The sequence below is a fragment of the Anabrus simplex genome, chromosome 1 (genome assembly GCF_040414725.1).
Source record: "Anabrus simplex isolate iqAnaSimp1 chromosome 1, ASM4041472v1, whole genome shotgun sequence".
NCBI classification, from domain to species: domain Eukaryota; kingdom Metazoa; phylum Arthropoda; class Insecta; order Orthoptera; family Tettigoniidae; genus Anabrus; species Anabrus simplex.
The window spans coordinates 1,137,014,099-1,138,023,791 of record NC_090265.1 but is presented as its reverse complement, the minus strand read 5'-3'; the positions used below and the strand labels follow the sequence as shown (position 1 = coordinate 1,138,023,791).

Genomic DNA, 1,009,693 nt, shown 5'->3' with positions numbered 1-1,009,693 from the left:
TCTGAACTATTTAAAACCTGTGAAAAATACGTGGCTAGTTCCTAATATTTTTTTTATTTTATTTGCTAAGGCCAGTTTACCATCTTGTTTCTGAAAGCAAAGGTTCGGTGGAGAAAACCCTTTAATTTGGTTTGCAAAGGTCTTGTAAAAATCATGTGTATTGTAATTTTTGAAATCATCTTCAGATGATTGTTGACATATTTCCATTTATTTTGTCATAAAATCTTAGATACTTGTGTTTGAACTTCAAAAAATTTCTTCTGTGTTTCTTCTGATTTGTTGCTATTGTAGTTTTCCTTTTTCCTTTCTTCTAGTGTGCTCTCACATTCTTGATTCCACCAAGGGTGTTGTGGTTTCTTATGAAGAGGGATGAGATCTTTCTGCCGTTTTGATGATCTTAGTTCAAAAATTTTCCCAATTCTCTGCAGGTTGTTCTTCCCATTCTTCTGTTATTTTGGAGTCTTTGATTTTGTGTAGTCCAAATTTTGGGATCACCGGGATTTCCCTTTTGAATTTTCTTTTGGGTGTGAATTTAATTTTGATCCTGGTTAAATAATGATCTGAATCAATGTTAGCACCTCTGCGCACTTGCACATTGTGAATTTTCTTTTGGTAATCATATGATATTGCCACATGATCAATATGAAATTCTCCTAAATTGTGGAAGGGTGATCGTCATGTCTTTTGTTTTTTGGGGATTTTTCTGGAGTGAGTTGACATAATTTTTAAGTTGTTTTGTTGGCACAACCCATTGAGAGGTGTGCCATTCTTATTGGTGAACCTGTATGCCGGATAGTCTCCCACTGTCTTCTTGTATTTGCGTTCTCTGCCAATTTGTGCATTGAAATCACCGAGTGGAATTTTCACATCATCTTTTGGGATTTTGGCCATCTCTGTTTCAAGTTCTTCCCAGAATCTTTCAATTTTTTTTGGGCCCTTTTTTATTGTCATTATTTGTTGATGCATGGACATTAATAAAGGTGTACCTTTTGTTGGTTTGTTTGATTCTTAAAGACATAAGTCTATTGTTGCTGGGTTTCACCTCTTTTACGGATTCTAAAACCTTTTTTTGTCTACAATGAGGCCCATGCCAAACAGTGCTGCTCCTTTGCCAATTTTCTTGTTTGTTCCACTTTTGAAGATCCTGTAATGATTGTAGTCTATCGTTTCTAAATCTGTGAAACGTGTCTCTTGCAGGGCCAGAATTTGGATTTTCTGCTTCATAAGTTCTGTTGTGAGATTGTGTAGTTTTCCTGTTTGAATCAGTATCTGAATGTTGAACGTGCAAATGTAAGTGTGTGTTTTTCATGGAAGTTTACCAGAACACTCTGACTTGCTCTCGTGTAGAAGTCCAAGCTCCCCAAAATCCAAATGTTTGGTTGCCACTTTAGCGTGGGTGGATCGTCCATCTGGGGTAATGTTGTCTTTACTTGTACGAGTCATGATTGCTTGTAATCAATCTTCTAGCTTTTGCTAGTGGTGTAGAACCAAGGATTGTTAGTTCCTGGAGCATGTTTACAGCCACCCCTCTGGTAAATGTCGCATGGCTTTTAGTGCCGGGATATCCCAGGACGGGTTCACCCCTCTGGTGAACAGACGCTGATCACTTAGCCGCTTGCTACAAGTCAGACGCAAAGTGGTTTTGAATCGGTTCTTCCGCCCTCTCTGCCAATGGGATATACCCTCTTCTGTCGTTGAGGCCGTTAATAATAATAATAATAATAATAATAATAATAATAATAATAATAATAATAATAATAATAATAATAATATAATGGGGTAATGTTGTTTTTACTTGTACGAGTCATGATTGCTTGTAATCAATCTTCTAGCTTTTGCTAGTGGTGTAGAACCAGGGATTGTTAGTTCCTGGAGCATGTTTATTATTATTATTATTATTATTATTATTATTATTATTATTATTATTATTATTATTATTATTATTATTATTATTATTATATTTGCGTATGGACCCTGTTGAATCACACATTACATTTATGATTCACCTTTCTAACAGACCATATTGCTTTTATTCCTTTGCTGTGTGCCTGTTTTCTTTCTTCTGACCACTTAGTCCCCGATTTTTAGGGACTTCATTCTCTGGCTTTACTACCCATCTATGTATCTTGTGACGGTAAATGTTTCTGTCCACTATTTCTGATGAGTCTATCTGGGCCTTTTACAGATCATTTTTGACATCTTGTATCCATGGTACGTTCTTCAGTTTTTCAGCATATGTCAAAATCTTTTGGGTTAGCCTTAAAGACGATTATCTGTAAACGTGTCCATAGAATTTCAGTCTTCGTTTCCTGATGTCTGCGGCAAGGTTAGAAAGTCTTTCCGTAGCTTTGCGTGATTTGAGTCTATACTCTTCTTCCTTTTTATCTGGGCCCAGAATTTTCCTCAAGATCTTCCTTTCCTCCTTCAAGATGTTTTCCAGATCACCTTTATTTTAAGAACCAAGATTTCAGTTGCATACAGCACTTCAGGTTTAATCATCGTATTATAATGTTGATTTTTGTATGTATGGGCATGCATTTCTTGTTGTAGGTGTCACGGGTTCTCCAATATGCTCTTTTGAGTTTTTGTAATCAAACTTTCTGTGCTTCCTTTTTCAACCCTGTTAGTTCTAGGATCTCACCAAGATATTCAAAGTATGGAACTCATTTGATGTGTCCATATTTTGTTTGTAATTCCTGAATGTCGAATTTAGTGCAAATAAACTTTGTCTTCTCGAATTAGATTTTTAGTCCAGTTTTCTCAGCACATTCCTTGAGGATTTCAATCTGTTTAATCGCTGAAATATCACTGTCTGTTAGTATCACTATGTCGTCTGCGAAAGCTAAACAACTGACCGTAATGTCATCGTTCTTTCGGCCAAGTTGAATGGGTTTCCAGTGCTCCTGAACTTTTAATTCCTTCTCCCATTCCTGAATGACTTTGTCTAGAACAAGGTTGAAAAGCAGCGGTGACAGTCTGTCACCCTGTCACATGCCGGTCTTAATGGCAAAGGGCTCCGATACTTCACCCATGAATTTCACTTTTGACTTTGTGTCCGTGAGTGTTTCCTTGATGAGTCTTAATGTCTTTGGGTCAAGCCCTTGTTCTTCTAAGACAGGGCCATTCAGTCATTGCGCTACGAGAGCACGCCCACGCTCGGGGAGCACTGGGCAGTCAGACTAGCGCTCCTTCCCCTACCACCACTACAGTGTGGCAGTGAGGAGACCTGAGACCGACGATGTTCAGACTGCGCTGACTAGGTACGTATGTACAGTCGTGCGTTCAACGGCTTTTGTGGATTTGTTGACATCATTTGATAGGGCTGTTTTACCATAACAAATATACCGCATATACAAATCGAAAGGTACTCCGATGTATGGAATATGAAGGAAAAGGAATCAAGTGTTAAGTAAAGAATATAGTAATGTGATTTATTCAAAACTGAAATTTGAACATATCTGAGAGGAAAATTCAACAAAATTTTACTAATATGAACAAATAGTGCAGACCTTAAATGATTTTGGTCAGTCGTTGTTATGAGCTTTTGCCTTTGGAGCAAACAATCTTCACCAAATTGAGTACAATATTTCTGGACACAGCTATTCTTAAACAATTGCGCAAGTTTCTATCGCTCATCGTTGCACGATGTTTACTTTTGTTAAGCTTAAGAACCAAAAAGAAACACTCACAAATGTACGTTGAGCCGAACATTGATAGAACTTTACATGCATGTTTATATGAAACGGGGTATTCTTCTTGTGGAAAGCCACTGTAAAATTCTTCTAAACTTTGTGACATTAGAAAGCGGTCTTTAAGACGAACATTGCACTGCAGTTCAAGTAACTCTAATTGAAATAGCTGTGGAGCAATGTCTGCACTAAGAGAAAATGGTCGAACAAATACATCTAACACCACTTGGAGTTCTGATAATTCTGAAAAATCTTTTTTCAAACTCTTTTTGTAATTGGCGAATTATCTGCAAGTACTCATCAAAGTCGACACCTTATTTCACTGTTTCAAGCAATGGAAAATGTCCTGTGTTCCTTGCACGCAACTAGTTTTCCCAGAAAATTATTTTTCTTTTGAACACTTGAATTTTTTCCACCAAATCGCAGATATTGTGCTTTTCGCCCTGAAGCGAAGTGTTCAAAGTATTCATATGGCCAGTAAAGTCACTTAAAAAGGCCAAGTCCTCCACCCACTTAGGATCACACAAAAGAACTTCAGGCCGCCCTTTCATGTCATAAAAGGTATCTATTGCGTTCTGCAAGCAAAAAACTCGATGATGCACCTTCGCCTTGCTCAGCCATCTTACTTTTCACAGATAGATCTTATGGCGACGATGGGACAAGAAAGCCCCAGGAATGGGAAGGAGGCGGCCGTGGCCTTAATTAAGGTATTAATTAAGGCACAGCCCCAGCATTTGCCTGGTGTGAAAATGGTAAATCACGGAAAACCATCTTCAGGGCTACTGACAGTGGGATTCAAGCCCACTATCTCCCGATTGCGAGCTCACAACTGCGCGCCCCTAACCGCGCGGCCAACTCGCCTGGTACTCTTTGAATTTTTGCTATTTGTTTTACATCGCACTGACACAGATAGGTCTTATGGCAACGATGGGACAGGAAAGACCTAGGAATGGGAAGGAAGCGGCCGTGGCCTTAATTAAGGTACAGCCCCAGCATTTACCTGGTGTGAAAGTGGGAAAACACGGAAAACCATCTTCAGGGCTGCCGACAGTGGGGTTCGAACCCACTATCTCCCCAATGTGAGCTCACAGCTGCACGCTCCTAACCGCACAGCCAACTCGCCCGGTACTCTTTGAATTGACGGTGCGTGAGTCCATGGGAGCGAAGAAAATTTACCATTCGCACAACTGTTCCCATTACGTCTTCAAGTTTGGCGATTTTTGCACAGATTGCCTCCAGGTGTATCAAGCACTGGATTGCCACCATTAGGGTACTACCGCTCTCAGCCATTTTAAATTTTACATAGCTGAGGAACACCATGCGTAGACCACGTAAAGCATGAGCTCCATCCGTCGTTACACTCGTAAACCACTCCCATTTTAATCCCATTGACTCAAAAACACCCTCCACTGCTTGGATAATATTGAAACCAGTAGTGGTGTCTTTGAGAGCTACCAAGTCTAAGAAATCCTCGGTGACCCGAGATCTACACCTCGAATAAAAATAACGAGCTGAGCTGTGTCTGCAATGTCGGTTGATTCGTCGAGGGCGATGGAAAAGTTGGAAGAATTGAAAGGAAGTTTCAAGCAGCACTCTTCTGTAAGTATTATTGTTTTAATTTTAAAATGCTTGTTTACAAACGGGAATGAAGAAATGATTGAATTATCTGAAGAACACTAAAACTGTGACTTGCCGCATTTTTGTCTGACAAGAGACTGAGGAGAGTGAGGTTGGTGGACCCATTTTATGAACAAGCTACAAATGTTCACCGCAAATTCTTTGGTAGGTGGTGGAGATTTAGGGTTTACGTGTACAGGAGTTTCTTTGGGCCATCGTAATGTTGGCTCCTGGCAATTGAGTAATTCAGAGAAATATCGAGCCAACTCCTTACAATTATCCTGGTTAGACAGTGCAAGTTTTCCATCTTGTTTTCGGAAGCATAAATTCTGTAGGGTGTATCCACGGATTCTTCCTGCAAAAGTCCTGTAGAAGTCTCGCATATTGTGATCTTAGAAATCTTTTTCTATAGATTCCAGTTGGTTCTTCATGTATCTCCTCTTCGTTTGCCTGATTACTTTTTATATTTCCTTCCTTGTCTGAAGATAGTGTTGTTGAGCCTTGAGTGACTTCTTACAGTTATCATCATCATCATCATCATTATTATTATTATTATTATTATTATTATTATTATTATTATTATTATTATTATTAAACCCGTTAGAGATGAACAAGAAACTATGCTGAGTGGATTCACTAGAATTGGCGTAGCGTGCTGTTTATGGGTAAATGTTGCATATGGCTGATCCCAGATGATTACAGACAGCATGTCTGGAGGGAATTCATGACGTCATCTGTGTAGTGGATGGTGTTTATTTGCTTCTTGCTGATCTTGATTCTCTTATCAACTTCATTAAGGGCTATTGAAGAAATAGATTCAGAGTATAAACTTAAAAGGAATGGAGTTAAGAATACATCCTTGCCTCACACGTTTTTGTATCTTGATCTCATCAGTAACATGATCTCCAATTTTGATGTGAGCTGTCTGAATTCCAGTACAGATTCTTAATGATGTTAACATATTTAATGTCAAGCCCAGGATTCGTTAGCCAATGCATAAGGGTATCATGTTTAATGCTACCAAAATCTTTTACATTTTAAAAGAAGCAAGTGAAGATAAGATTGCTGTTGGTCAAGACATTTGTGAACTAAAAATTGTGTAGACACGACCATTTCTAAATCCAAACCTAGTTTCACTGACATTTTTCTCTGTTTCTCCATATTTAAGCATGTACGAGGGTCAAGTTTTAAGTCATGGCAACTATTTTTTTTCTCGCGAACAGGAGACAACATTGAAAGATATACATTTGGAAATATAAGGCATGTACTTATGCATAGTGCCTGAAGACAAATTCTAACTTCAGGAGGTTCTCGTAGGAGAGTGACAGAACACAGGCCATTGGTAAATATTGTTTTATTATGGTATAGTCAGCAAATACACAAGACTACGTACAAAGGACAGGTCTGCACTGGTTGCAGACATTTGAAATAATCTACTCCGTACATCTTTGTCCATGGACATTGGACGGTCTGGGCAAGGCAAATCGGCAGTTGATACTCTAAAACTGTATATAGGATAATATTTTTTGTTTATTTCCACCTATTCAATACATTACAAGATGTTGGCATTTACTTTAAAACATTATTCAGATGAGACATGTTTTGCCTCCTACTGTGAGGCATCCTCAGTCATTATCAAAAACCTTATTATTTTACCAGGCATCTGGTTAAAGATATTCAAAAATGTGTTTGATGATTATAAGAGAGGTAAGATTTACGTTTGTTATAAACATGTTCATGAAGTAACTAAATATCTAATATATTGATAAAAACATATGTAGTTCTTTGTTGAATAGGACTTGTTTGATTGTACTATAGTAAAAGAAGGTGGCTTGAAGCCGTAGTCATTAATAGATGTCTAATATATAGTGGAAGGCATAAAATATTAGTTCTATGAGAATATACATTACATTCAATTGATACTAAAAACTAGTGGATTCATAGGTAGTACTTATAAAATGTTCAATGAAATAACTAAAGATCTAATAAAATGATAAACACATATGTGGTTCTTTGTTGATTAGGACGTCGTATGATTGTACGGCTTAAAGCCGTAGTTATTAATAGAATTTTAATACATAGTGGAAGGCATATGAAGTCAGTTCAATGAGAATATATAATACAATCAATTGATACATAAAAACTGGTAGATTCATAAGCAGTACATTTAAAAATGAAGGCGTCATATGACTATAAATGACAGTTGATGGCTTAAAGCCGTAGTCAAAGTTTGAGGTATAGGTCAAATAACTGCTAATATATGATAAAAAGATATAAGTCAAAATTATAAAGCTTAGTATAAAAAATATGAAGGAAAAACATTCCAATTGCTTGACAAAAGTTACTTGACGTTGGCATGCATTTGTCCGTGATATATATTGGTCAACAGTTCGTAGGTTATTTTAGATTTATTCGGCAAGATTGCGTTGACAAGAAGTTCACCAGATGTTTATAGTTGGCCTAATTTGTATTAAGTCATCAAGAAAGTTGCAGAGATGATGATGGGTGGAAATTCTCAACATTGGTATGGTTTTTTTGACGTGAAGGTTGGAGAGCTGTTGTGTTCTTCTTCGATGACAATGTATTTTATAAAACGTTGATTTTAATAATTTATGCTATTGAAGAGTATTATGGAAGTTTGATGAGGCTGCTGAATTATTGTTGTTATAGATTGGTTCTGAAATGAAGAAAAACTGTAGTTAATTTTGACGAGAATGAAAGAAAACATGGGAAGGTTTTGTTTAAGTGTTGTTAGTGAGAAAATGTTGGTGCTTACCTATGGCGTTGTAGGCCCGTTTGACAAGCTGTGTGAGGCGCTATTAGGATACTAATGGTCACTAACGGTTTTTACTCCTTGTGTTGTACGTATGTCGTCTGGCCAGAGGGGGATGGGTAGGAGGGGACGGAGTTGTAGGCTTGTGATTCGTGAACGGGAGGGAGTTGTGAATAGTAGGGGAAGCGGAGGGGCGTGTATCATTTATTGGTTTATGAATGGCGCGTGGAGGGGAATTACGTAAGATGGGAGGGGGAGGGGGGTATGATGTATTTGTTGATGTAGGGCTGTTTGTTGATACTGTTTTGAAAATATTAAAAAACTTTTTGTCCTGAAGGTTTACATTATTGAATAATGTTACTATTTGGTCATATAAAGGGCTTCTATTGTCTATTGGATCATTTAAATTCTTATTAGCATTGAATTTTTGGTCCAAAAATATTTTTTAATATTTTCAAAACAGTATCAACAAACAGCCCTACATCAACAAATACATCATACCCCCCTCCCCCTCCCATCTTACGTAATTCCCCTCCACGCGCCATTCATAAACCAATAAATGATACACGCCCCTCTGCTTCCCCTACTATTCACAACTCCCTCCCGTTCACGAATCACAAGCCTACAACTCCGCCCCCTCCTACCCATCCCCCTCTGGCCAGACGACATACGTACAACACAAGGAGTAAAAACCGTTAGTGACCAATAGTATCCTAATAGCGCCTCACACAGCTTGTCAAACGGGCCTACAACGCCATAGGTAAGCACCAACATTTTCTCACTCACAACACTTAAACAAAACCTTCCCATGTTTTCTTTCATTCTCGTCAAAATTAACTACAGTTTTTTCTTCATTTCAGAACCAATCTATAACAACAATAATTCAGCAGCCTCATCAAACTTCCATAATACTCTTCAATAGTATAAATTATTAAAATCAACGTTTTATAAAATACATTGTCATCGAAGAAGAACACAACAGCTCTCCAACCTTCACGTCAAAAAAACCATACCAACGTTGAGAATTTCCACCCATCATCATCTCTGCAACTTTCTTGATGACTTAATACAAATTAGGCCAACTATAAACATCTGGTGAACTTCTTGTCAACGCAATCTTGCCGAATAAATCTAAAATAACCTACGAACTGTTGACCAATATATATCACGGACAAATGCATGCCAACGTCAAGTAACTTTTGTCAAGCAATTGGAATGTTTTTCCTTCATATTTTTTATACTAAGCTTTATAATTTTGACTTATATCTTTTTATCATATATTAGCAGTTATTTGACCTATACTTCAAACTTTGACTACGGCTTTAAGCCATCAACTGTCATTTATAGTCACATGACGCCTTCATTTTTAAATGTACTGCTTATGAATCTACCAGTTTTTATGTATCAATTGATTGTATTATATATTCTCATTGAACTGATTTCATATGCCTTCCACTATGTATTAGAATTCTATTAATGACTACGGCTTTAAGCCGTACAATCATACGATGTCCTAATCAACAAAGAACCACATATGTGTTTATCATTTTATTAGATCTTTAGTTATTTCATTGAACATTTTATAAGTACTACCTATGAATCCACTAGTTTTTAGTATCAATTGAATGTAATGTATATTCTCATAGAACTGATATTTTATGCCTTCCACTATGTATTAGACATCTATTAATGACTACGGCTTCAAGCCACCTTCTTTTACTATAGTACAATCAAACAAGTCCTATTCAACAAAGAACTACATATGTTTTTATCAATATATTAGATATTTAGTTACTTCATGAACATGTTTATAACAAACGTAAATCTTACCTCTCTTATAATCATCAAACACATTTTTGAATATCTTTAACCAGATGCCTGGTAAAATAATAAGGTTTTTGATAATGACTGAGGATGCCTCACAGTAGGAGGTGAAACATGTCTCATTTGAATAATGTTTTAAAGTAAATGCCAACATCTTGTAATGTATTGAATAGGTGGAAATAAACAAAAAATATTATCCTATATACAGTTTATGAAACTTTCAATACGGACGAAAAATGATTTTCATCACTTGTAATAAGTTGATACTCTACCCCGTTTGAACGTCTCCACCCACCTCGCCAATGGCATGCACACCTAATGCTTCCCACAGCTCTGCATGACATTGGCGTGCATTTCTGCTGCAAGGAACTGCTATTTTAATATACGATCGTTGCTCCTGCTTGTTGACTTCCATTTTGTGATGCTCTCATTCACACACTGAACTTAGGGTGAATGCTTAGACCCATACTGTTGTTTACATACACCATCAAGTGGCATCATACGCAAGTACATACTGTACATTTCCAAGTGCACATCTTAGATTTTCCGTGTTGTCTCCTGTTCGCAGAAAAAAATAGTTGCCATGACTTATGACTCGACCTACGTAGAATTGTTAAAAACCTTTTCAGAGTGCAACTTAGTATTCTTTTCAGGCTGTAATCACTACATTGTTCAGAATTTATTCCTTTTGACAGGTTGATTAAGGTGGATTAATTTATTTACTTTTTATTATTAAAAATAGGCATAAAGTTTCTTTGTAAATGACTTGCTAAGAATGATAATAAATTTTATTTTTCTAGTGTTTCCTTATCGAGTTAAGCTACAACTAGCTAAACCAAAAACAGCTAGAAATCAAGTGGAAGGGAATTTAGTGCTGTCTGTCATGAATGAAGATGTGCCGCCAATAACCATGGCCCTCTCCAATCACTCGTAAGTACTATGGCCTGTTTGAAGTTGAGACAGTTTGAAATAGTGAATGGTTCTAAGTTTAAAAGATATTTATCAGTCATTCAGAAATTGAGAAATATGAGATGAAGTCAATAAATTCTTGGACCAATCTCATAAATAGTTCACTATGTACTCTAACCATTATTGGCCTCCATCACCTTCATAATAGTCCCATTTTGGGGCTATGCATTGATTCCAATACCACTGCCATGATCTGAAGCATTCTAGGAAGTAATTTTCTTGCAACATGTTCAAAACCATATACTATTCACTTTAAATTTCCTTCACTATCTGAAAAGTTTGCCCCCTGAGCTGCATTTTCAGTTTTAGGAAATAAGAAGAAGTCACAAGATGCATGGTCAGGAGCATAGGGAGGATGTGGCACCAGGGTCATGTTGTCCTTGACTAAAAACCGTTGAGTCGGGAGAGCAGATGCATTTTCATGGTGAATAAACCACATGTTGTTTTGCCACTGATCAGGTTACTTCTTCTTCACATCCAGTGTGTTTCAAAACTTCTGTATAGAAAGCAGCATTAACTATTTTACTGTATTTGTGAATAGTCTGATGCCTTTTGCAATAATTTCTGGTGCTGAAGTGAACACAGGGTGACCAAGGCATTCATTATGTTCTGCCCCCTTTAAAGCAGTACCGGTAATGAAGTAAATGAGAGGGCATATATGTCTCTGGTAAGACCCCAACTAGAGTATGGTTGCAGTGTATGGGACCCTCACCAGTATTACTTGATTCGAGAATGGGAAAAATCCAAAGAAAAGCAGTTTGATTTGTTGTGGGTGATTTCTGACAAAGTTTATTTGTGCATTCCCTCTGATGAAATCCAGGTATTGTGAGGCGTATAACTGTGTGTCTTAGCTCATAATTAGCGCATTTCCAGTCATTGGATGTCATAGCGTCTGCGGTGTAAAAATCGAAACATTTCTTTCTTTCCCTGTAGCTTCTGCAGGAAATGTGCTGCTTTGAGTTGTAGATGGCAGTAACAAACTAACAAATGTGCAATTTTCAAGAAATTAAGATAATTGAAAGAAGTTGTGATTACTCATATCAAATCAATTTTTATATTTAATGATTGGTATTATGTGTTAGCCATACAGAACGAGCTGCAGATGTGAGACTTTGTCAGAGGGTAGACATTATACAAATAATAAAATCTGCACCAAAACTTTAGAACAAAAGGTTCCCTAGTTCGTCACTTTTGCTAGTTTGCCATAGTGAGGACGATATATCTCAAATCGTCTATGAAAAAGGGCTCTCTTGCCATCTCATATACCAGTCTTGATGGGGAATATTTTGATATACACAGGACTCTTTTGAAATAGATGGACTGTATTTATTCTAGCTTCTGCAGATCACTCTTAGTTAAATACTTCCATGTGAGCTGAAGACCATACATCACTGTTGGAGCAATCGTGAATATGAATAGTTTATTTACTGTCTTTAAGGATAATAAATTCAGATGGGGAATGTCATTTATCACTCGTATTGCTGCCATAGTCCTTTTGCATGTGTGTACTGCAAAACAGTCTTCTCTGGTCTGAAAAGTGATCCCAAGATATTTAAATTGGTTTACCAATGACAGTTTTCTTTCATTCATATATATATATACTCTCGTCCTTAGATGATCTTCCTCCTCTCCTGAACACCATAGCTACAATTTTGTTATCATCAATTATTAAGTAATTTTTCTTTGTCCATTCGATGAGTTTGTAGAAGGCCGACGTCAGACTGTAAATGTGAGTGGTGTGGGAAACCATGTGATAGATATCACTCTCTAGCATGTGCAAAGAGGCCTATTTTAATTATTAAACAGTGCAGTGAATAGTGTTAATGAATAATATTAATTACATGCTTTTCATTATAATGGTATTTTGATTAATAAACTGTGCAATGAATAGTTTTAGTGAATAATATTAATTACTGCTTTTCATTATAATGGCCATTGGCTGCAATAAAAATTATTAATATTACTTCTGACAAAATAGTATCGTTATGAAAATGTTCCAAAGTTTGGGCTGGGAAAACTTGGAAAAAAGAAGACAAGCTTCTGGACTAAGTGGTATAATCCCAGCTGTCAGTGGAGAGATGACATGGAATGACATTAGTAGATGAATAAGTTTGAGTGATGTTTTTAAAAGTAGGAAGGATCACAATATGAAGATAAAGTTGGAATTCAAGAGGACAAATTGGGGCAAATATTTGTTTATAGGAAGAAGTGTTAGGGGCTGGTATAATTTACAACGGAGATGTTCAGTAAATTTCCAAATTCTTTGCAATTATTTAAGAAAAGACTAGGTAAACAACAGATAGGGAAACTACCACCTGGGCGACTGCCCTAAATGCAAATCAGTGGTGATTGATTGATTGATTGATTGATTGATTGATTGATTGATTGATTGATTGATTGATTGATTGATTGATTGATTGATTGATTGATTGATTGATTGATTGATTGATTGATTGATTGATTGATTGATTGATTGATTGATTGATTGATTGATTGATTGATTGATTGATTGATTGATTGATTGATTGATTGATTGATTGATTGATTGATTGATTGATTGATTGATTGATTGATTGATTGATTGATTGATTGATTGATTGATTGATTGATTGATTGATTGATTGATTGATTGAATGAACTGGCACTTGTGAAGGGGCCTTGCCAATGTAATGAAAAATCCCCTTTTCGATTTGACTGGCAGTAGGCAAAGGAGACTTAAAATTTTGTTCAAAATAATCCCCTAACCGATTGTACCGGACAGTAGGTAAGGGTATACACCATTATAAACAAAATTCCCTAACTAGATTGTGACTGATAGTAGGCAAAGTGGCATGTTATTATAATCGAAACTCCCCAACTCGAATGTGACTGGTAGTAAAAAGTGTGCCTCTCATTAAAATGAAGACACCCCAGTTCAGTTTTAACTGGTAGTATGCAAGAGGGCCTACTATTACAATGAAAGCACCCCAACTTGATAGTGAATGGCAGTATGCAAGGAAGCCTGCCATTATAATAAAAAATCCCAATCTGATTGTGACTGGAAGTAGGCAAGTGTGCCTGCCATTATAATCCAACTCTATTGTGACTGACATTAGGAAAACAGGCCTGTCATTTTAATGATAACACCACAACTTAATTTTGGCTGGCAATAGAGTAGGGGCCTGCCATTATAATGAAAACTCCTCAACTGGAATGTGTCTGGAAGTAGGAAAGGGGGCCTGTCATAGTAATGAAAACTTTTCAAATCAGTTGTGACTGGCAGTAGGCAAGGGGGCCTGCCATTATAATAAAATCTACCCAACTCGATTGTGAATGGCAATAGGCAAGTGAGCCTGCCATTATAGTAGAAACTTCTGATATTGAATGTGAATGGCAGTAGGAAATGTGGCCTGCCATTATCATCAAAACTCCCCAACATTCACCTTACATGAGAAACAATGTATGGGGACCTCCCCATGGTGTTTTTCAGATAACGCTTAGAGACATGCCATTTAATAAAATCATACTCACTGCGTGTACAGTAATTTACATAGAAACCCATATACAATATAGAATACTTTTAGCATGGATACATTCGCTAGTTTAAAATATACTGTATATACATCACTAATCCTGACTACTTCATCATAGTCTAAATACAAAATATTTATTATAGTAACTGAATCACTCACACACAAAATTACACAGTTTTATATATTTCTACTTTATCCCAACAAAAATACAGAGCACCATCAACAGCTGTTCATTCCGTGTGCACCAACAATGTACCATTTATTCTTGGCAAAAGTGTAAATTCTCTGACCTGCCTGATTTAGTGGCTGCGTTTTAGTAATGGAGCCTTGTGTGAACCTGACATATAAGTGCCTAGATATAACTTTGGGCTGCTAACTATTTTCTTGAGCATCAATTTCCTGTATACCTTTTAGAGGTTATTAGTCCAGCATTCAACTCATACCACAATTGTACCAATCAGCAGAAGATTACAAAATAAAATCATAAAATTAGGGCTTTATTAATGATGTCCTCAAAGAACACACTTATTTTTGAAGTAAGAATAGTACATGCATAGTGCATTCTTGTTAATATTCATTTATACACATACAGTATTAAATTTTGGAGTAATTTGGAGCCCTGTAAGTGAAGTAGATGTGTGTTTGAATAATGAGTGCTAAGTTGCATAAGCAAAATGGGGATAGGCTTAGAACTCTACTGAGCGGACATCGGCTGATGGAATAACTACATAATGTACTGGGTATGTGGAATAAAATAAAATGTGGTGTCAATTACTTTGAAATGGTGTCAGCAGCGATAGTGATCATGGTGCTTTTAGTAATTGGAGAAATGGAAAACAATCGCAGGCTGTTGAGTTGGGAAGACATTGAAAAAATTAAGGAGGTGATAAAGGAGGTCAGCCAAGCAGACATGATGATGGAACAGAATAAGGACATTCAGGACTTGAAAGATAGCCTGAGAGGTGATATGGCAGGTATTAGAGAATGCCTAGATAAATATCAGGAGGAAGTGGAAATTTCAAAGGAGCATTGCTTGGTGTTGGAGCAGTGCACACAAAAGCTGGAAATGCAGGTCCGGAGATCAACTCTGCCCAATGTAGCAGATGCCTGATCATATATGGAATTGAGAGAATAGGAGTAAAAGAAAATTGGCATTATTATCTTCTTTTTTTTTTTTTTTTTTTTTTTTTTTTTGCTAAGGGCTTTACGTCGCACCGACACAGATAGGTCTTATGGCGACGATGGGATAGGAAAGGCCTAGGAGTTGGAAGGAAGCGGCCGTGGCCTTAATTAAGGTACAGCCCCAGCATTTGCCTGGTGTGAAAATGGGAAACCACGGAAAACCATTTTCAGGGCTGCCGATAGTGGGATTCGAACCTACTATCTCCCGGATGCAAGCTCACAGCCGCGCGCCTCTACGCGCACGGCCAACTCACCCAGTATCTTCTTTTTTAGAAGTGTTTATGGCAGGAGTGAAAGTAAATTGCATGGAATGTGATGCGGATGATTTACAGAGAATAGGAAGGAACCAAGGAAATGGAGAAATGGAAAACAATCGCAGGCTGTTGAGTTGGGAAGACATTGAAAAAATTAAGGAGGTGATAAAGGAGGTCAGCCAAGCAGACATGATGATGGAACAGAATAAGGACATTCAGGACTTGAAAGAAGGAGCAAATGGTATCTGGGATGAAAGCCTATCATATTCTCTGGAATGACATGAATTTTAAAGAGACGGAAGTTTGGATCCAGAGAATGAGTTAGGAGTTGAAGAGTAAAGGAGATGAGAGTTCTTTGATTCCATTTGGGGAAAGCAAGAAAAGAGGGCCTTACAGCATTCACATGGGCCAGGGGACTTTTCATCATAGGTGATGGTTGGAAAAGACTTGTTATCTCAGCTGGAAGTCTTGGCTCAAGAAGGCAGTGCAGTGTCATCACAACATGGAAGAAGGAGTGATGACGCACAAGAAATTGGAGTGGAGCATGTGCCAATGAGTTTGCTGACAACTACAGAGCATTGTCATTAGTGGGATGCGGCGGCCTGTGAGTAAATGCTTAACACCTGATATTGAATTGGGGGCTAGCTTCAGTAGTACACTGGTAGCTGTAAAAAGCAGCAGTAAAATAGATCATAAGAAAAGGAAACAAGGACAGAACCTGAAAGACATTTGGGCTAAGAAGGGGAATCCTGTAAAGGTAAAGGGAAATAAAGGCGAAAGAAAGATGATAGGGGGAATTTATAGCTCTCCTCATGGATGTATAGTCAAAATTTATAAGACAGTAATTACAGGAAGTATGACTGATAACAGAAAAGCAAAATAACTAGAATGGAGGGTTGGCTTTGTTAATATAAAAGGTTTATTAAGTAAACTGGGGAATTATGAAGTGTTTGAGGTTTTGGAAAAGTAAAATTTTGAGCTATTTGCCTTTGTAGAGACATGGATGCCCGAAGGGAGGATCTTATAATGGAAGGGGTATGTTATGAGAAGTGAAATGAAAAGAAACAGAGGGCCATGTGGGAGAACTCTGGGAGGAATATCACTTCTAATAAAGGAGGAGTTTAATAATCAGATAGAAGAATTACCTAACGATATAGAAGATGTTGTTTGGATTAAGCTCAAACTGGATGGTAGAAGACAGAGAGATATATGCCTTGGTTTCATATATAATTATCTACTAGAGTGACCATATACAAACATAATTTTGTTTGAGGATTTAATAGAGGAGATTAAATTAATGAGAGGTAACTTTGAAGAAGCAGGAGTTATTATGTTGGGAAATTAAAATGCATGAATTGGGGAGTCAATCCCAGCATATGGTAAAGAGGGAATGGAACTAATGAGAAGAAGCAGAAGCAGTCAGTATAAAGAATGGAATTTATATGGGGATAAACTCTTACAACTATATGCTTCAGAAAATCTATATATTCTGAATGGATGATGGCAGGGGGATGAAATGGGAAAGTTGATGTATATTATAACACACAGAGGTAGTGTAATTGATTTGGTTGTGGTACTGGTACAAGAGATATTTTAGACATTTTAAATAAAATAAATATTAAAGAGTGGGCCGAATCATATTGTTCCCCGGTTTCATTATGTTATGGGTGTATGGGAAGGAGCAGGAGGAGGGTAATATTGTAAGACAAAGAAGGATAATATAATAATCTATATATACTGGGTGGTCCACCAGCCCCTTGCAATCCAGTTTTATGCATCCCTTTACAATTACTACAATTCTGAAAGACATCGGTCCCTCTCCCTAAACCGGGGTAATATAATGAGATGTGTGTTCATGGGCTAGAAGACAGCAGGAATCGTGAGCGCCACTATTAATTCATTAAGGATACCTCAAATGAACCCGCAAATCAACTACAGATACGCAGAACACGTACCTTAAAACAGGAGGTGGACACACAGGCTGTATAGGTGTATAGGCTGGGAAGTGGGCGCCATAGGTCAAGTGTCGCAGTAACCCACATGGCTAGCGCGCAGTAGGATGTGTTATAGTTGACAGTGCTCGAGGGTTAGAAGGTTCAAGTCCCATGCAAGTATTTTTTTAAGCCAGTTGCCTGGGATGTGGCAAGGTTGTATACTTAACACAATGCGGACCGGTCCTGAGAAAACTCGTGTTTGCCTAGCCGAGCATTGCGGACCGGTCCCGAGTTATCTCGTGTTAGCAGCAGACTGAACTTTAGTACTATTTTTTTAGATATACGGGAACTATTTGGAGGTCAAGGGTGATAGAACTCTGTTACGTATGGTTCTACACAATCGATAGTCGCATTTCTTTCGAGTATTCTTCATATCGTAAATTTTCTTTGCATTTCTTGACAACATATTTACAAAATTTGAAGAGCCATGCAAGATGGCAGCGCCCAGGGATCGCACGTGTTTACACAAAGATGAAATTATTCGCGAATTATGTGCTGATACAGGCTCCAAATATCTAAGTGATGCTGAATATTTAGAGTTCAATGATGAAATATCTTCTAATAGAAATGTTTCAAGTGATGACGAGGATATAGTCTTATCTTCAAGGTGTGAAACTCACGTAGTGCAGAACGAGTCTGATAGTTGTGTTATGGGTGTAAATATTCTAAATATTGTAAATAATGCAGTGTTTTCTGACAACTAGGTTATGGACAACAGTGAACCTAGGCTAGAGGATTTTGAAGGTGCTCCTGGTATAAAGGTATGGCCTAATGAATCTGGAAACATAGGACAAGTAGCAGGACTTATGTTTGGTGAGGAATTTTTTCAGTATGTAGCTGAACAGACAAACTTATACTATGAGCAGAATTCACATTCTCATAATGTATCCCCTAAAACACTAAAGTAGACTAATGTCACTAGCAGGGAAATTTAAAAAACATTGCTCTGTGTATATTGATAGGGCAGGTGAAGAAATCATGTCTGAAAGATTACTGGCCAACCAATCCCCTAATAAAAAGACCCATATTTCCAAAAACTATGAGCCGAAATAGATTTCAAGAAATACCCTGCATTTCAACAACTATTCAGGAAGGCCACTAGAAAAATACACAGTAGTCCTTCAAAAGCTAGGGAAGTTCTGACAGGTTATTTAAATGCATGCACTCCAGCTTAGAGGTAGTTAGAAAGTGGCCGGGAACAGGGTTGTGCATGGGGTGAAGGGCACCCAGTCCGCAATGTGTTAATACCGGTATTTTTCACAGACTGATTTGTTTATTTGTCCTGAAAAGGGCCGTTGGTATGGAGCTGGGTTGATAGAGGCTAGGAAATATGCAACAGGATTTCAGTTATCCACGTCGTTTAATGCAACACCTGCTCGAACTGACGACCTCCGTGGTCGATACAGAGCTGCACGCGATGTTGTAAGGACTGTCTGGCCCGTTGCAACATCTCTGGCGAAACGGATCGGCATGCCTCAGTGATGAGCTGTCAAGGTGACAAGGACTAGCTGGTTCCTGTGCATACACCAGTTGTTTTACATGGCCCCACAGGAAAAAATCCAGGGGTGTAATATCGGGCAATCTGGCAGGCCAGGGGACAGGTCCTCCCCTTCCTATCCATTTATCAGGATACGTTTCATGTAGAGGTTGTGACTGACCACCGTCGCATGCGGTGGAGCTCCATCATGTTGAAACCACATCCTGCAGCGGTCAAGGAGTGGCACATGTTTCAAAAACGGTGGTAGTTCATCTTGGAGAAACCGCAGATAGCATTGGCTGGTCAGACGGCCTTCAAAGAAATGGGGACCGATGAGGTGATCACCCATGATTCCACACCATACATTCATGCCCAACTGTACCCGAAAAGCTGTCTGTTGCACCCAATGGGGAATAGCCACACTCCAGTAATGCTAATTATGGAAATTAAGAGTTCCATTGTTGCAGAATCCTGCTTCATCCATAAATAAGAGGGTTGTTAGAAAAGCAGGATCAGTGTCCACATACTGTAGGATCCATTGACAGAATGCCACCCGGGTATCGAAATTGTGACCATGGAGCTTCTGGTGTAAGTGGAGATGTTATGGGTGAAACCGGTGGGTATGCAATATCTGCAAACAGACGCTCGGCTGATGTTCGTCTCCTGTGCAATGGCCCGTGAGCTAGAATGAGAGTTACGCCGGATAGCGTCAAACACGACCTCTTCATTGTCAGCAGATGTCATGGGATGACCTCGAACAGACTGTGTCCTTCCCAGGGATGCAGTATCCCTCAGGCATCTTTCCACACTCTGAAATGTCATGCCCGTCGGTTGTCATCTATCTGGATAGCGTTCTTGTTACAGATGTTGTGCCTGGTATGAATTCTGTCTAGTTTCTCCATAGATAAGTAACATATCCACATGTCCGGCCCCGCGGTGTAGGGGGCATCGCGTCCGCCTGTCGCCTGGCAACCCCGGGTTTGATTCCCAGCCGGGTCATAGGTTTTAAATTGTAAATGATTAATATCCCTGGCCTGGGGATTCCTTTCCTCACATTCAACACACTACACTTCCGCAATTACACTTACACACAGGTTCCTATCATATGGTGAAAGTAGTGGCAAAAGATCTGCAGAGGTCGACGCCACGAACAAATAAAAAATAAAATCATATCCACATACTCGACACTGGAATACATCTCGAGGCAGTGAATAAACTTTGTGTTGTGAATTGCTTTGAAGGAGGGGAGTTCGTGCAGCTACATGCTTAACCTGCCATCGCATGTTGTTATCATTCCAATGAGGCATGCTTTGCTCTACCTGTGGTCTATGAAGCTTGGAACATGTACAACGTACCTAACTGGTCACAGACCATCATCTCCTCATCCTCGTCCAACCCTGCACCATACCCAATGCAACGATACATACGGTCTTTGACAGGGTCAAATAAACAAATCAGTCCTTGGAAGCTATCAAGTTTACAACCTTATTACATCCCAGGCAACTGGCTGTTAAAAAATATTATTATGTGAGATTCGAACCTCCTACCTCGAGCACTATCCACTATCACATATCTCCCCGCCCACTTGCCATGTGAGCTACTGCGACACTTCACCTACGGCGCCCACTTCCCATCCTATACAGTACTGTGCTCCCGGTCTGTGCATTCACCTCCTGTTTTAACACGTTCAGTACCTGCTTCTGAGCGGGACACTTGAATGCCTGGACCGGCCATTTTCATGCCCGGCCCTCTGGACGTGCATCACTTAATACAATCTACAATTACTCCTAAACTATAAAAGTTAGAAAAATGATACTTTGTGCTTACCTCTAGTAAATATTTAAGGTGTGATATCTGGTGTGACAGGTTTCAAAATACGTCTAATTTTATATAGCTTATTTGTATTTTCGGCATAACGATTACTGTCATCGAAGTGAAGAAATGAAGGAATATGAAGGAAGCGTATTTGGAACATTGTTTTAGAAAATATCGTAGTATGAATAACAGGGTCTTCGGTCCAGTACATTTTTATATCAGGATTTTGGACTAATCGGTTTCCACGATTGCATGATCGAATTCTTTGTGAAAGGCCGGGGCGCCGCACTTCTCACTTGACTCGCGTATAGATTGGTATGCTCACACACATACTGATAAAATTCGTCATTCATGAAAATACTCACATAACTCAAAATATCCTGCTTATTTTCTATTTGAACGTTTATACCTGAATTCTCTGTAAATGGTGGAATGGGTGGACAATAACTAGTATGATATGTATCAGGCACTTCCCTTTTCTCTATAGGCCTATCGGATTCGGGAATCGCAATTTCCTCGTCACTCTCACTTTCACTATCTGAGTCTATTTCAGGAATAAGTTCATCACCAGAATAATCATTGTGAACAATATCTATTTAATCTTCCGTAAGCAATTTTGTATTATAAGCCATTATACTACACTCGGTAAGGACGACACGCACTGCATTGGAATCTCAAGTACCGACTTGACGCGCGAGGAAGTTATGAGATTTTTCAGCTAAAACTGCTGAGATAAACATGAGCCCACTCAACGAGAGGGTTATCTCAACAAGGTCAACCAACTTCCTGCTACAACCAGTAACGCTGACTAAGGTGTAAGAATGCATACATGACGAATATAAACAGCATTGCTTCGCGCGGAACATTAAACGTCTTACGCCGTCCACGGCCCGCAGCATAGGAGCAGGCTTGAACGTCTTACGCCGTCCACGGTCCGCAGTGAGTTAAAGTACATGTTCTGTTTATCTGTACTCATTTTAAAACATCGCCATAAGACCTATCTATGTCGGTGCGACATAAAGCCACTAGCTATGTACTCATTTTACGGGTTCATTTGATGTACCCGTAATGAATTAATAGTGTCGCTCACCAGTCCTGCTGTCTTCTAGCCCGTAAACACACATCTCGTTATATTACCCTAGTTTAGGGAGAGGGACCGATCGATGTCTTTCAGAATTGTAGTAAATGTGAATGGATGCATAAAACTGGATTGCAAGGGGCTGGTGGACCACCCAGTATAAAACAACATGTCCTGACTGACTGATTGACTCATCATCACCGAGCCAAAACTACTGGACATAAAGAAATGAAATTTTGGGGATGCATTTATATTGGAGTGTAGGTGCTCGCTAAGGGAGGATTTATGGATATTCTGTCACTAAAGGGGTGAATTGTTTAAATGAGTATCTCAAAAACTAAACAGTTTACAAACAGAAACATTGGTATTTGGAATCTCCTTAAAAATAAAGAAATACATATTTTTTTGTTTTTAGAAAATCCCTTAAGCGGGGTGAAGAAAGGTAAAAAGGGGGTTGAATACCTTTTATGATGATACTTATATCTCAAAAACTGAAGAAATTACAGATATGAATATTGGTATTTTGAATTTCCTTTAAGAATAAAGAAACGCGTATTCCTTTGTTTTTGGAAAATCCACTTAAGGTGGGTGAAGAGGAGTGACAAATGGGGTGAATTTTTAAAATAAATATATATCTACAGTATACCTCATATCCTAACATGTTACGGACGTGAAAATTTGTATTTTTAATCTTTAAAAATAAAAAAGACGCATATTTTTTGTTTCCGGAAAAGTTACGGTGGGGGTGGTGGGCTAAAAAGGACCATAAATGGGGTTGAATTCTTTTTATTAGAATACTGATATCTCAAAAACAAAAGATGTCACAGATGTAAAAAATTGGCATTTGGAATCATCTTTAAAAAAGAAACACATATTTTTTTGTTTTCAGAATATGCGCGTAAGGGAGGTTGTAAAAAGGACTGAAGGAGGGGTTGAATTTATAAGGATACCTATATCTCAAAAACTGAAGATGTTACAGAGATCTGTATTTGGAATCCTCTTTAAAAATAAGAAAAACATAATCTTTTGTTTTCGGAAAATCCACCTTAGGAGGGCGGTGAAAGAATTGAAAAATTAGTTGAATTCTTTGTACGAGGATACTTATATCTCAAAAACTAAAGATGTTACAGATGTGAAAATTGGTATTTGGAAGCTCCTTTCAAAATAAGGAAACATATTTTTTTTGGCGGAAAATCAACTTGGGAAAGGGGTGTAAAAAGAGTTGAATTCTTTTTATGAGGATACTTTTATCTCTAAAACTGAAGATGTTACAGTAGTGAAAATTGGTATTTGGAAGCTCCTTTATAAAGAGAGAAACACATATTTTTTTGTTTTTGGAAAATCAACTTAAGGGGGGAGGGTGAAAGGAAGTGAAAAAGATTGAATTATTTTTAAGAGGATACTTATACCTCAAAAACTAAAGGTTACAGATGTGAGAATTGGTATTTGGAATCTCCTTTAAAAATAAAGAAATACATATTTTTCATTTTAGAAAAATCCACTTAAGGGAATCTGTAAAAAGATGTGTAAAAGTTGAATTTTATCAAGCTGGATAGCTGCAGTTGCTTAAGTGAGGCAATTATCCAGTTTAAAAAAAAATATATATATATATATATATATATATATATATATATATATATATATATATATATATCCAGTATTCGGGAGATAGTGGTTTCAAATCCTACTGTCAGCAGTGCTGAAGATGGTTTTCCATGGTTTCCCATTTTCACACCAGGGAAATGCTATGACTGTACCTTAATTAAGGCCACAGCCACTTCCTTCCCACTCCTAGACCTTTCCTGTCCCATCATCGCCATTAGCCTAAACTATGTCGGTGTGACGTAAAGCAAATTGTAAAAAAAAAAAAATTATGATAATACTCATATGTCAAAAACTGAAGATGCCACAGACGTGGAAATTGGTATTTGGAATCTCCTTTAAAATTAAAGAAACATGTATTTTGTTTGCTTATGGAAAATCCACTTAAGAGGGGGGTTAAAAGGACTGAAAAAGGGATTGAATTTTTCATGGAGATACTTATATCTCAAAAACGGATGTTACAGACATGATAATTGGTATTTGGAATCTCCTTTAAACATTAAGAAACCTATATTTCTTCTGTTTTTGGAATATCCACTTAAGGGGCTTGAAAAGAAGTGAAAAAGTTGTTGGATTCTTTTCATGAGGATATATCTCAAAAACTGAAGATGTCACAGACGTAAAAATTGGTATTTGGAATCTCCTTTAAAAAAGAAACATGTATTTTTTGTTTTTGGAATATCCTCTTAAGGGTGCTGAAAACAGGTGAAAAAGGTGTTGAACACCTTTTATGAGGATACTTATGTCTGAAAAACTGGAGATGTAACAGACCTGAAGACTGGTATTTGGAATCTCCTTTAAAAATAAAGGAACCTATATTTCTTCTTGTTTTGGAATATCCACTTAAAGGGGGTTCAAAAGAAGTGAAAAAGTTTTTGAATTCTTTTTATGAGGATATATCTCATAAACTGAAGATGTTACACATGTGAAAATTGGTATTTTGGACCTCATTTATTTTTTTTGTTTTTTTGTTTTTGGAATATCCACGTAAAGAGAGGGGGCAGGGGTAGGGGCAAGGAAGGGCTGGAAAAAAGGGTTAAATTATTATTCTGAGGATACTCACATCTCATAAACTGCAGATGTTACAGACATGGAAATTGCTCTGTGGAATCTCGTTAAGAAAAGGAACATGTACATTTTTCTTTTCGACTTGAGAGAAGGCTGTTTCTCACATGGACAGTTCTTTGTCGCATGATCCAGAGTTAGCCCTACCAGTAGCCTGGTCATCTTAGCCCCAAAAGGCAATACCACAAACGTGGTTTGCAAAGAGATACTGGGGTAGATGAATCTCAATTATTCAGTGAGTTTTTCTACCTTAGGAATTTTCAGATAATATTTTAGTGCAGTAGCGAGGAAGATTACTGTTATCAAATTATGAAATTCACACGACCAGGATGCGGGTAACAGCTAGTGTATAAATACAAGTGATGCAGTAACACCAAGAATAGGGACATATTTAAGAGGAGAAGAATTTAAAATAAATAAGAGTGGTATAGAGATAGCATTGTTGAGTAATAATGTGGACCTAGTGATAAAACTGGTAGAGAAACCCTATAAGACCATAGCTCCGATGAAAAGAAATCAGAATAATAATAAAGACAAGGGAAAAGTATGGTATAATGAAATGTTTAAAACTAAGAAATTGAAAGTGATTAGAGCCCTTAAGACCTTTAAGAAAGAGGGTGAAGCTTCGGTATGTAAACAGTACTGTAAACTAAGAAAGGAATACAAAGCGTTATTAGTAGAACAAAAGAGGATATGGCAACAGGAGCAGACGAATTAATAAATACAGATTGTAAAAAGAATCATGGTGAAAAGTTATGGAATAGAATTAACAAAATAAGTAGAGGAAATGGAGGATATATATGAATGTTAAAATTGCTAATGAAGTTAAGATTGATTATTTTCAAAAATTGATTGAAGGAGATGATACTTGGATAAAGAATGGAATGTGTATGGATATCTTGAGGGGTCTGGAGATACTTATCCCCTGCTTAGATGAAGAAATATTAGGATATGAGGTTTTAGAGATGATAAGAAAGGTCAAATGTAGAAAATCAGGGGAACTAAGTAGAATAACAAATGAGTTTTGGAAAGAAGCAGTGGAAATATTGGTAAAATTATTCAGTAAGATATTTGAATCTTTGGGATTTCATGAAACATAGCAGATAGGTATAATATGTCCAATTTAAAAAAAATGTGGTGAAAGATGTAATCCAAATAATTACAGAGGCATAACTTTACTGAACAGGAATTTTGGCAAATAGACTGATGAAATAGGCAGAAGATTTTTCCATCCTCTCGAGATATCAGAGTGTTTTTAGGAAAGGCAGAAGAACAGTAGATAACATTATGATTGTAAAACCAATAATAGATAAATATACCAAATGGAAAGGAAGAAAACTATTTATAATGGCTATAGAGTTTGAAAAGACCTTTGACACAATCAGCAGGGTCACACTGGTCGGAAAATTACACCTGTTAGGGGTTGGGATTTGGAAATTATGGGAAGAAGGACCTTGAGAAGATTGAAGTATCGATGAGTAAACAAATTATTATACGACTTAGGGATATTCAAAGACAGTGGTTGGTGTCTGGTTGTAGGAGCAGGGCAACCTTCTCAGAATTCAGATGGATAAGTCAGGGAATGAATATAAATATTGTGAATGTAAATAGAAAGAAACATGAGGTCTGATCTGGTGGATTATGGGAATTTATAAAAATAAGAGAAATTCCTGGAGAAACTAGAAAAGGAGATAACTGATGATGTGGAAAAGACTTAAATGCACAGGTGAGAAATGAATGACAAGGAAAGGTAGAAGTAATTGGACCATATGAATATGGTAGAAGGAATGAAGAAGGAGGGAAAAAACTACAGTAGTTGAGTTTTATGAGAGGATTGGAATGATTGTGGGCAACACATGGTTTTGGAAGAAAAACAGCAGGAAACTTACAAGATGTGGTTAGCGTGACAGAAAAAATCAGTAATTGATTACTTTCTTATGTAAAGGACAAATCACAGACAGTTGATGGATATAACAGCTTTACCAGTAGAAGCCGTTTGTTGCAGATCATAGAGTTGTGATAGAAAAAATGAATGTGAGGAAAATGGAAAAATTAAGGGAGATAAGACATAGTAAAATAAAATTGTGGAAATGAGAAGATAAGAAAGTACAGGAATAATTTCTGGAGAGACTGAAACAACAAATTCCAATTACTTAAATAGGAAATGTGGAAGATGAATGGTTCAACTTTGAAGGGGCATTTGTAAGAGGGGCAGAGAGTACCTGTTGTAGAACATTGACAAGACTAAAAGAAAAGGAGATGCCATGGTGGAATGAGGTGAGAGAGGCAAGTAAAAGAAAACAAGAAAGCATGGCAAGAATGGAATAGAGATAAAAGATAACAAAGCAAAAGGAAGCATCTTGATAATAAAAGGAAATTGAGGAAAATGGTAAGAGAAGAAAAGTTTGGAAGAATTTACACAAAAGATGGAAACGGATGGAGCTTGCATTAAAATAATGCTGTATGGAATTCTATGAAGTAATAGGAAAGAAAGGGTTTATACAAAGCTGATGAAAGATGAAGGTGTTGATAACACATCCAGAAGATCGAAGCAGTATTTTGATAAGCTGCTAAATGTAAGGAATTGTGCAGAGAAGACTGTGTTAATACAGTGTGATGAATCAATAGTAGACAATGATATAACAATGTTAGTGACAGAATTAACAGTTCATAAAATTAAAATGGGGAAGGCATCAGGGATGGATGAAATTAGTGTGGAAATATGAAAAGGCTGCTGGACCTGTTGGACTACATTGGGTGTGCAGTTTGTTATAGTGCACACGGAAACAGAAAAATGTGCCATAAGACTGGAAAAAGGGAATAGTAATACCAGTCTTTAAGAAGGGGGACAAAAAAAGTGTGTGATAACTTATTTGTTATTTAATTTATGGCTAATACATAATTTTAACAACAACAAATGCATACAAATACATATATACATATTTGCAGTTGAGAAAATGAACTCAGTAAGGTTATATGTGCTTTACAACTGAATGGCCAGTCCCTCAATCCATAGTACAACCTTTGGAGTTGCCAACAGGAAATCTTCTTCACTACCAAATAAGCTTGAATCTTGCAGTCACTGACAATATGGTGAATGGTTTGGCCACGGAGCTCCACAGTCTCAGTCTGGAGTAGGCAGCTTGTTCCACTTGTGTAGTGCATCTTTGCACCTGCCATGACCTGTTCTGATTTTGTTCTTCAAGAGTTTTAAAACCCCTGGCAATCATATCAGCAACATCACGCAGAGTTTGATGAAGTGGTTGTAGCCTCTTAAGATTTAAGTGGCAGGTCCCTATGTACAGGCAGATTAAGATTCCAGGAGACCTTATAGAATTCTCTGATGAAAACCTACAACCTGTTTTCCAGTCAATGACCAGGTCAGGGATGGAATGAATGAAGCCCCCATCTTGTGGCGAGGATAGCAATTGTGCCAGCTGCCGAAGCCTGTCTCACTCCTCCGGGGCAATGATTAATGAATGACAGATGCAATCATAGTGGAGGGTGTTGCTGGAATGAAAGATGACAGGGGAAACCGGAGTACCTGGAGAAAAACCTGTCCCACCTCTGCTTTGTCCAGCACAAATCTCACATGGACTGACCGGGATTTGAACCACGGAACTCAGTGGTGAGAGGCCGACACACTGCCGTCTGAGCCATGGAGGCTCATGGAATTCTCTGATAAGGGCAGTAAATCTGTGCATATCAGGTGGCATTATACCCGTCAGCAGTGGAAACCAGTGAACTGAAGCAGATTTGATTTTTCCAGATATTATGCGCATGGTAGTGACTGTTCATCCAAACAGGTGCACAATGCTCAGCTCTTGATTACACCAAAAACAAGGCTAAAGTTTGCAGGGTGGTTGCTGAAGATCTCCAGGTAGTTCCACATAATTTATGGAGAATGTTGTTACGAGTCTTCAGTTTGTGAACTAAGTTCAGACGGTGTTGCTTGAACGACAGTGTTTGGTCCAATATGACACTAAGATATTTTGAGTTCCAATTGTGACAAAGATCTGCCCCTGAATCTGACGTTCAGTTTCATGTTTGCCAAATTATTATTCAGATGAAAGCAAGACATCTCTTTCATCTCTTTTTTGCTCATACTGGATGAAAGTCACCAGATCTTGAAGTAAGCCTCCAGCACCGATAAGTCTTTGGTCTGTCTTTTCCAGTTTCTTGTGTTGTATGGCTAGAGCCAGATCATCAGCATAGCAGAATTTTCTGGATGAAGTGTCAGGAAATTCAGATATGTACAAGTTAAACAGTAATGGTGAAATAACTGATCCTTGGGGCAATCCATTGTTAAGCTTCCTCTCCTTGCTTATCTTGCTTCCAATGATTACTGGGAATGTCTGATCACTCAGCATGTTGTTAACAAGTTGCACCATTGTTCTACAGGATATGATTCATAGAAGTTTGTAGGGTATGCCTTCCCTCCAAACAGAGTTTAAGGCAGCAGTAAGGTCAACAAATACCACAGATGTTTTCAACTTCATTTGGTACCCAGTGTCTATGAAGGATGAAAGAGATAACACTCGGTCACAGCAGCTACATTCTGGTCTGAAGTCTGCCGGATCAATTGGAATATGCTCTAGGATAGTGCTACTTATTCTTTTATAGACCAGTCTTTCAGAAAGCTTGTAGTATGCTTGATTTGCCAGATTTAAAAATAGAAATTATCTTCGCCTTCTTTAAACTCAACCAGTCAACATGATGTTGGCGAAGAACTCTGCCAGCCATTTCTTTGCATTTCCTCCTACATGTATCAGAAATTCAGGATGGATGCTATCAAATCCAGGAACCTTAAAAGATTTGAGGTCTTTCAGTGCTGTGATTTTTGCATACTGACACACTTCCTCCCAATCTTCTAAGAAGACTCCTTGCATCTCTACTCGAGTGTCTGAAACTGTGAAGGGACTTGCATAATCTGATGAGGAAGATGCCATCCTTTTCAGGTTGTGAAGCTGTTGTCTAATATATCTGGTATGTTTGTTATCAGGAAGTACCCTTGATGTATTAATTATGTGAGAAGCAATTTAGTTTAGTGTGACTTCAGAATGATTTCTGCATACTGACACACACTACCTCCCAATCTCCTAAGAAGACTCCTTGCATCTCTGCTCGAGTGTGTGAAAGTTATAGAGGAAGCACAATCTTATCACAAGTTGCAAAAATACTGGAAAGGGTATTAGATAGGAGAATGAGAAGAAAGGTACAAGGAGAGTTGCAAGAGGAACAGTATGGCTTTAGAAGTAGAAGATCTACAGTGGATCCAGTCTTCAGTATGAGGCATGAATTGGGAATATGGAAAGGATTTGGTTATGACCTCCATAGATCTAACAAAGGCATATGATTGTGTTCCCAGGAAGAAGGTTTGGGAGATCATGGTTAAAAAAAGAGGCTGTACCAATGGTTCAAACAATGTACTACAACTCCATCAGCAGCATACAGATTCCGGTTGGAAAGACGGAATGGTTTAGAAACGAAACTTGACTAAGACAGTGGAGTGTGCTGTCGCCTCTTTTGTTTCTAATAGTTATGGACAAAATTGTAAAGGAGACAGAGGAAGCAAATGGGAATGGGGGATGAAGTTGTTACTATTTGCAGATGATATTGTGGTCTAGGGAATTAAAAGCAAAGTAGTACAACAACAACAACAACAGCAACTTGATGCACTGGACAAGAAAATTGAAAAGTATGGTGTGAAAATCAGCACAGACCATGGTGATATCAAGAGGAGAAAGACGATGGAAAGGCACTGTGAAAACTGGTGATTGAAATTGGACAGTGAAATTGTTGATAGTTCCAAATACCTCAGGAGTGAATTAGTGCAGAATACAAGGCTGGACATGGAGATTAGCGAGAGGGTGCAGTGCATTCTACCAGAGTGTAAGAAACCTTGTCTGGAATGAGGAAGTACCAAGGAAGTGTAAAGAGATAGTGTACAAAATATATTATCCACCCACATTGACTTATGCAGTTGAGACCTAGAAAATAAGTAGAGAGGAGTGTAGAATTTAAGCCGGTGAAATAAAAAATATCTAAGAGCTATGATAGGAAAGATAAGGAAAGAGGTTGAGAAACAAAGATATTAGAATGGAAGTCAGAGTAAGAAACCGAGATGGTTTGGGCATGTAAAGAGGATAGAGGAGAACAAAATACCAAAACAGATAATGGAGGTGAAGTTCAAGGGAACGAGAGCAAGAGGGAGACCTAGAACAAGGTGAATCGATTTGAATAAGAGGAATGCATGAAGAAGCAGCCTGGACAGGGACATAATGATGGAAGAGGTATGGTGGGAGGTAGAGAGGTACCAATTTCTCAACCTTACAGGAGCTGAATAAGGGGAAAGGAGGATTATTATTATTATTATCATCATCATCATCATCATCATCATCATTATTATTATTATTAAGCATGTGCTGCATAATCACATTTAAAGAACCAAATAAAGCACAAAAACAAAAAATGTTACTACCTGTATTTAAGGTCTAAATCTATATATATAAAATAAGAGTTTTGTCTGTACATTGCTCAGAATTTTAAAAGGTTGGTATTTCTGTATCAGTAGTGTCCACAGTAACAAGGAAATGTACTTCTTAATTTTCCGTAATTTATGTCTGTCTGTCTGTCTGTCTGTCTGTCTGTCTGTCTGTCTGTCTGTCTGTCTGTCTGTCTGTCTGTCTGTCTGTCTGTCTGTCTGTCTGTCTGTCTGTCTGTCTGTCTGTCTGTCTGTCTGTCTGTACACGCATCATAAGAAAATGGCTGAAGAGAATGTAATGAAAATGGATATGCAAAGTCTGAGAATAAGTCACTACAATCTAGGCCATAAATAATTTTATTCACGCTGAGTGAAATGGTAGTTTAGTGGAAGACCTAACATTTCATTCTCAAATTTTTATGTTATTAGTGGTCATATCTTAATGAAAATAGGTGGGCAAGGCGAGAAATAAGTCACTGCAGTCTAAACTACTAATAATTTTATTCATGCTGAGAAAAATCGTAGTTACGGGGAAGGCCTAAAATTTAATTTTCAAACATTTATGTTATTGGTGGTCATATCTAAATGAAAATTGGTAGGCAAACTTGGGAAATAAGTTGCTACAACCTAGGCTACAAATAATTTTATTCACGCTGAGAAAAATGGTAGTTTAGGGGAAGGAATACAATTTAATTCTCAAATATTTATGTTATTCGTGGACTTATCAATAAATACTACATAACTAAAGTTATATAATATTAAATTTCTGATCATTTATGTCTTATACATTGTTACCATACCGGATATGGTCAGAGATATTCATGAATTTGGATTTTTGTTACTAAGTCCATATCAGCGCCAAGTCACGAGAAAACAGATAAATAGAATTTAATGAAAACCAGTATGTAAAGTCAGAGAATAAGGAACTACAGTCTACGCTATAAATAATTTTATGAGACACCCTAATATCGCAGAGTCGAAAGAAAACTAAATGTGAAAGGCTACAATATAGAAAGCTCATAAAATTGATCGACAATAACATTACATTGACCATTGTTTGTTGTGATGTGCTTTGTGCCTTCTGTTGCCATATAGGATTACTGCTGCGTACTGAGTATTTTTTTAAATTTGCTTTATGTCGCACCGTCTTACGGCGACGATGGGATAGGAAAGGGCTAGGAGTGTGAAGCAGCCTTGGCCTTAATTAAGGTACAGCCCCAGCATTTGCCTGGTGTGAAAATGGGAAACCACGGAATGCCATCTTCAGGGTTGCCGACAGTGGGGTTCGAATCCACTATCTCCCAGATGCAAGCTCACAGCTGCGCGGCCCTAACCACACGACCAACTTGCCTGGTCGTACCGAGTGTAACAGCCTGCCTAAATATTGGTGGAAAGTAGCTGAGGAATTAGTTAATTTTCTTCTTTAGCATGCAATTTCTCTGGTTCATACATTTTCTGATATGACTGGTACATAACACACTGGTTCATGATAGCATTCGAGCTATTCGGTCCATTCCAATTCCATGCATATCATATGGTACAAGTAGGGGCAAAAGATCTCTATAGGTTGATGCCCCGAACAAATAGCATTTACATATTCTTTTAAAAAATGAATTGGGACCATGAATATATTGACACTAACTGGTAAGACAGATGAAATACCGTGTGGCCCCCGGAGAGGCCTGATGCAGGTTTTTTGTTTGATGCCCGTAGGCAACCTGCACAGAAGAACTCATAGATATGATGGAAAGAAGAACCATACCTATATTGGGTCTGAGTGAAGCAAAATGGAGAAAGACAGGTAGCAAGGTTCTCAGAGGTGGTTACAAATTATATTGGTGTGGACTGGAAAAGGAGGCCAAAAATGGTGTGTGATTTTTACCAATAAAAGGTATGGTATTACATGTTATAATTCTCATGTTTAGGTCCGTATTGAAGTGTACAATGAAGTCAAATAAATATTAAAGTTTATTTATTCCACCTGTTCAATACATAAAAAAGATAATGAATTAAATAAAATTATAGGGACACGTTTCGCCCTTTAATTATGGGCATCTTCAGCCTTAATCTCAAACTGAAAGTTGATTAATCGGTACCTGATTGTAATTAACTTACATATGAATGTGAAGGAAATGTTTGAAATGTGCAAAATGGTTGACAATAGTTATGAAATTCTCAATATCAGGCCTTAATAAAGTCTAAAATACAAATATTCATAAAATTATACACTTAAGAAATTCTTGAAATGAGGTCTTGATGAAGTTTAAAATACAAGTAGTCATGAGTTTATGCACTAGAGGAAACTTTTGGATCTTAAACAGATTGAATGTCACTATAATAATCACATCAAGTGGGGTTTATAATAAACTAGCTGATGTACCCGTGCTTCGCTACGGGATTCTCAGAAAGACTGACTTGGTGGTTTTCCTAACTGAATTCAACATAGGTCATTACAAAAATGTCAGTAGGAATGTAGCGATTGAAAGCAATGTTATAATATAAAATACTTGATCAAATGAAAAACCGCACACTTTCTCACTTTCAACGAACAGTACTACGGTGCCGATCTAAGAGTCCAAAGTTCCAGAGCTGGAATAACCAGATCGCAGACTGCCGTGAACACTCCTCTTTCATTATTCCATTAAATATGCACACTACTCATTCCAATCAGTGCCTCAGAGTAGGGATTAAATAGCTCGAATACTATGATGAACCAGTGTGTTACATACCAGATATATCAGGAAATGTATGAACCAGAGGAATGGCATGTTAAAGAAGAAAGTTATCTTACTCCCCAGCTACTTCCTGCCAATATACAGGTAGGCTGTTACAGTCGGTACGACCAGGCGAGTTGGCCGTGTGGTTAGGGGCGCGCAGCTGTGAGCTTGCATCCGGGAGATAGTGGATTCGAACCCCACTGCCGGCAACCCTGAAGATGGTATTCCGTGGTTTCCCATTTTCACACCAGTCACACCAGGCTGTACCTTAAAGCCAAGGCCGCTTCCTTCACACCACTATTCATTTCCTATCCCATCGTCACCATAAGACCTACCTGTGTCGGTGTGACGTCAAGCAAATTAAAGGAAACCTCGGTACGCTGCAGTAATCCTATCTATCGGGGATTAGAGGAAACAGAAGACAAAAAACACATCACAACAAACAATGGTCAATGTAATGTTATTGTTGATAAAGTTTATGAGCTTTCTATATTGCAGGCCTTCACATTAGTTTTCTTTCGACTCTGTGATATTAGGGTGTCTTACAAAATTATTTATATCGTAGACTGTAGTTCCTTATTCTCAGACTTTACATACCGATTTTCACTAAATTCTGTTTACCCATTTTCTCGTGACTCGGCGCTGATATGGACTTAGTAACAAAAATCCAAATTCATGAATATCTCTGATTATATGCGGTACGGTAACAATGTATAAGACATAAGTGATCGGAAATTGAATAACTTCTTACATAACTACTAATAACTTACGACATAACTAAAGTTATGTTAGTTATGTAGTATTTATCGATACGACCACTAATAACATAAATAACTTATTTGAGAATTACATTTCAGGCCTTCCCCTAAACTACCATTTCACTCAACATGAATAAAATAATTTGTAGCCTAGATTGCAGTGGTTCATCACCCGACATTACATACCGATTTTCATTTAAATTCTCTTCAGCCGTTTTCTATAGATGCGTGTACAGACCGACAGACAGACAGACAGACAGACAGACAGACAGACAGACAGACAGACAGGAATTACAGAAAAGTGAAAAATGCATTTCTTTGTTACTGTGGACATGACAGATACAGAAATATCATTCATTTCAAATTCTAAGCAACGCACAGGCAAAACACTTATTTTATATATAGATTATATTTCAGGCCTTCCTCTAAACTACCATTTCACTCAGTGCGAATGACATTATTGATAGCCTAGATTATAGTGATCTATTTGCATACCAATTTTCGTGAAGATACGACTACTAATAAAATAAATATTTGACAATTAAATTTTAGGCCTTCCCCTAAAGTACCATTTTCTTAGCGTGTATAGCCTATATTGTAGCAAATTATTTCCCATCTTTGTCTAGCGATTTTCATTAAGACACAACCACTAATAACATAAATATTTGAGAATTAAATTTCAGGCCTTCCCCTAAACTACCATTTCACTCAGCATGATTAAAATAATTTGTAGCCTAGATTGTAGCGGTTCATCACCCGACTTTACATTCTGATTTTCATTAAATTCTCTTCAGCCATTTTCTCGTGATGCGTGTACCCACAGACAGACAGACAGAAATTACGAAAAAGTAAAAAATGCATTTTCTTGTTACTGTGGACATGACCGATACAGAAATACCATTCTTTTCTAATTCTGAGCAATGTACAGACAAAACTCTTATTTTATATATATATGTGAAGTGATAAAATTGTAGTTTTCTGGAAGCATGAGAGAAGAAGAGTGCTTGAAGGTAATTTGCTGTGTTAATTGTTAGCAGGAAGGAACGGCTGTAGTCTCTTGTGTAGAGTCGTAAGGGAAGTTTGGATTGAAGTCTGTAACAATAGGAGATTTACACCTACGCGCATGGCTAACTCGCCTGGTCGTACCGACTGTAACAGCCTACCTGTATATTGGCAGGAAGTAGCTGGGGAGTAAGATAACTTTCTTCTTTAACATGCCATTCCTCTGGTTCATACATTTCCTGATATATCTGGTATGTAACACACTGGTTCATCATAGTATTCGAGCTATTTAATCCCTACTCTGAGGCACTGATTGGAATGAGTAGTGTGCATATTTAATGGAATAATTAAAGAGGAGAGGCGCGCGGCTGTGCGCTTGCATCCAGGAGATAGTAGGTTCGAATCCTACTATCGGCAGCCCTGAAGATGGTTTTCCGTGGTTTCCCATTTTCACACCAGGCAAATGCTGGGGCTGTACCTTAATTAAGGCCACGGCCGCTTCCTTCCAACTCCTAGGCCTTTCCTATCCCATCGTCGCCATAAGACCAATCTGTGTCGGTGCGACGTAAAGCCCATAGCAAAAAAAAAAAAAAAAAAAAAGGAGATTTACATGTTAAAGAATGAATTTGAATGAAGGGAGTGTTTAAAGAGAAATCGAAGTGTGTAAAACCACTTACCTCTTTATTAACGTTACGTTATTACACACAACGTTTTCTCTCCGAATCTTCTTTACATCAACCAATTTCAACTCATAACTACTTGTATTTTAAACTTCATTAAGACCTCATTTCAAAAATTTCTTAACTACATTGAAGAAAGTGTATAATTTTTACGAATATTTGTATTTTAGACTTTATTAAGGCCTGATATTAAGAATTTCATAACTATTGTCAACCAATTCGCACATTTCGCACATTTCCTTCACATTCATATGTAAGTTAATTACAATCAGGTACCTGATTAATCAACTTTCAGTTTGAGATTAAGGCTGAAGATGCCCATAATTAAAGGGCAAAACGTGTCCCTATAATTTTATTTAATTCATTATCTTTTTTATGTATTGAACAGGTGGAATAAATAAACTTTAATATTTATTTGACTTCAAAAGATATGGTGCCGTTAGAAGTTTCCTACAAGAATGACAGGATCACAAAATTATTAATACAATTAGAGTCAACAAATTATGTGATTTTACAAGTGTACACCCCACAGACTGGATGCAGTGCTTACAATAAAGAAAAATTTCTTCAAGACTTAGATGATGTGATCGATGAAGAAAACATTATCATTACTGGAGACCTAAATGCATAAGTTGCAGCAAACAGGCAAGGCTGTGAGGATACCATTGGGCCACAGGGGTTTGGAAACAGAAATAAAGAAGGTGAACAACTGATTGATCTTTGTATCAGAAATGGGATGATCATCAAGAGCACCTTCTTCAATAAACAGGAGAGTCATAAAATAACAAGGTATAGCTGGGACGGCAAACATAAAACATTGATCGATTATGTCATCACAAACAAAGGTGGGGGGAAATGGTTTTGACTGATGTCAAGGCCATTCCCAGTGATAGTATTGACAGCAACCATAGATTGCTGATCATGGACTTGAACCATATAACTCGAAAACAAAGAAGAAACAAAAAATAGACATGGAGATTAGAAAAATCCCAGTTCCAGGAAGAATATCAGAATCAAATATGACAAAACCTACCACAGGGAGATACAACAACAGTAGAGGAAGAGTGGAAGATTTTTAAAGATACATTTGTGGGAGAAGCTAAAGAACTCTGTGAGATAACAGCATCAATCAAGAAGGAAAAAGAGATACAATGTTGGAACAAAAAAGTCAAAACAGCCATTAAAACGAGAAATCAAGGAAAAAGGATGCTAGATAAAGAAAAACCATCCAAGACCAAGTAAGCCAAGAAGTTAATAGACTACAAGAACTTTATAGAACAAAGAAACTCATAATTAAGAGGGTAGTGAGAGAAGAGAAGGAAAAAAAGCATGGAATGTGTTTGTGGATAAACTGGAATTAGACAGCAGAAGAAATAAGAAATTATTGTACAGGGTAGTCAAGAACAGAAGGTGTGAGCAAAAGGATATAAAGGCAACAGAAAGGGACAACAGAACCTTAGTGTGAGAAGAAGATGAAAAGGATTGAATTTAAGACCTTTCTTGACAAGCTCTTAAATAGAGTAGCAAGCATGATACTAGACAGCGAGGAACCCTGTAGTTGCAACGAGGAAAGTAGAAGCATAGAAACACCAATTACATGGCTGGAGATAGAAAAGTCTCTGAAAAGTATGAGGAAAGGAAAAGCAGTTGGAGTGGATGAGTTATGTGCAGATGTGTTGTGAGTAGCAGAAACGTCAGCAGTCCAGTGGTTATAGAGACTCCTTACCACAGTGGAAACAAAAACACTATCTCAGAAGACTGGAAGAAGGGTATAATCTTCCCTCTTTTCAAGAAGGGGAGTAGACGGAAATGCATCAACTATCGTGGAATTACTCTGCTCTCTCATGGCCTAAAACTTCTGGTAAATATCATAGAGAATATATTAAGAGGATCTGTGGAACGTTTAGTGGAAAAGGAACAATATGGTTTTAGGCCTAGAAGAACAACTACAGACCTTATCTTTGCTGTCAGGATGTTAATGGAAAAGCACTGAGAAAAAGGGAAAACACTTTTTCTACTATTCCTAGACATTGAAAAGGCTTATAATAGTATACCAAGGGAACATATCTGGGAATGCCGAAAAGAGCTGGGAGTTCATGACAGTCTTATTGCAAAAGTGAAGATGCTATATGACAAAATCAGAAGTTGTGTGCAAGTGGGTTGCGGACTGTCCAAATGTTTTGGAACGAAGACAGGATTATAGCAAAGCAGTGCTTTGTCACCCCTCATATTTATCGCTGTGATGGATGCCATAACAAAGGCACTAAAAAGGAGGGAGCAGCAGGATTTGCAAGCTTTCACCTTTGCAGATGATGCGGTGATCTGGGGTGAAACTGAAAATGATGTGGAGGAAAAGCTGCAGAAATTGTGTCAAGAGGAGATATGATTTAAATATCAACAAGGCTGAGACAATGGTGATTAAGTTACATAGGGGAGGTGACAAATCACAAATCAGAATAAATGACACCAAACTGGACAGTGTTCCAACGTTTCAATACGTGAGTAGTATAATATCAAAAGACAACTTTGCAAAATATGGGGTGGACAGTCGAATTAGCAAGACAACTCAATTTTACCACCAAGTAAGACAACTACTGTGGGATAAACAAGTACCATTTATTGAAAGCTAAGATGATATTAGCCGGGCTGAGTGGCTCAGACGGTTAAGGCGCTGGCCTTCTGACCCCAACTTGGCAGGTTCGATCCTGGCTCAGTCCGGTGGTATTTGAAGGTGACGTATTTACGTCAGCCTCGTGTCGGTAGATTTACTGACACGTAAAAGAACTCCTGCGGGACTAAATTCCGGCACTTCGGCGTCTCCAAAAACTGTAAAAGAGTAGTTAGTGGGACGTAAAACAAATAACATTATTATTATTATTATTATTAAGATGATATTATGTAAATTATCCTCATGTATAGCTTGGAAACCACCACGTTAATGAGACAAGACAAATCAAAACTCCAAGCTGTGAAAATGAAATTCCTGTGCCAGGAAGGACAAGTTAAGGAATGAAAATGTCCGAGAGGAGGTGTGAATAGGAGACTCCCTACTACAGAGGATCCAGAAAGCAAGACTGAAGTGGTCTGACCATGTAAGAAGAATGAGTGTAAGCTAGACTGCAAGAAGAGAATATGAAAGAGAAGTAAAAGGAAAAAGACCAGTGGGCAGACCCAGAGGAAAATGTACCGATCTGGTGAAGAAAGATGTTGAGGAGAGATTGGGAGAAGATTACAAGAGAACAGTGGTTTATGCACAGACAAAGACGGAGGGGACTCATACACCACACCCAGGCAACTGGAGATGGTCAACGATGATGACGATGAATTGTAATCATTACATTCTAGTATTCAATATGCATCCCATGGAAGTGGAAATGGGAATAAATTAAGTGATGAAAATATTTTTTTTTTCAGTTCTATCACAACAGAACCATTAGCTTTACCAGTGCAGGATGAGGTACTTTCTTACCTCTCCAATACTTCCCAAGACCTCAAACTTATCCTACAATATTCATCACTGCTAGGAATGTTCTTAAAACAAAGCATGGCTATTCCTTCATGACCCTCTGTAGAGTGTGTTTTCAGCAAATTCAAAGATATATGTTGATTTAGCAATGAGAATGGAAAATTATTTGAAATGCTAGAAGTTACTAATTAAAATTATGGGGGGAAAAATCATTTCGAGACTTTCAAGATATCATGCTTAGTTTCACTTAATGATGATAACCACTTAATGGTCTGGCTCTACTGCTAAATGGTTAGCGTGCTGGCCTTTGGTCACAGGGGTCCCGGGTTCAATTCCCGGCAGGATTGGGAAATTTAACCATAATTGGTTAACTTCACTGTAATGGGGGCTGGGTGTATGTGTCATCTTCATCATCATTTCATCCTCATCACGACATGCAGGTCTCCTACTGGCGTCAACTCAAAAGAACTGCATCTGACGAGCCATACTTGTCCTCGGACACTCCCGGTACTAAAAGCCATATGCCATTTCATTTAGCACTTAATGTATATTTGCCAAAAAAAAATTTAAATGAAGCAGTATCTTTTTCTATTTCCTTGAGACTGGCAATCTGCAAAGTAACTGTAATTGTAAATTTACAGATTACTTGTTGAAAAAAGTAACTGAAATTGAGTGAAATATTTTAACTGTAATGGAGTAAAATATTTCTCAGAAAACTGTAATTCAGCCCAATCACTTTTTTTTTTCCCCATCAGTGCCTGCAGTTAGTAAAAACAGAAGAGAATGCAAAAGATTTGGAAGGATAATACTTCAGAGAAGAAGAGACAATGAACAGAACATGAAATCTACTTTCATTACATAAATAAACTAAATTATATTGCAGTACGTTAATGCAATATTGGGACATAGCAAAATTATTTATTTGAAAATTAACATTATCTTTGTATAACTGGGATGCATATCGTGGAGTTAAGCTACCATCTCATATCAACTTGGATGTCTGCTGAACATAACTGATGCTGGCTAATGCACTAACCAAATCATTCTCATTTGCAAAGCAGTTGTTACTTTTGACATCTTACTGTTATCATAAGATTAAATATTTTTATATATTAGATGGTAAGAGTTTCCCCTGAAAAACAACAAAATTGTGTTTATTATGAGGAATAGTGTTGCAGGATGAAGGTGGTCCTGATGCACGGCGAGACGTATCTTGTTACGGGGTATCACACTGCACCACTTGTGAACCCTATAGAGAAAGCAGAGCTGGCCTGGTCATTTCATTCTTGGCTCTGTCTCTTTTGCAATGAGAACCTCTATGTCAAGAGATTGATTATTAAAAGCCCTGGGAAGCACCCCGATGAGTATGGATGAGTATTTTAAATTTCGCATTTTTTAAGAATACATGTTACATAGTAGGTTAGTCATAAACATTTTAAAGTGCATAAAGGAAGAAGATTTGAGATGCTTATACAGATTTAAGATGAATCTACATTTCTTGTAGGTAACCAAAGTATGCACAAATATACTCACTCTGCTATGCAAAACTTAAGGACGAAAGTAACTTTCGCATGTTGTGTCATTGCCAAGTACCATAGCTCGATGAAACTTGAACCATACATAGGAAGAACTACTACAATATAAGCAACTGAAAGGAATATGCAATAAGATGAACAGAAATTACACTTTTATACAGAGACAATAAATTACTCATGTTGGTCCCCTGGACATCACAAAAGAAGGGACATGGTAAAAGGGTGTGTGATCACCATGGACAGTGGCGCATGCTCTGCAACATGCTCCCATGTTGGCCGTAAGATTGGTAAGGAGTTCTTGTAGTAGGGCGTTCCATTCCTCCACCAGCGCGGTTGACAACTGCTGGATGGTCATTGGTGGATGTGGATGTGCTGCAATACGTTTGGCCAACATGTCCCACATGTGCTCGATGGAATTTAAGTTGGGGGGATGGGCAGGCCAGTCCATTCACCGAATGTCCTCTCGTTCCAAGAGCTCCTCCACCTGCGCTGTTCGATGCAGTCATGGATTGTCATCCATAAAAATGAAGTCTGGGTTGAATGCACTCCTGAAAAGATGCACATGGGGAAGAAGTACACTGTCAAAATAACGTTGACCGGTGAGTGTACCCCATTCAAAGATTTGGAGATCGGTACACCCATTAAACGTTATGCCTCCCCACACCATAACACTTGTACCACCAAAATGATCATGTTCGACAGTGTTCCTGGGTGCATTCTGTGTTCCCACCTCTCACCAGATGAGGGTACATCTAGAATCACTACTTAGACTGAATCTGCTCTCATCTGAGAAGAGCTCGCGACCCCACTCCTCATCGGTCCAGACCTGATGCTCCTGGCACCATCGCAAACGGTACCGACAATATGCGGGTGCCAACGGAACACAAAGTAATTGTTGTTGGGCAAACAGACCACCCCCATGCAGTCGCCGTGCCACTGTAGAGCGTGAGATTAGGTGCCTTGTAGTCCTGTTAAATGTGGTTGCAATTGCACCCGCTGTTTGGCGCTAGTCTCTTCTTGCCTGTTGCACAATGTTGCGGTCATCTGCTGCTGTAGTTGACCGTGGTCGACCCCCTCGTCTCCTTTGGGCCTATGGTTTGGAATGCTCTCCATACAATACACGAGGAACAATGCTGTGAGCAATAGCAAACTCCTGGGCTCCACTTGTGACACTTCGTCCTTCTACCATTTTCCCGATGATTCTTCCCCGTGTAAAGTCATTCAGATGTTGTCTCTGAGCCATGTTGTAATGAATAACACCACCACAATGCACCGTAATAGCTTGCTGATTGACTAACGCTGTCTTGTCCTGTCCCTTGGAACTGTTTCATTTCGTGCGGCCAGACCCATTTGGCACTATAGTTATGCTGACCTTACGCCAGGCTTCTATGCATGTGTGGGAGACCTCTGGCAACATGTTACCGCACTTTCATTCATTTCCACTGAGTAGTTGATATGTTGTTTTATCTAGCTCGTCCTTAAGTTTTGCACGCAGTGTATTAGACTAATAAGGGTACTTTCCTCAGTGTAAAAGGGAGGGAAGAGGACTTTTTTATGGTGTCTGTGTGTCCATCTCTCTCACAGACAAAATGGCTGAAATTAACACATCAGAACACTCTGTTATAATACAAAATCTGCATTTGTCAACTACTCACTAGACCTACAGTATGAATATACTGACAACAATATAGGATCGAAGTTCTCATATCAGTCACAAGCGATGATGCACAAACTCCGCTTAACACTCTAGAGCACTAGTTCACAATGGGTTTTGCCACAAAACTTTGGATCCATTGTGATACTGCTGATAATAGTAATTAAAATATTCCCTCAATATTTATTTTGAAAAAAGGAACAAGAAAGCAGAGTTCAAACATTGTATGGGGCATTTGTTAGCCTACACCTTACAATAAAAGATTTGAGTTTCAAATGCTGAATTTATGGTGGAATTGAGGACAAACACACACACATTTTCTGTTCAATGATCAGAAGTTTCTCGCATTTCTTGTCTCTCTTGCTTTCACAACCCTTTCACTTGGAATTGGTTTATTCTCCTGAAACATGTATGAGTGAAATAATTGTACAAAATTGGAAACTGATAATACATTGACAGGGCGGACCAAACCATCACCCGTAGTATATTATATGAACCTAGTCCATATGGATCAACCAAGAGACCGAAAATGGTCAAATTTTTCAAAGAGGAATAACTATGTCAGGAGAGGAAAGTTGTTTAGTTAAATCAAATTCTTTTACAGATTTCCACATCATTGATATTGATACATTTTTCTTGGTTAAACTATAAGCGTAACGTATTTTAGCATTCCTGATCTTTTGTACAGTGAGTGGTATTGTGCAGCTGTCGGTAAAAAGCCAGATTGTCCGAGAAAGGATGACTCTTAAACAGTCAATGTGCTACATCACATTCCTTCATAAGGTTACATATTTCATCACTGAGCCATGGGGCCAATGCCCTAGTCACGCGAGCCTTACGTTCAGGGGCGTGTTTGTCAAATATCCCGATCACCTTCTGGTTGAAATGTGCATTAATGAGCTTGACCATTTTCAGTTCCTGTTCAATCCATATTGACTACTAATGATTTAACAACCTATGAGAAAACAGGGCTACTAAGGGTCTGCCAGTCAATACAATTGATTTATGGAATTAATAAATGGTGATCACTAATTTAATTCATTTAGTCATCATACATATTTTAAAGAAATTATAATTTCTCTTCTTCAGTAATAATAGAAAAACCAGTCAAAATCTCCAAGGGATGCTTAAAATTACAATACATAAGACCTTATCATAAAATATCCAATGTAAAAAACATGGATTAAAACCTACAACAATCTGTTTCATGTCACTGTCTAAAACATATCTTATATTCTCTCTTGAGGAAAAATAATAAAATCTTATCACATTGTGAAAACAGAGTGCAGTTTGTTTAGTACAACATTCCAATTCTTGATCTGTATTGAATGTGTTATTCTTAATGTATTGACTGATGCATTCAAATGTATCCAAAAGCAAATAAGTTATGCCTATACTTTGCTTGGCACGCAGAACCCTTCTTCTTATTTAAGGAAACCGATACGTGAAGTACAATGCTATGTCATGCCAGCTCCAAAGAGGCTTCTTATTGTTGTAAACAAGATAAGGTTTACAAGAACACAACTTATTTATTTGCTTCACACAGAATTCTACAGTATGTACAAGAATAAAACATAAAATTGTCTTGAAGCAAAGTAGATGATTAGTCTTGAGAGAGTTTCTGTTTCTATACACTATGTACACTCTGAATGTATTTACACTCACTGCTATCTTGAAAAGATAGTTCTTGGGAAAGATATAGTTCGTGATAGTTGAAAACTATCATTTGCACTAGCATAGATTAGCTAAGAGAGTTCCTTCTAACTTGAAGGTCTGAGTTCATAAGCTTGTACTAAATGAAAGCTATGTTCACAATTAGAAAATCTAATGTGTGTGTCGGAGCTTGAGTGAGCTTGGGGATGTGTGGCATACAACATCGGGGCTCGACATGGATGAAGGAACGGGAAAGTGGAGTAGTGACCTGAGGTGAAACCTCATACTACCAGAATTCCGTCCACCTGGTCGAGACACATTTTTAAGAGGAGTAGCCTCCGTGTTCGACGTTCAGTGTATTCTGGAGCAGGACACTGGGGAGAATCCTCATAAGTGACAGACAGGGAGCTCCTTATATACTGCACACGATGTAACAGACACGCGCACTGAAGACTGCGCGTCAAGTCTCGAATGATCCACGCTTGCGTGCGTGCGGCTGGCTGGCGCTGAGCGAAGAGAGCGGAGGACATACAACACCCTCCCCTCCTAAATACGCCGATACGGCATGAAGCGGCGGTGGCGCTGGCGGCGGCTACGATGCTGGGCAGGAGCTTCTGACGTCTTTGTTGTATTGTCCGGAGCTGTGACTGGGCGGAGTGGCGATGCATCGTCCTGAAAGGAACCCATGGTTATTAAATGGTCTAAAGCTCGTTCAGCAATAGATTTATCTGGCTTAACAAGAGAATCAATAGCCGGATATGGACGGTAGCACAGGCGTATCTGGTCCTGGTGGCGGCAAATGCGTTTCTCAGCAGTCCGAATCTCGTAGAGACGATGGCCCAAAGATCTGCGGATGACACCAGGTAACCAGAGCGGGTTTGACTTGAATGTCCTTATGTAGACCCTGTCGTTGACGGTGAACTTTGTTGGCGAGGTCTTAGGCTGGGCCGGAAGAGGCTGCAACAGAGAAAGTAAAGTTCTGTGAGGTCGTCCATGGAGCTTTTGTGCGGGAGTGACATTATCAGCGCCGGGCAGAGTTCTGTAGTTGCTTAAGAGTTGTAACAATGCTTGGTCTTTAGTTAAGCCTGAAGAGACAGCTTTTTTCATACTTTTCTTAAAAGTTTGTACAAAGCATTCAGCTTCACCATTAGATTGAGGGTGAAAAGGTGGTGCTAGGATACGGCGAATGCCATTATATGTACAGAAGTTCTTAAAAGCAGTAGCTGTAAATTGCGGTCCATTGTCAGAAATTAGGACTTGAGGTAAGCCTTCAGTTGTAAATATTTTCTGAAGAGCACGAATGGTAGCTTCTGTAGTAGTAGTCGAATGCATATCCACTACATAGGGAAAGTTCGATAGAGAATCTATGACGATGAGCCACATGGAATTGAGGAAAGGACCTGCGAAATTGATGTGAACTCGTTCCCATGGAGAAGTAGCAGGAGGCCATGAAGCTAGATCAGAAGACAGGGCGTTCTGATTAATTTGACATTGTTCACAATGGCGGATGAGCTTTTCAATGGCGGCATCAATACCAGGCCAGTAGCAGTGTTGACGTGCCAGTTGCTTAGTGCGGGATATACCCCAATGACTTTGGTGTAACAAGTCGAGAACTTGTGTCTGTAGACTAGGTGGGATAACCACTCGGAAGGTGGTGCCGGTTTCGAGGAGTATAACTCCGGCACGAGTTGTAAGACGATGCTGAATATGATGATAAGGCGCAAGGTGGGCAGGAAGTTTGTTCTGACGGGGCCAACCATTGCGGATGTAAGTACGTACCGTAGCAAGTGTACTGTCCTTATCCGTAGCTTTAGCAATGCAGGTAGCGTCAATAGGAAAGGTGGATACGGTGTCTTCGAGTTCTATGTCTAACTGACGACATTCGGATTCTTGAGAATCGAAGGTGGTATCAGGACCGACTGGTAAGCGAGAGAGGGCATCAGCATTACAATGCTGGGATGTGGCACGATAGGCGATCTGATAGGAATAATCAGAAAGGAACATGGACCATCTTTGAAGCTTTCTGAGGGAATGCTCAGGGATCTTATTACCAGGATGGAATAAGTGTACTAGAGGCTTGTGATCAGTAATGATCAGGAAATGGTTGCCATAGAGATATTCATTGAAACGGCGAATACCAAAGATGATTGCTAAAGCTTCTTTTTCTATCTGGGAGTACCGACGTTGATGCTCATTAAGTGTCTTCGAAGCAAAGGCGATGGGGCGTTCTTGTCCGTGATGATCCTTCTGGGAGAGAATGGCGCCGACGCCGTAATCTGATGCGTCAGTAGCTAGCGTGATGAGCTTGCCAGGCTGAAAATGAGTGAGTTTAACAGCTTGAACAAGGGCTTTGTTGATCGTTTGCCAGGCCTGTTGGCATTGCGGAGACCATTGAAATTTAACACCTTTTTTGCGTAAGGCGTTTAATGGAGCTGCAACTGAAGCAAAGCGGGGAATGAACTTGTTATAGTAGTTCGCTTTGACTAGGAAGGATTGGAACTGCTTGATGTTCTGTGGTACAGGCATGTTTACAATCGCCGAGACATTCCGTTCACTAGGTTGAATGCCGTTTTTATCGAGTATGTGTCCCAGGTAGTGAACTTGCGGCTGAAAGAAAGTGCATTTAGCGAGATTCGCTCGTAGGCCATTGTCTTTGAACTTCGTGAGAAGGAGGCGCAGATTATGGAGATGTTCTTGATGATCTGCGCCGGTCACAATAATATCATCAAGGTAGTTAGCACAACCGGGAATGGAGGCGGTGAGTTGAGCTAAATAGCACTGAAAAATAGCAGCTGAGGAAGAGACGCCTAACGGGAGATGCTGGAGCTGGAGCAGTCCAATAGGAGTGTTCAGTGTGAGAAATTGCTTGGATTCTTCGTCTAAAAGTAGCTGTAGATAGGCTTCTTTAAGATCCACTCTAGAGAAGAATTGTCCACCAGCTAGACGAGGGAATAAGTCCTCTGGACGGGGAATTGGAAATATATCTGTGTCGATTTGTGCGTTGATTGTAGATCGGAAATCACCACAAAGTCGTACATTGCCATTAGGTTTCTTGATTACAACTAGTGGAGTGGCCCATTGACTGGAATTGACTGGTACCACTATTCCAGCTTCTACCCATCTTTCTAACTCCTTAGTGACCTGGTCTTGAAGTGCCAGGGGTACTGGACGTGCTTTGAAAAAGCACGGCTTAGCTCCTGATTTCAGCTGTATGTGAGCTGTATAGTTTTTGGCGGTTCTGAAGACTTCAGGAAACTGCTCGAGGAGAGCCGTAATATCAGAAGTAGGTTGCAACGTAGATACTACGTTGATGTTGTCATGAATCTGGAAGCCGAATAAATTAAAGAGATCCATGCCCATAATGTTCGATGCGGTGTAGTTGTTGACTACGAGTAGTGGAATGACCTTCCAAATTCCTTTATAACTGGCTGGAAGCGTGATTTGGCCTTGAATGTCAATCTTCCGTTTGTTAAATGTAACAAGCTGGATGTCAGCTGGAGAGCATGAAGGTGAACCTAAGTCGTGATATGTAGCCAGGTTAATGATACAGGTGATCCAGTGTCTAACTGAAAATCGACAGAACGATCAGAGAATGATAGAGGAACGCTGATCTTGTGAGAATTCTTGGTGGGAAGAATAAAATTTATCTGATCAACTTCCATGTCCTGTCGGGGCTGTATATGCTTCGGGAGCGCTGCAGGAGTCTTAGCAGGGCGGAGCGAACTCTGACATACAGTCTTGATGTGTCCTACTTTATTACATCATTCACAAGTGGCTTTGAAAAAACGACAGGCACGACGTTCATGATGTTTGAAACATCCTCTGCAGGAAGGCAGGAGTTGCGACTTACTCTTAGAAGTGGGCTTCCTTGGAGAAGAACGAGAGGGAACAGGGCAAGAATGCTTGGCAGAGAGCGACTTGGCTGCGCGGTTCAAGGGAGCAGAGGACTGGCGGGCTGGAGTAGAGACTTGAGCGGCTTCGTGTTTAGAAGCTATTTCTGCCGCAGTCTTGGTAGTAAGTTCGTATACCGTAGCAATACGCTGGACGTCTTCTAAAGAAGGGTTACTCTTCTTGACAGCGTCAAAACGAACTTTGTCCTCAGGAGTATGCAGAATGACCATATCCCGAATGAGGGAATCGGTATAGGGCGTACCACAACCGTCCTTGGAACATATAAACTGGCAGGGTTTAACTAGACCTCGCAATTCCGCTATCCATTCAGCATGAGTTTGATGCAGTTGCTTCCTGCTCTGAAAAAATTTGTAGCTAGCGGCCACTATGTGCGGGGCTTTAGCATAGTGTTCAGTGATACGGGCCAAGAGCTGTGCGAACGGCACTTCAGAGAGTTGCTCCTCTGGACTTAATTTTTGTAGTAATTCGCACGTAGCATTGCCAACCGAACTGAGAAATAGTGCACGTTGGCGCTTGTCATCCGTGATGGAATGGCATATGAAATGTTGCTGTAGGCGGGTGAAATAGACTGACCATTCTTCCTTAGCCGGATCAAAAGCAGAGAATGGAGGAATTGCTGAGGGCTGTGTAGAAACAGAAAGAGTTTGCATAGCTGTGAGCAATGCCGCTTGTTGTTGCTGCATGAATTGCTGTTGTTGCTGCTGTAGAGCTTGCAATACGGCAGCTAGCTGCTCGGCTGTAGCCATGTTGAGATGCGTGAGAGAAAAGAACTTGTCTAGCAGCATGTACGGAGCTGGCTGGAGGCGAGACCTTCACCAGAACAACTGGGAGTGTGTGAGAGAGCAAGCAAGCTGAAGCGTGCCAAACAGGTGCTGCGAGCGAGAGAGAGCCTTGGAATGTTGGCTGACTGTCCGTAGTTCGAAGGAGGCTAATAGTTGCACTGTAGAAAAGGCTAACTGCTGGTAGAGGCCGTACAGGTTCCAATGTGGAGTGGTGATAGTGACGGAGTATAGTGTCACTGTGCCAATGAGTGGACGATATCCTGTAAGAGTTTGTTGCCCTGTCACGAATGAGTTGACGACAGAATGTAATCAGTTTTGTACCTCGTTTCGAATGAGTGGGCGACACACTGACCACTGTTTGACTTCGTCGCCAATGTGTTGGTGGCAGATGGCACGTAGTTTTTTTTTTTTTTTACCTTGTTGCTAATGGGTTGTGTTGTAAACAAGATAATGTTTACAAGAACACAACTTATTTATTTGCTTCACACAGAATTCTACAGTATGTACAGGAATAAAACATAAAATTGTCTTGAAGCAAAGTAGATGATTAATCTTGAGAGAGTTTCTGTTTCTATACACTATGTACACTCTGAATGTATTTACACTCACTGCTATCTTGAAAAGATAGTTCTTGGGAAAGATATAGTTCGTGATAGTTGAAAACTATCATTTGCACTAGCATAGATTAGCTAAGAGAGTTCCTTCTAACTTGAAGTGTCTGAGTTCATAAGCCTGTACTAAATGAAAGCTATGTTCACAATTAGAGAATCTAATGTGTGTGTCGGAGCTTGAGTGAGCTTGGGGATGTGTGGCATACAACATCGGGGCTCGACATGGATGAAGGAACGGGAAAGTGGAGTAGTGACCTGAGGTGAAACCTCATACTACCAGAATTCCGTCCACCTGGTCGAGACACATTTTTAAGAGGAGTAGCCTCCGTGTTCGACGTTCAGTGTATTCTGGAGCAGGACACTGGGGAGAATCCTCATAAGTGACAGACAGGGAGCTCCTTATATACTGCACACGACGTAACAGACACGCGCACTGAAGACTGCGCTTCGAGTCTCGAATGATCCACGCTTGCGTGCGTGTGGCTGGCTGGTGCTGAGCGAAGAGAGCGGAGGACATACAACACTTATCCTACAATAAAAGCCTAATATTAAAAATCCCATAAAACACATTAATATAACAAAGAAAACTCTAAAAGAGGAAAATACAATAAAACTTACAGTGTCAAAAGTGTAACTATGCATGACAATTGAGCATCAAGCAGGCTGGATAGGCACTCAGTGATATAATGCCTTGTTTACCAGTGTGGTTAGAGCAGCTCAGGGAAGCAAGTTGGCAAGCAAGGGGCGGGGAGGGGATAATAAGCTGACATCAATATCTCGGGAGGTAACACAGCTACGGGTTCATTGCTCCTTTACCCTTATTCCTACTTTTAGTTTTCTCCTTTTTCTTCCCAATACGTTGAGCTATTAACTTAAACAATGGATTCTCTTCTGAACCGTTTTCATTCAGATTAAATTCACTGTTATTTATTCCTTTGTACCAAGTAAATTTCAATACCTTCCAGGATATCCATAAATCTAACTTTTTGGGCTAAATGAGTAAGTTTCATATGTTCCTCCATTGCTGAATATCTTTTATGTTAAACCCGATGATGTGTTCTTTATACCAGACAACCAAACTCCTCCCTGACTGCCCAATATATTGTTCACATGTTTGGTATGTCAATTTATACACTCCTGATTTCTTGTATTTATTGATTTATTGTTGATCTCTATGCCATTAGAATTAAAGATTATGTTATTACAATATAATAATGATTATGTTATTAGTCCTGTATGCAACATCAATATTCAGTTTTTTAAATTTACTCACTAAATGATATAATTACTTATTTCTAAACATCAAAATCCCGTACTTCTTTTTCTCTTCTTTTCAGTCTACAGTTAAAATTGTTCTTCATTTTATTAACAAAACTATTGGAGTATCCATTATTATGTGCAATTTGATAGATTATATTCATTTCCTTATTAGCCCATCTGGTGGCCATGATTGTTAAGGCACTGAAGTCTAAACGCTCCCGTTGGTCGAAAAAATTTTCACCATCAGAATGTTGGCCGGCAGGGTAAGCGAGGTGCCAAAAGCGTGCCAAAAGCCTGGATTAAATTCCAAACCTCTCCGCAGTGCTCATATGGACTGAGGGCATATGACGCTGCTGATGGTGATTCGTCCGTCGGATGGAGATGTTAAGCCTTGAGCAGACCCCTTGGTGCTATTCGACAGGAGTAGGCTATGTGCTGGCACCAGGTTTCACCCTCTCCATACTATCATATATCACATCATTCATTTCATCTCATTAACTACTCTGATGAGGTTGACGTCAGGAAGGGCATCCAGTCATAAAAACCCGCCACAACAGATTCATCTCACCTCATACCCGACCCCGTAGGGAAACGGTACAAGGGTTGGACAAACAACATATTCATTTCCTTATTAAAGTTTTCTTTAGACAGAGGAATTATCATGGCTCTATTAATCATACTGTAAAATGCTGCTTTTTTTCTGTTGTCCTGAATGATTTTAACTACAGTAGAACTCCGTTTATCTGAAATAAAGGGGGCGGAGCCATTTCGGTTGATGCGTTTTCTCGAATGACACGTGGTAAATATTTTGGGAAGTTAACTGTCGAAATAAAAATGCATAAACTCTGTTAAGCAAAGGTGCATATTGTATTGTACCATGAAAATTTTATTTCAAAGAGCATGAGGTCGTTCTAGGGCTGCCTAGTCCTTAGGAGAGGGTACAGAGAGGGGGGATCGCAAGGCAAAATAATAGATATAACTTTCTTCCATTTATTCAATCTATGAAAAGTTACCCTATTATATCGCTGAATTGTAGCGATCATAGATATTTATTGGAAAATATACCCCAATTCCAACAACAAAATATCGAAAAAATTATGTTGATCGTGTAAAAATCCAACTGAATAATGTTCACTTCAACCAGTTATGTCCATCATGACTTTATTGATGTAAAATAATAAAACATGTTGAAAGTAAGAATATATTCCACTTCAATGAAATCCTGAAGTCCTTTCTATTATCACTTGTGATTTCAGAGTATGTTTTCTATGTAAATTAAACAAAGTAAATTTCATAATTCCTTCTCATGAACATCTCAAACTATTTATATTCAAATATAAAACACTTGAAATTAAATTAAATTTTCTGGTAAAAAGTTCTAAATATTGTCCTGTTTTATGTAACTTATTATACACTTTATATGAATATTGCTAATTAAGAGTTTATTGTTCGCCTTCACTATAAATAAAGCACTGAATTGAAATTCTAAAGTTCTAACAAGTGAGAGCATATGATATTACAAAGCGCACTGTCTTCCAAAAGTCCGTCTGTATTTTTAAGTATTGTAAAATGTTAATTTTTATAATCTGCTAATAATTGTTTATTAGGTAAGTGAGCCTCTGAATTGAATTAAAGTTCTTTGTCAGCAATGACATTGTCTGTAAGAATTCTGTTGAAAGCAGAATTATGTTTCTGAATGAAAGGACACTTATATCACCTGAATTATGTCTTCTTGTTAAGCTCGAACTGTTGAATACTGCTCCACAAGCAGCAATCTGGAACTCAGCTAACAGCAAGCACCACGATGTTCCATAGTACCACATCCCTGGAACCGCCTCTCATAGTACCAAGGCTACGTTCCGCGTTGATCTGAATCAAATCTCCGTCGATCTACGTCGTTCTCTGTCGTCTTGAGTCAGGATTTCTCAGTGGCTTTAACACAAGAAAGTCCATCTGACTAGGCCACTGATAGAGTGTCCTATGTTGAAACGAGCACCATTTGATTTGTGGTGTTAGAACTGATTATAACTGCTTCAGAAATAATCACCATTCACTAGATGAGAAATGTGTTGAAGCACTGTTTCTTTACATGTGATAAATCTCATAATTAGACCATATTGAAGATAATGTATTAAAGTTGAAAACTTTTTATTACCACCTATTCAATACAAAAATAATGCACTCAATTATTTATAAAATATTCATGAGGTACATTGGTTAATAGGACATGTTTCATTCGTCTTTGCAAACATCATCAGCTATAAATACACAAAGCTTAAGGTCAGGGCCCCGAGTTTATTTAAATGGTTAAAAATGTCGTTATATTAAAAGAATGGTAAAGTTGTAATAAAAGTGGTTGTATAGTATTAAAATTAGACTGTAACATATTATACAGATTAGCATCAAAGATTTTTCATAAAGTACAATGAATATTAATAATCTGAAAAGTAAAAACAATCATAAAGGTTGTTAAAATAGAAATGATGTAATAGTAGACATTAAAAAGAACTTTTTAAAAACTAGTTTTTAACTTTAATGCACTGTTTCTTTTCATAAGTTGCAATAATTGGAAAATCTTATCAGAAATAACTCTCATTCTAAGTACAGTTCATCATGAGTCACTTTCACAGTAAAGAAATAAATAGCTCTCTCTCATAATATATTGTAATGTTCCTTCTCACTCTCACAGTTCCTCAAATATTCATGTACAAGTCCTATTATTCACAATCTCACTGAATTATGAAGTATGCGTAATGTATTACGGCATATTTACAGTTCATTAAACAGTCTATTCACACGAATTGGTTTCAGATGGTACAGTCTATTACAAAAATTAGTAAACAGTCTTCATGCACAAGTTAAAGTGGTTTTAGACTTTGATAATATTCAAAATAGTTAATGCCTACACTCACGATGTTCTAAGTTGGAACAGTTCATGATCATTAAAATTTTAAGTAGTCGTGCTAGCTTCAAGTTTGTTAAAAATATTCACACGGAATCGAGATATTTTAGAAGTTCCAATATTGGCGAAATATTATGAGTCTTATAACTTTGATGTTATAAACACGTTAATTTCTGAAGTTCAAATGTCCCTGATGAATTGTAAGTCCAACAATTTCTCAAGAAAATCCACTGGTTACTCACTGGTTTTCACATAAACTTTAAGTGTCAACTTGCTGTTGAAAATTATACAAGTATCACGATGTTCCCGTAGAATGAACACTGAGTTCGACTTCACTTGTCGCGAGCAGCATGTCTTGATGAGCCAGCTGTGAGCTAAGAATCTGAACTGGTTTGCTTCTCCCTGGATCGCGGCTTATATTCCATAAGGCCAAGGTTACTCGCCACGTCACGAGGGAAAATGTGGTTTCTTTCTTGCTATTATCTCTTGAACGCCTTGATGAAATTTGTTGAGATTGACATATATTTGCCTTCAGAACACTAGCTACATGATGAGGTATGTCTCATTTCTGTATCTTCATCCGTTTAAATGTTAGTAAATTTTTATTCCAGTACATTCGCGAGAAAGGCATACAACATGTGGCCCTGACGTCACCCGCAGGTTCATCGCTCGTGACGTGTCCTGCTTGCTATGAGGAACTTCGTATCGAGCTCACATAAGATGTCGGGCACATGAACACATATTACTGCCGTCCTTTTCCACATATTCCGGCAACTTTAAAATAATGTACCTGGCTAAAACAGTTCCTGGTACAGTATATTAACATTAAAATGTTTACATAATGTCACTCATTGTAAAAAATCAGTGATTTTCTTCTGAATTTTCTTGGTGCAGCACTGTCGTGCAGCTATGTTGTGCCGCCGTTTAATCAACAATACATCAGCTAGATTCATTGCTTTGTTCAACAAAGTGCAAAGCAATCTGAAATAATGACACAATTTTTTTTGTTACTACTGAACTGAATAATGTATACAGTAATTTTATTACAGTACTGTAATTAAAGCGTGTGGTATAGTATTTTAATAAAAATTCAAGATCAATCTTACCTCCAATGCATTGAATCCATCATCTGCTATAACTTGATTCTCAGAACTGCTATTATCAAGGTGAGAATCATCTGCATAATCTTCATGATAAATAATAATAATAATAATAATAATAATAATAATAATAATAATAATAATAATAATAATAATAATGATAATGATAATAATAATAATAATAATAATAATAATAATAATAATAATAATAATAATAATAATAATAATAATAATACAGTAGTGATAATATAAATTCTTGCTTGTTTGAGAAAAAATATATCATGGAACGAACTAGAGGTTAAGAAACTGTTTTGTTTTATGCTACACATGCATTCTGGTATAAGTCATAATATAAACATAGGGTGTGCTTAGTAGCTCTCAGCACATACAGCAAGAGAATTACTAATATCGACGGCTAAGAATGAGAAGCTAAAAACAAAATATTAAAATACAATTTTGCCAGAGCATTTCGGTTAAGACGGGTTTCAGTTAAACAAAATTCGGTTAAGCGGGGTTCTACTGTATTACTAATTATTGTATCTGTTTGAGTGGGCTTCTTATATATTTGATACTGAAGATGATTCTTATGGCTAGTGACTGTTAAATCTAGATAATTCAAACTTTTTAATCTTCTGATTCTAATTATAAGATATAAACTTCATGATAATTGATCTGTATTGAACTGTGATTGCATGAATAGTTAAATAATTTATTTGTAAGGTCCACCTTTTTAATACAATGTTGTGCAATGTGCTACATTACATCTTTGATATTAGTTTGGGACTAGTTTTGACCTAAAAACTAGACCATCACCAGCCATAACACATTTTACACGGTTACATCATATGATCCAAAACAATGTACAAACACAATGGCATTAAAATGAACTGTGTGTGAAACACATAGGAATTAAAATAAGACCGGATTCTTAAATGTGTCATTGTGATCACAAATTGTCTTCAGATCATTTGAACTTTTTAATGCAATGCAACACATTTAAGAATTCAGTCTTATTTTAATTCCTATGTGTTTCACACACAGTTCATTTTAATGCCATTGTATTTGTACATTGTTTTGGATCATTTGATGTAATTGTATAATTTTGGTATGGCTGATGATGGCCTAGTTTTTGGGGTCGAAACTAGTCCCAAACTAAAATCAAAGATGTAATTGTAGCACATTGCACAACATTGTATTGAAAAGGTGGACCTTACAGTATAAATAAAATATCTAACCATTAATGTTCTGATTCTAATGTGAAATGAACATGCTTACCAAAAGCGTTTAAATGTTTCAAGACTTCATCAGGTTTTACCTCATGTTCATTGATCATCACAAAAATATTGTCTACAAATCTAAACCAATTATCCAGACCCTTTATTTTATTTATTATTTTGTTGTGTTCTAAATCATTCATATAAATATTTACTAAAATTCCAGATGTCAGTGAGCTCATAGCTAGTCCCTTAGATTGTTTATAGATAATATTATTAAACATAAAGTAACTGTTTTCCAATGCAAAAGTCATTATAGTAATAAACTAGAGGACCCGTGGTACGGTACTACACAGCATTTGTTATGAATAGGTCAGATAACATGTCTTGATACAGCATTGCTCCCTGTGCTGCATGAGTGCTTTTTTTAATGCTTAGTTTTAGGATTTGTATTACTTATTAATTGTGTGGCAAGTGAATTTTTGTATATATCTTTATTGTGATGACTGACATTTTATGAACTACTGTTTAGTTTTAGAGTTATTGCTCTGTGTTTAATTTAAAATTTTAGTTCTAGATTATTCTGTTTTGCATGAAACTTTGGCCTAGTAGCAGCCCATATTGTATGGAAAGTAGTTGATCCTTTCAAATAAATAATAAAAATAATTGTATATATTGACACTTTGTGCTATGGATATGATATACGCGATACCTACTGACACTGGGACTGTCGCCTATTAGCCTAGCAAACCTGAAAACTGTTAATTCAATGTTAAACTCGGACATTTTGGACATTTTCTTTCTAACCCACATGCTAGTGGAGGCTGAACTTGAATTTAAACAGCATCCAGAGTGTCACAATTCATTTCAGTGACTCCGAACGGTATTGATTCAATACTAATATTGGTCGTTTTCGATGATTTTTACATATCACTTCCTCTCAACCCCCCAACTGTAAGGGTGCTAGGAGTGCCTTAACCCCACAATATTTTGCTGCAGATTGTAAGATGTGTGTTCCAAGTTTGGTTGAGAGCTATGCTGCAACATACACATATACTTTCATACTTGGTCATTTTGGACATTTTCTTTATTCACCCCTCTCACCCCTCTCACCCCTCTCACCCCTCTCACCCCTCTCACCCCTCATGCCAACAGTGGCTGAACTTGGACTTATGTCATCTGGAGTGTCACTACTCATCTCAGCAACCCCAAAAACTGTGGATTCAACAATTATTTTGACATGTCACTCCCTCCCCACTCAACCCCTAGGGGTTCTAGGTGTGTATTTCTCTCTAGATAGTATTCAGATGTGTACCAAATTTGCCGGCCCCGTGGTGTAGGGGTAGCGTGCCTGCCTCCTACCCGGAGGCCCCGGGTTCGATTCCCGGCCAGGTCAAAGATTTTCACCTGGACCTGAGGGCTGTTTCGAGGTCCACTCAGCCTACGTGATTAGAATTGAGGAGCTATCTGACGGTGAGATAGCGGCCCCGGTCTCGAAAGCCAAGAATAACGATCGAGAGGATTCGTCGTGCTGACCACCGGACACTTTGTAATCTGCAGGCCTTCAGGCTGAGCAGCGGTTGCTTGGTAGGCCAAGGCCCTTCAAGGGCTGTAGTGCCATGGGTTGTTTTTTTTTTTACCAAGTTTGGTTGAAATAGCAGGTTTGCTTATAGTCGGCATCATTTACAATTGATTAGCTTCACAGATATTTTTATGTAAAGACATTGCTCCTAAATTGTACACAACCCACTACGTACAGTATGTATTGCAGGCTAGCATAAGCCACCTGCAATTATTGGAATGAAATGAAAACCTACAACCTGTTTTCCAGTCATGGACTGGGTCAGGGATGTCATGAATGAAGCATATATAGGCTATTAGTACGATGAGGTTTCCACTCCCAAAGTGATTTATTAATGGCTGATAGATGCTATGAAATGAGAATGGAAAGTGTTGCTGGAATGAATGATGATAGGGAAAACCAGAGTACCCGGAGAAAAACCTGTCCCCCCTCCGCTTTGTCCAGCACAAATCTCACATGAAGTGACCGGGATTTGAACCACGGTATCCAGTGGTGAGAGGCCGACACACTGCTGTCTGAGCCATGGAGGCTCTCTGCAATTATTGGAGTGATCATTCAATGGTTTGATTTTATGATTACTCAAACTTGACTCAACTTAGACACCTATCATGGCCTGATGATTCATCGGAAGGTAATTCCGGAGATAATAAAACAAAAATGAAGCAAATTGGTTGAGTAGAACAGACGGACGGACTGTACAAAGATGTTTTTATGTTCTTATGAAATTTATGTTTGTATACATATTCTTAATATCAAAACTATGAATTGTATTTGTGTCCAATATTTTAATGAGCCGCGAAGTACATGAGAGGTATTGCACTCCATTTAGCATTCCTCACTTAAGTTAGTAAGGAAACGAGCAGCACAACCATGAGAGATTACATGAAAAAAAGAAGAAGAAAAAAGAGACCTCCATCTAAAGACATTTTGCCAACATTCATCAATGAACTGTCAGATGCTGACTTGGATTGATGACATGCAGGTTGTTATAAATTTTGGGCACTTTCCCGCATGAAAGCACTTGCTCAAAAGTTGCTTTGTTGTTTTTTTTTTCAGTGAAGTGTACGAATGTCAATCAAATATAAACAGGATTTTTGTTCCTGAACATCAACAGATGGTAGAACTGGCCCCAGGCTTCTGCTATGCTTAGGCGGGACCGTTAGGAGTGGGGAGAGCGTGCTGTTAGATATTTATATTTCCTGCCGTTTCATCAGTAACGCTCACGATGTCAGAGCAACAGGTGCACCCCTCCACTGCGCAACGCATAATTATAAAAATGTTTTGCTCGTGCTGGAGTTACAGTGACAGAAATTTGCCAGAGATTGACTGCACAGTTTGGTGATCAAACGTTGTCAAGGACGTGTGTTTGCTTGGCATAAAGAGTTCAAGGAAGGATGAGAACGTGTGGAAAATCAACAACATGATCACCGTCCTCAGACCAGCATTATAGAAGAAAACATTTGTTTGGTTAAAGACATTATTGACAACGATCGACGGGCAACAGTATCAGAAATTGGAGAACAAGTCAGATTCAGTTATGGGAGCTATCAAACAATCATCATAAACAACCTACAGTTCCCTAAAGTATGTTCCAGATGGGTCTCTCGCCTTTTAACCGAAAATCTGAAGTTGAGATGTTTGGAGATCTGTCAGAGGCTTTCAGCAAGGTTTGCAGAAGAAGGTGATGCATTTTTGAGTCAGATCATCACCTGCAACAAAACATGGGTCCATGACTACTCTCCCGAATCCAAACAAGTCAGTAAGGAGTGGCAGAGGAAAGGGGAGGCAGCACCAGTGAAAGCCAATGCTCGACTGTCAGCTGGCAAGTTTCTTGCAACTGTTTCTTTCGATCGGCGAGGCATTTTGCTAATTGAATTTTTGCATGAGCGATGCACAATCAGTGCTGCTTACTACTGCGAGTTGTTGAGCAAGGGGAAGGTTGCATATCGTCGCAGACTCCATACTGCAGCTCTATCTCCAAGCTACAGAAAATGCACCGGACTACACTTGATCATCCTCCTTACAGCCCAGACTTACCCCCCTTCGATTTCCATTTGTTCAGGCCGCTTAAAGAAGCTCCAGGAGGGCAACAATTTGAAGATGACGAGAGTGTGGAAGACTTCGTGCGCAACTGGCTGGTGACACAACCCTGTTCTTTTTACAATGAGGGCATCAAAAAGCTGCCCATACGGTGGGACAAATGCATTTCCAAAGCAGGACAATATGTGGAAAAATAAATTGTAATTGCCTTGTGTTTTTCAATAAATTAATTTAAACAAAAAATAAAATCCCGTTTATATTTGATCCTCCCCTCATAGTTCACATAACACATTGTCTTCAGGGCATAAGAAATCCCCATTTTACTATTAAACTGGAACATAATCCTCCACATGTTATCTTGTGGTGGGTTTACAGCAACTACCCTGTTTGGTCCTTCATTTTTTTAATGGGCGCATAAATTCTTCATCTTATTCAAGAATGGTGGAGATGTGGTTAATACCACAGCCGAGAGACAGAAGCCTAATGAATGATGTATGGCTGCAATCTGACTGGGCACCAGCACACATCGCCTTGTCCATGACTGAAATTTTGAATGAACACTATGCAGGCTGCGTGATAGGCCATGGTTCACTGATATCACTAGTACCATTTAGGTGGCCACCATAGATTTCATGTCTTACCATTTTGGACTTGTTGTGGGGTATCATCGAGGAACATGTGTCGTTGTGTTATTACAATGCCAGTGACCAGTTATGGAGGGCTGTGGAAGATGCCTTCACTGCCATTAGCCCACAAATGCTGCAACAAATGCCACATAGGACATGGAGGCATATTAGTTTGTATTTTGTGCATCAAGGAGATACTAGATATATAAGGTAAAGTAGTCTGGCTCCACTGTGTAGGGAGCAACACGTCCGCCTGTCACCCAGCAGCCCCAAGTTCGATTCCCGGCTGGGTCAGGGTTTTTTAATTGTAATGATTAATACCTGTGGGCTGGGGACTTGGTGTTTATGATGTCCTTAATATTCCTTAATATTTCTCCCCAGTGCAGCAGTGGGCTCATCAGTTGGAATGCTACACCTTTCCAAGACAATGGTGGCTAGTGCACCATTGAGACACAACTACAAGCCTCCTACGTAGGTCAATGCAGTGATGGTGGCCTAAGGAAACATGTACCTCCACCTGTATAAATGACTGCTACACTAGGGCAAAACACTGGTAATTTCACAACTGAAAAGGCCTATAGAGTTTGAATATTTTTAACATTTGCAATCAAAATTAAATTATGACTGTATTATTACATAGGGGTATGGTGACTTCTCACCCACCCTGTAATGATAATAGCAGGAGTCTTCATATCATCACCATAAGCATTCTGTTGGAGTTCATTAATGTATCTCTGATTACAGGTTCTTAGATGACAAATGAGGCCAATTCCAGTCTTTTTTTCCTTCTTTTTTCTGCAAGCTGCTTTACATCACACCGACACAGATAGGGGAAAGGGCTAGGGAGCAGCTGTGGCCTTAATTAGGGTACAGCCCCAGCATTTGCCTGGTGTGAAAATGGGAAACCACGGAAAACCATTTTCAGGGCTGCCGACAGTGGGGTTCGAACCCACTATCTCCCGAATACTGGATACTGGACGCACTTAAGCGACTGCAGCTATCGAGCTCGGTAATTCCAGTCTTACAAGCTCTCCTGCAATACTGACACATCAAGTCTACCAAATCCCATTTAATCTTCTCTGATTTTCTTGTTCTCTTTAACAATTTCTGTTGTCAGATTTGTGCCTTCATGGCTGTTCACAATGTAGTGGGCCCATGTGGAAAATATGCTGCCATATGGACTGATCAGATGCTACATTCCTCAAATCAATTTGGTACTTCTTCATATCAAACTTAAGAGAATCCTTGTATAGTTTTTGCTGTCTGCTCCTGATTGAGTTGTTCATCCTTCAATTGAGAATTGAGAATACATCACTTGCTTTGGAACACGTGCGTTTGGTAATTATTGCCTCAGTGCTAGTGGTATTGGACTCTTAAACCTGTCATATCATTCTCAATATTCTTCCAAGACAGCTTTGGTAGTATTTTTTCAGTAATTTTAAGTGCATTTTGTAAGTTATCAAAGACTAGTATCCATAAGTAAGTGATGGTACCACTATGATATGTTGAACATATAGTTTGGTCTGGACACTAAGGTAAGCTATTTTGCTTTACACTGCACCAACACAGACAGGTCTTATGGTGATGATGGGATAGGATTGGGAAGGAAGGTGATGCGGCCTTAATTATGGTACAGCCCCAGCATTTGCCTGGTGTGAAAATGGGAAATTATGAAAAACCACCTTCAGGGCTGCCAACAGTGGGGTTCAAATCCACTATCTCCTGAATTCAAGTTCACAGCTATGTGACCCAAACCATGTGGCCAACTTGCTCGGTGGTCTGGACACTGAAGTCACGGTTGTCAAATACTCTTCTAAGGAGATAGCCCTATGCTGCGCTAGTGCATCTGAGGTAATGCTGTATATTCAGAGTTTACGTTAGCATTTGATGAGAGGTGGCTGCCAAGTGTAGGGTCTCACTGCTGACATCGATGGAAAGTGTTGCCTCGCTGGAGTTTGGTACAAGTTGGTAAAGAACTTGAGTCTTCTTGGGGTTAAGTTGTAATTGGATACTAAAGTCCATGTCAAATGGGAAGCATTTTGGCCTTGATATTCTAGCGAGAAGTGCCCAACTAAGGAACTGCTGTGTTGTTATGTTATTATAGTGGAAAATTTCACTGCATTAAATACCTCTTGTGACAGTCCAGAATCATTTCTTCACACAAACAAGTGCAACTGAAACAACTTCCCATTTGAAACAATCTCTAGTATATGCTTAGTTGAATACATTCAAAATAGTTTGCAAGTTTTGCTCTATTTTGGCTAGAACAGCATTGTCGTCCACTGACAACTGAAGTTGAGGATACTTTGTTCTTGGTTCACAGCATGCCGAGATTAAACACCTTCAAATGTATTAACTGTTTCCACACCTTACCTCCACAAGATACACCTATAATCTCCACAATATAGAGAACAAAGTTGGGGTGATTAGATCTCTCTTCTTGATACCGTACCTGTTTTGTTGGAAGGGGCTCTATAGTTGCATTGCTGTAAAGAACAGAAGCAGTCATTTTGCTGCATAGCAGTTCATGTATTTTGGTGGACATCCAGGTAAAGCTTAGGACCTTCCAAAGTGCTTCTTAGACTATGGAGTCAAAGACTTTCTTAAGATATGTAAAGGTCATGTATAGAGGCTGGTGTTGTTCTTGCAATTTTTTGTATATTTGTCTGGCAGTGAAAACCATACCAATTGTGTCTTGGTTGGATCTAAAATCACATTGGGTTTCTGGTAGTGTCTCATCTATGAGTGACAGCAGAAGGTTACGTAATCTTCTTACTAACATTTTTCCATTAGCAGAAAGAAGGTGTTGAGTTGAAGACCCATAGACAGCTCTGTTAATGTTGAAGAAAGCTCTAGTATTGTTATTTTCTGCTAGATTCGGCATTTCAAGTGGTTTTGCTATCCACTATTGGTTCTTCAGCGGATTTCTTCTCTATACTTCTGCTTTGCTTTCTTGGTACTGTTGTGTTTTTGAGGCTGATTTGAGATATTTATGCCTAGTGTATGTTTTTCATTTTTAGTCTGAGGCTTTGAATTTATCATTTTCATCAAACCAGTCCTGATGCTTCCTGTTTACAAATCCTCACAGGCCAAGAGTACCATTAATTTAAATACTGGTCAGTTTTCTTCAATGTCTATTGGGTACTCAGATGGTAGTTTTTCCATTCAGAAGAGTACAGTATGCAAGTTTCTATTCAGTTTCCTCATCTTACTGTTGCCCGTGCCTTCTCTGCCAAGGGTTCCTACCAACCCCGGTTATGGAATCTCCTAATCAGAGTAATGTACATTGTTTAGACTCCATCAAGTTGTCGAATTTTCAGTGCACAGGAATTTCAAGGAATGTCATCCTAGATTTGATTTCTGCTTGAGTTAGGTTTTTCTTGGATATTAGGGTTTGGAATGGAATCAGTTCAGTCTTGGCCATATAACTGAGGAATTGCCTGATGCAAAATGTAAGATCCATTGTGCTGAATGTCTACATATAATAATATCCAAAGAATGCAATCACCGGGCGAGTTGGCCGTGCGTGTAGAGGCGCGCTGCTGTAAGCTTGCATCCGGGAGATAGTAGGTTCGAATCCCACTATCGGCAGCCCTGAAGATGGTTTTCCGTGTTTTCCCATTTTCACACCAGGCAAATGCTGGGGCTGTACCTTAATTAAGGCCACGGCCGCTTCCTTCCAACTCCTAGGCCTTTCCTATCCCATCGTTGCCATAAGACCTATCTGTGTCGGTGCGACGTAAAGCCGCTAGCAAAAAAAAAAAAGAATGCAATCACTTGTTAGTAGTCTTCAGTGGCTGGGAGTGGTGACTGTACACCAGCTGAATGTGGCATTGTTTCTACTTCCTTATCTCTTTCATTCTCCCTATTTGATCTCACTTGGTCAACCCATGTTCTCTTTCAACCTGAGAGGTATAAGGTTTGTGAGACCTCAGGAATATTTCATTTTCATGCCTTTCATGTTCCTTCTCTATCTGCATTTTTTAAAGTATCATAGCTCTTTTGTTAAGATAAGTTATAATAATTATGCCATTTTGTCTTTTAAAATAATGACACACACACACATGAGCCTATAATTGGATGATGAGTTGTATTTTTGTCCATTTAAGTCGTGCATTAACCCAATATTCTCTAATTGCAGCAATGCGACAACCTCAACATTGTGCAGCTGTGATGGCAAACCTACAGCAGAGATAAAGACTAACTCAACACACGTGTTCATCCCCTGCAACGCAGAGAATGAAGGACAAACTGCATGACTCAGAAGAATTTAAGATTCCTGAAACCATCTTATTAGTTGTGAAATGATAATTCTCCAGCCATGAAAATAAAAATACCAAAGAAAGAATGTAGAGTACATAAGGGACACTTAAAGGAAAATTCTATCATGAAGAATATGATATATATTTTAGCTATTATTGCTCCACTAGGTTTGGCCCTCGTTTCCTTACAGGTACTTTGAAGATAATCTGTAACCCTGAAGAGTGCAGTGCCAGACTGCAGTCTGCCCTTCAGCCAGTTGTCATTAAATGGATACAGGCCCATGCAAATTAATCAGAACACACAATAACATACACATTTGATGTGTTATTTTGCACTGGTTCATCTTCTTCTATTTCTGGCAATTATGACTGCATAGGATCATTCTAGTCAGTCCATCAACCAAGTCTCATCGAAGGAACTGTTCAGGCAGTGCAGTCCTCCTAGTACTTTTTTATATTTTGTGATCTTTGTGCCCTTTCTGGTGTTGAAAACATTTGTGTTGTGAGTTTCTTTCTTGTGAGTGTGAAGTGGATGCTATGTCCTGGATTTGTGTTTAATTTTATCTTATCTGTGGTGTTTTCTAGTGTCAGGCCAGTTTCCTTTGGATCCTCTCTAATTTATCTGATCCATCTGCATCCTACTGTGGTATTTTTTAAGTTGAGATTATACTGTACCAGTTATTTTAGAAGTCTCAAATCCTGCAGTCTCATTATGTGTCTAAAGAATCCCATTCTTCTCTTATGCATAGTATCAGTAATGGGTTTCAACTCTTTGTACACGACTTCAACTGTGGTGTAGTGAAAATTTAATTTTCATGACCACATCAAAATAAGCTTTCAAACTATTAGGTTATGTTCTGCACATATAGTACTGCATGTGTTGAAGAGATTTTAAGTAAAGAACAGAAATGGACAACTGGACACCAGTGGGATCCGAACCCACAACCTCCTAATTTTACATTGGTTGTTCTACCATCGAGCTATGGTGGCCTAGGTTATATTTGTTCTGTTGGAAAGGATCTAAGCTACAGATCTGGTACTGCTGCCATCACACTGTAGAGTGCGTACGAGTCGCCCGTTGTGAGCCGAGTCAATTAATATTGAATTTTCATGACCAAATTGTATTTGAAATAAACTTTCAACCTATTAGGTCGTGTTACGTACATTTAGTACATGTTGAAGAGATGTTAAGTACAAAACAAAAATGGCCAACCAGACACCAGTGGGATCCGAACTCACAACCCACACTGGTGTCTGGTTGGCCATTTTTGTTCTGTACTTAACATCTCTTCAACATGTACTAAATGTACGTAACACGACCTAATAGGTTGAAAGTCGCTTTTGATTACAATGTGGTCGTGAAAATTCAATATTCATTAAATTTGACTTTATTACCATTTATGCTTATTTCTTTTAATGATGTTGATGTTGGTTTTCGAAACACAATTTGTCTCTCTTCGCATGATATTTTGAGGCCAATTTTAGTTGCAATGTTGCAAGTTCTGATATCTGTATTTTAGCTTCATGTAAGTCAGTTGCTAGTAATGCAAAGTCATTGGTGAAACCAAGGCAGTTTGTTTTGACTTTTCTGCTTAATTTTTATTTTTGGGGGCCACTCTTAAAATCATTTCCTCATTACCATGCCTAGAGCACAGTTAAACAGTAGTGGTGAGAGTCCACCACCTTGGCATAGTCCTGTTTTGATCTCGTATGGTTCTGAAAATTCGCCCCTGACTTTTGACTTGGTGCTTATCCTAGTGGCAGCCGATATATCGAACGCTCACCCATTGTTTCTTGTGTCAAAACCAGACGGTAGTGCGCGGCTCATCCATGACGTAAGTCGGTGGACACCTTATTATAAGGTCCCGAAGTTCTCGTTAGCGACACCCGCTCGGGCTTTACAACGAATACCACCACACTCACAGATGATTAAGATTGACTTACGCTCAGGATTTTACCAGCTTCCTCTCCATCATCGTCATAGGCACTTCTACGGTGTGTATTATAAAGGCAAGGAATATGCCTTTACGCGCCTTCCCATGGGACATACGCTAGCCCCAGCAGTGATGCAACGCTGGGCGCTATCTGTGACAGATATTCTTTGTGATCAGTTTCATATTTCGGTCATCTGTTACCTCGATGATTGGCTATTCTACGCCAAAGCACTTCCAGTGGACGATATACTGTTATACTTGGATTTAGTGTTAGGCATTACCATTAACCACACTAAATCGCAACTCCATAATAAATTAATTTGAAGTGTAGTCCGAGCTGTCTTAGAATTTCTGGTAGAAATTCCCTGTTGATGCAATTGTATGCTTTTTTGAAGTCTATAAATGTTATCACCACATCTCTGCTTCTTCTCCTCATGATCTGATCAGAATAACTCCTCTGGGGAATGAAACCTCCGTCGTACTCTCCTAATTCCTTTTTGAGCTTTAATCTGATTCTGTTAAGGATGATTCTTGAAAGGATTTTGTATGTTATGTCTAGGAGCGAGATTCCCTTGTAGCTGTTAGGATCTCTTTTTTCCAGCTTTTTTGTGTGGTAGGCAGATAATGGCTGTCATCCAGTGTTCTGGTAGTTTGCAAAAAATTAAAATGTTGAAAAGCTGTCGATGAAGGGCAATTTTTGCTTATTTTCCTGCGTATTTCCAGATCCCTACAAAGATCTGATCTTCTCCTTGCACTTTGTAATTTTTCATCTCTTCCAGTGCATGGTAAACTTCTTGTAGTGTGTGTGGGGTTTGATGTCTTCTGATTGTGGTGTTATTGGAGTGTTGGTGTCCAATTTGAGAGTTCTGTTGGTTCCTCACAATGTAGGAGTTTATTGAAATATTTAGCAAGGATTTCAGCATTGTCTTTACTGTTATGGGCCAGCTTACCATTTTTAACCTTCGTTAGGAGGGTTGGGGATTCATCATTTTGGAATTCATTTTTTGAAAGGTTTTGTAGTAATCTCTCAGTGGTGTTTTCTTGAATTCTCCCTCACTTAATTTCAATGCCTTAATACTGTATTTTCTTGCATAATTAATGTACTCTTTTTTGACAAAAAATACAGGCAAGAACGTTGGATGCTAAATTATTCAAGGAATTCAGGTATTCAAAAAATTATTTATAATTTATTTACATTTAAAAGATACATCATTTGCATCATCATTTGGCATAAAATTACAGTGTGCGCTTTTTCCTAAAAAGTCAAATAATGCACATCAGGTAAGTTGGACACATGGGTTTGAAGTACCCACACTGGAAAATATTCTTCCCATTACAAGCTTATAATATGACCTGAAGTGAAATAAATATGAACTAATAAAAGAACAATTCATGTAAGTACATAATGATGACATACCAGCAGAAAAGAAAAGTCTTACCTTTTATAGGCTACCATCTTTGAGTTTGCTGCTACTGCTATCCCTGCTCACATCCCTCCATAAGAATTCAAGATTCCTGTTTTCTTGAAGCTCTTTTCAATCACCTTCGAAGAATTAATGTCTCAAGCACGCAATATCCACTCACAAAGGAGTTCCACAGGTTCTTTCTGAAACTTACCTGTTGGAGTAACTTCATGCATACATTCTGCCATCCAGCACTGATAGTTTTCACACTTTGTCCTTGAATGGTTTATTTATCAAAATGACCAAAGATTGAGGTACTGATGTCAGCCCACTCCAAATCGGTTGTCATGGTTTCCACAAAAACTGTCCAACAAGAGAAGCGCTGGGCATCAAAGGAGGGAGCCTCCACACTTTTTTCTTGGGTATGAACGTGGATCTCTCGCAGAAATTTTTCTTTACGCATTGTTTTTAATTTTGGAACAACGTAAAGTGTAAGCTTTCTGCCATAAGCTGTTACGGCAAGCACGGTTTTTCACTTCTAATAGTGCATACAATAACACTCGATCTCCTTTGCTTATCGATTGTTCGACTTCGTGGCATATCGAAACTGATTGGTGTCTGGTCTGTGTTTCCTATTTGGGAAAGCAAATATTCTTTCACTTTATGCTTCTGAATCACAAAGCGATGAATATCAGTTAAATTTTGGTTGAAATCAATCAGCATTTTATGGCATAATTTTGTTCTTCGTTGAAGAGAAAGTCCATTTCTCTTCACAAAATTAATCATCCAGCTTTGGCTAACCTTAAAATCCAAGACACTGATTCCGTGTACAGTACATACCCATCGTTTTGTAATAAATCACACATTTAAGCAGAGCCTCCTCTAAACTTGCCACTTTTCGGTCTGTGAAATGCTTTGCAAGACTTGGTCACTTGAAGTGCACTTTTTTGTTTCCGCCAGTAGTGCATATTGCATTCGGACACTAAATACTTGCCGCCTGCTGCCCTATTCCTGTATGTTTCAGCGTAACTGATCACCGCGAGTTTATATGATGCAATATTACTCAATTACCTGCTCACTGTGGATTAACAAACAATTTTGAGATCACAGAAAATGCATGTTTCATACCCAAAACACTCATAAAATATTCTTTTACCAGGCTGGAATAAAATGTCACTAGTCACTTCTGCGCTGATACACTCACTGAACTAGTACAGTGGTACTTTCTACTGGTTGATAACAGCATGTTGCACAGTATTTGGAATGCCCAGTTTCACAATAGGAAGGCTGCTACTTGAGTAGTTGACATCATTATTTCGAAACGCATCTGGAACTGTGTGATGGATGATAGAGGAAGTGGGTGCATCAAAAATGGAAACATTTCTTTTCCTCCACTTTGGAACCAATAATATTGGGATGCATGAATTACGCAAGGGCGTTACTTATGCAAGCAAATATGGTATGGTATTGTCTCTTAATTCTCCTTAACGTTTGAGTGGTGTCCTTTTTTTGCGTTTTTTTTTAGATTTTGGAAGGATATTTCAGATTTTTGGAATGAATTAATTGGTCTAATAACCTCGCTTGATGTCTTTTCTCCATTATTTTATCACATTCACTGTTCTACCATTGATGCCTTTTATGGAATTTGATTGGGGCCAATTCTTCTGCAATTTGTTTAAGGTGGTTAACTAGGTTTTCAAGTTTGGTTTCTTTTTGGTAATTTTCATTCTGGATTAGCTGGGTATAGTCTATTTTTCTTTTAGGCTTAGGGGCTTGGTTTTGTAGTTTTTTATGGGGAGTTAATTTTGACTACATAGTGATCCGAACCTATGTTTATTCTTTACAAGTAATATATGACAGGTTTAGCCCATATTGTCAACTTTTGAACAGTTTAATGTTAATATCTTTAAACTGTGTCTATTTCTTGGAGGACTTTGATGTTGTAAATCTCTCTGTGATGTTGTTTGTCCATAAAAACATGATCTAGTTGCCATTCTCTTTTAGTGTTGTCAGGGTGTTCGTATGTTTTGAGCTTTTGAAGTTTTCTCTTGAAATATGTTTATTTTGAGATTAAGTTATGGCTTCTGCAGAGATCGACGAGTCTTTGTTCATTCTTGTTTGGTCTCTTTTGGACTGGCCATTTTCTGATGATGTTGCGGTATCTTCTTTCTCTGCCTAGTTGAGCGATGAAGTCTCCAGTCAATAGTTTAACATGGTTTTTGGGAATGTTATTTATGGTCTCGTCGAATAAGTTCCAACATTTTTCTGTTTCCTTATAGTCTTTTGAAGAGTTATATTTATTATTAGTAGGAGTGGACCATTTTACTAGATGGCTTTAGAGTGATTGTTGAGATTCTTGAGGATTGTGACTTGAAATTTTGTCTAGAGTTTATTGTCTGTGGAACATTTATTTTTATTACTCTCTTCCCTGTAAAGCCTGTATCCTTGATATTCTATGGTGTCTTGGTCAGTGTTTGTTGCAGTTCCAAGATGAGATTTTTTGTTTGTCCATTAGGTCAGTTGAGAAAATGAGACATAAAAACCTTCCAGTCTGTCAAACACTCAAAATTTCAATATAAATTATAACACTATAAACATACCTGGAAAAAATACACACTATTGTACAAAGAATGATATGTTTCCTTCTACAAGAACATCCTTAGATTCTATCAAATCACTTAAATCATGCGTATATATGTACAGTATTGTTTACATTACATAAACGTCAATGATAGAGAATTAGGTGATAATATGAGCAAGTTTTAGCAAATTATGATGATTTTATAAGAACTCAACCGTCACCATATTAACATCATGAAAAATGTTGTACTTATCTGGATTTCTGAAGCTTAGTTTGTTGTCACCAAACACTATTATTGTACTTTGATGTCTATGGATCTACATACTCTTGAGAAAGCTACATACAACTGTCCAAAACAAATCACCATCAACAGCGTCATATGCCCTCACTCCATATGAGCACTGTGGAGAGTTAAAAATTAAATAACTGGAGGTTCAATTGAATAGGTTGAACCTCCAGTTATTTAATTTTTAACATCAATAATTTCAATACGGAACAATGAAATTTTTATCTTTAAACACTGTGGAGAGGTTTAGAATTTAATCCAAGCTTTTGGCATGCATTCTAGTGATTAGAAATTTTATAATACCACCTCCCCCACCGTGCTGACCACCATTCTGATGGAAAAATATTTTCAACGAACAGGACTCGAACTGGCTAACCACAGTGTCAGACAATATAGCCTTGATGCGTTAACAATCATGGCCACCAAGTGTGCTGGTCTACCTCATGCTTATTGATAGAGATAAACCCTAGAATGTGGGCAAAAAAGATCACTCATTTCACAGGAAGATAGTATTTTCCACTGAACAGTTCAGGAATGATAGCCGTTATTGTACTTTTCATGTAACCCATAACTGGTACCAGTTTAAGTCTCTCAAATATATCTGTGGAAGGCAACAGTAGCCAAGATGTATGCAGTTTGACATCATGCCAATAGATATAGCTGTGTACCTACGTAATCATGGTTGAATATGTGACAACAACGTTGCTGATAGAAACATGTTTTTCTTGTAAAGAAGACATAACAACCTAGAACTAGTACCAATTTCAGCTGATGAAACCTTTTCATTTTCTCAATATCACTGTGAATGACAGAATTAGGGATTATATATATATATATATACTAGCTGATGTACCCGCGCTTCGCTACGGGATACTCAGAAAGACTGACTTTGTGGTTTTCCTAACTGAAATCAACATAGGTCATTACAAAAACGTAAGTATGAATGTAGCGATTAAAAGCAATGCTATCATATAAACTTTTTTTTTGCTAGTTGTTTTACGTCGCACCAACACAGATATGTCTTATGGCGACGGTGGGATTGGAAAGGCCTAGGAATGGGAAGGAAGCGGCCGTGGCCTTAATTAAGGTACAGCCCCAGCATTTGCCTGGTGTGAAAATGGGAAACCACGGAAAACCATCTTCAGGGCTGCCGACAGTGGGGTTCTAACCCACTATCTCCCGATTACTGGATACTGGCCGCACTTAAGCGACTGCAGCTATCGAGTTCGGTATCATATATAAAAATAATACTCGATCAAATGGAAAGCCAAATGTTTTATCACTTTTAACGAACAGTGCTGCGGTTAGATTGCGGTACCAATCTAATAGTCCAAAGTTCCAAAGCTGGGATGACCAGGCCGCAGATTGCCATGAACACTCATCTGCCATTATTCCGCTAAATATGCACACTGTTCATTCCAATCAGTGCCTCAGAGTAGGGATTGAATAGCCCAAATGCTATGATGATCCAGTGTGTTACGTACCAGTAGTATCAGAAAATTTATAAACCAGGGGAATGTCATGCTAAAGAAGAAAGTTATCTAACTCCCCAGCTACTTCCCATCAATATTCAGACAGGCTGTTACACTCTGTACGACTGGGCGAGTTGACCGTGTGGTTAGCGGTGTGCAGCTGTGAGCTTGCATCCGAGAGATAGTGGATTCGAACCCCATTGTCGGCAGCGCTGATGATGGTATTCCGTGGTTTCCCACTTTCACACCAGTCAAATGCTGGGCCTGTACCTTAATTAAGGCCTAAGGCACTCCTGCCCTTTCCTATCCCATCGTCGCCATAAAACCTATCTATGTCGGTGCGACGGAAATCAAATAAAAAATATACTGTACGCAGCAGTAATCCTATCTACCGGAGATGAGCGGCAACAGAAGACACAAAGCACAAAGCTCACATCACGACAAACAATGGTCAGTGTAATGTTATTGTTGATCAATGTTATGAGCTTTCTATATTGTAGGCCTACACGTTTAGTTTTCTTTCGACTCTGTGATTTGCAAAATATTTTATACCGTAAACTGTAGTTTCTTATTTTCCGACTTTATATACCGATTTTCATTAAATACTGTTTACCCATTTTCTCGTTACTCGGCGCTGATATGGACTTAGTAACAAAAATCCAAATTCATGAATATCTTTGTGATCATAGCCAGTATGGTAACAATGTATAAGACATGAATAACAGGAAATTTAATACTATATAACCTTAGTTATGTAGCATTCATCGATTATACTTCTAATAAGAAATATTTGAGAATTACATTTTAGGCCTTCCCCTAAACTACCATTTCACTCAGCGTGAATAAAATAATTTACAGCCTAGACTATAGCAACTTATTTCCTGACTTTGCATACCGATTTTCAGCAAGATAGGACTGTACTAATAACAACAATATTTGAGAATTAAATTTTAGGCCTTCCTCTAAACTACCATTTTTCTCCACGGGAATACAATTATTGATAGCCTAGATTGTAGCAATTTATTCCCCAACTTTGCATACCCATTTTCTTTAAAATACGACCACTAATAACATAAATAGTTGAGAATTTAATTTTAGGCCTTCCCCTAAACTACCATTTTACTCATGATTTATAGCCTAGATTGTAGCGGCTCATCCCCCGACTTGACATACCGATTTTCATTAGACCATTAATAACATAAATAGTTGAGAATTCAATTTTAGGTCTTCCCCTAAACTACCATTTCACTCAGTGTGAGTAAAATGATTTATAGCCTAGATTGTAGAGGCTCATCCCCCGACTTCACATACCAATTTTCATTAAATTCTCTTTAACCGTTTTCTCGTGATGCATGTACAGACAGACAGACAGACAGACAGACAGACAGACAGACAGACAGACAGACAGACAGACAGACAGACAGACAGACAGACAGACAGACATTACGGAAAAGTAAAAAGTGCATTTTCTTGTTTCTACGGACATGACCGATGCAGAAATACCGTTCTTTTCAAATTCTGAGCAATGTACAGACAAAACTCTTATTTTATATATATAGATTGTACCAGGAAATGATTATGGGGCCAGAGCATGGGAAGGCTCTCAGGTAGTGTTCGGTTGCTTATGGGAGCAGGTACAGAGATGGATAGAGTTGCAGGGCGAATAATAGATCGTAGAATCTTTTGGTAATATTTATAAAAAAATTTCATGAAAATCAGCCTGCAGTTGAAACTCCAAAATCAAATTGCCAATCAATATTTTAAAAAAATGCAGAAATAAAATATCGATGCTGTTGTATTCAGAGACGTCCACTTGATTAAAAATGTCCAAAATAAATATCACTCTTTGGAGATCGTGAATACCCTACAATTCACCTAAGATCTTTGAAATGGATTTAAATACCAAAATAACACTTTGCACATTGAATTTACTTACATCCATCACTTGTGATGCAAACCTACAATTTTCCTAATATTTTTGAACATAATATTAACACACACTTTGGACACAAAGGGTCTTCACAGACCTACGTGTGGAGCCCTGCGAAGGCAGGATTCACCAATTCTTTATCTATCTATCTAACACACACTTTCATGAATAAGTTGATAGTTCAAATAAAAATATTTGATCACTTGCTGTATACTCCTACAGTTCATCTAAGTTGAGAAAATAAAATAGTACACTTGCAAATCCTAGAGTTCATCTACGTGAAGTTACTTCAAGTTAGAAATGATTTTAAAAAGGAATTTACTGTTCAAAAGCAAGACATGAAACTTTCCTGAATTAGTATAAATAGCAAGCTGAAATTCACACGAAGCACTTTACCATTGCTGGAGCACTATGATTAACTGAGTGCTTTGTTAAAAGTCAGTCAGTGGGATTACTCACTCAAAATATGAAAAGATCACCTGGAATCTGCTTATAAGTGTTGGTGTTGTGCTGTTCTGCAGCTTGGTGTCCGGAACATTCTGCAGCGTGCAGCCAAGGCTCAAACTCGGCACTAGCAGCGTGACAAATCCATTCAGTGAAGATACCACGTTAATATCCCTCGCCGACGTCCCTCGATGGGTACCATGATCGAAGAAACCACGTTAATCCCACGTTGGAAACGACGTTCGATGCAGCAGAATCTCACAACACTTTGCCAAGATTTCCGATGTCCTTTTAGAGATAATGTCGGAACACGGAAAGTTCAATTGGCACTATAGAGTTTTCAATTATCACTAAAATTGACATTACACCAACACAAGTCTCAATGCACAGTTCGTATTCTTACATTGGTTTTGCGGTGACTTCGAATATCACAGTCTATACTACAGTATGATTTGTAAGTCGGGTTAACGAGGTAAGGACTTACAATCGTTTTCAACACGGAAAACACAGTTTTTACACACACAGTTTATGGAATTAGGATTTAACACTGTCACAGTTCATAAGTCACTGATTATATCTGAGGTTCGACCGTATAATAATCATCGTTAGACACGTGGGGAAAGTGTGTGGAGGAAAGGGTACCAGGGTAGAGTGTTATCCAGGAATTAGGTTGAGGCAGATGTTGAGGAAAGTAGAAGAGAAGAAGGAGGGGAAGGAGAAGGTGGTAGTGTTTCACATTGGTACCAACAATGTAAGGCAAGCTGATATAAGTACCAACATAGTTGGAGATGTGTGGGATCTGGTAAATGCAGCACGGGTGAAGTTTAAGAAAGCGGAGATTGTTATTAGTGGAATACTGTGTAGAAGGGATACTGACTGGAGGGTGATTGGGGATTTAAATGAGACTATGGAGTGGGTATGTGGGAAACTGGGAGTGAAATTTCTAGATCCTAATGGGTGGGTAGGAGATAGGGATCTGCGCTCAGATGGCCTTCATTTAAACCGCAGTGGTACGTATAAGTTAGGAAATTTGTTTGGAAGGGTAATAGGGAGGTACATTCAGGGAAACGGGATGGCCTAGGGAGCGGTGATAAGGGAACAGGGAACTGGAAATCAAGTAGGGATGACATAAAATTGTTAGTGTTGAACTGTAGAAGTATTGTAAGGAAAGGAATAGAATTAAGTAATTTAATAGATATATATTTACCAGATATTGTAATAGGAGTTGAATCATGGCTGAGAAATGATATAATGGATGCAGAAATTTTCTCACGGCACTGGAGTGTGTATCGTAGAGATAGGATAGGAAGGGTGGGAGGGGGAGTGTTCATTCTGGTGAAAGAAGAATTTGTAAGCTACGAAAAAGTTAAAGATGAGACACATGAAATTCTAGGTGTAAGGCTCATTTCTAAAGATAATAGGCAACTTGATATATTTGGAGTGTACAGATCGGGAAAGGGTAGCACTGACGCGGATTCGGAATTATTTGATAGGATAGTCAGCTATGTGGGAAACGACATGGAAAGAAATGTGATTGTAGCAGGAGATCTGAATTTGCCAGATGTCAACTGGGAAGGAAATGCGAACGACAGGAAGCATGACCAACAAATGGCAAATAAGTTAATATGGGAAGGACAGCTGATTCAGAAAGTGATGGAACCAACCAGAGGGAAAAATATCCTGGATGTGGTGCTGATAAAACCAGATGAGCTCTATAGGAAAACTGAAGTAATAGATGGTATTAGTGATCATGAAGCTGTTTTTGTGGTAGTTAAAAATAAATGTGATAGAAAGGAAGGTCTTAAAAGTAGGACTGTTAGGCAGTACCATATGGCTGATAAAGCAGGCATGAGGCAGTTTCTAAAAAGTAGCTATGATCGGTGGAAAACGGTAAATAAAAATATAAACAGACTCTGGGATGGGTTTAAAGAAATTGTTGAGGAATGCGAAAACAGGTTTGTACCATTAAGGGTGGTAAGGAATGGTAAAGACGCACCTTATTATAATAGAGAAATAAAGAGACTAAGAAGGAGGTGCAGACTGGAAAGAAATAGAGTTAGAAATGGCTGTGGAAGTAAGGAGAAATTGAAGGAACCTACTAGAAAATTGAATCTAGCAAAGAAGGCAGCTAAGGATAACATGATGGCAAGCATAATTGGCAGTCATACGAATTTTAGTGAAAAATGGAAGGGTATGTATAGGTATTTTAAGGCAGAAACAGGTTCCAAGAAGGACATTCCAGGAATAATTAATGAACAAGGGGAGTGTGTATGTGATGATCTTCAAAAGGCAGAAGTTTTCAGTCAGCAGTATGTAAAGATTGTTGGTTACAAGTATGATGTCGAAATAGAGGAGGAGACTAAGGCCAAAGAAGTAATAAAATTTACGTATGATAACAATGACATTTACAATAAGATACAAAAGTTGAAAACTAGAAAAGTGGCTGGAATTGATCAGATTTCTGGGGTTATACTAAAGACAATGGGTTGGGATATAGTACCATATCTGAAGTACTTATTTGATTATTGTCTGACCGAAGGAGCTATACCAGATGAATGGAGAGTTGCTATAGTAGCCCCGGTGTATAAAGGAAAGGGTGATAGACATAAAGCTGAAAATTACAGGCCAGTAAGTTTGACATGCATTGTATGTAAGCTTTGGAAAGGCATTCTTTCTGATTATATTAGACATGTTTGTGAAATTAATAACTGATTCGATAGAAGGCAATTCGGTTTTAGGAAGGGTTATTCCACTGAAGCTCAACTTGTAGGATTCCAGCAAGATATAGCAGATATCTTGGATTCTGGAGGTCAAATGGACTGTATCGCAATTGACCTGTCTAAAGCATTTGATAGGGTGGATCATGGGAGACTACTGGCAAAAATGAGTGCAATTGGACTAGACAAAAGAGTGACTGAATGGGTTGCTATATTTCTAGAAAATAGATCTCAGAGAATTAGAGTAGGCAAAGCTTTATCTGACCCTGTAATAATTAAGAGGGGAATTCCTCAAGGCAGTATTATCGGACCTTTATGTTTTCTTATATATATAAATGATATGAGTAAAGGAGTGGAATCGGAGGTAAGGCTTTTTGCGGATGATGTTATTCTCTATAGAGTGATAAATAAGTTACAAGATTGTGAGCAACTGCAGCGTGACCTCGAAAATGTTGTGAGATGGACAGCAGGCAATGGTATGTTGATAAACGGGGTTAAAAGTCAGGTTGTGAGTTTCACAAATAGGAAAAGTCCTCTCAGTTTTAATTACTGCGTTGATGGGATGAAAGTTCCTTTTGGGGATCATTGTAAGTATCTAGGTGTTAATATAAGGAAAGATCTTCATTGGGGTAATCACATAAATGAGATTGTAAATAAAGGGTACAGATCTCTGCACATGGTTATGAGTAGAGCTGGGATTTCTATGTAATTACATATTTTGTTCCTTGCTATTTAGGAGCTGGGAAAAATCATATGTTCGCAAAACACTATGTTAGGGTTATTATTACCAAATTTCTTTTTACATATTTTTTTATATTTGTGGGTATTCTACATATTCTTAGTGATATTACATAAAATTACATATTTTAGCGTTTTCCTGTTTTCATATGAAATAAATTGCTGAATTGAAGTTTAACACTTAATGTGGGGCTGTTGTCTGTCCTCTCAACAGGGGGATTAAGGTAATTATGAGTGACAGGTATCTGAGAGGATGATAGGTGCAGGTAGAGACCCTTGCAAAATAAGTTTTTCTAAAGGTTCCAATCAGCTACAAGGAAACTGTTACTTTACATGTGCCAGTTTTAAATCATTCATCCCTTTTAGAGTTAATTGCTATACAATTAGCCACTTTCATGTTGGAGTTTCCAGGAATATTTTTCTAAATGCATTTCTGTGACCTCTTTGTTATGTACTTGGGAATTTCCAAATCTATTCTTAGAGCTGTCTTCCTTTGAAATGTCTTAGTTAGATTTTAGTTTCTTTTGAACAGCAGAAGAACATAGTTCATGAACATCAGTTTCCTCTAGAGTCAATATGGCACCAGTAGCGTCTTCGCTGGTTTCAAAGTTAAAGTCATGGATTGCAGCTGACAAGTCTTTTGCAACTTATGGCAAAGTAGTGATTTGCCAAGCATGCAACAAACATATCGCTTGTTCCATGAAATCCCAGCTTGAGCAACATGCACGAAGTGCTCTGCACAGAAAAATCCAACAGTTGGGTCTACAAAAGAAACAAATCCTTTTAACACAGATGCAGCCTTCACCTTCAAGTAACCCTTTTTATAAAGAGTTATCCAGTGCAATGATTGCAGCCATTATTCCATGGTATAAACTTCAAGTGCCTGAATTCACATCTTTTCTGGAAAAATACTGCAAGCAGCATTTTCCTAACCAATCGACACTATGCAAGAGTTATCTTCAAGTCTACTACGACGAGGTAATGCACAAAATAAGACAGCATATAGGAAATTCTTTCATATGGATTGCTGTTGATGAAACAACAGATGCTAAGGTTAGATTTATTACAAATCTTGTGGTGGGGAAGCTACAGCCTGACAGTGCCTTAAAATCGTGTTTGATCTACTGTAAAGAGCTAGACTATACTCAACTATTGCGAGATTTGTGAATGATGAATTAAGAACACTGTGGCTGACTGAGATGAAAGAAGAAAAGGTATTAGTGATGTATTCTGATGCTGCAGCATATACTGTATGCTTAAGGCTGCAACTGCTTTGGAGGTGTTTTATCACAATATGCTCCATTTTACATGCTTGGCTCATGGACTGCAACGTGTTGCCGAAGATATTAGAGCTAAATTTCCACAAGTGAATAGATTAATTTCATCAACAAAACAAGGTTTTTGTAAAAGCTCCACAGTGAGTGCTACCTTACAAACAGCAATTACCAGAGATACCACTGCTGCTGGAACTAGTGTTAACAAGGTGGAAGTCATGGATAGAAGCAGTTAATTTCTATAGCGAGCATCTAGATGCTATAAAGACTGTGGTAGATAGATTCTTTTGATACTGAAAATTCTGTATCAGTTAGTGAATCACAAACTGCCTTTAGTGACTCCAAAGTGGTCTCCTCAATCACCTATATCAGGGACAACTTCTGCTGGCTTCCAGAAAGCATCAAACGTCTAGAAACATCAGGATTGCCACTGAAAGATTATATTACCATCACAGAGTATGCTATTGGAAAACTAAGTGCTGTGCATGGGGAAACTGGTGCAAGTGCATTAAGTAAATTGCAAAAAGTGTTGAAGAGAAATCCTGGTTGTTCAACATTTCACAGTGTGTGCCAAATTCTAAATGGAGATGATGTTGATCCTCCCGAGGACATTCCTCCAGCGATAATTGCTCTTCTAAAGTTTGCCCCAGTTACATCATGTGATGTTGAAAGATCTTTCTCTGCATATAAGAACATCCTAAGTGACAGGCGCCTTTCCATGATCCCAGTGAACATCGACAAAATTTAAGGAATAAACGTACTTTTGAGTGTTGAAAATGTGTGTGTGTTTTATTCATATAATTTGACTCCAAAGAACATTGAAAAATACTTCATTGTTCACTGTGCTACAAAATGTAATAAGTTAATATAATGCGTGTTTAGTATGTTGTAACTGACAAAATGGTGAGTTTATATTAATTATATGATATTACATATTTTTCCCATTCTACATATTTTGCTACATATTTTGGTACGTTTTTTTACATATTTATGTACATATTATGCCACTTGATACTACATAAAATTCCCAGCTCTAGTTATGAGGGTGTTTAGGGGTTGTAGTAAGGGGCAGTGGTAAAGAAGTAGGGGACTGGAAATAATAATGATATTGCATTGAAAATTATTCACATAAGTTTAGGACTCCATTTTGAATATTATTAGGTCCCGAAATGTAGCATTATTAGTGATTTTGTGCGTAATATTGGTAATATTTGCACACAAGAAGTAGGAGGATATATTTATGATAGCCATCTTTGTTTCCAGAGATTTTATAGTATAGGCTGGTTACTTTGACTTTACAACAAAGCAAGGTATTTCAGACAGGTGAGGAGAGGCATGGATGCTACAATGCAAAGCATGGATGTTACAACATAAAGCATGGATGTTACAACTCATCTAATTTAGTAGCTGTAATTTATCTTTGCAAATTCAGGCCAACCTCTGTCATAAGGGGACCACACACCCTTCGAAAGGCTCTTAACTATCGCCGCGGCGGATACTGCCCGCACGGCAAGAAAAATCCAGACCAAGCTCTGTCATGAGAACAGTGACACTCCCTTCGAGAGGCTCTCAACTATCGCCGCGGCGCATACTGCCCGCACGGCAAGAAAAAAAGTATAATTTAGTGGCTGTAAAATATCTTTGCAAAATCCAGGCCAAGGTCTGTCATGACAATAACATATTTGCATTTTAACTTCCATGCTTTATGTTGCAACACCCATGCTTTGCATTGTAACTTCCATGCTACCATGCGTTCCAATGTCAAAGTAACCAGTCTATTCCATAACATCTCTGGTAACAAACAAAGATGGCTGTCATGAACACATCTTTATACTTAATATGTGCAATTATTACCAATATTACCCATAAAATCACTAAGAATGCCACATTTCGGGACCTAATAATATTCAAAATGGGGTCCTGAATACAAGTGAGTAATTTTCAATGCAATATTATTATTATTTCCAGCAAATACAGTAGAGACAATACACGACACTGAGCGAGATATCGAGGGACAGCTATTGGAGCTCACTCTAGCGGACAGACCTGAACGGTACTGATTCTGTCATAAGAGCACGTGTATTTTTGTGTGAAGTTTTTGGTGTTATTTATGCGTTTTCAGTGAGTTGACATAATTAAATAGTAGCGTGTGTCATTCTTTGATATCTCCTCTCAACATGAGGGGAAAGGTATGTGCTGTATTTGGCTGCAGTAATTACGAAGTAGAGAAAAATGCGCGGTCGTTCTTCAGGTTCCCTCGTGACAAGAACATGTAAGTAATATTGTGTTTGCATATATATTCTTCCAGTGGCAGAGATTTTTATAGTATTTCATAATCTTCTGACCTGCTCGACCTATGTTTTAACGGGCTTAAAATATAATACGCATATTTTATTGTATAGTGCAGCAGTTAACCTTCAATACCGATGTGTTGTTGTAGGTGTGATCTGTGGGTTTTGAAATGTCACAGAAGCGATTTGGATAAAGTGTACAAGAAAGAAGGGACGTTACGCTTGTATAAGAATTATAGGATCTGTTCAGATCATTTCCAGGCCAGCGACTTTAAAAATCCTCGACTATACAGCCAAGGGCATGTTATATTTTTACTCTAATTGTACGTAAATATTCCTCAAAGCATCACTATCGACAACATTTTCAAACTTTTCTTTCTTTTATCCCTCTTCTCAGATTAAAGCCGGGATTTTATAGAATTTCTTTCTGTTAGTAGGCTTCATGTTAAGAGGAAAATTGTCCAGCTATTAAATGTTAATTCATTGCATCATATGTGTAAGGAATGTGCCGATATTTTTATTGACAAATGTCTTAATGTGATGATACATTGTTTTTAAATGAGGATAAAAGACAAATCCAACCGTAAGATTTCAGGTAGGTATGCTAAAGCTAAAAAAGTAATGCATAAATGAAAGATCAAGCCATTTCACAGCAGTCCATTTCACACCTTGTTTATATGTCTAATTTCAGTCTTTGAATAATAACCTTTTAAATAATTCTTCATTCATTTATCCAGAATTGCTTTAGCAACTTCGAAGTTAATATCTCAATACCACTTTCTTTCTAGACGTAATTTATTTATCCATTTCCGTATATACATTTCCATTGATATTTGAATTTAGCGCGATTTCTTCAGGTCAAGTCACTAGGAGCGCCACCGTCGAATTGTCTCCCATTTTAGCAAGGCGAAATCCGTAAGTGTCGTGTATTGTCTCTACTGTATTTGTTTCCAGTCCCCTACTTCTTTACCGGAGCCGTACTAGGGATGTAAAGGAGAGTGCATATAAGTCTCTGGTAAGACCCCAACTAGAGTATGGTTCCAGTGTATGGGACCCTTACCAGGATTACCTGATTCAAGAGCTGGAAAAATCCAAAGAAAAGCAGCTCGATTTGTTCTGGGTGATTCCCAACAAAAGAGTAGCGTTACAAAAATGTTGCGATGTTTGGGTTGGGAAGAATTGAGAGAAAGAAGAAGAGCTGTTCGAGTAAGTGGTATGTTCCGAGCTGTCAGCGGAGAGATGGCGTGGAATGACATTAGTAGACGAATAAGTTTGAATGGCGTTTATAAAAGTAGGAAAGATCACAATATGAAGATAAAGTTGGAATTCAAGAGGGCAAACTGGGGCAAATATTCATTTATAGGAAGGGGAGTTAGGGATTGGAATAACTTACCTAGGGAGATGTTCAATAAATTTCCAATTTCTTTGAAATCATTTAGGAAAAGGCTAGGAAAGCAACAGATAGGGAATCTGCCACCTGGGCGGCTGCCCTAAATGCAGATCAGTATTGATTGATTGATCACAGTCCATAAAACACTGGAAAAAATGTCATTAACAACAGTCTCTGGAATAATACTGTTCATAGATTAAGAAGATTTTATGACTGAATTTGCACAACACAATTTCGTACGACTTAATATTGCCATAAAAAAGTTCTTAATATTCTGTGAGTTTTTCGTAGTAGTGATCGAAAGTTCGAGTAAACGCACGAAAAAGTAGTCACTTTTAGCCTAGCTATTTGTTGAATGTTGAGTGGAAAAGTATCTCACACAGTTCACAATTGTACCAGTGTAAGAGAAATACGTCTCAGAATCATTAAAATGGTCACAAATTAGAAGTTTAGTTTATCACACGCAATGTCTTACAATACTGTCACTGTCAATGATAAAGTTCAGAATTACGTGAAAATGACAAAGTCCACAATATCATTTACTGATAAATGACATACTTGAGACTTCAGTTCACAATTTCTATTATACTTCACTCGGTTAACACACTCCTAAATATTAAATAACAACGATTTAGTCGGAGAAAATCTTAGAACATTTCCTTCGTCGCGACGCGGTAGACACTTTACTTGCGACGTCTTCGCACAATTTCAAAGTTTTCGAGTGTGACTTCTACGTCCTCGCGGATCGCGACGGAGCATACTGTCCTGTCATAATCGCAGAACACACACTGACTAAAAGCTCAGTTCATTGACCTATTTATACCTGGCTGCGAGCAGTAGTGATGAGCAGTCTGAGACGAGGTCTCGAGATTTCTCGGGACTTCTCGAGACTAGCGCAGGCACTATTTCTCGCGAGAAATTTCGAGAGATCTCGAGAGCGTTGTCCCCGCCTTGTGCGGCGAGCAGCGTGTCGTAGGCCTACAGGTAGTCGGAGCTGAATGTTGTTTGTGACAAGTATGCGAATAGACAACCACGGGCCTTCTCAATTTCGTACATACGTGTCAACAAGCGACTAGAGCCTTCATTTCTACCGAGGTCTATTTTGACGCAGTATAACATAATTATGAAGGATACGCATTCCGGCATGGTATGCACTGTTAGGTACACGAATGAGTGGTTTAAGTACAGAACCTGACGGCTAGTGTAGGTACACGTATATGGATACTAGAGGCGTGCATTATTCGAACTCGAAACGAGACAAGATGCGCCTTGCTGCATATGCAACCACCATTACGCATGAGTCGAATGTGTAATCTAAAATATTCCGTTTGCTCCAGTTCTTTCGACAGGTAGGTGTACATCGTTATAATTCCTTACAATGTTATAGAGTATTCGCGTTACAATTCGGTACTTCGATATATGACGGTGCAAAGTGAAATTGCGTCCAGTTGTACGCGACAAACTTGAAGACGATGTCCGAAACGCAGCGTAAGTCGTTGATGTCGGTTATTTTTAAGAGATGTCACATAGCACAACCCACTGTGTTGCTTGTTCAAAAGAAGTAAAATACCTCGGCATAAATACTTCTGGGATGATCCGGCACTTATAAACACATAATATCAATGAAGAGGAATCGTCACAGAACACTTCCGGCCAGGTCTGAATCACAAGAAGCTACCCTGCCAACAACGATTGTGAGGCAGACAGGTAGGTTTACGTCCTAATAACAGTTATTAACAAATTATACGGGTTATTCAGCTAAGAACTCCACCTGACATAACTCGTGAACAGTTTAAGATACTGACATTCTGTATTCACTTTCGTTCTTCTTCTTCTTGATACCGAGCTCGATAGCTGCAGTCGCTTAAGTGCGGCCAGTATCCAGTAATCGGGAGATAGTGGGTTCGAGCCCCACTGTCGGTAGCCCTGAAGATGGTTTTCCGTGGTTTCCCATTTTCACACCAGGCAAATGCCGGGGCTGTACCTTAATTAAGGCCACGGCCGCTTCCTTCCACTTCCTAGGCCTTTCCTATCCCATCGTCGCCATAAGACATATCTGTGTCGGTGCGACGTAAAGCAAATAGAGAGAAAAAATAGCTTCTTCTTGATATTTGATTGGGCTCGGTATTTCACTAACACCCAGTTCAAATACTGTATGAATGAAACACTTCACAACACTCAGAACCACTTCTTTATGATGACTAATACACACTTTATCTCACAGATTTTAAAGCTGGCAAAACTGTAATTTTTTTTGTTTATTACCATGTATGGATCGTACCTTAGTATGTGGAAGTTATGCAACTATACAGAAAGTACTTTAGGACTATGATCACTAGTATGAGTGAAAATCTACAACATGTGGGTATAAGGGGAATAGACCTAGGAGTAAGCACGTGGACACAAGGTACTATATCTTCACGCCGAAGCGACCCATCTTGGCGTCTTGCTACTATGACATACAGAAACGGGTCTACAATTGGGAAGGACAAAGAATATAACTCAACGACTAAAGGATCTAGTATTGAGGATGGGATAACACAAATCAGAGGGTTGTAAGGTAGATATTACTCAATGAGTATGTGAAAAGTACCGAGAACGCGTATTATTACGAACGACGTATTACCCTAAACCTTACCTACTGAATCTAGATCTACCTAACAAAAGAACAACGCACTATGACACATGTGATAGAGTCAACAAATGACAGTAGCAGTGCGAACAAGGGTCTCAGTACCTGTTTGGATTGTATATTAAACAAAACCGAATCAAATCTTAAGAAGGCATAGTCGACAGTGTGAAGTACGACATTTTTAGATGACACAACTATTCATGAAAACGTTAACCGGATGGAATTTCTTATAGTATGATTTTCGTATCGCCTAAGAATCTGTTTACTATATTTATTACCTCAGTTGTCGGGTTGTAAACAAGACAATCAACACTTGTTGGAAGCGGTAGTCGTAAATGCATTAGACTTGTAAGTAACCGTGTTCGAGCCTGAATATATAACGGACACTGTAGAATGAGGTGATTTGCGTCCGCCTCATTTGAACCACACTGACATCGGTTGGTTGACAATGTTGAAACGATACTTATACATGGGCGTAAGCGCATGGTTGAAACGTAGCCTAATAATATTTATTATATGACGCCGTGTGTATGTTGTTCGTTGATACTAGTGTTGGATTGGAGAAGAGGGTTGGATTCTGTGATATAATTTCCTTTTTATTTTTGCAGTTTCATTCCAGAACTGTTGCCATGTTGATTTTAGTTGTTTCTTTATTAGTGGAATTAGATCAGTTACTGGAGTCATAAATGTTATTGGAGGGGTGTTGAGCAGTGATGCTTCTTTGGCAGCTTTATCCGCTTTTTCATTACCGGGAATATTTTTATGCGCCGGAATCTATATAATCGTAATCTTTATACCAGTATTATGTAGTTCATATAGTTGCTGCTTAACATTATAAACATACCAGTTAAGCGTGAATTTAGAGCACTTGATCGATTGTAATGCTGATAGTGAATCTGTGAAGATATTGGCATTCGGGATTGATTCTTTTTTTATATACAGTAGTGTTTGTCTTATCGCTATCAGTTCTGCTGTGAATATAGAGAAATTCGGGTGAAGATTATATAGTTCAATGTGTTGTATTCGTTCATAATAAAACGCTGCGCCTACTCCGCAGGAATTCTTAGATCCATCGGTATAGAAATTATGACCAATGCTAGAGTATGATAAACGACGTTTTTTCGAGGTAGATGAAAACATAGAGGTTTTATACTGCAGCAAAGCAAAATTATTAGTTGTACCTTTTATAGTATCGTACGATACTGTATAATGGGGGAGTTTTGCGCTCCTTATGATATTGGTTTTTAAAGTCGATACTTGTTGGAATACGCTTATTAGAACAGGGATTCTTTTATCTCTTATATTATATTCACTTTCGTTAATGGTATTAAGGAGCTCATAGTTCAACATGCAGTGCTTTCCTAGGCTTTTGCAAAATTTATCGTCACACAAGTTTCCATATGAGAATTGCTGATGCTAACTATCAAGCTTACACTCGTAGTTACTGGGACGTCGCACAGCTCGCAACACACGAGAATCAGTCTCGAGTATTGCCCATTACCCCTGCTGAATGAAATGGAGCAAAGTGGGGCATTTTAGATTACACGTTCCACTCATGTTTAATGGGGGTTGCATATGTAGCGAAGATTATCTTCCCCGTCTCGGGTTCGAATAATGCACGCCTCTAGTATCCAAGTACCGGTAGGTGAACATCCTATCTACAGTTATTCACAAATTTGGTTATTCAGCTAAGATGTCCACCTCAAATGAGCCGTGAACAGTTTAAGATACTGACATTCTGTTTTCACTTTCGTTAATGGTATTGAGGGGTTCATAGTTGGACATGCAGTACCTTTCCAGGCTTTTGACAAAATGTATTGGCTCACATGTTTACATATGAGAACGCTATTTCACGCAATACCTGCCAATGATATACTATCAAGTATACAGTCGTAGTTACTGGTACGTCTCGAGTTCGAATAATGCACGCCTCTAGTATCCAGGTACGTGTACATACAGTAGCCGTCAGGTTCTGTACTTAAAGCACTCATTCGTGTATCTACCATGCATACAATGCCAGAATGCGTATCCTGTATAATTATGTTATACTGCGTCAAAATAGACTTCGGTAGAAATGAACGCCCTAATCGCTTGCACTACAGGAGGATCGGTCTCGAGATCTGTGAAGTCAGTCTCGAGAGTCTCGAGCGAGAGCGTTGCCCATCACTAGGTCATGCCATTATTCTTCTGTTCCTGAAACTTAATAAACTTCCCTCCGATATCCACTCCTCTTTTATCTGTTCTCTCTAAGATCTTTGAAAGAATCCCCTGTAAACTCTCCCATTACTTACAGTCCTTGAACCTTCTGCCCTCTTATCCAGCTGGTTTCCGACCCCACTTCTTCTTCTTCTTTTATGACCACATAGGATCACTTTAGTCAGTGCGTCGTTCAGGTCTCTTTGAAGGGATTGTTCGCGCTTTGCGGTCCTCCCAGTACTTCTTCATACGCTCCGATATTCATGCCCTTTCCTCAGTTGAAAATATGCGTGCTGTTGGTTTGTTTTGTGTAAGGGTAAAGCAGAGGTTTGTATTCAATTTTATCTTATTTGTGGTGTCTTCTTGTTGTAAGGCATATTTCCTTCAGATCCTCTCTTACTTCTCTGATCCATTTACATCCTGTTGTGGTATTTTTTGAGACGAGATTGTGTTGTACTAGTTGTTTCAAAAGTCTCGAATCCTGCATCCTCATGATATGTCCAAAGAATCCCAGTCTCCTCTTACGCATAGGATCTGTAATGGGTTCTAGCTCTCTGTACACGACTTTGATAGGTATTAAGCGCCACTGTCTATCTTTCTGGTATTTTTTGATGATGCAGGTTCTTCCAATCCTCCTTTCAATTTTCTGAAGTCTGTCAGTCTTTGATTGTTTATTCAGGCGAAAACGTGTTTCTGCTGCATATGTAGCTTCCGGTTTTATAACTGTGTTGTAGTGTTTTATTTTTGCATTTATTGTTAGACATTTCTTTTTGTAGATATCCCATGTTAATTTTTGTGCTTTAGCTATGTTCTTGTTTGGATTAAGATTTTTCATTTAGGTTATGTGTTATTACTTCTCCAAGATATTTAAATTGAGCCCTATTTTGATTTTATTACCATTTATGGTAACTTTGTGACGTACCAACTTGGCCCACAGATGTTAGACAAAATTATAACGTGGCGGGTCACTTTAATATTAAAATAAATAAATGATATCTCATTGTTTCTCCATAAACAATATCTCATGGGCGCCAGCCTTCAACCTTATGGCTTGAAAATGAAAGTTGATAATTAATAATAATACGTAATGAGACTCAAAAAACTCCCATGGGATACAAATCATTAAGTACACTAACTTGGAATTTAAGGATCATTAATAATCATTTCAGAACATACAAATTAAAAAGCTATTTATTAGGATGAAAAACGTGACGTAACGGCGTATTAACGAAATCTGAACTTACGGAAGCAAAAGAAACATTTTAGAGAAATTAACTCTAAGAAAATGAACTGTTGCGCGAAGACTTGCAGTAACTTATGCCATAAGCTCACCATATGTAGACTCTGTTGTCTTGAAGCTTATGATGGGTGGATCTCTCGTACCGGCTGCCTCATCTGTTGTTGGATTCCAGTCCTACTTATGCTTTTCCTGCCTTTAACACTTCCTACTTTACTCCTTGCATAAAGTCGTAATGAGTCCTACTTTTAAGTGCAAAACCATCAAGGCTTATGTTCATGGAGAGAATACACTTGTATTTTTCCGTATTACGGAACAGTAGCGTAGCTAAACTCATAATAAAAGCTCTCCTCCCCTATACCAGTCAAAACCGGTCTCTCATTAACTCTCTCTCGTCATTGAGATAACAAGTCCCAATGAGAGTATCTTTTGAGTAGTATATACTGTACCGGTAAAAGAGCCCGACTCTCAGATTATCTTTTAAAGTAAGCAAGAATATAGTTCTCAGAGCTAAAACTGGGTGACTAGTAGCTAGGGCTCGGTACAGGAGGTAGGGTCCTATCTACAAGAAAACTTTGACTCTGACTGAACATGAGTTTATTCATATAAGACATGAAATTGCACATCAGCTCCAGGTAGATATAAGTTGTCTTCCACATAGTCCTATAATATGGCTCGGATTCTTCAGTTCACCAAGCCGAGTAGGTTGGAACACGTTCCAGAATATTCCAGGGACTCCGGACAGAAGCGGCTGGACTGTCTGGGTTGGTAGAAGGTAGAGATGCCTCGAACTTTCGAGGCCCAGGTTGAACCCCGTTGATCCTGGTGATGTTGCAGATAATCATTTGGTACCTGAGCCCAATGTGACTGAGAGGGTTGATGTCTCCAAGGTCACTCGCAGTACTGATAAATCTGAGTTCATAAAAACCTTGGGTGATTAACCTATTAGCGAAGTCACTGGTTATTATTCGTCAAGATTTCCAAAATTTAACACTCGTAAAATATGTCTCTGTATACGAGGATTATACATAATTTCAGATATCACCACTAGCAAAAGACTTCGTCTCTGAATAAATACTGGCAAAAAACACAAGTCCCTTCCCATGAAACTATGACCAAATTTAAAGTTCATCACTGGCGATGGTACAAGTCTTTGAATGAACACAGACGAAAAACATAAGTCCATCCACATGAAAATCTGAATAGATTTAAAGTTCATGACTGGCGAAATTTATAAAGTTTTGAATCAACACTGCCGAATATACAAGTCTTTGAGTGAACATGTACGAAAAACACAAGTCCATCCACATTAATAAATTTACAGTCTATCACTGGCGAAATTTATAAAGTTTTGAATCAACACTGGCGAATGTACAAGTCTTTGAGCGAACATGTACGAAAAACACAATCTACATGAATAAATTTACAGTCTATCAATGGCGAAATTTATAAAGTTTTGAATCAACGCTGGCGAATGTACAAGTCTTTGAGTGAACATGGACGAAAAACGCAAGTCCATCCACATGAATAAATTTATAGACTATCACTGGCGAAATTTATAAAGTTCTGAATCAACACTGGCGAATATACAAGTCTTTGAACCGGTACCGGCAAAATCACAAATTTACGCTTACGCGAACTTTGAGCACATTCAGAGATCATCACTAGCAAAGTTTATACATTACTGTTTATTAGAGGAATGAGTCTCTTAACACTCGCAAATATTCCAGGTTCAATTTATGAAGAATTCGTTCTTTAACACACGTAAATAATACAAGTCCAATTATGAATTTAACACACCTAAATAATACAAGTCCATTCCATGAATAATTGGAAAAATTCCAGTCTTGAACATCCATAAATATTGTATGTTCAATTACGAAGAGTTAGAAAATGTTCTTTAACACTCGAAATATTGCAAGTCCACTTGAGAATACTTGGAAGAATTCGTTCTCCCACACTCGGAAAAAATACAAGTTCACCTTATGAATACTTAGAACATTACAGAGTTCCTCGTCGGGACTGTCACTACACGATATTAGCAGCGAGAGTGTCCACGCTGACTACTCAGCTGTAACTGAGTGAACAGGCTACAGTGGGCCCTCCTTTTATTCGATCCGGGACGTCTACGTCACAATACGGCTTGACTGAATATCTCCTAAATCCCTCGAACGATTTACTTGAAACTCGAGCATTGCGACGTTCAGGTGATCCCAAACAAGATGACATATCGCTCAAGCCGCTAGCATAATTATTACGGGAGTTACAAAATTTTCCCCGTCGAACATTGGGGAAGATGTGACGTGGAATCTAGAATATACGGGTCTAGGCTGGAAACACGTGGTGTGACGGGCGGGCGGTCTAGCTAGCCCCTGTGGCTACGTCACAGCTCACAGCTGTCCTTCACTCGCTTGCTTGCCCCGCTGACGGTAAACAAACCAGGCGTGCTCAGAACATAACGCGTGATAATTAAATGTCATTTATACTCAAAAAATACTCATGTACAGGTCGTAACCGGTACATATCCCTCCCTCTCAGGGAAAAGAAAATACGATGAGGATGTTCTTTAGTTAACCTTATTCAAAGTATTTTTTGAGATTGGAAGCATTGTAGATGCCTTCAAGGTTGCCATCTAATCTTGTGATCTCATAAGCACCGTTGTCCGAAGATCTAGAAATCCTAAAAGGTCCAATGTACAAGGGGCAAAATTTCGCATAGATCTTCAATTCCGGACGAGACATCGCAGGTTTGCAAATTAACACCTTGTCTCCCACTTGCAAGGGTGGTCATATTCAAGGACCAGTCGGTCATTCAAGGCACGAGCGTCCAAAACGTAGATTGCCATCGGGTTTCCTTACTATGGTAAGTGGATTAATATAGGGGGTAACGCATTTTGAGATAATTCCGTCAGCCTCCCTCTGACGAATCAGTGTCCTGGTTTCATCCATGTACTTCTCGGGCACTGGATATGGTTTGCGTTTATAAGGCGAAGCATCCTTGACGTTGAAGTGGTGCTTAAAATTCTTAATTTCTCCGGGCTTCTCATCGAAGACGTCCGGATAAGCCTGATAGATTTATTCCTCCGCCGCTGCTATGTCAGGGTGGTAATCTGGGGCTTCAGTTACACTGGAGATGTAGGTGAGAAAATCGGGCCCTTTGTCACTTAAAATTTCATCAAAGGGTCCCCCTTCATCGGGATCTCCTTCTTCTGACACGGGTCTCTCTTCTTCCTCGGGATCACCCTCTTCTTTCAGTACCTGGTCGACTGGAGCGGCATCGCCAATCACACCATCGACTTGTGTACAGGGTAAATCAATCCCTTGAAGCCCAAAATCTTCACCATCCACCAGCTGCAACTCTACAGATACAATCATACATAGATGAATGGTGTTGGCAGAGTATTCAGTAGTAGCCTTGTATTTAGACAAAAAGTCTGAACCCATGATAAGGTTAAATTTCATAGGAGAAACTATCAGAAAGACATGTTCACACACTTCCTCATTAATGGTGAACTCAAGGAATACTTGCTGCTTGCATTTGATATTCCGGTCAGGAATAATGCCCTTGATCTTCACTTGTGCAACTTACAAAATCAGAAGATCACATTTATCCTTAATCAATGTTATCAGTTTGTCAGAAATTAGGGACACTTGCGCTCCCGAGTCACTTGGAATCCCCCAATGGTAATACTAATTATGGGTAAACTTCGTTGGACATGCTGACGAATAGGTAACTCGTCCTCAAACACTAAGTCATCATCGATGTGCCAATAATTTATTATGTCTACGTGAAATGACCCGACCTCCTCATTTCCAGGCAATCTTATTTTTGAAAAATTTAAGTTTTTTTGTAACAGCACCTGTGGATTCTGGATTTTGACCAAAGGTGTTATTTCTCTTATGATATTCTTGATATTCAAGAGAAGTCGCTCCAGGTTGATGGCCCTCTTGTTTCATCTGATGAAGGTAGCCCTGTGTTTCCTTCCATCGTTTGTGCAAGTCCGAATTATTTGAGTCTTTACTCTCTTGTTTTTTTCTTGTTTTAACCAAGTAGGTTTGGTTTGGTATGGCATCTGGCCACGGTATGGGCGTTTCCTATACCCTCTATACCGCGTAGGTGATGATTGAGTATCCCTTTCTTCCTTTCTATCCGTTCGTTCTGGACTTTGTCGTGGTTGTTCAGAAGCATTAACCTGAACTGGATGAGCAGCTATGTCCTTACTTTTGCTCGATTTCAAAGTACCCTGTGCATGAGCAGAATCAAGACGTCGTAATACAGCATCGAATTGATCCAAGTTCTGAATGTTCGCAGTTACTAAGATCTCTTGAACGTGAGAAGGGTATTGTAATGTAATAACCTGAATAAGTTCCTTCTCAGGCAGAGGATCTAAATACTGCATCTTCTTCAACTGAGATAATAAAAAAATCTGCGTATCGAGAAGTATTGATGGAGGTGTTATACCTTCTCGAATACAGTTGAAGTTTGATAAGGTGTTGAGTTTCTGCGTTCCAAAAACGGTCAATTAAAGCCTTCTCAAAATCAGAATATGCCTTGAAATTAGATTTGAATACGGAATACCAAGAAAGAGCTTTGCCTTCAAGTAATCGGGCAACTGTTCTTAGCTTTCTATCTCGCTAATCTTATGTTCTTGAAAGTATTCCGCTACATTAATCAGAAATTCTTTAGCAGTATAATCTTCTTTACCGGAGAATTTAGGAGGTTTTTCCTCTTGGATTTTAAACGATAGTCGTCTGGTATGACGTTCCTTCGACTCCTTCTATCGAACTAGACACAGGTCTAGAAGTATCTCGAGATTCAAGATTAACGACCCTAGTGGCTAGTTGTTTGAGATTATTTTTAACATCTCCCAACTGGAGTTGGACTATTCCTTGGAATTGTTTGACATCGTTCTTCAATTCAGTTTTAAGTTCACCAACATCTTTGCAAATACGACTAATTTGAGTGGTCGTATTATCGGCTTGCTGAGTGAAATTTTTGTCAAACTCGCCCTGCTTAGCTTTTAATAAAGTGACTTCATTTCCAACTCTGGAAATGTCATTCTTAACCGTGTCCCGAAGAATATCTTGGACAGAAACAATTTTAGCCTGCATTTGCGAAAGCTGACCATGTGACTCTTGAAATTCGGCCTTGAATTCCTCAATATCCTGTGAAAGCTGTTGAACGGAAGGAACAACCTTCTTCAAATCTTCCTTAATAACTTCTAAGACTTGATCTTTAATAGTATTTTTCATTTCTTCGATATTACGAACAAATTGGGAATGGATTTCAGTGAATCGGTCATCAATTTTCTTATTGGACTCAGAGAATCTTTCTTCTATCCTAACACTTGCTTGGTCGGAACGCGATTCTAACTTCGTGTTAATTTCAGTAAATTGGGATTGAACCACGTCATGTAAACGCTTATCTAACCTGGCATCAGCTTCCGCTAACCGCCTATCTAGGTTGGTATTTGATTCTGCTAGATTATTTAACTTAGCATTTGATTCAGCTAAGCGCATATCTAGGTTGGTATTTGATTCAACATTTACTTGGGCTAAGTTATTTAAACGTTGGTCTACATTGGCAAGATTAGTATTAGTTTGAACATTAGCTTCAGCCAAGCTAGAAAGATTAGTATTTGTTTCGGTAATACGTCTCTCTAAGCTAGCACATGTTGCACTAAGCCTAGTCTCTAAATTGGCGTTAACCTCATTCATGTTAAGCCTAAGGGCTTCAATTGCAGCTAGTATATTTTCCATATTTAGAGCAATGTAAATATTTCAAAATGTGACACTTAGAAAATTTCAAATAGAAATTGCAATATCAGTGGCTTTAAAAGTTCAAAAGCACTCAGTTCATCATATATCAACACATAGGAATCAAACATATGACAAAGAACACATAAAACACAAATTATTTGCCACGTCCAGGGCATAAGTTTCACTTTGTAAACAGAAAAAGAAGAACACCACGTCCAGGGTAATGTGATTGTCTATTAATTGATGGCACTGTTAACCTAGCTATCGTGCCACAACGTGTAGGGTGCCACGTATATTAACCTCCTCTCTGTACCGGTAAAAGAGCCCGACTCTCAGATTATCTTTTAAAGTAAGCAAGAATATAGTTCTCAGGGCTAAAACTGGGTGACTAGTAGCTAGGGCTCGGTACAGGAGGTAGGGTCCTATCTACAAGAAAACTTTGACTCTGACTGAACATGAGTTTATTCATATAAGACATGAAATTGCACATCAGCTCCAGGTAGATATAAGTTGTCTTCCACATAGTCCTATAATATGGCTCGGATTCTCCAGTTCACCAAGCCGAGCAGGTTGGAACACGTTCCAGAAGATTCCAGGGATTCCGTACAGAAGCGACTGGACTGTCTGGGTTGGTAGAAGGTAGAGATGCCTCGAACTTTCGAGGCCCAGGTTGAACCCCGATGATCCTGGTGATGTTGCAGATAACCATTTGGTACCTCAGTCCAATGTGACTGAGAGGGTTGATGTCTCCAAGGTCACTCGCAGTACTGATAAATCTGAGTTCATAAAAACCTTGGGTGATTAACCTATTAGCGAAGTCACTGGTTATTATTCGTCAAGACTTTCAAAATTTAACACTCGTAAAATATGTCTCTGTATACGAGGATTATAAATAATTTCAGAGTTCACCACTAGCAAAAGTCTTCGTCTCTGAATAAATACTGGCAAAAACACAAGTCCCTTCTCATGAAACTATGACCAAATTTAAAGTTCATCACTGGCGATGGTACAAGTCTTTGAATGAACACAGACGAAAAACATAAGTCCATCCACATGAAAATCTCTCCAATAAAGTTTTATTACGCCGAAGAATGCAGACTTTCTATCTGGATTTCTCACGGGGACCGGCACGTTGGAATGTGCCCAACCCTAGTGTAGAGGGGAGGAAGCGATAATACCTATCACTCCTCAATAGCCAAGTGGTTGTGCCCAAGCCGCGAGGCGCGGGAAGATCTCAACCAATCAGAAAATTACAAAAATTTGCCGCCTTATCCCAGCGGGAATTAGTATTCAGTATTTCGCGATTTGGCGATGGAAATAGCAGTGAAATACGGTGCCCTGTTCTGAGAATAATATTTGAGGAATTATTCAAGCAAATGCGAGGTTAATTATCTCTTAAATGTTTAAGTTTCAACTTTGTGTAGAAGAGTGGTTTCGTCCAGGAAGCAAACTGTCATGGCGGGAAAGCGCCATACGCTGACAGTAAATAGGTCGGATGACGCATTTCATTTTATTTAATAACCTACGATCATTTATGACAGCGCAGTTCAACACGTCAATCGGACCAAATTTGGAATAGTTAGAATACATCTCCTGAACATTTGACATACGGACAAGTGGTAAATGATCCAAGGTGCCGTACTAATCCGCCACATCCCTTCCAGTGGAACTATTTTTGAGGTGGGGGTGTGAGTGTTTACAAAACCGCTAGCAGCAGAGTGTTACGTACAGAGGTGACTCTTCAGAAGGCGCTAAGAGACGGCTTTGGCAGTCGAGTGAGTAAAGTCTTTATTTAAGTGAGTAAAGTCTTTGGGCAGAAGATGAACATTTAGGCAGGACTTTTATTAACACCGGAGTATAGGAAGATAATCAGACAATCATTTCAGTTAAAATGACAATGATAGTTACTTCTTTTTGACACTTTCATAAAAGAACTCATAACGTCATGTGACCGGTGGGAGCAGAGACGAACATTGAAAATTTTAATAACATGTAGCGGTAGAACATTCCCTTTCGTCACATGTAACTTGTACACTAATTCTCTAGTGGAGAAATTATAGTTTAGGAGGACAGTATTCTTCTTATAAGATTTCTCCATATTTCACTGGGAACGTTGTATTTAATTTCCACAGTCTCATAGAACTGCCATTCAAATTGAGACCTAGGGAGCAGAACATTACTTGAGCTAATTACGCGAGGGTGACCTTGTTTACTAGTGGAATGCAACGGTACAAGGACTGGGGTCCCGTGTTATTGTCAGAGTAAGGTTAACGACCAGTAATCCCTTATACAAACAAACTGAGGGCTGAGAGCAGAGACCGCAGAGGTGACCAGGCAGGTAACTTGTTCCAGACTTTCAACGTCCACACGGCAGGTGCTACACGCTGTAATTTGTATTTTCTTCACATGCGTGTGTTGGTATAAAATTTGATCGAGTGCAACGCAAATATGAAAATGGATCCAGTGCGTGTGTATAAAGTATTGGATATCCTCATCGAGATGAAGAAGGAGTACAAAACCCATGTAACGGAGGCCGGAAGATGACCCTGCCTGCCTCCCAGCACAAAGGTAAAGCAATGAGCGTTATTTAAATATGTAAATAACTGAGGACTATGAACAATCAGTGATCAAATGTAGGTTAGCAATTTAGGTAGGCTTGTAAATAATAATGTCCCGAACCGGATGATATAATTAGAGTTTAGTCAGATAAATCTTCGTACTTTTCTCAGGAATTTTTATCACATATTTTTGAATCATTTTCTAGCGTGACCTATTGTTTGACATATGCGAATCCTAATATTTATTATATAATTCATGTCTATTGTAATTGCAGATTTTGATAATAATAATAATAATAATAATAATAATAATAATAATAATAATAATAATAATAATAATAATTGGAACTTTGTTTGATGACATTTGGTTTCATGGATGCTGTCGCGTTATTTTAATGTTTAATTAGCGGTAGTTATGGCGCATCCAATTTAGTATTTTATGTTTGCGTGATCACGTGTCAGAGGACCGTTGCGGTAGGTCTCATACCTTTTATTCCTGTGATGTAACGTTTAACACGAAACTTTGTTTCTTTACGAATACATTGGATTCATATTTATGATAGCTGTGTATTTGGCAGGCAATCTTATTATTACAGTCGGGAATTAAAGACAGGGAAACCATTGACAGTCAGCTCTGATAATTCATGACATCTGAGTGAAATGGATGAAGAAAATGAATAAAGAGACAGTAATGTCCCTAATGACGATGATTGTGAAATGAAATGTGTGAGATTTTAAGAACATGTCGTATAATAGTGTCGTAATAACAAATATGTGAACGACACAGTATATTACGGAAGTTATTTCGCCCGTGTGATATGAGCGAGGCTATGTTGAGAAGCGCTACGATTAGAATAATGTAATGAATAAATAAAATTGAGAGATAAACGATTTAACTGTTAAAGTTAAAAATTTCGACATGTGTGATAGTTGTAGGTGGAAAGCCTGCGTATTTCAGATATTTTCCAGGGACAACATGGTGCTCGGAAACAGAAAAATTAGAGTCCGAGCCCAGTCATGAAAAGACCGACCGAACAATGGGTAGTTTTGATAGTCATTGTTAATCATTGATGACATAGTATTCAGTGTTATTATCCATAAAAGATGGAGTAGTGTCATGCCCAGTTACGTCCGATATTAAGAGGTTGCCGTCAAATTAGTTGTTATTTGAATCATTTGGGAGTTATCTCCACATCACGATTTTGCGTGTTGTATTTAAATTTGATAGGCAGTGATCACGTGTATTTTGAGATTTTTTAATGCTTTTCTTTTCCTAGGTGGATTTTTGTCACCGTATTTATATAGCGTCTGATGGTACGTGAAGATTGTGATGGTTTAATGATGTAAATAAGTAGGATAGTCAGTTTTTTGAACTTAGTTGTTTCTTCTGGAGTAGTTGTTTCTCCATTTGTCATGTTATTTTGTACATAAATATTTCATGTGTTAAGTTAAGAGATCACTGATGGTTCATAGTCAAAAATCAATGTAGTAGGTATGCTCAAGCAGTAAGACAATTGTAACTAACAAGCTTTTGAAATCCACTACAAAATTCAGTTAGGTAAATTAATCGACCTTTAATGATAAGTTCTGTCATGAGTGCCGCAAATTAATTAAGTAAACAAGATGGAATCCGCCTCCATCAGAGTTGAGATCATAATTTATTCATTCTCAATGGAAACACAGGTAGCGGCAGACTAGATTAAAAAAACTAATTGTAAAAGGGTCGAACTCATTTGTTCAGATAAAATTTTTGGCACTTAGCCTAAATTATTTTTGTTATTTAAGTGTCCAGACTATCACAGCTAATAAGATGTAAATCAACTAAATAAGTGATTGTTAGTACTCAGTGTTTGGTGTGATAATTTTCTTGGTTCAGCCACGAAGTATTAAATGTGTGGCAAAGTTATATAAAACGGTAAGGGATACCGTGTTCATGGAACTGCCTTTATTTACACATGGTTACAGTACACCAGTATTACTGGATAGTTAGGTGGATGCCAATTTGACATGAACTTGATTTAACAAACTTAGGAAGCCCATAAACTAAAAGGTCAGCATAATTAATTAATTGATCAGTTAATAATTTATACAAATTCAGTTGATTGAAAGGACGATTCAAGTGTGTTTTTAAGTGGTGTTATGCAAATGAGGCTGTATATTTGGTAGACCAGCAGTCTGTTGTGGTCGTGTCATGTACATGAGAGACTTTAGTTCGATGGTAATCATCATTATTAAATTTAATCGACCTTCAGTCGAAATCTTTAAGGCGGATTATTAATTGTTGTAAAGAAGGTTTTAATTATTTTAATTTCAATGATGCTATTTTATTTTATTTGATCTTAGTCCTTTTAAATTTCATTTTTTCACATTTTTGCCAATTTTTGTTAATAAATCATTTTATAATTTACACTTAATTCAGTCTATGGGTACCGTCATTTACTTGTTAGCTGACCCCATCTTTCATTTCCTCACCCCCGATGTTGTGTGGCCTGTCAACCCCGAGGAGAGCTGAAGGACGGTACCACCCCTGAGGAGAGAAGAGTCTACGCGAGCGGTAGGTATTATTTTATGTCATTCTTTACAGGAGCAGTCGGCGCATCAAACAAGTAGGAAGAATACCGCATCGGGTGCCTTAAAAGGGCACAATACATATTACTTTTAAAATTACCTATCAGTGATTAAATATATACAACTTATCAATTAATTATATAGTTCAATAATTGAAAACATGCAGTGATGTCCCGAACATCACAACTTCTTTTAGTTGTGTTGGTTTTTGGGGCATAATTTCTGTCATTCAAATGATATTTTGAGGCCAATTTTATTTGCAATGTTTTGAAGTTCTGATATCTGGGTTTTTGCTTCTTTTTATGTCCATTGCTAGTTATGCTAAATCGTCAGCAAAATCCAGGCAATTTGGTTTGATTTTTCAGCCAATCTTTATTTTGGGGGGACATCTCTTAAACCATTCCCTCATTACTATTTTTAGAGCACAATTAAATAATAGTGGTGAGAGCCCATTTCCGTGCCGTAGTCCAGTTTTAGTTTCAAATATCTCTGATGTTTTATCAATTTTATCATGTTTATTAATTTGAGGTGTAGTCCAAGGTGTCTTAAAATTTTAAACAGAGATTCTCTATGGATACAATCATAAGCTTTCTTGAAGTCTACAAATGTTAGCAGCATATCTCTGTTCTCCTGTTATAGTCCATTATCAACTTAAGACTCATGATCTGATCAGAACAGATCCCATTATTCTACCCAAGATCATCTTTTTCATATTACAGCCTCCCTAACAACTTACCTTAAATCCCACTGTCCTGCCGCTTTAATCTGCTTAGACGTAGATAAAGCGTTCGATTTGGTCTTGCATCTGGTCGTTTTTACAAATTAGGTCACTTACCTCTTCCCACCACAATTCTTCAACTCCTCTCCAATTATCTCAAAACCCAGAAAGCCACGATTCCAAACCATGGTACCCACTCCTATACTCTTATTACTTCCGGCTTAGCCCAAGCTTCTCCTCTTTCCCTCTTCTATACGCCCTATATACGTATGATATCCCCTACCCAGAACCTCCTCTTCGCCTCTACCAAAATGCAGATGACCTTGCCGTCCTGACACTTGGTAGTACTCACACCTCTATCACAAACACAGTACAATACCTCACTCCCCTTCAATCCTGATTTAATTCATGGCACATTTCCATCAACCCTAACAAAACTCAACTCATGGTCTTCCGAAAAAAAAATTCCGTATTTGCCCTCCACGTAATAAAATCCAACTAACTATGTATAATATACCTTTCATTGAAACTAACACACTAACCTACCTTAGGATAAAATTTCAGAATAGCGTACTTTGGAATCACCCCCTAACAGCTATACATAAGAAAACCTTTATAGTTGTTTCTGAGTCCTTTGTTCCTTAATCAGCTCTACGTGGAATTTATCCCCTCCCCAAATCCTAAATATATATAAATCCTTTATTCGTCCCCTTGCCACATGTGCTTCTGATATGGACAGATGCACACCCTACTGAATACTACTAAATTGACTGGACTTGACCGACATGCCCTTCGTACTGCCTACCATCTCCCTTACCATACTCCTAATATCCAATACTCCAAGAAGCATCTTATAAAATCGTACAAAACTATTTTTAATCCTCCTAGTCAATACTATATATTTTATGTCCAATTAAGACGAAACTTCACACATGTATAGACATGTTTCAACCTGGCATTGTGTCATCCTCGGTAAGATATGTATGATGAAATTAAAAACATAGGAAACACAAAAATTGAAAAATTACATGTCTTACTGAGGATGACACAATGCCGGTTCGAAACATGTCTATTTATGTGTGAAGTTTAGTCTTAATTGGACATAAAATATATAGTACTGACTAGGAGGATTAAAAATAGTTTTGTACAATTTTGTAAGAAGTTCAACTGTCAATATGGATTTAACAAGAGATTCATAGTCTGTAATAGTCCATGGAGCTCTCACCTATCTCCTTTAGCTACTGCCCATTCTAAATAATTCTTGTATTCCTTCACTCACCTACCTCTCTCCTTCCACAATTACCTAGCTTCCATCCATTTCCTACTCTACCGCACCCTCTTCCATAATAATAATAATAATAATAATAATAATAATAATAATAATAATAATAATAATAATAATAATAATAATAATAATAATAATAATAATAATAATAATTTGTATGCCTGATGTACACTTAGTGATGCTCCTGGCTGTGGTAGTTCTCTTCTACTCCACACACCGACGATGGCATCATAAGCGCCTTCTTTGTACAAGTGCTTCACGACTGTGCAGTGTTCGTTCTGTGTTACCATATTCTCCAGCGTGTGTTTCTTTTATCCCACATCTACTTGTGTTTCAAATGAATTTTATTACATCTGTAATGTTATGCTGATACATTCTGTATTATTTTCCACAGTCGTTTTAATATTTTACAATGTTATGATTTTACTTGAGAATTGTCTATTATTATTATTATTATTATGATCTCACTTACTACTTTGATGTTTTAAACACTGCATTTATGTTATCCTTTCTCTCCTTCCCGTTATTACCATTATCTTATGTATCAGATTATCATTTACATGTTTCTTTGTTATTTTTATTATCATTATTATCCTTATCGCTCTTATCATGTATTACCTACTTTATTTTAGTCTATCAGTTGTAACCCGGTTTATATTTTAATTCAACAGCTTACTCTGATTTTATTCTTTCCCTACCAATGCTGCCATCTCTGGGGCACTCTGTATTACTATTATATTTTACTTTTTATGAATCGAACTGTTTATTGCCAAGGCGGCACGAGAACATTTTTTTTGTTTCTTTGTGTCAGTGCTCATTAGAACAAGAAACCTTTATGTTATTTGTGAATTTTCAAGTGTTAAGTAACACAAGATGAACCTCAATTTTGATTCAGAATGTGAATATATGTTCTGTACACCCATGAATACAGAAGAACTTTCATACTCTGTGAAATTCACCCGTGTTTACAGAAAGAGACTTTCTGTTTTTATTCTTGTAATACCAAATATATGTATATTGTACATATCATGTATCATCTTGTTACTTGGCAATAAAAGGGGTGTTTGTTGGGGGTTTCTCCTTGGGGATGCCTTGGGGTTGCAGATATCTCCCTGCACCAGGATCATCACCTATTCCTTCTCCTTTCATGTATGAATGACACATACCTATCAGTGATTCACGTCTTCACTTTCTTCTATTTCACTAGGCCTAAGAGCCACTAGTATGGCCTGCTACAAGCTAGTAGGAATGAAATAACTCTTTGTTTTCTGTGTTGTCACTACCGGCGTGCTAGCCAGCCTGTCTTGGGAAGGTGCGGTATCCAACTGATGAGCCCATACTACACCGGGGCAAAACACTGATAATTTTTGACTACAGAGTTTCCTGAATTTTATTTTTCTTATGACTGTGATGTTACACAACACAATACAAAAGAAATCAGTTAACAAGTATCTCACTTTAAATACACCAATAGACCTGATCATCAGAGTAATTAAAACTGTGAGGATTTCTCCTCTTGGTGAAACTTACAACCTCAATTTTCAACCCATTTAACTATCATACTGGTGCTATAACAAAAATTTATATGTGAAATATGTTAAATTAGAAACCTTATTCTTCTTACCTGATTCACACTGGTAGAGGCTTTATATCCTTCAGATCACTGCCATCACTGCCATCGCCTTGATCTGCAGGAACAGAGGGATGGCCATACATGCGTATGAATTCCATTTCCCTATCATAAAACTCATGAGTTCTCCATAATAATTCACATACCTCACTATGAAAAGGCACTCCTTGGTGGAAACTAATTATGTAGAGAATGTACAACTATCTAAAATGAAAAGAAGTAGATTGGTCATTATGGTTGACAGGTGACCATTCATTTACTTTTTGTTTTGGTGCCAATGTGAAATACAACTGTCAAGTGCAACATTGTGCCAGCGCACCTACAGGTATTTACAGTAATTCCTGTGAGTCACTGTCACCCCATCATCAGAGTAATTAAAACTGCGAGGATTTCTTCTCTGGGTGAAACTTACAACCTGAATTTTCACCCCATTTAACTATCACACTATTGTCTGCTGTCTATTTCCCAACTTTGTTGAGGCCTCCTGGCAATCGTTCATAATCCTATAACTTATTTATTGGTCTATACAATATAGCACCATCTGCAAGAAGTCTTATATGCAATTCCAGAAACTAACTATTATCATTTATATAAGAAAATTATGATTGGAACGAATGAAAAAGTACTGGGCAGACTGCAAGAACCAAACTGTGAAACCTCCAAAGAGAAAGTGAACATGGAATGATTCAAGTGGTCCAATGTGGCCAATAAAGTTAATAATAATATACAAAAATAGAGAGGTACAATAATAATGCTTTGCAGGACCCCTCCCCCACTTAATCATTACAAGGTTTTATAATTCTTCACCTACTCTAATTCTCCGATTTCTATTTTCTAGAAATTTAGCCACCAATTCATTCACTCCTTTGTCCAGTCCAACAGCCCTAATTTTTGTCAATAATCTTCCATGATTATTCCTGTCAAAGGCCTTGGATAGGTCAATAGTGATACAATCTATTTGACCTTTGGAATCTACAATATCTGCTACACCTTGCTGAAACACTGCCAGTTGAGTCTCACTAGAATAACCTTTCCTAAACCCGAACTATCTTCTATCAAACGAATTGAAAATCACACCGTTTCAGTCATTCGACCGGGTCGGGAATGAAATTAATGAAGCCCCCATCTAGCGGCGAGGATAGGAAATGTGCCGGCTGACGAAGCTTGTTACACTCCTCTGGGCAATGATAATGGCTGATAGATGAAATGAAACGTTAATGGAGTGTCGCTGGAATGAAATATGACAAGGAAAACCGGAGTACCCAGAGAAAAACCTGTCCTGCCTCCACTTTGTCCAGCACAAATCTCACATAGTGACCGGGATTTGAACCATGGTATCCAGCAGGGAGAGGCCGGAACGCTGCTGCCTGAGCTATGGAGGCTTCTATCAAACCAATTGCTGCAGTAATTTTGCAAACGTGTCTAATATAATCAGAAGGAATGCTTTCCCAGAACTTACATACAACACTTGTGAAGCTGACTGGCCTGGAATTATCTGTTTTGTGTTTGTTACCTTTTCCTTTGTACACTGAGGGTATTATAGCAATTCACCAGTAGTGCACGACTTCGTATACCTTGTATAAACTGTCAGTGATATGGGAGTTCCGAGAAAGAGAAAAGGAGAAGGATTTTGCTAGGATGACTCACTATGATGAAATTAACAAAGATCTGGAAGAACAGGAAAATTATACTAATAATACAAAAAGAACTGTCTCGTTGAAACCTTTGTGTTCTCTATTTTCACATATAGCTATGAGACATGGACAGGAAACACATCGATGGTTTTCGAATGTTGTCTTGGTGTAGACTGCTACGTGTGCCTTGGACTGCAAAAACAACCATTGTGGCCATTCTTCAGGATTAAATGAAATAAGTTTCATTATGATAGATCCGTATTGAACTGTGATTACAATAAAGTTAAAGTAATGTATTATTAAAGTCCACCTTTTCAATACAAATTGTACAGAGTTTAAATTACATATATGATTAGGGACTAGCTTCGACCTAATAGTAGGTCATCATCAGCCTAAAGCAAAATTTAAACATAAATACCGAAGAAATTAAACAATGTAAAGACACATAAGGTCTTGTAAATGTACATACCATGTGAGATATTGAGAAAAGAATTATAGAGACGTGCAGCACTATGTTAAACATAACTCTATTACAGAGATTCATAAAAAGTTCAGTGCGCATTAAAAAGATGTTAAAGACAGGAATCCTTGAGTTGCTGGATAAGGAGATTAGTATATGCTGGCTCCTTACAGATTCTGTTATCCAGTTGAAGAACAACTGAGCCGAAGTCACAACAAAGTTTTTAGTCTTACAGCAAAGTTATAGGTACATGTTTCGTCTGTCTTCAGGACATCCTCAGCCTAACAAAGAACAAAAGTTAAATAGTAAAATTAGCATAACCAAAAAGGTGTTATATATATGTCTACAGCAAATCAAATTTACATGATCGTAGTGCCATTTGACAATGTGCCATTTCACCGTTCTATAGTTGCAGTATTAGGAACAAAAATGGCGTTCCAGCCATTAATGAATCAATATAAAAGCAATTAATAGCGGTACCAGCCGAAAGGATAATAATTTCAACCGGCAATCACGGAAAGAACCACTCTTAGAAGGCGGTGAGAAAGAATGACGAGAGCGGATTATTTAAACTGATTATTGAAAAAAGACTTCCATTAGAACAAAAACTCAGTCCAGCACTGCATCGAAGAAAGGACGGAGTCGTGTAAAGAAACGAGTTTCTTATCAGATTCTATAATCAATTATTGAAGAAGAGATTAAATCCACGACAGCCCGCTCAACGTCAGCTGTAGGCTGACATATATACGTGAAATTATAGACCAGCTATAAGGAAACGTCAAGTTGGTTCAGTACTACGTCACGGTTGGGCTCGGAAACATTATATTTTTGCCCGATACTGCACAACGTGGAGAGAGCGGAATTCAACTGGATATAAAGTGCAATTCTAAAAGCACATAAAATTTACATCTGTTCGGCGAGCAAGGCAGTTGACAATAAGAGGACATTTAGAGCTGTTATAGTTAAATTAGACGGCCCAGAACTCATATATTTCTTTCTCATTAGCACTACGAAACAGATTTCAGCATGTATAAATCAACTAATGCCTTGTGTTATTCTGTCCCTGACGTAATGAAGACCACTATGATGTTCTAAGAGGCTGAGGCAGAGACTACTCCGGCTATGGTGGCGCTTCATGAGATTGATGACCCAGGAGGGTGGTAATCAGCTGAGAGGACGAGATGGACCCGATTACCTAAGCCGAACCATGGAGCGAGGCCTACCATTCCCGATGAACAACAGCGAGATGGGAGTCACTATCCAATAAGCAAAGTTAAGTCCCCTATAAGTCGTTTCGTAAGTAGAAACCTTTATTCTTTTGGTTAAATGTGATAAGCTTTATGACATTGTGTGTGCGTAGTTAATATTCAAGTGTAGTTACAAGGAAGTAGGTATTCATCTGAAGTTACCGTTAATCCCATACATAGGTGTAAAATACCAGTGAATGCCGTTCGCAAGTTTATCAATATGGTGTTAGAGAAGTGATTGATATTTTTTTAAATCGTTGTCAGTGAAGTGTTAGAGTATTAAGTGGAGGTTAATATACATGCGTGATGGCTTTAACAAAATAACAAGCGTGGAGATCGTAATTAGGGAATGTTTACGACAAAATATAGTAGCACAGTTTAATGTTGTGATGTGCTGTTCCTTGATACTATGACAATCAATCAATACTGATCTGCATTTAGGGCAGTCGCCCAGGTGGCAGATTCCCTATCTGTTGCTTTCCTAGCCTTATCCGAAATGATTTCAAAGAAATTGGAGATTTATTGAACATCACCCTTGGTAAGTTATTCCAATCCCTAACTCCCCTTCCTATAAATGAATATTTGCCCCAGTTTGTCCTCTTGAATTCCAACTTTATCTTCATATTGTGATCTTTCCTACTTTTATAGACGCCATTCAAACCTATTCGTCTACTAATGTCATTCCACGCCATCTCTCCGCTGACAGCTCGGAACATACCACTTAGTCGAGCAGCTCTTCTTCTTTCTCTCAATTCTTCCCAACCCAAACATTGCATAATTTTTGTAACGCTACTCTTTTGTCGGAAATCACCCAGAACAAATCGAGCTGCTTTTCTTTGGATTTTTTCCAGTTCTTGAATCAGGTAATCCTGGTGAGGGTCCCATACACTGGAACCATACTCTAGTTGGGGTCTTACCAGAGACTTATATGCACTCTCCTTTACATCCTTACTACAACCCCTAAACACCCTCATAACCATGTGCAGAGATCGGTACCCTTTATTTACAATCCCATTTATGTGATTACCCCAGTGAAGATCTTTCCTTATATTAACACCTAGATACTTACAATGATCCCCAAAAGGAACTTTCACCCCATCAACGCAGTAATTAAAACTGAGAGGACTTTTCCTATTTGTGAAACTCACAACCTGACTTTTAGCCCCGTTTATCAACATACCATTGCCTGCTGTCCATCTCACAATATTTTCGAGGTCACGTTGCAGTTGCTCACAATCTTGTAACTTATTTATCACTCTATAGAGAATAACATCATCCGCAAAAAGCCTTACCTCCGATTCCACTCCTTTACTCATATCATTTATATATATAAGAAAACATAAAGGTCCGATAATACTGCCTTGAGGAATTCCCCTCTTAATTATTACAGGGTCAGATAAAGCTTTGCCTACTCTAATTCTCTGAGATCTATTTTCTAGAAATATAGCAACCCATTCAGTCACTCTTTTGTCTAGTCCAATTGCACTCATTTTTGCCAGTAGTCTCCCATGATCCACCCTATCAAATGCTTTAGACAGGTCAATCGCGATACAGTCCATTTGACCTCCAGAATCCAAGATATCTGCTATATCTTGCTGGAATCCTACAAGTTGAGCTTCAGTGGAATAACCTTTCCTAAAACCGAATTGCCTTCTATCGAACCAGTTATTAATTTCACAAACATGTCTAATATAATCAGAAAGAATGCCTTCCCAAAGCTTACATACAATGCATGTCAAACTTACTGGCCTGTAATTTTCAGCTTTATGTCTATCACCCTTTCCTTTATACACAGGAGCTACTCTCCATTCATCTGGTATAGCTCCTTCGGTCAGACAATAATCAAATAAGTACTTCAGATATGGTACTATATCCCAACCCATTGTCTTTAGTATATCCCCAGAAATCTGATCAATTCCGGCCGCTTTTCTAGTTTTCAACTTTTGTATCTTATTGTAAATGTCATTGTTATCATATGTAAATTTTATTACTTCTTTGGCCTTAGTCTCTTCCTCTATCTCGACATTATCCTTGTAACCAACAATCTTTACATACTGCTGACTGAATACTTCTGCCTTTTGAAGATCCTCACATACACACTCCCCTTGTTCATTAATTATTCCTGGAATGTCCTTCTTGGAACATGTTTCTGCCTTAAAATACCTATACATACCCTTCCATTTTCACTAAAATTTGTATGACTGCCAATTATGCTTGCCATCATGTTATCCTTAGCTGCCTTCTTTGCTAGATTCAATTTTCTAGTAGGTTCCTTCAATTTCTCCTTACTTCCACAGCCATTTCTAACTCTATTTCTTTCCAGTCTGCACCTCCTTCTTAGTCTCTTTATTTCTCTATTATAATAAGGTGGGTCTTTACCATTCCTTACCACCCTTAAAGGTACAAACCTGTTTTCGCATTCCTCAACAATTTCTTTAAACCCATCCCAGAGTCTGTTTACATTCTTATTTACCGTTTTCCACCGATCATAGCTACTTTTTAGAAACTGCCTCATACCTGCTTTATCAGCCATATGGTACTGCCTAACAGTCCTACTTTTAAGACCTTCCTTTCTATCACATTTATTTTTAACTACCACAAAAACAGCTTCATGATCACTAATACCATCTATTACTTCAGTTTCCCTATAGAGCTCATCTGGTTTTATCAGCACCACATCCAAAATATTTTTCCCTCTGGTTGGTTCCATCACTTTCTGAATCAGCTGTCCTTCCCATATTAACTTATTTGCCATTTGTTGGTCATGCTTCCTGTCGTTCGCATTTCCTTCCCAATTGACATCTGGCAAATTCAGATCTCCCGCTACAATCACATTTCTTTCCATGTCATTTCCCACATAGCTGACTATCCTATCAAATAATTCCGAATCCGCATCAGTGCTACCCTTTCCCGATCTGTACACTCCAAATATATCAAGTTGCCTGTTATCTTTAGAAATGAGCCTTACACCTAGAATTTCATGTGTCTCATCTTTAACTTTTTCGTAGCTTACAAATTCTTCTTTCACCAGAATGAAAACTCCCCCTCCCACCTTTCCTATCCTATCTCTACGATACACACTCCATTGCCGTGAGAAAATTTCTGCATCCATTATATCATTTCTCAGCCATGATTCAACTCCTATTACAATATCTGGTAAATATATATCTATTAAATTACTTAATTCTATTCCTTTCTTTACAATACTTCTACAGTTCAACACTAACAATTTTATGTCATCCCTACTTGATTTCCAGTTCCCTGTTCCCTTATCACCGCTCCCTAGGCCATCCCGTTTCCCTGAATGTACCTCCCTATTACCCTTCCAAACAAATTTCCTAACTTATACGTACCACTGCGGTTTAAATGAAGGCCATCCGAGCGCAGATCCCTATCTCCTACCCACCCATTAGGATCTAGAAATTTCACTCCCGGTTTCCCACATACCCACTCCATAGTCTCATTTAAATCCCCAATCACCCTCCAGTCAGTATCCCTCCTACACAGTATTCCACTAATAACAATCTCCGCTTTCTTAAACTTCACCCGTGCTGCATTTACCAGATCCCACACATCTCCAACTATGTTGGTACTTATATCAGCTTGCCTTACGTTGTTGGTACCAACGTGAAACACTACCACCTTCTCCTTCCCCTCCTCCCTCTTTTCTACTTTCCTCAACATCTGCCTCAATCTAATTCCTGGATAACATTCTACCCTGGTTCCCTTTCCTCCACACACTTTCCCCACGTGTCTAACGATGGAATCCCCCATGACCAGAGCCTCAACCCTACCCACCTCATTTGATCCCCTCCCCCCCTGGTCAGCCCTATCTTTCCTGATAGCTGCAGAAGCTACTTCCTCCTCCCTTTTCTCCTTCCCATGACCCTGTTCCACCTGTCTTTTCCTATCCTCTACTCTACATTTCCCTTTCCTACCTTTTCCCTTCCTCCTACTTCCACGCATCTCAGCAACAGTTCCCTGTCCCTCATCTTCCCTCTGTTGTTCTACCTGGAGTGACTCGTACCGATTTCGCACAGACACCTGTCCTGCATTCTGATCCTGAATAGAGCCCTTGGCCTGCAATCTCCTTCCCCTTAGAACATTAGACCACCTGTCTTCTACAACTCCTCCCTTTCCTTCCCCTCCCTCATGTACACCTACTGTGACCTGTACATTGTTTGAGGGAGTCCTATCTTCCTTCCTGTCTTCTGTGAGAATCCTAATTATCTCCCTCAAACTTTCCAACTCCTCCCTCATATCCCTCAATGCCTCACCAGTAATGATAATGGTTTTATATGTGTAGGTTATGGCACATATGCTGCGTATTTGATGAAACGAGTGCCTTGAGACGCACTAATATGAATGCTACGTGATAATTGAAGTGTTTAATGGTGAATGAAATAATGATATGAGTTGATAGTAGATTATGATGGTGATAGTTATTGTTATTTAGAAAGTTGGTCATAGTATTCTTCGAGAGATGATAGTATGTGTAAATTGCACATGCTAAGGTATATATTGAAACGTACTGTTTTCAATTGCTATATTTTATTTCCTAATATATAGAATAGATTAGGACACGATCTCAATGCCATCAATATAGAATTAATTGAGTATGTAGGATCATCAGAAGAGCCGAGAGGCCAATAACGTCAATATTTAGGCCTTCACTGACATATCTACGATCGTTTTCATGTATTCTCACATACGGCAACTTAATTTATGGTTTTATGGGAGCAGTTTGACACATCACTGGTAACTTAGTCTTTCATATATGGACTTAGATGAAGGTAGAGTCTTCTAATGTGTCAATTTTTCCACTTATGGTATTATTTGTTGGAAAGCTAGTTAAATACACTTGGCAATGCTACATTCAGCCAGATACGCACTTTAATTGAATTTCAACCATGAATTAAAATAATAATTGAATGATTTAGCCACATAAGCCTTATGATAGAATTAATTTGAGATTACTTACGACTTAAAGTGGACTTAAATTTGCTTATATGGAGGTCAGTCAACATGAAATATGAAACATTATGAAAATTTGCAAACTTAAACTAGTGGAAATCCCTAATGAACAAACATTATTTTCTCACACGATTTTCCTACTGTGCATGGACATTGATGTAGTTTTCAGCCAAGTGATATGCATTTCTCTAGTCACATGTGAATTTAAGTTCCAAATAATAGAATTTTTGGTAATTTAGAGGAGCAATCCAGCTCAATAAGGAAAGATTCCAGATCTTAATTAATTAATTAATTGATTAATTATTGGCCATCTTCAATGCGTTTTCACATTCTTAATTGAAACCACAATTTGAAATATTGTATATAGTAGGGAGTATAGTTTTGTTTTCACTTAAACCAATTGGATGGATCTGATTATTACAACTATATTGAATGATTTTTTACTTGATTTTATATAATTTAATTTTTCCTTTTCATTTAATTTTCACGGATATTACTTAATTACAATATAATTTTCCGACAGGCCAGGATTAGCTTATCGATGAATGGGGCCTGATTTCGATTTATTTGTTAAAGGTTTTCCAAACCTGTTTTCTTTCAATGCAACATAATTACGGCATTTAGAGATGCTGATTGCGTATGAAACCAGCTACATTGTATAAGATAATCTCTCACGATACTCTACGTGATTTTCAAATCATACTTAGACTAATTTGTTAATAAAAGCTGAGTAGTGAAAATATAAAAATTCTTTTAATGCCTACTTAGAATAAGAGCTAGATATAAGCCTATAATGACTCTATTTCTGATTGCGATTTCGATGATAACATGCACGAATTTCTTGAAATGCCGTAATAACCTGGATTTTGAGATAAAATTTCGGCAACATGTGTGTATGGTATCCGACTGATAGCGTGTTGGAGACGTCCTTCTACGTAGGTTGGGATTTACCATAGACTATCGGTGTACTTTCTCACGCGGAACTCACAACCCAACAATATTAGGTAGTTGGAATCGTTATTAAGAGCTAGTCTGGAACTCATGTATCCCCACCTGGACGCGGGAGCGGTGCATGTAGTTTTTGTCGCCCATACGCGTGGCAATTTAGGAGGAAGACACCGAGGTCAAGAACCGTAGAGTTTAATTTTTTGTGCCCAATACTGAGGCAATTAATGAAATGTACTGGAAATGGTTTCCAAAGGCATGTAATTTTGTCGCTCATACCCGTGGAAATTTGAGAGAAAAACACCGTGGGAGAGAGAAGTTGGTCATCAAACCATGTGCATTTGATGCCACGACATATTCATAATGAAGAGAAAGGCATTAAGGTCAAGAAATAGAGTTGTCGAGTCTTGTAGAATTACGCAAACATGTGAGTATGGTATCCGACTGATAGCGTGTTGGAGACGTCCTTCTACGTAGGTTGAGATTTACCATAGGCCATCGGTGTACTTTCTCACGCGGAACTCACAACCCAGCAATATTAGGTAGATGGAATCGTTATTAAGAGCTAGTCTGGAACTCATGTATCCCCACCTGGACGCGGGAGCGGTGCAACAACAAAGACTAAAAACTTTTGTAAGGATTGTAAAGGTGGAACTTTCAATGTTAATACCTGTTAAAAGTTGACAATATGGGCTAAACATGTCCTATATTACTTGGGGTTATAAATATCAAGTTTACAGCTACGGGGTCCAAAGGAATCTGCCAGAAGCCATTAGACGCAAGTCTTGTGTAAAAAAATTTCCATCAACTGAGGGTAGCTGCCACCTTTCCCACTGGACGTATTTATTCAGCTGTGTGAAGTCCACACATGTCCAGACCCTACCATGTTTCTGTGGGACCACAACCATGGGGGCACACCAAGGTGTAGGTTCCTCTACAGGCTCAATTATCCCTCCTTAATCATCTCGTCCAGCTCCGCTATAACTCCATCTCTTAAGAGTATTGCCATGCGATGAGGTGCAGCTATAGCAAATGGTTTAGCTTTACTGCTCAGCCTTTCTTTGTGCCAAGTTTGTTATTAAACATGCCAGGAAATCTAATGATATCAATCCCCACTTCATCTATATTTTTGACTAGGTTTAATTTTGATAGCACCTCTCTGCCTAATAGAGGACAGGCTTGATTCTAAACTACATACAGTAGAATCTCGATAATTCAAAATTGGTTAATTCAAAATCTTGCCTAATTCGAAATAGGGATAATTCATAATTTGAAGAACACTGTCGGTCCCGTTATGGAAATTCAGACTTTTAATTCGAAACTGCCTTTACATTAAAATTTAAGTATTTTACAGAGTAATTTCAATTCAAAATTTCTCCGTGTCATGAAAGAACGCATCTTCCGGAACGTGCAGGGTTAACTTTGTGCATTTTCACACACTTTGGTGTGTCTACAGTGTGCTTCATATCTGCTAAGTTCGAGAGGAATATTTTGTATTCGGCGTTTCAAGGAACGCCACAGCCCACAATATCATATAGCAGGCAGTGTGCGGAGTGGTAGAATCTGCGAACACTGCCAATGCCGACAGTTGGCGAAAAAGCGTGGCTTATAGCGTATAATCAATTCGTACGCACCAAACAATATTGTCAATGCCGATGAAACTGCATTGTTTGCTTGTTTTATTTTAATAAATGCTGAAGCCAAACGGACATACGGTTTTAAAGGAGAGAACTGCCAACTGGGAAATGTACTGTGTTGCTATGCAGTGCACACTGCGCAATGAAGCCAGAGACTTCCTTCCCCTGTCATAGGAAATTTTGAAAAGTCACAATGTTTTAAGGGCGTCGGGCACTTCCCATAAAAGTACAAGGCATCTAAAAATGCAAACATTACAGTAATCAAAAAGATAGAGATCTATATCTATTTTGATGCAGTATAACAGCATTCCGGCATTGTATGCACTGGTAGGTACACATAACTGGATACTAGAGGCGTGCATTATTCAAACTCGAGACGAGGCAAGATGCGCCTTGCTGCATATGCAACCACCATTACGCATGAGTGGAATGTGGAATCTAAATTGCTATAGAGTATTCGCGTCATAATCAGGTAGGTACCGTACTTCATATATGACGGTGCAATGTGAACTGTGTCAAATTATATACGACAACTTGAAGACGATGTCCGAAACGCAACGTAAGTCGTGGATGTCGGTTATTTTTAAGAGATGTCACATAGCCAGCCCACTGTGTTGCTTATTCAAAAGAAGTAAAATACATCGGAAGAAATACTTACAAAAGCATAATATCAATGAAGAGGAATCGTCACAGAACACCTCCGGCCCGGTCTGAATCACAAGAAACTACCCTGCCGACAACGATTCTGAGGCATCCAGGTAGGATTACATCCTAATAACAATTATTAATAAATTATACGGGTTATTCAGCTATGAAGTCCACCTGACATAACTCGTGAACAGTTTAAGATACTGGCATTCTGTATTCACTTTCGTTAATGGTAAGGAGCTTATAGTTCAACATGCAGTGCTTTCATAGGATTTTGACAAAATTTATTGTCACACACGTTTCCATGTGAGAACTGCTGATGATAACTATCAAGCTTACATTCATAGTTACTGGGATGTCTCGCAGCTCGCAGCATACGAGAATCGGTCTCGAGAGCGTTGCCCATCACCCCTGTTACACGTTCCACTCATGTGTAATGGGGGTTGCGTATGTAGCAAAGCACATCTTCCCCGTCTCAGGCTCGAATAATGCACGCCTCTAGTATCCAAGTAGGTATCTACAGTTATTCACAAATTATGCATGGTTATTCAGCTAAGATGTCCACCCGAAATAAGTCGTGAACAGTTTAAGATACTGACATTCTGTTTCCACTTTACAGTAGTTAATGGTGTTAAGGGGTTCATAGTTGAACATGCAGTACTTTTCCAGGCTTTTGACAAAATGTATTGGCCCTCACGTTTTCATAAGAGAACGTTATTTCACGCAATAACTGCCAATGATATACTATCAATTTTACAGTCGTAGTTACTGGTACGTCACACAGCTTGCACTACAGGAGGATTGGTCTCGAGATTCTCGCGAGAGTCTTGAGATCTGCGACGTCACTCGAGAGTCTCGAGCAAGAGCGTTGCCCATCACTACCGACAGGTTTATACAGGCACTAAAGAGGTTTGTGGCAAGACATGGCATTTTGCACACTATCTACTTGGACAATGCCCTAACGTTTCAGTGTGCAAACAGAGAACTGTCAGGACAATGGACAATGATCTCGCACGCAAAGACTCACCAGTATCTATCTCAGAATAGCATCGTATGGAAGTTCACTGCACATTTCTTTCTGGGCAGGTTGTGGATGGATCTTTTTGGTTTGCGACAGATTGATATTCTCAACCGGCAAAAACTGAGCTTATGATTTGACCAGCAGGCATCGACGTTTCTTATGGTCTTTGTAACAAGGACTTTTTTTTTACCACATTGCCTGGTCATAAAATAGTCAAGGATGTGGCAGTGCTTTGAGCGAGGATGCATCCAAGTTGTCTTGTAGTGATTAGCCAGGTGGAACTGAGTATTAGTAATAAAGAGTTCATGTTCAGCACATAAACCAAGGAGCTGTAGACCAATGACATAACAGTTGCCAGGTCCATGTTTTCCCATTGCATTGCCCCATAATTGGTGATCTTTACCAACTCTGGCGTTGGTGGTACTTTGGTAATGGTAATGTTCAGCAGGTTGTAGAATTGGTCAGTAGCTTGTACATCACTGCTCCCATCTGGTCTTCATTCTATGGACTGCTTTCCTATACATGTCATGTCATCCAACCTTCAGCTTCCTGCTGCAGCCACCACTTCACATTAAGTTTGAATGTTACAAAGCCTTTGCTCCATGGTGACTACTGCAGGGGGGATGTCAACTGCAAGGGTAATCCCAAAAATAAGGTCTTCTATTTATTTTTATAAATACCGAACTGTTCGTGTGGCTGTTGGTCACAATATTGTGAAGAGTGTTTCCCGCGCTCGCATTTAAACATGTGCATGCCATGCTGAGGCATTCAGTCTTGGCTTGGGAGCCGCTGAGAATAGAGCTCCCGCTAGTTGTTACCACCAAGTGCGAAGTGCGCGCAGTTATTTGGTTTTTGAACGCAAAAGGTACTAAACCGATTGAAATCCATCGCCAATTGACGGAAGTGTATGGTGAGTCAAGCATGGATGTAAAAAATGTTCGTAAGTGGTGTAGTAGAGAGTTTGCAGCCGGATGGATTGAAATTCACGATGAAAAAAGGAACGGGAGACCGTCAATTTCCGTTGAGACAGTCGTGAAGGTTGAGCAAGTCACGCGCAAAGATCGGCGGATTACCCTGGATGATCTCTAAACTTTGGTTCCCGAAGCGCCGCTCACAGAATTTTAACGGAAAAGTTGAAATACCGGAAGGTGTGCACAAGATGGGTGCCAAGCATGCTGACTGAAGACCATATGCAGCAAAGAGTTGATTCTTCCCATGCATTTCTTCAACGCTATGCAGCCGAACAAGACAACTTTTCGGACTCAATTGTCACAGGTGATGAAACCTGGGCATTCCACTTTACACCTGAGACCAAGCAGCAATCACGCCACTGGCAGCATCCCTCTTCGCCAAAGCCGCGGATATTCAAGCAAACACAGTCTGCCGGTAAAGTCATGACAACTGTGTTTTGGGATCAAAAAGCAGTATTGTTGGTCGACTTTATGCCCGCTGGGACCACAATTAATGCTGACAGGTGCTGTGAGACCCTGAAAAACTCAGACAGGCAATTCAGAACCAGAGAAGAGGAAGGTTGAGCAAGGGCGTAAACATTCTCTACGACAACGCTTGCCTGCACGTCGCCCGGCAAACCGTTGCTCTACTGCAACAGTTTCAGTGGATCATCACCCACCCACCCTCCCTGTGACTATCACTTGTTCCTTAAGTTGAAAGAACATTTGGCTGGAAAGTGATTCAGCACAGACGACTAGGTGAAAGATGTGGTTCACAACTTCCCGAACATCATGGTGGCAAGCTGGTATGACATGGGCAAACAAAAACTGTCACAGCATCTAAAAAAAATGCATCAACCGAAATGGTGATTATGTAGAAAAATAGCTAAATGTTCAAGCTGTAAAATGATGTAAATCATTGTAGAAATAAACAGGTCTATGTATTTATATTTAAAAAAAATAGGGGACCTTATATTTGGGATTACCTCTGTAATATGAATGTGCATGGAAAATACTATATATCTCCCATAACACAATTTACATACACAAGAAAACTGATAGGTCCTTTACTAGTATAATTAGCTACAAATTCTGCAATTTTCAGATTTCCACCACGTAATTTTGAATTTATATTGAAATTCCAAATTTTAATTTTGAATACCTATTTATATACCTTTTTCCAAGAAACCTTCAAATCAAATTTTCTGAAAAATCATATTTAATCTCACCAATAGTGTTTAAACAAATAGGCGCAAGGATATTTTTCTTGGTATAATATCAACGTTTTTAGAGCATTTTAAAAATTTGCATTAAAAAAAATTAGTGAAAAATGTTCAACAAAAATGCCTTTTAAATATGTTATTTTGTCATATATCTCACTTCTGTTGCGGTAAAATATATGTTGTTATTAGTTTATTAAGTGTGAAAATTTTCATTCAGCTACCTTTCCTAGTGTCAGAAAAGGAACATTTGTTACAAAAAAATGGATATACCTGAAATCATCAATGAAAGTTTGTCACTCACAAAACTCTATTTATTGAGCTAAAATGTTCCAGGACTGTAGTCTGTCTTCCTCATCTTCTGCTCTTCTCTTTTCACCCCTCTTCTGTGTCATTTTTTGTTTCATTCCAACCAGAACTTTAGTTTCAGCTGCAGCATCACGTTTTTGGTCGATAGTTCTGAGGATGCAGCATGTGCAGACCGTATTCTTTCTTGATTGTAGAAAAGACTGGAAGATTGAGAAGAAGGTGGATGGATCAGATTTGGAAGGACATTAGAGAAAATGGATTGGATGTGGCGAAAGTAATGGAGCAGAAAAAGTGGACGGACAGAAAGGAGTGGAGGAGGCTTGTTAACCATACCCGGGCAACTGGAGTGGGACATTGATGATGATGACGATGATTCATATCAACGAGTTCAGGGATTCATTGCGATTTTGTGTTTTCCAATGGAGACATCGGCGAGAAGGTCAGGATTTGAAAAGGGCTTGGTAGACCGGATTTATTGCTAATAAAACTGGTTTAGGTAGACTGCACGACTAGATATTAACCTAAATCCACTGTCTTCCTCCAGTTCATCACTGTAATAATTTGTCACTTTTCACGCGTTTCTTCAGCTTGGATTTAGATGCACTTGGAGGGGTGGAGATTACTAGCCACAATGTTATTTATGCCACTTTTGTCAGGTTCATATTTCGTCCTCCGAACATTATTCATCAGAGATTTCTTATGTTCCCTAAACATTTTGTTACTTCCAGGCATATTAGCTGTTACCATAAATACCACTCAGGAAAACAATCAACAAAACATAGCAAGTCATATGGCAACCACAGAGATGTCAACTAAAGCAATACTCGCACCAATTTCACAGCCTTCTAAATCATAAACACAGTCGTTAACTTTGTCGGTCACACTGTAGTTATAGTATGCTTTCCAGTACAGAATTCTGCTAATATGCAAGGATAAATAGCAATAAAAACAAGAAGACTTGAACTGGTATGACTGCATGTTGTGAAAAGTGGGCGTGGCCTATGTACATCATCAACAGATTTAAGTTATTTAATAGACTTAGAGATTTAATTCACATTACAAACTTTGGGAATATAATCTCTAGAGGCTAAGTAACGAAATAAGAGAATAAAAAAGTAATCAATATTTCGGTGTATTTCATATACAGAATTAGACATAAAATATCAAGCATTAAAAAAAAGACTTATTGTGTGGTGAAAATGAAAAATACGTAGAATTTGATCTCATTTTGTCCCAAATGTTTTCATTTAAGCACGCACCTATCACTTCTTGTGATGTAGAAAAATAATTTTCTGTGTTTAAGAATGTGCTGACAACCAAGCAATTTGGAGAACTTAGTTGTGCAAAGTTTCAAAAGAAGCTGAAAATGTAATCATGTTGAACTGAATTTGATAGCACATATTTTCTAGTTTATTGTGCATGTTTTGCCATATGATAGTGCATGAATGAATGCATATTTTGAGTTTTGATAGTGCATGGAAATCCGGGCTCTAATTATCACATTACGGGAGGGGAGGGGGATCAGTTTAATGAATATCTAATAAACCCACTTAATAATAAAGATGTTAGAGAGCATTTCACTCTTATTTAGTCATTTAACATTCAACTGTCAAATTCAGAGAATATTTTTTTTGCATTTTTTTTGTATTGCACTAGAAAGAGCCACTGGACAGGTCATATTGATAATTTGATTTTATTATGGTGCCTTCTGCAAGAGTTAGCCTAATTGGGGATCTTTCAATTAATTGCACAGGGAGCACTGGCAGTTGTGGTACAAACCATTTAAAATACTTTACTTTATCATTATTGTGTTGAATAATGGGAAAACTCTGTAAGTAACCCTCTCCACAACATGTATTGCAGAAAGAATTTTTGTTTCTCTCTTTTCAGACCTTGCGCCCATCTCAAAAAATGTGCTTTTAAATTCAAGATTACGAGATGTCTAGTTATGAAACTGTGGCAATATTAACCGATGGCAGCAAAATCTGTAGGCAACACTGGACATTTATGACATGCGTAAAAACTTCTTTTTATCATATATTTTATTAGATAAATAGAATAGAGAGACCAAGTGGCGTCCAACTGAGTCCAACACGTCTTCCACTTGTGTGAGGCCCCTTCCTTTCCTTCGTTGACTCTGGTACTCTTCTAACCCTAATAGTATCAAGTCTGTCAAGCCCTTCAGTTTCTTAATCAAATACTACCATTCTTTGGAAGGTCAAAAAGTCTTCCTCTTTCTCTTCTGATGGTATTAGGTTTGTAAAGCCTAGGGAGTCTTATTTTCATGCCCTTTGTGGCCCTTCCCTTTCTTTCGCTGAAACCTTCATTCTTTGAAGGACTGGAAATCCCCTCACTAAAATAACTATTACCGAAACAATAAACAACACCTCTATGGAACAGCAGGGCATAAAAAGATGCAAGTTTTTCCTTAGTGTGTTCCCGTCCTCCTCTAAACCCTGAGCTTCAAATGTACATAGTCAAATGTTGATAATGGCCCTATGCATGATTAAGACATGACTTAAAAAAAAAAATGTATATATATATTTTTTTTTTCAGAAGTCCTGAAAACAAAAGGTATTGTCTTAATATTATTATATTTCTGACAAACTTTGATCTTTCTCCGGGAATTAGGCTGTGTTGACATTTTTTTAATATGTTCTACTATTCCATGGCCATCAAAGCCTGCACTAGAATATTTACTTTTTTGTTCACTGTTACATTTAGAATCAGAATAAAGCACTAATTGGATAATCTTCAACCAGTCGATTGTTTCTTTGTTTATTCCTGAGAGCCACTATTTCTTTCTAGAATAACTAATTTCAGCACTTTCATGGAATAAATATTAACCGACTTCATAATCGTGTGACTGGTCTCGAGTAGATAAGTGAAAAGGAGAAACAGGATTGAAAAAAATCACTGTCCTGCGATGGTTTCATTGCCGCCATCTTGAATTGCTTTTTAGGATGTCTTCTGCATCCTGAATCAGGATCCGATGTTAATTTCCTCATCACATCACATTTTCTCAAAAATCCTATACAGTAAAACCTGCCTTAACGGACACCTCATACTGGCGGACGATTTTCGAGGTCTGTAATTAAATACCATGTTGTGTATGAGTAATTTACCCCTCTTATACAGACACCCTTTATTACGGAAGCAGACACACCATAGCCATGAAAAACTCCAATTAAACCTCTCCTAATGGACACTTTCGTTTTCAAAAAATACTGTATTTGTGTCCTGTACAGTATGTATTCACTTACTTTTTGCACAGGTGGTACTTCCAAGAATCACGGACATCGTAACTTTTGGTCCACACTGTACACATTCCTGGAAGGCAATACTAAGCTACGCTATCACTTCCGGAAGTTATGTGATCTGACATGCTCGACAGCGCTGGAATTCGTACCTTCACTGTCAGGTTACTTTTCATTGACTCGTGGGCTTTTGATGTGTTCAGTTTTACGTTAGTAAGTTGGTGTAAACATAGCTCTGAGGAAGTTTTTAACTCTAAAAGAAAAGGTAGGCATAACAGACGGCAGCTGAAATTGTGAAGAAGCAAGAGGAACTAGTGAAAGAATGGCATTTAAATGGCAGCAAACAGGGCATTAAACTGCTTCAAAGTGGTAGTGGACCTCTCATTGACAAGGCAACGTTAAGAGTGGTTCGCTAAAATAAGAAGTCAGAATGTCCCTGTGTCAGGACCAATGATACAAGCAAAAGCGTTAGAATTCGCGGCAGAATTAGGTATTGGAGATTTCAAAGCCTAGAATGGCTGGCTAGAAAGCTTCAGAAAGCGATATGGTATCAACTTCAGACTTATTTGCGGAGAATCATCCAGTGTTAATATGGAGATTGTTGAAAACTGGCAAGAAAAAATACCTTCAATCATAGACGGGTATGCTCCGGAAAATATTTGAATGCCGATGAAACTGGATTATTTTTCCGTGCTTTACCCGACAAAACTTCGTGTTCCAAAGGAAATCGTTGTACTGGTGGAAAAGCTGCGAAAGAACGTCTTACGGTCTTGTTATGTGCAAGTATGAGTGGAGAACGGGAGAAGCCCCTTGCGATAGGAAAAGCTGCAAAACCAAGGTGTTTTAAGAATATGGACGTTACAAAGTTTGGCATTGAATGGAAAGCGAATAGGAAAGCAGGAAAGCATGGATGACCAGAGAAATGTGGCTAGGAAATTGGACAGAAAAATGATACGCCAGAAGCGAAAAGTGTTATTATTCCTCGATAATGCAGCATCGCATCCGGATACAATTAAGTTGCAAAATGTGAAGATCGTCTTTTTACCACTAAATGTAACATCAGTTTCTCAGCCGCTTGACCAAGGAGTGATCCAGAACTTCAATGTTATGTACAAACAGTTAGTGATGAAGCACATAATAATATCAGAGCTTAATGGGAATGAAGTAACCCTTCAAACACTGACAAAGGGACTGAATGTTCTCCAAGCAATTTCGTGGATAACCAATGCATGGAAAAACGTTACAGCCTCAACAATTCGTAACTGCTTTCTGAAAGCTGGGTTTCCCGCTAGTGGTGGACATCCCGAAATAGAATTGGATACCCTTCCTGATAGCATGGAAACAACACAACAGTTGATTAATGCAGCAGGTTACAGTGTATGGCATATAGTACTGTATATCAAAATTGATTCAGATAATCCAACAGAGTGTGAGAGTGGAGACACAAAAACGACTTCTCAGTCAATCCAAGGGAAGAAGGACAAAAATGAAGATTCTGATGAAAGCGAGAGTGAAGGTGATGCTAATGACGACTTTGAAGAAAATATGGAAATTAATGTGTTGCCATTAACCTCATACAGTGAGGCTCTCAGCTTTGTTAAGCGACTGAAAGAATTCTATTATAAACAAAACGATGAAAAAGGTGTAAATTTGACCCAGGATTTAATTGCACATAGTGAAAATAACATTGCTAAACCGAAATGAACAAAACAAACGAACATTAAGGATTTTTTCAAGTGCTAATGTTTTACTGTACTGTGCTAGAGATTGCTACATCTACATACAGTATTGATTTAAAGTTTCAAAAACTCGTATGTTGTTCTTAATTTTAACATGGTGAATAGTAATAGTGTACAGCGTGCTCAATAGAGGTTTCCATAGAAGTGTTTTTGTCTCTAACACAGTACATCGCAGTTGCAGCAGCCCATTTACAACTTTCTCATGTGAGTACAGTGCACTATATTGTACAATACTGTATACAGTATACAATTAAAGGTACATTTGCGACAATTGTTAACACATATACAGGGGTTATTGTGTTCCAACTTCTGTTTAATGGTACAGGTTTCATAACCTCTCTCGGGCAGTCACCCCTTCATAACGGACATTTTTTTCGGTCCCGAAGGTGTCCGTTATAGAGAGGTTTTACTGTATTACGTTTATTTCATCACTGCACTAATGCACTTCTTACATTGTTAGGAAGTGTTGCTTCAATTTAGATTTCCATATTCTTTTATTAATTTATTTTATTAATTCAACATCCTCTAGCCATCTCGTAGTCCTATATTATTACGCTCAATGTAGAACCGGCAACTATGTACAACATAGTCAGCAATGCGCGGTTTTGGCTGAGTGGCGTCATTCTCTCGTTGTGCTTCGTCCGCGACAGTCTGAGTTATGTTTCGCTTGCTCGTGAAAAGAGATTTTTGTTTTCATAAGCGTTCTATATGTGAGTGAAGTACTGTGTTAATATTTTTATTGAACTTACATCTAACCAATTCATTACAGCCCTAAACAATGAAGGTGAATGCTTTCAGTACCTGCGTCATTGATTCCTGGGCATCAGTAATTCCAAAAACAAGGACGATATTTTCACAGGCCCAAATATCAGAAACTTCTTTCTGATGCTAATTTTGAAGATGTTATGTGCGCTGCAGAGTGATCGGCATGGACAGCATTCAGGAATGTGGTCAGAAACTTTCTTGGAAACAAAGGATTCAGACTACAAACAAATGGTGGATAGACTGTTTCTTTCCAAGATTTAGGCTGAAAAATGAACTTGAAAGTGCACATTACATTCACATCTGGATCTACAGGAAATGGAACACAGATGCCAAGGAAAATGGAATAAAAACATGCTGGCAGATTACTGCTGGTTACTAAAGAGAGAAGGTCCAACTACTCCTCCCACACGAAAAGCAAGGTGAAGACATTTCTTATACTAAGGTACGACATTATAAAATTGAAACCGTTGACTTACCATTCTCAGTACATTATGAGGTAAATTTTGGTCCATTTGGCTGTGTTTTTCTACAGATCTGTTAATACAATACACTAAATATCTTTATATTATGTTCATAAGTATACCAGTGTATGACAGGAGTGTTCAGATGGGTGAAAATAATATGAAAGAAGCGTTCTTTACATGTGATAATAGTAATCTTGCATGTGCACGTGCTGCATATTTATTAAATTTTCATCTTGAATTTGCACGAAAACCTGATGTGATAGGGGAAAACTGACTTCAGTTCCGGAATCAGCATGCCCGAAATATAAAAGATCACTATGTAAGCTTCATGCAATGATCGGAAAGTTTGAATTCGCAGGTCAGTGTAATTAAAAAAAAAAAATGGTCCCAATGACAGATTATTTTCTAAAAATTACATCATACACAAGATAAATTGTAATCACATTTATTAACGAATACACAATACAGAAAATATAGAAAAAGCATTTACCACACAGTAGCACACGAATGATGGAATTAACAACAGGCATAATTTAAATACATTAAATAACTGCATGATTTATATGTTAAATTACATGCTAAAACATTATACAACTGCAATCCAACAACAACAACAACAAAACAATTGGTGCGTATAATACTATAAATATACTATATATGAATACCAGTTTCTGCAATGATACTCATGTTGGTCCAGCATTTTCAAAACGTCATGCATATCTACCCGATACCCAGGAAGTGCATTAACATCCCCAGGATAAGGTATTTGAAATAACCATCAGGAACTATATAAAATTACATACAAACAATTTATTTAAAAAAAATCAATAAATTATTATTGAAAGCAGCTGGCAGGTAAACGAGGATTCTGAGAGTTTAGATTTTACGCTATTCCTTTCAGCACATCTGCTATATAAGAAGCAGGGTTTGAGATTTCACCCAGCAATCCTGAAACAGAAATAACAGAACTATCATAATATCAAAATTCGCTTACACATCTTAACAGTAAAAAAAAAAAAAAAAAAAAAAAAAAAAAAAAAAAAAAAAAAAAAAAAAAAAAAGCACCCTTTAAGTTTTTCCATAACTTCATCATGAGGTCAGCATGTGAAAATCAAGTTGAGTAACTTATACTTTAGTTGACAACATGAACCATTCAATAAGATTACTAGCAATGGGCAGTCTGAGATGAGATCTCAAGACTTCTCGAGACTAGGTCAATGACCCCTTGTGAGGTATCAAAAGATCTCGAGAGTGCTGTCCTCGCATCATGTGGCAGGCAGTGTGTAGTAGGCATACAACTAGGCAAAGTTGAATTTTTGTGTCGAGCATGTGAGTGGTCAACCATGGACCTTCTCTATTCCGTAAATACATACGAGAGACATTCTAATATTCAGTTCTAATATGTGTCTATTATCAATGCGGTACTGAATAATCTATAAAGGATAATTATGCAAAGTGGTACTGTATACAGCAGTAATATTCTTATTCAAGGTAACTCTGTAAACCAGCAATTTTTGTCTGAAAACTTTTAGACTATAGACACTGTACTAATAACGTCATGACATGAGAACCACATCTGCGACTTGTTAGTGTTTTAAACCGTGCGTGGTACTTTGGTCTCAGTTTTTCATATACACTTTTTTTTGTACATTGATTCTGTGATATGAGATCATCATGGCAAAATAGATCATAAACAACAGATTTCAAGAAGTACTTAACAATATTAGCATTTCTTTTTTCTGAATGTTTGTTGGTTTCTTTTTACTAAAACATTTGATGATTCACCAACTATCAAGCTTCAGGCATCACCTATGCTCATAGTTAGTGGGATATAAAAAAATCTTCCTACTACTCCCTTCACGTCCTTCACCAACGATATATAAATATCAATGAGGTCAGGCAAAACAAAAATATTTTTCGAATGCGTCGATCAAGTGGTGCCGACAGTTTCCATCTCTAATAACCGAAAAATGCCATGGATCACTAAAGAGATAACATCAGGTATCCATAAGAGAAAAAATTTATACAGGAAACAGAAGGAAAATCCAAGTGACACTATGCGAGAGGAGTACAGGCTGGCTAGGAACAAAATCAAATCATTAATCCGTGGTGTCTACAGTTCATATATCCACAACATTAGTTTCAACAGTAAAAAGCTATGGCCTTTCATCAGAAACAAAAGCAGCAACAGTGCTCCATCCATCTTCAAGTACAACAGACTATCAGTTTCCTCTCCCTAAGAAATAGCACATACATTTAACTGTAAATTTAAAAATAACTTCACTACAGCTGACAAGGATGAAGACATGTTCACTACAAGGATAACCCCTCCCTGCCCACCCCTAACTAGCTTCTACTTCACTGCTAACGAGGTTGCAGCAAGTCTTCGGAGACCCCATGCAGCGAATTGCCTGGATAACGTGCCGGCCAGAATTCCCCACCGCTGTACAGATGCATTGGAACCTTCTCTTTGTGCAATATTTAACTTTTCTATGAACAGTGGGACTGTGCCAAACGAATGGAAGAAAGCAAATGTCGTGCCCATGTCCCAGTCTCTACTACATTTGGTTTATGTAAATGTATGGAACGCCTAATTGTTAAACATGTGCTGGATTTTCTGAATGAGAGAAACCTGTTGAATAACAACCAACATGGATATCTCCCTGGAAAATCCTGTACTACACTTTTAACAACAGTAATTGATGAGTGGCAGCATTCCTTGGACCAGTCTAATATCTCCCAAGTGGACTGCATAACTCTCGACTGGAGTAAGACCTTTGATCAGGTACCTAATCAACGACTGTTGTTAAAACTTAACAGCATGACATTTCAGGCAAACTGCTTGCATGGCTTTGATCATTCCTGGTAGGTCGGACGCAGTGTGTTGTGTTCAATGGGGCCAGGTCAGACCAAACTTTAGTAACCTCGAGTGTGACTCAGGGTAGTGTGACAGGGCCGCTTCTATACACGATCTTTACGCTCTATCTACCAGGTTGTGTATCATCTAATATGGCACAGTATGCTGATGACACAATCATTTACAGAGCCATTCACAATGAGGACATAAACAGGTTAGTCAGAACTTGATAATATGGCTCTGTGGTGCAAATTAATAGAGTGTCTATAAATGTACAGAAATGTTAATACATCTGCTTAGCTAGAGCAAGATCACTGTTACAACATCAAATTTAATAATGTTACTGGCTTTATGCCCCACTAACTACTTCTATGGTTTTTGGAGATGTCGAGGTGCTGGAATTGTCCTGCAGGAGTTCATTTATGTGCCAGTAAATCTACCAACACAAGGCTGACGTATTTGAGCATCTTCAAATACCACCGGACTGAGCCAGGATCGAACCTGCCAAGTTGGGGTCAGAAGGCCAGCGCCCTAACCATCTTAAACCACTGTGTGGTAAAAACCTGATACTGTTTCATAACGTATGAGAATGCACAGGGTAAATTTTACCTGATCAATTTATCAGTATGAAACACTATGTATAAGCCACTCTCTTTGTGTGGAAGAAGCAAACTGCCATGTTTGTGTAGATTTCAGAATCTAACAATATACAGTACTGTGGCTGTAAAATAAAGTTAACAATTGCTGCATAACATAATCCTTTGTACTACAGGCAAATCTACCGGGCACGTAGATTTATTGTGTCTCAATTATTATAATGAGTCATACATTTATTTATTCAGTAATACAACTATGGTACTTACATTACTTGCAATAGGCCTAATAAAAAGCTGTTACTCATGCGACAAGAGCAAACAACTGTTTTGACACATTACACAAACTAAACTTAAAAGCTGAATTAACACTATACCTTGCGATGAGAACTATACAGGTTTTAGACCGCTGATTGGTAACAGCATACACAAATGGGATAAACATTTTTACAAAAAAGTTTGTTGCACTTTAAATACAATGTTTATTTTTTGTGATCTTTCTTCCAAGAGCATTCCCCACACCATCCAGCTTGGTGTTTTTCTCTTGGCTGTTATTTTCTTTTCCAACAACTCCATTCAAAACTGTGTTCAAACACTTTATCTGGGCTTGAAGATCTGATGGTAGAAATGCCCCTCGGTCAACTCCAAGGATATATCTTTTAAAAATTGCATTCAGTGGAGTACTTAGGTTCCAAAATTATTAGTCTTATGAAATGACTAAATAAATTTATTCTAGAAATGTTGAGATTTAAAAAAAAAAAAAAAAAAAGGTCAAATAGCCAGTGGAGGGAATTCCTGACCACTGTGTATGATCCACATAACTCATAACAGTGTCCACACCACCCTTGATTTTATAATAAAATGTTATCATATCCTTTTTCTTATCTCTGGTATCTGTATTTATATCACTGTAATGATGCATAGTGGAGGAGAGTAATATCATTTCTCTTTATCTTAGAACGTATGATGTGCGGTCAAATTTGTGAAGTAGAACAATGATTAAAACTGTTCTCAACCTTTTGAAGATACAAGTTCAGGTTGTATTTCAAGTTTGTTTGTCCATTAAGTACGTACGTATGTTGCTCTGTGGTTTTTTCAGTGAATCATTTGCCGTAGTTTGATCAACTGGAAATAATAGATGCCTCACTATAGCATGAGCACTATTATCCTCTGGAAGTCTTTCTGAAGATGACATTCCCCTGGGAATACAACTTCATTACTTCAAAGGAAAAGATGGCACTTTTTGGTATAAGGAATCTCCAAATGCCACAGGAACAACATCTGCTCGAAATATTGTGACGGAGCAACCAGGTGTACACCAAATAGCTAAATGTGCAATCTCCTGTTGAAGCTTAGAGCTTACTCTTTACAGATGAAATGATCAATCAGACTGTAAAGTACACCATCATTCAGATAGGCCTAGATATGAAGAAGCCACAGTATTCCAAGGAATGTGATGCCGCAGTGACAGATACAGAAGAGATCAAAACACTGTTTGGAATACGTTATATTACTGGTGTTTTGAAAACTACACTTTTGAATACTAAGGGTATTTGAACTTGGGATGGCACTGGCATAGAGCTCGTAATCTGCACAATGCCATGGAAACGTTTGCATTTTTTTGAAGAATTCCTGCAAGTTCGATGGCAAAATTACTCATAATGAGACAATAAGAGTGGATAAGTTACACGTGTATGGGAGATATTTGAATCTTAGATAAGAAACTGTCAGTCTCTATACTCAATGTCTGAATATGCAACAACAGATGAGAATCTGCAAGAATTTCGTGGCTTCTATACCTTCAAATTATTTATGAAGTTGAAGCCAGCGAAGTATGGTTAAAAAATCTTCATGCTTAGCGGCTCTCAATTATTTTTCACAACGAACATGGAGGTATATATGGCAAGTCAACTTGATGGCCCCCATGTAATTAACAATGTTGCTAGTAATATTGCGAAGAGGCTGATGACTCCAACATCACCATACCTGCCAACTTTTGAAAAGGGCTATCAGTAAAACTCATGCACGACAAAAAATCTAACAATTTTCAACATACCCCGGCTTTACAAGTTATAAACCTCATTATAAACAGTATTGGAGATCAGAATATCAAAGTTTACAAACAAATGAATTATACCACCTTTCCAATACTTCACAATCCTTACATTTAGGATACAAACATTATACAGATGTTAAAAATTGGGACCTGTTTCGCTTAAACATAGTAAGCATCATCAGCCAGAAAAACATAACCCCAAAGTTAGGTCAGGGCCCTTAACCTGATTTCATAAAGTAGAATTGTTCACTAAGGTCTAATAGTTCACAATGGTAAAATCTGAATCAACCATAAAAACTAGTCAAATTGCACTAAGTACAATTGTTATAAGTGAAGATTAGAATTATTTTACCACAGCAATCAAATACTATTTCATGTATATTTAAAGCATTCAAAAGTAATTAATTTGTGTTTCTAACGTAGGTGAATATACTGAAATCCAATTTGACTAGGTCTATATTCAAGACAATTTTCCAATTTAAAGACAAATCAGACATAGACACCATAGGTTTCTGAATTTGAAATATTCTGAAGACAGGTTCAACATCTGGCAATACTTCTAAAAGCACTTAATTTTGTCTTAAGTAGTGGATTCTTCCCAGCTTCTCTAAGATACTGAAGGGTTTTTTTTTCTTTTTTTTTTTTCAGTGTACTCTTTCACAGATTTGTCAATGTGATCATATATTTTAAGAGCTTGATCAACACAGCATCCATTTCCAACCATCTTATTGCAGTGAACATAAATAAGGAAATGCAGTGCTTGTTGTAATGTCTGTGTATTTAGCGCGTCGAGCAGGGCTATCTTTATAAAGATTGTGCAGTGATCTGAAAAAATTAAAAGGGTCCCAGTCAATCTTGGAGATTCCGGTTTTTAGGGCTCAATTCACTGTATGCAGACTGCATATGCCTATATCAAGAAAAGATTTGGCCTCGGGGTTTAGCACTTGCAAATGATTTTCAAGTTTTTAAATGAAACTGAGGTTAAAACTCGGCCCATCCATTGAGATTGGCAAAATATTGCCTAAAGGTATGGACAGTCCATGTATAAACCCATCTAACAAGTGATCTGCAGTTACCCTGCCTAAAAATACACTATTCCAATACCTTACTGCAACTTTTGAAGATTTACATCCCTAAACCTTACACAAGTCCATTTGTCCTCTTTGGATAAATTTGTCTACTGATTCATCAAAACAAACAACGTAGTCAGAGCACTGTTTTAAGTCATTTTCCAAACTTTCTTTAAAATATGGCAGGGGGGCTAGTAAAGTTTTCAGCAATTTTACTGTCTGGGAACATTGTTTTGAATGCTGCGGAGGTTTCATCACAAGAGTTGAGAAACATTTTTCCAGTGACAACCTGGAGATCCCATATGGCTTCAGCCAATACATCATCATCTTTATTCACACTGCAAGTCTTTTAAACTCTTTTGACTTGTTCCTGGCACTGCTAATTCTTTTGTAGCTGTGGATGTAGTGCTAACTCTTGGCTGTGTATCTTCAAGTGGAGATGGAGTAGAGGTATTCTTTGCAAAGAAAGACATTGTTGGCTGGGAAGAATTAGCTTCCGTGTATTTTATGTGAGTAGGTCCTTTAGCATGAGAAGTGACTGCTTGTTAATCCACATTACTAAATTTCAACGATTTACAACACACTTTACAATATGCTGAAGTTGCAACATTTACCAATATGTCCAACCAACCACTCAGTTCAGGAAACACTTTACTGTTTAGCCAAAGTTTATTAAATATACACTGCTTGTTAGTCATTGTCATGAGTTTCAAGAAAGCATCCTAAAACTGAAATAAAAAAGAATAACATAAAAATGGTTGCAAGAAATGACACTACAATACACAAAAATTGTAGAATTATGCATTTCTTGTGAAAACAATACCTGAAAAAGAAATGCTACAAAATCCTGGGTTACAATAGACTAGAGCCTAAAAATATCCCCTCAAATCCATCATTGGGGAAGATTTCCCTGACTTTCCAGATTTTTTGGTTTCCCTGACTTTCCAGAATGTGGACACTATGATTAAGGGAAGTGTATTAAGACAAACACAGAACACCCAGTCTCCGAACCAGAGGAACTAGCCATACCCGGTTAGAATCCTCGGCCCGGCCAGGAATCAATGCCATGGCTCTCTGGATCGAAGACTGCCAATGACTATTCAGCAAAGGACACAAGCTTATATCAACAGCTTACAGTAAACCTTTTACACTTCTTCACCCACCTGTAACATCACAGAATTCTTCAAAGGAGGCACAGGGTAGCAGTTCTTCACGATATGTGCCCAGCAATCTCTCTGAGGCTTTGAGTAATGCCTCATCATTGTGACGAATGTAATCAGCCAAAGTAGTTGGCCACTGATCCTCAGATGTCACTGCCACTTTCTAAAAAATAAAAACAAAATAATAATAATAATAATAATAATAATAATAATAATCAGCTAGATCACTGATACACTAGTCTACACAGGGATGAGGTGATGCTAAGGTTGTTTCATAGTAGTGTTGTATTCCTTTTCAAATGAATTTAAATACACAGAGGCAATCTGAGTAACAGTGTATGTGTAACACCCCTTCGACTACTGTTAGTCTTTTAAGAGATATTAGGGAGCTGGAATTTTCTCTTTAGATAAACCTTATATATGCTAGTTAATACAACACAGATTGCGTAAAACCCAAGGAACATATCTGTAGAAAGACTTGCACAGAGTAACTTTACAAATGAAGTCCATATCTCTCTGAATTAATTGTAACAAGACATTGTTGAAGGTGGGGCAGCCTGATGCCATTCTACTGAAATAATTATACTTCCCCATTTTCCAACTAGCACAATTACCGTATAATCTCGAATACCACCCGCAATGTTTTTCGAAAAAATTGCTCCAAAAATTGAGTGCGGGTCTTATTTAAAATTTTGGGAAATTTAAATTTCCAAATGCGCGTAAATCGGGCATCACCGCCGGTGCGGCTTGGCAACAATGCTCTCTCCGCTCTCAGCATACGCTACTTCCGTGCTTGGCGTCAGTCTTACGCATGTTCTCGGAGTATCAACATGAATTACACAAAGTGGTTGCGATATTTTACTGCGAGTGAGAAACTGAAAGTAGTCCAGGAAGCCAAAATTATTGGAAATCGTGCCGCTGGTAGGAAATAAGATATTGATGAGTCGTGTATTCACGATTGGAGGAAGAAGAAAAATGTGCTATTAACATGTAGTGGTGAACATAGAGTTTTTTGTGGACTGAGTGTACGGTTTCCAGAATTTGAAAGAAAAAAACCTTTATAAATATGTGACAGAAAGGCGGGAATCGGGATATGGTGTGTCAACCGAAATGTGTCAGCTAAAGGCATTAGAGATCGCAAAGCAACTTTCATCGGAACTGTTTAAGGCAAGCTGAGGATGGGTTTGTAATTTTTATAAAATAAATGGGTTGAGCGTACAAAGGCGTACCTCAATCTCACAGCATCTTCCTGGTACCTACGATAAGTTATTGTCGTTTCAGTGTCACATAATTCGGTTGTGGAAGGAAAATGCATATTTGCTTTCCTAAATTGGCAATGCAGATCAGACGCCAGTCTACTCTGAAATGCCAGTGGACAAGACTGTGAATGTTAAGGGTGCGAAAAGTGTTACCATTAGAAAAGGTGGTAATGAAAAAACAATGGTGTACGGTAATGTTGTGTATTCTGGCCGACGGAACCAAATTGCCGCCGTACATTGTTCTCAAGCGAAAGGCTATTCCTAAAAATCTACCCGCTGGTGTTATCGTCAGATCTCAGAACTCCGGCTGGATGGACAGTTCACTTGTGGAAGACTGGGTAAAGTGTGTCTGGCAATGTCGCTCTGGTGCATTATTGGGACAAAAGAGCTTGCTTGTTCTCGACAGTTACCGTGGTCACACAACAGACGCTGTGAAGAAACATATCAAGGATGGGAAAACCGACCTGGCAGTCATTCCGGGCAAGATGACGTCTGTGCTACAGCCGCTGGATGTCTGCGTGAACTGTCCATTTAAAGCAGCCTTGAAACAGCTCTATACAGAATGGATGGCGGGTGATAATCACACACTGACGCCAACTGGTTGCATTCAGCGCCTGGAAGTTCAGCTGCTGTGTTCGTGGATTTTGAAGGCATGGAATTGTATCCTTGGAGACCTCATACAGAAGAGCTTCAGGAAATGTAGCATTTCTAATGCTATGGATGGCAGCGATGACGACATTTCGTGGAAAGGTGATTGTGATGAAAGTTCAGAATTTGGTACTGATGATGATGATGATGATGATTGAACTCGTTGAATATACGTTTGTTTACTTTTATTTGTGTTTTTTAAATCATTTGATGTAAATAATTTTCACTTAGCTTTTTTTTTTTTTAAATTTTGTTCTTTCAAAATTTCTTATTCGGCGGCGGGTGGTATTCGAGATTGTACGGTATTGTAATGTACTTTATATTTAACAAAGGATTATGGATAAAACATGCACACCAAATTTACAACGGATGTTCAGAGTGACATCCTTCACAATCAAATGTATACACTGTATCTGTGAATGAAAACTTTTTTTTAAATTTTATTTTTATACAAAGGATAATTGAAAATTCACGGCCTGTTTCCAGTCAATGAAATTGAAATAATAAATAAGGTAGTTCAACCTATTCAATACAAATAAATATGAAATGTAGTATTACATTCCTATTTAATTAAAAGCGGAAGCGGTACCGGTTTCGACCCTAATCTGGGTCACCATCAGCCGAATAAAATGCAAAAAACAATGCATAGGTAAATAAGAAATTAAAGAGTGAGTCTTTCACAAAAACAGTTGAAGAGGCAAAATATGTTACTGGGGATATGCACTGTGCAATTTTAAATCGTAAAATCTAGAAGAAGTAGAAAGTCAGTCATTTATAAGAAGTAGGGCGCGATCTTCTGAATAGTAGCACAACACACGCAAATTTCAGCATTGTCTCATAATGTTTACAAGAAGAGGTGAAAAGTTAAATGAGCCAGCGAATGAGGCGCGAAGTCACAATATAATTATTGAACATGAAGTCCCAAAATTGTTTAGAAGTCGAAGACGAGTCGCTTGATTGAAGCGAATAGCTAGCTCCTGAAGATCAGCGCAACACAAAGTCCGGCACTGTGCTTTCAAATGCTGACTGAACTCTGTGAATAGCTTGATGAACCAGTTTGTAATTGCTTCGGTTGCAAAAATGTGTGTATAAATATAAATAATACAATTTAATATAATTTAAGTACGTAAACAGTGTGTTGCGCTTATCTTCAGCCTTAATGAGTTGTTGTAAGTAAAAGTTGAATTATTGTGTAATGTGTATATAGTATAAATTTTATTTTTCTTGTTTTCCTACCTAATAATCTAATACATTCCACAGCAAATATTTTACCTTGGATTCTGTATTGGTCAAGACATAAGAAACAACTCATAACTTAATGATGAAATCGTAAAGCGCCTGTTTTCTTGAACCTTTACATAAACTTTTTGCACCAAGTCTTCAGTAATGATAGATGGTCAACCACTACGCTTCTCGTCGTGGACATTATTATAGTTTCTTTAAATGCTCTAACCCATTTTCTTACCATTCCTTTGCTCACAGTGTGTTTTCCATATATTTCACTAATTTGCCGATGAATTTCCAATAGCTTTCACTCGTTTTCCATTTAGAAAACTAATTACAGCACTCACTACACACTTGGCGGGACCGTTAATTGTCAGAGGCATTTTCAATATGGACAAACAAACTTAAATACGGGCGAATGCTTCCATAATGGCGTTTGTGGCTTGTGTACTGAGCGCACATGCTCTGCATAATACCAATATAAATGGTCCATTATTGGACATGCTCTGCATGAGGACCGAAGAGCTACAGCAGCCATATTTAAAAATGATACTTAAAAAACATACTTCATATATATATATTTGTACAATTCCGATGTGGAAAGTGTCTGGGTCAACAGATGTTCTTTGTTGTTCATGTTTCTCTTAAACAAGGCTCTTCGCATGCCCCTAAATGTGTTAACTGGAGGTTGTTAATTTTGGGTAGGACGCCACACCTGGTGATCTAATGCCTGGGATAAATTTGATATAGAAATTCCCACACATCAAGAGTGAAGTGTGCTGCCTTTCCACTCTGTTGCACCCACATTTCCTGATCCATCAACAGTTTCTTCTAAGGAGTTTCAATAAATATGTCCAACCAATGCAGTAACAGTTTTGTATGAATTTCTCTTCCTGCACGTGTGTCTGAGCTCTGCAGAAGTGTGTCATGTCATCTGATATATCAACAAAAGTAAAATGGATAAAGAAAGTAACACAATACCAATCACTATCACATGATGAGGACAGTCAACCCACTAGCCTTTGTACTCATGAGTAAAAGTTGCAGAGAAGGTCAACTGGCTAAGTTTAGTACCTTCATTATAAACATTTCAGTACAATATGCAAGTAACATCAAACAATCCCTTGGTAGCAACATTATAATATTCAAGTTTTGAGGCATTCAAGAAGCTTTATTCCTAACGCCTCAGAGATGCGGAACATTTTAGAGTGTTGCTTTACCCAGTAGAGTTGATTCAGGAGTGAGGACTCAGAAAATGCAGCAATCTCTTAAAAAAACTCACTGTTACAACAGTTTAGCTCAGATTATTTTCAAGCATTTACAGCAGATATCAAAAGAATGTAGTTTACATTCATTGATTTTATATATATATATATATATCTTTTTTTACCTTTAATCTACTAATGGAGAAGTGACCTTCCATATTTTAAGTGAAATGAAAGTGATGTTCTTGTATTTACATGGGCTGTTTCACAATGCAATGAAAACTAGGGTAATCGTTGCCTCTGAAACTTTAAGCAGAAGAACTGGAAACCATAGTTCAAAGATTCACTTACAAATCCCAGGTTAATGGGACAATTAGTTCATGAGAAAGAGGGTGTGTACTTCGGCGTGCTTGTGTACCATCCTCTCTCATTCCTTATGTTACGCATTCATTCTCACTTCACTCAGTTCAGTCTGCGGTAGTACTGTTATTGTCTGAATTTTTCAAACTTACAATAACCTTCATTCAAACTGTACCACGCTATGCTTCTGCTCGACAAAATTTTATATCTTAAAGTGACAGCAACCAAGTAACTGCGAGCTGTAAAAGGTTTCAAGGTGTTGAAAGAATTATAGGAATCCTCACCAGATCATTTCAGCATGCATATCTATGGAAAGACCGTGATTTACCAAGTGTATACATAAGTCTTTTTCGGTTTCACTAAGAGATGGCGCCAGCAAACAGTACGCAGCATATGAATTTAACATATACGTCAGTTTGTTCGTCTGACATTAACCTACCAACACACACAACTTGAATCCGCCAAACACTAGCGTCTGTACTGTATCATTCAGTGATCATGCCGACGTTTGTGCCTCGAAAAATAAAAATAAATAAACCAGCATTGTTTTTCATCATCATCATCATCATCATCATCATTTCCCAACTCCAGTTTCCTGTGTGTGGTGTACAAGCACTCGCCATCTCCTCCTGTCTTCATACATCTTCTGATCCAGTACATACTCCCATTTGTATCCTCTCTTTTTCTTATTTAATCAAAAGAAAAAGGCTGTGGAAAGTCACTTTTCGCTGGTAGAAACATATGGTGAACACTCTCCAATGATTAGAACATGAGAGACATGGTTTTGACAATTTAAACGTGGTAATTTCAATGTTAATAATAATAATGTTATTTGTTTTACGTCCCACTAACTACTCTTTTACGGTTTTCGGAGACGCCGAGGTGCCGGAATTTTGTCCCCCAGGAGTTCTTTTACGTGCCAGTAAATCTACCGACACGAGGCTGACATATTGGAGCACCTTCAAATACCACCGGACTAAGCCAGGATCGAACCTTCCAAGTTGGGGTCAGAAGTCCAGCGCCTCAACCGCCTCAGCCACTCAGCCCGGCAATTTCAATGTTAAAGACCGTGCTTTGTGTCTGGTGGGACCAGTGCGGTATTGTGTATTATGAATTCTTGAAGCCCAGTGAAACCGTTAATGCACAACGCTATTGCAACAAATGACTAATTTAAATCATGCATTGATCGAAAGACAACACGAATGGGCCAGAAGACATGGCAAAGTGATTTTGTTACACGACGATGTGCCGTCTCACACAGCAAAACCAGTGAAAGACACCTTGAAATCGCTTGGATGGGACACCCTTCTGCATTCGCCATACTGCCCCGAACCGGCGCCATCTAACTATCACCTCTTCGCATCAATGGGGCACACACTCTCAGAGCAGCACTTCAGCAATTTCAAGGAAGTTGGAAAATGGCTCAACAAATGGTTTGCCACAAAAGAAAAGCAGTTTTTCTGGCATCGTATTCATAACTTACCTGAAAGATGGGCGAAGTGTGTAGAAGGCGATGGCCAATATTTTGAATAAACAAAAATATGAATTTCCCTTAAATTATGTGTTTTCTTTACCACAAAACCCAGCAAAAACTTATGCGTACACCTGGTATACTATCAATTTACATAAGGAAACAACATGTAGTGATACACACATCCACTATAATGCAGCAGAAAATGATCAGACTATTTCAAATTCCGAGGGAGGGAGGGAGGGAGGGAGGAAGGAAGGAAGGAAGGAAGGAAGATTAAAACTTTCATACTTTATTGTAGTTTCCTTGTTAGTTTCCATATTTTAGTATTTTGTGTAGAGCAGGTATTGGACCAGCGAACAATACTCCAGCATAGCCTTTCGTGTACCTCTAAGGCCTCTTGGATACAGCTTCAAAGATATACAATTTCCATATCAACAATGTTAAAACTTTACAAGCTAGAACAAAATGAAGTTAGGCCTACAGGGGTCTGTACCATGCATGGAGGTCAACAGCATGTGAAGAAAAGGTGGTCTATACGACGTATAGAGGTCGGCATCACTGGGCTAGGAGGATGACCAAAAACGACTTTTAGTCAATATACTTCCTGGATCTAAGAAGCCTTAGGGGTATACAAAAGACTATACTGGAGTATTGTTTGCTGGTCCAACACCTGCTTTACACAAAATACTAAAATATGGAAACTAATAAGGAAACCACAATAAAGTATGAAAGTTTAAATTTCTCTACACTTTTAAAGAAATAGAAGAGGCAATAACAGACATATTTAGATTGATTCTTTCACAGCCTGTATTAATAGACAGGATAATGTGGCTTTCGGGTTTTTGCCAAGTCAAGAAAACAAGGAGAAAATATTTATGTTTCAAGGAAACTTTCCTCCACATCTTCAGAAGGAAAACTCATTTGTCCATGAAGAAGACGTGAAACGTACATATTTTCTTCTTGTTTTCTTGAAATGGCAAAAGCTCAAAGGCTACATTACCGTATCTAAATTATTATACAATAAAGGACTTGCCTTGCAATAATTGGTGTAGATGCCATCGACAAGGCCAAAGAACACCAGGTAGCTCTTGTAGACCGAGTATTCCTTAACACTGCGATCAGCCAGATGAGGGGTGGCACCAGGTCCTGCAGGCTGTACATGACGGGCTTGTGCTAGGACCAGAAGGCGACGAAGATGTGACACACGAGTACGAGCCCAACGTGTGGGCGAGTGCAATAATAGTGAGAAGACACACCAATAGAGGGGGCCTTCTGCTTCATAGCCTGACTCTAGCCACTTATCTGTGGCAGTGTTTTCCAAGTATGCTGTCAGATTCTTATCCTCCCTGGGTCCTGAACGGGTACTGTTAGGATAAACAAAATAGTTCCATTACAAGACTGAACTGTCTATTAGTAAATAAAGAAATTTCACCCAATAAATCTTGGAGAAACGGTAAGTCTAAAGTCATTTTTCTATTTATTTCTTATTTCCCAGTATAACATAATTGTGGTCAACTGTACAATGTACTAAATGGTCTTCACTCAAGGCATAAAATTAATTTCTAAAGAAAAGTCCTGAAGAATATTTTCTTAATTTGCATGGATACTTACGTGTTTATTACATACAATGCCATATGGATAAGATAAGGAATGAGATGCATGTTGGACTGAGGTCCACCTCCCCCAGTATCATCATGGAAACTCTTCTCCTGTGCAAACCGTAATAACAGTAATTTCAAATCGTGCACAGTTGAGGAGTAACTGATATCCCTGAAGAAAGCGAATAAAAACATATCACAATTTTGAAAATAAAATATCTCTAGATCAAAGAATAAAACTATAACTGTACATACCTATGGCCAGTACATTCTTGTAAATATGTGTTATGACGAGCTAAGCAACTGGCAAATGCAGACTCTGGTACCTGTGGACCCCACAGTGGTAGTAAACCATTGCACTTGGTGTTTGCATTCTGCAATGCTGCAGATTCCCACTCATCACGTGCTCTTGCTAATCTGAAAACCACACACAACGGTCATGATTTATTGGGGATAGAAGGTCAAAACGTACATGTCAACTTGCATTTTACGGTTCTGATTCATTGCAAATTTAATGTTATGTAAGTAAAGTCTCAAAAACTATTATAGCATGAGTTGGGATAATCAGGATAAATAAATCTCTGCTTTGGATGTTCGGACAAAGGCTGATATTCCTCCCTATGTACTACACATTTTCACCCACAAAGAGAACCAACTTACCTTACAGCAGACATGTGACAGTCTACATGGACCACATTGAAGTGGGTGACAGTACTGTAGCCAACAGTCTTGCGAGGTTTCACTTCAAATTCTTCCACATTACAGCGCTTTGTGAAAGTGTATATACCTAGAACCTTGCTTGAATGAAACTTGTAGCCTTCTCGACAGATACAACATTCCAGTCCAGGCTCTTCTCCCAGATCCTCCATCAGCAGAGTACTTTGAGCTGTCACCTGACCTTTCTCATTAGTTCGCATGTTCAGAGCTCCAAGTTCTTTCTCACGCATGGCCATGGCGAGTCTCTTCTTTTCTGCACGAGTCTGCTGGCGAACTTCCTCTATACGACTGGCCACCTGAGGGTGAGCTCTCAGAGCTTCCAGCAGGTTCTCTGCCAATGAGCCCACATGCTCATCAGATGATACCTGCTCTAGCCGGTGGATGATAGGGACACAATCAGCTGATACAGCCAGCTAAACAAAAAACACATACGGGTATTAGATAATACAGAAACGGTACTTAATACAGAGAGTATAACAATCGAGCCGAACTTATTAATGAGCTTTATCGAGTGAAATATATATATATTAAGAGAGAAGGCACAGGAATGATCAATACAAAATATTTTGCACAAATACTGCTTTAACACACTAATGATTCTCTTATTTCTCGCATACATAAATATTTCTCAAAGAGTTTAAAAGTTTGTGACTTATTACATTATTTATCTAGTGAAAGGAGATTTCTGACCAACATGTTAAGGGAGATAAAGTATTCACTTTTTTACCTCTCAAAGATTAAAAGAAACTTTATTTAGAAAAAAATATTTCCCTTCTCACCTGTGTGGGCTCATGGTCTGTGGCCAGGCCTGTCAAGAAGCGGAGGATGTATTTAAGAGCAGGCTTTGAAATAAACTCCTTCCAGTCATCACTATCAGTTCTCAGAAGAGTTGGTCTCACACAGGGAGCATGCATCTGTCAAGTTAATAAAACAGTTACTGATAATTATAGACAAGTACTTTGGTATCAAAACAAGTTGTGCCGAATTTTTACCTACAGTGATATATTCCAATGCTTGACGCACAATTCCCAGGGATATGATGTGGTCTTTGAGTGTATTTCCAATTGTATTACGCTCTATTCCAGCTGTCAAAACACACAGCAGCTCCAGCTGAAACATATAAATTGAAATAAACTTTATGCATTAAACTCAATGAAGAAATTTTACCATTCATTAAAAGTTCAGCTGTTGCATAAAATATGTTAATTGTGATCAGGGTGTATTGCTTTAAGGGAAGTGTGATATAATCAGCCCCTCTTTAATCAGAAGAGAATATGAAAGTTATCTAGGGCCCCATTCTCTGTTGGTACGTGCGTATGTCTCCTTAAATATGGAAGAATAATAGAACTCAGAGCATTAACAACACAAAAGAACATGCCAGTAATTAAAATACTGGACACAGAAAGTGAAAAAGGCAAACAGAAAAGAAGTTAAAGTTGTCTCTAGTAATAAGAAAACACATTACCACACAATGTGATGTATGATAGTAAACACACAATAACTATGAACATGGGCTCTCCCAGAAGCATGCTTCCTGCTCAGCGCTGTTGCTGCAGTGACAGACATGCTGACGAAAGAGAGATCTGACACGGTTCTATGCTCACAATATACACACATTCTCCATAAACAGAATGGACTCTGAATAGAGATACATGTGTTAGAAGCCCAAATCCTATGATTATCCATCCTTACAATTATGACAATTTTGCCAATAGAGTTTCCCTAAACACTCTTCTCCAGTGGATGTAAATATTTCAGCACCTTCTTATCTTTCTCGCTTATGTGGGAGAAGCAATTGTTGAGATTATCCCTTCAGTTCAAGGGCAAATGGTATCTCCTGAATCCCTTGTTACAGAATCACAGGATTTGGGCGGACAGCTTCAGAATTTTTTGTGCTGCCACACAGCATCACCAAAACAATTAAATCTGTACATTTTTCATGTGCAGAAAGAAATAAAGATATTAAACACAGCAAGCCAGAGTATTCATTATTTATCTAGGCAACGCCATGCTATTCCATTGACTGGCACGGGCGGGCAAGCAAATCTCACTCCTCCCTCACGTTCATAATACTGTGTTTACTATAGCATATTAAACAAGAATAATTTGATAATTTTTTTCATGCATTTAACTCAACATGGAATGATAAGTAATTAGACAGCAGATATCTGTATACAAATTACTGGCTTGACTGGTAAAGCAATAAATGGGAAATTTATGTAAGGCATAGGAGAAATTTAACACATACAGTACATTGTAAATAGTCCTACCTTGGTATTGAACCCGATAGGGGCATGATCCAAGGACCTTTGTTTGATAGTGATCTTCATAATTACGCACGTAATGCTATTTAAGGAAAATAATACTGAAATTGATTAATATTCATATCATTAATACAGGTAATACCGAAACTAATTAATATTCATACCATTAAGATAGATAAATTGAGTCTTTTAAAGTTATTTTACGAGATTTCTTTGTTTGCGACCTATTGCGCCATATTGTCCTTTGTGTAGCGGGGGCCCGCAGTGGAACGCAAGCCCATCTGGACCCGGGAGGGGTTATGAAAGGGGATTCCCCATGACATCACTCGAGAGAAGACATCCCTCCTCAAGACTCAGAGAATGAGGGGAAACCAACTTTTTCGAAACGAAATATAGGAGCCATCTTGAATTCGGACTAGCCAACTTAATTATCTACGATCTAGAAATTAATGAAACTCGAATTCTGGAGTCGTCTCCCGATTTAAAAGGGATAAATGTCACTGGGACATTTATTTAGAGTGTCTAATGTCCCCTTTCTTGATAACTTTCAGAAGAAGAAAGAATATTGTGTTGTTTCTGCGTGGAAAAGTACCGGGGCCATCTATTTATTCTCATGACACGTCCTTGACGGAGGGAGTTCACCCCGCGTGGTAGGGGAAGCCGGACAGATTTTAATTAATTAAAGGAGATCCACTGAAGGATAATTGAATGGATATGTCTCAATCACATCAACTAAATATTGGTCACCTGATTAGCCGTACTATTACACCTCAAGTGTGCCGGGGATAGGCAACACGCAAATTAGTGGAAGGGGTATCGCTCCCTTATAAAAACCACTGCAGTGAGGGACGAGGGCCACTCGGGACTCGCGGCTTACCGACGGCGAAGCTATGTTTGGTTAAGCTCTCATTAGTTCTTTGTTCAAGTGAATTTAACTTCAATTTCAAGTGAAATAATAGAATTCGCATAAACAGTGTATAGATTTGGTCTCCGGGACACCAGTGTTAGTTTTTATAAAACCGTGTTGTGTCGCAAACATTCAGTGCAGAAAGTAATATTATTATTATTACTATAGCACGATAGTATTACGTAGCAGCAGTCTGAATAGTGGCTGAGAGATAGACGGGATTCGGTACTGAACTGCAGACTACATAGTCGTATCCGAGATCGTGACTGGACGTTCACGCTGAACGCTGTTAACCAGTGTGTGGAATTAAAACAGTGACGTGTTTGTGCACAGGATTCACTGCCAGCGGTTTCGTCAACCTAGAACCATGGACTCCCAGCCTCGAGGAAGAATGGTGCCACCAGTAACTGCTTTGGTACCCATGGGTCAGCACTAAACCAGTAATGGACTTCCCAAGCCAACAATGGGTCATCAAGTGATGGAGATGAGTATTAACCATATTTAATATGACATGATCAGATGGGGTGGGAAGCTATAATGTTAGAGATCGTAACTTCAGTTAATGTAGATGTGCTATCATGATGCACGTAGCTTTTATTTACTTTATTTAATTAATAATAGGTTAATTAATAATAAGTTTGCATGCAGTAGTACATTGACTTATTCATTTTATTTGGGGAACTTGTAATTATTGATGTGTCAGGAGACCAAATTTTAGTAATTCAGAATAATTCAAGTTAGCTTGTAGTTTGTCCAGCGTTGATAATGCATGGCTGGTAAATAGTGTAATTAGATTACGTGAGCACCCATAACGACGAGAGATGACTACGGAACTGACACCACAGGCCCCTCCACTGAAATATTTAGATAGGCATTGTTACAATAAATTGGCAGGCTTATCACAAGTTAAGTGCAATACGAGGATGAGGTAAGTCTCGTGAGGATAATTGGATGTGAATATTTAATTGAGTAATCACCGTATGAAAATCTAATTGGGTTGGTCACTGCGTGAATATTTAATTCATCATTGTATTACCGTGTGACGTAATTAGTAATTAATTATCTGTTAATCACGAATTTTATTAGCGATTGATTACGTCGTCATTACAAGGAAGTTCGGTATGATCACACAGTATGATCTCATTACCAGGTAAGTCATGTAGGAAGATCGTGTAAGGATGAATCCAATAATAATAATAATAATAATAATAATAATAATAATAATAATAATAATAATAATAATTAAAAAAAATTGTAATGAATACAAGTATTGGTATCATCGAAACCGACGTCACGTTGTGAAGTCATGATTATGTAAAAGGAATATGTGTGTTGAATTGAGGTGAAGTACTAAGGGCCGATGCAATTTGCTTAATGAGCAACAGAGCTCAGTTTATTGTGAACGAACCTCGAGAGGGGGTGTTTTTGTTAAGAAAGGCCGTGTTACGCATGTCAAGGCCAAAGCCATCAACTGCCCACGGCAGGGGGTTGGGGCGTTTGACCTAGTAAAGAAAAGTGTTTTTTGTGTGCCTGACCGCTCGTATAAGGGGGGAGCCATGAGTTAAAGGAAACAAGGCCTGTAGGAATCGGCTAATAATGGAAGTATTTAACACGCCGGGATGATGTGTTCGCTATTAAATGAAACTGCGATTGGTACCAATATTTGTTAGTTTACTGTCATTATTCATTTGAGTATAATGTAGCTAGGGTTTCAGTGTCCTACTTCCATCTACCGGGGTATCAGTTCAGTGCCCTGCGCCGGCATTGGTACTCCAAAATGCCAAAATGAAGGAGGGGTGTCTCACGTGTTTACTGTATATAATCTGTGTTTCATTGAGTTGTTTATGTATCATGTTGTGATAATAATTAGTGTTGACGATGGTCCTGATCATCAGGGCGGCGAATTGTATCCTAGTGAGGGTCGGTTCAAACCCGGGCGTTTGTTCCATATTTATGTGAGTTCTTTCTTGGTATTTCGTTGGGTAATAATTGTGTGTTTTAGTATAGGGATTGCTCAGACTTATTGCATGCACGTTACTCTTATTAGTTAATAAGATCATATAGCCTCAGTGTTTGTGGTAAATGTTTTCCGTTCGTATCACGTCATGGCGATTCGCTCTGAGATAAACAATACTCGGATCCATCACACACGACTAAACGTCGACAACAAACCACAGTTGATGATAATACAAGTAATTCATTCGTAACTACAAATGCGTCATTTCCATCATCATCAAGGCCTAATAAATCGCTTGTGTTAATCTAAACTTTAACCCGAATGTGTTCTCATTGTAATTAGGTATGACCCGTATTCCTACCCAGTATGCCTTTAAGATAATGTTAGATAAGCGCCTATTCTAATACACTTTCAACCCTTAGTCGCCCTGTAGATATCTCACGCCGGTGCCTTCTTGGGTAGGGGCGGGTACAGTATGTTATGCTCAATACAAAATTAAAAAGAATTACACTTCGAATTTCCTCCAATTTCCAGACATAAATTACTTTTCTACAAACTTCTAAACCAACAAAAAAGTTTATAAAGAAATAATTTTACATATTAAATACATAGAATGATAACCACAACGTCCTAGCTGAAAATCAGTGAGAAACATTTCGCTTGTACCATTAACAACACACTTAAACTGCCACAGTTTGGACCTGACAATATGGGCCAGATATATCTATCTGCATACAGAAGCTATAGCAACCAAAGAGGATAGTAGGGATAGTTTCAAAAAAAAAAAAAAAAAAAAAAAAAAAAAAAAAAAAAAAAAAAAAAAAAAAAAAAAAAAAAAAAAATTCTCTACTGTTCCATAATACTAATATAGTTTGATCACTGATCCATTTCAATATGTTCAGCCTACCAAAATTTTTTGTTTGCTTAATCATTCAGTTTGTTATTCTCAAAGTTTTGAACTGAAACGTTTTCTATAAAGCGTTATATTTCTGATTACTAGGTCAACATGTTACCCCTTTTACACCATATTTACAATGTTATTTACATTACATGGTGCTAGTTTCAACACTACTCAGGGTCATCATCAGCCATATTAAACATACACAAAATTTTAGGATTTCATCAAATTTTGTAAAAACAACTTAGTATTGAATAGGTGGAAAACTCTCCTATGTATAATTTATATGTTATCTCAGTTCAATACGGACCAACAACATGAAGTTCATAACCCTTGACACTGTTGGGCAGTTATTGTAAATAACATAAATGACAGATACAGCCTTGAATAACCATTGAAAGATTCTGCTGTTCCCAAGATGCTGACATTCCCTTAAATTTAACTACCATTGTAAAGTATTTGCATTGTCACACCCAAATTATATACTGTTGTCCCAATTCAGCATTTTGATCTTAATTTCTCTATCCAACACCTGAAATATTCCTCCCCCCCCCCATGTTACCTTCACATTCTATCAAAACAACCAGAGGGGTGACAATTGGTTCTGTTTTTTCTCTCTCACAAAAATAAGTTAACACCAATGGATACAATTGGCAGTCATTGTTATCATTACTACCATCAGTAGACTGTTGACTGTTGATTATTTCAGACACTGTTGACTCAGACATGCTTCTGACTACTGCAGTTATCTTGGTTTTACTACTTCCATACTTTTCAAATCTATGGCACTTTCCAGGTCCCACAACCTTTTCTCTTCGTGCACAACAGGCTGAACATAGGAATGACATTTATAAGTTGTCACCTCACGAAATGCTGCGTCAAGATGTTTACGCACGTCCCAAAGTTTGAACGTGGTGTTAAGGCTGGCAACATAATGTTTGATCTGGCGGCACACCATCTCTATCGGTTTAATTCACAGTGATAAGGGGGAAGTCTGACTACAGTGTAGCATCAGCTTTGGTAATATTATTTCAAACCACAATTTAAATACGTCACCAGTCATTTCATCATGGCAGTCTCAGTTTTTCTTAGACTAGAATAAAAGATCACCACCCTCCAAAAAACGCCATCACTTCCAATGTGTATGTAACAATATCAGTTGCTTACCCCTCCCCAACGGATTTTTTAACCCTGTGCTTAAACCCGAAAGAAATGCCCGTTTCTTCGACTTTACAGTAGTGTCTCACCATGCCTTTGTATGCCCTTCATTAATCCATGGCTTGTCCAATTAGTAAAATTTCTGCCCCTCTTGTCTAAATTCTCTTATCTTATGGAGATAACATCTACGTCACATCATCTCTGTCCACTATGACGATTTTTCGATTTCTACCGATGATCTCGAAACCTATTTCTTTCAATAGCATGTAAAGCGAGAATTTTTTAGAATCTGAGAGTTCAGGATCAGAAGTTACAGTCTATAACACTTTGTTAATTGTAGGGCGTTCATTGTTTTTAAAAAAATATGTCCACTTCTCTCTGTAGAGCAGAATGAACAAATTCATTGTACTCCATGTCCAAAACATTTCTGACACGGGGTCTTTTCTTATCCTGTGTGGTACCACGGCCGGTACTAGAAATTCTTTCCGTGCACTCTAAACACTTGAAACAGACACACCAGTGCTCTATGTTAATTTTATGACATTGTCAATTGAACTGTCAGGATAAATTTCCATAAACTTATTAAATACGTTTAAGACAACAGTCTTCTCTCCACTTTTTGGAGGTTTCCCTCACCTATGCTTTACAACACCACCCATTAAAGTGAACTGACTAAAGGTCGTGCAATCGTGCGTGCGACTTTCCTTATGGCTGCCAGCTAACAATACCATGTAAAAAGAGATTTCCATGAGCAGATATTGGGTATTTAAGTTACTGACCAGAAACTTAGAACAATAATGTAATTTTCAATCGATAAAACACTTTTGTATTCAATACTTTATTTTTTAATTTAGAAATGGACTATTTACTGGGTGGACAAAGACGGAAAGAAGTGTGAAGCAGTCGAAGCCACAGGGTTTTGTTTACGCTTACTTTATTCTCTAGTTGGAAAGCAATACCTGTCAGTTACAGTATCTTTACAATACTGTACATTGTTAGGATCCTTTGGTATATAATCAGTACATACTGTACCGGTAACGGCGGTACAAAACTAAGTCCCCGTAATAGAAATTTTAGAAACATGTTACGCTCCGGGCCGCCTACGAAAGACTGACTGGACGGCGAGCAACAGCTGTGTGCGCGTGACGTAGAGAGCGGGTGACGTCACAGCATGTCTCGCCGCGATACAGAGCCTAGACTGATGTGAAATGTTCTTCGAGTTTCTATGGGTAATAACTCTCCCCACAATAATAATTAAACAAATTTAACAACATCACCATGTAACCCGATCCCTTATCTATATTCCTGCCGAATTTCATGTATATCTGACATGAGGCGATGAAGTTATGGAACGAGATGTGAAGGCCCGGATCAGATATAAATACAGTGTGTTGCCAGTGTGTGGCCTGAGTTTGTGGCCAGAGTGTGTATGTGCACGCTAGGCAGTGGAGTTCATACAGTCGGTTCGCGAGCACCGTGATCTAGCGTGAAGCAGCTATTAATCTTCGAGTCAGTGGACTTTAACCCCATCGCATCATATATGGACTTGTACGGATTTCTTTATACTGTGAGTGACAACTTTTTACTCCGACGGGACGTGATATTAATTGTGCTTCGTCTGAACATTATCAAGTGACTGTTATTCTACACAAGTGTCTAAGACTTGCGAATGTTTTCGAGTGCTCGTAATTTGAAGTTTAATGTTCTGGACAGGACTTAGAACAGTTTGCTCCTTACAGAGTACTAAATACTTCAAGTTTATGAGACTGTGTTTTAATCCAGATTTACTCGATTCCAAGCATGACTACGTCACTAATTTACCATTTCATGAACTGTGTAAATATTTTTAGGTCATGAACTGTGAACTGTGCATGTGTGGACTGTGCATTTCAATTCTACTAAACAGCACATTTCAATTCTATGAACATTCAGTTTTACGAACAGTCGAACCGAGGACTGTCAATACTCGATTAATTTCATCTTTTGATTTCATGTTATTATCAATGCGCGAATGAGTTCGAATTCACGAGTGAAACATCTTTATTTTCGAATCCAATTAAATTATGTTGAACAGTGCTTCAAAGAACTAAGTCGTGCGGCATTACTTTACATTGTACCAAGTGCCACAAACTTCAAGTGACTCTGTTAAAATTCGACGATAAGTTTAGAGTGGACTTTTATTTTTATGAGTATTAAACTTACATGCTCATTCGAGTCTAGTGGCCTTCTTTCATTTAACACGGGACAAAATTTAGTGACATTTCACCGTGATAAACTCTCAAGGATACATTTTTTTTTGTGTTTGAACCTTGTTAAAACCATTGATAAACTTTCCTCTCATCTGTGCAGAAGCAGTCATTGCATTAACTCGCCCCAAGGCTTAACAATGTTCATTCACGTTCATCATTCACGAGGACTACCTCAACGCCCTTCATCAGCACCATATGGATCTTCAAGACGTCGAATGGATCTTCTAGAACTTCCATCGGGGGATGAATGGTGGTTCACTGGTATGGGAAAAGGAGGAGCTGCCGGAATCCAAGGACATCGCCAGCCCTAGGACGAGGAACTTTGAATTTATTAATAAACTCAGAGGAAAAATTTTAAGATTTATTTCTAAACAAACCCTCTCCCTCTGTACACACTTCAACGAATGGTACACGCCCTGCGTCTCATGTCTACCGAAGTACCACATTTACTGTTACAGAGGAGAGGGGGAGAAATTGGCGCCCCGTCGTGTTGGGGCCGATTTGGAGTGCAGTAGAACTAGAAATTAGCGTTTCAGCAATATCAGAACTTAATTATGAGTGCAGTAGACATTAAATTGACACTTAACCATTCTAGGCTCAATTTTGAAGTATTAGTAATAAATTAAGAAGTGCAGTGATAGACAAAATCGCACTAAAATCGTGTGACTTAGCAACTTAATCCAGATACATTTCCAGTGCTTTGTGTGGAATAGCCATTAACATTCCAAAGAACTTTCCAACAAGATTTAACTTTTCTTCTATAAGAAGTGTTATCAATGATGTGGGATGATTGTTTTTGCGTGTGTTAAATGTCTTGGAGATTTTTCTTTTTGAGAATGTTTGAATTACTTGAACATGAACTTTTAACCATTGGACAATAATGGTGATATCTGAATTCTTTTCAAGTGGTTTATGATTTTCTTGTTGCCATCAAAATGGAAAATATTTTAGCTGCTATTGAAGCTCTTAAGATTAGCTTAAATGAACGTATCGCCGAATCGCAGGCTCAATTAGGTACTACTTTAGAATCTCGTATTACTGAGATTAACACTCATATTGATGAGGCCAATGCCGCAACTGCAGCCAACTTAGAAAGTCGTATCACACAAGTAACTAAAATAATTAATACCAAGCTTACCGAAGTTAATGCTAATTTGGAAAATAGGCTTACTAAAGCTGGTTCTGAGATTGAAAAACGATTCTCAGAAACTAATGCGAAGATTAATTCTAAGTTTACGGAAATAAACGAACGCCTCACCCGTGACTTAGAAACAGTAAAACAGGACCTTAAACTACAAATAGTTGAAGACTTAAAAGCTTCGTTTCCCACCTCACATCAATTGATTAAGGAAATTGAAAGCTTAAAGGCAGAATTTAAAGAATCTCATGGTCAGTTATCACAGGCACAAGCAAAAATAGCCTCTATTCAGGATAACATCCATGAATCTTTTAAGATTAACTTTCAGAAAATAAGTAATGAGGTTAATTTACTTAAAACAAAGCAGGAGGAAACAGATAAGCATGTAAAAACCCAATTAGATAGCGCACATACTCAAATCATTCGCATAGGCCGTGACGTAAATGAAGTGAAGCAGGACCTCGAAAAGGAAGTCCAGAGCGTGGAAAACTCCATCCGTGGACAAGTTAAGACTATCAAGGTCGAATTGCAAGGAAAAATAGAGACGATTGATAATAGAATCTCTCAGGTGGAGGAGGTGTCTACACACCAGTGTCAAGGGTCTAGCGGAGATACTTCTAGCATTTCCACAGTTTTAAAATTATCAGACGATAAACCTGCAAAATTTTCCGGAAAGGAAGAGTAGACAGCGAAAGAATTCCTTCTCAACATTGAAGAGTACTTTCAAGAGAATAGACAGCGAAAGAATTCCTTCTCAACATTGAAGAGTACTTTCAAGAGAATAAAGTACGATCCGATCATCAATTGAGGATAGCTTCTAGATTATTGGAAGGGAAAGCACTAAATTGGTACACAGCATTTAAATTTAACATTAAAACCTATGATGAGTTCAAGGAAGCCTTGTTGAAGAGGTTTTGGAATTCAGAAATTCAACATTTGATTAAGCTACAGTTGTACTCCAGGAGATACAACACGGCTATTAATTCTTCACGATATTCTGACTTTCTCATTTCTCAATTAAAGAAGATGCAATTCTTTGATCCTCCTTTGCCAGAACAGGAGTTAATACAGGTAGTAACTTTACAATTTCCGGCGCATGTACAAGAAATTCTTGTGGCAGCCAATGTTCAAGACCTAGAACAACTTGATGATTTATTAAGGAAACTTGACACTGCCCATACACAAAATCCGCCCAGGGTTACTAAGACGAAAGAGGTTGCAACCAACCATGTCGAAGTTAACAACCCGCCGAGATCGAATCCCGAACCCCGTGAGGAAGTAGAACCACGGAGATTCGTTATCTCATTTCCGGCGATTTAGGAGACGTCCATACGGGCAAAGTACGCCTTACAGACGTAATCAAACAGGGAAGAAACCTATCGAGTTGCTTACTCGAGATGGAGATTCGCCGAGAGCCGAGATCGAAAGAAGATGGAGAGAAACTCGCGAATATATCCAGAATCGAAACCGGGATGAATGATTACCTGGCGCTACCTCTTTAGAATACCAAGAGCATGCCAGAAGACAGAACACGACGCCTGCGACAAACCCCAAATCGACAGGCGCAATTAAAAAAAAACTTCAACAACACAACAATAAGATTGCCTGAAAACCGGAGTAGAGGGGAAATAATTTGTGTCACTAATATTAATTACTGGTACTTGGATGACTCAGATCTCTTGTATGAAGATCCCACTCCTACAACACCGAGGGTCCAACGAAGTCTTCCAGTTATTAATATTACTTTGGATACCCTTTACGTAACTGCCTTAATCGATTCTGGAGCTCAGGCTTCATTAATTTCTGAGAGGTTAATTGAAATGTTAAAGGGGGGAGAAGACATGTTATTGATACCAGTCGCACAGATCAAAATTAAAGGGATAGTACCGGACAGGCATATTAAATGTAAATTTCAAGCTTTTGTTACATTTGACACTGAAGGTGTCCAGTTCGAGCATATATTCCTAGTCATTTCGCTGATGAAATTCAACGTCATCCTAGGGTCAGATTTCCTAGCCAAGTATGGGGGAATCATTGATTATCCTGCCAACGTCATACGATTTTTTAACATCGACTCTGTAGAGTTGCAGCTGGTAGACTGTAATAATTTGAAGTGTCAAGGTCTGGGTACCCCATTCATAGAAACCGGAGGCAAGATGAGCGAGGCTCTGCCTGCCGATGAAAGAGATTGCGAAGAGGGTAGACCCGGTCAAGAGGGACCCGTCGAGGGCCAGGAAGGGCCCATTATTGAGGATGTGTTCGACGAAGGTCGTGATCACTTCATATTTCTCACCAGTGCGGCTGAAAGCCCAGAGTTCGATTCCCGCGTGGCAGAAGCAACTCGACAAATATTTGAGAAATTCCCTGAGGTTTTTGATGACAAACCCGGTGTTATTAGAGATTTTGAATACCAATTGAATGTTAAGGACACCTCTCCTTATAAAAAACGGCCCTATCCAGTTCCTGAGAAGTACCGAGAGAAAGCCAGGACTGTGATAAAGGAGATGGAAAATAATGGTATCATTTCTAAATGTGTCACTCTGTATCTAAACCCCCTGGCCATTGGTAAGAAAACCAGCTGTTTCGCACCCCGAACTTCGCATTTATGCAAAGTTTTGCCCACTTTATGTAGGACCATATAGAATTGCAGAGGTTCTCGAAAACGGGGCATACAAAATTAATAAGCTAGATGGAAGCATCGAGGGCATTTACAATGCAGCCAACCTAAAGAAATATTTCAGGAGAGAACATCATTAAAAGAAAATCCTATCGAATTTTCTTTTCCCCAGGAGGAAGGGGAGATGTACCGGTAACGGCGGTACAAAACTAAGTCCCCGTAATAGAAATTTTAAAAACTTACGTGTTACGCTCCGGGCCGCCTACGAAAGACTGACTGGACGGCGAGCAACAGCTGTGTGCGTGTGACGTAGAGAGCGGGTGACGTCACAGCATGTCTCGCCGCGATACAGAGCCTAGACTGATGTGAAATGTTCTTCGAGTTTCTATGGGTAATAACTCTCCCCACAATAATAATTAAACAAATTTAACAACATCACCATGTAACCCGATCCCTTATCTATATTCCTGCCGAATTTCATGTATATCTGACATGAGGCGATGAAGTTATGGAACGAGATGTGAAGGCCCGGATCAGATATAAATACAGTGTGTTGCCAGTGTGTGGCCTGAGTATGTGGCCAGAGTGTGTATGTGCACGCTAGGCAGTGGAGTTCATACAGTCGGTTCGCGAGCACCGTGATCTAGCGTGAAGCAGCTATTAATCTTCGAGTCAGTGGACTTTAACCCAATCGCGTCGAATATGGACTTGTACGGATTTCTTTATACTGTGAGTGACAACTTTTTACTTCGACGGGACGTGATATAAATTGTGCTTCGTCTGAACATTATCAAGTGACTGTTATTCTACACGAGTGTCTAAGACTTGCGAATGTTTTCGAGTGCTCGTAATTTGAAGTTTAATGTTCTGGACAGGACTTAGAACAGTTTGCTCCTTACAGAGTACTAAATATTTCAAGTTTATGAGACTGTGTTTTAATCCAGATTTACTCGATTCCAAGCATGACTACGTCACTAATTTACCATTTCATGAACTGTGTAAATATTTTTAGGTCATGAACTGTGAACTGTGCATGTGTGGACTATGCATTTCAATTCTACTAAACAGCACATTTCAATTCTACGAACATTCAGTTTTACGAACAGTCGAACCGAGGACTGTCAATACTCGATTAATTTCGTCTTTTGATTTCATGTTATTATCAATGCGTGAACGAGTTCGAATTCACAAGTGAAACATCTTTATTTTCGAATCCAATTAAATTATGTTGAACAGTGCTTCAAAGAACTAAGTCGTCCGGCATTACTTTACATTGTACCAAGTGCCACAAACTTCAAGTGACTCTGTTAAAATTCGACGATAAGTTTAGAGTGGACTTTTATTTTTATAGTATTAAACTTACATGCTCATTCGAGTCTAGTGGCCTTCTTTCATTTAACACGGGACAAAATTTAGTGACATTTCACCGCGATAAACTCTCAAGGATACATTTTTTTTTTGTGTTTGAACCTTGTTAAAACCATTGATAAACTTTCCTCTCATCTGTGCAGAAGCAGTCTTTGCATTAACTCGCCCCAAGGCTTAACAATGTTCATTCTCGTTCATCATTCACGAGGACTACCTCAACGCCCTTCATCAGCACCGTATGGATCTTCAAGACGTCGAATGGATCTTCTAGAACTTCCATCGGGGGATGAATGGTGGTTCACTGGTATGGGAAAAGGAGGAGCTGCCGGAATCCAAGGACATCGCCAGCCCTAGGACGAGGAACTTTGAATTTATTAATAAACTCAGAGGAAAAATTTTAAGATTTATTTCTAAACAAACCCTCTCCCTCTGTACACACTTCAACGAATGGTACACGCCCTGCGTCTCATGTCTACCGAAGTACCACATTTACTGTTACAATACGATTACTTCAGAAGTTCTAGCTGTTGAGGATATTCAGTTACAAATGTCCACTACACAAGGCACTTTTGACATTTAGGCAAGTTTTTATGGATTTATATTCACATCAATGCACACTGACCAAAGAAGCAATGTGAAAGCAATAACCATATCATCATCTACATCTAGTAAAGGCAATGCCTTATCGCTGCAGCCACATCTGACTATCTTCTGCTAGCCTCTTCATGTTGCTATATGAACCACATGTCAGTTCACCAACTGAGTTCCTGATGAATGGCAACCTTGGTCGTCCCCCGGGTCTCTTGCCCAGTACTTGACCTTTGATGTTGGTTTGGAGATGAAAGTCATGTCTCAGTGCGTGTACAAGGAACTATGTTTTCCTCATCTTTATCATATTTAATAAACATCAATCCTCCTTTACATTTTTTAAAAATCCATCCAACTTGTATTTTTATTTCTTCTTCAAAACCACATTTCTGCAGCCTCAAGTTTTGTTTCTTCCTGTTTCCCTATGTCCAGGTTTTGCATCCATGCAGTAGCACACTCCAAACAAAGGTCTTGAGAAATTATTTGCTGGTCTCCAAACTGAAATGGTCGTTTAGCAATAAGTTTTTCTTATTTCGGAAGGCTTGTTTTGCTACCACTATTCTTTTCTTGATTTCCAAAAGGGACCTGTTATAAGAGGTAATTACACTACCCAAATAGGAGAATTTCTGTGTCTTGTTCTATCGGTGTATTATTTGATTAAACCCAGTGTTGCTTGTGGCCCATGGAAGTACTGCCATCTATTTATATTCTCGAAGTTTGCAGCTGAACAGTAGAGCCGTCTATTCGCGTTTCATATTGAATGTTTGAAATTGTTTCCTGAAATCATACAGGTGGGTTTTTAGAACCATTTTGGGGGATGTTTGACATGTTCAGCGATATTTATACCGTGTTTAATCACATCGCGTATGTTCTGTGATGAAGTTCTGTCCCAGCATCTGTAGTCACGTAACCTAACTTCTTACTCGACTGTGCTAAGAATGACGACAACCCCCGTTAACTGTTTTCTATTGCTGTTTCCAGTGAGTGCATTGCACGACTATTCCTTGACAATACACATTACCGTATAATCTCGAATACCACTCGCCACCGAATAAGACCCACACCCTTATTTTGAAAGAAAAAATTTAAAAAAAGAAAGTGAAGTCAAAATGATTTACAATCTTGACTAACACACATAAAATGATTAGGAAAAAAATAATTCCAGAATGATAACCAACGAGTTCACTCATGCTCATCGGTACCAACTTCGGAACTTTCATCACCATCACCTTCCCACAAAATGTTGTCATCGCTGCCATCCATAGCATTAGAAATGCTACATTTCCTGAAGCTCTTCCGTATGAGGTCTCCAGGGATACTATTCCATGCCTTCAAAATACACGAACACAGCAGCTGAACTTCCGGGCGCTGAATGCGACCAGTTGGCGCTAGTGTGTAAGTTATCAGCCGCCACCCATTCTGTATAGAGCTGTTTCAAGGTTGCTTTAAATGGATGGTTCACGCAGACATCCAGCTGCTGTAGCATAGACGTCATCCCGCCCGGAATGACTGCTAGGTCAGTTTTCCCATCCTTGATATGTTTCTTTACAGCGTCTGTTGTGTGGCCGGGTAACTGTCGAGAACAAGCAAGCTCTTTTGTCCCAACAATGCATCAGGGTGACGTTGCTAGACGCACTTTACCCAGTCTTCCACAAGTGAACTGTCCATCCAGCCGGAGTTCTGAGATCTGACGATAACACCAGCAGGTAGATTTTTAGGAAGTGTCTTGTGCTTGAGAACAATGTACGGCGGCAATTTGGTTCCCTTGGCCAGAATACACAACATGACCGTACACCGTTGTTTTTCATTACCGCCTGTTCTAATGGTAACACTTTTCGCACCCTTAACATTCACAGTCCTGTTCACTGGCAGTTCAAAGTAGACTGGCGTCTAATCTGCACTGCCAATTTAGGAAAGCAAATATGCATTTTCCTTCCCCAAACGAATTATGTGACGCTGAAATGACAATCACTTCTCATCGTAGGCACCAGGAAGACGCTGTGAAATTGAGGTATGCCTTCGTATGCTCAAACCATTTCTTTTATAAAAATTGCAAACCCATCCTCGGCCTGCCTTAAACCCTTATGATGAAGGTTCCTTTGTGATCTCTAATGCCTTTAGCTGACACATTTCGGTTGACACACTATATCCCAATACCCGCCTTTCTGTCCCATATATATAATTTTTTTTTTCAATTTCTGGAAACTGTACACTCAGTCCACGAAAAGCTCTACAATCACCACTACATGTTAACAGCACATTTTCCTTCTTTCCCCAATCGCGAATACACGGCTCGTCAATATCATATTTCCTACCGGCGGCACAATTTCCAATAATTTTGGCTTCCCGAACTACTTTCAGTTTCTCCCTCGCAGTAAAAGATCGCAAACGCTTTGTGGAATTCATGTTGATACTCCGAGAACATGCGTGAGACTGATGCCAAGCATGGAAGTAGCGTATACTGAGAGCGGAGAGAGCATTGTTGCCAAGCCACGCCGGCGGTGATTCCCGATTTACGCGCATTCGGAAATTTACATTTCCCAAAATTTTAAATAAGACCCGAATCCAATTTTGGAAGCGATATTTTTGAGAAAAAAAAAAAAAAACAGTGCAGGTGGTATTAGAGATTATACGGTATTTTTATTTTCCCTCATCTCTGGTTTCCGTAAAATCAAACACTCTCTTATAGTAAACACATGTGGTAATGGCGGGATCGAGTCTAGGGCGTGGGCTTGTTTCCCAATATATAAGTAATATTCTGACGATGAAATTGATATATATATATTTATTTATGATGGTGATAGTGATTGTATTGTGTCCGATGGGAGTGAAATTGGTAATTCTTCAGAAGACGACAAAAATGAAATTGACGACGGAGTGCAGTGCTCAGCTGTCGCAAAGAAGGCTAAAGCTGTCAGCTGATCACACCAAAGTAAGAAAATGCAGTTCTGTAGGCAGGTTTTCCCCTACACTTTCTGCTCATTTTGACCCATCAAATTCAGGTGTTGGTGATAATCTCCACTTGAATCATAATGACAGTGGCTCAAGACCTGAAGTGTCGATTATCAAAGAAGTTGTTGATCGTAATATCATGAACTTGATAGTGTCAGAAATGAACATGTACTATTTATTTGTTATGGAAAATACAGTCCTAAAGGAAAAGCCGAAGTTACTTGAGTGGAAAGACATAACCATAGAGACTCTATGCTTTCCTGGCAAACTGTTTTGTTGATGGGCCATGTGAAGAAAAAACACGATGAATGACTATTGTATTAGTTAACAAATAAATTGATCAAAACCTCGATGTTCGGTAAAGTGACCTTTCTCATTCTAAGACGGCTTCACTTTTCTGACAACAATCTACAACCCTCAGTTGACAGACATTACAAAATTTGGCCTATAAAAAACTATTTCAGAGAGAAATTCTGATCTATATTCTACCCCTTCCAAAGTATTTGTATTGACAAGAGCCTAGTTGCTTGGAAAGGTCGCCTAACATGGAAACAATACATTCCATCAGAGCGACTCAGGTCTGGTATAAAGGTGTTTATACTTTGCGACTGTGAAACTGGGTTTATTACTGATTTTATTATTTATACTGGAAATGATACGAAAATTGAACACTATGAAAACCTCTGACTGTCTGGTCAATTACCATACCCTAAAGAAACTGTTGTAAAGTCAAGTCAGTGTGTTGTAAAGGATACAAACTTGATCACACATAGAGAGTAATTATGTTTTTGTCAATTTTACTACTCCTTTCAGTATTTTGAGAAAAGTATTTTCTATGCTGCTGATTTCAATTAAATTGAAGGTATAAGTTATATACCATAAGTGTAAATTATGTAACTTGATTAATAGAGAAAAGTTAGTATCAAAATAACTTAAAATTAAGGATTGAAAAACAAACAAACAAACAAACAACCTTACTCCTGGTGGCCTGCAAGTGTTACCAAAAACTCACTGATCAAAAGGTTTCTTCTACCTGTAGGCTTCTTTTTGTCTACTATCATGAATTTTCTTTATATTTATTTTTAGCTTACATTATTCTAAGGATTCGTTGAATGTTCTTAGCATCTTACTCATATCCTTTTCAGAATATAGCTAAGATAGCAATTTCATTCTCAATATTCTGGAGAACATATTAAAATAGTCACAGGTTTACTCATCTAAATATGAATGATCATACTACAAATTAATAATGTAGCATCAAACTATTTTAATATGGGTTACATAAAAGTTATGCCTATCTCTAAATTAATGAAGAATATGTGTCATCTTTGTACATAAAATCTGATAGCGTATAACATTAGGGACTTGTATTATCGTGCAAGAACACTGCACTGTGAAGCAAGTCGCACTGTCTTAGAATGGCATTACCATCCGGCAACAACAAGATGTACCAGAGGTTTTGTTGTCTTGGTGACCATTTTTAAATTCAGGTAGGAACTTGGGATTCAGCAAAATACAAGTGTTGCCATGATTTAGTGAACAGTCTTTGATCTGAACAGAGCTTAGCAATGAGTAGCACTAGTTTTCAGCCTAACAGGGAATGATTGAATATGTTACCTTAAGTAGAAAACTAAGCCAAATATCCTCAAAGGAATTCTTCCAGGAAGTATTCTTATTGATATTTGCAACAAAGAAAAAGTTCTCAACAACGTAACTAAAATCATTGAAATAGAAATCCGAATGCATGACTGAACAAACCTTATGTTCGTCTTCTGGTGAATGTTCAAAGTCAAATTTATTGAAGTCTGTTGCAGACTTGAAGTGGTTGCAGAGCAATGCCATCCTCTCCTCATTGCCATAAGTAAGAGCAGCAAGAACCCGCAACAGATGTACTAATACTGAAGCATTACTGCGAACACCAGGTGCAGTGGTGCAGCGCAGCAAAGCTTCAATGTGCTCGGTTCCACCAAATGTATGTGAGAAGCGTAGGAAGTCCTCCAAAGATTGTGAAGCAGCTTTTGACAAGATGGTTTCCATAATCTGAAATACAACAGTAAGCAATGCAGTTTACAGAATATGACATATTTATAATATACATGCCATGTTTAGTTAACACAAGGGATGCAACTTCTACCAGAAAAGGAAGGAAGAAAGGCTTATATGATCTGGAATGTTGCATTAGACAGGAAAATACAACTACTATTAAAATTGCAAACCTCACTTACAAACATGTTCCCCCTGTGGGTGGGGGTGGTAGAATAACACCCACGGTAACCCCTGCCTGTCGTAAGAGGCGACTAAAAGGGGCCCCAGGGGCTCTGAACTTTGGAGCGTGGGTTGGCGACCACGGGGCCCTCAGCCGAGTCCTGGCATTGCTTCCACTTACTTGTGCCAGGCTCTTCACTTTCATCTATCCTATCCGACCTCTCTTGGACAACTCTTGTTCTTTTCCGAGCCCGATGCTATTGGGTTTGCGAGGGCTAGGGAGTCTCTCATTTTCACGCCCTTCGTGGCCCTTCTCTTTCTTTGGCCGATATCTTCATTTTTCGAAGTGTCAGACCCCTTCCATATTTTCCCTCTGATTAGTGTTATATAGAGGATGGTTGCCTAGTTGTACTTCCTCTTAAAACAATAATCACCACCACCACCACCACCTTACAAACATGTTCTGAATAGTTTGGGAAATGCATGTACTGTTTCATACTGTAACTGTGGCCAAATTCCAATATGTGACTTTATTCTGTGCTCTAAGTGAATGAAAACTATAGAACTTGGTAGGTTCTACTGTACGGCCTACAGAGTTACAAAAGAGGATTCAAAAAACAAATTGTATTTGCTGCCCAAATCTGGCAGCACTGTGCAACAATATGGCATTTGTACAAAATAGAGCTCATGTTCACACCTTTCCAAAGAGACCCTTCCGCTACAGTGGTAGTAGGAAATGGTGTCTCAACTAAAAATGTACTCCAAGGTTAACAGTATGAGCAAGAGTATGATCTATATGGGCAAAATTTCTCAATTGCGCCAAGATTTAGTGAAGTTTCTGCAGTGTATGGACCAAATGCTGACCGCATGGTCTATGGGAAGCGAGCCTGCATCTTACTGGGAGGCCCTGGGTTTGATTCCAGGCCATGTCGGCGACTTTTAATAGGATCTGAGAGCTAATTCAAGTTCTACTCAGCTTATAGGAGAACAATGGAAGAGCTATCAGATGGTGCGATAGCAGTCCTTGTCTAGAAAACTCATTCCATCAAAGACCAGCTGGATGATCAACGATTGTGCTCATGATGGGCTCCTTGTTCACTGATCCCTTAACACAGAGGAAAAACATTCTACCTTCAACTTTATAATAATCATCATCATCATCCTTTCATGTATTAGTCCTATAAAAGAACTGTTACGGTTTATACAAAAGACTTGCATTTTCACGCCATCTCTTCCTGGGGCGTCCCAAAGATCTTTTCCCATTGGGGCAGTAGTTTATGACTGCTTTGGGGATCCTGCATCTGTCCATCCTGTTTAGGTGTTCTAGCCAATTTCTCTAGTACTCATCGATGTATTCCAATATAGATCTTCTTTTAAGATAATTCAACACTTCTGTATTTCTTTTGTGTTCCCACTTAGTGACTCCTGCAGTTCACCGCATGTATTTCATTTCAGTTGTAGTTTTTCTTCTCTCATCGCATTTCCTCAGGGTCCATGCTTCACTTCCATAGCAAAGTACAGGTCTTGCCAGAAAGGTAATTATCTATCAAACAGCATCATTATGATGATGAGATATGGGTGCATCAGTTCACTCATACAACAAAGAAAGAGTCTATGGAATGGCGGCACACATCCTCACCATGGTGCTAAAGATATGAAATTGCGTCATCCGCAGAGAAAGTCAAAATCATCAACTTCAACTGGGAAGGAATCATTTACACAGAGTTTATGCAAAGATGCACAACAATTAATGCTGCTCTTTACTGCCAAACAATGAGGCTGTTGCACAAAGCTAAGAAAAACAAGATATGGGGAAAGGTAAGCAGAGGTATCAAAGTTCACCTTATGGACAAGCACAATCTCCTTCATATATGGGCTTTCTATCATCTCAGTTCTTTTAGAACTATTTCTTATCATCCTCTCATAGGTTCAATTCTCCTGCCCAGCATCATGAGGCGGAAGGGGAGAGGTGGCAGTATGGAACTCAAAGCTTGTAAATGTGGAATTTGTGCTTTTTGTTTATTCATATACACCCTTAGTTCTCCTTTCTAGTCTTCCCTCTGCACACAATGATCAATAATTGCCTTCCCTTTGTTTACCTCTTGTTCATTCTTTCCTACTATTTACATATATTAATCAATTTTGTTGTTCCATTTCATATCAATGTGGCTTTGATTGTAAAAGGAATCCTCTAATCTAGAAAATAACCATTCTGAATTTTAAAGACGGTGGAAATTATTGAGTATCGGAAATATTATTCTCCAGTCCTAATACAGAAAGACATAGGAATGAAATAATAAAACCTACATACCAGAAACGTAAACAAATAATGGTCTTGAAATATATGCTACACAGAAGAGATGTGATTTAAATAAACATATTTGTAACTTATCAGTTTAGCGCAAGAGCAGTAATATGTTGGTCTTCTTCCGGCCGTGGGCAAATCATGAATCGCAGTGTAATGAAGCGGAATTAAATTAGCTGCCTGGATCTTCTTCTTTTTCTTCACCAAGAACTCCAACAAAATATGACAAAAATGTGTTTGACAGAGGGGTTAAATTACAGAAACAAACCGTGATGTTGGTGAGGAACATTAAAAATTTCTTATGAGGTGTTTTAGGAAATGGAGGTGTTATAACTTCTATTTAAAATTAAGAACTTCATTTTGGTCTGTATTGAATCTAGATTTACACTATAAATTGAGGATAATTATGTGTACCTTTTCAATACAAATACAATGTGACGTCATTAACACATCACGAATTTATCATCCTTCAAAAAAAATTGGGACCGGGTTCGGCATTATTTGTATGCCATCATCAGCCATAGGAAACTTTGTGACAAGGCTTAAGTACAATATTAACATAACATACAACATAAATATATATAAAAATTGACCATATTCTTACATAACTATTAAAATTTTTTTGGTGTAGTCCTTAGAACTTAAGATTAAAATTGGTGGCATATTATATGCAACATATTATGACTTATTACTTCTATACAATTTGACTAAAGTTAAAGCTTTGTCAGGTTCTTTAAATATTACAAAATGCTGATTTAGCATCCAGTTAAAAAAAAAAAAAAAATTTCCATCTTTATGACAGGTATTAAAATGAGTTCACCTATTAACAAATTGGAAACAGTAACCTATTTGTACTAGGTGTAGAGATATGTTACAGTATAAGTCCTTAGTAACTCAATATCTTGCGTTAATGCAGTTTGGTTATTTAACAGCAAATCAAGTAAAATGATAAGTTCGGCTGATATTATTTTAGACTTTAAAACATTATTTGTCCATTATAGAGGTCCCTTGAGTAAAGATTTTTTTAGTGGGCAAAACAGTTCCTTATTAGAATTGATTACAGGTTCACTCTGTTTTGGGGTTTGAATAGAATGAATTCTTATTTCATTATATAATGTTGTTGTGCAATATTCATATACATAATGTTCCGTCTTTGCTAGTGTTCTTAAAATATAGATCGACTTAACAGGAGTGGACTGGTGAACCGAAATTTCTTGGAGCATTACATTCAAGGTCTTTGAGGTTCTAGAAATATCTCGATCCACGACGGACCTAGGAGAAAGATATATATACTGCGTATTAGCATAAGAATAACAAAGTTTGAGAAGGCACTATTTCTATTTAAATGGAAACTCAGCCCAAGCACTACGTTGTCGAGAATAAAGCCAGAGAGGAACTGTCTACTGGAAAGGCAGATAACAGACTAAGAGTACTAGAAGAGGGGCGGAGCATATGATGTAGGGGAAGGGGGATCGCGGTAATGCGAGGTTATTGGTCGGGAGGGTGTGGATTACGGAGGGGATGATAGATGAGCATATTGCGCACCATTTTGTGTACTGGTTGATTTATTGGTCTTTTTAGATCGTTGATCACTGAAATGAGCGTGTCAAACAATATCGTGGGTTTTTCGGATACCTCATTCAGATTATAATTAGGGTTAAAATACTGGTCCAATGATATGAAACATTGTTCGGTTATATCAAGTAAGGGCCCTTTTCCCAATATTTCTACGACGTCAATGTCATGACTGATGTCATGAAAACTATGTTTATAGTCATTTATGTGTTATGTCCTATAGCTGAAAATCTCCTATATTTAATGGTGTTGACGTGCTCATTATACCTAACCTTAAAGGATCTCCCCGTTTGTCCAATGTATGTACTATCACAGCTGTTACAGTGAAATCTGTATACGCCCGATTTATCATATGGGTTTGGTGCGTTGACTAGTTTAGCGTTATGAAATATGTCAAGATTTCTGTTGTTGGTTTTAAAAGAAATGTTGATATTTTTCTTGAATATTTTTGTAATTCTATATATGTTAGGATTATATGTGAATGTTGAGAAGACTTTTGGTCTAGTTATTTCTTTTTGTAGGTTATTATAGGTTTGATTTCGGTCTGTGCTTGAACTTATAAATTATTCGTTCTATGAAACTACGATTATAGCTGTTATGGACTGCAATGATACATATTGTTTTTAGTTCTCTATTTAAGTCTGATTTTGACATGGGAATACTAAAAGCCCGGTGTATCATACTATTATAGGTTGCCCGCTTTTGGCTGGGTGGGTGTATGGAGTCATTATGAATGGTTGTGGCGGTATGTGTTTGTTTTCTATAGATCCTGTATTTAAAGGAATGCGGGAGCCGAGTGATGGTTAAATCTAGGAAGTTAAGGACTCTGTTATCCTCGGATACTATTGTAAACTTAATATCTGGATCAATATTATTAAGGTGTACCAGGGTGGTGGGTGCGTCTGAAATGTGCTGGTCCATAACTATAAACGTATCATCAATGAATCTGGCCCACAAGAGAATGTTATTAAATTTCTTATCATTTTATATTCTAGTATGTTCAAGGAAATCCAGATATATATCAGCCAAAATGCCAGATGCTGGTGACCCCATTGCCAGCCCATCTTGTTTGTATATCACTTTGTCGAATGTGAAGTAATTGCTATTAACTAACAGTTTGAGGATGGTTATGAAATCTGCTATTTCTAATTGAGCTTGCTATGGGTATGTAGGTTTTTTGAAATAATTGGCAGTACTTTTTCTGGTTTTATGTTTGCATACATGTTGATGATATCAAATGAATGCATAGTATAATGGGGTTGCATTTTAAAGTTGTCTAGTTTTTTAACTAATTCTAGAGTGTTAATCACAGATTTGTTTGCTTGAAAAGTATAGTGTTTTCTAAGAAATTGTTGTATAAATTGCGCTGTCTTGTAAAGAGGGCTCGGTCTAAAATTTACAATGGGACGTATCGGTACTCCTTCCTTATGGATTTTTGGTTGGGCTTTGACCGTGGAGAGACCAGGGTTCATATTGATCAGTTTGTTTTTCTCGTCAGTCAACAGGAAGGTTATGTTTTTTAGTATCTGTTTTAGCTGTTTTTGAATGGATTTAGTTGGATCTTTTTCTATTATTGTAAAAGAACTGTCTGTAAAAAAAAAAAAAATTGTTTTGGTTATATAATCAGTTTTTTCCATTATAACAGTGGTGTTTCCTTTGTCTGCTTTGGTGATGATGGTTTTTGTGTCTTTAACCTTATTCTTGAGCTGTAGGATCTTTTTTCAGTTCTCGTGTTGCGTTGAATTAATACTGTAAACCGATGCATTTAGAATTCTGTTTAATTGTTTCTTGGCTTCATATCTAACCTCATTCTGAGTGTCAATAGGTATATTGTTGATGGCCGCTTCTGTTTCTATTACCAGCTGTTTGGTCATGTTCGCTATATTATAGTTAGGCCAATTATGCTTGGGGCCTTTAGAGAGAATAGCGATTTCTTCGTTGTCAGAGTCAATGTTGGAGAGATTAATAAGGGGCGGGTGAAATTGATCTAGAATTTGGCTATGCGTGTTATTAAGGGAAGAGTTCCTGGACGGTCTGTTTTCTGCATTTGATTTATTGGTTAGGGTTTGGAATTTATGGTCTAATGTGTACTGTTTCTGAGAAAGTATATTGGTTAGCTTGCTGTATACTTTATCTTGCAAAATATTCCATTGTGCATTAGACAACAATGCAGTGACTTCAAGGTGGGTTTCATATAAACGATTGTTTAAAAAGGATTTTTTCTTGTATAAAAACTTTAGTTCGTTTTGCAGCCAAAGTTTGTTAGTTTTCTGGTGTACCCTTTTCTGATGTGGTAAAATACGTCGTTTGTTATTCTTTACAAAATTTGGCGTCACGTTATTTACGATACACTTTTTAATAAATTTATATCCTTGCCCAACTTTCCTATTTTTATTTTTAAGCTCATATATTGTTGAGCTTTAGTCTTTGCTTGGTAAGCTGTTCTATTTAAAGTTAAGAATGATAAGTATGATACACTGGGCTTTTAGTATTCCCATGTCAAAATCAGACTTAAATAGAGAACTAAAAACAATACGTAGCATTGCAGTCCAGAACGGCTATAATCGTAGTTTCATAGAACGAATAATTTACAAGTTCAAGCACAGACCGAAATCAAACCTACAAAAACAAAAAGAAATAACTAGACCAAAAGTCTTCTCAACATTCACATATAATCCTAACATATATAGAATTACAAAAATATTCAAGAAAAATATCAACATTTCTTTTAAAACCAACAACAGAAATCTTGACATATTTCATAACGCTAAACTAGTCAACGCACCAAACCCACATGACAAATCGGGCATATACAGATTTCACTAACAGCTGCGATAGTACATACATTGGACAAACAGGGAGATCCTGTAAGGTTAGGTATAATGAGCACGTCAACGCCATTAAATATAGGAGATTTTCAGCTATAGGACAACACACAAATGACTGTAAACATAGTTTTCATGACATCAATCATGACATTGACGTCGTAGAAATATTGGGAAAAGGGCCCTTACTTGATATAACCGAACAATGTTTTCACATCATTGGACCAGTATTTTAACCCTACTTATAATCTGAATGAGGTATCCGAAAAACCCACGATATTGTTTGACACGCTCATTTCAGTGATCAACAATCTAAAAAGACCAATAAATCAACCAGTACACAAAATGGTGCGCAATATGCTCATCTACCATCCCCTCCGTAATCCACGCCCTCCCGACCAATAACCTCGCATTACCGCGATCCCCCTTCCCCTACATCATATGCTCCGCCCCTCTTCTAGTACTCTTAGTCTGTTATCTGCCTTTCCAGTAGACAGTTCCTCTCTGGCTTTATTCTCGACAACGTAGTGCTTGGGGCGAGTTTCCATTTAAATAGAAATAGTGCCTTCTCAAACTTTGTTATTCTTATGCTAATACGCAGTATATATATCTTTCTCCTAGGTCCGTCGTGGATCGAGATATTTCTAGAACCTCAAAGACCTTGAATGTAATGCTCCAAGAAATTCCGGTTCACCAGTCCACTCCTGGTAAGTCGATCTATATTTTAAGAACACTAGCAAAGACGGAACATTATGTATATGAATATTGCACAACAACATTATATAATGAAATACGAATTCATTCTATTCAAACCCCAAAACAGAGTGAACCTGTAATCAATTCTAATAAGGAACTGTTTTGCCCACTCAAAAAATCTTTACTCAAAGGACCTCTATAATGGACAAATAATGTTTTAAAGTCTAAAATAATATCAGCCGAACTTATCATTTTACTTGATTTGCTGTTAAATAACCAAACTGCATTAACGCAAGATATTGAGTTACTAAGGACTTATACTGTAACATATCTCTACACCTAGTACAAATAGGTTACTGTTTCCAATTTGTTAATAGGTGAACTCATTTTAATACATGTCATTTTTAGGTATTTTTGACCAAAATGCACAATTACCTTTAAACGCTTAGTAGTTATAAAAATTTTCAAAGATTAAAAACATTTTTTTAACTGGATGCTAAATCAGCATTTTGTAATATTTAAAGAACCTGACAATAGGTAACCTAACAGAATCAATGAAAATGAAGACAGCTGGGACAGATTATAATTATTATCAGTTTCCGCATGGGGCAAAGACACTTTGTCATCTTCTGAAGAGTATGGGGTTTAAATATCTGTCTGTACCTAAAAAGTGTTTAAAAGGTGAAAAACCTGAAATAATTGCTTGGCGGTACAGATATCCTCCAAGATATTCGGGGCCAGGGTAATGCTGACTTATACCTAGACGAAATGTGGTTTGACAGTAACTGTTGCAGAAGGAAGAACTGGACAGACGATTTTGACAATTGTGCTGTAACAACCCTATTCAACAAAGGCGATAGAATCGTGTTGTTCATTGAGGTGGACGGTTTGGTTTTATTAGTGATACTCTTCTAGTCACACATACTAAAACGGCGGATGCTCCCGCGGATTACGCGGTAGCACAAAATCGGAAGTCTTTGAAAACTGGTTTGAAGAGAAGAAACTACGACCCTTAGAAGGACCATCTGTAATAGTTATGGACAAGGCCTCCTACCACAGCCATGTATTTAACCCTAAGCCTAATCAGTCCTGGAAGAAAGATAGAATCCTTCAATATATGATCGATAAGAATATTCTTTTACCTCAGCCTGCTCCTATAATTAAGGTACTTTTTGAAATTATTGGGAGAACACGCATATTGGAGAAAGAAAAAAAAAACAAGTATGATGTAGAGGAATTGGCAGCCAGGTATGGGCACATAGTCTTGCGCATACCGCCAAAGCACTGCATTTTTAATCCCATTGCGATGGTGTGACCAGAGAAAAAATGGAAGACCACATCAGAAAATCTAAGAAGAAACCATTCAATCATTGAAGGAAGGAAGCCTGTATGCCGTGACACCTGGCAAGTGGAGAAATTACTTCAGGCACGTGGAGAAAATAGAAAATAGCTACAAGAACATCCAGTCCATTTTTGACAATGAGAAGATTTGCATACAGCTAACAGATTCTTCTGAGGAGGAAGACAACGAGGATTAAGGTGAAATTGTAATAAGAAGAAATTTAATGGTTAATAGTTTTTCAGGGGACCCACACTTCAAATTAAATGCCTTTTATTCGTTTAACAAATATGAATAAAGTAAAAAAAATAATACTAATCCAACCTATTTGAAGCTTTTTATGGTATGGAAAATACCCCAAAGTGGGAATTAACGCCTTAAAGTATTGCTTTCCTGTAACTGCTGGAGGCTACCGCCTGTGCCATGGAGGAGCCAATAATTATACTAATTATGAATAATTCAGTTGTCACTTCATTCAGTATGAATAAAGTATTATTTTCATTTTTGTAAATGGTTTACATTACAAAGTGTGCAGCCTATTCGTGGGGTAAAATTGGGCCATTTTATCACTAATTCTGTTAAGAATTATATAATAATAGCAACAACAATAACAACAAATTATTGTTGTTATTATTATTATTATTATTATTATTATTATTATTATTATTATTATTATTATTATTATTCATGTGGCTGTATCAGCCTTATAATGTTCCAGCATTTACGTGCAGCTGAAATGGAAAAACACAAATCATTTCAAGAACAGCTTGTGAGGTGAGGTTATGTTTTGTCCCCAAGTATACATACCTAGTGCCCGCGTAAATGGAAACTCACTGAACTTTGTAATGGAAATAAATGTTATCAATTCATAATTAAACTTTAAAGCAATGTACAAAATACATACATCGAGCAACTGCTCTGTGACAGCCCCCTGTGTTGCATCTGTCTCTCCAGCCAAGCACATCTGCAAGACTCCAAGGAATACACCAATAGCACCCAGCTCAGGTCGTGTCAACACTTCCTGGTTACGTCTCACTTTGACACACAGGCGGAATAACTTCAATAGGACCTGCAGCAATGGACGTGCACGTGAAGCATCTTTTATTGCAGCCAGACGATCCAGCATCACCTGCAGACCTCCACAATCAGCCATTACATTTGCCATCTTGTAAGCTTCTTCATTGTTAACTTCTTGTTCACTTTTGGCATCAAGAGTTTCCACAAACTCCTCTGTGGCATCACCCAAAAGTCCACGCATTCTGTACACTACCCGCATTGCATCTCCTTCTCCACCTTCTGCCACCCATACTTTCTTAAAAACCTGTAATCAAAAAAGATAAATTTACTAGTGATAATTCATATAATACAACAACAACAACAACAACAACAACAATAATAATAATAATAATAATAATAATAATAAACTTATTTTTAAAATTAACAATTTATAACGTACTTTTATTATGTTAGGAAAGTAACAAGGGGACCCTAGGGTAATATGTAGCGAATGTTATCATTCAAACTTACTCAGAAATTATAGTAGTTCACCTTGTCACGACTGTGTATTAATTAGCTGAGAAATCTTAATTATAATGTGTTCCTTCCCATCAGTTGTGCTTGTACTTGAGAACTGAGTAATTTCCAGCCAATCTTTTTATTTTTTGGCGTGTGTCTGAAAGTGTACAGGACCAAAGGAACCATGAGTAGTAACCCTTGGTCATTGCAAGCCAAACTGATTGTAAAATACATGTAACAGCCTATTTGACTCACAAAAGGCGAGAACCGCCACGTTGTACATGGATTTATCAGAAGACAAGTTGCATCTGCCCAGCACAGACTGTTACATCTTTTCGTGTAGTTTGGTTACTCCTGCAGGTAATTCATACATCTGAAGTCTATGAATAGCTAAGGAATATAGCTATCCTATGATATCTTCCTTACTAATCATCATCATCATCATCATTTCCCTTTATCCAGCTGTAGCCGGGTAGGGGAAAATATGGTTCCTCTCCACTTTCTTTGGTCTTTTCACCACTCCTCCTCGAACACTGTGTCCCAGTCCAGGTTTCTTTCTATAATACTGCGTTGGATTGTATCTCCTTCCATCTCGATTGTGGTCGCCCACGGCCTCTCCTTTCTTGGATTTGCATTTCCATCACCTTTTTTGGCATTCTTTTGCCACTCATTCGCTTTATGTGCCCAAACCACCTTAGTCGGCTCTTCTCTAATCTATCGTTCATTTTTTCCACTCCAATTTCTTCCTGGATTTTCTCATTCCTTATTTTGTCTCTTCTACTCTTCTGTATCATACTCCTTAAGAACTTCATTTAGGCTGCCTGTATTCGACTCATCCTTCTTTGTCATTGTCCAAGTTTCTGCTCCGTAAGTTGTTATGGGTACGTAATACATCTTGTATATAGTATCCTTTGCAAGAGTTTTACTCTTTTCTACACTTATTTTCAATCCACATTCACATTCACCACATTCAACTGTTCTTGAACCTTCATGTCGTCTTGTCCCCAAATCACACTATCATCTGCAAGTAACATCATGTTCATTTATCTTCCTCCATATGCTGCTTTCGTTGTTCTCATGATGTCATACATTACTATTGTAAACAGGATTGGTGATAGAACACTTCCCTGTCTCAGCCCACTAGTTATTTTGAACCAACTTGTCCTGCCAACTTGTGTTTGCACGCAACTACAACACTCCTTATACAATGCTATGATCATTTTTATTAATCCCTGTCCAATTCCTTTTTACACTAGACTGTCCCAAACTTTAGTCCTGGGGACACTGTCATATGCCTTTTCAATGTCAATGAAAGTCATCACCATATCATTCCCGTACTCCCATTGCTTTTCCATTAGTTGTCTCATAATGAAAATGGGCTCTATTGTTGACCTTCCACTTCTGAAACCAAACTGATTTTCCTGTATCTGCTTCTCAACCCTCAACCTTATTCTACTTTCCAGTATCCTTTCCATTATCTTAGCAACATGGGATATTAGAGTAATTCCCCTGTAGTTCTTCAAAACTTTCTTATCTCCTTTCTTGAAAATTGGGATGATTATTCCTTTTTGCCAATCATCAGGAACCTCCTTATTCTCCCAGACATTCCTGAGAACCCGATATGTCCACTGCAGGCCTACAGCTCCAGCTGCCTTTATCATCTCCACTGAAATTTCACCCATTCCAGCAGTTTTTCCATTCTTCATCTTTCTTACTGCCATTTCAATTTCATTCATGGTAATTTCTTTATCCATTTCTTCATCAACTAATTGCCTTTCCTGGTTGTCCACTGAATGACTGTCATCAGTTCTTATGTTCAGCAGCTTCTGAAAATATTCTCTCCATCTCTTTCTTATTTCTTCTGGCTTTGTTAATATTATGCCACCTTCATCCTTCACAAATCTGGTGTTTACTTGATCTCTCTTTTTGTTTCTTAAGATACCATACAGTAATTTCTTGATGCCCTGCATATCATCCCTCAATGTGTGTGTGAATAAGGCCCAGCTTTTCCTCTTTTCTTCCTCTACTACTTTCTTGGCCAAATTCTTTGCCTCCACATATTTTCTACTTTCTTCAGTCTTAGATGTTTTCCATGCATTCCATGCCATTTTCTTTTCCTTCACTTTAATCTTTACCCTATCATTCCACCACTGTGTGTCTTTCACATTTCCTGATGTTCTACCACATACCTTTTCTGCACATCCAACCAGTGCTTCCTTGAGAATCTTTTCCATTTATCTTCAACATTCCCCACCTCCGTCCTGGGTACCAAGGGTATTATTTCCCTTTGAAATTTTTCTCGTATGCTTTTCTCCTTCAACTTCCATACTTTAATTCTTTTCTCTCTTCTTAATGGGGGTTTTTCAATTTTTCTGACTTTCATTTTTCCAATCACAACTCTACAATCTCCACCAAAGGCTTCTTAAGGCAGGGCTGTTACATCTAAAAGGTTCTTCCGGTGTTCTTTCTCTATGATTATATAATCAATCACGGTCTTTGTTCGTCTGTCTCCCCAACCATACCTTGTAATCTTCTGACTGTTCTTCTTCCTAAACCAGGTGTTTCCAACAATCATTTGATTCCTCATGCAAAAATCCACCAACAACTCGCCTTCTGGATTTACATTTCCATATCCAAAGGGCCCTACAACATCTTCCTTTCCTTGTCTTTCCATTCCAACTTGTGCATTTAGACCTCCCATCAATACCACTTCCTTATCTTCTGTCTCTCCACTTCCTCTAAGAAGTCCTCTAGATGCTCATCTATGCAACCAGTTTGTCGGGCATACGACTGAAATAGATCTTTCACGCCATTTTCAAACTGGAGTCCCATCATCATCATCATCATCATCCTATCGCTGACGTATTTTTGTATATTCCACACTAACTGTACCATTATATTTTGTGGGAGTAGTCAGCAAGTTGGTTTTACTTACAGTCCACTACAAGTAGAAGCAGCATGTGATGCAATTACTATAATCAGATTCAAAGCCCAAGTGTTTTAGACAGCAAGTGAAAGCAATACTGACAAAAAGTGTGTGTAATAATGATCATTCAGATGAAGACGACAGCTTAGTTTCCTGAAGTGATAGATTGCAACAGATTTAGCGCAATCACAACAAAGATGGCAAGAAAGATGAAAGTGACTAGAAATGGTGGCAGGAGAAAAGACTTTAATTATCATTCAACCATTTAATGGAAGCTATAATGTGTCAGAAACACTTTTACAAGGCTATAATGGATCTTATGATTTCCGCCTTTGCCAGGAAAACAAGTGGTTTGCAGTGACTGAGTGAAATGACAACTACAAACTGAAGAGGGCCCAGGAAATGGCATGGGGGAGTCTCTACGAACATCTTGAGATTCTGGCCAGAAACGGGGGTGTGATGCGAATATATGAACTTACCAAGAGAGTTCACTTAGCCTTTCACACCCAGTGGAAGGTTGGGTTTTCAACCCCAGCGGGAAACTGGGTCAGTGAGCCAACAGGAGTGGAGGAAAGTGGAAGGCAACGGGAAACCACCACTGTAATTTTCCCAAGAAAACCCCATGGCTTTGCTCAATTCAAAATATTCCGGAGTTTCAAGTTCCCCAGTCGGATCTCCGGGGGGGGGGGGGGGAACTACGTTGAAAGAAGCCTCAAGAAATGTGCGATGCTGCAAGGAACAGTACTGTTTAGGAACTCGGAATGTAAGATCCATGTATCAAGGAAAGCTGGATATAGTCAAACGAGAAATGAAGAGACTGGACATCGATATACTGGGAATAAGCAAAGCGAGATGGATTGGTATTGGTAAATTTGCTACAGATGAGTACATGGTCTACTATTCTGGACATGAAAACCAAAGGAAAAATGGAGTTGCCCTCATAGTTAGCAACAGGGTGCATAACACTATAATGGGGTGCAATTTTAAAAGTGATAGAATGATGTCTGTACGTTTTCAAAGCCAAACTTTTAACATCACAGTCATACAAATTTACGTTCCAACCACAGAAGCTGAAGAGGAACAATATTGACCAGTTCTATGAAGACTTACGAGAATTGCTACAGTTAACACCAAAGAAGGATGTTGTCTTCATTATTGGCGACTGGAATGCCAAAGTAGGAAATCAAACTGTAGATGGAGTAACGGGAAAATTTGGCCTTGGCACAACAAATGAAGCTGGACAGAGACTCCTAGAATTCTGTCAAGACAACTCACTGGCCATTACCAACACACTGTTTCAATTGCCCAAACGACACCTATACACCTGGACCTTGCCAGATGGTAAATGTCGGAATCAGATTGACTACATACTTTGTAGTCAGAGGTGGAGGAGCGCTGTACAGTCATCCAAAACAAGGCCTGGGGCTGATTATGGATCAGATCATGAGCTCTTAATTTCCAAATTCCGGCTCAAATTAAAAAGGATTGACAAAGCCAAACCATCAAGCAGATATGACCTAAATAGCATACCTCTTGAATATACAGTAGAGGTTAGAAACCAGATTTAATGGATTAGATTTAAGGGATAGAGTCCCAGAAGAGCTATGGTCAGAAGTACGCTGTGTTGTTAAGGAGACAGCGGAAAAGCATATTCCCAAGAAAAAAGAAGAAGGCCAAATGGTGGTGAGGCACTACAAATAGCAGAAGAAAGAAGGAATGCAAAAATCAAAGGGGAAAGATCGAAGATGTCTAAATTAAATGCAAAGTTTCAGAAACTAGCTAGAAGAATGCCTTTTTTTTGAATGAACAGTGCAAGGAAGTTGAGGAAAATAACAGACTGGGTAAGACAAGAGATCTTTACATAAGAATTGGAGACATCAGAGGGAAATTCCAGGCGAAGATTGGAATGATTAAGGATAAAAATGGAAAAGATCTTACTGAAGCAGAGGAGATTAAAGAAAGGTGGAGGGAATATGTAGGCAATTTGTATAGGAAAGATCGGAATACTCCTGATGATGAAGTTATTCTGTTGTCAGAGCCAGAACCAGATATCCTAGAAAGTGAGGTCAGGTGGGCCCTAGAAAGTATTGCAAACAATAAGGCAAGTGGTTATGATGGAATCCCAGGAGAACTGTTCAAAATCCTAGGAGAGGATGCTGTGAAAGTCCTACATTCAATATGTCAGCAAATATGGAAAACCCAGCAGTGGCCAAAAGATTGGAAAAACTCAGTGTTCATCCCAATTCCAAAGAAGGGCAGTGCTAAGGAATGTTCAAACTACCGAACAATCGCACTTATATCGCATGCTAGTAAGGTTATGCTCAAGATCCTGCAAAATAGGCTTCGGCAGTACGTAGATCGAGAACCACCTGAAGAACAAGCCAGTTTCCGCAAAGGCAGAGGAACCAGCGATCAAATTGCTAATATTCGCTGGATTATGGAGAAAGCAAGAGAATTCCAGAAAGACCTATACATATGCTTTATTGACTATACTCAAGCCTTTGACTGTGTTGACCACAATAAATTGTGGCAAGTACTCAAGACTATGGGAGTATCAGATCATCTTATTTGCCTTATGAGAAATCTCTACTCTGATCAGGAAGCTACGGTGAGAACCCTATATGGATCAATTGAATGGGTCAAGATTGAGAAAGGTGTACGTCAAGGCTGCATATTGTCACCTTATTTATTCAACTTATATGCAGAGTATGTGATGAGGAATGCCAAATTAGATGAAACAGAAACTGGAGCTAAAATTGGTGGGAGGCATATAAATAACCTTAGATACGCTGATGACACCACCCTGTTGGCAGAAAGTGAAGAACAACTTAAGTATCTACTAATGAAGGTGAAAGAGGAAAGTGCAAAAGCTGGACTAAGGTTGAATGTCAAGAAAACAAAGATCATGGCAACTAAACCTATCACCTCCTGGCATATAAATGGTGAAACAATGGAGGTTGTTCCTAGTTTCATCTACTTGGGCTCCAAAATAACTGCTGACGGCAATTGCAGCCATGAAATTAAGAGACGCTTGCTCCTTGGGAGGAAGGCAATGGCCAACCTTGATAACATTTTCAAGAGTAGAGACGTAACTTTAAGAACGAAGATTCGTATAGTGAAGGCTATGGTCTTCCCAGTAGCAATGTACGGAAGCGAGACTTGGACAGTAAGAAAGGCTGAGAGTCGAAGAATAGACGCATTTGAACTATGGTGTTGGAGAAAACTCCTTAGAGTTCCGTGGACTGCGAAGAGATCTAATAAGTCCATATTACAGGAAATCAACCCAGGCTGTTCACTGGAAGGTCAAATACTCAGACAAAAACCAAAGTACTTCGGTCATATTATGAGAAAACATGATTCACTGGAAAAGACCTTAATGCTGGGGAAGACTGATGGTAACAGGAGAAGAGGGCGACAATGGATGAGGTGGATTGATGGCATCAAGGAAGCCATGGCTTTCAATTTAGAAAGACTTCGGAAAATAGTATAAGACAGGAAGAAATGGCGCACTTTGGTCTATGGGGTCACAAAGTCTCGAAAGCGACTAAACGACTAACAACAACAACAACAACAACAACAAAGTTTCACCACTTTTGGGGAATGGTTAAGACCTATTTATTTCAGGTTTGAAGCTCTAAGTTAACCCCTTAAGTGAGACCTCTCAGTTTTTTGAAACCTCACCCAGGCAGGGAGCAGATTTTCATATGATATAAAATATGCTACAGTAGTAAGTGATTATTTAAATTTTGTATTTAGGCTCCTAGGGTCATGTAAATGACTTATTTTACACAATGCCCTTAAAAATGTGACAAGTACTGCAATTTTAACATTGTCATATGTGACAATAAGAATGACGTATGTCTTCTTCTTCAAATAATTTTCTATTCTCATTTAAAGTCTCTCTTTTTTTTTTTTTTGCAGTTTCTGATGCATAATTAGAAGAACGTGGTGAAGGCGATTAATTAATGACATGTCTGGTGAAGGAATAATATACAGATGAAAAACCAAGGTCACCAAATCTAGTAACAAAATCTAGGGAAGTCTTTTTCTGAACCGTCAACATAACGCAAGTAGAAAAACTGTGATATTATGGAACTAGAATGTCCTAGTATTCATAGAAAATTACTGAGTATCCCAATGAAACAACCTCGAGATTGCCACTTTTCCAACTGCCTAATTTGGTAGTCCAAGTGCAGAGATCACAAAAGCAATTTCAGCCGTCATACAGAGTAGCCTACATTCATTCAATGCATTATACACACTATCATAATAAAAAAAAAATGCTAATAAAGGAGGCATTAAAATGAAAATATGGATTTAAGGAAACCACTCGCTGCCACACGGCAAATGATTGAACAGTCCTACTTTAGTACATGCTGAGGAACTTGGGCCTGCAGTATTCTATCAACACACCTATTCCCCTGCACTAGTATAAGATTCTTCTCTAAATCAGCAAATTCCAACATTCCACAGACAACATTACTGGGTATATCTTATCAACTTTCTGTCATATCAACACAAAAGACTGTTAGAAGACATACTGTACAAGCTAAAGGAATACCACTACAGTCTAAAGAACCATGGGGCCGATGACCTTCGATGTTAGGCCCCTTAAAACAACAAGCATCATCATCATCATCATCATCATCATCATCATCTAAACAACCATTTTTAAAGTAGACATGATATAGGCTTTTTGGGCTTATGCTGAGTCAAGAAAATAATTCCACCTTTACAATACTATTCCATTTTAAATAGGAAAAAGGAATAAAATTGTATAGTATTGTGGTATGGTGAACTGCTGCATCCGCCGTGCCAATGTATAACAGTGGGAAGTAGGGCAAGTTAGTCAGCTCCAACCGCACGCTCATCACCAAGGAAGGCCCACCCTCTTCCTACTCCCGTCACCAGGCATATGAGAGCTGCTTGCGGATTGGTCAACGCCCCCGCCGCTGCTATCTGGATCATCTTGCTCGCTCATTGGAGGTCTCCGGTGTTATGGAAGAATCTGGAAGGCACGTGGAGAGTATTCGTCTTTGTGAAGCCTTTGGAGGCGTGTCCCTTCTGGAAGCATCCAGATGGCGTGGGCCCAGGTATTCAAGTCAGGCGCAGCCTACGGATTGAGTTAGTCGTCGTAGTTCAGCCGGTGTGAGTTAGCGAAGAGAGCAGCGACAGCCTAGGCTGAGGTGTCAGTCTGTTGGAGCCAAGGACTCTTTCCTGTTTCCCTGACGTCATGTGTGTGAGTCTCTTGGGGCCGGCTGCTGTAGAAGAACCTTGGGTGTTCAGGAAAGCGCGAAGGGAATACTGTGTGCCGACGTGTGCAGACTGCGAACGGAGTTCGACGGATTGAGTGAACAGGGGATACTATCCTGAGCTGTGAGACTGCCACATAGACTGCGGACCGTGACAGCGCTAATGAGTGTGACTGAGCGGCTGAGTGAGTGTAGTGTAAGTGTTCGAAGACTCTGTGTGCGTGTTTCATTGTAGATGGAACATGAGAAACTAAGAGAGAGTGAGAACCATGTAAGAGCGAATTCTGTGTACTTGTGTAAGTTCGGCAATCATGTGTGTGTAAATGTGTAGTTTTAGTGCATAGTTAATAAATTTTAGAAATAGGACGATACCAGGTTCTGTCTTATTTATTTGCCCCACCAACATGTAACAACTGGCATAAGAATGGAGAATCTGGTAGCGTATTTTGTAGTCGGCAGAAATTTCTACGAGTGAAATGAATTCTGAGCAGCTCCAGATTTTTCTAAGTTAAGTTTAGTGAACTTGAAAATAAAATCTTATCTAGCTGTGAACCGAGATCTGAATGGAGATCTAACCCGGACCAATTGAAAATAGACTTGACTTAAGTGAAAGAAACAGGGAGCAGTTTAAGTCGGAAAACAAAGTGCGCTCTCTCGAAACCGAGGTCAATGATGATGTCGTGCAGGACGAGAAGCGGCCCGAAGTGATGCTCGCAATGGCAGATTCTGGAGTTCGAGGCCCAGTGGACGAAGCTAGTGCCCTGCGTGCGAACACGATGGCTGTGGAGATGTGAATGAATTCTGCTAGCAGCGATGGTGCCTCTGGCATCGTGAAGGAGGAAACTCCACGGGACGACAGGATCACTTGCTGGAGAACATGCTGAACCCAGTTCGAGACCGGATCGACGTCCAAGAAGAGCGCCGAATATCCGATCGCTGGACTACGTGCACACACAGAAGATGACTGTACGACAAAGCCCCCAGCCATGTTCGATCTATGAGGAGTTGGGGGAGTGTTCGATGGGTGCTGCAGTGTCCACCAGTGGAGAGCCGCCTACCGAGTCCGTCTGCAGGAGAGGACTCTGCACGTTGATAGAACACTACGGGTATTCAACGCTGAGTTCGAGCAACCAGGAGGCGTGATTGTTGATAAGTTACCCCAAGGTGACACCAAAATCGAAGCTGCTGACACTTGTGATAAGCAGCGTGGTGCCATGTTCCATGCAGGGAGGATGATCGGCAGAGTGTGGAACTACGAGGAGGCTCCGACGATGTCCCAGGAGATGGAGGGAGCGATGGCAACGGCGTGGCTGGAGGGAGCCCCACTAGGAGACAGAGCACCACCGATGACCAACAAACGAGGAAGCCACCTGACCAGCACACTTGTTCTGGCACGAAGCTGCGTGCCGGTACGAACATTTAATTCCGCACCCCGGAAGAAGACGAAATTAAACAGGGCTAAGTCTGGGACAAGCAAACCAGTCCCGTGCATCACTCCCCTGGAAGCAGACGGAGGTGTGGACGAAAGGAAAACCACCGAGGTTCCGGCTGCCATGTGAGGCTTGCGGATTGTCACCGAGGTTCTGGCTGCCACGTGAGGCTTGCAGATTGTTATCATCGGGAACGAGGACACCGTCGACCGGACCCAGCAGATTCCCCATGGGAAGATGGTGGCCAATCGAACAAACTGCCTGGCATCATATTGTGGAGCAATGCCTTGCCCTGAGGAGAGGGCATGTGACATGGTGACCCACTGCATCTGCCATGCCAACATACAACAGCGGGAATTAGGGCAAGCTAGCCAGCTCCAACTGCACACTCATCACAAAGGAAGGCCCACCCTCCTCCTACTCACGTCACCAGGTGGAGGAGAGCTGCTTGCAGATTGCTGAGCGCCCCTAGCACTGCTATCTGGATCATTCTGCTCGCTCATTGGAGGCCTCTGGCGTTATGGAAGAATCTGGACAGTGCGTGGAGAGCATTTGTCTTTAGGAAACCTCTGGAGGCGTGTCCCTTCTGGAAGCATCCAGATGGCGTGGGCCCAGGTATTTAAGTGTTAGGCGCAGCCTATGGATTGAGTTATTCGCCGTAGTTCAGCTGGTGTGAGTTAGCGAAGAGAGCAGTCAGTGACAGCCTAGGCTGAGGTGTCAGTCTGTTGAACTATCTATCTGTTGGAGCCGAGGACTCTTTCCTGTTTCCCTGACATTGCGTGTGCGAGTCTCTTGGGCCAGGCTGCTGTAGAAGAACCTTGGGTATTCTGGAGCAGCGTGAAGGGAACGCTGGGTGCCGACATGTGCAGACAGCGAACAGAGTTTGACGGATTGAGTGAACAGAGGATACTATCCCGAGCTGCGAAACTGATGTGCAGACTGCGGACTGTGACAGCGTTAACGAGTGTGACTGAGCAGCTGAGTGAGTGTAGTGTAAGTGATCGAAGACCCTGTGTGCGTGTCTCATTGTAGATGGAACATGGGAAACTAAGAGAGAGTGCGAACCAAGACTGAATCCTGTGTACCTGTGCAAGTTGTAAGCTCGGCAATCGTGAGTGTGTAAATGTGTAGTTTTAGTGCATACTTAATAAATTTTAGAAATAAGATGCTACCGGGTTCTGTCTTATTTATTTACCTCACCAAAACGTAACAGTATTGTAAAGTTTGAATTACCCAACCATTAAGAACTCCTAACTTGTTCAGATTGACAATACAGACTAATTATGAAGATCATTCTTCGTGGTCAAGAAAATAAGGCAAAATTCTTTGTTTCACAGAGAACTTTGCTCCGTGTCTTCAGAAGAAAATCTCAACTGTTCACCTGACTTTTGGTTACGCAAGAGATAAATACTGTTAAAACAAAACCAATTCTCATAATATACAGTTCTTAGGAATGAAATGTATATTGAAGCTGAATATCATGTTCTATTCTATTCTATTCAAAAAGTTCTGAACCAGCCACTATTCATAATTTCCATTTTTTCTTGTACACTCCTTTTTCGAGGCTTCCAGTAAATATTACAGGTGATGGGCAAATGCTGAGTATGCCTTCTTGATCAGAAAGTTCATAAATTCAGCATTTAAAGTAAAGTACAGTACAGTATTGTGTTTGGTTACTTACAAGAACAGCTGATGGTGGGATGTGGTATACAGTCACTACAGCCTACACAGGTGACGTGTTTAAAGAGTGATGACGCTAATAGTTCTCATTTTTATTACAGGTTTAAATCTGGTAGAGGTAGTTGGATTTTTGACGGGTGGTAACAAGTCCATTTGAAACTCCTTGTCGTACGAATTCAGCATGTAAAAGACACACTTGGCGTTTTCCTGACAAAATTAAAACTCAGCGTTGACTCAGACTTACAGTCTCCTACAATATGAGCATGTCCGAGTTATGAGTGATGCAAGTAATGCCATTCCTTATGCAGGCTGTAACTATGATGAGTGATTGTGAAAGTGCTGTTCATAGGAAGAGCCCTGCACAGATGGGGAAATCCATAAAGTTAGTGTCTTGGCGGATGCAAACTGTATGGCAGTGCAGAAAATTTTGCTGATAATTCTGAAATAATCAAGTTCATTGATTTGCACTCAGGTATTTTTGCTTGTGGTTAGGCAACCCTTGACAGTGCTGTGAGAGAATAGTGATATATAAAGAGCCTTGAGACCATAAAGCTGTAAATATGACCTTAGTCAAACTGGCTCCTGCCCACAATTATTGGAAGGAAGGAACAACAGTCAATACGTTTGTAGTTGTCACAAGAGAAAATCCCTCGTAAACCTGTGACTGTAGGGGTATTAGGCCTATGGTATTATGTTAACTGAGCTATCCGTTTTAATTCCTTGGGTGTAATATACTGTAGTCAAATATTTACAATACACTACCCAGCATGATTTTTGCGGAAAAGCATCTGATATGTGATATCAACTTCAGAAATATCATTGGTGCTATTGTATCACATCTAGTTTTCGTGTTATTTGCCATTTACTGTCTGAAAATGTGTCATTGCGGCACAATGCTGCTTTGTGATAACAGTGAATCGGCTGTTGTTACAGTGGTTGTGGTTTGCTTAAAGGCTGTACTACTTCATAACAGAAACATTCTAGCTTCGATTCCTGTGGCACATTCCGTTTCACTAAAAGAAAATTATATCACAATGCAAACTGTTTTTAGATAAAATCAAATATCATGAGCACCGGTGGGATGTGTGTAGTGACTTGAAGGTATGTGGTATTATATTAGGACAACAAGCAGGCTACACTAAATTCCCTTGTTATTTATGTAAATGGGACAGCAGAGCTAGGAACAAACACTGGTCTACACCTTCCTGGCCTAAGAGACAAGTTTTGACACCTGTGAAAAATGATACAAATAATGCCTCAGTTGAGCCACAAAAAATTATTTTGCCATTACTACACATCAAATTGGGAATTATCAATTAGTTTGTTAAGGCCTTGAATAAAAGTAGCCCCTGTTTCAAGTACACTGCAAGCAAATTTCCACATTTATCTGATGCAAAAGGCAATAAAGGCATTTTTAATGGACTACAAATTAGAAAGCTTCTGAAAGACAGAAACTTCGAACAGACGATGAATGCCGTGGAACTTGCTGCATGGAATTCAATAAGAGACGTCATAATGAAGTTCCTAGGATGAACAACACAAAACAATAGTGAAAACAATGTTGGACGATATCAAAGAGTTGGGGTGTGGAATGAGTCTGAAGCTGCACTTTCTTCATTCTTATCTCGATCACTTTCCGGAAAATCTTGGGGCTGTTAGTTAACCCCTCAGCGCCGACCTCTATACATGGTATAGACCCTCTTTTCTTCCGTAGCCGCCGACCTCTATATGTGGTATAGACCCATACATGGTTTCACATTTACGGCTATAGCGTGAAGAGTTTTGGAGTTACTGATATGCAAATTGTTTTGTTTCCAAGAAGACAGTTTCGGGTTTATCAGTGTTGTAAATAAGAATTGAAAAATCGTTATAATGTAGTTGTTTTTGCAAGGATAATTATTTGTCAAATAAGTCTGAGCACTAATCTCTTGCTTTTTTTAAAGTCTGTTTGCTTCATTCTTTCCCACAGAATAAAATAAAGAAATGATGATCTGAGAAGTTTGTCTTTTTGTGTGATGTTCATTGCTCTATTTGTACATTGGGAGTGCGGTTTATTTATTATATTTATCTTTATTTCTCAGCTTGTAATATTTTCGTAACTCTCCACGAGCGCTTTGTGTAGGCATCAGTTAGTGCTGCTTTCTGTCATACGATACGAGAACCAGTTGTTCATGGTATATATCTCGTTTGAAAGACGTTGTCTCGAACTTTTATCTGAAATATGTATCAAGTTGGTTTGTTTCATCATAAATGTTATTCCCCTCATTCAGTTTCGTCCTGTTGCTTTCTGTCTCGCTGCAGCTTCACCAGTCCGTGTGACGCGCCGCGCTCAGCCGTGGTATGACTGACAGTAACGTGCTTGAAATATTGTATAATTCAGATGAAAGTTTAATCGGAAGTAGTAGTGACAGTATAAGCAGCAGTGATAATGACATAGATGATGTAGCAGTGGTAAATGATGAGAGTGACGATGAGGAGGAAACAGTACTTGGAAATTTCGTGTAAGAGGTTATAGATAATTATACAGGTCAAAGAGAAGTTTTCAACTGTGAATTCTGATTGCTAAATTCTCTAATAATACTCACACAGGCCACAGAGACAAATATTGAGCAATTACCTTATCGGGTTCAGCTGGTGAAAGGTTTGTTTACAAAATACGCTCCGGAGGGAGGGGAATGAAATATTCAAGGCCGGCGCGCATCAGATAATACAGTTCCAAGGTTGCAGGAAAGACATTTTATCAGGAAATTAGCACCCAAGAGTTGGAAATCCAAACCTCAGAGACATTGTATCCTGTGTTCAAAACACGGCGGAAAGAAGACGTCAGTGTACTGCTGCCAGGAGTGTGACTTGAGTCCCTGTCTCAAAGAGTGCTTCGAACTCTATCACACGGAACTAAATTACTAAGGAAATGTGAAAGAATTATGTAATTATCTGCATGTACATAGTTCTGTCATAAGGAATTCCAAATTACGTGAAAATCGGGCTACTCTTATACTTGTAGTAACGCTTTAAGTGAATCGATGTATTTCAGTCGCGCGTAGTTGAAATCTCATCCGGCCGCGGGGTAGGAAGCTATTTAAATGGCTGCGACGCTGAGGGGTAAAGAGATGGGAGAAAGGTTCTACTAGGACATCAAGGAGGCAGAAAGAAGATACCAGGGGAGGTGGGATGAACCAATGATGGCCGACTACTGTTGGTGTTTGAAGAGAGAAGACAAACTTGATCCAGTCAGACGCTGGGCAGCCAAGCGTTCACTCCAAGGGGACATCTAGGACTGCTAAAGTTTATTTTGTTCACATTTATGAATTCATAAAGGTACTGCATAAAAGTTACATTGTTTGCTTGTAAATCACATTTAATTGTCAAAATAAATTGCTTTCATTGCCTCAGAGCTGTTTATGTGTTTTATGTAAATCAGTATTATATTACAATAAATGCTAAATAGTTCATTGTAATTTTATACTAATAATTATTCATTGTTTATAATAATTCAAGACAATATTCAACTATTTCAATATATATAATAATACAAAAAATTCAAAAAATTTCCAAAATTATCAACATTTGTCAGTACTTTTTAAATGCAATATTCAGGTCTATCTCTTATTTTGATATACCTATTGCGAGAAAATGTGACGTGATATGTAGAAACGGACAACGGATTAGTGTTCAGCGAACCAAAATTAGTTAAGATCACCTATCACACCTCTTGCCGCAAAAGGAAAGTCTGAAAATGCTGGGTTGTGATACGTGGATAACAATTTGCAAATTCGGATGAAAGAGTGCAGATTTTTAGTCAGGTGGTGTTTACGTTTCAGTAGGCTTGTCAGACTGATATGTAACAGCAATTTCAAGCTCAATGTTGAAAGCAACGGAAAACTACCTCACGACATGAAAATCTTTTGGAACATTAAAATATGAAAACACTTGCGTGAGAAAGACTCTTTAGAAAATTATATTTTCTCAGTGTGATCGTTTTAGTAACTCCACACATCATAATAATAGATACACAAAACATTGTCGAAATGTTCTTTGGTTTATGTTCTTAATGCAATTAAACACAAAAAGTTAAGTAGTTGAAATTTGTAGGCCCTTATATGAACAGGTCTAATAGTCTTATTACCGTATTTGCTCGGATGTAACTCGCACTTTTTTGACAAAAAAAATAAGTGTGAACATTTTTGGTGCATGATATATGCAGGGCTTTGTGTGCAAAAGGTCGTGTTCCCGAAAAAACATAAAATTTGTGTTAGGCTATTGAAATAAGACAACTGGCATACTTATCCCATTCACTGTCACTGCCTTCAGTCTTCGAGCTATTCTCGCGTGCATCATTCTGTTCACCATCCCATACTGCATCATCCTGACTTCTGTCCAACGCATTTGCAATGCCCGTCTTTAAAAAAACTCTTCACAATAACGTCTGTCGATACTATAACCCTTGCCCGCATAATCCAATCACACGTGAGTTCAACTGGCGGCCTCTTTATTTTGCCTGCTGGTGTCAGCTCATGCTCCCCTCCTGCCATCCATTCGGTGTACAATTTACGTATACTGTCCTTGAAGGGCTTGTTGATGAAAACATGTAAGGGCTGTATAGACAAGTGTGAGTTCACCATGAATTATGAGATCAGTTTTCATTTCATGAAGACGTTTCTGCGTGTCTTCCACCAAGTGCCCGTGGAAACAGTCCCACACTAGCATTGCTGGGCATCGATGCAGTGCCCCTGGCTGTGCTCTCCACACCGTATGGACCCAGTCCTGATCAACCCTTTCTCCTAAACCCGTACATTAATGCCTTTGGGAAACTTCGCTTTAAACACTGTTTTTCTTTTGAAAATAACGTACGGTTATTTTCTTCCGTCTGTGGTTATTGCTAGCATGACAGTGCAACGCTGTTTTTCACACCCAGTTGTACGTACAAGCACACTATATTCTCCCTTCTTGTTGATGGTGGTGTTGCATGGCATGTCAAAGTTTATCAGGGTTTGATCTGCATTGCCAATTTGAGATAAGAGGTAACTGTTTTTCTTCCGCATTGCTATCACATGGCGATGAAAATCTATGATTTTGTCGCTGAAATTGCTTGGAATTCTCTGGCAGAGAGATGTTCGCCTTCGCAGACACAATCCCTTTCGTGCCATAAATCTACAGATCCAACCCCGGCTCACTTTCAGATCTGAACAGCAGTTTCCTCCTTTAATCACTAGTTTGCGTGCTTTGAAATGTAGCATCTCGTGCGAGATATTAAAGCCATCATTTCGTAACTCTCTAACGTAATGGAGCAACTCATCTTCCAGCTCAGGAAACTTACCAGTTTTCGGCCCTCTGAATGCTTTACGTGTTCGGTTGGTGGTTTCTAGCGGCGCAGATTTCTGTTTACACCATTAGCGAATATTAAACTCATTCACACTGAATTCTCGACTGGCAGCTCTGTTACTATGTTCTTCATAATAGTTGAACATTTTGAGTTTAAACCCAGCCGTATAACTCGGAAAACTTAACTGAGAAACAACAATGAAACGTGAAGACAGAATACGGGTACTTGTCAACAATACAACAGATAGACGATACCTAATACCGTGATCACCTGACTGCCTGGATAGGGAAATACTCACAGTTCACATAGCACTAAGCATATCGACAAAGACGGAGGAGTGAGAGAGATGGCCGAGTGCGACTGACTGGCTAGGAATGCGGCCTTGGGGAAGGGGTTTGCGAGTTAGGTATTTTTGTTACAACAGCTAGCCTCAACCATTCTGCAGGTAGAAAGAAATGCAGCTTCTTCTTGTACTGTCACGTACAAAGTATCGTAACAGCAATTGGTACAGTCCGGATATTTAATGTAGGCACGTCCACGGAATACCCTAACTTATATGCGAGCAAATACGGTACTTTGTAAAATGCAGACCAAGGTTAATTTTTACTTGACAATCTTCTAAGAGTTATAAAAGTTACTGTTCCGTGAAATGGAACTTATAAGAAGGAAACACTCTGTTAAAATTGAGGAGAGACTTGAGATTTTTGGCGCAAAATTATGAAATAAAGAAGGGGTCGTCTCACCTTGTGGTCTGATGGAGTGACGTGTGTGTGTTATAACTGGTGGTGGTCCTACTACTGAACGAAAGTTGGAGCGGATGGCATGCTCCTAGCGTAGATAATTTTACGCAAAAATCTCAAGTCTCTCCACAATTTTAACACAGTTTTTCCTTTAGGTAGTTAATGCCATAGCTGTTCATATCCTTGTGTCAGCTCACAGAAATGTTGTATTTATGCATCCCGATTCCAAAGTAATACCAAATGGATGGTTCAATTACGTACTTTTAGTTATCCAGTAAATATTCCTCACGTAGAGTTTTCACACGTGCCAGCTCTTCATTCAAAAACTCTGTAATCCATGCTAACTCATGGTTTTCGAGCTTCGCCAATGGGATATTTGATTTGTAAACATCTCAACTGTTCTTTTTGAGAAGTGATCTTTGGAAATTTTCTGGCCTTTGCAACTGACCTATTGCTTTGTATTATTATTATTATTATTATTATTATGATTGTTATAACAGTAATAGTAATTTCGGTCACCAGTTCAGAGACTGATTTGACTCTGCTTCCATGCCAGTCTATTAGATGTCTGTTTTGTTTGAGGTGGACCAGTGATAGCGATAGAATTTTCTTGTCACTTTGTTGTGTTTTTCGCTGTTAACGTGTTTTACAATTCTATCCTTTTCCTATGCAACTCTGCAAAGCACTCACTGTCAAAGAATTTCTGGCATGTAAATCCTAATTTGAATATTGCCAAACCCTCTATGGGCATTTATAGCCATGTGCCCCATAACCTCAACAATTAATTCAGACTTGACTTTGTGCATAATAAAGATCATTGCAAGAAACAAATTTCAAAGTTCAAACAGGAATAATGGGAAGAAACACACATTTCACATCTTGTCTCGTGCCAATATAGCTTTTCAGTAATAACGAACAGAGAAGTTGTTTGAAATCAGATATTCAGGAAGAAAATGAAACACATCTTCGTCTTGCAGATATCATTTAATAATCATAAAAAGTCTTATGACCGTCATATAAATAGATTATTAATCGCTCAAAATGGCTGAAATCAAGTTTTGGAAGCTTTTCTGTTGATAAACATGGTTTTTGCTAAAAAAGAACGCATTTAAAATGAATTACCTACAAAATTGTAAGTATTTGCTAATTTGCATCAATCGCATTTTCAGTCAAAATTCGTATTAAAATTAGTGGCTAAGGCAAAAATGTGAAATTTTCCTATCGCTATGCCTGCACATTATGGAATATTCCTAATCATGAATAGAGTATAATTTACACACTACAAGAACAATCTTAGGGTATAAATGTTTAATCTTAATGTACGAGACATATTGTCTTCCGGGGTGAGAATTTCTCCTCTATAAAAGTATTCGGTAAACTAACCTCTCGAACAGGTAAGTCTAAGCTGATGATCTTATTGTTGACAAGCAACTCCATCCCATTATCATCCTCCAGAAGGGCAACCAACTCACAGTCTTGACAGATTTTGTTCTTTACGTCCCTCATCAGTGGCCCCAAACCAGGTTCTGTGCTGCTATAAGGGTTTCCTAACATACGACCCTGTAATAAAAATGGTCCATTATTACAACTCATTTCACTGATTACATTATGCGTTACGAGACACTTAATACAGCATACAATACACACACAATATGGAGAATTCACTAAAATAGATATTACTTACACATCTGTTGACAAATACATTATTGCTTAATTTAAAATGACAAAACAAAACATACATAATAAACTAAACCTACCAAACAAGACATATACACAAAAAATATGTACAGGAGGCTGCTAAATTTGGAATGTATTAAGCTGACACAAAGCACAGCCAGGAAAAAGGAGAGGAGCAACTGTGCATGACTGAGAAAAAAAATGTTACAACAAAAATGCCTGTAGTTGGCTTCCCTAAAAAGTTTTACAATGTTCAGAAATTTGACAGTAATTTAAACTGGATATACAGCATACATTTATTCTCATTAAAAAAATTATTAAAAAAGTATCCACGACACTTCCTATGTACCTCTTACTGTTCCCTCAATTCTAAGGATCGTAATTTATGAGGATATTACTATCAAAGGGTAGAGAAGGGGATATTGAATAGGTGGGCCCTTCTCTACCCTTTGATAGTGGTCAATTGTCAATACGGACCATAATGAAATTCATAACCTATGACTATGAGGCTACTGTTTGGTTGTCTCCAAATCTTGCAGTTCTTGGCCAGATGTGTTGTACCAAGGAAGTTCAACACAGTTATATTCTTGATAATGTTCGACCACTGAGTGGAAACTCGTCGACGATCTCTCTTGATGGGAACATTTCCAAGAATTATCAGATTTTCTGTGCTGTCATTCCCACATCACGCAGTGTGTCTAAAGAACTGCAAAACTCTTTGTTTAAATATTGATGATTATCTGATTCTGAGCTGAAGCTGTTTAATAATGGAATTATTTGTGCAAAATGCCATCTAAGATATGCATAACATTCTTCGCCAGCCCCACATTTCTTCAGATCTGTAGCATGAATAATCCACACATCAGCTCTATAGAGGAAAACTGAAAATACCACTGTCACTTATCTTGTTAAAGCAGGGAGACAGTGAAGGTCTCAATATTGAATTTTGTGGTACATCATTTTTAATTGCAGTCTTAATAGAGCTAGCAAAGCAAGAGGTAGTATTGTATGGTGAGTCCTCAGTGAGAAGAATGAGCATTGCTGTCTAACAGTATAGCATGGGCATAGGTTGACAGCACGGATGAGTGAAGTGTGCGAGTACAGCAAGCGTAAAGATGCACCTACAACAAATTGGGCTGGAGGCAACTCTGATGGTGGCGGCAATAGTGGCAGTTCTTCTGGTAACAGGAGATGTAGAAGTGAATCCCGGACCAGCTGAAGCAATGAGTTGGGAAGACATGGAAAAGATTTGGGTAACAGAGAAGCCTGTCAGGCTGAACAAATGAGGGAGCTAATTCGTGAGCAGAATAATGAAGCGAGAAATGATAGACTGTGTAAAAGAAGACCTAAGAACTTATAACAAAAAAGGTGGTGGAGAACTCTGGTGCAGTAGAAAGACTGAAGGATAGGTGCTGGAAAGAGAATTGGAACAAGTCAAGAGGCAAAAGAAAATGATTATTCAGGAAACTACGAGAAAAAATACAAATGAAAAGGAAGATTTAAATTATTTGATGAGTAAAGTGTTGGATATTATAAATAATCATATAAAGGTAAAGAGGACATTGATGAAGTATACTACAGGCTTCAGAGAGTTAAAGGGAAAGGACCGATTAAAGTTAAGTTGATCTTGGCTCAGACGGCAAAGTCATCCTCAATGCTAAGAACTTAAAAGGAGAAAGGATTAGGGTGATAACAGATATTGATGACGAGACTGTTACGGAAGAGACATTCTTGCAATTTCATTTAGTAAAAGCTAGGAATTACGGACTAACGACAGACACAAGAGGCAAACAACTTATAGTAGGTGATGAGAAAGTGGTCACGAACTTGGACAATTACACAACTAAAAGAAAAAGATAAGCAGCTGAGTTCATCGCCTCATGAAGTGCTTCTGCAGCTGATAAAACAAGGAATCTGCCAGTCAGCTACCAGCGACCTTCATACTGCATGGCAGACAAACAGAAGAGAGCAGACAGATAAACAGGCAGTGGAGGGAAACGGACAACTAGCCGACAGTCGAGTAGACCTGACTCCAGAGCATAGTGGATCACCTGATGACGGAAGTATGGGTAGGGGATAGTGTGGGTAGTATTCTACCATGGAATACAAGTCGCCATTCATCTTCCTAAATATTAAAAATGCCGGGCTGAGTGGCTCAGACGGTTAAGGCGCTGGCCTTCTAACCCCAACTTGGCAGGTTCGATCCTGGCTCAGTCCGGTGGTATTTGAAGGTGCTCAAATACGACAGCCCCGTGTCGGTAGATTTACTGGCACGTTAAAGAACTCCTGCGAGACTAAATTCCGGCACCTCAGCGTCTCCGAAGACCTTAAAAAGTAGTTAGTGGGACGTAAAACAAATAGCATTATTATTATAAATATTAAAAATACTCCCAGGTCTAGGACACCCCCCCCCCCCTCTACAAAATATACTATGGGCACCCTTGACCAGGATATGAAGTACATTTTGAAGGTTTTAAAACTTATAACAAGACAAAGGGGTAGGAATGCTTGTATGGGCAGATATCCTGGTGGTATAGTAGTGTCGAGCGACGCTAAATAACTCGACCACCCATAGGGGCTAACTGCTTCGGGCGGATGAGCCCCTTTGGGTCGGGTGATGGTCCCCTCAGTGCAGGTTACCCATCATGGTACCCATCATCTGGGTCTTTGGCCCAATGGAAAAAGGGACGGAGGAACCTCGGTTTTTTTTTTTTTTGGTTCTCGTCGGTCGTGGAGGCGTGCGAGGTATTTTGAGTCTGCGGCAGTCCATTGCAGTCGTGGTACTACAACCTGCACGTTGCATTTCATTTGTGCCGTAGGATATAGTTCCGAGATCATGGTGTGTGGGTCACTTCCTTGCAGGCTGCGATTCACCTTAAACAAAATCCCGCTTGTGGCACTTTTTCCTGCTGACACCCCCTTCAACTCAAGTCCAACAGCGATGGGATAAGGATGGTGGAGGTAGGTTTTCGGGTGAAACTGGAAGCCTCTAGTTCAGACCTGCACGTTGGCAGCAGATGTGTGATGGTCGTCTTTCTGAGACCCCATTACTACTCAGGAATTCGGTCCTGCTTCTGTGTGCAGGCCTATTTAAGATCATCGCTGCCCACCCTGAATGGGGAAGGCCCTAGAAAATGTGGGGTGAACATCAGTAGGCACACTCAGTCAGCTGGGTCACCCCTTATGCGATCAAAAAGCGAAGATTACCAAAACTTTGATTATAGGAACCTGGAATGTTCAAACCCTGCTTAATTTGAAAGACAATAACAGACCTGAGAGAAGAACAGTGCTTGTCACCCTTGAGCTTGGACGAATGAACATTGATATTGCTGCCTTAAGTGAAACCAGACTGTCCAGCGAAGGTAATCTTGCAGAATTCAGCTCAGGCTACACAATCTTCTGGAAGGGAAACGATGAGGGAGAACACTGTATTCATCGTGTGGGATTCACTGTGAGGACCACATTGGTGAATGATTATCAGCTAACTCCAACCACTCTCAGTGAAAGAATTACGATTCTCCGAATCCCACTCTCCGGAGCCAAATCTACGACACTCATCTCCACATATGCTCCCACCTTGGATGCTGATGTAGAAGCTAATGACCAATTCTACAACCCGCTGAGCACTACCATCACCAAAGTACCACCAAGAGACAAACTCTTACTAGTTGGCAATTTCAACGCCAGAGTTGGTAAAGATCACCAATTATGGGGCAATGTGATGTGAAAACATGGACTTGACAACTGTAATGCCAATGGTCTACTGCTCCTTGGTTTATGTGCTGAACACGAACTCTTCATTACATACTCAGTTCCACCTACCTAATCGCTACAAGACCACTTGGATGCATCCTTGCTTAAAGCACTGGCACATCCTTGACTATATCATCACCAGGCAATGTGATAAAAAAGATGTCCTTGTTACAAAGACCGCAAGAAACGTTGATGACTGCTGGACAGATCATAAGCGCCTTCTTTTTTCTTTTCTTTTCTTTTTTCTTTCTTTCTTTCTTTCTTTTTTTTCCTTCTTTTTTTTTGCAAGTTGCTTTATGTCGCACCGACAGAGATAGGTCTTATGGAGACAATGGGACAGGAAAGGGCTAGAAATGGGAAGGAAGCGGCCGTGGCCTTAATTAAGGTACAGCCCCAGCATTTGCCTGGTGTGAAAATAGGAAACTACGGAAAACCATCTGCAGGGCTGCCAACAGTGGGGTTCGAACCCGCTATCTCCCAAATACTGGATACTGGCCACACTTAAGTGACTGCAGCTATCGAGCTCGGTCATAAGCTCCTTTTTTCCCGGTTGAGAATCTCAATCTATTGCAAACCAAAAAGATCCATCCACAACCCGCCCAGAAAGAAATTCGATACTTCTAAACTTCAAATTTAATCCATTGCTACAGATTACAGAAATGCAATCTCAAACAAACTGGCTAATCATCCACTCAGTAGTGATAGTACAAATCAGGAATGGGCCACACTTCAGAAGGTCATCACTGAGTCAGCTGAGGAAACAATTGGTTTTGTGAGAAAAAAAAGGCAGGAGTGGTTTGATGAAAATAATGAAGAAATTATAATGCCTGATCAATGCCAAATGAGAAGCCTATCTATCCTATCTTCAAGATCCGTCTTCCACTGTGAAGAAATCACATTTCCTGGAATTTAAAGGAAAATGTCAGGCACAAATTAGGGATATCAAGAATCAATGGTGGCAACAAAAAGCTGAAGACCTGCAAAGACTATCTGATGCCTGTGACCTGCAAAACTTCTATGCTGGCATAAAGGAGATATATGGTCCAATTCGAACTTCATCAGGGTCATTGAAGACTGCCGAAGGAACATTTCTCTGCGCTTCTAAATCGTGTCTCCAATGTCGCTGAGGACTTTATTTCGTAATGTCCCTCAGCAGCTTCAACAACCATGGATGGCAGTTCCACCTACATACAGAGACTTCACCAAAGAACTCAATCAACTAAAACCAAGAAAGGCTCCTGGGCTTTATAACATTCCTAAGGAACTGATACAAAATGGAGGTATACCCTTGAAGACTAGACTTTTCACACTCATCCTCTTGATTTGGGAAACTCGAGAAGTACCAGACGACTTAAAGAATACTACCATCATCACTATCTTCAAGAAAAGCGATCATAGTGTATGTGGGAACTACCGCGGTATATCGCTTTTGTCAACTGCAAGTAAAATTCTCACAAGAATTCTTTTAAACCGGCTCCCAGTTATCTCAGATCCTGAGTCTCAATGTGGTTTCCGAACCTCCAGAGGCACAACAGATATGATCTTCTGTGCTAGACAACTCCAGGAAAAATGGAGACAGCAACAGCAGCCTCTGTATTTAGTTTTCTATGATCTGGAAAAAGCCTCTGATTCAGTACTAAGATCAGCTATGTAGAAAGAATTGAGACATTTTGGATGTCCTGAACGTTACGTGGAATTGGTTCAAGCTCTTCATGACGGCATGTCTAGACAGGTTCTTCATGATAACTCAGTATCAGATTCATTTCCAATCACTCATGGATTGAAACAAGGCTGTGTGCTTGCTCCTACACTCTTTGCACTGTACATGGCTGCCATGCTGCATGAATCATCTGCTAACAACTTAGGCATGGAGATTAAATTTCGTTTTGATGGAGGCCTTTTCAATCTGGCAAGAATTCGCTCACAAAGACATACTCTGGTTACCCGAGTGACAGAACTGCAGTATGCCGATGACACCGCATCACCTGCTCTAACACCTGCAGAACTACAACAGTCAGTCAAATCCTTTAAAACTGCATGTGATCGCTTTTGTCTTGTCATTAATGCAAAAAACAAAAACAAACACACAAAGGTACTTGTACAACCTGCCCCAGGAGTAAATCTTCCTGGGTTCAGTATCTCCATCTTAGACACAACACTGGAACAGGTTGATTGATCACTTTTCATATCTTGGAAGCATCTTGTCTAAATGGTGTACCTGCGAACAAGACGTTGATAAAAGAATTGGGGTTGCTCATGCAGCATTCAGACAGTTAATGCACTGAGTCTTCATGAATAATGACCAAAAACTGCATACCAACCCCATGGTGTACAAAGCTGTTGTCATTTCCACGCTGCTGTATGGCTGTGAAACTTGGACTTTCTATCGCCGTGGTATCAAAAAACTTGAGCGCTTCCACCAACAGAAAATGAGATTCATCTTTAATATTAAGTGGGAGTACAATGTGACCAACACGGCAGTTCTCGACAAAGTGCAGCTAAATAGCATTGAGGCAACAATCATCACTCATCAACTGAGATGGTTAGGCCATGTTCACCGCATGCGTGATACCAGGCTTCCCCGCCAAATTCTTTATGGTGAACTTTGCTCTGGCAGTAGACCTCATGGAGCCTCTTTAAGCATTTTAAGGACCAGCTGAAACACATCATGAAGAACATAGTATAGATATACAGATATGGGAAGAATGTGCTGTGGACCATTCCCAATGGCGCTGTCAACTTGTTTGAAAGAGAACGCCGCAGCCATCAAGAGGCCAAGCGACAAGCAAGAAAACTCCATCAATTACAACCCTGCCTTCTTCCATCCATTCAGTGGGATTTGTGTGGTCATATGTTTTATGCCAGGATTGGTCTGTTAATCATCGCAAACACATCCATAAACTGAGTTGAACTGGTCAATGTATGCAGGAAGAAGTTATATATAGTCGGATCGAGTTACAGCTGACGATGAGTAATCTTAATAATGGGAGAAATAAAGAGAAAATCGAAAGTATAGAAAGAGATACTTTGGGTAAAAACAAGGATGAAACAGAAGGGGGATGTTAACCCATGCTTCGGTTTTATTTACAACCCTCCCGAGGGCTCGACATTTGCAAACAAAAATTTTTTCACTCAGCATTAGAAATAAACAGAATAAAGAATGTACATTAGGACAGAGGTATTGTGATAATGAGGGACTTCAATGCGAGGATTGCAGACCAAAAAGCAGTATATTGTAAAAAGGCAGAGGAAATAAGATCAAGGTCATAATAGTCAAGATCAAGGTCATAATAATGGCAAAAAACTTATTAGAACTATGTGGCACAGAAGAACTATTTTGAATGAGTGGTGACCAGGAGATGAAAGGGATAATTTACCGTTCATAACAGAAACGGGAGGCAGTGCTATTGACTTATTATTATGTTCAAAGAAGGCCTTACCACTCATCAAGTGGATAAATGTTAAAGAATGGGGAGAATCTCATTACTTACCCATAATTATAAATGTGATATGTAAGGAGGAAAATACAGGGTGTATTTTGAAATGAATTTTAGAGAGAGATTACTGCCCAAGTTTATATGGAGAAAAGACCTTACCACAGAATTCAAGGTATATTTTGAAGGGAGACCTATAGAAATTATTAAGACAGGAATAAAGCTCGTGACCGAAAATAACAAAGTAGATTAGGCAGTAAAGAAAAAGGAAAAGACTAGTATTGATAGCAGGATATAAGATCCATGTATAGGGGTTAATAATAAAAAAAAAATTAAAAAAAAATAAAAGAGAGAGAGAGAGAGCGGGGGGTACAATGAAGAATAAAAAACTGAATTAATGAAAGCACTAAATACATTTGGAATAGTAGGAGGGTATGAATCAAGCACTGCACTCTGTATTAAAAGAAAAGGGTAAAAAAGAATTATTGGTAATAACAAAAGACTTGTGGCAAAAGAAACAAATTGATAACTTAAATAGAGATGCTAAGAATAAATCAAATCTGTAGAGATAGGAAAGATATAACCCAGATAAATATAAAGAGCCCCATACATGCGCAGACTTAGTCGGAGGTAAGTCAGCGCAAACCAGTCTCTTCAGACATGTCTCCGTGTGTATGGCCGATAAGTCTGCCGACAAAAAGTCTACAGGCAAGTCTCTGACATTCTGGCGCTGCTTGAATTCAGCGGGAGACTTTGCGACGAAAGTGCTATCTCTGTCTTGTGGCAGAAAATGTAAACGTGGTAACCTACAGATATGGAACTGCAGTCTTTTTTTGTGCGTCTTTTTCGTGCAGAGCACTACATTATGTCCAAGTAACAACTTATCTTCTATACCGACTATCTAATTAATTTCAATCTATATACATTTTCCATGCACTTGCTGGCGAGATGTAGTGTTTACAGTGCACTATGTCTTCTGGTATGGGCTATATCAAATTTGTTACTTTCATTGACCTGTCTCAGTCTCATCCTTGGCTTTGACAATATGAAAGTGACTGAGGTATGAGTGATGCTAGTAATACCATTCCTTATGCAGCCAGTCCCTGCTATGAATGGTGTGAAAATATTGCTCATAGGGTCGGTTGGTGCAGGTGTTTCAGTGGGCTTGGCAGACTGATATGTAATAGCAACGGCTGGCTTGGTGAGGAAAGCAATGGGAAACTACCTCACTCCTCATTTCCCTAGTACGCCTCTTCAGTGACGCCTAGGCTATTTATGACAGCTGTTGGCGGAGCTGCAGAGGATCAAACCAGCCTTCGGGCTGGATACCCAACATACATACATTTTCCAACCATCCGAAGCGCATAATCTTAAACAGAAAGCCGCTGAGCGCGTCGTATTAAACTTCGTAATCTATAATCTTCATTTCCGTATTGACAAATGCACAATTAAAAATAGGAGAGGATTTCCACCAATCAATACTTATTTATTGTATATATTAAACTACAGGACCGGTTTCGACCTCATATTCAAGGTCATCTTCAGCTGAACCATATATACATATTAATATAATGAAGCTTTGATTAAGATTGTGGTGTTGAAGGAATGTCATATTATGATGATGTACATTTAGTTACATACAAATGGGGCACGTCTTAGCGTGAGCTGGCGTATATGTCATTCTGTGCAATATTGCAACTGTATGTCTAAAATGTTGAAGGTCTTAAAACTAGTGTATAAAACACGTCTTTTCCTAAACTAACTTATATATATGTACAAGATAAAAACAATACATAAAAACACTTCATGTACATGAACATTCGTTCTTGCTTGGTGGTCAATACATCGACTAACTTCCGTATTTAAGTCTTATTCACAGTTGTACACTTCAGCTGCTATTCTTAGAGTTTGTAAAATTGCATGGATAAAAGTTTTGTCTTCCTGTGCGTATGTGAGATAAAACACTTTCAATTTAAAAAGGGGTGCCAAATGTATGGATGAAATTGAAGTAAAATATGTTCAGCTCTGCTGTGTGTGTTGCCCTTTTATAAGAACCAATTCATGTTTTCTTATTGGCGTCCGTAAGTTTGGGTGACATTGGTTTCAAAGTAGTGGCTCCTTTCCCATTTGTAGCTGTGCAATGATGTTATGTTAATCTGTGGGAAGATAAGATTGAGTTATAAGTGATATTGTGCGGAGGAATGTCTAAGGGTTATGTGTGTGAATTAGAATATGTACTTACTGTTGTTGGTGTAGCTGAGTTGTGTTTGACATGCGAGCTTGTAATGTACTACTTCGTGTTCTTCTTGGGCTTATGCTAGCTGCTGTGAGGGGCACCCTTTTTAAATTGAAAGTGTTTTATCTCACATACGCACAGGAAGACAAAACTTTTATCCATGCAATTTTACAAACTCTAAGAATAGCAGCTGAAGTGTACAACTGTGAATAAGACTTAAATACGGAAGTTAGTCGATGTATTGACCACCAAGCAAGAACGAATGTTCATGTACATGAAGTGTTTTTATGTATTGTTTTTATCTTGTACATATATATAAGTTAGTTTAGGAAAAGACGTGTTTTATACACTAGTTTTAAGACCTTCAACATTTTAGACATACAGTTGCAATATTGCACAGAATGACATATACGCCAGCTCACGCTAAGACGTGCCCCATTTGTATGTAACTAAATGTACATCATCATCATATGACATTCCTTCAACACCACAATCTTAATCAAAGCTTCATTATATTAATATGTATATATGGTTCAGCTGAAGACGACCTTGAATATGAGGTCGAAACCGGTCCTGTAGTTTAATATATACAATAAATAAGTATTGATTGGTGGAAATCCTCTCCTATTTTTAATTGTATTAAACTTCCTCTGTAAATAATCATTTAGTCTGAGTGTGTGTGGGCAACTGCGTACTTCTGACTTACCTCCCGGAGGCAAGTCTGTGCAGGTAAGTATTCCAGAAATCTGCGCGTGTATGGGGCCCTTAAGTCATGGAAAAAGGATCAAAGACTTAAAAAAAGGAACTGTTAAGTTGTGAGGATTGTTGGAAACAGGATGTAGAGGGGATTGGAGTGCACTACTAGGCCTAATTTAAATAAGAAAATTTCAGCTGATGAAGTAAAAGAATTATTAGAGAAAAGATGGAAGTGGAAATCAAGAGCAATTTCAGGTATCAACAATGAATTCTGGAAGGAAGTAAGCAATAACAGCTTTATCCTAGCTCGTGCAGACAAAATATTAAAAAATATTTTTGAGGGAGCAAGATTCCCAAAAACATTGCAAGAAGGAATCATCTGTCATGAACATAAGAAACGTGGGGAAAGATCCAATCCAAGTAACTATAGAGGGATAATGATGTTAGATTCCTTAAGCAAGATATATACAGGGATATTGGTGAAAAGACTAATGAATTAGGTAGAGGAGTACTCGATCCTGTTGAGACTCCAATCGGGATTCAGAAAGGGAATGACAACCAGTGATAGTAAAGATAGTAAAAGATAGTAAAAACAATAACAGATAAATATACTGTAAATAAGGTTGTAGGGTATGTAACATATACAATAAAACCTCGTCAAGACGTTTCAGCAGAGGACAAGGAAAAATGTGTTAAGCGAGAAAATGTACTACTGAATATATGAAAATACTAAGACACAATTTTTTTCTGACACGAGGGCATGAATTGAATTGAATTGAGACAATGAATTGAAGGTTACTCATTCGACCATGTGCTACTGCAAGGAATGACTTTAGCCGCCATTTTGAATCCAACGATTCGACCAACTCGAGTAATCAAGTCGAAACTCAAAGGTGCGAGTTTCAACATTCGTGACCTCAGCACGCTTAAAGATGCTGATGCCAGTCCACTTTCTGACAAATTTTAATTTTGTCTTCATCAGTAAGGAATTTCACTACATTTCCCATATCATAAGACTATCGTAAGACAAATATGCATTATAGGCTATCATGCGACAAATATTTGCTACACTTCACTGTACCACCCAACATAAAATAAATTTTTAACTTCTGAATGGAATGTGAAATACAAGCACAAACAAGCTCACTGTGTTATTCAGCAATCTCGCTGCTAACTGGCAAGTTTCCCGAAGATGCAACTTATCCTGTGAAGTTTATGAATTCAAAGCCTTTTCCCGTCATCATGCAACTGTTGCGACCGCTCTTGCCAGAGTTGGAAATCACGTTTCTTTCACAGGGGATGAAAAAAGAAAATTCAGGACTACAAAAAATGTGATTTTACTAAGCGGTAATAGCGAAAAATTCGTGACCTGATAAGTGAAGTATTTTTACATAGACTCAATACAATGATTTCAAATTTATGATGTGCTAAGCAGGAAAATGTGTTGATGAGGAATGCACTAACAAGGTTTCACTGTATTTCAAACATTATTGTAATAGGAAATGGAATATCTTTGTTATTTTGTAGTATGATCAAAACTAACTACATGTAACAACTGTAATTTAGATTACAATAAACAAATACACTCTCCCCAGTTGGTGGTTATCCATGACTGGGAGAGAAGAGCATTCTTTCATTCATTCATTCATTCATTTTTAATGGGTCAATAGTCTGAATGAGTAGTAGTGACAATGTTTATATCAATACATTCATAATAAACTCATTATGCCTCAACACTGGGCACACAACACTTTATGATATTGTAAATTTATTGGCTCATCTACGAATTCCACAGAGGCAATAAAACCGAGAATTCTGAAGAAGTAAATTAAATCTACGTGACAATCCCTCAATAAAACATTATTGGCAGTGCATTTTCACAACACTGAGGGAATCGTAGTCTTCAGGTCTGTTATGGTTAATTAAGCCAAGGAACTGAAGGATGGAATGAGAATCTCAAATACTGTCATGTTTTCTCACCAGGTTTGAAAATCATTGTAGAATAAGGAAAAAATAGTTACATAAAGGGAGAAAATTGGCACAAATGAATCATGTTTAGAAGCTTTTAGAATATCACTCTCCTTTCTGATCAGATGAGGCCGGTTCGTTTTGGAAATATTTACCAATGTACAAAAGAAAGTTACTGGTTGCGGAAGTTCATTTACATGCCAGTAAATCTACAGACACAGGTCTGATGTATTTGAGCACCTTCAAATACCACCAGACTGAGCTGTGATTAAATCTGCCAAGTTGTACCAGAAGGCCAGCCCCTCAACCGCCTGAGCCGCTCAGCTCTGCACATACATTAACATTAAAAAATAAAACAAAGCTGTGCCATGAGATATAAATCCAATGAGTGCATCACAATTTGTGTTTCAGCAGTACCTCTGGCAGGGGTCGAAAAATACCGGGTGCCCAGTCGCCATGGCGCCTGAAAATTTTTACCTGGCGCCTGAATTTTCAAATTCGGTTTAGAAAATCTATTTTTTGAAATCCGGAGTTCCCGTACATATACTTTCCCATTACTTTACAAAGTAACAAGTCGTGTGGTGTTTCACGGTTTTTTATGTAGCTCATATATTCTAATATGGGCAATAAACATTTTCTGTGCTTTTGGCAGAGTCTTGAATTCTGTAATTGCTCTTCGTACCTTGGAACTGGACGTTTCAGTTCTGCGCGGGAGCTGCCTAGCGGTCATGGGAGATATCGTTGTAACCCGTCAAACAAGTATCCTTTCATGTGAACATATCGTAACACATTGAGTTCTATTACAGATGATCAGCTATCGGTAGCCGAGTACAAAGATCAGACCAGAGTTGTGGAGAAATTCAGAGAACTACTACGTTAAATAATTCCACAAACATTTTTTTTACCGCCATCCTTCCCGTGACTAGCCGTTCCTCAACTATTGCCGCCAAAGCAGTGCAGATACTGTAAATTCCCGTGGAATTCATTCTTTGCATTTAGAACATACGGAATGACGTGTTTATCAATTCTTGTATTTTCACCGAACAATATTTATTCTTTTAATTTAATTACAGCATTTTGGTACTGAACAGTTTGCACTTTATAAATACGATTGTTTTTATTCCTGTGCGTGTATAGAAAATTGGCAACGTAGCGTCAGACATCGAAGCCCGCAACTCGGAAGCCATTTAACGCTGGCGTATATCTCGTTTCTGTGCTATACTGGAGAAAATTGGCAAACTGAAACGAACAAAACCGCACAAATTGACTGATGCGAGTAACAAACAGTGTACTCTTTCAGATTTCTTCGTAAGTAGGGCCCGTAAACGTAACGCAAAGTGATACAGAAGGGAGTGAATATGAGGAAACACTTAATGGAAGTGCCGACTGTAGATTTCAGGATGACAATGACCAGCGTGAAATTTATGGTGTTCAAGACAATGATAGGTCAAACATCAAAAATACGTCGAAATTTCAATTTTCAGGCAAACGGAAATTTCAGCACTTTCAGCGAAGTGCGTAAAGAAAATGAATGCTAATATGTCACAGCATATGAATGCATTGCTCATGGCATCTTATCATATTGCAAAAAATAACAGACCCTACACTGATTTTGAAGGTTTGGTTACATTGTTAAGCAAGCTGAATGTTACCGATTCAGAGAAGTATGAGAATGATACATAATGCAGAGAATCGTAGCTTGAATGACTACGTGGCTGTGCTATGAAGAAGGAATTGCGAAATGTAAATTATGCAGTAACTTTCGTAGTATTGCCGACAAACATTCTAAAGGTGTATCCGGATTTTCAGGACCATTTAAACTGGAAATGTTTAAAACATACTATCCTATAAAATCCTATCCTCACTCGAAGTGTCCGGAGGCTGAAAAAAATGGCGTAACAGTCCCAAAGGGCCTTGGCCTACCAAGCGACCGCTGCTCAGCCCGGAGGCCTGCAGATTATGAGGTGTCGTGCGGTCAGCACGACGAATCCTCTTGGCCGTTATCCTTGGCTTTCTTGACCGGGGCCGCCATCTCACCGTCAGATAGCTCCTTAATTGTAATCATGTAGAGAGAGTGGACCTCGAACCAGCCTTCAGATCCGGGTCAAAATCCGTAACCTGGCCGGGAATTGAACCCGGGACCTCCGAGTAAGAGGCAGGCACGCTACCACTACACCGCGGGGCCGGCAGGAGGCTGAAAGTTTCATGAAAAATCCCGAATGTGCACTTTTAGTGAGGTGCGTCAAGAAAATGAATGCTAATATGTTACAGCATATGAATGCATTGTTCATAGCATCTTATCATACAGCAAAAAAAAAAAAAAAAAAACCAGACCCTACACTGATTTTGAAGGTTGGTTTGCATTGTTAAGCAAGTTGAATGTTACTGGTGGGAAATCAAACAGGCACATGTAGTGTAATTTTAAAAGACGCTGACCTTGGAGGTGACTGGTGATTATTTGGGTTAGTATCTCTTTAAAATATAAATTTCCATTCTTATATGAACTGAGACTATACGACTTAAGGCCACATTTCAAAAATAATACGTAGCTTGATCCTAGTCTAACCTGTGGTGTTCATAATGTATATTTGCGAAAAATGTGCTGGCTCCTGATAAAAAGGGGCTGGCTACTGAATTATTTCAATTTTCTTCTACCCCTGACCTCTGGTGAATACAAGCTGAAGCATAAGAAAGTTTGCAAACCCAAGATCATTTAACACATACAAGGCAAAAATGTTGAAGTCAATTATTTTGGACAGAAAAGCATATGAAACAAAATTTTCCTATAATGGCCAAATGGAAAATCTGTCGGTACTGTAGGAAGCATACTGTTCTACAGAGCATGCCATTTTATAATACACTACTCATATTTATCTTTCTGTGAAATCATCATCATAGACCAACGCTAGTCAATCTACAATCTAATCAAAGTAAACCATTTAGTTCCACCTTGTCGTTACTTTTACAGTATTTTTTATTATGCTGAGTTCCGTACATGTTTCAAGAACCTAATTATTCTCTTCTTCAGCGGCTGTTTAATCTACCAATCACTTCGAGGACTTGCTAACATCACTACCTTTTCTTGCCTAATAAATACATTACAATAGGCATACATTATCATCATTTTACATTTTACAGTTCCAGTTTCCCGGGTACTGTTGGTGAGCTGCTTCCATTCTGTCTTATTGAAATACGTTCTATTGTTAATGACGTCCTCCAGTGTCCTTCCCCGATCTGCAATGCCCATCTTTACAATGTCCAACCAGTGTGTTCTTGGCCTTCCCACCATCTGTTTCCCTGCCACATGTCTCTCCAAGGTAACACATGCTGTCTTTGTTGGCTCCATCCTCATTACATGCCCAAACCACCTCAGTCTGGACATGCTCACCCGATCTAACAATGATGTCTCAATCCCAGCTTTCTTCCTAACCACATCATTCCTTAACTTGTCCAGTATAGTTTTTTGAATTGTGGACCTAAGGAACTTCCATCTCGGATGTCTGCAACCTTCATGAGTCTTTCTTAGTGAGGGTGCAGGTTTCAATACCATAGGTTAAGATTGGTATGAAGTACTGATTGATCAACACCAGCTTTGATTTTGTTGGTATTTTGGGATCCCAGAGGAGTGTTCGTACTTGCTGGTAAAAGTGGGAGCTCTTCTGTACTCTATTTGCCACCTTCTTTGTGGCCAGTGTATCTCGACATATTACACTGCTGAGGTATGTAAAGCTTTCCACACTTTCTAGTGAATGGTTTCCTAGCATGATGTTTGCTGGTCGTCCCTCTCTGTTTATTGCCATCACTACTGTTTTGAGTTTGCTTATTTTGAGATTGAACTCCTGGAACTTAACCTTCCATTCATTGAGTCTCGACTGTACTTCTTCCTCAGTTTCTCCTCATATCGTATCATCAGTGAAGGCCACTGCATTTAGTTCACCAGAGGTTTTCTTTATATTCTTCATTATGTCATTCATAATGGTGGTAAACAATAACGGGGATAATGCACTGCCTTGCTGGACTGCACTTTGGGGTCTTGAACCAGGATGGATATCCGTCACCCAATGGCACACAACTGGTACAGTTCTCGTACAGCATCTGCACTTTCCTCACCAGTCCCCCTGACACATTCCTTTCTCTCAGGCATTCCCATATCTTCTCTCTTGCAATGCTGTCATATGTCTTGTCAATGTCAAGGAAAACCATAAACAGATCTTTGTCGTTTTCCCAATACTTTTCTATTAACATACAGGCACTGAAGATTAGGTCTGTCGTGGACCTGTTAGGCCTGAAGCCATACTGTTCCTCTTCAAACTGTGGCTCTAAGATGACTCTCAATCTGCTCTCCAAGATTTTCTTGAGAATCTTCAGCCCATGAGAAAGGAGTGTTATTCTCCAGTAGTTGGAGCATTTTCAGCGATTTCCATTCTTAAACAGGGGGATAATGACACCCTTGCTCCAATCAGTAGGTATCCTGCCATTTTTCCAAACTGCATTGAGCACTCTGTGTAGCCACTGTAAACCCTGGACTCCTGCTGCTTTAATCATGTCCGTGCTGACTTCATCAATTCCTGTGGATTTCCCCTGCGGCATCTTCTTAAGGGCTCCTTTTATTTCTGCCCATGTAACGGGAGGTTCCCCTATGAAGATTTCAACTACTGGTTCTTTTGTTCTCTGATCTGCTTCTGTCCTGTTCAATAGGCGATCAAAATGATTCCTCAGAACCTCTCTGATGTCCTCTTCTTTCCTGGCCAGGTTTCCATTAGGATCCTCAATTGCTTTGATGGTTTCAACTGCATTCCTTTTGTTTTTGATCACTCTGAACAATAGTTTCATATTGCCTCTGCTGTCTTCCTTCAGTTTTTGAGTAAATTTCTCCTCTTCTACTAATATTTTAACTCTCAATTTCTTGTCCCAGTAAACATGATCGAGGTCTCTGATCTTCCCCTCGTCCTTTACCTGTTCTGGCTTGGATTTCTCTCTATCTCATTATCTTTGTGCCATGTTCCTTTCCTTTATTGAAAATGTTACTCTTTCATTCCACCAGGGTGTCTGTTTTTCCCTTATTCTTGCACTTGTCTTCCCACAAACCTCTATTGCTTCTTTTATCAAGGTGTTTTAAAATTTTGTCCACTCTACCTCACCACTCTCCACTTCTTCTGTAGGCAGTTGTCCTCTTATATGGTCCTGATAGTTGGCCCTTCTTCTAATCTGTTATAGTTCCCACACCTTAATCTTAGGTAATTTCCTGGTTGTTATCTTTGGTACATTAATGTCTTTCAGATCTGCTACTAATAACCGGGGGTCACTATCGAGGTTTTCACTTGGAATCACCTTGACATCAGTCACAAGTCTACTTCTTTCTTTATCTGTAATGACATAGTCAATGAGCGTCTTGCTCTTTCCATCCCAGCTGTAACGGGTAATAATGTGACTGACTTATGTTGAACCAACTGTTTTTTACTACCAAACAGTTTCTTATGCAGAAGTCTAAGAGATGTTCTACTTCTGAATTTCTTCACCCATAGACATGTGGTCCCATCATCTTCTCGTAGCCATTCCTGTCTATTCTGAGCTGTGCGTTGAGGTCCCCGATGATGATTGCCCTCTCTTCACTGATGGTATCTTCTAGGTCTTCGAGAAACTTGTTCTTTTCGTCTTGACTGGAACCCATCTGAGGGGGCATACACTTGCACCAGTGTCAGCTTCTTTTTCCTAAGGTGAACTGTTTCCTTTATAATCCTCTCATTGATGTACTGGATCTCTGCAATACCATCTAACTCTTTAGAATATATCAATCCTACTCCATTTCTCATCTCTCTGTTGTTACCATCCCAGTAGAGGGTATAGTTTTTCCTCAACTCTTTCTTCCCTTCACCTTTCCATCTAGTTTCACTCAGTCCTAGGATTGATATTTTCCTTCTCTCTATGATGTCCACTAACGCTTCACATTTCCCAGACAAACTTAGTACGGCGATTGTTCCTATTCGAGTTTGTTGTCTTCTCCAGGGTTGTTGCACTATTGCAAGGCTTGGCCTATCATCAGGCTGTGTAAGCCTGGGCGTGGGTCTGCATACCATTTGAACAAATATTTACCACCTGTTCCTAAGAACAATATTATTGTATGTCAATTCAAATAGAACATTAATTAAAATTTCAATCTGAATAACATAAATTTGTCAAGTTAACCATACCTTTAAAAAGTTTTATGAAACTAGTCTTGAACTAAACACATCTACTTGTGATTTAAATTAATTTGTGTCACTGCAAAATTTATAACTGCAGCTCTTCCTGTTGAATATCACCTTTAATCCATAGCTTAAAGGTTGTTTTGCTATCTTAGTGTGCTGGAGTGAGCTGCTGGTCTATTATGTCTACTTATACAGGGTAGTTGGAAACAATGTGAACCAGGTATATGAGCGTTAGAGGGCTGATCATACTGACAAATAACTGGAAAAAATAATTAGATATCTCGCGCCGTTGTAATTTTATCAGCTACTGAAGTTAGCCAGTCAGAACGCTTCGCGGGCAAATTCAAATGGGCTGTACAAGGCGATGTTGCTAAATCTGCACGTGGCTTATAACTCGGCAGTCGGACAACACAGTCAAGATTTAAAGCATAACTTCAGTAGCAGAAAATAGGATTTAGAGGTTCTTATGAATGTAAACAAAGGCCCTGTTCTCGACGTCACAGAGGAATGCTTCATTCACTTGGATCAGTTCTTTAACTTCAATTTGAACCTGAACAAAATCTCAGAAAAAACTAACATTCTCTTTGATTTAGCGTGATACATAGTACCCTATCACTTTACAAAGCCCTACCACACCGTTCACAGGACCCGCCCTAAACCCTTCCTCCTATCTTTTCCTCCCCCTCCCCCCACAAGATATAACCTACCTCACTACACTCCACCCATCAGTATTAGTCCGTATCTTCTCACAAACTGTAGCTTCTCAACACGCTGTCCAAGGTAAGCCACATATACCGTATATTACACACATTTTAGCTTCACAGGCCCATTACATTTCAATACTTTTAATTCCTTTGTTTTGATTTCGCTTCAGGCTGATTCAAATCCTTCTGATTGAACTGGGAAATTTTAGTTCACCTGTACTACATCAGAAGAGACGACGAAAGGACAACCAATTAACATTAACCATTTCTTTCTTTATAATGTTATTAATACATCATTGTAGAATTTTAACGAACACAACAAGCCTTTCGAGACGTGTGTAATGAGATATACTAACGCATATTTCTACAAGTTCTTTACATGAATAAGGTGTTATCGACTAAAATTACGTTTTCACCTTGGCAAAATTTGAGTAACAAATATCTTAACGGACGGACAAATTATCGCCAAGATTCAAATGAAACCGTAAATATGACATGTGATAATTTGAGTATTAGCACATAAACAGATCATCAAAAACAGTGTATCAAGTGATGGTTATAAGTTTTTACTATTTTATTCAGCATACAGTGTAAATAAGCGTTTCAAAAGACTTTTGAAGTCTTGATGATAACATGTCAAAACTTTTAATTAATCTTTTATTTTTTTAAAAAACCATGTATGTATTAATGTGTCACAACGTTGATTTTAATTATGTACTTTCTCAATTGTGTGATTAATGTATTTTATGGTTGATGATGACATTTAAATGTCGAAACTGGTACCATTATTAAATAAATATTGTAAATAATATCTTATACAATTCATAATTTGTACTGAAAAGGTTGAACCTTAAGAAACTTATCTCTGTGAGTTCCAATAGAAGAAACAAAATTCTCCAAGGAATGGACTTGAACAAGGAACTACCTGCTTATAGTCCCAGCCCATAGCAAGCACGCTAAGGCGGCACTGGCTGAAACCCATAGTATGTTCGTGTTTGATGCTCATTTCTCGGCATGGCTCTCAAGCTCGAAATCCCAAAGAATACAACATTGCAAGAGAAAGGAACTTCAAGTGTATTAATAAAGACATCAGGTGCAGAAAAAAAAGATGCATCATCATGCTTGCAATTACCGCAGACTGAAGAAAACTTCCACCGTATGTTATCTTCAAGAGAAAGACAATGCCAAAATGTCATTTTCCACATGGGATACATGTACACGAGTAAGAAAAGGGCTGTATGGACCAATCTAATGAAAAACTGGGTAAAAACAGTCTGGAAAAGCTGCCCTGGTGCTCTACTTCGCCTATCATCTACATTAGTAGTTGACAGTTTCATGAGACATCTCAGGCAAGAAGGTACAACAGACATAGCTGTAATTCTGGGTGGACTGACATTTGTTCACATACTCTAGATGCGTCAATTAACAAACCTTTTAAGGATCATATCCGGCGTATTTATACGGAATGGATGGCAACGGGCAAGCACTTATCCACTCCAGGTGGCAAGAATCGGCGTCCTTATTTAGAATGAATGTGCCAGTGGATAATAGGAAGTTGGAATTTAATTCGTGTGAAATGGTTACAAAGAGCTTCAGAAAAATGGGAATATCCAAATCTCTGGATGGTCTCGAAGATGACGACTCCTCATCGGCTGAGAGCAACGATGAAATGTCGACGTGTACCAGTAAGTTTGATCAGCACGCGTTTTATTACCGGCATATGACTTGCATTTTGTTACAGTGTTCACAACATTAACGTTAACGCATGTACTACCGTATTATCTACTTTATCACTACAGATTTGTATGCCATTCAGTAGCAGCATACCACAGTGCAAAGCAAACCACGTTAATTTTAACGCCTGGTCACCTACATGAAGCAAGTGTTAAAAAGCTGTAGACCTGCCAGTAAACTAAAGTCATTTAAATTTGAGAACTTGCTTGTTGATATTTCCTTTTGTACATGGTATAATACTGGAGTGATGGAAAACTGACAGCCTACTGTAAATATGTACAAACAGCACGTGATGTGATAATGAAATGGCGTATGGCTTTTTTTAGTGCCGGGAGTGTCCGAGGACATGTTCGGCTCGCCAGGTGCAGGTCTTTCGATTTGACACCCACAGGTGACCTGCGCGTCGTGATGAGGATGAAATGATGAAGACGACACATACACCCAGCCCCAGTGCCAGTGAAATTAACCAATGATGGTTAAAATTCCCGAGCCTGCCGGGAATCGAACCCGGGACCCAAAAATGAGTTTATTCATGTTTGTCTAATCTGTAAATAAATGTTCATTGTTTATACAAAATGGTATTTTCACAGCTATCTTGGTGATTGCATTAATTTTATTCGAAATTTCAGTAGAACTTAATCCCTTCGAGAAAAAGTCAGCGTAATTTATACAGCTTGACTTTAGAACAAAATACTTGGTCAAAAAAGTGTGAAAATTACATAGGTAAATACAGTACACCAAAATAACCATTCCCCAGGGCAGAAATGCGCTCTCTGTGCTACTACCAGCAATTGCTCGTGTGTGAATACACACTATGCCTGCATAGCTTCCATGCAACAAATAGCGGTTTGTGATCCACTTGCATATCTGCAAGAAAAAATAAAATGTTGCAATGATTTTTGCACCAATATTTATTCAAATAATATGCAAATTGTGTAATTTATTTAATAGGCAAGAAAAGGTAGTAATGTTAGCAAGTCCTAGAAATGATTGGTAGATTAAACAGCCACTGAAGAAGAAAACAAGTAGGTTCTGAAAACATGTACGGAACTCAGCATAATAATAATTAAAATAAAAAGACTGTAAAAATATTGACAAGGTGGAACTACATGATTTACCGTATTTCTTCCAATCCAAGATGACAATTTTTCTCAGAATCTCATGTGAAAAAGGGTCATCTTGCATTCGCGACGTAAAAGTAAAAACACCACTGGCAGCTACCACTGTAACTACGCTGCTTCCCTTCCCCACCCACATGCGCATAAAACCTGATCTTCAATGTCCGCATCTTTATTAAGCCTATAGGCTACATCGCTAGCCATGGCAACCGGTTGTACAGTGCCTCTGTGTAATGTCGCTAGTTCTTGGGAAATAGTGAAGAGAGAATGAAATGAATGACATTCTACTTGCTGGAGACAGACTCGTAGCACAGGCGACTGACAATCTCCTGAACAGACAAAAAGAAGTCCCTGTATTAGCCTCTACAAAATGTTCCTCAAATCCACAGAATGGCATCAAAACATGCGAGCCTTCAAATTCTTAGAAAGGCCATGGCTACTTAGTGGCAGAGTTGAAAGGTGTCTATTACACCTGGCACTTGGTAAAATTAACTGTTTTACAGGCAACAGGAATATTCCTGATGGATTGTCGTATTGTAAAGACGTGGAACAAGTACTGCTGGCAAATTCTGAATGGGTCTCTTTGATATTATGATGCCAATTTTAATTTAATGGTTATTAAACTAGCAGAAATAAAGGGTAATTTTGCAGATGCAAGAAAATACGGCATAACTTTAGCCAACATTTGGCGCTGGCGTGAAGACAAAGATAGTCTAAAAATGCAAATTTTCAACGGGTTCTCGTTGATATTACAATACCATTTTAAGTCAATGGTTATTAGACACGCGGAAATGAAGAATAATTGTACAGCTGCAAGAAAATGCGGCATAACTAAAGTCAATGTTCGGCGTTGGAGTTAAGACAAAGATAGTCTAAAAATGCATACTGTACAAAAAATGCATTCAGTGGCCCGCAACAAGGAAGCAGGAATATTTTCCTGATGGATTGTCGTATTGTAGAGACGTGGAACAAGTACTGCTGGCAAATTCTGAATGGGTCTCTTTGATATTATGATGCCAATTTTAATTTAATGGTTATTAAACTAGCAGAAATAAAGGGTAATTTTGCAGATGCAAGAAAATACGGCATAACTAAAGCCAACATTTGGTGCTGGCGTGAAGACAAAGATAGTCTAAAAATGCATACTGTACAAAAAAGGCATTCATATATATCACAAAGCACCTTTTAAACCTGATTTATTTATTTTTTTGAAGGAAAAAGTGGGAGTCATCTTGCATTCAGGGTCATCTTGGATTTGGAGAAATACAGTAATTTGAAGTGATGGATTAGTTTGAAGTCAATACGGACCCAAATAAATCAAACCATTATGGTTAAAATAATAAATTCAACTCCAACCACCCAGATGTGGTATACAAGACCTCTCCATCTTTGTTCATGAACCACTCCTCTCTCGTAAACTTCTCCCAATCTTGTCCTCTCTCCTCAACATCTTTCTTTACTACATCGCTCCATTTTTCTCTGGGTCTTCTTTTAACTTCACTTTCGTATTCCCTTCTTGCAGTCCTGCTGATAATGACTCTTTTTACATGGGCAAACCACTTCAGTCTTGCTTTCTGTGAGTTTATAACAGTAATAATCCTTCCAAAAATTGTTAGGGACTGAAATACAATATTTTTATTTCACATAGACCTGTAATGGAAAATTAGTATATTTTATTGATTCATTATATTGCCCTGCTATGGTACGGAGTAGGCCATACAGCCAACAATTCAATGCTGAGTAGTGGGCAGTGGGAAATAACCTGACACCCTGAAAGGGTCAACGGCTTCAGATGAAGAAGCCCTTTTGGGAGGGTGATTGTCCTCCAGGTTAGGAGTTGCTACTATGGCGTCTGTTTTCAAGGTTAGAAGCAGCATTTTACATCCTATGGAGGGTTGGCATCAGCAAGGGCAAGAAGTCTTAAAACTATGCCCCAGAATTAAAAACAGACCTGGCAAAGGCTGGAAGCTGTTCAATATCGTGATTAGATTACTTGCCAATTTCAATATGTGTGTGTGATCTGACAGTTTATTTGATGGTTATGAGCCGACAGATTATTCAATCGTTAATCAGGAGTTCACTTTGATTACAATTTGAAACAACTGCAGACAATGCAAACCAGTGATTATGTATGAGTGATGAGTGTGCACGAATTTATATGAAGAGTCAACTTTTTTCAGGCAAAGCAACACTTCACTTCATAATTTGGGGGTAAATCATCTTTAAAGGAAAATAATTTTTCAATACCTTGCGATTCAGATTCTAGAAATGCAGCACAAATCAGGGCCTGAATAAAGATGAAAAAGGTTAAAGAGGTCCAGTCTGAAAACCATATGGGGCAGAACATGTTGGAGACAAGATCATACAGCAGTACACATCAGATACTGTGCAAGGATCAAAAAGGACAATGAAAAGACTGAGAGACATCTTGGCTATCCTGACATTATATCAGTAAAAATTAACCTATTCTGTGAACAAATGTTATGTATAGGAGTTTTGATACATGCAATAGAATGGATGGAAAATTTCTTACATGTGTTTTGTTAAAATAAGATGTTATATCTTCATAAATAAAAATTTTCTGAAAAAGCATTAATTTCACACTGTTATATACCCATACCTTTCCTAAAATAATGTAGTATTTTGTGGTTTTACAGATTGAATTAGGTGCAAAACTATATTTTCCCAGTCACAGCTATACTTTACCTGTAAGAAGTCCTCTTGCTGTGGATCTTTCTCCAGTGTCAGGAAGAATTCTCCCACATCATTTTCTTCAGGATAAATGATAGAACACAATCTCTCAAAAATGAAAACTGGTGTACGAACATCCTGAGGACTGTATTTTTGCACAGTCTCTATGCAAATAGCCATGAAAGCCTTTGTCTCTTCCTCTGTTCCTGGAAAATAAGAAGTAACACAAATGATTGATGCAGACAATAGACTAGAAAAGAAGGTTAGTTTATAAGGGGGGTTATACGTAATGGAAAGAAACAAATAAGTAACAAATCAAATCATAAAGATAGGAACACAAATACGAACACACTAAAAGATAAAAAAGATAGGTTAGAGTGGAATAGATAGCAACACGAAGAGGAAGCAAGGACAAACATGAAAACGCATCTGCATCTTCATGCCCTGCTGTCTTCACAGAGATATGATCTCTCCTCAACAAACTTGGTTCTTCTATATCCAATTCATCTCAGTCCCCCAATGAGCATGTTTCACTTCTCAGCTTCATCAAGAGGGTGAATATCAACAATTATATGGGGCCATCTTGATATATCATCAGTATTGATGTGGGTATAGCAGGACAAAAAGAAAGCTGGATCAATGCAGGTGACAGGAAGGAACAAAAGGATAGAGACGAATACAGCCAGTAAAAGACTAGAAACACACAAAAAACACAAAAGGAGCCCAATGGATCATGATAATTATTGGAAAATAACATAGAAGCAACAAATTAAATCATAAAATAGAAATATAGGAACACATAATTGGATCAACACAATGATTTTTAACAGGGTTTATATACATAATAAGCTTTTCAAGATTTGTAGAAAAAATGCATTCATGTATCTTAGTTTAATCTTTTTTTAATTATTTGTTTTAAGTTGCAATGACATAGATTTTATGGTGGTGATGGGATAGGACAGGGCTAGAATTAGGAGAGAAATGACCATGGGCATATAAAACCGTCTTCAAAGCTGCAGACAATAGGGTTCAAACCCATTATCTCCTGAAAGCAAGCAACAGCTACATGATCTAAACCATGTAGCCAAGTTGCTCGGTACTTGGTTTAACCCTCAAGTACTGACGTCCGGTCACCGAGATAGCTACTGCATTGTTGAATTTAAATATCTCAAAACTTAGCTGTTGCAATAACTTGTGGGGCTAGCTACCTTATTATTGAGTTCCGATAATAACTACCCCCTGTGTAGTATGAATGTGACAAGTTCAAGGTTTACACGCAGTCATGATTTATCTTCTGGAAGCGGCCTACGAGATCGGACATCGATGTGTACGTTATCAGTGGGTGTGAAGTGAACAGTTCTCAGCAATCTGTCATGATTCATCTCCTGCAAGCGGCCCGTGAGACCAGACCTCTGTGTTTATCACTGGGCATGAAGTGAAATGACGCAGTGATAAGGAGGATTATTATGCAAACAGTCCTGCAGGAACTAGTGTCACGAATAAGACTACTATGGATACTTCCAGAATATGTCTTACAAGCGACAGATTTACTGAAGTTCTGCAAGAGTGGCTTGATGAGGACTGTAATAATGACGGAGACAACTGAATTGGATCGACAGAAGTCGTGAAATGCCTGAAACACACAAATCTTACATAATATATAGGAACCCTTAAAAAGAAGGTAAATTTCACCAGCATTTTGGCCATAAAAATCGAGACAAGTAGGATCATTTCTATTTCGATTTGGACACTATCGCTATTCATAGTGATAATAGTTCGGATTCCAAAAAAAGTGAAAATAATGGGGAAGTGGTAGTTGGTGCAGTGAACGAGGAGAGAGAAGCAAATACTGTAACGGAATCTTTTTTTTTTTTTTTTGCTTCACGTCGCACCGACACAAGATAGGTCTTATGGCGACGATGGGACAGGGAACGGCTAGGAGTGGGAAGGAAGTGGCCGTGGCCTTAATTAAGGTACAGCCCCAGCATTTGCCTGGTGTGAAAACGGGAAACCACGGAAAACCATTTTCAGGGCTGCCGACAGTGGGGTTCGAACCTACTATCTCCCGAATACTGGATACTAGCCGCACTGAAGCGACTGCAGCTATCGAGCTCGGTACGGAATCTTCTGATAAAAGTTCAACCACATTATAATTACAGGAAAAATGTAAATGGTCATCAGAACCCTGCGTCACCAAGCAGTCTCGGACACTGCAATATAATATTTTGAAACTCCCAGCTTTACAACGTGCAGCTCAAGTTGGTAATGAAACTGATCCCATATCTGTATGGAATCTTCTCATAAATGATTATATTCTCGGTATCATTCTTTGAAAGACAAAACTCATCAGTGAGAGAAGCAAGTGCAAATCACAGAGACTTGAAAAATGCAAGATATATTGGAGCTGAAAGCCTTCATAGGTTTGCTATTTACTCTGCAGCTTTCAAATCCAATCAGTAAAGCACAAAGTCAATTGTTGCAACATATGGTACCGAGAGGGAAATATTCTGCAGCATGATGAGTAAGAACAGATTTGAGACTATCATAAAATGGCAGATTAATTCATTGCTATTTGCGTACTTCCCCATCAGGAATGTACTATACTGAGTACTGTAAACACTTCTAGAAACTGCTGGAATTTATACATTCTGTGGCGCAGGAGGCAACACGCTGGCCTCTCATCACCAGGTTTCGTGGTTCAAATCCTGGTGCTCCATGTGAGATTTTTGCTGGACAAAACGGAGGCGGGATAGGTTTTTCTCCGGGTACTCTGGTTTTCCTGTCATATTTAATTCCAGCAACACTCTTCAATATTTCATCTGTCATTCATTAATCATTGCCCCAGAGGAGTGCAACAGGCTTTGGCAGCCGGCACAATTCCTATCCTTACCACTTGAGGGGGGTTTCATTTATTCCATTCCTGGCCCGGTCGAATGACTGGAAACAGGCTGTGGATTTTCATTTTTTCATATATATAACATGTCCTGACTGACTGATTCATCATCGCCGAGCCAAAACTACAGGACATACAGAAATGAAATTTTGAGGATATATTTATATTACAATGTAGGTGCTCAATAAGGGAGGATTTTTGGATACTCCATCGCTAAAGGGGTGAAAAGGGGGGCGAATTTTTAAAATGAGTGTATCTACAGTATATCTCAAAAACTTAATCTAAAGACATGAAAATTGGTATTTGGAATCTCCTTTAATAATGAGGACGCACATAGTTATTGTTTTCGAAAAATCATCTGGGGGCGGGGGGGGGGGGGGGGCAGGGGGGTGAGAAAAGGTGAAGAAGCGGTTGAATACCTCCTACGAGGATACTTATATTTCAAAAACTGAAGATGATGTTAGAGTCATGAAAATTGGTATTTGGAATCTTCTTTAAAAATAAAGAAACACATATTATTTTGTTTTTGGAAAATGTACTTAAGAGGGGCTAAACAGGAGTGACAAAGTGACAAAGGGGGTGAGTATATCTACAATAAATCTCAAAAACTTAACATATTACAGATGTAAAAATTGGTAGTTTTAATTTCTTTTAAAAATAAAGTAACACATTATTTCTTTTGAAAAAACTAAGGGGGGGGGGGAGTAAAATGACTGAAAAAAGGGGTTGAATTATTTTTTATTAGGATAATGGTATCTCCAAAACTGAAGAGATTACAGACATGAAAATTGGTATTCTTCACTTTTTTTCACCCTCCCCCCCCCCCCAGATGATTTTCCCAAACAAAAAACTGTGCTTCCTTATAATTAAAGGACTGAAAAAGGGCTTGAATTCTTTTTATGAGGATACTTATATATCAAATACTGAAGATGTCACAGACGTGAAAATTGGTATTTAAAAAAATAAACTAACATATTTTTTTGTTTTGGAAAAACACTCAAAGGGTGGTTGTAAGAAGGACTGAAAAAAGGGTTGAATTCTTTTTATGAGGATACTTTAGATGTTACAGGCATGAAAATTAGTATTTGAAATCTCCTTTAAAAATAAAGAAACACAGATTTTGTTCTTGGAAAATCCAATTAAGGGAGGGGTTAAATGAATTGTAAATTGAGTTGAATTCTTTGTTTGAGGATACTTATATCTCGAAAACGATGGATGTTACAGACGAGAAAAATTGTATTTTGGAATCTCCTTTAAAAATAAAGAAACACGTATTTTGTGGCAGGGGAGCGGTGGGGTTGGAAGCAACTTAAGGGTGGTGTAAAAGGAGTTGAATTCTTTTTATGAGGATACAAATAAGTGGACATAAAACAATACACACCTTAGAGGGTTTTAACTGGTGGGTGAGGAATGACGACAAAAATAAAGATATATGTAACCGTTTGAATTATGAAGTTAAAATTTTGAATGATAACCTAGCTGTTAAATAACAGAAGGGTTGAAACAAATTTAACTGCTCAGAGAGTTAAATGGGGGTCAAGATCAGAAAACAAAAATATTCATTCCTTCCTCCAAAATGGTTTAAGGTAAGAGACAAAATTTCAAATAGAGGTATATATTCTAAATCCTAGGTGTGAAATAGGAAATATTTTGTTAACATTCCACTCCTAAGGTGTTAAATGAGGTTAGCTCAGTAAACAAAATTATTCATCCCTCCAAAACCATCTGACGTACAAAGTTGTAATTTTATGAGAAGGATCTTCTTTTATCCCCTAGGTGTAAAATATTGTATTCTTCAAAATATTTTTCCCTTAAGGGGTTTAGGTGGGGGTTGACTCTCAAAAACACAATATCGCTGTTAGGCATCTTTAAACAGCAACAAAAACATTCAAATTCTTCCATTTGGGATTTAAATGAGTGTTCGATCAGAAAATAATCATTTCCCCAAAACCGTTTGACGTACAAACTGAGGGCATATTTTACAGGACAGTGGACTCTCCAAAATGTAAAATTTTGAATAATAACTTTCAGTTTAAAACCGTAGCGAAGCACGGGTATCTTGCTAGTATATTAATATGTAAAATACTTATACTAGAATTGGTCTGTTCAACCATCAAAAGTATATCCACAGACAGAAGTGAATTTATTGGAAGAAGTTAAATACTAGGAAACGAGTTGAAGCCGCTGATGACTTATGGCAGTCTCACTGACTGAACCTCATGGTTAGTGCTACAAATCAAGACCTGTGTACTTATGGGTTAATTAATAATGGCTTATTTACCAGGGATATTTGTGAAAACATATTACTTCACTTGCAGAATCAGCAAGCAATCATTTGTGCAGTCTGGGCTACATGGCTATTGGCTTGCATTCAGGAGATAGTGGGTGTGAACCCCATTGTCGGCAGTCCTGAAGATGGTTTTCCACAGCAGGCAAATGCTGGGGCTGAATCTTAATTAAGGCCATGGTCGCTTTCATCCCACTCCTTGCCCTTTCCTATCGCATTGCTGCCATAAAACCTATCTATGTTGGTGCGATGTAAAGCAAATTATATAAAAAAAGTCTCATTTATAAAAGTCACTCGTTTGTTCCTTTTCAATACGCATTCATACATGAAATATACTTCAACAGCATCAAACTATAACTTTAAGGGTGAAATAAATTGTGAAGTCTGTATTTTACAACTATACTTGGAGCGAGATATGAAGTGCTTCATTTCTTTGGTTCAAATGAAAATGGAATCCACGTTAAATAAATTTCGGGATAAATAGCACTTTGAAAAGGAAAGTGTTCTGAAGAGAACTCGTGAACCAATAATAAAATAGGAAATTAATAAAACAGTTATGATTAGAAGTGAAGGCATTTTGTTTAACAACAATCTATAGTAAGTTCTCACCAGTGGTCATTTCTTCCAAAAGTTCAAGTAATTTTTCTTGTGTTTCGTCAATGAGACGCGTTCGTTGTACAACCAGGCGACGTAGAGAAAGATATCCATTAAGAACAGCTCCAACCAAACGCCCCTTGTACTGCTGCTTAATGCTATCTTGTTCAAGAAATGAGGCAAGCAGTTCAGTAAGCATCTTAAGAGCATAACCTGCAAAAGAGGACACCACACACATGACAGTTCTGTCATACTGTAAAATTTGATTTAAACAATAAAACAGCCAAGTATTATATACGTACCTTGTGCCAAATCTGATGTTAATGTAGTATCTTCCAGGCGATGCAGTTCCTCGATTTCATGAGTTAATAATCCAGCTAGATCTAACAATACACCACGAACTGCTAAGTACTGTTTCCAAGGAGCAGGCTGGACTAAGTTCTGATACAGAGAGAGAAACTCTGCAGCACTTTCACCAGCTGTACCCAATTCACTTAGGAAGCCAGTTAACAAGTCCAACACTTCTCGTTTACGCACAGGTACTTGACAGAGACTCTCTAGCATGTTGCATGCCACTTGGCGTGCTAGCCGAGAACTTGGATTAAAGAGCACTTGCTTCAGCCATGCTGAATCTGTTAGTCGTAATGGTACAATGCCACGAGTTTTCTGTCGCCAACGGTTCCCATACTTTTCCATCAGGTACATAGCTCTAATCTCCTCCTAAGAATATGAGAGTGTGAGAGAAATTAACACTGCGTAATAATGATTTTAACAAAGAATAAAAACAGTATAATTTGTTACCTTTTTGAGAGGTTTGGTTGGCTGTGTATCAGGCAATCTGGCAGGCATGTGCTGGCGCCATGCTTTGTACGAGTGCTTAGGGTCACCTTGTAACCACTTTGCCACTTCAACACGAACACCTTCAGTGGGTCGGATGGTGGCCAAAGCATCAACAGTTTTATCCTGCAAAGGGCATAAGAAGAACCCAAGTTGATTAGGAATATCATGAAAGGGTAAATAAAACAATAAATTGGTAACTGCAATTTCATCTGGTTATTATTAGCCTGGTGCAGCCTTTGTAAGCTAGGGTGGGCAGTGTCTACTGTGCACAGCAAACTGCGTGCTGATATGAGATTATGTTAACAATGTAAGTGACCCTAATTTGAGTAGATACAGTGTTGTAAAACCATTTTATCCACATTTATTATCTATAGTTATATAACGAGAGTTCTAGAATGTCTTTTTTGTTAGCGGCTTTACATTGCAATGACAGAGATAGGTCTTAATGGCAATGATGGGATAGGAAAGGCCTAGGAGTTGGAAGGAATTAAGGTACAGCCTTAATTAAGGTACAGCCCCAGCATTTGCCTGGTGTGAAAATGGAAAACCACGGAAAACCATTTTCAGGGCTGCCGACAGTGGGGTTTGAACCCACTATCTCCCGGATGTGAGCTCACAGCTGCATGTTCCTAACCGCACTTTTGGAAAATTTTAACGCATTTCCCCACGGAATTCGTAAATGAAATTACTGTAGTATGTTATTTAAACAGTGCCCTTTTAATTAGCACAGATTTTTTTTTTTTTTGGTAAATTTTGCAAATTCTGACCTACAGTACACCTCCCCTTAAAGAACAAGGAAAAACATAGGATTTTCAAATACAGGAATACTAAATCTGCTTTGAAAATCGGGAGACAAGTCTCTGCGATCAGGAGAGAAGGACCAAAAATCAAGTGTCTCCCGCTTAAATCGGGGGAGTTGGCACATCTGCACACACTTTCAAAAACAAATGTCAGCTGAAGCTGACCAGTGGGTTATTAAACATTGTTCTGGTCACTCTCTTTGACCATGAATTATTTGGAGGTTAAACTCGGCCACGTGCGAGAGAATGACTTCTATTGTCATCTTTCAATGCAACGACTGTTCGAATAACGAGTTGAAACTAGAAGGTGCGAGTTTCAACATACACGCCACCGCTGATAGATACGTACACCTGTCCACTTCCTGGATTTTGATTTTGCCTTCATTAGTACGTGATTTCACGATTTTTTTTAGTATCTGTAACTCGGCTACCAGAAAACAAATAAGCACCATGCTAGTCAACTTCACACACAATTATGTTCCTAATCTGTTGATAGGCTATCTGCGACAAATATTCACTACCGTTCACTGTATCACTCTTCTCAAAAACATGCTATACAACAGAGTATTTGAGGTATATTTAAACTGCAGCGTGAGCAAGCCTTACGTACTGAATGATGGCTTACCACAAGGCACAGTTTTTGCTTCATTACTGTTCAACATCTACATTGCAGATCTCCCAGAAACTGGTTCCAGGAAATTCATATATGCAGATGACATAGCTCTGAACGACCAATCCAATGATTGCAAAGCATCAGAAAATGTACTTACGGAGGATCTCCATACCTGGAACAAATATTTCAATACGAGGTGATTTAAACCTATCATCATCATCATCATCATCATCATCATTTCTTCGCTCCAGCAAGCCGGGTGTGGTTGTGTACGAGCCTCCTCCAGTTTTTTCCTATCCAGCCACAGATGCTGCTCATATATGCGACACCAGTTCACATATCTAATTTCAAGGTCCTTCATTATCTGTTTTTCCCAAACATTACGAGGTCTTCCTCTTGGTCTCTTCCCAGGAACATTATGGTCAAAGTAGTTCGAGGAGTCCTTTGAGGGTTCATTCTTTTCATGTGACCATACCATTGCAATCTCTTCACTTCTAGAGTCTCCAGCAAGCTTCTTTCCAATCCAAGCTGTTATTGGATATCCACATTCCTTATTTTATCCATTTTTGTTTGAATAAAACTGAAGTTAGCTGTTTTCATCTAGATAATGAAAGAGGCAACTACACACCTCAAATGGAATTCAAAGGCCAATGATTAAAATATAATCCTTGCCCAAAATATCTAGGCATCACAAAGGACCAGACACTGACATATAAACATCTTCATAATACCATAGAAAAGATAAAAACAACATCATCTTGCATAAGCTCAGTGGAACAGGTTGGAGGGCAAACACATATGTTCTACAAACTTCAGCCCTCACTCTAGTTTATCCAGTGGTTGAATACTGCTGTGCTGGCTCCGTGCTGTAGGGGCAGCGTGACCCGGAGGTCCCGGGTTTGATTCCCGGCCAGGTCAGGGATTTTTACCTGGACCTGGGGGCTGGTTCGAGGTCCACTCAGCCTACATGATTAGAATTGAGGAGCTATCTGACGGTGAGATAGCGGCCCCGGTCTAGAAAGCCAAGAATAACGGCCGAGAGGATTTGTCCTGCTGACCACACAGCACCTTGTAATCTGCAGGCCTTCAGGCTGAGCAGCAGTTGCTTGGTAGGCCAAGGCCCTTCAAGGGCTGTAGTGCCATGGGGTTTTAATACTGCAGTCCTGCTGAAAAAGATAAGATTGATGTCTTTATTGGCGTACTGATATCCAACTAAATGACACAATGAGGACAATATCTGGCACTATCAAATCAGCACCCCTACAATGGCTACCCGTGTTATCCAACATCAACCTCCGTCATATATGAAGAGAAGCAGCTCTGGTAAGAGAATGGTAGAAACATCGCAGCAACCCTCAACTACCTTTATATCAGGACTGCAAATTTCAGAAACCAGTGAGATTGAAATCAAGGAACCCATCATGGAAATTAGGAGAAAGGCTTGCTAAGTCACATTTTAATGCTGATCAGACCTGGGAAGAAGAATGGTATTCTTCAAACCCTAATCACCTGGGTTTAATTAACGATCCATGTAAAGCTCCGCCTGGTTTCATTTTACCTGGAAAAGCATGGACATCTTTAAACAGAATTAGGACAAACCACGGAAGATGCAAATTCTGGCTTCACAAGTGGAGAAAAGCTGAAAACTCATACTGCGACTGTGACGATGTCCCCCAAACCATCCAACACGTTGCTATGGAGTGCCCAAGAAGAAGATTTGAAGGAACTATTCAAGATATACACAGTGCCACCGATGAAGTTGTGAACTGGTTGAATACACTGGACATTACATTTTAATTTACCTGATCTGTAAATACTGTATATAGCATATTGTAATATTTAAATTTCCAATGTATCCTTATTTTCCCATTTGAAATAATAATAATAATAATAATAATAATAATAATAATAATAATAATAATAATAATAATAATAAATAAATAATAACTATCACTCAACAAATATTAAATTCTTAACTTCTGAATGGAATGTGAAATACAAGCACAAACAGGCTTGCTGGGTTATTCACCAAAATCAATGAAAACCGGAGAGCAAAACTGAATTTTTCTGAGGCTAACGGGTTTCTTCCCGAAGCTGTAATCAGGAATTCAAGGCCATTTCTCACTGAAGTGGAACTTTCACTGATCCGCCTCCTGTGGCGAGGACTCGGTACTAAGCGGTAACAGTGAAAATTTATGATGCGATAAGCGAGGTATTTATGTATAGATTTAATACGACATGAATTGGAACTTCAAATTTACTATGCGTTAAGCGCTATCTGTATCTTTATCCTATAAGGAGTTCCTCATGGGTTTCAAAATTATTGAGTGATACTCACCTGGAGAGAAGTAACGTAATCAGATATACTATGGGTGGTGTGTACCAACGAAGAGTAAACTATATTTCTGTAGTAAAGAAGTACAATTAAGGCCAACACTTGGTAACTTCCATACAAGAGTAAAATGTTCATGTCTTTTAGTCACATGTTTATAAATTCGTTCTTCAATTTCAGGAAACTGTGCACTTCGCTCTCGGAAAGCTCTACGATCACAGTTGCTTTTTAATAACATTTCCTTCTTCTTCCTCCAATCGAGAATACAGGATCAATATCATAATATTTTCTGCTGGCGGCATAATCTCCAAAACTTTCAGCTTCCGTTACAACTTTTATTAACTCACAGTAAATTACCACAAATGCTTGTTTGAATTCATCACACATCACCACTGCTGCTTCTTCACTCAGAACGTAAAGTATTAATCAACTGCCACACCATGTGGTTCCAGTAACATGGAAGTGAGCGACAGAGCGAGATTTCAGCCATTTCCAAATGGTGTGACATGAAACAGCTGTTGCATCTTTGGAACAATGCATTATGAGACCACGATACAAAAGGCTTAAATATGACCCATATCCAAATTTAAGGAGCAATATTTCTGTAAAAAAATGTGTGGGTGGTATTCAGGATTATACGGTAATATTTTGTCACTGCTGTTAATTTACTGATGTTTACAACCAGGAAAAATATTTTGCATATTGGAGATGGTGTAGTGGAGAGTGTGTCTAGATTTGTTAGCTTTTATATGATTCACCTCCAAAATAATTTATACTAATCTGTAGTTGTTATTTGTAATATCTTCCCTTTCAAAATTGTACTGTATTTCTCCAAATCCAAAACAAGTTTTTTTTTTCTCTTAGAATTTCATGTGAAATATCATGGATTGTCTTGCATTCACAACCTAACAATAATGAACACCACAGTAACCACACTGCTTCCCTTCCCCCAACCCCCCCCTAACGGTGCGTGTGCACAAAACTCCTTGACCATCAACGTCAGCGCCTCTATTATACATCGCTAGCTGCAACACTGGCAGCCGGTTGTACAGTGCCTCTGGTTCTCGGAAAATAGTGAAGAGTGAAAATATTCTACTAGCCTCTACAAAAACATTTCTCAAATCTGCAGAATGGCATCAAAACATAACTCTCTTGAGCTGATTGCAAGGTTGATCATAATGTACTTCCAAGTCCCAGCTGTGCAGGAAATGTTATTCGAATTGGTATTGCGACCCTTAGGATTTTTCGAAAGGCCACGGTTACTCAATGGCAGAGTTATAATGTGTCTACTGTACCTGACGCTTAATAAAAGTAACAGTTTTATAAACAGCAGGAATACTTTCGTGATGGATCGTTGTATTGTAGACACACGTGGAACAGGCATTGCCAGCAGATTTTCAATAGGTTGTCGTCGATATTATGATGCCAATTTCTAAGTTAATGGTTATAAAACACGCAGAAATGAAGAATAACGCAAGAAAATATGGCATAACTCAAGTTCCGTTTCTATGATTTTTGACTTTACAGTTAACCTGAAGTCAGACATTGGTGCCAAATTGTTACGAGTACAAACAGCTGATTCCCAACACACAACACGAACGTAAATATATATACTCGAATATAAGTCCAGAATCAAATTACTGTTTGTAGTAACATGCATAACTCACATAAGATGAACAATTACACATAACATATTTAGGTTAAGGCTATAAGATATAAAATAGAAGAATGCTTGAACAGATAAAATGCGAGAAAATGAAATGAAAGTTCTACTCACCATCTAGAAGAGCTCGCCTAGCTGAGAGATTCAATTTCTCCTACGGAAGCAAAAAATCCTACAAAGGGAATACACCACTCATTTCTGAGTCACTATCGGCATTGTTATCGTCTGTTGAGGTTTCACTCTCCTGGCTATTTCATCCACCACGTAAACTGGGTACTAGGGCTTTTAGTTTCAACAAGGTACAGGAGCCCCCCCCACGCTATCGTGAACCAAAATATTGTGCTCTTTCCACCGCTCAATCAACTAATTATTTCTAGCTGCCAGTGCTCGTGTTTTGTCAAGAATGACCTAGTAAATTGACAAAGGCTGCAGAAAGAACTGGGCACAATACAATACAATACAATACAATACATGTGGTTATAGTAAACAACAGATCGACAACACTAGTAACTGAAACTAGAGCCTAACACGCTCTATCGAAGCGATCGGCCGCCTATGATTGGCTGTTTATTAATTCACTTAGCCTCCACCAAAAGGCAGCGCTCAAATATTAAAGGGTAGAGAAGGGCCCACCTATTCAATACACTATACACTAAGACACTATACAAACTAATGGTATTGAATAGGTGGACCCTTCTCTACCCTGTGAAAGTGATCAATTGTTAATACGGACCATAATAAAATACATAACGTATGACTCAAATGTCAAGACGAAACTCATAAGAACTCAACTATAAAGCCAATGTTCGGTCTTGGCATGAAGACAAAATAGCTGTGTGTACTGTACAAAAAAATGCATTCAGTGGCCCTGCAAAAAGGACACTTTAAAGAAGTTGAAGATGAAATTGTGAGATACGTGCGCATAAAATGCAAGGGCAGAATGGCTGGAACATGGCGTACAAAACTCGCTGACCTTCAACCTCCGTGTATTTATTAAACATCGCTAGCCGCTGAAGCTGGCCGAAGCTGACAAGCGAGATATGCGGTAGCAGCAGCCAATACCTGACGCTTAGGGAAAGTAACAATTTTAAAGACAACACAAATATTTTCATTATGGATCGTTGTACTGTAGAGATAGGTCATCATCATCATCATCGGTTTGCCCTTCCAGCGAGCCGGGTAGGGTGTTTGAAAACGAGCGTCTTCCAAAGTTGCCTATTCAAAAACATTTCATTGTCCAAGACAGATTCCCAATTCCATCCTCTTCTCTCCACGTCTTCCCTCAGTTGGTCCATCCATCATCTTCTTGGTCTTCCAGCTGGTCTTCTCCTGTTATTCTCTTTTCCAAATAAGCACATGGTAACCTTGTGCTATTCATTTGTTTAACATACCCAAACCATTTAAGTCTAGATGACCTAAGTCTTTCCTCCATCGATTCATTTAGTCCTAGGTTGTTCTTTGTGGGACCTTCTCACCACATAGTAGGTGCCTAACGATACTGTAAAAGTTAGAGCCGGTAAATTTTCAATGGGATCTCGTCAATATCATGATGCCAATTTTAAGTTAATAATTATTAAACACGTGGAAATAAAGAATAATTGTGCAGCCGCAAGAAAATACGGCGTAACTAAAGCCAATGTTTGGGGTTGGCATGAAGACAAAGATTGTCTAAAACTGCGTACTCTACAAGAAAGGCATTCAGCGGCTCACCACAAGGACGCTTTAAAGAAGTCAAACATGAAATTGTGAGGTACGTCAGCAAAAAACATTAAGGTCGGAATTCCTTGAACTTTCAAAGGTAGCATCAGATACCTCTAATGAAAATGATTAGGGAAGTATGTAGGATTTCATGATACATGTGTTTATTTTTTCTGAAATATGAAATTTATAAAGCACATTTTAAGCCCGATTTTTTTTTTGCAAGTTGGTTTACGTCGCACCAACACAGATAGGTCTTACGGTGACGATGGGAAAGGAAAGGGCTACAAATGGGAAGGAAGCGGCCGTGGCCTTCATTAAGGTATATTTTGCCTGGTGTGAAAATGGTAAACCACGGAAAACCATCTTCATGGCTGTCAACAGTAGGGTTCAAACCCACTATCTCCCCAATACTGGATACTGGCCACACTTAACCGACTGCAGCTATCGAGCTCGGTTAAAAAAAAAAAATGTTTGAAGGCAAAAGTGGAGGCATTTGCATTCAGGGTCATCTTGGATTCGGAGAAATATGGCTTCTTTCATAGTTTTGTCCACCAAGAGAGAAAATAAATATAATAGAAGACAATAAAACAATGCAAAATCAAAATGAAGACACCATTTATACACATTTACAGGAAAGTTGTTAACGTCAGTATACTTGCCTTGTTCTTTTTGGAGACAGGTTGATCAGGTTTAATGAGGCTCTGCAATATTTTAAGACAGGGTAAAATGATGGACTGCATTACAACTGGAGACTTGGAGTCCTTACATGCCATGAGAAATAATTGCATAACACATCTGGAAAAAAACACAACTAAATTAAATGCCTGCACATGGTAGTTGAGGTCAAACAATTATTTATTTATTTATTTATTTATTTATTTACTACTGTAATCTAATTTTAGTTGACCTGGCTTGGTTGTCCTCAAGGAAACAGAACAAAACAACGTGAAACGCAGATCTAAGAAAAGTCAACATCCAGTGAGCCAAAAGTATGAGAGCACTTGCAACGAAGAAATGTTATATGAATTTTACCACAAACATAGTGCTAAGATTTTCAACAGTACCTGAGTTTTTGTTCCCAACATGAATCTTCCTTCTGCACAAGTGCAGCAAGGAGAGCCATCTCATGGCGTACAGCAAAGGCAAGGTCAGAGCTGGCAACGTGGCCACGTAAAGTCATGGCTATACGATCCATCAACAAGGCACGAAGATCTTCGGTGGCCCGGGGATTATCACGTGTAAGCAAGCATAGCAACTGACGGACTTCCTCCTGTACCTAGGACAAATGGACAGATGAAAATTATAACATATCTACACATAAAAATAACAACAATAATAATAAAAATGAAAAACCCACCTGTACAGTTCCACGCCGTAGATTGTTTTCTAGCAGCTCTGGAATAAGTCCCTGACCACAAAGAGTTTGCCGAGAAGCTGGATTGGCAGCCAGTGCCCTTAACAGAGTGAGACAATGTTCTGTTGCTGCTGAAGCACAACCATAACATCGACCAGGAGCAGGAGGAGTACCTTGATTGACAGGTACAGGCTCTGGTACTGGGACTGAGCTGAGAGACTGATCTCTCTGATTACGATCATATGCCACCAACTCACGCCGACATGCCAGGACACGCTATAAAATTAGAATAGCATTTCATATACCACCTGAGAAAGCAAACTATACATGAAATCTACACTATAATTTCAAGAAGGGAAAGAGAATAGGAACAAAGATAAAAGCAATGACATAACCTAAGGAAAAATGTAGAATGGAGACACACACTTACTGTTGCATATATGTATTCTGTTTCTAAAATGATTCTATTTTTGGTGTTCCATTTCTAACACATTGGTTAGTTCATAACATATTTCAGACAGTAATAACTTTAGGCAGAGATAACCACTATATAACATAAATCCAATGGGATTTAACATTTTTAATGGAAGTAACGACACAAATCTGTACTGCTCGTTCTAGATTTATAAAAGATGTGCCTGTATTATGAAGGTGGGAATAATAAATGTTATGATCCTGACAGGAAAAGTTGATTGATTCTATGGAGAAGGAAAATATTGCAATGATGGAACTGTGTGAGGTAATGTGGGGGCCAAAGGGAGTGAAAAGGATGGCAGAGGGTGAGGCAAAGAATGGACTAGGAGTGAATGTTAACAAAATCTTGAATGAAAATGTGGATAGGGTAGACTACATTAGTGATAGAATAATTAGTGCGACTGTGGATGGACGAAGGAGTGAAATATTTCATACAAGTTTATGTACCCCAAACTCGAAACTGAGGAGATATAGAGGAATTCTTGGAGTTACTCGAGGAAGTAATCACCAATGTGGGAGTGATAATCATGGAAGACATCAATGTGCAGGTTGGAAATGACAGAATTGGTAAAGAAGAAACGATTGGACCATTGATCAATTTTTATGAGAAAAGTGGAATGATTGTGGGTTACACTTGGTTTAGAAAGAAGAATAGTACAAATATCACTAGATATGACTGGGGTGAAAGAAGGGCAAAAACAGTTATTGACTTTTTTGTTGAGAAAATAAATCGTAAATTGTTAATGGACATAACAGCACTACCAGGGGAGCACACTAATGGAGACCACAGAGTAGCAGTAGCAAAGCTGAAAATGGGTAAAACTGTGAGAGTAAAAGAAATAAGACAGAAGAAAGTATGAAAATTAAAAGATAAAAGAACTCGGGAGAAATTTTAGGAGGAGTTAAAACAGCACATTCTTATTTCAGAAACAGAAAGTATAGAAGAATAGACCAAATTCAAAAACAGATTTGTAAGCTGCGCAGAGAAGATTTGAGGCAGAACTTTGGCGAGAGTGAAGGAAAAGGAGACACCTTGGTGGAATGAAAAGGTGAAGGTGGTTGCTAAACAAAGGAAGTATGGCAAGATGGAATAGAGATAGAAAAGAAGGAAGTACGATTAAGTATAAGGAAATTAAAAGCAAGTGTAAAAAAGTGGTAAATGAGGAAAAGAAAAAAATGTTGGGAGAAATTTATACAAGAGTTGGAAAAGTATGTAGATGGGGAAAAAGGATATTGTATGGATTGATAAAAAATAAGAGAAAAGAAAAATCTACACAAAACAAGTGAAGGGAGAGAGTGGAAATGTAATAACAGACCCAGAGGAGATAAAGAATAGGTGGAAAGATTATTTTGATAAACTCCTGAATATTAGAAATGATGCAGAAGAGAGTGTAGTAGTAAATCAGGATGATCCAGAAATGGAGAGAGATACTGCAATGGCAGAGGTGGAAATAATAAAGGCCGCAGGACCTACTGGTCTATATTGGTTATAGAGGCTGCTAAGGTGTATATGGAAGAAGGAGCAAGTACCTGATGATTGGTGTAAAGGTGTAATAATACCAGTATTTAAGAAAGATGACAGTAAGGTATGTAACAATTATCGAGGATTCACACCGTTGTCACAAGTAACCAAAATATTGGAGAGAATAGCAGAAAGGAGGACAAGAGGAAGGGTGGAAAGAAATTTAGAAGAGCAGTACGGACTTCAACAGGGCAGGTCAACGATAGATCCTATATTTACCACGAGATTACTAATCGAAAAACAGTGGGAATATGGAAAAAGATCTGGTGATGATATTCCTCGATGTAAAGAAGGCAAACAATAGTGCTAATAGAGAAAAGGTGTGAGGAAATCATGGAAAGAAAAGGATGAGGAAGGCAATCAAGGGAACTAGTGAAACCAATGAATAAGAATTATTCCAGTTGTGTCTAGACTCCAGTTGGGAGAACAAATTGGTTTAGAAACCAAACTGGACTAAGACAGTCTCCACTCATGTTTATAATGGTTACGGATGAAATTCTAAAGGAAACAAAGGCAAGATATGGAGGGAATATGAAAATATTGTTGTTTGCAGATGGCATAGTGATATGGGGAGTCAACAATACAGAAGTGAAAATCGAATTAAGAGGCATTAAATGACAATGTTGAGAAATAAGGTATGAAAAACAGTGGTGATGACAAAAGGAGAAAGAGAAGGAATTGTTAGTATCAGGGGACAAAACTTTGAGGTTGTTGAATACTTCATATATTTAAGAAGTGAAATAATGCAAGATGCAAGGTTGAATAAGAAGATCAGCAGAAGGGTACACGTGGGAAATACATTCTACCAGAAAGTAAGGAGCCTGATGTTGAACAGGACAGTTCCTACAAAATGTAAAGAGATAATGTAAAAGACGTACTAGTATCTCTATATTAATGTATGAATCCGAGACTTGAACTTTGACAGCAAGAAATGAGAGTAAAATTCAGGCCAGTGTGATGAAGTTTCTGAGAGTATGGTATGGAAGACAAGGAGAGACAGTAAGAAATGATGGGGTCATAAAAGAGATAGGGGTAGAAAAAATGAGTGCAGGATGGAGAAGAATAAATTGAGATGGTTTGGACATATGAGGATGCAGGAAGGAAGGATACCAAAACAAGTGTTGGAGGCTAAGATATAAGGGAAGAGGGCAAGAGGAAGGCCTAGAGCAAGATGGATGGACTCTTATCAAGAATATTATAAGAAAAAGAAGACTGACCTGGAATACAATTACTGAAGAGGAGTGGTGGAAGGAGAAGTGCCATCAACACACCTAGCAGGAGCTGGACAAGTTGAAATGAAAATTATGAAGACACCTATGCTTATTGCAAATGGTCACGTATGAAAGCCCGCAGGAGCAAAATATGTCTGAGAGAGAGATAGAGAGCAGTGACTTACCACGTAAGAATGCGTGGCTAGAGTATACAGGTAAAAGAAAGACATGGGTCCAAAGTGTTTAGGTGCAGCCTTCTTCGATGGAGGATAGAATAATAATGGTAGTCACTGTTGACAAGTAGATGCTGTGTGAGGTGAAGGGAATGGGGAGACAGACAGGAAAATGACAAAAATGAGTAGTTATACAATTCTAAGGTCAGCTGCTTCCATAGACCTTAGCATCAGTTGATGTCCAACTCTGGAATCTCTAAGGGCAAGAGGATGGGAAGTTTGAGAAAAATTTCTGACGAATAACTGTGAAATAATCATCAAATGTGGTTGGATGGTGCCATGTGTAATTGGGGACAGGGAGATCCACATTAGGTGTTTTGCAAGTCCTGCAGTGGATGCACATTTGTTTTTATTTTTAACAATTTCCTTTACATCGCACCGACACAGATAGGTCTCATGGCGACGATGGGGTAGGAAAGGTCTATGAGTGGGAAGAAATCAGCTGTGGCCTTCATTGAGGTGTGAAAATGGGAGACCATGGAAAACTGTATTCAAGGCTGCAAACAGTGGGGTTTCAACCCTCTATCTCCTGGATGCAAGCTCACAGCTGCACGCCCCTAATCGCACAGCCAACTCACTCGGTCATGTTTGTTTGGCTAGTGTGTGGTAGTTAGGCCAATGTAAATAGCTGGGCAGTGTGTGCCTTGAAATGGGTAGATGATGTTGGATGAAATGCAAATATGATGACCTCGTATGGGGTAAGGCTTGTTGGTTGTGACCCATGTGTTTATTCTCAGCTGAAATTACAGTGTCGTACATTATTCAAGTCTGCCCTGTTGGTTTTTATGTCAAACTATGCTTCATGTTTTGTTCATATGCACTCTCCTCTCTGTATGATTCCTTCTACGTGACTAGTCCATTCTCCAGCAACTTTCTGCTGTTTTGTGACGTCATTTGCTGATTCAATGTTTCTATCCTGTTCCTCTCCCATCTCAAACCTTTTGGCCTTTCTTTCTCTCTCTCTCCATATATAGTGGAGTTAGTCCCATATCGGACAATTCTTGCTGCTCGGGTACTTGAGTTCTGCCCATGGTGCTGAAGAGCTGGTCTCTGTTTTCCATATAGCTTCATCTATCTGGTTAACATGAGGTGAGAGTTTGGGAGAGGCATTCATTCTGTCTCCTTTATTTTTTTTTACTTGGGCCATACTATTCTCCCTTGGAATATGTATTTCATTTGATCTACCTATGGACTGGATACTTGGGAGCACGTCAGTGCATTGGGATAATCGAGATGGACAGAGTAGATTATGAATTTAAGCCATGGGGCTCTTTCTCAGCAATCTTTAATGTCCTGTGAAGACCTATTTTGTTTCAGCAAAATTTCCTTTGGACCTTCTACATTCACAGTCTAGCCATATTTTGTTCTCTCTCCCATTTTTCTCTCTTCCCTTTCCTCTCCTCATTTTATTTTTTCAGTGTAATTTGTTGGCTCGTGTAATGTTGAGGGAAATGTATTGTGATATTTTCATTTCAAGATCTACGATACCAAAGAATGTACATATATATATAAGCTAGTAAGGGATTCAAATTAGTAATTCTATACAGCTTCAAAATCATGTGTTCAGTGCTGTGCGCTAGTGAACATGTTACCATATGAGGAATTGTTTTAATGTAAATAAGGTAATCAGAATTAGAATACGAAACATCTTCCAAATTTCAAATTACTTGCTCACTGCCGTGCACTGGAAAACATGTCAGTCATGGTAGAAAACTTCCTAAATGTAAATGACCCTGTCCTAGACATTAAATTATGAAGACTTTGAAGATTTGAAATTTGCATCCTGAGTGCTCGAAGCACTGTTAAGTACTGCAAAATTTGTTTCCATTCCCCCTTGTCAGTGTCGTGTAGTTTAATACAGTTAGTACCCTTGAGTATCTCAATATGCATTAAGTGAGTGTCATGAACTTCTATCAGATGTCAATGCGTTCCTATTTTGTTGCATTTATCACTTTGGGTGATCATTTGTACAGGTAATTATTACTGTATCAGTCTGGTTTCTATTGTTGTTCATTATTCTGTATTTTAATTGAGGAAGTTGATGTTAAATTTAAAATATATAGGTTATATCTAGTACTTCTGGGTTTGTTGCAGAAACAACCTCTGCAACTGTTGTAATGGAGATATTGCTGGTGGTTGGTGGGTTTGACGTGTTCAGAGGTGTTGATTCTGCCATCCTTGAGAGGTGGAGGTAAACATCAAAGAAAGTGAGAGATGTGGAGGATATAAGCCAAGTGAAATGGCTACTGTGCACCGTTTCATTGACCTAATCATGAATAAAACAAGGTATTACAACATCTATATTTGCCATGCACTGTAGTAAGATGACAGAGATTCTATAGTTGAGCAATATCTGAAGAATGTACGGACATATCGAGTTAAATAGGCCATGATTTTGTAATAATAAAAATACGGACACACAAAATCTAAGAAGCCATGAATATGCCGAAAAGAATGCTAATTTGGCGAATCAAATAAGCCATGGTCACGAAGTAAGACGTACAGACCTGTAGAATCCATGTGGCCGTGAAAAAAAACCCCAGAATGTTTTAGATTGTTAAAATAGCAACGGAATAATAAAACTACTACGCTGAGCATCGAAATGAGATTTTTCACGCAATATAAGAAAAATCATCACGTAAAGAGGAAAGAAGTTTTCTACGGAGCAGGAGCTGAAGAATTAGTTCATCAAATAACTTTAAAGAAAAGGATTACACCAATATCCAACGTAATATCAAGGCTGATAGGAGGAAAATATGAGAAAGGAGAAGAATAAATAGTTGATCGGGGACCGAAACTTAAACCGAAAGTTGACACGAGTCATCTAATGAAATATGATATCGCATATTCAAAGCATATTGGCGAAAGGCTAAGAATGTAGGACGCTAAAAGGTTTGTTTTTTCCACCTATTGTATTGAATAGGTGGAAAAAACAAACCTTTTAGCATCCTACATTCAGTATCTTCAATACGGATAACAATGATTTTTATCACTTGAAAGACTAAGAGTTAATTAGATTACCTTATAAAGTCTTTACTGAAAGTTACCGTTGAATTTTGGTAGAATATCCTGTTTGAAGAACTATAATTTAGATACAGATTATAGTTCTGGAAGGCTATATTATGATACTAATGACGGTGTTGGATATGTTTTTCTCACATGTGAACAACGGCCTCAACATGAATAACTAAAACAAACATGGGGCTGACCTCTGACGGAAGCCGTCCAGCTGACTCTACTAGCCCGTATCTGGATGATGCTGCCCGTTGATGATGCAACGATTGCCTGGAGCCAGCCCGCAGACTACGGATGACTGAATGGAAATCTAGCCCAGTCCAGTAATGTCAGCAGTGAAAGCTAAGTTCTATATCATATAATTTATTCACAGTAGTCTTAAATATTCATACATTAGATATAGTGCGTAGATATTGGCAATGTGTTTTTGTGAGGGGTGTTATTTTACGTCTTCGAGATTCGATTCCAATGTGCAGGATCTTCGCAAAGAAGTTCCGTAATATAGTAAATGAGCTTTGATACGATCATGGATCTCGATAAATGTAAGACCCGACAGGATGATGATAATAATCTATTAGATGATACCTTCATTTAATTTTTAGGATATAATATGGATATATTTGTCCAGTAACATAGTCAAACTGATTAATATTTTTTTAATGAATCAAAAAATATATTTAAAATAGCAATTTTGAGCTATAATTTTTGGACTTTGCTTACACTGCCGACGTTACAATTTAAGAGATCATTCAAAATGGGATGACAAAATATAAATTTAACACGTACGAAAATAGGCAATTTTGATGGTTAGGAACTTTGATTTTAATTAATGTTAATTTATTTGCTTATGAATTCATTTACATTTTTAACTTTCTTGATACTTTAATTCCAAGAATATCCAACAAGATTGTTACCTAATGTGACTGATATTTACGATTTATGAGATTATGCAAACTTTTCTTTGTTTTCATGATGCGCATAACATATTTGTTTAATGGGAAGACTGATTAAGCTCAACCAAAGACAATTCTGATTTATCTTTTGGAAAGGAAAGACGATTAATGTAATTGAATGTTATTTCTTCTTAATAATTCATCCCTTACAATTCATAATATTGAATAAATCAAAAATTTTTACATTTAAATTAATATTATAGCATTTTTTTTTCATATTTATAGTAGATAAGTTTACACTGAATTCTTACATGAATATTTCTTGGTTGACTAAATTTGGACGATGATTTTTTCATTGATGTTTACGGATGGATGGTATTGCTGGTAAATTATACGAATGGAAATGTGGGTTCCCAGTTGACCTCACGTTAAAAATATGTCTCACTGATGCAAGATAATTATCCCTGGGAGGTGTCGCGTGGCAGTTCGGAGAAGATTTCGACGATTATTGGAAAACGTGATATGGAGATGACTGCTTTAAACGGAACTTATATTAGCAAAATGAATTATTTAGTCACCGATTAATGGAAACCAATGTAGCTGCTGACACTTAGCATCAATTTTTTTTAATGCATTGATCCATTCACTTGAATCCAAGATGTGATATAGACGCAAAAGGGAAAATAGCTGGAGCATTTGATTGATCGCCCGATATGGCGCAAGAAAGATGTTTTCCCCGAAGGATGGTGCGACTGTAATGAGAGTTGAGGAGGTGAAGGAATGAGTCAAGTAGGCAAGCTTTATGGTGCTGCAGGAGAACCTCTACCAGACTAGGGACTGGAGAGGTTCAGTAGTGAGGAAATAAGTTTTTCCAAAAGGAGGCTGGCAGAGGACGGGGCCATCCTGGTGCCCATAGCAGTTACACAATACTGTGGTAATTAAGGTCAACCTAATCAATAATGTGCAGAACCATAAATTACACTACTGAGCATCTTCCGCAGAACCCTAAATTAAGTTACCCTAAATTACAATACTGTACATTTTGTGCAGAATACTAAATTGGGTTAGTGCACCGTATTAATTAGGTTGACCTCAATCAAGAAAGTATTTGGTAACAGATAACTGTCAATACGGAACACAATTACATTTGTGATGACACATAGCTATGCTATGAATCCCCCTTGAAGTTGAAAAAATTGAGAGTTAGGATGTACAGTTTGTGAGAGGTAGGTGAGAGGTAGACTAGGAAGGAGGTACGGAGCAGGGGACTGGGTTCTTGTGTGTTCAAGAAGGGTTCAATAGCCTTAAGTCCATCTGCATGAGGCATGTTAGTGTAAAGCAAAGGGACATCAATAGAAACAAAAAGGAAGTGTAACGGGAGGGTTTCGGGAAGAGTGGCAAGACGACGTAGAAAACGACCAGTGTTACGAATGTAAGAGTTAAGGGAATGTACAAAGGGCTGAAGATGTTGGTCAAAAAATCCTGAAACAGTTTCCGTGAAAGAACCTTGGCTGAAAACTATGGAAGGTCCTGGACTGTTGGCTTTATGTACATGTATCTTGAGAAGCATGTGTAACTTGGGAGTATGGGGTTGGTTTAGGATGAAGGCACTGATAGGGGATTGATATAGACCCTCATGTGTTCCACTGAATTTGATGTAGGTGGCTAAGTTAAGATTCTGATCATGTATGGAGTCTTGGCTGAGGGGGACATAGGAAGTTGTGTCTGAGAGTTGATATAGGGCCTCGTAATTAATTTGGCAGTTCATGACAGCTGTGGTAAATACTTCGTCGGCTGGAAGAATGAAAGACTGAGAATATGTGACAACCTGGATGTATTTTGCGAGGTAGACAAGACGTTGAAATGGGGTAGATTTCTTAGAGGGGCAGAAACTGAGACCTCTGGACTGGACAGATGTTTCATGGTCAGTGAGGGTGTGAGATAAGAGATTCAGAGCTAGTGTGTGTGAGTTGCCGTTGTAGACAACGTCTTTCTTAAGGAAATTCTGATGTTGCATCCAGTACGAAAGTAGTTATTCATCACCAAATGATATTGAGCCATCCTTAACTCGTTTCAAGAGTCCATCCAGTACTGAACCTCAACACCAACCACCTAAATATCCCCCCATCAAAAAGTATATTAATTTCCTCCTAACCTGTCTATCTGACCCCTGATTCCTAGCCACTCTTCCTACCCAACACAACCTGATGAAACATAAATTCCATGCTCTGATGGAACTACGTAATTTTGACATCATAGTTCTTCCCGCTGACAACGGATTGACCACAACTGTCATGAACCACAAAAATTAAGACCTTGAGACGGCTCTCAGTCAAATCTCTGACATAACCTTCTCAACCAAGACCCCACACATGATCAGAATCTTAACTTAGCTACTTGCATAAAACTCCGTGGATCACATATGGGTCTGTTTTTTTTGGTAATATCTGAAGCCATTTTCTTTTCAGTTTCGATTCAGTTATAACTTAGGTTCTTCAGTCTCTTCTCAAAATTAGTTTCAGCAGACTGAATAACCTAACAGTTATAAAATAACATGAAGGTCATCCCAATCTTCTACCAGTCTCCTTATCCCAACCCAGCTCCAAGTTCCATATGCTTCCACACATACACATCGTCAACAATATAGGACACCCCATAATTTCCAGCCAAAGTTCTTTCACAAAATCTGTTGCAGCACTGGTTGACCAACATCTTCAACCCTTTGTACATTCCCTTGATTCTTACATTCATGACACTGGTTGTTTTCTAGAATGCTTTGTCACTTTTCCCAAAACTCTCCCTACAGATTGCCTTCCTGTTTTTACTGATGTCACTATGCATTATACCACATCCCTCACATAGACAGACTTTAGGGCCGTCGGGTCCTTCCTGAACACATGACAGTATAATGCCCTGCCCTGTACTTCCATTCTTGTCTACCTCACAAAATACATCCTAACCCATAAGTTTTTCAACTTCAAGGGGCAATTCTTCCACTAAATTCACAGCACTGCCATGACACCAGGATGACCCCATCCTATGTCAACCTCTTCATGGGAAAAGTTGAGAAGGATTTCCTCATTACCAACCTCCCCACCTCCTAGTCTAGTAAAGATTCTTTGAAGGTACCTTTCTCCTGTGGCACCATGAAGCAAGCTTCATCGGCTCAACTCTAAATGCAGTATCCATTTCATCTCTCGCTTTGAAGTCCACTTTTTGGATGGCAGGAATCGACAACTCTGTATATGTCAAACCCACCAACCATCTGCAGTATCCCCATTACAACAGTTTTCATCCATATCACATGAAATAATCTCTACCATTCAGCCTTGCCATCCAGGACAAACGAATTTGTTTTACTTGTAAAGGCCATGCCGCCTCCAACAACAATCTGAGGATGCCTTTACTGCCAGGGGTAACCCTACACAATTGGTTGACCATCAGATCTCCTTGGCCATGAAATCTGTCCACAGACTCCTAAGGCAATCTAACACTGTACCCTTCATAAACACATATCATGCTGGTCTACACGAAATCATTCCAATTTTAAAACAAGCATGCAACCTACACTTGTGATTGTCTTCCAAAGCCCCATAGTAACATTTAGGCGCCCACCTAACCTTGAAATCATTCTCGCTGTGAACCATACCAATCACCACCTGCTTCTGACACTTTCCCCTGTGAACACAGTTGTTTAGATATACTGCACCCATATGCCGAATTAGCATTAAAAAAATTAATTATTTCAATCGATGTTTGAGAATACGAGACAGCCACTGAGGTAGATATTTCGGCAGGCGGCAAGACAGAGAGTCGAGCCCTGTCACCATGCTTAAGACACGTTTTAGGGTGCAGCCAAAGATAATTGCACTTCCAACCATCCTCAAATAAAACTTTCAGCCGACAGCTAAGTGTTCGGGTCAGCGCTTTCTCACAGTGCCAGTACGCTACCACCATAAAATTTCACCAGTAACTGAACAAAGACAGCAGAAAGAGGGAGAGACCACATGTTCTGTGCGAGTGAGATGGAATGATGACAGACCTCCCTCGGATAGAGGTGGTTCGTCCCATACAGAAGAAAGCCATGTACCGCTGGGCAAAATTCAGCCAATCAGGGAGCTCAACATTATTTGTTTCAAAAAGGTGCCTATGATAATTTAGTTGATTCGGGACATTGGAACAGTATCAAGGCAGATTTTGGTGCTCCTGACAATAGGTGAAAATAGTATATTTTCAGTGTGATTTTATTTATTAATTGTAGGTGACATGACTTTAAATGTGAAAGTGCGTCGTTGTGATACAAATCCCGCGTTGCCAACCTCGTGCTGATATTTTCCACCCACATACAATGCATCGTCAGCAGAAAATAGTACCTCCCACGCATTGAAATTAAGTGAAAAACCTACGATTGCTGTGGAATGGAACATCAGTTAGAGGAATGGCTAGGAATATCGTGATTCAACTTATAGCGAATAAGTGAATAGGGGACATGTGATAAAACTATTTGTGCGAGGGAAACCCACCACCACAGCGCACGAATATCAGTGACGCTAAAGCCCTCAGGGTACCGCGCCAAGCCCAGATTACCCAGGAACACATAAATTAAGCCCGCCTACCACACCCGAGGAGGAGTGTTCTATATGTTCTCAGTGAGGGAAGATCAGTTCGTCTTACTGTCTCGCGAATGTTCAGTCTTTGTGTCCAGTGAACTCTGATAATGTGGAAAGTAATTCCTAAAGTAATTTGTTCGCCAGTGACAGCCATTGCTAGAGTAAGTTACTCATGAATTGCAAAATTTTATTGTATTTACTTACGAACTATGATTAGGAACGTTTATTTAAATCAGTCATCCGTAAGTAATTATGAACTATATGAAAACTTTGCCCAAGGAGAGGTCATAGACTTTTCAAGCTAAGGATCCCAATGGGATAAGGAACTAGTTAACCGTATGGCATATCGGGCTAATAAGTGCATATTTCTATCGCAGAGACTATGATTTGTGCAAGCGCGGCAATATCTTGTATTTCCAATTTACTATCCTTGAAGTAATGATCAGCCATTCAAATTAATAGACATTACAACTAGGATCTGCTAATACAGACAGACTGTAATTGTTTAATGTTAGGGACATGCAGCAGTTGCCCAAGGAATGTCCTGTTGCAGTTCATTCAAACCAGCAGAATTCTTAGAACTGACAGGTGTATGACCTTGAACGTAAACACAGCACGGAAGCTCAACTAGGGGAAGGTAATCCCATGGTCCCGTTACAAAGAGGGAGATACAAGACCAGCAGTCTAGCAGTCAACACAGGAGAGGTTCAATATTATAGGAAGATCCAAATCGTGTGTAAAGTCCACAAATGTAATTAATGTATTAGAGTAGGGTATAGTTTTTCTTGGTGTGTGTATACAAGTGTAACAGCAAGATCAATGTATACGTGTGTATGATCATGTGGAATACGCAAGCAACCATATCAGGATACTGCAAGTTAACCCCGTCATATGTCTCAATCATGATGGCGTAAGCTGAATAGCCATCGGGACTATGGAGGAGCGGCAAACGAACCACCAGTATGAGTAAGTGAAATTTAATCTAAGGTGTTGTTTGTTGTAAATAATGTAAATATTAATTTGTACAGGACGCAAGCTGTCGATAATGATAATTCAGTAGTTTAATTTTAGTCATAGATATTCATGTTAGGGTTACGCCACAGTCATCACTTTGTATATAATTTTCTTAGCAGTCACGCATTTTGATTTGATTTAGTAATGTTACGCAAGCATTGAGGCAGATTTTTGTTATATTGGTCATGTATCGGCAGTATTCGTGATTTTTCGCGCATGGAGGGTTCTGTCGAGCCGATTTCCATGGTTCAGGCTTTCCTTTTGAGAACATTTGATACTGTTTGATTCTTTTTTAATGTTCATTAAATTAGTCTATGTGGCTAGTGATATGATAGATAATGTAGTTGTGTGAGAATTATGGTAACGCCGAGCAGTCCATTACAACGAGGAGTCTAGGGCATTAATTATGAATTGTATCTAGTGAGTAAAGAGGAAGACATTCATAGGTCAGCAGGCTAGCTGACGGACGCGTTATATGGAAGTAAGAATAATGAAGTAGAGAACTCAATCTCAGCAGGAAAGCTGTGAGATCATTGAGGGCGAGAATACAGATGTTTGGAAGTGCACCAAGCTTATCATACGTAATAATAATGTACTTGAAGTTAAGAGTACAATTATGAGTCTACGATGATATAATAATGAATAAATATTGATAAGCAAGATGAGATGGAATTCAGAAGATACTCACAAGGGTGACATTAATGGACGTAACTTCAACTAAATACCCACACAATTTATTATCAAGCATTTATATGTGTAACGATTACATAAGACATGCTAATGTGTCCATCATGATTCATAGGTAATAATAATATCAAGTGGTGTTTTCTTTCTTTTCTTTTTTTTGTTTTTGTCTGAAACATGATGTTGCAGACTGCACTGCATTAAATATTGTGAGTAGGTAATATCATTTTGGTCAGCTATTTATGCGCCATGTTTGTTTTAATTATTATTATGTGAATCAAAATAGGGAGAGAGCAGCCGTGATAAACGTTAATCTTGGTCATGGTCACCTGTTATTTCAACGACAAATATCCTAGGACGTTGAAATCAACATGCGGCATTGTAATTAGGGACTTCATTATTCAGTAAAAATTTTGATTTTGCTTAAATTATGCGTGATATGTGTGTATATTAATTAGGGTATTTTTCTCAGCATAGATTCACTTCCCTTGATTTTTTTTTCTATGCGTAGCTTAGGCAGTGATTGACGATGGTGAACAGTATAGATATTCTTTTGTGGAGTGGTAAAAGGAAGATTTTCCGCTGTGTAAATAGAGTAATGTATGATAACGAAAGCTTGCGTCAAACAACCCAAACATCATCTTAGAATTCACTTCTTGGTTGTAGAACAGCAAGCATAATCAGTTTATAGCTCCACTGAATAGCAAACCCTATAGTTATTTAAAATTTGTCTTGTCGAAAAATTGGGTAACGATCCTGTATTCGTCATGTTTTGTAAAGTCATTTAGGTCCAGTTGAGACCAGTTATAATCAACACTTATTATGGTATAAATAAGATAGCTGTTCAGTTGATTAATCATTCAATTTGTTTTGAGGTAAATGATGTACCACATTATGGTCTGACACAGTGATTTATTATTTGATTGGTATAATTTGGTTAAATTAAAACCATTTTATTTTACATCTATTATTCTGAGTATAGGTTACCTGTCAGATGGAGATAATTAGCCATTACCAATGTACAATTGAAATAACAGAAAATGATAATGTTATTCAAGTTTGATAGGTGTAATAGGAGAGGAAATGAATCCCATGATCATGGAATATTCTGAGTTATTTATAATTCTTTTCATTTTATAATTCAACATTGTGAATCCTTACCTACTTAATTTCATTTTCAACTCTTAGTCTTGATTATGATACCGGTGAGTGATATAGTTGGAGTAGAGGCAACTCCGGTATAATGTAATTGATCGTAAATCTAATGTAGATTTGTTATTAACGAGGTTTCCCATTGAGTTAACTAATTAGCCCATTTTATTTTCAAGGTTATTCAGTAGTCCTTTAAATTCTCACCGATTATATTTATTTACGTTTATGTTTGAATCAATGGATTTAATATTATTGTAATCATATTTTAATATATTTTTTTCTCAGTCATATTATCTTATGGTTCATGTTTGAGGGTTACTGTAGTCACGTCCTAGTTCGTGAACCATGGACAACGGCTGAGTGGCCTAGTAAGTGATCCTGAGAGTCGGGATACCAGTTGCTATGGAATGGGAGTGGGCATCTCGGACATATTCTAATTAATGGCCCTCCTTATGCTCAGGCGGCTAGGACTATACAATTCACCGGTGGTCCATAACCCGTTAAAGGAGAGATCCTCACTTGGACTATGTGCAAGTAGGGTAGCATCCTGCTTCATGAATTTACCGAGCTCAAAACATTTTAAGCAAGCCTCAGACCTATGGGAGTAATGGAGTCCCACTCCCATTTGACAGGCGAGGAACTCCTTGGAAACAACTTGGCGAACGAAATAGAATTCGATGGGGAGCTATCAATATTAATGGGGCTTATGGAAGAAAGAAAGTACAACTGGCTGAGTCAGCAAAGAGGATGCATCTGGATGTGCTAGGAGTAAGTGATATTCGGGTAAGGGGAAATAACGAGGAAGAGATACGAGATTATAAAGTGTACTTGACGGGTGTTAGAAAGGGAAGGGCAGAGTCTGGGGTAGGGCTCTTTATCAGGAATACCATTGCACGCAACATAGTTTCTGTTAGGCACGTAAATGAGCGAATGATGTGGGTAGATTTGTCACTTGGAGGAATTAGGACAAGAATTGTGTCCGTGTATTCACCATGTGAGGGTGCAGATGAGGATGAAGTTGACAAATTTCATGAAGCATTGAGTGACATCGTGGTCAGGGTCAACAGCAAGGATAGAATAGTGCTAATGGGTGATTTCAATGCGAGAGTTGGGAATAGAACTGAAGGATACGAAAGGGTGATTGGTAAATGTGGGGAAGATATGGAGGCTAATGGGAATGGGAAGCGTTTGCTGGACTTCTGTGCTAGTATGGGTTTAGCTGTTACGAATACATTCTTCAAGCATAAGGCTATTCACCGCTACACATGGGAGGCTAGGGGTACCAGATCCATAATAGACTATATCTTAACAGACATTGAATTCAGGAAATCTGTTAGGAATGTAAGAGTTTTTGCGGATTTTTCGATGATACAGACCACTATCTGATCTGTAGTGAACTAAGTATCTCTAGGCCTAGGGTAGAGAAAGTGAAATCTGTCTGCAAACGAATAAGGGTAGAAAATCTCCAGGACGAGGAAATTAGAAGTACATGGATATGATTAGTGAGAAGTTTCGAGCAGTAGACAGTAAGCAGGTTCAGGATATAGAAAGTGAATGGGTGCCATACAGGGATGCTGTAGTAGAAACAGCAAGAGAATGCCTAGGAACAACTGTGTGTAAAGATGGGAAAAGGCGAACATCTTGGTGGAATGATGAAGTGAGAGCAGCCTGTAAATGTAAAAAGGCTTATCAGAAATGGCTCCAAACAAGGGCCGAGCCAGACAGGGATTTGTACATAGATGAAAGAAACAGAGCGAAACAAATAGTTGTTGAATCCAAAAAGAAGTCATGGAAAGATTTTGCTAACAACCTGGAAAGGCTAGGTCAAGCAGCAGGGAAACCTTTCTGGACAGTAATAAAGAATCTTAGGAAGGGAGGGAAAAAGGAAATGAACAGTGTTTTGAGTAATTCAGGTGAACTCATAATAGATCCCAGGGAATCACTGGAGAGGTGGAGGGAATATTTTGAACATCTTCTCAATGTAAAAGGAAATCATCCTGGTGGTGTTTCAAACAGCCAAGCTCATGGGGAGGAGGAAAATGATGTTGGTGAAATTATGCTTGAGGAAGTGGAAAGGATGGTAAATAAACTCCATTGTCATAAGGCAGCAGGAATAGATGAAATTAGACCTGAAATGGTGAAGTATAGTGGGAAGGCAGGGATGAAATGGCTTCATAGAGTAGTAAAATTAGCGTGGAGTGTTGGTAAGGTACCTTCAGATTGGACAAAAGCAGTAATCGCACCTATCTATAAGCAAGGGAACAGGAAGGATTGCAACAACTATCGAGGTATGTCATTGATTAGTATACCAGGCAAAGTATTCACTGAAATCTTGTAAGGGAGGGTGCGATCAGTTGTTGAGAGGAAGTTGGATGAAAACCAGTGTGGTTTCAGACCACAGAGAGGCTGTCAGGATCAGATTTTCAGTATGCGCCAGGTAATTGAAAAATGCTACGAGAGGAATAGGCAGTTGTGTTTATGTTTCGTAGATCTAGAGAAAGCATATGATAGGGTACCGAGGTAAAAGATGTTAAAAAATTAGCCTCTCGAAGACTAAATTGATGTCAGGTCAGAAATTCAACAGAATTGAATGTCAGATTGGTAATGCAAAGCTAGAACAGGTCGATAATTTCAAGTATTTAGGTTGTGTGTTCTCCCAGGATGGTAATATAGTAAGTGAGATTGAATCAAGGTGTAGTAAAGCTAATGCAGTGAGCTCGCCGTTGCGATCAGCAGTATTCTGTAAGAAGGAAGTCGGCTCCCAGACGAAACTATCTTTACATCGGTCTGTTTTCAGACCAACTTTGTTTTATGGGAGCGAAAGCTGGGTGGACTCAGGATATCTTATTCATAAGTTAGAAGTAGCAGACATGAAAGTAGCGAGAATGATGGCTGGTAGAAACGTGGGAATAATGGCAGGAGGGTACTCGGAATCAGGAGATAAAGGCTAATTTAGGAATGAACTCGATGGATGAAGCTGTACGCATAAACCGGTTTCGGTGGTGGGGTCATGTGAGGCGAACGGAGGAGGATAGGTTACCAAGGAGAATAATGGACTCTGCTATGGAGGGTAAGAGAAGTAGAGGGAGACCAAGACGACGATGGTCAGACTCAGTTTCTAACGATTTGAAGATAAGAGGTATAGAACTAAATGAGGCCACAACACTAGCTGCGAATCGAAGATTGTGGCGACGTTTAGTAAATTCACAGAGGCTTGCAGACTGAACGCTGAAAGGCATAATAGTCTATAATGATAATGAATGAATGAATGTATGTATGTATGTATGTATGTATGTATGTATGTATGTATGTATGTCTGTATTTATGTATGTCTGTATTTATGTATGTCTGTCATATTATCATTCATTTCCTTGCTTTAATAAAATTTATTTAAATACAGTCTGGGTCAAATCATATTTATTTCGGTATGTTAGTTAGCCTGTAGCCTAGTAACCTTACATCCCTATCGCGAGAGCACCCCGACAGTCCAGTAAATGTCACCGCCCCTGAGGAAGAGGATCATCAATGGTGAGTATTTTTATTTCAGTGCAGCCGTGCCAGAACCCAAGATGAAGGAATCATCGACCAGGTATCCATGCAAAGGGTGCAATACCAAGAGCAACTTTCACCAGCAGCATCACCAACAAGTCTTACCTCACACAAGGTCGTCATATTTGCACTTTATCAAACATAATCTTCCAGTTTCAATGCAGACTCTGCCCAGATTTCTACTACCAACACAGTAGTCAAACAAATATGCAGCCACCGTAGGACCTGGAAAACTTTAATATGGATCTTCCTGTCCCATTCACACTCAGCACCATCAAACCACGTTTGATGATTGTTTTGCAGTTAAAATCTTCAAACATTATCCTGAACCTCCCACCCTCTGGCCCTTAATGATTACCATGTTGGACATCAACGGGTGCTCACGTCTAGTGATGTACCCTGCCGTAACATTAGATAATTCCCCTTTACCTCACACAGCATCTACTTGCCAACAATGACCACTATCATTATTATTCTATCCTCAACAAAAGAAGGCTGCAGTATAAAATTTTTGACCCATGTCTTTTTTTATGCATTCTTATATGGCCAGTTATAAATGTGAGGTTCTTCATTCTGTCAAAACTAATTCAGTACAGTCTAATTCACACGGAGTCAAGTACTTGAAACCTCTAAACCTGAAGCCAATACTTTTAATCAGACAGGTAAAGCGCTTGCTGTTTTTAGAAGCGCATGTAAACTTCAGTAGTTTAATATTCCAATTTACTAGTACCTGTCTGTCTATTTGCATTTAGTCTGTTGAAGTAGAGATGCTAAGTGCATAAATACAAGAATGCGTGCAGCTAATTTGCACATTACTGTTGCATGAATTACAAAACTGTCTTAAGAAGATATGGGAAACCTGGGTTAAAGGATGAATTACTATAAGGGCTTTGTATGGTGCATCTAACAACTTGTTGAAAGTACTAGCTGGAGAGGATTTGTTATCTTATACGTTCATAAGTGTCGAGAAACTAATATTTGGTTTCCATTACACTTATTGTCATAAGCATTCATTATTATATACCAACAAAAATACTAAAAATCTTGAGAAAAATGCACGTGCTCTGATTTTAAGTTAACTTGTCTACAAGTCGTGCTTCAGACCGTCAATAATTCAGTAAGTCAATAACATGACAGGAAAGTGGACAGAAAAGTTGATGGCTCAGCAACTAAAATTTATTTGTAAGGAAAATTAAAACTTGACTGTCCTAATCATATGTGGAAAGTTGAAGGAAAGTCTACTTGCTTCAAGTACTTGACTCCAGTAAACTATCCCTGCCCATGTGAATTAGGCTTATAACATAAATTTAGACAATATTTGAAAAAAAAAAAAAAAAAAAAAAAAAAAAAAAAAAAGTTAGAACTTATCCTAACGAAGTGTTTCAGCAGTGCTTTCTCCCTCTTTACTAGACCAGCAAATAGCTCTAGGTGGTGCAATGCTTTGTCATTGGTGTGCGGCCAGCTGGCTTGTTTATAGGTAACTTTCCATTATGTCATGCTCCAGTGATGTCATGGGCTTACGTGGAACTGTACTTGTAGCTTTATTATTGTTGTTGGTCGTCGATTCTAATGCTCCATGACTCCATAGACCAAAGTGGGCCATTTCCTTCTGTCTTGCACTATTTCCCGACAACTTCACAAATTGAGAACCGTAGCTTCCTTGACTATATGGATCTTTGTTTTTAAAGTTATATCTACTCTTCAAAACACTGCCGAGTCGGCCGTTACCTTCCTCCCAAGGAGCAAGCATCTTTTAATTTCATGGCTGCAGTCACCGTCAGCGGTGATCTTGGAGCATAAGTAGATGAAACTAAGATCTATCTCCATTGTTTCTCTCTCTATATGCCAGAAAGTGTTAGGTTTAGTAGCCATGAATTTAGTTTTCTTAACATTTAACATTAGTCCAGCTTTTGCACTTCCTTCCTTTACCTTCAGTGAAAGATACGTTAGCTCTTTTTCACTTTCTGCCATCAGTATGGTGCCATCAGCATATCTAAGGCTATTTACATTTTTCTCCCACCAATTTAAATTCCAATTACTGTTGCATCTAACTTGGCATTCCTCATAATATACTCGTCGTCGTTATTATTATTATTATTATTATTATTATTATTATTATTATTATTATTATTATCTTATTTTACATTGTTCTGGAAATTATATTTAAGGGTGGTTTAACGAGCTGGCGAATTTACAGATAACTTTCTGTTATGTCATTTTCAGATGTCATTGCCTAACTGCGGAACTGTACTTGTATTTGTTGCTGCATCATAATCATATTTTAAATTATTTTGGTAATGATTCTGGAGTTGTTTAATGAACATTAGCGAATTACCAAATTATATAATTAATGCAGTATGAATTGTTACGCCTTAAAGACATGCAATTTAATTCAGGAGATTAAGAGAGTGGAAAATCATTCAGGCGCGCGTGTGTGTGTGTGATCATTGAGGTTATTGTGGTTGGCTTTTTTTCCATGATGTTTATTTCTACTGCCATCTTTATATATAGTGGCTAAATTTGATATATAGCCTAACATTTTAAGCTGTATGTAGATGAATGGTTCATGGTATGGGTTACTGTAGTGACGTCCTAGTTCGTGAACCATGGGCAACGGCTGAGTGGCCTAGTAAGTGGTCCTGAGAGTCGGGATACCAGTTGCTATGGAATGAGAGTGGGCATCTCGGACATATTCTGAGTCATGGCCCTCCTAGTGCTCAGGCGGCTAGGACTATACAATCCACCGGTGGTCCATAACCCGTTGAGGAGAGATCCTCACTTGGACTATGTGTAAGTAGGGTAGCATCCTGCTTCATGAATCTACCGAGCTCAGAACATTTTAAGCAAGCCTCGGACCTATGGGAGTAATGGAGTCCCACTCCCATTTGACAGGTGCGGGACTCCTTGGAAACAACTTGGCGAACGAAATGGAATTCGATGGGGAGCTATCAATATTAATGGGGCTTATGGAAGAAAGAAAGTACAACTGGCTGAGTCAGCAAAGAGGATGCATCTGGATGTGCTAGGAGTAAGTAATATTCGGGTAGGGGAGATAATGAGTAAGAGATACGAGATTATAAAGTGTACTTGACGGGTGTTATAAAGGGAAGGGCAGAGTATGGGATAGGGCTGTTTATCCGGAATACCATTGCACGCAACATAGTTTCTATTAGGCACATAAATGAGCAAATGATGTGGGTAGATTTGGCAATTGGAGGAATTAGGACGAGAATTGTGTCCGTGTATTCACCATGAGAGGATGCAGATGAGGAAGAAGTTGACAAGTTTTATGAAGCATTGAGTGACATCGTGGTCAGGGTCAACAGCAAGGATAGAATAGTGCTAATGGGCGATTTCAGTGCGAGAGTTGGAAATACAACTAAAGGATACAAAAGGGTGATTGGTAATTGTGGGGAAGATATGGAAGCTAATGGAAATTGGAAGCATTTGTTGGACTTCTGTGCTAGTATGGGTCCAGCAGTTACGAATACATTCTTCAAGCATAAGGCTATTCACCGCTACACATGGGAGGCTAGGGGTACCAGATCCATAATAGACTATATTTTAAGCGACTTCGAATTCAGGAGATCTGTTAGGAATGTACGAGGTTTTTGCGGATTTTTTGATGATACAGACCACTATCTGATCTGTAATGAACTAAGTAAGGGTAGATAAATCTCCACGACGAGGAAATTAGAAGTACATGGATATGATTAGTGAGAAGTTTCGAACAGTAGACAGTAAGCAGGTTCAGGATACAGAAAGTGAATGGGTGGCATACAGGGATGCTGTAGTAGAAACAGCAAGGGAATCCCTAGGAACAACTGTTTGAAAAGATGGGAAAAGGCAAACGTCTCTGTGATAATAGCCAGTACTGTAACAATGTATAAGATGTAAATGATTGGAAATTTAATACTATATAACTTCAGTTATGTAATATTTATCGATACGACCACTAATACCCTAAATATTTGAGAATTAAATTTTAGGCCTTCCCCTAAACTACTATTTTTCTCAGCGTGAATACAATTATTTATAGCTGAGATTATAGCAACTTATTCCCTGACTTTGCGTGCCGATTATTATTAAGATACGACCACTAATATTATAAATATTTGAGAATTAAATTTTAGGCTTGTCCCTAAACTACCATTTTCTGATACTACCGGTACTGGTACGTAACACACTGGTTCATCATAGCATTCAAGCTATTCAATCCCTACTGAAACTGACTGGAATGGGCAGTGTGCATATAACGGAATAATGGCAGAGGAGTGTTCACGGCTGTCTGCGGCCTGGTCCTTCCAGCTCTGGAACTTAGGACTGTTAGATCTACACCGTAGTACTGTTTGTTGAAAGTGAGAAAATGTGCGGTTTTTCATTTGATGAAGTGTTTTATGTGATAACATTGCTTTGAATCGCTATATTGCTACTGACATTTTTGTAATGACCTACAATATGTTGACTTCAGTTAGGAAAACCACACAGTCTGTCTTTCTGAGAATCCTGTAGTGAAGCACGGGTACATCAGCTAGTATATACTATGCTTAATGTAAGGTTCTTAAACATTCTAGGAACATTAACAGACTGATTTGTGATTCCCTTGTTTTAAGGTCTAGACTTGTGGCTGCTAAAATTATGATTTCACCACAGTTTCTACCAATAGAAACTGTTATTAATTAAAATTAACTTTTAGAGGTACTGGAAAATAGACAATGTATTAGAACTAATTAAAACTTTAAAGCTTTATTGACAAACTAGCTACCTGCACCGGCTTTGCACAGGAGCAATTATGAATTTAATCTAACGCAAGAGGCTACTTTTAACCGAGGACTTACAAGATTTCCTCGTATATGGCATTAGTCCTTCTTCCTCCAAGAGTGAATACAGAAAGATTTTGTTTTGTTGTAACATGCAAAAGGGCCACATAAAGTTTTCAAAGAGAAAAACATTCTCCACTGTGACTCCAGCCACACCGCGTGTCTGACCCTGTGCTTTGTTTATTAACATTCCAAAGCAGACTCTTACAATGAATTGGACTCATTTGAAACCAAAAGGCAAATCTGAATGAATCATAAGGATTCTTGGCATTAAGACTGTTTCTCCTGTGTCACAGCCACTTAAAACAGTAGCTTCAATCAAACAGTTCTTCACAGTTTTCACTATCAATCGCGTTCCATTGCATAACTTTAGTGGGATAGATTATGTAACAATATAATAGGCACCCCTACTTCAAAATCAGCTTGTGTGGTGGCAAGCTAGAAGAATGTATGGTAATGAACAGCTTCTTTACTACTGACTACTGTGTCTACTGAGTAATATACTTGAGCCTGAGCAGTGAATCTGGAGAAAGATGACTCTCTCTGTGTTTGTGAAGTTCTGTGTCCTATGACAACCAAGAATCTCTTTGTAGATCAGTTTTATTGTGATGTGATAAACACACATTTTCCAATGCAATGTACAACAACCTAGATTCTTTTTTTTTTTTTTTGCTAGGGGCTTTACGTCGCACCGACACAGATAGGTCTTATGGCGACGATGGGATAGGAAATGGCTAGGAGTTGGAAGGAAGCGGCCATGGCCTTAATTAAGGTACAGCCCCAGCATTTGCCTGGTGTGAAAATGGGAAACCACGGAAAACCATTTTCAGGGCTGCCGATAGTGGGATTCGAACCTACTATCTCCCGGATGCAAGCTCACCAAACCTAGATTCACTTTTCTCCTCAGCATGATGGATTATCACAGATTTTATATTGATAACGAGAAATAACTGGAAAACTATTAATTATTGTATCGTAGCAAGTGCAACAAAATGATGATGTTGTAACCTATGGCTTTATTAGGAAGCAACTCCGATACAAAATCAATACCTCTAAACAACGGTAATATACAAATATAACATTAATAATGTACAGATGTATTAGGGAACAGAGTCTTCCTTTCATCTTTCTTCTGGCTGTCAAGTATAGGGCTGGTAAATTTCCTTGTTTTTGTTGGGTTGGGTTGAGCCCTGTGCATTGAAGTAGGCATTTTGAGTCCATCACTGATCCAGTCATTTTGCAAATAGTACACTTTTCCATCGGGTATATTTTGATTCTAGCTAGATGTGCAGCTAAGCAGTCATGTCCTGTTTCCAATCTGAAGATCACTACTGCTGCTTTCCGTGGCTTGCTTTTATTTTTGTCCCATAGGTCATTTTTTTTTTTCCATTTCTTCATTGCAGTAAGTTGAGTAGTTTCTTTCTTCCATTTTCCAAGGTTTTTATTTCTGATTATCTTTTTGACTGAGTTAGCTGCCAGTGGTTTGGTTCTCATGTAGGTACTAGTGCTTTTTTTTTTGCTAGTTTATCTGCTAGTTCGTTGCCTTCTAATGCTACATGTGCAGGGATTCATTGGAAAGTGATGTTTCTCTTTAAAGTTTTAAATTTTGTTAGTAGATGTTCAATGTCATGAATCCTTGATGAATGGGGTTTGGTATTTGAGGATACTGCTTGTACGGCAGCTAGTGGATCTGTGAGTAGGACTGCTTTTTCAAATGAATTGAGTCTATAAATCAGATTTTGTAGGGCAAGATAGATGGCTTCTATTTCTCCATCAAAGTTATATCTGCCTACTGGAGCATATTGTGAGAATAATTGGCAGAAAACTACAGCACCTGCTCCTCTGTCATCAATTTGTGAGCCATCTATGAAGAATCTTAACCACTGATCATCTTAGCATTACTGGGAAACTATCTCCTTATCTGAGATTATCTGGGAGAGATAGGTTGGTTTGTACTGAGGTGTAATCTAATGGGCTTATTGGATCAGGGGTGGTTTCAGCAGTTATAGGTATTTCTTGGGTTTTTAGTCGTTCATTGTGTCTTATTCTGGGTATCCAGTTTGCTTTTTATGATGTTTCCATTTTAACCAAGTTTATTGCAGCTTGTTTTTGTATTTCTCTTTGTATTGGTGGGTTATTTGCAAATAGTTGTACAGCTGTGATTGGTGTTGCTTTAACTGCTCCTGATATTAATCTTAAGGCATTTGATTGTATTCTTTCCAGTTGTTTTACACATGTTTTATTTCCTGTGACTATTACCTCATTTCCATATTTAATTATAGGTTTCACATATGTGTTACAGGTATGTCGAGTGGGTCTTGTGTACATCTGCCTGCTAATCTCTTCATCAGGTTAATCCGTTTATTCGGTTTTTCAGACGTTTTTCTTAGTTGGTTTTTCCAATTTAATTTGTTGTCCAGTGTCAAACCTAGATATTTAGTGCTGTTGCTCTTTTCTAGATGGTCATCTTCCAATTTGAGTTTGAACTCAGTATTTTCATGTTTAAGTGTGAAGAACTGATGTAGTTTTTGTCTTCCTGACAATCATATTGTTCTCAGTCGTCCATGAGATAAGTTCTTCCAGGGCTGCATTCATGGTTTGTCTTAGCTTTTCTTTCTGTTTGTTGCTTTTGTTACTGGCTGATGTCCAGATAACGACGCCATCAGCGAACATGTTGTCCTTAATGCCAAAAGACATTGTAAATTTTTAGGAGTGTTTTACGTGCATTGGGGCAGAATTAAAAAAAACCTAAGGTGCATGAAATTAACAGCGAAACTCCAAACACATCCACCGCTCCCCCCATCCCAACTCAACTGTGTAACCTTTATACTTGTGTGTGTAGCCTGTGCAAGGAAATGTTCACAGATGGAATTAAAGAAAGCCCAGGTGCATCATATTATCAGGGAAACTCCAAATACAGTCAAATGTGTAGGCTGAAGAACGAAAGGTTCACAGATTGAATGAAGAAAACCCAACGTGTATCAAATTGCCACCGAAGCTTTAAATAGATTGTGGAACGAAATAGTTATAGACGAAATAGAGAAAAGGCGAGGTGTATTGAATTAATAGCGAAACTCACCACATATGCACTCTTCTCTGAAGTTCCAACTCGGCCGTTAGGTGCCGCCGAAGACGTTGAAGCCCGCTGGCTCACAGCCCTACTACTTTGTCCTGAAGGTGGCCATTTACATTCCCATATTTCAGAATTGAAATTGTGTATTAAAAAAAAAACCCTCTACCATATCTCCGAAAGTATTGATGAAAATTACATATTATAAATGACATTTTAATCTACATTAGTTACTTGGAGGTAAAAAAAGACAATTCATTTTGATAAGGATTAAATGATTAATTAAAAATGTTTTTAAATCTGACAGTTTTTTAACTGCAATTGAACATAAAAACCCTTACAGTGGGTTGTGTATTCAAGATAGGTATAGGCTGCCACAGACTTTTTTTTTTTGGTAGAACTCCTTATGCTTAACACATTGCTGTCCGGCCCATCTGACGTATAACTGGCCCCTGTCGCCGGAAGGTTTTGGCAGAGACATGGAGTTATTGCAGGGTAGCATAATTTAATAATTTTAGGTCCATTCACAGTTATATCTGTCCACTTTAAAGTTTTTGGTGAGATTTTATATTTCGTTTCATTCTGGTATTGATATCTGTTTGATTCCTCCACCATATACGCCAACAAATAATTACAAATGAACAAATTGACATCACAACCTATATTTTCAGGTTCACACGGCGAAATTTTAACGCCAGGCGTCCACGAGAATGACTCCAAAACAGTATAATATCCTGTTAGGCAACTCACAGTCAGAAATAGGGAGAATATTATCACCAGTACTTACATCTAGACCATCTTTGCTATCTGAAGCATCAGGTCATTGCTCACATGGTGCAATAAACGTGTCATTCAACGCATCACTTCCACATAAATGCATGACACTAGCACTAGAATTATCATTAGACAAGTCATCTTCACTCTCCTCACAATCAAGGGAAACATATGACAAATTATCAGCGTATAATTCATGTATAATATCACCAGGAGCCAGTCCACTGTTTTTGTTTACCGGGGCTGCCATTTTTGTTTACTAGCATTGATGGATACACGGAAGATATTCGAAGGCAAAAACAAATGCAACTGACGCACTAAAACGGGCAAAACCAGTACTAAAAGAAGCGAAGTTTTTCTACCATTTAGGCACATCAACGATAATCTCCAAATAGTTCCTCAATAACCGTTAGATGGCATCAGAAGACAGACTTGCACAAACACGTATTTATACGTGATCGGCTGCCGAGCACCGTGCTTGGAAACACGTATTGATACGTGAGCGGACAGCATTGTGTTAACAATTCTGGGCTTCATAATATTGATTGGTTTAGCCAGTGTAAGCTAAAGAGAAACACGAATGGCTAGTTTTTCTTGGACTTGCCTCACTGAAATCATTACTACTCAGCTTCTTTTGGTCAAAGATGAATGTTTCTACACATAACCCTTTCTCAAGAAATGCTTCATACATAATGATGAAAACTGCATCAAAATCCATCTAGTGGTTCTCCAGATTAGCCATCACAGACAGACAGACAGACAGACAGACAGACAGACAGACAGACAGACAGACAGACAGACAGACAGGATTGAGGACTTTATTTTGTACTATGCAGAGATGCTCTTAGGAAATTGATGCAATAATTTAATTCACATAATTCATACAGAGGTACAGGATTAAGTCTATGGAATCATCCACTGTTGTTGTACAACAGAAACAGTTAACACACCTGTTTAGAGCACAAGAACTGACAGTCAAGTTTTCAGCTCTTTTGCATTAGATATGGACTATTTTATGGGAGAAATTATCCTCAAAGCATTTTCTGTAATTCCAAGTAGTAAACAACTTAGTTTAATTCTGTGTGACATGTTACCATCGCAATGTAAATGACATAAATCCTAAACACAAATCTGGACAATTCATAACACAGTTGACATAACATTATGGTATATCCTGAGAATTTAAAGTTATTCAGTGTATGTCTTGATATGTTTCTATAGACAGCCAACTGAACATAAAACAGCTATGAGCTTCTCATGATTCAATCTCTCTAATAGAAATGGTTAACTCACATCTTTATCAAAATGAGCACCGATGCATTAATTTACAAAAAATGTGGACTACAAACTCAACTGCACAGATATAAACAGGTAAGGTATTTACTTCATAAATAAGAATAGGTATAACTTCCTTGATCTATTTTTAGGTTGCAGAAAAGTGTGATCTCCCTCTAAAATATCTGGAAATAGAGCCAGAGCTTCCTACGTCTCTCTTATTTTTCTTAGATTGCTTAGTGAAAATTCTACTATTCATTTCCATTCCTAGAAAACCAATAATGCATATCTGCAATACCTTGCAGATCTATGATACAATAACCAAGACAGTTCATGCATTGGAATTACACAACAAATACAGAGCGAGTGGCTGCGAGGTTTGGGTCACGTAGCTGTCAGCTTGCATTCGGGAGATAGTGGGTTAGAACCCGATTGTTAATAGCCTTGAAGATGGTTTTCCGTGGTTTCCCATTTTCACACCAGGCAAATGCTGAGGCTGTACATTAATTACGGCCACAGTTCTTTCCTTCCCACTCCTAGCCTTTCCTATGTGTCGATATAAAGCAAATTTTAAAAAAAATGTACACACAACAAATCGTCATTATTAAGGTGTTTTTTTAAAATCATGCACTTTAAATCCAGATAGCATCTGAAATCCCTCCTCTTAAAAATCTTGTTCAGAAAACTGATACAATTTTGTTTGAATAAAATGTTATCATATTAAAGAGTTTGATTTCTTGTTATAATAGAAAATCTGGTTGATTTGCTTATTTGTTCATTCATTTCCTATTTCCTAAGTGTTTGTGTCAAATTAAAGTTAACAAACTGAACCAAACATGCTATCGTGAGACAAGTTTCTACTGTATAGTGCAGGGCCTCTCAGGGTGCATGCGCTTGGTGCATGCACTGTGCACGATGCAAAAGACGACTTCGCTTGGTTGACCAGAGTGCAGACCCCCCACTCCTCGATTTGGAGCAATAGCGCTGTCTCTCTCTTTCCCCACGCCTGTCTCGCTCGCGCTCTCTGTCTCCCTCTTCCTCACTTGCTGCGTAGCGCTCCAAATCCGAGCCGAATTGAGCCGAGCTTAGCCGAGTAGCCAAGAGACGAAGCGTTGGTCCGAGCCGTGCCGAAAGGGAGCGATGCGCAGTGCACGGAGCTCTTGCACCTCGATTTGCACGCGTGAGATTTTGGGCGTTTGAGAGGCCCTGGTATAGTGTTTACCTGGATTATTTTGCTAAGCTCCTCGAATGAGCTGTTACATTCACCACAGTACCGTGAACCAAACATGCTATCGTGAGACAAGTTTCTACTGTATAGTGTTTACCTGGATTATTTTGCTAAGCTCCTCGAATGAGCTCTTACATTCACCACAGTACCGCTGTGCCAGCAGCTGAATCGCTCGGTTCACCTGAGTACTACCAGCACTGCTGGTTTGGACACCATCATCCAGGGCTCGGTCCAGTCGATGCTCACTGATCTTTAGCAACAACAACTACAAGGAGGAAAAATAAAGAAAAAAGGTAAAAATAATTAAGCTCAATTATATCAATATTATTTTGGTCACTCAACAATGCTTCCCCATCAGAAAGTAAACATTAAGACAAAAACAGACAAAGAAATCATTCATAAAACTTTTCTTCTTTTGAAAAGAGATTAAATAAATGATTACAAATATTACACAAGGAAGTATAAAATAGAGTACCGTTACCCATTACATATAACTGCTCAATCTATTTAGGCAAAATAAAGAGAAAAATGTAAAATACAGTGACCAACAAAATACATATCACACTTTTCAATGTTCAGTCTTGGCAGGATAGCTAACTGTTAAAAGGAAGTCATTATAAAATCTTCAGTTGAAGGAATAAGAATGTAATGAGTACACAAGTCATACGTACTGAGTGAATGCTACATTTTAAAGAAGTTTTATCACAATAAGAAAAATTAATTCTTAAAAAAGTTTAGTGGGTATTTTCATGTGAATTATCTATGTATTTATTCCTGTTATATTATTGTATTCAGGTTTGATATGCATATACAAGCATAGGAAACAGATGGAACGCAGTGACTTACAAGATACGCATGCCTATAGAAAGTACACATAAAAGACGGCAATTTTTGGTTGCAGGCTTTGTCAGTGGAGAGTAGAGTAAGCATGGTAGTGGCCACTGTTGAAAAAGTGTCTACTTCCACAAAGTAAGCACATATGCTGGATAGGTGAGACAAGATAATGCAAAAGTGGAAAGGTTATTTTATGTTTAAGCTTGGTACTTCCCTGTACCTAAGGACCAGTCAATGTCAAACTTCAGAATCTCTATTTAAAAATTTCACTATCCCTTACTACAAATCTAAATACCACCTTCAGGAAATCAAAATAACAGGGATAATGGTCAGAGCTCGTGGTCATTCTTCAATCCTAATGTATCAGAGTAGTTTGCTTAGGTTTTGACTTGCAAAGGTCAATGAAAAAGGTAGATTATATTACTGGAAGTCTATCTCAGGATGAACAAAGTATTGGGAACAGTTATGACCAACTGTTTCATTCAGGTCAGTTTGTGAAATGTGTCTGGCCACTGACTGCAGTGTCAGTTGACCACTTAAAGGAGAGGATATTAACACACACTTTATGGGAAAAGTAATCGGTTCTGTGAAAAATGGCTGTTTATTGAGGTTACCACTAAGTGAAGGTGGCCGTATAGGCAGGTTTTGCTCTCTTGGTATTATTATTATAAGGGTCATCATCTAGCAGACACAAGCTTATTTATTTGGTATATTTTTAAACATAAATGTTCACATTATACATTTTCATTTATTAAGGAACAACCTCCTGTACTTACAGGCTGCCATTAAAACAAGGTGAAAAATACAAAATTTCATCTATAAAGTTCTATTAGTTAAGGAAAACTCTGAATTATAACAAGCATAGGGTATAACAGTATAATTAGTGCAGCATTTCCATGCTGTAGAGGCGGTGTCTCAGGATCTTCCCTTATGTGTGATCTACACTATAATCCTTCATTTCTAACTAGCACTGAATCTCCTCAAATTTCTCATGAATATTTAATTTGTTCTAATTTGGTCTGTATTACGTTCATTTACATTACTAACAAATGTTTCGATTCTAGTCAGACTAGCCTTCATAATAGTTCTTTGTTTTAATAACACTTTAGTATCGGTTGTTATGTTAGGATGGGGCATAAATTGGTAGAAACAAAGGTGAGGAGAGCCTTCTTACCTGTACTGTCTGATAAATCACTGACCAGAACTCTGTAAGTTGCTGTAACTGACTCAGTGAACTGCCAAATGGAAGATTCTGTACTCAGATGATGTTTGCTCCCCCTGACTAATATGTTGACCGCTAGACAACGCCTCTTTCAAAACTGTGAGCTATTTGTAGGCTGCCCACAGAATAGCAACACTGTCACAAATATTTTCATATATGTCCTTGTTGATGCTCATGCAGCGAACAAGCAGAAATGGAACCTAGCCATCTTGTGTTTTCACACACATGCTTAAAAATACCGTTACATGAGTATAGTAAAACTGTCTTACCGCTTTCACGATAATTCCATGCGCACTGAATCCACATCCAGGTCGTAGTGACCAATGTTTATGTCTATGGTACTTAAAAGAAGGAACTGTAAACCGTAATAACAGTAATTTATTTACAGCATGCACTGAAGCATATGGAATGCCAAGTTGCCATATTACTTTTATCCATTGTCTTCATGCAGGCACACACTGCCAAAATGCCTACTACAAATTACAATCGGTATCAACATTTATACAGCTATGATAGCATCAATCTAACTATACAACCACCTTATAACAACTTTAAGCCCACCTGATGGCCATGATTAGAGGCATGATTTCTTTGCATTAATTTTTGAATGATTTTGCAAGAAGGATACTAATTTTCGCGTTATTTCATGAAACAGATTTTGCCATATCGCTTAAATTTCGCTTTAATGAAATTCTAAAATTAATCATTAAAGGTTTCATTATTGTGGTTCTGAATTATTTACATGAATGGTAGATGTATAAATTACAAGTAAGCATCCAACATTATTTCATTTTATTCCTGATTATGATTACATAGCACTTACATTACAGTATCATTGGGCCATCCTACCATTCCTTACTTTGTGAAAAGATAACATAGCACATGTTACAATGGAACTCTCTTTCATTAGTCGTCTCTGGTCATTGACAATCAAATTGTACTTTTAAAAAAATTTAAAAAATGCTCTGCATCAACGGATAAACAGGGAACCCAAATAGACTTTAAAACAGAATTTGCAAACTTCAGGTGCATTAATTTTAATGCTAGCAGTGACTGAATTATTTCAACTTGTTGACCAGGATTTTCTTCAATTTGTTTTTGCAGAATATCTTTAAAAGCAAGGTATTCAGCAATAATATCAGACTGCTTCAACATTTTAAAGCCAGAAAATTATTGTACTTTTTTACTCAGTGACGAAACATTTGTATAGTTTGATTGAATTACATTGTCCGGCTCCATGGCTAAATGGTTAGCATGCTGGCCTTTGGTCACAAGGGTCCCGGGTTCAATTCCCAGCAGAGTCGGGAATTTTAACCATAATTGGTTAATTACCCCAGCACGGGGACTGGGTGTATGTGTTGTCTTCATCATCGTTACATCCTCATCACGACACGCAGGTCGCCTACGGGTGTCAAATCAAAAGACCTGCACCTGGCGAGCCAAAGTCCTCGGACATATCCCGGCACTAAAAGCCATACGCCATTTCATTTCATTGAATTACATTAGTTGGATGAAACAAATCATTCAAAAGTCCAAATAAAATGTGAACATCACTTGGGGACATGTGCTTTTCAATTTTTTTGGACATGTGCTTTTCAATTTTCTTTACAACTAAGACACTGACATTTTGGAAGAGAAGAGTCGCTTCACTTTTTTTTAACGATTCACTAAACCCTTCAATAATCTTACTGACTAGTTCACCAACATGGCCAGAAGCAATTACATTCATTCCATCTTTCAGTTCTGTTATTTTCAAAACAAGCAAGTGAGAATATGGATAATTAGACCCTTCTAATTCAAAAACTATGTCTACAATAAACTTGCAATTTTCAGAAACAAATGCTGCTTGGGAGTTTACCAGGTTGCAAAATCTGGCATCTTCCATTTCTGCCAACCAGTTTACCACTGGTACAGGTTTCAGTGACAACTGTTTGAAAAATGAGTGGAGGATATCTACATTTGCATGTATGTAAGAGGCAGCTTTAAACCAACTTCCCCATCTACTCAACACAGGCTCGGGATACAATGAAATTGACATACCTGGGAAGTTTTCGTCTAGGTATGAACGAAACTTGTTTGATTTTCCTTGACATATGAAAACAGTTCTTTGTTTTTGACACAATGGTATTAAGTTCTTTCAAATTCTTTTGCAGGACATCACCGAACAAACTGAATTTATGAGGCCAGCAAGTGATGTGAATTAAATATTCTCCCATAATTCCCTTATGCAGTTCACAACATTTTAACATATACGGGGCGGAATAGTTATCGCATACTTTTTTTTTTTGCTAGTGGCTTTACGTCGCACCGACAGATAGGTCTTATGGCGACGATAGGATAGGAAGGGCCTAAGAGTTGGAAGAAAGTGGCCACGGTCTTAATTAAGGTACAGCCCCAGCATTTGCCTGGTGTGAAAATGGGAAACCACGGAATATCATCATCTTCAGAGCTGCCGACAGTGAGATTTGAATCCACTAACTCCCAGATGCAAGCGCACAGCCGTGCACCCCTAAGCGCATGGCCAACTCGCCCGGTATTATCACATACTTTACATTCTCATGGTTAATTTCAAAATTATGCAAAAACATGCAGGATTGCTCGAGAACACGTTCTGCTGTTCGCAGTATCCAGAAATGCACATTCTAACAAAAACATTTCCTGTTCAGATACTGGATCTTGAGTTTTGATCAAGACTGCAAACACACAGCGGCCTGAAGAGTCTGTAGTTTAGTCGCAGATAAGAGCCAAGTCCGTTTTCCCTTTCAAAGACTGTTTGACGCTTGCTAGTACTTGTTTGAGCACCGGGGGATGTATTGTTTCCTTAGTTGGTTGGCTGTGGGAAGGTCTCCAGATCCTAACTAATAGAAAAAGAATCTTTATCAGAAAGAGGTCTTAGAAAACCTAGTGTTACTATCACTGATCGTTGTTTGTGGAGGTTTAATTGATAGACTGTACATACCTGGTACATACTTTTGAGGCCATTTCCGGACTGCAGGGTCGTCTACCTCCTCCAGCGGGATGTTGGCTTTGAGTAGCATTGCTGTTGTTTCGTGAATAAATGCTATTTTTTTCACTCTTAGCTTCTTTTGCATATCTAATGAGAGTTCTATTGTTGCCTGCCGTTTCACTGTTGGAGTGATAAATTTACGTTCTGAATGTTCCTTATTTTTAAAACAATGTTTTGAGACAGTGTCTTTTTTCTCCCACTTGATACGAACATTAATACACCAGTCAATTGTGCTGCTTGTAGCTGCCATTAGGGATTCCAGGATTGCACAATGCCGTGAGGAGACAGGCTGAAGTGGGATTAACAGCCACCACAAGAACAACATTCCAAACATTGCGTTTGGCAAGAAGCCTGGAGCCAACCCCTTTTCTTTGATGCCATGTCTTAAAGAGATTTTCCAGAACATTAATGATAACATATTTCTTTCCTGTTAATGAATTTTTGTTCACTCTTCCTTTTCTTTTCATACATAATCTTGGAACAAAATGTCAAGTTCGTTATTCACTACAGATTTCGCTGTAATATCGCGCTTATTGCAAAAGAATTGAATTTTGCTTTAAAATGGCCTTATCGTTTTAATTCATGAACATAACATCCACATTTTCTTAACCAGAAACATATGATTCGTAAAGATGTCACAAAATCGCTTCAAAATATTTTTTGTAGCGTTTATTGTTAATGCAAAAAAAAATCATGCCTCTAGCCAGGATCGTTAGTTGAAGTCTATACGGCGACATCATGGTTAGCTGGTTCACCTACTGGTGTCTGGTTGGCCATTTTTGTTCTGTACTTAACATCTCTTTAACACGTACTAAATGTACGTAACACGACCCAAGAGGTTGAAAGTCGGTTTCGATTTTAATAATTTTGTTGCAATTTCTCAAGCTCTGTATACTAAAAATATCATGTTGAATTATGGGAAAGCAGCTGAGCTTGATAAACTGTTTGGTGCATCAATTCTTTCACAAAAAGAAATCTGGTTTGGTAACTGTTCACTCAGAGATGCAATTCAAAATCAACTGAACTGCAGTCAAGAGTTCTCTGCATTTGCTAAATTTTGTTTTGGTTTATTGTGGACTGCAACAGATAATGTTGACAGTGGGTGTTCTTTATCCCACTATAATACAGTGGTTACAGACAGAAGGTGCGACTTGAAGGAAGGCAATGCCAAACTTATTACAATGTTTTCATTTCAACAATAATTTTTCTTGTTGCTTTCAGCATTTTGATTTGTTGTGAACCCTAGCAAACAAAGTTGATTGTGGGCATATTTTATCTCATAAAATAAACCCTAATTTTCAGAAAAATATGGTAATTAAGAAACAATGATAATTTTGATCAAAATAGATGCTAATTTTTTCAGTCCTTAAATTGGAACTTCAATGTCAAGGCTGGGAAAGTACATTGTGAGGATGTAACCAGTGAATATGGGATGGATGAGTGTTATGACTGCAGAAACGATCTCTTTCAGTTCTGTCAACGAGAAGAGTTTATAATAAGAGATACATTCCATAAATTACCAGCACGGTGACTATACACCTGGAAATCAAATGCCGTAACTGAATCCAGAATTGTGAGGAATCAGATTGATTATGTCCTTATTAAATGATTTAGAAAAGCAGTAACGACTTACCCCGGAGAAGATGTTTCATCTGATAATTAACCCATTTGGTGGGCAATGCGGTGAGATCTGCGGCTACAAGTCGCTTGCTCAGCAGGGAACACTGATCCGTTGATTCTAATTATCCTTTTTTTTTTCTTAGTTGCCTACCTGTGGAGGTTTTTTCTTTTTTAACAGCATGTTCTGGATGAGCTTGCCCTCTGATGTGAATTTTTCAACTACTGTATGTTCTTCAAATACCAATGTGTTATTCAAGAGTTGCATCATAAAGGACGCAACTTACCTCTGGGCAAGAATAACCTAAAGCCTAACAGTCTTGCGCTGAAACATTACCTCATCGCCTTATCGACCCTTGGATGCAATAATATTGCTGTAGAAGGGATTTCTGGAGATGATACTAAACGGACCTCTCTGATGACACATTAGAACTGTGACATAATTTATTATCCTCAGTCTTGAGTTCTTCCTTAATGACAGGAGTGTGTGTTTACCGCGAATCATGGAATTTATCGTATCCATGTATTCTGTAATACAGACACAATTCACGATTTCCTTCTAAACCACAGGGACCAAGGTTTGATTTCTTTTTCTCACAAGTCTGAACCAATTCCTGCTGCCATGGCACAGTGGAGAAAGGAATCAAGTCACGGACCTACAGTACAAAGTGAAGCTCTGCACAGTTTACTCATAAGGAGCAGGCGGACACGGTTCCTTCCACCACAGTAAGGTGTGTCTTGCTTAGCACAATCAACTTATGTGAAAAAATAACGTTATAAATGGACTTAGGTGCTTTCTCCACCGACTGATTGAACTATACCCTTAGCATAGTCACTTGAATACAATATGGTTAGCCACTGTATGATACTGGTGATAATGTTTGAAAGCCCAATGCTGATCTTGAACGGCTACAGCAATTTCATTTGTCTGGCAGTGAATGTGTTTCCAGCAAGGTGTGTTGGAGAGGAAGAAATTGTTTCATTGGCAGATGGAATTAACTTCTAATGGAACAATGAAGGAATCAACAGCAGACAATGGATACCTGAACAGGAGGTACAGCAATTAATAGTTCCATAAATTTAGTATTTATTACAACTAATTATTTACCTCCAAGGTAGGTTTGTTAGCAATAAGCTGCTTGTAGACACGATCAGCCTTCTCCAACAAAGAGTTAATGGTAGCTACTGTCTTCTTACGGTCTTCATCACTTTCAATAGGGTCAACAGCACAGCAGGGCCGGCCTGTCAATGTGTAGTCGAACTTGGCATATTTACAGAAGCCACAAGCATGGCAAAGAAATGGGTCCTTCTCATCGTAGTTTATAGCTCTGAAAATAAATTAACAACAAAACATTTCAATTGAGAAAGAAGAGAACTATCTGCACTAAAGAAAATACTTTTTTTTTTAAATCCATATATTAGCAAAGCCAGAAACTGAAACAAAAAGTGGAAAGTGAGCTTTAAACAAATTCAAGAACAGAAAAACTAAACCAAAATAGATGCACAAAAAGGAAATTTCTCTTTTTTTTACCATATGGTAGAGTGAATTTCTCAATTCCTCGTCACTGTTCCAATTTCTGCTAATAGTTTTATCTATGCACTAAGTATTGTGTGATTAGAAAATTAAGTTGTAAAAGTAGTATATGAATTTTTCCTCTAACACACACTTATTATTACCTTCTGATTCCTCTGAGGAAGCGAACCATATCTGAAACGTAACATACATTCACATTCCACAGTAGTAATGTTCTACAGAACTGTTTTATACCAGCCCTCATTGACAATTTTTCTGAATACACAATTTAGAGAGAGACAGACTCCATTATGGATAGCTGCCCTAATACGAGGGAAAATACAAAGATTCAGCCTACTGATGAATCTCAGAAGACAACAGAAATGTACCCGATGCATTTACTGGACATATTCCAAAATGGCGCCTACGAAAGGTAGAGACCAGCCAAGGTAAAGGAATGTGTAGCAGAGTATCGATATTTAAGTATGTTAGAAGGCCATGACTGATTTAAACCTACCACACTATGAAGGCAATGTGCAACAGAGTAGAATCGACTGAATTGTTTTTTTAAAAAAGAAGAAGGATCGAACGGATTATTAGAAAAACTTACTTAAAAAATTGACTTCATAACGACAAGACATGCTGAACATTGCTCTGAAGAATTAAGCAAGATTGATAGTTTCTAACGAAAATATTAAGTTGAGACGACGTTAATACTGAAGGAAACAACGTGCTAATCCCTGAAATACTGTAAGGAGGATATAAACCCCAGAAATTCTGGAAATTTTGTCCGGATACTTATACGCTAATCGTCTTGAAGCATAAGGCTGACCGAGACGCGAGAACTGAAGACTGAACTACAACAGGAGAAAATAATAGCAACGATATCGTAAATAGAGACGCGATCATTGGAAAATTATACTTCCCAAAGGAAAATAAGCTAACTTTGAATATACGATTAAGACGAGGCAAATAATCTCCTACTGGCCTCAAGGAATAAGAAAATATTTCTGCAGAGGAAGGCTAGCAAAGATATATACAGTTATCAACTATAAATACTAAGATTTCAGAGAACCATGATGAATACATATGTTTCAGAATTGATGTATATTATCTACAGTATTCCTGAGGAAATGATGGCTTGCTAAATCGGCATAGACCGACCTGGAGAGAGATGTCGTCCTGACAATTAAAACCACCCGACCCGAGAGGAGGAGGTCACTCAACCTGAGCTACCAGAGATGAGGATCCGTCCAGTTGTCGATCCGTGGCCTGTGACCAAACCGTGGAGCAGTTGAAGAAGACCAACTAAGGCCCGAGATATTGAATGGCGAGCTAAGTAATAGTAATAAGTAGTATAATTTCTTATGTAAAGTATTACCAGTATGTGCAATAGAACTGAATAGCCTAAGCGTGAAATAATTAAGTGTGCAATTAATATAAGGAAGTGCAGTGTGAAATATCTAAGATGATATTAACATTTATTAAGTCAGTGTGAACTTATGATATCTCGTGGCATACTGGTTACATATTTATTATATTATCTTACCAGAGGAGTGAGAATACGATTTTTAAAGTGACATAGTGTAACAGATGTTTGCAAAGAATCCCAGTTAGCTAAAAAGATCTATGAATGATATAGTACCATCCGAACCCAGATTACGTCACAGAGGGACGCATATTTTGAATTGTTTAATTTAGGTTACCATACTCTTTGCCGAATGATTATATTGGAAGAGTAGATACCGTATTTGGGGTTATGTGTGGAATTATATGATAAATCGTGTTGTAAGAAATGAATTCTGCGCTAAAACAATGTCATGCCTCGTTATATTTAATGATTATTGGAGGTTAAACGCGTTAATTGCAGATGCTGAATAAGTTAAATATAAGTTGAAATGAAGGTTATAGATGAAATAATGGAAGTGTATGTGATGTTTTAAGTGAAATATTGCGCAGATTAGTAAGAAATGAGACGTATATGATATAAATAATATGTGGTATATGGGCAAGAGTAAGGCAACTACGGAAAGGAAATATGCCCCAGGGAAGAACTATAGCAAGGTATGGTTAGTAAAATTATATATATATTTAGATGAAGTTTGAGAGTGATTTGAAAGTAGTAACAACTGGTGATGGGTAGATTTATGTATGATTATGTCATATTCTGAGTGAATGTCGATTGCATGGAAGATGAAACTATTATGTAACCAGTATGATAATATAATATTGAGATATCATAATGCAGGCACTTGCATGCAGGTATATGATAAATGCTTATTGGCTGTGTGCACACTGAGCTTAGATACGTTACATAAGAAATTATCTAGCTAGAGTAGGGAAATAATATGAGATTTACATAGGATATCATCGATGTTTTTAATTTGAAATACTAGAAAAGCAAATATTAAGCTAGGTGCCGTATTTTAAATGGCAATAGGACCAAGAAACTTAGTATGTCATTCGATTTCTCATTTTCTTCACTTTATTCAGCACCAACGAATTCAGATAATTTTTAATATAATTCAGATCACTGATATTAGAATTCAGGACACTTTTATTGAAATTCAGATCTTTCTTACAATAATATGTATACTGTAATGGTAGCATTTTCGATGATGATGAATATTTAACACCGCAAGTGATAGAATTATTTATTGAAATATTGAATTTTGACTGTGGTCAGAAGATTATATTTGTGTACATAAATGACCAGACTTAAGTTTTGATAGGAAGATGAAACAGAATTTGAATTCATTTCAGGAATACTCAACCCAGAGTGTGGTGATATGCAAATTTAGATTAGAAATATGCCAGCGCTGACTTAAAATAACCGATTCAGGAGTTAAAATACTTGTTTTATTAGGTTAATGACTGAAAGTTCATGAACTTGTTTTGACACTTAACCATTTCTTTCGCGATTCTCAGTAATTTAATAAATATGTTTCTAGATTATGTTTTATATAATTGAATGAGTTCTTATTTGTAGTGATAGACTGAAGTTATATTTAGTGAATAAGGTACTCGATAAGCGGACATGTCTTAGAAAATGTTAACTGAATTATGCGTATGCGGAGTTCACGATTGAGCGTTGAATTACGGAACTTTTGAACCACGTAGGGTGTCACTATCTCTCTTTGGACGCACGTTAAATGGAATTATAGAAAAATTAACCATTTTTCTGGAAACATGGATACCCTGAGACGTTTATCTGACTAGTTGGGAAAATAACTGCGGTCACCCTGACCCGAAGGGTGCAGAAAGCATTAGGCTCGGAATGCCACTTTGAATCTAACAACCTAACAAAGAGGGTATTAGCAGACCACCCACCTATCCAGAGTTAATTGTGAAAATAAGGTGGATGTAATTCTCCTTCAAGAGACCCACAGTTGAGAATGAAACTCAAACAGGAACAAGAGGAAGAATTAACGAGTATGACCTTGTTGGTACTACATACCAATCGTAGTAAATGTTGATGGTAAGAAAACTACCAATATTTACAAGCCCACAGTATTGAAAGGCCAGCTTGCTAGATATGAACACCTCTTTTAAAATAAATAATAACTATTCGAAGAAAATTAACCAGATAAAATTTAAATACCTACCAATACCCTTCTCCTGGTCAGCGGATGAGCAGAAAACATTTCCCTCCTTTTTCCAGAGCATTTTTATGTCTGTAAGTTTCCCATGATTTACACTTTCCCCCGTTTACACAAGTATTATTTACGTCCCTTGAAAATGCAACATATTTTCTATCTCTGGATGAAAATTTTAATTACTGCTATCGTGCTTATTTAGAACATTAACATACATTGGAAAAATACACAATCGCTGCTTCCTACCAAAATAGTCTAGAATCAATCTCTGTTTACACTTATTTCTAAAGTCCTCTATTTGTTTTTCAAGTTCATAAAGATTATGAAAATTATTTTCACCCCGTCTCGTCGTTGGCTGCATCTCGTATCCGAGTAAACATATTCATGAGCAGTTTACATTTTCACTCTCACAATGCTTTGCGAATATGTTTCATATGACTTAATAGCCCAATCTTGGCATGAAACATATGTCCACACAGATCACATGGAATGGCTGGGGGAGGGTGGGGCTGAGCGTGACGGAGCGTCCGTGCTTGTTGTTTATCCTCTTTATATCACCATTGTTCCTCTTCAAACACTGTAACTAATGTAGAAACAGTGTGACGCCAAAGTGTACGATTCTCAGTAAACGTTTCCCAGGAATGAGTGTTGATTCCAGCTCTTTTCATAGTATGCTTTAAGTGATCCTTGAAATGCCTCAAACGGGCTCCATGAAGTCTTGTGCAGCGTACACCACACAGGAGTTGACGAAGAAGCCTAGTGTCACTCGTGGGACGGACGTGCCCTATCCAACTGAGACGGTGGCCAATGATGGTAGCCTCAATGCTTATAGCATGCGCTTTCTCAAGAACTGCAAGGTTGGCAACATGGTTCCCCCATTTAATGTTCAAAATGGATGGATTCCCCCCCCCCCCCCTCCTACAGATGGATATCTTTTGATATCCTGACGGTAGAGAGTCCAAGTTTCATAACCCTACAGCAGTGTTGATATGACAACAGCATGATAAGCCATGATCTTTGTACGCATTGTGAAGTCCTTATTCATGAAAACACGATGAGATAAATGTCCAAACGCTGAGTGGGTATCACAATTCTGCTATCCACAATCTGGAAGAATCAAGATAGTACTCTGCTTCAAATCCTTTGTAATGAAGTGGAGAGCACATCCAGAATTGAAACTTTAAATGAATGATCCTTTCCAGCATCTCTACCAGTCTCTTCCCATAAAGTGACTAACAGGAGTGTACAACTCCTAAATCCATAGGCTGCAGCATGCTTGTGCAGGCAGAAATTCCAACTACATGTTTCTCAAATAAACATTTATGGGATCTGCAAGACAATGGTTGATGATGATCTTTCTATTTTGCACACCCATTTTTGCAGCCAAATGCTGTCAAAAAAGATCTGAGGTCATCCAAGTTTTACAGTTGGCACCATAGGCAGTTTGTAATGATCGCACATGCTTTAACCAACAAGGCTTTTCAGATTTACCTATCACAAAGGGGTGGAGCTTCTCAGAGCCATCAGAATTGGCTCCCAACATCATTGCGAGCCCCATTTTGCTGTGTTTCCCACCATGCCATCCATCACCTTTGAATGCCAAAGTCCCATTTTCACACCAGGCAAATGCTGGGGCTGTACCTTAATTAAGGCCACGGCCGCTTCCTTCCAACTCCTAGGTCTTTCCTATACCATCGTCGCCATAAGACCTATCTGTGTCGGTGCGACGTAAAGCCCTTAGCAAAAGCCAAAGTCTTGCTGGGCAACGAAATGAAAACTAGTCCAGTTTTGTCTAGGTTAAAAAGGTTCCTGGCTTTGTATTTATTGGTCAGCTTCTGCATCATACATTGATCCACTCTTCCACAGTTTCATGATTAAATTAATTCGATTCCCCACAAACAATATTATAGGTTATGTTATGCCCTTTCTTAAATTGATCGATCCAACTACTGGACGCGTGAAATTTACATTGCCCATAATGTTCGGCACTATACGAACATTTTCTCTCAAGAGCACACTATCGATTGGAATGTCAGCAGCTCTTGAAGTTTCAAACCTACTTTTTAATATTATCTAATTCCTTTTTTTGTTTTTTGCTATTGGCTTTACGTCGCACCGACATAGACAGGTCTTATGGCGACGATGGGACAGGAAAGGGCTAGGACTGGGAAGGAAGCGGCCGTGGCCTTAATTAAGGTACAGCCCCAGCATTTCCCTGATGTGAAAATGGGAAACCACAGAAAACCATCTTCAGAGCTGCCGACAGTGGGGTTCGAACCTACTATTTATTTATTTATTTATTTAATTATTTATTATGCCCTTGTAGGTGGTGAAGTTAGGGCTCTTGGCCCTCTCTTACACTTAACCAATGTAGTGATACATCATTGGGAGCAGAGTTTGAGAACATAATCTTACATAGTAAATAATAACCTACACAAAAATACATTACACTTTTCTAACTCACATTCATTCGATCTTCCAGTCAGACAAGTTAGTCTGCTGCATTCAGCAGGTAGTCTCGGCAAGCAGTCTTAAATTAAAGTAATGAGATTGAATTATCTCCCGAATACTGGATACTGTAAGTAAAATTCTTTCTTGGATTACTGGATACTGAGCACACTTAAGTGACTGCAGCTATCGAGCTTGGTTCTAATTCCTCTATTCCAATATGACTCATGTTTCTTTTTCTCTTTTGAGCTTGGTCTTCATTCAGAAGCATTTGATGATCTGCTTCCTCTGTTTCTCGCCACTGTATTCAGCATGGATACAGAGCTGCAACTCGTGTGCAGTGCAATAACTAATCAACTTTTCCCAAGATCTAAACCTTCTCTTCCATAGCGAAGCTTTTCCTTTCTTTCCCTTTTCCACCCAATTATTAGTCAGAACGCCAACAATAAAGAAGGATAAAAAAACAACGCAGCAAGAACATGGCAGCAAATGACTTTGACCGCTCGACTCAGATAAGAGCAAAAACATAAATAACAAAAATACCATACATACGCCATTAATCTGTGCTGTCTAATAATCTGTGCACTAATTTTACAGAGAATTTAAAGAAGAACAGACAATTAGCTTTAGTTTGTTATATTTGCAAGAAAATAATCCTACATTATGAGGGGCTCCAAAAATTTACCATTTTTTCAGCTCCAGAGAGCAACCTTGAATCATGGATATGTTTTTAGGCTTGGAAGACAAAATAATTTTCTCTTCCTTCTGCAATGTTCAGAATGTGAATTAATGTTTTCCTGTTAAAATTATTCATCATTGGTTTGTTTACAGTGTCTCTTTAAATGTCTAATATGTCCAACATCAACACCTTCCAAAAACATGTCTTTCTGTCCACTGAAATGGAATCTACCTTCCATCCATATGACATACACTGGTTGCCTGGTTATGTGTATGTTTTTTTTTGTTTTTTTTTTTTTGTTTTTTTTTTAAATTTTGTCCATGCAAATTTCAGATAGATTCCAAGGCCTCCCCACCCCAAACAATCAATTTTAATATAAATTTGTTGCATAGGCAACCTGCTCGTCAGAAATGTCATGCGGTTTGCTTAAATTTGTTAAGTAGACAGCCTGCTTGTCACAATTTTCTTGCAGTTTGCCCGCATCGATGAGTATAATCAACAAATTAATCTAAAAAGCCACCTCATCGATACTTTATTTCTTTTGCCTAGTGTTATTACAAAAGTATTTCACCATAGATGCTTTTAAATATATACTTTATTATATAAGTTTTTAAACACAATTATAGACGCAAATTGTAATTTAAGTATCATTCATACATACATCCTCACCTCCAAGCCCCCCCCCTTTTCATTTAAAGTACCTAGAACAGTAGTGTTTAGGATCCCATGGGACATAGTTTTAAGATCTAATGTGCTTACTTTCCAAATGTTTTCATCTAAGATATTTATATACAACTGAAGATGACCACTAAGTGGTCGAAACATGTTCTGTGTGTGCTAATGTATTTTTAATTTTGCCTAAGGCAAAAGGAATAAAGTATCTATTAGGTGGCTTTTTAGATTAATTTGTTGACTGTCCAGTTTGGTCATCACGCCGTGGTTAATCGAAGCATTACAGTTTGGTTGCGGCGCCATTTTACTTCAAATTTTCCCCGTCTCAAACAACCTGACATGGTGTAAATGGCGAGAAGCATAACATGTCACAAACGTAAATTTGAAAATTTGAATACATTGTGAGCATAGGAAATCTGAGGGGACCAACAAAAAATGTTGTAAATGACGGGAACACTTTACATACCGGAAAGTAAAAGTGGGGTAATACTGTATATATATACATGGGTGACTTGAATAGTCTTCACATGAACTGGAAATATTCTTCCAGTGACCAGAATGAGGAAGACTTAAGGAGACCACGAAATCACTGATGACCTTCTTCAACAACTTGACCATGCTTTTAAGGAAAAGTGGATTGAACAGGTTGAAAGTATGAATTTAACACATTCAAGCAGAAAAACATAGAGGCTTCTCAGAAAGTTGGATGCCAATTGTTCAGTAATAAACAGAAAACCAACACCCATTACGCTGTAATTGGTAAAGGAATGGTGTCAGTGTCTAACAATGTTCTATTACATAGAGATCATTCCAGAAAAATTCACAGGGTCTTTTATATCCTCAAAGAATTACACAAGACTCAACCACATTTTCAAATCCATTCACAGTAGATGGTTTTCTCATCATGTTGTGGCTACTTGAAGCATTACAGGTTAGTTGGGACTCCATTTTTACTTCAAATATTTTCAGTCTCGAAGGTAGGGAAAACAGCCACATTAGATGGAATTTATCCACAATTTCTGAAGTACTGATGTAAGAACACCTATTATGGCTTGCAAAGTTCTTCAATAACATTTTAATTACCAGGATCCTACCAAGGGAATTCAAGAACACACATATAATAACACTTTTGAAACTTAACAAGCAAAGAGGTAGACCTGCGAGCTACCACCTGACTGCACACTTAAGCTGCTGTTTTAAACTGTTTGAGAGACTACTGTCGACTTGACAGCATTAAGGAGATTACTTCAGGAAATAGCTTCTAGATTACTTCAGGAAATAGCTTCTAGATTGCTTTAGGAAATGAAGCAAATGAGTTTGAGGAAGTTGAACAAGATTTTACAAAGAGTCAGAACACTGAGAACTTTCACTGAATACTATAGTAGGAACCACCTGAAACCGAATCCCCAGAAAACTCAGGTCTGTGCTTTCCACCTCCAAAACAAACAGGCAAATAGAAAACTGAAAGTTAACTGGGAGGGCACTGAGCTGAAACACAGCTTTATGCCAAAATATCTTGGCATCACTTTAGAAAAGTCTCTAACATATCACAAACACTGTCTCAATACGAAGCAAAAAGTGTCACTTCGAAATAACATAATTCAGAAACTCACTGGCAGTAATTGGGGAGTCCAACCTGAAGACATCACAACTTACATCGTGGCACTCTGTTCCTCTGCAGGCGAATATGCATGCCTTGTATGGCATAGTTCTGATCATGCAAAGCAAGTGGATGTCAGACTAAATGAAACCGTCAGACTGATCGCTAGGTGCATGAAACGAACACCTATAGAAAAGGTTTATTGCTTGCAGGTATTGCACCATCTGATATAGGGCAGAAAGCAGTTGCAGATACTGAGAGAAAGAAGGCTGAAATGGGGGTTCCCTGGTGAATCAATGTGGTATATGGAGATGAACAAACCATGGCTCACCACCTCAATTATACCTTATACCCTTTTCAGTGCAGTATGAAAGACCAAGTGAAGGTGACACCTAATGACTAAGACCTCTCTAAATACTGATCTACAGTAATTTAAGAGAATGCTTGTCATAAAAAATAAAAAAGGTACAGTTGACCATAGATATCTCAAACCTCCATCACTCATATTTTCAGTATCTCGAAGCAACTCCAATTTACTGGCAGTCTGTCCTATTCTTCATGTGTATTTATGTATTCCCAAAATTGAATTACACGAATTTCTCCATTTTATGGAGCACAAGTTTCCTCACTAGAAGCTGAAAATATTCTGTAATTTTGCACAACACAAACTGTGCAATACAGCATTAAAGATTTGTGTGTTATCATTCCTGAACATACAACAGTACATTTTCCCGACAGACCTTGGTATGTGGGCTGAGGAGAGTAGGCTTTGGCTTAATGGTGGCCACGGCTTTTCAGCTCTGCATTTAGGAGGTGGTGGGCTGGTCCCATCACCAGCTAACATGAGAATGGTTTCAGTGGTTTTCCATTTTCCTCAATAAGGTGAATGCCGGGACAGATTCTTTATAGGCCACAGCCACTCCCCACTCCCCTTTCCTGCACCTCAAATTAACGTAACTCATCTCCTGGCCTGAGAGAGGGTGCATCCTCTAGGAGGCCCGCTGTACAACTACAGGGCATGGAATGAAAATATTTTAATAGTAGTCAGTATGTTTACATAAGAGGCTCGTCAATCAGGTAGTTGGAGCTGCACAAGCCCTCTCCTGTACCATCAGAAGGCCAGGAGTTGCACTGACTATTCTTCAATCCCGCATACAGATCCAGCTGAATGTAAACGATAGAGGTTAACAACAACAATACCTCTAATATTTCCTTTGTATATATCCATTTGTGTATATTATTATTATTATTAACTTTAATGGCCACATAAGACCACCTGAGTTGTTCCACATTTTGAAGGATGTACCATTAGGTTCTTGCAATTTGCCCAGTATTTTTTAAAGGGTTCCAAATGCAATTTTCTCACTTCGCCTGAAATCTCTAGAGCTCTTCTATGAGTCACTTCTGCTGAAAATTTGTGTCTTGAGAAGGGTGTTAATTTTATTTTATTCTCTGCATCTGCTAGCTGAAGTCGCAACTGCTTTGAGATCTTCCCATACCTAATTTTGTGGATCCATTTTTCTCCTGTCTTTTTCTTTCCAAGATTTCTCATCATCAATAGTCGTGGTAAAATCCTGTTTCCTGACAGTCACAGGATATGAAAGAAATACAAGATTCTTTACTTCTTTATTGTGCTAGTGATTAGGTCAATCTCTTGACAGTTTCATTGGGAAGGATTCTCAGGACTCCTCTGACCTGGTATTTTTTATTTATGCAAGTTCTGACGATTCTTCCGAGAAGCTGATCAGTTCTTTAACTTGGAACAAAATTTCACTAGAGTAAGTGGCTTCTGGGAGAGTTACGGTTTTACAGTGTTGGATCTTAGTCCTATTGATACGTATTTTTTAAAATAATTTGTTGATCAGTTAAAAATTGGGCTTTTTTCATTTTGTTAGTTCTATATATCCATGTTTCTTTGTTTGAGTTATATGCAATGATGTCTCCAAGATATTTAAATTGTAGAACTATGTGTAATTTTTTGATCATTTATGTAGAATTTATTTATGTTCAGGGGTTTCATGGGCTTGATATCAGTTTTCTTGGAGGATATTCGTAATCTGACTTTTATGGTGATATTTTGGAGACAGACGATCTGGGTGCAAACTTCTTCCATCATCCACAAAACCCAGGCAGTTAGTTTTTTTTTTTTTTTTTTTTTGCTTTACGTCGCACCAACACAGATAGGTCTTTTGGAGACAAAGGCAGTTAGTTATTGAGGGTTTTGCCCCAATTTTGATTTTAGGTGGGTTTTCCTTTTGCCACACGATGTAATCAAGAGCCACAGAAAAGCACTGGGAATAATCCGTCACCTCGCCTGAGAAGAGTTTTTAATGTAAGAGCTTTTGGCACTTCTGCCCTGAACTTTACCTTGGAATTCATGTTAGTTAAAATTAATTTGATGATTCTTATTAATAAAGGATGAACATATGATTTGACGATTTAAATAAGCGTGGGTCTATGGATACTATAAGCCTTTTTGAAATCTATAAAGCGCTATTTATTTCTGCACTTTTAATATTATTCCATGGTTAGTTTCAGACTGAGAATTTGGTCTGGGCAGCTTGTGTAAGAAAAAAATCCTCCTTGGTTTTCTCCAAGTTGTGGTCCCAGAGTACTTTTGATCCTGTTCTAAATTATGCATGAGAAAATTTTGTATATACAGTCCAGAAGGGTTATTTCTCTCTAAATACCTGGGTTGATTTTATCTTCCTTTTAAAATAATGGATGGATTATTCTTGTGGCTTAGTGATCCGGAATTTTGTCCGTGATCCACAGTTTTACTAGATGTTGATGGAGACTTACAATTTGTTTTATTAAGATTAAAGAGGAAATAATTTTCATATTAATTTGTACATATTACTGTTGCTTCCAATATCATTAAATGAATACAATTTCCTTTATGTCACACCGACGATGAAGGGATAGGAATGTTCTGGGAGTGGAAAGGAAGTGACCATGGCCTTAATTAAGGTACAGCCCCAGTATTTGCCTGGTGTGAAAATGGGAAACCACGGAAAAGCATCTTCAGGGCTGCCGACAGTCTTGTTTAAACCCACCATATCCCGGATGCCAGCACACAGCTGCGCGCTCTTAACTGCACAGCCAACTTGCCCGGTTCATTAAATAAATAAATAAATAAATAAATAAATAAATAAATAAATAAATAAATAAATAAATAAATAAATAAATAAATAAATAAATAAATAAATAAATAAATAAATAAATAAATAAATAAATAAATTCATTAATTTTACTTCATAGACTTTGTATATCATAAGCTAAATAAATGCAGATTTATTTGATTTTGACTTGATATGTTTAATTTTCTGTACAGTGAGTGATTAAATAAAAAGGGTGACAAAAGATAAGTGTATTTACCTGCACTTGTGACACTGGAACACATTCTCTCCACAATTAGCACAAACACCAGGATTTGCAGGTACTGATGCTGAACATCGAGGACACTGGAGAGTTTCTGAAGATGCTTGGATATTCTCATAAAACTCAGCATATTCTATCATCAAGTTGCAAGCCACAATTGGAAGAGGAAATTCCATTTTCACTTCTGTTTGCCCTGTAGCCAAAGTTACCTTCTTTGCCTTGTGCCACATAGCTAAAATAGTAAAACACAAGATTTAGATCAGAAATTTAAGAAAGAAAAAGCATGACAGTGATCCACATTTAATGCTGTAAATTTTCTCCTATTTTCTCAATCTACTAACTTTCACACGATTCTGCCTGCACACAGGCAGATTTTACCAGATACTAATTAAATGGATCTCGCATACTTTCCACTACACTAGTCCTTGCAATACTGCACAAATCAGATATAAATCATCTGTTTATCTTCAATAAAAGATATAAAAATGAAAAATAGACTACAGTATGCAATAAAATTCAAGAGCAAAGAAGGATTTAGTCGTTTGTTTAATTATACAAGGATATGGTCTACAACTACAATAGGATGAAAAGAATGTCCACCCAATCAATACACATTTTATTGATGTGATTAAACAAACATCACCCTGTGGTACTAGTTATGACCCTAACCTTCAACTGGTATCATCTACGTTTGTAACGTAACTGGTATCATACGTCTGTCACACTCCAGATATTTACTTTTAAATTAAACAATTTGTACTTAATTTTTTGTTATTTATTCAACTTAATTCCTTTAAATATATGTTAACAAACATGTCAGTGCAAAAAGTAGAAGAAAAAAAATTACAAACCCAGAAAAAATAATAAAATATTAGAATGATGCTCCAAAAATGTGGACGCTTCTGCCTTTCTTAAAAATCTAGAAAATATGATTGTTACGATTATTTCGCTGATATATCAGTATTATACAAAGACCATACAAACAAATAAAACATAAAATTACTGGAAAACTCAAAACATAAATTTAAATTTTAAGGTTCAAAGTCACTGTTTGTTAGAAAGCACAATTTTCCTTATCACAGGATATGTTACTTTTTTTTTATTGGCGCACTCCAAGCAGATCGGTTTTCCGCACTTCTGGCACTGGTACTTTGTTCTTCTTTTCAGTTGAGGATCGAAAAGTAGCACGTTTTACGAACCTCGAAGAATTCAGGTTCCTCTTGTTCGTCATCAATCTGATGAATCCTCCTCATCCAGAATGTCAGTTCACGTGGAATTTTCTTCACCTCAGTAAGCTTCCGATGCAATTGAGGATAGACCAGTGACTTGGCAAGTGTCTTCACAAAATCAAGCCTAGCCATTATCTCAATAAATAAAAACTCGTGTCCTCATCCTGAGGTGGTGCAGCTCTTTTCAGGCACACCCCCATTGGAGGTGAGCTGCATGTACCATTTCAACCACATACCAGCCCTCCTGCCACTCTTAAATTCCTGACAGTACCGGGAATCGAACCCGGGCCCCCGAGGACGGCAGCTAATAACACTAACCGTTACGCTACGGAGGCGGACATTATCTCAATAAACACTCAATACTGAACAACGTCATTCGTGAACAAAAGTCACGAAACTGGTATCATACGTCTGTCAGACGGCGCGATAAGTTTAATACGCACTTATTCAAGGTGAAACAAAGCGAGCGGTACATCACCTTCCCTGCAGGGAAACAACATTCCAACTGAGAGGTACACAAGGGAAGAAAGCAGTAGGCTGAGGATAGGAGAGGGGTTGGCCTTGGGAAAATTTTCAGCCGTCTCACAGACGTATGATACCAGTTGAGGGTTAATCTTGGTCATCTTCGGCCACATACAGTGTATCTAAAATTGACAAAAGCATTTATTGTGTCCTTGAAACAATTTTATATAACTTTATCTTAAATCTAATAGTACGTTTATATTAAAACATTATGGTTATTCCATACGGAACACGAGTTAAAATTCAATTCTTAAGTAATAAAATTATGTCCAAAAGTTGTCACATAACATATTAAAATTGTAATGAATGTTGCAATTCATCTCATCAGAGAATCTTTGAGAAATATGTTACATTAAAGTTGTTCATATCCACAATTTAGATCTTGTTAAGCGACTGAGGTGCCTAAAAGAAAGTGCTGCCAGGAGAAAGTTTAGGTAGTGACCATAGGTTGCTAGTAACTACCTTCGGAAACATCATGGTAGAAAAGATAAATACCAGGCATAAACCGAAGATAAAAGTTTGGGAATTGGAAAAACCAGAAAAAAAGTCTGAATACCAGATGAAAATTAGAGACAAACTGCCCAAATGTGAAGTGGGAACAGCTGCAGAAGAATGGCTTGGATTTAAGAAAACGCTGGTGGACACTGCAGTCAATATTGTCGGAAAAACAAATTCAAAATAGCAACATGAAACACCGTAACCCTGACTGCTAAATGCGGGGAGGTTGTAGATCTCATGAAAAGAAGAAAGATTGAGGTCCTTGGACTGAGTGAAATAAAGTGAAAAGGGAACAGAAATATCAGCAAACTACAAGCAGTGGAAATGAAGCTCTTAACCCATTCGCATCATATGACGAGCTGTGGTCGCAGGCTGTCTCGTAAAGTCATTGACAGCAAGTAAAGAGCAAGAACATGTTTGATTCAGACTAGTGTAATCATATTTCATTCATGGATAAATTTGGTAACCAGTTGAAAATGAAGTAAATAAATTTCTCTAGTAATCTGAGATGTCGTCCTTTTCGTAAAATATGTCTATAAAAGTTGGTTTACTGTTTGTTTGTTTAAAGGAATTTGAGGGCTAGCAAGGTCATTATGGAACCAGCAGCATAGTAGCAGCTCGCCTTGTAAGGTCACTGATAGCAAGCAAGGACATATTGTTTGGTTCAGACCAGTGTTATGTCATTTGAATTTATGGATAAATTTAGTTGAAACTGAAGTAAAATAAAATTCCGCAGTCATCTGAGTTGTTGCCTTTTTTGAAAAAAAGTCTCTAAAGTGGGTTTGTTGGTTGCTTATTTTAAAGGAATTGGACTTTTAAAATGGCCAGCATGGTTGGCCGGGATTAAGAGGAGGAAATTTCTGATTTATATGAGAGGTCCCAGAAATATAGAAGTAAGTTAACACAATGCTGTCCGCTCACGTATCAATACGTGTTTCCAAGCACGGTGTTCTGCAGCCGATCACGTATAAATACGTGTTTCTGCAAGTCTGTCTTCTGATGCCATCTAACGGTTATTGAGGAACTATTTGGAGATTATCGTTGATGTGCCTAAATGTTAGAAAAACTACGCTTCTTTTAGTACTGGTTTTGCCCGTTTTAGTGCGTCAGTTGCATTTGTTTTTGTCTTCGAATATCTTCCGTGTATCCATCAATGATAGTAAACAAAAATGGCAGCCCCGGTAAACAAAAACAGTGGACTGACTCCTGGTGATATTATACATGAATTATACGCTGATAATTTGTCATATATTTCCCGTGATTGTGAGGAGAGTGAAGATGAATCGTCTAATGATAATTCTAGTGCTAGTGTCATGCATTTATGTGGAAGTGATGCGTTGAATGACACGTTTATTGTACCATGTGAGCAATGACCTGATGCTTCAGATAGCAAAAATGGTCTAGATGTAAGTACTGGTGATAATATTCTCCCTATTTCTGGCAGTGAGTGGCCTAACAGGGTATTATACTGTTTCTGGAGTCTTTCTCATGGACGCCTGGCGTTAAAATTTCGCCGAGTGAACCTGACAATATAGGTTGTGATGCCAAGTTGTTCATTTGTAATGATTTGTAGGCGTGTATGGTGGAGGAATCAAACAGATATCAATACCAGAATGAACCGAAATATAAAATCTCACCAAAACCTTTAAAGTGGACAGATATAACTGTGAATGAACCTAAAATTATTAAATTATGATACCCCGCAATAACTCCATATCTCTGCCAAAACCTTCCGGCCACAGGGGCCAGTTATACGTCAGATAGGCCGGACAGCAATGTGTTAAGGGACAATTATTGGAATAAATAAAATGGAATTACAGATTAGAAATTTAAATGTAATGTTTTCTTTTTTAGGACTTAAGGAAAGGAGAAATTTTCAAGAAGAGAGCAGAAAATATTTGAAGTTCAACATCGTGACTAACTTAATAGGTGTTATTTATTTACTTACGAATAGAAAATTATTCTATTTCAAGTGTTTTATTAAATGACAAAGTAAATATAAATTTAGACACAAAGAAACATTTTATTTCTTATTTTAGATGTAAATAAGGACATAAGTTCCAAAAGCAGAGCACATTTAAAACTTTAGCATATAGTAACTAATTTAATAGATTTTATTCATTTATTATTTATTTATTTTTTTGCTATTTGCTTTACGTCGCACCGACACAGGTAGGTAGGTAGGTAGGTCTTATGGTGACGATGGGGTAGGAAAGGCCTAGGAATTGGAAGGAAGCGGCCGTGGCCTTAATTAAGGTACAGCCCCAGCATTTGCCTGGTGTGAAAATGGGAAACCACGGAAAACCATCTTCAGGGCTGCCGACAGTGGGCTCGAACCCACTATCTCCCAATTACTGGATACTGGCCGCACTTAAGCGACTGCAGCTATCGAGCTCGGTATTATTAATTTATTCATCATCATCATCATAAATCTTACGAATAACTCTGTTATAAGGTAGTTCGCAATGAGAGATACAAGGAACACAATGAAACGGTATTCTGACAGGCTCCTAATGGATCTGACAAGTTGTGACGGGGAGGAAAGTAAAAGAGGAACATAACATTCCCATAACGTGTGCAGAAGTTGAGTGAGCCCTTCATAAGATGAAAAGTGGTAAGTCGGCTGGAATAGATGAAATTGCAGCTGATGTGATTAAAGCTGCTGGTACATCTGGGATACAATGGTTAAACAGAGTTCTTAGAGCAATATGGAGTCAAATGTCAGAAGATTGAAAGAAGGCGGTGATAGTTCCCATCTTCAAGAAGGGGAATAGGAGGAAAAGTGAAAATTATAAGGGTATAACTCTTCTCTCCCATGGTATTAAAATTATGGAGATCATTGAAGCCAGAGTGCAAACAATTCTAGAGTCTATATCAGAAGAACAACATGGGTTTAAGACTGGCAGGAGCACAACAGATGTGATATTTGCTTTGAGGATGCTGGCAGAAAAATGCTGAAAAAGAGGAAAGATCTATTTATTATTGTGTTTATGGACCTTGAAATGGCATACGATAATGTTCCAAGATCAGTAATCTGGAAGAGTCTCAGAAAACCTGGAATACCTGAGTACCTCATCAGCAAAATTCAAATGGTATATACCAATTGCAGAAGTTGTATTGGATACTCTGAATGGTTTGACACAACCAAGGGAGTACAGCAAGGAAGTGCCCTCTCACCTCTTCTATGGATACCATTTTGAAAGACCTGAGCAGAGTAGGAAATGGAGAACTACAGGCTTTGGTGTTTATGGATGATGCAGTAATAGAGGATGACACAAAGGAGGGAGTACAAAGCAGACTTAATTTGTGGAAAACTAAGTTTGAAGAGTTTGGAATGAAAAGGAGCACAACAAAAACTGTGGCAAAGAAAATTAACAGATAATTCTGAATATGACCCACAACTGCATGACAGATTGAAGCAGTAAACCAATTCAGATGTCTAGGTAGCCTGATGGCCAGTAATGTCACAGCAGAGCCAGAAGTACTTTACTGAACAGAGTAACCAAATGGTCCAATTTCTACAGTCTTCAGCAAAATTTACTATAGGTCACGAATGTTCTTTAAGAAACAAAAATCACTCTATACAAGTCATATCTCATTCCCACTCTTACATATTCCTTGGAAACATGCACATAAACATCAAAGAATATACGCAAGCTTCAAGCTTGAGAGACTTTCTTAGAACTGCCCTCCCAACACAAGACATGATCATGTAAAGAATGACAAGATTCTAACAAACCTAGGATATGGAGGAAAGAATAAGGTCATTCAGACTTAAACTGACATTTCTGGACAGACAGCATTGGAGAGTGCTTGTTTACAACCACTCTACCCGGCATGCTGGAAGGGTTCGATGATTATAATATCCAGAATGAAACTGTGTATGACATATCATCATCATCATCATCATCATCATCATCATCATCATCATCATCATCATCATTTCCCTTTATCCAGCTGTAGCCGGGTAGGGGCAAATATGGTTCCTCTCCACTTTCTTCGGTCTTTCCACCACTCCTCCTCCAACACTGTGTCCCAGTCCAGGTTTCTTTCTATAATGCTGCGTTGGATGGTATCCTTCCATCTCAATCGTGGTCGTCCACAGCCTCTCCTTCCTTGGATTTGCATTTCCATCACCTTTTTTGGCATTCTTTCGTCGCTCATTCGCTTTATGTGCCCAAACCATCTTAGTCGGCTCTTCTCTATTCTATCATTCATTTTTTCCACTCCAATTTCTTCCCGGATTTTCTCATTTCTTATTTTGTCTCTTCTACTCTTCTGTATCACACTCCTCAAGAATTTCATTTCGGCTGCCTGTATTCGACTCTCATCCTTCTTTGTCACTGTCCAAGTTTCTGCTCCGTAAGTTGTTATGGGTACGTAATACATCTTGTACATAGTATCCTTTGCTTCCATTGGCACATCTTTGTCCCATAACATATTTCTTACACTATGATAGAAACAACTTCCAGCTTGAATCCTTTTACTAATCTCAGCATCCAGTCGAGCATTCTCCATTAATTCACTCCCCAGGTATTTAAACGTTTCCACTACTTCCAAGGGCTTGTCTGCAAGTCTAATCTGACCTTTCCCTTCTTTCTCCCCTCTAGTCATAACAAGAGTTTTACTCTTTTCTACACTTATTTTCAATCCACATTCTTCAATCTTCCCATTCACCACATTCAACTGTTCTTGAACCTTCCTGTCGTCTTCTCCCCAAATCACAATATCATCTGCAAATAACATCATGTTCATTTCTCTTCCTCCATATGCTGCTTTTGCTGTTCTCATGATGTCATCCATTACTATTGTAAACAGGATTGGTGATAGAACACTTCCCTGTCTCAGCCCGCTAGTGATTTTGAACCAACTTGTGCTGCCAACTTGTGTTTGCACGCACCCTACAACATTCCTTATACAATGCCATGATCATTTTTATTAATCCCTGTCCAATTCCTTTTTGCACCAGACTGTCCAAAACTTTTGTCCTAGGGACACTGTCATATGCCTTTTCAATATCAATGAATGTCATCACCATATCATTCCCGTACTCCCAATGCTTTTCCATTAGTTGTCTCATAATGAAAATGGGCTCTATTGTTGACCTTCCACTTCTGAAACCAAACTGATTTTCCTGTATCTGCTTCTCAACCCTCAACCTTATTCTACTTTCCAGTATCCTTTCCATTATCTTAGCAACATGGGATATTAGAGTAATTCCCCTGTAGTTCTTCAAAACTTTCTTATCACCTTTCTTGAAAATTGGGTTGATTATTCCTTTTTGCCAATCCTCGGGGACCTCCTTATTCTCCCAGACATTCCTGAGAACCCGATATGTCCACTGCAGGCCTACAGCTCCAGCTGCCTTTATCATCTCCACTGAAATTTCATCTATTCCAGCAGTTTTTCCAATCTTCATCTTTCTTACTGCCATCTCAATTTCATTCATTGTAATTTCTTTATCCATTTCTTCGTCAACTAACTGCCTTTCTTGGTCGTCCATTGAATGACTGTCATCCGTTCTTATGTTCAGCAGCTTCTGAAAATATTCTCTCCATCTATTTCTTATTTCTTCTGGCTTTGTTCAAATTATGACACCTTCATCCTTCACAAATCTGGTGTTTACTTGATCTCTCTTTTTGTTTCTTAAGATACCATACAGTAATTTCTTGCTGCCCTGCATATCATCTCTCAATGTCTGTGTGAATACTTGATTAATAATTATACTCTTTATAACCTTTGTTATGTAGGAATATATTTAACATAGATATTTAAGAATTAAATTTTAGGTCTTCCCCATAACTAACATTTCACTCAGCACAAATAAAATTATTTATAGGCAGAAGTGTATTGCACCTCTTTCCCTTGACTTAACATACCGATTTTTATTAAATTCTGTTCAGCCATTTTCTCGTGATGCGTGCACTGACGGACATGACTGAAAATTAAAAATTGCACTTCCTTCTTATGATGACGTGACTGATACATAAAATTGCACAAAATCAGCTTCATTTCCTGTAACAAATCTTATTTACATTAAATCAGTGAAAGTAAATTTCCACCTGTTTGATACTATATACTTGGTTTAAGCAAACTAATTATTTGTAGTACAGGTTTTGTTCCTTAGGAACATCTTCAGCTACATTACACTGCATAGGTGAAATTACAAAGAATTTTATTATTATCATACAAAACATCTTAAAAAGTACCTGCTATGCTTAAAACGATATTAATTTTAAAAAAGATAAAATTAATAAAAATATGTGAAGAGGGTTGAGTGGGGAGGTAAAATGGGAAGAGAAGATGGATCTACTTATGTTCTACCTTTGTGAGTTGGCCATGCGGTTAGGGTCGCGCAACTGTGAGCCTGCATCCAGGAGATAGTGGGTTTGAACCGCACTGTCGGCAGCCCTGAAGATGGTTTTCCATGTTTTCCCATTTTCACACCAGGCAAATGCCGGGGCTGTACCTTAATTATGGTCATGGCCGCTTCCTTCCCACTCCTAGGCCTATCGTCGGTGCGACGCAAAGCAAAAAAAAAAAAAAAAAAAAAAAAAAAAAAAAAAAAAAAAAAAAAAAAAAAAAAAAAAGTTAGTACTCAGCACTTTTGCTCATCTGCGATGCCTATGTTTTTCCTAGTTGTTCATTATTAAAAAGTTTTTGAAAAATAAATTTTTCATGTCGATGGTCCATTTTAATTAGAAAACTGTTCTCTTCAGGTGCTCTTTTCTGAGGAGAGTATTATCGTTTAATTTTATTTTGTGTAAATGGGTCTCTTGAATTTTGTTTATTACGGGATCCGCTGAAGCTGATTGCTGCCTTATTGTTGTTATTATGAAAAAGCAAAAATGGGGCATTGCTTTGTATTACTGTGTCTTAAAATCTGCACAAGGGAACCTAGTAGAGTAAAACATCGTTAAAACGTTTCTGCAGGGGACAAGGAAAAAGTACGTGTTAAGCGAGTAAACATACTAATGAATATACAAATTAAAACTATCCAACAGGGATACGGAAACATTAGATACGATTTTTTTCCAAAATGAGGGCATTTAACGATGTGTATTCGCGGGTGCAGTGAAAATTATAGGCCTGCCTACCATTTCTAAAGATGAGAGGAAAGTATTTAAACGTATGAAAAACACGAGACAACAAATATGAAAACCTTTTTGTGCTGGGGATTATAAAATAACAAACGTGTTAAAATCACCAGATAACAAAAATATGAAAACATGTGCATAGGGGCCAACAAAAATATTTAAGTATTATTGCGGATCACACCCTTTCGACAACAAATATCAGTAGAAGCCTTTTATTTCGGAGTAGTGGATTATTAAACATTATTATCTGGTCACACTCTTAGACAATGAACTGGAGGTTACACATCCATGTGCAACTGCGAGGAATGGCCGCCATTTTGAAACAAACAAAACTTCGACCAACTTGAGTGGTTATGTTTCAACATTTGCGACCTCTGCAAGCTTATGTCAGTCCACTTTCCGACAGATTTTAATGTTATCTTCATTAAGTTATTAAGGAATTTCACATTTGTTTCATTGAAGATTTTGGGGAAGCATTATCATAACAACTACAATAATACAGCAATCAGCTTCAGAGAATCCCATAATAAACACAACTCAAGAGGCCCATTTGACAAAATTAAATTAAATGACAATACTCACCTCAGAAAAGAGTAGCTGAAGAGAACAGTTTTGTAATTAAAATGGAACATCGACATGAAAAATTTCCTTTTCAAAAAGTTTTTAAATAATGAACAACTAGGAAAAACACACACATTGCAGATGAACAGAAGTGCTGTATACTAACAAATTTTTAACATCTGTTCAAGTGAATAGGAATTGTTTTAAATTAAGTTAGAACATAAGTAGATCCATCTTCCCTTCCCATTGCACCACCCCACTCAACCCTCCTCACATATTTTGTTTATTTTTACTTTTTTAAAATTAATATGGTTTTAAGCATAACAAGGTACTTTTTTAAAGAAATTTTTTTAAGAATTAGAAAATTCTTTGTAATTTTACCCATGTAATGTAGATGAAGATGTTCCAAAAGAACGAAAAGTACTACAAATAATTAATTTGCATAAAGCAAATATATAGTATTGAACAGGTGGAAATTTACTTTCATTGATTTAATGATACATAAATACCATTCATTTTTAATTCTGAGCAATGTACAGACAAAACTCTTTTTTTAACATGTACAGATTTAAAGAGTGAATAAGCATTTTCTAACTTACCTGGCTTGTTCTTCAGCTCCACTACAGCCTGTACACTGCGATTGTTATAGTAAATATTGATAGTTCTGACCATTTTGGTTCTCTTCAAGTCTCCTATGCGAAGAGTTATCTTGCTGATGGTATGACTACCCACTAGCTTCACAATTTGAGTAGTGGTTGTGAACTTTGAATCAATCTGAACAAAACAACAGTATATTATAATCACAGTTTAACAGTAAAACATATTTGATAATAAGTTGAAAAGGTATAACATTAATTTATATAAACATTTTTTACTCAATAAGATCAATAGCTAACCAATAACAATGTATTCATAGCTATCTTCCTTTGACTATATAGTGTGTTTCTAAATTAGGTCAACAAACTTTTCTACTTGATTTATAACCTTCTTTTAAACACTTTCTGTTAAGGATCCCATGAGCTGTGATGCATCGTTTGAGGGCAAGAGGTGTTACTACATGGCTAATCTTACAGGAAGGAATTGAAGTACAGCATTTTACTCGTGTAATGGACGCCCCCCCCACAGTTTTTAAACAAAAATGTAGGATGTGTCTTATGTGAGTAAAACTCTGTAACAAAAAAAACAACCATCTACAGCAATATAGCAAACCAGTAAGACTATATACGATGTATTGATGGTCTCACTACAAACTAGTAAGTCAGTAAGTCTTAATATCGATCGCTAGCATCACGTGTTTTACACCCATAAATGACTTGTAAGGTTTGTTTCATAGAAGGAAGCTGAGAGGGAAACAATAGTAAAGGATTTTCGAAAGAATTTATGCAAGTGTAATATATTAATACTGTATAATTTAGAGATACCTTGTAGAATATATCGTACTTTATTCTCAAAATATACATACCTTGATGGAGGAGAGTTTTATGCTCGACATGGGTACTTCTGGGTTGTTGCATACAAGGCATGGTTCACTCTCTAGATAGTAGCCATCCAGTTCAACATACTGAGCAAGGTGAGTGTAGAGGTTAGCATTTGGATGATGTGCAAGTAGCTGGTTCTGTGTGTGTAAGACACTCACGGCCTGCTCCATTGACTCACTCATCTAGCAAAAGACAAGAACTCTTTTACCTATCCAAGAAATATACAGTTCTACCACACATATAAAGACACAAATGTACAACTGAAGACAGGCTGTTAGGAGGAAAAATTCTCCACTCAATAACACAAGGATTAAACTGACCTTCTTAGCTGACTGGGATGTCTTGAGGGAGAAATAACCAAGAAGGTCAACAAACTGGGCTGCTTTGCGACCAAAAGCAGGTAGCTGAGGCCACAGATGCCACAACAAGTCTAGAAGTGCCTCCTGATCTGTTGTTGTTGAGTTTCTGTAAATTAAAGTTACATCATCATCATCATCATCAAACAAGAGCTGGATTTTAAAATAGTTCAAAAGTGGTATAAAGGCAACATTATTAAGCTGGAAAATAAGAGATTAATCAACCCAGTAATTTAAACACAATTCAATATTACAGTACATTACCCTTTCTTCCAATTTCATACTGCAGGTGAGGTTACAAATATTTTTCGTTACATTAATCCCTATGTTCAGTTTCAATCCTCAACATACGAGAGTTTTTACCTTAAACTGACAGTATCTAGGCAAAAACCAATAATAATGTTATTTGATTTACGTCCCACTAACTACTTTTTCGGTTTTCGGAGACGCCGGGGTGCCAGAATTTTGTACCGCAGGAGTTCTTTTACGTGCCAGTAAATCTACCAACAATACTATCGGACTGAACCAAGATCGAACCTGCCAAGTTGGGGTCAGAACGCCAGCGCCTCAACCGTCTGAGCAACTCAGCCCGGCTAGGCAAAAACTAGTGACTCAACATTAAGATTACATGTGACACCTGCAAGAGTCACAAATATGGGAAGTAAGATAAATCAGACAAGGAACTGTAACTTACGCGTATTAGAAAGCATAGGATCTTCCCAGAGAGAAATGAGAAAGCACAGATAACAGTTCTGAGGATGGTGGCTTGAGGTTTTAGAAACTTTAAATAAGTTACTTTGTTGACTCTTATGACGCATAGCATGTAAATCAACTAATGAGCTAATGAAGAGATTCTACAAAGAACTGTGACATACCTGTACAGGAGTAATATCACACAGATGAAGCAAAACAAAAGATTGTAGTTTTAAATGAATTATTGAGATGATAGCCTTTTATATGAAATCCCAATAACAGGAATGTGACATTTTATCCCAAAAATTCCACATACATTGGGTGGTACAGTAAAACCTCATTAAGATGTTTCTGCAGGAGACAGGGAAAGAAAATGTGTTAAATGAGAAAACATACCACTGAAAAAAAAAAGGAGAAATGACACAGGGATATGGGAGCACTTGACACTTAGTTTTTTAACATGTGTGCGTTGTAAGTCGTGTATGTCCCGGCGGCCACGGGTTCGATTCCCAGCCGGGTCAGGGTTTTTTAATTGTAATGATTAATATCCCTGGCTTGGGGACTGGGTGTTTGTGATGTCCTTAATCTTCCTTTCCTCACACACAACATACCACACTACCGCCATTCCAATTACACGCAGGTTCATACAACATGGTGCCAGTGGGAGCAAAAAAGAAGAAGAAGAAGTCATGTATGTATGGATACAGTGAAACCTGTATCTACCATTTCTGAAGATAAAGAGGAGAGTTTCAAAGGTATAAAAAACACAAGACAACAAATACAAAAAATTTGACTGAGGCCCATAAAAGTATTGCAGGTCACACTCTTTCTAAAACAAATGTAATGTTAAACTGTTAGTTGAAGCCCTACGTTTCAGACCAGTCAATGGGTTATTAAACATTGTTTTCTGGTCACACTCTTCAACCATGAATTATTTGGATGTTAGACTCCCCCACATGTGACAGAATGGCTTGGCCACTATCTTGAACATGACAACATTTTGGTAATACTTGCATTGGTTCAAACTCAAGTCGAAGGTGTGAGTCTCAGTGTACATGCTTAAAGATGCGGATGCCTGTCCATTTTGCCAGGGATTTAATTTTGTCTTCATTAGTAATCTTTTCACATTTTTTCCCCCCCGTAACCACAACTGGGATACCACAAAACAAATATGCACTATGCTAGTTAACTTCTCACAATTACGTTTCTAATCTGTAGGTAGACTATCACAAACCAAATGTTCATTACCCTTCACTGTACCACTCAGCACCAAATAAATTTCTGACTGGAATGTGAAATACAAGCACAAACTGAACTTTCCTGAGACAACTGGCTTGCTGCCTGAAGGTGCAATTTACCCTGTAAAAGTCAAGAATTTAAGACCTTTTCCTGTTATCGTGCAACTTTTGCTGACCTGCCTCCTGTGACGAGGGCTCTTACCTGTGTTGGAAATCACATTCCATTCACAAGGGATGACAAAGAACGTTTTCAGAGCTTGTCAAAATGTGATGTACTACGAGGTAATAGCCAAAATTTGTGATGTGGCGAGACATTTTTATGCATACAGTAACGTTAGTTCCAAAATTGTACATATATGTAACACCTGAATCTCTTCAATAGGGAATGCATTATATCACAGTTATGAGGCAACAAGTATCAGAATGTCAACTGTATGACCATTGGCGCCAACACCACAACATACCTAAGGAAATGGAACTGACACTGGCTTCTCCAGCACTGAGTCATCAACTTCCTCAAGGACACTGGCTTGCACTCCAAAATCTAATTACATAATACTTATTTATTTTTTCCTTTACATTTTTATAATCACTATCACTATCAGCCATATTCAATCGTTTTTACGATGTGGCCTCTTTAAGTCCGAAGCAAGGTAGGTTTTCATGAGGTCTCTCCATCTGGGACGGTCTTGAGCGATGTTCTGCCAATTGATCCCAGTAATCTTCCGGATGTCTTTATCCCATCTGTCCGGTGGTCTTCCCCTTGGTCTGAGATGATCTTTCGGACACCACTCAAGCACAAGCTTTGTCCACCTACCATCAGTTCTCCGAGCAACATGGCCTGCCCACTGCCATTTTAGGGTAAATACCCTTTCTAAAATGTCACTGACCTTTGTGACTGACCTGATGTAATCTGCTCTCTTCCTGTCTTTCTTCGTCAAGCCTAGCATGAACCGTTCCATAGCTCTTTGGGTTGTTCTGAGTTTTTGCTTAACAAACTCGCTCAATGTCCAGGTTTCACAACCGTAAGTCAGTACGGGGAGAACACTCTGGTCAAAGACTATCTTCTTTAGGTGGGGTGACATGTTGGATTTGAAGACTGAAGAATTTCTTCCGTAGGCTTGCCATCCTAGTTTGATACGTCGGAAGATTTCCGGTCTTAAGTCCCCTTTCATGTTTACAAGTTGCCCAAGATAGACAAATTCATTGACCTGTTGTAATGTGGTGTTTCCCCACATGCAGCTTTCCTGCTGGGGCCCATTTGTTAAGCATTACTTTGGTTTTAGAAAGGTTCATGGATAGTCCCACTTTTTGACAGGCTGAGACAAGATTATGTATTAGAGTTTGTAGTTCATCGATGTCGTTGGCCAAAAGTGTAATGTCGTCTGCAAACCTTAAATTGTTCAGCCTTTTCCCATTGATTTTGATTCCTGTGCTTTGCCAGTTGATTTTTGACATGGCCATTTCTAATACGGCTGAGAACAGCTTATTACTATTATTCTGTAATCATATGTAAGAGTCGCAATAAAACCTTGGAGTTAAAGCGACTATAAACAACCCTAATAATAAAATAGAAAGTGCTTTATTTTAACAAATATAGCTTAAGAGTCAGTTGACCTTCGGAGAGTACTTCCAGTAAGGAAATGTAATGATTTATATCATAGTACATAGCATATCATAGACATGGTGGCAAGAGGTATTGACAAACATAGCTCTGAATTCCTATTAACTATCTCAACAGGTTTTTTCATCTTTTGTCAAAACTGATCTACTTTAAGAATATAATTGTCTCGTACACCCCTTCTACAGCAGCTTTGTGTCTTACATTTTTAAGCGGTGTGATAGCGTAGTTGTTTTTCACTCAGGCGGATGTCGTTTGAATTCCAGTCAGTATGCATATTTTCGAAAAGAAAAATCATATCAATGAGGTTTTGAGCTATGATCAAGGTATCTACAGTCACGAAATACCCAAAACTTGTTTTCCTAGTGCTCGACACTGAGGTCAAGATGGAAAAAACCTATTGACCTCAATCGGACAGAAATTTGTTGACTGGGGTTCGAATGCTATTCACTTCTATTCTGATCAGTTCCATATATTCTGCTGAGAGTGAAGTTTTACTATTTAGATCTACCTACATATTCTTTCTTTCGGGATATTTTATTACTGTATTTTAGGGACTGGCCTTCATTTTCCCTGATGTTTGTCTTCGTTAAAAATATATGGACTACTCCCCAGTAAGAACATTCTTGTGAACAAATAAATGGTTCTTCTACTTCATAGTAACTCACTGAACTGCACCCTGAGATAGTTCTGTATGTTCTTGCTGCTGGCAGGCGGTAAGTATAGTACCACAATGTGCCTGCGGCCAAAAGGAAGCGAGTACGCATGGTCACACAGCACGCAGCAAAACCAACTAAGCGCATGCCGAACTTTATGATTGTTGGTAACTAGCTTCACTCTGAAAACAATAGAAGACGTAATAGTACAAATCTAGATTATAATTAGCCTTTACGAGGCTGTGGTAAACAATTTAGATTAAGCAAATGCGGTCATAGACCGCAGTGACACCAATGGGTCCGAACCCCATTATCAGTAAACCTGAAGATGGTTATCCAGGGTCTCTCATTTTCACACCTAGAAAATGCTGGACCTCAACCTCAATAAAGGCCATGGTTACCTCCTTCCCAATCCTAACCCTGTCCTTTCTCGTTGCCACCATAAGACCTGTCTCAGTTGGTGCGAAGTAAAGCAAATAGAAAACAATGAAGTTGAAAGAACGGGACAAATACCTCTGAATTTTGTACAGGCAGAAATTCTACCATCGCTTCGGGTGAGTAAGGAAATAAGAAACGCCACTCAGGTTTTGAACCATTGGACTTTTGACTTCAAGGTTTACACACAGCTTCCCAACGAATTCCATTTTGTTCGCTAAGTTGTTTCCAAGGAGTCCCTTCCTAATAACACAATTAGTAGGAAAAAAGATTTTGAACATTTTTTTGTTTACTTCATTTTGTGGTAGGATGAGCCATTACTGACATAATTGTGAAAAATCATTTCAGATGTATCTCTGATTGAAAAGGTAACAATGTGGTTTTCACTGAAGTATTCTATACCTTCTAGGAAAATACTGGGACAGTAAGTATGTAGGTAAGTTCCAAATCACCTACCAAAATTCTAGGCCTAATAAGTTAAAGTACGCACGCCCCCCCCCCCACACAACAACAACAACAACAACAACAACAACAACAACAACAACAACAACAACAAAAACAAAAACAAAGGTTATCATACATGTTTTGACACAATCACTTACACAGAGGCGACAGTGTGCAATATCCTCAAACATCATGAACAATCTATATATATAAAATAAGGATTTTGTCTGTACATTGCTCAGAATTTAAAAAGGATGGTATTTCTATATCAGTTGTGCCCACAGTAACAAGAAAATGCACTTTTTACTTTTCTGTAATTTCTGTCTGTCTGTCTATATGTATGTACATGCATCACGAGAAAATAGCTGAAGAGAATTTAATGAAAACCGGTATACAAAGTCGGGTAATAGGTCGCTATAATCTAAGCTATAAATAATTTTACTCACGCTGAGTGAAATGGTAGTTTAGGGGAAGGCCTAAAATTTAATTCTCAAATATTTGTTATTGATGGTCATATCTTGACGAAAATCTGTAGGGGAAGTTGAGGAATAAGTTGCTACAATCTAAACCATAAATAATTGTATTCACGCTGAGAAAAATGGTAGTTTAGGGGAAGGCCTACAATGGAATTCTCAAATATTTATGTTATTAGTGGTCCTATCTTAATGAAAATCAGTATGCAGTCGCTATAATCTAGGCCATAAATAATTTTATTCACTCTTAACGAAATGGTAGTTTAGGGGTAGGCCTAAAATTTAATTCCCAAATAATTATGTTATTAGTGGTCGTCTGGTCATATCGATAAATATTACATAACTAAAATTATATAGTATTATATTTCCGATCATTTATGTCTTATACATAGTTACCATACTGGCTATGATCAGAGATATTCATGAATTTGGATTTTTGTTACCAAGTCCTTATCAGCGCTGAATGGTGAGAAAATGGGTAGACAGGATTTAATGAAAATCTGTATATAAAGTCGGAGAATAAGGAACTACAGTCTACACTATAAAGAATTTTATAAAATGCCCTAAGATCACAGAACTGAAATAAAACTGTGAAGGCCTATAATAGAGAAAGCTCATAAAATTGATAACATTACATTGACCATTGTTTGTTGTGATGTGCTGAGTCTTCTGCTGCCACTCATCTCTGACAGATAGGATTCCTGCTGCGTACCGAGTATTTTTTTTTAAATCTGCCTTACGTCGCACCAACACGGTTAGGTCTTATGGCGACGATGGGATAGGAAAGGGCTATGAGTGTGAAGGAAGCGGCCTTGGCCTTAATTAAGGTATAGCCCCAGCATTTGCCCGGTGTGAAAATGGGAATCCACGGAATAACATCTTCAAGGCTACCGACAGTGGGGTCTGAATCCACTATCTCGTGGAAGCAACCTCACAGCTGCACACCCCTAACCAGACGGCCAATTTGCCCAGTCATACGAGTGTAACAGTCTGCCTAAATATTGGAGGGAAGTAGCTGGGGAGTTAGGTAACTTTCTTCTTTAGTATGCCATTCCTCTGTTTCATAGATTTTCCGATACTACTGGTACACAACACACTGGTTCATTACAGCATTCAAGCTATTCAGTGCCTACTCTGAGTCACTGATTGGGATGGCAAGTGTGCATATTTAACGGAATAATGGCAGAGAAGTGTTCACGGCTGTCTGAAGCCTGGTCATTCCAGCTCTGGAACTTTGGACTGTTAGATCGGCTCCGTAGTACTGTTCGTTAAAAGTGAGAAAATGTGCAGTTTTTCATTTGATCAAGTATTTTGTATGATAACATTGCTTTTAATCGCTACATTCCTACTGAGGTTTTTCTAATGACCTATATTGACTTCAGTTAGGAAAACCACAAAGTCAGTCTTTCTGAGAATCCCGTAGCGAAGCATGGGTACATCAGCTAGTAAGAAATAACATTAACTTGGTTATCGTAAATGAGGTTGAGCTCTGTCTCTTGTACTGCAACTCACCTTTGCTAGCTGAAATTACTCCTGAAAGGCTGATCATGATGTGTTTTCTGCCATCACCTGTCAATAGTGGGCAAGAGAAATGGGCATATTTTCTTCCACGAACTAGTTACTTCCTTAACCCTTTCGTGTCCACTTGCTAATACACAGTTAAGGTCCTATATCGGTCACAGTCTGACATAATTTTAAGGTTAGATTTCACATATATTATCAGGGAAATAGTGGATATGCTCTACTTTTGTATGTAGCTTAACGATTCCTCAGAACAGTGCTGACATTTACGGTTCATTTATTTTGCTTTTGTGAAGTGCTATCTCACAAAATATATCATCTATGAGTTAATGTTTACATTTAGCAGCAACACGGTGTCTACTAGCCGTGGCATGCATAGCAACAATGTTTGCAAGGGTTATGTGATGGTAGTGATTCTGATTTTGATTTTTTGTCTCAGCTGGAAATAACACGACAGTGATTCTCGGGAGAACAAGAAATTAAAGGACTGTGCAGTATGTTCCGACAAACTGATGGTTCGAAACATATTTTCTGTGGAACCTGTTCAAGGAACCCAGGACTCCAACCCACTAACTGCTTCGGGAAGTAACATGAAGGAAATGTATCGCTAAGAGTATTGCTGATTGACTGACAATATAAGGCCGTCCGCATACGAGGCAACATGAAAGCAAAAAGGTGATGCTGGCGACACCAGTGATAGAGGCGATGTCGGTGGCCTGAACAACAGGGCATCCACACACGGGGCAAAATTTTAGACAGTCAACTCTTACCTCCTAAGCAAAGAATACCTACAAAGGTATTTTACCGTGGTATATGAGCTATATTGTTATATTTAGCAGCAACATGGTGTCTACTAGCCGTGGTATGCATAGCAACGATGTTTGCAAGATTGCGCGTACCTTGGGCAACGTCAGAGAATGAATAACCTGATGGCTGAACCTTTCACACCAGAAACATCCACACCTGAGCCCTTTTCAGAGCCACAGTTAACAAATATCTCTGTTAACACAGAAGGCATAACACCAGCCAAAGAAGAACTGCTACAAGAATTATGCAGTAAGCACCAATGCCATATACTGTGCAGACAGGAGACACATAGAAGTTGTGATATGCGCAGGCCAAAAGCAGATGGAATGCGTCTCGCCATTGAACGACCACATGATAAATATGGAAGTGCTATTTTTGTTCATCCAGATATCCAGATTTCATCCAAAGCATACACAGGGGAAAACATTGAAATCCTTATTATATAAACAGCCAATTGCACCATTTCATCCCTTTAGAAACCACCCAGTGCTGAATTCACTGTAAACAAACCATCCAGTTTCAGAAACAAACCTGTGCAGATTGTGACTGGTGATTTTTCAACAGCCACAGTACTGTTTGGGGCTATGACCATGAAGATGAGAATGGGACAGCAGTACAAGATTGGGCAGAAATAAGCCAGCCAACTTTAATCCATGATGCAAAACTACCTGGATACTTTAACAGCAGCAGCAGCAGGTGGAGGAGAGCTTACAGTCCTGACCTCATATTTGGCAGCAGCAATATCAGCCAATAATGTGTAAAATCTGTCAGTTCCGCAATACCCAATTCACAGCACAGACCAATAATGTGCCAACTATTTGCTGTTATAAGACCTCAGAAGGTATCCTTTCGGAGGTTTAATTTTAAGAAGGCAGACTGGTCAAGATCTGCGGAATTGCTGGATGCCGAAGTATCTGCTATAGAACCAGTACCCAGTTGTTATGACACCTTCACCACATCTGTAAAGAGATGCTCAACGATGTCCATCGCCCGTGGCTGTCGAACATCTTATATCCCCGGGCTTACTTCAGATCAACCACCCTACTAGCAGAATACAGCAACTTATTTGAAGAAAACCCTTCTAGTGAAGCAACCGTGGAAGCAGGGAACAAGCTTATCTCCTCTATTAGAGGAGCCAAAAGGTATCAGTGGATACAAACTATTGAAAACTTGGATCTGAAAAGAGACAGTCATAAAGCTTGGAGACTTCTAAGACGTCTAAGCAATGACCCGACCAAGACCACCGCACATTATAATATCACTTCTAACCAAATAGCACATCAGTTACTACTGAACAGGAAGACAACCCACAAATCACAAAAACCTAAATTGCAAAGAGAAGAGCATGAGAAGAGCAACGACCTCACATCATCATTCGGCAAGGAAGAATTAGAGAAGGCTATCAAACAAAGTAAAAAAGGAATATCAGCTGGCTTGGATGATATACGAACCAAGCAAACTAAACACTTTGGCTTAATGACAAAGAAAGGGGTTCTCCAACTCTTCAATAACTTTATGAGCAGAAACCAAATTCCAAAGATATGGTGGAACAGCCGAGTGATTGCCTTACTGAAACCTGGCAGAGAAGGGATTAATCCAAAGAATTTTAGACCAATTGCACTACTATGACACCTTTACAAAATGCTGGAAAGATTGATCTTAAATCGCCTATTACCTGTAATTGACCCATTACTTATACCTCAGCCATCTGGATTTCGTCCTAGTAAAAGCTGTACCGGACAATTGTCAAACCTCTCACAGTTTATAGAAGATGGGTTTGAGGCTCGTAAGGTGACAGGAGTGGTATTTGTCGACTTATCAGCAGCGTACGACACTGTCAACCACCAGCTACTACTAGTTAAGGTCTACAATCTAACAAAGGACTTCAACCCAACAAGACTCATCGCCACTCTTTTGCAGAATCTCAGGTTCTTTGTTGATTTCCACGACCAGCATAGTAAATGGAGTCTACAGAAAAACAGTCTTCTGCAAGGAAGTGTGCTGGCTCCAATTCTCTTCAATATATATATGAACGACCAACTCATAACTCCCAATTTCAGTAGCTTCTTGTATGATGATGACCTCGCTCTAGCCACCCAGAGCACAGATTTTGAATCAGTGGAGAACACCCTCATGGATGCCCTTAATGATCTTTCTAGATATTACAGCACAAACCACCTTAAACCAAACCCCTCAAAGAGACAAGTGTGAGCTTTTCATCTGAGAAACAGGGAAGCTACTCGCAAGTAGCTGTCAAAGTGTCAAAGTTTAGTAAATGAACAATTAAAATTCGGTACATTGATGGAATCTTGTGAGACTGATGTGGTGATAGGAGTGGAATCATGGTTGAGAGAAGGGGTGGGTAATAGAAAAGTACAGTCTAGCTTAAGCCAGTGAGGAGGACGGACGTGTCGTGTGGCGTGCGCCTGCTGAGTGGAGTGGATTAAGAGTGAGGAAGCGGTAAGGTCAAGCGGTCGGCAAGGAGATAGATACGATGAATTGGGTAGACGTAGAGGTTATGAGGAAAGTAGTAAGAGAAGTAATACAGGAGGTATGTCCGTTTGAACAATTAAAGAAAATGCTTCAAGAACAAGGCCAGGAGCAAGAAAAGACGAGACAGTGGATCCAGGATTATATGAAGAATACGAAGGCGATGATAGAAGGCAGCGAGAAAGAACTGGTGTCACTAAGAGAGAAAATAAAAAATATGGATGAAGAGATGGTAAACCTGAAGAAAGAAATCGAATTTTGCAGACAGGAGCGCAAGAAGAAATCCATATTTATTTATGGGGTGGAGGAAGACAAGGCAGAATCTAAAGTGGACATTATTTACAAAGTGGTAGATGTTATACAAAAAAAAATGAAAATAAATTTCAGTGAGGTAGATATAGACAATGTGGAGAGAGTTGGCAAGGTGGGAGGGCACAGGCCCATAAAAGTGTCGCTGCTATCTTCATTGATGGCAGACATAGTGATAAGGAACGCTGGTAATCTACAGTGTGAGAACATTAGAATTAAGAGAGATTTCGGAAGAGAAGAGAGTAGAAATTTTAAAATTCTTAAAAAACATCTTGTGAAAGCAAAAATTCAGGGATTGAAAGCGTATATTAGTGGTCAGATACTCGTGGTGAGCGACAGGAATTGGACCCGTAAGTGGACAATATCGAAACTGAAATTAATGGATGAGAGTTTGAGGCAAGAAGAAACTAGCAGGGCTGACAGTTCGAGGCAAGAAGAAACTACCAGGGCTGATGTACATACTGTAAATGAAGGAACACTGAGTAGATGGGGTTCCTGGGAAGAGATCATGAAAAGAGCTGAAGAAAAAGTAAATGCAAGAAGGATGGAAGTAGTCAGGAATTTAATGGACGAATTAGTGTCGGAAGTCTGCGCGAGGGAAGAAAAAGAACCACAGGGGAAGACAAGCGGACAGAATCGGAGCGAGAATAATGGTTTGAGGGAGGAAGCAGAAGTAAGAAGTGCCGTGATCAAAGGGAGAAGCTTGAGTTTGAAGGACCTATGGGACAAAAAAGGAAAAATGGAAGGAATAATTACGAGAAGTAAAAAGTCAAGTAACAGTAGTAAGTAACATAGTTTGCCTATGATGGAGGACAGAAGCGTAGTTATGGTGGTGTTTGTATGTGTGTATTTACTCAAGTAATGGTGCCTGTATGTGTAGTATAATTGTAATTGAAGTGATGGTGTCTTTAGGTAGAAGATGGATAGACCAAGTGTATGGTATTTATTCAAGTGATGGCATGACGGAGATCGTATTGGTGAGTGATTTATTAGTTAATGATAAGAGGTATATATGTAAGGATATGTGGTATGGAATTGAAGAGAATGATTGTGGAGTGCGATGGATGGATGATAAGAGAGGTAGTGAAGCTTAGAGGGTATTTATTCAAGTGAAGAATGATAAGAGGTAGATATGTATTGATGTTTAGAAGTTGGATCAGAGTTTAGATGGATGGATGATAAGAGAGGTAGCGAAGTTTAGATGGTACTTACTCAAGTAATGATGTCTATATGTGTAGTGTAATTGTTACGAGTTTGGAGTTATAAAGGAGGTTGGATGGTATCTACTGGAATTGAAGTGTTAAATATGAAAGGTGATGATAATAGATATATGATGGATGAATGATAAGAGAGGTAGCGAGGTGATAAGGTGTTTTTAAGTGTACTGTAATTGTATGGCACTTATTCATATAATGGTGTCTTGAGATATAAGATGGATGGATTGTTGAGTTCGAAGGGCATTGTAATGGTTAAAGTACGTATTAGCAGAATGTGAGTGTAACGGAAGTATGGAATCAGCAACCACGAGGGAGTCAAGTAGAGGAAATGTAGTAGGAATGGAATGTGCTAAGGTTAGCGTGTATGGGGTCTGTGACATTCATAATACCGCTGAAGCATGGAATCAGCAACCCTGAGAGAGACTAGTAGAGGAAATGTAGGAGGAATGGAATGTGCAAAGGTTTGTGTGTATGTTCAGCAGGGGCATGGTGGCGAATGGATGATAAGAAAGATAGCGAAGTTTAGTGGGTATTTATTCTAGTAAAGGTGTCTTTATGATAAGAGGTAGATATGTAATGATATGTGGCATGGAAATGAAGTGAATGATTGTTGAGTTCGATGGATGGATATTAAAAGAGATAGCGAAGTTTAGAGGGTATTTTTTCAAGTGAAGGTGTATTTATGGATATTAGGAAAGATAGCGAAGTTTAGAGGGTATTTATGCAAGTGAAGGTGTATTTATGTATATTGAGACAGTATTGGTTTTGATTTATTAGTGAATGATAAGAGGTACTAGGATAGAATTAGTATAGATTTAATGTTGTAATTAGTTATAGGCTTAATTCAGATGTAGGGGGTGCCCTAGCATGTGAGCTGGTCATCCGTCCATGTTAGAGGCAGCTTAGGATAGATTAGTATAGATTTAGAACTAGTACAGATTTAATGTTGTAATTAGTTATAGGCTTAATTTAGACGTAGGGGGTGCCCTAGCATGTGAGCTGGTCATCCGTCCATGTTAGAGGCAGCTTAAGATAGATTAGTATAGATTTAATGTTGTAATTAGTTATAGGCTTAATTTAGAGATAGGGGGTGCCCTAGCATGTGAGCCGGTCATCCGTCCATGTTAGAGGCAGCTTAACAGATTTAGCTAGGGGTGGAACCTTGCATGGTTGCCCGGTATTCCGCCTGTGTAGGGTCCACCAAGTTAGTAGTATGTAATTTGGCTTAGGCTGGACATTGTTATTTTTCTTTATAACGGATCAAATGGGTATTATTACTGTAGATCTAAAGAAAAATAATAAATCTAAATCTACTAAAATCTAATAGAAAAGTATTTCCAGAAGGGTACACAGTCTATCGTAAAGACCGAGGAGATAAAAAGGGAGGGGGGTGTTTATTCTGGTGAAGGAAACTTATTGTTCACATGAATGGTTTACCAATGAAAGGGATGAAATATTAGGGATAAAATTAGTTTGTGATAATATGAAGGAGGTGGGAATTATAGGAACATACAGGCCTGGAAGAGAGGAAACAGACATGGAAATATTTGAGAAAATAATAGATTATACTCATAAAAACAATAATAATATGGTAATAATTGGAGGAGATCTAAATTTGCCTGAAGTTTAATGGGATGGAGCTGCAAGTGAAGCCCATGAACAGAAACTGGCAAATAAGTTAATTTGGGAGGGAGGATTTACGCAAGTAGTACAAGAACTGACTCGTCTCAATAACTTACTAGATGTATTCTTGGTTAAACCATGGGAAATTGTTGATAAAACTGAGGTAATTGAAGGAATAGGAGAACATAAGGCTGTAATAATGGATGTAGGACTCGTACAAAAAAGGCTTAATAAGAGGGTTACACAAGACAAGAAATTGTACAGAAAAACTAAAGTTGATGAATTTGGTACTTACCTTAAATCACAATTCAGTTGTTGGATAAATGAAGGAAGTAATGTGGATACACTTTGGGCTAAATTTAAAGGAATCATTTGGGAAGGAGAGAAGAGATTTGTACCTGTTAAGAAGGGTAAAATGACCTCAGACCCTGTTTATTATACAAGGGAAATAAGAAAATTAAAAAGAAAATGTAGAATAGTAAAGAGGAAAATCGAAGAGGGTAGGGAGAGTACAGAAACTAGAAAACAGCTAATGAGGAAACTGAATAGAGTGAAAAAGGAAGCAAAAGAGATTTATATGAATGGCATACTTCAAGAGGGTAATGACCAGAAAAGGAAAAAGCTGTATTCATATATCAGGAATCAAAAAGGAAAAGGAATCCAAATTCCTACAATGGTGGGAGAAGGGGGTGAACACTATTTAACAGATACTGAGAAAGCAAACCTATTTAGTAGGGAATTCAGAGATTCAGTAGATGATTGTCAGGAGTTGGAAACTGAAACAGAAGATAGAGAGGGAGAGACACAGAGGGAAACAAGAAGCTTCTCATTCACAAATGACGATATTTTCAGAGAAATCCAACTGCTTCAGCAAGGAAAAGCAGCAGGAAGTGATCAAATTACTGGGGAGGTGTTAAAGACAATGGGGTGGTACATAGTGCCTTATTTAAAATTTATCTTTTGACTATGTCATAAATAATAGTGTAATACCAAAGGAATGGAAGGAATCTATAATAATACCAATTTATAAAGGAAAGGGTGATAAAAGGAAACCAGAGAACTATAGACCAATCAGCCTGACCAGTATAGTTTGTAAAATACTGGAGAGTTTAATATCAAAGTACATCAGAGGGATATGTGATGATAAAAATTGGTTCATGAGGAGCCAGTATGGATTTAGAAAGAAATTTTCTTGTGAGGCACAACTGGTAGGATTTCAGCAGGACATATCAGATCAGTTGGATTCAGGAGGTCAGTTAGATTGCATAGCCATAGATCTTTCCAAAGCCTTTGATAGAGTGGAACATGGAATATTATTTAAAAAATTGGAGGGAATAGGATTGGATGTAAGGGTTACACGTTGGATAAAAACATTTCTAAATTCAAGGGTTCAGAAAGTCAAAGTAGGAAATAATGTACCGCAGGAAGAGAAAGTTTAGTATAATCGGTCCGTTACTTTTCTTAATATACGCAAATGATTTAAGGAACAATATAACATCAAAAATAAGATTATATGCAGATGACATAATTGTTTATAGGGAAATAAATAACATTGAGGATTGTTCAGAATTACAAAGGGACCTTGAAAGTATCCAACAATGGGTTGAAGAAAATAATATGAAGGTTAATGCAGGCAAATCAACTGTTACATTTTTACAAACAGGAGCTTGGAAACTGAATCTGAATATACTTTGGATGATGTAGTTATCCCAAAAGATGGCAAGTGTAAATACTTAGGTGTGAGATTTGAATGTAATTTGCACTGGAAGGGTCATGTTGATGACATTGTTGGGAAAGCATACAGATCGTTACATGTCGCAATGAGGCTACTTAAAGGATGCAATAAAGAATTAAAAGAAAAATGTTACGTAAGTATGGTTCGTCCATTATTGGAATATGCAAACAGTGTTTGGGATCCTCACCAAGAATACCTAATAAAAGAAATAGATAGTGTGCAGAGAAAAGCAGCAAGATTTGTAACAGGTGATTTCAGGAGAAAGAGTAGTGTATCAGAAATGTTAAAGGAACTTGGGTGGGAAACTTTAAGAGAAGGGAGAAAACTAGACTTATAGGATTATATACAGCCTATACAAGAGATAAAGCATGGGGAGATATCCGTGAGAGGCTTCAGTTGGAAAATAATTATATCGGCAGGACAGACCACAAATATAAAATTAGAAGGAATTTTAGCAGAAGCGATTGGGGTAAATTTTCATTCGTTGGGAAGGGTGTGAAGGAGTGGAACAGTTTACCAGGGGTAGTGTTTGATCCTTTTCCAAAATCTGTACAGATATTCAAGAAGAGAATCAACAGCAACAGAGAAAATAAATGAAGTGTTAGAGGGCATTCGACCAGTGCAGGTTATTGTAAATAAAAAAAGGTGTGTGAATAAATTAATTCCATCCCCTGGTCTAAGGAGTTTGGACAGCCAAAGTAGGGGACTGCCTGTAGAGGCGAAGTACAGTGGTGACTTCGAGGGCCCTGGGACCGCTACGGTAGCTGTGAAGGCCCTTCAGGAACTCTGAAAACTCTGAAAAGTGGTGGCAAAAGGGGCTCTGGTTAAGACGCAGCAGGTCGTTATGCTACTTAGGTTCCAGAATGGGTTAAAAAAAAAACAAAAAAAAAAAAAAAGTAAATAAATGCAATGTAAAGTTTAATCTTATACCAGTTGTATAGTATCATTTGAAGTAATTCCACATACTGTATATCAGTTGACTATATTTGTAAGTAGTACAGGAGATATTATAAGTAGAATTTTGTAAACAATATAAATTTATTAAGGATGAAGTATGTGTTTAATAGAAAAAATTGCTAGCGTGAATTGTATAATATTGTATTATAGGAAAATTTTCTTCTCTTGTTAATTTAATATTTAGTGCTTGACAATAACGTATTTTAGTGTACCATTTGCCACCGAGGTAGACACCTCATTTGCAAATAAAGAGATTTTGATTTGATTTGAAGTTAAAGATAGTATGGTCAGGGGTCGAACTGGAACACTGCGAGTCTCCAAAATATCTAGGAGTGACACTTTTCAAGAAGCACTGCATGAACTGCAAATCGAAAGTCTCCACCAGGAACAATCTTCTACGGAAACTAGCCGGATCACAGTGGGGTAGCAAACCTGAAACCATCCGAACTTCTGCAATGGCACTATGCTATTCTGCGGCAGAGTATGCGTGTCCTGTTTGGTATAATTCAACATATGCCGAACAGGTGGATACAGCTCCCAACAACACTTGCAGAGTTATAACAGGTTGCTTGAAATCCACTCCAGTCGAATGGCCCTACCACCTTGCCAGAACAGCGCCTCCTTCTATTCGAAGAGAAATAGCTGCAAACAAGGAAAGAAAGACAGTGGAATGGGAAAGGACCCATCCTCTATATGGGCATGAACCACATCTGCAACGATTAAAGTCAAGGAAGAGTTTTCTCAAAACCTCGAAGTAACTTAGAACCACTACTGAAAAAGCCAGGTTGCAATTATGGAGGGCTACATCCTACCTTCCCCCTGGCTGGATACCTCCTGGCCACAACGAAGAATGGATTATTTAGAAGTCCCTGAATAGACTGAGATCTGGAGTTGGCAGATCCAAGGTTAATTTGGCAAGAAGGGGCTACACAGATCAAGAAAAAGTCCAATGTGACTGCAGAGACGACCAGACCGTCCAACATATGCTCCAATGTCGATGACTATGTAAAACCTCCTGCACAGAAGATCTATATGAAGCATCAAAAAACACCTTGGAAGTGGCCAAGTTTTGGGCAAATGTAATGTAGTAATTATAACTGTGTACAATATGTATGTTTCTGATACGAGAATTTCTGCAGAAAAAACAAAATTTTTAACAAATATTTGGGATGCACCAAAATTTCTGAAAACAGATATTGGCCACATAGAGAGGGTAAAAAAAATTCAAATATCTTGGGGAAATAATCCAAGAAAATGGTTTAGAAAAGTCTGCAGTAGAGGAGAGAGTACATAAAATGGAGAGACCTTATGGTGTCACCAAAAATATCTACAATAAAAGATGCCTATCCAAAAATGCAAAACTAAGGCATTACAACACAGTAGTGAAGCCAGAATGCCTATATGCAAGCGAATGTCTGGCATTAAACTATAATTTAGATAAACTAGAAATACTAGAAAGGCGAATCATGAGGAAAATATTAGGCCCACAAAACACAGCAGAAGATTGGAAATCACAAAGTAATGCTGAAATATATAAAAAAAAATAGAAAATATATCAGATGTAATGAGGAAAAGGAGACTTATGTTTTTTGGACATTTATATCGAATGCAAGACAGGAGATTAACCAGTAAGATTTTCAGATATTTGTGGGGTAAGAAATCAATGACAAGCTGGGTCAATGAAGTAAGAAAGGATTTAGAAAAAAACAATATAACAACAGAAGAAATAAATAATAGAGAAGGCTTTCGGGAAAAAGTATTGAAAATAGAAGGATTCCAAGGTAGGAAAGTAAAAAAGACTGGTTCAAAGTGGTCTGAAGACAGAAAGAAGAAACATAGTGAACAGATGAAAGCGTACTGGAAGAAAAGGAAAGAACAAAGAAGAAGGAATTGAAATCGGCAAGTGGTCCTCTGGTGGCCCATTCGAAAGAATAATAATAATAATAATAATAATAATAATAATAATAATAATAATAATAATAATAATATTACATTACTTCTATAATGTAGTACGTAAATTATTATAATAAAATACCACTACATACCCGACAAAATGACTTTTGCTGCCACCTGATGCCATGCTCTGTCTGTCACGTCTTGTCGGGAATATTCGCTTGAGAATGAAATCATATAAAACAGTGTTTTTCCAAAGTATGCACAAATTTTGCATTAAACACCTACTTATCAACAAGCTATATGAGAACAAGTTGCTCAGGTCGTGCTTCACAGCAGGTCGCCCGGGTTGCTCGGATTGCACCAGTCGCTGTTGAACTGGTTTCATATTGCTCTGCTGCTGGGTCCCCACTCTTTTACATAGGATGTGACAGGGAGGGGATATCGTATTGCTGTTGAATTGCTTTCAAGTTGTCTCGTGTGCGGACAGCCTAACAATTTGTATAAATTTACTTCCAGAGTCCTAATCATATAAAATAAATATCTGTATATTTTGCCCCCATATTTGCCTGATTTTGAATTTTAGGGGATGCAAGCAGAAATATAATTGACTCCAAAGGATTGTTGAAAATATTCTTGTGCACTTTCTTTTTAGGAACTTACTCAAGATGAAGGAAGAAAAGAGCTATGAAGGTTATTTTCAGCAGGACTCTGCAACATCCTCACATTACTAGTCTTTCTGGCCTTAATGTCTGTGGAATCAGTTATGGGCTGGTGTGTAGTACACTGGATAACCTGATTTAAAACCTGCGTGACTTTTATCTTTGGGGTAATCTCAATGGAAAGGTGTGTGAAGGAATTGGTATTAAAAAATAAAATATATGGTATATTTTATATATTTTGAAGATTGAGAAAAGATAATTTGAACTCACTTGTATATGGCAAGCACAAGAGCATGAGCCTGCCAACGTACTGCGGTGGCATTAGTTTCCAGTAAGAAGGTCCTGATAAAGCGTGCTAACAGATCATGCGACACTTGACGATTGATCTGTGCAACAAGTGTGGCACACTGGGCTTCTTCAAAGCGTGCTTCTGTATCTGAATCGTCCGATTTTTCACGTTCTTTACGAGCCTGGCTTGTTCCACTGTTGGATCCAGCTGGAGTACTGCCACTCCCAGAGCTCTGCAAGGTATGTAGGTACATATAGGACAAAAAATTGAACAAGAGAATACTATCACTGCACACATTACACACACAAAAAAAAAAAAAAAAAAAAAAAAAAAAAAAAAAAAAAAAAAAAAAAAAAAATTGCACTACTTATAAATGGAGATTTTCAAATATTGGCCACAAACCAAGTCAACTTGCTGATAAGTCACAAATGTAATAATAAGTCTTTGAAGACAACTCAAAATATGTGTGCAAGACATTGTACAAATGAACAACAAAATACTATTACATCCCTGGAGACTTGAAATATAAGGAAGTCCACCTTGGCTATGTTTGGCTTTGTATAGTCAGCTGGATGCATTTTGCAACACAGCCCTTAGAAACAGGTAATAAATTTCACATTATTCCGTATTGAAGAGCAATATAATGTAAAACAAGAGGCAACAAATCTATTAGAAACATTACAGAACTAGTTGACAAAATCAACCTTTTTAAAATTAAACATAACTCCATCCATTCATTCAATATCATTAACATATATCCCAGTATCCCCATATCTGAAGTTTGTTCCATTATACAACAGAATCTGACAAGTAAACTTGAAATTCTTGAATTTACTTCTATTTTAAAATTTGTTTTCATTAAAAATTATTTTAGTTTTAACAACACTATACAGTATACCAACAAAATGGTCTAGTGATGGTGTAACCTGCCTCAGGCATTTTAGGAGAAATCTACCTTGATAATTTAGAACATACTGGAATTGTTAACAGTAATATTTTCAACAACATGCAATTTTGGGCTAAATACATAAATGATACTATAGTTATGATGGATGAGAATTTAGTTAACGCTACCACCACCCTTTCAAACTTAAAACACACTTGATCCATATATCGTCCCCACTATGGCAAACTAGCGAAAGTGACGAACTAGTTCTTTATTTATATAATGTCTACCCTCTGACAAATTATCACATCTTCAGCTCATTCTGTATAGCTAACACATAAAATGAATCATAAAATATAAAAATTGGTTTGACATGAGTAATCACAACTTCTTTCAATTCTCCTAATTTTTTGACAATTTGCACATTCATTAGTTTGCCAGAGTGGGGACAATATAAAATTCACTCTAGAGTCAGAACCTGAACTTAAAATCAATTTTTAGACTTAATCTTAAGATACCATAATTCCCTTAGCTGCAAAATTTATAGAAAACCTCCACAAACCATAAATACCATTCATCAAGACTCTTTACATCCACAAGTCACCAAATGTGCTGCATACTACAGCATGGTTCATCGTACATTCAATATCCCAATGTTAAAAAAATATCTTATACATGAATTACACACCATTAGAAACATAGCCAAGGCCAACAGATGTAATAAACATTACATTAAAACAATAATAAATAAAGTCAGACACTGACTTTCCACTACCCTTGCAAAAGAAGAAAAAAACTAACAAAACCTCACTTTCCACTTTCACTTTTAATAATCCACAGATACACTAGATTTTAAATATTTTCAAAAAAACATGATACAAACATATCTCTTAAAAGAGACTACAATAATGCACCAATTCCACAAAACACGAACTCAATAATAATTTCTAGAGATCAGGTGTTTATATGCTTAAATGTAGTAGCTATTCGTCCACCTATACCGTAAAAATAGGTAGAAACTTCGAAATGGAGTACTTAGAACATGCAAATTCATGTAAATATAATGGATTTTGAGCTATGGGAAAACATATGATGGACTTAAACCATAAATTTACAAATACTGATCAAGATCTGAAAATCTTAAAAATGGTTAATAAGGCCTCTCTGCTGAAAATTGATTCATCCACTTGGATCAATACTTTAATCCAAATTTCAACCTAAATGAGATGTCAAAAAAAATTCAATAAAAAGAAATTAAGTAATCTAAACACCCTTTTTTATTTTTCTCCAAATTCCCTCCAGCAATCAGCCACTATTCCACATCCCTCAGCGGCACCTTACCTCACACTATACCTCCGTTCTCTTCCTCCTCCCATCTATAACTCAGCTCTATTCTATTTCTTTGCTTCTGCTCTTTCAACTCTTTCAAGGTTCCATATTGAAAACAAATGAACATCTCAACACTTTCCCATCAATATTATTCTCTTCACACTTGTTTCAACTGATGATGATGATGCTTGTTGTTCAAAGGGGCCTAACATCGAGGTCATCTGGCCTTAATGGTATGAAATGAAATGGCAAATTAAAAGCCCAGACATCCACTGACCACATTTCAAAATGTGAGGACGAAGAATAAATGGATGGATTTGAATTTAAAAAAACGATCAGTGGGAGCGACTTACAGTGCCTCACATGCACAGAAGCGGGTGTAGAACAATAGTATTACTGACCAAGGGACTGCTTCTATAGCACAATACTAAATCAATGATACTTATAGTCGATTGGGGTCAAAAATCCAAGTCAGCAGCCCTCACAATGGTATTTATCGCTAGAAAAGTACAACCATGGTATTTGTCATGTTGCGGTACTTATCAAAAGTAGCGTAGACTCGTGGTATTTCACACATTATGGTACTACTCAAAGATAATGAAATTCGCACATGTATTACACACCTTCGGTGTTTCACACATTGCGACACCATTTACAGGCAACGCAAACCTATGGTGTTCATCACATAAGTGTACTAACCACAGGGACTCGTACTATCCCGTGGTGTTCTTCATACAGTGGGTACTAATCATAGGCAAGCCAGAACCATGGGTTCCGTTATCCCATGGTGTCTCTCATAGAGCGCTACTAATCGCAGGCACTGTAAAAGCCGTTTCGCTCTCGGCGACTGGAAGCTTGTGTGGATGTTGATTCCTATAGGGAACCTAAAATTTATAATGTCCAATAACGGACCATTATATTGGTATTATGGAAGCTTGTGTTCGTCTTGATGTACACGCCTCTTCGTTCATACACATCACACCATACTACCAACTGCCACAGAAATATGCAATAGTGAATTGTCGATAATGCAGTAGGCATAGTTGAATTCAGACCATTTTTTCTTGTTGGGGGGGAGTTATACTCTACCAGGGAAGGGAAGTTACAACAGACTGCATTAGAAAACAAAAACAAGGCAATTTACCAGACCTATACTGGACAGCCAAACACAAGATGAAACAGAACTCTATTCCGTAATACATCTGTACTTTATTAATGTTATTTGTATATTACTGTTATCTAGAGATATCAATTTTGTATTGGAGTTACTGCCCAATAAAGCCCTACGTTAGAACAACAATAACAGTGTTTTTGATTGACCTTGAAGTAAAGAACTTGGTCCCTTCAGTACTTTATTGAACTTGATATGTCTTAATTATGCGATATCACATAACTTGATGACGAACATAACTGTTACATGCGTTCAACTGGATCTTGCACTTTCAAATCTCTCTCTCTCTCTAGCACACTTCAACTGACAATCAGAAGTAGGCTGGGAAAGTGCCAACTTCAGTTAATGAAATAAATTTATAAAAATTAAAAGTCTCTTCATAACAAACAGTATTAGTTATTTACTACAATTCTCAGTGCAAATATGGAAGGAATGGAGAAAAAGGGGCGAGTCCCCATGCACATATAAAAGTGAGCACAGAAACGAGAATTCTGTTTTATAAAGTACTTTCATTCCTTAATAATTGTTTTAAACAATTTTAAATTTGAATGCAAACTAATAGGTTTAGCTTAAAAATCTAGTATCTATTGTATGAGCAGGTAACTGTCCTTTTGTGTATAGTTTTTACATGCGTGCGTAGCAATTGTCAACAATACATAATCATCCAACCAACTTAAAAAAAAACAAAACCAAAAATCAGGAGATTTTGATATGAAAATCAGGAGATAGAATTGATCAAAGCTGTTTATTCGACAAGTCTTGCGCAATACAAGGAGTACTATGGTATATAACACTTATTGTCTTAAAAAACCCCGACTGTTGCTATACGAGGCTTCAAGGCTAAAAATGTATGAGAGTGAGATGATCGGTCTCTGATAAGCCAGTTTAAAATATATTACAAAAATTTGTAACATGTAACTCTGATAAGCCATCCGAAAATAGTATGAACTCACGCTCCACATGTGTGAATCAGTCATGCACTTAAGATATCATTACTTGGCAAATGCACAGATTAATATATTGCATCATGCGCCCATGCGATTATGCGAAGTGCAAAGCTATTTTTATCAAGTAATAAATTAAAATTTACCACAATTGTCTCCAAATGGCTCCTAAAATCTAGAAAAGTCACTAGTCGCTATCTTTGAAATTCTGTCACTAAATTACTAAAACACACTGCAAATCTAGCGACTAGCTTCTAGAATTGACTAGACTGATGTGAACGTAAGCGAACATAGCACGCGAGAACGAGATTGACAATCGACATACGCTTCGCGATTTACAGGTTTCAATAACCATCACACTCCTGAACGCATTTCTCGCATTAATAAACGCCGATATTTCATTTGAAAGAGCCAATGAGCGAAGGACATCCAGCCACTGGCGTACAATGCTGAAATGGCAGGATTTTAAAAACAAATGTTCGAAGTTCACCAAACAATAAGCTAAAATCGGGAGAAATAATAGAATAATCAGGAGGCAGGGAAAACTGTCGAAAATCGGGAGTCTCCGACCTAAATTGGGAAAGTTGGCAGGCCATTACAAATTTATATCCTGGTGTCTAAAAAGTTTTACTCACCTTGGAAGCACATATGGCACACTGAAGAAGCTGTAGGATGGTAGGCGACACTCCCTCATCCAGAAGACAACTAACTTGGAGCAAGAATGATAATACTGTGTCCTCACGCAGACAGAACCGCTGCCAGTTACCAGTACGACTTGTAGCCACTTCCACACATGCTTTAAGATGTTCAATCAATTCCACCAAGGAATCGTATGGGAGAGAAATTCCATGAGGAGAGAGTGCTTCGTAGCCACCAGCAGAACAACACTGACGGACACACTGGAGACGAGAGAACATCCACACTAAAGCATCACACTCTTGAAAATACACACAAAATCTCATATTTCCTCCAAAAAGAGGAAACACAAATCCGTGAATTTCAATCAATCAATCAATCAATCAATCAATCAATCAATCAATCAATCAATCAATCAATCAATCAATCAATCAATCACAAATCATAAACGTTTAGGGCTGTTACCCAAGTGGCAGACTGCCTATCAATTGCGTACCTAGTCTTTTCTTAAATAATGACAGAATTTCAAAATTTAATGAATACCTCCCTGGGTAAATTATTCAAATACATAACTCCACTTTCTATAAATAAATATGTGCCCCCTTTGTCCTCTTGAAATCCAACTATCTTTACACTGTGAACTTTCCTACTTTCAAAAACGCCACTCAAACTTATTGGTCTACTGCCATCTACTGCCATGCCATCTCTCCACTGACAGCTCGAAACAATATGCCCTATTGGAGCGCGGAGAATCCCTATTGCGTAAGACAGGGTCCATTTTAAGTGCAGTGGGGAGTAAATGTCTGGTGTGGGATCTTGGGTGACTATCTCATCAGACCATATTTCTTCGATGAACATCTAATGGGAGCATGTTACCTTAATTTTCTTAAAAATGAACTCCCACAGTTGCTGGAGAACGTGCCACTGCACGAGCGATTATGAATGTGGTTTCAATAGGATGGGGATCCACCTCACGGATCAGTAGTCGTCAGGAACCATCTTCATGCTTCATACCCAAACAAATGGATAGGAAGGGGCGGACCCGTTCACTGGCCCGCCAGATCTTCCGATCTAACACCACTTGACTTCTTCATGCGGGGTCACTTAAAGCAGGTAGTGGGTATGCACAAGAGCCTGAAGATCCTGTTCACCTTCAGCAACTGATTATCGAGGCATGCCAAGCTGTTACACCAGATATATTAGAACGTGCAAGAATGGCTTTAAAACTTCGTGCTGAAATCTGCATAAACCAAGGTGGTCAACATTTCGAACACTTGTTATACTAAATATGCAGGTACCCTACTTCCTACCTACAGACCAAGATGTCGTAGTCCAACCTGGCTGCGTAATATCGGATAAAAATCGGCCCTTTTCAGGACCAAATAAAAATTCCCTCTTGGGAACAGGATGACATGGGGCCATGTTACAGTCCCTGTAAATGGCGTTAATAAAAAAATGCACCACCCCGTTAATCAAACCTACTAACAGACAGCTTGGCTGATACAATATCAGTGATGCGTGATTCAGCCACCTTAGATACTGCGAGCCGTGGTGCACAGCTAGCATGTTGTAGTCCTTACGGACAATATTCCTGTCCATACGTAAGATAGCGTTCTTCGCAGCTGCGATCGTTTTACACATTCAATATTTATTAAATAGAAGTAACACTGCCGCTATTGATTTCTACCATATTCGCGAGCATTACTGTATATAAATGGTATTGTTGTACTAAATCCATAAAGGAGCAGGTACTAATGTTTTTCGGATGACTATGATATATGTGTTAGTTGGGTTACCTACCTCCAAAAGAAATAAGGGGCTGGTGAACCACTCGGTATAGTTCCGGTACATAAGGAAAATTTTCACTCATTTTCACAGATGTTACTTAATTTCATGGAATTTTTACAAGTGGTAGAAATATTATATTCTCTCAATGTGAGAAATCTGTCAGTGCAGATCGGCGAGCTCAAGTTTTGCAGCAATAGTGGGTGTACTTCGTAAACATAAAATGGTCATTTCATGTGCAACCTCCAGCTTTCACTTCACTTTTACCCTTTTCAGATTTATACAAAACTTTCCTTACATTGATATTGAATAGTCGCGCATTTCTTACAAAATACATACATCTTGAAACACCAGAAGAATAACAACATTAAGACGACGAGATTAATAATTCCGTAAACGTTTTAGGCATAATGGTCACATGTTTTCATAATGCATTTGATTTTTGTATCTTTAGAAAACCTACACACTCTCCCACTACAATTAAAAATACCTCCCTACACCCTAAGGCCAAAAAAAAAAAAAAAGCCTCATTCTATAGAGCTCTGAAAATCCCTCTTTCTTCTAACAACTTTAAGGCTGAATTGAATTATATAAGAAATCTTGCCAAAATCAACTATTTCAAAGTTGACATGGTCAATCGTCTAATCAACAAAGTATAAACTAAATTATCCAAAAACCTTATCCCAGACAAGCCTAAAAAAACCAAAATCGCTACATTTACTTTGAATAACCCTGCCATCCACCAGATCACTAATACCCTAAAGAAGCACAATATTAATATAGTTTTCAAGACGGTCAACACCAATCAAAACATATTTCTTGACCACAATAAAGTCAATTACAATAGCAACATTTAATCAAGGTGTGGTGTATATAGATTAACATGTTCACAGTATGGATTTTCATATGTTGGTCAGACTGGGAGGAGCTTTTCCGCGAGATACATGGAACACTACAACGCCTTTAAACATAATAAGTACTCGGCCATGAGCCAGCACATGACTGAGACAGGACAACACTTTACAACTATAGAGAAGAATCTTACTATTATTAAATGTATCAGTAAAGGAAAGTTAATGAACGAAATAGAAAATTTACAAATCTTTTTTGACCAAACGTATAATATATCATAATTTAAATGAGGTAACAGGATATAAAAATCTTTTATATGAATTAACACCCAAATTAATACATATCGTGAATTCATACCAGAATAAAATCCCAAATCTTTTAAAATCCTCTCATTCAAATATTTCATCAACCAAGCCAAACGTTAGGTCTCCTCACACCACCCCTACCAACAGCCCACCAGTAACAGCACAGGCACTTAAGGATCAACGAAACCCCTCTCTCCCTCCACACCCCACCCCTCCTTTACCGCAGGAGTATAACACCAGGAATAGAAACGTTAGTCAGGCAGGAGCTGCTGGAACAGTCAGATCTACCTAGCACTACCTTGGCAATTGACATATTAACTACTCGAAGTTTGTCAATACGCGTGCTTCAAATACTAATTTTAACTTCTCTTTTAATTCATTACAGACAATATCCCTCTCAAAGGCTAATATTCACATCTACAAGTAGGACTATTCACACATGACTGTTCGTAATGTCAAGAACACAATTTCACAATTAAGCAGCAGCCTCAACTTGGAATTGTGACACCGCTTTACGCGACAGAAAACATACAATCAGTTAACATTTTAATAACACCACTCAATCTTGTCTAATTTATTCCTAAATATCCAGCTGTTGTTTATAATTAACTGACATTGATTTTATGAAGTTCAGGTACAGAACATTTGGAACTTATGTACCCAAAGAAGATTACACTCTTTACTCAACGCTATTGCTATCCCAATGATCTGCAAGTTATTATGAAGAGGATCCATTCTAGCTCTGGACTTTTGTAGAATCTAAAAAGAGCATCACTAACAAAAATAACCAGTATAGACACTATCTATTCTCAATACTCATAATGTGTAATGTGGCATTTTTTAATATCATAATTGTAGCATGTTAACTTTTAAGATGTTTTTGATGTGTAATGTAATTTTCATTGTGATCCATGTATGAATAGATAATGTTAGAAACTTTTGAGCTTAAGGTTATCTACAGGCTGATGATGCCCTTAACAAGGGGCGAAACATGTCCCTGAGAAGTGTACATAGTATTATGTAGATTTCATCCATGTAGCACGTGGCTTGTATTGAATAGGTGGTGATGATAGAATAAATTATTTTTGTGATAATTTGCTTATAGTCAGTTTCAATACGGATCAACCATGAGAAATGTCTCTCTTGCCATCTTTTAGCAGACGAAATACACTGTTCAGCGTGGAACTCTGTAATACCCAGATACTATCCGACAGTCAAAAATCTATTATTTAGGTGGCAGTGTAGCCGTCAGTTGTGTTCAGTCCACTAACGCATGCGAAGGCTCGAGCGATAATAAACAAACATGGTCGCCATGTGCTCTCCTAGTCATACACAGTGTACTGTTCACTGTTGTATATGTTATATACAATAGTTCAAAAAACCCAGTATTTTGTCTCCTCTACTCATTCCTTGTACCCTAATGAATATGTCTGATAGCATTTAACGGCGCCTACAAGTGAACTGGCGAGGGCCGGCTTGTGTACGGAAACCCAACACGTAGCTGATGCTGATGGCTGGTGCAATTATATATCAACAGATCCCAATTTCAAGAAATAGCCGTTTACACAATTTCAGGCTATAAACCTCCGCACAGTACGAGACCAGAGACTGAATTAGAGTTTTACAATTGTTTTTTTACTGATAATTTGTTCAGTGAAATTACTAACGAAACCAATTGGTATGGGATAACAATAGTAATAATAATAAAAATATAAAAACATGTTTAAATTGCACATATTGCTTTCATTCACTCCAGTATAGCTTGCTGTAAACATTTACAGCCTAAATACATCATGTAAGAGCAAGTGCTATCTCCAAAATTGTGAAAGATCAGTACAGGTCATATAAGACAGAAATTCACACTTAAAATACGAGTAGTAGAGACAACACATAGAACATTAATTCGAGGGGTAAGGGTTAATCGCCTCTTACGACAGGCAGGGGATTCCATAGGTGTATTTTTCATCTGTGTCCCCCACCGGCAGGGGATTGAAATTAATTATATTAACGCCTTAACATAATACTTTGTCTCCTATGTTCTCCCCATTATTGACTTTTGTTCCCCCATTTGGTCCTCATCTATCACAAATATATCTCAACTAAATAGTACCAGTATCTAACTTTTCACTTTCATTGTTATGACTCGCAATCCTATTTTTAAGAGTTCACCTAGATCTAACATCTATTATTTAGGTGGCAGTGTAGCCGTCAGCTGTGTTCAGTCCACTATACCTAGGTATACTTGAGAAGCGGTTTACAGTTCACCAATCTTTGTTACCTACATAAAATAATCAACGGCTGTACCAATTCCCTGTACACCCCCCCCCCCCCCCTTCCCGAAACCAAATTATTCACGTGCCCTGTCAGGGCTTAATCTTACAACAATGCTCTATCTTCCACTGCCTCCCTACTCTTGGTAAATCACTGCCCGATAAATGATATTCAAACCATTTGCATCCTTCAAACACAAAATTAAAATATTCCTTCAAGTCCTTCCCAGGTTTCCATTTACTTCCATCCTTCCAACCAATGCCTTTCTTCTTGCTAACTCTGTAGCCAAACCTTGCCAGTTATTGCTGCATTCTTGTTACATTGTTGTTGTTGTTAATTTACTGGTGATACATAATACTGTTGTTTATACCAACTGTCATCTTATTATACATTTAAATTTGTTATATTACATACATACATTATCACTATAGTCTGTTATGCCTTTCAGCGTTCAGTCTGCAAGCCTCTGAGAATTTACTAAACGTCGCCACAATCTTCGATTTGCAACTAGTGTTGTGGCCTCATTTAGTTCTATACCTCTTATCTTTAAATCGTTAGAAACCGAGTCTAACCATCGTCGTCTTGGTCTCCCTCTACTTCTCTTACCCTCCATAGCAGAGTCCATTATTCTCCTAGGTAACCTATCCTCCATTCGCCTCACACGACCCCACCAACGAAGCCGGTTTATGTGTACAGCCTCATCCATCGAGTTCATTCCTAAATTAGCCTCTATCTCCTCATTCTGAGTACCCTCCTGCCATTGTCCCCACCTGTTTGTACCAGCAACCATTCTTGCTACTTTCATGTCTGTTACTTCTAACTTATCAATAAGATATCCTGAGTCCACCCAGCTTTCGCTCCCATAAAGCAAAGTTGGCCTGAAAACAGACCGATGTATAGATAGTTTCGTCTGGGAGCTGACTTCCTTCTTACAGAATACTGCTGATCGCAACTGCGAGCTCACTGCATTAGCTTTACTACACCTTGATTCAATCTCACTATATTACCATCCTGGGAGAACACACAACCTAAATACTTGAAATTATCGACCTGTTCTAGCTTTGTATCACCAATCTGACATTCAATTCTGTTGAATTTCTTACCTACTGACATCAATTTAGTCTTCGAGAGACTAATTTTCATACCATACTCATTGCACCTATTTTCAAGTTCCAAGATATTAGACTGCACGCTTTCGCCACAGTCTGCCATTAAGACCAAGTCGTCAGCATAGGCCAAACTGCTTACTACATTTCCACCGAACTGAATCCCTCCCTGCCATTTTATACCTTTCAACAGATGATCCATGTAAACTATGAACAGCAAAGGTGAAAGATTACAGCCTTGTCTAACCCCTGTAAGTACCCTGAACCAAGAACTCATTCTACCATCAATTCTCACTGAAGCCCAATTGTCAACATAAATGCCTTTGATTAATTTTAATAATCTACCTTTAATTCCATAGTCCCCCCCAGTATAGTGAACATCTTTTCCCCCGGTATCCTGTCATATGCTTTCTCTAGATCTACAAAACATAAATACAACTGCCTATTCTCTCGTAGCATTTTTCAATTACCTGGGGCATACTGAAAATCTGATCCTGACAGCCTCTCTGTGGTCTGAAACCACACTGGTTTTCATCCAACTTCCTCTCCACAACTGATCGCACCCTCCCTTCCAAGATGCCAGTGAATACTTTGCCTGGTATACTAATCGATGACATACTTCAATAGTTGTTGCAATCCTTCCTGTTCCCTTGCTTATAGATAGGTGCAATTACTGCTTTTGTCCAATCTGACGGTACCTTACCAACACTCCACGCTAATTTTACTACTCTATGAAGCCATTTCATCCCTGCCTTCCCACTATACTTCACCATTTCAGGTCTAATTTCATCTATTCCTGCTGCCTTATGACAATGGAGTTTATTTACCATCCTTTCCACTTCCTCAAGCATAATTTCACCAACATCATTTTCCTCCGCCCCATGAGCTTGGCTATTTGAAACACCACCAGGATGATTTCCTTTTACATTGAGAAGATGTTCAAAATATTCCCTCCACCTCTCCAGTGATTCCCTGGGATCTATTATGAGTTCACCTGAATTACTCAAAACCCTGTTCATTTTCTTTTTCCCTCCCTTCCTAAGATTCTTTATTACTGTCCAGTAAGGTTTCCCTGCTGCTTGACCTAGCCTTTCCAGGTTGTTAGCAAAATCTTTCCATGACTTCTTTTTGGATTCAACAACTATTTGTTTCGCTCTGTTTCTTTCATCTACGTACAAATCCCTGTCTGGCTCGGCCCTTGTTTGGAGCCATTTCTGATAAACCTTCTTTTTACGTTTACAAGCTGCTCTCACTTCATCATTCCACCAAGATGTTCGTCTTTTCCCATCTTTACACACAGTTGTTCCTAGGCATTCCCTTGCTGTTTCTACTACAGCATCCCTGTATGCCACCCATTCACTTTCTATATCCTGAACCTGCTTACTGTCTACTGCTCGAAACTTCTCACTAATCATATCCATGTACTTCTGTCTAATTTCCTCGTCCTGGAGATTTTCTACCCTTATTCGTTTGCAGACAGATTTCACTTTCTCTACCCTAGGCCTAGAGATACTTAGTTCACTACAGATCAGATAGTGGTGTGTATCATCGAAAAATCCGCGAAAAACTCTTACATTCCTAACAGATTTCCTGAATTCAAAGTCTGTTAAGATATAGTCTATTATGGATCTGGTACCCCTAGCCTCTCATGTGTAGCGGTGAATAGCCTTATGCTTGAAGAATGTATTCATACAGCTATACCCATACTAGCACAGAAGTCCAGCAAATGCTTCCCATTCCCATTAGCTTCCATATCTTCCCCATATTTACCAATCACCCTTTGGTATCCTTCAGTTCTATTCCCAACTCTCGCATTGAAATCGCCTATTAACACTATTCTATCCTTGCTGTTGACCCTGACCACGATGTCACTCAATGCTTCATAAAACTTGTCAATTTCATCCTCATCTGTACCCTCACATGGTGAATACACGGACACAATTCTTGTCCTAATTCCTCCAACTGACAAATCTACCCACATCATTCACTCATTTACGTGCCTAACAGAAACTATGTTGCGTGCAATTGTATTCCTGATAAAGAGCCCTACCCCAGACTGCCCTTCCCTTTCTAACACCCATCAAGTACACTTTATAATCTCCTATCTCTTCCTCGTTATCTCCCCTTACCCCAATATCATTTACTCCTAGCACATCCAGACGCATCCTCTTTGCTGACTCAGCCAGTTCTACCTTCTTTCTTCCATAAGCACCATTAATATTGATAGCTCCCCATCGAATTCCATTTCATTTACCAAGTTGTTTCCAAGGAGTCTCTCGCCTGTCAAATGGGAGTGGGACTCCATTACTCCCATAGGTGCGAGGCTTGCTTAAAATGTTCTGAGCTCGGTAAATTCATGAAGCAGGATGCTACCCTACTAGCACATAGTCCAAGTGAGGATCTCCCTTCTAACGGGTTATGGACCACCTGTGAATTGTATAGTCCTAGCCGCCTGAGCACAAGGAGGGCCATGACTCAGAATATGTCCGAGATGCCCACTCCCATTCCATAGCAACTGGTATCCCGAATCTCAGGACCACTTACTAGGCCACTCAGCCGTTGCCCATGGTTCACGAACTAGGACGCGACTACAGTAACCCACAAACATGAACCATAATTTGTTATATTATTAGTGTAAAATGGCTCTCCATCAGCTGCATCTAATAAATAAATAAATTGGGAGAACGCATTTTTTCATTAAGAGGACCAACAGCAGTTGTTAACTCCTTAAAAATGAAATCGGAAGTAAACGATGCTTAATTTTAATACTGTACTAGGTAGTGAAATAAAATAAGAATGTGATACTTATCCTTCTCAAGATACAGTGGTGTACACAACTGATTACAAAAATTTAGTTTATGTAGTCTCAAATCTGGTTAAATTTAAGAAAGACTGTTCCCATGTAATTTACCGTGAAAAGGTTATCATCACTCTACACGAAGCTTGGAATATGTTTTCATAATATGTGCACGGTAAATCTATCTTAGGTGACGCCATTTGAGGTAAGAAAATGGAAACGTTTGCTGCAGAAGCCTCTAGAGTGAAGCTGTTATAATTTTTTAAGATTATTTTATTATTTATTATTTTATGAAATACTTCCTCTCATGCAGAGGCTGCCTTTCGACAAAGTATACTTTTACATTTATTTTTAGAAGATAAATAGGTATACTGTACTTGATAAATGTTGAAGTTAACCTAATTGTAACAGTGATTTCTTAGAATTATCAGTGAGCCCCTTAAGGCTATGATGGCAATCTCCCGTAACGCTGTAACTGGCAGAGACATCTGTTTCCAGAAATTAGCGGCAAAAGCGGGAATCGTTCCCCTTGCTCCAATCATCAGACCTACTATGTCAATTTCCTCTATCTGGTATTTCACACAGACAGTCAGAATTAGATAATACCGTGCTAATGAGTAAGCCGTGGTTTGGAAAATATCGGTGAGAATTTTGAAGAAACTGACTGCAGTTTCATACCAAATTTAATGTGTTTTTTTGCGTGTGGCATCTTTTCCAACTTTCACGAAAAATCTTATAAAACCTTATAAGAACAACCTTAAAAACAGTTTTGCGTTCATCGACAAAATCTACTGTCATTAGGAAGGGTTAACCGTGGGTTCACCATTTCTAGCAATAACAGCAAACATATTTCTAAATAACATTGAAAACAATTTCTTAACCAACTAAGAGACGTAGAGAGAGACCAAGTTTTAAGAGATTAGAAACTAAAAGAGGCTACAGAGCTGGTTACAAATAGAGGAATATGGAAGCACTTAGTTAATTCACAGAGGCTTGCAGACTGAATGCTAAAAGACGTAAGAGTGTACAATGAAGATGTATGAGATACATGGAACTCTATTTCTATAGATATTTGGAAGTTCGTGAAAAATATGATAATCGTGAACATCTCTTATTATTATCATTAAGGTAGAAATTAATAAAATATTCTAAGTAATGTATTACACAACTTTTCTTCTTTTTGCTTCCGAATTTGGCCACCTATGGACCACATTGAACCTAAGGCTTTCTCTTCTTCTTCTCCTCCTACCCCCAGAACCTCTTCATCCTTTCGCTGCTTATTTTCCTTTCTTTCTCAGATATGACCAATTTGGGTCTACATTTTGGTGGTTTCTCCTGGAATGTTTTGATGCTGTCCACTCAGCTTCTAAATTCTTTTCTGCTGTGAATCATATCCATTATAAGTCCACTGTCTATTGCATTTCTTTTTACCTCTTCGACCCACTTCGTCGAAGCTTTCAGTCCAGTGATGTACTTGAATATTTTCTTAGCCGTTTCACATCCATTCTTTCTAGATGCGCATAGAATTTTAGCCTTCACTTTTGCATGGTGACAGTGATTTTTTTCGGTGTATCTGTAGAGCTGATCATTTTTTCTATTCCTCCACTCCCCATCAGCATTTTCCTGTGGTCCTAAAATTTTCCTTAAAATTCTCCTCTCCCTTTTTTTCAAGTTCTTGAAGCTCACACTTTTTATTAATTGTCAAGCTCTCTGAAGTGTAGAGATCCTCTGGTTTTACCACTGTACTGTATGTCCAAGTTTCGCCTTGTAAGATATTGCTCTTTTGTTGTATCTGTTCTGGGTTAACCTGTAAGCTAATTCTAGTTTTCTAATTCTTGCCCTATTCACCCCTTTATCCAATCCGCTACATTCTATCCATTCCCCTAGATACTAAAATTTATCAGTTCTTTTTACAGTCCCAGGCTTCACTTCTAAGTCTCTCTCCCCTTGATGTCCATATTCCATGTATTCCATCTTCTCATAGGAGACTTTGAGACCCGTTTTCTCGGCGATCTGATGTGGAGTATTCAGCATAATTTGGGCATTTTCTTGGTTGTGAGCCAAGAGGGAAAGATCATCTGCGAAAGCAAAACACTTAATTTCTAAGTTCCGTCCTTTCCTCCCTAAATGTATTTCCCCTTATTCCTTTCACTTCCAAAGCTTTTTCCCAGGTTCTAATGATTTTTTCTAGAACATTGTTAGAGAGAATTGGTGATAGGCAGTCCTCATGTCTGACTCCTGGTTTTTATTTCAAATGGTTCAGAAATTTCACCAAAGAATTTGACTTTTGAGAAAGTTTCTGTCTGGGTTTGTTTTATTAACATTCTTGTGTTCCTGTCAATTCTGAATTCCTCTTGGACGTTAAATAGAGTCTGCCTGTCAATTGAATCCTACGCTTTCTTAAAATCAACAAATACCGTATTTACACGATTAATCCCTGCACCCTAATTTTAGGAAGGTTCATTTTGACAGAAATGAATTAAAATTTGTTCCATCGAAAGAGTAACATAGGCATAAAGATACATTTCATATCACTCCGCGAGGTCCACGTCTTTACAGATATAGCTGCTTTGCCTGAGATAATAAAAATACACTATCCCTGCTATGAAATATATTTACCATGAAAATGTAGGACTACTTACGTGACAGATACCCTAATCTGAACTTGCAATAGGCTTGATTTCCTATAGATCGAAAGATTCATTGTCTCTTGCATCACTAGAATCCTCTCCTAAATTACAAGTTCGTCACACCCACGTCTAAAACACTTCTCCCACGCGGTCTCTTTTCACTTGGATAATAACACGACCTGTGGTGGACAATTCTTTTCAAGCAATGTAAACAATGTGACTGTGTTGGTCAGGTCAGGTGAAATTGATGATGGACTCCAGAACGTTACTTCTAACCATAAAGGCCATACCTAGGATTGTTATATTTGTGTTTTTTAATTGCCGGTTTTCCTTTGTAAATTCTATAACCACTAGATTCCATGTGGTTTTCATCAAGGTATCTTGTCTCCTGACGTGCAAGTATGTAAATATCTCTTTCTTGCAAAACATCAGTAAGTTGTTTCAATTTTCCAACTTTTAGGAGTGTGTTGATGTTCAGTGTTCCGAACAGATGCTTTTGCTTGGTTCGTATCTTTCTTGAGGAGGTTCTGGAAAGCCCTGCACACTCCAGGCTCTCCAGTATCCAAAAGGCCTGGTTGCACCGCTCACGGCGGTGCGGGATTTCCGTTTCCGGCTGCCCCCTGGAGTAGTCTTTCCTGAAGGTGTTTCTATCATGCCTTACGTTGAAGTTAGCTGGGAGGGTAGGCACTGCCTACTCCTCTGAATTAAAACTGAGGTTGTAAGCCGCAGAGTTTGATTCTTCTGTCCTCTAAACTATTGGGAATCTTCCCCTTCTGCTTTAGAGACGATTGACCTTTTTCTTTTACCTCAGTTGATCCATGGGTGTTTATTTAGACGAACCTTATTCACACCTGTCCTGCATATCTACAGGAACCTCCCATGTCAGCCATGGGGACGTGCCATGTTGGGGCTGACGTCCCCCATCCCAATATCTTATGTAAGATCATGTCTAACTCCTGCTTAGTTCCTGGAGCATGTTTACGGTCGTACCTCTGGAGGACAGATGCCTCACATGGCTAGTCTTAAAGATGGCTGACATTATGGGCCAGCTGTTTGACCTAAAAAATGCCAAGAATTGAAAGTAGAATGCACATCTTTGTGGTTTCTATGGTAGTGATGGCAAAGAAACAAAATGGGTGCCAGTCAGGGCAGATAGTTTAGTCAATTAAATAGAGTGACTTTTTAGACTGTGTTATCTATGGAATAACTGAAGCAATGAATAGGATGGCTGACAGTTACGGCATAAAAATGAATAAATATGAACCAAAAACACTATGAAACTAGAATAAATTCACTAGATAACACTGGCACAAACTTGGCACTCAAAATGAAGTCACAAATACTCCTTGTAAGCCACAAATGAAGCGCAGATCTTCTATATAGGAGAATATTCAACGCAGCACCATAACACATGATCTCAGCCACTGGGCATGGTACACAACTTTTATGAGTTTTTCAATACAGCTAATATTAATACAGAAAGTTGATGTTTCTTGCTGTAATATATAGTCTAGTGCACTCTCTGACTATCCTGCAACTTAAATACAGAGTTTCAAGATATTCTGTCATACAGTTTTCCCATGATGTTCACATAAATATTCTGACAGACACACAGAAAAAGTGAACTAAACCTGCTTTTGACTTTTGTGTACTTTATTCCAGATAAAAACGAAGTACAAGGTAAAAAATTGAAGAGTAAAGACAAACATTGTATATTTTTTGGAAAAAAGAAGCTAACAATAAACATATATAGACTTACCTTCATATGTGATTCAAGAGCATGCAGATCTCTTAACTGCCGGTATTTGTCCTTGTTGCCACAGATAAACAGTAACAGCTTGCGAACTTGACGACGAACAAAAGGAGTTTGATGGGTCATCATATATTCACACAAATAATAGTACCAGGCCTGAAATGAATACTTTAATCAATACCTTCATTCAGGAAAATTTAAATATCTTCTTCTACTTATCATAACTAAGCTTACCTGCTGAAATGTGTGGGGGATGGCAGCAGCATTGTCTGCTTGTTTCTGCACCTGGTAAGGAAGTCTCAGAGCCATTTCAGTTAATAGCTGGGGATAAGCCTCAAATACATCGGTAGCATGGCCCTTCACATACTGGCGCAGAAAGAAAGGTGACATATCTGGAGGAGGGGTGGTTAAATGAGGCTTCAATAATGCTCCACCAATAGCCACACCTGCCTCCTCTGTAGCTGAACTAGAAAAAAAAAAAAGAAAGAAAAACATTACCGAGAGGAGTGGCCATGTGTTAATGCCCCATGACTATGGAGCCAAGCTCTGCATTCAGGAGACGAGTGGGTTCAAACCCCACTGCCAGCTGTCCTGAGAAAGGTTTTCTGTGGTCTCCCATTTTCATTTCCACATAAATGTTGGGACAGTTCCAATTCATACCACTTCCTTACCAAATTTCATTCACCATCATTCATTTCATCTTCATTAGCTCCTCATCTGAGGTTGGCATCAGGAAAAGCACCTGGCCTTAAAAACATGCCATATAAATTCATCCCACTTCATCCCTGACCCCATATCAAGAAAACGGGACTAAGTAGTGGACAAACAAACAAACAAACAAACAAACTGGAAATGATAGATCTTGTTTGAAAATTTAACAGAGAAGATACAATTATCCTGAAAAATAATGATCAAATGTAGGATACAAGCAACTCCGAGAGAAAAGGGAAAATGCATCTCTGATGACGTCGCACAAATAGGTGGATAGTTTCATGTCTGACTTGTGCATTGCAAGCATGCATCATGCTGAAGGCATGAAGAAACTAAATGTGCTCAAGTTTCAAGATAAGATGTTTTTCACTGCTCAACATTTTGTATTAAAGAATAAACCCCATTGAAATAGGGTCATCATAGGATAGTTACAATGTCATTTATTATTTAATTCAGACTGAATGTTTAGGTAACAGCACATAGAGATGTAAAGATTTAATATTATTTACAATGCTTCAATTAAAGGTAGGAGTTTTCAGGTCACTGTAATGTCACAATCATGATGGCAAATTGTTTTATTGTACATTTTGGCAATGCAAATTCTGATTTGTGGTTGTAATGTTTTGATTAATGGATTTTATTTCAGATGGTTGTCATGTTTTGAAGCAGAGGTTTTGTCCTACTGCAGTAGACTCAGTATAGATTTAAGCTTTTGGTGGGGACTTTGTGTTAGTTGTAGGGCCCTTTGCTACGAGTTTGTTTTCTTATTTAGTGTAAAATATAAACAACTGATTATGCAATGTTTTAAAGCCAAAATCAGAATGATATTCTATAGTAGTCATGTCCGTATGTACTCATCGGTCCGGATTCGTTTTTCACGTTAGTTGTTTGTAGATGGGAGGTAAAGCCACGAGAAAAGGTAATGATGCAATATCGATGTAACAATTCATGTATAGAAGAACTGTAGTTATAATTGTTTGGATTGAAATGTCACTCAAAATGAAGTTGAAGTATATAACCTAGGTCATGATATTTTTGGAAAATGTTAATGAGTAAATAATAATGAAAGCCGATAGGTGATAATTAAATGGATGAGTTAATTAAATTGATGTCAGCAGTATTTGTTACAACGAAGTTGTCAATATGAATTTGTTAAGTGATAATAGATTTCAACTACTTAAAAAATACATTGATTTGGATTTGAAGTTTATGAAGGAAGATTGTTGTTTTGTGTTAATAAATTTATGAGTAAAATTGAATTAATTGGAAATTAAGCCTACTCGTGAAATTCAATAAATGAAAGCATTGGTGCTTACTTGGAATAAATAATAAGTGGACCTGATCAATTTTATGATATAAAATAATTAGTAAGGGTTTCAGTAGATCTAGTATGTGAGTGACAAATTTGTATATCGAGGTGTTGTTCAATTTCAGTTGTGTTTTTCGTATTTTACTTTACCAAAGTTTCTTTCGTTTTTCATTAATAAATTTGTTTGCAACAAAGGTTCTCATTCATATCTTTTTATTTTTTCTTCTCTCTTATCCTTTCTGCTCAGTAATTTAAGATTAATTATTTTTACTCTACGATATCTCTGGGTATTAACTGTGTATGACCCTGGGATTTTGCTGGCTCCATATTTCAAAGGCTGGAAGGGCAGAGGGTTGAATATACAGCAGATGTTTCATGACATAACCTCACAAAAAATACGAACATGATTATACCAAATAAAGTTTGTACACAACTACGTAAATATATATACTACTACTAATAGATGTAAACAACTTCATAGCTACACCTCACAAGTCATAATAATAATAATAATAATAATAATAATAATAATAATAATAATAATTATTGCATTATTTACCCACGGGTTAAATAATATTGTTTCCAAGTTATATTAGTCTATTACACTTGCATCAACTGTCAGAGATTTACGGATGGCAGGAAGGTTGATACGTGGTAAAAATGGTACATGTAACTCCCTTCCACTGAAGGTGTGTCTAAAAAGAGATGCACGACCTCGGGATGAGGACAAAAGTTTACTTTAGTTGAGAGATATTCATGGTTGTAGCTATTAATATAGCAGGCGAGACCATTAACAAAGTGATTGTTTAATATCTCATAACTCGCGACAATACAGGTATTTTTTCAAGAAAAGTAAGTTTAAAATGTGATAAAAACTATCCAATCACAACTATTGTTTCACTCGCCAACATACCTAACTAACTTATTAGCCTGATTGGTATGACTCTTAAGAATACTTAATCTAAAGTTAGATTCAGAAATGAGTTGTCTAAATCATTTGCAATTACAACAGGCCTCCGCCAGGGAGATGGACTTTCGCCATTATTGTTCAATTGTGTATTGGAAAAGGTCATGCGAGAGTGGACTAAGGTATGTCCTCCAAAAGTCAAAATTGGAAAAAAATATCAAACTAAATTGCTTGGCATTCGCGGATGATCTTGCGATACTGGCAAATGGTTTCGAAGAGGCTAGAGTTCAATTGGAAGAACTTGCAAATGTAGCGAAAAAAGTTGGATTGCAAATTTCGTATGATAAAACAAAAATAGTGCCTACTTTCAGAACTTTAAATTCAGAGCTATTATTAAATAATAATAAACAAATTGAAATTGTAAGTACATTTAAATATTTGGGTGAAAATCTCACTTGGAATTGCAATGAAAAACCATCAATAGAGAGCAGAATATATAAACTGAAGCAGGCACAACGGATAACTTGGCCTACATACAAAAAGAAATGTCCTTCAATTAATGCTAAATTTAGGCTTTATAACTCTGTTATTAAACCAGAAGCAACTTATGCTTGTGAAACATTATTTAAACTTAATACTAGATCAACAACAGAACGCTTACAACGAGTTGATCGAAGGATACTCAGGACGATCATAAACAAGAAACATCAGGTGGATGGACAGTGGAGATTGTTGCCGAATGAGGTTATCTATCGGGAAAGTGAGTCCATCACAGACACGATGAAAAAAAAGAAGAATTGCCTTTTTTTGTCATATATTTCGACTAAGTGATAACAGAGTTTTAAAACAATTATTTAATTACTTCTGGAATAGTAAATCAAAAAACAATTGGTTTAAAGAAGTTCAAAGTGATTTGGAGGAGTTGAATATTACCATGCAAACCATAGAAAACAGAGGCGAGAAAAGTATTTTGAAGAATAAATGCATCAGGCTTCCTCTGACCACTGTACAGAGGAAACAATATGTTATAACTAGAGCCCGGATTTCCATGCAAATGCATGTTTTTAAATACTCTAGCTACATTTCTCAAACTTCGCAAATATCCGGTTTATAGCTTAACATTTCCAAATAACCGTTCCTTTTCCCTGCATGTTTGCATGTTTTGGCCTTTTGAGGAGAAAATTTATGCACAATGCATATTTGTCGATTCTGGATTTCATAGCGAATATTTGGACTTTAATGTTGCATAATATGACTTTTATTCTGACTTTGACGCATATATATTGTTAACTTGCATGATAGTGCCTTTTCTGAATGTTAGTTTGCAGAATTTGGGACAATTTTTCCACGTTATAGGCTACAGTATGTCTATTACTGAGAGACGGAGAGAATGTACTCCTGGCATCCTACGTGACATCCAAAGTTAGTAGCCTACATACGGTGCAGGTCCTACAATCCAATTAACCAAACTCTTTCTTATCTGTAGCTTGAGTAAACAATGACGTAAGTCGGAAGGCCCCATGTCGATCTCTAATTCTTAGGAATAAATAAATTGAACCGTAAATTGTGCATTGATCATTGACGGCTCATTTTTCGTCTATGTTAGACGAACAAAAGAAAACTTGTATCACACTTCTGTGGCGCCGCGTTACTGAGATAGCAGTTTACAAACTCTGGTTTTGCATTGAACTCTCTTCCATTGTTATCCTGGGATTTCCTACCTGGAACTCTCACTCGTCATACGTCTTTGTTATCGCAGCAGGCAATCGTTACCAGTTTTTGAGGACATTCAAATGTGTCTGCAATCATCGCACGGAGAAGTAACTGCCGCAGCTGGAGATAAGTTGAACAAATTAACTCATTCAAATTCTGATTCTGAATTCGTCAAGCTTATAAAAGACGCACTGTGGTGAAAATGCAAAAGACGTACAACTTTATCTCACTTTGTCCAAATGTCTTCATTGAAGTATGCATCTATCACTTCTTGTGACGTAATAAGATCATTTTCTGTGCTTAAGAATGTGCTGACAGATAAATGGATGAGCTTAAATCAAGACAATTTGGAGAATTTACAGTAGTTTTTGTACAATGTTTCAAAAGGAACTGAATTTTGATAGTGCATATTTTCCAGTTTATTGTGCATGTTTTGCCATATGATAGTGCATGAATGCATGCATATTTTGAGATTTGGTAGTGCATGGAAATCCGGGCTCTAGTTATAACGGATGCGGAGAGGGCAGCCAGGTCAACCAGACTCAAGACTTTTTGGGAGAAGAAAAGGAAGACAAATTTGTTGTAGTCTGATTTAAGTGCTCCAATGTGGGCGTAAACTCTGTAAATAAATAAATAAATAAATAAATAAATAAATAAATAAATAAATAAATAAATAAATAAATAAATAAATAAATAAATAAATAAATAAATAAATAAATAAATAAATAAATAAGCCTCAGTGGCTCAGATGTTAGCACACCGGCCTCTCACCGCTGGGTTTCGTGGTTCAAATCCCGGTCACTCCATGTGAGATTTGTGCTGGACAAAGGGGAGGCGGGACACGTTTTTCTCCGGGTACTCTGGTTTACCCCATCATTTTTCATTCCAGCAACACTCCGCACTATCATTTCATTTCATCTGTCAGTCATTAATCATTGCCCCAGAGGACGGCGACAGGCATCGGCAGCCGGCACAATTCCTATCCTTGCCGCAAGATGAAGGCTTCATTCATTCCATCCCTGACCCAGTCATTGACTGGAAAACAGGTTGTAGGTTTTCATTTTCAATAATAATAATAATAATAATAATAATAATAATAATAATAATAATAATAATAATAATAATAATAATAATAATAATAATAATAACAACTTACACACACATTCGTTATTTGGTTCGTGAAATAATTTGTTACAGCACACCTTGTGGTGGAAACCATGGATCGCCAACCTCGTCGTCATGTGTCACATATCATGATTAGCTTCCATCCAGGTCCTGTCTTGCATAGCAGATGTTGCATAGAAGTCCTCCGGTATGTTGTTTTTCTTCTCATGCAGATCTTGTATAAGCTGTTTGAAGCTGGTACTAGCTGGTACTAGCTGGAAGTATGAGCTCGCATCTCAAATCCTCTATTAGGAAGGTCTCCCTGGTAAGCTCATACACTAGCCTCGATCTTGCATTCTGCGGGACTCCTAAAATTCTCTTCAGGTATCTAGCCTTTACTCGCTCCAATTCTTCCAGCTGTTTGTACGTGAGGTATTTTCCCACTAATTCTAGGCCATACGTCAGAACAGGTAGTATCTTTAACCTAAACAGGTCCATAGCTGTGTTAATCGATAGTTGTGTGATGTTTCTGATTTCATCATAGCTCTAGTGGCCGCCACTGCTCTAGATCTTATATGTAAACTGAAACTCTTTCCCGTTGTTTGAATTGTGATACCTAGATATTTAAAATTGTTAGCCCTCTTGAGTAGTTTGCCATTGCATTTGATGTTCTCTGCTTCAGTGAGTCTTCCTCCTTTCCTAAATACTACCAATTCCGTCTTCTCTTGCTTTATCTGGATGTCGTTTCTCTCCGCCCATTCACATAGTGTGTTTAGCAATACTTGCAGTTTATCTATATCTGTCGCTGCGATGGCCATGTCATCAGCGTATACGTATGTGCTTGTCCCTGCCATTCCTTTGGTGACATCGTGAGAACATTAAACAGGATAGGGCTGAGTGGATCGCCTTGGAGGACGCCGTTTGTCTGTGACAGCCAGTCAGATATGTCTATACCATCATCTATCTGTATGTAGTTTTCTGCCAGCCGATATCAGGGTCGTTGTGCTCGTTCTTCCAATTAGTTCCTCCAGTTTATCTATTAATACCTTTCTGTTGACCATATCGAAGGCTTTTGAGTAGTCAACAAAAACCACATATAGTTTTCCTTTTGGTCTTTCTATCGTCTGTTTTATTTGTTCCAACAGGTTTTCTACTGCCAGAGTAGTGGACCTTCCCTTTCTAAAACCAAACTGTTCTTCTGGTAGAAGGGGTTCTAGCTTCTCTGCCAGCCTTTTGGCGAGGATTCCTGTTAGGAGTTTCAGTAATGTAGATTCCAACGCTATTCCTCTATACGCGTTTGGGTTCTCTGTATCTCCTTTTCCCTTGTATAATAGCTTGATTGTTGACTTTCTCCATTCATCTGGTATACTTCTTAATTCTAAACATTTATTTAGAAGGGAGGTCCATATCGGTAGATATTCTTGTGCTGTCTGCTTTAAGTGTTCACTTCTAATTCCATCTACTCCTGGTACTCTGTTATTCCTCATTTTCTGTATCGCTTTCGCAATTTCATCCGTGGTGAAGATCTCATCAGCTTGTGGAGTCATAGGTGTCTTAATCATGGGTCTTGTTTCTTTTGAGCAAATTATAATAATAATAATAATAATAATAATAATAATAATAATAATAATAATAATAATAATAATAATAATAATAATAATAATAATAATAATAATAATAATAATAATAATAATACTGATTTTATGTCCCCACTTACTTTCAACGATTTTCCGAGACGCCTTAAACAAAACATACAGTAGAACCCCTTTTTAACGAATCTCATGGGGATTTGATATTTCTTCCTTAAAAAGGGGTTTTCTTTAAAAAGAGGGATTCAAAGAAAATAGGCTACATATCACAAGAAATAATATGTGTGTCTTTAACTAATGTAACGTCAAGAAATAATAAATGAACGTGAAAAGTATGGAAAAGTCACATTAACACAAGAATAACAGAAAATATTTACAAAACAGCAGACATAACAAATTCCTTAGTGGACCATTGGGAACCCAACCTGCAGAAAGGAAAAGAGAAATAGGTATTACTGACTTGCAATTTTAACTTGAAGGAAGAGAGGCCTAACTTGATTTTAAAGAGATTTGTCAAAAATAGACCATGAGAACTGCAAGAATAAGCATATTACTTTTACTTTCTGAAATAGTCCAGTGCAGTAGTTTGCTTCTTCTTGCCCAGGTGTCTCACGGAAAGTTTTCTCTCAATTTGGCTGAGACTGTTGATGAGGTCTTCGACGGTGGACAATACCTAGTCCCTCCACTGCTGCCAAAAAAGTTGGTTCTGCTGGATCCTTTCTTCTTCCTCTTCAATACTTCGTCTTTTAGCTTCATCACGAAGGTCTCCAACATCCATCTATGGTGCTGACGTTAGGGCATCATTATCACAAGTAACAAATTCAGTGAATGTTGTGGCACTTGAGTCCTTTGATACAACCCCCGAATCTTTCCCAATGTTATCAGTAGCATCATCTTCATTAAAATCACAGCCAAAGCAGTTTTGAATAGTGTCCGTTGTGAATAGTTGCTATGCTGCTACAAACATATGCATGGCTTGGAGTACATTCAATTTCATCTCCTCATTTCTTTCTAGGAAAGAAATAGCTCTTTGAACCAAGGCCTTCCTGTACTTCACTTTCACAGAATGAATAATGCCTAAGTCCAAAGGCTGCAGGTGATTGGTGCAGTAAGGAGAAAAGAAAGCCACTTTGATATTCAGCAGGGAAGATGTATCTGAAGGATGAGCTGGACAACTATCACCAGCACTATCTTCCTTCCTGCCGATCCCATCTTAGCATCCAAGCTTCGTAAAAATTTCAACATCCACGCATTTTTGTTAAAATCATATTTACATGGGAGTGTATGGGTGTTCTTGAAACATCTTAGATTCTTAAATTTTCCAGTTAATGGTGGGGTAATTATTCACTCCCGTTGCTGCTAACACATAATGCTGTCAGTCTTTCGTTACTTTCTTTTTCCCTCCGTTGCATTTTTCTCTGCGAACATGTTTTGGATGGGATCAAATTGTAAAACACTCCTGTTTCATTCATGTTAAAAGTATCCTTAGCATCACATCCTTCAAGAAATCAGGGCAACGTATTCTTTTTCCTGAACACAACTATATCGTCATTCACTTCCGTACTCTTGCCGCATTTTTTGGAACGAAACATTGTGCCGGTTTATAAGACGATCACAAACCAACCATTAGAAGCATGTAAATCGACCAAGCTCAGCTTAAGTGAGAATTCTCAACCTTTTTGTTTAAGTATGTTCCCATCAACAGTAGCGTTCTCACTCCTTTTTCCCCCGAACTATTTCATTAAAATGTTTTCAAGTTTCTTGTACAGCTAAGAACAAATATTCTTCCGTATTTTTGCCCCAGAACCGCACTCCACTTCCACGGCCAGAATAGCTTCCTTCTGTTTCATGATACCAAACAGCATAGAGGGTGGTAAGTAATAGTTTTTTTGGCTATCTGTGACAAAGATACTTGGCTATCCCTTTCAATATCACTAATGATGTTGATCTTTTGTTGAAGAGTCAGCTTCTTACGTTTAGCAACCATAATGAACGTGGTCATCCGTAACTCGCAGTACAACTCTTATCACAGACACAAATGTAACTCGTAGCACAACTTGCAAGAACACATGAACAATAACTGTGAATGAGGCTGGAGATATTCTTCAGTCTGCGCCCTCCGCGATTCCTAAGCAGCAGTTGGAGCCGCGAAGTGGAAATGCCTAGCCAGTGTAACAGCGCTGTGGCTAGAGGTTAAAGCAGCTGACCTCACTGGAGACATAACCATTGAACCATAGTCAGTGAAGATTCTTATTTTTCAGATAAAGAATGGACATAGGATATTTAATTTCACTATGAGATTATTTATACACTTTTAAACTTAGTTTTTAAATGGATATTTTAAGGTTAACTAGTGACCCACTCTGACTAAAATGGTTCTAACTCCCTAACCGTTCATGCATATTATGTAATAAAAATGGTTATTTTAATCCTTAATGAGTCCTACAGGAGATTAAACATTTTATTTGGATGTAAAAATTTGGGAAAAATCTGAATTTATTTATTTATTTATTTATTTATTTATTTATTTGAAAAGTGTTATTTCTTTACTATGAACTAAAATTGCTCTAATGGGCTAACGGTTGGAGATAAGTATATTTCCTCGCAGACTTTTTTTGTGGAGTTTGAACAGCTTTACATTTCTCATTTCTACATTTCGTCTATCGATGTCTGTTCAGGCAGCTAAGCCATGGAAGGCATGACTTTCTACTTATTCTGTAATTTTTATCTACTATACGTTTTCATTTTGTTCAATATTCATAGACATTTTCAGTTTCTAATTGGTTTTAATCTGAAATATACCTTTCACCGTAAATCATGTGAAGTCTGCAAGAGAGCTTCCGCCTAAATGTTTATATTTCATGAAGTTACTTGAGTCTTGCAGCATGCACATGTACGTCAGTGATGCCTCTGGGCCATACAGCTAGTCTCACCGGCAAGCACACTTCGCTCCCATACAGCCATCAATCCAGTACTACCTACAGTTCAACGGACATAACTAACCATCAGTGTCGAGCATGACACTGACTGCTGCTTGCTGGTAAGAGTGATTTCCAGAGGCCACGCTAATTTATCACAGTTCCACACATAGCTAAAGGAGTGCTTTCATTTAGCGTGTTAACATCGGACTGAGATTATGTGAAAACAGAAGTTAAATAACACTATTAACTTTTGAAAAAATTATCGCAAATTTTCATTACAACGGGATGTGCAATCGTAATTTATGTGAAATATATTCCTTACAAGCAGATCTTTCATTATATCGGGGTTCGTTAGAAGGGGGTTTAAATAAAATTGTGCTTGTGGTGATTTGGCTAAGCCTTACGAAATTCTTTGTTAAAAGTGGGAAATCCTTAAAAGCTGGCACATTAAAACTGGATTCTACTGTGCTGTATTAATAAAAAACTGGAGACAACAAACGTATGAAATTAAACATTATAATAAAATGCATTACCGCCACACCTGTAGATATCCATAAATGCAGTACTTTCGTGTTTCCGTTGTGGAACTTTTGACACTATCCGGCTGATAGCATACCTAACCTAAACAATGCAGTCTCTCTTATCTCATTTACAGTTGTTTAGACAAATCCTGATGTGATAAATGTAGAGAACAAGCATGAAATATACTTAAAAATACGGGTCTGGATTTCAACATCCGCAGTTATCAAAAGAATGCTTTCAGTCACTATGTATTACAATTGGAAGTACAACTTGTAAAATACGATAGTTAGCAGCTGGTAGTTTGGCACACTTTCTACAGCAAGGCTTTATTCGAAAGGAGTGGCTTCTGCTATACTTACACCAACTGGGAATGTCAGAGACCATCTCCAGAAACCATTTGGTAATAGATTCACACTATTTGGGCTGTACAGTTAGGAACAAAACTATTTTTAAAACGTTCAAAAAGACAGGACCTCGAATGTTCTTGATTGCAGTGCATGGCTGACAAGATGGCAGTGAAGCTGACATCACTATGAATGAAGACATGCCGGTAGCAGGGAAGTTGGCGGCACATGACGATAAGCATAGATATCAAGGATAATTAAATAAAAAACCACCTATTATAGGTGGTTTTTTATTTAATTATCCTTGATATCTATGCCTAACGTCATCTTCAATACGGAACAATAATGAGAGTTGTTACTTGTAACATGACGATAACTCAAACGAAAGCCATGATCAGGTTTACTGTGTGGTAGGCCTACTGCTCAACTGACAGAGACAAATGACTGGCCATTAGGTTATTTTGTATCAATATTGCATAATATGATACCCTTATCCGTTGTCCCTAAGGGGTCGAGTATGAAGCGAGAAATCTTCGCAGCGAGTTTTTACGACCGTATGCCCTTCCTGACGTCAACCCCATCGGAGGAATTAATGAGATGAAACAAACGACATGATATGAGTAATTGAAACCGACTATATTTACTTTACATCGCTCATCTGCAAGAAAAGTGATACAACTCAGAAACACTATATTTTACAGGAGAAGCAAAAGATAATCAATGTTCTTATGCTGCAGTGTAAAGCCACGTCATTTAACTCCACATGTTGCTGTAAAAGTGTACACAAAAGCCTAACACCTCTACAAATGAGGACGTAGGAGAGATAGTGAGGACTGAGTAAATTTAAGCCTCCCCAACTGCATTTACGTAACCCCCATTTGGAGTTATGACATTTTTCTTGTGGTACAATGAATCAAATTCCAGTTCTCTCTCAAAATAGTACATAGAACAGTGTGAAGTTAGAGCATTGAAAATTTTATTTTAAATGTTATAACTTGCACACAGACAAATTCACATTCAAAGCAGGGTTTCTAGGACTTTAAATGCAATGATATAAACTTTTTCAAAATCTGAAGTAAATTTAACCACATTACAACGAAGTTTTAAACTTACAATTAAATTGCAGCTAAAAAAATACTGCTACAAAATGCATGTATGAAAACTATTATCCTGCAAATAAATCATGTTCTCTTACTTATGTCACAACACTGTTGGTAACAATGGGAAATCAAATTAGGCAAGAACTATTTACTAGTATAAACTGCATTATTATTTTAAAAAAAAGTACCTAACACAACATATAATACAAAATATTTTGTCAATTCTTTTGATAATTCAAAATACATTAATTATTCTGCATTATGCCAAACTTTCACAAACTGGACCATTGTTTAAAAGTCTTGTATGGGTGCAACAGCACAGTCTTCTCTCCATTGTTACAGGGTAGAGAAAAAAGGGGCATACATTTGTGGAATATGCTTGGAAGCAATTCAGGATAAACAATCTTGTTTCTTCCGTTCACTCCAAGGAAATAGTCTCGAATATGCTCTGTGTAAAGAGAGAAGCCCGTATCTCTTATTTCCAGTTGAGATTGCACCTTCAGTTTTTGTAAGAAATTTCAGTTTTTAAACTTTATAGGGTCCACCTACTCAATACAATAATAATGTTGTCTAGATGTAATTACAACATTCTAAATTTATTCAGGACTAGTTTCGACGCATTTTTGTGTGATCCTCAGCTGTACAAAGGACTTGGAAAACAGGCAATTATATAAATCTCATGATAAATATTAACCTATTTACATAAGATAAAAACCCTATGACGTGTACATTAAAACAACGACACATGATGAAACCTTTGAATTGTAATGTTTAACTATTTTTTCTTTTCCAGCAAGTTGAAGACTTTCAAGTCAAATATACTGGATATTGAGTAACAATTATGAAGATGTTCATGTCGTTGTGGACATACAGTACCGAGTTCAAAATATTTGGTTTGCAATCTACAATAATAAACTAGCTTGTAACCGTACGTATGTACGATCCCCGAATTTTTAGGTTAGGAAATTTTCGTATATACAGTTGAACCTGACTTATACGTATATCAAGGGGAAAAGAAAAAACTACTTGTAACTCAGAATTACTTAGAAATCAGACTTACGCAATGCATCACAAATTTACTGAAAAACCAATGGACTAGACCTACATGTGTAAATCCTTGCAAATAATAAATACGTTAAGACAGAAAATATTATTTTGAACTTGGCCCAGCCTTAAAGAAGTAAGATAGTTTGGCTTGTTTCACTTTCCTTGCATTAAGAGTATAAACCTCCTTCAGCAAACTTTGTAATGAATTCAAAGCATTTTCACTACACTTTTTCGCACTGATGTAACGCCTACACACTTCGATTGCACTTAGCACTTCACTCAGTTCAGGTGTCAAGATCCATTGTCACTATCGCTTGTAGCTGGTCCATCCGCGTTGTTGGCATACATCAGCAATAATCTCTTCATCCGGTAGTTCTCCACATACAGCCAGATTGGCATCGACATGCACAAAAGTATCGAATTCTACACCCTTCGGTAGCGTTAGCTCGTTGCCAAGCAAAACTTCGTCCCCATAATCATCATTAGAGGCACCCTCTTCTAGTAAGACACCAGCTTTGCGGAAACAGTTGCTGATTGTGGAGGAAGACACCTGCTTCCAGGCAGCCGAAATAAGGTCCATGGCTTGTAGCAAATTAATGGAGAGGTTCATTTCCTGCATCACTCAGTGTTATTAAATGTCGAACCAGCATTTTTCTATAATACAATTTGAAATGATGCCCAAATCAAGCGGTTGTAGAACACTGGTACAGTCGAGGGAAAAATTCCATTCGGACATTCTGCAGAACGATTTGAGTTGAATGTGCTGCACAATGATCCATGAGAAGGATCTTTTCTATTTCTTTTTTATTTTAATGTCCAGTTTTTCAACCACTGTTCCATTGGATTCATATTCCTTAGGTTTTGCTTTCGCATCCTTAAAACACCTCGGATTCTTTGATTTTCCTATCACAAGTGGGGAAAATTTGTCAGATCCATCTGCATTGGTGGCGACAAATACTGTTACACGAATTTTACTTTTCTTCCCTCCATGACATGAGTCACCTTTTTCAGCTAATGTTTTATTAGGAAGGAGATTGTAGAATAGGGTCTCATCACAATTGTAGATGTTTGGAAGCTGATCATCGCTTACGATACCCGACAGAACCTCTTCTTTCCATCTCTTCTTTAAACCCTTGCAACCATCCTGATGAAGCCTTCAAAGCAGCAGTGATACTCATAATTTTAGCTAAATCTATCGCCTTTTCCTTCAGCATATCTCCACTAATTGGTAGAGCTGCGGCCCGCTTTTGCTGGAACAATGTGAAAAGTACTTTCTCCAAATCTACGTACCATCCTTCTTGCTGACGGCTGCGCTTTGCTGATTTTGAGCCCAGTTTTAAGAACTCATCCAAAATAGCGGTTTTTTGCTGATGACTGTACATAACGTGGTATAAGCAATCCCTAAGTCTGAAGCGATTTCAGTTTTTGTTTTGTGTGGATTAGCGTCCACTTCTCGTATAACGTTTCCTTTTTCAGTTCTCCATGGCTAATGAAAAGCAACTGAATGACAAAACTACTGTTCAACAGTAAACACCAGATACGGGCATCGTGGACATTTTACTTCTCCGTTGTTCCCAAGAAAGTAATCCTCATATTCAAACAAATTTACTGTATTTTCTGTTGTTTCTGCACCGAAACCGCGCACTTTGCTTATAATGTATCTTAATCTTTGGTGGCGTATCAAAAACGACGAAGGTAGAGGAGGAGCGAAGGGGACTCGCCTTTGTTAAGCCGCTAGTAAGTAAGGGTCAACAAAGTCACTCGGCGAAACTCTGTGTTCTGTTTCAGCACCGAAACCCGATCGCTCTACTGCCGCCTTCGCCGACAAAGAGGAAGCTTCCTAAATAAAGTAGTTTCTTTTTAAAAAGCACATTCTCATTACAATTACGCAAAACTCAGTTTTATTTCACTGACACTTAATACGTATAACAGCGAATTACGTATAAACGGATTCCGTATAAATAAGGTTTAATTAACATGCTTTTAAATTATATTTTGCCGGGACCTAAAGGAAATTACGTACAAATACGAATTACGTAGAACAGAGTTACACATAAAGCAGGGTCAACTGTAGTTTGTAATGTTAAAATCATGTAATTTTATTTATTGAGAATGTAAAAACGTAATATTATAAGAAGAATGTGTAATTAGGGAATATTGCATATGTGCATCATTATATTTTGTATAAATTTCCGTTTGGGTAAGAGTCTGTAAATATGGCCTAGCCGTAAGGATTTTGCAACCGGGAAAACTGCGACTATATCGGGAAGGACGGTTGAAGTCTGTTGAATGTGTTGCAACAAAGTGGCTTGGAAACACGGGGTACGGCAGGTAGTATAGGCTGAAGAATTGGAGTGGATCAATGTGGATATATGTGAGTGCACGTTCAATGTCACATCAGACACTCAATAGCCAATACGAGGACTTTGTTTTAAGCGAGGTTGGGTTGACTGAGTGACGTGTCAAGAAGTGCCTGTGAGAGCGCTGCTACCAGTAAACTTTCCAGGACGCTATAACAACGTGTAGTAAGCCTATATAAGCAGGTATGCGTGTGCGGCAAGTCATTCTAATGCTGTTTCTGACTCTGATGCTGATTGTGTTTCTGTCGCTGATTCTGTGTGTTTCTGTCGCTGATTCTGTGTGTTTCTCACTCGGACCGGGGCGCGGGAGCTACTTTGCGCATAGTCCTAGGCGATGTTGTATTGTTCTTGAGTATCGTTTTCGGAGTGAGCACGCTATATGTCGCTGATGCTAATGAGTTTCTGGTGGCTGTTAGGTCAAAGACGCTACTTAAGTGTTTATTTGTAACTCCAACTCTGTATAATAGTTGGACTACAATTCTTCTACGAGATTATGTACAGTGGATGTGGTGATGCGTACAGAATCGAGATTCGGTAGTGGATGTGTGTTTGAGCACAGAGCTGATTCTTGGTCGAGGAAATCGTCGGCCGAGTATCCACTTTCAGTTGCAGAAACCTGAGGCGTTACACCAACCTGTGTGGCACTCGAGAAGGACTCAAGACGTCTATGAAGTGTGTAAATAAGGTTAGGGATGCTCTTCGTAAGGAAGGTTGCATCCGTACGTAGAGAAAGTCGTCGTACTTTTCTCTACCAGATTAGGCTTTTCTTCTGCAACAGTAGAGTGCAGTGCGACTCTTACCTGAAGGTATGATAAATGTAAATAGTGAAAATAATTTTATGGTGATTTGAAGATGTTTGTAATTTGCCTTTATAAGCGGCAAACATGAGTTGGTCTCGTTAAGTGATTTTTTAAATTGGTGGGTTTTTTTTTAGTGGTTTGTAATTTGCCTTGTAAACAGCAAACACGAGTTGGTCTCGTAAGGTGATGTTTCTTTCTTCATGTTGGTGGTTTGTAGACGTTTGTAATTTGCCTTCATAAGCGGCAAACACGAGTTTGTCTCGTTAAGTGATTTTTAAATTGGTGTTTTTTAGTGCTTTGTAATTTGCCTTGTAAATGGCAAACACGAGTTGGTCTCGTAAAGTGATGTTTCTTTCTTCATGTTGGTGGTTTGTAGATGTTTGTAATTAGATCTTGTAAGCGGCAAACACGAGTTGGTCTCGTCAAATGATTTATTTTTGTATGTGGTTTTTAGTGGTCTGTAGAGTTGCCCTTTGTTAACGGCGAACAGGTGTTGGTCTCATCAAGTGATGATTATTGAGGTAATTTATATATTTTTATTTATTTTGGGAGTAAAGTCATGGAAGGAAACTTGCAGTGAATCTTTTATCAGTAGAGTATGGATGAACCTGGCTTGCTACCCAAATCTAATTTCAGGGGTAAACAGGTAAGGTTATAAAGTAAGTCTGGAGCTCCTTCAGCCTGATGACCGTCGCCTTGGGAGAGGGAGTTACTCATTGCTCTACACAGTTATATATTCCTGTAATTGTTTTATAGGTGGCGCCCACTGTCTTGTCATTTACACTCATTTTAGTCACCGATAATTTATATATATGTTTATTATTTATTGGTAGTCGTCAAATTGTTACAAGCTTGTATTTTAAAACATTTTGTACAATTAATTCAATTATAGTTCTTAAACTGCGTTTCTCACGTGGAGCCTTCTTAAAATAAACGTGAATAAAAACAGCAGAATAAGATTTGAGTTTGACGATATTCTTCTATGTCTAAAGTCCTTTCAAGTGGAAACATATAAAAAGATCTTTTAAGATGTAAACAAGAACTGCGTTTTCCAGTTCAAATGTGGAACCCATGAATAATTAAAAATGCTAATAATAAATCTAAGTGGAAAGTTATAAGCACTTATATTATTGCGTATAGTAAATTTATGATTAGCCTTTTTTAACATCTGTTCTAGTAAATACTGTTGGGAGATCAGAAGAATGCACATGCCCGGTGAGGCATGGGGCGAAGGGGTTTTCACTAGCAGAGCCAATGACGCAATGGTTACCATAGCAACTCCGCTACTACCCACGGGACTTTGTATTATCTTCTACTGGCATGTCTTCGCTCTTGTCAGTTGCAATCCAGCAAACTGTAAAGTGTGAGTCAATATTTTCGTGTAGCAGATAAGACCAGATAAAAGTCGATCTGTCTGAGCAGAGCAGGAAGTTTGTGCTTGCAGGTCACATTCTTCATTCTTGCATTCTTCTCATCTCTACACAGTACACAGCATTTTAAGTTAGGGTACAACATAAGTAGATCCATCTTCCCTTCCCATTTCACCGGTCCACTCAACCCTCTTCACATTTTAATTAATTTATCTTTTTTAAAATTAATATTGTTTTAAGCATAACAAGGCACTTTCAAAGATGTTTTTGAGAAATAAATTCTTTGTAATTTTACCTATGCATTGTAATGTAGTTGAATACGTTCCTAAGGAACGAAACATGTACAGTAAAACCTCGTCAATTCGAAGTCGTTGGGATGCAAAAATTGGACTTCGAATTACATCATGATTACGAATTAACCGCTGACACGTACTTCGGAAACGCCAACCCTTGCGGCGTCACAATATATTCTAAGACCCGTTACTGCATGCAATTAACCTTGTTTCACAGTTTAAAGCTCTCAAATGCACATGAAAAAGAAAAAACCTATTTCCAAAATGTATCCAACAAGGTGCATTTACAGTATTCAAATAATGCACTTGGATTACTCACAGGCAAACATAACCTCATGCAATGAAATCAAAAGAAAGAAAACATGATTCAAAGATGAGGAGAAATGTATACCGTACTGGCTCCCCTGTGCAAGTGCTTTATTCATTGGATTACTGTATTGTATGCATTTTAGATGCCTTGTGCTTGCACGGAAATTACCCGATGCCCTTAAAACATCACGGTTTATCGAACTTTCCTATGACGAGGGGAGAAAAAGTCTCTTGCTTCCGTCCACATTACAACAGTACAGTGACTATAATTGTAAGATTTCGCGCTATGGCACTTCTAAGACCCATTAATGCATGCAATCACCTTGATTCTCAGTTTAAACTTTCCAAATGTCATGGAAAACACTATTCCAGAAATTTATCCAACAAGGTGCATTTACATTATTCAAATAATGCACTTGTATAAAACAATGACAAACATAACCTCGCGCAACGAAAGGAAAAAAAAAACACGATTCAAAGACGAGGAAAAATTATGCTGGCTTTCCTGTGCAAATACTTTATCTTTTGGATTACTGTACTGTCTGCATTATTAGGTCCCTTGTACTGGCATGGAAAGTGCTCAACGCCCTTAAAACATCGTGGCTTTTCGAACTTTCCTATGACAGGGTAAGGAAGTCTCTCGCTTCCGTGCGCACTGCATAGCAACACAGTACATTTCCCGGCTGGCAATTCTTTCCTTTAAAACCATAAGTCCGTTTGGCCTCTGCATTAAAATAAAATAAAATAAACAAACAATGCAGTTACATCGGCATCGACAACATTGTTTGGTGCGTACGAATTGATTATAGGCTTTAACCTTTTCATTGCTGAGATAAATTCTCTTTTGTAAAAGCCCCGTGCTGAATTATTTTTAATTAACTTGCAATACATAAAAGTCAGAAATAAGATGGGAAAAACCAGAGGGTTCTTGCCTGCTTGTCATATATTTTTATACTAAATATGGAAGGTCTTAAACTGATTTTTCTAACACAAAATTAGTTATATATTGCGCAGGAAATTCAAGGTTGTCCAACATAAAAGACCAAGAATTGAACAAAAATTGAACTAATAATTAAAAATAACAGTAAAAAGCTCAACTTGCATGTTTCAGTGGCTACAGGTGGCTACTTCCAAACGATATATAACTAAAGTGAAGACAATAACTTCAGGGGTGTCTAAAATGAGTAAAAATGTATCTAATTTTACAGTAAAATATTATTCAAGTTAAAACACTGAGAATGCATTAAAAATTCCTACACATCTTGGATTGATTTCATAATAAAAAATGGTCCAGACCAGTTAATCAAGGGTTGTACAAAACTGGTAATTCCAAAACTGTGGGTAGCCTACCTTTTTTTTGAAATCGCACGTCTTATTTGGATTTGCACGAAACAAGTTCATCTCCTTCAGTACCTTACTAGAGTATGGTAGTTTCCGAAGCAGGGGTGTACACAGAGTCTAACGTCGCATTTTTCACACGTATATCTACTTTCTTTCCTCTTTTTCTCATCAAGCGTGGTGTTTGAACACACATGGCAGTACCTGGCAGGAAATCTCTTCTTCGGGGTGGGTGGTACAGGGGAAGGAAAATGTCTCTGTCAGTCTAAGCAGTTTGTCCCTGGCTGGTTGGACAACTTCTGTACTTTCATTATAATCGGTGTCATCACTATCATCATTATTCTCGAAATCACTAAAATCAGAATATTCATCTTCCGATTCTAATGTGGATAGCATTCTTACAACCTCGGATTCGGTAAGATCGTGCGCTTTACCGACGGTCGACATACTGTAGCTTACTCATCCCTGACGCGAGCCTCACTGCTAGCTTGCATGCCGGGCATACCGCAGAGCAGCTCGTAAAGCAGAGTGTCGTATTTATCTCAATAACTCATGAATGAATCAACAGATTGTCATTTCGTAAGCTCCTATCCACTGCAGAGAGATGCATGTATCCGTCCACGGAGTTTGAATAACTTCTTATATCAACATTGGAAGTATTGCGTTGATAAAGTCAGAAGAATGTCACGCTCGCAATATTACGGGTGCAACAGAGCAGAGGTCACTCTCCGCGCTCGCAATATTGTGAGCGCAGCAATGTAAAGGTTAAGCCACGCTTTTTCGCCAACTGTCGGCATTGCGAGTGTTCGCGGATTCTACCTCTCTGCACACTGCCTGCTACGTGATATTGTGGCGTTCCTTAAAACGCCGAATTAAAAATAATTACAATTCTGCTCGAACATAACAGATATGAAGCACACTGTAGGCACGCCGAAATAGGTGAAAGAGCGCAAAGTTAACACTTCAGTTCTGGAAGGCGCGTTCTTTCATGATGTGGAGAAATTTTGAATTTAAATTACTCTGTAAAATACTTTTTTTTTTTTTTAAATGTAAAGGCAGTTTTGAATTAAAAGTCTGAATTTTGATGACTGGACCGGCATTGTTCTTCGAATTACGAATTATCTGTATTTCAAATTAAACTATTTGAATAACATGCAAAACCGTACCTCATATTTCCGGGAACGAGAGCTGCTTCGAATTAGGCGAGATTTTGAATTAACCGATTTCGAATTATCAAGGTACTAAAAATAATTTGCTTAAAGCAAATATATAGTATCAAACAAGTGGAAATTTACTTTTATCGATTTAATATAAATAAAATTTGATACAGGAAATGAAACCAATTTCTTGCAATACCCAATTTTTGCCACTTCCTTTTATTCTTGTTGTATTCTAGACTGAAAAAATGGGAATCATCTTTCTTAGAATTTCTGCTTTATTCATCTACAGGATCGGAGGTATCCGGGTTCGAGTCATAAATACAATGTTAACTTACATATTTTCAATATTTTTTTTTTGTTTCGCACAAATTTGTTTAATTCAAAGTCCGATTTTTTTGATCTGATCACTTTGAATTATCAAGGTTTTACTATATATATATATTGTAATTTTATCACCACTACATAAGGGAAACAGCACAGAATTGAAATATTTTATTTTGTAATGTCTTATTCTATGTCTCCATACAAGAAGCCCTGCTTTTTTGTTTTTCCTTTCTCAGTTTGAATATTTAAATAGTTTATCGCCCAATTGATCAACAAAAAACACAACCTACCTCTTCCAATACTGCAGGAGAGCTTTAAGAAGAGTCAAGCAATAGTCTATGACTCCAGCCTGTAGCAACATGGCTGCAGTTGCTTGAGACACAAAACTTGAATTATCACTGGTAGTCTTCGAGTTGGACTTTGAGCGAGACATAAGAACACCTGCCATGAAACAGAATTATTACAGTGATTCAAAATCAATAAATCAGAATAAAGTTTTATAATTAAGTACCACACAAAATAGAAGCTACTAAATCAGTTGGAAAATTAGCGTTCAAAATTACATGAATATAGAGAGGAAATGAAACTGCTAGTCACTTTTATATCTTGTTATTCAAAAGGAACTGATGCAACAAAAATCTTCAAAAATAATTTTCATGAGGGAATACAAGATTCTGTGAATATTATGCTCTTGCATCCATAAAAATACTACGTAACACATATACAAGAGGCTAGTACTCACTAAGCAGGCGCATTATAACAAGATGAACTTCCCGTTCTTTGCTGCGATCACACACATTGTTTATATCAGGAGTCTTCATACGCAGCTCACTGATGAAGGCTGTTAACAAACTCTCCAGGCAGGCACGGTCCTTTTCTTCTTCACCATCCAAATCAGAAGTCAGCATCAACACCACCTTCACAGTATTAAAAGGGTATTGAGAAGAGACATTTATAATCAACAATTGAAGTAGATGTTTATTCTCAGGACAGCAAAAAGTGTACAGATGAACCTAATACAAACTGTGTTATAGCAGCTGTGGGTTAACACATTTGAAGCCAATTTTCCATGGCTGCATGCTTCTAGCGATCCATGTCACTCATGTTTGTTGAACAGAGAAATGGCCACGTGATCATGCAGTGCGTATTTATGACACTAGTAGTAGTATTAGTTGTTATGGTGGATGTAAACAAATCAGATCATCATCAAAGATCTGACATCCATGTAGAGGTTGGTGATGTTTATGAGACTTTGCTGATTATTGTCAAATTCTGGGGAGCAGAGTAGATGATCCTTATCCATTATGAAATGGGATCCTCAATTTGCATTTTGTAAGGACCTATTAACATCTCACACACACAGCTTCTGACAGCCTAGTGTCTCAATTCTGAACAATATTGTTGCTGAAGCCTCTAGAAATTTCATGGCTGACAATTTTGATTTTTTGCATTCATATGCTGAGGAAGGAAGGTTTTAGATATGAATATTGGGCCTGCAACTCCTTATTTTCCATTACTGATCACAGTAGGGACATACAGATCCCACAATTTTCAGCAAGTTTCATCAGCAGTATGATCTTTTGCATAATAAATCGAATCATAGATTGTAATTCACAACTAGCCATTATTAACACACTGTAACATACATGAAACATAACATCTGCCTGGCAAAAGTATGGTTGCTACATCCACCATGGACCAGTTAATGTTCTTGTGCAAGTGGATTTAATTAGAGTTGTCAGTTACTTTTTTTAATAAACATGCATCGCTTCTTTTGCGTGAATTTTATAATAACACCATTTGAAAACTAAATATCTGGCTAAAATATCTGAAAAGTCTGTTGATGCATTATTGCTTTCAGTTGGTGGTCATAAAATAAAGTGATTTTACTGTTCTCAGAAACATCAACATTTAACAACAATGAATTAATGCTACTTAGTTATCTTACTAGTAACTATTTCCATATGGTGACAGTTTGAAACATAGGAAACTAAATTTCATATCATTCTGGGACTTATCACTGTGATTTTTGTAATTTTGTCACTAGTACAACTCATTATTTGGTCAGAATCTGTCCTGACTTTGTGAATCAAGAACATGCACTCGAGCAAAGTAAAAAATGTAAATAAAAGAAGTAAACAAAGCATCAATGTTGTTTTAGTGAGAAATACTAATGTTAGAGCTGAGGATTCTATGAATCTGTTCACAAATATATGAATATGAAACTGTTTCTTCAATAATCTTTATAAATAAATACAAAATAAGAACTAATTGATTTTTCCTATTTATGTGAGTAGAGGTTAACTACCTGCATGAAGGGAATGGCACGCACACCCCCAACATCCTTCAGTTGGGGCACAAACTGCATAAGACGTTCCAGCATGGCAAGTCGCAGCGCATGTAACTTGGAGCTGCTCTCTGTATCAGGTTCTGGTTCTTGTTCAGCTTCTAGTCCATCAGGATCTTGTGCCTGAAATCACACATACAGTAAGTTATCCACTAGTGAAAATCTGAAAATTACAGAAAGACAGACAGCAGTAATTTACCATTACAATAGCGGCAAACACATAACTCTCTAATGTATAATGGATAGAAAAGAATTAATTAATACACATTTGAATAAGGTCAATTGCACATTATGTCAAGTTCTAGATTTTAATTAATTTCACCATTCACCACTGAAAATCCCAACTATTTCCTGTTAAATACACCAGGGAAAATATGACACACAATTTTTTCTCTGGAGTCGTATGTACCAAGTGAGATGAAGGTGTGGTTTGGTTATGAGGGTATGACAGTATTTCGGGGTTGTAGTAAGGATGTAAAGGAGAGGGCATATAAGTCTCTGGAAAGACCCCAACTAGAGTATGGTTCCAGTGTATACCCTCACCAGGATTATCTGATTCAAGCACTGGAAAAAATCCAAAGAAAAGCAGCTCGATTTGTTCTGGGTGATTTCTGACAAAAGAGTAGCGTTACAAAAATGTTGCAAAGTTTGGGCTGGGAAGACATGGGAGAAAGGAGATGAGCTGCTCGACTAAGTGGCATGTTACACGTTATAATTCTCATATTTTAGTCTGTATTGAATTGCAGAGTAAAGTCAAAGAAATATTAATGTTTATTAAATTCCACCTATTCAATGCATAGAGTAATTTTAATTAGGAATTAAAACTTATTAAGTAAATTACAGGGGCATGTTTTGCCCCTCTTTTTCTTTTCTTTTAAGGGCATTTTCAGCCTTAATCACAAACCTGAAAGATAATAAATTAGGATCCTGATTGCTCTTAATTGTAGTTTTTAAGGAAAAATTACAAATTATAAATGTGAGGATGATGTAGGTACATGCATCAAAAAATGAACGAGAGGGATGACAATAGTTAAAATATTCTTATATTAAAGCCTTTATTAAACCTTAAAAACAGTCCTAATTTATATTGCAATCACTAAATTTAAAACAAAACAATATTCTAAATAATCTTGAATTTACATCTATTTAAAAAAAACACAACTTCTACCCTATCCGTCCCCACAAACCCACCGCAACGAATAACACAAAAACTTAACACCACGCCTAACTCCCCCGCCCCCTTCCACCACACCCACCACCCCTGATCTCACATCGATATAACACCAGAAGCGCAAGTGTCAGTCATTTCAATGCTACCATAGCAACTGATTAACACTATAACAGTCAAAAAGATAAATGAAATTACATACGTTTTTCTTTGACTCGCCTTTAATTTAACCAATTAACATCATATTTGACAAAGGGGTAAGTGAATTTACACACAACTTTTTCTTTAAACTCACCTTTCCTTCAATTTCATTCATTAATTCTTAACTCTCCTCTTGTTACAGACATTAAACCACATTTCCCTTTCAACTCTCTATATAAGCAGCCGCAGTCGTACCTTCTAGCTAATATAAATACAGCTACTTACCATCAAGCACTCTTCCTTGCTCATGCAACGTGCTTTAAGAAGACTGCAGACTTATCTCATCACAAAAGATTGACAACAAACTAACAACTTTAAAAATTATTTAAACTCCACTTGGAGTAATCAATAACACTTTTCTTCGTTATTCTAAAGATTAAGCTGTTTAAGCTCCAAGCTTATTTCTTATGCCCTCAATCAATCGTACTTAAAAGTTTTTAACAATGAAGTGCCTGATAAAAAGGATTACCGTGATAGAGTAAATCATGTAATTATTTACCTTCATTTATCTAATAGATTTAAACTATTACCTAAAGTATCAAAATCTTTCGTGCTTCATACACCACCTTTTAACAAGGTTCAATTCACTGCAGCAGTAATTGTGTTCTTATGGAACTACTAATATGCAACTTGTTCCCACATTTTTAGACAAGGACATTCATAAAAGTATATACATTAGGACTGTTTGCAAGGCTTTATCAAGGCTTTATTATAAGAATATTTTAACTACAGTCATCCCTCTCACTCATTTTTTGACGCATGAACCTACACCATCATTCTCACATTTATAATTTGTAAATTTTCTTAATTAACTACAATTAAGAGCAATCAGGATCCTGATTTATTATCTTTCAAGTTTGAGATTAAGGCTGAAGATGCCCTTTAAAAAAAAGAAAGGGAAAAACATATCCCTATAATTTACTTAATAAGTTTTAATTCTTAATTAAAATTACTCTATGCATTTAATAGGTGGAATTTAATACACATTAATATTTCTTTGACTTCAAGTGGTATGTTCCGAGCTGTCAGTAGAGAGATGGCGTGGAATGACATCAGTACACGAATAAGTTTGAGTGGTGTCTTTAAAAGTAGGAAAGATCACAATATGAAGATAAAGTTGGAATTCAAAACAAAAAATTGGGGCAAATATTTGTTTACAGGAAGGGGAGTTAGGAATTGGAATACCTTACCAAGGGAAATGTTCAATAAAATTCCAATTTCTTTGCAATCATTTAGGAAAAGGCTAGGAAAACAACAGATAGGGAATCTGCCACCTGGGCAACTGCAACAAATGCAGATCAGTAGTGATTAATTGACCTGACCATGGACAACTGGTATACAAGTGTGCCTTTATCAAACGGGTTACTTGAAAAGAACATAACTTGTATTGGAACTATTAGACAAAATAAGAAAGAACTGCCAGCTGAGTTCCTACCCAAACAAAGGCAGAGAGGTCAGATCATCAATATTTGGCAATCAAAAAGATTTGACTCAAGTTACTAAAAACAAAGTTATTTTACCATCTACCATGCATGACACTGGTAAAATCAACAAGACTCAAATAAGTCGCATATCATTCTGGACTATAATATCACTAAAAGGGGTGTGGATACAGTGGAATAGATGTGTTCGTCATAGTGGTAAGGATCATGAAAAAATGGCCTGTGGTGCTCTTTTATGCTTTGATGAAAATATCTTGTATAAATTCTTAAATTGTTTATGAGTTAAATGAGAACAACCCTAAAGACAGGAGGAGGATTTTCCTCAGAAATCTAGCTCTTCAACTGATGAAAGAGCAACCAAATGTTCACGCAATAATGCCAAGCATAACTGCGGATATGGAGACATTTCTCATCAGGTACTATCCAGAAGTTGCAGAGTAAACTATGCAATATATCCAGAAGAAAACGAGGCAGAAAATGTGGACAAGCAAAGAACAACATGAGAATTGTGTGAGATCAGTGCAGACAGTTTGTTTGCAAGAACCATGCCAATAAACTATCTCTGTGAAAGTTGTTGTGTTGTAACAATATCTATAGACTAAAAGGTTGTTTCTGTAACTTATATTATTAATTCTGTAAATAAAACATGGGGGTGTTCTTAAATATGAATGAGCTATTTAAAGAACATCCCTAAAAGAATCAGCTATAAATATACAGACATTTTTAAGGAGGAAAGAAAAAAAATGCACATGGTGCACAAAATGCACTGCATGCCTGCTCCTGTTATAAGTGAAGGTGCTTCTGCTTGAGGATTAATGAAGGCAGTGTATGAATAGGTGGGGACTGTCCTGTCCTTTTGAGTTTTCAGGTTTTATCTTCCTCTTTTGGCTGCTCCCTCGTGCCATACAAGCCTATTATTGCGATGATCCTAGTTTGAGTTCTTCTTCATGTTCCTATCTCTAGTAAATTATCACTGAATTATTAAATACACCACCTTCAGAATTTAATCCATTGGTCTTGTCAGTACATCTTCCTCATCTCCTCCCAAGCTGCATTCAAATTTCGTATTGCTGCGAGTCTTGTCTGTGTTTTTGTCACTGTGTTGTAAATTAAGAGAAACAGGTTCCAGTATCAGTTTGTACTCTATTTAGTTTCTAAAACTCTTTCTCCCATAATCTTATGGAAAGCTGCATCCAGGCATCTTAGTGTTTTGAGTTTTGAGATTTTCAACTGCAGCCTGTAGCTAATTTAAATGTGGAAGAATGAATTGTATAATTCTAGTTAACCTAAGTTTTATATGTGTATAACGTATGTCTTTGGTACCTGGAAATCCTAATTTTGTGCATTTGTCATAAGAATAATGTTGTTTTTACAACTATGTTACTGCAAAACCTAAGAAATAAGTAACTGTCATTAGCTTTCCTACATTAAAATCACATAGACGTTCCCAAATTAATAATAATAATAATAATAATAATAATAATAATAATAATAATAATAATAATAATATTTGCTTTATGTCCCACTAACTACTTTTACGGTCTTCGGAGACGCCGAGGTGCCGGAATTTAGTCCCGCAGGAGTTCTTTTACGTGCCAGTAAATCTATCAACACGAGCCTGTCGTATTTGAGCACCTTCAAATACCACCGGACTGAGCCAGGATCGAACCTGCCAAGTTGGGGTTAGAAGGCCAGCGCCTTAACCGTCTGAGCCACTCAGCCCGGCGTTTCAAAATTCTTAAAGAGAAGTGGAGCATTTGTAAGCTACCTTTCTCTCCCTAATTTAAGGAGGAAAAATTTGAAAAAAGGTTGTTTTTTAAATTTGTATAGCGTTGTTAAACATTTATATTGAAAACTGTAATTAGTACAATACAATACATTATAAAATAATCATGGAACAACTTAGCATATCGTAATCGAAATATACTGATGTCTTGTCTGCATTACCAGTTGGCGAGAGTAAATATGAATTTATCTGGCACAAGCCAATAGCAGATCTATGGAAATTCAGTAGCTTTTGTTCATAATTGGCTGGGAGAAGTTGTGCAATGCTAGTTTTCCTACTACAACTGAAGTAATTTTGTTCAAGAAAACACGTGAGCCCTCTATTCCAAGGCTAGCCTTAAAACCCATAATTTTTAACTCTCTTGCTATTGCTATAACTTTCAGCCGACACATTTCACTCGTGACTGTACATCCAAAATGTCTCTTTTCAGTCACGTATTCACATATCCTGTTTTTTATTTCTGGAAACTTTGCTTGTTGTCCACAATTCTCCTTTCAAATCAAAGACAAAATCCATAACCATACATTAGTCAAAATCAAAGAAATACAGTGAAACCTCGTTAAGACTTTTCTACAGGGGACAAGGAAAAAGAATGTGTTTAGCAAGAAACTGTACTAATGAATACAGAAATAAAAAGCATCTAACAGGTATATGGAAACACTAGATACGATTTTCTTCGACTTGAAGGCATTTTACGTCGTGTATCCATGGGTACAGTGAAAACTATAGTCCTATCTACCATTTTTAATGATGAGAGGAAAGTATTAGAAGGTGTGAAAAACACAAAAGAACAAAAACGAAACCTTTTCCGGAGGTGATTGTAACCTTTTGGCAAAATAGAAAATACTAAATGGATAAATTGTAACTAGAATAAAATATAAATAACGAAATTGGGTGCCACCTGCAAAAGATTTACAGGAATAACTGATTCTGTGGAGCATGAAAGAACTCCCTCTCCCAAGGCAACGGTCATCAGGCTGACGAGGCTCCAAACTTGCTTTATAACCTTACCTGTTACTGTTTACCTCTGATATTAAATTTGGGTAGTATGCCAGGTTTTTCCTTACTCCACCAATAAAAGATTTACCACAAGTTTCACTTCATGAATTTACTCCCGAAACAAAATAAAACATGACAAACAACAATGATAATTATCACGTGATGAAACCAAAATAATCATACACAAACAACATCTACAAGCTATACACCATTACTCTTACTAATAAAAAGTTGTTATACAGTTGTTTAACACTTGTATAGTTATACAATGAATAAACCCTGTATAAGCAATGCAGATTTTTCTTACTAATAAACGTTGTATAAGCATTGTATTACTATACCACATGTATACACTCGTTGCAAACCGTAAGAATCCCTTCCTGTAGTTCACTGACGTATTTCGTCATGTACACTGCCTTTAAGATCGCTCTTTCTGCTTATCTACGAGCAAAACCTTTTGAAAAGCCGTGTCATAGGATGATTAAACTTTGCATATCGCAAAGGCTGAGGCAACACGAGGTGATTAACAGCTGCCAATCGACAAATATTCGTGACATCAGGTGTGAAACAGCTGACATCCAATGTGATGTTAATAGCAAATTTGCGCGGAATTATTGAGAGAACTGTGAATAATGTAGACAGTTACAAAAAGGACAAGGGCCCCTAGCTGGGATACTGAATAATAATAATAAAAATACTTCTCAGAAAGCACTGAAGCATGTCATTCCATATTCATTATTATTACATTATTAGTTGTTTCATCAGCACCATTGTATTGTAACGGTCTTACTAATAAATATAAATTAAGATGAATTTGTAAAGAACATTGTCTGTAGTCACATAATATCTGCTCTTAATTTTTCGTCGCCGCAAAAGTAATTACTGATGAAAGTAGTTCTGGCAGCTTGACCATGCAAATTGGGAGGTTGGACTACAATTACGATTTCTTCTTATTATTATTAATCTTCGGGAGGCAAAGATTGATCCACTATATTCTCTTCACTACTATCGACGACTATGTTATGCAAGATGGCTAGGGCAACAATTCATTAAAATTCAGGCATAGACACCCAAGAGAGATTCACAGTGACTATTGTGCATGTTCATTAATTCAATCCACTGCAGTCACTAAACTCGTAATTAATACAATTAATCAAATTACACAACCAATGGTATTCATATGAGTGCACGGAAATACTGTTAAATGCAATGGATTGTCTTATATACTTGTTAAACTAGGTCCCGCGACTGTATAACCAGTGTATAACAATTGCCATGCATTAACATTGCTGCTTATAACAATCTTATACACGATAGAGCCTATATGCAGTTTATTGGTAATGTTTTGTGCTGAAGAGGAGTGTAAACTTAGTACACACAGTTTATTAGTAGGACTGTTTACAGTTATAATGTGCGTAAACACAGGAAGCTTACACATCGTTTTTAGCAACAAATTTTACATGAACAGTGTACAAACCTTGTATAAAAGTTATACACCATTTATTAGTAAGACTGCATAACAATACATAGTTCTGAAGGCCATGCTTCAAATTGGTAATGTCCTACGGATAAGAAGACTGTCCCTTCCTAACCTTATATACATTAGCACAATATCATCATCACCGTGGAATCTATTTATCCCGGGTTATAATTGTATGTGAAACAAACCCAGTCACCACACTATACACTGTCAATAAGCCATACACATCCACAATGTAAAATGTCTGCTGTGGGATTAATAAATAACAACCACCATGTCGTATTATTCAAAGAATGAGCAAGTAATAATAAACACTTGGCCTACGTTTTTGTCAAGTCATAATTAGTTCTATGCACAACAACATATTACCTCCAGATTATACACATAAATGATCTCACAGTGTGCATTTCCTTACAGAGGAATAATCCACAGTCTGACTTACAAAAGAACACTATACAGTGTCTTCCACCTACTGCTTATCGGGAACTTTATTGTCGAGTTATGCACTCGCCATGACTCCATAATGGTACAGTAACGCGACCGTAAAGAACTCAAACAGCAAAAACTTAGTAATGGTAATCTTCATGTACAGCAACTGCAATAGTCAAGAACAGTAATAATAATAAACTCGTCGCACACACACACACAATATGCTTCATCCATCACTCCATGATAAATTAGACACTCGTTGCATGTGCACACATGTATATATAGGCTTGCTCCATGTAGCGTAACGTCTGTCAAAATCCACCGGAAAAAACACTACCATTGCCACATCTTCAAGCGTCTCTTAGTCAATGCAGCCTCATTCGAAATCGGAGCTTTCAGACTGGTTACCCAGCTGCTGACCCGCAAATAGCGATCTTGCACGTTTATCCTCATAGATGAATTACCATCTTCAGTATACATTTCCCGGCCCTACCCTGGGATTCTAAACCACATGTTGCAACACTTTTAACCGACTTCAACTATCTTTCCTGATATAGTCACGGTTTTCCAGGTTGCACAATCTTAACTGGCAGGCCATGTTTACAAACTCTTGCCCAAACAGAAATTTATAAAAAATATAATGATGCACATATGCAATATTCGCTAACTACAAATTCTTCTTACAATATTATGTTCTTACATCTTAATTTTAAAAGTCACATGATATTTACTACTTTATATTAAAAATTACGAAAATTTCCTAACCTAAAATTGGAATCATACTCTTGTACAGTTACAGGATTATAAAATAACAAGTACACTAAAAGGTATGAAAAACAACAGACAACAAATATGAAAAACATGTGCACAGGGGCCAAAGTATTATTGTAGATCACGCTCTTTCTAAAACAAATGTTAGTAGAATAATTTCATTTCGGAGGAGTGGGTTATTTACCATTATTTTCTGGTCACACTATAGACAATGAATTGGAGGCTACATTCGACCATGTGCAACTGCGATCTGTGAGGAAATTTTGGCTGCCATTTTGAATCGAGCGAAACTTCAATCAACTTGAGTGATCGAGTCGAAACTCGAAGGTGCGAATTTTATCATCCGCGACATCTATGCGCTTATATCAGTCCATTTTCTGACAGATTTTAATTTTGACTTCATTATTAAGGAATTTCACAATATTTTCCATTTTCCATAACTGGGCTATCACAACACGAATATGCACCACGCTAGTCAATTTCACACGATTATGTTCCCAATCCAGATATAGGCTATCGTAACATGCAAAAATATTAACCACACTTCACTGTATCACTCAACACAAAAATATAACCTTCAGAATGGAATGCAAAATAAAAGCACGAACAGACTCACTCTATTCAGCGATCTCGCTGTTAACCGGCAAGCAAAACTGAACATTCATGAGACTAATGGATTGCTCTCTGAAAGTGCAACTTATCCTTTGAAGTTCACAAAGGCCTTTTCCCGTAATCACGCAGCTGTGGCGACGACGCTTACCCAAGGTGGAAATCATGTTGGGCCGATGACCTAGATGTTAGGCCCATTTAAACAACAAGCAACACAAGGAAATCAAGTTTCTTTCACAAGGGATATGAGGTACTTTTATATAGATTTAATACTATGAGTATCGAGACCTTGAATTTATGATGTGTATGCAGGAAAACGTGTTAATGAGGAACGCACTAACGAGGTTTCACTGTATATATCCAAAGACGAAAGTGAACCTAATACCTGGATCATTTATAAAGAGGGTAGAAAGCAGATGTTAGATGTTATTTTACTCACCTGGAAGCCAGCAGGAGCTCCAAGTGAACTTGTCTCACTACGAGCACCAGCAAGGGGTTCTTGTATATTATCTCCATAGGCTGAACTACGGCCAGATACATTGTGCTCACCAGTGATGCTGTCCACACCACTTCCACCACTTTCTGAACCTGCACTGCCACCCTGTAGAAAGAATGATTACTACTTAAATGATATATCATCAACTGCAACACCCTACCAGACATGCTGGAAGGATTCACGATTATGATCATCATCTGCAACATACCATATTTACGCGAATAATACCCGCATATATTTTTTTTAAAAATTGAGACACGAAATTGGGGTTAAGGTTTTATTTGCGTCAATGTTGGCATTTTTTTTTTTCCCTCTCAAAATCAGCCTTCCTAATGTTAGGGTGCGGGGATTATTTGCATAAATATGGTATTATGAAAGAAAGAAAAAAAGAAAGAAAGAAAGGAAGGAAGGAAGGAAGGAAGCAACCCCACATTTGTTGCCATTATTCACATCCAGACACAACAAACATCTTTGTACTCTTGAAGCTTTGATGACACCATTCGTATCGCCTACTCAAAACACGACTGTTTGGAAGCATTGCTGGGACCATAAGAAATGGCACACATGCCAACAACACTAAAAAAATCAGGAGAATTTTGGCGATGTATCACGACATATTAAGACACATCACTGATGGCATAAAATGTACTAAATCTATAAAATTCAGTATTTAACCTTTTCACTGCCATGTTTTCTTGACCAAGGGAGTCCTCCTGGCTGAGGTTTTTTTTAAAAGGAATAAGCACTTTTACAAATATTTTTTAACAATACTATTACTGGAATATAATTGAGGCGTCTAGTATCAAAACCGGCCAAGTCACTGAAGGCATATTTTTCAGTATAGATGAAAAACCTGTAGAGACAAAGCAATGATAGCCACAAGAGATTTTTTTTCATAGTTATATCCTTAATGGAAAATTATTTAAGTTCCACTGTTTTGAGAAATCTGACTTACAATGAACCCATCTTTTTTGTTAATATAAATTTTGACTTGGCCGTTTTTGTTGCAATTTTGTATAATTTCAGGCTATTTTTCTGAAACTGTATTCAATTTAAACTCGAAAACCTTGTGAAAAAAGGCAATTTAATGAAAATAAATTGGCATTGTAATTACTTTTCTTTATTGCAATTTTGAAAAAAGCATATAGGAAGAACATCATAAAGCTGAGGAGAATCCAAAATAGGATTTATCTCAGTAAAAGTTTGTAGTTCACTTACATCTTGAACACAGTAAAAGAAAATGTTCAACAATAATAGTCACTTATATTAATAGAATCATTATTAAGATAGGTACTGGTCACACATACTAAGTAATATTATTGTTTTAAGCCTTCAATTTGCTCTTATTTATAATACAATGTCAGGCTCTTCACGTGAACTACTGATGCAGACTTCAGAGACGGTGTTGGAACTCTCATGACCAGTGAAAGCTGTTTCACTTGCTAATATTTTAGTTTTATTAAACTGCAGTGATGGATGATCTTGCCATGTTGAACCAAAGTGGTTCTGCAAGGGATTTTTTATGTCTTTTGATTCAGAGACAGGAAGAGTAATGCCTTTGTTCACTATGTGGGGTGTCATTTGAGCCAGTGATTTTCCTCTTTTACACAGACTTCGGTACTTCCCAAGATCATTATTGTAAAATACCTCACCTTTTACACGAACAGAAATTTGCGAGAGAAACTTTGATAATCTGTAGTATAATAAAGTGAAATATTATTCTTGCCACTCTAGCTTTCGTTGTTGTGATTTCCAATGTGAAGTATCTGTTGTTCTCTTTCTTGCACTTGATCTGGGGAGTTTCATCTATTGATGTTTCCATTATGTAGGACAAGGTATGGAAATAAATTTTTCAGTTCACCACTCGGAAAAATATACACGTTATACTACACAATAATGACAAAATACGAGACACAGGAAATTTTGCTTTTGCACAAATGACATTAGAAGCCTGCGAATACATAAATCAGTGTTGCAAACGAACAAAATACGAAATATTATGACTTCAAAGAATACACTGTACAATATAAGGAACGATTTTGCCTACTGATATCACATTGTTGCATAATATAACAACACAAGATTCCAGAGAATAATGGTGTAACATGACATGGCCGGTTTTGAATTCACTGCCTGCATGACTTGGCCCATTCTGTTGCACGACCAAGAATTCAGTGCTCTGTAACGTGAAGACATGGACGATTTCAAAGCATATTCTTGTTTCACCTGATAGTACTATACTTCTACTTCATGTTAATAACCTTAACTCATTTTCGTAGATTTTGTGACTTGGCCGGTTTTGATACTACACGCCTCAAAGAGTGGCTTGGAATACGTTGAATACAGGCTTAAAATACACTCAAGCATCATTAGTATACATTGAATAGTCTCTAGAGGTGTCTGAGTTCATGAAAATTCTTGACATAATTCGTCCAAAAATCGAGAGTGTGAAGGAGACCATCTGAAGACCACTACTCCTGCATAGTAAGTTTTTCTAATACTAGTCATGAGCATTGTTAAGGAAAAAAACACAAATATCTTCCACTGTAGGATCAACCCACAACTGTAGCCTTGATTTAGGGGGTATTTTTCAATCACCTGTTTGTAGTAACTGACAGTAGATTCAACTATAACCTGCACTAATGAGTAAGAAAGCACAAGAAAAACTAAATCTCTGATGAATTAGCATGAAGATTTCTGTCGGTGATTCCAGAACGAAAATGCAGATGCTTGCTTTCTAGGCCTAATATGCAATGCTTTCATCCTCTTCCCAGAGGGAGGTGACAGTTCGTCACAGGATTCATCATTAGCACTTTCACTTACACTTTCTTGGTGTTCATTATCACCCAGAATATACTCACTATCTTCCCCTTCAAAAACATCCTCTCCAGAATCACTATTTATCAGATAACCTTCAATTACATCGTTTAGAAGAGATGACTGAGTACTGCGAGACGTTATGATGACAGTGGGAAAGATATTACACCTCAACGAAGACAAAATAACATCAAATCGCTTCCAAAACACGCATAAGGGAGTGGGATATCTGCAAGAGCGAACTTCTTTGAACATTTCCTTGGAAATTGAAAGTGTGACATCATATCTTGTACATATACGGGATCAGCAAAGTAGGCACTGCGACAAAACATATATATACGGGTTTAAACTGAAACAAGAAATACAGTGGTTCAACCTTATTCAATACAATATACAATATATTATATTCAATACAATATAAGAAATGTAAATTTTACATTCTCATTTGATTAAAAGCAGTACTGGTTTCGCCCACTATTCTGGGTCATCATCAGCCGATTAAATAAAAATAGAAAACAATGCATAGGAAAACAATAAGTAAAGGATAAGTCTTTCACTAAAAGCAGTTCAAGAAGCACTAAAACACTATAGGGATTAGCACTGCATGATGTGAGATCCTAAAATCCATAAGAAGTCGAAGATCAGTCATTTAAATTAAGCACTGTGCAAGTTCTTGGAGCAGCATAACATACGTAATGTCCGGCACTGTGCTTCAAAATGTTTATGAGAATTGGTGAATAGTTCAATGATCAAGCCTACAAATGCTTTTACACGGGAAAATATATAATACAATTTAATATAATTGAAGTATTATCTGCGCACTTTTTAGTGATAGATTTACAACATAGTGCTGAAGCGGTCGACTTTGGTTATCTTCGAGATTCGTATTGGCAACCTTTGAAACACAAACTAAGAATCGCTTATCATCGCTGTGCGCCATCTGGCGTACACTTTAAGTACTCGTACTGTTGTTGTTTGCACAGCAAAGCTAAACTATAGAATTCATGCTAGAAACACTTTTCGCAACGGGAAATGTTATATAGTATTAAATATTGTGTGTGTGACACAGTTGTTTGCTTAAAATAATAAAGGTTTATAAAATTCATATCGATCGATCATATTATCGATTCAATTCAGATTTCATTTGCATTCAGTTGGCAGTATTAACGGAACCCTTCTTACTTCTCCAACGAGTACAAAAATCTATCACTAAAAAGTGCGCGGATAATATATATTAATGTTTATAGGATCTTGTATGATAGATTCTTTAGATATGCAGAACAGTTGACATAAAAAACAACTGTGAGGAGAAAAATGTTAAAATGCGCAATACTGGAAACAAATAAAAAACACATATGCATAGCATGTTATTTCTTGAAGATAAGAGTTCGGGTCGTATTTGAGGTAGTGTAAGATATGAATTTAAAGTTCAATTCAGATTTTTTTTTTTTGAGAGGAAAGATGAAAAGAAAAGATAGGATTAGAAGATTAATAGAACTGGAAGTTAAAAGAAGATAGGATAGGATAGGATAGGATAGGATAGGATAGGATAGGGAGATAAAGGAGGGATAGTCTAGGGAGGTTTAGGTGGATGGGTTAATGGAGGTAGAAAATGTAGGTAGGAACTGTGTAAGGCATGGAAAATTGAATTTGGGTTTAGAAGTTTAGCATTTTTGAAACGAAGAATTAGGAAGTCAGATAAAATATTGGATTTTTCAGAAATGTCATTTAAATTAAAATTAGGGTTGAAGTATTGGTCAAGGTGAATAAAACAATTTTCAGTAGTATTTGGTCTTTGTTAATAATTTTAAGTATTTTTATGTCTTTTTCAATATTGGTGAAATTATGTTTAGAGTCTTGTATGTGTTGTCCTATTGCAGTGAAACACCATATGTACTGTTGCTAAATTTAATGGCTTTACTAACTCTTTCATAAACCATATCATCAACAAATTCAAACACCATCCTAAAACCACGTTAACAAAAGACAAAACCAAGCCATTGCATTTTCCATTTTTACTTTCACTCAAGATGCTTATAAAATAACCAACGTTCTTAAAAAACACAACATGAAAATTTCTTTTAGAACCAATAACAAAAATCACGACATATTACACAACTCTAAATCATTAAATAAACCTAATGCTTTTTCTAAATCTGGAGTATACAGATTCAAATGTAACAACTGCAGCACCTCATAAGGTGCGTACACACTTGCGAGCATATTGCGAGCCGAGCAGCTCATGGAAATCTAAAATGTCTGAGCGGCTTGCGAGCACTGCTCGAGGCATTTGCGTGCGAGCAGGATCAGTTTGTGTCTTGTTTCCATCAAGAGATGTCTTCTGAGCAAGAAACTCTGCTTTTCTATTGAATAGGATTGAATACGGTATTGTATAGGTACTACCTATTGAATTTCAACCTGTGTTCACTTTTGATATTTATTGGTTATTACATCATTGTTTCCTACAATTACTACTTTAAAAAGATAATAAATGAATACATCAAGTACAAAAAGGAAGTTCAAGTTTCATTTTATTTAAACACGAGAACTTACCTTTTCTAGTAGTGTGACCGCTTTTCTCTTTGCTCCTTTCCCTCCGGTGTATTCCTAACAAAGAAATAATTTTCTTCTTACATTCATCCGCGGGTCGCCCAGTTGTTGTATCTATATCCCGCCATGCATCCTCTTTCACATTCTTTTTCAAGTGATCGCCATTTTTCGGGTCCCATAAAAGAGAATGTGTCCGATAAGTATCTATTAGCGTAAGCACATCTTCATCCGACCAGGTCGCCATGCTCACGGGATGCTCACTGTAGCTGTACATACTTGCAAGCACGATCCTTGGCCGTCCACATTGATCGCGACCATCCCTTTGTGCTCGCCTAGAAAACCGACTCCAGTCGGCTTGCAGTGAGCGGCTCACAACATGCTCACTTTACCCTCAGTACACCGTACAAACTTGCAAGCATGGTAGTGTGAGCGGCTCATCTCGGCTCGCAAGATGCTTGCAAGTGTGTACGCACCTATACATTGGAAAAACTGGACACAACTTTAAAATCAGATACTCCAAACATATCAACGCCATTAAATATAACAAATTCTCTGAAGGCTTGTTCACTGAACTATTCACCAATTCTCAAACATTTTGAAGCACAGTGCCGGACATTACGCATGTTATGCTCCTCTTCAAGAACTTGCACCTTGCTTCATTTAAATGACTTGATCTTCGACTTTTCCTGAATTTTAGGATCTTACATCAGGCAGTGCTAATCCCCATAGTGTTATAGTGCTTCTTGAACTGCTTTTAGTGAAAGACTTATCCTTCATATATTGTTTTCCTATGCATTGTTTTATATTTTTATTTAATCGGCTGATGACCCAAAATAGTGGTCGAAACCAGTACAGTACCGCTTTTAATCAAATAAGAATGTAAAATTTACGTTTCTTATTTTCCTTGTATTGCATAGGTTGAACCACTTTATTTCTTGTTTCAATTTAATTCTGACACAGTTCAATACGGAACATTATGAAATTTTAATTTTTAAATATATACGGATTTGGCGAATAAGGCACGGAGTTCTGAAATATATATGGGTTTGGCAGCGATTGGGTTAACAACACTATTATGTTTACATAATCTTTTCATTATTTACATTTGAATACTAAATACTGGAGATACCTGAGCTTTAGGAATATATGACTTCCCATCTTTCATCATGCTGAACACCATACTGTGACCGTATCGGCAATATGAATATTTATTATGGAATTAATATATGGGAAGCATACATACTTCGAGTTTCTTTGTCCGTACGGGACCTAAGTTGCATCATATTGAGCAAAATCCCCGACTGGCTGGCGCCAAACTCAAGCGTTTCGTAGCTGAAGAAAGCCCCAAAGCGAGAGTGCACAACGAGGGAAGGCAAGGAAGAAAAATACATCTACCTAACTCCGCCCCTAAAACAAATGCCGGCTCACAGTAGAGCCAACGTGAGAAGATGATTTTGGAAGCATATTTGGTAAATCGTCGCTTAAATTATACAGACAACACTTGTCAAAGTAAAATCGAGAATATTTGGTCCTTAGCAAAATTATAATTACGCCACCAAGCAGTTATGTAATCAGCTGAAGCGTACCCATGCTAGCTGTGAGCTAAGACCGCCAATAGGGATTCCCCACAGGAGGCCTGATTTAGATGGCAAATTATAATTAAACTACTGATCGTTTTGGGTTCCGCACCACAGCAAGTAATAGTGATTGTTGGATCACACAATCTGTCGCATCGCTATTACCGTAGACCTTGTATATCTTGAGATCTAGAAATTGGAGTGGAGACCTTCTCTCTGTTTGCCTCCCACCCTGGGTGGAACCATCTAAGCTTCCGCCTGTGAGGGTGAAAAGATAGTCGTCACCAAGTCTTTGAAGTAGCCACACGGCCGTTCTGTGGTCGTACTTTGCTTTGTTTGTGTGGAAAACCGTGCAAGTAAACGGGAGTGCGGTGAATGAATGCATTTATAGTACATTATCAGTGCAAAACTGTAATTGAACGGTAGTGCCGTACAAATTACGGGCTGGTCACAATGCGCCGGACATCTGAACAAACCGTGACGTACATTTGCATCGCGAGATCGTGGCGCTGTATTGTGTGCCGAATATCGGGTGAAAAATACTTCTTTCTAGACAATGCCTTATGATAGAGAAGGAGCCCGCGGTGTGCGCATGAATAAACTGTGAAATCGTGTGGATGAACACGCGGGTATCGAAGGAGGGAACTCCATGTAAAATAATAGGAATATAATTCAAAGTTTAAACTGTATTGGAGAATTTAAAGATAATTTCATAATGTTCCATATTGAAATGTATCACAATGAAATTGAAATAATAAATAAGGTAGTTCAACCTATTCAATACAAATAAATATGAAATGTAGTATTACATTCCTATTTAATTAAAAGCGGAAGCGGTACCGGTTTCGACCCTAATCTGGGTCATCAGCCGAATAAAATGTAAAAAACAATGCATAGGTAAATAAGAAATTAAAGAGTGAGTCTTTCACAAAAACAGTTGAAGAGGCAAAATATGTTAATGGGGATTGGCACTGTGCAATTTTAAATCGTAAAATCTAGAAGAAGTAGAAAGTCAGTCACTTATAAGAAGGCGCGATCTTCTGAATAGTAGCACAACACACGCAAATTTCAGCACTGTCTCATAATGTTTACAAGAAGAGGTGAAAAGTTAAATGAGCCAGCGAATGAGGCGCGAAGTCACAATATAATTAATGAATATGAGGTCCCAAAATTGTTTAGAAGTCGAAGACGAGTTGCTTGATTGAAGCGAATTGCTAGCTCCTGATGATCAGCACAACACACTCAATGTCCCGCACTGTGCTTTTAAATGCCGACTGAACTCGGTGAATAGCTTGATGAACCAGTCTGTAATTGCTTCGGTTGCGAAAATGAGTGTATATACTATATATATATAAATAATATAATTTAAGTACGTAAACAGGATCTTGTAGATTTTTAGAACAGTTGACGTAAAAAACAATTGTGAAGAGAAAAATGGTAAAAAGCGCAATACCGGAAACAAATAAAAAGCGTATATGCACAGTACGCTATTTCTTGAAGATAAGAATTCAGGTCGTAATTGAGGTAGTCCAAGGCAGCGCAAGGTATGAGTTTAAATTTGAATGTAAAAACCCAAAATGCAGGTGGCACTATAGTCAAATACAGTAGAGATAATACGCGACACTTACGGATTTCACCTTGCTAAAATGGGAGACAATTCGACGGTGGCGCTCCCAGTGACTTGACCTGAACAAATCGCGCTAAATTCAAATATCAATGGAAATGTATATACGGAAATGGATAAATAAATTAAGTCTAGAAAGAAAGTGTTATTGAGATATTAACTTCGAAGTTGCTAAAGCAATTCTGGATAAATGAATGAAGAATTATTTAAAAGGTTATTATTCAAAGACTAAAATCAGACATATAAACAAGAAGTGAAATGGACTGGTGAGAAACGGCTTGATTCTCATTTATGCATTACTTTTTTAGCTTTAGCATTCCTGCCTGAACTCTTACGGTTGGATTTGTCTTTTTTCTCATTTAAAAACATTGTATCATCACATTAAGACACTTGTCAATAAAAATATCAGCACTTTCCTTACACATATGATGCAATGAATTAACATTTTTTTTTTTTTTTTTTTTTTTTTGCTATTTGCTTTACGTCGCACCAACACAGATAGGTCTTATGGCGACGATTGCATGGGAAAGGCCTAGGAGTGGGAAGGAAGCGGCCGTGGCCTTAATTAAGGTACAGCCCCAGCATTTGCCTGGTGTGAAAATAGGAAACCACGGAAAACCATTTTCAGGGCTACCGACAGTGGGGTTCGAACCCACTATCTCCCGATTACTGGATACTGGCCACACTTAGCGATCGAGCTCGGTGAATTAATATTTAATAGCTGGACAATTTTCCTCTTAACATGAAGCCTACTAACAGAAAGATATTCCTTACATATATGATGCAATGAATTAACATTTAATAATAATAATAATAATAATAATAATAATAATAATAATAATAATAATGTTTTTTTGTTTTACGTCCCACTAACTACTCTCTTACGGTTTTCGGAGATGCCGAGGTGCCAGAATTTAGTCCCACAGGAGTTCTTTTACGTGCCAATAAATCACCGACACGAGGCTGACGTATTTGAGCACCTTCAAATACCACCGGACTGAGCCAGGATCGAACCTGCCAAGTTGGGGACAGAAGGCCAGCGCCTTAACCGTTTGAGCCACTCAGCCCGGCAAATGAACATTTAATAGCTGGACAATTTTCCTCCTAACATGAAGCCTACTAACAGAAAGATAATCTATAAAATCCCGGCTTTAATCTGAGAAGAGGGATAAAGAAAGAAAAGTATGAAAATGTTGTCGATAATGATGCTTTGAGGAATATTTACGTACAATTAGAGCCAAAATGTAACATACTCTTGGCTGTATTGTCGAGGATTTCTAAAGTCGCTGGCCAGGAAATGATCTGAACAGATCTTATAATTCTTATATAAGCGTAACGTCCCTTCTTTCTTGTACACCTTATCCAAATCGCTTCTGTGACATTTCAAAACCCACAGATCACACCTACAATAACACATCGGTATTGAAGGTTAACTGTTGCACTATAGAATAAAATATGCGTATTACATTTTATGCTAGTTAAAATATGGGTCAAGCAGGTCAGAAGATTATGAAGTACTATAAAAATCTGTCACTGGAAGAATATATATGCAAACATAATATTACTTACATGTTCTTGTCACGAAGGAACCTGAAGAACGACCGCGCATTTTTCTCTACTTCGTAATTACTGCAGCCAAACACAGCACATACCTTTCCCCTCATGTTGAGAGGAGATATCAAAGAATGACACACACTACTATTTATTTATGTCAACTCACTGAAAACTCATAAATAACACCACAACCTTCACACAAAAATACACGTGCTCTTATGAGAGAATCAGTACTGTTCAGGTCTATCCGCTAGAGTGAGCTGTCCAGTAGCTGTCCCTCGATATCTCGCTCAGTGTCACGTATTATCTCTACTGTATTATACAGTATATACAGTTCAATTCGAAAAAAGTAGGGTTTTTTTTTTTGAGAGGAGAGGAGAGGTGAAAAGAAAAGATAGAATAAGTTAATAAAGGAAGAGGATTAGTACTGTAGATAAAAGAAGATAAAAGGGTTGGAAGTTGAAAGAAGATGGGAAAGGATAGGATAGGGAATTAAAGGAGGAGTATTTTAGGGTGGGTTACTGTAGGTAGAAAACGTGGGTAGGAACTTTGTAAGGCATGGAAAATTGAATCTGGGTTTTGAAACTTAAGAATTTTTAAGAAGAACAATTAGGAAGTCAAATAGGATATTGGGTTTTTCAGAAATATCATTTAAATTTAAATTAGGGTTAAAGTATTGGTCAAGGTGAATAAAACAATTTTCAGTAGTGTTTAGGAGGGGGCCTTTGTTAATGATTTTAAGTACTTTTATGTCTTTTACAATATTGGTGAAATTATGCTTGGAGTCTTGTATGTGTTGTCCTATAGCAGAGAATCTGTTGCATTTAATGGCGCTGATATGTTCGGAGTATCTGATGTTAAAGCCGTGGCCAGTCTGTCCAATGTATGAGGAGCTGCAGTTGTTACATTTGAATCTGTATACTCCGGAATTAGAAAAAGCATTAGACTTGTTTCCTGATTTAGAGTTGTGTAATATATCAAGATTTCTGTTATTGGTTCTAAAAGAAATTTCCATGTTGTGTTTTTTAAGAACATTAGTTATTTTATAAGCATCTTGAGTGAAAGTAAAAATGGAAAACGCAGTGGGTTTGGCTTTGTCTTTTGATAATGTAGTTTTAGGACGGTGTTTGAATTTGTTGATGATACGGTTTATGAAAGAGTTGTTAAAGCCATTAAATTTAGCAATATTAGGGATGGTGTTCAATTCGTTATTTAAATCTTTTTTAGACTTGGGGGGTTGAAGGCACGAAAAATTAGGCTGTTATAAGTAGCACGTTTATGTGCTTGAGGGTGTAAAGAATCTTGTTTTGTTGTGTTCTGATTCAAGGGTGAATTTAATGTTAGAGTCAATGTTGTTGAGAAGAAGAAGAAGTGTAGAAGCTGTGTTGGTTGAGTCTTCATTTAATATTACTAATGTGTTGTCAACATATCTGGCCCAAAAGAGGACATTAGAGAAATTATTATTATTATTATTATTATTATTATTATTATTATTATTATTATTAATTTTTGTGTTTTCTAAGAAGTCGAGGTATATTTCAGCTAGAATACCTGAAGCTGGTAAGCCCATAGCTAAACCATCTTGTTGGTAAATGGTGTTATCAAAAGTGAAATAATTATTGAATAATTATTGTTGAGAACCAATTTTAAGATTGACATGAAGTCTTGAATTTCTAGTCTACTCAGATTACTGAATTTGTTTTTGTTGTTGTTTATTATGGGGAATACTTTGGAAAATGGAATACTAGGATACATGTTTACGATGTCAAAAGAATGGAGAGAAAAATCTGGTTGGATGTCGAAGTTGTTTAATTTATAATACCAATATAAATGGTCCGTTATTGGACATTATAAATTTTCCAGCTAGCTCATTCTTGGTTGCCAGCGTTTCGCCCTCGTGTGCTAGGGTGGGCTCATCAGTTGGTACCTAGCACACCTACCAATACGCTGGCTAGTGCATACCGTGGAGGCCACTGCGTAGGCTAACTGGAGCCACCGGCAGTGCCAATGCACTAAGAGACTTTGTCTCATCACTAAAAATTGATGCCTGCTTGGCCATCATATGATATAGATGTTGATTCCCATAGGGAATCTGAAATATTTGTCCTGAATGAGCAAATTTATAATACCAATATAAATGGTCCGTTATTGGACATTATAAATTTTCCAGCTAGCTCATTCTTGGTTGCCAGCGTTTCGCCCTCGTGTGCTAGGGTGGGCTCATCAGTTGGTACCTAGCACACCTACCAATACGCTGGCTAGTGCATACCGTGGAGGCCACTGCGTAGGCTAACTGGAGCCACCGGCAGTGCCAATGCACTAAGAGACTTTGTCTCATCACTAAAAATTGATGCCTGCTTGGCCATCAGATGATATAGATGTTGATTCCCATAGGGAATCTGAAATATTTGTCCTGAATGAGCAAATTTATAATACCAATATAAAGTCTCTTAGTGCATTGGCACTGCCGGTGGCTCCAGTTAGCCTACGCAGTGGCCTCCACGGTATGCACTAGCCAGCGTATTGGTAGGTGTGCTAGGTACCAACTGATGAGCCCACCCTAGCACACGAGGGCGAAACGCTGGCAACCAAGAATGAGCTAGCTGGAAAATTTATAATGTCCAATAACGGACCATTTATATTGGTATTATAAATTTGCTCATTCAGGACAAATATTTCAGATTCCCTATGGGAATCAACATCTATATCATCTGATGGCCAAGCAGGCATCAATTTTTAGTGATGAGACAAAGTCTCTTAGTGCATTGGCACTGCCGGTGGCTCCAGTTAGCCTACGCAGTGGCCTCCACGGTATGCACTAGCCAGCGTATTGGTAGGTGTGCTAGGTACCAACTGATGAGCCCACCCTAGCACACGAGGGCGAAACGCTGGCAACCAAGAATGAGCTAGCTGGAAAATTTATAATGTCCAATAACGGACCATTTATATTGGTATTATAAATTTGCTCATTCAGGACAAATATTTCAGATTCCCTATGGGAATCAACATCTATATCATCTGATGGCCAAGCAGGCATCAATTTTTAGTGATGAGACAAAGTCTCTTAGTGCATTGGCACTGCCGGTGGCTCCAGTTAGCCTACGCAGTGGCCTCCACGGTATGCACTAGCCAGCATATTGGTAGGTGTGCTAGGTACCAACTGATGAGCCCACCCTAGCACACGAGGGCGAAACGCTGGCAACCAAGAATGAGCTAGCTGGAAAATTTATAATGTCCAATAACGGACCATTTATATTGGTATTATAAATTTGCTCATTCAGGACAAATATTTCAGATTCCCTATGGGAATCAACATCTATATCATCTGATGGCCAAGCAGGCATCAATTTTTAGTGATGAGACAAAGTCTCTTAGTGCATTGGCACTGCCGGTGGCTCCAGTTAGCCTACGCAGTGGCCTCCACGGTATGCACTAGCCAGCATATTGGTAGGTGTGCTAGGTACCAACTGATGAGCCCACCCTAGCACACGAGGGCGAAACGCTGGCAACCAAGAATGAGCTAGCTGGAAAATTTATAATGTCCAATAACGGACCATTTATATTGGTATTATAAATTTGCTCATTCAGGACAAATATTTCAGATTCCCTATGGGAATCAACATCTATATCATCTGATGGCCAAGCAGGCATCAATTTTTAGTGATGAGACAAAGTCTCTTAGTGCATTGGCACTGCCGGTGGCTCCAGTTAGCCTACGCAGTGGCCTCCACGGTATGCACTAGCCAGCGTATTGGTAGGTGTGCTAGGTACCAACTGATGAGCCCACCCTAGCACACGAGGGCGAAACGCTGGCAACCAAGAATGAGCTAGCTGGAAAATTTATAATGTCCAATAACGGACCATTTATATTGGTATTATAAATTTGCTCATTCAGGACAAATATTTCAGATTCCCTATGGGAATCAACATCTATATCAGTTGTTTAATTTGTCGATTAATTCAGAAGTGTTTTTGATAGATTTGTTGGATAAAAATTTATAACTTTTTAGTAAAAATGTTTGGATGAATTTAGAAGTATTATATAAGGGACTGGGTCTATAATTGATTATTGCCGGAAACTGAGTGTGTTGCGCTGATCTTCAGGAGCTAGCAATTTGCTTCAATCAAGCGACTCGTCTTCGACTTCTGAAAATTTTGGGACTTCATATTCATTAATTATATTGTGACTCCGCGCCTCATTCGCTGGCTCATTTAACTTTTCACCTCTTCTTGTAAACATTATGAGACAGTGCTGAAATTTGCGTGTGTTGTGCTACTATTCAGAAGATCGCGCCTTACTTCTTATAAATGACTGACTTTCTACTTCTTCTAGATTTTACGATTTAAAATTGCACAGTGCCAATCCCCATTAACATATTTTGCCTCTTCAACTGTTTTTGTGAAAGACTCACTCTTTAATTTCTTATTTACCTATACATTGTTTTTTGCATTTTATTCGGCTGATGACCCAGATTAGGGTCGAAACCGGTACCGCTTCCGCTTTTAATTAAATAGGAATGTAATACTACATTTCATATTTATTTGTATTGAATAGGTTGAACTACCTTATCTATTATTTCAATTTCATTGTATTGGAGAATTACGGAGTGATAGTCTTTGTGTGCAGAAAATCAGACATCCAAGACAGGATTTGAACACAGGAATCCAATATCACACTCTATTAAAATTTCTTAAAACTGTAATAGTGTCTTATCACTGTTGGCTGTGTACTAACTTGGTCTGATTAAAGTACGAATACCTTTGCCGGAATCAGATGAATGCATATTAACTCTCATACTGAGAGCGAATGCAATTATAAAATTTGCAAATCGAGTAAATATAACTGTGACGTATGGAGAAGGAGTCTTTGTGAACGTGGTGTGATTAGTATTGTTCCAGTGCTCGTGAATTCAAGGACCGTGGATACATCAAGAATCAATGAGGGACGTTTGGAACCCATGGCCTAACACAGCTGCAACATGGAGTAGACTAACCCTGCGAGCCTTCCGAGGCTCGAACGATGCACGACCCGACACAGTGTGGAGTACGATTTTTACGATTTTGGGAATGCGAATATTCTTTATTTAAATAGATAGAAATTTAAGTGAAGAAGTCAAAGGGTTTACAGTCAGATATATTGATATCTTGGTTACATCTGAGTCAGTTGAGGACCATTTGGAGAAAATTAAGACGCTCTTGCTTGATTTGGAACAGAATAATTTTAAAGTCAACCTTTCAAAATTCCAATTCTGCCAGAGAAGCATTTTATTTCTGAGACACACGATTGATTCAGAAGGCGTGGTCCCAAATTCTGTACAGATCCAGGTGATCCAGAAATTCCCAAGACCGACTAGGGTCAAACATTGAAAGATAAAAATTTCATGATGTTCCGTATTGAACTGTATCACAATTAAATTTAAATAACAAATAACATAGTTCAACCTATTCAATAGAGGTAAATAAGAAATGTAGTTTGTTATTTCAATTTAATTAGGGTCAAACATGTTAGGCAGTTCTGAGGTATCTGCACTTTCTCTTCGGACCATTGTCCTGGGTACACGGAGGTTGTGGCACCCTTCCAAAATCTATTGAGGAAGAATAATCGCTGGGAATGGGATGAGGATTGCAAAGCTGCCTTTAACGAAATGAAAGAACTCCTTGCTAATAGTGTAAAAGTTGGGTACCCAGATTACTCCAAGAAATTTATCGTGCAAACGGACGCGTCAAAAATTGGGATACGCGCCGTTCTGTACCAAGAAGATCCTGAGGCAGAACCAAAAAGTACGTATCTGGCATTCGTGAGCCTCAAGTTGCGAGCCCATGAACTAAAGTACATGGTGACAGAGCTCGAAATGTTGGCCATCGTGACAGCTCTCGGTCACTGGCAGAAGTACAGTACATCTACAGCTTCCCAACTGTCCTGCGGACTGACCACAAAGCACCAACATTATGCTAAAGTCAACTATGACAAGTGAGAGGGTCAACCGTTGGTGTCTATTTGTGGAACAGTTTGACTTGACAATAGAGCACTGTGCTGGTAAAGACATCATCATTATGGATGCGTTGAGTCGAAGTCTGGACCCTAACGAGACCGCTATATATCAAATCCAACTTGAGGATGAGGACCATGTAACCTTGGATAAATTAAAGACCCTTGGAAAAGTACCAAGAGACAGGTAAATTGGTAAGATTTTTCAAACGGGAAAGCCAACCGGGTACAGCCGAATATGCTGAGCTAGAGAAGAAAGCGGAAAAGCGTAACTATTTTAATGGGATTTTACATAAATTTGTTGATGACAGCCATACACGATACAGAATCGTATTATCGCCAGTTTTGCAGGAAAATTTGATATGGCTGGCCCACCGAGCTATTGGTCATGCGGGAATAAACAAGGTAGTGGCCGCGTTGAAAGGAACATTCACTTGGCCAAACCTGAGGAAGACAGTCCGCCAAGTCTTGATAACATGCGAAACGTGCCAGAGAGTAAAGCACAATACTTTCCTTTACAATGAATTTGAATTTGTTTACTCCATCTAATGATGGAATATATGATGTATTGAATTAGGAGGATACACTCATTTTTTCACCTTTGTAAAGTGAAAACCGTCAATACGGAAGATTCTAATATCTTGTAACAATACTTTCCTGTTGAAGCAATTGCCTCAACCTTTCTTGCCAAAGAGGCCGAAAGAGCTATTTGCTTTAGACTTCTATGGTCCGTTGCCCCTCGCAAGACGTGGAATGCAACACATTCCAGTACGCGTCGATGTATTTTCAAAATACATAAAGCTCTGTCCAGTTCAGTAGGCAAATACCAGGGCAGTCATTAATCAAATTAAGACGAAAATCATTCCAAACATGGGAAAACCGGAATGCATCCTGACTGACCACGGTTCACAATTCACTTCGGGGGCATTCAAACACGACATCTAACGGTTAGGGGTGAAGCACCATCTGAGCTCAATCTGCCACCCCAAATCCAACCCAGAAGATCGGATCATGAGAGAGATAGGAAATTTCTGTCTGATTTACTGTTCCTGGCAACAATGGCGATGGGTGGATGTTCTTCCAAACATCGAAGAATGCGTCAATGGAACAGTCCACGAGTCGACCAGCATGATCCATTTTGATGAAGTACCAAAGAGACCTTGGAATGATGCAATTCAATGCCCGCAAGACCCTTGCTTGTCCGCTGAACTTTGTATCCAGACGACTGCCGAACACTTGAAGGAGCCGGCAGAGAAAAGTCAACGTAGACTCTGTGGGAAAAGATATCACCGTCCTTTAAGAGTAGGAGAGCTCGTTCTCATAAAGCGACCAGCAATCTCAGATCCCGCCAACAAGGTATACCACAAGTTTACAGAGTTATTTATTGGGCCCTACAGAGTTGTAGAAAATCTGAAGAACAACTCGTATAACGTCCAGAGTATGGATGGACTAACTGAAACAGTGTATAACGCCGCCAACTTAAAAGATATATCATCCACCAGGAAGTAGCAGGGTAAATATGCTACAACCAGATGGGAATGCTGAGGAAGAAGAGGATGACCAGAATGGAGACAATGATGACCCACAGGACGAGGAAGATGAAACTCCTGAGGATGCAGAGGTCCAGGTGATTACGACCGAAGAGCACGGAGATCAGAGCGAACAGCGGCACGAAGAATGTCAGGAATTGTACCAGCGACGTGAAGCTTTAGGACAAATTTGTTTCCTTCTCGAATGAGAAAACTAATGGTTGATGGGGAGGGTCCCATTATGACCAATTGTTGTTGAAGACACCCATAGCCGACTTAGCCCTCTTCAGAAACTCTGAACTAAATTTTTGCTCACAGTACCTACCTAGCTGAATAGATTTTACTGTTAGAAGTTTCCCCAAAGTTTGTTCAGTCAGCAAGGATCTGAACAGTGTTCTTGCCTTTGTGATTCTGCTAAAAAAATCCTCTCGCACTCTGCATTGCTATGTTGAATTGATAAAATAGCAAGCACAACCTTAAAGTCAACCTACCTAATGTAAAGGTTAGCACTATTAGCTGCTGTCTTCCAGGGGATGGGTTCAATTCCCGGTACTGCCGAGATTTAAGATAAAAAAGAGCAGCACCACCACCTTGGAACGCCTGTCATATTTAAGTACACCATCAGCTAATTTCACGAGACTTACCAATGCCCAATGCACATCAATTCTCCCTTTTGCCAAGTCTGTTTCTTCTAGCTGAAGGTTACAGAACTGGGAGTGTAGAGTATCGATTGTTTTATATAAATTTTCTTTTTCACTATTCAAAATGTTCAGAAACTTGTTTATGAAAAATCTAATGCTAGAAAAATATGCCTCACTTATAGCAGATATATTTAAAACTTATGTATTCAATAAAACATTTTTGAATGAAAATTTGTGTTCCATATGGTCACACGATGAGAGACAGTTTCTTAAAAACTTTAAGAAACACAGAGTTCCATAACATCAGATCACAATCATCCTTTTGATTTGCTGGTAAATGATAAGCTACATCAAGGACAGTGGAGGAGATTTTAATAATGCCATCACATTCTTTACTTCCCCCAAAATTGACCTCAAGAAGTCTATGTGATGTATACCAGACCGAAGAGGTACACTTAGATCATCAACAATAGCCATAAAATGTGAAAGAAAGAGACAAAAAGATTTATGTAAATTTGATGAAGGAAACATGAACATTTGTTCTTCACGTGACAAAGCCTGGTTCGCAGTGTCATTAGTATTTTCGGTGAAACTGACAACTAAGAAGTGTGCTGAAATCTTATTACAATGTTTTTTCAGATGGTCAGGATATTGCACTTAGACTGTGCTTAGGAATTTTGTAATTCTTCAAAGTTTCCATCCGAGAATCCTTACTCATAATTTCACTCCTGAATAAAGTCACTAAAGGGTCCCATTGCTGCAAAATTCCCACAATACACGTTCTCAATGGTTAGCTATCGAGTAGGCACATTCCAGAATTTTCCTGATCTCTGTGTTGTGTAAAGGTTGAAATTTCTGAACTTTTCTTTGTTCTGTGCACTCCATCCAGATAATAAAATATATCAATTACTGTATACTATCGTCTACATTTACAAGTAAACAGGCCACACCCTTCTCTGCAGCAAGATTAATTAGGTGACAAGAATAGCCTACAAGGATTGTGTTACTAATTTCTCGCTTCAAACATCCTGCTACAATATTCTTTAAACCTACCATTACTGGAGCATTCTCAGCACCAAGAGCTAGGCAATTTTCAATAGATTGCATAATTCCTGTAAAGTTCAGAGCAAAATATTGGCAGTAGCATCCTCTTCTAAGTTAGGTACAGAGAGAGGACAACTCTGAATTTCATTGAGTTCAAGCCTGAAAAATGTTACAACAATAGGACATAGTTTGAAATCACTTTTACTGCTGCCATCAGTAGCAATAGAAAATACATTCACCTGCATATGTGATAAAATTTTCTCCCTTTCTTCCATGCACTTTTCTGTAATGATAGCTACAGTTTTCAATCTAGCACACCCATATCGTTTACCAATTTCCGAATCTGGAAACATTTTGTGAAAAAAAAAAAAGGCCCTGCATGATTGGCACAATTTACACGCAGGCTATATTCTACAATAAATGATGCAAATATAACCTTGGTATTCGTCACAGGATTTACATCTTGGTTTTTACGGGAAAAGCTCAGCTTCTAGTTCCATTCTACACACTGGACACTGGACCCCACGACACTATAGCCCTGAAGGGCCTTGGCCTACCAAGCGACCGCTGTTCAGCCTGAAAGCCTGCAGATTATGAGGTGTCGTGTGGTCAGCACAATGAATCCTCTTTGCTGTTATTCTTGGCTTTCTAGACTGGGGCTGTTATCTTACCATCAGATAGCTCCCCAATTCTAATCACGCAGGCTGAGTGGACCTTGAACCAGCCCTCAGATCCAGATAAAAGTCCCTGACCTGGCCAGGAATCGAACCCGGGGCCTTTGAGTAAGAGGCAGCCATGCTACCCCTACACCACGGGGCTGGCTTATTTTTCTTTGTTTGCATATTTTTTTTTAGTATATCACACTTCCCACCATGCACCACTGAAAAATCACACCTACAGGTAGTACAAAACTTGAAAGTTGGTCCCTTCCTTCACTCATTCTTATAGGCGGCATGAGTCTTGAAATGAGTATACTGTGTATGGAAGCACACACAAAATAAATCTATCAACCAAAGAAATCGATTAACTTGTTTGTTGAGAAGCGAAGATTTAAAAACAATCAGGATAGACAAAGGTCTCCAACTATGACAAAACACGACACTGCATTCGACAGTCTGGAGAGCGTATGTTTGGGAGATCTGTACCGGCAGTCGAGGCAGCCAGCCAGCCGAGTCACGCGCGAAACCAAAACCCAAGGAGACGTTCTTCCTGTCACAAACTGAGAACTAAGCGAGATAAGAACTTGGGGTTTGTTTTAAAAATAACTTCCATATCTGAAGACCATTTGCCTCGCTTTGACCACCTATGCAAATTAAATAGCAAAGAAGTTGGCCAGCACCGACTTTTTTGTGCCTGCACATAAAAATCTCTGAACATGACTGAAAAGAAACACAAACAGTGCATGTTCTTATTATTTAAATTTAAAAACAAACTTATCTACGTCGAGCTGAAATGTTCCTTTACCAGCAGTGAAAAAATTACAATTATAGTGAATATAAAATAGGAGTTATGACATGATAAGTTCCATGCAATGAAGATTTTGCATTTGAGGTAACATTCCATTATTTTAAAACATTTTCACACTCAATTATTTTGTAAACCGTTTTTTTGTTAACGGCATCAAATGTGGCTTGAAATTTTGTACATAATCCGATATTCACCCATTTTAACCGATAACATTCAGATTTATGGACATTTGGCAAATGCGCTGGATTAGAGGAGGACAGCGCTAAGCGCAAACGTGGGAGAAGGAAAGAGAGACGAACAGTTTGAATGGAAAAAAAGAGAAATGGAGCTTTTGCGTTTTTCCTGCAATTTTTTCCCCAATTTTTCTCTTCGTAGAAACCTTACTCGGACTTCGACGAATATTTGAAAAAAATAATTAGCCGAATTGGTCCAGCCATTCCCGAGTTTTGCGCTTAGCAACACATTTAGCGATTCATTTTTATTTATATAGATATGGAAGGTCTTAAACTGATTTTTCTAACACAAAATTAGCTATATGTTGCGCAGGAAATTCAAGGGTGTCCAACATAAAAGGCCAACAATTGAACAAAAATCAAACTAATAATTAAAAATAACAGTAAAAAGCTCAACTTACATGTTTCAGTGGCTACAGGTGGACCTAGCTGTCCACTTCCAAGCACCGATATATAACTAAACCGAAGACAATAACTTCAGGGGTGTCTAAAACGAGTAAAAATCTAAATTTTACGGTAAAATATTATTCAAGATAAAACACTGAGAATGCATTAAAAATTCCTATACATCTTGGTTTGATTCCAAAATAAAGAATGGTCCAGACCAGTTAACCAAGGGTTGTACAAAACTGGTAATTCCAAAACTGTGGGTAGCCTACATTTTTTTCAAATCGGATGTCTTCTTTGGAAGTGTTCATTCGCACGAAACAAGTTCATCTCCTTCAGTACCTTACTAGGGTATGGTAGTTTCCGAAGCAGGGGTGTACACATAGTCCAACATCGCATTTTTCACACATATATCTTCTTTCTTTCCTCTTTTTCTCATCAAGCGTGGTGTTTGAACACACATGGCAGTACCTGGCAGGAAATCTCTTCTTCGGGGTAGGTGGTACAGGGGAAGGAAAATGTCTCTCTGTCAGTCTAAGCAGTTTGTCCCCGGCTGAAGGGCATCCTCTTTTGCTTGTAGGTCGGGGTAAATGGAATTTCTGGAAAATCTCTCGTAGATGTTTGAGCTGAAAATCGGCAAGTGAAATGTTTTCTCTTGTTTGCATATTATAGAGTGTTCGACAGTTCAAAACTGTAATATCTAGCAGGTGGAAGAAGAATTTCCTGTACCATTTCAGGGACTTCCGGACTCGTTCTATGGAACTAATCATCATATCGACTCTGTAAACTGATCCCATGTTCTTATTGTACTGAAGAATACACTGTGGCTTAAGTTTAGGTTGCTTTGTCTTCCTGTCTACTTTCCCTGTCGATTCCATTGCATCTGTATACAGCGTAGTCAGCATACACACTTCCTTACGGTCTATCCATCTCATGACCATCATATTCTCTGTATATTTTGTTTCAGTTTGCTCCAGTTGTAGTTTCTTTGTAAATTTAGGCATTTCCTTACGGTTCCTTCGTACTGTTCCGCATGTGTTTATTTTATTCTTATGGAGGTAGTCATACAGTAGTGGGCTCGAATACCAATTATCGATCCACAAAGTATGCCCTTTATTCAGATACTTCACCATCAACGTTTTGACTACTGCACCAGATACACCCATTTCGCGTTCTGGTAAAATTTCTGTTGCTGCCCCCCGTGTACACAATAAAATCTAACACATACCCAGTTTCACAATCACAAATAACAAATGTTTTTATCCCAAACTGGTGATGAAAGAGAAGTAATAAGTACCTATCCCTTGGCATATAATCTGAAAACTGAGGGGTAACTAGGAGCGGATCAGTAGACCAGTACTCCGTGATATTCAGCTTCTTCATTCGAAGCATTGTCACTGCAAGAAATATATGTAACTCTTCAGGAGTAGTGTCTCTCCACTGTTGTAAACGTGATTTTAAACTCTGTGGCGTTTTCTCCAACACAAACTTGTATTATTTATTTGTTTCATTAGCTATTTCTTTCATAAGAACTGGTGTAAAAAAAAAACTGAAAAATGTCCAAAGCTGTTGTTTCGTTCTGTAAGAGACCTAGAGTAATACCACTGTTTGCGTCATCAAAATCGTGCACAACTGGAGTAAACAAATTATCCTGCCATTTGAACACAGGAGAACAGGTATGGCTTCTCTTTCTCATGCTTTGCACAAGTGGTTGGACAACTTCTGTACTTTCATTATAATCAGTGTCATCACTATCATCATTATTCTCGATATCATTAAAATCGGATAGCACTCTTACAACCTTGGATTCGGTAAGATCGCGCGCTTTACTGACGGTCAACATACTGTAGCTTACTCATCCCTGACGCGGACCTCACTCCTAGCTTGCACGCCGGGCATACCGCAGAGCAGCTCATAAAGCAGTGTCGTATTTATCTCAATAACTCATGAATGAATCAACAGATTGTTATTTTGTAAGCTCCTATCTACTGCAGAGAGATGCGTGTATCCACCCACGGAGTTTGAATGTCTTCTTATGTCAACATTGGGAGTATTGCGTTGATAAAGTCAGAAGAATGTCATGCTCGCAATATTACGGGCGCAGCAGAGCAGCGGTCACTCTCCGCGCTCGCAATATTGCGAGCGCAGCAATGTAAAGGTTAAGAACCTATGAAAAAGATGTCATGAACTTGCTAAGGATGATTCAAGGCAGAAGAGGAAATAAAAGCTCGGGCACTTGGGACTAAAGTGAGATGTCGGACTCAGATGCACATCCGACCACGGCCACTGTAGCAGAAGGGAATCCCCATTTTAATGACAATGTTATTAAAACCTTCAAAAATTCCTATATTAATCTGTGCAGTATCCATCAGTTACAATGAGAACCCTTTTACTGATTCATGCGTTATTACGAGCAAATTGGGGCATGTTAGTTTGTATCCGTTATCAATATTCATACACTCTACCAAATACAGTACATGACTATTCAAGCATTTATATTGAATGCAATCGCTACGTGTGAGCGAGTCGATCTTGAGCGAGCTTGGGGTCTCCTCACAACTTCAGTCTTCGACTCGTGTAAACAAACGTCGGGATATGTTTTCGCAATAAGTGCAATGCCAGCAATTGTTAACTCATCAGAAATAAAGGCTGAAGTAAGCAACTGTTTAATTTAATTCTATGAACTGAAATAAAATAAGAATGTGATACTCCACCTCCTCAAGATACAGCAGTGTGCATAACTAATTTCAGAGGTTACGTTATATACATTTGCATCTTGTTGAATTTCAGAAGGGCTGTTCTCATGTAAATTTACAGTGAAAATGTTATTACTTTACAGGGAGCTTGAAATATGTTTTCATAATACATGCGCAGTATACCTAGGTTAGGTGACGCCGTTTGAAGTAAGAAAATGGAAATGTTCACCACAAACCTCTGGAATGATTCTATTACAATTTAAAAGAATGAAAATGAATATTCATGTTCATACTATTGGAATTAGAAAATACATGCTAATGAATAAACCGCTGCTTGGAAAACATTCGCAAAAAATGTTTAAACAAACCAACCGCTGTTTCATACAGATTTTAGTGTGTTTTTGTGAGAGTATGGTATCCATCCTGACTTTTATGGAATATCATGTATAACGTTATTAGAACAACCTTCAACCTGTCTTGCATTCACCGACAAAAATCTCAATTAAATTGAAATAATAAATAACGTAGTTCAACCTATTCAATACAAATAAATAAGAAATGTAGTATTGCATTCCTATTTAATTATAAGCGGAAGCCGTACAGGTATCGACCCCAATCTGGGTCATCATCAACCCAATAAAATGCAAAAACAATCCATAGGTAATAAAGAAATTAAAGAAGCAGTCTTTCACAAAAACAGTTGAAGAGGCAATATAAGATAATGGGGATTGGCACTGTCGGAGGGTCCGCGACATACGGCAAACCAGCCAGCCAACATTATGAAACGATAATCAAGAAAGGGACCACTAAATTGAGAATATATTGAGAATGCTGCTGTTTCAAAAGCTTTAAATTTCATCGGTGTTTTTCCTTGTCACAGGCTTTTAGCCTGCACGTTATATCAGGCTTGCTTTCTCAAAAATTTTTGCTCCCGCTCCCCTCCTAACCAATTTGATATGATGGGTTTCTACAAGGATGATTTTTGACAGTGATTTGAACCTGTTTTGTTATTGTTACAAAACCAATATTTTGTAAACTATGAGGTCCATAACCTCACTATGTGCTACTATTGTTCATTTCCATCTTGGATAATTTGTTTTTCATTCCTTTGTTTCTTAGGTTAACACAGTTTTTAGTTTCAATTATTATTTTAAATTAACACCTGTTTCACTGAATTTTGTTGCAGGGTGTTGTTTTTTGCTCCGCATATTGATGTAAATATTGTATATTTGTGCTAATTTTGTTTCCGTCTAGGCTCTCTTTTGTTTGTTTTTTCATTTGCTCCTTCATTATGTTTTTTTGGCATTTTTTAACATATTATGTAAATTATTTCAACTCCCCTCATTTTTCACTGAAGATGGCTCAAAACGAGCCGAAACATGTTTGAATTTGTTTACTCCGTCTAATGATGGAATATATAATATGATGTATTGAATTAGGAGGATACTCTTCATTTTTCACCTTTGTAACATGAAAACCGTCAATATGGAATGATTCTAATATCTTGTAATGTTATTTGGCTTGGTGCTATCAGATTTTTCGAAGTGTTTGGCTGAACAAAGTTGCTGAACTGAAAGAAGTTTTCACAGAAAACTGACGAAGCTTCCCTAGTAAAACTGAATACATACCGGTAATTAATGTTTGAAGCCGGTCCCGAGGTCTAACTTGCCTGCCTCTCACCTGGAGGGCCCAGGTTCAATTCCCGGCCAGGTCAGGTATTTTTACCTGGATATAAGGGTTGGTTCCAGGTCCACCCAGCCTACGTGACTACCTTTCATAGAGGAGCTATTTAATGGTGAGATAGCGACCCTGCTCTAGAGAGACATGAATAACGGCCGAGAGGATGTCACACTGACCATGCGTCACCTCATAATATGCAGGCCTTTGGACTGAGCAGCGGTTGCTTGGCAGGCAAAGGCCAATTGGGGCTGTAGTTTGGTTTGGCTTAGGAGTGTCTGTAAGATTATAATTATATATATTTCATTTTTGATATGTTTAGCCAAATTGTTCATTCTTGGATTCTCTGTTTTCCTGTGTTGTACGTTTTTTTCATGGTCCCTCCAAAAAACAGGACTCGCACAGCCGCTAAGGCTATATTAGTGGCCCAGTTAATGCCATCAACTGATATAGCAGAGCTCACGGACAGGATTTTGGAGCTTTCATCTAACGACAAACTACCACACAGCCGTACATGCTACAGATGTGCCGATCACTTTCGCTGCACAAATGGAGGAATTGATACGTAAAGTCGATGCCCTTGCTCAAGGCAGGAGATGCAGTAGGATGAGATCTAAAAGCCACGACAGTTGCCTTACGCCAAAGGGCCAACTTTGTTGGTGCCACAAAAATTTCCCTTGTTCCTAGAAGGCAGAAAACAGAACAAACAGCCATTAGAGGTGGCAACTGTCTGTTCAACATTGGGCCACCGATGTTTATTTTTTGATCACAATATAAAATTTCCTATTGATACCTTATCTGACTGTTGCTGTTTCTCGCATAAGCTTTTGGGATGCACAATCATGACATATGGTAGCCTTCCTAAGAACCTTGGTTCAGATTTTCTAACTTTCTGTAATTTACTTTATGACTGCTGTAACAGATGCCTCCTTGATGGTACCACTGGCCTATATGTTACGACATCGACATCCGTACCCTCTATCGAACAAGTCAGGATAAAGACTGCTGCAATATCCACCAACTTGCATTTTAGCAAATTGCTCGCCGACTTTCACTCTGTTACTCATCCCGCCAGGGATCCAACACAATATTAAGCACAATACTGTACACAACATTAGAATAAGGCCCGCTGGTCTCTTGTCGACTTTATCGCCAGGGACCTTAGAAATTATAGATAGCAAAGAAAGAATTTGAGGACATAAGATGCAGTACAGCGAGACCTAATAGTCCCTGGTACTCATCCTTACACCTTAGCGAGACAACTCACAGTGTCCATGTTGTGCGATTACCAGGCTTTGAATGCAAGGACAATACCCGATCACTACTCGGTATGACACATAAGAGCTTTTTGCCATAACATCGCTGGTTCACCCATTTTTAGAATTCTTAACCTTGTCAAGGTCCACCAGCAGATTTCAGTTCAACACAGTGACATTTGCAAAACTGCCATAATGACACCTATCAGGCTGTCTGAATTTCCCAATATGACATTTGGGTTATGAAATGCTGAAAAAACCTTTCAGTATTTTATGGATGAAGTCATTACGGATTTAAACTTCTGTTTCCCATTTATCAACAACATTCTGGTGTTTTCTTGGGATGCTGAAGAGTGTAAGTGCCGACTCTGCACACACTTCCAAAGATCAGCTGATTATGGTTTTGTCATATATCCAACATCCAACCAAGTGAGTACTAGAAGCAAGCTAGGTAACCTTCTTGGGCAATCTGCTGTCAAAGGATGGCACAATACCCCCACCAGAGAGAATCCACTTTCTCCTGAAGCATCCTCTACCCGAAAACTGTCACAGGGCTTCTGCCAGTTCTTGGCCATGGTCAATATTTATAGAGGTTTCCTACCGCATGCAGCTGAACTCCATGTGCAGTTGGTGAACATTTTAGCTGATTCTAAAACTTATGGGCTCTAAACCTGTCCCTTGGATTTTAAAATTGCAATGTGGTTTACACGAATGTAAACAAGGTCTAGCTCAAAACACTCAACTCGCTCATCCATTGCTAAATGTGCCTCTACATCTCAACGTTATTGATTATATCGCCCCACTATCTACTTTTACGGTATTCAGAGATACCGAGGTGCTGTAATTTTGTCCTGTAGGAGTTCTTTTACGTGCCAATAAATCTACCAACACAAAGCGGATGTATTTGAGCACCTTCAAATACCACCAGACTGGCTACCATTTCCCGTGAATCTCACTGTAAGGGCCTGTATGGGCACACAGTTCGTTCTGAAGTTTCTTATGGAATGATTCAATTGCAGATGGTCTATGTATGCAAATTTATATGACCTCCAAATTACAACAGATTAGAGAGGTCTGGTCCACAGATATACAAACCTGCCAACTTTACAAACCCAAAAATCAGGAGATTTTGATATGAAAATCAGGAGAAATCAGGAGATACAATTGGTCAAAACTGCTTATTCTACATGTCTTGCACAATACCAGAGTACTATGGTATATATAAAAACACTTATTGTTCCAAAATCAATTGTTGCTATACGAGGCTACAAGGCTAAAAATTACACATTACTTTTCCCTCACAGGAAGTACGTGAGTGAGATGATCGGTCTCTGACAAGCCTTCCGAAAATAGTATCAACTCATGCTCCACACGTGTGAATCAGTCTCTGCGCAAGTTGCACCCTCTGTTAGACCGCGCGCTTGAGGTGTCTCTCTGGTGTCACGGAACCTGTGCAGGCTTGCCAAGGCCGTACGACATCACGGACACCAGATGCTCACTCTCACGTTGTGGAATCGAATCAAACCCATCAGTCGAAATTTCCACTCCACCGTTCCATCTAGCAGAATAGAATCGAACGGGATTCTACGTGGGAAACAAAGTACGCAATGGATGGTTTGATAAAACTTGAATGCAGTAATTTGCAGGCCGCAACAGGGAGAAGTCATTAATTGAGGTGGCCTAAACATTAATTAAAAACCGTAAAGTGTATTTGTCCACAACATTACTGTTAATCTACCACAAAATTGAATATTCTAACCTGTTTGATTTTTCATTCCCTTGCTTATTTCCTTCCAGGCATTCTCTCTTACGTTGTTGTTGCAATAATACTTATGGTTCTTGTCATAAAAGAGATTACATTTTTGAACTAAACTGATAAGATTTTCCGTGTCCATTATTAGTAAAGTGAACAAAAACAACTTCCCGACTCTGTCCAGGAAACAGCAGACTTGCCAGCTGATACACATGCCGCCAAACAGCCGGCCGAAAGATCCCGATCGTCTACGAAGTTGAACGAATGTTGATAGCCAACTGGGTGTTGGTGGGAGGCACACAGAGGCATTGCAATACCACGTGTTGGCATAAAATTGAAAGTTATTTTTAATTTTACCTTTATACGAGCTAAACATTGTATTATCGAGTCACTCGTAATTATTACATTGCATTAGTAGAACGTAGCACAAGGATGAGGAGACGTGAAATAAAATTCTCGCGTGGAAAGAAACTGTTTACGTTTAGATGTGCTGGCATTGCTACTGCGCCTTTATCACTCCCATGTAATACCCCAGATACTTTTCCATGTACTTATTTCTGCAACTTCGAACCTGTGTTTCTTTCCTTCATTACTTATAGCATGAAGAGGATTGAAGCGGGAAAATAAACTCAATACTGGCTTGGCCATGCGATACTTGCGAAACAGCCAGAAACTACGTCCGTTGCCGTGACAACCAGCAGGAATGCAGGGGCGATTTAGGCCTAGGTTCTAACAATCTCTAAGAATAAGTTGCCACATTTCCCATTTGCTGCCGTTATCCATGAAGGAGTTGTCGGGGATGTGTGGAAGATAGAACGCACATGCTAACAAACTGTAGTACACGCCTTGTCTTTGCGTCTTGTAAGCCTAAGCTATGGATTGCCAAGCATAGTGTAGCGTCGTAATTAGTATGAATAGGAGTCTGTGAAGTTGGTTGTACTTGTAATATCAACGTACAAACGTTTTAAGTGAAAATGAGCGGAACTCAGAGGAAAGAGATCAAGCAAAAGGCACTAACAATAAAAGACAAAGTGGAGATTATAAGGAAAGTGGTGTCATCTACACTTTCCCGTTTTGCTTTGGCAAAGGAGCTGGGAATGCCGCTGTCTACTTTGAACGGCATTATAACGAAGAAATAAGAGATCTTTGCTTCTGCAGGGAATACTTCAGCAAATTGCAAGGAAGTTAAATATGAAAAGTACAATGAAATAGAATAAGCTCTGCTCATATGGTTTAAACAGCAGCAAAGTTTAAACATACCTTTCAGTGGGACTATTGTGCAGGAGAAAGCCGCATGCAAATTAAGGGTACCTTTTACTGCGTCGAACGGGTGGCTGGACCGCTTTAAAAATCGAGCCGGCATCGTTTACAAAACAATTTGTGGCGAAGCAGCGAGTGTAAGTGCGGAGGAAAGGGAAGCGTGGAAGGAAATGGTTCTGCCTGCTAAAATAAGCAAACTTTGCAACGTTTTTATATAATATGTTCCCTTCCCTTATCAAATATATTTATAATACGGTATATTCAATTATTTTACTTTATCTCTAAAAATATTATCGTGATAATAGGATTTTTATATTGTGGCTTTCTGTTAGCAGCTCTTATATATCAGCCTATTTTGGTATTGTTCACAAACAAGGAAATCTGTTGCCTGTGCGTTCACATGTATGTCAAAGTACAGAATAAGTTTTTGGGCATTAACCCTTTTAAGAAGTTTCCTGCTTAAGAAACATTTTTTTTATGGTCCCTTGAAAAACTTCTTAACAGAGTTTCACTGTATTTCTGTTGAAGAAAGATGTAATAATATTTCTGCATTCAACAACATGAATACAATAGATGAGAAAAACAGTTATTTGTGTGGACTAATTTCAGTTGCAAAGGTGGCAAGGAGAAGACCACGCAATGACAAAGAGATTGCGAGTTTTCACGACTGCTCTTATACTTACAAGGTTAGTGTTGAGAAATAGTGTGTGTGAAGAAATTCCAGTGTGCTGGAAGGCATTCCAAGCTCTACATGGCACAACTAAGAAAAGAGTTGAAACTCTGCAAGGCTACATGAAAGCAGGAAAATCACCAAACGATAGCAAAGGTAAGCACACAACTTACCCGCATAAATCAAGCGAAAGTAAAGAAAAAGTTGTCATTGAGCATATTGCTTCATATAAAGGTAGAAAGAGTCACTATTCCCTTCAGAAGACAGAGAGAACATATCTACCAGAAGAGCTAAATATTAAAAAGATGCACCGTATGTATCTGGAGAAATACAGTGAATTACAAGTTTCATATGAGACTTATAGAACTATTTTGACCACACAATTTAATATTTCTTTTGGGTATCTGAGATCAGATACTTTCAGTGAGTGTGACTGATATTTAGCTGAAGTAAAGATAACTGAAAGCAAGATGCAAATTCCAACAACTGACGAAGAGGAGAAACTGAAACAAGACATCCATCAACTACAGATTGCTAATACTATTCACAAAACAAAAGCTCAGGAATTCTATTCACGGAAACGGAATGCAAGGATAGAAAGCCAGACAAATTCCCATGTAGAAGCTGTTGCAATGGATTTCCAGAAAAAACTGCATGTACATAATGTATCAACCAATGACATTTACCACAAGAGGCAACTGAGTGTCTTCTCATTCAATATCCATGTATTGTCAACCGGCAAGGCAGTTTTTTACTCCTACCCAGAAACTGTTGCTAAGAAAGGGGTTGATGAAGTATGCTCAATGCTCTTCCGCTTTTTGTTCACGGTACTGAAATCATAAGTTAGAGAGTTTTATATTTTCTGTGATTCCTGTAGCCTAGTTGTACTTTTAAAACAATAATCACCACCACCAGAATAAAAACTATAGACTTCAGGTTCTTGCAATACACTGTCTCTGTTACCAGGCATTTAGATTTTGCCAGAATGCGTGGACAATCATACATGGAATATGACAGAGATATGGCAATCATTAACCAGAAGAAAAGAGCGGAATTGCCACAAGATTGGTATGAAGAGATACGGTCAGCTAGATTGAAGCTCTCACCCTTCACGGTCGTTGAGGTCGACCACGAGTTGATCAGAAGCAGGACCAAATGTGTGACACCAATGTTTTGCAAAAAATGTCTGTTTCCTACAAGGCCAGTCAAGGAGTGGGAGGATACTATCCACCACCCATGCTTCATGAAGAACAGGGACACATGCAATGGGCATTGTGAATCACCTGTAGCTGCTCTATCATCCATGATTCAGGAGCAAAGAAAATGTCAGTCCTTGAAGAGGTCGGAGTACTTCCTACCAGGCAAATTGTACACAGGTATGACAAAAGCTAAAAAATACAAGCCTTTTAAGAACTGTACAATAAAACAATGCTACTGACTTAACACTTGAAACATTAATTCTCCCCTTATTTCAAGCCCACTGTCAATATCACATCAAATATACAAGGATCTGCAGGTACTGAAAGAATCCTGCAGGGATATTGCAAGGAACTTTTTCTCCACACTTCCTCATTCAAGAGGGGAAGCTAAAACGACCGATTCATAGGATGCTTGTATGACACCCATTCCATACAAGTTAGACTATACCCATTCTTCCATATATATATATATCCGACACCAGGGTGTTTTTAATTTAGAATAAATTAATTTCTCTATGTGTTTTATACAATATTCCTATTTTTTAGTTTAATTATGTGTGTGTAATGTGAAAAAAATGATAGCATGAATAAAGTAAAATAGTTTTGCAGGACTCTAGCTCTAAACCTTGAGAGTCACCTGTCTAAATCAGGAAAGTTGGCAGGTATGGATATATAGGATTCAATGATACGTACTCGAATCCTTAGCAGCACTTTTCTCAGACCCTTCTGAATTCATGAACGGTTATGCCATAGCATTTTTTTCCATACTGTGCTCTCATATTAAATAACTAGCAAGATACCCGTGCTTCGCTACGGTATTATACCAAATTTATAATTGAATGCTTATTGTTTTATATATAATCCGCCGAAATTCGCGATCTTACTGGTTATCTGAGAGAATCCACCAAATTCGCGATCTGACTCATTTTCTAATAGATAACGGCAAGTTTCCTCCCATTTTTCAATCTTTCTTTCCAGCAATCGATTTCGTATTTCCCGGGCTAGGTCCAGGTATTCCAGCCGGTCAGTTGGGTCCCTAAATCTTTGCCATATTTTCCTATAAGAATTTTAAATATGGATCAAATCCTTGAGGAGAACCGGCGTGGTGTCCTCTTGGGTGCCTTGGCGGTACTGAATCCGCGGCTGGACTGCATTCTTAGTCATTACCCGCCCAGGACCCGTTTCCAGCGCGGTCTGCACATTTGACGACGGTCCAGAACATTATTATTATTATTATTATTATTATTATTATTATTATTATTATTATTATTATAGATGTTCTGGACCCCACAACAAGATGCAAGACCGCTACTTGGCGGTAAATTACATCTGCTGCCACTGTCATTGTTAACAATGTGACCAGCACCATTGTCGCGCTTAGACAAGTGTGCGGGATTTCTGGTCATACGAATGACATATTTCGTGCATTGTTGACCTTATTATAGAGGTGAACAATTGGACGGTCAATCTCATTCCTGTCGTTTATTTCAAAGGTGTTTAAATTTTTCTTTATATGCCAGGAGAATGTACTGTAATCTAAGAACATTCTCCGAAGAAAAAGATGGCTCTTGAAAACGAACCCAGGAAAGATAAAAAATGATCGGTTTATGATCAGAATAAGTACATCGGAAATCTACAGCCTGTTTCCAGTCATTCGACAGGGTCAGGAATGGAATGAATAAAGGCCCCATCTGGCGGCGGCAACAGGAATTGTGCCGGCTGCCGAAGCCTGTCGCACTCCTCTGGGGCAATGGATAATAAATGACAAATGAAATGAAATGATATTGGACAGTGTTGCTGGAATGAATGATGACAGGAAAAACCGGAGTATCCGGAGAAAACCCTGTCCCGCCTCCGTTTTGTCCAGCACGAATGTCTCATGGAGTGACCGGGATTTGAACCACATAACCCAGCTGTGAGAGGCTGGCGCGCTGCCACCTGAGTAACGGAGGCTCCTTATAAGTACATTATGTACAGTAAAATCAACTATTCTCACCTTTTACACCCCACCGCCGTTAAGTTTATTTACCCCCCTCCACCCCCCCCCAAAAAAACAGAAAGGCATGTTTCTTTACGTTTAAAGGAGATTCCAAACACCAATGTTCACGTCTATTACCTTCAGTTTTGGGATATAAGTATCCCCATAAAAATAATTCACTTTTTCACTTCCTTTCACACTCCTCCCCCCCACCCCCCGCCGAATTGAATTTTCTGGCAAAAACCTTCTTTCTTTAATAGTAAAGGATCTTCTAAATACCAATTATCACGACTCTAACTTCCTCAGTTTTTGATTTGTGTGACCTCATGAAAGGAATTCAACTCCTTTTCAAACACCAAGGTGATTCCCCCCCCCCCCCCTCAAAAACGCGTTTTCATTGTTTCTAAAGGAGATCTAAATACCAATTTTCATGTCTGTAACAACTTTAGTTTTTATTAGACGTAAGTATTCTCATACAATTAAGTCAATTAATTTTTCAGTTCTTTCACCCCCCCCCAACACTTCATTGGATTTTTCAAGAATACGTGTTTCCTTACTTTAAAGCAGAAACCAAATATCAAATTTCACATCTGTAACATCTTCATTTGTGAGATATCAGTAGCTTAATTAAAATAATGGCATTCAACCCAATATTCACCCTTTTACACCCCTCCTATTGGGATTTTACGAAAACAAAAAATATATGTTTCCTTATTTTTAAAGGAGGTTTTAAAAACCAATTTTTACATCTGTAAACTTTTCAAGTTTTAAGATGTAGATACACTCATTTTAAAAATTCACCCCCCTTTTCACCCCCCCCCCCATATTTGGATTTTCCAAAAATGAAAAAATACCTGTTTCTTTATTTTTAAAGTAGATCCCAAAAACCAATTTTCAGGTCTGTAATATCTTCAGGTTCTGAAATAAAAGTAGCCTCATTAAAGGCATTCAACCCATTTTTCACCCTTTTCCACCCTTCCTGTTGGGATTTTCCGAAAACAAAAATATACGTATTTCTTTATTTTTAAAGGAGATTCTAAATACTAATGTTTTACATCTCTAAACTTTAAAAGTTTTGTGATATAGATACACTCATTTTAAATATTCACCCCCTCTCACCCCCACCCCCATTAATTGGATTTTCCAAAAACAAAAAATACGTGTTTCTTTATTTTTAAAGGAGATCCAAAACACCAATTTTCAGGTCTTTAATATATTCAGTTTCTGAGATATAAGTATCCTCATTAAATACATTCAACCCATTTTCACCCCTTTCCACCTTTCCTATTGGGATTTTCCGAAAACAAAAAAATACGTGTTTCTGTATTTTTAATGAAGATTCTAAATACCAATTTTTACATCTATAACCTTTAAAAGTTTTGAGATATAGATACACTCATTTTAAAATATTACCCCCTTTTCACCCCCCTTAATTGGGTTTTCCAGAAACAAAAAAATACATGTTTCTTTATTTTTAAAGGAGATTCCAAACACCAATTTTCAGGTCTGTAATATCTTCAGTTTCTCATTAAGTAGCCTCATTAAAGGCATTCAACCCCTTTTTCATCCCTTTTCACTCCTCCTATTGCGATTTTCCGAAAAAAAAAAAAAAAACGTGTTTCTTTATTTTTAATGAAGATTCTAAATACAAATTTTTACATCTGCAAACTTTAAAAGTTTGGAGATATAGATTCACTCATTTTAAAAATACACCCCCTTTTCACCCTCCCATTAATTGGATTTTCAAAAAACAAAAAAATACGTGTTTCTTTATTTTTAAAAGAGATCAAAAGTACCAATTTTCAGGTCTGTAATATCTTCAGTTTCTGACATATAAGTACCGGTATCCTGATTAAAGGCATTCAACCCATTTTCCCAATTTTCACCCCTCCTATTGGGATTTTCTGAAAACAAAAAATACGTGTTTCCTTATTTTGAAAGAAGATTCTAAATACCAATTTTTACATCTGTAAACTTTTAAAGTTTTGAGATATAGATACACACATTTTAAAATTTCACCCCCCTTTTCACCCCCTTAGCGACGGAATATCCAAAAATCCTCTCTTAGCGAGCACCTACATCTTAATATGAATATATCCCCAAAATTTCATTACTTTATGTCCAGTAGTTTTGGCTCGGCGATGATGAATCAGTCAGTCAGTCAGTCAGTCAGTCAGGACAAGTTATTTTATATATATAGATAAATTTACCTTTATATTCATAATTGCTTTAATATTTTACAAAAATGAATACTTCTGTAAGTTTGCTATTTTTGTCCACATTTTATATGCGAAACACGACCAAATGAAAGTGTGTTGATTTTCTTATCGGGATCAAGGGTACAACTGCATTTTTAGAGTTCGTGGTTTATAGCATTTAAAAATCACTGATTTAGCGTTTTGATTTTCAAATTTAGCGTTTTGTAGCATCTAAACTTCACAAATTTAGCATTTTGTAGCAAATTGGTTAAAAATAGGCATAATTTGCTAAATTACACACACAACAGTTGGGAGTAAAATCATACTGTTTAATCACACATTGCTTGTCATGCAGTTTTGAATTCACTATGGAAAATAAGACAAACATCAACATAAGACTGCAAGAAGTATTAACGAACACACAGGAATATGCTTATTTTCAAATTTACAAACACAATTTCAAAGTGAAAAATACTATTTTGAACGTATTTATTTATTACAGTACAACACGCCTACAAGGAAGAGGAATTTCAATGATGATTTAAGTACAACATGCCAATTATTTAAAAGGTGTCCTCCTTCATTTGAGACCGCCTATCAGTTACAATTATGTTGTACTTGTTAAAAAAAAAACTGTACATCGACACTGTCCGTAGAGGCCCAAATACACAGAAGTGCTGCCAAGGAAAGCTTGCAAAACATTTTTTTTCTTCAAGTTTTTGATTGCAGGCCATCTGTATCCTTACATAAAAATGTCCTGATTTGTGACTTTCGGCATGCTGTTTGATCGTCACTTCGCTTCTACCCATCGCTAACAGACAAGAAAATAAATCGCTACCGTACTTTTAAACAGAACTACTACTCAACACCAATGTCAAGAATAACCGACTAAGATCAAGGGTCAACACACAAAGAGAATGAACGTGGTGCTTGAAAGTGTATTTGCTGTTTGATTGACTGGTCTTTGCAGTGCTCTTTAGCCAGTGAAAGAAATTCCACACATTGAATGATTTAACCCTTTGGCCTGCCATTACTTGTGAAAGGAAATATTCCCTTACATACTATTTATTTTTCGTCACTTTAACATAAATTTGATTAATCACATAGGCTACATAAGAATACACAAAGCAAAGTGAGCTTTTAGCTCATCTATAGTAACAGGAAACCAATGTATTACTGGTTTCAAGGGAAGCAGATAAATTAGCAAGAAATGTAGAGGCATAGGTATTGGTTTCCTTAGTAACGTGATCCCAAAACTGTGGGGTTAGAAATTCATTCCCTAAGTCGATTTCTTTCGGATTATTACCCAACTCCCTCCTCACTATAGAGTGAATTTCAAAAACCGGTTTACACGTTACAGAAAGAGGCTTATTGTCAACAAGATCATAATTCCAAGTATCATTTTACTAGACTTCTCAACGGGCGAGTTGGCCATGCGGTTAGGAGCGCGCAGCTGTGAGCTCGCATCCACGAGATAGTGGGTTCGAACCCCACTGTCGGCAGCCCTGAAGATCATTTTCCGTGGTTTCCCATTTTCACACCAGGCAAGTGCTGGGACTGTATCGTAATTAAGGCCACGGCCGCTTCCTTCCCATTCCTAGGCCTTTCCTTCCCATCGTCGCCGTAAGACCTATCTGTGTCGGTGCGACGTAAAGCAACTAGCAAAAAAAAAAAAAAAAAAAAGGAAAACTAGACTTCTCACTCGCTCTTGTTGCATTCTGGTTTTGTCACGTAGTTTCAATTGGCACTATAATCTCGGAACTGAAATCTGAATCACTTTCATCACTGTCATTTGAAGAAGAAGTATTTTCACTCTCCAGATAATCTTTTCAACTTTCAACATCACTATTTTCAAGCCAGTTACGAATAAACTCATCCACTCATCCATGCCGCGCTTGGATGCCGCCATGATTGTTTACAACGAGCGGCAAAATGAGGTACTTTTTATTTTCCGTATATCAGCTTAGAGTTACTATGTACACAGAGAAAATAGCTTCAGGTAACACCTGACATCAATCGGTTAGGCTGCAAAACAAAGAGAATAAATCTCTCCGACCAGCTAACTGCGATAATGAACTTATAGATGTTCCGTGCACCAACACAGAAGTGTCCGTCAAAGCATGTTACCGCTTTACGATTGCAATGGGCGCCGTAATAATTATTTCTCCTGAAATAAATAACAACATTTATATCTTATTTTAAAGAAAAATACATAGTTTTTAAAAATATATGTTTATTTCGTATAAAACTGAGAGTTTCGCATCTATTTCGCATAAATTGTATAATTTCGCATTTTGAACCAATTTCGCATTTTATCGCGAATTCGAAATCGCTAAAAACCACCCGTACGGGTCATATAAGATGAGGACACATACACTGACAAAGTTTCGGCATATTTCGCATTTATCGCAAATGCTAAAAATCACAAACTCTATGCATTATACATTTGAACCATCTCACCTGCTCTGCTGGGGAAGTACGCAAAGTACTGCCATCGGTAGCAGCCGTTGAGCCCTCATCATCAGAGCCTCCAATTGATGCAGTTGTATCTGAGAAGTGACCAGCCTCTTGAGCTGCTTGAGCTTGATTCTGCACCTGAGCCAGACCCTGAGAAGCTAGAACTTGGAGACTCTGTCAACACAGAACAGTTAGCATTTGCTGCAGTTCTCAAAAATAAATGGGACTTGACACTTAGGAATTAAGCTGCTGTTCAAATACACTAAACAATTAGTCCACAGGGATTGAGGAGGTTATGTTGATTTATGATGATTTTAGTGTGTTTTACGGCTGAGTTCTACCATCTGCTGGTAAAGTGGCTGGCAGCTGCCCGGGAGGTAAACTACCTGACGGTGTAAATCGGCTGGTACTTAGGCTTGCGTACAACCATCTCCGCGCAAGCGCTAGGTAGCAACCCGGAACTAGACACCGATATACGAACTTGGTGAGACTAATTTTCAGCGACATCTCGCTATCGTCAGATGTATGAAACTCTTTTTGATTGTCTTATTTTCCTGTGCTTGCATCTGCTGATTATCACCAAAAAGCCTAATAAGGAGAGTTTTAAGAGTTATGGACAACTATTTATGTCAAGCTTTTGTGATTTTAATCTATGAGCTTCAATATCAATACCTGATTGGGATTAAAATCTCAAGATTACATTTTCTTACGCCAGTTATAACCTGTCTTGTAAGGCAGCGTTTTTGAAAAGTATTCTTATAGTAGATTGGTCAAGTCGCTCGCTCCGTAACAAAAGGTACGCAGGTTTTCATCGTATTTCTTTCTTTCTTAATCTGCTTACCCTCCAGGGTTGGTTTTCCCCACGGACTCAGCGAGGGATCCCACCTCTACCGCCTCAAGGGCAGTGTCCTTGAGCGTGAGACATTGGGTCGGGGGATACAACTGGGGAGAATGACGAGTACCTCGCCCAGGCGGCATTACCTGCTATGCTGAACAGGGGCCTTGATGGGGGATGGGAAGATTGGAAAGGATAGGCAAGGAAGCAGGAAGGAAGCGGCCGTGGCCTTAAGTTAGGTACCATCCCAGCATTTGCCTGGAGAAGTGGGAAACCACGGAAAACCACTTCCAGAATGGCCACCTCTACTCAGCTGACCTCCCGAGGCTGAGTGGACCCTGTTCCAGCCCTCGTACCACTTTTCAAACTTTGTGGCAGAGCCGGGAATCGAACTCGAGCCTCCGGGGGTGGCAGCTAATCGCACTAACCACTACACCACAGAGGCGGACATTGTATTTCTAATTTATATTTTAAAAATTTATTTTCGTTCCCTGCCGTTCTTAACTCGGAGACTTGATTAAGTATCTCCACGATGCTCTATTTGCAACTAGCTCTGTGACCTCGTTTAGTTCCACATACTTCCATTTATTGATAATGCATTTCATTCTAAATGTTTAACTTTATCTTCATAAAGTTGGAAGGTACTGTAAATGTAAAGAACTAATCGGGGTAAATATCCATTCACAGGAAGAGGAATTTGGGAATGGAATAGTTTCCAATTTCTTGGAAATCATTTACAAGAAGACAATATAAACAACTGACAGGGAATCTGCTACCTGGGCGACAGTCCTATATGCTATTAATCATAAAATCACTTTCTATAAGTAGCACACAAATAAAGCAATTTCCTAGTAGACATAATACTGTGATGAAACATTTCAATGAAATATATTATTAACAAAAGAACTTATGCAAAGAGGCAAACAGATTAACACAACGCTAATAATGGAAATAAAAAAAGATTCAAACCTGCACACCTCGTATTACGAAGCGAGCGTGTTGGCCATTACGCTACGAAAACGCTTGCAATAATTTGGATACATACAGTAAGTTATACCTCGTGTCTGAAAACTGAAAAAGTAGAAAATTAAAGCCCATTTGAAATGATTTCCAAATAGATTTTGATTTTATATCCTTTTAAAGTTTCCTTACGAAAGCTTGATGTATAAAATGTGTTCCCTATGCTACCGATACGAGAGGCTGGTGTGACCGTTGCAACTCAAGGGAAGCATTAGTTAAAAATCCTGCAATACAATATCGATCACTGTTACAGTATCATGCTTTTTTCAGTATACTAAGCTAATTTAAGTTGTATGTCACCAGATATACAGCTAATAACGTTCAACTCTCAAAACTTGCCCGGCAGGTAATGTCTTGTCGGGCACTCGAAGTGGCCAATAAATTACGCACCGGGTAAGTACGATTTATGCTGCCGATAGCGCTACCTGGGAGTGGTCAAACGGAAATAGGGAGGGCAAGTTCCATGCTACTTTACCAGTAGGTGGTAAAACTGGCCCTTAGTCTAAGTTTACTGAATAGAACACCTCCAAAATACAAGTCTGGAATTAGAGAAAGGGCTCATCTATCCTCAAAAAATGGGGCTAACCATCAGCCATCTTGCCCTTTGACACGGCAGGTACTTGGATGTTATGAAGAATAAACCCTGCAATATGTGAGATGGAAAAATCTTCTTTTGTTAGTATTTCATACATTCATTGCAAGATTATATTAAATGTCCACCCTTTTAATATTTATTAAGTTTGACTTTAGGAAATATTTAAGATCTCAAAACAACATGAATCATCACTGACCTCTCATGCATTACAAGTGTCTAGTTATCATAAATTTTCATATATTAAACTAAACATTAGAAATAGATCTGTTCTACATAAACATACCCGAACTGTAAAATGTGCACACTTTTTTTTCTTTCCTTTTTTTTGAGGACAAGCATAAGCTCAACAATGAAAATGAATTCTGTCTGGATGCCCTTATCAAAACAATGAAAGTCTAACACAAAAGCAAAATAAAAACAATGTAGTTTTACATGCCATTCTTTTAAACATGGCATATCATATTCTCAGCTAGGTAAACTAACTTTCATCTATCTTTTACTAGCATGACCATGTCCACTGCTGAACCCTCACTTTTCCCATTTACAGAACAATTACTACTGCTAGACTTTTCCAGGGGACCAAATGTATTACTGTTGTTGATTTGTGACTATGTTCATCTTATCTACCCCAGAGAACAAATCTAGTCTAACCAGTAAACTTACTGCGATAGATGTACTGTGTTTCAAACTATTTGGAACTAAGAAACGAAGGTATGGTACTCCATGTATTGATATTAATTATAATCTCACAACATGTATTGGCTGATGGGAATAGAGGCAAAATCACTGTTGCCAAAAAGAGAACTAACTTTTGCTCATAAGTCTCCTTTTGTAACCTGTCTTACTACAGGAAAAAGAAATATGTCACATTTATCTGGAATGAATGATATATTGTAATGTTTAACATTCATAAAGTATCTTATGAGTTGAAGCTTATTGTATTATGGGCTTGTACATATTTAGACTTTCATTTACCTAGCCTCTGTGGCTCAGGCTGTAGCACACTGGCCTCCCACTGCTGGTTTCAAGTCCCAGTCACTCCGTGTGAGATTTCTGCTGGACAAAGTGGAGGCGGGACAGGTTTTTCTCCGGGTACTCCAGTTTTCCCTGTCATTCATTTCAGCAACACACTCCAATATCATTTCATTTCACCTATCATTCATGAATCATTGCCCCAGAGGAGTGCGACTGGCTTTTGCAACCGGCACAATTCCTATCCTCACCGCTAGACGAGGGCTTTATTCATTCCATTTCTGATCCGGTCAAATGACTGGAAACAGGCTGTGGATTTTAATTTTTTTCCAGTAATATATCTATGTAGAAATGTCCTATGATGAAGGCTAGATATGTTAAACATTTCAAATGAACGTTATATCACTCTAGCAATGATGATGATGATGATTACAGTGTTATAGGAATGATCTACCTGTAAAGCTTGTCCACTTAAATTCTGAAGGCCTTGGAGGTTAGCCAACCCCTGTAATCCTTGTTGGAGTCCTTGCTGCAGAACTTGGAGATCAGCACCACCTTCATGATCCTGTAAACACAATATTATAGCAACTAAAAATAAAAATAAAAAATAAAATAAAAAATGGCTATGCCATTACCTTTGAAAAATCTGCATCTACAGTTTTCTGAGGTGAGATTTAGGGTACTGGTAGTTAAGTGGATGTTGCAAAGTTAGCAACTACCACTGCCTTAGGAAAGAACAACTAGCAAATGAAACACGTCCATCACAAGGTATGGCAAAAGTACAACACCTTAACGACTTGTTATACTGGTCATGAATGTGTACATAAATCTATAGTACAATCTAAACCAAATTACCAGCTCATCTAGTTAATCCTTAGTAAGTTGACAAAGATCAAACAAATAATAGGATACTTTTTCTTGTTACGAAAATGAGCTTCTCACTGCTCCTATAGCATCACTTATTGGAGATAATTTTTCACTCATTTCAGGACAGAGAAGAAAAATAATCTTCAAGCAGAATTTTACTTGAGACATTTCAGAATGTTCTTACTGTTCGTGTTATCCTCTAAGGTGAAGACACTTGCCAACAGATTCTTATTCAAGAACATCTTTGAACATTTGCTTCATTTTCTTGGATTGAGTTTTAACATATGAAAATGATGGCTAGCATTTTTGGGCCTTGAAAACATAGATGTTGATGATAATAATAATAATAATAATAATAATAATAATAATAATAATAATAATAATAATAATGTTATTTGCTTTCTGTCCCACTAATTACTCTTTTACGGTTTTCGGAGATGCCAAGGTGCTGGAATTTAGTCCCACAGGAGTTCTTTTACGTGCCAGTAAATCTACTGACACAAGGCTGGTGTATTTGAGCACCTTCAAATACCATCGGACTGAGCCAGGATCGAACCTGCCAAGTTGGGGTCAGAAGGCCAGCACCTTAACCGTCTAAGCCATTCAGCCCGGCGAAAGCATAAATAAAAATTTCATAAGACTGACAAGCAAACTTCTAATATTGACGACCCTGATATGATATGGTACAATAAATATTCAGATCAGCGAAGAAAGCAACAATCTCGATTTATATTTACCTAGAGAGAAGTAACCAAAGATTTAGACTTACCTAGAGAGAAGTAACAAATGAGGAGAGGAAAGTGCAAATTTAAAACCAAACAGGCATGCAGAGAATCAAGAATTTTCAGATCAGTGTACTAAAAAAAAATCTGTAGGAATGTAGGTGAACACAATGTAACAGTTAATCAGGATGCAATTCATAGGTAGAAACTAATTAGGTTAGGATCCCAGTAGTAGTTCACCAAGACTGAAAGACCATCTGCCATGCAAACATACAACTAACCCAGATAAAGAACACCACAGAGTAACACATCCGTTTCATTTTAAAGTTGGTGGAGAGCATTGTACACATCACAGGGACCGCTTCAAAAAAACAAAACTCTACAAGTTTTAAAAGATACTTCTCTTGACTGTTTTGGATTAAGGTGCTCGATATTTTCCCCAAGCTACATCCATTTTTTTAGAGGTATGTTGTAGTGTTCTAAGAGTTACATATCATGTTTTGACATACTGAAAGCTTGTAAGTTCTAATGCTTTTATTTTGCTTTACACTACAGTGTTGAAAGTAATCCCTCCTATCTTTTATCCTGAAATTGGCACTGCATTAGATGGCACTAGACGTCTCAAGTTTCACCGTATCAAGTGTCAATATAACATATCCCATAAATCTCTTTCTGTTTTGCTATTTGTTATACATTGGTGATGATGGGGCAGGAGGGGACTAGGACTGGGAAGGAAGCGACTAAGATGATTGTGACAAAAACTTACCAATTATATGTACTGGAATTATGAATTTACCTATTCCGGACAAATATTTCAGGTTCCCTATGTACATCAATATCTACATCATAAGCGGTATGTTCTGAGCTGTCATTGGAGAGATGTCAAGGAATAACATTAGTAGGTGAATAAGCTTGAATTGAGCTTTTAAAGGTAGGAATTATCATAACTCCTCGTCCCCATCATCATCATCATCATCATCATCATCATCATCATCATCTCCTGCTCCAGTTTCCCGGGTGTGATGATCATAAATATGAACATAAAGTTGGAATACATGAGGACAAATTGGGCAGAAATTGATTTATAGGTAAAGGAATTAGAGACTGGATTACTGCATTTACTCACATATTAGACCCTTTTTCTCCCACATTTACAGCAAAAAAATGTAAAGGGGGGTCCAATATGCAATAACCTCAAATTTTGTGCAGTGAATACATGACTTCTAGGCTAGAAAGAACTATAAATTGTACATGTAAACATACTACACTGTTCTTTAACAAAATTATGAATGTATTTGAGTTATACTGGCTATTTTTGTTGGGAGGAATTACTTCTAAATGTAAAAAGTCAATAAATGGTGAACACGACTTTTAGGCCAACTTATAAAGTAAATATAACTGTTTTAGTTAATCATACCGAGCTCGATAGCTGCAGTCGCTTAAGTGCGGCCAGTATCCAGTATTTGGGAGATAGTGGGTTCGAACCCCACTATCGGCAGCCCTGAAGATGGCTTTCTGTGGTTTCCCATTTTCACACCAGGCAAATGCTGGGGCTATACCTTAATTAAGGCCACGGACGCTTCCTTCCCACTCCTAGCCCTTTCCTGTCCCATCGTCGCCATAAGACCTGTCTGTGTCTGTGCGACGTAAAGCAAAAAAATCAGTTACTCATATCACGTCATTCGTTTCATATAATTAATTCCTCTGATGAGGTCAATGCCAGGAAAGGCATACGGTCATAAAATCTTGCTACGAAGATTCGTCCCACTTCTTACTCGACCCCGTATAGAAATGGGATAAGGGTATCATATTATCATATTATGAAATATTGATACAGTATAACTCAATGGCCAGTCATTTGTCTCTGTCATTGAGCAGTAGGCCTACCACACAGTAAACCTGATCAATGCTTTTATTTTAATTGTCTTGCGTTGCTAACTTCCCTGCTACTGGCGTGTCGTCATTCCAAGTGACATCGTCTTCACTGCCATCTCGTCAGCCACGCACTGCAATCGAGACCGAGAGCATTCGAGGTACCGTCTTTTTGAACCTTTTAAAAAATTGTTTCATTCCATCATCTTCATTTCCTGTTTCCAGCTTCCCAGGTCGGGTTGTGAATCAAGGACCTCCATCACTGCCTGTCTCTCCACCACTCTTTTCCTTTTTTAAGTACATCTTCTGGTTTTCCTCCCCTCTTCTCTTTGCACTTTCACACTGAATCCCTTTTGGGGCCTTCCTCATGGTCTCTTTCCTGTTAACTTCTCTGAAAAAACTTTTTTTAGCAGTCTTTCTTCTCCCATTCTCATCACATGCCCATACCACTTTAGCTTTGTTGTTTCTATCCTGTTCTGAAGTTTCAAGATTCCTGCCCTTTTCCGTATCTCTCCATTTCTAAATCTATCCTTACTGGTCTTGCCCTCGATACCTCTTACAAATTTCATCTCCGTTCCTTGTATTCTACTCTCCTCTCGTTTTCTTGTAGTCCATGATCCAGCTGCATAAGTTAGTATGGGTTCATAATAGGTTGAATATAATACTTTCTTACATTTTTCAGGACACCTTGGTTCCACAAAATACCCCTTACACTCTGGTAGAAGCTGTTTGCTTCTTGTATTCTTTTCCCCAATTTCCTTGGTTATCTTTCCATCTTCTCTGATCACACTTCTCAAGTACTTGAAACTTTTAAACATGTTCAGAATTTCATCATTCAGTTTTATTAATCTTCCTTCCTTATTACTACTGTTTTACTTTTCTCTGGGCTTACTTTCAACCCAAATTTTTTCTGTCTCTTGATTCCATAAATCTACTTGATTTTGCAGTTCCGTTTCATCCTCACCCCATATCACTATATCATCTGCAATCTGCAAACAACACGGCTTTCCCGACTATAAAAAAAATGTGTAAAGCTATTCCCAAATGGTTTCTGGAGATGGTCTCACATATTCCAAGCTGGTGTATGTGTAGCAGAAGCCACTCCTTCTGAAAAAAGCTGTGTTCCCGAAAGCGTGCCAAACCACCAGCTGATAACTGGTTATGTTACGAGTCGTAGTTCAGAATGTAATACATAGTGACTGGAAGCAGTTTTTTGATAACTGTGGCTGTTGAAAGCCAGACCTTTATTTTTAAGTACATTTCCTGCTCGTTCTCTACATTGATCAAATCAGGATTTTCCTAACCAGCTGTAAAGGAGATAAGAGAGACTGCATTGTTTAGGTTAGGTATGCTATCGCCTGAATAGTGTCAAAAGTTTCACAACGGAAAAATTAAAGATAAATAACAGGGAAGTACGCAGCATTTATGGATATGTACAGGTATGGTGGTGGTATTGCTGTTTGAGTTATCAGTCCATAGACTGGTTTGATGCGGCTCCCCATGTCACCCTATCCTGTGCTAACCTTTTCATTTCTATGTAACTACTGCATCCTACATCTACTCTAATATGCTTGTCATATTCAAACCTTGGTCTACCCCTAGTGTTCTTACCACCTACACTTCCTTCAGAAACCAATTGCACAAGTTCTGGGTGTCTTAAGATGTGTCCTATCATTCTATCTCTTCTTCTTGTCAAATTTAGCCAAATCAATCTCCTCTCACCAATTTGATTTAGTATCTCTTCATTCGTGATTCGATCTATCCATCTCACCTTCTTCTGTAACACCACATTTCAAAAGCTTCTATTCTCTTTCTTTCTGAGCTAGTTATCGTCAACGTTTCACTTCCATACAATGCCACGCTCCACACGAAAGTCTCCAAAAACATCTTTCTAATTCCTATATCAATGTTTGAAGTGAGCAAATTTCTTTTCCTAAGAAAGCTCTTCCTTGCTTTTGCTAGTCTGCATTTTATGTCCTCCTTACTTCTGCCATTGTCAGTTATTTTACTACCCAAGTAACAATATTCCTCTACTCCCTTTAAGACTTCATTTCCTAATCCAACATTTCCTGCATCACCTGCCTTCATTCAACTGAACTCCATTACTTCTGTTTTGGACTTATTTATTTTCATTTTGTACTCCTTACCCAAGACTTCGTCCATACCATTCAGCAGCTTCTCAAGATCTTCTGCAGTCTCAGATAAAACAATATCATCGGCAAATCTCAAGGTTTTGATTTTTCTTCTCCTTGGATTGTGATTCCCTTTCCAAATTCCTCTCTGATTTCCTTTACTGCCTGTTCTATGTAAACATTGAAAAGGAGGGGGGACAAACTGCAGCCTTGCCTCACTCCTTTCTGGATTGCTGCTTCTTTATCAAAGCTCTCGATTCTTATGACTGCAGTTTGATTTTTATACAGATTGTAGATAATTCTTCGTTCTTGGTATCTGATCCCAAACAACTTCAAAATTTCAAAATAGCTTGGTCCAATCAACATTATCGAATGCCTTTTCTAGATCTACGAATGCCATGTACGTGGGCTTATCCTTCTTGATTCGATCCTCTAAGATCAGACGTAAAGTCAGGATTGCTTCACGTGTTCCTACATATCTTCTGAAGCCAAACTGATCTTCTTCCAACTCAGCTTCAACTTGTTTTTCCATTCTTCTGTAAATAATAAGTGTTAAAATTTTGCAGGCATGAGATACTAAACTAATGGTGTGGTAGTTTTCACACCTGTCAGCACCGGCTTTCTTGGGAATAGGTATAACAACATTCTGCTGAAAATCGGATGGGACTTCTGCTGTCTCATACATCTTACACACTAAATGGAATAACCTTGCCATGCTGCTTTCTCCTAAGGCAGTCAGTAATTCAGAAGGAATGTCATCAATTCCAGGTGCCTTGTTCCTATTTAGGTCTCTCACAGCTCTGTCAAACTCTGACCTCAAAATCGGGTCTCCCATTTCAACAGCATCAACAGTCTCTCCTTTTTTTTGCTAGGGGCTTTACGTCGCACCGACACAGATAGGTCTTATGGCGACGATGTGATGGGAAAGGCCTAGGAGTTGGAAGGAAGCGGCCGTGGCCTTAATTAAGGTACAGCCCCAGCATTTGCCTGGTGTGAAAATGGGAAACCACGGAAAACCATCTTCAGGGCTGCCGATAGTGGGATTCGAACCTACTATCTCCCGGATGCAAGCTCACAGCTGCGCGCCCCTACGCGCACGGCCAACTCGCCCGGTAGTCTCTTCTTGTTCCAGAACCAAATTATCTACATCTTTACCTTGATACAACTGTTGTATATGTTCTTGCCATCTTTCTTTGTCTTCTTTCCCTAGAATTGGCTTTCCATCTGAGCTCTTAATATTCATACACCTAGATTTCCTTTCTCCAAAGGTTTCCTTGATTTTCCTGTATGCAGCATCTACCTTTCCCAGGACCATACAACCTTCGACATCCTTGCACTTCTCCTTCAGCCATTCTTCCTTAGCTACCTTGCACTTTCTATCCACTTCATTCTTTAATCGTCTGTATTCTTTTCTGCCCTCTTCATTTCTAGTATTCTTGCATTTTCGTCGTTCATCAATCAGGTCTAGTATCTCCTGAGTTATCCACTGATTCTTAGTTGATCTTTCCTTCCTTCCTAACATCTCTTCAGCAGCCCTACTGACTTCCTTTTTCATGACTATCCACTCTTCCTCTATTGTGTTTCCTTCAGCCTTATCATTTAGCCCTCGTGCCACATGTTCCTCGAAACAATCCCTCACACTCTTTTCTTTCAACTTGTCTAGATCCAGTCTTTTTCGCATTCTTTCCTTTCTTCAATTTCTTCAACTTCAGATGGCATTTCATGACCAACAAGTTGTGGTCAGAGTCCACGTCTGCTCCTGGGAAAGTTTTGCAATCCAACACCTGGTTTTTGAATCTCTGCCTAATCATAATGAAGTCTATTTGATACCTTCCAGTGTCTCCAGGTCTCGTCCATGTATACAGCCATCGTTTGTGGTGTTTGAACCAAGTATTGGCAAGGAATAAATTATGATCAGTGCAGAATTCAACCAGCCGACTTCCTCTTTCCTTCCTTTGTCCCAATCCAAATTCTCCTACTGTATTACCTTCTCCTCCTTGGCCTACCACTGCATTCCAGTCTCCCGTCACAATTAGATTCTCGTCACCTTTTTCCATACTGTATTAAATCTTCTATCTCTTCGTATATTGTTTTGATTTCCTCATCATCCGCTGAACTAGTAGGCATATAGACCTGCACTATTGTGGTGGGCATTGGTTTGGTGCCTATCTTGACGACAATAATTCTTTCACTACACTGGTCGAAGTAGCTTACCCGCTGCCCTATTCTCTTATTCATTATTAAACCAACTCCTGCAATTCCCCTGTTTGATTTCGTGTCGATAATTCAGTAGTCGCCTGACCAGAAATCCTGTTCTTCCTGCCAACATACTTCACTTATACCAACTACATCTAACTTTAATCTATCCATCTCCCTGTTCAGATTCTCTAACCTACCACAACGATTGAAACTTCTAAAATTCCGCGCTCCGACTCGCAGAATGTCAGTATCCATCTTCCTGATGATCGCCCCCTCTCGTGTAGTCCCCACCCAAAGATCCAAATGGGGGAGTAGTTTACCTCCGGAATATTTTACCCGGGAGGAAGCCATCATCAGTACATCATTCATACAGAGAGAGCTGCATGTCCTCGGGAGTTAGTTACGGTTGTAGTTTGCCGTTGCTTTCAGCCATGTAGCAGTATCAACACAGCTAAGCCATGTGAGTATTATTACAAGGCCATATCAGTCAATCATCTAGACTGCCACCCTTGCAACTTCTGAAAGGCCTTCCATGAATCATTTGTTAGTCTGGTCTCGCAACGGATACCCATCCAATATGGTTGCACCTGTGGCTCAGCTATCTGCGTCATTGGGAACGCAAGCCTCCCCACCGCGGCAAGGTCACATGGTTCATAGAGGAGGGGTATGGTGGTAATGTGTTTTATTATCATAATGTTTAATTTCGTACGTTCGTTATCTCCCATTTTTTATTAAAGCATATCCTAGTTTGTTTTGTTTGACGTCTCCAAAAATCGTTGAAAGTGGGGACATAAAGAAATCAATATTATTACTATTCATTAGGTACATTGGCGAGTAAAAGAATTGTGATTGGATTGTTTTTATCATGTTTTAGACCTACTTCTCTCTCTCAAAAAAAAAAAAAAAAACCTATATTGGCCCGAGTTACGAGATATAAAACAATCGCTTTGTGAATGATCTCGCATGCCTATATTAATAGGCCCAGCAACAACCGTGAATACTTCTTAACTAAAGTAAACTCATTTCCTCATACCGAGGTGGTGCAGCTCTCTCTCTTTTTTTTTTTTTTAAGACAAGCCCAAAGTATAAGGGAGCTGCATGTACCATTTTTACCACAAATTAACCTTTCTGCAATTTGTAAATCTCTGGCAATACAGTACTGGGAATCAAACTCAGGCTCCCGAGAACGGCAGCTAACTGTGCTAACCCTCACACTGGTGGACATTCTTAACTACAAAACACAGACATATACATGACTTGATACGTGCTTGCAATGCGCAGGTCGGACACGAAACTATTCATCTATTTGTGCGACGTCATCAGAGCTGCAGTAGGCCTATGCTGCAGAGGCAGACATTTCTTAACGACGAAACACAGATGTACCGTAGGACTTCAACGCGTTTTCATTGCGTAAAAAAAAAAAAAGTGATAGGGAATCTGCCACTTAGGCAACAGCCCTAAATGCAAATCAATGATGGTTGATTTTGTTTGAATAAATTCATAATTTCTTCAAATCTCTCTACAACACCTGATATACAGGTATTTCAAGAGACATATCATCTTATATTTTGATAAATTTTTTGTGACCACATGGCATACCTGCCAACTTTTAGAAACCAAAAATAAGATTTTTAATTCTTGGATTTCACCACATATATACACACACACCACGGTCTAGGTGAAAAAAGGTCAGAATAAAAGGCATATATGTCTGTTACAATGCGAACTGGCCATTAAATTTAAAACCTTGAACTAAGAAAACAAAAACGGTTACAAGAAAACGCACCTAGTCATTCTCATGTATGACACATACAAATAATAATATTTATGTCACACTGACACGTAACAAAGAACATATTACCGCATTTCCTCGTGTAATTAACGCACTTTGACGAAAAATACGAGTGAAAACTTCAGATGCGTAAATTATTCAAGGAATTCAGATATTTAAAAATTCATTTACAATTCATTTATATTTAAAAGATACATCAAATATAATATAAAAACAACTGGTTCAACTCTTTTGCGGTTATCGTCATTTGGCGTAAAATTCCGGCGTGAGATTTTTTAAGTTAAATAAGTGCACATCAGGTAAGTCAGACACGTGGGTTTGAAGTAGCGACACTGAAAATATTCTTCCCGCTATGAGCTGACAATACGGCCTGAAGTGAAATAAACATGAAGTAATAAAAGTCCAATTCATGTAATGTCATAACAATGACATACCGACAAAAAAAGAAAACTGTCCAACACGAGAAGGGCCGGGCATTGCAGGAGGGACCCTGCTAGATTACCTCAAACTGTTTGTATCCAATATTGTATGAGTGACATATCCATCCACCCTTTTTTTTCTTGAATAAGAATGTGGATCACTTGCAGAAATTTTTCTTCAGGCATTGTTTTTTGTTTTTGAACAATGTAAGGTGCAAGCTTTCTGCCATCAGCTGTTACAGCGAGCATTGCAGTACATCGTTATTTATCGCTTTTGGTAGCGCATACGATAACACTGTATGTTCTTTTCTTAGAGATTGTTCGACTTTGTGGCATATGGAAAATGATTGGCGTCTGACCTGCAGTTCGTATTTGGGAGATCAAAAATTCTTTCACTTTACGCTTCTCAATCACAAAGCGATGAAAATGGTTGAAATAATTCGTCATCTTTTTTGGCATAATGTTGTTGTTCGTCAAAGAGAAAGTCCATTTCTCTTCATACTTAATCAAGCCTTGGCTAACCTTCAAATCCGAGACACTGATCCTACGTTCAGCGGCTATTTCTCATTCTTTAAAATACAGCATTTTGTGAGAAACGGCTTATCCAACATTGCGTTACAAAATTGTATATTTAAGCAGATCCTCCTCTATTTGCAGAAACTTTCCGCTTTTTGGTCCACACGTTGCATTTGGACACTGAATACTTGCTACCTGCTGCCCTATTCCCATATGTTTCAACGTAACTGATCACCACGAGTTTGTATGATGCAGTATTACTCGAATACTCTGACTAACAAACAACAATACTCATAAAATATGTTTGTATCAAATTGGAATAGAGAGTCACTAGTCACTTCTAGGCTGATTCTCTCATTGAACTAATGCAGTGGGATTTCCTGCCGGCTAATAACAGCATGTTGCCCTGTATTTGGAATACCCGCTTTCGCAATAGGAAACCTGATACTTGAGTAGTTGACATCTTTATTTCGGAACGCATCCGGAGTTGTGTGATGGATGTTCAAAGTTGTGGGTGCGTCAAATACGAGAACATTTCTTTGTCTCCACTTTGGACCCAAAATATTGGGATGCGTAAATTATGCAAGGGCATTAATTATGCGAGAAAATATGGTAGTTTCCTTTATCAGACAGTAAAATGTATGACAATTTATAGGTATCTCTAAACACTTAGAGATAACGTTTGTTATATTTTTTGGCCATAACGAGAAGAGAAAATACCAGAAACTGTCACAGAAACAACCTCCTTAAAAACATTCAACTCATTGAAATTATGCACTTAAATATGCAAAACTACTACATACAAAACAATTCAATATGTCTCAAATTATCAATACATGACTTTGACAGAGGAAGGAAAGCATAGAAACGCAAGAAAAAACACAACCTACAACTCCGACGAAACTGCGCACAGAAGCGATGTCAACGGGGTGCGAACAACACAATAACAAACTGATTCTTTCGTCCAGATTAACTGAGTCGCTAGCGTGCATTAGCCTCTCTTGCTTGCAGGACGATTGCCGTCCTGAACCCCCAGCTGTATAAAGCGCACATGCTGCTGCGGTGAGAGGGAAACACGATACACGAAGGCGAAGGACAAAACACTCGCAAAATAAAACATCAAATAAATACGCTTGAAAATGAGGTTTTGTAAATTACAGAAGCACATAAGAATTTATCCTTTAAACTAGGGGAAAAGTATTGGCCGTACTGGAGGTTATATTGGTCAAAAATAGGAAGAAGTAAAAATAAATTGGAAAATCGGAAGAAGAGTTAAAAAACGGAAAGTTTCTGGTAAATCGGAAGGGTTGGCAGGTATGACATGGATATTCTGTAGGTATAACTACACTGCACAATACAGTGACTTTTCCCTCCCTCTTGAGCTACCCATATCACTGAAAGCAAATTGTAAATTGCACAGTGATACTCGAAAATCTGAAATGCACAATTTATTCTTATCCACTGTAACATTCCTCTGTTAGCATTACATTTAGTTTAATCCTAGAACTGCTTCAGATTTCTCTGTCAAATGCTGCAGTAATTTTCCACAATGTACAGAATAAAAGAAGAGTTTCTAAATCCATACCATAATCATAACTTAACCTTATCATACATTAATATAAAGCTGAAAAACTGATCTACTGTATATTATTTTGATAAAAATAAAGTCAATGTCATTATTTCAAATTAATCATGAAAACTATTTTATAATGTATTAAATTTTTTTTTGACTTTCCCCCCCCAATAAAATACAATATTTGCACATGAAACTACCAGCAAAGTTCAAGGTGTCTTTTTCATTACTCAACAACCAGTTTTCAACTATTTCTGTTCAATTTCAGTTAGTAACAGAAAAAAACACATCGTAAAATAGCGTTAAGCAATGGTTTCTGTCTCCACTAAATAAATAGCCTTATTAATAAAATTAGACATAAATCTAAATCCAGTCTCATTAGAGAATCCAAACCACAACAAAAGTACACCACTTTTACTTATAACAATAACAGCATTGATCATATTACTAATCCGTTAAAAAATATAACATTAATGTAGCATTTATTTATGTGATGTTTTTTATTTTATAACAATTTTGCTTTATTTTGCAATGACACAGATGGGATAGGAAAAGGATAGGAGTGGGAAAGAAGCAACTGTGGCCATAATTAAGGTACAGCCCCAGCATTTGCCTGGTGTAAAAATGGGAAACCATGGAAAGCCATCTTTAGGGCTGCCGATAATGGGGTTCGAATCCACTATCACCCAGATGCAAGATCACAGCTGCGCGCCTCTAACCGCACGGCCAACTCGCCCGGTCATGTAACATTAAGACCTACTAACAACAATTCTCGTCTGCTCCATTATTCTAATTCCATATAAACACATCCAATACATTTGGATGTTCATAGACTAAAATGCCCTGACTGTAAAATCACCTATGTATGCCAAACTGGGAGGATTTTAATGTACGCTATCTCAAACATGTCAATGCCTTCAAACATAGTAAGTCTTACGCTATGGGTCAGCATGGCAAAGATTTCAACCATATTCAAGGAGATTTACATATACCGTATTTACGCGAATAATACCCGGAAATATTTTTTTAAATTGAGGCACGAAATTGGGGTGCGTGTTTTATTTGAGTCAATGTTGGCATTTTTTTTTTCAAAATCAGCCTTTCTAAAGTTAGAGTGCGGGGATTATTTGGTGGCCGGGATTATTCGCGTAAATACAGCAGTCGACAAATATTACAATAAGAAATTCAATAAATATCACACTAGTAATCATTCATACAAATTCCCCCACCCCTCTCTTCCCACTCCTTCTCCCCCTACCACTCCCTCCCATTGCCTTGAGCCTAAACCTCCACCAAGCTCTCACAACACTACGAACTGTAAACTGCTGTGCTTTCACTGGAGCATTAAGGGGTAAGCTTATTACCGTATTTCACAGCATAATCGTCACCACCGCGTAATCGTCGCATCCTTTATTTTCAATACAAAAATTGGACTTTTAAACATTTAATTGCATAATCGCCACACGTCCTAATTTTGCTCACCAATCTGGTTAAAAGGTAAATAGAACTGCAATGTAAGTTGCACATGAATGCGCAATTTAAATACGTGTATGGTTTATGGGCAATTTGGCAACAGAGTCACATTTGCGAGTTGTTGCACAATGTATAAATAAATAATACCGGCATATGTACGACACATGGCTTACCGGTAGGCTATCGGCAGTTTGACAACGTGGTCGCGAGACAGTGTACAATTTATTCACCACCTACATATTATGAGTTCTCATATGAAATACGTAAGGCTGTAAGTTATCGCTTATCGGCAACGTCGCCAGGAAATACTGGTACCAACACACACTTGTCTTCTAGTAGACAAGAGGTCTGATAGAATTCAGCGTTATTACAACCACCAGCCCCCCGGCGCAACAGTCGCGAAGGACCTTGGCCTAGCAAGCGACCGCTGCTCAGCCCGGAGGCCTGCAGATTACAAGGTGTCGTGTGGTCAACACGATGAAGCCTCACGGCCGTTATTCTTGGCTCTCTAGACCAGGGCCGCCATCTCACCATCAGATAGCTCCTCAATTGTAATCACGTAGGTGGAGAGGACCTCGAACCAGCCCTCAGATTCAGGTAAAATTCCTTGACCCGGCCGTGAATTGAACCTTGGGCCTCCGTGTAAGAGGCAGGCACGCTACCCCTACATCATGGGGCCGGCTCCTGCCTTATTGCGCACGAAGTGAAATCCAAGACGATAACACAGATTTCCACGGAATTATTCAGCTCACGGTCAGCTGAATTATTTACTATGTCTCAGTTGTCATCACTAGACTCTTACCTTACTACTACGTCATAAGTGTCCGGGCATGGGATGAAAACTTTTACCGAAGCAGTCAAGATAATTATTATCCAATGGTATTAAAGTTTTATTTTATGAACTAGCAGTCAAGATAATTATTATCCAATGGTATTAAAGTTTTATTTTATGAACTCATCAGTAATGTAATGTAATGTAAAATCATCAATAACTGGGAAGAAATATTAACCTAATTACCATATGTTTAAAAGAAATTGAAAAAATGAATGTTTGTTACCGATGTCTCGGAACACTGTCAACTACAGTAGACCTACACTGCGCTAGCTAGAGCGATGTATGAAGACGTCCGTGCTCCGGTTTGCGAGCTTTGCGCAAGCGCACTAGCGTGTCGCAACCAATGAGCTCAACTGATAAATTGCTGCATGCTTCTTTGCTGCCTAACAGTACTGGCTGCTCTGGAATGGACAGATCAGAGATGCACTTATTTATTTGTGACTGACGTGATTACTGTAGACATGTGTGCGTGAGAATTTAAGTTTTTAATTTGTGTTTGGAGTGTTTGTAGAAATAATTTGTTTTAATAGTGAACAATTACGGAAAGTCACTTATATTGCAAAACATTAACGTGTGAAGCATTTATAAGCGATTATGGGTAAATATATAAACTATTCTGCGGGCATCAAACTAAGCGTAATTGCCTTCGCTGAACAGCATGGGAACAGAGCTGCAAAAAGAAAAGATTGTGAATTTTCACCGATTTGTCATACGTTTGCGCAAGGAAACTTCGTACTTGCTTTCTCAAATCGGTAATGCCGATCAGACTCCAATCCTTTTTAATATGCCTCGCAACACCACTATTGCGCTAAAAGGATCACAGAGTATATTAATGAAAACCAGCGGTAGTGAGAAGTTGCAATGCACGGCAATGCTAGCCATTACAGCTGACGGAAGAAAGTTGTCGCCTTACATCATTTTCAAGAGGAAAACTATGCCAAAGAATATAGTTTCCCTGTAGAATTCATGTATGAGTGCAACCAAAGGGTTGGATGGACGTAGAACTCATGCTGGACTGGGTTAAAACTGTGTGGGATACAAGACCTGGTGCACTACTAAAACAACCAGCTCTGATTGTTTTAGATAGTTTCCGAGGTTACCTCGTGAACGAAGTGAAGCAACTTCTCAATAAAAATAAGACACGACAGATAGTAATTCCTGGTGGCCTAACATGTGCTTTGCAGCCACTAGACGTATGTATTAATAAACCATTTAAAGATCACTTACGTCGATTTTACAACAAGTGGATGTTGAGTGGCAATCAGCAATTGATGCCCGCTGGAAATATCAGGCGCCCACCCTTGGACTTGTTATGCTAGTGGGTGATGAAGAGTTGGGATCTTATACCACCTGAACAAGTCTGCAAGAGCTTCAAAAGGACTGGGATTTCGAATGCACTAGATGGATCCGAGGATGACGCAGTGTGGCAGAGAGACGAAAAATCTGATACTGGTATTAACAGCGGCGAGGACGACGCATCAGATACCGAAACCTGCGATAGCGACACAGAAGATTTGGAAGAAATTGTGTACCAGTAAGTCCGTATTTCACAAAAAAAGCGATAATTTTTTGCAAGTGTAATATTTTAACTTTAATACTCAAATTAATGTATTGATTAGATGGAATAAAAACTCCTACTCTTGTAAATAAAGTAAAAAACTACTATCACACAGATGTACGACTGCACTGATGAACAAATTATCATGATAAATCTTGTCTTAAAAAGTGGCAACAATAATGCCCTTGATAGAATTGAGAAAATTTTTTTTAAAAACATATGGATGATGAAGAAAAGGAAGAAACAGAGGTTGATGTAACAATGAAGTGAGACAGAAGATTCAGATGGATTTTGCAGATTTCTAAAAGGTCAGTGCACCGTTCAAAAGTTTTTACAGCATTTTAAAATTATGGTGCTGTATTTCTTTTACTTTCAATTTTGTTTTTTGTGTTTTTTCTCCGGAAAAATATGTTAAATTTTTGGGGAGAGTCTTATACACTGCAAAACTAAATTAAATTTTTCTCAATAAATATAAAAAAAAAAAATTCAGTCTGTACAAGCACACATCACACCATCTACGTGCACACAAATAATACTGAAGTATACAACAAGCGTGACATAGCACCATGACACAATTTAAAAAAAAACATTGTACACAATAGAAAAATAGTTTAGTTTACAAAAAGGAAATTTGTTAATGAACATGCTGGACTCAAAGCATAAACACACACCTGCAAGCTGAGAGCAATAGCAAGTTCTACCATAGTCTCATCATCTGCATCAGGAGGAATATCCAACAGTGGGGGGAAGCCTCCTGGAGCACCCAGCAGTGCTTCAATAGGATTTACGTTTACTGACACACCACTGGCTACAGCTCCTAAAACAATGAAAACACGATTTTAAAAAGGGAAAAAAAAAAAGGACACTTTTCTATCATCTGGAAGTAGTCAGCATTGAATATAATGAATGATATAAAATAAGACATTTAAAAAATAAGAAGATTCACAAACCCCAACTCCTATCTTTTCCTCAACAATATTTCCATTCACACAATTATAACAGTGAGAACAACTTGCTCCAAAAATACCAGTAAAAATATTCTTGAAGTGTTATACAATACATACGCACATGAAAGACCAAAAATACTATGAGAAACGGATAAATCCCCTACGATAACTTATAAAAACTCTATTTAAAAGTGATACATGAAAATTATATTTCTTTCTTGTTTCAACAATCAAAGTGACTCAGAGCTCTTTTCATCTTCTCTTTACCAAAATGTATGGCAGAAACCAAAGATTTTGAAGTTTGGTATGAGTCACTGCAGGTAGACCAGCACAAGGAAGATGGGGAACAGCAAAGTGTTTCAGAGGGGGTGAGGTGTGCGTGTTTTATAATCTTTTCACTCCCGAGTTTTGATGACGAGGTGAACCCTCTGGTTCTATTTTATTTTTTTTATTTTTTTGAAGAAGCACTTTATAGATAAATACTTATTGATAATATTAATGAGATGCATATCGACCCCTTAGCCTCGCTGCCTAATAAGGGATTGGGGATGGGGTGAGATGATATTTTGCACCATGTTTCTACGCCCGGATGCCCTTCCTGATGGCACCCTCACTTAAGAAGACAATGAAGATGAAATAAATGGTGAATGAAAGCTGGGCAAGGAAGTTAAAGGAATCGGCTATGTCTTATGAATAGGAACTGTCCCGGCATTTGCTTGGGAGTGAAAAAGGGAAACCACAGGAAATCATTTTTAGGACAGCCGAAGGTGGGGTTCGAAACCATTCACCTCTCCAATGTAGAACTTGGCTCCATAGCTATAGAATGTTAACACACACAGCTACTCCACTTGGTGATGGTATTATGGAAATATGAATGGTAGTGAGCAAGATGATGTGTAAATATCGTGAGGAGGAAGAAGAAAGAATTCTGCAATTTCTTCTTGATAGTGGTGATGAAGATATCTCAGAATTATCTGATAGTAGTTTTAGCAGTGATGGTGCGTCTGAGAATTGTGACTCTGTTCATGAAAACAATAGTGAGGATGAAGATAACTCTGTACATAACCTCACCATGATGAACAATTGGAACTGAAATTTGACCAGTAATGTTCCGAAAGGCAATGTAGGTAAGTAAAAGGGTACAAGAAATTGTACTTCTTGCTGGAAGTGACTCGTAGCATTCTAGCTACATGCATGACATGCTAAGGTGAGGAAACACAGAAGGAGCTTCTCATCATTCCGAGTCAACATTGCACAGCAAATTCTGAAAGATGTCACCCTTCCCGATTATGCCACTAAAGGATGTTCATCTCAGATAGCACACCAGTGATACTATAAGAAAGGTGTCGGTGCGACGTAAAGCCAATAGCAAAAAAAAAAAAAAAAAAAAAAAAAAAAAGCAGCAGCATTCCAAGCTACATTTTTCAAGAAAATAATTGCATGATAATGGGATAATCGTTAACACTCTGTCTGGCACTTTCTTATATTCAATATCGTCCTCTATGTATTCCTCATCTTCCTTATACTTCAAGACGCCATGAGAGCTACACGTTAGAGGGAAAAGTGCTTCATGCCGACGAAGTCGAAATAACATCAAATCGCTTTAAAAATACGCAAAATGGAGTGGTGTATCTGCTGGACAGAACTTCTTTGAGCAATTTCCACAGAAATTCAATGCAAGGCACTATATCCCGCTCATATATGAGATTGGTGAAGTATAGACACTTCACCAAAACATATGTACGGATTTGGTGGATGAGGCATGGTGGGTCTGGCACTGGATGGATTAAGGGAAGAAAGAAAAGGACGAGGAGGAGGAGATTTGTTTAAGAGGGCTATAGGGAGGTACATTCAGGGAAACAGGGTGGACTAGGGAGTGGTGGTGATAGTGCAGCGAGCTGAAAGTCAAGTAAAGATGACAAGGTTATTGGTGTTAAACTGAACAAGTACTGTATGGAAAGGAATAGAATTAAGTACTTTAATAGGTATACATTTGCCAGATGTTGTAATGGAAGTTGAATCACAGCTCAGAATTACATTATAGATGCAGAAACTTTTCTCTGGAACAGGAGTTTTTAACATACAGAAAGGACAGATTCAAGAGGAGGGGAGTATTCATACTGGTGAAAGCAGAATTTGTAAGCTGTAAAAAATAAAAGAATGAGGAATACAAAATTCTAGGTGTAAGGCTAATCTCAAAATATATTGGCAAATTGATGTATTTTTGGCTGTACAGACCTGGAAGGGGAGACTCTGATGCAGAATTATTTGACAAGATAATCAGCCATGTGGGAAATGGCGTAGAAAGGAAAACGATTGTAGCAGGTGATGTCAATTTGCCAATTGTTAACTCGGAAGGTAATGCCAATGACAGAAATTATGGCCAATAAAGTGCAGGCAAGTTAATCTGGGAAGGACACACGAATCAGAAAGTGATGGAACAAATTAGAGAGAAAAATATTCAAGAGGCGGTACTGTTAAAACCTAATGAGCTCTATAACGAAACTGAGTTGATAGGTGGTATAAGTGATCAAAAAGTCCTTTTGTTGAAGTTACAAATAAATGCGACAGAAAGGAAGGTTTATAATTTTCATGTTTTGTACTGATGACAATATTAGAAAGGATGGTTGTGAAAGTACGACTATTAGGCCCGTGGGGGGTTTTCTTACCTGTTCCCATATCGGGCGAGTCCCAGGTGGCCGATAGGCGGGGCGCTCCGGACTTGTCTGGAGGGTCTGAGGGAAAATACCCCCTTGCGGATCAAAAACAGGTATTGCCAGAAAATGTCTTGAGGCATTGTGATTGTTACTAGCCCAAGTCAAGGCTTGGAAGTGGAGGCTTCGCCCACACATGCTAGAGAGGTATCCATGGGTCCTCCACGGTAGTTCAGGTGAAGTTGGGCTGGTGATTGAGGTGAAGGCTCAATGCGGTGTGCTGGAACCAAAACATCACTTTGCTCTACGTAGCCTGAACATGCCGCGGGTTGGGAAAGGGCGATCCCAACCTGGGGGGAAGTCACGGCTGTGAACTCAGTCATGATAATGCCAAGTGGAGACCACGTGAGTAGGCCTACTGAAGGGGGAACCTGGCTAGGTTCAGGCCAGGGACGGACCGTTGGATGGACAAATGAGGGGTGTGGTCTCAAATACGGAGAGCTTGAGTTGCAGGAGGACAATGTCTGGCTGTATGCCTTACCACGGATGGTGAGAATGACGCTCAGGACCCTAGAAGGGGCAAAAACTCTATGATTGATTGAAATAGGGATGCTTATAAAGAACCAATTTCAAAAACTTTGACATCAAGGGAAGCCATGGAAGCTCCAGTAGAGCAGATCCGGGAGCAAGCCCAAGATGGAAAAATTGAGACAGAAGTCCCAATTGGACAGGCTGTTGCAGACAACAAACAAGAAATGGCATCAGAAGTTCGAGTAGAGCAGACTGCTACCACAAGCAAACCAGAAACGTCCGTAGACAGAACTGAAGATTTCTGCATTGAAAATCAACAGATTTCATATCGAAGATCACCTCCCAACAGTGCATATTACAAGGAAAGGAAGAGAGCGAGGAAGGAAGCCAAAATAGCGGCTGGAAATTGGACAGAGAAGAAGCCAAGGAACAGGGATTGGCGAGAGGCTATCCCTCAGACAACGCCATAAAGGCCAAGGTCGGGGAATAGTACGACATCAAGTTCGGCTACAAAAGCGCCTGCCAAGAAACAGAAAGAAGAGATGATCATGTCCCTTTCGGAAAGACTAACTTCAATCAACGTAGCAATAATACCTAAAACCTTTCCAGACGGGAAACTGAAGGAGAAAGACGTGTAGAAACTTTCATCTGCTCAGATAGCGCAAATGAAACCGCTGTCGGACGGATGCCTTCCAGGCTTCCTCAAGTCTCCAAGGGTGGAAAGTGGAGCAATGGCTGAAGGCATGAAGAAAATAAATGTGCTTGAGTTTCAAAATAAGATGTTTTTCACTGCTCTGCATTTCGTGTTAAAGAATAAATCCCGTAGAAATAGGGTCGTCATAGGGTAGTTACGATGTCATTTATTATTTAATTCAGATGGAATATTTAGGTAACAGCACATAGAGATTTAAAGATTTAATATTATTTACAATGCTTCAATTAAAGGTAGGAATTTTCAGGTCACTGTAATGTCACAATTCTGATAGTCGTCACTTCGACTCTCGACCAGGTCAATGGACTTGGTATTTCCTGAAGGTTATTATTGATGGATGAATTTATTTTGTTGGCATATGCGAATGGTTTTATTGTACATTTTGGCAATGCGAATTCTGATTTGTGGTTGTAATGTTTTGATTGATGGATTTTATTTCAGGTGGTTGTCATGTTTTGAACCAGAGGTTTTGCCCTACTAGAGTAGACTCAGTGTAGATATAAGCTTTTGGTGGGGACTTTGTGTTAGTTGTAGGGCCCTTCACTACAAGTTTGTTTTCTTATTTAGTGTAAAATATAAACAGCGAATTATGTAATGTTTTTACAGCTACTTATGTAATGTTTTTAGTGTCAGATTTTTTTAGTAAGTGTAGTTTTTGTGAAATTGTTTTCCATCCCAATTCATTAGCTTTTCTGAGTAGGGCGTACAAGTATTACATTTTACCAGGGCTGTTTACCGCAGTCGTATTGTATCAGCTGTTCTCGCGGCAGTAGCGTAGCGTGCTGGAAACAGAAGTAAGATGACACTTATCTGTTTTGCGAAACGTCAATTTAGAAGTAAAGCCGTGTGGAGTATAGACAATGAATTAAAGGTTACATTCGGCCATGTGCAACTGTGACAAATGACTTTGGCCATCATTTTGAAAAGAAAAGCTTTGACCAAGTCGAAACTCGAAGGTGCAATTTCAACATTCGTGACCTCTGCGTGCGTAACGATACGAATGCCAGTCCACTTTCTGAAAGATGTTATTTTCTTCATTAGAAAGGAATTTTACTTTTTCCATATCCATACTTAGGCTATCACAAGACAAATATGCACCACATAAGTCAATTTCACGTGATTATTTTCGTAATCCAGATATAGGCTACCGTACCACGTGTAAAAACTTCATTGTACCACTCAACACAAAATAAATTTCTAACTTCTGAATGCAAGGAACTAATCTCATTTTGTTCTGTACTGAAGATAACAATAAGTAAAAATTTTTCAAGAATTCTTTCCTTTCAGACACAACCGGAACAAGTGGATCCAGCTGACATCTGACTGGACAAGTAAGTTCGTCCACTTTTATGGGGTATAACACCTTCATCTTTACAATTATTATGTGGGCTCTACATTCATTATTCTAAATTCTTGTTTTTCTCTTATTCAGTTACAGATAATACTCATAAATCCTCCCAAAGGTTGAACAATGCACCAACGGGAACATTAATCCGACAAGAATGGCACAAAATTCCAGGAAACATTTTATCACCTGAGCACCTGACTAATGAATGATATTAACAATATGTTCCATCATACACATTTTAACCTATAAAATCTTACCATCCAACCATGCATCTTTCTAAAGGAATATTCAAACCCAACAAGATCGGCATTATACCACGGTTCCGGTTTGGTAACAGTATACTTACGACATAGGTGATCATAACCACCTTTGAACGAACACAACTGTATAAACCTTCAACCTATTGTTTCATCCATACAGTTGGAGAAGTTCCAATTTATGCTGTGGTCAATTTCTAGTCAATGTGAACACATTTGCATAAACTTTCATCCATACAGTAGGAGAAGTTCCAATTTACGCTTTGGACAATTTCTAGTCATTGTAAGATAATTTTAATTGCTTGCTTGTCACAAATTCTGGGTTTTAATTAATGTACACATAATAAACTATGTAAATATCACCTAAAGCACAACTTTTTGTAAATTTTTTTAGCATTAGACCATTATATTTAGTTTTAGGTAGTAATGTTTAATAGGTTTAAAGACTCGACTTTAAGATTATTATTAGGCTGAAGATGCTCAAAAGTAGGGCAAAACATGGTAATTCATGTAGGATTTAATCACTACAGAATATAATTGTATTGAATAGGTGGACACAGTAAATTTTATTCTTGAAAGAATTTGACTTATTCTGAATGGAATGCAAAATTCAAGCATAAATAGACTAGCTGTTTATACAGCTAACCGGCAAACAAAATTGAACATTCCTGAGGCTAACAGCTTGCTCCCCGAACGTGCAACTTATTCTGTGAAGTTCAGGAATTTAAAGCCTTTTCCCATAATCACGCAACTGTGGCGACGGATATTACCCGAGCTGGAAATCACGTTTGTTTCACATGGGATGACCAATAACATTTTCAGGGCAGGAAAAATGTGATCGTACTAAGCGGTAATAGTGAAAATTCGTGATGCGATAAGCAAGGTATTTTTATATAGATTTAATATGATGAGAAACGGGACTTTGAATTTGCAACATGCTAAGCGGGAAAACGTGTTAATGAGGAATGCACTAATGAGGTTTCACTGTAAATACGTACGCTACATAACGTGGTCGATGGCAGTTGTTAACTTGTTAGAAATAAAGGCTAAGTAAAAGATCGCTTAAATTTAATACTGTTCCATGAAATTAAGTAGGAATGTGATACACCTCAAGATATAGGCAGAGCGCATCACTGATTTTACAGATTAGATTATATTTTCTCGCATCTGGTTAAATATCAGTAAGATTATTCCTATGTAAATTTATAGAGAGAAGGTTATCACTTTCCTACTGGCGCTTGTAATATGTTTTCATCGTACACACAACTCTCGATTTACTGTAATCGGATCAATCGCATTGCGGCTTAACCACAAAGTAAGTTGACAACAATATTCGTCAGTGATTCGATTGTGACCATAACGACCAAGGCTACAAAGAGCTGACAGATTAAGAGATTGTTAACGAAGTAAAGGGCAGGGAGGGAGTGGGAAGTGAAAGTGATGGGGAGGGGGAAACAGCTGCTTGCTCTGCAGAAGCAGAACAAAGAGTTGCGCAAGGGGCTACTTTGGCAAATGTCAAGTCATTGCCGGAGTACATCGAGAGCCTGGATGATGCTCTCATCACCGAAAAAGTTGTTTTGAGAAACTTGAGAAGAGAAATAAAGATAAGTGTTTCTCGGCACAAAAGCAGAAAACCATGCCTGATTATTTTCAGAAACAGTAAAGTTAGGTAGTATGAATATTTTTCTTTGCCTTATTAGTTTCAACGAAAAGTGCTGTTTATTTTTCCATTTATTAACTGTGCTAAGTGCTATTTTTACTGCAACGTATTGGGTAAGTTAACGAAAGACAATACAGTAGAATCATTCATCATCATTTTAACTGTACTTTCAGTACGCCTGTTCTATTTTAAACTTTTTGTGGGTTAACCGCGATTTTTCTTATCTGGGAAGCCTTAACCCTACATTATACTGGTTAATAGAGAGTTGAGTGTACATACGCGGTCAAGTTAGGGTAGGTGACACTGTTTTAATAAGAAAACTGAAGCGTCTGACACAAAATGCAACCTTCGGTATAGTTTTCTCGGTATGTGCACTTGCAAGCTTTCTCGTCGACATTCTAATGCGATGTCTAAAGAGTCTATTTGCAATACCCATCGACTGCTGTTCTGTAAAGAAAACCAGAAATGAAAGAGGAGAACATGTTTTCATAACAAATACATAAATAACGTGCTCGAAAGCAGTTGTTAACTCGTTAGAAATAACAGCTAAGTAAAAGATCGCTTACTTTTAGTACTCTACACTGAAATTATGTAAGAATGCGATACACCTCAAGATATAGCAGAGCACATCACTAAATTCAGAGGTTAGTTTTTATTTTCTCACGTCTGGTTAAATTTTGGAGAAGCTATTCCCATGTAAATTTATAGCAAGAATGTTATTTCTCTACCGGCGTTTCGAATAAGTTTTCATGGTCCATTTACTACCGTTAAGTTAGGCGATGCTCTTTGAATAAGAAAAATGAAACATTTGCCACAACAAAATGCAATCGATCATCGTACAGTATAGTTTTCTTGCTTATGTATACTTGCGAGCACTCTCGTCGACATTCGAAAGCGATGTCGGAATCTGTTAGTAATACCCGTCGACTACTGTTCTCTAAAAGAAAATTGAAAATGAAAGATAACATGTTTTCATAACAAATGTGTCAATAACGTGGCCGACAGCATTTATTAACTCTTAGAAATAAAGGCAGAAATATACAATCATTTAATTTTAATGTTATATACTGAAATTAAGTAAGAATGTGATACACCTCAAGATATGGCAAAGTGCATCACTGATTTCAGAGGATAGTTTGATATTCTCTCACATCCAGTAAAATTTTGGAAAGGCGAATTAGCGAGGAGGTTAAAATTTCTCTACATGTGCTTGAAATATATTTTCATGATACATACATGGTTAATTAGGTGATGCTGTTTGAAGAAAACAAACGTTTGCCATAGAGGCCTCTGGGGTGATTATATACATATAGTATTTTTTTTTTTGCAGAAAGAAATTAAACCCAAAACTTCACACAGTACCAGGTTTTCAAAAATAACAAACGAGTAAGCCGTAGTATGGATATTATCTCGAAAACGGAAGTTTTGAACAAACTGATAGTCGTTTTATACCAATTTTAATGTGTACAAGGTTTTACGAAATTTTACGAAAAAACGGATATAACGACAATCCGTTATACATTTTTCGCCGTTATGAATTCTCGCTATAACGGACTTCTACTGTATGTGCAATATGACAAGGCACTCTTGTGCCCGACTCAGAAGGAAATAAAAATTTTCTGAATGAATTGGGCTAATTTGTATAGCAGGCTGGGTCTGTAATTAATGATCAGGCGAATGGGGACATCATAAATACCGGTAAATATTTATTGCAGCTAATAGCCAAAAGAGAGACTGATACAGACAAGGTAAAAACGAATATAGAATACATTGTAAGTGCTAGCAGGCTAGTCGTTACAACAGAAAGACGTCAGGATTCAAGTCTATGTGTACAGTGCGTCGCATGATACCTTTCACAACATTTGCCGCAGCGTTCGCAAACACATTCTGCGTCTGGTTGGTGATACTTCTTCAACCTGCACAGCTTATGATGGAAGCCATGTACGGCAAAGCGTGTGACCGTGTGTCTTAGTTCGTAATTTCCCCGCTTCCAATCGCTGCAGGTCATTGCGTCAGTGATGTAAAAATTCCACCAGATATCTCCCTTCTTTGCTTGCAGGTTCTGCACGAGTTGCACGTGTTGAAACGGGAATGCCCTGCGAGTATTCACGTTCATACATTTCTTGAGAGGAACTCCCTAACACCCGGCTGTATGCATTCAAAACGAGCGCCGAACGCGCAGGTATTGTGGGAGACAACATGCAAGCTCGCGCTGCTCCAGAGTGCCAGTCAAGGCCAAGTGACGTCGCACCGAAAGTTCTCTCCTGTTCCACGACATTTCATCATGAACGGAATGTAATATAATTTCGAGGATGTCACCTTGTAGGCCTGAACAATAAATGCTGCTAACCGAAATTTCACATAAATCGGCAGAAGGATGGCCGAGATACAAATTTTTCAAGACATGGCCACGCCGTCCGACCTTCGGCAATAAAAGGCAGTCGCTAGTCTTGAGTAAAGCAGTGTGGAGTATGGGGTGAGTGCGTGTGTCACTCAGTGTGTGTATGCAAGCAAGCACATCGCTATACGGTTCGTCACTCTGTCCGGATGGGTACTTGCGTTCGAAAGTGTTAGTGTTGAAAGCCTTCTCCGTGAACTTGGACTTTGCGCGTGAACGAAAGCTTCATTTTGTTTCTATCAGTCTGTAGAGCTGTGCATTTGTATTTCGTTTGTGGACTGTGAATTTAAAGAGACTGTACGTTTGAAACTGCTGTAGTTGTTTCCTCTACCATGTTAAGCTACCTCGTAGAATTGTGTCCTAGCGACTGAGCAGTTCTTTTACAAATAGTGTTACGTTATTTTATAAAGAACAGTGCCTACATTTTTTTCCTCCCTCAAAGACTGTGTCTATTGCTCCGCGTGAAAAGTGTTAATATTTCCTAGCATAAACTGTGCCAACCTTCACTTCATTCGAAGACTATGTCAAATCCCCTCATGAAACTGTCAAAAATTGCGCCTCAGTGATGACCTCGTCTCTGAAAAATTACGACGTAACAGGACTTGGACTGTCAAACTATTTCTTTATATTTTCGTTGAAGCTCTAATTTTTTTTCAACGAGAATGTGTGTGCTGTACTTATGTATACAGTGCAAAGACTGTATCCAAGGAATTTATTTTTTTGAGATTGAGCGAAGTGTTTAATCATTGCATCTCGGAAGGTTCCAGATCGCTTTCATTGTTTATTTCAAGTATGATAGTGTCTATTGTGACTTTGATTTCATCTTCGAAAGTGCATCAACACTATTACTGGGGAAACTATTCAAAAGTGCTTCGCCTTAATTCGCAGTGCGGTAGAAAAATGTCGCACCAGATCCCCTTGGCATTCTGTGCGGGAGTTCTTCACTTCTCCGCTCCTTAACAACTGTTTCACGCTGCACGATCTGCCTCAGGTTCGAGTCGTCGTCAACGTCCAGTGCTGAGACAACACCAACGACGCGGAACGACGCTGACACCTACGACAAAGGACGATGCCGACGTCGCAGAATAACGTCTCCTCCGCACCTTCAAGGGCAATCGCACAATACATCTGTAAAAGGTTATATAATTCCTTTGCTTATCTCTTGAATAAACAGCAAATTCCCCATTAATCATAAATGTATTACACTACTCTTCTCTCATACTCTCTAAGCATGGGCCGTACATGCCTTGACGTCATCCATGCTCTCGGAACAATTGAAGTACGGGCTTCCTGTTTCAGTATGCTGGTGTTGACTGTAGCGGCAGGTGGAGGCGGAGCTCTTCCATGTAATATAATTCACGTGTTAGTTTGTAAACTAGTCTTGATGGCATGTATTTTGAGACACACAGAACCTTCTTCAAGAAAGTCGCCTTTAGATTTTCTAGCTTTTCCAGGTGTTTCAGCGTGAGGCGTGTCCAGATATTCTCTAATCCGTATGTTACGACAGGTGTAACCTTGAGATGAAAGAGTTCCAATGCTGTTTTGATGGAGAGTTTTCTCAGCTGTCTGATGTCATTCATGGCCCTCGTAGCAGCGCCGATCCTATCGTTAACGTGGAGCGTAAAGACGTTGCCAGTTGTCCGGAGTGTCACGCCCAAGTACTTGAAGTTAGAGACGACCTCCAGGAGTTTTCTGTGTGTATGAAAAACTGCTGGTTTACCTGCTTTTCTGAAAGTCATTGACACAGTCTTGTCTTCATTCAGGGTGAGCTTGTTTTCTTCCGCCCATTCCAGTAGCAGATCAAATGCAGATTGCAGCTTCTTTTCCGAACTCGAGGCCAACACAATATCATCAGCGTACATATATAGAATTACTTCCTTCGAGACTACCTGTGTGATATCTGCAGTCGCGATGATGAACGGTAGTGGGCTTAGAGGGTCCCCTTGGAATACACCGGTTGTTTGTTCTATTGGGATTGATGTTGTGATTCCATCGCTTATCTCTATGTAATTTGATGCCAGGATGTTCGCGATAAGCCGTTTTGTATAGCTGTTTCTTCTCATTTGTTTTCCTAACTTCTCTATGATGATTCTCCTACTGAGCGTGTCGAAAGCCTTGGAGAAGTCTATAAATATGGCATGTAATTTTCCTTTTGGGACTGTCAGGGCTATCTCGATATCACTTAGAAGGCATTGGATGGCCTGTGTTGTAGATCTTCCTTTTCTGAAGCCAAATTGCTCCTCCGGGAGCTTGGGGTCGATTTCTCTGTTGAGGCGTTGACATAAGAGTTTTGTTAGAATTTTGAATAGCGCGCATTCTAGGGCGATGCCTCGATAGGAGTTTGGGTCCTCGGTGCTTCCCTTTCCTTTATACAACAGTTTTACTGTGGACCTTCTCCAGCTATGGGGAATATTTCCTAGCCTGAGACATTCATTCAGGAGGGAAGTTATTGCTTCCTTCAACACTGGGAGAGCGATTTTAAGGTGCTCATTACATATATTGTCTGGGCCACACGCTTTATTGTTTTTTGAACAGAGGATAGCGGACTCTACTTCCTCAATTGTGAATATCTCCATGTCGAAGTCAGAGTCCCCCTCCATCTTGGGGGTATCCGTTGGTCGAGTATCCTTGTACTACAGTACATTGCTAAGGTGAGTCACCCATGTCTCCATAGGGATGCTTCTGCAATATATTGGTTGCCTTGGGTTCAATGCTTTGTATTGGCACTGATCTGCTACCGCTATCAGCCTCCGCTCCTCTTGCTCCTGATACCGTTCCTTTGTTTCTTTTATGAGAGTCTTGTATGTCTTCCTATGATTAGAATATTCCCTTAGATGATCGTCAGTTGGATCTTTGAGAGCTGTGTGTAGGGCATCCAATGTGGTCCTGCAAAGTCTGTAACAGGCTTCGTCAAACCATGGTTTCGATTTTCGTGTTATGGCGGCCTCTGGGGACATCAGCCTTGTGGATCTTAGGGAAAGCTTTTGCAGTTGGCAGACCCGGATTCATCTTCATGTTCATGTTCTAAAGAATACTTATAAGTTTTTATCGAAAAAGTCTATTAAAACCACTATTGAGCTAATTGAAAAACTGAACAACTTTGAAATTCAGCCACACCATTCTTTACATTCTTTTGATATTGTCAATATGTACCCTAGCATTAATATCAAAAAATTATTTCCCATTATTGAAAGAAACCTGAATACATACAGTCACCTGAGTAAATTTGAGATTCTTGAGTTCATGACTGTCTTAAAATCGGTAGTCAATAACAATTTTTTCACATTTGACAATATAATACATCAACAAGATGGCTTGGCAATGGGATCACAGGCATCGGGGATCTTGGCAGAGATATCAAAAATCAAATCAAAATCTCTTTATTTGCAAATGAGGTGTCTACCTCGGTGGCAAATGGTACACTAAAATACATTATTGTCAATATACTTAGATTTTCTGGAACACACTTTTATTGATAACGATAATTTCAAGAATATACTTTTTTGGGCAAGATATGTGGATGACACATTGGTAATTCTAGATCATAGGATTATTAATGCATCCTCTACTCTAATAATCTCAACAAGATTGATCCTCGTATTAAATTTACCCTTGAAACTGAATCCAACAGATCAATCAATTTTCTAGATATAACAATTAGCAGATTACCTCATTATTTATCTTATATGATTTACAGGAAACTCACACAAACAGCTACCACAATAAGACAAGATTCCTCACACCCACAATCACATAAGTGTGCCATTTACAACAACAATATGGTTAACCGCGCTTTCAAAATACCTTTATCTAAAGATAATTTAAATAAAGAACTTAATATCATACGTTCCATCACTAAATTTAATGGTTACAGCAGATTTTTTATTGAACGAATAATCAATAAATTTAAACACCGAACAAATACAACGCTATCAAATGACAATCCTAAATCAGCAGCTTACTCTACCTTCACGTTCAATGAAAACGTCCACTGCATTGCCAATATCTTCAAAAAAATTAATTCCAAAATTTCATTTCAAACTAACAATAGAAACATGGAAGTGATTTAACTCAAAATCTTTAAACAGAACTAATACCGTATTTACCCGAATAATCCCCGTCGTCGAATAATGCCCACACCCTCATTTTAGGAAGGCTCATTTTGAAAAAAATTAAATGAACTAAAATTCCTTCCATCGAAAGAGTAACACAGGCATAAACAAACATTTTGTATCACTCCGCGAGGTGCACGTGGTCTTTACGCAAGTATGAACATGTAAATTTACGGATATAGCTGCTTTGCCTGAGATGATAAAAATACCTTTAATTCCAAAGCGATGACCTATATTTTTTGTGGGCTTAAAAGTTTCCTGAAGTCCAAATTAATTTTTAACATCAAACCCCGAGAAAGTGTTGAGGGAAATTTTCGATGGAAGGTAAATGGAAGTTGAGAGAAATGAAAGGCGAAGTGCGGAGAGCATAACAGCCCAAAGTGCAAACATTATTTCCTCCTGTTATATCTTGAATTCCAAAGTGATGACCTATATTTTTCGTGGGCTTAAATGTTTCCTAAAAGTCTAAATTAATTTTTAACACCAAACTCTGAGAAAGTGTTGAGGGAAATTTTAGAGATATTAACCTGATGAGTGCTACGCCCGCCTATAGACGGGCTGACGCGGCCGGTCCACCAGTGCTACGCCCGTCTATAGACGGTGCTTGAGAATTTTAATTTTTTTTAGTTTCCCGGTTCACTTTCGAGTATGAATTTGATCTCTGACATATTTTGCCATCTGTTGGGCATTACGTAGAACTAACTGATCAGAGATTATAGCTTCGGGAAGTAACTTACAAAGCTTTTTGTAGACATCTGTGGAGTTCATCTGTAATGTAAACAAACATGGCGGAACAACAATTTGTTTGCTCTTGCAGCGATGTTATTTCGGATCACAGAGTCTTTCAGTTATTAACCACGGCAGAAAGTGATGATGGAGATAATCATTTTAAGGAATTGTTAAGCGATTTTGAAAGTGAGAGTGATAGAGAGAGTGCCGAAAATATTGCATGTGAGAGATAAACAGAGCATCCTTCTGAACTAAAGAAGAAAAACACGGTGAGTACAAAAGCTATTTTATCGCTAATTTCATGGTGGATGGATTACTTTTCTTCACCAGAGTTTCAGGTAACAGTGACAGGCTCTGAGGGCCAAGTAGTATTTGATGAAAACCCGAAAATAATTGATTTTTTATAAACTTTTGAGCCAACGGAGTTAGTGCAGATAGTTGAACAAATCGGCATCATAAGCAACCAGTAGAAAATATTTAACTATCACCACATTCTAGGTTTGGAAAGTATTTTAAAATATAAACTAATATACTTGTAAGAAGTTACATGTATAAGTTGCCTAAAGATTTTAGGAAATATTATTATTTTGGTTTCTTTACTCTGTATAAAGACAATGCACGCATGGGCACATAATTGTAATTTTGTTTTCTCTCAAAATAATATTGAACATAGGATTTTCCATTTGCATTTATATTTATAAACAACCAACATTTATAAACATTTTAAGCTAATCACCCCATTGATAAGTTAAAAATTGAGGCTTCTACAAAAAATTTTACATACGAATGGAAAAATTCAGCACTGAGGTACCAAACAGTCAACTGGTAACTCAGCACTTAAAAGGTTAAGGAAGGTAAATGGATGGGCCAGTTCTGTTCGCAGGCCGATACCACACGCGAGTGATATCTTCTTTTGAGGTGTGAACGCCTATGAACACCTGCTGCTGCATGCTTACAAAATACACTCTAAATACTATTTCCCTCACCTGTCGATACAATACTTGTCTTTTTGCTCTTCCTGGATTCATCGCACACACGCAAATAATTCCCTAAATTCGTTGATTATGATATTTACAAATGAAACTCTAAACATTCACGTGACCCGCACAAACAGGCACTTCTTACTGAAATGATTCTATTGGCTATGCGGAAAGCACGTTATACTACAAAGTGCGCGAATGTTACTGCGCAATCCTCTTCACACCACCTTCCCGGCTGCGTTCTACTCTAAAATCCTCTCCTAAATTACAAGTTCGTCACACTCCACGTCTAAAACACTTCTCACACGTGGTCTCTTTTTACTGGACAGTAACACGACCGTTGGTGGATAATTCTTTTCGTGCAATGTAAACACTTGGACACACCGGCGAAATCTGATGTTAGTTTTGCGATACTTCGAAGTCTTTGTAATACAGAAATCGAACTTCCAATTATGTGATATTGAATTAACAACCATCTTGTAATTCAGAAATGCCAACCCTCGCCAATTTTCGTGGATTCTGGTTTTCTGTGTACTGCCTGCTACGTGATATTGTGGTGTTCCTTAAAACTCTGAATACAAAAGAATTACAATTTCACTCTATTTTCCAGTATGAAACACACTATAAACACACCGAAATGAGTGACAGTGCGGAAAGCTACCCCTGCACATTCCAGAAGACGCGTTCTATCGAGATGCGGAGAAATTTTGAATTTAAATTACTCTGTAAAATACTGTACTATTTAAAAAAATGTAAAGTCAGTTTAGAATTAAAAGTCTGAATTGCTTTCCATTTAAATATGACATATGGGGACAGTTATCTCCCATCTACTGTTGCACAAAGCATATCTGTACACACGCCATCAAAAACTAGGTGAGTCAGGAGTGTGTTGGCAACCTTGACGCAAATAAAACCCACACCCCAATTTCGTGCATCAAATTTTTTAAAAAAATATGTGGGGATTATTCGCATAAATACGGTATATTTCCAAGATCTGGCATATACCATTTTAAATGCAATACCTGTGATTCTTCTTACAATGGACAAACAGGACGCAACTTCAAAATTATTCAGAACAGGTTAAAGCGATAAAATACAATAAATTTTCAGCAATAGGGCAACACATGCAAGATGTAAAACATCATTTCGCTAAACGAAGGCCCTCTTCTTGATATCACTGAAAATTGTTTAATACTCCTTGATCAATATTTTAATCCTAAACAAAACCTTAATGATTTGTCTGAAAAACCGAACATCCTTTTTGACTTCATTATCTTAGAGTTCAAAAGCTTCAAGTTGACAAGTAGGCGATCGATCTTCCATGTTATACGCAACACCTTCTCACGCTACTTGCCCTTACCACAACACCCCCCTGATCCACCTTAAACTACTCCCCTTACTCCCTAATCCCCTAATATCCCCTACATATGTTCAGTTTCTGTTCTTACTTCCTCTTGTACTTCATGGCAAGGCTAAATAAAGGTGAGCCTCATAGTATTACTTATCTTACTATTTTTTCACTGTTTTTCATTTCTTATTTTTAATTTATTTTCTTTTTCTTTAGATCTCATAAAATCCATATCAGTACTGATAGGTTCATATCCTATAATATATTCTAGGAGTTTTTATATATACCACTACCCACCTTTAGAAGTACCAAAAATAAAATCATATTATTTGTTACCTAGCAACAACTTTATTCCTTGCATAACAACAATTATGCTGCATCTTTCTTTTAACCGCAAGATCTACAGCAAGAGTGCTCAAGAACCTAAGATATCTACAAAATTATCTTCAATGTAAAGTGCTACATGACCTTCAATTATTAATTCTTCAAGAAAGTGTCATAAGTGTTACAATTACCCTTTAATGTATTTTGTGTGTTAACTTCTTGCCATTTTTTGTATTGGCTGATGATGGCATGGATATATGTCGAAACCAGTCCCAAAACATATTAAACATGTTGCAACATTATACTCCGCACGGCCTTACATCTAAATTGAAGTTTCGCAAAACAAATGAGCATCACCTTCCCTCTGTTGCCAGCGCGCTTCTGCCGCGGGAACAGCTGATGCAATACAACCACGATAAACAGCCCTTTTAAATTGCAATACAGTACTCAGAAAAACGAATGAATATGGATTGAAAACAAATTCACAAGAACTACACTTTCTAACAATATCTGGCACTACAAGAGAATATATTATTAACAATAAAAGAGAATGAGGAAATAACACATCACTAACGGCTAATGGCTGGCACAGAAAGGAGGTTATGGCCTACAAAGGGAGCACTCCACTGATCTCATTCACTAGAACCCTCCAACAATATGAAGAACACACTAATTACTGAAGGAAAATGCAAAAGATCGCAAACCGTACCGAATAGCATAAACGTTGAGCAAGATAGGTTAACCACGTGGCGAATGTAAATATTAGAGTTGGCAACTAAGTTTCGAGATCGTGCTCTGCCGATATAAATCGATATGAATGGCAGCTTGGGATTGGTTGGATATCTATGCTTCAGTGCATAACCATCAGACAGAGCCAAAATCTGCTAAAACGTCAATTTAGAAGTAGAGCCGTATGGAGTATAATTTGTGCAACAATTTATTATTGTACTGAATAGGTGGAACATCTCTCTCTTTTTGGCATTGAAATGTAAATTTGTGTTAAGAAGGAGCAGTTTTGATTCCTGTCTGAAAGCCCAGTTACTCTACAGTGCCCTGAGGAAAGTGCCGATAAACCTGTTCGGCAGTACGATCGAAAAAATGTAAAAATATAAACACATAACCCTGGACATAATGTGGACGTTTTATAAATGCGAACATTTGACGAAACTCGCTCCATGTTCAAGCATTTGTGGCCACTCTCTGCTTTATGATTTTCCGAGATTCTCTAAACAATACCACCCGAATGCGATGCTAAGATGGTCCCTAATGCAAGTTCACCGCAGATCGCTTTCCCAGTACCTACCGGTACAGTACTTGCTCTAATTATCGCAATGACGGTGCGTTAACGCCAAGATCCATAAGTATGCCATAGCTGTCCTTTCGTGAGATAGAGTTTATTAAAAAATGATTGATCGAGGATTTAGCGTTGATGGGACTGGAATTTCTGGACGGTTGATCCAGGAAATCGTTTCTTCGAGGAACGGATAATGCGGGATTTTTACAACGTGTTTTAATTACGATGTTCGCAGGACCACGTAATTTGAGCGCATATTCCGGGAAAAACGTAGTTTCTGGGAACGGATAATCGAGGTTCCACTATATAGACCATAATGAAATTCATAACTTACGACAAGGAAAATGAAAAAGATAAATCTCTCATACAAGACCCCCACCCAACGTAATTTGCCAGAGAAGAATGATTCCGCTTCAAAGTGGGTACAAGCCTTACTGCAGCTCTGATGACATCGCACAAATAGGTGAATAGTTCCATGTCCAACCCACGCATTGCAAGCATGCATCAGTCATGCTATATGTCTATGTTTTGTAGTTAAGAATGTCCGTCAGCGTAATGATTAGCACAATTAGCTGCCACTCTCGGGAGCCCGAGTTCGATTCCCGGTACCGTACTGCCAGAGATTTACGAATGGCAAAAAGGTTGATATGCAATAAATATGGTAAACGCAACTCCCCTCCACTGGGGGCTTGTCTAAAATGAGCTGCACCAACTCGAGATGAGGAAACGATTTAAGAGATATTTACGGTTGTTGCTATTAATACAGCAGGCGAGATCATTAACAAGTAATTATTTAACATATCTTAACCCGGGCCAACACAGGTATTTTTTGGAGTGAAGTAGGTTTAAAAAAATGATAAAAACAATCCAAGCATAACGATTGTTTTACTCACCAATGTGCTTAACAAATAATAATAATAATAATAATAATAATAATAATAATAATAATAATAATAATAATAATAATAACAACAATATTAACTTCCCACTTACTTAACGATTTTCGGAGACGCCAAACAAAACATACTATGCGTTACTTAAAAAAATGGAGACAACGAATGTAAGAAATTGAACAATATGATAATAAAACGCATGTAGATATCCATAAATGCAACGAACTTTCCTGTTATTTATTTTTATTCTTTCTGTTGTGGAACTTCTGGCACTTGAAAGCATACATACCGGGCAAGTTGGCCGTGTGGCTAGGGTCGCGCAGCTGTGAGCTTGCATTCGGGAGATAATAGGTTTGTACCCCACTATCGGCAGCCCTGAGAAAGGTTTTCCATAGTTTACCATTCTCACACCAGGCAAATACTGGGGCTGTACCTTAATTAAGGCCACGGCCGCTTCCTTCCCACTCCTAGGCCTTTTCTGACCCTTCGTCGCCATAAGACCTATCTGCGTCGGTGCAACATAAAGAAAAAACACATGCATACATAACCTTAACAATGTAGTCTCTCTTATTTCATTTATGGCTGTTTAGGTAAATCCTAACGTGCTAACTGTAGAGAACAAGCATGAAATATACTTAAAAATAAGGGTTCGTCTTTCAACAGCCGCAGTTATCCATGGAATGCTTCCAGTCACTATGTATTACATTTGGAAGTACAACTTGTAACATGCGTTACTGATCAGCTGGTGGTTTGGCACGCTTTCTACAGCATGGCTTAATTCGGAAGGAGTGGCTTCTGCTTCACATACACCAACTGAGAATAGATTCACACTGTTTGGACTCTACAGGCGGGAACAAAACTATTTTTAAAAGTTTCAAAAAGATGAGACTCGAATGCTTTAGATGGTAGTGAAGATGTCATCATTTGGAATGACGACTCGCCAGTAGCAGGGAAGCTGGCAGCACAAGACGATAATCGAAATGAAAGCAGTGATCAGGTTTACTGTGTGGTAGGCCTACTGTTTAAATGACAGACAAATGACTAGCCATTAGGTTATTTTATATCAATATTGCATAATATAATACGACACCCTTTCCCCTTTCCTCTACAGGTGAGACGAATCTTCGTAGCGAGTTTTTACGATCAAGTGCCCTTCCTGGCGTAAACCGCATCAGAGGAATTAATGAGATGAAAAACGAATTACGTATTATGAGTAACTAAAAATGACAATATTTACTTTATATGTTAAGTCTTTTTACATTTAGGAATACTGCCTTCCAATGAAAATAGCCAGTATAACTCAAATACATTCATACTTTTGTTAAAGAATAGTGTAGAATGTTTACATGTACAATTTATAGCTCTTTATAGCTTAGAAGTCACATGTTCACTGCACAAAATTTGAGGTTATCACATATTGAAAAAACCCCCTGCCACCAATTTCTATTTTTGCTGTAAATGAGAAAAAAACGACGGTCTAATACACGAGTAAATAAGGTAACTCATTCACGAATATTTTTGGTGAAGATCTTGGCAGATGGGTTTAGGGAAGAGTTGAAGTTTCTGTACATATATTCAAGAGATGGCAAACATAACCAAAAATAAATATTCATAAAGGATTATTTTGACAGGATACTTTGCATCCTGATACTAAGAGAATGAAGGGTAGGCCAGCAGCATACTGAAAAATATAAAAATCTGAAGCTCTGACAAATAAAAGACTGTAAGGAAGGGTAATAAGATGCCAATCACTCAAAAAAGAGGATACACAAACCTGAAATGAAGGGCTCTTACCCAGGCAACAAAGGGATTATAGGACCTGTCCAGCTCCTTGGCTGAATGGTCAGCATACTGGCCTTCGGTCAAGAGGACCCCAGGTTCAATTCCCAGCTGGGTTGGAGATGTTAACATTCATCTGGTTATTTCCTCTAGCTTGGGAACTGAGCATCACCGTTCATTTTAATACACATTTCTACTTAAAATCACACAACAAACCACCACAGAAACTCAAAACAATGAATACTTTCCTTCACATACAGTTGGTGTCAGGAAAGTTATCTGGCCATAAAACTGGGCTAAAACCATCAAAGTGCAGACTCCAGGAAATTGGGAAAAGGCTAAGAAGAAGAAAATTATTTAACAGTACCTACCACCATCAGGTGCCAACAACACCATGGGTTCAACTGCATCAACCTCAAAATGTTGCTCCTCAGTCGAGTCCTGTGATGGTTGAGATACAGGGCCTTTTTCAGATTCCAGTTCAGTGGTTCCACCTATTATATATAAAAATTTTAAAAAATTAAAGTAACTGGATATTTACATTGTTGTTTACAAAAAAAAAAAAAGACAAACATTTACAAACAACATAAAAACGAACATTCTTCAGTGTTCTCCCCAGAAATTTTCGTCAGCTGGGTGGCAGGACTAAGTAGCCGGGCAGGGAATACTACGTAAAAAATGAATATAATAAAATTTCAATTTAGTCTTCGCAGGGCATTAACAATGTACCGTTTTCATCGTCCTGATATCGGAATAAAGGTTGTCATATGACATTATAAGTTTGCCATGCACGGTAATGAGATCGCGAAGATTACGTAATTGGGCCATACATCAGAAAAGAACGCATATATTAAGTGAAATAGGCCGTGATTTCGGAGTGTATATATTATACGAACGTGTATAATCAAGAAGGCCATGCACGTGATGGCAAAGATGTTTATTTGATGAATTAAATATGCCTAGATCACGGACTGAGACGGAAAGTTATAAAGGATCCATGCGGCCGTGATAAAATAATAGAAGGTTTTTAAAATTGTTAAAAAAGAAGAAGTAGCTGAACAATAAAAAAATTTTGTTACGCAAAACGACGTAAATTTATCCACGAGAAGAAAAGTTAATCCACGCATAAAGAAGAAGGGAGATATTGCAATTATTACCGGCTGGAGAACCTGCAAAGTGAAGGAATATTTGGATATCATATATATTCGAACGAATATCGTGACAAGCAAGTTGGAAAATACCCGAACAGTAGTCGGAGTATAGACTGAAGGCCGTACGAGAAATCAAGTCGAATTTAACGCAGTATAGGTTGATTAGCTGGACAAAAGAAATTTTTTAGAAAGCTAACTTGATAGATTTTACCTGTTAAACTACCACAAAGAATTAACCTTGAATTACTGTCCTAATAACCTGAATCTTAGATACAAACTTGATACTCATTCCCAAGAGTATGGACGTGAAATTAACTCCCGTTTTGGAAATGTTTCTTTCATATATGACTGACGGCTACAACATGAGTGGCTAAATCGGAGATGGAGCCGACTGTCCGACGCAGACCGCCCAGCTGTTTCTACTATCCCGGGTCCCAAAACTACAACCTGATGGTGACGTAACGGAGGATGGAGTCGTTCTGCGCAATCCTAAGATGACAACATCGAAGCCAAAGCCAGTCATCTAACGTCAGTGATCGCAAGATAAGTTCCAAAGAGTTACTTTATTTTCTTGAAATTAATATGCAGTAAATATAGTAGTTATATTTGTAGTGAACATTGGTATGTTGTTTTTACGTAGTTCTTCGTGATAATCTCCGTCGTTGCCATCTTTGCAATGGGATTGTCCTTGTTGACTTATTATTATTATTATTATTATTATTATTATTATTATTATTATTACTATTATTACTATTATTATTATTATTATTATTATTATTATGGGAATAGGTATTTCTTCCAGAGTTTACAATCAATGTCATAATATAGGAATGTTTATAATTGAACAAGGAGAGATTTAGAATGTGATTTTCAACCATTATGGGACTGAAACATCGTATATAAAGAGACGTAACCCTAATTTAATATTTTTAAAGAAGATAGTTGATTTTTGAGTAACCAATATCTGTTTGCTGATACGACGCGATGAAATGTGAGTACATATTAACTTGTTTGATTTATATATGTGTTTCATTTTCAAGCTAACGTGTTTATGTGTACTATTAGAGTTCGTGGTTTATAGCATTTAAAAATCAGTGATTTAGCGTTTTGATTTTCAAATTTAGCGTTTTGTAGCATCTAAACTTCTCAAATTTAGCATTTTGTAGCAAATTGGTTAAAAATAGGCATAATTTGCTAAATTGCACACACAACAGTTGGGAGTAAAATCATACTGTTTAATCACACATTGCTCGTCATGCAGTTTTGAATTCACTATGGAAAATAAGACAAACATCAACATAAGACTGCAAGAAGTATTAACGAACACACAGGAATATGCTTATTTTCAAATTTACAAACACAATTTCAAAGTGAAAAATACTATTTTGAACGTATTTATTTATCACAGTACAACACACCTACAAGGAAGAGGAACTTTAATGATGATTTAAGTACAACATGCCAATTATTTAAAAGGTGTCCTCCTTCATTTGAGACCGCCTATCAGTTACAATTGTGTTGTACTTGCTAAAAAAAAAAAACTCTATATCGACACTGTCCGTAGAGGCCCAAATGCACAGAAGTGCTGCCAAGGAAAGCTTGCAAAACATTTTTTTCTTCAAGTTTTTGATTGCAGAGTCGGCACATCAATATAGGCCATTTGTATCCTTACATAAAAATGTCCCGATTTGTGACTTTCGGCATGCTGTTTGATCGTCACTTTGCTTCTACCCATGGCTAACAGACAATAAAATAAATCGCTACCGTACTTTTAAACAGAACTACTACTCAACACCAATGTCAAGAATAACCGACTAAGATCAAGGGTCAACACACAAAGAGAATGAACGTGGTGCTTGAAAGTGTATTTGCTGTTCAACTGACTGGTCTTTGCAGTGCTCTTTAGCCAGTGAAAGAAATTCCACACATTGAATGATTTAACCCTTTGGCCTGCCATTACTTGTGAAAGGAAATATTCCCTTACATACTATTTATTTTTTGTCACTTTAACATAAATTTGATTAATCACATAGGCTACATAAGAACACACAAAGCAAAGTGAGCTTTTAGCTCGTCTATAGTAACAGGAAACCAATGTTTTTGTTCGTAAGTATTACTGGATTCAAGGGAAGCAGATAAATTAGCAAGAAATGTAGAGGCATAGGTATTGGTTTCCTTAGTAATGTGATCCCAGAACTGTGGGGTTAGAAATTCATTCCCTAAGTCCATTTCTTTCAGATTATTACCCAACCCCCTCCTCACTATAGACTGAATTTCAAAAACTGGTTTACACGTTACAGAAAGATGCTCATTGTCAACAAGATCATAATTCCAAGTATCATTTTACTAGACTTCTCAACGGGCGAGTTGGCCGTGCGGTTAGGAGCGCGCAGCTGTGAGCTCGCATCCACGAGATAGTGGGTTCGAATGCCACTGTCGGCAGCCCTGAAGATGATTTTCCGTGGTTTCCCATTTTCACACCAGGCAAGTGCTGGGACTGTATCGTAATTAAGGCCACGGCCGCTTCCTCCCATTCCTAGGCCTTTCCTGTCCCATCGTCGCCTTAAGACCTATCTGCGTCGGTGCGACGTAAAGCAACTAGCAAAAAAGAAAAAGGGAAAACTAGACTTCTCACTCGCTTTTGTTGCATTCTGGTTTTGTCACGTAGTTTCAATTGGCACTATCATCTCGGAACTGAAATCGGAATCACTTTCACCACTGTCATTTGAAGAAGAAGTATTTTCACTTCCCAGAGAATCTTTTCCACTTTCAACATCACTATTTTCAAGCCAGTTACGAATAAACTCATCCATGCCGCGCTTGGATGCCGCCATGATTGTTTGCAACGAGCGGCAAAATGAGGTGCTTTTTATTTTCCGTATTTCAGCTCAGAGTTACTATTTACACAGAGAAAATAGCTTCAGGTATCATCTGACATCAATCGGTTAGGCTGCAAAACAAAAAGAATAAATACCTCTGACCAGCTAACTGCGATAATGAACTTATAGATGTTCCGTGCACCAAGACGGAAGTGTCCGTCAAAGCATGTTACCGCTTTACGATCGCAATGAGCACCGTAATAATTATTTCTCCTGAAATAAATAACAACATTTATCTTATTTTTAAGAAAAATGCATAGTTTTTAAAAATATACGTTTATTTCGTATAAAACTGAGAGTTTCGCATCTATTTCACATAAATTGTATAATTATGCATTTCAAACCAATTTCGCATTTTATCGCGAATTCGAAATCGCTAAAAACCACCCGTACGGGTCATATAAGATGAAGGCACATACACTGACAAAGTTTCGGCATATTTCGCATTTATCGCAAATGCTAAAAATCACAAACTATGTATTATATATGAAATCTAACCCAAAAGAGTACCATTGCAGTACTTTAATGAGATGTTAAGATGATTTGCCGTCATGTTGGAAATGATAAATGTTTACGTAGGGAAGTTATGATTTGAGTGGCATGTTAATGTGGATTTATGAATAATTATTCGCTGAGATATGTTTATGGGAATGAATAATGATATATTATAGTAATTAATATTGGTAAATGGAGAGATAGATATGCTTATGGATAATTTTGGCGGTAAATACGGCGTGTTATTGGCCGATGGTGATGTTTGACATATGCGGCAAAATATTAATATGGTAATGCGAGATATATTGGGTTAGCGGTACACGAATACAATGAAATACATCGCAGATTTCGTATATGGGTTACCGTAAACTGTCTTCATAGGAAATATCCAAGTAGGAAATAAAAGAAGGGAAACTTGCTGTCTTCATAGATAATATATATCAACGTTGTACTGAATATTATTGGAAGTTTGTTGTCGAGAATGAATTTAATTCATAGAACAATCCCATAATTTAAATCTCTACCACAATTAGATAAAACAGGTTACCAAATGCATTCCTACGGAATTCTTGATACCTGATTGAATATTGGTAAACCATAAAACATGTTAGGTATAATTTCTATTTGAACTACGATTATAATTATTCTTTACACGATACCTACATTTAATTTTAAGGTGTTATTTGAATATTTTAACCAAATGACATGGTCAAGGTGACCAATATTCCTCATTTAATGAACTATATATATATTTGAAATAGCCATTTTGAGCTGATATATATATTTGGAACTTACTTGCGATTGCTAACGTTATAACGTGTTTATGACAGAATATCAATTTGATAATGATGAAAATAAGCATTAAAAAAAAAAAAAAACAATAACTGATGGACTCAGATTATGCATAGTTAGTATGGAGATTACTTAGGCTTAGGGACTTAGATTTATTTTTAACCCAAAAATGTTATACTTACGTTTTCAATAGAAAGAAGATGTACTTTCGATTTATATAACTAAGAGAATTTATCCTTTATTTTTGTGATGCGCATAATTGATGCAAGAAGAATAGTCTAATCAGATCGAAGATAGATTAAATTTAATTTTTCTTTTTTAGAGAGGAGGAAGATAATTGATGTTGATAAATATTATCAGATTTTCTTTTATGATTCTGGAATCATGAAATAAATTATAGATTATCCAATTTAGATGTTATTATTTAGGAGATAGGCTAATATCATTATGATATAAATAATTTTGGATTAATTCATTAAAAAAAATATTTTTACTTATTTTCTTTTCTTTTCTTCGAATGATTGGACTTGATAAACTTGATATTGATTCTGGATGATGAATGGTATCGATAGTAATTTATTGAAAAGGAAATGTGGTGTCTCAGTTGATCTCACGTAAAAATAGTATGGTTCGCAGATGCAATTTAATTATCCTTGAGAGGTGTCGCGTGGCAATTTAAAGATTACCATATCAAATATTGTGATAGGAAAAATGAAGGTTACGACATCGCTAAAATTCTATGATGCGATAACTGTTTATACGATGAGTATTTAAAGCGAACATAGCTACCGACACTTAGCATCAATTTTATTATATGCATTCATCCATTTAATGATCTGTAGGAGTGATGGGTGATTGAGGGGAAAAGAGCCGGAGAAATTGTTAGGTCGCCCAATCTGGCGCACATATTAAAAATGGTTGCCCAATATGGTGCAAGAAAGAAACCCCCTCAGGATGGTGCATATTAAAAATGGCGCCCAACTTCGGAGCAAAACTGAGGACACCCAGCCTAATTACAAAATAACTCTTGGCGCGTATTTAAAAATGACGCCGCGATGTGAAGCGAAACTGAGGATACCTAGTCCGATAACAAGACAATTAATGGGCGTACAATTTAAAATTGATGTTCATACGTGGTGTAAAAGGGAAAGATATCGCGGGAACGTTTAAAAAAAATGATGAGCTGTTAAAAAAAATCGATTCATCGTGAAACAAAACTGAGGATTCTTAAAGCAGCGGACATTAAGTTGTCATAACATTTAGATTGAGGATACTCAGGGGCAGTGACAAGATAATTGCAGGATACAGTAAATTGATGCCCAGCAATAAAGTAAGATTGAAGAGGCCTTAGCCCATATGTTGAATTGGCATTCACCGTTGGAACATGATTGAGGATACTCGATGTGGAAGTATTTTAGAAAATAATGAAGAAGGATGGCTGAGAAAGATAATAACCAGAGATGAGGTGAAGAATAGATGATCATTTGAGATTGGATATTTACAGAAGATACCAAGAAGGAAAGAAGAAGTTGACAGATAGATAAACAATTCAAGGCTATGGAAGAAAGGCGGAAGAAGAGATGGATAAAAATTATTAAAATAGATTGTATTAATAATTTAAATAATTGATTGGTTAAGATAATTTATAATGTTGTTTTCAATCATTATATTGTATTATGTCAAGATAAGAGTAGATAATAGGGTAGTAATGTAAAAAAAAAAAATGCTTATTTTCGATGTTTTAGATGACTGGGATGGTAGGATGGCTGATTAGCGGGGGAAGTCGGATAGTCTGTTTCCATATTGATTGAGCAATTGATATAGTTTTTAGTGAATTTAAGTCATAAATTTAGAGAAATTGGAATTTTAAGAAGGTTGGATAATAGTAAACGCAAATATGATGAGTTTGAACCAGCTTCGTTTACAATTTGAGGAATATCAGAAGGAGCAGGGAGAGAAACTGCAAGGACAGGATGAGGAGATAAATAGAATGATAGAGGATGCAGAAAAGGCAAAAAGAGAACAGGAACAGAAATTTAAGGAGAAGGATGAGCAGATAAACCAAATAACCGAAAAGTTAGAAAAGACAAAAGACGAACAGAAGAGAAAAATGGAAATGATGGAGGAAATGAGAAATATGAAAGGTAAACAAGAAGAATATAATCAGAAACAAGAAGAAAAACAGCAAGAAATGATGAGGAAACAAGAAGAAAGACAGAAAGAGCAATTGGAAGAAATATTTGGAAGATTTCGAGAAGAGTACCGACAGAAACAAGAAGAGTGTAATCAGATACAGGAAGAAATTTATCGGAACCAGATGGAGGAAATGAGGAAAATGGAGAAGAGGCAAGAGGAGATGATTAGAACAGGAATTGGCAAAATTGAAGAAGAGGTTTCCCAGATGAAAACCGGGATAAGCGAACTTCGAACTGAAATGATGGAAAAGATGGAGGATAAAAACAGAGATCCATAATGAAATAAATAAAATTAGAGGAGAATTAGCCGAAAATAGAAATTATATCCAGGAATTGAAAGAGGATGAAATTAAGAAGCTAACGGAAAACATGGAGTCGATGAGGGTAGATTCCCAAGAAAAATGGAATCAGTATGAAGAGAAGTTAAAAGACATAAATGAGAACGTAATAACAGCAAATAAAACGCTGGGAGATAATTTTATATTAGCACGTGACCATATTGGAGATGAGATGAAAATTTTAAATGAAGAGATGAAAAAGAACAAAAATGAAACGGAGAAAAGAATAATTAGAACGGAGCAGGGAATCGATGAGATGAAGAAAGAAATTCAGAATATTAGAGGTGAAATTCAAACAACAAAACTAGAAATGTCAAAACAGTTGAATGAACAGAGAATCGTGGATATAAATATAAATGACAGGGAAGGAACACCGACAATTTCGGGTGAAACCGATCAGAGCAGTAAGGACGTTATAGTTGGAAATATTGGAAATGGAAGCCCAGCTATTATAAATATTGTGAAAACGGTACAACAATAATATCAATGCCAAAAGTGAACTATTTCAGTGTTGTTATTCTGAACAAGACATAACGGAGTATTTTCAACTTCTAGTGTTCTACTGCTCGTTCACAATCATGTAACACCGAAACTTACCACTCGGTTGCTGTGGAGTGCCATACGGGTTTGTGATGTCGGGCGGAATCGAGTGTTCGCATGCGATCCCAGCTAATACAGACACCGCTCGTGCACGACACTACGTGATAATCAAGCTAAACACTAAAACTCAGATGTAATTGATGCAATTATGCTGACAATAACGAAGTTTCATCATTTAAATAAACAATTTTACAGTATTTATCCATTTTTATTTGGAACACTTAACGATTCAAATATTGTATAACTAGCAAAAATACATATCTGGATTATGTTAGCCGGGCGGTCTGTAGAAACGGCAGGGCAGTGCGGCCATTAAAATTGTTCTGGGGAGAACACTGTTCTTTATGTAACAAAGACAGAAATTATTCTATTATCCGATTTTATAAGAAGAGTACATTGATTCCTCATTAGACTGCTAGGCGCCAGTTTTCTTTCAGGCCGTTCCCTGGATCTCCCACTGCATTGGATGCTATACATGATGAGAAACAGACTCTACTTCTCTGAGTTTGGTGTTGCCAGTGCAGAGGTGTTTTCATACAGCCATTTAGATTTGATGTATACTTTTCTATGTTATTACAAAACTATGTATTGCAATCACAATTCTTTGGAACAAAAATACATTAAAACTATGCCTAACATAATCCTGAGTCCACGGTCAAGAAGTTGAGTTTGAAGGCTACATTTCCACATCTGCAAAAATGAGATAAAATGAATATACACATACCTGGAGTACTACAGTGTGGAGGACTGGGAATTAGAACACGACGTCGGCGAAGTCTAGGTCTAAGGACACGAATCACTGCCTGCTTAGCACTGAAGCTCACCAATGTGTCCTCTGACAGAAGCAACTGCAGATACAATTTTGCAGCTGATGACACTGAACCCTCCACATCACAAGTTGTGAATGCATGGATAATCTCCACAATGGCATGAACTGTAGCCTCCACGTGAGTCAAACCTAGAATAAAGAAAAGTAAGCCCTCAGTTTAAAAACAGCTATGGAAGCATCCATGGAATCACCTGTTCTATGCTCCTACTTGACAAACATTTTGACCCATAACATATCTAAACATGATAAACATATAAGTGAAACTTCTAAAAATACAAATACATTACTAGAAAAATTCATGTGAAGTTTGTGTGGTAAGTTAAAAACACCATAATCATGATTTCTAAAACAAGTCATTAAAAACACGTGGTTTTTTTTGTCGCACCAACACAGATAGGTCTTATGTAGTTGAATATATTTCACCTTTCACCCTGAGAATGAAGGAAAATGTTGAGATACCTGATCTATCTGGATTATTTAATAGTGTATCACTGTAAGCTGAAATTACACATTTCGTTGTTTTGTTATGCTTTGTCCATTATGGTGAATAGAATGCCTAGCGAGATCACTCACAGAGTTCAAGCACGCTCCAGAGCGGTGCTAGTGGTGCTACACGGTCAGCTGATTTAATGGAAGTTACATTGATATGCAAATAATCAAATACAACACATGAATAATACTGTCAGAGAGTTATAAATAATATTCTCAGTCTCCATGAAGAAATATCTTTGACCTGTAATAAGAGAACATACGAAATAAAATGAAACATTACAAAAAGCTAAAACAATAGTGTGCTTTACATACTTTAAGAATACTTTTTAAACAGAGCACATTAAACATACACCAGATTGTAAATAACACTGACACTTTTTTCAAATAAATTAAATGAAGTAAATTACTCAGCAAAACTAGTTTGAGGCCACTTTCGATAATTTACGAATAGACTTACCAGACTGTCGATTTTCTGTGGATTTCCCTCGTTATGAAGAATCGGCACTTTAAATAGGGGTAGACCTGTTTTGTAATGTCTGAAGTGGGTTCAATACAACAGCCAGCTCATGATGGCACAACTGAAATCGCCTCAATCGAGTCAAGGCACTAGTAAAAAATATCGCCCCACATTAAATTGAATCTCTTCTCCTAGTTTAACCTCATCGAATATAACTATCCCGTACTGTTTATTCTCGTCCATTTCATCCTTAAAATAATCTGAAATAGCCCTTATGCAATGAGGATTTACACCATAGGGACATTTAAGTCCTTTGCAGAGGTTCCTCAAATGGCTTAGTGAGGGAAGAGGTAACAAATTATGCTGCAGACAGTACGTATATCCTTTAGGTGATTTTATTCCAAGTAATAAACTCTCTCCTAGCTTTCGCTGGGGAAAGACTGCATTTACCTCGCATTAAGTTACGAGTTGCGTTCTTTGGTCGCCTTTTGAGAGTCAATGTTTTCTTTTCGGCATCAGTAAGAGAACTAGACTGACCCTGAATTTACTACTAGGCTGACCTTGAACTTGAACTTCACTGTCTACTGTTGTCATCACTGCTACATACACTCCGTGATTCTTGCTCCTTATCCTCTTGATACTGTCCTCACTCCTTTTCCTACTGGGTGCCTTTCACGATTTTACCTCAGTGGTTAGGTATTTCAGTAAATTTGGAAATATATAATGCACGGCTCCTGGTTTTAATTTCCACCTCACATGAGGAAGTTCAACATTTTCACCATACACAAGGGAACAGTCCGACTTCTTTCCGCGGAATAGCTCTAGCCCACTTCGCAAACACATTATTTCCTTTTGGCGGTGTAAAAAAAAAAATATATAAAAAAAAATATATATATATATATATCGCCTACCAGTATGACATTTTCTTGAAATAATAGAAAACTAGTTGATTGCACACACAAAGCACTGCACAGATACTAGCATGGACTTTCAGAAAAAATTAAAACAAACAAACAGGCATTAAAATTGTCACCACGGCTTCATGCAGGCTCGCTTTACCTTCGCCTACAATTTGGCACACGTGTTGTTGCAGCTGCTTCGTTGAGAGTGCAGCGCCACCAACTACAATGCTAAGAAAGCGGAGTGCTCACAGTTTGTATTCTATTTGTCATGCTTCAACTACGGAAAGTTTTGTAAATACATAGACATACCAATAATCTACTTAGGATTTTGACACCGGGTTAGTTCTCAAATTTGCGTGCGCGCGTGTTTGGCTGTGTTATCCTTCGTATGTGGGTAGAGGAATAAAAAAATCGCCAGACCTTTGCTGTTTTCTGGAATTTTTAAAATGCGCAGAAAATATGATAGAGAAGTGCAAACGGATCGCTCTGAAAAATACTATGACTCTGGTCTTTTTAATTTGCTTTAATCATCTCAAAATTCTTACCTGGTACACATACAGGGGCTAATGCCATGTTTGCAGGATGTGCTTGATGGAGACGCCACATGGCTTCTATGAGCTGTACCATTAGATGTTTCTTTTCTGGTTCATTTGCTTCACCTGTAAATATTATGTAATTATAAAGAGATGCCCTTAGATATTAAGAGAATGGGAAAATATGTTTTACATATGAATTCCAACCTGGTGACTCTTCAAAAACCGGAGTCTTGTCCTGCTGCTGATCAGCAAATTTTGCCAAGTTATGAGGCCTAGAGACTGCCACACCTCGGGCAGTCAATACCAAACGATAAAAGGCTTCTGCATCTAAATCTCGAGGGTCCTTCACTTCACGGAATGCTGCCAGTTGCTGGTGAACATGGTTCAAAAGGGCTTGGTCCTACAAAAAAGGAGTGGGAGAAGACATATACTGGTGTACATTAGCATCTGGCAAACAATTAAGTCTGTGCAAAAATATTACATGTCCTTTTCTAGTCATGTGAGAACATCTAATGGGTGTCTAAATGGTACATCAGATATAGCTAATGGGAACAGGAAGAATAAATGGGATATGCAGAACAATTTTAAAACCAACATCTTATTAATGATTCACCATTTAAAAACAGAAATGTGAAGAGAAGAATTTTTATTTTGAAGACTGAGTAGATGACTAACCTTGTAGCTGTGATATGCACCCCGTGATGGATGTAAAGCAGCTAATAGGCACTTTGTGTGGAGCTGTACAGATACAGGAGTAGGCAGAGTAAGAAGTGTTGTGGCAACTTCCACAGCAGCTGCCTTCTGTGAAGCCTTGTTCTCATCAGTGCCATGACCAAACAATGTGAAACAACCATCGAGAACCTCCAGGACTCCAGACACCATCCTGACAAAAATTTAGTTAAATTAATTCATATCTGAAGATTGGGTAAAAATGAGAAATATGCTTTGATAATAGGAGAATGTATTCAATATTACAAACTGACATAAAATTAAACAGATATACAACCATAGATAATAATATACATTTTAGAAAAAATAATAGAATAACACTGTATAACTGTAAAACCAGTAACAAAAAATATGCAATACTAATACAATGAAATTTCACAGGAAAATAATAATTGATGTACATGGTAGTAAAATGTGCCAATTTTCAACTTCTTGTCAGTGTTTTTTTTATTGCATGTAGTTTTCCATGTATCATTATTTTAATATTCACTTCTTGTGTCCATCACACTGGCAGTGAAATGTATTGCAAAGGACAATTCATCATACTTGGGGTTAACGCTTCAGTTACAGTGTATGCATCGAATGTGGCAGTTATATACTGTCCGGTGAATTACGTGGGGATGTCAGACAATGTTCTGTGGTAGTGTGCAGTTTAAGTAGTTCTATTTACAACAATTGCAAGCCAAAGATTCCTTGTCTGAATAAACTAATATCTGCATGTAATAATCCTTTTCTTCTACATAGGAAATTGTTCCTGCTTATTATAAGGTATGAACACACTGAGCCTTACTTTTAAAATCCACCACACAAATATTGGGTTAAATCTGGAAAGCAACGGGAACACGCATGGTTATTTTATTTTTTTAAAGTTGTTCACCAAGCCTCAAGAAATGTTTATCTTCCCAAATACTTTTGCTTCATAGTTCTCTCTTCAATCCTAACCTCCAGCAGGAGGTGTGATGGTCTCCTTTTAACTTTAAACACTTACAGGATGGAGTCATTTGTGATATCAGTCCGTGGAATTCTCAACATCCTTCTTTAGCAAAATATTTTGGTTGCATCGATCTTGTTTGTTTCCTTCTTTCTCAGAGTTCACAAGTCACAATCATGAAGAAGTATGGGGAAATACCAGACAGTTTACCAGTCCTTATTTTCAGGTTCTAGAAAATCAGTTGGTCTTTCACGGTCTTGTTTATTTTTTCACAGCTAATTCAGCCAGTTTGCACCTCTATTTTTATATTTTTTTAACAATCTGCTTTACGTTGCACTGACATACAGTAGATAGGTCTCATGGCAATGATGGAATGGGAAAGGGCTAGGAGTGGGAAGAAAGCGACCATGGCCTGAAGGAGCCCCAGCATTTGCCTGGTGTGAAAATGGGAAACCACGGAAAACCATCTTCAGGACAGCTGACACCTTTATTTTACCCCATCTCCTGTTGACCAAAAATATGTTTACGAGACCAAAGATAAACGTATTCAATGACAATTTCAAATCAATCTATTTAATTTTTGGACAGTTGTCTGTCCATTTCTTTTTGAGGTGTTCAGTTCTAAATTGAGTTCCAAGCATAATTTTCTATGAATACAAATAATTGTGCCAGTTGTTTGTTAACAAAGCTGTATCATCAGCACAAATGCCGGGGCTGTACCTTAATTAAGGCCACGGCCGCTTCCTTCCACTTCCTAGGCATTTCCTATCCCATCGTCACCATAAGACATATCTGTGTCGGTGTGACGTAAAGCAAAATAGCAAAAAAGTATCATCAGCAAATAGCAAATTGTTCATTTTTTTAACCATTAACCAACACCACCTTCCAATCTGACCATAGGTTCCCTTGACATACTCTCAAAATAATTTGTTAAAAATGAAGCCATAACATTCACTCCTCAATCCTGATCTCCAGTAGGAGTTGTAGTGATCAATGTGATATAGATATTTTTCTCTGGATTCCCTGTCAATGATTTGCTTGATTAGATCATGCAATAATGACTCTACAAATACCTTTTTTTTTTTTGCTACTTGCTTTACATTGCACCGACACAGATAGGTCTTACGGCGACGATGGGTTAGGGAAAGCCTAAGAGTGGGAAGGAAGTGGCCGTGGCCTTAATGAAGGTACAGCCCCAGTATTTGCCTGATGTGAAAAATGGGAAACCATGGAAAACCATCTCCTGAATACTGGATACTGGCCGCACTTAAGCGACTGCAGCTATCGAGCTTGGCTATTTGATAATTAGTCTGAAGTAATAAATCCTGAACTGTTGCTAATCAGGTGTTTCTCAAATTACATACCCTGATTCCTATATTGAAAACATGGTAGAAGAATCAAATTTTGCATGCAGTACAACAAGCATAACTGCCAACTATGGAAAAACATAAATCAGGAGATTTTTATATGAAAATCGGGAAAAATCAGGAGATACAATTGGTCAAAACTGCTTATTCAACATATCTTGCTCAATACAATACTATGATATACTTAACACTTATTGTCTCAAAGCCAGACTGTTGCTATAACGATGCTACAAGGCTAAAATTTACAAATCTCTATTACATCATGGGAAGTATGTGATTGATTGAGATGATCGGTCTATGATAAGCCTCCAGTAATTTATCTCATTTTGTTCTGTATTGAAGATACAATAAGTAAAATTCTTTCAAGAATGAAATTACTGTGTCCACCTATTCAATACAATTATATTTTGTAGTGATTAAATCCTACATGAATTATAAACACTAGTTAGGAACATGTTTTGCCCTAGTTTTGGGCATCTTCAGCCTAATAATAATCTTAAGGTCAAGTCTTAAATCTATTAAACATTGGAACTTAATACTAAATACAATGATCTTATGCTTAAGAAAATGTATATATTGTAAACAAATTGCAGAAGACCTAGCTCCAATTAAACCACGTAAAAAACACCAATGGTGGAACAGTGAATGTGATGAAACAGTGGAGAAAAGACATCAGGCATGGCTATTACATCAGTCCCAAAAGACAGAAATATCCTATCAAAAGCTAGTAAAACAGAGAAAAGAAACTACCCAAGTCTTAAGAAGAATAAAAAGACAACATCATAAGGACACCCTGCAGTTAATTGAAGAACAGTTCAGTAAAACTAAATCAAGGGACTACTACAAAACCTTCAGAAAGCAGCTCAAAAAATATGAACCCCCGACCCTACTGATGAAGGATGAAGATGGTAAGCTGGCCCATAACAATAAAGACAATGCAGAAATTCTGGCTAAACATTTCAACAAGCTTTTAAATTGTGAGGAACCTACAGAACTCCTTCATTTGGACACCAACACCCCGATAAAAACATCACCAGAAAACATCAATCCCCCCACAATAAAGGAACTCTACCAAGCTCTGAATAAATTAAAAAACTACAAAGCGCCAGGAGAAGATCAGACCTTTGCGGAAATCTGGAAATATGCAGGAACCTCAGCAAAAGTTGCCCTCCATCAACAACTTGTCTCTATCTGGATTAAAGAAGAACTACCAGAACACTGGACAACAGCCCTCATTCATCCTCTGCACAAAAAAGGGGACAAAACCGACCCTAATAACTACAGGGGAATCTCTCTCCTAGACATAACATACAAAATATTTTCAATAATCATCCTTAATAGGATAAGTTTACAACTTGAGAAAGAACTAGGAGAATATCAAGGAGGTTTCAGACCCTGGAGGAGCTGTCCTGATCAGATCATGAGTCTTAAGTTGATAATGGACTATAACAGGAGAAGAAACAGAGATATGGTGATAACATTTGTAGATTTCAAGAAAGCTTATGATTGCATCCATAGAGAATCTCTGTTTAAAATTTTAAGACACCTTGGACTACACCCCAAATTAATAAACATGATAAAATTGACTCTCACCAATACCAAGTCAAAAGTGAAGTTTAGGGGGGAAACATCAGAGACATTTGAAATTAAAACTGGACTACGGCAGGGAGATGGGCTCTCACCACTATTATTTAACTGTGCTCTAGAAATGGTAATGAGGGAATGGTTTAGAAAATGTCCCCCCAAAATAAAGATTGGCCGAAAAATCAAAACAAATTGCCTGGGTTTTGCTGACGATTTAGCATTACTAGCAGTGGACATAAAAGAAGCAAAAACCCAGATATCAGAACTTCAAAACATTGCAAATAAAATTGGCCTGAAAATATCATTTGAAAAAACAGAAATTATGCCCCAAAAACCAACACAGCTAAAAGAAGTCACCATAAATGGTAATAAAATCAAAATAGTAACTCAGTTTAAATATCTTGGAGAAGTAATAACACATAACTTAAATGAAAAAATCTCAATCCAAGTAAGAACAAATAGATTAGCTAAAGCACAAAAATTAACATGGGATATCTACAAAAAGAAATGTCTATCAATAAATACAAAAATAAAACACTACAACACAGTTATAAAACCGGAAGCTACATATGCAGCAGAAACACTCTTTTACCTGAATAAACAATCAAAGACTGACAGACTTCAGAAAATTGAAAGGAGGATTGGAAGAACCTGTATCAACAAAAAATATCAGAAAGATGGACAGTGGCGGTTAATACCTAACAAAGTCGTGTACAAAGAGCTAGAACCCATTACAGATACTATGCGTAAGAGGAGACTGGGATTCTTTGGACATATCATGAGGATGCAGGACTCGAGACTTCTGAAACAACTAGTACAACACAATCTCGTCTCAAAAAATACCACAACAGGATGTAAATGGATCAGAGAAGTAAGAGAGGATCTGAAAGAAATAGGCCTTAAAACAGAAGACACCAAAAATAAGATAAAATTGAATACAAAACTCAAGAATACAAACCTCCGCTTTACCCTTACACAAAACAAACCAACAACACGCACATTTTCAACTGAGGAAAGGGCACGAAGATCGGAGCGTCTGAAGAAGTACTGGGAGGACCGCAAAGCCCGAACAATCCCTTCAAAGAGACCTGAACGACGGACTGACTAAAGTGATCCTATGTGGTCATAAAAGAAGAAGAAGAAGAAGAAGAAACTATCACCTAAAGCACAAGACAAAACATAGGATTTGGATTGTTAAGGAGATCCAACACTGAACAAAATGACTGACACACTGAGCAGATAAACGTGTTGCGAATAAGAAGCTGAATTACTAATGTAAAAAGCTACAAGAAAAGGAAGAAAGTTAGAAAGAAAGAAAGGATATATCAGTTATATTGCATCAATTTATCGCAATACAGAGCAAGGAATTTCATGAAACACGATAACTTCATTTTAAACAGAAGACAATACTTAGTTGTCAATCTGCCGTAAGACACCAGCAGAATTATAAAGACAGAAGTAAGGAGCCACAATAACTCAATAGAATCAACACCTTCTATAAAGCAAACTTAGATTTCTGAAATTTAAGCAGACATTTTGAAGGGCTGATAAAAACTGTAGAGATCAAGACACGCAACTTTGAAAGAAACATAATTGTTTGATTAGAGCACCTTTATAGTAACATGTATCAGCTGATTGTCTATGTATCATCTATTTGCATAAATGAGCCAGTCAAGATGAATTCTCTTTAAAGAAGATGGGGAATCGACTGCCTGGGGTGAACTAAGCCAAGTCATGACTTGCCGTCATTTCAGACAAGCTTTGCCAAGCCAGCCATGAACCACAGAGATCGTTCCCAGAAGCAGAGAATCAACCACACCTAGCCCATTCCAGAAGCAAAGGAAGGAAGATAAGTTTCTTGAAATGAAATACGAATGTAATCCCAAAATTAAGGTCTACTTTTTTATAAATATATAGACCTGTTTATTTCCACAATGGTTTGTATCATTTTACAGCTTGAACATTTAGCTGTTTTTCTACATAATCACCATTTTGGTTGATGAATTTTTGTAGACGTTGTGACAGTTTTTGTATGCCGATGTCATACCAGCTCACTGCCATGCTGTTCAGGAAGTTGTGAACCTCATCTTTCACCTTGTCGTCAGTGTTGAATCGCTTTCCGGCCAAATGTTCTTTCAACTTATGGAACAAGTGATAGTCACTGGGCACAAGGGTGGGTGGGTGATGATGTTTCAATGAAACTGTTGCAGAAGAGCAACGGTTTGCCGGGCGACGTGTGGGCGAGCGTTGTCCTGGAGAATATTTACACCCTTGCTCAACATTCCTCTTCTCCGGTTCCGAACTGCCCATCTGAGTTTTTTCAGGGTCTCACAATACCTGTCAGCATTAATTGTGGTCCCAGCAGGCATAAAGTTGACCAACAATACTCCTTTTCGATCCCAAAACACAGTTGTCAAGACTTTACCGACAGACTGTGCTTGCTTGAATTTCCGCGGCCTTGGCAAAGAGGGATGCCGCTACTGGCGTGATTGTTGCTTGGTCTCAAGTATAAAATGGAACGCCCAGGTTTTGTCACCCGTGACAAGTGAGTCCAAAAAGCTGTCCTGTTCAGCTGCAAAGCGTTGAAGAAATGCGCAGAAAGAATCAACTCGTTGCTGCATGTGGTCTTCAGTCAGCATGTATGGCACCCATCTTGTGCACACCTTCTGGTATTTCAACTTTTCTGTTAAAATTCTGTGAGCAGAGCTTCGGGAAACTTCAGGAACCAAAATGCAGAGATCATCCAGGGTGATCTGCCGATCTTCACGCATGATTTGCTCAACCTTCATGACTGTCTCGACGGAAATTGACAGTCTCCCGCTCCTTTGTTCGTCGTGAATTTCAGTCCGACCGGCTGCAAAATCTCTACACCAATTACGAACATTTTTGACGTCCATGCACGACTCACCATACACTTACAAGTAACTAATCTCATTTTGTTCCGTATTGAAAATAGGCAATTTATTAAAAATAAAAATATTTGTATTGAAAAGGTGGACACAATAATTTTAATCTTGAAAGAGTTTACTCACCATACACTTCCGTCAATTGGCAATGGATTTCAATTGGTTCAGTACGTTTTGCATTCAAAAACCGAGTAACTGTGTGCACTTCACACTTGGCGGAAACATCCAACAAGAGCTCTATTGTCAACGGTTGCCGAGCCAAGACTGAGTGCCTCAGCGCAGCATGCGCATGTTTATATGCGAGCGAGGGAAACACTTTTCATCAACAGCCACACGAAGAGAGTTCTTATGAATAGGATATGTTACGAGATTATAAACATTCCAAGTGATAGTTTGAAGTGAGTGTAGGTGATGTACTCTGAGAGTATAAATAGGTGGTATGTTATTTTTATTAAGATAGGTTATGAGATATGAAAATGTCACCAGACAAGATGAAGGTTATGCTGAATTAAGAGGAGGCTGATCCGATATTAATAGTATCTGAGAATAAGACTACTTGTGTGTCGAGGGAATTTATTATTACGAAAAGTTAAGGATATTAAGAGGAAATGCAAGTCAAAATGAATAATTTAAGAAGCTACAGAAATATTATAGGAATGAAATGAAAGATGATACAGAGGTATGTATACGATGAGATAAGAGAAGGAATGAAATGTTTGAAGCAATAAGTGTAATGAACGACACAAGACAGGATTACATGAGTTAATAACATTGTAGGTTGTCAAGTAACAACGTATGATAATAAATGCAATGTATGTTAACCATTATGATATAGGATGATAAGTCTTATTCATCTGCAGATATCCCTATGAATTTGTACTTGGAAATGTTGAGATAGAACTTCCTGTAAATAGCTACATTCATTTAAAATTGATCATGGCACAACTAGATAAATATAGTGGATTTTTGATATTGCATATGAGAGTATGTATGGTTTGATATAGAATTATGTCTTCAAATATGAGTGTTCCCTAACGTTAATCGATTTACGTGAGATCTTACAATTCTAAATAGAATCATTTTAAGTTGTACATACCAAGACAGACCTTTAGGTGACTTTAGTTTGAATAGGAATGTCAATTTTAGACGTAACTTTGAATGATTGAGTAAAAATTAACTTATTGACAACAAATTTTGGCTGTAGTGAATGAGAAACTTATCTACTTTCTGGAAGCTTATAAGAAAGAATAAATACCATGAGTTAAACCCGGGAAACTTACTGAACGTTGCTTTTAGGCAAAATGAAGTGAACAAATTAGATTAAAGCATTGGATGATGTATGTTAACTAGTGAGAATGTTGTCGCAAAAACCATAATTTTCCCAGGAGAGCATGTAGGAAAAATTGTATGTTATTTCAACAATATTGTAAATATAAAATAAGCTTTAGTTCATTCCAAATGATAGCAAAAAGAAGATAAAATGTGATTACTAAGAAATGAGTTTGTCAAACCAGATGTTTATTAGCCAATCAACTTTAAATTTTAATTTTACTATCTTATTATTTTTCTTTTCCTGAACTTTTATATTGTTTTATTAGTAAATTATAGTAGTAAAAAATTTACGTGAGGTTTCATTTACAGTTTGCTGCAGTAGAGTAAGGTATCTTAGAATTCAGGCTATGGACTTTCGAGCAATCATATTGATTTATTGATACATCGGATGGAGACGTCCATTGAATCTACTAGTAAACAGGTAATATAATGCTCGGTGTATAGATTCCTTTTTTGGACCCCACGTAAAACAAATAGATATTTGATTACCCTGAGAAATTGGTCGGGATTTCTTTTACGTGACCCATCCTGGACGCGGGAAGGGCTAATACTTTAAAGTTTACAAATTCTAAGTTTTTAAGAACAACTAGAAAGAATTATCAAGTGAACTCTCAAGTCTCGTTCATAACGTTGCTTCTTCGTCTTAAAAACCTTTTGGGCACTGTCCTTGTGTGGAGACTTTCTTCTGATGGTTGTGTGTTATGTTCCAGCTTGCTGCAGTTACGCCATCCTGCCATCCTAGGCGATACATCACTGTCTCAGTTTTCAGCCAGTTCACTACATGGGTGAGCTGGGCTGAAGGTTACCAGACTGGTAGGGTTGGACTGTAAAGCGGTGCTAGGTGGTGTTGGCACTCCGATCAGTGTCAACGCCCGTATATCAGTGTCAGCGAAACCAAAGGTCAAGATGGAATACTTCAACGTATAATGGACGTTCCAGTTGAGAAGAGCATCAAGATGTCAGTGTTGTTATGTGCTGCTTGCTCTCCAAAATTTGAAGTTTTTTAATTGAGCCCTGACTCAATATTAAGTGGGGGAGGATGTGCCGTGTGGTGTGCAAGTTTATATAGTTGGACTTCTTCAAGTAAAGTCTTTATCATTTAAAATTGTATAAAATTTCATTGTCAAATTTGTGGTACACTCTGTAGCGTACGTGTCGATTCGAGATCTTTCCAAGACAACAAATATCAAATAAAAATATTTAAATTCGATTGGCTGAAATAAATCGAAAGGTAACTCCTGTGCAGTCATTGGTCATTAATTTTGCTGTGGCATTTCCGGTTGAACCATTTGACATGAGCTACCTTCGGGAAGCGCGTCGCAGGGTGGTGGGATTTCTGTCTTTGGAATCATGTGGAGCGGATGAGTTGTCCGGGAGCTTTGTGCTCCATGGAAGCTCTGGCTTTTCTTGGGGTAAGCAAATCTTAAATTTCCTAATGTAACTATTTCATTTCACCTTTTTAATTTGACACAGGAGTTTACCAGTCAATTTTTCTGCCAGTAAACAAATGTAACTTTTTGACGGTGTAAAGAAGGGTTTACATCCATGTTCACTTTAGTATGAGGCAAGCCCTTTATAACATTTTTGTAAGCTAAAGTTAATTTGTCATTAAACTTGGCCTCAGTAGTTCTGTTCCTTTTATTATCTTTCGACCTGTATTTTTGGTGAAGATTTTTCCATGAAAGAGGGAAGGTGTGCACGAATTTTAATGTACAGGGTGGCGCACGAATAGTTGACACATTTGAAAGTGGACTGGCATCCACATCTTTAAGCACGCAGAGGTGGCAAATGTTGAACTTGCACCGTTGAGATTGATTCGATCAATTCGATTTGGTCAAAGTTTTTCAAAATGGCGGCCAAAGTCATTCTGTCACAGTCGCAAATGGCCGAATATAACCTCCAATTCATTGTCTAAGAGTGTAACCAGAAAATAATGTTTTATAACCCTCTGCTTCGAAATAAAAGACTTCTACTAACATTTGTTTTAGAAAGACTGTGATCTGCAATAATACTTGGATATTTTTGTTGGCCTCCGTACATATGTTTTCATATTTGTTCTTTGGTGTTTTTCACACTGTTCAGTGCACTTATAAGCCCCAGCAGAAAAAGTTTTCATATTTGTTCTCTTGTGTTTTTCACACCTTTTAATACTTCCCTGTTATCTTGAGAAATGGTAGATATAGATTTCACTGTACCCGCGGATACACGACGGATACACGACGCAAAATGCTTTCATGCTGGAAAAAAATTTATCTAGCGTTTTCATATCGCTATTGGAAGTTTTTATGCATATATTCAGTAGTATGTTTTCTCGCTTAACACGTTCATTTTTGTTGTCCCCTGCAAAAAGGTCTTAACGAGGTTTTACCGTATACTGCCGAGACAGTCAATTCAAAATTGTAGCAATTTATGCAATATTGGTTTCAATCTCACTATTGAAGAGAAAGCACAACCTGACTAAAGAAGTATTTTCTTTAAGTGTAAATATCTGCCATTACAGAAAACTAAGCATAATTTTAGGAAAAAACATTGTTTCTCAAAGGTCCAAAATTTGATTACAATGTTCACGTATGGAAAATTCTAAATTCCCATGGAGAGAATTAGATATTTTTCACCAATAGAGCATGTCAACAATGTCAAAAAACATATCAGATGTAAGGGTTTTCAGGCGTTTGCTCTATTAATCAGCGTTTCGTCTTAGGTCTGACACCAGACTCATCAGAGTGGGATGTGTCTTCACCTGCATACACCCCAGCGTCAGTGGGTAGGGTGTTGTTTTCCTAGGCTGAAGAGTGCTAATACTGTATTCCAGACACCAAGTCTATTAGCTGCACCAAATGGCTAGAAAATGGGCCTTGAACAGTTGATCTATATACAGGATAATTACCTATCGAGTGAAGTAATCTGCACTGGAGCAACAGCCACATTGTCTGCATCTGTATTGGTACCAGCTGTTGTCTGGGCAGGAACTGTTGTACCAGTAGTCAGATCCTCTGTCTCTTCAGGCCATCCAAATGCATCCTTCGTTTTTCCATACCTATGATAAATGAATAATTATTTCCTGAAGAATATTAAAAATATATATCAGTAACCACTTGTATAATGTGTAACTTACACTTTAACTGAATCCACCATTGTGACTCCTTCTGGATCCTGTGAAGGACCAAATGTTACAGTCATTTTTTTATCAGCCTGAAGACTTTCTTCGCGAGTAAATGGTAGATCAAACCAACGATTGCGAGCTACATTTGTCTGGATACTCCGTCCAAAAACCTGTTATGAACAAATACAATATTTACTTCAATCATACTGTGAACAATTAGACATTAATAATAAATCAAAATAAGTAAATCAAACCCTCGTCCTGTTTCTGTATGGGGTTGGGTATGAAGCGAGATGAATCTTTGTAGTGAGTTTTTACGACCAGATGCCCTTCTTGCTGTCAACCCCATCAGAAGAGTTAATGAGATGAAATGAAGGACGTGATATACACTCATGTTCATAAAAAAACAGAGCACTTTGAAAGACTAGAGGTAGGAAGTTCATATTCACAGGACATGTTCATTAGTGTGTTCTGCAGAAACTATTAGCATTTCAGTCACCAAGCTTCAGCATGTGTCCTGTTGCCTAGTAGGCACTGGGTCCTCCATGGGCACTGATAACTTGTTCGCCGGACTGAGTGGCTCAGACGGTTAAGGCGCTGGCCTTCTAAACCCAACTTGGCAGGTTCGATCCTGGCTCAGTCCGGTGGTATTTGAAGGTGCTCGAATACGACAGCCTCGTGTTGGTAGATTTACTGGCACGTAAAAGAACTCCTGCGAGACTAAATTCCGGCACCTCGGCGTCTCCGAAGACCTTAAAAAGTAGTTAGTGTGACGTAAAGCAAATAACATTATTATTATTATTTTTATTTTATTTTTATTATTATTATTTTTATTATTATTATTATTATTATTGATAACTTGTTCCATGCATGATGGCATTGACGCGTATAAGGCGCGAATGGCGTCTTGGGGTATAGCCATCCAATCTGCATTCACCTGGTTGCATAGTTCATCTTTAGTCGTTGGCATTGGGTCACAGTGCCGCACTCGTCGTTTCACCACATCCCACACATTTTTGATTCAAAACAAATCCGGTGATCGGGTGGGCCAGGGCAACAGTCTGACATGTCAAAAACATATCAGATGCAAGGCCCCTCAGGCGTCTGCTCCATCAACCAGCGCCTCGTCCTAGGTCTGACACTAGACTTATCAGAGTGGGACACGACAGACCCCACCCACTGACGCAGGGGTGTATGCAGGTGAACCTATCAGAAGCCCCCACGAGAGGCACAGTCTGACAAATGCATACGGGAGATAAATCTCCACAATGGAACCATTGCCCGCCCAGCCATTCCGAATGGAAAATTCCAAATTCCCATGGAGGGAATTAGACACTTTTCACCAACAGAGCATGCCAAAAATGTCAAAAACTATCAGATGCAAGGCCCCTCAGGTGCCTGCTCCATCAACCAGTGCCTCGTCCTAGGTCTGACACTAGACTCATCAGAGTTGGACGCGTCAGACCCCACCCACTGACGCTGGGGTCTGACATCCTGTGATAACAAGAAGGCAAGTGTTCATGCAGCAACATGTGGTCGCGCATTGTCCTGCTGAAATATGATGTCTAGGGTGCCGTGCAGAAAGAGTATGACTACGGGTCGCAGGATGTCATTCACGTAGGTCAAATTGGTCACAGTGCCTTGGACATGCACCAAATGTTATTTGTGGTTGTACCCAACAGCACCCCACATCATAAGGCCTGGAGTTGGCACCGTATGTCTTGTGTGAATGCAGTCAATGTGATGCCTCTCCTGTCTGCGGCAAACTAAAATGCGGCCATCATTTTCAAACAAACAGAACCTGGATTCGTCCGAAAACACTATCTGCTGCCATTCCTGCCCCCAGTGATGTCGTTCCATACACCATTGCAGTCTAGCATGTGTCACGATTAAGACCCGAATGTTTAGGTTTTAAACTATTTCATTCCTTGCTAGCTAACTGCAGTATTTTAACTTACTTATCCATTTCATTACCATTGAAGTAAATTACTCGAATCTTATAAAAACCTAAAAATAACTAAATAAGACGTTAAAACCTTAAAAAAAAAAAAAACTAAATGAGCTATTGAAGACAATATTATGTTATTTTGTAATAGAAGTACCAAATATTAATGAAAGGGAATGATTTAAAAAAAACATTATGCACGACTTTTTTAAACAACATGGTTTGGAACTGGAAGTGGTTTGTAAGTACAACTAGAGCGAGCAAAACAACGTGATACGATACTATTCCACTAGGGTACAGCACACATCAAGAGACAACCCCCTGGCGTTCACTGACCTGTATCTAGAAGGTAGAGTAGGTACAAGCCCGCCTAACTGGCCAGCTTCAGTGCATCTCTGATTGTGTATGGTCGACTACCAGCAGCTACTGCGCTGTTCACTGTTTAGCTCTATACACATTGTGCTACAGACTAAAATTATTTTTCCCTATAAATCAATTTATTATTGAAGGCAGTTTAAGAAGCTTACGCATATCAGAAGTAGCGATGCCTAAAGGCAAGTCATCTCAAAGTTGGTTGATTCACCAGTGGATTGGTAATGATTTGGACTTACAGATGGCAAAATTATATTTTGTCAAGTCTGCCAAAAGCAGGTAAGGAATTATTTAGCATACCTACAATAAAAAAAATGCCCATTAATGTAATGAAAAGCAAGTTTTATAGAAAATTATAAATGAGAAAACAAATATTATGGGCTCTCGAGACGAATGCTGCAAAGCAAACCTCGGACAAGTAATCGTACAGTATGCGCAACTTTTAGTGATACCTGGTTTTACGGGGTGAGGAGTAAGGAGGGAGCTCTTCCATTATCAGTAATACTGCCAAATTGAATGGAAAGGAAATCTGAATTGAATCGAAAGTATGATCGATCGATATGAATTTTCTAAACCGTTATTATGTTAGCATGAATTCTCTGAAATATCACTGCTACCTGCAGACATATCACTTCGACAATCACTTTCACAATCATCACTGATATCTACAGTACTATTAATTACAATCTCATCCATGGCTATTTCCATGACACCACCGTGCCTCCATTATTCTGCTTCCAGTTCTTTCACCTTTCTGCAATTCCGACCACTCTGGCATTAAAGAATGATTACCTCAAAATAGTAAACACACGCTCTAACAAACCAACGAATCACAAGCCTGACCCCGCCCCTACTTCCCCAATAGTCACTCCTTCTTCCCCTCCACAGCTAATATGAGCCTCAGACGCACTCGTAGTAGAACACAACAAGCCTTCAGACATATTGGTACAAGACCTCCACAACAACAATAGTAAGTACTCTTTCCATATACACACCAGGTATTTCTTCATACACACACTATACTTATATTAGCTTTACAGACTACAACCACAAACGAACATGGACGAGAGAGGTGTTGCCACCAACAGCTTCTAAATTCAAACTCAAGACCTGCATTTTATTATATTTAAAATTTACTGGAGTACATCACAGTTGGATTATATAACAAAAAAGTTTTTCATGACAAAGGTCCATACCAATGACACATATCAGCCTCAGAACATTCTCGAAGATTACCTCACACAGCTAAACCAACATGACAGAAGCAAAGGAACCACACAGAAGATAGAAGAATGGAATCTAAGCAACATGAACTTAAATTTTAATAAGTGTCTAACCTATACATACCAAATTTTAATGTTTAAAGATAAAAATTTCATTGTTCCGTATTGAAAGTATTAACGTTAAAATTGAATAATTGAAAAAGAGGTTCAACCTATTCAATACATAAGAGAAAGAAATGTAGTGATTACATTGTTATTTAATAGTAATTAGAATCTATTCGTCTTCGACTTCAACATATTGATAGATCTTCATATGTTGTTCAATAGTGTTGTGACTTTGTGCCTGACGGTGTGTAAAAACTGACCCATTTGACCGTTCTCCGCTGTTCATAAACATTGAGAGACAATACCTATCATTGCGTGTGCCGTACCACCATTCATAAAATTACGCACTGTTTTCTTTTAAGTGACTCACATTTTCTACCCCCATCATTTTATATTGCCTCTTATACCGATCCAGAGTTCACTTAATCTTTTTGTTTTGCATATGCATTGTTTTTCATGTTTTTTTTATGTTTTGATCGGCTGACGATGACCTGGACTATGGTCGAAACCGGTTCCAATTCTAATTACTATTAAATAAGAATGTAATCACTACATTTCTTTCTCTTATGTATTGAATAGGTTGAACCTCTTTTTCAATTATTCAATTTTAACGTAAATTTTAATGTGTTAAAATTTTTTAAGTGTTATATATTGTGGCCCATATGTTTTACTGTGTTCTGTATACAGTAGAACCTCGATAATTCGAAATCGGTTAATTCAAAATTCCGCCTAATTAGAAGACGCTCTCGTTCCCAGAAACGTGAGATTCATTTTTGCATGTTATTTAAATTGTTTAATTCGAAATACGGATAATTCGTAATTCGAAGTACAATGTCGGCCCCATTACCGAAATTCAGACTTTTAATTCGAAACTGCCTTTACATTTTAAAACAATAGTATGTTACAGAGTAATTTCAACTTGAAATGTATCCGCGTCATAATAGAACGCGTGTTCCGGAACGTGGAGGGGTAGCTTTCCGCTCTTACACTCACTTCAGTGGGTCTACAGTGCGCTTCACGATTGCTAAGTTGAATGAAATCGGAATTCTTTTGTATTCAACCTTTTAAGGAACGCCGTAATATCACGCAACAGGCAGTGTGCGGAGAAACAGAATCGCGAACACTGGCGATGCCGACAGTTGACAAAAAAACGTGGCTCATATACCTAATAAATTCGTAGGCACCGAAAAAAAATTGTCATTGCCGATAAAACTGCATTGTTTTATTTTAAATCGAACTCAAACGGTCTTATGGTTTTAAAGGAGAAAGTGCCAACCGGGGAATCATACAAGGGTGGGGGATGGGGGTCATTGTAGCGCACCGCAATGCACATGGGAGCGAGAAACTTTATCCCCTCGTCATAGGAAAGTTTGATAAGCCACAAAGGGCGTCCGGCATTTTCCATGCCAGTACAAAGCATCAAAAAATGCAAACAGTACAGAAATCCAAAAAATAATGCATTGAACAGGGGATCCAGCATAATTTATCCTCGTCTTTGAATTGTGATATTTTTTCTGTTCTTGCGTGAGGTTATGTTTGTCAGTGATTTATCCAAGTACATTATTTGAACATTGTAAATGCACCTTGTTGGATACATTTCGGAAATAGTTTTCTCCATGGTATTTGAAAGGTTTAAACTTGAATCGAGGCGATTGCATATATTAATGGGTCTTAGAATACTTTGTGACGCGGCAAGTGTTTACATTTCTCAAGTACGAGAGAAGTGCCATGGCGGGATATCGTACAAGGATAGAGTCATAGGAAAGTTCGATTTTAAGGACAACGGGTACTTTCTGTGTAAATACAATGCATGTAAGGGCCGGTTCTACCATCTGCTGGTAAAGTGGCTGGCAGTTGCCTGGAAAGTAAACTACCTGGGGGTGTAAATCGGCTGGTACTTTGCCTTGCGTGCAACCACCTCCGCGCAAGCGCTGGGTAGCTACCCGGAGCTAGACACCGATATAGGGTGTTGGCTAGACTGATTTTCAGCAACTTCTCGCTTTTGAGTGTGGTGCTATCTATCGTCAGATGTATGAAGCTCATTTCGATTCTCTTATTTTCCTGTGCTTGCATCTGTTGATTATCGCCAACAAGCCTAATAACGGGAGTCTTAAGAGTTATGAACTACGATTTATGTTAAGCTTTCGTGATTTTAATCTATGATCTTCAAAATCAATACCTAATTGGGATTAAAATCTCGAGATTACATTTTCTTACGCCAGTTATAACCTGTCATGTAAGGCAGAGTTTTTGCAGAGTATTCTCGTAGCAGATTGGTCAAGTCGCTCGCTCCATAATAGAAGGTACGCAGATTTTCATTGTCTTTCTAATTTACATTTAAAAAAATTATTTTCGTTCCCTGCCATTGTCCTTAACTCTTCTTTACGCGCTTCCATATACGTATATACACCCACATCTTCCTTACGGACGTATTGCCTTTGAGCATTCTATCTGCAGGCTTCTGTGAATTGATTATCTCCACGATGCTCTATTTGCAACTAGCCCTGTGACCTCGTTTAGTTCCACGTGCTTCCATTTAATGATAATGCATTTCATTCTAATGTTTAACTTTATGAAGATAAAGTTGGAAGGTACTGTTAAAGAACTAATCGGGGTAAATATCCATTCACAGGAAGAGGAATTCGGGAATGGAATAGTTTCCTATTTCTTCGAAATCAATTACAAGAAGACTACGCAAACAAATGATAGGGAACCTGCTACCTGGGCGACAGTCCTATATGCTATATTAAACGTAACATCACTTTCTATAAGTAGCACACATATAAAGCATTTTCCTAGTAGACATAACATTGTGATTAAACATTTCAGTGAAATATATTATTAACAAAAGAACGTATGAAAAGAGGCATACAGATTAATACAACGCTAATAATGAACATGAAAAAGATTCGTCATAATGAAGACTTGAACCTGTAAACCTCGTATTATGAACTGAGCGCGTTAGCCATTACGCTACAAGGAAACTTGGGGGGTAATTGGAATACATACACTAAATTATACTTGGTTTCTGAAAACTGAAAAAGTAGAAAATTAAATCCCATTTAAAATTATTTCCAAATAGGTCTTGATTTTGCATCCTTTTAGAGTTTCTTTGTGAAAGCTTGACGTATAAAATGTGTTCCCTACGCTACCAATGCGCAAAGGCTGGTGTGACCGTTGCAACTCAAAGGAAGCATTAATGTTCAAAATCCTGCAATACAATATCGATCACTGTTACAGTATAATGCTTTTTTCAGTATAGTAAGCTAATTTGAGTGGTATGTCACCAGAAATACAGCTAATAATGTTCAGCTCTCAAAACTGCCCGGCAGGTAAATTCTTCAACAATAATAAAGGTGTTTTAATTTGTTCCACCTATTCAATACTTATATAAGTATATAAGTATTGAATAGGTGGATTAAAGCACCTTTATATAAGTATATAAGTATTGAATAGGTGGAACAAATAAAAACACCTTTATTATTGTTGAACTGTTAAGTTTTCAATACGGACCTAAAATGAGGTTTATAACATGTAAATTCTTATCGGGCCCTCGAAGTGGCCGATAAATTACGCGCCGGGTTACTATGATTTATGCTGCCGATAGCGCTACCTGGGAGTGGTCGAACGGAAACATCCTTTTTTTTTTTTGCTAGGGGCTTTACGTCGCACCGACACAGATAGGTCTTATGGCGACGATGGGATAGGAAAGGCCTAGGAGTTGGAAGGAAGCGGCCGTGGCCTTAATTAAGGTAGAGCCCCAGCATTTGCCTGGTGTGAAAATGGGAAACCACGGAAAACCATTTTCAGGGCTGCCGATAGTGGGATTCGAACCTACTATCTCCCGGATGCAAGCTCACAGCCAACTCGCCCGGTGAAACATCCTTTTACGCGGAGGGCAAGTTACACGCTACTTTACCAGTAGGTGGTAGAACCGGTCCTAAAATGCATACAGTATAGTAATCCAATGAATAAAGCACTTGCACATGGGAACCAGCATAGATTTCTTCTCGTCCTTGAGTCGTGCTTTTTTTTTTTTCCCCTCCCTTTCTTTCGTTGCGTGAGGTTATGTTTATCAGTGAGATATCCAAGTGCATTATTTGTATACTGTAAATGCATACATTTTGGAAATAGTTCTTTTTTCATGGCATTTGAAAGGTATAAACTGTGAATCAAGGTTAACTGCATGCAGTAACGGGCCTTAGAATAGTTTGTAACGCGGCAAGGATTGGTACTTCTGAATTGCGAATTGGCGGTTAATTCAAAATCACGTAATTCGAAGTCCAATTTTTGAGTCGCAGCGACTTCGAATTAACAAGGTTTTACTGTACTCATGTTCTAACTTATTGTAACTTTTTACCTTTGACCACAGATATTTTAACTTCATGCTACTGTATATTGCATTTCCATCCCCCATTACACATCCGGATGTCTAACATAATAACAACTTGTGATTTTGTCTAATGGCTGGAAACTAATCATGTACTATCTGATGATGGCCATTAAGGGCCGGAACCGGTACTAGTGTAATCTATTTACAATAAATTAAGTACTGATTGGTGGAAAAACACATTTCTTGTCTATACATTGAATCTATCAATACGGAAAATGAAATTTATATAAATAATAATCACTAACATATATTCGAATATACCCGTAAATGACACAATTAACATTGTAAACTAACCTTATGAAACATAACAACCCAAGCAGATGCGAAATAGACGATTTTATTAATTTATAGAAATTCGTACTTAATAATAACGATTTCACATTCAATAATAAAATACATCGTCAAAAGGGACTAGCACTGGGCGAACCAATCTCCGGCATTCTTGCTAACATCTTAATGGACGATAAGGAAACTAATTTAATAATTAATAAAATTAACGGCATAAAACTCTGGGTAAGATATTTGGATGACACGTTCGCAATCATGATAAATGGATAAACAACTGACCGATAGTGACAACGTACTCAGGCTCCTCAACAATCTTAACTACAATAGGATACCTTTGCAAGTCTTTCAGGAACATCGACGTGAAGGCGAAATGGAAAGAAGCCATTGAACATTTGGTCACAGCCCGAAACCGTATGGCTAAGAGATTGAACCCTAGTACTGCTGCAGGATTTTACCTCAAATGCTGAGTCTAAAGTTAATGCATTACAGACATTATTTAAAAAAATATTTGTAGCCACAAATAAGTCATAATATGCATGTATTGTATACCATTTTAAAGCTTAGAAGTAGCACTAACCGTTGATGCAAGATACGAAAAGATTAAATTAACAATAATGGGTAATACTGTGAAAAATATATTAAAAAGTTTCACCATTTACAAAAATTCAAGGTTATAAACTTCATTATTGGTTCAGTATTGAATTAAAATTACATATAAAATAAGATACAAAGTTTATTCCACCTACTCAATACTATACAGTAATTGCAATGCTTATAAATACATTACAATATATTAACAAGGTACTAGTTTCGAAACTATATGGGTCATCTTCAGCCTAACTAAGATACTTATGGATATGCCAAAGTCCTAAGACAGAAATACACTGTGGAAATGAGGTTTAAAAGAATGAACTGTGTATGTGATGTAATGATGTACATATAAAATGGTGGATAGATGAACTGTTATATGAAATAATGTTGTGCTATCAGTGACAAATAAAATTTTAGGATTTACGTCAAATACAATTAGACTGTAAAAATTGTTATCATACAATTATTACAATATTGAATAAAATATGCCTTTGTTGGTGAATACTCTAAAATTGCACTCTAGAAACATAATATGTCGGCTGAATGCAAAGTCCTAGAATTTCTAGAATTCCGAGTGCGTCTTCAGGTGGAGAATTAAAAGTTGAACATTGGCGCAGAGGGTATCTGTCTTGCTTGAGGTCCAATATATCTAATACAGAAGTTAAATGTCGATAAAACTATACAGCATTCTTGTGATATAATAAATTCTTGCTGTACTGTGAGGAATATTTCCAATCCAAGCTGGAACCAATAGAACCTTGCCCGCACTGTGAACAACCTTACCGGTGGAGTGCAACTCACAGCAAGAATTTCACTTTATTTCCAGGAGAATTGCAAACAACACACCTGCGTTGATGATTATTGGGAAGTTTCTCTATAGTGTAAGAGGTGTTGCCAGAAGCTGGCATGTTTTGAACTTCTTCAGCACCACACAGATATTCCACAACGTTCACAAATAGTCATACTGTCCCCTTCAAAAGTGGTAATATTTTATCAAGAAAGAACATTTATTACAACAGTGAGTTGGGACATTATTCTGACCGCCAGGAAGGGAATTTTATCACTTCCGAGCCGGCGAGAACCAGCCACCTGGTGACTGGATTTTCCAGTTGGGCAAGCACGCGAGAGAGCGAGCCGAGAATACTGTTAGATGTCCTTCAATCAGCTGCGAGTGCCACGTGACAAGGTGAACAGTGCATGAGCCAGGCGATCGATAATATCAAGGACGATTGACGTAAGACTATAGCAGCCAATAAAACGACAATCTTCGCATGAGTGTTATGGATCAACCAATCAAGTGTAATTAAGAGACACACCTCCGTCTCAAGATGACGAAATAGTGGTATTTCCGAAGGAAATTTTTATCCTGGTTTCTACTTCTGAACTCAACGTCTGGGAATTATTCTGACTACAACTACGGTCAAGATTAGACGTCTTTTTGCTTCGCTGGGGAACTTGAAAATCTAACATACAGACATTTTCAAAATTCTGACTACAATTAATTGGAGATTCACAAAAGTTAAGTTTATTTTATCCATCTCAATTAGCATCGGGCGTGTGTCCTGGACTTTTCTAAGACTTGTTTGTCAGTTTCAGCTTTTCACGAGGAAATCAGGAGAGGAAGACTACTGGTTCGAGCACATTTCAAGATGCCTGCCCTTCCACAAAATGAGTTCTGCTGCTGGTTCCTGTACGTCCTCACGTCCTCAATGAGCTTCTAATTATGTAAGGCACCTCAGACATGGACGAGACATGATTCGATGGTGCATAAATATATTTCCAATACTGTTCAGTGAACTGAAAACTATGTCATACCCTAATCCTTTACCACTTGGTGCAGAACCTCCAGACTTTACAGGTGAATAAACACTGAACTGCATTGTATATGAGGAAACTGGTTCACACACCTTGAAAAGTTTAATGATGCTTGTCTGGCAGATACTGAATCAGATGAGTTCTGTTTTTAGTACCAACTAATGTCTCATCAATACTGAGTGTTTTCTCTGGAACATAGTGATTTTTAAAACAAGAATTGAAGTGGCCAATGGCTGGCCTAACCTTGAAGAGGGGATCATAGTCCAGGTCACCTGGTTTCTTGCTGCATGTGTTGTCCACAATATGGAAAAATCTGTTTATTAGGAAGAAGGTATCCCTTGCCATTACTTTTCTAAAGAAGGGTGTGTCTTGACTAGGGTGCTGAGTGGACCAATAACTTGACAGGTTCTTTTTCCTCACAAGACCCACATTTATGACCAGGCCAATAAAACGTTTTAAATCTGCCATCCCAATACCACCATCTGGCCATAGACAAAATCGACTGTGCTTCTGTAGAACACCTAACTTATGAATGTATTTTCTGGCATAACGATTAGTCTCTTGCACTAATAATCTCCAGAACCCAAGGTTAAAAGACAGAAAGAAGTACAAGATTGGGGCTGCATTACGGGGAGGCATATTTCTGGGTCCTGGGTGGTGAACAGTAAATGAGACACTTTTTCCAGGGAATTCACTTTCTGGAGTTTCCACATCACATCAATTCACACTCATGCCTCCAATTCTTACATTACCAGTCGCCTGAAAACTTGTTGTAGGACCTGGAAGCTCATCAACATACACGTCACTGGATTTTGGGACACCCTTTGAAAATCTACCCGCTGCACTCACTATTTCATTTTCAATTTTGTCATCTGATGAACTCTTCACATTATCCTCCACACAATAATCGTCATCACTATCCGTATCATCATAAATAAGTCTTTCAACCTCATTATCATCAACATAAACTGACGCCATGTTGCCTAACCGATAACTTCAAGTGTAAAGATAAAATAGTGTCTGCCTTCCAAACAAATGATATTTGTGACTCTTAACAGTTTCAAAAGAAAGATAAACCTTCCAACTAGCAGGTAAACATACTACTCCTGCCATCTCTTGAGATACTTAGGAACTACGACAATTTTCCCAACCGTCTGTCAGACGATCACAGTTGAGAAACAGTCACACCGTCTGTCAGACAGACAGTCCGCAGTTCTTGGGTTAATCATGGGAGAAAAGCTGTTTCCTACCAGGTTGGAGATCTGGTGGTGGTAAGAAGATTCCCAGTCAGCTCGGCAGCTGACTAAATCACTGCCAAGCTATGTCAACGGTGGTCTAGCCCTAAAAGAATTATATAATTTCTTGGACCTGTGACGGTTCAACTAGAAGATGTCAAGGATAAAAGGGTATCAAAAGCACACATATCTCTAATAAAGCCGTATCATCGGTGACACGTGTAGTCCTCATACCTGATATATGTTATGCTTTTGTGTTGTAATGTTTTAATTTGATTGTTGAAGGAATAACAGTATATTGAAATGTACTCTCTTTTTCAGGGGAAAAAAGGGGTATAGAGATATCAAAGAAGGACTTCGGTAAAAAAAACAACAACAAAAAACCGAAGAGTCGAATGGAACAAAGCAAATTTTAATTTCCTTTCACGGACATTTATCGACCGAGATGGAATATGGAATTACTAATTTATCGCAATTGCTACTAAATAAAATGTGAAAGAGACTGATTCAATCAGCACGGTGTTACTTGAGAGTGCATGGACCCCTTTTGAAGTGGACTGTAAATCATTTCTCTATCACCACATCCCTTGGTTATGACCATGTACATCAAAAAGTTAGTTTTACTATCTATGTTTTAGATTCTTAATGTTAAAGCGCACGCTTTAGATTTAAGTTTTAAACCTCCTTTCAAATGCGTCACCTTGACTAATCATCAAAGGAGGACGCATTTTAAACCGGGGCAGTGAGATGATGAGCCATTTGCATTGGTCAATATCACGTAGATATGTTAATTCAATTTATTCCAAACAAAGTTATAGTCTTGTTGTATTACTGCAATGGCGTCTTGCGACTTCACCCAGTATGAGTTATATAGTACCAAGTGTGTACAAGAGATGGCGGACATCTTGGTGTTGGTCGTCGAAGGTCAAACTTCCTGCCACCTGCGAATCTTTAATCTCCTTGACTGTGTTGGTTGTTGTTATTTTTGGAGAGAAAAGAAAAATGGCTTCCCTGCACATTGAAGCAGCATTTCTGATTTATCAGAATGTTTTTAAACGCTTTAAGTGTATCTGCAACAACCTTACATTTTTCTGTTTGAGTCCTTGATAGCTCCAGGTATTTGTTGACTCTCTTGAAAGCTCCTGTATTAGTAAGTTATCTTATATTTAAATTTGGGGTTTCCTTATTTTCGATATGCAATGTTTACTCTGTTGTATGAATGGACTGTGTACATGTGAGCTTGGTACTTGATTGATATGCTATTTTGGTTATGGGAGGATCCAGCATATACATTATTTTTGTGTCTGCTTTGTCGCTTGCCAGGAACCATCAGATTGTGATTGCCTTTCGTGTCATGGCGAGAACACTATTGCCTTGTACGAATAGCAGTCATGATGGGAATACTTTGGAGTATTTGTGATGTTATATTAATGTTGGATCTGTGTGCCTTGTCTTATTTTTGCATAACAGTGCCAAAATGTATGGCAGTGTGGGTGAGTGAATGGGTGTGTTGGGAGTACATGTGTCATATTGATAACCCAATTTCCATTTTATCATTTTATGCCGATTCCAGGCTTGTAGTTTTGTACCTGTGTTGGCTTCTCACTATATTATTTCTGTTTATTGCCACCTCGTTTACACCATTTAGTCCCATCATTTTTTGCACTGTTTTGACCTCAGTCACTGATGTTTTGTCATTGATGAGCAAGCTCATTTACCTTTCTTTTAACTTCCTGGAGCTCTCAGAACATATATTACCTTTGCCTATTCCTTGACGCCGGGGAGCGGATAACGAATGTGATGGATTGTTGAAAAAAGATACGATGTATGCGGGTGGATGGAATTACGTGTTTTCGAGGAATAACATATCCCCAGGAAAGTGTGACCTTTGTGGCTCTGTTTTAAAACTGTTAGAAATTGTCTTTGAACATTTAAAGACAAAAAAAAAAAGGTTTTACCTCTCAGTGCGATTGCGTCAAATAATTTAATATCACAATGTGGATACTTGTGTGAATATTTGTTTGCGAATGGCCAGGATACTATTAAAACTCCGGCGATTGTAATACATAAGTATTTGTTTCAATCACTATGTTTATCTTAATTTAATTTGTTTCTCCTTACTTGAATAAACCATGTTGTTTTCTAATTCTCATTTTATTCTAGTAGCATTTGGTCTCTTAATTGCAGTAAGATAAGAGCCCGATTTCCAGCTTGGGGCCTTAGTTTGTTGGCCTTTCCCAGTCACTGTACATGGGTTTGTATCCGCATATTATCTTCCGCCGATGTTTTGGTTTTTTATTGTTTATTGGCGAGTTCTCTTGCGGGTGGGGCCTGGTTCACCACTTTCTATGACAATTCCACTCAGCCTGTGCAAAGAATAAGGCATCAAGGTGCCGAGGAAATCGTAGAGAAACCTACTGCCAAATGTGCTTCTAATCAATACATGGGGGGCTTTGATCTTTCTAACCACTATGATAGCTCATACCCATTCACACGTAAGTCAGTGAAGTGGTGGAGAAATTGTTCTTCTGGCTTCTGGAGATCACAATAGTGAATGCTTTCCTAATCTTCAAAGAAGATAACAATGGAATGACCCATCTGAAGTTCAGGAAAAACTTACTAAGACAACTTGTAGGAAATGTGCAAAATACACAGAACAGGAAAAGGGGAAGACCTTCCTCAATATATGAAGAAGTGAGGCTGAATGGCAAGCTGCACCTGCTGTACCCCAATCCCGAAGAAAAAACTAAGGACTGCAAGGTTTGCAGTGGCAGGAAAGTTGTTGGAGGGAGGCAAGCGACAGTCCAATTCTGTGAAACCTGTAAGAAGCAACCAGGGCTCCATCCAAGCATTTGCTCTGAACGCTTCTGCACACTCAAGACATACCGTTGCACCCGCCTATCGAGCGGTCAGTGCCAAGTTCTCCCGGTAACTCAATTTCTTCTCAGGGTATTCTATTTATCGCTCATAAAATCTGTGATTTTATATGGGTTTGTTTTTTTACGTGGTTTCGGAAGAGACTCGGTCTGTTGAGATGCACGTCATGAGAATACCTATATGCTCAAGTAAGGACCTGTGGCCGAAAACCTCAAAAAGAATCTCTTTCTTTTTGTCAAACTCATCAATTACTTATATCTACAAAACTTATTAGGTAACTTACAAACTAGCCGTTATCCAAAAGGAATTCAAAACACAGGCACTTTCTAAAAGAAAAATATAAGAAAATTTATTGAATAAATCATGTTCAATGTAAGTTAATGTGAATTCTGGGTAGTATTATCTTAATAATATTTAAGCATAAAAGATTAGAGTCAGCGCTGGCTCAAATAAAAGTAAAATAATTAAGCTTTAAATTATTTACATACTTTCTCATTTAATGTTCAAATTCATATTAGTTATTTACTTCCATATTCGTAATAATAATGCTATTTGCTTTACGTCCCACTAACTACTTTTACGGTCTTCGGAGACGCCGAGGTGCCGGAATTTAGTCCCGCAGGAGTTCTTGTACGTGCCAGTAAATCTACCGACATGGGGCTGTCGTATTTGAGCACCTTCAAATACCACCGGACTGAGCCAGGATCGAACCTGCCAAGTTGGGGTTAGAAGGCCAGCGCCTTAACCGTCTGAGCCACTCAGCCCGGCTTCTATATTCGTAGCCATGTTCCGAAGTGTATTTGATTTACTCAAATTATATTCAAGAGATCACTGAGCAATTACGGTCTCCATATAAATACTCGTTGTGAATACTGTCACGATAATTATATTAATTACTCTCACCACATTTAAGTCATCTCACTGTGATTAAAATGGATGGTTTGCTAAATTGAAACGTAATAAAAATTAAATGGGATAAAGTCAGATAGCGAATGTAAATCTGATTATATCTTTACGTATGTATTTCCTAAACAAACTCTTGCGTGAGTGTGAAATCGTAAAACTGCTCTCCAAATTTTCCATTCATAAATCTGAACTCTGATTATTTGGTCACCCATCTTGAATACGCATAAATAACAACTTACAGGCTAAGACAATACCTCCCTAGAGCCTACGACATATGGCTCCTAACTAACCATTATCCTATTCTTTATATTTAAAACACTTCCATTGAAATCATATCTGCGTGAAAAGAAATGAACATCTATCTAACTGTTCAGGTAGTTTCCGATCCACACACTCCTCCACCAACGGCTCAATGTGCTTTCGCTATCTTCTATCACTCGATATCTCTCATGTGTACGAGCTACTCAACTCGTATGGACAGTACAGAATGAAATTAATACATATTATATTGAAACGTCACCGCACCAAAGAATATCACATGTATACTTAGTCATGAGCCTAGTAAACCGTATGTTAAAGAACTCTCTTACACTCGGTACATGCCATTTACCAATGTCAGATAAAAACTGTCACGATTCACAATTCTACCAAAATACATGTCAATCTTACCTTAAAATGGTCATCTGCGCGATGTTCACACTTTGACATATTCTTTCCATTTGACACAGAAACTCACCTCATGTAAATCTAACACAACGTTTCCTCGGCGAATAGCAATTCTTACTCTTACCGCAGAATATAAACAAACATCCATATTTCAAGTATTCCTTAATATGCTCCAAGAAATAACCACATTTCAACACCATTCCAATATACATTATCATACCACCGGCATACATATTGCCGTACGCGTATAGCCGATTACACCCAAAACTATATGCCAAACATTTTAGAATTGCCTTGTAATAAACGCACTTTAATATCCTCTTATCTTAAAAACAGCAGTTTGAGTTCAATGCCCTCTTTCTATGAAGAAAGGAATATGTAACTTAACTATATTCATCTGTGTCGCGCAGGTAAATTCGTGACGTAATCATTGTACAGGTAAAAAAGATTAATCGAAGTTTCACTAGTTATATCGACTCATTGCTATCTAGCTCTTCACAAGTAACACTTCTTTCATTTTCTCATACTAGTTTCTACTGTATGTATGCAAGCGCGGTAGCCTGTATATGATATAATAGAATTCTAATTCTACACTGCCATCTTATCTTATAGCCTTAAATATCTCACACTTCACTTTATGTTTCACACACGTTCTTAATTAATTCATAAATATCACCAATTAATCAGCACATGCCGAAGTTAGAGTGAGGGTGTAGATTGCAAGAAACTACTCTACTAAAAAAATGTATGGACTTAGCTCGTCAGATGCTATGTTTGGTCTGGTTGTCGCTCCATTCCTAGGTTGTGGTTAGACCCTCTGTTAGGATCTGGATCTCCGATTGGATAACGTCTTCCCGGTCATCAGCTGGTCACATGGCTCATCGGTCCAATCCTCATCAGCCGGTCTTCTGGCTTGCCGATGCTCATCCTCATCATCCTGTCCTCTGGCTGGCCGGTCCAATCATCATCAGCTGGTCCTCTGGCTCGCCGGTGCTTATCCCCAGTTCAGTCCATCATGTAGATCTAGCAAGCCGTCATCATTCCAAATCTGCAGACAGCGTATAAAATTCCTTTTGCGGAGCAATCAGTCATGATAAATTCCATAGTTCTATTGCTTATTCTAATAACGAAGTTTTCTTCGGTTGGAATAAGTTCTCCGTATATAGATATTAAGTTTATAACCACAGGGGTAACTTTCTTCTCACACGAAATTATCGGTTCTGCAATATGGTGAGTCCTTATTATTCAATCGCAGAGTGGTTGCTCACCGGATCCAAGTCAGACGTATCTCACCACGAATTGCTTATTTCTATAATATTTCGTCTCTTTTATAACATACGCCGGTAAATTATTTTATCAGATGTTATCGCCGATTGTAAAACAGTCAATATCTTCCTCAGGAGTTTAAGATAATCTTCAGATGTAAAGCTTCGCTTGTATTTGCGTCTTATTTCTGCAGTTGAAATTTTTAGAGTACAGTATATCTTTAAACAATCATTCCGCTGCTATATTTTTTTCAAAACAATTCAAAATGAGCCTCTACTGTCCTGCAGTGTCTTCCAAATCAGTCCGTTCCATGACGTGCATGGTCTCCTATATGCCGTATTAATAAGAAGTTCATTGCCTTAATAGATCGCATGGGCCAAACCTTCCTACGCCGCCATTTTGTAAATGGTCTACGAGATGCGAATGGGCACACCGTTAAGAAAGTAAAAAACATTGTATGATATTTACAGGTCACAAAATATTAATCAATTTTGTAGTTCTTTCCTGTATATATTGTCACAACCAGTATTTAATACAGGATTTTAAAATATGAAGAATGCTGTCAGAAATAAATACGAGTTGGGACAAATCAGGACTTACAAATAGTGAAACTTTTAAGAAGTTTTTCAAGGGACCAAAAAAAAAAACCAACTTCTTAAACAGGAAACTTCTTAAAAGGGGTAATGCCCGAAAACTTATTCTTTACTTTGACATACATGTGAAACACACAGCCAACAGATTTCCTTGTTTGTGAACAATGCCGAAATAGGCTGATATATAAGAGCTGCTAAAAGAAAGCCACAATATAAATACAGTATTAGATTATCATGACATGTATTTTTAGAGATAAAGTAAAATACTGTAATTGAACATACAGTATTATAAAAATTGATAAGAGAAAGGAACATATTATATAAAACCTTGCACAAGAGATAAAAGAAATACTAAGAACATTAAAACGGTAGATGATGACCGTACATTATGTAAATTCCATACTGCATTAGACATTAAATACATTTCCAAACACAAAAGTCTAGGCTCCTACTTGGAAAAGAAATTGTCCAGGGTTGACTGTTTTTAGGTTTTTACTGCTTTCCTGAACTATAAACCACCGAGCTGGATAGCTGCAGTCGTTTAAGTGCGGCCAGTATTCAGTATTCGGGAGATAGTGGATTTGAACCCCACTGTCGACAGCCCTGAAGATGGTTTTCCGTAGTTTCCCATTTTCACACAAGGCAAATGCTGGGGCTGTACCCTAATTAAGGCCATGGCCACTTCCTTCCCATTCCTAACCCTTTCCTGTCCCATCGCCGCCATAAGACCTATCTGTGTCGGTGCAACGTAAAGCAACTTGCAAAAAACCAGGAACTATAAACCTCCCGCATTGCCACATTGCCTTCCATGTGTTCTGGAGCACACTGACTGAACCTTCCATAAACCGCCTCAGTTTTTCACACACACACACACACACACACACACACACACACACACACACACACACACACACACACACACACACACACACACACACACACACACACACACACACACACACACACACACACACACACACACACACACACACACACACACACACACACACACACACACACACACACACACACACACACACACACACACACACACACACACACCCCTACCTCCCCCCCCCCCCCCCCCCGACATCTTCAAGTTAACGGCAGAAGACTGGACATCGGCAACTTATTCTTAGAGATTCTAAGAACCTATTCTTAGGCCTATATCACCGCTGCATTCCTACAAGTTGTCACGACCATGGGCATAGTTTCTGGCTGTTTCGCAAGTACGGCATGGACAAGCTGATACCGAGTTTATTTTCCTGCTTTAATCCTCTTCATGCTAAAGGTAATGAAGAAAAGAAAAGCAGGTTCGAAGTTGCAGAAATGAGTGCATGGGAAAGTATTGGGGTATTACGTTCGAATGATAAAGGCGCAGTAGCAACACTAGCACATCTGAACGTAAACAGTTTCTTTCCTCCGCAAGAATTTTATTTCATGTCTCCTCATTCTTGTGCTACGTTCTAATAATGCGATGTAACAATTACGAGTGACACAATAATACAATGTATCTCGTATCAAGGTAAAAATAAAAATAACTTTCAATTTTATGCCAACACGTGGTATCGCGATGCCTCCGAGTGCGTGTGTCAGGCCCCCCTCTCACCAACACCCAGCTGGTTTTCAACATTCGTTCAACTTCGTAGAAGATGGGATCTTTCGGCCGGCTGTTTGGCGGCATAATATGTATCAGCTGGCAAGTTTGCTGTTTCCTGCATAGAGTCGGTCGGGATGTTTCTTTGTTTGGTAATAGTTTATTCACCTAACTAATAATGGACACTGAAAATCTTATCAGTTTAGTTCCAAAACGTAATTTCCTCTACGACAAGGCCCATAAACATTACTGCAACAACGTAAGAGAGAATGTCTGGAAGGAAATAAGCAAGGGAATGAAAACCCAAACAGGTTAGAATATTCAATTTTGTGGTAGATTAGGCCTACAAGGTACTTTATTTTGCAATTATAGTTGAACTTATTTCAAATCATATTATCATGTTGAGTCCATATACAGTACGGTATTGTCAGTACGATAATTGACATGGCTTGGAATGTACAGTATTTACCGTGAACAATTTTGTAAGTGGCGTTCCCTACGGTTGTTAATGTATTCCTAACAAACAGTACGGTAATGCAAAAGACGCTGCTGTGTTGTGGTCAAATACATTTTTCGGTTTTTAATTAATGTTGATGCAACCTCGATTAATGACTTCACCCTGTCACGGCACGTAACTTACTGCATTAATGTTTCATCAAACCATCCATTACGTGCTTTGTGTTTTCTGCGTAGAATCCCATTCAATTCTATTCTGCTTGATGTAAACAGTGGAGTGGAAATCACGACTGATGGGTTCAATTCGATTCCACAAGGTAAGAGTGAGCATCTGGTGGTGGTGTTGTCACAGTGTGACGTCATATGGCCATGGCAAGCCCGGAAACGCTCCATGACAGGCGCAAACAGTCTACCACAAGAGTTCAACTTGCACGGGGACTGGAGGGTCCTAACTATGAGCTGCTTTGAGCGGATGTTTTCTATCTCAAGGGGCTCTAAAATTTGAACTGTTTAACCGGGAAATATATTTACAACAGAACACTTTAAGCAGGATAAATATACATATATCTTAATGCAACTGATCAAGGGACCAAGAATATCACACTTCTTAGGCAGGAAAACTTCTTATGCGGGAACTTCTTAACCGAGTTTCACTGCAATTCGAGTGGAAAGGGTTAAGAGAAAATACAGGAGCCGGGCTGAGTGGCTCAGACAGTTTAAATGCTGGCCTTCTGACCCCAACTTGGCGGATCCTGGCTCAGTCCGGTGGAATTTGAAGGTGCTCAAATACGTCAGCCTCCTGTTGGTAGATTAACTGGCACAAAAAGGAACTCCTGTGGGACTAAATTATGGCAACTTGGCATCTCCAAAAACCATAACAGTAGTAAATGGGATGTAAAGTCAATAACATTATCATCATCATTAGAAAATACAGGAGATACAACATTTTAGCTTCCCATAATATCACATTGTTTTCATAAGTCATAAATCCCAGACGAAAAAAAAATGTTATTGCCTTTATGACTCACTAACTACTTTTATGGTTTTCGGAGATGCTGAGGTGCCAGAATTTATTCCCGCAGGAGTTCTTTTACGCACCAGTGAATCTACCAACATTAGACCGACGTATTTGAGCACCTTCAAATACCACCGGACTGTGCCAGGATTGAACCTGCCAAGTTGAAGTCAGAAGGCAAGTGCTTCACCTGTCTGAACTACTCAGCCCGATAAAAAAAAGGAATATGAAGTTAGTAAACTCTTCCTATACTTCTGCTCACCTCAACATATGACGGTGCACGCTGAGGATCCTGTGTTCCCAGCAAAACACGCAAGCCAGTCATCACTAGAGAGCTATCCTGGTTGGTGATCTCCAGATTGAAACCAGCAGGTTTAGTTGACACCACATACATGCCTATTTCGAGAACAATTGCAATTAATGAGCGAGTTACAATTCATTCATTGGGAATGTTTTAAACCACGTAAATCACTTTACCTGTAGTGTTGAGCCGATGCTTAATCTGTTGAGTGTTATATATTTGAAGTAAATCATTCCCACCAAACTCCACATCATTCATAGCTTGGCAGTGCTCGAAGAAATCAATAGGGAAAGTTACAACACCTAAAAAGAAAAACATTGTTTCAAAGTATTATATAATAATAGTATAAACGTGAAATGTACATTTTAGGTTCTACAGCAGTTAAAATCTGAACTTAAGACTACCTTTAACCTGGGTCGCCCAGCGTGCCATATATGGCACGGCAAACTACACCGTTTTCTTGGACTCTTATTATTGAAACCGCGTGCACTGTATTGTTTACTACGATACTGTCATGTTTAGATAAGTCCCGCCTAACATCTTACGTGGTTTGTTTCAGTATATCGTGCTCATTGGTACGGCACGACATAAAAAGAAGTCTTGTTTTCACGAGTGTCAGTAATGGCTGCACATTTGAAATAAGTAATTCCTGATTTACTTCTATAGTTATTTATATGGAGCCTGTTGTGCTATATTTTTCTCTAAGGTGCTTTTATGTATGAGGATTAGTTTTTTTTTTTTTTTTTTTTTTTTTTGCTAGGGGCTTTACGTCGCACCGACACAGACAGGTCTTATGGCGACGATGGGATAGGAATGGACAAGGAGTTGGAAGGAAGCGGCCGTGGCCTTAATTAAGGTACAGCCCCAGCATTTGCCTGGTGTGAAAATGGGAAACCACGGAAAACCATTTTCAGGGCTGACGATAGTGGGATTCTAACCTACTATCTCCCGGATGCAAGCTCACAGCCGCGCGCCTCTACGCGCACGGCCAACTCGCCCGGTTGAGGATTAGCTAAGATATGCCTTGGTGATTATTGGTCTCCTTTCATTTGAAGTAGAAGTTTGGTGGCACTTATCTGGTACTGGGCGGAAGTGCTGTCTTTCTGCCCGGCACAACTCTGCCTATAATTGTTATAGTTCTGATGTCACTTTCCGTTCATTTCATTCTTCATTATCAACCTAGCAACGAATAATATGTAGTGTTGTGTGAGATCAGTTAGTGTAACCTCTTTGATTCTTGTTACTCCTGAGATTTGTTTACAAGAGCTTTGAAATAAGCAAAGAAAGACACTTCAAGTTTTAGTTTGGTATCATTTTTGTAGTTCGCAAGATGGCTTCCATGTATATGTGTGTGTTAAAATAAATGTGTTCGATTATTGTGGAATTGTACCCTTGTTTTATCGTTTTCGAAGTGCATTCCCAACATTTGGCGACCGTGACAAGACATTAGACAGTTATATAATCATATAAACAGTTTCATACGTAGTATTTCAAGCATGGAAGTGAATATAGCTGTGACAAAGAAATCAAGAGCGGTATTACGGCGATCAATAACCAAGATCTATAATGAGCTCGACGCGTTACTACAGATGCCGGAGAAAGATACGGAAAGTATTAGTGCACATATGGATCTATTAGAAACAAAATTTCATGAATTAACAGGTATGGATACTCTTATCTTCACTAATATGATTGAGAACGTGGAGGTTAGGGATGACGAGTTAGACAAAGAAATCAGTATGGCTGACGAGTATAAGTTCAAATTTTATAAGGTTAAGACTGTTGTTACGAAATTATTAAATGAAGACCGGAACTCAGAAGCTACTGCAGTATCAGTTAATTCTAACTCGTCACTCCAAGTTAAGCGTTCATACAAACTGCCTTTGTTGGAATTGAAAAAGTTCGGAGGTGAACTAAAAGATTGGCTTCCTTTCTGGTCACAATTTAAGAAAATTGATGAGGACCCTCTTTTAGACCCTAGTGATAAATTCCAATACCTCATACAGGCCACCACTTCTGGATCCAGAGCAAGAGATTTAGTTGAGAGTTTTCCTGCTACCGGAGAAAATTACTGTAAAGCAATATCAAGTCTCAAAGCATGCTATGGGAAGGATGATTTGCTGGTAGAAGTGTACATTAGGGAGTTGTTAAGTTTAATCTTACAGAATGCTGTGAGCCCTAATTAGGTGTGTTTATCATCCCTCTATGATAAGCTTCAGAGCCATATAGGAGCCCTAGGAACCTTAGGTGTCACAACGGACAAGTGTAATTCCATGCTTTTACCACTAGTAGAGTCATGTTTGCCTGAGGACATTCTAAGAACTTGGGAGAGAACTTCTTCAATCGCGCTCATTGGCCAGTCTTCTTCAAATTCAGCTGTTGAACCAGGGGGGGCTAGTGTCGGTGACCAGAGTGTGAATTCCAAGAATCGTTTAGACAGTTTGATGCAATTTCTTAGATGTGAAGTAGAACAGGAACAGAAGATTACTTTGGCTATGTCAGGGTTTGGTGTTTTGTCTTCGGTAGCTGTCAAGGGAGGTCCAAAGAAGAAGAAAAAGAGCTTGAATTACACTACTAATCCGAATGAGAACATTCCCACAGCAGCAGGTCTCCTTACTGCATCTGGTAGAGAAACAGCAGGGTGTGTCTTTTGTTCGTCTAATCACAAGTCTCAAGACTGTATTAAGGCCCAGAAGATGACTTTGCAAAAACGTCGTCTTGCACTTGAGACTAAAAGATGCTGTTTTTCTTGTCTCAAGGTCGGACATCCAGCGAAGAAATGTAGAAATAGGCCTAGGTGCATCATTTGTATCGAGGACACTTTGTGGTTATGTGTGATAAGTTGCCACAAACCCAGGTAGACTCAGCCGTAGAGAGACCGAACTCAACAGGAGACAAGATGGCTTCTAGTGCGCAAGTCCAGAAAGATGAAGCTTTAGCTAGTTTGTCGAACCATTGTGGGGTGCTGATGCAAACACTAGTTGTCAAGGTTCGGGGCCAAGGAGTTGAGCGGACTGTAAGAGCATTAATTGATTCAGCATCACAACGTTCCTACATTTTGAAGAGTACAGCCACGGAAATGGGATATCAAACTGGCAGACAGGAAAATATCCAACACTCGCTATTTGGAGGTACAACCACTGGAGTATACCATCATTGTGTGTACACTATTTATCTCTCTAGTCTGGATGGTAGCTACAACTGTCACTTTGAAGCATTAGACCAAACAAGAATTTGTGGTGCCATACCTTCAGTATAGCAAGGTCCTTGGATTGAAGAACTAAGTAGTCAGAACATTGTTTTGAGTGACATCGAATCTTATGGACCAATAGAAATATTAATTGGAGCTGATGTTGCAGGCAAATTGTTTACAGGAGGCCACAAGATACTAAGTACTGGACTAGTGGCCATGGAAACTCGTTTGGGATGGATTTTAATGGGCAAAGTACCTTCAGAACATAGGAATGAGGAAAGTATGGCTATGGTGGTGACTGCTATGCTAACAAGAGAAGCCACCATCACAGATTTGTGGACTCTAGATACTTTAGGGATTAGCGATCCATCTGAGAAACGCAGCAGATCTGAGATTGAGTCTACTACACAGCAACATTTCCTTGATACAGTATCAGTCAATGAAGAAGAGCGGTTTGAAGTTCACCTCCCATGGGTTGAGAACCATCCTCCACTGCCTGATAATTACCAATTATCACTGAAGAGACTGATGTCTACTGTTAAGAGATTGAAGACTGAAGGTTACTATGATGCTTATCAGGAAGTACTAGATGATTGGCTGAGGGAAGGGGTGATAGAAGAAGTGCCTCCTCAGGAAATGGATGTTCATTGCCACTATTTGCCTCATCGTCACGGTGTGAAACCTGGATCAACAACATCAGTGCGCCCCGTGTTCGATGCCTCATCTAAAGAAGATAAACAGCCCAGCCTCAATCAATGTCTTGAGAAAGGCCCTAATTTAATTGAGAAAATACCTTCCGTGTTGGCTCGTTTCCGACTGAAGAAGGTGGGAGTTGTTGGAGACATAAGAAGAGCTTTTCTCCAGATCAGCATTCGTGAGAGAGACAGAAATTTTTTGAGATTCTTGTGGTTAGACAGAAATGGAAGTCTCAAGACATACAGACATTGTTGTGTTGTATTTGGAGTCTCTCCAAGTCCTTTTCTATTAGAATCATGCATCAAACTTCACCTTGAAAATACATTAGTACTGTGTGAGGAAGGGAAGTCACCATGGCCCAAGTCATTTGTGGAACTTCTTACCCATAGCTTCTATGTTGATAATTGCCTTGCCAGTTTGGACGATGAAGAACAAGCTAAACAGTTTATTGATGTAGCTTCAGGTGTCATGAGGGAACGGCAATTTTGTCTTCGAGGGTGGGAGTTGACCGGAAGTAATGATGTTTCCGGACCTACCAATGTGTTAGGACTCCTAAGGAACAAGTCCGACGATTCCCTAGCAATCAACATAGATAACCTTCTTTCGATTAGCTTCGAGAAAATAACAAAGAAAGTTATTTTGAGTGCTGCCCATAGAATTTTTGATCCGGTGGGTGTCACATGTAGTGTAGCATTAATACCAAAATTGTTGCTTCAACAGACTTGGAGAGAAGGTTTGACATGGGATGAAGAAGTCAATGAAGAGATCAAAATGAAATTCTTGAGTTGGCTTGAAGAAGTTCCTCTTTTAGCTCAAGTCAAGATTCCTCGTTGGTTGTCTAACTGCAACAGCCCAGACGACTCCTGGACACTTCACATTTTTTCAGATGCCTGTCAGACATCATATGCAGAAGTTGTATTCCTGCGTGTTGAGCAAGGGGGTGAAGTGAGTGTTCACTTGGTGGCTGCCAAGTCAAGAGTTGCACCAACTGGAAAATCAGGCAAGGGATTGACCATTCCCAGGTTAGAACTTTTAGCAGCTTCAATAGCAACGAGATTATATGCATCGATTGTAAAGGATTATTGTATTCCCGATATTAAGACAATTTTTTGGACAGATGCTTCAACTGTTCTCGCTTGGATTCAGCGAAGTGAAGCATGGGATGCTTTTGTCATGAACCGGATTAAAGAGATACGAGAACTGTCAGTTGGTTGCGAATGGCGACATGTTCCTGGAAAAGAAAACCCATCAGATCTTCCATCACGCGGATGTTCTGTGAAGAAGTTGATACAATGCCGTTGGTGGGAAGGCCCTGGTTGGTTGAGAGAAAATACAGACTGCTGGCCACAAACTGACTTTTCTTATAATGAGGAAGAGATAAATTCGGAGAGTAGGAAGAATGTCGTTTCATTGATATCAAGTAATTCAGAAGACATCGGTAAAGATTGGTATTACCAACACTTTTCTCAGTACAAGAAAATTGTAAGGATGGTAGGCTGGATGTTCCGCTTTCTGACCAACTGTCGCATCAGCAAAGCTCAACGCATACATTGTGACCTGACAAGTGAGGAATTTGTCACGGCAGAAAGGAAGATTTTACGGTGGGTGCAGGAGGAAGTGTTCATAGATGTTTTCAATTCCAAACTAACGAGCTTACTTCCGTTTGTTGACGAACAGGGATTGATTCGGTTGATGACCAAAATATCAAACCGGGATGATGTCAGGGACTTTTGTCATCCCATTGTGCTCCCAAAGGCGGATCACCCAGTCGTTCAGCGACTGATTATGGACGCCCATCATAGCAACTGTCATGCTGGTACGCAGATGCTTTTGTCAATTCTGAGGCAACAGTATTGGATTCTAGGAGGTAGACAAACAATTAGAGCTGTTATTAACTCCTGCATGATTTGTAAACGTCATAGTTCAAAGAAGTTGGCAGCTCATCCTTCACCTTTACCTGAGAGTAGAGTGCGTGACGCAAGAATTTTTGAAGTTACTGGAGTTGATTTTGCTGGTCCTCTCTACATCAAAGCCGATGATGGAACCTTGAAGAAGGCATGGGTTTGCTTATTCACTTGTGGAGTTTACCGTGCAGTTCGATTGGAACTGGTATCTTCGTTATCAACAGATAGCTTTCTACAAGCTTTCAGACGTTTCTGCAGCAAACAAGGAAGACCTGTCATTGTCTACAGTGACCAGGGAACAAATTTTGTTGGGTTTAAGAACTCCTGTCACAAACTGGACTGGAATGCAATCTCACAATACAGTTCAGCGCGGAAGATAGATTGGCGTTTTAATCCTCCAGCTTCGCCATGGTGGGGAGGTTGGTGGGAACGACTAGTAGGGATGCTCAAAACTCTTCTCCGTCGAGTGCTTGGTCGATCATCTGTCAACTATGAAGAGATGCAGACAATCCTCTGTGACTGCGAAACCGTCATAAATTCTCGGCCATTAACCTATTTGTCTGACAACCCATCAGATCTGGCTGCTCTAACTCCAAACATGTTTCTACACGACATAGAAGAAGTAGGAGTACCTGAGTATGACCTGTTCGAAGCAGCTGATCTTCGGAAAAGACTGCAGTATCGCCTTCAGTTGAAAAAGAATCTTAGAGAAAGATTTCGTACTGAGTATTTAGGTCAGTTGAAGTTATTCGCCAGCAAGGATAAGCCACATGATCTCAAACTGGGAGAAATTGTTTAGGTTGGCAATGATGACACTAGAAGAATGGATTGGCCATTGGGACGAGTTGTCGAGCTTGTTAAGGGAAAGGATGGCAATGTTAGAGTAGTTCGTGTCGTCACTGCTTCAGGCGAGCTTATAAGGCCAGTTCAAAGAATATACCCACTAGAACTCGAGTTTCAACCACCTGAGGATACCCAGGAAATCCGAAACCACCTAAGGAAAGACTTTGTTCCAAGTGAGGAAAATATAAAGGATAATCACGAGGCCGGAACATGTGACTCTTCTACTCCTGCTGAAGATGGTCCTCAAGTTTCAAAGCAGACAGTGAAAATAACTCGTCTAGGACGATTGATTCACAAGCCAGAAAGGTTAAATTTGTGATATGTGTCAATTAACATATTTATTTGTGTTTATATTATTGAATTTTATCATTTTGTAATTGTTTCAGGACTATTTTATGAAAGTGGCAATTTGTGCATAAAGGGTGTAAGTCAATTCATGTTAACATTCATTTGACTTAGGTGGGAGGATGTTGTGTGAGATCAGTTAGTGTAACCTCTTTGATTCTTGTTACTCCTGAGATATGTTTACAAGAGCTTTGAAATAAGCAAAGAAAGACACTTCAAGTTTTAGTTTGGTATCATTTTTGTAGTTCGCAAGATGGCTTCCATATATATGTGTGTGTTAAAATAAATGTGTTTGATTATTGTGGAATTGTACCCTTGTTTTATCGTTTTCGAAGTGCATTCCCAACATGTAGGATGAAAGTTATATGTTTTAATTTAACAATTTTTAATCACACAGAGTAAAAGTTTCACATAAAATTGACACTACATTGCGATTTTCTTGTTGAATTGTATATTTTAAGCAGTTATTCATCCTGTATTTTCATGTGCTTTACATTTGTGGGTTCATACATTTTTGAGAGAATTTCATTACGGGAAGTACTCGACTTGTTGGAAAATGATCCAACTTTTCGACGTAGAAAAGGTCTTCATCGAGCCTCCAGGCGCTGCAGTTTTGTCAGATGATGACAGCAGGGATGAAGATGGAGATGGCTTCGCCGACCTTTCAAGGTTATAAACTTCATAATTGGTTCCGCATTGAATTAAGATTACAATTTACCTCGTAGCAGGTTTCAAGCGAACGCAGAAAAAATGATATAGGAATGCATAATGCATGGCAGCTGAAACCCATGTCTCGAGAAGGCATTTCTCACCTTGACTTTCGATGAGCAATTGTCCAGACTTATCTCACACGCTACAAAAATGCTCCAATGATCTCACTGTTTTGGACATAATGCAGTGCAGGAACTTCGGTGCAAGTGCAATGTAGGTTTATGTGTAGACTGTTTTACTGATTATCATATGCACAAAGGTCAATCAATCAATCAATCAATCAATCAATCAATCAATCAATCAATCAATCAATCAATCAATCAATCAATCACTACTGATATGCATTTAGGGCAGTTGCCCAGGTGGCAGATTCCCATCTGTTGTTTTCCTAGCCTTTTCGTAAATGATTGCAAAGAAATTGGAAATTTATTGAACATCTCCCTCGGTAAGTTATTCCAATCCCTAACTCCCCTTCCTATAAATTAATATTTGCCCCAATTAGTCCTCTTGAATTCCAACTTTATCTTCATATTGTGATCTTTCCTACTTTTAAAGACACCATCCAAACTTATTCGTCTACTGATGTCCTCCCACGCCACCTTTCCACTGACAGCTCGGAACATACCATTTACAAGTGATAAAAATCATTGTTATCCGTATTGAAGATACTGAATGTAGGATGCTAAAAGGTTTGTTTTGTCACCTATTCAATACATATACATTTTACAATTTAGGAATCAATAATAAATCAATAATAAATTCCTAAATTGTAAAATGTATATGTATTGAATAGGTGACAAAACAAACCTTTTAGCATCCTACATACCACTTAGTCGAGCAGCTTGTCTCCTTTCTCCCAAGTCTTCCCAGCCCAAACTTTGCAAAATTTTTGTTACGCTACTCTTTTGTCGGAAATCGCCCAGAACAAATCGAGCTGCTTTTCTTTGGATTTTTTCCAGTTCCTGAATCAAGTAATCCTGGTGAGGGTCCCATACACTGGAACCATACTCAAGTTGAGGTCTCACCAGAGACAAATATGCTCTCTCCTTTACATCCTTACTACAACCCCTTAATACTCTCATAACCATGTGCAGAGATCTGTACCCTTTGTTTACAATCATATTTATGTGATTACCCCAATGAAGATCTTTCCTTATATTTATACCTAGGCATTTACAATGATCCCAAAGGGAACTTTCACCCCATCAACGCAGTAATTAAAACTGAGAGGACTTTTCCTATTTGTGAAACTCACAACCTGACTTTTATCCCCGTTTATCATCATACCATTGCCTACTGTCCATCTCACAACATTATCGAGGTCATTTTGCAGTTGCTCACAATCTTGCAACTTATTTATTACTCTGTACTGAATAACATCATCTGCGAAAAGCCTTATCTCTGATTCCACTTCTTTACACATATCATTGATATATATATATATAAGAAAACATAAAGGTCCAATAATACTGCCTTGAGGAATTCCCCTCTTAATTTTTACAGGGACAGATAAAGCTTCACCTACTTTAATTCTATGAGTTCTATTTTCTAGAAACAGAGCCACCCATTCAGTCACTCTTTTGTCAAGTCCAATTGCACTCAATTTTGCCAGTAGTCTCCCATGATCTACCCTATCAAATGCCTTAGATAAGTCAATTGCAATACAGTCCAACTGACCTCCTGAATCCAGGATATCTGCTATATCTTGCTGGAATCCTACAAGTTGGGCTTCAGTGGATAACCTTTCCTAAACCCAAACTGCCTTCTGTCTAACCATTTATTAATTTTGCAAACATGTCTTATATAATCAGAAAGAATGCTTTCACAAAGTTTACATACAATGCATGTCAAACTGACTGGCCTGTAATTTTCAGCTTTATGTTTATCACCCTTTCCTTTATATACAGGAGCTACTACAGTAACTCTCCATTCGTTTGGTTAAGTTCCTTCATGTAAACAAAAATCAAACAAGTACTTCAGATATGGTACTATATCCCAACCCATTGTCTTTAGTATATTCCCCGAAACCTTATCAATTCCAGCTGCTTTTCTAGGTTTCAACGTTTGTATCTTACTGTAAATGTCATTGCTGTCATAGGTAAATTTTAATACTTCTTTAGCATTAGTCACCTCCTCTATCTGGACATTATCCTCGTAACCAACAATCCTTAAATACTGCTGACTGAATACTTCTGCCTTTTGAAGATCCTCGCATACACACTCCCCTTGTTCATTAATTATTACTGGAATCCTTCTTGGAACCTGTTTCTGCCTTAAAATACCTATACATACTCTTCCATTTTTCACTAAAATTAGTGTGGCCACCAATTATGCTTGTCATCATGTTATCCTTAGCTGACTTCTTTGCTAGATTCAATTTTCTAGTAAGTTCCTTCAATTTCTCCTTACTTCCACAGCCATTTCTAACTATTTCTTTCCAACCTGCACCCCCTTCTTAGGCTCTTTACTTCCCTGTTATAATATAGTGGATCTTTACCATTCCTTACCACCTTTAAAGGTACAAACCTATTTTCACATTCCTCAAGAATTGTTTTAAACCCATCCCAGAGTCTGTTTACTTTTATTTACCGTTTTCCACCGATCATAGTTGTTTATTAAGAACTCCCTCATGCCTGTTTTATCAGCCATATGGTACTGCCTAACAGCCCTAATTTTAATCTCTTCCTTTCTTTCACATTTACTTTTAATTACCACAAAAACAGCTTCGTGATCACTAATACCATCTATTACCTCAGTTTCTCTATAGAGCTTATCTGGTTTTACCAGCACCACATCCAGAATATTCTTCCCTCTAGTTGGCTTCATTACTTTCTGAATCAGGTGCCCTTCCCATATTAACTTATTTGCCATTTGTTGGTCATGCTTCCTGTCATTCGCATTACCTTCCCAATTAACATTTGGTAAATTGAGATCACCCGCTACGATCACGTTCTTTTCCTTATCATTTCCCACAGTGTGTACTTGCCTTTCAGAACATCACCATTAGTGCAGTACTCCCATGAACAGGCAACTTATCTCTGTACATACCGCTGCTGTAATTCCTCGTGCAGACTATCTGATTGCCTCAAGATGTAATAAGTGATTTGGGTAGCTTGTGAGATTTTAGCATTATTATTTAAAATATAATTTCATTTCCTCATACAATTAACAACTCAGGTCATTTAAAACCCCCTCACCAAAAATCAAACATCTAGATATTTTTAATAGTTCTGGAACAATATTATTTTTGTAATATATTCAAATATTGAAGAAAAGCTTGTATACTGATGATTTACAACAGAAAGTATTGGATAAAAGCATATCTGTAAGCCAAATGTGGAATAACATCCAAATTCCGATTTGTGAAACAAAAGACAGCACTACTGCCCAGCGTGCCATATATGGCACGGGCCTTTTCTCGGAAGTTACATGTCGAATAAATAAAATTAAACCTTTTCCGGGATCTTCATATGTACATTATCCAACGGTGAAAGTTACAAGATGACACTCAAAAAATAAAATCTTGGGCGGATCCAGGTTAAGTACTTTTCCTGTTATCTTTTAAACTCTTAAATTTTGAAACAAATGAAACAGATATACACAAAATAAATGAAATACACAAAAGTTATTAAGAAGGCCCACTGAAATCTTGATCTAAGTCTTATATGAAAGTAGAATGTACCTAGGTACATTAAAGAACATGTAGTAGAGGTGGGCCATAGTAACTGAGCAACTCATGGCTGCTATTGTGCAAAGGAAACAACTGACTGAAGAAAGAGACAGAGATATTCTGTGCATGTGTGGAATAGCCAAGCACCACCACTACAATTATTTCTACTTTAGTGCGTCAATGACTGATCACTCTGCCGCCCTCTGTCATTGTTCTCATCACAGTGGGGAAAGGAACATGCAGAGAGGCTATGCGAGGCAAGACAGTAGCTGGCTGCGAGTGCTGACGTGCACCGGTTCGCTGAAATCTTAACATGTTTTTGCAGTCAGTCATAGCTGTGACCTCTGATGTCACAGGATTGCTCACTTACCGTGGCCCATTTCTACAATCCTCATATTCATCTCCATTCATTAAAATACAAGTCAATTATCACACACTCTTCCTATACCACTGCACAATAGCAAACAAATTCCATTTCACTGCAGTTCTATGACATCTGCATGGGCCAGTAAACCCATAGAGTGTTGAAGAATGAACATGTAAGGAGAAGGGATGGATCACTTCTGAGTTGGCCTTATTTGTACTCAAGATGGTATACAATATAATATCAAGTGATTAACAGGGAAACAAAATGGAATAAAATTACATACAGGATAGTACACAAATGTTAGGGTACTATAACGGTAATTTGTATGAGACATGAATTTCAAAACATTCAAACAAACTATGACAGCACACAAAAGAGCATTTAGTGAAAGATGTAGAGAGGATGTAGAGTTGTGAGACCAAAAGATAATCGTTGGTACAGAAAATAATTTTTAAGTTACCCCATGTGTGATATTTTGAATAAAAATGTTTTAATGTCATTTTTACTCTTACTGGTCTTAAGATGTTGGAATGCTGCATTTTGCCTATAAAACAAGTTCTCTAATGTGCTAGTAAATCCACATTTAAGCAGACTTAAATGCTAATATATTGTACATTCCTGAATATGCAAGACAACCACGTAAACAACTGAACAATTACTAAAAAAATGGGAGAGAATGAAATAAAAAATATAAGAATATAACCCATTCCCCCACTTTGACTGATCTCGGTCCACACATACAGAAGTCATAAACCCTAAGATGGAGCATTCGGACCTTGCATTTCCCTAGCTTTGGCATGTTATTTCTAACTATCTAAGGCTTCCTGTTTGAGTTAGCTAATTGGAGCAAAGATGGCAGAATCAGCTCATTTTGTTCTGACCAAGATTTATACCATGAAATATTTAAAAATAACAAATTAAATAAGTAACATTTGTGCAAACTTGTAAACAAAGTTGGCATGTGTTGTTGTTGTTGTTGTTGTTGTGATGACATCTGTTTATGGCTGGATAGAAGTGATGATGGAAGTGAAAGAAGCTACAGATGAGCAACAAAATGATATGGTTGTATCTGAATGCACCAGTGATAATTCGCAGGCAGATTACAGCTCAGATGAACTATTGTACAGAGCAACTCCGACAGAACGGGAGTGAGGAACGAGAATACTGAGGTGGTTCGATCAGCCAGTCCCACTAAAGGGATTTGTTATGGTTTCTATGTCAAATAACCACCATTATTGATAGTCTCTGCTGGTCCATGGTGCAGTTGTTGTTTCCCTATGCTATGATATTCAAATTTCAAGTTTCTTTGTAACACAATATATAAACAAAGACAAGTGTATGAAATTCCATTTAATTAATTTGATATCCGTAGCAGTGTGTTTCTGTTAATAGTGTTTACATTAATTAAATTCACATTTACTGTAAATTTGTGATTTAAATTAGTTGGATGTCAATTTTCCAATTATTTCAAAGAATGCAATGGCTTGTTCTAATGGTGCCAAAAATAAATTTTAATATGCATGAACAATTTCCTCCATTTTAATATACCTGATAAGTTGTTCCGTAATTATAGACTAAAGAAATTCACACACATACAATATACTGATAAGACATTATATTACGACCACCTTTTGCCTGTAGAATCATGTCTATTTGGTGAGGCATCGATTTAACAAGATATCAGAAGGTATACCGGAGGGGTATCAGGTACCACAAGGCATAAGTAAAAGACCACAGATTTCCACTAATTGCTGATATTATAGATGTTATCTTCATAGACACTGTGCCACAGTCCTCCAGTTGGCGTACAATGCTGAGCGGTGATGATGTAGCATGAACGCACTTCTCCGAGTTAAATCACAAATGTTCAATAGGGTTGTTATCAGAGCTATTTGGAGGCCACAGCATTAAAGGAAATTCATTATCATGTTCCTCAAACAAGTCCTTCACAACCTGGCAGTGTAGCATGGGGCACTGCCTTGTTGGAAGTGGCCGTCACCATCAGGGGACACTGTTCACATGAACAGATCAACTTCGTTTGAAATTACGTCCAGATACCGGAAAAATGTTAAGGATTGATGTGATGGAATAAAGGGCCCCAGTGTGTCCCACGAAAACATCGCCCAGATCATCACAGTTCCTCCACCAGCCAATCTCTCCCCAACCGTGCAACCATGAGCCTTATCCTCCAATAGAAATCAGTGTACAAGCACTTGGGCCCCATATTAGGTCTTATTGTAATACACAAATTTTAACCTAATTAGCTGAAGAGAATGTGCACATTCTCGAAACATGTACTAGATATAATGTAAATGTGAAATGTAAATATAAAAAAATTATAACATATAGGTGTTTATACTCGGTAAGACTTATATTTTGCTCTATTATTTTAGGAACGTGTTCTCACTTGCTGAAGCACTGGATATCATTTACAATGGTGATACTGATGGTGATGCGTTTATTGAGCCACTAATACCAAATATAGACACCAATGAGGATTCTGTAAATGAGGATGAAGGCGGATCAGCTGCCAACCTGACATATTGTCAATTAGTGGCTAATGCTGAAATAAGGTTATCCAACAACAACAAAATAGATGTTGACGAAAACGAGTATGGCCTATCAGTACAGCCACCCACACCAGAGGCAGCTTAATCTGAAAATATCATCAAATGGATTGCTGAGAGGGAAACATTTAAAATGAGATGGGAGAAAGGAGCTGATTTTGACACTGATAAACCTACTGCATTCCCCATTCCAGATTATTCAAGATATGAACACTTGTCAGTAATTGAAATTTTTGAATTATCATAATATGGTGGAGGAAACCAGACACTATGCATTATTTCTAAATTATCAGGACCCAAAGATAACAGCAGAAGGAATGGCGCTGCTTCATTGCCATTCTGTAGGTTAGTGGCTACAATAACTTACCTTCTAAACGGCAATTCTGAGATTCGTATGATGACATGAAGAACCTGGTAGTTTCTTGCTCAATGAGAAAGGACAGATTTCTACAAATCAGTAGATTTCTGCACTTTGCAGACGACAATAGAATCGACCCTAATGATAAAGCATTGAAAATACAGCCTATAATGGAAAAGTAAAAGATTAAATGTATTGATAATTTCATACCCGAGGAATACCTGTCATTTGATGAATGTATGGTAAAATATTTTGGCTGCCATGGGTGCAAACAATTTATTGGTGGTAAGCCCATTAGATTTGGGTACAAGATCTGGAGCCTAAACACCAAGGATGGATATTTAGTGATCTTTGGGTTCTACCAGGGTAAAGGACCAAAATCTAATGATGACTAGGGAGCGGATTTCTATGACCTAAAATTGTATGAAATATGTATGCATTTATGACCCAAAAACATAAAAATATGGCGTATAAAATTCAAAATATGACTTAATGAATAGCATCTACGTTACATAGAAACACTTTTATTACGATTGCTACAGGCTGCAATTAATTTAGAGTTTAAAAAGTTTTAATTCTTCGAAATCTTTAACCCAAAATCAACTAAAATGATGAATATTTCACGAAATCGTTAAGGTTACGCTGCATACTCCTAGGCAAGGACGGACTCTGTGGAAGACGAACACTGCAGTTACTTTCACTGTTCAATATTCAATCAGTTTTAATTTATACACAAAACATACGTTATTTGAATGAAACTTTCATACCTGATTTAGTATCCATTATCAGAATTGTTGCAATTTATGACCACATGCATCTTAAGATTGTTGAATGAGAATCCCCTCCTGTTGTCGCCGAGTATCGTCTTGAAGAGAGAAAAACTTCTTTCGACATCACACGATGTAACGGAAGCGTACTTGAATAGAGTTAAATCACTTAAAGAAAATTTGTGGAAATCTGCAGATGAAGGGTTTCCACAAAGAATGTCACTTATTCCACGCAGGTACACAAGTCTGCTATTTTTTTCCAGTACATTTTCTATTTTTCTACACACCCTAGATGCTATTGTTCCTTTCGCATGCTTTAATTCCTGTTCAATGCACTTTACAACATCCAGTGCATCGTTTAGTTCTGCACCAGAAACTTCCAGTTGCGTGATTGCGCCAGATAAAGACTTAAAATTGGACTTTATGTAAGCCAGGTCTGCTTTTAATGTAGTATTTGAAAATAAATCTTGAGTGGTTTTTATGGAGGATGATTCAGCAGGATCAAAAGACTTCACGATCTTCTCCACGACATCTAAGTTGTTGCAATAGTACACTGCTGCATCAAGCCAAGTCCCCATCGCGTTATAACTGGCCGGAGAGGTAGGGGTAGTGAAGGTGCTTCTAGAAATTTCTGAATGTGAAGTGGAGCTTTGACAAACACTTTCTTACAGTCGATATTAATTTATCAACTTCAGGTTAGCTACTTCTTACTTCTTCAGCTGCCCTATGCAAGGCATGTGCAAGACATGTCACATGTATCATTTTCGGGTATAGCATTTTAAGTCCTTTGGCTGCCTTCACCATATATGGAGCAGTGTCAGTTACAAATAGAAAAATGTGCTCTCTCTTTGCCCCGTTTGGCCACAACAGATTCATTGAATTGTCGAAGAGAACTGCAATGGTGGAATGGTTTGTCTTCTCTAGCACTTCACATGTCAGGAGGAACGTATCTTCAGGCCGGTCTTCCTTCAGCGTGCCAACGATCGCATTTGCTACATATCTTCCATCCATATCTGTGGTCTCATCTATTGAAACCCATATCTTCCCTGTCTCCCACACCACGCCTTATTATATCCAACATCTCTTTATAACAAGAGGTCATATAGTCCTTCCTGAGAGTAGATTCGTTGGAAACAGGATGCTTTGTATATTTTTCAAGAAACTGTCTGAAGCTTCGGCTGTTAAGTTTCTTTAAAGGAATATTGGACGAAACCATCATCTTGCAGAGATCTTGTGAAAATTGTGAACACTGTGAACTTGATGTCGGGGTTTCGAATAGCAGACGTTGCCTATTTTCGAGTGCAGAATATCTAGTTACACAATTCTTATGTTTTACAGTATTACAGTGTTGTTGCACAGAGAAGAGTTTTTCGGCAGTAACTTTTACCTCACACAATTTACAGAATAATATCACTCCATCCGTACTGAAAATGTTTTCACCGAACTCGCGAACAAAACTTCCCACAAATTGAGACATTCATTTTAGGCATATTGAAAGGAACTGAATGACTGAAGCTCCCTAATGACCAAGGTCATTCAGTGTGTTGAAGGTGGAAGAGTGAAGGGCGAAGGAAAGAGATAAGAACAATGACAAATAACTGCAGAATTACCTCTGCTTCCGTGTAAACAATAGCCCGGTTTCCAGGAATTGACCCAGCTAGCAAACAATAGCTCCTGCCTGTTAGAAACATCCCATACACTACTTTAGAATGGTTCTTCAGTAGTATATTCCAGTCTATCCTGAAAAATAATTTCTAGAGCTTACTCTGATTTTTATAAAATGAAATTCAAATGAAAATTACCAAAATATGCCATACAACTTAAAGCCTAAATATGCTTTTATATGCCCAATAAAACCTGTTTAATTTTGATTATCATGCTTGGAAATGTGTTGAAAATACAAGACTATAAGATATAATGTTAAGGGAAAAAATATGACTTGTCATAGAAATCCGCCCCCTAATGATGACTATTGACAAGTTATTTGGTAAGGCTGCAAGTCCCCTGCTTGTTCTGCTTGATGAAGCCTGATGGATGGATAACTGAGTGGTCACAACGATCTCTTCTTCATGTGGTGCACAAGAAGTTGGTCAACTGCAGAGATTCTCACAGCAGCAAAAGCGAAATATGATTCCACAGCCAAGGCTGGTCGCCAAATACAACACCTGTATGAGAGGTAATGACCAGATGGATCAGAATGTTGCCTGCTATCGCACTGGGATACAAGGCAAAAAATGGTACTGGCCTTTGTTTACGTTGATGCTAGATGTGGCTGGCTGTTCAGAACAGCTGGATTTTATACAATAAAGTGAGAAGACAAAGAATTGCTCAGCTGGATTTAAGAAGAGACATAGCTACAATCTATCTCCAGAGATATTGGACTGTACCAAAAGGAGCTGGAAGACCAGCAGCTTCATGGATGTCTTACCAGTCGCATATCAGATTAGGTAAGACTTGATAAAACTGACCACCTTGTCCAGCACGTGGAAGGAAAGAAAAGGAAAAGGTGAGCTAATGGAAACTGTAAATCCAGTGTGAGGACAATGTGTTTGAAGTGTGGTGTAGGATTGTGCATTGACTGTTTTGTACCCTTTCATACTGACTAGCTTTTATAAGATTTTATAAATACAGAAAGTACTGATGTGTGTAATATATCAAATGAATTGTAATCTTTATTGTGTTTTTAGTAGTATTACTTTTGATAATAAAATTCAGATTGCAATTTTTTAAACAAAATGATACGCAATAAAACTAGTTTGTAGAAGCACATAGCGCTGCCATATGGTAATTGCGAACATTTTCAAACCTGAGTGATGAATTTTTTTCATTGCATTTGTGTTACATACATAGTCTTAATAATATTTAAAAAAAACAAATAAAAATTAAAGAAAAATTCAGGTGTTAATGGGTTAAAAAAAGGAGTAATGTCTGCATAAGTTCAAACTTATGCAAGTGCATTTGCTATGAAAAGAACTTCAATTCAACTTGGCAGAATGTGTCTTTAACAGAAGTCGGGTAAAACTAACAGAACTATGGAATATAAGGCGTTATTATAACAACTGAAAAATACATTGTATTTTAAAAAAGGTTATTTTTAAGGTATCGGTGATGTTTTTAATTTACCCTAATGAATAATTTGTATACTTGGGTATTTCTTTTCTTACCTGATGGTTTTCCTATTTTGGTCACCTTCTTCTTTCTAGAAGGTTTCATTGAAGTCATAGTACTAATAGGTTGCACATTGGGAGAAAGCCAAAAGCCTACAGAAAACAAAAGTATTGCTTTAGTAAGTCTACAATAATATATAGCAGGCAAAACAGACTGATTTACATCATTTTAACAATAACAAATACAGTTAGTGACTGATAGTGAAAAATACCACGTAAAGCAACAGAGAATCCTGAAATATATTACTGTACCTGTCTGATCCATAGAAGCCATATATATCCGCAAACTACCATCTTCACAAAGTAAAATTAAGGTAGTACGATGGTCAGCATTAGAAGATGGGTGACGGATAGCTACCATGTCCATAATCTTCGCTTTGGCTGGGACCACTTTTATCTCTTGTACCAAGAAGGTGTCAGGCTTCAGCATCAAAATTACTGGGTTGTTACCTGTAATTAAATTGCTCAAATAAAGAAAGCCGACAATACGACACGAAGTACATACTGTATTTATCTGTGCAACTTTTTTTCCAATTTTCATGGAAGGAAAAATCTGTAATCATACACAGCAGACACATTAAAGTACGCATCATCTCAAATGTGAATTAATCAATACCATCAATAGCAATACATCGAACTAGTGACAAACACAAAAGATGTCTTGATGGTTTCACTAAAAACGAGTTTATGATTGAATGATAACTAGCATCCACTGTCTAGCCATTGAAACACATAGTGCACAGAGGGTACCATAACTTAAAATTGGGAATATTGTTAAGTGCAGCAGGAATTATTGGAAACACAAAATATTATTAAAATCTAATTGCTACTATTATGGTAAAACTTGCAGCGTAATGTGAATATTTCAACTAATTTCTATCTTATTTCTGTGTTTATGCAATATATTACAGAGCTTAGGAAGTATGTTTTTATATTTGCCTATTTTGTACATGTTAAGAACAACGAATTTCAATTAAGTTTTATTGATGGTTATGAATTTCATGTTTTTGGTCCGTATTGAACTGAGAATAATATATAAGTAATAATAATAATAATGTAAATGTTTCCACCTTTTCAATACAATATATTCACAAAATTACAAAATTATACGGTACTAGTTTCGACCCATCCAGGGGTCATCATCAGCCGTATTGGAGCAAAGATCATTTGTGGTGAAATCCTAAGACAATATTATTTTAAAGAATAACAAGTGAAATGAGATGTTATGGTAGTTAACTATTACCATAACATCTCATTTCACTTGTTATTCTTTAAAATAATATTGTCTTAGGATTTCACCACAAATGATCTTTGCTCCAATACGGCTGATGATGACCCCTGGATGGGTCGAAACTAGTACCGTATAATTTTGTAATTTTGTGAATATATTGTATTGAAAAGGTGGAAACATTTACATTATTATTATTATTACTTATATATTAAGTTTTATTTCACGTGTTTTTATTAGAAACTTGAATCTGAATACCGGTACAACTACTCCAACCTTCATTTCTCATCAACATCAATAAATCTCTCTCCCCCTAGCCCCTTTCATACATGATATGCAAATAATACTGCTGTCGTTTGTGGAAAGTGAACTGTGTGATCAGCACGACTAACTTTCCAGTTATTAATATTCTTTACTAGTCCCAGTACACTGGAATACATCCGATTTTAAGATTGTAAATATTAGTAAAAACTTTTTTGTTGAAAATGAAGTGCATCCATTAACATATTCTGGTCTAACTGCGAGCATGATATTCACGATGTGATGCGAGCATAGTACGTAGTGAGGTTTGACAATGTGCTCTGAAACATGGCTTTACGTGGCAGGCAAGTGCTTGATGAAAGTGATATTTTCAATATTTTATGTAATCATAATCCTTCATATCTAGGAAAAAACAAAGAAACTTTACTAATATGTAGGCATCCATATGTATTCATGCAAATATGAAATGTGTGGGAACATGTGGTAAGCTGTAAAACAAATTCCAATTATAATGAAATGTAAGAAGTAGTTTCGAATTCATATTCAGATGTCAATTTTGGCATGAAATTGTAATTTTATAGCTTCATTATCATCTTCACTCCCAGTATCTTCGTTAACATTGCCTTCCGAGCCAGTATCAAAACACAGTTGAGTCCCGAAAACTCGGCACTCAATTAGCTGGCAGTCTGGATAAATTAGCCAAACCCTAGCAGAGCAAAAAATCTCTGCACGCAGAACCGTTCAAGTTCCCGCATTCCTTTGTCTTGCATTACACTCCTACTCCTCCACTATATGTCTGGCGCAGGTGCGCGCTCAGCCGTTCAGTGTACTTGCAGCCTTTGCCAAGGTTAGTCGATTTCTTAACCACATTGCATAATTCGATGTAACTGTGCATACTGTATTGTTCACAGCTGTTTCAAAGTTTGTGGGTGCTGGACACTACTCTGTGATGGCATCTTCCGATAAAAGAATTGCTCATCATTACATGAGACTTAAAATCGAAGCCGCAAAACTGGGCAAAGATATAGATTTTCTTAAGCAATGTATAACACACAATTCAACACCGAATTTTCTCAAAACCAACGTAAAAAAACATCGGTATAGTCCCCAACATTGGAAAACTCAAATCGAAGTCAACAAAATCTGGCTCACGAATAGAATTAAGCTTTTATATAAGAAGAAATCATTCTTAAACAACCGACTTTAGGAGACTCACACTGAAGCAGCTAGCTTACTTAATGGTGCTCAATGGAACTTGTTTCAGAACCAAGTTAATAACAGATTATTTGAGATCTTATCTAAAATACAGCTTACCCTTGACAAGAAACTTAATACACTCAAAAACAACTCGGCATTTACTCATGACATTACAAGAGCATCCAATTTTTATTATTGTTGTTTATGTAGGTGCAATGCATAGTATTTCAGAAAACTGTACTTGCCTAAAAATCTGTCAGACTTTTCCATTCGCAAAACATGGTATACTATAAAAACAATTTTAAAATCTCAAGTGATAGCTGACGTGAAACAAACAACATTTTTCATTACTAGATGCTCAAACAAGCACAAAGAAAAAAAGAACCGTGCAAATATCAGAGAGAGAGAGCGAGAGATATTGATTCAGGGCCAGGCCAGAATGAGTAAAGCAGGCGATTAATTTCCAAAAAAAATTCTGGAAAAATTAGTGTGTATGTGTGTGTTACGTGAATAAATTTTTTCAGTAATCTACAAGAAAGCACCTCACACAGAAAAAGTCTTCATGAATAAATCACAGAAAACATTCATCAAGACTCTTTACATCTACAAGTCCACGAATGTGCTGCATACTACAGGATGATTCATTGTGCATTCTATATTACAATGCCAAAAAAAGATCTTATACATGAATTAAACACCATTAAAAACATAGCCAAGGCCAAAAAATATAATAAATATTTCACCGAAGGAATAATGAATCAATTCAGACATCGACTTTCCACTACATTCAGTAAAGAAGGAAAAATTAACAATACCTTATTTCCACTTTCACTTTTTAACAGTCCACAGATACACCAGATTACTAATATATTAAAAAAGAAAAAACATATCATGCGGTACTATAACATGTAAATTCATGTAAATATATAGTAGAAGTCCATTATAATGAGAATTCGTAACAGCGAAAAATTTACTCTCTATAGCGGATTGTGGCTGTATCAGATTTTTCGTAAAAGTCGAGAACCCCCCCCTCCAGACGCACATTACAATTGGAATGTAACGGCAATCTGTTTGTTCAAAACTTGCGTTTTCACCGATTTCCATACTGCGGTCTACTCGTAAGTTTTTTCCAATTCCAAGACAACATGAATGCTGATGTTCAATTTCATGCTGAAGAATAGTAGCAGTATAATTCCAGTGGCTTCTGTGGCAAACTTTTCTGTTTACTTTTTCAAAGAGTCTCCTAACCTAACCTCATATGTATCATGAAAACATTTTTCAAGCACAAGAAGAGTAATGATGAACTGTTCGCTAAAAATTACTCAGGAATAGCATTTCCAAAATATAACCAGATGTGAGAAAATACAGTGCAACCTCATATTGTGTGTTCCGCAATAAAGCGATTTCTCGCTTAGCATGTCGTAAATTCCAAGTCCCGATTAGCATCGTATTAAATCTATTTAAAAATACTCATTTATCGCGTCACAAAATTTCATTATTACCGCTCGGTATGATCACATTTTTCCCAGGCCTGAAATTGTTCTTTATCTCTTGTGAAAGGAACATGATTTTCAGCACACATTGCAGCCCTCGCCACAGGAGGCAGGTCGGGGAAAGTTACGCAAAAATGGGAAATGGCCTTAAATTCCGGAACGTTAAGAGCATAAATTACAGCTTCGGGAAGCAAGCCATTAGCCTCAGGAAAGTTCATTTTTCTCTCCGGTTTTCGTTGATATTGCTGAATAACCCAGTAAGATTGGTTGTGCCTATATTTTGCATTTCATTCAGAAGTTACAAAAAATGTATTCTGTGTTGAGTGATGCAGTGAAGGGCAGCAAATATTTGTCACGTGATAAGACTACGTAAGGATTAGGAACATAATTGTGCGAAGTTGAATAGCATGGCGCATATTTGCCTTGAGGTAGCCCCACTACAGACACTGAAAAATTCATGAAATTATTGTATATTAACGACAACATATCCAGCAAGTGGACAGGCATCTGCATCTTATGCATAATGGTTTCCTTTATTAGATGGTAAAATGAAAGGAAATTCATAGGTATCTCTGAATATTTTGAGATAACGTCTGTTATATTTTTTGGCCATAATGAGAAGAGGAAATACCAGAAAGTGTCACCGACACAACCCCCTGAAATATATTCAACTCATTAAAATTATGCACTGAAATGCGTAAAACTACCACATACAAAACAATTCAATATGCCCCCCCGTGCCAACGGCAGTTATATAGGAGACCTTGTGAGCAGTGGCTGTGCATGTGACAGGTGTAACATGGAACATTGTCGTGAGCTGACACCGTTCGAACGGGTATGGTGGTTGGTGCCCGACGAATGGGAAGTGCGATTTTGGAAGTGGTGCAGGAATTCGGCTTCACACGATCAACTGTATCCAGGGTGTATCGTGAATGGTTGAATGCAGGTGTCACCGTCCACAACAGATGAACCACCGGCCGTCCAGCTACCCTCGATGACCGTGACTGGCAACATCCGAGACGGATTGTCAATAGTGACAGATGGGCAACCGTGCAACAAATTATGGCTCAATTCACCACGGGCCGTGCTAGACAGTCTCCCAGTGGACAATCCATATGAACATGGGTTCTATGGGGTATGGGAGCCGGTGCCACCGTTAACCCAACGTCATCGACCACGACGACACGCATTTGTCGCCAGTCACCAGGGATGGACACTGGAACAATGGCGTAACGTGGTACGGCCGGACGAATCATATTTCAACTGCACCATGCCGATGGGAGGCACCGTGTATGGCGCAGACCACATGGAGCGATGGATCCCGCCTGCCTCGAAGGTGTGGTTCTGGGCGCTGGTGTCTCTGTTATGGTCTGGGGTGCATTTTCCTGGTATGGAATGGGCCCCCTACTTGTTCTGGAAGAGACTTTGAATGGTACGCGGTATGTTGAGCTGCCCGGAGACCAATTCCACCCATTTTTGGCCTTCCAGTGCCCAGATGGTTCTGCGGTGTTTCAAGATAACGCGCCGCCACATCGCTCCCACGTCGCCCGGGAATGGTTCCAGGAACATGCAGCAGAGGTCCAACAACTGCCATGGCCACCCAGGAGCCCCGATATGAACCCTATCGAGCATATCTGGGATCGTAATCTATAATCTTCATTTCCGTATTGACGAATTACACAATTAAAAATAGGAAAGAATTTCCACCATTCAATACTTGTTTTTTTTATTGCTTATATTAAGCTACAGGACCGGTTTCGACCCCATATACAAGGTCATCTTCAGCTGAACCATGAATACATATTTATATGATGAAGCTTTGATTAAATTTCATTGTCAAAGGAATGTTATATGATGATGTGCATTTAGTCACATACAAATGGGGCATGTCTTATCGTGAATTGGCATATATGTCAGTATGTACAATATTGCAACTGTATGTCTAAAATATTATGTTGAGGTCCTAAAATGAGTGTATAAAACATATCTTCACTTAAACTAACTTATATATATGTACAGGATAAAATACAATATATAAAAAACATTTCGTGCACATGAACATTCGTATCTTGCTTGTTGGTCAATTCATCAACTCTCGTATTTAAGTCTCATTTACATTTGTACACTTTTACGGACACATTTTACGGACGCCACAGGACAACAAGATTTGATTCTAACATAAGGCAACATACATAGCAGAGCTGAACATATTTTAGCCGAATTTTATCCATACATCTGGCAACCTTTTTTAAAATTGGAAAGTGTTTTATCCAACATGAAGACTAATCTTTTACTCATGCAATTTTACAACCATATCTTTTAAACTCCAAGAACAGCAGCTGAGTGTACAAATGTAAATGAGACTTAAATACGAGAGTTGATGAATTGACCAACAAGCAAGATACAAATGTTCATGTGCACGAAATGTTTTTTATATATTGTATTTTATCCTGTACATATATATTAGTTTAAGTGAAGATATGTTTTATACACTCATTTTAGGACCTCAACATATTTTAGACATACTGTTGCAATATTGTACATACTGACATATATGCCAATTCACGATAAGACATGCCCCATTTGTATGTGACTAAATGTACATCATCATATAACATTCCTTTGACAATGCAATTTAATCAAAGCTTCATCATATAAATATGTATTCATGGTACAGCTGAAGATGACCTTGTATATGGGGTCAAAACCGGTCCTGTAGCTTAATATAAGCAATAAAAAAACAAGTATTGATTGGTGGAAATTCTTTCCTATTTTTAATTGCATATCTGGGATGTCCCGGAACGCAGGCTCCGTGTCATGGATCGTGCACCCACAAAAACAGACCAGCATTGGCGGCCGCTCTGTGAGCGATTTGGTGTCAGCTGCGTCCAGAGGACCACCAGGGACTTGTTAACTCACTTCCACGGCGTCTCACTGCAGTTCGCAGGGCCAGAGGAGGCCCCACACGCTATTAGGTAACTATCCCATGACATTTGCTAAGTCAGTGTAATTTGAAGTGTGGATATGTTCTTCGGACTTCATAAATGATTTAAATTATATCAGTGTTTACACAGAAAAAGATACCAACTCCCAGATCAACTCAGAAACGATAGCTGCTGTAGAAACGGCAAAATAGTTCGCCATCAACCACAACATTCATGATGTGTTATTTAGTTTAATGTGTAGATATGTTATTTCAAACTTCATCAATAGTTTAAATTAAGACTATAAATTGTGTCATACCAGTGATTATATCATTACTGGTTATATATGCTGCTTATGTCTTCCAATTGGAGTGTGGCTGAAGATGACCCAATATATATGGGGTCGAAACCAGTCCCAGTTTTACAAGACAATATACAAACTAATGGTATTGAATAGGTGGACCCTTCCTACCCTTTGATAGTTCCTTATTTCTGTCGAGTTAGGCATTTCGGTACTTGACATACGAGGACGGTTTGAAAAGTTCTCGGAACCACTAGATGTCAGTGCTAGAGCAACGAGGTTCCTGCGCAATAATCACACATCCTTTGTGAGTGAACACGTGGTGCGTCAGTGCTCTAGCTGCAGGAGTGTGGTCGTGACGACTCTTCGTTGTTGTTCCCGCGTAGTGATTTGTGACAATGGAAAAAACAGATTTGAGTAGTGATTAAATACTTTGTAAAGAAAGGTAATAACTACAGGGGAATCTCTCTCCTAGACATAACATACAAAATATTTTCAATAATCATCCTTAATAGGATAAGTTTACAACTTGAGAAAGAACTAGGAGAATATCAAGGAGGTTTCAGACCCTGGAGGAGCTGTCCTGATCAGATCATGAGTCTTAAGTTGATAATGGACTATAACAGGAGAAGAAACAGAGATATGGTGATAACATTTGTAGATTTCAAGAAAGCTTATGATTGCATCCATAGAGAATCTCTGTTTAAAATTTTAAGACACCTTGGACTACACCCCAAATTAATAAACATGATAAAATTGACTCTCACCAATACCAAGTCAAAAGTGAAGTTTAGGGGTGAAACATCAGAGACATTTGAAATTAAAACTGGACTACGGCAGGGAGATGGGCTCTCACCACTATTATTTAACTGTGCTCTACAAATGGTAATGAGGGAATGGTTTAGAAAATGTCCCCCCAAAATAAAGATTGGCCGAAAAATCAAAACAAATTGCCTGGGTTTTGCTGACGATTTAGCATTACTAGCAGTGGACATAAAAGAAGCAAAAACCCAGATATCAGAACTTCAAAACATTGCAAATAAAATTGGCCTCAAAATATCATTTGAAAAAACAGAAATTATGCCCCAAAAACCAACACAGCTAAAAGAAGTCACCATAAATGGTAATAAAATCAAAATAGTAACTCAGTTTAAATATCTTGGAGAAGTAATAACACATAACTTAAATGAAAAAATCTCAATCCAAGTAAGAACAAATAGATTAGCTAAAGCACAAAAATTAACATGGGATATCTACAAAAAGAAATGTCTATCAATAAATACAAAAATAAAACACTACAACACAGTTATAAAACCAGAAGCTACATATGCAGCAGAAACACTCTTTTACCTGAATAAACAATCAAAGACTGACAGACTTCAGAAAATTGAAAGGAGGATTGGAAGAACCTGTATCAACAAAAAATATCAGAAAGATGGACAGTGGCGGTTAATACCTAACAAAGTCGTGTACAAAGAGCTAGAACCCATTACAGATACTATGCGTAAGAGGAGACTGGGATTCTTTGGACATATCATGAGGATGCAGGACTCGAGACTTCTGAAACAACTAGTACAACACAATCTCGTCTCAAAAAATACCACAACAGGATGTAAATGGATCAGAGAAGTAAGAGAGGATTTGAAGGAAATAGGCCTTACAACAGAAGACACCAAAAATAAGATAAAATTGAATACAAAACTCAAGAATACAAACCTCCGCTTTACCCTTACACAAAACAAACCAACAACACGCACATTTTCAACTGAGGAAAGGGCACGAAGATCGGAGCGTCTGAAGAAGTACTGGGAGGACCGCAAAGCCCGAACAGTCCCTTCAAAGAGACCTGAACGACGGACTGACTAAAGTGATCCTATGTGGTCATAAAAGAAGAAGAAGAAGAAGAAGAAAGGTATGAACGCAAAGGAAATTCATGCCGACTTTCAGAACACACTGGGGGATTATGCTCCTTCATTTTCAACTGTTGCCAAGTGGGCCAGCGAGTTTAAATTTGGTCGGGAGAGCTTGGATGATCCGTGTAGTGGACAGCCAAAAAGTGTTACAACCCCAGAATTTATCGCAAAAGTGCATAAAATGGTCATGGAGGATCATCGACTGAAAGTGTGGGAGATTGCTGAAGCTGTAGGGATGTCTTCTGAATGGGTATATTATATTTTACCCGAAGAATTGGGTATGAAAAAATTATCCGCACATGGGTGCCGGGGCTCCTGACATTGGACAATAAACGCACCAGATTGGAAATGTCCGAACAAAGTCTGGCCCGTTTTCAGAGCAACCAAGATTTTTTGCACCGGTTTGTGACTACAGATGAAACTTGGGTCCACTACTATACCCCAGAGACAAAACAGCAGTCAAAGCAGTGAAAACATGCTGATTCACCACCAACAAAGAAAGCAAAGGTAGTATGTTCCGCCGGAAAGGTCATGGCCTCAGTTTTCTGGGATGCAAAAGGCATTCTGCTGATAGATTATCTGGCCAAACAATTACGGGGCAATACTGTGTAAACCTTCTAGACCAACTACAGGAAAAGATACGCGAAACAAGGCTGGTTTGGCAAGGAAAAAGGTCATCTTTCATCAGGACAACGCTCCGCCGCACACAAGTATTACTGCCATGGCAAACCTTCATGAACTGGGGTACGAATTGTTGCCACATCCACCTTTTTCACCTGATTTGGCACCATCAGACTTTCATCTATTCCCCAAGCTGAAACTTTTCCTCGATGGACGGAGATTTTCTACAAGGGAAGAACTGACAACCAAATTGGAGAGGTATTTTGCAGGCCTGGAGGAATCTCATTTTCGAGATGGGATCAAGGCATTGGAACATTGCTGGACCAAATGCATTAGTCTACAGGGAGACTACATTGAAAAATAAAAGCAGTTCCACCGAGGTAAGATACTTAATTCTAGTACATTCTGAGAACTTTTCAAACCACCTACGTATGTGTTTATATTTACTGTTTCTGATTAACTGTTTAACCATGTTGCAGAGAACGCGGTAATTTTCAAAGTCATTAGCATTACCCGTTCATTTAAACCTTCTATACCATGAGTCATGCTTTGCCATTTCTGATTTAATCTCACTAGTCAACCAAGGAGAAGATGGTCGATTTACCCGGATATCTTTCTTGGGAGGAAATCTGTTACACAGTTCCAACACCAGATCAGATAATTTATTTTTCTTTACATCAATATCATCCATATGTGAAATATCGTTCCACAGCAGATAATATGCTTTGTGTCGTATTCTTTCCTTGTCCAGATTTTTTTATATCCCTACATGTTATATATTTAGTTTCATATATTAGACATATAGACATATATTAGACCATGGGTAGAAATACCTGGCACTGCAAGCTGTCCGTGATTTGAAACTTTCTGAAGTTTGTTCGTTAAGATAAGTCAATCAAAGTGTGAGTCGTCTGGTTTACTGTATGTAGATGATTAGTAGCATTTAGAGGTAGGATGTGCAGGTCTAAGTTAAAGAATATATTTTGCAAATATAATGAGTCATTTGTCGCAGTCAGCAGATTTGTATTGAAATCCCCAAGTATAATTATATTTTCATACAGTGGATTTAACACATTCACGCCCATCATCTGAGCTGGCTATTTAAAGAGCTGGCCCAGCTATTTCAGCTGTTAGTGGCAGAGCAAACAACAACGAATTCTTTTCACAATAAGTTCTAAACTAAACAAGATATGGAAACAAAATTTTCCATATACCTTAATGAAGTCCTCTAGTATCTCTGTAGGCTGTGGTAGCTAATGTCACACTTTCCTGGGTGAATAGGAACACCACACTTTCCACAAAAATAGCGCGTTTCACTAATAATTTTATTTTTGAAGCACACTTTGCACCTTCTTGAAGGGAACTTTACTTTATTTGATGGTGGAAACTTGAAGAGAATATGCTCTTTTCTCTTCCCATCTAACCTAAATGGTGGATCCTTGGCCGGTGCCCTTTTTGGAGGCAAAATCGCGGACGTTGACTTGGAGCTGATAAAGTAGATGGAGCTGAGATGTCAGAGAGAGGTGACTGTACTTGTATGTTGGGTTCAGTTTTTTCCTGGAGCAAGTTCCTAACTACTGTCTGCATGAAATTCAGAAATGTTTTTGATTTTTGAGGATTTGAGTTCTGGAAGAGCCGAAAGGCGTTAAAAAGTGAGCAGTACAGTAAATAAAAAAACACCTTCTTCGGCCACTTTATAGTTTTCCTCATGAAAGGATAGAGCGCCAAGTACTGGTCTGCAGTATCAACACCATGCATGTGTTGATTATAGTCGGTCACAGACTCTGGTTTCATTTGTATTTTTCCAGATTTCTTTGTTTCGACCATTTCTGCCGAATGGTTGGTAGTCACCATAGTAATAACCTTTTTGTCTCTCCAAGAAACAAGCAATACATCCTCGTCCCTCCTGAAAGTCATTTCCCCCTGTTTGAGAATTGCCTGGTGTTCCTTTAGATCTTTTGGTACACCCCTATTTGACCGTATTGTTCCACATACGGCAGTGTTCTGTTCCCGTAATTGTTTCGCAAGTCCAACGCTATTGTAACAATTTTCCATATAGACTGTATACCCCTGGCCAAGATAATTTTCAAGCAGCTGAAAATCTGTGCTTTGTAAATTCGCACCACTTGCATCATATATCATGAGTTTACAGATGTACCCCGTGTTAGACTCGCAAACCATCCTCACTAAAATGCCATATTTTATTATTTTACCGGGGTTATATACGCGGAATCTTAGGCGCCCTCTCCAGGCTAGCATTCCTTCGTCCAGAGCAATTTTCTGTTTGGGGGTATAAAGCTCTGTAAATCTGTCCGAAAGTTTCTGTAAAATAGGTCTGATTTTATACAATCTGTCAGTGCTGTGCTCGTATTCGCTGCTGTCACTAAAGTGGAGAAATGAGAGGATACTTTCAAAGCGATTTTGTGACATTGTCTTTGAGAAAATAGGAGTGGAGAAAATTGGATCTTCTGTCCAGTACATTCTGAGACATGGTTTACTAATAATGCCGGTAGTGAGCATCAAACCCAGGAACTGTCTCATTTCTGAAACAGTCACCAGACTCCACGTTTGAGCAAGAGTGTTTAGAGAAGGGGCGCGGCGCAGCACTGATTACATGACTCGCATACAGATTTGTTTGCTCGCATAGGTATTCGAGAAATTCAGCTGTGAGAAATAGATTTACAAATGACATCTCATTAGTGTTTTCTGTTTCAGTATTTATACGTGGTTTAGCAATAAATGGGATCGCAGGGGGGCGATATAAAGGTGAACATTCAGATACCGGTACTATGTTTACTGTCACGTGTTGTCCGGGAGAATCGTCTTCACTGTCATCACTGTCACTTTCAATTTCACTTAGTTCAGGAATCAGTTCATCACCTGAGTCTTCATTGAAAAGGATGTCGGCAATTTCGTCAACACTTACATTGTCCCTACATGCCATGGTTGCACTTCAGAACACGACTATACACACGCTTGTGCAATCAGAAACCAACTACGCAGCCAGCTGGGCTAGCGCTAGGCTACCTTCAGAAACAAAACAAAAAAAGTGCATTGGGAGGGAAAATCGCCGTGGCCATGTGGTTTCTGTTGAGTAGAAACATTCATAAGGGTATTACCTTCGTCTCTCTCGCACATATTTGTGACCAAAATAGATCCCAGCTGCGTAGGAACGGCTGCAATTCAAGGTTGCGCTTATCCGCGCTAACTCGGATACGGTCCACAACATGCTCACGCGCTATAGGCAATAACTCGGATACGGGCGTGAATGTGTTAACTTGACTAAACAAAGTTCAAGGTCCGATACTGTCTTACGCCTGGGGTTTTATAAACCACTCCGATCAGTACTTTTTGATTGTTAGCCGAAATTTCTACAAACATAAATTCTGGTCGATTGGGAATTGTCGGGTCTGAAGTAGCCACTATTTTACTTTTGAGATCATTACAACAATTAATAGCACACCTTCCTGCTATTTGTTTTCTTCGATCTAGACAATGTAAAGTCATGTTAATTAATTCAACAAGGCCTGAGTTTAGTGAGGGTTGTAACCAAGTCTCAGTTACACATATGCATTGCAAGGTATTACTATCATGAAAGAGGGATTGTATTTCGTCAACGTGAGCCATAACGATTAAATTGAAACAAGAAATTAAGTGGTTCAACCTATTCAATACAAGTAAATAAGAAATGTAGTGTTACATTCTTATTTGGTTAAAAGCGGTACCGGTTTCGACCAGTTTTGCCCATTGTCATATAGCACAATGATGCAACCGCCCTGACTCCAAACACGATTTAAGCCAAAGTGATCATGTGCATGATTTAAGATATTTTTCCTGGTACCCGTAAAAAAATGAAATGGCGTATGGCTTTTAGTGCCGGGAGTGTCCGATGACAAGTTCGGCTCGCCAGATGCAGGTCTTTCTATTTGAGACCCGAAGACGACCTGCGCGTTGTGATGAGGATGAAATTATTGATGGGGACGACACATACACCCAGTCCCAATGCAGCAAAATTAACCAATGATGGTTAAAATTCCCGACCCTGCCGGGAATCGAACCCGGGACCCCTGTGGCCAATGGCCAGCATGCTAACCCTTTAGCCACGGAGCCGACCTGGTGCCCGTGAGCAAATCCGTCGGGAGGAGGTGTGTGCATTTAAGCTCACGTTTAGCCCTCCAGATGTGGTCACAATCCTTGTACCGCAGGGACATAATAATCAAAGGGCATTTACCCGTGGCCACCACATCAGCCGTTGTTCGCTTCGGAACACCTAGGTGATGGCAATGGTCAATGTCAGACACATTAATGCTATATCCAGTTTTTCATTAATAGTTGATATTACTTAAGTGTACACGTTTTCACCTGGTGCTTCTAGGACGTCATGCAAAATTACACAGTATTGGCGGCTATGCTGTTCTGCTTTGCCCATCCATTCGCTTTGCTCGTCCAGCTTTTCCTCTATTTTAATTTTTTTTTTTTTTAATGTCTTAGTTCACCGGACACTTTCTCTTAAAATGCACAGAACTCCTCCTCCAGCCGCTGTAGTTTCTCCTCCCGGCTGGCGATGCTAGTCGCCTCCTTGAGTTGGGCACGGAAATGCTGCATTGCACATTCAATTGCTGATACTTGTTGAATTACATTCCGTAGCGTGAAGATTTTTGTCAGTCTTGGACGATGATTATTAAAACTATAGAGATTAGGTCATGAATGGCACTTGGCTGCCGTTTATCTTGTAGATTTACGAGTTTGCCTTGACACACACTTTACACTATAACTGAGCTCTCCGCTATTGTATTATGCTGATTCTGCTCCAAACAAAATGGGGAAAAATTGAGTTATTTCCCTGTGGTGGTTCTGCACGTTATGTACGATACTGATAGAAAGAGTGAGGGTGTAAGGTTCTGTGGTTAACTGTGTTAGGTCTGACTAATTTTGTTCTGTGTTTCAATCATTTGCTACCTTCAGTGACATAGGTATTCTCTTCCAAAGTATACTTATTTCTCCATATTTCTTTGGTCTTATTAAAGTACAAAAACAAATTTTAAACCCTGATCCAGTAGTAAAGCAGGGCCAGACTTCTTGTAGACTTGACATCTATCTTCCTCAGCTTGTGTTTACTCACCGTCTTACTAATAAAAAGTCCTTATACAGTTGTTTAACTCTTGTTTAGTTAAACAGTGAATAAACCCTGTATAAGCGTTTTACATTTTTCTTACTAATAAACGAGGTGTGTTGTATGTTTAGTCCTCAGCCCGAAGGCTGATTGGATCCTCAACAGCTCCGCCATCAGCTGTCATAGATGGCCTGGGCATCACTGAAGAGGCGTACTAGGGAAATGAGGAGTGAGGTAGTTTCCCGTTGCTTTCCTCACCGAGCCAGAAGTTGCTATTACATATCAGTCTGCCAAGCCCACTGAAATGCATGCACCAACCGACCCTATGAGCAATATTTTCACACCATTCATAGCAGGGACTGGCTGCAGAAGGAATGGCATTACTAGCATCACTCATACCTCAGTCACTTTCATTTTGTCAAAGCCAAGGATAAAGCTGAGACAGATCAATGAAAGTAACAAAATTGCTCTAGCCCATACCAGAAGACATAGTGCACTGTAAACACTACATCTTGCCAGCAAAGGCACAATATGTATACGCATTGTATTACTATACAGCACGTATACACTCGTTCCAAGGCGTAGGAATCTCTTCCTGCAGTTCAATGACGTATTTCGCACGTTCACCGCCTTTATGATCGCTTCTGCTGGTTATCTACGAGCAAAACTTTCCGGAAAGTCGCACAGTAGCACGGCATATCGAAAAGGCAGTTGTAACACTAAGTGAGACAGCTGGAAATTGGCTTATACTGATATCAACATTTCTTCAGCTTGCTTGTGTAATGAATGCCAAAAAAAAGAAATGGAATGGCTTAAGAAAAGATCAATAGCTCCTAACTGGGATAGTACGGAAAACGCAAGCAATTGTAATTGAATCAGCGAGTTGAAAAGTGTACCGTACACATTCCAAAATCCTTTTCAGGAGAAAGGAAAACCTATTTTGTAGCTAAACGAAAGGTTTGATCAAAAAAGTTTCTATTAGGCATTTATACATCATATTTCTGCGTATTCAACTACAAAGTATGGAAATCATATTACGTATGGTTTTCAAGTTATGCCATTTTTTATCTCGAGGAATATGTCCCATTTTGTAGGTACTCAAGTTTGAGAAAGATCTTTGTAGGGGCAGATAATGTATAATAAACTCGCAATTTCAAAAGTCTATTAAGCAGTAATACATTATTACACAAACATACGCCCAACCATCATTTCTTTTATAACTTAGTTATTCATTGTCATTCCATGAGACAGCTGGAAATTGACTCATATTGATATCAACATTTCTTCAGCTTGCTTGTGTAATGAACGCCAAAAAAGAAATGGAAAAGCTAAGATCAAAAGCTCCTAACTGGGGTAGTACGGAAAACGTAAGCAATTGTAATTGAATCGGCGAGTTGAACAGGGTAGGCCTACACATTCCAAAATCCTTACTTTTCAGGAGAAAGGAAAAACTGTTTTGTAGCTTAAAAGAAAGGTTTGATCAAAAAAGTCTATTAGGCATTTATACGTTATATTTCTGGGTATTCAACTACAAAGTATCGAAATCATATTACGTATGGTTTTCAAGTGATGCCATTTTTTATCTCGAGGAATATGCCCAATTTTATAGGTACTCAATTTTGAGAAAGATCTTTGTAGGGGCAGATAATGTATAATAAACTCGCAATATCAAAAGTCTATTAAGCAGTAACACATTATTACACAAAAATACGCCCAACCATAATTTATTTTATAGTTATTCATTGCCATTCCGTCTCTTTAAAGTGTTTTACTTTACGAAGATGTCTAGCGTCCATAACCTCTGAATGGTGTATGTCTTCTATGTTTAAAATATCGTGAAGATCAACGTTATCGTCCATTCTTTCAATGTTAAATGGATAAGTCGAATATTTCACCTCGATTATATTACTGTAGACAATAAATACCACGAAAATAAATTGCTCACTCGTTTCTTTTTCCGCTACTCACTGCTATACAACGCTTATACAAGGGTCCTGGTCTGTATAAGCAATACAATGAATAACTATAACAGATGTATACACAGGAGGCTTATACACGGTTTATTAGTAACGAATTTCACATAATCGGTGTATAAACCTTGTATAAAAGTTATACACCGTTTATTAGTAAGACGGTCAGACAATTCTGTGTTGCATTCAGTCGTGTCAAGAATACTTAAGATTTACCAGTTATCATTCAAAATACAAGTGAATAAGGCACTGAAGGTGATAAGAGCAAATGCAGAAGCTTTGTTTACAGGAAAAGTTTATTTTAAAAATATTTAATTCTTGTGGTTATGCAAGTTGTGTATGATACAGGCAGAAAGAACATAGAAACTGTGTTATCAAGTCATATACAGAGAGAAAGGAAGACAAACATAATAGGTGGCCAGTGTGGGGGAAAAGAGAGCAACAGAACAAAGAGAGAAGGGCAAAACTGTTGTGCGACTCTTGTTCTATTAGCTCTAATTATTCTACTTGTGTTCCATACTTCTAAGAGAGAGAGAGAGAGAGAGAGAGAGAGAGAGAGAGAGAGAGAGAGAGAATATACGAGTCTTTCTTATTCTAACCTATCTGTAAAGGTGTAGTGGCATTGTGTAGCTAGCCCCTTGTTGACCTGTCTCCACGAGTATTTGTCGAGGGCATGGTGAATTGCTGCTTGCACGTTCTCTCCAGTTAGGCTCTTTAGTTGATCCATACATCTTAATGGAGCACATCGAATGGGCCTTCGGCCAGTGACTTTCCCTTCAAAGATAGTCTTCTCCAGTCCATTGGGTCTTCTGACAATGTGACTGAAGTACCTGACTTGTTGCTGGTTGATAAATAATGACAGCCTTATTTTGAAGCCAAGCTGCTTCAAGAGTGGCTTGTTTATTCGGTGTTCCATCCAAGGTATTCGCAATATTCTTCTGTAGCACCACCCTTCCAAAGATTTGATCCTGCAGGGGTCTGTCATCTTTAAGGTCCGGGTTTCTACTGTGTTTGTGGCAATGGGAGAAATGAATGTCCGCAAAAGTATGTTTCATCGTTATATTGATAGAGGTGTCTTTCTATATGCGAGTAATTCAAGTTTAAGAACTTCATATTAAATCCATATTGAACCGAGAATATATTGGAAACAAAAAATTTGGATCCACCTATTCAAAACTAACCCTTAACAAAGCTCTGGCTGGAGTTGGTCCACTGTGGATTTATAATTTTATATTTTTTATGTGAAAATGAGGCGGACACTGTATTTGCCCCAGGGTGCTAGAAGGTGTTCTCAGTTCAAGGTGGGACCTGAAGCAGATAGAGAAAAGGGGGAAATTTAGAAAATCTTTTTAAAAAGAATGAGGTCCTGTCCTAAATTTTTTGAGTAAATCTGATACCTCTGGGGGCGTGTGACATGACGTGTGATTTTTGGTTAGAGAAGACCTGTATTTTACCATGAAAAACGGAGCTTGAAGAATTTTTCACGTTCTTTTCAGATTTAAAAGTGGTTACGTCATTTTAAAAATAATATGTTATTTTAACAAAGAACACTACATACAATTTTAATGACCAGTATTTCAGTCAGTGCTTTGAAAATGTTTTTTGACTGAAGCTCCTAACATTTTTATCCTACATTTCAAGACTCGGTGAACTTTCATCAAGAGGACTTTCACTTCGTTAAGACCTTACGCATTCAATAAGGAAATCGTGTTACATTTTCAGAAAAAGAGAACTTTAAAGTTAGTGTTATAAGTTATTGTTCCCGGCTCATGTTTTTAATCATGTCAATTTCTACCAATTATCCACAAGATTAGCGTATATATTTATTACGCATTGTTTTTGTAACCTTAAGTTGTTATTGTCTGTTTTCAAGTTTATGGCTGAAGATAATGCATACATGCATCGAAACTGGGCTCATTATTAATAAAATGTTATAATGCATTTTATAACATTGTGTTGTATTGAATAGGTGGATCCCACTATTTTGTTCCCAATATATGCAAGGAAGTTGCCGTCAAACTCCTTGCCTTTACAAAACACCTACGGACTTCAAGTTCGCAGTCCCCACTGTTAGAGACAACAGAACCATAGTGACCAAAGTAGCTTACAACTTCAAAGTTAGCAACCCTCGCAATGTCAGACAGGCTGTTGTTAGGGTGATCTATAATCATTGCCGTGGTCTTCATGGTGTTGATATGGAGTTCACACATTCTGCTGTGTTCATCTATCCTCCATACGATAGTCTCTAGCTTGTGATGACCAGACTTACATTATCAAACCAGACTTACATTATCAAAGTATTATCAAAGTGTCGTCTGTGTATCGAAGATGACTTATTTGTCTGCCTCCAACTACAAAGCCACCATTCTAGTCTTAAAGTACTTCCCTCATGATGAAGAGGGGAAAGAATACAGTCCTGTTTCACAACAGAATTAGCCAAGAAGAAATCTGTTCATAGAGTGCAGTTTCTGGATCAAATGCACTAGGTGTATCGGTGTCCCCATTTCAATGAGAATGTTCCAGAGTCTAGACCATTTCATCTTAGTGATAGCTTTTTTGAAGTCCACGAATCACATGTACACTCAAGTGCACAAAAAATGGCCACTTCAGAAGACATCTTGTTTGAAGATAAACATATAGTGCAGATGGTAAGAGGATACCAAGCATAATCTCATCACCCTCTGGCTATCTGCAGGTTACGAACATCGTCGTGATTCGAGAAAATATAAAATTAAATATTACTTCACCAGCTAATTTTTGTATGTTTGAGTGAACATCCTAATACACTCTCTGGTCCAAGCCGCTGGAGGTTAAGAACTTGTTCACAAGTTCCTTTATATCTACTCATCCTGTATTTGTGGGAGGAGGAAGGTCTTCAGTCTCCCATTCAGTATCGTGAGGGTGGTGGTGATTATTGTTTTAAGAGGGAGTCCATCCTCTATATAACACTAATCAGAGAGAAAAAATGGAAGGGGTCCGACACTTCGAAAAATGAAGGTATTGGCCAAAGGAAGACAAGGGCCACAAAGGGCGTGAAAATGAAAGACTCCCTAGCCCTCGCAAACCTAATAGCGTTGGGGTCGGAAAAGAACAAGAGTTAACCAAGGGAGGTCGGATAGGAGAGATGAAAGTGAGGAGCCTGGCACAAGTAAGTGGAAGAAATGCCAGGACTCAGCTGAGGGCCCCGTGGTCGCCAACCCACGCTCCAAAGTTCAGAGCCCCTGGGGCCCCTTTTAGTCGCCGCTTATGACAAGCAGGGGATACCGTGGGTGTTATTCTACCGCCCCCACCCACAGGGGAGTCAGTATCGTGAGTATTACTTTCTGGCATGGGAAATGAGAACTATTGTTCTGTACATTTCACCATCAACAGGAGAGCCCCTTTAGAACAGTGGTATAAAAACAGAGTGGTGCCACTGTTCTGGGCAGATCACAGATGTCCATATCTTCTGCCACAGCCTATGAAGACCATCAATGCAAAGTTCACTTATGTTCTTTAGCATTTCAGTGGTGGTTCCTTCAGAGTTGGGGGCATTTCCATTGCATAGCTTCTTCACTGCACATTCTACCTCTTCTCTCAGAATGAATGATTCAAGGCATTCTGAATTTCATTCTATCATGTGTTCTGGTTCAGCATGAAATAGTTGGATGCCAAGCCTTCCATGACCGTAATATTTCCTTGGCTGTTCTCGATTACTTGCATCATAGGCTTGAATTCTTGAGCCAAGTATTTCATTTTCATCATATTCTGTGCAATGATTCTCCTCTGAATGGTTCTCACGCTCAGGGCACAGCTTCTTAATGTGTTCATTTTTGTCTTTCCTGCAAGCGTGTTTGATGGCATTGTTCACCTTTCTCAGCAGTCGTCCCTGATGTTCTGGTTATGGTATGTCAGACACAAAATCAGTTCTGAAACAGCGCCACAGTTTCTTTGAACATTCAGTGTTGGCATTTCATGACTGTGTTTAGCATTGGGATCATCTTGGTAGTTGTTTCTGTGATCCATTCCCATATTCTCTTCCATGCTATGCTGCAGTTTCCTTCAAAATCATGTGGTCCAATGCTTCAAAGCCCTAGTGGAAGGCAAGTGGCTCAAGAATTACCATTCACGTCAGTTTTGTTCTGATCACTAGTTTGCTCAGTTTGACTAATGATGATGATGATGATTGTTGTCTAGAGGGATGTAACATCTAGGTCATCAGCCCCAGTTTGCTCAGTTTGACTAATGATGATGATGATGATGCTTGTTGTCTAAAGGAATGTAACATCTAGGTCATCAGCCCCAGTTTGACGTAAGAGACGATTATCACACCCACATTCACCAACTGGTTTCGTTCTGATGTTGCAAAAAGAATTTCTCCACCTACTGCCTTCAAAAATGTAATCAATCTGATTCTTGTATTGTCCATTCGGGGAGGTCCATGCGAACAGACATCGTTTGTGTTTGAACATGATATCTATAATGGAAAATCAATAGTGAACTGTAATAAACAGCTGCCTCATTCACTGTGTATCCCTAAACCATAATGTGTCATGCCGTGCCTTACAAGCGATCGTCCATTGCAGTATTCTCGACTAGGCATTAAAATCTCATAGAACGACTATGATTCACTTTGGTTTCGAGACTGCTATTACATTCTCTAAGCTCTCACAAAATTCTTCTATCTCATAATCAGCAGCAAGAGCAGGTATAATTTGATCAGGTGCAGCCTATACAGTTTGGAGTTGAGGGTGAGAGTCAACGTTCTTTTATTGATAGGTCTATCCGCTTCTACATAATGAGACAGTCGCTTGATGATGATGAGACTCCATTCAAACCTATTTCATCTGCACCAGTGATTTATACAACATGATCTCCAGTGGTGAAGTGCCCGCAGCCTATCCAGTGAGTTTCTGGTAAGCTGAAAATGTCAACTTTGCGCCGTATCAGTTTTTGTTTTCCAATGTGAAGCTTTCCCATCATATGTAATCCTCTCATGTTCAATGTTGTGATAGTTTTGCCATTGTAGAGCTGGTTTGTAATCGTTAGACCAGTAGCAGATTTGTCGTGCATGGCCTGGTTGCTCACCACTGCACATCTGGTCACACATTTCACATCAGTTGGCCCGGATCCACACATACGCTAGTCACTACTGATTGGATGACATAACAGTATCATTTCTGTGACTATGCACGATGCGCTCATGGGATATCATTAACTCGTTAATGTGGAGATTTCCCTTTTGCTTCCATATCCTATGCTGTTGACCAACTGATTTATTTCATCTGCCTCTAAGGGAGACCTCTCACCCCAAAAGGCAGGAGGGTGCCCTTAACTTCCACCTGTTCATCAATCCTCCGAAGAGATTGTTAATACTTTAAGAGGGCCACTTATTCCAGTGGTAACTTGGTTGACGCATTTTTTAACATCATAACCAGGACACTGAAACAGCACAGGAAAATGTTATTGTAATATGGATTCTAATGGTTTTCTTCGTACTTCAAACAGTATTGGGAAATACTGCTATGACATTATCTCACTCTGGTGATTCTGCATGATATGTAAGGGTGTGAGGTGTGGTTCAGTGTAAAGACAATATTCCATGGCTAATTGTGCTATGTCTGATTCTAATTTTGTTATGTCCTTCAAGAAGTTTTGTGTTTGAATGTATTGCTACCTTCAGTGACATAGCTCAAAAATATCTTGTTCCATACTTGACCTATTCCTTAAATGTTCCTTGTTCTAATACATTTATTAATATTTTCAAAAATGCACCCGATAGGGAAGCAGCCATTGCTGTTCAAGGCCACTAGTTTGCTTAGAAGTTAAAAATTTACTAATGTGCGAAACAGAGGTTAAGAATCCAACATGGCGTGGCTTACACAAAGTCACAGCACAATGCACAAAACTGCCAACTTTGGAATTTGTGCTAGTGACAAGAACGTGAGATACGTCAAGTTAGTGACGAGATCAATGGGTTGGGTGCAAGCAAAGGGATAGAGACACGGAGAGACCTATAGGCCTCTAGTATCCCTTGCAACAGTATTGGCTAGTGAGAAGACCATTGGATACCTACGTCACTGATACTGTAACCACATCTGGCAGACGCAATGATAAGTCATTTTCTAATTTCATAGTTTCATTATATTCACAGAATATGGTAGCAGTGGGCCACACATGAAGCAAGCTCTATTGGAGCTATAGGAACACAGGAAATGGCCGCATTTCAGAGACTGATGTAGTTTATAATTTTTCTATAGAAGAGTATTTATAGGGGTGGGTCGATGGGCCAATGGCAAGATAAAGGAAGGATCTCTCCTCCCATTTACTTCGAGTACGTTTCACAAAATTTTTGCAAAATTTTCACCTTCCTGATAATGTGAATGAGCTAATAATAGGTAACCATTTATAATTCTGGTACTCAGTATAATATTTCACTATATACAATTTATGTTTCTTATAAGCAAAATTATCTTATAGACACTTACTACTCTGCATGACACTGCACACTAAGCCTGGATGGTTAGGAACTTCACTCCACTGGCAAAGTGGTTGTGGTTGAGAGTTGTTAGCCTTATTGCCATTGCCACTACCAGCTTTTCCCACATTGATGAGGAACACAGTAGATAATCCACTTTCCATACTTGTCAGTGGAGCCACGAAGCTGCGGCCTTGACTATAACTGAAGAAAAGTAGCTGCAAGGCGTGTGAGTAGTATATGGATACTCCTCCCCCACCAACTTGGCCATTAACATCCTGAAAAAAATAAGCAGATGAAGCTGAAGTTTATAGCTTTAAGGGATAGTTCAATGAGATATAATCTCTTTTAAAAACCTAATACACCCCTTCTTTCAAGTAAGTAAAAAAGTATGGTACTGTATGTACTTTCGTAATTTAAACCTTCATGGCGTAAATCAAAAATACATTAAAAACTTTATGATTTTACACCAAACATCAATTTCTTCTTTACAGGAAAGAATTCACTTTTTACACAGTATTGTAAAATTAAATTAAAATCTAATATTTACTACCACTACTACTGTAATTTTATAATATTAACTACTACAGAACAGTGTTGGAAAAAGCCTCTGCCCAAACATTATTTTTGCAGGCTATAAAAGTACAGGTCGTTTCTTCTGGTATCAACGTAGGGGGATAAGGTTTTCATTTCCTTTTAATGAAAACAGCAAGTTAATAAGGTTTCGGCTCATCGGTGAAGATCTTGATGGTTGATACTGGCTTTTCAAAGAAGATCCTTAATTCATTATAACAACAAATAATTACAAGTAATGAACTTGTAATGACCTTAGATAACAAATAACTGTACAATAATAATGGTGTGTGGCCCCCCGGAGAAGTTTGGAGCAGGTCTTTCCAGTTGATGCTCTATAGGCGACCGATGCATCTGTGAGAATGAGGCTTACTCGAGTTTGGAGGATGTTTATGAGATAACCAATAAGCCTACGGACAAAACCAAAACACCCCTCTTTTCCTGGTTTCATTTATAATAAATCTATAAACTACCTGAAAAAAGAAAATATATGGTAACAGTATTACACTTGGAAAAAAAAAAATATTGGTAAATGTTTTCTGTTTTTAGGTAGTTTCATACATTTATTACTCAAAATTAGTTTTGTTAGATGAAGAACCTAAGAGTTACACAAAAAGGGCCCATTTTAAAGCGTGCTTCAACCACACAAACTTTCAAGACATAATTTCTCCATAACTCCAAAATATAACACCACAATTAACATTGGGATTTTATACATTGTTTATAAACTTCAGAATTTTATTTCCGTTTGACTGGACCAAGCTATTTGAGATTCTAAAGGTGATCAGGATCAGATACCAAGAAAGAAGAATTATCCACAATCTGTATAAAAACCAGTTTGCAGTGATAAGAATAGAGGGCTTTGTAAAAGAAGCAACAATCTAAGAAAGGAGTGAGGCAAGTCTGCAGCTTGTCCCTCCTCCTTTTCAATGTTTATACAGAACAGGTGATAAAGGAAATGAAAGAGGAATTTGGAAAGGGAATCGCACTTCAAGGAGAGGAAATGAAAACCCTGAGATTTGCTGATGATATTTTATCCGAGTCTGCATAAAATCTGGAGAAATTGCTGGAGAGCCTTGGTTAAGGGGTATAAGAAGAAAATAAAGAAGTGCAAAACAAAAGTAATGGAGTGCAGTCGAATGAAGTCAGGTGATGCAGGAAATATTAGATTAGGAAATGATGTCTTAAAGGAAGTACGAGAAAGAACGGAAAGCAACACACAATCATATTTTTTTCTCCCCTGATATAGCAGCTGGAATGTTGAAAGTTCACGGCGATATAGTTTGAAGTTTGCGCTAGAGAGGGTATTTTATATTCATGTGCAGCTCTAGCGAGAGAAGCCTGAACTACAAAACAAACATGGCGCGCATGTTACTGTCATCTACGTGTGAAGAGCAGGGAAGCGTAGTTCGATATTTGTGGGTCAAAGAGTATACACCGAGTGAATATCACAGGGACATGCGTGGCGCATATGGCGATGACTGTCTGGATCCTAGCAATGTCTCCAGGCGGAGTGCATTCTTCCAAGAGGGCCATGTGAACCTTAGTAATTCGCCATACTCCAGGCGGCTGGTAACAGCTTCAACTGTGCAGGATGTCTGTGCCATTGAGGCAGCAATTTTGAATGACCGGCGCGTGTACCTGCAAAACTTATCGCAGATGTTCAACATTTCCTATGGTGCGATGTATGACATTGTTCACGACACGTTGAAATAACGTACATTCAGTGCTCGCTGGGTGCTTAAGTACCTGACAGGCAACCACAAGGGCCAACGAAACATGACAAGCATGCATTACTTAACGCGTTATGCTGCAGAAGGGCATGCCTTTCTGAAAGGAATCTTCACTGGTGATGAGTCGCGGGCGTACCACTACACGCCCGAAACCAAGCAGGCCTCTATGGAGTGGAAACATGCTGCTTCCCCAGTATGGAAAAAAATTCAAAGTGACTCAGTCTGTTAGGTTAGTGTTTGTGACAGTGTTCTGGGACATGTTTGATGTGTTATTGGTGGACTTTGCTGAACACGGGAGCACTGTGAATCTTGCAAAAAAGCAAAGTCATCCCCGTACAGACCATGAAGGCCCCTGGAGGGGTGGAAGGTAAAGGCTTCCACTATCCGTAACCTCGGCACTGGATGGGGAAGAGTGGTTAGTTCTTCCCAACTGGGATTTGAACCCACGTCCTTCCGGGCGAACCGAGCACGCCTTTACCGCCTCGGCCAGGCAGCCCCTTGTGAATGCTGCAACCTAAATTAAAACTTTAGTTAAGTTGCATTGTGCCCTTCATGACAAACGCCGCAACATTAATGCCAACGGTGTCAAACTTCATGACAACGTTCCCATGCTGCTATTCCTTTTCGTGAGAAACTCTCCAAATATGGGTGGGAGGTACTCCAGCATCCACTATACAGCCTGGACCTGGCACTGTTGGACTTTCATCTGCTTGGTCCCATGAAGAAATTCCTGGCCGGCCAACACTTTGCGACAGATGCGGAAGTGAAATCAGCAGCCTGCAGATGGGTATACTCCAACCAAACTGACTTCTTTGAACAGGGCATATTGAAAGTGGTTGCCACAATGGGATAAATGTGTTGAGAAACTTTGACCTTCTTTTCTCCAAATTCACAAAGATGTAAGTTCATTTGTGATTTGTTTGGTTTTGGTAGATATTAAACTTTTTGGGAAAGAAATTATTGTGCGTTACTTTCCGATCTACCCTCATAGATGAACATCGTTACTTTGATAGTAAAATAATTAAAGATGGCACAAGTGAGAAGGACACAAAATGAAGACTAGCACAAGCAAGGAAGGCCATTCTTAAGAAAAGAAAATTGCTCACTTTGAACACTCAAATAGGAATCAGAAAAATATTTTTGAAGACTTTCGTCTGGTGTGTGGCATTGTATGGAAGTGAAATATGAATGATAACTAGCTCAGACAGAAAGAGAATGGAAGATTTTGAAATGCAGTGTTACAGAATAATGCTCAAGGTGAAAGGGTAGATTGAATTAGAAATGAAGGCATACTGAATCGAAATGGTGAGAGGAAATCAATTTGGCTAAATTTGAGAAGAAGTAAGAGAATGATAGGACACATCTTAAGGCACCCAGTACTTGTTCAGTTGGTTTTTGAGGGAAGTGTAGGAGGAGTAGATCAAGGTGTGAATATGACAAGCAGATTAGAGCAATTGTAGGATGAAGTAGTTACCTAGAAATGGAAAGGTTAACATATGATAGGGTGGCATGGGTGCTGCATCAAACCAGTCTATGGATTGATTGCTCATACAACATATTTCCAAAAAAGTAAGTTATCAATTTTGTATGGTAATTTTTCCTCGGTTTGGGATGGTTGGAAAATTGCGTTCATGGTCACATCGTTATCTTTATATATCCAAAGGTTATGCTGTATGACTGACATACAATAAACTCACCTTTTAAAAATCAGTTTGACTTTGTATTGGGTAGAATAATATGGATTAGTAGCTGGTTGATGCAGGGTAAGTTGTATGCTGTTGTCGCGATAGCCTGGGACGCCATGCCATGCCTCACTCGGAGTTGAAACTATTGATTACAAATTGCATGTACCGTAACATTTGTTTTGCTGTTTAAAGTTTCTTCCAGTAGTTAATATGACTGCCTGTGATTAGCACTGAAACAAATAGTATGAAAGAGGTCATGAAAAACACTTCCCATGTGCTTTTTTCATGAGGGCCTTTGACCTCCAATAGCAGCACCAAAAATCACACGCTTGGTTTTTGTAGCTTACTCCTGCCGTTAGCTTACTTGAAAATATTACACACAGTAACCATTGAAGGTGTACAAAATAATGTTCTTGAAAATAAAACAGAAATAATTTGTGATATAAATTTCTGTGCAGCCTGTTTCTTCAGTGCACAAACTTCCTGATATCTGTGGGAAACCACAAGCTAGAGTATAAAATTAGTTTAATTATTATTATTATTATTACTATGTAATTTCTTCTGTAGCTTCCTTAACTATTTACCGGAGAAGTAATTTTCTCAAGCACTTTTTTTAAACTGCACTCATGATGAAGGCTGATGGGGAATGTTTTTCATGACCTCTTAACACCATCTGTTTTGAGGCTAATCATATTAATGATAATTTTAATGTTATTTGCTTTACACTCCACCAACTACTTTCTCGGTTTCCGGAAACGCAGACGTGCTGGAATTTTGTCCCGTAGAAATTCTTTTATGTGCCAGTAAATCTACCGACTCGAGGACACCTTCAAATACCACCAGACAGAGCCAAGATCGAACCTGCCAAGTTGGGGCCAGAAGGCCAGCGCCTTAACCGTCTGAGCCACTCAGCACGGCAGAGGCTAATCTAAGGTAATTATTAAATGCTGGAGGTTACTTTTAAACAAATGGTGAAGCATTATTACTGTACATACAAAATCAGTACACTCAATTCTGAGCGGGGAGTGGCATAGCGTGGCATCCTGTGCTATCACGACAATGTTGCGCGACTTGCATCAGCTAGCTCCTGATCCATATTATTCAACCCAATACAAATACAGACATTTAAAAAACAATTAAACCTCGTTAATTCGAAGTCGTTGGGACTCAAAAATCGGACTTCGAATTACATGATTTCGAATTAACCGCCAATTCGCAATTCAGAAGTGCCAACCTTTGCCGCGTTACAAAAGATTCTAAGGCCCGTTACTGCATGCAGTTAACCTTGATTCACAGTTTATACCTTTCAAATGCCATGAAAAAAGAACTATTTCCAAAATGTATCCAAGAACGTGCATTTACAGTATTCAAATAATGCACTCGGATATCTGACTGCTAAACATAACCTCACGCAATGAAAGAAAGGAAAAAAAGCACGATTCAAAGACGAGGAGAAATCTATGCTGTCTCCCATGTGCAAGTGCTTTATTAATTGGATTACTATACTGTATGCATTTAGATGCCTTGTATTTACACAGAAAGTAACCGATGCCCTTAAAATCGAACTTTTCTATGACACTATCCTTGTGCGATTTCCTGCCATGGCACTTTTCTCGTACTTCAAAAATGTAAACACTTTCCGCGTCACAAAGTATTGTAAGATCCATTAATACATGCAATCACCTCGATTCACAGTTTAAACCTTCCAAATGCCACGGAAAAAACTATTTCCGAAATGTATCCAAGAAGGTGCATTTACAATGTTTAAATAATGCACTTAGATAAATCACTGACAAACATAACCTCACGCAACGAAAGAAAAAAAATCGCACAATTCAAGGACGAGGATAAATTATGCCGGTTTCCCTGTGCAAATGCATTTTTTTTGGATTTCTGTACTGTTTGCATTTTTATTATAGATGCTTTGTACTGGCATGGAAAGTGCCCGACGCTCTTAAAACATTGTGGCTTATCGAACTTTTCTATGACGAGGGGATAAAGTATCTCGCTTCCATGTGCATTGCAACGCACTACTATGACCCCCATACCTCACACTTGTACGATTTCCCGGCTGGCAATTTCTTCTTTAAAACCATAAGACCGTTTGGGCTCGCATTAAAATAAACAGAGGTGCCAACTTTGAAGTGGATTATCAGTAATTGCCCTCCGCCCCCAAGAAAAATTTTGAGTCAAGTCCAAAGCATACGCCTTCCTTCTTGATAATGATACACCCCTTTTGCCCTTCCCTCTAGCAATCTATCGAAAAGTATATCATTTTACACAATAACATTTGCACGCAACCTGTTGGTTCTATGATAAAACATTCCTTGTAGCTTGTTTCTCACGCAGCAGCTGCTTTTCAGTGTAGTTTTTCTTGAAGCATCCTTCCAACTGTGATGACATTTTCGTTTTCTGAACCATAAGCGATACCAGTGCAGTGCAGATCTTTCTGTCAACTGTCAGGTACACTTAACACAGCAAATACAACATTACTGAAGGATTTGTAGTGGAGCTCCTTCATTCACAATTAATTTTACAACGCTTATGGGTAGCAAAAGGAAGTCACGATCGAATAAGTAACGTTGCCAACTCACAAGCACTGAAATAAAGTCGTTAGGAGAAAGGCTCGAAAGGACTCAACATTTTTCCTTTTCTTTTGTTTCCGTCAAAAATTATTTTTTCGTGATAATGTCAGCTTTTCCGTAATTATTTCCCCTTTGACCGTAACTCCGTAATTGTGAGGTGAAATCCGTAATAATTACGGACAATCTGTAATAGTTGGCACCTCTGAATAAAGCAATGCAGTTTCACCGGCAATGACAATATTGTTCGGTGCCTACGAATTTATTATATGAGCCACGTTTTTTCGTCAACTGTCGGTATCGCCAGTGTTCGCGGATTCTTTTTTCCCGCACACTGCCTGTTGCGTGATATTACAGCGTTCCTTTAAAGGTTGAATTCTCTTTTTTTTTTTTTTTTTTTTTTTTTTTTTTTTTTTTTTTTTTTTTTTTGCTAGGGCTTTACGTCGCACCAACACAGATAGGTCTTATGGCGACGATGGGATAGGAAAGGCCTAGGAGTTGGAAGGAAGCGGCCGTGGCCTTAATTAAGGTACAGCCCCAGCATTTGCCTGGTGTGAAAATGGGAAACCACGGAAAACCATTTTCAGGGCTGCCGATAGTGGGATTCGAACCTACTATCTCCCGGATGCAAGCTCACAGCCGCACGCCTCTACGCGCACGGCCAACTCACCCGGTGGTTGAATTCTGATTTCATTCAACTTAGCAATCATGAAGCGCACTGTAGACCCACCGAAGTGAGTGTAAGTGCGGTAAGCTACCCCTCCACGTTCTAGAAAGCGCGTTCTATTATGACGCGGAGCGGATAAATTTCGAGTTGAAATTACTCTGTAACATACTATTGTTTTAAAATGTAAAGGCAGTTTCGAATTAAAAGTGTGAATTTCGGTAATGGGGCCGACATTGTACTTCGAATTAGGAATTATCCGTATTTCGAATTAAACAATTGAAATAACATGCAAAACTGTATCTCATGTTTCCGGGAACGAGAGTTTCTTCGAATTAGGCGGGATTTTGAATTAACCGATTTCGAATTGTCGAGGTTCTACTGTACTCATTCACTCTCTTCTTTCCTCTGCAGTTATCACAGCATCATCCACCCAACTGAAGAGTTCAGTAATGGAGTTTCACTGCCAACATTCTCCCTACATCACGAAGCAGGCCTCCACTGCCTCCTCCTCCTCCTCCTCCTCAAGAAACAATTTGAGCGAGTACTGTAATTGTGAATAGTGCTTTATTTCAAAATGTTCTGAACACTTTGCAATGAAGTGAAGCAACAGGAAACTACCTCACTCCTCATTTCCCTAGTATGCCTCTTCAGTGACACCTAAGCTATCTATGACAGCTGTTGGCAGAACTGTGGAGGATCAAACCAGCCTTCGGGCTGAATACCCAACATACATGATACACTTCCTCTAATTTTAGTCATTGTATTCAGTGTGGATACAGAGAGCAGCAACTCATATGCCAATGCAGTAAAGAATCAACTTTTCCCAAGATCTGAACCTTCTCTTTGATAGTGAAAGTTTTCCTTTCCTTCTCCCCCCCACCCACCATTATTATTTTATTATTCAGAAAATCAAACGCCAACGCTAAAGATATAACAAAGAAGAATAAACAATTGACGCAACATGAAGATCATGGCAAATGACTTTGACTGCTCGACTCAGATAATAAAATCATAACAAATAAAAAACATACCATATATACGCAAATGATATGTGCCATTGAACAATCTGTGCACCCTAATTTTCGGAGAGAATTTATAGAAAAGAAAATTGGCTTTACATCATTTTTTTTTAAATTTGCATTAATCCTACAATGCATAGGCCTTCTCCAAAACTGATTTAAAAAAGGTTTGGTATTTTCTCAGCTACAGAGAGAAACCTTGAAACATGGATGTGTCGTTAGGCTTAGAGGATGAAATAATTTTCTCTTCCTTCTGCAAAGTTCAGAATTTTAATTAATGACTTCCCGTTACAAATTTTTGCCCTGGCTTTGTTTACCATCTCTCTTTATAAGTCTAATACGTCCAACATCAACATTTTCCAAAAGCATGCCTTTCCGTCCACCAAAATGGCATTGCCATCCACATGACATACTGGTTGCCTGCTTATGATGCAAGTTTTTTGTCCACGGAAAACTGTCCGCGATAATTTCGGATAGATCACCAGCCCAAAAACATACTGTTATGTGCCAGCGCTGTGGTAGCCCCTTCTGGTACATCCTGGAAGGAGCTACTGAGTCAGATGACCAAGGATCTCCCAGCCAGCCTGTAGGGCAGGGTCCACCTTTCCATGAGAATAGTTGCCCAGTTGTACTTCCCCCTAAAACAACAATCACAACAACCACCTTTTCATGCATTCTTTTCATCGGCTGGTTTACCTGCGAGTTTCTGGGAGATGCTACGAGAATGTTCTGTCTCTAGCCATGTCACGAACACATCACACGAGCTATAAAAAGGGAGGCTAGCCGTGGACAGTGTATCAGTCAAAGTTGGACTCGCCGTCAGTGTTTGGGGTCCATGGTGGGATCAGTGTGAGATTCAGTGTGTTGGTGTTCAGTGGCTGGGCTGAAGGCAACAGAGGTGTTTGCTATTGTCAGTGTCCCATCGAGGTCTGAACGAGGAGTTGTGGCTGTTGTTGTGTCAGAGTGTGAAGTAGCTGGACTGAATGCGTCATACAGAATGGAAGACTGTGTACTATCTGAAAGTACTGTGTGTGTGTGTGTGTGTATGTGTATTTCTGTGGACTGAAGATCGTTGTGAATCAAACCAGAGAAGCAGCTACCGTGAGTGTAATTGGAACAGCGCTAATGGTTGTTTTGTATGTACTGCCCTGATCTTTAGCACTGTTGTTCACTGCGTGTGAATGCACGTGACTGGTGTCGAACCAACGCACAGTCATTGCATGTTCTGTAGCCAGTAGCAGCGTGTTCAAATCCAGTGGTCTGCCCATAGCTGCTGTATGGGGTGAATGGACTTGGGAGGATTGAAAGTAAGGAATATAGTCATCTCCAGGTAATACCAATGGGCTGGACACAGGCTGTGTCAAAAGAAGAGATACTTGTAAATGGACAGCAATTAATGAGTGCAGTCATTCATGGCTGAATACTGTGAACAGAATTGTGTGTGTATTTATTGGGTCATCCTGAAATAAATAAGAGTAATAAAACAGATGCTGTTTTATTCGTAACAATATCCATGTTAATAAAAATTTGTTGGGTAGGTAACCTGCTTGTCAGAATTGTCGTGCGCTCTCTCTCTCTCTCTCTCTCTCTCTCTCTCTCTCTCTCTCTCTCTCCAGTCGTTCCACTCGTAACTGAGTATCGTGACCCAAGGACTTTGTTGTTTCTTTTATAAGCTGATACCATTCTGTACGTACTTGCGTTTTCCGGACAGTAACTCTCCATGGTAAGTCCATGATCTCTCGTACTTGATCAACCCATCTTTTGCGACCCGTCCTTGTGCCAGAAACTTTTCCGTAGACAATTAATTTTTCCAGGCTGTCATCCTCTCTTCTCATAATGTGACCAAAGAATTGCAGGATTCTCGGGTACAAAACTTGGCATAAACTTTCTTGTATTCCAATTTCCTGGATGACAGAATCATTTGTTCACCTGGCTGTCCACAGTATTCACAACATCCTTCTCCAATAACACATTTTAAAGGCATTGATTCGGTTCCTGTCTTTAGCTTTTATGGTCCAAGTTTCGCATCCATACAGGAAGATCGAGAACACAAGCGAATGGACTAATCTTTTCTTCGTATTCATATTGCTCTATCTTGCCACATCATCTTTAATTTTGCCATACCTGTGCGTCCTAGAATGATATGAAGTTTGATTTCTTTTTCACAGCTACTTTTATCATCAATTACTGAACCAAGATAAGGAAAATAGTCACAGGTGTAGAATGTGTTGGAAAGTGGAAAGTGTTTATTGAAGACTTTATTTGTAAACCTTTCGTAATACTTATTGTATGATATGAGGTATGGTGATAATGTTTTATTTGTAACAACCTAACCTGTACAGTGTAATATTTGATGACATATGGTATTTGTAAATAGTAGATTTCAGTTGTTCCATGTTTACTGGAAGTGTCCAGAAAAATTTGTGATGCAAATTTTTGAACAGGGTGTGTTGCCTTTTGTCGGTTATGTATTCTAGAAAGTATGTGTGTATTTGAGAAAGTATGTTAAAGTTCGTGACTGTAGTACGAGTTGTGATTGGTGAATCTGGGCGATGATAGGCGGGCTCATGCGTTCTGATTGGCTACTCCAAGGCTAGGGTTTACCTTATAAAGAGTGCGAGGCAGCATGCCGTCTGTCTTGGTCTGTCGGTCTCGGTCTGTCTGTCTGTCTGTCTGTCTGTCTGTCAGCAGTCTATCTGGTTGTCTGAAGTTTGACGTTGTTTCGCTACAGGGATGGGCCTGTAATATTCGCTTGCTTTTCATACAGGAGTCTGCCCTAACCTCACCTAGATTTGCCACTGAAATATTCATGATGCCTTAGCTTTTCAGCTGGGCTTGCCTGTTTGTTTTCGAGGCATTGCCCGTTCCTTGTTTCGCTAAATATGTAAATTGTGGTTTAATATATTTACCTTGGGGTTTTGCCTCTGGTAGTTCCGTGTCATTTGATGAACGCCTGAGTTTTGAAAAGTACGTTTAACTTAACTGTAAATTGTAATTGTGTACTGTATCACGTTTCTTCTCACTTACTAATTTGCATTGTACAACTAGATTTGTAACTTGATGTATAGTTTGTTTGAATCTTTGAACTTGTAGGAAGCTATTGTCAAAGAACATGTATTAATAATTGGTGTGTGCATCAGCCGAACACGCAGGTTGTATTTTATTATCGTTATGTGTCAGGTACCTTCCGCATGGCGGAAATTGTTCGGAATTTATTTGTAAAATCCTTTGGTAAATAATATTTTGAAAATTAAGGATCACGATTGATTATTTCTGAATCTGCGACCTAAGCCATATCCATGCCTTTGGTAAGTTCCCAGCCTCTTCCCACCTTCCTAGTTTATTGTCATCTAGTTGGCCCTACTGATATTTACTAAAGTTATCGGCGGAGATCCGCGTAGTTTCAGTTGATGTTTCTCTGAGTGTGTAGTGTTTTTGGTATTGTGTAGTTGCTCTTACTTTCCTCCCTTTATTGTGTTTAGTGCTATGTTTTGTGTAACCACTGTAGTAGCTGTTACAAACTGAGAGACTCTTTGGAGATTGTTAAGATGCTGTGGCAGCTGAATCTCTGCACCTTTGTTGAAAACCATTAGTTTTGTCTTGTTCCAATTAATTTCATGCCAAGTTTGTGATTTTTCCTGTTGTACACGATCCATTATCTCGAGAAGCTCCTGTACACTGCTGGCTACAAGTGTGGTGTTGTCTGCAAAACGGAGTTTGCGCAAATTTGTTGAGTAGGCAACCCAGTCGTCAGAATTGTCATGTGGTTTGCGTAGCTTCCAATAATATTTGTAATCGGCTAGCTTTACCCACGTGTTGTAAAATGTGTGCTGTCCGGTTTGGTCATCATGCTGTGGTTACTTGAAGTGTTATACGTTAGTTGCGAGATGCTATTTTACTACAATTCCCCCCTCCGTCTTGAACAGCCTTACATGGCGTAAATGGCAGGAAACATAAAATGTCTCGACAAAAACGTAAATTGGACGGATATTAATACACTGTGAGCACAGGAAATCTGAAGGGACCACCAAAAATGTTGTAAACCATGGGAAAACTTTCAATATGGGAATGTAAAAGCGGCGTAATACTGCACTTGGACTAGAGAACTGAAACGTTCTATGAAGTTTGTATTTGATATTACAGCAAAAGTAGACTACAGATACGGATCTGCTTTAAAAGATAAGAAAATTTCTCCTATTACATACTGCAAAATTTTGCTGCATTAATTACTATCAGTTCATACTATAAGTGTATATTTTTACATCTATACCACACAACTAAGCCACACCCAGGCGACTGGAGTGTGACTTTGAGATGATGATGATGATGATGATGATGATGCTGACCATACAACTAACATAGAGTTGATTTCAAGAGTTAAGCTCCCAGATTTAGGTACTTAAAAAATACAGCTGCATTTCTAAAGCATTTTCACCATATCAGGAAAAAGTTACGCTTTAAACTAATTTTCTTGATATAATACATTTTTAAAAAACAACTGTTGCAAGATGCCCTATCTAGTAATAAAATGAACTTCATGTTATCATGAAGTACAGTATACTTGTAGTGATATTGGTGATGGGTGTATTTCTTAGATAATATTACGGTCATTAACCGATGTGCCATAAAGTCAGTGACCCTAAAAATCCAGGAGACTTTACTTCAAAGCTCACTTAACATTGCTGAATAAATGGAAAAAAAATCACTCACCTTGATCTCTGAATGATAAACCTCAAGTGTATTAGTAACATAAAAAGGTCCATGTCTGGCAGAGCTTTCTTCGTCCATGGCCTGGCTATAAATATGACCAGCAGAAGACATTAATAGCAGGTATGAACTGCTCTCCTGAAAAAGAACAAGAAGATAATAATAATAATAATAATAATAATAATAATAATAATAATAATAATAATAATAATAATAATAATATAGATAATAATAATAACAACAATAATAATAATTGTTTAAAGGGGCCTAACATCGAGGTCACTGGCCCCTGATGGTATGAAATGAGACGAAATGAAATGACAACTTAAAAATTCCAAAATCCTCCACTGACCAGAATTCAAAGCTGAGGACGAAGAATGAAGGGATGGACGGATATGAATTTAAAACGATCAGTGGATCTGACCCACAGTGACTCACATGCACAAAAGCTGGCACAAAACAACAGTGTTACTGACCACGGGACTGCTTCTATAACACGATGCTGAATCGATTATGTTTATAGTCGAAACGGGTCCAAAAATCAGGTAAACGGCCCCTTATAATGGTATTTATCACTAGAACCATGTTATGTGTAATGTTGCGGTACTAATCAAAAGTAGCGTAGTAGACTCGCGGTATTCCGCACATCATAGTACTATTCACAGCTAGTGTAATGCGTACATGTAACACAAGACCTATGGTGTTTCGCACATTGCGGCGCTATTTACAGGCAATGCAAACGCATGGCATTCTTCGCATTAGTGGATTAACCACAGGGACTCGTACTATCCTGTGGAATTCCTCACATAGTGGGAACTGAGCATACTGTATGTAAGGCAGAACCATGGTGTCGCTCATATAGAGGTACAAATCACAGGTACTCTAGGACCTACCTCCTGATTCACACACTGTCGCTACTAATCACAAACTTATTCCGAACCAAACATAGTGGTACTAAGCGCAAGTAAATGTGACCCATGGTGTTCCCTGCGTGATGGTACGAATTACAAGTAGTCTCATGGTTCTAATTGGATCATCCCTTGGTTGCCCCTTTTAGTCGCCTCTTACATCAGGCAGGGGATACCGTGGGTATATTCTTCCTCTGCGTCCCCCACCCACAGGGGGGTTTTGTGTTTGGTCCGCGAGGGGTATTTTATTTCCCTCAAGTCTGCCGGCATGCCAGTTGGGACCCCCCTATTCGCCACCTGGGACGCGCCATGTGGGAGTATCACCTCTCCCCCCTACTATGCCTGCGTAGTAGGTTCGTGGTCGGTAGATTTACTGGCAAGTAAAAGAACTGCTGCAGGACAAAATTCTGGCACCTCAGCATCTCCGAAAACCATGAGAGTAGTTAGTGGGACGTAAAGCCAATATTATTATTATTATTATTATTATTATTATTATTATTATTATTATTTATTATTGTCTTAAAGAATCCCAGGTGCCAGATCGCCATGGCAACTAGAAATACAAGTCTGGTGCCTAGCTTCTTTAACATTAATATTCCCAATTTTTACCTGCTAGTAGTTCTGATTTGTATGTTATTGGATGGACAAAAAAAACGAACTATCATAAATTTCTTATAAAGATCAAAGTTTCAAATATACCTTAGACATCAAATATATTTAATTCCTCTGAATTATAAGTGTTGCCAGTTTACATTCATTGTATATCCACATGTCAATCAACGAGTTATAGAACGTATGTGTACATATTGTGATCTCCTGTTAAGAACACGTTTGTCGTGGTTGTAGAGTTTGACAGCCAATGAATAGCACAAAGCAGTTTCACACACTGCTCTCTGTCTGGAGTAAAGTGCACCTACAAGATTGCTTTATTCTATGCTGTGTGTCTGTGCTTTTGTTTTAGAGTTATCAAAATTTTGTTGCTTCTGAATTAACCATGAAATGTGCAGCATCAATATTCAAACACAGGATTTGAAGCAATCTTGTTTGATTGATGAATTGTTTCACCATGTCATTGCAAAAGAAAGGCTCATGTTCAAATAATGAGTAAGAGCTATGTGAGGAGAAGAATGAAATATTAGAATTAGAAAAAAATTACCGTTCCAAAAGCAGCAACATGCAAAGATCACAAATTTAAGGAATAATGGTGAAACAAACTAAGTGGCTTCAATTTGACTCAACTGTTGAGAGATGTGAAGTGGTGTTTCCTTCTACTTTAGACAGCAATTTGAAGGTTCATTCAAACTGGAAAACTTCATAAAAACATGACACATCACTTCAACATTAAAAATGTGCTACTGCAACCGTGGCAGCAACTTCACCATAATCAACTGCTTTGGCAGTGTGTGCGAAAAAATAAACAAAAATATGTTTGAACACTTGAAGAATGTGTTTAATCTTACATACTATATAGTTAAGAATAACAAGCCATTCTCTGATGTAAAGGATTGTTAGCATTGCCAGGCAAACTAGGTGTTGAAATGATAAGCGAGTAAGGAAAAAGGAAGGGAAAAAAAAAAAAAAAAAAATCACCAGAAACTGAATGTCTTCACATACTTTCGATACTAAGAAAAGAATTTGTTCAGCTATAGGACCCTACTGCCTATATTAACACAATTTTTGCGAGTCAAAATACAAAATGCTTGGAAACTGACAAATTCACCAATGAATGAATGAATGAAATCAATCAATCAATCAATCAATCAATCAATCAATCAATCAATCACCACTGATCTGTATTCAGGACTGTCGCCCAGGTGGCAAAATTCCCTGCGAGTTGTTTACCTAGTTGTTTCTTAAATGATTCCCAAGATCTTGGAAATTTATTGAATATTTCCTGTGATAAATTATTTTATTTCCTAATTCCTATTCTCACAAATTAATATTTGACCCAATTTGTCCTGTTGGATTCCAAATTTACCTTCATATAATGTGATCTTTTCTACATTTAAAATTCCCACTCAAGATTATTCATCTAGTAATGTCATTCAACGCCATTTACCACCGACAGCTAGGAACATCCCATTTAGTGAAGCAGCTCTTCTCATTACTCCAAGTCTTCCCAGCCCTAAGTCTACAACATTTTCATAAAACTACTCTTTTGTTGGAAATCACCCAGAATAAATTGTGCTGCTTTCTTTTGGATCTTTTCCAGTTCTCATATCAAGTAATCCCGGTGTGGGCCCCAAAAATGGAACCATACTCTAATTGCAGCCTTATAAGAGACCTATAACACCCTCTCCTTTATACCCTTACTACAACCTCAAAATGCTCTTGTAACCTTTATTTACATTATTAATGTTATTACCCCAATAAATTTATTTTCATCTAAGAAGGAAACTATCAATACAGTCATATTGAAAATAACAATGCAGTTTCACTGAGAATGAGGAGACCATAAAACTGCAAAGTACAAAAATTTAGCTGCCTTTTTCAAAATGGAATGTGTCAAAATCTTGATTCAAAATCCATTTAACAATGCAGCTACTGGACAAAACTTGCATATTGCTGGTGGGGCAGCGCACAGTTGAGTAGAGTTGCAGTTGTTGGAAAGAGAGAGAACAAACTGGCAGGCTACCAAGCGTCACTTTATTGGGGAGCAATGTGAAACATAAATGAGGTGCATTAATCAAACACAAATATTTTTGGTGCCATGCACAACAAATATGCACTTCACAGAAATATTGTTGTTCACAGCTTTCCGTAGTTGTTTGAAGGCAATTATTTCACAGGCACTTCAACTCGGGAGGTCTCTCCATTGTGCAATTGGTTGCTAACCAAACCACAAATATTCAATTTGTCCATGAATCGTGGGGAAGAAAAATGAAAATGAATGAAGGATTGCATTTTCAATATGCTGTTTTCTGATAAACATCAAACTGAAAATCTTCACAAGCAGTACAATGTCTGTTAAACGGCAAAACAAAGCCTTCAACTAGGAAAGAAAAAAAAAAAAAAAAAAAAAAATCCAAGAGTGGTATTTTCCCTGTAGTGCTGCGTGAAATCTGGAGAATTAATATATTATTGTCTGGAGGTTGCCTGCTGCCATTTCTTGATGGATACAGTACTTCTGTATCCATCCCTTGGCACAGGCCAGAGTTAAAGTGTAGCTTTCACCAAAGTCCCAGTCTCATCCATGGCTGTGACAATATGGAAGCTGCTGGGGTATGGGTGGTGCTGAGTATTGACATTCAGAGCACGACTAGTGCATCTGAGTGTTATGAAAGGTGTTGCTCATAGGGTCAGTCGTGCTGCAATAGCACTTTCTAACCCAGTGAGGAAAGCAATGGCAAACTACCTCACTCCTTGTCTTGCCTAGTACGCCTCATTTTGGTGCTGCCATTGGTTTTTGCGGTTTCCTTATAACCGCATAACCTTTGGTGGTGCTATTTGAGGATCCAACCAGCCTCTGGGCTGATGACCTAACAGACAGACATTGTCTGGAGCAATGACTTCAAGATAGCTTTTATCACTGTAAGTAGTCCAGGAATCTAACAGTAGCAAACACTTGTCATCAGCAACTAGGAAGAAGGCTTCTGTCAATTAATATTTTGATTCCTTTTTTCTTTCATTTTTCCTGATTTTGTGGCTGCTACAATTATATTTTCAGCATGACACACTTCTTTGGAACTCTCAAACTGCTAGTTTCAGTTGCCTCCTGTAGAACAATGAATCATTTTGGGAAAAGAGTACAGGCCATACTAACTGAAGGCATAATTGTATACAAATAAGTGAGCGCACTAACTGACTGAACAATTGTTTCTGTATGTTTCTTACCAACAAATGAAGACTCCTTTCTGCTTTCATTTCGTGCTCAAAACTGATCTGTATTGTATACTGAAGGAGTAATTCAGCCTAAATCTTGCTCTGTAGCTGCTCCTACAAATTTCTTTGAGACTATATTTTCTTCCTATTCTTGCAGATACTTAGGAGGTGAAAATTTTGTGATTTTTCTACTTTTGAATCTGTACTTTTTGAAGCGACCCAACCAACCAGTAGATGCAATGAAATTACTTTGTCCCACTGAATTCTCCCTTGAAAGTTCTGAGACCCACAGTTGCAGATCTTCATCGCAAATATTCCCCTTCAACCCTCTGCTTCTGACAAGTGAGGAAATATTTTTTTAATACATCAATTTCCTGTGTTCAACAGGACTTACTGACGTAGGTACTAATTGTTTCTTCCACATGTACAGTAGTTGTAGTGATGTTAACATACGACAACTTTTGCGAAAGCCGCTTCTAACTGCTCTCCTTACCATAAATGTACAGCTTTCCTCTTGTACACAAGGTCTACAATTGTACTTCACTTTCTTCTGTGCAATGAAAGCATAGCTTGAAGAGATAGATTTGTCAGGTGACTACAGTGCTGCTCCAATGGATCTCTGGGCTCAAACTCTGATTCGTAACACCTCTTGTACCTGATAATGGTGTGCTACCTTCTCTTTCAGATAATGCTGATAAGGTGTTGCTGCTTCAACTATCACTTTTGCTACCAATATTTCTCTCCAATCAAGACTCTGAGACAATGTTGGCACCCATGGTTCAATCAATTGTCGACACATCTCCCCTTCTTCCAAAGTTACTTCAGGAGAAGAAGAGAAACTTTTTTTTTTTTTTTTTTTTTTTAACTGAAACAACGTAATGCATACTCAAGAACATTAGCTGGATTCATGACTGCTCTCTCAAAGGAACATGTGTTCACTGCCTCATACAGAAAACTCAAAGTAACGCGCTCGCTCCAACTGGTCACCAGAGCTGTCCACATCTAGCTATAAGCTAACACGTGCAATGTTATTATACATTTTCGTGTTGTTTTTAGGACCCAAAAGCTTGAAATGGCAGCTAAATATCTGTACATTGCTTTCTTATGGACCCCTCAAGCTGTCAGTAAAATGTCATTGTCTCTTTCATTATGGCCATTTGATAGTTCCCTTGTAAGTACTTACACTGGTCTCCATGAATTACATTCACCCCATCAACACAGTAAAACTGAAAAGACTTCACCTCTTGGCAAAACATTCATTCTGACTTTTCATCCTGTTTACCATCATACCATTGTCTGCTGTCCACCTCGCAATAATGTCGAGGTCACTACTGTTGGGCTAAATCCGGCAACGGTGTCTGTTTAGAAATACATGGTGTGGCAATAACGATAAAATCCATTCCTTTCTGGTTCCAGCATGGCGAGAGTCTACTGGAAAGTTGCCTTGGCTCTGGGCTTACTTCACAACCCCCTTCCCCACCGCTGCCCACTTGTTCAGCTGCTTCGTTTGTCCTGTACCTGTCTTCTCGTATCTATCTTTATCATTACATAAAATCAACTTCATGGTCCGTATCACACTTTAACAGATTGACAACTAAGTATTTTTTTTATTTTCCACCTTGTCAACACATTAGTTGCTTAAGGCAACTTATTGGTTAAAAATGGTACATGTTTCATATATTACTAACGTCTTCATGTACACAACACTGTTTAGATGATAAATTCATATATTGACAAAGTATCAATGCTTTGAGAGAAAGTGTCCTTAAAAATATCATAAGAAGATTAAATGACAACATTAAAAACAAAATTCTCATGAGTCACCAACTGGATGGTGAACAACATGCACAAGACAACAAAAGTTGGACAAATCAAGCATTTGCAGCTGGATTGTATGTGCTTGGGGATGGATCACTCCTGAAATTGTTGAAAAGAGTTTTAAAGGAATAGCATGTGCACTAGATAGCTCTAAAGAAGATTTATGGAAAGAATACAAAGAAAATGAAGACCTAAATGTGAGCAATGATAACTACAGTGAGGACAGCAATGAGTATTGTCTGCGATTCCAACAAATAAAAGGCAGGCCTAATTTTGTCCTATTACTACTACTACTACTACTACTACTACTACTACTACTACTACTACTACTACTAATTTCTCCTTTCGTGTGAAGCACGAACATAAACCAGTATTAAAGTATTTTCATAGCCATTTTGTAGCAAAGCTGCATACTCTCCTTGTTCTGCTGGCCACACCCATCCACTACATAACATCTTTGGTCTTTGTGGAACTTATTGCTGTACAGGATGTTAGTGGTAATCACTGTTGATAAAAGATGTAAAATTTGTTAATTATAATTAAATGCTAGAGGACCCATACTGCTCTGCAGCATTTGTTATAAATAAGTCAGATAGCGTGTCTTGAAATGAAACTGATCCATGTGCTACCCGGGTACTTTTTTCAATGTTTACTTTTCACATTTGTATTACCTGTTAATTATATGTCAAGTGATTTTTTGTAGATTTACTTATTGTGACACTGGTTAATATTTTATGAACTATTTTGTAGTTTTAGAGTTATTGTGTGTTAAATTTAAAGTTTTTGTTTGTGATTATTTTGTTCTGCATGGAGCTTTATCCTTGTTGCAGCCCATATTGTCTAGGAAGTTGCTGATTCTTTCAAATAAAATAAGTATGTTCTAACATGTTGTGCTATAGATATGATGTACATAATTCTGACTGTCATTGGGGCTGTCACCAATCAGCCTAGCAAACCAGAAAACTGTGGATTCAACACTAATTTCAGTCATTTTGGACATTTTCTTTTTCACTACTTCTGACTCCCATGGCGATGGAGGCTGAACTTGGACTTACAAGGCATCCCATAATAATGGATTTTTATGAAGTTTGCACATATAACACCCTGCTTTTACATCCAATTTTTCTTTCAAAATTGGGTTAGGATAATTAGCGAACTGCACGAACAAAACTATGCTAGTTTAATATTGGCTGCATCGACAGATGAAGCTTCTCTGGAGGAAGTGGTGCTTTATGTGAGTTACATAAAAGACTGTGCAGTGAAGGAAGTTTGGCTGTTGCTCCTGTTGCTCCTGTGACTGCAGAAGGTTATTCACAAGCAACTAAAAATAAACTTAAGACGTACAGGTTAGCATACTGGTTGAGTTTCAATCACCTAATTTGGAACTAATGGTTCTGTACCGAAAATTTGCCAAAATTTGAGCCAAGTGGATAGTAATCAGTGCATCACTCACGGATTAAAACTGAGTGTGTTGTGTGCTGTTAAAGTCAGGCTGCATCTGTTATGTGCAAGTTGCATGAATATATTTTGTAATCCAGCTGGCACGCCATCAGCGTAACAGAGCCCACTGTTGAACATGCATATGTATGTTGTCATGTCAGAAAGCGATAGCCACTAAATTCCAGGTGCTTATTCAGAAAGCATTTATAACCACAGTAAATATTACAGAAGGGTCTCTTCAGATGCTATTATGCTAGCAGTGTGCACGACACATTCAATTCCACCCTGAGACTAGCTTTGTACCCAACCTTAAAAATTTGCTAATGAACTAATGCTTGTAATTTACATTAAACAATTATTTTACTGCATGCACACCTGAAAACTATACATGTTATGGTATACCCTAGATACCCTATTATCTGCATGTGAATCATACATTTAAGACTCAAAATTAAAGGAATTGCAAGTGCAGTAATATTGAGGTTAGTTTTCAAACCCTACTCTACAAAATTATGCACAGGTAATTTTAAGACATGTAGCCATAAGACCTATCTATGTCAGTGCGACGTAAAACAAACAGAAAAAAAAAAAAAAAAAATTAAGACAGTATTTGGAACATAGTAAGGAAATTATGTACATGATAATGTAAAGCATGTAAATATGAAACTGCATACACCAAGAATAGATGTGGGCCGATGACCTAGATGTTAGGCCCCTTAAAACAACAAGCAAGAATAGCTGTAGTAAGCTTTTTCAAACAATGCCTCTCGCACTACTTTCCGAAGCTACTCATAAATTCATTCATTTGAGTAATCATTCTGTGAGTAGCTGTAATGATCACTTCCACTAATGTTAAATTCAGGATAGTTTCTCATTTTTAGACAAATTACTTTAGAAGTCCGTTATAGCAAGAATTCACAACGGCGAAAAATTGTTAATGCAAGTAAATTTTGTCGTTATATCAGATTCTTTTAAAATTTGGAAAAATAAACCCACACACATTACAATCGGTATGAAATGGCAATCAGTTTGTTCAAAACTTGAGTTTTTGCGGATGATATGCTTATTACGGCTTACTTGTTTGTTATTTTTCAAAATCTGATTCTACGTGAAAGTGTATGTTTAATGTCATTCTAAAAAAAAAAAAAAAAGGATGGTACCACTCCAGAGGCTTCTAAAGCAAACATGTTGGTTTTTTCTTCAAACAGCGTCACCTAACCTAACTGTATATGTAACACGAAAACATATTTCAAACGCATGTAGAGACATGTTAACCTCCTCGCTAAAAATTTACATAGGGATTAGCCTTTCAGAAATTTCACTAGACATGAGAAAATATAAGCCATCCTCTGAAATCAGTGATATTCACTGCCATATCTTGGTGTATCACATTCTTATTTAATTTCATTATCTAACATTAAAATTAAGAGATAGTTTACTACAGCCTTCATTTTTACCGAGTTAACAATTGCTATCGGCCACGTTCTTTACGCATTTATAGCAAAAACGTGTTATCCTCTTTCATTTTGAATTTTTTTAGAGAACAGCAGTCGATGGGTATTATTAATAGACTCCAACACTGCCTTCAAATGTTGATGAGAAAGATCACAATTGCGTCCCCTATCCTAATTTAACTGTACTATACGTATGGTGAAAACATAATTCAAGCGCCAGCACTATAAATTTACATGATAATAGCCTTTCCGTAATTTAACGGACACAAGAAAATATGAACTAACCTTTGTAATCAATGACGCACTCTGCCATATCTCGAGGTGTATCCCACTCTTACTTAATTGCAATATTTAACATTAAAATTAAGCAATCGTTTACTCAGCCTTTATCTTTAACGAGTTAACAACTGTTATCGGACACATTATTTACGCATTTATTAGGAAAACATGTTCTCTTTCATTTTCATTTTTTCTTTACGGAACAGCAGTCGTCGGGTCGACTCAGACATTGCCTTCGAATGTCAACAAGAGAGCTCGCTAGTGGACATAGCGAGAAAACGATACTGAAGATGATCGATCGCATGCAGTATAATGACTATGTGCACAAATATCGATAACAGAAAAATTTGTGCGTGCTTAATCGCCCGTAATAACAGATGCTAGGACTCCCGCTGTAACCAAAGGAAAAATAAAGAGTTTAATATAGGAATTTTGAAGGGATGGAGAAAAACTGTTGTTATAACAGGGTTCTCGTTATATGCCGTATTTGCAATAGCGGACTTCTACTGTATAAACAAGCAATGAAGCACCCCAAGTAAACTTGTCTTTTCATCTCTCCTCTCTCCACTTCTATTATTTGAGTAAACAATAGATTTCCCACCAACTAGTTCATTCGTAAGTGCAAGACTCATTCTGGTCATATCATCATCTTCCAACAGGTTACCCCCTTCCATCTACCTCTCCTTCACCTTCAGCAATAAACCACCTGCTGTTGAAAGGATAACAGTCTGTAGTTTTATCAGAAAAAATGCCTCTTCTCTAACATGCACACATTTGCAGTTTTATCTACAGGAAAATAACGAGCAACTGTATCGACATAGATGGTAGTGTAATGGAAAGAAAAGAGGGTGAAATAAACACAGATGGTCCCAATAAATCAGATGAGTAAGGCTGCTGATGAAGGGACAGGCAAAAATGAAAAGATCACATAGGAGTCAACGAATAACTTATGAGATACTACATCTGTTTGATGAGTGACAGAACAGGAAAGCAAAACCCAAAGGACAAAAAGGAGTACTGACAATGAATAGACAGCAACTAGAATGGCTAAAAAGGAAAATGTAAAGATATCTGAGATTGCAAGGTTGTAGGAAAGGTAGATTCTGAAAATAAGAAAATGCAAAAAGAAACTTTTGGAAAGAAGGTGCATTAGTATTAACTTACATGGAAAACCACTCCACTGGATGAGACAGAGAGAATTTGAAGAAGATGGATATCTTGAAAGACTGCAAGTAGTTTAACGCTACGCCAACACACTGAAGATTTTTAACAATGCACAGATGGGAAAAAGCTTAATTAAGGTACAGCCCCTGGTATGCAAATGGGAAACCATGGAAAACGACAGTAAAACCTCGTTAATTCGAAGTCGTTGGGACTCAAAAATCGGACTTCGAATGACGTGATTTAGAATTAACCGCCAATTCGCAATTCAGAAGTACCAACCCTTGCCGCATTACAAAATATTCTAAGGCCCGTTACTACATGCAGTTAACCTTGATTCAGTTTAGACCTTTCAAATGCCATGAAAAAAGAAATATTTACTAAATTTATCCAAATATGTGCATTTACAGTATTCAAATAATGCACTTGCATATCTCATTGGCAAATATAACCTCACGCGACGAAAAAAAAAAAAGCACGATTCAAAGACGAGGAGAAATCTATGCTGGCTCCCATGTGCAAGTGCCTTATTCATTGGAGTACTATACTGTATGCATTTTAGATGCCTTGTATTTACACAGAAAGGACCCGATGCCCTTAAAATCAAACTTTCCTACGACTCTAACCTTGTACGATTTCCTGCCATGGCACTTCTCTCGTACTTCAGAAATGTAAACACTTGCCGCGTCACAAAGTATTCTAAGACCCATTAATACATGCAATCACCTCGATTCACAGTTTAAACCTTTCCAATGCCATGGAAAAGCTATTTCCGAAATGTATCCAACAAGGTGCATTTACAATGTTCAAATAATGCACTTGGATAAATCACTGACGAACATAACCTCACGCAACGAAAAAAAAAAAAACACACAATTCAAAGACGAGGATAAATTATGCTGGTTCCCCTGTGCAAATGCATTATTTTTTGGATATCTGTACTGTTTGCATTTTTAGATGCTTTGTACTGGCATGGAAAGTGCCCGACGCTCTTAAAACATTGTGGCTTATCGAACTTTCCTATGACGAGGGGATAAAGTATTTCGCTTCCATGTGCATTGCAACGTACTACTATAACCCCCATCCCTCACACTTGTACGAATTCCCGGCTGGCAATTTCTCCTTTAAAACCATAAGACCGTTTGGGCTCGCATTAAAATAAAGCAGTGCAGTTTCACCGGCTATAACAATATTGTTCGGTGCCTATGAATTTATTATATGAGTCACGCTTTCTCTTCAACTGTCGGCATCGCCAGTGTTCGCAGATTCTGTTTTCCCGCACACTGCCTCTTGCGTGATATTACGGCATTCCTTAAAAGGTTGAATACAAAAGAATTCCGATTTCATTCAACTTAGCAATCACGAAGGGCACTGTAGACCCACCGAAGTGAGTGTAATTGCGGAAAGCTACCCCTCCATGTTCCGGAACGCGCGTTCTATTATGATGCGGAGCGGATAAATTTCGAGTTGAAATTACTCTGTAACATACTATTGTTTTAAAATGTAAAGGCAGTTTCGAATTAAAAGACTGAATTTTGGTAATGGGGCCGACAATGTACTTTGAATTACGAATTATCCATATTTCGAATTAAACAATTTAAATAACATGCAAAACTGTATCTCATGTTTCCGGGAATGAGAGCTTCTCCGAATTACGTGGGATTTTGAATTAACCGATTTCGAATTATCGAGGTTCTACTGTATCCTCAGAGCTTCCAATAGCGGGATTCGAGTAAAAACTCACAACTGTACAACATGAGATGGGGCGGGAAAGGTCTAAAAAGATTGAGAATTGAGAATAGATGTAGGAAGCAGAAATGGAGAGGTTAGCACATGATGGGATAGCACGGAGCACTGTATCAAATCAATAATGATGATGATGATGATGCTTGTTGTTTAAAGGGGCCTAACATCTAGGTCATCGGCCCCTAATGGTGCGAAATGAGACGAAATGGAATGACAAATTAAAAGTCCAAAATCCTCCACTGACCAGAATTCAAAACATGAGGATGAAGAATGAATGGATGGATATGAATTTACAACAATCCGTGGATCCAACATGCAATGTCTCTCATTCCAAGAAAATGACGTGAAATAATAGTATTACTGACAAAGGGAATGCGTCTATAGCATAATACTGAATCAATGATGCTTTTAGTCCAAAAGGGTCCAAAATCCAAGTTGTCAGCCCCTCATAATGGTACTAATCGCTAGGAAAGTAGAACCATGGTATATGTCATGCTGAAGTACTAATCAAAAGTAGCATAGACTCGCGGTATTCAACACATTATGGTACTACTCACAGGTAATGAAATTCGCACATGTATTACAGACCTATGGGTTTTCACACATTGCGGCACCATCTACAGGCAACGCAAACCTATGGTGTTCATCCTGTAAGTGTACTAACCACACAGACTCGCGCTATCCCTTGGTGTTCCTCATACAGTAGGTACTAATCATAGGCAAGCCAGAACGATGGTGTCATTCATCCCATGGTATCGTTCATATAGTGCTACCAATCACAGGTACTGTAAAAGCCAGCAATGTACTCTTTTACTACTAATCACAAACCTAACTGGTACCAAACATAGTGGTACTATGCGCAAGTAAAAGCAACCCATGGTGTTCCCTGCGTGGTGGTACTAATCACAAGTAGTTTCATGGTTCTAATACAATCATCCCTTGATCGCCCCTTACGACAGGCAGGGGATACCATGGGTGTATTCTTCATCTGAGTCCCCCACCCACAGGGGGTCTGTATCAAATCAGCCTACTGACAGATGAAAGCAACATCATCAACAATACCAGCAGAGATTCAGGCTAACACCAATCTACCTTTTTTAAAGTGATAAACCTATGAGAACAGACATAAGTAATCAAATAAAGAAAAAAAAGCCTATAAACAGATACACAAAACACTAAAATTCTAAAATAAACTTACCTCAGGGCAAACAAAAGTACAATCTCGTATCTTTCCACTCGGCACTAGGAAGAAATACTGTGGGCTAAGGGCATCCTTACTAAGGTCATAGATCTTGACGAAATCAGCAGTAACAAGGGCAAGCTGTGTCTGTGAACCTGGCAGCCAAATGGCCCTTATAATGAAATTCCCAGTCTCAAGTTGTGGATGAAGTACCAGATGATCTGCTACGGAACCACTGCTACTAAATGTCAGCACATGGCAATCCTAAAGAAACAAAATTCTTGACTCAGAAGTTCGGTAAGTTAAAATTCAAGTTATAAACAAGAATAAAACAAATCATAATGTAGGTTTAATTTTGAATGCTACTAGTAAACACTGTATTTGTAGCAAAAGCAATCAAAAGAGAGCTAAAGCACAGCTTTAAGCTAAAAATGTTGCTAATTCCATGCACAAAACATGAAATTAACTCAATATAGAAAAACTCTAGTTCTAATCCTGAAGAAATTAACACTCTCTGTTCCTGCATCAGTATATCAATCCGTCATTTTAGAAACAGCATAACTCCAAAAACAAACTTTTCAGGAATGACAAAAAACCTAAGGAAATGAAACTGCGTTTACTCCTGACTGAAGAACACCGTTAGACAATTAATTAAAAAAAATCAGGCACATTATTCAACTTGTACCTTAAACTGATCAAATAAAATCCTGGAGTTATGCTTTTTCTAGAAGTTAATGATATTTTAATAACAGTTTGTTCTATTACAACAGTATTATCCAGAAAACTTCAATAGTGCCTCAAAAAAGAGAGAGAGAGTCTGATTTGCTATCATGAAAAAAGAATAAATGAAACAATTATTATTTAAATGCATACCTTGAGTCCACAAACGGCAAGAAAATCCTCATTCCATTGATTTCCTGTGATTGACAAGACAGTAAAGGGAATAGGTGCTGATGCCAACCTTGTTAAAGTTAGTTTGCGCTTTGAAGAATCAGCCTGCTTCAAAAGAGCACTCAGTTGAAGAACTGTTATCTTGCCTTTCTCGTGAGATACAGCTGTATAAAAAATAAATAAAAAATTGACATAATAGTATCAAATTACAATTTCTAACTCTCCCTCATGCTCAAAATATATTTAAAAACACCATCAGATTCAATTATATTATGAATTGCCACACAATTATACCAACTTCCACCAAAAGCAAAATCTATTCCAGTCACAAATGTATAATTCAAAATGATTATGATAAAAATGTAACAATAAAGACTATCATCTGCAAAAGTATACTGGCTGACTGTTAAACAATGCATCTTACTTCGAATTTCAGAGGAGAAATACTTGATGTGCAACATTTCTTTCTAGTTCTGCATGTTGTTGTTGTTGTTGTTAGGTAGTACTGTACAAAAAGGAGAGAGCAAAAGAACTAGTTATCATACATCCCTTGTCTCCTTGCTTAGTTATGTCTACTTAGCATTGCATAGGATTTATCTTTCTTATAACTACATAAACTGCAGGGTTTTGATAATTCAGCCAGGATGAGTGGCTGTGATGGTAGAACACTGGTCTACAGGGTGGGTGCGATGTAGTTCCCTAGATGTAAAAGTCCATAAGTTTTATAATTGTTAATATTTATTAATGAACATTGTTTTGTTTCATTAAAGTATCCCTGAGAATACCCTGACCTTCAGTAGCATCTTCTTCCGGTGAACGATGAGATGGCAAGAAGAATGACTTTAAAAGAGCGCGCCCATGTTGAAGTGTGGCGATCTGAAGCCCTGGTTCAGTGATGGTAGCAGGGTTTTCATGGCCCTCATGCCAAATTTGAAACTAAAACCAGTTGGAATTGTTACACCAAGCAAATGACAACTGGCCAGTTGTGGATAAACCAGAAAGAGGACAACTTTCGGAAGCGTGATCTCCAGAAAATGTTACTGCAGTGAAGGAGATATTCACTTGCAATGCTAGTAAATCAACACACCAGGCAGCTCGCGAGAGTGGAATCAGCAGGCATGCTGTGTGTGTTGTGTTAAAGAAGGACCTGGTCTGGAGACCCCGGAAACCCCATTATGTTCAGGAGTTATCATTGGAAGATTGTGACAGGCAAATGGAATATGGGAAAATTATGCTGTCATGGCATAACGATTGGCTGGATGTGTTCAAAAAAATTATTTGGAGCGATGAGGCAGCTGTTCACAATGGGGAGGGGGGGGGGGGGTTATCAATTGACACAACTGTCATTAAACAAATCCAGAAATGACAGTTGAAAAGTTTCAAAAAATCGAACAAAATTGACGGTCTGGTGTGGTATGACATCGGATTGCTTCATTGGTCCATTCATATTACGAGACACCATGAACAGCGACCGGTATTGCCAGTTGCTGAATGTGTGCGGCCAGTGATATCACAATGGGACAATTTTGCTGAAATCATTTTTCAGCAAGATAGAGCACCACCTAATTTTGCCTTAATCGTGACTGGCTGGATGAACACTTTCCAAAACATTGGCTAGGACGGTAACGACCACATGAATGGCCTGCTAGAAGTCCCGACCTCACTCCTTGCGACTTCTTGTGGGGTTGGGCCAGAGAAGAAGTGTACCGAACAAAGCCACGCACTGTGGACGAACTGGAGGAGAAAATCAGAGCTGTCCTCTGAAATGTACCTCAGATTTCCCTGCAGAAGTCAATTCCTATATGTTTACGTTGTTTGGTCAACAATGCAGGAGCATGTGTGGAATTTTAGTGTGGTACACACATTCTCATGGTTAAAAGAAATAAGTTTCATAATGATAGATCCGTATTGAACTGTGATTACAATAGAGTAAATATATTATTTTGGATCCACCTTTTCAATACAAAATGTAAATAGTTTAAATTACATAAGGACTAGTTTCGACCTAGTAATAGGTCATCATCAGCCTGAAGTAAATTAAAGCATAAATATCAAAGAAAAAATAAACAATGTAAACACAAGTACAGTCTTTTCAAAAGTACATACCATGTGGGATATTGAGCAGCAATATATTAAAAATAATAACTCTTCCAATTGACGAAGCACTGAGCGGAAGTTATGTTGTTTATTTATGAATAAAGTTCAGTGCGCCGTATATCATTAAAAGTCCAGTGTGCACTAAAAGATGTTATAAAGAAGAATTATCAGTTGAATGCTGGCTTCTTGAGTTTGCTGTTGTATATTCGAAGAAATTACGTCATTTTTTAAGGTATTCATAGACGTCAAAACACATGGATGTTGGAAAGGCTCTTCAGTTTTTGGAACTAGGTAATTGTTGCGCGTGGAGGCTTAGGAGTCCAGAGAAGTGCTATATTATTTAAAAAAAAATAGAGAACCATAAAAAAGGTCCCGTGCGTCGTATAAAAATGACAAGTTGTGAAAGTGGAAATCGAAAAAGGTTTGTTTTTAAGCGATGATGATGTTCATTCAGAGATTAATTGAAATTAAAGTACCGTAACATTGTCTTCTCAAGATGTTTATAAACTAGAAATAATTGTCGATGCGAAGTAAGATGCTAGAAGAAAGCTCTTCTGCTTCTGGAATTCTGAAGGACGATGGATGTTTCACGAGGTGGAATAACATATATGGAGTTAAATAAAGGTGGATATAAATTCGCAGTTCAATGCGGACCATACAATTGACTCTGAATAAATGACAGTAGGAAATAAATAAATTTGGTCAAGTGGAAGAAAATGTTTAAATAAAATATGTCATAAGGGAATTTACACGTGTTGTGATAAGCTGAAGAGAGAAATGGTGGTAGGTAAGGTTCAAAGGAAATCTTGAGGAGGTGAAGGGAGAAAAATAAAGGAAGGAGAAGTTTGGGTTGGTTTTTTTTTTTTTTTTATGACAGTAAGGAAATAAACAATATTTGGTCTGGTGGAAGAAAATATTTATGTCATAAGAGAATTGACGCGTGTTGTAATAAGCTGAAGAGAGAAAATGGTGGTAGGTGAGATGCAAGGCCCCTCTTAAACATTACTGAAAATTGCTTTATCCACCTTGACCAGTACTTCAACCCTAATTTCAATTTAAACGACATTTCTGAAAAACCCAACATCCTTTTCGACTTCCTAATTCTTCTTCTCAAAAATTCCAAATTCCAAAAACCCCGATTCTATTTTCCATGCCTTACAAAGTTCCCACCCACATTTTCTACCTCCAATAACCCACCCTAAACTACCCCTCCTTCATTTCCCTATCTTATCCTTCCTCAACACCATTTAATTTCAATTTCTTTTATTCTTCTCTTATTTCACTATCACTCTTCCTCTTTTAATTTATTCTACCTTTTCTATTTTTTTTTTTTTTTTTACCCACCTACCTTCATTTCGGTTCTCCTCATTCAAATTTTAACTCTTGTCTTGCGCCAACTTCGACTATTTCTATCACGACCTAAATTTTTTCAATTTAAAAAATAGCGCACAGTGCATATGTGTTTTCATTCGTTTTCCAATATTGCGCTTTTTAGTATATTTTTTTCTCTTTACAATTGTTTTTTCAAGTCAACTGTTTTCCAAGAACTCAGCAGGAGCACAATTACTCATTTAATTATACCGAATTGCGTTGTATATTTCTATATATACGTACTTAACTTCCCGCAACCGAGGCAAATACTGGATCTTCAGGATATTCTCCATTCTACTTTGGCGTTCGAGACCACAGTGCATGACCTTGAAAGTGCCACACTGATCACCGGAAGCTGGCAGTTTGCTTCTATACATCTATTCGCCTGCGACTTCAACATATTTATGGATCTTCATATGTTGTTCGATAGTGTTGTGACTTTGTACCTGACAGAGTGTAAAAACGGACCCATTTGACCGTTCTCCACTATTCATAAACATTGTGAGACTTTACCTATCACATCGTGTGCCGTACTACCATTCATAATATTACATACTGTTTTTCTTTTAAGTGACTCACAATTTCTACAGCCATCATCAATTTATATTGCATCTTATACTGATCCAGAGTTCACTTAATCTTTTTCTTTTTCATATGCATTGTTTTTCATGTTTTTGATGTTTTGAATGGCTGACGATGACCTGGACTAGGGTCGAAACCGGTCCCATTTCTAATTACTATTAAATAAGAATGTAATCACTACATTTCTTTCTCTTATGTATTGAATAGGTTGAACCTCTTTTTCAATTATTTAATTTTTAACGTGGCACAGTTTCGGCGGACAATTGGTGGAAGAGACAAAGAAATGTCGTCAGGAAATGAAAACTGATCTCATGTAATTCCTAGTGGACTTGCACATTGTCTACAGCCCTTACATGTTTTCGTCAACAAGCCTTTCAAGGACAACATACGTAAATTGTACGCTGAATGGATGGCAGGAGGGGAACATGAGTCAGTTGAACTTGTGTGTGATTGGGTTATGCAGACATGGGTTATGGTGTCAATAGTCTTTGTGAAGAGTTCCTTGAAAACGGGCATCGCAAATGCGTTGGATGGAAGTCAGGATGATGCACTATGGGATGGTGACCAGAATGATGCACGCGAGAATAGCTCGGAGACTGAAGGCAGTGACAATGAACATGGTACGGATGCCAGTAGTCTCGTTTCAATAGCCTAATGCAAAATTTACATTTTATTTGAGAATATGATCTTCTGCACACAAATCCCGGCATATATCACGCACTGAAAATGTTCACATTAATTTTTTGTCAAAAAAAAGTGTGAGTTATATGCGAGGAAATACGGCATATTAGTTACTTGATTAGAACTTACCCAAATGCTGCCGCTTGCCATGTGGAGATGACAGGCAACACATAGCAACCCTACGGATCATGTGAGCTGACAACAACTGTCTAATAGTCTGTCCCTGATCACCAGAATAATTCATGCGTACATTCTCAAATGCTCCTTCTTGAGAACCAAGAGTGGGCACCTGCAACAAAAGAAAAAAAAATAGATCCATTCTAAAGGGAATTCACAAACAAAGTACAAAAAAAGTTTGGAATAGCGACAGCATTCAAAGAATTTCAAGAGAAGTTAAACTTTTTCACCAAGCAATGCAGTTTCATCACTTTCTTTGCAGCACTTTGTCACCTACAATTTAATAAACAGTGGAGCCTGCTTAGCACATTCTTGTGTAGATCAAAATAATATGAGATACTAATTACTTTTACGGTTTTCGGAGACACCGAGGTGCCAGAATTTAGTCCCGCAGGAGTTCTTTAACGTAACAGTAAATCTACCGATACCAGGGTGACGTATTTGAGCACCTTCAACCACCAGACTGACCCAGGATCGAACCTGCTAAGTTGGGGTCAGAAGGCCAGAGCCTCAATTGTCTGAGCTACTCAGCTCGGCATAGTCATAATGATCATAAATTTACGTCAGAACTGGCTTTCAGAAATGTAAACAAACATGAGAATATTTTACATAACCACTGAAATTAGTGATGAATGCTGCAGTTTCTCGAGAAGTATGCCATTGCTATTTCATTTCAGTACCTAGTATTAAAATTGAGCGATTGTTTACTTCAGACTTTACTTTTAACAAATTAACAGCTGCTATCAGCCATGTTATTTATTCAATTATTACAAAAACTATTCTCCCTTTTGTTATAAACTTGCAAATTCATTTACACAAGTCAGAGTCCTGAGTTAACAAACAATGTTCGATTGCATTCAATATAAACCAAGACCACGGAGTTGGTCTTGTATAAATGCTGCAGTCTACAAATATCAATGATGGCAAGAACAACATGCAAAATAACTTGCAATAACAGATAAATCTGTGAAAGGGTTCTCATAACTAGGGCCCGGATATTTTAAAAATGCATATATATACATATCTCTCTCTCTCTGTCTCTATTCGTTTAGTCGATTCCGACTCTCCGTGACCCCATGAACTAAAATACGCCAATTTATTCTGTCCTGCACTGACTCCCGAAGAATTTACAAGCTGGAATTTAGTAATTCTGTGATGCTATCAATCCATCTCATTCTTTGCCATCCTCTTCTCCTTGTGCCTTCGATCTTCCCCAGCATTAAGGTCTTTTCTAACGAACTGTGTCTTTTCATAATGTGTCCAAAGTAGCTTAGGTTTTGTTCCAGGATTAGGCCGTCCAAGGAACACTCTGGTTTTATTTGCTGTAAAACTGACCTATTTGTTCTCTTCGCAGAAGGATTTTCCTCCAACACCACAATTCAAAGGAGTCTATTCTACGGCGTTCAGCTTTTCTTGTGGTCCAGGTCTCACATCCGTACACGACAACGGGAAAAACCATAGCCCTTACTAAACAGATCTTTGTTGTTAATGTTATGTCCCTACACAAGATACTGTCAAGATTGGTCATTGCCTTTCTACCAAGCAGCAATCATCTTTTGATTTCATGGCTACAGTGACCATCAGCAGAAATCTGTGAGTCAAGATAGTTGAAAACGGAGACTACCTCCATTTTTTCTCCTCCTACATGCCATGAACTGACAGGTATAATTGCCATAATTTTTGTTTTCTTGACATTCAACATTAGTCCAGCCTTTGAACTTTCTTCTTTCACTTTCAGTAATAGGGTTTTTATGTCTTCTTCCTTTTCCGCCATCAGAATAGTATCATGCATATGTGCACATGCAAATGCATATTTTGAAAGTGCATATACAGATATATTTTTCTCTTATGTAAGATCCATTATCAAAGATTTCTGAATGAAATGAAATACTGTATCTAATGAATTCTATATGTTGTACATCCCTTGGCAACATGAGAATTCTTCCCTGATTACAGAAAGGACTTTCAGTGTCGTAATACAAGTAGACAGATGGATAACGACCCATTTCACAACAGGTATTCCCTTCTTTCTGACTTTCCTTTCTCCTTACAGTAGCCTCCCAAGGTTTGCTTGAACAAGTGCGTTCATCTGTTAACTTGCTATTCGTCTATTGCAATATTTCACCAGATTAAACTGTAAAAATGTCTAATGACAAGAGCTCTAGGTCTATTTTAATTAAACAGTGGATATAAGGCAATAGTGACCATACAAGTGACAGTGATGTAGTGTACTGTCAAGTGTGTGACAAGAGTGTAAAATGCAAGAAAAAATTTCAAACTGAACAGCATTCAAACACAACTTCACATCTCAGATTAAAAGAACAGAGTAAGAATATGCAACAGCTCCTTTTAACTGACGTGAAAACACGGTGTGAATTTGGTACATTTTCCACTGATATTTGTAAAGCTTTTGTAATCAGCATCATTCCACTACATAAACTGAATAATCGACATCTGCGCTCGTTTCTTGAAAAGTACTGTGCTAATCAAAGTATACCAGATGAACCTACCCTTACAAAGAACTATTTATTTTACTTTCACTGCACGCTTCTATCGTTGATTCGATACGATCTGACATAGTATGGAACTGTCTGGACATCGGTAGATGAAACAACCAATTTGTGTGGTCGGTACATTGCGAACTTCACAGTGAGTAAATTATGTCCGGAAGAACCCGGCAAACCTCATTTACTTTCGTGCAAAATGATAGAAAAAAAACCAACCACGCTACAGTTGCAAGATTTGTTAATGATCCCTGCGACTTCTGTGGCCTAGTGAATTGAAGAGCGATTCTTAAACAGTGCGCCTCTTAGTCACAGATGAAGTTTCGTGTATGTTGAAAGCTGGTCAGTCTCTTTGAGCATTTGTTCCAAATCTCATCCATGTCACGTTTGGTGCAAGAATTGCATTGAATTGCAGAAGAAATATGTACCCTCTTTCCATCTGTCAACAAAGTAATTTCAAGTGGAAAAGAACTGTTTGTAAGAGCACCGGCTCGTATACAGTTGTACAACACTCATCTGTCTCAAGTTTCTCCTCCACCAGCACCTGTTCTCACAAGAATGGGAACTTGGTTATCCGCAGTATCGTTCTGCCAAGGGAAATTTAATCGAGTGAAAGATGTAGTTCAAAGTCCTGATGATATCATACTGTGTGTGTTCGTGAAGTGAGGTGTGCATTTAAATCTGAAACTGTATATAAAGATATCAGTTTCATCAATGTGAATTATTCATCAATTTCGCAAGCGACTAAGGGCCTAGAAACTCGTGGTGCACTCCTACACTGATCCCTTCAGTTAATTCAAAATACCATCAGTTCTTTAAATGGTATCCATGGTGACACTGGAGAAAAAGTTAAAAAAAGAAACTCAGTGGGGTGTTTGACTCAAACCTGGGACTGAAGAAGATTGAATCCATAAACAACTATGTAAGTGGAATCAGGCAGTCTTTGCCAGAAGAATGTTCTGAGCAGTCAGTGCCAGTGTACAAGTGTTGCCCAGTTACGCCCGTCAATGTAGAACGATCATTTTCAGCGTGTAAATTAATTATGTCTGACAACGGAAAGTCATTGACCCCTGAAAACATTGAAAAACTGTTGATAACCTACTGCCATGCATCATTTTTCAAGTAATGAAACAAGTTTGTCGATTTAACATTGAGTTAAAATTAAATAATGTGTTTGGTAAGTGTATTTTGTTTAATTTTTGTGCATATTTTCAACATTTGTAGTGCATATGTGCATGCATATTTTTGGAGTTTTTAGTGCATATGTATCTGGGCCCTACTCATAACAAATATATTACGGTAGGAATTTTTGAGCAGCGTAAGAAAATAGTTACCACAGGGTTCTCATCTAATATACTGTGTGTGTATATTACAGTCAACTACAGTCAACTATTACTATTTGAAAAGAACGTACCTCTAGTTAGTTTACCTAGTTACCCACAGGTGACACCTTTATGCAATAAAAATCAATAAACTAATTTTCTAACCAAGAATTTTAAGATGAATGTTAATCATTTTTCAAGCAGCATAAGAGGGGTTCTCCAATATATCATACTGCACAGCCAACTCTCACTTTTTGAAAAGAACATATCTCTAGTTAGAAATAAACAGCTTCCACAGTGTTTACCTAGTTACCCACAGATGACATCTTTATGCAATAAAAATTAATAAACTCATTTTTCTACCAGGAATTTTGAGATGAATGTTAATCATTAATACATAAAACATCTCAAATAAGTGTACAGTTGCTGTTAAAATTTTTATAAAGAAGAAATAAATATTTATGTAATACCATCAACTGATCAGTATTTTCAAATTTCTTCTCCAAGGTATGCAATTGTTGTAGAGCCTTCTGAGCACGTTGATGACATCCGACTGGACTGTGCCTCTGACATGAGGCCTGCACGGCAGGCACCAAACACTTCACCAGCTCCAGGAGAGATGCAACCACTGAGCTGCTTGAGATGTGGGCTATTAATGAATCTTTACTGCCTTCTGTAATTTTAAAATAAATTTGCAATGTAAGTTAAAGCCAAAGAGATGACTCGCATGTATACAGACAGCAAGATATCCACACAAAGAAATGTGTAACTAGCACTAGCAGCAACAATCATGAGAAGAAAATAGTTAAAATATCCTGAAGTGTTTCAAATATTAAATCAAGTAAGATATTGTATGATAATTATTTTGTAATTAATTGTATTAAATGGTATGTTATATAAGCATAAGAATGGGCTGCAAGATTTTCTAGAATGAATTAGTTTTGGGAAAAGAAGAAATTATAGTAAAACCTAATTAATTCCAAGTCACTGGGACGAAAAATCTGACTTCAATTTACGTGATTTCGAATTAATCACAATTCGTAATTCAGAAGTGCCAACCCTTGCTGCGTTACAAAATATTCTAAGGCCCGTTACTGCATGCAGTTAACCTTGATTCACAGTTTAAACCTTTCAAATACCATGAAAAAAAAAAAAAAAACTATTTCCAAAATGCATCCAAGAAGGTAAATTTAGAGTATTCAAATAAGGCACTTGGATAACTCTCTGACAAACATAACCTCTTGTAACGAAAGAAAGAAAGAAAGAAAGAAAGAAAAAAGCACGATTCAAAGACCAGGAGAAATCTATGCTGGCTCCCATGTGCAAGAGCTTTATTCGTTGGATTACTGTACTGTATGCATTTTAGATGCCCTGTGCCTGTACTTGCACAGAAAGTACCCGATGCCCTTAAAACATCGTGGCTAATCAACTTTTCCTATGACGAGGGGAGACACTTCCTTCTGCATGACAACACAATACAGTCACTCTATTCTTGCACAATTTCCCGCCATAGCACTTCTCTCGTACTTCAGAAATGTTAACACTTGCCATGTCACAAAGTATTCTAAGATCCATTAATGCAATGCAATCACCTTAATTCACAGTTTAAACCTTTCAAATGCCTTGGAAAAAAATATTTCTAAAATGTATCCAACAAGATGCATTTACAATGTTCAAATAATGCACTTGGATAAATCACTGACAAACATAACCTCACGCAACGAAAGACAAAAAAAAAAAAAAATCACACGATTCAAAGGTGAGGATAAATTATGCTGGTTCCCCTGTGCAAATGCATTATTTTTTGGATTACTCTACCGTTTGCATTTTTAGATGCTTTGTACTTGCTTGGAAAGTGTCCAACGCCCTTAAAACATTGTGGCTTATCGAACTTTACTATGACGAGGGGAGGAATTCTCTTGCTTCCGTGTGTATTGCAACACAGTATAATGACCCCCACCCTTGTACGATTTCCAGGCTGGCACTTTCTCCTTTAAAACCATAAGACCGTTTGGGCTCGGCAATAAAAGAAAGCAATGCAATTTCATCGACAGTGACAATATTATTCGGTGCCTACAAATTGATTATATGAGCTACACTTTTTTGTCAACTGTCGGCATCACCAGTGTTCGCAGATTCTGTTTCTCCGCACACTGCTTGCTGTGTGATATTGCGGCATTCCTTAAAAATGCTGAACACAAAAGAATTCCGATTTCACTCAAACTTAGCAATTATGAAGCACACTGTAGACACCGAAGTGTGTGAAAGTGCAGAAAGCTACCCTTGCACGTTCCGGAAGACGCGTTCTATCATGACGAGGATACATTTTGAATTTAAATTACTCTGTAACATACTATTGTTTTAAAATGTAAAGGCAGTTTCGAATTAAAAGTCTGAATTTCGGTAATGGGGCCGACATTGTACTTTGAATTACGAATTATCCGTATTTCGAATTAAACAAAATAACATGCAAAACCGTATCTAATGTTTCTGGGAATGAGAGCTTCTTCGAATTAGATGGGATTTTGAATTAACTGATTTTGAATTATTGAGGTTTTACTGTATCAAGTTTTAAAACATGAACTTATTTTTTTGATGAACTTATTTTTTTTAGATTTCATTGTATAAGGTTTATTCTGGTGCTCCAATGTGGGCGTAAACATTGTAAATAAATAAATGGTAGTAACATTAAAAAACTTCATTTGTATGTATACATTCCCCAAAAACCAAAATTGAATCACAGATGAATGTATACTTGGAGTCTGTATCCTCACATTGCATACAGATAAGGATTCTCAACTCTTTGCATAAATTCTTAATTCTTGTAAAAATATTTACTAATTTTTAGATTTTGATCAAAATATTACCCTATATGAGAATTTTTACATAAACAAGTTTGTATAATAAAAAATCACAATATACAAGGATTAGTGAATATTCAGAAGGTGGTGGTGGTGGTGGTGATTATTGTTTTAAGAGGAATCGCAACTAGGCAACCATCCTCTATATAACACTAATCAGACAGAGAAATGAAAGGGATTCGACACTTCAAAAAATGAAGGTATTTGCCAAAGAAAGATAAGGGACACAAGGGACGTGAAAATCGAAGACTCTCTAGGCCACAAATGCTTTAATAGCATCGGGGTCAGAAAGGAAAAGAGTTGACCAAGGGAGGTTGGATAGGATAGATGAAAGTGAAAAGCCTGGCACAAATTAGTGGAAGCAGTGCCAGGACTCAGCTGAGGGCCCTGTGATAGCCAACCCACACTCCCAAGTTAAGAGCCCCTGGGGCCCCTTGTAGTGTCCTCTTATGACAGGCGTGGGTGTTATTTTACTCTGCCCCACCCACAGGGGGGTGAATATTCAAATTCAACTTGCAAGAAATATAATAATATATCCTTGAAATATAGCCCACCTACTGGCCGTGATCAATAAAGCATCAGGTCTTTATGATCACATGTTTAGCTGGTTTGAGTCCCACTGACAGAGAAAAAAAAAATTCACCAACATAATGTTGTTCGGCAAGGTAGGAGAGTAATACCAATGTAGTTGGTCCAATGTTGGACATTATAAATTTTCCAGCTAACCCATTCCTGGTTGCCAGCGTTTCACCCCAGTATGTTAAATTGGGCTCATTAGTTGGAGGTCGTGATATACAATTCCTAATCACCAGATTGTGTGCCAAAAGCCTGGATTTTATTTCAAACCTCTCCACAATGCTCATATGTAGTGAGGGCATATGACACTTTTAATGGAAATTCATCCATCAGATGATGTTAAGCCTTGAGCAGACCCTTTTGTGAAAGATGAGGAGGGGGAACCAAAGGTTATGCAGTTATCGGGAAACTACAAAAACTAATCACGGCATCTTAACTGAAGCATATGAGATATAATAAAGAGACAATTTGCCACTGCCCTCCTCACTGGGTCAGCAAGTGGTACTGCAGCAGGACAAGCCCTATGAGTGCACCTTTCACGACACTCAGACACACTATTAGTCATGCTCAAAATGTCATTATTCGGAAGCACTCACACCTCGGCAGCTACTCTAGACCTATCAAGATGGCTCTTCAATGATTGTTGATGCCCGCCCTCCTGATGAAGCTGGGAAGCAGAAATGAGTTTGGCGGGAGCTGAGAAGGATGCAGAAGAAAAGGAACTGATGAGGAGGGAGCCTAACTATTTGTTGATGGCAGTGTATGAAGATATGGAGATTGTCCTCCTCTTTCTGCTGTACACACACACACAGAGAGAGAGAGAGAGAGTGAGAGTGAGCACCCCCTGCCTCTACATTCGGCCTATTTTGAGTTCCTTTTCTTGTTCCTCCCCTCCATATATGACTTGATTTGACACTTGTCTGTTCGTTTCCAATACTGAATATAAAATTCTATTGGTACACTTTTCCCCTTTTGTGTTTGTGCTATGGTCCTTATCTTTCACTGCCTGTATTTGTTTTTATGTTATAATTCTTCCACTTTCCTGTACAAATCCATTTTCTTCTAATCCTACACTTCCTGCATCAGCAAAGGGACACGAGTTGGTCGTCATCTGGTGAAGCCTATGCGGTGCAGTTGCCTCCTTACAGTCCAAGATCTCTTAAGTTATATGTACCTACTTGTAAGTCACTGCCCCAGGAAAAGAGAAAGAAGTTCAGATAGATAGATAGATAGATAGATAGATAGATAGATAGATAGATAGATAGATAGATAGATAGATAGATAGATAGACAGACAGACAGACAGAGACACCTACCCAACTGTTTAGCAAGTGCTGCCAGCCGCTGTCTGTCACGTGTACCCCGCTCTGTACCACTATCTACATTTACAGGTGAGGAAGGACGGCGTCTCAATGAGCTGGGAAGCATCTGCTCCATTGAAAATGTAGCCGGGCTAGCAGTGGGGACAGCCTGCCCAGTATGTTGCTCAGTGGAGGTCTGTGGACTACGTTTCACTAATGCCTGAAACACCATAAACAAACAATTCTTAAATGCATATCTCTTCTATTATTGCCACATCTTAGTTCACCTGGGTCATGTTGCTTCATTACATCAGTCTATACATTAATATAAAAAAAATCAGCATTGAGATACTTACTGTTCTAAAGGAATAATAATCATTTACCATGAAAAATGTTCTATTTTCTAGGTTATAAAATAGTGATCTGGTAGCCAATTAGCATTTTTAAGCTTTCTAGGATAGTATTAACCATAAAATTACCATGCGAAATGTTATCCAGAGAGTAAAAACTACAGTAAATACCATAAAATAATTTGGGGTTTTTTTCAAAAAACTGTTAATATACCAAAATACTATTCAACCTCCTCACAATATATAAATTTCTAATTAACGATTAAGAAGAACATGTCATTACAGTACAATTTTTACCATATTTCTCGGAATTCAAGACAACCCTGAATGAAAGACCACCCCTGCTTTTCCTTTCAAAAAATTTACTCAGGCTTAAAAAGGGCTTTGTGAAATCATAATTTTATTTATAACAAATTTCAAATTTAATTGGGGAAAAAATAAACATAGGCTACAGAATAATTAATGTTATTGGCTTTACGTCCCACGGATTTCGGAGACCCCAAGTTGCCGGAATTTAGTCCCGCAGGAGTTCTTTCATGTGCCAGTAAATCTATCAACACGAGGCTGGCGTATTTTTGCACCTGCAAATACCATCGGATTAGCCAGGATCATACGTGCCAAGTTGATGTCAGAAGGCCAGCGCCTCAACCATCTGAGCCACTCAGCCTGGCCAATAAACATACAGAAGTATCATGTAAATCCTACCTAATTCCCTAATCATTTTTATTATAGGTACCTGATACTGCCTTTGAATGTTCGGCAAATTCTTCTTCGCGAGCCCGCATCTCATGTTATGGCCATTTCGACCTTGCATTTTTCACGCATATACCTCACAACTTCATGTTCGACTTGTTTAAAGTGTCCTTGTTGCAGGCCAATCAATGCCTTTCTTGTACAGAACATTTTTAGACTACCCCACAGCATCAAAAAAATTGGTTTTAGTTATGTTGTATTTTCTTGCGCCTGCACAATTATTCTTCATTTCTGCTTGTTTAATAAGCATTAACTTAAAACTGGCATCATAATAGCAAAGAGAGCTTGTTGAAAATTTGCCGGCAATACCTGTTGCAGTTGTGTCTACAATACGACAATCCATCACAAAAATATTCCTGGTGTATATAAAACTGTTACTTTTACTAACCATCAAGTAAAACCGACTGCCGTTAGATGCACGTCTCGCTTCAGCGGCTAGCGATATATAAAAAGGACACTGAAAGTCAACGAGTTTCGTGCGCTGAGGTATGGCCCGTCTGCCCTTGCATTTTTCGTGCACATACCTCACAATTTCATCTTCGACTTCCTTAAACCGTCCTTGCTATGGACCACTGAATGAAATTTCTTTTAACACGGTATACATTGTTAAGCTATCTTTGTCTTCACACTAACATCGAATATTTGCTTTAGATATGCCGTATTTTCTTAAGCTGCACCATGGTTATGTAGACTAATCGTATCCACGAATTGTCATAATATTTGTCCCAAATGGAATGTAATATTCATATTACTCAAATAAAGTGTAAAATCTGCAGTAAATTAAGAAATAGTATGAAATATTTTACCTGCAGGGAATAATATGGATACATTACTTTACTACTTTACAACTATTTTTTTCTGCTACGTCACAGCGCTTCCGTATGTGTTTTGTTTGTCTAACACTTTCAAGTGTGATGTCTTTGCTCACCGACGTCGTTTGAATTAATTAGGTGTTGTTTTATTCATGTTGCTCATTCATTTTGTGCCCTAACTCATTCATTAAATAATATATTTATTGGTTCAGGGATCATACTATTTTCCTTTCAACAAACAAGTAATATATCTATTGGTCAAGGGATCATGCTATTTTGCTGTTTGAACTGCCCGCACTAGTCATATGAACAAAGATAATGACAATTCACAGACATAGCACTCCCATTTGTCGGTGCAAGCCCTGGACCTCAAGAAAGAAACAAAAGACGATACGAGCAGCGGAATACAACATAAAGGAGTCCTGCCTACGGCCTGTAAATACTGTACAGGAATGCATTAGACCTGGCACCTTATAGTTATAAATCTTTAATCATTAAAGAATAGCTGAGTTGTAACATCGGAAACAGTTGTACGAAGGAATGTTCTAGTCTCTACTGCTCCGTGCAAGTGTGAGGGAGACAGAGAGAGAGGTGAACAAGGTCAAGTGACGTCAGCGCCACATGTTTTTCACCTCCTCTATGGGAAAATTCCAGAAATTATGTAACTTCTAAACGGATTAACATATAAAAATGAGACATACACCAGTGTGTAACCCATAATTCAAATGCATTATGATAAAAATTTGAGATCAGTCCATGTATTAGTTTAGAAGATATAGCAAGTAGAAATTTGGCATACGTAACCACTCATCTATCGCTTGACACGGTAAACTCACTTCCAGCGGGGTATACATAGGTCAACAACTTGAGAGGGATAGTCAGTTGAAATGTGCAACTCAATCATGACTGAAGGTCATGCTGCTCTCTCACGTTGCGTGAGATACGATTAAGTCGTATTATAAGACTTTGAATTTCATTGTGGAAGATCGTAATAAGTGGAAAACTTCAACCGCGTCGTGAACATGTTGAATATTATAAAGTACTATAAAACTGAATTTCGCCGTGTAAGACTTACGAATTTCTTGAACAAGTGATCTCGTGATATTGACTGTGTATTTAGGTAGAACTGAGAATACAAGTGTTTAATTTGCCAGTTAACAGCCTTATGGACTTTGTTAGTTCATTGTATATTTGAACTCTGTCGTGATCACGTACAGTGATAAGCATATTAGGGAAAAAGTGCGTGATAAATTAAACTGATGACTAGTGACAATTTCATGAGTTCTGAGACATGTTTCTCGTCTATAGTTACGATTATGAACTATTTTAAGTATTATTCCAATCAAATATTCAGTGATTGATAGAACTGAGTGTAGTCAATTTTCACGTATTTTCTTGAATATTTGACCAGTGTCGTGAATGAAGGACTGAATATTAAGGGCATTTTATGGTGATATTAGGTAATACGAACCCTTATCATGAAAACTCACAAATAAAATCCACTTAAGCAGTGAATGCCAGAATTCTAGAGACTGTTGTAGAAGTTGTGTTAATTGCATTTACTAGTGAATTTAATGGACTGCGACACTCGTTCTAATGCTGAATTTAAAACATAATTTGTGGATATTATGAACTGTGCTAATGTCTAATTTCATGTCATACCAACTGTGTAGTTAAAAACTGTGCTCTCGACTTCAGAAGTGATCTCATTTTATTACCATAGAAACTTGACGTGTAGTTGAAACTGTGACACAGACTGTGCTATTTCAAGTCACATATTCACTGCCATATTATAAAAGTGCAAGTAAAAACTGTGCATTTAAACTTATCTCAGTGTGGAATGCAACTCATTATTAAGAATTGACAGTGCTATGTCGTGTAGTATAGTGCCAATTGGACTTTCCCGGGTTTCTACATTTCTTTTTAAAACACCGTAAGTCTTGGTGAAGTATTGTAATCTCACACTACTTTGAACGTCGTATCCAGCGTAGGACAGGCGACTTCGAGGGATTATTCGTAGCATCTTCGAGGGATTATTTGTGGTATCTTCGTGGGATTAAGACGTGGTAACATCGCAGGATTAAGACGTGGTTCACGGCTGGTGCTGAGTTTGACTCCAGGCCGTTCGCTGTAGAAGTTCCAGTCATCAAGCTGCAGAGCTGTACTTGAACTACTCTTATAATCAGAACTCAGGCGAAATAAGTGTATTTTACATTTTCTTGAGTGAGTAACTACACTTAAACATTAACTGACTTATTAATAAGGCACTAAATCATTCTCAATATTCAACAGTGCTTCACATATCAAGTGAAGCACTACCACGTGATGTAACACGAGCACTTATGCAGGTCCTCCCCGGCTAGACATCTATGGTGTGTTACTTCTAAAGTTAGGTTAGTCGCATGCAACTTTCACTTCCTTATTATTGAGCTATTTGAGTATTTGACTGAATTATACACCAAGGAGGAGCACATGGCTAGCAACCGTGCCCCGTACTGCCATCCGGTTGTGATTATTAGAACTACCATCGGCCAGCCATACTCAGCCATATATAAAAAGAACGAGGAAATGCGTGGAAGTTTAAAATAATACCAAAATAACTGATACTGCTCTAAAAATCGGGCAATCGGTCCTGGCAACCGGGAAGAACGATGAAAAATCGGGAGTCTTCCCCTCAAATCGAGAGAGTTGGCACGCCTGAATTATATCTTGAAAAAGAACAGTTTTGAAGCAAACCAGAAGGATAGATTTGAGAATAACCTTGTTGAATTAAGATAGCTTTAAAATGAAAAAAGTAAGTAAATAAATAGACAAGTTTTTAACATATTTAGATTATAATGATAAACAAAAGGCATGTAAAATAAGAACTGGATCCCCTCAACAACTTTTCACTAAAAGACTGTCTACCTCAGACATTTTACAGTAAAACCTTTTTAATACGAAGTCGTTGGGGCATAAAAATCGGATTTCAAATTACGTGATTTCGAATTAACCGCAAAATCGCAATACAGAAATTCCAACCCTTGCAGAATCACAAAATATTCCAAGACCTGTTACTGCATCCAAATAACCTTGATTCACAGTTTACCTTTTCAAGTGGTACTGTACCATTTCATTGCCCTGATTACTTAAAACAGAATGTTAAAGTCGTCATTTGCCGTGAATTAACGCTAAAAGTTTTGTATATCAAACGGCAGAAGATAACGAGTTAAAAGATACAGACAAGCAGAATCCAAGTGGCCGTGACGCGAGATGAATCTGTTAATTTCAAATTGTTTAAAACAACAGAGAGAACAATCGAACAATGCATCAAAATAAGCCACCGTAAATTGAGAGAGTCAATTTACGAGAAGAAAATAACAGATTTTAAGAAGAAATTTTTTTTAAAAAATTATTGATAAAACTAATCATAATATAAAGTCTTAACGCTGTGCATTTCAAATATACAAGATCTCAAGCAAGATATTTAAAAGGAGATAGAAAAATAACTGAGTGCATACTAGGATTGCACTGAAGTATAACAAGAGTTTCCTAGGAAACACATTAAGAAAATGCTAACACTTAAAGCATATTAACATTAAATAAAACGATAATATTTTAGATTACTATAGCAAATCTTCTGACCTTTCAGAACGTAGTAATAGTACAAGAAGGCTTTGTAACTAAGAAGATGATGAAATTAATGTTAACTTTGGATATGTTTTTCATGCATATGTCTGAAAACATTATGATGGCCTGCTACACTGGAGATGGATTTGGCGACTGATGGAATCCAGCCAACTCTTCCCATGAATGGTAATCCAAGAGCCGAGACTCGGAGATGACAGAGTCATAGTCGAGAGATTAACGTTCCCCAGGAAGGATGATGCAACAACTATCCCAGCCCAAAAACACACGCAGAATAAGATACTTTTATGAATTATATTTAAAATTATGTCTTTATTGTCTTGTAGTGAGTTGTTGATTGTGTTGTTTATAAGGAATAGGTTGTATCTTCTAGAAGTGTTTTAATCGTGTAGTTTCAACGCGACTGTATTAATAGTGATCTTTTAAGGAAGGTTATAGGTAGTCTTCCAAAATATGTAAACACATCCAAGTGTAGGGAAAGAGGCATACGTCAGTGAAGTGTTATGCTAACAGTATTTCAGTTTATTCTCAAAGAGCTATACCAAAGATAGTATGCTTTGATGAATATGAAGTACGATATTGGTGCATATCAAGTTATAGGTTACCGAGATCATAAGTATCAACAAATTGTTGCCAAAGGTAAGTCAATATAGGTTAAATAAGGGAATACTTTTGACAACTGAAGTACATATTGCTAGGAATATGGTAGTTGTTGATCCATAAAATATTAATCTTACTGAGTTGAGAAGTCATGTGAGTTGAGCGTTACAATGAATTACATATTTGCATATGCGGCGATATAAAGATATGATAAAAATATGAGGTAAGGAATGTGAGATTAATGAATAATAAATATTCCTGGTTAATGTAGTTGAGGAATTATGATAAATATGACAATGTATGAGGAAAGAATGTTATGTAAGTTTGATTAATGAAATATTAAGTAATGCAAATATGGATCAAGGTTATAACAGATGCTAGTAATGATGTGAAATATGGAACAACCTATAATATGAATTTATGGCAATTTGATAATTGACTTACACGTTAATGATAGATTATGGTCATCAAAAATAATTTCAAGTAACCTATAATTCAGACTCTGACGGCAATTTCAAAGAGAATTTCATATTTTATTTAAGGTTTAAGCTGATTTAAGTTGAAATAGCAGATCACTGATGGCAGATACGATCTTAGTGTCTTCATTATGTTAGCCTATCATTATTAAAGAATTAGGAAGTTTCATCTATGGTACTCCTTGTCGACCTACAATCATATGAATGAATTTTATGAAGTGATATGACTTAAATTCAACCTATTAACAGACTTGCTGAAGCTATCTAAGAAAATTTTACCTATTTCTTAGGAAATATTTTGAATATATCTAGTCACGATTAATAATATTTTTTTAATATTATGATAGGTAGCCACTGAAAGCTACAGAGGTGAAACAGTTCTTATTCTGCGCATGTTAAAAAAAAAAATTTAATTGCATATATTAGAGGTGAATGAAATATTTTCTCTTAAAAAGTAACATTCTTGGTAGTCCTTAGGAATTTTATAATCGTAAAGAATTTATGTTATCTTTATTGTATGATTTCTATACTTTCAAGCACGATAATTGAATTGTTTATTTTCTTAAGTCATCATAAAGAATTTTTGAATTTTACCTTTCACTAAGAGCCATAGGATATATGAATTGTAATTTATACGAGGTCAGGATAATTTTTATTGAATAATTTCAATTCGAATAGATTTCATGGAGAAGAATTCATTTTTTTTATTCATGAAGTCAAGACCTTGGAAGATGATAGAATATTTTAATGATTGCGAACTAAAAAGGCAAGATCAAGAGAACGATGATGAAACAATTCTTTCAAAGAAATATCAATGTAAGTAGTAAAACATTGGCAAAAATGGATTTAACTTATCTGAAGCATACTGATTTTCTTGAACGCCAATCTGGGCTAAGCAGAAGAGAGTTATGACACCCGAAAGCCACGGAAAGGCACAATACCATGGAAAAAATTCTTTCCAAAATGTATCCATCCAACAAGGTGCATTTACAGTATTCAAATAATGCATTTGGATAACTCACTGGCAAACATAACCGCACACAATGAAATTAAAAGAAAACAAAGAAAACATGATTCAAAGATGAGGAGAAATCTAGGCTGGCTCCCCTGCGCAAGTTCCTTATTCACTGAATTACTGTACTGTATGAATTTTAGATGCCTTGTACTTCCACGGAAAGTACCTGATGCCCTTAAAACATCATGGCTTATCGAAATTTCGTATGATGAGGGGAGAAAGTCTCTCGCTTCCATCTGCATTACAACACAGTACAATGAAACTATCCTTGTATGATTTCCAGCTATGGCACTTCCCTCGTAATTCAGAAATGCCAACTCTTGCCACGTCACAAAATAGTCTAAGACATATTAATGTATTCAATCACCTTGATTCTCAGTTTAAACCTTTCAAATGCCATAGAAAACACTATTCCTGGAATGTTCCCAAAAACAAGATGCATTTACATTATGCAAATAATGCACTTGGATAAAACGCTGGTAAACATAACCTCATAACGAAAGATTTAAAAAAACACGATTCAAAGAAGCGGTCAAATTGTACTGGCTCCCCTGTGGAAATGTTTTATTGCTTGGATTACTATACTGTTTGCTTTTTTAGATGCCCTATACTTGCACGGAAAGTGTCCGATGCCCTTGAAACAACATGGCTTATCGAACTGGAAGGAAAAGTTCTGGGTAAGATGGGAAGAGGAAGGCCGAGGAAGAAGTATCAGGATTCCGTGACGGGCAGGCTGAATTTGAAAAAGTATATTGACCTGAAATGCTCAGCAGAGGAGAGACAAATGTGGTTGCAGCGACAAGGCCTTGTCTTACGATATGAATGAATGAATTAATTAATTAATTAATTAATTAATTAATTTTGGTAATGGGACGACATTGTTCTTCGAACAACGAATTATTCGTATTTCAAATTAAACAATTTAAATAACATACAAAACTGTACCTCATGTTTCCGGAAACGAGAACTACTTCAAATTATGTGATATTTTGAATTAACCGATTTTGAATTATCGACATCCTACTGTACTTACTATTTTATTCCTACGAAAAGGCAACTAGTAACTGACATAAACAAAAACAGTAGCTAAATGTCACAGCCAAGGAAATATCGGAGAAATTTAATAGCAGCCAATTATATAATGTTTATGAAGATGATTCACTTCTGTAACCTTTGATAATGATAAATGATGAAAATTCAATCACTATTAGTTGGGAAGGAAAAGGACAGTTTTGCAGTGTTATATGAATAAAACACAACAAGTAAGTTACAGAAAAAGGGGTTTAGTTTCAAGATTACTTACATGGAAAAGGAAAGTTCTGCAGTGCAAAGGGAATTGGAAAAGGATACGTTTTCAGCAGCACTTATATCTCACTGCAATGAGAGTACAGGAAAGAGAGGGTTTTGACACAAAATATCACCGTTTCTAGATGTGTACCTACATAATCATATGGAAACTTCCTTTTGTCTTTTTACAAAAAGGAGAAAATAACCTGCTCGTATGAATTTGTAAACAAATAAATGTAATGAAAATTGGAAAAGGCAGATGACAAAAATTATCCTTAACCTTATTCACTGTTCTGAAGGAGAGGAGCTTTCCTTATAGTATTTATATTAGAAAGGTGGAAGGGTAATGTAAGAAGAAATACATTTTTTTTGCTAGTGGCTTTACGTTGCACCGACACAGAAAGGTCTTATGGCGATGATGGGATAGGAAAGGCCTAGGAGTTGGAAGGAAGCAGCCGTGGCCTTAATTAAGGTCTGAAAATGGGATACCATGGAAAACCATCTTCAGGGCTGCCAACAGTGGGATTCAAACCCACTATCTCCTGGATGCAATCTCACAGCCTCGTGCCCTTGACCACATGGCCAACTTGCCCGGTTGAAGAAGATATACAGTATGGCTTTAGAAATGGATGATCAACACTAGACCTTGTCTTCCGTACGAGACAGATGATGGAAAAACAATGGAAATGTGGAGGAGAAATGGTGATTACGTTCCTTGATTTGAAAAAGGTCTATGAGTGACCCCACACCAAATGCATGAAAAGTTGTGAAGCAGGAAGGACTTGGAAAATGAATAACCAAACTTGTGCTTGGAAAATGAATGACCAAATTTGTGCAAGTAATGTACAACATCTGATGCAGCAGTGTCCATACCCCTGTGTGTACAACAGAAGGTTTGAAATGTGAATGGAGTAAGACAGACAGAAGTGTGCTGTCACAAGATGTCCATTGTTTATCAGTAAATGTATCATTCAACACAATACATTTCTGCTGGGGAATTCAAAATAACATCTCGTCATTGCACCTGCAAAAACCAATATGTGAAATATTTCAGCTTAGGACCTAGGCCGATAAGGATCTGCCATCTAAGGTCCAATATCATGCGAAATTGTCAAAGAATTCTTTTTCTTCATAATATGTGTGCTGCGGGTAAGCATTTCTCCCACAAGAATTTCATATAGCCGTTTACGCAGGTGCAGCAAAGATATGTTATTTAGATATGTCCATTATCCTTTCCCCTTTCTTTTCATCCCCATTTCTAGTCTTTTTTTTTTCTAGTTGCTTTACTTTGCACCAACACAGATAAGTCTAATGGCGACGATGGGACAGGAAAGGCCTAGGAATGGGAAGGAAGCGGCTGTGGCCTTAATTAAGGTACAGCCCCAGCATTTGCCTGGTGTGAAAATGGGAAACCACGGAAAACCATTTTCAGGGTTGCCGACAGTGGGATTCGAACCCACTATCTCTCGGATGTGAGCTCACAGCTGCGCACTCCTAACCGCACGGCCAACTTGCCCGGTATCCCCATTTCTAAAGCCATAATCTATTTCTTCATAATGGTAATGGATAAATTTGTGAAGGAAACAATGAAAAACAACGTGAGGACAGGGAGCTGAAGGTGTATTGTTTGCAGATGACATTGTGGTGTGGGGAGCACAAGGTGAGCTGGACAAAATGAGCGAGTAGATATTGGAAATTATGGAATGAAAATAAGCATGGAGAAAGGCAAGATAATGGTATAAACTAAAGGAGAAGGAGATGCAAAATGTACTATAAAAACTTTGAGAGGGGGGGGGGGGCAACACCTTGAAATTGAGGAAAGCTTCAAATATTGGGAAGAGAACTGAAGTAGGACTGGATATGAAGATCAGTAAAACAATACAACAGTGAAATGCATTTTACCACAACTTGAGGAACTTGATGTGGAAGATGGAAGCACCATGAAAATGTAGAGAGGAGATGGTTAAGATATATTATTGTCCCATACCGACATATGCAGCAGAGACTTTGACACTAATGAAAAGTAATGAGAGTTGATCTAAGCCAGTGAGATGTAATTTTTAAGGAGTATGATAAGACAAGAAAGGACAGGGTAAGAAATGAGGATGTCCGGTAGGAAATCAGGAGCAGAAAAGCTTTCGGACAGAATGGAAAGAAATTAACTGTGATGGTTTGGACATGTTAAGAGGATGGAAGATGGAAAGATATGGAAGCAAATGATGGAGGCTGATTGGCAGAAAAATGAAGAAAAGGTAGACAGCATAATAAGAAGGAACCTGGATGAAAATATGAAAAATCAAGAAACTGCTCCTTTGAAATGGCTTACTGCACAGTGACAACAGAGGTCTGTGGTTTATATCAGTTTTCATGCAACAATGGTGGCTCGAATAATTTCAAAGCTAGAAACAGAATAAAAATTCATGAAACTTCTAGAGAACAGGTGAGGATAAACAATATTCTTGTATGTATTTTGAAGAGAGACAAGTCTAAAAATGTGTATAATTCTGATAAACCTGAAGTGCACTGAAATCTCTTGCAAAATAAAACTTTAGAGATTTGGGACAATCTGTAGAAGTGTGGGAGGCACAGTGAACTACTCATTCTGTCATTTGAGAACTGGAACAAGAAATTACAAATTTGTCATGTTCACTGACCATGTGGAAGTCACAAGGTTCTAATGAATTGTTCTAATTCTGCTTTCAAGCCTACATAAGATTATAACACTGTCAACCTACCTGACATGAGCCATCATCTTTTGCCCCACAGTCACAGAAGAAGTTGCCATACTTGGAATAAGTGATATCATGACCTCGATGACATACTCGAGCACACACAGTACATACTCCAACACCATCCACCATCTTACAAGTGTGGCAATGATACCAATGCTGGTTCATGAACTCACGCTGTGTAATTGTAAAGGTACAAAGCTTGTTGCAAAGGCTGTCTTCATCCTGGAATTCACAAAACACATACTACTGACAACATATAGCATGAAGAGAATATAATTTCAACATTAAAAGTTAGCAAAAGAAGATTTATTGTAAACTAGCTGTAGTACCCGGCTTCGCCCGGTCTAACTATTACAAAGACTGCAAATTCCCTGAAGTCCCTTGCCTTATAAAAAGCACACATCTTGTCAAATTATATAGTACAGACTTCAAAATGATATGTCACAGGGTCAAATATGCACTCTCCATGGGCCTTCCAGTAACACTAAATTTCCAAGACCCCACTTCCTTTCCACTCTTATCTCGGTTAGTACACAGCTTCAGTGTCCAAAGTTTATCAGTGAAATACTAATACCACGAGAGCTTCATCTGGATTTCATATCTATAAAATCTACGGCTGTCTTGGAGCGCAGAGTAAGAAATGTATTTCTGGTTTGAGGTACTGGAGTGGTATCGCTGATATGTAAGTAACCCATGTGTTGTCAATTTTGAAGATTTGCACCAGGTTAGTCAGGTGATAAGAGTTTATATTTATTGAAGTTATCTGGGTGTTTCTCAATTTCTATTGCCTCTTGAATGATTCTGGTGTAAAGTGGAATTGAAATAACAGAGAGAAGACCAAAATGGGCTGAAGCAATGAACTACAACACAGAATAAAGCTACCGTATGTAATTCCCATGTTTGATGAATAAGAGCGAGTTATATGAACAGTATGAAGCTGTCCGATAGAACACAGAAGCACATCTGCTCATATTGCTGTAAATGAGACACCTGCCAGCTTCCTCTCTAAAAGGCAATGAATTGTGTGACAACACACAATAAAGCTGCTAGATATATTAATGTGTATTCCTCCTACAGAAGAAATTTAAATTTTACTGAAGTTTCTTTGACTATGATAAAGTTTGATATAGCAGTCTATTTTAATATTACATGAAGAGTGCCGTGGCTTATGCAAGGAAACTACTGAACATGGCATAGAAATTATAGTAACATCTTTGGCAGATATACAACAAACTCGTACGCCAATCATTCTGATGAGGTTACTTCTGATCATTTTCATTCGGGGACAGAAATTGTTGAAATAAATTATTTACATCTGTGCTAAGTGTTACGTGGTATAATTTTACCTACTGTTGCCTACAATTTCTAGGAAAGCATTTTTATTCCATATTTTTCTCTAAAAGGATTTAACCAAAAACAAGTGCTGTGGGCCTAATACTTGTTTTGTGATGTCTGCATTATCTTACAGAACACGTGGAACCACTTAAATACAAAAATTCAGGTCTTTTAGCAATATTCCTTTCCTCAGGAAATCATCTTTTCTGTGAATTTCAAATAAACAATTTCCAAGCATCCTCAGGATCTATCTCTTATTAAAATTGGCAGGATCAAACTCGCACACCTCGGATCCAGCAGACAGACCACTGAGGACGACTCTAGGTGATGTATTATTTGATTCTAGCCTCGTTCATAACAGATCCTAGGACTAGTTATGTAGTACTGCATTCATAATACTCTTATCCCTATAGCATTATTATTTCAGTTACTAGTATGCTGACAATAGTTCAGACATTTTTATCTATAATCTTCTAGCATGCATGGAACATTTTATTATTTTTCTGATTCCATAATAATGATGTACTGAGTATAGCGTTCATTTGCTTAAAAAGAGTTGCCTTAAACATGACAAGACAAACACATTTTTTATAAGTCATGAAATATTTGATCAGAATTCTGGAAGTATGGGCCATGAAAGCATCAGTGACAACATTCCAAAAATCCTCACTGATTGAAAATAAATCTGGTCGTGCTCTACTTAACCTCCAGCAATGCAGTCTTCATAATTTCAGTATTTTCCTGCTGAGTGGTTTTCCCTGTAACGCCTTTACAGCATCACAGTCATTTGACATTTTCCATGTGTAATTGTCGAGAATAAGTTGGAAAAACTTGGAAAGTATCAGATTAGGTAAGTGTGATCACAGTCAGGACATTTAAATATTTAGTTAAACCCCATTGCTCCAAATGACGAGAAGGTTTCCACTACATTTTTTCCTGCATATTTTATTGCATGTTTTGTAAATGTGAACCACCCATATCCGCTAATTATATGAATCTCTACTACGATAAATTCCCATGAAGATATAATGATACATCCAATCCAGGAGAAACATGATCATGAAGATTTAAAGTATGCAGTTGTAATTAAGTGCCATACCGAAGGTTGGGTTTGGACAGTGACTGGAAATGACCAGCGAACAGTTCATGAACTGGAGATGCGCCTCCTAGGCCATGGAAAACAAGCACAAGAGGCTAGTCTATACACAATACAAACCAAGAAATATTTAAAAGGATAATGACTCAAAATAGAAAAGGGCAAAAATATATATTTATGGTTCTTACTCACATCAGACTTCGTTTCCATGTCACCTTCACCAAGACCATGTTCATAAGCTTGCCATCTTTTACTTCAAATACGAAAAAAATTATGGGAAGAGGTTAGGGGAAAATGGGGCGAATCACGTCAACAATAAGGAGGAAATAAAAATAAAAATCTAGGGAAATCCCATAGTTGATTTACGCCCCACTAAACTACTAATTTACACACACTCGCGCACTTGCACATGTGCCAAAAGAGCCACAACCGAAGGAAAACTGGTCGTCACGCACATTCACCTACGACCTCAAACAAGAGCAATTCACAAGTCAAATGCTCAAATGAATAGGATCAAAAGGCGTACGATATATGTAAATACTGACATCCCTTCTGAAATACGAGTAGCAATTACATAAATACCTTCAAACTTCAACTGTGTCTATCCCATACAATGCTAGTAAAGCCCAGCACTGACATGGATTATGATTGGCAGAGAAAGGGAAAATCCACACAAGGAATACACTGCACAATAAATGTATGGACCACTCAGATGTAGCATAAAACATCGATTACAAATAACCTAGAGGACATGTACCAAAATACATGCAGAATAATAAGGCGCATATCAAACACAATCCAGTAACTTAAAAACAAGTCACCCATCATGAAGGTGATACATTTTGCTATCAAAAGATCAAGAAAAATAAAGAAAAATAGAGAACATTCAGAAGAAAAATCTGGCGAGCACAAATCATAAAAGTAACAGAAACATACAAGGGAACTGGCAGCGGGGGGGAAAAAAAAATCAAATACCTAAATTATAGCTTCACAGGATACAGTTACCTTGAGTGTCCCAAAGATAAAAACAATAACACAATTTGTAAGTAAATGCCATGCAAAAATGTATCGGGCCTATTTTCCAATAAGTTATCAACAACAGCCTTTGTCAAGGAGAAAAATTACATATCTGGTGGAAAGAAAACCTTGCCACGGCTGATGTGGCGCAAGGCCACCACCTATCGGTGTAGGAAAAGTGAGGATGTCGTCTCAAGTCATGAAGCCACGAGGCCAGTGCTGAACAACACAGCAAGCCGAAGACTAAACCGACAACAGCAGGATTCATTCATAGAATGAAGCCATCAAGGAAAAGACAAATTTTCTTGAGATACCGTAAGCCCCCAGAACTTTATGTTTAATTAAAGACTGTAAAGGGCTGTTGCTAATGTAAGAAGATACCTGTTCCAAGCAGTATGTACATGTGATGTGGTTTTCAACAGTTTTGCTGGTGAACTTGTTCTTGGAGCTGGACTCTTTACGACCGGATGCCTTTCCTGACGTCAATCACATCAGAGGAGTTAATGAGATGAATGTCCCACTAACTACTTTTATGGTCTTCGGAGATGCCGAGATGCCAGAATTTAGTCCTGCCAGTAAATCTACTGACATGAGACTGGTGTATTTGAGCACTTTCAAATACCACCGGACTGAGCCAGGATCAAACCTGCCAAGATGGGGTCAGAAGGCCAGCGCTTCAATTGTCTGAGCTACTCAGGCTGCCAAGGAGCAGAAACAAAAGAATGGCCTACCATGATTAGCAGCACCTAACAGCATGGAAAGTCATGATGCAGAAAATGCTTGCAATAAAATTTTAGATTTGTATCATAGTGTACGGAAGAGGAATTGTGTGCTCTTCTACCTTCGTCCACAAGCTGGCTGAAGAGAGAGGTGGTCCTTCCAACAGTGGCAGCACAATCGTTGAGTCGGCAGCATATGAGACTTGTCATTAGTACGTGTTATGTTCATGCAGAGTTATCAGAATTTCTATTACTTTCCACTGTCACTGTTAAGAGGTTAAGGCAGTTTATACGATTGGTGTATCCATTAGTGATTAGTGCGAGTAGTCGTATGTAGTTTATATAGCAACTGTCCGTGAAGAAGGTTCTGCCGCAACATGTCCACGTGTTTCGTACCTGGCTGTAGATCTGGATATGACAGATCGTCTTCAGGTAGCCATTTAGATCCCCTAAAAGATAGTTGTGTTCTCCTGAAATGACAGAAGTCTGACCAAAGAAAAGACAGAAAACTGCCTCATTTTTTCTTGTGAGATTAATTTTTGTGATAACTTCTCTATAAAAGTAGACTCATTGGTAAATGGTGAAAGAGAAGCAATACCACGACATTTGTGGAAATTAAAACCAGAAGCATTCCCCCAATGTATTTCTAATCTGCCCAAATAGCTTTCTATGGCAGTTAAGAAAACTCTCCTGTGAAGAAGCAATCCACACAAACAGATGTGTCTATTAAAAACCCTAATCAGAGCATAAATGTCAACGATCAGCCCACATGTTTAGCAGTTGAAGATAGCCCTAATACTGCAAAGGCTAGGAAAATAATTGCTCTGTTAAAGAGGAGACTGAATAATCAGAAACATAAATGTATTAGAACACAGAATAAACTAAATGTTGCTAAAGCTAAAATACACTTGCTTGAAAAGAAAAAACATTTCGGACATCAAATCAAAGAGCAGTTTCAAACAAACAGAAACCAATTTGCCTCTCTCAACAAACATAGAAAGTTATATTGATACAATGTTAAAGAAATGTCAACTGAAAAGTAAAAAAAAAAAAAAGATACAGTTATGAATTTCTTTTGAATTCCATTCTTTTAAAAATGAAGTCTCCCAAAGGTTATCAGCATTGTTTAAATTATGACTTGTTGCCTTTGCCTTATGAAGCTCATGATGATCATCATCATACACTAAAGGCTAAGCTTTGTTCCTGCATCCATTCTCCTCTTAACCCTGCTGTTCTCTTCACTTCCGTATAGTCTTTACATCCCATCAAGTTGCTCACATCCTCAAAGTATGTCTTTCTTGGTCTTCCTCTTCTTTTCTTTCCTAGTATTTTTCCTTCAAACACATTTACCAGGAAGTCATTATGTCTCAAGATATGACCTACATGTTTTAACTTCCTTCTTTCCATATCCGTAACAGTCTCCGTTGCTCATTGTCTTCCTTTAGAAGATCTTGATTAGTCTTCTTACTTTCTTTCATTCAGATTTTCTTTCTTTCTTTCTTTCTTTCTTTCTTTCTTTGAGTCCCAGAATGTCCTTGTCAATTTCCTCCAAATCCGCATTTCAGATGCTTCCCATGGATCCTTTTATTTTTTTTCCAATAGTCCAGCTCTCACAGTCAAAGTATTACACACCAGAAAAAGGATTTTACAAAAGCCTTCCTTGTTTCTAAACGTATGTAGGTATTTGTAAAAAGATTACTTTTAGTTTTAAAGGCCTGTTTAGCAAGAGCTATTCTTCTTTCAATTTCGTTGGTCCAACTATTGTGTTCATTTATAATGCTTCCTAAATTACAAAAACGTTGCACTTGTTCTACTCCTGCCATCGTTGCTCTCAACTAAAATTTAGATTTTCTTACTATTGATATTAAGTTTGTAATGTTTCAATGTATCATACAGAACATTCAACATTCAATTTAATTCTTTCTCAGAGTCTGCTGCAATGGAAATGTCATCAGCAAATCCAACACTGTGGAATCTTTTCCCATTTACCTTTATTCCCTTCGTCCTTTCCTTCAAAACATATATTGCTTCTTCAATAAGAAAGTTGAAAATGTATGGTGAGAGTGGACAACCCTGCCTTACCCCCTTCTGAATTCTTGCTCACTTGAAAAAATTAGTGAAGGGCCTTAAATATTTGTATGGCATACCTGCCAACTTTCCAAATGACCTATCAGAAAAAAATCCCTGTACGTCGAAATACACGGGAACCCAATGCACCAAAATGCAGTACAACAACAAATTTCATGTATTTTCTTCACTTCAGATAATTACGAGTTCAAGAGCATTAATATAAAACACTACATGCAACCAATGACATTGTAACCGAGGTTACATTTTCGCCCCCTTCATTAACACTTTTAGAAATGGCATCTCCTCGTGGAAATTTGTTACCGGGAATTTATTTCCCATTATTCTTCTGCTTTTATCTTCTCTGTGAACTGGATGTCACAATGGTTTTAAAACCTTACCTCGCCTCTGTGGGCTGATATCCTCTCGTATTCCATTTGGGTATCTCTACGAACTATGATCTTGGAGAGTTTGTTCCTGCTTAGTGCTGTCTCCTGTGGCAGCGAGTCTAACTTAGTTTGCTCTGTCCAATGAGCAAGTGGCTTCTTGCTTCTGGCTAGCAGCGGCTGTGAGTGAGCATTAGTCAGCCATCATTCTGTGTTAAGTCGCCATGCAGTCAACTTGCGGAATTCAACCTGTAGCGCACGGGCTTGGCCTGTACCAATGGAGCTGGGATAATCATCATAGCGTAGGGTGTAACCACCCTGGAAGGTTTCTTTAGCCATCTTCAATTTTTTTAATCATCCTTCTGTGAATTATCTTATGTCTGAATAACTTCATGTATGCACGTCCACGTGGTTTGTACCTTGTGGGAGTCATCTGCATTTCATGGTACGGCTGCAAATAAACTGTAAGTAATGCATTTAATTAAACATTGGTGTTTTTCGGCGTGAATTAAATAATTCTCGACCAAGACATCAACCTCGCGTGGTCATAATTTTTCGAAGACATAAGCTTCATTATTGCTTCGGTATTGAACTGAGATCACAGAGATAAGTTATTTGTAAGGTTCAACCTATTCAATACAAATTACGTGTTGTGTAGATGTTATTTACAACAGGTCCCATATTTAAAAAATGTTGTAAATAACATCTAGACAACAAGTAATTTCTATCGAATAGGTTGAACCTGATAAATAACTTATCCCTGTGGACATCAATTTGGAACTATGACGCGGATCGTGTGAGCATTATGTCCATCTTGTGAAATTCTGAAAATGTTTTCTTAAATTTATTTCTTTTATGGACTTCTACTGTGTAAATTAAAATTTAGGTCTACTAACAAGTCATGTGATTTCCATTTGAGTAGAGTTTAACTGTCTCACCATGTTGTTGTTCCGTTAATTACCGTTTAAATTATTATTATTATTATTATTATTATTATTATTATTATTATTATTATTATTATTATTATTACAGTACTACTATCACCAGCAGACTTCTTTCAAATATCATGTAATTCATTAATCATTTCAAGTTTATGTTAAAGGCGGTTTAACTACCACGTGAGTTTCTGCACGAATTTTTAAATTATTATTTGATTCCATTCTTAATTTTCTTTTCTCCTTTTTATTTTATATTAACGTGCAATTCTTTGATTTATGGGATCAAACTGTTTTTCTTTTATCTCGAGCGAGCTTCCTATTGTGCTTTATTTCGGGATTGGTTGTTCTATCTCCTTGTTTGGTGGTTGTGATGATGATGACCATGACTGTTGTTGATTGAGGAAGCCGGCATGGCTGTATGTGGATGTACTTAGTGCTTGTGCAGTATTAAACTTTTTCTTCATTTCCAGAGGGTAATCCCAAAATTAAGGTCTCCTATATTTTTATAAATACAGAACTGTTTGTGTGGCTGTTGGTCACAATATTGTGAAGTGTGTTTCCCGCGCTCGCATATAAACATGCGCACGCCGCGCTGAGACACTTAGTCTGTCTTGGCAGCCGTTGAGAATGGAGCTCCAGTTAGATGATACTGCCAAGTGCGAAGTGCGCGCAGTTATTCGGTTTCTGAACGCAAAAGGTACTGAACCGATTGAAATCTGTCACCAATTGATGGAAGTGTATGGTGAGTCGTGCATGGATGTTAAAAATATTCGTAAGTGGTGTAGAGAAACAGAAAAGTTGAAATACCGGAAGGTGTGCGCTAGATGGGTGCCATGCATGCTGACTGAAGACCACATGCAGCAACAAGTTGATTCTTCCTGCGCATTTCTTCAATGCTTTTCAGCCGAACAGGACAACTTTTTCGACTCAATTGTCACGGGTGACGAAACCTGGGCGTTCCACTTTACACCTGAGACCAAGCAACAATCATGCCAGTGGCGGCATCCCTCTTTGCCAAAGCCGTAGAAATTCAAGCAAACACAGTCTGTCAGTAAAGTCATGACAACTGTGTTTTGGGATCAAAAAGGGGTATTGTTGGTCGACTTTATGCCTGCTGGTACCAGAATGCTGACAGGTACTGTGAGACCCTGAAAAAACTCAGAAGGGCAATTCAGAACCGGAGAAGAGGAATGTTGAGCAAGGGCGTAAACATTCTCCATAACAACGCTCACCCGCACGTCGCCCTGCAAAACATTGCTCTCCTGCCACAGTTTCAGTGGAACAGCATCACCCACCCACCCTAGAGTCCCAACTTGGCGCCCAGTGGCTATCACCTGTTCCCTAAGTTGAAAGAACATTTGGCTGGAAAGCGATTCAGCACCGACGACGAGGTGAAAGATGAGGTTCACAACTTCCGGAACAGCATGCTGGTGAGCTGGTATGACATGGGCATAAAAAAACTGTCACAGCGTCTACAAAAATGCATCGACTGAAACAGTGATTATGTAGAAAAATAGCTAAATGTTCAAGCTGTAAAATGAGTAAATTATTGTAGAAATAAACAGGTCCCTGTATTTATAAAAAAATAGGAGACCTTAATTTTGGGATTATCTTTGTAAGTGATTTTTGCACACTTTCTAGCTTCTTCATACTAATATTTTTCTGGTTTAATTATATTTTAATGTAACTTTTTAATACTCAAACTTATGGATTATTTTGGTGATATGCCTTGTGGAAACTAAGTGGAACTTCTTGTAACCAGCAGAACTTAACTACAAACTGGGAATTTGCTTTTAAAAAAATTTAAGAGTCCACGTGAATTTATTTTACGTTAAATTTATGTTAATAGGTTTAGCGTTTCAACTATTTACCATATGCATCGGCCAATCGTGTTTCAAATAGAGTTAGTCTCTTCATTGTGAATCTTGTTCTCATTTAAAGAATTATTATTATTTATACCTTCTTAGACTGTTAATTGAAGACGACTTAAAATTTTGCTTTCTGTTAATTTAATTTTAAACCTTAATTTGCTTTCTGTTAATTTTAAACCATCATTTTGTTTTCTGTAAATTCTATTGTAAAGCTTAATTTGTTTCATAAATTAAATTTTGATGGTTCTATTTTAAAAGGGGTTTTAATTGATATTTAGTGTTCATACCATATCGAGACATTTCCTGATAGACCCCTTCCATCTCTCTCCTCTGGGTTTTTAAGGTAAGTTGAATCCTCTGTCTTCTTTTGGGCCTTGTGTTTTGTTTTGTTATTGAAATCATTATGTGTTTTTACTTGTGCCTGCTCATTTCAGTACTAAGGCAGCACGACATTACAAGGAACAAAATATCACCTCAGTTAACACAATGCGGACCGGTTCTGAGAAAACTCTTGTTTGCCTGGCCGAGCGTTCCAACTGCAATAATAGTAGCTTTCCTATGTTGCACCCTGTCATGTCCCCTTCCAATGCTGGTACCGATAAAACAGTACTTATAATACTTTCTCGGGCAGCATCATGAAAAGTAACCACTATGGGATACAACTTGGAATTGGTATCATTGCTTCCATCCAACTTGGAATCGGTGTCATTGCTTCCATCTATCGGGGGGGGAAAAAAAAAAGGACTATTTTTTAAACAATTAACAATGTCCTGTGTTGCAGTACATGCCATTTCGTTTAGGACACACGTTTTTGTGCGACCACAACCATACTTTTTAGAGATTTCTGATGTAGGAAACATCTTTCTGAACAAAGCTTCTGCATGATCAGCTGCACTCAATGGAATGCTGTATTCTGCTAAAAAAAAGTAAACAAACACTTGGCCTTGATTACATCATAAACATTATCTCCAGCTTTGGCAAAGAAATACTGTTTATTTTCTGATTTTCTTCCTCAGATTTCAAATTACTAAGGTCAGGTCGTTTTGTTACCATGTGCTATGTTAATATCACAAGAGCACTCTGTACAAAATGCAATTTTGTCACCTTTTCTCTATTTCAGTATACATGGGAATGTTTTTTCGTAGATTTACCCATGATTACCGTTAAACAATGATCATAAGACAAAATAAGCAATGAACACATTTCATGTTACTCCAAAGCTACATAACCTCAGCTTCGCAATATGTGGCAATAAATATGAAGCAAATTAAGCGGCAAACATAATTCACATGTTTCTTTGTAACTACAACATAACCTATGCTTTGTAATTCGTGGTGAAGAACAAACGAAGCATTTTTTATAAAGGATGGTAAATGTTATCGAAGAAATGCAAAGAACAAGCGTACGGTTATCCAAGAGTTACAGTCTCTTTCAACACACAAACAAATATATATCAATTGACTGGGATTCAGGACATATCCAGGATTCCCAGTCGAAGATTGTAACGATCACATGAATATAAATCAGAGCGATGTATCGAATATTCGCTGGTCACACACCGTGTATCAGCGGCATGCGGAAGCTTGTTCTGGCGCGAATTTTGAAGAGAGGATTTTGGTATGTAAAATCATAAAATATTACAGTTCATCCATAAAACACACAGTCTTTCTGTAAAAGTTAAGGACAAACCATAAAAGTTGGCAGGTATGGTAAAAATGATCATGCTACTGCTGCCATTGGACAATTTTTTTGGTAGAAAGAAGGAATATGAATGCCTAAGGATGCTGATATTTGATGAGGTAAAGCTTAGAAAAGAAATTTGCTTTAACTCTGATTCTTTACAAGTGATTTGGGAACATTCACTTCAGAGAAAAGACAGAATCGACTGGCAAATCATGGTCTAGTTTTCATGTTTGTTCCCTTCCTGTGCAACTGGATCTAACCTATAGCAATATGTGGTAGCTGGAATACAATTCCTGGTCATATAATTGCAAAAATTCTCATTCTGTCATCATACAATTAGAGCAAGCAGGTGTAGAAATTATTGGTTTCACATCAGATGGTAGCCAGTCTAATAAAATTATGGAAATGCTTAGGAATAACCGGAAACATAAAGAATCTAAAGTGTTCAATTTTGAATCCAGCTGCCTCTAGCAGAAAACTGTGGGCATTTTCAGATGTACCTGCCAATCTGGATCATAATTCATTTCAATGAATGAAAGACTGGCATTTCAACTTGTCAGTAGGTATGTCGTTAATGGTACAGAATTCTTTCAGGGTATTAATTCAGAGAGTTTAGAAGACAGTGAAACAACAGAAAATTTCAAAAGTGATTTAAACTGCCTGATAGATGAATTAAATCCACCCATCCCTACTCAAGCACTGTATATATGATCACAGGCATGACACTTTAGTGAAGTGACAGAATATCCTCAGGGACACCTTAAATACATTTACTTCGCAGAGAACAGTGGAGTCCTTGAGAGTTACCTTAGAATTAACTTTAGAAGCGTCTGAATATTTATGGGGAAAAAATTACAGCTAAGTTTCGACAAGAAATTTTAATCAAGATCCCGTAGAACGCAATTTTGGTATCCTGCGCACGAAGTTGCGATCATCTGTCCACTATCAACTTTCTATATTTACACATATTGCAGTCCATTTAAGTACCAACTAAACTTGCTTCATCCTCTGGCAGAAACAGTTGGTACTGAGCTAAATCCCCCTTAATGTCTCTTGTTAATCATATGCATATTCATGCAAGAGCAACTGAGTACAAAAACTGTGCAGTGAAAACACAAGCTGAAGATAAAATCAGGGGGAAAATTGTGAATCCTGAAGATGTAATTCAAATAATCGAACTGGGAAACAGTTTAGATGGCTGAAATCAGCAGAGTTCCAACAAAGAATGCTTAGTGTATCATTTAGACGGATACACTGTGACCTCCCTTGGCTTTTCGAGATGAAGAAAATTTAAAAAAATAAATCTCACATACAAGACCCCCCAACGTAATTCGCCAAAGAAGAACAACGATCGCGCTTCAAAGTGGATACAAGCCTTATGCAGCTCTGATGAAATCACACAAAATTATGAATAGTTTCGTCCGCATGACCCAAGCAATGAAAAGGCGTTGAAGTCTTGCGGTACATCTGTGTTTCGTAGTTAAGAAATGTCCGCCTAAGTAGCGTAGGCCTACTGCAGCTCTGATGACGTCACACAAATAGGTGAATAGTTTTGTGTCCCACCCGCGTATTGCAAACACACATTGGTCATGTATATAGGTCTGTATTTTGTAGTTAAGAATTCCTGCCAGTGTAATGGTTAGCACAATTAGCTGCCATTCTCGGGAGCCTGAGTTCGATTGCTGGTACCGTACTACCAGAGATTTACAAATGGCAGGAAGGTTGATTTGCAGTAAAAATGGTACATGCAACTCCCTTCCACTGGGAGCCTGTCTGAAAAAAAGACTGCACCACCTTGGGATGAGGAAACGCGTTTACCTTAGTTAAATATTCAGGGTTGTTGCTAGGCCTAATAATCTAGGCAGGCGAGATCATTAACAAAGGGATCATTGAATATCTCATAACTTTGGCCAATATAGGGTTTTTTGGAAGAGAAGTAGGTTTAAAACGTGATAAAAACAATCCGATCACAATTATTTTACTCGCCAACGTACCAAACAAATAATAATAATAATAATATTGGATTTTTTATGTACCCACTTTCAATAATTTTCAGAGAATGCAAACAAAACATACTAGAGTATGCATTAATAAAAAATGGGAGACAACGAACGTACAAAATTAAACACATTGCCACACCTGTAGATATCTATAAATGCGGCAAACTTTTCTGTTATTTATTTTTATTCATTCCTTTGTGGAACTTTTGGCACTATCTGGGCGATACCATACATAACCTAAAAAATGTGGTCTCTCCCATCTCATTTACAGCTGTTTAGGTAAATCCTAATGTGATAAATGTAGGGAACAAGAATGAAATACACTTACAAATAAGGGTCGGGCTTTCAACAGCCGCAGTTATCAAAAGAATGCTTTCAGTCACTGTGTGTTACATTCGGAAATACAACTCTTAACATACGCTAATTATCGGCTGGTGGTTTGGCAAGCTTTTGACAACACAGCTTTTTTCAGAAGGAGTGGCTTCTGCTACACATACACCAGCTAGGAATATCAGAGCCTATCTCCAAAAACCATTTGGGAATAGCTTCAGACTCTATAGTCTGAAACAGAAGTATTTAACAGATTCAAAAAGACGGGACCTCGAATGCTCTCGGTCTTGATTCCAGTGCATGGCTGACGAGAAGACAGTGAAGATGACGTCACCTGGAATGACGACACGCCGGCAGCAGGGAAGTTAGCGACGCAAGACAATTAAAATGAAAGCAGTGATCAGGTTTACTGTGTGGTAGGCCTACTGCTCAACTGACAGAGACAAATGACTGGCAATTTAGTTATTTTGTATTAATATTGCATAATATGATACCCTTATTCCTTTTATCTATGGGGTCGAGTATGAAGTGAGACGAATCTTTGTAGCAAGTTTTTAAGACTGGGTGCCCTTCCTGACGGCGACCTCATCAGAGGAATTAATTCGATGAAATGAATGACGTGATATGAGTAACTAAAACGGATATACTTAATTTATATGTAGGCCTAAACATAGTGTTCACCATTTATTGACTTTTTACATTTACAAATACTGCCTTCCAATGAAAATAGCCAGTATAACTCAAGTACATTAATAGGTTTGTTAAAGAACAGTGTAGACTGTTTACATATACAATTTATAGCTCTTTATAGCCTAGAAGTCATGTGTTCAATGCACAAAATTTGAGGTTATCGCATACTGGATCCTCCTTTACTTTCTTGGCTGTAAAAGTGGGGTCTAATATGAGAGTAAATATGGTATACACTCCCCATTTCCCTTGCATGCCACTTCAGCAACACCTAGGCTCTATAACAGTTGTCGGCGGAGCTGTGGAGGATCAAATCAGCCTTCGGGCTAAATAACCAACATGCATTCATATTATGCAAAATATTTCAAAAGTGATGCAGTGTAAATTGATCCTACCTTTCCTCCACGGCAAACTGACTGAATGTACCAGTACCTGCTTCCCTAACACTACTTAAAGATTACAGGTCTACACAGAGTAGCACATCTTGCGTATGCATCAGAAAGTGATTATAATATGCTGCTGCATGTGGAAAGGATTGCTGCAGAAAAGCTATTGTGTGCTAATTGTTTGTGTGGGGGATATATATTTATTTAGAATGTTTGGGTAGTTCAGACGTTATTAAAGTGAAGTCGTCGTCGCAACTGGGATTCTGTGAAGATCCTGTTTTCCATATGCTGCCTAAACTTGTATTTCACAACAGTAAAACCTCATTAAGACGTCTCTGCAGGGAACAAGGAAAAAGAACGTGTCAAGCGAGAAAACATACTACTGAATATACAAATAAAAACTATCGAACAAGGATATGGAAACATTAGATTATTTTCCGACGTGAGGGATATCCGCACAGGGCCCATAAAAATATCAGAGTATTATTGCAGTTCACACTCTTTTTAAAACAAGTGTTAGTAGAAGACTTTAATTTCAGACCAGTGGGTTATTAAACAATATTTTCTGGTCACACTCGTATACAATGAATTGGAGGTTATACAGTGGAACCTTGATTCTCCATTTTTGGAGGGACCATGAAAATAAAACGTACAACACGGGAAAATGGAAAATCCGGGAATGAATAAAAACCATCAACAATGAAATAATCTTGCAAAAACTTCTAAACGAAACCAAACCACAGCCCCAATGGCCCTTTGCCTGCCAAGCGACTGCTGCTCAGTCTGAAGGCCTGAAGATTACGAAGTGACTCATGGTCAGTGTGATGAATCCTCTCAGCCAATATTCTTGGCTCTCTATACCGGGGTCGCCATCTTACCATTAGATAGCTCCTTAATTAAAGGCAATTATGTAGCCTGGGTAGACCTGGAACCAGCCCTTATATCCAGGTAAAACGGCCTGACCTGGCCGGGAATCGAACCTGGGCCCTCCGGATGAGAGGCAGGCAAGTTAGACCACGAAACCGGCATCAACCATTATTTACCGGTATGCGTGTTCAAAATCTCTATACTTTGTATTCAATTTTACAGGGGAATCTTCGTCAGTTTCCTGTTAAAACTTCTTTCAGTTCAGCAACTTAGATTAGCCAACTCTTCGAAAAATCAAATAATGCCAAGCCAAACGACTACAGGTAGTTTTTAATTCTCTCATCTAATAAAATAAAGCACACTAGATACAAAAGCGCCCAACATGATGGCGAAATCCCTTCTTTTCTTAATCTTCCATTGTAATTTGGTCTCCGGTATACTGTTTGTAAGTAATAATAATAATAACAATAACTTAAATGTTTCCACCTTTTCAATACAATATATTCACAAATTTACAAAATTATACGGTACTAGTTTCGACCCATCTAGGGGTCATCATCAGCCGTATTGGAGCAAAGATCATTTGTGGCGAAATCCTAAGACAATATTATTTTAAAGAATAACAAGTGAAATGAGATGTTATGGTAATAGTTAATAATACAAGGAATATACATAATAAGAGGTTTTTAACAAAGAATAAAGTATAAATGGGGTGTTGTAAAAATTATAATCATGGAAATCAGTAAGTTCTTGTATTGAAATGAAATATGGCTTAGGAAGAGGGCTTAAGGTGGGGCTGAAGGGTGCGGGAGAAAGTGTAATTGTCTTGGAAAAGTACCTTTGATTAAATTTAGGATTGAGTTTAGGTTGGCTGCATTATTGTTTCTGAGGAAAGTGATAAATAGATCGAAGAGTATGTTGGGTTTCTCTGAGATTTCATTGAGATTGTGACTGGCATTAAAGTATTGGTCTAGGTGTATGTAGTAATTTTCCATTATGTTCAGTAAAGGGCCCTTGTTTGCTAATACGAGGATGTCCATGTCTTGTTCAATATTGGTGAAATTATGGTTATAATCTTGCATGTGTTGGCCGATGGCTGAAAACTTGTTGTATTTTATTGCGTTAGTGTGCTCGTGGTATCTGATAATGAAGTTTCTCCCGGTTTGCCCGATGTAGGTTTTTTTACAGGTGGTACATTTGATCCTATAAACTCCTGATTTTAAAAAACTGCTGGTCTTGTTGATGTGTGAAGTATTGTATAAAACATTCATGTTCTTATTGTTGGTTTTGAAGGCTATTTTAACGCCTTGTTTCTTAAAGATGTTGGTTAACTTGTAGATATCATTGTTGAACGTGAAGGTGGAAAATGTTAGAGGTTTGGTTATTTCTTTTTTGAGGGTAGTTTTTGGGCGATGTTTGTGTTTATTGATTATCCTTTCTATAAAATGATTGCTGAAGCCGTTGAATTTTGCGATTCCGCGGATTGTGTTGAGTTCGTTTTTTAGATCTTTATTGGACATAGGTATGCTGAAGGCTCGGTGAACTAGGCTGTTGTATGTGGCTCGTTTGTGGGACTGGGGGTGCACTGAATCTTGGCGAATGGTGGAGGCTGTTTGAGTGGGTTTTCTGAAAATTTTATAACTGAAAGAATCTGAGTTTCTAGTGATGGTTAAATCTAGAAAGTTGATTTTTTGATTTGATTCGGATTCTAGTGTGAATTTGATATGAGGATCAATATTGTTGAGTCTTAAGAGGGTGGTGGGTGCGTTAATTGATTTCTCATTCATGATTACAAAGACATCGTCGACATATCTGGCCCAAAAGAGAATGTTTTCGAATTCGTTGTCAATTTTGGTGTATTCGAGGAAGTCCAGGTATATTTCTGCTAAGATACCTGAGGCCGGTGACCCCATTGCCAAACCATTTTGTTGATATATGACATTGTCAAAAGTGAAGAAGTTATTGTCGATGATAAGTTTTAATATTGTGATAAAGTCTTGTATCTCTAGTTTGCTTAAGTGGCTGTTTTTGTTTAAATTGTTTATAATTATCGGAATTAATTTTGATACTTGTATGCTTGGGTACATGTTTACAATATCGAAAGAGTGGATGGAGTGATCCGGTTGCAAATTGAACTTGTTTAGTTTTTCTACTAGCTCAGATGTGTTTTTAATAGACTTTTTGGATAAGAATTGATAATTTTTTCTTAAGAAACATTGGATGAATTGTGATATTCTGTATAAGGGGCTCGGTCTATAGTTGATAATTGGCCGGATGGGAATTCCGGTTTTGTGAATTTTGGGAAGAGCTTTAGCAGTGGGGAGTCCTGGGTTCATATGTATGAGTTTGGATTTTTCCTGTTCGGTAAATAAAAATGAAGTGTTTTTAAGAGTTTGTTTAAGTAGTTTTTGAATTTTTTGGGTGGGGTCTTTTTTGATTATGGAAAATGAGCTGTCTGTGAAAAAGTTTTTTGTTTTTTCAATATATACTTTTTTATCCATGATAACTGTTGCATTGCCTTTGTCAGCTTTAGTTATGATGAGTTCGTTGTCTTTAATTTTCTTCTTGAGGGCGTATATGCGCTTTTGTTCAGCAATTTTTTCTTTATTATTGAGGTTATTTGCGAACAGGAAAAATCCAAACTCATACATATGAACCCAGGACTCCCCACTGCTAAAGCTCTTCCCAAAATTCACAAAACCGGAATTCCCATCCGGCCAATTATCAACTATAGACCGAGCCCCTTATACAGAATATCACAATTCATCCAATGTTTCTTAAGAAAAAATTATCAATTCTTATCCAAAAAGTCTATTAAAAACACATCTGAGCTAGTAGAAAAACTAAACAAGTTCAATTTGCAACCGGATCACTCCATCCACTCTTTCGATATTGTAAACATGTACCCAAGCATACAAGTATCAAAATTAATTCCGATAATTATAAACAATTTAAACAAAAACAGCCACTTAAGCAAACTAGAGATACAAGACTTTATCACAATATTAAAACTTATCATCGACAATAACTTCTTCACTTTTGACAATGTCATATATCAACAAAATGGTTTGGCAATGGGGTCACCGGCCTCAGGTATCTTAGCAGAAATATACCTGGACTTCCTCGAATACACCAAAATTGACAACGAATTCGAAAACATTCTCTTTTGGGCCAGATATGTCGACGATGTCTTTGTAATCATGAATGAGAAATCAATTAACGCACCCACCACCCTCTTAAGACTCAACAATATTGATCCTCATATCAAATTCACACTAGAATCCGAATCAAATCAAAAAATCAACTTTCTAGATTTAACCATCACTAGAAACTCAGATTCTTTCAGTTATAAAATTTTCAGAAAACCCACTCAAACAGCCTCCACCATTCGCCAAGATTCAGTGCACCCCCAGTCCCACAAACGAGCCACATACAACAGCCTAGTTCACCGAGCCTTCAGCATACCTATGTCCAATAAAGATCTAAAAAACGAACTCAACACAATCCGCGGAATCGCAAAATTCAACGGCTTCAGCAATCATTTTATAGAAAGGATAATCAATAAACACAAACATCGCCCAAAAACTACCCTCAAAAAAGAAATAACCAAACCTCTAACATTTTCCACCTTCACGTTCAACAATGATATCTACAAGTTAACCAACATCTTTAAGAAACAAGGCGTTAAAATAGCCTTCAAAACCAACAATAAGAACATGAATGTTTTATACAATACTTCACACATCAACAAGACCAGCAGTTTTTTAAAATCAGGAGTTTATAGGATCAAATGTACCACCTGTAAAAAAACCTACATCGGGCAAACCGGGAGAAACTTCATTATCAGATACCACGAGCACACTAACGCAATAAAATACAACAAGTTTTCAGCCATCGGCCAACACATGCAAGATTATAACCATAATTTCACCAATATTGAACAAGACATGGACATCCTCGTATTAGCAAACAAGGGCCCTTTACTGAACATAATGGAAAATTACTACATACACCTAGACCAATACTTTAATGCCAGTCACAATCTCAATGAAATCTCAGAGAAACCCAACATACTCTTCGATCTATTTATCACTTTCCTCAGAAACAATAATGCAGCCAACCTAAACTCAATCCTAAATTTAATCAAAGGTACTTTTCCAAGACAATTACACTTTCTCCCGCACCCTTCAGCCCCACCTTAAGCCCTCTTCCTAAGCCATATTTCATTTCAATACAAGAACTTACTGATTTCCATGATTATAATTTTTACAACACCCCATTTATACTTTATTCTTTGTTAAAAACCTCTTATTATGTATATTCCTTGTATTATTAACTATTACCATAACATCTCATTTCACTTGTTATTCTTTAAAATAATATTGTCTTAGGATTTCGCCACAAATGATCTTTGCTCCAATACGGCTGATGACCCCTAGATGGGTCGAAACTAGTACCGTATAATTTTGTAAATTTGTGAATATATTGTATTGAAAAGGTGGAAACATTTAAGTTATTATTATTATTATTACTTATATATTGTTCAATACGGACCAAAAACATGAAATTCATAACCATCAATACTGTTTGTAGTCAGTTTCTGGAAATCTTGTACCGCGCAAACTAGGCCTACGTCGACTATTAAAGGTTATGCTGAACTCAAGAACATGGTTTTCAATGTAAGTATTGATTCTCAAAAGTTTCCGAATGCATTATATTCAATTCTGCCCGTCACTAATCCAATTAAATTGGAAAGAGAAAAAATCATCAAAACTTCAGAAATTACAGTTGTCGTGACCTTGAGATCAGCTGGAAAGCGCGCTCGTTGCACATGTCAGTACCGTACTAGTTGGAAATGATACGAACCATTTAAATGCAACGTGCAGAAATAAAACGACTGCAGTTTCTGGCATTTAAACACAAAAACGTAACATTTCCAGTCTTACTCTAACACCAAAACAGTAATAGGCAATCCCAAGATCTCCCATGGCTTTTTTTAACGTAAGGTGCAACATCTGTTCTGTCTCGATAACACAATCGCGTATTACAGTAGATTTGTGTTAAGAAGGAGCAGTTTCAATTCCTGCTTGAAAGCCCAGTTGCTATAGAGTGCCCTGAGGAAAGTGCCGAAAACCTGTCCGGCAATACAATAGAAAAAAGTAAAATATAAACATCTACCCCTGGACATAATGTGGACGTTTTATAAGTGCGAACATTTGACGAGACTCGTACCGTCTTCAAGTAGAGCTGTCGAAAAGCGCTGTATCCTTACAGTTTTTGTGGCCACTCTCTGCTTTATGATTTGCGAGATTCTCTAAACAATACCACCTGAATGCGGTGCTAAGGTGCAAGTTCACCGCCGATCGCTTTCCCAGTACAGTACTTGCTGTAATTACCGCAATGACGGTGCGTTAACGCCAAGATCCGTAAGTATGCATAGCCGTCCTTTTGCGAGATACAGTTTATTGAAAAAAGCTTGATCAAGGATTTAGTGCTCACGGGACCGAAATTTCTGGACAGTTGATCCGGGAAATAGTTTCTTTGAGAAACAGATAATGCAGGATTTTTACAACATAATTTAATTAGGATGCTCGCGGGAGCACATAATTTGAACGCGTAATTCGGGAAAACTTAGTTTCTGAGAGCGGATAATCGAGGATCCATTGTACTCAGCTATATGCGACTGCAACAGAATGACTTTGGCTGCCATTTTGAATCCGACGAAACTTCATCCAACTCAAGAGATCGAGTCGAAACTCGAAGGTGCACATTTCAACATTCACGCCACCTCCGCACGCTTAAAGATGCAGATGCCAGTCCACTTTCTGACAGATTGTAATTTTGTCTTCAGTAGTAAGGAATTTCACAACCTTTTCCGCATCCATAAGTAGGCTATCGCAAGACCACCGCGCTGGTCAACTTCACACAATTACGTTCCTAATCCAGATGTAGGCTATCACGTGACAAATATTCGCTACCCTTCACTGTACCACTAAACAAAAAATACATTTCTAACTTCTGAATGGAATGTGAAATACAAGCACAAACAGGCTTGCTGTGTTATTCCACAGTCTCACTGCTACCAAGCAAGCAAAACTGAGCATTTCTGAAACAAACAGTTTGCTCTCCGAACATGCAACTTATCCTGCGAAGTTCAGGAATTCAAGGCCTTTTTCCGTTATCAAGCAACTGTGGTGAGAGCTCTTACCCGAGTTGAAAATCATGTTCCTTCCACAAGGGATAACCAGTAACATTTTCAGGGCTAGGAAAAATGTGATTGTACACTGTAATAGCAAGAATTCGTGATGCAATACAGGAGGTATTTTTACATATAGATTTAATACAATGATAATCAGGACTTCGAATTTATAATGCGCTAAGCGGGAAAACATGTTAATGAGGAACGTACTAACAAGGTTTCACTGTATTGAAGTGCCTATTCTTCTTCAGCACGAAGGAGATATGAAGAGAGCTGGTTCCTTCCAAGACATTTAGATCTCGAAAATTATCAACAGTGTCCAGCTGCTGAAATCATCTTTAAATGTAGTTCCATGCATCAGTTTATCACACAGACAGAAGTAATGATAGTACTGCACATTCCTCTGTTAATTGCAGTGGGACACAGGTGTTACCAGTGCCATCTGTGCAGTGGTGCATGGTAACTTAAAGAGAGTTTACACTTTCTCTTCTATACTCTATGCTTGTATTTTAAATTCTGAGATATTAATAACCTACATTTTGAAGATTTGGAATTTTATATACCAGATCTGTAGCTTTAGTACTATAATGGTTCAGTTTCTTGTTTCTTATCTTGTCATATATTTCCCAAATAAGAGAGTGAATAAGGATGATATCTATAAATATAAGAGTTTTGTCTGTACATTGCTCAGAATTTGAAAATAATGGTATTTCTGTATCGATCATGTCCACAGTAACAAGAAATTGCAGTTTTTACTTTTCCGTAATTTCTGTCTGTCTGTCTGTACACGCATCACGAGAAAATGGCTGAAGAGAATTTAATAAAAATCGGTACGTAGAGTCGGGAGGTGAGCCGCTACGATCTAGGCTATAAATTATTTTATTCACGCTGAGTGAAATGGTAGTTTGGGGAAGGCCTAAAATTCAATTCTCAAATATTTATATTATTAGTGGTCATATTGATAAATACTACATAACTAAAGTTATGTAGAATTAAATTTCTGATCATTTACGTCTTACACATTTTTACCGTACCGGCTATGATAACAGAGATATTTATGAATTTGGATTTTTGTTGCTAAATTCATATCAACGCCGAGCCCCGACAAAATGGGTAAAAAGAATTTAATGAAAATCGGTATATAGAGTCGGGGAATAAGAAACTACAGTTTAAGCTATAAACAATGTTATTCACCCTGGGTAAAATGGTAGTTTAGGGGAAGGCACCTAAAATTTAATTTTTAAATACCTATGTTCCTGGTCCTATGGAAAAGTACTACATAACAAAAGTTATAGAGAATATAATTTCCGATCATTTTAGTTTTATTCAGTTTTACCGTACCGACTATGATGAGAGTGGTATTTCAGAACCAGAAGACAATTAATAATGTGACGGCCTACAATATCGAAAGCGCGTAACATAGATCAACAATAACATTACACTGACCATTGTTTGTTGTGATGTTCTTTATCTCTTATGCTGACATTCAACTCCGATAGATGGGATTACTGCTGCGTACCGAGTATAACAGCCTAACTGAATATTGGCGGGAAATAGCTGAGGAGTTAGATAACTTTCTTCTTTAGCATGCCAATCCTCTGGTTCGTACATTTTCTGATACTGCTGGTACGTTACACACTGGTTCATCATAGTATGCCAGCTATTCGATACCTACTCTGACGCACTGTTTTGAATGAGCAGCGTGCGCATTTAAGTCAGAGGCTCAGTTAGTAGTAGTAGTATTAGGAGTAGGAGTAGTTGTATGAACTGGTCTGGAATTACAATTTAGCCCTATTCCAAATTACAGTACCAGAATTCACTAAATAACTCAAAATTCAACCTTGAAAAGAGCCCTTTCTTAAGAAAAGCTTCTTCCTCTTCACTTTCATTATATCTACATTAATATTATTCCAAATTAGCAGCAAAGATGTGGTTTCTTCTCTGGCTTGGAGGAAAAATTGCCTCCACGTCAGATAGTTCTTTCACCCGCCAGTGTAGTGAATTGAGATTTTCCGACTCATCGGGTACTCCCAGTAAGCCGATAAGTAAACGGGCATAGTTTTTGCCCTGAGACTATCCACTATTTGAACACCCCCCACCGAAAAAAGGACGAAGATTGTACACGGATCACGGATGTCTGTGTCTTGGTCATTCCAGCTCTGTAGCTTTGGACTGTTAGTTCAGCAGCATAGTACTGTTCGTTAAAAGTGAAAAATGCGTGGTTTTTCTTTTGATCGAGTATTTCATATGAAGGCATTGCTTTTAATCGCGCCATTCCTACCGACGTCATTGTAATGACCCATGTTCATTTCAGTTGGGAAAACCACTAAGAGAGTCTTTCTGAGAATCTATAAAGGCAGGCGGAGAGTGAGTGTCTGCCATTATAATATAAACTCCCAAACCTGATTGTGACTGATGGTAGGCAAGGTGGCCTACCATTACAATGAAAATTCCCAAACCCAGTCTTGATATGAGAAAAGACGTTGGTGACTTGCCCGTCGTGCTTCTAGGGCAACGTTAACAGCTATGCAACTTAATACAATCTTGCTCACAACGTTTACACTACCTAACCTAGAATTTTGTATAAAATTTAGAATTCCGTAGTGAAGCACGCGTACATCAGCTAGTATAACAATAAAATTCACATTCTAGCTATCCAGCATATATTCTAAAGTAAGCCATCGTAACTAGGTACAGAATTGCTCACTTACAGAATCTTCCCCACCACTCTCATCCTCTTCATGACCAAGGTCATCGATCCAATCCGAGTCTAGCTCCGGAGGGGTTTCTCCTTCCCATGGGGGTGAAGTAGCTCGACCAGGTGGTGTGGGGCACAGTGCTGCCACTACATCCCCCACGTAGTTCAGTAGGTAACAAGCTGCATCCAACATGAGACGGTGCTTACCAGAGCCCTGACCAGCCTCTAGCTTTTCCACCACATCTGGTTGCACCAGGTACTGCTTACTAAAACACAGAATATGTTAAGATAAACAAACAAACAAATAATAAATAAATAAATAAATAAATAAATAAATAAATAAATAAATAAATAAATAAATAAATTAAATAAATAAATAAATACAGAATATCTATTGAACAAAACTGCATACTTGGACTCAGACAAAACAGATCTCACAGACATAATCAAAACCAAATTTGGGAAAATCCACCTTGTTCAGAAATTCCGGTACCTGGGGGAAATTCTCACCCCAAATGGAAATGAGAAAGAATCTACAGAAGGGTGGGAAAGGCGGATATAGCTTTCAGACTATATCATGGAACTTATAAATCCAACTCCACATTCATCCAAGCAAAATCAAAACATTATTGCAGAGTGGTCAGAGCAGTGTCTATATGCAACAGAAACCATAACGAAAATAACTGACTCAGTCACTGGGGAAAAAAAAAAAGAGATTCCTTACGAAAATCTGAGTTCCAAAGAAGTCACTAAATTCACAACCCATGTTCCGATTGAGACTGAATCAAGAACTTTATGATAAAGTTGAGAAGATAACAACTACTATGAGGAAAAGAAGACTATCATTTTATTGGCACATTCAGAAGATGAGTCCTATGGTACACAGGATAGTCTATAAGAAAAGTGGAAGGCACAACCTTTATGGTTGAAGTTGATGAACGTCACAAAAGCCCCCTTCCCAAGCACATCCAAAAAGTACTCTGAAGATTCCTTCAGAAGTTGGTGCACATTAACATCCAAGGGTAAGGGAGTACTATCCTTTTCCCACTGGAAGACAGGTAAGGTTTGGATTAGTAATAAGAGAAGTTTGCCATGCGGATAATGGGCAGAATCAACAGAAATGAACTGTTATATCATCCCAGTTTGATCTCCCCCAGGAAGGAGATTTAATACATCCTGTTGCAGAAGATGTGAGGAGTTTGAAAACTTACCTCATGTATTAGAGATCTGCCGTAAAGGAAGTGCTGATGAGAATCAATCAATCAATCAATCAATCAATCAATCAATCAATCAATCAATCAATCAATCAATCAATGATTGCTGGAAGCCTCCATAAACAGCACTACTTAGAGGTCTAAGAAGAAGTAGGATATCTTCCCAAAAATGGATTCTCAAGACGAACTGAAATAGTTATAATTGATCGGGCAAATGGTACAGGTATGGTGATTGATCCCACTATATGATTCTAGGAAAATGAACAGTGGCCTTGATTAGTAAATGAGTGAAGTACAGTGGAATCTTGATTATCCGTTCCTGGAAACTACATTTACTCAGATAATTTGTTTAAATCGCATGGTCACGTGAGCATCCTAATTAAACCATGTTGTAAAAATCCTGCATTATCCGTTTCTTGAAGAAATTATTTCCTGGGTCCACCGTCCATACATTTCAGTCCCATCAATGCTAAACCTTCGATCAAGTGTATTTCAAGAAATAATATCTCACGAAAGGACAGCTACAGTATACCTATGGATCTTTGCGTTAATGTCCTGTCATTGCAATAATTAGAGAAAGTACTGTGTTGCGGCTTTTGTAATGGCAATTCGCCTGCCGCATTTCATTTTGTCATTTTCACAGTTGGCAACATGCTGCCATGTCTTATTTTCTTGGTCAGGCAAAACTTGGCGACAGGCAGCAGTAGACACATCTTTGTGTATCTCTACATTTTGCTTGTACATATGTGTAAATATGGGGTGTTGATTAATATGGAACAAATATTTTAAATCACCTAATGAGTGATGTGTTGGGTCTGCTCAAGTAGGGCAGTCTGGTCCTCCATCTGACTTGTATCAACTTGTATTTGTGCACCTATGGAAATGAACTTTCCTATGTGTGTCCAATATGTTGATTTGTCGGTCGCAATATAAAATTTTGGTCCTTCCGAGCCGGATGAGAATCATTGTGAACTATGATGTTTGAACAACGTACAGCTTTGAATATTGGTGCTGGACATCATAAATTGCCATTGCCATGTATTGCTGTTTGCAACTGACATTTGAACATAGTGACGAGCTTGGCTCAAAAAACATTGTGAACAGTTATTGTAGTGAAACACCAGAATGTCGTGCCTAAAACTAACTACTATAAATGTTTGAATACATTATAATGAGATTTCAACAAAGTCTACATTGCTTTGGAACTGATTTGAGATTGCATGTTAGCAATCGTGGAATGTTAACAAGTGCTAATGCAGCTGTTTATGCCAGTTTGTAGCTGATACCCTGATGTTTGAGATATTAAATGCTACTTGGAATTGGGATTCCAGCGAACATTATATGGCAGACGTCATCCTTTGGACTTTCCAGTCACCTTGGCTATGTGGTTCCAGTCAAGGAGTGGTAACAGTGGTAGTGGTGATGATTAATGATACAGCACCCCCATGTAATCTAAGTCTGTTCCATTTGCCTTTATTGTTCCTGTCTTGACTAGGGTGGACATCCTGCCTAATATCCTAACCCTACTCCTAGCACTTTCCGTGTATAGAATTAACAGATTTGTCTTGATTTCCCATGGGCTCTATAAAGTTCCGTAGTAATAATTTGATGGGCTGCTTAGTGTATTTTGCATATTTTGGGACGTACATGACTTGTTATACATTATTTCATGCTTGTATGCATCTACAGTACTTACATTGTTGGGTACATTCGAATACTGTCACTCATTCTGACAATGCGAAATGTAAGCAGTGTACCGAGTATAGAGCTTATTGTTTGCATTGTAACCATAGTTGTAGGATTGACTTCTGTTATTATCTTGTTTGTAATCATAAATCATCGGGATCGCGGTAGGGAATCTGCCACCTGGGCGACTGTCCTAAATGCAGATCAGTAGTGACTGATTGATTGGATTGTTTGACTGATTGACTGATTGATTGATTGATTGATTGATTGATTGATTTATTCATACGATGATGTTCCAGATGTAGGCTATCGCGCAAGCAATATTTACTACCAAGACACTAAATACATTTCTAACTTCTGAATGGAATGCAAAATACAAGCACAAACTCATTGTGTTATTCTGTAGTTTTACTGCTAACCGGCAAGAAAAACTAAGCATTTCTGAGGCTAATGGCTTGCTCCCCGAAAGTGCAATTTATCCTGTGAAGGTCACGAATTCAAGGCCTTTTCCCATTATCATGCAACTGCGGCGAGGGCTCTTACCCGAGTTGAAAATAATGTTCCGTCCACAAGGGAGGACAAATAACATTTTTAGGGCTAGGAAAAATGTGATCATACTAAGCAGTAATAGTGAAAATTCATGACGCGATAAGCGAGGTACTTTTATATAGATTTAATATGATGAGAAACGGGACTTCAATTTTACGACGTGCTAAGCAGGAAAATGTATTAATGAGGAACGCAATAACAAGGGTTCACTATATTTCAATTCTAAATAATAAAAAATTACACATTCTTTGAGCATCATCATCATCATCATCGATGTCCCACTCCAGTCTTTGATATTGTTCGTATTTCACTGAAAATGCATGTTATCGCCATAATATCCCCTTATAGCAGTAAGGAGTTTTCAATTATTATGCAATGTAAAGAAACGGCGTAAAAATCATGCTGCTTATTACCATCGCGCATATCGTGGTTGAAATATTTTAATGCCTCTACGAGGTTTACATAAATATGTCCAAATACAATAACAATAACAAAATTTTATTTTATTATTATTATTTTATTATTTTGTTTTCCACCAATTTATTATGTTACCTGCATTTATCATTTTCCTGCATCCATAGTAATTTTCACCCTCACCCTTGGAAAACGATGCATCAAGGTGGGTGGGTGTGTGTTTCTTTCTTTCTTTCTTTGTTTACATCTGCTCGTCTGTGTGGTCCCCTAAGTTCATATTTCACGAGCTGCCACTGGAGGAGGCTTAATGTTTTGATGCCATTCTGCAGATATGAAAAACATTTTTGTAGGGGCTAGTAGAATGTCATTCTGTCTTCACTATCTTCCGAGAACCAGTGGCGTTACACAGAGGCACTGTAATTGACTGCTGCAACAAGCTATGAATAATAAAGATACGGACCTAGAAGGTCGAGTTTCATGTGCGCGGAAGGTGAAGGGAAGCAGCATAGTTCCCGTGGTAGCTACCAGTGATGTTCATTACTGTTACATCATGAATGCAGGAGGATCCATGACTTTTCACATGAAATTCTGAGAGAAAAAAAAGATTCAGAGAAATACGGTAATAAGAAAATTTAATACACGGTATATATGGTTCACAGAATCCGCTTCGAAAATAATGGTCTGTAGAATTATTGAATGGAAACAATGTTGTTAGGTGTTCAAGAAGAATCTAGGTATTTCAAAACATTAATTGGATGATTATTTAACCAGCATAATTTAACATAACTACTGAGACTTATCAAAGAGAACTTACCACAGTTCCAACCAGTCTGTTGCAGCAGAGAAGAGGTGCACATGTCCCTTCCCAGAGCCAGCATCAGCCAGAGTAGCCATGACTACCATGAGTTCTGAGAAGCCCATTCCTTCAACGGCAGGGGATAATATCTGAGATCCAATGGGGATAAGAGCTTTCAAGATTGTTATAGCAACTTCTTCACTGACATTGCTGAAGAGAAATGGTATTCAAATATTTTTAGAATGTATATAAATCTTCAAAATCTGGGTCACTAAAAACTCTATAAATATAATAAAATAAAGAGTAGCATTGATTAATTTGTTCAATGTATGTGGTAGTTAAGTAAAAAAAAAAAACCTCAAAAATATGTTCTTTTTTAATTGTATCAAACTTGAGGCATCAAGATCTAATGTGACTACCTGAGTAGTACCTTCTGAGCTTAATGATAAATCCCAGCACAGCCCTGTAATTAAGGGTGCTAAAATAAAGAGACATGCTTTGCACTCAATTCTGAAGATCACTACAGATTTCTGAAAACTGGTCTTGCTTAAGATCACTATCCTAAAGACTAAACTTGAATCGTTTTGAATATTTAGCCTTCACAACCACATTGTACGTGAAACAGACTCTGCTTATTAGGTCATGCTAAATATGTATGGCGTTATACAGAGTGATTCAGCCGCCCCTTCCAATGTAGTTTTATGCAACCCACAATATTCATTCCATCCTGTAAACCTCTGCCCTGCCGGTACACTCAGACAACACAACCAGATATCTTGGTATTTACCGCCTCACCAAGATAGGACGCCGTAATGTTGTACTCATATTAAAAACTGGAGGACATGCGTGTGCCTTCTAGATCACATGAACCTGACATGCCGGCGAAACACTAAATTGATATTGAGATTGCAGTAAACCTAATACTTGCTATAAGCTGGCCAGTGTGCCGTACAGAACCATAGTGTAGTTGGTAAAGGCGTGGCGGAGCGGGCTTGCATGTCAGGTGGGAGGTTGTAATTCGAGGTGAAGATAACAAATTTTTTAAATATCTGTTTAATACGTACCGCACGCAATGCAAGTTCAATACTCACTTTCATGCTAATTGTGTGTGAATGAATGTGTTTGTGCCCCTAAGAATGGCCGATTAGTTGGCACACTGGACACACACAGACTGGAAATAATAGAAACACAACTGCCCTGACGATGTTTTATCGCAGTAAATGCTCGATGAGATGAATGTTTTAATTTATGCACATTTGGGACCGATGTCCAATAGATTAGTTTGCGCGCTGAAGTGTTCCAGGTGCAACTGCTCGGCAAACATCCGTGATGATTTACTGGAGCTGCTCGGGGTTTTCCGGCGCTTGAGTGTAAATGTTCAAGTGTCACAACAAGAAATGTCTAACGGTGTTAAATCCGGTGATCCGGCGGGCCAAGAAACAGGGTCTCCTCATCCTATCCATTTCCTTGACAGTTCCTCATTCAGATGGTTACGAATGGGCAAGGTCAAATGTGGTGTGGAGTTCCATTCTGTTGTAACCACATCGTCAAATGATCGTGCAAGGGCACATCCTCCAGCAGCAGTGGGAGTTCCTGATGCAGAAAGTGCAGGCAGCACGGGCCCGTCCAATGGCCCTCAAAGAAATAAGAACCAATCAGGCAATCCCCCATGATTCCACACCAAACATTCACTCCCCATCTTACTTGATGGGCCACCTGTCGCACCCAGTGAGGATTGTCCGGACTCCAATAATGCACGTTGTGGCAATTGACGTTCCCATTATTTCGGAAGTGCGATTTGTCCGAGAACAAGATATGCGATACGTATGCTGCATGCTGCATCATTGTCTAGCCACCGAAAGAACTCCATTCAAGCTTCGAAATCCAGCCCATGGAGTTCTTGGGACAGCTCAAGATGGTATGGGTAAAATTTATGTTCATGCAGTATTTGCCAGATGGACAGCTGGCTGGTGTTCACCTGTCGTGCAATCGCCCTTGTACCGATGTGTGGATTATTATGAGCTGCCTCCAGAACGGCCTCTTCTGTTTCATCCGAAGTAACGGACCTATTGAGGACTGATGGCGGGTTGGAAATCATGCCTGTTGTCCTTAAGCACTTTCAACATGACAGAATGTCATAGCAGCCAGGTGTCGCCTGTAGGGATACAATTTCTGGTACAGACATAGTGCCTCGCAAGTGTTTTATCTTGCTTCCCCATAAATGAGGAGCATGTCAACGTATTCCTCTTAGGAAAACATGCTGAATGACAGCACAGATTACAGTACATTCAGGCCCTAACCAGCGGAGTATGCGCAAGGCACAAGATGAATAACAGTGTCATTCTGCTGTTTGAATGTGGCAAACGTGGGCCTGCGTTTATGTATTAAACATCGTACCTATGCAAAAATATTTGAACGATGTAGGATTCAAACCACTGCTGGCACAGTCCATCGATTGCTAGGTGAACGCCTAATTACATCTGCTACGCTACACTGCTGGAAACGTGCAGGTAGTACCATGAGAGCAAAGTACATACGCCATCCGGTTCGGTGTTTAAGACATTAACCTTTTAAGTGCTGAGTTACCAGTTGACTGTTTGGGACCTCAGTGCTAATTTTTTTCATTTGTATGTAAAAAAAATTGTAGAAGCCTCAATTTTTAACTTGTCAGTGGGGAGATTAGCTTAAAATGTTTATAAATGTTGTTTTTTTATAAATCTACATGCAAATGGAAAATCCTACACTTATGTTCAATATTATTTTGAGAGAAAACAAAATTACACTTATGTGCCTATGCATGCATTATCTTTATACAAAGTAAAGAGCCCAAAATAATATTTCAAAAATCTGTAGGCAACTAGTACATGTAACTTCTTAGAAGTATATTAGTTGTTATTTTAAAATACTTTCCAAACCTAGAATGTGGTGATATATAAATGTTTTCTACTGGTTGTTTGTGATGCCGATTTGTTCAACTATCTGCACCAACTCCACTGGTACAAAAGTTTCTAAAAAATTAATGACTTTCGGGTTGTCATCAAACACTACTTGGCCCTCAGAGCCTGTCACAGTTACCTGAAACTCTGGTGAAGAAAAGTAATCCGTCCGCCACAAAATTAGTGATAAAATAAGCTTTTGTACTCACCGTGTTTTTCTTCTTTCGTTTAGGAGGCGGCTCTGTTTCTCTCTCGCATACAATATTTTCGGCACTCTATCACTCTCACTTTCAAAATCGCTTAACAATTCCTTAAAATGATCATCTCCATCATCACTTTCCGCTGTGGTTAATAACTGAAAGATTCTGTGATCCGAAATAGCATTGCTGCAAGAGCAACTAAAATTCTTGTTCCGCCATGTTTGTTTACATCACAGATGAACAACTCCACAGACGTCTGCTAAAAGCTCTGTAAGTTACTTCCCGAAGCTATAATCTCTGATCAGTTAGTTCTACATAATGCCCAACAGATGGCAGAACATATCAGAGATGAAATTCGCACTCGAAAGTGAACCGGGAAACTCAAAAAAATTAAAATTCTCGCGCACCGTCTATAGACGGGCGTAGCACTGGTGGACCGGCCGCGTGAGCCCGTCTATAGGCGGGCATAGCATTCATCGGGTTAATTACTGCACCGTTACCTAGTTTTATGAATTGATTCCCCTCTTCACTACACCCGGTCATGAGGCACAACACATTAACGCAGTTACATGATAAAAGGACCTCGCTACACGATTTCAAGGCGTCATGTTTTGCGAAAGGATTATGTAACATATCGCTAGGGTTCAGAATTGTGTGCAAAATGTGCTCACTGAACATTAGTACCATACAGTCTGACTCGTTGGCTGAATGGTCAGCGTACTGGCCTCCGCTTCAGAGGGTCCCGGGTTCGATTCCCGGCCGGGTTGAGGATTTTAATCTGTATTGGTTAATTCCACTGGCTCAGGAGCTGGATGTTTGTGCTGTCCCCAACTTACCTGCAACTCACACACCACACATAACACTATCCTCCAGCACAATAACACGCAGTCACCTACAGATGCCAAATGCCGCCCACCTTCATTGGAGGGTCTGCCCTACAAGGGCTACACCCGGCTAGAAATAGCCACACGAAATTAAAAAGTACCATACAGTACGCCTGCAGGGGAATAGCACCCCTATAACCATGTGCACATTAGTTGGGCTGCAGCAAACGATATTGCAAGGGGTTTCAGAATCACACCGTATTTACAGTAAAGAAATGTACCTGTTTTCCTTTACAATATATGCCGTGAGACCTTGGAGGAGGAGATGATTTTCTTGCAGAAGGCTTTGCTGCTCTTCTGTTGGACTATGTGCACTACTATTTGATTCAGAAGATGCCATCTGTGCACCTCCAGTAGTTCCTTCGGTAGTAGTCTTCTGTCCTCCATCACCTGATGTGGTTGCAGTTGATGTGGTTGCTGTAGTTGTAACAGTGGTTGTGGTAGCCATGGTGGCCGGTACTGCCACAGCAACAGCAGTGGTAGCTGTCATTACTACAGTTGCAACAGGTTCTGCAATTGTTGTAGGAGTGGGAGTAGATGTGGGAGTTGGGGTAGGTGTAGGGGTTGCAGTAGGAGTAGGTGTAGAAGACACTGTCACTGGTACCAGAGCAGTCGAAGTAGGAACAGCGGTAGTTGGTGTCTCTAGTAAGTTTGATGCACTTGTGGCTGGCCCCAAGATTACATGATGTAACCAACCTTGCAATAGTTCAGGCTCTACAGTAGCAAGCCGAGAAAGAGAGCCACACAGATGTTCCAAACTGACATCACCTGGGGTCTTCTCAGCTGGAACACAAGTAATTCCAAGTGTTTACATAGATTACAAAAGTAAGAAAATTATGAAAATCAATGTATAATTAAAAATGAACAGGAGAAAGAGAGAAATAAAATGATAAGCAAATAATGTATACAACCATCCACTTTCATACTTTTTTTAGACAAATTGCTTTACAGACACAAATGGGTCTTATGGCGATGATGGTATAGGAATGGGCTAGAAGTGAGGACGAAAGTACAGCCCTAGCATTCACCTACTTTGAAAATGGGAACCCACAGAAAATCATCTACAAGGGGTGGGGTTCGAACCCACCATCTTCCAAATGCATGCTCAGAACTGTGCGCCCCTAATCGCATGCCCAACTTGCTCGGTTCTTTCATAAACTGACCAGTATATTGAGAGGATACAATAATCAGATAAGAGAATGGCCTAAACATGCTTCAATGAGGTAGATTCACTGAAGCCATGTGATCTTTTACCAAACAGAAGTAATGTCTAGTACAAAATTTAGAGAAATTTGTTACAACAAACATCTACTCTATTGATCTTAAAGCAAGTAGTAACAGAAAGCGAAAGTTGCCTGCACAACAAAGGACTGCCATGTATGCACCATCCATCACTACAAAAATCATAAGCAAAGCATAAAAAAGAGGGGAAGATTAATCAGACATTCACAAACAGCAGACTGCAACAGCAATTCTACAGAGACAGCAGAGTCCAACATTCACTATTCAATAATATGGTGCAACCAGAAGGACAGTTAGCATGGGCATAATCATATGTAGGGGTAAAATTCTTTTTAGGAGATAATCCATCATCAAGGCAATAGAAGATTTCTTCATCTCAGAAATATCTGGATCAAAGCCCCTGCCTGGTTTAGGATTTAGGAATTAGTCAAGAATCTGGAATTTTGTGTAATTTTAACATAAGTAATATAACAAGAGCCCCAGAAATTGTCCACAGAGAATCTGGAGCTCGAGTTGTATTTATTGTGACTAGTGAATAACTACAATATTCAGAGTGAACCTCTCACAGCCTGTATTGATAAATGTGTTTATATTTTGGGATTTTGCCGCATCAAAAACAAGAAAAAGAAAAAATCAGAAATTCGTAGAGACTTCGCTATGTATCTTCAGAAGAGAAAATACATCCGTCCACGCCTAAGACTTCTCTCTAAAAATTGTAAAGAATTTCTCCGTCTCAGCAAAATTCCAAACTGTTATATCTAACTACAATATTGAATAAGTAATGATAATAAAGAAGGCTAGGATTTTGATGACATCGTTTAATTGGTTCACAATAGATATTGCTAACTTGTACAGAAATCCTGATCATAGCTCCTACATTGTAGAAATGCTAATTTATTAGGTCTTTTTTTTTTTTTTTTTGTCAGTTTTTGCCATTTTGTATTTTCATGTCATTTTCTAAAATTATATATCATTATTTGGACATTTTATACTTTTTCATTTTCTTACAGGTTTGAGGATTTTTGTAGCATTTACATGTGTGGTATTGAATATTAAAGCAAATTTTAAGTTAGGACGAATATGGAGACCTGAGAATCTCCACAACGCTTTGTCAATCTAGGGAATAAAGAAACTTTGTTCATCCCTTCTTGGGAATGTCCACATTCTAGAAGACACACCTGCAGTTGTAACTAATCCAAGAGGGATGTTGAAAGCGAGGGTAGAAGGACAAATTGCATTTGGCCAAGTAATGTCAGTCTGGTTAAGTGCCTCATTGTAACTATACGTGTGGGAGTTAACTTTTGTTAACGATTCCGATTTTTGTTTAGTGTTTATATTTAAGATGCTGAAATTAACGCCAAGTAGAGTTGTTCATTTCAAACACATAATTTTGGAATTCGGAGGGGAAATTTTTTTCTACCGATGGTGAAATTCTTTTTGCAAAATATGTGAAGTGAAAGTGGCATCATTAGTAAGGCGGAATGAGGCAAGACTGTATATCACAATTTAATTGCACATTTTTCATGTATGCTCTGATCCAATACATTTGATTATCTAATGGCAACATTTTTGTTTTTTGTGTGTTTTTTCTTTAAGTGTTCCCGACTTGACGGACCACATCACAGATAATGGATTCTTGAAAGAAAAACTTAATTTGCAGTAATAAATAATGGGCTGAAATGTTAACCAGTATTTATGTGTATCTTCATTAAGATGTAAAATTGGATTAGGTAGGCCTATCCATTAATCTTATGTCAGTATAGAATGACGCAGTCTGTTTGCATTTGTTTGTGTGTTAACATTATGTCAACAACATGAATATTGGCTCTACCAACTTGATTAGCAAACTGATTGTAAAATTTCTTTCAAAACTTACATCATTTTTTAAAGTTTTCAGATCATTTTACTGAATTTTTGCTGTCATTTTATAATCATTTTTTAAACATTATTTTTAAGTAATAAAACTCCTGGTCCTGATAATGAAAGTGCAAAAATATATCGAAGAAATCTATGTATTCATAACCTACATAGAGAACAAAACTTTCAACACAGTCAGTTGTCAGCTTTATCAGAGTAACACAGTTATGTAAATGGATTATCAAGGACAACTGACACACGATATTACAGTAAGAATATCTATATATAAAGATGTTTGAGTGAAATATTCTGATGAATGTATATAAAAACACAAGAACTCCGCCATAGTCCGGTACCAAGTTCAGAATGAGAAAGGGAGGAGGATCTGCTGGTCTGGCACCCAGCTGTAAAATTGCCAACGCCAAGTGTTGGGCGGCGAGAAATAACCCAACTCCCTAGGGGGCCAACGGCTTCGGGCGAATGAGCCCCTTTAGGTGGGCTGATGGTCCCCACAGTGGAGGAAATGTCACTGGAATCCATTATGCAGCGTCTGTTCTCCAGGTTAGGGTCAGCTGCACAAGGCGCCTGTACTCCAGAGGAGCGGCCTCATTATCACCCCACTAGATCACATCCAGAGTTGTAACTCGGGACCTAGTCCCACACAGGTGACACCTCGACAGTCTTTCAAGGAATACACCACCAGCTGAACCACGAGTTCAAAGAAGGCAGCATTTGGATACAGTGGGCTGCCACTTGAAAGAAACCATGAAGTCGGAGAGACGGAAATACCCCAGTACGACATACACAAACGACACAAAATCAAGAATCGAACCAAAGCAGATAACCTACTTCTCGACACACAATATAAACTCACTCATGCAAACTGGTAAACTAAAAGTGATCACCGACATAATGGACCAACACAATTTATCACAGGATTACAGGAAATGAAAAACACTGACCAGGATCCCTTGGAATGTCAAGGGTACAGACTTCATAAAGGTATACCCAGGAAGAGAGTGATGAAGAATGTCCCACAATTGGAACAGGATTTTTGGTCAGCCTTAAAATAATAAACTCAGTGCAAGAATTCAAATCACAGTCTTCACGAAACTCACGCTCACCTTAAAGGCATCTAATAAAATCTGTACTACTATGACAAATGCCCATGCTCCCACTAACGATAAAAACAACTCCTCAAAAGACCGTGAAGAAACAGAGGAATTTTGGGACCTATTGGACCAGACCATAGATAACATCTCCAAACACAATGTAAAATTATTAATAAGTGACTTCAACGGTCAACCAGGCAGAGAAAGAAAATACCGTGACATCATCAGAAAATGGCCAGCACACAAGAGAACAAATAAAAATGGAGATAAACTAGTTGACCTGTGTAGAAACCATAACTTAATCTCAAACTCTACACGTTTTAAGAGACAACCTCAAAAACTCAAAACATGGAAACACCCCGACTACATTAAAGGAGAATGGTAACTGGATCACCATCTGCACAGACATATACCACCACAAAGAGGTCTGTAACGTCAAAGTCCTCCAAGAAATAAACACAGGTTCAAATCACTACATAGTTAAAATTAAAATTAAACTTACTCCCCGGAGGAGACAACAAAAGCAAGCCCCTAAAACTAAGAGAAAAATATATCCTACCCAGCTAACCAACAATGAAAATTACTAAAAAGCAACCGAAAAAAAAAAAAAAAAAAAAAAAATCACAGATAAATTTGAAGACTTAGTACACAACCTTGAACAAATTGCAGAAGATCTGGCTCCAATTCAACCATGTAAAAAACACCAATGGTGAAACAGCGAATGTGATGAAGCAGTGGAGAAAAGACATCAGGCATGGCTATTACATCAGTCCCAAAATTAAAAAATATCCTATAAAAATCTAGTAAAACAGAGAAATGAAACTACCCACGTCTTAAGAAGAATACAAAAGACAGCATCATAAGGACACACTGCAATTACCTGAAGAAGATTCAATAAAAAAAAAAACTCAATTAAGGGACTATTACACAACCTTCAGAAAACAGCTCCGAAAATATGAGCCCCCGACCCCACTGAAAATGGAAAGATGGCTCATAACAATAAAGACAATGCAGGAATTCTGACCAATATTTCAACAAGCTTCTAAATTGCGAGGAACCTACAGAACTCCTTCATTTGGACACCAACACCCCAATAAAAACACCACCAGAGAACACCAATAATAAACATCGAATAAATTACTTATATTTCCTTTCTTTTCCTTCGAGCTTGGTTTGTATTCTGCAGTCCTTGATGTTATGCTGCTTCTGTTTTTCATCATTGTATTTAGTGTGGATACAGAAAGCTGATTTCACATTCCAATGCAATGTGTGTTCCAGGGAACAAATCAACTTTTTTTTCGAACCTTCTCTTCATAAGAGAAAGTTTTCCTTTCCCCTCTCTTTTTTAAAGCCAGAAAAGGAAACATCAGCAATAAAGCAATAACAAAGAAGGGTTAACAAATACGTATGAACATAAAGAAACAACGCGACAATATGATCGCGGCAAATTACTTTGGCCACTTGTCTCAGATAACAAAAATTAATGCGATGAATCAGCACCAATAACTTTAACAACTGCAACAACAAAAGCAAGTATAAAACAATAATCCCAAAATAATTTCAGGCAAGATGAATTCTGAATCACTTGATAACTTCATTATTCTACACCAATGTAGCTTCTCAAAGAATGAACATGTGTGGGCTAAGCATTACTGCATGCCTAGCCGTGAGAAAAAGTGAAGTTCCGTGCTAAGTGTTAGACCAGGGTTGATTTGATCAACATGCCATGGTTATTCATTTTAGGTTAGTTGCAACATGATTTTATTTAGAATTTCCCCCTTCTTGAATAGCCTGATGTGGCATAAATGGTGTGAAGCATAAAATGTTGCAAATGTAAATTTTAGAATTTGAATACATTCTGAGTACAGGAAATCTGAGGCAAACAACAAAACAAGCTGTAAACAACAGGAAAATGTTGAATACAGGAACGTAAATGTGGGGTAATACTGTAAATAAATTGAAGATCTTATCTGCAGTAATTACTGCTAGGCTAGCTTAATTTTAAAAAGGTTACCCCATATTTACAGTTAACTGAATATTTTCACTCTCCTTCAAGCAACATAAGTATATCGTAAAAAAACAAGCTTACCAGTGCTGAACAGTTTATTAAAGAAACGCAGCACCATAGTCCCATAGTGTGTGGACTGTGAACCCTGTGGGGAGGCTACTGAGAGTAGCACCTGGACAAGATCTCGACCGGTCTCTCTGTTGAAGAACTGGTCCAGAGCAAGACGGCCAGCAGGTTTATCCAGTAAAGTTTCCATAAAACGAAGACATTCCTGAAGTACTTTCTCATCAACTGCCACACTGAAAAACAAAAATACAGTCAAATTATTCCTCAATTGATTATTTAATAAACAAATGAAGTTTAAAACTGAATATTCCTTTTCTGCTAAGAGTTTAGATTTTAGTCCTTTTCAGATATACTGTGTATAACCGAATAATCCTCCCCATCGAATAATCCCTGCATCCTAATTTTCAGAAGGGAAATGTTAAAGTTCTAATATTAATTAAATGTTTTACTTTTATAATTTACACTTTATGCTGCATTCGCATGGATAGGTCTTATGGTGATGATGGGATAGGAAAGTGCTGCGAGTGGAAGCAATCGTGGACTTGATTATGGCACAGCCTGATGTGAAAATGGGAGCCATGGAAAACCTATTCAGAGCTGCTGACAGTGGGGTTCAAGACCATTATCTCCTGAATGCAAGCTGATAGCTACGTGACCTAAATCATGCAGCCTCTTGCTTGATTTATTAACACAGCATGTCCATTATAGCTAGATTTCATAATGGTGAAAAATGTATTTCATATTGCGAATTAACATTACATCTGACTTTTCGTGATTGTCGGACAAGATACAAAACAAACATTAGACCAGTTGTTTAATTTGAATAACATGCCATGGTTATTCATTTTAGGTTAGTTGCAACATAATTTCACACATTGCATGTAATCATAACATAACCATACCTGCCCACTCCATACATCATATTGTCAGAGAGTGTGAAAAGCGGGCATACACAGGCAGCAAAGTGGATTTCCTGATGGCAACTCCAGAAGCAATACAGTGGATCAGTGATCTTGACATTCAGTTATAGGGAGCCTTTTCTTGTTCATTGTTTTCTTGTTATGTAAATATGTATATAATTTATATCTGAACTCAACTTGATTGTATGGGCCATACGCTAAATAAATAAAAATAAATAACCTGCCAACTTTAAGAAACCAATTATAGGAAGATTTTTTAATTCTTGGATTTCATCACATACATCCACCACGGTCTACGTGAAAAAAGGTCAGGATAAAAGGCATACATATCTACAGTTAAAACGCGAACTGACCATTAAATTTAAAACTAAGAAAACATAAAAATGGTTACAAGAAAATGTACCTAATCACTCACATTTATGACGCTTACATACAAATAATAATATTTATGTCACACCAACACGCAAGAAAATGCATAATACCAGATTTTTTTTTTTTTTTTTGCGTAATTAACACACTTTTTGACAAAAGTACAGGCTAAATCTTTGGATGCGTAAATTATTCAAGGAATTCAGATATTTACAAATTATTCACAATTCATTTACATTCAAAAGATACATCAAATATAATATAAACACAATTGACTCAACTCATTTGCGGTTATCGTCTTCTATATATATAAAAATAACTTGTCCTGACTGACTGACTGACTGACTGATTCATCATCACCGAGCCAAAACTACTGGACATAAAGAAATCAAATTTTGTGGATACATTTATATTATGATGTAGGTGCTCGCTAAGAGAGGATTTTTGGATATTCTGTCGCTAAGGGGGGAAAAGGGGGGTGAAATTTTAAAATAAGTGTATCTATATCTCAAAACTTTGAAAGTTTATAGATGTAAAAATTGGCATTTAGAATCTCCTTTAAAAATAAAGAAACATGTATTATTTTCATTTTTGGAAAATCCAAAAAGGGGAGTGGTGAAAAGGAGAGAGAATTCTTAAAATGAGTGTATCTACATCTTAAAACTTGAAAAGTTTACAGATGTAAAACCTTGTATTTTGAATCTCCTTTAAAAATAAAGAAACATGTATTTTTCTTTGGAAAATCCCAATAGGAGGGGGTGAAAAAGGGGTTGAATGCCATTAATGAGGATATATCTCAGAAACTGAAGATATTACAGACCAGAAAATTGGTATTAGGGATCTCTTAAAAATAAAGAATTTTTTTTTTTCATTTGGAACATCCAAATAGTCGGGGGGTGAAAAGGGGGTGGATTTTAAAAATGACTGTATCTATATCTCAAAACTTTAAACGTTTGCACATGTAAAAATTGATATTTAAGATCTCCTTTAAAAATAAAGGAACACGTATTTCTTTGTTTTCTGTAAATCCCAATAGGAGGGGTGTAAAAGGGTGAATAACGGGTTGAATGGTTTTAATGAGGATACATATATCTCAGAAACTGAAGATATTACAAAACTGAAAATTTGTATATGAGATCTCCTTTAAAAATAAAGAAACTTTTTTTTTTTGAACATCCAATTAATGGCGGTCAAACAGGAGTGACAAATTGGGATGAATTCCTTGAAAGACTATATCTACAGAATACCTGAGAAACGTAAAATGTTACAGACGTTAAAAGTGGTATTTGGAATCTCCTGGAAATGTAAAGAAACATAGGTGATTTGTTTTTGGAAACTCCACTTAAGGGGAACTAAAAAGGGGGTGAAATTTTAAAATGAGAATTTCTACAGTATATCTCAAAAAACTTAACATGTTAGAAAAATGGTATTTTTTATCTCTATTAAAAATAAAGAAACGCGTATTTTTAGTTTTCCAAAATACCACTGAAAATGGTGTTGAATTCTTTTAATTTGGCTACTGATACCTCAAAAATGGAGATGTTACAGACGTGAAATTTGATATTTGGAATCTGCTTTAAAAGTAAAGAAACATGTATTCTCGGAAAATCCAATGAGGGGGGGGGGGGAAGGCGAAAGAATTGAAAAATTAATTGACTTAATTATGCGAGAATACTTACGTCTATTAAAAACTAAAGTTGCTACAGACGTGAAAATTGGTATTTGGATCTCCTTTAAACACAAAGAAAAACGCTTTTGTGCAGGGGGGAGGGGAGGGGAGGGGGCATCATCTTGGAGGGCGGGAGTGGAAAGGAGTTGAATTCCTTTCATGAGGATACATAAATAAAAAAACTGAAGAAGTTAGAGTCATGATAATTGGTATTTAGAAGATTCTTTACTATTAAAGAAATAAGCTTTTTTGCCGGAACATTCACTTAGGAGGGGGGGGGGGGGGGGGGTGGAGGAGTGTGAAAGGAAGTGAAGAAAAGTGAATTACATTTATGGGGATACTTATATCTCAAAACTGAAAGTAATAGACGTGAACATTGGTGTTTGGAATCTCCTTTAAACATAAAGAAACAAGCCTTGTTTTAATTGTTTGTGGGGGAGGGATAAATAAACTTAACGGCAGTTGGGGTGTAAAAGGAGGCGAGACCAGTTGATTTTACTGTTCATAATGTACTTATACGGAGCCTCCGTTGCTCAGGTGGCAGCGCGCCGGCCTCCCAGCGCTGGGTTCCATGGTTCAAACCACAGTCGCTTCATGTGACATTCGTGCTGGACAAAACGGAGGCGGGACAGGTTTTTCTCCGGATACTCCAGTTTCTCCTATCATCATTCATTCCAGCAACATTGTCCAATATCATTTCATTTCATTTGTCATTCATTATCCATTGCCCCAGAGGAGTGCGACAGGCTTCGGCAGCCGGCACAATTCCTATAGTCGCTGCTAGGTGATGGCTTTATTCATTCCATTCCTGACCCTGTGGAAGGACTGGAAACAGGCTGTTGATTTTCGATGTACTTATTCTGATCATAAACCAATCAGTTTTTCTTTCCTGGGTTCGTTTTCAAGAGCCATCTTTTTCTTCAGAGAACGTTCTTAGATTACAGTAGATTCTCCTGGCATATAATAAAAATTTAAACACCTTTGAAATAAACGATGGGAATGAGACTGACCGTCCATTTGTTTACCTCTATAATAAGGTCAATAATGCACGGAAGTATGTAATTCGTATCACCAGAAATCCCGCAGACTTGCCTACGCACGACAATGGTGCTGGTCACATTGTAAACAATGACAATGGCAGCAGATATAATTTACCGAAAAGTAGCGGTCTTGCAATCTGCTATGGGGTCCAGAACATCTACAACAACAACAACAACAACAACAACAATAATAATGTTCTGGACCGTTGTCAAATGTGCAGAATCAAGAAGTTAGTAAAATAACCACCTAATCGATTATTATTGCCTCAGGCAAAATTGAATATAAATTAGCACTTACAGGACATGTTTCGACCACTTAGTGGTCCTCTTCAGCTGTATAAAGAAAGAATTGAGAAGAAAAGCACATTAGGACAATAAGCACAAATAATAAAATTTCTTTGGAGACTCCTTTGTTAAAAGATGGAGGTCATCAGAACAGGACATCTTGCCTCTCGTTCTTGTTTGGAAAAGATGTTTATTCTGCGCTGTCTAGAGGGTTTGTCTTTTAGCGCGACCTGGTGAAATAACGATGTGACACAGTCTGACAGATCTCTGGAGAGAAGGGAAGTAGAGTTTCGTCGTCATCTAAAATATCATGTGAGGGAGGAGGGAGATTGGGCTGTGCTTCTGCGATGTCGTGTTTGATTATATCTCTTGTCCGTCTTGTCTCTTTTAAGTCTACCCATTCCAAGTATTTAATAATGTTCTCGTATAAGATGTTTTTTTTGCTTGTTGTTTTCGTTAAGATTCTCTTCACCATTTTCTAATTTATCAAATACGATGTGGATGTTTTCAAGGTTGTTCATTAGATTTCCTTTATTTATCATACAGATAATTTTAAGGTCCTGTCTGATATTGGTGAATTTGTGGTTGGACACTTTCATATGGGATCCCACGGCAGAGAATGTTTTGTATTTTTCAGCATTGATGTGTTCTTGATATCTAATTAAGAAGTTCCTTCCAGATTGTCCTACGTAAGTTTTTTTTACAATGAGTACAAGTTAGCTTATAAATACCAGATTCCTGGAATTCGTTACCTTTAAGTTTATTAGCTTAATGAAAACAACGAACAAAAAAAAATCTTATACGAGAACATTAGTAAATACTTGGAATGGGTAGACTTAAAAGAGACAAGACAGACAAGAGATATAATCAAACACGACATCGCAGAAGCACAGCCCAATCTCCCTCCTCCCTCACATGATATTTTAGATGACGACAAAACTCTACTTCCCTTCTCTCCAGAGATCTGTCAGACTGTGTCACATCGTTACTTCACCAGGTCGCACTCAAAGACAAACCCTCTAGACAGCGCAGAATAAACATCTTTTCCAAACAAGAAGAAGCAAGATGTCCTGTTCTAATGACCTCCATTTTTTAACAAAGGAGTCTCCAAAGAACTTTTATTATTTGTGCTTATTGTCCTAATGTTTTTTCTTCTCAATTCTTTCTTTATACAGCTGAAGAGGACCACTAAGTGGTCGAAACATGTCCTCTAAGTGCTAATTTATATTCAATTTTGCCTGAGGCAATAATAATCGATTAGGTGGTTATTTTACTAACTTCTTGGTTATATTCATCGATACAGTCATGAAATGGACAACTTGTAATATATGTGCAGAACGCGCTGGAAACGGGTCCTGGACGGGTAATGACTAACCGGGTAATGACTAAGAATGCAGCCTGGCCGCGGACTCAGTACCGCCAAGGCACCCAAGATGACACTACCCCGGATCTCCTGAAGGATTTGATCCATACTAAAAATGCTTATAGGAAAAGATGGCAAAGATTTAGGGACCCAACCGACCGGGTGGAATACCTGGACCTAGCCGGGAAGTACAAAATCGACTGCTGGAGAGAAAGATTGAAAAATGGGAGGAAACTTGCTGTAATCTATTAGAAAACGAGTCAGATCGCGAATTTCGGCGGATTCTCTCAGAAAACCAGTCAGATCGCGAATTTTGGCTAATTATATATAAAACAATAAGCATTCAATTACAAATTTCAGTATAATACCGTAGCGAAGCACAGGTATCTTGCTAGTCTATATATATATAAAATAACTTGTCTTGACTAACTGATTCGTCATCGCCGAGCCAAAAGTACTGGACATAAAGGAATGAAATTTTGAGGATACATTTATATTACAATGTAGGTGCTCAGTAAGGGAGGATTTTTGGATATTCTGTCGCTAAGGGGGGCAAAAAGAGGGGTGAATTTTTAAAATGAGTATATCTATATCTCGAAACTTTAAAAGTTTACAGCTGTAAAAATGGGCATTTAGATTCTCCATTAAAAATAAAGAAACACTTTGTTTTTTGTTTTTGGAAAATCCCACTAGGAGGGGTGAAAAAAGGTTGAAAAATGGGTTGAATGCTTTTTATGAGGGTACTTATCTCTCAGAAACTGAAGATATTACAGACCTGAAAATTGAAATTTAGAATCTCCTCTAAAAATAAACACGTATTTTTTTGTTTTTGGAAAATCCAATTAATGGAGGTTAAACAGGAGTAACAAATGGGGTGAATTTTTAAAATTTTTAAAATTAGAGTCTCTATATCTCTAAACTTTAAAAGTTTACAGATGTAAAATTTGGTATTAAGAATCTCCTTTAAAAATAAAACACACATATTTTTGTTGCAAAGGGTGCGAAAGGGTGTAAAAGGGTGTGAAAGTTTACAGATGTAATACTTGGTATTTAGAATCTCCTTTAAAAATAAGGAAACACATTTTTTTCCCCGCAAAATCCCTTTACGGGGGTTGAAAAAAGGGGGGAAAATTGGTTGAATACCTTTTATGAGGATACATATATCTCAAAAACTGAAGATATTACAGATATGAAAATTGGTATTTGGAATCTCCTAATGAAACACAAATTCTTTTGCTTTTCAAAAATCCAATGAATAGGGGGTGAACGGGTGTGACACAAGGGGTGGAAATTTAAAAAAATTATATCTAGGACTACAATATATCTCAGATACTTAACATGTTACAGACTTGAAGACTGGTACTCCTGTAAAAGTAAAGAGACGTAGATAATTTTTATCGGAAAATCCACTTAAGGGGAACAGAAACGGGGATGAATTTTTAGAATGAGAATATCTACAGTATATCTCAAAAACATAACACGTTACTGAAGTGAAAATTGGTATTTTTAATCCCTTTCAAAAATAAGAAACACGTACTTTATGTTTTTGGAAAAAACACTTGGGTGAGGGGGGGGAGGGGCAGGTAGAAAGGACTGAAAAGCGGGTTGAATTATTTGTATTAGGATACTGATATCTCAAAAACTGAAGATGTTACAGGCGTAAAAATTGGTGATTGGAATCACATAAAGAAATGCATATTTTTTGTTTTCGAAAAATCCACTTAGGCGGGGGTGAACAAAAATTGAAAAATTAGTTAAATTATTTGCATGAGTCTACTTATATCTAAAAAACTATAGATGTTGCAGATATGAAAATCGGTGTTTGGAATCCCCTTTAGAAGCAACACATATTCCTCTGATTTCGGAAAATCCCATTAAGGGGGTGCAAGAATTGAAAAATTTATTGAATTATTTGTATGAAGATATGTATGTATGTATGTATGTATGTATGTATGTTCAGTCCGTCAGCGATTCCGCTGGTGGGATCCTCAACAGCTCTGCCATCAGCCGTCATAGATGGCCTAGGCATCACTGAAGAGGCGTACTAAGGAAATGAGGAGTGAGGTAGTTTCCTGTTGCTTTCTTCACCAAGCCAGAGTTGCTATTACATATCAGTCTGCCAAGCCCACTGAAATGCATACACCAACTGACCCTATGAGCAACATTTTCACACCATTCATAGCAGGGACTGGCTGCATAAATATTGGCATTACTAGCATCGCTTATACCTCAGTCACTTTCACATTGTCAAAGCCAAGGATAAGACAGAGACAGATCTATGAAAGTAACAAAATTGCTCTAGCCTATACCAGAAGGCACAGTGCACTGTAAATACTAGGTCCTGCCAGCAAAGGCATAAGATACTTATACCTTATGAAAATTAAAGTTGATACAGACGTGAAAATTGGTATTTGGAATCTCTTTTAAAGAAAAGCACGTTTTAGGGGGAAAATAAATTTGGGAGGAGAGGGTGAATAGGAATTGAATTCCTTTTATGAGGACAAATATCTAGAAAACTGAAATTGTTACAGTCGTGATAATTGTTATTTAGTAGCTACTTTATAAGTAAACACTTTATGTTTTCGGAAAATTCACTTAAGGACGGGGGTGGAAGGAAGTGAAAAAAACAATTCTTTTGATATGGCTACTTATGTCTCAAAAATTGATGGTTACAGACGTAAAAATTGTCGTTTGGAATCTCCTTTAAAAGTAAAGCAACACTTATTTGGTGGGTGGGGAATCAATTTAACGGGAGTGGGGTGAAAAGAGTTGAATTACTTTTGTGAGGATATTTATATCTCAAAAATGTTACAGAAGTGAAAATTGGTATTCGGAATCTCCATTAAAAATAAAGAAACACGTCTTCTTTTGTTTTTGGAAATCCACTTGCGGAGGGAGGGGGGGGAAAGAACTGAAATATTCGTTGAATTATTTGTATGAGGATACTTATATCTCGAAAAGATAAAGATGTTACAGACATGAAACTTGGTATTTTGAATCTCCTTTAAAAACATGTACATTTTTGTTTCCAGAAAGTTGACTTGGTGTAGGGAGGGGTGAAAGTAAGTAAGGAAGGAGTCGAATTCTGTTTAAGAGGATACTTATATCTCAGAGACTGAAGATGTTACAGACGTGAAAGTTGGTACCATATCTTGAATCTCCTTTAAAAATAAAACACATACTTTTTGTTTTCGGAAAATCCACTTAAGGGGTTGAATAGAAGTGAAAAAGTGGGTGAATTTTGAAAATGAGTACCAGTATATCTGCAGTATATATCAAAAACTTAACATATTACAGACATGAAACTTGGTATTTGGAAAGCCTTTTACAAATACAGGAGCACGTACATTTTCTTTTCGAAAAAGGCACTTGGGGGGGGTTGAAAAGAAGTGAAAAGGGAAGTGAATAATTTTTAATGAGAATGCTCTTTTCTCACAAACTGATGATGTTACAGATGGGAAAATTAGTATTTGGTATCTCCTTTAAAAGTAAAGGAACATGTGTTTCTTTTTATTTTCGGAAAATGGGAAGGACTGATAAAGAGGCATTTTTATGGGGATTCTTATGGCCTATCTCAAAAACTGAAAATGTTACGACATGGAGATAGATATTTGGAATCTCCTTTAAAAATAAACATTTTTTAACTTTTATTTGAGAGAAGACTGTTTCTCGTATGTACAGTTCTATGTTGCATGGTCATCTTAGCCCCAAAAGACAATAACACAAACGTGGTTTACAAGGAGTTTGCAGGATAAATGAAACTCAATTTGTCGGTTAACGTTTATACATTAGGGATTTTCAGATAATGTCTCAGTACAGTACCGAGGAACGATTACTTTTATTATTTTACGAAATCCACACGAGCGAAGCCGCGGGTAACTGCTACAGTAGTTAGGCATAAAATTACGGTGTAGGATATTTTCTGAAAAGTCAAATAGGATACATCAGGTAAGTTAGACATCCGACACTGGAAACTATTCTTCCCATTATGAGCAGACAATATGACCTGAATGACATACCGGCTAAAAAAAAAAAAAAATTGTCGAACATGAGAAGGGCCGGGCATTGAAGGAGGGACCCTGCTACATTACCCCAAACCGTTCGTATCCAATCTTGTACGAGTGACGTGTCCATCCACCACTTTTTCTTGAAAACGAACGAGGATACTCGTGGAAGTTTTGCTTTAGGCATTATTTTTCGTTTTAGAACAATGTAAGGTACAAGCTTTCTGCCATCAGCTGTTACACCAAGCATTGCAGGACATCATTGTTCTTTGCTTCCGGTAGCGCGTATGATAACACACCACCTTTCATATCGATTGTTCGACTCTGTGGTTTATGGAAACTGATTGACATCTGACCTGCGGTTCCTATAAGGGAGATGAAATATTCCTTCACTTTATGCTTTTCAATCACAAAGTGATGAAAATGGTTGAAATCAATAGTCATTATTTGGCATAATGTTGTTCTACGTCGAAGAGAAAGTCCATTTCTCTTCATAAAATTAATCAAGCCTCGGCTAACTTTCAAATCGGAGACATTAATTCCATGTGCCACGGATATTTCTCATTAAAATACAGCATTTTGTGAGAAATGCCTTATCCAACATTGTGTAACTAAAATATATATTTCAGCAGATAATCCTCTACTTGCGGAAACTTGCCACCTTTTGGTCCGCGAAATGCTTTGCAAGACTTGTTGGCCGCTTGTAGTGCACTTCTGTTACCGCAGTAGCACACGTTTCATTCGGACACTGAATACCGGTACTTGCTTCCCGCTGCTCGATTCCTGTATGTTTCGGTGTAACTGATCACCGCCAGTTTGTATGATGCAGTATTACTCCAATACTGTGGACTGACAATTTTGAGATCACAGAATGTCCCGTACCCGAAACACTCGTAAAACTAGTGCAGTGGGATTTCCTGACGGCTAATAACAGCACGTTGCCCTGTGTATAAAATGCCTGCTTTCGCAATACGAAGCCTGCTACTTGAATAGTTGACATCTTTACTTCGAAACGCATATGGAGCTGAGTGATGGATGTTCGAAGTTGTGGATGCATCAAATACGTGAACATTTTCTTTTTCTCCACATTGGACCCAAAAATACTGGGATGCGTAAATTATGCAAAGGCGTTAATTACGCAAGAAAATACGGTAGTTTCATTCATCAGGCGGTAAACTGAACAGAAATTTATAGGTATTCTGAACATTTAGAGATAACATTTGTTATATTTTTTGGCCATAACGAGAAAAGAAAATACCAGAAACTGTCACCGACAAACCCCCCTTGAAAACATTCACTCATTAAAATTATGCACTTAAATTCGCGAAACTACAACATACAAAACAATTCAATATGTCCCATACATTCTTCTTCTTCTTCTTCCTTTTTTTTTTTTTTTTTTTTTTTTGCTAGTGGCGTTTACATCACACCAACACAGATAGGTCTTATGGTGTGATGGGATAGGAAAGGCCAAGGAGTTTGAATGAAGCGGCCGTGGCCTTAATTAAGGTACAGACCCAGCATTTGCCTGGTGTGAAAATGGGAAACAACGAAAAACTAACTTCAGGGCTGCCGACAGTGGGATTCGAACCCACTATCTCCTGGATGCAAGCTCACAGCCACGCGCCCCTAACCACACGGGCAACTCGCCCCGTCCATACATTATTAACATACGAAGGGGAAAAGCATAGAAATGCAAGAAAAAACATGTGGCCTACAACTTCGATGAAACTACGCACAGAAATTATGTTTACAGCGCACGAACAACACAATAACACTCATTCTTTCGTCCCGATTAACTGAGTCGTTAGTGCGCGCTAGCCTCTTGCTTGCAGGACGATTCCCGCCCCTAATCCCCAACTGTATAAAGCGCACACGCTGCTGTGGTGAGCGGGAAACATGATACACGAAGGCGACGGACGAAACACTCACGAAATAAAGCATCAAATACATATGCTTGAAAATGAGGTTTTGTGAATTACACAAGCACATAAGAATTTATCCTTTATCCTAGAGGAAGAGTATTAGCCGTACTAGCAGTTATATTAGTAAAAAATCGGAAGAAATAAAAATAAATTGGAAAATCGGAAGACGAGTTAAAACCGGAAAGATTCCGGGTAAATCGTAAGGGATGGTGGTATGCATAACACCAGAACAAATCAACAAAGTTCCATGCTAAGTGTTAGACCAGGGTTGTATGATTTATTAACATGCCATGGTTATTCATTTTAGGTTAGTTGCAACATGATTTTATTCAGATTTTCCCCCTTCTTGAATAGCCTGATGGTGCAAAGCATTAAATGTTGCAAATGTAAATGCAGTGACCCTTCACTTCGTGCTGTACCGTATTAACCCGAATAATCCCCGCAGTCGAATAACGCCCACACCCTCATTTTAAGAAGGCTCATTTTGAAAAAAAAGGAAAAAAATGAATTGAACTAAAATTCCTTCCATCAACAGAGTAACGTAGGCATAAACAAATATTTCATATCACTCCGCGAGGTCCACGTGGTCTTTACGCAAATATCACTGCTACAAAATACATTTTCCATGAAAACGAGCAAGTAGGTCTACTTATGTGACAGGTATTTCATTAATCTGAACTTGCAATAGGCTTGATTCCCTGTAGATGGGAAGATTCGTTGTCTCATGCATCACTAGAATCCTCTCCTAAATTACTTACAAGTTCATCACACTCCACGTCTAACGCCCGTAGGCGGCTGGAATACCTAACTGAAAGATAAAATCACAGTGGCGAGTAATATGATGAAGATTATGCAATGAATAAACCTCCTAGCTGGATAAAAGAATGTGCAACATATTTCCAGGACTACGACGACTCTGATTTTCAGACACATTTTAGGTTATCTAAAGCTTCCGAAACCTACAATTCCCAACACATAGGTTGGCCTAAAATGAATTCTCGATTATAGCTAACATCTTGTACGGTATAAGAATGGGTGACTTTTAATGAAGAAAAAAGGAATACTGCCTTATTTTTTGAGTGATGTACAATGTGTAGGCTATAATTGGTTTTCTTATTCCCTTTGTTAATGCTTTCTGCCATGTAAACACTTGAAATAGACACACCGGCGAAATCTGATGTTAATTTTGCGATACAGTAAAACATCGTTAACTCAAAGTCTTTGTAATACAGAAATCGGACTTCCAAATATGTGATTTTGAATTAACACCCATCTTGTAATTCAGAAATGCCAACCCTCACCAGTTTTCGCGGATTCTGCTTTTCCGCATACTGCCTGCTACGTGATACTGTGGCATTCCTTAAAACGCTGAATACAAAAGAATTACGTTTTTCACTCTATTTTCAACTATGAAACACACTATATACACACCAAAATGAGTGAAACTGCAGAAAGCTACCCCTACATATTCCGGAAGATGCAGAGAAATTTTGAATTGAAATTACTCTGTAAAATAGGGTACTATATTTAAAAAATGTAAACTCAGTTTAGAATTAAAAGTCTGAATTGTTTTCCGTTTAAATGTGACATATGGGGACAGTTTTCTTCCATCTACGGTTGCACAAAGCATAACTGTACACTCTGCATCTGAAACTAGGTGAGCCAGGAGCGTGTTGGCAACCTTGACGCAAATAAAACCTGCACCCCAATTTCGTAACTCAATTTTTTTCTAATATGCGGGGATTAATCACGTAAATACGGTATTTTGCTATCTGTTTAGGTCCCGGGGTGATGCAAAAGACTGTTGAGTATTATGTCTGCAAAGTCTCAATATTCTGACACTGAATGAAACCGTGAAACTTACGTTTTCAAGGTTGCATTTTTCACCAGAGAGAGTGTAAACGAACACACATGATACAATCAACACAATGGCAGGTCGTGTGGGAAGAGGGAGCAATAGGAATAGGAGACTAGGACGCACATGAAAATCTACACTGATCTGCAACTGTCATCTGTTTATATTTGTTCCTTATTCCCCCCTCCCACTCTCTATCTCTAACTTAAATTAAGCATGCATCTATATATTTAAAAAATTTATGAAAACTAAAGTCAGTCAGTCCGGCCATTCTATCCGGTCGATTTCCTTCATTCTTAACTGATAGGTATCCATGCACAGATTTGTCATTGGGTACTATAAATCACTTCTGCCTTCCTCAAATTATTTAATTTTTTCAATTTTTTGTCTCTCTGAAGCAATCATATCTTTGGTTCTAACTGAGGTACGGAGTTCATTTTGGTCTAAGAATACCCAGTGGATCAAGCTCTTTCATTTCAGCTCTTAACTATTCAAATGGATTGATTCTGAGGAAAGTTATGAGTGCACATTCAATCTGATGTCCCATTTCTTCAACATTTTTTCTCATTGAAGCAATCATGTCTTTCATTCTAAGTGAGGTACGCACTTCGTTCTGGTCTAAGAACACTCAGTGGATCAGGCGCTTTCTTTTGAGGTAGTAACTACCTAAATTGGTAGATTCTGAGAAAAGTTATGAGTACATTTGCCTCCAAGACGAAGATCTTTGAAGGACTTTTTAACAGTTCGGCATGTAGTGTTCTTGCAAGGAATGTTTAATTCAATTTCTTTGTGTGATGTATTTTCAAGTGTTTTGTTGACATAGTATTACATTCTATTATCACAGCAGCTCATATGCTTTGTTTCCTTAACTCGAAACTTGGCAAATACATCCATGAGGATAGTAACGAACAACACCATACTTTGTACACTGTGGGCGGAGCCAGCGGGAAACTGCTAGTGTATCATGAAAATAGACTTCAGGCCCCGGTAGGGTAATGTTCACACTCCACTATAAATTTACATCATGGCAGCAGCCTTTTTGAAATTTAAAGACGCAAAAATATATAACTTAGCCTATGAAATCAGTGATGTACTCTGCCGTACCTTGAGTATTTTCTTATTTCAATAGGTACTGTCCCCTTCAAATTTGGCCTACAATAAGCATTTATTGTAAGATTTTATTTCATTAGCGCGAGCGATATTCTCCAGCCCTGCATTACAGAGACAGCTTCAACAGTTCAAAACCGGTCTTATTGGTAGGGGAGAGATGTATTGATTTTTTTCTACGGAGCTATCAGCTGGCCCACGTGACACACTGGAGGAGACGGCCAAGGTCGCCTCGACACGCGGACAGCACATGTCAAATCTTAGGCAGAAGTACTTTCGAGAACTGAACGCTAACGTCGACCAATTACGGACGATTATAGTGCCACACCCCTTTCCCTGGATATGCATAAAAACCCAAGTTTCCGGAAGAAATGCTCTTATCTCTTTTTGGCTGTGCTCTTCTTCGTTGGTTGTGCTGCGAACTTCGACGTGTTCTTACGCTGCGAACTTAGATGTGCTGCGGACTTCGACGTGCTATTTGCTGTCTACTCTAAGACAGTTACTTCTTGAATTAATTATTTGGCAGTAAAATCATTCACCTTCACTAATAGTTGGATCAACGAGCCTGGCAGATTTCTTAACAACAAGTTACGTATTCTTCCATCATTAATTTCATTGTGTGTGTGTGCGTGTGTGTGCGTGTGTGTGCGTGTGTGTGTGTGTGTGTGTGTGTGTGTGTGTGTGTGGGTGTGTGTGTGTGTGGGTGTGTGTGTGGGTGTGTGCGTGCGTGCGTGCAACACATCTTAAAATTGTCAGTTTCAGCTTCTACTCCACGAGAAGAAGGAAGAGAATCGCCACGTGTTGAAACGAGTGTCTCAAGATGCTGTTACATTGTGAAGAGGAAGCTTGCCGCAACTTTACTTGGAACTTCGAGGCTACAATGCTCTGCTAAAATGTAGGCGATCTCCAGCATGGGTAGATAGCGACCACGGGCAGGTAACTTACCACATGTTCCAGACCATCGGCGAAGATCCAGTTCCATCATTCATTTAAGTACACTTTACTAATGTTTATCTGTTCATCTTTGTAGAAATAATGCTTTCTTATTCATTAGTGGTAATATTTCTTCTAGTCTTGCAGTAGATTTGAATATTTTCACTCTTCTTTCATATGGGAGATGGTAGTTTTGTTGTTTTTGTATGAATGATTATTGATCTCTATTAGTTTAGCTAGAACATGTGTGTGTGTCTTCTACGATTATTCTAGCTGTCCCCTTTAATTATTCTAGTGTGTTTAAAAATCATTGTCCTCACCGATAATTAACAATTTAATTTTGAAATTTTTTTCGGAAGTTGTGTGGGACAGATTTACGGCATGTTGTGTTACGCCGGATTTCTATGTAAGATTTACTTCATGTGTGATTTAAGGCGTGTTAGTGTCATCTGGCATATTGTCGCATCCCAGTTTCTGCAAATTTGAGATCTCGCACATCTAATAATAATAATAATAATAATAATAATAATAATAATAATAATAATAATAATGATGATGATGAATTTTCATCTCGGGTTAAATAAGTGAATAAGGGTCACAAGTTCAAATATATTGCTTGATCTTGTATGATGTTAATGTGTGCTCAATTAGGATGAATATGAGCCTGGAATATGGCAGATTCTTGTTGGATCATTTATTATATTTTATTGACTTGAGGATGGATTATTTACTGTGTGTTATTGACTTGCGAATCCATTTATTGAGTCTTATTTTGGAGAATACGTGTTGTTGAACGTAATTTCTTCAAGTGGAGCACATGTTAATTGATAGACGTGGAGTTGAGTAATAATAATGTCGTGACTCATGAACTATGAAGGCGAATGCTTATATTTAACCTGTTCTATGAGCGCTTTTATAGTAGACAATTTCTTTAGATATCAACCGCCAGTATTATCACGATCAACGTTGTTAGTTTCATCTTTAATTAAGTGATTATCCAGATTTCATCACATTCCTGAGGGACGTAAAATATTTTTTTCTTTGCCCAATACCGTCATAGAGAAATGTCAAATATTTAGGATTAAAAATCAAAGATTAATATTCAAAGGCTAGAATTCTTTGTAAATAGTGTAAATAATTCTCGTGTGCCTTAGTGTGAATGCTGTGTGTGTGACTGATATTATTTCAGTGCACTGTGATATTTTCTTTGACCATGATTTTGACTCGACCACGTGTTCCTTATGTTGAGTCCTGATTGTCAGCGTCGTTGTTTGTGTTGGCATAACTTTTTGAAATTTGAACCTTTAGTGAATTTTATTTGGTATTTACGTAAAGAAAGGTTCAGAGTGTCACACAGTAATGAATAAGGAAGGATCATTTCCGTGGACTCTGTTCATCATTTAATTTTGTAAAGCCTACGACGTTAAAATTTTCCTTAGAAGTGTCAAATATTAAAGATTGACTTTACGTTTATCAGAGGAAATATTAGAGGAAGATTAAGAGGAATAATTATTGTACAGGCACAATGGTTCAAAATTTATCCAATGGAGACATTTTTTAATTATATTTTGATAATGTTTGGTTTCATTAATCTTCAATTTAATTGAGATAACACTTTATTCAGCATATTAAAGAAGGAAGGATTTGCATGAGATAAATGTTGAAATGAATAAATATGGTAATTCGACATTCAAGATAAATAGGAATCAGACAATTTTCACTTTCTTTTAACTTATAAACTTATAAAGAATGATATTATTATTGAGAGGAGGTCCTCCCACAAAATTTTTATTTTTGTTATTATTTCGTTGAGCCAGAAGTAGGCTAATAAACGTGTGTATATTTCCAGAATAATGTCGACCGAGAATAGTGGAGATTATGTGCAGTTAAAAGGAACTGGCGGAGAAGAAAACTTTCTCATCAAGATTGTTAATTTAATTTGTTATTGTTAAATGTGTTAGTTTATAATAAATGCCAGAACCTGTTGTTTTATATTTTTGTGTTATTGTCGCTAGTCCTTGTCTCTTTCCCTGCCTTCGAAAATAAGTAAAGCCAGACAACGAAATGTCCACCCTCAGGACTCTCGTTCTCCGGCTGAGCTATGCCCAGTAAGAAGGGGGCAGTACCTAGTAATGAAATTAAGCAATCGTTTATTTCTAACGAGTTAACACCACAGTGTATATGCACTTACTGAGAAAACACGTCCTCTCCTTTTCAAACTTGCATGTTAATTTACAACAGTTGGAAGTCGTGAGTCTATGGGTAATGATCAATCATATTCAGTATAAAAGCTGCAGTGTATAAATACCGACGACTGGAAGAAAAAAAAAAAAGAGAAGTTAAATCACCCGTAATAATGGATTTATCAGTGAAAGGGTTTCTGCAGCAACCAAAGTATATTATACAATTTAAAACAGAAATATTGGAGCAGCATTAAAAGCAACTCGTTACCATGGGATTTTCATTACATGCCGTACTCGAAGGGGAATACTACTTCCAATTATACTTATTGAAAACCACAAATACTACAGTAGGCTACAATAAATACGTCTGATCAGCACTAGCAATTTGCAAATTAAATATATATTTTCACTAGCACAAACTGATAACAACTTTGTGAAGATTTACTGTATTTTCCTAACAAATGGCTGGGAAACATTGAGGGTACTAGTTTTGCAATGAAAACTGAAGTTACTTCATTCAGAAACATGCCAGCCATCTTCGGCTAACCTAACAACCCATAGCTTTTTTTTTTTGCTATGGCTTTCAACAGACACATTTCACTTGTGAACACCGATACTGACCCTAACCATATTATTTCTGATGCATATTTGCATACCCTGTTTTTTTTAAGTTTTTTATGGAAGCTTTGGGCTCTCTCCCATTCAAGGTGAGCTTTATTTTTCCTCCAATCACAAATGGAACTCTCGTCTACATTATACTTTCTTCCTACAGTACAAATGACATGAAATTTTTCTTTAGGCATGAATGAATGAATGAATGAATGAATGACATTTGAGAATTCACGCTGGCCATCCTAAAAGGTGACATTACTTAAACTGACGCAGTACGCTTCTCAGTTACAACAGGAACAGTTTTGCCACCAGACTGGGCAGAAAAATAGTAACTTCCAGATTCCGTAAGTCAGAATGTACCGACCTTCATGCTAATACTCGCACTCCAAATTACCTCCATCAAATTTTGGAGAAAATATATATATATATTATGGGATTATTAGTGTATACAGTGTATACAGAGGGTTGCCCCAGTTAAATTTGGATGATTTTGACGTACCTTTTGTCCTAGGCAATTCCTTTTCTCCAGACCCAGTTGTGCTCGATGTGATAGCAATGGGCATGGACTCTTGCACTACATTTCAATTTCCACAGTAGAAGACTTCGACGGAATACAGACAGATTAATATTGTCCCATACCTCCTTGTGCAAGTTCCAAAGACCCTCAATAGTGGCAGGTCGTCTAGAAGAAAGCCCTCTTTACAGGAGACAAAGGCACAAAAATCCATCAGAGCCATCTGGGGATTTGACAGGGATGTCAATAAATGGTATGACATGGACACCCGTCTGGTTTTTTTCTCTCGTATTAGGTTACTGATGATCTGGCAGTATGACTGGATGCATTATCCATGTGAAATCAGACATTTGAATCATCCTCACCGTACAGCCAAGGGATATCTTTATCGAAATAAGGGTCCATTGTTGATAAACTTAACCATGATAGGTTAATATGGCTGTTTGATTCGTAATGACTAGTGAATGTATTACAGAACTATTCAAAATAGTTTTATTTGAATCCTCCTTGTCAATACACTTATAAATGAAAGAAAACTATTTATTTAACCATACATGTTTTGGGAAGTCAACCATTCCCTTCATTGGTGGTCAGTTCAAAGAAAAAAAACAATATTCAACAGCTTTGTTCTTTCATCATATACATGCACATACTTATTCATTTTCAAAGAATATATTTTTATTTGGTCCTGAAAATGTCCGTTTGTACTGAATGCCATGTATAATACTGAGCCATACCTTGGATGCCTCAATATATATAATATGGTAATCATGTCAACGCATCCATTTAATCGCATGCAAGAAGCAGAGTACGAACTCTGAGGGTCCATTATAGCCAAGCTGGGTGCGGCGCGGCACGGAATTTTCCAGAGGGTAGCTAGCCAGTTTGAATTCAAAGCGAGTCATTGCCTTGGTTACTGGGCATGCCAGCCTCACTCCAACTTTTAAATTCAACCGATTTGTGTGTGGGAGTGGTTATATTTGAACAAAGGGAGCTCTACAACAAGATTTCAGGTTGACCAACTTCAAATTCAAAGTAGTGCATCTCAAGATTTACGATTATTTCACCACTAAGCTAAAATTCCACAGTTCCAAACTACATATCACCTGCAGATACAATTATTATTCACTCCTGGATCACAATAATATTTACTTGAGTCTTTACCTAATAATTTTATTTGAATGAAAAGTCGTTGGGCAGGCGAGAGTCTGTCAACCGTCACGCAGCCGATGTTAGGCGGGGAATTACCTCATGCTACAAAGAGACAGACAGTTTATTTAAGGACCCCTGGAGGGGAACGCCTACTCATTCTTCTGAAGTTTGTGGTGCAAGTAACACATAGTCCGAGGATGTGAACCTTTCTCTGTGTTAACAAAATCCGTTACACGCCTGTGCGCGTTTATAAAATTTTCTCTACTTACTTCAAGCAAGACAATTGCAGGATAAATGTCATGTCCTGATATTTTTATTCGCCGTTAATTGATACACCACGATCTGGTCCCGTGAATTCTTGACCGATAATTTCAACTAATTATAGCTCGAGAGCCACGCGTGAGATGGAAGTACATTTGAACTGTGACCTGTATCTCTCAACAGTTTGCATACGCGGGTAATTTATGAAGTGTGTATGTACGTACGTAGATTAGCCACTGTAAGAACTAATGTCGATTGTGTCTGAACCCTTGATCTGATGACCCGCATTTCAAACTGATATCTGCGTGCAGGTTGAGCCAATTACAGCCTAACATCAGGATCGACATTGTGTAATCGTACATATAAAGGGTGAAGAAGCTGGTTCTAATCTACTTCCTTCTGCAGAATCCCAGGAATAAAGGAGACATTGTTCTTTGGACAACTGCTGCTGTTGAAAGGCAAACACATATTTTTAAGTATACTTCATGTTTGTTCTCCACATTTGTCACATCAGGATTTACCTAAACAGCTGTAAATGAGAAGAGAGACTGCACTGTTCAGGTTAGGTATGCTATCAAGTGCCCGCATAGTGCCAGAAGTTCCACGACAGTAAGATTAAAAATAAATAACAGGAAAATATGCTGCATTTATGGATATCTACAAGTGTGGCGGGTTGTGTTTTATTACCATAATGTTTAATTTTGTACAATCATTGTCTCCATTTTTTAATTCATACATAGTATGTTTTCTTTGGCATCTCTGAAAGTCGTGAAGTGGGGACGTAAAATCATTATTATTATTATTATTATTATTATTATTATTATTATTATTATTATTCGTGAGGTACATTGGCGAGTAAAACAATCCTTATGATTGGATTGTTTTTATAATACTGTATTTTAAACCTACTTCTAAAACAAACACACCCTATACTGGCCCGAGTTAGGAGAATATTTAACTAAAGTAAACTAGTTTCCTTATCCCAAGGTGGTGCAGCTCTTTTAAACAGACCCCCAGTGGAAGGGAGTTGTATGTACCATTTCTACCGCATATCAATCTTCCTGCCTTTTGTAAATCTTTGGCAATATGGTACCAGGAATTGAACTCGGGCTTCCGAGAATGGCTGCTAATAGTGCTAACCATTACGCTGGCAGAAATTCTTGACTACAAAACAACGACATACATTCATGACCAATGTGTGTTTGCAATGCGCGGGCCGGACATGAAACTATTCACCTATTTGCGCGACGTCATCAGAGCTGCAGTAGGCCTACGCTACGGAGGTGGACATTTCTTTACTATGAAACACAGATATACCGTAGGACTTCAACTCTTCTTTATTGTGTGGGCTGTACGGATGAAACTATTCACAAATTTGTGTGATGTCATCAGAGCTGCAATAAGGTTTATGCCCAGTCTGAAGCGGAATCGTTGTTCTTCTCTGACGAATTATGCTGGGGGATCTTGTATGGATTTTTTTTTTTTCACTTTGTCTCGAAAAGCCAAGGAGGGGTCTAATACACGAGTTAATATGGTAAACAGCAGTTTTGTGAAATGGTCTTTTCATTTTAGTACAAAGATTGCACAGTCATTTTGCCTGTAGACATTGGCTCATTTTATATTGCTGACAGGTATGTTATAAGCAGAGCAATATTAACCTTAGAGACTAGCAATGTTAGATGGATAGCAAATTTTCATGAATTTTAATGGGCTGTGGACCACTGTGTATTATGAAGTCAGGTTGAGAGAAAAGATAAAACTTCCTACTTTCCAAAGTATTTGATTACATAAATGTATCAAATTGAACCAGTATAAGAGCAGGCATTACGTAACATTTTTGTGATTAAACTAATATTCTTTTAATTTTTCTCAACAGACTAAGACATCCAGAAGCAGTAATATCATTTCCAAGTTAACACCCTGTATAACTTTTCAAGCATATTATTACATAAATTGTATGTTCTGCTGAACAGTACTTTTATAGGAGTATAGAACTATTTTTTGCAGCAACTTACAAATGCATGGTCCAGGACTGTGAAGTAAAGCTGCGCAACAGGTGATATGTGTGTTCAAGTACGATGTAGTATACTCGTTTCTGATGTTCATCAGACTCAACATCACCAATCACACGTTCCAATGTGCGCAATACCGTAGCATGAAGGTGCTCAGTGCAGGCATCAAGCGTTAAGGGCACCAACACATCCACAGCATGCCGACGGAGTTCACTGTCTTCACCACATTTCCTAGACATGTTCACATAGAATCTCAATTTAATAGAAAAGTCTTTAACTCCATAAACATACCCTGTTATAAGTTACAACATGTCACATTAAGTAGACATACAGTACTTCCATGAGAGGAGGCTTAAGAAAGCAACTCAGAGGCCTTGGTGCTGTTCAATTGAACTTTTGAGGAGGAACCATTAATATGACAATTATGAGTGGCATGTGGAGCAGCTGACTGTCTCCAAAACTCTCTCACTGTATTGATCATAAAGACATGTATATTCGGGATGCTTCATCCACTTGGAGGAAGCCGAATGAGGTTTGCTGTTGAAAATGCAAATAGGAATGTTTAACCCTTGAAGTTCATATGTCAGAAATATTCCAACATCGCGATTTTCTGTTGTTCTCATATGTCGGAATTGTTCTGACAATGTTTACTCCAAGAATGTGTTTTATCAGAAGAATTTAAGTACCTAATGGTTTTCAGGCAATATCTAGACTTCACAGAATCCATGGCCTTATGAGTATAATTCTTAGCATGGTCTGGGCCGGCAATGCATGGAATGTATATGAAGTACTGTGTTTACAGTTGGAAGGTACAAAATTGCCTGATGCAAATCAATTGCGCTGATCAGTACCGACAACATGATTGTAAATGATTTGAATTCAAGTGATGATTGCCTTTCGGATCTTGATTTTATAAAAATGTTGATTCCGATGGGGAACTAGAAAATTTTGTTCCGAATGAGTAAATTTATAGTACCAATATAGTGATAATGATGATGCTTGTTTAAGGGGCCTAACATCGAGGTCTTCGACCCTACCAATATAGTTGGTCCATAAATGAATATTATAACTTTTCCAGCTAACTCATTTCTGGTTGCCAGCGTTTCGTCCCAGTCTGCTAAGTTGGGCTCATCAATTAGCAAATAGCACACCTACCAAGACGCACGGCCAGTGCATACTGTGGAGGCCACTGTGTAGCTACCAGTGGAGGAATTCTACAGTCAGGTCAAAAGTGTGTCAGACATCACAAAAAAAAAACCCCATGAGATGAACGTCATTCTCGGAGATTTCAATGCGAAGATCGGAAAAGGCAGAGTCAGTAACACGGTCGGACCATTTGGTCTGGGCTTTAGAAACGAGAGGGGCAGTCGGCTAGTGCAGTTCAGCCAGGAAGAACATCCTATCGTGCTTAATACTTGGTTCAAATTACCAGCCAGGTGCCTCTACACCTGAAAATCGCTTCAAGATACCGCAGAACACATTGTCCGAAACCAGACTGATTTAATTCTGGTGAACCAGCACTTCTGCAATAGTTTCAAATCGGTTAAAACCTACCCAGGCACAGACATCGGATCAGACCATCACGCTGAGGTGGCATGCATCCAACTGCGCTTCAAGACAGTTCATAAGACCATGAGACCTGCGAGGATAGACATCAACAAGATCAAGAATGAAGAGATTCGTAAGAGGATTCAGCATGAACTATCTAAAGGTTTCAATAAAATGAAATACATTGATACAGGTATAGGAGTCTTGTGGACAGAAATGAAACAGATTCTAACAGGCACATGGAAACAACATTTCACAGGTGATAAAAAGATCAGGAAACAACCGTAGATGACTGATGAGATACTGAAACTCATGGAGGAGCTGCAGAAATGGAAAAACCGAGAGATAATTAAATACAACCAAGTGCATAAAGAAATTAAGAGATGAAAGTCGTCTCAACCAACCAGACAAATAGGCAATAGCTGAGCACGCTTTATTGTCAGGTCATGATGTCATGTTCCAAGATGCTCGAGATCTTACCCACACTAGACACCACAGGTCCAGAATTATACGGGAAGCTGTGGAAATATGTAAAAATCCTAACAATTTCAACAGGGACACGGCTATCAATTAAGTAATACCTGGTTGCCAGCCATTAAAAATGTATGTAGGTAGTTCTCTTCCCTGCCCCCTTCACTATTGTTATTTCGTCTTGGCGTTTTTTCCTAATCTGTACGTTCCTCATCGCCAAATGTTTCATTCCAGGCTTGTGTCTATATCTTACACCTGTCTATGTCATATGTTACGCAAAACACGTTATGCGAACCGCTTAGTCTGATTGTGAGAATTCGGTCAGCTTCCGCTTCGAACGCTAGCGTTGTGCCACGTCCTGGGAGCCATCTGGTGGTGAATGAACGTACCATTTTCACTTCTAATATAACGTTCAAAATTTCAAAGGGTCACTGTTTAAGAAGTCTTTCTCGTGGTCATTCAAGATTTCTTCCGAGGACGCAGAGCAAAGTTTCTGTGAAACATTAAGAATTTCACCTTATTTTCTTGACATGGCATAAGCCCAAAAGTCTATACAGCATCGTGTCTGTAAGTACAGGCCATGAAAGCATTAAAGGCAAATTAAGAGGAAGATTGTGGCTCCAAATAAACAGGGAATGACAGAAAGATGTCAAGAAATAGAATTCCTGCAGCAAAAGAAAGACACTTTTAATCGAACACCTTTGCTAGACATGGCACATTGAAGAAAAGCCCAACTTAGCACAATGGGGCGAAACGCTGTCAACCAGGAATGAGTTAGCTGGAAAATTTATTATGTCCAATAACGGACCAACTATACTGATCCTGACTTGGGAAGTGAGAATACAAAGAACTGTGCTGTGGGCAGTAAGAGGCAGACAAAAGGAGGACGAAGAGAAAGAAACCCACTTCTTCTGGAACACCTGCTTAAGGAAACCAGGTCCACGTGCTTGCTTTGAGAAGTACCATACTGAAAAGGTGTACAAGTAAACACACACAGGCACATTTGTAAATTCTGCATATTCAGTGTTTGCATAAGCACGCAAAGTCTTTTATTTCAGTTTGAGTTTTGCAAAATAAATTGTTTTAGCCTTAAGAACAGATAGCAGTACAGCCATACGTTTCCACCAAAATAAATACAGTACCAATAAATACTAGTTCGTGACCAGCTAAACAAATTCGGAGTGCACAACAAGTCAACAGGACTATTTTAAAATAATTTTATCTACGAAGGTGGTTTGAAAAGTCCGTGCAAAGTCGAGAGATGGCACCACCCGCACGTATCGAGGTCACGTTTAGTAGTAGCATCTCTTGACTGAACGCACACCAAGTTTCAGCCATATTGGTCTATTTCTTTGTGTTTGGCATTCGTGTGAATCAAGTACTACTACTTGGCAAGAGACAGGCTGGCAACGCAGGCGACTGACAATCGCCTGAATAGATTAAAAAATGTCCCAGTGTAAGCATCTACAAAAATGTTTTTTCAAATCCACAGAATGGCATCAAAACATGAGAGCCTTATTTTCGTTAACCTGCTTTATTAGTTAAGTTAGTGAGCTAACCAATTAATTGATGAATAAGATAGTAAAGTTCAAAATAATGCAAATACAAAATATTCATTCAATATAACCATAATTCGAAGCTTACCGAAAGTGAAGAAACAAACTTACATGATGTGCTCTCCTATAAATGTGACCAGTGAATGCAGCAGGTACTTGAGTGAAGGATTAACTGTAAATGAACCTTGACTTGACAAAGAAGAGATGTGTGTGTTAATCACATCCAGAATGTAGCTCTCAGCGGGAATAACATCATTGGCATACGTATTCTGCAACAGAAAAGAGGAGAAGAAAATATTAAAACAGCTTAGTATTAACACAAGATTTGCCTCAGATAAAACATTTCAAACTAACAAAGAGCAGCAAAGCAATCTCCATACAGACGATGAAGGCCCTTGGAGGAATGGAAGGTAAAGGCTTCAATTTTTCATAATCTCAGCACAAAGTGCGATAAGTTCTACGCCCCGCTGCCTTTACTCCAAGGAATTAACCTGGTACTCACTTTTGGTGCAGGCTGAGTGAACCGCAGGGCCATGTACTCAGATGTGCCAACTATTACAACTCAATCGTAATAATTATGAATTACCCATCATATTTACGCCTTTACGAATCACACACCACAAATTACGAATTTTTGTTGATTTTTAAATCTGCAGTAAGTGTATGGAGTGTTCAAAAGGATCCACAAGGAATGCCATAAGAGCTTGAATTCTCAGAATATTATTTTCAGATTTCTCAGTAATAATTTATACCCCTTTCCTGTCCCTCGTTTAAGAATATTTCGAGTTTTCATGCGCCAAAACAGTATGTGCTTCCAGTACCGGAAAAATAGTCACCTGTGAAGTGGTATGTCTTGCAGAGTAGATGTCTTTGTTCGCCATACGATCAGACTTCCATGTAAGTATGAGAGTTGTTTTGTCTTTGTTTTGGCGGCAAAGTGGTGACAAACTCTGTTTTATTGTGAATACTGTGTACGTGACTGTCGAAGAAGTATTTATTGCGATTTTGGTTGCCAAATTTACATATACTGCTCTTCTAGGATATATGCTAATCGTGTGTTATGAAATGCGAAAGGTTTGAAATAATGAAACATTTTTTGTGCAGGAAAATACGTGTGTAGACGATACCATGACTAGTGACGCAAATAATAAACCAAAAATAGTTTAAAAATTTAGGGAGGAATACTCGAAAGAATGGCCCTGTTTACTGCTTTCCTCAAAATCTCATTCACATGTGTTTCGTATTGTGTGTAGCCGCGATTATTCAGATGCGCATGATGAAGAAGAACAAGACTAAATTCCGTGCTAATATGAACACAGAACTGTTAAGTGCTCTGTTAACGCAGAGGATGCACATGATATCAAAAGAAAAAGCATGTCACCAGTGTACTGTAAGTTTACCAAACAGGAGTCCAGCTCCATGGCTAAATGGTTAGCGTGCTGGCCTTTGGTTACAGGGGTCCCGGGTTCGATTACCGGCAGGGTCGGGAATTTTAAACGTCATTGGTTAATTTCACTGGCACGGAGGCTGGGTGTATGTGTCGTCCATCATCATTTCATCCTCACCATGAAGTGCAGGTCGCCTACGGGTGTCAAATCAAAAGACCTGCACCTGGCGAGCCGAACATGTCCTCGGACACTCCCGTCACTAAAAGCCATACGGCATTTCATTTAACAAACAGGAACTACAAGCTGCTAAGGGAGCAACTACAGTACTCAAAAAAGATCTTTCAACCTCCACTCAGATATGAACTGCAGATTACCTGTTAATTTAGCAGGTAAGAATCACACTCTTAATATGCCAGTCTTTGAATATGTTACATCAGGTTGAATTGTATGTTGTTCAATGATTTTTCAACGATATGTAAGTTAGTAAGATCTCGGGGGAAAAAATTCTCCGGCCGCTGCCCCCACCCTGTGCCCTAACGGCTGCATTACGAATTGCCTTTCTTGAAAGTTGGCATCTCTGTGTACTACTCCAGAAGAGGAAAGAAACCTCGATTCTTCAATTTTGCAACTTTCCGGCAGGGAATCAAACCCACGTTCTTCCGAGTGAACAGAGCATGCCTTTACGGCTATCACTAGGCAGGCCCTCAAACAAAAGTAGGGCTGCTCAATAATAATCTTCTTCTACTACTACTACTACTACTTTTCCCGCAACCTGATGGGGTTGCAGATGCGAACTGTGTCGCCAATATGGACTTTTGTCTTTAAGGAATTAAAGGAATTGTGTTCTGGACGCGCTATTTTGAAGATATGTTTGCCTTAAAATATCACATCACCAACGGTGATATCATTCTCAAACAGCTAAATGGGGTTGATCCATGGACCAAGTTTACTTCCGAAGGTGAAATCGATAATTCTTCTAACTTTTTTAGACCTCACTATTAACAGCAGCTCAAACAAATTTTCTCATACCATCTTTAGAAAGCCCACCCAAACCGTAAACACCATTCATCAAGATTCTATACACCTGGACTCAAAAAAAAAACTTTTTACAGCTTAATTCATAGAGCTTTTAGCGTCCCTTTATCTGACATGAATAAAAAAAAGAACCCGATACTATCTATTTTATTGCAAGAAAAAACTGTTTTGGCAGGCATTTCATAGACAGGATAGTCAGTAGAATTGTTAACAAATCCACCTCAACTCTGCTCAGAGAGACAAAAAAGAAAACATAACTACACCACCTTCACTTACACTAATAAAAATATTTACGAAATCACTAATATTCTTAAGAAACATAATGTCAATATTGCCTTTAAAACAATCAACAACAATACTAATCCATTTTATAACCAGCACAAAATCAGTAACATCTGGAATAAATACAACAAATCAGGTGTATGTAAGTTAAATTGCAACCAATGTTCAGCGAGCTACATTGGGTAAACCGGAAAAAGCTTTTCAATTATAAAGAACATGTCAACGCCTTCAGGCACAAAAAATATTCCTTCACCTCCATACCACAGGACTTGCAGGGATGTAAGTAGTCAGATGTTCCGCATTTTATTTCATTCTTTTGTATTACATGATGGTTCAAAACTTGCCTACTTTTAACATTAATAATAGCCTTCATTCTTCTTCTAGGGTACTCTACTGCACATTTTTCCACCTATGAAAACACAGCGAGATTTTCCGCCTACCTTATTATCAAGAATTGTTATCACGCCAACAAGATGAACTCAATTTTATTTTACTGGAACCATCACTTATGTTTAACATATGTCTAATATTTTTATCTTAATTCTACAAGAACTGAACATTGTGCTCCATATCATCAAGTTTCAATCGACACATTCAGCACATCAAGAAGGACTCTATTACCAATTTTACCGAACTATCTCATGTTAATCATCCTTATTTTTATTTTTAACAGTATCAAATATTGTGGTCAGAACATTCCAACATAATTTTCAACATTTTGACCAATGCATTTGGTATTCCGAATGATTTTAATGTGTTTTGCCCTTGTCCTTTGTTTTTAATCTTAAAACATTTTGGCTGATGTCTACCATATAGATGAAATATGTTCCGTTATTTATCAATGTTACTTAAATAAATTTTTAAAAATGCAGTATTGTAAAGTTGGAACATCTGACCATACCTTTCTGATTAAGTATACGTACGACAATACGGGCTTTATAATGAAATTTACTTTATGCAATAATATGGACTTTGCCATGTTTTACGGTCGGATACCCGTACTGACTATTGAATGTTTCTGTGGCGGTTGGTAGTGCGATGTAGTGTTCTGTATATGAAGAGGAATGTATTAGGACAAACATAAACACTCAGTTCCTGAGTTAGAGATTAACCATAACTGATTAAAAATGAATCGAACACGGGAACCTCTCCGAGCCAAAAGCCTCAAAAGTGACCATTCAGTCAAGGAGCCGTGCTAAAACTCTCAGGTGTTGGAGCCACCTCAAGCTCATTAATGTATAAAGATAACCCAAAACAGAATTCAAAGGAGGAAAAAAGCTAATTATGCCTCCATAACATATTTACATTAACCTACGAATGCTGGAGTTTTCAATTTTCGATTTTTTAAAAATATTTATTTAATATTCCTAGCATTCACATATCAGAGAACATTTAAAAGTAATTTTTCCAAATATTTGATGGTTGGTTTCTAAATGAGGGTCTGGTACCATATGGTACCACATGGCGCTTGACATAGCTTTTGGTTGGAACCTAAAAATTGTTACCTCTTTAGAATACCATGAAATGTAAAGCTTATATTATTACCGAATATCACTTACAATTACAAATTACTTTGCAATAAACAAAAGAACAAGTGGTGTTTATAGGTTTATTTGTGATATCCCTTTGGGAGTTTCAAGAACATTAACTCAGGCATGACATATCTTTAGGAAGTACAAATAATATTACTATAGACTTCAGCTTTTCTTATTTAGTCACCTATTTCCACTTTTCACTACTTTAGAATGGCAAAATGCAGTTTAAATCATCGCCCACACTACACTGGACGCATTCTGTGCTGCCACAGGATTTGCATCTGTTCGCCACACAGCTCCAGCGTTGGTTTGTTGGAGCGATATAGTGATGTAGGCCGTTGAATCTTAAGGTGTCAGATACTCGAAGAAGAAAAGAAGTGTAAACAACTGTATTTATTTATCTTCATAATACCACCCAAATATATATATCGTAATAAATATTTTGTACCTACTCTTTTCTGATCGTGGCACTTACACATAGCCACTTAGAAGGAAAATGGCGATTAATATTTTAATTCCTTCGGGGTTATTTCTCGTTTGTAAAAAGCGCATGCTTGTTGGCTCCAGAGCACAAGTAATCCCAATTTCATCATAAAAGAACCCTCAAATATTTCGGTCGGCATCATATATCGAAAAGTAGAAAATTTTGTACTAGAGAAATGGACTGTTGTGGGTCATCCGCCATCCACGTACCTGGTGAAAGATGTGATTTCACTCTCTTTCTGGGCCATGAATCATTATCGGACATGGATTATCTACTCCTGTGCGGAATTTGTTGCTATATCACTACTTCTGCTGGTGCTCGGAATTGACCACCTGCAAGGTTATCTGCAAGACCCCCTTCATCTCCCTCAGATAATACATTAGATTCCAGTGGTTCAATATGTTATGACGTTGATTTTTTTAAAGTAAAATCTACAATTATATACTTTTATGACACACAAATTATTCTTTGCAACTACAGTATGAATTGTTACTTTAGAATCACCCTTAGAAGTACGGAGGAAAGAAACGGTGCGGTACGTACTGTGCCAACAGAATAATTACTGTCATAACAACTAACACAAGAATGCTGACGAACTGCTTATTATTTCAATTCATGGACTTATATTTAAAGATAATAAACCACATGATACAAAATTGTATTGTCAACATTTATAAACAAAATAAAGCAGCTTACTTTAGATGGGCAGTCATTTTTATTCCTCTCGACACAATCTCAAATTACAAGCAGTTGTTGCCGCAAACAAATACTCAAATAAAACCTTCCGTTGATGTCAGGCATTGTAGGGAGTATCTCCTTGACAATGTAAAGCGAAGCTGCCAGATTTATAGCGCGAGTAAGGATCAGCATGAGAAAATCAGAAGTAAGGCGCACTGGTACTATAGGGCACCGCATGGAGTTGCCGGGTTAAAGTGAGTGCTTTAAGCTACTTCAGCCATACTTAACACATATTAATGTGTTACTAAAATACTTAATACCGGTACTAATCTTACATTTATGCTTATAGAATAAAAGAGAAGAAATCGAAAAAACAAACTATTTGTAGGTTTCTGAGAGAAAAATGCCTCAGCAGGCATCATGGAAAATTAAACAGAAAAGTCCATTAAGTAGGCTTAATTTGAGACAGGTGAACCCTGAAAATGTTCTGAGTTTCTGGGTTGTTAACCAACAGAGTGCTGGAGTGAGAAAATCCACAATTCTACAATGGCCACGGAATCTAGGAGCAAGCTTACCGGCTGCAACAAAATTCTTAATACCTTGTTTCCAACCACGAAGTTAGTTTATCGGAGTCCACGATCGTACCTTTCTTTTCCTCTCCAATGAAAGGCCATACATCACAGATATTATCCAAATCTACCATATCTGGTAACAGATCACAAGTTGGAGAGTGGTGAGTTAGGGACAAAAGTAAACATTAAGGACAGAAGAGTAACTTTGTGCGATTTGTGCATGGCAGAGTTGAATGCAAAAGACACCCAATGTAAAGATGTATCCCAGTATCCCAGCAGGTATGATCACCATAAAAGCAATGAGGGCTGACTGGAGACTGCGATTAACTCGCTCACATATGAGGGTTGGGAGTAATAGGCTGTAGTTGTAACATGCGAGATGGAAAGGTCAAAAACTTACGAAATAAGTTTGAGGTAAATGGTTTTGCATTATCTGACAAAATATTGATAGGGTCCACAAGAAACAAAAATGGAGTTCAAGCAACAGAGTAGTTTGAGCAGTGGCCAACCTGGTCAACAATTATCAAGTAAAATAGGTGAACCCGTCCACGCATATAACCGTGAATTTATTCCCGTTGCCCTTTGATCTCTGGAAAGGCCCCATGTAGTCTACGTACAATCTCTCTACAAGACGAGTGGGTTGATGAAAAGACAGTAAGCCCAACTCAATATTCAAGAGAGGCTTGCTTATCATACAAGTTTATGGGTTTTGACCAATACTCTTATCTCTCCGTCCATAGATTTCCATGTGAAAAGCTCTCAAATTTCCTCCTGGATCACAAAAACTCTTAGATGATCTCCAATGGGAGTCTCATAACATCATTTGAAGATCATGGGCACTAAGACAGCAGGGATTACAATTTTTCAGATTATGATTTTGAATAGACAGACAACAAAGAACACCTGTTTTCAAAATATATTGTGCGAAAGTCTTTCCTGAAGTAAGATGATCAGCTCAAGCTCTGGGTCTTCTCTGACGTTTAGGTATATCATGATATAACAGAGGAGCATCAGACAGGATGGCATTAATAAATGAAGAAACATAAAAAACATTAAGAATTGGGAATGTGTCATTGCCAATCGCATCAAGAAATTGATAAAACATCCACAGGAAAAACAGTGCGGCTTCAAAACTGGAGTCTCAACTAGTGAAGCGAATCAAACTCTCCAAATATTAATAGAGAAACTTTAAAAGTATCTCCACAGGGTTTTCATTAATTTACAGAAACCAACTGACCACATTCCTAGGGAATCGTTTGGACTGCACTGCGACACCAAAATGTTCTGGAGGAGTATATGAAGCTTATCCAGGACATGTACGTCTATCCCCCTACAAAGGTGAAGTCTAGTTCTGATATCACTGGGAGCTTCCCTGTTGAGGTTGGAGTTCATCAATGTTCAGCTTTAAGCCCAATCTTATTCAATATAGTTATTAACTATCTCACAGAACTGGTGACAACTAAAATGGACCCTTCTATATGAAGACGACATCGTCCTAGTTGGCGAAACACATGAAGAGGTCAAGGCAGCCTTAGAACTTTGGAGAAAATCTTTGGAGACAAACGGACTCAGAATAAGCCGTACGAAGATGAAGCATATGTTCTTTAACTTTGCCAAGCCAGAACTTCGAAGTCCACGCAATACAATTTGCTTAGCGGGTGAACCACTGGCAATGACGAATAAATTCAAGTACCTGGGCTCAGTTATTACCACCGATATGACGACATGACGATGTAAAGCATTGCATCAACGTTGGATGGACCAAATGGGGTTTGCTGATAGGCATGTTATGTGAAAGGCAGATGCCTACAAAGCTCAAAGGCAAGATATACAAGACTGTTGTTAGCCCTGGCCTCACTTATTGCTCCGAGTGCTGGACAGGGCAAAAGAAGCATGATCAGCAAATGCATGCAACGGAAATGCGGATGCTGAGATGGTCAGCGGGTGTCGCCCTCTCGGACCAAGTGCACAATGAGTATGTACGAGGATCATTTTATACAGCCCCTATCAGTGAGAAATTGGATGAGCGGCAGTTGTGCTGGTACAGACACAACATCGAGATCCCGTTAAGAGAATTCTTGCAATTTAGCAGACATGCCAACTTTCGAAAGTGAAGAATCAGGAGGGTTTTTTTGCGGCATAAACCAACATGTAAAGTTAAAAACTTCATGATTGTTCCGTATTGAATAGAGAAATAAGAAGATGTACAATATTACAGGGAAGGATCCACCTTTCAATACTCCGTAGTAAGTTGAACTAAAAAGTAGTTACGTTCCCCACCCCCTTTCTCTATTTATCATTTCTTTATCAATTACTACGGCAAGTTGTTTCGAGTTGAACCTCGTATTTCTTTCATTATTTCTTCCCTTTTTTAATATATTTTCATTTGGTTTATTCTTTTTTAACATTTTAAATTATTTTAAAACCTATATATCCACTTTGAATTTGACGAAATTAAATCCTACACTGTTTTCCTAAGACTTCATTCATGTCACCTTTTACTCTTCGGCCGGAGAAACAAATGCCTACAAGACCTGCCTAGCAACGACTTTACATAAGTGCATACTTGATCTGCTTATGAACTTCAACTATATTTGTTTTCGGCGCAAGATAGTGATGTTCTGTTTACTCTCTTGACTGGGATTATTGTGTTTTGAACATTAACTGAATTGCTACAATATGATACAATGTTAATTTGTTGCCTGTGTTCAATATATTAGTTGTTTTAAGATCTTCGCTAATTGGCTGATGATGACACTTGAAATGTGTTGAAACCGGTCCCAATAAACAGGTTGTAACTACTTTTTAGTTCAACTTACTACGGAGTATTGAAAGGTGGATCCTTCCCTAATAATATTGTACATCATCTTACACCAACATGTTACGACACATTATTAGTGATGTAACTTTAAAGAATAATTTAACATTACACTACTCAATTACATAATTTTCTTATTAATTAAATAGTGAAATATTGCATGTACTTTATAAATACTGAAATACTGCATGTATCCGGGCTTTAGAACACATGGCTGTTCATTGTAATTGCTTTAGACCTCTTCATACATTTCTGAAGTAAATTTATGCTCAAAGTACTGACCTTGTTGAACGGGTTTTAAAGTTTTAACTTTTTCCAGAATTCTTCTTCTGGAAGCCTTTGTCTGAAGTGAGATTTTGTCCTTGAAAATATGCTTTAAAAAATCTCACAGACTGCACTGCTATATGGAAATGATAAAATAAAAGGCATTACATTAGAGATTCTGCCATATTTAAGAACAACACCAGCTGATTGCGACTGTCTTTCTAGTGCCCACTAAACATCAATTCTCCTGGGATTTTAAAAAAATACAGGAATACTAAATTTGCTCTCAATATCAGGAGATAAGTCTCTGCAATCAGGAAAGAGGGATGGAAGAACCAAAAGTAGGGAGTCTCCCGCTTAAGTTGGGGGAGATGGCACATCCTAGTTACATACTTCAATTATATTAAATTGTATTATATTTATATATACATTTTCGCAACCGAAACAATTACAGACTGGATCGTTAAGCTACTCACTGAGTACCGACGGCATTTGAAAGGACAGTGCCGGACATTGAGTACGTTGCGCTGTTCTTAAGGAGCCAGCAATTTGCTTCAATCAAGCGACTTGTCTTAGACCTGTACACAATTTTGGGACTTCATATTTATTAAATTGTGTTGTGACTTCGCGCCTGATAGTATATGCAGGCTGGCTCGCTTAACTGTTCACCTCTTCTTGTAAACATTTTGAGACAATGCCGAACTTTGCGTGAGTTGTGCTACAATTCAGAAGATTGCGCCTTACTTCATATCAGTGACTGACCTTCTACTTCTTCTAGATTTTACAATTTAAAATCGCACATTACCAATCCCCATTATCTTCTATTGCCTCTTCAACTGTTTTTGTGAAAGACTCATTCTTTAATTTCTTATTTACCTATGCATTGTTTTTGCATTTTATTCGGCTGATGATGACCCAAATTGGGGTCGAATAATTAAATAGAAATGTAACACTACATTTCTTATCTATTTGTACTGAATAGGTTGAACTACGTTATTTGTTATTTCAATTTAATTATTTTGCCTTGTCGATGAGAGGTCCACTACCACTTTGAAACAGTTTAATGCTTTGTTTGTTGCCATTTGAATGTCATTCTTTCACTAGTTCCTCTTCAATTTTCACTATTTCAGCTCCCGGTGCCTTTTCAATCTCGAACACTCAGAACAGTTTACACACACCACCCATCTCATATTTAAGATAGTCTATTATGCCTACCTTTTCTTTAAGAGTTAAAACTTCATCAGACCCATGTTAAAATACACCAAATTACTAACATAAAACTGGGCAGACCAAAAGCCCACAAGTCAATTAAAAGTAACCTGACAGTGAAAGTAGGAATTCCACCGCTGTCTAGCATGTGAGATCACACAACTTCCGGGAGTGACAGGATAGCTTCTTCGAAGAATGTGGACAACCTGCACCGCAAGTTACGATGCCTGCAATTCTTGGAATTACCAATTGTGCAAACAGTAAGTGAATAGAGTACAGGACACAAATATTTTTGAGGGAAAAAAAAGAAAAGTGTCTGTTAGGAGAGGTTTAATTGGAGTTTCTAGTGGCTATGGTGTGTCTGCATCTGTAATAGAGAATGTCCGTATAAGAGGGGTAAATTGCTCATACATAACATGGGATTTAATTATGGACCTATCGTCCAATAAGGAGGGGTGTCCGCAGGTGAGAGGTGTCCATTAAGGCACGTGTTACTACATATACATACATATGGGGGATCTGACGTGTCGAGAGTCAAGGTAGAGGATGGCGCACCCATGGTAATGTGCCCTGTGTGACGAGATATTCGAAGATTTATATACAGACACATTATCTGATGTTCCACATGGGTGACAGGCCCTAAGAATTCTTGTAGTTTCTCGGCTGACAGTAGGCAACTAGCTAAGAGAATTTTCCCCCAATTTCCCGGATCACTGCTACAACTTGGTGGCAAAATTATGATCCAAATGGTGTAGTCATGGAATATAGAGTTTATGGCAGCTATTTCTTTCTTTCTTTCTTTCTTTCTTTAAACCTTCATGTAGTTATAATAATATTGGATATGTAGAGCTATTCTCTGGAGCTCCAGTCCAGCTGTTAACATGGTACAGTGCATTCAGTTGCCGACCGGTACCTACATTTTTGATTAATTATGTGCAAACCGGTTATCATAGATATTGAGTGAGAGTAAATTGAATATTTCTAACGATGAAAGGCTAACACTAAACTGGGAGTAACTGTAAAGAGAAATCCTTCGATACTTGAACACAATAATTACATGACAGATGCAGACAGGGCAGATCAGTATCACTCCTAACTACACCATGCTGGGATCATCATCATCATCATCATCATCATCATTTCCCCTTATCCAGCTCCTGCTGGGTCGGGGTATTCATGGTACTTCTCCATCTTCCTCTTCCCTTCCACCATTCCTCTTCCACGATCTTGTCCCAGTCTAAATTTCGTCGCTCTTCCCTGATTCAATCCATCTTGTTCTAGGTCTTCCTCTTGCTCTCTTGCCCTCGCACTTTGCCTAAAGCATCTGTCTTGGAATTCTATTCTCCTCCATCCTATTTACATGTCCAAGCCACCTTAGTTTATTCTTTTCAACTCTCTCATTTATATTTCCTATCCCAACTTCCTTCCGAACATCTTCATATCTCACTGCTTTCCTTGTCTTTACTATCATACTTCTTAGGAATTTCATCTCAGTGGTTTGAATTCTACTCTCTTGCATGCTAGTCAAACTCCCAGTCTCAGCTGCATAAGTCATTATGGTTACATAGTACATTTTGTACATTATTTCTTTACTTTTCCTTAGTACTTCTTTGCTCCAAACAAGTTTTCTTACACTTTGGTAGAATGCATTACTTTGCTGTACCCTCCTGCAAATTTCCATGTCCATCCTAGCATTTTGCATTAATTCACTTCCTAGGTATTCAAAGCTGTCCACAATTTCCAGACTCTGCCTTCCAATTTTCACAGTACCCTTTCCTTGCTCTTTCCCCTCCCGACATCACCATAGTCATGCTTTTCTCTGTATTGATTTTCATGCCAAACTTCTAATTTTTTTTTTTCAGTACATCTAGATGATGTTGAACTTCATTGCTATCCTTTCCCCAGATCACATCTTCATCTGCAAGTAGGAGTATCTCCATCTCTTTATCTCCGTAGGCTCTCTCAGGGGAGCCTGCTAACCCGTAGAGGGTACGTCCCCACGTGGCGGATAGGGAGACCCTACAATTCAGTAGGGCTGGTTGAAAATACCCAATACAAGCCATGGACCAGTTCATGGGGGCTTTAAAATATTGAAACGCCCTCTCTCCAGGGATCACAAATACGAAGGGCCCAAGACCAGGGTATGGGTGAAGATCCCAACGGCATCAGTGGCAGAGAAGGTGGACTTCGGTACGGCATTGGTTGCGGAAGAGGGGAAATTTGTAGCGTCTGTACTCCAGAGGAGCGGCTACAGAAAGCTTCTGTACTCCAGTGCAGTGACCTAAAATAACACCTGACAGTAGGTATAAAATGCCTTTGGGAGTAATGACCTCATCATAATAATAGCCTATATATGGTATGGTACCATGCTGAGAAAGACTATTAAAAGGAGCTAAAAATGGTACTGCTTTGAAAGGTATCGTACAGTATAGACTACTAAGCAACCTGGTGTTTATATTATAAGTTTGAAGTCAATATCTTAAATACTTTTAGAATTACAGTAGCTTGAGTTCAGCAGTGTGATTTTTTTTTGGTAAGCTTGAACTATCCGCTCAACATGGGGTAGCAGCCACCATCCCAGGCTCGTCAATGCATTAACACATTCGCTGCTATTGTTACACTGTTGATATTAAGCGTGAGTGTGTCACGAGTCACCGATGTCTTGTACTGTACTTCGCTGGTGTGCGTCACGAGGCACGTGTGACTCGTCCTGCGGAAGTAGTTCTGCGGGCTGCCGGTGGATAGCGAGAAAGTATATTACTTCGAAATAATTAGATTGACAGCTACAAGTCACGTCAAGTTCTCACATTCCACAACAGGAGGATCCACCAGCACTCGGTTTAGCAGCAAAAATTATTAAAGCCCACGAGTCACCCGTGCATTGCATAGCACAGGACAGAGCGTTAACATCCCTTTCTACATATTAGTAATGGTTGATTTACACGAGTGTAAATACATTTTTACATAAACAATAAATGAACATATTTATTTGCTTTATATTAAAGCCACTGCGTATAAAATTTTAAATAATATTTTTTTAGATAACACTGTTCTCTATTTGAACTCGATTGTCTATTTCTTTTCACTGATCTTGAAACTCCCAAAACTATTTACACTCGTGATTACTCTGATTTTGTTATTATACAACAGTAGTTTTTATTTTGAATACAGTAAGTTCAATTTCAGCATTCATGAACGTTATTAAAACATCCAATGCACATGAATGGTTTGTTTGGGAATTCCTCACAGTACGTTGTCACCCGCTTTGTTTTCTTGTCAGCGTCTTTCAAAGCTGAGTAATAATAATAATAACTTAAATGTTTCCACCTTTTCAATACAATATATTCACAAAATTACAAAATTATACGGTACTAGTTTCGACCCATCTAGGGGTCATCATCAGCCGTATTGGAGCAAAGATCATTTGTGGCGAAATCCTAAGACAATATTATTTTAAAGAATAACAAGTGAAATGAGATGTTATGGTAATAGTTAATAATACAAGGAATATACATAATAAGAGGTTTTTAACAAAGAATAAAGTATAAATGGGGTGTTGTAAAAATTATAATCATGGAAATCAGTAAGTTCTTGTATTGAAATGAAATATGGCTTAGGAAGAGGGCTTAAGGTGGGGCTGAAGGGTGCGGGAGAAAGTGTAATTGTCTTGGAAAAGTACCTTTGATTAAATTTAGGATTGAGTTTAGGTTGGCTGCATTATTGTTTCTGAGGAAAGTGATAAATAGATCGAAGAGTATGTTGGGTTTCTCTGAGATTTCATTGAGATTGTGACTGGCATTAAAGTATTGGTCTAGGTGTATGTAGTAATTTTCCATTATGTTCAGTAAAGGGCCCTTGTTTGCTAATACGAGGATGTCCATGTCTTGTTCAATATTGGTGAAATTATGGTTATAATCTTGCATGTGTTGGCCGATGGCTGAAAACTTGTTGTAATTTTGTGAATATATTGTATTGAAAAGGTGGAAACATTTAAGTTATTATTATTATTACTTATATATTGTTCAATACGGACCAAAAACATGAAATTCATAACCATCAATTTCAAAGCTGAGCTTTATAGCAAACCACGCATTGTCTTCTACATTTTCTTCGAGAGTGTGTGCGCACGTCTCCTCCCAGGACTGATGATAGGTTCTGTCTGTGGTCGAACCAGACATCTTGCGACCTTCTCTTGAAATTACAGTAGTGGCATTTAGACTTCTTCCGACCTTCTCTTGAAATTGCAGTAGTGACATTTTTTTCGCAGACGTCGTGGTGCGAAGTATACAAGCCTTAACCAAGGCAGTTCCAATGATAACTTCTAGGGCTACTTTCCTGTACCATTTTAAACCTTTCCATAGACCTGAATAATAGGAAGACATCTGATCGCTGAAATCGACCGCCTTTTTAGCTCCATTGTAACCAAGAACAGAGAGAGACTTCCTGACAGGTTCACTGTCTCTCTTTTCCTTTCCAGAGTCTACCAGACAGTCACTATGGCTCGGCAATGTTGAAAGCATTAGAACAGGTCGCTTGTCAACCCACTTGATAACTCGAGTACCATGCTGACACATCTTACCTACCACCTCTCTTTTCTTCATTTTCATTTTCACTATCATCAGTAGTCCACGTCTATTGCTACGAAGGGTTCCACACACAAATGTTTCGTTCCTCAGAAGCTCTTCTGCCAGAGGTACACTGGTGCTGAACTATCATTTCTAATAGGCTGTCATCCACGAAGTGAGAGTATATATCAATGAGCTGTCCCTCTTCTAACTGTAACTGAAACTTTGCTTCCCCAGAAAAAACAGTGAAGCCTAAATCATTCCTGGTTATATCACACCAACTGCAGTCTGACTTAACTGATTGCGTTTTAACTTGTTCACTGTCAGTTTCACTGTGGCTATCATGTACATCTATGTCGGTTCCAGAGGACACTGGTGAAGATGAAATTGACAACGAAAAATTGGGATCCTCAGTATCACAACATTGGATATCTTCATCTCCTAAAAGATCCTCAATAATCGACTCCTCTAATGGTTTCTCTAATCGAAATCTCCTGGCTTGTTGTGAAGAGCCTGAACCGGAACTCTCTTTGGGTAGCTGGAAGTCTGCTAACCTACGTTTCATCTTAAACAATTCACACACATTCCTTAGCTTTCTACGCTTATAGTTGAGAATCAGATGATGACAGATGACAAGGGTATTCACACGTTATCACAACAGATGTCCGCCAGCGTACAATGACGGCTATAGCATGATAATACTCTGTCAACAATGTATAGCTCCTACTGTCCACCACAGTTGAGGGTGATGTCAAATAAAAATGCGAGGCAATGGACTCGTATAGCAAATAGTAAAAGCTGTATTACACCCATGCGTCACGAGTCACTTGTGCCTCGTGGTGTAAGGTAGTTGTTAAACATAACCTATGCCATAGAACAACATAGATACCACTTGTGACTCGCTGTCCTTCTGTTACGCAAAGTTATCACCGTAGCAGCATAGAATGAAATGTGTATTTTGTCCAGCACCACATTTTAGTGCTATACGAGTCACATGTGACTCGCAAAGCAGAGAACGTGTTAAGCACTCTTAATAACACACACATCAATGATACGGTTCTGGCAGTAAATGAAGGATAATACACTTTTTAATATAGGAATTTTCAAAGGACAGGAAAAAAAAAAAAAAACTTGTCATTACAACGGGAATCTCACTATATGCCGTTCTCACTATATCAGGCTTCTACTCCACATGTTTCAGTAATTCTAACTGACTTTTACCTAATCTTCGTATAAATTTAAAATATTCAGTTTTCCAAGTTTTATAAAAACCATTCATAAGCAAATAAATAATGTGACTTACCCAAGGGAAATCAGCAACAGCTCCTTCATTCCACTTCTCCAGCACAGAACGGACACATGTAGGCAGAAGAGCTGTGAGTGCAGTCGCTAGAGAGCTTGTCTTACCACATCGACTTGATGAGATGGCCAAAATCTCACGAAATGCTTGAAAGTCGTGCAGAGAGTATTTGCCAACTGGCTCTGAACTCTCATTCATTTGATATAAAAGACTTGACCTAAAGAAGAGATTCAAATTTGGCATTATCAATGGCAAAATAGAAATATCCATGATATTTAGTATGTCATTAAGTGACAGAATAATAGATACAGTTAAGGACAGAGAATGGGGTAAAGGATTTCCTCACAGTGTATGCACCCGAGACTGGATGCAAAGAAGATATGAAAAATCGTTGGAGACAATGGCAAGAGAAATAAAGGATGTGGAAGCGACTATCATGGGAGACTTCAATGCAATGGTGGGATGGGACGGAAAAGGAATGGAAGAAGTAACTGAACCTTTCGGATAGAGAAAGAGGAACGAAGGAGGAGGATAGTGGATTTTTTTTGTGAGAAACGGGTTAAGTGTGGGCAAAAACATGGTTCAGAAAAAATTATATAAATATTCAAGATATGGATGGGGAAACAGAAGGACAAAGACAATAACTGATTACTTCTTGGTGGAAAGAACAACTCCTAGACAGTTGTTAGATGTACCAACCTTCTTACCAGAAGTATCCTTCAATGGAGACCATACAGTAGTGCTAGCAAAAATGAAAGCAGGAAAAATAGTGAAACTGAAAGAAATGAGTAGAAAATAAAAGTATGGAAATTTAAAGATATGGAAGTGAAACAAAAATTTCAAAATGAATAGAAATAACACATACCCAGAACTAAGGTGGAGTGTGTGGAAATGGAATGGGACATGTTCAAGAAGGCATTTGTAAGCTTTGCAGTGTGTGCTTATGGCAAAGCAGTTCAAAGAGTGAACGTTCACTGTACCCCATGGTGGAATGAAATGGTATAGGAACCAGTGAATAATAAGAAGCATGGCAAGTATGGAATAAGGATAAAATGAATAAAAGTAGAAGTAAATATCAGGAAACGTAAAGTAGGTGCAAGAAAGTAGTAAGCAAAGAAAAGAAGAAGAGCTGAGAGAGAGAGAGAGAGAGAGAGAGAGAGAGAGAGAGACACACACACACCCTGACTGACTGATTCTGCACAAAGCAAATCTAATGCATTACTCTGCTGTACCCTCCTGCTAATTTCCATGTCCACCCTAGCATTTTGCATTAATTCAATTCCTAGGTATTTAAAGCTGTCCACAATTTCCAGACTCTGACTTCCAATTCTCACAGTGCCCTTTCCTTGCCTTTCCACTCTTGACATCACCATACTGTAGCTTTCCTTTTATCTGTACTGATTTTCATGCCACACTTCTCAAAGGATATCAGAAAGAAGAATGAAAAGAAAGATTGAACGAGAGTTACAAGAGGAACAATATGGCTTCAGGAGTGGAAGATCTACATTGGACCTAATCTTTAGCATGAGACAGCCAACAGAAAAGAACTGGGAATATGGAAAGGACTTGGTCATGACTTTCATAGATATGAAACGCACATGATAGTGCCCCCAGAGAGGTTTGAGAAACCATGGTTAAAATGAGACTAGGAAGAGAAATGTTAGAAATGGTGCAAGCAATGTACAACTGTGTTAGCAGGGTACTGACCCCAGTTGGAAAGACAGAATAGTTTAGGAATAAAACTGGACTAAGAGAGGGGAGTGTGCTGTCACCTCCTTTATTATGGCCATCGACAAAATTGAAAAGGAAACAAAGGAAGCCTATGGAGGTAAAGACATGAAGATACTGCTATTTGCAGATGATGATGTGATCTGGGGAAAGAACAGCAAGGAAGTGCAACAACTAGATGTACTGAAGAAAAGGTATTACACACCCATATTGACTTATGTAGCCGAAACCTGGACAATGACAGGTAAAGAAGAGTGCAGAATTCAGGCTAGCAAAATGAAATACCTAAGAAGTATACAGGAAAGTTTATAGGAAAGACAAAGAAAAATGGATTGAGAAATAAAGATGCGAGAATGGAGGTCGGAATGGAAAACCTAAATGAGAGAACTGATAGGAGTATAAGTTTTGACATGTAAAGAGGATGGAGGAGAAGAGAATACCAAAACAAATAACGGAGATTAAGTTTGAGGGAAAGAGAGTGAGAGGGAGACTTAGAACAAGGTGGATTAATTCAATAAAGAGGAGTGTTTGAGGGAAAGAGAGAGAGGGAGACTTAGAAGAAGGTGGGGATCAATTCAATAAAGAGGAGTGCAAGAAAAAGAAACCTGAACTGGGATTAAATGATGGAAGAGGAATGGTGGAAGGGAAGAGGAAGGTGGAGTGCCAAACTCATATCTAAAGTAGCAAAACTATGTGAGAGAGTACTGATAGTGTCCACAAAGCTAAGGTATGGAAAGTAAAGGGTGTGCTGTCGCCACTGTTATTCAAAATGTTTAAGGACAAAACTGGAAGGAAAGGGGAATAGGGAATAGGTGGATACACGCGCAGCAATCTGTGCATATTTTATATTAATTATTTGAGAAAATATCAATATTATTATGCTATCATTAATTTTGGTACCATGATGTATATTTATGGGTTGTAATAATTATTTATATGTTTAAAAACTCTGTATATATGTAGTAAGAATCAGACAGCCATTTTCTGGGAAACTGCAACTCAGCTGACGTGTGCACCAAAGGAGGGGGGACAATGATTTAGGGTTAAACCATAGCCAGGAATACCCTGGTCTACAACCAAGCGCTAGTGCACTCATATGAAAACATGTTAGGAAAAGACTACGGAATGGAAATTAGTTCAACGGTATTATGATCCTGGGATTGTCTAACTACTGTAGTCAGGAAAAGGTAGTTTTGCATGGAATGGAGATAACTGAACACACATTTTGTTATTCATTGCTAATTGTGTAATATGGGAATTTAATAATAATGCTGTTAATCCAGTGCCTCTTCGTCCAACCATTCTCAAGTTATATGCAGTAGTAGTAACTATTTGTGACATCACTGCGATGTCAAATCTATCTGGCAAACTTGGCGTGGCCTTTACCCACACTCCATCTGCTACTGCCATATTCTTCTGTTCCCACTATTGGTGGGTATATTTTGATTTATAACTTTCATTCATATCAGTATGAGCCAGAACGAACAATGTCTATTCAAATAGCGATCTTGACATGGATATACTAAACACCACAGGCCAAGCTGGCATGCAAATTTAGTGTATATGTAATGAGTGTACCATCATGGATAAGAATGAAGAAAGTTCTTGCTGTTGTGAATTAGACAATGTAAAAGCAGTGAAAGTGGAGAAATTTATGCGTATAACAAGATATTTCTCGTTTACAAGACTTATTTTACTGTTAAGTGTTCACAATGACAAGGCAAAACATGAGCTTAAAAACAAAGAAATGGGCAAGAAACAACTTTAAATCCATCAAACAGAACTTGACACTTTATTTGTTACAAACAGTTCACTTCCTGGGTAAATTCATGGACTGTGATTGGTAAAAAGAACCGAGTTGTCATACGATCATGAGTTGTCAACACCATAATTATGTTCACAGTTTTTTCAGCTGAACTGAATTGAGGAAGATTCTTCAAGTGCTGGTATTTTAAAGGCTTGACCTCATCTTTTTGTGAAGTGCATTCTTCAAACTGGAAGAAAACTTTGAGAACTTACACAAGATGTGTGATATGATGAGTGTTAATCATGTAATTCTTTACTTGTCTTGCACCGAATATCAGCAACACATGCTTGTTTCATAAATTTTATACATTATAATTCATGTCTTGCATTAACTTTAATGGTTTTGACTGATGATGGTCTCTAGCAAGACCGAAACTAGTGTCAAATATATGTAACTTCTCTAAAGTTAAAATAAATTGTATTGAATAGGTGGAAACCTTTTAGCTCTTGTTTTACATTATACTGCTCTTCAATACGGAATAATACGTAATTTATTATGCACGATACATTACCGTGTTACTGATTACTTTTGTGTTTTATTGACAACGGCAAATCAGTAACATGTTTAGAAGTATATTCAAAAGGATGTTCCACTATTCAACACTATAAAAGTACAATAAATTTTAATAATCTAGTACCAGTTTCAGTTCACTAGAGTCCAGTAACAGGGAATATATACTGTATGAAATGAGTAATGTCTGTGATGTTGAGTTTACCTCACATTCAGAAGATTTTAACTTTTTTACAAACGTTCATAATTTTTCAAAACTGTACAGTTTCGGTTCACCTGAGTCCACTAGTACTCTATTATTCAACTCTGATATCATACTTTTATAGTGTTGATTGGTGTAAACATCCTTTGGAATATTCTGGCTAAACTAGATAATCAACATGGAAATGAAAATCATCAACTATGTCAGTAACATGTCATCATCTTCATTTCCAGTTTCCAGCTTCCTGAGTCGGGTTGTGAATCAAGGACCTCCATCGCTGCCTGTCCCTTCACCACTCTTCTCCTTTGTTAAGTACATCATCTAGTTTTCCTCCCCTCTTCTCTATGCACTCCCACACTAAATCTGTCCATCTCTTTCGGGGTCTTCTTCGTGGTCTCTTTCCTGTTAACTTCTCTGAAAAAAACCTTTTTGGCACTCTCTCCTCTCCCAGTCTCATCATATGCCCATACCACTTAGCTTGTCTTGAAGTTTCAAGATCCCTGTGCTTTTCCTTATCTCATCATTTCTAATTCTATCTTTACTGGTCTTGCCCTCGATACCTCTTAGGAATTTTATCCCCGCTGCCTGTATTCTATTCTCCTCTCGTTTTGTTGTAGTCCACAATCCAGCTGCATAAGATAGGAAATTTAAAAGGGTCCACCTTTTCAATACAAATAAATGCTATAAGTTTATTTACAACATATATTTACACTTGAAACTAGTTTCGACGCTGTTTGGCGTCATCTTCAGCCAAAATGTGGGAAATAGGCATAGGCGTAAGCATGTAGACATTTACATTATACAAGATGTTAAATCAGTGTGATTAAATAAGAGACATGAAATAGTGAATTAAGACTCACCCTTCATGACCATTCTGTAAACTGACATAGTAATTCACTATTTCATGTCTCATATTTAATCACACTGATTTAACATCTTGTATAATGTAAATGTCTACATGCTTACGCCTATGCCTATTTCCCACATTTTGGCTGAAGATGACGCCAAACAGCGTCAAAACTAGTTCCAAGTGTAAATATATGTTGTAAATAAACTTATAACATTTATTTGTATTGAAAAGGTGGACCATTTTAAGTTTCCTATCTTATGTTCTCAGTTCAATACGGACAAAAAATGAAATTCTTAGATTTAAACCAGCTGCATAAGTTAGTATGGGTTCATAATAGGTTGAATATAATACCTTTCCATTTGCGAAAATCACAACCTGCAGGTCATGTCGACCCACTTTCGCCATCTATCCAGAAAGCAAATGACTTGGCGTTCTACCGACCAAGCTCTCGGAGAGTTCCAAATTGATCATGTTGCAATCTCCAGGAGAAACAGCCCTGAGATTATGAATGTCAAGGTAAAGAAAGGCATCAATGTGGCCTCAGATCATTATATGTCTCTTATCAAATTCAAACCAATTCCCGCAAACACAAGGAAGACAACCAAACAGATCACACGCTTCGACAATGATAAACTTCGGCAAAGGGTCGAGGAGTTCCAGGAGAAGGCTAGACCAAATGACTGTGACTTTAACAACGCCAAAAGTCTCCTTGTTGAGGCCGCCAAAGACGTTGCAGAAATCAAGAGAAGCAATAAACATGCCTGGTGGAATGGTACCTGCGAATCAGTCCTCCAAGAAAGACTCAATGCGTGGAAACAGTACTACTCTACGAAATCAGAAAATGATTGGGAAACCTACAAAACCCAACGTACCCAAGCAGCTAGGGTGTTCAGAACTGAGAAACGTAAATACGAAAAATCTCTCGGTGAAAAGATAGAACAAAACTTTAGGAAGAATGAAAGCAGAGAGTACTACAGAGCCTTCAAACGCAAACTCGCTGGCTATAAACCACCATCTCTATGCTTTAAGCGAAAGGACGGCACACTGGCGACGTCAAATGAAGAAAATTGCAGCATTCTGGCAGATTACTTCAAGAATTTACTTAATTGCTCTAAACCGCAAAGCGCCATTGAGACCAAGGAACCCTTACCCAGGTACCCAGACTCCAGACCACCCGACAGAGATGAAATCATGCGCCACATTGCCCGTCTCAAAAATAACAAAGCGCCGGGGGAAGACTCAGTAGTAGCAGAACTATGGAAATATGCCCCAGAGGAATCACTTGATATCTTGCAAAAGCAAATAGAAGAAATTTGGAACAAGGAGACCCTACCCGAAGAATGGAAAATAGCTTTGATCCATCCATTACACAAAAAAGGCAGCATGAAGAACATCAACAACTACAGAGGAATATCTTTGCTACCCGTGACTTATAAAATTCTATCACTTGCCATCCTGGAGCGTTTGGAAGCACAAGCCGAACATCAAATAGGTGAATACCAAGGAGGGTTCAGAAAAGGTCGCTCAACAGCTGAACAGATTCAAAATCTCAAAACGATCATCAGATATTGTGCACTAAGGTCCAAGCAGTATGTGTCTGTCTTTGTGGACTTTAAGAACCGGGAAGTCCTGCTAAACATCTTAAATGAATTTGGAGTTGATTTGAAACTGCTGGCATTAATTAGAGCCACCCTGACCGATACAAAATCCAAGGTGAAGTTCCACGGATGTCTCTCGCATTCCTTTGACATCAAAACAGGAGTCCGACAAGGTGATGGGCTATCCCCGATACTCTTCAACTGTGTTCTTGAAAAGATCATCAGAACCTGGCGGGTGAGATTACAGGAAACCAACTACAGTCCATTGAGAATAGGAACCAAATCCAAGGGGATCGCAACAAACTGCTTAGCATTTGCCGATGATATTGCTGTTCTCTCAAACGACATAGAAACCGCTAGAGCTCAAGTTGAAATTTTAAAGGAAATTGCCGAACAAACTGGTTTGCAGATATCGTTTGAGAAAACAGAAGTAATGACTAACATCAAAGAGGCTCCACCAAAACTCCATACAAAATACGGGGACATCACCCGAGTAGACAAATTCAAATACCTGGGTGAGATCATCATGAAAAATGGACTGGACAAAGAAGCACTTCAGGAGAGAGTACGCAAACTGGAAATAGCCTACCAAACATCCCGCACAATCTACAACAAAAAATGCCTTTCCCAAAACACCAAGATACGTCACTATGAAACAGTTCTGAAGCCAGTAGTTCTATATGCAGCCGAAACCCTGTCTCTAAATGCCAACAAAGGACTCCTTGAAGAACTGGAGAAAAGAGAATGCAAAATTGTGAGAGGAATCTTGGGATCAAAGTACAGAAATGGAATCCATCAAAAGAGATCCAACAAGGAAGTCTACAGCAAAATAGAGAAAATTACCGACACAATCAGAAAAAGACGGGCACGATTTTACGGTCATCTGAAAAGAATGGACGAAAGAAAGTTAACTAAAATATTTCACTTTTTTTATTCGAACCCCAAAACCACAATTCCCTGGTTTAGAAATACCAAAGAAGACCTGCAAATGCTACATATCTCAGCTGAGGACGCCCTTAACAGAGATCTCTTCCGCAAGAAAATATTGACGAACGGGCTAAACCGAGACGAGCAACCGAAAGGTGCCCCTTGGACAGAGGAGCGTAAGCAGGCCCACTCACAAAGAATGAGGGAAATTTGGGCTCTAAAGAAGGCCAAGTTCAGTGTCAAATGCAACAAGACTTAGCGTGGTCCTTGATGGCCCCAGCGAATTATATATATATATATATACACCTTATTACATTTCTTTGGGACGCCTTGGTTCCACAAAATACCCCTTTCACTCTGGTAGAAGCTGTATGCTTGTATTCTTTTCCCGATTTCCTCAGTTATCTTTACATCTTCTGTGATCACACTTCCGAGTACTTGAAACTTTTAACCACTCCCAGAATTTTTGCATTCAAGTTTACATTTCCTCTTCCGTCCTTCCTTCCTTCCTTCCCTCCTTCCTTCCTTCCTTCCTTCCTTCTTGTCATCACTAATGTTTTACTTTTCTCTGTGCTTACTTTCATCCCAAATTTTTCTATCTCTTGATTCCATACATATACTTGTTTTTGCACTTCCGTTTCATCCTCACAACATATCACTATATCATCTGTCCGAATCCATGGCTAAATGGTTAGCGTGCTGGCCTTCAACCACAGGGGTCCCAGGTTCGATTCCCGGCAGGGTCGGGAATTTTAACCATAATTGGTTAATTTTGCTGGCACGGGGGCTGGGTGTATGTGTCGTTTTCATCATTTCATCCTCATCACGATGCGCAGGTCGCCTACGAGCGTCAAATCAAAAGACCTGCATCTGGCGAGCCGAACTTGTCCTCGGACACTCCAGGCACTAAAAGACATATGCCATTTCATTTACTATATCATCTGCAAACAACATGGCTTTTGTTGCCTGTACACTTCAATGCCGGAGACCAGTTTTAACTTCAAACCATTTTGTTTTTCCTATACTTGTCTTCACACTAATAATTTTTGTACATAGCTTTTATCATTTGCACTTCCACGCTGTTAACTTGTTTTCTCCTTAATGTGTCCCAACTGTCTGGGCACACTGTCATAAGCTTTCTCACTATCAATAAATATCATCACCATGTCTTTTCCAAACTCCCATCTTTTCTCCATCATATGTCTTAATGTAAAGATCAGGGCAAACGTTGATCTGTCTTTCCTAAAACCATACTGTTCTTCTTCCATTTACCCTTCTAGCTTCCTCCTCAGTCTTCCTTCCAACACTCTCTCAAAGATCTTAGCTACATGGGCAATAAGGGTGATCCCTCTGTAGTTAGTACATTCCTACAGCCCCTGTAGCCCTATTGGTCTTGCTGCTTTTATTATTCCCGTAGTTACCACATCCACTCCTGCTGCTTTACCGCTCTTCATCTTTTGTATGGCTCCCGTTCCTCTATTTCTAACATCAAAATCTTTTCTTTTTGCAAGTTTTTTTTTCATAGCACCAACACAGACAGGTCTTATGGCGACGATGGGACAGGAAGGAACTAGGAGTGGGAAAGATGCGACCATGGCCTTAATTAGGTACAGTTCCAGCATTTGCCTGGTGTGAAAATGGGAAACCACGGAAACCATCTCCAGGATTGCCAACAGTGGGATTTGAACCCACTATCTCCCGAATACTGGATACTGACCACAATTAAGCGACTGCAGCTATCAAGCTCAGTGATATATCCTTTTCTTGTTCTTCTTCTTTCCCCATTGTTTCTTCTTGCTCCTTCTCATCTACCAGTTGATTGTATTTAATATTTAGCAATTCTGAGAAGTATTCTTACCATCTTTTTAGTATGTCACCTCTTTACGTCAATATCTGCCCTGTTTCAGTTTTTACAAATTTTCTATCTTCCCTATTTCTTAAATTATTCTTCACTAAACCATACAAAATATTTCTACTTTCCTTTATATCCTCCTGTAAAGTTTCTGTGAAACTTTCCCAGCTCTTCCGTTTCTCTTCTTGTACTATTTTCTTACATACCTTTTTGGTTTCTTTATATTTCTGCCAATTCTCTGTACTATTGCTGCTTATCCACTTCCCCCATGCCATTTTTTTCTTATTAACTGCTTCCTTTACACTGCTGTTCCACAAAGGAGTCTCCTTTTCCTTTTCCTCCCTGATAGTCTTCCACAGGTGTTTACTGCACACTTTATAAATCCATTTCTGAAGCATGGCCATACCTCTTCCACACTGTTCAAATCATCTTAGGGAATTTCTTTCTTCAGATCCTCTTGAAACTTTTCCCTTATTTCTTTCTCTTTTAACTTCTATCTCTTCATTTTTCTTTCCCTTTTTTCTATTAACTTCGTTATTTTACCAAGTCTTAATTGGCTACCACCACTTTATGGTCTCCTTCAAAATCTGCTTTTGGCATTGCTGTCACATCTAGTTGTCTATGTTTCTTCTTCTCCACCAGAATAAGATCAACCATTGTCTTTGTCTTTCTATCTCCCAAACCATATCTAGTTATTTTTTGTGAGCTCTTTTTTCTAAACTACATATTGCCAACAATTAATACATTCTTTTTACAAAAATCTATTAACAAATCTCCTTCCTCGTCTTGGTTACCATAACTACAGGGGCCAATTATCTCTTTTCCCTGTCTGTTCCAACATGAGCATTCATGTCTCCCATTATTACAACCTCTTTGTCTTCAATACAACTTTCCAGTTCTTCTAGAAACTCTTCTAAACATTCATCTGCACAAGTCCAAGTCTTAACTTGAATTATCCTGTCACTGATCTGATCTGATTAATTTTGTCCACATATTGCACTATGTATTCTCTCAATATAACACCAACACTATTTGTTGCCATCTTTCCTCCACTGCAATATATTTTATACCCTTTCTTGAATTCTTTCTGACCTTTCCCCTTCCATTTTATCTCACTCATTCCCATCACTGCCATGTCTTTCTTCTCCATATACTCTATTAGTTCTTCTACCTTGCCATTCAAAGTCAGACAATGAGGATACCGATTCTGGCGATGTCTGGTAGCCCATTTCTCACAGTTTTCCCAGAGCACCGTAAACTGCATGTCAGTTCAGGGGGGCACCCTAGCATTTTCCAAGGCCTCGATTCACTCACACTCGTTTTATAGGTTGTTTGTACGATGGGTTTGCCACTCCCAAAGGCATTTTATTACCTTTTGCCAGGTTCAAATTAGACCACCACTAACTTGGAGTCAGACACCTTTTGTAGCCACTCCTCTGGAGTAAAGATCCTACGGGGTTGCCCCTTCTGCCATCACCACCATACCGAAGTCCATCTTCTCCGTCGTAGATGCCGCTGAAGTCTTCAGCCATAACCCAGCTAGTGGTTTTACGTCGCACCGCCACAGATAGGTCTTATGGCGATGATGGGATAGGAAAGGCCTAGGAGTTGGAAGCAGCCATGGCCTTAATTAAGGTACAGCTTCAGCATATGGATGTGGCATCACGTAAGACGTTTGCATTGGTTTTGAGAACTGCTTTTACATTGTGCTTTTTAAAGATATTGGTGACTTTGTAAATTTGTTTGCTGAATGTAAAGGTATAATGAGAGTGTTTTTTTTTTTTTTTTTTTCAAAGTGGTTTAGGGACAATATTTATAAATATAAAATTTGATTTTAAATTTTATTGATTACTAGGTGATGTACTCTTGCTTCGCTATGGAATTCTACATTGTATACAGAATTCTAGGTTAGGTAGTCTACATGTTGTGAGCATGACTATTAAATTATACAGCTCTTAACATTACCCTAGAAACGCAACAGGGAAGTCTCCATACGTCTTTTCTCATATGAAGACTGGGTTAGGGAATTTTCATTGTAATGGTAGGCCCACTTGCCTACCATCAGTCACAACTGTTTACACTTTAAAAGACATAACTAAAGTTGTGCCAATGGTTAGCACTGTTGTGCAATTACATAATTTTATGAGACTGTTGTCTCCACATGTTACTCGCAGCATGTCTGTCGCTCTTCTCCCCCGCATCCCTAGCCAGTCACTTGCACCAGAAAACAGTCCCGGAAGCGAAATGCTGCCCTCTACACAAAACTTCATCAACAAATATTTATAAATGAAATACTACAATACTGTAAATTTAAAAACACAAATAAATCATATAATTACTTAGATATAATTGTTAATGGGATATGTGCAGCAACATACCGGCCCACTTAAAATGTGCTCGCATTTTATATTTACAAAATAAATCCAATAACAATGAAATTAAATACCCTGAAAATAAAACAAGTAGTGCATTGAGTTCTGTCTCAAAAAAAAAAATTTCAAGGCAAAAATAAATACATATACACAGATATACAAGAAAATGTTGACAAAGCACTACACTGAGGTCACTGGTCAATTGGGAGTGGGCATAATTTGCGCACAGGTCTCCTATAAACTCCCGAGGGTGTACGGACATCAACGACTCTCACCACCCTGTCCTTGCCTGGGAATGTTTGCTCAATAATGCCTAATCTCCAGTCCAATGGTGGAATGTTGCCATCCTTAATTAGAACAACAGTTCCTGTAGATACACTGGGCTGTGCTGACCTCCATCTCATGCGCTGCTGCAAGCTGCCCAGGTAGTCGGATGACCACCTGTTCCAAAAATGTCCCTTCATCTTTTGAAGATGATTCCACCTGGAAACCCTTGAAGTATTTGATAAGGATAGGTCTGGTTCAGGTTTGGCCATCATGGGTTCTATCAGGAAATGTCCTGGTGAAAGATAGGTGGTGTAATTTGGGTCATTGTTCAGGAGAGTGATAGGACATGAATTTAAAATGGATTCTATCTGACAGAGGAGAGTAGTCATTTCTTCAAATGTCAAGTGAGCGTGCTTGCTAACTCTAGTAAGATGAAATTTCATAGATTTCACCCCAGCTTCCCAAAGACCTCCGAAATTTGGTGCTCGTGGAGGAATGAATTACCAAGTAAATCCTTCTTGGATTCCAACATTATCATTCAGTCATTGGTGTTGCTCTGATTGGAATAATTCGTGAAGTTCTCGAAGTTGATTTCTGGCTCCGATAAACCATTGTCACTGTGAAGTTGAAATACCTTTCCTCTCCGGGCTATCATTCTCCTTAAGACAGCAATGAAGGCTTTGGTGGTTAAATTGCTTACAAGTTCCAAATGAATGGCCTTGGTGGCTAAGCAGGGTGTGTGTAATTGAAAATCAGGTGATAGTAATACGCGACACGATTAGCGACAAAAAGTTCAACGTAACATTTTACTCTCGTGTTACTACGTGGAGAACCTTGTTTAATGAAGAAGGGTCATGCAAAGTCTACACCGTTATACAGGAAAGGACGAGTGCGCTTAACTCTTTCAGCAGGCAGCTGGCCCATCAATTGCGACTAGCTCTCGGCCATGAACCTGTTGTAATGGATTTAAAATTATTCTTCGCGATGGTACGATGCATATTGGTTATGTGTCTATTTTCTTGTCTGGCCCACCGTGTATTCAAACTTCTGGATTCCATGGACTTTCTCTATCTAGCGGTCGACTTGGAATTTAAGCAGCGAGGTAGCTAAGTTGTGCTGCTATCTGGGCGCTAGATGTGAAGCTTTCTCAGTCGTAGTCAGTCGACAATGCAGATAGCAGTTGTTCTGATTATTGCTTCTTAACCTGAAGACGCTGGAACCTATTCTCTGCTGATTGTGCCTTAAGAAGAGTACAAAATCATGATGCAAGAAGAGGAGATGGTCTCGAAATTAGACCCTGGGTGATGGATTGTCCATCTAGGCGATAGGCCTTGAACATTTGGTTATCCTTTTAGAATATTTAATATATCTTGTTTCTTTCGACCTCGTAAGTAAGTTGCATCCATCTTCTGTACTGAACTAAGCTACCAAGGAATGGATTAGTTAATAGTGTTAATACGCGGAGATATTTAACCTGAAAATTGAAATTCTGCATGTGGTTTTAAAAGAAATTGACTTCCTAAGACAGGTCCTCATAATAATCTTGTAATATGGTAATATTTTCGGGCTTCCAGTTGTAATGGTCATTATGGCATTTGTTTACCTGCTTGACTTTAATTAATTTTAGTTTGGTGCACAAAACAAGTTATGTTTATTATTATAATATTTTCAAGCCAATGTCGGGCTACTAATAGAGAAACAGTGTGCCTTTAATGTAGGGCTTCTAATGACTTCCTCGGTACTTCAAGTGCTCGTTTTGATTTCGGTGCTCTTCATCTGTTACACTCTGTGTAACAGAATGAAAACTTACTGTGGCCATGCCGTGTTGAATTTGACATTTGACGGCGTTGATATGGACTTAGCAACAAAAATACAAACTCATGAATATCTGTTATCATAGCCGGTACTGTAAAAATGTATAAAACATAAATGATCGGAAATTTAATTCTACATCATTTTAGTTATGTAGTATTTATGGATAGGACCACTTTATGAATATGACACACATGAAAATATATTAAAAGTATTTTACTCGTTAAAGCGATTTGTTTATATGTATAATATTTACATGATTTTGTTACAATTTTTTTGTTTGATTTATTAACAGGCTTCTGTATATGAGATATTGTTTCATCCATTTCATACTGAGCATTATCATCTCATTTACATAGCGTTTTCACATTTTCTTCTTTTTGGTATTTCTATGTTATTTGTTCAAATAATTTGTAAAAGCCACCTATAATTGGAGTGTGTAAATAAATAAATAAATAAATAAATAAATAAATAAATAAATAAATAAATAAATAAATAAATATATATTCTGAATGAGTGTGCTGTTGTCTGGACCGTTACGCCTAGATATTTGAAGCAGTTCGTAGTTTGTAGAGGTTCATGTTTGGGGTAAATTTTCTCCCTTGCGGATAGGCGTCCTCCTTTCCTGAAGACCATGTGTACTGTCTTTTCTGCGTTTATTTGCAGTCCGTTGTATTCAGCCCATGTTCCTAGAGCATTTATTCCTTTCTGTAGTTCGTTAGTATCGTGAGAACCCATCACCATGTCGTCTGCGTATATATAAATCTTGAGGGACGGAGCAGAAGTTCTTATTGCTTGGACCACGTCATGTGTGGCTACGTTGAACAGAAGGGGACTCAGGGGGTCTCCTTGTAACACTCCGTTTGTATAATTTCTTGCGAGGTTGTTACGTTGTCTGAAATTATGATGGTATTTTTACTCAGGATGTTGTGTATCAAGACGCTTAGTTCCTTGTTTTGTTCCACCATCTGTTCTAGTTTGGCGCATGTTAAGGTCCTGTTGAGATTGTCGAACGCTTTTGTAAAATCGACAAATACTGCGTGGAATTTTCCTTTTGGGAATATTATATCCTCCTCGATGTCGTCTATGAGGTTTTTGACTGCATGTAGGGTGCTTCGGCTTTTCCTGAATCCAAATTGTTCCTCTGGGATCTTGTTGTTGATTTCCTCTGTTAGTCTTATCTTCAGAAGATTCGTCAGAATTTTGAGAAAGTTGTTCTCTAGCACGATTCCCCGGTACGAGTTTGGGTCAAGTGGCTCTCCTTTTCCCTTGTATATCATTCTAATTTTCGAGGTTTTCCAGCTCACCGGGATTTGTCCTTTATACAGACATAAGTTCATCATGTTCGTGATTGCTGGAGAGATTTAAGATGATGTTTCGACGATTATCAAAGAAAAGCGACATAATATGATATAATCCAGCTGTAATGCAGAAAGAAGATAGTTGTTCTATAAGTTATTAAGACTTGGTTATCGCTACACTACGACTACATATGAGTAAATGTGAACTTATTCTGTTCGTACATGTATTTCTTTTTTAGAATAATATGATTATGTGTATTATGATTGAAATTTACCCCATAAATGCAACGTTGTAGTTTGATATTGAAATGTTGAGATGATATGTCGCATAGGAGGAAGTGAATGATATTTATATGGGAAAATAAGGACATGAACGACGTGTTGATGAGATTATATGTATAGATATTCGTTGGGATATATTTGTGGTTATGAATGACGTGATGTTATAATGTTTACGATTGGTATATGGAGAGTTAGATATACTTATGACTTATTGGTAGTAATTACGATGTGATACTAACCCTTAATATTATTTGACATGTGCGGCATGATTTTAGATAGCTATATACAACACTTTGGGGTTAATTATATATTCATACGATGAAATGCATCACAGAATTCGTAGATTGGTAACCATAAACAGTCTTCAGAATAAAATCTCCGAAAAATAAATAATTAAGGGTAAACTTGATGTCTTCTTGGAGAATACCAAACGTGGTATTGAGTGTTGCTTGGTATTTTGTTGAGGAAACCATATCTTGACGGGGAGAAGCGTCTTCTTAATTTAAATCTCTGCCATAAATAAATAAAATAGCGTCACCAACTATATTCCTAAGAATTCTATGATATAATAATCGGACATAGATGCGATCGTGAATCACAATAGACATAATTCCTGATAGAAAAATGATAATAGCTTATTATTAGACGATACCTACATTTAATATTAGGATGTAACATATATATCAAATGATATGATGAAACCGATTGTTTTTTTTATTTTTTTATTTATCGAAATATATTTAAAATAGCCGATAAGAGCTATAGCATTTGAAACTTCGCTCACACTGCTGACGTTACATTATTGGTATAAAGGAAAATAAGCAATTTTTTTTGTATTTTCAAGAGCTTAGGGACTTTAAATAAGCACATTTTTCTTTTATTTCCAGAAGCTTAGGGACTTTCATTTTAACCAACGTCAATTTACTTATGAATTTATTTACATTTCAACTTTCGAGATACTTCAATTTCAATGAATATCCAAGAAGACTTATCTAATGTGACTGATATTTACGTCTTAGAAAGTTATTCAAACTTTTCTTTGTTCTTATGATGCGGATAATGTAATTATTTAGCAGGAAGATTGATTGAGTCCAATCATGAACAATTTTGATTTACACTGACTGACAGAGCAAATGCAACACCAAGAAGGAGTGGTTCGAAAGGGATGAAAGTTGGGGAAAAAAACAGAGACGGCACGGACGAATAATTGATGTTTATTTCAAACCGATATGCAGGTTACATAATGCGCACGGCATCGACTCAGTAGGATGTAGGACCACCGCGAGCAGTGATGCACGCAGAAACACGTCGAGGTACAGAGTCAATAAGAGTGCGGATGGTGTCCTGAGGGATGGTTCTCCATTCTCTGTCAACCATTTGCCACAGTTGGTCGTCCGTACGAGGCTGGGGCAGAGTTTGCAAACGGCGTCCAATGAGATCCCACACGTGTTCAATTGGTGAGAGATCCGGAGAGTACGCTGGCCACGGAAGCATCTGTACACCTCGTAGAGCCTGTTGGGAGATGCGAGCAGTGTGTGGGCGGGCATTATCCTGATGAAACGGAGCATTGGGCAGCCCCTGAAGGTACGGGAGTGCCACCGGCCGCAGCACATGCTGCACGTAGCGGTGGGCATTTAACGTGCCTTGAATACGCACTAGAGGTGACGTGGAATCATATGCAATAGCACCCCAAACCATGATGCCGCGTTGTCTAGCGGTAGGGCGCTCCACAGTTACTGCCGGATTTGACCTTTCTCCACACCGACGCCACACTCGTCTGCGGTGACTATCACTGACAGAACAGAAGCGTGACTCATCGGAGAACACGACGTTCCGCCATTCCCTCATCCAAGTCGCTCTAGCCCGGCACCATGCCAGGCGTGCACGTCTATGCTGTGTCTATGCTGTGGAGTCAATGGTAGTCTTCTGAGCGGACGCCGGGAGTGCAGGCCTCCTTCAACCAATCGACAGGAAATTGTTCTGGTCGATATTGGAACAGCCAGGGTGTCTTGCACATGCTGAAGAATGGCGGTTGACGTGTCGTGCGGGGCTGCCACCGCTTGGCGGCGGATGCGCCGATCCTCGCGTGCTGACGTCACTCGGGCTGCGCCTGGATCCCTCGCACGTGCCACATGTCCCTGCGCCAACCATCTTCGCCACAGGCGCTGCACCGTGGACACATCCCTATGGGTATCGGCTGCGATTTGACGAAGCGACCAACCTGCCCTTCTCAGCCCGATCACCATACCCCTCGTAAAGTCATCTGTCTGCTGGAAATGCCTCCGCTGACGGCGGCCTAGCATTCTTAGCTATACACGTGTCCTGTGGCACACGACAGCACGTTCTACAATGACTGTCGGCTGAGAAATCACGGTACAAAGTGGGCCATTCGCCAACGCCGTGTCCCATTTATCGTTCGCTACGTGCGCAGCAGAGCGGCGCATTTCACATCATGAGCATACCTCACTGACGTCAGTCTACTCTGCAATTGGCATAAAGTTCTGACCACTCCTTCTTGGTGTTGCATTTGCTCTGTCAGTCAGTGTACATTTTACAAAAGGAAAGACGATTGATGTTAATGAATGTTATTTTTCTATAATAATTCATGATCATGAATAAATCAGGGATTTATACAATTAAGTTAGTATTATTGCAATTTATTTACATAATTATAGCAGATAAGTTTACATTGAACTTTTACGAAAATATTTCTTGAATGATTGGATCTGGACGATGACTTTACACTGATATTTACAAATGAATTATTGCTGGTAGATAATACGAAAAGAAATGCGGGTTTCCCAGTTGACCTCACGTTAAAAATACACTTTACTGATGCATGTTAATTATCCCTGAGTGGAGTCGCGTGACAATTCAGAAAGTATTTCGACGGTTATAGTGAAACGTGGAATGGAGATATCAGCGTTAGTCGAAACTTACTTCGCATAGTGAGTTATTTATTCTCAGGGTTGTGGAAACAAATATATATACCGACACTTAGCATCATTTTCTTTAATGCATTGATCCATTCAACTGATCCGAAGACGAGGTATAGTCGGAGGAGGGGAGACAGCTGGAGCATTTGTTTGGTCGCCCGACATGGTGCAAGAAAATGATTTCCCCGAAGGATGGTGCAATATTAAACTTTCCCCTAAACTACCATTTCACTCAGCATGAATAAAATGATTTACAGCCTAGATTGTAGCGGCTCATCCCCCGACTTTACTTACCAATTTTTCATTAAATTCTCTCAGCTGTTTTCTCGTGATGCGTGTACATACATACATACATACATGCATGCATTACAGAAAAGTTTCTTTGTTACTGTGCACATGACCGATACAGAAATAGCATTCTCTTCAAATTCTGAGCAACGTACAGACAAAACACACATATATATATCTATATATACATAGATAGATAGATATATCTATCTATATACAGTAGAACCTCGATAATTCAAAATTGGTTAATTCAAAATCCCGCCTAATTCGAAGAAGCTCTCGTTCCCGGAAACATGAGATACAGTTTTGCATGTTATTTCAATTGTTTAATTCGAAATATGGATAATTCGTAATTTGAAGTACAATGTCGACCCCATTACCGAAATTCAGACTTTTAATTCGAAACTGCCTTTACATTTTAAAACAATAGTATGTTACAGAGTAATTTCAACTCGAAATTTATCCGCTCCGCATCATAATAGAACGCGCGTTCCGGAACATGGAGGGGTAGCTTTCCGCACTTACACTCACTTCGGTGGGTCTACAGTGCCCTTCGTGATTGCTAAGTTGAATGAAATCGGAATTCTTTTGTATTCAACCTTTTAAGGAACGCCGTAATATCACGCAAGAGGCAGTGTGCGGGAAAACAGAATCTGCGAACACTGGCGATGCCGACAGTTGAAGAAAAAGCGTGACTCATATAATAAATTCATAGGCACCGAACAATATTGTTATAGCCGGTGAAACTGCACTGCTTTATTTTAATGCGAGCCCAAACGGTCTTATGGTTTTAAAGGAGAAATTGCCAGCCGGGAATTCGTACAAGTGTGAGGGATGGGGGTTATAGTAGTACGTTGCAATGCACATGGAAGCGAAATACTTTATCCCCTCGTCATAGGAAAGTTCGATTAGCCACAATGTTGTAAGAGCATCGGGCACTTTCCATCCCAGTACAAAGCATCTAAAAATGCAAACAGTACAGATATCCCAAAAATAATGCATTTGCACAGGGGAATCGGCATAATTTATCCTCGTCTTTGAATTGTGTGATTTTTTTTTCTTTCGTTGCGTGAGGTTATGTTCGTCAGTGATTTATCCAAGTGCATTATTTGAACATTGTAAATGCACCTTGTTGGATACATTTCGGAAATAGATTTTTCTATGGCATTTGAAAGGTTTAAACTGTGAATCGAGGTGATTGCATGTATTTATGGGTCTTAGAACACTCTGTGACGCGGCAAGTGTTTACATTTCTGAAGTACAAGAGAAGTACCGTGGCGGGAAATCGTACAAGGATAGTCATAGGAAAGTTAGATATTAAGGGCATCGGGTACTTTCTGTGTAAATACAAGGCATCTAAAATGCATACAGTACAGTAATCCAATTAATAATGCACTTGCACATGGGAACCAGCGTAGATTTCTCCTCGCCTTTGAATTGTGCTTTTTTTTCTTTTTTTCGGTGCGTGAGGTTATGTTTACCAATGAGATATCTGAGTGCATTATTTGAATTCTGTAAATGCACCTTCTTGGATATATTTTCGAAATAGTTCTTTTTTCATGGCATTTGAAAGGTATAAATTGTGAATCAAGGTTAACTGCATGCAGTAACGGGCCTTAGAATATTTTGTAACGCAGCAAGGGTTGGTACTTCTGAATTGCGAACTGGTGGTTAATTCGAAATCACGTAATTCGAAGTCCGATTTTTCAGTCCCAATGACTTTGAATTAACAAGGTTTTAATGTAGATAAAGCTCGGTACACCATGCTATTGTATGCTGCTCATTTGTGAATTTGAGGGTGTGAAGAATCTTGATGGACTGTAGTAACTGTTTGGGTGGGTTTTCTGAAAATCTTATACAGTAGCAGTAAAGTCCGCTAAAGTGAGTACGGCATATAACGAGAACCCTATTGTAAGGACAGTTTTGTCTGTCCCTTCAAAATTCCTATATTGAACTGTGTATTATCCTTTGGTTACAGCGCATCACTGACGCATCCGTTATTACGAGCGCTTAACCACGCACGATATTTTCCGTTACCGATATATGTGCACCCAGCAATTACATTGCATGCGATTGATCATATTCGGTATTGTTTCCTCGCTAGGTCCACTAGCAAGCTCTCTCATCGGCATTCGAAGGCGGTGTCAAGAGTCGATTATTAATGCCTGTCGATTTTGTTCCATAAAGAAAAGTGGAAATGAAAGAGAACATGTTTTTGTAATAAATGCAAAAATAACTTGTCCGATAGCAGTTGTTAATTCGTTAAAAATAAGGCTGAGGTAAACAATTGCTTAATTTTAATGCTAAATACTGCGATTAAATAAGAATGTTATACACCAGAAGATATGGCAGAGTACATCACTGATTTCAGAGGATAGTTTATATTCTTTCACGTTTAATTAAATTTTGAAAGGTGTTCCCATGTAAATTTGTAGTGAGGAGGTTATCATTTCTCCTCCCAAAGGTATCACCACCTTGACGAAGGCAAAATATATATTGCTGGGTGTTTATTGGAGGCTTGCGTGGTCAAATGATCCTTAGAGCTATGCCGGCGGGAGCATCTGCTCCTGGTAGGGTCACCCAAGCCGGACAGGTCTACGGTGATGATCCAGACTAAGAGTGATACCCTGGTACTCCAGGTTGGGGGTTGAGCGTAGGGTTAACTCCCCTACCTCGTAAAAAAACAACTTACGGATACCTTAAGAATGAATAAAGCAGGACTGGAAAACTTGGTGACGAACCGGCAAGAAAAACGGCTAAAGAGAAGGAAAAAGGATATTATATTAGCAACGTGGAATGTTAAGACATTGAAGAGACCTGCCAAGTTGAAAGAATTAAGGAATGAAATGTATAAGTATGGAGTGAAAATAGCAGCTCTACAGGAACTAAGATGGAAAGGGCAAGGGATGATGATGTCTGGACAACATATCTTGATGTACAGTGGAGAAGAAGCAGGCAGTAATGGCACAGGATTCCTCATACATAAGTCGGTAAAGAAAAGCATGATCAACTTTACTCCAATCAATGATAGGATGGGCTCTGTGAGAATTGGGGCAAAATTCTTCAACGTAACTGTCTTTTGTGTGTACGCCCCTACTGAGGAGGCAGAAGATGAGAAGAAAGATGCATTTTATACTTAACTGGAGGAAGAAATTAATAAAGTTCAAAGACACAATGTGAAAATTATCCTTGGAGGTTTAAATGCAAAAATTGGAAGAGAAGAGGTGTACAAACACTTAGTAGGGAAAGAAAGCCTACATGAAGTAAGTAATGAAAATGGATTGAGGTTGATTGACTTTGTGAGTGGAAAGCAGATGATAATTAAAAGTACTTGGCAACCTAGGAAAAACATTTGCAAGGAGACCTGGATTTCACCAGATGGTGTAACAAGGAATCAGGCAGACCATGTTATCATAGACAGGCGACATGCATCAGATATTATGGATGTTAGAAGCTGCAGAGGTGCTGATGCAGATACAGACCACTATCTTGTTAGAGTCAAGTACAGACAAAAAATAGATCTGGCAAGAACGGAAATAGTAAGAAGAAAGGCAAAGCACAGTATTGAAGGTCTAAAAAATGAGGAATTAAAAGAGAAATACAAAAAGAAAATGGCTGAATCTTTGGAAATAAAAAGGGAATTATGGGAGAAAGGAGAAGTGGAAGATAAATGGGAGATACTGAAAACAACTATCAGTGAAGTTGCAGATAGTACCCTGGGAAAGAAGAAATTGGTAAAGAGAGCAGAATGGTTTGATGAGGAATGTTCAACATTAATCCAAGAGAGGAATGATGCTAGGAACAGAATGCTTCAAAGGAGAACAAGACAAAGAGTAGAAAAGTATAGAGAGAAATGAAGAAGAGATAAGATATGTAGATATAAGAAAAGAACTTTTGAAAGAAAGAGAATCGAAGAACTGGATGAAATGAAGGATAGAAATGAGGAACGAAAGTTCTATGAAAGAACAAAAGACCTTAAGAGAGGATTTCAACCAAGAGCTGTTTTCTTCAAGGATAAAGCTGGAAACCTTCTGGATGATAAAAGCAAAGTGCTTGGAGATGGCAGGAGTATTTTTACGAGTTAATGGAAATAATGAAGATGATAGAGAGAAGGAAAATATAAATGTTGATGAGGAAGACAGAGAACTGGAAGAGGAATCAATAAAACAGCCAGACTTAGAAGAGGTCAAAGATGCAATGAATGCATTAAAGAATAATAGAGCCCCAGGTGAAGATGGAATGGAGTCAGAGCTGTTGAGATATGGGGGGAGATATGGGGGAGAGGGAATAGAAAAGGTTGTTTATGAACTGATTAAGGAGATTTGGACAAAGGAGGAAATACCCAAGGACCGGACATTGAGTAAAATTTACCCAATACATAAAAAGGGAGATAAGGCAATATGGGGAAATTATCAAGGGATCACCTTGCCGGATGGAACATACAAGGTTTTCGGTAAGGTACTAGCTTTAAAATTGGAATTATGGATGGAAAGAATATTAGGGGATTACCAAGCAGGCTTTAGAAAACATCGCTCTACTCTGGATCAGATATTTATATTACGACAAGTGGTAGAGAAGTTTTATGAATATGACAAACAGCTACATCAGCTGAATGTTGATTTTAAACAGGCATATGACAGTCTAGATAGGGGTAAAATTTACGAGATTATGAAAGAATTTGGAATCCCGAAGAAATTGATTAGATTAACAGAAATGACCTTGAAAAAAACAGTATGCAAGGTGAGAGTGGAGCAAGATCTGTCAGAGGAGTTTTTAGTGGAGAGAGGACTAAGACAGGGAGATGTACTTTCCACACTGCTCTTTAACCTAGCATTGGAAAAAGTAATCCGTCCATTGCCCATCAACCCAGGGGAAAACATTTTCAACAGATTAGTACAAGTGATAGCATATGCTGATGATGTAGCAATATTTGCAAGAAATGAAAGAGCTCTTGAAGAGAGCTACTCAGTATTAGAAAAGAAAGCACGGGATCTGGGACTAGAAGTGAATATAAACAAAACAAAATATATGAAGATGGGAGATACAGAGGGAGTAAGAGGAAGGACCACAGTAAGATTAAATGGGAAGGAATATGAAAGAGTCGCATCTTTCAAACATCTAGGCTGTATAATAACAGAGGACAATAAAACCTCCGTGGAACTGATGCTTTTACGCCTTGCAAAATAAGTTTAAATCCAGGAATGTCAGCAGGAATACAAAAATTAACCTTTTAACTGCTGAGTTACCAGTTGACTGTTTGGTACCTCAGTGCGGAGTTTTTTCATTCGCATGTAGAAAAAATTGCAGAAGCCTCAATCTTTAACTTATCAGTGGGGTGATTAGCTTAAAATGTTTATAAATGTTGGTTGTTTATAAATCTAAATACAAATGGAAAATCCTACACTTATCTTCAATATTATTTTGAGAGAAAACAAGTATACAAAGTAAGGAGCCCAAAATAATAATATTTCCAAAAATCTGTAGGCAACTAATACATGTAACTGCTTAGAAGTATATAAGCTGATATTTTAAAATACTTTCCAAACCTGGAATGTGGTGATAGTTAAATATTTTCTACTGGTTGTTTGTGATGTCAATTTGTTCAACTATCTGCACCAACTCCACCCAAGTTTCTAATAAAATGATTTTCGGGTTTTCATCAAACACTACTTGGCCCTCAGAGCCTGTCAGTTACCTGAAACTCTGGTGAAGAAAAGTAATCCATCCGCCACGAAATTAGCGATAAAAGAGCTTTTGTCACACCGTGTTTTTCTTTTTTAGTTTAGAAGGAGACTCTGTTTCTCTCTCACATACAATATTTTCGGCACTCTCTCTATGACTCTCACTTTCAAAATCGCTTAACAATTCCTTAAAATGATTATCTCCATCATCACTTTCCGCTGTGGTTAATAACTGAAAGATCCTGTGATCCGAAATAACATCGCTGCAAGAGCAAATGAGTTGTTGTTCCGCCATGTTTGTTTTGTTTACATCACAGATGAACTCCACAGATGTCTACAAAAAGCTCTGTAAGTTACTTCCTGAAGCTATAATCTCCGATCAGTTAGTTCTACATAATGCCCAACAGATGGCAGAACAAATCAGAGATCAAATTCACACTCTAAAGTGAACCGGGAAACTCAAAAAAATTAAAATTTTCGCGCACCGTCTATAGACGGGCGTAGCACTGGTGGACGGCCGCGTCAGCCCGTCTATAGGCGGGCGTAGCACTCATCGGGTTAAAATATACACAACAGTACTAAGACCAATAGTTATGTATGGATCAGAATGCTGGGTGATAACCTCCAGAGAAGAACAGTGGCTGTGGGAAAGGAAGATAATGAGAAAGATATTAGTTGCACTAAGAGATCAGGATGGGTGGAGAATGAGGACAAATGTAGAGCTGCAAGGACTGTTTGGCCAGCCAGATATTGTTACTAAAATTAAGCAGGGAAGAATTAGGTGGCCCGGTCATGTTCAGAGAATGGCAGAAACCTGCACCGTTGAAAAGGTGTTTATAGAAAAAATTGATGGAAGGAGGAGGAGAGGAAGACCCAGGAAAAGATGGTTTGATGATGTTGAGGATGACCTTAGAACGTTAGGAGTTAAACGTTGGTGATAAAGGAGGCCAAGGACCTACAAGGACTATAGCGCCGACCAGTAAGTAAGTAAGTAAGTAAGTAAGTAAGTAAGTAAGTAAGTAAGTAAGTAAGTAAGGTTACCATTTCTCTCCGTGTGCTTGATATAAGGTTAGGTGAGGTGGCGCTGTTTGAAGAAGAAAACTGGGACGTTTGCCACAGAGGCCTCTGGAGTGACATCAAAATTTTTCAGAATGAAATTAAACATACCCTTTCACGCAGTATCGGATTTCGAAAAATATCCAATGAGTAAGCTGTAGTGTGGATATCATCCGCGAAAACACAAGTTTTGAACAAATTTATTGCCGTTTCATTCCATTTTTAATGTGCATGGGGTTTTTCCCGACATTTACAAAAATTGGATACAACAACAATCCGTTATAGCGAGTACATTTTTCGCCGTTATGAATTCACGCTATAACAGACTTCTGCTGTATCGTAAGGAGCCTGGACGCCTGATAATAGTTAAGTCCAAAACAAATTTTCTGTCCAATTTGGGATTCAAGTGTGAATTTTATATGTGGATCAATGTCATTCAGATTAATGAGAGTGGTAGCGGCATCTCTTATGCTCTCATTCATAACTACTATGGTGCCATCTACTGTATCTTGCCAAGAAAAGGATGTTGTCAAAGTTATTGTTATTATTATTTATTATTATCATAATCAATTTTGGTATGTAAAAAAAAAAAAAAAAAAAAAGTAAATCTAGACCGAGATACCCGAGGCCAGCGATTCCATAGCCAATCCTTCTTATTGACATGATACCATATAGGCTCTTGGGCTTATGCCGTGTCAAGAAAATAAGGTGAAATTCTTTACGTTTCGCAGAGGACTGTGCTCTATGTCATCAGAAGAAAATCTTGGACTCTCCACGAGAAAGGCTTTTTAACAATGACTCTCTTAAATTTAGACGTTATAATAGAAGTGGAAATGGCACGTACGCCTTTCTCGTGGACAGTCGAGATATTCTTCTGATGATGCAGAGCACAGTCCCCTGCGAAACGTAAAGAATTTCACCTTATTTTCTTGACACGGCATAAGCCCAAGAGCCGATGTCTATAAGTACGGGCCATGAAAGCATTAACGGCAAGTCCTTCTTATTGATTAATAATGTAATCATAAGTCAAATACAGTGGAACCTCGATTCTCCGCTTTTGGAGGGACCACGAAAAAAAGTACAACACAGGAAAACGGAAAATCCAGGAACAAATGACCAATCAACAATTCAGCTAAGGGCTGTACTACGACAGCCAGATAAAAGTGCGGTATAAATCTATTTGGCAGTTTGGACATTTATCTGGAAGTTCGGTTGAAAACACGTACTACGACTTTCGTTTATGTGCAATCTGGGAAAATATTCTCGAGTATAGCTATGTCGAAGTTGGAGAGACTGTTAACACTCTTATCTGGGACTTTGCTCCTATCAGGGACGCTACTGTAAAGAATCAAGATGGCTACACATCAAGATGAATCCACATCTACATGATGCTGTGCGAAATTAAGTTGTTATAATGTAATCTATGTACAGTGAAACTTTTAAGAAGTTTTTCAAGGGGACCAAAAAAAAAACTTCTTAAAAAAAAAAACTTCTTAAAAGGGGTAATGCCCGAAAACTTATTCTGTACTTTGACATACATGTAAAACACACAGCCAAGAGATATCCTTGTTTGTGAACAATACCGAAATAGACATATATAAGAGCTGCTAAAAGAAAGCCACAATATAAATACAGTATTAGATTATCATGACATGTATTTTTAGAGATAAAGTAAAATACTGTAATTGAACATACTGTATTATAAAAATTCTTGATAAGAGAAAGGAACATGTTATACAAAACCTTGCACAAGAGATAAAAGAAATACTAAGAATATTAAAACGGTAGATGGTGATGAAATTCCATACTGCATTAGACATTAAATACATTTCCGAACACAAAAGTCTAGGCTCCTACTTGGAAAACAAATTGTCCAGGGTTGACTGTTTTTAGGTTTTTACTGCATTCTCTAACTATAAACCACCGAGCTGGATAGCTGCAGTCGCTCAAGTGCTGCCAGTATTCAGTATTCGGGAGATAGTGGGTTCGACCCCCACTGTCGGCAGCCCTGAAGATGGTTTTCCGTGGTTTCCCATTGTCACACAAGGCAAATGCTGGGGTTGTACCTTAATTAAGGCCACGGCCGCTTCCTTCCCATTCCTAGCCCTTTCCTGTCCCGACCTATCTGTGTCGGTGCGACGTAAAGCAACTTGGAAAAAAAACATCTTCAAGTTAACAGCAGAAGATGGGACATTGGCAACTTATTCTTAGAGATTCTTAGAACCTATTCATAAGCCTATATCGCCCCTGCATTCCTACTAATCACAGCCATCAGCGTAGTTTCTGGCTGTTTCGCAAGTACCGCATGGACAAGCCGATATTGAGTTTTATTTCCTGCTTTAATCCTCTTCATGCTAAAGGTAATGAAGAAAAGAAAAGCAGGTTCGAAGTTGCAGAAATGAGTGCATGGGAAAGTACTGGGGTATTACGTGCGAGTGATAAAGGCGCAGCAGCAACACTAGCACATCTGAACGTAAACAGTTTCTTTCCCCGCGAGAATTTTATTTCATGTCTCCTCATCCTTGTGCTACGTTCTAATAATGCGATGTAATAATTACGACTGACAGATTAATACAATGTTTAGTGCGTATAAAGGTCAAAATAAAAATAACTTTCAATTTTATGCCAACACGTGGTATCGTGATGCCTGTAAGTGCGTGCGTAGTACAAGCCCTAAATGTCACAACAATGAAATATGTATTATTATTATCTTACAAACACTCCTAAACCAAACAAACAAACAAACAAAACCACATTCCCAATGGACCTTCCACCTACCAAGCGACTGCTGCTTATCCCGTTAGCCTCCAGATTACGAGGTGAAACATGGGAAACATGTGACAAATCCTCTCGGCCATTATTCCTGGCTATTCCTGGCTCTCTAGACAGAGGTCGCCATCTCACAATTCAATAGTTCCTCAATTAAAGGTAATCGTAGAATGAGTGAACCTGCAACCAGCCCTCAATTGCAGGTAAATATGCGTGACCTGGTCGGGAGTCAAACCTGGGCACTCCGGGTGAGGCAGGCAAGTTAGACCACGGTGCCAGCTTCAAACATTAATGAACGGTGCGCGAGTTAAAAATCTCTGTACTTCAGATTCAGTTTTACCAGGGAAACTTTGTCAGTTTCCCGTGAAAACTTCTTTCAGTTCAGCAAATTTGATCAGCCAAACTCTTCAACAATTTTTCTAATTACGCCAAGACAAACAACAATCGACCACAAGTAGTTTTTAATTCTCTAATCTAATAAATTTTTTTTTTTTTTTTTTTTTTTTTTTTTTTTTTTTTTTTTTTGCTAGTTGCTTTACGTCGCACCGACACAGATAGGTCTTATGGCGACGATGGGACAGGAAAGGGCTAGGAGTGGGAAGGAAGCAGCCGTGGCCTTAATTAAGGTACAGCCCCAGCATTTGCCTGGTGTGAAAATGGGAAACCACGGAAAACCAAATCTAATAAGCACCTAACATGATGATGAAATTTTTTTTTTAATCTTCCATTTTAATTTGGTCACCGGTATACAGTTTGTAGTCAGTTGATGGAAATCTTGTACCGCGAAAATAAGGCCTACATCAACGTTTAAAGATTATGATAAACTCGAGAATATGGTTTCGAATGTAAGTATCGATTCTCGAAAGTCCTCGAATGCATTAAATCCAATTCTGCCCGTCGCTAAACACAATCAAATTGGAAAGAGAAAAAATCATCAGAACTTCAGAAATTACGGTTATTCGTGACCTCAAGCTCAGCTGGAAAGCACACTCGCTGTACAAGTCTGTGCGAGTGTGAAATGCTGCAAACTTTTTAAATGTAACGCGCTCAAATAAAACTACTGCGGTTTTAATAACATTTTAACACAAAAAAATGAAATTTCCAGTCTTACATTGGGACCAAACCAGTAATAGGCAATCCCAAAACCTTCCACGGCATTACTACAACATCTGTTCTGGTCTCGATAACAATCGTATATGATGTTATTCAAATACTAAATATATGTTAAGGAGGAGCCGTTTCAATTCCTGCCTGAAAGCCCAGCGACTATACAATACCCTGAGGGAAGTGCCCAAAATCTGTTCGGCGATACGACAGGGGGGAAAAAAAAAAAAAAAAATCTAACCCTGGACATAATGTAAGACGTTTTGTAAATACAAACATTTGACGAAACTCTTTCCGTCTTCAAGTAGAGCTGTCGAAATGCACTCTGTCTCCTTCCAATTGTTGTGGCCACACTCTGCATTATGAGATCCGAGGATTCTCTTAACAATACCACCCGAATGCGATGCTAAGATGGTCCCTCATGCAAGTTCACCACCGATCGCTTTTCCAGTACAGTACTTCCTCTATTAAAAAAATTATCGCAATGATGGGACGTTAACACCAAGATCCATAAATATGACGTAGCCATCCTTTCGTGAGATACAGTTTCTTGAAAAACATGTGATCCAGGATTTAGCGTTGATGGGACTGAAATTTCTGGACGGTTGATCCGGGAAATAGTTTCTTCGAGGAACGGATAATGCAGGATTTTTACAACGTGATTTAATTAGGATGCTCGCGGGATCACATAATTTGAGCGAATAATTTGGGGAAACGTAGTTTCCAGGAACACATAATCGAGGTTCTACTGTAATTGTTGTTTATAACTGATTTAAGGATAGACCTGATATCCTGTATTTCTAATTTACTTAGGCTGCTATATTTGCTTAAATTATTTTGAATGATAGGGTACACCTAGGAAATTTGTATAATAGGATAATGAACTAAACTTTTTAATTTGTCGAACAATTGTTTAGCGTTTTAATGGATTTTTTAGACAAAAATCGATAGTCCCTTCTTAAAAAGTTGTGAATGAATTGTGACGCTTTATACAAAGGACTCGGTCTATAGCTAATGATCGAGTTTATGGGTACGCCGGTTTATGTATCTTGGGGAGGGATTTGGTGGTGGGTAGGCCTGGGTTCATACTAATTAGTTTAGTTGTTTCTTGATCTGTTAATAAGTATGAAGTATTCTCGAGAGTCTGCTTAAGTTGATGTGGGATTCTCAGGGTAGGTTTCTTCTTTACTGAAAAAATTAACTATCTTCAAAAATTTATTTGTTTTGCTTATATATTCATTTTTATCCATTATAACACTGGTGTTACCCTTATCAGCTTTCGTAATGATAAGATTATTATCAATAACCTTCTTTTTGAGTGCATGTATTTGTTTCTGTACAAGAATTGAATATTAACTGTTGTTATTAGGAGAAGTAAGGGGTTAAATTAGGGGAGTTCATTTGTTTTTTAGGTTAAGAATATTGTTCAATTTTCTTTTTACTTAATTCTTACTTATCCCGTTTTTCTGCTGGCAATTTTCTAATGGCTAATTCTGCTTCTACTTTTGTAGTGAAGGCTGTATGTATGTTAAAATTAGGCCAATTGTGTTTAGGACCCCTGGCTAAAATGGAACTTTCATCATCATTCAATGATACCTTGGACACATTTATGATCGGAGGGTGAAATTGATTGGGCATGTTAATGGTTTTGCTGATTTCTTTTTTTATTGCTAGGGGCTTTACGTCGCACCGACACAGATAGGTCTTATGGCGACGATGGGATAGGAAAGGCTTAGGAGTTGGAAGGAAGCGGCCGTGGCCTTAATTAAGGTACAACCCCAGCATTTGCCTGGTGTGAAAATGGGAAACCACGGAAAACCATTTTCAGGGCTGCCGATAGAGGGATTCGAACCTACTATCTCCCGGATGCAAGCTACAGTCGCACGCCTCTACGCGCACAGCCAACTCCCCCGGTGCTGGTTTCTTAGCATAGCTATTATTGAGTTTGGAGTTCATTAACATGTGCAGCATTTTCTCCAGAGTTTGTTGTTTCTTGGATAATACAATAAATCTATTGCCAACTTGAGTTTGAAAAATGTCCCAGTGAGCATCCGAAAGAAAACTTTTAATATCAAGGTGTCTCTCATATAATCTATGAATAAGAAAGGATTTTTCCTTGTACAAAAATCTAAACTCTTCTGTCAGCCAAATCTTATTTGTTCCAGTTTGGGTCTTTGTAACTTGAAAAGAAGAACAATGTCTTTTAAAAACGCCTTTAAGAAAGTTGGGTGTCAAATTGTGACCGATACACTATTTGAGAAATTTGATATCTGCCCACTTTGGCTAATTTGACTAACAGACCTAAATATAAATGGGCGTAATCCTATGCTCATGGCTGCAGAACCCACTACATCATCCCTTGTCTCAAATCTTATGACCCTGTTCTAATCCTTCTTATCCTGTACTCTAAGTTCCCCTTTCCTACCTCTCCCTGCCCTCTTACTGTCCTCCTTTGTAACACCTCACTGTCCCCCCTCTTCCCTCTGCTGTTGTACCCAGTGACTCATACTGACTCCCCACCTAAATCTCTCCTGAACTTTCCATGTGAGCGGATACCTTACACACTTGTTTAAAGATTTTAGATAACTCCACACAAATTATAGATGAAAATATGTAGAGAAAAGCAGTAAAATCTGTTGTTGTTAGTTTTGGGACTATGAAATTTCTTTTAACCATACAATAGGACTCCATATCACACTACTTTTATTTCAGTGCACTATTGTATATCCTACCTGCTACAGGCGATAATTGTTTCTGTCAATTGTAGTATATGCGGTAGTAATTCTTGGGCTAGCTCTGCAGAAGCTGGTGATGGTTCAGGACCCTGGGCACCCCTGTTTAATATAAAATAAAAAATTCTTGTGATAAAAGTAAAATACATCAAGGTGTACAAATATATTCATTACATAGTAACACTTGATAAATTTAGAGGTTGCCTAAAAGACAAATTATACTTAATGCCAATTAATATTGTGTAGCAGAAAAAATAAATAAGTTTATTGAATGTTAAAGAAAATCACTGCAGATCATTTTTAAAACATTGAGGATTTCAAGGTAGAAAGTGCAACATCAATAATCAAAGATTTGACCTGCAGAACTCGATAAATTTTTCAGATATCGTGCCCCTACTCCCGATTAGCAACTTCTACTTCTACACATACTAAATTACATGCATATCAGAGTGCCTTTGATAACATTTATTTTTCTTCTAAAATTTAACAATTGCAAATGGCTCCAGTAATGACCGGTCTAGAAATGAAATGCAGGACATCTACTTCGGACATCCTTTTACATTGCATAAACTCAACTTTGAGAAGCACAGCGAGTGTAAAAAGTATTTGTACGACCCCGCATATTTTTGAAAATAATGAATTTTTTATGCATTTAGGTAGGTTTACAGATTGAAAAAAATAATTCATGTAGTATTCAAATACCTTTATTCATTCCATAAACAATATGAAAACAAAACCTTGTCGAAAACTTGTAAAAAGGTAAGAAACAAATAATATCCCTCTTGCCACCAACAAAAAGTATTCGTACGACCCCTGTCTTCTGTACATTTCTCCGCCACTCCATGGATATCAATATTTAGGATTACCCTTGGCGGCTATGACAGCTTGGTTGCAATTGGCATTGATTTTACTAAATTAGTACAGTAGGAAGGAGGTATTTTTTCCCCATTCCTCCGCGAGAGCATTTTGTAAATCCCTCATTTGAAATGCGTGTAGACCTAATTTTTCTTGTAAGGTAGCAGAGAAAATAAATAAGTCCATTGAATGTTAATTGGGTTTAGGTCAGGGGAATGGGGAGGGTTTCTAAGCATTTGGGAGTGTTGTACAACAACCAAAGCAGGGTATCTCTAGCTTTATGTTTCAGATCATTGTCCTGTTGAAAAAGGCAATCACTTCCCAGTTCCATTTTATCAACACTGGCAGGTAAGTTTTGCTTCAAGATATTGATGTACATTCGTTTATCAACACTGGCAGGTAAGTTTTGCTTCAAGATATTGATGTACATTCGATGGTCCATCTTGTCTTCAATGAAATTAACATTTCCCACTCCCTTAGCTCTCATACACCTGCACACCATCACTGAACTAACCCCATGTGTCTCAGCAGGAATCAGATTCCGCTGTTGTAGTTCAGTTTGCGGTTGCCGCCACACTCAGAGGCTCCCGTCTGACCCGTATATGATGTACTTGCTCCCATCAATCCAGACAGTCCTGTTGGAGACCCTCAAACCTGTGTTTCAGTGCTTCGTGGCAAAACGTAGCTGTTTCAGAAGAGTAATCTTACTCGCATAGAACTTCTTTCGTCCCCGACACCTGTGTAAGTATTTTTGTCGAAGGGTGTTGTGCACTATCTACTCACTCACACTCGCACCTCGCCGTTCCAGCTCAGCAGCAATTTTCGGGGCACTGCATTGCGGATTTTTCTTCACTTCTCGGACAACGAAGTGCCTGCCTGGGTCAGGGCCCGGGGACGTCCAGTTCTAGGCTTGCTATTTAGCTTTTTGTCTCAGAAAAGCGGTCAACGATCAACTGCACGGATGACTTAGGCCTCCCGACTGCTTCCGCGATCCTTTTCAGCAACCATGTCTGTTGTGAAGGCAGATGATGACTTTTCGTTCGCTGGGAATAGTTTCCAGGCTCTTTCGCCCCATTCTGACGTATGAATGTACTCGAACGGTGTCCTGTCAAAATCCGAGTCGAAATGAGTTAATGGGATACATCCGAGCCGCAGCAGCATGCACATCATTAGCAGGGAGCGGAGGGCTAATTTTAGTCGCGAAAATGGGGGTCGTACGAATACGTTTTGCAGGTCCTCAAATGGAAATTTATTGTCTGAATTTTTTACAAGTTTACGACGTTTTGTTTTAAATTGTTCATGGAATGAATAAATGTATTTCAATAATACTATATGAATGATTTTTTTCAGTCCATAAACCTACGTAAACGTATGACAAATTCATTATTTTCTAAAATATGCGGAGTCGTACAAATACTTTTTACACTCACTGTATATAAATTAGCAGTAACAATTTGCACAGTTAAATTTAATGAACTTAAAACAAGACACAAACATCATCTAATACACACAGCTTTTTTGTTTCCTACATCTCAACCCCTTGTCAGCAATAAGTTACTTCTCACTTTGGATGTTACATTACTACAAAACCAGTAATCTACACTTAAGGGGTTAATCAGTAACAGTGTTACATCTTACTAATTGCTTTTCAAGTTTTTGGAGACCCAGGGTACTGGAATTTTGCCAGCAGGAATTCTTTTACATGTCAAGAAACCCACTGACACAAGGCTGGCAGCCTTTCAAATACCACTGGAATCAAATCTGACAACGTAGGCTCAGAAAGTAAAGGCCAATTAATTTACATGTCCAAAGGAGTAAAACGGTTCCAAATGCACTGGTGTACATATCTGACTACACTAAATGCAAGGATCTTCAAAAGTTGCTTATTAACCAAGAGAAGTTTGCTTCTTCCTTGCTTGTTGTTTTAAGGGGCCTAACATCGCAGGTCATCGGCTTCCAAGAGAAGTTTATCCAAAAAGAAACTGAAATAGTGTAAGATACAAAACATGTCGTTTCTGGCACCAAAAAGTAGCAATCCTCAAAAATAATGCACTGCTTGCTGCATATATCTTCATTTCCATTATGGAAGAGTTTAAACAAAGTTTTGTTTCATGCTCCCAGTGTTTTTTTCTTTTATCTGAAGGAAATTACAGATCTTAAAGAGTAATGATTTCACCCCTACAAGTGCCAGCTTTATATTCTGTAGTGCCAGTATGTAAACCTGCAATCTGTATCCAATGGATTAAATGCTAACAGTTACCACAATTTTTTTTTTTCAAAAATGATGTTATTTACATTAAGTTTTAGAACAGATTCTGCAGTTTAATAGTATGTAGCATGTAACTTTATTCAAGAAATGGAAAAACCTATCATTTAAATAAGTGAAAAATAAAACTCAAAATTCAAGACAAAATAGCCATAAAAACACGGTAAGTTGAAAATTCTTGCATATTTCATTATTAAGCTCAAACTACAAGCTACTGGAAACACTGATTTACAACAGAATCAGTCCAACCATTTTCAAGATCTTCCCCGCAGAACAAGCTGGCTTTAGATGCCGAGGTGCCAGAATTTAGTCCTGCAGGAGTTCTTTTGTGTGCCAGTAAATTTACAGACACTGGCTGACATATCTGTGCTCCTTCAAATACCACCAGACTGAGCCAGGGTCAAACCTGGCTACTTGGGATTAGAAGGCCAGCGCCTCAACCGTCTGAGCCACTCAGCCCGGCAATGTTTTCAAAGCCTGGTGCCTTTCCCGTTCTGAAGCTTTGAAGGGCTACTGTAACTTCATCCATGGTGAATGATAATGCTAGATCCAGTACAGAGGAGCAAAATTTTCTTAGTTTTCCTCGGTCTCTTCTGATTGCTTTGGAGTGTGCTTTGTCCGATTTAGCCCTGGAGATCTGAATGATTCGGTCTGCTGTTCTATCTAGTTTGACTTCTGGAGGTGCTTGTGGGAATGGCCTCCCTAATTTCTTACAAGGCTCCAAGCCATTTTACTTGAACGCTTAAAATCTAGTTCCTCAGCTGTTTTTGTCCAGCATGCCCTTCTGTCCTTCTCCAGACTGCTAATTAGATCATCTGCAACTTCTATCTGATCACACCGTAGAAAATATTGATAGAGAAGCTCACTAGTAGGAGCCTCCGTGGCTCAGACGGCAGCGCGTCGGCCTCTCACCACTGGATACTGTGGTTCAAATCCCGGTCACTCCATGTGAGATTTGTGCTGGACAAAGCGGAGACGGGACAGGTTTTTCTCCGGGTACTCCGGTTTTCCCTGTCATCATTCTTTCCAGCAACACTCTCCATTCTCATTTCATAGCATCTATCAGTCATTACTAAATCACTTTGGGAGTGGCGACCCCATCGTACTAATAGCCTATATCTGCTTCATTCATTCCATCCCTGACCTGGTCAATGACTGGAAAACAGGTTGTAGGTTTTCATTTTTCAAGCTCACTAGTGTCACTCCAACATGGTATGTATTGTTTTCTAAAGCTTCTTGGTAAGTGCTTTTTGGCGGTTGAGACCATTACACTGATTAACGTTTGGTATTTACCAAGGATGGGAATGATCCAACGGATGTTGCTGTCTAGGTCTTTAGAAAATTGGTCCCAGTTGGCTTTGGAAAAATTCCATCGTGGGGGTAGTGAATTTGCAATGATTGCCATCTTCATCCTACTTCCAGGATGATGGACCTCTGCCGACTGTGTGGAAATTTATCGACAGAGGTTTGTTGGCAGAGGTAAACCTACATCGTCAGTTGTGACAAAGCTCAGGTCTGGATTTGTTTAACATTTCCATCTGGCTGAATGGAACGTGCGTTTATTTTTAGGATCGTACACTAGGTACAGATTGTGTGCTCCGGTCCAGTTGATCACTTCAGTACCATGTGAATTAAACTGTCTGTATCCCCAGCTGGTATGATGACTGTTGAAATATCCTATGATAGCCAGATGTGAGGTGGTTGGCAGCAAACTATCACAGGCCATGATGTATTTGGTGACTTGTAAAAACTGTATTTGTTATGCTGAAGTTGCCCATTTTGATTGTTATTGCTGAAGAATCATAGTGATGAGAGATTATTGCAATGAGTTGGGCATTAGGTATTAACTTTCGGACATAGGTAGCTGTGGTATACAGTAGAACCTCGATAATTCGAAATCGGTTAATTCAAAGTCCCACGTAATTCGAAGAAGCTCTCGTTCCCGAAAACATGAGATACAGTTTAGCATGTTATTTAAATTGTTTATTTCGAAATATGGATAATTCGTCATTCGAAGTACAATGTCGGCCCCATTACCGAAATTCAGACTTTTAATTCAAAACTGCCATTACATTTTAAAACAATAGTATGTTACAGAGTAATTTCAACTCGAAATTTATCCGCGTCATAATAGAACGCGTGTTCCGGAACGTGGAGGGGTAGCTTTCCGAACTTACACTCACTTCGGTGGGTCTACAGTGCGCTTCATGATTGCCAAGTTGAATGAAATCGGAATTCTTTTCTATTCAACCTTTTCAGGAACGCCGTAATATCACGCAACAGGCAGTGTGCGGGAAAACAGAATGCGCGAACACTAGCGATGCCGACAGTTGACGAAAAAGCGTGGCTCATATAATAAATTCGTAGGCACCGAACAATACTGGCATTGCCGATGAAACTGCATTGCTTTATTTTAATGCGAGCCCAAACGGTCTTATGGTTTTAAAGGAGAAAGTGCCAGCCGGAGAATCGTACAAGGGTCGGGGATGGGGGTCATTGTAGTGCGTTGCAATTGCAATGCACATGGAAGCGAGAAACTTTATCCCCTCGTCATAGAAAAGTTCGATAAGGGCGTCGGGCACTTTCCATCCCAGTACAAAGCATCTAAAAATGCAAACAGTACAGATATCCAAAAAATAAGGCATTTGCACAGGGGAACCAGCATAATTTATCCTCGTCTTTGAATTGTGTGATTTTTTTTTCTTTCGTTGCGTGAGGTTATGTTCGTCAGTGATTTATCCAAGTGCATTATTTGAACATTGTAAATGCACCTTGTTGGATACATTTCGGAAATAGATTTTCTATGGCATTGGAAAGGTTTAAACTGTGAGGTGATTGCATGTATTAATGGGTCTCTCGTACTTTGTGACGCGGCAAGTGTTTACATTTCTGAAGTACGAGAAAAGTGCCATGGCGGGAAATCGTACAAGGATAGAGTCATAGGAAAGTTTCATTTTAAGGGCATCGGGTACCTTCTGTGTAAATACAAGGCATCTAAAATGCATACAGTATAGTACTCCAATGAATAAAGCACTTGCACATGGGAGCCAGCATAGATTTCTCCTCGTCTTTGAATCGTGCTTTTTTTTTTTTCTTGCTTTCTTTCTTTCTTTCGTTGCGTGAGGTTATATTTGCCGGTGAGGTATGCAAGTGCATTATCTGAATACTGTAAATGCACCTTTTTGGATACATTTTGGAAATAGTTCTTTTTTCATGGCATTTGAAAGGTATAAACTGTGAATGAAGGTTAACTGCATGCAGTAACGGGCCTTAGAATATTTCGTAACGCAGCAAGGGTTGGTACTTCTGAATTGCGAATTGGCGGTTAATTCGAAATCACGTAATTCGAAGTCCGATTTTTGAGTCCCAACGACTTCGAATTAACGAGGTTTTACTGTATTGATCATGATAAGTAGCACCTATCATGTGGTATGCAGAGATTGAACCACATGCCTGAAGCTGGTCTGCATTGCCCACATGCATCTCCTGTAATACAACATCTACTTTGTGCTCTCTAAGGATAGTGCATAATTTTTTGCATTTTGATCTGCTGATGCCTTCGATATTGAGATGGCAGATACGGAGAGCTCCTCCATAGAATCGAGCCTCTGAGAAAGCCTGTGTGTGGTTCTCATAGAAGCCTTCGAATGTGTGCGAATATCTCTTCAATCAGTAGTTTAGGAGACAGGTCAGGATAACCAACGTTGTAGAGTGTCTTTAGGAGCATATGACAGCACGTCTTTTCACCTGCAGTGACTGTTCTTTAGCACCACCCCGGATACATGTACCTTAAGGAACAGTCATTTTCTCCTGATGTGGGAAGTGTATGATAAGCAAATCAAATACAGGAAATGAGATTAGACAACAGGTTAAGATAAATACAGATGAACATATGAGTAACAACACAGTAAAGGTTTCCACCTATTCAATACAAAATATATTCACAATATTTTAATATTAAATGGAACTAGTTTCGACCCATCTAGGGGTCATCATCAGCCACATCAAAGCAAAGATCACTCTTGACGAAATCCTAAGAACATGTTAATTTTAACAGTAAGATTATTATGGAATAACAAGTGAATGTGGTAAATGAAAAGAGATGATAGTATGGGACAGGTGAGTAATAGCTAATAAATATACAAAGAATATACATAAGAGGTTTGGAACAAAGTATAAAAGGGGGCTTAGTGTTGTAAATATATAATCATGGAAAACAGTAAGTCCTTAAAATGAAGAATGCAATGTGAAATGACACACATAAAATTATATATGGCTTAGGAAGAGTGGAGGTGTTTTAGGAGGGGAAGAGGGCTTAAGGTGGGGTTGAAGGGTGCGGAAGAAAGGGTAATTGTCTCGGAAAAGTACCTCTGATTAAATTTAGGATTGAGTTTTGGATGGCTGCATTATTGTTTCTGAGGAAAGTGATAAATAGATCCAAGAGTATGTTGGGTTTCTCTGAGATTTCATTGAGATTGTGACTGGCATTAAAGTACAGTAAAACCTCGTTAATTCGAAGTCGTTGGGACTCAAAAATCGGACTTCGAGTTACGTGATTTTGAATTAACAGCCAATTCGCAATTCAGAAGTACCAACCCTTGCCGCGTTACAAAATATTCTAAAGGCTCGTTACTGCATGCATTTAACCTTGATTCACAGTTTATACCTTTCAAATGCTATGAAAAAAGAACTATTTCCAAAATGTATCCAAGAAGGTGCATTTACAATATTCAAATAATGCAATGGATATTTCACTGGTAAACATAACCTCACCCAACGAAAGAAAGAAAAAAGAAAAAGAAAAAAAAAAGCATGATTCAAAGACGAGGAGAAGTCTATGCTCGCTCCCATGCGCAAGTGCTTTATTAATTGGATTACTATACTGTATGCATTTTAGATGCCTTGTATTTACACAGAAAGTACCCGATGCCCTTAAAATCGAACTTTCTTATGACTCTATCATTGTACGATTTCCCGCCATGGCACTTCTCTCGCACTTCAGAAATGTAAACACTTGCCGCGTCACGAAGTATTCTAAGACCCATTAATACATGCAATCACCTCGATTCACAGTTTAAACCTTTCAAATGCCATGGAAAAAACTATTTCCGAAATGTATCCAACAAGATGCATTTACAATGTTCAAATAATTCTCACTTGGATAAATCACTGACAAACATAACCTCACGCAACGAAAGGAAAAAAAATCGCACAATTCAAAGACGAGGATAAATTATGCCGGTTCCCCTGTGCAAATGCATTATTTTTTGGATTTCTTTACTGTTTGCATTTTTATTATAGATGCTTTGTACTGGCATGGAAAGTGCCCGACGCTCTTAAAACATTGTGGCTTATCGAAGTTTCCTATGACGAGGAGATAAAGTATCTCGCTTCCATGTGCATTGCAACGCACTACTATGACCGCCATCCCTCACACTGTACGATTTCCCGGCTGGCAATTTCTCCTTTAAAACCATAAGACCGTGTGGGCTCTCATTAAAATAAAGCAATGCAGTTTCACCGGCAATGTCAATATTGATCGGTGCCTACGAATTTATTATATTTGCCACGTTTTTTCGTCAACTGTCGACATCGCCAGTGTTCGCAGATTCTGTTTTCCCGCACACTGCATGTTGCGTGATATTACGGCGTTCCTTGAAAGGTTGAACACAAAAGAATTCCGATTTCATTCAACTTAGCAATCATGAAGCGCACTGTAGACCCACCGAAGTGAGTGTAAGTGCGGAAAGCTTCCCCTCCACGATCCGGAATGCATGTTCTACTATGACGCGGAGCGGATAAATTTCGAGTTGAAATTACTCTGTAACATACTATTGTTTTAAAATGTAAAGGCAGTTTCGAATTAAAAGTCTGAATGTCGGTAATGGGGCCGACATTGTACTTCGAATTACGAATTATCCGTATTTCGAATTAAACAATTGAAACAACATGAAAAACTGTATCTCATGTTTCCGGGAACGAGAGCTTCTTCGTATTGGGCAAGATTTTGAATTAACCGATTTCGAATTATCGAGGTTCTACTGTATTGGTCTAGGTGTATGTAGTAATTTTCCATTCTGTCGAGTAAAGGGCCCTTGTTTGCTAATACGAGGATGTCCATGTCTTGTTCGATATTGGTGAAATTATGGTTATAATCTTGCATGTGTTGGCCGATGGCTGAAAACTTGTTGTTTTTTATTGCGTTAGTGTGCTCGTGGTATCTGATATTGAAGTTTCTACTGCACTGAATCTTGGCGAATGGTCCCACAAAACGAGCCACATACAACAGCCTAGTTCACCGAGCCTTCAACATACCTATGTCCAAGAAAGATCTAAAGAACGAACTCAACACAATCCGCGGAATCGCAAAATTCAACGGCTTCAGCAACCATTTTATAGAAAGGATAATCAATAAACATAAAAATCGCCCAAAAACTACCCTCAAAAAAAGAAACAACTAATTCTCTAACATTTTCCACCTTCACATTCAACAATGATATCTACAAGTTAACCAATATCTTTAAGAAACAAGGCGTTAAAATAGCCTTCAAAACCAACTATAAGAACATGAACGTTTTACACAATACTTCACACGTCAACAGGACCAGCAGTTTTTTTAAAATCAGGAGTTGATAAGATCAAATGTAACACCTGTGGAAAAACCTACACCGGGCAAACCGGTAGAAACTTCAATATCAGATACCACGAGCACACTAACGCAATAAAATACAACAAGTTTTCAGCCATCGGCCAACACATGCAAGATTATAACCATAATTTCACCAATATCGAACAAGACATGGACATCCTCGTATTAGCAAACAAGGGCCCTTTACTCGACATAATGGAAAATTACTACATACACCTAGACCAATACTTTAATGCCAGTCACAATCTCAATGAAATCTCAGAGAAACCCAACATACTCTTCGATCTATTTATCACTTTCCTCAGAAACAATAATGCAGCCAACCAAAACTCAATCCTAAATTTAATCAAAGGTACTTTTCCGAGACAATTACCCTTTCTTCCGCACCCTTCAACCCCACCTTAAGCCCTCTTCCCCTCCTAAAACACCTCCACTCTTCCTAAGCCATATATAATTTTATGTGCGTCATTTCACATTGCATTCTTCATTATAAGGACTTACTGTTTTCCATGATTATATATTTACAACACTAAGCCCCCTTTAATACTTTGTTCCAAACCTCTTATGTATATTCCTTGTATATTTATTAGCTATTACTCACCTGTCCCATACTATCATCTCTTTTCATTTACCACATTCACTTGTTATTCCATAATAATCTTACTGTTAAAATTAACATGTTCTTAGGATTTCGTCAAGAGTGATCTTTGCTTTGATGTGGCTGATGATGACCCCTAGATGGGTCGAAACTAGTTCCATTTAATATTAAAATATTGTGAATATATTTTGTATTGAATAGGTGGAAACCTTTACTTTGTTGTTACTCATATGTTATTCTCAGTTCAATACGGACCAACAATATGAAATTTATAACCCTTAATGAATACAGATGCTAAAAAAATAACTAGCAACACTGGATAAACACAGAATAAGAAAAGAGACACAAAGGGTAATGGAAAGGAACAAACAGGTGCAAACTTCATTTACACATTGTGAATTCAACGAATCAGCCATGAAATATTCCAAATACATATTGTAGGGATCGCTTAAAAGGGAGTATGATAATATGGGGCTCCCCTTGAATCAATCAATCACTACTGATCTGCATTTAGGGCAGTCGCCCAGGTGGCAGATCCGTTGTTTTCCTAGCCTTTTCTTAAATAATTGCAAAGAAATTGGAAATTTATCGAACATCTCCCTTGGTAAGTTGTTCCTATCACTAACTCCCCGTCTTAAACAAATATTTGCCCCAATTTGTCCTCTTGAATTCCAGCTTTATCTTCATATTGTGATCCTTCCTACTTTTAAAGACACCAACCAAACTTATTCGTCTACCAACGTCATTCCACGCCATCTCTCCACTGGCACCCCGCAACATACCACTTAATAATATAATTATAAATTTACTCATTCCAGATGAATATTTCAGGTTCCCTATGGGAATCAACATTACATCACATACCACTTAGTCGAGCAGCTCGTCTCCTTTCTCTCAAGTCTTCCCAGCCCAAACTTTGCAACCTTTCTGTAAAGCTACTCTTATGTCGGAAATCACCCAAAACAAATCGAGCTGCTTTTCTTTGGATTCTTTCCAGTTCTTGAATCCAGAAATCCTGGTGAGGGTTCCATACACTGGAACCATACTTCAGTTGGCATCTTACGAGGGACTTATATATGCCCTCTCCTTTACATTCTTACAACAACCCATAAATACACTCATAGCCATGCACAGAGATCTGTACCATTTATTTACAATTGTATTTGTACCGGGCGGTACACCTCCACGTCGCTAATTCAAACTTTGCGCCAGTTGAAACTCCCCTACTGGAGGAAGTCTGAACTTTATCTAATGTGTTAATTTTCAAGTTTCTCAGATGATGTCACTACCTGGAAATTTTGAAGTTTCTGAACTGGGTCGTTTTCGATGTATTTTTGTCTTGCCTGTAGTAAGAAGTGTGAACATTCTCTTCTAGAGGACACTACTGAAGAACTACAATGGTGCACCCTAGTGCGAAGTGAAAGAACTGTTTTTTGGAGAAATTTTTATTTCAAAAGTTTGTTCCTTGTTAAATTTCTTTCTGTTATTGTTTAAGTTGGCTGTATAACCCTTTCTTTCCCCTTGTTTTGAATTTAGCCAATCCCATATTTCTTTAATTAATTTATGACCAATCGGGTGTATCTTCCTCAACAGGGATATGTTGCTTAACCCTAACCAATAAAATTTTTGTGGGAGGGTGTTCTCATTCCTGAAACGCCTCGAACTTTCCGCGAGAGTATATAAACTGCTGATTTTCGGGTCTCCGCGCCACTTCAGTAACATCTTTCAGTGTGTAAAGTACGTAGCAGGGGGCGGGAAGCGCCTCTTTCTTCGGGCAGCAGTTCATCCACAAGGTAATGGCCGTTTAGTAACTTCTTTTCTTGTTAGCTCAGCAGTTTAACTCTCGGGGCAGGTCCGAAGCTTTTCCACCATGTAACTTTTCCCTAAAATGTAAAGACATTTAGTATCTATTCTCTTTTAAGCTACATATTGGGATAGAGAGTGCTTAACCCTCTCGAGCTCCCACTCACATTGCATTGAGGTGAACTTATTTTTCACAATCGTTTCTTCCTTAACGTAATGTAAATTGTTTCATTCTAAAGTCACCTCTTTAGTATGGGATTAGCCCTTGCAGTAACGGCCTAGTGCCAAGTAGGTTTTATATAAAGTGTGTTAGGAGTGCAAGAACGCCTCCTCTCAAGTGGTATTTTAGAGGCCACGTAATTAACTTTTCCTTACTTAATAGGCCTCAGTAGGTTGGGTATTTTACCCCTGTTTTCGTGTCCTTGGAGGACAACTTGAAAGTGGAATTTGGTGTGGCCTTGGATAGGCTCGTACTTAAGAGAAGATTGCTCTTTCTAAAAATTTTGTTTCCTGCGCGCCTCGAGAAGGCTTTACTGTGTAATTGGGAGCAAGTGCTCCTGGGCATGATAGGGGTCTTCTGCCCCTTTGTTGAATTGTGTATATCGTAAAGTTGGGCTAATTGCTCAAGAATTGTGAGTCCGGGGCTCGAAGCCCAAAGCCTGTAAATACTGTAATTGTACTTTTGTTGCCTTATACTGTGTACCTGCCATGCTTGTTATTTCTTGATTTTGAAAAGAAAATATAACCTTGTTAAATTTTATTTTAACTTTAATTTCGTATTTTGAAGCCCGTTCACCCCCGCACCTTCTTTTACCTCTGCTGTTCCACAGATACCTTGGAACAGTATTATTTATGTGATTACCAATTATATTAACATCTTGGTACTTACAATGATCCCCAGAAGGAGCCTTTATGAGTCAACGCAGTAATTAAAACTGAGAGGACTTTTCCTATTTGTAAAACTCACAACCTGACTTTTAACCCCGTTTATCGCCACCCCCCACTGCCTTCTGTCCATCTCAACATTATCAAGGTCATTTTGCAGTTGCTCACAATCTCGTAACTTATTAATAGGGACCTCGCATTTACGATAAATGCAAATTTTTGAATCTTGTACTGAATCCAAGCCTACGGTAATTCTAACGTGGAATAAAATCATTTTTACGCATAAATAGAAGTGTGATAAAATGCGAATTGTGACCCAAAATGTGAAATTAGTACGAATATGCGATTCTGGTGCAAATTCTGCAAAAATGTACTATTTTACTGGCGAAAACAACATATTTTGGCAAAATAGTCAGAAATACTCAAAACATGACGCATAAATCTTTAGACTGTTCCAATTGATGAAGAAAAGTAGCCAATCGATTGCTGCTTGCTGACTTTAATCGATAATTACAATGGGAATAGCAAGGGGAATAAGATCTGTATCAATTATTATCGAAATGTAAATCAAGTGTCACGGAAATAACAAGATAGACGCAGCGTTGTTTTCCTGTTGTTCAAAACTGAAACTAGTGAAGAGCAGAAAGTCAAGTGATTGTTTAGGTTATGGGGCGCACGAAAAAAACTGTGCACAAAAGGGCTCAGCAATATGCAAAAGACGGTTTATATGCCACAGATTCAGCGACAGTGTTTTGCAAGTATTGTAATTGCCGAGTTGGGTAGGAAAAAAAGGACAGCATTGTGAAACATGTTAAATCTGAAAAACACGTGGGTAGGCGACGCGATAATGAAAGAAAGCAATCTTCTGTGTTTACACAGTTAGATAGTTGTAAAAGACGAAAAATTTCCAGAAATAACTTCTCGAAACGCACAGTTGAAGTATTTGCCAAAGCAAATATACCTCTGGAAAAGGTGGAAAGCAAAGAGCTAAGAGACTGGATTACTGAGTTTTCAAATGAAGAGCTGCCATGTGTGAGAACTCTACGTGAAGTATATTTACCGGGTATGTTTCAATTTCATTGATCAGGTGCGGTTCAAAACCATGCGCAAAATTGAAGGATACTGAATTTGAGTGTGGTTTCCATATCGAACTATCTTACCCATACCCAACTGATCCAGTAATTCTAAAATAGTTTGTTATAATTTGAGGTCTTTCTTCCTTTCTAGAAGTTGCATCTGACCACTAGAAAAGAACTGCAGAGGCTCTAGTGGGGAAGAACATCAACATACTCTGTGATGAAACTACAGATAGAATGGGCCGTTGTGTTTTTATCATATTCCAAGTTCCAGCTGGATCGAAAAGAGAGCTGCACATTGTTTCTGTGAACTATCTTGATGCAGGAAAGGCCACAAACTGCTCTCATGCAGTTTTAGAAGCTCTGCGCAGTTATAGGGTACCACATGACTTAGTTGAAGTGTTTGTTAGTGACAGTGCCCCGTACATGACCTGGTGTTATGAAACATTAAGTGTAGTCATAGGGGATCATTTAATGCATGTACAGTGCTGGGCACATAAGATCAGCTTGGTTGGCAATAGTTGGGTCGCACTGATGACAGATTTAAACCATGTGGTTGCGATGGTAAAGCCTGCATTTTTGAACACATGAAAGCAAAAGTATAATTATTTACACTTTTTAACATCGAAGTATAGTGCTCCAAAGGAAGCAAAGCTTTTTCCTGCACCTGCCATAACCCGATGGAATACCTGGTTTCAGGCTGTCTTCTATTTGATTGCTTACTTTACTGACATTACATTTTTCAAGATGTCTGAAATGAAAGACATCATCAACTGTGGTATTAAGCATCTGACCGATCTGAGTGACCGAGAAGTGAATAGGCTTCACTCCCATATGGTTTTCCTCACAGATCATGCAGCTGGATTGGTTGATCTCCTTACTGAACTTGAAAGGTCTCTGTATCCTACCTCTCATGTCCTTTACCCCAAACTGCATAATCCTGACGCCTGTTTTACCTTAATTTGTGAGAGGAATTTTTCTGCGGCAACTAATGATGCTTTGATTAAGCTCACTCCTCTACAGCAGGCTGCACGTAGAGACACATCTGTCAAAGCTGCTCTTTCTTCACAGTGCAACCTAGCCACATTGAAAGCTAAAGACCCCAACCATAAGCATTTTGTGTCAATTTCTCAAGCTTTGTATCCAAAAAATATAATTTTGAATAACACTGATAAATTAGATGAGCTTGAGAAATTGTTTGGAGTAACAGATCTCTCACGAAACTATATCTGGTCTGGTTACTCTTCTCTGAAACATGCAATTCAAACCCAGTTGAAAGAAAGTGAAAAATGTGATGTAATGCTTGCATTAACTACAGTTCAGACAGAGTTCATCATATTTGGTAAATACTGTCTTGAATTGTTGTGGACCCCAACAAACAATGTAGATAGCGAGCACGTGATGCCTCATTACAACACAGTGGTTACAGACAGACGGTGCAATTTGAAAAAAAAAGCAATGCCAAAGTACTGACAATGCTTTCATCATAGGAAAGTTTGATAAACCGCAATGTTTTAAGGGTGTTGCGCACTTTCCGTGCAAGTACAAGACGTCTTAAAAAAATGCAAACAATACAACAATCCAAAAAATATTTTTACACAGGGAAGCCAGCATAGATTTCTTCTAGTCTTTAAATCATGCAATTTTTTTTCGTTGTGTGAGGTTATGTTTGTCAGTGATTTATCTATGTGTTTTATTTGAATAATGTAAATGCACCTTGTTGGACACATTTCGTAAAAAAAAAAAAAAAAAATTCCATGGCATATGAAAGGTTTAAAGTATGAATCAAGGTGATTGCATACGTTAATGGGTCTTAGAATACTTTGTGATGCATCAAGGGTTGGAATTTCTGAATTAAAAGAGAAGTGCCATGGCAGGAAATCGTACAAGGATAGTCACTGTACTGTGCTGTAATGCAGACGGAAGTGAGGGATATTCTCCTCTCGTCCTAGGAAAGTTTGCGGTAAGGCACAATTTTTTTACGGGCATTGAGTACTTGTCTCGAATATTATTACAATATTTTTTTAAGTCCACCTGCTCAATACAATACAATATAAACCACTACTTCATATGGTTAAAATTTTATACATAATACATAAAAGTCAGTGGTACATGTTTCACCCTTCTTTACGGGCATCATCAGCCATATCAATCCTAAAAATAATACATATGGAGTCTTTCTAATCTTATGAATTATGAATAATGATTTCGTAAAACATTATACAATAACATCTAAAACAACGATAATGCACCAAAGTGTGTTAATAAAAAAAAAATTAACAGTTTTTGAAGATTAAAACGTGGTTAAACATGAATATTTGAGAGTTTAAAACTAAAATGGATCTTTTTGTTATATATCATTAAGACTGTGACGGCCTTGAGTGTAAACACAATCAAAGGGGGATGTTTCTTCAATTCCCATAGTATGAATCCAAGATGGTAAAATCACTGTCAGTTATTTAAAACACAAGTGTGAACGTAATAAACATGTTAAAATGTGTATACAGTTGAAATATCTGAAAGTAGAAAAGAAAATGGAACTTTTATTGGAGGCGTTGCTAATGATAACGTATGTCAATGCTAGTGGGTTGGTAGTCAACTGGATCCAAAAGACGGTCAAGTTGGTGTTTCTACTTAGTAGAAAGCTCAGTCAAGCTAAAAGAACTCTATCATTTCTTCCAACAAATGTTTCAACGGGGTTATAACACCAACTTGACCGTCTTTTGGATCCAATTGACTACCAACACAATAGGGAACATGCACAATTTTCAAAAATATTTTTTTTGAAAAGTACATTCAATGAAATAGTACGTAAACGTATTACAATAAGGTAAGTTGCCTTGTTTCCTACCATTAAAAAATGTTCAAAAGTGCTTTTCCGCAAGGCGAGTGAAACGGCCTCTGACGTAAGGAGTGCGCTGTGACATCACGATCCAGTACCACATGCAGCTCTACCAGCCATTGTGCATCAGCCGTTACTAAAAGCTGATTGTTTATTATTCGTGATCGCGAATAACTTCAAAATGACAGAAGAAAGGTTCAAAACAGCACAGTCAGACAATCTATCATGTGTAGATGTCATCATTCTTGAAAAATAGTGACTTTTGTGCCCGCAGAAATTCGCGGATAAAAAGCAAGTTTGTAAGTGGCATCTTTCATATACGTGCAATGTATTGTAACTCATAGTATTAGGATAACAACGAACCTGGATAGAAATCACATCACTTTCAACATTTCCTTCTAGACTGATTTCCATATTAAAGGATAACATTACATTTTCGGGCTTTCAGCACTAACATAAACATATAGATAGCATTATAGTACTAGTCCGCCTCTGTGGTGTAGTGGTTAATGCGATTAGCTGCCACCCCCGGAGGCCCGGTTTTGATTCCCGGCTCTGCCATATAAGTTGAAAACAAATAGTACGAGGGCTGGATCGGTGTCTACTCAGCCTCGGGAGGTCAACTGAGTAGAGGAGTTTCGGATCCTACCTCAGCCATCCTCGAAGTGGTTTCTCGTATTTTCGCACTTCACCTCCAGGCACCTAAGGCCACGGCCATTTCCTTCCCTCTTCCTTGTCTATCCCTTCCGATCTTCCCATCCTCCAACAAGGCCCCTGTTGAACATAGCAGGTAAGGCCGCCTGGGCGAGGTAATGACCCTCCTCACCAGCTGTATCATCATACCCAAAGTCTCACGCTCCAGGACACTGCCCTTGAAGCGGTAGAGGTGAATTCCCTCGCTGAGTGCGAGGGAAAAGCCAAACCTGAAGGATAAACTGATTAAAAAGAAAGGAGGAAAGAAAGAAGGAAAGAAAGAAAGATCATAGTACTATAGGTCTATAATCTATCATGCCCGAAAATATATATATTTAAGGTTGGGGCAACTGGCCTACCCACTTCCGGGGCCCATGAAAGAGAAACATTAAATATCTTGGTGGAGGGAAAAAGTTAAACATGATAAAGATAAATGTGACTTCATCTAGTTTTCACAAGTCGGGCTGAGTGGTTCAGACAGTTGAGGTGCTAGCCTTCTGACCCCAACTTGGCAGGTTCGATCCTTGTTCAGTCCGGTGGTAGTTGAAGGTGCTCAAATACGTCAGCCTCGGGTCGGTAGATTTACTGGCACGTAAAAGAACTCTTGCAGGACTAAATTCCTGCACATCGGCGTCTCCGAAAACCGTAGAAGTAGTAAGCGGGCGTAATGCCAATAACATTAATTACATTTGGTTTTTAACAAGCTGAGCATATCATGCAAGAAAAGTGTCTTGGTGACATTTTAGTCGTTCAATACAGGAATGTCTTTGGGTATTGTGACTTTTACCTGTTTTTTTGCTTTACATCGCACAGTCACAGCTAGGTCTTATGGTGACGATGGGACAGGGAAGGCGTAGGAATGGGAAGGAAGCGGCCGTGGCCTTAATTAAGGTACAGCCCCAGCATTTGCCTGGTGTGAAAATGGGAAACTACGGAAAACTATCTTCAGGGCTGCCGACAGTGGGGTTTGAACCCACTATCTCCCAGATGCAAGCTCACAGCTGCGTGCTCCTAACCGCACGGCCAACTCGACCGGTATTTTTATCCTTCGGTTTATTGACTTGGCTTGTATACCGTACCTGTGTGCAATTATGTTATTTATTTCACTAATATTATGATAATTATTATAATTGAGCAATGTTAACTTATAAGACTCCAACAGACAAGCATTGGTTTTGTGTAGAGATATATATTTGTTAAATTCACGTTTTTTTCTTTCATGACGTACACGCCATTTTTTGTTATATTATGGAGTATTTAGCTATAGCCTAAATTTCTTTACAAATGTGAGCACTTCAATAAAGACATAAATAACTGTCGCATGCCAAGATAAATTGGTATAATTAGAGCTGTCAATATGGTTCATAACCCCTTTGGTTTATTACCTAGACATGGATCACCCAAAACATAGGTTAGGTTTGGAGAGAATACTTTAATAATCAGCATTAATGAATGCACTGTTTATTACTTTCATGTTACAAGATGTAAATGAATCATTTAACTAAAGCATCACACATTAAAATTCAAAGTGTTACCACTAGAACAGCTGACATGGAAAAGTGATTGAAAATTCAAACAAATTCAACTTACGTTAAAATGATCTTTAAAAAATTAACTGTAGCCTTTTCCAATATATCACCAGCATTTCTCCGGCTCGCCAAAATCAATTTCTCCGTAGTTTTAGAGTCTTTGGGACATTTATAAACAATTTGTTTGGGATGGTATGCGATGTGCTATTGCTCATCGGAACTATACACTATTTATAAGTTTTCTGCCTCACTGTCTGCGCAGGATTCATTTTAAGTCTAAAATATACCACTCAGATTATTATCCAATGTATAGACTTCGAATTTAACCAAACCAGACACTAACATAAAGTAGAAATACGCTAAGTGTATCCTGCTTCTCACAGCACACTATGTGTTATTTCGTCCGCTAATTCAGTCAACCTGTACGATGTCAGACCAATGAGATCGCGTACTTGCGTGACGTGACATTTTCGTACTTTAATTTAGATTTTTATCATGTTTGGAGTTATTATTTGTACATTCTGATCACATTTTTGAATTCTGCGTGTAATTTTGAATCAGATTAGCATATTTTTAATTAAAATCCCGGATCATGCATGTTCCCTATTACTGACACCCGCTAGCTTTGACATACGTTATCATTAGCAACGCCTCCAATTAAAGTTCCATTTTCTTTTCTACTTTCAGATATATCAACCGTATACACACTTTAACATGTTTATTACATTCACACTTCTGTTTTAAATAACTGACAGTGATTTTACCATCTTGGATTCATACTATGGGAATTGAAGAAACATCCCCTTTGATTGTGTTTACACTCAAGGCCGTCACAGTCTTAATGATGTATAACAAAAGGATCCATTTTAGTTTTAAACTCTCAAATATTCATGTTTAACCACGTTTCAATCTTCAAAAACTGTTAATTTTTTTTTAACACACTTTGGTGCATTATCGTTGTTTTAGATGTTATTGTATAATGTTTTACGAAATCATTATTCATAATTCATAAGATTAGAAAGACTCCATATGTATTATTTTTAGGATTGATATGGCTGATCATGCCCGTAAAGAAGGGTGAAACATGTACCATTGACTTTTATGTATTATGTATGAAATTTTAACCATATGTAGTGGTTTATATTGTATTGTATTGAACAGGTGGACTTAAGAAAAAATATTGTAATAATATTCGAGACATACGTCATCTTCAATACAGAACCAAAATGAGAATACCGTATTTCACGGCATAATCGTCGCCACCGCGTAATCGTCATATCCTTTATTTTCAATACAAAAATCGGACTTTAAACCTTTAATTACATAATCGTCGCACGTCCAAATTTTGTTCACTAATCTGGTTAAAAGGTAAATGGAACTGCAACGTAAGTTGCACATGAATGCGCAATTTAAATACGTGTAAGGTTTATGGGCAATTTGGCAACACAGTCACGTTTGCAACATGTTGCACAACGTATGAATAAATAATACCGGTATATGTGCGACGCATGGCTTACCGGTAGACTATCGGCAGTTTGACAACGTGGTCGCGAGACAGTGTACTATTTATTCACCACCTACATATTATGCTTACCGGTAGGCTATCGGCAGTTTGACAACGTGGTCGCGAGACAGTATACTATTTATTCACCACCTACATATGAGTTCCCATTTGAAATACGTAAGGCTGTAAGTTATCGCTTATCGGCAACGTCGCCAGGAAATACCGGCTAGGTAGGTTGAATGGACCTCGAACCAGCCCTCAGATACAGGTAAAATTCCCTGACCCGGCCGTGAATTGAACCCGAGGCCTCTGTGTAAGAGGCAAGCACGCTACCCCTACACCATGGGGCCGGCTCCTGTGTTATTGCGCACGAAGTGAAATCCAAGGCGATAACGCAGATTTCCACGGAATTATTCAGGCGAATTATTTACGATGTCTCAGTTGTCATTGCTATATTCTTATCTTACTACTACGTCATACGTGTCCGGGCATGGGATGAAAACTTTTATCCAAGCAGTCAAGATAATTATTATCCAATGCTATTAAAGTTTTATTTTATAAACTCGTCAGTAATTTAATGTAAAATCATCAATAACTGGGAAGAAATATTAACCTAATTACCGTATGTTTAATAGAAATTGAAAAAAATTAATGTTTGTTACTGACGTCTCGGAATACAGTCAACTAGAGGCGGAAAACTATCGATAGTGCTATCGATAGTTATCGATAGCGATCACTATCGTCTGGCATCGATAGTCAGTTGCCTACTATCGATAGTCAACGACAGTTTTCTTTTTCGTCATTGGCTTATTTTTCGCGCTAACAGAAATTGTGCAGCTGTTTGCAGTTAACTGGTGAAGAGTTTGTTCCAATTCATAGGTGTGCATTTAAGAATCTCTGTGTACCTGCGACTTCAGTGCCGGCAGACATACTATTTAGCATTTTGGAAGGTTGAATTCTCCATGCAACCTAACCTTAGTTGACTTGATGCCAATACGGGACAAAAAATAAGATTGATATATTATCAGAGATTTTATGTATGCACATTTTAGTTCAAAGAAATCATGAAAGCAACTGAAAACTCTCCTGCCATCTGCTGAGACTGCTGTAAAACATTTTTCCAAATATATTACAATACCTGAGAAAATGTCGGGCGATCGCAAAACGAACACTGCAGCAGAACGAGAATTTCTCAGGTGGTCAATGAAGAGATTTATGAGTAATTCCGATTTGAATTTCAGAAATTACATAGCATCAAATAGTTGTGCTTTCTACTGATTTTTTGTGTATTGTGTTCAATAAATGTTCTATTTTCAGGCATAATGATATTATTCGTTCCACTTTTTGAAAACTATCGATTACAATCGATAGTAGAGCTCATAATATCGGAAAATATCGATGGCGATTACCATCGATAGTTGGCCGCCTCTACAGTCAACTATACAGTAGATCTACACCGCGCTAGCTAGAGCTCCAGTTTGCGAGCTTTGCGCAAGCGCAGTAGTGTGTCGCAACCAACGAGCTAAACCAAATACTTTATTAAAGTATTTGGCTAAACTGATAAATTGTTGCATGCTTCCTTGCTGCCTAACAGTATTGGCTGCTCTGGAATGGACAGATCACAGATGCATTTATTTGTTTCAGATTTACGTGATTACTGTAGACATGTGTGAGTGAGAATTTAAGTTTTTAATTTGTGTTTTGGGTGTTTGCAGAAATAATTTGTTTTAATAGTAAACAATTACGGAAAGTCATTTATATCGCAAAACATTAACGTGTGAAGCATTTATAAGCGATTATGGGTAAATATAGAAACTATTCTGCGGGCTTCAAGCTAAGCGTAATTAACTTCGCTGAACAGCACGGGAACAGAGCTGCAGAAAGAAAATTTTCTGTAAGTGAAAAGTTGGTGCGTGACTGGCGGAAAGTAAAAAACAAGCTAAAAAGCACAAACCCTTCTAGACGCGTGTTTAGAGGTCCTAAAACAGGGAAGTTTCCTATAATTGACGAAGAAGTGTTTAGGTACGTCAGTGAAATACGTACCGGTAACAATGGCTGCAGTGTATCATATGAAATGTTACAAATTAAGAGACAGGAGGTAGCGCGCAAACACAACATACCGGTAACTCAGTTTAAGGCGACTCGTGGGTGGATTAAGGGGTTCATGCGACGACACAATCTGTCAATGCGAAGGAGAACAACACTAAGCCAAAAGTTGCCTGCTGATTACACGGACAAGATTGTAAATTTTCACCGATTTGTCATACGTTTGCGCAAGGAAACTTCGTACTTGCTTTCTCAAATCGGTAATGCCGATCAGACTCCAATCTTTTTTGATATGCCTCGCAACAGCACTATTGCGCTAAAAGGATCACGGAGTGTATTAATGAAAACCAGCGGTAGTGAGAAGTTGCGATGCACGGCAATGCTAGCCATTACAGCTGACGGGAGAAAGTTGCCGCCTTACATCATTTTCAAGAGGAAAACGATGCCTAAGAATATACAGTTTCCCCGTGGAATTCATGTACGAGTGCAACCAAAGGGTTGGATGGACGTAGAACTCATGCTGGACTGGGTTAAAACTGTGTGGAATAGAAGACCTGGTGCACTACTAAAACAACCAGCTCTGCTTGTTTTAGATAGTTTCCGAGGTCACCTCGTGAACGAAGTGAAGCAAATTCTCACTACAAATAAGACACGACAGATAGTCATTCCTGGTGGCCTAACATATGCTTTGCAGCCACTAGACGTATGTGTTAATAAACCCTTTAAAGACCACTTACGTCCATTTTACGAGTGGATGATGAGCGGCGATCAGCAATTGACGCCCGCCGGAAATATCAGGCGTCCACCCTTGGACTTGTTATGCTCGTGGGTGAAGAAGAGTTGGGATCTTATACCACCTGAACTAGTCTCCAAGAGCTTCAAAAGGACTGGGATTTCGAATGCACTAGACGGTTCCGAAGATGACGCAGTGTGGCAGGGAGACGAAGAATCTGATACTGGTATTGACAGAGGCGAGGACGGCGCATCAGATAGCGAAACTTGCGATAGCGACACCGAAGATTTGGAATAAATTGCGTACCGGTAAGTCCGCATTTCACAAAGTGATAACTTTTTGCAAGTGTTTTATTTTAACTTTAATACTCAAATTAATGACAAATTAACTTAATACGTTCATTTTTATTTTCAAGTTGGAAAAACGTTCGCCGAATTGTTGCGAAAAATTATGAATTTTGTTTTAGACTATTTTAATTATTTTAATGTATAAACGCGAGTATTACGTGCATCTTAAATTTGTATCAAATACAATTTAGTTATAAATACATTTTTTGAGTAATACAAATACTGGTATTAAATATTCATCGTATAATGGTCGCACCCTACAATTTTTTTTTTCGAAAATTTTGGTAAAAAAGTGCGACGATTATGCCGTGAAATACGGTAGTTACTTGTAACATTGAGTACTTTCCGTGCAAGTACAAGACATCTAAGATGCATACATTACAGTAATCCAATGAATAAAGGACTTGCACAGGGGAGCCAGCATAGATTTCTCCTTGTCTTTGAATCATGCTTTTCTTTTCTTTTTTTTCGTTGCCTGAGGTTATGTTTGTCACTGAGTTATCCAAGTGTTTTATTTGAATACTGTAGATGCAAGTTGTTGGATACATTTCGGAAATAGTTTCTTTCCATGACATTTGAAGGATTTAAACTGTGAATCAAGGTTAATTGCATGCAGTAACAGGTCTTAGGGTTGGCACTGAGTTGGCGGTTATTTTGAAATCACGTAATATTCTAGGTCCGATTTTTGCGTCCCAATGACTTTGAATTAACGAGCTGCCATGTGTGCATTACTGAGTGTCACTTATGGCTGATTATATGATTACCTTTCTGTAAGTAAAGTTGATACTTCTGACACGAATAAAGAAGAAGAAAAGATTTCATATTATTTAAATGGCAAAAACATTTTAATTTAACACATTCATAAATATTAAGGTACTCACTTTTGTGCATCTGTTGTATCTGTGGCAGGCTTTGCCATACCTTCATCCATAAGAACCTGAATTTTTGCAATGATAGCATCTAGCAGCAGGAGATCTGACAACTGCGGCAGACTTGATTTAGGAACCAAAGCATCTGTAGAAAATAAGAATGACAAATTCATTATCATTATTTATGAAATCCACATAGAACACCAAAAAGGTACTGAAACATACATGTTAAGATACGGGTTAAAAGTGTAATTCACCAATTAAAAGACGATTAAAATAACTCTTAAGATGATTTTTATTTGTTTGTGTCATCAGTCCATAGAATGGTTTGCTGAAGCCCTTTTTCTGCCTCTTCAGTTCCTGTTTCCCATTCTCTCCAGAGTCGAGTAATGAACCAAAGTCCTCCATTGTTACCCATCTCTCCAACACACTTTCTCTCCTTCCAATATTACTTTATATGTTTTCTCCTCTCCTCTACACTCTCCAGCATTGTATCCATGCATTTTGTACGAGGTCTTCTTTGTGGTTTCTTTCCTGTCTATAAATACTTTCTTTAGCCCTTACCCCTCGAATTAAAGTTCTCTGTGTTGCCTCTACTACTCGTATTTTAAATGTACATTTTTATGTTATATGACCTGTATTAATTTTTCACGATTTTGGAGATAGCACTTGGTTTTAAATGATGTAGTTAGGCTATGCACGTTTATAGCAAGCTATACGGGAGCAAATAAAAGCAATATGTGGAATTTAAGACGAATTATTTTGCATTTTTATTATTATTATTATTATTATTATTATTATTATTATTATTATTATTATTATTATTACCGTTATCGCATACCGATTGGTTTCTTTAATAATTTAGTGTACAAATTATCGCTAAAAAGCAATTGAAAAACTCTATTCATTCTCTGTTTTCATACCTCGCGGTAGTTTGTAGGCTGAAACCACTGTAAACGGCAATTTCTTGAAATCTGAATCTGTTGATTTATAATTGTGCCAGCCGTCAGCATCAGGTACCTGTTGGGTTACGGTACACAAACCGACCATCGTCAGTTCACTTTTAGGCATCGTGAAATGCTATTCGATATATTCATTAGGGGCAGAGGTGCAAAAATACTGAAGTTTTGTGTGTTGCCTGACATATACAACATATATATGACTAGAAGAGCACATGGCGGCCATGTTTGTTTACTATGTGCGTGATTTGACAGCTGACGGCTACACTGCCATCTGAATAATGGATTTTTGACTAATTGTCGAATAGTATCTGGATTCTACAAAGTTCCACGTGGAACTAAAAGATGGCAGTACAGTATAACATCGTGTATTTTGTCAGCTAAGAGACGGCAGACGAGCGGTGGGCGATAAAATGCCGTGTCGGGTCTCCCCCGACATGCGACCGGAACGGGAATATCGTAATGTCGGGCCTCACCCGACAGACGGGTGGTAAAGGTTAGAACTCTGCCTCTCCCATTTGCATTATGTGTTCATACTATTTCAGCTTGCTTATTTCTATCCTGTCCCATAGTTTTGAAACACCAAGCCCCTTTCTAATCCCTTTATTTCTGATTCTATCTTTTCTTATCTTCACTACAATACCTCTGAGGGAACTTCACCTTGGCTGCCTGAACTCTACTTTCATCTCATTCTGTCGTCCATATTCAGTATTAGTCTACTATAGTGAGTAAAGCACATAACGAAAACCCCGTTATACGGACAATATTTTGTTGTCCCTTCAAAATTCCTACATTAAACTGTGTCAGTTATAGTGAGAGCCCTATCACTGACGCATCCATTATTACGAGCGATTAAGTGCGCGCAATTTTTTCCGTAACCGATATGTATGCACCCCAGCGATTGTGCAATTGATTATCTTTGGTATCGTTTCCTCGCTATGTCCACTAGCGAGTTCTCTCATCGACATTCGAAGGCGATGTCAGAGTCAATTAGTAATACCTGTCGACTACTGTTCCGTAAAGAAAATCCAAAATGAAAGAGAGCATATTTCTGGAATAAATGCGTAAATAACGTGTCCAATAACAGTTCTTAACTCGTTAAAAATAAAGGCTGACTGAACGATCGCTTAATTTTAATGCTAAAAACTGCAATTAAGTAAAAATGGGATACATCTCAAGATATGGTAGAGTGCATAATTGATTTCAGAGGTTAGTTTATATTTTCTCGCGTCTGGTTAACTTACGGAAAGGTTATTATCATGTAAATTTATAGCGAGAAGGTTATCATTTCTCTAGTGGCGCTTGAAATATGTTTTCATCATATGTATAGTACAGTTAAGTTAGGATGGGTGACGCTATTGAATAAGGAAACTGAAACGTTTGCCACAAAATGCGATTGATCATCTTTGGTACGATGTAGTTTGCTCACTATGTGCGTTTGCGAGCTCTCTCGTCAACATTTGAAGGCAATGTTGGAGTCGATTAGTAATAAAGTAAGAATGTGATACACCTCGAGATATGGCAGAGTACATCACTGATTTCAGAGGATAGCTCATATTTTCTCGCGTCTAGTTAAATTTCGTAAAGGCTATTCACATAATAATTTTTAGCGAGGATAACTCATTTCTTTACATGTGTTTCAAATATGTTTTCATGACACATATAGGTCTACGGTTAGGTTAGGTGACTCCATTCGAAGAAGAAAACTCTGAAGGGATAGTGTATTTCTCCGAATCCAAGACAACGTTTTTTCCCCTCAGAATCTCGTGCAAAAAATCGAGGGTAGTCTTGCATTCGCAGCCTAAGAGTAATGAATACCACTGGCAACTACCTTGGTAACCACGCTGCTCCTTTTCACCCCCGCACGCCGACGCACACACAAAATTCGTTGACAATAAATGACCGCCTCTTTATTGTACATCGCTAGCCGTGAAAACCGGCTGTACAGTGCCTGTGTGGAATGTCACTATATCTTGGGAAATAGTGAAGAGAGAATGATATTCTATTAGCCTCTACAAAAATGTTCCTTAAATCTGCAGAATAGCATCAAAACATGCAAGCCTTCCAATTCTTAGAAACGCCACGGCTACTCAGTGGCAGAGTTATAACGCGTCTACTGTACCTGACTCTTAGCAAAATTTTTATAGACTGCAGGAATATTTCGTGATGGGTAGTTGTAAAATACGTGGACCAGGTATTGCTGGCAAATTTTCAACGGGTTCTCTTCGATATTATGATGCCAATTTTAAGTTAATGGTTATTAAACACTCGGAAATGTAGAATAATTGTGCATCCACAAGAAAATATGGCATAGGCCTAATTAAAGCCAATATTTGGCGTCAGCGTGAAGACAAAGATAGCTAAAAAAATGTGTACTGTACAAAAAATGCATTCAGTGGTCCGCAACAGGAACGCTTTAACAAGTCGAAAAGGAAATTGTGAGGTATGTCCACGAAAAACGCAAGGGCAGAATGGCCATACCGTGACGCAATAAACTCGTTCGTTGACCTTCAACGTCCGCGGTTAGGAATATACATCGCTAGCCACTGACCTAATAGCTCATTGGGACAATACTCTGAATGAATAAATGATTAAATAAATAGGCCAAATACAGAACTTCTTTGCAATTCCTTGGAACTTCTTGATTCTACAGCATTATATTCCTCACATCATCATCATCATCATCATCATCATCATCATCATCATCATCATTTTTCCACTCCAGTTGCCCGGGTGTGGTTTACGAGCTCTCTCCACTTCTGTCTGTCCATGTACCACTCTTCTCTCAAGACGACATCCCAGCTGACTCCTCTTGTTCGTATGTCCTCTTTCACTTGGTCCAGCCATCTCTTCCTAGGTCTTCCTACCGGTCGTTTTCCGGCCACGACTGTGTGTAGCCATTGTTTTGCTGTCCTAGCATTATATTCCTCACACTCTGGTAAAAGCCACTTGCTCTTCTGTGATTACACTTTCCAAGTAGTGGAACTTTTCACAACTTCTAATTGTTTTCCGTTTACTGTTATCCTCACCCTTCCTTCCTAGCTTTTGTCATCACTACTGTTTAACTCTTCCCTATGCTTATTCTCATTCTAAAATCTTCTATCACTTGATTCCATACATTAACTTGTTCTTGCACTTCCATTTTCTACCCGTACAGCATGTAATCTGCAAACAGTAGGCCCTTTGCTGTGTGATGTAGTTCTTCATGGCACCCAATTCTATGCCAAGATTTGCAAATGTATGGATATACAGTAGAACCTTGATTCTCCGTTTCTGGAGGGACCATGGAAAGGGAAAAACGTATGATAGGGAAAACTGAAAATCTGTGAACGAAATAAAACCATCAAAAATTTGGATGAACACCACAATAATGAAATATTGTGTATATATATATATTGAAATACAATCTTATAAAAACTCCTGCATAAATTACAAGAGTTAAAAATCTCCAAACTTCCTATTTAGTTGTACCGTGGAAACTACATCACATTCCTGTCAAAATATCTCTCAAGTCACTAACTTATATCAGCCAACTTCATCTGATAATACAGTAAAATGTCACTGTAATGAACGCCAGTAAACAAAATGTTCAGAATTGCACAATTATTTTTAAGTCCCTTTCCCTATTTGGTGTGTGTTGAAAAATTTCACTTCAACAAATTTTAAACTTTTAGTACAAAAAATAATAGTTAGCCTTTTGCCCATATTTATTTTTCCAAATTATAATTGAAATTCATTGTGTTATAATTGTCGGGCATTTCACACAACGTGCTCTTTGAACATTAATACCAGACAGCACTCATCACCACAAACAGGTGAAACTAGGCAACTACAAATATCAGGGAAAGGTAAGCAAACTGCATACCAATTCTGATCAGCGGGTTGCCTACCCAATCCACGATTTCCAAATACAAGCAGGTTCATAACATATGGTGCAAAGTAGGGGCAAAAGATCTTTCTAGGTCAACGTCCCGAAAACAAAGCTTTAAAACAAGGAAAAAACCGTCAGATATTTCGTGAAGAGTGGTTAAATAATTAAACTCTAAAAGACTAGTTGGTTGAGCTTCTTAGTGATCCCAACCACGGACGGTGCATCTATTGGCAGTGCAATATAAATGCAAAATTGTTTGACATTATTCCTTTCAGCACTTATCATAAACAACGAAAAGAGTAATGAAAGTGAAAATAACTTTTGAAATAGATTTGAAAATGTCTGTATTGCTATGATACTGTGAACTGCCAGCACATATTTTGAAAAAGAATAGTACCATGTGGCTTCATATGAAACCACATGATCTCAACCCAGCACGTCTGCTTCAGAGAATACAGTGCTGGGAGGAGAAGATGATTATTCTGAAACTGTTATGTTTCGAGTTAATCTCCTCTATTAAAACAGCTGGTATGTGCTATTTTGCCTTAGTTCAAAATTTAGTGGAATTTAGTGGATTCTCATCTAAAATTTAGCGGAGAAAAGATTTGTGGGTTGGCAACACTGATAACGAGGCATCAAAGAAGTGCGATAATAGTTTTGTTTCGTTCGTCTAACATAGACAAAAAAAATGAGTCAATGAGTAATTCACAATTTACAGTTCGATTTATAACAATTTATAATTGAGACGGCTTATTCCAAAGAATTACAGAGATAGACGTGGGGCCTTCCGGCTTATGTCGACGTTTACTCAAACAACAGATAAGAAAGTGCTTGGTTAATTGGATTATAGGAACTCTACCTTATGTATTAAATTCGTTTGTCGCAAAGGATGCCAGGAATACATTCTCTCAGCAATAGACATACAGTACTGTATAACATGGAAAAAGGGTCCCAAATTCTGCAAACCAACATTCATAAACGGCACTATCATGAAAGTTAACATTATATATATGCCGAAGTCACAGAAAAGTCATATTATGCAATATTAAATGCCCAAATATTTGCTATTAAATCCAAAATCTTCAAAATATGCATTATGCATAAATTTTCTCCCAAAAAAGCCAAAACATGCAGAGAAAAAATACGGTTATTTGGAATCGTTAATCTATGAAACAAATATCTGCAAAGTTGAGAATTGAAACCATCTTCTAAAACATGCATTTGCATGGATATCCACCTCTAATTATGATGCATTTATTAAAACTATATTTTATTCAATTATGGTGTATATCATTATATATGATTCATTTCTTGCAAAAATACCAAAATTAAAGTTAATTTGTGTAATATTGCCTCAGAGGGAGACATTCATATCAACATACTGGAAGCAGTGCAAATTTTCAGTGCTGAAACAATTGCAAACTGCTTTTAAAAAAAAAGCTAGAGTGGTTTATGAAGAAGGCAAACCACAGGATGTGAAGTGTTGGATGATCCAGAAAGAGAGCAAAACAAAGCTTCTGTGTGAAAAGTTGGATGTGCCAAGAAGTGTGAAACTTGCAGGCTACATCAATGTGGACTATGATGCATTAATGCAAAAAGAAATCACTGATGATGAAATTGTGGCAGACATTATGAGTGACAGAACTCCATGTAATGATAAAGTGAGAGAGGAAGATGTGCATCAAAGTATTGAACAGAGTGACTCTTGTGCAGGCAACAAACATGGCATATAGTATTCAAGATTTTCTTCTGTCACGAAGTCATGTGCCACAATCTCCCTTCAGTTTATGTGGAGTGCCTAGCGACTATCTTGAATGTTCTTTTATGTCTGGGAGTGTTCAGAAGAAAATCAGACTTTTTCAAACAATAAAGTCCTGAACACACTGTACTGGAACAATCTAAAATTTGATATGCTGAAAATTTACAGAAAACCTCTTGCAATTACTGTACACCAATACTTCGTGTACATACATTTTAATTTTCCTGTCATCTAATAAATATTAACCTTTTCTTTATCTGTAAATTTGTGCTTAATGTTGTAGATTCTGCAATGTATACAACAGGATAGATCTTAAAAATTGACTTATTTCAACATAACAAAATTTCACTATAATGAATTAATTTCTGAGGCCCCCAAAATTTTATAATTGTATTGGAGGTGCTATAGAGGATCAAACCAGCCTTCGGGCTGAATACTCAACGTACATTTTACTGCATTACTAAATTACGCTATGCTAAACAACTGATCATAAAATAGTTATTTTTATCTGTACTGTACGTACAACCCTTGTCCCATTGCTCTGCGGGTCGGGTATGAAGCGAGATGTATCTTCGTAGCGAGTCGTTACACCTGGATGCATTTCCTTACATAAACATCATCAGAGGAGTTAATGAGATGAATTGGGATGATGGGATAAATGATAAGAAGGGAGAGAGTGAAATACAGTGCCAGCACATAGCCTACTCCTGTAAATCTAATTAAATATAACAATCGAGGATAAAAACATTCTGGGAGGAGAAGAAAAGATGAACCAGTAAACTAGTTCTTTCTCACAGTCCAAGGAGGATGGGGGGAGGAGGAGGTGGTTCAATACAAAAGCATACAACAAGATGGCGATTTTCCGACTTTTCTTTTGTTAAAGTTTTGTATGGTAATAAATTATTAAAAAATCATCATTAGGCCGCCTTGTATTTACAGGTTACGTTGTACTCAAGAATATGGTTTTGAATGCGAACATCCATTCTCAAAAATTCCTGAATACATTATATTCAATTCCGTATCACTAATCACAAACCATAAAATTAACTGAAATAATTAATAATCAAAACTCAGGAAATTTTGGTTGAGCTCAGCTAAGAAGCACAAGCCAGTAGGCTACAGATGGGAAATTAAACAAATAAATGTTCGGCTCCCCATATAAAACTACAGCTTTTATAAGTACATTTTAATGTAAAAATCCCCATTTTATATTCAGACCAATGAAGTAATATCCCAATACCTCCGATGCTGTAAGGTACAGCTTCTGTTCGGGTCTGTCATGGTGTCAGAAGACAGAGTGCATCATTGAAAACTGTAGAGACTGTCAAATGTTCACATTAGGAAATAAGAAAAAAAATTAGCAAAAGTGCAGAGAAACTACATTTTGTGAAGACTGTCCCACTTACTTAGAAATGAGCCATGACCAACCACAGCAGTAAAAGTACCTCAAGCCATGTGACACCAGATATCTTCCAAGCATGTTGCAAACTCTCAAGACTCAATTCCTGTCTGAATGCCCAGTAACTAGTACCCCGAGAGAAGTGCTGAAAACCTGCTCAGCGATACAATTGTAAAAAGTCTGACAAAAATAAACATCTAACCCCAGATAGATTTTTTTTTTTTTTTAACAAGCATGATCATTTAACAAAACTGTTAACAAAACCTTTCACAAAGCGCTGTCAGAAAGCACTCTGTCTCCTTCCAACTGTTGCAGCCACTCTGCTTTAACACTTTTATGGTTTCCCTAAACCATACCAGGCAAATGTGAATCTATTAAAAAAACTATTTAAAATAGTTTATGTTGGGTCCACCTTGTCAATACACTTTTAATGATTGAAAATTATTTATTTTATCATATGTGTTTCAGAAAAATACACATTCCCTTCATCAGTGATGTCAATTCAAGGAATCCCAAAATTACAAAAAATGTGCACCTTTGCTACACTTCAGGGCCTAGATAAGGTTGATCCCCCTCTTAATATGAATTTCCTACATACATTCACCATTCTCTAACACTAGTATGTTAAAGGAATACTTGAATTGACATCACTGATGAAGGGAATGGATATTTTTCCTGAAACATGCATTAAAAAAATAATTTTCAATCATTAAAAGTGTACTGACAGGGTGGACCCAACAAATTATTTTAAATAGTTTCTTTAATAGATTCAGACAAGTCAATACGGATCAAATATATATGATGGTTAAGTTTATCAACAGGCAAATGTGATGCGAAGATGATCCTTTAAACAAGTTGACAAGAGATTACTTTTCCAGTACTTGCTCTAAATACCACAATGAGGGGATATAAACGCAAAGATCCACAGGCCCTTTCATTCTAGTTATTTGGTCACCAGTACATATACTACGTTTTTGTCAGTCTTGTTCCGCATAAATTACTATTAGGCTTACTCAACTTTTAAAGGTTATGTTATGTTGTACTCAAGAATATGGTTTCGAGACCAAATATCGGTTTTCAAGAGTTCTCAAATTCATTAGATTCAATTCTGCGCATGTTGAAAAGCGTTTGATTCGAGAATTTAGCATTGATGGGACCGAAATTTCTGGACGGTTGATGCGGAAAATAGTTTCTTCAACAAATGGATAATGCAGGATTTTTAAAATATGATTCATTTAGGATGTTTGCAGGACTGTGTAATTTGAACAAATGATCCAGTAAAACGCTACTTCGAGGAACGTATACTCAAGTTTCCACTGTACTGCATTCTACAACTAGTCTAATCTGTTGTCATTTGCAGAACCTGGTCTCTACCTGTCATCCCTACCATTTACACTTTCCTATGAAACCAACTAAAGAAGTCCTGAGTGTTTCAAGATGTGCCTTAGCAATTTTCCTTCTACAGGTTAAATTTTCCAAAATTATTTTCCTCCCACCAACTTAATTATCTCATCACTTGTAATCTTATCAACTCGTTTAATCTTCTCACACACTATCTTGAGGCTCAACATAAACACATTCTCACGATATGGTGCTACTGGTATTTGGAAAAACATTCGCTATCTCACGTTGAACCACAATACACAACGCTTTACAAGATTACTTTGAAAAAGTAAACCTAACACAAAATATTATATTTAATACCTACTAGACTTTATTAGTTTCACTCAGACACCAATTAAAAAAACACACATATACCAATCACAACCGCACCATTCACAAGAAAATGCTGCACAGGCAGGACTGTATTTGTGCACTGCCTGTTCTAGCTAGTGAACAGAACACCCCTCTTTTGAATTTCTTCATGACCATGTATTGATTTGAGTACACATGCCTTGCTTAACCAGACAATCCTACAAAACAAGGCATAGATGTACAAACAGATCATTTAGAAAAGTGAAAAAATACACTTTCTTAACATTATTTGCATTCTGTATTAGCTAAATTCCAATGAAACTACTTTGCACTTTTTTTTTTTCACTTGAATGGGGGTGTGTATTTAAGTGGCAATCAAACCTTCTGTCTCTCTTCCTCCACCATGTCTCAAGCTTTATGAGATACAAAATAAGTACAATGAAACCACTAGACCACAGTGATGGACACAAGTAAATACTTATTCCTTCAAAAACAGAACTATACAAAGGGGCACCAATTTTATTTACGATAATTTCTTTCATTTCTCTTCAAATGGTTCACTACTAGCACTGAATGAATGTCATTATTTTGCTTACCTGGCTTTTGCATTTGAGGTCGAAATGCAGTGATGCAGTATTTTGCTACAGTTACATCATACTGTATATTGTTCACAGTTTTAGCAACGTTTTTCAGCAGTGTTTCAGCATACTGGGTATACATGCCTTGCTTCACAAGACAGTCCTAGAAAATTAGGTACAAGCTGTATGAAGAGGTCATAAAAGAAAGGATGAATACAGATAAGTCAAATTACATAACAGGAAAAAAGAAGAAGAGAATAACAGACAACCAAATCAAGACTGCAAAACTTATACATGATAAACTGTAAATGTCTTATTCCTCCCTGGCTGATGATGTAATTTAAAGTAATAAACTTCATGGTTGGGTTCCATATTGAGTTAAGACATAACTTAAAATGAATACAAGATTTATTGTTCCACCTTCTCAATACTTAAAATCATACAATGTTTAACAAAACATTACAATATGATAGTGTCAGGTACTAGTTTCGATCCATATCCCGGACCATCATCAGCCAAGCCAAAATTGCAGGTAAAAGACATCTGCATCTCTTCTCCTCTCTTGCTGATCTACGCTGCGTGACGCTCACTCTGTCTGTTGCACTCCTTCCAATAGCTCGTTCAAAATAAGTGCAAGGTGAGTACTTGTTATTTCACACACACACACACACACTCACTCTCTCTCTCCCTCTCTCCCCCTTAGTAATTTCTCTATCAGATTTTCCGAGTTAATTCTAATTTTGTTCTTCAGGTTCTTTGGGTTCTGACTGAATTGAGACTTCCTTTAAACACAGCATTTGCTTAAGCTACATAGAACAAGTCCAGCTTTCTCAATTCATCAAGTCTATATTGGTCATATTGGACAATTCCCTCTGCGCCATCGTGGAACTTGCCCTCAGAACTTTCCAGAAAACTAAGACTTCACTTGAATTCAAATGTGCAACATGAGTCCAACCGTCAACCTAGACTCTGGCATCAAGAAATTTTGAACAACATCACAATTATTTTATACATTTGTTAATTTTAACACTCTGATCATATCTATTGTAACTTATGTATAAGGTTTTTACTTGTATGTCATTCCACTACCATCCATCCTCATGTTCATCCATATTAATTTATGTCTTACCTGCAATTTTGGCTTGGCTGTGGTGGTCCGGGATATGGACCGAAACTAGTACCTGACACTATCATATTGTGATGTTTTGTTAAACGTCGTATGATTTTAAGTACTGAGAAGGTGGAACAATAAATCTTGTATTCATCTTAAGTTATGATGATGTAATGTCCTCTTCTAGTACATGTGCAACGTTAGCATTCAAAACAAAGTTAATTATTTTTCTCTTATACTGTTAAAATTACTGTATATACGCAAATAATATGGACATATTTTTCCAAACCTGACGGCAGAAATTTAGGGCGGGTATGGGTATTACTTGCGTCAAGGTCATTACAGTATTCCTAACTTATAGAAACCTGAAAGTTGGTGCTTTTTCCTACCAATTCAATTGGCAAATCCGTTCCTGCTCTAACCAAGAAGCATGCTGCGTACATGTTGTGTTGTTCACGTGACGTCAGTTTAAGGTGCTCAATGTGAGCTCTCATTATAGTTTGTTCGCGCCTTAAGAACTCTCATGCAGCGGGAAGAAAGTAAGACGAGGCAAAGAGTTTAGTACATGATTGGGGAAAAAATATGACTCCTCTTGAACAGACAAGTAGTATCCACCGTGCATTTCGCAGACAAAAAGCAGAGCTTCCAGAAATCAAGAACAGGATATGTAAACATCCGACTTATACAGTTTGGATATCCCTTTCAGACCGAGTACGCACAATTGTGCGGGTTCGTATTTTCGTTATCCCTGACCGTATTTGATGTTTTTTCGGCGCTACACCAGACTGCAGTGATTGTGCAGGACACGTGGCGTGTATTTCAATTGATTCTAGTATGCGCTTGACCGCCAGGGCGAAGGAAAAAGAGTTTAAAAAGCACAGTTGATCGGCGAGATGGCAGGAAGCAGTAGTGCCAAAAGTAAGTATTTATTTACTGCGTTTATATTCATCTAGAAGCTTTACTGAATACCGGAATATATTCAATGAAGTGTGTACATTGGTTAGTGAATGTAAATTTTGAAGCTACACCATCGTACGTGATACGAGGTTTTGAATTTTGATACGCACAATTGTGTGGGTCCTGTTTTTCGGATGTTAGTTTTTATTTTGTAAAATAAACTATTAATTTGTGTATTGAGGAGCAGTTTAGTCAGTTCTTGACGTACAAACAAAAATTCACACCTCCAGTTTTCTTTCCGGTCTGAAAGGGATATGCAGTCATGAGTGAAATGGTATCAGTTGAAAGTAGTAGTAGTATTAGTAGTAGTAGCAGTCTGCTATAGCGAGTACAGCATATAGTGAGCCCCATGGTAACAACAGTTTCTTCTATACCAATGTAAATGGTCCGCTATTGGACATCATAAATTTTCCGGCTAACTCATTCCTAGTTGCCAGCGTTTTGCCCTAGTGCGTTAAGTTGGGCTCATCAGTTGGTAAATAGCACGGCTATATTCAGATTTCCTGAAATATTCAAATTCCCTGTGGGAATCAACATCTATATCATCTGATGGCTAGCCAGGCATCAATTTCTGGTAATGAAACAAATTGTCTCATAGTGTATTGGCACTGCTGGTGGCTTAAAGTAGCCTATGCAGTGGCCTCCACGGTATGCACTAGCCATGCGTCTTGGTGGGTGTGCTATTTACCAACTAATGAGCCCAACTTAGCACACTAGGGCGAAACGCTGGCAACCAGGAATGAGTTAGCTGGGAAATTTATAATGTCCAGTAACGGATCATTTATATTGGTATTATAAATTTACTCATTCGGGACAAATATTTCAGATTCCCTATGGGAATCAACATATATATCAGTTTCTTCTATGCTGCTCAAAAATTCTATATTAAACTGTGTAATATACTTCAGTTACAACAAGAAACCTTTCATGTATCTTCCATTAATACAAATGATTTAGCACGCATTGCCTTTTCCATCATCAATATTAATACATAGCAGCATTTATATGGAATACAATTAATCATTACCCATCGACTCGCAATTCCAAACAAATATGCAAGTTCGAAAAAAGGGGAAGAACATGTTTTCACAATAAGTGTGTATATAATGAGGCTGATACCAGGTGTTAACTCCTTAAATATGAAAGGCTGAAGGAAACGATCACTTAATTTTGATACCAGGTAGTGAAATTACAAGTGATTATTTTCATATTGACCATACTGAAGTTGAATTTTTAATGTTAAACATTAATTTATTGAAACCACCTATTCAATACTGGTTGAGTCTTTATGACTATAACAATGTCATTACATTAAGTATGAGTATGGTACATGTTCCGCCTGGCATTGCAGGCATTGTCAACCATTAATTCTATCTCCAAGTCAACGCTCTAAGTGGATGCTATTTTAGGATTAATCCTAGTCAATATTATTTATATAACAGTGCAAAGGAGCGATCAAGCCATCCATGTTTTAAAGGTCTAATGTGACGTTCTACTCTTGTTCACATTTAATGGAAATATATTGACTGTTAACTTTCATAATGTCAGTAATGAGAACAGCTTGATGCAATTGGGATTAATCATCTGTACATTTTTACAACTACTGAATGTTAACATGTGCTAGAACTATTCTTAAAAACTATGTTTACACAATATACATAATATATTCAAACTTATGGTACATTTAGGAACTGAACTGATCGAACTTGTCTTGAAGATTCAGTGGGATGTCTTACTCATATCCTGTTAAATGGAGAAAATGCTGATACTGGGATGGCATTGTAGTTTATTGAAGTCATAGCATTTAAATATTCCTTTTATATTTGTAGGACATTGAAACATGTTCAGCATATATGGTTTTTTGGGGAGGTCTAAATATTCTATAGATCAGCATCACTTCTTAGAAGAATGAGCATCAATATTTAGGTGCCTTATAATGGAATGGCAAGAATGCTGTTGGAGAGTTTGATCAAGATTTGTTAGATAACGGATTAATACATGACCGTATAAACTTGTTGTATGTTGTTTTGATGTGGAGCTTTTTTGAGGTTATTCAGTGTAAGGTTGAAGAGCAGTTCACTGGATTCTGGATGTAGTGTGTGGCTGGTGGATGTGTTTGTGGAATAAAACAAAAAAGTGTGCGAGTGCTATATTAGGATGATTTATTAGTTAGTAGATTTAACGTTCCTGAAACTTACCCTTTAGACGTTAGGAGGAGGTCCTGTTGTGTTGCTTGTGTGAGGTGGTCTGAACAGTTGCTTTATCTCTGCTTCTCGTATTGTAGGTATGTGTCATTGTTGGCAGGGAGTGAGTTGGGTTATGGTTGGATTTATAGTTTAAAGGTAGTGAAATGACGTAAGAATGAGACTTTCAAGATACGGCAGCATTCATCACCGATTTCAGAAGTTAGGTTATATAGTCTTTCATCTCTTTATTATTTCAGAAAGAATGTTCCCATGTTAATTTTTAGCAAAAAGGTGATCATTTCTCTACTGGGACCTGAGGTATGTTTTCATGACAAATGCACGTTAGGTTATGTGACACTGAGTAATAAAAATGAAACTTTTGCCACAGAAACCTAAGGAACAATACTACTTTTATTCTTAAGAACAAAATTGAACATGCACGTTCACATAGCATCAGAATTAGAAAACAACTAACAAATAAGCCACAGCGTGGAACTCATCTGCAAAAACGTAAGTTATTAACTAAATGATTAGGCCTATCATTTCATACGTTCATTCGTATCTTTTCCAGCTTATGAACAATTGGATACAATAACAATCTACGTAACAAACTTTTCACCGTTATGGATTCTTGCTATTACAGGCTTCTACTGTATCAATATTTAACAAAGCTAGTAATTTAAAAAAAACTTATTCTAAATTTCCTTTCCTAAAGTTAGGGTGCAGGAATTATTCAATGGCGGAGCTCAGCCCTCTGGTTGGATCCTCTACAGCTCCACCATCCGCTGTCATAGGTGGCCTAGGAATCAATGAAAAGGCGTACTAAGGAAATGAGGAGTGAGGTATAGTTTCCCGTTGCTTTCCTCACCGAGCCAGAAGTTGCTTTTACATATCTGTCTGCCAAGTCCACTGAAATGGATGCATCATCCGACCCTATGAGCAAAGTTTTCACACCATGCATAGCAAGGACTGGCTGCATAAGGAATGTCATTACTAGCATTGCTCATACCTCAGTCACTTTCATATTGTCAAAGCCAAGGGTAAGACAAGACAGGTCAATGAAAGTAACAAAATTGCTCTAACATATACCAGAAGACATAGTGCACTGTGAACACTAGGTCCTGCCAGCAAAGGCATGTACTGTATATGGTATAGGAATCAAAATACTCCATGAAAATTAATTTTACATTGTCGCATTCAGAAATAGATTACAATACAATAAATCACTACAGTAATCAGTTTTACCTTCATCCAACCAGTGAATGTCTTGCAAGCTGCTCGAGGACCCCACACCAATGAATGCAGCAACAAGGAAGGTGATGAAATCTCTTGTCCTAGAGCTAATTTATCCATGTATGGTGTTGACGGAGGGAGCAAGAGAAGTAATCTAAAAAACAATAAAAAATAAAAAATAAAATTCTGTAATTGATCATTCTCATTGAAGTATTTTCACTTCTTGGAGCATTTCTACTAAATATGACAGACTAGAGTAAGCTGTGGGTGCAGCTTAACACTTTCACTTTTTATAGATAAGCTTACTCCACATAACCAATTCACTTCTTCCAGATCTAAAAAAACAATTTTTGATAAATATATTTCTAATTACATTATTTATTATACCTACTGGGTTACTTTCTCCACCCTATGTTCCCTTTTCCTAACACCTTATAACTCCAACTTTTCTTGAATTTATCTATCTCTTTATTCTACACTTTTGCATCAAGAAAGAAAATTTCTGATTTGGAACTGATGAAGGAAACACACATCTATGATTACTGCAGTGTGTGAATATGTGTTTGTCCTTTTCCTTTTATATTCGTCTCAACCTTCTGTTGTGCTCTCTCATTGTGGAATTATGATTAATCTTGTATGTCTTATCCTCCTTCCTAACCTTCAATTTTCAATTATGTATAAGACAATGTAAAAATGATTTCTAAGTGTCTAAGACTTAAATTCCATTTCTTGCCATTTCTAAAAGAAAAATCTCCTACCTCCAACAGATAGTGAAGCAATACTGTATTGCACACAGTCCAGTGAAGCTCAACTTTTCTGACCTCTTCATGCTAGGACTGCACTGGTTTGTTACATTTAGCACATCAATCAATGCATCTACCAGGAGAGGATACTTCAGTTTGTCTGTGGTGCCAAGGATGAAATTACATGCCTGAAAAAAAGAAAATATATATATATTTATTTATTTATTTATTTATTTATTTATTTTACATTTTATGACCTACATTGAACCACTCTAGTCAATTATAGACAGGATTTCTTAATTTCCTATCAACCCAATATTTTTTCATTCTGAGAGATGCTGCCTTCCTTTGTTCTGTTGAAAATACCCTCCCATTAGACCTTTTATTAATCTTGGTCTATAGCCTGGTGTGTGTGTCCTGAAGTATCTTAATTTTTCTGTTTGGTTTTGAGATCGTCTATTGTTATTTGTAATTCTATATCATCCTTCTTAATTTCCATGATCCATTTAATCTTGGTCTTCCCATTCCATGTATGTTTAGTATTCAGCCCGAAGGCTGGTTTGATCCTCTACAACTCCGCCAACAGCTGTAAATAGCCTAGGCGTCACTGAAGAGGCGTACTAGGGAAATGAGGAGTGAGGTAGTTTCCCGTTGCTTTCCTCACCGAGCCAGCCGTTGCTATTACATATCAGTCTGCCAAGCCCACTGAAATGCATGCACGAACCGACCCTATGAGCGATATTTTCACACCATTCATAACAGGGACTGGCTGCATAAGGAATATTATTACTAGGATCACTCATACCTCAGTCACTTGCATATTGTCAAAGCCAAGGATGAGACTGAGACAGGTTGCCATTCCATAATTTTTCAAATATTCTTCTGCTAATTCTGGTGTCAGGTGCTCTGATAAGATATCCAAAGAATGATACAAGTTCTTTCCTAATAGTGCTCAATACTGGTTCAATTTCCTGATAAACTGTCCTATTTGATGCTTTTCTCCCTTGTCCAGTAACCTGTTTATTTATGCACTAGCTGATGTACCCGTGCTTCGCTACGGGATTCTCAGAAAGACTGTCTTTGTATTTTTCCTACCTGAAGTCGTCAGAAGGAATGTAGTGATTAAAAGCAATGTTATATAAAATACTCAATCAAAATTAATAAACCGCATATTTTCTCACTTTTAACGAACAGTACTACGGTGCCGATCTTACAGTCCAAAGTTCCAGTGCTGCAATGACCAGACCGCAGACAGCCGTGAACACTTCTCTGCCATTATTCCTTTAAATATGCACACTGCTCATTCCAATCAGTGCCTCAGAGTAGGAATTGAATAGCTCGAATGCTATGATGAACCAGTTTGTTACGCATCAGTAGTATCAGAAATTTACCTAACTCCCCAGCTACTTCCCGCCAATTTTCAGGCAGGCTGTTATACTCGGTATGACCAGGTGAGTTGGCTGTGCGGTTAGGGGCGCATAGCTGTGAGCTTGGATCCGGGAGGTAGTGGGTTTGAACTCTACTGTCGACAGTCCTGAAGATGGTTTTCCGTGGTCTCCAATTTTCACACCAGGAAAATGCTGGGGCTGTAAAGTATTTAACATAGGGGCTGCTTCCTTTCCACTCCTAGCCCTTTCGTGTCCCATCGTCGCCATGAGTCCTATCTGTGTCGGCGCGACGTCGAGCAGATTTTAAAAAACTCGGTATACAGCAGTAATCACATCTATCGGAGATGAATGGCAACGGACACACAAAGCAAATCACAACAAACAATGGTCAATGTAATGTTATTGTTGATCAGTGTTATGAGCTTTCTGTATTGTAGGCCTTCACAATCAGTTTTCGTTCGACTCTGTAATATAAGGCCTCTTATAAAATTAATTATAGCGTAGACTGTAGTTCCTTATTCCCCGACTTTACATACTGATTTTCATTCAATTCTGTTTACCCATTTTCTCGTGACGGCGCTGATATGATCTTAGCAACAAAAATCCATATTCATGAATATCTCCGTTACGGTTAAAATGTATAAGACATAAATGATCGGAAATTTAATACTATGTAACTTTATTTATATAGTAATTGTCACTAAGACCACTAATAACACAAATATTCGAGAATTACATTTTGGGCCTTCCCCTAAACTACCATTTCGCTCAGCGTGAATAAATTTCTTTATGGCCTACATTGTAGTGACTTATTCCTCGAATTTGCATACCGATTTTATTTACGATGGGACAACTAATAACAAATATTTGATAATTAAATTTTAGGCCTTCCCCTAAACTACCATTTCTCTCAGCGTGAATAAGATTATTAGATTGTATCGACTTATTCGTCGACTTTGTATACCTATTTTAATTAAGATAGGACCACTAATAACATAAATATTTGCGAATAACATTTTAGGCCTTCCCCTAAACTACCATTTCTTTCAGAGTAAATACATATTATTTATAGTTTATATTGTAGCAACTTATTTTAGAACTTTACATACCAGTTTTCATTAAGATAGGACCACTAATAACATAAATATTTGAGAATTAAATTTCAGGCCTTCCCCTAAACTACCATTTCAATCAGCGTGATTAAAAAAATTTATAGCCTAGATTGTAGCGGTTCATCACCCGACTTTATATTCCGATTTTCAATAAATTCTCTTCAGCCGTTTTCTCGTGATGCGTGTACATACATACAGACAGACAGACAGACAGACAGAAATTACGGAAAAGTAAAAAATGCATTTTCATGTTACTGTGGACATGACCGATACAGAAATACGATTCTTTTCAAATTCTGAGCAATGTACAGACAAAACTCTTATTTTATATATATAGATGTTCTAATTATTCTTCTTTCTGTCTGAAGTATTTTGTTTGTTTTAGCGGTATTGGTAGTTTTAAAAATGGTTTTACTAACATAAGGTATTTCTGGCTGTGCGACTGTTTTATAATGTCTTCATTTTGCTGCTAGCGATAAGCTTTTTTGTTTACTGTATGTAGTCTTGGTAATATAATTTGCTTTGTTTAACTTATTTATTGTGTTATGCCAAGCTGATATCTCATTAAGTTATGATTTTTCTTAAGTACTTAAATTCATCAAGAATTTTGATTTCTTCTCCGTCAATTATTTTATTTACCAGTGGGGGATGTGTAAACATTATCTCAGAATTATTGAAGGATATTGTAAGACCTATTTTTGTGCTATTTCCAGTAGAGATTTAATTTGATGCCGAGTTTCCTGAATACTGTTGGACAATCAGAGCAAGGTCATCAGCAAATCCTAAACAGAAACATTGGAGCTTCCAACTTTTATGTTCTTTGGGTTGACCTTGTACAATTCCCTTGTTATAAATTCTACTGCACCGGGCGAGTTAGCCATGCGGTTAGGGGCGCGCAACTGTGAGCTTGCATCCTGGAGATAGTGGGTTCGAATTCCACTGCCGGCAGTCCTGAAGATGGTTTTCCGTGGTTTCCCATTTTCACACCAGGCAAATGCTGAGCTGTACCTTAATTAAGGCTACGGCCTCTTCCTTCCAACTCCCAGCCCTTTCCTATCCCGTCATTGCCATAAGACCTATCTGTCGGTGCAACATAAAGCCACTAGCAAAAAAAAAAAAAAAAAAAAATTCTAATGCACAATTAAATAGTAATGGTGATAAATGGTCTCGTTGTCTTAAACATGTTTTCATCAAAAATGGTTCAGAAACCTCTCCTCTAAACTTTACTTTTGATATGGTATTAGTTAAAGTTCTATCACTTTAATTTAGGATGGAGTCCAAAATTCCATAATTTAATGATCGTCACTGACATACACCAGTAATCTTCTAGATTATTTACAAAAATAGAAATTATTCAAGCATGCGAATAAAATACAGCGGTAATAAAGAGAAGAAAATGTCACTTATTCAAGTCTCACTTCTGTTAGATCATGATAGCAGTCAATGGATTTTACGTTAATATGCCTCATAAAAATACTAGAAAAGACAGAAGTGAAACAAGATCAGAGGTTTCGTTTATTCCAATGTTTCTTCATCATTATGAGATAGCAACTGGGGGATTTTAGTGCAGTGAATTATTTGTGGAATCAGAATTTTATGAGTTAGTAGCAGAACAGACAAATATTCATGCGGAATATTTACAAAGAAAAACTGGTGCTGATGATACTACCTGGCAAGACACCAACGCTGATGAAATAAGGGCATATGTAGGAGTTATAATTTATATGGGATTGGTTGATTCACCTGAAACAGGCGATTACGTCCTAGGAGACTTTTGCATGTGCCTATTAGTAAGGCAGGCAATGCCACAAACAGTTTAGGGGACTTGGGCAATATTTACATCTACTGTAAGTAGCAATGTAAACAGGCCAACACCACAAGATGAACATTACAATACAGTGGAACCTCGATTCTCCGTTTTTGGAGGGGCCATGAAAAAAAAAAAAAAAAAAAAAACAGCAGTATCTGATAGCGGATCATTTCGCTAACATACAACCCATGTGCTTTCTGTTTACTGCTGTGTTCTGGGTGTTACTGGCACGCTAGTGACTTTGCATATTATTAAGAGTTTCTTTCGTGCTAATATGTAGTAATATAACATTAGTTAAGTTGGTAGTCAGTCTTTATCTTGGTATTTAGGATTTACTTCTATCTTAATTTATGTTTTTATTTAAAGTTCCGTGTGGAGTGAAGATGGGTGAGCCCAGCCCTTCTCACGTAAAGCATAAGAAGGGAAAAGTATTGAGAATTGGAGAAAAACAGTGTGTTCAAGGTTTTTAAGAAGTTTAGTGACGCAAATCCTGGTAGTACTCTCAAAAATGTGATGAAGTTAGTAGCTGCCACTTTTTAATGTCATCCTACAGCATATTAAGGACTTGTGTGCAAGTGTCGAGTAGATGAAATCGCACTGCGATCGGGAAGGCAAGTTTTAAGGTTACCGCTGCACCATTATTCTTTCGATCCAATTGAAAGTGTGTGGAGCCAAGTTAAGGGCCATGTGGCTAGGAACAAAATTTTTACCCTTCCGGAAGTAAGAAAATTGCTGTTGGAAAGGATTGAACTAGTGAGCACTCAACGTTGGAAAACGTATGTAAAACAAGTCGAGACAGAAGAAATATGAAGGTGGGATATAGACCAATTAGTAGACGATGCCATTGAACGGATAGTGATAAATGTGAACGCCTCCGACAACGATGATGACGACATGGAGGGAATTGAGTAACCTATCTTTCTTCCGCAGGTGATATTGAGTACATTAATCTTTAGAATTGTATTGAATATCACCTTGATTCATTCTGGTGATTGTATAAATGTTTTATTCTTATTATAACATGTTAGTTACAGATTATTTGAACTGGTTATCGATCTCGCGGTTTCTTGACTGATGTGTTTATGTAACTAGTACTGCAACGCACACGTGGCCAGACTTGTTATTCTTATCTCCCAGGTAATTTGCGATAGGGTATAGTGTTGCTACTGTGGGTATAATCTGAATAGCTTCAGTAAAGGGAAGACGAAACAATAGTAGGTCTACTGTGTAACCGAATGAGTTCTATGGGCCATATAGATGTAGCTTTCATTCTTCTGGAGATCATAGGTTCGAAACGCATCCTAAAGATTGTTTTACATAGTTTCCCTATTTTTACACCAAGCAAATACTGGGACTGTTATGAACACGGCTCTTCCTTCCTAGTCCTTCCCTTTCCCTATCTCACAGATGCCGAAAGCATGCCTGAATTAGCGCGACAACTATTCGCAAAAGAAAGAAGAAACCACACACACAACCCACTTTTTAGTGTCATTATTATGAGTGCATACTTGGCAGTAAATATAACAATCCCTCCTGGTTGATCGGGCCAAGTTATTCTGATATGGATGTAGTCGAAATGACATTTTAATTCCACGGAAATCATCCCAAATATAATAAATTGTATCAGTAGGCAAGAATTGTAGTTAAGTTGACAGTTACCAGACCTATTCCTTGTGTCAGTCTCTAAAAAAAAAACCCCTTATATTATCTCTTCAAACACAAACTCGTATTTTAAACTATACCTCCCTATATATTTCAAAAGAATTGCTGCAATTTCGCAGCAGACAACCCACAGAGAGGCCCGTCAGACTGACTTTTCTTCCCTGAACCGTCTCAATATGATAATACAAATCATATTTTTTTAATGGTAAATAACCTCTGATTGCGATTCAATCCAAAAATTTAAAGTTAAACAGAGTTCTCGGCAGTGTTTAATCATTGCTGGCTGAATGTTGGTTTTAGACTGTGTAAGTGATAAATAACATCTTTGCAACGCGGCAGCAATAATTGTTTAACCGTAAACATCGTCTAAACACAGTTTCTGCAATTGGCCCTAAAGGATTTATCATTTAGTAGTAGTATTATAAAAAATGATTTAAAAATTGTCACCGTATCTTTTAAAATGCCCACTATAATATTTTTCAAAAACATGTGCTGGTTTCCAAGCTTTTTCAAGATTTCCCACATAGGATTCATAACACAACAGTAACTTAGAATTTCACAAAAAGACGACAAAGAGAGCAAGTAATAAAAGAAGGTAATAAGAAGAGATCGTGTACATACTAGACCATCCAGTTTGGGAGTATCTTGATTGTTGATCTCTGCAACTGTTAGGCTATAAAATCTTGGCTTCATGGAGAACTCATCCTGGGGTCCAAACTTGCGGTAGATATCTTCTATTTCTGGCCAAGGGCAATAGATGCGTGATGCTTTGCTCTCTGTACTGCCATCAGTCACCATACTTGTGGCACTGAACAAGTTCCACTGAACCTATAGAATAAATAGAAAATAAGGCAAATACAATCTCTGAAATTCTAATTCCAGTCAAGGTAAAAAAGAGAATGAATAATAGTAACATGACCCCATTCATCTTATAGCACAATATAAGGACAATCTACTAGTAAAATGCTAAAACCACTGGTTTTCAAACATGGCCTAAAACGTGCTCAAAACAGACCTAATCAACTATATATATATATATATATATAGTTAGTATGATACTCTTTCAGGATTTATTAAGTAATGGCAATGTATGTATGTACACACATGTTCATAAAACAGAACACCTTGAAACACTAGAGATGATGTTTGAGTCATCAGTCCATAGACTGGTTTGATGCAGCTCTCCATGCCAGCCAATCCTGTGCTAACCTTTTGATTTCTACGTAACTATTGCATTCTACATCTGCTCTAATCTGCTTGTCATATTCATACCTTGGTCTACCCCTACCATTCTTACCACCTACACTTCCCTCAAAAACCAACTGAAGAAGTCCAGGTTGTCATAAGATGTGTCCTATCATTCTATCTCTTCTTCTCGTCAAATTTAGCCAAATCGATCCCCTCTCCCCAATTCGATTCAGTATCTCTTCATTCGTGATTCGATCTATCCATCTCACCTTCAGCATTCTTCTGTAATACCACATTTCTTCATATTCCACTTCACAGGACATGTCCATTAGTATGCTCCGCAGAAACTATGAGCATTCCAGTCACCTACGTTCAGCATGTGATAACTTGTTCCATGCGTGATGGCATCGACGCGTATAAGGCGCGAATGGCGTCCTGGGGTATAGCCATCCACGCTGCATTTACCTGGTTCCACAGTTCATCTTTGGTGGTTGGCATTGGGTCACAGCACCGCACCTGTCGTTTCACCATATACCAAACATTTTCGATTGACAACAAGTCTGGTGATCGGGCAGGCCAGGACAACAGTCTGACATTCTGTGACAAAAAGAAGGCACATGTTCATGCAGCAACACGTGGTCGCACATTGTCCTGCTGAAATATGGCGTCTGGGGTGTCGTGCAGAAAGGGTGTGGCTACGGGTCGCACGATGTCATTCATGTATGTCAAACTGGTTACAGTGCCATGGACATGCACCAACTGTGATTTGTGGTTGAACCCAATAGCACTCCACACCACAAAGCCTTGAGTTGGCACTGTATGTCTTGTGCGAATGCAGTCAATGTGATGCCTCTCCCCCTGTCTGCGGCGAACCAAAATGCGGCCATCATTTTCAAAATAACAGAACCTGACTTCCTCCAAAACCAAAATCTGCTGCCATTCCTGTCCCCAGTGACGTCGTTCCAGACACCATTGCAGTCTAGCGTGTTTATGCACATTAGTCAAAGGTAGGCGGAGAAGTAACGATGCACCGGTAAACCAGACAGTAATTAACAGCGATGGACTGTCACTTCTGAGTGTTACACTGTTCGATCCTTGAGATGGTCTTTAGTAAACCTTGCATGCAAGAGGTTTTTGTTCTTTTACGTGCCAATAAATCTACGACATGAGACTGACGTATTCGGGCACCTTCAAATACCACCGGACTGAGTAAGGATCGAACCTGGGACCATTTGGGATCAGAAGCCCAGTGCCTCAACCATCTGAACCACTCAGCACGGCAATAAAAAAGCAACAGAAAACACCCTGTTTGTATGAAAGTTTCACAAAATGCTAAATTAGCCGGAATATAAAATATAAACCATAACAACAACAACAACAACAACAAAACAAAACAAAAACCTGTTCAATCTTAATTCTGGAATTCAGACATTACGAACCATCGAAAGTTCAATGTGATAGGTGTGCCTACATGTCGTGACACAGTTTTCTGATGTGTTACAGTCTATGCAAAACTTTCAAGCGAAGCGTCGCTCCATATATACAACATTGTTCTTAATTATTTCCACATTTCAATGTTTCATCATTTTTGCCCTGAAGGTAGCTCATGTACCCCAATTAAAGTCTCAGGCACACCCCTAGGGATACATGTACTAGTTTGAGAACCACTGTTTTAGATGATTACGTTTCTGAAAGTGGTGATTAACTACAACAAATCCTACTTTCCGACCTGAGGAAACCATTATGGTATAGGATCAAGTTATTAGTTCCACATGTTGAGAACAGATGGACCAAAAGAAGGAAAAATATGAGAGGTCAACAGCCTCATAAAATATGACAGTGATAACCAAACAGAAACAAGAGATGAATAAGTTCAGGAAACAGATGGAGAACTGTAACTTGCAAGGTAGGATAATTAAAACATTATCATTCAAGCTTTTCAGAGTCATCTTCCTTAGTGAAAGAGATTTCAAGAATTCCTTTTACAAGCTGTTAAGAACAGCACCAATGCTGGTAGTAATGGAAAAGTGCTATGGCCTGTCTGGAGTAAAATCTAGAATATGGGCATAAAAGTCAGGTGGGTATATTATCCAAGAATACTCAATTACAACAAATTGCAAAAATGTATTTATGATGCCTTTAAAATCTACACACAGAATGAATTGGCTTTACATCGCACAGACACAGATAGGTCTTATGGCGACGATAGGCTAGAGAAAGGCTATGAGTGGGAAGAGGCCATGGCTTTAATTAAGGTACAGCCTGGTATGAAAATGGGGCACCACGGAAAACCATCTTCACAGCTGCCGACAGTGGGGTTCGAACTCGCAACATGTTATTATTGTGGAGAAAGCTAATATGTGCAAGCTGGATGGCATTGCAGAGGAAGTCCATGAATGGTTTGTTATCAACTTGGCTGATGATGCAGATGATGATGACAACACTGGCATGGAAGAAATCCAGAAGGTAAAAATTTGAGGTATGAGAGTCCACCTTTTCAAATTTTGTAATTTGTGAATCTCGATTCAATATGGACCAAACAATGAAATTCTTGATGTTGAATGGAAGAAATAGAACAACTGCAGGACAGCGAATAAATTGTGAGTCTTACTTTTACCATTAATGCATGATCAACTTCTTTCTTTTATTTGTTTTATTATGTTTCTGTTCAAAGAGGCAACTGTTATTTCAATGAAAAAAAAAATGGCTTTTAGTGCCAGGAGTGTCCGAGGACATGTTCGGCTCGCCAGGTGCAGGTCTTCTGATTTGACGCCCATAGGTGACCTACACGTCGTGATGAAGATGAAACGATGAAGACGACGCATACACCCAGCCCCTGTGCCAGAGAAATTAATCAATGATGGTAAAAATTCCCGACTCTGCCAGGAATCGAACCCAGGACTCCTGTGACCAAAGGCCAGCACGCTAACCATTTAGCCATGGAGCCAGACATTTCAATGAGTTTGTATATCTGATCAGGCGCATTGTGGCTGGCATGATATTTGTGTATGACTAAACATTACGATGTTCTTCCCTTCAATCTCTCAATTTCAAACCTCAAAGCAGAAATACAAATGATTCTAACTCCTCTGTGATTTTTAAAAAACATAATAATGAGGATTATTGCTAAGGCAAAACAGTCTAATGAACAAACAGGAAATGTTTTGGAACAGGTAGTAGTTCAGAATACACATGCTTGCAATTGTTTTATTCGACTCAAACCCGGTGAGATAGACTGTAGTATGGAAGTGAAGTTACCACACCCTTACTTTGCCTAGTGCAAAAACAGGATACAATAGGAAACCATATTCAGGACTGCTGAGAAAGGGGATTCAACCCACCTTCTCCCAAATGCAAGCTACAGTAACACTACATGATCTGAACAGCGCTGCCAACATGCTCAATGAACTGATAAAAACTTGTGGAGGAGAGAGGGGGGAGAAAGAGAGAGAGTGAGAGAGAGAGAGAGAGAGAGCGCATTAGTGAAGTTTGCCATTATCCTTTTGTATTTTCCTTCCTGTGGCTTCCACTTCTCAAACTGACCTATCATTGTGTACTTTCCGATCCTCCTTCATAATCTATATACTTGTACACTTGCTTGGAACCTTACCTTTATAGATGTTAAATAATGGTGGTGATTATTGTTTTAAGAGGAAGTAGAACTGGGCAACCAACCTCTAGTACATTAATCAGAGGGGGAAAAATGGATGGGGTCAGAGACACTTTGAAGGTATTGGCCAAAGAAAGAGAGCCTTGAAGGGTGTGAAAATGAAAGACTCCCTAGGCTTCTATACATAATACCGTCAGGCCCAGAAAATAACTAGAATTGACCAAGGTAGGTCGGATATGATAGATGAAAGTGAGGAGCCTGGCACAGGTGGAAGCAATCCCAGGACTCGGCTAAGGGCCTTGTGTTACATGTTATAAACCTCATTTTAGGACCGTATTGAAAATTTTTACAGTTCAACAATAATAAAGGTGTTTTAATTTGTTCCACCTATTCAATACTTATATTTTAACTTATAGTGGTTACATAAACAGATTCTTAGTTACATGGGACATGTTTGGCCCTCAATTAAGGGCATCTTCAGCCTAAACACAATCATCAACAATACAACTAAATTAAAAGTGAAAGTTAAAAGTTTAGTCAGTTATTAAAATTCGGAACATAAAAATGTGAAAAGTGATGCAATATATAAAGATGTTAATGGAAAACTGTCTTATGAATAAACTATAATCTTGTCGGAGACTAAAACAACTTCTATTAAAATTCTATTTAAAAACACTTCATATAAAATATTAGTGGAAAACCAAAGTGGTAATAATACAAAGCCAATGACATGAGGGCGTGAACACAAGCATAAACTTGATTGTCATGAATACAATCTTTCCAAGGCCGCTGATGATATTCGTCAGCAAGTGAGACAGAAGCATCTGTTGAAAAATTGTAAGTGGCCCTTAGCACCGGTAAGTAATAAAAATGGCTGAAACCTTGTCAGGAAAAAAAAAAAGGGAGAATGCTGAACAAATTAGAAAGTTTATACATCTATTTAGATCAGACGTACAATAAGCAACAGAATCTTAATGAAACCACGGACAATAAAAGTATGTTGCACGAATTAATGCCGAAATTATTAAAGTCAGTCAGTTCAAATAAATTTAGGATACCTAATATATTTAATTCTTCAAACTCTAATACTCCTCCCATACCCACAGATATTAGGCCTACTTCTAGCAATACGGTTGACTCCGCCCCTTTGTCAGCCTCGTCACAACTGACTCCACCCATCCTCTCCTCCCTTCCGCACTCCCCTATTCCTTCCCCTCCGAGTTCACTGCCGCCTCTGCAGCACTGTTACAACACCAGACTCAGAGCCAACAGACGGGCAACAATCAACACAACAGTAGATAACAAATAACTTCCACTTACATGTAAGTCCTCATCTGTTTCAATTTTATGTAAATCGAATTCTCTCCTTACGTTCAATTTATGTCTTCTTTTCCTTTTCTTACAGGAAACATTATTTCTGCATCTACTGACATTTTCTGGCAAGGTTTCAGCCATTTTTATTACCTACCGGTGCTAAGGGCCACTTACAATTTTTCAACAGATTCTTCTGTCTCACTTGCTGACGAATTTCATCAGCGGCCTTGGAAAGATAGTATTCATGACAATCAAGTTTATGCTTGTGTTCACGCCCTCATGTCGTTGGCTTTATATTATTACCACTTTGGTTTTCCACTAATATTTTATATGAACTGTTTTTAATTAGAATTTTAATAGAAGAAGTTTTAGTCTCCGACAAGATTATAGTTTAATCATAAGACAGTTTTCCATTAACATCTTTATATATTGCATCACTTTTCATATTTTTATGTTCCGAATTTTAATAACTGACTAAACTTTTAACTTCCACTTTTAATTTAGTTGTATTGATGATTATTGTGTTTAGGCTGAAGATGCCCTTAATTGAGGGCGAAACATGTCCCATGTAACTAAGAATCTGTTTATGTAACCACTATAAGTGAAAATATAAGTATTGAATAGGTGGAACAAATTAAAACACCTTTATTATTGTTGAACTAAGGGCCTTGTGGTCGCTAACCCACGCTCCCAAGCTAATAGACCCTGAGGCCCCTTTCAGTCGCCTCTTACGACAAGCAGAGAATAATTTGGGTGTTAGTCTATCACCTCCGCAAGGGGAGGATGTTATACAGTTTAACTATCCTGTTCTACTTGTAGCTAAACAAAGGCATTAAATAACATTTTTCAGGTCCAAGTTTGACTTCATCATGTCCTAGAACTAGTCAGTTGTCATGAAGAGCAATGATGATGATGATGATGATGATTGTTGTTTAAAGGGGCCTAACAGCTAGGTCATCAGTCCCTAATGGTACGAGGTGAACGAAATTAAAATTAAAACAAAATTTACCCACTGACTAGAATCAAAAACAAATTATGAAAGAACAATAATGAAACAAAAACAATCGGTGGATCAAATTCACAAAGCCTAAATTACTGGGATGGTGCATTATTATCTAAAGGGGTCCAAAAATCCAGGTTGCTGGCCCCTCATAATGGTATTAATCACTGGGAGGTAGAACCATGTTGTTATTCCTATAGTGGTACTAATCACAGATAACGTAGACTCAAGGCATTTCTCTAATGGTAGTACTAATCACAGGAAATGTAGACCTATCGTATGTCGCACACAATGGCATCTCTCACAGGTGTAACAAACCCATGGTGTTTCATACAAAATAGTACTACTCACAAGCAACGCAGACCCATAGCGGGACGGGCGCCAGTATTCCCGTGGTGTCCCTCACTATGTGGAACTAATCACGGGCAACGTGTACTCGTGATGTTGCTCACACAGTGCTACTAATCATAGGTAATGTGGACCCATGGTGTATGACACATTATGGTAACAACCAGAGATAAACCCATGGTGAATATTGAATTTTCACGACCACATTGTAATCAAAACCAACTTTCAACCTATTAGGTCGTGTTACGTACATTTAGTACGTGTAAAAGAGATGATAAGTACAAAACAAAAATGGCCAACCGGACACCAGTGGGATCCGAACCGACAACCTCCTGATTTTGCATCGGTTGCTCTACCAATTAAGCTATGGTGGCCTAGGTCATCCTTGTTCTGTTGGAAAGGATCTAAGCTACAGGTCTGGCACTAATGCCATCACACCGTAGTGCGCGTTGTGGGTTCGGATCCCACTGGTGTCCAGTTGGCCATTTTTGTTCTGTACTCAACATCCCTTCTACACGTACTAAATGTACGTAACACGACCTAATAGGCTGAATGTCGGTTTTGAAACCTATGGTATTCGTCACATAATGGAACTACTCTCAGGTAACGCACACCCACGGTTTTCACACACAGCGGTACTTACCAAGGGCGCCAGCCAAACCCGTAGTTTTTCTCACATAGTGGTACTAATCACAGACAACGTATACGCACGGTGTTTCTGGTAAAGTGGCTTGTGATAATTTGTTTACGTAAGTTAAAAGTCACTTGACCATCTCTCAACTTTATTTTATCAAACATTACGTTTTAAAAATACAATTCCGATGTCATTCTTATTATTTAGTTCTAACCACTAGTCGATCAACATCATTTTACAGCAATTTTACTACTAGTCTGTTACAAACTATCGTTTTATTCATTTTACTCATATTATTAGTATTTCAATGTTAGTATTGTAAATACTTTCCCCAATTATAAACTTCTCACTCATAACATTGTCTTTAAAACCAATATTGCACTAGTGTTTTACTGTATGTTCATTTTCTTTCAAGTCTCTTCAAGGCTTTTTATAAATCAGTTTTAACTTATTTATGTGTAAATCAGGTGCCTGATTTTATTTCAAGGTTAAACCCATGGCTGATGATGCTTATATGTAAGGTGAAACGTGTACCATTTTAATTGACATGTCAATGTAATTTAACAAAGACAAGATTTATTGTATTGATTAGGTGGACAAGTTAATAAATTAACTTATTTGTTATTATTTCAACATGGACATTAGTTTGCGCAGCCAAATGCCCGCTCGCTCGCCTCGGAGGAATACACACAATCTTAGAACAAACGACAGAACCGTGGTGTTCCTCACATAAAGGCACTACTCACTGGCAACGTAGACCCATGGTGTTCCTCACATGGTGGTACTAATTGTAAGTAACATCGACCCATGGTCTTCCTCACGTAATGGTACTAAGCACTAGTAGTTTCATGGTTCTAATATCATCCCTTGGTCGCCCCTTTTAATCGCCTCTTACAACAGGCACAGGTACTGCGGGTGTATTCTTTGTCTACGTCCCCCACCCACAGGGGTTGTCAAAGTTCCTCAGCGTTTCGTGGTCCATTACAGTTGTCTTTGATACTATATAGCTATCCACTCCTATGCTGTTTGTTATTTGTTTGAAGAAGCTGTGTCTCAGTTGTCCACATGATGTGTTTCCTTCGCTGAAACCTGCTAATATCTCTATCAATTCTGAATGCTGTATCATATGCCCCCACAAGAACAAACACCACTTGCATACGAGGTTTACTAAAGGACATTGGAATTGACCTTTTTCTGCCCACATTTTCAATCTATTTATCCCTAGATTTCAACCTATTATTTACGAAGAACTGAAGCAGAGCAGATTGTTTCACAAAAGTTAAATATAATGAAAAGCTACTGACCACAATGTATTCAAACCTCCACACATACTGGATACTGGAGGAAGCAGTATTGATATTGTGATATTGTGATACTTGGATCACAGTTTGAGGAAACAGCACAGATGCCCTTGATGGCATGCCAGACCAAAGCTGCCACATCATCCACTTGAACTATTTTACTTTCTCCCCTTTTCAGTTTCAGAGATTTAGGATTCTTTATTTCAGCTGGCCAGTCTTTATGAATGGGTCTGTAGTTGCACAAGCATGTACAGTACTCCATTATCATGTAAGTGCTGTAATGAGAAAAAATTTGTCAAAATCTTATAATAAATTCATGCCAACGTGGTTTCCCAACAGCATGTCCTTGTTCCTTCCTACCATGATAGATATTGCTTTTGAGAACATCCTCTTTCGGAGTGGCAAGAATCCACGCTTTGAAATCCCACTTTACTGGTTTCTCTCTTATATACAGTTTCAGAACATTGCATCCTTTCAATGGAACCATTGCCTCATCAATGGCTAATTCTCTGCCTGAATTGTATTTGTGCTGGAAACTGTTCATTATTTGCAAGAGTCTGAGAACTATGTCGTAACAGGAATCATCTTTGGCTTTTACCTGTCCAACGTCCAGAACATGAAAATATTTTGTAGGAATCTTATATCTCCTAAAAGTCATATAGTTTTTTGTTACAGGACACTCAATTCCTGGACTAAACCAATAATCATATGATTCTGAAAGTGGAAAGATGCCCATGAATATCAGAACTCATTTGGAAGCTTTTATTTCCTCTTCCCAATCCGTATCTATTTTACTGAACTGTGCCTGTTTGAATGCTGCATTGATATTTGAGCAATTGGCTGCGTCACTGAATAGTCTGTCTCCTCCTAAAATAAGTAAAAAATAATCTATTTCTCACAATCCACCTTCCATATTATGGACATCACCCCTTTAATCATTCAGAGTAACGAAATGTTTGTGTTACCGGAATTGTCAGCGCATTACCGTGAGGTCCGATTTCTTGATACCGTTTTCACTTATATTACTTTTTTTTTTTTTTTTTTTTTTTTTTTTTTTTTGCTAGGGGCTCTATGTCGCACTGACACAGATAGGTCTTATGGCGATGATGGGATAGGAAAGGCCTAGGAGTTGGAAGGAAGAAGCGGCCGTGGCCTTAATTAAGGTACAGCCCCAGCATTTGCCTGGTGTGAAAATGGGAAACCACGGAAAACCATCTTCAGGGCTGCCGATAGTGGGATTCGAACCTACTATCTCCCGGATGCAAGCTCACAGCCGCGCGTCTCTACGCGCACGGCCAACTCGCCCGGTATATATTATTACTGTTACCAACAAAATTGTCTTCATTAGTATGTTCTTCACTCACTAAAAATTCACTTCCACCACAATTTAACAATTTTGCATCACTTTCTTCGCCTATATTCAGCTCAGTTTCAATATCTGCAATACTCAATCCCGTCATGTTTTTCAATGAAAAAGCAGACCCTTGCACGCTGAAGTTCAAGACCGACTATTATTCTTTTATTTCCTAAGCCTTGCAGATTATACTGCAGGTTCATAAATGCCTTTCGAACATTTCACTGCCGGAAAAAAATACAAAACTATAGCATAGATAATGCGGCCAGGTGCTTTCGAGCGCTAAGGACCAGAAGGCAAAGTGAACAGACGGGCACTTTCAGGTGGGAAAGAGTTGAGAGCTCTTATTCTCCTACAGGATTAATCATCAGCCTTGGAAAGCATCACCTTTCATATGCTTCCAGGTAGGTGATTTCTGCCTTATGTAGTGTCATGGTTTCAATGGCATACAATGTAACTGTCCATACAAAGGTATGAATAAAGTTACTGTAATTCACATGAAGAGACAATTTACTGGGATGAAGTAATGAGTGTCTCACAATAAATGAAGCCTTAACCTTCACAATCTCCGTTGTGCTCTTTTCTTTTTGTTCTTTTTTATGTCACACCGAAACAGACTGGTCGTAAGGCAATGATAGGACAGGAAAGGGCTAGGAGTGGGAAGGAACTGACCATGGCCTTGATTAAGGTACAGTGTGAAAATGGGACACCACATAAAACCATCTTCAGGGTTGCTGACAGTGGGGTTCGAACCCACTATCTCTTGCATGCAAGCTGACTGCTATGTAACCCACGACGATGATGATGTGATGATGATGATGATGATGATGATTGTTTAAAGGGGCCTAACATCTAGGTCATCGGCCCCCAATGGAACAAAATGAGAAGAAATGTAATGACAAGTAAAAAATCATCCACTGACCAAAATTCAAAACGTAATGATGAAGAATGCATGGATGGATATGAATTTAAGACAATCAGTGGATCCGACCTTCTCAAAATCTACCTTAAAATAATAGTATTACTGACGAAGGGACTGTTTCTAAAGCACATTCTTGAAACTATGATGCTTGATGTCTAAAGGGGGGGTGCCAAAATCCAGGCCAATGGCCGCTCACAAAGCTACTTATCGCTAGTGAAGTAGAACCATGGTATTTGTTATTCATGCTGCGGTACTAATCAAAAGTAGACTCACACTATGGTAATACTTACAAGTAACGTATGTTGCACAGGTAATGCAGACCTATGGCCTTTCTCACATAACGGTGCCACTCATAGGCAATGCAAACCGATGTTCCTCACAAAGGTGTACTAATCACGGGCGCCGGTATTCCCAGGCAATCCAGATACGGTGTCGCTCATAGTGGTACTAATCACAGGTACTCTAACCCAAACTCCACAGCCAATCGCTCAGTGGTAGCACAGTTACCATCATTTGTGAACTTTTAACCAAGGAAAGCAAATGTTTTGTGTTCTACTTAAACATTTAACCCAACAATGATCTACTAACCTGTTCTAACAAAGCTGGTGGAGCATCATACAGATGCTTCATGAGATACTCCAACAAGAGTAAAAGTCTTGACAAGTGCAGAAGCTGAGAGTCTCGGAGAGCCAGGCTGACGGTCTCTGAACAACGGATAACACCCCCTGCAGTCAAGAGTAGCACAGCTTTCTTCTGCATAAGATTCAAGGAGTGGAAAAGGAACAATAGTAGCTGAGCATGTTCCACATTGAGATCTGTAATCAATAGCAGAACACATCATGAGCATATCTGGCAAAACGCTAATTTAATGCAAACCGATAATGACAAAGGAAAACAGAATGATTATCCAGTTGCCTTTCCAATTTTAGAAAAATCGTCCCCACTCACAATTATAATGACAAAAGGAATGACTACACAATAATGAGAAATAAACTAGAGAGACAAACATTTAGATCTCTGAATAATATTTCTGATTAAAATTTGCTAATACCGGGCGAGTTGGCCGTGCGCGTAGAGGCGCGCGGCTGTGAGCTTGCATCCGGGAGATAGTAGGTTCGAATCCCACTATCGGCAGGCCTGAAGATGGTTTTCCGTGGTTTCCCATTTTCACACCAGGCAAATGCTGGGGCTGTACCTTAACTAAGGCCACGGCCGCTTCCTTCCCACTCCTAGCCCTTTCCTGTCCCATCGTCGCCGTAAGACCTATCTGTGTCGGTGCGACGTAAAACAACTAGCAAAAAAAAAAAAAAAAAAAAAAAAAAAAAATTTGCTAATAAAAATATTTCAAACTTATCTTAGGGTAAGGAGAAAATATAGTAGAAGTCTGTTATGTAGGATGTAAAAGGTTTGTTTTTTTCACCTATTCAATACATATAAATTTTATAAATTAGGAATTTATTGTAGATTCCACTTGAGACATGTTTCGCCCTTCATTGAGGGCATCATCAGTCAAAATATCACCTCAAGGTAAAAAATCAGGTGACTGGTTAGTAGTAGACATGTACAAATTAATACATATTATTAACAACATATAAAAATTAAGTATGGGAAAAATTTGCATAAAAGTGATGGTTGAACATGTAGGTTTAGATGAAAAGTCAGCACCAATGCCTAAAAATAACAAAGTAGAGTTCTGCAGTGGTGCTCTGGAGAAACAGTTGACGCAATCATATGAAAATAAAAAGTTTAAAAAATATTTACAATAAAACAATTAAGGGAGAAAAGGTGTAGTGTTTGGCATCAATGTTAGTAACCAAAAATTGATGTCAAAGGTTGGTAACTTTACAGTATTTACATAGTTCAATTGAACAGTTGAGATAAAGTTTTTTAAAAATATTTACATTTAACATTCAGCGTAAATGTTTGTAATAAAAACTAATGTTAATGATTGGTAACTATATAGTAATTACATTATCTAATTGAAAGTTGAGAATTTACAATTATATACAAATTTACACAAGAGCAGCTGGTGCGCAAGGATAAAAAATTTTAGTGCCAAGTGCGTCCTGATGTTTTAGAGGTTGGAAGAAAGAATTAGCATTGACATTTCAGAAATATGTAGAGCAGATAATTTTAGTTAAAAATCACCGGGGGTAGGGGAAATTTTTTATAGCCAAATGAGGTTTTATAGGCATTAAGCTGAAAGTTTTCCAGTTGAAGCGCCGAGATCGGGACGGAGACTGGTCAGTGTGGCTGGAGGTTCATGGGTAATCCGTGCGTTTGAACGACAATAATGGTGACAGTTAAAGTGGGTAATTGCTAATTAGGAAAAATGTTGTGGGTTGAAACTTCTGCTTATTATTTTAGTTGACTTCTGTAGCATCGATTGTGATGTGGAGACCTCGGTGTGAAATGCCGGTGAGACAAAATGATATTGTTCCGTGGAATAAAATAAGGCGGACTACGGGATGAAGTTGTTGGTCTTTACTGGTCTGGTGAGATAGAATAGAGTTGCTTGTGTTGTGGACTGCTGTGGAGAGATTAGAAAGTATACGGCAACTGCAGAGTCAGAGCGTTAAAGCTGAGGTGAGGCATCTTCTTATTTTGACTGCGAAGAGGAGCCGTAGTGGCCCGCCATATTTGTGCCGATGTGCACTGGGTTCCGGTGAGTTGTTGAAAGTTGTATTGTAAGAAGTGGAAGTTATCTGTAATTGAGACGTTAATAGTATTAGTTGGTGTGTAAGAAAGGTTTATGGTACGTAATGAAGAGTGAATGTTATGTTACGTACCTGATGTGTCGCTGAGAGGTGATTGTTGATGAGTATTGGTGGACTAAGAAGGAGGCTCAGTCGGTAATACGCACATGCGGTTAGCAATGGCGGCGGGAGGAGTGGATAGCTTTGGGGGGGAGGGGCATGGGCGGAGTCATGCGCAAAGGTGAGCTGTCAGAATGGAGGAAGGTAGAGTGGAGGGGCGAGCTAGTTGTGTATTGGGAGTGCAGGTTGATGTAGTGTTGGTTTATAAAAAGAGGGGGGGGGGGGATAAGGAACCGAAAGTTACGCGGATAATATTGATGCCTTTAGTTAATGTGATGAATGTTATTTGCTTGTGTTGGGTGTTGTATTGTTTTTGAAGGTCGAGTGGTTCTTATTTCTCGTGTTGTATCGGTGGGGTCGTGGTGGAGGGGGGGGTGCTTGGGTGGGAGGACGTGTGGGCTTGCAGTCGTTGTGTGTGGGGGAAATGGTCGGAAAGGGGGAGGTGGGGGGTAGGGGGGTAATTGTCGACGTGCTGGGTGAGTTAGTTAATGTGGTATTGAAGATTTTAGACAAGTTGTTGCCTTGAAAATTTATTTTTTGTAGTAAGGTGGGAATTTGTTCATAAAGGGGGTTTTTTAAATCTATTATCTCGTTGAGGTTTTTATCCTTGTTGAAGTGTTGGTCTAGATAGATGTATAGGTTCTCAAACTCAGTCATTAGTTTGCAATTCTCGACTTTTTTTAGGATTGTTAAGTCTTGTTCTATTGTGGTGAAGTGGTGGCCAGTGTCCCTCATGTGGGTGCTCATTGCGGAAAATTTATTATGTTTTTGGGCATTGTAGTGTTCTAAATAACGGGTTTGGAAGCTTCGGCCAGTTTGTCCGATGTACGAGGAGTTGCATTGTGAACAGGTGAGTCTGTAAATACCTGAGCCCGCGTAGAGGTTTCTTCTTGGGTTGACAGAGTTCTGGTTGAAAAATATGTTCTGGTTCGTGTTCTGCGTTTTGAAAGCAATGTTGACTTCGTGCTTTTTTAGGGGGTTGGCTATCTGGTGGATAACTGGATTAGTGTATGTGAAAGTTGCGTATTTGACAGCTCACCTTTGCGCATGACTCCGCCCATGCCCCTCCCCCCCAAAGCTATCCACTCCTCCCGCCGCCATTGCTAACCGCATGTGCGTATTACCGACTGAGCCTCCTTCTTAGTCCACCAATACTCATCAACAATCACCTCTCAGCGACACATCAGGTACGTAACATAACATTCACTCTTCATTACTTACCATAAACCTTTCTTACACACCAACTAATACTATTAACGTCTCAATTACAGATAACTTCCACTTCTTACAATACAACTTTCAACAACTCACCGGAACCCAGTGCACATCGGCACAAATATGGCGGGCCACTACGGCTCCTCTTTGCAGTCAAAATAAGAAGATGCCTCACCTCAGCTTTAACGCTCTGACTCTGCAGTTGCCGTATACTTTCTAATCTCTCCACAGCAGTCCACAACACAAGCAACTCTATTCTATCTCACCAGACCAGTAAAGACCAACAACTTCATCCCGTAGTCCGCCTTATTTTATTCCACGGAACAATATCATTTTGTCTCACCGGCATTTCACACCGAGGTCTCCACATCACAATCGATGCTACAGAAGTCAACTAAAATAATAAGCAGAAGTTTCAACCCACAACATTTTTCCTAATTAGCAATTACCCACTTTAACTGTCACCATTATTGTCGTTCAAACGCACGGATTACCCATGAACCTCCAGCCACACTGACCAGTCTCCGTCCCGATCTCGGCGCTTCAACTGGAAAACTTTCAGCTTAATGCCTATAAAACCTCATTTGGCTATAAAAAATTTCCCCTACCCCCGGTGATTTTTAACTAAAATTATCTGCTCTACATATTTCTGAAATGTCAATGCTAATTCTTTCTTCCAACCTCTAAAACATCAGGACGCACTTGGCACTAAAATTTTTTATCCTTGCGCACCAGCTGCTCTTGTGTAAATTTGTATATAATTGTAAATTCTCAACTTTCAATTAGATAATGTAATTACTATATAGTTACCAATCATTAACATTAGTTTTTATTACAAACATTTACGCTGAATGTTAAATGTAAATATTTTTAAAAAACTTTATCTCAACTGTTCAATTGAACTATGTAAATACTGTATAGTTACCAACCTTTGACATCAATTTTTGGTTACTAACATTGATGCCAAACACTACACCTTTTCTCCCTTAATTGTTTTATTGTAAATATTTTTTAAACTTTTTATTTTCATATGATTGCGTCAACTGTTTCTCCAGAGCACCACTGCAGAACTCTACTTTGTTATTTTTAGGCATTGGTGCTGACTTTTCATCTAAACCTACATGTTCAACCATCACTTTTATGCAAATTTTTTCCCATACTTAATTTTTATATGTTGTTAATAATATGTATTAATTTGTACATGTCTACTACTAACCAGTTACCTGATTTTTTACCTTGAGGTGATATTTTGACTGATGATGCCCCCAATGAAGGGCGAAACATGTCTCAAGTGGAATCTACAATAAATTCCTAATTTATAAAATTTATATGTATTGAATAGGTGAAAAAAACAAACCTTTTACATCCTACATTCAGTATCTTCAATACGGATAACAATGATTTTTATCACTTGCAACGTCAAAGTCTGTTATAGCGAGATTTCATAACAGCGAAAAATGTACTCGCTATATCAGATTGTCGTTCTATCACATTTTTCGTAAAAGTAGGCGGAAAACTAACACATTAAATTTGATGTGAAAAGGCAATCACTTTGTTCAAAACTTTCATTTCTGAAGATTTCCATACTGCGGCTTACTCGTTAGTTATCTTCCGATTCCGAGAAACATGAACCCGTGTGTTCAATTTCGTCGTGAAAAATTGGACTAGTATCAATCCAGTAGGTTCTGTGACAAACGTTTTGGTTTACTTATTAAAATAGCATAATCTAACCTAATTTAACCTTATGTGCATAATGAAAACATAATTCAAGTGCCAGTAAAGTAATAACCCTTTCGCTATAAATTTAGAGTTAAATATCATTAGGGATTTCCTCTTAAAGATGATTTCTCCCATAGCGCGCCGTAAATTCGAAGCATCAATTCACAGATTCACAACTATTTTTTTAATTTCCACCCTGTCGATATACTAAATTGCTTAAGGCAACTTATTGGTTAAAAGTGGTACATGTTTCGTATATTATCTTCAACTACATAACACTGTTTAGATAACACATTCATAAATTGACAAAGTATCAATGTTTTAGAGGAAGTGTCCTTAAAATTAAGATAAGAAGATCGACAATATTAAAAACAAAAAAGTGCGATACGGACCATGAAGCTGATTCTATGCATCAATTCACGTCGTGTTGAACATGTATAAAAATATCTCACTCATCACATAACAAATTTTCACCATTACCAATTTGTATGATCTCATTATTCCTAGCCCTGAAAATGTACTTCACCATCCCTTCCAAACGAAAAGTGATTTCCAACACAGATTTGAGCCTTCGCCAATGCAGGCCGGTTGGAGGAAGTTGCGTGAAAACTAGAAATGGCCTCGAAGTCCTAAACTTTACAGGGTAAATTACACTTTAGAGAAGCAAGCCGTTAGCCTCATGAAAGTTCAGTTTTGCTCTCCAGTTTTCACTGATATTGCTGAATAACCCAGGAAGACTGTTTGTACTTGTATGTCACACTGCACTCAGAAGTTAGAAATCTATTGTGCTGAATTATACAGTGCGGGGTAGCGAATATTTGTCGCGTGACAGCCTACAAATGGATTAAGAACATAATCGTGCGAAGTTAACTAGCGTGAATAAATTCTGTAGCCCACTTATGGATACTGAGAAAGTCGTGATATCGCTTACTAATGAAGACTAAATTAAAATCCAGGAAGTGGCCAGGCGTCTGCATCTTTCAACAGTGGGGCGCATGTTGAAACTCGCTCCTTCCAGATTCGACCTTGCTCCTTCGAATTTTGACTCTAGCTGATCCCATTGATTGAAGTGTTGTCACATTTGAGATGACAGTCAAAGTAATCCTCTTGCACATGGCCAAGTTTAACCTTTAAATAATTCACGATCGGAGAGTGATCAGAAAACTATGTTTAATAACCCACTTGTCCAAAATATAAGGCTTCAGCTGGTAATTCTTTAAGAAAGAGAAACTTTTATCGACCCCTATGCAATTGTTTTTATATTTGTTGCCTGGCGTTTTACACACCTTTTAACACACTGTTGTTACCGGTATTCAATAAGCCCCAGCGGAAAAGATTTTCGTAACTGTTCTCTTGTCTTACACTTTTTAACACACTCATCTTTAGAAACAGGAGACAGCCTATATTATTAACTGTACCCGTACATACACAATGTAAAATACAGGCATCTCAGGGAAAAACATATCAAGTGTTTACATATCCCTGTTGGATAGTTCTGATTCGTGTATTCGATAGTACGTTTTCTCACTTAACACATTATCTTTCCCTGTCCCCTACAGAAACATCCAAATGAGGTTTTACTGAATAAACTAACCTCTTAAAATAAGTCATCTACTCTGTGCCGTATTTTGAGGTATAGCACATTCTCACTTAATTCCAGTACAGAACATTAAATTAAGAGATCTTTTATTTCAGCCTCTATTTCCAAAGAGTTAACTACTACTATCGGCCACGTTATTTATGCACGTATTACGGAAACATATTTTCTTTCATTTTCAAATTGTGTTTACCGAACACCAGTCGATGAGTATTACAACAAATATGAAGTTTTGAAGCTTCCACCTAATCAATACATATCTTATTATATTATTGTATATATTGATTATTGTATGTATTGATTAGATGGAAGCTTCAAACCTTCATATTTGTGAATATAATCAATACAGAAATGAAAATTATAGATTATGAGTATTACTAATCGACTCCGACATCCCTTCGAGTTCGAATGTCTATGAGAGAGCTTGCTAGTGCACATAGCGCAAAAACTATACCGAAGATGATCGTTCGCATTCAATATAATCACTGGAGTACATACATAACTATAATGGAAAAAACAACCCACACTTAATCACTCGTAATATGGGATGTATCAGTAATAGGATTCTCAATGTAACCAAAGAATAATACACAGTTTAATATAGGAATTTTCAAGGGACAGAGAACATCTGCCGTTACAATGGAGTTCTTGCTATATGTTGTACTAGCTATAGCAGGCTTCTACTGTATTATAAAAATCTGCTAATGGTAATGATTATTGTTTTACAGAGCAGAACAATACAATTATCAGCCCTCACATACCTGTCTGACAACCAATATATTTATGGTGTAACTGTCAGTCTTTAAGTAACAAAGTCTATAAAATTAATATATCAAGTGTTATATTATAGCGAATTAAGTTGTAAGAATCCTGATAACCTACCACAATATTTTTTTGTAAACAATCCTAATTATGATGGGTTTACACAAGATTCACTCAAAAAAGAATCATAGTCTAGAAAAATGTTGACCACAAAGAAGTTCCTGTACATTAAAATTTTTTATTTAATACACAATATGCATACCTTCATTCTCCACTTCGAATGTGCTGGGAGGATTGCATACATTTTCGACCAAGGTATTGATTAGACGGTGCCATATGCTGATACATGCAACCTCTTTCTCCTGTTGACCCTTTAGTAGTAGCACCTATAGGTATTCACAAAAACATGAATTATTGATTACTACATAGAATTAATAACAATTAATTTATTTATTATAATTTTTTAGCCAACATAAGACAACAGTACTATCGTCAGGTTTATGGAAAAAAAAATTTTTCAGCCCAATACTGTTTCATAATTTCTGAATGTAATTTTCTTTCTGCTTCTGGAATCACTCTTCCAATTCTCTGCTTGTTGATTTTCGTCTGTAATCTAGTGTGTTTCAATATCTTGGGTGTATTTGTTTTGTATTTTAAATCTTCTATTGTAATATGTAACTCTGTCTTCTTTAAGTTATTAATAACAAATACCTATACAAATCCCCATAAATTACAGTATAATTTAATTTATAACTGGTCCTTGTGTTTTCATGTTTGTCGTCTCCTCTTTCTATTGTTAGTTCATCCCAAATTGGCCTATCGCGTATATCCTATTATGTGATTCTTTTCATATTGCTATCTTTCTACATATGACTAAAATAAATTCCAAAATTTGTAAATCATAGCATTTAATTAATCTCAATAACTGTCACCGGTCATTACAGGCTGAGCGTAATTAAATATTTCCTACTTATATCTATAAAATCAATGTAAGTTTGTTTATTCGTAATAAAAATTTACACACCTCCAGCGATCAGCACCAAAATTTACACTAAAGCATATGAGGCACTCAGACAGATCATGATGATGATGATGATGATGATGATGATGATGCTTGTTGTTTAAAGGGGCCTAACATCGAGGTCATCGGCCCCTAATGGTACGAAATGAAATAACAAAAAATTCGAATTCATCCACTGACCAAAATAAAATAAAAAATGTCATGAACAATGAATGGATGGACATGAACCCTACAAAAAAACAAAAACAAACAAACATAAACAGTGGATCAGACTCAAAAAGAAGGTAGATAATTAGAGTATTACTGACCAAGGGACCATTTATAAAGCACAATGATGCTCGAGTCTGAAGGGGTGCTAAATTCATGTCTAAGGCACCACAGAATGGTACATGTCGCGAGTAAAGTAGAACCACGGTATCTGTCATTTTGGGGTACTGATCAAAAGTAGCGAAGACTCACGGTGGTCCACACAAGATGGTACTACTCACAAGTATTGCAATTCGTACAGGGAACGCAGACCTATGGTGTTTCTCACACAATGGCACCACTCATAGCCAACACAAACCGGTAAGGTGCCTCACCTAGGTGTACTAGTCACGGGTGCCGGTATTCCCGTGGTGTTCCTCACATAGTGAGTACCAATCACAGGCAACGCTGACCCACGGTGCCGCTCATATAGCAGTACAACTCACAGGCTACGCCCAGACCCGCGGTGTTGCTCACATGGGTACAACGCACGAGTACTGGAATCCACCAGGCCAGGCTTTTTACTGCAACTAATCACAAACCTATTTCGTACCAATTTAGTGATACTACTCGCAAGTACATGCAACCCATGGTGTTCCCCGCATGATGCAGATAACCCCTTGATGACTTGTCTCCACGAGTCTCTGTCCTGAGCATGTGAACCGCTTCTTGTAAGTTCTCTCCAGTTAGGGCCTTTAGTTGAGCCACCCATCTCAAGGAAGCACATCCTCTAGGACTTCAGCCAGCAACTTTCCCTTTCCCTTCAATGATCATCTTCTCCAGTACTTCAGGTCTCCCGACAATGTTACTGCTGTACCTAAGCTGTTGCTCTCTGGTAAATTTTGATGGCCTTATTTTGATGCCAACCTGCTACAAATTCGACACATTCATTTGGTGTATAATTCAGGCTACTTGCAATATTCTTCTGTAGCACCAAACCAAAAACCAAACCCCATGACGCAACAGCCCCGAAGGGCCACGGCCTAGCAAGTGACCGCTGCTCAGCCTGAAGGCCTGCAGATTACGAGGTGTCGTGTGGTCAGCACGACGGATCATCTCGGCCGTTATTCTTGGCTTTCTAGACCGGAGCCGTCATCTCACCGTCGGACAGCTCCTCAATTGTAATCACTAGAGCCCGGAAGTTAGGCATTTATTTTTGGTTAAAATAGGCAGGCAAAAAGGCACTTGAAATACTGAAAATAGGCAGTACTGTAATTAAAATAGGCATTTGTTAGGAGTGAAAGCAAAGAGGAATCTCACTCATTATTAATGAAAATATGTATTTTAAAAACTCATTCATTTCTTTATTATCAATTTATCACATAATTAGCGTACTTTTATTTTCCTTGGTTACAAGCAACAACAAGGTGCTTTTTCAAAGTATCAACTGTCATAGACAGACGCTTGTCAGAAAGAATGTTTTTCTTCATGGGAAAGGAATGTTCTACTTCCACTGAAGTATATAATTTCATGTGGCTATTTCTAGCCGAGTGCACCCATTGTAAGGCAGACCCTCCGATGAGGGTGGGCGGCATCTGCCATATGTAGGTAACTGCGTGTTATTGTGGTGGAGGATAGTGTTATGTGTGGTGTGTGAGTTGCAGGGATGTTGGGGACAGCACAAACACCCAGCCCCCGAGCCACTGGAATTAACCAATGAAGGTTAAAATCCCTGACCCGGCCAGGAATCGAACCCGGGACCCTCTGAACAGAAGGCCAGTACGCTGACCATTCAGCGAACAAGGCCAATGAATCGGACTCCACTGAAGTGATTGGCACAGATTCGGAAGGACACATGCCATTTAAAACAGAATTTTCTCCTTTCAAAACATCACGAATGTTTTTCATTTTTTCAATGTCCAAATTAGTACTTGGAACATGTTTACACGTTTCACTAACACTGCTTCCTTTTTCTCCTGGTGCTTGCAGCAGTTGATTTACTGCATCTTCAAAGATCGCCCTAGATCAGGGATAGCGAACCTTTTCCAGGTAGTGTGGCACTCTAAGTCTGGTTTATTATTCTCAACTGTTTACCGTGCCACTTGTTATTTTCCTTTAAGGACTGGCTAAACCCGCCTCCTTTCCTAATTATGTTATTTATTTATTTATTTATTTATTTATTTATTTATTTATTTATTATATCTTGAAAATACATTTGATTCCCTGCTCCGTAGTCATATTTTGCAAATTTATCAAAAATGTTTTTAACAAGTAAGTTTTGAGAATAATAACATCCCATTGTAACACAATTCGTCATTAAATATAATTAGATATAACAATAACAAAAAATACTAATATTGCCAATGGACTTTAAGTGAAATATCATTCTCACACTTAGCATGAAACTTCTTGCTGAATCTTAGTAGCCATGTCATTTATGTTCGGTTCGTAACATTTTGTCTTCAGCAACATACAAGAAGCATTTAGGTCTGAAACAAGACTGTTTATAACAGTTGACTTCACTAAGTTTATTGTAGAAATAGCTGCTCGCAGGCGTATGATGACCCATACAAAGTAAGTAGCGCTGTACCAAGTTTCTTCATGACCGAACACTTTTGTGGGAGGCTGTTCCACTATTCAAATATTAAATTCTCTGGCTTCTGGAGAGAGTATTCACCACCAGCAGCACACTCGATTTTCGCCAATGCTTCACCAAGTTGTACAAATTTGTTCACCCATGTACTGCTTTCTTCAAATTCAATCACCTCCATCTCTAAATGGCCAATAAAAATGGCCTTAATGTCCCTCATGATCAGGTCAAGAGAGATGCAGACTTACAGCAGATGTGATCAACAAGAGAAAGGAGTTCAGAAGCCGAATTAACATCAGGATATCGGAAGAGAAACCACAAAAATACGTAATGTTTTCTCCAAATGTCAAAATTGGGAAAATAGCTTGGAAATTATTTGTTTTGAATTTTCTGAGACGTCCACATCCTTCCTTGTCTCTTCAAAAGTTAATTGATCTGAAAAATTTGACATCAACTCAATTTGTACTGGAAGGAAAGTTCTTAAATGTCTGTTTCAAAATCAAAAAGGTTTTCTCTGGAATGATTTTATGATCTCAAACAATCTATCTGCAGTATGCCCCCTTTCCTTGCAATTCCTTATTTATATCATTGTACACGGCTGTAAAATCAGGGATAAATATTCAAACACACAGCCAAATAGGGTCCGTGTACTTTGGGAATTCGTCCTGCTCTATCATGAAGTGAATTTCATCCAAGAGCTCGACAAGCCTCTAAACTACTTTCCCATGACCAGCAAGCGAACGTTATTGTTCAAGAAAGCCATAGTGAAATTCCACTTAGTGTAAATTTTCGAGAACTGGCGATTATTTAGAGCACTTGCAAGTATGAAGTTCACACAGGGAACACAAAGCTTTATTATTTCTTACTATCACTCCAAATTCCCTTGTCCACTAGTCTTGAAGAATCCGGTCTGGGTTTCATTTCGGAACCAAAAACATGTTTGTGAAGTCCGTATACAAAACACATTCAATAAACAGTTATACACAAAGAGTAATTACCCGCTACTGGCTACTTCACACAAGTCAAATTTCACTCACTGACTGATTGAGGGCCAGATTTTCTATATTTATTTGTTACACTATGACTATGCGATGCACGAGATATGTATAGTCTGTAGTAAACAATGTATTTAAAAAGTTCAGGTGGCGTGCCACCGAAATCGTATCATAGGTTCGCCATCCCTGCCCTAGATGATACCAGTGAATCATCTCTTTTCTCCAACTTCAAGATTGCTTTCGGTATCACACTATAATGTGCTGTTATAAATGCCAGATCATTACTGAGCTCTTCACGGTCCAACAACTTTTTTACCTCGCGAACTGAAGCAACTTCGTCTACTGATACGACATGAAGTACCTCACGTATCTTGTCCAAATTGTTGCTATAATATATGACTGCTGAGATCCAGGTTCCCCAACTAGTGAGAACTGGTTATGGAGGTGCCACGTCCTTGAAAACCCAGATTCGGGAGGGTGATTTTAGGAAAATTTTCTTGGTATTCGAAACTAACTTATTCACGTGAGGATACAAACTTCTTATCTCTTCAGCAATTCTGTGCAGTCCATGGGTTGGACATGTGAGGTGGAGCATTTTAGGAAAGAGAACTTTCAAGGCTGTAGCTGCTTTTTTCATGTAAGGTGCCGCAACTATGACAAAACCAGCGACAATGAGTACAAGTTAAATGTCCATAACATAGACAATTATCAACTGCAGAAAATTGTCAATATAGTTAACGAAGTTTTAACGACAATCATACAAGTTAAGCAACATTGAATCAATACAATTAACCAGATCTCAAAAGTTTATTATTTTATAAAATAATTTTAAAGGATGTTCACCAGATGAGTTTCGTCAATAAAATGTTAGACTTAGATAGATTTTAGACAAATATGTTTTAACTTAAAGACATAATTTTATTGTTATATGACTTGTAAAATATTATAAGATTTGTCAATCAGGTTTATAGGCATAATTTTAATCCAAAAGAATTGTTTCATGATCTTATATAACCTTAAGTAAATAATAATTGGCTGATGATGCTAACGAAAAAGGAGCAAAACATGTACCATATCAACATCTTAATAAATATGTAAGTTTATATTACGTTTTTATTGTATTGAATAGGTGGTAATTAACAAAATTATAAGAATTTGTATCACAAGTAGATCTTCAATATGGACAAAGAAAATGAAATTTATAACCTGCAATTTTTTCCCTTTCACCAGGTTCTCACACACTTCCGGAACATGAGATAAGAGAATCTTTTTCCATATAAATTCACTCTTGTCAGTTGCCATCATGGCGTCAAGCATGGTGTTGATGAAGAAGGAATACGGAAGCTAATAGATAGTGTTTTAGAGAGTGATATTGAAGGCAGTGATATTTGTGACAACGAAATAGACCCTGAAGTCCTTAGTTCGAGTACCAGCGATGCCTATAATAGTTCTGATGACACGGAAAGTGATGCAAATAACGACGGTGTGCCGAGTCTTTCGAAACAAGCTCGTACCTTGGCACAGACTAACTTGACTGACTGGAACTGGACAAAAAGTGACAATAAACCTGTTGTACATAAGTTTAGTGAATACAGTGGGGTTAGTGAAAACTTACTGAAAAAGTTTGATACGCAGCCACTATCTGAACTCTCAGTTTTTTTGTGAATACACGGACCCTTTGTTTGGCAAAATATCTATTAGAATTAAAGAAGGTTCAACCTATTCAATACAAAATGTGTTGTACAAGGTGTTCACAACATATTATTTATTATTACTAGTACCGGTTTCGACGCTTAATTGTGTCATCAGCTAGAAATCACAAAATATTTGATGGTCTTGCCAACCACATACAACACTGAACCTGGACTTATATATGTCTCCATTGAACAACAATAGAAGAGTGGACAATTTTACTGCATCGTTTTATTATCATGTGAAGACTTTTATTCTCATTCATCAGACCAATTTTATTGTACAATACTCACCTGCCTCATTAGACTATAACGCCTCTATGTGTTATATTATATCACCATATTTTACACATCATTCTCCTAGCTTTTAATGAGAAAACCGCCTATCATTTGTATTTTGCAATGTATGTATTATCTATACAACTTTTATGACATGTACTCTGCCCACTTTGTGATTCCTAGCTGATGACATTATTGGTATTATATTGGATTAAGCGTCGAAACCGGTGACAAAATATCTGTCGAGACAAATTCATATGCAGTAAAACAGTTGAGCAATCCTGCCAGAAAAAAGTTGAAAGACACTGGCAAACGGTTTGAGACTACACCCGATGAGATTAGGGCATATTTTGCGTTAGTTATACTAATGTCACAAGTGCGAAAGTCAAGAATACAGTTATACTGGAGTAAAAACAGGTGTATAAACACTCCTATTTTTCGTGAAACCATGAGCAGGGGAAGATTTATTATAATTTCACGATTTTTACATTTTGTTGACGATGAACAAGTCGATAGTAATGACAAACTAAGAAAGATTAGGCCTATAATACAACATTTCTGCTCCAAATTTTCAGAATTATATTTACCTTCACAAGACATTGCTCTAGATGAAAGTCTAATGAAATTCAGAGGCGGCCTTTCATCTGTCCAGTGTAATAGGTCTAAAAGTTCTAGGTTTGGAATAAAAATTTACAAAATTTGTGAATCAAGTTCTGGCTACTGTCTGTCTTTCAAAATTTATGTAGGTGATGATGTAACGGATCCAAGTCTGCCAGCAAGTACAAACATTGTTTTCAACATGTGTGAACCCTTGTTAGGCTAGTATTCTTCCCCAGATTTATTCAAAAGGCTACATGACAAGCAGATGAATGTAATTGGAACTGTTAGACAGAACCAAAAAGACATGCCTTGCGATATCAGTAAGATGAAACTAAAACGTGGAGAGTATGAGACGTGGACTGCCAACAGTATGTTGTGTGAAGTGGAAAGATAACAAGGATGTTTGATTTCTCACCACTAAACACAAATCAGCTGACATGACAGGGACAGGCAAACTCAGGCGAAAAAGAGGACAAACCCCGAGGGAAGAAGTGATAAAGCCCAAGTGTGGCCTTGAACACCAGAAGGGGATGGGTGGTGTTGACTTTCAGGATGAGGTTACAGTTCTGTTTCCCGTCATGCGACGCACAGTGAAAAGGTATAGGAAAATATTATTTTACCTCCTAGATATGTGCATTTTTCAATTCCTTCACTGTGTTTCACAAGATCACTGCTAGCAGAAAGACGAGCTACATGGACTTCTGAACTAGCATTGCACAGCAGCTACTAGAGACTGTTCAGTTACTGGAGTACTCGATTCGAGGTCGAACTTCAGCGATCACCACCCCAACCAGATTACAAGCTAAATCATGGGCCCACCTTCCCATGCGTATTCCCCCTACACAGAAGAAATCAAAAGTCACAAGAAGGTGTGTTGTGTGCTACAGCCGGGGTAAAAGAAGCGAAAGTTGCTGGCAGTGCAAAAAGTGTGGCGTCACTTAGAAGAATGTTTTGAGGTGTACCACACCCAGCAGATGTACTAAAATAGAGTCATTGGTAAGTTTATTACTTCGTTATCATGCATGCAAATTTTCAGAAAGGAATACAGTAAAACCTCGTTAATTCGAAGTCGTTGGGACTCAAAAATTGGACTTCGAATTACGTGATTTCGAATTAACCGCCAATTCTCAATTCAGAACTACCAACCCTCGCTGCGTTACAAAATATTCTAAGGCCCGTTACTGCATGAAGTTAACCTTGATTCACAGTTTATACCTTTCAAATTCTATGAAAAAAGAACTATTTCCAAAATGTATGCAAGAAGGCATGGGCGCCCGCAGGATCTTTTCCAGGGGGGGGGGGGGGGGCACATTAACAATTTTCTTGAATATAATAACCAATATAACGTCAGCAACATTAAATTGTTTACAGAAACTTCCAGTTATAACATATGCTAGATGACTGTCAGTAATTTCAGTTTATTAAATAATCTGGTATGATATTAAACAATTGAACATCAACATCTTTAGAATTCCAGGGCGGGCGGGAACTTGCCCCCGCTTGCGGGCGCCCATGCAAGAAGGTGCATTTACAGTATTCAAATAATGCACCTGGATATCTCACTGGCAAACACAACCTCACGCAACGAAAGAAAGAAAAAAAAAGCACGATTCAAAGACGAGAAATCTATACTGGCTCACATGTGCAAGTACTTTATTCATTAAATTACTACACTAAAAACATTTTAGATGCCTTGTATTTACACAGAAAGTGCCCGATGTGCTTAAAATCGAACTTTCCTATGACTATCCCTGTACGATTTCCCGCCATGGCACTTATCTTGTACTTCAGAAATGTAAACACTTGCCGCGTCACAAAGTATTCTAAGACTCATTAATACATGCAATTACCTCGATTCACGGTTTAAACCTTTCAAATGCCATGGGGAAAAACTATTTCCAGCATGTATCCAACAAGGTGCATTTACAATGTTCAAATAATGCACTTGGATAAATCACTGACGAACATAACCTCACGCAACGAAAGAAAAATATCACACAATTCAAAGACGAGGATAAATTATGCTGGTTCCCCTGTGCAAATCCATTATTTTTTTGGATTTCTGTACTGTTTGTATTTTTAGATGCTTTGTACTGGCATGGAAAGTGCCTGACGCCCATAACATTGTGGCTTATTGATCTTTCCTATGACGAGGGGATAAAGTTTCTCGCTTCCATGTGCATTGCAATGCACTACAATGACCCCCATCCCTCACACTTGTACGATTCCCCGACTGGCACTTTCTCCTTTAAAACCATATGATCGTTTGGGCTTGCATTAAAATAAGGTAATGCAGTTTCATCGTCAATGACAATATTGTTCGGTGCCTACGAATTTATTATATGACCCACGTTTTTTTTTTCGTCAACTGTCGGCATCGCCAGTGTTCGCGGAATATGTTTTCCCGCACACTACCCGTTGCGTGATATTACGGCGTTCCTTAAAAGTTTGAATACAAAAGAATTCCGATTTTATTCAACTTAGTAATCATGAAGCGCACTGTAGATCCACCGAAGTGAGTGGAAATGCGGTAAGCTACGGTACCGTACCACTCCACGTTCCGGAACACGCGTTCTATTATGACGCGGATAAATTTCGAGTTGAAATTACTCTGTAACATACTACTGTTTAAAAATGTAAAGGCAGTTTCGAATTAAATGTCTAAATTTCGGTAATGGGGCCGACATTGTACTTCGAATTACGAATTATCTGTATTTCGAATTAAACAATTCAAATAACATGCAAAACTGTATCTCATGTTTCCGGGAACGAGACCTTCTTCGAATTAGGCGGGATTTTGAATTAACCGATTTCGAATTATCGAGGTTTTACTGTATTTACTGGTTGGTTTTGTATGATTTTCTAAATCATAGTGTGATGACGACGGCCGTAGAGCGGTATTTAAATGTGAGGCGAATGGGTTGTGTTTGAGTTATGAAAAAATGATTTTCAATAAGAGAAAAAAAAGTGAAATTTTCTAATACGATTTTTTTATTTGCAATTATTATAGGTTTTTATGAAATAATTTATACATTTATGCTCTTAGGTCATTTAAGATTGTTTATCCTATAGCAATACATTAATGATTTCACAGGTAGAAAAGGTATACAAAGTCAACAAATTATCAATAGTTCACAAAAGTTCAACAAGTGACCAAACTGAAAAAAGAAGAAAAAAAAGTAGTTGAATTTCTATTTGCAATATGTTTTCACTTGTTTGTTGATGTAACATATTTTATTACAACAACAGTTCATATAAATTATTTTTTACCAGTACCTAGAAACTTTGCAAGTACATCTGTGGGGACATTAATCAACAACATGATACATTACAGGTGGAGCCCACAGGTATCTGCTAGTTAACTATAAAAGAAACTTTGCTAGAAATAAATTAAATGAATGAGAAAGACTGGGTCATTAAAACAATCTGAACAATTAAATCATGCCATGAAAAATAAATCTCACCTTTCTCAAATGCACTCAGAAAAATATTCATGTATCAGAGTCTAGAAAAGTTTTGAGCAAAATGAAATTACTGTACATATCAATTAACAAAAGTCTTTAATACACAATATGCATACCTTCATTTACTTCAAATGTGCTGGGAGGATTGCATACACAGCAACATTCCCCTTCAAACACATTCTTTGTATTATCAGGTCACATCTGACACTAACTTGTTTGTTCCTTCCCTATACAGTGAAACCTCGTTAGTGCATCCCTCATATGTTTTCCTGCTTAATGCATCATAAATTTGAAATCTAAATACCTCACTTATTGCATCACAAATTTCTGCTAATACTGCTTAGTAGATCACATTTTTCCTAGCCTTGAAAATGTCCTTTGTCATCCATTGAGAAACGTGATTTCCAACTCTGGTGAAAGTCCTGACAACAGTTGCATAATAACGGATAAGGCCTTGAATTTCTAAACTTCACAGGATAAGTTGCACATTCGGATAGCAAGCCTCAGGAATATTCAGTTTTGCTTTCCGGTCAGCAGTGGGACTGCCGAATAACACAGTGAGCCTGTTTGTGTTTGTATTTCGCATTCCATTCAGAAGTTAGAAAATTTATTTTGTGTTAAGTGGTACAGTGAATGGTAGCAAATATTTGTCGCGTGATAACCTACCATCTGCACGAGGAACATAATCGTGTGAAGTTGACTAGAATGATGCATGTTTGTCTTGAGATAACCTGGTTATGGATACGGAAAAAGTAGTGAAAATTTCCTTACTTATGAAGACAAAAATAAAACCATTCAGAAAGTGGACTGGCATCCGCATTTTATAGCACACAAAAGTGGCACAAATGTTGAAACTTGCACCTTCGAGTTTCGACCCGATCACATGAGCTGGTCAAAGTTTTGTAGGATTCAAAATAGTGGCCAAAGCCATTCCCTCGTAGTCGCACAGGGTCAAATATAAACCTCCATTTCATTGTCTAAGAATGAAAATGAAAATCCACAGCCTGTTTCCAGTCATGCAACCGGGTCAGGAATGGAATGAATGAAGTCCCCATCTAGCGGCGAAGACGGGAATTGTGCCGGCTGCCGAAGCCTATCGCACTCCTCTGGGGCAATGATTAATGAATGACAGATGGAATGAAATGATAGTGGAGAGTGTTGCTGGAATTAAGTATGACAGGGAAAACCGGAGTACCCGGAGAAAAACCAGCCCCGCCTCCGCTTTGTCCAGCACAAATCTCACATGGAGTGACCAGGATTTGAACCACGGAACCCAGCTGTGAGAGGCCAGTGCGCTTCCACCTGAGCCACGGAGGCTCCATTGTCTAAGAATGTGACCAGAAAATAATGTTTAATAACCTACCGGTCAAAATAGAAGGCTTCTACTAACATTTGTCTTAGAGTGTATTCTGCAATAATACAATGATATTTTTATGGACACCCGAGCAAATGTTTTCATATTTGTGCAGTGTTTTTCACACCTTTCCGTGGACTGTTGTTATACAGTATTTTGTAAGCTCCAGTAAAAAAGTTTTCATATTTGTTCTCTTGTGTTTTTCACACCTTTTAACTCATTCACATACCATTTAACTGAACTTATTTATGCCTTGGTGTACCATTTATTTTCATTACTTTACATGATATTATCACCGAGACTGAAAAAGCATGCTTTACAGCAACGTAATGAGAGGAAATATCCAAGCTACTGTCAGATGTACTTTGTGAAGTCTTTATGAATATGGTAGGTCATAAAACAGTCATATTCGTGCATCGTCACTTGCACCGGTGGCATTCAAATGAAGATTCCTTCCTCAGACCCCGTGTCACACAGACTTTGCATCTCCATGATGGGATAACCCTCTGCGTTGTTGGGGGAATTTTGGTCGGAAAGTGTCCCCAGTGCCTCTCTTGAAGTCTCGATGGGATAACCTTCTGCGTTGTTGGGGGAATTTTGGTCGGAAAGTGTCCCCAGTGCCTCTCTTGAAGTCTCAGTGGTGTATCTCCAGGGCTTGGGTGCCTTATTTTGGATAGTCAGGCAAGGTCACACTTGCCAACAGCTGTTCGGCCAAATTGATCCGGAAGGTGGTAAAGCCTACTCGCTTATTTTGAGGGTTGAGGAGGGGATGAATGATGTTGGAATTCAGAAGTGTCATGTGTAGCATGCAGAAGTATATTTTTTTGTATCCTTTTACATACTTCCTCATCAAGGTGAATGATGCAAGTCTCTGGTCATGGGAATCAACACCACCCTTGCCACAGTTGTAGTCAACAACAATATTGGACCTGAACGTCTTTTTTCCATCATACATTACCACTTCAAGGTAATCTGGCCTTCATTTCATCCACAGATACAGGAAACCAGTGTTCCTTTCCAAATGACCTTTCCCTATTTATATACCCGGCAGCCGATACAAGACTTTTACTTGCATAAGCATTTACCTCATTGGTTAGATGTTCCCGAAAAGTCTGCTGTTAGAAATTCGTTCACAACTTGTAGTTCGTTCGGGCATTGTCCCAGGTGCCTTTGGAAAACACTATTTCACCACTTGCTATGCATGAATGATACTCTGGAGTATTACTTACGTGCTCCGAGTTCCATTCCCTATCGTGTAAAACATGATTAGAAGCCACTGGTGCGGCATCCGTTGTAGGCCTAAAATTCATTTGACGGCAAAACAGCACTTTGTTCACCCCTACCAGCGCTAAAGTTTCTATCACACGAACTACTTTCACTACTTTCCATATCCACTAAATTCTTCGTCGCTTATTTCTATATCAATGCCATTCTATTCTAAAAATTGCCATATAATCGCTTCGTCACTCAACATGGAGGCAGCATCACCTCAACGAGGTTTTGCTGTACTTATATTCTTTCTATTATGACTATCTTGTCAAGAGTAAGCAAAGTAGAAACATGAAATGTAATCCCTAAGAAAATCTTATATTGTATATCATATTTATCAGTTACAGGCAATGGTCATAAAAAAATATCAGAGTATTCTAAGAAACACAGAAAAATTTATTAAAGTATAAAGCAACAGAGGAAAATAATGACTTTTCAGACTTACTCATTGGTTTAAGATGCTTAACAATAAGGTCATTAATTTTGTGATGAGTGGTAACAACTTACCTGAGCCAGCACTGCCAGAGTGCGAGGATAAACCTGAAGTGGCCACGTATTGTTCATCTCCTGAGAAAATGGGCTGACTCCCAAGTGATTGAGTAGAGTATCTTGAAGGTTCTCCGACAAAACATTACGAGCCAAGAGATTATGAGTGTAGCGTGTAAGTGCCTGGGAGAATTCACTGTATAATGTGCCCAATGTTGCTCCGAAATACACAGAGATTGTGCCTGTAAAGTCATTTTCAAATTTCTATCAGAGCATACAGTCAATGAACAGAACTTATCAACCAACAAATCAAGATAATAGCATAACAACAACAACACAGTAACTAGTACACTGCAAATGTAATGGTTGCAAGCATAAAATTAGAATTCAAATTCAATTCTATGAGAAAGTAGTAACAATTCGGGTATTGCTTTTATGACCCACCTGTTTCTGTTCTGGCTGTTTCACGGTCCAAATCTCTAATAATGGCAGCTAAGATAACCATCTGTTGCTCAGCAAGTCCCACTTGTACATAACGTACCATGAAAGATGACTCACTGTGTAACAAATGTTTGTTCATGAAATTGAAGATCTGTGATGCCAGCAGAATGTACTGAAAAAATAAAATTAATGAATTCCTTTCTTAGAATGTAATAAATAATTGTATATCAAATATAAAAATACTACTAGGCTATTGAGCAAACTGAAGGAAACTGAAAAATCCAGTAACAACTACCCGCTGTATGTCAACAGTCCACGTAGCTCATGGAAGAATGCTATCCAGGTGCAGTTCAAAATCTCTGGCACATATTGTTAAGTTCAAACCACGACCCTATTGTAACATAAAATTGGGGATATTTAAACCTAGGAAATGTGTCCCTTCAGAGAAAGAAGACACTAATTAGTTCCCTTTCCATGAAGGGCATGTTATATCTCAGACGTGCTGGTAATAAAACCTTCAGTCTATACCGAACTATGCATTTCAGAGCATGAAATGAAGAATTATCATCAAACCTGCAAAACACATACCTGGAGAAGACTCCTAATGCTAATGCTTGCAATGGGAATTCAAACTGAACATCAAATGATTATGCATTTTTCCCAAAAGCCATCTTACTTTACAGGATAAGAAATAATTTCTAAGTGAGGACGAATGTTTCACGAGAGGAAACTTCAATAGACCTTCTAGCAGCGGTGGGCATGACTTCAGAGATATACTGCTCCTCCTAGATCAGCTGTTAACCATTCATTACTGTTATGTCTATGTTAGATGGTGTTATTTACCTTCTCGTTGTGTTGATTAAAATGTATCAATTGAAAAAATTCCATATTTGTCCGATCCCTTCAGAGGTTATCTCTCTGTGTCAAATTTATATTTTGAAGCAGCAATTCTATTTTTGAAAACTGTGAACTTCTATGAATGATATTAACAAACTAAAATACCATTTGATTTTAATTATCTGCTGTTCACTTTCCAAAAATAAGTAAAAATTGCTGCAATATGAAGTTTGTGTTCGTTGAAATTATATTGAAATCCTCGATTTCTAAATGTTTCAGGTGTTGGATTACCAATACCCACTATCTTTATATGCACCTTATGGTCTGCTACATGTGGGGGAAGGCTCCTTAAAATGAAATCAAGCAAAACGAATATGAAATGCCAAGTGCCCATTTAAGTGCACTATTACTGGATAAATAGTCTTTGTGGCTTACAGGAAGTGGAAAATGTTATTAGGAACTATGTACGGCCTGGAATATTGAATTTAGGTTTGTAAATTTAACATTTTTGAAAAAACCGGATAACCCACCAACCATATCCTCCTTAAACTACTACACCTCCTCATTTATTTCCCTATTTTTCCTTTATATTAATCACTATTTTTCTACAACTTTTCCTTTCCTTTTTACCTTCCTTCTTTATTCCCCTCTCCTAACTGAATTATATTTTCAAACATCTCTAATGATTTAGACCACTCTAACTTTCAAATTTATACATTACAAAATTCAAAGATCGACCTCAACTCTTACCTTCAAGATATAACACGCTACGTCATTACGCTCCTCAACTGTTCCAATTTTTAACTTTTTAGTATTTTTTTTCTCTTCACAATTGTTTTTAATATGTCATGTGTTTCAATAACTTCAAGAATCTAACGAAGTTCTTTAACTTGGATATACAGTATTTCTTTCAACAAATAATATACAACTATATTGTACTATTTTCAATCATATCAGCATTTAAAGGCTTGATACTTGAACTTTTTGAATTTTTTCAACGGATTTCCAGTGCCGATCTTCACATGTCTTGCTACTTTTCAAGAATTGCTAGGTACTACATTTATGTATTTGATCTACGACTTCTTCATGATTTTCGGAACTATCAACACGCAGTGCTGATCCCTAGAATTATACAGTGCCCCATGAACTGCAACTGAAATTACGTATTTGATTCTAGACTTCCTCATAACATTGAAATTTCAACACACACTGCTCCCTGAAGTGTTATAGTAGTTCATAAACAGCATCTGATGGAATTATTTAAAATTCACATTACATTTACCTGTGCATTGTCTTTTAAATTTATTTGTGATTGGCTGACTGTGACCAAGAATACTGGTTGAAACCGGTACCAATTAAAATTAAGTAGGAATGTAAAACTTACATTTCTTTTAATAGTACCGAAAGGTTGAACCATCATATATCTTCTTTCAACTTAATAGTGAACTCACTTCAATACAGAACACAATGAAATTCTTATCTCAATGAAAATGCTAACCAAGCAAAACGAAAAGATTAAGATTGCTAAGTTAAGAAAGGACATCGACTTCCTAAAACAATGCATTTCCCATAACCTCACTCCCAAATTTCTTCAAAGTTGTGTTAAAAAATCACGTTCTTCTCCTCACACGCTAAAAACCCCAAAAAAAATAAGATTTGGCAAAAAATGAAAATTCGTTCCTTATATGTCATTTTTAGACAACAGATTATAAGAAACACACCTAGAAATGGCTAATCTTCTACCTAGTGCACAATGGAACCTCTTCCAAATTCAAGTAGATGAATTATTTTATGAATTATCAATAAAACGACAAACCCTTGATAATAAGCTGAACAACCTGATGAAAAATTCTCTTCCACATAAAAATCAAATCAAAAAACAATAAAATACCTTCAGTAAACACAGAACAATTCCATACCCCTTTAGTCAATTTATCTAAAATAACTTCAAACGACGAAGAAAATTAAATTATTTCTAAAGACCTCAAACACAACTGGCCCAACCTCAATCCTCTAAACATTGCCACAAATTTAGTAATTGAATCTGAAATAACCATTAATAAAATGCCGATTTAACAACAATATGAAATCAGACATGATATAAAAAAGAAAACTCGAAAAAAAATTCTTTAATAATAACAATAACTGCCCCCAATCTTAATAATAAACATTTAATTAATGATAATAAACATATTTAAAATCTTAAAAAGAAATTTAATGACAATAACATTTCCAAAGTCAATAAAGGCTGTCTTTATGGATAAATCTGACTACATATCTAAAACTAAAGATAACTTCAACAATCCTATTTCTATGATTAAAAAAGACCTAACCAATAAAATCCAACATCTGCTTAAAGAAATCTTAAAAAAAAACACCTCTTTTCTCCTCACAGATTAAAAAAAAACAAATTATTAAACATAAACCCAGGACTACTCACTGCCAAAGCAGTTCCCAAAATTCATAAAACCATCATTCTGATCTGCACTATCATCAATTAAAAACCTTGCCCCGTACACAACATTTCAAAATTCATCCAAAAAATTTTATTAGAAAGTTATCGATTTTCATCCAATAAATCTATCAAAAACACTTCCGAATGAATCGAAAAATTTTAAAAAAATTGACATCTTACCAAATCATTCTCTCCATTCTTTCGATATTGTAAAATGAAAAATGATTAATATAAAGGAAAAACAGTATTCTTCATGTCATGTCTTCTTAACAACACTGACCATAACATCAAATTTACCCTCAAATCTGAACATAACAAAACCCGTAATTTTCTTGACTTGACTATTACCAACATCCTTCTTTTTTAACTTACAAAATTTTCAGAAAACGAAACCAAAGAGCAACATCTATTCGACAAGATTCTACACACCCACAAGCAAATAAACAAGCTTCCTATAACAGCCTAATTTTTCGTGCACTTAACACGCCAATGTCTAAAAAAATTTAAATAATGAATTAAACACCATCCGTACTATTGCAAAATTAAATGGCTTTAACAACTCTTTCAAAAACCGTATTATTAATAAATTTAAACACCACCCCAAAACCGCATTAACAAAAGATAAAACCAAACCCACTGCATTTTCCACCTTTACTTTCTCTGAAAACGCTTATAAAATCACCAATAACAGGTCAGATTAGACTTGCAGACAAGCCCTTGGAAGTAGTGGAAACGTTTAAATACCTGGGGAGTGAATTAATGGAGAATGCTCAACTGGATGCTGAGATTAGTAAAAGGATTCAAGCTGGAAGTTGTTTCTATCATAGTGTAAGAAATATGTTATGGGACAAAGATGTGCCAATGGAAGCAAAGGATACTATGTACAAGATATATTACGTACCCATAGCAACTTATGGAGCAGAAACTTGGACAATGACAAAGAAGGATGAGAGTCAAATACAGGCAGCCGAAATGAAATTCTTGAGGAGTATGATACAGAAGAGTAGAAGAGACAAAATAAGGAATGAGAAAATCCGGGAAGAAATTGGAGTGGAAAAAATGAATGATAGAATAGAGAAGAGCCGACGAAGATGGTTTGGGCACATAAAGCGAATGAGCGACGAAAGAATGCCAAAAAAGGTGATGGAAATGCAAATCCAAGGAAGGAGAGGCCGTGGACGACCACGATTGAGATGGAAGGATACCATCCAACGCAGCATTATAGAAAGAAACCTGGACTGGGACATAGTGTTGGAGGAGGAGTGGTGGAAAGACCGCAGAAAGTGGAGAGGAACCATATTTGCCCCTACCCGGCTACAGCTGGATAAAGGGAAATGATGATGATGATGATGATGATGATGATCAGAAATCTTGATTTATTACACAACCCTAACTCAATAAATCTAATCTTTTTTCTAAATCTGGAGTATACATATTCCAATGCAGTAACTGTAGTTCTTCGTACATCGGAGAGACAGAACGTAACTTTAAATATCATATACTCTGAACATATGAACGCCATAAAATACAACAGATTCTCTGCAATAGGACCACACATACAAGACTCTAATCATAATTTCACCAGTATGATAAAAACACAAAAATACTTAAAGTTATTAAAGGAGGCCCCCTCCTAAACACTACTGCAAATTGTTTTATTCATCTTGGCCAATATTTCAACCCCAATTACAATTTAAATTATATTTCTGAAAAACCTAATATTTGATTTGACTTCCTTATCCAGTTTTTCAAAAATGCTTTTACAAACCCAAATTCAATATTCCAGGCCTTATATAGTTCCTACCAATATTTTCCACTTCCTATATATAGCCCATCCACTTGATCCACCTTAAACTACTACACCTCCTCATTTATTTCCCTGTTTTTCCTTTATATTAATCATTACTTTTCTACTTCAACCGTTCCTTTCTTTTTACCGTCTTTTTTCCCCCTCCCCTAATTGAATTATATTTTCGAACATCTCTAATGATTTAGACCACTCTAACTTTCAAATTTATACCTTGCAAAATTCTAAGATCGACCTCAACTCTTACCTTCAAGATATAACACGCTATGTCATTACGCTCGTCAACTGTTCCAATTTTGCGCTTTTTAGCATATTTTTTCTCTTCACAATTTTTTTTCTATGTCATATGTTTCAATAAGTTCAAGAATCTAACATACGAATTTCTTTAACTTGGATATATTTCTTTCAACAAATAATACACAACTACTGTATATTGTACTATTTCACTCATATCAGCATTTAAAGGCTTGATACTTGAACTTTTAAAATTTTTTTCATCAGATTTCCACAAACGTTTGGAAGCACAGTGCTGATCGGCATATATGTGTTGCTACTCTTCAAGAACTTGCTCCGTATTCACGTATTTGATCTATGATTTCTTCATGATTTTTGGAACTATCGACACGCAGTGCTGATCCCTAAAATTATACAGTGCCCCATGAACTGCAACTGAAAATTACATATTTGATTCTACACTTCTTCATAACATTGAAATTTCAACACTGCTCCCTAAAGTGTTTTAGTGCTTCATAAAACAGCATCTGACAGAATTATTTATTGTTTACCTGTGCATTATCTTTTATACTTATTTGTGATTGGCTGATGACCAAGAATACTGGTCGAAACCGGTACCAATTATAATTAAGTAGGAATGTAAAACTTACATTTCTTATTTTAATAGTATCGAAAGGTTGAACCATCATTTAATCTTCTTTCAACTTTAGTGACCTGTGGATACTCAAAATACAAACAGAATAGCTGATAGGTTGTCAGTAGGCAAAATAACAAATTAGAAGTTTTAAAATACTCTAAACTGTCATGCATTTTATTATGACATGCTGAAACTAAACTGTCTGAAATGCTATGTTTAAATGCTCCACCAAACCTTATAGCAATCAATAACAGTCATCTAGAGGAGGATGGATAACTTTTCTTGTAAGTTCACACTGAGTATAGCTGTCTAATTTTGCAAAACTCTTATTAGGGATAAACTTCATCAAACAAATAAGATTCGATCTCTGCAGTATTATACCAACTTGCTCGGGTAGGTTAATTTCCACAAGGTATCGTAGACACAATATCACAATGATTGCGGTGAAGTAATGCAGCAATTTAATTAAAATCCATTTTTAATTATTTCTATTGCTGTCAAATTTCCCAGTCAGCTGACTCCAAGTAAGGCTTCAGATTCAAGTTAACGTTAAACAGTGGTACTGCTGCTCGACTAAGTGGTATGTTCCGAGCTGTCAGCAGAGAGATGGCGTGGAATGACATTAGTAGATGAATAAGTTTGAGTGGCGTTTATAAAAGTAGGAAAGATCACAATATGAAGGTAAAGTTGGAATTCAAGAGGACAAACTGAGGCAAATATTCATTTATAGGAAGGGGAGTTAGGGATTGGAATAACTTACCAAGGGAGATGTTCAATAAATTTCCAATTTCTTTGAAATAATTTAGGAAAAGGCTAGGAAAACAACAGATAGGGAATCTGCCACCTGGGCGACTGCCCTAAATGCAGATCAGTATTGAGTGATTGATAGATACTGCTACTCATGGAGATATTAACACTCTCCATAGCATTTTCTAACTCTGCAAAAAATCATAACAAGGTCACATTAATCTTAAACATTCATTTTACAAAGGCAGGTGAGCATAGCACTTGCTGGAAATATGCACGCATATGCAATCTTGTGCTGGATGTGCTTAAAAGAATGTCAGGGGCATACTGAAATTAAATGGATGACTATGGAAAATGGTTGTAGCAAGTCCCACTTCTTTGCAAATTTTTCGTCTTTCCAGACAGTATTCATCTCTGACTGCGGTTCACTGCCTTGATCAGGTCGGTGCTTACATCATCTATGCCTGGAGATTTGGCTTTGTTCATGTTCTTTACCTCTCTGTATATTTCTCTCTTGTGCACATGTCCAGATGTAGACCAAGTCTGGGAAATTGAACAGCCTGAAGTGAAGTCTGTATGTCAGTTTATATGATAGTATTACTCAAATACTTCCTCACTGTGGACTAACAAACAATTCTGAGATCAAAGAAAACGCATGTCCCGTACCCAAAACACTTGTAAAATATGTTTGTACCAGACTGGAATAGAGCGCCACCAGTCACTAATGGGCTGATTCTCTCGCTGAACTAGTGCAGTGGTATTTCCTACCAGCAGATAACAGCACATTGCCTGGTATTTGGAATGCCTGGTTTCATAATAGGAAGGCTGCTACATGAGTAGCTGACATCTTTATTTCGAAACGCATCCAGAGCTGCATGATGGATGTTTGAAGAAGTGCGTGCATCTAAAACATGAACATTTCTTTTTTCCTCTTTGGAGCCAAAAATATTGAGATGCATAAATTATGCAAGGGAATCAATTATACGAGAAAATACGGTATATAAATAGCATTAATACCTCCTCTTATGACCACATTTTATGTAGACATCTGTATTTTATTAATGATGCCCAATTCATATGTGTGTTCTATCTCATTTTTCCATGGTAGACCACCTTTCCTCTCTCACATGTTTCATTATCATATTGTCTAGTAATTCTTGTCATTTGAATTCACTTGCTTAGGTCAATTTTGCTTTATGGAGTTGAAGCTTGGTCTTTAAAACTGATCACCATAAAAAAAAGGCTAGAAGCTCTAGAAATGTGGTTTCATAGACGAATGCTAAGAGTCTGCTAGATAGAGCACATCTCTAACGAACAAGTATTACAGAAAGCAAACTCTAAAAGAGAACTGCTGATCAACATCAAGTGCAGGAAAATTGCGTACTTGGGGCATGTGTAACGTGGTGAAAGACATGTAGTATTACAAAATCGAAGGACAGTGAGGAGTAGGCAGAAAAGGAACATCATGTCTCAAGAACATTCAAGACTGGAATGGAATACAAACCGTCATACAACTCTACCATGTTGCTGAAGATAAAAGAACACTGTCCATACTCATCACCAACGTCCGGGAGACAGGGCAAGGCATATAGAGAAAGGAGATAAATGAAACTTACCCCATGTGGTTCACCCTTCTCAGGCACAATGGAACCATTTCTTTCCGAAGTTTGTTTGCCTGAACCTTCCTGGGTATCAGCTGCAGATGGAGATGTTTGGTTACCAGGAGGAGTTTCGGGAGCCAATGTCTCTTCAAACCATAAGCCAAGAATAGGTTCACTGTCATCATCTGCAAATGCAATACCTAATTCACTTACATAATATGCATCAAGGACTGCTCTTTTACTTCCAAGACCATAAGATAGTGATCTTAATATATCACAATTCTGACACATAAAATGTTCTTTTAATGAGCCAATAAAATCAATAACATGGGATAATCGCATAAAAGCAGAACAAAAATCTAGCATTTGTAATCGTTAGGCTTCACCTTCACTTTCTTTCCCAAAGATGATATAAAGTACAGGTCCTATAAAACAAGTGCAACATATAACGAGAATAATACCAATATAAATGGTCCGTTATTGGACATTATAATTTTTTTTTTTTTTTTCAGCTAACTCATTCCTGGTTGACAGCGTTTCGCCCCCGTGTGCCAGGCTGGGCTCATCAGTTGGTACCTAGCACACCTACCAACCAACGCTGGCAACCAGGAATGAGTTAGCTGTAAAATTTATAATGTCCAATAACGGACCATTTATATTGGTATTATAAATTTACTCATTCGGAACAAATATTTCAGATTCCCTATGAGAATCAACATCTTTATCATATAACGAGAACCCTGTTATAACGACAGTTTTCGTCTGTCCCTTCAAAATTCCTATATTTAACTTTGTATTATCCTTCGGTTACAGCAAGAGCCTTATCACTGACGTGACTGTTATTGCGAGCAATTAAGCGTGCAAGATATTTTCCGTTATGAACATTTTTGCACCCAGTGATTATATTGCATGTAATCGAACATCCTCGGCATCATTTCCTCACCATGTCCACTAGCAAGCTCTCTCATCGACATTCAAAGGTGATGTCGGAGTCGATTACTAATACCCGTCAACTACTGTTCCATTAAGAAAATCAGAAATGAAAGAGAACAGGTTTTAATAATAAATGCGTATATAACGTGGTTGATAGCGGTTAACTCGTTAGAAATAAAGGCAAAGTAAACAATAGCTAAATTTTAATACTCTACACTGAAATTAAGTAATAGTGTGATACACCTCAAGATATGGCAAGCGCATCATCATTTCTGAGGTTAGATTATATTTTCTCATGTCCGGTTAAATCTCGGAGACTATTCCCATCTAAATTTACAGCAAAAGGTTATTACTTTTCTACTGGCGCTTGATATACGTCTTAAGTTAGGTTAGCTGACACTGCTTAAATAAGAAAACGGAAGCGTTTTGCACAAAATCCGACCTTCGGTATCGTTTTCTCGCTATGTGCACTTGCGAGCTCTCTCGTCGACATTCAAAGGTGATCCATTACAGAACTTACTTTACTTTCTTAGATTGTTTACTTTATTATTGGTTGTATGTGAGCATATGTTTTTCCAACACCGGTGTTGGTATCTGTACCAAGTGCTCACAATTTACAAGGCACATAGAGAATTTCACTTGAAACCAAATTAAACAATAGATCATTAGATTCGATGAAAAGGAATACTTATTCAAGTTATGAATGTTCCCCTTCAACAAGCCATTACCCATATTACCATTGTACAAAACAATTTATAAACCAAGTAGCTCGTCTATACAGATGGGGAATGCCAACTCTCAGATCAACCCAGGAATGTTTGGTCGCTGTAGGAGCGACGACATACTTCAGCACCAACCGCAGCAGTTTCGATGCGTTATTTGATTTCAATTTTGGATGTGTTGTTCAGACTTCATCCATGTTTTAAATTTGGATTGTAAATTGAGATATAACAGATTATTTACTTTATTATTGGTTGTATGTGAGCATATGTTCTTCCAATTTGATTGTGGCTGAGGATGATCCAGTGTATATGGGGTCGAAACTAGTCCCAATTATATAGGACACTATACAAGATAATGGTATTAAATAGGTGAACCCTTCTCTACCCTTTGATAGTACTCTACACTGAAATTAAGTAAGAATGTGATAACATCTCACAATATGGCAGCGCGTATCACTGATTTCAGAGGTTAAGTTTATATTTTCTCACGTCTAGTTAAACTTCAGAGAGGCTATTCCCATGCGAGAATATTATTTCTCTACTGGCATTGGAATATGTTTTTATGATACATGTAGTATGGTTAAGTTGGGCGACGCTGTTCGAATAAGAAAACAAACATTTGCCACAAAATGCAATCAGTAATCTTCGGTACCATGTCGTTTTCTCGCTATGTACACTTGCAAGCTCTCTCCTCGACATTCAAAGACTATGTCAAGTCAATTAGTAATGCCCATCGACTGTTCTTCTGTAAACGAAAATTCAAAATCAAATAGGATAACATTTTTCATAATAAATGCGTAAATAATGTGGCTGATAGCAGTTGTTAAGCACACAAGTATGAAGGGTGAGTTTTCCACCTAATCAATACTTTATTTTACAAAAAGTTTAGTATTACTTACATTAAAAGAAGTACCGGTTTTGACCTGTAAACAGGTCATCAGCTGTTGGTGAACCTGCTTAACAGCGATTGTACATAATAAAAACATTACTAAAAACTAATTAAACAAAATGTCTTATTCTGATATAAAACTAGATATATACATGTGGTACAATTATAGGGTAAAAGGGGTATAAAAAATTCTCTGTATTTCCGGTAAGGCATACATGCCGGTCCATTGGTACTCGTATCAAGGAACATGAACGTAATATTCATCTCAAACACCTAGACATATCAGCAATAGCTGAGCAAGCTCTATCGTCGGGTCATGTCATGTTCCAAGATGCTCGAGCTCTTATTCACAAAAGACACTACAGGTTCAGGATTATACAGGAAGCAGTGGAAATACGTAGAGATCCTAACAATTTCAACAGGCACACTGGCTATCAATTAAGTAATACCCGGTTGCCAGCCATTAAGGATTTACGTGTCAATGTCGTACCTTCATATGTGCATACGCCTGTTTATTATGTGACCCTCTCAGACTGTTTCTGATGGATCCGTCAGCTTCTGCTTCGAACACTAGCGCTGCACCACTGAGTAGGGTTTTCTTTGAGTGTGGTCACAACAATGTAAGAGGGATAGAGGTGGTGATTATTGTTTCAAGAAGAAGTACAACTAGACAATCATCCTCTATTAACACTGATCAGAGGAGAAAAATGGAATGGATCCAATATTTCGTTAAATGAAGGCATTGGCGAAAGAAAGACAAGGACCATGAAGAGTGTGAAAAAGAAAGGGTCTATAACGGTTGTGTACATATAACCATTGCAAACTGTATCTCAACTTCGATACTGAATTTGACTAGCCGCAACCTCGTCATTCCCAGGGTCAACCAGCACTCACCGTCCTTGAACACACACTCATCTGCAGGCCTTTGTGTACGTCACTGCTGATGTCACCTGCGCCTTCCAGAAGACTCAACTTTGTTCCAGTATGTTCTGTGAAAGCTACTATATAAGCCTGACCAACAACCCCCCCCCCCAGATGAATCATCCGCTTTCGGCTCCAGTCTGGCTGGAGGGCTCAATTCAATGTTTCTCATGCCTCCTCTTTCTTTCCGAACAACTGGGAATGCAAGCTAGGACTTTTTGGTGAGCAAAAGAGACACTTGTCTTTCACATGTCCACGGAATTTCCTGCTCCATTGGTGTAAGCTTTGCTTCACTTTCAAATTAAGCTCGAATATACATCTTGCTAATCCCTATCATTTGCAAGTGGTGAACACTTTCTCTATGGACTTACGTATCAAAATTTCAGTGAATGGACTTTAAGGAAAACGTGAGTGTGTGTACTTTATTAACACATTCAACCACAATATTTCTACTTTCATGAACTGAACACTGTATAAATTCCTAAATTACTTATTTCGAAGGACGATCTCATCCTTTGTATTCTCATAATACGTCCCTCGCTCCCTTCCTTCCTAGCCTTCTTAAATGACAATTTTTGCAGTATTGGATGTGTACAGTTCTTATTATTCAATGTTTTCAAGGTCTTGGCTCAACTGTTTGTGAAACTCTATGCTGTAACATGTATGGTTTAGGAAGTTTCTGTCCATTCATAAATAACTTGCGTTAGATTAGTTTATTTCTATGTTAAATGGTGCTATCGGAGATAGAAGACTTGTTGTAAGAGTATGATATATCAAATGTGTGCTTGGCCACTAGTTGTTGATTTCTTGAATACATGTGCTCCTAAGAGAGTTCCCCCGTTCCTTTTTAGCAACCTTTATGAATACGCCTGATCCTTTATTTTGTACCATCCATGGAAATTTCTGAAAGTTCAGAACCTTCAAACTCTTTTACGATCATCTAAAAACCATTAACTTTCCAGTGTTAAAGTGTCACAATTAACAATAGAGTCTCTCAATATTCTAACATACATTCCGCTCACACTCAATGTGACAAATGGTAACCGAGTTACCTGTCACAACTAACCAGGCCTTGACTGCTCTAATACTGTTGGGGTTAAAAAAGAACAAGAGTTGACCAAGGTAGGTTGGATAGGATAGATGAAAGCGAGGAGCAATGCACAAGCAAGTGGAAGCAATGTCATGACTCTGCTAAGGGCCCTGTGGTCGCCAACCCACGATTTCTCCCCACCCCCTCCCCCAAGTTACGAGTCCATGAGGTCCCTTTCAGTTACTCATGACAGTCAGGGAATAAGGGTACGAACATGCCGAGTGGATTACTCCTCGCTCAGCGCTCATCACTCCTTTCTCTTCACACAGGAAGCTGAGATATGCAAAACAAACCCATACATTTCAATAGTAGCGTTCATGCCGGCACTTCACTCATCCCTCTTTTCTCCGCTCCTCCCTCAAGAATCAAATCAGTTTGATTTTGGAGCCATGTGCTTATTGAGCGCAGTTCTGTGATTGGTTGACTCAAGGCCACGGTCTCCTACTCATAATATTATCGGCCTGCGTTCACTGAAGGTAAAATATCCATGTTGAATATTATCTTTATACTCGGTAAATTTTATCTTTCGATGAAGTACAGATTGCTTTATTGAAGTGGAGAATAATATTATATTACTACTGCTTACGTTATTGTAATGACCAGTTCTTCTTCAATGCAAATATGACATACATGATAGTTGCTGTACTTCCGTGCTTTCATATTGCCTTCAATTTCTTTCTTCTTCTTCTTTTTCCACACCTTGTGGGGCCGCGGATGCGAACCGTATCACACATGTTGACTGACCCTGTTTTATGGATGGATGCCTTTCCTGACGTCAACCCTATGTGGAGGGATGTAATTATTATTGCGTGTTTCGGTGGTAGTTTGTAGTATGGTGTGTTGTCCGAGTATGAAGAGGAAAGTGTTGGAACAAACGCAAATAACCATGTCGCCATTAAAATCTACGACCCGGCCGGGAATCGAACCCGGGATTCACTGAACCGAAGGGATCAACGTTGACCATTCAGCCAAGGAGTCGTATACTGAAATGTCTGCATTGACATTCTTCAATAGTCGTGACATTTCTGTGGGTCTTTCTTCACTTATTGGTATAAATGATGCTCTGTATCTTCTGTCAGAACTTTAAATTAAGTACAGTTTGCTTGCTATCAGAAGTTCATCATCACTTCTGCTACTATACTTAACTATTATGTATGCTATTTTGCTTTACGTCGCACCGACACAGATAGGTCTTATGGCGACAATAGGATACAAGAGGCCTAGGAATGGGAAGGAAGCAGCCGTGGCCTTAATTAAGGTACAGCCCCAGCATTTGCCTGGTGTGAAAATGGGGAACCACGGAAAACCATCTTCAGGGCTGCCAACAGAGGGATTCGAACCCATTATCTTGCGGATGCAAGCTAACAGCTGCGGGCTCCTAACCGCACGGTCAACTCGCCCAGTACTATTATGTATACAGAGGAGTATGAACATTTTCATGAAACAAAATTACATTTAAAGAACACAACGCTATCTTCTCGTGAATGCTGCACAATCATAACTGGATGGAAAACATTTCCTCATTAATGAAGAAAGAGCGAGGATCTCCTACCCGGTATGTGCGCCTTTGAATGATGAGTGATGAGGGAAGAGCACTGCTATGAGCACTGAGTGAGGAGTAATCCACTCTGCATGTTCGTACCCTTACATGGATGTCATTCTACTGCCCCCACTCATAGGGTGTGTAGGAGGGATAGTGAGGAGCACTGATTCTCACTGAGGGAGGAGTCCTCGAAGATTCACCCGGCTGCAGTCTTTCAGGCTTGATGTTTTAATTAATTTCGTTAGCTATTTCTAGCCAAGTGCAGCCCTTGTAAGGCAGACCCTCCGATGAGGGTAGGAAGCATCTGCCACGTGTAGGTAACTGCGTGTTATTGTGGTGGAGGATAGTGTTATGTGTGGTGTGTGAGTTGCACGCATGTTGGGGACAGCACAAATACCCAACCCCCGGGCCACTGGAATTAACCAATGAAGGTTAAAATCGCTGACCCGGCAGGGGAATCGAACTCGGGACCCTCTGAACCGAAGGCCAGTACACTGACCATTCACCCAACGAGTCGAACAGGCTTGTTGTGCTTCATTATGATGTTCTCAGTTCTCATCTGGAATTCTAGTCGTGTATCCCGAGCTCCTGACTTCTTATACAACAAGTAGGCATGGTGGCAGCTTATGTCCAGCATATGGTAAAAGTGCTTCTAGTAGTAGTTCTTCAATTTCATACAAGTACTTCGGTAGCTCATGAGGTAAGCATCACTCAGATCAACTCCATCCGACAGCAGCAGTCAATACCTAACTTTGGTTCTGTGGTATTTTTCTGTCTCTCCCTTCATGGCACGTGATAAATTTCATATTTGAGCCCATATTCTCAAAAAGTAGTAACTTGTGAAAATCTTAATTTTCCACCTTTAAAATACCATAATCGTCTTTATTAATAAGACTACATTAAATGATATTGGTGATACATGATTCGTCCCTCTTTCGGGACATCTTCAGTCACACATAACATCATTGAAAATACGGTAAGAACACAATAAAATCAGTGGATAAAAGGTTTATGAATCCTGTGACGCGGCATACTGGCATTTTGTGAATCTTGAGTCGTAAAGTAACAAACATGAACATGATATGAAACATGAAGTCCAGCTATTGCACAGGTTAAAATATCGTTACATGTGTGGAATTGCACAAATGTAATACAACACAAGTGGCTATGCAAAATAAATTAATCCTGTAGTTATCCCAACATTGTGAACATATTGTACGTGTTACATATTGCATGTGTTATTGACATGTGTATATAAACAGAGCAGTGTTAATTAATGTGATGTTAAATTAGCATCTTGTGGTAAGTTGAAGAAAGGTGGACATATGTTGAATGACAAGTTGATCTTGGCAGTCAATATGGGCCAAAAAAGGAAGGAAATATAAATGACCTATTGAATAAGTGCAATGTGAAATGTAAATTGTGTGGCCATCTGGTCACTCACCTCCTCCATGTAAATTACCTCCATGGAGCGCCTATGAGAAGACCTCCCCTGTTTATAAATCTGACCTTTAAAGGTGAAATCATTTTTAGCAGTGGCGAACTTCACGACATTAATAAAATTGTCTTCCTCTTACCTAATTAAATTACTATATTTGAGTAGATTTCCTTATTAGACTTATTGTTTTTGATACCAGAATATTCGGAAACATGTCTGACATTGATTAAATACATTTTCTGGTCCAATTTCACGTTTATATCTTTGGTCCGATCGCAAAATTCTTTTGAATTTTTAATGGACTTATTAGTCTCAAACCTATAATATTGAAAAAAAAAAAAAATGCCTCATATACAGGGTTTTTAGATATATTTTCTTTATCTAGTTTTGGTAGCGCCCTGGCCGTGGAGATACCCGATTTCAATTTAATAAGTTTCTGAGACTCCCTTTCATTGAGGATGAAAGAAGATCGTTTAAAAAGTTGCTTTAAGTTTCTCTGGGTAATACTGCACTCAGTTAACTTCTACATTTGATATGAATCGGACTGCAAGGGGTTCCACCATCTCGGGTGAATCATATAATAGTGGAAAGGAGGACGTCTATGACTAAGGGTCATCTGCAGTTTTCTGCATCTGATGGCAAGAAAACGGCCCATAACAGAAGGAAATAAGAAATAAAACAGATGACTAAACGAAAGGTGGAATACGTTTGAAAGCAAGTGAATTTTATGTGACAGAAAAAAATGTACCTACAATGAAAATGAACAGTATGTTAACCTTTTCAGTGCCGAGTTTTGATGAATGATGGTAAATGAAACTGGGTAAGGACGTGGAAGGAATCGGTTGTGGCTTATGAACAGGAACAGTCCCAACATTTGCTTGGGAATGCAAAAGGGAAACCAAAAAAAGACATTCTCAGGACAGGTAATGGTGGCGTTCGAACCCACTCGCCTGTCGAGTGCAGAGCTTGACTCCATAGACGTAGCATGTTAATATGCGTGGCTACTGTGCTCGGTGATACCATTACTGAAATATAATACAAAATTGTTGATCCAAGAACTGGTAATATCAAAATCATTTACATTTAGGGAAAAATAATTCATCTGAGGAAGGGGTGACAATTCCGCATGAGATTCATCATTACTACTTAGTCACGCACTTTCTTTTTTTTTTTTTTTTTTTTTCTAGGGGCTTTACGTCGCACCGACACAGATGGGTCTTATGGCGACGATGGGATAGGAAAGTCCTAGGAGTTGGAAGGAAGCAGCTGTGGCCTTAATTAAGGTACAGCCCCAGCATTTGCCTGGTGAGAAAATGGGAAACCACGGAAAACCACCTTCAGGGCTGCCGACAGTGGGGTTGCAAGCCCACAGCCGCGCGCCTCTACGCGCACGGCCAACTCGCCCAGTACGCACTTTCTTGTAGTTCAATATCGCCACTTATATATTCTCCATCCTCATTATCAAAAATATAGCACTCCAGAATCACTATTTATGAGGAAACATTCAATTTCTTCGTCAACAAGAGATGAATGTATACTTCAAGACGCCACGATGGCTACATGTAAGCGGGAAAGATGTTCCACTCCAACAAAGCTGAAGTAACACCAGATCGCTTTCAAAACACGCAAAATGGAGTGGTATATCTGCCGTACAGAACTTCCCTGAGCATTTCCACAGAATCTCAAAGCATGACGCTCTATCGCATACATTTGTAAGACAGGTGAAGCACACACTGCACCGAAACGTATATATACGGGTTTGACTAAAGAGGCACGGCGTTCAATAAAGTATATATACAGGTTTGGCAGTGAATGGGTTAAAATCAGAAAATATACTCTACTGGGGAGTATCTTTCAAGGATATTGAAAGAAATGGGGATCCGGTGGACCGGGTGCCGTAGTCCTTGAATGTTGATAGAAAATCCTGATATGGAATGGAGAGGAAGGTACTTTAGGCAGAGCAAATGGTTGGAAAATAGTATATTTAGACAAAAGATTTGTTCATTCTATGCACTCTGACCTGTCATACTGGCAATCTGATACAAAGCTGGGAAAAATTACAAGCTACAAGGAAAGGTCCTTGCATTATGGTTGTGCATGCCAGGGGAGAGGGAGGATTAGTAAATGCCTTATTCATATTCAAATCAAAGCAAAGCAAAAAATATGGGACTACCATAACGACATGAGCTCTACCAATCTTTCAACCTTGGTGAAAAGACAAATGCTACCGAACTTAAGTCCGAACAGAGTAACAATATCAGACAAAGCTAGTTATCGCAGTGTACAAGAAAGAAAGAAGCCAACACTCTCATCATTCAAAAAAGATGTAGTTGATTGGCTTACACATAACATCGAAGTTGAAGGAAGTTTTTTTTTTTTGCTAGGGGCTTTACGTCGCACCGACACAGATAGGTCTTATGGCGACGATGGGAGAGGAAAGGCCTAGGAGTTGGCAGGAAGTGGCCGTGGCCTTAATTAAGGTACAGCCCCAGCATTTGCCTGGTGTGAAGAAGGAAGTTTGATCAAGCAGAATTGCAGATGTTGGTAAAAGTGTCCCTAGTGAGAAGACCAACACAACTGGAAAGATATTTACCAATGCCAGTCATAGTGTTTGCGTCTGCCGCCTTATCACACAGACTTCTATCCTATTGAGTTGACATGGGCATATATCAAGGATAGAGTTGGTGAATCTGTGTCAGACTCTCTAGATGTGAAGCATAAACTTTGTGAGCAAGCATTTTTGGAACATTTAACACCGAATGGTAAAAAAAAAAAAAAAAAAAAAAAAAAATCACTGCAAGCATGTATGGAAGATAGTAGATGAATACAGGTCTAAATATGCTCTCACTGATGACAATTAACAGCTGCATTATTTCTGTGAGTGATGGCAACTCATCCAAATCTGTATCCCAGGAAGTTAGCAGTAATTGGGAAGACTGTGAGAAGGTAGATAAGACAGGTAAATTATATTGCCTCTTATGACTTAGTCCTTAATCCTTCATAACCGAGTGCTTAGAATGCATTATTTTGAGTTGTTCATATTATGTCGTCTGTGCAAACATTTATTAGAATACTATATTTCTTCAGAAATAATGTTTACAGCATGGCAATCGTAAACAGTTCAATTCAACACCATGTTTTATATTTTTGGACACTTCACATTGAGCACTGAGTTTCCAGCATTAATGAAAGATTAACATCAATCGACGAACCTGAGTGCAGCTACTTATAGTACGTGTTAACGGCATCTTGACAGCCAGCCAGTTACCCAGCAATGTGCACGCTTGTCATACCGTAATGTCAGGGAAGATCAGTGAGAGCCAAAGCAAGCTGTGCAAACCAAACTTTAGTTTGTAGCTGCTTTATATCAGACAATTCACCACACCCCATAGGCTAAATCTTCAGGCAACACCCAGTTTGAAAAGCACTGGTATAGACGCTCAGTTACCTTCCAGTATTATTAAGTGGTTTGTCATTTTGTTTCTCTTGAACTTCTTGTCAGTATCTCTGTTAGATTTGTTTCCATGATTTTTAAAGAAATACAGTGGAACATCCAATTATCCATTCCAGGAAATAATGTTTTCTCAAATTATTCATTCAAATTACGAGGTCCTACAAACAGCCTAAATGAATCATGTTTTAAAAATCCTGCATAATCGATTCCTCGAAGAAACAATTTACTGCATCAACCGTCCAGAAATATTGACCCCATAAACAGTAAATCCTAACTTAAGCGTTTTTCAAGATGGGCAGAAATGAATTTAATGCATTCCAGAACTTTGAGAATCAATACTTGCACTCAAAACCATATTCTCGAGAATATAACATACCGTAACCTTTAAAAGTCGAGTAGGCCTAATATTAATATATGCAATAAAAGACATAAAAATTTATTACGTATACCAGTAATCAAATGCAAATGCAAGGATGGCAATATCATGCCTATGAATCTTAGTGTTATCATTCCCTCATTGTGGTAATTAGAGCAAGTAACGAAAAAGCGATCAGCAGTGAACTTGCTAACAGATTACTATTCACATCGCACTACTTGTGATCAATTGTTACTTGGCTTGGCGATATTTTGTAGTACACAAGAACCTTGTTTATCCGGGTTAAGTGGGACCAGAACTGATCCGTATTATCAAAAATCTGGATAATCCGGAAAAACTAAAGAAAGAAATACTGTACATCTATAATAATAAAAGGAAGTGTTTGTCTGTCTGTGCGCGATGCCCAGCAAAATCTACAGCACGCAGAGATCTGAAATTTTGAACATAGGTATGTGGAAAGGGGTCGAATGCACCTCGAAGCCGGAATTTTCATTTTTGCTTTCGTTGGTGAGTTATGAAAGAAAAACCGTCGCAAAAAGTGTATTGGGATATGACAATCCAACATGCTGTCACCAAGATTATATGCATAGAATCACTGTCGCTAGGCAACATACATAAGATAGGAGCCATTTTACATCCATGGCGTAGGAAGCCGTTTTTTGTGTTATAGGGTGTGAGGGCATATGACACTCCTAACGGTGATTCGTCCGTCGGATGGGGACGTAAAGTCTTGAGCTATTCGAGAGGACTGGGCTATGTTCCGGCGCCGATTTCATCCTCTTCATTGTTACTATCATATATCATGTCATTCATTTCATCCAACGAGCTAGAAATAGGATTATAGAGTAGCCAACATGTCTGCTACAGCGCTCTAGGCGGTGCCAAGGCAAAATAGCGACGCCATGTTATATCCACCCGTGTTTTACGGTTTATTCTGGTTATGGTCTGTTCTTATCGTGGTTTATTGCACTGAATCTTATAAATTAACTTTATAAATTATGCCGTCTATATGTGCAGCAATCAATTGCATGTTCCGTAGAGGCAGCTCAAAGGATATATCATATTTCAGGTAAGTTTTTTTTTAGTAAAGAATACAATTTTTGTCATTAGCAGAGTCTGTTTCCCCGTTGTAAGTGTTTGTAAATCAGTCTATGCTTTAGTCTTGTAGGTTCCCTCTGAAAGATAAGGATCTCACAAAACAATGGATAAAAAATATGAAACGTGATAAATGGTTTCTGACAAAGCACAGTTTCCTGTGTTCACAACATTTTGAAGAAAAATACATAGTGATCAACAATGATAGAAGACGCTTGCTGTCCAGAGCCATCCCTACAGTTTTTTGATTTTCCGAGTCACCTTATGAAAATACAGCGTACTAGACCACCTATGATGAACTATATGAGAGCCTCCAGTCCTATGCCGCCACTATTCGAATCTTCGTCCACAAATATGGAATTGAACAATTTGGCAACTATGCGATTTCACATAATTGACATACACAATAATTATTTCAAATGGTTAAACGTACAAAGTGTTCGGTCTATCATCATTATCGCTATGGGATGTTTTGTTACAGTATTCGGGGTAAAACTTCCATAACAGGTGTGTGAAAGCGAGGTTAGAGATCCAGCATGGCACATGTAACACTCGGCAGGCTGCCACAATCTTAGTGACAAGACCATTGAGCTGGATTTGTTAGGTCCAGGGAGCGACAAAACCATTGGCGTGGATTGGATAGGTCCGTCTAGTTACTAGACCATTGGCCTGGGGGCGTACAGGTTAGAGTCGCTTAGGCCTTTAGTATCGTGCACGACACCACCATTGGTCTGGATAGGTTACGGTAGGTTAGTGACAAAACCATTGGTCTCGATATGTTAGACAAAAATTTCAATAAGTGAGAGTGAAATTGATGGTTCTCTCACTTTTAATGAATATGGCGGCCCTGTACTTGCACACGATGTGAGCTCATCATTACTCCAGCCCGGTTGACAAGACTTTCACACCCGCATAACGACTGTCGTTTGTTTACACGCTCGCAGCTTTCTTGGGAAGGATGTTGTCAAGCGGTGCTCTGTACTGTCAACCTCTGTACTTAGGAACTAATGAGTGAGTGATGCTTCGATAGCTGATGGTGGTGATTATTGTTGCACGATTGGTGAGTTTTTTTTTTTTTGCCGTGCAGACTGTACAAACTGTACAAAACCAGTGATATAGGGACAAGCAAAGGGAGTCTGGGGGCTCGGCCCCCAGGTTAGAAGCCATGAAGTGGCCCTAGCCCACTAGTTTTGTGTGGAAATACGGTTGGTCTGGACTGGTTCTTGACGTGCAGACGTTAGGATAGGACCTAGACAAGACCATTGGTCTGGAGTGGCTCTTGCCAGTACATTTTCTTGCGCTTTTCTTGTGCTAGGGTTGGTAACGGATTATGATTAACATTATTGACGGGAGCGAGATCACGTGCTACTTTACACTGGCCAATAGGAATACAAGTAGCTACTTCAGAAATGAAAATGGCGTATAATACTCTTCGTTAGGTTATATAAGTGAATGTACTTCTTGGGGCAGGATGGTGGGTTCCTGGGCATCGCAATGAACACATCTCCCCTCTGGAACGCACTCCAAGTAAGATTTCATTGGTTTCCACTTATAACATTAGAAATATGTTTTCAACTGGGCTGGAGTAATACCACATGGTCTTGATTTTAATTCTTCTATATGTAATACCACACAGTCTTGGTTTTAATTATTCTATATAAGTGAGAATACTTCTGGGGGGGGGGGGAGGAGGGGAGGGGTTGGTGGGTTTCTGGCAAGCATAATAGAAGGATCTCTCCTTTCTGCTTCTTAAGGTATTGTTGCACATAATTTTTATATGATTTTTATCATACCTAAATCTGCACACCAGGTATGGAAGCGGTACCATTCGGTTTTTCGTGTGTAGATATTCCCAGAATTTATGGATGTCATTGGCCTATGTTAAGAGAGATTGGGTTAATGTTTAGTTTGAAAAGTTTCATTACAGAGGCAAGGGATAGCTTGGATAAATGTTGTATATCCTGCATTGCTCTAGTAGCTTGAATTACCCTTTCTTTGACGTGGGTAATGAAAACTATTCCCCGAGTTTGAAGAGTTATCCCTAGATTTTTAAATTTATTGACATTTACTAGTTGAAATGTGTATCTGTACATTATCTCCTGCCAATCTTCATCCTCTGCTGTGAAATTCAAGGGACTCTGTTTTCTGGAGGTCAATTTCCAATTCATTGGTCATTGTCCACGCTGCAAGATGTTAAGAGATATTCAAGTTCTTCTTTTGATGTAGAAGGGTCATAAGCATATGTGTAAATATTTACTTTTGTGGAATTGGCAATGCAACTTATATCTCCTGTAACCATATTTTTTAAAATGTGGCTCAGAAGATCCCCCTGTAGAACCAGATTGTTTGCTGAATTGGTTGTGATAGAATAACACTATCACAGGGCGAGTTGTCACGCAGTTAGGGTTGCACAGTTGTGAGCTTACATCCGGGAGATAATGGGTTCGAACCCCACTGTCAGCAGCCCTGAAAATGGTTTTCCGTGGTTTCCCATTTTCACACCAGCCAAATGCTGGGGCTGTACCTTAAGGCCATGGCCGCTTTCTTTCCACTCCTAGGCCTTTCCTATCCCATTATCGCCATAAGATCTATCTGTGTCGGTGTGACGTAAAACAAATAGTAAAAACAATAGCACTGTCATGAATTACTACGTTATTATTTTATAGTATGCATGTACCGTATTTACTCCACTTTTACAGCCAAAAAAAGTAAAGGGATGTCCAATATGCGATAACCTCAAATTTTGTGCAGTGAACACATGACTTCAAGGCAAAAAGAGCTATAATTTGTTAAAGAACAGTGTAGAATGTTTACACGTTCAAAACCTATGAATGTATTTGAGTTATACTGGCTATTTTCGTTGGAAGGCAGTATTTCTAAATGTTAAAAGTCAATAAATAGTGAACACTACTTTTAGGCCTACATATAAAATAAATATAGTCCACTTAGTTACTCACATCACATCATTCGTTCCTCTGATGAGTTCAACGTCGGGAAGGGCCGGACTTAAAAACTTGCTACAAAGATTTGTCTCACTTCATACTCGACCCCATAGAGAAAAGGGATAAGGGTATCATATCACATTATGCAATATTGATGCAAAATAACCCAATGGCCAGTCTTTTGTCTCTGTCAGTTGAGCAGCAGGCCTACTACACAGTAAACCTGATAACTGCTTTCATTTTAATTGTCTTGTGCAGCTAACTTCCCTGCTACTGGCGTGTCTTCATTCCAAGTGACGTTATCTTCACTGCTACCTACTCAGCCATGCACTGCAACTGTAAACAAGACCGAGAGCATTCGAGGTCCTGTCTTTTTGAACCTTTTAAAAATAGTTTCGTTCCCGAGTGTAGAGTCCAAACTGAGTGAAGCTATTCCCAAATGGATTCTGGAGATGGTCTCTGATATTCCCAGCTGGTGTATTTGTAGCAGAAGCCACTCTTCCTGAATAAAGCCATGTTGTTGAAAGCATGCCAAACCACCAGCTGATAACTAGGGTATGTTACGAGTTGTATTTTCGAATGTAATACATAGTGACTGGAAGCATTGTTTTAAAAACTGCAGCTGTTGAAAGTCAGACCCTTATTTTTAAGTATATTTCATGCCTATTTCTCTACATTTATCACATCAGGATTTACCTAAACAGCTGTAAGTGAGATATGTGAGACCGCATAGGCGATAGGTATGGTATCGCCCGAATGGTGCCAAAAGTTCCAAGATGGAAAGAATAGAAATAAATAACAGGAAAGTTTGCCGCTTTTATGGATATCTACAGGTGTGGCTGTAATGCGTTTTTATTATCATAATGTTTAATTTCATACGTTCGTTGTCTTCCATTTTTTATTAAAGCATACCCTAGTATGTTTTGTTTCGCATCTCCAAAAACAATGAAACTAAGTGGGGACATTAAAAAAATTAATATTATTATTTGTTAGGTACTTTGGCGAGTAAAACAATTGTGATTGGATTGTTTTTATCATGTTTTAAACATACTTCTCTCCCAAAAAGCCCTATACTGGCCCAAGTTACGAGATATTAAAAGATCACTTTGTTAATGATCTCGCCTGCCTACATTAATAAGCCTAGCAACAACCGTGAATATTTCTTAAAGTAAATTTGTTTCCTCATACCGAGGTGGTGCAGCTCTCTTTTAGACAGGCCCCCAGTGGAAGGGTGTTGCATGTACCATTTTTACCGCAAATCAACCTTCCTGCCATTCGTTAATCTCTGGCAATCCGGTACGGGGAATCAAACTCAGGCTCCCGAGAATGGCAGCTAATTGTGCTAACCATTACACTGGCGGACATTCTTGACAGCAAAACACAGACATATATACATGACCAATGCTGCTTGCAATGCGCGGGTCCAACACGAAACTGTTCACCTATTTGTGCGACATCATCAGACCTGCAGTAGGCCTACGTTACGGGGGCAGACCTTTCTTATCTACAAGACACAGATGTGCTGCATGACTTTGACGCGTGTTTTCAATGCGAGTCGTACGGACGAAACTATTCACAAATTCGTGCGATGTTATCAGAGCTGCATAAGACTTGTAGCTGCTTCAAAGCAGAATCGTTCTTTGATGAATTATGTTGCGGGGTTTTGTATGTAAGTTTCATTTTTTCTATTTCTTCGTCTTGAAAAGCCATGGGGGGGGGGGGGGGGTGTAATACGCGAAGGGGGTCTAATACATGGGTAAATACAGTAGGCTAACTATTTTAGTAATTACCAGTATGTGGTCCTTTCCTATGATCATGGTTTTAACGTATTGTTGTCTGTTAATACTATCAAATGTTTTTGTAAAGTTTGAATACTGTATAGCTTTCCTTTAGCATGTCTCAAGTCATCAGAGATGTAGTCTGTTGGAATGCTGGCACATCCAGTAAACTGGCAATTTTTTCCTTGTAGAAAGATCTAGTCCTTATTTGTCAATAGTAATGCTACCAGCAACAGTGGATTATATGTTTTAGTTTGTTTCATTTTTACTTCTTTCCTGTTTTCAGGAAGTGCTGAACTGAAGATCATAAGAAATGATCATGGATACTGTGTCCCTAGTCCACGCAAAATGAAAAGTATATATGACAATGCAATGGAAGAAAATGCCAATTTAAAGAAAAAAATAAATGTCTTCAACAGAACATTAATAGAAAGAGGAGTAAAATAATTAATTACCAGCAGCTAATTTTAGGACTTAATAAAAGACAGTGTGAATGTGGCTCTGAAATTTTAGACAAGTGTTTTACTGGCGTATTGAAGGAACTTTTAGAACTTCAGATCAAGGGTTGTGGTCAGAATTATACTGAGGAAGTAAGAAAATTTGCTTTGACGCTACATTTTTATTCCTCACGAACCTATCAGTACCTCAGGAAACACGTTAAACTTCCTCAACCAAGGACTCTGAGTCGTTGGGCATCAGTTCTGGACGGTAATCCAGGATTCACAGAGGAAAGTTTCGTGAAAATTACACAGGAGGTAGAGGGAAGAGCCGAGCCTATCCTTGCATCTTTAATGTTTGATGAAATGGCAATAAAGAAAGATCTTGTGTGGGACGGTAATCAAATTTGTGGTTATGTAAATTCAGGGCAGTGTTTTATTGGAAGTGATGACTGTCCCTTGGCCAGAGAAGCTCTTGTTTTTATGGTTACAGCTTTAAATCATAACTGGAAGACACCTGTTGGTTATTGCCTTGTAGATGGCACATCAGCTACTATGAAAGCTAATTTAATAGAGCAGTATCTTACGAAACTGCATGGAACAGGAGTCAGCATAGTAAGTGTAGTCTGTGATGGAACACCTACAAATAAATCTGTTATGCAGAAATTAGGTTTAACTTTTTCTGATGATAATGTACAGTGCTGGTTCATTCACTCATCTTTTCAGCAGAGAAAAGTGTGGGTTTTTTTTTTTTTTTTTTTTTTTTTTTTTATGCTGCACATAAGTTAAAGTTAATGCGGAACTTGCTGGCACAAAGGGAAGTTCTTGTTGATGGCACTATTCAAGGAGGTGACCAAAATAAGATTAAATGGGATTATTTTTGTAGTCTAGTTACTCTCCAGGAAAAAGAGAGTTTACATGCTGCAAATAAACTGAGATGACGACATATCTACTATGAAACCCAAAAAATGAAATGGGTTGTGCTATGTCTTTATGTAATGCATTAGGGTTTCAGGAATTTGCACGATGTGAACCCACAGTTAAATTTGTTAAGATTTTTTTTTCTTTTTTCTTTTTTTTTTTTTTTTTTTTTCTTCACGTCGCACCGACACAGATAGGTCTAATGGCGACGACGGGACAGGAAAGGGCTAGGAGTGGAAAGGAAGCGGCCGTGGCCTTATTAAGGTACAGCCCCAGCATTTGCCTGGTGTGAAAATGGGAAACCACGGAAAACCACCTTCAGGGCTGCCGACAGTGGGGTTCGAACCTACTATCTCCCGAATACTGGATACTGGCCGCACTTAAGCGACTACAGCTATCGAGCTCAGTAAATTTGTTAAGATTATTCATTTAATATTTGATGTCTTCAATTCCTGTCATCCAATGGGTAAAGGCACAAAATCTAGAGCAGTTTCTAATTTCACACACATTACAGTCAAGGAGATGAACAGGTACTGTATTAATGTACAGTAGAACCTCGATAATTCGAAATTGGTTAATTCAAAATCCCGCCTAATTCAAAGAAGCTCTCGTTCCCGGAAACATGAGATACACTTTTGCATCTCATTTCAATTTTTTAATTCGAAATACGGATAATTTGTAATTAGAAATACAATGTCGGCTCCATTAACGAAATTCAGACTTTTAATTCGAAACTACCTTTACATTTTAAAATGTTACAGAGTAATTTCAACTCGAAATTTATCCAATCCGCTTCATAATAGAATGCGCGTTTGGAACGTGGAAGGGTAGCTTTCCGCACTTACACTCACTTCGGTGGGTTTACAGCGCACTTCATGATTGCTAAGTTGAATGAAATCGGAATTCTTTTGTATTCAACATTTTAACGAATGCCGTAATATCACGCAACAGGCAATGTGCGGGAAAACAGAATCCCGCGAACACTGGCGATGCCGACAGTTGACGAAAAAACGTGGCTCATATAATAAATTCGTACGCACCGACAAATATTGTCATTGCTGGTAAAACTGCATTGCTTTATTTTAATGCGAGCCCAAACGTTCTTATGGTTTTAAAGGAGAAATTGCCAATCAGGAAATCGTACATGGGTGAGGGATGGGGGTCATAGTAGTGCGTTGCAATGCACATGGGCGCGAGATAGGAAAGTTCGATAAGCTACATTGTTTTAAGGGTGTCGGGCACTTTCCATGCCAGTACAAAGCATCTAAAAATGCAAACAGTACAGAAATCGAAAAAGATAACGCATTTGCACAGGGGAACCGGCATAATTTATTCTCGTCTTTGAATTGTGCTTTTTTTCTTTCGTTGCGTGAGGTTATGTTTGTCAGTGATTAATCCAAGTGCATTATTTGAACATTGTAAATGCACCTTGTTGGGTACATTTCGGAAATAGTTTTTTTTTTTCCATGGCATTTGAAAGGTTTAAACCGTGAATCGAGGTGATTGCATGTATTAATGGGTCTTAGATGTCCTCGGACACTCCCGGCACTAAAAGCCATGCGCCATTTCATTTTCAATGGGTCTTAGAATACCCTGTGATGCGGCAAGTGTTCACATTTCTGAAGTACGAGAGAAGAGCCATGGCGGGAAATCGTACAAGGATAGAGTCATAGAAAAGTTCGATTTTAAGGGCATCGGGTACTTTCTGTGTAAATACAAGGCATCTAAAATGCATACAGTATAGTAATCCAATTAATAAAGCACTTCCACAGGGGAGCCAGCATAGATATCTCCTCGTCTTTGAATCGTGCTTTTCTCTCTCTCTTTCGTTGAGTGAGGTTATGGTTACCAGTAAGATATCCGAGTGCATTATTTGAATATTGTAAATGCACCTTCTTGGGTACATTTTGGAAATAGATCTTTTTTCATGGCATTTCAAAGGTATAAACTGTGAATCAAGGTTAACTGCATGCTGTAACGGGCCTTAGAATATTTGTAACGCGGCAAGAGTTGGCACTTCTGAATTGCGAATTGGCGGTTAATTCGAAATCACGTAATTCAAAGTCCCATTTTTGAGTCCCAACGACTTCGAATTAACAAGGTTTTACTGTATATGGTTTAAGAAACTACAAAGATGCAAGTGAGCAAAAACATGACAGTCTCTGTTAAAAAGGGGCATGAAAAGTGAACACATTCGCTCTACTGAATTGATGGAGCTATTATTGATTCAAAGTATTCCAAAAGATAAATAATGTTAATCTTAAACATAAACATGTTTTTAGGAAAGGCCTCATCCATGAATTTATTCTTATAAAATTGATATAGTCCTTAATTTGATTGTGGCAGTTACTCTGTTCTTTCTGGAAATAGGAGATGAATTATGGAATAGCCCACTAGTTAAATACCGATTCAAATAAGATTGGGTTTCTTGTAACATGTATAAGGTATAAGTACAAAAATATAACTGACCATCATCAGCAGAACTCTCGTCTGAACAGCTGAAGTCATCTTCATAATATGTTGTGGAATCAGAAGTACTGAATGTGTCGCCTTCGGGAGGATGTTTTTGAATTCTCTTGAGAGTGCAAGCCTGTAGTACATAATGAATGAGAGTTATTATAAAACAAAATTACTTCACCAGACTACAAAAAAGTATAACAGCACAGTTAACATAAGTATTGCCATACCTTCCGATAGCTGATGGTGGCCAAATAGAAGAGCAACTGATTAAGTGGTGCAGCGCTCAGAAAGCGGGCAGCACGCTGCTGAGCGGTGAATTGGCCAAGGATATCAAGTGAGGCAGGCTCTAGTTCCTCCTCAGGCTGGCAGGCACTTTCTACTTGCAGGTCATCCAATAAGGCAGACATCATTGTTAATGCCTGAGATGCTAAGGCCACTGACAGCACACCAAAACCCTGTTGCCTAGAGCACAATAACATTTCCAAAATTGAAGCAAGACAATGTAACAAGATTTCTGTTTCAATAAAGCAAAACATAAAGGAATTTAAAAGATTGTTAAAATATGCACAAATTGTCAATAAAAAGATAAAAAAACAGAGGCATGCAAAGTTTTTCCCTTTCTGAATGGATGAAGACTAACCTTTCCTGATAAGGAATTGTTAAGATAATCAATAATTCTCTTATCACTCTACTGCCAAATATTACTCAAATCCTGAATTGCTTTGAAGGAGAAGCCATTAAACTATCTTCACATCCACTTTCAATGTCAACATCTTTTTCATTATCCCTATTTTCAACATCGGAGTGTGTAAACTCATAAGACACTGCAGGTACCGTATTTCACGGCATAATCGTCGCCACCGCGTAATCGTCGCATCCTTTATTTTCAATACAAAAATCGGACTTTAAACCTTTAATTACATAATCGTCGCACGTCCAAATTTTGTTCACTAATCTGGTTAAAAGGTAAATGGAACTGCAACATAAGTTGCACATGAATGCGCAATTTAAATACGTGTATGGTTTATGGGCAATTTGGCAACACAGTCACGTTTGCGACATGTTGCACAACGTATAAATAAATAATACCGGTATATGTACGACGCATGGCTTACCGGTAGACTATCGGCAGTTTGACAACGTGGTCGCGAGACAGTGTACTATTTATTCACCACCTACATATTATGAGTTCCCATTTGAAATACGTAAGGCTGTAAGTTATCGCTTATCGGCAACGTCGCCAGGAAATACCGGCTAGGTAGGTTGAATGGACCTCGAACCAGCCCTCAGATACAGGTCAAATTCCCTGACCCGGCCGTGAATTAAACCCGAGGCCTCCGTGTAAGAGGCAAGCACGCTACCCCTACACCATGGGGCCGGCTCCTGTGTTATTGCGCACGAAGTGAAATCCAAGACGATAACGCAGATTTCCACGGAATTATTCAGCCGAATTATTTACGATGTCTCAGTTGTCATCGCTAGACTCTTATCTTACTACTACTACGTCATAAGTGTCCGGGCATGGGATGAAAACTTTTATCCAAGCAGTCAAGATAATTATTATCCAATGCTATTAAAGTTTTATTTTATAAACTCGACAGTAATGTAACGTAAAATCATCAATAACTGGGAAGAAATATTAACCTAATTACCGTATGTTTAAAAGAAATTGAAAAAAATGAATGTTAGTTACTGACGTCTCGGAATACAGTCAACTATACAGTAGATCTACACCGCGCTAGCTAGAGCTCCGGTTTGAGAGCTTTGCGCAAGCGCAGTAGTGTGTCGCAACCAACGAGCTAAACTGATAAATTGTTGCATGCTTCCTTGCTGCCTAACAGTATTGGCTGCTCTGGAATGGACAGATCACAGATGCATTCATTTGTTTCAGATTTACGTGATTACTGTAGACATGTGTGAGTGAGAATTTAAGTTTTTAATTTGTGTTTTGGGTGTTTGCAGAAATAATTTGTTTTAATAGTGAACAATTACGGAAAGTCATTTATATCGCAAAACATCAACTTGTGTACCCGATGCATTTACTGGACGTATTCAAAATGGCGCCTACGGAAGGTAGAGGCCAACCAAGGCAAGGAAATGTATAATAAGATATCGATATTGATGTATGCTAGGAGGCCATGACTAACTTAAACCTACCACTATGAAGGCGGTGTACAATGGTGTAGAATCGATAGAATTGTTTTTAAAAAATAAGAAGGATAAAACAGATTATTATAAAAACTGACTTGAAAAATTGACGTGGTGAGAACAAGACGTTCCGAACTTCGCACTCGAAAATAAGCAAGATTGGCAATATTTAGCGAGAAGTATTAAGCTGTGAAGAAGGAAATATTGAGCGAATAGAATAGATAAGCGTTAAAATACTGGAAAGAGGGAGTAAAATCCTGAAGCTTTGAATAATACGTCCAGATACTTAGACGCAAAGCCGTTTGAAAATAGGAACTTGATTGAGACGTGAGAGCTCGAGATTAAGCCACTCTTAGTGAAAATAATCACAAGGAAAACCAAATAAAGAAGCAATCACCATAAAAATATATATTCTACGCGGAACTATGATGAGCTTATATTTTTCAGAATCATCGCATATTGCCTACTGTGTTGCTGAACAGATGATGGCTTGCTAAATCGACATAGACCAACCTGGAGGGAGATGTCATCCTGGCCGTTAAAACAACCCGACCCGTGTGGAGGAGGTCACACTACCTGAGATACCACTGGTGGAAATCCTGCCCAGTTCCCGATCCAAGGACTACGACCACACCGAGGAGCAACTAAGGCCCGAGATATTGAATGGCGAGCTAAGTAATAGTATTAAGTAATATAATTTCTTATGTGGAGTATTACCAGTATATACAGTAGATCTGAATAGCCTAAGCGTGAGATAATTAAGTGTGCTTGTGAATATAAGAAAGTGCAGTGTGAAATATTTAAGACGATATCTCGTTACGGAGTGGTAACGTGTTACTACATTATTTTATCCAAGGATGAAGGAATACGATTTAAAAGTACGACATAGTGTAACAGCTGTTTTCAAAGAATCCCGGTTAGTTAGAAAGGTCCATGAGTGATGTAGTAATAGTCAAACCCAGTTACGTCACAGAGGGACGCATGTTGAATTGGTTAAGATAAGTTACCATACTCTTTGCTGTATGATTTTATTGAAAGGAAAGATACTGAATTTGGGGTTATATACGGAATTGCATGATTAAAATGCGTTTTGAGGAACGAATTCTGCGCTACTGATGAGATACGTATCGTCGTGTGTAATTAAATATTGGAGGTTAAACGCGGTAGTTATGGATGATAAATGAATTAAATATAAATTGAATTGAAGGTTAATAGTGAGATAATGGAAGTGTGTATAATATTTTAAATGATATATTGCGCAGATTAATAGGAAGTGAAGCGTATTTGATATATTTAATATGTGATGTTGGAGCACATGTAGTGCGATTACAGAATATAAGTATGCCCCAGAGAGGAACTATAGCAAGGTATGGAAAATAATATTACGTATATTTTAATGATGTGTGAAAGTGGTTTGACAGTAATAACAACCGGTGATGGGTAAATGAATACATGATTATGTCATATTCTGAATGAATGGTTATTGCATGGAAGAATAAGCTTGTATGCAAGTAGTATCATAATGTAGTGTTGAAACATCTTTGTGTTGGCATTAGCACACCTATATATGAAAAATGCTCACTGGCTATATGTATATCGAGCTGGTATACGATACATAAGAAATTATTTAGCTAGAATAGGGAAATTATTTGACATTTACGTAGGATATCATCGATGTTTTGTTAATATGAAATATTATTAGAGCGAATACTTAGTTAGGAGCCGTAATTTAAATGGCAATAGGACCGAGGAACTTAGTGCGTGATTCAATATTTCATTTTCTTCACGTTAACCTGCACCAACGAACTCAGATACTTTTCAACATAACTTAGGTAACTGATATTTGTAGTCAGGACATATTATTCAAATTCAATTCATTTTCGCAGAGACTTGAACAACGTGATGGTTGTATTTTCAATAAGGTACATAATTATACCGTGACTGATGGAATAATTTATTGATATAACGAATTTCGACCGTGGCCAAAAGACTGCAATGCAATATATGTAAGTGATAAAATGTAACTTTTTTTTAAGGGAAGATAATTCATTTCAGGAATACGTTACTCAGTGCATTAAGATGTAAGCTTAGTTTAGGAATTAGGCAGCGCTGACCTAACATATTTGATTCACTGATTAAAATATTTATTTATTAAGTTGATAATTGAAGTTTATGAGTCATACCTGGTATTAACCATTTCTTTTGCGAAACTTGACAATTTAATAAATGTGTTTCTTGATTAGTTTCTTATATAATGAAGTGAGTTTTCATTCATATTGGTAGTTAATAGTTTTACTTAGTGTGTAAGGTTCTCGTTGTGCGAATATATTTTTTTTTTTAAGGCTGACTGAAATTTACGTTCACAAAACAATTACTGAGCGTATGGTATCGTTACTTTCTCTGAACCGCGTATGATATCGTTACCTTCTCTGAACCGCGTATGGTACCGTTATTTCTCTTCGGACACACGTAAAACCAAACATAGAAAAATTAACCATTTTTCTGGAGGCATGGATACCCTGAGATGTATTTAACTGACTAGTTGGGAATTACTGTGGTTACCCTGACCCGTAGGGTGCACTTGTGAAGCATTTATAAGCGATTATGGGTAAATATAGAAACTATTCTGCGGGCTTCAAGCTAAGCGTAATTGCCTTCGCTGAACAGCACGGGAACAGAGCTGCAGAAAGAAAATTTTCTGTGAGTGAAAAGTTGGTGCGTGACTGGCGGAAAGTAAAAAAACAAGCTAAAAAGCACAAACCCTTCTAGACGCGCATTTAGAGGTCCTAAAACAGGGAAGTTTCCTATAATTGACGAAGAAGTGTTTAGGTACGTCAGTGAAATACGTAACAATGGCTGCAGTGTATCATATGAAATGTTACAAATTAAGGGACAGGAGGTAGCGCGCAAACACAACATACCGGTAACTCAGTTTAAGGCGACTCGTGGGTGGATTAAGGGGTTCAGGCGACGACACAATCTGTCAGTGCGAAGGAGAACAACACTAAGCCAAAAGTTGCCTGCTGATTACACGGACAAGATTGTACATTTTCACCGATTTGTCATACGTTTGCGCAAGGAAACTTCGTACTTGCTTTCTCAAATCGGTAATGCCGATCGGACTCCAATCTTTTTTGATATGCCTCGCAACAGCACTATTGCGCTAAAAGGATCACGGAGTGTATTAATGAAAACCAGCGGTAGTGAGAAGTTGCGATGCACGGCAATGCTAGCCATTACAGCTGACGGGAGAAAGTTGCCGCCTTACATCATTTTCAAGAGGAAAACGATGCCTAAGAATACACAGTTTCCCCGTGGAATTCATGTACGAGTGCAACTAAAGGGTTGGATGGACGTAGAACTCATGCTGGACTGGGTTAAAACTGTGTGGAATAGAAGACCTGGTGCACTACTAAAACAACCAGCTCTGCTTGTTTTAGATAGTTTCCGAGGTCACCTCGTGAACGAAGTGAAGCAAATTCTCACTACAAATAAGACACGACAGTTAGTCATTCCTGGTGGCCTAACATCTGCTTTGCAGCCACTAGATGTATGTGTTAATAAACCCTTTAAAGACCACTTACGTCGATTTTACAACGAGTGGATGATGAGCGGCGATCAGCAATTGACGCCCGCCGGAAATATCAGGCGTCCACCCTTGGACTTGTTATGCTCGTGGGTGAAGAAGAGTTGGGATCTTATACCACCTGAACTAGTCTCCAAGAGCTTCAAAAGGACTGGGATTTCGAATGCACTAGACGGTTCCGAAGATGACGCAGTGTGGCAGGGAGACGAAGAATCTGATACTGGTATTAACAGAGGCCAGGGCGGCGCATCAGATAGCGAAACCTGCGATAGAGACACCGAAGATTTGGAATAAATTGCGTACCGGTAAGTCCGCATTTCACAACAAAGCGATAATTTTTTGCAAGTGTAGACCTAATATTTTAACTTTAATACTCAAATTAATGACAAATTAACTTAATACGTTCATTTTTATTTTCAAGTTGGAAAAACGTTCGCCGAATTGTTGCGAAAAATTATGAATTTTGTTTTAGACTATTTTAATTATTTTGATGTATAAACGCGAGTATTACGTGCATCTTAAATTTGTATCAAATACAATTTAGTTATAAATACATTTTTTGAGTAATACAAATACTGGTATTAAATATTCATCGTATAATGGTCGCACCCTACAATTTTTTTCGAAAATTTTGGTATAAAAAGAGCGACGATTATGCCGTGAAATACGGTATTACCTGGTTTGTAGTTTCACTATCTGAAAGACTTTCTTGCCATAGTTATTAAGTTCAAGGCACTTAAGCAGCTAACAAATACTGAATGTTGAATTTTCACGACCACATTTTATTGCATGTTATAAATCTCATTCCGTATTGACGATTATCATTTTACAAATAAAGAGTTTTATAAACTCCTCCTTTTCAATACAAAACAACAATCTAAATAAGATGGGATGATATCTATACATGTTTCAGCCTATCTAAAGGCCATCCTCAGTAAAAACTCAAATATTACATTTATGCAAACAAAAACACTGATGAAGTGTGTTAAATTAAAATACAATGATCATGACTGAAAGTAAAAACACGCTGAGGTAAAATATCCTCTCATCTAAAAACTTGTTTGGTTGACATAAAACTTGCTAATCCTTTTTAAAAAGTGGAACAGTGTGTTGCGCAGCATGGTGAGACCATCAATAAAGGGAATAATAAGTATGCATCATCTGTAATGGGAAAAAAGAGAATGAATGGATGAAAAAAAAAAAATATATATATATATTTTACGCGAAAAGGCTCAATCAACTTACCGTATGTTCTCGAACAATTAACGCCTTTGCATCATTTCTGCATCCCAATATTTTTGGGTCCAAAGTGGAGAAAAAGAAATGCTCCCATTTTTTCGAACATCCATCACGCAGCTCCAGATGAGTTTCGAAATAAAGATGTCAACTACTCGAGTAGCAGCCTTCCTATTATGAAACAGGGCATTGCAAATACTGGGCAACGTGCTGTTATCAACCAGTAGGAAATACCACTGCACTAGTTCAGTGAGTGAATCAGCGCAGAAGTGGCTAGTGACACTATTCCAGTCTGGTACAAACATATTTTATGAGTGTTTCGGGTACGGCACATGTGCTTTCTGTGATCTCAAAAATTTTATTAATCTACAAGATGGGTACAAACGGTTTGCGGAAATCGAGCAGGGTCCCTCCCTACTCGTAATGGACAGTTTTTGTGGTCACCTGATGGAAGACACCAAAAAATTATTGGAAAACATGAAAACCGATTTGGCAGAAATTCCTGGTAGACCGACGTTGGTACTTCAACCCTTGGGCGTTTTGATAAATAAACTATTCAAGGACAATGTGCAAAAACTTTATCAGTGCTGGATGGAGGAAAGTGTGCACAAACTTACCCCAAACAGCAAGCAAGATTGGAACCCACCTGTGGAACTACTTTGTGAGTGGATATTGCACGCTTGGGACAGGATTCCTTCGAAGGTGATTGAAAAGAGCTTCAAGAAAACAGAAATCTCAAATTCATTAGATGGGAGGAGGATGATTTCTTATGGAGAGATGTGACCAGTGATAACAGTAGCAGCAGTTCTTCCTCCAGTGCTGGTAGTGAATTTGAAGATGGTACCCTATAAAAGGTAAGACTTTTTTCTTTTTTTGCCGATATCTCATTTTTATGTACTTACATGAATTTGTTGTGGCATCATACACAACCATTAACCCGGCTCAGAGGACATAGCATCACCTCCCCTATCCTTCACTTGAGTAATTCTTGTCGGACACATCCACGTTGCGGGGGTGGATAACCTCCACATCAGTAGGCCGCAGTGAAGGAGAGCTAAGTTATGGTAGGAACCCAGTCTCACAGGGTATAACGTGGAACCCATCCCCCAGGTTACAGGTGAAGACCTCAACAGCATCTTAGGCAGAGAAGGAGACCTTCGGAATGGCGAAGATGGTGGATGAGGCAACCCATCCTCTCTGGGAAAAATTAGAGGAGGAAACAACTGCCTTGTGGAGTCTTCAAAGACTAAGGGAGTAAACCCCAAAAAAAATCCTCAGATGTGTTAGGCTTAGCAAGCCAGAGATGAGTAAATTTGTACACTATATACTAGATCAGAATGTTGAACCAATAGCTGAAGTTGAGTATGTAAATGAAAGAATTATATTAATGCACATACATGTAAACAAGGAACTACTGAAGATAGACAGTGCACTGTCGCCATTATTGTTTATTATATAGATGAAATCATAAAACGTGTAAAACAGAGTATCAGTAGTGATGAAGTGAATGCTTTGGTATTTGCATATGATGTGGCGATTTGGGGAAAGGGAGAAAAGGAAGAACAAAGGGTACTGGACATTTTTTGGAATGAAAATCTGAAGGAGTTTGGAATGGTAATTAGTAAAAAGAAAATTGTAGTCATGCACTGTGGAAAAGAGAAAAAGAGAAACCAAGTGAACATAGATGAACGGTTCGAGAATGTAGAAAAGTTTACATATCTGGGTAGCATTGTTAATGGAAGTAATGAAGTCAACCCTGAAATTAACAACAGACTAAGTAAAGATACATCATTTTATCATCAAGTCAGAGAGCTTTTATGGGATGACAAAGTACCCAAGAGAACAAAATTAACATTATAAAAACAGTATTTCATACCAATTGTAACATACGTACTAGGAACAATGGTGCGACAAGATAGAAAGATCCAAGGAGTAGAAACGACATTTTTAAGAACATGGTTAAAAAGACAAAAGATAGAGTTCAAAATATCAAAATCAGAGAACACTGTTTTCTGGTCACACTCTTCAATCATGAATTATCTGGAGGTTAAACTCAGCCATATGCGAGATAATTTCTTTGAACATCATCTAGAATATGACAACACTTCAATTGTATAAGCAAAAATTTTCATACTGAGACCTGTATTGATGGATATGACCTTATTTACAAAAATAAAAGTTCCCCTCGCTATTTGTTTTACGTCGCACCGACACAGATAGGTCTTAAGGCGACGATGGGATAGGAAAGGCCTAGGAATTGGAAGGAATCGGCCGTGGCCTTAATTAAGTTACAGCCCCGGCATTTGCCTGGTGTGAAAATGGGAAACCACGGAAAACAATCTTCAGGGCTGCCGACAGTGGGGCTCGAACCCACTATCTCCCGATTACTGGATACTGGCTGCACTTAAGCGACTGCAGCTATCGAGCTCGGTAATAAATAAAAGTTTTAATTCCACCTAATCAATACGTTAAATCAGGGCCTATCAAGCGCGCAAAATCTCACGCGTGCAAACTGAGACACAGAGGTCCTGTGGACAGTGCATCGGTCCCACACGGCTTGGCTCGGACCAGTACTTCGTCTCAGGGCGACTCGACTAAACTCAGCTCGGATTTGGAGCACTACGGAGCGAGCGAGACAGGCGTGGGGAAAGAGAGATACAGCGCTATTGCTCCAAATCGGGGAGTGGGGTCTGCACTCTGGTCAACCAAGCGATTTTGTCTTTTGCACCTTGCACCGGCCAATGCACTGGTGCATGCACCCTGAGAGGCCCTGCATTAAATTGAGGTAATTGGCATTAACTCATTCAAAACGCCTTTTTCTTTTGAATGAGTTATTGCTCATTACCTCAAATTAATGCGTTGATTAGGAAGGAATTTACTTCCATCTTTGTAAACATTTCAATTGACTCGAGTCGAAACTCAAACGTGCGGGTTTCAATATACACACCACAGTTGAAAGATGTAGATGCCTGTCAACTTCCTGGATTTTAACTTTGTCTTCATTAGTACCTAAATGATTTTATGACTCTTTCAGTATTCATTACTGGGCTAACACAAGACAAATATGCACCATGCTAGCCAACTTCACAAAATTATGTTTCTAATTCGTAGGTAGTCTATCAGGCGCCAAATATTTCCTATCCTTCACTATATCACACAACACAGAATAAATTTCTAACTACTGAACTATTGGAAAATACAAGCACAAACAGGCTTACTGAATTATTCAGCAATAGCAATGAAAAACAGAGAGCAAAACTGAACTTTCCTGATCATAACAAAATGCTCCCTGAAGATGTAATTTATCCGGTAAATTTCAGAAATTGAAGGCCATTACCAGTTTTCGGGCAACTTTCCCCAACCTATGTCCGACGACGAGGACTCTGTGCTGTAAATCACTTTCCTTTCACAAGGGATGATGAACATTTTCAGGGCTAAGATCAATGTGATTGTACTAAAAGGTAATAGAGAAAATTTGGAACTCGATAAGCGAGGTATTTGAATTTAGATTTACAATGACGTGAATCGAGACTTTGAATTTACAAATGTGCTATGTGAGAAATCATCTTAATGAGGAATGCACTTACGAGGTTTCTCCGTTTTTTCTTGCACCTGGTTTAATTTTAGAAACGCTATTCCCATGTAAATTTATAGCAAAAAGGTCATCATTCATCTACTGGCACTTGAAATACATTGAAATACCTTTAGATGATGCAGTCTGAATAAGATTTTATTCCAAGTTATTTTACATCGCACTGACACAAATAGGTTTTACGGCGACGATAGGACAGGATTGGGAGGGAAGCGGCTATGGCCTTAACTAAGGTACAGCCCCAGAATTTGCTTGGTGTGAAAATGGGGAAACCATGGGAAAACCATCTTCAGGGCTGCCAGCAGTGGGATTCGAACCCACTATCTCCCGAATGTAAGCTCACAGCTGCACAGCCACAATCCTAATTTTTTTGACTGGATATTCCCATAAAATTTTGTGCCGATGAAGACTTCATTCAAGCTGAAAGTGGTGAAATTCGCATAAGGAGCAGCGAGTTGAGAGTTTTCTGTTTAAGAAAAACAAACAACAACAAAAAAAAACAAATGGATTGGAGAAAGCAGTTAGTGACCTGGTAAAATTCCAAGCAGCATTTGTTTTTTGAAAATTGTAAGTTTATTGCAGACATTGCTTTGGAATTATGTCCAATTATCCTTATTCCCACTTGCTGATTTCAAAAAATATCAGAACTGAAAGATAGGACGAATGTAATTGCTTCTGGTCATGTTGGTGAACTAGTTAGTAAGATTGAGGGATTTAGTGACTTGTTACAAAGTGAAGCGTCTCTCCCATTTCAAAATGTTAGTATTTTAGTTGTAAACAAAACCGTAACTGTAAGACTTAGGAGTAAAGTTGCACCTGTAGTGCATAAGCTGACATGGCAGGGACTATACAATTCGTTTATTTATTATATTAAAAATTACAATTAAGTTAATTGCTATTATACCCAATCTAAATTGTAGTTTTTAAAAATGTATTTATTTTTGTGTTCTTGTATTTCCTTGCATGTCAAGGTACCTCGAGGTACCTTGCTTTTAAAGATATTCTGTTAAGAAGTAAGTATAAATAACCACCTAATCGATACTTTATTAATGCCTCAGGCAAAATTGAATAAAATTAAAACTTACAGGACATGTTTCGACCACTTAGTGGTCCTCTTTCATGAGTCATGTCCGGTTGTTGACAATGAAATTATACTTTTAAAAAATCTCTCTGCATCAACGGATGAACAGGGAACCCAAATAGACTTTTAAACAGCATTTGCAAAATTCAGGAGCATTCATTTCAATGCTTGGAGTGGCTGAATTATTTCACCCCGACTACAATCAAAAGTGATTCTTTACATCCCATCTCGCAAAAGAAATCAGCTTATTATAGTTTCGTCAACAGAGCCTTTGAAATTCCGCTAACAGAAACAGACAGAAAAAAGGAACTTTCTTTCATTCGTCAACAGGCTCTACATAATGGTTTCAGTTTGAAATTCATCAATAAAATCATCACTAAATGCAAATACCAACAACAAATTAAACAGCATTCAGAAAAAGAAAAAGGATATGTAAAATTCACCTTTAATAACCCGAAGATTTACGAAATCACCAACTTATTCAAGAAACACAATACCAAGGTAGCCTTCTCTACAAACAACAACACGAAACATAGGTTCTTTAGTCATAATAAAGCTAATAAACTTAAAGATGACGAATTCCAGGAATCGGGTATTTATAAGCTGACTTGTGCTCAATGTAAAAAAACTTACGTGGGACAATCTGGAAGGAACTTCTCAATTAGATATCAAGAACACGTCAATGCTGAAAGATACAAAAGATTCTCTGCCATGGGATCCCATATGAAAGAGTCCAACCACAAATTCACCAATATAAAACAGGACCTTCAAATTATCTGTATGATTAATAAAGGTAATCTTATGAACAACCTGGAAAACATCCACATCGTTCTTGATAAATTGGAAAACGGTGAAAAGAATCTCAACTAAAACAACGAGCATAAAAACATCTTATATGAGAATATTAGCAAATACTTAGAATGGGTAGACATGAAACAGACTAGACGAACAAGAGATATAATCAAACACGACATCGCAGAAGCACAGCCCAATCTCCCTCCTCCCTCACATGTTATTTTAGATGACGATGAAACTCTACTTCCCTTCTCTCCAGAGCTTTCCATGAACTGTCAAACTGTATCACATTGTTACTTCACCAGGTCGCGCTCAAAGACAGACCCTCTAGACAGCGCAGAATAAACATCTTTTCCAAACAAGAACGAAAGGCAAGATGACTTATTCTGACGACCTCCATTTTATCAAAGGAGTCTCCAAAGAACTTTTATTTGTGCTTATTGTCAATGTTTTTCTTTTCAGTTCTTTATTTATACAGCTGAAGAGGACCACTAAGTGGTCGAAACATGTCCTGTAAGTTTTAATTTTATTCAATTTTGCCTGAGGCATTAATAAAGTATCGATTAGGTGGTTATTTATACTTACTTCTTGATTAAACATCGATACGGTCATGAAATGGACAACTTGTAATATTCTGTTAAATCAAAACTCAATAAAATCACGGTCAACAGGATGAAATAATTCAGCCACTCCAAGCATTGAAATGAATGCTCCTGAATTTTGCAAATGCTGTTTAAAAGTCTATTTGGGTTCCCTGTTCATCCGTTGATGCAGAGAGATTTTTTAAAAGTATAATTTCATTGTCAACAACCGGACACGACTCATGAAAGAGAGAGCACCATTGTAACGTGCTATGTTATCTTTCACGAAGTAAAGCAGGGGTAGAATGGCCCAACAATAATGCAATGTGTCATGTAATTAAAATCAGGCATATAGTAATAATATTGTATGTTTATTAGTAACTTGTACATCCACCATTCATGTAAATAATGCCGATCCAAAATAATGAACTTTAATGATTAATTTTAGAATTTCATTAAACCGAAATTAAAGACATACGGCAATATCTATATAGCAAAATAGCACGATCATTAGTGTCCTTCTCGCAAAATCTTACAGAAATTTGCAAAAAAATCAAGCCTCTAATCATGGATTGCTTCTCATTAAGTACGACATAGTCTTTAAAAAAAAAACGTACTTTCTTTGTTCTACCCATTTTGACATGTTACTTAGGTGAACCTTTCACAATTGCTGCAGATTTGAATGATGCAGTCAATCTTCTGGCACCACCAGGCATTATAAAGGCTATGATAAAGTTCTCTTGACCTGAACAAATGATGCACCACACTTTAGACATACAAAGCCACAGGAGGTATTAAAGTTCTGGCCCGAATATAACACAACCTTTTACATTTAATGTTAAAATATCCTTATAAAAACCACAATAATTTTATATGAGCAGACGTTTGTATCATTTCCCACCTATACCATCTTGTGCAATAAGTGTTTGAAACTTGCTTTCCAACTGAGCTCAACGGGCCATAAACTGGTGACTGCAAACACACTGTTCCACAACCACCCGTGCCAACTATCGACTTGGACTAGATCCAACAAAAAGTATAAGAAAATTTAACCTTGTGATTTTGGTACGGTTACAAACATAATACAGAATCATTGCCTAAACTCGACTCACACTTTCATAAGGTTTATTCGACTGGAGCCTTCCCGGACTTTGCTGGGGGATTTCCCCTTCTCCTCTTTACTCTTCTCTGCTGCAAGAAAGCTTGAAGCTGACAACTGAGTCTGAAGACCCATGATGAGCACCCACACTCCTATAAGTAGGTGATTCTGATGGATCTACAAAACAAATATTAAATATTACTCACACAAGCAATCATTACACACTTTGCAAGTAGACAATAAAATTTACATCACAAACCACCATTTAACCGTAGCATCATACAGTCAAGATCAAACTTTGAGGCGTTATGATGACTTTCGTTAAAAGAACTACAGGAATTTGCAAGATAACAACAGGAGAATGATAAACTAAAAGAACATGCAATCAATTTGCAGCCCATTTTAAACCCACAAGCAATACCCACTCTTTACCAACTTTCATCCTTATCATACCAAATGCTCCCTGCCCCTATATTCAGAAATAAGGTACATAGCTCAGATGAGCACACAAGAGGTACAGTGATGCAAGAAATGGCTTGCAGCCCAAGCACGGCACAGCTGCATTACAGTATACTGAAATCTATTTAAATCATCACATACAACCACTCCATTTACAAGCTTCTTACCACCTGGAACGAGTCCTCCTAATCACAATAGCTCCGTATATCGAGGCTGTCACCCACTCTAAACAAGCTGGCTAGACATGAATGCAGTTGCACGGCTCAAGTTCTTGCCCTAACTACACATACTGAAGTAGGCTTTCAAGGCCATCTGAAATCTACAGCCGTCTTAATCGACCTCACAAGTGCACGACACTGTTTGGAGACGGGCTGATCTACAAACTGTTGCAAGTTATACCGAACCGTGAAATTGTGGACCTAATATCCAACATGTTAAGTAAAAGGTAATTTGAAGTGTTCTTGGGCGATTCTAAAAGTCATAAAAGTAAATTAAATACAGCAGAAGCTCGATAATTGGAAATCGATTCATTCAAAATCTTGCCAATTCGAAGAAGCTCTTGTTCCCGGAAACATGAAGTACTGTTTTGCATGTTATTTAAACTGTTTAATTCAAAACATGGATAATTCGTCATTCAAAAACAATGTCAGTCCCATTACCGAAATTCAGACGTTTAATTCAAAACTGCCTTTACATTTTGAAAAAAAAAAAAAGTATTTTACAGAATTATTTAAATACAATATTTCTCCGCATCATGATATAATGCATCTTACAGAAAGTGCAGAGGTAGCTTTCCGCACTTTCACTCACTTCGGTGTGTCTACAGTGTGCTTCATATTTGCTAAAGTTTGAGAGAAATAGTCATTCTTTTGTATTCAGCCGTTTAAGGAACGCAACAATATTATGTAGCAGGCTGTGTGGGGAAAAACCTAATCCGTGAACACTGGCAATGCCGACAGTTGACGAAAAAGCGTGGCTTATAATAATCAATTCGTACACACTGAAAAATATTGTCAATGCCGATGAAATTGCATTCTTTGTTATGCTGAGCCCAAACGGACTTATGGTTCTAAACAAGAGAAGTGCCAGGTGGGAAATTGTACAAGGGTAGGAGCCACTGTACCGTGCTGCAATGCACACTGAAGCGAGAGACTTCCTTCCCGCGTCATAGGGAAGTTCAATAAGCATCCGGCACTTTCCATGAAAATACAAGGCATCTAAAAATACAAAACAGTTCAGTAATCCAAGAGATAAAGCATTTGCACAGGAGAGCCAGCATAATTTGTCCTCATCTTTGAATTGTGTTCTTTTTCTTTCGTTGCATGAGGTTATGTTTGCCAGCGAGTTATCCAAGTGCATTATTTAACTACTGTAAATGCACCTTGTTGGATGGATACATTTTGGAAATAGTGTTGTTTTTTCCATGGCATTTGAAAGGTTTAAACTGTGAATCAAGGTTAACTGCATGCAGTAACGTGTCTTAAAATATTTTGTGATGCCGCAAGGGTTGGCATTTCTGAATTATGAGTTGGCGGTTAATTCAAAATTAAGTAATTCAAAATCCGACTATTACGTCCCAACGACTTCAAATTAACGAGATTTTACTGTAATGGCCTACCACAGAGATCTGTTTTAGCTCCACTCCTTTTCAATTTATTCATCAATGACATGTCTACCACAAAATCAACCAGTACATCTATGTTGCTGATATCGCAGTGGTTGCACACAGTAGTAACTTCGAAGACGGTGAACGCATTCTGACGGAAGATCTGGTGAAACTGTCAGCATTTTTCAAGACCTGGAGATTTATCCCAAGTACGACAAAAACTGAAGTCTCTTGTTTCCACCTAGCACATCATGCTGCCAACTATAAACCAAGAATTTTGTTTAACGGTAAATAAATAATAATAATAATAATAATAATAATAATAATAATAATAATAATAATAATAATAATCGTATGGCCTCAGCTACTGTGTGCAGACATTTCAATTTGACGCCATCTGGCTGTCCGCTCGTCAATTTCGACGTTCCGTTTTATTATAGGGCCACTAGATGGCAGACCGAGTAAACCGAAACACTCTTGGGTGTCTATGGCTGAGATTTAATGAATTTTGTCGGGTAAACACCAAATGTGTCACCAGAGATCTTTTACATGCAGACATCGTACGACATGGAGTGTCGAATGGACTTTTTTCCGCCCTTCAAAAATCCGACTACCTCTGCTGGAGTCACTTTAGACAGAACTATGAACTATAAAGAACACCTCACTAAGTCTCTCATAAATTGCAGCAAGAAACAAAATACTGCATAAGCTCAGTGGAATCTCCTGGGGAGACTCTCCTGACTGCCTACGACTAGCATTAGCCTTGCCTATTCGGCTGCTGATTACTGTGCACCTATTCGGCTAGAAAGTATACATGTATAGAAAATACACAAAACTAAATGACACAATGTGTTGCATCACTGACACTGTGAAATCAACTCTATGTCACTTGTTACCTATGTGAAGTCACATTCCTAGAGCAGAAAAAAGTTCTTCTAAGGGACGCTAAGAAAATCTTTGAATTGCCCTCTTTACCACTGCATCAGGAATTCTGCCATCCACCACAGCAACAACTGTGATCAAGAAGAGGAGCAAGTGTCATCACAGGGAAACTTATTGCGGATAGAATTAATTTAAATGGTAGTTGGAAGGAGTGGTCATTAAAAACATTGGGAAAAAATTCTCACCGTCTTGATCCCACTAAGAAGGTAACTACTTTCTGTACAAATGGAGTTGGATCAGTTCAACAACAGGCGAATGCAGTTTAGAAGAACAGACTGAACATTGTCCAACGCTGCCCTCTTCATTCATACTCTGGATTTTCTGATGTCTTGTTCAGTCTCTCTCCAAATTTAATGAAGTGGCTGGAAAACTTGGACTTTAAAGTGTCATTTTTCTTTGTGTCTGTTGTATAGAGTTTGTAATCACTGTACGATTAAATAAATAAATAAACCACCTGGAATTCATGCAAAAACCTGCCAGACTTCCTATCAGGTTGAATAGCTGTGTATGTATGGTATTCAGCCCGAATGCTTGTTTGATCCTCCACAGCTATGCTAACAGCTGCCATAGATGGCCTAGGTATCACTGAAGAGGCGTACTAGGGAAATGAGGAGTGAGGTAGTTTCCCGTTGCTTTTCTCACCGAGCCAGAAGTTGCTTGCATATCAGTCTGCCAAGCCCACCGAAATGCACGCACCAACTGACCCTACAAGAGATATTTTCATACCGTTCATAACAGGGACTGGTTGCATAAGGAATGGTATTACTACCATCACTGATACCTCAGTTACTTTCATATTGTCAAAGCCAAGGATGAGACAGGTCAATGAAAGTAACAAATTTATTCCTGCCCACATCAGAAGACATAGTGCACTGTAAACACTACATCTCGCCAGCAAAATGCTGAAAAAATCATCTTTGATTCAGAGAGATATGAATTACCGTAGAAGCCACTGCACAGGCTACTTGGAGCCAAAGGTGGCCAGCCATGCGTCTTGGTAGGTGTGCTATTTACCAACTGATGAGCCCAATTTAGCACACTGAAGCGAAACACTGGCAACCAGGAATGAGTTAGCTGGAAAATTTATAATGTCCAATAACGGACCATTTATACTGGCACTTTAAAGAAGTCGAACCTGAAACTGTGAGGTATGTGCGCGAAAAGTGCAAGGTCAGAATGGTCATAACACGGGAGGCGATACAAATATGGGTTCGCGAATAGGAATTTCCTGAACTTTCAAAGGTAGTATCAGATATCTCTAATGAAAATGATTAGGGAAGTAGGTAGGACTTACATGATACTTGTGTTTATTTTTTCTCAAGTTAAACATTAAATTTGTTATGAATAAAATGATTTCACAAAGCACATTTTAAGCCTGATTTAATTTTCTTGAAGGCAAAAGTGGGGACGTCGTCTTGCATTCAGCGTCGTCTTCAATTCATACAAATACGCTATTTATTTCACACAGGCCTCAGTTCTTCACAAAATGTGGCACAGTTGAAAGACGAGATCTGAATAAGACATCAAATATTTCGTGAAACACACAGGGCACAAACCAAGGTAATTAAATATCCTTCTTAACATTGTCCAAAATCACATTCCACCAAGTAAATTTTGAATGGATGGTGATGTGAAAAACAGTTATCAGTTTCAAGATAAACATATATATATATATAAGAGGAGAAATGGGTAAGGATAAAAAACAGACTTACCCAGGCAGCAGAAAAGGTCTTGGGGCTTCAGAAGAATGTTAAGAGGAATGAGTGGATGACTGATGAGCTGATCAAGATGATCAAGCTTAAGAAAAACTCTTGAGAGGAACAAAGAAAACAGTACAGAAGCAAAAAGAATGCCATAAACCAGAAAGAAAGAGAATGGAAGGAAAAATAAAGAGAACGCAAGGAAAAATCACTGCAGAATAGTTATAAGAATGTTAAAGGTTTTTTTTGGAAACACGAGTAGTGAGTCACGGCCTCCTGAACAATGGCAACACACTAGCATATGTACAGAATGAATTAGTGCTAGTATGGACATTACCTGGAAATAATGTATGGCTGTATAATAACTGCAGGAGTAGTTAATATAGAAGACAAGAGTTATCAATTCAGATGACCAAGGGGACATAATTTTACATGGAAAATTTGATCATGCAGTTCATGGAGGACAAGAATGGGAGGGGGGCAAAGGGACAACAGCTTGCATGGAGAATTCGACCATGCAGTCCAAGAAGGGGGTGAGAATTGAGAGGCTTCCAGCTGTGTTGATCAAAGTTGCAAGGGATGGAGTCAACAACACCCTATTGAACTTGGTGAGCACCATCTACAAAACTGGATGGCTGCCTGAGGACTTCACATAATGTATCAATGTTCCACTACCAAAACATCCTTCAGCCAAACAGCATGACAAATACATGTCTCAAAAATTCGAACAACTGTCATGAAGCAGATGGAACGGATAATCAAAGAGATACTCACCAAAAACCAATTCAGCCTCAAGAAGGGAAAAGGCACACACGAAACGATCATGGTATGGCATTGCAAAGTGTCCACATAAATTTCTACAACATTATTTCAATTGGACTCGCAAGCACTGCGCACGCCAAGCAAAGATGGCTGTAGTAGGAGATTGCCAGCTACACTCCTCTATCATAGATGTACGGAAAGGAGTTAAACTTGACCTAGGGAACATCTTAGTTCACCTCAAGTAGTAAATGAGTAAAATATAATTGTACTTGTGGAATAAGGTATAATCCATATAAACGCATTGTGGATAGTGTGAAATTCTCGTCAGCAAGTATCTAAATATATTATTATTTTTAAAATATGAGTTAAAAACAAGTCAGTGGGCATTGAGAAGTTTGTTTTCTTTTGGTGTTTATAAGTTGAGAATGAGTCAAGAATAACTTATCTTCAGTGTGTTCAAAATTCGTTATGGCTTCCGTATTGCAATATCCTGTAGTTGCTCGCATCAACCAATCAATAAGCAATAGCCATCCTAGGTTCTTGTGAAATGATTAAGTTCTAGTATGTAAGCCTGTCTTTGACAGTCAATATTAACATGTAACAACACAACCAGACAAATATTACTGTTTGTTTCTTATGAAAATACACTTTACGTATTACATACATGTCAACTGTACAAAACTGTTCAGGTTTTTTATTTATTTACATGGGAGGTGGACTATTCTTTGATAATAATTAAAATTAAGTCTGTTAAGTGTGAACTTACAATACCATGCAGCCATTCTCTTTTTGAGAGACTGTGCATTGTAACAAAAAACTCTAACGTGTCAGTTTTCACAATGGTCTTTTCACTCTGATAATCCACCTATTAAGTGCCTTTATCTGTAAATTCATGCTGACGTAATGTAAATCCTGCAATGGATATAACAGATGAGTTCTTAAGAATGAACTTATTTCAGTATAACAACATTTCACTATAATAAATTTCTGAGGTTCCCAAAATACCGTTATCCTGGTATTTTACTATATACGGAAAAATCTTCAGCTTTTTTCAAGGGGAATGGGGAAAATGGCAATGAGGGCAGGAAAGCTATAAATGCGGGTAACATAAAAATTATGGGGGAAAGCAAAATAGTAAAATACGGGTACTGTACTTGGACATTTTTCTTCATACTATACATAGAGGCAATAAATATTGCAACCTTGATATACGCAAAGAAAATTTTTAAAAGCATGATTTCTATGCCATTCCTTCTTGTTTTTCTTTAGTGTCATAATAACTGAAAACCTTTCAGGTCAGTTCTCTTATTGCAAATTAAATGCTGTAAGTGGAAATTACGGAGATAACTTGCATTTTCCTCAAAATATGAACAATTTGAAAAAATTAGTTAAACATTCTTCAGAAACGAAAAAGAAAATGTTTAGACTTTGTTTCATTCTTTACTGAACATATGATATGGCTGGAATCTAAGTGTATGTTCTCCATTCACCTTCCCTGGATACTATCATCAATTCATGGAAAATAGATAACTTAATCATGAACATGAAGAAGACTCCCAGCCGATTAACTGTAATCCGCGCATGTGCAGTTACTATTTGCTAGAGAGGGCAGAGGATGATGGTCGTTTCTTAGGAAAGGTGAAGGGAGGCATCAATACAAATGGCTTTTGTAATATCGGTGTTTCTTTTTTACAATCCACTTTACGTCGCACCGACACAGATAGGTCTTACGGCGACGATGGGACAGGAAAGGGCTAGGAGTGGGAAGGAAGCAGCCTTGGCCTTAAGGTACGGCCCCAGCATTTGCCTGGTGTGAAAATGGGAAACCACGGAAAACCATTTTCAGGGCTGCCGACAGTGGGATTCGAACCTACTATCTCCCAAATACTGGATACTGGCCGCACTTAAGCGACTGCAGCTATCGAGCTCGGTGACAGTGGGGTTCAAACCCACTGTCTATCAAAGGCGAATGCCATCCTCTCTCCACAGCAGGTGTCTTCAAGATCTCGTGCAGCTGCGGCCAGGTGTACATAGGCACTACTAAACACAGCATCGCCACACGATCGCGAAGGAGCACAACAGACACAGTCGTATAGGACAAGCAGATAGATCATCAGTCGCTGAACACTCACTCCTAGCAAGCCATGACATACAGTACGACGACACCAAAGTACTGTCAACTACTGTGTCTTATCATGGCTGGCTACAGAGGGAAGAAATTGAAATCCTGAAGGACATCAACAGCTTCAACCATAAGGAGGAATCTGAACGGGTAAACAAAGCCTCGTTTCCAGTCCTGAAAGCCTTAAATCTTGAACGACACTATGGCTGAGGCAGAAAAGAAAAAAGCAACAGGTGATCAGCTGCCTGTTTCCATCAAGGTAGGTCGATGTACATCGGGCTCCTTAATGCTTCAACCATTGGCTGAAGAACAGCCCCCCCCCAGCATGACGGACCAATAGGCGAGCAGCGAACCGTAGCCTGCGCTATATAATGAGGAATTATATCACCACTTCATTCCACTGGGAGCTTTTCTGCTATCGAAGTCAGTCGGAACACTTGACAATGCCGATCACAGTCTACGGTGAAACGTCAGGACCATCACTTGCTCCAGGACCACTGCCTATAAGCCAGGAAAACACTGACAAAATTAACCCCTTCAGTCCTGATTTTTTCTGTTTAGAAAGAAAAATTATTTCTGACTGGATTTTGATTTTAGGTCATACTGGGGGTGTACTTACAAAATTTGGTTGATGAGAGACCATCCGTTACAAAAATATATAATGTACAGTATACTGTACATTTGGTATCAAGTGTTGCTGAATCCTAAACTTTTACCTTGGGATGGCAACCTTCTTAGGACAGGATTTGGAGGTATACAATGTTTATACTGTACTAAATGGTAAGCTATACATTCCTATAGAACTGATATTATCTATTTTTGAGATATTTTCATTGTTTACAGATAATTATTTACAAATATTTATATTTTGTTCACATGTTACCGACAAAGAAATGCTTCATAACAATTCACATTCATTTCATTGCTTATGAAATGCTGCAAAGCAGTTCCTGTTCCTATTTATACAAAGATGTACTCCACATTTTCTGCAGATAATGTGTGATCGCTGGGTGCAATTAATCTTCTTGCATCGAGTAGGTTCTTTATTGCCATCATGCTCTGGTAAGTGATCAACACTATCCGTCCGCACTTCCCTCTGTGGTCTCGTCTCAGTTGTTCATTTTTTATTAGTTGAAGGTGATCTTACAGAGCTTGTAGATAGCCTTCCTCTTTTGATTCCCTTGAATTGGTTATCAACTTTCACAAAAGCTTCAGTTACCCTAAGCCTGAAATCTAACAAATCCATTATCTCCTTCTGTGCCAACCCAGCATTTCTAGCATTTGGCTGTACTCCATCACTCAGAGAAAACAAATATTTTTGTACTTCAGAAAGATGTGACATACAAGCCAATCAAACCTGAGGAAAGTAATTAAAGTTTTGTTTGGTTTGCACATTGTTATGGGAGCAGAATATCAGGCCTCTGTGTCAGGAAAATATCTTCAACAGAAAGTTCAGCATCTCCAGAAGTACCAATAGTATATCCATTGCCACTTGCCTCGGTTGGATTGCTTACAGATATCATCTCAACATCAGCTCCTGAAACATATCGCAAAATAAAGCTATATTTTAATAATTATTAGCTAAAAATTTGGGCAACTCAGTTTGCCATAAGAGTACTGGAGTTTCATAATGTGTAATAATATTGAATGTGATAACGTACCAATGCGCTGTATTTGTGGCTGGTTTGTGGTTCATCCTCATCATCACTGGCTAGTTCCTCCACATCAGACACATCTCCATTCTCCAACAACTTCAAAATCATATCAACGTCGCTTGGGTTCATTTTCATCCTTGACGTGCCTGAATTTCAACAAAAAATATATTTTAGGGAACTCAGAGAACAAAAACAAAGTTTCTTTTTACATTTCTAAGAGACAATCTAGAGTATACAACACTTAATCTTCTTCTATATTACTAGAAACTACCAGGTATATAAATAAAACTTTGTGAAAGATAATGAACTCAGTCACACTATTTGCAACACTTGGGACCCCATGTACAGTATACTGTACATGCTAATATACATGGATGTTATGAGGCAAGGGATATTAAAGGCTAACTATAATTAGTATGCATATTCTATTCAAACCTTTATCTTTAACCCCCAAACAGAACTTTACCCTAAACAGAATAAAATGTTAAAAATAAAGAATAAAATTTTCCCACTTACCTCCACTAACAGCATGCTTGTCTGCCATGTTTGATGTTTATCTTCATAATTCACTAATGTGTTGGTAGATGTCACTTCAACCAATTGAGAAACAAAGATAAAGCATAGAAGTGTCTAGCAAGATAGAGAACTCCTCTATTCACTAATAATTCTTGGTGCTATAAGCTAATGAATTTGATGTACAGTATACTGTACACCTGGACTGAAAGGGTTAAAGGCATTAGTGGCTATAAATTACCTTTACTCTGCATTGTCATGATAGTTTCTACCTTCTTTCCCTGGCAACAATACTGAAGTTATTAACGGCCTAGTTATTTAACAGAATGCAGTAATATTGGTTAGCTTATGTATGTTCATTTGTATAGGCATATTTTAATTATATTTAAATCTCTCAAACAGGCATAATAAAATATAATATCAGGTTACAGGTAATAACTGCTATTTCTTCTTCTAGTAATTAATGCTACTGAATGCTCATTTAATACAATTTTGTTACAAGCAGAAAATGTTAATGGTATAATTTCATACCTCTTATTTCACTACTTCCTCTTTTGGTAAAAAAAATGTCAGTGTTCGTTATTTCTTTCATCTAAACTTTGTGTTTCATATAAAACAAAAGCCTTCTCTATTGGCATAATGCTCTCTTCAAGAGCACCTATATTACCCGAGTACATGCTAAGGAGAAAAGCAGTTCGGCGAAACATGGGACAACTTGGGGCTTACAATCTTCTTCTTCCTCTTTGACACTCCTCTTCCCAACCCCTTCAGCACACAGCTCTTCAGTCGTTTCCAATCCATACGCGGTTACATCACAATCAGTATAAAGTCTTCAAAATCTATGGGACAGCATTATTTTCATCCCTTAATTGTACAGTCTTCATTAAAGGCATCATCGCCATCACTACTTTCACCATCAGCACAGTTATTTTCCACTATGCATAGCTTATAGCTGAAACCACCTTTGTGGAAACAGTTCCCTACAGTAGGCTGAGACACCTGCTGCCAAGCTGCCACTGAAAAATGGTTCACTTGAAGATCAATTTTCTTGCTCACTTCTTTCCTGGCATCCAACGAGCCCACAGCATTTGCTCTAGGCACTTGCGAAGAAATGCTGTGTACTGTGGACGAACGACACAATTATCCACAAGGAGCATGACTTTCTTCCTTGTGCATCCATAGAGACATCGAATGACCTCATTGATAATTTCAGTAATTTTTGTTGTGAACTCATTTTAATGACTTTCGCACTATGACTGTCACACTCTTACCACTGCCATCACCGATGAGAGACAGCAGAAGAGTTGGCCAATCTATCACACATCCCCGCCCATCAAATTCACCCTTCAGAGCCAGTGTTCTCTCCAGAAGGACTTTGAGAAAAGGTGATCTCATCCACATTATATGTCACACGGCTCATACCCCTCCAGGAGCGATGGCAGTATCTCGAACCACAGTTCGCTTGCCTAATGTGTCCATAGAAGCACTTTCTCTGGAAACCTTTTTGAAGAGCAATCCATCCTTTTGATTAGTTACAAAGAACTTTGTTATCTAGTGTCAACCTAATCAATACTCGTTTTACTCGTGATGATTTACAATTCGTCAGCACATGTTTCGGTTTGTTTTAAGCCATCATCAGCTAACATACAATTAATGGTAAAGAATAGTCACTCTCTTATAAACTAAAAGATACACATTAAACAACATACATTATAACATTTGTGAAGATCCTAAAAATTAATGTCCCTCAAAAAAGAATGTCATGTTAAAAACACTGCATATAAATTTGGTGAAGAGTGCATGAATTCTCTGTTACATCATAAGCACTTGATTAACTATTACATATTGAGATGTCCATTTTCATGGAGTCTGATGTTAAAGAATGTATGTTGTTCAATGGAAACCAGATATTTAAAATATTGCACACCTTAGGAAATCCTTAAAAATTAGTGCCACTTGATGAAGAGAATGTCCTGTTTGAAAACAGAGTGTTCTGTTGAATGTGAACGGCATATCAACTTTTGAAAGAACATAAAACCTTCGCTTGATTAAATACTTCAAATAAAAGTGAAAATCTGAAAGTTGAGATGTTGAGAAATGTAGTTGTTAACTGTCGTTGATTTGACAAAATAAATTCTTGACCTGGATGATAGATTTTCGTAGAAAAATAAGTGGATACATTCCTATTTTCTGATGTTCAATTTCACAACTGATAACTGTCAATACAGATCACAATGAAATATGTAACGATTAAATTTGTAATCATCCATTCCATGCAGCAAAATTATCCATATTCAAATGTGCAGCTATATTCTTGGCTTTCATCACATGGTTCCAACGGTAGGGGTATCTGAAGCACTTGCTGGCTGGTACCAAGCTTTAAAAAAATATCCTCCAACTCAGCAAATATAGATTCACATGGTTTTCCATTTCTTTACTTGAAATGCCACTTTTATCAATTTATTTTCTTATCGTTATTTTTTTTGGTAAGTCGTCATCATCTTCACTTCTCATTTCCAGCTTCTCGGGTCGGGTTGTGAATCAAAGACCTCCATCGCATCCTGTCTCTCCACCACTCTTCTTTGTTTTAAGTACATCTTCCTGTTTTCCTCCCCTCTTCTCTATATACTCCGACACTGTGTCTGTCCATCGCTTTCGGGGTCTTCCTCATGGTCTCTTTCATGTTAACTTCCCTGAAAAAACTTTTCTTGACAATGTTCTCCCATTCTCATCATATGCAAATACCACTTTAGCTTTGTTGTTTCTATCCTATCTTTAAGTTCCAAGATTCCCGTCCTTTTCCTTATCTCATTCCTAATTCTATCCTTTCTGGTCTTGCCCTCAATACCTCTTAGAAATTTCATCTCCACTGCCTGTATTCTATTCTCCTCTCGTTTTGTTGTAGTCCACGATCCAGCTGCATAAGTTAGTATGGTAAGTATGGAGTTTAAATTTAAAGAGGCTAACTGAAGCTGTTTAGCGATGTCTAGTCTTTTGTTGAAAAATTTGACCATAATAGGTGCTATTTAATCCTGCACTGATTTGTATATTCCCATAAACTATTCAAAATAGGATGCTGGAAGGATCTGCCTAACAAATGCATTTTATGTCAATCTTATTTATTCTTTCAAAACATCATATATGTTTCGAGAAAAACAAATATCCTCTTCCTCAGCAATAATATAAATAAGATTAATGATGTGAACTGGTAAGGTGGATCTTTCCAACATCCTATTATAAATAGATTTTTTGTGAGATTACTCTTTTCTCAAACAGATTGTTTCAACTATAATTTCCAATCGTCCTTTTATTTAGAGTTGTTACTTTTTTCACGGGATGTGATAAAGGAACAAAAAAAAGAGAAACAGAACATAACTACAAATGATAAATAATGTTGTAACTGCCATACACAACCAAGACACAGCACAAGGCCACTCAGAACAAAATGAAACAGCACAATGATGCCTTTATGCTTGGAGCAGAAGCCTTGGCACCACTAAACTCTTTTCAACTAGAGAATAAAGTAAGCGTAAACAAAACCACGTGTCTTCAATTGCTTCATACTTCTTTCCTTCTTCGTCTGCCCAGAAAATAGTCCATTTCTAAACTTAAAAATATGAGTTCCTTCTGAAAGTTTGAAGTTCAAAGTATGGATTATTGTATGCAAAAGCATTTTATAGATTGAAAATTATATTATATTATAAAATTATATTATTGTTCCACGCTTCTGGTCAATAACTTAAATATCCGATACCTGCTCGCAAAAAATCCCTAAATCTCATATCGGTACCTGTCAGCTGCGAGAAAAGTCACACACGATTGCATGACCTTGAACCAGTTCATTTCAATTGCGTGTCAATGGCTGGTGTTGTACAGCATAAGCACAGGAGACCTCTGAAAAGTGGGGAGCAGACTATAGTCGTAAATGTATTTGATAAGTTTATGTAAATATATCCTGACAGTTCAATAGACGATATTGAGAAATTAACATCCAAGTTCACCGGTGTGTCTGTTTCGAGTGTGTACAGAGCGTCAAAAGAATTTTCTACTATTGGCAGTCTTAGCACACCAGGTAAAGTGAGGCCATGTGTTAGAAGTGTGCTGAACGTGAAGTGTGATGAATGTGTTCATTCTGCTATTTGGAAGAAAGTGCATATACTTTTTGAAAACAATAAAATAAAGATTGACAAAGTGTTGTTCTACTTTCCCTACCACTTTTCCCACATCTGTGGGGTCACGGGTGCGAAGTGCGTCGCACGTGCGGATTTGGCCCTGTTTGCCCTTCCTGATGTCAACCCAACACCAAGGGATGTAATTACTATTGAGTGCTTCTGTGGTGGTTGATAGTGTGGTATGATGTCTGAATATGACGAGGAGAGTGTTGGGACAGAAACATACACCCAGTCCCCGAGCCAGAAGAATTAATCAGAAGCCGGGCCCGGCCGGGAATCGAAACCGGGACCCTCTGAACCGAAGGCCAGTACGCTGACCATTCAGCCAACGAGTCAGTCACAATTAACAAAGTGTTATTGGCTGTAAATTCTGATTCTGAACTCCCAGATTTAAAAATTCCTCCCATCACACTCTATTGAATGAAATAGGTTTTGAGTTCATCAGCAGAAATCGAAAAACCATTGTAACGGACAGAGATGATGATAGACTGTGGCGTAGGAATTATCTCTGCAAGGTAAGAGATTTAAACAGGGACAAAAATTTTACAATTTGGACGAGACATGGATTAACAAGGACATATAACAACAAAGATCCGTCAAGACACTACCATAAAGTCGAAGAAACAGGTAATTCTTTCGGGTTTAGGCACAGGGCTAAAAAATCCAATAGGGAATGGTAAGCAACTGATAGTGTTACACATTTTGTGGAGGGTGGTGATCTTGTGGTCCAGTCTAAAAAAAAAATTTAAACAAGAGACTATCACAATGAAATGAGTGGTGGCGTATTTAAATTGTGGTTTGAAAGAACATTACCAACGCTGATGCCTGGTAGTGTTATGTTAGACAACGCTCCTTATAACAGTGTGAAGTTAGAACGTATCCCGAACAAATCCTGGAAAGAAACTGAAGTAATTTCATGGCTGAGAAGTAAAATCATAACATGCGATGAAGGACTTGTTAAAACCGATTTGCTGGAATTGGTGAACACTCATAAGCCTCGGTGAGAGAAATATGTAATAGATGACTTAGCTGAACATGCGGGCCACACTCTACTCAGACTGTCCCAATATCACTGTGAATTAAGCCCAATAGAGATGGTGTGGAGCCAGAGCAAACATTATGTTACCAGCCTTAACACCACTTTCAAACTATGTGACGTGCATAAACATCTTGACACAGCATTTTCTGAGGTGACAGCTGATCAATGGCGTTCCTATATCCAGCATGTGATGTACGAAGAGAAAACAACGTGGGGCCTGAAAAGTGCCATAGATACTCTGGTTGGAAAACTGGTCATCAATTTAAGAGAGGATTCTAGTCGTGCAAGTGACAGCGGTCTACATGGAACTGAGCCTCTTGCAAGTTCAGATTAATTAAATGTTACGTAAGAAAGCATACTTATTAATTTTTATGGCAAATATATTTTATAGCCATGATAATGTACTTTTGTTAACGTATATCAAATATGTTCATATGTTTACACCCATCAATTTTCATTTACGCTCATATTATCGTAAAGAGCAAGCAGCGAACCATGTGGAACTCGCAGAGTTATACAAAATGTTTGTTTATGCCTACTTTATTCTTTCGTTGGAAATAGTTAAGGCTCACAGGCATACAGTGTGCTTGCGAGTGACTAACCTGTGCACTGCACTCCAGCTTACACGAACCTTGTTCCAGCCGAGACACTTGCTGAAGCTTAGCAACTCTGAATCACTCTTATATTCTCGATTAACAGGTTGCTGTCATTCAGTACTAGAGTACTGAGAAGTCGCTTTAAATTCAAAAAACTTGAGTGTGTATTTTCCTCACTAACGATCAATGCTGGGTCAATTGTGGCCGAGAACCAATATTCTTTTGACGATCTATGCGATAAAACTATAGTTCAAGGAAAGATAAATGCAGAGAAACTTAACATTGGTTATACGGAACATTTTCGGGACCAAGTAAATTGGACAATGAATACAGGAAAATGACACACCCGTGAACGATACATCAAGGTTCTACTGTATTAAGTAGCAAGGAATTTCAATATTTAATCCTTTACATTTTAACTCCTTAAATAGTGCTGCCAAGGATGGTCGTCATAATCACATATAACTTTGAAACAATGAAACACTTACATGTCCACCAGCCCTCGTTGATGTCTTTATGACACCTGATACAAGAGAAAAAATCTCAAGTGCCTTCTCCACCACAGCAATAGCATGGTTGTCAGAGTTTCCTTCATCTTCACTGCTACCCTTCGGAGTACTGCTGCTACCTGAAAAGCAAACCTGACTAAATTCCTTTGTTTTAATTATGACATTTACTGTATTTACCCGATTGTAAGCCGACCTGTTTTTACCTTTTCCTGGTTCAAAAAATGCCCCTCGGCTTAGAATCATTGTTAATACAGCCAATAAAGTGGACAACAACCTTTAAAAACACAACAGGAGAATTTACGAGAAATACTGCCAGAAAAATACATTAACACGTATAGATTCATGAACAGCTGTTAAATATTATACCATTAAGTCGGGTTTCTTCACAATTTTGCTGAGAAATTGTCATCTACCTTAAACGTTAATTTTTGCAACAGTTATGAACCGTGCAAAACTAGACGGCAGTGGCAGACCCAAGCAGTTTTTGAGCGTGATCCAATGCAATTTCATTTGAATACACCCGTAAAACATGGCACATGAAATTACCACCAACAGGTTCTTTCAACGTTTGAATCGCAATCCGCAGCTAAGAATACGAAACCGTCATTTACAAACCTGTATCACCCATTCTACACTGTTCAGGATCCCTTTGAAACTTGTAGCCACTTCAAACCGTGCATATATCTGGGAACTATTAGATATTAAACCATTGTTTACAGATCCCGGCCAGAATATTTCACCTCTATTCCTCAAGGTGACTGGATTCTTGTGAGTGTACTATCTATTGCACCTAAAACACCAGCAAAATGGCATTTTTCATAGTAGTCTTGTATAATCTGTTAACACTTTTCTACTGAAGGAAATACTAACTAATTTTCTCATGGATGCTATCAATGGAGAAACTCTGCTAACAATTCCATAAACTGAAGGTTTTGAAATTCAAGTATTGTCTCCTAACATTACATAAAAAATCATAGTCATGTTTTTAAAACATATTCAAACTCAAATGCGCTTGACAGAACAGAAGACTATGATCTGTACAAAGATATACATGACGAATCTCAATCATCTGATGTCGATGATTGACAAAATAATCAAATGGCAGAAAATGTATTTCTTACACTTTGTGTGCTTCATGAATTATTGTTTTTTAATATTCATTTCTGATTTCCTATGATTTGGCTTACAATCAGTGTCTACTTATAATCAAATAAATACGGTACTCCATAACCCTTTGGCTCTCACCATGCCCAAAACACTAAGGCCACTTTTCAAGATTATGCATGTTAAAATGAAAACAGCCCTGTATAAAAGAAATCCATATATACAAATTTGAAATAAATCACACTAGTACATTATACAATGTAATTTTAGGAAAAATATATCCCAAAATTGTTAATGGTGCATTTTACCATGAAAAAAAATTGAAATGTAGAATATAAATTATGAACACCATTCAAATGTAATATGTTCATTAGTACTCTTCTTGACCAGTCCTTCATTCTGAAAACAATTACATTTAATTCTGTATAAAGTGATAATTTTTTTTTTCTGTACTCTTATCTAGTCATGAATTATAGTACCTAATGTTAAGAAGTGAACACATACCTTCCGAAGACAGCATTTGTGTACTGGAAAATACTCTCCATGCCAACCCTTATTACACCTAGTGTATCTGTTCTGGCCACCCTCCACTTTTCTTTAATGCTGTATATAACACAGTTAAGAAAGCTTTCTCATCCCCTTTGGTCCTCTTGGATCATGGATGGCACTTAGGCTCTCAATTTGATACTGTATAGTAGTCAAGATTTTATTTTCCCTGGTCCATTACTGTTTCCCTTGTAAAGAAATGGAGCTATTCAGTAACATTCTAGCAATGATATTAAAAACCATCTTCTTCTAGTATTGTACAGTCCACCTCTTCTCATCAAGGCAGCTGTACAACATGTCAGATGTGTCAATCCCACCACCAATTTAAAAAAAAATGTTTTTAATTTTAAATTTAATATTATTATTAATGGCTTATTGCCGTGGCTTGCTGGAATTTCCTGTTCTTGGGCTACTGCATGGATAGATAGGAGAATGACTGGATTATTCTCAGATTTTTTTTTCACGAAATGCACATGCTAACACTGAACTGAACTGTCCAACCAAAAATTTATTTTTTAAGTTCTGAGGCATATATTTCCTATTTCTCCTAACGGTTCCCATTATATATGCCCAGCTGGTAAAGATGGCGTACAAGCAGTACAGATATGAAAAAAGTGTCAACAAAAACATAGTAACCCTTGTTGAGGTGACCTGTGACTAGAAGTTCTTTCATGATGATGTATCCCAAACTATGTGTCATAATACTGTGTGTATTCTTAAGATCTAGCACCTCTGTAGGTCTCCGAGCAGCTCAACATACCGCGTACCATTCAAAGTCTCTTCCAGAACAACTAGGGGGCCTATTCCATACCAGGAAAATGCACCCCAGACCATAACAGACACACCAGCACCCTGGACCACACCTTCGAGGCAGGCGGGATCAATCGCTTCATGTGGTCTGCACCATACACGGTGCCTACCATCGGCATGGTGCAGCTGAAATCGTGATTCGTCCAACCATATCATGTTACACCATTGTTCCAGTGTCCATCCCTGGTGACTGGCGACAAATGCGTGTCTTGTGCCCGATGACGTTGGGTTAACCCATGTTCCTATGGATTGTCCACTGGGAGACGTGTCCAGCACGGCCTGTGTTGAATTGAGCCATGATTTGTTGCACGGTTGCCCGTCTGTCACTATTGACAATCCGTCTCAGATGTCGCCGGTCACGGTCATCGAGGGTGGTTGGACGGCCGGTCGTTTGTCTGTTGTGGACGGTGACACCCGCATTCAACCATTCACGATACATCCTGGACACTCCCGAAATCCCACTTCCCATCCGTCGGGCACAGACCACCTTACCCTGTTCGAACAGTGTCAGCTCACGACGACGTTCCACATTACACCTGTCACAAGCACAGCCACTGCTCACAAGGTCTCTTATACAACTGCCGCTGCCACAGCGGGTTTGTGGTGCGCAGACAACACACCTACGCATCAGTGCTCCGCTATCCCATAACAATTGCTCAGTCAGTGTACATACTGATGTACAACTTCACAACCTCCAATCTGTTGGATATGTGGACTGTTGTTGCTCTTATGTTTTCTCTCGATTTAGGCGTAATCCAATTTCAAGGCTTGCTTCCTCCACTCTCTTGATCAGCTCTGTCAACTCTTCTTCAGATGATGCTATTAAGGTGGTGTCATCAGCAAATCTCAAGTTGCTGATCTTGCATCTCCCAATGGAGAATCCTTTGTCCCAGTCATCTATTGCAGTTCTCATTGCATATTTACCATAGAGATTGAAAAGTAACGGTGACACGATACATCCCTGACCGACCTCATTCCTCGTACAAAACTGCTTTGACTGTTTGTTTTGAATCTTCGCAGTGGCTATATTTTCCTTATACAAGGGCTTGAGGAGATCAATCAAATGGAGTGGCAAACCCATGTCATCTAAAATTTTCCAAAGATGGTTTCCTTTGATGGTATCAAAATCTTTTGGTAGTCAATAAAGCACAGGTATACCGGAACATTGAATTCTCTAGCCTTTGCTATGATTTGTCTTCGCCTTAAGATCTGTTCTCGAGTGCCTTTTCCTTTCATGAATCCAGTCTTGACTTCAAAAATTTGATACTCTAGGAATGCCCAGTCTCTTATGCAGAATATGAAGCATAACTATACTGGCATGTGAAATCAAAGCAATTAAGTGATAATTTCCACATTTTTTCCTCGATCCGATCTTGTGGATTGGGACAAAGACTGACTGTACCCAGCTTCTAGAATTCCATACTGCTTGGCAGATATTCAACAGCATTTCAATTCGAGCACCACCTGTGGCTTTCAAGACTTCTGCACTTATTCCATCAGGTCCACACGTTTTTCCAGTTCTCAGCATTTTCGAAGCCATTTCTACTTCATATCGGAGGATGTTAGGTTCAGGATCTGACTGTTTGTCTATCTTCACTCGGTCTTGTACATTGCACTGTTCACTGTACAGATCCTGGCAGTACAAACTCCATGTTTCTAGAACATTCTGTATATCCACAACATCATCACCCTCTGGGTTCTGTACAATCCACGAATATGGCTTGAAATCTCAAGTGATTATTCTAATTTTGTCAAAAAGATCCTTGCTGTGGTTTTGATTTGCATGGTCTTCAATCTCAGAACAAATGTTACTAAGGAATTTATTCTTATCTCTTCTACAAGAATATTTCGATCAAGATCAAACATTTGCTCTCTTTTTTCTTTAGTGTTAATGCCAGACTTTTTAAGGCACCTTCTTTCTTCTACAAGCTGAAGGGTCAAACCAGAGATGCACTGTTGTCTTCTAGCATTTGGTACTCTAGATTCATTCAAAGAGGACACTATCCTGTTTTTAGTCACACTCCACAGCCCTTCTGCAGTTGTTACTGGATCCTGTAATATGGAGGCTCTTCACGCCAATGATTCCTTGAATGACAACATATTAACTACTTGTGGTATCCTGTGTGATCTTTTAACTGGTGTTTGAAGTTTTATTCTTATTTCTGCTCTAAGAAGCCACATACTGCACCTGGACAGGTTTTGGTGTCCATTACAGAAGACCTCCATCTTGAACTGATCAGGGTGTAGTCAATCTGATTTTTATATTGACCACCAGGCGAAGTCCATGTGTACATGTGCCAGATGTGATGCCTGAAGACTGTTAGTTATAGTGAACCTGTTTTGAATTGCAAACTCAAGAAGCCTGTTTCCCCATTCATTTCTTTCTCCAATTCCATATCTTCCTACCGATGTTCTGACATGCTCATCATGTTGTGTTGAACCAATTTTGGCACTGAAGTCTCCCATAACAATAGTTAGTTCTCTGCTTGAAAAAGCTGAAACAGTAGCATAAAGATCTTGATAGAAGCAGTCGATTATTTCATCAGGCGCATCCGTTGTTGGGGCATAAACCTGAATGATGTTGATTGAACGTGGCTTGCATTTGAGACTTAGTGTAATAATGCAACTATTAACAAGTTTACATCCTTTCGCTAGGCCATTCAGTTTGTCGGTGATCACAATTGCAACCCCCGTTACTGCTTTTTTCATCATTTCCAGAAAAGAAGACCGAATGATAGCCACTTCTAAAATGGCCATTGTTTTTCCAGCGAGTTTAATTTAGCCCAGCCACTCCTATATTATACCTTTCCAGCTCTTGTATTATCAGGAAAAATTTTCATGAAGCTAAAACTCCTCTCACATTCCAAGTAGCCACACTCTGCTTTGTTCTTCCAGCCGCAAATTTCACATATGCAGCCTGGTTGCCTACATGCACATTTCATTCTGTGCAGCCTGGAACCGCAAAAGCGCCGGTTGTCAGACGGATCGCATGATGAATTAGATCCATTTAAGGCAGGTATCATGATAGTGTTCATGGGAATAATAGCGTAGTGAGGTCCCTCTCTCTTCCACACCGCAGTACCACAACCGAAAAACCAGTCATTCTGGTGACGCTTGAGGCTCCCCGCTCTTGATCCATCTTGAGCATGAATTGCTCTGTACATCAAGTCGATACTGATAGCGCTGCTGCCTGACATCAGGTTGTCAGTGGATTCCAGTGGCATTTCCTCCACACAGGGACCATCACCCTTCCTCAAGGAGCTCATCCGCCCGAAGCCGTTGACTCCATACTGTAGCAGAGCAAGACTCTGGCCAGACCAGTAATGTGGTGTATAGTGGTGCTTAAATAACCTGTTGGCATGATCCACTAATGGTTGATACTTTGCACGGGGATCATATCACGTTTCTCCTGGCCCTGGCAATCCCTCATTTTTGACACGATGAAAGAATCGCAACAAGTGGGAGAACCTATATTTAGTAAACATTTTAGGGAACCATGGGTTAAACTGAGAAGGCAATGTGCACGAATAACGGGTTATGGTTGGTTTCCTATTGATAACGTTGAGAAGACATGCAATAAATCCTTTCATTTCAAACACTAATCCTGAACAAATACTTTAAAGGTGAGAATATTATCTCTTACTTGTGATGAACTGCTGGGCATACTAATTAATTCTTTTACCATAAAAAAAAAAGAATAAAATCTGTGTAAAACAAAAGAAGTTGGCTACTGGAAGAGGATCAGGAGGTAGCATGTGTTCAGGCCCAGATAATTCATGATATATCAAAGGATAAGAAGGCTTTTAGGCAACAGAATCTCCCTGTAGTCTTCACTTTTCATATCATCATCCTCATCATCATCAGTCATATATTGTGAGCAAGTTTTGGGGTTATTTCTGGGCATCATCATCACTTTCTGTAAAATCCTAAGTACTGTCATTGCCTGAGCATCTAAATAATCCAATACTTCGGATTTATTTAGCCCAGAACTCGGCCCAGCTATTGAAAAAATCAGGCCTACTCACGTCACAAAAACCTAATAACATGAATAATAAACAATACTTCACTTGAAAACATCGATAAACGTTGAATATAAACAAAATATAACAAACTATTTTTAAAACGGAAAAAATATAACGAACAAAATAATATATTTTGAAGTTTTCAAAAGACAGTACTCGCACAAAACACACTTCACCCTGCAGTAAACATACGCAGTTTCCTCATTTCATTTGTTTCAAACGAATGTGCTTTGAGTATCTATCTGTTAAGTGTAAACCAAATCCAAAAGGTACTACCTTCATGATGATGCTTGTTGTTTAAAGGGATCTAACATCTAGGTCGTTGGCCCCTAATGGTACGAAATGAGAAGAAATGTAATGACGAATTAAAAGTCCAAAATCCTCCAATGACCAGAATTCAAAATGTGAGGACGAAGAATGAATGGATATGAATTTAAAATGAACAGTGGATCCCACCCGCAGTGCCTCACAGTCCCAGAAACTGACAGAAAACAATAGTATTACTGACCAAGGGACTGCTTCTAAATATCGCTAGGAATGTAAAACCATGGTATTTGTCATGGTGCGGTACTAATAAAAATTAGCGTAGACTCGCAGTATTCCACACATCATGGTACTACTCACAGGTAATGAAATTTGCAAATGTAACGCAGACATAGTGTTTCGCACATTGCGGCACCATTTACAGGCAACACAGAACTATGATGTTCATCACATAAGTGTACTAACCACAGGGACTCGTACTATCCCGTGGTGTTCCTCATATAGTGGGTACTAATCACAGGCAAGCCAGAACCATGGTGTCGCTCAAATAGTGGTACTAATCACAAGTACTGTAAAAGCCGACAGTGCACTCTAAGTGGGGGGCTGACTGCACGGTGCTCCTCCTGCATGTCTTTTACCAGAGTTTAATCCTGATGTAAACATGGTATGTCCACACCTCCACCAAAGAACGAGTTGTGATTCGCTGAGCGTGTAGTACCTACCTCCACCCCGTCAACGTCTCATGTTCAGACGTACAGGGCTGCGCATCGCATAGGACAACAGTGCGAAGATCTGAACTTCTCAATAAACAACTAAACCTGGATTCTGTTCACTTAGTTTATTGAAAGCATTCACAATGCACTGCCTATGGTCACTTCTGAGCAGTTTTCCTCTTCTGTGCTTTACTACACAGGAAGGTCCTACTACCTCTTGCCCCATTTCTCTCACTATGAATACGGACTTACTGACAACTGCAAGAAGCAACACCTTATCTCCACAATGTACAGCTTGGGACTTTCCCCCACTAAGAGAAGACTTCCCGTATTACACGCCTTGCACCTTCATTTATCGTTATTTAATCAGTATTTCATAAAATTAAAAAAAGCATATACATAATACACACACACACACACCGCAATATATGACAACCATATTTTAATTTGATTACGTACTCTTCGAAACCCTTTAAATGCAATAAACTAAAATAAAATTAATGTGATGTACTACTTTTCTCTCCTTAGCTCACATAAAGTCGAGTGAGTGCGACGGTTGCTTCTCCAATCAACTACGTCTATGTCCACGTGTAAAGGCAAGGTGCTCCGCCTATTTGTTTACATCAGGATTGAAGTCTCGTGAAAAGCAGTATTTGGTAACTAACATGGTGGTACTACGCACAAGTAAAAGCGACCCATAGTGTTCCCCGCGTGGTGGTACTAATCGCAAGTAGTTTCATGGTTCTAATACAATCATCCCATGGTCGCCCCTTTTATTAGTTGCATCATACGACAGCAAGGGGATACCATGGGTGTATTCTTCTCTGTGACCCCCACCCACAGGGGGTTGTGTGTTTGGTCCGCGGGAGTTATTTTATTTCCCTCAAGTCCGCCGGCAAGCTGGTTAGGGCCCCCCTATCATCCACCTGGGACGCGCCACGTGGGAGTATCCCCTATCCGCCAGCGTAGTAGGTCTGTGGGATACTATCTTAATCTTCTTCTGACATCTCGAAGTCCACTAAGTCACGAATATAGCCACCCTAGCGCCAACAGTACGGCATGCTGAGCTTTTTCACCATCTCAACCCAGTGAGCTTATAAGAATTAAAACCAAAGTGAAAACCTAAACCAATCTGTCAAAAAAGTGACCATGCTCACTTTGGGATGAAGTTTGAACAAGACAAATCACCAGTCGACATACTGGTTGTCACATACTATAGCAGTTTTGAGAAAATTGTCCTAAGGGCAAAAAAGTCGCAGTCATCAGTTGGAAGACCTCTGATAATTGCTAGAGACACCTAGTCTTCACCAATTATCAATTTATAAAATTTTTGTGAAATTATTAATACTTAGTTAATACTGTATATTACTTATCTACAAATAAAATTGTTGAATAATTACATAAATTACATAGTTACGTAAATGACTATGGAAAAAAGTGTACAGACTTAACAAAAATGAAAGTAGTTATTCACCCAAATAATAAAAATAATCATATGGCCTCAGAGCAAGTTGTAGGTCTTCAGAAACGGTGGCATACAGGTAGCTTGTATACTAATTTCTACGTTACTATTTGCAGGAGCAATTCCTAAGCCTAAGTAAATTTGTCAGATGGATGCAGACTACAGCACCAGAAGACTTTAAACATGTGAACAATTTTCATACTGATCAGTGCAATTTTTGCCTATCCCTCAAAAATGGTTACCTCTATGTAGGCTCATGAACTTGAGATGAAGAATCAGGCACTTGGAAACTTACTCACACACGTATAGTAAAATATCACCATAATGAACACGTATATAACTAAATGATCAGAAATGTGCAATTAATTTTAGGACCCCTCCCCTTTTCCTATTCAATGTGTGTTAAAATATTTGCGATGCCCGTCTTCAAGAAACTCTCCACAATAACGTCCCTCAACACCATAACCCATGCGCACGAAACCAATCACCCACGAGTTCAACTGACAGCCTCTTTATTATGCCTGCTAGCGTCTGCTCATGCTCCCCTCCTGCCATCCCTTCAGCGTACAATGTACGTATGTTGTCCTTGAAAGGCTTGCCGATGGAAACATCTACAGGCTGCAGACAATGTGAGAGTCCACAAGGAATTACGAGATCAGTTTTCATTTCCTGAAGACGTTTCTTCGTGCCTTTCACCAAGTGTCCGCGGAAATTATCCCACACAGACATTGCTGGGCGCCGAAGCAATCCCCCTGGCCGTGCTCCCCACACCGATTGGACCCAGTCCTGGTCAAGGGCTTTATTCATCAATCCTTTCTCTTGAACCCGTAAATGAATGCCTTTGGGAAACTTTGCTTTAGGCACTGTTTTTCTTCGAAAAATAACGTACGGTGGCAATTTTCTTCCGTCTGCGGTTATTGCTAGCATGACAGCACAACTCTGTTTTTCACACCCAGTTGTACATACAAGCACGCTAGATTCACCCTTCTTGTTGATGGTGGTGTTGCATGTCACGTCAAAGTTTATCGGGATTTGATCTGCATTGCCAATTTGAGATAAGAGGTCATTATTTTTCTTCCACACTGCTATCACATGGCGAAGAAAATCTATGATTTTGTCACTGAAATCGCGTGGCATCTCTGGCGGAGAGATGTTCGCTTTCGCAGACACAATCCCTTTCGTGTCATGAATCTATGGATCCAATCCCGGCACTTTCAGATCCGAATAGCAGATTCCTCCTTTAATTGCTAGTTCACGTGCTTTCAAATGTAGCATCTCGTGCGAGATACTAAAACCATCATTTCCCAACTCTGTAACGCAATGAAGTAACTTGTCTTCCAACTCAGGAAACTTACCAGTTCTCGGTCCCCTAAATGCCTTTCGTGTTTCAGTTGGTGGTTTCTAGGGCAGCTTTCTGTTTACGTCAGCAGCGAACATTAAACTCATCATACTAAATTCTTGACTGGCAGTTCTGTTACTATGTTCTTCAGCATATTTTATCACTTTGAGTTTAAACCCAGCCATTTAACTCCCAGGTTTCTCCATAACTTAAAAGATTGACCTACACAAGAAAACTTAACTGAGAAATAATGAAACATGAAGGCAGAATACAGGTACGTTATCGACAATGCAACAGATGGACCATACCTAATACCGTGATCATTTGACAGCACGGACAGGAAAACACTCCCAGTTCATGTGATCAGCTCTGCTGGACAGATAGTGAAAAGCATACTGACAAAGACGGAAGTGTGAGATGGATGGCCGAGTGTGAATGACTGGCTAGGAACGCGGCCTTGGGACAGGTGTTTGTGAATTAGGTATTTTTGTTGAAACAGCTGGCCTCAACCATTCTGCAGACAGAAAGAAATGCAGCTTCTCCTCGCACTGTCATGTACGATGTACCGTAATAGCAATTTGTACAGTCCCGATATTTCATGTAGACACGTGCACGAAATACCAAAGCTTTATGTCGTGTATGTGCCGTATGTTTTATGATGTCAGAAATTAATGTGAGTTATATGCAGGAATTTTTTCTCTGCAATTTCAAGTGTTAAAATGGGGTGTGAGATATACGTCGTGGCAAATTAAATGCAAGCAAATACAGTAATTGGGCATGTGTCCACGTTGAACGGTGTCTGACCAGTCATCTGAATCAACACCAGATATATCCTCCGAAATTAAATCGTTAAATATTGCTGGACCTATCTCATCAGATGAATCGCTATAAATTTCCTCAATACGAGGCACTAAATCATTTTCCGACTCACAATCAGTATACACTTCTTCTAACACACCCCACATATCGCCTTCCTGCAAGTAATCTGTACTTTTGTATGATTTGCAGACCATTTTACAAAAGTGCAAAGACACTATATGTGAAACAAGTGGTTACTCAACAAGTGAAGATAGTAGATGTTCAGATGTCAACAGGAAATTACCTTACTAAGGAATGTGGTTCGCATGTTTATCGATCGATACACTGATCCTTCATGATCTTTGAAAGTTAGACTGCATTTGGGTGACATCTTACGGAGCTACAATCAACTATTTGAACATATGCACTTAAATGTCAATTGACGCGTTTGGCACTACCAGCACACTAGTTTTAAAACTTCAATCCGCGTTCTTGGTACTGAGCGAGTTAAGAACCGACTTATTTCAGTATAACAAAATTTAACTATAACAAATCAATTTCTGAGGTCCCCAAAATTTTGTTATACTTTTTTTTAACTGTAGCTATGAAAATCATTGAACATGGACTATTAAGTTCCAAACAACGTACTACAGTTCTGCTATAAACTATTGAATACTATTTTAGGAAGTTTTACTTTTGACTGGCTTTATGTGAATAGAGTAATCTGATTACTAAAATACTGTGAAATGAATATTTTGTTGAATATATCTTTTTAAAGCAGCATCAACTTCAGATTTGACATTTTTAAATTTTCTTCCATGTAACACAGAATTTACTACCATCCATCAGATTTGATGAATTAGTCAATATCTAAAAACAACGATACATAAGGTAATATGTATGAAAGTGATGGAGATTAACCCATTCCAGTCTGGGCCTTGATATCCCTAACAAACGTTCTGGACTAGGCATTTTTAATGATATTTAAAACATATCTCTGTACCTGTAAGAGATATTTGCACGATTCTTTTTTCTTTGTGCTTGTTTGAGCATCCAGTTTCAAAAAATGCTGTTTGTATTATGTCAACTATCGCCTGAGATATCAAAATTGTTTATAAATTATACCATGTTTTGTGAATGGAAAAAAGGTCTGACGGATAAATAAGCAAGTACAGTCTTCTGAAATACTGTTATATTTATCCTATTTTGCTAATATAAAATGTGCATTGCAATTACAAAACTACAACAATAATGAGTACGATATAAGAAAATTTTTCAATAATAATAATAATAATAATAATAATAATAATAATAATAATAATAATAATTACAATAATGAAAATGGGAGCTCTTATGAAATTTTATTTTAATTGATAATTTTTTTCAAAAGTTACTCAAATGTAAAAATATTGTTCCATTTACCACAAAAGACTTCTGAAAAAGAGAAAATACAGCCTTCTAAACAGAAAACTTTACTGATATGTAGATAATCCTACGTATTCACGCAACTCTGAAATATGCAGGAACATACGCTAGGCCGTAAAATGAAATCCAATCATAATGAAATGTAAGAATTTTCATTATTGTAATTATTATTATTATTATTATTATTGAAAAATTCATGTCAATAATATGTTCATTTGCGCATAAACTTATAATATATCATAAAATATCGAAAATATAACTTTCGTCAAGCACATATTTGCCTCGAGAAGCCATGTCTTAGAGCTCACTGAGTGACAACATCTACTGATGCATGTTGGTTGAAAATATCGTAAATTCTCTGACTTAGACAAATAATACTGCCATCTGCTTAAATAATCTCGTAACCAATACATGAAGAAACACAATGTAACCACCAGAATGTGTGCATAGCTCTTCTCGATTTTTAGTGAATTGTTAAACCTTGCTACGGGCTATGCCCACAGCGCGGCCTGAACGTAATTTCAGCCGCTGCAAGCTATGCTCGCAGTTACACCAGAAAGAGTTAAGAGAGTCTTACAATGTTATGCTTAGTAAAATTACACATTGAGAGTCTTACAATGTTATGCTTAGTAAAATTACACATTATCAGTTATCAATGAAAATCAGTTTCCTACCGGAACCTTTTCATTTTGGAATCTGTGCAGGCAGATTAAGCGATTTTCACAACCGCTGAACTGATAGACAATTCAAATAACAGAAAATGTAATTAACAATTTGCTTTACATCGCACTGACACACATAGGTCTTATAGTGACAATGGGATAAGAAACGGCTAGGAGTGGGAAGGAAGTGGCTGTGGCCTTAATTAAGGAACAGCAACAGCACCTGATGTGAAAATGGGAAATCTATCTTCAAGGCTACCGACAGTGGGGTTCGAACCCACTATCTCCCGAATGAAAACCGACAGCTACATAACCCAAACCGTGGAGCCAAACATAACTGAATAACAATAAAGAATGGCACACGTAATAAACACTATGATAGATCAGTGTGCGGAAGAGGGAGACATAGGAAACACAAAAAAAAGAAAACGACATATCTCCACATTTTCATACACTGCTATCCTCAGATAGATGGCTCTCTTATCGTCAATCCCAGCCATTCTATATCCCTTTTAAGCCCCCTCCCCGATGAGCTTGTTTTTGCTTCCCATCTTTTTTTCAGGAGGGCGAGTTTCAACACTCACTGAGGAGCCATCCTGAAAGATATTCAGAAGTGTAGGATTAGAAGGAAGCTGGATAAACATAGGCAAAGGAAAGAGACAAAAGAGATAGACTAGAGAGATGGTCAAGATAGCCCTTCTATGAGTGTGAATCCCCCTCTCCTGATGAATCTCGGAAGCAGAAATGAGCTCATCAAGGGATGAGAAGAAATGGATGTAGAATTGGGAATGAAGAGGAGAAAGTCCATCTATTTGTAGATAGCAGTCTATGAAGGTGTGGAGATTGTCCCTGACCTTTCGTGTTCTTTGGATTTCTAACTCTTCCCACATTGAATTGTAATTCTGTTTTATCTATTATGTGTGCCTATCAATGTTCCTTCTTTTCAATATATGGCTTGACTTTCAATAGTTTGTTCCTTTCAATCACTTGAATTGTAATAAGCTGAATTTTTAGAAACATAGGTTTCAATTCTAATTTAGTTACACGTAGCTTAACTGAAAATATCTCTTGAGCAATAACTGTATATTGAAAACTAAAGATCAGTACCTGCAGAGGTTCCACCCGTGCACTTTGGAGAGATCACTGATGAGATACCCAGTAAACTACTTGCAGTAGCAGTAGATACAGCACAATACAAGCATGACATTGTCAAAGTGCACAATTTCTCTAACTTTTCAGGAGTCAATGGTTCCAGTACTGGTAGTGATAATGCACTCCAGCATAGACTAGTGTCATTCACCAAAGCCTGCAAGCTGTAGAACACAAGAGTAAACATACATATACACACAATTACAAATTACCAGATGCTAAATTAATATCTCTCAGACAATTATACCATTATTAATTAGTCATTGTAACTAATGATAAAGTACAGTATACTAAAGAAAAGAAGAGCATAACAGAAAAATGTAAAAAATTCAATATGTATTAACAATCATTTTCCAATATAGGATATGAGATCATCAAGTATACACCCATAAAACTAATATAAAGACTGCACATACTTTTTTCACCACATCACATGAAATTTACTAATTATTCTAGGCAGAGTGTAATGGGAAAAACAAAAATGGTTCACTTTCTTTTTGAACAATTTATAACGCAATCTCTCTTACTTTAGTTTTCAAGCAAAGATTGCTTACCATTAATACTGCTTCATGCAAGCACGTTCACTTCAAATAATTAGCACATGTGAAATCTCTTATAACCTGGGTAGGTATGGTATCCATACTGGCAAATAACTGGGGACAGAATTGGAAAGGACACAGCCAAGCCTTACAAATACTGAATTTATTTTTTACTTAGACATTTATGCAAACAGAATCGACTTGTGAAGAATTCCAGATTTCAGAAAAAAGACGGCGAGACGCTTACAAGATATACCTGGGATGGTCACTATAGGTCTGTCAGAGATTATGTGGTATCTGACAAAGATGTTGAAGTAATATAGTGACCATAGCCTCCTTGTTGCAGACCTGAGACGAATTAAAGCTATTACAGGTGTAACCAAGAGGAAAAGACAATAAAGGACTGGAAACTGAAAAGATCTAGAATTCAAGCAGCAGTTCCAAGAAGTGATCAGAAACAAGCTACCAATAGTAGATCTCAAAAAGGGAAATGAATGGAATGACTCAAAGGCAAATATCGTTAGAAGTGCAGATAAAATATGTGGAAGCAGCAGAGTTGACAAGAAAAAAATATCATGGTTGAAAGATGGAGTGAAAGGGAGAACACCTAAGAGAAACTAAGTCAAAAAAAGTCCTAGATTTAGCTAAATCTAATGAGAGGAACAAGTGAGACCACAGAGATAATAGCAGATACAAAGACTGCATAAGAATATACACACAGGAAATTGGAAATTAGAACAGCATAGGGTGAAAAAGAGAAATGTTGGGAAGAATTTACCTTAGCCAAAGTATATGAAATTACAGTTTATATGATTAAAGCTGCTGGTATACCTGGGGTACAGTGGTTCCAGGGAGTCCTCAAAGCAGCTTAGAATGACAACCAAGAGCCAGAAGATTGGACTAAAGGGGTAACAGTTCCTATCTTCAAGAAAGGGAACAGCGGACAAGGTGAAAAAGGTACAGTATTACCCTTCTCTCCCATGGCCTAAAGATTATGGAGAAGATCTCTGAAGCAAGAGTATGAGAATTACTCGAGAAGCAACAACACAGGTTTAGGGCTCGCAGTAGCACAACAGATTTGATATTTGCCTTGAGGACACTGGCAGAAAAATATTGAGAAAGAGGAAAATACTTTTTATTATTACGTTTATGGACCATGAAAAGGCGTATGTTAACGTCCCCAAATCAGTTGTCTGGGGAAATCTCAGAAAACTTGGAATACCCGAGTAACTCATCAGCCAGGCATTTTATATAAATTTCAAAATTTGTGTCCATATTGGAGATGGTTAGAATACGGAATGAAAGGGAGCACAACAAAAACTAATAATAATAATAATAATAATAATAATAATAATAATAATGGCTTTACATCCCACACCGAGGTACTGGAATTTAGTCCCACAGGAGTTCTTTGATAAGCCAGAAAATTTAGCGACACAAGGCTGACGTATTTGAGTACGTTCAAATACGACCGGACTGAGCCACGATCGAACCTGCCAAGTTGGTGTCAGAAGGCCAGTGCCTCAACCATCTGTGCCACTCGGCCCCGGCACAACACAAACTATGGTAATGATAATTAGCAGCGAGAATTCTGGTTGCAACATACAACGGCAAGACCAGCAGGTTGAAACAGAAAATCAATTCAGTTATCTAGGCAGCATGAAGGTAATAATGGCAAGGGAGAGTCAGAACTAATAAACAGAGTAACCATAGCGTCTAATTTCTACAAATCATCACCACCACAATAATAAACCTAATTTCTACACTCTTGAGTGATATTTACTATGGGACAGGTAGGATACAATAACCAAGAAATCATCCTATACGAGTAATATCTCATTCCCATTCTTACATATTCTTTAGAAACATTCACGCTAACATCAAAGACAGTTAGCAAGCAAGCTTCAAGCTTGAGAGATTAAATTTCTTAGAGATGCCCTCCAAAAAGACATAACTTTATCATTTAAAGAATAATCTTAGGACTAACTGAACCTATCAAGGAAAGAATAAGGACATCCAGTCATAAATAGTATGGGCATGTTAAAGAATGATAAGAAGAAGAGTATGACATGATTATGTGGAAAGAAGATTAACAGGTAGGAGACCAGTAAAAAGACCAAGGAAAATGTGAAAGGACCAACTGTGGGGAGATGTAGAGAGCAGAGGATGTAATTCGAAATTTGACATGACAAAAATATATACTTGGACAGGCAACACTGGAGAGAGCTTGCTAACAACCACCTACCCAAGTGCTTGGTGGTGGTGGTGGTGATGATGATGGTACAAACACAGCAACATTAAGTAAAATATTAATTTAATCAGCATTAAATCTCGCCCGAAAAAAAAAACGGACAAAAATCTATTTCCAATGATACTCAATTCACGATCAATGAAGAGCTTCTTAATCCTGTTGAAAAACGTAGAAAGTCACACTCTTGGTTTGGTGATCAACTTTAACAAGACAAATAAGTATCTATATATATATATGACTTGATTTAACAAGACAAAGCTGACAGTGGTTGACCACGACAACCACCTTAACTTCACTATTCTCTTTATAGATCTTGAAGTTGTACACAGGTATATTTATGTATACTCACTTCTGAGTGACAGTGGTGGCTTTAAACAGGAAATTAAAAGAATAATAGCCTTTCGAAGCTGTGCAATGGAAAACTTGAAAGCCATCTGGTATGACAGAGGAATATCTAGTAATACCAAAATTTGCTCATATTTTGTTGTGCGTAAGTGAAACCTAGACCTATCAAAAACTACAGAAGATCAGCCTACAGACACCTTCAAAATGTGGTTCTGGTAAAAAAATATTAGAATACCCTGGACACAGATGACAAATGCATCACTCGGAAATGAGCTGGGCATGAGAAGACCTCTTTCTTTATTAAGCAACCAGAAGATATTGCAGTTATTTGGCTGTATCACAAGACGACAGGGAGAGAACTTGGAGAATGTTATAATTCAGGGAAGTCACTGGTAAAAGGCCAAGGGGAAGATCAACAAGAAGATGGGTTGATCAGGGGAGGGATGTCACCCAAATGCCTTTAAGGAAGATGGTACAAGTGGCAAAATTCAAACAATGGATGCAGCAAGTCATGTCCAGAACAAACTGACACAACATGTATGAGGTCACAATAAAGTCATGAACAAAACTATGGGAAAGAGAGAAGTATAACCTAGGTATTTTCCCCATCACTCTATGAATTTATTTCTGGCAAAAGCATTTCCTGTGAGAAGTTCACAGGTTTGCACATTATTTTAGACTCCCTGTCCTCACTACAATACACTCACAAGCCCTTGAGTTTTTCATGCACATACCTTGCAATTTCATTTTCGACTTCTTTAAAGCGTCCTTGTCGCAGAGGACCACTGACTGCATTCTTCGTATAGTACGCACTTTTTTAGTTATCTTTGTCTTCACGCTAACGTCAAATATTGGCTTTAGTTAGGCCTATGCACAATTATTCTACATTTCCGAATGTTTAATAACCATTAACTTAAAATTGGCATCATAACATCGACGAGAACCCGTTGTTAATTTGCTGGCAATACCTGTTCTGCTTAACTTTACAAAACTACTATCCATCACGAAAATGTCCCTGCTGTCTATAAAACTTAATTTTACTAAGCGCCGGGAACAGCAGACGCGTTATAACTCTGCCACTGAGTATCTTTCTACGAATTCTAAGGCTCGCATGTTTTGATGCCATTATGCAGATTTGAGAAATGTTTTTGTAGAGGCTAATAGAACGTCATTCTCTGTTCACTATTTCCAAGATCCAGTGATGTTACACACAGGCACTGTACAACCGGTTGTCGAGGCTAGCAGTGTATAATAAAAAGGCGGTCATTTATTGTGAAAGAGTTTTGTGTGTACATGACAGGATGTTCATCGGAAAATGGTTGCCAGTCAGTATGGAGGTTAACACCGACCGAAACTGTTCTACACAAGCATAGGGCTAGAGGAAAGAGGACATCCTGGCTATACTTGTGTTCTCTGTGATACAATACAAGTGTTTTCTAAAACTTCAGTTTTCTGGAAATATGACATTAGAACAACATCTAACTGTCTTCACTATTCTTTAAGTACTTCCTCCAGCCAACTAATATTGTACTAAATATGGTTGGACCCACACTCAACTTATTTTATTCCCAGTTATATATTTAACAGGTTCCATTGTACTTGAACATATTTTTAATATTGAAGCTATGTAAATTTTAACAAACTCCCATTGAATTTGTTGGACTGTATTTTACCTTCGATTTTTATGAATTGCTGTTTTTGTATTGTCTTTCTTCATTGTTATTTTGCTGATGACCTCCAAGCCAGCTCGGAACATGTATAAGGTATTTTAAACTATGTAACTTTTAAACATACCATTTAATAAATGGCAGAAGAGTATTGAATAGGTCGACCTAACATAATTGAATTCTTTTAGAATTGCGTCTTAGATATTCAAACTCAATACGGAACCGGAATGAAGTTTATTACTTGTAATAATTAAAGCCTCCTCAACACACCATGTGACCTTGCCATGTCGGGGAGGCTTGCGTGTCCCAATGAAGCAGATAGATGACCAGCAGGTGCACCCATATCGGATGGGTATCTGTCGAGAGACCAGAGTAACGAATGGTTCGTCGAAAGGGGGGTAGCAGCGTTTCGGAAGTTGCAAGGGTGGCAGTCTAGATGATTGACTGATATCGCCTAGCAATATTACTCAACATGGCTTAGCTGTGTTGATACTGCTGCACGGCTGAAAGCAACGGGAAACTACAGCTGTAACTAACTCCCGAGGACATGCAGCTCTCCCTGTGTGAACGAAGTACTGATGATGGCTTCCTCCCGGGTTAAATATTCCGGAGGTAAACTAGTCCCCCATTCGGATCTACAGGTGGGGATTACACGAAGGGCGGCAATCATCAGGAAGATGGATACCAACATTCTGAGAGTCAAGAGCGTGGAAGGTTAGAAGTGTGAATCGTTGTGGTACGTTAGAGAATCTTGAAAGGGAGATGGATAGACTAAAGTTAGATGTAGTTGGTATAAGTGAAGTACATTGGCAGGAAGAACAGGATTTTTGGTCAGGCGACTACAGAATTAACACAAAATCTAACATGGGAAATGCAGGAGTTGATTTAATAATAAGAAAACAGGGCAGCGGGTAAGCTACTACAACCAGCATAGTGAAAGAATTATCATCATCAAGATAGACACCAAACGAATGTCCACCACAATAGTGCAGGTCTATATGCCTACAAGTTCAGCAGATGAGGAAATCGAAAGAATATATGAAGAGATAGAGGGCTTAATACAATAAGTAAAAGGTGACAAGAATCTAAATTTGATGGAGACTGGAATTCAGTGGTAAACCAAGGAAGAGAAGGTAATACAGTAGGAGAATTCAGATTGGGACGAATGTACAAAAGAGGAAGTCAGCTAGTTGAATTCTGCACTCATCATAATTTAGTCTTCGCCAATACTTGGTTCAAACATCACAAACGACGGCTGTATACGTGGACGAGACCTGGAGATACTGGAAGGTATCATATAGATTTCATTATGATTAGGCACATTCAGAAATCAGGTGTGGATTGCAAAACTTTCCCAGGAGCAGACGTGGACTCTGACCACAACTTGTTGGTCATGAAATGCCATCTGAAGTTGAAGAAATCGAAGAAAGAAAGGAATGCAAGGAGATGGAATCTAGACAAGTTAAAAGAAAAGAGTGTGAAGGATTGTTTCAAAGAACATGTTGCACAAGGACTAAATGAAAAGGCTGAAGGAAACAATAGAGGAAGAGTGGATAGTCATGAAATTGAAGTCAGTAGAGCTGCTGAAGAAATGTTAGGAAGGAAAAAAAGATCAGCCAAGGATCAGTGGATAACTCAGGATACTAGACCTGATTGATGAACGACAAAAATACAAGAATGCTAGAAATGAAGAGGGTAGAAAGGAATACAGGCGAATAAAGAATGAAGTGGATAGAAAGTGCAGGGTAGCTAAGGAAGAATGGCTGAAGGAGAAGTGCAAGGATGTCGAAGGTTGTATGGTCCTAGGAAAGGTAGATGCTGCATACAGGAAAATCAAGGAAACCTTTGGAGAAAGGAAACCTAGGTGTATGAATTTTAAGAGCTCAGATGGAAAGCCACTTCTAGGAAAAGACAAAGCAGAAAGATGGCAGGAACATATCCAACAGTTGTATCGAGGTGAAGATGTAGAAAATTTTGTTCCGGAACAAGAAGAAGATGTTGATCCTGATGAAATGGGAGACGCAATTTTGAGGTCAGAGTTTGACAGAGCTTAGAGAGACCTACATAGAAACAAGGCACCTAGAATTTATGACATTTCCTCTGAATTACTGACTGCCTTAGGAGAAATGAGCACAGCAAGGTTATTCCATTTAGTGTGTAAGATGTATGAGACAGGAGACGTACCATCCAATTTTTGGCAGAATGTTGTTATACCTATTCTCAAGAAAGCCGATGCTCACAAGTATAAAAATTATCGCACTATTGGTTTAGTATCTCATGCCTGCAAAATTTTAACACGTATTATTTACAGAAGAATGGAAAAACAAGTCGAAGCTGAGTTGGGAGAAGATCAATTTGGCTTCAGAAGAAATATAGTAACACGTAAAGCAATCCTGCCTTTACGTATGATCTTAGAAGATCGAATTAAGGAGAAGCCCACGTACATAGTGTTCATAGTAGATCTAGAAAAGGCTTTCGATAATGTTGATTGGACCAAGCTATTTAAGATTCTGAAGGCGATAGGGATCAGATACCGAGAACGAAGAATTATCTACAATCTGTATAAAAATCAGTCCGCAGTGATAAGAACTGTGCGCTTTGAAAAAGAATCAGCTATCCAGAAAGGAGTGAGGCAAGGCTGCAGTTTGTACCCCCTCCTTTTTAATGTTTACATACAACAGGCAATAAAGAAAATAAAAGAGGAATTTGGAAAGGGAATCACAATCCAAGGAGAGGAAATCAAAACCTTGAGAATTGCCAATGATATTGTTATTTTATCTGAGGCTGCAGAAGACCTCGAGAAGTTGCTGAATGGTATGGACGACGTCTTGGGTAAGGAGTAAAAGATGAAAATAAATAAGTCCAAAACAAAAGTAATGGAGTGCAGTCGAATGAAGGCAGGCGATGCAGGAAATATTAGATTAGGAAATGAAGTCTTAAAGGAAGTAGGTGAATATTGTTACTTGGGCAGCAAAATAACGATGGCAAAAGGATGACATAAGATGCAGACTAGCACAAGCAAGGTAGAGCTTTCTTAAGAAACTTGCTCACTTCAAACATTGATATAGAAATTAGAAAGCTGTTTCTGAAGACTTTCGTCTGGAGCGTGGCATTGTATGAAAGCGAAATATGGATGATATCTAGCTCAGAAAGAAAGAGAATAGAAGCTTTTGAAATGTGGTGTTAGAGGAGAATGCTAAAGGTGAGATGGATAGATCGAATCACAAATGAAGAGATAATGAATCGGATCGGTGAGAGATCGATTTGGCTAAATTTGACGAGAAGAAGAGACAGAATGATAGAACACATCTTAAGACACCCACGACTTGTTCAGTTGGTTTTTTGAAGGAAGTGTAGGCGGGAAGAACAGTAGGGGTAGACCAATGTATGAATATGACAAGCAGATTAGAGCAGATGTAGGATGCAATAGTTATGCAGAAATGAAAAGGTTAGCACAGAAGAGGGTGGAATGGAGGACTCGATCACATCAATGTATGGACTGATGACTCAAGCACACGTAATTAAAGATACAAGGCATAGAACAACAAGACCCCATACCTAGTTACAAATACAGGATTGTGGCGGTGTTTGTGAATTCACTGAGGCTTGCAGACTGAACACTGAAAAGCTTAACTGTCAATGAAGATAAATGTATGTACTTCTCAGATAGCAATTTTGACTGTCGAAGGCAGGCTTACGTACTAGTCCGAAATACTTAAAACACATTTTGCTGCTCACCTTAAGAGTACTTATTTATATATTTTTTTTTCTATTAGGTATCATCTTAGCATTAGTCGAGATGTAATATGGAATACTGTGAAAAAATCACATCTAGAATGGTCACAACTAGAATTTAAACACACCATTATAATAAAAAGAGCAAATGGGTACACAAAACAGAAGCAAATTTTTTGCTAATTAAGATCACCAAATGACAGAATACTACAACAGTAATTATACAGAGCAGGGAAGTTAAATAACTTACCTGTGGCGGACAAGAGTTGCTTCAGAATGAGATGAAGGAAGACTGAAGCCTTTCTTGGCAACTGCATCCTTGTACTTGTGAATGTATCGGGTGAGATGCGGCAAGTTTAAGCACATTTCAATGAGGATGTCCCCTGCTCTCAAGGCTTGTAGGCTTGCAACATTCTTCTGGATGAATAACGTCTGAGAGTATACAAAAACCAAACAAAAAATTAATCTGTGTTTCTTTCCTGCCATGTTCCTTGTGTTCTACAATTCACCAGCATAACACCAAATTATCTGACAAGCTAAGCCTATAAGCTAAGGTCATTCAAAATATAAGATTCATCTACACATAATTTTCAGATCTTCAAGACTCATGAAAACCAAATATGTCAGGACACATACTTTCTTCACTATTTCACCAAATAATTTCCACCAACACTGAGGTGTTCTCCCTAACACTGCAATAATGTATACAAAATGAACAAGCAGTTTTCCTACAGGATATCCAGGAAAGACAATGGTTTATTAAATAACTAAGAAAATTCTTTCTGTATTATCACTACTCTCTAGCAATGATAAGAGCAGTGGATATCTGACCTTGCTTCGGATTTTAAGAAGTTACAAATAGTGAATTAATATATACTGAATTTGAATCAGTACTACTATCAGTAGCCAAGAAAAATGAAGTCATAAATAGATATATACAATGAATAATAACATAGAATAAACATGACAGGTCAATATGCAAAGAGAGAGCGAAAGAAGAAACAAGGACATACGTGAAATTACAAAACAAGAATCGGACAGCCACTTTATCTCACATACATAGACACTCTCATCAATCGTAATTCTTATATTCCCTTTCAGACCCAAACAGGCTCTTCTTTTGCTTCCCAGCTTCATCAGGAGGATAGGCTTCAACACTCAGTGCCAGATCTTCAGACTTGATGTGCAAAGTTTAGGATAAGAAAGCCAGATGAACATAGGAAAAGAGAAGAGAGAAAGATGAATACAGGTTGTTTATCATCATCTGCAGTTTCAAGCTGTTGGCCGGGTCTGCTTTACAGGTGGATAAAGACTACTAAAAACACTGGATGGAGGAGGAGAAAAGGAACCCAAGTCAATACAGTAGAACCTCGATTATATGTTCCCGAAAAACTATGTTTCCCGCATTACTCGTTCAAATTACGTGGTCCTGTGAGCATCCTACTTAAATCGCATTGTAAAAATCCTGCATTATCCGCTCCTCGAAGAAGCGATTTCCTGGATCAACCGTTAAAAAATGTCAGTCCCATCAATGCTAAATCCTCGATCATGTGTTTTCAAGAAACTGTATCTCACAAAAGGACGGCTATGGCATATTAACGGATCGTTGTGTTAATGTCCCGTTATTACTGTAATTTAAGGAAGTACTGTACTGGAAAAGCGGAGGTGAACTTGCAGGAACCATCTTAGCATCTCATTTGGATAGTACTGTTTAGAAAATCCTTGGAAATCATAAAGCAGGGAGTGTCCACAACAACTGAAAGGAGACAGCGCATTTCGAGAGCTCTACTTTAAGACAGAACGAGTTTATTCAAATGTTGGTACTTGCAAATCGTCTACGTCTCTTTCCAATTTCATTGTGATTAGTGATGGGCAGAATTGAACATAATGCATTCGAGAACTTGAGACTAGATAGTTACATTCAAAACCATCTATCTTTTTACTTTTTTCGAGTGTCGCCAAAGAGGTTTTCGGCACTTCCCTCAGGGCACTGTATAGTCACTGGGCTTTCAGGCAAGAATCGAGAAACTGCTCCTTCTTATACAACACAAATTTAGTATTTTAATAATATTGTATACAATTTTGTTATCGAGACCAGAACAGATGTTGCACCTTACATACATAAAGCCATGCGAGGATTTGGGATTGCTATTTGGTCATAATATAATATTGGGAATTTCACACTTTTGTGTTAAAATGTTATGAAAACTGCACTAATTTTATTTGCGCACGTTACATTCAAAAACTTTGTATCATTTTGCACTGGTACCGACTTGTACAGTGAGCGTGCTTTCCAGCTGAGCTCAAGGTCACAAATAACCATAATTTTGGACGTGTTAATGGTATTTTTTCTCTTTCCAATTTCAATGTGATTAGTGATGGGCAGAATTGAATATAATGCATTCGAGAACTTGAGACTAAATAGTTACATTCAAAACCATATTCTCAAGTTCAACATAACCTTTAAAAGTCAATGTAGGCCTCATTTACACCGTACAAGATTTCGATAAACTGACTACTAAAAACCAATGACCAAATTACAATGGAAGATAAAACAGGATTTCGCAACCATGTGGGTGTTTTTGTACCTAATAGGCTTTATTTTATTAGATTAGAAAATTAAAAACTAGTTGTGGTCGATTGTTGTTTGGCTTAAGTCATAAATGAAAGAAAAGTTCCACCTAATCAATACTATTTTATTGTCACATGTAGGACTGGTTTCGACCTCTCAAAAGGTCATCCTCAGCTACACTAGAATTGCATTTACATATTATGGCTCATATTGAGAGCTAATGGCATACTCTAGAATTCAACGATTTTAAAGTGGTTATACCCATGCTGAGAATTCAATATTATACAATTACAAAAATTAATTGCTCTTATTACACTCAATGTACATATGTAAGAATCAAATATGAGTTCGTCTTTTCTTTAGTGTGATGAGTATGTCGGAGTATTTTTAAACATAGGCATTTGCCTGGTCAGTTTAATTGATCTCTAATCTTATGAATACTTAGTCCTGTACGAAATGAACTTAGTCGAACAATTGGAAACACTCCGAAAAGAAAGTAAGGGGGGTCCAACATGCACATGAATTGTAGGCTATGAATTATACATGTAAACATCTACACTATTCTTTAACAAACTTATTAATGTATTGGAGTTATATTGGCTATTTTCGTTGGAAGGCAGTATTTCTAAATGTAAAAAGACAATAAATGGCAAACATGACTTTTAGGCCTACATACAAAGTAAATATAATCAGTTTTAGTTACTCATATCACGTCATTCATTTCATCTCATTAATTCCTGTGATGAAGCTGGCATCAGGAAGGGCATACGGTTGTAAAAACTTGCTATGAAGATTTGAATCGCTTCATACTCAACCCCATAGAGAAAACGGATGAGGACGCCGTATTATCATATTATGCAATATTGATATAAAAGACCTTAATGACCAGTCATTTGTCTCCGGCAGTTGAGCAGTAGGCCTACCACACAGTAAACCTGATCACTGCTTTCACTGAATTATAGTCTTGTACTGCCAACTTCACTGCTAGTGGCATGTCATTCCAAATGAAGTCAATTTCACTGCCATCTCGTCAGTCCTGCACAGCTATCGAGAACATTCGAGGGCCCATCTTTTTGAAACTGTTAGTTAGTTATTTTTTCAGTGAAATTAGTAGTAGTATTAGTACTAGTGTGAGCAATGCTCCTGAATAACAAATAGATGTGGAAATCGAAGAGGTGAGGTGAGTTTTATTCCCGACTATAGATTTGAAATAGTGAGAATCTATTCCCAAATGGTTTCTGGAGATGGTCTCTGCTATTCCCAGTTGGTGTACGTGTAGCAGAAGCCACTCCTGAATAAAGCTGTACTGTACAAAGCGTGCCAAACCACAAGCTGATAACTAGCGTATGTTACGAGTTGTACTTCCGAATGTAATACATAGTGACTGGAAGCATTCTTTGGATAACTGCAGCTGTTGAAAGCCAGATCCTATTTTCAAGTATTATTATTAACGCATACCCTAGTATGTTTTCTTTGGCGTGTCCGAAAATCGTTTAAAGTACGTGGGGACATAAAATTATCATTATTATTTGTTAGGTGCGTTGGCGAGTAAAACAATCGTTTTAATTGGTTAGCTTTTATCACGTTTTAACTCATTGGGCCCGAGCCACGGAACCGTTCGTTGCTTCATCTCGGTAGACCAAACGCCGGACCACGGAACTGTTCCGTTGTCTCATTTTACTACGTAATTCTACTTTTCCACAAGAGATGGCAGAGTGAGTTGCATTTGTGATTTGTGTAGGGACTCTTTCTTTGCAATGTTATATGCTCTTTGGTAATATATATCGATAGTGTGCTTGGTAATATTAGTTTGAAGTGGGCTATCTCTACCTTTGAGATTCGCTTGTAAACAAGATGGCTGCCAGTATAGAACTGATATTTACAGATATATATAACACCTTTTAGGAAGTAATGATGATTAGGAATGTAATTTTTTCAGTGAAATTAGTAGTAGTATTAGTACTAGTGTGAGCAATGCTCCTGAATAACAAATAGATGTGGAAATCGAAGAGAAAGTGCAAAGAGAAAACTGGGTTACAGCTCAGCAGGTGAACTGAGTAGGCCTACGGTCGCGTGATGCTAATAAAATAAAGTGTTTTACTGTATTCCTTGTTCCGCAGTTTGTGGTATGGAAGCCTTTTGTGTTCATGTATATTTAAATCATTAATGGTCTTGTAACTAAGAAATTTCTCGTGATATGAAGCGACACTATGTTTCCTCCAAAATAATCCCAGCGCCAATGCAGTTTCAATCCAACAAATATGCAGGGCTCAATGGCTTAAACTTACTTCTCTCCAAATATATACCTATATTGACCCGAGTTACAAGATATTAAACGACCACTCTCGCCTGCTGTATAAACAGCAACAACCATGAATATTTCTCAACTAAAGTAAACTCATTTCTTCATCCCGAGGTGGTACAGCTCTTTTTAGACACCCCAAGTGGAGGTGAGTTACATGTACAGTTTTTAACGCATATCAACCTTCTTGCCATTCATAAATCTCTGGCAGTAGGGTACTGGGAATCAAAATCAGACTCCCGAGAACAGCATCTAATTGTGCTAACCATTACGCTGGCGGACATTATTAACTACAAAACAGGCATATAGCATGGCTGATCCTTGCTTGCAATGCGCGGGTCAGACACAAAGCTAGGCCTATTCACCTATTTGTGCGACGTCATCAGAGCTGCAGTAGACCTATGCAACGGAAACGGACAGTTCTTAACTACGAAACACAGATGTACCGCATGGATTAGACGCATTTTCATTGCGTACGTCGTACAAATGAAACTATTCACAAATTTGTGCGATGTCATCAGAGCTGCAATAAGACTTGTACCCGCTTCGAAGCGGAATCGTTCCTCTGTGACGAATTACGTTGGGGGGGTCTTATATGCAAGATTTATTTTTTCATTTTCTTCGTCTCGAAAAGCCAGAGGGGTCTAACACGGGAGGGGGTATAATACATGAGTAAATACGGTAGTTGCTCTCGCAGTGATGTTATTTCGGATCAAAGAATATTTCAGTTATTGACCACAGCAGAAAGTGATTATGATTATGATTTTAATGAATTGTTAAGCGATTCTGAAGGTGATAGTGATACAGAGAGTGCCGAAAATATCGTATATGAGAAAGAAACAGAGCATCCTCCTAAACAAAAAAAGAAGAACACGGCGAGCTCAAAAGCTATTTTATCACTATTTTCGTGGCAGACGGATGACATTTCTCTACCAGACTTTCAAGTAACTGACAGACCCATAGCCAAGTATTGTTTGATGACAACCCCAAAATCATTAATCTTTTAAAAACTTTTGTGCCAGTGGAGTTGGTGCAGCCAGTTGAACAAATCGATATCAGAAACAACCGGTGGAAAACATTGAGCGATCACCACATTCCAGGTATGGTAAGTGGTCCTGAGAGTCGGGATACCAGTTGCTATGGAATGGGAGTGGGCATCTCGGACATATTCTGAGTCGTGGGCCTCCTTGTGCTCAGGCGGCTAGGACTATAAAATTCACTGCTGGTCCATAACCCGTTAGAGGAGAGATCCTCACTTGGACTATGTGCAAGTAGGGCAGCATCCTGCTTCATGAATTTACCGAGCTCAGAACACTAAGCAAGCCTCGGACCTATGGGAGTAATGGAGTCCCACTCCCATTTGACAGGTAAGGGACTCCTTGGAAACAACTTGGCGAACGAAATGGTATTCGATGGGGAGCTATCAATATTAATGGGGCTTATGGAAGAAAGAAGGTAGAACTGGCTGAGTCAGCAAAGAGGATGCACCTGGATGTGCTAGGATTAAGTGATATTCGGGTAAGGGGAGATAATGAGGAAGAGGTGGGAGATTATAAAGTGTACTTGACGGGTGTAAGAAAGGGAAGGGCAGAATCTGGGGTAGGGCTCTTTATCAGGAATACCATTGCACGCAACATAGTTTCTGTTCGGCACGTAAATGAGCGAATGATGTGGGTAGATTTGTCAGTGGGAGGAATTAGGACAAGAATTGTGTCCGTGTATTCACCATGTGAGGGTGCAGATGGGGATGAAGTTGACAAGTTTTATGAAGCATTGAGTGACATCGAGGTCAGGGTCAACAGCAAGGATATAATGGGCAATTTCAAAGCGAGAGTTGGGAATAGAACTGAAGGATACGAAAGGGTGATTGGTAAATGTGGGGAAGATATGGAAGCTAATGGGAATGGAAAGCGTTTGCTGGACTTCTGTGCTAGTATGGGTTTAGCTGTTACGAATACATTCTTCAAGCATAAGGCTATTCACCGCTACACGTGGGAGGCTAGGGGTACCAGATCCATAATAGACTATATCTTAACAGACTTTGAATTCAGGAAATCTGTTAGGAATGTACGAGTTTTTCGCAGATTTTTCGATGATATAGACCACTATCTGATCTTTAGTGAACTAAGTATCTCTAGGCCTAGGGTAGAGAAAGTGAAATCTGTCTGCAAACGAATAAGGGTAGAAAATCTCCAGGACGAGGAAATTAGACAGAAGTACATAGATATGATTAGTGAGAAGTTTCGAACAGTAGACAGTAAGCAGGTTCAGGATATAGAAAGTGAATGGGTGGCATGCAGGGATGCTGTAGTAGAAACAGCAAGGGAATGCCTAGGAACAACTGTGTGTAAAGATGGGAAAAGGCGAACATCTTGGTGGAATGATGAAGTGAGAGCAGCTTGTAAACGTAAAAAGAAGGCTTATCAGAAATGGCTAAAAAACAAGGGCCGAGGCAGACAGGGATCGGTACGTAGATGAAAGAAACAGAGCAAAACAAATAGTTGTTGAATCCAAAAAGAAGTCATGGGAAGATTTTGGTAATAACCTGGAAAGGCTAGGTCAAGCAGCAGGGAAACCTTTCTGGACAGTAATAAAGAATCTTAGGAAGGGAGGGAAAAAGGAAATGAACAGTGTTTTGAGTAATTCAGGTGAACTCGGAATAGATCCCAGGGAATCACTGGAGAGGTGGAGGGAATATTTTGAACATCCTCTCAATGTAAAAGGAAATCATCCTGGTGGTCTTGCCAACAGCCAAGCTCATGGGGAGGAGAAAAATGATGTTGGTGAAATTATGCTTGAGGAAGTGGAAAGGATAGTAAATAAACTCCATTGTCATAAGGCAGCAGGAATAAATGAAATTAGACCTGAAACGGTGAAGTATAGTGGGAAGGCAGGGATGAAATGGCTTCATAGAGTAGTAAAATCAGCATGGACTATTGGTAAGGTACCTTCAGATTGGACAAAAGCAGTAATTGCACCTATCTATAAGCAAGGGAACAGGAAGGATTGCAACAACTATCAAGGTATCTCATTGATTAGTATACCAGGCAAAGTATTCACTGGCATCTTGGAAGGGAGGGTGCGATCAGTCATTGAGAGGAAGTTGGATGAAAACCAGTGTGCTTTCAGACCACAGAGAGGCTGTCAGGATCAGATTTTCAATATGCGCCAGGTAATTGAAAAATGCTACGAGAGGAATAGGCAGTTGTGTTTATGTTTCGTAGATCTGGAGAAAGCATATGACAGGGTACCGAGGAAAAGATGTTCGCTATACTGGGGGACTATGGAATTAAAGGTAGATTATTAAAATCAATCAAAGGCATTTATGTTGACAATTGGGCTTCAGTGAGAATTGATGGTAGAATGAGTTCTTGGTTCAGGGTACTTACAGGAGTTAGACACGGCTGTAATCTTTCACCTTTGCTGTTCATAGTTTACATGGGTCATCTGCTGAAAGGTATAAAATGGCAGGGAGGGATTCAGTTAGGTGGAAATGTAGTAAGCAGTTTGGCCTATGCTGACGACTTGGTCTTAATGGCAGATTGTGCCGAAAGCCTGCAGTCTAATATCTTGGAACTTGAAAATAGGTGCTATGAGTATGGTATGAAAATTAGCCCCTCGAAGACTAAACTGATGTCAGTAGGTAAGAAATTCAACACAATTGAATGTCAGATTGGTGATACAAAGCTAGAACAGGTAAATAATTTCAAGTATTTAGGTTGTGTGTTCTCCCAGGATGGTAATATAGTAAGTGAGATTGAATCAAGGTGTAGTAAAGCTAATGCAGTGAGCTTGCAATTGCAATCAGCAGTATTCTGTAAGAAGGAAGTCTGCTCCCAGACGAAACTATCTTTACATCGGTCTGTTTTCAGACCAACTTTGCTTTACGGGAGCGAAAGCTGGGTGGACTCAGGATATCTTATTCATAAGTTAGAAGTAACAGACATGAAAGTAGCAAGAATGATTGTTGGTACAAACAGGTGGGAACAATAGCAGGAGGGTACTCGGAATGAGGAGATAAAGGCTAATTTAGGAATGAACTCGATGGATGAAGCTGTACGCATAAACCGGCTTCAGTGGTGGGGTCATGTGAGGCGAATGGAGGAGGATAGGTTACCTAGGAGAATAATGGACTCTGTTATGGAGGGTAAGAGAAGTAGAGGGAGACCAAGACGACGATTGTTAGACTCGGTTTCTAATGATTTAAAGATAAGAGATATAGAACTAAATGAGGCCACAACACTAGTTGCAAATCGAGGATTGTGGCGACGTTTAGTAAATTCTCAGAGGCTTGCAGACTGAACGCTGAAAGGCATAACAGTCTATAATGTATGTGTGTATGTATCAACTTATGTACTTCTAAGAAGTTATATGTAATAGTTGCCTACAGATTTTAGGAAATAAACTTTATCTTGGGCTCTTTACTTTGTATAAAGATAATGTACCACTGATCTCCATACATGGATCGCTGATCGCAGCTCTCCGCTGCAGGAGAAAGTACGCCAAGTTGAGCGCGCGGTCCGCCATGCTGGTGTACCCATCCTAGAGCTCTCCTTATGGGGGGGCAATGATAATATAATCAATTTAAAATCGCATTGGAATAATTAAAAATGTAGGGATATGTTCACTCAAAGCATAAGGACATTGGGAACACCGACACGTCATTCCGAGGTCAGTAAATCTCCGGGATAGCAATTAAAATGAGTGTATAATAACGGCCGACAAATATTAACTTAGTTGCTGAATACATGCAGTTAGCGACCGATAATACGAGTGAAAAAAAGTTTCTGGAAACATTGCTGTAAATTTTATACATGTATGCCACGAAATTATGCATTCTTAAGAGGAGGTATGACTGAATTTTTCGTAATTTGAGCGAAAAACTTGATTTTTCTTTTTATTCATACAAAAATAGCCCAATTCTTCCTCTTTCAGAAAATGTTTTTATTTTAGTAATTCCGGCTTGTTTAAAGCTTGAGAAGCCATTTAATATGAGCCCGCAGGACATTTAAAAGCCAGGAACCACACTCACTTCTCCTGTAACGGCATAATGATAGTTTACTGTGTGTTTTTCGCTGGATATTCAAGTATTCCGCAGCGTATTTGCCGTAGAAGTACACTTCAGCATGCTGACAGTCACTTGTTTACTACGTAATCAATACAATTACGTCGTTAGGAAATACTGTCATTTGAACTGACAGAGAATGTTGTACCTCTTCCAAATAGTACTCAATTTATATCTGCCACACAAGTACATATACTTTGATAGTTTAAATATATTATGTACTAGCTGATGTACCCGTGCTTCGCTACGGAATTCTAAATTGTATACAGAATTCTAGGTTAGGTAGTGTAAACATTGTGAGCAAGATTGTATTAAGTTGCATAGCTCTTAACGTTGCCCTAGTAACACGATGTGTAAGTCACCAACGCCTGTTCTCATATGAAGACTGGGTTAGGGAATTTTCATTGTAATGGTAGGCCAGCTTGCCTACCATCAGTCACAATCAGTTGGGAGTTTTCATTATAATGGCAGACACTCACTCTCCGCCTGCCTTTATAGATTCTCAGAAAGACTCTCTTAGTGGTTTTCCCAACTGAAATTAACATGGGTCATTACAATGACGTCAATAGGTGTGGCGCGATTAAAAGCAATACTTTCATATGAAATACTCGATCAAATGAAAAACCACACATTTTCACACTTTTAACGAATAGAACTATGCTGCCGAACTAACAGTCCAAAGCTACAGAGCTGGAATCGCCAAGTCGCACACACCTGTGATCCGTGAACAATCTTCGTCCTTTTATCGGTGGGGGAGGGTTCAAATAGTGGATAGTCCCAAGGCAAAAACTATGCCTGTTTACTTTTCTGTTTCCTGGGAGTACCACATGAGTCAATTCACTACACTGGCGGGGGAAAGAACTATCTGACGTGGAGGCAATTTTTCCTCCAAGCCAGAGAAGAAACCAAATCTTTGCTAATTTGGAATAAAATGAATGTAGATTTAATAAAAGTGAATATGAAGAAGCTTTTCTTAAGAAACGGCTCTTTTCAGGGTTGAATTTTGAGTTATTTATTGAATTGTGGTACTATAATTTGGAATAGGCCTAAATTTGAATTCTAGACCAGTTCATACTACTACTACTACTACTAACTGAGCCTCTGACTTAAGTGCGCACACTGCTCACTCAAAACAGCGCGTCAGAGTAGCTATCGAATAGCTGGAATACTATGTTGAACCAGTCAGTGAGTTACGTACCAGCAGTATCAGAATATGTATGAACCAGAGGAATGGCATGCTAAAGAAGAAAATTTTCTAACTCCTCAGCTGTTTCCCGCCAGTATTCAGTTAGGCTGTTATACTCGGTGTGCAGCAGTAATCCCATTTATCGTCCTTGAATGTCAGCATAAGACACAAAGAACATTACAACAAACAACGGTCAGTGTAATGTTATTGTTGATCAATGTTACGCGCTTTCGATATTGTAGGCCTTCACATTATTAATTGTCTTCCGGTCCTGAAATACCACTCTTATCATAATCGGTACGGTAAAACTGAATAAAACATAAATGATCGGAAATTGTATTCTCTATAACTTTTGTTACGCAGTACTTTTCCACAGGACCAAGAACATAGGCATTTAAAAATTAAATTTTAGGTGCCCTCCCCTAAACTACCATTTCACCCAGGGTGAATAACATTGTTTATAGATTAAACTGTAGTTTCTTATTCCGTGACTCTATATACCGATTTTCATTAAATTCTGTTTACCCATTTTCTCGGGGCTCGGCGTTGATATGGACTTAGCAACAAAGATCCAAATTCATGAATATCTGTGTTTCATAGCCGGTAATGTAAAAACGCATAAGATGTAAATGATCAGAAATTTAATTCTATATAACTTTGGTTGTGTAGTATTTATCGATATGACCACTAATAATATAAATATTTGAGAAATAATTTTAGGCCTTCCCCTAAACTACCATTTCACTCAGCGTGAATAAAATTATTTATAGCCTAGATTGTAGCGGCTCGCCAACCGACTTTACATGCCGATTTTTATTAAATTCTCTTCAGCCGTTTTCTCGTGTTACGTGTACATACATACAGAAATTACGGAAAAGTAAAAACGGCATTTTCTTGTTACTGTGGACATGATCGATACAGAAATACCATTATTTTCAAATTCTGAGCAATGTACAGACAAAACTCTTATTTTATATATATAGATTTGTATTATTTACATTTCAGAATTCGTATTTGTGTTAATCGTAGTAGTACAAGCATAGCTCCCTTGTTTGTTTATATTTTACTAACAAGCAGAAGTAACATGTAGTTTCAATTCAGCGAGTGAAATATCTAAACTAGTGATTTTTCATTGATGTATTTCATCTTAATTCCTTTGTAAATGTGTGTGGTATTGCAATAAAACAGCACAGAACACCCATGGAACTACAATCAGGAGACCTGGCGTCAATGAACTAAGCATAAACAAAGCAAGCGTGCTCCTCGTAGTCTACTGCACCGTGCGCTCGTTGCCATCTTACTACACCAGTCATCTTTTATTCGGCTTACTGCCACCCAAGCTACCAGCCATCCATGTATAGAGATCAGTGTAATGTACGCATGGGAACAAAAGTGTAATTTTGTTTTCTCTCAAAATAATATTCAGCGTAAGTGTAGGATTTCCATTTGCATTTAGATTTATCAACAACCAACACTTATAAACATTTTAAGCTAATCATCCCATTGATAAGTTAAAAATTGAGACTTCCACATTTTTTTATTTTACATACGAATGAAATAACTGAGCACTGAGGTACCAGTCAACTGGTAACTCAGCGGCTAAGACCCCAGACACGGTGATCTATTACCACAAATCAAAGATGAGGACTGATAAAAATACTCCTTTCTAAATACTGTACTGTATTCAGTGCTATTTCCACGTTGATTATTTTATTGTAGTTTGGTCAATTGTCCTATCGATTTTTTATCTATATTTCTAAACACAATCATTTAAGAAAATCTGTTATTATTCTCATGCCTTACATTCCTTCAAATCAATCCTCCAAACTATTGTAAGCACTGCAAAAGCTACTGTAAGAGGGCCACAATACTAAAAAATGCACTTGACAGCAACCAGCAATTGTAACATTCATAACAAGTTCCTTTACATTACGATTGAATAAATATTTAACCTGATATGAGGACAAGGTGAAAAATTCATTTCTGGAGTAGAATAAAAACCAAAACTGCAAATTCAACTAGCTTAATAATGTTTATCACCGCCTGAAAAATTCATATTTTGTTGCTTAAGATATTTTGCTTTTCTAGGGACGATATTCTTAGCTATTATAGAATCAGGACACATTGCCCTAAACAAATTTCTAACATGGTCAGAAACAGTTAATGGAAAAGTGTGGCTGAAGGGAAATATGTTACAACAATTTGGCATTTTTGACCATTGTTCTGTTATTAACAAGTGACAAAATAAAAGGACTTTCCAGTTTCTCTTATCCATACGTTATGGGCTTTTCTGAATTAATGTGCCTTCTACAGTCATCCCAGCCACCATAAGCAGTACAAAAAACTGATGTGCACACACTATGCAACACATGACTTGCAACATGCGAGGGAATTACACTTGTGTAACCGAGTCAGTATTTTTGTAGTATTACTGTCTTGTTTTGTTTTTTTGTTTTTCATTCGAGACCTAACTTGCTCCATTTCTGAAAGCTAAACACTGGAAATTACAACACAGAAAATAGCAGACTCAAAGGGTAAAAGCAGAACATCACAATATCACAAATTATGCTACACGCTGACAACACTACAGATTAACCAGCTTCCTAGGATGACACTAGTGACCGTTAAAGACGGGAAGTGACTGTAACAAATTTAAGTGTCCAATGCACAAAAAAAAAAAATGACACCAAACAACAAATCAAATATAAAATTACTACTGACAATCTCCATTACTACTAGAACAAAAAAGAATGATGTTAGATGAATTTTAAAAATTCTGTATTGTTGTAATGGATGGAGAAATATATAAATAACAAAAGTTACCTTTACTTCCTGGCCAGGATCAACTCCAGTTGCAGTTATATTGTTTGCCTCAGTCCCCTTATTCGCAGATGAGTCGCCATTCTCAGGAGGGGATGGACGTGGAATAATAAACTCATGCAAAGGAGTTGTCAGTTGTTCCAAGATAGAAGTTGACAAGTCTGAGCGTGAGCGTTTAGTGTCTTTTGCAGGAGTTGCTGCTTCCTTCTCACCTAAAACAAAATCAATAACCACTAAATTCAGATTACATTTAATATCCAAAGAGGCAGTAAGGCGATTTTAAAATATTAGAAAAGAATTAGCTTAGTCAATATTAATAACACAAATAGTGATTCTATTTAAAAATTGACCTTCATATACCATAGCTTGCATCTAAATAGCCTCATTTAAACGGCCTTGTTAATATTTACCCTTAAATATGTATATACCTTGAATGAATGTTAGAGTGAATGAGTGCAAGTGTGATTTAGAACTATTGTTAGGTAACCGCATAACCTTTGGTGGTGCTATTTGAGGATCCAACCAGCCTCTGGGCTGATGACCTAACAGACAGACAATATTAATCATTAACAAAATAACTAGGCTATTATAATACTATTTTATTCCATTATTTAAGTAGTTTCTAGATTCTGTATAGTCGTAATAACTTTCTAATTATGTTAACTCTGTACTATAAGTTATGGTTAAGTGTAAGAGAGAGACGTGAGCCCTAACTGCAGCACATACAAAGACATAAAACAAATAAGTATATATCGCTCAAATTTATTTTTTTAAAAAAAGCTTTACCTACACACAGATGTTGCTGATCTTTCTGCTTTTATAGCTATTCTTATTCTTTGTTCAATTTCGACCATCTATTGAACACGTAAAATAACTTGCATGTTTTTGTCTCCTTTCTTGATTTTACTTCATAATATTGTAAAAATTGAAATTTCTTTGATTCCACTAATGATATATTGCAGTAAGATAATGGGCAATAAATCAAGAATAGTACGACTGTTCTATCTTTTTCTTATCTTGTCTATGGAAGGCATTCTTCCACTAATTTACTAACATCACGAGAAAGGGGTACATATGTTTATATATTTGTGTCTGTATCGCATGCAATTCTTCCAGAACTCAGCAGCGAGGACACATCTAGTACTTGCAACCGAATATGATGTTGGAGCATGAATGATTTATGTTTGGGCAGACTAGCAGATGTTTCCAATTCCGAGTGTCCCCACATTCGCAAAGGATGTCTCCCTGACGTACAAAGGAATTCAAACTTCATTAAGTTATTGCTACATCTGGATACAGCAATATGTAAATAGACGTCCTCCAAGTGGTATATGGCAAGTTATTCCTTTACCTCAATTGGTGACAGATGTAGTGCCTCTTTCCACCTTGCAAGCCTTGATCTTTCTAGAAAGCAAGAAGATGGAGTCGCTCTGAAGAAGCTGTTATGTAACCACACTCCTAACGATGCAAGGTATGCCCAAACATGAATAGAGTCTGGCTGTTTCATTGAGGTCAGTATCTGCTTGTTTGGCATGACAAGATTCATTCCACACAATTCCTGCTCAATTCTCCCACTGAAAAGCTGAGTCCCACACCAGATGTCATGAGCACATGGCTGAGCACATCTTTCACTATCAGTCAGCTTGCAAATAATGTTATTACGAGCCCTCACTTTTAGCTTTACCATGAATGGCATTTGAAGGACAGTATGTGGTCTAATGTGACACCAAGGTAGGGTAAATAGTCATTGAAGAGGTATATGGCACATGCAGTAAAGCTTGCAATTATCAATTCAAATCAAGTCTCAGGATCAATACATAAACACTGATGTTAAACTTCCGATCTTCCTTCAACCTGTATCAAAATTCATGGCAATGTACCAATGTTTGACACCCTGTACATTTTTACTCGGACCCAGAATATGCAAGAGCTGCACCCAAATTTAACAAAATATGCACTGTATATATTATTATTGTTGAATATTCAATACAGAAAAGAAACCCTATTTTACATATATACCAAATATAATTCAAGTCCCTCTCCGGAAATTGAAATGCACAATAATTTACTGTACTCACTTTTGGCAGCAAATTAAAAAAATCAGTATTAAATTATATTCCGCCTCATATGGCAAAGGTACTGAAAACTTGACAGAAGAAAAGTAACAGGGAAATGTCAGTAGGAGTGAGAGGAAAAACAAGCACACTCACAGTTACAGAATATACTGATAAATTTGTTTTTTCATTATTATTTGCTTTACGTCGCACCGACACAGATAGGTCTTATGGCAACGATGGGAAAAGAGAGCCAAGAGTGGGAAGTGGCCGTGGCCTTAATTAAGGTACAGCCCCAGCATTTGTCTGGTATGAAAATGGGAAACCACGGAAAGCCATCTTCATGGCTGCCGACAGTGGGGTTTGAACCCACTATCTCCCGGATGCAAGCTGACAGCTGCGTGCCCCTGACTGCACGGCCAACTCGCCCGAGTAAATGGAGAAGAGAAAACTGGTTTAACACCATGTGCAGGTCTAGCTATTAGATTCTCACATCTCGCTGATGTCAGAAAGAACCCTTTTTGATGTTATGTCGAAGAGTGTGGGAAATGACACCAGAATTAAACCTTTTTTTGGGGGGGGGCGGGGGGTGTTCTGGCAAACATCAGGGCATTCTGGAGAATGTCAGAGAGTGTAGGAAATATTCTACCCTCACATAAAGTTCTGCACATGATTGGCCGATTGGTTCCCTTGTTTTGGAAGAGTGCCGCGTTCAATCTAGGGGTGGGGGGGGGTGTTCACTCACATTTTACTAAGGCAATACTTTGCATATATGCTCAATTCTACATCTCATCAAGATTATGGATGATTTTAAAGTGTATCTATGCTTTGCACTGATGAGAAGAATATCATAAAACTTATTTTCTTCTACCACAAAAACACTATGCATATATGCCCATTTCCACAGCTCATCAAGATTGTGAATTGTATCTACGTTCTTAAATACTACGAAGAATATTTTAAGACTTCTTCTTCTCGTATATTCCTACACCTAAGTGAACTAATTTCTTACAACAAATGTGTTTTTATGAAATTCTATAAACAATTTTTCATAGTGTCAAACTTATAAGTTTTTAAGACCAATTTTAATACAACTGAGTTTCAAATATTTTGTTCTACACGCGATATGGCTGAAGATAACCTTTAAATAGGCCGAAACTAGTCCTGTTAAATGTTTAATTAATGAATACTATTTAATTTGTATTGAAAAGGTGGATAACTCGCTTATTATTTTATTTGGTTTAATCAAAGTTCAATACAGACCCATAAAATGAAATGCATTTCCCTTTTCTGAAATGTCATTAAGATTATGATTCGGGTTAAAATTTGATCTATATGTACGAAGCAGCTTTCAGTAACGTTATGGAGGGGACCTTTGTCGATAATTTTGAGAATTTCCATGTCTTGTTTCATGTCTGTGAATTTGTGATTATAGTCATGCAAATGCTGTCTTACAGCTGAAAATTTATTGTACTTCAAGGGCATTGACGTGTTCCGAGTACTTCATATTAAAGTTCCTTCCAGTTTGTCCGATGTAAGAAGAATTACAACTGTTGCAAATAATCCTGTATATTCCTGATTTTGAAAATCTATTGAACTTGTTCATGGATGTGGCAATAAGTAAGACTAGTGCATTACTACTGTTAGTTTTGAAAACTACTTTTACATCGTGCTTTTTAAAGACGTTGGTGACTTTGTAAACTTGTTCGTTGAACGTAAAAATAGAAGGGGAGGAGTTGTTCTGTTTATCTCTTTTCGAAGTGGTAGAGGGGCGATATTTATTTATTATTCTTTCAATAAAGAAACTGTTGTATCCATTAGACATACTTTGTCCTTGTGGCAGCCTCCGCATGGGGGAAGTTGTAATAATAATAATAATAATAATAATAATAATAATAATAATAATAATAATAATAATAATAACGAATGGCGTTCAACTCATTTTTGAGGTCTCATTTAGACACTGGAACATTGAAGGCTCGGTACACCATGCTGTTGTAAGCTGCTTGTTTGCGAACATGGCAGTGGGATGAATCTTGACAGACTGTAGTGACAGGGTGGGTTTTCTGAAAATCTTATATCTTAAGTAGCTTGGGTACCTGATGATAGGCAAGTCTAAAAAATTAATATTTTGTCCAATTTCGGATTCAAGTGTGAATTTTGTTTGCGGGTCAATGTTATTTAGATTAATGAGGGTGGTAGCAGCATCTGCAATGCTCTCATCCATAATTACTATGGTGTCATCTACATACCTTGCCCAGAAAAGGATGCTGTCAAAGTTATTACTATTATAAATTTTGGTGTGTTTCAAAAAATCCAAGTAAATCTCGGCTAAAATAACAGAGGCCGGCGATCCCATAGCCAATCCTTCTTGTTGATAAATAACATTATGGAAAATGAAATAATTGTTGCTTATAACTAATTTAAGCATAGACATGAAATCCTGTATTTCTAATATATTTAGGCCACCGTATTTGCTTAAATTGTTTAGAATGATGGGGTATACCTTGGAGATTTGTACGCTAGGATACATGTTTACAATATCGACCTCTCCCCTTGCCCCGCCCCTTTCCTTTGAATCTCACATCCGTTAGTTTGAGGCACACAACAATAGGACATGCACCACATGTCACAACGAGAGGTAAGTCTCATATAAACTATGCCTTTTGACCAACACGCTCTCTCCTTCAGTTCCGTAATTTTATCTAATTTTATCCATCATTTATTCAGGCTACCTTCATGGACACCGCAATGAATTGCAAATTTATACCAGCCACAAATTAAGAATGTGTCAGTTTTAACCAAATCTTTATGAGCCGTCCTGACGATGTCCAACAGCAATTAAGCATGATTTTAACAAGCATTACGGGTACATTTCATTGTATTTACGTTGGTTGATGTGGAAACACCATTTAGCAGTTCTGCGTCAGCTGGTGGTTATTTACAGTGGTGCCCAGCGGCTTGCATATGGCTAATATCACTCTAGTAGATTTGGCGATTGATGATCTGAGTACAGAATCAACATTTACCAGTTCCTGTTTTGCAACTGAAATTGTTATGACTAACAATTCCACAAATATTAATACAGGAAAGATTTTGGATGATGAGCATACTCCAGATACCAAGAATTTAGAGCCTAATATATTTTTCAAATTTTACACATAATTCAACCCAGATTTTAATGTCAATTGTGTGTTTGTACATTTGTTTAGTTATTAAATGTATTATATTAAAACTGATGATGGCCAGCCAAGGCCGAAACTAGTCACTAGTTTAGTAATGTAAGTCAAAAATATTGCATATTATAGTATTAAAAAGGTGGACCATTACGACATTAATTTAAAAATTATTATTGTATCTTTGAAGACCAGAATTTTCTCCCTAATTCTAGAAATGTGTGAAACACAGAAGATGCCTGCCGACATGAAAAATCCCACCATAGTAACAATGTTCAAGAAAGGTGACCGAAGTATCTGTGGAAATTGTGGCATTTCCCTACTATCCATACCAGGAAAAGTTCTGGCAAGGATTTTACAGAACCGTCTTCTGACTGTCTCTGAAATGGTACTCCCCGAGTCTCATTCTGGGTTTCAAACCTGGAGAGGTACCATTGACATGATCTTTTGTGCTAGACAAATCCAGGAGAAATGCAGAGAACAACAAATCCTGTTTCTTTTGGTATTTTACAATCTGGAAAAGGCCATTGATTCTGTTCCTAGAGTAGGTATGTGGATGGTATTATGGCACTTTGGTTGTCCTGACCGTTTTTAAGGCTTAATCTAGGCTCTTCATGATGGAATGATTAGACGCGTTCTTCACCAGAATGAGCTGAAAGAAGAATTTCCCATCACAAATGGGCTTAAGCAAGCCTGCGTGCTTGCCCCCACCCTTTTCGCCCTGTACTTGGCAGCAATACTTCGCGAGACTTCCTACTATCGACCATGTAGGTGTGGAAATTAAGTTTCAGTATGATGGCGGACTGTTCAACCAAACCAGGCTCTGTTCTCAGAGACTGACTCATAATACTCTGATAATGGAGCTTCAATAAGCTGATGACAATGTAACACCTGTCCATACAACTGAGGAGCTTCAAAGACCCATCAACCGTTTTAAGGAAGTGTATGAACAATTTGGTCTGATCAACAACACCCATGCAACTAAAGTACTTCCGCAGCTGGCACCAGGTGGTACTGTCCCTGAACTAAATGTCACCATAGCAGGAACACCTCTTGAAAAGTGGACCAATTCACCTACCTTGGTAGTATTCTAACTATACACTGCAACTCAGAAAAGGAGGTGGAAAATAGAATACGCTCTGCCCATGCAGCTTACAGCCGCTCTCCCACAGTGATTTCATGAATACGGATCTCAAAATACTGTATATACTAAACTAATGGTGTACCAAGCTGTAGTCATAACATTACTATATGGATGTGAAACCTGGACACTTTATCGTAGTGACATAAAGAAACTGGAACACTTCCATCAGCAGAAACTTAGGTCCATCATGAACATCAAATGGAATGACTACATAAGCTACGCAGCAGTTCTTGACAAGGCGCGTATGAACAGCATAGAAGCCTTCATCATCACACATCGGCTTAGATGGGTTGGTCACATCCAGCGTATGAATGATATTGACTGCCTAAACAACTTCTCTGCAGTGAGACTGGTCACTGCAAGAGGCCTCAACGTGCTCCTTTGAAACGTTACACCCACCTTTAGATGTGACTTGTGAGGCCACATGTTTCATGCAAACATTGGCTTGACCAGTCATCCGCGACATCTCCACAGAGCCAACAGACTTTAGGAACTGCAGGAGAAAAACGTATTCTCGGAAGCGAGAAGCGGCCGACGATGATATTGGATATTTTATGATAACGTCTCACGCATTGAAATCTTAAGTATCTCCTTAGAGATTCTGAATAGTTTTTTCTATTTTCAGTGAAGAAGAGAAATGATCATTTTCTCAAAACATGTACGACGATGAAATAAATTAGTCATCACCATGTGCTGTATTAATCGTGTAAATCCAATGTATCGACTGTCAGACCCTTATTACTTTTTCAAAAGGTACAGTCAAAGTTTCCACCTTTACAATATTAAAAGATTAACAAAATATGGGTACATGTTTCATCTATCTGGTAGACATCATCAGCCGAATAATTGTACAAATAAGTACAATAGACAAGTACAAAAAAAACATTAAAATGATTCGAATTACCGAATACGTCAGTTAAAATTCATGTTAAAAATATTTTTTTGTATGGAGAATGTAAACACATTTATCTTCATTTTAATAGAACCAAATATTTGTAATGTAATTAAATATTTGTGTGCACTGATTTTGCAGTCATGTTATTCTATAAGGAAATTTTTAAATGTGGTAATTCAGCAAAGACTTTCCCACTTACACTTTTGTGAGGCAAGCAAATTTTATACTGAACTGTGTTAATTGTAAAATTCCTTCTTTGCTTGACCTTATTACCATGGAATTAGCCCACAGTGTATACTGAGGATGTTTCTTCGCAGTAGTTTTTATCAGGCATGTGCCCTAAATAATGATGGCAGATGCCTTCAACAATTGTGTGTTCACTGGGTGGTTCGGTGGTGATGAATTTTAACTTCCCAAAACGTACCAGATGTATTTTACCAGTGTTTTATAGGCTCATTTTTAAACAACCCTTTCAAAAATGTACCGTATTTAGTTGCATAACCACCACCACCCCACACCCGCATAATTTCCCCTTCAAGGTTTTTGGACATATTTGCAAAATCTTATTCTTCTTGCACTGCATGATTTCCACTAGCATCTTTGGCACGAAATTGGACACCCCATACACACAACAATCCTGTTTCCCGGATTCCAAGCATCTATATATACAACTCTGTGAACGGAAAATCCAAGACGATAACCTCCCCTCCCAATTAGCTGCCCACCCTGTACTGCCTCTGGGCAGGACCAAAGATAAGGAAACAGTTGCATTCAGTCCCTCACAGCAACAAGGTGAGTGAGTTGTAAGGCGACACGCAAGATGGTACAAAAGAATAATAGTTAAAATGCACAGTCTAAACTTACAATTCTTCATTTTGTAGAAAAAACAGAATCAAATGCACTGGAAAAGAGCCTGGTGTAAAACCAAAATTAATTCACTATTGTCGGGCACAAAACAGAAGAATTAAACGAAGTTAAATCCGTGCGTCATCCATTTTGTGGCCAAAAGTGCAAAACATTTCCTGAGGTTGAGAAAAGAAAGAAGTGCTTTTGTTAAGAAGGAAGCCGTATTTTCCAATATCAATTCTGTACCTGAGAAGCAAAAGGGCTTATGTCTTACTTTAATACCTTGGACATAAGCCCTCTTGCTTCTCAGGTACGGAATTAATGTAACATTAAACCGTTTCAATCTCTCAAAAACACTAGTCATAACACTAAGATACCCGTAGAAAAATACACTCTATAAAACCATGAATGGCATGTGTCATTCTACAAGTACAACCTCAGATATTATCAAATCACTTTAATATGCAGAGATGCCAACTTTCAACAAAGGAAATTTTCATAACGCAGCTGTTAGGGCATGGGGGGGAGCATAGAATTTTTTTTCTCCTGAGATCTTACAAATATATCACTGAAAAATCAATTAACAACATACAATTCAACCAGATGTAACATATTCAAAAACTGGCTTATAAAGAATGTATGATTTTTACCTCAGAAAGTAACAGGTGATCTGCAGTACATATCTGAGTGGAGGCTGAAGGATCATTTCTTTTGTTGAGTACTGTAGTTGCTCCCTTAGCAGCTTGTAGTTCCTGTTTGCTAAATGTATGTTGGTGACATGCATTTCCTTCTGATATCATGTGCATCCTTTACACTAACAGAGCACGTAACAGTTCGGTGTTCATATTAGCACGGAATTCAGTCTTGTTCTTCCTCATGCGCATCTGCTGAAAAATTTCGGCTACACACACTACAACACACTTTGAATGAGATTTTGAGAAACGCAGTAAACAGGGCCATTCTTTCAAGTATTCCTCCCTAAATTATTAAACTATTTTTAGTTTATTACTAGCGTCACTAGTCACAGTAACGTCATCACACATATTTTCCTGCACAAGAAATCGCTTCATTATTTCAAACCTTTCGCATTTCATAACACACGATTAGCATATATCCTAGGAGAGCAATATATGTAAATTTGGCAACAAAAAATTGCAATAAATAGTTCAACAGTCACGCACACAGTATTCACAATGAAATTGAGTTTGTCACCACTTTGCCACCAAAACAAGGACAAAAGAACTCGCATACTTGCATGGAATTCTGATCATATAAAGAACAAAGACAACAACTCCGCAAGATATACCACTTCATAGGGGCTTATTTTTCCCGTACTAGAAGCACACACTGCGTTTGGCGCGTGAAAACGGAAAATATTCTTTAACGAGGGATAGGAATAGGGTATAAATGATTACTGAGAAATCCGAAAATAACATTCTAATAATTCAAGGCGTAATGGCATTCCTTGTGTAACCTTTTTAACACTTCATACACCTAGATTTAAAGATCGACAAAAAATCGTAATTTGTGGTCTGTGATTCGTAAAGGCGTGGGTAATTCGTAATTATCACGGCTGAATTGTAATAGTTGGCATCTCTGTAATATGTACAATCTTGTTTACACTGAGTAAACTGTTCAATGATTGAGAGCAGGTTATAGTAGGCCTATGAACAAGTAATAACAAATAATGATTGTAGTAATATTAAACGGTCACCATATTAACTTATAGAAATGTTTCTGTATTCATCTAAGCTTCTAATGAGTAGTCCATCTCATTCAACAACTGCTTCCGGACTGTCGTCGGGAGGTTGATGAGTAGTGGATTGAGTTGAAAATTTCTGCCAGCATTGAACTGTGTTAAATGGAGAGTGGAGGGAAGTAGAGGAGAGGGAAATGTTCTTGATATATATTTCCAATACAACTTCAAACCAAAAATATCCAATCCATAACCAATTTCATATCCCCTACCGACCAATTATTTAACCTTCCCTCACCCCAATCTTCTAATCACATTCTTTAATTTTCATATTACAATCTATTTTATTATAAATATGGTTCAACCCTTTATTATATTCCATGTATACAAATGATAAAGAAGTTACGTAGCCTACATGAAAAAATCTCAATCCAAAGAACAAATAGATTAGCTAAAGCACAAAAATTAACATGGGATATCTACATAAAGAAATGTCTATCAATAAATACTAAAATAAAACACTACAACACAATTATAAACCTGGACACTACAAATGCAGCAGAAATACTTTTTCACTAGAATAAACAATCAAAGACTGACAGACTTCAGAAAATTGAAGAGAGTACTGGAGGAGCCTGCATCAACAAAAAATACCAGAAAGATGGACAGTGGTGGATAATCCCTAACAAAATCTTCAACAAAGAGCTAGAACCCATTACAGATACTATGCGTAAGAGGAGACTGGGATTCCTTGGACATATCCTGAGGATGCAGGATTCAAGACTACTGAAACTAGTACAACACAATCTCATCTCAAAATATACCAGAACACGATGTAAATGGATCAGAAAAGTAAGAGAGGATCCGAAAGAAATAGGCCTTACAACAGAAGACACCACAAATAAGATAAAATTGAATACAAAACACAAGAATACAAACCTCAGCTTTATTCTTACACGAAACAAACCACAACACGCACATTTTCAACGAAGGAAAGGGCCTGAATATCAGAGCGTATGAAGAAGTACTGGGAGGACCGCAAAGCCTGAATAATTCCTTCAAAGAGACCTGAACGATGGACTGACTAAAGTGATCTTATGCAGTCATAAAACAAGAAGAAATTATAACATGTGAAGAAGTCTACATTTGTTTGACTAGAAGATACCACATTTTGATGCAGCTACTATACTTTTCACCTATGCACTTTACATTCTTCTGGACAAGATTATTATGTGGATGCCCTGCAGCAGCTCAAGTGTGAAGTTACGATCTTTGATGCATTTAATCTTAAGCCTTATCGGTTAACCCTCTCATGCATGGTGTCCTCATATGAGGACATCCAAATTTTTAGGCATTAATTAGTCCCAGGAGTTTCCAAAGACGGAGGTAAAGTTATTAAGATATTATTTTAGGTTGGTAAAAGTGGAAAACATCAGTTTTAAAAAGAACCAGTTGGTGGCAGCATTTAATTGGCATTATTGAAAACATGATATTCATGGTTCGCCATTTTTTGAGAATTACAAGTTGTCCATTTCATGACCGTATCGATGTTTAATCAAGAAGTAAGTATAAATATCCACCTAATCGATACTTTATTAATGCCTCAGGCAAAATTGAATAAAATTAAAACTTACAGGACGTGTTTCGACCACTTAGTGGTCTTCTTCAGCTGTATAAATAAAGAACTGAAAAGAAAAACATTGACAATAAGCACAAATAAACGTTCTTTGGAGACCCCTTTGATAAAAATGGAGGTCATCAGAATAGGTCATCTTGCCTCTCGTTCTTGTTTGGAAAAGATGTTTATTCTGCGCTCTCTAGAGGGTCTGTATTTGAGCGCGACCTGGTGAAGTAACGATGTGATACAGTTTGACAGTTCATGGAAAGCTCTGGAGAGAAGGGAAGTAGAGTTTTATCGCCATCTAAAATAACATGTGAGGGAGCAGGGAGATTGGGCTGTGCTTCTGTGATGTCGTGTTTGATTATATCTCTTGTTCGTCTAGTCTGTTTCATGTCTACCCATTCTAAGTATTTGCTAATATTCTCATATAAGATGTTTTTATGCTCGTTTTCGTTGAGATTCTCTTCACCGTTTTCCAATTTATCAAGAACGATATGGATGTTTTCCAGGTTGTTTATTAATCATACAGATAATTTGAAGGTCCTGTTTTATATTGGTGAATTTGTGGTTGGACTCTTTCATATGGGATCCCATGGCAGAGAATCTTTTGTATCTTTCGGCATTGACGTGTTCTTGATATCTAATTGAGAAGTTCCTTCCAGATTGTCCCACGTAAGTTTTTTTACATTGAGCACAAGTCAGCTTATAAATACCCGATTCCTGGAATTCGTCATCTTTAAGTTTATTAGCTTTATTATGACTAAAGAATCTATGTTTCGTGTTGTTGTTTGTAGAGAAGGCTACCTTGGTATTGTGTTTCTTGAATAAGTTGGTGATTTCGTAAATCTGCGGGTTATTAAAGGTGAATTTTACATATCCTTTTTCTTTTTCTGAATGCTGTTTAAGTTTAATTTGTTGTTGGTATTTGCATTTAGTGATGATTTTATTGATGAATTTCAAACTGAAACCATTATGTAGAGCCTGTTGACGAATGAAAGAAAGCTCCTTTTTTCTGTCTGTTTCTGTTAGCGGAATTTCAAAGGCTCTGTTGGCGAAACTATAATAAGCTGATTTCTTTTGCGAGATGGGATGTAAAGAATCACTTTTGATTGTAGTCGGGGTAAAAGTGGGTTTCCTGTATATTTTTTAAATTGGAAATGGTTGTCTTTACGAATTGTTTGGATATCCAGAAAATTGAGTATGCCTTTCTCTTCTTCTTCAGCTGTAAATTTTATGTTTGGGTCTAAATTATTCAAAGTATTAAGGATACTGTGACTATCATTTATTTCCTTGTTAATTATGGCATAGGTATCATCAACATATCGAAGCCAGAGATTGAGTCCTTTAATGTGACCTATCTGAGTGTGTTCCAAAAAGTCGAGGTAAATGTTAGCTAAAATTCCAGAAGCCGGCGCTCCCATTGGAAGTCCATCTTGCTGATATATTTTATTATTAAAAGAGAAGAAATTGTGGTTCAAAACGAATTCCAAGATAGTAATGAAGTTTTCTATTTCAGGTATACTGATACGTTTGTGAATTAATAAATTCGTCTTCATAATCTCAATGGTGTTCTTAATAGGAATGTTCGTGTACATGTCCTTGATGTCGAAGGAACTTGTTACATGAGATGAAGTTAACTTGAAATCTTTAATAGCAATGCAGAACTCTTTGGAGTTTTTTATCGAAGATTTGGTATTTGGTATTTTCTGGATATCCAAACAATTCGTAAAGACAACCATTTCCAATTTAAAATATACAGGAAACCCACTTTTACCCCGACTACAATCAAAAGTGATTCTTTACATCCCATCTCGCAAAAGAAATCAGCTTATTATAGTTTCGCCAACAGAGCCTTTGAAATTCCGCTAACAGAAACAGACAGAAAAAAGGAGCTTTCTTTCATTCGTCAACAGGCTCTACATAATGGTTTCAGTTTGAAATTCATCAATAAAATCATCACTAAATGCAAATACCAACAACAAATTAAACTTAAACAGCATTCAGAAAAAGAAAAAGGATATGTAAAATTCACCTTTAATAACCCGCAGATTTACGAAATCACCAACTTATTCAAGAAACACAATACCAAGGTAGCCTTCTCTACAAACAACAACACGAAACATAGATTCTTTAGTCATAATAAAGCTAATAAACTTAAAGATGACGAATTCCAGGAATCGGGTATTTATAAGCTGACTTGTGCTCAATGTAAAAAAACTTACGTGGGACAATCTGGAAGGAACTTCTCAATTAGATATCAAGAACACGTCAATGCTGAAAGATGAAAAAGATTCTCTGCCATGGGATCCCATATGAAAGAGTCCAACCACAAATTCACCAATATAAAACAGGACCTTCAAATTATCTGTATGATTAATAAAGGTAATCTTATGAACAACCTGGAAAACATCCACATCGTTCTTGATAAATTGGAAAACGGTGAAGAGGATCTCAACGAAAACAACGAGCATAAAAACATCTTATATGAGAATATTAGCAAATACTTAGAATGGGTAGACATGAAACAGACTAGACGAACAAGAGATATAATCAAACACGACATCGCAGAAGCACAGCCCAATCTCCCTCCTCCCTCACATGTTATTTTAGATGGCGATAAAACTCTACTTCCCTTCTCTCCAGAGCTTTCCATGAATTGTCAAACTGTATCACATCGTTACTTCACCAGGTCGCGCTCAAAGACAGACCCTCTAGAGAGCGCAGAATAAACATCTTTTCCAAACAAGAACGAGAGGCAAGATGACCTATTCTGATGACCTCCATTTTTATCAAAGGGGTCTCCAAAGAACGTTTATTTGTGCTTATTGTCAATGTTTTTCTTTTCAGTTCTTTATTTATACAGCTGAAGAGGACCACTAAGTGGTCGAAACACGTCCTGTAAGTTTTAATTTTATTCAATTTTGCCTGAGGCATTAATAAAGTATCGATTAGGAGGATATTTATACTTCTTGATTTTTTGAGACGCCATCCTAGTTTCCAGTTGTTTTGAGCTGTTCCTATCACGAAAATGTCCAAGGTATGTGCGTAGTTCTTCATTTTGTATATTCTACTATCATTACCTATATAATTTAGCTTATTCTAGTTTATAGTCTTTACACAATATTGGTATAATATGGGCGTCCACATATGAGGACATCATGCAACAAACTACCATGTGTTATTTTTGAGGTTAGCTTTTATTCTCAACTGCTTCAGCCAATATTTATTTCCCAGGTTTCTAATGTTATCAGATGAGCGAGTGATGTTTGTAGGACAAGATTATAGTAGTTTACAACATTCCCACCAGACAGCAGCATTTAACTGATTGCATGAAATAATCAGTGTTCGTGTTTCTCCAGTGTCAAACAACATAATAGATTTACTTTGAGCTGTTTCACCGTCTCAAGCTGTCTCAAGTAGATATTTAACTTACAATTTTCAAGAATGTACTACAATTGTAAAAAACCAAACCCCATGGCACCACGGCCCTTGAAGGGACTTGGCCCACCAAGCGACCGCCACTCATCCCGAAGGCCTGCAGATTACGAGGTGTTGTGTGGTCAGCACAACGAATCCTCTCGGTCGGCACTCCTGGCTTTCTAGACCGGGGACGCTATCTCACCGTCAGTTAGCTCCTCAATTCTAATCAGGTAGGCTGAGTGGACCTCGAACCAGCCCTCAGGTCCAGGTAAAAGTCCCTGACCTGGCCAGGAATCGAACCCGGGGCCTCCGGGTAAGAGTCAGACACGCTACCCCTACACCACGGGGCCGGCATTAAAATTGTAACAGCAATTATTATGAGAAATTATTGCATAACCTCAGTGTAAGTTTTGTACTGACGTGCCTCTTATCACAGTATTTCTCAGGATAGTTACCATATGCTCAATGACACAGCTGTAAATGCTTGGTTACTATGGAAAATGGACTGTAAGACCCCTATCGACCTGCTCGAGTTCAAGAGTCGAGTGGCAACAGGGGCAGAAGAAGCACCACGGAAGAGGGGATGGCCATGCACAAATGGCCCATCACCATCACTCAAGAAACAGGCTACACATACTGTGCCTGCTGAAAGGGGGATGGATGGAATAGTGCACTATCCGCAGAAAACAAAGGCTAGAAATGCTAACAGGTGCCGTGACAAAAACTGCGCAATAAACCCAGTATATTTGTGGAAAATGTAATGTACCACTACGTCCAGAGTGCTTTCAGACCTTCCATACCATTGCTGAAATATGAACATGTGAAATACATCAGTTACATATAAATGCCCCAGTAGGTCCAGTGCAATTTTACTGTACTTGTACAACTGCCTCAGATGTAAAAAGTTCTTGTAAATACTAGTATAATAAACCAAAGTAGTAAATGTATGACTTGTTGACATTATTCCACTAAATGCCTGATGTCCTCATATGAGGACATCAAATTCCCGCCAAGTATGGTAACTTCATTTTGTGTTTTATGTTTGTATCATCTAATAGGGTCATTTTAACCAGGAAAATCACATTACAATATTTTTAAATTAATTTTTCTTAAATTCATGCATGAGAGGGTTAAGGACAAAACTAAAAGCATGGCAAGAAGGGAATGGAGATAGAAAAGAAGGAAGTAAGATTAAGTATTATTTTTTTATTTTTACAACTTGCTTTACGTCGTTCCGACACAGATAGGTCTAATGGCGACGGTGGGATAGAAAGCGGCTAGGAGTGGGAAGGAAGCGGCTGTGCCTTAACTAAGGTACAGCCCCAGCATTTGCCTGGTGTGAAAATGGTAAACCACGGAAAACCATCTGCAGGGCTGTCGACACTGGGGTTCGAACCCACTATCTCCCGAATACTGGATACTGGCCGCACTTAAGCGACTGCAGCTATCGAGCTCGGTGTAAGGAAATTAAAAGTGTAAAAAAAAAAAAAAGTGGTAAATGAGGAAAAGAAAATTGTTGGGAGATATTCAAAGATTAGGAAAAGGATGTAAATAGTGAAAAAAGGATGTTGTATGGATTGAAAAAAAAAATACAAAAAAGAAACTTCCTACATGAAACAAGTGAGGGAAGAGAGTAGAAATGTAATAACAGACCCAAAAGAGATAAAGAATAGGTGGAAATAATATTTTGAAAAACTCCTGAATGTGAGAAATGATGCAGAACAGAATGTAGTGGTAAATCAGGATGATTCAGAAATGGAGAGTGATATTACAACGGCAGATGTGAAAATGGCTGTTAAACAAATGAAAACTGGTAAAGCAGCAGGGATGAAAGAAATGTGTGTTGAAATGATGAAGGCAGCATGACCTATCGGTAGAGTTTGTGGTTTTTAGCATTTGCAATATATGTGAAATACGACCAAACTTAGTAAGTGTATGTGCCTTCATCTTATATAACCTGTACGAGTGGGTTATAGCGATTTTGAATTAGCGATAAAATGCGAAATCGGTTCAAAATGCAAAATTATGCAATTTATGCAAAACAGATGCGAAACTTTCGGTTTTATACGAAATAAACATACACCTTTTTTAAAACGATGCATTTTTTAAAAAATAAGTTATATGTTGTTATTTATTTCAGGAGAAAGAATTATTACCGCGCCCATTGCGTTCGTAAGGTGGTAACATACTTTGACGGACACCAAATACAGTAGAGACAATACATGACACTCAGCGAGATATCGAGGGACAGCTATTAGAGCCCTCTCTAGTGGGTAGACCTGAGAACTACTGATTCTGTCATCAGAACACGTGTATTTGTGTGTGAGTTTTTGGTATTATTTATGCGTTTTCAGTGACTTGACATAATTAAATAGTAGCGTGTGTGTCATTCCTTGATATCTCCTCTAACATGAGGGGAAAGGTATGTGCTGTGTTTGGCTGCAATAACTATGAAGTAGAGAAGAATGTTCGGTCTTTCCTTCACTTCTCTTGTGACAAGAAAATGTAAGTAATATTGTGTTTGCATATATATATATTCTTCCAGTGACAAAAAAAAATTTATACTACTTCATAATCTTCAGACCTGCTCGACCCATATTTTAACTGGCTTAAAATACAATACGCATATTTTATTGTATGGTGCAGCAGTTAACCTTCAATACTATGTCTTGTTGTAGCTGTGATCTGTGGGTTTTGAAATGTCACACAAGTGATTTGGATAAGGTGTATAAGAAAGAAGGGACGTTACGCTTATACAAGAATTATAAGATCTGTTCAGATCATTTCCAGGCCAGCGACTTTAGAAATCCTAGACTATACAGCCAAGGGTATGTTACATTTTTGCTCTAATTGTACATAAATATTCCTTAAAGCAGCACTATCGACAACATTTTCATACTTTTCTTTCTTTTATCCCTCTTCTCAGATTAAAGGCTGTATTTTATAGATTTTCTCTCTGTTAGTAGGCTTCATGTTAAGAGGAAAATTGTCCAGCTTTTAAGTGTTAATTCACTGCATCACGTGTGTAAGGAATATGTAGGATGCTAAAAGGTTAGTTTTTTCCACCTATTCAATACATATAAATTAGGAATTTATTATTGATTCCACTTAAGACATGTTTCGCCCTTCATTGAGGGCATCATCAGTCAAAATAACTTCAATAATAACTTCATCCCGAAGTCCGCCATACTTTATTCCACGGAACAATATCAATTTGTCTCACCGGCATTTCACACCGATGTCTTCACATCACATTCGATGCTACAGAAGTCAACTAAAAGAATAAGCGAAAGTTCCAACCCGCAACATTTTCCTAATTAGCAATTACCCACTAATAACTGTCACCATTGTTGCCGTTCAAACGCACGGAATACCCATGAATCTCCATCCACACTGACCAGTCTCCGTACCGATCTCGGCGCTGCAACTGAAAAACTTCCAGCTTGATGCCTATAAAACCTCATTTGGCTATGAAATATATCCCTATGGTGATTTTAATTAAAATAAACTGCTCTACATATTTCTGAAATGTCAATACTAATTCCTTCTTCCAACCTCTAAAACATCAGGACGCACTTGGTACTGAAAATTTTTTATCCTTGCACACCAGCTGCTCTTGTGTAATTATGTATATAATTGTAAATTCTCAACTATTCAATTAGATAATGTAATTACTATATAGTTACCAACTATTGACATTAGTTTTTATTACAAACATTTACGCTGAATGTTATAATGTAAATATTTTTAAAACTTTATCTCAACTATTCAATTGAACAATGTAAATACTGTATAGTTACCAACCTTTGACATTAGTTTTTGGTTACAAACATTGATGCCGAACACTACACCTTTTCTCCCTTAATTGTTTTAATGTAAATATTTTTTAACTTTTTGTTTTCCTATGATTGCGTCAACTGTTTCTCCAGAGCACCACTGCCGAACTCTATGTTAATTTTAGGCATCGGTGCTGACTTTTCATCTATAAACCTATATGTTCAACCATCACTTTTGTACAACTATTTCCCATACTTAATTTTTGTAATTGTATTAATAATATGTATTAATTTGTACATGTCAACTACTAACCAGTTACCTGATTTTTTACCTTGAGGTGATATTTTGACTGATGATGCCCTCAATGAAGGGCGAAACATGTCTCAAGTGGAATCAATAATAAATTCCTAATTTATAAAATTTATATGTATTGAATAGGTGGAAAAAACTAACCTTTTAGCATCCTACATTCAGTATCTTCAATACGGATAGCAATGATTTTTATCACTTGTAAGGAATATGCCGATATTTTTATTGACAAGTGTCTTAATGTGATGATCCAATGTTTTTAAATGAGAAAAAAGACAAATCTAACCGTAAAAGTTCAGGCAGGAATGCTGAAGCAAAAAAAAAAAGAAATGCATAAATGATCAAGCCATTTCACAACAGTCCATTTCACATCTTGTTTACATGTCTAATTTCAGTCTTTAAATAATAACCCTTTAAATAATTCTTCATTCATATATCCAGAATTGCTTTAGCAACTTTGAAGTTAATATCTCAATAATACTTTCTTTCTAGATGCAATTTATTTATCCATTTTCGTATATGCATTTCCATTGATATTTGAATTTAGCGCAACTTTTCACGTCAAGTCACTAGGAGCGCCACCGTCAAATTGTCTCCCATTTTAACAAGGCTAAATCCGTAAGTGTCGCGTATTGTCTCTACTGTATTTGCGGACACTTCCGTCCTGGTGCATGGAACATGTATAACTTCATTATCGCGGTTAGCTGGTCAGAGGTATTTATTCTGTTTGTTTTGCAGCCTACCCGATTGATGTCAGATGATACCTGAAGCTATTTTCTCTGTGTACATACTAACTCTGAGCTGAAGTACGGAAAATAAAAAGCACCTCAGTTTGCCACTCGTTGTAAACAATCATGGCGGCCTCCAAGCGTGGCATGGACGAGGTTATTCGTAACTGGCTTGAAAATAGTAATGTTGAAAGTAGAAATGATTCTGAGGAGAGTGAAAATACTTCAACTGACAGTGATGAAAGTGATTCTGATTTCAGTTCCGAGATGATAGTGCCAATTGAAACTACGTGACAAAACCAGAATGCTACAAGAGCGGGTGAAAATTCTAGTAAAATGATACTTGGAATTATGGTCTTGTTGACAATGAGCCTGTTTCTGTAACATGCAAACCAGTTTCTGAAATTCACTCTATAGTGAGCAGGGGGTTGGGAAATAATCCGAAAGAAATGGACGCAGGGAATGAATTTCTAACCCCACAGCTCTGGGATCACGTTACTAAGGAAACCAATTCCTATGCCTCTATATTTCTTGCTAATTTATCTGCTTCCCTTGAAACCAGTAATATCTACGAACAAAAACATTGGTTTCCTGTTATTATAGACTAGCTAAACGCTCACTTTGCTCTGTGTATTCTTATGTATAAGTCAAATTTTTGTTAAAGTGACGAAAAAATACATAAATGGTATGCAAGGGAATATTTCCTTTCATAAGTAATGGTGGGCCTAAGGGTTAAATCATTCAATGTGTGGTATATCTTTCACTGGCCAAAGAGTACAGCAAAGCACAATCAATCAAACAGCAAATACACTTTCAAGCACACACGTCCATTCTCTTTTTGTTGACCCTTGATCATAGTCGGATATTCTTGACATTGGTGTTGAACAGTAGTTCTGTTTTAAAGTATGGTAGCTATTTATTTTACTCTCTGGTGGCCATGGGTAGAAGTGACAATCAAACAGCATGCTGAGAGTCGTAAATCGGGACATATTTATAAGCGGTTTAGATAGGCCTATATTGATGTGCTGACGTTGCAATCAAAGACTTGAAGAAAAGAAATGTTTTGCAGTCCTTCCTTTGCCTTGGCAGCTCTGCTGGGCATTTGGGCCCCCACGAAGAATGCAGATGTAGAATTCTTTTAGCAAGCACAAGATAATTGTAACTGATAGGCGGTCTCGAATGAAGGAGGACATCGTTTAAACAATTGGCATGTTGTACTTCTATCATCATTGAAATTCCTGTTCCTTACATGTGTGTTGTACTGTGATAAATAAATACATTCAGAATAGTATTTTTCACTTTGAAATTGTGTTTGTAAATTTGTAACTAGGCATATTCATGCGTGTGCGTTAATACTTCTTGCAGTCTTATGTTGATGTTTGTCTTATTTTCTATAGTGAATTCAAAGGTCGTGGGCTCGGATCCCACTGGTGTCCGGTTGGCCATTTTTGTTCTGTACTTAACATACCGTACTTCACGGCATAATCGTCGCATCCTTTATTTTCAATACAAAAATCGGACTTTAAACCTTTAATTACATAATCGTCGCACGTCCAAATTTTGTTCACTAATCTGGTTAAAAGGTAAATGGAACTGCAACGTAAGTTGCACATGAATGCGCAATTTAAATATGTGTATGGTTTATGGGCAATTTGGCAACACAGTCACGTTTGCGACATGTTGCACAACGTATAAATAAATAATACCGGTATATGTACGACGCATGGCTTACCGGTAGACTATCGGCAGTTTGACAACGTGGTCGCGAGACGGTGTACTATTTATTCACCACCTACATATGAGTTCCCATTTGAAATACGTAAGGCTGTAAGTTATCGCTTATCGGCAACGTCGCCAGGAAATACCGGCTAGGTAGGTTGAATGGACCTCGAACCAGCCCTCAGATACAGGTAAAATTCCCTGACCCGGCCATGAATTGAACCCGAGGCCTCCGTGTAAGAGGCAAGCACGCTACCCCTACACCATGGGGCCGGCTCCTGTGTTATTGCGCACGAAGTGAAATCCAAGACGATAACGCAGATTTCCACGGAATTATTCAGCCGAATTATTTACGATGTCTCAGTTGTCATCCCTAGACTCTTATCTTACTACTACGTCATAAGTGTCCGGGCATGGGATGAAAACTTTTATCCAAGCAGTCAAGATAATTATTATCCAATGCTATTAAAGTTTTATTTTATAAACTCGACAGTAATGTAATGTAAAATCATCAATAACTGGGAAGAAATATTAACCTAATTACTGTATGTTTAAAAGAAATTGAAAAAAATGAATGTTTGTTACTGACGTCTCGGAATACAGTCAACTATACAGTAGATCTACACCGCGCTAGCTAGAGCTCCGGTTTGCGAGCTTTGCGCAAGCGCAGTAGTGAGTCGCAACCAACGAGCTAAACTGATAAATTGTTGCATGCTTCCTTGCTGACTAACAGTATTGGCTGCTCTGGAATGGACAGATCACAGATGCATTTATTTGTTTCAGATTTACGTGATTACTGTAGACATGTGTGCGTGAGAATTTAAGTTTTTAATTTGTGTTTTGGGTGTTTGCAGAAATAATTTGTTTTAATAGTGAACAATTACGGAAAGTCATTTATATTGCAAAACATTAACGTGTGAAGCATTTATAAGCGATTATGGGTAAATATAGAAACTATTCTGCGGGCTTCAAGCTAAGCGTAATTGCCTTCGCTGAACAGCACGGGAACAGAGCTGCAGAAAGAAAATTTTCTGTGAGTGAAAAGTTGGTGCGTGACTGGCGGAAAGTAAAAAACAAGCTAAAAAGCACAAACCCTTCTAGACGCGCGTTTAGAGGTCCTAAAACAGGGAAGTTTCCTATAATTGACGAAGAAGTGTTTAGGTACGTCAGTGAAATACGTAACAATGGCTGCAGTGTATCATATGAAATGTTACAAATTAAGGGACAGGAGGTAGCGCGCAAACACAACATACCGGTAACTCAGTTTAAGGCGACTCATGGGTGGATTAAGGGGTTCATGCGACGACACAATCTGTCAGTGCGAAGGAGAACAACACTAAGCCAAAAGTTGCCTGCTGATTACACGGACAAGATTGTAAATTTTCACCGATTTGTCATACGTTTGCGCAAGGAAACTTCGTACTTGCTTTCTCAAATCGGTAATGCCAGTCAGACAGTTTTTTTTTTTTATATATATGCCTCCCAACAGCACTATTGCGCTAAAAGGATCACGGAGTGTATTAATGAAAACCAGCGGTAGTGAGAAGTTGCGATGCAAGGCAATGCTAGCCATTACAGCTGACGGGAGAAAGTTGCCGCCTTACATCATTTTCAAGAGGAAAACGATGCCTAAGAATATACAGTTTCCCCGTGGAATTCATGTACGAGTGCAACCAAAGGGTTGGATGGACGTAGAACTCATGCTGGACTGGGTTAAAACTGTGTGGAATAGAAGACCTGGTGCACTACTAAAACAACCAGCTCTGCTTGTTTTAGATAGTTTCCGAGGTCACCTCGTGAACGAAGTGAAGCAAATTCTCACTACAAATAAGACACGACAGATAGTCATTCCTGGTGGCCTAACATATGCTTCGCAGCCACTAGACGTATGTGTTAATAAACCCTTTAAAGACCACTTACGTCGATTTTACAACAAGTGGATGATGAGCGGCGATCAGCAATTGTCGCCCGCCGGAAATATCAGGCGTCCACCCTTGGACTTGTTATGCTCGTGGGTGAAGAAGAGTTGGGATCTTATACCACCTGAACTAGTCTCCAAGAGCTTCAAAAGGACTGGAATTTCGAATGCACTAGACGGTTCCGAAGATGACGCAGTGTGGCAGGGAGACGAAGAATCTGATACTGGTATTAACAGAGGCCAGGGCGGCGCATCAGATAGCGAAACCTGCGATAGCGACACCGAAGATTTGGAATAAATTGCGTACCGGTAAGTCCGCATTTCACAACAAAGCGATAATTTTTTGCAAGTGTAGTAATATTTTAACTTTAATACTCAAATTAATGACAAATTAACTTAATACGTCCATTTTTATTTTCAGGTTGGAAAAACGTTCGCCGAATTGTTGCGAAAAATTATGAATTTTGTTTTAGACTATTTTAATTATTTTGATGTATAAACGCGAGTATTACGTGCATCTTAAACTTGTATCAAATACAATTTAGTTATATATACATTTTTTGAGTAATACAAATACTGGTATTAAATATTCATCGTATAATGGTCGCACCCTACAATTTTTTTCGAAAATTTTGGTATAAAAAGTGCGACGATTATGCCGTGAAATACGGTATCTTCAACACGTAGTAAATGTATGTAACATGTCCTAATAGGACGACAGTTGGTTTCGATTAAAAAATTAATGCCTGTTTTTAACCAATTTGCTACACAACGCTAAAATTGAGAAATTTAGATGCTACAAAATGCTAAATTTGAAAATCAAAACGCTAAATCTCTGAATTTTAAATGCTATAAACCACGAACTCTAACTATCGGTCTACATTGGTTATATAGTCTGTTAAGGAGTATATGGAGGAAAAAGCAAGTACCTGATGATTTGTGTAAAGGCGTAATAGCTTTGTTTGTAGTACAGTCAGAAACTGTTGCCAACTGTCAGATGCATGAGCACATTCAAATTCGCATTCGTAGTATCGATCATCAGAGTTGCTGACTACTATATTGTTGTTAGTACAAGGTTTTCAAACGGTTGAAAATCATCACCAAACCATTGGAACAGCTTCTCATCCTGGACGAAAACTCTTTCAGTCTGCAAGTCAGAATATGCGCGAGCATACCCAGTGCCATCTAGGCTCGTTTAATTACTGACCTGAGAATTACTTCACGGCCGTGATTAAGTGTTCAAGTAACCTGCAAAATAAGTAAAATTTTACAAAATATAAATACAACCCCACTTCTGTATTTGTGACTAAGTATATATATTTCAGACTTTCAACTAATACTATTTAGTTATTCACGTTGTTATCTGACTGCGTTAATCCATTTTTAAACTTTAAGATACGAGTAAAATCTAAATTAATTTCTGAAGCTCTCACAATACACAACACGTGGTTGAAAACAACTGACATCTCCAGCCACTTCCGTTGATAGTGGAAATTAGCAAGTCACATTTCAAAATAGTTGCGAACCGCGCATGCGCATATGGACGGTAAATTGAACTATCATGGATTCGTTCTATAAACAAACCTAATAAGACTAGTACTTAAGAAAGGTGACAGGAAAGTATGTGACAATTATCGAGGAATTACACTATTGTCACAAGTAGACAAAATATTGGAGAAAATAGCAGAAAGGAGGCTGAGAGGAAGGGTGGAAAGTAATTTAGAAGAACAGCAGTATGGATATCGACAGGGCAGGTCAATGGTAGACCCTATCCTAAGAATGTTTATTAAGAAAAAATGAACATTTCAAAAAATAAAAAATTTGGGCATTCAAGGGTTAACTAATACCATATCAACAGTAAAACTTAGAGGAGAGGTTTCTGAACCATTTTTTTACTGAAACAGGTTTAAGACAAGGAGACTGTTTATCACCATTACTATTTAATTGTGCATTAGAATTTATAATAAGGGAATGGTACAAGGTCAACCCAATGAACATAAAAGTGGGAAGCTCCAAACAAAATATAAGTTTAAACTGTTTAGGGTTTGCTGATGACCTTGCTCTCTTGTCCAACAACATTCGGGAAACTCAACATCAAATTAAATCTCTTCAGGAAGTAGAATTTCTTCATTTGTGAGTTTTGCTGTCCATGAAATCTTTTTCGTCCCCTTCCAGCACCACATCCCAAAAGCCTCCAGACGTTTTTTTATCGCATGCACTAATAATGCAAGTTTCTGAGCCATACAAGGCCACACTCTAGCCATAGCACTTTATAAATACAAATTTAGTCTCGACATTTAGATTCCTTGAACTAGATTCTTGTAATACGCAACCTCCGCCTATGCAATTCTGCTCTTTATGCCAGCAGAAATTTTTTCATCTGAAGTGATTTTACTGCCTAAGTGGGTAAAGGCATTTACTTGTCTGAACGGTAAATCATTCATTCTTACATCAACTGCAATAGGTTGGCAGTTGCATACCATAATTTCAGTCTTCTTTGTATTAATTTTCGTGTTATACTCTTCTCTCAATATTTTGTTCATTCTTGCTAATGCTTTTTCCTGTTTCTCTACATCATCAGCATATCTTATCATTTTGACTTCCACTCCATTGATTTGTATCCTATCCGTATCGTCTTTACATTCCTCGATGCCCTCCTCAATATACTGTTGTGTTCCCTTAATCAGCTTTTGCAAATATTACATTCTTATTTTTATTTTGTTCTTAATGCTGAGCGAGTTCCACAATTCAGTTGTATAACGGAATTTTCATGTCTAATTACTTTTAGGGCTTCATTGGCAGCTACGTTATTTACGGTATTATTTCTCTTCGTGGTATGGGTAACACAACAGTCATTTTGGAAAAAGATGAGTACATAGAAAAAAAGAATTCATAAGCAAAAGCAGAATTCCAGAGTCACAATGCTATTTAACCAATACATTTCAAAAGGAGAAAAAGTAAGAATCAAGAAAATAGGCTTTATTCTTGCAAAACAAGAAAAAAGCTTATCATAAAAAAATCCAAAACTCCCTACACTAAGGGCTCTACGCAAAATACACAAAAACTTGTGTCCTATTAGACCAATAGTAAATTTCAAAGATGCACCAAGTTATAACGTAAGCAAAATACTCAACCAAACAAAAAGAAAAAAAATCAATGCAAAGAAAACAGGTCAATTAAAAACACACTAACACTAATTGAAGAACTAAATAAACTAAAAATAAAAATAAAACTAAAAAATAAAAACTAACGTGCCAATAAAAGAATTGATTAAATTATAGAAAACCTTCCAAAAGATAACATTTCAGTACAAGAAGCTAATGAAATAACATTATACCAAAACAGTTTTAAATTCAATAACAAAGCCCATAGACAAAGAGAAGGATTGACAATAGACTCACCATTATCAAGCAAAATAGCAAACATTTTCCACAATAACTCCAAAAACAATTTCTTAACTAACCAATGTTCTAAAGGAATCTTACACTGGAGCAGATTCATAGATGATGTAATATGCTTGTATGATGTCACAAACGAACAACAGTTATTTAACGTATGGAATTCCTTACACAAGTCAATCAAATTCACAATGGAGCCAGAAACTAAAAAGAAAATAAACTTATTGACACCACAATCAGTAGGAATAATACCAACCTATCATACAATATATATGAAAGTCCACTCATACATCGCACACTACTGACAATGAATCAAACCACCTATACACACACAAAGTAGCAGGACTGAATACAGTGATGCACACAGCTATTTCCGTACCAAAGAGCACAACAAATTTCAATCAAGAAATACAAGTAATAAAACAAATCCCATAGGAAACAACCACCCTCCAACACAGTCGATAAACTATTAAATAAACAAAAGAAAAAAAGGAAATAAGCACACATGAAAGAGAAACACATTGTCCTCAACTATGTTAACAAGAACACATACAAAATAGCTAATATCTTCAACAAAAAGAAGTCTAAAAGTAGTCTTTAGAATGAACAACACACTGCAGAGAAACATCAGCAAATGCAACCTAAACAAAAAAGACCCTTTCCAAGTCAGAAGTTTATGAACTCATGTGCCCAGAACCTAACTGCAAGACCAGATATATAAGCCAAACAATACGTCATTTCCACACAAGATACAAAGAGCACTAAAGTGCCATCAGATACAAATGGCGTTCAGCCTTCAGAGAAAACATATATGACAGTACATACTATTTTACAGACATCAACACAGATCTAAACATTTCAAAATGAAAAATTAAAAGCTTATCTTTGAATATTATAGAAGGTATTGAAATTTACATCACAAAAGAGGTTAACGAAACCAACCCCAACGATAATAATAAACAAAATTCCCCCACTCTTCAACGCTAAATGAATCCCATGGGAGAGAATCTCTGACTTAAATGTCTGGAATGTGGGTTACGATATTCTTATCTGTTGTAAATTCTCTGAATTTACACACTGTCTTTCACCACTCAAGACTGTTTTTATGTTATTGTTTATCACTAAAAATAATATCTTACATGATACTCTTTAATTCAATTCCACAGTTTCATTTAATCAAATCATTAACTTGCATTACTCCCTAACACACAAAAATACCTTAGAACATGAAATAATATAACCCTCTCCTCTCAGACAGAACCACGGCCCACAACACTTCCCTCACTTGCCTACTTCCCCTCCTATCTACAGAGTTGATAATAAAACCAAATCTTTGAATATTAAATAAGCAATCAAAATTTACAAAGCATAAGAAAAAGGTAACCAAGGCAAACAGAATGATCATACATATATTCTCCATTTTTGCCCAACAACTGTTTACTTTTTGCATAAGCGCTTAATGAATCGCACATGAGCAAATCTCTAACCTAAATGTCTGGAATGTGGGTTAGAATATTCTTATCTGTAGTACATTCTCTTTTGCCACTCAAGATGGCTTTTTAGGTTATCACTAAAGAGAATGTCTTGCAAGATACTTTCTAATTCAATTCGATACTTTAATTTTTTAAATCATTAACTTGTATAATACATAAAAATACATTATAAAACGAAGAAGCAACATAACCCTCCCCTCTCCAGTGGACAGAAACAGGGTCCACAAACCTCCCCTATTTCCCATCCCCTCTCCAAAGAACAGAGTTAAAAACACCTACAGAAACTTTTCACTCACCCAGTTGCTTAGCTACTCAGCAACCTAACGACCACAGTCTGGAAGAAGCAGTCCTTGAAGGCGAGGGACTATTGATTAGCAGCTTAGATAAGTACCGAAACATTTCTGTAAGTTAATAAGGTGACAATACTACTACAAACATTATTCGTTATTACTTGTTCATATCATCACCAACTCTCAAACATCGCCAAGTTTATGCTACGTAAACAATATTATACGTATATACTCATGATTTAAAATGTTTTGACAGAAAATGAGGATTTTCTTGTAGACCGAAATGTGTCATTCTTTGTTTAATAGTGTGTATTTCATAACGGGTATGTTATAGTGTTAAATGTGCAATAATTAGCATTTTCAACAGACTAAAAAGTTTTAAGGAACTAAGAAATGCCGGTATTGTTGTATCGTGTGAGATGATGCAGATGAAAGCGAAGGACGTATCGAAAAGACATGACTTTTCAACTCCACAATTAATAACTGGACAACATTTTTTTTTTTTATTAGCTCTAAATGAATCCCATAGGAGGAAATCTCTAACTTAAATGTCTGGAGTGTGGGTTAGGATATTCATATCTGTTGTAAATTCTTTGAATTTAAGCACCGTGAAATATAATATTCACAATAGGGAAAGTGCTAGCTTACCTGGAGTACTGGTTTTGATATGAGCAGGCAGTTTGGCATTCTTCATGATGGCTGTAAGTGCTGCCTGATCTAACTTATGTAAGAGAGACTCTGCTGTACAGAGAGCCCGGATGGGAAGTAGCAACTGTTTTGGTGCCAATGTAGTGGCCACCACCTCACCCCCACTCTGAGCTTGCAATCTCGCCAACAAGTACTGCAGTAACACTCTGCATGCAGAGCATACGGTTCCCACCTGACTCTTGCATACTGAAAGCAGAAACACACGACTGAAAATTTTAAACAAGAACTACTATCTAGTTTAAATAATACTCACTACAAATAGGGCCCAATAATTGACAATATCCTTTAAATTGTTAAGAGTTTCCAAAATTAACATAAAAATCAAATGCATTACTCTTTTCATAACATGACAGTGACTTACTTTTAAAATTAAAATAATAATAATAATAATAATAATAATAATGTCAAACATCTCTTTAACTATTGTTGGTCTCAAAAGATTCATCTCTCATATCTAACTTTGCCATTAAAGGGAGTTCTGAAAATGCCCTCCGTTTGCCTCTAAGCACAGCTTCACACATAGTTCCATGTTTCTGGCAGTTTGCTGGTGCTATGCATTGCCAATACCATTAATTTTGTGTGTAATATTCTCCTTGAGATCGTCCGACGCCTGAGGGAGTGTAGCGTAAACTCTTCCCTTTAGATAATCCCACAGGAAAAAGTATGGTGATGTCAACTCCGGTGAATTTGGTGGCCACTAGATCCTGGAGATTATGCGGTCCTCTAAGTAACTTTGGAGCAGTGCCATAGACTCACGTGACGTATGGAAAGTGATGAGGATGATTGTTGTTTAAAGGGGCCTAGCATCAAGGTCATCGGCCCCTAATGGTACAAAATGGAATGACAAATTAAAAGTCCAAAATTCTCCACTGACCAGAATTAAAACGTGAGGACGAAGAATGAATGGATGGATATGAATTTAAAACAATCAGTGGATATAACCCACGATGCTTTACATTCACAGAAACTGACATAAAACAATAGGATTACCGACCAAGGGACTGCTGCTATAGCATAACACTGAATCGATGATGCTTGCAGTCTAAAGGGGGTCCAAAATCCAAGTTATCGGCCCCTCATAACGGTACTTATCGCTAGGAAAGTAGAACCATAGTATTTGTCATGTTGCGGTACCGATCAAAAGTAGCAGAGACTCGCGGTATTCCGCACACTATGGTACTACTCACACGTTATGAAATTCGACATATAATACAGACCCATGGGTTTTCTCACATTGCGGCAATATTTACAGGCAACGCAAACCTATGGTGCTCAGCACATAAGAGTACTAACCACAGGGACCTGCACTATCCATGGTGTTCCTCATATAGTGGGTACTAATCATAGGCAAGGCAGAACCATGGTAAATCATCCCATGGTCCTGCTCATATGGTGGTACTAATCACAGGTACTGCAAAAGCCGACCGCACAGTGCTCCTGTGTGCTACTAATCACAAACCTATTTGGTACCTAATATAGTGGTACTACGCGCAAGTAAAAGCGACCCAGGGTGTTCTCCGTGTGGTGGTGGTACTAATCACAAGTAGTTTCATGGTTCCCAGACAATCATCCCTTGATCGCCCCTTTTAGTCGCCTCTTACGACAGGCAGGGGCTACCGTGAGTGTATTCTTCGTCTGTGGCCCCCACCCACAGGGGGTTGTGCATTTGGTACGCAAGAGGTATTTTATTTCCCTCGAGTCCCCTGGCAAGCCGGTTAGGACCCCCCTATCCGCCACCTGGGAGTATCACCTCTCCCCCTGCTACGCCAGCGTAGTAGGTTCGTGGCGTATGGAAAGTGGCAAGTACTGAAAGTACCCTTGGCGTAGCTCAATATTATCAAACTGCTCAATGAATTCACTGAAAATGTGTCTGTATTCCTCAGTATTCACTGTATCATGGAAAAAAATTGGACTCACGATTTTCTATGATGATAGTGCGCACCAATATCCAACTTTCAATGAAAGCATAGGAATTTTTTGAATGCCATGTAGATTTTGTGCTGATCAATGTGTGCATGTGTTCTGTGAGTATACATAACCACTTAGTTGAAACCATGCCTCGTCTGTGAACCATGTATTGGATAGTACGCCAGGACTCTGAACTATCGTCATTTGAAACCAACAACAAAATCTCACTCTTTTAGTCTTATCTAGCTCAAGCTGTTCATGAACAGATGTTAGCCTATACAGCTTTAAGCCAATTTTCTTCACAGCTCTCCGACACATCGTGAATGAGTACCCAGTCTCCTGTGACAAGACGCCTTAAAGACTTATGGGGTAACCACTGTAGTCACTCCTAAATGACTACAGCCAGAAGTTGAGACAAAAGATGCTTGCCAGTTTCACTCGCAAGATATCCAGTTCTTTTCAATTTGTGTACCAACGCCAGTATTATGTTCCTGTCTGGACGACTGCGAACACCAAATTCCCTCTAGTATGCCCTTCGTGTGGCTGTGGCAAATTTTGTTACATAATAGTTCTTAACAAAAAATACCCGCTGCTATAACATTTACTGCATCTTGACTGACAATGACAAAGCAAGAACGGTGCCTGATATGATCAAACGACAATGAACAACTGAAAGTTACAACTCCAACTGTGCCATCTGTTGACAAATGCCTAAAGCTTCTGCACAACGTGTAGTCAAAACTCCAAGACCTACTGCGTCATTTGATAGGTAAATGAAACATTTCGACATATTCCTATTCAAATAATGGATGAAAGGTTACCATGATTTTTATATAAATCACCCTGTATATTAATCTTTTCTTCTTCTTTTGAATAACCCATTTGGAGGGTACGATTAAATCAACTTTGGTTACTTTTCATTGTGTTTGATTTCATTTGCTTCCAAATTTCCTTTATTCTATATACCGTACTATAATTCTAGAAGTATGACAATCTTCATGAATAGATGCCTGAAAATAGTCCACATACACTCTTTGAGCCAGGATCATCATAACTGACACAATTTAGGATTGACACGATTGATATTTTAAGTAATTTCAGCAAGAATTATTACATAAAAAGTAAAAGAAATTGAGAAACAGAGGAAAACTTATGTCTGATTAACACCTTGTGTTAAGTTGCACATTTTCTTTTCAATTCCAGTATCATAACTTCTTCAATTGTACCACAAGATTGTCACCAGCACAAAAGTTCAGACTGGTGACCCTGAGGTGGTGGTAGTGATTTTTTTTACTACTAAGTCAGTCATTCATAAGCCTGCCAGATGCCCATGATCAGTAAGGCATCCACCAAGCCTATCTGGAGGCCACACATCACATTCATTCATAAATTTCAAGAATTAGTCTCAATGGCACAACATGCAGGAATGGTTAACAACCTGCTTTAACAACTGAAGTTCATTAGCAATGCTTTCATCAGAGCTCCAAATTACAGAATTTTTACCCATATTTGACAGATTGGGGACTATAGCAAATCAATTTTGCTAATAAACTGAATTTCACTATGAAGCTAGCTATCAATACCAAGGGATTGTTTTAATTAGCACAGAACCTCAAACAAAAATGTCAACAAGTAATGCAAGGAGCAGAACGTTAACCAGTCTGCATCGTACATGTCACTTTTCATGCAACTTTCACTTTCAACAACCTTCCTATCTTCAGCTATCACAAAGGTTAGGTAATAAAATTATATACTTCTATGCATTTCATTTTACTGACCTTGAATACTTCAGCAGTTTTTGTGTAGATCAAGATAGCAAATTTTTGTATGGTAAGCTGCATGGTTACAGTCATTTATGCTACTTTTTGTTATCAACAATACACATCAAATGGAGAAATCACAGTGCATATATTCCATTTTTTTAAACTGATTTGAATGTGGCAAGCTTTAGCAATTATAAAGTAGTACACAAAATTTTCATGATTGAATCTTTATAATGCCTTTCACCAAACTACCATTTCACTCAGTGTGAATAAAATTATTTATGGCCTACATTATTGCAACTTATTTCCCGACTTTTCATATTAATTTTCATTAGGATAGGACCACTGATAAAACACATATTTGAGAAATAAATTTTAGGCCATCCCCTAAACTACCATTTCTCTCAGTGTGAATAAGATTATTTATGACCTAGATTATAGCAACTTAATCCCCGACTTTGCATAGCAATTTTCATTAAGATAGGACCACCAATAACAAATATTTGAGAATTAAATTTTAGGCCTTCACCTAAACTACCATTTCTCTCTGCGTGAATAAATATTATTTATGGCCTAAATTGTAGCGACTTATTACCGGACTTTACATACCGATTTTCATTAAATTCTCTTCAGCCATTTTCTCGTGATGCGTGTACATACATACAGACAGAAATTACAGACAATTAAAAAGTGCATTTCCTTGTTACTATGGACACGGCCGATACAGAAATACCATCCTTTTTAAATTCTGAGCAATGTACAGACAAAACGTTGTGTGTGTGTGTGTGTGTGTGTAGTTCCCTTTCTACGAGTTTCGACTTGACAGTTAACTGGAAGTCAGACATTGGTGCCAAATTATTATGAGTATAAACAGCTGATTCAAGACACATAAGACGAACGGAAATGTATATGCTCGAATATAAGTCCAGAATCAATTATTCTTTGTAGAAGCATGCATAACTCATATAAGAATAACAATAATGCATAACACATTTAGGATAAGGCTATAAGATAAAAATAAATTAATGCTCGAACAGATAAAATGCGGGAAAATGAAGTGAAACTTCTAATCACCATCTAGAAGAGCTTGCATTGCTAATAGACTCAATTTCTTCTAAGGAAGGAAAAAAATTCTATAAAGGGAATACACCACTCATTTCTAAGTGGGGAACAACTTTATGCCCACGCCTCCTGGCTATTTCATCCACCACGTGAACTGGGTACTAGGGCTTGTTTTGTTTCACAAGATGCATAAGAAACCCCCTTCCTCATGCCACTGCAAACCGAAATATTGTGCTCCTTCAACCACTCAAACAACTCATTATTTCTAGCCTCTATTGTTGGTGATTTGACAAGAATGACCGAGTGAACTGACAAAGACCGCGACAAGAACTGAGCACAATACAACACGCAGCTGATAGCACATGGTGACAGTAAACAACAGATGGAACACATTGGTAACCAGAAATCAAGTCTAACACGCTCTATTGGAGCGATTGGCTGCCTATGATTGCCTGTAAATTAATTCACTTGGTCCGCCGAAAGGCAGCGCTCAAATGTCAAGACGAAAACATATACATTCATTTAGATCAGCAATATAACAAAAATAAACACCTAAATGACAAAATTGAAATAAAGAACCCCATCTTAGTACAATTACCGGAACTAATACAAATGCTTAAATCTGATATAAAAAAATTCTATAAACATTTTAATCCGACAAAAGTTAATGGCTTATTGACGCACACAAACTCAACTCCTCCCCTTACTTCTCCTAGGCAGTCCCCTCCACAATCCATTGCAGCCATCAATGCACCGCCTTACTTCACTTCCCCTTCCCACTCCCTGCCAAAACGTAAACTCATCCACACTCACTCATAACACAAGGAGTGCAAACAGAACAAGAAGTTCTCAAGAGGCTAGGAGTAACACCCGACAATTACGCAGCAGAAAGAAAAGTAAGTGACAATTCTTTCGATAAGAAGTTTATACAGAAATATAATCAAAACCATAAACATATATTTTATCTTTCATTACAGATATATCAACAAGCCCAATTTGGACCATACGAGAACAATTCAAATTCTACATCACATTAGAAAGTGTTTATTCACTAACAAGTTTGTTCATGAACAATATTCTCGTATTAACAATATAAAATTAATGCCAATACATTTTGTACAAATGTTACTCAAGCAACATCGAGAACAAGTTAAATGTTCATAACATAGGCAATTATCAACTGTAGAAAATTGTTAATATAGTTAACGAAGTTTCAACGACAATCATACAAGTCAAGCAACATTGAATCAATACAATTAGCCAGATCTCAAAAGGTTTTCTAGAATAATTTTAAGGATGTTCACCAGATGAGTTTCGTCAATAAAATGTTTGACTTAGATAGATTTTAGGCAAATGTGTTTCAACTTAGACATAATTTTATTGTTATATGACTTGTAAAATATTATAAGATTTGTCAGTCAGGTTCACAAGCATAATCTTAATACAATAGAATAGATTCATTATCTTATATAACCTTAAGTAAATAATAATTGGCTGATGATGCTCACGAAAAAGGAGCAAAACATGTACCAAATCAACAACTTAATAAATATGTAAGTTTTATTATGTTTTTATTGTACAAAATTACAAAATAAGAATTTGTATCACAAGTAGATCTTCAATACGAACAAAAAATGAAATTTATAACCTGCAATAAGTGGTATGTTTCGAGCTGTCAGCAGAGAGATTGCGTGGAGTGATATTAGTAGACGAATACGTTTGAGCGGCGTTTATAAAAGTAGGAAAGATCACAATATGAAGATAAAGTTGGAATTCAAGAGGACAAACTGGGGCAAATATTCATTTATAGAAAGGGGAGTTAGGGATTGGAATAACTTACTAAGGGAGAAGTTCAATGAATTTCCAATTTCTTTGAAATCATTTAGGAAAAGGCTAGGAAAACAACAGGTAGGGAATCTGCCACCTGGGCGACTGCCCTAAATGCAGATCAGTATTCATTGATTGATGTCTTATACATTGTTACCATACCAGCTATGATCAGAGATATTCATGAATTTGGATTTTTGTTACTAAGTCACGAGAAAATGGGTAGGCAGGATTTAATGAAAATCGGTATGTAAAGTTGGAGAATAAGGAACTACAGTCTACGCTATAAATAATTTTATAAGATGCCCTAAGATCACAGAGTCGAAAGAAAACTAAATGTGAAGGCCTACAATATAGAAAGCTCATAAAATTTATCAACAATAATATTAAATTGACCCTTGTTTGTTGTGATGTGCTTTGTCTTCTGTTGCCACTCATCTCCAATAGATAGGATTACTGCTGCATAACGAGTATTTTTTAAATTTGCATTATGTCGCACCGAAACAGGTCTTCTGGCGACGATGTGATAGGAAAGGGCTATGAACGAGAAGGAAGCGGCCTTGGCCTTTTATAAATGCTATTTGTTTGGGGCATCAACCTATAGAGATCTTTTGCCCCTACTTGCACCATATTATGAACCTGCGTGTAATTGGAATTGCGGAAGTGTAGAGTGTTGAATGTGAGGAAAGGAACATTAAGGATGACACAAACACCCAGTCCCGGGATATTAATCATTTACAATTAAAAACCCCTGACCCGTCCCGGAATCGAACCCGGAGCCACCAGGTGTCAGGCGGACGCGTTGCCCCCCCTACACCGCGTGGCTGGACAGCCTTGGCCTTAAGGTATAGCCCCAGCATTTGCCTCATGCAAAAATGGGAATCCACAGAATAACATCTTCAAGGCTGCCGACAGTGGGGTTCGAATCCACTATCTCCCGGGTGCGAGCTCACAGCTGCACACCCCTAACCACACGGCCAACTCGCTCAATCGTGCGAGTGTAAGAGTCTGCCTAAATATTGGTGAGAAGTAGCTGGGAAGTTAGATAACTTTCTTCTTTAGCATGCCATTCCCTTGTTTCATAAATTTTCCGAGACTACTGGTACGTCACACACGAGTTCATCATAGCATTTGAGCTATTCAATCCCTACTCTGAGGCACTGATTGGAATGAGAAGTGTGCATTTTTAACGGAATAATGACAGAAGTGTTCACGGCTGTCTGCGGCCTGGTCATTCCAGCTCTGCAACTTTGGACTGTTAGATCGACACCGTAGTACTGTTACATGTGATAAATATCATTTTTGATCTGTATTGATATTTAATTGAAATCCATAGTACTGTTCGGTAAAAGTAAGAAAAGTGCCGTTTTTCATTTGATCCAGTATTTTGTATGATAACATTGCTTTTAATTGCTACATTCCTACTGACGTTTTTGTAATGACCTATGTTGACTTCAGTTGGGAAAATCACAGAGTCAGTCTTTCTGAGAATCCCGTAGTGAAGCACGGGTACATCAGCTGGTATATATGAGGCGTCCAGATGCAAAAAACAGTAAATCCACTTTTGCTTGAAAATGAGTTGTTGCCACCATTTTGTTCTCTATGCTGTCGTCTATTGATTAGACCCTTAAAACTCAAGAAAAACTGCTTCTGTCTGCTTTAAATCGTGCCCCGAAAACAGCAAAAGATGCAAAAGTGTGTGTATCCACATATGTTTGCAAAGCAAAACTGAGTGAATCCATTTTCATCATAAAGAAGCAGAACTGGTGTACACTGACCAAGCTCCATTACTTAAGGTGGTTTGCAGGTGCAAAACTAGCTTAATACAAACTGTGTCCTGCGTTTGAATAATGCTATTTTACAAGCTTTTTTCTCCATGGATGTTAGTTCTGAGCTTATGCACAAAGCTAAGGCAAAAGCTTTTTATGATGAACTGAAAGTTGAGGACAATGGCGAAATAACCTTCACATTTGATTGCCAGAAAAACCTTACATTGCCTAAGTTGCAAGATCAAAGTGCTTATTATACACGCCAAATGTATGTGTACAATTTTAGGATCTGCCAAGGTCCATCAGGTGTGTGGAAAAACCAGGGAAATGCATTTATTTACACTTGGAAAGAAACTGATTTTGCAAAGGGATCTAATGAAATTGTGTCCAGTGTGCATCACAGGTTAACATCAACAGATTTGAATGGCATCCACACCATCCACCTAATGTCGGACAGCTGTGTAGGGCAAAACAAAAACCAGACAATGCTGGGTATGCTGTGCTTTTGGCTAACACAAGAGGCTCCTGTCAGTGTGAAACGGGTGAAGATCTTCTATCCAATGGTTGGACATTCTTTTCTACCACCCGATAGAATTTTTGGTCGAATAGAAAAGGTTCTCAGGTCGAAAGTTACTGTCATATTACAGAGTGAGTACCATGAAGTATTCAAGGATCACGGAATAGTTTTCCAGCTGGGAGCAGATGTCGTCAATCGGTGTTGGAAAGATGCAGTTGCTGATGTCGTCAAGCCCTGTGGTCAGTGTCACTTCAAATTTGCTCCTGTAAAAAGTGTTGTGATCACAAGGAGTAAACATGGAAATGCACTAGTAAGAGGTGAAGTGGCCTACAGAATGGACGCTGGTGAATGGAGAGAGATATGTAGATGTGGCAAAGCCTACTCGTCCATGAAGCCTAATGTTATCCACATTGGAAGAGCCTTTAAGGAAGTGAAAGTTAGGGACATAGATTTTCTGCTTAGAAAGCATTTTGGGGAGACTTGGGAAGAAAACGAAGATCTTGTTTTCTATAAGAATCTGATGGATTCTCAAACAGCTGTGAACAATGCAGAGGAGGACTCAGAGTTTGAAATTCATCCAGAAGACAATGAGTTGCCTGTGTAATTTCGCTGGAACAGGACAGGACTTGCAAGGTTGCGGCCTTTTTACTTCATGCAGACTATCATTTGATGTCATATACTATGTAATCACACTTACTTGTAGTCAATAATTTCTTTTGTCATTTGAACCAGCATTAAGGCATCTTGTTTCCAATTACGTTGTGATAATATCTCTACAGAAGCAAACCTACCTAGATCCATGAAAACAGGAGCAAAACTCGGTGAATCCAAACAATTTTAGGTAATAACTAAAAAAATAAAACCCCAATATTTTAAAGATTGTCATAAAAATAGTCCTTAAATGAATACAAATCTACAATGAAAAGGAATTTTGCATATCTGCGAGCCAAAGGAAGTAAGACGTTTTTCGTGTTTCCTGAAAAAAATGTTCTGGTGCACTCACAGCGTTTTGCTTCTGGACGCCTCATATATAAGAAAACAAAGGTCCAATAATACTGCCTTGAGGAATTCCCCTCTTAATTATTACACGGTCAGATAAAGCTTTGCCTACTCTAATTCTCTGAGATCTATTTCCTAGAAATATGGCAACCCTTTCAGTCACTCTTTCATCTAGTCCAATTGCACTCATTTTTGCCAGTAGTCTCCCATGATCCACCCTGTCAAATGCTTTAGACAGGTCAATCGCAATACAGTCCATTTGACCTCCTGAATCCAAGATATCTGCTATATTTTGCTGGAATCCTACAAGTTCAGCTTCAGTGGAATAACCTTTCCTAAAACCGAACTGCCTTCTACCGAACCAGTTATTACTTTCGCAACATGTCTAATATAGTCAGAATGCCTTCCCAAAGCTTACATGCAACGTATGTCAAACTTACTGGCCTGTAATTTTCAGCTTTGTGTCTATCACCCTTTCATTTATACACAGGGGCTACTGTAACAACTCTCCGTTCATTTGGTATAGCTCCTCTGTCTGCACACAGCAAGAAAAAAGTTGTAATTCACCTTATGATTTAGTACTTATCTTAGTTCCTACGTAAGACCGATTAGCAGCCTTGTGGATCACCCAACCATGTCCTCCGCAAGAAGGTCACGAGATGTAAACAAACACCACATCATTCCGCATGTAGCTGAATGTGATGAATAATGGGTAGCACGGGGTCAATTTGTAATACGAGTTCCCCACCCTTTCTAAGATTCTTTATTACTGTCCAGGCAGGTTTCCCTGTCTATTATGGACCTGGTGTAGCCTACCTACGCCGGCCCCGTGGTGTAGGGGTAGCGTGCCTGCCTCTCACCCGGAGGCCCCGGGTTCGATTCCCGGCCAGGTCAGGGATTTTTACCTGGACCTGAGGGCTGGTTCGAGGTCCACTCAGCCTACGTGATTAGAATTGAGGAGCTATCTGACGGTGAGATAGCGGCCCCGGTCTAGAAAGCCAAGAATAACGACCGAGAGGATTCGTCGTGCTGACCACACGACACCTCGTAATCTGCAGGCCTCCGGGCTGAGCAGCGGTCGCTTGGTAGGCCAAGGCCCTTCAAGGGCTGTAGTGCCATGGGGTTTGGTTTGGTTTTTGGTAGCCTACCTACCCTCTCACGTGTAGCAGTGAACTGCTAATCCCACAGGGTACCATATTACAGAAGTCCGGAAAACACTTTCCATTCCTATTAGCATCCACATTTACTGACCACCTTTCCAGGTCATTACCAAAATTTTCCTAAGACTTCTTGTTGGATACAACAATTATTTGTTTTGCTGTTTCTTTCGTGTATGCAGCAGTCTTTATTTGGAGCAATCTCTGTACACCATCTTGTTACGTTTCTAAACTGCTCTCACTTCATCACTCTACCCAGATGTTTGTTTTTCTTCATTTTTATACACAGCTGTTTCTATTCAGTCTGTTGCTGTTTCTACTACAGTATCCCTGTATAACACCCATTCTCTTTCTATATCCTGAACCTGCTTACTGTCTACTGTTTGGAAGTTTTCACTAATCATATCTATGTACTTTTGTCTAATTTTCTCATCCTGGAGACTTTCTGCTCCTATTTGTCTGCAGATAGATTTCGCTTTCCCTATCCTAGGCCTAGAGATACTTAGTTCACTACAGACCCGATAGTGTTCTGTATAAAAAAAAAAAAAAAATCCCCAGAATACCAGCACATTCCTAACAGATTTCCTGAATTCAAAGTCGGTTATGATACAGTCTATTACTGTAGGTATCTGGTGTCCCTACCCTCCCAAGTGTATCAGTGAACAGCCTTATGTTTTAAGAACGTATTCGTAACTGTTAATCACATACTAACACAGAAGTCTGATGTTTGTTGTTTTAAGGGGCCTAACATCGGTCAAGTCTGGTAAACACTTCCCATTCCTATTAGCATCCATATCTTCCCCAGATCTACCAACCACCTTTTCACATCCTTCAGTTCTATTTCCAAATTAGCTGCCACACAGCGACATACAGGCCTCTAGCACAATCCCTACCGTACACCTCCAGCATGACAAAATTAATTTAGTTCCAGAAAATTATGAGGCCACTATTTCTGTAACATAGATTGGTGGCCAGTACACTTATCACGTATCAGCTGAAATGAGGTTCCTGAGGAGCATAGAGGGAAAGACAAGACGAGATAGAATACGAAATGAGGAAACAAGGAGAAGCGTGAAAGTGTGTAAACTTCAAGAAGAGATTGATACAGAAAAGCTAAAATGGTTTGGATATATGGTGAGAATGCCAGGAGAGGAATACTTAAGAGAACATTCATGAATACAGAGACTGGAAAGAGGCCTAAGGGACATCCTAAAATGAGATGGAGGAGCTCTGTTGTGGACTGTATTGCAAATAGAGGATTCAATAGCAATAAAGAACTAGAAGAGGAATGGTGGAAAGATCAAGTAAGGTGGAGGGCTCTGGTACACTACCCTACCCAGAGAGAATCTGAAGAAGAAGAAGAAGGATCGGTGACCAGAGAAGAGGGGCGTCTATGTTTCACGTCAGCCATTGGCCCACGTTGCTTAAGAATTTTTCTTGAGTAGATAGCTGAGTAGACAACAATCTAGATCCGTTTATTTCTAGGAATGATTTCACATTCCTTGCAATTCCAACTGATAACAGCGATAGTAGCCAGACGATATATGGAGGATGGTGCATAATTAATAAAGTTTTATTGCAGCCAATGGCCATATATAAATTGTTCTATTCTTTACTATATTCATGTAAGGTCTTTTCTCTTTTGCTACACTTATTGAAGTGGTATAATTCACATATTTTCCCACAATTTGCACATGCATTCGTCGCTTGGTTCGTGCTATATCTCTTTTACACATAGCTTATGATGAAATCCGTGTACAGCCAGCCTGTTGATAGCACTACGTATGTTCTTATTCGGGCCCATCCAGTCTCTGCTTGTCATAGCATCTGTCACGTAGAACTCCGGCCAGATTTCTTCTCTTTTGCTTAACCTCAGATTTAGGTGAGCAATGGCTTGAGGTGTCGATGGCACAGAAATATATCTAAGGTCCTCGACAAGGAAAGACTCCTGAGCTAATTCATAAGCTAATCTAGATGGAGATGTCTTAGAAATACCTAATATTCTTTTCAGAAAGGTAGCTTTCACTTTTTCAAGGGTAGTTAGGTCTGATGTTGATAGATTGTCCCAGATTAAATCTATGCCATGTCAGAATGGGTAGTATCTTTGTATGAAAAAGTTTCATTGCCAAGCCCATTGATATTTTGGTTGGGTCTTGTATTACATGTTATCTCATGTTTTGGTCCGTATTGAAATGTACAATGAAGTCAAATAAATATTAAAATTTATTTATTCCACCTATTCAATACATAAATAGAGATTTTAATTAAGATATTAAATCTTGAATAAAATTATAAGGACAAGTTTTTCCCTTTAATTAAGGGCATCTTCAGCCTTAATCCCAATCTGAAAGGTAATTAATCAGGTATCTGATTGTATTTAAATTACATATGAATGTGAGGATGTTGGAAATGTGGTTGAAATGGTGAGCAAATGGTTAACAATAGTTATGATATTCTTAAAATGAAGATTTAATAAAGTCTTAAATACAAATAGTCGTAAATTTATACACTTTCTTGAATGTCCTTGTTGAAAAATTGGTAACAAAATGTATACTGGTAATTTTATAAGAACGTAAATTGTAACGTTAAATCTTGTAAAGTGGCGCCCTGTGGAGGTTGAGGGCATTAGAATAATGATAAAAGAAAAAAATTTAGTTGATAATTCCAAATGGAGTATTAATACATATTAAAACTAGTAAAGAGATGTTACCGTTGCTTACTTCAAGTGAAGTTTACAAAAAATTTTTACATTGAAACAAGTAAAGCGGGCCCTTGTGATGGTTGAGGGTGTTAGATAAAATTATCGGGTTTTGAACAGTTCAAGTGTCAGGATAATGATGAAGAAATGTAGTTAATAACTCCGAGTGGAGTTTAAACACAATTTTTTTTTTTTTTTTAATTAGTAAAGAGACATTTCTGCTGCTTAGATCAAGTGGGGTTTATATTAATATAAAAATGGTTAGACTGTTGTAACTCTCGTGCGAAGAGATAAAACTGTAGTCTTCTAAAAGCACGAGTGAAGAAGAGTGCTTGATTAACCAATTTCAATATTAATAAAGAGACTTCAAATAAAAATTTCCCTTTCGATTATTTACAAGAGGCTACAATCGATCCTTCCATCTAATATTTAATACAGCTGCTTACCATCAAGCACTCTTTTTCACTCGTGCTTTTAGAAGACTACAGTTTTATCTCTTCGCACGAGAGTTACAACAGTCTAACCATTTTTATATTATTATAAACCCCCCCTTGATCCAAGCAGCAGAAACGTCTCTTTACTAATTTTTTTATATAATTGTGTTTAAACTCCACTCGGAGTTATTAACTACATTTCTTCATCATTATCCTGACGTTTGAACTGTTCAAGACCCAATAATTTTATCTTACACCCTCAACCATCAAAAGGCCCCGCTTTACATGTTTCAACGTAACAATTTTTTGTAAACTTCACTTGAAGTAAGCAACGGTAACGTCTCTTTACTAGCTTTAATATGTATTAATACTCCATTTGGAATTATCAACTAAATTTTTTTTCTTTTATCATTATTCTAACGCCCTCAACCTCCACAGAGCGCCACTTTACAAGATTTAACGCAACAATTTACGTTCTTATAAAATTACCAGTATACAATTTGTTACCAATTTTTAAACAAGGACATTCAAGAAAGTGTATAAATTTACGACTATTTGTATTTAAGACTTTATTAAGGCTTCATTTTAAGAATATCATAACTATTGTTAACCATTTGCTCACCATTTGAAGCACATTTCCAACATCATCCTCACATTCATATGTAATTTAAATACAATCAGGTACCTGATTAATTACCTTTCAGACTGAGATTAAGGCTGAAGAGGCCCTTAATTAAAGGGTGAAACATGTTCCTATAATTTTATTCAAGATTTAATTTCTTAATTAAAATCTCTATGTATTGAATAGGTGGAATAAATAAATTTTAATATTTATTTGGGTCTTGTATATCGTAAATTCCTCTTATTGCTGCTGCTGCTGCAGGACATGATATAATTATAATCACAGAAACAATGCTGACAGAGGATGGATACGCCAGGCTACTACAGCAAACACGCATTATCAATTCAGAAGGATCGAGGAAGGCCTGAAGGAGTGACCTGCATGTACAACAACAAAATGGGAAGACTTAGAGATACAATAATAGATGAAAACTTAGTAATCTTGAAAGCAGAAGAAATTACTATAGTAGGAACATATATTAGTCCGTTTAAAAAAGTGGAAGAAACTGTCGAGCAAATAGCCGAAATTCTAGCATTTACTAACAAGGACGAAAATGTAATTTTAGCTGGAGATTTTAACTGTCGTCTGGATAAACAGAATAGCAAAACAGATATCGTATCAGAAATGTTGCTCACGGAAGGATACCGTCTATCAATAAAAGTGAGGAGGTCACCTACTTGGCTCCAAACGGTTCCAGTACCATTGATTTAATTTTCTACCGAGGAAGAAACATTAAATTGACAGGACATCAGATTATGAGAAATCAAGGTATTGCCGCACAAAGGAAACATCTACCAGTATCGGCAAATTTCTTAATCAGACAAGAGGCCCCACATTAAACAGAGAATATACACATAAAATCAAGAAGTATAGACGAAAATAAACTCAGGAAAAACAGCCAAAGGATAGAAGAGACTCATCAGCTCATTGAGGAAGGTAATCTCGAAACAACTCTAGGTGTCATCAATGGAATAATAAGGGATTCTTTGTTCCACAAGAAACCTTGGAAGTCCAAAGAATGGTTTGAAGTAGAATGCTACATAGAAAGAAGAAAAACGCTTAACTTACTACATATAGCCAAAAGACTTAAAACTGGTGCATAATTAATGATATTAGGTTAAAGTAATACAGGCCAAACTTCTTCAGCTGGGTTGGCGAGTTCCAGACATTCATAATGAACACATTTCCTGGACAAGCATTACAAGGAAAGATTTCCACTTTCACGGTTAACTTAAATGTCATTTACACTAAGAGGCCTTTCTTCCGAACACTACTGACTTGGTACTTATAACCTACTACAAACTATTTGTAACTACTGAGTCACTCATTTCATAAGATAGCAGATTTCTTTGTTGTCTACCTCTTCGAATGAAGAACTAACAAACTGTTCATCATTAGTCCAGCCCAGGGGCCACTCAGCGTAGCGACTGTCGTTTGTTTCCTCGCTCGCGGCCTACTCGGAAAGGATGTTCTCTAGCAGTGCATGTGCTGCCAACCTCTGTACTTAGGAACTATGCTTGCTTCGCTAGCTGGTGGTGGTGATTATTAGATTCTTGCCTCTAGACGGTTAGGATTCTTGCCGTGGACAAGACCATTGATCTGGACAGTTAGGATTCTTGCCGTGGACAAGACCATTGGTCTGGACGGTTAGACGCCGCTCGCGGCGTTAGACCCCTAGTTTCGTGAGGAAAGACAGTTGGTCTGGACGGTTAGGATTCTTGCCGTGAAGAAAACCATTGGTCTGGATAGATAGGATTCTTGCCATGGACAAGACCATTGGTCTGGACGGTTAGAAGCCGCGATGCGGCGTTAGGCCCCTAGTTTCGTGAGGAAAGACGATTGGTCTGGACAGTTAGGATTGTTGCCGTGAAGAAAAACATCGGTCTGGATAGTTAGGATTCTTGCCATGGACGAGACCATTGGTCTGGACGGTTAGAAGCCGCGAAGCGGCGTTAGGCCCCTAGTTTCATGAGGAAAGACGATTGGTCTGAACAGTTAGGATTCTTGCCGTGGACAAGACCATTGGTCTGGACGGTTAGAAGCCGCGAAACGGCCCTAGGCTTCTAGTTTCGTGAGCGCGGCCACTTGCGCTTTTATTGTCCTGTGGTTGTTAACGCATTATGATTAAGTTCCTTCACGGAAAAGAGATCACGTGCCACTTTACATTGGCCAATAGGAATACAAGAAGCTACTCGAGAAATGAATATGGCGTGTAATAATCTTAATTAGGCTATAAAAGTAAATATACTTCTTGGGGCGGGATGGTGGGTTCCTGGACATCGCAATGAACACATCTCTCCTCTCAGACGCTCTCCAAATAAGATTGCATTAATTTCCACTCACTTATAACACTACAAACTAAGGATTCAACAGAGTTTGCCGAAGTGTGAAGTAACCAGCGTTAATGAAGAATGGAAGGCCTTCAAAGACACCTTTGTGGGAGAAGCCAAAAACCTATGTGGAGTTACAAGTTCAATCAAAAGAAAAAAGGAGACACCATGGTGGAATGATAGAGTGAAAACAGAGGTGAAAGAAAGAAACCAAATAAAGAAGGCACTGGACAAGGAGAAACAAAAACAGGGACAAGAACGAAATGAACAAGAAATACAAGGACTTCAAGGAGTATACAGGAACAAGAAACTTGCTGTAAAGAACATTGTAAGGGAAGAAAAAGAGAAGAAATGGAATGAGTTTGCAGACAAACTGGAAGAGGACAGTAGAGGAAATATGAAATTGCTATACAGAGTAGTGAAAAACAAGCGAAGAGATCAAGAGACCATAAAAGCAATAGAACGTGATGATGGAACTCTGGCACAAGAAGAGGGAGAAATTAAACAAGAACTCAAGATCTATTTCGAAAAGCTGCTGAATGGAGATACAGAAAACATAACAACGGATAGAGGAGAGCCAAGTCGAGGAACCACAACTGAACCACCAATTACATGGCTTGAGGTTGAAAATGCGCTCAAGAGCATGAAGAAAGGAAAGGCAGTGGGCGTAGATGAACTAAGTGCAGATATGCTGAAAGCAGCGGGAGTTCCAGGAATCCAATGGCTCTATAGACTGCTCAACAAGATATGGGAGGAAAATACTATTCCTGAGGACTGGAAGATGGGCATCATTGTACCTCTGTTCAAGAAAGGAAGCCGACGAAAATGTACTAATTACCGTGGTATCACACTACTGTCTCATGTCCCGAAAATATTGGAAAAAATAATAGAGACCAGAATCAGAGATATTGTTGAACCAATTTTGGAAGAAGAGCAGTATGGTTTCAGACCAGGAAGGTCAACTACAGACCTTATATTTGCAATTAGGATGCTAATGGAAAAATACTGGGAGAAGAACAAGCCTTTATTCCTAATATTTTAGGACATTGAGAAAGCATACGATAGTGTACCAAGGGAAAGAATTTGGCAATGCATGAAAGAACTTCAAGTGCGAGACAGCCTCATAGACAAAGTGAAAATGTTGTATAGTGGGAACAGAAGCTGTATTCAAGTAGGATGTGGTTTGTCGGACTGGTTTGAAACAAAGAGAGGAGTGCAGCAGGGCAGCTCATTGTCACCACTTCTATTTATTATTGTAATGGATGTAATAATGAAATCTATTAAAAGGAAAGAACACGGAGATATCAAAGCCTTCACATTTGCAGATGATGTTGCGATCTGGAGTGACTCAGAAGATGAACTGGGAGAGAGAATACAAAGCTGGAACGAGGAGTTTAAGAAATATGGTTTAAACATCAGCAAGACCAAGACGGTGGTGATGAAAGTGTATGGGGAAGGAGCAGAACCAATAGTCATGTTAAATGAAGCTCAACTGGACAGCGTTCCAGTTTTCAAATACTTGGGTAGCGTTATATCAAATGACAACCTAGCAAAACATGAGGTGAACAATCGAATCAATAAGGCAGCATAATTTTACCACCAGGTAAGACACCTGCTGTGGGATGAGCAAATACCCATGAAAACAAAAATGACATTGTACAAGTCCTATTATACACCAATTCTTACATACAGTCTCGAAACCACAACACTGACCAATAGAGATAATTCCAAACTTCAGGCAGCTGAAATGAAATTCCTACGCACTATGATCCAGAAAACCAGGAAAGACAAGATTAGGAATGAGAAAATTAGAGAAGAAGTAGGAATAGACAATTCTCTCCTAAATAAGATTCAGATATCAAGACTGAAGTGGTTTGGTCACATGAAGAGGATGCCAGTAAACAGAACTGCAAGGAAGGAATTTGACAGAAAGGTAGAAGGAAGACGACCCGTGGGAAGGCCACGAAGGAAATGGATAGATTTAGTTAAGAGCGATGTAATGCTGAGAGGTCATGATTGGGACAAGTTGGTGGAGGAAGAATGGTACAAGGACAGGATGAGATGGAGGAGGCTCATATACCACACCCGGGAAACTGGAGATGGTTTAGGATGATGATGATTATAACACTACAAATGTAGTGACCCCCGGGCTGGATTAATACTGGTACCAAATATTCAATTTTTAAAAATCTTGAAAGGAGCATAAAACTTTCTACATATTCACAGAGATTGTGAAAACACATCAATTACAATAATCAAATAGATTTTTTTTAACTTAGACCACCCATCACACTGCCAATTCACAATACTGTGCACAATCCTGACGCCAAACCTAGAAACTCCGCTACTTATATAGTAATAAACCTCGCAGTGGACCTATTCTCTATTACGGCATCCAAAAAACAATTTTACTCACATGAACTCGCACTAGAACTGATGTAATCAGCTGCAAGCGCCGCAAAAGCAGTATAAAAAGTCTCGTACTCCTCTTCATGGTTCAGGAGTTCACTTTCACTAAAATGGAAAGATGTATAAGCAACAGCATTGAAACATGAATCTGAGGTAACTAAAAGTACACGAAGTTCAAAACATGGCAAATATGTTATTTCATAACATTACACAACAAAATAAACGCTGACCGAAAATCAAGTTGTTCTATTATGATTCGTCAGCTTTCAGTACCACATGAAAACAACAAAATTAGAACATTTGGCTACCAATTCACTTATATCCTACATATCACGTACCTCCTAAGTATTGCCTTAGCAAGTTCAAGTACATCACTTTTATTAAAAGATCCATATGATGCAGCTAAAATAGGTTTTACTATAGAAGCCCACTCAACACCACCGCTGTTCGCAGCCATTTTCAACTAAATCTTGTTTGCACTCAAAGAGAATATTACACTAGTTGCACCCGGTTGCACCTGAGTTGCACTATCCTTGAACAAAGAGAATGAAGAGATGAAGATAACACTCTCTCTCAGTGAGTAAACTTCGTTGAGTCATGTTGCCTACGAGATACACAGCCCACTAGACTTGGACTCGAGATACTTCCGACAAGCGGCGCTAGAGTTCTCCTTACCGAGCTGAGCTGTCTCGCACCGCCCGCTAATTGCAAAACGTTCCAGTACGAAAACCTATAAAAATTCTTTAAAACTAGAATTTCACAAAGCACCAAACAGATGTGATATTTAAAAAAATTGACCAAAGAGCATTTGTTGGCTTACTTTCTACAACGTATTTCATACACTTCAATTAAACGAAATAAGTATTTCACGAAATAATCAGAGAAGTCTGCTAGCGAGTTTTTCACTTCTTCCCGTTCCCTCTAATTCTGCCTCAGTGTTTCCGATAAACTGATCGAGATTGCGGTCTTAAAAAAAATTGGGTTTAAACACCATCTTATAAATTATCAGCTATCCTGCCTTTTCCTCCACACATCTGATGTACTGACATTCTTATTGAAGCCGCTGTTTGGAGAGCGATGTTACGTCCGTTTCGCCATTAGAAAATCGTATATAATTTTTCAGCATCTTCTGATGTGGTACAGTTAGGCTAGGATGTATAGAAATGAATAGTATGACAACTTCCTCTGAATCACATGTTAATGACCTAGTAAAGCTGGAACAAGTAAAAAACCCTTACTTAAAGAGAGTTCTATGTGTCTCAAAATATTCCCGGGCAAGATTGGTATATGAGATGGCAAGGGAACATTTCTTCATCGAGGACTTGAGATATGAAACGACGTTGCCGTGTACACAGCATAGCATCGCACTGTTACAGACTCTACATGAAAAGAGGAATATTCATATAGAATTCTGCGCTACAGAAGCTATGACATCTAATGAATGGAAAAGCACTAACTATGAATTGAGGCATACGGTTACCCGTTTTGCGGTACATGGATTTCACTTCAAGGTGTGTACGAATATAAATTTTTGTCGGCTTAATGTGGTAATATTTAAACAGTTTGTGGTCTTTATTTCGGTAGTCTTATACGTTCTACAGTTTTATAGTGCAAAAAAGATAGCGTTACCTTTTCGTGAACTTAACAGTGAAAAGGCTTAAGCATTTGAGAAGCAGGACGTATTCTTTGGCATATGCATCAATGTTCTAACGCGTGTGAATTTGCTTACAACTTGCTATGTCCCGGGTTGAGAGTCGGGTTACAATAAACATTCGAATGAAAAACGGCATTTTTTTCACACCCAGAAGATCCCACTCTGTTCTCAAAGTGATCGAAGGCTCTCCCACGTCAAGACCTGCCTCTAAGTGATAGTACTCTTAATATAATTTTTTAGTCAGATTAGAGCCATGGCAAAAGCTGTTGTGAAAGAGAATGCCGAAATCATAAGTACAGCTCAGGAAAAAATTACAGCAAACTTACCTTTGATCAACCACTTCTATCAAGTTGGGAAGATGAATAAATAGTTCCTTTCACCACTTCAAAATGAATGTTATTCATCAATTATGTGGGGATATTGTTAAACATGCAAGCAAATTAACATATTTTACAGCATGTATTGGTTCTCTGCAAAACAATACAGAGGAGTCCGGCTCCATGGCAAAATGGTTAGCGTGCTGGCCTTTAGTTACCGGGGTCCCGGGTTCGATGCCCGGCTGGGAATTAACCGGAAGCGTTTAATTACTTTGGCACGGGGCTGGGTGTATGCGTCGTCTTTTCATCCTCATTACGACGCGCAGGTCGCCTACGGTGGTCAAATCAAAATACCTGAATCTGGCGAGCCAATTCGTCTTCAGACACTCCCGGCACTAAAAGCCATGCGCCATTTTATTTAATACAGTGTAGGCAAAAGGCAGTCCGTTTTCAGTCCTAACAAGTCTACCAGAATATAGTAACTCACCCAACTATCCCACTTACCCATCGAATTAATGATTTATGTTTTCTCATGTAGAGGAACTTGTGAGAACTTTTAGTATACAAGAAGCATTGTAGGGAGAAATATTTCAAGAATGCCTGGATAGTTTACCTCCTATTACTGCTTCTCATGGACATGGGTGCTGTACTGGACATTGCTCAGGACTTGGTATCAAAATTAATATTCCATTACAATACGATGCCGATTTATTTCCGAATAAAAGAAGTAAGGAAAGAAATGCAAGCTCGTACGACCGCAAAACATACCTGGAAAATATCAATTCTGCTGGTAAGATTCATTAAACAAAGCATATTAATACATTTATAAGTAGATACATAGGAATTAAATGTGTATGCCACACCGGTAGGTAACATTCATGTGGGTGCCTGCACAGAGTTATAATATGTTAATATACATAGCATGTACACTAACAGTTGAACATGGGTTTTTAAAAAATTAATTGATCATTACAACATATTTTGATTTCGGGGTCAATTAATTAAAGATCACTTAGCTCTATAGACACATACACGTTTGAGATATTCGTTAAGATACTGACGAAACAATTTCAGAAGTCATTAAATCTTTACTAAATGCAAAATATATCCTACGTAATTTTCACTTATTACTTTCAAAGTAAGGAAAACAATATCTAAATTTGTACGAAAAACAGATCGCACATAAACACAGTCATCGGTCAGTAAACAGAATACACGGTCCTGAAACATCACAATAATTAACACACGGTTTAAATCATTTATTCAAACGATAAATTCCGAATTAAGTCTCATCAGATCTCATTTAGAATCACATGTTCGGAGACAGCTGATCACATTCTATCTACACCAGCGCCGCGTAGTGTAGGAACATATCAACCAGTGGAAGTAGTCAAACTATGCATTTCTATTCGTCCTGGTTAGGCAGTGCAAGGATCTCAAATCTGTAGCCGGTAGGTGCTTTCCTATGCCAGAGGACGCAAAATTTTAGCGTCGTTTCTCCGTATTTCACTCTTTCTTCCCGTAAGAAATAGGTTCTAACAGGAATAAAGCTCCTAAATGATGATTTGTACAATTATTTTAATTTTGGTTTACATTTTGGTCAAGTACAGATACATTAAATCATATTTTCTTATTTCATTACCGCGTCCTACTTTCCAATGTAAAGACTGTTTTCCGTAATCTGGCATTTTAAATCTCATCAATATATGTTTAGATTTAACATAGACACTCGTAGCCTTTCTTTGAAATAGAAACGAGACTTGTAGGTGCCGTACTTCTTTTTTGTTTGTGGGTGACGTAGATCAGTTATATGCTGATGATATGGTATGTTCATCGTTATCTAAATCAGAAATTTTACTAAATTTTGATCGCAATTCGTCATTTTTTGGCGCAGTAGCCTTCCGGCATTTGAGGATGGTTGCCTAGTTGTACTTCCTCTTAAAACAATAATCACCACCATCACCTTCCGGGATTTGACACTGTTTTGTTGTGAACAGGATATACACTAAAACCAGAAGGAACTTCGTTGGGGGAGAATTCGCTTGATTGATTTGCTTGCACTGAAATCTGATATATTAAAATGCAAGCTACATATTCGTGCCTCGAAATACATAGCTTGCCTGCGTTGAAAAGGAAAATTATGGAACGTCATATTTTCTTGCTTTTTGGCGGTAATCCGAAGTACATAGAGGTACACAACAGTGCACCATGATTTCCTACCTCACGGACACTCACCCACAGAAACAATACGCACAAAAAATTACATAAAATCAACACGACATCACAGTTACTCCATACATCACCATGTTAAAGTCCGCCAAGAGCATCCTGACATGTAGCGCCAAACCGTGAAATTGGTCGAGTCGTCTTTTCAGCGGCAAATTAGTAGCTATGTCCCGGCCTTATATATCTCGTAGGCAACGGTCATGTGAGTCGTGTCAACATCACGACTTTCCTCCATTTACACATTTTGCACATCAGAATGCAGTGATTCAATTAGAATATTATAGCTACAAGTAACGCGCGTCTCAAGGAGAAAACTTGGCAGTTAAAATGATCAGCGTATAGGAAAAAGATACACGAGTGATTAACAACCGATTGCATTACCATCAAACGATAAATTATGTTATGTTCAGTCAACAGGGTATGGTATTTACTGAAATGTACATTTTTTTACTTATAATGTCAGCAAATCTTCAACTTACTATATTCTTGTTTCAGCGCAATGAGAAATAAAGTAGAGCGTAGTGAAGAAGTAGCAGTCCTGTAACTTTCGTTTATAATAAATTAGGCCAGTATTTACAATATTAGAAATAAATTTCCGCAAATTCAGGGCGAGTACTAGCATTCCATGACTCTAGATAATTTTGATTTTATTTTTAGTGTGGAGAATAACCACAATGTACACGGAATTACTATCAAAATTAAATAAAGTATTTTTAAATCAGTTATGACGAAAATTATCACAAAGATTTCTAAATTCTTCGCAAGATATCACTATAGTTTTAATGGCAAGTAAATTCTTATTCTTCTTGGCCAAATTTCTTTGAGTCGGTAGGTGTATATTTGGCACAGTTTTAAGGCAGGGTGCCCTTTCTGAAGCCAACCGTATGTAAAAAAAATAGAATAACCACCGCATGCATCCGTGGTGCTTAGTTACGTCATATGCTGTGTCTAGATTATTTATATTGACATGAACGCAAACACTACACTCTCTTAGCCATACGAATTAACGATCCATGATTAATATCACCGACACTGCTGTAAATCGAACTCAGGGTCCTCTCGTTAATTTTACGCAAATACAGTAGAGACAATACACGACACTTACGGATTTCGCCTTGCTAAAATGGGAGACAATTCGACGGTGGCGCTCCTAGTGACTTGACCTGAACAAATCGCGCTAAATTCAAATATCAATGGAAATGTACATACGGAAATGGATAAATAAATTACGTCTAGAAAGAAAGTGGTATTGAGATATTAACTTCGAAGTTGCTAAAGCAATTCTGGATAAATGAATGAAGAATTATTTAAAAGGTTATTATTCAAAGACTGAAATTAGACATATAAACAAGGTGTGAAATGGACTGCTGTGAAATGGCTTGATCTTTCATTTATGCATTACTTTTTTTTTGCTTTAGCATACCTGCCTGAAATCTTACGGTTGGATTTGTCTTTCTTCCTCATTTAAAAACAATGTATCATCATATTAAGACATTTGTCAATAAAAATATCGGCACATTCCTTACACATATGATGCAATGAATTAACATTTAATAGCTGGACAATTTTCCTCTTAACATGAAGCCTACTAACAGAAAGAAAATCTATAAAATCCCGGCTTTAATCTGAGAAGAGGGATAAAAGAAAGAAAAGTTTGAAAATGTTGTCGATAGTGATGCTTTGAGGAATATTTACGTACAATTAGAGTAAAAATGTAACATACCCTTGGCTGTACAGTCGAGGATTTTTAAAGTCGCTGGCCTGGAAATGATCTGAACAGATCTTATAATTCTTATACAAGCGCAACGTCCCTTCTTTCTTGTACACTTTATCCAAATCGCTTCTGTGACATTTCAAAACCCACAGATCACACCTACAACAACACATCGGTATTGAAGGTTAACTGCTGCACTATACAATAAAATATGCGTATTATATTTTAAGCCCGTTAAAACATGGGTCGAGCAGGTCAGAAGATTATGAAGTACTATAAATATCTCTGTCACTGGAAGAATATATATGCAAACACAATATTACTTACATGTTCTTGTCACGAGGGAACCTGAAGAACGAGCGCGCATTTTTCTCTACTTCGTAATTACTGCAGCCAAACACAGCACATACCTTTCCCCTCATGTTGACAGGAGATATCAAGGAATGGCACACGCTACTATTTAATTGTGTCAACTCGCTGAAAACGCATAATTAACACCAAAAACTTCACACAAAAATACACGTGCTCTTATGACAGAATCAGTACCGTTCAGGTCTATCCGCTAGAGTGTGCTCCAGTAGCTGTCCCTCGATATCTAGCTCAGTGTCGTGTATTGTCTCTACTGTATTTGTTTTACGTTAAGTTTAAGAACCAGCCAATCAGAGCAGACGTAAACATTGTATTTTCTGCGCGATATAATGACGTCTTTCGAAGAAACACTTGTATTCTCTTTCAAAATAATCTTTGTGTGTGTGTGTGTGTGTGTGTGTGTGTGTGTGTGTGTGTGTGTGTGTGTGTGTGTGTGTGTGTGTGTGTGTGTGTGTGTGTGTGTGTGATAAAAAGGAAAAAGAATTACAAATATGCCAGACCGAAAGAGAATATGTGAAAATAAATATGCTGTAGCAATGAAATCTGACGGTAAAGGGAGCGAGACAAGCTAACAGCGCTGGCGACCGGGCGAGTGACAAAGCCTGTCATAGATAAAACAGTGTCCCTGTATGTTTCTTAACATTATGACAGACTACTTGTTTACGAAAACGACGTCATCTACACATCTCATAGGAGTGTGATAGCTAGAAGCATAGATGTCGGTAAAGGAGATCTTATGCATCTCTTTTAAAGAGAAAGTGGAATCAAATTGTAAGATAGTGTCAGATAGTTCAGGTTTCATCCACATGTACAAAACAAACTGATGAGGATCATTTCTTACGGTACAGTAGATTACCGAAATCACCCCGAGATAACCTTATTTGATTCAAGGGATGAACTGATTTTCTGCACCGTTGTTTAGTTCGCTTTTACAGGTGCACATCTCCCAGGAGCAAGGCAAGAGATGTTTGAAGTAATACGAATTCCGCTACCTCGTTGTTTTATTCCATCGAGGTATTAAAAAATAAAACTGCGAGATAGCCTAAAACCCGACTTCCGTGCTAAATAACATGGTAGTGTTTTGATTGGCTGCTGTGTACTGTTCACGTACAAGTTACGTTCCTCCTTTGCGAATACCACAAATTTTACGTTAATTTTACGGTTACGTTTGTATTTTCTTCTTCTTCATCTTCTTGAAAGGTTAATGTTCTTATAATTATCACCCAGTCACAAATCAAATACTTAGAGAGAGACATATATACAGCCGCAGGAAATCACCAGTAACACACAAAATGTCAGATCGCAAATCTCATACGTTTCGGAAAGCCTTGCTTCTTGAGATATACACGGAATTACAAAGTTCCAAAATGTACGCTAATCTCAACAGACCTTTTGACCTTATAACCTTAGAATACGTACCAACACATAGGATAGCACAACCCTGAACTCACTTGACGAAACTTATTATAAAGTACGAAAAGAAGGAATGCTATGAACTCCATTTTTGCCAGAAGTATTACCTTACAACAGTATGTTTGCATTGTCCAAATATGTATTGATCACATTGATGATATCTGGAGTAGGATTATATAATAAACAAGACACATTCGTAGGTAGCGGAAAACGAAGACTAAGAGGGCGCGGAAAATAGGACGACGAACTGATACATATACAGGGCAATGGAAGATTAAATAATTCGCGTCTGCATCAGATACACCACAGATGCACAATGAATTTGAATTAAAATGGGAACTTTGTTTATACTCTGGGGTTATGGCATGATTAAATCGAAGGCGGAATATATTGGTAATATGATGACATAAGTAGCTTGTCCATGCCAAGGTTTAGACGAAATGAAGGGCTGTAGATTATAGTACAAAGATCCTTTAGATTCTAAAGAATCAAGCCATTAATTTTGCCAGTTTCGGTACACCGTGTTCTTAAGCAGAGGATAGAAATCTGTACGGGAAGAGCAATTTGTATCTAAAATGTGGAAGAGAGTGCAGCACTCTTAGCCAACTTATCTGCTTGTTCATTTCTTAATATACCTTTGTGAGCAGGAATCCAGACAAGAGTGAGACTAACTCCAAATTAATGTAAATTATATAAAAGCTGTTTGACGTTATACAGATACCAGTTAAGAGAATAATTGTTGGATTTCAAAGACAGTAATACACTAACACTAACCAGAATATATGGTAGCTGGTTTAATGGAATGGGGTTTGGTATACAATTGGGGTTGGCAAATAGCGAACAGTTCCGCAGAAAAATTTGAAAAGTGGGATGGTAAATGATATGATTCAGCATAGTGAGTAGTATCAACATAAAAGCCTCTCCCACTTCACTAGAATTTTTAGCTCCATCAGTATAGATATTAATACCGAGAGTCTGAATGGAGATAAGGATTTTTGGAGGAGGTGGTATTAATTATTGGATGAGTAGATAACTTATCAAAACAAACTGCACGTGAGACAATAATGGGAAGAAGAAATAAAGAGTATCAAAGGAAACAGTGTAATGTGGAGGTTCGGGGTTACGTAAAATGGACGACCGAAATTATAGTAACGTTTGATATGTGTGTAGTAAAGCAGGAGTTTTACCACGTCGCGCAGATGGTTGGAGGAAATATTCATACAGGGGTTGCAATTTTGGAATCAACGGATTATTAACAACGGCAAATCGTTTAAAATGATACCTAGAGGTGAGCAGTTGTCGACGTAGGTATAAGGGAGACTCGCCAGATTCAACTAAGAGAGGATTCGTAGGAGTTGATGGTAATGCCCCAAGACAGATACCGCACGTAAAGCTTGAAACTGAATAGTATCAAGGTATTTCAGATAGGAAATAGGTGCAATATAAATTACGTGGGCACTATAATCGCGATCAAATTGTAGCCTTATTTAACAACTTAGCTATAGACGGATCAGCACCCCAAGATCTATGTGTAACAGACTTCAATATTTTAATATACGCAGCAGAGCTATTTCGTAATCTAGTGATATGATGTTTTAACGTTAAATTTTGATGTAACGTTACGCCAAGGTACTTATGAGGTGTGCGTAAAGGAACTTTATATGGCTCAAACACTGAGGGGTCTGCATTGTATTGTCTCTCATGTGTAAAGGGCAAAGCAGAACATTTATTAAGTGAAAGGGTAAACACTCGGTAGGTAGTCATTTAGAAACATGACCCATGAGTTGGAATAGCCGTTGTCTGCACGTGTCAATATCTTTATGAGAACAATATATGACTATGTCGTCTACGTATGAAAGAATACAAGAATATTTGGTTAAAAGGGATTCGAGGTCGCTCATGTATAAGGCAAATAATAAGGCACTAGGTATATCACCCTGAGGAACGCCGAGAGATGATTGGTGAACCATCGGAGAAGGACATATAGACTTAATAATTATGTGCCGATATATTAGCAAATTGCGTAAAATATGAAGAAAATGTGAAGCCTTTCTGCACAAGGAAATTTCATAACAAATGGAGGGAGACCGAATCAAATGCTCCTCTTATATCCACAAAAAGCGCAAAAGTACTATGCTTGCGGGATTTAGCTAATAAAATATCGATTATGAAAGTATTTATAGCATCTTGAGCACTTCGAGCTTTGAAATAAGCATACTGATATTTGGGCAATAGCGAGTATTACTCAAGAGCCCATATAAGCCTTCGTAGCAATATCTTTTAAAAGGTTTTCTCAAGCATGAACAAAGTACTATGCCGCGAAAATTATTACAGAAAGTAGGTTGAAGTCGATGTTTGAGAATAGGAATCAGAAAGAAGTCACTCCATGCGGAAGGGGAAATTGTAGTCTTCAAAATATTATTAAATAAGTTTAATACCGTATCACAGTTGTAGCATGTATGCGGAAGGCACGCAACATAACAAATGAAACAAATGAAACAAATAAGAAAAGCTACGAAAAAGTTAAAGATGAGACACATGAAATTCTAGGTGTAAGGCTCATTTCTAGAGATAATAGGCAACTTGATATATTTGGAGTGTACAGACCGGGAAAGGGTAGCACTGACACGGATTCAGAATTATTTGACAAGATAACTTGCTATGTAGGAAACGACAAGGAAAGAAATGTGATTTTAGCGGGAGATTTGAATTTACCAGATGTCAATTGGGAAGGAAATGCGAACGACAGGAAGCATGACCAACAAATGGCAAATAAGTTAATATGGGAAGGACAGCTGATTCAGAAAATGATGGAACCAACCAGAGGGGAAAATATCCTGGATGTGGTGCTGATAAAACCAGATGAGCTCTATAGAGAAACTGAAGTAATAGATGGTATTAGTGATCATGAAGCTGTTTTTGTCGTAGTTAAAAATAAATGTCTTTCTTTCTTTATTCGTGTCAGAAGTATCAAATTTACTTCCAGATATTTAACAAAAAGCAACAAGATATCTACATTCCTACTATACAGATATACAAGTCTATTATACAATCACAGATAGAGCATCAATATTCGAGAGCTGGATGATGCTTGCCCAGTATTGGGTGACGTCAGTAGCGTTGGGGGAGGCTGCAATCAAGTCTTTCATAGTGCACATTGAAGGACATAAAACACACTGACATAGATGTTGGATCGTCTGCTCCTCTCCGCAAGCACAAAGTGATGAATCACTTGAGAAGACCCACTTCCGCAAATTTACTTTTGTTCTGCCGACTAATGTACGGAGTCTGTTAAGGGCTTTCCATACTGTCCACTTCTCCTGGTGTCCACATGGAAGACTTTCCCTCGGCTCTATCCAGTTGGATAGGTGGTGGATTCTTTCTTTCCACATTGTGACTCTAGCATTCTCTGGTTTCCCCTCAAGGTTAATTGATGTGCGGAGAAAACTTTTTCTAGATTTTAGCCTCTGTGTGGCTGGGTGGTATCCATAGAGAGGATGTGCTTCTGAAGAAGATGACTGGAGTCTTTCTTTGTTAGCTGCTACCTCCCTACGAATCTCACCGGGAGCAATACCAGCTAAAAGTTGTTCCTTCTCAATGGGTGTAGGTTTCAAACATCCAGTAACAATCCTGCAGCTTTCGTTTAAATAAATGTGATAGAAAGGAAGGTCTTAAAATTAGGACTATTAGGCAGTACCATATGGCTGATAAAGCAGGCATGAGGGAGTTTCTAAAAAGTAACTATGATCGGTGGAAAACGGTAAATAACAATGTAAACCGACTCTGGGATGGGTTTAAAGAAATTGTTGAGGAACGCGAAAACAGGTTTGTACATTTAAGGGTGGTAAGGAATGGTAAAGACCCGCCTTATTATAATAGAGAAATAAAAAGACAAAGAAGGTGGTGCAGACTGGAAAGAAATAGAAATGGCTGTGGAAGTAAGGAGAAATTGAAGTAACCCACAAGGAAATTGAATCTAGCAAAGAAGGCAGCTAAGAATAACATGATGGCAAGCATAATTGGCAGTCATACAAATTTTAGTGAAAAATGGAAGTGTGTGTATAGGTATTTTAAGGCAGAAACAGGTTCCAAGAAGGACATTCCAGGAATAATTAATGAACAGGGAAGTGTGTATGTGAGATCTTCAAAAGGCAGAAGTATTCAGTCAGCAGTATGTAAAGATTGTTGGTTACAAGAATAATGTCCAGATAGAGGAGGAGACTAAGGCTAAAGAAGTATTAAAATTTATATATGATAACAATGACATGTACAATAAGATACAAAAGTTGAAAACTAGAAAAGCAGCTGGAATTGATAAGATTTCTGGGGATATACTAAAGGCAATGGGTTGGGATATAGTATCATACCTGAAAAAATTACTTGATTATTGTTTGGTTGAAGGAGCTATACCAAATGAATGGAGAGTTGCTATAGTAGCCCCTGTGTATAAAGGAAAGGGTGATAGACATAAAGCTGAAAATTACAGGCCAGTAAGTTTAACATGCATTGTATGTAAGCTTTGGGAAGGCTTTCTTTCTGATTATATTAGACATGTTTGTGAAATTAATAACTGGTTCGATAGAAGGCAGTTCGGTTTTAGGAAAGGTTATTCCACTGAAGCTCAACTTGTAGGATTCCAGCAAGATATAGCAGATATCTTGGATACAGGAGGTCAAACGGAATGTATCGCGATTGACCTGTCTATAGCATTTGATAGGGTGGATCATGGGAGATTACTGGTAAAAATGAGTGCAATTTGACTAGATAAAAGAGTGACTGAATGGGTTGCTATATTTCTAGACAATAGATCTCACAGAATTAGAGTAGGTGAAGCTTTATCTGACCGTGTAATAATTAAGAAGGGAATTCCTCAAGGCAGTATTATCGGACTTTTATGTTATATGCGTAAAGGAGTGGAATCAGAGGTAAGGCTTTTTGCGGATGATGTTATTATCTATATAGTAATAAATAAGTTACAAGATTGTGAGCAACTGCAACGTGACCTCGAAAATGTTGTGAGATGGACAGCAGGCAATGGTATGTTGATAAACGGGGTTAAAAGTCAGAATGTGAGTTTAACAAAAAGGAAAAGTCCTCTGAGTTTTAATTACTGCGTTGATGGGGTGAAAGTTCCTTTTGGGGATCATTGTAAGTATCTAGGTGTTAATATAAGGAAAGATCTTAATTGGGGTAATCAAATAAATGGGTTTGTAAATAAAGAGTACAAATCTCTGCACATGGTTATGAGGGTGTTTAGCGGTTATAGTAAGGATGTAAAGGAGAGGACATATAAGTCTCTGGTCTTAAGGAACCACTACGTGGTAGGCGGTTTGCAACACGATAGGACATTGCTAACGCTATGCGCCAACAGGTGACCCAATTCACACATAGTGCGGCGAATGCTGAGGCAGATGGTACTCAGCGCCTCCCACATCGTTGGCAGCGTGTTGTGTAAGTATCAGGGGACTACTTTGAGGGTCTTTAGGCCAAGGTTTGTCATGTCAACTCTATGTGTACTCTGTTGTCATTCTTTTCCACCGGGAAGGCCATATTGCCCTGTATACTACCGTAATAAATTATTGTGTTCCGATATGTCAGTGCTATTCATTGTCCACACATGTAGTTAACACCTTGTCCTTTCGTCTGTATATTTCACATTTTCCAACCGGACTGGTATCTTCAAGAAAAAAATATTTGCCATGACTTTTGCCCCAACCCTCGTATACTAACAAGTAGTTAGTTAATACGGAGTTAAAAATTTATCATCTTGTTACGTTTCTTGCGTTTCATCAGACTTTTCTTGAGAAATGTTAACTAATCGACTGCTAACTCTCCCAACATTGCGAACTGGTGCGAATCAAGGAGACAGAGGTACGAACATGCTGTTTTACAGCGCGCTCCCTTGCGCTTTTGTTTGAGTACAGCTGTTAAATATGGCGCGTGAAGTGAAATGGAGTCGTAGTTTTAATTTTTCCCCCTTCGAAAAAGAGTTGTTAATTGAATTAGGTCGTAAATATATATATATATATATATACTCATGCTCAGAAATTAAGGATAATGCTGATACATGGTGAAACAACGCTATGGTGGGCGGTTTGCGGTTTTAAATCATCTCGGGATATGACCATGTGGTGCATTTGACCTGTGGTCGCCGCACGGTGGCGCTGGCAGCAGTCCAAATATGCAGGGGTGTTTAGGTGCATGTCAGAGTACGGTGCAGCGTGTAAGTGTGCAGATGTTTTCAGACGTGCTAATCGTGTCTGTGTAGTGAAAATGGCTCAACGAACACATATTGATGACTTTACGAGGGGTAGAATAATAGGGCGATTGGAGGCTGGTCAAACAGAGCAGGTCGTAGCACGGGCCCTCCGTGTTCCACAAAGTGTGATCTCAAGATTATGGCAACTATTCCAGCAGACAGGAAACGTGCCCATGTGCTAAAGTACGGTACGTCCGCAGTGTACAACACCACAACAAAACCGATATCTCACCATCAGTGCCCGCAGACGGCTACAGAGTACTGCAGGTAGCCTTGCTCGGGACCCTGCCACAGCCATTGGAACACTTGTCTCCAGACACACAGTCTATAGACGATTGAACAGACATGGTTTGTTCACCCGGAGACCTGTAAGGAGCATTCCACTGACCCCTGTTCACAGGAGAGCCCGTAAAGCCTGGTGTCAAGAACACAGTACACGGTCACTGGAACAGTGGTCCCAGGTTATGTTCGCGGACGAGTACAGGTATAGTCTGAACAGTGATTCTCGCCGGGTTCTCATCTGGCGTGAACCAGGAACCAGATACCAACCCCGTAATGTCCTTAAAAGGGACCTGTATGGAGGTAGTTGTTTGATGGTGTGGGGTGGGATTATGATTGGTGCACGTACACCCCTGCATGTCTTTGACAGAGGAAATGTAACAGGTCAGGTGTATCGGGACGTCATTTTGCACCAGTATGTTTGCATTTTCAGGGGTGCAGTGGATCCCACCTTCCTCCTGATGGATGATAACGCACGGCCCCACCGTGCTGCCATCGTGGAGGAGTATCGTGAAACAGAATATATCCGGCGAATAGAGTGGCCTGCCTGTTCTCTAAACCTAAACCCCATCAAGCAGGTCTGGGATGCTCTCGGTCGACGTATCGCTGCACGTCCTCAAACCCCTAGGACACTTCAGGAGCTCCGACTGGCGCTGGTGCGAGAATGGGAGGCTATACCCCAGCAGCTGCTCGACCACCTGATCCAGAGTACGCCAACCCGTTGTGCGGCCTGTGTACGTGTGCATAGTGATCATATCCCACACTGATGTCGGGGTTCATGCGCAGGAAACAGTGGCGTTTTGTGGCACATGTGTTTTGGGACGGTTTTCTCAACTTATCACCAATACCGTGGACTTACAGATATGTTTCGTTTGTGTTCACTATGTGCCTGTGCTATTAGCACCAGTTTTGTGTAGTGCCACATTGTGTGGCACCACAATATGCAATTATCCTTAATTTATGGACATTGGTGTATATCACTGATTTGGAGGTTAGGCTCACTAATCACCTGAACATTAACATTAGCAGAGAAATGTCCCTTCCGATTACGATATATTTCAGCCCTATTTCCTTCAGATGATTGGATTCTTACATGTGTACAATCTATTATACCTAAAACATCAGGAAAACAGTTTATTTCATAGAAGTTGCGGTTAATTTGCTGACGCTCTTCTATTGAAGGGAATGTTACTTGCCTCCTTCTCATGGATGCTATTGCTGCAGGCACTCGATAAACAACTCTACTAACAGTGGCTTTAGAAATTCCAGCAATGTCTCCGACCATTATGTGAAAATAACCAGTAGCAAAAAATAGCAATGTTATCAATACCTGCCACATTGGAGAAAGAGGTAAGTTTCTCTTTGTAGGATATTCCCACCGCACTCGAATTTCGTCAACAACCTTAGCAACAACTATTTTCGATAACCTGTATCTATGAAGAAATTCTGCAATCGTAAAATTTAGAGTCATTTCGTCACTGAACTCTTCTTCGATCAGGATAATTGTGTAAAAGATCTAAAGAGAGCAATTCCGCATCTAAAGGGAGATTCACAGCAGCCATTTTGGAACAGGTTGCTAAATGCTAATGTTAGCCATTTAACATGGGAAATGTTTGAAGTTAACTTTAATACGCAGTTTAACATATGTTAACTTTAACAGTTGTTGATGAAACGCAAATTTTCTTAAATTCTATGTTAACACGATTTAACACCTTGTTAAGTACTAATATGTGTTGATGAAACCGGGTCCTAGCTGTTTCCGCAGGCGAAGAAATATTAGGCGTAGGAAGGGGTGGAAATATTTGAACATTAGTAGTCACATTAAAGTCCGGTGGCAGTATGCGAGAAGCCTCAGAAAAAAGAAATTCTCTCCAGACACACGAGTTTTTTAATTGCCATTTGCTGTTTGTGTTGGACATTGAGTTGATCCAGGTATATGCTCCTGTTGGAAATATACACAGCGGCGTACATTTTCTAAACAGTCAGCTGTTATGTGGTGAAGAGAGCAGTTACAACACCTTGGAGACTTAGACTGACAGTTATTTTGGATGTGGCCATAATGCTGGCATTTAGCACAGATAATGGGCGAAGAAATGAATGGGTGCACTTCCAAATAGACTTGAAATTTGGAAACAGACTTTGGCAAATGTTGGGAACGAAACACAATTTTGATCGAGCCCATAGGGGCATAGGTGACGTCATCCGATTGAATAGGGCTCTCTAAAGACTAGGTATGCTCGCCCGCCATTATGGTTCATTCCTGCGCTACGTTGGTAAGGCAGTTGACCGCCCTAGCCTTGTATATCCCCCTTTTTACTGTTCTCCACGCTAGAAAATAATGCTGAACTAACATACTATAAAAATACTCATTCTCAATATTACTCAAACGGTTACTAAACATAAATATTAGTATATTTCGTACATTACTGTGTAATTTTTACTCGAGACGGAGATTGTAAAAGCAAGGTCGTTGATAATTTGCCTTTTAACAAACAAACAAACAAACAAACCACGCATGTACTCTCACTGGAGAAATATTAGAAAAAATAGCTTACTAATAATATTATTATTATTATTATTATTATTTATTATTATTATATTATATTATATTATATTATATTATATTATATTATATTATATTATATTATATTATATTATATTATATTATATTATATTATATTATATTATATGCGTGAAATTGATACAGCGCTATTTTCAATGTTGTCGAAATTATAAGAAACAATTCTTCTAACAAAAATAACGCTGAAATGTGATGTACGAAGACGAACACACCCAAGTAACTGGGATTATTTAAGTTTATTTCTTTCTTTTAAAACTTAGTCCCTTTTCTTATTTACCAGCATTTAAAAAAGACTCTATGTAAAAAAATAAACTTAATTTATGGCGAGTGTTAAGAATCTCATCAACTTATTCAGTTATAATGAACAGAGGATTTTAGTTTATTCAACAGAACATTCATGAAACGAATGTTATTATAAATTACATTCAAGAAGAAAATAGGAATAGAGTAACTACTTCTATAGCTAAATCTTCTCTCCCAACCTGAAGTATTGCATTGATAATCAGTTACCAGTAACTTATAAGGGGAGTGACCCACAGGCTGTGGAGAATATTGAAAATTTTTGACTTTGGCAAAGTTAACGGATTTTTTTACAGAGATTCCTCTGGTTTGAGGAGAGGTAGTATGATTCCTCAACACGACTCAACTTATTAAACTTCGAAGGGTTGCAACATTGGTTAACTTCCTCAGGCAGCACATTAAAAAAGTTATATATAAGTAATATTTTACAAATTTACTGTCTCCTTTTATTATAGTATTTACAAAACAACAACATTCAATTCCTTGTTTACAATTTTCTCTTCTTTTCCGAAGCTGTCCCATACATTTACCTCGTTTCCGTACATTCTTGTTACAGTCACAACAGCACAGGATCGAATTTTGAAGAAGTGTCTAACAGTTATTTCTTTTAAATTGGAGACCATGTACTGGTACATTTATCATTCAAAATTTTCTCCATTACAAGATTTGCACCATTTTGCATTATATAATGCTTATAGTCCCTATAGAGACCTCACATTTAGCCTACAAATTAATTTCATAACATCACAATTTAGTTTCTTTAGATCACCCAAATTTTAAAAAAACGAATGTTTCAGAGCTTGAGTCAGAAAGCTCAGTTTACAAGCTGTCTGCATACAGGCCTACCACAGACCTTGGTTTTCAATCTGCATTTGTTGTACTGCCACCAATGTTAAACAAATTATTTCTGTCATATGAAGTGAAGTTTTGACAAATATTGTAACTGTGGTGTTTGCATGTTGAACTCATATTGCCAGACTTTGGGGGCAGAACTGAATATTAAATGATCAATGTGACTGAATTAAGGGGTGTAGTAATGTCAGTGGGAGCTGGATGCAGGTTTAAGTCAGCAGTTGAATTAGAAGGTGTAGCAGAGGCAGCGGAGGCATAATACAGATCAGAAGGGAACCTAAACAACCTCTATCCCGCAGTAGAAACATTACTACAACTAGGTGCAGAACAACCCACCTATATGTAATAAATATCCACACAAATATAAAACTATTCTGTTCATGCACGCGGCGATTAAAACAATACGTTCAATGTGACGAAGCGACCGCACATAGGAGAAACTAGAGTTGGATCACATGGCCCACTGCACATGTATGAACCAAAATGGCGGCTAAGCATACCCACCTTATAGAGCCTTACGATTGAAGAGTCTTAGGGCCGATTGCAGAAACGATGACTAGCTTTAAGCCTTAGACAACGTCTACTAATCCAACGTCTGAATTGAGCACGATCTTCCATTGCATAAACAATGTTCAGCCGATGTTTAACTAGACATCGCTTAAAGTTTCGATATTGGTTTGGAAATGGAGATAGAAGTATCTTTCATGCAACTCTTCGCTTGTCGCTACCAATGAAATTCGTCGGTTCCTACACATTACTCAAATATGACTAAGCATGATCATAACTTGCCCACAGATAAGAGTTTCGCTTTCGGTGGAAATTAAAACTCGTAATATTATTGACACTAACGCGACACGCGACCATACGGGTAAGTGTAGCTTTCATTAAAGCGTTGTAACAGTGAGTGTAATCTACCAATAAATACTGTAGCTTCGACGAAGGGGAGATGAAGCAATAGTAATGTGTAACTTAGTGTGTTGTACGGGCCATATAGATGTAGCTTACATTTTGGAGATCGTAGGTTCGAAACGCGTCATCGGCAGCCCTGAAGATTGTTTTCCGTAGTTTCCCTATTTTTACACCAGGCAAATACTAGGGCTGTTATTATGGCCACGGCTCATCTTCCCCAGTCCTCCTCTTTAAACAATAATCACCACCATTACCGCCACATTTCTTTTCCTATCTGATAGTTGCCGAAAACTTATACGACTATATATATAAAACACATTCAACCTACTTTATTAGTTTTCACTATTATGTGTGTTTACTAGGCAGTAAATATAAGTGAATCCCTCCTGGTTGATGTACGGTATGTGACAGCTCTTTGACGATCGCGACACGTAATTCTGATATGTATGAAGTCGAAGTGACCTATAATCCCATGGAAATTACAGCATATATATAATAAAATATATCGGTTGCCAAGAGTTGTATTCAGGTTGACAGTTACCGGACTGTCGCTTTGTCAGTCTCAAGAAACAAGCCTCTGGAAAGCGAAACCTTATTTCTCCTGGATGATGCTTGTTTTTCAAGGGGCCTAACATCGAAGGTCATTGGCCAAAACCTTATTTCAAAACTATCACCCCGTGCATGTCAAATGAATTGCCGCGGGAGACCCACAGAGAAGCCGTCGGGCTAACATTTCTTCCCGGGATCGTCTCAACGTGATAATACAAATGACGTGTTTCATGGTACATAATATCTGATTGTTATTCACTCTTCTCATTTGAGGTTAAACGGTGCTCTTGGCAGTGTTTATACATGACCGTTTAAACATTGGTTTTAGAGAGTGTCTAAGTGATAAATAACGTCTATGCAATGCGGCAGCCTTAATTAGGCATTGTTTAACCGAGGACATCTTCTAAACTCCGTTTCTGCAATCGTCCCATACACTTCAAGCGTTGGAGTGATTTAACGTGGATCGTAGATTTAAGATGACGGAGAATTTCATCGTCTGATAGATCTTTGTTAACTCCACGTATTATTCCTACTCGGAAATCTTAGAACTTGGAATGTACGCTTTCAGATTGTGGGTGGACAAAAAAGGAATGTCTTAGAAAAGCATTAGCCTGAACAGAAGAAGCAAATTCAAACTGTAGTTGATTGCGACCTTTAGGTGTGATTCCCTTGACATAAATATCGCTGTCATAGAACATGCGACCTAGGGACATGGGAAGGAGTCGTCCAATGTTATTTGAACCATTCGCTTCAACGAAAACAACGTATGGCACGTGATGGGCTTGCTGAAGCTTTCTATTTCCGCAGGAGGGTGATGGGGGCAGAGGAAGAGAACAGTTAGACTGTTACCGGGGCTTTGCAGATAATTCACAGGAGGAGTCGCATTAAACAAGTCCGTTTGCATACGAACAATTTCTTCATGATGCACATTATCACCCAAAGCAGGATCCGGGACTTTGTTCCCGCCACAATATTCGTTCATGATGACAAGTTACTTTACAATGCTTGTCAAAAGGCACGCAGAATATAACACGAAAGACCCCTTAGACTAGTACACACCACACCACTGTCACGATTAACTACGCACGAGCTCACCTCTCTAACTACGTTTACATTTGGAATGGGGCCTAAGCCTGCAAGCATCGGTTAGCATGCTCGCCTTTTTTCGTTTTTTCGGGGGGTCCCCGAAGTCCGCTCCCCCCGCGTGACTATCGCTCAATCTACATGGAATCCGACGTGCTATTAGTTCTAAGAAGAGAAAGATAGCAGTGAGGAGTGGAAGTGTGATACTACAGGAGTATCTGCCTGTCCCCATGCTCAGCATGCTACCAGGCCAGATGTGGTGGTGGGTATCAATAGTGGTGTGATCAGGTAGTAAGGGTCAGGACAAAACCACATAGGCGGAAATAGAAAGATGGCTACATCTAACACCTGACATTTTGTAGATAGCACATGCAAGGATGTGGGCTGGACATTTCCAGGTTGTTAGTGAGGAGTATGTATCATGCACAAGTCATGTCCATTTTCCTGCCATATTGTTTGTTATGGGGGATCAGCCTTCTTGGCACCGCGGGATCCATGCGCGGGTCCAATGGCATCTGGGCTTTGGGACACAGGAAGAGTCCCATTGTCCAGCCGCCAATGTTCCCTGGTGCCAAGCCTCCGTTTGCGGAGAAGAGGTAAGCCAAGCCAGCTGTGTAGCTGGGGCTAACGTCTTCTTCATCAACGTCTTCTTCTTTCATCCCTGGGTGTGTCCCGGTATTGTGGTGGTGTTCGCTGATGTCACTTATAATCTAGAAATAAACATAAACATACAAGAATATACATACATGCTGATATCATAATAATTACTGTACACTAAGTTTGAGTGCGGGCACGGTGTTCCGTTCTCCTGTCGCTGTAGCCAATCTTGTGCGATTGTTGTCCATGTAGGCTTCTTGAGGGGCAGGTCTTCTGTTTACTCCTCGCGTTACTGAAACATAGTATTAAAGTAATACAAGGATATGGAAAAACATATTATGTACATTCTATATATAGTTTTTTTGTGATGTATGAGTGGTGTTGGTATGCATGTATATTTTTAGTGATACGGATGCCGTAGAAGGATTTGAGGGAGTCCTTTTATCTATTCCTGTCGCTGAATAGTATTTGTTTTGGCCTGGGGTACTTTTTGTATTGGTCTGGGTCGTACCTTCCAATACTCCTGATTAAAGGATTGATTATGTTGCCGCACGCCTTGGTGTACATTCGAAGTGCTTGCTTTCTGATGTGGTGTCTTACAGAACTAGTGTTTGTTATGGTGCGTAGGTCCCTTGTTGCCGTTCCGTAAGGGAGTTTCGCCGCTGCTCGCAGGCATTTGGTTTGTATGTGCTTGAGGCTCTTTATGTTGGTGTTGGCCGTGTATCCCCATGCTGGACAGCATATATGATGATTGGCTGATCAAGGCTTTGTACATGTTCACTGCTACCTTTGTGTTTATGCTGGATTTGCTGTTTAGTATGGGGTACAGTTTGACGAGCCGTATGTGGACTTTTCGTCTTAAGTCTCTTGCGTGATGTAGCATCGTTAGCTTTTTGTCGACGATTACCCCTAGATATTTAGCTCTTTCGTGCCAGTTTATTTGTTTGTTGAATAGTGTCAGTGGTTTGATGTTGGCGGGTTGGTGTGTGCGCCTGTTCTTGAGTGTGAACATCACTGCTTGTCACTTCTTTACGTTGACTTTTATGCGCCATTTGGTGAGCCACGGTTCCAGTGTGTGCAGCGCTACCTGGAGTCTCTTTCTCGTGCTCAGGAGCTGGGGGTGCTGGACGGTTATCACTGTGTCGTCCGCATAGAGGTACGTGGTGGTGTTCACTGCTGTCGGCATATCGTTGGTATACAGGACAAATAGGATCGGTCCTATTAGTGATCCTTGGGCTACGCCCGCTCTAATGTTTCGCGTACTTGATAGAGTGTTGTGTACGTCTACTTGAAATTTTCTGTCTGTTAGGTAGGACTTAATTAGCCTTACGTATCCAGGGTGGAACTCGTAGTTTATCAGCTTAACCAGCAGGCCTTCATGTCATACTTTATCAAAGGCTTTTTGTATGTCTAAGAATACCGTGACGGTATCTCTTCACTTGTTAAACTCGATTGTGGCATGTTCTAGGAACCGCGTGAGGAGCTGGGTGGAGGAATGTCCGTTACGGAAACAGAAATATTTATTCCTTAGTATTCCTTTCTCCTTTATGTGGTTTACGAGCCTTTTTAGCAGTATTTTCTCAAATACATTGCTTAAGGCTGTTAGTAGACTTATAGGCCGATAGTTGTTGGGATCCGAGTTATCTTTCCCTGGCTTCCCGAAAACAAGGATTTTTGCTAGTTTCCATTGTTTTGGGAAGTATTGCAGCTTAAGCATGGCATTGAATATGTTGGTAATTATTGTGAGGGCTTTCCTGCCTAGCTTTTTGAGAACAAGATTCATGATATCATCTGGTCCTGCGGCTTTTTTAGGGTTGAGATGATCAATGATCCATTTTATTTCGCGGATATTGGTCATTTTAACTTCTGGCTTAGGTGCATTGTTCAGAAATTCCTTTACCATAGCTTCGGTTTGCCGCGTGAATTCGGGGTCAGAAGGGTTGTCATTGGGTGTGAATGCTGCCTCTAATGTATCAGCTATGATTTCGGCCTTCTCCTGCGTGTCGAATACTGGTCGATTTGGTCCCTTAATGGTTGGAATAACGTGTGGTTCGCGTGTGAAGTGTCTTGCTAGTTGCCAGACGGGTCTGGTGTTCGTGTCGAATTTTCGCAGCTTGTTGTTCCATTCGTTGGACCGGTGTTCTTTCAGGGCATTTTGAATTTCAGTGTTCAACTGATTTTTCATTTCCCTGTCTATGTCGTAGTGGTATCGGGCCCAGCTTCGCCTGTGACGGTTCCGTCTTCGTATGAGGTCCTTAATGTTACTTGGTATTTCGAAAGTCTGCTCCTTATGTGTGTGGGTGGGTATGCTCACTTCTGTCGCTGTTCGTATCGCCTTAATGATGGTTGATATTGTCTCCTCGATCTCAGCGGGGCTTACAGGGGTATTGTTTTCTATTCCCTGTAACAGCGAATCAAGTTTCCTTGCGAACTTTTCCCATTTGGCTGCTTTATAGTTTAGCCTTCGCTTGGGATTTAGTTCGTATCCCTCAGGGTCAGCGTCTAGTGTTAGAAGTACCGGTTGGTGTCTTGATCCTAGGTCATTGATCACCTTAATGCTGTATTCCAGAGGGATGTGATTGAGCAGGGCTATGTTTAGTATATCAGAAGTGTGCCCTCTCGGAGCTAGGAAGGTGGGTTCCTTGGGTGCTGCAATTACGTATTCGCGGGCGAGCATGTGTTAATATAGCGTGGTGCCTTGCTTGTTAGGCTTAAGACAGCCCCAGCTTTCGTATTTCGAGTTGATGTCTACGCCAATTATCGTGTTTTTGGCTAGTCCTAGGAGTACGTCAATGTCGCCTGTGTTAACTGTCCTTGGAGGGGAGTACGTTGCAGTGACGTTAATTAACGCCCCACGTGCTAGTAGGCGTATTCCGCATGCTTCCATTGCCACTAGCTCTGGAATTTCCAGCTCCATGTGTTTTAGATCACTTCTTACCAGTACTGCTACGCCGCCTCTGAGTGAGGGTCTGTCGTACTTGTGTTCTTTGTAGCCTCTAACTGTTAATTTCGAGCCTGGGGCGAGAAATGTCTCCGAGATTAGTGCTACGCGTATTTCATGCTTTACTAGGAAGGCTTCGAGTTCTATTTTCTTGTTGCGTATTCCATCGCAATTCCAAATTAGAACTCGCAGCCCCTGTGTGTTGTGTGTGTTTATGTGATGTGTATTTTGTGCGGCCATTTCAGGGAATAGAGATAAATGACTCGATGAGGTTTACTATTATCCGCAGCCACTTGAGATTCTCCTCCTCTGCCACCCTTTTTAAGAAGTTTAGAATGGCGGGGATCAGGGTGGTCAGCGGTATATTTATGCCTAGTGACTTCAGTATGTCTTCGGCTGCATTGGTCTTCTGACCTGGACGTTCTCGTGGGAGTTGTGGCTGGGGTGATGTGTTTAGTATTGTGTTAGTGGTGGTGGGCGTGGTCTGGGTGGCGGATGCTTTGTGTGTGATCCTAGTTACCGTGCGCTGACTGCGAGGGGTGGAGTAGGCGGCGGGTTCTCCCTTTAGTTCCTGCTCGGGTTTCCTAGGCGTGGTCTTTAGTCCCTTTTGTTGTTTTTGGTTAGGGGTTTGGTCCTGCCTTGGTTGTTTGAGGCTGTATTTCTGTTACCCGAGGCTTGGGAAGTGGGGTCTGGTTGAGTTTGAGCCTCGGGGTGTCTGTTTTGTCTTGTTTTTTATTTTGTGTCTTGCCTCTGCCTGAGGGGCCTTTACCATTAGCAGGGCCTCGATTTCCTGGTTGGCCACGTTTACCTGAAGGGTCTGGTTGGCTGGGGGGCCTTTGTTGCCTGATGGGCTTTTTGAGCCTCAGGGCGGCCACACTGTTGTTCTCTCGCACCCTTCGTTCTCTTACCTCTGAGGGAGCTTTCGTATTCCCTGCGGCTCGGGCATTCACTGTAGTTGGCCGCATGTTTCCCCTCGCAGTTACAACATCTGTGGCTAAGCTTACACCCCACTTGGGAGTGACCGAACCGTTGGCACACTCTGCACTGGGTGCATGTGCCTTTAGGCCGGTAAGGCTCAACCTTCACAGCCATGCTTAGGAGGGTGCGCAGACTCTCCATCTTTTCCACTCCTGACTGGTCCGATAAAGTGACGAGGTAGAGTGGGGCTTGTTTCCTCCCCTCCCTTGTTCGCATCCGCTGCGTGCCTAGGACTGGGATTTGCTCCGCCGAGATGGCGTCACTAATCGTTGGTTGTGTACTTGTTTACGGGGGTTCTGAGTACGTATCTCTTAGTCCTCCCGTAGTTGAGCAGTGTGTACTGAATATCGTGCTCATCAAGTGCTGTAGTTGCCAGGTGATAGCTTTTTTCTGAGTATAGTATCAGCTGGACAGCTTCGTGCGAATCCCTCCTGGGCTTTACGAACTTATAGTTCCTTTCTCCGTGTGGGAGGTACTTGAGCAGCGCAGACACAATTTTCATGAGGTCGTTGGAGTATATAGTGATTGGATGGTTTCTCGTGTTGTTGTGGTGTCTCTTGGGTTGCTGTATTGTCGAGTTTAGGGACCCTTCAGAGCGGACAGTGGTATTGGGTTGAGCGCAGGTCTGGGTTCCCTTACCTTGTTTACGCTCCCTCTGGCGTGTCCTTCTGCTCTTGACTTTCACATAGCGCCCCTCCTGGCTCTCCGGCTCGGGGGCCGTGGCCTGCAGGGTGGGCGCCATGAGCTCCGGTCCTGCCCCCCCCCCTCCTTCCCAGATGTTTCCTTAGTCTGGGTGATGAGAGACTCATCTATCACCAGCCTCGAATTGTCTGAATTGGATTCGTTGGCTGGGCCGTCCCGGTCTATAGCCTCGAGCGAGTCCTCTAACTCTTCACCTTGGGAGAGGTCCGGCTCATCAGGACGTAGCCCTGGTTCCCGTTCACTCTCCTGCTCTGCGTACCACTCGGTTCCGCTTTCCCCGTGCAGCGTACTTCTAGTTAAGGGCTCTGATATAATGCGTGCCGACCGGCTAGGTACCGCTTGCACTGGTATGTGCGTCCCTGAGGTTACGGTGGTGGTGGGGTAGTGCGTGTTGCGGTGGTAGTGACTATGTATGGTGTTTATGTGTGTGCCATGTTTGCAATGTATCGCCTGTGAGGTGGATATTCTGCTCCAGGTACAGTGCCTGCCCATCGGGTGATGTACCCGGTACCAGGTTGGCTGTGCCTGTCCGCTGTGATTTTTCCAACCTCGTGCGGCGTTCAATGTGCGTCGGAGCCTGTCTTCTATGTGGTACACTCCCCGTGCATAACCCAATACTGCCGTCTGAGCGCGCCGCGCTCAACGGTGTCATTACAGACTGGGGGGGGGGGGTAGCCGGCGTAGTGGCCTTTCTGTTTTTCAGGGTCTCGGCTGTGGAACCGAAGACCGGGGAATAGTGTGTAGTGAGTAGGGGAAAGTTACGCTTTGACAGGAGCATAGCGGCGCTGGTCTGGGTGGCTACCAGCTCGGGAGTCCCTGATGTTCGTGAGAGCGCTGTGAGAACAGCGCTTCGTTCACGGCCGGCGAGGTGACGCCCGCTACTTGGGTGGAGTGCTGTGATAACAGCAGCTCCGCCCTAGCGGACGTGTCTAGAAGTTCTCGGCGCTCGAAGTTTGTCTGTGAGGTACCAGGCTCATTGACAAATTGCTCTTTCGAAAGATTGCTCTTTTGGAAAGAATGAGCCTGGCCTTGTGTGTGTATATGTGGGGAAGAGAAAGTGCGACCTGGTGAGCGCGGGGTGATCCGACACGAACGGGCCCCTGTATCACAGAAATCTCAATCTAACCCTAGGCACCGAGAAGCGGTAGCCAGTTGGGACGAGTGTGTGTATATCTCGAAGTTCTTGACGGTCTCGGAGTAGGGCGAGCAGTGTATAGCACTACCCGTAGGCGTTGAGAGGAGAGAGAGTGGAGCGAGAGGCACGTATGTCCTTTCACTTCCACGGTCGAGCTCGTCCTCCTAGCAAGTCCCCTACCGAGAAACAGTTCCAAATGTCCCCGTTAGATTGCGGCACTCTGCGGAGATTACTTCATTCCTAATTTCTCTCCACTCGCAAATGTAATTAATTTCAATTTTTAATTTACAAATTTCATTTACGTTGCACCGAAGCAGATAGGTCTTACGGCGATGATGGGAAAGGAAAAGGCCAGGAGTTGGAAGGAAGCGACCGTGGATTTAATTAAGGCACAGCCACATCATTTGTCTGGTCTGAAAATGGGAAACCGCGGAAAACAATTTTCAGGGCTTCCGACAGTGGTGTTCGAACCCACTACACACCGAATGCAAGCTCGCAGCTACACGACCCTAACCGCATGGCCAACTTGCTGGGTAATTTCTTTTCCACGCCATACCAGACCAACAACAATATTACCAACAACTTGCTTCAATGAAAAGCAGGACTGAAAATGTTCAGTTCAAGTGAGGCAAAAGCAACTGTGGCAGGCTGAGTGGCTCAGACGGTTGAGGCGCTGAACTACTCACCCCAACTTGGCAGGTTCGATCCTGGCTCAGTCCGGTGGCATTTGAAGGTACTCAAATACGTCAGCCTCGTGTCAGTAGAATTACGGTCATGTAAAAGAACTCCGGCGCCTCGGTGTCTCCGAAAACCGCAAAAAGTCGTTAGTGGTCATAACATTATTATTATTAAGAGTAACTGTAGTTACAGTGTATTATTAGCCTCTTATTTTCAGGGTTGTAATTCCCAAATATACTACAGTTTCAGTAGCAATGTTGTTCATAACTTAATGATAATAGAGTTTATTTTCATTTCTCTAAGCTATAAAAATGTGACACTGAAAATGTTGGTGCAACACCCAGCTTCAGATACCACCATCTGCCACTGATGATCATTAAAATTTTAATGATGTTCTTTCAGGAGCTAATAATGAATCCTCGGTCGTTCTTGGGCTCGAACAAATCGATTTTCTTTTATTATGATTAGACATGGGATGGAGGTCATCTGGATAATTGGTTTCCTCAAATATCTACAGATAACTTATTATCGCAACCTGCTATACAACATACATAATTGTATTGCGTGAAATCAACACTTGTCTAAAAGACACTGCTCTCTGGCTGCCAAAGCTTCGTCTGACGTACGCTGTGAAGTTATGGCACAAACCGAATGAACGAAGTCAATCAAAGAACATGCTCATTATCATAATCAACATTACCATCCTCAAAGCGAACGACACAGTTCAAAGAAAAGTTTTGTTCAGACCACGACAATGCTCAGTGCAAGATAGCAAGAACACGGTTACGGCAATCCACCATACCACCTGCGTCAGAGTGGATGACGGCCGAAGAAAGACTTCCTGCTGGCTACGAAACCGACTGGAAAATCTGGAGGTCCTTCAATAGATTTAGGAGTGGCGTTGTAATGTGTAGAATTAATTTGCATAAATGATGCTACCTGGAAGGAACACAAGCTGCAAGTGTAGGCAGAATCAAACAAAGCAACGGATTTTAACTGTGTCCATTCTCTTGCACAACGCAACTCATGGTTGGTTATGATAGTGCTATCAGAGTAGCCCGAAGAATATATGACCACAGATGTGTGTATATTTGCAGCTGTAGATAAAAATATTTTACATACATGTAAGATATTTCTGGGTCGAGTAAATAAATATTATATACCGGTACCTTAGATAAATGATTCATCTTTTCTCGTGCGTTAAAGGATTTCCTGTTCAAGTTTCAAACACAAAAACTAGGACTAGGAAGCATTTGCGGTGATGTTTTTGTTAAAATTACGAAGTCGGAAACAGGTTCGAGCAGTGGCGGCTCGTGATAAATTCCGCCATTGTGACACGGTATAAAGATTTTGACAATGAATATGGGAATGAGGCAGGCATTTTTGAAACATGGGTTTCTATACTATACTATATTATACTATACTATAATATACTATAATATAATATTAATCGTAATCGTAATCTTTATTTTTCTACCAGATCTACAGCAATGAAGCCTTATTGATCCTTTACGGAAGAAAAATAATAATGCCTAGCCTAGTCTGCTTAAGTTGCTATATAACTATCATAAAGCTCGTATAGTAAAAATAACTAACACCAAAAAAAAGTTACTGGAAATGATAATAATCAATTGTCAATAAGTCACTGTTGTCTTTTCATATATAAACCAAACCTCAAAAAAATCTCAATATTGCTGTTAAGAACAGGGATAAAACGAAAACTGATAGTATTGAAAATAATAATAATCAAATGTCAATGCTTCACTGATGTCTTTTCAGATATCAACGATCTCAATATTGCTATTGATAAAAAGGGATAAAACGAAAACTAATATAACTACTGCTATAAGGTAATTCCATCTATTTGACAATATGGCAATACTAGTAATGGGAAACTAAAACTGGCAACATATAACTGGGCAGAGTACAATGCTGTGTCGAGCTGAATCAGCACTTAGGCCACAGAGTATATCGCTTCCGGCCGGGATCTCATTCAGCGCATTCTCTCTTGAACACTGACCTTTCTTATATTCTACTTATGTTGCACACCTGACTACGTGTTACCTCCACTGTAATGCCTGAGTGCCATTTACTACACCTTAAGATTCTCTACTGGTAATCACACTTCAGCATCTAGTATTTCACTATATTAGTTACCTTTAAAGCCCAAGCAATTCGTCAACTAAGATGAAACCATATTAACTCACATATCACTAGGCTACTAGAGCCCCAGCTCATATTCCAACCATCTCCATATATTCACTTTCTCCTTAGCACCTGTCCTAGTTACACACACTCTCTTCCTCATTCACTACACACTTCACCATCTGGTATCATGCCTCTTCAGACCCACTTGTCATTTAACTGCTCTTGTCATGGCTATGTATAACATGCACACACTCCACTATTCTCCAGAACGCAGCAATTTACTTCCAACTACAGATTACCTTTTTTACTTCTTGTCACTATGCCTTCGTCTTCTCTGTTCTTTTTGCCCCATATCTCTCTTAGGCTCAAACTTCTCCCTTTCACTAGGGCACCTCTTGCTTCTTCTTCCTGACTCCCAGTCGTATTTTCGCTTCGTTTGCGTGCTCTTGTTACATCCTGCGTTTCTACTCCCACAATCGCTCCCTGTTTTCTTCTTTCTTCTTTCCCACTGGCCTCCGTTCTGGACTCCTTCAATATTGCCCTGGTCTCCCTTATTTCCCTCCTCATCTCTGCTAATACCTCCCTGTTCGCTACTTCGAATACTTCAGCTATCGCATCCATCCCTTTCTTTCTTTCTAGCTGCGAGCTTGGATCCGGTGCTTTATTGTCCTTGATTCTTTCTTTACCTCCATGTCCGTCTTCGCCCACTTTACTGTCTCTGGTCTGTCTTACTTCCACACTTTTCCCCACTACCATTTCGTCTTTGCTGTCATTTTCCATCTCTCGTAATTTCTTCGCAGACCACACTCTGGTCCATATACCGTTAGTCACAACTAATTTTTGATCCTTAATATAGGCTCTCAACCCTTGTAATTTAGCCCTAGCCAAATGTTTCTTCAGTGTGTTAATGTTCTTTACCCCTTTCCTGCCAATGTCTTCTTTGATCCAAATGTTTGTGCTACGTATGTTGTCTGCACCTTTTAACACTGCTTCCGCCATCAAGGTGGAAAACAGCTTCAGTTTTATCGGTCTGTCACCCCGTTTTTTTGCCTATCCTTTCCACATCATCAATGTCAACTTCGCTAAAGTTAATTCTCATCATTTTTTGGATAATCTCCACTACTTTGTATGTTGTCAGTACTTTATCTTCTGCTTTATCTTCCGGTACTCCATATATAAATAGGTGTTTCTTCCTCCGTTCTCGATTACAGTCTTCAATTTCCGATCGCAGCTTCACCACCTCTCCTTCCATCTCCCTTATTCTTGTCTTGAGTGTTATAATCTCTCTCTCTCGTTGGATTCCACTTTGCTCATTATCTCGTCTGTTTTCCCTGTATCCACCGTCGTATATGCTCAAATTCCTTCATTTGCTCCTTCATCATATTCTTAATCTGCTCAAACGGGCATACTTCTTCCACCACTTCTTTCACCACTTTTTTTATGACCTCCACGTCTTCCCAGGTCATGTTGCTACTAGAAGTCGGGCCAGGGTTTACCTCTACACCTCCTATAGTTAGTAGTACCAATATCACCGCTACCGCTAATATCATCTCGTCCATCATTCTTGCTTCCATTATACCTCCTTTATTTCTTGCTATCTCCTTTCCCTCTTTCCTCTGCCATCTCCCAATAGCTGCACGATATTGCTCCACTCCAATCATCTTCCTCTTCCCACTCGAATTACTATACCACACACCGTTCACATTCCACGCTGACTCTCCTGGCACCTCCACACAATACGTCCGTCCCCGAACGCTGACTAGGTTAGACTGATAATATAATATATAATATACTATACTATGCCATAAAAACTCCAAAAGACAGTAGCCTACATATAGGAAAATATATCGGCCTAAATAATATTATATATACTACTTAATTCATAATAAAGAAATAGAATTGAACTCATCAAATGGCACATTACTTATACAGCAGTTGAGCACTCCTATTCTCCTGATTGACAAACATTTCGATGATTCTGTTATTGAAGTTGAGAATTTGACCAATTTCCTCCTTATGACGTGAACAAACAGCGAGTGATTTCAGTCTGTTTTAGCCATACTATCCTAAGGAAATACTTGACAGTTTTGAATGTGCTGAAAATTCGCTCTGCTTCCGGTGTTGAAACTGGAGTAGTTAGTGAAATTTGTAGAGTTGTGTGTACCTCAGAGAACGATTCTTCGAAGGAATGTGTCATGAAGAATGTGAACAAATCACAGACTGAAAAATATCTTTAAAAATATCGTTGCGAAAAATCACTGAATGTTCATTTCTCTATTTGTCTTTGGAAAGAAATGGGCTCTAACTCGATAAGAATGAATTGACTAAATTCGTTGGGAAAACTCTGAACGTAGCAAACATTTTCGGATCAATAATTTCGAAACTACCAAACATATGAGACTGTTGGATACGGTCTTTCGTTTCATTGAACACTATAAATCACACACTTCTTTGCTATCCATAGTCAGATTTACAATAGAGGTGTATTTAGATCTTTTTTGTTGTTGGAAAAGAACATTCATATTCATCAACCTGATACCTTGCAGTGTTCTCCCTTTTTCAGAAATAGCTCATTCAAAACATTTAATGCACTGGATATGGTAACTGCATTGGAACTCTGCATCTGAATCGTGTTTTACAAAATGTTAACATATTTCACTATCTCATAGAAGAATTTCAGAAGGAACAACATTCTGAATTATAATGTATTTTAAAATCAAAACACTCCGTTACTGTTACATCATCCCAACCATATTTGTTTTCAATCTTCTCAAAACATTCCAATAAACGTGATTTGCTTTCATAAACACTACTCACAACCCGAGACGGAAAGTTCCATCTTGTTAAAGAAACTTTTGGAATCCGCTTATAGAAAACTGATCACAATACATCACTTCTCTTAGGCGATGTAGAGAAAACGTTGTGAATCCTGTAATATTTGCGAAGAACAACCTAACAGATTTTATGTTCTTGCTACAAGCATTTCGTATTACTAAATTTAGTTGATGAGCGTGACAGTGAACGTAGTTGGCAAACGGAAAAGACTTCTGCATCGGAGCCTGAACACCTCCCTTACTCCCCTGCATTCTCACGGCTCCGTCAAAGGCCTAAGCTATGAGCTTTTCCTCAACAATGAAAGATTCAAGTCATTTTTTCAGAACATCGCTGAGATCATAGGCTGTCTTATCACCAAAATTTTCAAAGAAAAATAATAATGTTTCAACAAGTTTATTGTACTTAACGTACCGCAATATGATAAAAAATGTATTTTTGGCAAGTAATGTCTGTTGCTTCATCTGCCCGCACAGAAACAAAAGCTGCAATGTTGATATCTTTGACCAAGTTTCCAAGGTACACTTGATACTTACAATGTAATAGTTCGTTTTGTAAACGTGTGACATATATTTAGAAACTGATGTGCGAGTGTTGTTCAGATGGGCATCTAACACACTGTCGAGATTACCAAGAAGATATAACGAATTAAGAGATTACCACGGTTTGCTGAGTCCTGTATTTCATTATGGCCCCTCAGTACTAACTCGTGAGTTCCACAAAATTGTAAACACTCTACTAATCTATTTAGTATGTGTCTCTTTTTTTGTGACAACTTCATTATGTTTCTGGATTGAAACATTATATGCAGAGTCAATTTGTGCACCAATGTTAACAATCCCAAATATTTTGTGTTTACAGGCATAAACTAAGTATAGTGCGCTTTCCTCATGTGTTTTAATTCGTTCACTTAAATGTTTTAGAACCTTACACCCGGTCGTTGATCACAATCCTTCTCCACGAAATAACACACAGTGAAAACAAAACAGACTTTGTTTCTCTTCACTCACTGTTAACCATGAATTTTACTGAACCATGTATTACAAAATGTTCTCTTTTTCTTGCCATCAAGTTGAGACAATGTGAAGTCATTTGGTTTGCAAGCACCTAAACGTTTAATTTGAATCTTTTCTTCTAGACTTAATGAATTGAAAGGAGTTTTTAATATACAAGCCACTCGATTTATCTTAAATTAAACACTCGCTTGTCCATCAAACAATTGAGAATTGCCGTGTTGCAATAATCATACTTCCACGCACAGGCAAATGAAACGTCAAATAAAGCCAGCGCAACGGACCCGCTTTCTCTGGCCCCAAACGACACAATAATTCGCCAGCAACACCCATGAATACTGCCACTCTGCCAGGCAGCCGAGGAGGGGTTGTAAGCAAGTCGACTGATGCGCCGCTGAGAACACGTGGAGAGTCGAGGTGGTTGGGGCCAGCAGCAGGCCCTCTCACACGGAATCAAGGCCGTTGACGGATTATTGGCGTTGAATATCATACTCTCTTCATCATATTTGCAATAACAACTACGAATAATATAATATAAAGGGTTGCAGAGGTGGGGTCCGGCACCTCTGAACCTTATAGTACAGGGTGATTATTTTAAAAGTACAGAGCGGAGTGCCAAAGATTAGGCACGCTGGGAAGCCGAGACAGCGAGCGCAGTCCCGCCATGACAAGCAGGCATAGTCGGCTCAAAGAAGCGGCATGATTACGCCTATAGAAACTAAACGAAACTGAACTCACCGGCTACATAGATGCTCTGAACAAATAAGTAAGTGAATAAACAAATAATAAATAAATCAACAAGGAAATTAAACTAAACTCACCAGTAATAAATAAATAAATAAATAAATAAATAAATAAATAAATAAATAAATAAATAAATAAATAAATAAATAAATAAACTAGGAAATTAAACTGAACTCACCAGTATTTACAGACGATGCTGAAAGTGATCTTCTTCAGCTGCAATGTAAGCTTCATATCTTATAATGAGATTTCGAAACACACTTTGTAGTTCATGGACACCGATAGAATGCACAACGTTCCTAATTTCAATTTTTAATTCTTCTGCAGTTCGGGGATTATTCCTGTAAACTTTTCCTTTAAGATTTCCCCATAAATAAAATTACATGTGCTTACATCAGACGAACGAGGGGGCCATAAGCCTTTACTGATGATCCGATCATCACCGAACACTTCCCGTAACCGTTGCATAGAGCTACGTCCCGTATGGACCGTGGCACTATCCTGCTGGAAATAGCCGTACCTTTTCTCTTCTTCAGTCAGTTCAGCAAAAAATGGTTCCAGAATGTTGTGAATATGACGATCAGAAGTAATCGTGTCCTGAAAAATATCGGACCGATAATTCGTCGGGCACTGATAGCGCACCACACACCACCTTCACATCGTGCAGAGGTCTTGGCTGTAAAATGTGAGGGTTGTCTGTATCCAAGATTCTACTGTTCTGTGAATTGACATATCCACTCAAATGAAACCAGGCTTCGTCACTCATAAAAAGAAAGGTCGGATCCACAATATCGTCGTGGACACTATTCATTAGCCAATTACAAAATCGTATTCTTGCATTGAATTCTGTAGGCAATATGTTATGGACGGAATGAGTCCGATAAGATCGTAAATATAAAAATTTTGTTGCATTACGGGCTGAAGAAGGTGAAATACCACTTTCCTGAGCTACTCTCCGAAGCGACTAATGTGGACTTTAGGTAACAATATTAACTTTAAAAATATTTGTAAATATCTGTAGATTCGTTGGTTGTACTTACAAAGGCAGATTATCATAAGGAATAGTACCGTAACTTCTGCAGCAACTTCTCCGGTATTTCGTATAGATATACGTTCAAACTATCGCGAAGGTAATAATTTACTACATTAAAAAACACGATACGCCTGTAAACTTCCATTTAAAAATAAGTTAAAGAGATTACACGGTAATAGTTAACAGTCGAATTGTTATTGATTATTGTCGCTCCTCATATTCAAATATTGCATTGTTGGCTACAGTCGTGAACAAAGGGTGTAGTCAAGTAAATATAAATAAAAATCAGCTGACCTTGTATTCCATTTATTTGTACTTCTGAGTAGGTAGTTAGTACCCGTAATTTATATTTCGCTCCCTCGATCTTTCAGTATTTATGAGCGGTTAGCTAATAATAATAAAGTTCATATATCCCAGTAATTGTAGTTCAAGTCCCTGGAGTAGTAGTAGTAGTAGTTTTGATAGAAATATTTGAGAAATTATTGTAGACAACCTCGTATTTTTCAGTAGGCCTATTTAAGGACACTTTTTTTCTCCGTCCCGTGGAGTAGGGAAAATAATAGTAATCCACCAGCTGCAATAATCACATAACCACATTTCAGAAGAATTGTAGTGAAGATAAGGTATAATATATTAGATAGTATCTTGCCAGTTATATTCGTGTTTTTCTTCGTGTACGGCAATCCTTTTGATACTTAAGCATTTAACCAAACGTAGTGTAGTGTAGATACATTGTAGTATAGATATATTCGTGCTATATTCGTGTGTTATCTTTCGTGTATATCTATTAGACCGTAATACTAATAATAATTTGTCTAAGCATTTAGCTTCGTTGGTAATCTTTGAGTACAGTAGTTCTTGCAAATTTCATTTCTGTTGTGCTTAGTAGTGACATACGGTACGGTACCGGTATCGTAAAGGCATTGGCACACAGAATGCGGGCTGCGACCACGGGCAGGACGTCGAGAAACCCAATGCGGTCTGCGATCCGGAGATGTCACACACATTAGGGCATGCTAGAGCGTGCGGACAGCTAGAAAGGCTACTTGCGTTTTGTCAGTAGAAGAGAAACATATTCAAATATGTGGTGTTCTTCTGATGAAGAGGAAATATTAGCATTATTTGTCCTTATGAGAAAGAAGCGGAAATGGATTCACGAAATAAATTTGCAACGAGAACAATTAGGCGAATATCACAGATCATGTCGAGAATTAGAGAGTTCTGAAGATAGATTTTTACTTACTTTCGAATGTCTCGTGAGTGTTTCGAAATGTTATATAATCTACTGGAACGACTATAAAGAAATTCTCAACAAACTGGAGGAGGCCTATTCCTGCATGAGAAAGGCTGGCAATTTGTTTAAATTTAAACTAATTGTAATATACACTGACTGACAGAGCAAATGCAACACCAAGAAGGAGTGGTCAGAACTTTATGCCAATTGCAGGGTAGACTGACGTCACTGAGGTATGCTCATGATATGAAATGCGCCGCTGTGCTGCGCACGTAGCGAACGATAAATGGGACACGGCGTTGGCGAATGGCCCACTTCGTACCGTGATTTCTCAGCCGACAGTCATTGTAGAACGTGTTGTCGTGTGCCACAGGACACGTGTATAGCTAAGAATGCCAGGCCGCCGTCAACGGAGGCATTTCCAGCAGACAGACGACTTTACGAGGGGTATGGTGATCGGGCTGAGAAGGGCAGGTTGGTCGCTTCGTCAAATCGCAGCCGATACCCATAGGGATGTGTCCACGGTGCAGCGCCTGTGGCGAAGATGGTTGGCGCAGGGACATGTGGCACGTGCGAGGGGTCCAGGCGCAGCCCGAGTGACGTCAGCACGCGAGGATCGGCGCATCCGCCGCCAAGCGGTGGCAGCCCCGCACGCCACGTCAACCGCCATTCTTCAGCATGTGCAAGACACCCTGGCTGTTCCAATATCGACCAGAACAATTTCCCGGCGATTGGTTGAAGGAGGCCTGCACTCCCGGCGTCCGCTCAGAAGACTACCATTGACTCCACAGCATAGACGTGCACGCCTGGCATGGTGCCGGGCTAGAGCGACTTGGATGAGGGAATGGCGGAACGTCGTGTTCTCCGATGAGTCACGCTTCTGTTCTGTCAGTGATAGTCACCGCAGACGAGTGTGGCGTCGGCGTGGAGAAAGGCCAAATCCGGCAGTAACTGTGGAGCGCCCTACCGCTAGACAACGCGGCATCATGGTTTGGGGCGCTATTGCGTATGATTCCACGTCACCTCTAGTGCGTATTCAAGGCACGTTAAATGCCCACCGCTACGTGCAGCATGTGCTGCGGCCGGTGGCACTCCCGTACCTTCAGGGGCTGCCCAATGCTCTGTTTCAGCAGGATAATGCCCGCCCACACACTGCTCGCATCTCCCAACAGGCTCTACGAGGTGTACAGATGCTTCTGTGGCCAGCGTACTCTCCGGATCTTTCACCAATCGAACACGTGTGGGATCTCATTGGACGCCGTTTGCAAACTCTGTCCCAGCCTCGTACGGACGACCAACTGTGGTAAATGGTTGACAGAGAATGGAGAACCATCCCTCAGGACACCATCCGCACTCATATTGACTCTGTACCTCGACGTGTTTCTGCGTGCATCGCCGCTCGCGGTGGTCCTACATCCTACTGAGTCGATGCCGTGCGCATTGTGTCACCTGCATATCGGTTTGAAATAAACATCAATTATTCGTCCGTGCCGTCTCTGTTTTTTCCCCAACTTTCATCCCTTTCGAACCACTCCTTCTTGGTGTTGCATTTGCTCTGTCAGTCAGTGTACCTTATGAACAAAATGTATTATAAATTGTTAATGATAAAAATTACAAATATTATGTCTCATGTCACAAAATGGAATGTTTAGATTGGCAAGCTAACAAAGCTGACGTGAAATAAGATGGTTTGCAGTTTATTGCTGACCAAAAATTTAGCTCCACCTTCGTCCGGCAAATGTCTCTTGTATTTAGATTTCCGATCATTGCTGATGTAGGAGGATCAGCTTCCTGCGGTTGAAATTGTTCCTCACAAACAGGTTGTTCTGTAGCCGCAGAAGTGCTCTGACCATTGAAGAACCTACCAATCGTTGTACTGGTATCTCTGCTGCTGCTGTAATCACGATAGAATCTTTCGTCTGAGCCTAGAGAACTCCAACAGGAAGTACTTGAAGAATCTGAATATGTTCATCGATTTCTTCCAGTTCAGCCTTACCAAATAGCTCAGCTAATTGTATTTTCAGTTTAACCTGTCTCCTCGGCGAAAAACGTTTAAATATTGCAGCGTAGCTCATGAAAAGATTATCTATTTCGACCGGTTGACGTTTTGAGGCGTTTTTCGTATCAGAATAACTTAATAGTTGTTTGACATCTTCACTCTGCTCTTTAGAATTTTTCTTCCTGTTTGGGGGTTGCGGCGTTTGTGTGCAGAGTGATTGCTATTCTTCAGTCACAGGAACACTACTCCCTGAAGGGACTGCACTATTCGTTTGGGAAACTTCCATAGCCTCGATTTCTGATGTTGGGTTTTGGAATGGAACATTTGATTTTGTTGAAGGCCTTACTAATGCATCATCCAGGAACTGCAGATGGCCATTTTTAATATTTAGTATATGCAGCAGAACCCGTACTTCCCTTGCCCAGCTTTTTATATTTGATGTAGCAGTCTCTCAGATTTCTCCACTATTGTTTTTTACGGAATCTCCTGAAACAACGGAAAAGTGGATAAAATTATAATAGGCTAATTCATTTTTCGTCACATTTGTAAAGTTGTATTTCCAAAATAAATAAACTACCTCAGTCGCAAGTTTGGGGACCCGTAAACCCGCATTGAAGTTCTTGGGTTTTTGTTTTATCAATTTATTGCATGTTTTGTTTTCATTTAATTTGGTGGAGAGCAGACTAGACCCTACTTAACAGTTTTACTACTTAATCATTGATTGACTTCCGTCGTTTTCTGGCGACTCATATTTTATACGATGATGACATTTTCTAATATAACGTTCAATAAACGAATATTTTTCCACTTGTGATTCAGACTTTGTTTCAGGTATTTGGCAACCGTCGATTCCTACCAAACTACCGTATTGCGTTTTCCTTTCGAGTTGGGCATTCAACTCTCTCAACAATAAAGGAAGTCTGCAAAGAAACTTGGAATGTACTGCAGCCCTTTTACCTACCTACGCCAACCGCTGAAGCGTGGAAACGAGCTGAGACCGGATTTTGAGAAATGTGGAATTTTCCCAATTGTGAAGGGAGCATCGACGGGAAATATGTAAAAATAAAATGTCCACTCAACAGCGGTTCAAATTACTTCTGCTATAAACAATATTTTTCCGTAGTTCTTCTGGCTATAGTTAACCCCTTATACAAATTCCTAGTAGTGGATATTGGCAGCTACGGGAGGCTGAGTGACCACGGTATTTTTGAAAACTCGTCCTTTTACCGTGATTTCCTTGTTGGAAAAATAATTCTGTCTGCAAAGCCTCTACCAGGGATGAACTTACAAGTCCCTCACGTGTTAGTTGGAGATGAAGTGTTTGGATTACACACATTCTTAATGCGCCCCTTTCCCAAGACTGCTGCTCACAACGACCCACATTTAAAAAAATTCAACCGACGACTCTCTAGGGCTCGACTAGTTGTGGAAAACGGTTTTGGTATATTAGTTCAAAAATGGCGTATCTTTCACAGACCTATAGAAACTGACGTCGACACAGCGGTGCTCATTGTCTAATCCTGTTGTTGTCTACATAATGACATTATTATAAATAAGACTTCGGACGTAACCGCTGAAGTTGAAAATCAAGAGGAAAACGGACAACCACGTGCTTTACTTCCTCAAACATCAAGTAACCGTAGAGCAAACAACGCTGCCCTGGAAGTTCGCCAACACTTTTTGAACTATTTCATCAATAATGAAGGACACCTGAACTATTGCAAGCAATAATGAAAGGAACACTATTTTTTTTAATGATTATGCACGTCATATCTCCCTCCACTTTTCTGTCTTCTTGTCGGCGTTTTTGTACTCAACATATTCTCGCTCATATAAAAATGAGTTTTTTCACCTCTTCGATAAGTCCTTCCGTGTCCTTTTCAAGAAAGAACGCAATACACTATGCGGGCAACAGACTCGCAACACAACTGATCGCAGCCCGTTACGTCCTGGATGAGATCGTTGTCGCAGATCGGAGTGTGTGTGACAGAGATGATACAATATTACGAAACTCTGTTTGGCGTCCAGCCCGCTGCGGGCTGAGTTCGCAGAACGTGGTCGCAGCCCGCATTGTGTGTGCCAAGGCCTTAAGTAGGATACGTCTGAAAGTAATTTAAAAATTACTGTAGTGTACTGTACAGTAGTATACGAGTAATATCCTATTAGAATTTAGTGTGCTTATTTATTATTGTAAAATATTTGTGTAGTACTGGTGTGGTAGAGGTATCCGTAGAAACTCTTACTAAAATATTGTTGAAATTAGGATAGGCTTAATTGCAGTTTGGAATTGTGTAGTTCTTGTGTATTACTTTCGATATTCAGTAATTAACAGCAGCTTTTATCCTGTTAGGGGTTGTAGGATAAAAAAATAGAGCACGACTAAGTAGTATTGTAGTGTAGTCGTATATTAATTACCTTATTGGTGTGTACTATCCCAGACAATATATCCCTCCGTTCATTTTTTTGCAAATAAGTTATTTTATTTTTTTAATTTAAAATTTTCCCCCCGTAAAGAATGGCTAAGCAGCGCGAGTGTACTTATTGTGGGTGTGGTAAGGCATTGAGGGGTATGAGGGAGGAGTTGGAAAGTTTGAGGGAGATAATTAGGATTCTCACAGAAGACGGGAAGGAAGATAGGACTCCCTCAAACAATGTACAGGTTACAGTAGGTGTACAAGAGGGAGGGGAAGGAAAGGGAGGAGTTGTACAAGACAGGTGGTCTAATGTTCTAAGGGGAAGGAGATTGCAGGCCAAGGGCTCTATTCAGGATCAGAATTCAGGACAGGTGTCTGTGCGAAATCGGTACGAGTCACTCCAGGTAGAACAACAGAGGGAAGATGAGGGACAGGGAACTGTTGCTGAGATGCGTGGAAGTAGGAGGAAGGGAAAAGGTAGGAAAGGGAAATGTAGAGTAGAGGATAGGAAAAGAGAGGTGGAACAGGGTCATGGGAAGGAGAAAAAGGAGGAGGAAGTAGCTTCTGCAGCTATCAGGAAAGATAGGGCTGACCAGGAGGGGAGGGGATCAAATGATGTGGGTAGGGTTGAGGCTCTGGTCATGGGGGATTCCATCGTTAGACACGTGGGGAAAGTGTGTGGAGGAAAGGGAACCAGGGTAGAATGTTATCCAGGAATTAGGTTGAGGCAGATGTTGAGGAAAGTAGAAGAGAGGGAGGAGGGGAAGGAGAAGGTGGTAGTGTATCACGTTGGTACCAACAACGTAAGGCAAGCTGATATAAGTACCAACATAGTTGGAGATGTGTGGGATCTGGTAAATGCAGCACGGGTGAAGTTTAAGAAAGCAGAGATTGTTATTAGTGGAATACTGTGTAGGAGGGATACTGACTGGAGGGTGATTGGGGATTTAAATGAGACTATGGAGTGGGTATGTGGGAAACTGGGAGTGAAATTTCTAGATCCTAATGGGTGGGTAGGAAAAAGGGATCTGCGCTCGGATGGCCTTCATTTAAACCGCAGTGGTACGTATAAGTTAGGAAATGTGTTTGGAAGGGTAATAGGGAGGTATATTCAGGGAAACGGGATGGCCTAGGGAGCGGTGGTAAGGGAACAGGGAACTGGAAATCAAGTAGGGATGACATAAAATTGTTAGTGTTGAACTGTAGAAGTATTGTAAAGAAAGGAATAGAATTAAGTAATTTAATAGATATATATTTACCAGATATTGTAATAGGAGTTGAATCATGGCTGAGAAATGATATAATGGATGCAGAAATTTTCTCACGGCACTGGAGTGTGTATCGTAGAGATAGGATAGGAAAGGTGGGAGGGGGAGTTTTCATTCTGGTGAAAGAAGAATTTGTTAGCTACGAAAAAGTTAAAGATGAGACACATGAAATTCTAGGTGTAAGGCTCATTTCTAAAGATAATAGGCAACTTGATATATTTGGAGTGTACAGATCGGGAAAGGGTAGCACTGATGCGGATTCGGAATTATTTGATAGGATAGTCAGCTATGTGGGAAACGACATGGAAAGAAATGTGATTGTAGCGGGAGATCTGAATTTGCCAGATGTCAATTGGGAAGGAAATGCGAACGACAGGAAGCATGACCAACAAATGGCAAATAAGTTAATATGGGAAGGACAGCTGATTCAGAAAGTGATGGAACCAACCAGAGGGAAAAATATTTTGGATGTGGTGCTGATAAAACCAGATGAGCTCTATAGGGAAACTGAAGTAATAGATGGTATTAGTGATCATGAAGCTGTTTTGTGGTAGTTAAAAATAAATGTGATAGAAAGGAAGGTCTTAAAAGTAGGACTGTTAGGCAGTACCATATGGCTGATAAAGCAGGTATGAGGCAGTTTCTAAAAAGTAACTATGATCGGTGGAAAACGGTAAATAAAAATGTAAACAGACTCTGGGATGGGTTTAAAGAAATTGTTGAGGAATGCGAACACAGGTTTGTACCTTTAAGGGTGGTAAGGAACGGTAAAGACCCACCTTATTATAATAGAGAAATAAAGAGACTAAGAAGGAGGTGCAGCCTGGAAAGAAATAGAGTTAGAAATGGCTGTGGAAGTAAGGAGAAATTGAAGGAACTTACTAGAAAATTGAATCTAGCAAAGAAGGCAGCTAAGGATAACACGATGGCAAGCATAATTGGCAGTCATACAAATTTTAGTGAAAAATGGAAGGGTATGTATAGGTATTTTAAGGCAGAAACAGGTTCCAAGAAGGACATTCCAGGAATAATTAATGAACAAGGGGAGTGTGTATGTGAGGATCTTCAAAAGGCAGAAGTATTCAGTCAGCAGTATGTAAAGATTGTTGGTTACAAGGATAATGTCGAGATAGAGGAACAGACTAAGGCCAAAGAAGTAATAAAATTTACGTACGATAACAATGACATTTACAATAAGATACAAAAGTTGAAAACTAGAAAAGCGGCTGGAATTGATCAGATTTCTGGGGATATACTAAAGACAATGGGTTGGGATATAGTACCATATCTGAAGTACTTATTTGATTATTGTTTGGCCGAAGGAGCTATACCAGATGAATGGAGAGTTGCTATAGTAGCCCCTGTGTATAAAGGAAAGGGTGATAGGCATAAAGCTGAAAATTACAGGCCAGTAAGTTTGACATGCATTGTATGTAAGCTTTGGGAAGGCATTCTTTCTGATTATATTAGACATGTTTGTGAAATTAATAACTGGTTCGATAGAAGGCAATTCGGTTTTAGGAAAGGTTATTCCACTGAAGCTCAACTTGTAGGATTCCAGCAAGGTATAGCAGATATCTTGGATTCTGGAGGTCAAATGGACTGTATCGCGATTGACATGTCTAAAGCATTTGATAGGGTGGATCATGGGAGACTACTGGCAAAAATGAGTGCAATTGGACTAGACAAAAGAGTGACTGAATGGGTTGCTATATTTCTAGAAAATAGATCTCAGAGAGTTAGAGTAGGTGAAGCTTTGTCTGACCCTGTAATAGTTGAGAGGGGAGTTCCTCAGGGCAGTGTTATCGGACCTTTATGTTTTCTTATATATTTAAATGATATGAGTAAAGGAGTGGAATCGGAGGTAAGGCTTTTTGCGGATGATGTTATTCTCTATAGAGTGATAAATAAGTTACAATATTGTGAGCAACTGCAACGTGACCTCGAAAATATTGTGAGATGGACAGCAGGCAATGGTATGTTGATAAACGGGGCTAAAAGTCAGGTTGTGAGTTTTACAAATAGGAAAAGTCCTCTCAGTTTTAATTACTGCGTTTATGGGGTGAAAGTTCCTTTTGGGGATCATTGTAAGTATCTAGGTGTTAATATAAGGAAAGATCTTCACTGGGGTAATCACATAAATGGGATTGTAAATAAAGGGTACCGATCTCTGCACATGGTTATGAGGGTGTTTAGGGGTTGTAGTAAGGATGTAAAGGAGAGTGCATATAAGTCTCTGGTAAGACCCCAACTAGGGTATGGTTCCAGTGTATGGGACCCTCACCAGGATTACCTGATTCAAGAACTGGAAAAAATCCAAAGAAAAGCAGCTCGATTTGTTCTGGGTGATTTCCGACAAAAGAGTAGCGTTACAAAAATGTTGCAATGTTTGGGTTGGGAAGAAGTGAGAGAAAGAAGAAGAGCTGCTCGACTAAGTGGTATGTTCCGAGCTGTCAGCGGAGAGATGGCGTGGAATGACATTAGTAGACGAATAGGTTTGAATGGCGTCTATAAAGGTAGGAAAGATCACACTATGAAGATAAAGTTGGATTTCAAGAGGACAAACTGGGGCAAATATTAATTTATAGGAAGGGGAGTTAGGGATTGGAATAACTTACCAAGGGAGATGTTCAATAAATTTCCAATTTCTTTGAAATCATTTCGGAAATGGCTAGGAAAGCATCAGATAGGGAATCTGCCACCTGGGCGACTGCCCTAAATGCAGATCAGTATTGATTGATTGAGTTGATTGGAGTCTTGCCTGTATATCTCCTATCCTCTCCCGTGTGAGAGCTGTTCTCCTTCGCTTATTTTTCTTATTGCTTACGGAACCAGTACTACGCCACTTGTAAACGAGCTGATGCACGTAACGATTTGATGGTACCGTCGTACCGGGGAATTGCCTACGAAATTTTCGAAGGCACATTTTAACTGATTTCTTCTTCTTGTGCAAATAACACTCGACCAAAAATATTCTTTGCCCTATAATGTATTTAACCATCGTGATAATAACCTCACAACACACCTTAAAAGCCCAATAGATTCTAGCGAACTGAGGGACAGGGTGCTAAAAAGTTGCGTACTGACAGTGAACAATTCTTATCTCGCTTGTTGACACAAGCCATATGGCGCTCGCTCGAGACTTCCCACTGCATGCGAGCAGAAATCTGAACTCCTAAATTATTCTACTTGTAGTTCCCCCCTAGGTTCAGGTGAAGTCTTTCGAAGATAGCGGCTGTCATCAAGTAGTGTGTTAGTGTGAGTGTGATTAGACATATTATACAACCGGGACTTCTACTATTCTTCTTCGTTTTGGTGTGTACGATTTACAGCGATTTATTGAAAAATACAGGCATTTAGTTCAGATACATGTTTACAATGCCCGGTTACATGTACAAACAACTTACAACGAAAGGAAAAATCACGAGACTCCTTAGCCATGCCATGAGGTCCATCAGAAACTCCAGAAACGTGAAACTGCCTAGGAGGGTCACCACAGTTGTAATTCTCAGTCCCTACAATCCACGTCCATCGTCTCCACTTGGTATTAAGAAAACTATATTAATAATAATAATAATAATAATAATAATAATAATAATAATAATAATAATAATAATAATAATAATAATAATCATATGACCTACTATTACTGTCCGGCCGTGTCATCACCCCTGGAGAGAAAAAGGTCACCCTCCCAGTGATGATCTGACCGGCCCTATCCTTGGGGCCCAAAAGGAAGACCCCAACATCCCCTACCAGCTGACAGTGCATACATCTTACCATGCAATTTGTGGCCGGCCGCATGAGACGGAAACCGATCTCCTCACGTGCGCCGCCTCTCTCTCTCCTCGCTCATGCCTCTTTCATTATTTTTCAGGCTCTCTACATATATTCGGGGTAGGCCCGTCCTACCTCGTCCTTTTACGGTTATGTTCTGCCCTCCACCTACCCATCTCTCCTTACATAAATAATGAGAAATGAGCACATGCCAAAAATAAATACCAACTAGGTGGCGTAAACTATAAGGAACGAACGAAGTCAATAAGAAGAAATATAATACAAGTAAAAAAAGAACTCAATCTAACCCTACCCCTTCATCTCTCTCATATACATCTCATTTAACTCATGCACACACTTATTTCAACAGAGCTCTGCTTTCCATATCCGCTGACTTCACATTCTGTCAACCTCAGCGAATGTGCCAAACCGCTCACCTACTGACTTAGCATTTCGTAATATTGTTTATGAACTGGCCTACTCCCAGGTGAATTCCAGTTCACTTGTGTGCCAACAGTTACATCATGACTCCCATTCTCTAACTTGCTTACCACTAGTAATTCAATTTTACGTCTATTTTTTGACATAACAATAATTATATTCTCTATCCCTATCAATTAAACCTTCCACAATTACATTTTCTTGCCACTAGGTGGCGTAAACTATAAGGAACGAACGAAGTCAATAAGAAGAAATATAATACAAGTAAAAAAGAACTCAATCTAACCCTACCCCTTCATCTCTCTCATATACATCTCATTTAACTCACGCACACACTTATTTCAACAGAGCTCTGCTTTCCATATCCGCTGACTTCACATTCTGTCAACCTCAGCGAATGTGCCAAACCGCTCGCCTACTGACTTAGCATTTCGTTATATTGTTTATGAACTGGCCTACTCCCAGGTGAACACATAACACACCTTCCACCTTTTCACTGAATCTCCAGATTTAACACTCCGGTATAACCAGTGAGCCACTTTACATTGGCTATTATCGCGTCGACATGTCAATTCGGTTTATTCCGAACAAAGTATCACTGTAATGGCAACTTGCCACTTCACTTGATATGAGTTTAATAGTACCATGTGTGTGCGAGAGATGGCGGTCGTCGCCGAAGGTCAAATTTCCTGCCATCTGGGAATCTTTTATCTCCTTGACTATTTTGGTTGTTATTTTGCGGACTGTAAAATAATGGCTTCCTTGCACATTGGGGCAGCATTTTTGACGTTTAAAAAATTCTTAAACGTTTTAAGTCTACCTTTCATTTTCCTGTTTGAGTCCTTGATAGCTCCAGGTATTAGTAAGTTACCTTATATTTAATATTGCCCCTTTTCTTATTTTCGATATGCAATGTTTACTCCGTTGTATGAACGGACTGTGTGTGTGTGAGTTTTGGTACTTAGTTGATATGCCTTTCGATTACGAAATGGTCCAGCGTATACTGTATATTTGTGTCAGCCTTTTCGCTTGCCTTAACCATCAGAGTGTGATTGCCGTTCGTATCATCGCGAGATTTCTGTTGCCTTGTACGAATCGCGGTCGGGATGAGATTTCTTTTGTGCGTTGTATTGCACGGTCTTACTACCGTATTCTTCGTGCATGCACCATGCGCACGTTCCTGTGCCCACCTGCGTAACCCTTGGGTAACTTTGGGGTCAAGATATTTATGAAATTATGTTACTGTTGGATCTGTGTACCCTGTGTAATATCTGCATATTAGTAGCGTAATGTATGGCAGTGTGGATGAGTTGGAGGACATGTGTCATATGGAATGGCCGTTTCCATTATTCATTTCCAGTTTATCTGTGTTTTGATGCCAGTTCGAGGCTTTTAGTTTCGTACCCGTGTTGGCCCTTTACTATATTATTTTTATTACCAACATGTTTAATTTCGTCAACCCCTATGTTTTTCGTACAATTTTGACCTCAGTCATTTATTTTGTTTTGTCTTTGCTGTACAAGCTCGTTTATCCCCTTTTTAACTTCCTGGAACTCTCGGAACAAGTACTACTTTTGCTTGTTCCTTGGTGTATGGGCGCATAACAACGGGGATGAGATTGTTGAAAAAATAAGATGTGTGCGGGTGGATGAAATTGTATCTCCTTGAGGAATGTTATATCCGCAGGGAAGTGTGACCTTCGTTGATCTTTTCTGTAATTACAAAAAAAGTCCTTGATGATTTTATTGACCATGTAACCCTCAGAACAATTGCATTGAGTAAGTTAAAAATACAATTTAAAAATACTGGAATGTACACTGGCGGCGAGTATTACCCAAATATCGACAACTGAGTTACGTATGTATTTGGCACAAATTATATTCTTGTTTCAATTTAATTCAGTCTTCTTTTAATTTGATTTTCTTTGGTTGAATAAACCTTGTTGTTCGCACATTTATATTTCATTCTAGCAGCATTTGGACTCTTATTAGTACTATTTTAAGACCCCGATTTCAAGCTCAAGGTCTTCGCCTTTCGCCCTTCCCCAGTCACGCTCCATGGTTTTGTGCTCACGTAATATATTCCACCGATATTTTTTGGTTACCGGGGAGTTACCTGTGGGTGGGGTCCGGTTCACCAGCCTACACTCACATTTCACACTTAACCACAGCAATTTACTCTACACATAAAGATGTTTCTCTGTAAAAGACTTGCTTTTAACTCTTACACACTCCTCAAATTCGTTTTCACTTTGCACCGTTAACCCTTTAGCCTTTCTTACTATGAATAGGTATTCCTCTAGTAACTTTATTTCACAAATTCTCTATAGCGCACATAAATACCTGTTTAAATCTCCTAAAAACTCTCATTCTATGATTATCCACCTAACGATTTCCTGCTCATCCCCTTTTTCTAATAATGCGCGGTTTTTGGCACTCAAAAGTTTATTTCTTACATTTACCGTATTCTCACAGTTACCTATTAAGTGTAGTTCATTGCCTGCAGTCCCGCATAATACACATAATGTTTTTCTCTACCCTTTAAAAAACTCTTATTCTTGTATAATCCCATCAACCACCACAGTAACCCTCCACTGTTTAACCTATCTACGTTCCTAATATTTCGCTCTATCACATTCATTACTTTATAAAAAACACTAAGCGGTCCTCTTTGCCTACACTCTTCTATCAATTTCTGCCTTTGTATATCTCTAATCCTTCTCGAAAACACCTCCTGCTCCCTAGTTTTTTCCTTTTCCTAAACCTCTTCCCACATGTACCCCAATCCCACCCCTCCAGGTATATTTTAATTTTGCTAACCAGTATCGCTTATACATGCTCTTCTTTTGTTGCTTGTACGCGGCCTGAAACACCATCCCCCATTATTCTCTTTTCAAATTCATCTAATATTTAACCACTCTTCTCACACACTCCACCTCTATATCTTCCTCACACATTACTTCCACAACCCGCGTTCGCTGTGCACTGAATGAGCCCCATCCCAACTTTACCAAATTTATTAATAATTTGTCTTAAGTCTATTCTCTTTTCTTCCAGCCCCCATGCTTCCGCCGAATACATTATCCTGCCGAATACAACCGATCTTCAGACTAACCTCAGAGTTTTTCTTAGCTAATTCCCGGAAATTTGTCCATAAAATTTTTGACAGGCTAAGGCTGCCATCCCCTTACTCCTCGTTCTTTTGATTTGATCCTCCCATGCCCCTTTTCTGTTCAAAATCACTCCTAGATATTCCAACTTGTTCACTTGTTCCAACCTCTCTCCCTGCACCATCCGAGTCATTTCCTATTTCTCCTTCCTTTATGTTTCTGTATTACTAACACTTTACATTTGTTCCCGTTAATTTTCAAGTCCCATTTCTTTGCATATACCGACACTGTATTTAAACTTCTCTGCATCCCACCTGCAGTTAATGTCAACAAAATCATATCGTCTGCAAAAATCAATCCCGGTATCTCCAACACATTAGTCACCGGTACCGCCCAGTTGCCCCCCCCCCCCCGTGACCATACAAAATACCATTGATAAATAAAGTAAACAATATCGGGGATAATTTGAAGTCTTGTTTTGAACCCACTATAGACTCTATGGGCCTAGTTAACCTGTTTTCCTCCAATTTTACACAGCACCTGACCACATTATATATCACCTCAACTGCATGTATCATCTTCGAAACCCCCAACCTACATATTTTTTCTATTAAAGTACCTCTATTTACCTATCAAACACCTTTTCAAAGTCAATTGACGCTTCATACACATTGCCTATTATACTCATGTATTTCTCTAAAATCGTGTTCAGTATCATAATATTGTTTACCGTTCTTTTTCTTTTTCTAAATCCCCCTTGGTAATCTGACAAAACTGCGTTCCACTTCCGCCCATTCACTTAATCTATTAGCTAAAACCCCTGTGTGAATTTTACTTAGGGAATCTAACAGTGATATGCCCATATCATTGTTCATACTGTTTTGCCACCTTTCTCCTTGTATATTGGATATACAATTCCTGTTTCCCACACTTTAGGGTATTTACTCCCATCAAAAATCATATTAAATAATTGCAATATGCCCTCTATCGTTGTCCCATTTTTGCTTATTTATTTCCAAAACTGGTTGTTGATACCAGTGCATCCTCACGCCGAGCTAACCCTGATTTTTCCTATCACTCCCAAGGTTTCTTCTTTTGCAATTTCAATGTCCAGTTCGTATATTGAAATTCCCCTATCTCTCCAGATCTCTTCTTTCCCCTTCTCTCTCAATCATTCCTCCCCCTGCCCCCGAGTAGTTCACTAAAATATTTTGCCCACTGCCCATCCCCAATACTTGTTTTCCCAAGTCTCCATCCACCTTTAACTATTCTGTTTCTTCTCTCCCAAACTGTTTCCGTTTTATTCATCCTACACTCTTTATTTAACGATTCCGTTTGTTCTTTCATCCATGACTTTTTATCTCACGGATTTTCCTTTTTATTTTTCCACAAATTACATAAAACTCTTTCTGAGCTCCCACCGTTTTTCCTCAACTCTTCTAACGCGCCTATAACCCTCTTTCGCATTACTTCACTTTCTTTACTAAACGATTCTTCCCACTCTCTCTTTTTTCTCCTCCTACCTTCTTTAGTCTGGGCTATCCTCTTGATTGGATGCAGAAGTAATTCCAATGCTCTATCTAGTTTCCTCCAACGCGACCTCCCATCTATATCTTAGTAATTGTAACTCTTCTTTTACTATCTTATCTCAATCTCGTTCCGCTTTCTCCGTCCATTTATATTTAATATATCCTCTCCCTAGTTCATCATTCTTCTTAACCTCTTTCTTTTCGCGTCTCCCTTCCCTTTTTTTAACAACACCCACACTGGAAAGTGCTGTGATTCAATCCAGCCTCCTACTTCCATCCTTACAATTTCCTCTAGCAAATCTTCCGAGCTTAATACTATATCAATCACGCTTCCTCCCTGCTCTGAAATATATGTCATTTTCCAAGTACTATCGCCCTCCTGCCACCCATTTAGAATCTATAAATTTCCCACTGCACACATTTCTAGGAGTTTCTTCCCATAACTGTTTGTGCCTTTATCTTCACTTCTCTCCTTTCGTCATTATCCCTCCTTCTTCTCTACTATAAACTGGGCTCTGTTCCCCTATTCTCAAATTCCAGTCTCCAAATAACAACATATCATTTTCTTCTGCAAACTTCTCTCTTACCATGCTAATATCCACCAACAACTCTTCAAAAAATGCTTATTTGTGTATAAAGAACTCCTAGGGTGGCAATATGCGAATGCTAAACTTATCTTCTTAATCCTTCCCTCCTCCCTCTCCATATTAAATCTAATGTAGATAACCTCTTGCATCTCTGTCTCAATATCCTCTACAAGTCCACTAATTTCTTCCTTTCTTAAAAGAACTATTCTCCTGGGGCGCGTCCCTTATTCCTCTCATTTCTTTTGCATTCATATTTAACCACAAACCCTTCCCATTTCAACTCTCTCCATATTTCAAGCTAAATCTTCAAAAGTGCCACAATATTGTTACCTTCCACTGCTTTTTTAAACTTTTTATTGCCTAATTTGCCAAATAGCCCTTCAATATTCATAACTCCTATTTTCCAATTTATTTATTGCTTACCCTTCCACATTACCTCCCCTATTCTTACTTCTTGTTACTATAGCCCTCTCACTCTCTGTTTCTATTCCTCCTTTTTTAACTTCTTTTGCCATCCTCTTCCCTCCGTATCCTCAATACCTTCATACATTTTACCTCACAAGTCTTTCAGACTGTTATTTCTTCCTTTGTTCATAACTGCTTTACCTTTCTGTTCGTCACGTCTCTCACATCCTTTATTGTTCTCTTGACCACTGCACCCTGCACTTAACGATTCTTGAGACTCTCCCTCAATCACCACTTCTCTACTCTCTTCTTCCTTACCCATGTCTCTCTTTACACATACTTTCTGTTCTTGTAAATTATTGGCGTTTCTAAACACTATTTCTGCCATTGGGATAGACAACAACTTTACTCTAATTGGTCTGTGACCTTTTGCTTTGCACGCTCCTTCCACATCGTCTATATACACTTCATTAAAATGTATCTTCATCTTATTCTGTATGATCTCTACCACCTTACAAATAATGTCCACCTTGCCTTCCTTCTCATCTTCTTGCACGCTATATACAAATTATACATCCTCTCCTGTCTGCACATTCTGCTTGCTTCTTCATCTTCAACACCTCCCCTTCCAGATATTTTACTTTCCCCTTAACAGCTCTATTTCTTTCTCATCATTACACGTTCTTTTCATCGATTCTTTTGCCTTCGCTTCTATCCATTTCTCCATATTCCCTATCTTCTTTCTCGGCGCCTTCATCATATCCTTTATTTCTTTCACCTGGACCCAAGAGCTGGTTTCCTGTATGACTTCCCTCACTATCACATTCAGTGCTGTCAAATGTTCCAATCTGAAGTTGCCACTGGTATTCGGGCCGGGGTTTAATTCCTCTCCCATCCACCAATGACCAGAAGCACAGATAACACTGCTGCTACCAGAACCGCCTCTCCCATCCTTGCCATCTCTTCCTTTTTTACCAAATCATTCTTGGTTTACGTCCTCTGCTTCCACTGCCACCTCCCAATCACGGCCCGGTACTGTTCCACTCCCAGCATATTTCTCTCACCATATTACACCACGCGTCCGCACTCGCCGATTGCTCGAGCTAGACTGTGGTCTGTATGACGTTTGACAATGAATCTATTTGAAGATTCTATACGATTTTTTTCCTTAGCAATCCTTGATGAGTCTTTCAAAACATTTCTCTTCCAAAGGATTATAGCACCAGAAATAAAACTAGTTCTCAGATTCAAGAGAATGGAGTTTCTGTGTTGAATTTTTTCCTGCCTTAGTTGATTTAAAAACATAAAAGGGTATTTGTCTAATACTACTCTGAGTCTCTTTTCCATCGATGGGAATGACTGTTGCTAACAATTGCAGGTTGTACCTCCCCCTTAGCCTTAGCTTAAGTCTCCTTCTCCTCAGCCTTAGCTGGAGCCTCTTCCTCCTTAGCCTTAACGTGAGCCTCTTCCTCTTGCTCCTTAGACTTAGCCATACCTTGAGCCTCCTCCTCAGCCTTAGACTTGATTGAGCCTCCTCCTCTTCCTCGGCCTTAGTCTCCTCCTCCTTCACCTTATCCTTAGCTTCAAACTTATCCTCCTCCTCAGCTTTAGACTTAGCCTCAGCCCCCGCCTAAGCATCAGCCTTAGATTTCTCCCCCTCGGCTTTGTTATTCTGAACATGCCTACGTGATCTGCTCCTCTTCTTCTGCGGCTTTAGCCTTAGCCTCCACCTTAGCTTCTTTTTCGTCCTCCTCCACCACAAACTTAGCCTCAGTCTTAACGTCGTTCTCAGCTCGCAAGTCTAAACATGATATCTGAAATACGTCAGAAAATGTTGTGTGTCATCTGCAATCCTCAGCATATAAGGAGCTGGTAACGATACAGTGTTCTTCAAAATATCGAGACAAAGACGCATGATCTTTAAAAATCGGGCTAGTAATCCTTATCAGGTTGAATATCAAAACGAGCATTACCTTCACTATTGTACTAAATAAACAAATAAATATTTACATTAAATTTTAAAAAACATTCTACTTATTACGCCCTTTTTTCCTAGTAAGACGTTTCTAGTACTACGCTTTGTTCTCTTCCTTAGCTCAAGTAGCAAGTGTTTAGATACATCGTTCAAACCTTGCATGAGATCCCCTAAAGAGCCAGTGAACATGTCCACATGATCTGCCTCAACAAAATTTTGAGTGTAATCTCCACTTAAGGTAGCTTAGCAAATTCTACTCTGCTACTCAAAAGGTCAAAAGTAGGTAATCGAGTCATCCTTGGATAAAAATCAAGCAATCTTCGGTAGATTCGGTCATTTGTAAATCCATAATTATTTCGTTACGGCATCACGAGCCGACTGCAGTAAATAAATAAATAAATAAATAAATAAATAAATAAATAAATAAATAAATAAATAAATAAATAAATAAATAAATAAATAAATAAATAAATAAATAAATAAATAAATAAATAAATAAATAAATAAATAAATAAATAAATAAATAAATAAATAAATAAATAAATAAATAAATAAATAAATAAATAAATAAATAAATAAATAAATAAATAAATAAATAAATAAATAAATAAATAAATAAATAAATAAATAAATAAATAAATAAATAAATAAATAAATAAATAAATAAATAAATAAATAAATAAATAAATAAATAAATAAATAAATATTTCATTACATTTTCAATAATTTCTACACATTTAGCCTTTTTCCCAGTAATCACTGTAAGACACTTCTAGCCCTATGCTCTGTTCACATCCTTAGCTCAAATACTTACATCATGTATAACGTTCGAACCTTGCACGAGATATTCTAGAGAGGTAGCGAGCATGCCCACGTAATCTCTAATCTTCCTCACCATCTTAAAATTTTGAGCGTCACATCCGCTTAATTCTACTCTGCTACTCTAAGTATGCTATTCCACATTTAGTTCTTTTACGTGCCCTAAAAACGAGCTTGTCGTATTCGAACTGAACTAAGATTGAGACTGGGGTCAGAGCCTCAAACTAAAAGCGACTGGCAAATTAATCCCATACACATGCGAGCCAAAAAATCAGCCAGTTAGCTTAAGCCTACACTCAGTTCTAAAACCCTAAGGTTAACCAAACTTATACCAAGAGGCGTCAGTTAGCGTGAGGTTTTTTACACTCTAGCTCAGGTCTAAAGTTATCCAGAATTGTGTCGCGTGAGCTTAAGTCTACACTCTAGCTCAGCTCTAAAATTAGAGGTCAGCGTAAAGTTAAGCCTAACTTCTAGCTCGGTTCTAAGGTTATCCAGACATGTGTATAGAAAGGCAGCCTAGTATAAGGAAGAGTAGGTAGTCAGGTTAAGCCCCTGTTCTTAGCCATGGTGTAAAGTCTCAGTCTTAGCCAGGGTTAAGCCCCCTACGCGCAGGCAAGGAGTAAAGCGCTACTCTTAATCGAGTTGTAAAGTCGTCAAGTCTCCTGTCACATACGTAGCCTAGCCGAGTGATCAGATAAACCCGCACCTTACCCTAAGTATAAATACCGTTTTTAGCTAAGGTGTTAGGTTAACCAAGCGATCTTCAGCATATCCAGGTGATCTTCACGTCAGAAGCATCTAATACTCAGAAGACCGAGTGAAGTATAGGTGATAAGCATTATTATTGTCTGAAAATGAAAACCTACAACCTGTTTTTCCAGTCATTGACCGGGTCAGGGATGTAATGAATGAAGCAGATATAGGCTGTTAGTACGATTGGGTCGCCACTCCCAAAGTGATTATTAATGAATGATAGATGCTATGAAATGATAATGGAGAGTGTTGCTGGAATGAAAGATGACAGGGAAAACCGGAGTATCCGTAGAAAAACCTTTCACACCTCCGCTTTGTCCAGCACAAATCTCACATGGAGTGGCCGGGATTTGAACCACGGTATCCAGCGGTGAGAGGCCGACGCGCTGCCGTCTGAGCCACGGAGGCATCTATTATTGTCTGTATCGTGTTAATTTTTACTTATCAAGAAATTGTTTTATCCATGTACGATCCAGTTCCATTAAGATTTTAAGCAGTTGATCCCCCAAGTCGGAAACAAGTAATCCTCAGGCTAAGAGCAGGTGATCATTAATGGATAGGGTGAGGAGTAAGTAATACTTAATAAACGTTATTATTAATGTGTGCATCATATTAATTTTAATTATCAAAGAATAGTTTTATACATTTTCAATGCAGAATTATGTGCGTTATTCATTTTTACTCTAAAACCTTAAGTCAGGTGTAGGTTGATCTATATCACCGATTATATTTTTTATAAATTTTAAACTAAAAATAGGTCTGCCACAACAAACCGTTTAGAAAATATTGAATTATTAAGTTAACCCTCTACTGCATATAACTTTTCACCTGTAATAATGGATAAATATTGTAGACAGGGGTAGTTGTACGGCACACATTCAACTGTACAATCAATTAAACACATATACCAGTGATGCCACAGCAAACTGTTTTAAGACTTGATTTCATCTCAACTTATGTATTACTCTAAATATCGTTTAAAGTATGCTCCAACACATTTTAAACATTGAAAGTCCATTTTGCTCCAAAATTTTAGAAACAAACAGTCGAGAGTGAGTTAGTCTATATCACTAGTTAGGGAATTTGATAAATTTTAAGCTAAAAATCAATGTTTTGACTTGATATGGCCAAACAAAAACACTCACCTAACATCTCCTCACTCTAATATTTCTGCAATACCTAGTAGGTGTAAGGAGAATGAATCGACCAATACCTATATGAACACCGGTGTACACAATACAGATACATATCCTGCGGACAGTTACCACATACATATATTGTATGATTCAGTTTTAACCAAATACAAAAAGGACAATTATACGAGCTGTCCTAATACACACAATACAACATTAAAGGGCATAAACAAACCTAGGAAAATTCCTTGGATTACTAATGATCTTCTTACCCTTATAAGAGACGGGACTGCTTGCATTAAAAACTCAAACATCCTACTCGCAAGAATAACATGCTTATGAGACAAGAATACTGCAGATGTAGGAATACAGTAACTAATTTAAAAAGAAGACTCAAACATGACTACTACTCAGATCTTTTCAAATCTCTTAATAACAATCCAAAACAGACATGGAAATTAATGAACGAAATCATTCATAATAAATGTAACGAATGTCTCGTGTACCACGCTTGAAATTGAAGGCAAAGTAATAACTGATAAACAGGTTTTATGTGACTCAACTCCTTTTTTATATACATAGCCAGAAACCTAGCTGGAAGTATTCCTGAACATAATACTGTGTCTTTGAGTGAATAAACTAGTCTTGAATCCCTTTACCTGTACCCAACGGATGTAGTAGAAGTAAAGTCCATCATATCTAACAGTAACGGTATGAATAGCTGCGCAACAGATGACATTACTACCTCACTATTAATAAAAGCAAATGAACCCTATAATTGGATTACTCCTAGAGATCATTAATGAGAAAGTGACTACCGGTATAATACCCAATAAACTAAAGATAGCCACAGTGATCCCTGTGTTTAAGGGAGGGAATAGACTAAATCCAAGTGATTAAAGGCCAATCTCGATTTTATCAATTGTTTCCAAAATTATGGAAACAGTTTTGAAGAAAAGATTTTTGGCTTTCATAAACAAAAAGAATTTCTTTTGTAAAGGGCAATATGGGTTCAGGGAGAGGTCTAGTACGTAAGTAGCTACTGTTGACCTCATTACAATGTTACAATCCACTGTAGACAATAAGAGCATTGACACTGCAGCAGGCTATTTATTGATCTTACCAAAGCTTTTAATACTGTTGATCAAAATTTTTTTTTAAGAAAATTAGAAAAGGCTGAAATTCGTGGCCTGGCCCTGAATTGGTTTCGAAACTACTTAACAGGACGAAAGCAACTTGTTACCGTGAATAATTACTCGAGCTCAGCTAATTATGTAACCCATGGTGTCCCACAAGTTTCCATACTAGGTCCTGTTTTATTTCTCATTTATATAAATGATATTTCTTCATGTAATCTAAATGCCTATATCACATTATACGCTGATGACACCAATATCTTCTATACGGGCAAAAGTAAGGACACAGCTTTAGAAAACATGCAGCAGGACATACTCACTCTCTTACACTGGTACCAGTGTAACAAAATGACAATGAATCCGCAGAAAACTAAATACATAATTATTTCAAAACAGAAAATCCTTCGCTCAAATAGTGACAAATTATTCATAAATGATACGGAAATAGAAAAGTAAATAAAGTGAAATATCTCCTATTAATTATTGATGAGAACCTGACCTCGAATGATCATGTTGAATTTATAACTAATAATATCGCCCCAGTTGCTGGGTTGCTAAAAAGACTCAGATATTTATTCCCTAAACACCTCCTCCTACAAATTTATTATTCACTAGTACATAGCCACTTGCAGTACTTATGTGTAATTTGGTCACATTTTATAAAGTCTTCCTTGAATGAACTAATGGTGATACAAAACAAGGCAATAAGGAACATATTTAACTTCTCATAATATACCCCAGTAAAAGACCTGTTCACTCAGACCAAAATTCTACCTCTCAGCGTAATTCATCATCATCATCTGTTTACCCTCCAGGTTCGGTTTTTCCCTCGGACTTAGCGAGGGATCCCACCTCTACCGCCTCAAGGGCAGTGTCCTGGAGCTTCAGACTCTTGGTCGGGGATACAACTGGGGAGTATGACCAGTACCTCGCCCAGGCGGCCTCACCTGCTATGCGGAACAGGGGCCTTGTGGAGGGATGGGAAGATTGGAAGGGATAGGCAAGGAAGAGGGAAGGAAGCGGCCGTGGCCTTAAGTTAGGTACAATTCGCCTGGAGGAGAATTGGGAAACCACGGAAAACCATTTCCAGGATGGCTGAGGTGGGAATCGAACCCACCTCTACTCAGTTGACCTCCCGAGGCTTAGTGGACCCCGTTCCAGCCCTCGTACCACTTTTCAAATTTCGTGGCAGAGCCGGGAATCGAACCCGGACCTCCGGGGGTGGCAGCTAATCACGCTAACCACTACACCACAGAGGCGGACCTCAGCGTAATTACAGAGCTTAATTCTGTCATACTAATGTATAAACTAAAAAGAAACATAATACTTCACAACACTACTTTAATAACCATTTCAGACAACCACAGGTATCAAACAAGACACGCAGATGATTTGGCCTTGTATCACATCCACTCTTCAAAATATGGGAGGAACAGTTGTAAATTCTCAGCAATTCAAGCATACAGCAAACTTCCTGCTGACGTAAAAATTGCCCTTACTTTAATAACTTTCAAACGAAAGGCAAAGGAAAATCTATGGAATAGATACATCATAGGTCAAATTTAACTAGGTAATGTTTAAAACAACCACTCGCCCCGCTTTGTCAATCATCCTGTAGCATTGTTACTCACTTGTAGTACTAAATAGTTTAAGTATCTTAGTATGATTGAGGAACTAAAGAATGGTATTTTAATTTTTACACTTTCTGTATTGATATCTCTACTTTTACTGCTTAAGTCACCTGATTATATCATTGTAAGTATCAGAGTTTGTAGATCCGCCATTGAATATATTATTCATTGTACAATTCCTCTTCGTGAGCCTTTGGCTCATTGGAATTAATTATTGAAATAAATATCTATCTAAAAGGAATTACTGGTATACTTAAAACACTGAACGTATGTTGAACATTAAAACTTGAAATTGTCTTCACCAAACGAAAACGAAAAATAATTCATGCAGTAGAGGGTTAAGACTTGATTTCATCCCAATCTATCTTTTAATATATTGTTTAAAATATGCTACGACACATTTTAAGCGTTGAAAGTTACAATTTTGCTCCGAAACTTCAGAAGCAAACAGTCGAGAGTGAGTTGGTCTACATCACTAGTTACAGAAAAATTTGATGAATTTTAAGCTATAAATCTATTCTCGAGGACAATCGGTTTAGGAGTTATTAAATTTTAAAATTAAGGGCTGTTTTCATCCCTACCAAATTTTTATTCTAAAAGTCGTTTTAAAGTATCCTCCGATAATTTTTAACATCAAAAGTCTTTTTACCCAAAACTTTGGGAAAAACAGTCGAGGGTAAGTTGATCTATATCACCGGTTAGACGACAATTTTGATAAATTGTAAGATAAAAATCAATTATCTAAGACAGCATTAGGAGTTACGAAATTAGAAAATGAATGATTGTTTTCAGACCAAACTATTTGTTACTCTAAACATTATTTAAAGTATTCCCAGACACTATCTAAATGTTGAAATTAATTTTTACCGCAAAACACTAGAAAGAAACGGTCAAGAGAGTGTTGGTCTATATCACTATTTAGAGAATAATCTGATAAATTTTAAGCTAAAAATCAATTTTTTAGGATTTATGACATTTTAGAATTAAGGGTTTTTTCACCCCTACCTAATTTTTACTCTGAATTTCGACACTTTTTAAGGTCTAAATTTATTTTTACCCCAAAACTTTGGAAAGGATCATTCGGAGGTGAGTTGATCTACATCACAGGTTAGAGGATATTTTTTTATGAATTTTAAGCTAAAATCATTTTAGGGCAATCCGTTTAGGAGTTAATACATTTTTAAGTTAAGGGTCCTCAGTGTGAAGTTAAGAACATCGAAAGTGTGAGATTAAACCCTTACCTAATGTGAGGTTAAGCCCCTGCAGTGTGTGAGATTAAGCCCCGCAAGAGTGTGAAGTTAAGCCCCTGCAAATTGTGAGGTTAAGTCCTTGCCTAACCCGAAGTTGGACCAGCAGTGTGAGGTTAGCTTAGCTTAACTTAACCAAGGTAAGGGGTTATCTTGGCTTAAATTAGCCGAGCGATCCTGGATCTTTTTTCACCTGGTGGATGCCGCCGGAGCCCTGATTTTCCACTAACTCCATCAGAATGAAAGAGGGAAATAAGCAAGTGAACTTACGAATTCTTTGCGAATGAACAACTCCCTTAAGTATCTATATTGTAGAACTCATAATAATGCAAGAAGGCTCCTGTAAAACCCTTTGCCACCATTTTTTGTCTCAGCAGCCTGAACAAGGAATAACGCAAGGTAATACATGAATTTATAAATACAAAGAGGCAAAAGAAAATAGGTACGAGTAGAAACACCCGGCCAACTTGGGATACCAATGGTAAACTCGTTAGTTAATACACGGCCAACTGGTTCCCTCGCTGCGTTCCTTACACCGGGCTTGACTACCGCTTGTGAAGCCCTGCTTAAAGCTGTAATTGGAAAGTTTCATGCCGCTGGAGCGCTGACCTCCTAAGTCACTGATAGGAAGCTGCATTTCGCAAATTACAGCATTTTCTGTTTTATTTACACTTTTTGCAGTCGTAAATGTTGGCAGTGTGTTCGCAGTGAGGTGTTTGTTGGCTTGATACTGAGAGCAGTTGGTTACGCGCTAATCAGTTTATTTTTTATTGTGTAGTGTGATGATTTGATTTTTAAAATTGTGGAATATATGATATTATTGTGCTCCTTTTTGTACTTCGAAAATAAATTTTATGCTAACAAGAACAAATGTAATGAAATGGCGGATGGCGTTTAGTGCCGGGAGTGTCCGAGTTCGCCTCGCAGGATGTAGGTACTTTGATTTGACACCCATCGGTGACCTACGCGTCGTCATGAGCATGATAAAGAGCGCAGCACGATGCTCTCTTGATTAAAGCTGGCAGCTTGTCAGATTGTCCGCCACCACATTTCAACTAAAGAGTGCGGCACGGTGCTCTCTCGATTAAAGATGGCGGATGCGGAATTTGCCGCAACCACATTTCAACTAAAGAGTGCGGCACTGCGCTCTCTTGATTAAAGATGGCGGATGACAGCTGACAGAACTTTTCAAATTGCCCGCTACTACATGCTAAAGATTGCAGCACTGTGCTCTGTTGATTAAGGGGGGAGACCTAGCTTAACACGGGAAAATACGACAATATTCATTCGATTGTTATATATGCTACAAATGTTGTTGACAAATGCTGCATATATCCCAGTATTGGCATGCTTCAGAGCAATCAGAAGCAACTTCAATAATGTCAAAATTCTAATTATAACATTTAAAAATAAAATGTTCAAAATTTCTCGCCTTTTTAACAATATATCAATGTTTCCTTCATAACTCTCCTACTGATTCACGGATAATTATGATTTTTTCAGAGTGTCCTCCTATAGTATTGTACTACAATCTGTACCTCATTCAGATCAATAGGGTTTAAATTAGATTTTATATAACATTTTTATTTTAAAAACCATTAATATTTTCTGGTGCTCGGAATAAACACGCGACAAAAAATCCAAATCACAGTCTATGTTAATGATTGAGGCTCATTTCGTACCTGAATTTTTGATACACACTTTAAAAAAGGAAAAGTACGAAAATTCTTATAAACTTGGAATTTGTAAGGGAAACAGTGATATATTGTTAAAAAGGCAGGAAATTTTGAACATTTTATATTAATATATTAAAATAATTAAAATTCTGACATTACTGAAGTTGCTTCTGGTTGCCAGCAAGCATGCCAATACTGCGATATGTGCAGCAATTGTCAACAACAATTGTAGCATATTTAACAATCGAATGAATATTAACCTATTTTTTTCTTTGTTAAGCTGGGTCTCCCCCCTTAAAGATGGCGGATGACAGCTGATGAAATTACCTGCAACAGGGCAGCACGGTGCTCTCTTGATTAAAGATGGCGGATGACAGCTGTCAAAAAAGCACGTGGCTTTGTTTACCGATAAAAATCTCGCGCTAGTAAGGTTAAGTTGGTAGCACTAAGGTTTAGGCCCGTCAAGATGGCAGCACTGAGGTTTGCGATAGGTTGTCTGTCAAAAACCACGGGGATTTGTTTACCGATTCAAATATCGCGCTAGTTAGGTTAAGTTGGTAGCACTGAGGTTTAGGCCAGTCAAGATGGCAGTACTGAGGTTAGCGATGCGTTGTTGTCTGTCAAAAAGCACGTGGCTGTCAAAAAAGCACGTGGCTTTGTTTACCAATCCAAATTTCGCGCTAGTAATGTTAAGTTGGCAGCACTGGAAGAGGCCCCTGGCTGCGGTGGAGGAGGCCCCTGGGAAGGGCTCTTGGGAGGAGGAGCAGGCCCCTGGGAGCCGGAGGAGGAGGAGGCGGCCGAACCATCCAATTATACTACTCAGCTTCATCCATCGAGTTCATTCCTAAATTAGCCTTTATCTCATTTCGTGTACCCTCCTGCCATTGTTCCCACCTGTTTGTACCAGCAACCATTCTTGCTACTTTCATGTCTGTTACTTCTAACTTTTGAATAAGATATCCTGAGTCCACCCAGCTTTTGCTCCCGTAAAGCAAAGTTGGTCTGAAAACAGACCGATGTAAAGATAGTTTCGTCTGGGAGTTGACTTCCTTCTTACAGAATACTGCTGATCGCAACTGCATTAGCTTTACTACACCTTGATTCAATCTCACTTACTATATTACCATCCTGGGACAACACACAACCTAAATACTTGAAATTATTGACCTCTTCTAGCTTTGTATCACCAATCTGACATTCAATTCTGTTGAATTTCTTACCTATGGACATCAATTTAGTCTTCGAGAGGTTAATTTTCATACCATACTCATTGCACCTATTTTCAAGTTCCAAGATATTACACTGCAGGCTTTCGGCACAGTCTGCCATTAAGACCAAGTCGTCAGCATAGGCCAAACTGCTTACTACATTTCCACATAACTGAATCCCTCCCTGCCATTTTATACCTTTCAGCAGATGATCCCTGTAAACTACGAACAGCAAAGGTGAAAGATTACAGCCTTGTCTACCCCCTGTAAGTACCCTGAACCAAGAAATTCTACCATCAATTCTCACTGAAGCCCAATTGTCAACACAAATGCCTTTGATTGATTTTAATAATCTACCTTTAACTCCATAGTCCCCCAGTATAGTGAACATCTTTTCCCTCGGTACCCTGTCATATGCTTTCTCTAGATCTACCTCGTTGGCTGAACGGTCAGCGTACTGGCCTTCGGTTCAGAGGGTCCCGGGTTCGATTCCCGGCCGGGTCGGGGATTTTAACCTTAATTGGTTAATTCCAATGACATGGGGGCTGGGTGTATGTGTTTTCTTGATCCTCATTTCATTCTCATCACGACGCGCAGGTCGCCTACGTGTGTCAAATAGAAAGACCTGCACTTGACGAGCCGAACCCGTCCTGGGATATCCCGGCACTAAAAGCCATACGACATTTCATTTTTTTTCTAGATCTACGAAACATAAACACAACTGCCTATTCTTCTCGTAACATTTTTCAATTACCTGGCGCATACTGAAAATCTGATCCTGACAGCCTCTCTGTGGTCTGAAACCACACTGGTTTTCATCCAACTTCCTCTCAACGACTGATCGCACCCTCCCTTGCAAGATGCCAGTGAATACTTTGACTGGTATACTAGTCAATGGGATACCTCGATAGTTGTTTCAATCCCTCCTGTTCCCCTGCTTATAGATAGGTGCAATTACTGCTTTTGTTCAACCTGAAGGTACCTTACCAACACTCCATCGTAATTTTACTACTCCATGAAGCCATTTCATCCCTGCCTTCCCACTATACTTCACCATGTCAAGGTCTAATTTCATCTATTCCTGCTGCCTTATGACAATGGAGTATATTTACCATCCTTTCCACTTCCTCAAGCATAATTTCACCAACATCATTTTCCTCCTCCCCATGAGCTTGGTTGTTTGCAATAGTGATCGGCAACGCTCTCGCTCGAGACTGACGTCGCAGATCTCGAGACCGATCCTCCTGTAGTGCAAGCGCGCGACGTACCAGTAACTACGACTGTAAACTTATCGTTCTCATATGAAAACGTGTGAGCCAATACACTTTATCAAAAGCCTGGAAAAGTACTGCATGATTAACTATGAACCTCTTAATACCATTAACGAAAGTGAAAACGGAATGTCAGTATTTTAAACTGTTTACGGCTCATTTTAGGTGGACACCTTAGCTGAATAACCCTGCATAATTTGTGAATAACTGTAGATAGACTGTAGGCCTACACCTACTTGGATACTAGAGGCGTGCATTATTCGAACTTCAGACAGGGAGGATGTGCTTTGCTACATATGCAACCCCCATTACATATGCGAGGAACGTGTAATCTAAAATGCCCGACTTTGCTCCGATATTCTTTCAGCAGGGATGATGGGCAACGCTCTCGAGACCCGATACTCGTGTGCTGCGAGCTTTGCGACGCGACGTCCCAGTAACTACAAGTGTAAGCTTGGTAGTTTTGATCAGCAGTTCTCATATGGAAACGTGTGTGACGATAAATTTTGTCAAAAGCCTAGGAAAGCACTGCATGCTGAACTATGAGCTCCTTAATACCATTTATGAAAGTGAAGACAGAATGCCAGTTTCTTAAACTGTTCACGAGTTATTTTAGATGGACTTCTTAGCTGAATAACCCGTATAATTTGTTAATAACTGTTATTAGGATTTAAACCTGCCTGGATGACTCACAATCGTTGTTGGCAGGGAAGCTTCTTGTGATTCAGACCAGGCCGGAGGTGTTCTGTGACTATTCATCTTAATTTATATTATGTGTTTTTAAGTGTCGGATTATCCCAGAAGTATTTCTGCCGATGTACCGCTATTTTACTTCTTTTGAATAAACAACACGGCGGGCTGTTCTGTGTGGCATCTCTTCAAAATAACCGACATCCACAACTTACGTTGCGTTTCGGACATCGTCTTCAAGTTGTCGCGTACAACTATAGACAATTTCACAGTGCACCGTCATATATCAAAGTACCTACCTAATTATGAACAGAATACCGGTACTCTATAACATTGTAAGGAGTTATTTCCTTCGTCACCAAAATATCGGTAAACACAAGCAGTGGTCATGTGTTATTGAATGTGGGGTCTGATATCGATGTACACCTATCTGTCGAAAGAATTGGAACAAACTGAAGCACTTTAGATTACACATTCCACTCATGCGTAATGGTGGTTGCATACGCAGCAAGGTGCATCTTGCCTCGTCTCGAGTTCGAATAATGCACGCCTCTAGTATCCAGGTAGGTGTACCTACAGTAGCCGTCAGTTTCTGTACTTAGCCTATTCATTCGTGTACTTACCATTGCGTACAATGCCAGAATGCGCATCCTTTATAATTATGCTATACTGCGTCAAAATAGAACTCGGTAAAAATGAACGCCATAGTCGCTTGTTGACTTGTATTTACGAAATGGAGAAGGCATAGTCGGCACAAACAACATTCAGCTCCGACTACCTGTACAGTAGGCCTACGACACTCTGCTTGCCGCACAATGCGGGGACAACGCTCTCGAGATCTCTCGAAATTTCTCGCGAGAAATAGTGCCTGCGCTAGTCTCGAGAAATCCCGAGACCTAGTCTCAGACTGCCCATCACTAGTATGCAACATCATCAGGTTGATTTCCTTTTACATTGAGATGTTCAAAATATTCCCTTCACCTCTCCAGTGATTCCCTGGGATCTATTATGAGTTCACCTGAATTACTCAAAACACTGTTCATTTCCTCCCCCCCCCCCCCTTCCTAAGATTCCTTATTACTGTCCAGAAAGGTTTCCCTGCTGCATGACCTAGCCTTTGCAGGTTATTACCAAAATCTTTGCATGACTTCTTTTTGGATTCAACAACTATTTGTTTCACTCTGTTTCTTTCATCTACATACAAATCCCTGTCTGCCTCGGCCCTTGTTTGGAGCCATTTCTGATAAGCCTTCAAAGAATTAATTTGTTAGAAATTTTATGTTTCATACCAAAGTCTTGTGGTATGTACTGGTACTCTGCAAATGTTATTCAAACAAACAACTTCAGGAAAATAGCTCTAAAGGAAATTTAAAAACGAAACATTTATTTCCCCCAATTTTATTGAAAAACAGTTCATAAAACCTATATAACAATTGCTTTCAAGTACATGAGGTTGTCATATCTGAATGTAGTCTACAATTATACAAATAAAGTAACAAAAAGTGATCTGAAAAGGAATAAACTACCTCTATAGAGCAAAACAATAGCTGAGAATTTTAAAAAACATGTGTGTTTGCACAGCAATTCATATACAGATCAAGCATATACATCCCTGCATCTTTTCAAAGAAACACATGAATTTAATGTTAAGTTTCTATAAAATTCAAAAAATTTAAAATAGCATAGCAATATAGAAATCTTATATTTCAGACAATGCACCTTTTATAAACCAGTAACTACTGCAGCTGAGGTCACCAGAAAATAGTAAACAACAAAATCTGTAAAGATTCAACAAAATAGTTAAGTACTATAATTTCAAATGCAGTTAGTCTCGCAATGAGCACAAGCAAGTGCAATTTTATTGAAGAGCCGTATGGTTACCAATCTAAGTCTGATAGCATCTACTTGAAATAGGTTTGTGATATGGAGTTTATGTGAGCTAGGATGGTCAGCTCATTCCTACTGCTCTAGCATGTATGAATTTACAATAATCTCTATCATAGTCCGAATGGTTCAGCATCAGAAGTTAGTGGGATGACCACATCCAAAATTTCACAGAATGTATTGCACGAAGATGAGTTAATATTAACATGAAACAGCTTGTTGAAATGTAGGCGTGCCATAAGTCACATAAGAATTTTCCAAAGCCAGTCAAATTACCAACTTGAAACAGCTCCATTTTACACTTTCTTCTCCTTCTTTTCCTACCACTTTTCCCACACCTGTTTTACGGCCGGATGTCCTTCCTGATGCCAACCATATATGGAGAGAGATATAATCACTATTGCGTGTTTCTGTGATGGTTGGTGATGTGGTATGTTGTCTGAATATGAAGAGGAGTGTGTTGGGACGGACACAAACACCCAGTCCCCGAGCCAGAAGAATTAATCAGAAACAATTAAAATTCCCGACCCAGCCAGGAATCGAACCCGGGACCCTCTGAACCGAAGGCCTCAATGCTGACCAATCAGCCAATGAGCGAGACTAAGTATTTCAGTGCACTGTGATATTTAAATTGCATTTAGGCCTATCTTCTTTATTCTCCTTCATGGGCAGTAGTGAAACAGAAAAATATTACGTTGATGATAAATTACTTCTTCGGGCCAGCATGTATGAAATAATTTTAAATGGCACCTATGAACGTGAAAACAAATGACTCAGCACCTCGGGTTCCCTCTTTTAGCTACCGCCAAACTGCCCAAATATGACTAAAATATGATGCTTTTATGAAACATGCTCAAAATATGACCTGATGTCAAAGTAAGACCGAAATATGTATTTATATGACAAAGAGAAACCACTTATTTGTTATGAGAATCACCAGATTTGCATAAAAAAACAAATGCTTGAAAGTAAAGGCAGGTAACAAAATATGATTTTTCATAAACATCTGAGCCCTCTCAATTACTTCTTTTTTTTTTTTTTTTTTTTACAAGTTGTTTTACGTTGCATCGACACAGGTAGGTCTTATGACGACAATGTGATAAGAAAGGTCTAGGAATAGGAAAGAAGCGGCCATGGCCTTAGCTGCCTGAAGATGGTTTTCCGTGGTTTCCCATTTTCACACCAGGTAAATGCTGGGGCTGTACCTTAATTAAGGCCATGGCCACTTCCTTCCCATTCCTAGGTTTTTCCTATCCCATCGTCGCCATAAGACTTATCTATGTCTGTGTGACTCAAAGCAAATAGCAAAAAAAAAAAATTTAAAAAATTAAGGACAGCCTTAGCATTTGCCTGGTGTGAAAATGGGAAACCACGGAAAACCATCTTCAAGGCTGCCGACAGAGGGGCTTGAACCCACTACCTCCTGCATGCAAGCTCGTAACTGCGCGGCCAACTTGCTTGGTCTAACAACCTTGAAAAAGTAAGTTATTAACATAACGAGCAACTTTATTTCTCCCCTTGTTGAAATAAACAGTTTTTGACATATGCTCTTTTAATAGGCTCTCCAATATTTCCTTCTCTCAAAATGAGTATATAGTCTTCTCTTTCTCTCTTTTTGATGTGCTAGTCATTTTTATTTAATCTCTCACATTCTCATTCGCCTTTCATGTCAGTTTTATGTCCAGTATCAAAACAACCAATGATTATTACTTTTTAAGTGCTTTTACATGAAATTGAAGATTTATTACATGCTGACTGACAGAAAAGCCAGCTATTACATTAACCAAATATACACACCTACGTAAGATTAACATATTATAACACTTGATAAGCAATACAATCTGAACAATTTACCAGCTAAAGATGACCATTAACATTTTAGATATTACTGCTGGAGAGAAATGTATTAACACGGGAGTTCGCACAAGTCTGTAAATAAGATGTCACTTACGTTAACTGGATTGATTTGGAGATTACAAATACACAAGGCATATGTGTAATTAAAAAAATCATAGGAATAGAACCAGCTTTTGGGTTGTTATGCCGTGTGCGTTAGCAAAGTCTTGGAGGGGCGTACCAATCCAACCAATGAGCACAAATGGTATGTCTAGGCAAAACTCTGCAAATGCACATGGCATAACTGAAAAGCTGGTTCTATTCCTGTGATTTTTAGATCTGTGGCTATGAAAGCCATTTTTGGAATATTTGTAATTGTCAATTACGTTGTAGTTTCAACGCTTTGATGTTTTACTCACAATGGACCATGCCTAAGATCATGCAGTATACCTGCAGTATGTTTAGACACTGTAAACATCTCAAAGCAGGTTGATTTAGAATATAAGTCTGTTGTGATCAACACTGCCTACGTCCATGGTTAAGATTCACTGCACCTATCCATTGATGGGTAGCAAGGTTTACAATGCAATACAATCTTGGCTTAGCAATAAAAAAGTGTGTACTAAATTAAAAACTGGAACAGAGGTGATATGAATTTAAGGTGCGACAAATTTTGCAATGATGTGATACCCTTTATGAACACCTAAAATACCAACAAAAGCGTTATACAGAAAAAGGAAATTGCTCATTGCAAACTCCTAACTTCAAAAGAAAGAAGGATGGTTGGTGCAGAGTAACTAACAACTCATTCATACACCTTTCAATCTGTTATGGCACCTAGTAGATACATATTTCCAAGAATGCTGGGGATTTACCAAGAACCATAGGGTAGGCTTTGAGCAGAACACAGGGTGAAGCCAAAACATTTGGTTCAAATGGCCTCAAAGTCCTGATCACTGAACAAATCATGACAATTCGCTTGTGATCTCTTCTTTCCACACACAGTAAACAAGTCTCTTCTGGTCAGCTTCATAAGGACATATTGCAACAAAATTCATACAGATGACAGACTGTTGAAGATCATAGCAGTGTGTTTCAGGAGACTTCTGAACTTTGCCTTCTGTTATCAGGAACTTTATTTCCAGAATTTTATACTCTGTGGACAAGTGCATTCTCATAAATTTTCACCCATTTTTCATCAGCAAATTCTTTTTTTTTTTTTTTTTTTTTTTAAACTCTGTGAGTGAATATGTACAGGTTTGTAAAGTACAATTTAATTGATGATGGTACATAACGTATATTCACATTCCAGTTCTTTGGTAGATCAAAGGAATATTTTCTCTCACACTACATCATCTGCAGTTAAACTTCAAGCATCTCTTCAACAGTCACTCTCTGTGTTCTAAGATTATCATCTCAAAGTTATAATTTGTGTAGCAAGTACATAAAGTGAAAGTACTGTGTGATCATATGATCACGAAAGGCATGACTGTTAGCAAATAATTATTTTCGTTTATTGGTTAGTTTCTCATGGCTATGGTTATTTTTCAATGTGTTCTTTAATGTCTGAATACTGCATTTATACTGTAGTGTTTCAGGAATAACATTTTGAAGATATAGAGTATTACAAAAACTATTTTCTTCTGAAAATAGTTAGCATCTTTGAATGAATTTGTTTTTGGCCTAATGGATTTTTATTTCATTTGTGAATTACAGCAACTGTATCATTTCTTCTGACAGGTATATCACTCGTCAGGAGGCTCTCGATACTACTGAATCAGATGATATTCTTGATGATGTAGAGTATCTTCACAAAACCTCCAGAAATATGGTAAATATTTATTCTGATGAAAACTCTGGTAAGGAAGACTGTCCAGAAACTTGCCAGCAACCTTACTGGCTGCCAACATTCCAGCAATATTGATACTGTTTCTAGTGACAGCCAATGTTTAGAAGCAGCAGCAGCAGCACCACCCGAGCCTCTAGTGAAGCCATCAAAAACAAAAAAATCGAGGAAAGGAAATTTTTCATGGATTCTGCTGACATCCAGGATAATCACAGATTATTTTCTGAACCTGACTGTGTTAAACTCTCCTGTACAACTTTTTGAGATGATTTTCAAAGCAGAGGTGGTGGAATTCAAGAACGTTTCAGATTCAAGTAAGAACTGAAAGTTTTTGTAGCTGTGCTGCAACACTAGTTACAACACTGTTCCTTCAAAGAGATCTCACTGGGAAGCAGCAGACAATGTTTGCAATTAGTTCATTGTTAATGCCATTAGACAAGATCACTCTTTATATATTTGCAGATTTATTCACTGTGCAGACAACACAAGCGTTAATAAAGATAAGATGTGAAAATTGTGGCTGTTCATGGATCCCATCAAGAAATGTTTCTTGTGCATTTCTGGGTAGACCAGAGTCTAGATTGTGTTGGTGCATGGTACGAAGACACCTTTGGGAAAGCAATGTACAGCTCCATTGATATCCATGCTAAAGAAGCTTCCTCAAGACATACAGAGGTTGCCTGTATGGTTGTACTTTGATACCATCATTACAGGAATACTATTCCTACAGCATCTGAAAAACCGAGGATATGGAGGGACCAGTACAATTCATGAAAATAGAATACTGAAGAACTACCCTACTATTCCTTCTAAAGCAATAAAAAGAAGTGAGATACCCATGAATTAATAACAATGTGTGAAGATGCCATCTGCGTTGTGCAATGGGTTGACAACTCTGTAGTCACAAGTGCATTCATATGCCAGACTGTACAACTGCTTTCTACCATGTCCAGATGCTCCAAAATTATGTAGAATAGCCAAATATTTTAGGGGTTTGTAGTAAATTTATGGAAGTGATGGACAGGATGGACCAAAATTGTCTCCTACAACCAGATTGGTGCAAGAAAAAAGAAATGGTGGTGACCCATTTCTATAACCCTCTCAGACCTGAAAGACAACTGGAGGTGTGAATTTTTGTTTGTACGTCAAGAACTGACTAAAATGCTCCTCAATACACATATTAATAGTTTATTTTACAAAATAAAAACTAACATCCGAAAAACAGGACCCACACAATTGTGCGTATCAAAATTCAAAACCTCATTGTATCACGTACGATGGTGTGGCTTCAAAATTTACGTTCACTAACCAATGTACACACTACATTGAATATATTCCGGTATTCACTAAAGCTTCTAGATTAATATAAACGCAGTAAATAAATACTTACTTTTGGCACTACTGCTTCCTGACATCTCGCCGATCAACTGTGCTTTTTAAACTCTTCTTCCTTCGCCCTGGCGGTCAAGCGCATACTAAAATCAATTGAAATACACGCCACGTGTCCTGCACAATAACTGCAATCCAGTGTAGCGCCGAAAAAACATCAAATACAGTCAGGGATACCTAAAATACGAACCCGCACAATTGTGCGTACTCGGTCTGAAAGGGATATAGTTCCTTGATGTTGCTGTGCATAACACATGCCAACTCATGAAGAAACTTGGAGTAAACATATCACTGCTAGATTTTTGTCGACGTATCGTGCAGGCATATCTTCAGAAATATCAAATTTATGGAAGTGATAGACAGGATGGACCAAAATTGTCTCCTACTACCAGATTGGTGCAAGACAAAAGAAATCATGGTGGCCCATCTCTATATAGTTCCTTGATGTTACTGTGCATAACACATGCCAACTCATGAAGAAATCTGGAGTCGACATACCACTGCTAGATTTTTGTCGACGTATTGTGTAGGCATATCTTCAGAAATATCAAAGTAAGCCACTGGAACCAGGGCGTCCAATCCATCCCAGGAAACTTGAACCTAGCGAGAGATGACATTAGGCTGGATGGAGCTGGCCATCTGGTGAAGCCCAGTAATAGAGGACACTGTGCAAGAGAAACCTGAACGAGTCTGTGTACGAAGTGGAATGTTGGACTATGTATCCCATGTTTTGCAATTTTCCATACAGCTTGAGGAATGTTGCAGGAAATGCATTATTACAACTAAATACTAGAATATTCATTTCAAAAATGTGTATTTTTCTTAACAGAAAAAGCAAGTATTCTTAGTCATAGGGATATATACACATTCAGTATTTTGAACATTTGTACCCAACACAGAAAGCGAATGCACTGAAAAGTCCTGTCCAACAGTACAGTGATGAGCACTGTCACATGCAACTGTGATGATGTGGTTCCTAGTTAGATGCTCAGAGGCAAATAGACATTACCTATAAAAGTTGCCATCTGAACTGGAGTATCTACGAGTGTGGGAAGCAATTAGATTGCACCATTCCCTGCGAACGGCCTTAAATAAGGGAGGTGGAAGGTAAAAGGCAGAGTAATAAGTGTGTTATGCGTGCCCATTTATGAAGCGCCATAGCCCAGTGGGTAAGGACTCAGTTTCACAGCGGGAAGGTGGCAGGTTCAAATCTGCTGCAGATGTTTTTTTATCCTATTTGGATTCAAACTCCTAACACCAGAGGTGAGAGGAAGAATTCACCACTGCCTTGGCCAACAGAGCCTAAATGTTTGGAGGCAGTTCACAGAACTATAACACGACCAAGAGACAATATATGACTAATGTGGCCACCAGACATATATATTATTTCCAGACCGAGAGAACATGCCATGTCCTGTGGTTGTATATGGACAACAAAATAGAACATAACTCATCAAGGCCATCTTGCATGTCCTATTCTCCCACCTGTATTTGTTGCAGGCAACCATACTTTTCAGGGGACTTTCACTTTCTGTAATGGCAAGTGTACCTATTACTGGCATAGATCAATACTGCTTTCTGTCTTTGACAGCAATCTTTTAATACACACGTTATTTTCTATTCAAAATACCGTCTTTAGTCCACATAAGAATTAAAACTTCAGGGTGGATATACATAAAATTGAATATACATACCCCACACATAATCAGAATCAGCATATACAATTGGCAAATCAAATTCCAAAAATAATATCTGGTGTTAATGGACTAATTACTGTAATAATCTAATCATCTAAACAATAAAATCAATACAATTGTCTATAAGCCTGAAATAACTTTAAATCTGCTTAATACTACAAACTATTCCAGTAAAATTATTTTTTTTGAAGTGTAAATTGTAGCATTTTGTCTGAGAATCATTTCATTATAGTTCAACTAAGTAACTGCTAGCTAAAGTCAGTCAATTTGATGTACAAACTACACACAAATATACAGCATTTGATTCTAATATCAAAAACAAGTTATCTCAAAATAAAAAGTTAATATATTAGTTAGGAGCAATAATAATAATAATAATAATAATAATAATAATAATAATAATGTCAAAATCAAGAAAGGGTAAACAAAAAATGCACATAAAAGGACTATATGTATCTTAGGTTTCTTACACAACAACAACAACAACAAAAAATGATCATTTAGTTTCATTTTTATGTCTACAAGGTCAGATGCCATATCATCAATATTCTTATTATAACACCAACCCCTTTACTTTCTTCTGTTCTTTGTCATGATTAGAATTAGAATTATTAACAGTGGAGAGTATGTTATTTATAAAGAATATAGCAGATCAAGAGAAAATAATTAAAAGCTATTTTAGACCATAGAACTTTCCCAAATCATAATTATCCATACTTTTTAGAACAAGAAAACCTTAAAAACCGAGGAGTATAAAGCCTGAGTCAAATGTTACCACTTAGATGATAAAATATCATTTAACTTAATCTGTTTCAGACTAAATGCAATGACAACTTTTCAAAAGAAGAAAGAAGGTCACAGCTTGGATAGGGGTTTTTAAGTAGAGAGGAATAGGTTTCAAACCTCGTATTCAAAGGATCCTCTTTTAAGTCTTTTGATATCCATTGAATTTATGAGATATTTGAAATGTTTGAACAGAAGAGACCAGCTCAGAGAAGTAAACTCACAGATTATCAAACAAAATTCTCTATTCTGTTTTGTTAATAAAGGAAGCACAGGGAAATTAGAGAGGATATGGGAGAACTACAAAATAACTCTGGACAATTTGCAAAATAAAACAGAAAATTTAAACAAACTGAAACACACAAAAATATTATTTGAAACCAAAGGTAGACAAACAACACAGTATTTACAGATGAGGAATGACAGAAAAGATCAGAATGAATGAAAAGCTCCTGGGCAATTTTGAAAGAAAACTTACTGAAGAAAATGACCCGTAAATGATTGACTGAAGTGGTCCAATGAGGCCATAGAAGAAGAAGAAGAAGAAGAAGAAGAAGAAGAAGAAGAATAAGAAGAAGAAGAAGAAGAAGAAGAAGAATGCACATTCAAAGCACTACCTGATGCTGATAAAATTGTCAATGCAGAAGTGGAACAAGGGCTCCTTAAAATGATACACAGTCCTTTTTACTTTGTTACTTTTCAAGGAGGAAGTAACATTCCATGTTACAGGAAAAGTAAAGAGACCCCCCCCATGTCACAACAGCCCCGAAGGGTCTTGGCCTACCAAGCGACCGCTGCTCAGCCCGAAAGCCTACAGATTATGAGGTGCCGTGTGGTCACCACAACGAATCTTATTCTTGGCTTTCTAGACTGGGGCTGCTATCTCACCATCGGATAGCTCCTCAACTGTAATCAGGTAGACTGAGTAGACCTCGAACCAGCCCTCAGGTCCAGGTAAAAATCCCTGACATGGCCAGGAATCGAACCCGGGGCCTCCGGGTAAGAGGCAGGTACGCTACCCGTACACCACAAGGCCGGCCATAAGTAAAGAAGCATACTGCTAACACTGTCATTTGGGCTACAAACAGCCCACATTTACTGAGAGAGCACATTCAAGATCCTCCTATTACGGTACCTCACACAGAACAACCAGCGCAGAACTGACTTCCTGGCATGCATGGGGCATAGGAGGATTTTTACATGACTTTGCAGTGGAGGGGTTCAGTTGTTTCTTAACATCTATGAGAAAAGAAGACAGTCCAAGCAATACTTACTACCAGCATGGAACCGAAGTTTAAAGCTGAATAACTGGAGAATCACCTCGTGTATTTTCATGAAATAAACTTAAGAATTAAGCTTCACTTATATTAACGATAAGATATCTGTTAGGTTCAACCTTTTCAATACTAATTATTATTATATCTTATCGCTGATCTCAGTTCAATATGGAAACATTAATGAAGTTCATATCTTTAAATCACTTATATTAATCAAGTAGAAACATGAATTTTTTGGACTGATTTAAGGTAACGTTTTGGGATCGAGAACAAATAGAAGCATATTTTCTAATCTGTTATGAGCAAACCTAAAATTCAGGAGACAGTTATAAGGAGATTTCAAGAGCTTAGGGTACCAAATTTGAATATCATATGCAAGCAACATTTATAAATGTATTAAAATTTCTCTATGATACCTTTCATTTTTAAGGACCTGTTGTTAATTTTGTGGAACCGTGGCATCTCCAAATATAGTGGACTGAGAATTGAGCACTCTGTATATTGGCGTTGCAAGATATTCAGTACTACGATTACAGAATACTTTTAAACATGAAGTTAACTGTATATTTTACAGGAATTTTTATGTTTTAAAATCTGTGTATAGCTTAATGGTCTGTACTGGCTGGCATGATACTGGAGGAAAGGGAGAGTTAGTGAAGCTAAGCCAGGCTGCCAAAAGAAGGGAGAGATGGGGAGGCGGATGTGCGAGGCGGATTCAAGCATGGTTGTTATGCTCGTGGAACATGGTGTGGTTGCTATTTCTAAAAACAATTATTCTATTACATTATTACATTGTATTTGTATATGTAAATAATTTTCTGGAAGACAGTATACCAATAATTATCTTAACCCTTGAACTGGCATTCATTTATCCTGTAGTGGCAGGGATATTTTACCGGCACTGCAGACTCGAAATATAAATTTTGTCGAAAATCATTTACAAGTCATGTATCTACAAAACAGTACATAATATCATTCAGGAAATTACATGGAATAAGAAGAAGAAGGTACTGAAACAATCATTTATCTTCCAAAACAGTTAAGACCAAAATACTATTGACTTTGAATGATTTATTTTTGCAAATCTTTTACTGTATGTAACAAGTTTATATTTAGGCAAAATTTTAAAAATGAGAGATACAAAAGGAGCACAGTTTTATAGCAAATAAAAATATTGTATAGTATATTGCACTGCTGTCAACTGAAACATGGGGAGTTCAATAACCAATAATACGCAACGAGTGCACTCCACTTAAGAGTTGCTTGGGTGGGTCTTCCTTTTTCCTCCACGATTGTTGGGCCTCCAGAAGTGTACTAATTTATGATAACAGCCCTGGTGAATCCTACCATTACACCCTAAGCACCAGTAAATAGACAATCTTCTTTTCTTCCAAGCAGATAACACACAGGCAATTGTTATTCTGTTGCAATTTTTGGAGGACATGAGATGGGCATCCTGAAAGACCTGCTGGCCCCACAACTGGTATAGGAATTGGGATGGGTTAATTTACCAACCTTCCAACTATACTGACCAAGTCTTGTCTTGTAAAGGCTTATCTGTGTTCTTCATGTACAAGTTGCATGCATCAAATAATGCCATATCTAGAAAAAAGAAAAATATTGCTTCCAGTATCTTCTAGTCGGTCTGGAAGAGGTGGCATGGTAAATGCACTTATGTTTGTCATTGAAACCACCCATGAAGATATTATACTTGTGGATTAATAGACTTTCAACTCCTCGTTTCCTTTACAGTTCCCTACATCTTGGAACATTAGCCTACTCAAGTCAATGAGATTTCTTGCTAGCACTGAGACTAAATTTGTCTCACCAGCCAGGATATTCAGTCTGTCAGATAAACCAAGACATGTTTCTATAATACCATATATTACTTATATTACTGCATATCAACACTTCTGTTTGATATCAGAACGAACAATAGCGACTAAATGTGCCGGTGAGTGATTGCCTAGCTGCTAGCACACGACTGCATATTATGAGCTTACAGTATATGATATAGTTGTACGTATAACTAGTACAATATGTGAATTTTAAACCATTTCTCGATAAAGATCGATCATTTTTCTTTTGATTGACATATAATTTCAATGTCAAATAGCTTGATTATTGCGATAAAATTAAGAGAATGTTTGATTGCCTGATATCAGGCGCTGCCATAGGAGGAATGGATGAAATACGTCATATCAAGCGTTTGCTAGTTAGAGGGTTAAGAAATGAGTACTTTCAACATGATGGTGCACCTATGCACTATGCTCTTAAGGATGGCGCCAACTGCTGCTGTTGTGTGAAACGCCTCTCCAGTAAATCTCGTTAATTAGCAAGATTAACAGCCAACAAGTGCCATTTGTGACTTTCTCAGTGTAACTAAACTGTCATTGACCTGAAGCATCTTTCAGTATGTCCGCTAGAGAAGCTATTCGTCGTGTAGCGTCTATTGAAGATGTTGTGAAGGACTTCCAAGGCCGCTTGGAACACGTCACAAGCTGAACCTGCCGCGCGGATGAGCTGCAGCGGCTAAAGGCTGAGTTCTCTCAGTTCCAAGAAAAGGTGTCTAGTGAGCTGAAAGACATAACAAAAAAACTGGAATTTACTGAACAGCGCCTCGAACAACAGGCCGAACTGCTTGATGAAGCTGAACAGTACAGCCGGCGGAACTGCTTAGTGCTGCATGGTATTCCAGAGGAGCTGGCAGAGAACGTTTACGATAAAGTTATCAACACGATGAAGGGCAAGTTAAATGTAGATATAACTATGTCTGATATAGATCGTTGCCATCGTTTAGGGGCGCTAAAACGAACCACAGCTCAGGTTGTTGCTTCGGGCAAGCGCCTTATAATTATAAAATTCGTAAGTTATCATGACCGGGACAGAGTTTGGAGGGCCAAGCGGCTGTTAAAAGGAACTGGCCTTCTACTGACTGAATCCCTGACAGGTATCAGAAAAACTATTCTAAACAGGGCACGTGATCACTTCGGACTCCGACGGGTGTGGACACAGGATGGCTGCATTGTTGTTTTGAAAGACAATGGACAGAAAATGTTTGTTAGCAGCATGGCACAATTAATAAGCCTTATGTGAGCGACGAGATTGAGTAGGAAAAACAATGAGTGATATAATAGCGTATAATGTTTGTGTATTTGAATGTGGTTGTGTGTGCGAGAGTGATTGTGTAAATATTTCTGGAGGTGCTTATGAAACAACTAGGGTGAGTAGTTTGAATTTTTCTGTTGACAATGGCTAACGTAAATGAGTCAATTATTTATACCGAACAGCATGTCCGTGATGTCATTGACCCTATCCCTCTTCATTGTCGTCCGCCTTCACCCTTACCTTCCCCTTCACCAGCCGTGGCAGGAGACATTCTTAAGGAAAGGTTAGCTCCCCACCAACAATATTTTCAGTGTTGTCATATCAATGCACAATCGCTTCTTTGTCACTTCGACGAAATACAGACTCTGTTTAGTAACAGTAACTTGCATTGTATTTGTGTAACAGAGACATGGTTACAGCAGTCACTCAAATCTGATCTCGTAAAGCTGAATAACATGACGTTACATCGCCTAGATCGTTTAAATCGTGTAGGGGGCGGTTGCGCTATATATTGCCGTAGCGACTTAAAAAGTAAAATAATTATGACCTCAGATCCTAAGACTCCATTTCGACCTGAATTTATGTTTGTTGAACTCTTGGTTAATAATCAAAAACTACTGATCGGAGTGGTATACAAGGCGCCGGACATACGACATATATCTGACCTAGAAGTTGCATTATCGAAGTTAACTCCGCTGTACGAAAACATAATCATTCTTGGTGACTTCAATACTAATCTCCTAGTTACAAGTAACGAATCAACATACTTACAAAACTTATTCCATGGCATGGATTACAATATACTGACACTAGACGCGACTAACCATGTTCACAGAATAAACCACACGTCTCACACAGTGATTGACCTTATTATAACAAACAATCCGCAGAAAGTGGTAAAACATGGACAGCTTGCTGTACCAGGTATTTCGACCCACGATCTCATATACTTATGTTACTCTCTCAAGGCACCAAAGTACAAAATCAGGTACATAATGCGAAGGGACTTCAAGCATTTTAATACTGAGATAATACGAAATGAAGCATATCAATTGCCGTGGAATGACATTCTACTGACTAATGACATTGATGATAAGGTTGACAGACTGAACTCTTTAATATTAGGACTGTATGACAAACACGCTCCGAAGAAGCAAATTCGAGTTTCTCACCCTTCGTCTCCTTGGCTAACAAATGAAATTAAGTCGGTCATGGCAAATCGTGATGCTTGGTATAGGCGATTTAGGCGAACTGAAAGCACTAGTGATTTCGAAAATCACCGTATTCTTCGAAATCAAGTTAAGAAATTAATTCGTAACAGCAAGTATAAATATATTCAAGAGATAACAAACAGACGAAATTCAGCACTAATATGGAAACATTTGCATCAGATGGGTATAGGTCGCAGCCTGACCATGCAGACACCCAGTATACCACTTGATGATCTAAATTCTCATTTTACGAAAGCAGCATACACTAATAATGATATTACTGACAATAATGACTATGATGCTAACTATACTAATAATAATAGTAATAATAATCATCATCATCGACCAGTTGATGACCTAACCGATGATGATATTAACGCCATAAATGGTCATTCCCGAGTAAATCAAGTAAAATTCACTTTCAAAAAAGTTGGTGCGAACGATGTGAAGCGTGTAATTTACTCCCTCAAGTCAGATGCTCCGGGTAATGACGACATACCATTATCTTTCATAAAAAATATTATTGGTGCCATATTACCTATTCTGACGCATATATTCAATCATTGCCTCGTACAGGGAGTATTCCCAACTGTGTGGAAGCACGGTATCGTCATTCCTACTCCTAAGAAGAATTCTCCTAGTTTACCATCAGATTATCGCCCTATATCCATTCTCCCACCCCTTTCCAAAGTACTAGAACGCTTGGTACACAAACAAGTCCTCACTTACTTGACTAACTTCTCATTGCTTGACCCTTACCAAACTGGTTTCAAGAAAGGACACAGCACAACGACTGCCCTACTGAAAGTAACTGATGATATCCGACAGGCAATGGACACTCGACAAGTGGATGTACTGGTTCTACTTTATTTTTCTAGTGATTTTGATACTTTTGTTCTTCAACTGCTACTTTCAAAATTGGATTCATTAAATTTCAGCAAGACGGCAATAAACTTTTTCAGTTCGTACCTCAAAAATCGCCGTCAGTGTGTCAAAGTAAATAATAGCAGATCTGAGTGGCTTAACAAACCCCTCTGTGTCCCCCAAGGGTCTGTACTTGGACCATCGCTGTTTGCAATTTACTTACATGATGTTGCCAAATCGATTACACATTGCAAGCATCATCTTTATGCTGATGATCTGCCGATCTACTACCACTCAAGAACTGATAAAATTCAGAGTGCTGTAGAAAAAGTTAATGCTGATTTAAGTCTCATAAGTAATTTTGCTTTGAGTAACAATCTCAAAATTAATCCTCTTAAAATGCAAGCAATAATCATTGGTACTTCGAAAAACTTACACGTCTTAAAACAATACGAAATTCCTCCTGTAGCACTAAACAATACCATTATTCCATTTTGTGAAACAGTTATGAATCTTGGTGTGGCTATAAGCGAAACATTGAACTGGTCGCAACATGTGACGAAAGTGTGCCAAAAGGTATATCAAAGCCTGCATTCTCTGAAGCGGTTTAAAAATATATTTCCTTGGACCTTGAAAATAAAGCTCATTCAATCACTCTTGTTTCCGATTCTCGAATACTGTGATACAGTTTTTACTGATATCAATAACGAGCAAAGCATGAGATTGCAACGTGCCCAAAATGCATGCATCAGGTATGCATTCGACATACAACCATACGCCCATGTATCCCCATTCTATACACAATTATCTTGGTTACGACTGAATGGCAGACGTAGACTCCATGCAACTACTTTGGTGTATCAAGTGCTTTCTGAAAACACTCCTCCTTACCTATCCACCAGATTTCGCTACCTTAGTTCCCTACACCTGTTCAATACCCGGTCAGGCTGTACACTAGAAATTCCTGTGCATCGAACCGCAACCTACAACAGATCGTTCACCATCACCGCCACGAGCTGGTGGAATGAACTCCCCAATGACATCAGAGAAGCTAAATCTAAGACAAAATTTAAAATCCTTTGCCAGCGTCATCTTTTAAGCACTTCCAGTCTTTCTTGAGTGTGAATGGGATGCATGAATGAGAGTGAATATGGTTGTTTATTGCTATGTGTTCCTGTATATAATTTAGTTATACTTTACTCACCTTAGTTTAGTTAGCGATACTTTAGTTGCTTTAGTTATACTTTAGGTTGTAAAAATTTCATATGTTTAAATTTTATGTAAAAATGACATTGTATATACATGAAGTGGTTAAGTGTAAGAAAGGGCCGGGAGCCCTAACTTCGCCACAATAAAGACGCTTTAATAATAATAATAATAATAATAATAATAATAATAATAATAATAATAATAATAATAATAATAATAATAATAATAATAATAATAATAAAGACGACACTCTGGAAATAAAAAATCCAGAGTTGCTAATATTCGTACAGAAGCTGCCAAGAAAGAAAAGGAAGGAAAAACATACTGTTCTGATGACTTTTTGGTAATGGATCAGCAAGAAAATGTCACTAGAACTTTGCTTTAATTTTCCTGCCAATTGTAATTTTACATTTAAATCCCAATTTTATCCCATAATATTCAGCCAAATGTCTCAAAATTTGTATGGTATTATGTACCACAGCTATATTAAGAAACCTGTGTATGAATTTTTGATTGCAGAATTTTTTCAAGTAGTAGGGATTTTTAAGTCCAAAATTTTAGAACGTAAAAATTACATAAACTTTAGTATGATATATTTCCTAATGTAAATTATGTACAGAAAAACTGATATGTAGTGCTTTTTAAATAAGTATTATCTACCTAGATGCAAATTTACATTAACATGTTAATTAAATTTCATGAAAAATATGGAATTAAACATTTTTAAAAAATTTAAAAAATATTTTTGAAAACTTAATTGTATATTAAAGAAATGTTTGTGATATCTCTACTTTTATGTGGGTGACATTGCCACAAAGTTTGGTGAAAATCCATGCATTAGGTAAAAATCTCTTTATCTCTGGAGTGTCGCCTGAAGATACTTGGACACCACAATTAGTAGATGTTGGATTGGAAGAGGTAGACACTACCTTGGCTGGCGAGATCATCTAAGTTACCTCCATGCCACTTATGGTTATAGAGAATGGTTGATGAACTTGTATATGCCACAAATTCACAATACCTTCAAGAACATCTATAACGGATATTATCCACTCTATACTTACAGAAATGTCCTAAAAGACTGGACTCTTAAGGTGAAGACAGCCAATCTACATTCAGAATAAAGAAGCGTTGAAGGAATGGATTACAGATTAAATTGGTTTATATGTAACCTAGAAATACATAGTTTTGAATTACAGTAATTGTAGATTTTTGTAAGTTCTGCAAAACAGCATTGTAATATAAAATTCTTTCTGAGTTACACATAGCCTATTTAAACGTTATTATTATTCATGCACAACATATCTTTTTTATCTGAAACTTGAGTTGCATGCACTGCTATTGCATTCTTGCTTTCAGAATGCAGCATTGTGTAATCGTGAGGCAAAATGGAACTAGCTCAAAGATAAAATAGAAGTCATACTACTGCATTAACAGTGCTTAGAGATACAAATGCTGAAAAGTAACCTTTTACTACAGTAGGCCTACATGATATATATACTGCATAACGGGGAACAAATGGTTATTCAGTTCCTTGCAAATACACCAAATACTTACAGCAACCATAAGCTAGAAAATTAAAATATGTCTCTTTAGAAGAAAAAGTGAAATTTATTCAAGAAATGGATGAGGATTATGATGATCTTGTGATGAGGCATTAGGTGTCATGGTTCAAAGCAGCAGAATATATTATGATTGCTTTTATTGCTCTGTCCATTTCATTCAGTCTTAAAACAAGTTTGTGAGCAGTTGGATAATAACTCCCAGCAACGAAAGTAGGAAAGCTAATTCTAGGCGACAAAGAGTACTTCTGAACTTAAGCAACTCCAACGTGAGAGGAGAGAGAAGGAAGAGAAGGAAAAAATCAAGACTTTCTGAAAAATGTCTGGCCAAGATGGAAAAAATGTTGTAGAAAGACTGGCACGAGAATTGTTCCAAACAATTTCCAAACTCTTTTACCTTCCAAATATGGTGAAATATAGTGACTTGCTCAATAAATGAAAACATCATGTGTAACCTGAAACACATTCCAATGTTAAAAGGAACCTCCAAGCAGGATTTCCTTTGTGGATATTCAACATTTCAAGTGCAAGTAAAAGAAGCTGCAGGAAATGTAGAACAAGGTGATATAATAGATGAAGTGATACTTGGTACTCAAGCAGACCAGTGCTCGCAGTGTGGTTTCCCACAACAAATGTTGGCAATGAGATGGAGTTCTCAGCATATTCAAATATTGTGACAGTGCACCAAATAATTCTTTGTTTTGAAAATGTTGAGACACTCATGTAAATCTACTTTGTACAAAGTGTAAAGTCTATGAAGTGTAGTCAGTGTGAAATGTGTTTTTTAAATGTTAAATAATAAAAGCAAAATAGTCACTGCTCTGAGGCTTTTTATAATTCTACTATAATTCATTTTATTTCACCATAAAATAGGACCCATAATTATAGTGTCAGGAGTTGTGAATGTACATTTTAATCTTCCTTAAACTAGAATTTTTGTAAGATTTTACTTTTCGCTATGAAGAAAGACTTCCTGAAAAATGTCTGACAAAGATGGAAAGTATGTAGGAAAACTAGCACAAGAATTGTTCCAAGCAATTTCCAAACTCTTTTACCTGACTTACTCAATAAATGAAGACATAATGTGTAACATGCACCAAATTCCCTTGTTAAAAGAAATCTCAAAGCAGGATTTCCTTTGTGGATATTCAATGTTTCAAATGCAGGTGAAAGAAGCTTTGGGAGACCTAAATAGGAACAAGGCACTTGGGATTGATGACATACCCTTAGAATTACAGACTGCCTTCGGAGAAACCAGCATGGTGAGGTTATTCCATTTAGTGCGTAAGATGTATGATAAAGGAGAAGTGCCATCTGATTCTAACTCTAGAATGGTAAACTACGTAAACATGACGTGTCTGTCATGAGCAGGCGCATCCCTCCTTTCCCCCACTCAACGTCTGGCCGGAAGTGCATCCGCTAATCAGTTGTGAAACAGAAGTGGCCACGAATGGCACCCGTGCTCCCGCCAGTTTGTCTATAGCATTAGCCCATTGAAACTCTACACGTATGACGTACTCTACAATGCACGTAAATTTCTGCACATCCGTTTGACGTATTAATGGATCTTCTCTTCACCTACACTACGTATATGATATATATAATTAACACATATAACAGTACACACACACATTTATGTACAATAAATATTTAATTAATAATTAATTGCAGAATGGCGAAGTATCTGGATAATGACAAGGCAATAGCTGTGCTTTTAGGAGAGCTGTCAGATGAGTTAGGTGAAGAAGACAATGTGGAGGTGTGCTCCGATTCTGAGGAATATAGTTCTGACATTGATGAAGACTATGTGCCAATTGAAGATATCATATATCAAGAACTGACTGAAGTAATACGTGACGTAGAGGTGGGAGAACATAGCAATTTTGGAAAGAAGGATCCCGTCTCAAGTGGAGGTAAGAAGAAGAAAATATTACAGAATAAAGGAGAGAGCAGCAAGAAGCAGCAAAAGGAGATCTCCAGAATATCTACTCAACGTGGAGCTCCCAGTGGAAGTGTTTCTAATCCTCTAGTTCAGTGATGAATTCATAATGACTGGACAAAATGGATTTCAGTGGACAACAACGAAAAGGAAAAATGAAGGGAAAACTCCAGAAAGGAATGTTGTACATATTCAGCAAAGGGTAAACCGGAATGTTTCGAGCTATTCTGAAACTAGTGCTTGCTTCCGTTCCTTCATTACTATGGATATACTCGAAACTATTCTCAAATATACAAATGAGGAAATGGATCGCCAAAGAAGCTACTATAATGAAAAACAAAGGAAGGACCCTACTATAAGTAGTATAACTATGGACGAACTTCTCGGTTATCTTTCTTTGGTTATACTAGCTGCAGCTCTGAAGAATGACCATCTGGCGGCATCTAAATTGTTTGATGCAACTTTATGTGGTGAACGTTATCGGGCTACACAAATTGCCTGAGATTTGACAACAAAAGTACCCGCGAGGAGAGGAGAAATGCAAATAGACTTGCTCCTGTTTCTGACATTTGGGAAATGTTATTGAAGAATTGCCGAGGAAATTACACTCCAGGTTCTTACATGACAATTAATGAGAGGTTGGTTGGGTTTCATGGAAAATGCATATTTCGTGTGTACATGCCCGCAAAACCTAACAAATATGAGCTAAAAATAATTGTGATGTGTGATGCAGGAACATATACATGCAGGATGCCATCCCTTACCTCGGAAAAGGTACCACACCTGCAAACGTGCCGGCAGCTCAGTATTTTGTGGAAAAACTCTGCTAA

At 38.3% G+C, this 1,009,693-nt stretch overlaps 1 protein-coding gene and 1 long non-coding RNA gene across 2 annotated transcripts; one reads left to right on the top strand and one right to left on the bottom strand.

Moving 5' to 3' along the window:
* The first annotated feature begins 10,752 nt into the window (after positions 1 to 10,752).
* LOC136876856 (uncharacterized) lies at positions 10,753 to 65,126 on the top strand. Its single transcript, XR_010860673.2, has 3 exons — positions 10,753 to 10,833; positions 41,129 to 41,322; positions 64,971 to 65,126. It is a non-coding gene; the product is annotated as an uncharacterized lncRNA (long non-coding RNA).
* Positions 65,127 to 125,833: 60,707 nt separating this feature from the next.
* On the bottom strand, positions 125,834 to 923,107 carry poe (E3 ubiquitin-protein ligase-like protein poe). Its single transcript, XM_067137373.2, has 82 exons — positions 922,989 to 923,107; positions 922,658 to 922,755; positions 903,096 to 903,341; positions 873,967 to 874,175; positions 860,269 to 860,450; positions 851,440 to 851,645; positions 837,167 to 837,306; positions 821,126 to 821,289; positions 807,222 to 807,456; positions 807,004 to 807,124; positions 786,011 to 786,180; positions 777,681 to 777,849; positions 777,258 to 777,478; positions 763,564 to 763,687; positions 755,781 to 756,007; positions 744,143 to 744,349; positions 737,565 to 737,737; positions 736,819 to 736,960; positions 731,338 to 731,482; positions 721,071 to 721,203; positions 696,364 to 696,465; positions 664,293 to 664,506; positions 648,271 to 648,428; positions 644,588 to 644,815; positions 622,396 to 622,613; positions 616,317 to 616,878; positions 612,094 to 612,285; positions 607,430 to 607,682; positions 583,141 to 583,359; positions 571,501 to 571,705; positions 567,219 to 567,421; positions 562,875 to 563,034; positions 557,997 to 558,178; positions 557,142 to 557,387; positions 543,319 to 543,453; positions 530,360 to 530,627; positions 507,124 to 507,321; positions 506,869 to 506,964; positions 488,460 to 488,585; positions 488,245 to 488,378; positions 466,652 to 466,809; positions 466,424 to 466,573; positions 455,363 to 455,570; positions 454,892 to 455,087; positions 454,697 to 454,810; positions 452,196 to 452,429; positions 443,393 to 443,515; positions 421,727 to 421,872; positions 405,552 to 405,662; positions 401,679 to 401,849; positions 363,063 to 363,224; positions 353,700 to 353,861; positions 352,134 to 352,308; positions 351,682 to 351,832; positions 330,405 to 330,636; positions 330,177 to 330,326; positions 316,671 to 316,934; positions 311,687 to 311,937; positions 292,607 to 292,751; positions 292,271 to 292,468; positions 291,408 to 291,582; positions 280,899 to 281,133; positions 268,121 to 268,340; positions 260,430 to 260,597; positions 230,812 to 231,084; positions 230,519 to 230,730; positions 230,114 to 230,249; positions 222,307 to 222,468; positions 221,808 to 222,225; positions 221,521 to 221,718; positions 215,747 to 215,937; positions 190,916 to 191,092; positions 171,571 to 171,987; positions 161,480 to 161,761; positions 142,622 to 142,735; positions 142,405 to 142,539; positions 141,569 to 142,038; positions 141,164 to 141,325; positions 140,922 to 141,080; positions 140,344 to 140,674; positions 133,144 to 133,303; positions 125,834 to 126,352 (listed from the first exon to the last, which is right to left on the bottom strand). The coding sequence occupies exons 1-82, from the start codon at positions 923,105 to 923,107 to the stop codon at positions 126,288 to 126,290; spliced, it is 15,891 nt and encodes a 5,296-aa protein (XP_066993474.2). The 3' UTR covers positions 125,834 to 126,287.
* Positions 923,108 to 1,009,693: the final 86,586 nt, after the last annotated feature.

Bases quoted from the DNA above. Each gene is read 5' to 3' on its own strand.
- poe (XM_067137373.2), bottom strand. From the start codon at position 923,107: ATGGCTGCGAACAGCGGTGGTGTTGAGTGGGCTTCTATAGTAAAACCT. The intron at 607,683-612,093 runs GTAAGTTCTCTT...TCTGTGTTTTAG, and splicing joins ACAGACTGGTTGGAACTGTG to TAAGCAGTACCTGGTGCAAC. The intron at 268,341-280,898 runs GTAAATACACTT...ATTTATTTTCAG, and splicing joins TTCCAGTGTCACAAGTGCAG to AGCTATAAACTACGATGAGA.